At 41.8% G+C, this 1,141,271-nt stretch overlaps 4 protein-coding genes, 2 long non-coding RNA genes and 5 other non-coding genes across 16 annotated transcripts; 6 read left to right on the forward strand and 5 right to left on the reverse strand.

The window, feature by feature from the left end:
• Positions 1–23,380: 23,380 nt before the first annotated feature.
• On the forward strand, positions 23,381–65,055 carry LOC119941778 (keratinocyte proline-rich protein-like). Its single transcript, XM_038762270.1, has 6 exons — positions 23,381–23,413; positions 25,530–25,615; positions 25,697–25,812; positions 26,723–26,888; positions 46,143–46,892; positions 64,972–65,055. Exons 1-6 carry the CDS (start codon positions 23,381–23,383, stop codon positions 64,979–64,981), a joined length of 1,161 nt encoding a protein of 386 aa, XP_038618198.1. The 3' UTR covers positions 64,982–65,055.
• A 52-nt stretch (positions 65,056–65,107) lies between these two features.
• SYNE1 (spectrin repeat containing nuclear envelope protein 1) lies at positions 65,108–568,407 on the forward strand. 6 transcript variants are annotated; one of them, XM_038770126.1, is made up of 145 exons: positions 65,108–65,276; positions 133,734–133,795; positions 168,960–169,055; positions 177,927–178,010; positions 182,276–182,296; positions 182,764–182,856; positions 183,713–183,891; positions 188,623–188,819; positions 189,768–189,877; positions 199,099–199,206; positions 202,886–203,023; positions 208,019–208,183; positions 214,150–214,262; positions 214,797–214,965; positions 220,327–220,423; positions 222,251–222,453; positions 225,315–225,479; positions 232,898–233,050; positions 234,053–234,196; positions 234,788–234,961; positions 237,947–238,105; positions 238,484–238,648; positions 241,571–241,705; positions 246,258–246,416; positions 246,638–246,846; positions 248,125–248,233; positions 249,065–249,229; positions 252,914–253,081; positions 253,875–254,042; positions 256,188–256,328; positions 261,066–261,226; positions 264,461–264,611; positions 267,364–267,591; positions 267,996–268,094; positions 273,904–274,091; positions 278,206–278,329; positions 280,762–280,928; positions 282,337–282,490; positions 284,668–285,296; positions 286,563–286,742; positions 287,294–287,444; positions 287,936–288,094; positions 289,351–289,533; positions 291,580–291,681; positions 292,162–292,365; positions 293,399–293,606; positions 294,227–294,339; positions 294,845–295,050; positions 299,692–299,847; positions 304,226–304,517; positions 306,723–306,895; positions 310,568–310,877; positions 313,928–314,092; positions 317,014–317,370; positions 322,575–322,711; positions 324,323–324,500; positions 325,860–326,042; positions 327,753–327,896; positions 328,241–328,396; positions 329,437–329,601; positions 330,612–330,784; positions 334,282–334,435; positions 336,744–336,887; positions 338,028–338,192; positions 342,112–342,429; positions 344,551–344,706; positions 344,847–345,017; positions 345,771–346,097; positions 348,815–348,967; positions 349,529–349,696; positions 352,361–352,537; positions 356,508–356,654; positions 357,775–357,900; positions 360,029–360,205; positions 362,268–362,533; positions 364,256–366,416; positions 368,100–368,437; positions 368,635–368,779; positions 369,992–370,210; positions 371,837–372,099; positions 372,519–372,684; positions 373,260–373,415; positions 373,534–373,686; positions 375,023–375,205; positions 376,850–376,987; positions 380,110–380,295; positions 383,758–383,880; positions 387,242–387,424; positions 389,404–389,547; positions 394,924–395,079; positions 396,242–396,382; positions 402,854–403,021; positions 408,466–408,627; positions 414,364–414,558; positions 417,841–418,014; positions 425,162–425,353; positions 430,860–430,991; positions 432,933–433,042; positions 437,535–437,691; positions 441,352–441,483; positions 443,988–444,143; positions 444,719–444,928; positions 449,537–449,638; positions 450,404–450,523; positions 454,413–454,613; positions 458,228–458,401; positions 459,018–459,149; positions 459,976–460,172; positions 460,448–460,580; positions 460,929–461,111; positions 461,705–461,854; positions 462,979–463,155; positions 463,691–463,846; positions 469,240–469,395; positions 470,225–470,395; positions 471,885–472,018; positions 472,713–472,917; positions 473,581–473,763; positions 474,407–474,553; positions 477,533–477,687; positions 479,287–479,434; positions 481,982–482,076; positions 485,719–485,953; positions 487,154–487,348; positions 488,743–488,868; positions 493,823–493,978; positions 499,894–500,052; positions 501,810–501,976; positions 523,414–523,576; positions 531,156–531,343; positions 532,124–532,274; positions 538,972–539,154; positions 539,427–539,564; positions 540,774–540,965; positions 542,204–542,537; positions 544,442–544,510; positions 546,112–546,254; positions 547,316–547,442; positions 550,171–550,382; positions 555,074–555,274; positions 555,881–556,009; positions 556,808–557,020; positions 557,724–557,816; positions 559,333–559,391; positions 567,318–568,407. In XM_038770126.1, the coding sequence occupies exons 1-145, from the start codon at positions 65,210–65,212 to the stop codon at positions 567,556–567,558; spliced, it is 26,397 nt and encodes an 8,798-aa protein (XP_038626054.1). In that variant the 5' UTR covers positions 65,108–65,209; the 3' UTR covers positions 567,559–568,407. The 6 variants fall into 6 exon arrangements, with proteins under 6 accessions (XP_038626054.1, XP_038626040.1, XP_038626046.1 ...); XM_038770112.1 differs by lacking the exons at positions 65,108–65,276; positions 133,734–133,795; positions 168,960–169,055; ... (32 more) ...; positions 278,206–278,329; positions 396,242–396,382 and having other exon boundaries at positions 280,783–280,928; XM_038770118.1 differs by lacking the exons at positions 65,108–65,276; positions 133,734–133,795; positions 168,960–169,055; ... (32 more) ...; positions 278,206–278,329; positions 396,242–396,382 and having other exon boundaries at positions 280,783–280,928; positions 402,890–403,021.
• On the reverse strand, positions 310,721–316,870 carry LOC119948252. Its single transcript, XR_005456664.1, has 3 exons — positions 316,734–316,870; positions 313,976–314,063; positions 310,721–310,789 (listed from the first exon to the last, which is right to left on the reverse strand). It is a non-coding gene; the product is annotated as an uncharacterized LOC119948252 (long non-coding RNA).
• Positions 375,510–394,721, reverse strand: LOC119948263. The gene is made up of 3 exons (XR_005456675.1): positions 394,390–394,721; positions 387,342–387,542; positions 375,510–375,665 (listed from the first exon to the last, which is right to left on the reverse strand). It is a non-coding gene; the product is annotated as an uncharacterized LOC119948263 (long non-coding RNA).
• On the reverse strand, positions 502,262–502,399 carry LOC119925011. The gene has a single exon (XR_005449683.1). It is a non-coding gene; the product is annotated as a small nucleolar RNA SNORA7 (small nucleolar RNA).
• A 1,797-nt stretch (positions 568,408–570,204) lies between the features above and the next one.
• LOC119924784 lies at positions 570,205–570,340 on the forward strand. Its single transcript, XR_005449479.1, has one exon. It is a non-coding gene; the product is annotated as a small nucleolar RNA SNORA7 (small nucleolar RNA).
• Positions 570,341–579,402: 9,062 nt separating this feature from the next.
• ESR1 (estrogen receptor 1) lies at positions 579,403–848,082 on the reverse strand. Its single transcript, XM_038767701.1, has 9 exons — positions 847,876–848,082; positions 825,125–825,178; positions 809,846–810,036; positions 772,091–772,207; positions 737,773–738,108; positions 654,249–654,387; positions 625,366–625,499; positions 589,947–590,130; positions 579,403–583,802 (listed from the first exon to the last, which is right to left on the reverse strand). Exons 1-9 carry the CDS (start codon positions 847,944–847,946, stop codon positions 583,574–583,576), a joined length of 1,455 nt encoding a protein of 484 aa, XP_038623629.1. The 5' UTR covers positions 847,947–848,082; the 3' UTR covers positions 579,403–583,573.
• A 37,840-nt stretch (positions 848,083–885,922) lies between these two features.
• Positions 885,923–886,060, forward strand: LOC119924558. Its single transcript, XR_005449265.1, has one exon. It is a non-coding gene; the product is annotated as a small nucleolar RNA SNORA7 (small nucleolar RNA).
• A 33,100-nt stretch (positions 886,061–919,160) lies between these two features.
• On the forward strand, positions 919,161–919,296 carry LOC119925122. The gene has a single exon (XR_005449790.1). It is a non-coding gene; the product is annotated as a small nucleolar RNA SNORA7 (small nucleolar RNA).
• Positions 919,297–932,508: 13,212 nt separating this feature from the next.
• On the forward strand, positions 932,509–932,640 carry LOC119924531. Its single transcript, XR_005449241.1, has one exon. It is a non-coding gene; the product is annotated as a small nucleolar RNA SNORA7 (small nucleolar RNA).
• Positions 932,641–1,015,427: 82,787 nt separating this feature from the next.
• Positions 1,015,428–1,106,514, reverse strand: CCDC170 (coiled-coil domain containing 170). Its single transcript, XM_038762284.1, has 11 exons — positions 1,106,281–1,106,514; positions 1,085,557–1,085,685; positions 1,084,461–1,084,717; positions 1,080,555–1,080,699; positions 1,075,954–1,076,139; positions 1,060,458–1,060,775; positions 1,037,954–1,038,154; positions 1,030,893–1,031,066; positions 1,024,272–1,024,514; positions 1,020,244–1,020,480; positions 1,015,428–1,015,889 (listed from the first exon to the last, which is right to left on the reverse strand). Exons 1-11 carry the CDS (start codon positions 1,106,512–1,106,514, stop codon positions 1,015,713–1,015,715), a joined length of 2,301 nt encoding a protein of 766 aa, XP_038618212.1. The 3' UTR covers positions 1,015,428–1,015,712.
• Positions 1,106,515–1,141,271: the final 34,757 nt, after the last annotated feature.

Genomic DNA, 1,141,271 nt, shown 5'->3' on the forward strand with positions numbered 1-1,141,271 from the left:
GTGTGCAGAGCACTGTACTAAGCACTTGGGAAGTACAAGTTGGCAACATATAGAGACAGTCCCTACCCAACAATGGGCTCACAGTCTATAAGGTGGAGACAGACAACAAAACAAAACGTATTGACAAAATAAATAGAATAGTAGATATGTACAAGTAAAATAAATAGAGTAATAGATCTGTACAAACATATACACAGGTGCAGTGGGGAGGGGAAGGAGGTAGGGCGGGGGGGATTGGGAAGGGGAGAGGAAGGAGGGGACACAAAATAGAGTAGTAAATATATACAAGTAAAATAGAGTAATAAATCTGTACAAATATATGCAAGTGCTGTGGGGAAGGGAAGGAGGTAGGGCTGGTGGGGATGGGGAGGAGGAGAGGAAAAAGAGGGCTCAGTCTGGGAAGGCTTGCTGGAGGAGGTGAGCTCTCAGTAGGGCTACTGTCCTAAATCAGTGAATATAATCCAAAAACAAAGGTACATTTGGACATCATGATAGCATTTGGCATATAATCACATCCTGGCAGCTAAGCAGGTAAACCAGCTTGGCCTAGTGCCATGAGCAATCAATCAATCAATCAATCGTATTTATTGAGCGCTTACTGTGTGCAGAGCACACAGTGCCTGGGAGTCAGAGGACCTGGGTTCTAAACCCAGCGCCGCCAGTTGTCTGCTGTGTGTCCCTGGGCAAGTCACCTCACTTCTCTGTGCCTGTTACCTCACCTGCAAAATGGGGATTTAATATCTGTTTTCCCTCCTACTTAATAATAATGGCATTTATTAAGCGCTTGCTATGTGCAAAGCACTGTTCTAAGCACTGAGGAGATTACAAGGTGATCAGGTTGTCCCAGGGTGGGCTCACACTCTTCATCCCCATTTGACAGATGAGGGAACTGAGGCCCGGAGCAGTGAATTGACTTGCCCAAAGTCCCACAGCTGACAAGCGGCAGAGCCGGGATTCAAACCCATGACTTCTGACTCCAAAGCCCGGGCTCTTTAATAATAATGATGGTATTTGTTAAGCGCTTACTATGTGCAAAGCACTGTTCTAAGTGCTGGGGAGGTTATAAGGTGATCAGGTTGTCCCACAGGGGCCTCACGGTTATAATCCCCATTTTACAGATGAGGTAACTGAGGCACAGAGAAGTTAAGTGACTTGCCCAAAGTCACACAGCTGACAGTTGGCGTAGCGGGATTTGAACCCATGATCTCTGTCTCCCAAGTCCGTGCTCTTTCCACTGAGCTGCTTCTCTACTTAGACTGTGAACCCCTCTGGGACCTGGTTATCTTGTATCTACTCCAATGCTTACTTTACAGTCCTTGTCATATAGTGAACACTTAACAAATATTATTTTTTTAATAATAATGATAATAACAATAATTAGCCCTGCATCCCTTCTATCAATTTCTTATTGTTTTTCTCTTGTATCAGTGATTCAAGCACTAACCAGCAGAGGGCTCAGACAAGAGCAATAAAATAATAATAATAATTGTGGTATTTGTTAAGCGCTTACTATGTGCCAAACACTGTATTGAGCGCTGGGGTATATACAAAATAATTGGGCTGGACACAGTCCCTGTCCCACATAAGGGCTTACAATCTTAATCCCCATTTTACAGATGAGGTAATGGATAAAGTCTTTTCCCTTATGTGCTCACCCATGGTCAGCCACACTGCCAATAGAATTGTCTCTGAACGCTAAGACAGTGGCTGCAGTTCTTGATTTATTTTTATTTTGAAATGGTGCTCCGAAAACTATTCATGTGCAGATCCATGCTTGGCTTTGAAATTTGGCTCTGGAACATTTCCAGAATCGGGAGTGCCCTGCACACAGTAAGTGCTCAATAAATGCAATTGAATGAATGAATGAACTCGGGAAGTCACTTAACTTCTCTGGGCCTCAGTTCCCTCATCTGTAAAATCGGGATTAATACTGTGAGCCTCATGTGTCCAACCTGATTATCTTGTGTCTACCCCAGTGCTTGGCACAAAGTAAGGGCTTAACAAAAACCACAATTATTATTATTATGATGATGAATCCAGAGCTGAGAGCCCTGCTGCTGGCAAGGTCATGGGGTCACCCCGGATGGGGGCCGGAATCTGTGACTACCCCAGACAAGGGACTGGAAGCCGTGGTCCATGTCCTCCTCCATCTCTTTATCTGCTCTCTTACGAGACAGCAGACTCACCATGACTGTCTGACTCACCGGGAGAGGGGGAGGAGCCGGTCTACTTCTTGCCCAAATACCGCTTTCACACCATCCCACCCCATCCTTCACCTCCGCTTTCCTCTGAAGCCTCAGTCACCCTCTTCTACCACCCACTCCAATTCCTAGTTGTCATCATCTACTCCCCCCCCACGCCCCTACCTCCAATTTTCTGAGTGATATTGATGATCTTCATTGATCAATCAATGGTGTTTATTGAGCACTTAACTGCGTGCAAAGCACTTTACCTAGCCCTTGGAAGAGTGCATTATAACAGACTTGGTAGACATGTCCCCTGCCCGCAATGAGCTTACAGTCTAGAGCCTTCCTTCTCTCATTCTCCCTCCCTATATCGATCCTCATGGATTTCAACCTCCACGGGAATGTTCCTGTTGATATCCCGGACCCCATTTGCCCACTTCCTCTCACTCCTCAGCTCCTCTCCACCTTTCCTCTCCCACAAAACAACTTGGATACACGCTCGATTTCATCATCACTAAGCACTGTACAATCTCTAACCTTGCCAACTCCAAAATCCAACCTCTGATAATAATTTCTAGACTGTGACCCCACTGTTGGGTAGGGACCATCTCTATATGTTGTCAACTTGCACTTCCCAAGCGCTTAGAGAAGCAGCGTGGCTCAGTGGAAAGAGCACAGGCTTTGGAGTCAGACATCATGGGTTCGAATCCCGACTCCACCACATGTCTGCTGTGTGATCTTGGGCAAGTCACTTAACTTCTCTGGGCCTCAGTTACCTCATCTGTAAAATGGGGATTAAGACTGTTAGCCCCACATGGGACAACCTGATCACCCTGTATCCTCCCCAGCGCTTAGAACAGTGCTTTGCACATAGTAAGCACTTAATAAATGCCTATTATTATTATTATTATCATTATTATTATTATTATTATTATTATTAGGACAGTGCTCTGCACACAGTAAGCGCTCAATAAATACAATTGAATGAATGAATGAATTAATTAATAATAATAATGATAGTATTTGTTAAGCCTTTACTATGTGCCAAGCACAGTTTTAAGCGGTGAGGTAGTTACTAGGTTATCAGATTGTACCACGTGGGGATCACAGCCTTCATCCCCATTTTACAGATGAGGTAACTGAGGCACAGAAAAGTTAAGTGACTTGCCCAAAGTCACACAGCTGACAAGTGGCAGAGTCAGGATTTGAACCTGCAACCTCTGACTCCCAAGCCCATGCTCTTTCCACTAAGCCCCATTGCTTCTCAACCACGCTGCTTCTCAACCACCAGGATCACAACCACCTATCCTGCCTGCATTCTCACCCACCCACCCTCTCTCCATAAAACTGTCCTGTCCCCTTACACAGACCTCTGATCTCCTGACTCTTTCCACTCATACCAGGCCGTTATACCCCATTTGGATTCCTTACCCCATCTTCCCTCTCTTGAGGCACGATGTGACAGTGTTGGGAATTAATCTGGGATGGTTCTAAAGAGGTGGGATTATTAATAATTACTGGGTATCCACAGATGACAACTCAAATAAACTTCAATTAAAGTGGGAGGAGATGATGTGAAATAATGAATATTTCTATTCATGATTTAATTGGAGTTTATTTGAGTTGTCATCTGTGGATGCCCAGTGATTATTAATAATCCCATCTCTTTAGAGCCATCCCAGATTAATTCCCAACACTGTCACGTCAGCCCATTAAGCATCTCTAGCACTTATGTATTTATTACTGGGCATTCTCAGCACTTGTGCATATATGTTTATTCGTGTTCATTCAATCATTTGCATGGGTACTTCTATGTGTAAATATTTTCATGTCTGTTTCCCCCATTAGCACATAAACTCTTTGTAGTAGGGGATCAGTCTCTTCTTTCAGTTGTGCTTTCCTAAGTGCTTAGTACAGTGCATTGTACCCATTAAGTGTTCAACAATACCATCTCATATTTTACGAATTGTTTGATCAAACCCTTGCTTCAATAATGATGGAAAATGCCAGTGTAATTTTCTCTAATTTCCTCTTCTTAGGTTTTAATTGTGTTTCCTCAGCGTGAGTTCTCTTTTTCTCTTTCCCTCCTCACTTCCAATTCCTCTCTCTGCCTTAGTCCTTCTCAATCTCTCTCCTCAATGGATCTATGCAGCTCACGCAGTTTTCAAGTGAAATTTTCACCACAAATAATGAAGCCAACAACTCTCTCTACACTTTCACACTTGTCTTTCTTTAAGGCTCACCAATACAATTTCCAATAACCTCTCTTTCTGTGCAATTCAACTTCATACTGACATAACTGTTCAAAGACCACCTGTCCACATGTTTTGTTTTGTTGTCTGTCTCCCCCTTCTAGACTGTGAGCCCGTTGTTGGGTAGGGACCGTCTCTATATGTTGCCAACTTGTACTTCCCAAGCACTTAGTACAGTGCTCTGCACACAGTAAGTGCTCAATAAATACGATTGAATGAATGAATGAAGACCAGTACCCAGTTTGTAACTGGCATGTTCTATTTGGAGACCCTCTTATTAGATGCTTGACTCTGAGGGCAGTGGAAACACCAGCTATTGAGGTCAGCCTGGTAGATACCTACTTTTCCATTAGCAAACAGGATGGAGGATTCTGTCATATACATCAACGTGACGTGTGTCAATCTGTCAAAGTTTGTTTCCGGCTGCTGATGCGAGGCTCTGTTCTGTGAGCTTGAGGCCCGGGGGTGGGAGGGGAAGGGGCTTGGTTTTTTTTAGGGTTAAGCACTTACTTTATGTCAAAAACCACTCCAAGCTGTGGGGTAGGTACAAGTTACTTAGATTGGACACTATCCCTGTCCCGCATGGGGCTCACAGTCTAAGTAGGAGGGAGAACAGATATTTAATCCCCGTTTTCTAGTTGAGGAAACTGAGGCACAGAGAAGTGAAGTGATTCATCCAAGGTTATACAGTCAACAATTGGCAGAGCTGGGATTAGAACCCAGGTCCTCTGATTCCCAGGCACATGCTCTTTCCATTAGTCTACTCTGCTTCTCTGCCTTGTTGTGGTCAGAGAACGTGTCTTACCAGCTCCATTGTATTGTACTCTCCCAAGTGTTTAATGCAGTGTTCTGCACACCTTAAGCACTAAATAAATACCATTGATTGATTCTAAACCCCTCCTTTATATAGTGATATTTGTTAAGAGCTTACTATGTGTCAAGCACTGTTCTAAGCGCTGGAGTAGATACAATAATAATAGCAATAATAATAATAATAATGATGGTATTTGTGAAGCACTCACTATGTGCCAAGCACTGTTCTAAGCACTGGGGTGCATACAAGGTAATTGGGTTGTCCCACGTGGGGCTCATAGTCTTAATCCCCATTTTACAGATAGGTAGCTGAAGCACAGAGAAGTTAAGTGACTTGCCCAAAGTCACACAGCTGACAAGTGGTGGAGTCGGGATTAGAACCCACGACCTGTGACTCCCAAGCCCATGCTCTTTCCACTAAATCATGCTGCTTCTCTTTAATCAAGTCAGACACATTCCCTGTTCCACATGGGTTCACCGTCTAAGATTCAAAAATGTGCTTTTTCCACTAAGCCATGCTGCTTTTATTTTTGCAAATGTAGCATTCAAGTTATGTAAAAGCTAACCTGTTCAATCACCCACCATCACTCTACAGCTAGATAGATGGTTCTGAACATGAGCCGTGCAGGAAATGTAGTGGAACAGGGTTTTCTTTTGTTTGTTTTTCATGGTATGTTAAGCACTTACTATGTGCCAGGCACTGTACTAAGTGATGGGGTTAGTACAAGCAGCATAGCCTACTGTATAGAGCGTAGGCCTGGGTGTCAGAAAGACCTGGATTCTAATCCTAGCTCTACCACTTGTCTGCTGTGTGACCTGGGACAAGTCACTTCACTTCTCTGTGCCTCAGTTCTCTCATCTGTAAAATGGGGAATAAGACTGTGAGCCCCATGTGGGACAGGGACTGTGTCCAACCTGATTAGCTTGTATCTACCCCACTGCTTAGAACAGGGCTTGAAATAAAATAAGCACTTAACAAATACCATTATCATCATTATTAGTATTATTATTATTAATATTAACAATGTTGTATTGTGCTCTCCCGCAAGCTTAATACAGTGCTCTGCACACAGTAGGCATTCAATAACTACCACTGATGGATTGATTGATCATGAAGGAAGTGGCCTGGGTCTCTCATTTCCAGAGGGATCCCAGGACTAACACTCTAGGTCCTGAACTCCCGCGCCATGGTCAGACTAGTTGCTTTGGAATTCTGGGTGTTTGGGCTTAATCACCTCTGACATCTCTTGGCCCACATTTCTGTTCCAAGAGGTCACAACCCGAAAGGCCACAGGTGATGAGTTGGACATAGGAACACAGATGGTTTTCAAAAAGTGAACACAGGAGCCAACTAAAATAGGGCAGTCATTCTCAGATTTTTCCATGCTGTAACTTCGGCCACAACAACCCACATCATAATAATAATTTTGGTATTTGTTAAGTGCTTACTATGTGCAAAGCACTGTTCTAAGTGCTGGGGAGGATACAAGGTGATCAGGTTGTCCCATGTGGGGCTCACAATCTTAATCCCCATTTTACAGATGAGGTAACTGAGGCACAGAGAAGTTAAGTGACTTGTCCAAAGTCACACAGCTGATCTTTGGCGGAGCCTGGATTTGAACCTATGACCTCTGACTCCCAATCCCACGCTCTTTCCACTGAGCCACACTGCTTCTCTTCTTTCCCCCAGCTCAATACTTGGCTCTGAAGAGGAGATGTGCATGAAAGATGGTGGAATGGAGTTACTTTGGGCATTTTCAAAGCTCACTGTCCTAACACAAAAAGACACCACTAACTCTCAGTTTGCCTTCCAGAGGTTGTCAACACACCAAACGGCAGGGGTGGGGGGGAAAGAAGCACTCATGCCTCACTGGACATTCCAGCAGATCTTAAAATCCAGGAAGAAAGGAGCCAGGTGGGAGGACCCAGGGGCAGGGGAAGCTGGAGTGGGTGGGAAGGAGCTGAGGGTCAGGGGAGGCTAGAGCACAAGAGAGGCAGGAGAAGCCTGAGGACTCGAGGGGCAGGGGAAGCAGGGGGACCTGAGGGGCAGAGGAGGATGGAGAGAGGGTGGAAAACCCAGGGCACTCACAGTTGGCTCACCCTGTTCTTCATAAGAGGTTATAAAAGATCACACTACTGCCACTGCCGAAAGGCTGTAGGGAACTGAGCAGCTCAGATGCAGATGATTTTCAGATCTTCCTGTAAACGTCATAGAGTTCCAGCCCTTTAGGTGGAGCAGTACCCCCTGGAGTCACCACAGATCCTTCCAATCCAAATATCCAGCTCCATTTTCTCTTTGAGGATCAGCAGGGGCAGCAACTCAAACCGTGAACTCATGGAGAGAAACTCAGCTCCAATCCGGGCCTGCTGGCGAGAGGGGTGGGCCTGGTTAGGTCGCCACCCTCCTCCCCAACCCCCGGGAATTGTTGGACCCCCCAACTCACTGCCCCCTAACAATAACAATAATGATTGTGGAATTTAACTGATTACTATGTGCCAGGTACTGTTCCAAGTGCTGGGGTGGATACAAGATAATCATTCATTCATTCATTCAATTGTATTTATTGAGCACTTACTGTGTGCAATCGGGTTTTTAAGTGATTACTATGTGCCAGGCACTGTTTCAAGTGCTGTGGTGGATACAAGATAATCATTCATTCATTCATTCAATCGTATTTATTGAGCGCTTACTGTGTGCAATCAGATTGGACCCCGTTCATGTCCCACATGAGGCTCACAATCTTAACCCCCATTTTAAAGATGAAGTAACTGGGACCCAGAGAAGTGAAGTGATTCACCCAAAGTCACACAGCAGACAAGTGGAGGAGCCAAGATTAGAACCCAGATCCTTCTAACTCCCAGGCCCATGCTCTGTCCACTAGGTCACACTGAGTCCCAGGCACCTATAGTAATAATAATCGTAATTGTGGTTTATTCATTCAATCATATCTATTGAGCGCTTACTGTGTGCAGAGCACTCAACTACGAGCTTGGGAGAGTACAGTACAACAACAAATGAACACATTACCTGCCCACAATGAACTTACAGTCCAGAGGGGGAAAGACAGAAATTAATATGAATAAATAAATTACAAATATGTACATAAGTGCTGTAGGTCTGGGAGGGGGGTTGAATGAAGGCAGCAAGTCAGAGCAACACAGGAGGGAGTAGGAGAAGTGGAAAGAGGCTTTAGTCAGGGAAGGCCTCTTGGAGGAGATGAGCTTTCAATAAGGCAAGCAAAAACTCCTCACTCTCAGCTTCAAGGCTGTCCATCACCTCGCCCCCTCCTACCTCATCTCCCTTCTCTCCTTCTACAGCCCAGCCTGCACCCTCCGCTCCTCTGCTGCTAACCTCCTCACTGGGCCTTGTTCTCCCCTGTCCCACCGTCATCCCCTGGCCCTCGTCCTTCCCCTGTCCTGGAATGTCCTCCCTCCACACATCTGCCAAATTAGCTCTCTTCTTCCCTTCAAAGCCCTACTGAGAGCTCACCTCCTCCAGGAGACCTTCCCAGAGTGAGCCCCCTTTTTCCTCTCCTCCTCCCCACCCCCCCCCGCCCTACCCTCTTCCCCTCCCCACAGCACTTGTATATATTTGTACTTATTATTCTATTTATTTTACTTGTATATATTTATTACTCTATTTTGTTAATGATGTGCACATAGCTGTAATTCTATTTATTCTGATGGTTTTGACACCTGTCTACATGTTTTATTTTGTTGTCTGTCTCCCCCTTCTAGACTGTGAGCCCGTTGTTGGGTAGGGACCGTCTCTATATGTTGCCGACTCGTACTTCCCAAGCGCTTAGTACAGTGCTCTGCACACGGTAAGCGCTCAATAAATACGATTGAAAGAATGAATGCAGGGAGAGTAATTGTCTGTTGGATTTGAGAAGGGAGGGTGTTCCAGGCCAAAGGCAGGATGTGAGCGAGGGGTCAGTGGTGAAACAGACGAGATCAAGGCACAGTGAGAGGTTAAAGTGTGTGGGCTGGGTTGCAGCAGGAGAGTAGTGAGGTGAGGTAGGAGTAAGCGCTCAATAAATCTGATTGATTGAATGAATGAATGAAATTATGGGCTGAAGTGGAGAAAGACAGGCAGCAGGGAAGTCATCAAGGAGTCTGATATGGTAGCCAAGTTCTGTTACTCATCTATAATTGAATATGCAGTTCTGGGCAAGTTTCGTAGTAGTGCAGTATCCAATCTGGGTTCATGGGCCAATCCCTATGTCTAACACTGTTTCTATGAGCAAGTTAGTTCTAACTTAAACCATTTTGGTTTAGGATGTGGTTTTCAGGAATCAATTGTCCCAGTCCAAAGACCGTTCCTCACCCAGTTCAGTTTCTGCTTGTATTTTAAAAGTAGTTCCACATGCTCCTAAAGTGAATGCTGTTGGGTGGCCATCTTTGCCCTTATAAAAGAGGCAGAATTAATCTCAAATTGCAAGCTCCATAAATCCTTTCATAGATTTCTACCTGTACATATTTACTATTCCATTTATTTTATTTTGTTAATATGTGTTGTTTTGTTGTCTGTCTCCCCGTTCTAAACTGTGAGCCCGCTAGTGGGTAGGGACCGTCTCTATATGTTACCAACTTGTACTTCCCAAGTGCTTAATACAGTGCTCTGAACACAGTAAGCGCTCAATAAATACAACTGAATAAGGGGGCAAGGTGATGAAGTGCTTTAAAGCCAATGGTGAAGAGTTTTTGTTTGATGCTGAGGTGGATCGGCAATCACTGGAGTTTCTTGAGAAGTGGAAATGTCCTGAGCATATTTGTAGGAAAATAATCTGGGCAGCAGAGTGAAGTATGGAGTGGGGAGATACAGGAGGGTGGGAGGTCAGCAAAGAGGCTGATGAAGTAATCCAGGCAGGCTAGGATGAGTGATTGTATTAACATGGTAGTAATTTAGATGGAGAGGAAAGGGCAGATTTTAACAATGTTGTGAAGTTGGGACCAACAGGATTTAGTGAGAAATTGAATATGTGGGTTGAATATGTAATAATAATAATAATGGCATTTATTAAGTGTTTACTATGTGCAAAGCACTGTTCTAAGTGCTGAGGAGGTTACAAGGTGATCAGGTTGCCCCACGGGGGGCTCACAGTCTTAATCCCCATTTTACAGATAAGGTACCGAGGCACAGAGAAGTTAAGTGACTTGCCCAAAGTCACACAGCCGAAAATTGGCGGAGCCGGGATTTGAACCCATGAACTCTGACTCCAAAGCCCGTGCTCTTTCCACTGAGCCACGCTGCTTCTCTCACAGTAAATATGTGTTACTTGTTAAGCGCTCATGTTCCAGGGCCCATACTAAGTACTGGTGTAAGGAAAATTTAATTTCTAAAAGGTAATTTCTTTTCAAAATAGCTTCTGGGAATCAGGGTGCAGGGTGAATAGGGTCGTTTTTCCCTGTGGAAGGGGCATTCTTGTGTACTTTAAAGGAGCTCTGCATTAGTGTTTTGCCTTTTGCTGTAGAACCTGGAAGCCCGATGAGGTTTCAGAGAACACGCAAATCAGAGACTATTAAGTCACTCAACTTGTTTGGCTACTTTTTTTGATGGTATTTGTTAAGAATTTACTATGTAAATGCCAGGCTAAGCACTGGGGTAAATATAAGATGCTAAGGTTGGACACAGTACCTATCCCACACGGGGCTCATTTTACAGATGAGGGAACTGAGGCACAGAAAATTGACTTGCCCAAGTGGAGGAGGCGTGATTAGAACCCAGGTTCTCTGACTCTCAGGCCTGTACTCTTTCCACTAAGCCACACTGCCTGTCCTAATCCTACTGTTGAGGAGAATGACCTCCCCCAGGGTCTGACCCTCAGCTTCTCCACCAGCCCTGAAGCCTCAGCTTCCCATTGACTCCTTCATTTCACACAGGTGCTCTGTGTTTCCTCTTTCCCTTTTTTGCTCCCTGGCCATTTCTGAGATCCAGAGATCCACCCTGCAGGGCAGAATTCAGAACTTAACCTAGAACCAAAGATTTGAGTGACCCTGAAGGAGAAAATGGAGTAAGAGGCCGTTTGTTAAGAAAATCTATGTAGTTTGATTGGAAATGAGAGGAAATTTCGGTCTGAATTTTTTTTATAATGGTATTTGTTAAGCGCTTACTATGTACAAAGCACTGTTCTAAATTTCTAGTGTACACCTGGTGTACACCAAATAAAGTCCTTTGAAAGTGACAATATGTCTGCAGAAGAAAGAGTCCCAGGATCGTAGGCTGCCACCTGAAGAGAACTTGTATATTTTTATTTTATGGTATTTGTTAAGCACTTACTATATGCCAGGTACTCTACTAAGTGCTGGGGTAGATACAAGCTAATCAGTTTGGACACAGACCATGTCCTACACGGATTTACAATTTTTATCCCCATTTTACAGATAAGGTAACAGAGACCCAAAGAAGTAAAGTGACTTGACCAAGCTCACCCAGCAGACAAATGGCAGAGCCAGAAACAGAACCCAGGTCTTTCTAACACCCAAGCCCATTAGGTCACACTGCTTCTCAGATAATAATTGTGGTATTCATTCATTCATTCATTCATTCAATCATATTTATTGAGTGCTTACTGTGTGCAGAGCACTGTACTAAGCGCTTGGGAAGTACAAGTCGGTAACATATAGAGACAGTCCCTACCCAGCAACAGGCTCAGAGTCTAGAAGGGGGAGACAGACAACAAAACAAAACATGTAGACAGGTGTCAAAACCATCAGAATAAGTAGAATTATAGCTATATACACATCATTAATAAAATAGAGAAGTAAATATGTACAAGTAAAATAAATAGAGTAATAAATACGTACAAATATATACAAATGCTGTGGGGAGGGAAAGGAGGTAGGGTTGAGGGGGCGATGGGGAAGGGAGGGGAGGGGAGGAAAAAGGGGGCTCAGTCTGGGTAGGCCTCCTGGAGGAGGTGAGATCTCAGTAGGGCTTTGAAGGGAGGAATAGAGCTAGCTTGGCGGATGTGTGGAGGGAGGGCGTTCCAGGCCAGGGGAAGGACGTGGGCCGGGGGTCGATGGCGGGACAGGTGAGAACGAGGCACAGTGAGGAGGTTAGTGGAAGAGGAGTGGAGGGTGCAGGCTGGGCTGTAGAAGGAGAGAAGGGAGGTGAGATAGGAGGGGGCGAGGTGATGGAGAGCCTTGAAGCTGAGAGTGAGGAGTTTTTGCTTTATTCGTAGGTTGACTGACAACCACTGGAGATTTTTGAGAAGATTTTTGGTAGTTGTTAAGTGCTTACTATGTACCCAGCACAGTACTAAATGCTGGGGTAGATACAAGGTAATCCGGTCCCCTATGGGCTGTCAATTTTAGTAGAAGGGAGAACAGGTGCTGAATCCCCACTTTGCAGATGAGGGAAATGCAGCACAGAGAAGTTAAGTGACTTGCCCATGGTCACACAGCAGAAAAGTCAGAATTATCACCCAGGTCCTCTGACTCCCAGACTCCTGCTCTTTCCACTAAGCCATGCTGGTTCTCTTCCTTTGTGCCATGGCTGCAGGCAGAAACTTTAACCTGTGGCTGGCTGCTTCCTGCCCCTCATTATAGGGCGCAAGATTGGCTGTTATAAGACTTTCTGTTTGATGGAAGGATCTGCTTCAGGCAAAAGGTGACCGATCAATCAGTCTTCCAACATCAGCTGATCTACCCCTGTCCAGTACAGACATGTTCCCAGATACCTTTATGTCTGGTATTTTTACTTAACCTATTTGACATGGACTTGGGAGAAGAACTAAGGCAGTATGGATCAAGTGGGGGTTCAGAAGTTCCCCTGGAGTAACATTCTAGGTTAGGGGGGCTCTTCGTGTACTGACACGCAGCCATGTATTTATTTATTTATTTATTTATTTTACTTGTACATATCTATTCTATTTATTTTATTTTGTTAGTATGTTAGGTTTTGTTCTCTGTCTCCCTCTTTTAGACTGTGAGCCCACTGTTGGGTAGGGACTGTCTCTATGTGTTGCCAACTTGTACTTCCCAAGCGCTTAGTACAGTGCTCTGCACACAGTCAGCACTCAATAAATACGATTGATTGATTGATTGACATAAAATGATACCTATGATGTCATTATGTTATATTGCACGTCCGATATATCGCATGTGACATCACAGAAGTCTCCCTGGTCATTGGAAATCTTCTTGTGGGTCTTCAGTGGATGTTTTTTGTATATATATATATATGTATATATGTTTGTACATATTTATTACTCTATTTATTCATTTATTTATCTTGTACATATCTATTCTATTTATTTTATTTTGTTAGTATGTTTGGTTTTGTTCTCTGTCTCCCCCTTCTAGACTGCGAGCCCGCTGTTGGGTAGGGACTGTCTCTATGTGTTGCCAACTTGTACTTCCCAAGCGCTTAGTACAGTGCTCTGCACACAGTAAGTGCTCAATAAATACGATTGATTGATTGATTGATTGATTAATTTGTATGTTCCTGCCCATAAGAAGCTTAGAGTCTAGGAGAAGAAGCCAATACAGAAACAAGTAATGTGGCACCATAGCTTAGTGGGTAGAACATGGGCCTGGGAGCCGCAGGACCTGGGTTCTAATCCCAGCTCCGTAATATATCTGCTGTGTGACTTTGGTCTAGTCACTTCATTTCTCTGTGCCTCAGTTCCCTCATCTGTAAACTGGGGATTAAGAGTCTGAGCCCCGTGTGGGACAGGTACTGTGTCCAACCTGATTAATTTATATCTACCACAGTGTTTCAAACAGTGCTTGGCACATAGTAAGCACTTAACAAATACCATCATTATTATTATTATTAATTACAATTACCAAAATTATTCCCTCTAGACTGTAAGCTTGTTTTGGGCAGGGAATGTGTCCATTCATTGTTTCAGTATATTCTCCCTAGAGCTTAGTACAATGCTCTGCACACAGTGAGTGCTTAATAAATATAATTGAATGAATGAATGAATTAAATATTAAATGATAATAACAGCATTTGTTAAGTGCTTACTTTGTGCAAAGCTAGATGCACAACATTAACAAAATACATAGAATAGTAAATATGTACAAGTAAAATAAATAGAGTAATAAATCTATAAAAATATGTATACACAAGTGCTGTGGGGAGGGGAAGGAGGTAGGGCGGGGGAGATGGGGAGAAGGAGAGGAAAAAGGGGGCTGAGTCCGGGAAGGCCTCCTGGAGGAGGTGAGCTCTCAGTAGGGCTTTAAAGGGAGGAAGAGATCTATCAATAAGATTGACTAGTAGTGATAATAATAATGATAATAAGGATCAATCAATAAGATCTCCTGTCTCCAGTCCATTCTTCACTTTGATACGCAGATAATTTTTCTTAAAAAATCTCAATGCATGTCACCCCACTCCTCCAAAACCTCCAGTGGTTGCCCATCTACCTCCGCATTAGAAGCAGCGTGGCTCAGTGGAAAGAGCCCGGGCTTTGGAGTCAGAGGTCATGGGTTCGAATCCCAGCTCCGCCACATGTCTGCTGTGTGACCTTGGGCAAGTCAACTTCTCTGAGCCTCAGTTATCTCATCTGTAAAATGGGGATTAAGACTATGAGCCCCACGTGGGACAACCTGATCACCTTGTATCCCCCCCCCGTGCTTAGAACAGTGCTCTGCACATAGTAAGTGCTTAACAAATGCCATTATTATTATTATTATTATTTATTAAACGGAAACCCCTAGGCATCTTCTTTAAAGCATTCAATCAGCGTGCCCCCTCCTACCTTACCTCACTGCTTTCCTATTACAGTTCAGCCCACACACTTCACTCCTCTAACATCAGCTTGCTCACTGTGCCTCGATGTCATCTATCTCACCGCAAAACTCTTTCCTACATCCCCCCTCTGATCTGGACCTCCCTTGCCTCCTATATACTGCAGATCACCACTCTCACCTTCAGAGCCTTATTAAAATCACATCTCCTTCAAGATTCCTTCCCCGATTATCTCCAACCATTTCTCCCCTCTATGTCACCTCTGCACTTGCATCTGTACCCCACCCTCAGCTCCACAGCACTCTGTACATATCCATAGTTTACTTATTTATATTTATTTATATTAATATTTATTTATTAAGCGCTTAATATATATTTATTTATATTAATGTCTGTCTCCCCCTCTAGACTGTGATCTAGACCGTAAGCTTCAGGGTGGCCGAAAAAGAGAAGCCGTGTGGCTTAGTGGAAAGAGCACGGGCTTGGGAGCCAGAGGTGGTGGGTTCTAATCCTCACTCCCCCACTTATCAGCTGCGGGACTTTGGATCAATCAATCAATCAATCAATCGTATTTATTGAGCGCTTACTGTGTGCAGAGCACTGTACTAAGCGCTTGGGAAGTACAAGCTGGCAACATGTAGAGACGGTCCCTACCCAACAGTGGGCTCACAGTCTAGATGGGGGAGACGGAGAACAAAACCAAACATATTAACAAAATAAAAAATAGAATAGATAGGTACAAGTAAAATAAATAGAGTAATAAATATGTACAAACATATATACATATATACATATATACAGGTGCTGTGGGGAAGGGAAGGAGGTAAGATGTGGGGGATGGAGAGGGGGACGAGGGGGAGAGGAAGGAAGGGGCCTCAGTTGCCTCATCTGTAAAATGGGGATGAAGACTGTGAGCCCCACGTGGGACAACCTGATGACCTGGTAGCTACCCCAGCGCTTGGAACAGTGCTTAGCACATAGTAAGTGCTTAACAAATACTACCATTATTATTATTATATGGCTACCAACTCTGTTGTATTGTCACTGTCCCAAGCACTTAGTACAGTGTTCTGAAGACAGTAAGGGCTCAATAAATAATATTGATTGATTAAGAGAAGCAGTGTGGCTCAGTGGAAAGAGCACAGGTTTGGGAGTCAGAGGTCATGGGTTCTAATCCCACTGCTTGTCTGCTGTGTGACTTTGGGCGAGTCACTTAACTTCTCTGGGTCTCAGTTACCTCATCTATAAAATGGCGATTAAGACCGTGAGCCCCATGTGGGACAACCTGATTACCTTGTATCCACCCCAGCATTTAGAACAGTGCTTGGCACATAGTAAGCGCTTCACAGAAGCCATCATTATTAACTGATATTTTGGTCTCAGGATATTGATGAATTCTCTCCCTGAGGCTGGTCCCGAATTCACTATCTGTTGCCGAATTGTACTTTCCAAGCGTTCAGTCCAGTGCTCTGTACACAGTAAGCGCTCAATAAATACGACTGAATGAATGAATGAATCTCAAGTACCCATTTCCACGTGGAGGCTGACTGACTGAAGCCTAGTGGTTGGGCACCCCATACTGGTACAAGACTAGCAGGATTTTTTTATTATAAAAGAGTTACGTGCATTCCTTGATAAGAATTTAATCTCAAAAGGATTTGGATGAGTTTCTCACTAATATAAACACAAATTCTGAGCTTTATGTTCACTTAGAAGTTGGTAAGAGGGATTACAGATGTGTATGTGGGGTGGGCTAGGGATATGTATTGGTGGAAAGCCGCGGTTTGGAAGTCAGTAGTGCAACGATGTATGATTTTTGTTGTCTTATCCTTGGTCTATTAATCCAAGACACTCTATCTTGGAAAATTTCATTCTGGATTTGGGGCACACCAGGTTTCCTGGGAGCTGGCAGAGAAAAAAATTCTGAGCAAGGGGGGGACCAGAAGATCACCACTCCACTTTTCCCAAGGAACTGTCACACCTTTTGCTGGCTCAGGAGGTCCCACCCATCTACTTAATGTAAAACCCTCAGGCAGGGCTGTCACCTTCACTTTTCCTTGTTCAAGGAGGAGTTTCTTAGTCATCTTAGTCTTGTCTTGATTAACCTGTGCATGCACCATCTCTTGAAACAAACACAAAAATCCAATCCATGCACAGAGGAAGACCATCAGGTTTGAGATTGTATTTTAACCATTTTTATGGGTTAACAGTGTTCTGGGGAAGAAATGATTTTCTTGGACTATACACAAAGGGAAGGGGTGGGTCTAGGAGGGGTCAGACACAATCCCATGTCACAGAAGACATCCAGAGGCATTTGCCTGGGGTCAGCCCCACGTGAATAGGGACTGTGTCCAACCTGATTTATGCGTAAAAGATGCTTGGCACCAAAGTAAGTGCTTAACCAATACCACAATCACTATCATTATATTATTATTATTCTTTCTTTGAACCACATAAAGACCCAGTCCACACACAAAGGAAGACCATCAGGTCTGAGATTCGAATTGAACAATTTTTAGGAATTTACAGTATTTGGGAGAAAAAATGTTTTTCTTGGAATATACAGAAAGGAGAGGGGACAAAGGAACCCCATCAGGTTTGAGATTGGAAATTAACCATTTTTATGAATTGACAGTGTCTTGGGGAAGAAAAGCTTTTCTTGGACTATACAGAAAGGGGATGGGTGGGTCTAGGAGGGGTCAGAGACAACCCCAGGCCACAGAAGATGTTCAGGGTGGTTTACCATTGCCTTCTTGTATGCAGCAAACTTGAGTCCCCACTCACAACTCTCTCCCATGCCGTTGCTGCCCAGCCCAGGAGAGTTTTGATTTATAGCAGATTACCTTCCATTCACCAGCCACTGCCCAAGCTAGAAATGGAATGGATAGGCCTCTGCTTGATTCTCCCTCCCATAGTCATCATCATCATCATCATCATCAATCGTATTTATTGAGCGATTACTGTGTGCAGAGCACTGTACTAAGCGCTTGGGAAGTACAATTTGGCAACATATAGAGACAGTCCCTACCCAATAGTGGGCTCACAGTCTACTAGTCGAGACTAGTAGAGCACTGGAAACACTCCGGGGGTGACCCTGAGAGGGAACAGACAGCTTAGCATGGGGCAAACACTCGTCTTCCCATCCCCTACAAACAGATGTAGCTGACTGCTACAGTGTCCGACTGAGACTTATCCCTGCTCCCCCCGGCCCCCAGCTGATGATGACGGCATTTGATAAGCGCTTTCAATATAATAATAATAATAATGTTGGTATTTGTTAAGCTCTTACTATGTGCCAAGCACTGTTCTAAGCAACTGGGGGGATACAAGGTAATCAAGGTTGTCCCACGTGGGGCTCACAGTCTTAATCCCCATTTTACAGATGAGGGAACTGCGGCACGGAGAAGTTAAGCGACTTGCCTAAAGTCACACAGCTGACAGACTGTGAGCCCACTGTTGGGTAGGGACTGTCTCTATATGTTGCCAACTTGTACTTCCCAAGTGCTTAGTACAGTGCTCTGCACACAGTAAGCGCTCAATAAATAGGATTGATGATGATGAAGTGATGATGAAGTGTGAAGCAGCGTGGCTCAGTGGAAAGAGCATGGGCTTTGGAGTCAGAGGTCAAGGGTTCAAACCCCAGCTCTGCCAATTGTCAGCTGTGTGACTTAACTTTGCACGTAGTAAGCGCTTTACAAGTACCATCATCATTATTATTAACTTCTCTGTGCCTTAGTACCTCATCTGTAAAATGGGGATTAAGACTGTGAGCCCCCCCGTGGGACAACCTGATCAACTTGTAACCTCCCCAGTGCTTAGATCAGTGCTTTGCACATAGCAGGCGTTTAATAAATGTCATTATTATTATTATTAAGTGGCAGAGCGGGGATTAGATATTCCAAGCACTGTTCTAAGCAGTGGGGTAGGTTCAAGGTAATCAGGTTGTCCCACATGGGGCTCACAGTCTGAAACCCCATTCTAGAGGTGAGGTAACTGAGGCTTACCTCCTTCCCTTCCCCACAGCACCTGTATATATGTAATAATAATAATGATGGCATTTATTAAGCGCTTACTATGTGCAAAACACTGTTCTAAGCTCTGGGGAGGTTACAAGTTTGCCCCATAGGGGGCTCACAATCTTAATCCCCATTTTACAAATGAGGTAACTGAGGCCCAGAGAAGTGAAGTGACTTGCCCAAAGCCACACAGCTGACAAGTGGTGGAGCTGGGATTTGAACCCACAACCTTGGACTCCAAAGCCCAGGCTCTTTCCACTGAACCACGCTGCTTCTCCAATACATAAATATGAATATAATAAATATAATAATAAAGATATAATAAAAATATAAAAATAATAAATATAATATGTATATATGTTTGTACATATTAATTACTCTATTTATTTATTTACTTTACTTGCACATATCTATTCTATTTATTTTATTTTGTTAGTATGTTTGGTTTTGTTCTCTGTCTCCCCCTTCTAGACTGTGAGCCCACTGTTGGGTAGAGACTGTCTCTATATGTTGCCAGCTTGTACTTCCCAAGCGCTTAGTACAGTGCTCTGCACACAGTAAGCGCTCAATAAATACGATTGATGTATGATTGAGGCTCAGAGACGTGAAATGACTTGCCCAAGGTCACCCAGCAGACAAGTGGCCGCTTTTCTGACGCGCAGTCTCGGGATCTAGCCACCAGGCGGCGCTGCTTCTCTTCCAGATGGTGATTCTGGGCGGCCGCGCTTCTCTACCGCCACCTGGTGGCCATTTGCTCCTACTGCGCCGGCTTTACTCCCTGGGCCTTCATCTCCACTAAGTCAATCAATCAATCAATCAATCGTATTTATTAAGCGCTTACTGTGTGCAGAGCACTGTACTAAGCGCTTGGGAAGTACAAGTTGGAAACTTCTCTGGTCCTCAGTTACTTCATCTGGAAAATGAGTATAAAGACTGTGAGCCCCTCATGGGACCCGGACTGTGTCCAGCCTGATTGCGTTGTATCTACCCCAGAGCTTAGAACAGTGCTTGGCACATAGTAAGCACTTAACAAATACCATATTTATTGTCATTGTTATTAAATGGCAGCCATGGAGGAAGTGTCAGAGTCCAGAGAACACATTCTGGTCTTTACTCGATCTGTGGCTTAGGCTCTGTACCATGTAGACAGGGGCTGACGGACTTCTCAATCGTTCCCTTGATATGGCTTACTTTTTTTAAAGCATTTTGCTATGTGCCAGGCAATCAATCAATCAATCAATCAATCATATTTATTGAGCGCTTACTGTGTGCAGAGCACTGTACTAAGCGCTTGGGAAGTACAAGTTGGCAACATATAGAGACAGTCCCTACCCAACAGTGGGCTCACAGTCTAACCCAGGCACTGTACTAAGAGCTGGGTTAGATATGAGCTAATCAGGTTGGAAACATTCCATGTCCCTCATGAGGCTCACAGTCTTAATCCCCATTTCACAGTAAGGTAAATGAGGCACAGAGAAGCGACTTGCCCAAAACCATACAGCAGACAAGTGACATGCCAGACTGAGCCCCCTCCTCCAGACTGAGCCCCCTCCTTCCTCTCCCCCTCCCCATCCTCCCGCCCTACCTCGTTTCCCTCCCCACAGCACCTGTATATATATATTTGTACAGATTTATTACTCTATTCATTTTACTTGTACATATTTACTATTCTATTTATTTTACTCTCATATTATGTGTTGTTTAGTTGTCTGTCTCCCCCTTCTAGACTGTGAGCCCGTTGTTGGGTAGGGACCATCTCTATATGTTGCCAACTTGTACTTCCCAAGCGCTTAGTACAGTGCTCTGCACACAGTAAGCGCTCAATAAATACGATTGAATGAATGAACGAATGCCAGGGTTAGCACCCAGTTCATCTGACTCCCAGTCTGTGCTCTATCCAAGTGAAACAACTTGCCTGAGGTCACACAGCAGATAAATGGCAGTGCAGGGATTAGCACCTAGATCTCAGGTCCATGCTCTGTCCACTAGGCCACACCGCTTCTCCTAAATCCTGCCAGATGGTAATCTACTATTCTGTAAAAGAACTCCAAGACTGGAGACTCCATAACACCCATTGGGTATCCATTCCAAAATTTTCAATTCAGATAGACCTGAAGTAGGGGAGATAGTCTTTACATTCAACTACAATTTTCTCTTGTTCAGTCCCCTGGGGACATGAAACTTTGTTCACGGTCTTCCTATAAAAGTAATCATTGGCAAATTATTAAATCACTGCTTTTCTTTCTCAGGGCTAAATAGCTCCAGCCCCTTTAACCTTTGTTCATAGCGTCCACTTTCTTACCTTTAGTTGTTTGTATCATCACTTTTCTCTCGATTCGCCCCAGTGTCTCTACGTTCCTTGGTGACCAAAACCAGACACAATGTACACTATAGCGGAATGATTACTTCCCAGATCTTTCTGGTCAGATACCTGTTGAGACATCTCAAAAGCATGACTTTAAAAACCCTCTATGGCATCGACATTCCCTCAACTATGATCCTCCAGCACTTTTTTTGTCTCCCCTAGTTCCTAGCTCATCTTTTTTCACCCTATACTTTGCATCCCTTCTGGTCCTTCCTCAGTTTCAATCTATTTTGGAAAGAAACAGCTTGGCCTAGCAGAAAGTGCACAGAAATGAGAGTCAGAGAACCTGGGTTCTAACCACATTTCTACCTCTTCTCCTCCCCAAACCTGCAGAGGGAAAGGTCACTGGAAGATAAGCAAGCTGGAGTTGGTCTAACCCTTAGGGAATCTGCTAGACGGGAAGAAGCGGTGTAGTCTAATAGCTACAGCATGGGCCTGGGAATCAAGAGGCCCTGGGTTCTAAACTTGGCTCTGCTACTTGTCTGCTGTGTGACCTTGGCCAAATCACTTCAATTCTCTTTGTCTTAGTTATCTCAAGTGGAAAATGGGAATTAAGACTGTGAGCCCCACTGAGGACTGTGTTCAATCTGATTACTTTATATCTACCCCAATGCTTAGAACAGTGCCGGCCTCATAGTCAGCACTTAATAATAATAATAATAATGGCATTTGTTAAGCGCTTACTGTGTGCAAAGCATGGTGCTAAGTGCTGGGGAGGTTACAAGGTGAACAGGTTGTCCCACATGGGGCTCACACTCTTAATCCCCGTTTTACAGATGAGGTAACTGAGGCACAGAGAAGTTAAGTGACTTGCCCAAAGTCACACAGCTGACAAGTGGCGGAGCCGGGATTTGAACCCATGACCTCTGACTCCCAAGCCCATGCCCTTTCCACTGAGCCACACTGCTTAATAAATACCATTAAAAAAACCAAAAACCTCTTGTCTGCTGGGTGGCCTTGGGTAATTCTCTTAACTTCTCCATGTCTCAGTTAGTTACCTCACCTGCAAAATGGGGATTAAGACTGTGAGCCCCATGTGGGACATGCATTGAGTCCGACCTGATTGTCTTGTATCTATCCCAGCACTTAGTACCATGCCTAGCACGTATTAAGCACTTCATGAATACCATTTAAAAAAAAACACATTTTCCCGATGGTTTTCAGTCACTTGGAATTCCACTCATCTTCCATAGGATCGGCAATCTCACCCTATTTAGTACCATTTAAAAACTGGATGAGCATGCTCTTGAATCCTCTAAGTGAATAATAAATATTAAATAATAATAATAATTGGCATTTGTTAAACGCTTACTATGTGCAAAGCACTATTCTAAGCGCTGGAGAATAAAATTGGGTCCAGGATTGATTCCTGTGGAAAAGTCACTCACTATCTACCCCTATTTTGATACTGAAGATTAGTTTCTACCCAACAGTAATATGATCAAGGCAGTATTTTCTCAATGTGTCTAAGAGAATGTCACACAGTATGGAATTAAGAGGCTACTGAAGCCCCTAACGATTGCTTCTACCTTGTCTACATGGCCGATCACCATCATTGGATATTTCTGTCATGATCTGATTAACACGTCATATTCATGGCTCTTTAACAATAATAATAATAATGGCATTTATTAAGCGTTTACTATGTGCAAAGCACTGTTCTAAGCGCTGGGGTGGATATAAGGTAAGCAAGTTGTCCCACGTGGGGCTCACAGTCTTAATCCCTATTTTACAGATGAAGTAACTGAGGCACAGAGAAGTGAAGTGACTTGCCCAAAGTCACACAGCTGACAAGTGACGGAGCCGGGATTTGAACCCATGACCAAAGCCCGGGATCTTTCCACTGAGCCACGCTGCTTAAGACCTCGATGTTCTCCTGTGTGGTTGCAGATTAAAAGTTTGATAATTTGTTCTACTATCTTTCTAGGTAACGGTGAAAAAATAGTCTCCCTTTTTCCCTTTAATAAAGGTAGACACAATTGGTGACCTTTTCCAATTTTAAGGGACTTTGCCTGTCTCCCCTTTGTTCACAAAAATAGCAGCCGATGACTATGCAGAAACACCTGTTAATTCCAGATGTACAGTAGGATGTGGAATATCGGGCTCTGTTGAATTAAATACCTTAAGCCACATCTTCCTAGTTTGGCTTTCCCAGCTTCCACGCTGAGTAGAATTTGTCCTGGACAGCTATTCCCTAGGAGCCTTATATCGGACAGGGACGGTGTCCAACTTGATTGCCTTGTATCTACTCCAGTGCTTAGTTCAGTGTTTGGCACATAGTAAGTACTTAATAATAATAATAATGATGGCATTTATTAAGTGCTTACTATGTGCAAAGCACTGTTCTAGGCGCTGGGGTAGATACAAGGTAATCAAGTTGTCCCACATGGGGCTCACAGTCTTAATCCCCATTTTACAGGTTAGGCAACTGAGGCACAGAGAAGTTAAGTGACTTGCCCAGAGTCACACAGCTGAGAATTGGTGGAGTCAGGATTTGAACCCATGACCTCTGACTCCAAAGCCCATGCTGTTTCCACTGAGCCACGCTGCTTCTCTAACAAATACCATCATTACTATTATCTTTTTTTAGTAACAGAAGTCAAAAGAAAAAATCCTCTAATAATAATAACAATTATGGTATTTAAGTGCTTACTACTACTACTAATGATGGTATTTGTTAAGCGCTTCCTGTGTGCAAAGCCCTGTTGTAAGCGCTGGGGTAGATACGGGATAATCAAGTTGGACACAGTCCCTGTTCCAAATGGAACTCACAGTCTTAATTCCCATTTTACAGATGAGGATACTGAGGCCCAGAGCAGTTAAGTGACATACCCAAGGTCACACAACAGGCAAATGGTGGAGCTGGGATTAGAATCCAACAGCTTCTGATTCCCAAGCCCATAATAATAATAATGATGGCATTTGTTAATTACTTACTATGTGCAAAGCACTGTTCTAAGCCCTGGGGGGGATACAAAGTAATTAGGTTGTCCCACGTGGGGATCACAGTCTTAATCCCCATTTTCCAGATGAGGTAACTGAGGCCCAAAGAAGTTAAGTGACTTGCCCAACGTCACACAGCAGACACGTGGTGGAGTCGGGATTAGAACCCATGACCTCTGACTCCCAAGTCCATGCTCTGGCCACTAGGCCATGCTGCTTCCTTACTATGTGCTATGCTATATGCTATGTGCCATGAACTGTTCTAAGCACTGAGGTAGATACAACATAGTCAGGTTGGACACAGTCCTTGTCCCACATGGGGCTCACACTCTTAATACCTCTTCAGACATTTTTATTGGCTTTCTCTTCTTGTCTGCTGGGAGGAAGGTTGATATTTTCTCCGTTCCCTTATGCCTACTGTCGCTTTTTAAATTCCTTTTACTGACTGGTGCTATTTGATGATGATGATGATGATGATGGCATTTATTAAGCACGTACTATGTGCAAAGCACTCTTCTAAGCCCTGGGGAGGTTACAAGGTGATCAGGTTGTCCCATGGAGGACTCACAGTCTTAATCCCCATTTTACAGATAGGGAACTGAGGCACAGAGAAGTTAAGTGACTTGTCCAAAGTCACACAGCTGACAATTGGTGGAGCCGGGATTTGAACCCATGACCTCTGACTCCAAAGCCCATGCTCTTTCCACTGAGCCACTTTGCTTTCCTAGTCTCATTCCTATATAACCACACTGTTTTTTTTAGTCTTCTCAAGTGATTTAGTGAAGATTCCATGTTTTAAGAGTTTCCCATTTTTAGGACCCTTGAGAGTTATCAGCTTAGCTAACTTGGTATCTTGTTACCTCTCTTGTTCTCCTGTTGCCGTGCTTTAGTTTTTAATAATAATGATGGTATTTGTATGCATGTATTTGTATAGTGTGTGCCAGGCACTGTACTAAGCACTGGGGCCCACTGTTGGGTAGGGACTGTCTCTATATGTTGCCAACTTGTACTTCCCAAGCGCTTAGTACAGTGCTCTGCACACAGTAAGCGCTCAATAAATACGATTGATTGATTGATTGATAAGCAAATCGGGTTGGACATAGTCCCTGTCCCACTTGGGGCCTACAGCCGCTATCCCTGTTTTACAGATGGGGTAACTGAGGCACAGAGAAGTGAAGTGACTTGTCTAAGGTCATGCAGCAGACAAGTGGCAGAGCTGAGATTTTGATCTGGCAGAATTTTCTTTTTGAGGAAGTCATCTTTCTCGAACAAGAACCGAGGGCCCTAGAGGATGCTATGTGTCCTTATGACATGGCTAGTGACATCAATTCCTGCCAGTAAAGGTACTTTCTGCTTCCATTTACTTTGCACCTATCCATGTGAGGGAAATTTCCAATGGCACTTGTTATTCCTTACAGCTCCCTAAGCCACGGAAGAGGTGTGGAACAAATGGAATTTGGTTTCTCTTGTTTTATCAACGTTTCAAAAGGTTTAATGATCAGCATGTTTGTCTCCCTGATGAAAAGAAACAGCCGTACGGCATCTCTGACTCTCATTCATTCATTCAATCATATTTATTGAGCCCTTACTGTGTGCAAAGCACTGTATTAAGTCCTTGGGAGAAGACATCAAAACAGTATAACAGATACATTTCCTGCCCACAGTGAGTTTGCAGTCTAGAGAGGGAGACAGATATTAATATAAATAAATAAATTAGATATGCACATAAGTGCTGTGAGGCTGGGAGGGGGGATGAATAAATAATAATAATAATAATAGTGGCATTTATTAAGTGCTTACTATGTGCAAAGCACTGTTCTAAGTGCTGGAGAGGTTACAAGGTGATCAGGTGGTCCCATGGGGGGCTCACAGTCTTCATCCCCATTTTACAGATGAGGAAACTGAGGCCCAGAGAAGTTAAGTGACTTGCCCAAAGTCACACAGCTGACAAGTGGCGGAGCCGGGATTTGAACCCCTGACCTTTGACTCCAAAGCCCATGCTCTTTCCACTGAGCCACGCTGCTTCCCCGTGTTATTCCCTTTTTCGCTGCTGTTATTCGCTGATTCCCTTTTATTCCCCGAATAAAAGGAGCAAGTCAGGGCGATGTAGAGGGAGTGAGAGAAGAGGAAAGGGGGGCTTAGTCTGGTAAGGCCTCTTGGAGGAGATGTGCCTTCAATAAGGCTTTGAAGTGGAGGGAGAGTAATTTTCTGTCGAATATAAGAATGGAGGGTGTTGCAGGACATGGGCCAGAGATCTGCGGTGAGATCAACGAGATTGAGGTACAGTGAGAAAGCCAGAGGAGTGAAGTGTGCGGTCTGGGTTGTAGTAAGAGAGTAGTGAGGTGAAGTAGGTGGGGGCAAGGTGATCGAATGCTTTCCTAGACTATAGTGTAAATGTTGGGTCAAGAGAGGCTAACCCTCAGTCAGCCCTGCTTTCCCTGAAGGCACTGAACTCTTTGGAAGAAAAAAATTCTACGTAAATCCAAGGCATTATTTGTCTTATGCTGTCAAGTCATCTCCGACCCATAGCAGCGCCGTGGACCCATCTTTCCCAGAATGCCCCACCTCCATCTGCAATCGTGCAGGCAGTGTATCCTTAGGGTTTTCTTGGTAAATCAATCAATCAATCAATCGTATTTATTGAGCGCTTACTGTGTGCAGAGCACTGTACTAAGTGCTTGGGAAGTACAAGTTGGCAACATATAGAGACAGTCCCTACCCAACAGTGGGCTCACAGTCTTGAAGAGTGGGCTCACAGTCGAAAAATCCGAAAGTGGTTTACCATTTCTTCCTTTTGCATGGTAAACTTGGGTCTCTGCCCTCGACTCTCTCCCGGGCTGCTGCTGCCCAGAACAGGTGAGTTTTGACGTGTAGCAGATTGCCTTCCATTTGCTAGCCACTGCCCAAGCTAGGAATATAATTCATTCAATCGTATTTATTGAGCACTTACTGTGTGAAAAGCACTGAATGCATTATTACTTGGGATAAACTATTAAGAGCAAGATAATGGGCACAGGAAGCATGCCCCTTTTCCTCTGTAAGACGGTGGCAAAACAAGGAGCCGCAGAAATGATTACGACAATAAAAAGAAAAGGAGCTGAATCTTAAGAGGGAGAAAGGATCCCTGTTCTCACACTGCGAACAAGTTGTCCAGGAGTTTAAATGTTTATTTAACAGAAATGCCAAAGCACTCCACCCAGACCCTTTCAAACAAACAAAACAAACAAAAAATATGCTAGTTCTTTAGCAAAAGTGTCAAAGCAGAGGGTGACACATCATTCCTAAGCAATCCTACTGGGAGAATTGCACATACAAAAATAGCACTGGAGGCAGAAGAGGAGAGGGAAATAAAAAGCAGGACAAAATTAAAAGGTGGGTGGCCACAAAAGGCCACCCAAAGGGACTTCTGCCTGTTCACACTTTGCTCTTCACCCAGCACTTGGCTGTGCTTGGCTGTACTTGGCTGTCTCCCTTTGAACAGATTTCTGTTGGTATAGCAGGCTGATGCTAAAGTCATCAGCTTCTCCCAGGCACAGTTTGGGTAAGCGCAAACTGTTTTAGAGCATATGTAGGGCAGGGAAGCACAGGACATCCTCTTCCTGTTGCATCCAAGGGCGTGAGCTCTCGGCCAGATGGAAAGGAAGCCAGAGCTAAGCCTGGCTTCTCAACCTCAGCAGGCAGTCTGCTGGCAGAGAACAGCCACCGTGATAGCTGCTAGGGAAACCATTCCAGGACACAGCACGACTCAAACTCTTCCATGCTCACTTACTTCTCAGTCTGCTATGTGACCTTGGACAAATATCTACACTTCTCTGTGCCTCAGTTACCTCATCTCTAAAATGGGGATTAAAAATGTGAGCCATATTGGCTCCCAGACTGAGCCCCCTCCTTCCTCTCCCCTTCCCCATCCCCCCCCGGCCCTACCTCCTTCCCCTCCCCACAGCACCTGTATATATGTTTGTACAGATTTATTACTCTATTTATTTTACTTGTACATATTTACTATTCTATTTATTTTGTTTTGTTAATATGTTTTGTTTTGTAGACTGTGAGCCCGTTGTTGGGTAGGGACCATCTCTATATGTTGCCAACTTGTACTTCCCAAGCACTTAGTACAGTGCTCTGCACACAGTAAGGGCTCAATAAAAACGATTGAATGAATGAATTGGGGACAGGGACTCTGTCCAACCTGATTATTTTGTAGCTACCCCAGCACTTAGAACAGTGCCTGGCACGGAATTGCTTAACAAATCCCTGCTGTACCTGCTGTGTGGCCTTGAGCAATTCTCTTAACTTTTCTGTGTCTCCCTTCCTTCCCTCACCTATAAAATGGGGATTAAGACTGTGAGCTCACTTCCTTCTCAGTCTCAGCAATTCCTTCATTCCCGTGGTGGGAGCAATGCTCATGTTTCCTGCCAAAATGGTCCCAACCTCCCAGGCCCACCAGTACGGGATGTAGAAGAGAGACAGAGATGGGGGTAGGCAAATTTGCCCCTCAGACAAAGCTGCATTGACTCAGCTGACCAAATCCAAGGGCAGCACTACAAGCACCCCTGTTCCACGCAGAGACCTTGCCCCCATCTGACCTTAAACAAACCACTTGGGCTAACTGGGGAGATGTGAGGTGAGAGCTCCCTTGGCAACTCCCCCTCACCCATAGCTCTTTAAGGAGAACCAGTCAACTCCTAAAACATAGCTTCTGGGTTCCGCCTAACTTCGAGTATCTGGGTAATAATAATAATAATAATAATAATAATAATAATAATAATAATAATAATATTAAAGCATTATAGCCTGGGAGTCAAGAGGACCTGAGTTCTAAACCTAGCTCTGCTACTTGTCAGCTGTGTGACCTTGGCCAAATCATTTCACTTCTCTGTGTCTTAGTTATCTCAAATGGAAAATGGGAACTAAGACTGTGAGCCCCACTGAGGACTCTGTTCAACCTGATTACTTTATATCTACCCCAGTGCTTAGAACAGTGCCGGGCTCATAGTCAGCACTTAAGAATAATAATAATAATAATAATAATGGCATTTGTTAAGCGCTTACTGTGTGCAAAGCACTGTTCTACGTGCCGGGGAGGTTACACTGTGATCAGGTTGTCCCATGGGGGGCTCACAGTCTTAATCCCCATTTTACAGATGAGATAACTGAGGCCCAGAGAAGTTAAGTGAATTGCCCAAAGTCACACAGCTGGCAATTGGCAGAGCCGGGATTTGAACCCATGACCTCTGACTCCAAAGGCCGGGTTCTTTCCACTGAGCCACGCCCAAGGTCACATAGCAGACAAGTGACAGAACTGGGACTTGAGCCCAAAACTTTTGGCCTGCCAGGCCCATGCTCTCTCTACTATCTATCTATCTACAGAAGCAGCGTGGCTGTTCTCTGTTGACGGCATTACCATCCTTCCCGTCTCACAAGCCCGCAACCTTGGTGTCATCCTCGACTCCGCTCTTTCATTCACCCCTCACATCCAAGCCGTCACCAAAACCTGCTGGTCTCAGCTGCGCAACATTGCCAAGATCCGCCCTTTCCTCTCCATCCATACCGGTACCCTGCTCATTCAAACTCTCATCCTATCCCGTCTGGACTACTGCACCAGCCTTCTCTCTGATCTCCCATCCTCGTGTCTCTCTCCACTTCAATCCGTACTTCATGCTGCTGCCCTGATTATCTTTGTCCAGAAACGCTCTGGGCATATTACTCCCCTCCTCAAAAATCTCCAGTGGCTACCAATCAATCTGTGCATCAGGCAGAAACTCCTCACCCTGGGCTTCAAGGCTGTCCATCACCTCGCCCCCTCCTACCTCACCTCCCTTCTCTCCTTCTACTGCCCAGCCCGCACCCTCTGCTCCTCTGCCGCTAATCTCCTCACCGTACCTCGTTCTCGCCTTTCCCGCCATCGACCCCCGGCCCACGGCATCCCCCGGGCCTGGAATGCCCTCCCTCTGCCCATCCGCCAAGCTAGCTCTCTTCCTCCCTTCAAGGCCCTGCTGAGAGCTCAACTCCTCCAAGAGGCCTTCCCAGCCTGAGCCCCTTCCTTCCTCTCCCCCTCGTCCCCCCTCCATCCCCCCCATTTTACCTCTTTCCCTTCCCCACAGCACCTGTATATATGTATATATGTTTGTACATATTTATTAGTCTATTTATTTATTTATTTATTTTACTTGTACATATCTATTCTATTTCTATTTATTTTATTTTGTTAGTATGTTTGGTTTTGTTCTCTGTCTCCCCCTTTTAGACTGTGAACCCACTGTTGGGTAGGGACTGTCTCTATATGTTGCCAATTTGTACTTCCCAAGCGCTGTACGCACATAGTAAGCGCTGAATAAATACGATTGATTGATTGATTGATTGATTCAAATCCCAGCTCCGCCAACTGTGTCAGCTGTGTGACTTTGGGCAAGTCACTTCACTTCTTTGGGCCTCAGTTCCCTCATCTGAAAAATGGGGATTAAAAACTGTGAGCCCCCCGTGGGACAACCTGATCACCTTGTAACCTCCCCAGCGCTTAGAACAGTGCTTTGCACATAGTAAGTGCTTAAGAAATGCCATCATCATTATTATTATTATTACTTGGGGAGAACAGTGCCCAGTGCTTAGAACAGTGCTTTGCACATAGTAAGCGCTTAACAAATACCATTATCATTATTATTATTATTATTATGTGAGGTGAGAGCCCCCTTGGCAGCTCTCTCTCACCCATAGCTCTTTAAGGAGAACCAGTCAACTCCTAAAACATAGCTTCTGGGTTCTGGCTGCCTTCGCATTTCTGGGTACAATAATATGAACACCTGTGGTATTTGTTGAGCGCTTACTATGTACCAAGCTCTGTGTGAAGCACTGGGGTAGATATAAGCAAATAAGGTTAGACACAGCTCCTGTCCCATGTGGGGCTCACAGTCTCAATCTCCATTTTTCAGATGAAGTAACTGAGGCACAGAGAAGTGAAGTGACTTGCCCAAGGTCACCTAGCAGACGTGACAGAACTGGGACTCGAGCCCAAGACCTTCTGACTCAAAGGATCGTGCTCTATCTACTATGCCGTGCTGCTGTCAAGACTACTTGGGCCCTCTTTGGGGCTGGCAACCTGGACCCAAAACCAGGTGAACAGCGGGTTGGGGGAAGGTTTCTCCGGGGCCCGTGCAGTCGCTGGTTCATCTCCTTCCACTTGGCAAGCTTCACGTAGCCTGGGTCACACTTCTGGTGCCTCCTTGCTGGCCAGGGAAGGAGAGCTGCAGACTCTTTAGGTGGGACTTGGCTTCGTAAAACCCAAAGGAAAAGAAAATACTGACTAGACACATGGAGGCGGTGGGTGATGCCGCTGGTGTAATAATAACAATAATTATGGAACTTTTTAAGCAATTACTATGTGCCAAGGACTGTTCTAAGCACTGGAGTACATACAAGTTGATTAGATTGGACACAGTCCCTGTCCCACATTGGGCTCACGCTATTAATCCCCATTTTATGGATAAGGGAAGTGAGGTCCAGAGAAGTTAAGAGACATACCCAAGGCCACACAACAGATATGTGGCGGAGCCGAGATTAGAACCCAGGTCCTTCTGACTCCTAGGCCTGGGCTCTATCTACTAGGCCACACTGCTTCTCTGGTGTCAGGTCTGGAACAGAAGCAGTCATGTTGGCAGAGCCCAGGAAAGTGCCACCCATCGCCAGGGGACGGGTTCATCATCAATCGTATTTATTGAGTGCTTACTATGTGCAGAGCACTGTACTAAGCACTTGGGAAGTACAAATTGGCAACATATAGAGACAGTCCCTACCCAACAGTGGGCTCACAGTCTAAAAGGGTTCAGGAATCAGGGCCAGGAGAGTGAGACCCAGGTCAGAAAAGCCGAGTTTAAAAAAACACTGATTCTGCGTGGCAAAGTGAACTTCCCTTTTGAGAAGGTTATAATTATTCCATTATTTTGTACTTGACAAATTGAACTTCCCTTTCTGGAGGAATATGATAATTTAATTATATTGAATCTTCCCCATCGGAAAGAGTTGTTATGTATTACTTGCGTGTGGCGAAACAGCTAACTCCCACCCAGGAATGCTTCCCATCTGGGAGGAATCCATTTATGCCTGGCTCACACATGGCAAAGCACCTCGCTCCCAAAAACCTAGTAATGATAAGAATAATAATAATGGTATTAAGCGCTTACTATGTGCCAAGCACTGTTCTAAGTGCTGGGGTAGATACAGGGTAATTAGGTTGTCCCACAATCAATCAATCAATCAATCATATTTATTGAGCACTTGCTGTGTGCAGAGCACTGTACTAAGCGCTTGGGAAGTACAAGTTGGCAACATATAGAGACAGTCCCTACCCGACAGTGGGCTCACAGTCTAGAAGGGGGAGAAGGGGCTCACACTTTTAATCCCCATTTTACAGATGAGGTAACTGAGGCCCAGCGAAGTTAAGTGACTTGCCCAGGGTCGCACAGCAGACAAGTGGCGGAGGCAGGATTAGAATCCACAACCTTGGACTCCCAAGCCCGGGCTGTTTCCACTAAGCCACACTGCTTCTCATACTTCCTACTCGGGAGGAATCCTTTTATGCATTACACACACTTGGAAAAGCAACCTAGTTTTCAGCCCCATGAGTGTTCAGCGAGACACTCATCCATCCCGCGGATCCTCATTTGGTGCAGACTGAGTGGGAATCCCACATTCCGGGCAGAGGTGACACACAGCTGGCTGCTGCAAATCTTGATCCGCAACCCAGGAGGTCAGAGGCCACAGATCTATATTCCATGTGTCCCCAGGCCGTTCCAGCTTCCCACCTCCACCTGTCTGATCTCTGCCCTCCCCACTTCCTTCATAATTTATTCGATTTTAGACTGTGAGCCCACTGTTGGGTAGGGACTGTCTCTATATGTTGCCAACTTGTACTTCCCAAGCGCTTAGTACAGTGCTCTGCACACAGCAAGTGCTCAATAAATATGATTGATTGATTGATTGATTGATTGACATGGGAGTGAGGGGCACATTCTGTATTCTTTGCCTGGGCTGTCAATTTAGCGGTTCCGGTTGTAAGGGCAGTGTCCCACCCGCACTTCCGAGTTCCACTTTGCTATCTCGGACAGTCACGAGATAGCATTTGACCTTGAGATGGTGGGTACCCTGCTTGACCTTGGGACGCTTGGCCACCATCTCAAAGGAGACAAATGGAGGAGTTGGAATTAGAACCTAGGTCCTTCTGACTCTGAGGCCTGTGCTCTATCCATTATCCCACACTGCTTCTCTTTTTAATCACAGTGCAGTTTGAAAGTACTGAAAAGTTTTGGGTGAAGATCATGAAGACAAGATTTTGGTTTCCAACAGATTTCATCTTTGGGTGAGTTTTCTCTTTCCCATATTTTCATTGGTAACATTTGCTGGGTCTGTACATGATACAAAGTATTTTGCTAGGGGCATGAGGAATTTAGAGACGTATAGAGAGTGCTGGCTCTCAAGCAATGTACAACCTAGTGGGAAAATCAAGCCAACAAGAAAATGAACATGCAATTGAAGTGCACCTATCAATCAAGCAATGGTATCTGAGTGCTTAATGTGTGCAGAGCACTGTACTAAATACTTGGAAGAGTGCAACACAAAGTTGGTAAACACGTTCCCTGCCCATGAAGAGCTTACAATCTGCAAACACAAACAAATGCATGTGAATACATTCACACCTGAAGACCACAGTGGAATTAAGGATGGCTTGATTTGTTTAGAGTAGAGGTTTATCATGGAAGACTTTACAAAGAGGTGGAATTTAGATGAACCTCGTGACTGTGATGTGGGGAAAGGACAAATTTTAAGCAAGGGGAATGGAAGGAGGAGTCACTGAGATGGGAGAGCTGAGTCAGGGTATAACTAGCAATTCATTTTGGAGAAGAGAATACAAGCTGGCATCTAGTTGAAGAAGAGGCAACTAGGTATAAGAGAAGTTAACCGTGGCCTCAATAGAGTGTCAGGGTGAAAACTGGATTGTAGTAGATTGAGAAAGTAGTCCCGTTCCCAGCTACACCACCCACCCCCCCTCAATCTTACAGTGCTTAGAACAGTGCCTGACACATAGTAAGTGATTAGCAAATTACAATAATTATTAGTCTCCCTCATGTAGTCTGTCATTATCCATCCATGCTAAGGGAGGGGGACATGGAAATTTGACTTTGCCTGTCAATCAGTTAACACTGGTCAGAGGGTGTGGGAAGACTTTCTGCATTGAGTCCATAGAGTCCTACTCTTGATGTACTGCACACAGTAAGCGCTCAATAAATATGTAGAATGAATGAATGAATGTAGACTGTGAGCCCGTTGTTGGGTAGGGACCGTCTCTATATGTTGCCAACTTGTACTTTCCAAGGGCTTAGTACAGTGCTTTGCACACAGTAAGCGCTCAATAAATACGATTGAATGAATGAATGAACGACATCATTATATGGGCCATCCCAACAGACTTTCATTCATTCATTTAGTCAGTCATATATTGAGGGCTTACTGTGTGGAAAGCAATGTACCAAGCATTTGGGAAACTACAACAGGGGAATACTAGCCTTGGAAATAGGGTGGGAGTGAATGTTTATTAAGAGGTGAGAAAGGGGAGGGGTCTAGCCACAGGTAGAAGGGGCAGATTTTAAGAACAGGTAGGAGACCCTCCTCTTGAGAAATAGCTCTGCGTGGGTTATGGAGGGAGGAATCAGGAGGGGCATTGAAAGGATTTAACTTCTATAAATGGTTAGTGAGGGTAGTTAACCAAAACAATGAAATAGTTTTGCTGAATAGAGAGAACTGAATTTTATTAGACACTGATAAATTTCTGACATTAAAGAAATTATTAGTAACAGAGGAGAATCAGATAAGCTGAAGAAAGTGAAAGGTAAAAAGTTTTTCTGATTACTTTGAGAAGAAAAGGGAAACTGAAAAACTTCTTAGAAGATTATCGAAGCAGTTTCTCAAGTGTCACAGTGGCAGCCATTTTTTGGACTTTGCTTCATTCTTCCTAAAGAAGGTGTGTTGAATTTTGCTTGGAAATCACTTTTTATGGTATTTGTTAAGTACTTGTTAGGCATTGAAGTACTGAGAGCTCACCTCCTTCAGGAGGCCTTCCCAGACTGAGCCCCCTTTTTCCTCTCCTTCCCCATCCCCCCACCCTACCTCCTTCCCCTCCCCACAGCACCTGTATATATTTATTACTCTATTTATTTTACTTGTACATATTTACTATTCTATTTATTTTGTTAATGATGTGCTTCTAGCTTTACTTCTATTTATTCGGATGACGTGACACCTGTCCTCATGTTTTGTTTTGTTGTCTGTCTCCCCCTTCTAGACTGTGAGCCCGTTGTTGGGTAGGGACCATCTCTGTATATTGCCAGCTTGTACTTCCCAAGCGCTTAGTACAGTGCTCTGCACACAGTAAGTGCTCAATAAATACGATTGAATGAATGAAATTAATTAATCAGGTTGAAAACAGTCCTTGTCCCACGTGGGACTCACAGTATTTGTTCCCATTTTACTGACTCGATAACTGAGGCACAAAGGAGTTAAGCGATTTCCCCAAGTTCATGCAGCAAGTAAGTGAAGGAGCTGTGGTCTTTCTACTAGGCCATGCTGCTTATTGTGATTGGGAGTCCACTTTTGTCATCAAGTAAACAACAGGATCTCTTAGAGACTTTTTAAAGAAATTTCCAAGTATTACTCAAAGCACAAAAATAATGTACATGAAAAAGTCCTGGAAATATAAAATGATACCAAATAGGATATTACAGAAGAGCTCCTGGATATGTTCCAATTTAATTATCTTTAGCAGCGAACTTACACTCATTAGAGTAGAACATTTTATTAGGCCTTGGGTCTCTGGGGAAATTACCTCCAAGTTAGAAGCTCCTTCTCTGAAGGAGTTTACGTTCCGAGAAGTGAACAATACACACAGTAACTGTTGCCTTATTAACACAGAAAAGGTCTGAAGATCAGTACCTTAAAGACAATAAATCACTGAAGAGAGATCAGCTCTGCTGTAATAATAATAATAATAATAATAATAATAATGGCATTTATTAAGTGCTTACTATGTGCAAACTGCTGTTCTAAGCACTGTGGAGGTTACAAGGTGATCAGGTTGTCAATCAATCAATCAATCGTATTTATTGAGCACTTACTGTGTGCAGAACACTGTACTAAGCGCTTGGGAAGTACAAGTTGGCAACATATAGAGACAGTCCCTACCCAACAGTGGGCTCACAGTCTAAAAGGTTGTCCCATGAGGGGCTCAGTCTTAATCCCCATTTTACAGATGAGGTAACTGAGGCCCAGAGAAGTTAAGTGACTTGCCCAAAGTCACACAGCTGACAAGTGGCGGAGCTGGGATTTGAACCCCTGACCTCTGACTCCAAAGCCTGTGCTCTTCCCACTGAGCCACACTGCTTCTCTGCAGTGTCTAGTGGCCCCAGTGTATAGCGCAAAATACCCTTCTTTCCCTACCTCCTAATTATCTATTTTACACTATTTATTTTAATTTCCTTCTAATCAGTTACCCCATTCCACTGCCTTGAAAGCCCCAGTTGGTAATAACTTTGTGTTTGGTGTTGGATTTCTCACTAAAGTCAGATAGAAGTCAGTAGACCTAGTTCTTCCTGTCTTTCCTAACAACAAAGAAATGGAACTTTTGAATGATGAAATGTAGTTTGAAGAAAGATTAGGGGATAAGTGCTTAGTACAGTGCTCTGCACACGGTAAGCGCTCAATAAATAAGATTGTATATACCTGTGTATATATATATATATATATATACACACATATACACCTGTATATATGTATGTACATATTTATTACTCTATTTATTTATTTATTTATTTGTCTTGTACATATCTATTCTATTTATTTTATTTTGTTAGTATGTTTGGTTTTGTTCTCTGTCTCCCCCTTCTAGACTGTGAGCCCGCTGTTGGGTAGGGACTGTCTCTATGTGTTACTGACTTGTACTTCCCAAGCGCTTAGTACAGTGCTCTGCACAAAGCGCTCAATAAATACGATTGATTGATTGATTGAAGACTGAATGAATGAATGTGTCCTGGACTGGACAAAACGTGTTCTCTGACTCCCTACCTCCCCCATCTCTTGTCTCCAACAATCTTGCCACTTACTTCATCTATAAAATTGAAATAATCAGGTGTGATCTCCCTAAAATCTTCCTTGCTCTTCTCCAGTCTCACTCTCTTACTTTCCCCATCTTTGTCTCTCCCATCCTTCCCAGCAGTATCGCAGGAGATTTCCCAACTTCCCTTAAAACCTAACCCCTCCACCTACCCTTGAGACCCCATCTCTTCACACCTTATTAAAACACTCGCCCTCTCCTTTCTTACCTCAATGACAGCCATCTTCAAGTGCTCAGTCTGTAATGGCTCCTTCCTCTCTGATTTCAAACAAGCTCATGTGTCCCCATCCTAAAAAATCCCTTCTGCTCCTGTTATCACTCCATCTCCCTCCTACCATTCCTTTCCAGAGTCCTCTAGCAAGTTGTTGGCACTTGCCACCTTCACTTCCTCACCTCCAACTCTCTCTTTGACCTCTGCTATCTGGTTTCCACCCACTCATTCATTCATTCATTCATTCAGTCGTATTTATTGAGCGCTTACTGTGTGCAGAGCACTATACTAAGCGCTTGGGAAGTATAAGTTGGCAACATATAGAGATGGTCCCTACCCAACAGCGTGCTCACAGTCTAGAAGGGGGAGACAGACAACAAAACAAAACATATTAACAAAATAAAATAAATAGAATGGTAAATATGTACAAGTAAAATAAATAGAGTAATAAATATGTAAAAATATATATACAGGTGCTGTGGGGATGGGAAGAAGGTTGGGGGGATGGGGACGGGGAGAGGAAGGACGGGGCTCAGTCTGGGAAGGCCTCCTGGAGGAGGTGAGCTCTCAGTAGGGCTTTGAAGGGAGGAAGAGAGCTAGCTTGGCAGAGGTGGGGAGGGAGGGCATTCCAGGCCGGGGGAGGACATGGGCCGGGGGTCGACGGCGGGACAGGCGAGAAAGAGGTACAGTGAGGAGGTTAGCGGCAGAGGAGTGGAGGGTGCGGACTGGGCTGTAGAAGGAGAGAAGGAAGGTGAGGTACGAGGGGGGCGAGGTGATGGACAGACTTGAAGCCGAGAGTGAGGAGTTTCTGCCTGATGCGCAGATTGATTGGTAGCCACTGGAGATTTTTGAGGAGGGGAGTTAACATTCCCAGAGAGTTTCTGCACAAAGATGATCCGGGCAGCAGCGTGAAGTATAGATTGAAGGAGGGGGAGACAGGAGGATGGGAGATCAGAGAGGAGGCTGATGCAGCAATCCAGTCGGGATAGGATGAGAGACTGAACCAGCAGGGTAGCGGTTTGGATGGAGAGGAAAGGGCGGATCTTGGCGATGTTGTGGAGGTGAGATCGGCAGTTTTTGGTGATGGCTTGGATGTGATGGGTGAACGGGAGAGCAGAGTCGAGGATGACACCAAGGTTGCAGGCCAACTCCACTCCATTCTCTAATGTGGTGCTTGTTAAGCACTAATTATGTGCTAAGCACTGTTCTAAACCCTGGGGTAGATACAAGGTAATCAGGTTGGACCCAGTCCCTGTCCCACACGAGGCTCAGTCTTAATCCCTATTTTACAGATGAGGCAACTGAAGTACAGAGAAGTTAAGTGACTTGCCTGTGGTCACACAGCAGACAAGAGGTGGAGTTGGTATTAGAACCCATGTCCTTTTGACTCCCAAGTGCTGGGAGAAAATACACAGGAGGGAATTAGATAGGGTCCCTGTCTCTCCAGCAGAGCTCACAACCTGAGAGTGTTAGGTGGAGAGATGGGACTGGAGAAAGATATATCAGGAACATACAGGCACTGTACTAAGCGCTGGGGTGGATACAAGCAAATTGAGTTGGACACTCCTCCAAGAGGCCTTCCCAGACTATGCCGCACTTTTCCTCATCTCCCACTCCCTTCTAGACTGTAAACCCGTTGTGGGCATGGATTGTCTCTATTGCTGTATTGTACTTTCCAAGCGCTTAGTATAGTGCTCTGCACACAGTAAGTGCTCAATAAACACAATTGAATGAATGAATGAATGCTGTATCCAATATGCCATGCTTCATGAGCCTCCACAAAATCCTGGGAAGACTGATGGCTGGGGTGTGTTCTGAACTCAGCCCCTAGAAGCCTGCAATTCTCTTCCTCTAGTCCCAGCACCCTACTCATTCTGTTTTGATTTATGAATTTGTCTGTGTTGTGTTTTAATGTTTCAACATTCCTGATATATCTGTCTCCAGTCCCTTCTCCTCACTTACACTCTCAGGTTGTGAGCACCGCTGGAGGGACAGGGACCCTATCTAATTCCCTCCTGTGCATTTTCTCCCAGCACTTAGTACAGTGCTTTGCCCACAGTCAGTGCTTAATAAATATTATTATTACTCCTTCTCCTCAAAATCTTCCAATGGTTTTCCAACTATCTCTGCATCATATGGAAGTTCCCATCTATCTCTACATCAAGTGGAAATTCTTTACCACTTGCCACTCAATCCGTTCTTCCTCTCCTACCTTACTTCCCTGATCCACTATTTCAACCCAACCTGTATGCTTCACTCTTCTAGTAATAATTGCAGTATTTATTAAGCATTTACTATGTGCCAGGCACTGTACTAAGCGCTGGGGTGGGTACAAGGAAATCAGGTTGGACACAGTCCCTGCCCCACATAGGGCTCACATGCCAACCTACTTTCAATGCACCATAATCTCATCTATCTCAATTGGCTCATATATTTCCTCTGGCCTCAAACTCCCTCCCCATTCATATTGGATAGACCATTACTCTCCCCAACTTCAAAGCCCCCTGAAAATCTCATCTTCTCCAAGAAGCTTTCCCTGACGAATTCCTCATTTCCACTCTTCACCCTTCTTTCTTCATCACATATGCACTTGGGTCTGTACCCTTTAAGTACTTTGATGTGTACCCAAGCCCCACAGCACTTTTGTACATCATCATCATTATCAATCATATTTATTGAGCACTTACTAGGTGCAGAGCACTGTACTAAGCGCTTGGGAAGTACAAATTGGCAACATATAGAGACAGTCCCTACCCAACAGTGGGATATCCTTGTACTCTGCCATTCCCCCATCTACAATTTATTTTAATGTTGGTCTCCCTATTTAAACTCTGAAGTCTTTGAGGGTAGGAATTGTGCCTACCAACACTATTTTTTTCTGCCATTTATTATGCTCTTACTATGTGCAAAGCACTGTTCTAAGTGCTGGGGAGGTTACAAGGTGATCAGGTTGTCCCACAGGGGGCTCACAGGCTGCTTCTCTATTGTATTGTACTCTCACTAGTGCTCTTCACAGAGTGCTTGTTGCCCTTGCTCTTGGATTTGTACCTAATAATAATAATAATAATAATAATAATAATTTGTTAAGCACTTACTATGTGCCAGGCACTTTATCTAGCTGGGGTGGATACAAGCAAATTGGGTTGGACACAGTCCCTGCCCCACGTAGGGCTCACAGTCTCAGTCCCCATTTTGCAGATGAGGTAATTGAGGCCCAGAGAAGTAAGTGAGTTGCCCAAGGCCACACAGAAAACAAGTGTCAGGGCTGGGATTGCAACCTAGGTCCTTCTGAATCTCAGGCCTGGGCTTTATCCATTACACCATATTGCTTTACTCATCCCACCTTCACCCGCACAGCACCTATGTACATATTTATTTATTTGTATTAATGTCTGTCTCCCCCTAAGACTGAAAGCTCCTTGTGGGCAGAGAGCCTATCTCCCAACTCTTTTATAATGTATTCTCCCAAGCTCTTAGTACAGTGCTGTGCACACAGTAAGTGCTCAATAAATAGAATTGATTGATGAATTGAGTCAGCGAAGTGAAGAATTAAGCAGCGTATGACAGAATTTTATTGATCACTAAAACCTGTATTTTAAGGACAACATTGAAATAAACCCCACTTTTCAAGAGACTCTGAGAAACATTTTAATATATGTATTTTGCATATTCAGTATTCTATAGGGTCCCCAGAACAATGTTGATGATCAATACATGTAAAAATGTAGTTTACTCTTGCTTAACTTGGTTCTAAGCACATAGAAAGCCTGGTGTTTAATTTGATATAATAATAATAATGATGGTATTTGTTCAGCGCTTACTGTGTGCAAAGCACTGTTATAAGCGCTGGGGGGAATACAAAGTGATCAGGTTGTCCCACATGGGGCTCTCAGTCTTAATCCCCATTTTACAGATGAGGGAACTGAGGCTCAGAGAAGTGAAGTGACATGCCCAAGGTCACACAGCTGACAAGTGGGGGAGTCAGAATTAGAACCCATGACCCCTGACTCTCAAGCCTGGGCTCTTTCCACTGAGCCACGCTGATACTGTTTTGAAGTCACATGGTAGAATTAAAGCTCCATTAGGGGAGGGAATGCATGGTTTGTAATTCTCTATGGAAACTCCTCCACAGTGAATATTCAAAAAACATTTTTCGGCTGATGGAATTTCATTATTTATCAAAGTATTTATTGGAGCACCAATAATGCCTGGACTTCAATGTGTAATCTTCTGAGAGTTTACTGACATAATAGATGGTAGAGCAAAGACTTGGAGCCTGCCATCTCATTTCAAATTCTGTTATTTTCTTGTGAACTCTGAGTGCTGTTAGCTCTACCTTTATTTCTTCATTTACTAAATATAAGTAAACACAACTAAATGGGATATTGTAAACACTAGGCAGGAAAGAGCTACTGGTTGTCTCAGTCAAATACTTGGGGTAGTGTCGGGAAAGGTGAAGTAAATTATAAAGCTGCTCTTGAAGGGGCAAATATTTTGCTGATTTGAATTATTAAAATTAAGCAGGATATGCAAACCCTTTTCAAGAAGGAGGCAGTGAAGAAAGGAGTGGAGTGGAATTGTTTCCAATTGGCAGAACGACAAGTATCTTTATCTGCATAAAAGGGAAATTAAATTGATTCTGTTCCATGTTTAGTTAAAAAAAGATTGTGTAAGAAGCTTTTTATTAAAGAGAAAAAAATAAAATAGATTTGAGGGAAGGTGTAAGAACAGATTTATCTTCGTGCTGTGCGACAAAAGCATAATCCATAGTAAAACCAGGAGGAATGAGAGTCAGGAATGACTAAATAACGAGCTTAAATATTGGATTTTGTCCCGCTTAGTACAGTCGTCTGTCACATGCTCTGCACACAGTAGGGGCTCAATAAATACGATTGAATGAAAAAAATACGATTGATTGAACATAATAAGGGATTACCAGATACCATAAAAGTACCCTATAATAAATGCAGTTGTCCTAACTGCGAACATAGATATGCAAGGTTAAAACTGCTGGACATTGGAAGGAGTCCTTGGTGGAAGTTACTCACTGTTCTGCCTCAGCAGAGTTGGGGGTGAAATGCTGAGATGAAGGACCTTTCATTTCGAGATAAAGGTTTGGAAAAATAAAAAATGTAAAACAAATCCTGAAACATAGGATTCTCTGCTTCCCCCGCTCTGGATACAAATACACAAGTATCTCTTAAGAAGCATAGTAGCTTAGTGGCAAGAGCACAGCCAGGGGAATCAGAGGTCATGAGTTCTAATGCCACTTGTCAGCTGTGTGACTTTGGGCAAGTCATTTCACTTCTTTGGGCCTCAGTGACCTCATCTGTAAAATGGGGATGAAGACTGTGACCCCCATGCGGGACAACCTGATTACCTTGTATCTACCCTGGCGCTTAGAACAGTGCTTGTCACATAGCACAGCACTTGTGTATATTTGTACATAGTTATTTCTCCATTTTATTAATCATTTATATATAGCTGTAATTCTATTTATTCTGATGGTATTAATAACTGTCTAGTTGTTTTGTTTTGTTGTCTGTCTCCCCCTTCTAGACTGTGAGCCCGTTGTTGGGTAGGGACCGTCCCTATTTGTTGCTGATGTGTACTTCCCAAGTGCTTAGTACAGTGCTCTGCACACAGTAAGCGCTCAATAAATACAATTGAATGAATGAATATTGTCTGTCTCCCCCTTCTAGACTGTGAGCCCATTGTTGGGTAGGGACCGTCTCTATCTGTTGCCAATATGTACTTCCCAAGCGCCTAGCAGAGTGCTCTGAACACAGTAAGCACTCAATATATACGATTGAATGAATGAATAGCATAGCGCTTAACAAATGCCATCACCATCATCATCATCACCACCATGATCTGGGCTCGTCATCCCCCCTCCATCGCCACCATGCATGGTGAGCCGGCCGGAGGGGACCAGCCGGATTCCCCCCTCGGTTATGACAAGCAGCATGGCTCAGTGGAAAGAGCCCAGGCTTGGCAGTTGGAGGACGTGGGTTCGAATCCTGCCTCCGACTCTTGCCAGGTGTGTGACTTTGCGTCAGTCCCTTCACTTCTCTGGGCCTCAGTGACCTCATCTGTAAGCAGCGTGACATAGGGGTTAGAACACGGGCTTGGGAGTCAGAAGGTCATGGGTTCAAATCCCAGAAGGGATTGGGGGGGGTTGCCTGGAGGCGGTGGGTGGGGATTGGGGCGGGACCTGTAAGAGCAAGGCGGGGCATGGATTCATTCGTTCAATCGTATTGAGTGCTTACTGTGTGCAGAGCACTGTACTAAGCGCTTGGGAAGTACAAGTCGGGAGCATATAGCGATGGTCCCTACCCAACAACGGGCTCACAGTCTAGAAGGGGGAGACAGACAACAAATCAAAACATGTGGACAGGTGTCAAGTTATCAGAATAAATAGGAGTAAAGCTAGATGCACATCATTAAGCGCTTAGTACAGTGCTCTGCAGACAGTAAGCGCTCAATAAATATGATTGAATGAATGAATCATTAACAAAATAAACAGAATAGTAAATATGTACAAGTTAAATAGAGTAATAAATCTGTACAAACATATATACAGGTGCTGTGGGGAGAGGAAGGAGGTAGGGTGGGGGGGATGTGGAGGGGGAGAGGAAGGAGGGGGCTCAGTCTGGGAAGGCCTCGTGGAGGAGGTGAGCTCTCAGTAGGGCTTTGAAGAGAGGAAGAGAGCTAGTTTGGCGGATGTGCGGAGGGAGGGCATTCCAGGCCAGGGGAAGGACGTGGGCTGGGGGTCGACGGTGGGACAGGCGACAACAAGGTACAATGAGGAGCTTAGTGGCAGAGGAGCGGAGGGTGCGGGCTGGGCTGGAGAAGGAGAGAAGAGAGGTGAGGTAGGAGGGGGCGAGGTGATGGACAGCCTTGAAGCTGAGAGTGAGGAGTTTTTGCTTGATGCGTACGTTGACTGGTAGCCACTGGAGATTTTTGTGGAGGGAAGTAACATGCCCAGAGCGTTTCTGCACAGAGATGATCCAGGCCGCAGCGTGAAGTATAGACTGAAGTGGGGAGAGACAGGAGGATGGGAGATCAGAGAGGAGGCTGATGCAGTAATCCGGTTGGGATAGGATGCGTTGAGAAACGCATAGCTTAGGTTGGGGAACAGCATGGCTCAGTGGAAAGAGCACGAGCTTTAGAATCAGAGGTCATGGGTTCAAATCCCGACTCCGCTAATTGTCAGCTGTGTGACCTTGGACAAGTCGAGCCTCCTCCTCCCTTTCTCCCCTTCCTCCCTCTCCCCTTCCTCCCCATCCCCCCCCCCCCGCGTTACCTCCTTCCCCTGCCCATAGCACCTGTATATATGTTTGTATACTCTATTTTATTTGTACATATTTATTCTATTTATTTTATTTTGTTAATATGTTTTGTTTTGTTGTCTGTCTCCCCCTTCTAGACTGTGAGCCCGCTGTTGGGTAGGGACCGTCTCTATATGTTGCCAACTTGGACTTCCCAAGCGCTTAGTACAGTGCTCTGCAGGGACCGTCTCTATATTCAATCGTATTTATTGAGCGCTTACTGTGTGCAGAGCACTGTACTAAGCGCTTGGGAAGTCAATCAATCAATCGTATTTATTGAGCGCTTACTGTGCGCAGAGCACTGTACTAAGCGCTCTGGAAGTCCAAGTTGGCAACCTATAGAGACGGTCCCTACCCAACAGTGGGCTCTATAGGTTGCCAACTTGGACTTCCCAAGCGCTTAGTACAGTGCTCTGCACACAGTAAGCGCTCAATATATACGACTGAATGAATGAATGAATGAAGTCACAACTTCTCTGGGCCTCAGTTACCTCATCTATAAAATAGGGATTAAGACTGTGAGCCCCCCGTGGGACAACCTCATCACCTTGTAACCTCCCCAGCGCTTAGAACAGTGCTTTGCACATAGTAAGCGCTTAATAAATGCCATCATCATTATTTTTATTATTACATGCGGAGGGGAGTGACTAGAGGGGCGAGGACTGTAAGATGAGGGAGGGGCTTTGTGGGATGGGCAAGGATGCAGAGGGCGGGGATTGATGATGATGGCATTTATTAAGCGCTTACTATGTGCAAAGCACTGTTCTAAGCGCTGTTAGGGGCGGGGCCTAGAGGGGCGGGGCCTGGATACGGACGGTTGGGGCCTAGTCGAGGAGGGGCTCTTGATGGGAGCAGGCCCCGCCCCCGCTCATTCATTCCTATTTATTGAGCGCTTACTGTGTGCAGAGCACTGTACTAAGCGCTTGGGAAGTACAAGTTGGCAACATAGTGGCCCCTGGCCCCGCCCCCTCTTTACCCCCGGGCGGTAAAGAGGCGGGGCACGAAACGTCGGTGCTTTGGAGGCCTCCAGAGAGGGGAGGAGCAGGAGGAGGAGGGGAGTCCACGAGCTGTCAGGGAGGCAGAGGGGGCGTCTCCCATGCTGCTGGCCGCCGCGGCTGGTAGGTGCCCGTGGGGCCCGCAGCCTGGTTGTTGCATTCGGTTACCAGGGCTGCGAGCGATTCCTGGCAGCCCTGCCTGCCACCGCCAGCGGCTGCTGCACCAGCAGCAGCTCTACCTGCAGCAGCTACAGTAGCCCTGCCAGCAGCCTTGCAGCAGCCTCAGCGCCCCCGATCAGAGTGTCCTCGAAGGAGCCAGTGTGAGGGGCATCCCGGAGGATCGCCCAGCCTGCTGGCCCGGCCTCAGCGGGGCAAACACAGCCCTGCAGCCAGCCCTACAGCCAGCCCTGCAGCTGCCCTACAACCAGCCGTACAGCAGCCCTGCAGTCAACCCTACAACCAGCTCTGCAGCCAACCCTACAACCAGCCCTGCAGCCAACCCTACAACCAGCCCTGCAGCCAACCCTACAACCAGCCCTGCAGCCAACCCTACAACCAGCCCTGCAGCCAACCCTACAACCAGTCCTGCAGCCAACCCTACAACCAGCCCTGCAGCCAACCCTACAACCAGCCCTGCAGCCAACCCTACAACCAGCCCTGCAGCTGCCCTACAACCAGCCCTGCAGCCAACCCTACAACCAGCCCTACAGCAGCCCTGCAGCCAGTCCTACAACCAGCCCTGCAGCCAATCCTGCAACCATCCCTGCAGCCAATCCTGCAACCAGCCCTGCAGCCAACCCTACAACCATCCCTGCAGCCATCCCTGCAGCCAACCCTACAATCATCCCTGCAGCCGTCCCTGCAGCCAACCCTACAACCATCCCTGCAGCCAACCCTGCAGCCAGCCCTGCAGGGCAAGAGGTAAAAACAAACAAACAAACAAAAAAAGAGGCAAAATCAGGGTCGAATCTCCAGCAAGTTTGCGACCCTCAGTTTAGGTTCGGCGCGGGGACGGGCAGGGGGTTCAGGGCTGGGAAGGAGGAGCGAGGAGAAGGGACCAAGTGAAAACATCTCTAATTTTTTTTTTACATTTCTGAGTGATCATTTCCCTGTTTGCACATCTTCCGAGCCAGCGGTCAAATGGTGCCGCTGAGGTACGCAGGCGGTGCCCTCTTTTCGTGATAATGGTGGTGATCATTACTATCAGCTGGGAGATACACAGCCCTTGTGTGTGTTTGTACATATGTATTACTCTGTTTTATTAATGATATGTGTTCAGTCGTGTTTATTGAGCGCTGTGTGGAGATCACTGTACTAAGCGCTTGGGAAGTACAAATCGGCAACATATAGAGACGGTCCCTACCCAGTAAACGGTATATATCTATACTTCTATTTATTTTTGTTGGTATTGACGCCTGTCTACTTATTTTGTTGTCCGGCCCCCCCACCCCTTCTAGACCGTGAGCCCGTTGTGGGCAGGAATCAATCAATCGTATTTATTGAGCAATTACTGTGTGCAGAGCACTGTACTAAGCGCTTGGGAAGTACAAGTTGGCAACATACACAGTCCCTACCCAACAGTGGGCTCACAGGGATAATAATAATGATAATAATAATAATAATAATAAATAGTGATGGCATTTATTAAGCCATCACAGTCTCACAGTCTTAACCCCCATTTTTACAGATGAGGTAACTGAGGCACAGAGTAGTTAAATGACTTGCCCAAAGTCACACAGCAGACAATTGACAGAGTCGGGATTTGAACTCATAACCTCTGACTCCAAAGCCCGTGGTCTTTCCACTGAGCCTGTCTGTATCTGTTGCCAAATTGTACTTCCCAAGCGCTTAGTACAGTGCTCTGCACACAGTAAGCGCTCAATAAATACGATTGAATGAATGAATGAGATATGGGGGCTCTAGGCTCTTTCTCTCACCCCCTCCCACTTCCTATGAACATTTTAGGAGAGGCCGGGTAGCGGAGGCTGGCGGCACAGGTAGCAAAGATAAATGCTTGGATTTTTGTAGGAGTTGAATCCATCTAAAAGCAGTGTAACAAAATCAGTGTGTTACATTGAGCCTACACTAGAGAGCAAAATAACTTTCATGGAGGGATAGGCATGTTTTCAGACTAATTGTGCGTCGTGGCCCAGTGTCCCGTGCAGAATGTTGATTCATTGGGGGCAGGTGCACTGCAAATGACATCGAAATAATACCAAGAAAAAGGGCCCAGTAATAGTACCAGAGGTTGTCCGTAGCCTTTGGGTACAGGAGAGCTTTCCTATAACGGTCTTTAAATGTTGTTCTGAGCCCAAATTTGAGCCAGTTATACTTAATGAGTTGAGCTGTCCTCAGAACGTTTGAGATTTAGTTTCTGTGCCTGGCAGTGTGGGAGAAACGTGTGATTTCGTCAGCATTCCCCGTGAATGTGTATCCTAATGAGGACTGGAAGGAGATTAGAGGGCATCTCCTCTTTTATGATTTTATAGTAATCCCAATATATTTTACACAGAAGCATTTTCGGAAAGAGAAAATCAGAATTTGTGGCTGTCCAAAAGCATTTTAATAGTCCACCTTTAAAAGATGTTAGAAATTATTGTATCATGAAGACCCACTTTGCTGATATACTCAACTTGGTAAATTGAAACGTAGTTTTTTTTTTCACTTTCAGAATGTCTGGTATCTTTTCTGCTTAGAGGAATAAAATATTCCGTAGTTAATGTGAACATAAATGACTTCACATTATAGATGTATCATTTTCAATCAAACTGGTGCTTGTCTTCGCACTCTTAGGTCATTACCAACTTTTTAAATGAGTATGCAGTTTGTTTCTCATATAGCTTATGTTCTTCCTTATTTTTGTGTTTCCTAAAGATTCTTATCAACCTGACCTTCCTTTCCCCCATTTAGTAATTCTACTTCTCTTTGGTCCTGCTATGGTTTTCTGCAAGAAAGAAAAGGACATAAGTTTTTAAAATGAGCTAAATATGCAAGCTAGAGATATTTAGATTAATGTGCATTGGATCCTGCAGTATAATCGTCTGAGTTGCCAATAACTGAAACAGGATGTGTATAGGCCCAAGACTTGACAAAATTGTGCTATCCTTTTGTCACTCTAACTGTGGTAGGCCACACCCTAGGTGCCATACGTTTGACCATATTGGCTGTCCGTTCTGTAGGAGCTCACTTGACTTGATGTTTTATAAACATTCTTGTGGTTTGATCTTCTGTGACTTCCCCACTCCCAAAAAGGAATGTTAAAATCTTAGCTGTTAATAACAATTATAATGATGATGGTATTTGTTAAGCGCTTACCATGTGCTAAGCACTGTTCCAAGCACTGGTGTAGATACAAGGCAATCAGGTTGTCCCACGTGGGGCTCACAGTTTTAACCCCCATTTTACAGATGAGGGAACTGAGGCCAAGACAAGGTAAGTGACTTGCCCAAGGTCACACAACAGACAGTGAGTCTGTTGTTGGGTAGGGACCGTCTCTATATGTTGCCGACTTGTACTTCCCAGATGCTTAGTACAGTGCTCTGCACACAGTAAGCACTCAATAAATACGATTGAATGAAAGTGGCGGAGCGGGATTAGAACCCACGACCTCTGACTCCCAAACCTGGGCTCTTTACTCCTCCTACGGAATATGCCTTTTCTAAAAGCCAAAGACTTATGAATTATTTTGCTTCTGATGCATAATACTCATGTGGAAAGTGTAACACAATAACAGTTACGCCGTAATTGGGATGATATAAGGGCTAATGAGTTAGCTGGGCTTCAAAGGAAAAAAAATCAATATTGTGTACTCTCCTGAGAACAATTTAATTTTCACCTTCCTCAGGTGAGAGGTTTATTCCTGCTCCCGGGGTCTTGCCAAGTGCTTGATAATGTGCAAGTGATCACCTGAGCAATAATTTCCAAAGCCCGTGCTCTTTCCACTGAGCCACGCTGCTTCTCTGATGTGCATATAGCTACAATTCTATAACTCTATTTTATTCTGACGGTTTTGACACCTGTCTACACGTTTTGTTTTGTTGTCTGTCTCCCCCTTCTAGACTGTGAGCCCGTTGTTGGGTAGGGACCGTCTCCATTGGTTGCCGGCTTGTACTTCCCAAGCACTTAGTACAGTGCTCTGCACACAGTAAGCGCTCAATAAATACGATTGACTGACTGCTTTGGTGTTACACCTTCTCTTGATCCCTACCTCACTCCAAATTGGAGCTATCGGGAACAGGCAATCTGGATGCCACACTATTGTAGAGGTGGAAAGTAGATCCGGATGACGCAGCCTTTTATGAGCCCACGTGCATCCAACAAGCCAGAAAATTTAGCTTAGATTTATTGGTCTCTCTAAAGCCAGAAGTCATCCTTGTTGCGTTTCTGTGCTTGCAGACCAGGACGAATTAAATTCGGAGTGGAAGGAGTGAAGTAAGATTGGCTATTTTTTTTTTTTTTCATTTTTAGGCCTTGCATTTCTTAGCTTAGGTATGTAAATGGATGTTTGCTTGGCGACTAGACCGGTGTTTGTTGTTCATTGTTCCACTAACCAATTACGTAAATCTTGCTTTCCTCTCCCTCTACGTTGTAAACTCCTCGAGTCCAGGGACTGAAAGTAATTTCTTATCTCTGAGCTCTGACCTTAGATCGGAGTCATTAACCAATTGTAATTTATTGAGCACCTACTCTGTGCAGACCACAACACTTAAGTGTTTGGGAGAGTAAAGTAGAAGACACAGTTCCTGCCCCAAATGACTCTATAGTTTAGAAAGGGGCACAGACAAAATAACTCCATAAATAGGAGGAGGAAGTTTTCAAGTATAAAATAAGTTGTACAAAAGTGCATTGAGAAGTAGTGAGTCAAGTATTTGCTAGGTTGGGCAAAAGTGTTGAGAAAGTAGGGAAGATGTAACCTGGGGAGAAGAAAAAATTAGTCGAGAAAAGTCTCCTGATAGAGGTGGGATCTCATAAGGATTGTTAAGATAGGAAGAACTTTAGTTTGGGGGTGGTGGGACATCGAGACCGTGCATTTCTAGACTGTGAGCCCTCTGTTGGATAGGGATTCTCTATATGTTGCCAACTTGTACTTCCCACGCGCTTAGTACAGTGCTCTACACACAGTAAGCACTCAATAAATACGAATGAATGAATTTGGAGGGGGGGAAGAGAGGGAGCTGGGGTGTAGTGGAAAGAGGAAGGAAGATGGAGTGCTTTTAAGCCAGTGCTCAGGTGTTTCTGTTCTGTTAGAGGTTTTTTGAGGAGAGGAAAGATGTTTCAGAAGAGTGATCTGAACCTGGAGAGAGGTTGGAGGCAGGGAAAACAGTAAAGAGGCTGAAACAGTTGTCAGGCTAGTAGTATGTGATAAGGTTAGGGTGGTGGCCATTTCAGGCCCAAAATAACATAGTCAAGTTGGTCGAATTTCCCGTGTTTCTTGATCCTCCCTGCTGCTCAGTTCTTGTCGCATTCACTTATTAGTTACCACTTCCAAAAGAAGGAAATCCCTCCATTGTACTTGGATATTTTGATACTCACCCCTACACTTAAGTAAATAGCATTATCTCCGTCTTTCCCCCCGCCCCCCGCTGTAGTTTATTTTAATATCTTTCTCCTCTCCTAGACTAAGCTCTTTGAGGGCAGGAATTGTGTTTATGAAATCTACCGTATTGTACTCTCCCCAAGTGCTCAGTACAGTGCTCTGTGCATAGTAATTGCCCAATGAATACGATTGATTAATATGCCTGCTAAATTTTTACAGGACTTTGAATCATATGATGAGCTTTGGGAGACTGTATGACCTAGTTCAATCTCAAATCTGTCACTGGCCTGTTTTCTGACCCAGGAAGTCACTTAACCTCTTTTGGCCCCAATTTTCCCATCTGTAAAATGGGGATAAGCTAGGTGGTGATCCCTGTGTGGGACAGAGGCTGTGTCTGGTCTGATAACTTGTATTCAGCACATAGTGAACTCTTAATACACGCCATAATTATGATTGTATTTCATAATTTTGTCATGTGCTGCCAATGTTGGTATTTAGCTTCTCAGATAAATTCTGGTCAAGAGATTGAAATCATTGTTTCGGTTTTTATAATCTCTATAAAATATAATCTCTACACGAGCATGTAATACACAAATTTGGATAGTCTCTGGAGTTTCCTAATTCTTGATTTCTCAATTCTACCTTTAAGAAAGACATTAGCATTTCAGGCCGTATTATTGTAGGCTGTTTTCTTCACAATACTTTTTTTTTCCAGTGGAGAAAGGGATTGAGTGCTAAATTGATTCATCCGATTTCTAATTTCTGTCTGGCTTTGTCTGCTGTTGTTTCCTAGCTACCACTATCTAAATTACATTTAGAGTTAGCTGTTGCAGTGTCCATTAACTTCGTCCAGCAGGTTTCTTGTTCCTTTCAATTTACTAAGCAATATTTTGGTATCTTGTTATCATTTTTGTATGCCTCTGGATCCTGATCCAGAAAGGTGAATTAGCTAAGTTTTGAGGCCCGTGAATGAACTGAACTGTGGAGTCTCTGCATTTCCAGCTATGCTGAGATTATCTTGCAAGTCAAAGGGTGCAGGGTACTCTGGTACACACTTGTATACTTGTTAAAGAGTACACATGGCCTTTGTCCCCAGGGAATATATATATATATATATATATATATATATATATATATATTTGTGTGTGTGTGTGTGTGTGTGTGTAAAATCTGAGACACAAGGCATGCAAACATACCATCAAGGAAATAAATGCTGTTTAGATTAATAAAGGATTTTAAAAGTCATTGTTGTTATTGTGCTGTAAGAGTAATCTTTTAGTTTAGGAGGTGTGAAAGAGGGTCTTAACATTGATGAATGGTAGGTTTGCTCAGTGTTTTGCCGTTTACATTTGTCTCTGACTAGATTGTTACCTCCTAGTGGGCAAGAGCCTTGGCTATATAATCAAATTGTGACTCTTGAAGTCCATGTCTCCAGATTGAGCAAGTTGTCTGTAACATTGCTTTGTATGCTACCAACAAGTGTTGAGTATTCATGTAGCATCATTTACAAAAACAGAAAAGGAGTTATTTTACTGATGAAAACCTGCCATCCAGATGGTCTTTAATAATAACTTACTATGTGCCAAGGTCTATACTAAGTAATGAGGTAAATAAAAGATAATCAGATTGGACACAGTCCCTATCCTGCAGTTTATCCCCATGAGACTTCCCATGAGGTTGTGACATGCCTGAGGTCACAAAGCAGGCAAGTAGTGGAGCTGGCACATAAATCCTGGTTTTCCCAACTCTGTCCCCTGCTTTTTCCATTGGGCATACTGCCTCATAAAAGTAGACTGAAATTTTGCACTTGGATCTGTACCCTCTGGGCATTTGGGATTCACTCCATTCTCAGCCCTACAGCTCTTTTCTTACCCATTATTTATTTATTTATATTAATGTCTGTCTCCCCCTTTAGGCTGTAAGCTCATTGTGTGCAGAGAACTTGTCTACCAACTCCATTGCATTGCAGTCTCCCAAGCACTTAGTACAATGTTGTGCATACCGTGAGCACTCAATAAATACCATTGATTGGAAAGAAGTCAGATTCTCCTCTCTGCCAGATGCGTGAAAAATACCTCCTAAATTAATTTTTTTTTAGCACACAAGTCCTTATTCCGCTAATACATTCCCAAGAGTTTAGTGCAATGCTCTGATGAGTAAATGAATAAGTAGATGAAAGGGAAATGCATATTTGAAGCTTTCAAGCCCAAGGCTATCATTTGGATTCTCCTTAAGTGCCCTCTTCCTTCCAGGCAGGAACCTAAATAATGAGGGGAGTAGAGCACACAGTGTGTGCTGGTTTTCCTGTAGTCATTCATAGCTCAAGGCATTCGGTCCACCTGACTGACTGTGCATTTACCCTTTGTGTCTTTTTACTTGAGCAGATAATGTATATGTATGTACTACCCACTGAGACTGTGCTGAAAACACAATAGGCCTTTGAGATGCATGGATTTTGTTTGTCTTATTCAATCTATGATGTTACAAGTTCAACTATGAACCCAAATACAGGAATTAATCATTTATTTATACTCCATGAACAAAGTTCTATTGGCATCCATCCTTGAATCCCTGCATTCACTTAATATATTTCAATTTTAAATTTGTTTCCTGAAAGATATTAAGTATCTCTTTGATAATCTTTTTAAAGCACTGCTTGGCCCTTTAACATGACCTAATTTAACCTCAAAGGAAAAAAAAACTAGCTTAATCTTTTTTAAATTCAAAAATGTCCTTCATTGGACTTTTGCGAGAGATTTATGTATCCAACTGGGGAACTATTTCTGGCAAGGGATGAAATGGCCATGGCCATTTCGTTTATGGTTTTCAGGCAGCATCCGGCTCATGGTCTAGTTATTTCTGATATATGCATCAAAGTCAGTGGGAAGTAGCATTGAGCCTGGGGTAGCCACAGTCCAGCCTCTCATCCAACCTTGACAGCTGTCCTCAAACCTTGACGACTCCTCGGCTATGACTGATGAAGGGACCTTGTCCCATGTGGCTCCCGGACAGGGTTAGGACAGGAGGGAGTATCTAAAGTTTTCTACTTTCCTAGAATGGCAAGGGAGGTCTTGATTGGTTGTCAGAGAACTGTGCTTCCTTAAGTGTGTAGCAGCAGTAGTATTTACTAAGCACTTACTGTGTGCAGAGCACTGTACTATAAGCACTGGGAAAGAATACATAGGTGCGAATTAGACATGATCCCTGCCTCTCAAGTGGTTCACCATCTAATAGGTTTGAGTGTAAGAATAGTTCAGAGCTTTCTACGCCTGGAATTTGAGGTTAGGATATTCCCCCCACCCCCAACAATTGACCCCAGTGTGTCCCAGTTCCTGCCCATAGCTTATTGCCCTTACAGGGGAGTCCTCCAGCTTCACCAAACCAGTCCTTTCCCTCCAAAAATAATCAATCATATTTATTGAGTGCTTACTTTGGAGCATTGTATTAAGAGCTTTAGAGCACACAACAGAGTTGGAAGACACGTTCCCTGCCCACAGAGAGTTTACAGTCTAGAGTGAGGAGTCTACAATTCCTCCACAGCCCACCTAATGGCACTTACTTCAGAAAGTGTTTCCTGGTTAATTGTTATAAAGGTCCCCCTTTTTCCATGACCAGTCCTGTTTTTTATATTATGTTATATTATTAGGACCCCGGCCCACGTCATCCCCCGGGACTGGAATGCCCTCCCTCTGCCCATCCGCCAAGCTAGCTCTCTTCCTCCCTTCAAGGCCCTACTGAGAGCTCACCTCTTCCAGGAGGCCTTCCCAGACTGAGCCCCTTCCTTCCTCTCCCCCCTCGTCCCCCTCTCCATCCCCCAATCTTACCTCCTTCCCTTCCCCACAGCACCTGTATATATGTATATATGTTTGTACATATTTATTACTCTATTTATTTTACTTGTACAAATCTATTCTATTTTATTTTGTTAGTATGTTTGGTTTTGTCTCCCCCTTTTAGACTGTGAGCCCACTGTTGGGTAGGGACTGTCTCTATATGTTGCCAATTTGTACTTCCCAAGTGCTTAGTACAGTGCTCTGCACACAGTAAGCACTCAAATACGATTGATGATTGATGATGATGATGACCTGAAACCTGCCAATCTGGTCCTCAAGTTTGCATATGGAATTAGCAACCTTTTGGCGTTTTTCCATCCTTATGATTGAGTCATACCTTGAAGGTCATTTTCAAACCTGCTTTACCTGAAGTAGTGTTCTCTTCTCCATACGTTCCTTTTAAAATATCTGGCTATCCAATGGCATAACACAATCCCATCCTCCAATTAGGTCACATAGTTTTTTCCTCTTGTCTGCATTCCCTAACTCAACTGTGTACCTCTTGAGGCCTGAAGAACCTGCTGTCTGTTATAGCAAATTTTTTTTAATTGAATAATTCATTTGCTGCCAATAAAACCTTTTGCTTCGGGGTAAGCAGGGTATTTAATTGAATTAGATCCCAAAGGCTGTCACGAGCTCTGCTTTCAGTCTCTCCCTCTCTGGTTTAAAGAACAAGAGAAAGTGGCCTTGGTTGGCATTCAGGAGATGGGTATCCAAATTAGTCTCCTAGTGTGGTAAAAATGAACGGCCCTGTGAAGGAAATTAATTTAATTTATCGTCACATTCCTAAGTCTTTGTTGTGAGTGATGTCTACTTCTTTTCCCTAATGTGAAGAGAAATTCCTAACTGAATTTGGGTAGCTCCACAGGTTGAGTCAACGTGGCTCAGAGAAAAGAGCCCGAGTTTGGGAGTCTAATCCTGGCTCCACCACTTATCAGCTGTGTGACTTTGGGCAAGTCACTTAACTTCTCTGTGCCTCAGTTCCCTCATCTGGTAAATGGGGATTAAGACTGTACCGATCAATCTGCGCATCAGGCAGAAACTCCTCACCCTGGGCTTCAAGGCTCTCCATCACCTCGCCCCCTCCTACCTCACCTCCCTTCTCTCCTTCTACTGCCCAGCCCGCACCCTCCGCTCCTCCACCACTAATCTCCTCACTGTACCTCGCTCTCGCCTGTCCCGCCATCGACTCCCGGCCCACGTCATCCCCCGGGGCCTGGAATGCCCTCCCTCTGCCCATCCGCCAAGCTAGCTCTCTTCCTCCCTTCAAGGCCCTGCTGAGAGCTCACCTCCTCCAGGAGGCCTTCCCAGACTGAGCCCCTTCTTTCCTCTCCCCCTCGTCCCCCTCTCCATCCCCCCGTCTTACCTCCTTCCCCTCCCCACAGCACCTGTATATATGGATATATGTCTGTACATATTTATTACTCTATTTATGTATTTATTTATTTATTTTACTTGTACATTTCTATCCTACTTATTTTATTTTGTTGGTATGTTTGGTTCTGTTCTCTGTCTCCCCCTTTTAGACTGTGAGCCCACTGTTGGGTAGGGACTGTCTCTATGTGATGCCAATTTGTACTTCCCAAGCGCTTAGTACAGTGCTCTGCACATAGTAAGCGCTCAATAAATACGATTGATTGATTGATTGAGCCCCATGTGGGACAACATGATTACCTTGTATCCCCCCAGCGCTTAGAACAGTGCTTGGCACATAGTAAGCGCTTAACAAATGCCATTATTATTAGTAGTAGTAGTATTTTGTTGGTTTGGTGTTTTTACTCCTTTTCCCTTCTCTCAGCTGTTCTTGGAAGTCACCTGGTCAGTTGCAGAAAACTGCAACTGAGCCATGGGGGCAGGAAACCTAACCAACTTTCCTTCAGGACCTTATTGGGAATAAGAACACACTAGGGGGCTGGAGATCTGAAAACAATTTGTTTGAGAAAAGACACCTCCCTCAAACAAAGGGTTGCCTCCCTCAAGTAAATAGTTGCCTTCCTCAGTCAAATAGTTAAGCTTGAAACTGCAAAGGAGGTAATTGGGAAAGAATTTGCAGTTGCTTTCCCAGGCTAGAAATACCTGTGGGGTGGCAATTTAATTTCTGAAATTCTACTGCTAAATTGGTAAAAGAGGAATATAACATAGTCAAATACAAACTGTATTCATCCAGTCGTATTTATTGAGCGCTTACTGTGTTCAGAACACTGTACTAAGCGCTTGGGAAAGCACAATACAACAATAAACTGACATTCCCTGCCCACAACGATCTTAGAGTGTGGAGGGGGGAGACATTCATTCAGTCGTATTTATTGAGCGCTTACTATGTGCAGAGCGCTGTACTAAACGCTTGGGAAGTATTAGTTGGCAACATATAGAGATGGTCCCTACCCAAAAGCGGGCTCACAGTCTAGAAGACAGACATCAGTACAGATAAATAAAATTAAAGCTATGTATATAAGTGCTATGAGGCTGGGAGGAGGGAAGAGCAAAGGTAACAACCTAACCTGACCACCTTGTAACCTCCCCAGCGCTTAGAACAGTGCTTTGCACATAGTAAGCACTTAATAAAAATGCAATTATAGGGCAAGCCACTTGTCCTAGTGGAAGGAGTCTGGGAGTGAGAGGACCTGGGTTCTAATCCCTGCTCTGCCACTTGTCTGCTATGTGACTTTGAGCAAGTCACTTCACTTCCATGCCTCAGTTTCCTTAACTGTAAAATGGAGATTAGGAGCGTGAGCCCGATGTGGGATAGGGACTGTGTCCAACCTGATTTGCACGTATACACCTCAGCGTTTGTACAGTGCCTGACACACAGAAAGTGCTTGACAAATGCCAGACATTATTATTATTAATAACTCCAGCTTAGTTCCTTTGCCTTAAGTAGAGTCACTTATTTTCTTCATTAAGAAGTTTGGTAACACGGTTGTGGCCCAGTTTTCAGCTGGCCTTTCCCCTACCAGGAACCTATTTGAGAATGAAGGCTTTTATATCCATCTTAAAAATAATTTCATCTCCAAGCCTCTCCCATTGTGATTCCTGCTCCTGAGTTCTGCAGTCTGAATGTACCCCCAGGGATCATATTCATTCACTCATTCAATCGTATTGAGCGTTTACTATATGCAGAGCACTGTACTAAGCACTTGGGAAAGTGCAGTGCAACTATAAACAGTGACATTCTCTGCCCACAATGAACTAACAGTCTAGAGTGGGGGAGAGACATTAATACAAATAAATGAAATTACAGATATATACACAAGTGCTTTGGGGCTGGGAGGAGGGAAGAGAAAAGAGATAAAATTACAGATATGTACATTAAATGCTTTGGGGCTGGGATGGTGGAAGAGCAAACTGAGCAAGTCAGAGTGACCCAGAAGGGAGTGGGAGATGAGGAAAAGTGTCAGAGAAGGCCTCTTGGAGGAAATGTACCTTCAAAAAGGCTTTGAAGCACGGGAGAGTTGTCTGTCTGTTAGATTAGCGGAGAGTGATCATTTCAGGCCAGAGGCTGGAGGAGTACTAGGGGTGAGACAGGCGAGATCCAGGCACATTGAGAAGGCTAGTACTAGAGGAGAGATGTATGTGGCCTGGGTGGTAGAAGGGGGCAAGGTGATGAAGTGCTTTAAAGCCAATGATGAAGAGTTTTTGTTTGCGAAGGTGGCTGGGCAATCAGTGGAGTTTCTTGAGGAGTTTGGGTTCACTTTCACCCCTCACATCCAAGCCGTCACCAAAACCTGCTGGTCTCAGCTCCGCAACATTGCCAAGATCTGCCCTTTCCTCTCAATCCAAACCACTACCCTGCTCGTTCAAGCTCTTATCCTATCCCGTCTGGATTACTGTATCAGCCTCCTCTCTGATCTCCCATCCTCCTGTCTCTCCCCACTTCAATCCATACTTCACGCCGCTGCCCGGATTGTCTTTGTCCAGAAACGCTGTGGACATGTTACTCCCCTCCTCAAAAATCTCCAGTGGCTACCAGTCAACCTACGCATCAGGCAGAAACTCCTCACCCTCGGCTTCAAGGCTGTTCATCACCTCACCCCCTCCTACCTCACCTCCCTTCTCTCCTTCTACAGCCCAGCCCACACCCTCCATTCCTCTACCGCTAATCTCCTCACCGTGCCTCGTTCTCGCCTGTCCCACCGTCGACCCCCAGCCCACGTCATCCCCCTTTCCTGGAATGCCCTCCCTCCGCACATCCGCCAAGCTAGCTCTCTTCCTCCCTTCAAGGCCCTACTGAGAGCTCGCCTCCTCCAGGAGGCTTTCCCAGACTGAGCCCCCTCCTTCCTCTCTCCCTCCTCCCCCCTCCCTCCCCCCCGCCTTACCTCCTTCCCTTCCCCACAGCACATGTATATATGCTTGTACGTATTTATTACTCTATTTATTTATTTTACTTGTACATATTTATTCTATTTATTTTGTTAATATGTTTTGTTTTGTTCTCTGTCTCCCCCTTCTAGACTGTGAGCCCACTGTTGGGTAGGGACCGTCTCTATATGTTGCCAACTTGGACTTCCCAAGCGCTTGGTACAGTGCTCTGCACACAGTAAGCGCTCAATAAATACGATTGAATGAATGAATGAATGGAGATGTCCTGAGCATTTCTGTAGAAAAATAATGTGGGCAGCAGACTGAAGTATGTCCTGGAGTGGGGAGATACAGGAGGCTGGGAATCCCACAAGGAGGCTGATGCAGAAATCCAGGTGGGATAGGATGAGTGATTGTATTAATATGGTAGCAATTTGGATGGAGAGGAAAGGGTGGATTTTAGCGATGTTCTGAAGGTGGGACCAACAGGATTTGGTGATTGGATTGAATATGTGGGTTGAATTAGAGGAGTCAAGGATGAACCTGGGAGGGGAAATCAAAGGTTCTGGAATAAATTGGAGGGTTTGGGGGTCCCCTAGATAACTGTCCACCAGTTATAAGCACTCAATGAGTGCTTATTCTGTTCAGAGCACTGTACTTAAGTACATGTAATAATGGTGATATGTAAACACTTATTCTAAGGGATAGATTCAAGGCAATACGGTTGGACACAGTCCCTGTCCCACATGGGGCTCGCAGTATAAGAAGGAACAGCAACAGATATTTAACCACATTTTATAGATGAGAAGACTGAGGCACAGAGAAGTTGTGATGTGCCTAAGGTCACACAGAAAGCAAGTGACAGAGGTAAGATTAGGACACAGGGCCTCTGACTCCCAGGCTTGTGATGATGATGATAATAGTAATAATAATAATTGTGGTATTTGTAAGTGCTTACTCTGTGCCAGGCATTGCACTAAGTGCTGGGGTGGATACAAGCAAATCAGATTGGCCCCAGTCCCTGTTCCACAGGGGGTTCACGGTCTTAATCCCCATTTTACAGATGAGGTAATGAGGCCCAGAGAAGTGAAGTGATTTGCCCAGTGTCACACAGCAGACAAGTAGTGGAGTCAGGGGTTAGAACACAGGCTGTTCTAACTCCCAGGCTTGAGCGCTACCCACTTGGTCAACCTGCTTGTGAATTGTGTGAAATCAGCGTACTTCTACGAAGTGGCATGTGCAATGTCGTTCTGTTAAGCTGTGCGATTGATACAGTAGGAACTGTGTTGTCATGTACATCATTTTTGTCCGGGATTTGGGTGGCTCATCAGTGGCCACTCTATATCAAATTTATTTTTTGGCCTAAACTCCCAGCATGTGGATAAGCGCTCGATGAATATGACTGAATGAATGAATCTCAAGTGTTCATCTCCATTGAGATAAAACTGCATTTGGCAAGTGTTTAGTAATGTTTGGGTTAAATAGCACTTTAATGAGTAGATTTAGCTTGTCAACCTTCCAGGCTGGTGGTTGGAATCAAGACTAGATAACCTAAGCCAGAAAAAATCGTTTACAACACTTTTATTTTTGCACTCCGAAAGATATATTTGTGTGTGCAAGTAGTAGTAGGAATAGTCTTAAGTGCTTACTGTGTACAGAGACCAGTATTAAGTGCTGGGGAAAAAAGTACTAAGGTGAAACTTAGATATGGTCAATGGCCCACCTGGTGCTCACCATCTAAAAATAGGGCAGAGCAGAGTTTGATGACAGACACAAAAGGAATGATGAAATATAACTATTATAATTGTGGTACTAAGCGCTGGGGTAGATGAAAGATAATCAGGTTGGAAACAGCCTCATCCCACATGGGGTTCACAATTTAAGTAGGTTTAAGTAGGAGGGAGAGCAGGTGCTGAATCCCCACTTCAGAGGTGAGGAAATAGAGGTACAGAGAAATTAAGTGACTTGCCCAAGGTCTCACAGCAGGCAAGTGGCCGAGCTGGAATTAGAATCCAGGTCCCTAGACACCTGGACCCGTGCTCTTTTCACTAGGTCATGCTGGTTTCCTAAATGCAGAACAACATACAAAACCAAAAGTGCAGATTGCAAAACCTTCAGTGGCAAAGGGATATTAGAGACTCTAAAATTTAGGCAGTTGCATGCTTCTATCACTTAGATCTCTAGAGGCAGCATTCATTCAGTCGTATTTATTGAGCGCTTACTGTGTGCAGGACACTGTACTAAGCGCTAGGGAAGTCCAAGTTGGAGCATGACCTAGTGGAAAGAACATGGGCCTGGGAGTCAGAGGACTTGAACTCTAATTCTAGCTCTGCCAATTTCTTGCTCTGTGAGTTTGGGCTAGGCACTTATCTTCTCTGTGCCTCAGTTTCCTCAACTGTAAAATGGGGGGGGGGGTCAAAACCCGTTCTTGGTCCTAATTAGGTTAGGTGCCCCATGCGGGACAGGAACTCTATCTGGCCTGATTAATTGGATCTATCCCAGTGCTTAGAACAGTGCTTACATGTAGTAAAAGTGCTTAACAAGTACTTATCATACTCTCCCAAATCATCATTATCATCATCATCAATCGTATTTATTGAGCGCTTACTGTGTGCAGAGCACTGTACTAAGCGCTTGGGAAGTACAAGTTGGCAACATATAGAGACAGTCCCTACCCAACAGTGGGCTCACAGTCTAAAAGGGGGAGACAGAGAACAAAACCAAACATACTAACAAAATTAGTACAGTGCTCTGCACATTGGAAGCACTTTATAAATACCACTGATTAATTGATTTACAAACAAAATAAGTCTCCCACAGCTCAGCATGTACAAGGTGCCACTTGTCAGGCCAATTGGTCATATTTTTTGAGCATGTACTGAGTGCAGAACACTATACTAAGCACTTGGGAGGATACAGTATAACAGAGTTGATAGACATATTCTCTGCCCACAGTGAGGCCAATGGAGAACAGCCACTGGGGCAAACTGCTGCAGCTTAAATCCATGCACAGGACGTGTTGGGAATAGAGGACATTTTGGGTGTCACAATGGGACAGATTTCCATATGACAGATTCCCATATATATCCAAGGCCTCTGTATTTCTTAAAATGATATTTGTAAGCCCTATGTGCCAGTCACTGGCCTAAGCACTGGGGAAGATACAAGATAATCTGGTTGGACAGAGTTGATGTCCCACATGGGGCTCACGGTCTTAATCCCCATTTTACAGATGAGGTCACTGAGGTACAGAGAAGTGAAGTGACTTGCCCAAGGTCACAGCAGACAAGTGGCGGAGCTGGGATTAGAACCCAGGTCCTTCTCACTTCCAGGCCCATGCTCTGTCTACTAGGCTACACTGCTTCTCTGAAAGGTATTCAAAGATGCTAGGATATCATCCGCCTGAACTGTATCAAATCATGGATGTATTCTGGGTGCCGGACTCAAAAAACAAACCTATCAAAGTGGGACTTGAGAAAATGAAGAGAATTATAATTTTCTCATAGATTTGTTCATTTCTATGTGAATGCTATTTTCAAAAGTATTTTTATTAAAGGAATAATATGCTTTCACATGAAAGATAATTAGGTTTTTAAACTATTATGACCTTTTTTAAATTAAAAAACTTTACAGTTGCAAAGTTGAAGGAGAAATTTTTAATATGATTAAAGAACAAGTCAGGAGTCTCTAGTATATTTCTGTTGAAGAAAGCTGACTTCTGCAGTTATATATTTTTTTTCCTATGATTTGGCAGCAAAGGTAATTTTTAGACCAGAGGTGGTAAGTTAAATCATGTGTAGTAAAGTAGTATTTTGCTTTTTAAATAAGCTATAAACAGGTCTCAGCTTACAATCTGTGGCCAAAATTTGATTTTTACAGCCGTAGATTTCTCAGCCAAATTCTGAGGAAATCAAATATACAAGTCAGAATGTGCTATTTTTGAATACAGAATTGGTTAATGTATGATTTAGTAAGAAGAACTTATATTCAGTCAAAAGCTAACACTTCCCCTAGTGGTTTCTTGGGGTACCCAGATTGGGGGCTGCCATGCCTCCTATCCCTAGGTTGGAGAAAGAGCCTTCCTGCGTGGAGTTTTAAGCAATCAAGCAATAACCAACCATTATCCCCGCAATTTTGCTCAGAGCAGCATTGGCTGGTACGGATGGGGGATGGGAATGAGGGTTTGGATGTCTCAGAACTAACCAGGTGGGTTTTCTGAGCTGGTGGGAGAGCTAGTGCCACAACATCGTCTTGGCTGGTGGTTGTTTTGGTTGGAGAGGGGGTTGCTGTTACTGAGGTCTTCTGAAGGAAGGGCCTCCCGGCACTAGTTTTCTGTTTGAAAGGGAAGGTAACACAAGCTTCCTTCCTTCCTAGTTGGAAGCAGAGCAGTTTGGGAGGATACAAGTGGGGGAGAGGAAGAAACCCGTTGTTTTCCACGTCATTTTTTTTGCATGACCTGCAAGAATTGAGTGTGTTCAGAGAGAGTGCATGGATGGCTCAGTGCTATTCATCATCATGGGAAAAATGTGTACATTACACTGAATAACCTCAGCAAAGTAGCCCAGGAAATTGGTTGCTTGGTTACAGATCTCATGAACAACTAAGCTGGTGTTGAACTTGCAGTTCCCTCCGGCCCCGCTGCCCCACCACACATTCCTAACCACCTTTGTGGATAAAATCTCATTGTCATGGCCTAGTGGAAAGAGCATGGAGTCAGAGGAGCTAGGTTCTAATCCTGGCTGTGCCACCTGCCTGCTGTGTGACCTTGGACAAGTCCTTTCATTTCCTCTATGCCTCAGTCTTCTTTTAAAATGGGGTTCAGTACCTGTTATTTCTCCTACTTAAACTGGGAGCCCCATGTGGGAACTGATTATCTTTTATGTACTCCATTGCTTAGCACAGTGCTTGGGGCATAGTAAGCATTAACAAATTTATTATTATTGTTATTATTATCTTCAGCTATGAAGAACAATTTTATTAATCAGAGCAAGCTTTAGTGAAACACATTTTTGGGCAAATATTTTTGTCCCCATTTAATTCTCAGGCTATCCATCTCTTAAATAGCCCCTATTAAATAGCATTAATGCTGTAAGCCACAATCCTGAACCTGGCTGATTTTTAGTTAACTCTTATGTCATTTGTCTTATAAAAGTTCAGCAATCCATTGCTAAACCGGGTTGGTGAATTGTTCGTGTTTTGTCTTGATTAATGCTGTGTCATGCCCATTTGTTTATGTCTTTATGAATTAGAATAGCTAATGCGATTACGGGTTTTAGCTTTGCAAGGACTCCTGTGGGCTTCTTCTAAAGCCTGCTTGTCTTTTTCCTTCCAGACTGCTGTGATCGCTTTAGAGATGTCTGTCCTCTTCACAACAGAAGCAACGCTAGCTCTTTAGTAGTGTTGGCTTCACGTGGCGGACATCAATAAGTTATTGATTCATGGCCCTCTCTGTCTGAACAACAGCTGAAGGATGGTTCCTCGTTGGTCATAGTTTGGTGTCTTCATCCCACCAGAATCTACGGTTCCAAGGGAGGATTTTCTGGGTGAAAAGTCCAGACTACTGAGGGACCATGGCAACCTCCAGAATGACTGCAAGGTCCCCTCGAGACATTGCTAATGTAATGCAACGACTGCAAGGTAAGGGCTGAAACCTTGATTCCTAAGTCTGACGTCTAGATGATAAGCTTCAGTTTTTTCAGAAATGCAATAAAGCGATCCTTTGCGCCTTCTTCCTCCTCATTGTCCTAGCTAACTGGTGATAATGTATGACATACACAAGCTCTAATAATGAAAAACATTTTGTTCTTATTGCTGCTCTGCACACAGTAAGTGCTCAATAAATACGATTGAATGAATGCGTTAACGTGCCAGCATAAAGCTTCTTCTGGTAAGTGCAGAAGGTCTGGATTAACTTGGAACCAGTGATATGCCAGTGCTTTTGCATGTATTGAATCTTTCAAAAGCATTATTGAGTCCCTACCTGATGCAGTGCTCTGTATTAAATATATGGGAATGTGCACTAAGATCAATAGATGTGACCCCTGGCCTCAAAGAGGTCACAATAAAGCAGGGGAGGTACACTAAAATTACAGATGGGAGAAATAATAGAGTGTATAAAGTCTGTCTTCCCCTTCATTTCCCATCACTGTAGACAGCACCACCATCCTTCCTGTTCCGCAGGCCCTTAATCTTGGTGGTATCCTTGACTCATCTCTCTAATTCAACACACTCATTCAATCTGTCACTAAATTCTTTCTCTTTAACCTTCACAACTTCACTAAATCTGCCCTTTTCTCCTCATCCGAACTGCTACCACATTAATCCAAGCACTTATCCTATCCTGTCTTGATTATTTTGTCAGCCTTTTTAACTGGCTTCCCCGCCTCCTGTCTCTCCCCACTCCAGTCCATACTTCACTCTGCTACCTGGATCATTTTTCTACAAAACTGTTCATTCTGTTTCCCCACTCCTCAAGAAACTCCAGTGGTTGTCCATCCATGGCCGCATCACACTAACTCCTTACCACTGGCTTTAAAGCACTTAGTCACCTTGTCCCCTCCTACCTCACCTCTCTGCTCTCCTGCTACAACCCAACCTGCACACTTTGCTATTCTAATCCCAACCTATTTGCTGTAACTCGATCAATATCGTCTTTCATTCATTTATTCAATCGTATTTATTGAGCGCTTACTGTGTGCAGAGCACTGTACTAAGCGCTTGGGAAGTACAAGTCGGTGACATATAGAGACAGTACCTACCCAACAACGGGCTCACAGTCTAGAAGGGGGAGACAGACAACAAAACAAAACATGTGGACAGGTGTCAAGTCATCAGAACAAATAGAATTAAAGCTAGATGCACATCATTAACAAAATAGAATAGTAAATATGTACAAGTAAAATAGAGTAATAAATCTGTACAAACATATACATTTTCTGTGTGGAGGGGAAGGAGGTAGGGTGGGAGGGATGGGGAGGAGGTGAGGAAAAAGGGGGCTCAGTCTGGGAAGACCTCTTGGAAGAGGTGAGCTCTCAGTAGGGCTTTGAAGGGAGGAAGAGAGCTAGCTTGGTGGATGTGTGGAGGGAGGGCATTCCTGGCCAGGGGGAGGACATGGGCTGGGGGTCAATGGCCGGACAGGCGAGAACGAGGTACAGTGAGGTACATCTCGCTGCTGACCTCTCACTCATATCCTGCCTTTGGCCTGGAGCACCCTCCTCCTTCATAACCATCAGAGAATTACTCTCCCCACCTTCAAAGCCCTATTAAAGTCAAATCTCCAAGTGGTCTTCCCTGATAAAGCCCTCATTTCCTCTTCTCCCACTCACTTCTGCATTGCCCTGATTTACTCCCTTTATTCACCCCTCCCTCAGCCCCATAACACTTATGTACTTATTCATAATTCATTTATATAAATATCTGCCTCCCCCTCTAGATTGTAAGAATAGTTGTGGGCGGGAAACGTGTCTACCAGCTCTGTTTTATTATTATAATGTATTCTTCCAAGAATGTAATACAGTGCTCTACACCCAGTAAGCCATCAATAAATGCAATTGACAGATATATAATGCTATGGCATATTGTGAGTACTTAAGTGCTTTGGAGGCATGAAGGGGCTGACTGAGATTTGGGCCGGGGGGGAAATAAGGTGTGGAAATAAATTAATCTGGGAAAGCCTCCTTGAGATATGAGTTTTTAGAAGGGTTGTAAAGATGGAGAAAGAAGTGGTTGGTTGGATATGAAGGGGAAGTTCCAGTCACTATGTGACTGGATGTCCAGGATGTGAGCAGCGTGTTGATGGTGGGAGAGATGAGATTGAGGTGCAGTGAGCAGGTTTAGTTTGAGAATCATTGAAATAATAATTTTCTATCTTTGTGGGAGAGAATTTAATGCCATTTTAAAGGATTCCATTGGGAAATTCAAGCTCCTGATATTATAATGTGAGACTTTTGAGAAACATCTTTAGAGGGTGAGAAGCAATTCCAGTAATGGTGAGAATATGGCAAATGTTGTTTATTTTGTAGTACCTGATGTAAGATAAGTAGTTAGGATGCACATTATACATGAGATACCTTATTTTTTATTCATAATCTGACTGCTTTCTGCATTGGAAAAGTGACCTGATTGAGTGGAAAGAGTCATTTCTACTTTTGAGTATGTTGTCCTTCAAATTCAAAAAACGATGCCTCTAATAGTGTCTACTTTTATTTGCACCTGAAAGTATTGCCTTTCACCTGACATCCCAAGGGAATTACTGTAAGCTTTTATTTCTGCAACTGTAAGAGCACTAACCTCATGTCTACAGTCTGTTGGCAAAGCAGTGTAGCAAATAATATCATGGCTCTCCAAAATCGCTGACATCAGGCTCGTGGGTTTGGCTAAAAATATTAGACCAGCTTGTATTGAAAGCTTAATCTCAGCCATTTTGCACTTGAAATATGGTTATAAAATCTGTGGTTTTTGTGGGCGAAACCCATTCAGTGGTGATTGGTAAATACTGTTGATAATGTGATAATACACATCATAGTTAAAGATTTATTATTATCATTATCATTTACTTTGTGCAAAATACTCTTAATGGGCTGGGGAAATCACAAGAATAAGGTCATTCAGATGTGGTCCTGTTATATAAAGGGAAGGGAGGCAGGTACACAAGGAAGGAAATGCAACTAGAGTTTGTCAGTAATAATGATAATGATGGTATTTGTTAAACGCTTACTATATGCAAAGCACTGTTCTAAGCGCTGGGGAGGTTACAAGGTGATCAGGTTGTCTCCTTATGGGCAGGGAACATTTCTGCTAATTTTGTTGGATTTCACTCTCCCAAGCACTTAATATATTGCTCTGTACATAGTAAGCATTCAAGTACCATTGATTAATAACCATAATCTTCACCACCAATGATGTTTATTTTGGCACGTAATACATGTGGAACAATGTACTATGTGCTTCGATGAGTACAAAATAAACCAAATGCACTTTTCCTTCCTTCAAGGAGCTTATAATTTACTGAGCGACACAGGCAGACAAAAAATGTCTTCACTGAGATGTGCTGACCGCAGTGGAGGAGGAGAAGAAATGAGTGTGTTAATTCATTACCTATTGTGTGCTGCAATTGAGAGAGGGCAATAGAAGAGACTCAGTTTCTAGCGCCCTCCTACCTTTCTCTTAAAATTTTTCTTTTTTTCCTCATGCTCCACATATTGCTAGGCATTCTTATAAACTTGAGTAAAACTCCCCTCCCCACCATTTTTGAGTTACAAACTTTATGCAAAAAGGGGCAATTATGTAAGTAAATATTGTACTTAAAAATTGCCTGGCACATAGTAACTGCTTAACTGATGCCATTAAGCAGTTCCTATTCGCCAAACTCGGTTCTAAAAAATGTGGTAATTCAAGATATTCAGGAGTCCCAGTCTCACATGAGACTGACAGTCTCGGAGGGAAAGAGAACAGGTATCCTACCCGCAGGTAACAGATGAGAAAACCTTTGCCCCACAGAGATAAAGTGACTGGTTGAAGGTTATGCAGCTGACAGGTGGTTGAACTGTGATTAGAACCTGGTCCCCCAATTCCCACACCTGTGATCTTCCTGCTAGGATCGCACTGCTTCCTATTTAGTTGAAGAAATTAGTACAAACAGAGTCACATATGTAATAACCAATCTATTTATCTGGAGGGAAGAGATGCCTTATCCTCTGGCCCCTCCTGTCACACCAGAGGCCTAGGATGATGCCTGAAGGAAAGGTCGCCTTCTACACTTGGGTGCCTGAGGACTGTGCAAAGGGGAGGGTCATTCCACCGCCCCTCCCCCCCCCCCCACCTCCTTCCCCTGGTAACCAGTGCTTCTGACACCAATCTTTCATATCTTTTTAAAACACTTGTCCCCTCCCTTCTCTCCTCCTTGATTGCCATCTTCAGCTGTTCACTTTCCAACTGCTTCTTCCCTACTGACATGCTTACATATTCCCTGTCCTAAAAAAAAATCCACCTTCCCTTAATCTCATGGCTCCCTCCAGTTATCGCCCCCCTCCCTCCTATCATTCTTCTCCAAACTTCTTGAGAGAGTCGTTGATACCCCTGTCACCATTTTCTTGCTTCCAATTCTCTCCTTGATTTTTTCCCCACCCCTTCACTCCATGGAATCAGACCTCTCTAAGGTAACCAGTGACCTTCTTCTTGCCAAATCTGATGGCCTCTACTCTATCCGATTCCCCTTAAACCTCTCACTTGCTTTCAACACTGTAGACTACCCCCTTCTCCTTAAAATTTTACACAACTTTGTCTTCAGTGTGGCTCAGTGGGAAAGAGCATGGGCTTTGAAGTCAGAGGTCAGAGCCAATTGTCAGCTGGGTGACTTTGGGCAAGTCACTTAACTTCTCTGGGCCTCAGTTGACTCATCTGTAAAATGGGGATTAAGACTGTGAGCTTCCTGTGGGACAACCTGATCACCTTGTAACCTCCCCAGTGCTTAGAGTAGTGCTTTGCAAATAGTAAGCGCTTAATAAATGCTATCATTATTATTTACTGGCATTGTCCTCTCTTGGTTCTCCTTTTATCTCTCTGATCTCTCCTCAGTTTCTTTTTTCTGGCTCCTCCTCTGTCTCCCACCCTCTGACAGTGTGTGTGTGGTGGGTCCTTCAAGGTTCAGTTCTAGGTCCCCTTCTGTTCCTCATTTACACCCACTCTCTTGGAGAATTCATTTGCTACCATCACTTCAACTACCAGTTCTATATGAATGATTCCTAAATCCTCATCTCCAGCCTTGACCACTGTTCCTCTCTGCCATCTCACATTTCCTCCTCCCTTCAGGACATCCCTACCTAGATGTCCTGCTGGCAGCTCGAACTAAACATTACCAAAACTGAACTCCTTATCTTCCCAACCAAACCTTGACCTCCTGCTCTCTTTCCCATCACTACAGACAATACCACTATCCTCCCTATCTCACAAGCCCATAAACTTGGTGTTTTCCTTGCTTCATCTCTCATTACATCCACATAGTCAATCTGTCATCAAACTGTGTTGATTCTGTCTTCACAACATCCAAATGGGTACCATGCTGATCCAGCACCTATCCTATCCTGCCTTGATTACTGTGTCTGCCTCTTCGCTGACCTCCCTGCCTCCTGTCTCTTCCCACTTCCAGCCATACTTCACTCTATTGCAGTGATCATTTTTCTAATAAAATTCGGTCCATGTCTTCCTACTCCTCAAGAACCCCAGTGACTGCCCATCCATCTCTGTATCAAAGGGAAACTTCTTACCATTGGTTTTAAAAAGCACTGTCAGCTTGACCCATCCTACCTCACCTCTCCAATTTCTGACTACAGCCCATCCTGCACACTTCATTCTTTTAGCATCAGCTTGCTCATTCTGCTCTGATCTTGTCTATCTCACCACTGATCCCTTTCCCAAATAAGCTCTTAGTACAGTGCTCTGCACACAGTTAGCGCTCAATCAATACGATTGAATGCATGAATCCTCCTCCTAACCTGGAACGCCCTCTCTTCATAAACACCTGACCACCACCCTCCCCACCTTCAAAGCATTACAGCACTGCCTAATAAATAGAGCACAGGCTTGGGAGTCAGAATGACCTGGGTTCTAATACCAGATCTGCCACCTATCTGCTTTGAGACTTTAGGCAAGTCACTTCACTTATCTGGGCCCCAGTTACCTCATCTGTAAAATGGGGATTAAGATTGGGAGCCCCATGTGGGACAGGAACCGTGTCCAACCTGATTAGCTTGTATCTATTCCAGTGCTTAGTACAATCCTTGGCACATAGTAAGGGCTTAACAAATACCATAAAAAATTAAGATCCCATTTCCAAGAGGTCTTCCTGGATTAAACCCCCTTTTCTCCAGCTCCTGCTACCTTCTGCATCATCTGTGACCTAGGATCAGCATGGCATAGTGGATAGAGCACGGGCTGGAGTCAGAAAGTCATGGGTTCTAATTCTGACTCTGCCACTTGTCTGCTGAGTGGCCCTGGGCAAGTCACTTCTCTGTGCCTCAGTGACCTCATCTGTAAAATGGGGATTGAGATTGTGAGCACCATAATGATAATAATAATAATGGCATTTGTTAAGCGCTTACTGTGCAAAGCACTGTTCAAAGTGCTGGGGCAGATACAAAGTAATCAGGTTCATTCATTCAATCGTATTTATTGAGCGCTTACTGTGTGCAGAGTAACACAGCAACATATTTGGGAAGTACAAATTGGCAACGTATAGAGACAGTCCCTACCCAACAACGGGCTCAGAGTCTAGAAGGGGGAAAGCATTATTAAACAGTTACTGTGGCAGAGCACTGCTTTAGGCATAGGGAGAGAATACATAGGTAGGAATTGGATGTATTCTACCTAAAATTGATTGTTCTAAAAAGTTTAGTCAGTCCACGTATGATTTTTTTTTTAAATCTCATCAGCTACACCTTCAGCTATTTCACTTGGAATTCACTTAGATCTCCTTATTAGGATTTGTTTTCTACTCACTACTTTCATTCTAAATCTCCTATTTTAGACCACCATACTATGGTAATGATAATAATAAGTATGATGGTTTTTGTTAAGTGCTTACTATGTCTCAAACATTGGGGTAGTCGTCCCACATGGGGCTCACAGTCTTAATCCCCACTTTACAGACAAGGTAACTGAGGCACAGAGAAGTTAAGTGGCTTGTCCGAAGTCACACAGCAACAAGCGGCGGAGCTGGGATTAGAACCCACATCCTCTGACTCCCCAAGCCCGTGCTCTTTCCCCTTAGCCCTGCTGCTTCTGCTACTGCGGGACAGGGGACTGTGTCCAACCGGATTTGCTTATATCTATTCCAGAACTTAGTACAGTACTTGGCACATAGTAAGCGCTTAACAAATGCCATAATCATTATTATTTGATATTCTCCCCACCCTCAACCCCATAGCAATTATGTACATTTATTTAAATCATATGTTATAAATTGTTTATATTGTCTGTCTCCGCCTAGACTGTAACCTCACTGTTGGCAGGGAACATTTCTGCTCTTTATTGTACTCTCCCAAGTTTTTGGCACATTGCTCTATATTTAGTAAGCACTTAATGAATACTGCTGTTTCATATATTTTTGTACATGTGTTGTGGCTGGGTGTTAATACATACATGCCAAGGGGATTTTTGGTATTGATAGGACTTGAGAGGGTAAGAATTAACCAGGAAAAGCTTCCTGGAAGTGGTGACTTTCAGGAGGGTTTTAAAGATGGGGAGAGCTGTGGTCTGTTGGATTTGAAGGGGCTGGAGGATAGGAAAGTTGAAATCAAGATAGGAAGTGAGTTTGGGAGGTGCTTAAGGGTGATTGTGAGGACAAGGGGGTATAAAAGGGCTGGAAGGAATTCCTATTTATGCCTGAAGAAATAGCTCATAGTATAGTATTATACTCATATTTATTGTGAATGAAGGAAATTTAGAAAAGTGTGATCTTGTAAGTTAATGAAGCTTAACTTCCCTTTTGAAGTTGTATATTATTCAATATACATATATAATACCTAGTGAATATTATATAAAGATCTCTATTCAATACACGAGTGTAAATTTTGGGGCTGGAGTTTTTTTTGTTTTTAATTTCCACTACATTTTAAAAGTATACACAGCCTGTTGTTGTGATTTAGCGCCTCTGAAGCCATTGTTCAGCACTTCGCCTTTTCACAGATTTAAAGCAGTCTAAGCTGAGTCTCTTAGCTGTGGTCTTGCATTATGGATGAAGAGTCAACCTGCAATGCAGACTCTTCGGACCAAAGAATGAAAATGATCTTGTAGAGTCATTTTAATCAATGTAATCAGAGTCACAGGTCTGAGCAGGTAGAATTACATGAAACTCCTAGGGTTCTGATTGCAACTAATTTAGATTTTAGAATAGGTATGCCAATATATTCCTTTGATGGTAAATACCTTACTTGAAACATTATTAAATTTCAGTGTTCCATTGTGACACTGAATAGTGAAACAGGGTTGATTAATTTAAGGTCCACTAAGGTCCACTTTCAGTGAAACCCAAATGGAGAATTTTTGATTAATCAGAAAGTGATCAATTATAGTATGGATTTTATTTGATTTTAAAATATTATGCACCAATTCCCATAGTATAAATATATGAAAAACAGAAAAGGAAATTTTTTAAGTCTGAAGGTAGAATTTGCAAGTATATTCTGCTTATTTTTTATAAGGATTAATCATAACGCATTCTCACATACATGAAAGGAACTCAGTCACATTTATTGAGCACTTACTGTGTGTGCAGAACACTGTACTAAGCAATTGGGAGAGTACACTATAACAGAGTTGGTGGACATGTTCCTTGCCCACAATGAGCTTACAGTCTGGATGGGGAGAGAGACATTAATATAAATAAATTATCGATCTCTACTAAGTGCTGTGGGTCTGAGGGATGGATGAATAAAGGTTGTAAATTCAAGTGCATTTGTGATGCAGAAGGGAGAGGGAGAAGATGAAGTGAGGGCTTAGGGAAGGCCTCTTGGAGGAGATGTGCCTTCAGTAAAGCTTTGAATGGGGAGAGTGATCGTCTGTCAGATATGAAGGGGGAATTCCAGGTCGGAGGCAGCATGTGAGCGAGATTGAGATCAGGGAGATGATGATGATTGCCCCAAAAGTAAATTTCAAATGGATTTTTGAGTCAAGACCTTTCAGTAAAAGTGGAAAAAATATAATCCATTCTGATTCTCTTAGCTCTGTTGCTTTTGACACTGAGACACCACCTCCTCCTCGAAACACTGTCAGGAATAGGTTTTTCTGAGACAGACCTACCCTGGTTCTCCTCCTACCTCTGAATGCTCCTTCTCTGTTTTATTCACTGGCTCTTACTCTGTGTCTCATCCTTTTACCATGGGTAGACCTCTGGACTCTTCTCTTGGTGCTCTAGTCTTTTTGCTTTATACTCACTCTCTCACATGGTTTCAGATCTTACCTGTATACAGATGACTCCAGATAAAAAAAAACAAACTCATACCTCTCACCTGACCTACCATCCCACTTCTTTTCTTGCCTCTAGATCATCTCCATTTGGATTCTAGCCAGTCTCTCCAACTCAGTATTTCTAAAACAGAACTCATCTTTTCCCCCTAAACCCCCTCCTTCTCCTAAATTTCCCATCTCAGTCAACAACACCAAAAACTTCTACCATCCCCGAGATCTGCAACTTGGGTGACCTCCTTGACTATTCACTATCATTCAAGAGAAGCAACATGGCCCAATGGAAAGAGCATGGATCTGGAAGTTAGAGGACTGGGTTCTAATCCCGGCTCCACCACACTTCTGCTGTGCGACCTTGGGAAGTCATTTACCTTTTGTTCCTCAGTTATCTCACTTTAAAAATGGGGATTAATACTGTGAGCCCCATGTGGGACAGGGTCACTGTTCAATCTGATTACCTTGAATCTAGTGCATGGAACAGTGCTTGGCACATAGTAAATACTTAACAAGTATTATTGTTATTATTATTATTAGTAGTAGTATCATCATTATTATTTAGATTGGCTTGCAAGTAGGCATTTTGGTTTTGTGCTTGTGATTTATGAAGTCTAAATTCTTTTAACTTGTAGTTTAGTAACATGCTGCTTATTCAATTCATATGCTGTCCTAAAACACATCATTTGAAATGGGCTCTTTAATACATCGAAAAATATAAAATGCTTTTTTGAGTGAGGAGTTTGAGAACTAAGCAACAGCATCCTATCCACCTCCATATCGGACAAAAACTCTTCACTGTTGACTTTTAAAGCACTCAATCACCTTGTTCCCTCCTACCTTACATCACTTCTCTCCTTCTGCAACCCAGTCCACCCACTTCACTCCTCTAGTGCTAGCCTTCTCACTGTGCCTCGATCTTGCCGTCGACTCCTAGCCCATGTCCTGCCTCTGGCCTGGAACACCCTCTCTCCTCCAATCTGACAGACAATTATTCTCCTCCGCCTTCAAAGCCTTTTTGAAGGCACATCTCCTCCAAGAGGTCTTCCCAGACTAAGCCCCAGTTTCCATGTCTCCCACTTCCTTCTGTGTCACCCTGACCTGTTCCATTTGCTCTTCCCGCCCACCCCCTCCCAGCCCCACAGCATTTAGGTACATATCCATCATTTTATTTATTTGTATTGATATGTCTCCCCCCACCTCTAGACTGTAAACTCATTGTGGGCAGGGAATGTCACTGTTTATTGTTGTATTGTACTTTCCCAAGAACTTAGTACAGTGCCCTGCACAAAGAAACTGCTCAGTAAATACGATTGAATGAATTTATTCACATTAACATTTTCTTTCTGAGATGTGTACAAAGCTTAGGTTGGGGGGCATTTTAATACAAATTTCCACAGAAATGAGTTATTTTATTTTATTGGTCCTAGCAGCCCACTTAGTAATTTAATACATTTAAAAAATAACTCAATAAAATCTCCCCAACTGCTTTTCAGTGAGTTTTAAAATGTGTCTTCAATCATTTGCTTTTTATTTGAAAGTATCACTCTAGACTGTAAGATCGTTGTGGGCTGGGATTGTGTCTGTTAAAATCTTTGTACTCACTCAAGCACTTAGTACAGTGCCCTGCATACAGTAAGCACTCAATATGATTGATATCCCAGGGATTAAGATACAATGATTGTGTGTGTGTGTGTGTGTGTGTGTTTCAAAATCATTACTCATAATTTCAATTTCCCCTCTGAGGTGTCAGTTCTACAATGGGGAGGTGTCATCGCCCATTCAAAAATATATTTATCTTCAGTGCTCCAGCTGTTCATGAGTATCTTGCCTTTGGCTATGGTTGGGGCTATACAAAGGAAATTGGGTTTGCAATTTTCCACATAAATTAATCAGAAAACCCGATGAGAAGTGCAACTTGGACCCTGAATTATTCATATTGACTATCATCACCATCTTTTAAGAAGAAATTTGGAAATCTGTTAATGGAAACTGGTGATGTCTCTCTCACCTATCTTCTTTAGATGAGATTTTAGCCAAAATTCTTCTGCACGAACTCCTAAAGAATATTGTTATGTGCGTGCTTCCAAAATTGCAGCATGACTTTAATTGGAATGTAGCATAGTAGACCTAGACTTGGAAGCATGTCAAATACTAAAAAAGTATAGTCCTCATTATTTAACCATAGACCGTATAAAAGTTTTGGATATTAACAGAATGCCCAGGCTTTGGTAAGTGCTAAACCAATTTGATGACTCAGAGAGGTATATTAAGACCTTAAAGTTCCATAAGAGCAGAGGCTGATTTCCCCATCCAATTTTTCCATTACCGATGGTGTAAAATAAGGTTGGGTAATCAGGCTATCTTATTTTAACCTTCTCTGCACTGCCAGGCTTAAGGATACAATAATAAAGAACCAAAGAGTTGGTATTAAACTGTGATTGGAAGAGCAACTTTTCCAATTTGTCAAGCTACAAGAATAATGGAATGACCTGGAGAAATAATAACTGATCAACCACTTTCCGTCTCCGCTTTTCTGCTGTGATCTTGGTCAAGTCACTTAACTTCTCTGTGGTTCAATATCCTCATCTGTAAAATGGCCACTAAGTACCTGTTTTTGTTCCCCCTCAGAATGCGAGACCTGTGTGGGATAGAGACTCTTCTGGTTGGATTGTGTTGTATCTACCCCAGTGCTTGCCACATAGTAGATGCCCAACAAATAACGCATAATCTGTCTTCCCCTTCTATCAATCAATCAATTAATTCTATTTATTGAGCGCTTACTGTGTGCGGAGCACTGTACTAAGTGCTTGGGAAGTACAAGTCGGCAACATATAGAGACAGTCCCTACCCAACAGTGGGCTCACAGTCTAGAAGGGGGAGACAGAACAAAATGAAACATACTGACAAAATAAATAGAATAGATATGTACAAGTAAGATAAATAAATAAATAGAATAATAAATATGTACAAGCATACATACATATATACAGGTGCTGTGGGGAAGGGAAGGAGGTAAGATGGGGGATGGAGAGGGGGACAAGGGGGAGAGGAAGGAAGGGGCTCAGTCTGGGAAGGCCTCCTGGAGGAGGTGTGCTCTCAGTAGGGCCTTGAAGGGAGGAAGAGAGCTAGCTTGGTGGATGGGCAGAGGGAGGGCATTCCAGGCCTGGGGGATGACGTGGGCCGCGGGTCGATGGCGGGACAGGCGAGAACGAGGCACAGTGAGGAGATTAGCGGCAGAGGAGCGAAGGGTGCGGGCTGGGCTGTAGAAGGAGAGAAGGGAGGTGAGGTAGGAGGGGGCGAGGTGATGGACAGCCTTGAAGCCCAAGGTGAGGAGTTTCTGCCTGATGCGCAGATTGATTGGTAGCCACTGGAGATATTTGAGGAGGGGAGTAACATGCCCAGAGCGTTTCTGGACAAAGACAATCCGGGCAGCAGCATGAAGTATGGATTGAAGTGGGGAGAGACACGAGGATGGGAGATCAGAGAGAAGGCTGATGCAGTAGTCCAGACGGGATAGGATGAGAGCTTGAAAGAGCAGGGTAGCAGTTTAGATGGAGAGGAAAGGGCAGATCTTGGCAATGTTGCGGAGCTGAGACCGGCAGGTTTTGGTGACGGCTTGGATGTGAGGGGTGAATGAAAGAGCGGAGTCGAGGATGACATCAAGGTTGCGGGATTGTGAGACAGGAAGGATGGTAGTGCCGTCAACAGAGATGGGAAAGTCAGGGAGAGGGCAGGGTTTGGGAGGGACGACAAGGAGTTCAGTCTTGGACATGTTGAGTTTTAGGTGGCGGGCAGACATCCAGATGGAGATGTTCTGAAGGCAGGAGGAGATGCGAGCCTGGAGAGAGGGGGAGAGAGCAGGGGCAGAGATGTAGATCTGAGTGTCATCAACGTAGAGATGATAGTTGAAGCTGTGGGAGTGAATGAGGTCACCAAGGGAGTGAGTGTAGATCGAGAACAGAAGGGGACCAAGCACTGAACGTTGGGGAACCCCCACAGTAAGGGGATGGGAGGGGGAGGAGGAGCCTGCAAAAGAGACTGAGAATGAACAACCGGAGAGATAAGAGGAGAACCAGGAGAGGACAGAGTCTGTGTAGCCAAGGTCAGATAGCCTGTTGAGGAGAAGGGGGTGGTCCACAGTGTCGAAGGCAGCTGAGAGGTCAAGGAGGATTAGGACTCTAGACTTCTAGACTGTGAACCCGTTGTTGGGTAGGGACTGTCTCTATATGTTGCCAACTTGTACTTCCCAAGTGCTTAGTACAGTGCTCTGCACACAGTAAGCGCTCAATAAATACAACTGAATGAATGAATAATTGGGTTTGTGTAAATAGAATCTTATTAATGTGTATATATTGAGTGTTGTGTGCAGAGCACTGTACTAAGTGCTTGGGAGGATACAACACAGCAGAGTTGGTAGATATGTTCCGTGCCCAAGTTGCGTTTACAGTCTAGAGGAGTTGTTAGTCTACAGTCCAATACGCAAGGTGCCTTTGTGGAGCTATTCAGTGCATTTTTTCTGGATGACCAGGTGATGTTAAATACATTTTTCTTGGATTACCAAATGACAGTTAAGATATCTGTGCTGCATCATAAGCAAGTTGTATCCGAGAGCCCCATAAACCATCAAACCATATTAGTAAAAGGTCTTTCATTTGAGGAACTCTTGAAGCCCCATTGCCAAAGAGTTCTAGTTAAGAACTTCTCATTCTGTGGGGACATGGGAGTGTCACAGAAATTGGTTCTCATACTCCCTTCCTCCCCACAAGCATAATATGGGGTTTGTTTTATTGTATCATTCATTTGTTCACCACCTTTGTAGTCAGTAGCACTTCTTCAGATAGTGAAAGAGAAGGAAGTGGAGGTGAAATTAATATTAGGATTTTTTTACTTTTTAGTGGCTGGATTTTTTGGGGGGTTTTTTTGGTCAGTATCGATTTATTCTGTTCTTGCAGTACTTTTTTTGTTATGGCCATGGCAAGATTAATTCATTTATCCAATTGTATTTATTGAGTGCTTACTGTGTGCAGAGCATGTACTTTGCACATAGTAAGGGCTTAACAAATACCATCATTATTATTATTGGGAGAGTGATATGTCTAGTGACAGACTAGACTGTCTAGTGACAGTCTAGAGATATTTCAGGACTGTCTAAAAGCAAGGCAAAATTATTCAGATTAGATGACAAAAAAATTCCTTGTTACAGTAAGGAAAATTTAGTAAATTAGAAGCAGAGTAATGAGAACATGGTAGCACCTGATCTTCTGATACTTGAAGTCAGTTTTGCCATAACACCGAGGGATGAACACACTGCTTTCTGGCTTCTTTCTATTGTGGTAATTAAATGAAACAGCATGGAGATGGATATATAAACTGTTGCCCATCAGAGCCTAGAGAGGATTAAGGCCACAGAAGACTAAATCTTTTCATGCTTGTTCAGTGCAGTGATGTCGGAAGGTCCAGTTAAATGTTTTCTATAATATTTATTGATTGTAATGTACAAACTATTAAATACGAATGACTCCCTCTCACACTTTCCCACCCTTCATCTCCAACACCCCCATCTCCCCCCCCTGCCCCTATACACATACACACTCACTTCATTGCCCTACTGATATTAACCTTTTGGTTAAATATTGTTATGCTCATCATTTTTTTTTTCATGACGATTGCAGTTCTTGTTTCAATGCTTTCTCTATTCTCTGCCTGAATGTCCATCTGGGGAGTAGGTGGTGGTGGTTGCTTATTTTCATTCATCTGGAGCAACATTAGAGTTTGAGCGACCATACCCTTATCCTCTATGTTATAGCTCTGCCTTGTAGTGAAAGGAAAAGGGCAAAGACATGGAAACTGCTGAAAGTGTCCTCTATGTAACCACTCCTTGGGTGGCAGAACAGAGGGAGGAGTTGCAGGGAGATTGCTGAAGCGTGCTTGGTTAGTGTTGTAACTTCCTAAACTTCTCAGAGTTTAAAATAAAAATAATGATGGCATTTAAGTGCTTACTATGTGCCAGGCACCGTACTAAGTGCTGGGATGGATACAAGAAAATCGAGGTGGACACAGCCCCTGTCCTCTGTGGGGCCACAGTTTCAATCCCCATTTTACAGGTGAGGTAACTCAGAGAGAAGTGAAATTACTTGCCCAAAGTCACACAGCAGACAAGTGGTAGAGCTGGAATTAGAACCCGATGACTTTCTGATTCCCAGGCCCGTGCTCTGTCCACTACAACATGCTGCTTTTCCAGTATGCTGGCCCTTCTGTAGTGTGTGTCACTGTCTGTAGTGTGTAGTTTGGCACAGCCAACCCAGAATCAGTCCAAAGCATTGGGTGTGACATAGATCCGTGCACCAAAACCCTCTTTACTCTCCCCACCTCCTGCCGCTCATATGTTCATCACTGCAGCAGTGCCCAGAGGCCTGAACACGGAATAATCAGGGTCATATACTTGCTAGCCTTAACCTGGCCACAAATCCAAAGGGGGTTATGTGGTTTTAATTATTTATTTTTTATGGTATTTGATCAGTGCTTAATATATGTCGAGCACTGTTCTAAATGCCGGGGTAGATACTGGTTAATCAGGTCGGCCACGGTCTCCATCCCACATGGGCTCAAAGTCTAAGTAGGACGGAGAACAGGTATTGAACCCCCATTTTGCAGTTGAGGAAACTGAGGCACCGAAACGTTAAGTGACTTGCCCAAGGTCACACAGCAGGCAAGTGGTAGAGCTGGGATTAGGACGCAGGTCGTCTGGCTCCCAGGCCCATGCTTTATCCACTAGCAGCTCAGTGGAAAGAGCCCGGGCTTTGGAGTCCGAGGTCATGGGTTCAAATCCCGGCTCCGCCACTTGTCAGCTGTGTGACTTTGGGCAAGTCACTTCACTTCTCTGGGCCTCAGTTACCTCATCTGTAAAATGGGGATTAAGATTGCGAGCCCCACGTGGGCCATCCTGATCACCTTGTAACCTCCCCAGCACTTAGAACAGTGCATTGCACATAGTAAGCACTTAATAAATGCCGTTATTATTATTATTTATTACTAGCCTCCTTGTGCTGTAGATGAAAGTATTCTTCCCTGCTCCCACAAAGAGGCCACTCTGCAAGGGGTAGAACAGAGGACATTAAAACAAACACTTCAGCTGCACTATAGGATACTCCAGAAAGCGCCAAAGTCTTAAGTTATGTCACATTTTGTGAAAATTCATCACTTCAATTCTGTTAATGAACTGTAATTACTGTATAATGGATGTACTTGAAAACAGTCTAAAATATGTTTAGCCAAATAGCACTCCTCACACCTAACAATTGTTGACAGCTGTATTTGGTCATGTTACCATGCACTTATTTTCTGTGAACTTCATTTGTAAATCTGCTGAAACAGTATTTTATTCCAGCCTGCCTCTTTTGGGAATCAGGACATGAAGCACTAATTTTGGATTCTAACAAATTACATTTTAAATCACAGGCTTTGTCAATCCATTGAAATCTGCATGTTCTTGCCAGCATCTTAAAATATTTAAGTTCTAGGCCTCACAGAGACCATTTCATTTTAAATAGGCACATATCTTTGAGAAGGAGAAGATCATCCAGGAAATCACTTATTTGATCTTGAGGAAGTTATTAAGTTTCCCTGTGCCTCACATTTGTCTTGCATTTTGCATTCAGTGAGTCACTCAGTCAGTCATATATATTGAGCACTTACAATGTGCATAGCAGTGTACTAAGCTTTTGCGAGAGCACAGTACAACAGAATTAGCAGACATCAATCTTATTTATTGAGCATTTACTGTGTGCAGATAAGTATTTGGGAGAATACAATATAACAGGATTGGTAGGCAGGTTCCCTGCCCAAAATGAACTTTCAGTCTAGAGGGGCCTATATAATGTCAAAAATACTATAGGTAATTGAAAAATCCAGAAACTGTGGAGTGTGGTAGATTTTCAAGTAGTGTTAGTAGCCTATTTTGAAGCTGAGGGGCAGAGACCTCAACTTTCCTGCTCAGGTTGCAGTGATAGTACACAAGTTATCACTCATCTGCACATGCTCATTTAACGTAGCATGGTTTGAACTAATGTAGGGCTTTGACCAAAAAGGTAATAAAAAACCAAAACATGCTGAAATCCCTCTAGACTGTAAACTTGTGCTCAGGGAATGTGTCTTTCAACTCTGTTGTATTGTACTCTCCCAAGTGCTTAGTACAGTGGTTTGTACACAGTAAGTGCTCAACAAATATCACCATTTGATTGATCACATGAAATTGTGTAGCATTTTTGTGCTACGTTATCCCAAATAAATTCTTATTATATTTCAGAGCTGAGGGCAGCCTCTTGATTCTGCATTTGCAACATACTGTCCAATGATGCAAGATTAAAAAGGAAGGTGGAAAACCGAACTGAGTTTAAGTGTGTCTTAGGTCTACCACATTCTTCTACCAAAGCGATTTATCCCACTTACATGCAATAATTAATATCAAAAGATAAAACAGGATCACAAACAAGGAAGTCCTGAAGCACAGCCAGGACTACCACAATGGTGTAGAAATGTCACCAGTATCAATACAACGTAGATTTACCAAGACATGTGATAAGGCTGTGTGACTGCATTATAACCAGATAGTTGCTCCATGGTGACCTGAAATGGGGAAACTGCAAATAAGATGGACAAAAAAAATTTAAAAACATAAGGAAACTATGGTCAGTTGATTTGAGATAACAGTAAACTGTTGAGAAGTACCAGCACAGATTCTACTACTACAACTAATAATGATTGTGGTATTTGTTTAGTGCTTTCTATGTGCCAGGCACTGTACTAAGCACTGGGTAGATACAGGGACACAGTCCCTGTTCCTCCTGGGGCTCACAGTCTTAATCTCCATGTTACAGATGAAGAAACTAAGGCACAGAGAAGTTAAGTAACTTCCCAAGGTCACACAGCAGTCATATGGCAGAGCTGAGATTAGAATCCAGTTTCTTCTAATTAGTAGGCCCATGCTCTATCCATGCTAGGACATGCTGCCTCTTAGTTCTATCACAGTATTCTTAGCAGCTTAAAGCCACTGTTAAAGGCAACACTGGGCCTGATGGACTGTCGAATGTGACCTTAAATATCTTGACATTGCAAAAATACAGATTCAGAGGTGCTCTGTAAACTATCCCAATAATGCAAGTCGCCTATGGAATAACAAAATAGCCTTTGAACAGGACATTTCCACATTTAATGTTTCAGCAGTTTTTGCCCATTTTTGTAAAGAAAAGCACCATTTTCGTGTTAAACCAGCTTGTTATTTGGTCATTGATATTTTGCTGAGAAATATAGCCATGCTTTTCTCAAATACATCTTAAAGCTTCTGAAGCTGAAAAGGTACTATGCTGTTTCAAGCCTTAAAAATAAAAAGGGTTTTTCTTTACTCAATGTGTGTATGCCCTGTTTCAACCAGAAATTAGTTTTCACTGGCTCAGTAATTCTCAAAAGCAGTGTTCAAAATGGAAATGTTGACTCAGCCTTAAGTACAGACCAGCAGGTTCATTTTCATGGTGTATTTTATGTTGCGTATTAAAAAAAAGTTCCTCTGCTAGATTCTCATTAATGTGGACTTCTATATATTTGATAAAGCTAAAAATGTTCACTTTCCCAAATTAACTCTACATATCGGATTATGGATAAGGAATTTCAGTCACTAGTGCCCCATCTTCTAGACTGTGAGCCCGCTGTTGGGTAGGGACCGTCACTATATGTTGCCAACTTGTATTTCCCAAGCGCTTAGTACAGTGCTCTGCACACAGTAAGCGCTTAATAAATACGATTGAATGAAATCGATGGAGTACTGTCTCTGTGGTTTAATCAATGAATCATTTATTGAGTGCCTACTGTGTGCAGAGCACTATACTAAGCGTTTGGGAGACTACAGTATAACATATGCATTCCCTGCCCACAAAGGGCTTAAAGTCTTGGGGGGAATTGTCTACAGTTGTCTACAAGGAGACAAATCTAATTTTATTTCCATTATGCTTTCTATTTAATGATTACTATAACTAAAATTCTATACTCAGTCATAAAAACATCCAGATATAAAAATATATGTATCCTCATTTTACGGAGAAAGCATCTAAACCCAAAGAGAAACTTGATATCTTTTCTTCATTATTAAGTAATTAAAATGATAGTGTTCAATCAACCATTGGTATTTATTTAGCACTTAATAGAGCTGGTAAACTTGGTCCCTACCCTCAAGGATTTTACAATTTAGTAGGGGAGACAGATGCTTAAAAAAATGCAGATAGAGGAAATAACAGAGTATAAGACTATGTACATAAGTGCTGTGGGGGAGAGGTGAGTATCAAAGTGCTTAGTATTAGGAATGAGAGCTATTACCCATGTATTAAAGCTTTGAGTCCATTTTTGTTGCAAAACTTCAAGTGTCTAGTGACAAAGGCAGGTTGAGTGATCAGTGTAATATGGTATAATTTTTTTCTGTTTGGAGGTGACTGTCAAGGGTATTTGAGTGTCTTTGTGAAGAGAACTGTGCTGAGATCTAGAGAGTAAAATAGAAGCAAAAGATGTCATCTGTAGCATATCGTCAAGGAGTGTAAAATCTAATAGCGGCGAGAGGCAGACATAAATTATTTACAAATAAGGAAAGAAAGAGGGTGAACTGGTAGTAAGAGTATTAAAAGATGGGATAAATGAGAATGGATAAATGCTGAAGGCGAGTGTGAATACCTTAAATGGCAGTTGCTCAAATTTCCTTCCCATAAAGAGCGCTTTGAAATTCATCTGGAAACCTTGCAGTCACAAGCCTCACAGTGCCTTGTGAGGCTCCTAACTCCTGGATGCTGATAGAAGTTTCCTCTGATGTTTTAAATTATATATTATAAATTCTTTATATTACTGTCTTTATCCCTCTCTAGAATGTAAACTCATTGTGGACAGGGAGCATGTTTGTCAACTCTGTTGTACTATACTCTCCCGAGTGCTTACTACAGAGCTTTGCGCATAGTAAGTGCTCAGTAAATCAATCAATCATATTTATTGAGCGCTTACTGTGTGCAGAGCACTGTACTAAGCACTTGGGAAGTACAAGTTGGCAACATGTAGAGACGGTCCCTACCCAACAGTGGGCTCACAGTAAATAACATTGATGATGTTAGAATGGAAGAATAGAGCTTGATGGAAAATAAATACCCTGTAGAGCCATGCCATTTTTTGAAAAAAAAATTGTAAAAAAAAGCCTATGAGAAAGGAAAACTTAAAATATACTGAGCCAGTTCACTATTTTCATAATCATACAAGATTTCCAAGTAAAAGATCAAAGACCAGATGTTGGGAAACAGCATCTGTTGAGGTCTTGCCAAGTTTCCAGCCCAGATGCTGGCCAGAGTTACTTATTGTTTCTTATCAGCTAATCCTTAAATGAAGAGAGAAATACTCCCATTCCTGAAGGGAGATTGGGGAGTAAGCGTTAAGAAAAAACAGAGCATTCATTCCAAGGATTAGTGGTGTTTTAGTTCTTGTCCTTATTTTGGGGAGAATCACTAAACCTTTTGGTGTTCCGGTTGGGAGATGTTGCTCCTTCAAACAGTGCTTCACATGGAGGTCCTCTGCATCATGCAGAGGAAGGAGAAGTAGGGGGAGTTTGGGAAGAGTCCTGCAGACTGGAACATCAGATAAGTTGATCCCAAATGGAATTACACAAGAAACGTTCTTCCTCTGTGTTCTGGCCCATTGGAAATTACCTCTATTAAAATAAACTGAGCACTCTAGCACTCTCTAGAACATGAAGACTAGATCCCAGATCCTTCTGACTCCCAGCCCATGCTCAATTCGCCAGGTCACACTGCTACTTGCATAATTGCCCCCACTGGAAGTGTTTCCAGTACTCTACCAGTCTTGACTCCGGGAGGGAGAGTCAAGCAGAGGCATACCCATTCCATTCCTAGCTTGGCCAGTGGCTAGTGAGTGGAAGGCAATCTTCTACAAGTTAGAACTACCCTGGACTGGGCAGCAGTGGCTTGGGAGAGAGTAAAGGGTGGAGAGTCAAGTTTACTGCATGGAAGGAGGCAATGGTAAACCAATTCTGTGTTTTTACCAAGAAAACTCTATGGATACACTACCAGAACAATTGCGGATGGACGTGGGGTGTGTGGGAGGGATGTGTCCATGGTGTCGCCATGGGTAGGAGATGACTCGACTGCCTAAGACAAGATAGTGAAGATAGTCACTGACCTACAGGCTGTACTATGTCACCAGATGTGTGTTTAATGGTGTGGATTCCATTAATAATATTGGTATTTGTAATGACTGGACCCCTATTAGTGTAGTAGTTCCATAGAACACTTTGAGAGGGGCAGTGTTCTAGGAGGAGAAATCCTAAATATTGTCCAGAGATATTTCCTCTAGCAGTGTTTCATGCCAGGTCTCCAAAAACATCGAATACAAAGTTGGGGATATGACACTGTCTCAGGCTCAGTTCTCAAGGGAAGAAAACTGCAAACAATTTCTAGTGATTTCAGGGTTTTAGTGTTTTGTAAATATCCTGAGATTTGCCTTACTTTGACAAATTTTGTCTTGTTTTACTGTCGAGTCATCTCTGACCCATAGCGACGCTGTGGCACATCTCTCCCAGAATGTCCCACCTCCATCTGCAGTTGTTCTGGTAGTGTATCCATAGTTTTCTTGGTAGAAGTATGGAAGTGGTTTACCATTGCTCTTTCTGCGTGGTAAATGTGGCTTTGTGGAAAGAGCACGGGCTTGGGAGTTGAGGTCATGGGTTCTAATCCTGGCTCCGCCACTTGTCTACTGTGTGACCCTGGGCAAGGTTAGTGGCGAGAGCATGGGTTTGGGATTCAGAGGTTGCGGGTTCTAATCCCAGCTCTGCCACTTGTTAGCTCTGTGACTTTGGGCAAGTCACTCAACTTCTCTGGGCCTCATCTGTAAAATGGCGACTAAGACTGTGAGCCCCACGTGGGACAACCTCATTACCTTGTATCTATCCCAGCACTTAGAACAGTGCTTGGTACATAGTAAATCCTTAACAAATGCCATTATTATTATTATTCCCTGGGCCTCAGTTACCTCATCTGTAAAATGGGGATTAAGATTATGAGCCCCACGTGAGACAACCTGCTTACCTTGTATCTACCCCAGTGCTTAGAACAGTGCTTGACACATTGTAAGTGCTTAACAAATACTGTTATTATTATTATTACTACTACTACTACTACTACTACTACTAGTACTAATAAACCTGAATCTCCACCCTCAACTCTCTTTCATGCTACTGCTGCCCAGCGCAGGTGAGTTTACCCCTGGATATTTGCCTTTACTGAAAAATTTCTTAGATTAGGATAAATGGGGAATTTAATGAAGAAGAATTATAGAAAAATGCAGCTGATCTTATTTGAAGGCATAGGGAAGTTCCAGATATGCCAGATGTCCGTGTCTAGAATTTCCCTATGCCCTCTCAAATAAGATAAGCCTCCTTTTTCATAATTATTCCTCATAACTACTTCTGTCCCTTGTGCTCCCTCCACCCACCTCCATCCCCCTCCCCGAAGCTTAATAAGAAAGCAGCTCTAATGATTTTATAGCATTTTATTTTAACTATCAGCCTGGCACCCACATTTCTCAAGACACACAGAATCAATTAAAAATGCCTCCTTTCCTTGCACAGAAGGTGTAAATTGTTCAGCAATATTGCCATTTGCAGCTTACGTGTATAACACAGGGCATATTGCAAATTTAATGAAGACAGTTTTCTATTTTTAATTTAATTAGCAGGTTATGATATTAGTTAGCAAGGGTCCAACTTTCCCAAGTACCTAAATTTATTCCCTGGGTAGTATGGAGGGTGGCCAGTTGTCTGGTTTGTTGGTTTTATTATGCCATATGTTTTAGATTTTAGCTTACTCTTCCCCTGTCTTGTTTTGATATGGTTCTGCATTCTCTTATATCAGTTTAAAAACAATTTCAGCACCCAAGCTACTCAGCCATGGCTCTTGCCACAGAGTTCCGTGGCTCAAAAGTAGTAGCAGAGTTAGGGACCTTGCAAGAAAATGCAGTGATTCTGGAGCAGTGGCAGTTCAGGTGTTCCCCTGAAGAAACACTAGCTTTGTGCAAAATCATTAGAGTTCAGATCAGCAGAGTTCCAGGAAATGGCTGTAACATCATCACCTTATGCTATGTGACATCATGGGTGTCTCTGTCCATTATTTGGGAAGACCATCGGATACCGCCCTATTCAGTTATGTCATTTGTAGAATGGGGATTAAGACTGTGAAACCCCAGTGCTTAGTACAGTGCCTGGCACATAATAAGCCCTTAACAAATACTATTAAAAACAATACCCTATGTTTTCCTCAGACCCCACTTCAGAGATTATTCATTTTCAGTCAGAGATATTTAATGTCTACTGTATGCATAGCACTATACTAAGTGCTTAGGAGAATTTAACTGAGTAAAAGACTTGTTCTTCTTCCTCAAAGTTCACTAACTTTTTTCTCAACACAAGGACCACAAATTCCAGAGAGACTTATGCCTACTGAATCACATTAAAGGGCAACACTATCCAGCTATTGCCAAATTTGCAACTGTATGTCAAAACACACAAAGGCAAGCATTGTGAAGTATATATCCAGTTTCTCATAATGATCTATTATTCAGTTGTAATAGAAGGCACTGTACTAAGCACTAGGGTGGATGCAAGCTAGTCAGGTTGGTCACTTTCCATGTCCCACATGGGGCTCACAGTCTTAATTCCCATTTTGCAGTTGAGGTACCTGAGGCACAGAGAAGTTAAGTGAGTTGGTCAAGATCACACAGCATACAAGTGGCGGAACTGGCACTAGATCCCAGATCCTTATGACTGAGCCCGTGCTCAGTTCACTAGGCCACACTGCTGCTTGCATAATTGCCCCCACCACAAAGTTTCTCTTGAGTCTTCTTCCCCCACCCATAGTTTCTGAGGAGGAAATAAGTCATAGTGGTATGTGCTGGGACAGGAAGAAGGGAACGGTTAGAATGTGTTAATACTGCAGATGCCAGGTTATGTCAGGGAAGATGCTTTTACAGTGAAACAAGTGAACTCAGGTAGAAAGGAATAAAGTGGGGTTAGTTTGAGTGCCTGTTGTATGCAGCATTTGGTAAAGTGCAGCATGGCCTAGTGAATAAAACTCAAGATGCCAGTGTTCTAAACCTGGCTCCTCCACTTGCCTGCTATGATTTTGGGTGTATCAATCGATGGTATGTGAGTGCTTAATTTGTGCAGAGCATATGGTCCTGTGCACTTGAGACAGAACAACAGAGTTAGTGTGCACACTCTCTGCCCACAAGGAGCTTACGAAGAGGGGGAGTCAGACTTCAAATCTCTGTACCTTATCCTAATCCATAAAATGGGGATGAAATACCTGATTTCTCTCTTCCTCTCATGGATTGATGAGCCTTTTGAATGTTTTTGTAGAAAAATGATGCGGGCAGCAGAGTGAAGTATGGACTAGAGTGGGGAGAGACAGGAAGTAGGGAGATCAGCAAGGAAGCTGATATAGTAATAATAATAATAATAATGATGGTATTTGTTAAGCGCTTACTATGTGCAAAGCACTGTTCTAAGCGCTGGGGGGGGATACAAGGTGATCAAGTTGTCCCACGTGGGGCTCACAGTCTTCATCCCCATTTTACAGATGAGGGAACTGAGGCCTAGAGAAGCTAAGTGAATTGCCCAAGGTCACACAGCAGACAAGTGGCGGAGCTGGGATTTGAACCCATGACCTCTGACTCCAAAGCCCGGGCTCTTTCCACTGAGCCACGCTGCTTCTCTAAAAAAAAAATAATGGCATTTATTAAGCGCTTACTATGTGCGAAGCACTGTACTAAGCTCTGGGGAGATTACAAGGAGATCAGGTTGTCCCACGGGGGGCTCACAGTCTTAATCCTCATTTTACAGATGAGGGAACTGAGGCCCAGAGAAGTTAAGTGACTTGCCCAAAGTCACACAGCTGACAATTGGCAGAGCCAGGATTCGAACCCATGACCCCTGACTCCAAAGCCCGGGCTCTTTCCACTGAGCCATGCTGCTTCTCTGCTTCGCTGCTTAGTAATTAAGGTGGGATAGGATAAGTGGTTGCAGTTTGGGTGGATTTTAGTGATACTGTGGAAGTTGAACTGACAGGAATTAATGATTGAATATGTGGGTTTAAAGAAATAGGTGAGTTGAGGATAACACCAATATTATGGGCTTGTGAGACAGGAAGGATGTTGGTGCTGTCTACAGTGATGGGAAAGTCAAGGGGAGGACAGGATTTGGGTGGGAACATAAGGAGTTCTGTTTTGGACATGTTAAATTTGAGGTGATGGCAGGACATCCAAGGAGGTGTCTTGAAGGCAGGAGGAAATGCCAGACTGCTGAGAGGGGGCGAGATCAGGGCTGGAGATGTAGATTTGGGAAACTTCTGCATAGAGATGATAGTTGAAGCCATGGGAGTGAATCAGTTCTCCACGAGAGTGGGTGTAGATGGAAAATAAAAGAGGGCCCAGAACTGAGCCATGAGAATGGGAGGCAGAGGAGGAGCCCACAAAAGAGACTGAGGAGGATTGGCCAGAGAGATAGGTGGAGAACCTGGAGAGGATATTGTCCTATTTCTATCTCAGGCAGCTGAGAGGTTGAGGAGGATTAGGATCATCATCATCAATCGTATTTATTGAGTGCTTACTATGTGCAGAGCACTGTACTAAGCACTTGGGAAGTACAAATTGGCAACATATAGAGACAGTCCCTACCCAACAGTGGGCTCACAGTCTAAAAGGGGGAGACAGAGAACAAAACCAAACATACTAACAAAATAAAATAAATAGAATAGATATGTACAAATAAAATAGAGTAAAAAATGTGTACAAGCATATATACAGGATGGAGTAGAGGTTGTTGGATTTTCAAAAAGGAGATCATTTGTGACCTTAGAGGGGTGGTTTCTGTGTCTCTCTCCCCCTGTAGACTGTAAGCTAGTTGTGGGCAGGGAATATGTCTTCAACTTCGTCATATTGGACTCTCCCAAGTGCTTAGTAAAGAGCTCTGCACGTAGTAAGCCCTCAGTAAATAGTGATAATGCTGATTCAAGTGGCAGAGCTTGCTCTCTGGGTATTAGAGTAGCAGGAGGGGCTCAGACTGTCCCTTGTCTTCCCTTTGCTGGAGCAAATGCATTCACCTGACCTAATCTTCAAGGCCACAGTATTGTCATCAGTTTTGAGATAATTACCACAGTGAATGTAAACCTTGTAGCAGAGCTCCTCTCCCACACTGTCTGTGGCTTTTCTGAGTGAAGGAAATGGTGCTTGCAAGAGGCCTAGAGGGTGATCTAAACTGTGGGCATCCTAGTTCCAACTCCCTTCATTTGGATTTGTACCCTTTAGGCATTTGGTATTCACCCCACCCTCAGGCCCCCTGTACTTATGTACATATCCATAATCATTTATTAATATTCATATCTATCTCCCCCTCTAGGCTGTAAGCTCGTTGTGGGAAGGGAATGTGTCTACCAATTCTGTTGTATTGTACTGTCCCAAGTGCTTAGTACAGTGCTCTGAGCAGAGTAAGTGCTTAAATTATACTGATTAGAGGGCATTTAAAAAAGTGTAAGAATGGGTATTGGACTATTTGGAGAGACTGAATGGATAAAAACATTTTATTGAGATGTGGACAAATCTTATTAAATTTTTCAAAAAATATTCTTCCCACCAGTGGTAGCTGCAATGGTATTTGAGTGTCTGCTGAACGCAGTATACTGAAGTGCTTGAGAAGTACAGTTGAAGTATGGTGACCAAATTGAATCTAAGCTTGATTGCCAATACAGTGTCACCAGACTGTTTTTGTGTGTTTACCTTTTAAGAATTTAATTTAGAGGAAAAGTATCATCTGTGTTAGGCTCTGGCTGACATTTGAAAAGCATGTGCTTGGTGAACACCCAAGATTTCATCCTTGTGTCCTCCTGGGAGCTGAGAAGATATTACTTTTTGTGGCAGAATATACCCAGTTTGTTTCAACACGTAATAGCAAAGATTGAATATGAGACCAGTGATCCTGACAGCCTCCAAAAGGGCTCTTTCCAATAAATCACCTTTATCTGAAATGATATAATGCATTAGTATTTGAACTCCCAAGCCTGCTAAAGTGCCAGAGTATTTTGTAGCATGTTTTCTACACAGGTTATGTTTATTGGTTTTTCCCTTTGGGGATTCATGTCATGTCATCTTGCTCAAAGTGTTTTATCCACGGTGCTACCAGAGCCTTGCATACCATTTCATTCAAAGAATGATATTCTAATATAAGGTTTTATTCATTTTTGAGAAAAGTCTGAAGTGCATATATTCTTTTTGCACCATCTTCCAGCAAAATTGCCTAAGCCTATAATCAATCAATCAATTGTATTTGAGTGCTTACTGCGTGCAAAGCACTGGAATAAGTGCTTGTGAGTACACTATAACAGTGTAACAGAAACATTCCTTGCTCACAATGAGCTTACAGTCTATACGGGAAGGCAGAGTTCAATATAAATAAATTACAGGTATGTAAATAACTGCTTTGAGGCTGAGGGAGGGGGAGCAAAGCGGGGTGACACAGAATGGAGTCCGGGGGGGGGCAGGAGGAGAAATGAGGGATTAATCAGGGAAGGCCTCTTGGAGATGTGTCTTCTATAAGGCTTTGAAGTAGGAGAGAGTAATTGCCTGTCAGACATGAAAAGGGAGGGCGTTCCAGGCCAGAGGCAGGATGTGGGTGAGAGAAAGGTGGTGAGATAGATGAGATCAAGGTACAACGAGTAGGTTGGCATTAGAGGAGCAAAGTGTGTTGGGGAAGTGGCTCAGGGTGGTCTTTATTAAGCAGGTATTATGTGTCTAGCATTGTGTTAAAGCTTGTGGCAGATATACGTTAATAAGATTGGACAGAGTCCCAGGGCAGCATGGGACTCACTGTCTAAGAGGAAGGAAGTGCAGAGATCTTATCCCCATTTTACGTATGTGCAAGCTGAGGCAGGGAAAGGTTTAACTGACTCACCCAAGGTCACACAGCAGGCAAGTGACAGAGCTGCGGCTAGAGCCCAGATCTTCTGAATACTAGCCCAGAGCTCTTTCCTGTTACTTTAAATGTCACATGAGTAGTGTGGCACTTAGTTATGTAGTGACACTTGACACCACTCTGTTGTGTGGTGTGTGCCAGAAGCCCTGCTGCTCACAGCTCTGGAAATCGAGAGACATGGGTGCTAAGGAAGTGTCAAGTGGAGCTCTGCAGGGATCTTAAAGAACATTTGGCTAATGTTGGGGAAGAGAATTGTTGTTCATTCATTCAATCGTATTTATTAAGTGCTTACAGCATGCAGAGCACTGTACTAAGCACTTCAGAGAATACAATATAACAATAAGCAGACACATTTCCTGCACACAACGAGCTTACAGTCTAGAGAGTTTCTACCAAGGCAACCACTTCCTGGGTGGTGAAAATATGGCTCAGCCTTGACCCTAGTCTGAGGTCACTTTCACCATAAAAGGTTCATGTGTGGGTTTAAAAAACAAAAGCAAACTTTGTGCGTTTCACCTTGTATGTCTTGTCCACCTACTCATTTGTTTCCTGGTCAGGGATCATGTCTACCAAGTCTATGGTATTGGATTCCCCCAAGGGCTTAATACAGTTCTCTGTCCAAAAGAAGTGCCCGATAAATACTGTTGATGGTAATCCAGTGGTAACTCAACAACTGGCTGGGATGGCAGAGTGAGGGTGCCACTGCCCAAACCACTATCACTGATCAGTTCCTGGGACAGGAATGTTGGTGGTTGTACTAGTGGATTGGACCTAGAGATAGAGCAAGGACCCAGGAAGGGGGTGGCAGAGCCCAGGTGCTGGGAACGAGAGAGACTGGAGCCAGGCAGAGAGCACCAAAACAGCCACACTGAATGGCACTGGCTCCCTGCCCTTTCATGAAATGTGGTGGGGTGGGACCCTGGTATCCGACCCCCAAGGGGAGTCCACCGCAGCACTTTCCTTGCCCAGGTGCAGCTGGCTGTGATGTTGGCTCTGGGTAGACAGGGGCTACACTGCTCACCTCACTGGTTTACCAAAAATATTAGTTCAATCAACCAATGATATTTATTGAGCATTGGTATTTACTGTGTACAGAGCACTGTACTAAGCACTTGGGAGAGTATAGTATGACTGGGCAGCCAGATTGTGGGTGATGAGATTGCTATAATGGAGGGGAAGTGATAGACTAAGCCCCCCTTTTCCTCTGCTCTTCCTCCCCTCTTCATCACCCCAACTCCCTCCCTCTGCTCCACCTCCCTCTCTGACCCATAGCACTTGTGTATATATGTACGTATTTATTATTCCATATTTATTGTGTGTATATATCTATAATTCTATTAGTTTACACTGATGCTATTGATGCCTGTCTACTTGTTTTGTTTTGTTGTCTGTCTCCCCACTTCTGGACTGTGAGTCCGTTGTTGGGTAGGGATTGTCTCTATTTGTTACCAAATTGTACTTTCCAAGTGCTCAGTACAGTGCTGTGAACACAGTAAGCACTCAGTAAAAACGATTGAACAAATGAACAAGGTTGAGGGCAACAGGGAGGGACATACCGTATAATTTTGAATTACCTGTAAAGCCTGTTCATTTTGTGACTGATTCTGGATTGGGAAGCTGATAAATTACATTCAAACCTATTGGAAAAGTGGCCCATGCTATAATGGTTCACCTTGCAGACATATACTGGGAAATGCCAGTATAGTCGTCATGTTCAAAATACGAGTTGAACCGTTGCAATCTCATGGAGTCTGAGTTGTAAGCTTTTTCCTCATAGAGCTTATTCCTATCTCCCTACATAAGAATGTGGACATCAGATATGTCCCTGGATTTCTAGGGAGTATATTGTTATTGTTATTATTATAATTATAATTATAATAATCATCATTATTACTATCATCACCATCCTTTTAAGGTCAGAGCACAATAGTCAATTATACCTCAGCACATCCCAGAGAAGGAAGGACAAAGGTAAAGGCAGGCCTCCTCATAAGTGTCCTCTTTTAATGGCTTCTGTAGCCTCATTCCAATACAGAGGGCTGTCACTGTAATGGCAAGGGGGTGGAGGAGAGGTGGACTAGTGTTTTGAGATGGTATTTAACTAATTCGTTGCTCAAGTGTGAGAGGCAGGGGAAATAGAGATATGTGGTCATCTCTTTCTCAAAGTGATATTGCCCAAAGAGATCCAAGTAAGAGAGGATGTGGGAAGAAGAAAGGGGAAGAGGATACGAAATTAGAGGAACTTGCCTAAATTATTCTCTTCATGTTCTATTTTGCTTAAACAGATTGGTCCTGATAGCTATTTTGGTCACCATTCTACATCTTCGGCTTGCCACTAATGTCCATTGCTTATAGCCCCTTCTCTAGGCCACCTTCCAATTCTAGACCACCTATTCTCCTCAACCTCTCATTATTTCCCATCGACATTCAAATGTTATGGGGAATTAGCACTTAAGATATGTACAATGTTTACATAAATGGTACCCAAGGTTGTGAGTCGCAAGTATGTAAATGGCTCAGAAGGGCTGAAGTGGCAGTTGGGGTGAGATATAATATTGGGTGATTAGAAATTAATGGGGAAAGACCTTTTGAGAAGCTGTGATTCCAGAAAGTGAAGACCTGTTGAAGATCTTTTGAAGAGCTCTCCCCAAGCTCTGATTTGTCAGATTTGAAGGCAGTTTCATGTAAGGAGAAAGGGAGTGAGTTCGAGGTTAGAGATGGAGGAACTAGAATGAACACAGTGATTACGCTAGCTTGAGAGGAATGAAGATTGTGAGGGGGTGTGTATTGAGGGAAGAAAGTGGATAATTAGGTGGAGGAGAGCCAATGGATTACCATAAGGCCAGTGGTTAGGAATTTCTGCTTGATAAGGAGAGGAAGAAGCAGCATGGCCTAGTGGATAGAGCACAGGCTTGGTAGTCAGAAGGACCTGGATTCTAATCCTCGCTTGCCACTTTTTTCATTCATTCAGTCGTATTTATTGAGCGCAAATCACCTCACTTGTCCGTGACTGTTTCCTCATGTGTAAAATGGGGATTAAGATTGGGAACCTGATGTGGGACAGGGACTGTGTCCAGCCTGATTCATTTGCGTTTACCCCGGTGCTGAGTTCAGTACATGAAAGAGAGGAGGTAGTTGATGGTAACGTCAGGATTGTGGAGTTCAGACACAGGGAAACTTGCAGTGCCTTCACTGGAGTGATTTAAGAATGTGATTACCAGACAACAGCCCTTATTAGTTTACCTTGCTTGGTGCAGAGACATCATTCACTCTGTTCACGAATGAATGAGTGAATGAGTTGAACGAGTTGTTCAACGAGTTGTCTTGAACTTGAATGAGTTTCTACACGCGCTGCCTCGAATTCCTCAACAACAACTCTCTCCTCAACCCCCTCCAGTCTGGCTTCCGTCCCCTACATTCCACGGAAACTGCCCTCTCAAAGGTCACCAATGACCTCCTGCTTGCCAAATCCAACGGCTCATACTCTGTCCTAATCCTCCTCGACCTCTCAGCTGCCTTCGACACTGTGGACCACCCCCTTCACCTCAGCACGCTATCTGACCTTGGCTTCACAGACTCCATCCTCTCCTGGTTCTCCTCTTATCTCTCCGGTCGTTCATTCTCAGTCTCTTTTGCAGGCTCCTCCTCCCCCTCCCATCCTCTTACTGTGGGGGTTCCCCAAGGTTCAGTGCTTGGTCCCCTTCTGTTCTCGATCTACATGCACTCCCTTGGTAACTCATTCGCTCCCATGCCTTCAACTCATCTCTACGCTGATGACACCCAGATCTACATCTCTGCCCCTGCTCTCTCCCCCTCTCTCCAGGCTCGCATCTCCTCCTGCCTTCAGGACATGTCCATCTGGATGTCTGCCCACCACCTAAAGCTCAACATGTCGAAGACTGAACTCCTTGTCTTCCCTCCCAAACCTTGCCCTCTCCCTGACTTTCCCATCTCTGTTGACGGCAATACCATCCTTCCCGTCTCACAAGCCCGCAACCTTGGTGTCATCCTCGACTCCGCTCTCTCATTCACCCCTCACATCCAAGCTGTCACCAAAACCTGCCGGTCTCAGCTCCACAACATTACCAAGATCCGCCCTTTCCTCTCCATCCATACCGCTACCCTGCTCATTCAAGCTCTCATCCTATCCCGTCTGGACTACTGCATCAGCCTTCTCTCTGATCTCCCATCCTCGTGTCTCTCCCCACTTCAATCCATACTTCATGCTGCTGCCCGGATTATCTTTGTCCAGAAACGCTCTGGACATATTACTCCCCTCCTCAAAAATCTCCAGTGGCTACCAATCAATCTGCGCATCAGGCAGAAACTCCTCACCCTGGGCTTCAAGGCTGTCCATCACCTCGCCCCCTGCTACCTCACCTCCCTTCTCTCCTTCTACAGCCCACCCCGCACCCTCCGCTCCTCTGCTGCTAATCTCCTCACCGTACCTCGTTCTTGCTTGTCCCGCCTCGACCCCCAGCCCACGTCATCCCCCGGGCCTGGAATGCCCTCCCTCTGCCCATCCGCCAAGCTAGCTCTGTTCCTCCCTTCAGGGCCCTACTGAGAGCTCACCTCCTCCAGGAGGCCTTCCCAGACTGAGCCCCTTCCTTCCTGTCCCCCTCGTCCCCCTCTCCATCCCCCCACCTTACCTCCTTCCCTTCCCCACAGCACCTGTATATATGTATATATGTTTGTACATATTTATTACTGTATTTATTTTACTTGTACATATCTATTCTATTTTATTTTGTAGTATGTTTGGTTTTGTCTCCCCTTTTAGACTGTGAGCCCACTGTTGGGTAGGGACTGTCTCTATATGTTGCCAATTTGTATTTCCCAAACGCTTAGTACAGTGCTCTGCACACAGTAAGCACTCAATAAATACGATTGATGATGATGATGTTCACAATATCCTAGTAGAAAACGAGTTTGTACTGAAGATGATATTTTAAAAATTTAGAACATTTACAATATGAGAAGCCTGCATTTAGTCTGGAAAGTACTCAAATAGAAAATAAAAGGGTGAAGGCTTAGATTACATTGAGAGAAGGGTACTCAATGGACAAGATTCTTGATCAAGTTTGCAAAGGCAATCAAAAAGTATGACTATGGTCCCGTTAGAAAATTTGGCAGGTTATTAAAATCAGTTTTCAAAAGCATATATTTCAATTAAAATATAAAAATGTTCAGTTATTTTATCTCTATATTTGTGTCAGAGTTCAAAGGAAAATATGTAACATACAAAACGAACTTCTAAACTTTGACTATCCATCCTTATAATTTCAAATGAAGCTCTGCTACTTCACTCTGTTTACACCTTTGTAAGATTTTTCTTTATGACTCACACAGAAATCTCACCAAAATTAAATGTTGTTAAATCTATTTCTGAACAAAATGATGGTGCTGTTTGCGCAGGGAAAATTTAGCAGCAGTTTGAAAAAAGTAACGCGCTACATATCTATTCTAATGGTATCTTGTATGATATACTCAGACATTAGTATCCTTTGACTTAAGGCAAACAGTAAAATTCCAAAGGTGGTAGCAGCATGGGACATCTTTTTATGTGAGTGTATCTTCACAAAGTGGCTTCCTGCCTGGGCCGGGGCTCAGGACAATTGACAGTCAACAGTGTGTCCCAGTAGATGTAGCTCAATCAATCAATGGTATTTATTGAGGACTTACCATGTGCAGAGCCCTGTACTAAGCGCTTGGGAGACTACAGTACAACAGAATTAGCAGGTACGCTCCCTGTCCATAACGAGCTTACAGGATTGGAAGTCACAAGACCTGGGTTCTAGTTCCAGCTCTGCCATTTTCCTGCTGTGTGACCTGAGGCAAATCAGTTAACTTCTCTGTGCCCCCATTTTCTCTAAAATGGGGATTAAGTATTTGTTCTCCCTACCCTTTAGAATGTGAACCCCATACAGGATAAGGGTTGTGGTGGATCTGATCATCCTATATCCACCCTAGCACTTAACATAATCCTAGGCACATCATAAGTACTTAACTACCATAATTACCATTTCTTATTTCAGCAACTGCCTAGTGATGCTGGTAGTTGTGCACTATTTTCCTCTGCTGCCAATATGCTTGGGCTTTGGGAATGACTCAGAGGCTCTCCAGGAGTTATTGGAGTAGTAAAAACAACTGTGTTTATTGAGTTCTTCCTATGTGCAGAGCACCGTACTAAGTGCTTGGGAGAGTACAATGCAACAGAATTAAACATGTTCGCTGCCCATGATGAGCTTACAGACTAGAGGGAGTTTTAAAGTTTAGAGCAGAAAAGCCTGCATTGATTTTTGAAAGTTAAGGGAACTTGTAGCATCGACTCCAAAAGAAACTCCAAGGCAGACAAGTAGTATGTAGTTGGTCCATGAACCTCCATGAATATTAAGGACAGGCCTGACTTTATGTTTACATTAGACAAAGCCAGGAAAAAAATGTAAAAATAAAAATATGCAGTTATGCATTGCTCATATTTTAATAGTTTTGGTAGTGTACTTGGCATGGGGAAACTGTACAGGGAATAAAGTTTGGCTGTCATTGTTCTCAGGATTATTATCATTTTCCTATAAGTTTTGACTTTTATTTTTTGTTACACTAGAAACTGCAGACTTGTTCTGCAGTCATTGTCATAAGATAGTTAAGGTTTATCAGGCTCAAATTTATGGCCATTCTTTCATTAGCGTTTCCCTCTTCTGGGCAATTGTTACTGAAAAGGACTGGCTCACTTAGCCCAAAGTTAAGGTCCTTGAAATAGCTACATTTGCTAATCTGATCATGAATACAATTGGTTTGATTTCAGAGACATTTCAATTGTTTTCTCATCTGGGACATACTGGCTGTCCAAATTGCTGGAAAACAATAGGGTCAAAATAATGAATAGGAAGTGAAAATAGACCGTTATGGGCAGGGATTGTCTCTATTTGTTGCTGAATTGTACTTTCCAAGTGCTTAGTACAGTGCTCTGCACAAAGTAATTGCTCAATAAATACAAATGAATAAAATATATTTGCCTTAAATACTTTTCTGATATATTTATAAATGGACAGAACACATCTGTCAGTAAAATTTGTTTGTTTTTTTTTGTAATAGCCCTGAGTTTTAAAAAACAAAACAACTCACAACCCTAATACATTTTATGGTTTTTCAGTCAATCAGTGGTATTTACTGAGTACTTACTGTGGGCAGGGTACTGTACTAAGTAAGTGCTTGGGAGAAACGATACAACAGAGTTGGTAGACACATGGTCCCTGCCCACAACCAGCTTGCAATCGAGGCCAGAGAGTCTGACTAAATCAACCCAAGATCTCTGCCCCTTCTATCTCACCCCAATTCTGTACTACTTTGGTATGAAACAGAGAAGCTCTCAATTTGGGATTAGAAATTTTATAAATGAATTTATAAAAATGATTAAATTGCTTGATGAGAGAGAAAGTCAAAGATGTGCGGAGCCGTTCAGAAGGAATAGGTTTACCACAAGGGGATTTATGAAGACCATAAATTTGTAAGTATTTTCACTAAAGATGAAAGGTGAAAAACCTTTATCATAGGTAGCAGATCAAGCCTCTACATCCACAGCCTTATAACAAGACTAAGAATTGTTTCAAAACTCATTTAGTTAGCATTGTGATATGCTTTAATCTACTTTAATAGAGAATAAATCAAAATGATGTTTAATGTTACAGAATATTGCATATAAGGGAAATTAGTTTTAATTTTCCAGATGTTTTAGAATGAATCACAATTTATAACATACAAGTCTGTGGGAAAACGTCCGTAGATAGAGCTGTTTGTTTGCATCCATTTTCTCAAGGAATATTTTATGGCTATACTGTAAGGTGAGCCTGTATTACATCATCAGTGGTATTTATTGAATACTTACTGGATGCAGAGCACTGTACTAAGCGCTCAGGAGAGTACAATGCAACAGAGTTGGTAGGCACGTTCCCTAGTCTTAAATTATATGTTTAAACAACATGTTCAACAATGTCAAATAATGAATCTTTGTATTGGTTAAATACAATAGGATTTATGCAGTTAATTCCCAATGTCACCTGAGGACTTAAATGTTAGCTTGCTTGAATAATTATTAAAATTATTTTTAGTGTAGTAAATAGCAATTTCCCTTATAAATTATACACTTCAGCATTTGTTGGCAATACCAGGCTTGCTACAATTAGTCCTTAGGGTACCGATTATTAATACTGCAAAACAGAAGTATGAAGCCAAAAACATTTTTTCGAGTATGTATTTGGGAGTATACAGTATAGTCCTTGCAATTTGACTTCTAAATAATCATGCAAATGCTGTACCAAATTGTCTGCTTCACTGGGCTGCCCATAGGGAATGCAGTCTTCTCAAACTGAGTGGTAAATCATTGCCTAATTGTAATGATTTTAGCTTGGAATGATGTTTCACACTATATGATTTCTGAATCAGAGTGCCTGTTTACATTTCAGAAGCCTGTTTGAAGAAGGAGTGCCCTCGGACTAAACTAACAGGAGACTTGGTGCCCCTCTAACCTTCGGGATAATGAACTGCTGAACATTTTACATACTTGACATCTTACCACAAACTGTCCTGGCAAGCAGAAAATTTAAGCAAGTTTCAGTTTAATATGGAGAAGCCTACTGGAGTATTATTTCTTTCACAAGGGAGTGAGTGAACAGTAGAAAAAGGATTAATAGGATTATGTCTGCTGCTTTCATGAGAAGCAGTGTGACCTAGTGGAAAGAGCACGGGCCTTAGTCAGAAGGACCTGGGTTCTAATCCCAGCTCAGCTACTTGTCTGCTGTGTGACCCTGGGCAAGTCACTTAACTTCTTTGTGCGTCAGTTACCACATCCGTAAAATGGGAGTTAAGACTGAGAGCCCCATGTGAGATATGGGCTGTGTCCAAACTTGATTATCCTGTTTCTACCCCAGTGGTTAGTACAGTTCCTAGTACATTGTTAAGCACTTAAACAAGTACCCTAAAAGATTGGTAAATTACCTTAATCCATTCCATTTACAAATGCACAGTTCCTGCGGTTAGTCTTTGGGCAGAATTGATCGTAACTCCAAAAGATGGGCAATCCAGACTTATTAAAACAAGAGCTATCCTAATGTTCCTAACAAAAGTCTTAATTTTTTTTTCATCCTTTTATAGTCTTGATTGGCTGATTTTCATTCCGGTCTAGAATAATGATAGGGCCCTGCACATACAAAAGGGAATTTTGGCTTTGTCACCAAGTTCCACCTGAACAAATGTAAGTGGGTGACATTTTGCTTATGATACTTAAGCATTTATTACGTGCCAGGCATTGTACTAAGTGTTGGGGTAGATACAAGCTACTCAGGTTGGACAGAGTCTGTGTACCACATCAGGCTCACTGTCTGCATCCCCATTTTACAGATGAGGTAACTGAGGCACAGAGAAGTTAAGTGACTTGCCCAAGGTCACAGAGCAGACAAGTGGTGGATTTGGGATTAGAACCCAAGACCTCAGACTCATAGGCCCATGCTCTTTTCATTAAGGTCACATTGCTTTAAGCATAAATAGTTACTGAACTGCTTTGAAAATGAGAAATACTGTAAGCCCAAATACTCTTTTGTTTAAAAAAATTATTGTTCTTAGGGAATATAGTCTCAATTTTACCACCTTAAAACTTCATAATAGCTATCCAGGAATGAGGCAGTGTTTGCCCTCTATCAGAATGAAACACCGTGACAATAGTGACTATTTAAGGTGACTAAGGTCATATACAAATTGCAGCTTCTTTTAAGTTCTTATGCATCACTGAACTTGTTAGTATTCTTTTTCTTGGCAAAGAATCGAAACTCTTAGTCATCCCCAGTGACTACAGATGAGCTTCTTTTCTTAATCTAGAATTTTCCCATTTTGTCCCAGAATGAATAGTTCTGATTGAAAGATGACATTGACTGTGTGTCCTTCATATCAAAAGCTGTACTTTTTAATTTTAAATCTTATAGAGAAAAAAAGGTTAGTTGAGACTCCATGAAAAGTACATGAAATTTTCCACAAGTAAAACTGTTTTGCAATTAGTACTGGGTGGAGAAATTTTAAGGTCAGCTCAGTTGTTTTCACTGTCAAAACTCTTTGTTTCATTGAATTGAGGAGTTAGTCGCAAGTAACCTCAAAAATCTCCAATGGCTCCCAGTCAACCTACGCATCAAGCAAAAACTCCTCACTCTCGGCTTCAAGGCTGTCCATCACCTCGCCCCCTCTTACCTCACCTCACTTTTCTCCTTCTACAGCCCAGCCCGCACCCTCCGCTCCTCTGCCGCTAGCCTCCTCACTGTACCTCGTTCTCGCCTGTCCCACTGTTGACCCCCAGCCCATGTTCTCATCATCATCATTTAAATGATGTGCATCTAGCTTTATTTCTATTTATTCTGATGACTTGACACCTGTCCACATGTTTTGTTTTGCTGTCTGTCTCCCCCTTCTAGACTGTGAGCCCATTGTTGGGTAGGGACCATCTCTATATGTTGCCAACTTGTACTTCCCAAATGTTTAGTACAGTGCTCCGCACACAGTAAGCGCTCAATACGATTGAATGAATGAAGTAGATGCTGGGAATAAAGCATGAACTTGTCATTAATTAACAAATTTCAGCAGAGTGTATGAAGTAACATTCTCAATTTCATAGAGCTGTTTTTCCACAGAAAGGTCAAAGATTTGGCTATGTACTATCATTTTGCTGTTTCCTTCAGTAGTCTGCCAGGCATTTGACAACATTTGGATCACTCTGTAGCTGCCTCAGGTGGAAATATATGTGTTGGTGGGTGTGTTTGTGTATGTGTTGGGGGGGAAGGGGTGACGCAAGGCTTTTGTACCAATGATTCACTCTTTCTCTACACGATTTCCTGTCTGCTATAGCAGGGCTAAAATCCTGACTTATTTTGGCCATTGGATGACCAATTGTAGGAAACCAAGATCAGTGCATAGACCTAATGCTGAATGGCACAGTATGAGTATTGGGGGTTAGAGGTAGTAGAAACAAAAGCATGTTCATTAATAATGATGGTATTTGTTAAGTGCTTACTTTGTTTCAATCACTGTTCTAAGTACTGGGTTAGATGCAAGCTAATTTGGTTGGACACAGGTCCTGTCCTGCATGGGGCTCACAGTCTTAATCTGCATATTACAGATGAAGTAACAGACACAAAGAAGTCAAATGACTTGATCAAGGTCACACGGCAGGCAAGCGGTGGAGCCGGAATTAAAACCCATGTCCTTCTGAATCCCAGTCCTATGCTCTATCCCTGCCGACTACATTGTGTTTCTTAAGAGAAGCAGCGTGGCTCAGTGGAAAGAGCACGGGCTTGGGAGCCAGAGGTCATGGGTTCTAATCCCAACTCTGCCACCTGTCAGTTGAGTGACTTTGGGCAAGTCACTTAACTTCTCTGGGCCTGTTACCTCATCTGTAAAATGGGGATGAAGACTGTGAGCCCCATGTGGGACAACCTGATCACCTTGTAAACCCCCCAGCACTTAGAACAGTTCTTCGCACATAGTAAGCACTTAACAAATGCCATCATCATCATCATCATCATCAATCGTATTTATTGAGCGCTTACTATGTGCAGAGCACTGTACTAAGCGCTTGGGAAGTACAAATTGGCAACATATAGAGACAGTCCCTACCCAACAGTGGGCTCACAGTCTAAAAGGGGGAGACAGAGAACAAAACCAAACATACTAACAAAATAAAATAAATAGAATAGATATGTACAAATAAAATAAATAAATAAATAGAGTAATAAATATGTGCAAACATATATACATATATACAGGTGCTGTGGGGAAGGGAAGGAGGCAAGATGGGGGGATGGAGAGGGGGACGAGGGGGAGAGGAAGGAAGGGGCTCAGTCTGGGAAGGCCTCCTGAAGGAGGTGAGCTCTCAGCAGGGCCTTGAAGGGAGGAAGAGAGCTAACTTGGCGGATGGGCAGAGGGAGGGCATTCCAGGCCCGGGGGAGGACGTGGGCCGGGGGTCGATGGCGGGACAGGCGAGAGTGAGGTATGGTGAGGGGATCAGCGGTGGAGGAGCAGAGGGTGCGGACTGGGCTGTAGAAGGAGAGAAGGGAGGTGAGGTAGGAGGGGGCGAGGTGATGGAGAGCCTTGAAGCCCAGGGTGAGGAGTTTCTGCCTGATGCGCAGATTGATTGGTAGCCACTGGAGATTTTTGAGGAGGGGAGTGATATGCCCAGAGCGTTTCTGGACAAAGATAATCTGGGCAGCAGCATGAAGTGTGGATTGAAGTGGAGAGAGACACGAGAATGGGAGATCAGAGAGAAGGCTGATGCAGTAGTCCAGACGGGATAGGATGAGAGCTTGAATGAGCAGGGTAGCGGTTGGGATGGAGAGGAAAGGGCGGATCTTGTCAATGTTGTGGAGCTGAGACCGGCAGGTTTTGGTGACGGCTTGGATGTGAGGGGTGAATGAGAGAGCGGAGTCGAGGATGACACCAAGGTTGCGGGCTTGTGAGACGGGAAGGATGGTAGTGCCGTCAACAGAGATGGGAAAGTCAGGGAGAGGGCAAGGTTTGGGAGGGAAGACAAGGAGTTCAGTCTTCCACATGTTGAGCTTTAGGTGGCGGGCAGACATCCAAATGGAGATGTCCTGAAGGCAGGAGGAGATGCGAGCCTGGAGAGAGGGGGAGAGAGCAGGGGCAGAGATGTAGATCTGGGTGTCATCAGCGTAGAGATGATAGTTGAAGCCGTGGGAGCGAATGAGGTCACCAAGGGAGTGTATGTAGATCGAGAACAGACCGTTATCACTAGGCCAAGCTGCTTTAATATTAATCCAGGTGTGAATATAGGGAAATGGGCAACTTTGACAACCCACTCTCTGCCCCAAGTGGGTGAACAGGAAGCCGGGAAGCCTGTGAAAAGTGTTCTCTGCCAAAGTCCTTGTGGGGTTCAAAAACCTTGCCATGACCAATTTGCCTGTGAACTACTCTAGACCAAGACAAGCTGGCCAGTCTCTTGCAAATCTCACACTTGGTCCATGGCTCTGCACACTGTACTCAGTATCAAAGACTTATTACACAGGTAGCTGCCCTGAGGGTAATGAGTTAGAGGCGTGCAGTACCAAAGTTGGTATTCCTTCCCTCCCCTTCATCATCTTTGGGAAGCTCCTTTGCTATCAACCCAATTCCTCCTCTTCCATCCCTCTTCTGGCTTTACAGTTCATATGTTAAGCCATTTTCTGGGTCCAGTTGAGGTCACCTTTTGCGGATGAAACCAAGGGTGACCTCTGGTCCTAATTTTTCCACTGCATTTGTCCTTGGGTTCATAGCTGTTTCAACTTAATCTTGTGCCTACCCCTCCGCACATACTTCTACAGTCTCCCATCCTAGCCTAGTTTCCTTATCTGGTTTTGCTGTAGCTGTTCTCATAAACTGGTCACTCCCTGTTCTTCATGGTCTCTGCATCTCCTGCAGCCCAACCAAATGGGGGGTGGGGTGGAGGGAGAAAGATTGACCAGTGCCTCCTGCACTTTATTCAAGGGCAGAACATTGTATGGGGAAGGACTTGGGGTGGAAAATGATTCCCAGACTAATGTTGAGACCTGGCAGCATCACCTCTCTATTCCCCCTCATGTGTACCTGCTTTTGTGCATTATAGATTGTGGAGGTGTTGAGCGATGTGACAATTCGGGGTTCTGATATTATCCTGGTCTACCAGGGGACTTAGCTATTGATGCTGCCCCCAAGCTATAGATGCCTTTGGGGAAAATCAGAAAGATCCAGTTTAGTTGCTGGCCTTATTGCCCTGGGACTTGTCTGCAGGCTGGGGCAGCCACTTCCAAGTAGGGCAGCAAGGTGTCTAGTTTTAGAGCAGATAATCTGGTTTTAGCTGGCCGTGTGGTTCCAATTTGATACCCAGTGCTGTTATTTCTATGTCATTTATTTTCAGTGCTGAACTATCTCTGATGTGGCTTCTGCCTCCAAGTTGTGTGACTCAGACATCCGGGTTTTGTAGGGAAAGTGAAAGGGTCTTGAACAAGTGAGGGGCCCAGGGGTTCCCCAGAGGAATATTCAGAGGTTGCATGACATGTTGATTTTGACATACCCATGTTGCATCAGTGGTATTTATTGAGCCTTGTTGTGTGCAGAGCACTGTAATAAGCACCTGGGAGTGTACAATACAATAGACTTGCTAGACACATTCCCTGGCTACAGTGAGCTTACAGTCTAGAGGGGAAGGCAGTTAATAACTATTGATGAGAAGCAGCATGTCCTAGTGGATAGAGCATGAGCCTGAGAGTCAGAAGGACCTGGCTTCTAATCCTGACTCTGCCATGTGACTGCTGTGTGACCTTGGGCAAGTCACTTAACTTCTCTATGCCTGTTACCTCATCTATAAAATGGGGATTAAGACCGTCAGCTGCATGTGGGACAGGGACTGTTTCCAACCTGAATAGATTGTATCTACCCCAGCGCTTAGAATAGTGCTTGTCAAATACCATTATTATTAGTAGTATAACTTTTTAATATGCAGATAGGAACAGAAGTGCTATTGGATTGATGTTGGGGTTAATATCAAATGCCCATACACCACAGGTACAAGTGCAATAATGTGTGATGTCACATGAATCTCCTTATATTAGGGAGAGCCGTCACTGGCCACCAAATATGTCCAAAGTCTGGTGGTTGGGACTACTTGGCTGTTTGGGCATCCATTCTAGAGGCAACGGGAGAATAAAACCCTCCTCCCAGCTGGAGCAGTGCTCTATAGCATTAAAATTTGAGCAGTACACTGCAAAATCATTCAACAGCCACAGTTTCCTTAATTGGTATGTAGTTGGTAAAAACCACAATTGTGGTATTTTAATTGCTTGCAATATGCCAAGCACTGTACTAAGTGCTGAGGTAGATACAAGCTAATCAGGGCAGACACAATCCCTGTTCTACATGGGACACACAGCTTGGTGGTAAAGCATATGCTTTGCATGTTTGAGGCCCCTGGTTTGATTCCTGGTATCTTCGGTTTGTGTTTTCCTGCTGACTGTACACTCATTGTGGGCTTATAACTCTGTTCACTCATTCATTCATTCAGTCGTACTTTTAAACACTTACTAGTGTGCCGAGCAGTGTACTAAGTGCTTGGGAAAGTATAATACAACAGTAAACAGTGACATCCCCTGCCCACACTGAGCCCACAGTCGAGAGAGGGGGAAACAGACATCAATGCAAATAAATAAAATTGCTGATATATACATAAGTGCTAGCGGCTGATTGGGCAGGGGAAGAGCAAAGGGAGCAATGCAGAAGGGAGTGGGAGATGAAAAAAAGTGGATCCTAGTCTGGAAAGGCCTCTTAGGAGAGGAGATGTACCTTCAATAAGGCTTTGAAGTGGGGGAGAGTAATTGTCTTTTAAATTTGAGGAGGAAGGGTGTTTCAGGCCCGAGGCAGAATGTGTGCTTGGAGTCCACTATGAGACAGGTGAGATTGGAGCACAGTGAGAAGGTTAGCACTAGAGGAGCAAAGTATGTGGGCTGGGTTGTAGAAGGAGAGAAGTGAGGTGAGGTAGGAGGGTGCAAGATGATGGAGTGATTTAAAGCCAGTGGTGAGGAGTTTTTGTTATATTGTACTCTCTATTGTACTCTCCCAAGTACTTAGTATAGTACACTGCAAACAGTAAGTGCTCAGTAAATAATTACTGATTGAGGGACGGAGGACAAAAATCTTATCTTCATTTCACAGATGGGGAAACTGAGGCACAGAGAGGTTAAATGACTTAGGCTCACAGAGCAAGCAAATAGCAGAAGAGGATTAGAACCCAGGTCCTGTGATTTTCAGGTCTCTGATCTTTCCACTAGACCATGCTCTGTTTACAAGTACTTTGGTTCATTTACTGGGGCCACCAGTGACTCAGTGGAGCCTTGATCCTACAGAAATAGGGTCAACATCAATCGCATAGCACTTATGTTCATATCTGCATATTAACAACACTTATACTACTTCTAATAATGGTATTTGCCTAGCACTGTTCTAAGCACTGTTCTAAGCACAGGCTAATCAGGTTGGACACAGTCCCTGTCCCGCATGGAGCTGATAGTCTTAATCCCCATTTTATAGATGAGGTAACTGACGCATAGAGAAGTTTTAGGCATGAACTAATTTGCTAAGGTCACTTTAAATGTTGCGGGACCAAGTGGACAGACACACTTTCTGTCCTGCCTTTCATATCGAAATGAAAACGCTCCTGGTCCTAGGACCAATCTGTTACAGACGTTCTTATGTTTACCTGATGTTTATTCTGATATTTATCTGCGCTCTGCTTCTAAACCCTGGGACTGGGAGCTATAGAGAGATTTAGCTGGGACAGTCCCAAATATATTTGTATGATAGGCCATCTTGAGGAAAAAAATCCAAAGCAAAGGTGCCAACTTGTTATTGTGACTGTGGTACTAAAAAGCAGGTTCTAGTGGTGGTGGGAAATAGGACATCAAAGAGCCATCCAAGCCAGAGAGCTTCTATTTGAGGCATTTTCAAAGCTGATTGGAAACTCTCAGGTCTTGTTAGAGTCCTGAGATTAATGAGGCTTGGAGGTAGCTGAAAGAGCAGTGGAGGATGTTCCCGCCATGGAGCTGGAACTGCTGCCCGCAGTTCCAGAATGGCACTGTCCCAGCTACTTGGTACCCACCTCCTGCTGCCCCTGTTCACTATGAATTCTGGTGCTCCCAGATCCAGACTGGAGCATGATCCATACTTGGCAAACTAGGATTTGTTGTTTGGATATTCCAGAAGGCTGGGTGAACTTTAATTCCAAGCTTTCTCCTTTGTTTCTCATTCACTTGGTCACCGGAGAAATAGCATGGCCTAGTGGATGGAGCACGGGCCTGGGGGAGTCAGAAGGACATGGGATTAGGGCTCAATAAAAACGATTGATTTTAATCCTGGCTCCACCACTTATCTACTGTGCGACTTGGTACCCACCTCCTGCTGCCCCTGTTCACTATGAATTCTGGTGCTCCCAGATCCAGACTGGAGCATGATCCATACATGGCAAACTAGGATTTGTTGTTTGGGTATTCCAGAAGGCTGGGTGAACTTTAATTCCAAGCTTTCTCCTTTGTTTCTCATTCACTTGGTCACCAGAGAAATAGCGTGGCCTAGTGGATGGAGCACGGGCCTGGGGGAGTCAGAAGGACCTGGGATTAGTGCCCAATAATTGATTTTAATCCTGGCTCCACCATTTACCTACTGTATGACTTTAGGCAAGTAAGTTAACTTTTCTGTGCCTGTTACCTCAACTATAAAATGGGGATTAAGACTGCGAGCCCCATGTGGGACTTGGATTGAGTTCAAACGGATTAACTTGTATTTACCCAGCTGTTAGTACAGTGCCTGGCACATAGTAGGCATTTAACAAAAAACAAAACAAAAAAAGACCAAAACAATCAGTGATACTTATTGAGCACTTACTGCATGCAAACCACTGTGCTAAGCACTTGAGAGAGTAAAATACAATGAAGTTGGGAGACATGTTCCCTGCCCACAAGTGAAGAAAGTGTGCACAAGGTAAGGATGTCCAGATGTTCCAGGTTTTAGCTGAAATAGATCACTCATAGGTGATCTAAGGCTGTCAGTAAACTATTTGAGATGAGATTGCTGGGGTAGAATAATCCCCCATATTTGGAAAATTGAAAATGCGATAGGAATGAATTTCTATTCTACTACTTTTTTCTGACCAAGGGGGGACATAAGACTAATTTTTACCGTTTCTAATTTGGGCCATAGTTTAAGAATGAAATTTTTTGAAGTTTTAAAACTTCATCCACTCTGTATCCCTGCAGTGCTTCTAGAATATCATAGATCAGGGCATCAGTTAAAGATGCTATAGTATATAGAGTAGGATGCATAGATAGCCAAACTTTCAGCTGGCAGGAAAAGAGGATCCCCTAAGGACATCATGGATAGGTGAACTTGACAGAGCTCATGCTGGGAAAATATCTTATAAACCCACCCCACCACTGGGTGTATGTCTGACAGATTTTTTTTATTTTTTTACTCTCACTGAAGCAGTGGTATTTATTGAGCACAGACTGTGTGGAGAGAACTGTACTAAGCCTTGTGAGACATAATCTATGCCACCTAGGAGCTTACAGTGCAGTTCGGGGACAGTATTAAAATAAATAACATGTAGGAGAAGCAAATGAGTATAAGGACTTGTGCATAGGGAAGTAATGTGATCTTTCTTAGAACTTGAGAAACAATGTTGCTTAGTGGATAGAGCATGGGCCTGGGAGTGACATGTCAGCTATTTCTGTTGTATCGTGCTCACCCAAGCGTTTAGTAGAGTGTTCTGTACTTAGCTCTCAATAAATACTGTTGATTTATTGATTGATTGATTAACCTGGCTTCTAATCCCAGCTCTGCCACTTGTCTGCTGTGTGATCTTGGGCAAGTCACTTAACTTCTTTGTGCCTCGTTTGTAAAATGGGGATGAAGCCCCATGTGGGACATGGACTGTGTACAACCTGATTAGCTGGTATCTACCACAACATTTAGTACGTCTGGCAAATAGTATGTGCTTAAATACCATTAAAAAGAAGAGGCCACATTTGGCCAGTCACCTTTGCCTCTTTCTTCTTCTCTTATTCCTCTTCCTTCCCCCATCTCTCTTCAGCTTTCTCTTCCTGGTGTGTCTCCTCTTCATCCTGCTTCTTCAGCCTGTAGGTCTTGACTGCTGACTCTTGCTCAGCAACGGTAAACTCAGTTGTGGCTGCAGTCATCGCTGCTCCTCCTAAAGATAATCAGGACCCTACACTTAATTACTCAGTTGATAGCATTGATTTAGTGCTTACTCTCTGCACAGCACTGTACTGAGTGCTTGGGAGAGAACAATGGAGTGAGTAGACACCATCCTTGCTCTCAAGGAGCTTGGAATCTAGTGGGGGAGACACACATTAAAATAAATTACAGGGAGGAAGAGCCTTAGCGTATAGAGAGAAATAGAGTGTAACTTTTGAGTTAAAGAACAGGCTGTGTGAAGCCCACTTCAGAGCAACAGCTCTGGCCCTTCACATCCTGTTATCTTTCCTTGCCTCTACCCTCTTCTAGCTACCCCTTTTCTACCCAGGTTCCCCGCTGCCCTGTGTGTCCACTGCACCATGGTGCGCAGGGGAAGGGCAAGAGAAAACTGTCACAAAATGTATCCCAATCAAAATGTACTGCTGTGACCCTGTTGGCTCAAGCCTAAGTCTGCCAGGGGTAATTAATAAATACCTCGAAGTCTTTTAGTAACTGTAATTCCATAAGCCCAAGTGTTTTCCTAATTCATGACATTGGCAGCCCTTGAAATCACATTTATATCCTTTTGTTTTCAAACCTTCAGCAGCGGTTCCACTCCAGTTCCCGTACCCAGCCAATCATTACCTATTGTCATGACTTTCAGTGCCAGTACAATTAAGACCTGTAGGTTAGATGCAAGATAGGTGCGTTTCTAGGAGAGCTCTTGCTTGAAAAAAAAATACCTAAAAACCTGGAGGTTTTTTTAATTGATGAATCAAAAGTATTTTTGGTGACAATAAAATCATTCCAATTTTAGAGGGCTTTTTCTTACAAAAGGTAGAAGAATTTTCAATTTCTACAATCATATCTACTCTTAGGGTAGCATTGTCCTTATTTAAATAGAAACGGCTCCAAAGGCAGGTCAACCCAGGATAAACTTTTATAATACTGACAAATGTAGATTTGCATTAACTGGTCATGGATATCAAACTTCCTGGTCATGGAAGTCCATAGCCATTTCAACATTCACATATTCATCTGTTTTGCGATGTATTTTCTTGTGGCTTCAGTTTCTCTCATTCTTAGCTATACTGTTTTCATCAATTTGCCTATTCTTTCTTCCTGTAGATAGCAAGGACCTTAAGCACATGGATAACATCATTTAAGCCTCCTAAATACGATCGATTGATTGATTTTTGTACGTAGCCCAAGTGCTTAATTAGGTGTTCAGTAAGTACTCTGGATATGTTGGCGCATAAAATGTTATCCTCTAGATAGTAATCTCATTGTGGGTAGGGATCATTCCTACCAACTTTGTTACATTGTACTCTCCCAAGCGCTTAGGAGCACACAGTAAGTGCTCAATAAATACAATTGATTGATCCTGTTTCCTATTATTTTTTCATTTTCAAATGGAGGAATTATTTTTAGCATTAAGTGGGTGACTATTTCTTATGAGAATTCAGAGTATTTTCAGATCGCTTTTAATGCATTGATCTAAGCAAAGTTGTTGAAGACACTGTGCTTAGGACAGTGCCCTGCACACAGTGAGTGCTTAATAAATACCACTGATTCTGCAACCCAGCCAAAATTCACACATCATGATGGGGCAGCATTAGAAACTATCATCAGTGCTCACTCAATCTATCATTCTTATAGCTATCAAGACTTGAAAGCAATCCCAGGGCAAGCCCAAAGGAAGTTCGATTTCTTGGATCTTGCTTCCTTGTCAGCTGGTTAGAGAGATCTTGTCAGCTAATGGAGGAGCCTAAATCTAGACTGACAAGGACTCAAGGAACTAACTAGGGGTAGACCTATTTTCCTTTATTTTAAGCCTATTTTATGGACTGTAAATACAGGCAAATAAGTTTTAATATTAAAATTTAGGTTGAGTTAAACATTGCATAAGGTTCTAGGGCTGGTATCTAAATCAGAAAGTGAAACGTGCCAGCTGAACGAAATGTTTGACCACATTGTTATTCTACTTGCAGAAAGACATGTTTGGGCATGTTTGTTATTCATAAGGCTTCAACTTGTTCCTGTTGGCAAATGATGAAATATCCCTTTCCCAGATTTAAGGGTCACACTGACACAATTATGAATCGTCTTGTGGAATTGACTGTCATTAAATTTGTATTGATAAAGTTGTTAGATATTTTACAAACTAAGAGATGTAGTTCAATTATTAACCAATAAGAGGCACACACACAGAGAGAAAGCACAGAGGTTGACTTTTTGTATTTAAAAGTGGCACCATAGATAATTTCATCATATCCATGCTCATTGGTGTGGATGAAAAGAATACACCAGCAGATATTATTTTTCCTTCAAGTGTATTTGTTTTTCCTTTTTCCTCTCTTCAAGAAGCAGTGTGGTCTAGTGGATAGAGCATGGGCCTAAGAATCAGAAGGACCTGGTTTCTAATGCCAGCTCTGGCACTTGGCTGCTGTGTGATCTTGGGCAAGTCACTTAACTTCTCTTAAATTACCTCATCTACGGAATGGGGATTAAGACTGAGAGCCTCTTGTGGATCATAGATTGTGTTCAGACTGATAATCTTGTATCTACCCAGCGCTTAGTACAGTGTACTTAGTACATAGTAAGTGCTGAACAGATGCCATTTTTAAAAAAGTGTACTTGTTTATTTTACTTTCCAACAGAGCACATTGTGCTGCCTATTGGAAAGACCATGGAACTGATGGGCAGAAGACCAGGTTCTAATCCTGGCTCTGTCCCTTTTCTACTGTGTGATTATAGACAAGTCATTTTATTTCTCTGTGCCTCAGCTTCCTCACCTGTAAAAGTGTAATCAATACCTGCTGTCCTCATAGGCTGTGCGCCCCATGTGGATCAAGGATTATGTCCTATCTGATGAGCTTGTGCTAGGGCAAGCTCTCAGTCAGTCAGTAAATTTAATTTTTTGAGTGTCTGCTCTGTATAGAGCACTGCTTTAAGTGTTTGGGAGAATACAAGAGAAGCAAATGACATCATCCCTACCCTCAAGGAGCTTACAGTATAATGGGTAATTGGGTGTGCTTATTATGTGCTTATTATTTAATGAGCTTTAACCTCCTTATTCTTATTTTGGTTATTTCTGATCTCTTTTTTTGTGCATTGAGGGAAGACTGGGATATAGCAAATCTGGGAAGGGGAAGGGAGTGTAGTTCTATTCTCCATGGCCTGTCCATAGATGCTACACAGTATTTTTGAATCAGTTGTGTACAGATCATCGCAGGTGAGACAGGACGCTCACTTGTAACATACTGGTAGCAATAGTGCTGTCAGCACAGCAGCCACTGGAAATCAATCACTCAGTGTTATTTACTGAGTGCTTACTGTGTGCAGGGCATTGGACTAATCACTTGGGAGGGTACAATATAACAGACACATTCCTATCCCACAGCAAGTTTACAGTCTAGTTACATCCTTATTAACATAGTCCTTGTAGTGTGTTGGGGGCCACATCTCCTAGAGCACAGGCTTGGGAGTCAGAGGTTGTGGGTTCTAATTCCAGCTCCGCAACTTGTCTGCTATGTGACTTTGGGTAGGTCACTTAACTTCTCTGTGCCTCAGTTACCTCATCTGTAAAATGTCCCTCGTGGGACAACCTGATTGCCTTGTACCTACCCCAGAGTTTAGAACAGTGCTTGGCACATAGTAAGCGCTTAACAAATACCATCATCATCATCAACCCCAGACCCTATTGGGTGGAGGTGGGGAGGGTTGGAGTTCCCTAGGTCTGCCAGGAATTTAGGGCATCTGCTCAGCACTGGACCGGAGCAGGCCAGCAGAGGCTAAGCGCTGGGCTGAGCTCTCAGGAATCACAAGTGGAGACTATGTCTCTAAATTGCATATTCTTTTTTCCAATAATATGCGAACTCAAGATTAGCGACTCACCATCGGTTTTTTTTCGTTAGATTGTTCTTCATTTTAGTTGGAGGGAAAAAAGGATGTGCAGAATTAAACACATGGATTCAAATGAAATCAATCGATCATTAGTATTAGGCACTTACCTGTGTGCAGAGCCCCATTCTATATACGTCAATCAATCAATCGTATTTATTGAGCGCTTACTGTATGCAGAGCACTGTACTAAGTGCTTGGGAAGTACAAGTCGGCAACACATAGAGACAGTCCCTACCCAACAGCAGGCTCACAGTCTGTCAGTCAGTGATATTTATGGAGTGCTTTCTGTGTGTAGAGCAATGTACTAAGCACTTGGGAGAGTATAACAGAGTTGGTAGACACGTTCCCTGCCCACAAGGAGCTTACAGTCTAGAGGAGGAGAAAGACATTAATATAAGTAAATTACAGATATGTACATAAGTACTGTCGGGGTGAATATCAAGTGCTTAAAGGGCAGAGATCTAAGTGCAGAGGCGAGGTTGAAGATTTAAAATAGACCTCCAGTGGTACAATGAAACAGACTTCCAAGTATTCCCAGATAATTATTAGTTTGTTGTTAACCATCTGTCTGATGACCTATTAAACCACTGAGCTATTCAATGCTGAAGTCTTGCCACAGACGTTCACAGTAAGAAGCCTTGTCTCAAGGGAAGTAAGAGAGTTGTGGGCCCAGAGCACTAGCCTATTCATTTCATTCAATCATATTTATTAAGCACTTACTGTGTGCAGAACACTGTACTAAGCGCTTAGGAGAGTACAGTACAATAGTAAGCAGACACATTCCCTGCCCACAAAAGTGTGGGTGTGTAGCATATGGCAAGAAAGTGAGCTTTCTCCTAGGTGCCACCCCTGAGGAACCAGAATCTTCAGAGGATTTTGGTCATGGGCATTTCAGTAGTGGGAAAATTAAAACATCTTCATCAATCAATCAATCAATCATATTTATTAATCCAAGCACTGTGTTAAGCATTTGGGACATTACAACAGAGTTGGTAGACAGGTTTCCTGCCCACAGTGAGCTCAAGGGGGTCTCTATAGTAGAGGAGAAGCTACATCTTAAACATTCATTCAATAACCAACCACACACATGCATCTGTGAGCCATATGTGGGACGGAGACTGTGTCCAAAGTCATTAGCTTGTATCTACACCAGGACTTACTACAGTGTCTGGCACATAGTAAGCGTTTAACAAATACCATTAAAAAAACCCCTTTCCTCCTCCACCCAGCTCTCCATTTTTGCTCTTCCTTCCAGATGCTCTTTTTCGTAGGAGCCCTGTTCAAGAGTATGGATTTAATATGTTTCCCAGGAAATGGATGGGGTAATTGTGTCATTTTATCAACTGAGGCGATAATATCCCCTGCACTGACATTTTGAAGACTTTGTCATGCACTTATCTGCATTAAATGGGGGAGATACTTACTGTTGTTTTTTCTAAATAATGCAGAAGTCCCACAAGGGGCAATATATTCAGCTGGATGGTGGTGTAAAAAGAACTCTCCCTGTTAGGTCATTCTTTCATTAAAAGTTATCTAAGAACTAATAAGGAATTAGAAGTGCAATAGATATTTTCCTGACAAGTAATATGCTTTCATTGGTTAGGTCAAGCCAGGAATGTGTTTGGGGTGAGATCAGCAGGATCTGGCATTTACATGATTTACATGCTGTTTCAGCTCTCTCCTCTTTGCTTGTAGTAGCATGAATGAAATCAATCAATCATACTTATAAGTGCTTACTGTGTGCAGAGCACTGTACTAAGTGTTTGGGAGAGTACAGTATAAAGGAGTTGATAGGCACATTCTCTGCCCACTCTGAATGTAAGTCTAGAGAAATGAAATTATGCTAGTAGTTGTGAGTAAATAAAGGGTTTGTCCACCCTCATCAGTGTGTATTGCCTATCTTTTCTGCAGTTCTTTAATAATAAAAATATAGGCATATATCACATCCCTTCCTATTAGGGAATGCCCAGTTTAGTTTGTGGTCATATAGCGGGAACCTGAGTGGTACTTAATCTACTATAAAGTATTACTTTGGTGTAGGACAGCCCTGTGTATGTTTTTCTGATTCCTGAATGTTCTGTAATTTTGAATCCCTACCTAGAACCAAAAAGAAGACTCAATGTCAGTGCTTATTTAAATGGACTGTAAATCTTTCCTTATTTTGTTCCATGTTTTTCATATAATTAAGATGAAAAAGTGCAGTAAGGATTTTTCCGTACTAAAAAATTAGCCTTCCTATCAAAATGAGGTAAGCTGAAAGGCATTGTTTTCTAACACAGTGGGAGAGAGAGACTCCGACAGGATGAGCTGTTTGGATCTCAGCAGCTGGAGAAGGGCATTAGAACACCTTATTTTATCACCAGTTTCTTAAAGGTTTTTTTAAGGGTATTTAAGTGCTTACTATGTGCCAGGTACTGTACTAAATTCTGGGGCAGTTAGCTAATTGTATCTGCCCATATGTCCCACATGGGACTCACAGTCTTCATCTCCATTTTACAGATGAGGTAACTGAGGCCCAGAGAAGTAAAAGTGACTTGCCCAAAGTCACACAGCAGACAAGTGGCAGAGCCAGGATTAGAACCCAGGTTGTTCTGACTCCCAGGACTCTGTTCCATCCACTAGGTCAAACTGCTTCTTATTTCTGAGTACGCTACTCAGAGTGATTTTGAGTAAGGGCAGTCATCTGTTTCGTGAGACAGCCGGGGGAAAAACAGAAACAGCCATGAAATACATAAACTAGTGCTCCAGTCTCCCGGGCAGACTAGAGCCTGAAAATAACTGGAGATCAGAGCAGGGTGTATGCAGGGAAGGGTGGTTGTTTCAAGGGCAGCGTGGGGTTGCCAGACAGGCACTTTTACCTCTGTCTCCCACTCTTGACTGTAAGCTCACTGAGGGCAGGCAACGTGTCTGCCTTACTGTATTGTACTCGCCCAAGTGTTTGTAATACAGTGCTCTGCACACACAGTAAGCACTCAATAAATATGGTTGATTGCATAGTTACTATGTTCTAAGCAGTGCACTAAGCATGGGATAGATGCAAGCCATTCAGGTGGAACAGAGTTCCTGTCACACGTGGGGCTCATAGTCTGAACAGGAGGGATTAGCATTTTACTGATGAGGAAAATGAGGCTCAGAGAAACTAAGTGACTCGTCCACGGTCACACAGCAGACAAGTGGTGGAGCCCGGTTAGTGCCTAGGTCCCCTGACTCTCAGGCTTGTGCTCTCTCGGCTTCAAGGCTGTCCATCACCTTGCCCCCTCCTACCTCACCTCCCTTCTCTCCTTCTACTGCCCAGCCTGCACCGTCCGCTCCTCTGCTGCTAATCTCCTCACCGTGCCTCATTCTCACCTGTCCCGCCGTCGACCCCCGGCCCACGTCATCCCCCGGGCCTGGAATGCCCTCTCTCTGCCCATCTGCCAAGCTAGCTCTCTTCCTCCCTTCAAAGCCCTACTGAAAGCTCACCTCCTCCAGGAGGCCTTCCCAGACTGAGCCCCTTCCTTCCTCTCCCCCTCGTCCCCCTCTCTATCCCCCGTCTTACCTCCTTCCCTTCCCCACAGCAGCTGTATATATGTATATATGTTTGTTCATATTTATTACTCTATTTATTTTACTTTTACATATCTATTCTATTTATTTTATTTTTTTACTATGTTTGCTTTTGTTCTCTGTCTCCCCCTTCTAGACTGTGAGCCCACTGTTGGGTAGGGACTGTCTCTATATGTTGCCAACTTGTACTTCCCAAGCACTTAGTACAGTGCTCTGCACACAGTAATCACTCAATAAATACGATTGAGTCTACTGGGCCATGCTATTGGTTCTAGCTGTAATTGGTTAATATGACCAGCGCTTTGCACCCCTGCTCATCTGTTCAATCGCTGAACTCTTTGTCCAGCAGGAACATGATGGACAGAGATAAGAGAGTGTGAATAGTGTTGTGCAAAACACTAGTGCTGTAGTCAATTACTTTGGGCAGATTCTCAATCCTAAAGTCCCAGGGCTGAGGCACATCCATTGTTTCTGACAATAGCCACTGTCTGTTGGAGTCAAATGATTGAGACTGAGAACATTCTAATTTTAGATCAAAGGTAACTGAGATTGAACATTTCCTCAGGACAGCAATTTAATTTTTCTCCTGTTTGGAATTAATTGGTGGTCAGGGTAGCGACATACAGAGAATTATTGAGAAGTCTGTTTAGCTTGCATTTTACGTAAGGGACCTGAATAATTAAAGAGGACCATTGTTCACATGCTCTCATAGAGAAGGTAGAAAAAGTTTTGGAATTTTTTGTTTAGACTCTTTGGCAGTATTCCACATTTGTTAGTCAAAGGGTTTCTGAAACTGGGGAAGGCAATGGAGGCTGCTGTTATTCTCAGCATTTTTCTTGCAGTAGGGGAGCAGTGAAGAACAAATGAAATTGCATGTGGAGGTCCTCTAATCCTGGCTTTCCAGTAGATCACCTTTACCATGTGATTTAAAAAACAAACAAACAAAAACCAGAGCAATACCTCTGGAATTTCCAGTCAGAGCTATCTCCTTTCTTAAGTATTCTCACAGTTTCATTAACCTCTGGAATTTCTCCCTCAACATTGGTCTCCCCCTTTTAGACTGTGAACCCACTGTTGGGTAGGGACTGTCTCTATATGTTGCCAACTTGTACTTCCCAAGCGCTTAGTACAGTGCTCTGCACACAGTAAGCACTCAATAAATACGATTGATTGATTAGTCCTTAGAAGGAGGGCATGGGGCCAGATATATAAATGATCCCAAACTTTGTTGGTCTCATATTGGCTTATAGTGTGTATATAAAACATTCCCATTGAAAGGAAAATCTTATGTCCAAGAATTGGTTGCTAGGAACATTGGTTTAAGGCCTCAAATGTTCAGAAGTGGAGAGGGATGATGATGGGTGAATCCAGGGCCAGTGACCTTGGAGGCAGGTGGCACGGGTGGCAGCATGCTTCCTGACTTTCCCAAGATGGCCACCACTTAATAATAATAATAATAATAATAATAATTGGCATTTGTTAAGCGCTTACTATGTGCAAAGCACTGTTCTAAGCACTGGGGAGGATACAGGCTGATCAGGTTGGCCCACGTGGGGCTCACAGTCTTAATCCCCATTTTACAGATGAGGTAACTGAGGCCCAGACGTGCCCAAGATCACACAGCAGACATGTGGCGGAGTTGGGATGCGAACCCATGACCTCTGACTCCAAAGCCCGTGCTCTTTCCACTGAGCCACGCTGCTTCTCTACCACCACTTGGGCCATTCAAGATGACACCTTTACTAGACCTTAACAAGGTGGCCTTCATACATGTTCAAACTCACCGTGGCCCTCCACTTCTCCTCCTCCACCCTTTTCCCTCTTCTGGGGTTAAAGCTAGGGGGAGATTACTAAGTCTGGAAATGCTTATTTGGTAAGCAGCACAATTTGATGTCATTTGGCCCTCTGTGTGATGGTAGCCATGAGATTGCTTCCTAGGAGCGCTGTGATGTGTCCTATGTCATCTGAGGGTCGGTACTTTGAAATCCCACATCATTACGCCGGACCTCCTGTGAGAATATGATAAATGAAAATTATCCATGTCTCTCTCTTCTTCCATTGCTTCTTTATAGTCTTCCAGTTTGTTGGGCTAGGAAGAAATTGGACATGTTTAAACTTTAAATAATTCAAAGAGAATTGATTTTCACCTTGGTGAAGAGAAGAGGGTCCCTCCAAAAAGCTATATTTAGTTTTATGATACTCTGGCTATAAGCTGTACCTCCTTTTTAAGTACCTGATACATTTTCTATTACGGGTAAGAACTTTTGCTTCTTTAGAAACTTAACAAAAGTGGAATTGGGAAGATATAGATGGAGCCATTGTTTCATGCTATTATGTCACTGAAAAAAAATGCTACGTTGATGTGAAGTTCAGCAAATGTTATTAAAGGTCAAGGAAAGGCATTTCATAATAACAAACACATCAGCACAACAAAAGACTATTTTTATATGTACTCAGTGTAGAATGGATGGTCAGTTGCATATTGACCTTTTCAGCCACACCTTCACTTAAGAATAAAATCTCCATGTTAGCTGTGTTATCTTCGAATGAGGAGAGTCAAGATTTTCAGATTTTAGGATATGCTGTTGTGTGTTGCTAGAAAGCCCAAAGAAAATGAGTGAATAAGAAAATCCTCATATTGAAGTGGATGTTTTTTCCAAAGCCAGGAAGATAAGTACCACATGAGCAGAATTTTGAATCAGGTCAAATGCTTTGGCTGTATTAATTAATCATGTCCAGTCACCTTGAGGAAACACGAGCTTATGGTTTCTTTTCTGCCTCCTGCTCTTTTGTCCAGCACTCTCCCTTTCTTTGTACATACTCTCTGATGCTCAGTATCACCTTAGGATCATGGGATCCAAGAATCTTTGCCAAAAATATCTTACTTTGACTCTGAAGTAATTGTAAAGGCTGTTTCTTGAGCTTCAGAGCTCTCTGAAGTCCTCCCTTCGATTTGTAATGCTTTATGTTTTCATGTTCTCTAGACTGTGTACTCCTTGTGGGCAGGGAATGTGTCTACTAACTCTATGGTATTGTACTCTCTCAAGTGCTAAGTACAGTGCTCTGCATGCAGTCAGCTTTCAGTAAATGCCATCAATTGATCTCCTGGCAGGGTACACTGGATGCAGCATTTGCTAGTGGTTACGGCACAGGCCAGGGAATCAGAAGGACCTGGGTTCTAATCCAACCACAGCCACTGTCTGCTTGGTGATCTTGGGCACGTAGTTTTACTTTGTGTCTCAGTTACCTCATATTCATTCATTCATTCAATCGTATTTATTGAGCGCTTACTGTGTGCAGAGCACTGTACTAAGCTCTTGGGAAGTACAAGTCATATGTAAAATGGGGTTAAGACTTGAGCCCCATTTGGGACCTAGACTGTGTCCAACCTGATTAGGGCTTTTCTACCTTAGTGCTTAGTGCGGTGACTGGCACATAGTAAGTCATTAACAAATACCATAAAAAAAAAGCAGGTAGTCAGGCACAGAACGTCCAGAGGAAGTTCCAACTGCCTGAATTCTTCTAGCTTCTTCTGCCTCAGGAGAAATCAACACAACTCCAAAGGGGCATAGAGCTTTCCCACTATTGCTTCCTTCCCTTCAGCCTCCCTGCCCGATTTTGAACTGCTGGCTGAAGCGGCCTCTGGGTTCAAGTTCAGGCCAGTTGGGAGGGAGGAAGCCAGTGATGCTCCACTCTAGCGTCTGCATCATCTATCCATGGCTGAGGACACTGGAGAAAAAGGGAGTGCTCAAAGTTGCCACTAGACTGCAAGCTTGTTGTGGGCAGGGAATGTGTTGTTTATTAAAGTGTACTCTCCCAAGCGCTTAGCACAGTGCTCTGCACACATTAAGTTCTCAGTGCATACGATTGACTTACTGACTTGCCTCCTCCCAATACTCTGAGTACAAAAAGATAATGCAAGTGTATCCCTTTTGGTTTAGTGAATAGAACACGGGCCTGGGTGTCAGGAGGACCTAGGTCTAATCTAATTCCGGCTCCTGTACGTGTCTGGTGTGTGACCTTGGACAAGTCATTTCATTTCTCTGGGCCTCATCTGCAAAGAATGAGTCCCATGTGGAATAGGGTTTGTGTCTAACCTGATTACCTTGTACCTACCCCAGAAAAAATAGAAAAATAATGCCAAGGACCCTGCAAAGGCAAAAAATGAATGAGAGGAAACTGCATGTGTATTAATAAATTCTGTTTCCTGTTAAAGATAATCTAATTCTGGGTGGAGACACAGACCAAAATTTGTCATTTTTTGGCTCATACCACGTCAGGACATGTTTTAAGGCACAGTAATTTATTTCAAAATCCAAGCCTTGGTAAGGAAATGTGAAACATGACAGTTACCGTCATCACAAACTGTGATGGTAGTAGTATTAAATGCTTACTATATGCAGAGCACTGTACTAAGTGCATGGTGAGAGTACACATTTAGAAATTAGACATGGGCCCTCTCTCTTGCCGGGACTCCCAGTCCAAGCACAGGATTATGTAGTCATCATCCCAGCTGTTGGTTTAAATATCTAGTTAGCAGGAGTTAATTATTCCTCTGCCTTTCACAGTTTATAATAATTTCTGTGAACTATTTTCCCTCATTTCATTGTAAGCTCCTTGAGGCTAGGGAACATGTATCTTGCTACTACATGCCCCTCCAAGTGCCTAATATGCGTAGTTTGGTGCCTAATATTCAGCAAGTGCTGTATAAATTCCATTGATGAGTTGATCGATATAGCAGAATCTTGGCTTTAGAGGGAATGGGTTAAAGAGTGTGGATGGCTAATAATTATGGTATTTGGTAAACGTCTCCTATGTTTCAATCACTGTTTTGTTGTCTATCTCCCCCTTCTAGAGTGTGAGTCCGTTGTTGGGTAGGGACCGTCTCTATATGTTGCCGATTTGTACTTCCTAAGTGCTTAGTACGGTGCTGTGCATACAGTAAGCACTCATCATCACCTATATCAATCATATTTATTGAGGGCTTACTGTGTGCAGAGCACTGTACTAAGCGCTTGGGAAGTACAAGTTGGCAACATATAGAGACAGTCCCTACCCAACAGTGGGCTCACAGTCTGAAAGGGGGAGACAGAGAACAAAACCAAACATACTAACAAAATAAAATAGATATGTACAAGTAAAATAAATAGAGTAATAAATGTGTACAAACATATATACATATATACAGGTGCTGTGGGGAAGGGAAGGAGGTAAGATGGGGGGATGGAGAGGGGGACGAGGGGGAGATTAAGCGCTCAATAAATACGATTGAATGAATGAATGAATGTTCTGTGTGCTGGGGTATATACAGATTAATCAGATTGGACACAGTCCATGTTCCACATGGGCCTCACAATCTAAGAATGAGGGAGAACGGATTTAATCCTCATTTTATTGGTGAGGAAACTGAAGCCCAGAGACGTTAAGTGACGTGTACAAGGGCCCCCAGCAGGCAGTTGGCATAGCCAGGATCAGAATCCAAGGCATCTCACTCCCAGGCCCTTTATCTTTCCACTAGACTATACTGAGTCTCAGCATAGACCATAATTACAACCGAAAAACAAGTCTAATTTAAGTCCTGCTGTTAGTGGGGCATTTCATACTTGAGAAACAAAATTCATCGTGACTGTCAGAGAATACTACATTTTTTTGTCTGATGTTCCTCTTCTGTTTTTTTTTAAATGGCATTTGTTAAGCACTTACTGTATGCCAGGCGGTGTGCTATTTGCTGAGGTAGATATAAGATCATTCATTCATTCATTCAGTCGTATTCATTGAGTGCTTATTCTGTGCAGAGCACTGTACTAAGCACTTGGGAAGTACAAGTTGGCAACATATAGAGACTGTCCCTACCCAACAACGGGCTCACAGTCTACAAGGGGGGGGGGCTCTCAGGTTGGCCACAGTCCCTGTAGAAATAATAAAAGTAATAATGGTAATTGTTAAGCACTTACTATGTACTAAGCACTGTTCTAAGTGCTGGGGTAGTTACAAGTTAATCAGGTTGGACACAATCCCCGTTCCACATAGGCTCACATTCTTAATCCCCATTTTACAGGCGAGTTAACTGAGGCCTAGAGAAGTGAAGTGATTTATCCAAGGTCACACACCAGACATGTGGTGGAGGTGGGATTAGACCCAGGTCCTTCTGACTCCCGTGCTGCTTCATGGGATTCACAGTCTTAATCCTCTAAATTTAGTCCACTTATGTATGCACCATAAAATAAATGTAAAATACTCTTACATTACTCACTACAAAAAGCCCCAAAACTATTATCTCTCACAAGTCACCTGTGCCTCATATTTATATCATGGTAAATGTAAGAAAATATTTGTCTTGGCAAAATAATTTGGAAAGTCACCAAAATTTCTAATAAAGCAAGTATTCACTTGTGAAAAAAAAAATTATCAGAAATTTAACATGTTCCCAGAGTACTAACAAGGAATTATTTAGCTGATCCTTCCCTAATTCTGAAAGGAACGCTTTGTGTGTGAATTCTTTCAGATAACAGATAATAACAGTTCTTTGGATATTCTAATTTTAATAATCTTGCCATTTAAAGTTACAGATACTCTTCTGAGCGAATATTTTGGCACTTTCAAGGATCACGAAGCGTTGAATTCATCTTTAAAAAAGCCTGTGCTTTTTGTTCAAATGACAGGATCTTGTGTACCATTCTTTGCTGCAAATACATAAGTTATTTGTCATTTTTCAAAACAGCATGAAAATTATAGCTTTGCTAGCGACTGGTGTCTAGGAAGCTGTCCAGTTGGTCAGTAAGCAGGGGGTAAGGAAGAAGAATAGGAAAAACAAGTGCTTATGCCATCATGTTGCCATAGCAATGCTTAGAGGATGATGTTGGTGGATTGGTTAGAGGTTTCCTTGGTGAAAGCCTGTTTGGCTTAGATCGTTTTTGAATTAGGGCAGCTTTCAAAAGTCAGCATAACAGGTGGGACTTGTTAAAAACAAACCCCAGGACTTACAACAAGATATAAGGTATACTGGATTTTTTTCCCATTTGCTTAGGATTTCCTTCCAGCTCTGCTTCAGGGTGGATCTTTGCATAATAGTGTGAAAAACAATAGTTATGATAGGAAATGTATATCTAGCTATCTATATTCCCAAGAATGTATCCACCCTGACAATCAGTGTTTTTTATGCTCTGATACCTATGTTATGATATGGCTAAAATCCACCTTTTCCTCTCCATCCAAATTGCTACCACATTAATGCAGTCACTCATCCTATCCCATGTAGATTACAGCATCAGCCTCCTTTCTGACTTCCCAACCTCCCGCCTCTCCCCACTCCAGTCCATATTTCACTCCACTGCCCGGATTATCTTTCTATAGAAACGTTCAGGACTTGTCAACCTACCCCCCAGTCCTCAAAAACCTCCAGTGGTTGCCTATCCACCTCTGTATCAGACAAAAATTTCTCACCCTTGGCTTTAAAGCTCTCCATCACCTTGCCCCCTCCTACCTCACCTCGCTTCTTTCCTTCTACAACCCAGCCTGTACACTTGGCTCCTCTGGTGCTAATCATCTCACTGTGCCTCAATCTCGCCTGTTTCGCCGCTGACCCCTGGACCATGTCCTACCTATGGCATGGAATGCCCTCCCTCTTCAAATCTGCCAATTTCTCTCCCCCTTCAAGGCCTTACTGAAGGCACATCTCCTCCAAGAGGCCTTCCCAGACTAAGCCCCACTTTTCCTCATCTCCCACTCCCTTCTGCGTTGCCCTGACTTGCTCCCTTTGCTCCCCCCCTCCGCCCCACAGCTCTTGTGTATATGTCTGTAATTTTATTTATTTATATTAGTATCTGTTTATTTGTATTGATGTCTGTCTGTCTCCCTCCTCCCAAACTGTGAGCTCGTTGTGGGCAGGGATCATCTCTGTTGCTGTATTGTGCTTTCTCAAGTGCTTAGTACAGAGCCCTGCACACAGTAAGTGCTCAGTAAATATGATTGCATGATTGAATGCATGAATCTATCACTCTGGAGTGTAAGATTCTTGTGGGCAGGGAACATGTCTACCATCACTGTTATATTGTACTCTTCCAAATGTTTAGTACAGTGCTCTGCACATAGTAAGGGTTCGGTAAATATGATTGATCACTAAAGAAGAGAAACTTTGTTGATGGAAGATTAGCCAAATATTCATAAAGCTTAAGAGACTAAACTCACTATGGGCAGGGAATGTCTAACAATTCTGTATTTTATGCTCCCAAACACTTAGTACAGTGCTTTGTATGCAGTACTAACTCAATAAATACCATTGATTGGTTTGCCCTGGAAGAACATTCTGGGGATTGGAAAATTAATTTTTAGGAATTGACAGACGATCGTTTCTGGTTAATTTTGAGGTGAACTGGACGAAAGAAAAATGAGACACCCTTGCAGTCTAGATCCTTGTCTTTAGGGTCCCACCTTGGAGGTGAACATGTGCTCTACTAAGTGCTTACTACAGTGCTATGCACTTAGCGCTCAATAAATACCATTGATTTGATTGATGGATTTAGGCCTGGCTAGGCTGAGAGATTGGAGATTCTTGCCCAGCCCCAGGTCATTGTCATCCAGGTGGCTAATGGTTTGGAGATCAGGCTACTTAAACTCCACAGGACCAGCATTGATCTCCTGGACCCTCCCTCATTCATTCACTCATTTATTCATTCATTCAGTCATATTTATTGAGCACTTACTGTGGACAGAGCACTGTACTGAGTGCTTGGAAAGTACAATTCGGCAACAAATAGAGACAATCCCTACCCAGCAACGGGCTTACAGTCTAGAAGGGGGGAGACAGACAGCAAAACAAAATGAATAGACAGGCATCAGTATAAGTTAATAGAATTATATATACATACCATTAATAAAATAAACAGAATAATAAATATGTACATATATACACATGCTGTGGGGTAAGGGGGTAGAGCAGAGGGAGGGAGTTGGTGAGATGAGGAGGGGATGAGGAGCAGAGGAAAATGGGGGCTCAGTCTGGGAAGGCCTCCTGGAGGAGGTGAGTTTTCAGTAGGCTCCTGAGGATGTAGCCGGTATGATTAGCTCGCTTCACACTAAAGATATTGTATAAAGGTGTACTTATTCCAAGTATAGTATATTGAGTTTAGCTCAAAGAATACTTTTGAGTAGGCATGTTTCCTAGATGTTAATTCAAAATGAAGATCACGTTCACAGTTGAAAACTGGAAATCCGCAAGCTAGTGAAAGAATTATAATTGGAGGTATTAAATGTGCCTTTGGATAATTTTCCAATAGCTATGCTAATGCCAAATTGGTCAAATATCAAGAATTAAAATAAATGAAATTTGAATTAGATATAAGAAAGGTACAGGCAATGAAACTAGTGTATGAGTTGCTTATTAAAATATATTGCTTTGCTTAGTCTTTTTTTTTTTCTTTTTTTTGAAAGCCTGAACATCATACTCCATTTTTCAATACTTTGTCCCTTTCTGGGGTACTGGCATTTGTAAGTAATAACACAAGGATATTTCACAGTTATAGTAACATTCATGCAAAACTGCAATAACAGCAGCATTGGCTGAAGTGGAAGAGTAAGTGGACAAATGAGCCAGAGCAGGCTGTTAACTGTCTTCCACAGGACAGGTTCTGAAAGTATAGATCCCCGAAGTATACAGTGACAATTCTCCAGCCGTACTTTTGCATGGATGCATTTTATGTGGAGTTCATTGTTAACCAACTAGGTTTTTCTTACAGTCTTCAGAATTCATTGTAGATGGCCTTTCTTCCTACATTCATATTGCTATTAATATAGAAACTTTGGAATACCCAGCTGGGCATGGGCCAGCCATCACAGCTGTCTCTGTGCTCACATGATGATGATGATGATGGTGATGGCATTTATTAAGCACTTACTATGTGCAAAGCACTGTTCTAAGTGCTGGGGAGGTTACAAGATGATCAGGTTGTCCCGTGTGGGGCTCACCGTCTTCATCCCCATTTTACAGATGAGGTCACTGAGGCACAGAGAAGTTAAGTGACTTGCCCAAAGTCACACAGCTGACAAGTGGTGGAGCGGGGATTTGAACCCATGACCTCTGACTCCAAAGTCTGGGCTCTTTCCACTGAGCCACGCTGCTTCTCTAGGGGCCAGGGATAAAATTTGGAACAAGATGCTCATTTCCCAAGCTGATGGTGAGGAAGAGAGACGTATTCTTCTGGCATCAAGAGGGAGTTCAACACACGTTTTGGCGGAATAGCAACAGTAGGCAGTAATTGTTTAAGCTAGCTGGCTGGTTTTTGCTAACCATTTCTTTGATTTTTGCTAACCATTGCTCTAGTTTCTTTGAGGGCAGAGGCCTAGTCCTAGTGTAGCAGTGGATTATTATTCCTTTCAAAAATATTTATCTTTATCAGTATTAATTGAGGGCCTGCTGTTTTCAGGGCACTATACTAAGCTCTTGGGGGTATATAGTGATCTCTCAGAATTACTTATCCTATGAAAACTTGGCCAGTCCCGTCATTTTTCCTGCCTTGCATTTATTGTATTCTCTTAAAATCTTCGAGCATTTTTGTCTGTTTTTCTGACCGAATGCATTTCTACAATAAGGTAATAATAATAATAATGGCATTTATTAAGTGCTTACTATGTGCAAAGCACCGTTCTAAGCGCTGGGGAGGTCACAAGGTGATCAGGTTGTCCCACGGGGGGCTCACAGTCTTAATCCCCATTTTACAGATGAGGTAACTGAGGCATAGATAAGTTAAGTGACTTGCCCAAAGTCACACAGCTGACAATTGGCAGAGCCGGGATTTGAACCCCTGACCTCTGACTCCAAAGCCTGTGCTCTTTCCACTGAGCCACGCTGCTTCGGTTCCCTTGGTTTTAACTGTGCTTTGAAGCAAAGATGATCAGTTCCTGAACAAGAACTAAAACAACACATCTATTTAACTCACCATTGTAAAATTAAATAGTAATTAGATTTGAAGAGTGGAACAACTACAATAATCAGTATCTATTCTCCCGCTCCTCTCTCCCCACCATCTTTTCACAGATGTCTGTTGCTCCCATTTTCCTGGGTCAGCCTACGTCTTTCCCCAAACATAGCCAGATTAGGCCAGGTTTGGTTGGCTTTCATCCCCCTCCGTCCCCCCCCAGGCATCTGTAGAATTACTGTTTGTGCGAGAATGCACATTGCTGGCAGAGCAGTTGCTTCTGAAAGTGAGGCCCAATCTTCTTTCCAGTTTTGATTGGACTAACCCAGGGCCTAGCCACCAGGATCCCAGTTGGAACAGAACTGGAATCCAGTTTTGATTGGCCTCAGGATGGACTTAGCCACCAGGATCCTAGTTGGCCCAGGATTGGAATACAGTCCCTGTTGGACTCAGGCTGGACTTAGCTACCAGGATCCCATTTGGCCTAGGGCTAGAAAATATTTCCCATGAGTGGCTTTACTTCCCACTTTCCCAACACTTATCACCCCTCAAACAAACCTAACCTCTGGCTAGATTTCAATAACCTTCTCTTTCAGAAGTTGTATTGCATATTTCATTAGTTTTTTTTCCAGGAAAAACAGTGTAGTTTCCATTAATCCTTTTCATTTTATTATGATCAGGTAGCAGACTATTGGCCCTACTCATATGGGCACATTACAGAATGAAAGGCTCTGTGCCTAAGTAAACATATGGGCTGTACCAGGATCCCAGCATGACACATACACTGTTCTGGTGGTTTACTTAATCAGTCATGTGAAATAATAGTAATAAAGTCACTGGGATGGAATACTTTCACAGTAGCAAATCTTAAAAAAAAAATAGAGGCACACAAATGTGTGTATGTGAGGTTTGCCTCGAAGGTAAGGAATGTTAGGAACTTGCCTTATAAAAAAAAATAGTGTAGTTCATGCATTGAACACAAAATAATACAGTAAATATATATGTAGGTATTTATATTTGGAAAGTCATTAAAATCTGTTTTCGGAAGTCCCATTGTAAATGAAAAAAAGGTAATGGGATTAATGGCATTTAGAGGTATGCAGTGATACAAGAAAATATGACTGAATTTTCTAAAGAGGTCATTTGGTGAATGTATAAATATAAATGCAAAAGATCCATTACCTGGTGTATTAGCACTAGCATTAGTGGCTCCCTACAAAGGCAGTGACCATGAAAGGCAACATTTGGCATGATTTTTAATATTTGCAAATTTAGTGGCACAATTTGTGACTCTCAAATCTCAATGTAATATGCTAAATCATAAATCCGAAGGAATTTTAAAGTCAGAATCTTTACAAAATAGTAACATGATGTGAATTTTGTTCTGTGTTTTTCTTCCCACTAAAACATATTTTATATATTGTGACTCTAAATAATCTGGAAAATAAGCTGTTATATTTAGTACATTGCTTCTTATCACAAGTCCAGCCTGCTCCTAGTGAAAGGTCCAGTCTGTTACTCCAGACTTGAAGTCCCATGATATATCTTATTTATTTTGATAACTTGAGGGCAACCAGTAACTTCTCCCTAGTTCTTCTACCATTAACCCTGATAGGCTATATGGATTGGCTTGTAACTATAATTCCTTGGTAAGGACTCTGACACGTGAAAAGTTCAGTCTAACAGTTGCTAAACAATCTTGCATTTATCACAAGAGGAGTAAACAGTGAACTTGTGTAAGTGGATGATGGCCTTGCAGAGAAACTCTCAGAGAATGAACTAAATTGATGAGAAATTTGGGTATCTGAGATTCTTCCACCAAATTTGCCACTGCTCAGAGGCAGTTTATTGCAGTGTAAACTCATTGAGAGTAGGGATCATGTCTGCCAATGCTATTGTAGTCTCCCAAGATCTTAGTACAATGCTCTGCACATAGTAAGCCCTCAATACCACCACTTGATTACAGTTTAGGTTTGTTGGATAGGGATTTGTTAGGGATCCTCTTGGAGGAAACTGAGAGAACATATTTAATTTAGAACTGCAGTTTTTCATATAGTTGGACAAGTATATAGACTCTGATCCCTTCACTAGTTTTCTAAGACAGTTTCTTTTAGCACATTAATGTGACGTTTATGCCAAAAGTGCACTGAATTCCTTAAAGTCCTTGTTTATTTTGATTGAGCCAGGTCATAGACAGAAATTTGAAGTTGTTTTCATAGTTACTAGAATGTCAAAGGAACTTGGGTGACTGACTACCACATCTATAAAAAGAGGATAAGATTACAAACAGTTGATAAAATGTGAGAGTATCTGACTAAAAAAAAAAAGACAACCAAACCCCCAAAAACAACAACAAAAAAGCCCCACAGCCTCAATCTCTGATGGCTGATTTTAAAAAGTCCAGGACATTGTTCATTCATTTTTATATGTAATAATTTTGACTTTGATTTTCTTGATATTCATGATGATTGGTTTTGAAAATGTGTGAAAGCAAAAAATCTAACAATAGTTTTAAAAAGCCATTATCAAGCCTTTTTTCCCCTCCAGATCTGTTCAGTTTTATCAGGGAAAAAGAGGAATTTGTGTACCTCCAGACAAAAATAATTTGGGAACCACTACTCTTTGGTGTTAAATACTGATTAGGATTTTTTTTTTTTTTACATTTTTACATTTTAATTTTGACCCCAATGTCTTAAATTTGCTTTTGAATTTTTTAGAAATTTGGTAGTATGCAATGAAGTACTGATGGCTCAATATTATGGATTCGTTGATAAACAAAATCTTTTGGGGTTGCACTACATTTCTTTTCATAAGTATTTGGAAAGAAGAGAATCAAATTACTTGAAAAAGCAATAAAATCTTATATTGTTTCCTTAGTGAACTGTAATGTTGCAAATACCATTCTTCCATGATCAAATGTCTCAGTAATTGCTAACGATCTTTAATCAAATGTCTTGATTTATTTTCCAGATGAACAGGAGATAGTGCAAAAACGAACATTCACTAAATGGATCAACTCTCATCTGGCCAAGGTAACCAACACTGCTGAAATTTGTATTCAGTTCTAGTCAGCTTTTCTTTTGAAGTCTCAAGTCTCACTTGTTATTCATATTTAGTCCATGCCTTTCCAGCAGAAACCATCAAAGAGTTCAGATTTCTGGAGGAGGTGGAGTTAGATTTTGTCTTCTGTTCTTCAGGCCTTGTTGATTTTAAGGACTGATTCTCTTCCAGTAATATCAATGTTCCACACTCATTCTGTTGACTTGTATTCAAATGATGTAGCTCTTTGGGGCATGTGTTTCTTGGAGGTTATTTTCCAAAATAAATGATTTTTGATTTTTTGTTCTACATAGTTTGAGGATCTTATTGCTTTCTGTTGTGTACTTCCCCAAATCAGTCAGTCATATTCATTGAGCACTTACTGTGTGCAGAGCACTGAACAATGTCCCTGGAAGAGTACAGTATAACAGAGTTGGTAGACACATTCCCTGCCCACAAGGAGCTTACAGTTTAGAGTGGGAGATGTACATATGTGTAATTTTTTTAATGTATAAGTGCTGTGGGCAGAGGGTGGGATGAATTAAGGGTACAAATCTAAGTGTGCAAGGGCTTCTCAGAAAGAAGAGGGAGTAGAGGAATTGAGGGTTTAATTGGGGAAGGCATCTTGGAGGAGATTTGATTTTAATAAGGGTTTGAAGGTGGGATGAGTGATCTTCAAAAAGTATTGAAGTTTGGACCAGGCAGAGGAGCCACTTGCCCTGATTTTGCATTCAGTCCTTCTCAGAAGCGCTGACATTAGCACCTTCAGCAAATTGGCAGAGAGTATTTCAAGACTTGCCTGGCTCCTCAGCCTTGCTCTCTCCACTGTCACCCCTTAGTCATATGTTCCTCTCCCTCCTCAGTTCCCCAGCCAGTTGTCCACCTGTGTGATCTCAAGGTTGACCCTAGAATCCAGTCAAAGTGCTGGCCCTTTAGGGAGGAACCAGAAGGTAGTAGCTGCTGTCCATTGTGCATGACCATTTCTTTTATTCATTAATTCAGTCGTATTTATTGAGCACTTACTGTGTGCAAAGCACTGTACTACGCACTTACAAGAGTACAGTATTTCAATAAACATATTCGCTGGCCACAACGAGCTTACTAATCAGGAGCTATGGACAAGGAAGAAACATCATGCCAGTCCTCCTTGGTCTGCTTAAGACAGACCCATGGTGTTCCAGTACCATTTACCTGACCTGTGCCCCAAAAGGATTGGCCATAGTGCTCCCTTTCATTAGCTGGCTAATAAATCAGGGCTCATTGTGGGCAGGGAATGTGTCTTTAACTCTGTTGTACTGTACTCTCCCAAACAGTACAGTGCTCTGCACACAGTAAGCACTCAAATATGATTGATCTGTTGATGAGAGCACATTAAAGAGATGGGAAGAATGGGTTAACTATGTGCAATCTGGCATCATATTTATCTGTAGAAAAGAGCTGTGGATTCTTCTAATTTCTAATTCCATTTCCATAATACTTTTTAAAATGTTCATGCTTTCTTTGCCACTGTTATCTAGAAGGCATTATACTGAACTTCATATTTGCTAGGCACTTTCATATTTTCCTAAATTTGTAGTTCCTGTCTCTGATCATCATATTCTATTATTCTGCAGTATGCAGTATTTGTTACTCCTCATTCTCGTGATTGGCTTGATGGAGAGCCATCAGGTTTTTCTAGACTTTGCAAGTTTTTTAAGATACCAATATCCCATTCTTCTTAGGATGTTCTTGCTTCTGATCAGGGCTTTTTCCTTGGAATATCATCACTAGTGTAGAGTGTGAGGGCTAGAGGCAGGAGGTGGGGCATTCATTCAATCGTATTTATTGAGCGCTCACTGTATTAAGCACTTGGGAAGTACAAGTGGGCAACATATAGAGACGGTCCCTACCCAACAGTGGGCTCACAGTCTAGAAGGGGGAGACAGACAACAAAACCATATTAACAAAATAAAATAAATAGAATAGTAAATATGTACAAGTGAAATAAATAGAGTAATAAATATGTACAAACATATATACAGGGGCTGTGGGGAGGGGAAGGAGGTAGGGCAGGGGGATGGGAGGAGGGGGAGAGGAAGGAGGGGGCTCAGTCTGGGAAGGCCTCCTGGAGGAGGTGAGCCCTCAGTAGGGCCTTGAAGGGAGGAAGAGAGCTAGCTTGGCGGATGGGCAGAGGGAGGGCATTCCAGGCCCGGGAGATGACGTGGGCCGGGGGTCAATGGCAGGACAGGCGAGAACGAGGTACGGTGAGGAGATTAGCGGCAGAGGAGCGGAGGGTGTGGGGTGGGCTGTAGAAGGAGAGAAGGGAGGTGAGGTAGGAGGGGGCGAGGTGATGGAGAGCCTTGAAGCCAAGAGTGAGGAGTTTTTGCCTGATGCGTAGGTTGACTGATAGCCACTGGAGATTTTTGAGGAGGGGCGTAACATGCCCAGAGTGTTTCTGCACAAAGATGATCCGGGCAGCAGCGTGAAGTATAGATTGAAGTGGGCAGAGACAGGATGATGGGAGATCAGAGAGAAGGCTGATGCAGTAATCCAGTCGGGATAGGATGAGAGACTGAACCAGCAGGGTAGCGGTTTGGATGGAGAGGAAAGGGAGGATCTTGGCATTGTTGCGGAGGTGAGACATCAGGCGGGGCAGGAGGAAGGTTGTGAGAATTCTAGAACTGGGCTTGAGACACCTAGATCTGGTACCATTGTGCAGGCCATGGGCTGAGCTTCTAGAATTTTCTGTCTCAGAAACGTGCAGGGCAGAGGCCCCAGTGAGTAGGTAGCAGGGTAGATAGAGAAGCTTCAGCAACCACCTTGGTAGGAACATGTACAGCTGAGACCTCTGAATGGGGGATTCCTCATCAGATTCAGGGGTCTGGTTTTGTATGAACCAGATACACTGCCCTTAGGACACCCAGCCAGAAATTTATCTATTTCTAATCCACTAGTACTGATACACTATTGCAACAATGTACAAGGTGACGTGGGTAGAAAAGGAGAGGACAGGCTGTTTTCTGAGAGGAAAGGCACTTAGCCTGCCTTCCTCTTTTTCTTCCTTTCTTCCCCCCTTCTCTCTTCTTTCTACCCTCCCCTTCCCATCCTTCTTCCCTGCCTTTCACCCCTGTCCCTTTCTTCTCCCCTCTCCTCCTTTTCTCCTCCCTTCCCTCCTCTCCCCTTCCTTCTTCTTCTCCTCTCTTCCCCCATCTCTACTCCTTTCCCCTCTCTTCCCCTCTCTTTGCCCTCCCTCTCTCTTCCCTCTTACTCTCCCATCCCCTTCCCCTCCAATCCCCTCCCCCTTTCCTTTCCCATCCCCTTCTCCTCCCCATTCTATCACATCCACACCTTGAAGCTAGGATTTTGTGGACCATGGTGGAACCAGGGCTACGCCATACTTCTGGGGCTGTTGCACATGGAGTGGAATGGAGTGTCCTGCCTCAGCCTATTCCATATTCTTCTCACATCCTCTCCAACGATGGCCCAGAGCTAAGCAAGCTAACAGAGCACAGGGGGACAACTTGGACATTCACCTCATTGTTCTCATTGCTATGGTATCTTGAAAACAGAAACATTTGCCCACAGTTCAGCCGTGAACTAATGAGATCTCCCAATCAATGGGCCTCATCTGAATATCCATCGCTCTTTCACTAAGATCGCAGACTTAGTTGGACATTCTGTTCTCTGAAATCCGATTTTATTTAGTTCCTTTTTTCTTTGAAGATGTAGGAATATGAAGAGAAAGGAGGCTTTTCATGAGGCATTGTAGTTTTGTTCTTGGTCCTGTCTTCTAAATGATGTTGAGCATTAAAATCATACTTATGGTAAGACATCAATTTATTTATGACATTACATTGTAAATTATATGTACAAATGTTGTGACAACAGTACAGAGACAAGACTAGAAAATAATACAATATAATCCCTGTCTCACAAACTCAGTAACCTTGGCATTACCTTCGACTCATGTCTCTTATTCAACCCACATATTTGATCTGTCACCAAATCCTGTGTATTCAACCTTCACGATATTGTTAAAATCCATCCTTTCTTCTCAATCCAAACTGCTACCATGTTAATCCAAGCACTTTCCTAGTCCTCCTTGATTACTGCATCAGCCTTCTTGCTGCCCTTCCTGCCTCCTGTCTCTTCTCACTCCAGTCCATACTTCACTCTGCTCCTGGATGACTTTTCTGAAAAACTTTTTCATTTTGTAATAATACTAATAATGGTATTTAAGTGCTTTCTGTATGCCAAGCACTGTTCAGTCCGTGTTTCCCCACTCCTTAAGACATCCCAGTGGTTGCCCATCCGCCTCCAAATCAAACATAAAACCCTTCTCATCGTCTTTAAAACAATCAATTATCTTGTCTCCTCCTATCATACCTCCCTGATTTTCTACTATAACCCATCCCACCCACTTTTCTCCTTTAATGCCACCCTACTCACTGTACCTCGTCCTCATCAATCTTGCTGCTGATCTCTTGCCCACATCCTTTCTTTGGCTTGGAACCCCCTCCATCTTCATAGCTGACAAAAGATCACTCTCCCTATCTTCAAAGCCTTATTAAAAGTACATATCCAAGAACCCTTTCCCAACTAAACTGTCATTTCCTCTTCTCTCACTCCTGCATCAAATGGATTTGCCCCTTTTATCCATCCCTCCCTCAGCCCCACAGCACATATGTACATATCTATAATCTATAACAGAGTTGGTAGACATGTTCCCTGCCCACAGGGGGATGCAGATGTCACTATTGTACATATCTATAATATATTCATTTTTAGTGACATCTGCATCCCCCTGTGGGCAGGGATCGTGTCTACCAACTCTGTTATATTGTACTCTCCCAAGCACTTAATGCAGTGCACTGCACAGTAAGCACTAAATAAATTTGATTGAGTTCATTCATTCAGTCATATTTATTGAGTGCTGTGTGCAGAGCACTGTACTGAGCGCTTGGGAAGAACAAGTCGGCAACATATAGAGACAGTCCCTATCCAACAGTGGGTTCATAGTCTAGAGGGGGAGACAGACAACAAAACAAAACAGGTAGACAGGTGTCAGTACCATCAGATTGAATGAATTAATGAAATGAAGCACTCAGTAAGAGTTCAGCTAATGTGATCTATTGTTTAATTAAGCAGGGGATAGCTCACATCCCTACTTCTGCCAGATACTCCTTGCCTTTGGGTCCTCACTTGGAATTGGTCACAGATGCATCAAAGGGAAGCCTGCTGGACACCAATGAGGTCTGGTCTGTGGCTGAAGCAACAGCTTCCTTTGTGGAAGCATCAAGTTATGTTCATTAGACTACATAAACTCTAGACCATAAGCTTGTTGTGGGCAGGAAACATGTCTACTGACTCTCATTCTTACGAGAAGCAGCGTGGCTCAGTGGACAGAGCCCGGGCTTTGGAGTCAGAGGTCATAGGTTCAAATCCCGACTCTGCCAATTGTCAGCTGTGTGACTTTGGGTAAGTCACTTAACTTCTCTGTGCCTCAATGATCTCATCTGTAAAGTGGGGATTAAGACTGTGAGCCCCCCGTGGGACAACCTGATCTCCTTGATACCTCCCCAGTGCTTAGAACAGTGCTTTGCACATAGTAAGCACCTAATAAATGCCATCGTTATTATTATTATCCTGTACTATTCCAAGCACTTAGTACAGTGTTCTGTACACAGAAAATGTTCAATAAATACGATTGATTGATGTAGGTAATGGTACTTATCCAGGAATATGAGAGATCAGTAGGTCACATTTTCCATTCCTTATCAGGTGATAATTGGGTCTGAAACATTCAGGTACATAGATTAAGTTTCCCTGAGTGACCTCAGTTTCCTTAACTGTAAAATGGAGATACCTGTTCTTCCTCCCACTTATACTGTGAGCCCCGTGCAGGACAAGGACTGTGTCCGAAAAAATTAACCTGTACCTACCCCAGAGCTCAGAACAGTGTGTGACATGTAGTAAGTGCTTAACAAATACCATAAAAAAAAGAAAAAAAAAAAAGAGAGACCTCCCTCTTACCTGGCCCACACATGATCATCATACATTCTCTCAGGTCATGGTCCTCTTGTTTTTTTTATTCCTAATGTGTTGTGACCATCAACCCAGTTCTACCCTGAAATCCTGATAATTGAGGTTCCTGGATACAAGGTTAGCAATAACTTCATCCCGTCTCCCCAAGAACTCGTTTTAGCCAATTTTCCACTCCCCTCTTCCAAATAATTTGTAGCAAAGTTTGAGTTTCAGTTCTGTCACTCACTCTTAGCCAAAGTGTAAATGCTCTGGGCAAAATCTCTAAGATGGGCAAAAGATGGAAGGGGAGAAGAAGAGTGTGTACAGCCAAATGGATAATCAGCTTTTGAATAATCAGGTTGACAGTACTTAGACTGAAATTTTCTATCTCTAAAGAATTTAAAACACATTTGTCATCGTTGTTCGGCATATCACTTCCAAATATTACCTGGGAATGTTAATTTTAAAATGATCATGGTTTGTACTCTCAGAATATTGTAGATACTCTTTTTTTTTTTTCATGTACTATCTCACAGAGATGCACGTGGTGCTAGCTCTGGTCATATTGCAGCCAGACTATTTACCTCAGCTTCCTCCCTGTTCTCCCAAACGTCCATGTCTCCCCTCTCCTGTATATGCTATACTGTGCTGTACAGATCACCACCTTGCAGCTGTCTCAGCCAACGTTTTTTTTTTTTATAATAGTATTTGTTGAGCACTCATGTGTCAAACAGTGTTCCAAGTTCTGGGGTAGGTTGGACACAGTCCCTATCCCACATGGGGCTCAGTGTAAGTAGGAGGGAGAACAGGTAGCCCTATTTTACAGTTGAGAAAATTGAGGCAAAGAGAAGTTCATTCATTCATTCAATTGTATTTATTGAGCGCCTACCGTGTATGACCTTCCAAAGGTCACACAGCAAGCAATTGGCAGAGCTGGAGTTAGAACCCAGGTTCATGCTCTCTCCATTAGGCCACTCTGCTTCTCAAAACACCCCGTTAGCTTCCCATGACTCTTCACCTCAAACAAAAACACCTCACAATCAACTTCAAGGCTTTCCACCTCAATCATCTCTGTTTACCTGCTCTCCCCTTGTTCTTGGCTCTCAACTCTCCTGGCTCTATCCCAGTTTAGGATTTTGCCTCTAACTTGGAACCCCCTCCTCCAAATCTGCTTATATTCAGAGTCCTCTAAGATCCCACCTTCCCTATTGATTTTCCAAGCACTCTGGGCTGTATAAACTTGTCATCTAATGCTAGCACCCATGAACTCCATACTTCATGCTGTTGCCCGGATTGTCTTTGTCCAGAAACGCTCTGGGCATGTTACTCCCCTCCTCAAAAATCTCCAGTGGCTACCAATCAATCTGCGCATCAGGCAGAAACTCCTCACCATCAGCTACAAGGCTGTCCATCACCTCGCCCCCTCCTACCTCACCTCCCTTCTCTCCTTCTGCAGCCCACCCTGCACCCTCCGCTCCTCTACCGCTAATCTTCTCACTGTGCCTTGTTCTCGCCTTTCCCGCCATGGACCCCCGGTCCACGTCATCCCCAGGGCCTGGAATGCCCTCCCTCCCAACATCTGCCAAGCTAGCTCTCTTCCTCCCTTCAAGGGCCTACTGAGAGCTCACCTCCTCCAGGAGGCCTTCCCATACTGAGCCCCTTCCTTCCTCTCCCCCTCGTCCCCCTCTCCATCCCCCTCATCTTACCTCCTTCCCTTCCCCACAGCACCTGTATATATGTATATATGTTTGTACATATTTATTTATTTTACTTGTACATATCTATTCTATTTATTTTATTTTGTTAGTATGTTTGGTTTTGTTCTGTCTCCCCCTTTTAGATTGTGAGCCCACTGTTGGGTAGGCACTGTCTCTATATGTTGCCAACTTGTACTTCCCAAGCGCTTAGTACAGTGCTCTGCACACAGTAAGCGCTCAATAAATACGATTGATTGATTGATGAACTCATTTACACTATCATCTGCGCTCTTCTGTACATAGCTATTCATCTGTACATTTAAATTGGAGAGATTTTTATATTATTTTTATATTTCATATTACTCTTAGCATGGCGTAGGGCTGAGTGGGCCTGGGAGTCAGAGGACCTAGTTTCTAATCGCGGCTTTGCCACTTATCTGCTGTGTGACTTGGAGCAAGTCACTTAACTTATCTGTTGCCTCAGTTCCCTCATCCGCAAAATGGGGATTCAATTCCTGTTCTCCTTCCTTCTTAGAATGTAAGTCCCATGTTGGACCAGATTATCTTGTATCTAGCCCAGCACTGCAGCGTGGCTCAGTGGAAAGAGCACGGGCTTTGGAGTCAGAAGTCGTGGGTTCAAATCCCGGCTCCACCAGCTATCAGCTGTGTGACTTTGGGCAAGTCACTTCACTTCTCTGTGCCTCAGTTATCTCATCTGTAAAATGGGGATGAAAACTGTGAGCCCCCTTTTGGACAACCTGATCACCATGTAACCTCCCCAGTGCTTAGAACAGTGCTTTGCACATAGTAAGTGCTTAACATATACCATCATCCTTCTAGACTGTGAGCCACTGTTGGGTAGGGACTGTCTCTATATGTTGCCAACTTGTACTTCCCAAGCGTTTACAGTAAGCACTCAGTAAATACGATTGAATGAATGAATGAGTGCTTGGCACATAGTAAGCTCTTAGTAAATACCACAAGCATAATTATTGTTGTTATTATTAATCTGTCCCATCAAACTGTGAGTTTCTTGTGGGAAGAGATTGTGTCTCCTTATTCTTTGTTTTCCAAATGCCCAAATACAGTGTATTACTACAATTAGGCACTCAAACACTGCTATTATTATGACTAGTAACAATCAATCAGTGGAATTTGAATGCTTACTGTGTGTACTACTATCCACACCAGCTAATGTGACATCCTAGAGACACACATTCTTACATAGTAAAAGAAGGCCATAGTGTTGGGTGACCTTTGCCTATAGCAGTGGTAGGATGAAAGAAAATGTGGAAACAATGGTAGGCGCTTCTCAATCCATCAGTCAATGGTATTTATTGAACACTTACTCTATGCAGAGCACTATACTAAAAATGCTTGGGAGAGTACAGTATAATGAAGTTGGTAGACATGTTCCCGGCCCACAGCAATATACAGTCTACAGGACGCTTACAGTCTAGAGCTCCTAAGTTCTCTTAAGAGGCAGTAGAGAGTGAGTGCATTAGGGGCAATGTTAGTGTTCTGAGGAGATCAAGGTAAAGCTCACCCAATAAATCTTTCTGCAACAATTTAAGGATGTCTATCATTGTCGTTTATGGGTTATACTCAACTTCACATGGCTGGGTAGGATCACAGACAACAAAGTTCTGGAATGAAGTCAGTCTGCTAAGGTTGACTCTATGCTCACTCTAAACAGCTCTGCTGAGCAGTAAACACGAGAAGAGTACGTGACCTCAGATTACCCAAGGAACCACTGAATGGAAGGCTGAAATTGGGAAACTGAAAGCAAGGAAGGCAGAGAAAATATCTTAAGAACATGACAAAGCTTCAGACAATGCTTGCAGTCAGTTGCTGAGGATAGACCAGCAAAGCCCAATGCCATCAAAAAAGTATCCGCTCTTATTAAACAAAAGCTTCATAAAGAATTATAGACTAGACAAGAAGACCAAAAAGAAAACAACTCCAGATTTTGCCAACATTAAATGCAACAAAACAAGGGACAGTCTTTTTGTGTACACAGTGTGGTTGGGATAGAGGGTGCCACATTGGTTTTTTCAGTCACACAAGCACTCATGCTTGATTTAAACTATCGGTGGTGTTTTCTTCAAGAGTACATTTGTGTGTGTAACACCCATAATCTTTTTTAATAGGATCCAACCGGCACTTTTAATAATATCATTGAACAATTTAACTAATGACAGTAAAAACGTTAAAATCATTACCCTGGATCATTAGAACATTTTAAGACATGTACTTTTAAATAGCTGCCCCCCCCAAAATAAATTTTAGAGTGTTTCTTTCTGATTACTGACTTTTTTCCTTAATGTATAACATGAGTGCTAAAAAGCTTTACTGTCTTATTTTACAAATAATCCAAAGTTAACCTGAATAGCAGTTATTCCCACAGTTTTCTGTTAGGTGTTTTTCTCAATTAGTAAATTGGTGATAAGGGCTCCAGTAATTGAGGATGAGGAAATAATTACGCTAGCTGTCAGAGGAAAAACAAGCCGAAGCATCCCTTGCTAAGTGATGATGGAAAATGATCATCCTGCAAGTTTATCACGAGATAAAAGTCCTAACCATTCCCTCTCTTCCCCCCTCCTCCAAAAGATTGTATCGTTCTAAACATAAATGCATCCAAAGCTTTTAATTTTGAGGAAAAAAGTCAAAACATTTTTTAACTGTCCTCCCTAATTTTCATTTTATCCAGCAAACTTGCCAGGAAGCAGTGTGGTTTAGTGGACAGAGCAAGAGCCTGAGAGCCAGAAAGGCCTACGTTCTAATCCCAGCTCTGTCACTTGTCTGCTCTGTGACCTTGAGGAAGTCACTTCACTTCTCTGTGCCTCAGTTACCTCATCTGTAAAATGGGGATTAAGACTGTGAGTCCCATGTGGGACATGGCATGTGTCCAACCTGATTAGCTAGTCAAGTTGCACATCCCCTCTACTTCCAGGCTTGTGCCTGCTCATTTAGCTGAAAGTCAGCATGACAGATCTGGGCATTGGCTCCTCTGGAAATTGACAAACTGCTCCAAGATGCAATGCTTAATTCAGATTTTTGCTGGATGGGAAGGTTACAGGATCTTGACCTGGGGAACCTGTGGGCAGGAAATTCACTGAGAAGCAGTTCAGAGAAGCCTCTGTTGGTGAATGACTGAACTGAAGAAAGTAGAGGTGCAGCTGATAGGTGGACATCTCAATTCTTCAACCCATTTGTTCACTTACTGGGCTGTATGTATTCTTCAAGCCTCTAAAGCAACATAAATTGCAGCTTTCCGATGTCAGGAAGTTTTTACTATCAGTTTTTCCTCCACACCATTTCCCAAATCTCCTTCCTGTCCATTCTTTCCTGTCCACCCTAAAGGCCACCACACTGCCCTGGGCACTTGTCACATCCAGCTTGACTAATGCATCAGCCTCTTCTCTGGTCTGCCTCCCCTTAATCGAATCTGCTGCTAATTCTCCTCTCTGTGTCACCCGTTGTCCAGGGACGGGTTCGTTTGGTAATCAGCGTGGCCAGAGAGAGAGGCTGGGGACAGAAAGCCTGAGTTTTATATAAAGTTTATTCCGCAAGGTGAAATGAATTGTTTAATTGTTTAGGCACAATGGATTGAAATTCCATTTCGGGAGGAATGTAATCAATTAGTAATATTAGAGTTTTCCTAACAGGGGAACACAATCATACGTTACATGTGGGTGAGGTGGCTAGCTCTCACCCATGTACTTCCCACTTGGGAAGAATCCACTTTGTTTCCCACATGGGAAGAATCCACTTACTTTCCCACATGGGAGGAATCCATTAAGTTACCCGCGCACATGGTGGGTGGCTAGCTCTCACCATGTGCTCTCCCTACACGGGAGGAATCCACTTACCTTACCCATCTGCTGCAGGGCACCTACCTCTCACCCACGAACATTCGGCAAGACACTCACCCATCCTGCGGCCCTTTCCTCATTGTGTTGATTCTGGTTGCAGAGTGAGCATCTGGCCTTCTGGGCATAGAAAGACAATGGGCTGCTGCTGCTGTGCAGCTGCTCCTTTTGCTGCTGCGTGTCTTGGAGTTCTGCCCCGAAGGTCAAAGGCGACTTGTATTTATCACCTGCGCTCCTAGACCATTCCAACTTCTGGCCTCAGTTTATCCAATCTCTGCCCTCCCCGCTCCTTCACTCCTGATTTGATTGGCACAGGGGCGAGGGGCACCTTCCGTATTCCTGGCTTGGACTGTCAATCTAGCACTTTTGGTTGTGGGGGTGGTATCCCACCCTCACTTCCAAGTTCCGCCTGCTGGCTCGGGCGGCCACGAGATAGCATTTGACCTTGAGACGGTCGGTACCCCAGGGTCACCTTGGGACATAACCCATTTGTTCACTAACTGGGCTGTATGTATTCTGCAAGCCTCTAAAGCAACATAAATTGCAGCTTTCAGATGTCAGGAAGTTTTTACTGTCACTTTTTCCTTCACACCATTTCCCAAATCTTTTTCCTCTCCATTCTTTCCTGTCCATCCTAAAGGCCACCCCCCTGGTCTGGGCACTTGTCACATCTGGCTTGACTAATTCATTCATTCATTCAATCGTATTTATTGAGCGCTTACTATGTGCAGAGCACTGTACTAAGCGCTTGGGAAGTACAAGTTGGCAACATATAGAGACAGTCCCTACCCAACAGTGGGCTTACAGTCTAGAAGGGGGAGACAGAGAACAAAACAAAACATATTAACAAAATAAAATAAGTAGAATAAATATGTACAAGTAAAATAGAGTAATAAATACGTAAAAACATATATACATATATACAGATGCTGTGGGGAAGGGAACGAGGTAAGGGGGGAGGGATGGAAAGGGGGGGGAGGGATGGAAAGGGGGAGGAGGGGGAGAGGAAGGAAGGGGCTCAGTCTGGGAAGGCCTCCTGGAGAAGGTGAGCTCTCAGTAGGCCCTTGAAGGGAGGAAGAGAGCTAGCGTGGTGGATGTGGGGAGGGAGAGCATTCCAGGCCAGGGGGATGACGTGGGCCGGGGGTCGACGGCCGGACAGGCGAGAACGAGGCACGGTGAGGAGATTAGCGGCAGAGGAGCGGAGGGTGCAGGCTGGGCTGTAGAAGGAGAGAAGGGCGGTGAAGTAGGAGGGGGCGAGGTGATGGACAGCCTTGAAGCCGAGGGTGAGGCCCTTAATCAAATCTGCTGCTAATTCTCCTTTCTGCTGTCGGGATCATTTTTTCTAGAACATTATTCCTCACCACTCAAAAACCTCCAATAGTTACCAGTTCCTCTCCACATTAGGCAGCAACTTTGGCTTTCAAGCAAACAGTTCTACCCTTCCTACCTAATCACTGTTCTCCCATTACACCCCAGTCATTTGTCCTCTTCACTTCTACAGCTAATCTCACTTAATAATAAATAATAATAATGATGGCATTTGTTAAGCACTTACTATCATCATCATCATCAATCGTATTTATTGAGCGCTTACTGTGTGCAGAGCACTGTACTAAGCGCTTGGGAAGTACAAGTTGGCAACATATAGAGACAGTCCCTACCCAACAGTTGGCTCACTTACTATGTGCAAAGCACTGTTCTAAGCACTGGGGGGGGGATACAAGGTGATCAGGTTGTCCCACGTGGGGCTCACAGTCTTAATCCCCATTTTAAAGATGAGGTAACTGAGGCTGAGAAAAGTGATTTGCCCAAGGTCACACAGCAGACGTGTGGCGGAGCTGGGATTTGAACCCATGACCTCTAACTCCAAAGCCCGGGCTCTTTCCACTGAGCCACACTACTTTATCTATTCTCATCTCTCCTGCCTCTGAATGCTTCCTCACTACACCCCTGTTTGCCCTCTTCACTCTTCCAGCTAACCTTCTCACTCTCATCTCATCTCATCTCACCCACTCACCAACTTGGTCATACCCTCGACCTCATCATCTCCTACCGCTGCACTGTGTCCACCCTCACCAACTCTGTGATCCCTCTCTCTGATCATAATCTTCTCACCTGCCTCCTCACTCACACTCCTTTCCCCTGTAAATCCGTATTACTCCCTCACAGAGATCTCCGCTCTCTGGACCCCACCCATCTTTCGGAGCGCCTCACACCCCACCTCGCCGCCCTCTCCTCTCTACCCAGTCTTAATGATCAGATTACTGCTCTCAACTCTACCCTTTCTACTCAGCTAGACTCGCTCGCTCCCCTCTCCCTTCGCCGCTCTCGCACCGCTAACCCACAGCCCTGGATCACTGCCACTGTCCGCCTCCTTCGCTCTTATGCTCGAGCTGCCGAACGCTGCTGGCGAAAGTCTAAACACCATGCCAACCTCGTTCACTTCAAGTTTATCCTTTCCTGCCTTAACTCAGCCCTCTCTTCTGCCAGACAAAACTATTTCTCCTCCCTTATTGACACCCATGCCCATCACCCCCGCCAGCTCTTCCGTACATTCAACTCCCTTCTCAGGCCCCCGGTTCCTCCCCCTCCTCCTTCCCTCACCCCCAACGATCTGGCCTCCTACTTCATTAACAAAATTAAATCCATCAGGTCCGACCTCCCCAAAGTCTCTTCCCCCCTTTCTCCAACCCCCCGGCTCTCAACACTCTCTGCTACTCTCCCATCCTTCCCAGCGGTATCCTCAGAGGAACTCTCCTCCCTCCTCTCAAGTGCTACTCCGGCCACCTGTGCTTCTGACCCCATTCCCTCTCATCTTATGAAATCTCTCGCTCCATCCCTTCTCCCCTCCTTAACTTCCATCTTCAACCACTCACTCTCCACTGGTTCCTTCCCCTCTGCCTTCAAACATGCCCATGTCTCTCCCATCCTAAAAAAACCCTCTCTTGACCCCACCTCACCTTCTAGTTATCGTCCCATATCCCTCCTACCATTCCTTTCCAAACTCCTTGAACGAGTTGTCTACACGCGCAGCCTAGAATTCCTCAACAACAACTCTCTCCTCGACCCCCTCCAGTCTGGCTTCCGTCCCCTTCATTCCACGGAAACTGCCCTCTCAAAGGTCACCAATGACCTCCTGCTTGCCAAATCCAACGGCTCATACTCTGTCCTAATCCTCCTCGACCTCTCAGCTGCCTTTGACTCTGTGGACCACCCCCTTCTCCTCAACACGTTATCTGACCTTGGCTTCACAGACTCCGTCCTCTCCTGGTTCTCCTCTTATCTCTCCGGTCGTTCTTTCTCAGTCTCTTTTGCAGGCTCCTCCTCCCCCTCCCATCCTCTTACTGTGGGGGTTCCCCAAGGTTCAGTGCTTGGTCCCCTTCTGTTCTCAATCTACACTCACTCCCTTGGTGACCTCATTCGCTCCCACGGCTTCAACTATCATCTCTACGCTGATGACACCCAGATCTACATCTCTGCCCCTGCTCTCTCCCCCTCCCTCCAGGCTCGCATCTCCTCCTGCCTTCAGGACATCTCCATCTGGATGTCCGCCGGCCACCTAAAGCTCAACATGTCGAAGACTGAGCTCCTTGTCTTCCCTCCCAAACCTTGTCCTCTCCCTGACTTTCCCATCTCTGTTGACGGCACTACCATCCTTCCCGTCTCACAAGCCCGCAACCTTGGTGTCATCCTCGACTCCGCTCTCTCATTCACCCCTCACATCCAAGCCGTCACCAAAACCTGCCGGTCTCAGCTCCGCAACATTGCCAAGATCCGCCCTTTCCTCTCCATCCAAACCGCTACCCTGCTCATTCAAGCTCTCATCCTATCCCGTCTGGACTACTGCACTAGCCTTCTCTCTGATCTCCCATCCTCGTGTCTCTCTCCACTTCAATCCATACTTCATGCTGCTGCCCGGATTATCTTTGTCCAGAAACGCTCTGGACATATTACTCCCCTCCTCAAAAACCTCCAATGGCTACCGATCAATCTGCGCATCAGGCAGAAACTCCTCACCCTGGGCTTCAAGGCTGTCCATCACCTCGCCCCCCTCCTACCTCACCTCCCTTCTCTCCTTCTACTGCCCAGCCCGCACCCTCCGCTCCTCCACCACTAATCTCCTCACTGTACCTCGCTCTCGCCTGTCCCGCCATCGACTCCCGGCCCACGTCATCCCCCGGGGCCTGGAATGCCCTCCCTCTGCCCATCCGCCAAGCTAGCTCTCTTCCTCCCTTCAAGGCCCTGCTGAGAGCTCACCTCCTCCAGGAGGCCTTCCCAGACTGAGCCCCTTCTTTCCTCTCCCCCTCGTCCCCCTCTCCATCCCCCCGTCTTACCTCCTTCCCTTCCCCACAGCACCTGTATATATGTATATATGGTTGTACATATTTATTACTCTATTTATTTATTTATTTTACTTGTACATTTCTATCCTACTTATTTTATTTTGTTGGTATGTTTGGTTCTGTTCTCTGTCTCCCCCTTTTAGACTGTGAGCCCACTGTTGGGTAGGGACTGTCTCTATGTGATGCCAATTTGTACTTCCCAAGCGCTTAGTACAGTGCTCTGCACATAGTAAGCGCTCAATAAATACGATTGATTGATTGATTGATTGATCTTTCCTGCCCCTGACTGCTTCCCCACACCATTCCACCTGCCTGGACCTCTCCTTGCTCTTTAGACTGTGAGTCCCTTATGAGACAGGGACTTTGATATGAGCAAGGCGAAGTGGAAAGACCACAAGCCTGGGAGTCAGAAGGTCATAGATTCCAATCCCGGTTCTGCCACTTGTTTGCTGTGTGACCTAGGGCAAGTCACTTAACTTCTCTGGGCCTCAGTTACCTGATCTGTAAAATAAGGATTGAGACTGTGAGCCCAACGTAGGACAAGAGACTGTCCAACCTGATTTGACTGTATCCACCCCGGCTCTTACTACAGTTCCAGGCACAAAGTAAGCATTTAACAAATACCATAATAATAATAATTACCTCTGTGTTTAGAGCAATAATAATAATAATAATGGCATTTGTTAAGCGCTTACTATGTTCAAAGCACTGTTCTAAGCGCCGGGGAGATTACAAGGTGATCAGGTTGTCCCACGGGGGGCTCACAGTCTTAATCCCCATTTTACGGATGAGGGAACTGAGGCCCAGAGAAGTGAAGTGACTTGCCCAAAGTCACACAGCTGACAATTGGCGGAGCCGGGATTTGAACCCCTGACCTCTGACTCCAAAGCCTGGGCTCTTTCCACTGAGCCATGCTGCTTCTCATGTAAATCATTTGATGAGAGATGAGATTGAGTTTGAGTGCCAATGCTTGGCACATAGTGAGCACTTAACAAAACGAAACCCAGTTATTATTCCGGTCAGTCAATCAAGTGTATTTATTGAGCACTTAATGAAGAGCACTGTACTAAGCACTTGAGAAGCAGCGTGGCTCAGTGGAAAGAGCCCAGGCTTTGGAGTCAGAGGTCATGGGTTCAAATCCTGGCTCCGCCAATTTTCAGCTGTCACTTGGGCAAGTCACTTAACTTCTCTGTGCCTCAGTTCCCTCATCTGTAAAATGGGGATTAAGACTGTGAGCCCCCAGTGGGACAACCTGATCACTTTGTAACTTCCCCAGTGCTTAGAACAGTGATTTGCACATAGTAAGCACTTAATAACTGCCATCATCATCACTTGGGGGAGTACAGTATAACTATATCCCAATAGAACAAACACATACCCTGCCCACAAGAAGCTTACATTCCAGTTCTCTCATTCTCTAGTTCTCTAGAGAACTAGACTGTAAGCTCCTTGTGGGCAGGGATCATGTCTACCAACTGTATTTTGCTCTCCTAAGTGCTTAGTAAGTGCTCAATAAAGGTCATGGTTTCCTCCTCCCCTCCTCCCCCTCCCCATCCCCCCTGCCTTACCTCTTCCCCTCCCCACAGCACCTGTATATATGTATATATGTTTGCACGTATTTATTAACCTATTTATTTATTTTATTTGTACATATTTATTCTAATTATTTTATTTTGTTAATATGTTTTGTTTTGTTCTCTGTCTCCCCCTTCTAGACTGTGAGCCCACTGTTGGGTAGGGACCATCTCTATATGTTGCCAACTTGTACTTCCCAAGCACTTAGTACAGTGCTCTGCACACAGTAAGCGCTCAATAAATACAATTGAATGAATGAATGAATGAATGGACTGACCACAGTTATTACTTTCTCCCCCTTCAAATCAGCCACATAAAGGACTGTTTACCTCATCAAACCTCTCTTGAAATCACACATTACCAGCAGAAGGCTTTGCCAGATTAATTTTTATTCTCACCCAGGTTATATCCTTGCCATCTGCTCCTTCAGTCCTTCAGCTCCACCTGAACATTTGTGTACTTTCAACCTTTGGTAGCTCTGCCATACAAATCTTCCCTATTACCTAAACTCTTATTCATGTACAGATCCCCTTTTTTCCTTTCCTACTAGCTTCAAATCATTTCAATGACTACTTCCCCCTTTAGATTGTAAACTACTTGAAGGCAGGATACTCCATTCAGTCCGTCAATGATATTAGCATGATGTATTGATTAGAGCACATGCCTGGGAGTCAGAAGGCTGTGGGTTCCAGTCCTGGCTCCACCACTTTGTTGTGTGACATTGGGCAGGTCACTTCACTTCTCTGTGCCTCAGTTACCTCATCTGCAAAATGGGGATTGAGATTGTGAGCCCCATGTGGGACATGGACTGTGTCCAACCCAATTAGCTTGTATTCACCCCAGAGCTTAGTACAGTGCCTGGCACATAGTAAACACTTAACAAATGCCACAATTATTATTAGTAGTAGTAGTACTGAGTGTTAACTGTATGCACAGCACTATATTATGTGCTAGGGAGAATGAAATACAATGGAGCTGGTAGCTGTCCACTAGGAGCTTACAGTCTAGAGGGGGAGAAAGACATAGAAATAAATACAGATAGAGGAAATGGCATGGTGTAAGGCTATATGAGAAGCAGCGTGGCTCAGTGGAAAAGAGCACAGGCTTTGGAGTCAGAGGTCATGGGTTCAAATCCCGGCTCCAACACTTGTCAGCCCTGTAACTTTGGGCAAGTCACTTAACTTCTCTGTGCCTCAGTTACCTCATCTGTAAAATGGGGATGAAGACTGTGAACCCTCCGTGGGACAACCTGATCACCTTGTAACCTCCCCAGCGCTTAGAACAGTGCTTTGCACATAGTAAGTGCATAACAAATACCATTATTATTATTATATTCATTCATTCAGTCACATTTATTGAGCACTATGCACTTGGGAGGGAACAATACAACAATAAACAGACACATTTCCTGCCCATAATAAGCTTACAGCCTGAGGTGGGGGGGAGACAGATGTTAATATAAATAAATTACAGATATGTGCATAAATTCTATGGAGCTGGGAGAGGGAATGGACAAAGGGAGCAAGTCAGAAGGGACGGGGAGATGAGGAGACTGGGGCTTAGTCAGGGAAGGCCTTTTGGGGAAGATGTGCCCTTAATAAAGCTTTGAAGAGGGGGAGAGGAATTGTCTTTCAGATTTGAGGAGGGAGGAAGCTCCAGGACTGAGGCGGGAGGGTGAGTGGTCATCTTGAGGCATAGTGAGAAGGTTAGCATTAGAGGAGTGATGTGTGCAGTCTGGGTTGTAGTAGGAAAGTAGCCAGGTGAGGTAGGAGGGGGCAAAGTGATTGAGTGATGTAAAGGCAATGGTGAGGAGTTTCTATTTGATGCAGAAGTAGATGGGCAACCACTGGAGTTTCTTGAGGAGTGGGAAAACTTGGAAAAACAAAAAATGCTGTAGAGAGCAGAGTGAAGTTTAGACTGGCGTGGGGAGGCGGAGAGGAGGGAGGGGGCTCAGTCTGGGAGGGCCTCCTGGAGAAGGTGAGCTCTCAGTAGGGCTTTGAAGGGAGGAAGAGAGCTAGCTTGGCGGATGTGTGGAGGGAGGGCATTCCAGGCCAGGGGGAGGACGTGGGCCGGGGGTCGACGGTGGGACAGGCGAGAATGAAGCACGGTGAGGAGATTAGCGGCAGAGGAGCCTAGGGTGTGGGCTGGGCTGTAGAAGGAGAGAAGGGAGGTGCGGTAGGAGGGGACGAAGCGATGGACAGCCTTGAAGCCGAGGGTGAGGAGTTTTTGCCTGATGTGTAGGTTGATTGGTAGCCACTGGAGATTTTTGACGAGGGGAGTAACATACCCAGAGCGTTTCTGGACAAAGACAATCGGGGCAGCGATGTGAAGTATGTATTGAAGTGGGGAGAGACAGGAGGATGGGAGATCGGAGAGGAGGCTGATACAGTAATCCAGACGGGATACGATGAGAGCTTGAACGAGCAGGGTAGCGGTTTGGATGGAGAGGAAAGGGCGGATCTTGGCAATGTTGCGGAGCTGAGACCGGTAGGTTTTGGTGATGGCTTGGATGTGAGGGGTGAACGAGAGAGCGGAGTCGAGGATGACACCAAGTTTGCGGGCTTGTGAGACGGGAAGGATGGTAGTGCCGTCAATAGCGATGGGAAAGTCAGGGAGAGGGCAGGGTTTGGGAGAGAAGACAAGGAGTTCAGTCTTGGACATGTTGAATTTTAGGTGGCAGGCAGACATCCAGATGGAGATGTCCTGAAGGTAGGACATCTGCTGCTGGTTAGGTAGAGAGTAGCAGTGGCACTTCACTGATCTAGTTTCCTTGTTCTTGTGACTGAGGTTCCTGTAGGGATACACCAGAAAATTTCAGAATGAAAGTTCTTAGGACATTCTCACTGTTCTTGAAATGGCTACCACTGGAATGATACGATTGATATGAATATGACCCATCTATTGGGCCGTGTATAAAGAATAGTTTTGATAAATGTAAGATGGTTTTAACATTCTTAATTTTTTTTGTCTTAATAAGATGCTTAGGATGACTTGAACATTTCCCATTTAAGGGAAAAGTTAGATTTTGGGGGAGGTGTGTCAGAGGGTGAAGGCAGCAAAATTTCAGTTCAGGCAGTGTGATTACATCTTGAACCAAGGGCATGTTCTTTGAATATCCTAATTGGAACTCCCATTTTCAATTCCAGGATCTTTCCTCAATTAATCAACTGTGTGCAGAGCACCATACTAAGTGCTTGGGAGAATATAGTGTAGCAGATTTGGTAGAGCTGTTCCCTACCCACAAGGATCTTAAAGTTTAGAAGAAAAGGCAGGTATTAAAATAAATGTACTAGAGTGCTGTGAGACTGAGGGTAAGGTGAATAAAAGGTATAACTCCAGATGCAAGGGCAGCACAGCAACGTGGCTCAATGGAAAGATCATGGGCTTGGGAGTCAGAGGTCATGGGTTCTTATCCCAGCTCTGCCACTTTCAGCTGTGTGATGTTGGGCAAGTCACTTAATTTCTCTGTGCATGATGATGACAGGGTAGGGGCCTGGGAGTCACAAGGTTTGCTTCCATTTGTCTGCTGCATGGGGACTGGGTAGGGGCCTGGGAGTCACAAGGTTTGCTGCCATTTGGTTTTGTTACCTGTCTCCCCCTTTTAGACAGTGAGCCCACTGTTGGGTAGGGACTGTCTCTATATGTTGCCAATTTGTACTTTCCAAGCGCTTAGTACAGTGATCTGCACATACTAAGCGCTCAATAAATATGATTGATGATGAGAGGGTAGGGGCCTGGGAGTCACAAGGTTTGCTGCCATTTGGTTTTGCTCTCTGTCTCCCCCTTTTAGACTGTGAGCCCACTGTTGGGTAGGGACTGTCTCTATATGTTGCCAATTTGTACTTCCGAAGCGCTTAGTACAGTGCTCTGCACATAGTAAGCGCTCAATAAATACGATTGATGATGACAGGGTAGGGGCCTGGGAGTCACAAGGTTTGCTGCCATTTGGTTTTGTTCTCTGTCTCCCCCTTTTAGACTGTGAGCCCACTGTTGGGTAGGGACTGTCTCTATACGTTGCCAATTTGTACTTCCCAAGCGCTTAGTACAGTGCTCTGCACATAGTAAGCGCTCAATAAATACGATTGATGATAACAGGGTAGGGGCCTGGGAGTCACAATGTTTGCTTCCATTTGTCTGCTGCATGGGGACAGGGTAGGGGCCTGGGAGTCACAAGGTTTGCTGCCATTTGGTTTTGTTCTCTGTCTCCCCGTTTTAGACTGTGAGCCCACTGTTGGGTAGGGACTGTCTCTATATGTTGCCAATTTGTACTTCCCAAGCGCTTAGTACAGTGCTCTGCACATAGTAAGTGCTCAGTAAATACGATTGATGATGACAGGGTAGGGGCCTGGGAGTCACAAGGTTTGCTGCCGTTTGTCTGCTGCATGGGGACAGGGTAGAAGGACTGGGAGTCACAAGGTTTGCTGCCATTTGTCTGCTGCGTAGGGACAGGGTAGGGGCCTGGGAGTCACAAGGTTTGCTGCCATTTGGTTTTGCTCTCTGTCTCCCCCTTTTAGACTGTGAGCCCACTGTTGGGTAGGGACTGTCTCTATATGTTGCCAATTTGTACTTTCCAAGCGCTTAGTACAGTGCTCTGCACATAGTAAGCGCTCAATAAATACGATTGATGATGAGAGACAAGAAGCTGGGAGGTCAGCAAGAAGGCTGATGCAGTAATCAGGTGGGATAGGATGAGTGTGTATGAAGCCCTGTGGGATGAATTGTATTAAGCCCTGTATGTAAGCCCTGAGGGATGAATGTCAAAGGGAGTTTAAAGAGTACAGACTCCTATGCCTAGGGAAGGCAGAAGGGAGGGTTAATAGAGGGTGGAAGTGAGGGTTTAGTCAGAGAAAGGCTCTTGGAGGAGATGTGATTTTTAAGAGAGTTTTGACCATGGGGAGAGTGGTGGTGATGTGTTGGATGTGAAAGGGCAAGGAATTCTGGGCCAGAGGGAAAATGTTGGCAAGAGGTTGGATGCAAGACAGATGAGTTTGACATACAGTGAGTTAGTGTGGGAGGAGCAAATTGTGCGGAGCTAGATTGTGGTAGAGCAGTGAGGTAAGCTAGGAGTGAGAAAGCTGATTCAGTTCATTAATGCTCATGGTACGGAGTTTGTATCTGATCTGGAGGTGAATGCACAACCATGGGAGGTTTTTGAGGGGTGGTTGATTTTTTTTTATTTAAGGAAAATGATCCAAGTAGCAGAGTGAAGTATGGACTGGAGTGGGGAGAGGTAGGAGACAGAATGGTTAATGAGGAGGCTGATGCAGTAGTCAAGGCAGGATAAATACTTGGATCAGCATTGTAGAAGTTTAGATGGAGGGGAAAGGGCAGATACTAGAAATAGCAATAATAATGATGATGGTATTTGTTAAGCACTTAACTATGCGCAAAGCACTGTTCTAAGTGCTGGGGAGGTTACAAGGCGATCAGGTTGTCCCATGGGGGGCTCACAGTTTTAATCCCCATTTTACAGATTAGTTAACTGATGCACAGAGAAGTTAAGTGACTTGCCCAAAGTCACAAAGTTGGCGGAGCCGGGATTTGAACCCATGACCTCTGACTCCAAAGCCCATGCTCTTTTCATTGAGCCGTGCTGCTTCTCAGATAAATGGTGTGAAGGTAGACCTGACATGATTTGGTGGCAGTTTGACTATGTGGATTGAGTGAAAGAGATGAGTAGAGGATGAAGCCAAGGTTATGGGACTTGGAGACAGTTTGGAAGGTGGTGTTGCATACAGCAGTGGCAAAGTCATGGGGAGAAATGGGTTTGGGTAGGAAGAAGAGGAATTTTCCTTTGGTCGTGTTAAATTTGAAGTTTCAGTGGAACATATAAATAGAGATGTCCTGAAGGCAGGATGAAATAGGAGACTGCAGAGAAGGAGCTGTATCAAGGTGGTTGGAGATGGAGTTTTGTGAATCATCCATGTAGTGATGGTAGATGAAGTCATAGAAGCAAATGAACACTTAATACACTACTCTGCCTGAACTATTATTTACTGATTAGGACAGTTACTTTCTGTATTCCTACTGTGAAGCACCCTGATTTTTGAACTCTTCATTCTAGTTAGATAACTGGTTTGTTGATACAGGACAGCCTACAAAAGGCTCAATATGAATGTCTCATACATCGTTTAACATTCTTATCTCTAATGAATGCTTCCTACCAACTTAGATTTTCAGATGTGCTTCCAAGGACATTTTGAAGCAACAGTATCATAGTGTTTGTACCCCCCACCACTGCATTGTTCTGTAGCATAATTGCAATAAGAATTGTGTGCTTTGGCTGTTTGATCCTAGGTTACATTAGTTCTTTTGATGGTATTTTTGGTTTTTAAACTTTTGAATAGAATCTGCTCAATGCAGATTGAACATCTACCATCTTTTTTCTTTTAAAGTTTCTTGTAGCAATCTGACACCTGAACACCTCTTCACGTCTTTGAACTCCTCTCTCCATCAGTGCCTTGCCACATTTGTAAATTCATCCACTTTATTGAAAAGTCATACAGTACTTTCCAATCTTAAGATTTTACCTGATGATGAACCATACCTGGATTCTAGTTTTGGCTCTTATTTGTCTGCTGTGAGATCTTGAGCCAGTCATGTAACTTCTCTGTGTCTCAGTTTTGTCATCTGTAAAATGGGGATGAAGTACCTGTTCTCCTGTCCTCTTGGACTCAGTCCAATGTGGGTCAGGGACTGTGGGGTGATTTCAGGTAGTGGGAATTATCCAGATGACTCAGGAACAGTAGCACACTACTGTCTTGAACCCCCTATGGTCTGGCTGAGACTTAATAAAATAAAGTGTCAGTTTAATGAATCAGTATTCACGGACCCCTCATTTATCAATGCATTGCAGTGATTTCACACTGGCTATCATATTAAATCAATAAAAGTTCCTTCTTTTATGTCACAACTATGTAAACAATGTTTCCACGGTTGAGATTTTAAAACAATGCAGTTAGAGTTCTTTTTCATTTCATTTCAGTTCTATACATAGCTGTTCAGTCGTTTTAAAGTGAAATGTTATTTACTAGAGTACAGGAGAATATAGCTGTTTATTTGCAAATTATTCGTCATTTTTGAACAATCCCCTTTCCTCTGTTTGACCTCTTGAGGAGGCTACCACATACCACAGAAGCTGCAGGAGGGAAATAATAATGATAGACAAGCAGCGTGACCTAGTGGAAAGAGCATGGGCCTGGGTGCCAAGAGGACTTGTGTTCTAATCCCGGCTCTGCTATGTGTCTGCTATGTGACCTTGAGCAAGTGACTTAACTTCTCTGGCCCTCAGCTATCCATAAAATGGGTATTAAATCCTACTCCCTCTCACTATGAACCCCACAGTGGGACAGAGACTGCGTCCAACCTGGTTAACTTGTATGTATCCCAGAGCTTAGAACAGTGCTTGGCACATAGAAAGCACTTATCAAGTACCTTAATAAAATCAAATGAAAATAGTAATTCAGATAATGATAATGGTACCTTAAATTTTTGTAGTTTTAAGTTTTTTATTATCCCACTTTATTTTCACAACAAACCCTATGCTATAAGGAGAGTCAGGCATTAATATCAAATTTTGCGGGTGAGCTGAGGCCTAGAACAGTAAAGTGGTTTGTCTGGGGGCACAGTCAGTCAATCATATTTATTGAGCACTTTGTGCAGAGCACTGGAGAGTACAGTATAACAATATAGCACACACATTCCCGGCCCACAACACAGCTGTCCAGTGGCAGAGCAGAGACTAGAGCTCAGGAGTCCTGACTTCTGTATCCATCCATTAGACCACATTCCCTCCCTCTAGTTCAAGTTCTACTTCTCTGCAGGAAACAAGCTTATATTCCTCCACAAGTTCATGTTGGTTTCAAGCCGAAAGTTTCTCCTTTGATTTTAGATGAAGGATGTAAGAAAGATTATTTCTGGGTCAAAATGGGACCATACAACCCAGTAGTCTTTCTAGTACAGTGACAACAAGGATACTTGGAGGAGCTACATGAAGTTGGTCTTTATTACATCCATCATTATGATTAAACCAAGCATTTTAGATTAACTCTGCTATACTGTAAGTCCCTGAGGGCAGGCAGCATAGCTGGAATCAGTCAATCAGTGGTATTTATTGAGCACTTTCCCTGAGCAGAGCACTGTAGTAAGCGCTTGGGAGAGTACAGTGCAACGGAATTAGAGGACATGTTTGCCGTACTAAGTACTGGAAAGAGTATAATATTCATTCATTCAATCGTATTTATTGAGCACTTACTGTGTGCAGAGCACTGTACTAAGAGCTTGGGAAGTACAAGTTGGCAACATATAGAGACTGTCCCTACTCAACAATGGGCTCACAGTCTAGAGGGAGAGGATCAGGTTGTCCCACTGGGGGCTCACAGTCTTCATCCCCATTTTACAGATGAGAGAACTCAGGCTCAGAGAAGTGAAGTGACTTACCCAAAGTCACACAGCTGACAATTGGCGGAGCTGGGATTTGAACCCATGACCTCTGACTCCAAAGCCCAGGTTCTTTCCAATGAGCCACGGATGCAGCCACACAATAGTTTTGGTACCTGATTGATACTGCTTCATGAAATTAGATTTGGGGTCACTGCCTATATATTTTTATGGTATTTGTTGAGTACTTATATGAAAATATCTAAGCACTGGAGTAGATACAAGATAATCAGGTTGGATACAATCCCTGTCCCACATAGGGTTCAATCTAAATTGGAGGGAGGAGGATTCAATCTTAATTTACGGATGAGGTAATTGAGACCCAGAGAAGTTAACTGACTTGCCCAAGGTCATGTAGCAGACAAGTTGGGGAGCCATGAAGAGAACCCAGGTCTTTCTGATTCCCAGGCCCATGTTCTGCCCACTAGACCAGTCTTTGTATCGTGTGGTTGCAGCCAAGAGCTCATCTGAAAAACCCAGCCCAGGAAAACCAACTATCTGAGGGCTCCTAGCTTCTTGCCTAGGAGATTTGGCCCTCTTCTTGCAAAGTGGGGCTTTCCTACGATTGGCAGAGGAGGCAGCCTCCTCCGAGAATGCTTCAGTAGCTTCGAGGTGTCAGGGGGACATTGTGTCTCTGCTTCCTGCCCTGCAGTTCTCTTCCCAGGCCTGGGCCTTTCTGTTTTATGATGGAGCACAGAGGAGTGATGATTTCTCTGCCTTCTCTTTACTTTTTCTCCCTTCCCAGTGGGCAGAATTAGATTTTGATGTGTTTTATTTTGCTAGTGGAAACAAGTTATGTTTGATGATAATAATAATGGTATTTGGTAAATGCTTACTATGTGCCAGGCACTGTACTAAGCACTGAGGTAGAAACAAGCACTTAGTACAGTGCTCTGCACACAGTAAGCTCTGAATAAATCATCATCATCAATCGTATTTATTGAGCACTTGAATACGATTGAATGAATACATGAAAATTGAGGTGGACACAGTCCCTGTAGTCCCTGTACCCCATAGGGCTCACAGACTTAATCCCCATTTTACAGTTGAGGAAACTGAGGCCCAGAGAAATTAAGTGGCTTGCCCAAGGTCACACAAGTGGCAGAGCCAGGATCAGAACCTAGACACTGTGACTCTCAGGCCTGTGCTCTTTCCACTAGTCCAGGTAGTACATGTTTCTGAAGGAAAGTCATGGAGTCCTTGTTTAAAAGTTACATATTCCTGAATGAGTTGAAAATAAGGAGTCATGGCTTCTGGAAAAACATCATAGAATTCAATAATCCACCATCGTACTTCATAGAGCTGAAATTGAAATTGCATAAACAATGTGTTTTTCCATACCCAGGGGAGGGAATGCATTTCCTCTTTCTCTGCATGGTTCCTTTGAACTGGTCTCTGGCTGTAAGCCATATTCTTGCGAGCAGTGGACTCTCTAATTAGAAATGCTCGAAAAGTAGCCTGGTGAAAATTGCTTTAGCAGAGTCTGAGGAATGGTTGCTGAGTAATCTGGGTCTTGCCAAACGCAGGTGGCTTTTCAGTCTTTCGCTTCTGGGGTTGAGAGCCAGCCCTGGCTGGGCGGAGCAGCTTCCCATCAGAACTGCTTCACTTGGGATGCAGAGAAGAGAATGCTATTTTCAACCACCTAATCACAAATTAATGCTAACTGGGTTAGCCTGGATTTATGAATGTCTGTTGTCTCGTCCCCTCCCAGGCCCCCACTTTTCTCTTTACATTCCTTCACCTAAAGAAATGTTCTGTTTTCTCTCATTTCCTGATAACCAGTCATGTGTTTATGAATTCCCCCCGAGGTCTCAAACCTTCCCAAATCTCCCATTTTTCCACCATTCTTTTTAAATTGGGTTTTCGGACTTGACGTTCCTCGCAAGCAGTGTGCTGCAGGACTTTGTCTTGATGGCAGGAACAACATTTTAAGTGACAGTTCACCAAGTACAACCATGTGAAAGATTAGCAGCAGAAATCCAGGTCTCAAGATCCCACAAATGAATGTGTTGCTTGCGATGGGGTTTGGAGGACTCTTGCATCTGAACCTCTCCTACCCTGGATGGGGTGCCAGACCTTTTCAAGTATTTATTAGTTCCCATTATTGGCTGAGATAATGGAACTATGGTTTTATTTTACTCACTAGGTTTGTGCCCTTTTAGAGCAGAATCAATGGTATTTATTGAGTACTTACTAGGTGCAGAGCACTGAGCTATACGGTTGGGAGAATAAGATATAATAGAGTTGGCAGACACGTTCCCAACCCACAACAAGCGTACTGTCTAAAGAAGCAGGTGATATTTTTGCTACAGTATAACCTGCATGGTGTGCTTTATGTTTGTATTAGAGAATACAATACACTGTACAATATAATACACTGTTTGTATTAGAGAAGCAGCGTGGCTCAATGGAAAGAGCACGGGCTTGGGAGTCAGAGGTCATCGGTTCAAATCCCGGCTCCGCCACTTGTCAGATGTGTGACTTTGGGCAAGTCACTGGCCTCTCTGTGCCTCAGTTACCTCATCTGTAAAATGGGGATTAAGAGTGTGAGCCCCATGTGGGACAACCTGATCACCTGGTATCCTCCCCAGTGCTTAGAACAGTGCTTTGCACATAGTAAAGGCTTGACAAATACCAACATTATTATTATTATATGCAAATGCAAAAATATATTTTCAAGTGTACTCTGTTTTTGTAGTTTATCTGTTATAATAATCCCAGAGGGCTTGACTCTGAATCTTCAATGTCTCAAATTATAGTTTAACGCATCATAACACCTTGCTCTTTGATAGCTGCTAGATTTCAGTGTAATTTCATTCATTCATTCAATCAATCATATTTACTCAATGCTTACTGTGTGCAAGGCTCTGTACTAAGCACTTGGGAGAGTACAATATAGCAGTAAACCGACACATTCATTCATTTAATCGTATTTAGTGAGCGCTTACTGTGTGCAGAGGCCTGTACTAAGCACTTGGGAAGTACAAGTCAGCGACATACAGAGATGGTCCCTACCCAGCAACGGGCTCACAGTCTAGAAATTCCCTGCCCACAATGAGTTTACAGTCTTCACCATTTACTATTCAAGATAACAGCTATATTTTTCAAACCATTTTCATTTTTGATGAAGATACTGCAGATTAAAATCCATTCTAATAATAATGGTGATCCTTATTAAGTGCTTACTAAGTGTCAGGTAGTGAGGTTGATATGAAGTAACCAGATGGGACATAGTCCCGGTTTCACAGTCTAAGAGGGAGGAAGAACAGTTGTAGTTTTCCCATTTTAGAGATGAGAAACGTAAGCACAGAGAAGTTGCATCTTTGCTCAAGAACGCACAGCAGGCAAATGACAGTCAGAATTAGAACCCAGCTGCCCTGACTCTCGGTAGTAATAGTATTTATTAAACTCCTACTATGTGCAAATCACTGTACTGAGCACTGGAAAATAAATGCATAGGAGAACTAGGTAGGACCCTATGCCTGGCCCACAGACAGTTCCCAGTTGAAAAGTAAGGCAAGGCAGGGGGTTGGCAATGGATCCATAAGGAAAGATAAAGCAAAAGTATAAAGAATGAGGATGACAATAAATGTGACACGAACTGCAGGATTTCATGCTGTTCACATTTTTGCTCTTCTCATTAGAAGATAGTGCCTTTGACAGAATTATTTGCTGGTGAAGGAGAGGGCACTCTATAGGATGGATGTTTCAGTTAAGTAGTCTAGTTTTTGGATTGTTTCCGCAGTGCATTGTAGAACTTTTTTAATGGAAGCTTTACTCTGCGGAATGACCTGGATCCTAACCAAAGCTTTATTGCCATTTCAGACTGCTCCCTTTGCAGTAAGTTTTGGATATGAGTTATTTTTAGTGACTTGAATTAAATCGTTCACCCCTTTTTTTTATCCTGCCATTGTGTTCTAGTCTCCCTGAGGTTTATGGCTCTGAGCTAACCAAGGAGTTAGTGTGCAGTATATAGCCATTATTTAAATGCTATATTAAAGTGTAACAAAAAGACCCTCTAGGAAATTGCTTCATTAGAACATTCTGGGGTGTGAAACTTTACCTTTGGTATTAGCCACTAGCTTTGTAACAGTCTGTGCTCCTCTTTATTTCTTTGGGTCTGTTACTGAATTTATAAAGTTGTCAATAATCTAACAAAAAAATGTCTTTATTTTGTGGACACTGAAAAACTGTATGTCTTTTTGAACAAAGACTTTTAAGCTTTGACAGGGGTGGTGGTGCTAAAAATATTATATCATACCAGTAGTGAATAACATGCTTTCAATTTAGAAGAAAAGTCTCCAGAGCTGTGATTTTTCTTTTTCAGTTTTAAATCAATGAAACTTCTCACTGTAAAATATTTTTCTTGTAGATCAGCTATTTTATTTTTTTTCTAAAAAAATTCACAAATGCTCTGAATGCTAAATTGGTTTTGCAATTTTGAAAACTTCAGAGCAAAGATGAAAGCAAAGATGTTTATTATTGCACAAATGGCATTTATAGAACATGAAGCAAATTTACGATCAGTGGTTTACATTTTGGAGAAAAAGAATCAAAACTGGAGTTGAACTCTTGTTCAAGTGGACATAATTAGTAGGTCCTCATTCAGTGACATAGGTGTATATCCTGAAGGTCTAGTTTTATAGTCAACTTGAAACAATTTTGATTATTTAGATAGTTTGACTAATAATATTAAAGCAGCCACTTTTATTTTGGGATTTGGAAAAGAGAGGTAAAGCATGAATAGCAACTTTTATTTTGGGATTTGGAAAAGAGAGGTAAAGCATGAATAGCAACTGACAGACATCACAAGTTCCAGTCCGAAAAGCTGTGATCCCTGAGTCTAGCTAGAAAATAGAGGAAACATGCTAACCTGAAAAATCTGTCAGTGTTCTTGGAATAGAGCTGTCATTCTCAGGGGTTGTGTACCATCATACCCTTCTATGTTCTACCATGAAACGCAGACTCATGTCTCATTTCCCCTGGGTATATTTCAGGCTGCAGCTGTGTCTTTATGGAAGAAGCACGAACTGGGAGTCGGGAGACCTGGGTTCTTGTCTTGGCTCTGCCCTATCCTGCTGTAGGATCCAGCAAGGCCCTTTTACCTTTCTGGGCCTCTGTTTCCTCACCTGTAAAAGGGCAACAAAGTACCTGTTCTCCTGCCCAGTGAGTTTGGGGTAGGGCAGGGGCTGTATCTGATCTTTACATCTTGTAAATATCCCACCACATAGAGTTCTTGGCATGTATTAATTGCTGAATAAATACCTCATCATTATAATTCTCATTATAATTAGTGTGACACCCACAGCTCCACATGCACTCCTCTCTGGCCCTCCAAGGCATAATTTTAGTGGGAATTGGAAGAAGGGAAAGATAAGATTGGGAGAGGAAGGCATCCACCAGTTTCCCCCTTCCTGCCTATCCATGGTCTTCTTCCACTAAACCCTAGCTCACAGTTTTCACTCCTCTCAAGCTAATCTACTCCCTGTGCTTTGTTGTACACTCTCCTTCATTCAGTCGTATTTATTGAGTGCTTACTGTGTGCAGAGAGCACTTTACTAAGCACTTGGGAGGGTATGGTACAACAGTAAACAGACACATTACCTGCCCACTGTCTAGAGGCTCTCCAATGCCCTCCTCACACCAGCTTGGTTGGAATTCTATCCCACTTCAGACCACAGCTCTCCCCATCTCAGAGTCTTCCTGAAATTTCTCCTATTTGATGAGGCTTTTTCTGATTATTTTTTCTTTTCCCCTTGTCATAGCCTGCTGACTATAGTCTTGGCACTTCTGCACCATCTTACTAATAGTAAATTCTTGATTGAATGCCCACTGGGTGTGATGCATTATACGAAGTACTCAGGAAAGTATAGCCAGAGCATGGGATAATGCCCAACACTATATGTGCACTCACAACATTGTTGCACTCTTTTATGTGCTTTTTTACTACTCTACTATTTGAGTCCTTCTATTTTTAAAGTACGTATCTTCCTCTCCTATTAGATTGTAAGATATCTGTGGGCAGGTTTTATGTCTTCTGTTGTACTGTCCCAACATCTTAAGGCTCAGGAAGCTCTCGAAAAATACTGTTAATTCATTAGATGATTTTATTGTTACAGGAATGTTATCATTTCCTTAATTTTCTTATCCTGCCTCCCTCACTGGCAGTGACCCAGATTGTCAGTGTACAGTAGAGAGGGAATGCTTGAAAGACAGGAGGAATTGAATACTGTTATAAAGACCTACCAGTGATGATGACCCGCCAATAATGCTCATTCATTAATTAATTCATTCATTCAATCGTAGTTATTGAGCGCTTACTGTGTGCAGAGCACTGTACTAAGCGCTTGGGAAGTACAAGTTGGCAACCTATAGAGACGGTCCCTACCCAACAACGGGCTTATAGCCTTTTGTTAGGAACATTAGGATAGCTCTTGTTTTAATAAATCTGGATTGCCCGTTTTTCGGAGTTACGATCAATTCTGCCTAAAGACTAACTGCAGGAACTGTGCATTTGTAAATGGAGTGAATTAAAGTAATTTACTAATCTTCTGTCTAGAGTTTGGAGAGCACAAGTTTGCAATATAAGGGGGATGATTAGGGGCTGCAATTTGGATCTACTTTGGTGTTAGAACCCAGAAGTACACTCACCCGGTAGTGTTGACAGTTTCCACCAAGCTTGGCCAGGTGTTTTTGTTTTTCATTCTTCCTTCCCTTCTTTCTTAGTCTCTATTCAGTGAATCCTGAAAGGTCAAGGAATGGGTAGTAAGGAATCCAGTGATACCTGAATTATTATTTTTTAATTAAGCCCAGACATATTTCTAGGTGTCCTTAAGGGTGATGCTACTGAAAATGGAATTGTATTCATGTGGGCTGTTGTGGCTGAAAAGACCTATAGGTTACCAACACGTGGTCCACCTATTGATTGATTATTGACTGTAGCATTGGTGTGCTTGGCCTATAAAGGGCCAGCCTTTGTTGTTGAGATTATATCGTGACATTCTGATTGCAGTCAAATGTCTACTCCCTAGCTCTGCTTTTCTGCTATTGAGAAGGAAAAAAAGTCAGATTGGGCACCCTCAATTCCATCCCACCATCATGGAGTAGGCTAAGCTTCTCTGGACAGCCAAATCTGCTTAGCAGTTGACAGAGCCTGATGGACTGATGATGTTAAAAGCTCTTGTAATAGCTAGCAAAACACTATAAGTGTCTTAGCATTGCTGCATGCATTTTTATAACTCTTTTATGCTGTCCTTTGTAGAGGTTCTACTTTGAAGTTATTCTAAAGGTAGGATTTAGAGTGTCCTAGTTACTGGTCTGCTATGTGACCCTTGGCAAGTCACTTAACTTCTCTGGGCCTCAGTTACCTCATCCGTAAAATGGGGATTAAGACTGAGACCCTGTCCCACCCGATTTGCATGTATCCACCCCAGTGCTTAGTACAGTGCCTGGCACATAGTAAGCGCTTAACCAGTCATATTATTATTCATTCATTCATTCAATCAATCAATCAATCGTATTTATTGAGTGCTTACTGTGTGCAGAGCACTGTCCTAAGCGCTTGGGAAGTACAAGTTGGAAACATATAGAGACAGTCCCTACCCAACAGTGGGCTCACAGTCTAGAAGGGGGAGACAGAGAACAAAACCAAACATATTAACAAAATAAAATAAATAGAATAGGTATGTACAAGTAAAATAAATTAATAAATAGAGTAATAAATATGTACAAACATATATACAGGCGCTGTGGGGAAGGGAAGGAGGTAAGGCATTGGGGATGGAGAGGGGGGCGAGGGGGAGAGGAAGGAGGGGGCTCAGTCTGGGAAGGCCTCCTGGAGGAGGTGAGCTCTCAGTAGGGCCTCGAAGGGAGGAAGAGAGCTAGCGTAGTGGATGTGGGGAGGGAGGGCATTCCAGGCCAGGGGGATGATGTGGGCCGGGGGTTGATGGCGGGACAGGTGAGAACGAGGCACAGTGAGGGGATTAGCGGGAGAGGAGCTATTTATTGAGAGCTTACTGTGTGCAGAGCACTGTACTACACACTTGGGAAGTACAAGTCAGCAACATATAGAAACAGTTCCTACCCAACAACAGGCTCACATTATTATTACTCGTTTTGAATCAGAACATATAACCATCACTTAGTACAAAGAAATCATCGAGGAATTGGCACTATAGAATAGCAGTATTGTCAAGACATGAAGACCAGCTGTGTGACCTAGTGGGAAGAGCTTGGGCCTGGAAGTCAGAGGACCTGAGTTCTAATACTAGCGCAGTCACTTGTCTGCTGTGTGACTACAGGCAAGTAACTTAACTTCTCTGTGCCTCAGTTTTTTCACCTGTAAAATGGGGATTAAGGCTATGAGCCTCATATGGGACATAGACTGTGTCTAACCTGGTTACTGTGTATTTATTCCAGATCTTTATATTAATGGTGGTATTTAAGTGCTTACTATATGTTAAACACTGTTCTTAGTAGAGTGCCTGGTGCATAGTAAGCACTTAAATGCCATTAAAAAAAGACACTGGCAAGGACTTTGGAGAGAGAGAGCAGAGGAATTATCGAGCCTTGCAACAGAAATCAATGGAAGAATACAAGGCAGAAGCTCTTGAGAGGGAAGAGGGATATCCCATTATTACTGTGATGATGATTATTAGTATTGTGACATTTGCTAAATGCTTCCTATGGGTCAAACACTGTTCTAAGCGCTGGTGGTGTAGATACATGTCAGTATCAGTGGTGTTTCCTTGGTGTACAAAGGTTGGTGTACAATGGTTGCATTGTTCCCTTACAGGCAGAGAAGAGAAGGGCCCATGTGCCTTTCACGTTGGTTCTGTAATGGAGATTTCTTCATTCCTGTGGAGCTGCTGCAGAAGCAGCATTGCTTAGTTAAACTAAAACAAAATTGTCCATGGTAAATCTGAACCTTAGAGGAATTGATAAATACACTGTACACTCGAAAAGCATTTTGGCCCAGATAGTGAATGCTGATTGGGCTTTGTGGTTATAACAGAGTTCTTCAATGTGATGTACTTAGGTAGGTGACCCATTGAGTTCTTACTAACTGAGATGTGAGCTTGTCGTACTGTATTTACTAGCTAGAAGCCAGAAACACAAAATTGAACAATTTATTCATTTTTCCCCAATTAATTGATCAAATATATTGAGCAATTAGTAGGACTCAAAAGACAGGTATTTTGATGAATTCATTTCTTATTCCTTTTACAGCGGAATCCCCCAATGATGGTTGATGATTTGTTTGAAGATATGAAAGATGGGGTAAAGCTTCTTGCTCTACTGGAAGTTCTGTCTGGGCAAAAATTGGTGAGTATTTTTCCACTTTTAAAAGAACAAGGAGTGCCTGGGAAAAAGAATATAGTTTCTCTCATGGGCAGAAGGGATCTTTCTTTTGACCAGCTAGATGAGTTTCTCTCAGATCTTCATGTGTATGCAGAGTGGTCTTGAATCTTCCTGTACTCTGCCCTTTCTCCTCACCCAGTTCTCTCTTCTGGGCTGGGTAAAGAGGAGAATAATTAAGCAGCTGCTCTAAGGCCTCATGGCTGCTTAAATGTATGCATATGTGTTGTATATATGTATGATGGGTTGAAAAATTCACCTCAGCTATGCCCCTTGAGTCTCTGTCCAGGCCCTCAAATATCCAGTGGCTCAGGCCTTTTCAGAACTGTGTGCTTCAGCAGAGTGCAACATCACTGAATGCTGTTGTGTCTTGAGCTGAGGAAAGGTCTCTTCCCTGTTCCCTGGGGGGGAGTAGCACCAGAACTCTGAGAAGCAGTCTCATCCATGTTCCTTTTAAAGTGGCATGACCCAAAGAGCCAAGAATGAACTTCTCTGAAACGTGAGATCCAGTCAGTCTTCAGAGTACTGAAATTTCCAGGTTCAGGATTTGGAATATAAGGCACTAGAAACCTTGAATGCATATGCTGTATCTCTGGGATTGATGTGACTCTTGGCAGTACCTGGAGCTTTAGGCTCCCCCCTACCTCCCACCCTGAAACCAACCCAGAGCTGTGAACAGGAGAGTGAGCAGAATTAGGCTTAGATATGTAACTTGCCCACCTGACTTGTGATACCCAGTTATGCCATGCTCTCCCATCTCATGAATGTGTGTTTTTATGTCTTTTACACTTTCTCTTCCCTCTGTGTCCACAAGGAGAATTAGGAATTTTCTAAGAATAATACTAGGGTAAAGTAATTTTCTCATTAGGTGGTTTATTTGAAATGGCACAATAGGCTTTTTAATAGGTATTACACTTGATTCTCCCAATTACTCTTCCCGTATAGACTATAAGCTCTTTGTGGGCCAGAAATATGCATGTTATATTGTTGTGTTGTCCTCTCCCAAGAGCTTAGTTCAGTGTTTTGCATGCAGTAAGCACTCAATAAATACAATACTGAATAACTGATCGATTATTCAGAAGATGGGCACGGTCATGAGTAAGGGATTATGGAAAAATATTTGTGGAAATGTAATGTGGTGGGTGCTCAATAAATACCATTGATCGATTTGATTGATATAGCAGACCTGCAGCGCCCAACTTCATAAAGTGAAGTTGAATGTGAAGATCAAATCAGTGAATTAAAGTATTGAATCCTCTTCTTGGGTTGTGGAGCCCAGGGAAAGCAGATAGGAATTACTCTAGAATTTCATAAAACTCAGCAGCCTTCTTAAACTTGAAATCTTCTACTTCATGATATTGAGATTGGGGGTGCTTAGCTACATAATACTGAAGTAAGATTCATGCTATGCAGACCATCCTGAATTTAGAGCAGTCCAGTGAAGGTGCATGACTAGGAAATCTAACCAGGATCTAATTATCTTTGTGAAGGTCCCAGGCAGGATGAAGGCCAAAGTCAAGATTTAATCTCGTGGGCAGGGAATGTGTCTGTTACATTGTTATATTATACTCACCCAAGTGGTTAATACAGTGCTCTTTTCATAGAGGCCTTAGGAGGCCTTCCCAGACTGAGCCCCTTCCTTCCTCTCCCCCTCGTCCCCCTCTCCATCCCCCCATCTTACCTCCTTCCCTTCCCCACAGCACCTGTATATATGCATATATGGTTGTACATATTTATTACTCTATTTATTTATTTATTTAATTTACTTGTACATTTCTATCCTCTTTATTTTATTTTGTTGGTATGTTTGGTTTTGTTCTCTGTCTCCCCCTTTTAGACTGTGAGCCCACTGTTGGGTAGGGACTGTCTCTATGTGTTGCCAATTTGTACTTCCCAAGTGCTTAGTACAGTGCTGTGCACATAGTAAGCGCTCAATAAATACGATTGATTGATTGATAGAGCTCAATAAGTCTGATTAATTGATTGACTAATCGCTATTACAAATTGGAGGAAATACAGAAGCAACATGGCCTAGAAGATAGAACACGGATCTGGGATTCAGAAGGATCTGTGTTCTAATCCTGGCTCCACCACATGGGGCTCGGCTCACACTCCTAAACTCCATTTCTGCTTTGTGACCTAGGGCAAGTCGCTTACTTCTCTGGGCATCAGTTACCTCATCTGTAAAATAATAATAATAATAATCATTGTTATGGTATTTGTTAAGCACTTACTATGTGCCAGTCACTGGTCTAAGCGCTGTGGTAAATACAAGGTAATCAGGTTGGACACAGTCCCTGTCCCACATAGGGCTCATAGTCTTAATCCACAATTTACAGATGAAGGAACAAAGAAGTTAAGTGACTAGTTCAAGGTCACACAGCAGACATGGAGATTAGGAGTGTGAGCCCCATGTGGGACGGGGGCTGTGCTCAACCTGATTAACTTGTATCTACCCCTGTGCTTGGCACATAGTAAGCACTTAACAAGTAGCATTATTTTTAGATACAGTTTTAAAGATGTCAGTGCAAAGTTATCTTTCCTGATTAGTAGAAGCAAGCTATTTGCTCAGCTGCATGGCCTCCATAAGGCTTTCCTTGGAGGAAATGGCCATCAGAGGACGCAGGCTACCTACTCCTTTATATCAGACTCTCCCAAGTGCTTAGTACAGTGCCCTTCTAGCTCTTTTAGAACAGGACTGTACTATTATTAGAATTGCTCTCAGTAGTCCTGGCCCAACTAATTGGGCTGGGCACTGGAGGGAGCAGAGGACTGCAGTGCAGGAAGATAAGATGTTATCTTCCTTCTCTTTCCCCGCAAGAAAACCATTTTAGAAGGCCACAGAGAACACCATCTGAAATTTTAAATGGTCTCTTTCCTTTCCTTTGGGCTGAAAGAATAGAACTCAATAAAATTTCAAGAGCCAAAAAAAAAAAAAAAAAGGCTAAGCACAGAATTTATGTACTGTCTGAGAAACTTAGCAGGATCTATTTTTCTCAGAGCCTATTAGCACTTATGTTTTTTAAATCACTTGAATTATTTGTAACCTGTTGAACATCATCCAATGATGCTCTTTTTACATCTGCAAAGCCTTGCCAGTATAGAGCTAAGTGAATTTGTGTGTTTCTTGCAAATGATATTTGAAATGAATTTGGCATTTTTCATGCCCTTTTTTATGCACCATCATCATCAATCATCTGAAACATGATTACCTAATAGAACCCAGCCTATGCACTTTGTTTCTCTGATGTTTTTCTTTGTGCCCCTGATGTACAAATGCAGAACGGCCAGCAAAAAATAAAAATAATAATGACAGTACAACTATATAAATACAAAACAGCAGCTCTTGGAGTACTGTGCACTTCAGATAACATAAAACATCCAACTACCACTACTACTACTACTACTACTACTACTACTACTACTACTACTACTACTACTACTACTACTACTAACTATATGCCAAGGATTATGCTAAGCCCTGGGGAAAATGCAAAATAATAATATTGTTACAATTTCTGTCCCACAGAGGGCTTACAGCCTCAAGGTGAGAGAATGAAATTTAATGCTTATTTGAGATAAGGAAAATGAAGACCCAGTTCAGAGAGTTAGCTTCTTGCCTTTGTCCTCCCAGTGACTTGGAACTTCCACGCCTTATAAAACAAACGATCACTCTCCTTACTTTCAAATCCTTATTAAATCCACCCCTCCTCCAAGACGCCTTCCCCTACAAAGACCTCATTTCCCCTGCTCTTTCTCCCTGCCATCTCGTTGATGCATTTGGCGCTTTTCTCTTTGAGTCAAAAGGACATGGGTTCTAATTCCAGCTCATGTCACTTCTCTGCTTTGTGACTCTGGATGAGTCACGTAACTTCCCTGAGTCTCAGTTCCGTCATCTGGCAAATGGTGATTCAATATCTGTTCTTCCTCCTACATAGACTGTGAGCCTCATATGGGACCTGATAATCTTGTATCTTCCCCAGTGTTTAACACGTACTAAGTGCTTAACAAGTACCACTGTTATTATTATTATTTAAGCACTTGATATTCACTCTGAGCACCCAGAACTTATGAACATATCCATAATTTATTGTATGTCTCCTCCTCTAGTCTTTAAGCTCCTTGTAGGGAGGAAATGTGTCTTACCAACTCTATTGTATTCTCCTAAGCACATAGTACAGTGCTCTGCACAAAGTAAGCATGGGAAGCAGCATGGCCTAATGGAAAAAAAGCACAGGCTGGGGAGTCAGAGGAACTGGGTTCTAATCTGGGTCTGCCACTTGCCTGCTGTGTGATGTTGGGCAAGTCATTTAACTTCTCTTGGCCTCAGTTTCCTCAACTGTAAAATGGGGATTCAATACCTGTTCTCCCTCCTACTTAAACTATGATCCCCATAAGGGACATGGATTGGGTCCAACCTGATTAGCTTGTATCTACCCCAGCACTTAGAACATTGCTTGACACATAAGTGCTTAACAAATATAATAATAATAATGCCATTGATTATTTGATTGATAACAGTTGCAGGGTGCCCCGATGTACAAATGCAGAATGGCCAGCAAAAAATAAAAAGAATAATGACAATACAATTATATAAATACAAAACAACAGCTCTTGGAGTACTGTGCACTTCAGGTAACATAAAACATCCAACTACAACTAATAATAATGATAATGGTATTAGTTAAATGCTAACTATATGCCAAGGATTATGCTAAGCCCTGGGGAAAATACAAAATAATAATATTGTTACAATTTCTGTCCCACAGAGGGCTTACAGTCTGAAGGGGAGAGAATGAAATTTAATGCTTATTTGAGATAAGGAAAATGAAGACCCAGTTCAAAGAGTTTAAGTAACTTGCCCGGGGTCACACAGCAGGCATGGGACAGAAACCAGGACTAGAACCTGCATCTCCTGATGAACAGGAAACATGTTTACCTACTCTGTTGTAATGTACTCTCCCAAGTGCTTAGTACAGCACTCTGCACACATTAAGCACTCAATAAATGCAATTGATTGATTGAGTTCCACTTCCATCCTCTTTCCACTAGGCCACTCTACCTCCCTTTTCTGCTTAAGTTTATTGATTGAGAGTAGGAGATATTTTGTTTTATAAACTATCCATCAATGATACCTTTTTTTACTGGAAGAGAAATTTTAGATAATATTTGTGTTAGATTCCAAATTTAAATGAAACAGTTAATAGTTCTTTCTCTGCCTTTCTCTGCCTGGAGAAGCAGCGTGGCTCAGTGGAAAGAGCCCGGGCTTTGGAGTCAGAGGTCATGGGTTCAAACCCCGGCTCCACCAATTGTCAGCTGTGTGACTTTGGGCAAGTCACTTAACTTCTCTGGGCCTCAGTTACCTCATCTGTAAAATGGGGATGAAGACTGTGAGCCCCCTGTGGGACAACCTGATCTCCTTGTAACCTCCCCAGTGCTTAGAACAGTGCTTTGCACATAGTAAGTGCTTAATAAATGCCATTATTATTATTATTATTATTATTATTGCAACTCATTCTGTTACCCAAACTTCATGGTCTCAATGACCTAGGTAAGAATCACTAAACTACCTCTATTAATCCATCTTAAAAATGTAATAAGTAGTCCTTCATAAGTGTGCCTGTGTGTAACACATGCATATATTCTAAGAGCAGTACTCGCTACTCATCCCTAGAGTAGATGAACTGAAATGGGGGGTGGGCAAAAAAAAGAGGACAAAAAATTAGAATCCTACCCTCCTGTCTTTCCCAGGACCCTAAACGTGCTGAACATCATGTCTATCAGAGAGTTACTTTCAGTATTTTGAGATTCTAATGTGTATAAATGCTATTGCAAATTTTTAAAGGAACTAGAAATGTATATATTCTGGGGTATTCCCTTGGAGATGTTTTAAAATTCACTTGGAGAGCAGAGGGCAACAGATGAGGGTGCTGGCATAAGAGATCAGATGAAGAAAGCAGTGCATCCCTCCTTTCACTGGCTGGTCTCGGGATCAGCTTTTCAAAAGACGTGTAATAATGATAATAACAATGGTGGTATTTGTTAAGCACTTACTATGTGCAAAGCACTGTTCTAAGCGCTGGGGGGGTATACAAGGTGATCAGGTTGTCCCACGTGGGGCTCACAGTCCTAGTCCCCATTTTACAGATGAGGTAACTGAGGCACAGAGAAGTTAAGTGACTTGCCCAAAGTCACACAGCTGATAAGTGGCGGAGCCGGGATTAGGACCCATGACACCTGACTCCCAAGCCTGTGCACTTTCCGTGGAGCCATGCTGTATATCTGGAGGAGGGAATTTCACTCAAGAACAATAAAGTGTAAAGCTGGGCTAAAATGATATGTTTAAGGGATTAACAATAATAATAATAATTGTGATATTTGTTAAGCTTAATGTGTGCTAGGCACTGTTCTAAGTGCTGGGGTGGATACAAGCTAATTGGGTTGGCCACAGTCCCTGTCCCATGTGGGGCTAGTACTCTCAATTCCCCTTTTACAGGTAAGGTAACTGAGGCACAGAAAAGTGAAGTGATTTGCCTAAGGTCACACAGCATGGCTCAATGGAAAGAGGCTTTGGAGTCAGAGGTCATGGGTTCAAATCCTGGCTCCACCAGTTGACAGCTGTGTGTTTTTGGGCAAGTCACTTAACTTCTCTGTGCTTCAGTTACCTTATCTGTAAAATGGGGATTAAGACTGTGAGCCCCACATAGGACAACCTGATCAACTTGTAACCTCCCCAGCACTTAGAACAGTGCTTTGCACATAGTAAGCGCTTAATAAATGGAATCAATATTATTATTATTATTACAGCAGACAAGTGATGGAGGCAGAATTAGAACCCATGACCTTCTGACTTCCAGGCTCATGCTCTATCCACTGTGCCATCTTATCTGAAATTGTACCCTTGTTTCTTTGGGTATTCAGGTTTTTTGGCAGTTAATAAGGCAGCCTTTGCCTCAGTGTGTATGAAATTATGTATCTACAGTGGCACATGCTGCATGTAAATAACTTCAATTTAGGTAATATAGTGAGAGAAAGTCATTGCGGGGGTGCAGTACATTTTCAAGGAGGAAGTACAAATTGTAGACAATTTGAATACCAAATCATGTTCTTACCTACCCAAAAATGAAAAAATGAAGGATAATGACTCTATTTGCATGCTCCTTGAGAAAATAAGTTGTAATCCACTGTTTTAAAAAAAACAACACTTGGTACTATAAAAACAGGTAGCCCAGAATGTATATTCAGATATCAGTTGGGATGATAAATGCACATAAGTTAAGGCTAATATACTGTTGTTTTCTAGGAAGGTTGCTAAGCATCTCTTGTTGCTCTGCCTTTTGTATTGGCAGCATCATCTAGGGATTGTTTTTATGGTACAAACATGAAAGACTTTAGTTTGCATTTTACCTCCTTGTGGTCTGGGAATGTGACTACCAACTTCAGTCAATCCATTTATTTATTGAGCACTTACTCTGTGCAAGCACTTGGCAGAGTACAGTATAACAGCTTTGGTAGCAAGTTCCCTGCCCACAGTGAGCTTGTTATAGTGTACTCTCCCAAGCACTTAGAACAGTGCTTTGCACCCAGTAAGCACTAAATAAATTCGATTAATTTTACCTCATTTATAAATATGAAAACATAAATAATCACTCATCTTTACTGTGCACCTACTGTGTGCGAAGCACTGTTCTAAACCTTTGAGAATATCCTTAAGGGGTTACAGTGTAATGAAGGGGTTTACCATTAACTTACTAGAATGGAATTCAAGCTTTGGAGTATAAAACCATCATTTTGTTAGCCTTTAGCAGCAGAAATTATTGATCAAATCTCATTTATGTTGATTAGATAAGTAATTTTTAATTGTTTAATAAAAAAAACCCAAGGCCTGAAAAATCTGCTACACAAAGTGAAAATCAATCAATTGTATTTGAGTGCTCACCCTATGCTGAGCACTGTGCTAAGCAGCGTACAATATAATAGACTTGGGTAGAGATGTTTCCTGCCCACAATGAATGAATATCTGCCCTACCTCCTTCCCCTCCCCACAGCACTTGTATATATTTGTACAGATTTGTTACTCTGTTTTACTTTTATGTATTTACTACTCTATTTTATCAATAATAATAATAATGATGATGATGGTATTTGTTAAGTGCTTACTATGTGCAAAGCACTCTTCTAAGCTCTGGGGGGAATACAAGGTGATCAAGTTGTCCCACGGGGTGCTCACAGTCTTAATCCCCATTTTGCAGATGAGGGAACTGAGGCTCAGAGAAGTGGAGTGACTTGCCTAAGGCCACACAGCTGACAGGTGGTGGAGGCAGGATTCGAACCCGGCTCTGATGTGCATATAGCTATAATTCTATTTATTTATTTATTATCTATTTATTCTGGCAGTTTTGACACCTGTCTATATGTTCTGTTTCATTGTCTGTCTCCCTCTTCTAGACTGTGAGCCCATTGTTGGATAGGGACGGTCTCTATATGTTGCCTACTTGTACTTCCCAAGTGCTTAGTACAGTGCCCTGCACACAGTAAGCGCTCAATAAATATGATTGAATGAATGAATTACGAGAAGATATTTTTCTAGTCTTGGTTCCAATATTTGTTTGCAATCTGCCCTAATTAGCCAGTGTAGGTTCATACTGGCTGAAACATTTAGTTGAAATTCTATTGAAATACTGCCATTCAAAGCACTTAAGTCATTAATTGAGGAGTAATATCAATGAATTAATTGTATTTGAGCGCTTACTACGTGCAGAGTACTGTGCTAAGCAATTGGGAGAGCACTTATGTTCTGAAATTGAGGTCTTATTTTGCCATTCTTTTCTTTTTAAGCCTTATGAGCAAGGACGCCATATGAAGCGAATTCACTCAGTGGCCAACATTGGCACAGCCCTTAAATTCCTGGAAGGAAGGAGGGTAAGTGGATTTATGAGGAGGATTATACCTTGTTTATCCTGTACTTTGTGATTTGTGTGGGAAATTGTATCAGTTTTTATAAACTATGAGAAACTTTGTGGGCAGACTTCTGCACTAAATGTTGAGGCACATAGCACATACTGAAGCTGTATTAGTGGCACACCATTTCATAGAGTAGCTGCAATAATCACTTCAGTAACACTCCTTGGGTGTCTTCTGTGAGCAAAACACTGCAGTTGGTGCTTTGGAACATCAAAAGGCATATTTCAGCATTACTCCTGAGTTTTCCAAGGTTTCTTGGGAAAGAGATGAACAGTTTACAGAAACACCAGTTAGAGGAATCATTCATCCAGATAATGCCATCTTTCTAAATATCTAATGAGTGGTAGTGTAGACAGCTATTCCAGACATTTCTGCACCTGCTGTGAAATTGGCTTCTCTTGTGCTGGGGAATTAAGCAGAAGTGATGTAAGATTGTATTTATAAACACACATTATTCAAGGAAAATAATTTCCTCGTGAAATTTTGGATGGTGATTCCAAATATTGCTCTTTTCAGAGTTCCTGTCTATTTGTCATGGCCCTGTAGGCCATCTGGTTGAGTCAAGATGGAACAGCGCACATTCCAGTTTGGTACTGGAAGCAGAGAAGCAGCGTGGCTCAGTGGAAAGAGCACAGGCTTTGGAGTCAGCGTTCATGGGTTCAAATCCCTGCTCTGCCAATTGTCAGCTGTGTGACTTTGGGCAAGTCACTTAACTTCTCTGTGCCTCAGTTCCCTCATCTGTAAAATGGGGATTAAGACTGTGAGCCCCCCGTGGGACAACCTGATCACCTTGTAACTGCCCCAGCGCTTAGAACAGTGCTTTGCATATAGTAAGTGCTTAATAAATGCCATCATCATTACTGCCATCATCATTACAGCATATCTGATTTGATGGACAACAATCATCAGGGCTGGAAAATTTCCTCAAATTGATCATGTTAGAGGTGACTTTACAACCCTTCCTCAACTAAACTAAGGTGCAGCATGCCCTAGTGGGTAGAGCTCAGCCCTGGGAGTCAGAAGGACCTGGGTTCTAATTCCAGTTCCTCCATTTGTCTGCTGTGTGACCTTGGGCAAGTCACTTCACTTTTCGCTGCCTCAGTTACCTCATCTGTTAAATGGGATTAATACTGTGAGCCCCATGTGGGACATAGATGGTGTCCAATGTGATTAGCTTGCTCCAACACTTTTTAAAGTGCCTGGCACATAGTAAGTGCTTAAGAAGTACCATAAAAAGCAAAAAAAAATTAATAAACAAAAAAAGGAAAACTAAGGCTCAGTTTTGGCATCGCTGGCAAAGGTGGGGAAAGGAGGCCGGGTGGGATAGGGTCCTGCTGTCCCATGTGTCACTGTGGATCTGGAAGCCGGAATTCCAGGCTGCCTGGCTCTGCTCAGCCAGTCCTCAGCCAGGAAGAAAGCTCCAGCCAGCAGACTACCCAAAGTTTGCAGGGGGGGTCGAGGAAGTGGGAGAAAAAGCTGCCAGTTAATAGGGCCCACCCTCCATGGAGACTCTGTGCCATGGAGACTAAGCGCTGGGTTGGACACGAGCTAATCGAGTTGGCTACTGTCCCTATCCCATGTGGGGCTCACAGTCTCAGTCCCATTTAAAAATGAGGTAACTGAGACACAGAGAAGTCAAATCACTTGCCCAAGGTCACCCAGCAGACAAGTGGCAGAGCTGGGATTAGAACCCATGACCTTCTGATTCCCAGGCCTGTGCTCTATTCACTATGCCATACTGCTTCTCTTACTTACAGTGTGAGATTCATCTGGGACAGGGACTGTGTCTGATCTGATTAACTTGTATCTAAGCGTTTGGAACCATGTTTGGCACATAGTAAGCACTTAACAAATACCTTATTACCATATTATTAAAAGAAGGAGCTGCTAATTTAGGTTGCATCCCTGGCATGGGGGAAACAATCAGAAGAGGTGGTATGCTGGGCATGCAACTGGTGGATTTTTCATATAAGTTCATATAATATCATCAGTGTTTTGAGGTATGATTTACATGTTAAAATAGACTGTGAGCCCCATGTAGGACAAGGGACTGTGTCCAACCTATTTATCCTATCACTACCCAGTGCTTAGTATAATGCTTGGTACTTAACAAGCACCATAATTACTAAGGTAAATAGAAATTTTTTATTTATTGTGACAGAAGTATAATTTATAAGCCTATGTATAAAGAATATAGGAATTCCATCATTTCATGTGCTAGACAAAAATAGTATCTTATTATAGTGGAGTTTCTACCAACACTTTTTACATATTCTTATAAGCTCACAATATTTTTACATAGAGAATATATTCCTTAACAACAAAAAATCAATATCCAAAATGTACATTTTCCCCAGGGAATTCCTGTCCGATTTTTCTGAAGCTAGACAATGTTCCCAAACTCTGGAGAAATCAAGAACTTTCATTCATGAGAACTAATACCCCTCCCACTGCATTTAATAAAAAAAAGTCTCCTGCATGTATCTTACCACTCATTTTTTCTTCTTCACATATTGCTCTTGTACATTTCATGTTTTTGAAGTTTTTTAGGCTTTTAAGATGTAGCACAAAAATAATTTCCAGTTCTAATTTATTATTGACATTTATTCTAAATCATATTTTCATGTCTCCTATTTTAGGAGGTTTCTACTTTAATCTGTTGACTTAAATTTTTATTTTATTTTTATTTCATAAAATCTTATTATCACTGCACTTTTTGCCTTCCAGTTTCAGCAAGGATTATTAAGAAAACACTAGCACCTCCTTGTCAAATATTCAATTACTGTCCTTCATTCAGTTATAGTATAGTAGTATCACTAAACAGAAAAAAAGCACAAGTTGTCCTATTTATTCAGTTTTGAAGAAAGTGATGTGATTCAGAAGTTTTCTTTACAAAGGTTTCAATTTTGACTCATGGGATAAAATTCCCTTCATGATGCTGTTGGATGAATAGAACAAGGCTAATCCATCAACCTAGACATGTTGCATAAGTGTGACTTTAAGTGGTTAGCAAGAGAGTATCCAAATGAAAGATGCTTAAACTCATGCCTCGCATTAGAGAATGATTACAAATCAGTGTTAGGATTTATTCTATTTCCAATATCTAATAGTTTTGGAAAATGTAACTGCATTTTAAACATTTGTTATCCTCTCATAGGGCCACTCCTCAAAAGAACAATTTCCTTTTTCACCTAGGAGACATCACAAATTCATTGATCAAATAGAAAGAACTGCAGGGAGGGCCAGGCATGCATGTTGAGCCAAATTATTTTATTGGTAAGAGGAATAGGGAAAGGGTGAATACTTATCTCTTAAATCTGGGAGTCAGAGGGACCTGGGTTCTAATCCCACAATTAAGTCATGATTGAATGAACGAATGTGGAGTTGGATTTATAGCCACTGGAGGTTTGTGAGGAGAAGGGCATCTTGGACAAAACCTTTTATATATATATTTTTTTAGAAGAATGATCCAGGCAGTAGACTGATGTTTGGGCTGGAGTGGGGATAGGTGGCAGATACAGTAATAAATGCGGGGTAGGATAAGTGGTCTGTCGAGTACTTCTGTTGCTGCAGTATTGGCATAGTGATCTACTAGAGTAACCAAAGGATTTACTTTTCAGTTCAATTACCAGGTGAATTTTTTGTATTATTTTACTGTTTAGTAGGTAATAATCAGTTCCATTTTCCAAGGATTTGATCCAAGATTTCACAAAAGATGAAAATTAATTAGTGGAATTTGTTGAACATCTCCTGGGTTAGAGTAGATTGACTAATCAATCAAAAGTATTTATTGATCACCTATTCTAGACAGAACACAATCCCTGCCCTTAAAACTGGGGCACAATTTTCAATATTCTGTTTTATTTGAATCAATTTAAGGTGCTTTCTTGAGCTTACTAGCATCTTTTGTTGAAATATAGTAAGGAAGCCCAGGGAGTTTGTTGTAGAATTTTTCTTAGATATTTTGAGAATCTTCCAATGAAATGTATTTTGTTAAGGAAATAATCATTAGATTATGCTCTCTCCTGTTCTCTTTCTTATTCGCCAATATTGACATAAAACATCTCCTAGATGTGAAAAAATGATTATGAAACAGAAAATCTTCAATTATTTTATAATTTTGATTAGCTTGTTACCTACTACTAATTTAAATTTTCCTATGGTCTAAGAATACTGATTTCCATGTTGTATGTATCACTTTCTCCCTTTACTTTTCATGTCAGTCCATGTACAGAGGATCACCGGTTAGTACAAAGATATTGTTAGAATTTTAAACTCCTGAACTGATTTTTATAGGTAAAGGAAAACTTAAGTTACATGGTAGAATATTTCATAACAAACTCCAAAGTAAGTGTATTTTCTTACCTGCTTTTCACAGTAATGATTCGGTTCCATAGGAACATGAATGGAAAAAGTCAATCGTGTAATAATTTTATTGTCGGTCCTAGCATGGCACTCTTTTTTTTAATTTAATTTGAAATTAAGCAACCATTTAGATGGATTTAAAAGTATTACTTTGCACCTAAAAATGTTCTGGAAAGTTCTACTAAAATCATAGGTCTGCTAAATTTTTTTTAGGGGTGGGTATGCTTATGCATTCTTTGGGCATGCTTATATTTATTGGACTTCATGACATTCTAGATCTACATTCTAGATTACATCAAGTATTCAAATACCTGTGGTTCTAAAATACTGCTTCTTTTCTAAACAGATTAAGCTTGTTAACATCAACTCTACGGACATTGCTGATGGTAGACCGTCCATTGTGCTTGGCTTGATATGGACCATTATTTTATATTTTCAGGTGCTGTTCCTTTTCTATTTGAAAATATGATTTTGTACAAGACAAAATTAAACTTGTTTTAGTTACATGTACCCTCTAACTAGGAAGAGAATAGTTTCACTTTAGACTCTACCTTCTAAGAGGGAGTTTCTTTTCAGTTTAGCTTCCGCTATGGGGTGGCAGTTTGCAGTGTTGCTCACAGTGCACGTCTGAAATGCATCCTTGGGAGGTATGGTAAAAGAGTAGAGAAGTGACCTCTATGCTCTTTGTAGAATCACCAGGACCATATGTCTCTGTGTCCGCTGAAGTCCACCCCAGGCATGCCCTTCCAGAGGACACTCACTGCTGTTTTGCAAATGCTTATGAAACTAGAGATACTGTGAGCATCATTTTTTGTATGGCTGTTGCTTTTAATTGATCATATAATTCAAAAATCTAAAGTGAGAGTGTGTTAACTTAAATCTTCAATGATCAAGACATTCCGAAATTGATTGCTGCATGTGAAAATTGATCATGCGGATTCATATGAGACATTCCAGAATCTCAACTTCTCTAAGGTATCCCAAAGTTGAAATGCTTATTTTGATTTTATTACTGTAGAATTGTATACTATATTACTCTAGGTAAGATCTCATACATTAAAGGTATTAGGCTTGAAATTTGTTAATAGTTAAAAAAGGTGATTGTTTCTCTTGATAAACATTACAGTTATAGCTCTTTTATGGCTTCATTTGAGTGCTGCTCCATGAAAGCTGAGTGTGAAGGGGCATTCTAATTTTAGAATATTCACATTGTATAAGTAGATAAAATAAAAATACCCAGAAAAGGGTTGACTAATGCCAGCGTTGCCCAAATAATTTGTTTGATCTCTGAACAGATTGAGGAGCTGACAAGCAACCTGCCCCAGCTGCAGTCGTTATCCAGCAGTACATCTTCTGTGGACAGTCTTGTCAGCTCAGAGACCGGCAGTCCACCAAATAAAAGGAAAGTGGGAACCAAAATCCAAGGAAATGCTAAGAAGGCTTTACTGAAATGGGTTCAGCACACAGCAGCAAAGTAAGTGGTGAGTGAGTGAATGAGAGAGAGAGAGAGAGAGAGAGAGAGAGAGAGTGTGTGTGTGTGTGTGTGTGTGTGTAGTTTCCAAAGCAATTAAAATATCTTGAAAATGCCTAGAGAAGGCAAAGCCTTCAAGAGGTAGTTGAATGGCATTATATTAGCCTTTCCTATTTGGTGAAATAGAATGGTTATCCGTTGGCCTTAAATTTGAGTCTATTAAATTTAGATTAAAAATGAAATTCATTAATTAAATTAATTAATTAAAATAAATTAAATAAGTCTTTAAATTTGGTCTATTTTATTTTTTGTAGTTAATTATGCTGTAGTTGGCATCATTGTTCTCAGTTTTGTATTAAGCCATCCTTTTTTTTTTCCCATTGCAATTTTGCCTTTTGGAATTGTTCTAGTAATTTAAAGTTTCATTCTTCCCTTTTTGATACACTGATGTGTAGTTCATCACTCTTGTTAATGTTTGCTCTTTATCATAATGACTTTTTAAAATTTCATTCATTCATTCATATTTATTAAGTGCTTACTGTGCGTCCTGGACACCTGACCTTTGGGGATATGTGGGCTCCTTTTTCATGAGCCACCCAAACCAGTTTAGCTGAATAAATATGAAGGAATTTTAAAATGTTGTTTGTGGCAGCAGCTCCCCAGCACATATCTGCAACATATTGATTTATATTAATGTCTGTCTCCCAATTTAGACTATAAGGTCATTATGGGCAGGGAATGACAACTTGGTTATACTGTACTCTCCGAAGCACTTTGTACCATGCTGTGCAGATAGTAAGCACTCAGTAAATATGATAGATTGATATATTGATTGAGTAGGGGTAAATGAAATATACTTAAATCAAATACCTTCACTTGCTAGTTTACCCTTCTGAAAAGTTAATATTTGTCAAGTATTTTTTAAAGGAACAATACAGGATGTGATTAGTTTTTGACTCGTGCATAGTTGATTACTAATAAAGTAACATAGTTGATTAGTAATAAAGGTGTGTGAATTAATATATGAAACTATTTTTGTGATTTTCTTGTGAAACGTTTGACTTGGCAAAAGATTGGCGATAGCTTTGAAAAGCAAGCGTAATGATTACTTATAATTTTTGCCTTTTTAGTAATTAAAATTACTGGCAAATTGCCAGTACATTTTTAATGGTATTTGTTAAGTGCTTACTGGGTGTCAAGCACTGTTTTAAGTGCTCGGTGGATACAAGTTAATCAGGTCAGATACAGTTCATATCCCCCGTAGTGCTAACAGTCAAGTAAGAGGGAAAATAGTATTTCATCCTCATTTTGCAGTTGAGGAAACTGAGGCCCAGAGAAATAAAGTGACTTGTCCAAGGTCAGAAAGCAGATAAGTGGTGGAGCCGGGATTATTTCCCAGGTTTTCTGGTTCCCAGGCCCATGATTATCCACTAGGCCAGGCTGCTTCTATAGCCTCACATATCTACTCTGGAATAAAGAGGACCTGAGTTCTACTTGGCTCAGTGGAAAAGAGCCCGGGCTTGGGAGTCAGAGGTCATGGGTTCTAATCCTGGCTCCACCACTTGTCAGCTCTGTGACTTTGGGCAAGTCACTTAACTTCTCTGTGCCTCAGTTACCTCATCTGTAAAATGGGGATTAAGACTGTGAGCCCCATGTAGGACAACCTGATTACCTTGTATCCCCCCAGTGTTTAGAACAGTGCTTGGCACATAGTAAGTGCTTAACAAATGCCATCATTATTATTATCATTATTAATCCCAGCCACTCCACTTGTTTGCTGAGTGATCTTGGGCAAGTCATTTAATTTCTCTGTTACCTCATTTATAAAATGGGGATTAAATCCTTCTCCCTCCAATTTAGGCTGTACACCCTTGTGGTACAAGGGTTGTGTCCAACCTGATTATTCTCTTTTTCCCCAGTGCTGAGAACAGTGTTTGACACATAGTACGGGTTTAACAGAATACTATTAAAATAATAATCTGGACATTAATTAATGTAAAATGTTGAATGTGTGGAAGGAGACAGGCATGATGTAGTGAAAACTGGAATAACTTTGCAAGGGCCATGACTATTATTTAGGAGGTGGGTCCATCTAAATTCAGTATACTGAATACTAAGTTGTTAATCTATATTGACCCCTTTAAATTATATAAATACTGAATAAGTACTCAATTTGAATTGCTGTGGCTTGAGACAGCCTTCAATTTAATGCTGTTACCATTTTCTTTCATGGGCTTGCCCCATGCATCTTTGATTAGACTTCAGTGTTGTTCAGAGTTGTAATGAGTGTCCCAAGCCACTCCTTCAGGAAGTATTTTTGTAAAGTTGAATTGGGTTTTCTTTTTCCAGTCAGTTTGTCTATATTGTACTTCTCTCCCAAGCTTAGTAGAGTGCTCTGTACAGAGTGCTCAATAAATGGCACTGATTGATTTTATTTGGGGACTGAAAATTTTCTGTTACTGTCTTATTATAGATGTGACTTCCATTTTATGGGTGAATTTTTCAATGCACCCATTTTTTTCAATAAATGCTAAATTAATATAAAATTATTACCCCTATACACTGGTTGATATGCTTCTGAATCATGTGGGTAAAATGCTTCAACATCCACAACCATTTCAGTGATGGTTGACTACTTGGAACATTGTGAAGTATATAGATTTACTAAACTCCCAGAAGAGGAAAAAAGAGATAGGAGTGTCTCTGATGGGCCATATCAGTAGTGAACTTTTATTCACAGCTTTTGCAATTATGAAAAACAATTGAATTTCAGAGTTCAGATTGATCAAGTGAAAGAAAAAAGAGGTCCCCATTTGGAAAATATGCCCAAAGATTTGATCACTCTTTGATCACTCTTATGCCCACTGTTCACTCTTAGTTTCTTACACCCCTGTCTTATACCCCTACTTGATGACATTAAATAAGACAAAAGAAAGGTCTTGATAAAGTGATAATCTCTTTCACAACATGATTTAGAATGACTTAATCATATTTATTGAGCCCTTACATGCAGAGCATTGTACTAATCCCTTTGGAGAGTACAATGCAACAGAGTTAGCAGACACGTGGCCTGCCCATAATGAGCTTACATTCCAGAGTTGGAGACTGACATTAAGATGAATAAATAATTCACAATATATCACTTAAAAATATGTACGTAAGTGTTGTGGGGTTGAGGGTGGGACAGATATCGCATGACCCGAGGTCACAAGTCGAAGTGCATAGCCAACGCAGAAGGGAGAGCAAGCCAGGGAAGTGAGTGCTTAATTGGGGAAGGCCTCGTAGAGGAGATGTAACACGAATACATGCACATTAGTCTTTTTAACATGTTTCAAGGAAAAATCAGCTCTTCACTCATGGTGACATTTTCCCACACACACATAATACCTGGAATCTTTTAAGCACTGTTAGATCTACTCCTACTCATTAAAAAATAAGTTTAGAGTTATTTTCTTTACTCTTACTTTTGGTAGCTTCTTCTTTTGGTCCAAGTTTCTATCTTTTTCTTTACGTTGCCTTAAAAATGTTTCATAGTATCTGCCTTTTTTAATGTTTAAACTACTGTTAATGGGTCAATGATTAGAAAACCTAAATAAAAGTTTATTAATGTACATTGTGGTAGATCAATCAATCATATCTGAGTGCTTACTATGTGCAGAGCACTGTACTAAGCACTTAATTAGCAGACATTCCCTGCCCCCAATGATTCTGAGGGTTTTTTTATAAGAATGTAAACTGCAGTATTTTTCTCTTGATAAAACTGATTACCTTGTATCTACCCTAATGTTTATAATTGTGCTTGGCACATAGTAAGTGCTTAACAAATACTATTATTATTAGCTTCATTATTATTTCTCAAAAGTGACTGAGTCAACTATCTTGCGAACTGGTTTCATATCAACCAATCAGTTGTACTTATTGAGTGCTTAGTGTACAGAGCACTGTATTAAGAGCTAGGGATAGTACAATATAACAGAGTTGTTAGACATGTTCCCTGCCCACAACAAGTTTACAGTCTAGGGAGGAAACACACATTAATATAAATAATGTATATGTATATAAATGCTGTGAGACTGAGGATGGAGGAGAGAGTAGAAGGTTCTAATTCAAGTATGAGGGTGATGCAGAAGGGAGTGAGAGAAAAGGAAATGAGGACTTAGTTTCTCAAGGCCTTTGGGTGAAGATGGGGCTTTTAATAAGGCTTTGAAGGTGGGAAAAGTAATTGACTGCTGGATCTGTCAAGAAGCAGCGTGGCTCAGTGGAAAGAGCCCGGGCTTTGGAGTCAGAGGTCATGGGTTCAAATCCCTGCTCCACCAATTGTCAGCTCTGTGACTTTGGGCAAGTCACTTAAATTCTCTGTGCCTCCGTTCCCTCATCTGTAAAATGGGGACTAAGACTGTGAGCCCCACATGGGACAACCTGATCACCTTGTATCCCCCAGCACTTAGAACAGTGCTTTGCACATAGTAAGTGCTTAACAAATACCATCATTATTATTATTATTAATTATTATTATTATTATATGAAGAGGAAGGGCATTCCAGGCCAGAGGCAGAATGTGGGCTAGGGGTCAGCAGGTGGATACAGTGAGTTGGTTTGCATTATAGGAGCAAAGTGTGCGGGCTGATGTACTTTCCTTGAAGCATCTAGGATATTGTGTCTGTTGACAGTATACTTTACAGTTTTGTATCAGTGGACTGACAGATGCCTTTTGTCTTTTAACCATGTTTCAAGGCAGGCTGGAATCGAAGTAAAAGATTTTGGCCGGAGCTGGAGAAGTGGTGTTGCTTTTCATTCAGTTATCCATGCTATTCGACCAGAATTGGTGGACTTGGAGAAAGTCAAAAGAAGATCTAATAGAGAAAATCTAGAAGAAGCATTTACTATTGCTGAAGTGGAGTTAGGCATTCCGAGACTCCTTGATGCTGAAGGTATGCTACCACGTGCAGTTGTGACCACTAGCCTCGTCTTTGGTACTGTGTTCCAAATCGTGAAGTCCGTGGTAGGTCCGTCCCAAGATTTTCTACAAAACAGACTTTCTGAAATATCTGAAGTGTTTTAGGCATCATCTATCCCCACCTTCAAACCTTGTTAAAATCACACTTCTTGCAAGAGGTCTTCCCTGACTAAGCCTTCGTTTCCTCTTCTCCCTGTCTCTTTTCCATCACCTTTGCATTTGGATTTGCGCCCTTTATTCACCCCATTCTCAGCCCCACAGCACTTATGTACCTATCTATGATTTATTGATTTATTTATATTATTGTCTGTCTTCCCCTCTAGATGGTAATCTTGTTGGCAGGGAACTTGTCTAGCAACTCTGTTATATTGTACTCTCCCAAGTGCTTAGTACAGTGCTCTGCACACAGTAAAGGTTCAATAAATTGATTATTTGGTTATATGCTTATTTGAGTCTCAGGATTTCACGCTTTCAGCCCATTAGATTGTAAACTCCTCAAGGACAGGGATCCAGTCTACCTATTCTGTTGTACTCCCCTGAACTCTTAGTATAATATTTTGCCTAATAAATATCATTGAATTATTAATGGGTCATTATTTAAGTAGAGCAAAGACATTTATCACTTGTCCTTATTTGCAGATTTTTTCCAGTGAATTTTTGTAACTTTTAAAAATTAGTCTTCCTCTTACCAAGGAACCTTCATACATACTTTTTAACCCTAGAAATCATAGTCCTTTTTAGTTTTGACTTTGGACCTGATATTTGTGATAAATACCCAAATTTGACAATAAATTTTGACTGTGCAAAACAAGCATAATTGTTTTAATTTTTGTTTTTTCATTCGTAGTTCTCAAATTTCTTATAGTGTGACTCACATGTAGAAACTATTACTTTGGTTGTTTTTTTTATTTTCTTCTTCCAGATGTGGATGTGGACAAACCAGATGAAAAGTCTGTTATGACCTATGTCGCGCAGTTCTTGAAGCTTTATCCTGATCCTCATAATACAGCAATGGATGGACAAGAAAATGATGTAGGTCGTCTTATTACTATGTATCGTGACTAGGGGTTCTCAAAACTAAGTACTGTCTATGTTCATCAAGATCTTACTCTTAGCACTATTTTGACAGGTTATTAGTGCAAAGAAGAAATTGATGTAGTTGTTCTCTTAATGGCATTGTTTCCTGTTGATCCTTTGTGTTTTTTGTTATATAAAAGGAGAGTTCAGAAACAAATTTGTTACGCAGTTTAATTTTCACATTCACTGAGTGCTCTGCACAAAGTAAGTGCTCAATAAATACCACTGCTTGATCAATTTAGAGGCAATTGCTTGGGAAGTGTTATATTAGAATCACAGTTGGGCTACTCTAATTGAGTAACTTCTGGGTTGCTCAGCTGCGTAACGGAGTAAAATACATATCTTTATCTTAGCCCAATTAGTTTCAATAATATTTGCACGTATTTGCTTTATGGTTATGAAATTTAAAGGAAGCCAGGTTCATCCCCCATTATTGCTGGTGGAATTTTGTGTGCAGTTTGGAACACCTTACTTCAAAAATGTTTTAGATATTCTTTGAATGTGATGCAAAGAAATCAAAGAATAATGTGAAAACTAGAAATCACATCATTCTGCAAGAGTTTGAAAGGTTCAGACTAAGAAAGCATGTACTTGGGAAACTGTGATAAGTGGTAATGTTATGTGATGTGTTAATAATAATGATGGCATTTGTTAAGCATTTACTATATGCCGAGCACTGTTCTAAGCGCTGGGGTAGGTACAAGGTAATCAAGTTGTCCCATATGGGGCTCACAGTCTTAATCCCCATTTTACAGATGAGGTAACTGAGGCACAGAGATGTCAAGTGACTTACCCAAAGTCACGCAGCTGGTCAGTGGCAGAGCTGGAATTAGAACCCATGACCTTTGACTCTCAAGCCTGGGCTCTTTCCATTATGCCATGCTGCTTCTTGTGTTAATTGCCACATGTCTACAAAAAAAATTTTAATGGTTTCAAATCGGGGTTTGTTCATTTTATTAGGACAAGGAACAAGTGCTTCAAATCATATAGTTAAATAGACTGAGTGAATCAGTGGCTAAACATGTATCTCCTTTTGTCTTGGAACACTAAAATAACTTAGCAGTGAGATTGTTTGAGTGGGGTAATCAGACTTGATGATCTTTCAGCCTGTTTTCCTCTTATACCATGATTCTTTACAAGAGTATATGAGTCAACATTATTTATTTTGTAAACCTTAGTGAAATTTTTGTTAAATGATAGATTTACTGTAAAAGGAGCTATGGATTCTGTTTCTGTGCATCTGAAAAGAATGAAAATGTGTACTCCATTTCTTGTCATGCATTCATAGGGAAACTCAGCTTTTTTTAGGCCAATTTTTTTCTTACTGAAACTCAGGCAGACTAATTGATTCCTTGGTTCTGAAGTCACATGAAAATTCTAGTGGCCCTCATGCCATTATTAAAAATTATTAAGACTAGAAAAGAATTGGGCACATTTCTATTTCTTGAAACATGCTTTATCCCATATAAATTGTTGTTGCATAGTTAATGCTTATAATTAACTCTGACATTAAAACTGGAGCAGGAAGCACCCAACTTCTATTTCTTTTCTGCCTTCAGAGAAATGTTACCCAACTTCTATCCCAGAATTCTAACACTTCTCTTAAAAATGAGAGAAAGAGATAAGGAAGAAAACTGAATTTTATTGATTGGAGTCACAGAAAGCTTCTTCATTTCCAGATGTTGATGGTTGTTGGTATTTTATGTCATGTGACTGTATTGTCACAAATGTCAACTTCATTATATTTTGGCATTTAGTGGCTCTATACATTTGCTATATTGTTTATAAAAGTACTATGCATACTGAACTGCTGCACATACGAATACGCTACCACAAACACATATAAACATATAAAAGAATCAAGATTATTTGGCACAAAATTCCTTATGTTCTTTTAAATGGAATCTCTTTTTGTTCCTCCTTCTGAATTTCAGGGATTGTGATTTCCGTAAAATTAAAACCTTCCAAGATTATCTCAGTACTCTGGTGCAAATGAAAAGCACTTAAGGATGTGGATTAGTTAATTCTCTTGAGCAATAATTTACTAAATGACACTCTAGAGAATTGAAAGAGGGATTACACATCCCAAGGTATAACTTATTCCGCAATGCAGATGTTATCTTTCCTAGGAGATTCTGACTCTGGCTCTTTCATTGGAACCAGAAAAGAAACATGTTTTTATCTAGGGGAGGCCAGAGCTGCTACTGAAGAATATTCATTGAGATTCTTCAGTCAATTTGCTGGTGTTTGCATTACTTTTTAATCAATATTTTCTGCCTTATAGATTTTGTGCACAGTAAATCTATTACTTTTAATCAGTTAGTAGCATTTATTGAGCACGCAGAGCACTATACTGAGTGCTTGGGAGAATAAAATAGAATTATTAGACATTATTTCTGCCTTTAAAGAGCTTACAACATAGTGGGGGTGATATATGCTTGGAAAAAAGTCAGGTATGAGGAGTTAATTGAGTATATAGATATGTACATAAGGGAGAAATGTGAATACCTAGTGATAAAATGATGCAGAATTGCTATGTGGACAATAAGGGGAGTCCAGATTAAGGACAACCTCCTAGAGGAGATTTGAATGGAGGAGGCCTTTGAGGTTGGAATGAGGACTGGTCTATTGAATGTCCCTGTCAGTGGCAGGGAGAAAGGTGTGGACAAGAAGTTGGGGACAGGAGAAGTGACATAAGGACACAGTGAGTAAATTAGCTTGAGAGGAGAGGAGCTTGCAACTTAGGGTGTAGTGAGAAAAGAATGGTTAAGTAGTGGGAAAAGAGCAGGTTGAGTGCCATAAAGCCAATAGTCAGGAGTTTCTGCGTGATACAGAAGGAAATAGGCAACTATGGGAAATGTTTGAGATGGGAAATTAGGAGCAGAACAGTGGTTTAGAAGAATGATCTGGGAAGCAGGTGTAGTATGGACTAGAGAGGGGGAAGACTGGAGGGAGGGAGGTCAGTGAGGAGGCCAGGTGCATAATTGAGCACATGGTAAGTGCTTGGAATGTGTCTGTTTATCATAGTGGCCTCTTGGATGTAGAGAATAGGGCTGATTCTGAAAATGTAGAAGAAGAACTGGCAAGATTTGACAACATATGGAATATGGGAGTTGGAAGAGAGGAAGGACTTGAAGATAATGCCAAAGTCACATACTTGAAAAATAGGGAAAATGGTAGTATTTTCACATGGGATGAGAAAGTTAGGTGGAGGAGAGAATATTTACAAGGGAAGATGTCACTCAATTTTGTTATATTTTGGTTAAGTTGCTGATGAAACATCTGCTTAGAGATTGGAGAGGGGAAGGAAAAAAAGAAAACCTTTGAAAAATTGTAAGACCTAGTTGTGTAGCACACTGGATCTGTTAGAATCCACTTGCCACAGCCAGATTCAGTTCACAAGGAGAGTTCAGGATCTATTTTTCCAAGTGCAAAAAAATTCCTTGTCACCCATTCCTTCTCCCACTAGTGTTCTATTCATTTGTGGTGTAGTGGAAAGAGCACAGGCCTGAGTGTCAGAAGAACTGGACTCTAATCCTTGCTCCTCCATTTATCTGCCAGTTGACCTCAGTCAACAAGCAAATTGGGTTGGACACAATCCGTATTCCATGTGGGGCTCACAGTCTAAATCCCCGTTTCGCAGATGAGGTTACTGAGGCACAGAGAAGTGAAGTGAGTTGCCCAAGATCACAGAGCAGACAAGTGGCAGAGCTGGGATTAGAACCTAGGTCCTTCTGAATCCCAGACCCATGCTCTATCCATTAGGCCACGTTGCTTCTCAATTGACTCATTGATTCATCTCTCACTCTCTCTTTCAACCCACTTATTCAGTCTGTCACCAGATTCTATTGGTTCTACCTTCACAACATTGCTAAAATTCACCTTTCTCCATCCAAACTGCTACCACACTAATCAAAGCACTTACGTCCTGCCTTTACTCAGCTTCCTTGATGACTTCCCTGCCTCCTGTCTCTCCCGAGTCCAGTCATACTTCACTCTGCTGCCTGGATCATTAAAAAAAAAAAAAAAAACCATTTAGTTCAAGTTTTCACACTCCTCAAAATCCTCCAGTGGTTGCCCATTCACTTCCACATCAAACAAAATCTGTACCATTGGCTCGAAGGTACTCAGTGAGCTCTCCCCAACTATTTTTCCTTACTGATTTCCCACTGCAACCCAGCCTGCTCACTTTGCTCCTCTAACCCCAACCTATACCTCGATCTCATCAACTCCGCCTCTGACCCCTTGCCCATGTCCTCCCTCTGGCCTGAAACTCCCTCCCTATGTCTGAAAAACCACAACTCTTTCCACCTCCAAAGCATTATTATAATCACATCTCCCATAAGAGGCCTTAACCAACTAAGCCCTCAGTTCCCCTACTCCTTCTTCATCGGCATTGCCTTTGCACTTGGATTTGTATGTTTTAAGCTCTTGATAATCACTCCACCATCACCCCCTCTAGGATGATTGGGAATGATAATACCCTATCATTTCCCTTAACTGAAATTTATTTTAATGTCTATCTCCCTCTCTAGACCCTAAGCTCCTTGGAGATAGGGAACGTGGCTACCGACTGTATTGTATTGCACTTCCCCCAAAACTTGGTTCATTGCTATGCACACACTAAGCACTCAGTATATACTATTGATTGATCAGTTGATTAAATGTATCAGTTTATTATTTCACAAACGTGATTTTTGTATTCCTGTTAATGTTGGCATCTCCACACTTGAAGGTGCTTCAGAGTTGTATTTCTCCAGTCAGGAAAGCTGTCTGATAAACTTCTTCTTCCAGAGGTTTATGTCTCTTCTAGAGAAATCTTGTTATGTTTTGCAGTTAGACAAGGGATTGAGCTTCCACCATACGCATAATGTGAAAAATGAAAATTTCACCTTCTCAAATGCAAGTAACTTCTATAGTTATCTACCTACAGGGTTCCTAAGTTGGAAGTCTAAAATAAGAGAGGTGTTTTAAACCTTCTTCTTTGCAAGATAGGCTTATAAATTGTGCAGCTATGCATGATTATTCAAGATAAATTGTGTTTTTTATCAGAAAACCAGCCTACATTATTGGAAATGAACTTTTAAATATTTAACAAATTTTCTGAATAGAACATAGATGATTTCCTTTCAGAAGGTTGCTTATCTTTTTGTAGATGACTAGGTCACATGGTATTTTTTTCTTATCTCAGTTATGTTACTATTTCTGGTTGGCTTGATTTTGTTTGCTTTTTTCCTATCCATTCTTTTTTCATTGCTAGGACCCATTTCCAGCAATCCCAACTTTTGCCATTTCTGTTCCTAAACTAAGGGTTAAGTCTCTGGAATAGTTGTCCTCCTACCACATCTCCCGAATTCAACAGCTTGGTAGTAATTTTGTACTGCTTGTGATTGCTTTTGAAAGGAATATACCATTTGCACTAAATTTACTTTATGCTGTCCCTTTCTTTTTCTGTGCTCCTTTGCAATATAAAATATATTAGCTCTATAGATAATAGCATTCAGTTGAAACAGCTTAATGTTCTTTTTCCGTTATTCCATAGCAAATTTATAAGAATTCTGCTAGGATTTGTTTTAATATTTTAATTGTTTAGTATGAATGTAATTACTTGGAAATGAAATAGAACAATAAAAATATAGAGTGTTTGTATTAGGTGGAATCTAAGATGCTTTTTTAGGAAATCGACGATCTAAACTCTGAAGTGTACTCACTTTGTGATGTGTTTGCTTGTGCTGTGTTTTAAGAATTGTACTTGTATGTCTTTATTTTCCTTAGCTTTTCCTTTTTATGAATCTATAATCCTTATGGATCCGATTCTAAGATCATTTAAGAATTTGACTTCCAAAATATCTTCTCTGCAATGAAATCTATTGAATTTTCTTTGTATTTTGGGTTGAATGAAATTTCATTTTATGCCCTACAAATGAGAATATATGTGCTGTACTTGTAGGTGTGCAAAATATTCAATGTACTGTGTGTATGAGGTGTTCTGAATATATCGGAATTGTTTGCAATTAGAGAGTCATTGGTTTCTAGTAGTCTCTAGCACTTGGATTTCCACCCTTCATTCACCCCTCCCTCAGCCCCATAGCACTTAAATACAGATCCATAATTTATTTATATTATTGTCTGTGTCCCCCATTAGACCATAAGCAAGGAATGTGTCTACAAACTCTGATAATGTACTCTCCCAAGCGCTTACTATAGTGTTCTGCACCCAATAAACACTCAATAAATATGATAAAATTTTGTTCAGGTATTTGGGTCCCAGCTATTTGCAGTTTACTTTAGTGTCTTTCTCCCAAGATGAAATGTAAGATCTTTGAAGGCAAGGCACTAATCTACTAATCTTATTGTAATAATAATAATAATAATAGCATTTATTAAGTGCTTACTATGTTCAAAGCACTGTTCCAAGAACTGGGGAGGTTACAAGGTGATCAGGTTGTCCCATGGAGGGGCTCACAGTCTTAATCCCCATTTGACAGATGAGGTAACTGAGACACAGAGAAGTTAAGTGGCTTGCCCAAGGTCACACAGCTGACAATTGGCGGAGCCAGGATTTGAACCCATGACCTCTGACTCCAAAGCCCTTGCTCTTTTCCAATGAGCCACAATTGCACTCTTGTACTTATTGCATTTGGTACAGTGCCTTACACAGTGTAGGTGCTCAATACATGTTATTGATTGATTTGGATGCCATTTGGCACACTTAATTTATCACTTAGTTTCCCCTTGTGCAAAAGTATGTGCACCAAGTAGCATATGATCTCCAACCTCCTTGCCTCAGAAAAAATGTTACCAGGATGAATGAGATCATTCTGGTAAAATGTTCTGAGATCCATGAATTAATCGATCAATTAATAGTACTTATGCAGAGTTTGGTAAAGACAACAGAAACAAAAGGCACAGTCTCTGCCTCCAAAGACCGTATGATCTATTGGAGGATACATGCGTAAACTGTGTATATACTTATTTAAATAGAGGGAACAGGAAGAAGAGCAAGGACATAATTGGTGGTAAGCATGTAAAGGAGAAAAAGTATGAATTTAAAGCTATTATGAAAGCATTATTCTTGGTGATAAAAGAAACTGAACTAGCTATATGCTCTTCTAGATAAGGAGAGGAGATTAGCTGCAGTGAGCCTCCACCTCTCTGATCGATTTTCACACCTCGTTTTCTAGGAGAATGCCAGTTTGAGCAGAAGAAATCAGGCCGGTCATGCAGACTCAGTCTGAGAAATGCTTTGCTAAGCTAATGTTCTATTCATTCATTCAATCGTATTTATTGAGCACTTACTGTGTGCAGAGCACTGTACTAAGTGCTTGGGAAGTACAAGTTGGCAACATATAGAGATGGTCCCTACCCAACAGCGGGCTCACAGTCTAGAAGGGGGAGACTGACAGCAAAACAAGACATATTAACAAAATAAAATAAATAGAATAAATATGTACAAATAAATAGAGTAATAAATACGTACAAACATATATACATATATACAGGTACTGGGGGGATGGGGAAGGGGGGCTTTCGTTTGAGGCTTTCTCTCTTGGCCAGGACCTCTGGCACATCAGCTTCCAGCTGAGGGCAGTCATCACAGCCACCCTCCCCTGCTCTGCTGGAAAATTTCTCTGTGAAGGGGAGGGAACCGAAGCCATCACAGTAGGGCACTGCTGAAGTGACACTTATGGAGAAGAGTGTGATATTTGTTTCCCCCTATCAGTGACAGCGAACATGTAAAGCTGCTTAGTGTGTCCCTGTGTCTAATCGCGCAACGTGATCTCATATTTGTGGGAGAAATGGACCACTTTTGTCCCATTTCAAAAGCACATTTTAAGAATTTCTTGTAACTCTACATAAGATTATTTTTCTGTAATAGATTTTTTTCTTTACCACCTTGGAATACCCCTTCGCTCTTCCAAATAATGAGAGTGCATGCTTCTGAGCCTCAAGGAAGGGGCTTTTAATGGTAGAATTCTCTTCAACTGTGGGGTTAATGTTGTAGGAGTATTTATTAAACACTGGAAATCAGTTATGATAATACTCAGATTAACAAGATAGCTATTTGAAACAACAATCTTTCTGTATTAGTATTCTGGGAAGCATCATAGCCTAGTGGAAAGAGCAGAGGGCTGGGAATCAGAGGACCTGGTTTCTAATCCTGCCTTAAATTTTCTGTGCTTCAAAATGGAGATTGATAACTGTTATTCCTCCTTCATAGACAATGAGCCCTATATGGGACGTGATTATCTTGTATCTACCCTAGCGATTAGTACAGTAATCACACACAGTAAATGCTTAACAAATACTATTATAATTATTATTTTCCATAAATGAGGATGACCCAGAACAGTATCAAGAGGAGAATTAGACCAAGGTTTGAAAGTTACTTTTTTTCCCAAGCTAATGCTTTTAGTGAAATGCCTTTAGCCAAGACTCTTGAGTCTAATTTTGTACCTAGGACTGGGGTTATTGGCTGATTTACTTCATAAACATTGACTCAACAACATATCAGAATTTGAAGACAGACATTTTTGAGTGTTGAAAATATATATGGTAATATTATACAATAGAGGCTTATCAGTTAGTCATATTTATTGGGCACTTACTGTGTGCAGAGCACTGTAATAAGTGTTTGGGAGTGTACAATATATCATAGTTGGCAGACACTTTCCTTGCCCACATTGAGCTTACAGACATCTCTTTGATTAAATAAAGTAGTAGTAGAAATGCAATTTATTAAGTGCTACAATATGTGAGGTACAATATTTAAGGACTGGGGAGAAGTACGGAGATTATTCAACCTAGAAAACCACTCACCCTCAATATGATATACCCAACACTCATGACCTCTCCAAGGAACAGAATTATTCCACTGAGGGATCTTCCACTGGTCCACAAACCCATTCTTCTTAAAACAAAACAAAACAAATTCCTCTTTCCAGTATGGAATAATTTCCCTACCAACATTTTATTCTTTTCCAGCAATTCACTATATGCAGCACAGGACTGAACCTGGAAACTTACAAGCCATTAAGAAACAGGTGGAACAGAGCTACTATCAGTAATGCATTTTGTTGGGTTACACATCACTTAAAAAAAAAACCCAAAAGAAATGAGAACATGGATTCCATTTGATTTTGTTGATAATTATCAGATGTTTTTCTGTTTTCCAGAGGGAAGACCGACTGATGCTGAGGGATCTGAAGGTCTGGGTGGAACAGTTTGAAAGAGACTTGACAAGGGCACAGATGGTTGAAGCAAGTTTCCGGGACAGATACCAGGTAATTACTGCAAGCAGCCAGTCGTATTTATTGAACGCTTACTGTGTCCAGCGCACTGTACTAAGTGCTTGGGAGAGTACAGTTGTCAGAGTTGGTAGACAGTTCCCTGCCCACAAGGAGTTTACAGTTTAGAGGATGTTTATGATTCCAAAAATGGGCTTCCAGACTTGTGGACAACAAGTGTCCAGAGCACAGAGGAGGCCGAGAACTAGATTCTGTAAGCATTTATTAAGTGGTTATTATAAACTGGTGTTTAGTCCTGCTGAAAGCAAATCCCCTTCTAAATCCCCTTCATTTTCCAACCATATTCACCTTCTCTTCTGCATCATCTTTGCACTTGGGTCTGTATCTCTGAAGCACTTTGATATTCATCCCACCTCCAGCAGTGTGGTGTAGTGGGTCTCTATACTGCCTGGGCCTGGGATTCAGAAGGACTTGGGTTCCATTCTGGCTCTGCCACTTATCTGCTGTGTGATCTTGGGCAGGTCATTTTACTTCTCTGTGCCTCAGTTCTCTCATCTGTAAAATGGGAATTAAGACTGTGAGCCCCATGTGGGACATGGACTCTGTCCAACATGACTATCTTGTATCTACACCAGTGCTTAGTACAGTGCCTGGTACATAGTAAGTACTTAACAAATGACATAATAATAATTATTATTATGTAGCTATCCCTCCACTCTGTCATTTTCCCTATCTGTAATTTATTTTAATGTCTGTCTCCCCTGTAAAGTGTTCGCTCTTTGTATAAAAACTACTGTACTGAACTCCCCCAAGCTCTTAGTGCAGGGCTCTGAATATAGTAAATATTCAATAAATGACTATTATTCTGGTGTTTAAGTGCTCACTAAGTGTCAAGCACTGTCGTAAGTGCTGGAATAGATACAAGTTAATACCATTGATTGATTATTTTTACTGTTGTTGTTTTTGTTTTGCTTGCTCTGTTATCCTCCCTCTGTATGTCTGTCATTCTCCCACTATTGATTGTGACCCCTGTGGCCAAGAAACATATCTGAATCTAGCTTTCTAATATCAAAGATCCCTAAATGTGGGATCTAATTAAACTATTTTGGAATACTAATTTTGGACTATGGTTTATCCGAGCAGTATGTAAATTTACTGACATTATGTGTTATCAAAACAAATTCTTATTTTTATTGACAACTTTATGAAACTGGGTGTTTCATTCGTTTGGTACCTATTACCTTTATGCTTCATTGAGGGTCCTTAATCGTGGTATCGCAGGATTGATGAACAACAATTTCAAATTCATCATGTCCTCATCATTCATGATTTAGAAAATTTCAATCCCAGCCCCATTTTGCCTTTCTAATGAAGCCCAGTATTTTGTTGCTGTCACACAGTGTTATCATTGATGTAGTAATAATAATGGTACTTGTTAAGTGCTTACTATATGCCAAGCACTGTTCTAAGCACTGGCATAGATACAAGTTAATCAGGTTGGACACAGTCCCTTTCCCAGTTGGGGCTCACAGTCTTAATCCTCATTTTACAGATGAGGGAACTGAGACCAGAGAAATAATGTGACTTGCCCAAGGTCACACAGCAGACATGTGGTGGAGCCAGAATTAGAACCCACATCCTTCTGAGTTCCAGGACCATGCTCTATCCACTAAGACACTCTGCTTTTGTTTGAATTATATGAGTATTAGATTGCAGTGTTGAATTTAGGAGTAAGATGCATGTTTGACGTGATGGATGAATGCATCAACAAATTGAGCAGAAGCAAAATGGAGGTAAAGGAATAAATCACTATTGGAGTAGTATAAGTGTGCTTCTAGCAGACTTGATTACACAAATGCTATTGGAAGCCACTTGTTCAATCAATTGTAGTTATTGAGGACTTGTACAGAGCATTAAATATACTTAGTGGATAAGAGCATGGGAGTCAGAAGGACCTGGGTTCTAATCCTGGCTCTGCCACATGTTTGCTGTGTGATCTTGGACAAGTCACTTAACTTCTCTGGGCCTCAGTTACCTCATGTGTAGAATGGGGACAATAGTGGGAGCCCCATGTGGGACAGGGACTGTGTCTGACCTAATTAACTTGTCTCAATTCCAGTACTTAGAACAGTGCTTGGCACATAGTAAATGCTTAACAAGTACCGTAATTAATTATTATTATTATTACTACTACTAAGCACTTGGGAGAGTATAATATAACATAATTGGTAGATGCGTTCCCAGCCCACAAGGAGTTTAACTGATACATCTAACTTGGAAAACATTTTTCTTTTAAGTAGTTAAGGAAATAACATGCTATAAAGAGAAGCATTTTGAAATTTACTGTTGTGTAAAACATATGATGGGCTGTTGGAGAATAACAATTTTTATTATTATTATTATTATTATTATCATTAATACCACCAAAAACATTTATTAGCATTAATCATTTCTCACTAATGGGAACTATAAAGAAATAAATTAAGGCATCCTCTTGGCCTACATTTGGCTCACAATCAATGTGAGAATGATAGGTACATAGAGTAAAGTAAATGCATGCACAATGAAAGGTAAAAAAAATTTCAAAAAGAGCATCCACAGTACTTGAAGTTATTGCCCAGCCTCCTCCTTGCTGTGGATTCAGCTTTACCATGTTTTAAATGTTGGAAAGCCAGGCACTCTTGTGGGGCTTCTCATTCCTGCAGTGTTGCTGGGAGGAGAAAGAGATCAGTCCAGGTTTGGGCCAGAACATGGGCATGGGTGTGTCCAGTCTGCATCCTGCAAGATTCTTCCCACCCACCACTCCTGCACATTCCTCATTTTTCCTACACTTTCCTAAATTTCTCACAATTTTCCCTATTTCACTTCATCATCATCATCATCAATCGTATTGAGCGCTTACTGTGTGCAGAGCACTGTACTAAACGCTTCTTGCACCCACACGTTTTTAAAGATTCATTTTTATGCAGTTTTTGAGGTTGAGTATGCTTGGAAAGAAAAGAAGGGTAGATTTTATGCAGCATCACCATCCAGTATTCAGGAGAATTTTTTTCCTTGCCAAATGCTTAGTCCTCAGTTGATATAAAAACAAATGTCAGAGTTATTAAAGATACTTTTCCTCAGTGTGGTTTAGGCCAAAAGAGAACATTTTGGTAGCTTCAGACTTAGAGTAATGTTGGTAGTGTATTGTATTATAGGACACTCCCAGTACAGTGTGAAATGATCACACACATAAACACTAACGGCTATTGCAGCTTCAGCATTAAAATGGCTTATACAAACTTAATTTACTGCATCTGTTCTGCATCTGGAGAAAGCTTGAACATCGACGAAAAAAAAAGCCTTTCCAAGACTCTACTAAATCTCACATAAACAAAGGATATACTGCCACATGGTGGTGTATTAAATACTGTTATTAGAAATGATGCCAATACATTTTTTCACCGTGATTGTAAAATCAGTCAGCATTTTAAGTATTGCTATCTGCTATGCACCTCCTCATCCTTACATTTGCTGCTTTAGCTATAAAGTATTGGGTCCAAAATCTCAAACCACTTAAACAGCAAATAAGATTATAATAACGAAGCTCTAGAACTGCTTTCATTAACAAAACACTGATTCTCCTTCTCAGTGCAAATTTATGAATCGATCAGTTTCCCTTGCTATCCATGCTTTTGACTCATTGCTCTGTGGTTGCTGTTTTTCCTTTTCTTAGGCATTTAAACACTTTAGAGTCCAGTACGAAATGAAGAGGAAACAGACTGAACTTGCAATACAGCTGTTACGTAAAGATGGTAAATTGTCTCTTGATCAAGCTATGGTGAAGCAAGCGTGGGATAGAGTTTCCTCAAGAGTAAGTTCCTCAAATGTGCATGTTGTTAATGACAGTTCTGACAGCATCTCTTATTTCTGGGTTTCATGTCTATAACTTTTCTAGCCATTTCATTAGCAGATCCCACTGCAACCATCAAAAAGAATAGATCAGGATGTGCTTAAAAGTTGAATTACTTAAACTAGGAAGATCAAAAGCTGAGAGCAACTATTTATTCCTTTAGGCAGGACCTCCCAGAAATACAAATCCACTGAGGGGTTGAAATATGAAACTTCTTTTGGAAGGTGCCTTGGGAAGGGACTCAAAACATTTTTTGCCTTGAATTGTGGGGAAAGTGATTTGGGGGAGATGATGAGGAGACATTGAGGATCCCACCTGACAGTTAATACTAGGTACTGGTACTCTTGGACTAGAGTGGAATGCTCCTCCAACAGTCACTCTCAAGTTCAGGGAGTATCTTTGCCTGCATCTCTGGACTCGGGGCTCCTAGGGGCTCTATCCAAGATTGTAGTCTAGACCAGTGTTGATCCAGGTACTCTACTTGAGTCCAGAGCCATGAGCATCTGATCAGCCCTCAGATTCTGGAGGAGCCCCAAGACAAATGGTTGTTTTGGGCTTCTAGGAGCACTTCCCAGTAGTTTAGAGCCCCATGGAATCAAGGATTCTCTGGAGTAAGTATTAGATGGCAAAATGCCTAATTATAGCACTAAACCTTCCCCACTTCTTACTTGACTCATAGGACAGGTGTGGATTAGACTCCAGACCCAACATCCCTTTAATCCCTACTTGGCATAAGAAGTAGGCATAAGATTTGGGCATAAATCAGATTTACATGGATGATCCCCAAGTTTACCCCTATAGCCCTGACCTCTCTCCTTCTCTGCAATCTCTCATTTCCTTGTGCCCTCAGGACACAAGTATGTCTCTCCAAAACCTCAAACTAAACATGTTTGAAACAGAACTCCTTATACCCAAACCCTGTCTTTCCCTGTCTGTTCCATCACTATAAACAATACCACAATCCTACCTATCTTACAAGCCTATAACCTTAGTATTATACTGGTCTCATCTTTCTCATTCAACCAACATGTTCAATCTGTCATGAAATCCTGTTGATTCTACTTTTACATCATCGCTAAAATATGCTCTTTCCATCTAAACTGCTATTACCTTGATCCAAGTGCTTATCATATCCATCTCTAACTATTGCGTCTGCCTCATTGGTGACCTTCCTACCACTGTCTCTTCCTCCGTAATTCACTTTGCTTCCTGGAATTATTTTTCTATGAAACCATTCAGTCTGCATCTCCCCACTCTTCAAGAGCCTCCAGTTGCCTATCTACCTCTGCATCAAACAGAAACTCCTTACAATTGGCTTTCAAGCACTCAATCAGTTCACCACCTCCTAATTTACCTCTCTGATTTTCTACCACATTCCATCATGGACCACCCCCTTCTCCTCAACACGCTTTCCAACCTTGGCGTCACAGACTCCGTCCTCTCCTGGTTCTCCTCTTATCTCTCCGGTCGCTCATTCTCAGTCTCTTTTGCAGGCTCCTCCTCCCCCTCCCATCCCCTTACTGTGGGGGTTCCCCAAGGTTCAGTGCTTGGTCCCCTTCTGTTCTCGATCTACACTCACTCCCTTGGTGACCTCATTCGCTCCCACGGCTTCAGCTATCATCTCTACGCTGATGACACCCAGATCTACATCTCTGCCCCTGCTTTCTCCCCCTCCCTCCAGGCTCACATCTCCTCCTGCCTGCAGGACATCTCCATCTGGATGTCTGCCCACCACCTAAAACTCAACATGTCCAAGACTGAACTCCTTGTCTTCCCTCCGAAACCCTGCCCTCTCCCTGACTTTCCAATCTTTGTTGATGGCACTACCATCCTTCCCGTCTCACAAGCCTGTAACCTTGGTGTCATCCTCGACTCCGCTCTCTCATTCACCCCTCACATCCAAGCCGTCACCAAAACCTACCAGTCTCAGCTCCACAACATTGCCAAGATCCGCCCTTTCCTCTCCATCCAAACAGCTACCCTGCTCGTTTGAGCTCTCATCCTATCCCGTCTGGACTACTGCATCAGCCTTCTCTCTGATCTCCCATCCTCGTGTCTCTCCCAACTTCAGTCCATATTTCATGTTGTTGCCCGGATTGTCTTTGTCCAGAAATGCTCTGGGCATGTTACTCCCCTCCTCAAAAATCTCCAGTGGCTACCAATCAATCTGCGCATCAGGCAGAAACTCCTCACCCTGGGCTTCAAGGCTGTCCATCACCTCGCCCCCTCCTAGCTCACCTCCCTTCTCTCCTTCTACAGCCCACCCCTCACCCTCTGCTCCTCTGCCACTAATCTCCTCACTGTGCCTCGTTCTTGCCTGTCCCGCCATCGACCCCCGGCCCACATCATCCCCCGGGCAGGAATGCCCTCCCTCTGCCCATCCGCCAAGCTAGCTCTCTTCCTCCCTTCAAGGCCCTACTGAGAGCTCACCTCCTCCAGGAGGCCTTCCCAGACTGAGCCCCTTCCTTCCTCTCCCCCTCGCCCCCGTCTCCATCCCCCCCATCTTACCTTCTTCCCTTCCCCACAGCACCTGTATATATGTATATATGTTTGTACATATTTATTACTCTATTTATTTATTTATTTATTTATTTTACTTGTACATATCTATTCTATTTATTTTATTTTGTTAGCATGTTTGGTTTTGTTCTCTGTCTCCCCCTTTTAAACTGTGAGCCCACTGTTGGGTAGGGACTGTCTCTATATGTTGCCAACTTGTACTTCCCAAGCGCTTACTACAGTGCTCTGCACACAGTAAGCACTCAATAAATACGATTGATTGATTGATCATGCTCACTTCACTCCTATAGCACTAACTTTATCACTGTTCCACGATCTCATCTCTGTCACTGCTAACCTCTGTCTCACATCCTCCCTATGGCCTTTGTTACCTATGCACTTCGATGTGAACTCTTAAGTGCTTGATAATCATCATGCTCTCAGCCCTGCATCACTTAAGTACATATCCTTAATTTATTCTCTCCTCTCCACAGAAACTACCCTCTCAAAGGTCACCAATGATCTCCTTCTTGCCAAATCCAATGGCCTCTACCTCATCATAATCCTTCTTGACTTCTCAACTGCTTTTGACTTGGTTGACCGTGCCTTTTTCTTGGAAACGTTATGCAATCTTGACTTCACTGACACTATCCTCTCCTGGTTGTCGTCCTATCTCTCTGGCCACTCATTCTCAGTCTCCTTCATGGGCTGCATCCCACGTCCTAAGTGTGGGAGTACCTCAAGGTTCAGTTCTGAGTCCCCATCTATTCTCCATCTACACCCACTTGGAGAGCTCATTCATTCAATCAATCAATCATATTGAGTGCTAGCTGTATGCAGAGCACTGTAGTAAGCACTTGCGAGAGTACATGTAACAGACATATTTGCTCCCATGACTTCAACTACCAACTCTATGCAGATGATTCTCAATCTACATCTCCAGCCCAGATCTCTCTCCTTCTCTTTAGTCTTATTTCCTCCCTTCTTCAGGATACTTGTGCTTGGATGTGCTGGTGAAACCTCAAACTTAACATGTCCAAAACAGAACTTCTAATCTTCACACTGAAATTCTGTCCTCCCCGTGAATTTCCCATCATTGTAGACAGTACCACCATTCTACCTGTTTCACGAGCCCATGACTTTGGCATTATCCTTGACTTATCTCTCTTATTCAACCCAAATATTTAACTTGTTACCAGATCCTGTAGGTTGACAACAAGTAAATCCACCCGTTCCTCTCCATCCAAACTGCTACCATAGTAATCCAAGCACTTATCCTTTTCCTGTGTTGATTTTCACATCAACCTCCTTGCTGAGCTTCTTGCTTCCTGTCTCTCCACTTCAGTCCATACGTCACTCTGCTGCTCAGATCACTTAGCTACAAAACTGTTCAGTCTATGTTTACCCACTTCTTCAAGGACCCTCAGTAGTTGCCCATCCACTTTTGCATCAGAGAGAAATGCCTTCTTACCACAGGTGTTAAAGCACTCAACCACCTATTCCCTTCCAACTTTACCTCCCTGATTTCTTACTAGAATTCAGCCCACAAACTTTTCTCTTCTAATGCCAACCTACTCCCCATACCTTGATCTTGTCAATTTTACGGCCAACCTCTCACACACTTGCTGCATCTAGCCAGATTTGTTCTCTCTCTTTGAACTCTACAGACGATCGCTCTCCCCACCTTCAAAGCTATATTAAGAGCACATCTCCTCCAAGAGGCCTTCCCAGACTATGTTCTCATTTCCTCTTCTCCTACTCTCTTATGTGTCACTCTTGAACTTGGATTTGCACCCTTATGCACCCTTTCCTCAGCCCCACAGCATTTATGTATATATCCATAATTTATATATTTGTATTAATCCATTTATCCTCCTCTAGACTATAAGCTCATTATGGACATGGAACGTGCTTACCGACTCTGTTCTATTGTGCTCTCCCAAGCACTTAATACAGTGCTATGCCCACAGTAAGCACTTAGTAAATAGAATTGATGAAATGATTGATCAGTTATTTTAATGTCTATATTCCCCTTTAGTCTGTAGGCTCCTTGTAGGCAGGGAATATGTCTACCAATTCTATTGTACTGTACTCTCCCATTCCTTTAATACAGTGCTCTATATACAGTATATACTCATTAAGTACGTGTATGTAAGTATGTATGTACTTCTAGACTGTGAGCCCATTGTTGGGTAGGGACCGTCTCTATATGTTGCCAACTTGTACTTCCCAAGTGCTTAGTACAGTGCTGTGCACACAGTAAGCGCTCAATAAATACGATTGAATGAGTGAATTAAGTTCTGTTGATCAAAAACTTCTGCTAAATTGCTTTCTTTGCTCTCAATATTTATACATGCTTTTAAAATAAAATCAATTGACCTTAGTGTTTATTTTCATATTCGTGTAAAATGCATCTTAGATGTCGCTCCACTCACACTTTTCAATTTTTCACTTCAGCTCTTTGACTGGCACGTACAGCTTGATAAATCTCTTCCTGTGCCATTGGGGACTATTGGAACCTGGCTTTATCGGACAGAAATTGCCCTTCGAGAAGATATAGTCATTCAGCAGGTCCATGAGGAAACTGCAAACGCAATACATCGGAAGCTCGAACAGCATAAGGTACAGTCATAAACCCAGCAAGTTGAAGAATGAGCTCACCAGCAGCGTCAGAACAAACTTAGTTCAAATTTTGGCCCTGCTACTTGTCTGCTGTGTGACCTTGGGCAACTCGCTTGAATTCTCTGTGCTTCAGTTATCTCATCTGTAAAATGGGGATTAATAATAATAATAATGGTATTTATTCAGTGCTTACTATGTGCAAAGCACTGTTCTAAGCGCTGGGGAGGTTACAAGGTGATCAGGTTGTCCCGGGGGGGCTCACAGTTTTAATCCCCATTTTACAGATGAGGTAACTGAGGCACAGAGAAGTTAAGTGACTTGCCCAAAGTCACACAGCTGACAGTTGCCGGAGCTGGGATTTGAACCCCTGACCTCTGACTCCAAAGCCCGTACTCCTTCCACTGAGCCACGCTGATGCGGGATGTGGCCTGTGTCCAACCCGATTACCTTGTTTCTACCCCAGCACTTAGTACAGTGCCTAGCACATAGTAAGCACTTAGCAAGTACCATAAAACGTATCATGACACAAAACTATGTCCATATATGGGTCATGGATGGGGGATACTCCTTTTTCAAAATTATGCTGCTCCTTGCTCTCTTTTACAATCAGCCTAGTTTTTAGATTATTTATTTTCTACCACTTTCTGAAGCAGACTGACTTTATTTTCAAAGGAGCGTCTTCCCTCTGTTAGTCCTATTGTGATTTTCATTCATTCATTCAATCGTATTTATTGAGCGCTTACTGTGTGCAGAGCACTGTACTAAGCGCTTGGGAAGTACAAGTCGGTAACATATAGAGACAGTCCCTAGACTATCCTCACAGGATTGAAGAACAGCAGAAAATTAACTGCAAAGCAGGAAACCTTTACCTTTGTGTTGAGTATGCCAACATTCATGGCATGAGCTCATGTTCAGTTGCCATGTAGAAATTGACTTATCCTAACACTAGATTTAGTTCCAAGGAAAAATGCTACTTTGATGTGGTGGCTCCTGACAGAAGCACTGAATTCTTTCAAACAGGGTAAGAGCTAGGTGATGTGTGGTGTTCTGAAATTGTAAAGAATGAACAGGTAGGCTAAAACTTCGGTTTTCTTCAAAACTCAAATTCATCTGAGAAACTTTCATTTTAATGGTGGTACTCTGGGGCCCAAGGAAGGACTTTCAGAATCTTCAAAGAAAGCCTAAATAATAATAATAATAGATTTAGTCAAATCAATCAATGAAATGTGATGAACACATTCTCTTGCAGTCTGGCTATACAAAGATCACAGATCTTGATATGAGTAATTGAGAAAAAATATATTGCTTTCTGGCTTTTATAGATCAAATACCTCAAAAGTGCAGGGTCTGATGTTGTATCTCAGGAAGGTGGTATGAATCTATATGCTCTCTGGGTGCTCAGTAAACTCTTGCGAACTTGGTGGGTACAAGTTCTTTCCAGAAAATCCATACCCTGTTAGTATCACACTGACAGCATCAAGTCCAGGCACTTAGAAGTTTGTAGAGTTCAGCAACTGTAGATAAAAGCTAAATTGATCGAGTAAAACTATTTCTCTTAGAAAGTCACAACTCTTCAGGAAATGGACGAGACTGTGATTGCTTCCTCCTTGTCCAGAACTGTTGGATTGTTCATGAAGGAATCCTAAGATATTTTTTGTCTCTTATATCCTTCAGATAGTTCCCCTTGTGGACATCTCTGAAAATTATTGCAAATCACAGGCATGAGGGACAGTTTGAGTAACATAAACATGTAGTGTGTTGTCTTTTTCAGTATGTTTAGTGCCTGGTATCTAATAACCACTTAAATACTTCCATAAAAAGGTAGTGCTTTATAGATATTTTGTTGGTGGAAAACTGCTAAGATACATGAAAGTGACCAATTCGAACTTCATATGGGTAAATATTATAAGAAGATAACGGAAAATTTTGTGTTCTAGTCCTAGTTTCCTAATATTTTCATAATCCCAATGTTTAGGTGGCAGGAACTATTTTACAGATACAGAAATAGACTGTCAGATCTTCTCAGAGCAACTGCAACCCTGTCAGGGATTCATCTTTCAATAATAAGGATAATAATTGTGGTATTTGTTAAGCACTTACTATGTGCCATGCCCTGTACTAAGTGCTGACGTAGATAACAAGCGAACATTGCCTCATCAACATTGCAGCTTCTCTGAGAGAGCAAACCCCAAACTTCCATTGCTTTGACTCTGTCCTTGAAAAGTGAAGAAGTACATACTGTGACTGTAGAGAGTTTCCTGTGATTTTTCCTCTGTTGTAGGGCTGGTTCCTTGTGAACTCTGCAGATGCTCCCTGAGAAGCAGGGTAGCCTATTGGAAAGAGCACAGGTGTGGGAATCAGAGCACCTGGGTTCTAATCTCGTCTCTAACATTTGCTAGCTGTGTGATCTTGGGAAAGTGACCTAACTTCTCCGCTTCTCAACTATAAAATAGGGATTAAATCCTATCCCCTCCTAATGAGACTGTGGGTCCCATATGTGACAAGCGACTGTGTTCAAGCTTATAAACATTTATCTGCTTCAGCACTTAAAACAGTGCAAAAAATAAGCACTTCCAGATACCGTACTCTTGTGTCTTGTCCAGGTCCGGCAATCCACTAAGTCAGTTGACAGATGGCAGATGTATGTCCCTTGGAGTAAATAGAGAGTCTTACCCAAGATCCATTAGGTTGATAATGACACCTGGCTGGAATTGTGTTCTTAACAAAATATTCAGATGGGACTATCTTTTAAGATGAACTTCATTACATGGGATAAATAAGCATGGTTCTTGTAGTCAAATGGAATATAAACATTTTAATGGTGTGTGGGAACTTACAGGCTTTTAGTATAAAAAATTTGCTTTGCTTGAGCTCTGCTCATTCAAAATCTTTGTGGGCAGGAAATATGTCTACTGTCAACTCTATTGTAGTGTAATCTCCCAAGTGCTTAGTAGTGCTCTGCATCTAGTAAGTGCTCAGTAAATAGCATTGATTGATTTGATTCCATTTTTTGAGGTATTGTTCCTCAAAACACTCTTACTCCTCTACTACTAGGTTAGTGGCCAAGACCCTAATTACATCCATTTTTTATGAATGTAAGCACCTCACTTTACCATGGTATAGAAAATAGGTGCACTCCTGGTTTCTCTCTGCCAACAAACACCCCTCATACATACACACCCAAATACATAATTTCTTTTGAATTCAAAAAAGAAGACTGGACTGTGAAATTCATCTATGCATGTGACTGAAATGGCCAAAGTGAACACGTAGTCCCAAACACACTATGGCTCTTTATTGTCCCAATATGGGGCCCACAGACTTCTTCATTCGTTCATTCATTTAATCGTATTGAGTGCTTACTGTTTGCAGAGCACTGTACTAAGCACTTGGAAAGTACAGTTTAGCAAGAAAGAGATACAGTCTCTGCCCACAAAGAGGTTACAGTTTAGAAAGGGGGAGAAAGACATCAAAACAAGTAAATGGGCATCAGTAGCATCAATATAAATAAATTGAATTATAGACAAATACACATTGAAACAAGTAAACAGGAATTAGTATAAGTATAATTATAGATGTGTACCTATATACACAAGTGCTGTGGGATAGGGGCCGTTGAGCAAAGGGAGCGAGTAGGGGTGATGGGGAGGGAAGGGGGAGCTGAGGAAAAAGGGGACTGAGTCTAGGGAAGGCCTCTTGGAGGAGGTGAGCCTTCAGTAGGGCTTTGAAGGGGGAAGTGTGATTGTTTGGCGGATTTGAGGAGGGAGAGCATTCCAGGCCAGAGGTAGGACATGGGCTGGGGTCAATCAATCAATCAATCATATTTATTGAGCACTTACTGTGTGCAGAGCACTGTACTAAGCACTGGGCCGATGGCAGGTCAGTGAGAACGAGGCCCAGTGAGAAGGTTAGCACCAGGGGAGCAGAGTACAGGCTGGGATGTAGAGGGAGAGAAAGGAGATGAGGTAGGAGGGGCAAGGTGATGGAGAGCTTTGAAGCCAATAGTAAGGAGTTTTTGCATGATATGGACGTTGATAGGCAACCACTGGAGATTTTTGAGGAGGGGGGTGACATGCCCAGAACATTTCTGTAGAAAGATAATCCGGGCAGCAGAATGAAGTGTAGACTGCAGTGAGGAGAGACAGGAGGTTGGGAGGTCAGAAGGGATGCTGATGCAGTAAGGATGCTAATTACAAAAATGAATGTAGAATACTGTCTAATTCCTCTCCCTGGGTCCTTATTCCATGGGCAAGGTAGATGTGAATGATGAAACAAGTGAAACCAATCACTGTAATAAGCATTAAAGCCTTGATGACTGAAGTATGTATAATACAGCAGTAATGACCCTGTCATTCATTCATTCAGTCATATTTATTGAGCGCTTACTGTGTGCAGAGTACTGTACTAAGCACTTGGGAAGTACAAGTTGGCAACATATAGAGACGGTCCCTACCCAACAACAGGCTCACAGTCTAGAAGGGGGGAGACAGACAACAAAACAAAGCATGTGGACAGGTGTCAAGTCATCAGAATAAATAGAAATAAAGCTAGATGCGCATTATTAACAAAATAAATAGAATAGTAAATATGTACAAGTAAAATAAATAGAGTAATAAATCTGTACAAACATATATGCAGGTGCTGTGGGGAGGGGAAGGAGGTAGGGTGGGGGGGATGGGGAGGAGGAGAGGAAAAAGGGGGCTTAGTCTGGGAAAAGGTGGCTTAGTCTGTCAGGGTTCGTTCATTCAGTCAGTCATATTTTTTGAGCACTTACTGTGTGCAGAGCACTGTATTGAGCACTTGGTAGGGTAAAATATAAGACTGTTGTCAAATAGAGTTAAATAGGAATCAGATTCTGTATTGTGTTTTTGTTTTCATCATTCATTCATTCAGTTGTATTTATTGAGTGCTTACTGTGTGCAGGGCACTGTACTAAGCGCTTGGAAAGTACATTTCAACAACAGATGGAGACAATCCCTACCCAACAATGGGCTCACAGTCTAGAAGGGGGGAGACAGCCAACAAAACAAGTAGACAGCACTTGTTAAGTGCTTACTGTATGAGAAGCAGTGTGGTTCAGTGGAAAGAGCATGGGCTTGGGAGTCAGAGGTCATGGGTTTGAATCCCGGCTCTGCCAGTTGTCAGCTGTGTGACCTTGGGCAAGCCACTTAACTTCTCTGTGCCTCAGTTACCTCATCTGTAAAATGGGGATTAAGACTGTGAGCCCCACTTGGGACAACCTGATCACGTTGTATCTCCCAGAGCTTAGAACAGTGCTTTGCACATAGTAAGTGCTTAACACATACCATCATTATTATTATTATTATATGCCAAGCACTGTACTAAATGCTGGAGTAGACCAAAGGTAATCAGTTCCCACATGAGGCTCACAGTCTAAGTAGGAGGGAGAACATTTATTGAAATCCCCATATTGCAGATGAGGAAACAGCATGATCATATATACTCTAATACTCTATATTCTATTAGATTCCCCAAGAATCCGCATTTACATATCGCTTAAAAGCACTAATGGGAGGAATTATGAAAACATTACAGTAAGGAGTTAACTTATTTGCTTGGCTATAAATGTTACAGATACTGAATAAGCCAGAGTGGGGGAAAAACAAATGAAAGATTAGAATTCTTTTTGGCTATCATTGTATTTTCCTCTTGTTTAGTCACACGATCGTAAACTCGATCATGTTTCTTTAAAATTTCTGAAAGGTATTGCTGTGCAAGTGTCATGTGTATTAAAGGGTGCCATAATTATTAGACTCAGCTGTAGCACAATGTCTTGAATGTAGGTGTTCAAGCTTCAGTACAAGGTTTTTTAAGAGAGGAATTAGACTGCAGGCATATGTGGCAACATGATCAAATTTTCGCATGCATTGACTCATCAATGCAGGCTTAACAAACAGTCTTCTTAGCCTACTGTGAGCATTTTTTTTCCCTTTGCATTGTATCAGGATCTGCTTAAACACGTAGATGGCCACAAAAAGGTATTCCAGGAGATCTACCGGACTCGCTCTGTTAATGGAGTCCCCATTCCACCTGAGCAGCTAGAGGATATGGCTGAGAGGTAAGGAATATTTGGCTTTAAATGAACTCTTGTCTCCTACAGCACAAGGAAATGCTTGTTGCTTGCTGGTTTTTTTTAGCACATTTCTTTAAGAATCAGAATGAAAATGGGGAAACAGCAGCAGATACCAATGAAAGAAATAGAGAATATGTGAATAACTTGAGGGAATATAAAAAGTCCTAATGAAAAATATGGATATGATTTTTCATGTGCTGCATCATTCCTCTGTACTGCAAAGAACATTATGTAACATTGCAAAAGCTGCTTATGAAAGAAACAGATGAAGGATGAGTTGGCAGGGAGACAAACCAAATTAAGAGATCTGGATTGATTATTTGTGCCTTTAAATAGGCAGACTTGGATTAAGAATACCACTAATTCTTGATCCTCAAAACTGATTAACTGTAATAAAATATTTCTTAGATCATTGCACCAGATTAACGATTGGTCCTGTTTAAGATGTAACAGGTAGTGCAGCATTATTCTGTCTGCATGAGGGTACAGTCTTTAAATTGTAATATGTTTCAATTTTAGGTTCAATATTGTTTCATCTACATCTGAATTACATCTAAAGAAAATGGAGTTTCTCGAATTAAAGTACCGTCTGCTATCCCTGTTAGTACTTGCAGAGTCAAAATTAAAATCCTGGATCATAAAGTATGGAAGAAGAGAGTCTGTGGAGCTACTTCTACAAAATTATATTGTAAGTTGTGTTAAAATAGTATTCATTCCACACGCAGATTAAGTTGGTAAGCACAGTATCATCTTTAACTTTCAACTTTTCTGAATGCCTGTTGGAAAAAAGAATGCCAGATGAATTAAAAGATAACAAGACCATTTGAGAATGCTTTAAAGTAAAATTGACTTTTAATCCCTTTGACATGTTCAAAAATGAAAATGATGACCTCAAGTGCCTTCCATATGTGTGCATGTACTATATACAGTTTAATATTGCACCACCCAAATTGCAAAAGAGATGTCTATTATATATCCTAAAATATAGGAGGAAAAAATTATGAAGCACTATTTGCCATTATATAGATTGAGTAAATGTAATTAAAGTCACATCCATATCTTTCTCTAACCAAAATGGTGCTACATTCCTAAATACCTAATATTATTATTTATGAGCTACTCAATATCCATTTCCTCAAATTGAAGTAGTTTCTGTAGTGTTAATTTTCACTTTCCCATTTTATCAAAAGAACATGTCCATTTCAAATTTAGTTCATAAAAACATTTTCAGGTTATCTGAAGAAGTTGGTTTAGAAATATGAATTTTACCAAAACATGCAGCTTTTAAAATTGTTAGTCAAGTAAATTTCCAAGAAAACCTGGGAAGAGGCCATTTAGCACAATGAAAAGGATGTTATATGGGGCTTCAAAGTGGTTTTAATTTGCAACAGAATAATAATATACCTAACTACCTAGAGACATTGCTTGAATTGTTGGCATTCATTTTCTCTAGCATCACCAGCTAGACTGAACAATTCCTAGTTAATTTCATGAATGTCCTGTTAGTCAATTTGGATCATTTAGAAGGGAAAAATACTGTCAGGATAATTCTCTTTGGTTATGGTTAAATATCAGAAGATTTCTATCATTGTCCAGTAGTCTGTCACTTAGATTGGCCCCAAATCTTGCTTTTCCAATACTCAACTGGTGACCCTAAGGTGGCTTTCCAAACCAATTAACAGGGTACATGAATTTTGGAGAAAGTGTTTAGAAAATTGCACAGAAGGAAGGATTTAACCACTTTTTACAGGCCTATCCTAATACACATCTACAATAACACATCCCTGTTTGAAAGTAGAGCTGTGAGCAAGAATGATAGTTGGATGCACGTGGATTGAATAGCTGAAGCTGAAGTTTGTCTTTTTCTAAGGCACATAGGGGAGTTGTTTTGGCTGGCAACTGAGGCTGCTGATTCTGGGGGATAATTTGGAAAGGGGACAAGGGAAAAGAGGCTTTTCCTGTTCCATAGCTCATAGAGGAGGAGGAATTTATTCTAAATTCACTGGAGAGTTTTACAGCCTTTTGTTTCACTTTAGTTGCACAATAAATGGTTAAGCAAATAATAAGAATATAACACCAAGATAAGAAAATATGATAATCTGATCTCCCCCTCCCCATCCCCCCCTCCCTACCTCCTCCCCCTCCCCACCGCACCTGTATGTATGTTTGTACAGATTTATTACTCTATTTTACTTACACATATTTACTATTCTATGTATTTTATTTTGTTAATATGTTTTGTTGTCTGTCTCCCCCTTGTAGACTGTGAGCCTGTTGTTGGGTAGGGACTGTCTCTGTATGTTGCCAGCTTGTACTTCCCAAGCACTTAGTACAGTGCTGTGCACACAGTAAGCGCTCAATAAATACGATTGAATGAATGATAGAAAAGCAGCATGGTCTAGTGGATAGAGCATGTGCCTGGGAGTCAGAAAGACCTGGGTTCTAATCCTGGCTCTGCCACTTGTTAGCTGTGTGACCTGGGCAAGTCAATTAACTTCTCTGTGCCTCAATTACTTCATCTGTAAAATGAGGATTAAGACTGTGAGCCCCATGTGGGGCATGGACTGCATCCAGCCTAATTAGCTTGCATCTTCCCTAGTGCTTAGTCCAGTGCCTGACATAATAATAAATGCTCACCAAATACCATAAAGAAAAAAAAACCTTATCAAAACTACAAAGATACCTTTATAAATTCATTATTATTGTAAAGAAATACTGTTGTTCACCAATTATAATATGGTATACTACAATGATTGACTCCTTTGCCCTAATGGGATGTGAAATTTTAAATTACTTTGTAATCCTCAAAATTGTTAACTAAATTCAAGCTTTATATGATATGCTTTAGGCATATCATAATAATTCAGAAAGCCACAGTATTTTTCCTGGGTTTTGTCCATCTCTAATTCACATAGCATTTAATAATTCTTGTTCTTAAGGAATATAAAGAAAGCTTTACTGAAGTCAGTTCCTCATTCCTTAAACGCAACAAATTGTTTCAGGAGTTTTTATCTATTTTAGGGCTTGGCACAGAACCATTTTTTCTAATGAGAAAATTCAAGCTACTGTAACCATAGAGGCCAATGAATAGATTTTCCCTTAGTGGCATATTCATTCAGTGCTTGCTTACTGAATCAAATCTGAATGGTACATACAGCCTTATTTAACTGCCTTAACAATACAAAGCAATTCCTGTTGAAGATCACAGGTCATGTTCTGTGAATTTTCTTGGCCCTCTAACATATTTTCCAGAGAGATCCTGAGAATGACTACCCATAAATGTAATCAGTATATTTTTCCAGTTTCAAAAACTTTGTCTGCTACTAGGCCCTATAGTGAAGCTACTGTAAAAGCACCAACAGTGAAATTCAGAAAATATGGGTGTAACATTGGCACAAAACCATTTTCCTATTGAGAAAATTAATTGAATATTAATCACTTGTTCAGGTCATTTCACATATGGACAAAAAAAACCTTACTGTGTGCCAAGCCCTCTGCTAAGCTTAGGGGAAGATTCAAATATAAACAGTTGAGACATAGTCCCTGTCCTACATAGGGCTCACAGTTTCCCAAGACATAGAAGTTAAATGGTCTAGGATAAATAGGGTAAGATTTATTGAGAGTATCTCAAAGCTTGGAAATATATACAAGCCTCATTATCACATTTACAATTTATGTATAAATATGCATTTCACATAATTAATGGTTTCTTTAGCTCTGGGTAAAAGAAACTGAATCTGAAGGTTAGCAACTAAGAATTTCAAAGACAAAGGGTATCTAGAGCTCTGTAAGACATCTCCCAAACTCCCTAGTTTTAGTAGATATCTGGGGCCGGTAATTAAGAGGAATAGAGATATCCAAAGCCTACTATTTCCTTTGCAGTGTCCTATAAAAAGAGTTTTTTGTTTTTTAAATGAAGCCAGTATATCTGCCAACAATTCTTTGATTAATGAATTACTATAGCTCCTAAAAGGAGAACTCCAGATTCTCAGTGTATCCTTTCAAAGATGATGACATTCTGAGAAGCACATCTCTGAGAATTATCTGAACCAAGGTTAATCTAGAAAGCATGTAACTTCCTCCTGTTTGATTATCTTTACCCTGAAGATCCTGCATGTCATAAATTCCTTCTATTTCTGGGGGGAACAAAATTTATGGAAATACATTCCCAGATTTCTAACTGTTCAGTAACTGTCCCAGGCTTGACTACTGCATCATTCTTTTTGCTACTATCCTTGGTCCGAGTCATTTCCCCTTCCAGTCCATACCCAACTCTTCTCCTGAGTTCCTTTTGAAAAATAACATCTGCATGTGATTGATGTCTCCCTTCTTCATAACCCCCCATTCAAATTATGCAATTATCTCCCTTAAAGCAGAAACTCCTGACAATTGGTTTTAAGGTAATCAGTGCTCTCTCTCTCTCTCTCTCTCTCTCTCTCTCTCTCTCTCTCTCTCTCTCTCTCTCTCTCTTTTTCTCTCTCTCTCTCTCTTCCCCCTGCCCCAATTTGTCCACTCTCTTCTCCCACTAAAACCCAGATCACTGTCTTTGTTCTCTCAAACTAACCTACTCACTAGTCTTCTTTCTTGTCTCTCCCACCCTGATCCTGTCCACTGCCTGTCCTCTAGACTGTGAGCCTGTTGTTGGGTAGGGACCATCTATATATGTTGCCAGCTTGTACTTCCCAAGCGCTTAGTACAGTGCTCTGCACACAGTAAGCGCTCAATAAATATGATTGAATGAATGGAACAACCTCCTTTTTCATATCTACTATTCTCACTGCTTGCCCCATCCTCAGAGCTCTTCTGAAATCATGGTTTCTCCAAGAGGCCTTCCCCAGTTGATTTCTAATCTCCCCCTTTATATATCCCTAACTGAGATGTTAGCAATTTCACACAGCGTCCTCAAGTACTCATCACCCCTGTCACACATGTATACTGATCTTCTATACTATTCCTTCCTCCTATCTGTAATTTAGAGTCTGTCTCCCATTCTAGGCTGCAAACTCCTTGAGGACAGGGATCATGTCTACTAATTCTGTTGCACTCCCCTAAGCACTTAGTACGGTGCTCAGTAAATGCTGTTGATTGATTAGTCAGTGTGCTGCCACACTCCAGTTCTGACTTGAGTGAATGCCCAAACTGAAATGGTGTTTGACTTGTTAAGTTTTAATTTCTCTCCCCCTCTAGACATCAAGCTCCTTGTGGGTAGGGAATATGGCTACCAATTTTATTGTATTGTACTCTCCCAAGCTCTTGTACAGTGCTCTGAACAAAGTAAGCATTCAATAAGTGCCATGATTGATTGATACTATCAAGTAGGTTCAATATCCTCCTCATTTAGTTCTTTCCATAAGACAGTGATTATCTGGGGCACATAATGCAATTGGATCTGATTGGTTTTGATCAAGTATATGAAATGTGGTTACTGAAAACTACTGTAATTGCTTCTTAAAGTGATATTATGGCCTGTAATGCTCCACTGATTTTCAGAAATACATCTGGGTTTAGTGACTATGATATTTAGAATACTAGAAATATCATACTAATAGTATAATAGAGAAATGTAGTCCACACATTTTTTTACATATTTTCCATATATAAAGCTGTATTTTGTGGTAAGGAAAATGCTTACACACTGCAGCATTTTGTTTACGATATCAGTAGCCCCCAGAGGAGTAGTTTAGAATGAATAAATTTCAGAGCACACAGACCTTTGGGAATCACTATGAATACTGCTGCTAAAACTCAGTGGAAGAAGTTGGAAATGTACCCTCATTTTGGTGGTGTTTAAATGGAAGGCCTAGGAAATTTCAACCTCTTCCAGACATTGAAGCAAACAGAGTTATCTAGCCAAATTGAGTTCAACCAGTGGTTAGAAAACACAAAAGCAAGAATTGAGCACCTGAAAATCCAAATAGTAACCTCTTTTCAATCCCATCCTCAAAACAAGAGACACCTTAAAATCCCAAATCTTCAGGAAAATAACCTTTTTTTTATCTCCCACAATAACGTTCTTGTACCATTTCCTGACTAATTTCCCTTTTTCCAGTCTTTTATAGAAAATAGCAAATTCTTTGAGCAGTATGAAGTAACGTATCAGATCTTGAAACGGGCAGCTGACATGTATGTCAAAGCAGATGGCTCAGGTAAATATAAAGAGAATATCTATCTTCTTGGATGGACAGGATGGTAATCAGTTGTGACTTTAATCTACCTTTGTATTGCTTTGCAGAGAACGGATTTGGAACCTAGTTCCACTGGTGTCTTAAAATTGGATTTGCTGTGCCAGTCCCACAGCACCTAAATACATATATATATGTATATATTATATATATATATATATATATATATATATATATATATGTGTGTGTGTGTGTGTGTATATATTATATTCTACTTTTTCTCTATTTTTCATACATTTTGATGTCTATCTCCTCCACTAGCAGGAATTGTGTCTACCACCACTAATACTTATGGTATTTGATGAAATGCTTACCATTTTCAAGCACTTACTAAGAGTGGGGGTAGATAGAAGATAATAAGGTCCCACATGAGGCTCACATTTCAAGTTGGAGGGAGCACAGCTATTGAATAACCACTTTGTAGCTGAAGCAGCTGAGCCACATAGAAGTTAAGCCACTTGCCTGTGGTCACACAGTAGATAAGTGGCGGAGCTGGGATTAGAACCCAGGTTCTATGACTCCCATACTCCCGTATCCGTGCTCTTTCCCAGGCTATGTAGCTTCTAGGCCACTTCTATACTTACTGTACTTAGTACAGTGATTTGGACACAGTAAATGTTTAATAAATACGATTAAATGCTACTGTGAATATTACAGTGCTCTGCACACATTAAGCACTTAATAAATACTACTGATTGATCGTTAGCTCTTCTGGGATCTGACTAAATTAGACACCTGTGAGCTCCTGTATCACCGTCTAGGGTTGCATCTGGAGAGTTTCCAGTACTCTACCAGTCTCGACTACAGGAGGGAGAGTCAAGTAGAAGCATGCCCTTTCTGTCCAGCGCTTAGAACAGTGCTTTGCACATAGTAAGCGCTTAATAAATGCCATCATCATTATTATTATTATTCCTAGTTTGGGCAGTGGCTAGGTAGGGAAGGCAACATGCTACAAGTCAAAACTCCTCTATCTTGGGCAGTAGCGACATGGAAGAGAGTTGAGGGCGGAGACTGGAGTTTACTGCAAGGAAGGAGGCAGTGGTAAACCAATTCCATATTTTTACCAATAAAACTTTATGGATACAATACTGGAGCAATTGCTTATGGAGGTGGGGCATTCTGGAGAGATGTGACCATGGAATTGCTATGGGCCCGAGACAACTCAACAGCATAAGACAAGACAAGAGCTCCTGTATATTTTGTGGTTGGAACACCTGGGATGAATCAATGTACCAATTTCAGGGAAATCTTGCCCCAGATTATGAAAAAGAAAAACATGAATCACAAAAGTGTCCTTTTTTAGCATGCTTTTTTATTCATTTTCTAATATGGGCAGGAAAGGCTATGATTTTCATGAAAACTGAATTGAAAATTAGTGAGAGGTGACATGTTTGGGGCAAAGATTAAGTAGATAGGGTTTTCCTTGAGGCCGGATATATGTGTTGTACTTCTTCTGTAATCTCCCAGGGACTATACTATAGTATTCTGATACATCACTAGAAATTGTGCCTCAATAATCCTAATTTGCCTTTAATGATAAATCTGATTTATCTCAATTCCTTTCCAGATAAATCAGTATCAGTTTCAAATTTGACTGGAGAAGTGATAAAATACTATTTTTTATGTGTAACAATATTATAAACCTGAAGAAGATGGACTTTATGAGTGAAAAATTCTTATTTAAGAGTTTCTGACATAACGTTCATTTTGACTATTTTCGTTTGATCCCTGCAGGTACCAAAAAATATCAATCCTGTTTAGACACTCAGTCTTGCTACTTTTTTATTTCAGTGGAAGAAGCAGAGAATGTGATGAAGTTTATGAATGAAACTACTGCACAGTGGCGGAACCTGTCAGTAGAAGTAAGAAGTGTAAGGAGCATGTTGGAAGAAGTAATTTCTAACTGGGACAGGTATAGCAGTATTGTAGCCAGTCTGCAGGCATGGCTAGAGGATGCTGAAAAAATGTTAAATCAGTCAGAATTTGCCAGAAAGGTAAGATCAATTCATATAATCAAATAAACTTTGTGAGGATTTATAAAAAGAATCAAGTCACATTGCACAGTTTCAGATTATATTGCATGTGGAGTCTTAATATGCTTTGAAAGTGGCATTCAAGAATGATAGATTTTCAGATTGGTTTCATTTCTATATAATCAAGAATGAAAAGTTTTTATGGAAGGACTGATCCCCCTCTTTTTGTTTCATGGAACTTAAGTGCTTACTATGTGCCAGGCACTGTACTAAATACTGGGGTAAGTACAGTCTAATCAGGTTGAACACAGTTCCTGTCCTGTAGTCTTGATCTCCATTTCTCAGATGAGGCCACTGAAGCAGAGAATATAATAATAATTGTGGTATTTGTTAAGCACTATGTGCCAAGAACTGTTCTAAGAACTGGGGTAGGTACAAGGTAATCAGGTCTGACAAAGTCCCCGTCCCACTGGGATTCACAGTCTTAATCATTATTTTACAGTTGAGGTAACTGAGGAACAGAGAAGTGAACTGACTTGCCCAAGTCTCACAACAGACAAGTGTCAGAGTCGGGATTAGAACCCAGGTCCTTCTGACTCTCAGGCCTGTGCTCTATCCACTAGGCCATGCTGCTTCCCTCATTATCTATAGTAAGCATGATTAAATGTGATTCTTTTTGCAAATAGGGGAACCTTAAATATATGGCCTTCTGGCTGGAAAGAGGTTGCTGAAGTAGCTACATCTCTTGAACAATTCTCCCCACCAGTTGTAGAATGGTTTGCTAAGCAGCAGATTTCCTGATGGCTTTGTGGCTGCTGAGAATGGAGAACTCTGCTGATAAAGAAATGGTTACCCTTGTACTGAACCCCTCCCTTCACTAAGGATCAGGCCTTATGGAAAAATCAAGGGATCGGTAACAGCCTCTATGCTCTCAAAGGGGTTGGGGCTGATCAGAACAGAGGTATTTGCTGCTCTTTTAACCATATATATGTATGAGATTGGGCCAAATTGATCCCCAAATCCAAATTCACTTCCAGTATACTGGGCAAATTCCCGTATGCCATGTGGGGTAACTTCTTCTGGTTGGGAGCTAACTCCCCATTCATATCTGACAGATCATCACTCTCCCCACTTTCAAAGCCCTCCTAAAAATTACACCTCCTTCTGGAGACCTTCACCATCTAGGCCCTCATTTTTTCCCATTCACCTTCCCTTCTATTTTATCTGTACAAATAATAATAATAAATGATAATAATTTCAGTGTTTTCTATGTGTCAAGCACTCTACTAAGTACTGAGGTAGATACAAGATAATCAAATCCCACATGGGGATCATAGTTTAAGAGGTAGAACAGATATTGACTCCATCATTTTGAGGATGAAGGAAATGAGGCAGAGAGAAGTTTAAGTGGCTTGCTCAAGGTTGTCACAGCAGATCTGTACTCCTTACGAACTGGCTGTTCACTTTATCCTCAGCCTCATAGCACTTAAGTACTCTCCCATTCCCTAATCAGCAATTCATTTTAATGGGCTCACTCTCCCCTCCGCTCATTGTGGGAAGGGGGTGTATTTACCAATTCTATTATATAGTTCTCTCCAAGAGCCTAGTTCAGTTCTCTGCATACAGTAAACACTCAATAAGTACTATTCATCGATAGATACAACCCTAAAAGGTGCCACAGTTCTCACACCCAGCAGGGCCGGAGAGTTAATTTTCAGCCTTAAGATTTTGTCTCATTCTTAACTATTTCAGTTTTTCCCCGACCAGGTTGGACGCAGGTGAAATAATCCACTGATGACCCATGATATAAGCAATTTTTCTTATCCTTTTAATTTGCCTCAACCTTCACTACATGTAAGCTCATTGTTAGCAGGGACCGTGTCTACCAAATCTGTTGTATTGCTCTCTCCCAAGCGCTAATTATATTGAGTGCTCTGCACACAGTAAGCGCTCAGTAGGTACCATTGAGAATACCTGTTGCACATATTTGGACTATCTGAAAATGGGAGAATTTTCATACCCATTCAGTTTTTTTTTGGTTTTCTGATTTTCTGATGAAATTTTCAGCAGCCCAATTAGTGTGGTGATGGTTTTTTTGAAGTGAAAATAGCTTCACCAGAAACATAAATGTTCTTTTCTATTTTCATAAGAGTACCTCCTACACAGAGTTTATTATTAAAATACATTTAATTTGCCTAAAATATCTATGAAACTGCCCTGATGTATTTTTCAGGATAAAGAGAGTTATTCTTTGTTTGGAAAGAGTTTTACAGTTCATGTAGCCCAAGTTTGGTATGCTTGATTCCGCTCTCCCCCCTGCCACCCTCCCCCCACAATAATACTGAAAGTTGTACACAAGAAACAGAATAGTCCTAAACTCATCTCTTTATCGGAAAGATGTAATCTAATTTAATTGGGATGACTATTCAGAAACCAGTTTTGAAAATAGAAGCTAGGTATAGAATTTATTCAAATAATTGCTCAGAATGGTCAGAAAAATGGTCAGTAGAGAAGAAGAATCTTCTCTTTAAACTTTGAACAGTGCTTTGATTGAACATTGATGAACCTTGGTAATAAAAGTGAGAGGATTAACATTTAATATAGCTATTAAATGTCTTTTAGGGATCTGATGATGTACTATATTAAACCTTATCGTTGAATAATTTAATCTTGTATCTGTTTTTGATCCTACACAAGAGCAATATTTTAGGCCCTATTTGAAGAGGATTCAGTTATTTAATATTTCATTTTTACTAATGGAAAGAAGATACTTTAAACATTACTGAAAGTGTTGCACTTGGGAAATTACATTGATTTTTTATTTTTTATTCCGTCAATCATATTTATTGAGTGAGTATTCCTTTTGTTTTTCCCCCTTAAAGGATTTTTTCCGAAATTTGCCTCATTGGATTCAGCAGCACACAGCTATGAATGATGCCGGTAATTTTCTTATTGAAACCTGTGATGAGACTGTGTCCCGTGACCTGAAACAGCAGTTACTTTTGCTAAATGGGAGATGGAGAGAGCTGTTTATGGAGGTTAAGCAAGTATGTATTTTGAATGTTTAATGTTAAGTGTATTGTAAATTAAAATACTTTTTAGCTCATGCATTTAAAGAGCAGAGGTCACCGCATAAGTTACTCCTTAAAGGCTTTATGATAGATGAGAGTTGGCACACAGACTGCGTGATGCATCCCTATGCCCTCTGGACTGTATATTCATTGTGGGCTGGGAATGTATCTGTTATATTGGAGTCTCCCAAGCCCTTAGTATAGTGCTCTGCCTACAGTAAGTTCTCAGTAAATACGATTGACTTACTGACTATGCCCTCTGCAAAAGGCTTGGATATGTAGATTTGATCAGGTTTGGCTAACTTGGAAGATGGTATGACTTTTGGGCTTCTTCAAGGTCCTCTCTCAGGTAAGGGAATCTCAGGGGCCCAGTGGACTGAGAGTTTGTGGACTTCTGGGAATGTCTAGAAACGCTTAGAGTATGTCCCCTTATTGGGTCATGGACAGTTTTCAGGCGGCCACCACCCATATCCCAAAACTCATCAGTGAATCTTACTGCCACCAGAAGCTAGGGGATCTTTGGGGTCCTGTCCAGTATTTCCCCATTTTGGGGTGGCTGCTTCTGGATCAGAAAGGATTTGGCCACTGTCCCTCCCCTTTTAGGCTCTTCCATCAGCCTGGATCTTTATTCTGCTTTTTTTAAAAAACTGGTTAAAATATAGCCGGCTTCACTGTTTATGTGCACAGAATAATTAATATGTATTTCTTGTGATAGCATCATAGCAGGAGTCCCGATTAATTCTGCCTCTCCTTAGCTAAGGCAGATAATACAATCTCGAATTGCTACAATGGAACTCTGGATTTATCCCTTCTGTCCAGCCTTTCTTACTAGGGAGTCCTGAATTTTGTTGTCTTGGGGTTCATCCTTGTGGGCAGGGATCGTGTCTACCAATTGTATCGTATTGTACTTCCCCAAGCACTTCGTACAGTTCTCTGCACACAGTAAGTGCCCAATAAATACCATTGTTTGATCAATTGATCTGCAGCATCTATGATCATGGCAAGGGAGAGAGTACAGTATAACAGAGTTGATACATATCTGCCAAATCTGTTACATAGTTCTCCCCCAAATGCATAGTACAGTGCTCTGCACAGAGTGAGTGTTCAGTAAGTATGATTGATTGGTAGACAACATTCCCTACCCGCAAGGATTGTATAATTTAGAAGGGAGATAGACATTAAAATAAATTTATGGATAAGTGCTGAGGGTGGGTTGAATAAAGTGTACAAATCCATGAGCAAAGGAGATGCAGAAGGGAGGAAGTAGGGTAAATGAGAATTTAGAACGGGAAGGCCTCTTGGAGGAGATGTGATTTAAATACGTTTTTGAAGGTGAGGAGAGTGATTGTGTGTAAAATGGGGGGTTGGGGAGAGGGAGAGAGTTCCAGGCCAGAAATTGGGTATGGATGAAGGGTTGGCAGTGAGATAGATGAGATCCAGGGATAGTGAGTAAGTTGATATTGAAGGAGCAAAGTGAACATGCTGGGTTGTAGTAAGAAATCAGTGAGGTAAGATAGAGGGGACAAGGAAAGAGTGCTTTAAAGTCATTGGTCGAGGAGTTTCTGTTTTATGTGGATGTGGATAGGCAACCACTGGAAGTTCTTGAGGAGTGGGGAAACGTGCTGAATGTTTTTTAGAAAAATGATCCAGGCAGCAGAGCAAAATATGGAGCATAGTGGGGAAAGACGGGAGGCCTAGAGGTCAGCAGGGAGACTGATTCACTAGTCAAAGTGGGCTAGGATAAGTGTTTCAAATTAATGTGGTAGCAGTTTGAATGGAGAGGAAAGGGTGGATTTTGGTGATGTGAAGGTAGCACCTACAGAATTTGGAAACAGATTGACTATGTGGGATGAATGAGAGAGATGAGTCAAAGGTCATGCCAAGGTTACAGACTTGTGTCAGGGAGGATAGTGGTGCTGTCTACAATGATGGGGAAGTCGTGGGGAGAATAGGGTTGGATGGGAAGAGGAGGAGTTCTGTTTTGGACATGTTAAGTTTGAGGTGTTGACAGTACATGCTTGTTGAGGGCAGGGAATGTGTTTATTGTTATAATGATGGCATTTTTTAAGCGCTTACTATGTGCCAAGCACTGTTCTAAGCTTGGTCACTGTAGTATTGCACTCCCCCAAGTGCTTAGTACAGTGCTTTGCACAGAGTAAGCACTCAATAAATATGATTGAATGAATGAATGACATTCAAGCAGAGATGTCTTGAAGGCAGGAGGAAATAGTAGACTTGCTTAATCATTTAATCATTTGCATAATCAATCAAATTTATTGAGTGTTTACTCTGGGCAGAACACTGAGCTAAGCATTAGGAGAGTACAGTATAACAGAGTCGGTAGACATGTTCCCTGACCACGGTAGTTAAAGCCATGAAAGTGAGTGAGTTCTCCAGGGGACTGGATGTAGATGTAGAATAGAAGGGAACCCAGAGCTGCGCTTTAAGGGACTCCTACAGTTAAGAGGTGGGAGGCAGAGGAGGCGCCTGCAGAAGAGACTGAAAATGAGTGACCAGAGAGATAGAAGGAGACCCAGGAGAGGACAGTGTCAGTGAAGCCAAGCTTAGGTAATTTTCCTGGAAGGAATGTTTGATACTTACTAAAAAGTGTGGTTTTTGTTAAGCAATTACTACGTGCCTAGCACTTTGCTAAACCCGGTGGTAGATGCAAGATTATCAGGTCAGACCCAGTCCCTGTCCCACAAGGGGTTCACAGTCCAAGTAAGAGGGAGTACAGGCATTACATTCCCATTTTACAGATGAGGAAGCTGAGGCACAGAGAAGTTAAGTGACTTTTCCAAGGTCACACATCAGAAGGATTAGAACCCAGCTCCTCTGACTCCCAAGCCTTTGCTTTTTCCAATATGCAAATAGTCTTTTGTGAATTCATGGTTCTATATCTGCCTGATGTTCTATTGTTTCATCCTATATCTCACTCCACATATTCTCCTTTAACTGGACTGCGACTTTACACTTTCCTTCTTAATCATTTTAAATCAATGTCTTTCTTAAAAGCTACTTTCTCCTGTTCCCAAGGACTTCCTAAAGCAATCTGCTGAGCACTTCAATCCAAGAACCCTGTGGCTTTTCCACAGCTGCTTCTTCCCACACTCAGTGAGATAACTCAAATATTTGGGTAAAATAAAATTTGGTGTGAGCCGCCATAGGGGTGAACATAGCCTGCTCCTTTCCATGTTGGATCCACCTGCATAGGGGTCAGATCACTTCTAGACTGTGAGACCATTGTTGGGTAGGGACTGCCTCTATATGTTGCCAACTTGTACTTCCCAAGCGCTTAGTACAGTGCTGTGCACACAGTAAGCGCTCAATAAATACGATTGAATGAATGAATCTCCGGTGATTTTCCAGAAAGAATCTCTGTTGTTGGGTAGGAATTGTTTCTATCTGTTGCTGAATCGTACTTTCCAAGCGCTTAGTACAGTGCTCTGCACTCAGTAAGCACTCAATAAATACGATGGAATGAAGGAATGAAATTAATGTTTCCCCCTTATCTTCTCAATTTACCGTCATTTCCTCAAGGAGTTCATCTGCTTCTACTACCACCTTTTTAAAAATGATATTTCTTAGACACTTTCTACATAATCATCATAATAATAATTATGGTGTTTGTTAACCACTTACTATGTGTGAGGCACTGTACTAAGCTCTGGGGTGGATACAAGCAAATTGGATTGGACACAGTCCCTGTCCCACGTGGGTCTCGCAGTTCCAGTCCCCATTTTACAGATGAGGTAACTGAGGCTCAGAGAAATGAAGTGACTTGCCCAAGGTCACAAAGCATATAAGTGGTGGAACTGGGATTAGAACTCATGACCTTCTGATTCCCAGGCTCATGCTCTATCCTCTAGGCCATGCTGCTTCTCCCAAGCCTGGAACTGTACTTAGCACTGGGGTAGACACAAGCTAAACAGATAGGACACAGACAGCCCATGTCCCACATTGGGCTCGCAGTCTTAATCCCCATTTAACAGAAGTATCTGAGGCACAGGGAAGCTAAATGACTTGCCCTTTTGAGTACCTTTAACCCTGATCTCTTTCCCTCTCTAAAAACTCATATTTTATCCTTGTTTGAGGACCTCTCTATAATAATAATAATAATAATAATAATGGTATTTGTTAAGCACTTACTATCTGCAAAGCACTGTTCTAAGCTCTGGGGAGGTTACAAGGTGATCAGGTTGACCCACAGGGGGCTCACAGTTTTAAACCCCATTTTACAGATGAGGTAACTGAGGCACAGAGAAGTGAAGTGACTTGCCCAAAGTCACAAAGCTGACAGCTGGCGGAGCAGGGTTTTGTTCTCTGTCTCCCCCTTCTAGACTGTGAGCCCGCTGTTGGGTAGGGACCGTCTCTATATGTTGCCAACTTGTACTTCCCAAGTGCTTAGTACAGTGCTCTGCACACAGTAAGTGCTCAATAAATATGATTGATTGATTGATTGAGAGAGACCACGAAACAAAACATGAGGACAGGTGTCAAGTCGTCAGCCATCCCCAGCCCACCATGGTTGCTGACAGAAAGGAAGCAGGCCGCAGTCCCTGACTGTATATATGTATATATGTTTGTACATATTTATTACTCTATTTTACTTGTACATATCTATTCTATTTATTTTATTTTGTTAGTATGTTTGGTTTTGTTCTCTGTCTCCCCCTTCTAGACTGTGAGCCCACTGTTGGGTAGGGACTGTCTCTATATGTTGCCAACTTGTCCTTCCCAAGCGCTTAGTCCAGTGCTCTGCACACAGTAAGCGCTCAATAAATACGCTGTCTATGTGGATGTCCTACCAGCACCTCAAGTTCACTGTGTCCTAAACTGAACTTCTCAGCTCCCTCCTAAATCTTCTTCTCCACATACCTTTCCCATCAAAGTTGCCACCACCCCCATCCTCCGTGTTTCTGAAGCCTGTGTTTCAGAAGCATAATCTTCAACTCCTCCAGTTCAACAATAATAATAATTGTAATATTTGTTAAGCATTTGCTATGTGGCAAGCACCAGAGAAGCAGAGCGGCTCAGTGGAAAGAGCCCGGGCTTTGGAGTCAGAGGTCATGGGTTCGAATCCCGCTCCGCCAATTGTCAGCTGTGACTTTGGGCTAGTCACTTAACTTCTCTGGGCCTCAGTTACTTCATCTGTAAAATGGGGATTAATATTGTCAGCCCCTTGTGGGACAACCTGATGACCTTGTAACCTCCCCAGCCCTTAGAACAGTGCTTTGCACATAGTAAGCGCTTAATAAATGCCATAGTAACTATTATTATTATTAACAGCTGGGGTACATAAAGTATAAGCAGCACAGAAAGAGTCCCTGTCCCACAATGGGGCTCACAGTCTAAGGAGGAGAGGTAGCAGACATTCAATCCCCATTTTACAGATGAGGAAACTGAGGCACAAAGAAGTGACTTGCCCAAGATTACCCAGTAGTTAAGTGGCAGAGCTGGGTTTAGAGCCCAAGTCGTCTGACTCCCAGGGCCATGATCTTTCCATGATCTTCCCCCAACCCTCATATCTGGTCTGTGACCAAATCCTGCTCTTTCTTCCTCCACCATATTTCCAGGATTAACTGATTTCTCACCGTCCAACTGATCACTGTGCTGGTCTTGGCAGTTTTAATATCTTGGCTGACTACTGCATCAATCCCTTTTCTCATCTCCCTGCCTTGTCTTTCCCCTCTCCACTTCACTTGGCCATGTGGATTATTTTTTAAATCGTTCTACACACATTTTTCCACACCTCCAAAAAATGGTTGCCCATTCCTCAAGCAAAATCTTTGAAATTCTAAAGAACTTGATCAGCTTTGCCTTAACTACTTATTTATAATAATAATAATAATAATAATAATAATAATAATAATAATGGCATTGTTAAGCGCTTACTATGTGCAAAGTACCATTCTAAGCGCTGGGGGGGGGAAACAAGGTGATCAGGTTGTCCCATGTGGGGCTCACAGTCTTAATCCCTATTTTACAGATGAGGTAACTGAGGCTCAGAGAAGTTAAGCGACTTGCCCAAGGTCACACAGCAGACATGTGGTGGAGGCAGAATTCGAACCCATGACCTCTGACTCCAAAGCCCATGCTCTTTCCACTGATCCACACTGCTTCTCCTTATCCATTACCTTCTCTCACCACACCCCAGCTTGCTCTCTTTCTTCCTTTCTAGCAACCTAATTACTGTGCTTTGTCCTCCTTTTTGCTCATGTTCTCTCAATTCTTGAAGTTCCCCTCCTCCACATCTCCCTCCATACGCCCTATCCCTAATCTTTAATGAAAATTAATGACTAAAATAAACCTGGGAATTACCACTTCTCTCCCCATTTTCAAAGCACTTTTGAAATCACATACACTCTGAGGCCTTAGCTGATTTATTTCTAATTGGTCTATCACCACATCACTTTTGTGCCGCAACACTCTGTAACACTTAAATACATATCTTAAATACTCTGTTATTTCCTGTGATCTGCAGTTTACTTTTCAGTGTCTGTATCTTCTACCTGACTGGAGAGATCATGTCTTCTAATTCTGCCCTCTCCCAAGTGACTAGTGATTAGTAAGAGGTGAGTATCAATCTCCCAAGTGATTGATGCACACATATGACCATAAAGTGAGACACCTTATATAACAGAGGAGTATAAGGCCAGATGCAAAATGCTAGAAGAAAATAGGAGTCATGGACAGAAAACACAAAAAAAGGAAAGAATGCAAAGTACGTTATTCAACTGGGCAAAGATGGGTATTTTTCACAGTAAGGCATCACCTGCACAGGCTACATCTTTGATGGTTTTCTTAGAATTTTAAGATTTGCATGAGATTTCCCTCCCTGTTTATATGAAGTCAGTTCCAAAACATTGATTTTGCATGTTTTGATGATAGGTACTAGAGATCTCTAGGTGTTAAAAGAGATCTTTGTCTAAGCAGTATGGCACAGTGTATAGAGCACAGGACTGGGAGTCAGAAGGTCATGGGTTCTAATCCTGGCTCTGCCACTTACCTGCTGTGTGCCCTTGGGTGAGTCACTTTACCTCTCTGTGCCTGTTACCTCAACTGTAAAATGGGGATTAAGACTGAGCCCCACATGGGACAGGGACTATGTCCAACCTAATTTGCTTGTATCTACCCCAGGCCTTAGTTCAGTGCCTCGCACATAGTAATTGCTTCACAAATACAACAATAATAATAATCCTGAAAATGATTTATTTCTTCTATGGCTAAATTTTTGTACCACAGAATTTTTTTTCTTAAAATTATAGTGTTTCCTTAAAAATAAAGTGTTTGTTTGTCATTGCTATCTTCTAGTATTTTCAGTAAAGAATGAAGGGGTTCTGGGATCTCAATATAATTAATTCTTCATAACAGTTCGTATTTTTATTTCACAGTATGCTCGTGCAGATGAGGTGGAGCGAATGAAGAAAGAGTATCTAGATCATGTTACCACCTTGTCCATTTACACTGCCGGTGCCATTGGGAAACTTTCTGAATTTTTAGAAATATCTTTTCTAAACGTCAGAATTTTTATCCAAGATTTGGAGGTGAGCTGGTGATTTCCTGAGATTATGTTGGGTTGAGGGGGCACTTGTAAAAATTTCAGTGTTTTTATGGGGCGATAAAAGACAGTCAATTCAGAAGACAGTCTCTTGTCTTTCTGTTCCAGTTTCTATGCTTTTGGAACCAGTACCTTCGAAAAAGTGGTATCATTAATATGGTCAGTGGAGTGTGCTTCAAATAAAAGGACATCTATGCATAGTTGTCCTTTGATTTGAAGCAGACTCCACTAGTTGTAAAGTTCACCTAAAATTGTGTGGGTATAGCTGAAAAGCCAAAAAGGTACACAGTCCCGGGCACATTATGCATGCAAAATGTCTTGCCTTAATATTAGCAGTGCTTGGCATTGTTACTGTGTGTCACTAAACTGCATTAACAAAGCCTCCATCACAAACCCATGATATAAGAACAACAGCAAACCCATCATATAAGTGCCCCATGTGGGACAAGGACTGTGTCTGACCCGATGATCTTGTATCTCCCCCAGTACTTAATACAGTGCTTGACACATAGAAAGCACTTAAAAATACCACAATTAGTAATAATTTATTTCTTACTGATGCTGTTTGGAAACCTGATTGGAGGTTCTAAAGCAAGACTGTGTAAATTTGAAGGGAAAAGGTAATAAAATGATTTATCTATTGCCTTTATGTGGGGTAAATGACAGTCCTCCAGTATTTGGAAGTTTGTCAACCATTTCTGATTCTAAGAGATGATCCATTTACAAAGGAAAATCTTTCCATGTAAATAGTTTGGAAATTTAAATATGATTCACGATAAACTGAATATTTATATTTTGGGGTAATTTTTTTCAGCCACAAGTAACAATTTTTATTCCATTCTGTGTGAATAAGTCTCCTTAGGAATTGAAGGGAAATGATGACCCTAAAAGTTCATTATTATGTTCTCTTAGTACATTCTACCATCTTTACACTGAAAATAAGCTGGTGTTACCTGTATTAATGCATCTATTGAAACAATCCATACAGGATATCCATCAGAGAGTGCCTGTGATGGAAGCACAATATAAAAAGATCACAAGGACTGCACAGATCATCACAAAGGAAAGCCCTCAAGAAGAAGCCAATGAAATGTTTGCAACCCTGTCAGGAATCAAAGATCAGCTAAATAAGGTTCCAAAATAAGTTTTTTTCTGTGCACATTAAAAACATTCAGCAGAATATGATTAATATGCATCTGCTTAAAATGACCACTTTCACACCCCAAGTAACAAAGAGTTCTAGTTACCTTAGTCTTGTTTAAAACTACACTCTCAATTTTATCTATGTATAACTGCTGATTTATGTGTAACACCACCCCAGTGGCCTAAAAGGGTCAAAATATTTTTGACTCAGTATTTTAACATAAATAATGTAAACGTCTATTTAAGAAAGACTATGTAAGTGATCTTGCATTGGAACAGAAAGTAAGAGGAAACCAGAGGGATATTCAAAATTTATTTTTTATGTGACTTGAATATCATGTGAACTAAAAACATAAAGCTGATTTCTGCTTCACTGTGTCTTTGTAGACCTTATTTCATAGAATTTGGGGGTTTTAATTTTATAATTGAGAACTTTAACCATGAAATCAGTATAATGGTGAAGATTCATATTTGCAAATGCAAGTGCTCATAGTGAGAAATGTAAAGGTAACAAAAGATTGCATAGTGCCTGAACTTCAGTTTCAGATATGTAATTAGATTTTGTCTTCATACTTTAAAGGTCAAAGAATATTATCCTCCTCTACTCTATGAATCTCAACAATTGCTGATTCCACTAGAAGACTTAGAAAAGCAGATTACATTGTTCTATGAGTCTTTTGAAAAGATCAATGAGATCATTTCACTCTTAGATCATGAAGCCCAGTCTACAGTCATTTTTAAGCAAAAATATCAGGTAAGAAAAACTGGAAGTGTGTATACTTAGTATGTGTGTAAAGGATGAGCCCAAGGAATTTATGTGGTGAGAATTTCAAGGTAGGAGAGACACAATTGTTCCTTGCAAAAAAGGGTCCTCCAGAATGTACATGAGCAGGTTGTAACTAGGAAGAACAGGTCATTCTCAAGAAATTTAAATGAGATGTGGAGCATTATTAGACCACCATTAATCCAGTTTCCAGGTGATATGTCTTCTGTCCAGTACTCTTATGACACTGGATGCCTTTATGAACTTTATTATTAATTTAAATGTTCAGTCTCCCTCTGCTGTGGCTCCTGCTACTGGGCTTTGTGGCTAAGAAATGGTGCCAAGCACCTGGAAGGAAAATGGAATGGATCTGGATCTTGGGAAGTTGTGGGCATGGGGTATATCTGCTTGTATTGTACTCTTCCAAGCACATAAACAGTGCTCTGCACACAGTAAGTGCTCAGTAAATACGATTGAATGAATCACTGGTCTACCCAACAACATGCTGTAGTAGTGGTATTAGTAGCAGTAGTAGAGGTAGTATTAGTATTAGTACTACTATTTAAGCTCCTACTGTGTGCAAAGTAGTATACTCAACATGGGGAAAAAACATGGATTGGTCTCTGGCCCTCGAGGGGCTCACAGCATTCATTCAATTGCTTTGTTAAGTACTTACTATGTACCAAGCACTGATGTCTATCACTCAGTTGTATTTATTGAATGCTTACTGTGTGCAGAGCACTTTACTAAGTGCTTGGGAGAGAACAGTGCAACAATAAACAGACACATTCCTTGCCCACAACGACTATAATGGGTCAATATCTGTTCTCTCTTCTATTTAGACTGTGATCCCCATATGGGACCTGATGGTCTTATATCTACCCTAGTTCTCAATAGACCATAAGCTTGTTGTGGGCAGGGAATGTGTCAGTTTATTGTTATATTATACTCTTCCCAAGCACTTATTACAGTGCTCTGCACATAGTAAGCCCTCAATAAATGTGATTGAGACTGGCTGACTAAGGTGCTTGGCACATAGTAAGTTCTTAACAGATGCCACAATTATGAATTATTATTATTATTATAAGATTTCAGAATTTAACTAATACTTAATGTCATTATCAGTCATTTTATACTATCATATTCCTCAACAGAAAACAATTAGAACCAATTTATTATAAAAGTCCTTTAAAAGCAAGTCATTCTTAGTTTTATTTATCACCATTCTTGATCAAACAATTAAATCCTACTTAGACTATGAGACCCATGTGGGACAGGGATTATGTCTGACTTTTTTATTTGAATGTAGCCCATCACTTAGTACAGTGATTGGCATAAAGGAAGGGATTAAGAAATACCATAATTATTATCATTACCATTATTAATAATTGTTTCTAAATTATTTTCATTTTAGATTTACTAAACCTAGAATATTAGCAACCTTTTATTAGGTTAACAAAATATTTGTTACTGAAATAGTTAAGCTGATTTCTGGAAAAATATTTTTTTAAAAAATCAAAGTAAAATTAGCAGCTATAATCAGTAAAGAGAAAGTGAACATTTTTGCAAAACAAGGAATTGTTCAAGCCATGTATATTATTGGTTGCTATGAAATGGTTTTCTTGCCAGTTAGAAGAAGCTCATTATGATTGTGACTAATGATGAAGGTAAGTGAAGGTAAATATTTTTAAAGAACATAACACTTAAAATTTTTCAGTATTGACATTTTAGTATGTATTGGCACCTTTCAAGCTTTCATTTCTCTCCTTATTTTACATTTGAACCTAAGCATGGCCTAATGGGTAGAGTATGGGCCTAGAAGTTGGAATGACCTCTGCTATGTGACCTTGGGCAAGTTACTTCATTTCTCTCTGCCTCAGTTACCTTATCTGTAAATTGGGGATTAAGACTGTGAGCCCCATGTGGGACAGGGACTTTGTCCAACCTGATTTGCCTTAGTACAGTCCCTGGCATGCAGTAAGGCTTAACAAATGTCACAGATATTATTGTTATTATCATCATTATTTGGTTATTGCTTGCCATTATTTTTGGTGACTTGGGGAATTATTTATTTGGGGTTGCTAAAACAGAACCCAACTAAGCAGGTTAATATCCTCAGTAGTCTTTGAGCTGTTTCACTCACAATCGCTTTCATCACAGACTATTTGAATGGATGAATCTAGTAAGTTCTTTTCTTTCCATTAAAGTCTTTACCAAAATAATTGTTTCCTTTTTTCCTCTTTTCCTACACTATTATTCCTTTGATTTTACTTGGATAGTGCCTTTTCAGGAGAATCAACTGGTTTTGTTTAAACTCTGGAGAATATGAGAATCTGTTTTGTGTTTTTTTTAACAAATAGATTTATATTGTCTAAGTGTTTTAGCTTCCTTCTGAAGGTTATTATATTTAATTGACATGCACCAAAATAAATTCACCTGGCAAATGAGAAATAAAAAGATGTGTAGTGATCTGAAACTCTAACCACATCTAATTCTAATGCTGTGAATCTTTCTCAGTTTGAGACATACTGACGGTTACTGGATCCCCTGAGAAGAGCAGTGTTGTTGTTATGGAATCCTTTTATTGCACCACAGCTGAAAAATCACCTTAATAATTCACCACTCTCCTGCTATTCATATTATGATCCCTCTTTGATGGGGGAATGAAGTCATATCCCTTGACATACTAGGCTCAACATCACAGGAACAAACACACATAAATGATTACTTTATAAAGTAATGTGCTGTAATATGGGCTGTGGTCAAAATAGCTATTCATAGTCTTCTGGAATTTTAAAGTGCAAAATGTTACCCTTAATGAGAGGTAGCTCATAGGCCTTACCGTACATGGGTTATTAAATTCTTAAAAGGAAAAGGAAGTGTTTCAGTGCCTCTGATAGATAGAATAATACTAGTTCATAAGTTGTTCTTGATTTTGGATAATATGCTTGGTTATGTGATTATTTTTCCTTCCAGGAACTGTCAGCTTGTCAAGAGAAGTGTAAGGTAACCTTGTCACGAATTGAAGAAGGTAGTCAGACCATCCAAAGGTTTGTGGCTTTGAGCAAAGTGATAAAGCATTTTGATCAGACAGCACTCCAAAGGAAGGTTGCAGAAGTCCATGTTGCTTTTCAGGTAAATTCACTGTACTGTTAAATAACTCTTATATTTTATTTTCTTTATGCTAATCATTTACTGTGGTAGAAAAAAAGAAATTTTAGTTTTGAACATTCATAAATATTGGTAACTCTAAATTTTTGGTGAGTGTCAATAAGATGAAAATTTTAAAGCATTTAAATTTCCCCAGAGAAAAGTTCTGTGCGTATTTTGAAAGCTAAAGTATGCATTGAGTGTTTAGTTAGGCCTATCTTGAACACTTATTTTTGAACACATTGCAGAAAGTATTTTATTAGATATTTAAATAGCTCATTAGTAGAGTTCAGCCAGAGACACTGTTCCATTCACTCATGAGAAAATAAAAATAATGGTCTTTCTTTAAACTCTGTTGTCAAGAATATGACCAAGAAAACCACTGATTGGAGAAAGAATGTAGAAACAAACAGTCGCTTGATGAACAAATTTGAGGAGTCCAGGTCAGAATTGGAGAAGGTACTCCAGAATGCTCAGTCTTGCATAAATGAGAAAGGAAATCCTGAAGCACTTCTAAAGAAACATACTGTAAGTACTTCCCTTCCCCACCGCACCTGTATATATGTATATATGTTTGTACATATTTATTACTCTATTTATTTTACTTGTACATATCTATTCTATTTATTTTATTTTGTTAATATGCTTGGTTTTGTTCTCTGTCTCCTCCTTCTAGACTGTGAGCCCACTGTTGGGTAGGGACTGTCTCTATATGTTGCCAACTTGGACTTCCCAAGCGCTTAGTACAGTGCTGTGCACACAGTAAGCGCTCAATAAATACAATTGACTGATTGCCTTGATGTGGAAATGTATAGCATAAATATATAAAATTTAAAATGAAAAATTGAATGAGAGAGTTTAATCCTAATGCCTAGAGTAAGTCATCCTGGTGTATTTGGAATTTTGGAATAAAGTTAAATAATAAACAACCTGATGGCAAATAGGATTGGAATAAGGTTGGTTTAGATGTCTGTGCCCCCGGCTGGGTGGCTGAAGAGACGGAGCCCAGGTCTGGGAGCCATAAGGACCTGGGTTTTCATCCCGGCCCCAACACCTGTCTGCTGTGTTACCTTGGGCAAGTCACTTAACTCTGTGCCTCAGTTACCTCATCTGAAAATGGGGTTAAGACTGTGAGCCCTGTCGGGTCAGGGACTGTGTCCAGCCTGATTCACTTGGCTCTAAGCAGCATGGTTTTAGTGGGTAACATAGAGGCCTTGGAGTCAGAAAGACCTGGATTCTAATCCTGAATCCGCCACTTGATGGTTGTTTGACCTTGGGCAAGTCACTTCACTTCTCTGTGCCTCAGTTCCCTCATCTGTAAAATGGGGATTGAGACGGACCCTCAAGTGGGATAGGAACTATGTCCAACCTGATTTACTTGTATCCACCCCAGCACTCAGTACAGTGCCTGGCACATAGTAAGTGCTTAAAAAAATACCATCATCATTATTATTATTATGTGGGTTTGATCAGGTAAATAGTAGCAGTAGTGGTAGCAATAGCATTTATTGAGTGCCTGTTAGATTCAGTAAAGGCTTGGAAAATGTAAAGAAGTGACTTATTCCTTTGCCACAAGGACTTATTCTATGATGGGAGAGATAGAGATACAAATATTTATTGGTAATCAATTGAATAAATACACAGTTGAATTTTTTTATGTTGCTCTAATAGATGCTGTTTTAGTACACTGTAAACACATACACCAGGACAAAGGTGGTAATTATGCAGTGAATTTACAGAATATTTACTACCAATATGGATAGTCAGGTTATAGCACTCACTATATTGTTTTTTATTTTGTTTTTAGCCCAGCTGTCTTTTAAGCTGTTCCTACATCAACAAATGAAGGAAAGGAAGTTATGTTGGTGTTTTTGTTGCTAATAATGGGCAGCTATATAAATGACATCATAAAATATTAAGCTATTATTGATGAGGCACTTTACCAATGTTAAAATCACCTCTGTGGTTTATCTTCAGCTGTATTGTTTGTAGAGCTTTAGAGCATTTGTATGTGTTCACATTGCAGAACTTTATAATTTTTGGACATTCACAGTTTAAAAGTACACTTGACTAAATTCCCAAGTATGGGAATAATAGCTAATTGTATGGCCTGAATTGGGAGAACACAACTTCAGAAATCAAGCTGGAAAGGTACCCAATTTAGAAAATCTGATGTGTAACTAGACAGAGTCTAAATTCATTCATTCATTCAATCGTATTTATTGAGCGCTTACTGTGTGCAGAGCACTGTACTAAGCGCTTGGAAAGTACAAGTTGGCAACATATAGATATGGTCCCTACCCAACAGTGGGCTCACAGTCTAGAACAGTTAATCAGTGGTATTCATTGGGCACTTATTGTCTGCAGATCATGATACTAAGTGCTTGGGAAAGTACAATACAATAGATGTTAGATATTTTTCCTGCCCACAAGGAGCCCACATTGTAGAGAACTCACTGTAGACAGTGAGCCCCATGTGGGACAGGGACTGTGTCCAAACTGATAAACCCTTTATCTCTCTCAGAGCTTAGAACAGTGCTTAGCAAATATAGTATTCATGATAATAATAATAACAGTAATATTGGCTGAGTCCTCTGGGGAAAGTGTCTTTTAAAGCACTTTCACAGGGGAGTAGGGAGAACACCTCTCTCCAGCTCCTCTAGACTGTAAGCTCTTTATGGGCAGGGAATGTGTCTTTTTATTGTTATATTGTACTCTCCCAAGTGCTAATTGTTTGTGTGGCCTGAATTGGGAGAACACAACTTCAGAAATCATGCTGGAAAAGTACCCAGTTTAGAAAATCTGATGTACAACTAGGCAGAGTCTCAATATTCAACAGTTAATCAGTGGTATTCATTGGGCACTTATTGTCTGCAGATCATGATACTAAATGCTTGGGAGAGTACAATACAATAGATGTTAATGTCACCCAAGGTGTCACCAGTCCACAGAACATAGCTTTTCCCACAGGCATGGTTTACTATGAGTTTACCCAGGCTGATTGATGAGCAGTGATATGCCAATTGACCTAACCCTGTTTTATGAGTAGTGAAGAGTTGAGCGATCTAATTCTAGCCCTTCCCAACTGCTCAGCTGGGAAATTTTGCAAAGACCTAAATTCAGTAGATCTTACAACTGTGTCATCTGGGAGACAAAGATTATCTAATACACATCTACTGAATATTTTGCATACAGGTAGTTGTGAAGTGGCATGAAAGATAAAGTACTACATAATATCTAGGAATGCTGCAGTTTCTGGTTCATACGTTGACTTAGTCCAAATTCAATCCTTAAATGACCCTGCAAGTGCAAGGAAGACTTCATTTATTTCAAACAAAGAGACTAATTTACTTCATTATAGATTTTGTGATGCTGCGTTCTATTCAATCTAGTTTCCATATTAAGTGTTGAACAAGTGGAGGTACTAACCTTTTTTTCCCCTGCCTTCAGGACTTTTTCAGTCAGCTGGATCAGAGGGTCCTTAATGCCTTCCTGAAAGCGTGTGATGAACTCACTGACATCCTCCCTGAGCAAGAACAACAAAGTCTGCAGGAAGCTGTTAGAAAGCTCCATAAACAATGGAAGGTGAGTAGCTAAACTCCAATAACTTCATGTTCCATGACTGAAGGAAGCACGCATGGGAAGCGCACATGCTTGTGGTATTGAAAATTCAGAGAATTAAGTTCAGAAGCAAATGTTTGGAAAACTTCTTTACCGAAGTGTAATGAAAGCAATAAAAATGGCATGCCATCTATTTTAGAGGTAGTGAGTCATCTATTTACATTCTCCATATGAGGTTTAGATTTTTTTAATTGAAAGTTTAATATAAAGTAACTGTACATCACTTCTTTTCTGCAGCTGCCACCCATTTTCTCTTCATTTTATCTCATTTCCAGTTTTCCCTCATTTTTTGCTTTAATATTTCACTCCCTTTCTCCAGTCTCATTGTACTCCATCTCTCTACCTTACTAGATGATGTGGTCAGTGTTTTTGAAATTTTATTATTTTTTTAATGGCATTTGTTAAATGCTTATTATGGGCCAGGCACTGTACTAAATGCTGGGGGGGCTAAGAGCTAATCAAGTTGGACACAGTCCAAGTACTATTTGGGGCTCGCAGTTACTAACCCCTATTGTACAGATGATGTAACTGAGGCATAGAGAAGTTAAGCGACTTTCCTGAGGTCACCCAGCAGGCAAATTTTCAGGGCCGAGATTAGAACCCAGGTCCTACTGACTCCCGGGCCCATGCTCTATCCACTAGGCATCTGCTTCTCCTGTTTACTATCAATTATTCACTTCAAAAGCAGCAAATCCTGCACATAATTAGAAAATCATATTGATATCAAACATTCTTTTTCACCATTAACAGGAGCAGGTATTTCTATGGAGAGAAATGGAGGGCTTTATTTGAACTCATCTGTGCCTGCTTTTCTTTTTTAGTTCCTCAGTAGTGTCACACTAAATCTACATTATAAAATCATAAATCCTATTTAAAAGGCTACATTTTGGTCATCTATTAGGAATTCAATTTTGCAGTCATACTTCGTAATAATATCAAGTCGTGAAATAGAAATAAAATTGCGCTCTGGCAGTTATTCATGCAGATGCCTTTTAAATTAAATATTTTTCATATAAGAATAGCAAATTAAACATTAGATTTTTTTATGTATTTGTTAACCATTTACTGTTTTGCCATATGCTGTACTAAGTACTGGGGTAGATTACAAGTTTGGACTGTCCCAAGTGGAGTTCACCAGCTCCAGTTATGGATGAGGTAACTGAGGCACAGAGAAATTGTGACTTTCCCAAGGTCATGCAGAAGACAAGTGGTGGAACCAGGGTTAAAACACAGGTCCTTCTACTCAGAGGCCCATGGTCATTCCACTAGGCTTTGCCGCTTCCCTATTATAGTTTCAACACTAGTCTATAAATGCTTTAACTACAACCATAACTATTACCAATAGCCTTTAGATTATAAACTCTGAGGCCAGGAAACCTGCGTAGTGGTAATTGCCCCCTCCTATCTGTATATATGTTTGTACAGATTTATTACTCTATATATTTTACTTGTACATATTTACTATTCTATTTATTTTATTAATGATGTGCATCTAGCTTTACTTCTATTTATTCTGATGACTTGACACCTGTCCACATGTTTTGTTTTGTTGTCTGTCTCCCCCTTCTAGACTGTGAGCCCATTGTTTGATAGGGACCATCTCTATATGTTGCCGACTTGTACCTCCCAAGCGCTCAGTACAGTGCTCTGCACTCAGTAAGCTCTCAATAAATATGATTGAATGAATGAATTGAAAGCACATCATCTCCAAGAGGCCTCAATTCCCTCAATTCCTCTTCTCCCACTCCCTTCTGTGTCACCTTTACACTTGGATTTGCATGGAATTTAGAGCATAGAGGGGGAGATCAACGTGAGTATGAATTATGGATAGTCACCCCTCCCTCAGCCCCATAGCACTTATGTGCATATCCATAATTTATACTTATGTCTGTCTCCCCTCTCCCCCTCTAAACTGTAAGCTCCTTGTAGCCAGGGAATGCATCTACCAACTTTTGTTATATTGTAATCTCCCACATGCTTAGTACAGCGAACTGCATACAGTAAGCTCTCAATAACTGTATGACTGATTGCTAATATATTTGATCTCCAGAGCTACTAGTACAGTGTCTGGAATATTAGGTGTTCAAGTATAACTATTAATGGTTTGATTAGAGCACCAAATGCACTAAATTTGGTAAATAACCTAGTGGTATGTCTGTATTAAATGGAGATGAGTATGTTAACCAACTCCAGAGTAGACCCCGGATTTTTACAATGGATATTATCTCCCGCAACAGTGGCGTATAAATCAGATGATGGTGCAGTGGGTTCTGCTCCTCAGGCATTCTGATGCATTGCCACAGACTACACCTTTGCCAGATCCTGATCCAGCCATCAATATGCCGTATGAACAGGGTTGTCCCAAACAGACCGTGGGAGTGAGGTTGGGATAGCACAGCCCCATTCATCATCGCTATGGAAATGATTCAAGCAGGTGACAAGGAGGTATTCCTACCTTAAAAAAAAAGTAGCAAGGAACATGATTGTGTGGCAAGATGGCCCCTAATTGGAGTGCTTAGTAGGGGGCTCAGTACACAGTAAGGGCTGAATAAATACCATTGACTGATTAGCTTCAGCCATACCATCAGGGTTTTTTCAGTGCTTTATAGGCAGTGTGTACATATCTGTAATTATGTACGTGTCTGTAATTTATTTACATTAATATTTGTCTCCCCATCTAGACCACAAGCGTGTTGTGGTCAGGGAATATGTCTGCTTTTTGTTATTGTGTACTCTCCAAAGTGCTTAGTACAGTATTCTGCACATAGTAAGTGCTCAATAAATGAGATTGAATGAGTGAATGAACATAATACATACGCACCCACACACACACATCTATAGAGAATATGTTCAAGATTGTATTATTTATCACCCTGAGGAGATTGTACGTAAACTTCTCTTTTAAAGGGAAATTATTTAATCAATGTTATTTCTTGAGCACTTACTGTGTGACAAGCACTGTACTAAGCAATTGGGAGGGTATAATACAACAGAGTTAGTAGAGCTGTTCCATACCCACGAGATACCATCTAGAGGGGGAGACAATATTAATATAAATAATTTATAATATATAATTTAAAGATATTAATTCATATATATTGGGTGCTTACTGTGTGCAGATCATTGTACTAAGTGCTTGGAAAGTACAATTCAGCAATAGAGACAATCCTTGCCCACAGCGGGCTTACAGTCGAGAAGGAGGGAGACAGACATCAAAAACAAGTAAACGGGCATCAATAGCATCAAAATAAATACATAGAATTATAGATATATCAAAACAAGTAAATAGGCATTAGTATGAATAGAATTATACACATGTACACAAGTGCTGTGGGATGGGGAGGGGAGTAGCATAAAGGGAGCAAGTCAGGGTGATGGGAAGAGGGAGCTGAGGAAAAGGGGGACTTAGTCTGGGAAGGCCTCTTGGAGGAGGTGAGCCTTCAGTAGGACTTTGAAGGGGGAAGTGAGATTGGTGGATGTGAGGAGGGAGAGCATACCAGGCCAGAGGTAGGATGTGGGCCGGGGTCGACAGCGGGACAGGTGAAAATGAGGCACAGTGAGAAGGTTAGCACAAGAGGATCAGGGTGTGCAGGCTGGGATGTAGTGGGAGAGAAGGGAGGTAAGGTAGGAGGGGGCAAGGTGATGGAGAGCTTTGAAGCCAGCAGTGAGGAGTTTTTGCTTGATATGGATGTTTGATAGGCAACCACTGGAGATTTTTGAGCATGGGGTGGCAACATGCCCAGAACGTTTCTGTAGAAAGATAATCCAGGCAGCCGAATGAAGTATAGACTGAAGTGGGGAGAGACAGAAGGTTGGTAGAGCAGAAAGGATGCTGATGCAGTAATCCAGTCAGGATAAGATGAGTGATTGTATGTGTATAAGTGCTGTGGGGTTGAGGGTGGGACAAATATCAAATGTCCAAAGGTCACAGATCCAAGTGCATAGGTGATGCAGAAGGCAGGGGGAGCTGGGATAAAGAGGGCTTAATTGGGGAAGGCCTCTTGGAGGAGATGTGACCTTAATAACGCTTTGAAAGTGGGGAGACTCGTGGTCGGGCGTACATGAAACGAGATGGAGTTCCAGGCTATTGGGGAGGATGTGTACAGATTTATTACTCTATCTATTTTACTTGTACATATTTACTATTCTATTATTTTGTTAATAATGTGCATCTAGCTTTATTTTTATTTATTCTGACGATCTGACACCTGTCCACGTGTTTTGTTGTCTGTCTCCCCCTTCTAGACTGTGAGCCCGCTGTTGGGTAGGGACCATCTCTATATGTTGCCAACTTGTGCTTCCCAAGCGCTTAGTACAGTGCTTTGCACACAGTAAGCGCTCAATAAATGCGATTGAATGAATGAATGAATGAAAGGGTTTGGGGGCGAGATAGATGAGATCAAGGCACGGTGAATAAACCGGTGCCACAGGAGTGAAGTGTGTGGGCAAATGTTTTGTGGATAAACAATATTTTTCATTTCCTGTGGAATTCCTCTTTTTCTTGTGTTCAACAAAGGATCTCCAAGCAGAAGCCCCATATCATGTACTTCACTTGAAGGTAGAAGTGGAGACAAGCAGATTCCTGGCTACGGTGGAAGAATGCAGAGCAGAACTGGCAAGAGAGACCAAACTCCTGCTCCAGGAGAGCAGTGAAAGGATTATCAAGGAGCACAGGGTATGTCTTCCATGCCACCAAGTGGGTAGTAGTGAAAATAGATGTAATTGCAAAAAGATTTAAAACTAAGATGTGGAGTAAAATTCTGTAATTACTAGCTTAGGGATTTGGGCTAGGTGCAAAAACAAGAATTTAATCACTCAGGTATTGGAGGTTTTTTCTCTGTGAAATGCATTGGTTTTATCATTTTAGTTGTTATAGATTCACTTGTTGTTCATTAGGTTTTCTTCAGTGAAAATGGACCCCAGCATCTCTGTGAGAAAAGATTACAGTTAATTGAAGAACTGTGTCTCAAACTTCCAGAACGGGACCCAGGGAGGACAGCAGCAGAAAGTTGTCGAAAAACTCTCCGAAATCTTAAAGCCCAGATTGACAAAACTTCGGTGAAATTAATGGAGCACCCAGATAAATGGATAGACTACAAAACTAGGTATTACTAGGACTCCTAATTGAGTTTGATCAAGGGTCCTGATTGAAACAAAATAGTGAAGCTGTTGATGATTTTATGCCAGAGTTGTTAAAGGTCAACTTCAGCTGTAATCTCTAATTCATTCATTCATTCAATCGTATTTATTGAGCACTTACTGTGTGCAGAGCACTGTATATTAGGGTTTCTAAAATTCTACAGTCACATTTTCATGAGGGTTTTTTCACATAGGTAATTTCAGACCACACATTTCTAAAATGTCTTATTTTCTTTGTAGTAGTATGTATTAAGCAACTACTATCCAAATCACTGGGAAAAGACTACAGATGAAATATAGGCCTAGTGCCTGGTCCCCAATGGTCTCACAATCTAAGAGTAATGTTGGGGAGGTGGTTGGCAAAATACACATAAGGAAGAATGAAAAAAAAATTATATGTCAGGTGCATACTATGTGTCAAGCACTGTTCTAAGTGTAGGGTTGGATACAAGTCAGTTGGATTGGCATAGCTCCTATCCCATAGGGTGTTCACAGTCTAGGTAGAAAGGAAATCAGGTGTTGAATCCCCATTTTGCAAATGAGGAAAGAGAGGTGCAGAGCAGTTACATGACTTGCCCAAGGTCACACTGCAGGCAGATAGCAGAGCTGGAATCAGAACCCAGGTGCAATGAGTCCTAGGCCTGTTCTCTTTCTACTAAGCTCTGTTGCTTTTTTATGAGACAAGGATGCTGATGTATATGACAAGAGAAGTAGGGCAATTGCGTTTAGAGGAGCAGAGTTTCAGATTCCTTGTGGCTCTGTCATTCAGTCATTCAGTCGTATTGAGTGCTTACTGTGTGCAAAGCACTGTATTAAGCGCTTGGGAAGTATAAGTTGGCAATATATAGAGAAGGTCCCTACCCAACAGCGGGCTGTCCAACAGAAACCAAAGTCCCAGCCTTCACCACGGCCTTCCAACCTTATAGAATTTGAGGGGACCTCATGATGTGAGGTTTGGATCCTTTCTAGCCTGGAGCTGAAACCTTTGGGCGTCCCAGTGGTACACCTCTCTCCTGTACAGTAGCTACTATATGGTCCTCTTATAGGCATACTTGTTAAATTGGGGTTTCTCCTATGTTTGCTTTAATTTTATGAAGATTATAAAAAGAATGATCACAAGGTCATTGAAATAAAAAATGAACTAATTCTTCTGATTTAATAATTCTCATTAATGGTTAAAGTTGTTAAAGCCTCTGCATATTGTGATTTTTTCTTATCCTAAGAAGGTAAATGTGCTATTTCAGATTTTTGGATTTATCTTCTTGGATATCATCAAAAGCGCAGCAGTTAAAACAGATTAAACGTGAAGCCAAGGATGCTACCAAATATGGAGATATTAAACCTGCTGCAGAGGTTAGTCTTTTACCTAATTTGCATAGATTTCTTTTTTAAAAAACTTTAGATAATATAGCTATTGTCTCTCTTCCTAGAAATATAATAGTAGTATAAAACTATGTATAAACTATTGCACTTAGTATCTAATTATGGGATTCTCTTCTGGCACTTTTCGTGAGAGAGAGAGAAAAGGGTGGCCTTAGTGTGTATTTTAGCGTTCTCTGCCTCAAAAATGTGTTTTTGTTCTCCTTCTCTATAGAGAGCAAGGACTTACTTTTAAGAGTAAGCAGTTTATGAAAATCCAAATAAAGGTCAAAGTAGTATTTAAAGCAATCATACTTTAAAAATAGCCGGGGCACACTCTGCCTCTTCTCACTAAAATTGAGTGACCTTGTAAATAAGCCCTACGTAGCAGCAAAATATTTATTTACATTCAATAATTTCTAATTTTTAACTTTTATATATGCATAATAGTGGCATTTACACCTGTAATTCAGATGCTACGTTTCAGTAAACTAAGAACAAAGACTGAGGAACCAGACTACCCTCAAGGAGGGGCATAACTATTTCTGTTTTTGAACTAATTTCCACATGGAGATGATAAGCAGAAGAGATAAAATAAGTATTAGTTATTTATTTTGGTAGAATCCACAATCAATAATCTTGTGTGGGTAGACAGTGGAAGTATTCAAATATGTAGACATTTTTATACCTCTGTCATAGCTCCTATCCCAGACTCTGAGTCAATTAGAGCTTGCTAATTTCAGGATTTATAAATTTTGTTGCAGAATGATTATGGACTGTGATTCAAGGATGTATTTTTTTTATTCAAATCTTGTGTTTGTCTAGGGAATAAGAGAAGAGGTCAGCAAGCAGGGAGAGTGCCTCAGCTGGCTAAAATCTAGACTTAAATTTCTGACGGAGGTTTCAATGGCAATGGAAGCAGAAAAGCAAGCTGATGAGCTTTCTAAACTGTCCAGTGACTTCAAGAAATTTGTAACTTCACTGGCAGAGGTATGTTGTGAAACTAAGTCGACTGTATTCTATGAATAGACCATGGTGTATTTCTATGAATGTACAGAGGATTTAAAAAGAAATGCTGTAATGAAAGTTATAGCTGAACCTGAGTTGAACATTTATACTTAGCAACCACTTGGATTTGAAGAGGACACTGCTGACTGAGATTTTTATTTACATGTGAGACTAAAGCAGCCCTTCAATTCACGTGCACATAAAAATTGACCTTTGGTGCTTTCTTGTCTTTTTAATCCATTGTGTTTGGCTTTGTTTTTATTTCTTCCTCTTAATGGTTTGATTTTCCTGAAATCTTTCCCCACCCTGCATTTTCCAATTCTGACATGATCAGCCATAATATTGTGGAATAATCACAATTAAAGTATTTATTAAGTGCTCACTGTGTGTCAAGCACTGTGTCTACAACTAGGGGAGATGCAAGATAATCACATTGTACAAAGTCCCTGTCCTACACGGGGTTCATAGATTAGGAAATGGAAACACAGAAAAGTTTCATGATTTGCCCAGGGGAACCAGGTGGTTAGTGGAGCCATGGCTAAAACAATGGTATCCTGTCTCCCAGTTCCGGCTTTTTCAACTAGACCTTGCTGTCTCCCCATAATCTTGGGGTCTTGATGCTGCTCTGGACAGTCCAGCTTTCTTAATAGTCCCCAAAGCTCAGTTGCAAAAGTGGTGAAATACTTTTGTAAGATCAATAAACACCATTTATGAGTATTTATGTTCCGGAAACTTCTCTTATATCTGATATAGTGCAAAGAACATGTCCATTCTGAGTCTGGGAGCATGGGGTTAACAATGCCCTTCAGTATTCAGAGCAGAAGGAGGTTGACTAGGCTCTGGCCAGCAGTGGACAGAAGCTAGATCTCAGTAGTTTTCAGCCATCTCTGGAGAGATGATAGTGGTACGTTTTTGAAATGCTTTGGTTTTCCGTGTGCTGAGAAAGAAGCCGCATGACTAGTGGATAAAGCACAGGCCTGTGAGTCAAAAGGACTTGGATTCTAATCCCAGCTCCACCATTTGTCTGGTGGGTGGACAAGTCACCTCATTTGCTGGTACCTCAGATGCCTCATTTGTAAAATGAGGATTAAGACTCTGAGCCACACATGAGACATGGACTGTGACTAATCTGATTAGCTTGTATTAACCTTAGAGCTTAGAATAGTGCCTGGCCCATAGTAAGTGCTTAACAAATATCATAAAAAATAAAAAGGCAGAAATTAGATGTGTGGTGTCTGATCTTTGGGGGCTCAAAATCTAAGAGTAGACTTTTCACTTGAAAGGTATATACATTTTACCTTACTGTAAAGGTATATACACTTTTTTGGCATTTAGAAATGTGTATTACATAGCTGAGGGAATTTCCTGTACTTCTACTGATACAATATTGTTCTCTTCAGAGAAGAATCCCTTCTTTGTATTCCAGATTTAAAAAACTAAATTTAAATATAGTGTGGGATGGGGAGAAAAATCTAGAGAAATCAGAGAGAAAGAACTTACTTGTAATGCAGTGATAGGTGAGGAGAAAATGCAGGGGGAAAAGGGAAATGTAATGAGAGAAGACTGAAACTACAAAAGAGAAATTCATAAAGGAAAGTAATAAGAAATGGTAGACTAAAGAACAGGAGAAAACTAAATTCAAAGACTTTCAGTAGATATTTGAGACACAATAGGGATTTTCCTTTTTTTCCATTAGAAAAGCTGGGCAAGCGAATCAATCAATTAGTGGTTTATAGAGTGTTTACTGTGTGCAGAGCACTGTATTAAGTGCTTGGAAGAGTACAACACAGAGGGAGTAGAGAGAAGGAGCTTCCAGACTAGATGTGGAGACATAAATTTAAAATTTCCAAGTTAGATGGGACCTCTGTGGGGAGGGGTGGACAGCAGGTTCCAGGTCAGTTAGGGTGCCGAGGGTGACCGTTTGGCCCTGGCGTAGTGGATGGAACACAGGTGTGGGAGTCAGGAGGTCCTGGGTTCTAATTCCGGCTCCTCCTCTTGTCCACTCTGTGACCTTGGGCAAGTCACTTCACTTCTCTCTGTCTCAGGTACCTCATCTGTTAAATGGGGATTGAGATTGGGAGCTCCATGTGGGACAGGGACTGTGTCCAACCTGATTTGCTTGTATTCCTCCCGTTGTTGGGTAGGGACCATCTCTATATGTTGCCAACTTGTACTTTCCAAGCGCTTAGTACAGTGCTCTGCACACAGTAAGCGCTCAATAAATACGATTGAATGAATGAATATGTGCTCTGGGGGTGAAGTGAAAATCAAAGTGCTAAGGGTTACAGACACAAGTGCATAGGTGATGCAGAAGGGATTTAGATAGGGGAAGTGAGAACGTATGTCAGGAAAGGTGTCTTGGAAGAGAGGATTTAGTTACATATGAAGGGGGAGGGAGTGCCAGACCACAGGGAGGTTGTGGGAAAATGGTCAGCAGTGAGAAATACGAAATCAAAGTTCAGTGAATAAGTTGATGTTAGAGAAGCAGCATGGCGCAGTGGATAGAGCAAAGTGAGTCAGAAGGTCATGGGTTCCAATTCCGCTTGGCCACTTGTCTGCTGCATGACCTTGGACAAGTTACTTCACTTCTCTGGGCTTCAGTTACCTCATCTATAAAATGAGGGTTGAGACTGAGCCCCACATGGGACAGGGACTGTGTCCAACCTCCTTCCTCTCCCTACAGCACTTGTATATATGTTTGTACAGATTTATTACTCTATTTATGCATTTATTTTACTTGTACATATTTATTCTATTTTATTTTGTTAATATGTTTTGTTTTGTTGTCTGTCTCCCCCTTCTAGACTGTGAGCCCGCTGTTGGGTAGGGACCATCTATTCTACTCAGTATGAGCTTGGATGATGATTGGTAGCAGAGTAGTAGTTTGTTCCTATTGTTGATGTGAATTTGTATGAAAAAATACCCAAGCATTTGTTTCAAATGTATGAAAAGTAAGAATTACTTTCAAGGTAGTGTGTCATCCCACGTGCTCCATCCATTTCTCCCAAGTGTCTCCCTCATGGCTCTCCCTTAACCACAGCACCCTCCCTCTGGGACTCCTTTTCCTCCTCTCACTCCTCCCCTTAGGCAGTTTTCTGGAGCCTTGATTGCAGGAAGCTTATTAATAATAGTAATGATACTTGTAAGCACTTATTGTGTTCCAGCCACCATATTAAGCACTGGAATAGTTGCAAGGTAATCAAGTTGTATACAATCCATGTCCCACATGGGGCTCACAGTCTAAGGAGGAAGGGGAACAATGATTGAACCCCCATTTTACTGATGAGGAAACTGAGGCTCAGAGAAGTCACACAGCAAGCAAGTGGCAGAGCCTGGATTAGAACCCAGGGCCTCTCTCACCCAGGCCTGTTCTCTCATACTAGGCCACATGAGAAAGTGGTAGGTGGGCTTATGGAAGAGGGAGCTGCTTTCCTTCACTTCTCCCTATACTGAAAATCAGTCATCCCCGAGGAGTTGAAGTAGTGCATTCTGAGCCACCACTTATTCCACAGCCAGGAAAAGAGGCCAGCAGTCTTCCCAGGACAGTTGCCCAACTTTTTATCCAAGGCTAGCAATTCTGTCAGGAATAGATTTATAGTTTTAGGAAGTGAAAAATGTCCAACTTTAAATAAATTGGGTGCATTTTATTTTTGTGTGAAAATGTAGGTTGAAAAGATGTTAAGCAGCCTTGGAGATTGTGTCCAGTACAAGGAAATAGTAAAATACTCCCTTGAGGAGTTAATTTCCAGCTCTAAAAAAGTCCAGAAGCAAGCTGAAGCAATCTTGGATTCTGAAAACTTATTTGAAGCCCAGCAATTGTTTCTGCATCATCAGGTAGGATGGTCCTCTACTAAACTTACATTGGCATTGACCAATTTTGAGTTGGCATACACTGAGACGTGAAGCCCAAGTTGAATGGGGCTTGTGTGCTGGTTGAGAAGGTGAAGGTGGATGGACAGACAGATTTGTGATTTGGGAAATTGCTCTCAATCTCAGGATAGATCCCTCTGGGGAGATTATATGCCGCTGAACATTGTGATTTTGAGTTTCTTCTTGTTAAAGATAGTAGTTTCATGTACCTTGAAAATTCTGTCTTGTATTCCAAGCATATTGAGGGGAAACTATAGTTAGAAAATAAATGACGCATGGTTTGTAGGAAATATCACAATATTAAAGGAAAATAGTTTTCCTCCAGCTCGGTAACAGATGGGAGATGAAGGTGAATTTTTTTTTGTCTGCTATCCTAAGATCTAAGTGCCTATCTTGAGATTCTTTGCCTCACAGAAGTCTTATCATGCCTCATCATTTGTACTTGGAGAAAAAAAGCTATAGCTAAAATAGGCCTGACCTCTAGCTTATAAAATAAAAGCAACTTTGTCTGTGATTGAAGTGGCTTAATGGAATTTTGTGCCTAGATCACGAAGCTTTCTGTGGAAGGCAATTTGAAGAAAATAGAGCAAGACAAAGCAACCAAAGAAAATAGACAATATTTAAACATACAGTCACTTCCTGATCATTTTAAGACGGTCCTTTAAATATATATGATTCCTTTTACACTTTTGAACTCAGTGAATCTTTGGAGGGTGGATACAACATTTATTCCGATCTGTTTGTTGAATGTTTCCAGCAAAAGACGAAGATGATCCAGGCAAAGAAGAAAGATGTACAACGACAACTTGCCAGAGGTCAGGGTGAGGGTGAACTTCCTAGGACAGTTCAAGAGGAATTAAAGAAGCTCGAGGGTACAATGGAGCATATGGAGCAGACCACAGAAAAACAGGAACGCCGGCTCCAAGTGAGAACATGGAAATACAGCCAGGAGCTCCTTATAATTTTATGCTTTTAAAGGATTACTATCTTAATTTCAACCAAGAACAGGCCTCTGTTTAAATTTTACTGTGCATCCAGATGACCGATAAGTTTTTTTTCCACTTTATGACACTATACAAGACTCATTTTCTTGGATTTAAAAATATAACTGGTTTCAGCTCTGTTTGTGATATTGCAACCTTTGAGTATTGGTGAGGGAATAAGGAAAGTGAAACATTTATTTTATTTGCAGTACTCTTGGGTTTTGAAAATTACGAGTGGAATGAGTCAGAACAGTTCTCCCCATTGTGAAAAGACCACACCATAGCAAACTTCCAAAAGGATGCCTTCGTGTAGACATGGTGTGGAAAATACCCCATCTCATCTTCTATCTGTGTTCTTTGTCTAAATTTAATCCTGCCTTTTCTGGGTCTTTTTTAAATGGTGTGAGGTTTCCTTTAGGGTAGAGGTTCCATAGGGAAAATTCCTGAGAAGACAAAAAAGAAAAAAAAAAACAGCTGAAATGCTATAGCCTTTCCCAGCTTCAGTTTCTGTTCTCTAGAAATAAGACATTGCAGTCCATCTCTCCCTTCCTACCTTTCCCATTGTAGGACAACTTCTGTATGGGTAGGAATGCATCAGTTTGTTATTCTGTACTTCCCAAGCACCTTGTAGATAGCTCTGCACCACTGACATATCAGTAAGTACTACTACTGCTGCTGCTACTGCTACTACAGTATTTATTGAATGCTTACTGTGTGTAGAGCACAATACTGAGCTCTTGAGAAAGTTCAGTATTACCATTACTACTTCCATTCCCCATCCTGCCATTCCTCTTTCTTGGAGAAGTTCAGCTAAAATAAGTCATGCCTGGATTTGGTTTTGGTGTGGGTCCATTCATTCTGTTACATTTATTGAGCGCTTACTGTGTTCAGAGCACTGGACTAAGTGCTTGGAAAGTACAATTTGGCAACAAATAGAGACAATCCCTACCCAGCAATGGGCTCTCAGTCTAGAAGGGTCCAGAAATTCTATCAAAAAGACTATTCTGCTTTTAATGTAGCTGCATGCTGTGCTGCTTATAATAATAACAGTAATATTTGTTAAGCACTTAACATGGGATAAGCACTGTACTAAGTGCTGGGGTAGATACAAGATTATCAGGTCCCACATGGACCGCACAGTCTAAGAAGGAGGGAGAACAGGTATTGAATCCCCATTTTGCTATGGGATTCATAGCAAATCCCATAGTCCCTCCTAAGAAGGAGGGAACAGATGCTCAGAGAAATGAAGTCATTCATCCAAGTTCAGACGGCGGAGAAGCAGGGAAGGTCATACTTCTGGGATTAGAACCCAGGTCCTCTGACTCCCGGTCCCGTGTTCTTTCCTTAAGGCCATGACTTCAAAAGCTTTAAAGACCTGTTGCAGATGGGAAGCTGGTCTGCAAATGAGAGAATGCAGGAAATGGGTAGAAGAAAGGTTTTCTTCCCTCCAAATATAATTGAACATGGTACTAGGGGCCTAACAGATGTTGTGAATACGGACCTTCCTGAGTATGAAAGAAAATGGAATTTCCAAAAATAATTGAAGTAGTAGTAATAATAATAATGACATTTATTAAGTGCTTACTATGTGCAAAGCACTGCTCTAAGTGTTGGAGAGATTACAAGGTGATCAGGTTGTCCCTCGTGGGGCTCACGGTCTTCATCCCCATTTTACAGATGAGGTAACTGAGACACAGAGAAGTGAAGTGACTTGCCCAAAGTCACAAGTCAGCACTTAGAAGTGCCCAGCACTTAGAACATTGCTTTGCACATAGTAAGCGCTTAATAAATGCCATCATCATCATCGTCACCCAGCTGACAAGTGGCAGAGCCAGGATTTGAACCGATGACCTCTGACTCCAAAGCCTGTGCTTTTTTCACTGAGCCACGCTACTTCTCTAGTAATGAATGTTATTGAGCAGTGGCCCCTCTAGGGAGCTTTTGGTTAGGTTTTTAAGGCATGTTAAATTTGCAGTTGCACAAGTAACTGATTTTAGCACCTTATCTAATAGTCACATTAAAGTAAATGAGTATGTTTATTTGATATTTACTCTAGCATTATGCATTATTGGTTCTTTTTCATCTAGGTCACAATAAGAAAATGGGAACGCTTTGAAGCGAACAAAGAAACAGTGGTCAGATATCTTTTTCAAACAGGCTCCAATCATGAACGCTTCCTGAGTTTTAGCAGCTTGGAGAGCCTGTCCTCTGAACTGGATCAGACTAAGGTTTGTTGAAGGTGCAATTATTATGACTCTCATCCAGTGTATTAATGTCTTAAGCTGTACTATCTGCTTTTATTCCTCAGTATGGGGGAATACTTTGAGCACATCAAGAGCAAGAAGGTAAATACTTGCACCTACAGAGATTTCACCAGGACGGTGCCAAGGATCTGCGTAGTATGTCTTTAAAATATTTGTCCAGGAATACTGATTCTCCATTTCTGGTCTGTGCATTTCATTTTGCTGTATGTACCCACAACACTTCATACCTAAACATTATATGTGGAGCAGGGACTTTAGAATCAACACTTTAGATTTTGTCAGCGCATCTGCTAATTCAGATCAGATCGTGTGTGCCTTGATTTGTTCTCCAGTAGAATGCATGTAACAAACTTGCCTCCACTGCTGTTGTTCTTGGTGAGTAAATGAATATGTTGTTCTCAAATCACAAAAAATTTATGCTAAAACCTATATAAAGGATATCACATTATCATTCCCCTGTGTCATGTCATCTTATATGCCTTTTCTATGTTGGATTAAGTTTTGCCCACCTTCCCAAATCATAAATGTCTATTTTGCTGTTTAAACCCAAAGACAAAGAAATGAAAGAAAAAACATTTAACTACCTATTTTATTAAATGATTATTTCAAAATTTACCTTTTTTTCTCCAGTCCTATTACTACACTATTTGCCTTGTATCCCTGCTAAATCTATCTGAATGTCCTGGATTATTACTCTTTGTCTCATTCACTTATATCATTATAGATTATAGTAGCTCTACAGATGTATTTAAAAGATGTATATACTTAACGTTAGAAGCCTTCAAAATTTTCCCTAGTCATCCCAAATCTTACCAATATCACTTGGGTTTTGCATCATTTGTCACGTGGGACTGTATTATGAGTTGGGTTTAAGTTTTGTTATTCAGTATTACAGATCTAATAGTGTTCTTTGCTGTGTGTTTATGTGGGTAATGCTGAAAAGAGCTGTGTGAGAATGAGGGTCATTTCTTTGCTGCACCGTGACTGCTGTTTGGTGTGTGGGTACAACTGCTTCTTCTAGGACATATCATTATAGCCCCATTTCAAAAGCTGCATGAGGCCCTTGCTCAAAAGCAGCCGTTCGATCTCTGATGCATGGAAATTTGGTGGCCTTCAGATTTTTGTTTTTTTGAAGCCTAAGTCCTGAAAGTTGTGATTGATTCTCTCTAGTATTTACTTTGCTCACTCACTTGAAGTCCACTTTAACTCACAATTTAGTAGGTGCTTTTCCATCCTGTTATCTCATTATTCTTCCTTTCCACATGTACTGGCTGGTGTACTTGTGTAGGAAACAAGAAGTGTTGGTCCAGTCCCCTAGTCAGTGTTTGTTTTGAGTTTTGTTTTTTTCGTATCCCAGTAATGTGTTTCTCAGTGCTGGGTTTGTGAATTAGACATACATACTCTTTCATCACATTCACATCATTGATGAGTAATTGAATGAATTACTGTAGTTGAGTTGCCGTATGACTAGCTTTTAAGCTGATGGACTGGATATTTTCGAAGCCCTCATTGCTGTGAAAAACTCATAGAAAATGCTAATGAAATAGTAGAAGAGATAAGCTTCACAATCATAGCAAGGTTGAACAATTAGGAATTTTGCTGGACTTCAGATACAGGTTAAGCTCAGAATCTTCAAAATGTCCAGATATATTTTGGTGCCAAATTCAGATTTCAAGTTTCATAAAAGACATTCCCATTTTCTTCCTATGATTTGCTATTTCCTTTATTGTTATGCATCTCTGGACAGTTTACTGGGTAGAAAACAACTTAGTAGCAGCCCATGTGCACACAATCTGTTCCCTTAGGCTTATTTGAAGTCTACAGTTTTCTAGTGACTATGCGATCCCTGGTGTTATTTGTGTTTCCAGGCATAGTTAAAAATTCAGCAGCAACTTTTGATTTTGGTTTGGGAGAATTTGTTATTGGATTTCCAGCTTCCATTTTATATCTGCAAGAATCACTGCATAAAAGAGGCTGAATAAAATTTGAACCTGTTACAAATCTTTCCTCATTCCATCGATTTGTAGTGGGTTGAACAGAGCCTGGTCAAGTCTTGGCATGTTAGACATGCTCTTGTCAAATAACTTCATGATCTCTCATGAACTATCGGAAGTCAAGCTGCCAGGCTTGGTTGCTCCTGATTGTATGAAATGCTTTTTTAAGGTCCTTGGTTTCTCGTGGTGACATTTGGATCACATCACTTCATTGGTGAATAGATTAATGAATGAATGAATGACTAGCTTCTAATAATGACTGCTGTCATTTTCTTGTATGTGTTCAGCTGTGAAAATCATGTCGGCCCTCCTACACCCTAGGTTAACCCTGCATAGACTACTTCCCATTTTAGTTAACTGTGTGGTCCCTGAATAAACAGGGTACAGAGAAGCAGCGTGGCTCAATGGCAAGAGCCCAGGCTTCGGAGTCAGAGGTCGTGGGTTCTAATCCCAGCTCCGCCTCTCATCAGCCGTGTGACCTTGGGCAAGTTGCTTCACTTCTCTGGGCCCCAGTTCCCTCATCTTTCAAATGGGGATGAAGACTCTGAGCCCCCGGACAACCTGATCACCTTGTATCTACCCCAGTGCTTAGAACGGTGCTTGGCACATAGTAAGCATTTAACAATTACCATCATCATGATTATTATTTAGCATTCTGCAGTAAAAATTAATAAAAGGTACTCTACTTTTATTTATACTGATGTGTCCTTCAGAATTACTTAGTGGGGATTCTACCTCCCAGATTCTGGTGTAAGCCCATTGCGTATGAGTTGATTTTCATTTTTTAAAATTTCTTTAAATGAAGAATATTAAACTTCACCTTTTTGAAGCGTAAGGCATAAATGGCTAGTAGAAGTGACAGTTTGCCCCATACCTGATTCATATCCAGCCTCTGATTAGGATGAATTATTATTTTTTCTCAATATTTGGAGAAGTTCAAGGTACTGGAATGCTACATACTTTGCTCAGGGCCACACACTTGTATCATGGCTGGGAGAAAACAAGATGTAGATTTCCTGACTCCCAATTAGGGGCTTTATTTGGGAAATAGAGCAAAGGCTCATTCTTAGGTAGTGATATTTAAGTAGTCCTTATAAAATCATTTGTTGGCTAATCTATTTTATGCTAAAAGGTATTGTTTTACCTGTTCCTAAACATCAGGTGGATGATGCTTTTTCCGTAGCATTAAAAAGCATGCCATAAACTCTTTTTTCTTGACAGTTTTATCTGTCAATTTAGTAGAGAGACTATTTATGCTATTTCTATAGGATATGTATCATCATGAAAGAAAAATTAATTTGGTTCCTACTAGCTTTTGTCTTTAGTGTGGTAGATAACCATTATTGTATAAGAAAAAAATGTCCATTTAGTCCCATTGTGATCACTCTGTATCAATTATTTATTGGCAAAGATATTACTTTACTAAGTAAGACATTTTTAAGTCAGAATAAGAAAACAATTGATCTTATTAAATTCAGCTATGTGATTATTTAAAAATGATATCACTTGGTCATTTTTTTGGCCAACTGGTTGTAAAATGACAGCATATTTCTTTTGTACTATTAGTGTGAAGTAAAGTGTGTAAAGTACAGTCATATATGCTACAATATGTGTTTTTATTGCACAATTTAGGTAGGACATGATGGAAGAATTAGGACATTTTCCCAGAATGCTAGTCTCTTCTGATGTTAAAAGAGTCACAGATTGGTAAAGATTGATTCAGTATTAGAGAAAACAGTTGTGCAAATGGTCATCTTGTCATTGAGAACCAACATGACCCAGTGGATAGGGAATGTGCTTGGGAGTCAGAAGGACCTGGGTTCTGGGGGAAAAAAAAAAAGGAAGCAAACTGCTTTCCAGCCTCTGCCTTAACTTCAGCCTTATTTAGTTTTCTATACTATACTGTAATGTGCCGACTACTGTACTTAGCTCTGGGATAGATAAAGGTTGGACACATTCCATGTCAGTCAGTCAATTGCATTTATTGAATGCTAACTTTGTGTGGAGCCCTGCACTAACTACTTGGGAGAGTATAATATAGCAATAAACAAGCACAATCCCTGTCCATAATAACCTTGGAGCTGGCAGTCTCAATCCCCATTTTACAGATGAGGTAACTGAGGTCCAGAGAAGTTAAGCAACATGCCCAAGGTAACACAGCAGACAAGTGGTGGAGCTGAGATTACAACCCAGGACTCCCAGGCTTGTGCTCGTTTCACTAGGCTACACTGCTTCTCTTTGTGTTTCTTGATATTTTTGTAACCTTTCAGCAAGTGGCAAGATTATAAAGTGTTCTGCTAGTGGAGGATATGGAAATTTGCACTGAAAAATGACCATCACGATGAGACGTATGAATCACCTAATTCCCATTGATGCAACGTGATTTTTGAAAACACAATTTTCAAGAATAGTGCTAACTTTCATTAAAGTAGAAACAATATACCTGCAAAATCATACTTTAATAAGTGAATAGTCTGTGCATGCTCTGTTAGTCATCTTGGGATGTATATATTAAAATTCCAAATGCCAAAAAATTCAGGATTTTGACGGAGAAAATTATATTATATCTGGGTATTATGAGGGGGGATGTTTTAAGTGCTATCTGTGAAAATTAAAATGAGAACGAAGTTGGTTCTAGAACATGTATGCTCCAGATGAGAAATACATAATAAGCTGCTTGTCTAATAATGATAGCACTTTTTTCCAGGAATTTTCTAAACGGACAGAAGCTATTGCAGTTCAAGCTCAGAATCTTGTGAAGGAAGCCTCGGAGATTCAACTTGGCTGTAAGAATAAGGAAGTCCTCCAACAGCAGGCCACATCAATCCAGGAACAAGTTAAAAAGTTGGAAGATACACTTGAAGAAGAGTATGTGCTTGACAAGTCCTAGAATTTATCTGAGATAAAAACCTTACTATATTCTTTGTTTTCCGAATATTCCTTTTAAATCTCACAAGTTTCTGTGCATGTCTTCAAACCATGAGATTTAGGTTGCTTCTAAAGAACTTTTTCCTTAGAGAAATTAAATTTTGATCCAAATTTATATAATAGAAAATGCACAGAGTAATCTACATGTACCTTGCAGATAGGGAAAAAAAACAAACCACTCCTCTCCCCTTCGTCTGCCTCTCTTCTTCCACAATGTCCGCACGTAAGCTGGACTGACAAACTACATTTCAGGATTTAATGTTTTCCAGCCATTTCACAGTCCCCCTGAGTGAGTTCAGAGCAGTCCCTGGAATCTAGGCTGGCCACTGGCCGGTTGAAGGAGCGAAGAATCTCCAGTAGCCCTGGCCACAAATATAGATCAGTCAGTCTTCCTGAACCATTTATCAATCAATCGTATTTTTTTTTACTTTAAAGTAAGAACACCCTGTGAGAGGAAAACAATGTTTTTCAGCCCTATAATTCTGTATTGACAGAAAGTACAAATGGAAATCCCCCTGCCAGCTACTGAAACAGGCATTTGTTGTGCTGTGTTGGCAGACGGTCCATAAAGTGGTTTAGCCTGTTATGAAGTTTGCCTTGTTTTCACATGACTGGTTCTGCATTCAGAAGAACTGTCATCATATATTGAAACTAATATTTTCAGAATTTTAAAAACATCTAATCGACATTTATAATTTGAAAATTATTTCATATTTAAAAAGCCATATATAGCCTAGAGCCTTTTAAACTTGCACACTGTAGTCTGGTTCTTGAGAAACGAGCCTGTATTTCAAATATTTTCACTTTGATTAATATGTAGTCACCACATTTGAATGGTGTAAAAAATTTGGTGTGTTGACTTCACATTTTAAAAATTTTGATATTGTTAAACAGTTAAATACAACTGAAAGCAGTTTATTTTCATAGTAAATGACACTTGATATAAATGTGTCAGTTTGAATACATGCTAAATTAAATAGAAGTATTAAATTTTTGCTGGGATAAATATGTTTTTGACACTTCCCTCATCATTTGATAAGTAATTTAATTTCCCAAGAAACATTTAGCAAACTGGTATTGATGCTTTTTGATTTAATTTTACTAATTTTTGGGTTTCTTTTAAATCAGATAATCTATTGGCTACTACTACATTATGGTAGTTTCCATTTTAAATGGTCTAGCCAAGATGTGCTGCTCTTATAGTGTAATAGTTATTTTTTCTTTAAGAACTTGATAGCCATAGTGTCCTTCACATTTAGAGATCTGTTCCTTTATCTTTTCACTTCCATAATTTCCTATTCTCTGTGGGACTGATCCACACATATAGAGTTCATAATTAAGACTGTATCACCATTTCACCCGCCAGCATCTGATGCCACTTCATTTTTCTTGACATTTTCTAGAGCCTTCTGGTAAACTGGGAAGACCTTTAATCTTAATTTTTCTTCATGAAATATAATTTGTCTCTATTATTTTTGCATTATTATGGTATTTAGTAAGTGCTTACTATGTGTTGAACACTGTTCTAAGCGCTGGGATGGTACAAGTCAAATTGGACAAGGTCTCTATCCCACTTGAGGCTCACAGTAATCTTTTAAAAAAAGAAAGATACAATTTTTAGCACATTTCACTTGCTTACATTTTCTTGCTTTTTGGGTGAAAATTCAGTGTGTTTTTTTAGAAATATCCCAATGCAATTCAAACAAGCAGTTGGAGTTTCTCTAAGGAGAGAGGTGGGAAAACAGCCATGTGGATAGTTTTCATGAATTAATCCATCAATTACATTTATTGAGCACTTTCTACATGCAGAGCTCAGTACAATAAATTTGGTAGACAAGAAACATGCCCTCAAAGAGCTTGTAGTGGGGGAGACAGTCATTAAAATAAATTACAGAATATGTGCATAGATGCTGTGGGGCTGGAGTGAGGTCAGTATCAAAGTACTTGATAGTTATGGGGAGCTGGAGGCAGGAGGGAATCAAAGTGCCTAACCCCAAATGTATAGGTGATGAAGAAGAGAGCATAAATAGGTAGGGAAATGAGGGGTAAATAAGGAAAGACCTCTTGGAAGAGGTTGGATTTTTAATAAGGCTTTTAAGATGGAGGAGAGTGGAGGTCTATCAGATATGAAGGGAGGGTGGAGTTCAAAGCTAGAAGGAGGACATATGCAAAGGGTGGTTGGTGAGACAGATGAGAGCACAGTACAGTGAGCAGGTTTGGGTTGGGAGAGTGAAGTGTATAGGTTGGGATGTAGTGAGAGCTTAGTGAAGTTAAGCAGGAAAGAGGGAGGGATCAAGTGCCTTAAAGCAATGATAAGGAATTTAATGTCAAAATGATTGGGCAACTATTGAAAGATTTTGAGAAGTGGGGAGATGTGGACTGAGTGATTTTTTTGTTAGAAAAATGATCCAGTTAGCCAAATGGAGTATGGACTGGAGTAGGGAGAGACTGGAGGCAGAGAGGTCAGCGAGGAGGCTGATGCAGTATAACTGCTTGGACCAGCATGCTTGCAGTTTGGATAGAGAAGGAGGGGTGGATTTTAGAGGTGCGTTGAAGGAAGAACTGTCCAAATTTGGTGACAGACTGAATATGTGGGTTGAATGAAAGAGATGTCAAGGATAATGCATAGGATAAATTACAAAGAGTTGATTTTACCACAGATTTTGACATAATAGGGAAAAATGTATCCATGGCAGGCTATCAGTTCATATAAACTACAAGCTTTTTCTTAAAATTCAGTCTATTTTAGACAGAGCCTTCCATTTCTATTTTTCTCAACATTGACTGAGCCAACATATGGCCTATAAAAAGCGAATTGTTTTATTTGTGAAGTGTGGAGAATTCCTGAATTTGTAATGTATAAAATGTATATATCCCACTTGCAACTGGTCATGTGTGGAATTTAATTCCATTGATTGGTGTTTTCTTATTTGACATAGATCCAAATCTGTTGGATTTAGCAACATTGTTGTTCCAGCAGAAAACCTACGCAGATAATGAAGTCTTGTAATGCTTCTGTTTGCTATGCATGTTTTAGCAGTTAGCCTGGGGAAAGGTGAGGGTCAGGTGCACTCTGAAAAGTCAAAAGTGCATCATATCAATTGAAAATATATTTTTTAAAAATGTGTTACTGTATTAAATTTCATTTTGTTCAATTAATTTGGTTAATTTTAGTATTAAAACCATGGAAATGGTGAAAAAGAAATGGGAAAATTTTGGCAATAATTTTGAGTCCCTGTCCGTCTGGATAACTGAAAAAGAAAAAGAGTTGGATGCCTTGGAAACTTCATCATCTCCCCTGGATAAGCAAATCAGTCAAATTAAGGTGACCAGTTCCCATATTCATTTATAATTTATATTAATCTTAAAAAATTCCCTTTTCTGAATTTTTTATGTGCTTCTCAGGCCCAAAGCAGATATTTCTGGCCTATGGGACTAAACGAATGTTGCTTATTGCATTCATATAAAGACACTAAATCAGCAGGCTTTGTTGGATATGAAAGAACCTTATAGATATGAAACTGTGTTATTAGTGTTTGGTTTATATATTAAATTTTTAATATTGTAAGCCATATTATTAAAATGTTTTCATTGTTGCTTAATTCTTTTTCTTGATTTTTTTTTAAATGAAGCAACTCTGCTCATTCCATTATGCAGCATATAGAAAGAATTCATCCCTTAAGAATAAAGTAATTCATCCCTTTCATCACTAGAAAAGTATCTGTCATGTGCATTCCCCCCCACAAGAAGGTGCTGGCCTTTACGGTATAGATTTAAGCAACCTTTTAAAATAATTTTATTGTCATAAATGAACCTTGGACAGCATTTTTTTACCTATTTTTAAAGTTTAGTTCTTCCCTTTTATTTCCAGCTTTTCCTAGTTTCTTAAGCAATCGGTCACTGGCATTTGAGGTCTCACTGTGTGCTGAGCACTGTACTGAGCACTTGAGAGAGTACAATATAGTAAGTAGTCAAGGTCCTTGTACTCAAGAAGCTTACAGTCTAGCAGAGGAGTCAGATATCAGATATTGAAATTAGAAGAAGTAGAAGCAACAGAATATAAGGATATGTACATAAATTCTATGGGAGCTTCTCAGTGAGAAACTTCTTACTGTCAATTGAAGTTTTATGTGGGCAAAGACTAGTCTTGGGTGAAGGAACATTTCACATTGTCACAGTCCAAGAGGAGTTGTTGGACATGTACATAATGGGGGAGGGAATGGGAAGCATTGCAAAGTTTACTAAAGCTTGTTCCCCACCCTAACATTCTTTAATGACAGAGGTATCAATCAAACAATCAGTGCTATTTACTGAGCACTTACTAAGTGCCGGGGACTGTTCTAAGTGCTTGGGAGATACAGTGTGAAGCGTGCAGACCAAATGTACCTGCCAGTTTCCTGGGACAAAAATTGTCTCCAAGTCCAAGACGAAGACTCTTGAAGGAATTTTAATCTTTATTGCTGTGAAAAATATAACACAAGCTGACTGGTTTGAATTACATGGTTGAAGCAAAGCAAACATAGTAAATAGTTAACTTTCTCTTTCAAAGTGCACATATTCCATTTTTTCAATTTTATTTGTTTCTCGTAAAGAATAAAATTAATCTGAACTTTGAACAAAACATACATTTCCATATGTGATTTGGCCATCAGACTAGGCTTTTCATCAGTGCTTCCAAATTGGCCAGTCTACTGTTAGTTTTATAAAAAAAATTAAAGCACTTCTGCTCCTTGACTCATGTCTCTGAAGTTATACAAATCCCTTATTGTATACAGCTGGATGATTCCCTAAGAATCACCCTAGGATAATCTTTTTGAAACTCTGAACAATACCTGAAAACTGAGTTAGAAATAACTTATCCAAAACTCTCAAAGGAAAGGTGATTAAGCTATTCCACAAATAAGTAGACAGAATAAAACAGTAAATATAAAACCCACTGCATGTCCAGCACGATATAAATGCATTCTATTTCAGTGAATGCTTCCATGTGCCTGTTTCCACGTTTGCATACAAGTGCCCAGATTTATCCTCCTCCAGGGGTGTCTTGCTCTGGTTATTTTTTCATGAATTGATGCAATTCATAAAATAGCAATGTATATACTATTATACTACATATTTGATTATTTCCACAGTCAAAACTATCACCTCAAAAATACCTGGCTTCTACCAACAAGAATGCTTTTTTAAAATGTCAAAATTTAATACACCAGCACCCATTTTTGAATATTAAGCACTTCGTGGAGACCCACATCTATCTTTTTTAATTGTTGAACGTTAGTTCAACATTAGTTCTGTGAGATACAGAATTCAGGTGATTATCTGAATAATTGAGACCATAAAATTTCTTTAATTCTATATTAACTGAAAGTAGGGTTTGTTCCTGACTGACTGTTGTGTTTCATGTCTGTCTATTTGCAAAGGAGGTCTGCTTTATTCCCTTGAGCATAACTACCTTTCTAGGATTATGAGTTAGTGTCTACACATATATGGTTTGGCCATGAAGTATCACAGGTTCATTAAAAACAAAATTTCTGGTTGCAGGGTGTACACAGTAGTGTCCCTTGCAAAAGGGAGAGTCAGTGACTATCAAAGCTTCTAAAGTGATTACACTTTAATGATAAATATATCCCTTAAAGATGCAGCCAACTGATCATATCACATAGTGATGGGATAGTGTCAACCTGGCTTTTCTCAGAATACATTAACCCACAGATTCTGAAGAATTATATCTGTAGCTGAGAATCAAATCATCCACATGCTCTGGGATGGCTTTGGAATTTCAAGTGCCAATAGTTTTTTCTTCTGAACCACGCAGAAGCAGATGTTGTAAATCATCAACAGCCGGTCTACCTACTTGCCATGTGTTCCCTTTCATGCACTGCATAGTTCGCGTGTCTTTATTCTAAAAAAGAAGCTTGGAAAAGAATGGTGTTTAATAATGATGATTCCTAGAATATTCCCTGTGCATTGCATTGATTATTAAATCAACTTTTAACCACTTCTCCACATCTTTAAACCAAATAGAATGTTGAGGATTTCATTTGTAACACTAAACCTATTGTCATTTTAAATTTTAGGGTATAATTAAAGACATAAATGATAGAATCAGTGAGATTCCAGATCTAGAAGAGGCAACTCAATCTTTTGCCCAGTTTATCACCACTGGAGAATCTGCTCGCATTAAAGCCAAGTTGACACAAATAAGAAGATATTGGGAAGAGCTCAGAGAGCATGGACAATGTCTAGAAGGAATGATATTGGGAAATGCTTCACAACAGCAAAAGTTTGACGAAAGCTTGACAAAGGTACAAAGCACCGTTGCTCCAAAGTTGAAGTTTATTATCCCATACATTCTTAACAGAAAACACAAATTCACAATATTGATGACCATTAAAGACTGAATTGATTGAAGTTTGACAAAAAAGCTGACCAGTTATTTAGTTGTTTAAAATAATTTGAAAGGTAGCTTCGCTAACATAAAAACAATATCATTTAATGCTATAGCGTTTTAGCCAGATTGCATTAGCGTGGCATATCTCTTTTAATGAAGTTGTAATATCTCTTTAAATGTAGTTGTAATACTAAAATAACCCATCTTATTGTATTGTAGATTTTTTCCATTTCCCATTTTTTATAATCAATTTATAAACTAGTCCTGTAGATTCCATGTCATAAGAAGTTCAATTTTGCCACTGAACCCATATTTCAGGTCCAGCAATGTGTGTCTGAATTTGAAGCTAAACTTGAAGAGCCAGTTATCTTATGTTCTTCAGCCACAGAAACCTACAAGGTCTTCCAAGAGCACATGGTAAGAGTATTACTATAACCCCACTTACATATATGGAGCATATATTAGCATAATGTGCTTTTTACGTGACATTCATTCAATTCATTCAATTGTATTTATTGAGCGCTTACTGTGTGCAGAGCACTGTACTAAGCACTTGGGAAGTCCAAGTTGGCAACATATAGAGACGGTCCCTACCCAGCAACGGGCTCACATGTTCTGATCAACATTTTATAGAGGAAAATGCAACAAAAAACCTTAAATTGAGCTCACATTAGAACTGAGAAATGACATGAGAAGCAATATGGCCTAGTGAAAAGAGCACGGGCCTGGTAATCAGAGGACCTGTGTTCTAATCCCGGCTCTGTCACCTGTCTTCTGTGTGAATTCATTCATTCAATCATATTTATTGAGCGCTTACTGTGTGCAGAGTGGGCAAGTCACTTAACTTCTCTGTGCCTAACTACCTCTTCTGTAAAATGGACATTGAATCCTCCTCCCTGAGATTTAGGCTGTGAGCCCCCATGTGGGACAGGGACCATTTCCCACCTAATTATCTTGTATCTTTGGTTTAGTGGACAGAACATGAGCCTTGGAGTCACAAGGTCATGGAGTCTAATCCCAGCTCCCCCACTTGTCTGCTGTGTGACCCTGAGCAAGTCACTTCACTTCTCTGTGCCTCAGTTACATCATCTGTAAAGTGGGATTCGAGACTGTGAGCCCCACCTGGGACAGGGACTGAGTCCAACATGATGATCTTGTGTCTACCCTGGCCTGTAGTAAGTGCTTAACAAATACCATAACTGTTATTATTATTATTACCACCCCAGTGCTTAGAACAGTCCTTGACACATAGTAAGCAATTAACAGATAACATAAAATAATTTGAAAGGTCCTAAGCATGCTTTTGCTAAGAAATATGCATATAAGGATCCTTTGTTTTCAAAGGTGACAAGAGATTCCATACTGGCAGGCAAGTCCAATGTAGGACTGACATTTTCTTCCACATTGTTTATGTACAAGAATAGATTCTTGCTGAACAAGTGGATTTATCCCATGTGAGGACAAATACCTAACCTCGCTGATCTACTACAACTGCTAAACTAGCACCAACCAACTGGATCTCGCCTATTCCTCTGCTGACTCTTTGCTCACATCCTCTCTCTTTGTTCTGGAACTCTCTCCCCTTTCATATTTGACAGCTCACTACTCTCTGCACCTTCAAAACCCTTCTAAAATCACATCTGCTCCAAATAGTCTAACCAGACTGAGCCCTGGGTTTCCCCATCCACCCTCTCCCTGCATTGACTAAGCATGTAGCTGTGTACCCATGTTGTAATGGATAGTGCAGGAGCCTGGGGAGTCAGAAGGTCATGGGTTCTAATCCTGACTCTGCCACTTGCCTGCTGTGAAACCTTGGGCAAATCACTTTACTTCTCTGGGCCTCAGTTACCTCATCCGCAAAATGGGGAATGACACTGTGAGCCCCATATAGGACAGGGGCTATGTCCAACCTGATTTGCTTGTATCCTCTCCAGGGCTTAGTACGTGCATGGCACAATGTGTGGCACATAGTAAGCGCTTAATAAAATACCACAGTTTCTATTACTATTATTACTATGATGCTCACCACAGCCCCACAGCTCTTATGTACATATACTTATACTTTTTTAATGGTATTTGTTAAATGCTTACGATGTTCAATGCCAGGCATAGTACAAGCTTCATCATCATCATCAATCGTATTTATTGAGCACTTACTATGTGCAGAGCACTGTACTAAGCGCTTGGGAAGTACAAATTGGCAACATATAGAGACAGTCCCTACCCAACAGTGGGCTCACAGTCTAAAAGGGGGAGACAGAGAACAAAACCAAACATACTAACAAAAGAAAATAAATAGAATAGATATGTACAAGTAAAATAAATAAATAAATAAATAAATAGAGTAATAAATATGTACAAACATATATACATATATACAGGTGCTGTGCGGAAGGGAAGGAGGTAAGATGGGGGGGATGGAGAGGGGGATGAGGGGGAGAGGAAGGAAGGGACTCAGTCTGGGAAGGCCTCCTGGAGGAGGTGAGCTCTCAGCAGGGCCTTGAAGGGAGGAAGAGAGCTAGCTTGGCGGATGGGCAGAGGGAGGGCATTCCAGGCCCGGGGGATGACGTGGGCCGGGGGTCGATGGCGGGATAGGCAAGAACGAGGTACGGTGAGGAGATTAGCGGCGGAGGAGCGGAGGGTGCGGGCTGGGCTGGAGAAGGAGAGAAGGGAGGTGAGGTAGGAGGGGGCAAGGTGATGGACAGCCTTGAAGCCCAGGGTGAGGACAAGCTTGTCACACAAGCAAAAATAGTGGAACTGGATTAAAACCCAAGTCCTTCTGACTCCCAGTCCCATTCTTTATCCACAAGGCCATGCTGCTTCCCCTAGGTCTAATAATAATGATAATTATGGCATTTGTTAAGCACTTACTATGTGCAAAGCACTGTTCTAAGCACTGGGGTAGATACAGAATAATCAGGTTGTCCCACGTGGGGCTCACAGTCATAATTCCCATTTTTCGGATGAGGTAACTGAGGCTCAGAGAAGTGAAGTGACTTGCCTAAGGTCTCATAGCAGGCAAGTGGCAGAGCTGGCCTGCCACTCTGACTCCTCCAACTCCCAAGCCACTAAGCCATGCTATTTTAATGTCTGTCTCCCCCTGTAGACTCAAAGCTCAGGGTGGATTAGGTTCATGTCCACCGACTCTTCTGTATTGTATTTTCCCAAGCATTTAGTTCAGTGCTCTGCCCACAGTAAGCACTTAATAAATACCATTGATTGATTGATTGAGGCCTGTCTCTGCCTGTCTCTTCATATCTGATCTTTTTGAAGCCTTTGCTTTATGGGAGCAAACCTGCTCCTGTTTGCTTTCCTCATTCATTCATTCATTCATTCAATCGTATTTATTGAGCACTTACTGTGTGCAGAGCACTGTACTAAACACTTGGAAAGTACATTTCGGCAACAGATAGAGACAATCCCTACCCAACAATGGGCTCACAGTCTAGGTGGGGGAGACAGACAACAAAACAAAATAAGTAGACAGGCATCAATAGCATCAAAATAGGTAAATAGAATTATAGATATATACACATCATTAATAAAATAAATAGAATAAATATGTACAAATATGCACCAATGCTGTGGGGCGGGGAAGGGGGTAGACCAGAAAGAGAGAGTAGGAGTGATGGGGAGGGAAGGAAGGAGCAGTTCTCGAGGCTGGTCTGCTGCTTTAGTGGCCTTTCAACATTTCTCAGCTTTGTTTCATTGTTTAGGAATGGATTTCCCCATATCTTTAAATTCTTCATTATGCTCCTTGGCTTTATACATGGCCCTTCCCAGCTTTTTAGATATACTATTCAGTCCATCAATATGTCATAGTGAGCAGTTGCTGTATGCAGAACACTTTACTAAGATCTTGGGAGAGTACAGTATAACAGAGTTGGAACTGTTGTAATCAATCAGTTTTATTTATTGAACACTTACAACTTACAGAGCACTGTAGTATGTTTTGGGGAGAGATGCAGTATGGCATAGTGAAAATAGCATGGGACTGCGAGTCAGAGGACCTGGGTTCTAATCCTCTCTAGACTATAAGCTTTTTGCATACAGGGAATGTGATTTTTTCATTCTATCATATTTATTGAGCACTTACTGTGTGCAGAGCACTGTACTAAGTGCTTACACACTTATAATTTTACATACTTTTATACTGTACTCTCCCAAGTGCCCTTAGTACAGTGCTTCTCACACAGTAATTTCTCAGTGAATATGATTGACTGGTTCTGCCACGTGTCTGCTATGTGAACTTCGACAAATAATTTTAGCTTTCTATGCCTCAGTTATCTGTAAAATGGAAATTCAGTCCTGCTCCCTCCTACTTAACCTGCAAGCCTCATGTAGGGCAGGGACTATGTCCAACCTGATTAACTTGTATGCACCCCAGCATGTAGTGTTTGGCCTATAAATAAGCACTTAACAAATACCATTATTATTATCATCATCATCATCATTACATATGACAGATATGATAGACGTGTTCCCTTCCCACAAGGAGTTTACAGTCCAGAGAGTTGTATTCCATTCTCCTCATAAAACCACCCAGTGGAGATGTTTTGCTGCTATAAGCATTCCTTCATTGCTGGCTTGGAATGAGTCTTGTGATTGATTCCTAAATTGGAATGAATAGGTATTATGATATGGTTCATTAATTATTCTTGTGCAATGACTCCAGAACCCAAATTTGTCTCCTGGAGCAGAAACAGTTCTCTGTCATATCAATCACTCAGTCAATGATTATGGAGCACCTGGGTGCAGAGCACTGCAGAAAACACTTAGAAGTGTCTGACTGAAAGAAACACAAGTTCTCTGCCCCCAAAGAGCTTGACATCTAATGGGGAAGGCAAGCAAAAAAATTTGCAAATAGCGAGAGCAGGAAGAAGAACTAGACTAAAAATAGGTAATAGTGTTATGTAGATAGTTGGACAGAACCATAACTTCATACGGAGCTTGATGTCCTATTGTCATCTATTTCTCTCTTGCCAGTTGTCAAAAGCCATGCTGGACTTCTTGAACCTGCCATGATCATTTTGGGTTGTATACAGGGGTTTCCTGGGTATAGATAACTTTGATTTTTTTGTTCAGATTTATTGTCAGTGGAAAGCTCAGCGCTGAATCTGCGTAGCCAGTCGTAGTTATTTGCAAATCTACTTATGTGCCTCAAGAACCCAGTCATCTGCATTTAGTAATGACGGTGTTTAAACACATTGTATTTTGTAATGCAAAGCACTATTCTAGCCACAAGATAGATCAGACACAGTCCTTGACTCACATGGGGCTTATAGTGTGTCTCATTAACTTTTCATGGTGCACACAGCCTGTTGTACTGTTAGAATATTATGGTTCCTTAGAAGCACATTCCGGTTCCAGTTTTCACATCCATCATGGTATCCTCAAGGATGGCAGCAAAAGATTGTACCTGTATATATGTGCCTGTATATGGCACCTGTATGTATGTATATATGTTTGTATGTATTTATTACTCTATTTTATTTGTACATATTTATTCTATTAATTTTATTTTGTTAATATGTTTTGTTTTGTTCTCTGTCTCCCCCTTCTAGACTGTGAGCCCACTGTTGGATAGGGACCGTCTCTGTATGTTGCCAACTTGTACTTCCCAAGTGCTTAGTACAGTGCTTTGCACACAGTAAGCGCTCAATAAATACGATTGAATGAATGAATAAATGAATGAAGATTGGTTAAACAAGACTGGACCTTTCACACAGACCTTCTTGACTCCCATGTTGACGGGGAAGTGATCAGGCAGGCCACCTTCAATTCTCACTTGACCAACCATTCCATCACAGAGTTACATAGTAATCTAGTGCATAGCAAGCAACTTTCAAAGCCCTGATCTATTAATGGTGCCAAAGAATTTGATGTTGCCCTCCAAACCCGTTGTGGGCAGGGAACGTGTCTACCAACTTGGTTATATTGTACTGACCCAAGTGCTTAGTACAGTGCTCTACACCTAGTAAATATTCTAATATGATTGATTGCTTGATTGCTCTATACACTTACCCTAGACCTGTCACATTGTAAAGATCATATTTGATGTGATATCTTTTGGTCAAAAAGCCACTTTGGCTAGATTCTAGCCAGTAATGGAAATCAGATTCTGAAGAAGTTTCTATAGTGAGCAGCCTCTCCTTGTTCTTGAAAATCGTAATTAGGTCATCTGTTGTTTGACGTTTTCCCCTTTTGTCTCTCCCTTGATTGGCAGGATCTCTGTCAGGCTCTGGCATCAATGAGCAACACAGTTACCTCTTTCTCAGCTAGTGCCCGTAAAGTCATCAGCAAAGACACAGCTTTTCAGGAGGCCACAAATCTCCAGCAGAGATATGAGAGAACAATTGGTAAAGCTAAGGAGAGACAAACTATGCTAGAAAATCTACTACTGCACTGGCAGAGGTAAGCAGATTATTCTTAATTGTTAATTGTTTCTTTCACCTGGGTTCTAATCCCAACTCCACCATTTGCCTGCTGTATGACCTCGGATGAGCCATTTAGTTTCTATGTGCCTCAGTATCGTCATCTGTAAAATGGGGATAAAATACCTGTTCTCCCACCCCTTAGACTGGGAGTCCTAAGTGAGACAGGAACTTTGTCCAGTTTGCTTATATATTGTATGTGTCATGTTGCCTGATTCAGTGCACTTGAATCTGTGACCTTTGGGAATTTAGTACGCATCCCACCCCCGAAGCCACAGCACATATCTTTAAATTATGTCCATAAATGTAATCTCTAAATTATGTACATAGCTGTACATATCTGTAAATTATATATTTTAAATTGCTTATTCAGTCAGTCTGGGAGTCCCTCTAGATTGTAAGCTCATTATGGGCCGGGAACTCTCCCAAGCACTTAGTTCAGTGCTCTGCACATAGTAAGTGCTCAGTAAATATCCCTGATTGATTGAGTGCCTGGCACATAGTAAGCACTTAACAAACACCATTATTATTATTATCATTGTTGTTTGCCATTTAATGACAACACAAAGCCTGGCTAGGTGCATGACAGATATATGACTGGAAGTATGGAGGTTGAGCTAGCATGCATATTAAGCATTTTTGCTATGAGTTACTAGGCTGATGGTCTCCTTCAGGCAGATCCCATGTGTGCTATTTGGCATTTTGACCTGAATGACTGAGTCTGCAGTGAGAGCCACTGCCTTCATCTCTTTGCCTTCATCTCCCTCTTTCCTTTCCTAGTCCCTACCCTCTTCCTTCCCTTCTTCCCCACTTCTCTCCCCTCAGCTATTCTCTCCTCTAATGGGTCATTAGAATTTAAGAGGTGGTGAAGAAAAGTCTCTTCTCTCCTCATTAATTCAGAGCCAAAGGGTAAGTGCTGTAGACTGTAATCTCATTATGGGCAGGGAACATGTTTGCTAATTCAGTTGAATTCCCAAGTGCTTAGTACTGAGCTCTGCCCAGTAAATATGATTGATTGATTGAAGGGCTATAATCCTGAGATTTGCTATAGGGGAATAGGAAATGATACCTTTAGCATTGCTCAATTATCTCAGTGAGCAAACTAAAATGATCTGAATAAATTAAAATTAAATTTAAATTCAGTTCATGTGAGTTTTTTACTAGATTGAAAACTTGAAAAATAATTTTGAAAATTCAGAAAGGTATTAAACTCAGCAATTAAATATAGAACGATTAGTCCAACTATTTAAAGACCCCAAAAGACCCCAAATCAATGTTATGAATTTTGTGAATATGGATTTATATTTGAAATGAAAAGTAAATAAAGTCATTTAGGTCACATTTTTAATTCTGAAAATACTTGACTGTAAAAAAAAATCAGACCAATTTTCATACATTCATATACTACTCAAAGTCTGTACACCTTGTCTAGAACAATTCTTTTATATTTTCCTGGATAGCTGTAATTTCCAGGGAAAAATTCATGGTGGGAAGTAGATTCGTAGGCCAGTTTTCATTCTTGGCCTCTAAGGATTGTCCTGCTTTGTCCTGCTCCCCTCCAACTCCCCTCCCACATTTATCTCATTATCTTCCTGAAGTCAAAAAGGGGAAAATGGAAAATTTATCCTTCCCAAAATAAATCCCCATTTGGTGATTGTGAAGACTATATGTTCAGTTCTTACTGGTGTTCCCTAATCCATTGTTTAGGAAATTGGACCTAAATGAATGCTTGGGTGTACACTTCCCCAACTCCCACAAGCCCAGAGGCTCTTATTGCTTGGCCCTTGCCCCGGGGCAGTTTCAGAATGAATGCCAGAGGTTTTGAAACATTTGCCAAGCTAAGGGGCCCCTCCAGATTGGGCCTTAGGACTTTGGAAGACATCCTAAGTCTGCTCAAGATCCATCATGTCTCCCTTGTCCTGGATCATTCAATCATATTTATTGAGCACTTACTGTGTGCAGAGCACTGTACTAAGCACTTGGGAAGTACAGGTTGGCAACATATAGAGACGGTCCCTACCCAACAACGGGCTCACAGCCTAGAAGGGAGAGACAGACAACAAAACAAAAAATGTGGACAGGTGTCTGTCAGGTCACCAGAATAAATAAAAATAAAGCTAGATGCACATTATTAACAAAGTAAATAGAATAGTGAATAAGCACAAGTAAAATAAATAGAGTAATAAATCTGTACAAACATATATACAGGTGCTGTGGGGAGGGGAAGGAGGTAGGTCGGGGGGATGGGGAGGAGGAGAGAAAAAAGGGGGCTAAGTCTGGGAAGGCCTCCTGGAGGAGGTGAGCTCTCAGTAGGGCTTTGAAAGGAGGAAGAGAGCTAGCTTGGGGGATGTGCGGAGGGAGGGCATTCCAGGCTAGGGGGAGGACGTGGGCCAGGGCTCGATGGCGGGACAGGCGAGAATGAGGTACAGTGAGGAGGTTAGCAGCAGAGGAGCATTGGCCGTGGGATTTTGCCCAGACTTTGTAGGATGACTTCTGCTTGGATTGGCCCACCTTTGGCTACCACCCAACCAACCTCTGCAGAATGTATCTACCCCAGCACCTAGAACAAAGTTTGACATATAGTAAGTGCGTAACAAATACCATTTTAAAAAATGAGGCTTAAAGGGAAATGTATCTAGGTATTTACTGGATTTGTGTTGGACTCAAAAGGTTACAAGAAGTTTAGAGTATAGTCCAATGTACAGAGTGAGGGAAGAGACTATTTGCTAGACAGCAAAAGGCCTTAGTGGTTTTTTTAATGGTATTAAGTGCTTACTATATGCCAGGCACTGTTCCAAGCACTGGGGTAGATACCACCTAAGCAGGTTGAACACAGTCCATGTCCCACTTCGAACTCTCATTCTTAAGCCCCATCTTACAGATGAGGGAATTGAGGCACAGAGAAGTTAAGTGACTTGCCCAAGTGCTTACAATGTGCCAAGCATTATACTAAGTGGTGGAACAATAATAATAATAATTAGGGTACTCCTTAAGCACTGTTCTAAGCACTGGAGTGGATACAAGTTAATTAGTGTTGACATAAGTCTGTGTCCCATATAACTGTCATAATCCCAGTTTTACAGATGTGGTAGCGTTTTTATTGTATCCTTACCCCTTTGTCTGTAGCCAATCCCCTGTCTTCCCTTTATTCGTAGATCATGAGCCCCTTGGGGAGCAGGGGCCACCCCTATATTCCTTGCAAGCATTAGAACGGTGCTTTGCACACAGTAAGTGCCTAATATTATCACTACTACTGTTGCTGCTGCTACTATTACTACTACTAGATGTATTCTCACCTGCCGTGGATGAGCTTTGCCCCAGGCTTCCTCAGTAGATGAGCCTCCAGCTCCTTTTAATTTATTTTAACATCTGCCTCCCCAGCTAGACTGAGGTCAGGCATCATGCCTCTTTACTCTGTCATACTCTCCCAAGCACTTTATGCAGTCTCTGAACACAATGCCATTGATTGATTCTTCTGACCGCATTACTGAGTAATTAGGAAATTGATTCTCTGTAAATTGAAAAGTAGTCTGGACTGGGAAAAGTAATAAAGGTCCAGAGGAGGAAAATTGGTGGCAGTGACATATGAAGGAAAATCAGATTTTGGTAAGCAAAGAGGAAGGTCGCAAAAGGTTGTGGTGTTCATAAAGAAACGTAGTGTGCATTCAAACTGATTAGATTGATTAGGTGGCATGCATCCTCATGTTAACTGATTCTGATGGAAGACAGTGATGACCAGCTCTCTCTTCAGTCTTGAAGTTTAACTCCAGATATAATTCTGTCTCAAAATGAAAAGGCTTTCAGATCCATAGTGAAGTTCAAATCTTCAATTTAAGGATCACTGTTTTTACAACTAGGAGAATTTAGCATAGAATCTTTTTGTCTCCTCACTTTAAAAATGGATTATCCTCTTTTACATGATCACACACTCCTTTCTCCTTTTTCTCCTTCTCCATCCTCCTCCACCCTCCTCCACCATCCTCCTTTCCCACCCTCTTTCCCTTATGTTAAAATATGGGCCACAGTCTTCATGAATGATAATTTTTCTTGTGTGATTATTTAAAATTGATGTCTTTTTTCATTTGCTTCTTTAGGCTGGAGAAGGAGTTGTCTACTTTTCTGACCTGGTTAGAGAGGTGTGAAGCTTCAGCCAGTTCACCAGAAAAGGATATTTCTGCTGACAGAGTGAAACTGGAAGGGGAACTTCAGTTAGTTCAGGCAAGTTTCAGGACCTAGAAAAAACTACAATATCAAGAATAGGAAGCCTAAACTTCCTCTGAACACTCAAGCACTATTCAGAAAAAACCTCCCTAAATTGGGTCTAACACTTTTTAAACGACCAAAAATTTTGCTTGTGAGCACTGTCTCTTTTGACTATTTGGGGATTTTAAGGTTCCTGGAGAAGAAGGCAAAGAAAGTATTTGAAGAAGAATGTAGCAGTGAATTTCATAGTGTTAAACTACTAAAGAAAGCAATGGGGACAGTGTAAAGGATAGATAGGAGGAACAAAATGCAAGTTAGCCATTTATAGCGCTATAAAACTGATTTATTGAGCTAAATATGGTAGGCTGACATTTTCTCTTCCTCCTTCTGTAGTATTGGGAGGCCTTCATTAAAAACAACTCTGCCAAGTGGCAAGAGGTCTCACTCAGCTGACTCTCCCTCACTTCTTCCTAATGCAGAGATCTCACTGACAGAAAATTGGCTCAATCTCTGCCCATTCTAAGCTCTCAAAGGCCTTCCTGCCCCCTGCCTTGGGGCCACGGAAGACTCTACTCTCTGTTGTAGCACGTTATAGCTGCAAATCCACTAGTGGAAAGGGTTCACCTACTTGAAAGATACTCATCTGGAAGAGGTTTAGGACCAAAAAAAAAGCCCCAAAAAGGATATTCCCCTTAAAAGCCACTGTGCCTCTGTCTTCTGCCTCCTGTTTTTGGCATTATAGTGTTTTGATATGCCAGGTCAGTTGCAAGACATGAGTAGTGACTTGCAAGCTGTCCCATGAAATGTCACTGATATGACATCATTCTCCCTCTTCTCTCTATCTCTTGCACTCTGCCTTCTCCCTGAAGGCCCAAAACGTAAAATGGGGTACAACAATCCCCATGAATCACCCTGTGGTTAGAGGAAGGAACATTTACACCTCCCCACATCTACTCTCACTCTTTTTGTGGGCTCTGGATCATTGGGCACTTTGAAAAGAATAAGCTCCATCCCATTGCTTATATACATGGCATGTCCCAGGTTCTCATTACCACCCAGCTCTGTTTGGATCAAGATTATTGTTCTTTTGTTTAAGAATGGTATAAACTGGAGGTAATATCAATACCTTTTGAAAGTTTAAGTATGTGAAATCCAGAAGATCCTACTTAATCTTAAAGAAGATTCTTTTTAATCTGATACCTCAAAATAGGGAAATGTCAAGCTGTTGAAAAACCACGGGATTTTGGTCCCTCTCTTCAAGCATTGCTGGAGTGTAGGAAATTCCAATGTCACTTTGGGTCTTCTGCACAAGCAACAAGGAAATAGCTAGAAGAAATTTGGAGTTGTATCTGAGGCAGTTATGAACTAGAGATGAATATAAATCCATTTCTAAGAGATCATTTGGTAGAGAAGAATAATTTTCTCTTTTTGGTGGAAGTCTCACCAACACAACTTCTAAAAGTATTACATTATATGCAATCATATAAATTCAGATTTTCTACAAAACAGGTTATTTCCTGGTTGTAGGTTTTGTATTTTTAGATCAATCAATCAGTGATATTTATTGAGTGTTTACTATGTGCAGAGTACTGTACTAAATTCTTGGGAGAGCACAACACAAAACAGTAGGTATAGGTAATCTCCACCCATAAGGAGTTTACAGATTAAAAGGAGAGAAAGACACTAAAATGTATTAGAAGAACCATCAATCAGTGGGGTTTGAGCACTTACTATGTGCAGAGCACTGTACTAAGCGCTTGGGTGAGTACAGTACAACAGACTTAGCAAGCATGTTCCATGCCCATAACAAGCTTACAGTTTAGAGGATGGATTACAGGTGGATATGTACAGAAGTGGTTTGAGGCTGGGGAAGGGTGAATATCAAACTGCTCAAGGGAAACAGACCCAAGTGCACAGGTGATGCTGAAGGGAGGGGTAAGACAGGGAAGTGAGGGCTCGGTCAGGAAGGCGTTTTGGAGGCGATGTGAGTTTAGTAGGGTTTTGAAGATGGGAAGAGAGATCGTCTGTCAGATAGGAAAGAGGAGGGAGTTCCCAGGCAGAGGGACAGTGTGGGCAGTGGGGCAGTGGTGAGAAAAATGAGATTGAGGTACAGTGAGAAGGATGGTGTTATAGTCACACAATTCTTTTAGGCCACTGAACCATTAATTTATTCAGTGGTATTTGCCAACTGAAAAGAGCATCTATGATTTCAGAAAACACCAACAGGTGCTCAATATAAAGCCCGTTCACCCTATGAAAATATGGTGTCTTAGTTAACTTGCCTAAGATCGCTGTAGAGAAAATTATGTGTTGCTAGAATCCTACTCTTTTAGGGGACTTCACCGCTTAGGACTGCCAGGGTCCTACATCCCATTCCCTTCACTTCAGTTTTCTATTGTTGTGCTTTTCCTGTGGAGTTGACAATTGAAAGTGTATTCTTATTTTAGACACTGCAAGATGAAGTTGTAGCCCATGCTTCACTGTACAGTAGCCTACTGCAAATGAAAGAATCTCTATTCTCAGTGGCTTCCAAAGATGATGTGAAAGTGATTAAACTCCAGATGGAGCAACTGGAGGAGAGATGGAGAGTTTTGCCCCAAATAATTAGCAAGAGGTTTGTTTTTCCGTATATCTTTCATAAAATTTGCGTGATAGTTGAGAAGGAGCATGGCTTAGTAGAAAGAGAACCAACCTGGGTTCTAATCCTCCCTCTACCACTTGACTACTCTGTGACTTTGGGCAAGTCATTAAATTCTCTGTGCCTCAGTTTCTTCATCTGTAAAATAGGAATATATCTGTTCTCCCTCTCACCTAGTCTGTGACCCCCATGTGGAATTTGTTCATTCAGTCCTATTAATGGAGTGCTTACTGTGTGTAGAACACAATACTAAGTGCTTGGGGGAGTACAATATAACAATCAACAGACACATTCCCTGTCCACAATGAGCTTAGAGTCTAGAGGGACAAGGACTGCGTTGTCCCTCATCCCATATCTACAGTGTTTGGCACATAGTAAGCACTTAACAAATGCTATTTACCATGTTTAAAAGGTAAATCAAAAGTCACATTCCAGTCAACTCCTTGTTATTAAGTTTGTAAGGTATTCAGACTTCTTGCTAAAGTTACTTCTTTGTTTCTTTTGGCCATTTTAGTCAGAGATCCTGTCTCCTATATCTATTCTACTCGCTCAGCTGCTTTATATATTACTCTTTACATAGTAGTTCTCAATAAATACTCTTGATTAATTTCTCTCATCAGCACCTGGGCCAGCAAAAGTGAGATATTGTGACACTCCAGCAAATTATCTGTAACTCATTTTAAACTCTTGCAAAGCCTTGGTGTTTAAAATAATGTATTCGATTTGAGAGTTGACTGTGGTTTTGTTTCTCTCACTCCTCAAATGTATTTTTGAGAGCTTTTAAGAAAAAATAAGTATAACTCAAGGAAGCTAAAGTGATTTTTGACATTCTGTTAAATATAATTGTTTATGAAAATTAGTTTTCAGAGTGATTGAATTTTGAGAAGACAGGGATGAAGAAACATTTTGTAGACATTTTACCTTCAATATTTTGCTCTCAGTAGTTTTTTCTCATCTGCAAAAGAAAAAGAGGGTGCCAGTTTTGGTGATTAAAAAGAACTCATTCTGATCCTTCGTGAAGCAGGAAGTGAAAAATTTATTTTTGGAAATATATTCATGATATAATGTACCAGGATCAGCCCATTGTACACAGCATCATGCTAAAGTGTGTTCATGATACTGTACTAAAGAGCTGGTGTAAGAAGTTGAGAACGTTCATTAAAATGATATATGTAGTTTGGCTATAAATTTATTTCAGTATTCTCAATTTTGACTTGTATTGGTGAACTGAAATTTGCATTTTTTTAAAGCAAAGTTATTTCTGTTTAGGAGTTCTTTATTTTAAGCAAAGCATATGTTGCAAAACGTATTTTTGCTCTTATATGATCATTGAGAGCTTTCTCATCAAATTAACTTTTCATCTGTAAAATCTCTTTCTGAATAGGATTAGTTTTCTTCAGTCTGTGGTTGCTGAGCACCAGCAATTTGATGAACTGCTACTCCATTTTTCTGTTTGGATTAAGCAGTTCCTTGCTGAATTACACAACTCTTCTGAGATAAATATTGTGGATCATCAAGCTGCTCTAGTTCGCTGCAAGGTACAGTCCAGATTATTTTTAAATTTAAAAAGTTCAGCCATAAATGAAAGCATTTCATTTTATGAATCAAAGCTTAAAGGTACAGTTCATATTGCAGTAAGGACTCCAGAAGAATAATTTTCAGTAAAATTATATTAAGCCCCCTTGTGTGCTGGATGGAGCTGTTCAAAATAAGTGAAACAGATACGACTCCAGCCCGCTTGGAGTTCATAGAAGGTTGGAGTTCAGAGAAGCAGCATGGCTCGGTGGAAAGAGCATGGGCTTGGGAGTCAGAGGTCATGGGTTCTAATCCCGACTCCTCTACTTGTCAGCTGTGTGACTTTGGGCAAGTCACTTAACTTCTCTGTTCCTCAGTTACTTCATCTGTAAAATGGGAATTAAGGCAGTGGGACAACCTAATCACCTTACCTTGTATCCCCCCAGCACTTAGAACAGTGCTTCACACATTGTAAGTGCTTAACAAATACCATTATTATTATTATGCTAGGTGTTCAACTTTCCTATGCAACAGGGTGAGGAGTATTCTCTTAGAAATAGTAATAGAATTTACTGAGCACTCACTGGGTGCAGTGGCCTGAACTAATTTCTTAGGCTACGCAAAACAAAGAAGTGGCCTATAGAAGATTTAAGGAGGAGACAAGCATAAAATAATGTACATGCAGAATAATCTAATTAACTGAATGTACAATTCAGTAAATGTGTATGTGTATAAGTACTGCTGATAGGTATAAATAAATATGTTAATCTTAGATATAGTTGATGGATTTATATGAGTTGGGAATTCTGGGAATTAATCAGGGAAGGCAATATAACTGAGATACTGAAGTACTCAGGATCTGTTGGTAAAGGTGTTGAGAGAGTCAGAAGGTCATGGGTTCTAATCCTGGCTCTGCCACATGCCTGCTGTTTGACCTTGGGCAGGTCACTTCACTTTTCTTTGCCTCAGTTACCTCATCTGTAAAATGGAGATTAACACTGTTAGCCACACATGGGACAACCACATATCTTCCCAAGCGCTTAGATCAGTGCTTGGAACATAGTAAGTGCTTAACAAATACCATCATCATCAACATTATTATTCATTCATTCAGTCAGTCATATTTATCAAGCACTTACTGTGTGCAGAGCACTGTCCTAAGCACTTGGGAAGTACAAGTTGGCAACATATAGAGATGGTCCCTACCCAACAGTGGTCAAAGGCTGACATGATAACAGGGGTAGTGCTCACATAGGCATATCTAACCAGTAACAATTTCACTGAGGGAAGACGAGCACTACGACCCCAGGCCACTTGGCCACAGACATGAAAAGCCCTTAGCCTCTTAGCATTGGTGGATGTTCGTGTTGGTAGCAGGTGCATGTATCTTTCTCTTGGAGTGGGTATTGCAAGATAGAAGTGAAAATAGGATGAGAATGAATTGGTGCTCATTGTGGGAAGGGAATGTATGTACCAACTATGTTATATTGTACTCTCTCAAGTCCTTTGTACAGTACTCTGCACATAGCAAGGGCTTAATAAATACAATTGATTGATGGGTCCTGTAAAGACGTAGGCAGGGTGGCTGTTACCAAGATTCAAGTTTTGACACCAGTGGAAGTTTTTATATCTGATTCCATGCTACCTTAGAGAGAGGTAATGTAGATCACGAGGCATTTGCTGCTCATTAATTAGCTCTTATAATGGAAAGAATTCCATTTTGCACTTTAACAACCTTAGAAAAGTTTGGTAGGGTCAGGGTATGAGTATGATCTGACTATAATCTTATACAGCCACGTGAAGCTCATATCAATATGTGGAAAAAATTTTGTGATCCACTTCATCAGTCAATCAATGATATTTAATAAACACCAAGTGCAGAGCACTTGGGGAAGTACATTACAGTACAGTTGGAGTCACTTTCCCTTCCAAAGAATAACTGCACTTCAGAAGGATATTGCCTTGATATGGACTGTAAGCTCCGTGAAGGCAGGGATTGTATTTGGCAACTCTTTTTTCTAAGCCTCTCCCAAATGGTTAGTATAGTTCTCTGCTTCCAGTAAGTGCTCAATAATTACCATTGATTGATTGATCATTGTTGTGGTCTGCAAATGACCTTGACCTCTTCAGAGATAGGAGGCCAAAGTAAACTTTGAAAATAAGTAAAAATCACCAACCTCGATTTTCATTTTTCTGTTAGGATCATTCAGTGGAAGTGGAAGGCAAGAAGGAAGAGATGCTTAGTTTGAAGGGGCATTTGGGAAAGTTATGTTCCTTTAGCAGAGGAGAAGACCACCACATTCTTCAAAGCAAAACAGAAGACTGCTTTCAACTCTTTCAAGAGGCTTGTCAGATCATCGAGAGGAGGCAGCTTGCATTGACCCAGATTGGGAATTTCCTGCAGCTCCATGCTTCATTATCAGGTGTTCTCCAAAGGCTGAGACAGACAGTAGAAGCAACTAGCAGTATGGATAAGGCACAGTCAGATTTATTGAAGAAGGACTTAAATGATGCTATTCAAGATACTAAAAAATTAGAGGCTACTGCGATTGGCTTAGATGGAGTTCTTTCTAAAGCCCAGTACCATCTTAAAAGCAGTACCTCTGAGCAAAGGACATCCTGCAGAGCAACAGCTGACCAGCTCAGTTTACAATTAGAAGCAATCCAAAATCTCCTAGGAACCAAGCAGGGTGAGGCAGAAGCCCTTGGACTACTAAAGAAGGCTTTTATGGACCACAAAGAAGAACTACTGAAGTGCATTGAGGATATTGAAGAAAGGACCGATAAAGAAAGGTTAAAAGAACCAACACGCCAAGCTCTTCAGCAAAGGTAAAAAAAGACTTGTGCAGATCCCCTCTTCACTTTCTTTTCAGGGGTTAGCTGTTCCTTTTTATTACATGCTTATATATTACTGTGCATATTTGTCCATGAAATCCTAAATGATGAAGAAATTTAACTGGGAAGTTAATTGATTTAACTCTGTAGGGTCAGGGTCTCCTTGACATTTTTTCCAGGAGTACTAATGGTGTTTATTAAGCGCTTACTTTGTTCAGAGTACTGTTCTTAGCCCTGGCTTAGTGGTTAGAGCATGGGTTTGGGAGTCAGAAGGTCATGAGTTCTAATCCCGGCTCTGCCACTTGTCTGCTGTGTGACCTTGGGAAAGTCACTTCATTTCTCTGTGCATCAGTTATCTATAAAATGGAGATTGACTGCGTCCAACCCACTTTTCTTGTATCCACCACAGCGCTTAGTTCAGTCCCTGGCACATAGTAAGTCCTTAACAAATACCATGATTATGGCTCAGTGGAAAAGAGCCCGGGCTTTGGAGTCAGAGGTCATGGGTTCGAATCCCGGCTCTGCCACATGTCTGCTGTGTGACCTTGGGCAAGTCACTTAACTTCTCTGAGCCTCAGTTACCTCATCTGTAAATGGGGATTGACTGTGAGCGCCACGTGGGACAACCGGATCATGTTATATCCCCCCAGTGCTTAGAACAGTGCTTTGCACATACTAAGCGCTTAACAAATGCCATGGTTATTATTATTATTATTAAACAAATATAACAAAAGGTGGGAATTAGACAAAGCCCCTGTTCGTCAGGGGGAATTATAAAAGTCATAACCATATATTTGCATAACAATGTAGTTGTTGTCACTGCTGACTGTTTTCAATTCAAAACATTATTTTTGGCCCCTTAGGGTTTTCCTATATTTATCTTTTCCCACTAGAGGAAGGAGAAAAGTGTAGCTAGAATTTAAAAGGGTGATGAACTCTACATCATAGAGAAGACTGCACTTATGTGCATTCTACATCCACTCATTTGTGACTATCTTCAAATTTTCCCCAATTTGTGCACCTAATGGAGTGCTGTGCATCCTGCCTGCTCTCTGTGAATATATAGTGTTTGTGATACAGATGCTGAGGGTGAGTTGCTTATTTTGGATTGGGTACGTGGCTCAGAACAGATTACCGGGGGCTGGAGTGGAGAACTCTGATGGTGTCCCCATGCCCTATATCAGCTGGTATTATAGCATCAGCCCTTATTGTGCTACTTTTTCTAGTGTCCTTTTCACAATTTAACATCTTAACATGTAGGTTAAGAGCCTTTAATCAGTTGGAAGATGAGTTGAATTCTCATGAGCATGAGCTGTGGTGGTTGAAGGACAAAGCTAAACAAATAGCCCAGAAAGATATATCTTTGGCCCCAGAAATTGACAAAGAGATAAATCGTTTGGAAGTCACCTGGGATGATACCAAGACACTAATTCATGAAAAGTAAGTGAATAATTTGGAGCAGCATCTTTCCATCCATTCTCTTGAAAGCAAAGTAAAATTCGAGGCCTCAAAAATTCAAAGTGATTTTCCTAATTGGATTGAGGCTTTTAGGTTTGAGATCACCTTCTTCCTTTTTTCCATCTTTTCTTTATTGACTATATTTAATAGAAAGATGCACAATCCTCCATCATGAAAAATGTTGTAGATCCAACAATTGCTTAAAAATCTAGTGACAAAACAGTAACTGTAGAACTTGAACAAAAATAGAGGCAAAATCATGTTCCCCACTCTCTATCCCCTTCATAACTAAAAAAAAAAGGTGCATGGCTTTCCCACACCTATCCATAAAGCATTCATTCATTCATTCATTCAATTGTATTTATTGAGTGCTTACTGTGTGCAGAGCACTGTACTAAGCGCTTGGGAAGTACAAATGGGCAGCATATAGAGACGGTCCCTACCCAACAACGGGCTCACTATCTCTTCACACTTGCTTTCCTTGGAAATGTGACCCTGAGTGGTGCTTGTCTAATTTAGTCTATTGGTTGTAGTCAAGGACAGTGTTGTGGACTCATTGATCTAATGAGAGAATATCAGAGCTTGAAGTCAGCAGTATCTAAGGTCCTGGAGAATGCCAGCAATGTGACTGTGATCAGACCCACTGTAAAGGATCAGGAGGACATTAGATGGACAATATCAAAGGTATTGCTTTCATTGATACTTAAAATAATATAGATTATTGATCTGTCTTCTTACCATTGACACAAGAATGCCCCTGCCTTTTTTACTGGGGCTCCCTTTTGTTATCAGTTTTTTTCTTCAGTGCAGAAATGCTTTGGTTTATCACACTAGTTAAAGAGCTGGTTATGATTGTCAATCTTTTTCTTTTTTCTCCTTTTCTAATGAAATGGAGATCCTCGTAGCATTGTGTAAGAAGCCGGGTGATCTTCTATCAGCTGTTTCAAAACACTTGAAGCCTCATGTCCAGTGTGCCCACCCTGCTCCCCCATAAGAAGATAATTTTTGTTTCAGCAATTTTATTATGAGGCTAGAGAATTTTTTCAGGATGAATCAGTGCATCAAAATCAATCACTTCTAGAGAGAATTAAACTTGATCAGTGTGTATTTAGACACCGAGGGCTTTTTTTAAACCACAAACATTCCATTGAACAAGAAAATGTTTATGTCCACAGCATGAAATGGCCAAGAATGAGATGAATGAGAAGCAGAAGGATCTCAATGACTTCACAAGTAAAGGAAAACGCTTGATATCTGAGCTGAAAAGAATTCGCAGCAGTGATGTCCTCCTGGTGAAAACAGATATGGACAGTACTGTGGACAAATGGCTTGATGTGAGGGCATGAGATTCTTAACACCTTACCCTACATTGGAAATTTAATTTTCAACATTTATCAGCTTATGTAAAAGCTTTTAATATCTGTCAATGTGTGTGCAGACCCTGATATATCCATTAACAGATTTTTTTTAAGAAAACAGATTTACAAGAGTTTTAACAAGTCTGGATTAGCTTTCTTTTTCTGGTTTTGTTGAAATTATCTGAAAAGGAATAAAAATAACTTAAAACTATTACAATATATTTTCCTTTTTGCATCCATTGTAAGTATTTTCCTCCTAGGGTAATTCTGAGATAAAAATGGTATAAATTTATTTGGAAACACTTTGTAGTCCATAATGAAATGATGTAGTTGTATCTATGCAGCAATTGAACGTATATAGAGTGACTCACTTCAAGTTGATCTATACCAGTCCTTGTATGTTGAGTGTCACCTTTGACAAGGACTGTTCTGCAGTTATCAGCAAATTACCATTAGACCTAATTCTCCGCTCAGATAAAAAGGTGCCTGGGTTGTTGCAAACCAGTACAGAGAAGTAGGGTTCTTCTAAGTGTTTGATTGGAAATGGGAGAAAGGAAAGCATTCCCCAGTTGTTTAGAAAAAAGTCTAGGCAAGTTTGTGCCACATCTAATGATTGCATACTCCTGGATAGCTGCCATTTGGCAGACAGAGAAAAGTCATCAGTCAATCACGTCCTGGTTAGAAGAGAAGGACAGGAATTCTCTTTGGCAAATTTTCAGTTAATTCTTCTTTTAGCAGCTCCCTAAACCTCTTATAAGAGCCCACCAGATTTTGCATATCTCAGTGGTAATCAGACATTAGCCTGGGTGGCCTTGGGAATATTGGGAGCAAGAGGAAGTTAGGGATCCTATTCTCTCCTCTGCAATTCTTTGGAAGACGTTGCATTCTCTGGAAGTACAGGGAGCTTATGATGGATTCATTTTAATCAATGTGATTCATTTTGAGCAATCTTTCTGAATTAAATCAGGGTCAACATCCCTCCTTTCAAATTAGGAATCAAATCCTACAACTCTCAAGCAATTTGCCTGGTGGTACAAACGTTTGAGAGCCATGGTAATGATCCTTGACTCCCAAACCCAGGCACTTATTAATTATAATTAACAAATATTTTAAATATGTGGTTTTCTGATTTAAAATATAAGTATTTGGCTTTTATATTTGTTGTTTACTAAGTTTTTTTGAGTTATTACTGAACAAATGCAGTGCCTCTACTAATATTCCCTCTTCTTCAGGTGTCAGAAAAGATTGAAGAAAATGTGGATAGACTAAATGTAAGCCTGTCCATATGGGAAGATGTGCTTACAGCTAGAGATGAAATAGATGGATGGACCAATAACTCTGTTCCACAGTTAAATGAGAGTATTAGTAACCTCAATAGCAGCATCAAAACAGAAGCATTCCTTAAAGAATTTGAGGTAAATAGAGCTAACACACTTAATTTGACCTGTGGCTTATAGGAATGTGGGTGTTTTATATCTTTTTCTGAAGTACTTCTGCTTCCAGAAACTCTTGTTAACTAAGATTCCTTTAAGTCTCTATGTGGATTTAGGCTGGGGAAGCCAGGCATTGGATAGCAGCCTTCACCTCCTTTTTTCCCCTGTCCTCCCCATCACTCCTGAAGGTTGCCTGTTGTAAAGGGAGACTATGCAGACACCACCCTTTTACTTTTTAAAGTGAATCATTAAGTATCCCCAATTTGAGAAAATACATTTTTTTCTCTCCACTTTCTGTTTCTCAATCACCAAAGTATATTGTCCATTTCGTCATTCTTGTTCCACTCTCCCTTTCCATTTTGAGGTAGAGGCAGAGAACCCTAGAATGGAGAATTGTGTCACCTTTCCTTATTCTCTTTAAAGACTGCAAATGAAGCGGGAATTTGGTATTGTGACTGAAAAGCACGGATGATGTCACACCTTGTTGCCATGAGAGGTTCAGCCAGAGCATCATGTACTAAAATAAGGTTTTACATTCTCAAGTTTCTAATTTTTAAGGCCAACTTGGCTAAAATATATCCACATAAAAGTGAGATGGAGATACTGTGCACTCTTTTAATAAATATTTCTACTTACTCAAAATGAACCACAAATGTCCAGTGAACCAATGAAGTGTTTTAAGATTCAATTTCTAAATAGGATTTTATCAATATTAGATTTGAAATTTTGGTGGATATGTTTTAATTAATAATTCAGACTCTTCCTGTGCCTAGGTCTTTTCTAAGTATAACAATCCTGGCATCCTTGAATTTTACATTAGTAGTTGTACTGCTGTATTTCAAAAAATATTTCAATATGAGAAGCATTGTTTCCTAGCGGGTAGAGCACAAACCTGGGAGACAGAAGGACCTGGGTTCTAATCCTGGCTATACCACTTGCCTGCTCTGTGACCTTGAGCAAGCCATGCCACTTCTCTATGCCTCAGTTACCCCTTCTGTAAAATGGGGATTAAAAGTGTGAGCCCGGTGTGGGACATGGACTATGTCCAACTTGATTAACTTGTGTCTACCCTAGAGCTTAATACAGGGCCTGGCACAGAGTAGGCACTTAACAGGTGCCATAAAAATGTAATAAATGTGCCAACTATGTGTTTCTTGTATGCTGAATGGAGTAATAGAGTAATTAAACATTTATAATAATATCATTCTTATAAAGGTATGGTTGAAACTATGGAAGTAGATAAATTCTCCGAGAGAGTTAATGTAAAGTGAGAAAAGTGGACCCAATTTGAAAACCTTGAGAAACATCCACAATGAGAAGAAGGTCAGTGCCAGAGGAAGACCCAGGGAAAAAGATTGAGATGAATCAGGCAGAGAATAAGAGAATTAGGTGCAAACCTTTTTAGTTTGTCAATAAACTAGGATTAGATTGTGTTTCCAGGAAAAGTGAGGATCCACAGCCAAAGGCATCCAAGGATGATTAAGAAAGGATAAGGTATATTAGATTTAGATAGTATGGCTCATTGGAATGAAAGGAGTGAAAACCAGATTGAGAGGGCAAAAAGGGAGTTGGAGAAGATAAAGTGGTTGCAGTGGTTTATACATCCCTTTCGAGGTGCTTAGATTTTTTTCTTTACATAACTAGTATAATGAAATCAAAGGCAATGAAGAAGAAAGAACAGCCCTATTTAAGATGTCCCTTAATAAAGATTTGTGGTCGGTATCATTCTTGCAAGATCTTTTATCTCTTGAAATAAATGAAAAAAAACCAGAGAAGTTGATACACTGCCTTACAGGATGTTAGGTAAAAACTAATAGCAGAAGAGGATTCCCCAAGCTTGTATACACAGAACTCATTTTTTAAAATTTATAAATTGAGACAACAAAGAATTATCTTGAAATGCTATGTGAATTAATTTATAACAAGTATCCTTTTAATTCAAAAGAGAGAAACCGATATGTGTGAGAAATTAAAGCAAATTATCACCACACAGTATGTTGATTAGTTTTTTGATGAATTTGTTGACAGTCTGAAGTTAAAAACAAAGGACTGAAATTAGAAGAACTTCATTTGAAAGTTGCAGACCTTAAAGAATTAACCAAGAATCCGGAAACACCAGCAGATCTTCAGGTGAGTTATATCTCCTTCATCAGAACTCCATGGCAAAGGAAGAAAAAAGACATATTTTTAAAGCATATTCTTGCCTTTCAAAAGGTATTTGTTGAAAATCTATATGGTGAATATAGATTTAAACGTGGTCCAGACTTTAAAGGAAGTGATAATTTTCCAGCCAAAGATAAAAGTATATCTGAGCTATAAACTCTAGATTGTACTGGTTTTCATTTTAAGATTAATCTTTGTGTTTACTGTCAATCATGGTCCCAACCATCAGTTGGGGTTTCTAGTGTATTTTTTTAAAAAAATGCAATGCTAATAAAATTTCAGATTTTTTTTCTTTTCTAAATTAGGATAATAGCACACATATAAGAGTTTGCCATTCAACTGCTTTTTAAATATATTTTTCATTGTGTTTGAACTATTTTAAAAAGAAGAAATAATATCAAAGTAAATGCAGATTGCTCTAATACTGTCCTGTCCCTTTTCCTTTAGTTTATAGAAGCAGATTTAAGGCAGAAACTGGAGCATGCCAAAGAAATGTCTGAAATAGCCAAAGGAACCCTGAAAGATTTCAGGGCTCAGACAACACAATTGGAAAAGTGTATTCATGACACAACAGCCTGGCTGACAAAAATAGAAGACACATTGTTGTGTTGTGTGCAAACTCCAAATTGTGAAGGCTTGAAAAAAATGAGAGTGAGTGATGAACTATAACAAAAGTCTTTCTAAATGGTATCTGAAATTTGTTCAATTGATAAAACATGCAATAATGAGAGTGATCCTTTCCTCTGAGACTCCCAAGATCAGGGAGGAACCTTGCTGGAGCAGGGGTGGGTACGAGACAGGGGATGATGAGTGGTCTTGGGCCGCACACATTCCCAAATCACCGTGTCATGAAGACTGTAGGTTGCTTGGCTGTAAGCTTCAGCTCTTTTTTGGGGGAGGGAAGGGGGCTTCACTTCCAGTGGCAGGCTCAGTGATAAAGTCTGTTAACTCAATTGCATTCACCCAAGTTCTTAGCACAATGAACACAGAGTAAGCACTCAGTCAATATTACTGATTGAATGACCATCTCAAAACCTGGGGTCCTGGTGACATGGGTATTGTGAGGCACAATCAGCAAAGTCATCCTATGAGTCCCCTTTACTACCTCATTATTATTATTATTATTTTTAATGGCACCTGTTAAGGCCGGGGTTCACAGCCTAAGTACAGGGGAGAACAGGTATTGAATCCCCATTTTGCAGATGAGAGATCCAATGAGGCACAGAGATATTAAGTGGCTTTCCCAAGGTCACATGGCATACAAATGGTGGAGCTGGACTTAAAACCCAGATCCTCTGAGTCCCAAGGCCCATGCTCTTTCAACTAGGCCTTGCTACTCTCCATAGGATGTTAATAATGATGATGATGGTTTTTGTCATGCGCTTACTATGTATCAAGCATTGTTTTTGTCATGCGCTTACTATGTATCAAGCATTGTTCTAAGCTCTGGGGTAGATAAAACCTAATCAGATTGGACACAGTCCCTGTCCCACTTAGGGTTTACAGTCTTAATCCCCTTTTTTCAGATGAGGTAACTAGAGGCACAGGGAAGTGACTTGCCCAAGACTGCAATTAGAGGAAATAGGATTAGAACTCAAGTTTTTCTGACTCCCAGGCTTGTGTTCTACCCCCTAGGCTATGCTGCTTCCTATGTTAGCCTTGATGTTATAATTTTATTGTTTAGGAAATACAGAAAGAGCTCCAAATTCAGCAGAACAGCATTGATTCAGTGCAGGAAACCCTCAACGGCCTGTGCCGCAAGTACCACTCAGTGGAGCTGGAGAGCCTGGGAGCCACAATGACGGAGCTGGTAAAGAAGTTTGAAACTGTAAGCCAACTGGGTTCCAAAACCCAGGCCAGCCTGCAGGACACTCTGGATAGGCAATTCAATGGTGAGCCATCATTTGAGCAGGAGCAATTAGTTTGCTGTAAAGAACCCAACTACATTTTAAGACACTGCTATTTGGAAGCTGGGAAGGGTTCAGGGGACATCATTTGCTATTTATTTTTGAGTTGAAAGTCTAATGAGAAAGTAATGATGAAGTCGTTTTGCTGTTTACCTTTGAACTGAGAGTCTTTTCTAAGAAATGGTGCCGGCATTGCATCCCAATATATATATATTTTTAAATAACTTGTACACAAAAGAATATTTTTAGCTTTAAAACTTCCCAGTCTATCATCTCTAATCCCAGGCTTTTTTTTCCTATCTCCATAACAATAATAATAATGAATAATTACCGTATTTGTTAGCCCTTACTATATGTCAAACACTGTTCTAAGCACTGGGGTAAATACAAGCTAATCAGGTTGGACACAGTCCCTGTCTCATATGTCACTATGATTCTAGAAAATATCACTTTAATGTTGTTCTTGTAGCCAGAACAGTATTGTGTTGAAAGGTGATTCTACAATCAGCTTGATCAGAATCCTTTTATTTTGTACATCTTAAGTTTCTCTTACCTCAGCAGTGTATTCTGAAATTCATTCTTGATTTTTTTTTTCCACTCCAAAGTGTCTATGCAAGAATTCCAGGAGTGGTTTTCTGGAATTAAAGCAGCAGTTAGAGAGTCATCGGATAGATCTGGGGACAGCAAAGCCATAGAAGCCAAGCTTCATGACCTTCAGGTATGATAAGATTATCCCAAATAAACAGTTCTTCAAATATTTCTATCACGTGAATCTCATTGGTTGCTTTAAGCTAAGAACTCAGCCACATTTTCCCTTCTCCATCAGGGTAACCTAGATTTTGCTCCCTAGCCTATGAAGCAAGGGCTTGTTTGTCTGTTCCTCCATCCCCTAATTTCCCTGTTTCACTCTTTGCCCAATCACAATGGGGGTTTTCTCCACAGCCACCTAACCCTAATATGATCATTCTGCTTCCTTAATTCCAGCAATGACCTCTGTAACTTCTTTACATTGGGAAGTCAGACTCCCAGTTAAATATTATCTTGCATGACCTCTCTTTACTCTGTAATTTCCCCTTCCCTCATGTGGTTGTCCATATACTGTTCCAAGAATGTCACATTCGTCATTTTAATAGCGTCCCGTATAATGAAGGGACACTTTTACCAAGTTTGTTTTAGCTGTTCTTCAGTTCAGAATTGAAAACGGTTTCCTTTCCTTTAAACAGAGGATTCTCGATTCGATCAATGATGGGCAGAATAAGCTTGATACAGTCACCCAAGAAGGGCAAAATTTGTATGTGTATTTACCCAAACAAATTGTGAGTACTATTCAGGAACAGATAACCACAGCCAACGAAGAGTTTCAAGCGTTTCTGAAACAATGCCTCAGAGACAAACAGGCTCTTCAGGATTGTGCCTCGGAGCTTGGAAGGTAGGTTAATTTCGTAGAGTGTATTGTATGCAATGCACAGTTCCTTGTAAAATGATTTGAAGAAATAGGGCATTGTGAATGGAGAAGAAAGATCTAAATAGTGGTAATTTGAATGATCGTACAGATGTGTAAGATCCTGGCAGGTCCTACTTAGCCCCCAAGGGTGACCAAGCCAGGCTGGATCTTCCTGGCTTTGTGTGATGACAGAGACGTCTGATTTAAATGAGACATGAGTTAAATGAGAGATGAGTCGTCGTGAGTCTAATCACAAATATATCGGGATGGAGAGCCTGCATGGAGGAATCAATTATAGTGTCAGGGGCCTATGCAGTGCCACTCACACGCTCTTATCCCTGCCAGTCATATTCAGACTGGAGCGATTGGTGCAACAAGTGAGTAAGTGGGCAGGGTTTTGGCACATTGACAAAGCTGTCCAAGAGTTTTTACATATGAAACCAAGGTGACAGCAGTGTAGAGCTAATATTGTCCGTAAGCATCAGAAGCCTGCAGGAGGTTACCAGAGTACTGCCATGGGCCTGCTGCAGTCTTAGCTGCCCTGTAGTATCTCTGAGAATGTCCTAAGTCCCTGGCAGGGGCCTCTTTGTCTTGTGTGCCTCCTTCAAGAGTGCACAGCATTGAAAGGGGCCTTGTCAAATGAGCTACAGGACATAGAAGCAGCGTGGCTCAGTGGAAAGAGCACGGGCTTTGGAGTCAGAGGTCATGGGTTCAATTCCCGGCTCCAGCAATTGTCAGCTGTGTGACTTTGAGCAAGTCACTTAATCAATCAATCGTATTTATTGAGCGCTTACTGTGTGCAGAGCACTGTACTAAGTGCTTGGGAAATACAAAGAAATAAGCGCTTACTATGTGCAAAGCACTGTTCTAAGTGCTGGGGAGGTTACAAAGTGATCAGTTTGTCCCCTGGGGGGCTCAGAGTCTTCATCCCCATTTTACAGATGAGGGAACTGAGGCCCAGAGAAGTGAAGTGACTTGCCCAAAGTCACACAGCTGACAAGTGGTGGAGCCGGGATTTGAACCCGCGACCTCTGACTCCAAAGCCCGGGCTCTTTCCACTGAGCCACGCTGCTTCCCACTTAACTTCTCTGTGCCTCAGTTACCTCATCTGTAAAATGGGGATTAAAACTGTGAACCCCCGTTGGGAAAACCTGATCACCTTGTAACCTCCCCAGTGCTTAGAACAGTGCTTTGCACATAGTAAGTGCTTAACAAATATCATTGTTATTATTATGTCCCAGTCAGTGCCTGTTTCTGGCCTCAGGATTGCTGCTGGCATCTTCAGCCACCTCACCAACATGTGGCATGGCATACTCTAGACTATAAACTCATTGTGGGCAGGGAGTGGGTTGGTCCATTGTTATATATTGTATTCTCCCAAGAGCATAGTACAGTGCCCTGCACACAGTAAGTGCTCAATAAATGCAATTGACTGACTTACTGTTGGAAGCACTTGGAGATAGACCCTGTTCAGGATGGGGAACTGACTTTTGTCCCATGGGGCTCCCCAATAAATTGTAAGATCCTTGAGGGTGGAGATCCAGTCTACTAATTCCATTGTATTTTTCTTAGATTTTAGTAAAGTACTCTGCACACAGTAAGTACTCATGAAATAAGGATGATTGACAAAGCACTTGCTCCATGCCCATTGTGCTTGGAGAAAATAGGGGTCTTTATTCGTATGTTAAGGCTTCAAAGGAAAAGGGTGGGGTTTAGTTGGGAATAATAATAATAATGATAACTGTGGTATTTGTTAAGTGCTTACTGTGTGCCAGGCACTGTACTAAGCACTAGGGGTATACAAGCAATTCCGGTTAGTCATAGTCCATATCCCTTATGGGGTTCACAGTCTTAATACCCATTTTACAGATGAGGGAACTGAGGCATAGAGAAGTGAAGTGACTTGCCCAAGGTCATGCAGCAGACAACTGACAGAGCTAGGATTAGAACTCAGGTCCTTCTGACTCCCAGCCTCATGGTTTATCAGCTAGGTCATGCTGCTTTTCCAGAAATAAGGAACAGAAAAAAGCCTGGAGATACTTAGTTTTGAGTTTAGTTCATCCCTCTTTACTGTTTAAAATTATTTGAGCCATGCTTTGCTGCTGTAGAGGGAGAGGATGGGTTCTTGGAAGCCTACATCTGGTTCATTTCATGAATAGTGGGGAAATGCTTTCCACCCTGACTCTGGGAGAATGCTACATCTCCTCTGTGCTAGGCACTGTACTAAGCGCTGGGGAGAATACAGTCCTTCTAGACTGTGAGCCCACTGTTGGGTAGGGACTGTCTCTATATGTTGCCAACTTGCACTTCCCAAGCACTTAATACAGTGCTCTGCACACAGTAAGTGCTCAATAAATATGATTGAATGAATGAATCTCCTGGCTTATGCCCCTGAGGTAGTGATGGGGTGAGGACTTTCTGCCAATTGTCAGCTGTGTGACTTTGGGCAAGTCACTTAACTTCTCTGTGCCTCAGTTCCCTTATCTGTAAAATGGGGATTAAGACTGTGAGCCCCCCGTGGGACAACCTGATCACCTTGTATCCTCCCCAGCGCTTAGAACAGTGTTTTGCACATAGTAAGCGCTTAACAAATGCCATTATTATTATTATTATTATTATTATTATTTAGAGATGGGTCTGGTTTTGGCCCACAGAGAGGATAGCAGACATTGCCACCACTGCTTCACTGACCTTAGGAGAACTCGCCACTGTGCTAAAAATTGGTGCATTGGGGAGCTGTCAGATGGGCAGAGAAGCTTAGTGGGTAGAGCTCAGCCTGGGAGTCAGAGGACCTGGGGGTTCTTAATCAGTCAATCAATCATATTTATTGAGCACTTACTGTGTGCAGAGCACTGTACTAAGCGCTTGGGAAGTCCAAGTTGGCAACATATAGAGATGGTCCCTACCCAACCGTGGGCTCACAGTCTAGAAGACTGTGAATCTAGAATCATGTCTCCACCACTTGATTGCTGTATGAACTTGGGAAAGTCACTTCCCTTCTCTGAGCCTCAGTTTCCTCATCTATAAAATAGGTATTCGATACCTGTTTTCCTTCCCCCTTACACTGTAAGGCATGCCTGGGTCAGGGACTGTGTCCCACCTGATTATCCTGTATCTACCCCAGTGCTTAGTATAGTGAGAAGCACTATACTAGCTTAGCTTAGTGAGAAGCAGCATGGCTCAGTGGAAAGAGCCCGGGCTTTGGAGTCAGAGGTCATGGGTTCAAATCCCAGCTCCACCAATTGTCAGCTGTGTGACTTTGGGCAAGTCACTTAACTCTAATGTGCCTCAGTTACCTCATCTGTAAAATGGGGATTAAGACTGTGAGCTCCTCCCCCCCTCCCCCCGTGGGACAACCTGATCACCTTGTAACCTCCTCAGTGCTTAGAACAGTGCTTTGCACATAGTAGGTGCTTAATAAATGCCATTATTATCATTATTATAGAGTGCTTGGCACAAAGTAAATACATAACTATTATTATTAGTCCTCTAGACTGTAAGCTTGTTATGGGCAGGGCATGTGTCTGTTAATCCTGTTGCACTGTACTCTCCCAAGCACTTAGTACAATGCTCTGCACAAAGTAAGCACTCAATAAATACACAGCTAGAGCCACTGCATCAATTTCTGTTGGAAGAGAGTGTCAATCTCATTCCACCAACAAAAAGGCAAAGAGAGGCTCTTCTCTCCTTCGCAGTTTTAATAGTGTCATATCTTCTTTAACTGTAAAGTGGACTAAATGACCAGTAAGGGCACCTTGCAACGTATAAGGGTGATCTGTGTTTTCAAAATCTTACAATAGCAACAATAATAACAATAACAATAATAATAATCGTACTTGTTAATCAGTTACTATGTGGCAAGTACTGTTCTAAATGCTGGGATAGATACAAGTTGATCAGATTGGGCACAATTTCTGTCCCACATGGTGCTCACAGTCGCAATCCCCATTTTACAGATGAGGCACCTGAGGCCTCCAGAGAAGTGAAGTGATTTGCCCAGAGTCACACAGCAGACATGTGGCAGAGCTGGGATTAGAACCCATGACCTTCTGACTTCTAGGCCTGTGCTTTATTCACTATGCCATGCTGCTTCTTATGAGTAGTAAATAGCATTTATTGCGTGCCTACTGTGTGCAGAGAACTGGTAAGGGCCGGGAATAATAATAGTGGTGGCATTTGTTAAGCGCTTAGTATGTGTGAGAATGAATACACATGTAGGAATTAGACCTGGTCCCTATCTGTACTCTCCCAAGGAGGTTTGTACAGTGCTTTGCACACAGTGAATGCTCAATAAATATGATTGAATAAATGAATGAAGCATACAATATGAAAATGTAATTATTCAGTAAAATCCTTCCCATGCATTTAGGGAACTATCATAATGACGATTGACAAGACATTTGCTCCATGCTCATTGTACATAGAGAAAATAGGAGTCATTATTCAGATGTTAGTTAAGGCTTCAAAGGCCCCCTTCTTGATTATCACTGGAAATTTCCTCTCATGAAAACAAATTTAACTTGGAAACCCTGTTTCTTCGTTTTGTGGAATTATACCTTAAAACTTTGGGACTATAACTGCAAATATTTACCATGTATTTCAAGGAGATTCTCTTTCACCCCATAGCTTTGAAGATCAGCATAAGAAACTGAGTTTGTGGATTCATGAAATGGAAGAAAGATTAAGCACAGAATCTTTGGGAGAGTTCAAACAGCACATCCCTGAGAAGAAAAATGAATTCCATAAAGTTGAAATGTTTCTGGGAGAACTTCTAGCGGCAAGGTGCACTATTTGCTATGTATTGTGGGGTTTTTGTGTGTGTATGTATGATCTTTTTTTTCTTGCACAGCTATAATGCAGTTAAATAGCATTATGAAATAGCCGTTAGTTCTGTGTTTGCTAGGCTTATTAGTGTTTTGGGCTCTGTAATATTTCATGGCCTCTTTCAGGAGACCATCCCTAATTAATTTTTAATATCCCCAACATTTACCTTCCAACTGCCACTTCATTATTTCCACTCCACTGAAACATTCAAGTAATGATACCCTCCCATCGCTCTTGTTATATATATCTCTCTCTCTCTCTATATATATATATATGTGTGTGTGTGTGTGTGTGTGTGAGAGTATGAAGACATATACATAAATATGTATGTATGTATACTTACACACACCCATGCACATATATGTATACCTATATGCATTCTGTGTAAACATATATGCATTTTCTGTATATATACATATTTAATGTACATATTATACACGTTATATATGCATACACAATAAATACCATATGTGTGTGTGTGTGTGTGTGTGTGTATACTATGGTGTCTATAACTTTTGGCTCTAGAGCTTAATCTGGGTTCTTGGGCTAGTCACTTAGCTTCTTTGTACATCATTTTCCTTGTCTGTTAAATGGGGATTTAAAACCTGTTCTTCCCCCTACTTAGGCTGTGAATAGCCAAAAACTTAACTTCTCTTGCTTCCGTTTCCCCCAGCCATAAAATGGGTATTCAGGACCTGATCTCCTTCATACTTAGATTGTGAGTAGCCATGTGGAACAGAGACTGGTCTGACCTGATTAACTTGTATTTACCCCATCACTTATTCCAGTGCTGGGCACATAGTAAGTGCTTAATAATACTACAGTGATTAATTTTTTGGTCAGTATTATTGTTCTTGAACAGGGTCTTGCTCTTCCCATTAATAATAATAATGATGGTATTTGTTAAGCACTTACTATGTGCAAAGCACTGTTCTAGGTATTAAACATGAACTTTGTGTCAACCACTGTTCTCAGCTCTGGGGTAGATAGAAGTTAATCAGTTCAAGCATTCCCTGTCCACATGGCTACTCACAGTCTGAGTATGAAGGACAGCAGGTATTGAATCCCCATTTTATAGTCGGGGGAGCCTGAAGCAAGAGAAGTTACTTGCCTAAGGTCATACAACCAGCAAGTGGCCGAGCCAGGATTAGAATCCTGGTCTTCTGATTTCCACGCCCATACCTTTTCCAGTAGGTCACGGTGGCAGCGTGGTTCAGTGGAAGGAGCGCGGGCTTGGGAGTCAGAGGTCATGGGTTCGAATCCCAGCTCAGCCACTTGTCAGCTGTGTGACCTTGGGCAAGCCACTTAACTTCTCTGTGCTTCAGTTACCTCATCTGTAAAATGGGGGCGAAGACGGTGAGCCCCACATGGGACAACCTGATCACCGTGTATCCCCCCACAGTGCTTAGAACAGTACTTTGCACATAGTATGCACTTAACAGATACCATCATTATTATTATTACTAGCCTGCCCAGCACCAAACCACAACCTACCTAAAACCTGAGGCAGATGGAAAAGGACAGGGACCCCTTGGGCTCTATCTGTCCCACGACCTGCAGGAGTTGGGTGGGATAGAGGATGTGTGTGGAAACTCAACTAGGTCCCTCTGTTGAGCAGCGTGAGTGAGTGACTGTCAGTGCTGGCCCATTGTACTACTGATCTTCTACTCTTCTCTCCCTTCCATTCCACTTCCCTGTTTTCTGATTCCTCCTTCGTTTCCCTTCCCCTGTGCTTTCCCACTCCTCATGGCAGCAACAGTTGTTGTGAAGAAACTTCCACATATTGCAGTGACATTATTGACTGTTTCATTATCACAGTGTGCTGTGTTCAGTTTCACATATTGGTGTCTCATGTCCATGGTGGTGGGGTGGGCAGAAATGTTATGGTTTTTTGCAACAACTGCTCAAAATGTACATTTTGTGGACTCTTACAAAAAACATTGTCAGCTCTTGTTCAGCACTTTATAGCATAATAATAATAATAATGATAGCATTTATTAAGCGCTTACTATGTGCAAAGCACTGTTCTAAGCGCTGGGGCTGTTATGAGGTGATCAGGTTGTCCCATGGGGGGCGCACAGTCTTCATCCACATTTTACAGATGAGGTCACTGAGGCCCAGAGAAGTGAAGTGACTTACCCAAGGTCACACAGCAGACATGTGGCGGAGCCGGGATTCGAACCCATGACCTCTGACTCCAAAGCCCATGCTCTTTCCACTTGAGCCACGCTGCTTAACATCCTCCTATTGCTAACTAATTTTAATGTCTGTTTCCCCAGGTAGCTTCTAAGCTTCTTGAGAGCTGGGATCACACCTGCAAATTTTATTGAACTTTCCCAAGAATTTTGTTCAGTTTTCTGCACACAGGTGTCCAATAAATATTAGTGATTGGCTGACCACTGTCAGTAGTATTTATTGGGAGCCTACTCTGTATAATAATAATAATAATAATAATGATGGCATTTATTAAGTACTTACTATGTGCAAAGCACTGTTGTAAGCACTGAGGGGGTTACAAGGTGATCAGGTTGTCCCACGGGGGACTCACAGTCTTAATCCCCATTTTACAGATGAGGTAACTGAGGTGCAGAGAAGTTAAGTGACTTGCCTAAAGTCACACAGCTGACAAGTGGCGGAGCTGGGATTTGAACCCATGACCTCTGACTCCAAAGCCTGGGCTCTTTCCACTGAGCCATGCTGCGAGCTCATTGTGGGCAGGGAATGTATCTCTTATAGAGTTATATTGAACTGTCCCAAGTGCTTAGTACAGTTCTCCACACACAGTAAGCGCTTAATACATTTGCCTGACTGACTGAGAGTGTAGTAAATGTAAACAACTCAGTCCCTGCATAAAAAACCTCTAATTTCGAGGAAAAGACAGGTAGACACAGATTATTTACAAATGGAGGGAGCAGGAGAATGAACAGAGCTGCAAGTGATATAAGAACAAAGGAGGGACAGGGAGGCAAGCGAATGGAGTTTGGTGATGAGCACAGGAATCTTTACATCTGGGAAGGGTGGGTAGGGGTTCCACGAGGGGTGTGATAGAGAGATTCTCTATCTATTGGTGAAGAAGAGAGTTTCTTGGGGTGTGCAGGTAAGAGAACTTGTAAGGGAGGATGAAGTCAGAGAGTGGCAGTTTGGACTTGTGGCTAGAGGTGGAGCAGTGCCTTAGAATGATGGCATCCAGTGTTTGTCCAAGTTGGGGTGTGGCTAATGAGGGGAGGAGCCGAAGGTTAGCAGGGTTGAGTAGGATATGAAAACCAGTGGCTGGGGCTTATCATGATGATATTCATTCATTCAATCGTATTTATTGAGCACTTACTGTGTGCACAGCACTGTACTAAGCACTTGGGAAGTACAAGTTGGCAACATATAGAGACAGTGCCTACCCAACAGCGGGCTCACAGTCTAGAAGGGGGAGACAGACAACAGAACAAAACATATTAACAAAATAAAATAAATATGTACAAATAAAACAAATAGAGTAATAAATACGTGCAAACATATATACATATATACAGGTGCTGTAAGGAGGGGAAGGAGGTAAGGCGGGGGGACGGGGGGAAGAGGAAGGAGGGGGCTCAGTCTGGGAAGGCCTCCTGGAGGAGGTGAGCTCTCCGTAGGGCTTTGAAGGGAGGAAGAGAGCTAGTTTGGTGGAGGGAGGGCATTCCAGGCCAGGGGGATGACGTGGGCCGGGGGTTGTGGCTCAGTGGAAAGAGCACAGGTTTTGGAGTCAGAGGTCATGGGTTCAAATGCCAGCTCCACCAGTTGCCAGCTGTGTGACTTTGGGCAAGTCACTTAACTTCTCTGTGCCTCAGTTACCTCATCTGTAAAATGGGGATTAAAACTGTGAGCCCCCCGTGGGACAACCTGATCACCTTGTAACCTCTCCAGCACTTAGAACAGTACTTTGCACATAGTATGCACTTAATAAATGCTATTATTATTATTATTATTATTATTATTATATGATATGGGCATATTGAAGTCCCCAGAAGTCGTGATGTCAATTTAAGTGTGGACATCGGAGAGTTTTCGAGGGGAGTCAGTGATGGTGCTAGGTAGATTGGGGGTGCAAGACCGGAGGTGAGCTGCCTAGATCCACTCCTGGACTCTGCTGCCAAGTTCTCTTTAGTCATTAGCAGTCCGTGCAGTGCCTCTTCACTTTTCTCCTCCTCAAATCTAAACTGTAGACTGTAGCTGTAGACTATAGACCTCTAGACTGTAAGCTCGTTGTGGACAGGGAATGTCTGTTTATTGTTATTTTGTACTCTCGGAAGCACGTTGTACAGTGCTCTGCACACATAAATCTTCCACTTTTTATTTTCTTTAGGGAATCCCTTGATAAGCTTTCTCAGCGAGGGCAGATTTTAAATGAAGAAGGCCACGGTGCAGGGAAAGAAGTACGCCTAGCGGCCCAACTCCTTACTGGATATCAAAACTTAGTCAAAATCACGAAGGAGAAACTCCGAACGTGCCAGGTTGCTCTCCAGGAGCATCAGGCTTTGGAAGCTGCCCTGCAGAACATGTGGTCCTGGATAAAAGACATTCAAGAGAAGCTGGCCTCTGCTGAGAGCATGGTAGGCAGCAAAGCTACCCTAGAGAAGAGACTATTTCAAATTCAGGTAAGTGCTGAGCTGGTACAGTGTCAGATTTAAAGGAGAAGCAGCTTGGCTCAGTGGAAAGAGCCCCGGCTTCGGAGTCAGAGGTCATGGGTTCAAATCCCGGCTCTGCCAACTGTCAGCTGTGTGGCTTTGGACAAGTCACTTCACTTCTCTGGGCCTTGGTTACCTCATCTGTAAAATGGGGGATTAAAACTGTGAGCCCCACAAGGGACAACCTGATCACCTTGTAACCTCCCCAGCGCTTAGAACAGTGCTTTACACATAGTAAGCACTTAACAAATACCATCATCGTTATTATTATTAAAGGAACAATTAGGTTGACATTATATTCATTCATTCATTCAATCATATTTATTGAGCGCTTACTTTGTGCAGAGCACTGTACTAAGCACTTGGGAAGTACAAGTTTGCAACATATAGAGATGGTCCCTACCCAACAGCGGGCTCACAGTCTAGAAGGGGGAGACAGACAACAAAACAAAACATATAAACCAAATAAAATAAATAGAATAAATTTGTACAAGTAAAATAAATAAATAGAGTAATAAATATGTACAAACATACATACATATATACAGGTGCTGTGGGGAGGGGAAGGAGGTGAGCCTGGGGGGATGGAGAGGGGGAGGAGGGGGAGAGGAAGGAGGGGGATCACTTAATTCTTAAGTTCTTCTGTATTGACCTTTGAATAAGAGGAGGGATCAACTGGAAGAACTGATCCTGAAGAAATTTTTCTTTGTAAAATGAGAGCTTGCTTTGGGCTCTCGGCTACATTAAAAAATATTATCTTTATTTTCATCATACCACCTTTACAAAAGAGGTTTATGAGATAAGATGCTGCATAAAAGCTACTCAGTGTCTGGACCATCATTTATTTTCAGAGTAACAGTAGAAGCAATAATTGACAGCCTCAAAATATTCGGGAGTTTGTAAAGGGTAAAATAGATACACTATTAGTGGAAAGAGCCCAGGCTTGGGAGTCAGAGGTTATGCGTTCTAATCCCGCCTCTATCACTTGTCAGCTGTGTAACTTTGGGCCAGACACTTGACTTCTCTGCTTCAGTTACCTCATCTGTAAAATGGGGATTAAGACTGTGAACCCCACGTGGGACAACCTGATTACCTTGTATCTATCTCAGTGCTTAGAACAGTGCGTGGCACATAGTAACAACTTAACAAATGCCATCATTATTATTATTATCATTATTATTAGCATATATGGAGCACTTTTAGAGCATTGTACTAAATAGTTTCCCCTCTGGGGATGGCAGCTGGAGAGTTTCCAGTACTCTACCAGTCTTGGCTATGGGAGGGAGAGACAAGCAGAGGCAAACCCATTCCATTCCCACCTTGGTCAGTGGCTAGCCGAGTGTATGGCAATTTGCTACAAGTCAAAATTCACCAGTGGTAGTGGAGCGAGTTAAGGGTGGAGTCTCAAGTTTACTGTACAGAAGGAGGCAATGGTAAACCATGCCTGTATTTTTACCAAGAAAACTCTACGGATACACTACCAGAACGATTGCAGATGTGGGTGAAGCAGCTCTGGGAGAGATGTGTCAATGACGTCGCTATGGGTCAGCGACAACTCAAAGGCGTAAGATAAGACAAGGCTAAATAGTTTTCCTTTCTCTGGGAACGTGAAGTAGAAGAAAGAAATCTGTCATGGATCCTTTGACTTAATGGATAGAGCTTGAGCCCAGGCGTCAGAGGACCTGGGTTCTAATCCAGACTCTGCCACTTGTCTGCTGTGTGACCTTGGACAAGTCCCTTCACTTCTCTGTGTCTCACTTACCTCATCTGTAAAATGGGGCTTAAGACTGTGAGACCCATGTGGGACAGGGTCTGTGTCCAACCGATTGGCTCGTATTCATCCCAGTGCTTAGTAGAGTGCCTGGCATATAGTAGGCGTTTAACAAATACCACAATAATTAATTATTATTAAATGAGAATAAGAGGCCTGTGGTGGGTTAACGTACAGAATTTCTGGATGTTAGGCAGCACTGCCAAACCTTGAGATTAGGTACCAGGCAGGCCAGTATCTCTTTGCTTTTTCAAGCAGCGTTCATTACCACCTGTCGGAGACAAAATGCAAGCTGGTTGAATCAAAGATTTTTTGTTGTTGTTGTTCTGAGGAATCAAAGCAGACGATTGAGCATTGTTGAAGAAAAAATGTCTCCTCATCTAAAGATTCTTTTTACCTCCCAGGAAATCATTTTAATGAAAGGCGAAGGGGATGTTAAGTTAAATATGGCTGTTGGCAAAGGGGAGCAGGCTCTGAGAAGCAGCAACAGAGAAGGTCAGAAGGTGATTCAAACCCAGCTCCAGACACTACGAGATGTATGGGCTAATATCATGAGCTCGTCTACCCGTGCTCAGAGGTACTCACTCTATTTCTCTTGTTATTTTAAAAAACTTGGCCAAAGAGTTTGTGGTGGTGAGCAAATCAATGGTTTTATTTTAGATAATAAGGCAGATATTTTAGAGCATAACATTTCCATAGATAAAAATCAATTTCTCTGCCCAGGAACTGACCTGCAGTGAATTACCAGGACTGATAAAGTTGAGAATTAGCAATTCCCATGCAAACATTTGTTTTTTTGCTTGTGTACATTTATGTAATTGCATTTATTAACCATCTTTTGTTTGCAAAGAACTGTACCATGTGCTGGGGCAAAACAAATAAAACCTGATTTCTAATACCAGCTTCACCACTTGTCTGCTACGTAACCTTGGCAAGTCACTTAACTTCTCTGTGCCGCTGTAACCTCTTCTGGAATTAAAGCTGTGAGTCCCATGTGGGTCATGGACTGTGTCCAGTGATTATCTTATATCTACCCCAGCACTTAGTACAGTGCCTGGCACATAGGGCTTAACAAATACCATAACGACAACAACAAAAAAGCTCTCTCCCTCCTGCCTAACCCTGGTGATCTATTACTACAACTCAGTCCACACACTTTCCTCCTCTAACACAAACCTACTCATTCGTACCTTCATCTCATCTGTCTCACCACTGACTCCTTGTCCATATCCTCCCCCGCCCCTTCATATCAAATAGACCACTACTCTCCCCATCCTGTAGCCGGTGAACTCCTTGTGGGCAGGGAAACTTGTCTGCCAACTCTGTTGTTTTATACTCTGCCAGGCACTTAACACAGTGCCCTGCACATAGTAAGTGCTCGGTAAATACCACTCATAGATCTCCAAAGCTCTATTAAAATCATATCTCTTTCAAGAGGCCTTCCCTGACTAACCTCTCATTTCCCCACCCTTTTCGTCATCCCCTCTGTGTCATCTGTGCACTTAGGTATGTACCCCTTAAGCATTTTGATATTCACCTCTCCCCCAGTCCCACAGCACTTACGTGCATATCCTTATATTCCTCCATTTCAATTCTCTCTAACTTTTTCAGTATCTGTCTCCCCCTTTTGACTATGAGTTCCTTGTGGGCAGGGATCGTGTCTGCCAACGCTATTGTATACTCATGGCACTTACTACAGTACTGTGCAAACAGTAAACACAGTAAATACCGTTGATTAATAATTTTTCCATCTCTACTCCTCTTTTCTCCTCTTATTTAAAAATTTACAGGATAAGAAAGAGAAAGAAATGAAAAATTGCCCATATTTCTCTGTCCTGGTTCTTCAGAATGTATGGTGCAAGGGAGTGGTCAACTTTTATGATTGCAGTACAGCACTAGACCATTCTGAGAAAGCAGTAGAGAAGCAGTGTGGCTTAGTGGAAAGAGCGTGGGCCTGGGGAATTAGAGAACCTGGGTTCTAATCCCATCTCTGCCACTTACCTGCTATATGACATTGGACAAATGCATAATGCATTTTTCCATCTTCCAAAGGCATTAGGTTATGATGTTGCCAACTTGTACTTCTCAAGTGCTTAGTACAGTGCTCTGGACACAGTAAGCACTCAATAAATACGATTGAATGAATGAATGAATGTTTATTAAATATATGTTTATTAAATAAAAATAATGAATTATCGGTAATGTTTCCTCTAGTCAAAATTAGAACTAAAGTATATTGTTGGCATCAAATTCTGAATGTCATACAGAGATCCATAAACGTTTCTGCTTGCACCTCTTTATAAAATACTACCAAATCGCTGTTGCAGCACTAATGCAAAGAAGGAGTAATTTCTGGGCAGGGAACATGTCTACAACTCTGTTGAATTGTGCTCTTCAAAATGCTTAGTGCAGAGCTCTGCATGTAGTAAATGCTCAGTGAATACCATTGATTGATTGGAGGCCTGCAGTATCCAGAAGTAAGGTAATCAGTTCTGAAGCAGAGGTGTAATATGACCTCAGTAGACCATGACATTCTGCACAAGGTAAATCTTTTGTGTATAGCAAGCTATAATGCATAGTGCTATTACAATACATTGTTAGTGGTGTACAAATGAAATTAAATGTAGCCATATGAAAACTCATCAATGCACAGCATGATATACTTCCCTTTCTCAATCCAACTTGCCTCTCTACTCCTTTTATTTAAAAATTTACGGGATAAGAAAGAAAAAGAAATGAAAAATTGCCCATATTTCTTTGTCCTGGTTCTTCTGAATGTATGGTGCAAGGGAGTGGTCAACTTTTTTGATTTCCGTACAGCACTAGACCATTCTGAGAAAGCAGTAGAGAAGCAGTGTGGCTTAGTGGAAAGAGTGTGGGCCTGGGGAATTAGAGAACCTGGGTTCTAATCCCAGCTCTGCCACTTGCCTGCTGTGTGACATTGGACAAATCATGTAACTTCTTTGTGCCTCAGTTCCATCATCTGCAAAATGGGTGTTCAATACCTGTTCTCCCTCTTACTTAGACTGTGTACCCCATGTGCGACCCAATGATCTCGTATCTACCCCAGCACTTAGTACAAGATCTTGGCACATAGCATTTAAATAATAGTAATAATAATAACAATAATGGTATTTGTTAAGCACTTACTTTGTGCCAAGCACAGTTCTAAGCACTAGGGGAGATAAAGGGTAATCAGGTTGTCCCACATGAGGCTCACAGTCTTAATCCCCATTTTACAGATGAGGAAACTGAGGCACAGAGAAAAGTAAATGACTTGCCCACAGTCACACAGCTGACAAGTGGTAGAGCTGGGATTAGAACCCATGACCTCTGACTCCCAAGCCTGTGCTCTTTCCACCAAGCCATGTTGCTTCTTGAAACCACAATTATTATCCAGTGCTTAGAACAGTGCTTGGCACATAGTAAGCGCTTAACAAATACCATTATTATTATTATTATTATTATTATTATTATTATTATTAACAATTACTATTATTCTGAGCTCAATAAATAGCGAATCAGTAAAGATTATGGATTAATAACCAGGAAGATTACTTGGAATTACTTCCCCACAACAGCCACTATTTAGAGGAATATAAGGCCAAGCTAGGACAACAGTGTTTGTTTTTTTTTAAACAACTCCTGCAGGAGTGAAGGAGATTAGTATCCAGTGGAATTTTTCCAAACCTACTATTTGTGAAGAGCTTGCTTGTTTCACATTGCTTTGAGTCACTTAAAGATCATAAAAAATTGTAGTAGTGAGATGGAGTCCGTTAATTAAATTATACCTATTGTATCTGTTTTAGAATGATATTTAATGGAGAAAGATATATGGATAGAAATGTAATATTCTTTATCGCTACAAAATTTAGCAAATGTTTTGTTTCTGTAAAATATTTGGCCCATATGTAGAAAGATCAAATGAAATAAAATCTTAAGTTTAATGTTTGACTGCATCTTGAAACAGGTGAATAGTGACACTAGTAAACTTCTTTGCTTTAAATCAAAACTGTAGTGGCCATAGTTTAGCCTTTGTTTTTTACTCTGCCTTGAATCAGCAAATCAGTCATTGCATTTATTGAGGCCTATTCCTTGCAGAGCACTGTATTAAACCAGCAGAAACAATATTTTAATATAATTTTCATGTCATCCTTTTAATGAAAACCCACTGAATCTTAATTGGATTTCATTTTAAGCTGGCAGAATAATTTACCTGTACTATATATTTGTATGCCTTTAATTTCAGCTGTTTGGAGTCTGTGATTAGCCAATGGAATGACCACCTGGAAAGGAAAAGCCAGCTGGAGCAGTGGATGGAATCAATCGATCGCAGAGTGGCAGAGCCCATACAGAGGAAAGCAAGTCTAAAAGAGAAGTTTTCCCAGTTAGACTACTGCCAGGCCATTGTATCCGAGGCTGAGGAACACACGGGGGCTCTTCATCATCTCACGGAAACGTCCAAGGAGCTCTTCGAGAAAACGGAGGATGATTCATTCAAGGAAGCAATTCAGGAGGAACTCAAAACTCAATTTAATGACATCACAACCATTGCCAAGGTAAGTGTCTCAAACTAAAGGAGGAAACAGCAGGCAAGACAAAGGGTAGGTCTGTGACAGTAGTGTATTGCTCAAATCCTGATTTGGGGAATTCCCTCAGTGTTGCTCTTTCCTGTGCCCCTGAAGTTTTTAATAGGGAAATACTTATTCAGTGTCACAATTCAGTTTGATTTTGAACTCTATACAAGCTTTGTAGGTGAAAATCATAGAAGAGAGTTGTAGAACAGAGTATTTATTCGACAACACCAGATAGCCATCTGTCTGTGCCGTGGCTTTATACAGCACCTTAGCAACTAGTATGTTTTACTTTTGTTTATGTGAGCCATTAACTTCTCTGTACCTCAGCTCAACTGTAAAATGTGAAGTGAGACCCATGTGGGACGTGGACTGTGTCCAATCTTGCTAGCTGGTATGTACCCCAGCGCTTAGTACAGTGCCTGGCACATAGTAAGCGCTTAACAAATGCCATAAAAAAAATTCTTGACTTGTCATCTCTAAATTTATTTTCATTTATTTCTCTGTTCTATTCTTTTAAAACTGTTTTAGAAAGTTATGTTGTAAGTGGTGGTGATCACATTTACTGAGGTTAGGCTGGTACTTTAGGCACTGAATAGACTGTAAGCTGCTTGTCGGCAGGAAGCAACCTACCAACTTGAACCCTCCCAAGTCCTTAGTAGAGTGCTCTGTACATAGTAAGTGCTCAATAAGAACCATTGATTCACAGATGGAATACATAACGTAAGTGGAGTTTTGGCACTACCTGAAGGTTCAAGCTTTAATTGTGTCGAATGTCAATAAAAGGAAGCAGTGTTGCCCCCAGTGACCTGGCCACCTACTTTATTAAGAAGATGCGTGAGCTCTCTAAAGTGACCCCTGCCCCTCCCCAGTTCCTCTTCCTTCTGGCTCCCTCTTCTGCTCTCCCATCCTTCATAGCCTTAATCCCCTTAATGGGGTTTAAGACTGTGAGCCCCAGGTGGGACAACGTGATCACCTTGTATCCTCTCCTGCACTTAGAACAGTGTTTTGCACATAGTAAACACTTAACAAATGCCATTATTATTATTATTCCCTCCCTAACAGCCATCTTCAACTGTTCACACTCCAATGGCTTCTTCCCTGCAGCTCTCAAACATGCCCATGTCTCCCCTGTTGTCTCCCCTATTTGTACATATCTATTCTATTTTATTTTGTTAGTATGTTTAGTTTTGTCTCCCCCTTTTAGACTGTGAGCCCACTGTTGGGTAGGGACTGTCTCTATATGTTGCCAATTTGTACTTCCCAAGCGCTTAGTACAGTGCTCTGCACACAGTAAGCGCTCAATAAATACGATTGATGATGATGATGATGATTGTTAAAAAAACCCTTCCTTGATCCCACTACTCCCTCCAGTTATTGCCCCATTTCTCTCCTACCATTCTTTTCCAAATTCCTTGAGCAAGTTGTCTACACCCACACCCTCAAATTGCTCGCTTCCATTTATCTCCTTGAATCCCTTCAATCTGGCTTCCATCCCCTTCACTCCACAGAAACTGCCTTCTCAAAGGTCACCAATGATCTCCTCCTTGCCAAATGCAGTGGCCTCTACTCCATCCTAATCGCCCGCGACCACTCAGCTGCCTTTGACCCTGTGGACCACCCCCTTCTTCCGGAAACATTCCTTGGCATCACTGACTCTGTCCTCTCCAGTTTTCCTCATTTCTTTGTTCATTCTTCCATCTCCTTCGCGGGCTCCTCCTCTGCCTCCCACCCCCTAACTGGGGTGGGGTGGGGTCCCGAAAAGTTCAGTTCTGGGTTCCCTTCTACTTTCCATCTACACCTACTCCCTTGGAGAATTCATTCGCTCCCATGACTTCAACTACCACCTCTATGCAGATGATACTCAAATCTACATCTCCAGCCCTGATCTCTCTTGTTCTCTGCAGTCTTCCCTCTTGCCTTCAAGACATCTCTATTTGGATTTCCTCCTGTCTCCTTGTGGTTAACATGTTCAAAACTGAACTCTTTATCTTCCCACCCAAACCCTGTCTTCCCCCTGATTTTCCCCATCACTGACTGTAGACAGTACCACCATCCTTCCTGTCTCACAAGCCCTTAACCTTGGCATTATCACTGACTCCTCTCTGTCATTCAACTAACATATTCAATCCATCATTAAATCCTGTTGGTCCCACCTTCACAACATCACTAAAATCTGCCCTTTTTTCTCCATCCAAACTGCTACCACGTTAATACAATCACTCATCCTTTCCCTCCTGGATTACTGCATCGGCCTCCTTGCTGACCTCCCAGCCTCCTGTCTTTCCCCACTCCAGTCCATACTTGACTCTGTTGCCCGGATCATTTTTTCTACAAAAACGTTCAGGTCATGTCACCCTGCTCCTCAAAAATTCCATAGTTTGCCCATCCACCTCCACATCAAACAGAAACTCCTCACCATTGGCTGTAAAGCAGTCCACCATATTTCCCCCTCCTAGGTCACCTCACTATTCTCCTACAACCCGGACCGCACACTTTGCTCCTTTATTGCTAACCTTCTCACTTTGCCTCGGTCTTGCCTGTCTCGCCGCCGACCCATGGCACGTGTCCTGTCTTGGTCCTGGAATGCCCTCCCTCCTCACATCTGCCAAACTAGCACACTTCTCCCCCTTCAAAGCCCTGCTGAAAGCCCTCCTCCTCCAGGAGGCCTTCCCAGACTAAACACCCCCTTTTCCTCTGCTCCTCCTCCCCTCCCCATCGCCCCAACTCATTCCCTCTGCTCTACTCCCCTCCCCACCCCACAGCACTTGTGTATATAGGTGCATATTATTCTATTTATTTTATTAATGATGTGTGTGTAGCTGTAATTCTGTTTATATTGATGCTATTGATGCCTGTTTACTTTGCTTTTTTGTCTGTCTCCCCCCTTCTAGACCGTGAGCCCATTGTTGGGTAGGGATTGTCTCTATTTGTTGCTGAATTGTACTTTCCAAGCGCTCAGTACAGTGCTTTGCACACATTAAGTGCTCAATAAATACGATTGAATGAAGGAATAATTTCCCTTTTTTAAATAGGAGAAAATGAGAAAGGTAGAAGAGATCGTGAAGGACCACCTGATGTACCTGGATGCGGTTCATGAATATACGGATTGGCTCCACTCAGCAAAGGAAGAACTTCAACGCTGGTCAGATGTGTCTGGAGATTCGTGTGCTACCCAGAGAAAATTATCCAAAATTAAGGTTAGAGGATGCATGGATATTCTAGTTACAGTACCTGCAGCATAAAGCATGCAGTTCCTACAGTATACAAGATGGAAAAGGCTTCCGTTTTTAAATCTTGAATGCTTAAAAGCAGCTCATCCTGTGATTTTATTGCCCTTTGCTAAAAATACAAGAGGAAAAAAGAAATCAAGAACACATTAGTCTTTTGACCAAACACTATAAGGTTTCTTTGTTTTCTGCAAAGTGTAGTGACAGTGGCATTTGCATAACTCTACAGGAAAGGCAATTGGCTGAGAAATTCAGACACTCTTGGAGGCAAAGCTGTTTCTAGTGAGGGAATCTGAATATGAAAAAGGAAAGCCACTTGTTGAGCTTTGTTGTACAGAAATGCACCTATAAAATAGAGGACAGCAGCTAGTTTGAACATGGGGTAAAAGAAGGTCTCACACATTTTACAAGATTGGAAGAACTTACTGAAGCCTTTTGTGAGTAAAATAGTGCCCAAAAGAAAGATAAACTGAAAATAAAAGCAAGGACATATATCTGAACTAGAATAATGAGGGCAACAGAATTGATTCGTTCATGGAAGAGAGAATGGGGTTTCCTAGGAATCTTGCCAGGGAAATCTGTAGTGCTAAGGACCCTTCCAAAAGAGCATCTGAGCTCAGAATGGTGGGGTAGACAAGGAATAAAGAAGGTTTTCTAGTTGGCTTCTTGATTTCTCTTCACCACACTAGAACTGGATGTTCAAATGACCCAGGAGAGCAGCTCCAGGGAAACTGTAAGGCCTGGTGTCTCTTTGAATTGTTACCAGGAAACCAGGGCTATATTTACAGTTGATTCCTGAAAGCAGTGTTTTGAGTTGAAATGTAAAGACAGTTACTCTGGTACACCATTTTGAGTTAAAACAAATGATGTTACAATGTTTTTGCATTTAAACTTTAGTTTAAAGTATATTGGTTTTGACTTTGTATCACTCACATCTTTTAAAGCTATAGTTCCACTTACCACCTACAGTAGGGCATTTCTGGTTTAGTGGGAAGAACACAGGCCTGAGGGTCAGAGGTCCTGGGTTCTAATTCTGGCTCTCCCATTGACTGCTGGGTGACTTTGGACAAGTTACTTAACTTCTCTGTGCCCTTTTCCTCATCTGTAAAATGGGAAGTCAATTAGCCTAGTCTCCCTCCTACTTAGACTGAGATTCTTTTAACTTGTAAGCTCCTAGTGGACAGAAATTGTGCCTATCAACTCTGTTATTTTGTACTCTTTCAAGCACGGTAAGCGTTCAATAAATATAATTGATTGTGAGCCCCACGTGGGACAGGGACTGTGTCCGATCTGATTAACATATCTACCCCAATGCTTAGAAAAGTGCTTGACACGTAGTAAGCACTTAACAAATACCATAGTTACCTACCATAATGATAACAATAATAATAAAAGGAAACAAACACAGGAAAATGGTGAAACCTCTGAGTCTTCTAGACTGTGAGCCGACTGTTGGGTAGGGACCATCTCTATATGTTGCCGACTTGTACTTCCCAAGCGCTTAGTACAGTGCTCTGCACACAGTAAGCGATCAATAAATACGATGGAATGAATGAAACACTGTAAAAGCTGTGATGAGTTTGAGAGCAGGGTGGGAGAAGAACTTGTTGTGGGAAGGAAATGTGTCTGTTTATTGTTATATTGTACTCTCCCAAGCTCTTAGTACAGTGCCTTGCACACAGTAAGTGCTCAATAAATACGATTGAATGAATTAATAAAGAGGGTCCCCATCATGATTTTAAGATTGTTTCTCCATTTCCCTATGACTTCTCTGTGCACCCCACCCCCACTGCCTGTGCCCCTGGAACTATTGCTGTAAAGGACACTAGTGTTGTAAAGTCAAAACCTATGTGTGGTAAATGGAAATAGGGTGTAATATTAAGTGCCATTTGTTATAATTCAAAACATCTGAAATGGAGAACTGCCTCTATTCATCCTATGTTGCTTTTGAGTTCATTTAGCAAAAAATTATGTAACAAAGGGGAAAAAATTTTGCCTTTCAGGGCTTGTGGAGATAATTGCCGAACTCTGAAGGTATTTGCTTATTAACCTGTGAGGTATATAAGCCCCCTTTCCTTTAATGTAGTGAAATTTTAGTTGTCTGTGTCTCCTGAAGCAAGATGGAAAAGCAAGATGGAAAAGCAACACAAACCGAGTGTACACTTTTAGACTGTGAGCCCACTGTTGGGTAGGGCCTGTCTCTATATGTTGCCAACTTGTACTTCCCAAGCGCTTAGTACAGTGCTGTGCACACAGTAAGCGCTCAATAAATACGATTGATGATGATACAGTTGAGCACTGCCCCTTCCCATCCATTCTCTGTGAGCAAATTACTCAGCTACTCTGTTTTTTGCTGGTACAAAATATCACAAAGGAAACTTCTTAATCCTCATCAGAAGCATTTAGATAGTCTAGTTTCAGGGGCCTTGCTATGTCTATTTAAAGGTAATCAATCAGTCAATCAGTGTATTTATTGAGCGCTTACTGTGTGCAGAGCACTGTACTAAGCGCTTGGGAAGTACAAGTTGGCAATATATAGAGACAGTCCCTACCCAACAGTGGGCTCACATTCTAAAAGGGGGAGATGGAGAACAAAACCAAACATACTAACAAAGGTACTGAAGCTTCTTCAGGTTATTCTTCCTAAAGCCTTCCCACGCTTGTTATCCGACTGCTCGTGTTTGGGTTCGAGGCAGCACCGTTTGGGGAAAACAAAGAGGGAAGATGATATGTAGTTGTATTTTTTTCCCCCCAAAACTGCTACTGGCTTGCTACGCTACACTCGTCGGAACTCCGTAGTCGAACAGGGTCCCTCGGCGCACACATTTAGAAGCATTCAGCCCAAGTGAATCACAGCCCGCTTTGGTTACTATGGCAACGTTCCATTACAGGAGTTGATAGATTCCAGACAGATTGGTGCGAGCCGCCTAAACAGAGTCGAGTCTCTGGCTCCGACCGTGAAACAGAACACAACTGCCAGCGGGTGTGAACTCCTAGACACAGAGATGCAGGCCCTGCAGTCCGACTGGAAGCACTGGGAAGACAGCGTTTTCCAGACGCAGAGCTGCCTCGAGGAGCTCGTCAGCCAGATGGCCCTTTCAGAGCAGGAGTTCTCAACCCAAGTGGCCCGGCTGGAAAAGGCCCTGCAGGATTTTAATGCCCTTCTGGAAACCTGGTCCCAGCAACTAACCCTTCTGGAAGGCAAAAACACCGACAATGAAATAGTGGACTGCTGGCGCCAAGAAAAAGTAAGCCCGCTTTCTGGTTCTCATTGCTCTTTCTATTTTGAACTCGGATACTGCTTGGGGAAAAATAACATGTTAACAGAAAAACTGCAATAGCAAAACTTTGGGAACGTAGTTTTTTGTTTTGTTTTACTTCCCTCTCCTGACAAGATTTCATTTTTAAGGAATCATTGGGTAAAGAGATTATTTACTTGAACTTGAAGTCGTTTGTGATGGGGGCGTTTTATGCTTTTCACTTTTGTAGTGCAATAGGCTGTAATATCGGATTCAGCCCCTCAGACTGAAAAAATGGCCTCGGAGGCAGAAATAAACAAACCACCAACAGCTCTTTTCCCATTTGCTTTGTATTTTAAATGGCTATATTACTGCAAAGCAGCATTAACTGTTCCAGTTAATAGTCATTGCTGTGGTGCCTTTTCCTATTTGGGCTTATGCCCAGTTTGTCCTTGACATTTTTCTTTGTGTATTGGTTTATTACAACTTCTTATTAGGAGGAACCACTGCTCTTACCCTCCCGCCCCTTACCAATGTTTTTCTCCTCCCACCTTTCACTTTATTAAAGGCAGTCTTTTTGATTGAGGGACAGAGAAGATCTGGTTAGAAGTCCTACGTTTTCCTTTTTTTTGGATAAAGAAATAATCAATTTATATAGCTGAATCATTGATTCCCTTATAAGGTTGCAGAGTAAACTGGTTTCTATTTCTGTTGCATTACTTCAAAGTAGTTTCTTGCAAAGAGAGCCATGCAGTATTTGAAGCATTGTTTGTTGATCAGTGAATCAAATGTCCAACAAATCAACAGGACATCTCTTTCTTCTTAACCACCAAATAAAACTATTTGTCTCCTACTAATCCCCTTTCATATTATCCCCTTCTCATCACATTTAACTATCAAAATGGGTTGCATCAATCCATACTTTGAAGTAGGAATAAGGAAATCATAGCAGCACCATATGGTCAGTATTAGGGTACCATAATCTGGAAAAAAGTACCTTGTGCTCAGAACGATTTTCTTTCCTTTGTTTAAATGTCAACAGTGTAGCATTGGGAATACCAAAGAGGAAAACTTTTAAAAATCTAAAAACAAATTTCCAAATATTTGCATTATAATCACAAAATATAAATGATATGACTTTTGGGTTTTTTTATAATACTGGATTATGGGAGATTATAATTTAGTAATTGATTGATATCCAGTAATGCAATGACTATTCATAGATTTTACTTAAAATATTTAAATTTAAAGTTACTGAAATTAGTCTTTCTCAAGAAGTGTGTACCAGAAGGACCAGGTGAAAGGAAATTTCCAAGTAATAGTTTTACTTCCAAATCACTTCAGTTTAAAAATAGAAATGGATGTCACATTTTTTAAATACTTAGGAAAATGACTAATTCAGTCCGAAATACGCATTGTTTTCATTCATATTGCTATTTTCAGCTTCCTTTGATTTGACGTGATTTATACCTTGGATTTTTTTTCTTTGAGCCAAATTATTGGCTTTAGGAAGAAATACAATTTATGGCATGTAGAAAGAAAAGTCAGGTACAAAGCATTCTTATAATGCATATTTCCTGATTATACTACTATTTATGCATCTTCATGGACCATCTGTCTGCCATTAAGTGAATCAGAAACGTTTACCGTTTTCCTGCTCAGTTCCACTCTAAGAGAAGCATTTTCAGTGGTGTGGAAAGAAGTACATTCAACCAGAATAAGATTCATTTTTATCCCATTTGAGTTTTGATGTCTGCATCCAACTAATGTGACTAAAAATTTTAAATGGTATCCCTAAATTATGTACAGTACAAAAACCTTTAAATATAATGTTCAGGTTTTATTTAATAAAATCCCCAAAATATTTTAGAAAAAAAGTATCAGGTTACGTCTTTTCATTTGAAAAGGAAACCTAAGTTCTTCATAAATCCTTATAATATAAAGACAGCACATATTACTTTAAGACCTCCTCATCATGCTCTGGGTTGTAATGTGTTAACCTAGTGTTAATGCTATTTTAGAGTTAATGCTATTTTAGAAGGCAGTACATTTTTGAGATAAATTCTGACAGAACTGGCTTTATTTATTTACCTAGAGATTTCTGAGTCACATAGGATTGTTAGACAATGTCCCCAGGTTTATTACAATCAAAATATTAATGTTAATTATCTGAATATAATGATAAAATCATTATGATTTAAGGAATTACAAACTTAAGTGTGTTTGCTTTATAAATTATTTATATCACTGTCTGTCTCCACCTCTAGACTGTAAGCTTTCTTGGGACAGGGAACATGTCTGTCAATTTGGGTGTATTGTACTCTTCCAAGTGCTTAGTATAGTGCTCTGCACATAGTAAGGGCTCACTAAATACCATTGATGATTATGATGATTTGTCCTTTTTATTTGTAGAAGACATTATTGTTGGTGTTGCTATTCAGTAGTGCTGGTTTAACTGAAAAGACTGATGTAATAATAATAATTGTGGTATTTGCTAAGCACTTACTGTGTGCCAGGCACTGTAATAAGCACTGTTTGCACCAAGTACTCTCTCCCTTCTAGACTGTGAGCCCGCTGTTGGGTAGGGACCGTCTCTATATGTTGCCAACTTGTACTTCCCAAGTGCTTAGTACAGTGCTCTGCACACAGTAAGCACTCAATAAAAATGATTGAATGAATGAATGGTTGGATATAAGCAAATGGGGTTGGGCACAGTCCCTGTCCCATGTGGGGTTCACAGTCTCAATCCCCATTTTACAGATGAGGTAACTAAGGCACAGAGAAGAGAAGTGACTTGCCCCCGGTCACACAGCAGACATGTGGTGGAGTGAGGATTAGAACCCATGACCTTATGACTCGCAGGCCTGTTCTCTCTCCATTATGCCATGTTGCTTCTCTTTATAAAAAGCTTTCCTTCCAGGGAAGTGCCCAAATGTTTTTCAGCTTTAAATATCAGTAGGGCCTGTCCTTTATTGGCCTCTGCCTCAATCTATCATTTTTGTTTTAAATTAGAACCCCATGTTTTAACGCCACATTTTGATTACCACATCCCAGTTTAGCCTCCCTACCAATACCGTCATTGAAAATATCATTTGAAGTTGTTTCTCCTGAAGGCATTTCTATTTTTCTTTTGTCTCTATATTTGGGAGTAGAAGGGGCTCACTACAGCTCTCCATTTAGCAGGTGTTTACATATTCTACGGTCATCCTTTGTCCAAACATGATTGAGAATTGTGTTGCAACAAGCAGCATCATTTATCTGGTGGACTTGGTGACTAGCCACAAAATCCCTTGGGGAGCTCAACCATGTCCAACAGCTTCAACTACTGTACCTTCCCAGGTGGCTTCCAAATCTACCTTGATAGTCCTGCTATCTTCTGATCTCTCTCCTTCTCCGAAATCTTATGTTTACTTTTCCCTCCAGAAGCTCTCTTTATGTATAACCCACTGGCATACCACAGTCAAAATGTCCGTAATCCAACTCCTCATCTTATTTGTTGAATGTGCCCAACATTGTACTGTACTTCACTATGTACCCATTACTGTACTAAGCACTAGGGAGAGGAGATAATCAGGTTGGACCCAATCCATGTCCCACATGGGGCTCACAATCATAATATCCGTTTTACACATGCGGTAACTGAGGCACAGAGATGTGAAGTGACTTGTTCAAGGTCACACAACAGACAAGTGGCAGAGCTCGGGTTAGAAACCAGGTCCTTTGGCTCCCAGTCCCATGCTGTACTCTTCCCACTTCTTTTAATTAATCAATCAGTATTATTTATTGAGTGCTTACTGTGTGCAGAACACTGTCCTAAGCACTTGGGAGAGTATAATACATTAGTAGACATGATCATTGCCCACAAGGAGCTTATAGTCTTCTCCACTACTTTCATAGCATCAACATTATCATCGTCATCATCAACAATAGTATTTATTGAGCACTTACTGCAGAGCACTGTATTTAGCACTTGGAAGAGTACAGTACAGTACAACAGAATGACATTCCCCTGCCTGCAGTGGAAAGTAGCATGGCCTAGTAGATAAAGCATGGGCCTGGGATTCAGAGGACGTGGGGTCTAATCCCGCTCCGCCACTTTACTGCTGTGTGACCTTTTGGCAAGTCACTTAACTTCTCTGTGCCTCAGTCAGCTCATCTATAAAATGGAGATTAAGACTGTGAGCCCCATGTGGGAAAGGGACTATGTACAAACTGATTAGTATCTACCCCAGTGCTTAGTACAGTGCCTGGCATATAGAAAGCACTTAAGAAATACCATTAAAAATGAGTTTACAGTCTAGAAGGGGAGACAGGCATTACTATAAATAAATAATTTCTGATATTCGGAAATATTCTGATTTCCGAATTGTACTTTCCAAGCATAGTACGATGCTCTGCACCTAGTAAGTGCTCAATAAATATGAATGAATGAATCCCTTGGGAGAGTTTGTAGACATGTTCCCTGCCCTCAATGAGCTTACAGTTTTGGGGGGGTGGAGCTTCATGAGGCATTCTCCATTCTTCACATGGGTGTACATTGTGAGTGCCCTTTTGGGACCCTAGTGGAGCCATGTTTATCATATTAAGACCTAAGACTTCAGTTGATTCTTGATTTAGTGGCAGTGTTCTTCCAGTTAGGAACCTCTCTGCCATCCTCCTGGTATTTTTCTGTTTTGCTATTTTCTTCCAACTATCACCACTTATAGCTGATTGGCACCTAATGCAAGAGTGCATTTGGAAGATGTCATCAGTCCTTGCAAAGATGGCATTAGGGAAGAGGTTTTTGTAGTATCAGTGGATTTAATTGACCTATGATCTCCATCGGTAGGTGTATTTGAGAATGCTCTATATAAATGAAATTGATCCAAATGGGCATTAATAATAATAATAATAATAGTAATAATAATAAATAATTATTATGGTATTGTTAAGCGCTTACTATGTGCCAAGCACCGTTCTAGGTACTGGGGTAGATACAGGGTAATCAGGTTGTCCTATGTGGGGCTCACACTTTTAATTCCCATTTTACAGATGAGGTAACAGAAGCACAGAGCAGTTAAGTGATTTGCCCAAGGTCACACAGCAGACAAGTGGTGGAGGTGGGATTGGAACCCATGTCTTCTGACTCCCTAGCCCGTGCTCTTTCCATTTAAGCCACACTGCTTCTCATTAACCAATTTAATTTATTTTTCTCTTCTGGTACTTTCTAACAGGATATACTGGAGGCTCTGAGGAAAGCAGAACCTGTTACTGATGAGCTCAAGGCTCATTTAAATGACCTTTGTAGATTTTCCAGAGACCTGAGTCCATACAGTACAAAGGTGTCTGGATTAATTAAAGAATATAACAGGTAAGTGGGTATTTTATTGATTGTTAAAACAATTTCTCTCATTTATTTCCTCAAGATCAATCAATTGATTAATCTTATTGAGCACTGACTGTGTGCAGAGCACTGTACTGAGTGCTTGGGAGAGTACAATATAACAAACAGACACAGTCCTGCCCACAGTGAGCTTCTACTCTAGAAGGGGAGACAGACATTAATATAAATAATTTAATAGATAAATAAATTACAGCTACATACAGCATATATGTGCTGTGGGGATGGGAAGGAGGATGAATGAAGGAGCAAGTAAGAGCGGTGCAGAAGGGAGAGGGAGAAGGAGAGGACGGCTTAGTCAGGGAAGCCTTCTTGGAGAAGATGTGCCTTCAATAAGGTTTTGAAGTGGGCAAGGGCAATTATCTGTCAGATATGAAGAGAGAGGTCATTCCAGGCCAAAGGTAGGATGTGGGCGAGAAGTTGGTGGTGAGATAGACAAGATTGAGGTACAGTGAGAAGGTTAGCATTAGAGGAATGAAGTGTGCGGGCTGGGTTGTAGTAGGAGAATAGTGAGGTGACGTAAGAGAAGACAAAGTGATTAAGTGCTTTAAAGACAATGGTGAGGAGTTTTTGTTTGATGTGGAGGTGGATGGGCAACCACTGGAGTTTCTTGAGGAGTGGGGAAACATATTCTGAACGTTTCTTAAGGAAACTGATTCGGGCTGCAGAATGGAGTATGGACTAGAGTGGGGAGAGACAGGAGGCAGGGAGGTCGGCAAGGAGGCTGATACAATAATCAAGGTGGGATAGTAGAAGAGCTTGCATTACTTTAGTAGCAGTTTGGGCAGAGGGGAAGGGGCGTATTTTGGTGATGGTGTGAAGGTAGACCTGACAGGATTTAGTGATGGCTTGAAAGTGTGGGTGGAATGAAAAAGAGGAGTCGAGGATAATGCCAACATTATAGGCTTGTTAGGAAGGATGGTGATGCTGTCAATGGTGATAGGAACGTGAGCAGAAGGACAGGGTTTGGGTGAGAAGATAAGTTTAATTTTAGCCCTATTAGATTTGAGGTGATGGGTGGACATCCAAGTAGAGATGTCTTGAAGGCAGGAGGAAATACGAGACTGCAGAGAGGGCGAGAGATCAGGGCTGGAGATGTAGATTTGGGTGTCATCAGCATAGAAGTGATAGTCGAAGCCTTGTGATCATGTACAGTATAGCAGTGCTGGTGGACACGTTTCCTGCTAACAGGGAGCTTACAGTCTAGTGGGGGAGACATACTTTGATAGAAATAATAAATTACAGATATGTACATAGGTACCGTGGGGCAAGATGATTCAAATGAATTCTTTCTTAATAGTAATTCTACAAATTTATAGCTTTCCTGCCCCATGTTTCTCTCTCTATCTCTAATGCTAACCCCGATTGTCTTAATTTTTTTAGTAACTCATCAGTTGGAAATATTTAAATATACTTTTTGATAGCTATAAAGTTAGGACCTAATGCCCATAAGCTTCCATTTGAGAAAATAGTGTAGTATATTTTAGCTTGAGTTTAAATAGAAAAAAATGTTATTTTTAACAATATTTGATTTGCCTTCATTTTTCTCTTAATTTTTTCTCCCTAACACAATGGGTTTAGTCTTTGTTTACAAGCCTCAAAGAGATGTCAGAGTAAGGAGCAGACCCTGCAGCAAAGATTTCGCAAAGCCCTCAGGGACTTCCAACAGTGGGTGATCAATGCCAAAATCACCACAGCCAAATGTTTTGATTTACCTCAAAGTATAAGTGAAGCATCAGCAAGTCTGCAGAAAATACAGGTAACAGTGTCATGCATCGATTGAAACAACTCAGTGGTATTTATTGAACACTTACTATGCACAGAGCACAAAGGACAGAAACCCCACAACCCAACCTAACATTTGCCCCTGCCGGCCACCCCCTCTAAGCTTTGCACTAAGCAAGTTGGATATTTAAGCACTTGACTCAAAGAAACCTGACTCCTCTCAAAAGCTTGACAGAAAAAAGTCCCTGAAAGAAGAGTCACTTCTACTTCCAGAATTAGCTGTGGAAGTTTGGAGTAGCTGTTGTGCTTGTTGCTTGACAGCTCTCCCTTCTGTATGCTGCACTTTCTGTTTTACTGCTTTGCATTTACTTAGTCTAGGGTTGCTGTCATAATAGTAATAATAATAATAATGGCATTTGTTAAGCGCTTACTATGTGCAAAGCACTGTTCTAAGTGCTGGGGGGGATACAAGGTGATCAGGTTGTCCTGCGTGGGGCTCACAGTCATCATCCCCATTTTAAAGATGAGGTAACAGAGGCTCTGAGAAGTTAAGTGACTTGCCCAAGGTCACACAGCAGACATGTGGCGGAGCCAGAATTCAAACCCATGACCTCTGACTCCAAAGCCTGGGCTCTTTACACTGAGCCACTCTGCTTCTCAATTGCTTTGTGATCAAGGATACACAGCACAGGTTTGGCAGCCCTCTGAGGCCTCCAGCAGTTGTGTGCACATCTCCATTCATGCAGGTGCACATATTTTGCATGTGTCTTTTTTTCTGGGGCAGTCATTTAGAGTTTCTACACACTGATATAAGGCAACACTCCCCAGTCCATTTGGAAAAACTTGTGCCATGTATACTTTTTTCACAATGAACACCAAGTACTCCCCATCTCCCTTGCTCAATCTTCATCCTTCCAACATTAACATTGAAGGAAAACTGTGGGGGTCTGCAAGAGTCCATGAGATGAAACTTATGTTTACAATTTCTACATTGGCCATTGTGGTCATGAGTGCTAAAAGCACCTGCAAACAATCATGGACATGACTATTAGGTCCTTTTCTTGTACTAGGTTCCCAATTCCCTGGATCATGGAAGCAGGGAGACCACAATCTTTGTGGTGTAATAAGAACGGGACAAAACCACCCAGGAACATCCCAGGTTATGTGAAAATGTCATAGCTTCAAGGCAAATAAGGGTGATGCTGTAGCACTCATTAATTCTATCAGGGAGCATTGTCTAAGGCCAGAAACAGAGAGGTGCTACAGAACCTTTGTTTTCATTTCTCTGATTTTGTGGTGATGAGGTAAGATATGCTGAAGAGCATCAGTGGTATTGAAACATTTGTGATTTCGAAGGCTGCATGCATACCTGTTATGGTTGTTTTCTTTCTAGGAATTTTTATCTGAAAGTGAAAATGGTCAACACAAATTAAACACAGTGGTGTCGAAAGGAGAGCTGCTCAATGGTCTTCTTTCAGAAGAGAAGGCTAAAGATGTCCAGATCAAAGTTGACAGGGCTAAAGAAGACTGGAAAAATTTCCACTCTCATCTCCACCAAAAAGAATCTACTCTGGAGGTAATGAACCTGACAAATGGAACATCTTTCCCACAGATTCCCGAGAAACTTCATGTTCAGTGTTCCCAGGTCCCCTCCTTGGTTATTACTGGTAATTTCCTCTCACAGAGGATCTTTTCAGAGTAGAGATAGCAGCGTGGCTCAGTGGAAAGAGCCCGGGCATGGGAGTCAGAGGTCGTGAGTTCTAATCCCAACTCTACCACATGTCTACTGTGTGACCTTGGGCAAGTCACTTAACTTCTTTGAGCCTCAGTTACCTCATCTGTAAAATAGGGATGAAGACTGTGAGCCTCATGTGGCACAACCTGATCACCTTGTACCCCCCCAGCGGTTAGAACAGTGCTTTCCACATAGTAAGCGCTTAACAAATGCCATCAATCAATCAATCAAGCAATTGTATTTATTGAATGCTTACTGTGTGCAGAGCACTGTACTAAGCGCTTGGGAAGTACAAGTTGGCAACATATAGAGACAGTCCCTACCCAACAGTGGGCTCACAGTCTAAAAGGGGAATCATTATTATTATTAGATAAGAAGCCACAAAGGAGGAGGTTAACATACTGTAATGTAGCTATGGAGTTGGTTATTTGGAGGTTTAAACCATTGTGTTTAAACTTCCTCTCAGGGTTACACCTGGAGAGTTTCCAGTACTCTGCCAGTCTCAACTATGAGAGGGAGAGTCAAGACGAGCCCTACCTATTCCATTCCTAGCTTGGACAGTGGCAGGCGAGTAGAAGGCAATTTGATACAAGTCAAAACACACCTGTGTGTGCTGTGCAACAGAGGCTTGGGAGAGAGGCAAAGATAGATACTCGTGTTTATTGCATGGAAGGAGGCAAACCACTTAACGTACTCCTTATTCCGCTGTGGGTTGAAGATGACAAGACAAGTTGTAATACAAGGAGGAAAATCATCCTTTAGGATTTGATAAAGTCAAGCTAACCCTCTAATATAAGCTAACCCTCCACCAGAAGCAGCGTGGCTCAGTGGAAAGAGCACGGGCTTTGGAGTCAGAGGTCATGGGTTCGAATCCCGGATCCACCACAAGTCTGCTGTGTGACCTTGGGCAAGTCACTTAACTTCTCTGAGCCTCAGTTACCTCATCTGTAAAAATGGGGATTAAGACTGTGAGCCCCACGTGGGACAACTTGATCACATTGTGTCCCCCTCAGCGCTTAGAACAGTGCTTTGCACATAGTAAGCGCTTAGCAAATGCCATTATTATTATTATTATTATTATTATTATTATATTAAATTTTATTTTACTTTGTGGATCCACAGGTAAAGAAAACTAGAATTCACTTCTCTCTTCAAACTGCCTCAATCTGAGGGATCCCTGGAGGATAGGAGATTAGGAGCGTTTATAGTATGCCTAGTGCCCTTTGGGAGTCAACAGGGAGGAGTCTGCTGTGTTCTGATCTGTAGGACTTTCCAGAATTTCCAAATACTGGGAGGCCTCTGAAAGTAGAAAAAGAAGCACCCCATCCAGTGGTTTTCTGGGCAAGAAGGGACCAGCCTATCCCAGAACCAACCATTCAAGAAGTTATAGCTGCTCACTGAACTTGCTATGGTGGCTGTCTCAGTGGTCCCTGAGCCTAGCAGACCAACGTGTGGCTATAAGCTTTGTGTGGTGTCGAGGAAAAGTTGCAGAACCATCCTTCAGCACTGGCTTTTTTTTATATGTTATCTCACTGCATATCTTTTCTATAGAATTTAAAGATCCAAATGAAAGATTTTGAAGTAACAGCCGAGCCTCTGCAGGATTGGCTGAACAAAACTGAGAAGATGGTGCAGGACAGTAGCAGTAGGCTTCATGACCTACCCGGAAAGAGGAGAGAACAGCAGAAACTTCAGGTGATTAAAGACATTGTCCTCTGTCCTGATCCCATGTTCAGTCAACACGAGATAAAAATAATGCATGCTGATCGCAGTGGAGTTCCGCTTCCTTAGTACATGTGCCTGGAACTTGGGTATATTTTATCAGATTCAGGCAGGTTTATGTTCACTGATTTTGCTTCAAACTATAACCTGTCCAATCCCTTGGTGCTGTATTATATGTACTATAGGTTTGTAAACAAAAGGATCTCTCACTGTATTTGTTGCTCGCTAAGATGTTAAGTTATACGTTATTAGGGCTGCTGCTTTTGTATGGCATGCCGCTCTGTACCCTTTAATAGTAACTTGCTTGTGCTTTACAGTCTGTTCTTGAAGAAATAAACTGCCACGAGCCTCAGCTCCACAGGCTAAAAGAGAAAGCTCAGCAGCTGTGGGAGGGACAAGCTGCCAGCAAAAGCTTTATGCACAGAGTGTCTCAGCTGTCTTCTCAGTATCTAGCGCTAAGCAATTTAACTAAGGTAATGCACCCCGTGTGCCTAAAAGCTGTGAATCTGATCATAATATAACCTAATTGGGAAAATGTATTTTTAAAAATCTGGAACAGTGCAATTGATTCCTGCTGTTGTGTCATACAGTGTGTCTGGTCTACCTAGCCTACAGTATGCTACTGCCAATGGAAGAGAAAAGTGTTCTGTTTATGCTATGTTTGCAGAAGAGATAAGTGTCATGCTTATGCAGTGTATGCCAAAGAGACAGGTGGTGTGTCCGTGCCATGTACGCTGAGCTAATGGCTTGTTTCATCTCCTTACTACAGTTGTCTGAAAAGAACAAAGCAGAGATTCTGTTGCATAAAATTGGGATCTAATTGCTCATAATAGTCTTAAGAATATGTTGTACAGGTACTCGACAAAGGTTTTGGCTCCGAAGGCATTACTCCTGATTATACGATTGCATTTAGAAGTTATTTTCCATTCCAAATTACAAATCCGTTGCTTTAGAAGAGCATGAATATTGAAGCAGTTTATCTCTATGTGGAGTAAAATTATTTGGATTATATAAATGATCAAAAGTTTAAAAGTAACAAGCAATTTACATTGAGGAATTTTAAGTAAGATATTAGTTTAAAAGTCAGTACATAAAGTAGGCGTTTTAAGTATAATTTTATTAGCAGCCCATAAAGTGTAATAATTAAATGTGTCCATCTCTAAGTCCCGTTCAATTTTTGTGGCAAGTACTGAAATGAAAACTGGCACTGATAGTTGTTAGGCTTAGCTCAGAAATCAGTGAATATTTTGGCCTCACAGACCAAAAGTGGTTTTGAACTCTTCCTGAAATGTAATTCTGCATGTCATATAAATCTAATAGAAAATGTAATGAGAATGTCTGAAAAGTAAACTGCTTATTTGCCAGGTGGTCTTTACATTTGTGAGCCAAATAAAGCAGTTTCTCTTTCTGCAGTATATTTATTTGCAAATAAGATGATATTTTTTTGTTCTCCTCAATAATAATGGCAAAACTCTATAGGAATGTGTAGATGAGCATATATTTTGACTTTCAGGAGAAAGTTTCAAGGCTTGATAGAGTTGTTGCAGAACACACTCAGTTTTCTCTTGGTGTTAAAGAATTACAAGACTGGATGACTGATGCAATCCATATGCTGGAATCATACTGTCATCCCACTTCTGACAAAAGTGTTCTAGACAGCCGAATGTTAAAGCTGGAGGTAGGTACAGGATTCTGGAATTCTCTTTCTTGAACTCTCCCAGGGGTATTTCTTATAGGGGAGGTGGATTCATCAACCTTGAAGATCATTGATACCGTTTTGATTTGGATTAGAGACCTAAAAGTTAGTGAAAGTTGTAAGTTTATATCCTGTATTCTTCGATAAGGAACACCCACTACGAGCACATAGTATCATCAGGCTTAATTCTGTTGCTGCTAAAGGTACAGAAATACTAATTCAACCAACAAATTGTTTCCATATAGATGAGCATCCCTGAATGTATGCATGTAGTTATTACATCCTGTATTCATGTATGTGTATGTCAGATACCATACATGCTCAAAGAGGATCCATCTGGAAAGCTTTGATTTCTTTGAAATCGATTGTTTGATTGGACATGTATTTGCATCCTGATCTACAATTTGAAACTGAAATTCATTATATTTACCTATTTGTCCAAACCTCTCATAACTTGCATCATTTTCATTGCCCTATTGAAGTACTTATTGTTTGGAAAACATGTTCAGGATCGTGACTTGTGTACAATGGAAATTTGACCTGACATTCTGGCTCCCCACAGATTCTATTTTATGGAAGACTCAGATTATACAAAGCTCCGTCTATCCTCAAAGACATCCCATTCTTAAAAAAAAAAAACCACCCACAAATGCCCTCATACACTCCCTCCCCTCCAATACTTTCAACAATGTATTAACCAAACAATAAGGCACATATGATACATTGTAAAGGAAGTTGTGTCTTGTTCCCCTCTCCGTAGTGACTCTGGGAGATTCTCAGGCCAGGAAACAGAAAGTGACAGTGCCAGGCAGAATGACAGTGGGGACCAGACAACCATTGTTCATCTTTGCTTTTTCGTATAGCTTGCTCCCATAGGAATCCACATGATCCAAACTTGCTTTTCCCAACTATAGCAGTAGGTATAGGCCAGAAACTTTAGTTGGGGCAATTTCTTCAAAAGAAGAGGGGAGTAAAGTTCCTTTGCTTTACAGGCTCTCCTCTCAGTGAAGCAGGAAAAAGAGATCCAGATGAGAATGGTGCTGACAAGAGGAGAATTGGTCCTGCAAAACACCTCTCCAGAAGGGGTCCCCACCATTCAGGGGCAGCTACAGGCTGTTAAAGATATGTGGGCTGCTCTTTTGACCACGGGCATTCGATGTAAAAGGTAAGTGATGTTGAGGATAGAAGGAAAAGTAGTCATTGGAATCTGGCATTTAAAGACCTTGTTAACTTACTGCATTCATTAACTCAGATATATTTTAAAGTAAAATAGCAGATGCTGTTTTGCCTGAAAATGGAACTACTGCCTTCTGATGCTGAATCTGGCCTCCCTATGTTTTCCCCATACTGAAAGGCTTTAGAAAAGTTATTTTCAGGAGAATGTCCTCTTACCCTTTAAAGCCGAGGAACAGAAGCATATACGCTCCTCCTAATACTGTGAGATCTGTCAGGGCAAGGCATCATTCATACCAACTCTGTTGGATTGTACAACCCCATTGCTTAATTCAGTGCTCAGCACCCAGGAAACACACAGTAAATGCCATTGACTTATGTCAAAATAAAATTGAGATCCATGAAATTCAAAAAATCCCCTGTTAAGAAATATTTATTCAGCTCTCTAAAGTAGATGTCATAATCAGTGATTTGTATTTATTGAGCACTTACTGTGTATAGAGCATTGAACTAACTTTTTGGAAAAGTACAATATAATAATTGCTAGACACAATCCCTACCTTCAAGGAGTTTAGATTTTACAGTGAGAGGCAGACATTAAAATAAATTATGGATAGCAGAAATGGAAGCATATTAGTATATGAACATAACGAGTGCTTTGAGGGTCAGTAGGGGTGGGGTGAATGTTGAGGGCAACAGATCCAAATGCATAGATGATATAAAAGGGAGAGCAAATAGAGGAAACTAGGGTTTAGTCTGGGAAGGCCTCTTGCCAGAAATCTGATTTTTAGTATGGCTTTGAACGTAGGGGGAATGGTGGTCTGGCACATATGAAGAGGGAGGGAGTTCCAGGCCAGGTGCAGGGCATGGGCACAGGATTGGTGGTAAGCTAGAAGATATTGCTTAGAACAGTGCTTTGCACATAGTAAGCACTTAATAAATGCCATCATTATTATCGAGTTACAATGAGTGGTTGGTGATAGAGGAGAGCAGTGTGAAGGATGGATTGTTGAAGGATTTCAGTAAGGTAAGGGAGAACTGATGAGTGCTTTACCCATGATGATGAGTTTCTGTTCATTGTTCATATGGATGGGCAACCAGTAGAAGTTTCTTTGAGGACTAAACATTTTTTTAGAATATTTAGAAAAAAAGAATAAAATATGTATGAAAGATGAGATAGGAGGCAGGGAGGTCAGTGAAGAGGCTGATGCAGTAGTTGAGGAGGACTGTAATAAAGGGTTGGATCAGTTTGGATGGAGAGGAAAAAGCACGGATTCTAGAGATGTTGTGAAGGTAGACCAGACAGAATTTGGTGGCAGATGATTGAGAGAAATGAGACAAGGATAATGGCAAAGTTGAGGGCTTGTGAAACAGGGAGGATGGTGGTGTTGTCCACAGTGATGGGAAAGGCTGAGGTAAGACAGTGTTTGAGTGGAAAGATGAGATGGTCTGTTTTTGGACATGTGAAGTTTGAGGTGGTTTAGACTGTGAGCCCACTATCGGGTAGGGACTGTCTCTATGTGATGCCAATTTGTACTTCCCAAGCGCTTAGTACAGTGCTCTGCACATAGTAAGCGCTCAATAAATACGATTGATTGATTGATTGATTGATTGACATCCAAGTAAAGTTGTCGTGGAGGCAGGAGGAATTATGAGATTGCAGAGGAGAGAGATCAAGACTGGAGATGTAAATTTGGGAAGCATCCACATAGAAAACGTAGTTAAAGCTGTGAGAACAAATGAGTTCTCCAAGGGAATGAATGTAGATGTAGAATAGGCCTCCGACAGTAAGAGCGTGGGAAGCAGATAAGGAAAGATCCTGAGAAGAAATGGCCAATGAGATTGGAACCAGGAGAGGATATTGTCAGTGAAACCAAAGTCAGGGGAAATGAATGGTCCTCCATGTCAAAGGCAGCCGAGAGTTTGAGGAGGATTAGGATGCAGTACAGTCCTTTTGATTTAGCAAGAAGCAGATCATTGGTTATCTTAGAGAGGGTCATTTCCCTGGAGTAAAGAGAGTAGTGCTTAATACAGTGCTTGGCACATACAAACAATAATAATCATAACAATACTAATGATGGTATTAAGCACTAACTCTGTGTCAAGCACCGTTCTAAGTGCTGGGTAGACACAAGATAATCAGGTTGGACACAGTCCCTGTCCTACATGGGGCTCACAGTCTTCATCCCCATTTTACAGATGAGGGAACTGAGGCACAGAGAAGTTGTGACTTGTCCAAGGTCACACAGCAGACAAGTGGCGGAGCTGGGCTTGGGACCTAGGTCCTTCCGACGCCCAGGTCTATGCTCTATCCACTAGGCCATGTTGATCATTATCATTATTATTATTATTGGGTCTGAAAGGATGGGGTTGGCGAAGGTGGAGGGGGGAGATTTTGATAGGAGGTGTGAGATCTCTCAATATACTTGTAGGAAGGATGGGAGAGTTGTAGAGGAGGCAAGAGGAGCATGGGACTTGAGAGATGTAGGAGAGATTTTAGGGAGACCATGCCTGGTGGTTTCCAGTTTTTCAATGAAGTCTATAGCAAGAACATTTGAGGAGGGAGTTAAAAGTTTGAAAATGGAACAAGCAGTGGATATGAGAGTCAGTATTGTTGCCAGGGACATGAGATGGCAGAATTAAAGTGGTTGATTTGGTGTTGTTGAAAACAGACTTTAAAAATCACATTTCCTGCTTATAAATTGTTACAAGTATATTGGATCTTGAATAAAACTTAAAATCCAGATAATGTGCTTCGCATATCTCCCTGTAGCATTTTAATATATGAATTTTTCAACATAACTAAAATTTGAGAGATAATAATAATAAATAATAATTGTGATATTTCTTAAGTGCTTAGTCTGTGCCAGGCACCTTACTAAGTACTGGGTGGATATGAGAAAATTGGGTTGGACACAGTCCCTGTCCCAAGTGGGGCACACAGTCTTAATCCCCATTTTACAGATGAGGCACTGAGAAGTTAAGTGACTTGCCCAAAGTCTCTTAGCAGACAAGTAGTGGAGCTAGGATTAGAACCCAGGACCTTCTGACTCCCAGTTTCATGCTCTATCCACTAGGTCATGCTGCTGCTTATTATCTAATAGTCTTTATAGTAAATTCACATGTAGGAAAGTGTGTATCTGAAATAATTTTCTTTCTAAATATAAGAATTTCTCCAAGCTAAATGTATTCTTTGATTTCCAGAATTTCTCTTCTTGAACCATCATGTAGGAGTCTTGTTTTTATATCAGTGAATACCTGCAGTTGTTTTTATTAACTGATCAGGTTCCTCAGCTTTCAGGCTGATCAATTAAAGATACCTAATTTTCATTTCAGTGCTCTAGTTGATAAATTGATATCCATTTAACTTCCCATTGTCCCTTACCATATTCGGCATCTGTTCTTTATCCATCTGTGTCTGCCTCTGAAAATTATGATAGATATCAGGCACAACTACCATTTTTAACTTGGCACTTTAAAAAATTTCAGTCAGCTGGAAGGAGCTCTTTCCAAGTGGACGAGTTACCAGGATGATGTCCGACAATTTTCCAGTTGGATGGACAGTGTTGAAGCCAGTATCAGTGCTTGTGAGCGGCAGTGTGCAGAACTCCGGGATAAAACTACAGCCCTTGGAAAAGTGAAGGTGTGTTTTAAAATTTATACTTTAACCTTAAAAAATACAGGATAAAAGTTCTATGCAACTACTCTGATCATTGAATATCTCTTTGTTACCTTATGGTTTGCTTGCTGAGGATGATATACTAGTTTCATTTTAATTTAAGGTTTTCTTTTAATAGTGACTGAAAAAAATGAGTGGAAAAAATGATCCTTTCTGACACATCTTTAGATCTTTCATTGAAGATTTTTGGGAGTCCATGGAATTGGTTTATATGAGGAACTAACAAAGTTACCATTAGATTAAACTCAAACTGAACTCTGGTTATTTATGTATGATCTCAGAATTTAGCCTTCGTGTAGTCACATGACTCTTTATCAATTAATCTGATGACTGATTGCATTTGAGTTGTTATCCCAGTGCTAGAGGTTACTTTCTCCACTGTAGTGTAAGGCACTCCAAAGGAGCATCAGTTCTTTCAGAGGCTTTTTAAAAGATTGCCACCAATATTATGAAGATACCACTGCAATATCTTAAGTAAATCAATCAGTGGTATTTATTGAGCACCGACTGTGGGCAGTCCATTGCGCTAATAATAATAATAATAATAATGGCATTTATTAAGCACTTACTATGTGCAAAGCACTGTTCTAAGTGCTGGGGAAGTTACAAGGTGATCAGGTTGTCCCATGGGGGGCTCACAGTCTTAATCCCTTATTTACAGATGAGGTAATGGAGGCACAGAGAAGTGAAGTGACTTGCCCAAAGTCACACAGCTGACAATTTGCAGAGCCGGGATTTGAACTCCAAAGCCCATGCTCTTTCCACTGAGCCACGCTGCTTCTCACTAAACCCTCAGCAGAGTACAATACAACAGAGTTGGTAGACGCCCACAGTGGGCTTACAGCCTAGAGGGGGAGATAGCCATTAAGATAAATTACAGATATAGACATAAAAACTGAGGGACTGAATGTCAACTGCTTAAAGGTTTGAAATCCAAGTACTAGGGCTACTCAGAGTGGGGAGGGAGAAGAGGAAATTTGGGCTTAGAGAGGGTCTCTTGCAAATGATGTGATTTTAACAGGGCATTGAAGATGGGGAGAGTGGTGGTCTGTCCTAAATGAAGGGGGTTGGATTTCCAGGCCAGATGGAAGATGTGGGGAAGGGGGTCGATAGTGATCAGATTGAGATTCAGTGAGTAGGTTGGCATTAGAGGAGTGAAGTCAGTGGGCTGGGTCGTAGTAGGAAATAAGCCAGGTAAGATTGGAGGGAACTAGCTGATTGAGGGCTCTAAAGCCGATGGTAAGGAGTCTCTGTTTCATGTGCAAGTGGATAGGCAACCACTGGATGTTCTTGAGGAGTAGGGAAACATGGACTAAATGTTTATTATAAAATGATACAGGTAGTGAAGTAAAGTAAGGAAAAAAGTGAGGAGAGGCAGGTAGGTGAATGAGGAGGTTGATTCAGTAAAGAGAGGATATGATAAATGCTTGGATCAGTGTCGTAGCAATTTGGGTGAAGAGGAAAGGGTGATTTTAGTGATGTTTGAAGGTAGAACAGACAGGATTTGGTGACAGATTGAATGCATGAATTGAATGAGAAAGCAGTCAATGATAATTCATTCAATCATATTTATTGAGCATTTTCTGTGTGCAAAGCAATGTACTAAGCGCTTGGGAGAGTACAATATAACAGATACATTCCAGCTCCCAATGAGCTCACAGTCTAGAGGGGGAGACATCTATTAATATAAATAAATAGATGAATAAATAAATTATAGATTTATATACATATGTGCTGTGGGGATGGGAGGGAGGATGAATGAAGAACCAAGAGTGGCGCAGAAGAGAGGGGAAGAAGAGGAGTGCATAGTCACGGAAAGCTTCTTGAGGGCAATTTGCCTTCAATAAGATTTCCCATCAATAAGAATAGTGTCAAGGTGATGTGCTTGTGAGACAGGGAGAATGGTGGTGTTGTCAACACCATTGTGAACTCCAAACTGTTATTGATGTAGAATGGCATAAATTTTACTAAACACGAGTTCATCAAAAAATGTCCTATCACCAAGCACTGTGCTTAGCATGAAGGTCAGTTCGATACAATAATAACCATTCTTATTCCACTTGGAGCTTACAATCTACTGCTTCACCATTATTCTTAGTCATTGATTATTTTTAATTCTTATATCTTGATTTGATAGGACCAGCTATGCAGTATTTAAGTATCTTCTTTTGTTGAGTCTTCTAGAGTATTTTGCTTAATACCTTTTAAATGTTACACATGAACAAACTTGTAACATTAATGAGATTTTTTTGTGGTTATTTGTATTATACAGTTATTGAGTGAGGAAGTTTTAAGTCACGCCAATCTGCTAGAGACCATTGAAATGAAAGGTGTTGGCATGACTGAACATTATGTAACGCAGTTAGAACTTCAAGATCTCCAAGAGCGGTACAGTACTATTAAAGACAGGACGAAGGTAATGTAGATCTTGATCTTATTGGGACGAGAAAGGTACTTGGGCTTTATGATTTGTGTTTCCTTTTAATACTCCATTCTTTGTAAACTGGTTTAAAATGCTTGGAAAATCATTTTGGTAAACATTGTTTCACTTAGCTTTGAAAATGGGTAATCCGGAGAGCATTAGTATTAAGACTGTGCACAAATCAGTATCTGATTTTTAGCTCATAGTTTCAAACTTCCTTCCATGAAGTATTCATCTGAACTGTCAAGTAGTAAAATTGATTTTTTTTCATTTTCCTCATACCTTTTCCACCCTTTGGGGCAACACTAATTAACAGTGGAATCTGTAAAGGGTATAGAAGGAAAAGGAGAAGTCACCAAGAACTTGTAAAATCCACAAATTAGATTTATTATCCTCTGAAACCTCAAGCAGTATTATTATTTTTGTAACAGTTGAAGGAGCCACTAAGGCTAAATGACAAGCACAGGTTTCTCTCTCTGCCATGATTCATGATAAAACTTCTAAAATTCAGTCTGTCTTTAATATCTGCAATGTTATTAGATCACTCCAAGGGCTTGCCCTGGTGTTTTCTCTCACTTTCCTGGTCATGCTTACCCAGAAACAAAGGTTTCATGAAGCATGGATCTTGAACAGGTTAACTCAGTTAAAAAAGGGCAACACATGGCAGCAGGTGCATGCTGTTTAAAATCTGAGATTGACTTATGCAAGGAATCCAATGCCAGGGACAGGCCTCCTTGACTCACTTAGCCACAAGGATAATCAGCTTTCCTTGACTAAAAGGCAACTAACAACTGCTTTGGAAATTTTATTGCTTTATTTGGAGAACACATTTCTTACACATTCCGTACAACACACATCATAGCCAACAAGTTGCTTTTGAATAATAAGGTAGATGTTGCATTATAATGTGATAGTTTATTTCCTCTAAGACTTCAGTGGAAGTGTGGTCTATTTTAATTTTCAGGACCATTCACTAAAACATCTTTGGAATACAGATGATTTTTTGATTACACTCTTTTTTTCTGAATAATTCTGGAAACAAGTGTTGGCTAAATAGAATACATTTTTAACTTCATGTTTCAAAATTCATGTTGCATTACGAAGCCGGGACTGACCATCTTTGTTTATAAATAGGAAGCAGTAACCAAATCTGAGCGAATCGTTCGTCTTCATCAAGAGTACCAAAACGATCTAAAGGCCTTTGAAGTATGGCTGCAGCAAGAGCAGGAAAAACTTGACCGTTTTTCTCTTCTCGAAGGTGACGCTCAGACTCATGAGACAGCACTTCGGGAGCTACAGGTATGGACTTCTTGATTTGGAAACCAAGGCTCATTCTGAATTGAAAATATAATTGTTACAAGATGCATAACTGTTCAAGTTAATCAGTAGTATTTATGGAGGGCTCACTGTGTGCAGAGTATATATTAAGTGCTTGAGAGAGCCCAGTATGGTAGAGTTGATTGCATGGTCCCTGCCCACAGGGAGTTTACAGTCCTTTTCTAAAAATATCATATGTTGGGGCAGTTAATTTGTCAGCTTTGTAGTCATGGATAATAGAAATGGGAATTTAGAAACTAAAGAAGCTAGACGTGCGAATCTTAGTTCACTGATCGCCTAATGATCCATTCTTGACTTCAGGGATCTTCTGCCCATCCCTGCCCTGTGTCCCTGCAGAGTTTAGATGATAACAGCATTAACTTGGTATTCTGTAAGCAGCCCTTCCTCTTTCTCCATTCTCCACCCTATCTAGTTTGCATGCCCTCTCTTTAGTTAGTGCTACTCTAGCCATTCTTGGCAAACAGAGGAGAAGCATTGAAATATTCTAGACTTGGAGGTTCTGCCAATAACTTGTGACTAGCAGATGTTTCTCCTGTTTGGGCCAGTTGGTGCTATGTCCCTTCAACATCAAATGTCAGTATGGACTGAATCCAGTTCTCCTACCATTTCATTAAAACGATGATTGTAATGGATTATTTTGGCCACTGCAAGGATTTAAAAGTATGATTAAGGTCCCTGCTACCAGTGGTAAATTTCTGGTGAAGTGAGGAGTGTACATTTAACTAATTTCTTATTTAAGCCTTGAGAAATGTTCTCTTGCAAAATGATAATCACAGTGAGCCTAATTCTATAGTCTAAGGTACCACCTGGTGCTGGTAAGGTAGATTTTTTTGTGAAAAGTATTTTTTTTTTAATGGTACTTGTTAAGTGCTTACTAGGTGCCAGGCACTATACTAAATGCTGGAGTATAACATATAATCTAATCAGGTTGGGCATAGTCCGTATCCCACATGAGGCTCACAGTCAAAATTCCAATTTTACAGATGAGGTAACTGAGGCACAGAGAAGTGAAGTGACTTGCTCAAGGTCAGACAAGACCTTGCACAGCAGACAAGTGGTGGAACCAGAATTAGAACCCAAGTACTCCTGACTCCTAAACCCATGTTCTATCTACTGGGTCATTTCAGAATACTTGAGAATCAGAAAATGAGGCACCTAAGTGATGTAAGGGAATTTAGGAGTTTGAGTGAAGTTGGACAGGGAGAAACTTGGTCCTGGGGAACTTCCTCCAACTAGATAATGCTGCCCAAGTTACATAGCTAAATAACCAAATCAGGTGTCGTTAATGAAATTGATATATCATTAGGAAAATAGCATTTTAATGAGAGAAATATATATATATTTATATAATGTATAATTTTTTCTTCAAAGTTACTTCTCTGTAGGAGAATGTGATCCAGCTCATTTGGCACAAAATTTAGTCTTGTGGTTCTTTTTGCAGGTATAGCTAATATAATATATGGCATAATGTAAAATAATATAGACCTATAGGCCTTCCTCAAAGAGATTTTGCAATAAATCCCTTGGAAATTGAATTGATTCTTTATTTTTATTTTTACAAGAAATTTATCACATAACATATTTTGAATATTACAAGAGTTCCGGGGTTTATTAGTGGACTACAATTAGGATATTCCTAAACTTTTATGATCATAGAGACATAATGTTTATAGATAGAAAAAAATGATTTGTGTTAATGATTTGTGTTGACCCTAGTTAATCATTTTTTCCTAGTTTCTTTTTTTTCTGTGAGGTTATTTTACGTATGGAGAGGCAGCGTGGACTGGTGGAAACAGCACAGGACTGGGAGTTGGGAGACCTGAGTTCTTATCCCAGTTTCTCCACTGGGCTACTGTGTGTCTTTGAGCAAATCACTTTAACCTTGCTAAGCTAATCAATCAATGGTATTTATTGAGCTTTGACTGTGGGCAGAACATTGTACTAAAAGCTTGGGAGAATACGATATAACAGAGATAGCAGACATGGTCCCTGCCCAGAAGGAGCTTAAAGTGAAGAGAGGGAGACAGGCATTGAAGTAAATTATGAGCATAGTTTCAGTTTATGGATAGGAACCTCAGTTTCCTCATCTGGAAGATAGGGGTAGCATTGATTAAGAACGCTCCTGTGGCACAGGGAATATCATCATCATCATCATCATCAATCGTATTTATTGAGCACTTACTATGTGCAGAGCACTGTACTAAGTGCTTGGGAAGTACAAATTGGCAACATATAGAGACAGTCCCTACCCAACAGTGGGCTCACAGTCTAAAAGGTACAGTGCTCTGCACATAGTAAGTGCTCAATAAATACGATTGATTGATAAAAGGGGGAGACAGAGAACAAAACCAAACATACTAACAAAATAAAATAAATAGAATAGATATGTACAAGTAAAATAAATAAATAAATAGAGTAATAAATATGTACAAACATATATACATATATACAGGTGCTGTGGGGAAGGGAAGGAGGTAAGATGGGGGGATGGAGAGGGGGACGAGGGGGAGAGGAAGGAAGGGGCTCAGTCTGGGAAGGCCTCCTGGAGGAGGTGAGCTCTCAGCAGGGCCTTGAAGGGAGGAAGAGAGCTAGCTTGGCGGGTGGGCAGAGGGAGGGCATTCCAGGCCCGGGGGATGACGTGGGCCGGGGGTCGATGGTGGGACAGGCGAGAACGAGGTACGGTGAGGAGATTAGCGGCGGAGGAGCGGAGGGTGCGGGCTGGGCTGGAGAAGGAGAGAAGGGAGGTGAGGTAGGAGGGGGTGAGGGAATGGAGAGCCTTGAAGCCCAGGGTGAGGAGTTTCTGCCTGATGCACAGATTGATTGGTAGCCACTGGAGATTTTTGAGGAGGGGAGTAATATGCCCAGAGCGTTTCTGGACAAAGATAATCCAGGCAGCAGCATGAAGTATGGATTGAAGTGGAGAGAGACACGAGGATGGGAGATCAGAGAGAACTGATCAACTCATCACTTAGTGTCTACCTCAGTGCTTCACACATTAGTACCATGCCTGGTACGTAGTGTTTAATAAATACCACAATTATTATTTAGTAAATGATGTTAATGTTATTTTGGGTATTACAGAAACAGTAAATGTTCTAAACTAATCTAAATGTTTTTTTGAAAAACGAATTTGAGAAAATGGATTAAGAATGAGGTGAGGAACCATTGGCAAAATGATAGCATTAATGAAAAGATGCCGTTTTTCAAAAGTAGTTCCCTAGCAACTTGATAGTTTACTGATCTCGCTGATGGGCAAACATCTGACTTTCAGTTCCGCTGCATGTTCAGAAAAGGAACATCTATTCTGTCCTTTTCACTGTCTGTCTCGACTCACTGGACAACAGAGTCGGCTAATTTGCAAATGACATGTTTAGTCTACCAGAAAAAAATTGTGCAATTCATAATTAATATGAAATATGATTAATATGATTACAATCTGACAATAAAACATGAATAAATTAATGTTATTTATTGAGCAATAAGAAAAGCAGTGTGGTCTAGTGGATAGAGCACAGGCTTGGGAGTCAGAAGGACCTGGGTTCTAGTCTGGCTCCGCCCCTTGTCTGCTATGGGACCTTGGGCCAGTCACTTAACTTCTCTGGGCCTCAGTTACCTCCTCTGTAAAATGGGGATTAACACTGTGAGCCCCATGTGGGACAAATTGATTACCTTGTAACTACCCCAGCACTTAGAACAGTGCTAGGCACATAGTAAGCACTTAACAAATACCATAAAAGAAGTACTGTGAGCAGATAACTGTATGAAGCACATAGGAGAGTATAATACAGCCAAGTTGGCAGACACATTCTCTGCCCACAAGGAGCTTACGATCTAGAGTCTACAGTGAATGAAAGTCTGTCTTATTGTTGTGTCCTCATAGGAGTTGCAGGTACGCTGTGCAGAGGGACAGGCATTACTGAACACAGTCCTGCATACAAGAGAAGAAGTGCTACCCTGGGGCATCCCTCAAGTTGAGGATCGGGTCTTAGAGTCTGTTCGACAGGACTGGCACATTTACCAACAGAGGCTCTCTGAGATCCGCACTCAATTCAACAGCACAGTGAACAAACTGAGGGTGATGGAGCAAAAGTTTCAGCAAGTTGATGAATGGCTGAAGACGCTGGAGGAGAAAGGCAGTATCAGGGCTGGGCGGCAGTCAAATAGAGCAACCAAGGAGATGCAGCTACAGCAAATGAAGGTAATCAGTAATTATTTTGGAAATGGCCATTTAGGCAAGATGAATTTTGTAGCCTTACCAATCAATGGTATTTATCAAATTTTTTTTGTTCCTCTACAGAAACCTCCGTTCTTTTAACCCCATCCAATATTCATTCAATCTTATTTATTGAGCGCTTACTGTATTCTACAGCTATCCTATCCCATTTGGTCTCCATACCCAAATTACTTTCTCTTGATGCACAAATAGATGCCCTCAACACCATACTCTCCACTGAACTCAACTCCCTTGCTCCCCTGTCTCTCTGCTGATCTTGTACCACTAACCCATAACCCTGGATCGCTTCCAAAGTAAGTTTCCTCTACTCCTGTGCACGAGCTGAGGAGCACTGTTGGAGGAAATCTAGACATCTTTCTGACCTTGTCTACCTTAAATTTAGTCTTACCTTCTTCAATTTGGCCCTCCCCTCTGCCCAACAAAAATACTTCTTCATAAGTCACTCCCATGCCCATTGCCCCCACCAGCTGCTCTAGGCATTTAAATCCCTCCTCAAACCCTGCCCTCAAACCTCCTGTTTCCCTGCCCCCACCATCTCTTTCCCCAGTGAACTGGACTTAAACTCCCCGCCCCCCACCGCGGGAAAAAGGCCCTTGTTATCACCAAGTTACATTAACGGCAGCCTCATTCGCACCTACTCAGCCCTTCTGTCGACCCCGGCCCACGTCCTCCCCCGGGACTGGAATGCCCTCCCTCTGCCTATCAGCCAAGCTAACTCTCTTCCTCCCTTCAAGGCCCTACTGAGAGCTCATCTCCTCCAGGAGGCCTTCCCAGACTGAGCCCCTTCCTTCCTCTCCCCCTCGAACCCCTCTCCAACCCCCACATCTTACCTCCTTCCCTTACCCACAGTACCTGTATATAAGTATATGTGTTTGTACATATTTATTACTCTATTTATTTATTTATTTTACTTGTACCTATCTATTCTATTTATTTTACTTTCTTAGTATGTTTGGTTTTGTTCTCTGTCTCCCCCTTGTAGACTGTGAGCCCACTGTTGGGTAGGGACTGTCTCTATATGTTGCCAACTTGTACATACCAAGCGCTTAGTACAGTGCTCTGCACACAGTAAGCGCTCAATAAATATGATTGATTGATTGATTGATTGATTGATCAAGTGTGATAGCCATAAAATCTCCCCTACTCCTCTAGAATCCTCACTCCTCCTTCACCCTCTTTGACTCTCACCATATTCCGTGCATTAATTCAAGAAGAGATATTTTGCCTCCTCTTCAAATTTCCCCGTGGACTTCTGACTTCATACCTTTGTACCTTTTCAAAATGCTCACTGCCTCCTTTCTTCCCTTCTTGACTGCCATTTTCAACCATTCACTTTCCAGCAGCTTCTTCACCACTGCTTTCAAACATGCTTATGAGAAGCAGCATGGTGTAGTGGAAAGAGCATGGGCTTGGGAGCCAGAGGTCATGGATTCTAATCCCGGCTCTGTCACTCTGGTGGTAAGGTAGATGAGATCGGGGTACAGTGAGCAAGCTGGTGCCTAAACTTAGCAGAATAAAGTTTCAATGAAATATTCTCTCTCAATTAAAATATCCACACATATATACAAAAATACATTTTGCACAAGAAAATCTGATCTCATCACATTACACTTTTAGTAGGACATTAAACTACCATCATTATCTTCATTATGAGTACATGTTATTTGCCATTTACCTGTTCCTTACCTGTGGTGCTAACTGCTTTTTAAAATCATTCGTGTACTATTGTTTCATTAGCAAAGCAGTGATCTTGCTTGATTGGAAATGGTGAACAGTATGCAAAATTGCCAATCTTTTCAATATTGAAGATTTATAAATGGTATTCATTTTAATCAAAATATGAACTTTTAAAATATCTGAAAAATAACTTCAGAAGCGTTTACATATTGTGAACATTTTAATCTGACAGTGCTGCAAACAGACTTTTGTTCAATGATTTCAAAATGTAAGCATTAATTTTCCTAATTCTCTGGGATGTTGATCTAATTTTGTATATAGAGGTCTCTGTTTATATAGCAGTCTCTGTTGTTAAAGATATCAATTCAGAGTTTAAATAAACTATTTTTGTCTCTCTTTTTGTGAAAGAAATGGCATGAAGAAATCACATCCTACAAAGATGAGGTTGAGGAAGTTGGAACGCGAGCTCAGGAGTTATTAGAGGAAAGTCACGTTAGCAGCAGAATGGGGTGTCAAGCTACCCAGTTAACTTCTCGCTACCAAGCCCTAATACTTCATGTCTTGGTAAGGAGTGTTTGTATTTGTTTTGAAGCTGTCTAGCAACAGCGCTGCTGATTAGACAGAGTATATGTATACCTCACATATTTGAATCATCAGTCTCTCAGAGCTGAGTGTAATAAAATGTCCACTTATATTTTCAAAAGGAGCAAATCAAGTTCCTGGAAGAAGAAATCCAGAGTTTGGAGGAATCGGAACAGGCCTTCAATTCTTATGTTGATTGGTATGGATCCACTCACAAGAATTTCAAAAATGTGTCTTCTGAGATTGATAAAGTGGATAAAATCATGATGGGAAAAAAAATGAAAACATTAGAGGTAAGCAAGTACAGGAATTATGTAAAAACACTGGTGTAACCGTAGTGTTGTATTTGTTTCTTTCAAACATACTGAAATGTATTTTAGTAAGGATGGATAGACAATCACTCTCCTCACATTCAAAGCCTTATTAAATTCACATCTCCTCCGAGACCTTTCCCTTCTAAGCTCTCATTTCCCCTAATCTTCTCTTCTGCAACACCCTTACATTTGAATTTGTGCATTTTATTCATCCACCCTCAGCCCCACAACACTTCTGTACATGTCCATAATCTATATTAATTTCTGTCTCCCTTTCTAGACTGTAAGCTCCTTGTGGGCAGGGAATGTGTCTACCAACACGTATTTTCCCATGCACCTAGCACAGTAAGTTCACTGTGAGCAGTGTTTATTGTTATTTTGTGCTCTTCCAAGCACTTAGTACGTGCTCTGTATAAAGTAAACATTCAGTAAATGCAATTGAATGAATAAGTGCTCAATAAATATAATTGTTGTCATTTTCCTGTTGTGTGAACAATATGAAACAAGGTATTGTTATATTGAATTTGGCCCTACTACAGGTCTAACTCTTCTCAGGGAACACAGATAAAGTTTAAATGAAATTGCAATCTTCAGACCTGTTTATGTTTTGAACTTTGTAGTAAAAAAGTCTCTTTTGAGAAACATCAGTAGAAATGAAAATAGTGCAGGAAAAAAATGTAGCACACTGTTTACATTGCTTAATTTTTTCTTTCAAAATGGGTTCTTTTTCAGTTGCTTTTGAGTGACATGGAGAAAGGTCACAGCTTACTTAAGTCTGCTCGGGAGAAGGGTGAGAGAGCTGTTAAGTATCTGGAGGATGGTGAAAGAGAAAAACTGAAGAGCGAGCTCCATGTTCACATGGAGCAACTGGAAGAGCTGGCCAGCACTGTCCGGCAGGAGCACACAATTTTGGAGAAATGTCTTCATCTAGCAAAGGAATTCTCAGATAAATATAAAGTTCAAACTCAGTGGCTAGCAGAATACCAAGCAATACTGCAGACTCCAGAGGAGCCCAAAACTGAGTTGTATGAGAAAAAAGCCCAGTTATCCAAATATAAGGTATGAAATTATTTTTCTCTCTTGTAAATATGAGAAATGAACTGCTGGGCTCCAGTTCTTGGGGGAAAGTCATGATACCCTTGATTATTCAGTGGTATGTATTATTATTATTTATATATAATAATAATTTTATTATTATTTATATATAATAATGACATTTATTAAGCGCTTACTGTGTGCAAAGCAGTGTTCTAAGTGCTGGGGAGGTTACAAGGTAATCAGGTTGTCCCACGGGGAGCTCAGTCTTAATCCCCATTTTACAGATGAGGTAACTGAGGTACAGAGAAGTTAAGTGACTTGCCCAGAGTCACACAGCTGACAATTGGTGGAGTGGGATTTGAACCCCTGACCTCTGTGAGCACACTGTTGGGTAGGGACTGTCTCTATATGTTGCCATCTTGTACTTCCCAAGCATTTAGTACAGTGCTCTGCACACAGTAAGCGCTCAATAAATGCGATTGATTGATTGATTGATTGGACTCCAAAGCCTGTGCTCTTTCCACTGAGCCACACTGCTTCTCCAATAATAAATATTATTTTAATACTATATTATTATTTATAATAAAGATATAAATAAACTTAATAATAATAGGCCATCATTCGTTATAGAATGCTTCCTGTTTGCTGAGCATTGTACTAAGACCTTTGAAGAGTACAGTAGAGTTAGTAGACGTGATCCCTGTCCTCTAAGAGCTTACGGCCTAGTTCCTTATTGCTCTGATTGTTGTTTTTATCTCTTTTTTAGTAAGGGGGGAAAGTTTTCTTATTTATGGCATTGTTCTTATTTTGAGAGGCAGGGTGGTCTAGTGGATAGATCATAGGCCTGGGAATCAGAAGGACAGAATCAATCAATCAATCATATTTATTGAGCGCTTACTGTGTGCAGAGCACTGTACTAAGCACTTGGGAAGTACAAGTTGGCATCACATAGATACGGTCCCTACCCAACAGCGGGCTCACAGTCTAGAAGGGGGAGACAGACAACAAAATAAAACATATTGACAAAATAAAATAAATAGAATAAATATGTACAAATAAAATAAAAATATAGAGTAATAAATATATTACTCAACATAATACCCAACAGTGGGCTCACAGTCTAGAAGGGGGAGAATCAGAATCAGAAGTCAGAATCGGGTTCTAAACCCGATTTCGCTACTTGTCTGCTGTGTGATCTTGGGGAAGTCACTTAACTTCTCTGTGCCTGGTACCTCATCTGTAAAACAGGAATTAAGACTTGTGGGCCTCATGTGGGACAGGGACTGGGTACAACCTGATTAGCTTGTATCCACCCCAGCACTTAGTACAGTGCCTGGCACACTGTAAGGGATGAACAAATACCATAAAAAAAAGGCAGAGTGAATCATACCAGAATAACCTGGATTCCCTTCTGTGAAGAGGGTATTAGGTATTAAAGCTAAACAAAAGCAATAGTTGTGACAAACAAATTGCACAATAATGACTGTAATGATAATGATAACGGAGTAGTTAAGTGACTTTCCCAAGGTTATACAGCAGACAAGCAGCAGAGCAGGGATTAGAAACCAGGTCCTCTGGCTCCCAGACTTGTGTTATTCACTACGCCATGCTGCTTTTCGTGCCCTTTGGTTCAATTTGCACAGGACAATTTTAAAAAATCTGAGATGGCCTTATTCGAGAGTGGACGTAACCAAAGACCAGACAAAAAAAAAAAATAAAAGTTGAAAATTCTCCTTTATTGAGTTGAAAGAAAGACTTTAAATGTTGGAGAGTTTCCCATACCATCCTTCGAAATGTGGATTTTCAGTTTTTTTCCAACACTCATAATATGAGTATTGGTTTTGCCCCATGCAGAAATGGCCAATTATTGTTTATTAGCATTATAATAATAATAATGACAATAATGATGGTGTTTGTTAAGCGCTTACTATGTGCCAAGCACCGTTCTAAGAGCTGGGGGAGACACAAGGTAATCAGGTTGTCCCACGAGAGGCTCACAGTCTTAATCCCCATTTTACAGATGAGGTAACTGAGGCACAGAGAAGTTAAGTGACTTGCCCAAAGTCGAGCTGGGATTAGAACCCATGACCTCTGACTCCCAAGCCTGGGCTCTTTCCACTAGGCCATGCTGGATCATTCTGACCATCTGTCCTCTAAGACTCCAAAGGACAGAAAATATAACCTGAAGTGAGCTTAAATTGTGGAAAGGTATTTTTGTTGCTACGGAACAAAATTCTGGCAGTAAAAATGATTAAACATTAGCAGAGTTCATTTGTAACTAGCTGGTTTGTCCTACAAGTGCTTCTGGGATTCAGCTGGCTGGACTTTAATGACTGGGGTCTATTATAACTTCATGATGCTTCTAATATAAGAGATATTAGGGATGAAAAGGGGTTTGGGATAGGGAAGTGTGTATGTTCGGGGAAGATGGGTGGTAGGAGTGAAGGGAGGAACACTAGCTGTGTCATAGCTTTGTAGATAGGGATTGTAGTCTCCATTGCTAGGGGCAACAGAGAAGATGGTGTATTGTTTCCAGTAAAATATAAGCAGGCTACAGTTATTAATTCCCACAACCCCCAGTGAGAACTGTACTATGAATCTTTAAAATATCCTGCAATCTCCAAACTGTGCATTCATACTGATGGTCCGTAGTTCAAAGGTGTTCAAATACATTTAGGTCTTTACTTCATTAATTTTTATCTGTGTGATTTTTTTTTTTTTTCTTTTTGGCTGTTTAGTCGATACAGCAGATGGTGTTATCATATGAACCGTCGGTAAAATCAGTAAATGAGAAAGGAGAAGCCCTTCTGGAGATGGTGCATGATGCTACCCTACGGGACGAAATTCAGAAGCTTCAGACTGATTATCAGGAACTGTGCAGTGCTGGAAAGGTATGGGGAAACCAAGCACACTGTAAAATGTTGCTAATGTTGTAGTTTATTGTAACACAAATTTCCCTTTCTTCTCATATGGATTCTAAATGGAGAAATTTGGGGAAGCCTGTACTCCCTCCATCTTCTCCCACCATTTCTTGCCTTGTGTTTTGTTTCAAGCTTTATGGCTTATGCACTAGGCCATGGGAAGCAGTGTGGCCTAATGTGTAGAGCACAGTCCTAGGAGTCAGAAGGACCTGGGTTCCGGCTAGAGTTCCAGCTCTGTACCTTGTCTGCTGGGTGACCTTGGGCAAGTCACTTCACCTTTCTGTGCCTCAGTTACCTCATCTGTGTAATGGGGATTAAGACTGTGAGCCCCATGGGGGACAAAGACTCTGTCCAACTTGATTACTTTGTATCTACCCCAGTGTTTAGAACAGTGCCAGGCACATAGTAAGCCCTTAACAAATCCCATAAAAAGAACTTTGTACGTGTACCCGTGGTTGAAGAGCTGAGTCGTTTCAAGATTTAATGCATCTTTTAATGCGTCCTTTAAATTTCGGTATTGTGATTCCACAGGAACATGTTTCTAGCCTGGAGCTAAAAGTCAGAGAACATGAGGATTACAACAGTGAACTGCAGGAAGTGGAAAAATGGCTTTTGCAGATGTCGGGCCGGTTGGTCACCCCAGACCTCATGGAGATCAGCAGCTTAGAGACCATTACCCAGCAATTGGCCAATCACAAGGTATGTTTGGGATCTGAACCAGCATGCTCAGTGGAAAGAGCACGGGCTTGGGAGTCAAAGGTCATGGGTTCAAATCCCAGCTCCACCACTTGCCAGCTGTGTGACTTTGGGCAAGTCGCTTAACTTCTCTGTGCCTCAGTTACCTCATCTGTAAAATGGGGATTAAGATTGTGAGCCCCACATGGGACAACCTGATCACCTTGTATCTTCCCCAGCACTTAGAACAGTGCTTTGCACATGTTAAGCGCTTAACAAATACAAAATTATTATTATTATTATTATGTAAGTATGCTTTCTGGGAAACAACATGGCTTAGTGGAAAGAGGCCTATGAGTCAGAGGACCTGGGTTCTAATCCTGGCTTGGCAAGTTAACTACCATGTGACCTTGCATGATGCACTTAACTTCTGTCTCAATTTATGCATCTATAATATCTGATCTCCCTTCGACTTCTACTGTGAGCCCCATGTTGGACAGGAACTCTGTTTGACCAGATTATCTTGCTACCCCAGTGCTTAATACAGTGTTTGCCTTAAAGTGTAACAGATGCCATCATTATTAATACTATTATCTTCATCAGTTGCAGGGTTGTAGTCTTGGACCGTAGCTGTTTAAAAGGAAACATAAGTAGTTTCCTAGATATTTGGGAAGCCTTGGGAAAATTTCCTTACTGAAAATTGATACTGTGACAACAAATATAAGAACTATGGGTGTGAAGCCATTGTGTTGGATATTTGCTGACAGCTTTTCATGTTATCAATTGCTTAATAAAATGTAGATGATCAGAAATGGTCATTTCTGCTCCAAGTTGAATCTGTGAAGGTGTCCAATGGCTATTCAGTTTCCATAATGCCTGTCTTTTTAAAGATGAATTATAAGTGTTGGAATTTGAATATGAACTTTTTTGTTATTGAGCATTCTCCTTCATAATGTTCTGAGAAATATCAAGAAAATCAATGTAAGGGTAATAATATCATAATAATAATGGTATTTGGTAAGCACTTACTATGTGCCAAGCACTGTTCTAAGCACTGAGGGAAATAGAAGGTTATCAAGTTGTCCCAGGTAGGTCTCACAGTCTTAATCCCCATTTTACAGATGAGGTAACTGAGGCACAGAGAAGTGAAATGACTTACCCAAAGTCACATAGCTGACAAGTGGCGGAGCTGGGATTAGAACCCATGACCTCTGACTCCCAAGCCCGTGCTCTTTCTGCTAAACCATGCTGCTTATATCAAATAATAATGATACAAATTAAGATATTTAAATGTTACTGTGTGCCCAGCACTATACCAAACCCTTGGGTATATACAGAATAATCAGATTGGACATAATCCCTGCCCCACCCAGTTGGTTCACAGTCTGAGGGAGAGACAACAGGCATAGAATCCAGAATATTGCTGTTGAAGTAACTGAAGCACAGAGAAGTTAAGTGACTTGTCATATGGCACACAGTAGGCCATTGGCAGAGCTGAAATTAGAACCCAGGTCCTAATTAGAAATTAGAACTCCATCCCCTGTCCTCTTCCTACTAAGCCACACTGCTTCCCGTGAAATATCCCCTGAAAACTCATACCAAGTATAGACAGGTGGACACCATTTATCATGACCAAGGAGCAAGTGTGTCAAGTAAACCTCCTGACTTATTCTTAATCAGTTCCTGAGAGCAAGTTTAAAACTTACAGAAAGCTGCAGTTTTACAGGCTTCCCTCAGTTCTATTAAGACTTGGGAGTTAAAAGTTCACAGAGTCCACATTAGGAAAAACTCATGTTTCTGGTACATACTCCTTGGTCAAACCCACATATGCATATAGCAGTTCTTCCAGTTACAAAATTAAAACAGTTGGATTTTCTTTACCAACAGGGCAAGTAGAGGGAAATGCAATTCCATATTCTACACATAGTTAGGCGGTCAGTAAACATTGTTGGTAATTAGATTAAAGATAATTAAACATTGTTTAATTATAATTAATTAACTATATTAAATATAAATATAACTATATTAAATATAATTAACTATAATTTAATTATAGTTGGAATTAGAGAACTCTCATAGTGCATAAGGGAAGCAGCCTGGCCTAGTGGAAAGAGCATGGGCCTAGGAGCCAGAAAACCTGGGTTCTAATCTCATCTCTGCCACTTGCCTGCTGTGTGATCTTGGGCAAGTTACTTAATTTCTCTGTGCTTCAGTTTCCTTACCTGAAAAAAGACGATTAAATGCCTGTTCTTCCTCCTTCTTAAAACTGTGAGCCCTGTGGAAGAAAGAGGATGTGTCCAATCTGATTATCTGGTGTACCCCAGTGCTTAATAAATGTAAAAATTATTATTGTTATTCTAGCATCACATTGTTTTCTAACCAGATAATTTTGTGTTGTTGGAAGAACATTCTCCAACCGTGCTCTATCTGTCCAAAAGAGAGTAAAAGCATTGATTGTGGAAGAACTGCATGTACTAGCTAGCTAATACTGCAGCTGAAATTACTTCTGGCTAAAAAGAATTGTCTCCGCCTAAATGATCTAGGCACATCGAAAGAATCTGGCTCTTGTGGTTTTACAAGAGCCCAGGTTTTTCTGCCCAAAGATAAAAGTGTTTGTTATCATTTCAATACATTTTAGTGCATTGGAATTTTCATCTTGAAGACTAATTTTTTTTTTCCTCCCTCTAGGCAATGATGGAAGATATTGCTGGGTTTGAAGATCGTTTGGATAGCCTTAAAAATAAAGGAGACTGTTTGATCAACCAGTGCGCTGATCATCTTCAAGCTAAACTTAAGCAAAATGTTCAAGCACACCTCCAGGGGATTAAGGATAGTTATTCAGCGATCTGCAGCACAGCTCAGAGGGTAAGTTTACTTCAGTGACATTGTGTAAAATTCATGGGTTATTGAGGGAGAGTGTGGCATTTCCGTTTTGTAGGTCGTGGTGAAGACCTTCATCCATCTGAAGTGTTTTTTATTGTAGTTCTGGCGAAATCTGACACAGAAATGTTGGAATGGGGATATAGGATGTAGGCTTCACCTCCCAATCTCTCCATCTACCTTCTCTCACCCCCTACTGCCCTGTAGATAACCCTTTTTAAGCCCCCAGTTCCCTACACCTGAGAATCAATAAATCAGTGTACAGGGCACCACACTAAGCACTTGGGAGAGTACAATAAAACAGAATTAATAGGCACATTCCCTGACCACACGGTGCTTATATTCTAGAGGGGGAGACAGACATTAACATAAATACATACACATGCATGCTGTGGGGCTGAGGGTGTGGTGAATGTAAAATGGGAATGAAGACAGAGTCCCATCTGGGACGTGGACTGGGTCCAATCTGGTTACCTTGTATCTATCCTAGCGCTTAGAACAGCGCCTGGCATAAAGTAAGTGCTTAATGAATACCTTCAAAAAAAGCTGATTAAGGGGTACAGATTCAAATGCAAGGGTGATGCAGAATGGAGAAGGGAGTAGGGGAAATGAGGCCTTATTGGGAAAGGCCTGTGTGAGTAGGTGTGATTAATAAGATTTAATTAAAAAAAAGATTTAATTAATAAGATTTTAGACTGTGAGCCCAATGTTGGGTAGGGACTGTCTCTATATGTTGCCAATTTGTACTTCCCAAGCGCTTAGTACAGTGCTCTGCACATAGTAAGCACTCAATAAATACGATTGATGATGATGATGAATAAATGCGATTGATGATGATGATCAGCTGACACCAGCACAAATTGGTGTGGATTACAGTTGTTCAGTCACATCACGCTCAGTTCACCAATTCATTCATTCATTCATTCATATTTATTGAGCACTTACTGTGTGCAGAGCACTGTACTAAGCGCTTGGGAAATAATAGAGACAGTCCCTACCCAACAACGGGCTCACAGTCTAGAAGGGGAAGACAGAGAACAAAACAAAATATATTCTAGACTGTGAGCCCACTGTTGGGTAGGGACTGTCTCTATACGTTGCCAACTTGTACTTCCCAAGCGTTTAGTACAGTGCTCTGCACACAGTAAGCACTCAATAAATATGATTGATTATTAACAAAATAAAATAAATAGAATAGTAAATATGTACAAGTAAAATAGAGTAATAAATCTGTACAAACATATATACAGGTACTGTGGGGAGGGGAAGGAGGTAGGGCGGGGGGGATGGAGAGGGGGAGGGAGAGGAAGGAGGAGGCTCAGTCTGGGAAGACCTTCTGGATGAGGTGAGCTCTCAGTAGGGCTTTGAAGGGAGGAAGAGAGCTAGCTTGGTGGATGTGCGGAGGGAGGGCATTCCAGGCCAGAGAGAGGATGTGGGCTGGGGGTCGATGACGGGACAGGCAAGAATGAGGCACAGTGAGGAGGTTAGCAGCAGAGGAGTGGAGGGTGCGGGCTGGGCTGTAGAAGGAAAGAAGGGAGTTGAGGTAAGAGGGGTTGAGGTGATGGAGAGCCTTGAAGCCGAGAGTGAGGAGTTTTTGCCTGATGTGTAGGTTGATCGGTAGCCACTGGAGATTTTTGAGGAGGGGAGTAACATCCCCAGATCGATTCTGCACAAAGATGATCCGGGCAGCAGCGTGAAGTATAGATTGAAGTGGGGAGAGACAAGAGGATGGGAGATCAGAGAGGAGGCTGATGCAGTAATCCAGTCGGGATAGGATGAGAGATTGAACCAGTGGGGTAGCAGTTTGGATGGAGAGGAAAGGGCGGATCTTGGCGATGTTGCGGAGGTGAGACTGGCAGGTTTTGGTGATGGATTGAATGTGAGGGGTGAACGAGAGAGCGGAGTCGAGGATGACACCAAGGTTGCAGGCTTGTGAGATGGGAAGGATGGTAGTGCCGTCAACAGCGATGGGAAAGTCAGGGAGAGGAAAGGGTTTGGGAGGGAAGATAAGGAGTTCAGTCTTGGACATATTGAGTTTTAGATGACGGGCAGACATCCAGATAGAGATGTCTTGAAGGCAGGAGGAGACACGATAGACCAATAGAACCCACCTGCAAGCACAGATAAGCCCCATTCCCAGGACAGCTCAATGGCACGCGTGAAGGTTTTCTGAATGTTACCAACTTGTACTTCCCAAGCTCTTAGTACAGTGCTCTGCACACAGTAAACACTCAATAAATACGATTGAATGAATGAATGAATGTTTATGCTGCTTTTATTTCTCACAATTGGAGAATAAAGAGTGGAAATAGAAATTCCAAATGTTTCTGGCTTTTTTGGTGAGTGACTAGTGAGCCCAGAGAGACTATAATTCTGCTATAGTTGCGGGAGAAGCAGTATGGTATAATAGTGGATAGAGCATGGGCGTGGGAATCAGGAGGTCAGAGATTTTAATTCTGGCTCTGCTGCTAATTTGCTGTCAAGTCACTTCATTTATTCAATTGTATTTATTGAAAGCTTACTGTGTGCAGAACACTGTACTAACACTTTACTTCTCTTGGCCTAAATTGCCTCATCTGTGAAATGGGGATTGAGACTATGAACCCCCCGTGGGACAGGGACTATGTCCAACCCAGTTTGCTTGTGTCCACCCCCGTGCTTAGTACAATGCCTGGCACGTAGTAAGCACTTAATAAATATGAAAATTGTTGCCTGAAAAGCAGGCGTATGTATTGGAGCTGTGCTTCCTGACTTGCAGTGCTGGGTCTGCCTACTGCTGCCATTCTATGTTCAGAAAGCAATCCATGGGAAAGCAAGTAATCTGCATACATAAGGGTTAAGCATGCAAAGGTGCTGTTTATTCGTGAATTACTGGTGCACCAGTGCATGGAACATGCTCAAGCAGTTTGGGAAGTCCAAATGGAGGAAACTAAAATAGAGCAGTGCCCAAAATTTCCCAGGGTATACTGGAGAAGTCACCAGAGAACTCCCAGTTGGAAAACTTCAAGCTAAATAATTTTCAAAGTCCATCTCCTATGTGCGTCTTTGTCTATAAAAGGTCATGAAATGATGGAATATTGTTTCTGCTACACTGAGATTATTTCTATAATTTTATAGTGTTAATACTACTATTTTATGCAGTTCAATGTATTCAACAACTTTATGTTAGTAATAATAATGATAATAATGGTGGTATTTGTTAAGTGCTATGTGGGAAGTGGGAAGCAGCGTGGCTCAGTGGAAGGAGCCCGGGCTTTGGAGTCAGAGGCCGTAGGTTCAAATCCCGGCTCCGCCACTTGTCAGCTGTGTGACTTTGGGCGAGTCACTTCACTTCTCTGGGCCTCAATTCGTCATCTGTAAAATGGGGATGAAGACTGTGAGTCCCTCGTGGGACAACCTGATTACCTTGTATCTACCCCAGCGCTTAGAACAGTGCTTTGCACATAGTAAGCGCTTAACAAATACCAACATTATTATTATTATTATTATTATTATTATTTGCCAAGCACTGGTCTAAGCACTGGGGAAAATACAGGGTAATCAGGTTGTCCCATTTGGGGCTCACAGTCTTCATCCCCATTTTACAGATGAGGTAACTGAGGCACAGAGAAGTGAAGTGACTTGCCCAAAGTCACACAGCTGACAAGTGGTGGAGCCAGTATTAGAACCCATGACCTCTGACTCCCAATCCCATGCTCTTTCCACTAAGCCACGCTGCTTCTCTAGTATATACACATGGACACTTATTTAGACATGTGGATTCATGTGCCCCTCGTTTATAATATCTGACACCATTTATTTCTGATGGGATGAGGAAGGTCCATTTCCAGGCACAACATGGAGCGTATTTATAAAAATATTTCAAATAAGAAATACTAATAATAAATAAGTCCAGCCATTTTTGAGAAAATGAATATTATTCTTGCAATATCAGTATTCGATCCTTTTGTTTCAGGTATATCAGAGTTTGGAACATGAACTCCAGAAGCATGTCAGCAGGCAAGACACGCTACAACAGTGCCAGGCGTGGCTTTCTACAGTTCAGCCAGATATAGAACCAAATCCTCAGCCACCTTTTTGCAGAGCAGATGCAGCTAAGCAGGTAATAGCAGCACTGTAACATGAACTCTGTTGCATTTACATTACAATAATATACGGTTTTCTGACTTTCCTATCACTGTAGGCAGCACCATTGTCTCGCAAGTCCATAACCTTGGCATCCTCCCTTACTTATCTCTCTCATTCAATTGACATATTCAGTCTGTCACAAAATCCCATCAGTTCAACCTTCACAACATGGCTAAAATCCACCCTTTCAATCAGTTTATCAATGACATTTATTAAGCGATTTCTATGTGCAGAGCACCATATTAAGCACTTGGGAGAGTACAATACAACAGAATTAGCAAAATTCTTCCATTTTACAGATGAGGAAACTAAGGCACAAAGAAGTTAGTAACTTTTTATGGTATTTGTTAGGCATTTACTATGTTCCAGGCACTGTACCAAGTGTTGGGGTGGATACAAGACAATCAGATCTGTCCCAGTCCTCCTCCCACACAGGATTCACAGTCTGAGTGCGGAATAGGTACTATATGCCATTTTATAGATGAGGAAACTGAAGCACAGAGAAGTTGGGAATTATTTTAGAGTATTTGTGGAAACCCTTACTATGTGCCAGGTACAGTACTAAATGCTGGGGTAGATAAAATAATCAGATTGGGCACATTTCATGTTCCACATGGGGCTCAAAGTCCTAATCCCTATTTAACAGAAGGGTTATCTGAGGCACAGAGAATTGAAGTGACTTGCCCAAGGTCACTCAGCAGAAGTCAGAGCTGGGATTAGAACCCATGTCCTCTGACTCCCAGGACTGTGCTCTTTTCAGTAGGTCCTGCTGCTTCTCAAGGTCACGCAGCAAGCACATGGCAGATCAGGATTAAAGCTCACCAAGACCTTTAGTGAAGATAAATTACAAAAGGGATGCAAAAATGCTCTGAGTTTTTGAAAGGAAGGCATGTGTACATCATATTGCTGTTTTTCATACATTTCATTTTCATTTCTTACATTTTAATTTACTAGGATAGAAAAAAATTCATAGTATTGCTGTTTTTTCCCTTCACTTCAGTCAAGTAGTTGTATGCATAAAATTGTAAAAAAAAAATTTGGAAAACTAAAGTATGTTGTTCATTTACCATTTAATAATGTTCTTTTTTTTTCAGGTCAAACAATTCCGAGCTCTACAGGAACAGGCTAGAACCTATTTAGATCTTTTATGCTCAATGTGTGATTTATCCAATCCTGAAGTGAAGACTACAGCAAAAAACATTCAACAAACAAAGCAAATGGTGAGGAATAACTGCAGAAGCCATCCTATTCCATGTCTAAGAACAAGCATGCACAGAAGATTATATGACAGTCATTATTTAGATCTAAATGGCTTGCTTATCAGCTGTTTTTGTCATTTTAAGTGACTTAAATTCTTGACATTTTGCCACATTTGCAAAGGGTAAACCTTCACTTGACTTTTTGCTTTACAAATATAATAGAGTTCAAGCAACCCTGAGCATTTTTGCATCACACCTAGTTCTATAACTTGAGTATGGCATTCTTGTAAAACCTGGGGTTAAGGAAAGATGAACTGTAGTACATTAACGTGTTCTGATGCCACCTGCAGTCACACAAGAATTTCTTTGGTAATGTGGCATGCCCATCCTGAACCAATACACCGTTAGAAGAACATCCAATCAATCAATTAATCAGTGGTATTTATTGAGAGTGTCCTTGGGAGAGTACAATACAGCAGAGTTGGCAGACATTCCCTGACTACAGCGAGCTAAGGCTATATAGGGAGATAGACATTAAATATACATAATTCATAATCTAAAGGAATATTCAAATATATAATTTATAATAATTTTAAAATATTCCCTCAGTATTAACATCTCCTCACTGTGTTATAGCCAAAATGTGTATACAAAATATGCATCATGGCAAAACTGAGTGTGGGATTGCATAGTGCCAGCTTTTGAAAATCTGTTTATAGTCTTAGTTATGTGCACATCCACTATATTCAGATAATTTGCAGAAAAAAGTGCTTAAATTATTGTAAAGCTTAGGAGTCCTGGGTTGCCCTTTTCCTACTGCAGAGAATATTTCAACAATGTTATCCTAGGATGATTGTATTTATTCCAAGGTTTTGCAAAATCTATAAATCTATTCCTTTTCTTTTAAGTATGTGAAATAATTTGGAAAAATGCATTAGAATGAAATATAACCTGAAAGTAATATCTGTGAATGAATCACTTAGTTTATCCATTATCAACTTCCATGGCACATCGCACTGCCCTACAATTATAATATGATATTCAGATTGAGAAGTAGCACACCCTAGTGCTAGTAAAGCACGGGCCTGGGTGTTAGAGGACCTGGGTTCTAATCCTGCCTCCGCCACTTGTCTGCTGTTTAACCTTAGGCAAGTCACTTAACTTCTCTGTGCCTTAGTTACCTCATCGGTAAAATGGGGATTAATACTGTGAAACCTGCATGGGACATGGACTGTGTCCACCCAAATTAACTTGTATCTACTCCAGGTTAATGGTATAGTGCCAAGGTTATGGGCTTGTGAGACTGGAGGGATGGTGCTGCTATCTACAGCAATGGGAAAGTCAGAGGGAGGGCAGGGTTTGGGTGGGAAGGTAAGGAATTCTGTTTTGGAAATGTTAAGCTTGAGGGGACAGGAGGACATCCAAGTAGAGATGTCTTGATGGCAAGAAGAAATGTGAGACTGCAGAGAAGGAGAGAGATCAGGGTTGGAGAAGTAGATTTGGGTATCATCCGCATAAAGGTGGTAAATGAAGTCATGGGAGTGAATGAGTTCTCCAAGGGAGTGGCTGTAGATGGAGAATAGATGGGGACCCAGAACTGAACCTTGAGGAACCCCTACATTTGGGGGGAGAGGCAGAGGAGGAGCCCATGAAGAAAATTGAGAATGACAGAGAGAGCCTGCGAAGGAGACAGAGAGAAAAGAGGAGAACCGGGAGAAGATAGAGTCAGTGAATCCAAGGTTGGATAACATTTCCAGAAGGGGGTGGTCCACAGTGTCGAAGGCAGCTGAGAGGTCGAGGAAGATTAGGATGGAGTAGAGGCTGTTGGATTTGGTGAGAAGTAGATCACTGGTAGCAGAATTAATGCAAATGTTCTTAAATCACAAAATGTAGTCTTATTGTGTTATATTCATTGGGCAGTTTTCTTTTACCAAGATAAAACTGAAATAAAATTATTTTCCAACTTGCTCACTGATGCAAACTTAATGATCTACGATGTCATTTTAATGTTACTATGCTGGTATTTAACTATATTCTCTCCTTTTCCACCCAAATAAAAATCTCTTAACGAAGCTGCCTGGTTTGTATCTTAGAGTAAGTTGCATACTGTGCATTAAGGTTTACCTTGCCCATTTTTCCCCCTAAATAGATTGAACAACAGATAAATCGCTCACAGACTTTGAATCAAGGCTGGGAGGAGATTAAACAAATGAAGACAGAACTCTGGATATATTTCCAGGATGCAGATCAGCAGCTACAGAATATGAAACGAAGGCAGGCAGAACTGGAGCTAAACATCGCACAGAACATAGTTTCCCAAGTAAAAGTAAGTAATAACAACAGTGGTATTTATTGAGTGCTCACAATATGCAGAGCACTGTACTAATCACTTGGGAGAGTACTTAGCACTCATATTCCCTGTCCATAACCAGCTTGCAATCTTTTGGGAGAGGCAGGCGATAATATAAAGAATTTATATAATTTAAAGATACGTACATAAGATAGTGATTTTGCATTAGCTGTAACAACAGTGCTGAAATGATATTAAGAAGGCCAGGCTTTTAATTTGTTCACATGAACCAGTGCTTACACTGTCCCAGGTGTTAGCTGTTATTTCTAAATGGCCAGAGCAGCTGTGCATAAGAAAAGTTGGATGGGAGAAAGCAGCTTTTCTTGATGCTGGAGTGAAATGCTGTAATAGTGTGAGAAGTGACTGTGAGCTCATTGTGGGCAGGGAATGTGTCTGTTCTTATATAGTACTCTCCCAAGCACTTAGTACAATCCTTTGCACACAGTAAGCACTCAATAAATATGACTGAATGAACTGAATGGTGTAATAGTATGGTAGCCAAAAACCTACTAGGGAAAACCCATCCTCAAATGAATCCCTCCCCTAGCCTCCTAGAAGCCAACCTGCTTGTGGCTAATGACTTTTAATATCGATAGTGTCCAGAATCATTTGGTGGCATCAATAATTAGATAAGCTCTATTTAGTTTTCTTTGGAATTTTCCAGAGAACTGCAAAGAAAGTTGTCAAAGCTTTTTTTTTTTTTTAAAAGATCAGAAGAGTCTTTTACAGTCAGAGCCAATCAAGTTTGCAGAATGTTACCCCGGACATTTACCTTATTAATATGCTAAGTGGTTTTGTTGACCTCAAAGTGACTCCTTCCCCTTCTTGCTGTTGGTTCTTTCCAATCCCTCCCCACATGATCCTATTGCCTGCCACTGTGATGTCTGCTCTCCAGTTAGATTCTTCGCATCTGCAGCCGTTACTACAAAACTTCAGTGTCTGCACAAGACCCACAAAACATTCATTACAGTAAGCCTGTGTTGACTTAGGGGCAGAGCTCCAGATCCACCAAACATTCATTACAGTAAGCCTGTGTTGACTTAGGGGCAGAGCTCCGGAATCAGTCCAGTTCATATGTTAAAAGGTGCTGTTCTCCATTAGATTATAAACAGGTAGAAGGTACCATTTTGTTTTACTCCTGAATTTGATAAAATGCCTTGCACTGTTTTCCGCTCATATTGGGAGCTAAGTAAATAAGCTGGCAGCCACAGAAATCAACTGAAGTACTGCATGATGTTTTAGGGAAATGTATGATTACATGTGATCTCTTCACTCCCAGGGAGCTTGAGGTTTCCGAGGGAATTTATTTCATTGCTGTCATTCAGGAAATTCTAGCATCCAAGCCATCCTTTATGTACTGGGCAACTCCAACTCGAATGCTAAGTTTCTGTATTTTGTAGGGGCTCAGTGGTCGGAAGGCAAAGGAAGAATTAGGGATTTCAGAAGAGCATGAAAACCTAAAAAAAACACCATGTTGGGAAGGAGATGAAGGGGTAGTCTTGATCTGAGCCCTCTTATCTCCTTGTGCCTAACATGCCCACCCTGTAGTTCTATACATGCCTGCTTGTCCTCGCTCTTTATAATTCTCCATCTTATCTAGAAAGTTCTTTGATCTGACTCACTGTTCACTGGTATACTAATATCTATGCTCCTGCACCTTTTCATAAGGAAGGAGCATCTGTTGTTTTCTCTTTTGCAGTTTCATTTTTAGGCCATGTTGATTAATTGTAATGTAGTGGAAATATCCCAGGACATCTTTAGAGGCAGGCTCAGAAACCCTAAGCTGTGCTATTCATTTGACGTAGATCATGAATGAACTTTGCTATTAGAAAAATCATTTCATTCTTTTTCCTGAACCTCTAGGTGGATGGCTTAACTTGGAGACCCTTTCCGAAAGCCCCCGCCAACTCACCAAGTCTCTAGTTTTCTGTGATTTCACCCACAAAAATAATCATAAAGCACCAGAATCAATCCTGCTACATATTTGTGTGTTTTGTATTCTTTACAGGGTGCTCATGTTTCTCTGTTTTTTCTCCAGGAATTTGTTCAAAAGCTGCAATCCAAGCAAGCATCTGTCACAGCTGTCACTGAAAAGGTGAACAAGCTGACTCAAGGACAGGAGTCCCCTGAACACAATGAAATAGGTCATTTAAGAAACCAGTGGATGGATCTATGCCTACAGACTAATAATTTGCTCTTACAAAGGGAGGAGGATCTTCAGAGAACCAGGGATTACCATGATCGCTTGAATGTTGTGGAAGTCTTCTTAGAAAAATTTACTAAGGAATGGGACAACTTGGCCAGGTAAAGCTGACCTCATTTTCAAAAAACTGAAATGTACTACTAGGCAGATTCATTCAACAGCTAATAATTTTGTGTGTAGAATCTAAATATTCATTGTACTTGTTTGTAAGTGCCAAACTGAGGACCGGGCTGATTATACATGCTCAGTAAATGCAAGAGAGCATTCAAAGGAAGTTCACCTACCAGCCCTTTTCTGAGGATGCTGTAGGACTTGTCATGCAGCAGGGCAATGCATCTCCATATACACTCATATGCAGAATTGCTATTCATTCCTCTCTGGGAAATGTGTTGGATGGAAGTGATGATTGGGCCATCTCTTTCATTGTCCAAACTGAAATCTTCAAGCATGAACTACCTAAAGTCTCCTCTCCCCTCTCAACCCCATTCTCCTTCCCCTTGATCAGTTTCTCATCCTTCATAGGAGTACCTCAAGAGGAGATCTCCCACCTTCTTTTGAAATCTACTTCCTTCATCTGCGCCACTGATCACACCCTTTCATGCCATTATTAAAAACATTTTCCCCTTCCCTGACTACCATCTTCAACTGATCACTCTCAGTGGCTCCTTCCCCTCTGCTTTCAAACTTCTTCATTAATCCCTTATCCTCAAAATACTTGTCTTGACTCCTACCCTCCATTTACTGCCTCATCTCCTTCCTACCATACTTTTCTTAACTCCTCAAGCAAGTTGTTTACACCAGCTGCCTCCACCTCCTCTCTTCCAACTCTCTCCTCACCTCTTGGTTTCTGTTCGGTCAGACTCAGCTTCTTATAGTCTTACATTTTAATTTTTTAACTGTGGGTAAGGAAGTTGCCTCATTTGCATATTAGTTTAAGCTAGTCCTGGAGCTTTGTTTAGGTGTGATGACAAAACAGTTACAGCAGGAAAAGTGAATTTGCCATGGAGTCCCACAGTAAGAGATGTGTAGGGTTTCTGGATACCTGCTACTTATTCAGTTATCTGGTGGCAGTTTCCTTCTATCCTGCCCCTCTCTACTCTTCTCTAACTCCTCTCACTTTGCTTCTAGTTCTGCCACGAAGTGACATTTCAGCACTAATCCCACAGGAACAATTTGTCAACGGGCTATCCCTGGAATCAGAATAGCATTTGGTATGACGTGGCCCCGCCACATGTCTGCTGTGTGACCTTGGGCAAGTCACTTAACTTCTCTGAGCCTCAGTTACCTCATCTGTAAAATGGGGATTAAGACTGTGAGCCCCACATGGGACAACCTGATTACCTTGTATCACCCTCAGTGCTTATAACAGTGCTTGACACATAGTAAGCACTTAACAAATGCCATCATTATCATTATTAAATATGTGGCCACAAGGAGTGTACCTGACGAGCAAAATTAATGGCCTAAAAAGAAAACTGAGAAAGGGTGTAATATTTTTATGAAGTGTCACTTTTTATTTCTGAATTTCCCAAGTCCCTACTACAGATCACTGCATTAAGTGGATGGACACTCAGTAAATACTACTAGCACTATGATTGTCACAATGTTTATGGAAATGCAGTCAAATGTGGGGAAATTTCTCAATCCAATGAGGTGTTCTCTACCTATTTACATTCTGACTAGTCAACTGAAGGATAAAAGCCCTTAGAGAATTCAATAAGGATGATTCCGTATACTGAAAGTATTTGAACATTTTTCTTGTAATTAAAACCATGATATATAAACATGGAAACTTCATTTTCCATCCTGGATTTCATTTACAGATCAGATGCTGACAGTACAACTGTGCATCTTGAGGCTTTGAAAAAATTGGCAGAGGCCCTGGAAGAAAAAAGGTACGCAATTGGAGACTTGAAAGACCAGAAGCAGAAAATGATGGATCACTTGAATCTGGATGATAAAGAACTAGTCAAAGAACAGACTAGGCATTTTGAGCAGCGTTGGTTTCAGCTGGAAGACCTCATCAGAAAGAAAATCCAAGTGTGCATCACCACGTTGGAAGAGTTAAACCTTGTCCAGTCCAAATTTCAAGATTTAATGGAGTGGGCAGAAGAACAACAGCCTAGTATTTCTGAGACCCTCCAACATAGCCCTCCTCCAGATCTAGCCCAAAATCTTCTCATGGATCATCTTGCCATTTGCAGCGAACTGGAGACAAAACAGATGCATCTAAAGTCTCTCATCAAGGATGCTGATAGGGTCATGGCTGACCTGGGCCTTAATGAAAGGCAGTTGATCCAGAAGGTACTCTCTGATGCTCAAAGTCATATGCATTGCCTCACCAATTTAGTGGACCAGAAGAGAAAATTCTTGAATAAAGCTGTATCTGAGAAGACTCAGTTCCTCATAGCAGTGTTTCAGGCCACCAGTCAAATTCAGCAGCACGAGAGAAAGATAACGTTCCACGAACACATCTGCCTGCTACCAGATGATGTGGGCAAACAGGTTAAAACTTGTAAAAGTACTCAAGCCAGTTTAAAGACCTATCAGAATGAAATTACAGGACTTTGGGCTCAAGGACGAGAGTTAATGAAAGAAGCAACAGAGCAAGAGAAGTATGAAGTGCTAAGCAAGCTGCAGGAACTCCAGAGTGTCTATGATGTGGTTTTGCAAAAATGCAGCCAACGGCTGCAAGAACTGGAGAAAAATATGGTTTCCAGGAAGTATTTTAAAGAAGATTTTGATAAAATGTGCCACTGGTTGAAGCAAGCAGATATTGTTACTTTTCCTGAAATTAACTTAATGAATGGCAGTACTGGGCTTTACTCCCAGCTGGCAAAGTACCAGCAGATTCTTGAACAGTCTCCTGAGTACGAAAACCTTCTCCTGACACTGCAGAGAAGTGGTCAGGAGATCCTACCAACACTCAATGAAGTGGACCATCCCTACCTCGATGAAAAGCTGAGTTCCCTTCCTCAGCAATTCAGTGTTGTTGTTGCGTTGGCTAAAGACAAGTTCTACAAGGTTCAGGAAGCAATTCTTGCTCGGAAAGAATATGCTTCTCTGATTGTTCTGACGATCCAGTCTCTGAGTGAGCTAGAGGATCAGTTTCTGACCATGGATAAAGTCCCCAAAAGCTTGTTAGCCGAAGAGGCCTTTACACTTCAGGAGGGGTGCAAAGCTCTCCTCATAGAGGTCCTGAGCCTGGGGGCAGCGGTCGATGAACTCAACCAAAAGAAAGAAGGTTTCCGCAGCACGGGCCAACCATGGAAGCCAGAAGAGATGCTTCAACTGGTTACTCTGTATCACAAGCTGAAAAGACAAGTGGAACAGCAGGGGAACTTGTTAGAAGACACCACCAGTGCGTGCCAGAAGTACGAGGATTTGTGTCAACAACTGAAGAAACAACTGGAGTCTGTGAGGAAAGAGCAGACTCAAGTGAATGAAGAGACATTACCTGTGGAGGAGAAACTGAAGGTGTATCATTCCCTGGCGGGTAGCCTGCAAGATTCAGGAATTCTCCTAAAGCAAGTGAATGAACATCTTGAAGACCTTTCTCCACATCTTGACCCTGGAGCCTATGAAGCGGCAAGCCACCAAGTCCAGTCGTGGCAAGAGGAGCTGAAGTTGTTGACTGCTACCATTGGGGAGACGGTAATGGAGTGTGAAAACCGGCTGGTTCAAAGCATAGACTTCCAGACAGAAATCTGCCGCTCACTTGATTGGTTGAGGCGGGTGAAAGCTGAACTCAGTGAAACGCTGAACTTGGATCTGAAACTTCAGAATATTCAAGAAGAGATCCGAAAAGTTCAAATACATCAAGAAGAAGTGCAATCCAGCCTTCGAATAATGAACGCCTTGAGCAGCAAAGAAAAGGAAAAGTTCATGAAAGCAAAGGAACTGATTTCTGCTGATTTGGAAAATACACTTGCTGAGCTCTCAGAACTGGATGGTGAAGTTCAGGAGGCCATTCGCATTAGACAGGTTAGTGAAATTTGCCCCTCAGCTCATTTGTACAATGTCTATTAGAAGCAAGCATAACTCCTTGTGGGCAGGGAATCTAACAACTCTATTAGATGGTACTCTCCCAAATGCATAGTACAATGCTGTGCACACAGTAAGTGCTCAATAAATAATGATTGAGTGACTATATTGATGCTTACTGTGTGCAGATCACTGTACTAACAACTTGGGAGAGTAGGATTAGGGTTTACATTTGTACTATGATTAAAGTATGCTTTCAAAATTATTTTCTGGTGTTCTTTACATATCTCCAAGAAAACTTTTTCCTGATTTTTTTTGTTTTTTAATTTTTATTTAATGTGATGAAGACTAGGTTTTTCCCCTATAGAAAATAATAGTTAATCTTCAGTGAGTAATAATGACTGGAGAATGTCTTTTATTATATAGTAATAGTTTGGGAAATATATAGGACATCACTCCTTCTTTCAACAGCTACAGGAGTGCAGATGTGCCAAGGAAACTATACAGGAAGCATATTTTGCAGCAGCAATTGGGTATGAATTTCTAGAGCAATCAACTGTTTGGGCAAAGGTTGCTTAGCCACCTCCTATAGCAACCCTGTTAGCTGTTCTGTTCAGAATCAGTAGTATTTGTTGAGTGCTTAGTCTGTGCAGAGCACTGTTCTAGGCTCTTGGGAATGGTGTCAGTAGACATGATGCCTACTCTCAAGGAGCTTACACTCAAGCTGGAGGATTGGGTATTAAAATGGATTACAAGTAGATAGAAACAACTGTGAAGGTATGTATGTAAGCATAGCATTAGTGAGGGGTGTGAGTAGTCAAGGATTTAGTGAAGGGGGATATAGGGTGGGGAGATCAGTTGGTTAATCAGTGCTATTTACTGAGTGCTTACCATATGCAGATGGTTGTGCTATGCACTTGGGACAATGTAATACAACTGAGTTGGTGATTCTCCGATATTCATGCTACCTGACAGCACTATGTACAGATCCTTATACTTTACTACTTCCCCTATCTGTTATTTATTTTAATGTCTCTATACTGCACACAATTGTAAAATCCTACAGGGAAGACATCATATTTACCAACTGAATTGTATTCTCCCAAGCACTTAGTAAAGTGCTGAGCACACAGTGCTAGATAAATACTATTGATTGATAGATGGAGATTGTTAGCATAAAAGCATAAGGAATATATTGTGTCAGAAGAATGATTCATTTAACAGAGCAGTCTGATATTAACTATGGCAACTAGGGAAGCTTGGAGAAATAATGTGATAGTTATTATCTTTAACATCCAAGCACTGCCAACCTTCTTACATTCTTACCTGGCATCCCTCAAATGTCTCATTGTGGACTGATGGTTCCACTAGTTTATCCAAATCTTGGATTTCCTGCCTGCACAGCATTCTCGGGAACAGGTTTCATACATTTTACATGCAGCCATGGAGGGATACTTAGATAATCTCTTTGCAGTTTAACTAAGGCCCACACAACTCCTCCAAAGCGAGAGGATTATGTTTAAGAATCCAGTTGTGAACCTGCTGTAACCATTATTTCTTTGAAATATTCAGGAACAGATTTTATTATCAATTTCATCCAAGATCATTTTTCCATTATACATTAATTAGTCACTCGCTTTGAAAATGGTGTACCTCATTTTGTGTGTAACTGTTGTTTTCCAGGCCACATTGACTGAAACCTATAGTCTGTGCCAGAAATACTACCAGGTTATCCAGGCTGCTAGCGACTGGCTTGAGGATGCCCAGGAGTTGTTACGGCTAGCTGGCAACGGCCTAGATGTTGAGAGCTCCGAAGAGAATCTTAAAAATCATGTGGAATTTTTCAGCACAGAACCACAGTTCCATGGTCTCCTGGAAGAGTTACAGGATCTGATGTCCAAACTGGAACCTCTCATCAAATCTTCTGGAAAAGAAGAGTTGAGGAAGAATGTGGCATGTTTGGAACAGAAGGGCAAGGGAATAAAATGTGAATCACAAGCCCAATTGGGACTGCTCCAGAGGTATCATTTGTATTTTTACCTTTCAAATTTGATCAACAGAGGTAAATTTTCATAGTGGAAATAGGAAAACACTAAATTCGATATTGGCATTTTTAATTCTTTATGTCACCATTTTACTATGACTAATTAAAAATTAGAACACTCTCTAGAAATGTGTGGATTAACATTTTTCTTTATCAAACCTTTCATTTTTCAAGCTGCGCAACTCAGTGGCAGGATTACCAGAAAGCAAGGGAAGAAGTTATAGAACTGATGAATGAAGCAGAACAAAAATTATCTGAATTCTCTGTGTCCAGAGCTTCTTCAAGCCATGAGGCAGAAGAAAAATTATTAGAACACAAGGTAAGGTTGCTATGCTTTTTTTATCTTTTGGGTTTAAGTGTGCAGGTTTCATACTGAGGGTCCTTCAAATGTAATCGTGCTTCCTCCTGGGAAGTAGAGAAGGTGGGTTTAGTCGTAATTTATTACCAGTGTTCCTGAACTATAATTTATCAAAAGAATTTCTGAAACACAGTTTCAGAAGTTAAAAATTCGAAGCAATGGGTTTTCCTTTACCAATGAGGGAAAGTAGAGGGAAATGCAGTTCCCTGCTCTACACACAGTAGGTGGACCGCAAATATTTGTTCATGATTAGCTTGATGATGGTTAAACATTGTTTAAGGAACTAATTAAAGTTCAAAGAGAGTTGTCTTCCTACAGCAACCTAAGAAAACTTATAGGGGGACTAATCTTGCCTAGTAGAAAGAGCATGGGCCTAGGAATCAGGAGACCTGGGTTCTTTCACATCTCTGCCACACTTGCCAGATGTGTCATCTTGGACAAGTTACCTTCTCTGTGCTTCAGTTTCCTCATCCATACAATAAGGAATAAATTCCTATTCTCCCTCCTACTTACACTGTGAGCCCTGTCGGAAAAGGAACTGTGTCCAATCTGATTAACGTGTACCTACTCCAGTGCTTAGTACAGTGTGCTTGATATATAGTAAGTGCTTAACAAATAGCACTATTATTATGATTATTATATAATATCAAACCCACAAATTGGAGTATTAGCTTTGTCAAGACATGGTCTCTTATTTGTCTCACTATTTCAGAATGTTTAAAAATCATGCATATATTAATGTTTAGTCCCTCCTAGTTCTTGAAAAAATGATACTGAAATGATTTATTATTAATGGTATTAACATTTGTCCCAGGATAATAATAATAATAATAATGGTATTTGCTAAGTGCTTACTATGTGCAAAGCACTGTTCTAAGCGCTGAGAGGGGATACAATGTGATCAGGTTGTCTCACGTGGGGCGCACAGTCTTAATCCCCATTTGACAGATGAGGTAACTGAGGCAAAGAGAAGTTAAGTGACTTGCCCAAAGTCACACAGCTGACAAGTAGCGGAGCTGGGATTAGAACCCATGACCTCTGATTCTCAAGCCCAGGCTCTTTCCACTGAGCCATGCTGGTTCTCAAAACATTTATAAATAAGGTTGAGATGTTTTGGAATGAGATCTAACTCCATCGATACTTTTCTAAGCACATGTTTCCCTTATTTACCAGTCACTGGTGTCTGTAGTGAACTCCTTCCAGGAGAGGATTACTGCCCTGGAGGAAAGAGCTTCGCAATTAGAACAAATTGGAAATGATGCTAGCAAAGCCACCATAAGTAGATCAATGACAACTGTCTGGCAGCGGTGGAATCGTTTATGCAGTGTCACACGAGACCAGGAAAACATTTTGAAAGATGCAGTAGATGAATGGCAAGCCTTCAATAGCAAGGTAAATTTTATTATTTATATGATTTCCACTCCATCAGCCTTAAATAGCAATCAGGGAAAAGTGTTTTATAATTAAAAGTGATATTGTAATAATAATAATAATAAGTACTGTAATTTATTTTGGGAGACACTGTATTGTATCATTTGTGTTTATCTTTTTTCTTTGACTGTTTTTAATTCAAAGATTGCATAGTAGCAAGTTGATAAAACTGAATGTATCTCACCCTCTTCATTGAGTGCTACTTCTGCTCAGCCCACGTGGAACTGAATGGGGATGTTAACTTAAGACAATTGGATATAAGATCCCGCTCATCTTGTAGTTTCCACTTTCTCAACTAGTCATTCATTCATTCAGGCGTATTTATTGACCACTTACTGTGTGCAGAGCACTGTACTAAATGCTTGTAAACAGGGACATTCCCTGCCCACAATGAGCTTACAGTCTAAGGAGATAACCATTATGACAAGGAGTGTTTCTCCATCCTCTTCAACACATGGAGGATGAGGAGGGACCAACTGTAGAACTCAAGATGACTTGTCATTGAAAGCTTATTTCCACCCCCTCCTTTCTCACCTAGCTGATCTCCTAATATAACACTTTGCTTCTCTAACACCAACTTATAATCTCTCCATATCGTCTCTCTTACTGGTGACCCCTTGCTCACATCAGTCAATCGTCAGTGGTATTTGAGTGCTTACTTTGTGCACAGAACTGTATTAAGTGCCGGGGAGAGTACTATACAACAGAACTAGCAGGCACGTCCCTGCCATAATGACATTACAGTCTCCTTCCTCTGGCCTGGATTTCCCTCCCCCTCCATATATGTAGACCACCAATTCCGCTACTTTCCAAGCCCTTCTAAAATCACATCTTCTCCAAAAACCCTTCCCCGACTAAGCCCTCACTCTCCCTTCCTTCTATGACACCTATGAACCTGATTCTGTGCCCTTTAATAAAAATAATAATGATAATAATAATTGTGGTATTAAAAACACTGTACTGGGGTGGATACAAGCAAATGGGGTTGGAAACAGTCCCTGTCCCACGTCGGGCTCACAGTCTTAATCCCCATTTTACAGATGAGGGAACTGAGGCCCAGAGAAATGAAGTGACTTGCCCCAGGTCACACAGCAGACAAGTGGTGGAGCTGGAATTAGAACCCACGATCTTCTGACTCCTTTAAGCACTTTGATTTTCACCCCACCCTCACAGTGCTTATATATGCATCCATCCATAATCTTCTCTAGTCTGTACAGTCCTTGTGGGTAGGGATTGTACCAACCTAATCTGTTGTATTGCACTGTTCCAATTACCTTATACAGTGCTCTTCGAAGAGTAAGCTCATAAATACCATCAATTGATTGGTTGACCAAGAAACAGACTCCAGGTTATAAATATCAAGTTTTGCCTTTGCTGGAATTGCCTCCATTTGATTATTGCTATACTGTAGTTTCCAGTGGTATATCAATCGTATTTATTGAGCGCTTACTATGTGCAGAGCACTGTACTAAGCGCTTGGGAAGTACAAATTGGCAACATATAGAGACAGTCCCTACCCAACAGTGGGCTCACAGTCTAAAAGGGGGAATATATGGTATATATGATGTCTACATTTGTGCCATTTAGGTCCAAAAAGCTACGGAGAAGATAGACCAACTGCAAGATAAATTGCCCGGAAGCTCAGCCGAGAAAGCCTCCAAAGCAGAGCTCTCAATGCTTCTGGACCACCATGACACATTTGTTCTGGAGGTGGAACAACAGCAATCAGCTCTTGGTCTGCTAAAACAGCAGGCGATGAACATGCTGAGGGATGTGGAAGTGGAGCCAGCTGCTGGAAAAAAGCCACCTGTCATGCAAGAAATCACAGCAATGCAAGATCGATGCCACAAGTATGTGAATGTTGTCAATCAAATAGGCCCTAAGCGTGTCCCATTCCCTTTTCTTCTCTCCCCTCCTTCCTGTCCTTTACCAAATTTGAGTATCCCTAGCACCTCCAATTTTAGTTCCTTTTAACAGTTCTTATAAAAGGCAAATGAGATGAGATTTGCCCTTGTATTATTCAGGTTCCATCATTTTCCCATAAGATTTGGAATTGTTGAGTTGACTTGAAATAAGGGTGTCTATCAGTGGTATTGAATGCTTGCTGTGTGGAGAGCACTGTAGTGAGTGCTTAGGAGTGTACTATACAACAGAATTGTGTGTCTGAGTTTTCAGTTCAAAAGCAAAAGTATTGATTGTGGATTTCAAATATTAAAGATTTCTTTTCATTTAGATTCACTTAAAATGTCTCCTTCTAATGTTTCTGAAGCATTCAGGAGAAGGTAAAGAAGAGTGGGAAATTGGTAAAGCAAGAGCTAAAGGAGCGGGAAATAGTAGAAACTGAGATCAATTCAGTGAAGTCATGGATTCAGGAAGCAAAGGAGTATTTGATGAGTCCTACATTGGAAATAGATACTCAACTTGATGAGCTGCAGGTATGAAAGCTTTCTATTGTTTATATGTCATTTGAACATATTCTGTGTGCATTTTCACTATATATGTTTTTGAAAAATTAGAACTGTGTCCAATTGTCTTCCATTTGTCCTGTGGAGAAAATGTGGAATTCATTTGAGCATTTTCAGGTAGAGGGTTAAACAGAAGGGCATAGCTCAATGGAAAGAGCACAGGCTTGGGAGTCAGAGGTCATGGGTTCAAATCCCGGCTCCGCCAATTGTCAGCTGTGTGACTTTGGGTAAGTCACTTAACTTCTCTGAGTCTGTTACCTCATCTGTAAAATGGGGATGAAGACTGTGAGCCCCATGTGGGACAACCTGATCACCTTGTATCCTCCCCAGCGCTTAGAGCAGTGCTTTGCACGTAGTAAGCGCTTAACAAATGCCATCATTATTATGATTATTATCATTAAGGGACTTGTAGTCTCTAGTAGTCATAAACTAAAAACAAAGGTGAAAAATGTTTCCACACTGAACTGCCTTGCAACAGACCCCATTTCTGATACACAGAGATGTATCATTTCCTGTCTTAAATCCTGAATTCTTGTTGTCTCTAGGCTTTACTCACAGAAGCAGGAATGCACCGCCAAGCCATTGAGAAAATTGCTGAAGAACAGCAGAATAAGTATCTGGGTCTCTTTGCAATATTGCCCTCTGAGCTCTCTTTGCAATTAGCAGAAGTAGCTTTGGACTTAGGAGCCACGAATGATCAGGTACGCCTCCTGGAAAAAAAGACATTTATCCCTCATATTGGGGGCAGGGTTTTCTGTGCTGGAATGAGAGTATACAGGTATGAGTTAATGGTTATTTATGCTGTTTTTGACCACTCAGATCCAAGCCAAGGTAAAGGAAGGTCAGCAGAGCAAAGCAATGAACCAAGAATTCAGCCAGAAAATTCAAGGAGTCACTAAAGAACTCACCACTATTTTGACTAAGCTGAAAACCAAGACAAATAATTTAGCTCAGGCTAAAACTGACCAAAAGGTAAGAATAAAATTCCTTCCACAAGGCAGGTTTTTAATAAGCTCAATAATAGTAAAATTGAATGGAATTGTTTTGGGAACATTTTGTTTCCCCTTATGACACAGATTCCCATCATTCGTATCAACCAGGTTAAAAAGATTTGCCCGACAGCATGGGAGCAGTTGGTTTGCTTCCTGGTGGAATGGACCTCCACCTCTGCCCCTTCTCCACTCCTACTCCATCATCCCGACTCCTTGAAAGTTCCCATTCCCTATGTCTTCCCTGCTCCTATCTTTCTTCCCTTAGATCTCCCCAGCCCCTTGCCAATCCCCTCCCAGCATGCCAAACGTGCCCTCTCTAGCCCTTCCGCCTCCTCATCCAGAACTAATGGCACTACCCTCCACTATTCTTTTTCCTTTTTTCACACTGAGCCCTGCTGCTGATGTTATCCCCTTCCCAGTTACAGGCCAGGGTTACAAGCCAGGGAAAGGAAAAGTGGCAGCACAAAGTTAAAAGAAAAAGTAAAGGGAAAGAAAAAAAAGGGGGGGAAATTCTGTGGGAGTTGAGGGAGGTGGCAGTGGAAGGAAAATTCAGGGTGTGGAGTGGAGCTTGAGTTTGTCATATGGGGATGGAAAGACCAGGCAGAAAACATGTCCGCCAACTCTGTTGTACATATAGAACTGATCCTATTTTCCCATGCATCCTAATATGGCTGCTGTCACTGAAAAGACATCCACACAGTTGGCTGTATAATGTGTGCATTATGTAACAAAACTTCTGAAATGGTACATACCTTGTGCATCAGACAGCCTAACCTAACAATTTTGTGATGTTTTTAATGATATCCTTTAAGCATTGGACTTAACACTGGGGTAGATTAAAGTCACGTTGGATGCAGTCCCTGTGTCCCACGTAGGGGTCACAGTCTTAATTCTCATTTTACAGGTGAGGTCAATGAGGTCCAGAGAAGTGTCTTTCCCAGGATCACACAGCGCATAGGTGGCTGAGTCAGGATTAGAACCCACATCCTTCTGACTCCCAGGCTTGTGTTCTTTCCATTAGGCTCTGATGCTGTTATGATCATTCAAAAGTAGGACCTTAGCCAGGACTGTTTGGGTGAACCCCTGCGAAGTGACTGACTAATGTTCATCTTGGCTGCGGCAGAAGGAAAGAAAGGAAAATGTTATCCATTTTACTCAGGGTTGATGGGAAACAGGAATGATCACATTTCCTGCTTCAGTTTCCCAGTTAGTGAAAGTGCAGAAATATTCCTGAACATATGTGAAATGTTTAAATGCAGTTCAATAATCTGATTCATGAAAGTGAAGTGTTCTCTCATTCTTTCTCCCCATTCCAGATCCTGGGAGAGGAATTGGACGCCTGCAATGTAAAGCTGATAGAGTTAGATGTGGCAGTACGGGACTTTACAGAGCAGAACAGCCAACTGGCTAAGAAGCTGTCTAAGAAAATAGGGAAACTGACTGAGCTGCACCAACAGACAATCCGGCAGGCTGAGTACAGGCGCTCCAAACTCAATCAGGTGCCCAATTAGTATTATTAGGGCATTTTACTACATGTCAAGTATTATAACAATATTATCAATAATAACGATAGTAATAATTAATATCGTTGTTATTTTAGCATTTGTTAAACACTGTATGCCAAACACTGTACTAAACGCTGAAGTAGATACAAGATAATCAGGTCAGACACAGGTCCTGTCCCACATGGGGTTTACAGTCTACAGTAGAGGAAGAACAGGTATTTAATCCCTATTGTACAGATGAGGAAACTGAGGCACAGACAGGTTACTTCCCAAGGTCACACAGCAGGCAAGTGGCAGGGATAGGATAAGAACCCAGGTTTTCTGACGCACCACTTCTCTGAGCACTGGGGTAAATAGAAGATTTTCAGTTGAGTTCAGCTCAGTTGAGTTCCAGTTCAGTTCAGCTCAGTTCCATGTGCCATAAAGAGGCTCATAATTAGGTAGTATTAGTGTACTAGAAAACAAAAATAAATTGCATGCAAAAAAGTCATAGATATAAGAGCAATGCAAAAGACACCAATCCGAAAGTAAGAGCATCAAAGAAGCAATAGTAGTTAACTGTTTACTTGGTGCAGGGAACATGTTTACCAACTCCTTTATATTGTACTCTCTCAAGCCCTAGGTATAGTGCTCTGCAAACTTAAGCAATCAGTGAATACCATTGATTTATTGATTGGGTGTCCTTACTTTTTATTTTATGTTTCCTTTTCAAAATGTGTGCCTTTTAGGAACCAGTCAGTCTGTGTGTTTTTTTGAAAACTAAAGATAATGTCCATTATCTGATTTACTCCCATTGTACCAGCTAGTTGTGACTCTAAAGTGTGTTCATTCCTATATGTGTGAAGATTAGTTTTTTTTTCCTTAGGTATCTTTGTTGTGAGACAGAAACAAAAATGCACACACAAGACCAAGCAGTGAAAAATCAAATATGAACTATAATCTTTGCTGACACACATTGTGGTCAGGTCCTTGGGCCTTTTCACCTACACTCTGTGACATCACTGATTACCAAGGATAACTTTATAAAATCACCCCGAAATATTGACTTAGTCAAATAAAAAGTACTTGGTAATCAAGTTGCCATTAAAATTACACAATTTCTGTTTCAAAAATATGAAACCAACAGATCTGAAAATGTGTAATACAAGGCATAAACAAACATATCTTCATGAATTGGAATTTTACAGGAAAGTAAAGAACAAGACTGTAAAAATAGTGATAAAATTAGAAAATGATATGGACTGATGAAATATATATACCTAAAGCACAAATTATAAAAGGCACTCTGGAAGGAATTTTATTACCAATTTTTTTTAAAAATAACCCTAAATCATAATGGAATTAAAAGAAGTAGATATTTAAAATGTCCCAATATTTACCTAAACATTTTTCAATTAAAATTAATTGTGCCATGTAAATAACACTGGACTAATCATTCAGCTTAACAAATGCCACAATTACTGTTATTATTATTATTATTATTACTTCCCCTGAAATTATCTTAAAACTGAGATTTCCTTTGTACTTAAATGGTAACAGAGTTACAATTCCTTGTTTTTTAAGTTCATTTTAAAAACATAAAGCCACCCTTTATGGGCTTTGGGCTCGGGTCAACTATTGCTTTTGTTCAATTTTTAGGCAGCTGCACATCTAGAAGAATACAATGAGATGCTGGAATTCATATTAAAATGGATTGAGAAAGCAAAGATCCTGATGCATGGTAACATCACGTGGAATTCTGCCAGTCAACTTCGAGATCAATTCATTTCCCATCAGGTAACTGTAATTTTCAGAAAGGAATTGAATTTCAGTTAGATTTAATGACGGCCATTCACGTCCAAAATTCCTTTTGAATTGTAGTTTCCCATAAACAATATCCTGAGTATTTCATATTTCATTGCTTGGTTTCAGAAGGTGAATATCTGGGACACTAAGCAAGAATGAAGAAGGGTATCCCAGTAGAAGTAGGGATGAAGTGCTGTGGGAGGTCCCAGATCTCCCTCTCCTGTTCTATCAGGAAGTGCCAGGGAGGGAGGGAAAGAAGCATATGGAACTAGGGCCGCCACATGAGTGTGATAGTAAATTTGTTCATGGGGCCCCTTTTCTTGTTGATCCCTTTAATTTCCTCAAGTGCTTGTTTGCCCCACACATGTTGTGCACAGAAATAAGCTCATTGTGGACAGGGAATATGTTTATTTACTGTTATACTACTCCAAGTGCTTAGTACAGTGCTTTTCACACAGTAAGCACTCAATAAATATGATTGAATGAACTGACTGAATGAATGAACAGTGATCAATCAATCAATCAATCGTATTTATTGAGCGTTTACTATGTGCAGAGCACTGTACTAAGCGCTTGGGAAGTACAAATTGGCATCACATAGAGACAGTCCCTACCCAACAGTGGGCTCACAGTCTAAAAGGGGGAGACAGAGAACAGAACCAAACATACCAACAAAATAAAATAAGTAGGATAGAAATGTACAAGTAAAATAAATAAATAAATAAATAAATAGAGTAATAAATATGTACAACCATATATACATATATACAGGTGCTGTGGGGAAGGGAAGGAGGTAAGACGGGGGGATGGAGAGGGGGACGAGTGGGAGAGGAAGGAAGGGGCTCAGTCTGGGAAGGCCTCCTGGAGGAGGTGAGCTCTCAGCAGGGCCTTGAAGGGAGGAAGAGAGCTAGCTTGGCGGATGGGCAGAGGGAGGGCATTCCAGGCCCGGGGGATGACGTGGGCCGGGGGTCGATGGCGGGACAGGCGAGAGCGAGGGACAGTGAGGAGATTAGTGGTGGAGGAGCGGAGGGTGCGGGCTGGGCAGTAGAAGGAGAGAAGGGAGGTGAGGTAGGAGGGGGCGAGGTGATGGAGAGCCTTGAAGCCCAGGGTGAGGAGTTTCTGCCTGATGCGCAGATTGATCGGTAGCCATTGGACCCCAGTGATGCTGGGGTCTCCTGTTGAGAACAACGGGCAAACCTTGGCTCTAAGATTTTAGGAGTGAGAGAGGTAACTGAGGTAACTGTGAGGTCACACAGCAGACAAATGGTGGAGCCAGGATTAGAACCCAGGTTCTTCTGACTCCCAATTTCGTGCTCTATATGTTGCTGTTGTTGTTATTATTATTGTTATCTTTACATTCACCCAGAGAAGAGTGGGAAGACAATTTAGTTACACTCCAGTAGATCTTAAAGTACAAGCATCTAGCCCTTAAGATAGTTTTAAATGGCTACTTTTAGTTATGACAATGATGATGGAAAATATTTTCCATCACCATATTCCTCCCTTAACCTCTGCGGAAAAAAGCCACTGAATAAAGGCATGTCTGACTCATTTCAGTGGCCAACTGGTTATGTACTTCCTAATTCCACAGTCACCAACAACCCTTTCAACTCCCTGAGCAGCCTCTATTGCCACCAAACAGGAGGGGAGTATATGTAGCTGTCCAATTACAGTGACAGTGGCTTGGAGGCCTCAGGCCCACATACTATTCCAGCTTGTATAGTAACTACACTTTCGTGTGGAAAGAGTAACAGTGGCTACTGATTTCTAGCCAGAATTCATTTACTTCTTTAGCTTTGGGCACCAGGTCCAGTCTCCACAGTCAGACAGTACAGTGCATTGCTACTACAAAAGCAGCATGGCCTAGTGACAAGACCACCGGGCTTGTGAGTCAGAGAACGTGGATTCTAATCCCGGCTCCACCATTTGTCTGCTCTGTGACCTTGGGCAAGTCACTTCACTTTTCTGGGCCTCAGCTACCTCATTTGTAAAATGGGGGTGAAGACTGTGAGCCCCACGTGGGATGAACTAATTACCTTGTTTCTACCCCAGTGCTTAAAAGAGTGGTTGGCACATAGTGCTTAACAAATACTATTATTATTATTATTATTATTTATTACCACTACCAATTAATCAGACACATTTATTGAGTTCTTAGTGTGTGCAGAGCACTATACTAAGTCCTTTGGAGAGTACTACTGTAACCACCACTAAGCCTCAGGAATAGATGTTCAGCCCCAACTCAAAGTTTTCATGGCTCTAGGAAATACATTGTTGGTCTTTCCAATTTATGACAGAAGTGAGAGAGTGTTAGACCTGGAGTGTGTGATGAGATGGAAGAGCTACGGCCAATAGACTGCTCCTCTGTTTCTTTGAGTATTGAAAGGATGTTGGGGTGAGGGAGAGGATGGTAGTTAATAATATAATAATAATAATAATTATTATGGTATTTGTTAAGTGCTTACTGTATGCCAGGCATTGTACTAAACAATGTAGTAGATTTAAGCAGGTCAGGTTGGACACAGTCCCTACCCCACATGGGCTCACAGTCTTGATCCCCATTTTACAAATGAGGTAACTGAGGCCCAGAGAAGTGACGTGACTTGCCCAAGGTCACACAACAGACAAGTGGTGGAGCCGGAATTAGAACCCATAGCTTCTGATTCCCCAGTCTGTGCTCTATCCATTATGCCATGCTGCTTCTCTGGTAGTTTTTCTAAGTCATAAAAGGATGAGGAAGGAATTCAGGCCTCAGGGCCTAGGACCACCCAATGCACAAAGAATGTGTACAGTTCTTTTGTTTTCTTGGAAAGCACAAGGAATTCAAACTCCTCACATTAGTTATAGATATTGTATCTTCATATCACTGAGCAATGCACATTTAAAAATTTTGAAGAATTGAATTCAGTCAATAGTATTTATTGAGCACTTGAGCACAACACTGTATTAAGCACTTGGGAGAGTACAGTACAACAGATTTAGCAGACATGTTCCCTGCCCATAATGAATTTACAGTCTTGAGGGGAGATAGACACTAATATAAACAAATAATTTATAATATATGAAATAAGTGGTAAATTTAATTGGAAGATTTTTCTTTTTATCCACCTCAGTCCATGTTGGAAGAGTCTGGAGAAATCCATAGCGATCTGGAGGCCATGAATGAGAAGCTTGGATACGTGGCTAGTGTGTACTGTACAGATGGAATGTCCCAGCAAGTGTCAGAACTGGGCCGGGAGACTGAGGAGTTACGGCAAGTGATCAGATTGCGGATGCAGAATCTACAGGATGCTGCCAAGGTAAATTAAAAGCCCTTTGAGTAGTCAGCCATGTGAGAATTATGTGAATTTCCTGATCTAATATTAAGTGCCCTTGATCAGGATTTTCATTTCTCGCAAAATAGATAATGTGTTGTTCATGAATAATTGCATATCTGTGATTAAGGTTTTGGGGAGTCACCTAGCAAAACCTCAAGTTATCCCACCTTTCACCCATCCTGGTGATGGCCTATGATAAGGAGTATGTGTAGTTGATCCTCTCATCTCTCATCCTATCCGGTCTGGACTACTGCATCAGCCTTCTCTCTGATCTCCCAACCTCGTGTCTCTCCCCACTTCAATCCATACTTCATGCTGCTGCCCGGATTGTCTTTGTCCAGAAACGCTCTGGGCATGTTACTCCCCTCCTCAAAAATCTCCAGTGGCTACCAATCAATCTGCGCATCAGGCAGAAACTCCTCACCCTGGGCTTCAAGGCTGTCCATCACCTTGCCCCCTCCTACCTCACCTCCCTTCTCTCCTTCTACAGCCCAGCCTGCACCCACTGCTCCTCTGCCGCTAATCTCCTCACCGTGCCTCGTTCTCGCCTGTCCCGCCATCGACCCCCAGCCCACGTCATCCCCCGGGCCTGGAATGCCCTCCCTCTGCCCATCCACCAAGCTAGCTCTCTTCCTCCCTTCAAGGCCCTACTGAGAGCTCACTTCCTCCAGGAGGCCTTCCCAGACTGAGCCCCTTTCTTCCTCTCCCCCTCGTCCCCATCTCCATCCCCCCCATCTTAGCTCCTTCCCTTCCCCACAGCACCTGTATATGTGTATATATGTTTGTACATATTTATTACTCTATTTTACTTGTACATATCTATTCTATTTTATTTTGTTAGTATGTTTGGTTTTGTTCTCTGTCTCCCCCTTTTAGACTGTGAGCCCACTGTTGGGTAGGGACTGTTTCTATATGTTGCCAACTTGTACTTCCCAAGCGCTTAGTACAGTGCTCTGTACACAGTAAGCGCTCAATAAATAAGATTGATTGATTGATTGATTGATAGAACTCGGGCCTGGGAGTTCAGAAGGTGATGGGTTATAATCCTGGCTCCGCCATTTGTTTGCTGGGTGACCTTGGGCAAGTCATTCCACTTCCTCTGTGCCTCAATTACCTACTTCATTTGTAAAATTATTTTTATTATCATGAGCTACCATCTAACTTTGTAGCCTGTTGCTTCAATGTATTCTCCAATTTTGGATGCCCCAGGCTGGCTCCCTTAAAGCTCAGAGGAAAAATGCTCAGCTCTGTTGCCTGTACTCGAGCGAGTGGATCTGTGGTGTAAGATAACATAGAATTCTGTGTCCTGGACCTTGGCAGTTTTCATTCCAAGCTCAAGTATTTTTAAACGCTTGTAGCAAAAAGGATAAAATACAGACAAATCAGTTATGGCCAGGGAATGTAACTGCTAATTGTGTTGTATTGTACTCTGGAGAAGCAGCATAGCTTAGTGGAAAGAGCACAGGTTTGGGAGTCAGAGGTTATGAGTTCTAATCCTGGCTCCACCACTTGTCAGCTGTGTGACTTTGGGCCCTGTACTAAGCGCTGGGGTAGATACAACGTAATCAGATTGGACACAGTCCCTGTCCTACATGGGACTCACAGTCTTAATCCGCATTTGACAGATGAGGTAACTGAGGCACAGATAAGTTAAGTGACTTTGGGCACTGTACTAAGCACTGGGGTAGATACAAGGTAATCAGATTGGACACAGTCCCTGTCCTACATGGGACTCACAGTCTTAATCCGCATTTGACAGATGAGGTAACTGAGACACAGATAAGTTAAGTGACTTCCCCAAAGTCACACAGCAGACAAGTGACAGAGCCAGGAACAGAACCCAGGTCCTTCAGACTCTTAGGCCCATGCTCTAAGCACTAGACAATGCTACTTCTCTATACAGTGTTAGTACAACTAATACTGTACACTTAGTACAGTGTTCTGCATATAGTAAACACTCAATAAATCCCAATGATAGATTTAACAGATACCACAGTCGTTATCATCATCAGGATAAAGGACAACAATCCAGGCATGGGGCTATAGAAACATTTAAATGAACATTGGCCTATGTGCCTGTGGCATAATGAAAAATTAGGTTGGACCTGATGAAAATCATATTTTTGGACTAAATACATAGTGTTCCAAATGTCTGGATCCTATTTTCGTAATGTTTGAGTTTTGAATTTGTAGAATAGTTTACTTGCTGGTGATGAAAGCTGTTAACTGTCATCTCTTAATGCGACAGATGGAGATAGATACGATCAAGAGTAGTCTTTTGTGGATAAAACTAATGCAAATTTAACAAACCTCATAGAATTTTGAGTGGCTTGATTTCCCATTTTCCTCCTCAGTATCGCAAATCTACCCTTCTCCACACTTGTTAGGAGAGTTGTTCCTAGGGGCTGTCATTCAGAGTGACTGCATAGAGCCAATTCCGTTCCAGTAGTCTGTGGCTCCGGGCAGTTCACCAGTTTCTCTTTGCCCATTTTACAGCTCCTAAAAATCAATTCACAGGCAAAAGAAAAGTGGGCTATCGTTCATTTACCTGCATTTGATTCTGTAGAAGTTCATGTTTGTTCTGTAATATTATATAAAATTACCATGGATTGTGTTAGGCTCATTGATTATCTGATAGGGCGTAGAGCCCTCCGTAAGAGTGATTGAAAATGGGGGAGCCTAGTGAAAAATGTGGCCTGAACTGTTTTGCTCAGGTGCTTTAAAAAAAATTTGTTCAGAATTAAGGCTGAAATTAGTTTTGGGGTTTCATTATTCTTTAAGTTCCTTGGTGGCATTCATTTCAAATACAACTGATTTGTATTTTTAGAGGTAGCACAGACAGAATAGAATCCATGGCACGGCTAGTATTTCTAAACCTGACTTCAGTCTGGTGTAAAAAAAAAAAAAAATAATGGATGTTTAAGGCAGCAAAGATAATTCCTGTAAGGGAAGAGATGTTTGTGATGTGAAGGAATAAATTTTCCTTTTACCTTCTAATTATGGAAACGTTTCAATCAGTCAGGTATTTACATTCAAAGTCCTGTTCTAGAGGAGCAGTGTGTCCTAGAGGAAATTGCATAGGTCTGGGAGTTAGTGAACCTGGATTCTAATCCTGGTTCTGCCACCTGCATGCTATAGGATGTGGGGAAATTACTTAAATTCATTGTGCCTCAGTTTCCCATCTGTAAAATGGGGAAGCAGTTTCTGTTCTTCCTTCTTAGAATGTGATCCCCATGTGGGCCAGGGACTGTGTCCAACCTGGTTACTTGGGATCTACCCCAGCTCTTAATGCAGTGCTTGGCACATAGTAAGTGCTTTAATAAATACCACAATTATTATATTCCCAAATACCAAGAATTAGACTTAAAACTATTAAAAAGGAATGATTATATGAACTCTCAGTCACTCTGTTTAACATTGGTGTCCCTTTTGCATTTTTTCCAGGATATGAAAAAGTTTGAAATGGAGTTGAAAACCCTTCAGAATGCTTTAGAACAAGCCCAGATGACACTGACATCTCCTGAGTTTGGACGGCTAAGTCTAAAAGAACAGCTTTCTCATCGACAGGTTAAAAAAAATAGTGGATCAAAACTCATGCCAATAAGCTCATGTGAAAGGGGATGGGGGCACTTTTGAAGAATAGCTTTAGGCTTCAATTTATGGATCAGTGTTGCTTTAAAAAATATATTTTTGATAAGGGGTGAGCCTCCGACCACATTCAGAAGACTTAAGATTTGAAATTGGTTAATGCAACATTTGTCAGGAATTTGACATTTATTACATTTGTTTTATATGAATTATCATGCACCTGTGTCATCCTGTGCCTATATCATTATGAATGCACTCTGAGATGTAGAAGTATGCTGATCAACAAAATAATTACATAAATACATTTCTGGATGGGTTGTGAGTTTTGCTCATATTCTAGTGTGAAAAACAGTGCTTTGCACATAGTAAGTGCTTAATAAATGCCATTATTATTATTATTATTAAATAGTTTGGGCTACTCTGTTTTCCTCTCCCCCTCTAGACTGCAAGCTCCTTGTGGGCAGGGATAGTATCTACCTACTCTGTAGAAGCAGCATTGTTTAGGGGGAAGAGCACGGGTTTAGAAGTCAGAGGTCATGTGTTCCAATCCCTACTCTTCCACTTTTCTGCTGTGTGACTTTGGGCAAGTACTCAACTTATCTGTGCCTCAGTTACCTTATCTGGAAAATGGGGGTTAAGACTATGAGCCCCACGTGGGACAAACTGATTACCTTGTATCTACCCCAGCACTTAGAACAGTGCTTGGCACATACTAAGTGCTTAAGAAATGCCAGTTTTATTATTATTACATGGTACTCTCTCAAGTACTTAGTACAGTGCCCTGTACACTGTGAGCACTCAATAAATATGACTGAATAATAGCTTTTACACATCTATCTACAGTCATAGTCTAGAATTTGAAATGCAGTGTTGAAAACCTTTTTCTTTTTTAGTAATGTGTTAAGCACTTACTATAATTACAATAATTATAAATATGCATTTGTTAAGTGCTTACTGTGTGCCAAGCACTGTTCTAAGCACTGGGGTAGATGCAAAGTAATTAGGTTGTCCCATGCGGAGCTCATAGTCTTAATCCCTATTTTACAGATGAGGTAATTGAGGCACAGAGAAATTCAGTGGTTTATGGCTTACCCAAGGTCACAGAACAGAAAATGGGCAGAGTTGGGATTAGAACCCGTGATGCCTGACTTCCAAACCCGTGCTCTTTCCACTACTGTACTAAGTGCTGGGGTAGATATAAACTGGTCAAATTGGACACAGTCCAGGCCCCATATGGAGCTTCCAGTCTTAATCCCCTTTTTACAGATGAGGTAACTGGGGCCCAGAGAAGTTAAGTGATTTGCCCAAGGACCAAACAGCAGACAAGTGGTTGGACCTGAGATTAGAACCCAGGTCCTTCTGACATGCAGGTCTGTGCTCTATCCCCTGGGACACACTGGTTGTGAGGCCATTAGCTCTTGGGAGAGTACAGTATAACAGAACTGGTAGCCATGTGTTCTGCCCATATTGAGTTTACAGCCCAGAAGGAAGGTCCTGGATGCAGAATACAGTGTGAGATAGCAGCGAAGGAGAGAGTCAGTGCTCACAAGATAAATTTGGGAATCAGCTGCAGAGAGGTAGTTGGGAGGATGTGAACTCACCAAGGGAATGAGTGTAAAGTGAGAAGAGGAGACCCAGAACAAGTCTTGAGGAATTCTTGTGGTGAAAGAGATTGAGAAGCAGCAAACAGAGAACAGACTGAGGAGGGAGCCATGCCAATAAAGTCAACAATAGATGGTGTTTCCAGGAGAAGGGAATGATCTATACTGTCAAAGGCAGGTCTAGAAGGATTAGGATGGAGCAGATAGTGTCCAGTAGATTGAGCAAGGAGGAGATCATTGGTGATCTTGGAGAAAGGGTAGTCTCGGAAGAGTATAAGAGGGTGGGCACCAGATTATAGAGCCCCAAATATGCCGGGGGATTTTAGATTAAAGGTCAAAAATCTGGGGTGTCTCTGAAATTAGGTAAACAAATGACTCGAATTTGTAAATGGTGTTGATGAAATTAATGAATGGTGCTTAATGAAATTACTTGAAAGTAACTGCACCAAATGTTTTACTCTTAAAACATAAGTTTCATGGAAGATAAAATTGCAAATCAATCAATCAGTGGTGTTTATTGACTGCTTAATATGTGCAGAGCACTGTACTAAGCACTTGGAGAAGTACTATATAACATAGAAAACACATTCCTGGGAAACATGTATTATGAATGCAAAACTTTCAGATTTTGTCGATCAATCAATGGTATTTATTAAGCGCTTACTGTGTGCAGATCACTGTAATAAGCTCTTGGGAGAGTTCAGTACAACAGAGTTGGTTATACACGTTTCCTGCCCACAATCGTACAGACTAGAGGGGAGAAAGAGTTCTGTTTTGGACATGTTAAGTTTGAGGTGTCTAAGCATCTTCCAAGTAGAGATGTACTAAAGACAGCATGAAACATGAGATTGTAGAGAAGGAGAGAGGTCAGGGCTGAAGCGATAGATTTGTGAATCATTCACCAGAATGGATAGTTGAAGCCATGGAAGTGATTGAGTTTTCCAAGGAAGTGAGTGTAGATGGAAAATCGAGGGGACCCAGAACTGAGCCTTTAAGTGTTCTCATAATTAGGGGGTAGGAGCCAGAAAAAGACTGTCAGAGAGGTAGGAGGAGAACCAGGAGAAATCAGTGTCAGTGAAACTAAAGTTAGATACTGTTTCCAGGCGAAGATGTTAGTTCACAGTGTCAGAGGTAGTTGAGAGGACAAAGAGGATTAGGATATAGGAGAAGCCATTGGATATGACCATCAGGAGGTCATTAGTGATTTTAGAGGGCAGTTTGCATGGAGTGAAATGGGCAGAAGCCAGACTGCAGGGAATATAGAAAAAAAAGTGGAGGCAGTATTATATTTAACAGTAGTAACTGAGTACCTACTTGGAGTAATAAAGTAGTAGGAGAGATGCTATTAAACACAAACAGTATAAAAGCATTAAATATATAAGATTACAAATAATTATGGACTGAGGTACCTCAATGGGTGAGCTGACCAGTATAGATAATAATAATAATAATGATGGCATTTGTTAAGTGCTTACTATGTGCAAAGCACTGTTCTAAGCGGTGGGGGGGAATACAAGGTGATCAGGTTGTCCCATGTGGGGCTCACAGTCTGGATGGGAGGACTTTCAGGGAAGACTTTTTGCAAGCTTTGGGTTTCTAATAGGGTTCTAAGGGAGGAAGCCCAGTTTTTCTTTAACTTTGAGAGCCCAACTGATCTATAACTGTAAAATGGAATTTTTTTGTTCACAAAAATAAATGATGTAAAAACACCCCAAACAATCCCTTAATCTTTATTCTAGCATCTGTTGTCAGAAATGGAATCATTGAAGCCTAAGGTTCAGGCTGTGCAAATCTGTCAAGTTGCACTCCGCATCCCAGAAGAGGTGGTTACCAGCTTACCCATATGCCACACAGCTCTCAGACTCCAGGAGGAAGCCAGTCGTCTGCAGCACACAGCTATCCAACAGTGTAACATAATGCAGGCAAGTGCAAACTGAGGCGTTGAGTTAAATCCGTAATGAAGTTTGAATGCATGCCATAGCAGAATGTAATAAGTTTCACATTTCTTTCCCTTGATTGCTCTGTCCTTGTTTCAGCAGTCTAGTGTAGGTAAAATACCAAATATTAGATCTCTGATATCTGTTGCAATGAGAATAGACTGGGAAAGAATTTAAGTGCATTCTGTAGAAAATAATCTTTCACTGACAAACTATGATGCCCAGATAAAGATGAGTACTGAAAATTAGTATATCATTCATCTTTAAGTAGTTGCAATTTTAATCAAACTTTATTTTCCCTTCTAGAATATTAACTATTCAGATTAACAGATGTACTTAGGATAATAAGGTGTCCAAGGATACACTTAAAATTGATGAATGTTGAAAATTAGAAATAGGATGTATGCTGAGCCATCCAGAGGCAGTTCACAAAACTCTGAAAATTGTTTGTATGAAACATTTTTTTATTTAATATATTTGTCTTTTTCAGTCAGAAATTGAGCAGGACAGAGAGAGGAAATAATAGTCAAACTAGACAATCATGTAGTATTTTTAGATAATAATAATGGCATTTATTAAGCGCTTACTATGTGCAAAGCACTGTTCTAAGCGCTGGGAAGGTTACAAGGTGATCAGGTTGTCCCACGGAGGGGCGCACAGTCTTAATCCCCATTTTACAGATGAGGTAACTGAGGCTCAGAGAAGTTAAGTGACTTGCCCAAAGTCACACAACTGACAATTGGCGGAGCTGGGATTTGAACCCATGACCTCTGACTCCAAAGTCTGTGCTCTTTCCACTGAGCCATGCTCCTTCTCATGTAAATCATTTGATGAGAGATGAGATTGAGGTTACAAATGAAATCTCATTATAACAAATTCCATACAACAAAGATCTCTGTTCTAAGGAATATATTTCCAGTTCCCAGGTGATGGTCTGTGGTATTATGGGTGATACAAAAAAATAGTACTTCAATGATTTATTTTCAGTGAAATAAATAAGACTGTGATTAACGGTTGTGCTGCCTGTCACCCAGGTTTTCCTTCAACTTCCAAGTAATCCTGTGCCTTGCAAATCCAAATCAGGGGACATTCAGGACTCTAGGGCTATCTTGGCGTGTACACTGTGCATGCAAAAAGGCATCACACCACACTCCGTCACTCCTCATCCTTTTTCGGTCCCCCAGTCTCTAAAGCATGCCCATTGGAACACTTCACTCTTTTCCTCACACAGAATAAATTATTTCCTTTTCTGCTGCCAACCTCCACCCTCTTTCCCCTTCCCTTAGCACTGTAGAATTTAGGTGTATGCTCTCTCACTCTCCCCCACATCCCTTTCTCCATCTCTCTCTCTCTCCCCCCATCTCTCCCTCTCTCTCCCTCTTTCTCTTTTCCTCTATCTCTCCCCCTCTTCCTTTATCTCTCCCCCATTCCTTTCTCCTTCTCTCTCTCCCCCCCATCACTCTTCCCTTTGTTTTTTACTTTCTCTTTTTTATGGCATTTGGTAAGCACTTAGTCCCTGTCCAGGTATCCCCTTTCCCCATCCCAACTGCTTTAACAGCAAGAGACTTCTGCCAGATTAACTGGGGACTGGGTGGGAAGAAAAGGTGGAAGAGCGGTGATGGTTGTTTTGGATCCTGCATCTAACCTTTCCTCTCTTCCTGGAGAGCAGCTGTTTGGGTCACCAGACCTTCCTGAGCTCAGAGAGCATATGAGTGATCTAAACAGGCTGTGTTTGACCATTGTATCTGAGTGGTGGCCAAAATGTGACTTGCTTAACAAATGGCCATCTCTGTGTCTCGTTTCTGTACAAAAACAATTGCTCAGTGCTTCCCATAGAAATGCTGTGAAAGTTAAAAACAGTTTGCAAAGATATAATCCCATTTCTTTTACTGCTTGTAATTGGTTTGAAAAGAGATTTATTGAGGGACTAGTTTTTTTTTTTTCTGGGCATCCTCTCTTTAAAGGAAGCCGTGGTCCAGTATGAGCAGTATGAACAAGAAATGAAGCACCTACAGCAACTGATAGAGGAGGCCCACCGTGAAATCCAGGATAAACCGGTGGCGACTAGTAATATCCAGGAACTGCAGGCCCAGATTTCCCGCCATGAGGTAAGCCTTTGGTTAAAATGTTTAGGATAGTGACTTAGGTTATCTGTAAGAAATGTTCTTTGACATCTCTCACAAGTCATTGCTCAACATGCATGGAAATCAGCATCAGCCAAAGATATATAGAGTGTGTGAAAGAAGTTGAAAAAATGAACTTGTAGGTAAAATTGTAATAACTGGAGAATTTATTTTCTAATTATAGCTCTATAGTAATTGTGACATTTAAATGCTTATTATGTGCCAAGCACTGTACTAAGTGCTGGGTAGATATGAGGTTCCGTGTGGGGCTTACAGTCTAAGTAGGAGGGAGTACAAGTATTGAGACTGTAGTCTTGCTGTGGTCAGGGTACATGTCTACCAACTCTGTGATATTGTACTGTCCCAGGTGCTTAGTACAGTGCTCTGCACAGTGAGTGCTCAATAAATACAATTGATTGAGTCCCCATTTTGTAGATGAGGGAACTGAGGAAAAGGCAAGTTAAGTGACTTGCCCAGGGTCACGCAGCAGACAAGTGGCAGAGCCAAGATTAGAATCCATGCCTCTGCCTCTCAAACCCATGCTCCTTCCACTAGACCATGCTGCTTCTCTATATTGGGAGAGTAGCATGATCTAGTGGAAAGAGAATGGGCCTACAAGTCAGAGGACCTGGGTTCTAATCTTCATTCTGCCACATGTATGCTGTGTGACCTTGGGCAAGTCACTTAACCTTTCTGCGCTGGTTTGCTCATCTGAAAATGCCATTAAATAAGGACCTGCCCCCTTCTCCCCTTAGACTGTACGCCCCATGTCGGACAGGTACTGCTGTGACTTATCTAGTATTTTCCCCAGCACGTCGTACATTCATTCATTCAGTCAGTCATATTTAGCACTTACTGTGTGCAGAGCACTGTACTAAGAGCTTAGGAGAGTACAATACAGCAATAAATAGTCACATTCACTGCTCACAGTGAGTTTCCAGTTCAGAGTTGGGGAGACAGACATCAGTGCAAATAAATAAAATTACAGATATATACATAAGTGATGTGGGGCTGGGACGGGGAAGAGCAAAGGGAGCAAGTCAGGGTGATGCAGAAGGGAGTGGGAGATGAGGAAAAATGGGTCAGTCTGGGAAGACCTGTTGGAGGAGATGTGCCATCTTCCATAAGGCTTTGAAACAGGGGATAGTAATTGTCAAATTATGATAAATGCTTAACAAATGCCACATAGTTATATTTAGCTCCCAAAGGCTCAACACCATATTTTATGAAACTATTGAGAGTGAATATGAATTACCACTTTACCATCTTCCCATATTTTATCATCATTAGGTACTAGTGGTCTCTAATATGGCATCTCCAGTTGCTGTGGTTGTGTTTGTGGGTATGGGTGAACTTGCAGTCAGGAGAATGGCTAAATCACCAGGAATAAAGAGTCACTCCTGCCTGCAAGTTCAATCCCCTCTGCCCCGCCAAATAAACCAAATACTGGGAGTCACGACCATGTATAAAGAGGGGAAGAATGTCTTCCCCCTTCATTTGAAACCATAGAAAAAAATCGGATGTGTCCATCTACACGTTAATAATAGCCTGTCCTCATGTTCAGGGGGCTAGGTTGGACTCGTTGACACTAAAATATAGAGAATTAAAGTTGGCCTAGTGGATAAAGCATAGGCCTGAGAGTTTGAAGGACCTGTAGTCTTATCCTGACTCCACCACTTATCTGCTCGGTGACTTGGGGCAAGTCAGTTACCTTCTCTGTGCCTCAGTTACCTCATCTGTAAAATGGTGATTAAATTTGTTAGCCCCATGTGGGATAGGGACTGTGTCCAAACTGATTAGCTTGTGCTTAGAATATTGCCTGGAACAAAGTGCTTAACAAATACCAGTATGTTGTGGTTCATGGGATCTGTATGTCAGAATCTGCTATAAGTCATCTTGTGATGTAGCAGGATCATGCCCCTCCCATCTGGATGATATTGGGGGTGGGGAATCCCCTCCCCCACCTTCATATCATTCCAAGGATTCGTTATCATCATTATCATCATAATCCATACTTACTGAGCTTTACCTGTGTGCAGAGCACTCTACATAGTGCGTGGGCGAGTACAATACAGTAGAGCTCATAAGCATATTCCCTGCCCAAAACGAGCATTCCCTTTCTTCCAAGAGAATATGTTATTTTCAGAGCTCTTTTCCCCATTAAGTTAGTATGTGTTTTTTTCCTAAGATTATTGAGACATATTGTGATATTGAGTTTCACGTTGAGGAATAGCTACAAATGTCAGAAAGCTTTAGAATCAACTCATTTCTATAAAAATCTGAAAAACAGCCACTTTGTGCAGAATAGGCTACATCACAATATCAGTGTGATTTTTAAATGATGAGTTTGTTACCAAAGAGAAGTGAAGGGTAAATTTGAAATTAGCATTAATCTCCTTTCCATTGATGTTTCCCTAATGTTTTCATAATGGTAGTCATTTCAATCTATCAATCAATCGTATTTATTGAGCGCTTACTGTGTGCAGAGCACTGTACTAAGCTCTTGGGAAGTACAAGTTGGCAACATATAGAGACAGTCCCTACCCAACAGTGGGCTCACAGTCTAAAAGGGGGAGACAGAGATCAAGACCAAACATACTAACAAAATAAAATAAATAGAATAGATATGTACAAGTAAAATAAATAAATAGAGTAATAAATATGTACAAACATATATACATATATACAGGTGCTGTGGGGAAGGGAAGGAGGCAAGATGGGGGGATGGAGAGGGGGACGAGGGGGAAAGGAAGGAAGGGGCTCAGTCTGGGAAGGCCTCCTGGACCTCACTATTACTTATTAAATGCCACCCTATGACACTGGCATGGCTATTTTTCTAATGAACTTTTAACTGCCTCAACAACATGGAGTGATCCAGCAATGTGCTACCTTGCCAACATTTTTAAGTTTCTTCATTAGCTATTGCCATCGACTAGGGCAGCAGTCTTTGAAATATCAATTCCAACTATAACTGCTTAAAAGAAAAAAAGTGCCTCTGAGTGGATGTGGAAATGTACTCAAGTAGTTCACATTTCTGAGGAATGCAGATGGGTGTTAATAGACGGAGATGATGTCTTGGAGAACAGAAGCAGCTTTCTGGAATTTTTATGATGCGTATGTTTTAGAAGGATGAGAAAATAGTGAAATAAGAGCAGCAATAATCTAAGAGCTGTCCCTATGAGGTCTAGAGAACCCAGGACAAAGCATCAATTGGAATAATCCAACAAGGAAGCGTGGTCTAGTGGAATAAAGCACAGGCAAGGAAGTCTGAGGGCCCTGTGCCTCAGTTTTCTTCAACTGCAAAATGAAGATTCAGTATCTGTTCTCCCTGCTACTTAGACTGTGAAACCCATGTGGGACAGGAACTGTATGCGGCCTGATTAACTTGCATCTAACTTGATTCTTAGACCGTTGCTTGACACAAAGTAAGCACTTAACAAATACCATTCAAAAAATGAAGGAGCAAGAAATTTTGATTAAAAAATTGGGGGCTCAAGACTTCTGGTGTTGGTAGCCTAGTTTTTCACTGGCCAATTTAACATCATGTGGATTTAATAGCCACAGTGGCAGTAGTGAGAAGCAGCATGGCTTAGTGGATAGAGCACAGGCCTGAGAGTCAGAAGGTCATGAGTTCTAATCCCGGCTCTGATACTTGTCTGCTTTGTGACCTCGGGCAAGTCACTTCACTTCTCTGTGCCTCAGTTACCTCATCTATAAAATGGTGATTGAGACTGTGAGCCCCACATGGGACAGGGACTGTGTCCAACCTGACTTGTTTATATCCACCCCAGCGCTTAGTAGAGTACCTGGCATGTAGTAAGCACTTAACAAATGCCATAATTATGAATTATGATTATTAGTGATTACCCCTTAAATTATAAACACCTTTGTCCAAGTTGTCTTGAAATTAGCTTGGAAGTGAAAAAGATTATGGTTAAAATGCATCTTTTTATAAATTAAAAATAGAGAATCTGTCTGCAAGCAACTGTAAGGAAGTGACTCATGTTTAGAATTTTTCCATTGAAAAATTCAAATTTGAAATGCAGGACTTGCATGATTAAATTTAACTGTTTCATTGTGCCGTCAGCATTTAAATTCAGGGTCTGGTATCTAAAAGCAGAGAGAGACCTGGGGAGAAGCACACATGGTTTCTAGAGTATAAGTGAAATTTGGGTACTGGGAAATAATCATCATCAGTGGTATTTATTGAGCACTTACTGTGTGCAGAACACTGTACCAAGCACTTGGGAGAGTACAGTTCAACAGAGTTGGTAGACACATTCCCTGCCCACAGTGAGCTTACAAACTAGAGATGAGTTCACAGTCTAAATAATAACAATAGCAGTAATAATAACAATTTTGCTATTTAAGTGCTTCCTTTGTGTCAAGCACTGTACTAAGCGTTGGGGTAGATGCAAATTATCATTCGGTCACAGTCCCTGTCCCACGGGGAGTTCATAATCTAAGTAGAAGGGAGAATAAGTATTGAATCCCTATTTTACAGTGGAGGAAACTAAGGCACAGAGAGCTTAAGTGACTTGCCGAGGGACACACAGCAGACAAGTGTCCGAGCTGGTATTAGAACCAAGTGTTCTGACTCCCAAGCCTGTCCTCTATCTCAGAAACATCTCCAAATGGAAGAACCGACGGTGGTTGGGGCATGAGATCTTAGAACTGCTGTATGAAAACTGAGGCTCTCTGCTGCTGAGAATTGCTCATGGCCTCACTGAAACGCCACTTCTACAAACCGACAGAGTTCAATTTGCATGTAAAATAACAACAAAAAAAACCTTATGTCCAACAGGAATCACTTTGCCAAATACTCACTGTGCACTTTATTTCGGTTTCCTCTGTTCATTGTATTCCTAGCGGTGAGAGCCGAGTCACATTTTTTATAGTTTTAGTCATCACATGATCTCATTTCCATGACGCGAACCATCTGGGAAATTTCCGCTCATTAGTATCTGTAAAAATATTTTCCTTCTCTCTGTTATCAAAAGGTAAGGATTCCTCGTAGTGCAAATAATACAAAACTCAACATTTAGAAATCGTTAATGATCATTCCTTTTTTGTCAGTGCAACCTAGAGTCTGGCTTCATAAGACTTTTCCGGTTTCTCTGCGTAGCTCTTGTGGTTTAGCAGTGCTGTGAGATGCAGCCTGGCTTGTTCTCTTGTACAGTCCCACATCCTGCCTTTCGGCTACTGGCTGACGATGTCTGGTTTCTGAGACTCAGATCAGTGATTTCATTGGCTCGCCCTAGAGAATGATAGGCTGCATGCTCTAAGGAAGATGAATGCTACTAGTTCTGTTTCCTCTTGACTGGGCTCTGATATGTGGCCAAAAAACAAATGTTTTCTTAGGAGCTGGCTCAGAAAATCAAGGGTTACCAGGAGCAGATAGCCTCTCTGAATTCCAAGTGCAAGATGTTAACTGAAGTAGAAGGGCTTTCAGAAGGAATGGAGGATTTCGATACAGAGCTCCTTTCAACACACTCGGCTCATCCTTCCGTGGTTATGGTATGGACCAAACTGGTATCATCTCCCTTTCCTCCTCAGTGCCGTTCTCTTCCATTCTGCTGCTTTGCTAAAATATAGCCAACTGCCACAGTTCACTTTGTATGCCTGGCTTCACTAATACAACTGGGGTGTTGCAGATTAGAACATAGGGTTTTTCTTCATTAACTTTCGAAAGCAGCATTTGTGTGTCACAACAGCTTTGTATGTAATCAAAGGGCTTTAAAGTGACGTGCCTTATTTACAGAAAGCATGGTTCTTGATTGAAATAAGCTCTAAAGCATTATTTAGCATGATGAAAACTGTCGTGTTCTTGAGCATGCATCCAGATTTTTCAGATTGGAGAAAATTCACGGTGATGTAATGTCATTTTCAAAGAGTAACCTGAGATTAATCTCCTGTATGTTTGGCTATGCATTGACAAATTAATTTGAGAAGAAAATTTTAAGACGTGCAATTCTGATTTTAGGGCTAGGGAAAAGTTTTTCTTTTTAACCATATGCCGATTGTGTGCCTGGGTTTCCATAACTATGGCATAAACACGTGAATATTGAAACTTTGAAGAAAAAATTTGTTTTTATAAGTACATTTTTATTCTGTTCTATTAAACTGTCCAATTCTGTTCTGCAACACTCATTCCCTCACAATCATGCCCTACATCCAAAAAATAGAGAGAGCATCCAAGTTTAATTTGCTGAACTTCACAATGGTCGTTGGATGCACCATACACCAAATGACATTTGGCCTGCCTCCTGACATATCCGTTCTATTGCGCTTTCAGGTGCTTTGTTTTCCTAGATTATTGTTGGAATCGCAAGATCCCCAGCAAAAATCTAATTCTATTGAATAGAATCATTTTCAGTTTTGTAGAACCGGGTGTTTCCATGAGTCGGGGAAGAGAAAAATGGACAGCTAAGATCAGAAAATATTTAACTAGCAGGCCATGAAAAATCAAGCGTTGACTCCAAGCACTGGGCCTTACGTCACATTCAGCACAGACTGAAAAGCTTGTATCTCCTTAATCAGGAATGAATACATTCCCCAAATTGGCTCTCAGCAATGCCATTTTGAGAATAGATATGTTTTGGTCTGCAACTGATGGACCCTCTCGTTGACATTGTTGACTGATCTTCTTCCTGTCCTTTGGGGCTGGTTACTGTGGTAGATGACTGCGGGTCGCTGCCACACACTGCTTTCACCTGTCACTGAGGAGTCTGGGGAGGAGGGAACCAACAGTGAGATTTCCTCTCCACCTGCCTGTCGCTCTCCTTCACCTGTGGCTAATACAGATGCTTCTGTTAACCAGGTACCCTGCCACTTGGCCTTCCCTCATCTGTAATCTCTGGAAAGATGCAGGACCCCATTCTGTACACTGTTTTAGCTTCCCAGGGGGCCGCGTCCTGATTTATTAGTGCAAATTATGGCTACTGTTTTGAGACCCGGTGGTGGACTCAGTACCCCCGTTTATATCTTCAGCACATTTGTTGCAGATGAGATGGGAGAATTTGCACTTATTAGGCTTGAGAAGTTCCTAAATAAACCTGTGTGTTCTTAATTCTTGGCGGAATGGTGTGCTGCATCCTGCAGAACTCAAAATGTGCCACGTGATATAACATTCTATGTGTTTGAACCACAGTAGTGTGGTGTTTGTGGCTTAATGCTTGACATTGTTCTTGTGCCTCAAGCATTAATTGTCACATTTCTGTTTTGTATGGAACTGAAGGTGTTCTAAAATACGACTAAAATGCTTTGAAATAGGCTAACCCATTTTGAGTCATGGCTTCCCCAACTGAAAGAATGGCAAATTGGTGTATTATGAATGACCCTTCATAGGTTTTTTCTTTTTAATCATCATCATCATCAATCATATTTATTGAGCACTTACTGTGTGCAGAGCACTGTACTAAGCCCTTGGGAAGTACAAGTTGGCAACATATAGAGACAGTCACTACCCAACAGTGGGCTCACAGTCTAGAAGGGGGAGACAGACAACAAAACAAAACATGTAGACAAGTGACAAAACATGTAGACATTTCTTCCACACTGTTAATGTGTGAAGGTTATTTTTCTATTTCAACCTGACAAAGTCATAGTACTGCTTTACTTGCCTGTGTGTGGAGGGGTTGTGTTGCCCTTGAGCTGTATATGAGATGTTACACTCCTCTCTTGTTGTGAAACCTCCAATTTAGCACATCCATTAGTCACTCAGGTTCATTATCTATGAAGTGGAGGGAAGCCCAGGGACTTGATTGATTAATGATCAGTTTTTGGGTTTAATAGAAATATTACTAAGTGCAAACATTCCTAGAGCTGTCCATTTCTATTTGAAGTCTTATTTTTTTTTACTTTAGGAACAGTCTTATCTATAAATCTTTGGAATTTTCTTCATTTATTTTTTATTTAGTAAAATTTTCTCTGACTTCTACATATAGGATAATTTTCTAGAGCTGCCCCGAGGATACGGTGCATATAGGGACATTCACACTGGAATTTGCACTTTATCTGGGATACACATATTGATGGTGATGATCAAGGTGTTTTTTTTTCCTTAATTATAGGAACTTTGTTGTCGTTATATGTAGCTAGAAACCATCGATCTGTGACCTGCCAGCTGCAGCCACCCTTGTGGTTTGCTGTACCCAAATTTCACCTGTAAAGTGAATTAAGGGGTCTTGACCCAGGCTGATTTATTCTAGACCCCCATCTCTCCTGGGGCTTGGTAATGATTGAATGTCAAAAACTGCAGTAGCAAAAGCAAGAAATAAAATGTATCCTAAGCTTAAGGAGGAAAAGATACTCCCTTCAAAAACTCTATAGCCATTTGTCAATAATAACTTATTCACAGCTCTGTGATAAGTAGGGAAACAGTTTGGAAAGAATAAAGGAAAAGGAAATTGAAATCATATTTCCTTCCTTCAAGAATTAACCTATTTTTATTGTAGCTAAAAATAAAATATTTGAGGAGCTCATCCACATTTAGTGAATCACTGACTAAGAAGGCTTAACCTAAGAATAGACAAAATTTTCTAACTGGAATTAGAAATCAATTCTGGGTCTGATGCAAAGTCTAGAATTTTTCAGAAAATTCCTTTATATATAAAGAATTTCCAAGCACATATAAGAAGTTTTAAATCAAATCCTTGCATTGCAATTCCTGGCTCATTATGATGTTCAGTTAATGGCCATGGGTGGATTTTCCTTGAATTGAAATGTTATTTCCTTCCAATCCTCATTTCCTTCCGTGGAATTGAATCCACTATTTCTCGATTGTTACAGTGAAGTAAATTAAGATTTTTTTTATACCATTACTTTGAAAAATTTAGGGATCTTCCATCTGGGCCAATCTGAGAAGCAACATAAATAATTTGAATGTGGAATCCCGTTGTTGGGTAGGGACCATCTCTATATGTTGCCAACTTGTACTTCCCAAGTGCTTAGTACAGTGTTCTGCAAACAGTAAGCGCTCAATAAACACGATTGAATGAATGAATGAATGAATCCCTATATATCATATCCCGTAACAACAAGATGAGGAGGTCACCAGTTAATTTTTAAAAATCACAGGAATGGTATCCAAGCCCGACCTGATTATCTTTTATCTAGCTCAATTAGTACAGTGTTTGGCATGTAGTAAGCCCTTAACAAATATTTACTATTATTATTATTATTATTAAAAAGTTGTGGTTTAAAAGGTGTGGTATTGAAGCACTTTATGCTGAGCATTGTGCTAAGCACTGGAGTAGATAAACAGATCAGACACAGCCTTATCCCATGTGGGGTTCACAGTCAAAGGGGAGAAGTAAACAAGGTATTTGATCCTCATCTCACAAATAAGAAAACTGAGTTAGAGAGAGTGAAGTGATTTGCCCAGATTTACTCAGCAGATCAATGACAGAACTGGGACTAAAGCCCAGATCTCCTGATACCCAATGCTGTGTTTCTTTCACTTGGCCATACTATCTCAGTGGTAGATTCAAACCAAGAGAAAGTTTCCCCTATACAGAAAATGATCAGCATATGAAATTCCTTATTACAGAATGTTGTGGAGACCAAATTATACCATGAGATTCTTGGATGAGCGGGCCCAAATGGGCATTCTGTTGTCCATGCTGGAATTAAAGTACTAAACTGGACTACTGATCTGACCCAGTTGTGGCATTACTCACCTGGCTTCAAATAGATAAAATTGGCCCATCCAAAAGTCTGGATTTCAAGGATTAGATAGTCCATGATAGAGTTAGGTTTCTTTTTTATATTCAGAACATGGCCACATCACCATTATTCAATGATTAGTGGCATAAAAATGATTTTATTCAGTTTTACTCAGGTAATTTAGGGATGTGTATAGCGGTGACTTGTATTGAGTGTATTGGTCTAATTTCCATTGGATGTGATAAGAAGGTCTGCTCAGACCACACATCAGAATGTCACTGTGACTCAAAAATCTCCAGTGGCTACCAATCAATCTGCGCATCAGGCAGAAACTCCTCACCCTGGGCTTCAAGGCTGTCCATCACCTCGCCCCCTCCTACCTCACCTCCCTTCTCTCCTTCTACTGCCCAGCCCGCACCCTCCGCTCCTCCGCCACTAATCTCCTCACCGTACCTCACTCTCGCCTGTCCCGCCATCGACCCCCGGCCCACGTCATCCCCCGGGCCTGGAATGCCCTCCCTCTGCCCATCCGCCAAGCTAGCTCTCTTGCTCCCTTCAAGGCCCTACTGAGAGCTCACCTCCTCCAGGAGGCCTTCCCAGACTGAGCCCCTTCCTTCCTCTCCCCCTCGTCCCCTTCTCCATCCCCCCATCTTACCTCCTTCCCTTCCCCACAGCACCTGTATATATGTATATATGTTTGTACATATTTATTACTCTATTTATTTATTTATTTTACTTGTACATATCTATTCTATTTATTTTATTTTGTTAGTATGTTTGGTTTTGTTCTCTATCTCCCCCTTTTAGACTGTGAGCCCACTGCTGGGTAGGGACTGTCTCTATATGTTGCCAACTTGTACTTCCCAAGCACTTAGTACAGTGCTCTGCACACAGTAAGTGCTCAATAAATACGATTGAGGATGATGATGATGATGACGGCAAGAGAAAAGGGTTGTGAGTCTAGAGATTTGAATATGGAAGTGCCATCCTGGCCCTGAAGTTGTCTTGGAGTGCTCATTGCCTGAAGAGGGGTAGATAATAATAGTAATAATGGCATTTGTTAAGTGCTTACTATGTGCAATGCACTGTTCTAAACGCTGGGTAGATGAATGAGACCAGGGACTCTAGGGGAGCAAACATGTAAAAGTGGCCTAAAAGGCCAACGCAATACTGGTTCTCATCCAAAATGCACAGAAGAAAGAACTAAAAATAATGGTGGTATTCATTAAGTGCTTACTGTGTATCAAGCACTCTTCTAAGCGCTCGGGGAGATACAAGCTAATCAAGTTGGACACAGTCCCTGTCTCACATAGGATTTACAGTCTTAATCCCCAGTCTGCAATTCTGCTCTTTCGTAAATCAGTCATATTTATTGAGCACTTACTGTGTGCAGAGCACTGAACTAATTGCTTGGGTAGTATGAAAAAACAAATTTGGTAGTTATTCTGTTCTTGTCTTCTATGATATTCTGTGTTCTTACTGTTTAATGCTTTTATGTGTCTGTCACCCATCCCCTTATCCCCTTTATTCATGAATTTTTGAGCTCCCTAAGGGCTAGGAACCCTCACCCATGAATCCTTTCCAAGTACTTTGCCCATAGTAAGTGCTTAATAATATTACTACTGCTACTACTACTGTGGTTAAACAGAACTTAGAGCACTCGCCAAATTCTGCTACCTCAGGGATCACTAGCCAAAGATGCTTGGATAGGCAGGAAACAAAATCAAAAAGGCTATCTTGGCTTTTGGGAGACTGCAAGACAGGATGCTGCAAGGAAATGGTGTCAAACTCAATACCGTGAGGCTATATCTCCTGAGTCTGACATGCTCTATGCCTGTGAGATCTATAGCAGAGGATATCCAGCTATAGGACCATAATTTCCACCATCACTTACAAACCATCTTCACTGTCTGGCAGGTCAAGAAGCATCATAGCCTAGTACAAGGAGCACAGGCCTGGGAGTGAGTGGACCTTGGTTCTGATCCTGGCTCCACCACTTGTCTGCTCTATTACCTTGGGCAACTCACTGAAGTTTTCTGTGCTTCATTTTTCTTATATGTAAAAGGGAGATTCAATATCTTTTCTCCCCCCTTGCCAATAGACTGTGAGCCCTGTGTAGGACAGAAACTGTGACCAACCTGATTATCTTATATCTACTTCAGTGCTTAGTATATTGCCAGACATATAGTAAGTGCTTAATAAATACCATTAAAAATAGCGTTATCAATGATCTCATCCTAGAAGTAGTTGGCTCACTATCGCTGAAGTAGTGTCCATGGCAAAACAGCTCCGCTGGGTGGGATGTATGAGGAAAATGGATGACAGTGACTCAAGCAGCTACTGTTTAAGGAACTAGGCAGAGTGACATCTTGTGTCTGTTATATCGTACTCTCTCAAGTGCTTAGTACAATGATCTGCACACAGTAAGCGCTCAGTAAAAATAATTGACTGACTGACACACTGAACGATAGACCTGTGAACTGTTTGGACAGTTCACTGACCCAGCAGACCAGCCTGCCGGTGACCAATTTGGCCTCCGCGAGAAAAGTTTTGTGAAGATTGGGTTATTGTAAAGGCCGGTTCAAATTAGGTACAAGTCCTAAATGGGACAAATCCATTGGCACAGCAAAGATCTGCCCTACTTATAAAACATCGGAGGGAGTATCAGTCCCAAATCAATTTTTTCAGTTACATCCAAATGCATGGATAGGCTCTTGCTGTCTGTCAGTAGCAACATCTTCAAAAGCAAATGTCAGCCAGATAAAGGGATGCTAATTTTAATTTTGCGCATGGCATTAATTTAGACCTGAATATTATGGAGCTTGGCCTTTTGGATGCAGTACTATGAGTGGGCTTTGAGGGGTAGAACGAAGAGAGAGAGAAAATAGGGGGCTTTGCCCTCACAGTACTAAAGCCATTGAGATGATGATCCTCTTGTCCCAATTGGGTCCGTGCCTTTGGCAGCATGTATATTCAGTAACAGGAAAAAATTGTACAGAAGCATTTTCCACTATCAGTATGATTCTAAGATCAGAATTTATGGGATTTTATATAGTGTTTGTTAGCTCACAAACTCAAAGCTAACAGCTAAAGATAGCTAACTGCTAGCTAAAGTTTCTTAATAGGTAAAATGTTTTGCCCAGGTATTTCCCCAGTGGATTTTTTGTAATATAGTAGTTTACACTGAAAAATCCCTTTTTTTTCCTGCTCCTCAGAGACTCACTCCTTTCCCTGGATGGCAGATTTTTCAGGATCAGTGTACTCTATAAAAGCAATAAGTTTAAAGAGGAAATTTTAAATGTGCTTTCTCCTACAAGACTAAGAAGTAATCTAGTTTAGTTGTCCAGCACTTTTGGCTCTGTAGCTATCGGAAGAATAATTCTGATTTTCAGATAGCATTTCTTAAATACTTGACAATCCTTCAAAACAGAGGGCAAAGTAACTCTGTTTAGCGCTAAAATATTCAACCACCAGAAGGTAGTAAGTACCTTGATTACTTTTCAGAAATCAACACAAAGGTGAAAGTCCAGGATCATTTATCCCCTATCACTAGTATTTAAGGGGTTATTATACATGTGCTCTTTTTATTTTCTTTTGAATACAATATTGTGCTTCATGCTTGTAGGACATTGCTTATTACCAAGCCTTATCTGCCGAACAGTTGCAGACAGATGCTGCCAAGATTCAACCCAGCACATCCTCAACCCAGGAGTCCTATGAACCAGGGCTAGAATCAACTGCCAGTGCTAAAATGGATGATCTGCAGCGATCTTGGGAAACACTGAAGAATGTGGTAAGTCTTTTAATGCTTGTAAGTAAAACCCACACCCCATAAACCACCAAATACTGTCATTTCTGAATATTTTTTTCTTGCCAAGCATCCAGTTTTAAAAAGTCCTGGTGGGCTGCCAGGGTGAAAGAGAGCTTGACTACTTACAGTACTCAAAAATACCAGGAATCACTCTGCCAACTCTGCATAAGCAACAGGAACGATGCCCTATGTTTGTAACACAAAAGTATCACAAGGACACACAGAAAGACTCTTGGCTGAAATCTGCAGACCAACATGGTGATGGTGGGAAACCTCTAACTTCCCCTCAGCCCCATGCCTTGCTCTAGTCTTGTCGGGTTCCTCTCCTGGGCCCCTCTAAACCTCTGTGCCAAGTTGTGGATCTCGGTTGGCAGGAGCTGGGAAGGCTGGGCAGTGGTGACTTCAGAAAAGGGTTGAAAAGGGGGAGAGCTGTGGTTTGTCCAATTTGAAAGGAGAGGGGAAGTGTAAGTCGTCAGCATTGGAAGAAGTTAGAACAAGGCACAGTGATTGGGTTGGGTTGAGAGGCATGAAGAGCATGAGTGGGGCCAGATCGGTGCATCGACTTGAAGGGCTTAGGTGGCGAGAAGCAACATGGCCTAATGGGTAGAGCACTGGCCTGGATGTCAAAAGGACATGGGTTCTAATTCCAGGTCTGCCACTTGTCTGCTGCGTGACCTTGGGCAAGTAACTCAACTTCTCTGGTCATAGTTACCTTATCTGTACAATGGGGGTGAAGGTTGTGAGCCCCGTGAAGGACATGAATTGTGTCCAACCTGATTAGCCTGTATTTGCCCAAGCACCTAGTAGTAATAAGAATAATAATGATGGCATTTATTAAGTGCTTACTATGTGCAAAGCACTGTTCTAAGCGCTGGGGAGGTTACAAGGTGATCAGGTTGTCCCACCAGGGGCTCACAGTTTTAAGGGGTGAATAAGTGCTTAAGTGCTTGGTGGAAGTGATAGTTCTAGACTGTGAGCCCACTGTTGGGTAGGGACCGTCTCTATATGTTGCCAACTTGTACTTCCCAAGCGCTTAGTACAGTGATCTGCACACAGTAAGCGCTCAATAAATACGATTGATTGATTGATTGATTAATCCCCATTTTACAGATGAGGTAACTGAGGCCCAGAGAAGTTAAGTGACTTGCCCAAGGTCACGCAGCTGACAGTTGGTGGAGTCGGGATTTGAACCCATGACCTCTGACTCCAAAGCCCATGCTCTTTTCACTGAGCCACGTACTTGGCACGTAGTAAGTGCTTAACAAAGCACAGTGTCCCTAGGTTTACAGGGGCCTTAGCCTATCCCCAGAATTGGGTCCTCTCTCATCCTTACCCTAATGTAACTGCTGCCTGGGGCATTGGGAAGATGGAGTTCTTCTCAAAACTGCCAGGTTTAGTGGCCTAGTAGAAGCAGCGTCTCTTAGTGGATGAAGCACGGGCCTGGGAGTAAAAAGGATGTGGGTTCTAATCCAGCCTCTGCCACATATCTGCTGTGTGTCCTTGGGCAAGTCTCTTCTCTTCTCTGGGATTCCATTACCTCATCCTTAAAATGGGATTCAAGAGTGTGAGCGCCATGTGGTGCGGCGACTATGTCCAACCTGATTAACTTGTATCTACCCCAGCGCTTAGAACGGTGCTTGGCACAGAGTACCCACATAGCAAATACCCAAATAATTATTATTATTTTTTATATGCACGGGCATATCTGAGTCTTGAAGAGGACTCTGCCCTTTAAGTCACAGGGAACAGGGCAGCAGGAGAGGGTGCAAGCCTGTCTTCAGGAACTCTTTTCAAATCCAAGCCTCTTCCCTCTTCTCAGTTAGCCCACCTGAGGGAGTAATGATTACACAAATAGGTCCCTCCTTCTTCATCTCCAGGAGGAGTCCTATTGATTCCTTGATTGGGAGAGGTCATTGGGCTGATAGTGAAATAGAAAGCAGGAAAGTGTGCTTAAGGGATGTAGAGGTGACACTTGCATTTAGGGAGGGAGGAAGAGAGAAAGAAAAGAGAAGAAGAAGGAGGAGGAGAGAGATTACTTTCTCATGGGGTGCTGCCCCCTTTGCTGTTGGGTGTCAGTATGTTTGGAGGGAGGAAAATAATTCCCTCCTCCTCAGCTGCCTCCTCTTTCAGAAGTAGAAGCCTCAAGGCTAAATGGGAGAGGAGAGGTGCCTCAGGCAGAAACTCTTCACCCTGGGCTTCAAGGCTGTCCATCACCTCGCCCCCTCCTACCTCACCTCCCTTCTCTCCTTCTACAGCCCACCCCGCACCCTCCGCTCCTCCACTGCTAATCTCCTCACCGTACCTCGTTCTCGCCTGTCCCGCCATCGACCCCCGGCCCACGTCATCCCCCGGGCCTGGAATGCCCTCCCTCTGCCCATCCGCCAAGCTAGCTCTCTTCCTCCCTTCAAGGACCTACTGAGAGCTCACCTCCTCCAGGAGGCCTTCCCAGACTGAGCCCCTTCCTTCCTCTCCCCCTTGTCCCCCCTCCATCCCCCCCATCTTACCTCCTTCCCTTCCCCACAGCACCTGTATATATGTATATATGTTTGTACATATTTATTACTCTATTTTACTTGTACATATCTATTCTATTTATTTTATTTTGTTAGTATGTTTGGTTTTGTTCTCTGTCTCCCCCTTTTAGACTGTGAGCCCACTGTTGGGTAGGGACTGTCTCTATATGTTGCCAATTTGTACTTCCTAAGCGTTTAGTACAGTGCTCTGCACACAGTAAGCGCTCAATAAATACGATTGATGATGATGATGATGATGAAATGTCTTTTGGGTCACAGGCAGGTGTGGGAGGGCTTTCTGATTCCAGCTCCCTCTGACCTCCCCCTGCCCCACCCTTGCTCCCCAAACTGAAGGCTTCCAAGCCCATGTTACTGAGACTCCCTGCAGCCCACTACATCTCTCCCGCCATTCTAGTTGATGGCTCTGTAATGACCTCATTGAGGGTCACATGAAGGGGGCTCCCACTAGCCATTCCAACCCAGGCCCCAACTTCAATTAGGGTGGTTCTGAGAGTATTCTTGGGTGCAGTGAGAGAAGAGAGTGGTTAGGTCCCGCACAGAGAGAAGGAACGTGGCTTTGTGGTGGCAAGAGCCTGGGCTTGGGAGTCAGAGGTCATGGGTTCTAATCCCACCTCTGCCACTTGTCAGCTGTCTGACCTTAGGCAAGCCGCTTAACTTCTCTGTGCCTCAGTTACCTCACCTGTAAAATGGGGATTAGGACTGTGAGTTCCACGTGGGACAGTCTGGCAACCTTGTATCTATCCCAGTGCTTAGAACAGTGCTTGGCACATAGGGCTTAACAAATACCATAATAACAATAATAATAATAATAATTATTATTATTATTATTATTAAGAAGGAAGCTGCATCTCCTCCCCCAAAACCACCATTCCACCCAAGGTCCCAGTCAGGTCCTTTTTTCATTTTCCAACAATATAGCATCCCCAGAGCACCCATAGAAAGTGTTCCCTAATCTTGGCTTGAACCACATCTGGGCTCTAACCCTTATAGTAATAATAATAATTATGGTATCTGTTAAGCACTTACTATGTGCCAAGCACTGTTCTAAGCACTGGGGTAAATAGAAGGTAATCAGGTTGCCACTCTATATGTTGCCAACTTGTGCTTCCCAAGCGCTTAATACAGTGCTCTGCACACAGTAAGTGCTCAATAAATACGATTGAATGAATGAATGAAAGAATACGTGGGGCTCACAGTCTTCATCCCCATTTTACAGATGAGGTAACCAAGGCACAGATAACTTAAGTGACTTGCCCAAAGTCACACAGCTAACAAGTGGCAGAGCGGGGATTAGAATCAATCAATCAATCGTATTTATTGAGCGCTTACTGTGTGCAGAGCACTGTACTAAGCGCTTGGGAAGTACAAGTTGGCAACATATAGAGACAGTCCCTACCACAACAGTGGGCTCACAGTCTAGAAGGGGGAGACAGACAACAAAACCAAACATATTAAGAAAATAAAATAAGTAGAATAGATATGTACAAGTAAAATAAACAGAGTAATAAATATGTACAAACATATATACATATATGCAGGTGCTGTGGGGAAGGGAAGGAGGTAAGATGGGGGGATGGAGAGGGGGAGAGGAAGGAGGGGGCTCAGTCTGGGAAGGCCTCCTGGAGGAGGTGAGCTCTCAGTAGGGCCTTGAAGGGAGGAAGAGAGCTAGCTTGGCAGATGTGGGGGGGGAGGGCATTCCAGGCCAGGGGGAGGATGTGGGCTGGGGGTCGACAACGGGACAGGCGAGAACGAGGCACGGTGAGGAGATTAGCGGCAGAGGAGCGGAGGGTGCGGGCTGGGCTGGAGAAGGAGAGAAGGGAGGTGAGGTAGGAGGGGGCGAGGTGATGGACAGCCTTGAAGCCCAGGGTGAGGAGTTTCTGTCTGATGCATAGGTTGATTGGTAGCCACTGGAGAGTTTTGAGGAGGGGAGTAACATGCCCAGAGCGTTTCTGGACAAAGACAATCCGGGCAGCAGCGTGAAGTATGGATTGAAATGGGGATGAGCTCTTATTTTGAAGCCTGTGCTCTTTCCGCTAAGCCACACTACTTCTCTGCCTCCACGCTGCTTCTCTGCCTGAAGTATCGCTGACTTCGAAAATAATGGAATTGCATCTCATTTTGCATTTAATTTGCTTTGGTATTCTTTTAAGCTTGACTCTAGACTCTAAGCTAATTGTGGGTAGGGAATGTGTCTACTGTTTTTTGTACTTTCCCAAGCACTTAGTATGGTGCTTTGTACACTGTAAGCACTCAGTAAATACAATTGAATGAATTTATGTTAAAGTTCTCCATCCTTATGTATTCCCCCACCCCCTGATGCTTCCTCCCTATTGATTCTGATCACTGCTTGGGCAGGTTAGTTCCCCTTCACAGACCACTGCTTTTCCTATCTTCAGAGCCCTACTAAAATCACTTCTGCAGGAAACCTTCCCTTACTAACCTCTCATCTCTCCACCTAATTTTCTTCCCTACTATCACTTATGCATTGATTCCTTACCCACCAAGCACTTAAGCACTTATTCACCCCTTATTCACTTCAAATAAGTACCTGATGGCACTTATTTGCACATTTTTAAAACCCAGTAACTTTCCCTACTTGTAATTTGTTTTAGTGCATCTCCTCCCTCCCCACCCTACCTCCCTAGATGTAAACTCCTTGAAGTCAGGAGTCATGTCTACTATCTCTGTTGTCCTGTCAGAGGCACTTAGTTCTCTGTAGAGAGTAAGCCCTCAAATATTGATTGAGAGGCATATCAATACCAGAGTGGGGACAGATGCACTGAAGACCAACTGTCCAATATAAAAGTGGGTGAATGGCTGACCTAAGTGAGAAGACATGTTGTAATACTGAAGATAAGGGTCATTTGGTAACATCCCTTTTTTTTCCCTCAGATCAGTGAAAAGCAACGAACTCTTTATGAAGCTCTTGAACGCCAACAGAAATACCAGGATTCCCTTCAGTCCATCTCCTCAAAAATGGAGGCTGTTGAAGTGAAACTGAATGAAAGTCTAGAACCTGGCAAGAGCCCAGAAAGTCAGATGGCTGAGCATCAGGTAAAAAATAAAGCTTTTGCTTCTGGTGTAATTAAATGGATTCTTTGTCTGTCACCCAAGTTTAAGCTCCGGGAACCAAGTTGGATTTTCTTTTCATGTCCGTTTCTCATGGTAAGAACATTCAGAAGTTGTTCATTCTCTCCTTGTCATGGGTAATGGAGCTTAAAAAATTTGGAAAGGAAAACAAATACCTTCCCTGTGGTATTTTCTGTTTTCTTGTATTTCAGACAGAAAAAAGAAAATAGCAATTGCTTGGGTTCCTCATGTGTTGTTTCTGTGCTCATTATTTTCTGCCATAAATATGAATATAATTAGGTGCGGGGGTTAGGTTACTATAACATGGAACTGCTGCTGTCAGTACTTTTGTATGTGATGTGCTCTTTCACATTAATATTCATCTGCATATTGTTCTGCTACTGACTTTAATGATGTCAGATCTGACATGGTCTTCTTATCCGGATCTACAATAAAAATAGCATTATTCTTCCACCCGGGTTCATTGTGAGACATGCACAATAAATGTTATTGCAAGTATCTTGTAAAATATTAGAAACTTTTTAATGCCTGATGTATGTTTTTAAGATGTGTTCACTGGTATTCTCTTTTATAATAATTATTAAGCTACTTAGTAAGTGCTTACTATGTGCCAAGCACTGTTGTAAGCACTGGGGTAGATACAAGTTAAGGCTGGACATGATTATAACCCAGGCCCTCTGACTCCCGGGCCCCGGCTCTATCCATTAGGCTATTATGCTTCTCTACTATAAACATGGATTCTGTTTTATAAACCAAAGAATATTTTGAAGGAGTTAAGGACAAGAATAAAATAAAGTAATTGTAATGGTCAATTCAGTTCAGTAAGCACTTTTTATGGGCCAAAGCACTGTGCTACACACTGGGGCAGATATAAAATAATCAGATTGGACACAGTCCCTGTCTACAGTCTAAGAGGTAAGGAAAAAAGATATTTCATTTCCATTTTACATATGAGGAGGCCAAGGCCCTGAGAAGTTCTGATTTGACCCAAGGTTTCCCAGCAGGGTGGAGGTAGAACTGAGCCTGTAAATCAGTATCTTCTGATATCATCCTCTGCTTTTTCCATTAGGCCATGTGTACATGAGATTTCACGTCATTCCAGCTACTCTTTTCTCTTTATTTTCATTTCCAGAATTTATTAATCTCTGTGTGTTATATTTGCTGGTAATATACAATCCTGGCATTAGTCTATCTTTTTTCTCCTAAACACCTCTGTATCATTTTTATCTATTATATGTAATAGATTAATATTCACTTATTTCTGTTAATCTCTAACTCCAGGTCTTGTTTTTTCTTTGTCATTCCTTGAGTTCAACACTGTTGGGGCTGTAATAAGTGCCTTGAATGTACAAATAGGAACAATAGTTATAGCAAGAATGGTCTTTTAATCAGGAATAATTTTATCTTTAACTCAAGCCTTTATTTTTAACTGGGAAGCAGCATAAGCTACTGGAAGAGCATGGACCTGTGCATTTTCTGACTCTAATCTGGGCTCTGCCATTTTCCTGCTGTGTGACCTTGGGCAAGTCCCTTCTCCCTACCTCAGTTTCCTCAACTGAAAATGGGGATTGAATAGCTGTTCTCCCTACCACATAGACTGTGAGCCCCATTGGGGATAGGGGCTGTCTCCAGCCTAATTGGCTTGTACTTACCCCAGCACTTAGAAAAGTGCTTGACATAAGCAGCATGGTTTAGTGGATAGAACACGGGCCTGGGAGACAAAAGGACCTCGGTTCTAATCCCAGCTCCACCACTTGTCTGCTGTGTGACCTTGAGCAAATCGCTTCACTTCTCTGTACCTCAGTTAACTCATCTGTAAAATGGGAATTAAGACTATGAGTCCCATGTGGGTCATGGACCATGTCCACCCTAATTAGCTTGTATCTATCCCAGTGCTTATTACAGTGCCTGGAACATAGCACTTAACAAATACCATTAAAAAATGCTTATCAGAAACTATAAAAATGTAAATTTCTAATTCTGATCCTTAGCATATTAATGTTCTCCATATTGTGGAGGAGCAAAGGCCCAGTACAGTCAAATGCAATACATGTTCACCTCAAAATGTAAAAACAGGAACATGTAATTTGCAACAATAACAAACATTTTGAAATTGTAGTTCTAATTCCATCTTTGGAGTCCCTCTTTAAGGTAAGTAACTAAAACCTTCTTATTACTAGTTTTTTTTTGGTTGTTGGTATTTAAGTTCTAACTGTGTGCTAAGCACTGGGGTAGATACAAAATAATCAGGTTGGACACAGTCTGTGTCCCACATGGGGCTCACAGTCTTAATCCCCATTTTACAAGTGAGGTAACTGAAGCCCACAGAAGTGAAGTGACTTGCCCAAGATCACTCAGCAGACAAGTGGTAGGGCCAGAATTAGAACCAGGTTCTTTTGACTCCCAGGCTGTTGTTCTATCCACTGAATAACACTGCATCTCTCCTTAGTAGCTATTTAGAATAAATGCGTACATTTGCACTTATATATTGTCACTTTCCCAATATGCTCCATGGGCAAAAGTTAATAAATTAGTAATGAGTGTATTTTATATTGTTGTTAGTTGAAGCAGCATAACCTAGTGAAAAGAGCATGGCCTGGAAGTAAGGAAACCCGGTTCCAATTTCAGCTTTGCCACTCATCTTCATCATTGAGAAGCAGCGTGTCTCAGTGGAAAGAGCACAGGCTTCGGAGTCAGAGGTCATGGTTCGAATCCCGGCTCCGCCACGTGTCTACTGTGTGACATTGGGCCAGTCACTTAACTTCTCTGAGCTTCAGTTACCTCATCTGTAAAATGGGGATTAAGACTGTGAGCCCCACGTGGGACAACCTGATCACCTTGTATCCCCCCCGGCGCTTAGAACAGTGCTTTGCACATAGTAAGCACTTAACAAATACCATCATCATCATCATCATCATCTGCTGTGTGAATTTGGCCAAGGCATTTAATTTCTCACTACCTTATTTCCCTCATCTGCCAAATGGGGATTAAATGCCTGTCCTCCCTCCCACTTAGGCTGGGAGTACCATTTTGGACTGGGACTTGTATGATCTGATTGTGCTGCATGTACCTTAGTGTTGAGTACAGTGCTTGGCACATAGTACTTAACAAACACCACCATTATGTGTAGCTGCCATTTGAGTTTGAAGATGTTTCAACTGATGGTAAGATTTCTATTGCTACGTACAAGTGTGGCCAGATAATGATATATGATAATAATTGTATTTGTTAGGTGTTTACTGTGTGCCAGACATTGTACTAAGCACTGGGGTGGGTACAAGCAAATTGTGTTGGGCACAGACTCACATGGGGCTCACAGTCTCAATCCCCATTTTACATATAAGGTAACTGAGGCATAGAGAAGTGAAGTGACTTGCCCAAGGTCACACAGCAGACAAGTGGTGGAGGTGGGATTAGAACCCATGACTTTCTGACCCACAGGCCCATCCTCTAACCACTACACTTTGCATATAAGACCAAAATGTGTCGTATCCTTTTTTCCCTGTTGTGTATGTTACTCATATTGCATGACTTGGTCAAAATTCCTTTCCTTGATGACCCGATCATCCTGAAGCCTATTCTCCCAATCCATTATCCCATTTGTGATTTCTGTCAGCCTCACGGACCTGCATACTGCTGTGGTCTCACAGTTTCAATGCTATTTTATTAGAAGCTTTATTTCATTGTACCTTTAAACAGTTCCTTTTACCCACTTTGTTTAGAGTTACCTGATTTCAGCAAACCATAGAGCACCTTTTGTGCTCTTAGATTGTAGAGGGTTGTAGATTGTGGAGGGTCAAGAAGAGAGTTGGTGGAGACAGACTTTGTGGGTCTTCTCCAGGACAGACTGGCATCCTTGATTTGGCTTTCCAGCTCTTTGCTTACTTTGTATTATTGGGCAATGTATTACCAGCAGAGATCATTAACTGTGGATAGGGTTTGCCAAATGCAGACTGATACTTAATCTGGCCTGTTCAAACATGGAAATCCAGGGCATTTCACCAATCTGATGAAGTGGTTCACAGTCATCACGGGTCTTCCTGAATGTGATAGTCATCCATGGGTAGGAAGGACCTCCTGCATAAGAGATTCAAGCACTTTCTGTGATACCCCTCCTCCTGTTGCAGCCTGAGCATGGCTGTGTAGAATTGCCCTTCTTTACTCTTTGACAATGAGGAAAGTATCAGATAAGGCCCATCCAATTCTGACCTGGCTTACTTTACCTATTGTGGGATAGTCTTAAGATCAGTGAGTAAATCAGTGGTATTTATTCATTAATTCATTCAGTCAATCTTATTTATTGAGTGCTTACTGTGTGCAGACCACTGTCCTCAGTATTTGGGAAAGTACAATAAAGTAAGTTAACACAATCCTTGCCTTCAAGGAGTGTAGAGTCTAGAGAATCTTGATAAGCCTTTCAGTGTAACCAACTTTTTGTAGTAGTTGTCAGTCTGAGCCTACTGATGATGCTTAAATGAGCTGTTGATGAAGAGCACTGTCACTGACCAGGTGAAGGCAATTGCTGTTTAACTTACTGATCCCAGCTCATTCAATGACTCTTTTCTCTAAATTTCAGCGTCACTGCCCACATGTGCAAAATCTCCCATAGTAATAGTTAATAATAATTGTGGTATTTGTTAAGTGTTTACTTTGTGCCAGACACTGTACTAAGTGCTGGGTTAGATACAAGCAAAGCAGAGTAGACACAGTCCCTGTCCTACATGGGGCTCATAGTCTCCACCCCCATTTTCCAGGTGGGGTAACTGAGGCACAGAGAAGTAAAGTGATTTGCCCAAGGCCACACAACAGGCAAGTAGCAGAGCCAGAATTCAGAACCCATGAACGTTTGAGTCTCAGGCCCATGCTTTGTCCACTATGCCACGCCGCTTCTAATGAAAATCCACTTATATGATATTGATAGTGTTGTAATAATTTTGACTAGATTTGTAAAAAACAGAACTTAATTTCTCATCACTGGTGACAGTCATTGTAGAGGGCAGTGTACAGTGGTGATTATGACTTCCACTCCGATTTTAGGGTCACCAGACATTCAGTAATGCCTTGGACAGATGTTTGATTGTGAAGAGTATGCCTCTGAGCCTTCAACTGTTGTATCATACTCTCCCAAACACTTAAAGTGCTGTGCCCACAGTAAAAGCTCAGTATATTTGTTGATTGATTGATTGATTTATCATTGCTTGACCTGTCAGAGAATAAAAGAGACCTAAACTAGCAATCTCTAAAGCCCAAAAATGCAGTCTGTGAACCCCAAGTGTAACAGGGACTTGTATCCTGCCTGATTTTCTTGCATCTATCCCAGGGTTTACTACACTGATTGGCTTATAGCAAGTGCTTAACTATCTTCTTCTTCTTATCATTACTGAGTTCAGGTCTGGTAATTAAAACTCATTGGCATGTAGTGATGAAAATGTATTCTGAGCATGACACCCAGTGCTAATCTTCACCTTGCATCAGACTGTAGCTTCAGAATAGAGGTATCAGCTGTATGCAGTTGCTACCTCCAAGGACCATTAGCTTTGTGCAAAGGGCAAAGTAAGTAATGTTCTTCTTAACTGCCAGGGCAACAGGATAAGGGCCAGGGGTGAGCTGGTTATCTGCCCTAACACATTTAGTGGCATAAGGTTTCATTTACTGGTGGAAAATGAATCAGTGGTGGCTATTCTTGCATCCTTAAATCAGGCTTTGATGGATGAGATCCTCATGTTACAAGATGAAATCAATGAGCTTCAGACATCGTTAGCAGAAGAGTTGGTGTTGAAATCCCTGGAGATGGATGCCGCTGATCAGTTGGCCTTGCAGTCGACACTCACCGTCTTAGCCGAGAGAATGTCTACTATCAAAATGAAAGCTTCAGGCAAACGGCAGCTACTGGAGGTAACAGATAATGATGAACTTGTCCTGGACCTCTAGGGTGCACAATGAATTGATTATACAGGATTTCTTTTCACCTCACCCCAGTCCTCTCCACCTAGTAATTGTGAAATACCTAGACTGTGAGCCCCACATGGGACAGGGACTGTGTCTGATCTAATTATCTTATCTGCCTCAGGACTTCCTACAGTGCTTGCTTGGAACAAAATAAGCGCTTAACAAATATCATTCAATCACATTGACTGAGCAGTTACTGTGTACAGAGCACAGTACTAAGGGCTTGGGAGAGTACAGTATAACAGAGTTAGTAGATGCAGTCCCTGGTCACAGTGAGTTTACAGTTTGGAGGACGAGCTTAGTATTAAAATGTTTTCAGGTCGTTCTTAGTTCATTTTCGGTATGATACGTGCTACTGATACGATATAGTACAAACTTAGGGAGGTGGGTTGGGCACTAGTTAGGCAAGGATTTAAAATGGGCTTGGGCTAAAGAGTGGTGGAGTGTGGTGGATCCAAATTGGTGGTGGAGTCTGGAGAAAGCTACAGCTGTGCACTTACAGGTACTACACCCTGGAAGAAGGTGAAAAGAATGATAGGCTATCAGCTAGTAAGAGTTTTAAAAATCTACTGTGGATATTTCACTTTTGATTCATCTAGAATTGGTTGTGAAGAGCCTTATATCAATAAATATCATTAGTTATTTTGGCATGGTGTTGCTTTGAAAACAATCACTCAACCTCTTTTGGAAGTGGAGCTAAGGGACTGAAGGAAAGATGAATCTGGACTAGGGCAGCCTCACTAAGTAGCCGATATCCCAGAAAGCAAAGGACATTTGGGCACCTAAACACGAACCAGAATGATCAAAGCTGCCTTCAGAGAGACTACACTTCCTAGAAGACACTTGGGAACTTTAAAATTGGGCCTTTTTCTTTTCTTCTTCTGGTGCCTGGGAGGGGTGGGATGTGTCTGCTTGAAGTCAGTACCCTATCTGTCTCTGGAGGGAACCTTTCTACATGGGTGAGTAATCTTTTTCTTTAAATGGTATTTGTTAAGTGCTTACTATGTGTCAAACACTTCTAAATCCTGAGGTGGGTACAAGTTAACTGAGTCGGACAGATGGGGCTCAAAGACTAAGCCGGGTGAGTAGAATTTAACCCTCATTTTGCAGTTGAGGAACCTGAGACCCAGAGTAATTAAGTATCTTGCCCAAGGTCACACAACAAGCAATTGGCAGAGCTGGGATTAGAACTCAGGTCCTCTGACTTGCAGGTCCCTGCTCTTTCCACTCTGCATCATGCTCCACCACCTCATTAGAGATGTAACTTTTGTGGGAAAAATTTACATGAGGCATTAGGGGAATTAGAACTTTCTTTTAGCCTCCTCTTTTCTATCAGTTTCTGGATTTTTCTAAATAGACTCCTGCTTGTGAATATTGGTTCATCTTCAAGATGTGTACCTAGACTTAGAGACTTAGACTGCCGCCTCCTCAAAGCCCCGGTAATTCTTCAGTTTCTTTGGATTTGGCTTGGAGGAGAGAGATTAGGGGTTTATCATTGTGACTACAGAGCCCAAGTCTACCAGTTCCCATCTCCTCTCCTCAACAGCCTTCAACCTTTCAGCATCAAACAAAAACACAGCTGGCTTTGAGAATTAACCATCTGGCCATTTATTACCTCTCCCATCTCTTCACCCTCCATACTCCAACTCCGTTCTGTTCAAGCTAACTGTCTAGCTCTAATCTCTCTCCTCTGCTCCTTCCAAAATTTTTTAAGGTGGAGTAACTGCTTGCCCTGGGAGAATTGGAATCGGTTTTATTTATTAATTATTCATTCATTCAATCATATTTATTGAGCGCTTACTGTGTGCAGAGCACGGTACTAAGTGCTTGGGAAGTACAAGTTGGCAACATATAGAGACGGTCCCTACCCAACACTGGGCTCACAGTCTAGAAGGGGGAGACAGACAACAAAACAAAACATGTGGACAGGTGTCAAATCATCAGAATAAATAGAAATAAAGCTAGATGCACATCATTAACAAAATAAATAGAATAGTAAATATGTACAAGTAAAATAAATAGAGTAATAAGTCTGTACAGACATATATACAGGTGCTCTGGGGAGGGGAAGGAGGTAGGGCGGGGGGGATGGGGAGGAGGAGAGGAAAAAGGGGGCTCAGTCTGGGAAGGCCTCCTGGAGGAGGTGAGCTCTCAGTAGGGCTTTGAAGGGAGGAAGAGAGCTAGCTTGGTGGGTGTGTGGAGGGAGGGCATTCCAGGCCAGGGGGAGGACGTGGGCCGGGGGTCAGCGGCGGGACAGATGAGAATGAGGTACAGTGAGGAGGTTAGCGGCAGAGGAGCGGAGGGTGCGGCCTGGGCTGTAGAAGGGGAGAAAGGAGGTGAGGTAGGAGGGGGCAAGGTGATGGAGAGCCTTGAAGCCGAGAATGGGGAGTTTTTGCTTGAATTATGGTATTATGGTATTTAAGTGCTTCCTATGTGTTTTAAGCACTGGGACAGATACAAGGTAATCCGGTTGGACACAGTCCCTGTCCCACATGGGGCTTACAGTTTAAACAGGAGGGAGTAGGATTTGATCTTCATTTTACAGATGGGGTAACTGAGGCCCAGAGAAGTTAAGTGACTTATCCAAGGTCACACAGCAGACATGGTTGAGCCAGGATTATTCATTCATTCAGTTGTATTTATTGAGCGCTTACTGTGTGCAGAGCACTGTAATAAACACTTGAAAAGTACAATTCAGCAAAAAAGAGAGGCAATTCCTGCCCATACCAGGCTTACATTCTAGAAAGGGGAAGACAGACATTAAAACAAGTAAAGAGGCAGCAAGATTAAAAAAATATAATTAATACTACTATATTAGGTCAAATCCCAATTTATGACATTTTGTCCTTTCCCAAAATTTGCCTGGCTGTATCCAACCTGATTAGCCCCACATTGGACATCCCGATTACCTTGTATCTACCCCAGCGCTTAGAACAGTGCTTGGCACATAGTAAGCAGTTAACAAATACCATCATTATTATTACTATCACTTTTTATCTGCTCCAGCACTTAGAACAGTGCTTGGCACATAGTAAACACTTAAAAAACGCCCTCATCATCATTATGATTTCCCTTAATCCCCCTAGTAAATTCTTCACTGAATTGCCATAGCCATAAGTGGTGTGACTAACATAGGTTGATTCTCAACGGTGCTGCCTCCTTAAGGGTAAGTATCGTATCTGGATCATTAAAGAGAACACCTGTTAATATTTTCCTTTTATCCATTAGGAGAAATTGAACGAGCAACTGGAAGAGCAGAGACAAGAACAGGCTCTGCAGAGATATCGCTGTGAGGCTGATGAACTGGACCATTGGTTATTGAATACTAAGGCTACTTTGCATACCAGTTTGGTTACATCCGAGGAGCCGATGGACATGGAAGATCAGCTCATTGACTGCCAGGTAGAAAAATAATAGCTATTTGAATGAACAGTCTCATGGATGAATATTATGACATAATTAAATGTGTCCTTTAAAAGCAAAGGAATAATCTAAAATGGTCAAAAACTATCCTATTCAAATTCTGACAATGGAAAAAAAATGATGTGACCTCAAAACTAGAGCATAGCATTTCAGACCAAGAATGGGAATGTGCACTGTTAATTAGAGGTATAAAAGCCATCTTAGTTTTCATTTTATGTAAAGTTTCTCCTAGCCAAAGTCAGCAAGAGAAAAAGGTGTTTGGTCACATCTCTGTCTTCATTCATTCATTCATTCGTATTTATTGAGCACTTACTGTGTGCAGAGCACTGTACTAAGCTCTTGGGAAGTCCAAGTTGGCAACATATAGAGACGGTCCCTACCCAACAGTGGGCTCACAGTCTAGAAGGGGGATACAGACAACAAAACAAAACATATTAACAAAATAAATAGGATATGTACAAGTAAAATAAATACAGTAATAAATACGTACAAACATACAAAACAAACATACAAAAAATACCTACAAACTTCAAGAACGGAACAGAACAAATAGGGTTGTAGACTTCCCATAGTCCCCTTAGGTGACACCCGACAGTGAAGAGAGGAAAAAATGAAAGTACTGTAATGTATCGTTTTACTCAGCTTAAAGTGACAGGGTGTGGAAAAAAGCATGTCACTTCTGCATGGGACAACTAATGGCTGTTTAAAAAATTTCAAAAACCTTGAGATATGAGAAGGAGCATGGCCTATCAATCAGTCAATCTCTGAATGCTTACTCTGTGTAGAGCACTGTACTAAGTGCTTGTGAGAATACAACAGAGTTGATAGACATGTGTCCTGAACATAACAAGCTGGAAAGAACATGGGCTGGGGAATCAGAGGACTTAGGTTCTAATTTTGACTCTGCCGACTTCCGACATGGCAAATCCCTTAACTTTGCTGGGCATCAGTTTCCTCAGCTGTAAAATGGGGGTTAAACAGCTCTTCTTCTCCGTACTTAGACTGTGAGCCTCAAATGGTTCAGGGACCTGGGGTCTAATTCTGAATCGGCACTTGTCTGCTGTGTGAAGTTGGGCACGTCATTTGAGTTCTCTGGGCCTCATCTGTAAAATGGGGATTAAGAGTTTGAGCCCCATGTGGGACATGGACTTTATCCAACCTGGATAGTTTGTATTTACCCCAGCACTTAGAACAGTGCTTGATACGTAGTAAGCACTTAACAAATACCATCATTTTTATTAAAACAGTTCTTGACACCTAAGTGCATAACAAATGTTATCATAATTATAAGAATTTCCATGAGTATCAGTGACTCTAATATTTCATGCATTTTAAGGAGGCTTTTATATATTTACTTTTCAGGCAGTTTAACAGGTTATTTTCTCCCTGGTGATTGTACTGTCCAGTGAACTTCCTGATTGACCCTGGAATCTGCCCAATTGAGGTCTTTCCCTGGGGCATGGAATTACTCTATGTTCTGCTTTGCTTTCCTCCTCCTGCTGCCAGACTTTGGAGACTGACCATGTTCAAGGCAGCAGAGAGGGAAGGAAGGCACGGATAGGAGGGGCAAAAACCACACAGGAAGCAGCATGGCCTAGTGGGTAGAGCACAGGCCTGCGAGTCAGAAGGACCTGGATTCTAAATCTGGCTCCTCCATTTATCTGCTGTGTGACCTTGGGCAGGTCATTTCACTTCTCTGGCCCTCAGTTACCTCATCTGTAAAATGGGGATTAAGACTGAGCCCCAGATGGGACAGGGATTCTGTCCAATCTGATTAGCTTTTATCTACCCCAGCTCTTAGAATAGTGCTGACAGACAGTAAGAGCCACCATTATTATCATTCTTATTCTTATAAAGAAGACCTCTCAGCTGGCATAAGGTGATGAAACCAGGCTTCCCAGGATGGGCTCAGTGGTTTGCAATACAAAAACCATTGGTCCTGTCTACACTATGCTGTTCTCAATAATATTCAGTTGGCACTGATTGCCCTGTGCTCATTTAGGGCAAAAAACATAATTTTCTCTAAGAAAAGTTCTTTATGAATAATGTCTGCCTACTATAAACACAGCCAGTCTCTTGGAGCCCTGAGTAATTATCACCTTCTCTGACAAGTATATTTTGTGAATTTGGAAAAATTATTAAACAAAAGTTTGTGACTGATTTTTGAAATCTGATAACCTCCAGGGTTTACCGCCTCCATTTTTTATATGGAATTAAGCTTAATTTGGGGACAAACACATAGAATATTTCCATTCCTGATTTTTCTCAACACTATAGGGTTTCAATTACCCATCCTCTGGTCTGAAAATGGCAGCATGTGAATAATCCAAAATAGCAGAAAAATCAGGATAATTTTCCTTTGACTTCAGAATGCATTTTGAGATGACACTTGAATATAATTGACAGAAACTCAAACAAAATGATGATGGGTGAGATCACCTTTGTAGTTTCATTTTGCTGGGACCAAATGCATGGATAATAATAATAATATTTGTTAAGCTTTTACTGTGTGCCAAGCACTGTTCTAAGTGCTGGGGTAGATACAAAATAATAGAGTTGGACACACTCCGGAGTAGGATTTAATCCCCATTTTACAGGTGAGGAAACTGAGGCATAGAGAAGTGAAGTGACTTGTCCAAGATCACACAGCAGACAAGTAGAGGAGCCAGGATTAGAACTCAGGTCTCTGGATCACGGGACCATGTTCTTTCCACTAGGCCACACTGCTTCTATTAGAACCCCTGTATTGTTACTCTGTGATCATTAGCAGTGCCTTGCTGGATTTTAGAAAGTCCTGGGGAAAAGGAGGATCATTTGGCAGTGAACTTTAGGGCACAGCCTAGCTGATGCCATTTCTTCTGTGGTTCTGGAGCTGCTCTGTCAGGAGCTCTTATGGTGGTTTTAAGTTTCCCGAATAATGGTGACCCTTGCTAATTTATGCTTGAATATTTTTCCCTTTGTGTCTTCTTGTCTCTTCTTTTTCATATTTTCTATTTTGCCTTTCTTGTGTGATTTTTCTGGGCTCAGATGTATTTGTTCAGCTCGTGGGATTCATTGCTGCTCTCTGGGAGCACTTAGTGAGTGCAGAGCACTGTACTAAAGCACTTGGGAGAATACAGTATAACAGAATTGATAGAAACATTCCCTCCCCACAATGAGTTTACACAGTCTCTTTCTCCCCTGTCTCTCCCCAGTTATCGTGCAGGGCACATGGGAGGGTTACCTTTTTTGAGCAGGAAGGTTGCAGGAGAAGATGTTTTCCCTGAAAATGTGGTAGGTGGAGGAATAGGGTGGAAGAGAAAAATGATGATTTACAGGTGGCAGAGGTAGGAGTTTTGGTGGAAGACAGCAGAGAGACCCTTGTCCAATTCTCTTGCATGGGGGGCAGGGCAAACCTGTCAACACAATTAGGTCATTTTTCCTAGTTTGGACCAATGATGGAGGTTGGAGTGAGTCATGAATTTGCTACCAAGGGGTTCAATCCCTTGGACTGGGGCCCAGATCTTCTTCCTGAGAGTGTGGTATCTGAAGGAATGGGTTAGAAGAGAAGAATTCAGATTTGGATGGGATGCAGTGGCAACCAGCCTGATTCAGCATTTAGAACAATGCTCGTCACATAGTAAGTGCTTAACAAATGCCATTATTATTATTACTGTAAGTGAGGAAGGGTGGGTTTTTTCTGTGATAGGGAAATTCAGGACACCAAGGCAGCCCAGGGATTTTAGTGAGCGGTGGCAGGAAAACAGTCTGAGACGACTTTAATCTTAATCCACAGTGCACTTAATCTGCATTAGACTGATTAGGATTGCATTAGTGAGAAGGGAAGGGGAAGACTGAACAGTGTTGGATGCTCAGGTATCATATAATGCCTGTGGAATGTCAAAGTGAGGTGAAAGACACTGCTGTAAATGGCACAGTGCATAGGAAGAGGAATGGAAGACAGGAAAAGGGACTGAGTAGAAACACCATTCATCCATTCCATCATATTTATTGAGCACTTACTGTGTGGAAAGCACTTTACTAAGTGCTTGGGAGAGTACAATGTAACAATAAAAAGAAACATTCCCTGCCCACAATGAGCTAACAGTCTAGAAGCTTCCAGCTCCTTACCTCCTTCTCCTCTTTCTTTTACTCTTTTCACCGCCACTATGTCCTCAACTGCTTAGGAACCACTCCTGGCCAAATGATGTGGTTCCTACCAAGCTAGAAACACCCAGAAGTTGGGAATGGGTTCATCTAAGGCAGGGAGGTGACACTGGTAGCAGAAGTGGCTACTGATGCTTCCTCTTAAGAGGAGGAGTAGGTGGATGGGTGAGTTTCATAGAAAGTTGTGTGGTCTAGCGGATAGAGCACAGGTCTGGGGGCCAGAGGATCTGGGTTCTAATCTCTGCCACTTGCCTGCTGTGTGACCTTGGGCACGTCACTTCTCTGTGCCCCAGTTTCCTCAGCTGCAAAATGGGAATTTAGTACCTGTTCTCCCTCCTACTTAGCCTAGGAGCCCCATGTGGGACAGAGAACTGTCTGACCTGATTAACGTGTATGTACCCCAGTGCTTTGAACAGTGCTTGACACGGAGTAAGCACGTATCAAAAACCATAAAAGAGATGGGGGAGTTTTACCTCTGCTCTGTCCTTCCTGTTGCTGTGCCACCACTCCTGCTGCTGTTGGGTCTGCCCTCCTACCAACCTGGCCAAAAGCAGCAGCCAAGTCCCTCGGGGTGGGAGCCCAGAAACCCCCAAATCATGGCCTGCTATCCTGTCTAAAGTAAGTTGGACAGTGCAGCGCTGTTGGCAACTCTTCCTGACCTAAGAATCCATGGTGTCATGGCCAATGAAAAGATCAGGGTTTCTTACACCAGTGCATATTTATCCCAGATCCCCGGGGAAGACCTGGGCTCAGAATCCGGCTGCTCTGACTGGGGAATCCTCCTCCTGCCCTGCCCTGCCCTGCCCTTTGTGTCAGTGGGCAGGAAGGGAAGCCCTACCCACTGTGGGTGCTCCTGTGTGCTCAGCAGCGCAACATAGCCTAATGGTTAAAGTGTGGGCCTGGGAGCCAGAGGACCCGAGTTCTAATCTCAGCTCCGCCACTTGTCTGCTGTGTGACCTTGGGCAAGTCACTACTTCTCTGTGCCCTGGTTACCACATCTCTACCACACTTACCACAGAGAAGCAGAGTGGCTCAGTGGAAAGAGCACGGGCTTGGGAGTCAGAGGTCATGGCTTCTAATTCTGGCTCTGCCACTTGTCAGCTGTGTGACTTTGGGCAAGTCACTTAACTTCTCTGTGCCTCAGTTACCTCATATGTAAAATGGGGATTAAGACTGTGAACCCCATGTGGGACAACCTGATTACCTTGTATCCCCCTAGTGCTTAGAACAGTGCTTGGCACGTAGTAAGCGCTTAACAAATACCATAATCATTATTATTATTTCATTCATTCACTCAATCGTATTTATTGAGCACTTACTGTGTGCAGAGCACTGTATTAAGTGCTTGGGAGAGTACAATAGAACAACTGACGCAGTGAGCTTACAATCTAGAGTAAGTGCTTAACAAATATCATAAAAAAAATAGCTTCTCTCATACCAACCTCTAAAAACACTTCCCTTCCCTCTGCTGAATGAAGTTGCTGAGCCAGAGGGAAGGAGCCAGCCTGGAGGCTGAGTTTCTGTCCCTCTTCCCTGTTCTGGCACACACAGGTTCCTGGGATAAGTGTTTGCAGCCCCCAAACAGTTGCTGAACTTGCCCCCTGCCCCAGCACTTTCCTCCCCAGTGCTTAGTCCATCTGTGGTCACTGTCAGCACACATGGAGCTGGGCATGGGGGCAGCCCCCATCCCATAAGGGGCTCGCAGTCTAAGTAGGAGGGAGGGCAGGTATTGAATCCTCATTTTTCAAATGAGGAAATTGAGGCACAGAGAAGCTAAGTGACTTGCCCGAGGTCACACAGTAAGCAAATGGCAGAGCATGGACTCCCAGACACATGGTCCAGCACTTAGAGCAGTGCTTTGCATATAGTAAGCACTTAACAAATACCATTATTATTATTATTATTTTTATGGTCTTCCCAATCAGTCAATCATAGTTATTGAGTGCTTACTGTGTACAGACCTTGGGAGAGTATAGTATAACAGACACATTCCCTGCCCACAATGAACTTTGGCCATACGGCTTCCTATTATTTGAAATTAAAACCTATTCAGAACATGGTTCCAGAGAATTTAGTACTGGGTATCCCAAAAGCAGAATAACCACATATTTCTTTACAGGATTATACTCTTAATGCTTTGCTCTTTTGTGTTTAGCACGCATTCCTTTCCAGGCAAGGTGTCTCTGCAGCCTTAGAATTGTGAGCCCGTTGTTGGGTAGGGACCGTCTCTATATGTTGCCAACTTGTACTTCCTAAGCACTTAGTACAGTTCTCTGCACACAGTAAGCGCTCAATAAGTACAATTGAATGGATGAATTGCTAAGGGAAATGGTACTCTTATTCATTCAAATTCATGTCTTTGAAAAATGTATATTCAAATGGTTTTTGTTTTTTTGTGAAGGGAAGTCCACAATGCATGTTTGTGAACCCTGGAGCAATAGTTTGCCTATCTGCAAATGACTTGGGGAAAAAGAGCATCTGATTTGTTTCTGTAACTTGGGTCTGGGCTAAAGAGGATTATTCATTGGATTTCAGGGCTATTTAGGCACCAATCTGAAGGAACAAGCAAACAGAAGAAAGGCTATCAATTCTGCTGTAACATTTTGGGTGGTAGAAGGGGCTGCTTTGAATGACAAGACAGGGCAATCCTGTTCTGTCTGGATGCCATCTCTTCATTGTCTGGGTCCGGGAGTGTCATAGTCTAGCCCTGAAAGAATGGAATAGCAGCTGAGCAGTCAGGCTGTTAGCTATGCAAATGATACATTAGGACTTCTGGGGAATTTTGAGAAGCTCCCAGCTGGCAATTGGGAAAAAACAAATATCCACAAGTTTCTAAAGGATCCCAATCTCACAATAACGAGAGAGAATAACAGTGAAAAACAGCTCGGCTGACAGATTGGCAAAGGACGAGGTAGGCCTTGAGTCTCTGCACTGGATGCTAGGAGGTGTATGAATTCGCTGTTTGTTTTTGCTGCCTCAGAATATGCTGGTGGAAATTGAACAGAAGGTAGTGGCCTTGTCAGAACTGTCCATTCACAATGAAAACCTGCTCATGGAAGGAAAGGCTCACACCAAGGACGAGGCCGAGCATCTGGCGGTTAAGCTAAGGACGCTAAAGGGGAGTCTTCTGGAACTGCAAAGAGCCCTGTATGATAAGCAGATCAACATTCAAGTAAGCATTTTGGGGGTCACTAACTTTAAAAGGAAGCAGCTCTTGGCTGAATATTTTAATGCCTTTTCTGGCTGAGTGTTTCAAGGGCATTCAGAAGGAGGGAAACAAAAAGCAGTGCACTTTAACTGTTATGCATGTGCAAATGCAAACACAAGAGCACATATCTCTCTAACTCCTCTTTTCTCTTTCATTGTAAAAGGGCAGGCCCTGGGAGATACACTGGCAAATGAATGCTCAGTATTTGGGAGATACACTGGCAAATGAATGCTCAGTATTTATGAGATACACTGGCAAATGAATGCTCAGTATTTGGGAGATACACTGGCAAATGAATGCTCAGTATTTATGAGATACACTGGCAAATGAATGCTCAGTATTTACCATGGCGTACTATAGAGTAATAGCTAGGTTTTATAAAGATATAGGTCATACCTAAGCAAAAACAGTGTAGTATCAACTAGTGCTACTTCTTGAGTGCTTAATGTGTGAATAGCACCTTCCAAGTGCTAATTACTCTTTGCACTTATATCATTAATCCCTTTCTATCACAAAATTGTTTCTTGTAATTTCTTTTGCTATTTTTAAACACCTACTTAAAAGATCGCTTTCCCAGTTTTGAAGAGCAAATCCAGTGCTTAGTTGATTTTTATTTATTCTTCATTTGCCCAGTGACATTCTTATTAATATTAAGCTATTAAGAATTTTATGGAGAAATTGAGAAATATTAAACATTTTTGGACTAAGAGTTTTGATTCTTTTTTTTAAATTTAAAACAAAGTTCTGATACATTTTAGCAATCCCTGAAAAGTGAATTTAAAAAGGCAGCAGGTTTTTTTTCAATTGAGCAATTTTTAAACAATTGGTTCCTTCAGTGATGAGAAGTGCATAAAATGTGAAAAGATTCTAATAGTTTGGATAGATGGTAGTAGATAGTAGGCAATAAGGGGGAGTAATCAATCAGTGAGTGGTATTTATGGAATGCTTACTATACAGAGCATTGTACTAGGCACTTGGGGGAGTGTAGCACATCAAAATTAACAGACAAGTTCCCTGCCCACAAGGAGCTTGCAATTTAAGGGAGTAGTGAAGAATATTTGCAAGATGAAAGTTAGGGATGTTCAGCGGAACTTCCCTAACCATAAGGATGATGTTCCACAGAAGAAAGAGCCTTTATCTCACCCTGTTTCTCCTCAGCTACTATTATGGCAGTTTTGGAAACTCAGTTCCAGGGGTTGGGTGCAGAATTTCATCTGTTGTTGTCATCTCCTCACCCTCTAGACTGTGAGCTCATCGTGGGCAGGGAATGTATCTGTTGATTGTTATATACTGCTCTCCCAAGTACTTAGTGCTTTGCGTGTAGTAAGTGCTCAATAAATACAATTGAATGAATGAATCTTCATTAGCCTTACTGTGTGCAGGACACTGTACTAAGCTCTTGGGAGAATACACCACATGCTCTCTAGAAGTTCATTCTAGCAAGCAATCAAGAGTATTTATTGAGTTCTTACTTAGGGTGGAGCACTGTTCTAGCCAATTGGGAGAGTACAATAGAGTTACTAGAGAAGTACTCAATGCTTAGGTGATGTAGAAGGGCTGAGGGGTCAGTAGAGGAGCTAAGATAGAGAGATGAAGGAAACAATCAATGGTATATAGTAAGCACTTACTGTGTGCAGAGTGCTGCACTTAGTGTAGAGCAATACACATGTCTACATAACAGAGTTAGTAGGCATGATCCCTGTGCAGAAGGAACTTGCAGTGTAGAAGGGGAGATTAATCTGGGAAGGGAGATGTTATTTCAGAAGGATTTTGAAGGTGGGAACAACAGTCATTTTTCTGGTGAAGGGGGAGGGATTTCCAGGAAGAAATGAGGGTGTGAGCAAGTAGTTGGTGCTACTGCTACCACAGTAATCAATCACTTATCCTGTCCCTTCTTGATTATTATATCAGCCTCCTTGTTGACACCCCCCAGCCTCCTGTCTCTCCCCACTCCAGTCCATGCTTCACTCTGCTGCCCAGATCATTTTTCTACAAAAAAACATCCTGGCCATGTTTCACCTCTCCTCAAGAACCTCCAGTGGTTGCCCATCCACCTCTGCAACAGACAGAAACTCCTCACCATTGGCTTTAAGTCACTCACTCACCTTGCCCCCTCCTACCTCACTTGGCTAGTCTCCAACTGCAAACCAGCCCAAACCAGCCCGCACACTTCTCTCTTCTAATGCTAACCTTCTCATTGTACCTTGGTCTCATCTATCTCTCTGCCGACCTCTCACCCATGTCCTGCCTCTGGCCTGGAATGCCCTCCCTCTTCATATATGACAGACAATTGCACTCCCTGCCCTTCAAAGCCATGTTTAAGGCACATCTCCTCCAAGAGGCCTTCCCTGACTAAGCCCTCCTTTCCTTTTCCCACTCCCTTCCGCATCACCCTGACTTGCTCCGTTTATTCATCTCCCCTCCCAGCCCCACAGCACTTACGTACATATCTCTAATTTATGTATTTAATGCAGGTATCACCCTCTAGACTGTAAGCTCATTGTGGGCAGGAAATGTATCCATTATATTGTTATATTATACTCCCCCCAAGCTCTAAGTACAATGCTCTGCGCATAGTAAGTGTTCAATAAATATGATTGACTGACTGACTGGTGGTGAGAGAGACCAGAGCTAGGCAAAATGAATGGGTTGGTTGTCTTGAGAGGCATGAAAGTTAGAGTGTAATGTGCGAAGAGCAAGGGTAAGGAGGGGGAGAGAGCTGGTTGAGAACCTTGAAGTCAATGGTTAGGAATTTCTGCTTGTTAGAGAATTTTAGGCAGCATTGGAGGGTTTTAAGGAATGGGTAGGCACGCACAAAACAATGTTTTGAAAAATTATTCAGGCAACAAAATTAAGCATGGAGTGGAGAGAGGGGAGACAAGAGGCAGGGAGGTCAGCAAGGAGTTTGGTGCAGGAGCGGAGTCAGGATATGACTGGACCAGTGTTGTGGCAGTTTTGATAGAGAAGAAGGAGCAGATTCTGGAGGTGTTGTGAAGAAAGAATCATCAGGATTTGGTAACCGCCTAAATATGTGAGTCAAGGATAAAGCAAAGGTTGTGGATTTGTGAGTCAGGGACGATTGTGGTGTTGTCAGCAGTGATGAGAAAGTTAGGTGGAGAGAGGACTTTGAAAGGAAGATGAGTTCAGTTTTAGATGTGAAGTTCTAATCATGTTGACAAAGTCCTGGAGACAGGAGAAGAGTCAAGTTTGCAGAAAAGGAGAGAAGTCACGGCTAGTGAGGTACATTTGAGGGTCATCCACTTAGAGGTGGTAGTTAAAGCTTTGTGAGGGCATCAGCTCCCCAAGGGTGTGGAAGTAGACTGAGAATAGAAAGAGATCCAGAACTGAGTCTTGAGATACACCTATAATTAGGGAGCTGGAGGTAGAGTAAGAAGAGCCATACAAAAAGACTGAGAAAGAATAGTCAGAGAATGGGGAGACTGACAGTTCAAATACTGGGAGTAGTACAAAGAACAAGGAAAGAACAGAAATTAACAGAAACATGTCAGGGTGAATGAATAATTGAATATACATAAGTGTGGAGGGTAGGTATAATAGATAAGTGCTAAGGGTGACTACTGGATTGACATGAGTTGTTTGGAGTTAATTGGAGAGGGTTACTTGGAAGGAGATCCTTCATGTTTGTGAAGAATCAATCAAACATATTTATTGAGCACTTAGTGTGTGTAGAGTACTGTCCTAAGCACTAACAATTGGAAGACACAGTTTCTGGGAGCCCTATCTGTATTACTATGGCTTTTAAAATAAACTATTGCTGAAATAACTTGGGCTTGAAGTAAAACAAAATGGGCCTGAAGGAAACCATGGTGTGTTGGCCATGGAGAAATAGTTAACAGATCACACATGGGAGAACAGAGACCTGCACCCTTCTCTCTCTGAGGATGACTGGTGGACAGGGAGGGGAAAAAGGGTCTTTCTAACTGTATAGTGGTTTTCCTTGGTTTCTGTGCTCAGTTTGAAGTTTCTCCTTAGTGATTCCGTGAGGAGAGTTCCAGCTGACATGCAGTTTTAAAAGTAAGCAGAAATGTAAATGTTGTATAAGGGGAAAGCTTACCACTCCTATTGATTATGGAGATGCAGACATACCTACTATTGAAGTTACTCTATAATCATGGTGGGAATTTATTTGGTTGAATTAAATCCATAGAAGCAAAATTAATGTGAACCAACTACCACACTGACTTGTAATTGGCGTTGTTTGGCATAAAGTTGAGTATGACAAATAATGGAATTAATAGGAAGGGTCTCAGTTTCCTAAATGGTTTTAGTCTCTGGTTTCCCTTAAATAGTAACTCTTTAGATAACTCCTCAAGCCTCAGATGAGCATAATGTAGCTTCTTGTGTCAAAAGACTATAGGAACTTTAAAGACTCTGATGATTAGAGTTTATTGGACATGTAAGCCTGGATCCAAGAGACGTATATGGAGAGGCAGCGTGGCTTAGTGGAAAGAGCATGGGCTTGGGAGAGGTTGTGTGTTCTAATCTCGGCTCTGCCACTTGTCAGCTGTGTGACTTTGGGCAAGTCACTTAACTTCTCTGTGCTTCAGTTATCTCATCTGTAAAATGTAGATTAAGACTGTGAGCACCACTTGGGACAACCTGATTACCTTGTATCTACCCCAGTGCTTAGAACAGTGCTTGGCACATAGTAAGGGCTTAACAAATACCATCATCATCATCATCAGGGAGAAGGAATAAAAGAGAGCCTGGGGAGAGGAAGGGGCTCTTTGATCTTTTGAGTGCTTTGTAATTAAACCATCCAGAGGCTGAAGGACAATCTAATTGGGCCTTTTTGCTTTTAGAATTGGGTTTAAATTCAGAAGTGTGGGATCCAAGCCCTCTACATAGGTCCAGTTGTGTTCTGGTTTACTTGGTGTTAGGCAGAGTGTTTGCAGACAGTACCTTCAAAAATAGTAAGTTTTCATAGCTGTATAATATAGAGAGAGAGAGAGAAAAAGAGAGAGTTTCTGCCTTCTACATAAACCTATATCTTTCCTTTTTGATTTTGAAGATACTGCTCTTAGTGAGATTCCTGTTCCTTTCCATGTTATTTTTTTAAATGGTATTTATTAAGCCAAGCACTATACCATGGGCTTTGATAGTGCTCTGCACACAGTAAGAGCTCAGTAAATATGATTGAATAAATAGACATAGGTTAATCAGGTTGGACACATTCCCTCTCCTTCATGGGGCTCACAGTCTATCCCATTTTACATATGAGATAACTGAGGCACAGAGAAATTGTGACTTGCCCAAGGTCACACAGCAGGCAAGTGACCGAGACGGGATTAAAACCTACACCCTTCTGATTCCCTGGCCTGTGTTTTATCCACTAGGCCATGCTGCTTCTCACATGGAAAGACTATCAGACCAATCATTCCAGTTCAGTTTCTCAAGACTCCCATTTCCTCCTGGTGTCATGTGCTTATTTCTGCTTTATTCTCAACAGGGGACATCACAGGAGAAGGAGGAATGCGAAGCAGAGTTAGCAGCCGCACAAAATCCAAGCGTCCAGGAATGGTTGGCACAAGCTCGAACAACACGAAGCCAGCAGCAACAGAGCAGTCTCCAGCGACAAAAAGTAAAGTATTTTCTGCCCCCCTCTAATCTGCAGAATAATGTCTTTTTGGGAGTATCATTGTTCACTCCAGATTAGGTATGCAGTGGCTACAGAAGGGGCCTGTGGAAAGAACATTTTTCCCCTTGTATTGTTTTTTCCCTTTTTGCATTTCACCCTATAATTAATTTCTAAACTAGTAGCAGTGATAGTATTTATTAAGCTCTTACTGTGTGCATAGTGCTGTACCAGTAGTTTCAATACCTTATTGATGAATGATTCTTCATCTCTTCTTTACCAAGTATTAAATTGGTGGAGTCGGTACTCTAATGGGTGTTTTCACTTAGGTTTTTTGATAATAATAATAATAATAATAATAATAGTATTTGTTAAGCGCTTACTACGTGCCAAGCACTGTTCTAAGCGCTGGGGAGGTTACAAGGTGATCAGGTTGTCCCACGGGGGGGCGCTCACAGTTTTAATCCCCATTTTACAGATGAGGTAACTGAGGTCCAGAGAATAATAATAATAATAATAATGTTGGTATTTGTTAAGCGCTTACTATGTGCAAAGCACTGTTCTAAGCGCTGGGGAAGATTCAAGGTAATCAGGTTGTCCCACGAGGGGCTCACAGTCTTCATCCCCATTTTACAGATGAGGGAACTGAGGCCCATAGAAGTGAAGTGACTTGCCCAAAGTCACACAGCTGACAAGTGGCGGAGCCGGGATTTGAACTCACGGACTCTGACTCCAAAGCCCGGGCTCTTTCTACTGAGCCACGCTGCTTCCCTACTGTTCCCTAATGTTGATAGAACATTACCTTGCAATTAGGAAATATTCTTCCATCTGAGGGTATCTACCTTTAGAATATAATGTAGTAGGAATGGTAGGGCAGACAAGCACAGCGTGTGTGTGTGTTTATTTAAAATACTGTTTTGAGCACTGAGCTGGATGCAAAGCAGTCGGGTCAGACACAGTTCCTGTCTCCCATGGGACTAACAGTCTAAGTAGAAGGGAGAACAGATTTAAAATCCCCATTTTACAGTTGAGGAAACTGAAGCAGAGAGAAGTTAAGTGACTTGCCCAAGGTCACACAGCAGGTAAGTGGCAGAGCCAGGATTAGAACCCTTGTCTTTTGATTCCCCGGCCCATGCTCTTTCCACTAGGCTATGCTAGTTAAGATATGATCAGTCAATGCTATGTATTGAACACTTACCGTGTACAGAGCACTGAGTTAAGCACTTGGGAGAGTACATTATTACGGAGTTGGTAGACGCACTTTCTGACCACAAGGATTTTACAGTCTAGAGGAGTCCCATAATGTGAGGTTTTTTTTACCATGAGGTTCTTCAAATACATATGTGTCTGTTTATTGTTATGTTGTACTCTCCTAAGTGCTTAGGATTAGTACAATTGAATGAATTATACATTCAATTGTACTATAATTAGTACAATTGAGTGAATGAGAGAATGAATGAATCCCCCTTTATAAGCACTGTAAGGTCGCCTGGTGGGCTGGGTAGGTGTCTATCAACTCTGTTGTGTTGTGCTCTCCCAAGTGTTTCGTACTGTGCTGTACATGCAATAAACTGTTGATTAGAGGAGAATGGACTCTACATGTACTTCATTGGAAGAGCAGACTTAAGTCATGCTCAGCACTTTGATTTCTATCAAAAAATCTTTTACAGTTACACCTGAGCCACTTGGGGGCACCACAGCCCAGCAGTAATGCTTAGTCCCTGGAACAGGCATAGTTTTATTGTTTTCAGAAGTGCCTGTCTTTCATTACAACTAAAGATCTAACTTAGGACAGACTGAAGCAAAACATTTGCATTTTCTTTTGTAAACAAATTGATACTTTGACAACACATTTGTTTTGAGGCTCTCTAAGGATCAGTATGCGCAGAAATATAAATAGTATGCCCATTAAAAAGATGCTTACAGTGTTTCTTTATTTTTGACTAGGAACTAGAACAAGAGCTTGCAGAACAGAAGAACCTCCTTCGATCAGTTGCAAGCCGTGGAGAAGAAATCATAACCCAACATAATACAGCAATAGATGGCTCTTCCCTTAGGTGTGTTTGGAGATTTTATCATTTCCTGTTTCCCCTCCTTTCATTTTTCAACCACCCATTTTTTTTAATAGTGTTTGTTAAGCATTTACTTTGTGGCAGGCACTGTACTAAGCTCCCGTGGCTTCACCTACCATTGCTATGCAGATGATTTCCAATTCTACATCTCCTGCCCTGATCTCCCTCCTCCTTTACAGTCTCACGTTTCCTCCTGCCTTCAAAACATCTATACTTGGATGTCCCATCTACATCTCAAGCCTAACATGTCCAAAACAGAACTCCTTATCTTGCCTCTGACTTGGAACACCCTTCCTCTTCATATCATCAGACAGACAATCACTTTCCCCACCAAACACGTCTCCTCCAAGAGGCCTTCCCTGACTAAGCCCTCATTTCCTCTTCTCCCACTCCCTTCTGTCGCCTTTACACTTGAATTTGCACCCTTTATTCACCCCTCCCTCATCCCCGCAGCCCTTATGTCCTTATCTGTAGTGTATTTATATTAATATCTGTATTGCTCTCAGACTGCAAGCTCATTTTGCTCAGGGACTGTGTCTACAAACTCTGTTATATTGTATTCTTCCAAATGTTTAGTACAGTGCTCTGCACACAGTAAGCACTCAATAAATACAATTGATAGATTGATAAGTGCTGGGGTAGACACCAGCTAATCAGATTGGACACAGTCCAAGTACTAAATGGAGAGTACAATATTAGTCTTAATTCCCATTTTAAAGATGAAGTAACTGAAGCACTGAGAACTTAAGTTTTTAACTTAAGTCTTTTAGACTGTGAGCCCACTGTTGGGTAGGGACTGTCTCTATATGTTGCCAACTTGTACTTCCCAAGCGCTTAGTAAAGTGCTCTGCACACAGTAAGTGCTCAATAAATATGATTGATTGATTGATTAAGTGACTTGCTCAAGGTCACACACAAAAAGTGGCAGAGCCAAGATTAGAGCTCAGGACCTCTGATTCCCAGGTCCGCACTCTTTACACTTGACCGTGCTGCTTCCCATCCCTGTAAACATATGTGAACTTCTGATAATGATTTATTCATTCACTGATGCACATAGTGTATAAAACTGGAAACTTTGAGTGAATTGATAATCCCTCACATCTCGGTCCAAGCCAGCTTGACAAATAGAAAGAATCCAGAGGCACCATCTGTAACATCCTTCAAGATAGTTGCAGATTAAGAGAAGTATTTGTCCCTTAATAGTCCTATCCTTTGTTTATTGGAGAACTTTAGGTGGACATGTCCTCATTTATTCGAATAGAGGTTTGGGCAGGAGAGAACAAGGAGAGAAAGCAGTAATAAATACAGTTGAATGAATAAAGGGAAATGAAACAAAGACAAAGTTTTCACCTTCCTTAGATTGTGAGCCCCTTGTGGAACAGGGCCCCTGTCTGAACTGTTTACCATGTATTCACCCCAGTGCTGAGCACGGTACTCCAGCCTAGTAGTTTAGTAAGGGCTTGAAAAATATCGTAACTAAGAAAAAAGAGGTGGAGAGAAGTTAGAGAGAAGTGTACTGAGGGGATAAAAGGAGATAAGCCTGAATTTGCAGAGCCTCAAGTTATATATTTTTGTCCTTCATGTTTAAAAATCATGGTGACCATGTTTGAGGAAGTGACTGAAAAACTAAGGTATTAGTAACTGTGACTTAGACATCAAGACCCTCTGACTATCGACTCACTGTGGGCAGGGAATATGTCTGTTATATTGCACTTTCCCCAAGCACTTAGTACAGTGCTCTGCACACAGTAAGTGCTCAATAAATATGATTTACTGGCTGAAGACCTTCAAAATCTTTGTAGTCACAGCTGAGTTTTACAAGGTCTGCCTGTTCCTTTCAGGATTGTGCCTCTTCCCAATGAAGCACTGAAAGTTATAAGCCAGAACCACACAGGTCTATTCACAAAATACTTAAATAAGCTTCTCTTGCTGCCTCTTTCCTCTGACTTTCTTGCAAAGACTTTATTTTCTCTCTCTCATATCTGCCATTATGGGAAATTGTCCAGGGGAAGGATGTGAGTGATTATAAATTACATTCTCAGATATAAAAATATTTGTTCCTTTCAAATAACTGTGTGGTCAGAAACTGGCGTTCTGCAAAGTACTTTAGAGATCAGACAAGTAGAGTGGTTGATTTATTATACTGCTTTTTTAGAAAAAAAGATTTTTTTATTTGTAGAGAAAAGTATTATCCATCCACTACCCACAAAACTCCAGGCATACATCCAAAAAAAAATGAAGTAATTAAATCCAGTGGCCAAGAAATAAAATTCCCCATAAAAGAAAAGAAAAGAAATAAAGAGGTTTTCTGGCAATCCATCACTGTTGGCCTTTCAGTTTGAGAGCACAGTTAAAATTTAAATCCATTTTGTAAGAACATCTTCTTTCCGTTGGTGGAGTCTATTCCTCCAGCTGCAATCCAGTGAAATGAGAGGCGTGTATTTGGGTGATCTGGGGAGGAAAATTACTGGAGGTTTTCCTCCCAGAATTATTATTAACACTAATTGGAGGCCGGGTTGGGGGGAAGTATATACAAACATTCCTGAACAAACAAGTAATTTCCATGGACCATCTGGAAAATGAAAGCTGGAGATACACCCAAGCTCCATTCCATTTTAGGTCAGCTTTCCTACCCTGTTAATCCAGGATATGGTGAAGTGATTGATTGGCAGGCGAGGGGAGTTCAATATGTTTATTTTTTATTTTAGAAATATTGGCATCAGCTTGGTTTAGTGGAAAGAGCATGGGCCCAGGAGTCAGAGGCTTGGGATCCTGATTCCATTCTGCCTCTGGCCTGTTATATGGCCTTGGGCAAGTCACCTCACATTTCTTTGCCCCAGTTGCCTTCTCTGAAAAATAAATGTATTAGTAATTCCTTTTATCCACCTCACAGCTATGTTGTGAAGGTAAAATGAGACAATGATTGTTGTAGAAATGCTTTGGAAAAATAAAGTACTATCTGGCATGGTTCAGAAATAAAATGAAATATGCTGCAAGTACTGCAGTACAAAAGTGCAAATAAAAATAGAATAGTGTCTACAATGACAGCCCCATCAAAAAAATTAAAGAATCTTGTTAGAGACAAAAGCTAACTGTAGATTATATGCCCTGTGAAATCAGAAGTAACACTGTCTTGCTTAGACTGTAAATTGAGGCCTTCCTTGACTAAGCCCTCATTTTGTCTTCTCCCACTTTCTTCTGAATTACCCTTGCACTTGAATTTACTCCCTTTATTTGTCCCTCCCTCAGCCCCACAGTACTTATATACATATCTGGAATTTATTTTTATTAATGTCTGTCTCTCCCCTCTAGACTGTAAGCTGGTTGTGGGCAGGGAACATATCTACCAACTCTGTTATACTGTACTCTCCCAAGTGCTTAGTACAGTGCTCTGCACACAGTAAGCTCTCAAATACGATTGATCAGTAAACTCCTTGAGGGCAGAGCTTGCGCCTTCTACTTTGTAATAGGTTCTTCAAGTGTCTAGATGCAATGGTCAGCACAGACAATACTCAAGAAATATTGCTAATATTGATACTGGAATCAAGTGATTTTCTGTTAAAAATTTATGATGTTTGGACTGTGGCATTGGTATACACGCACCCAGTACTAGCTAGTTGTATATATATAATGGAAATGTGTAACTGGAGGGCTGAGTTGGTGAACTTTTATCCTGATAAAAAGGTTTTGGTAGTCCTGGTGCCATGAGATCAGAATTCTTTAGAAAAACCTGTTCAGGTCAAGATTTATCTTTTCAAACTATCCAGTTCCCACCTCAATGCCCACCCTTTCTTTCCTGACTGCGAGGCTTGCTTTTACCTCGTAATAGTGGTTGAAGTTGAGTGGGTGGCAGGGCCAGCAGGGAGAACATTGGAAGGTTAAGAGAGGGGGCCCTAGGAATTATTGCTCAGTTGTTAAAATAGCCTTGTGATCAAGTCCCATCTGCCTGTGCTAAGGGAACTACTTGAACCTGCACGATACATTCTCTGGGAAGCCTTGGAAAGGCTTGGATAATGAATTCTGGTCCAAAAGACCTTGGAAGATTTCCACTGAGTTATGTAGAAGCATTGTTTCCAGGCTACTGTTCACAACATATATCAGGAAAAGCAAATATTTACCTTGGGCCTTGAGACCAAGCCAGTAGAGAAATGAAATATTTTTCAATTAAATGCACTAAGGAACTAAATTTTACGTTTGACCCTGATTCAGCTTAATTAAGTTCTGGTCCTTCACCAGTACTTTATTTTTAAGTTGTTTAACCCTGTTTATTACTCTGTGCCATTATGAAATAAATGTTAATGGTTTGTGTTAGTCTCTTTTTAAATGATTGTAGTTTTAGAGTATAGATTAAAGACTAAAAATATTCAGGACCAAATTTTGATGTCAATTCTGGTTCGCCAACATTGAACATCGATTTCTCATACTCATCACTTTTGCTCTGCACACTGTAACCTTAGGTGATTTATTCTACTTCTAGTGAAAAGCCTGATGTGCTGTCTCAGGAGTTGGGTTTTGAAAGTGAGAAAACCTCCACTGAAGACCAAATGAGAATGAAGTGGGAAAGTTTGCATCAGGAATTCAGTACCAAGGAAAAACTCCTAAAGGATGCTTTAGAACAAGAACAAGAGCAACTGGTATCTATTTTTATTTTTTCAGTTCTTTGCATGTTATCTTGGTATTGAAGGTAGACAGATTGAATGAACCCCAAATCCTCTGGTTGGAAGAAACACAAGAGGTCATTTGGTCCAGTCCTCTGCATCCAACCTGTAAGTTAGTGATTAAGCCACTCTGATCAGGTGATTGTCTACGGGAACAACGTGACTTAGGAGAAGAGCACGTTTAAGAGCTGAAAACTGAATTTTAGTCCTCACTGCCACTGGTCTGATGTGGGACTGGGTAAATCACTTAAGCTCTTTGAGCCTCAGTTTCTTCATCTGCAAAATGGTGATAGTGCCTACCTCTGTTTTGCAAGGATATCGTGAAAACATCATGATATAGGTAATGTGAAAACATTTGGGTTATTAATATTTTAATCAGTAATAGTTATTAAAGCTTTCCAGAGATAGAAACTTTCCAGTCTCCATTTATATCTTCGTTTCAGTATTTTATCACCCGGATAATCAAATGTTATATCTTATATCTAACCCCAACCTCTTATTTTATGTCAGTTCTTCTTGTTTAGTCTACAGTGTAGTCCCCATAAGTAAACCTTCATATACTTGATGACAGTTAAGTTTCCATATCCTTTTATTTTAGGTCTTAAATTTTTATAATATTCCAATAAAGATATAAAATACATAATGCTTAAAGGAAGATTTTGAGGACGTTGCATAAATAAATACCTTCTTGAAAACTCTCAAAAGTGAAATAAAAAAACTAAATAATGACCTTGGGACCTATATCAAGACCAGCCCCTGTCCCACACAGGGATCAGAATCTAAGTGGTAGGAAATGCAGGTTCTTATCTCCATTTTATAAATGATGAAATAGGGGCACAGAGAGGGAAAGAAAATTAACCAAGGTCACATAGGCCAGTATCTGTGTTGTTATTAGAACCCAGGTCCCTTGACACCTAATCCCATGCTCTTTCCATAGGCCTCATTTTCTCAGATATGATGTACAGAATGGTGAAGTCAACTTGCAAATAAACGGAAGCTGTGTCGTGAAGATAAAATTTGATAAATGATGATATAAAACCCATTTTGATATAAGAAAAGAGCAAGTCAATTTCAAGGCTTTGCCACTATTAAACATATTCTATTTTACTTACACACCAGCAAAACTGTCCAAGGATCATCATCAAAACCATTCAGTATTTATATTAGTACAAAACACTGTACTTTGGGCATGTACAGCAAACTTGAATTAGGCTCCGTCTTTGTTTCTCTAGGAATTCGCAGTCTAAGGAGGAAGACGTAAAGTGGAATAAATAGTAGTTCAACAATGCGGAAGTTGAATTTCAGTCATTTTACAAAACTGGACTATGCACAGTTTGAGGTCCCTGCAGTGCAGAAAATTTGCCCCATTATTCTGAGGTTTATGAATACCAACACAGGTCCTATAATGTATATCTTGCATTCTTGAACAACTCTGTGTTGAGGAAAATGCACATCCTGTGTCTGATGCCATGAACACGTGCACTCGCATTTTTTCCAGCACCTTTGCACTGTATCCAAACAAATGCATGGTCTCAGAATGTCCCCAATTCTGCCATCACATTCTTTGCAAAACACATCATCAAAAACCGCAAGCTTGAAAAATCGACAGTATAGCCCTTCAGCAGGGATAGATTTATACAAACTGTGAGTCTTTAGTCTGATGTGGGCACACTGAGTAGTAAGGCAAGATTGTTTAAGGGCAATCATGAAACCTGAAATTATAGAACAGTGCTGGGAAGATGTTTTACAGAGTTCTACAAAATAAAGTGTTTCCCATTGGATGTGCCACATTATCCCTGCAAGGTTTTAATCCCGGCTTTGTGTGACCAATAGTGGTCAATCTATGGTATTTATTGAGTGCTTACTGTGTGCAGAGCACTGCCCTAAGCACAAACTTGGGATAGCACAATACAATAGAGTTGGTAGAATGATCACTTCCCACAAGGAGGTTACAGATTGGAGGGGAGACAGACATTAAAATAAATTATAGATGGGGAAATGGCAGAGTATAAGAATGTCAGTAAATTCTCTGGGGCTGGAGATAGGGTGACCTGCATCAGGGGTAAAGACCCAAGTGTGTGGGCAATACAGAACGGAGAGCAAATGGGTGAAGTGGGGATTTAATTAGGGAAGGCTTCTTGGAGGACATGTAATTTCTGTAGGGTTTACAAGATGGGGAGAATAGTGATCTGTCAGATATTGAACGGAGAGGGAATTCCAGGGCAGAAAGAGGATGTGGGCAAGGGATGAAATTGAGATGCAGTGAGTAGGTTGACGTGAGAGGAGCAAAGTGTGGAGGCTGATTGTAGTAGAAGATCCGTGAGGTAAGGCAGGAAGGGAAGAGCTGATTGAGTGCTGTAAAGCTTATAGTAAGGAATTTCTGTTTGATGTGGAGATGGATGGGCAACCACTGGAGGTTTTTAAGAATGAGGAGATGTGGACTGATTTATTTATTTAGATAAATGATCTGAGCAGCAGTGGGAGTGGGAGAATCAGGAGAGAGGGAGGATACTGATGCAGTAGTCAAGGCTTGAGATATAAATGCTTGGATCAGCGAAGTAGTAGTAATACTATTAAGCTCTTACTCTATGCAAAGCACTGCACTAAATTCTGCATTCTTAGAACTGGGCTAGTCCTTGGGTTTGAGCTGCACCTGGGGGTGGGAGGTGGGAGAGGGAGGGAGGGAGAGAGAGAGAGAGAGAGAGAGAGAGAGAGAGAGAGAGAGAGAGAGAGAGAGAGAGAGAGAGAGTTTTCTCAGAGGATTTGTCAGTTGAAGGCAAATACATGGCCTCTATCTTTGTCCAAATAATTGTCAGTTGCTAGTACTTTGCTTAGGATCATCATAATAAATGGTGTTTATTGATCACTTACTATATGCAGAGCACTGTATTAAGCACCTGGGGGAGTTGACAGGCACGTTCTCTGCCCACAACAAACTTACCGTCTAAAGGGAGAAAGACAGGATCATTTAAATGCCCTCTTGTGACTGGGGTTTGGGTTTCCTGAGCACAGTTACCAGGATAGTAGTGCCTATATGTGCAATTCAGAGACTTTCCATGCATCCCTGGGCCATAGGTGGATGAAAAATAGTTCCAACAATGTGGACAAAGGAATTGTTCAGGCAGAGTTAGTAGCTGTATTGTACATGAAGGTAGGGTCAAGTGATCTATAAGGGTGTTAACTTGCCTGGAGGAATTCAAATGTCTCCACTGAGCTGGGTTCACCTGATCATTAATCTTCCATCTGTCATTTGTAAATTCTAGACTGTGAGCCCACTGTTGGGTAGGGACTGTCTCTATATGTTGCCAACTTGTACTTCCCAAGTGCTTAGTACAGTGCTCTGCACACAGTAAGCGCTCAATAAATACAATTGATTGATTAAATTCACAATTTCAGCATCATATTCACTGGAACAAAAGACCTTCATATATTTGAAGCATAGCAAATTTTGACTTTTGTGATGGTTATCCTTGGTTACAATATTTCATTTGCTAAGCATACACCTATGTCACAATTTGTTCACCTTTTCAAGAAGTATGGAAATGATTACTTGAAGTTACTAGGAAGGATTTCCAAATGTGGTATTTCTAGTGCAGTAATAATACTGGCATGTAACCAGTCCTTGTTCTACAACAGCTGTACAGCAGACCCAATAGACTGCTCGTGGGCGTGCCACTCTACAAAGGAGAAGGACAGACCCAAGATAAGTCTTCGGTAGCATCTTTGCTGGATGGTTTGAACCAGGTGTTTGAAGAGGTCTCATCTCAGGTATTGTGGCATTGTTGGTGTGCTTCAAAATCTCATTTCAGTCTTGTCCTTTCTCTCCAGTATGCGCTCCTTGATTTTCCAGGCAGTCTCCTGCAAACACCCCTGAAGTGAACATTGAGTCTCTGGGCATCGTGATTTCATTTTGGATTTCTCTTCTTGCCTTCATCAACTATTACTGCATGGCACAGTGTATTGTTGTAATAATAACGATGATGATGATATTTAAATGCTTACTATGTGTCAAGCCCTGTTCTAAGCACTGGGGTAGATGCAAGCTAATCAGGTTGGACACAGTCCACGTTGTATATGGGGCTCACAGTCTTAATCCCCATTTTACCGATGAGGGAACTGAGGTAGAGAGAAGTTAAGTGACTTGCCCAAGGTCACACAGCAGACAAGTGCCGGAGTGAGGATTAGATCTCAGATCCTTCTGATTGCCAGGCCTGTACTCTATCCACTGTATTTGGCGTGTGGGACTGAACTGGACGTGGAACCTGTTCACAAATCGCTTATTAGCTAGTAGGGAGCTGGCCAGGAGATGGAAAGAGATACACAAAAAATCAGGCCTTTAAGATGTAAAAATTCACATCTAGTGAACACATGCAGACACCAATGAGAAAAGAAAGCAACCAGTGTATTACCTGATAGCTCATTACATGAATTGCTGAGAGGAAGCAGCGTGGCTTAGTGGAAAGAGCATGAGCCTAGGAGTCAGAAGATGTGGGTTCAAATCCCGGCTCTGCCACTTGTCTGCTGTGGGACCTTGGGCGAGCCACTTCTCTTTGCCTCAGTTACCTCATCTGTAAAATGAGGATTAAGGCATTGAGCCCCACATGGAACAACCTGATTACCTTGTCTCTACCCCAGAGCTTAGAACAGTGCTTGGCACCTAGTACACTCAGTGTGCAGTGCTTGGTACCCGCTGGCCTGGAATGCCCTCCCTCCACACATCCGCCAAACTAGCTCTCTTCCCCCCTTCAAAGCCCTACTGAGAGCTCACCTCCTCCAGGAGGCCTTCCCTGACTGAGCCCCCTCCTTCTTCTCCCCCTCCTCCCCCTCCCCATCCCCCTGCCTTACCTCCTTCCCCTCCCCACAGCACCTGTATATATGTTTATATGTTTGTATGTATTTATTACTCTATTTGTACATATTTAGACTATTTATTTTATTTTGTTAATATGTTTTGTTTTGTTGTCTGTCTCCCCCTTCTAGACTGTGAGCCCGCTGTTGGGTAGGGACCGTCTCTATATGTTTCCAACTTGTACATTCCAAGCGCTTAGTACAGTGCTCTGCACACAGTAAGCGCTCAATAAATATGATTGAATGAGTGAATGAATGAATGAATAGTAAGCGCTTAACAAACACCATAATTACTATAGAGAAGCAACGTAGCTCAATACAAAGAGCACGAGCTTGGGATCCAGAGGATGTGGGTTCTAATTTTGACTCTGCCACTTGTCTGCTGTGAGACCTTGGGCAAGCCATTTACTTCTCTGTGCCTCTGTTACCTCAGCTGTAAAATGGGCTTTAAGACTGTGAGCCCCACGTGGGACAACCTGATAACATTGTATCTACCCCAGTGCTTGGAACAGTGCTCAGTACATAGCAAGTGCTTAACAAATACCATAATAATTATTATTATTGCTATTATTAATTTCAAAATGTATAGGATGTTTTGTGCGACTTTACCCAGGTTTCTAAGAATTTCCGAGACATGTCAATCAATCAGTCAATCCTATATATTGAGCGCTTACTGTGTGACGAGCACTATACTAAGTCCTTGGGAGAGTCCAGTATAACAGGGTTAGTATTAGATATGTCTCCTGCCCACAACAAGCTTACAGTCTAGAAGGGGGACAGACAATAAATTCTGGATAAGTACATATCATACATGTGCTGGAAATGAAGCCTAGAATTATGTGAGATTTCCACTTCTTCTTGGGTCAATCATTCAGTAAATCAGTGGTATTTATTGAGTGCTTACTATGTGCAGAGAACTGTACTAAGCACTTGGGAGAATACAAATCACAGAGTTGGCAGACCTGCTCCTTGCCCACAACAAACTTACAGTCTAGAGGGCTTTTCCAGAGATGAGGCTTGTTGGGCCAGGAACAAGGCCCCCAGATTTCTCCAGGTGATGGGCTTGGTGGTAGTATCCCAGGAATAAATGGTGTTTATTGAGTTACGAGAGTAAATAGACATGATCCAACCATCAAGGGGCTTACAATTTAGCGTGATTTAATCTGCACAGCCAGCTTCCTCCTATCCTTGACTCCTTATGGTAGGGTTTGTTCATGATCTCAGAGGGGTGATGTAGGCCAAGGCAGATTCATAACGCAGTGTCAAGTGGAAAATGATCCTTTAAGTCCTCAAGTTGTTGTGCCTATTGGTAAAGATGCTCAGAGTGGTTTGGGTATGAATATCTGGCTTCTGCCTGAATATGCTGATTCCTGAATAACTGTCATTTGACAAACTTGTTTCTCCCTTTTGGCTTCAACACCCAGAATGGAGGGGCGGAGGGGCAAAATGTTCACTTGGAACAAAAACTATATGATGGTGTCTCAGCTACGTCTACTTGGTTAGATGATGTTGAAGAGCACCTGTTCGTTGCTACAGCCCTCTTACCAGAAGAAACGGAAACTTGCCTCAATAACCAGGAAGTAAGTTTGGTAACTCACATTGCTACTTTACTCTGTAATACTAATTTGTTTTAGTAAATTAATTTTATTTATGAGCAGACTTTATTACAGAAGAAAATGCAAAATAGTTATAAGCAGAAATTAAGAATTTACACACCTTTCAAAACCATTAATCTTTGCATCCCCATATCTGTTTTACGTAGAAGGTAGAAAAGAAAATGCGACTGTTCTTTACAAAAATATTGGAGAACAGTGTAGCTCTCCCATGTAATTAACATACAGATGAAGGTTAGGCATGATTGAAATTATAAGTTGTATTTTAGAACAATTGCAGAAAACCACGTGCTTAGTGTCTAAGCATAAGCATTTACTAAAGGAAGCTATCCTTGAGTGCAGTACACTATGATTCTATTAAAGTAGTAAAAAAATCAGAAAACTTGTAGAAATTATAACTGAGCATTATGAAGTAACTGATTTTTGAAGAATGTCCAGGCAATCCTCTGTAGTATTCTCTCACTGAGACAATGACCCTTATTTCCAGTTTACTGATTAACATATCTACATTTATAAGTGTGCTCTTTCTTTTCCCCTTTCAGACCCTCGCTAAAGATATTAAGGAGATGTCTGAAGAAATGGATAAGAACAAAAATTTGTTTTCCCAAGCATTTCCTGAGCAAGGTGAAAACCGAGATGTTATAGAAGATACTTTGGGTTGTCTTTTGGGGAGATTATCCTTGCTGGATTCTGTGGTAAACCAACGATGTCATCAGATGAAGGAAAGACTCCAGCAGATACTGAAGTTCCAGGTAGGAAAGTTGTCCTCATTGAATTATTGAAAAGTTTCTCTAGCCCTGGTTTGTAGTTGTAATAGAGTGGTTTTTATTAAGGTGTAGAGTTTTTGTTCAATAAGGAGGTTGACAGGAAAGCACTGGAGATTTTTGAGAAGGGGGGTGACATGCCCTGAAAGTTTATGTAGAAAGATAATCTCAGCAGCAGAGTGAAGTTTGGACTGAAGTGGGGAGAGGCAGGAGGTTGGGAGGTCAGAAAGGCTGATGCAGTAATCCAGTCGGGATAGGATGAGTGATTGTACTAACGTGGTAGCGGTTTGGATGGAGTGGGAAGGGTGGATCTTGGTGATGTTGTGAAGGTGAGACCAGCAGGATTTGGTGACGGATTGAATGTGTGGGGTAAATGAGAGAGTGGAGTCAAGGATGACACCAAGGTTGTGGGCTCATGAGACAGGAAAGATCGTTGTGCAGTCCACAGTGATGGGAAAGTTCGGGAGAGGATAGGGTTTCGGAGGGAAGATAAAGAGCTCAGTCTTGGACATGCTGAGTTTTAGCTGGCAGGAGGACATCCAAGTAGAGATGCCCTGAAAGCAGGAGGAGATGCGAGCCTGGAGGGAGGGAGAGAGAACAGGGGAGTAGGTACAGATTTGGGTGTTATCTGCATAGAGATGGTAGTTGAAGCCTTGGGAGCGAATGAGTTCTCCAAGGGATTGAGTGTAGATGGAGAATAGGAGGGGACCAAGAACTGAACCCTGAGGGACCCCTACAGTTAGGGGATGGGAGGGGGAGCCCACGAAGGAAATGGAGAATGAATGGCCAGAGACATAAGAGGAGAACCAGGAGAGGACAGAGTCAGTGAAGCCAAGGTTGGATAATTTATTGAGGAGAAGGGGATGGTCTACAGTGTCAAAGGCAGCTGAGAGGTCGAGGAGGATTAGAATGGAATAAGAGCCATTGGATTTGGCAAGAAGGAGGTCATTGGTGACCTTTGAGAGGGCAGTTTCAGTGGCGTTAAGGGGGCGGAAACTAGACTGGAGGGGGTCTAGGAGACAGTTGGAGGAGAGGAATTTAAGGCAGCGACTAGATGACTCTCTCAAGGAGCTTGGAGGGGAAGGGGAAGGGTGATGGGGTGATAACTGGAAGTGGCTGTGTGGTCAAGGGAGGGGTTTTTTTAGGAGGGGGTAGACGTAGGCATGTTTGAAGGCTGGGAGGAAGAAGCTATTGGAGAGTGAGCGGTTGAAGATGGCCCATGACTGGGCCACTCTTCTGTGTTCAGGTTGGATAGTGGAAAGAGCAAGGGCTTTGGAGTCAGAGGTCAGGGGTTCAAATCCTGGCTCCACCAGTTGTCAGCTGTGTGACTTTGGGCAACTTCTCTGGGCCTGTTACCTCATCTGTAAAATGGGGATTAAGACTGTGAGCCCCCCGTGGGACAACTTGATCACCTTGTAACCTCCCCAGCGCTTAGAACAGTGTTTTGCGCATAGTAAGCACTTAATAAATGCCATCCAAAAAAAAATTGGACCAGGACTGCAACCCCAGTCTCTCTTGCACCCCATCCCAAAAACCTAAGCAGTCTCAAATGGGATCATATACCTAAATGGTAGGCAGAAAATAACACTTTGATTTAAAATGCTTCCCCTGCAGGTCAGAAGCATTTTTGATTTGGCTTCCAGTCATGCTGAGACTGTGGTAGGGAGGAAGCATTTGAAATTGACACTTTAGTCTGTTTCTCCTCTGATGTCTGTTATTACTGATTGCAGTGGGGCCAGCTCCTTCACACACTGCATCCTGCTGCAGCGTAGTCGATGTGGTAGTCTACACGGTTAACAGCCCTGGGCTTGTAGGTGCTTTCTATATGTCATTCATTCATTCAATCATATTTATTGAGTGCTTACAGTGTGCAAAGCATACACCGCCCACCCCTACAAGATTAAGGGGCCCCCATTATACGTAGTTTGATCCACCATGCCCAAGTCCCTTGAATGTATAAGAAATGGAGGATAAGGCTTTCCTCTTATGGAATAGGAAATAAACCTGAAGTTCATACTGAAAAATATGCAGAACCATGTTAATTGTATTTTGTCAGTCGGTCCCGAATACTGAAACTATGCTCATTACATCCTATTTCCTCTTGTCCTCAGGACATCTTCACATTAATATCCATTTGGCCTTATATACAGTGCTCTGCACACAGTCAGCGCTCAATAAATCCGATTGAATGAATACACATAAATATCACTATTCTACCATCTGAAACCTGCAACTATGGATTTATCCTTAACTCCTCCCACTTTCATCCCACATATTCCATACGTAGCCAGATTCTGTCAGTATTTCCTCCACAACATTTCCTAGATCTGCCCCTTTCTCTCCATCCAAATAGTTACCACATTGATCAGGCTGTTATATTCCAACTATACAACCGATATCAAACTCCTTATTGGACTCCTTGCCTTGTTTCAATCCATACTTCGATTCATACTTCACCTTGCTACCAAATAATCTTTTAAAACATCATCCTGCACACATCTCATCATTCCCCCAAAACTTCCAGTGCTTACCTCTCCACATTAAACCGAAACTCCAAACCATCGGCTCTAAGGCACTCGATCTCTCCCTCCACTTATCGATTCTTTTCTTCCACTAAATCCCAGCTTGCACTTTTCATTTCTCTCAAACAAGACCTATTTATCAGTCAGTCAGTCAATTGTATTTATTAAGAGCTTGCTGTGTGCACAGCGCTGTACTAAGTGCTTGGGAGAGCACAGTACAACAGAGTTGGTAGACACATTCCCTGCCTACAAGCATCTTACAGTCTATTTATGTTCTTCATTTTTGTCTCTACTGCCTCCAGTCCTGGCTGAAACCTACAGCTCTCTCCCACTTCAAATCTGCCAAACCACATGTCCATCCATCTTTGAAGCCCTTCTGAAACTCCCATCTCCTCTTCCTAGTATTTCTGAGTTGTCTAGCCCAGGAACCCTGATCCTGAGAAGATTCATTCATTCAGTCATATTTATTGAGTGCTTACTGTGTGCAGAGCACTGTACTAAGCGCTTGGGAAGTACAAGTTGATAATGGCATTTATTAAGCGCTTACTATGTGCAAAGCACTGTTCTAAGCGCTGGGGGAGATACAAGGCGATCAGGTTGTCCCACGGAAGGCTTACGGGGGGCTCACAGTCTTAATCTCCATTTTACAGATGAGGTAACTGAGGCACAGAGAAGTTAAGTGACTTGCCCGAAGTCACACAGTTGACTATTGGCGGAGCCGAAATTTGAACCCCTGACCTCTGACTCCAAAGCCCGTGCTCTTTCCACTGAGTCACGCTGCTACTCCCCAGTTGTAAGCTCCTTGAGGGCAAGGATAATGTCTACCTACTCTATTATACTCTTCCAAGCGCTTAGGTCAGAGGATCTGGGCCTTCTACTGGAAGAGATAATTTCTGCTCCATCTGTCGGCAAGACTCCTTTCCTCTTAATGTCTTTCCGTTTACCTTATAGCCTGGCCCTGAACTGGAACAGTAAGTGTCTCTTCAGATAACAGATTTCCAGCCGGTGCAAGGCCCATCTTCCTATAATCTACTCTGTCCTGAGATCTTTGTAGCTGCCATTCATGGTTGCTACAACCCTCTGGAAATATTCAAAATGCACATTCATTGCTGGTGGTCTGAAAAAGACATGCTTCATTTCTTGTTTGCACATTCTTAACACATTTGCCTTGAAGTTAAAATGTCTTGCATATCTAACTCTGTACAGGCACTTTTATATATCCAAAAACTGTAAGTACCAGACCTTATTCTAGAAATTGAACCCTATTTGACTATTAACTAGTCTTTTAGACTGTGAGCCCACTCTTTTAGACTGTGAGCCCACTCTTTTAGACTGTGAGCCCACTGTTGGGTAGGGACTGTCTCTATATGTTGCCAACTTGTACTTCCCAAGCGCTTAGTAAAGTGCTCTGCACACAGTAAGCGCTCAATAAATACGATTGATGATTAACTATTTACTATTTACTAGGGAAGCAGTGTTGCTCAATGGAAAGAGCACAGGTTTGGGAGTTCGAGGTCATGGGTTCAAATCCTGGCTCCTCCAGTTGTCAGCTGTGTGACTTTGGGCAAGTCACTTAGCTTCTCTGTGCCTCAGTTACCTCATCTGTAAAATGGGGCTGAAGACTGTGAGCTCTACATGGGACAATCTGATCACCTTGTATATTCCTCAGTGCTTAGAACAGTGCTTTGCATATATTAAGTACTTAACAAATGTCATCATTATTAGAGAAGCAGCATGGCTCAGTGGAAAGAGCCCGGGCTTGGAAGTCAGAGGTCACGGGTTCTAATCCCAGCTCCGTCACATGTCTGCTGTGTGACCTTGGGCAAGTCACATAACTTCTCTAAGCCTCAGTTACCTCATCTGTAAAATGGGGATTAAGACTGTGAGCCCCACGTGGGACAACCTGATCACCTTGTATCCCCCCCAGCGCTTAGAACGGTGCTTGGCACATATTAAGGTCTTAACAAATGCCATCATTATTTTTATTATTATTATTAAGAATGAGCAGTTTAGTTACCCAGGCATTATGTTTCTCTAGTTAATTTTCGTTTCACTGTTTTGTCTTCTCTTTCAGAATGATCTGAAGGTACTCTTTACCTCCCTGGCAGATAATAAATACATCATTCTACAAAAACTGGCAGATGTGATTGAACAACCTGCAGCAGAACAAATAGAGGTACTTAGAGAAATCTATTCCTGAAAAAGAAGACAAAACAAATGCAACAGAGTAGATCTGATTGACCACTTACCCATCAAGTGGTCCCTGAAGATAAGTGAGTGGTCTGTAGGAGGATATGTACTTGGCTTACTGGATAATAGGTAGATACAGCATGTGCATTTCCAAGAACACACTTTTGTGAACCAGCAAACTATGTGGCAAGAACAAGAAGTTTGTTTCTATCTCATCCTGAATGATTAGGCTTTCTTGGAACCAGTAGAACTAAATATATTTGAGCTGTCATGAGCAATGCATTCCTCCTTTTTTTTTCCTCAGAACCCAAAATAATTGTATTTTTTTCAGGTACTGACATGTTCTTTGCAAGATATTCAATCTTTCCTTATTTTTAGCTATGTTGCTCTTTGCCTCATGTTTTTTGAATAGAATACTAACAATTAGGTAATTCAATTGATGTGACCATATGAGATTCGAAGAGAAAACAAGCAAATGAGAAAATTCTGTCAAATTCAGAACATTTATGCGTAATTATCTAACATTCAAACATTTTTGTTTTAATGTTGAAAATATAATTGCAATAGTGTTTATTCTAGAATAATTTGGATGTGGTTTTATATTTTATTTTTTATTGAAATGACTCCTTTAATCATAGGCATAAGAAACAGATTCTTATGTTTTGGTAAGGGAGAGGAAAAGAGGGAAGAAAAATCACTTTATTGAACAACTTTCCATTGATTTTAACTAAATATCACAAATCTCATATAGGCAATACAACAGGCTGAAGATGGTCTGAAGGAGTTAGATGCAGTGATTGTTGAATTAAAGAGACGTGGTGATAAGCTTCAGGTTGATCAACCATCCACGCAAGAACTCTCCAAACTCCAGGTATATGTCAACCAAAGAACTGGCTATTAAATTCTATTTATCTCATTCCCAAGTAACTCGTGGTTGTATATTAGATGTTAAGGGAAGCATTTCAACTTGGGTGGGCCTCTAGATATTAATCTTGCAATGGTCTGAAAAATTCTGTACCCTATTCATCAACAGTTAGGTAGTCAATGAGTTTTGCTCCCTTCCCAAAGCAGTAGCGAAGCATTACACATTTGCAAAACAGATAGATATTTGATATATGATGCTCATTTAAATAGCCCTTGAAAATGTAGCTTATTTAGTACCTGTCATCACTTCGAGCTCAATGTCATCACATTTTCTCAAACTTTTCTTCAACTGGCTCATCATTAGGATTTATTTTTCTATTTTTACTGGACTGTGTGTTAGGCACTGTCATGTTCTAAAATAAATTGTACATTGGTTCTCTGAAGTGTGCAATCAGCACTATTTTCCTTTCGCTTTCCCCCACCTTCCACACAAAACAACCAGATAAAAGCACACTAGTTTTATAGGGTATTTTTTTACATTACTATCAGAAATGTAAGCCCCATCTTGACCCTTGTTGAAAAGATGTTAGTAGTGAAATAGGTCCAATTAATGGTGATGAGTCATAGGAAATCAGAGAGGAGTTTATTTCTGTCCACCGTCCACTATTGTTTTCCAATGTCCCCTCAAATGCTTTTGAGATTATTCCCAAGGTGCTCGGCCTTCAAGGATTAGGGGTTAGTGATACAGTCTTGACATGAAATTTGACTGAACATCAAACACTGCTCTTACCCAAAAACCATGGCAAATCTCAAGGAGCACACGAGGATAAGATTAGATTAAAATTGGATTTTTATTCCAACCCAGCCCTAAAAAGAGAAGTGGGGGGAAGAAAATGATGCAGAAAGCACAGGACATTAAGCTGGAACCCCGCTGGAGAGAGGTAGATTTTTCAGTAATACTGGGTGGGACTACCTCATTTAAGAGAGATACCATAATTTGAATTAAGGAGCTCTGAAGAAGGGCAGTGAAGCAAGGACATTCCAGGGCATGCATTTGAGGGGAGAAAAGCAAACTTCCATTTGAAGAGAAACAAAGTTTTTTGTCTCAGTCTCAAAGAACCTTTGTAGAACAAGAAAGGGAAAAGATGAGTACAGTAAAAGTGAAGAATTCTATAAACCTATCTGTCCTGTTCATTTTATTACACAATGTATGAAAAATTCATGGGAACCAATAGAACAAGGCTTTTTGCTTTAAATATCTAGATGATTTTATAATTCACTACTACAAATTGAATGCAGTGATTCATTTTGGAAGTCCCCATCTAAACTGTTAAACTCATTGCAGGCAGGGAATGTGACTACCAACTCTGTGCTCTGCATATGATAAGCTCTCCACAAATACCACTGATTGACTGTGACTGTGAGCCCGCTGTTGGGTAGGGACTGTATCTATGTGTTGCTGACTTGTACTTCCCAAGCGCTTAGTACAGTGCTCTGCACACAGTAAGCGCTCAATAAATATGATTGATGGATTTGAATTTTATTTCATCTTGTGAGCAGAATAGAATGTTTCCCTCTGAATCCCATAGGTAACTATAACTATTCATAATGATAATAATTATTATAATGGTGTTAAGCATTTACAGCTAAACACTGTACTAAACACTGGCATCTCTACAAGATAATCAGATCACATACTGCGCCTGTCTCACACGCATGGGGCTCGTCTCTAAATAGGGGAAAGAACAGGTATCGAATTCCCATTTCATAGATAGGGAAACTGAGGCACAGAGAAGTTGAGTGGTTTGCCCAAGGTCGCATAGCAGAAAGGTGCCAGAGTGAAATTAAAATCCAGGTAATCTGACTCCCAAACCTATTCTCTGTCCACTAGGCCTCACCACTTCTCTACTGCAAGTAACGTCAATCAATCAATTGTATTTATTGAGCACTTACTGTATGTAGAGTACTCTGCTAAGCACTTGGGAGAGTACAATATAATAGAGTTGGTAGACATGTCATATGATCAAGAAGCAGTAATGCCTAGTGGATAGAGCACAGGCCTGAGAGAAGGACCTGGGTTCTAATCCCTGCTCCACCATTTGTATGCTGTGTGACCCTGGCAAGTCATTTAACTTTGTGTCCCATTTACCTTGTCTGAAATATGGGGACTAAGACAGAGCCCCTGTGGGATATGGACTGTTTCCAACCTGCCTAGTTTGTATCTGCCCCAGCTCTTCGTAAAGTGCTTGGCACATAGTAACTGCATAACAAATACCATAAGAAAAAATAAGGCTCTAAATAATTTAGATAGATCAGAAAAACACAAAATCTGCTATTACCTTTTAGTTTGAGAAGCAGCATGGACCTGGGATTCAGAAGATCATGGGTTCTAATTATGACTAAGCTATTTGTCTGCTGTGTGACCTTGGGCAAGTCGCTTCACTTCTCTGTGCCTCAGTTCCCCCATCTATAAAATAGGGATTGAGACTCTGAACCCCAAGTGGGACAAGGACTTTGTCCAACCTGATTTGCTTGTGCATATCTCAGTGCTTAGTACAGTGCCTGGCACATAGTGCACTTTTAGACTGTGAGCCCACTGTTGGGTAGGGACTGTCTCTATGTGATGCCAATTTGTACTTCCCAAGCGCTTAGTACAGTGCTCTGCACATAGTAAGCGCTCAATAAATACGATTGATTGATTGATTGATTGATAGTAAGTGCTTAACAAATACCAACAAATATTCTTATTACTGAGTTTTCATAGAAAGTTTTCCTGGGGATAGGAATCTACTTAGCTGAACATACAGAGAGGCAGAAGGGGGATGTGAGTGTCTATCAAGATTTGTCATGAACTGGCATTAATGCTGGCACTGATATGTTGGTTTCAGACTGATCAGCTTTTTTATATTCACATGGAGTCTGATGACGAGCTCCTTAGAGCCAAAAATATGTATTTACATTTTAATTATGAGAAGCATCCCATAAAACTTAATTTAGGTAATTAAAATTGTATTTTAACATACAAAGAAAAGCAGAATTTAACTTGCTCTTTTCTAAGCATAGTCAGTGAGAAGACAGTAACATACCGTTTAATCTACCCTTCCAAAATTTCACCTCCCACTCTCGAGTGATATCATTCAGTTCTTTAAACTTAGGACCCTTGAAATAAATATTATAGCTATAACTAACCATTAAAGTTATACTTTTCCATATTGGGCTCTGTTTTCTCCACCAACCTGAGAATAAATTATTAATACGTTTGTTTTCAGATAAATCCTATTAATGTTATTTATCTCACAGACCGTCATCTGAGTTAATGTTCTCTCCTCAAGATTTAGTTGACTCCCTTTTCCATTGTCTTAAAATATCTTTCTGCTGCTGTAAACTCTTTTTTAGTCATCGTTGCCTCCTTTTAGATACTATCCAGAAATGTCTCAAAGGGCCAGGCAAACCATATTCAACTGAATTGCTTTTCTAATATGACTCCCTAAAACATATATGTATTAGCATTTCATCAGTTTAACTCTGCCAGTTTCCCAAAGAGTTGGATTTTTAAATATTGTCAAGGGTTGAATTGTTAAATTCCCGGTCTTGGCAGTTTTATAGCTCTGCTTCTGTATAGTATGGTCTGTTAGGTTTGGGATGTATGCAGTCAACATATATAAACACCTTTACTGTTTGGAAGATTGCAATCAATAGGTTTTCATGAAGATGTACCTTGTGCTCCTCTAAATGGTAAGGTCATTATGCACAGGGAATGTGTGTACCAACCCTGTTACATTGTACTCTCCCAAGTGCTTAGTACAGTGCTCTGCACATGGTAAGTGCTCAAAAAAAATGATTGATGGACTGTATACCATATGGAACATTCACTATTTATGCTTCTGTCCCTTCAGGACACGTACGATGAATTGATAATGACCATTGGCTCAAGACGTAGTGGACTGAACCAAAATCTGGCACGTAAAAAGCAGTACGAACGGCTGCTCCAGGATCTTGCTGACTTATCGGAAACTGGTCAAGAAAAGATGTCAGGAAGTCAAAAAATGATCGTTTCTTCCAAAGAAGAAGTTCAACAAGCACTTGACAAGCACAAGGTTAAAAAAAAAATTGTGTACACATTGGAGAAAAAAATGTCTGATTTGAATATTATTTGTTCTGTAAAAGACAGTATCCTAAGTATATCAAGGACAGCTACTTATAATAATAATAATAATAATGCTGGTATTTGTTAAGTGCTTACTATGTGCCAAGCACTGTTCTGAGCACTGGGGAGGTTACAAGGTGATCAGATTGTCCCATGTGGAGCTCACAGTCTTCATCCCCATTTTACATGTGAGGTAACTGAGGCACAGAGAAGTTAAGCGACTTGCCCAAAGTCACACAGTTGACAAGTGGTGGAGCCAGGATTTGAACCCATGACCTCTGACTCCAAAGCCTGTGCTCTTTCCACTGAGCCACGCTGCTTCTCTGCTACTTGCTTTGCTACTTCCAGCTCTTAATTAGAAATACCAATTACAGAGAAGCAGTAAGATCTAGTGGATAGAGTGCGGGCCTGGGATTCAGAAGGATGTGGGTTCTAGCCCCTGGCTCTGCCACTTGTCTGTGTGACCTTGGGCAAGTCATTGTACTTCTTTGTTCCTCAGTTACTTCATTTGCAAAATGGAAATTAAGACTATGAGCCCCATGTAAGACATGGACTGTGTCCAACCTGATTAGCTTGTGTCTACCCCAGTGCTTAGTACAGTGCCCCAGTGCTTAGTACAGTGCCTGGCACACATTAAGCACTTAACAAATACCATAAAAAAAGATTCTGCATCCCTGACTCTACTTATTCACTTGTCGCATCTCTTGCCCCATCTAGGGCATGTTTGGCAGAGTCAAGAGAGTTTGAGTAGCTTTGTGGTAACAGAACTAGCCCTATCATCAATTCCTCTGTGCAGGTTTTCAGCCTTGAAGTCTCCAGACCAGTGTTCTTCAGTGAGATTCCATCATCTTGATCACTGGTGAAGTCTTAATTAACCTATTTAATTTAGTGGACTTTTATAATAATAATGGTAGTCATTAAGCACTTACTATGTGCCAAGCACTGTTCTAAATGCTGGGGTAGTTACAAAATAATCAGGTTGGACATAGTCCCTGACTTACTTGGGCCTCACAGTCCCACCCAGATTCATGGATATCGTTTAGTCTCTCCAGTAGTCTTTGTCTTGCCCAAAACCAATAAGATAATTCTGGTTGAGCAGCAGTGTGGCTTAGTGGAAAGAGCCCAAGCTTGGGAGTCAGAGGAAGTGGGTTCTAATCCCAGCTCTGCCACTTTTCTGCTGTGTGACCTTGGGCAAGCCACTTAACCTCTTTGTGCCTCAGTTACCTCATCTGTAAATTGGGGATTAAGACTGGGAGCCGCAAATGGGACATGATTACGTTGTATCTACCACAGTGCTTAGAACAGTGCTTGGCACATAATAAGTGTTTAACAAATACCATAATTATTATTAGTTTTGCATAGCAATATTTTATGGCATTTGTTAAGTTCTCACCATGTACCAGGCACTGTACTAAGCACTGGGGTAGATACAAGCTAGTCAAATTGGAAACAGTCCGTGTCCCACATGGGGCTCATAGTCTTAATCCCCCTTTTACAGATGAGTAACTGAGGCACAGACAAGTTAAATGACTTGCCCAAGGTCACACAGATAAGGTGCAGATCTGGGGTTAGAACCTAGGTCTTTCTGACTCCCAAGCCTGTGCTCTATCGACTAGGTCATGGTGCTTCTCAGTGAAGCACCTTGGCTTCACTAACACTGTCCTCTCCTGGTTGTCCTCCTATCTCTGGCCGCTCTTTTACAGGCTCTTCCCCTAATTCCCACCACCTGATTGCGGGATTCCCTCAAGGTTCAGTTCTGGATCCCCTTCCATTCTCCATCTGTACCCACTCCCTTGGAAAACTCATTCTCTCCCATGGCTTCAACTACCATCTCTATGCAGACAGTTCCCAAATTTACATCTCCAGCCCTGCTCTCTCTCCTGCTCTGCCAACTCATATTTCTTCCTGCCTTCAGGACATCTCACCTGTGGGGTCCCACCAACACCTGAGGCATAACATATCCCAAAGAGAACATCCCATCTTCCCACGCAAACCCTGTCCTCCCTATGACTCTTTCATCACTGTTGGAAGCACTGCCATCCTCCCTGTCTCACAAGTCCAAAATCTTGGCATTAATCTTGACTCTAATTCTACCCACATACTTAGTCTTTCACCAGGTCCTGTTGGTTCCACCTTCACAACATTGATAAAATCTGCCTTTTCCTCTGAAACTGCTACTATGTTGATCTAAGCCCTTATCCTATTTTGCTTTGATTATCGCACCAGCCTCCTTTTTGGCCTAACTGCCTTCGATCTTTCCCCACTCCAGTCCATACTTCACTCTGCTGACTGGATCATTTTTTCTAAAAAAAATTCAGCCCATATTTCCCTACTCCTTAAGTAGCTCAGTTCTTGCCCATCCACATCCCCATCAAACAAAAACTCCTTACCATTGGCTTTAAAACACTCAATTTCCTTACCCCCTCCTATCTTACCTCCCTGTTTTCCTACTATAACCCAGTATGCTCACTTCATTCATCTAATATCAACCTACTCACTGTACCTCAAGCTCATTTTTCGTATACCTGTACCTGAATATTAGCCTGATGATGATGGTATTTAAACACTTACTATGTGTCAAGCACTGTTCTGAGTGCTGGGGTAGATACAAATTCATCAGTTTGGACATAGTCCCTGTCCCACATGGGTCTCACAGTCTTAATCCCCATTTTACAGTTGAGGTAACTGAATCCCAGAGAAGTTATGTGACTTACCCAAGATCATACAGCAGACAAGTTGTAGTGCTGGGATTAGAATCCAGGTCCTTCTGACTCCCAGCTCCATGCTCTGTACACTAGGCAATGCTGATTCAGGTTGATGAAGACAGAGGTTATGAATCAGCCTGGACCCAGCAAACAAAAGTGATGCAGAGGTGAATGTTTTCAGTGAATTCTGCACTGAGGCAGCACATTATTAAGAGAATAGGATAAACAGAGAAGCAGACAAGAAAGACCAACAACTGTTTTGGGAGGATGAATACAGCTGTGGTCTCAAAATGACATTAAATCAAATATATCAAGCTACAGAGCAGTCGCAGTGGGTGAACCTTGTTTTTGGCCGTGAAGTTTGGACTACCTCTGATACCACCATACCTGATTTCTAGAGCAACTCCAGCATAGGTTCAGGTCAGATAATAAGACAGGGTCACGGTTAGCTTCAGGACTACATCAGCTTCAAAGTAATGCTTGTTACACGAGACTTTCACTAGACAGAACATGTATGGAAAATATGATCAAAGGCTGCTCACAGATACTGAATGGAGAGATTAAATGGGAAGACCATAGAGAAGAAAAACTAAAGAATTCTTTAAAGACAACTTTCCCATCATTATTGAGAGATATTTGTAGGGGGAGATCTACATTTAGTAAGTATTTTACCTGTGGTTGCCACAGAAACCACCCCAAAACTCACATTTCTTTAGACAAACAACTTTCCATGGAAAATGTTATTACTCTGCTAAAATTCAACATTATAAAATATTAACCAACCTTTCTTTCAATACACCCTCTGAAGGAGAGAATGAAGGAAGAAAAGTGATTTTTCTCTTTTATGAAAATATTTCAGGAGTATTTTCAGGGCCTTGAATCTCACATGATCTTGACTGAGACACTATACAGAAAGATCATCAGTTTTGCACTACCAAAGGAAACCCGGTTTCATTCAGAACTGATGGATCAGGCATCTGTGGTGTTGAAACGAGCTCACAAGAGGGGAGTGGAACTAGAGTATATTCTCGAGGTGAGAATCTTGAACTACTTAATTTTCATTATTGAATTAAGCCTGTCCATCAGGACACTGTAGGGGGTATCCTAGATTCAGTGTTCGCCTGGGTTTGGGGTACCTTCATTTTTCTCTTGAAAAGGTATATAATGTCTGCAAATTATCTCCGGTTAGACTTGCCCTATGGAGAAATCACGTTTTCAATTTAGACCAGCATCGAATTGGACTTTTTAGAAGTTTGGGATTATGGGCTTCTTTGTTAATAGGAGGTTTACACTCTGGATTCTGTCATAAAATTTGATAGCTGATTTGCGTAAGAAATTGAAGGTTGTTTCTTTTACCTTGCAGTATTCACAAGTGTGTGTCTGATACTCCTACTATAAACTTAGCTGACTCATTGTTTTCTGTCACCATGTAAAGCCTTCTGCCAGTCACTGGTATCTTCAGTAAACAGAAGATAACCAATAGTTATATTTTTGTAAATATGCCTCAAATTGTATTTCCAAAGTATTTAAAACACATATCCCAAAATACTCAGATAGATGGTCATTGGAGTATTTAAGGAAAAATGAAGTTCCTTTTATAATGAGTTATTTATATTCCACAAATTGATGGGGTTTTTGTTTGTTTACAGACCTGGTCCCATCTTGATGATGATTATCAGGAACTCATACGACAACTGGAAGCTGTTGAAAATAGCATCCCAAGTGTTGGTTTGGTGGAGGAGACTGAGGAAAGGCTAACGGATAGGATTGCTCTCTACATGGTAAGTGAATGCCGATCAATCAATTAATCAATACGTCATATTTCATGAGCACCTTCAGTGTGCAGAGCACTGTACTAAGTGTTTGGGAGAGTACAACACAACAGAGTTGATAGACATGTTCCCTGCCTACAATGGGCTTATAGTCTAGAGGGGGAGACAGATATTAATATAAATAAATAACTGATGACCTCAAGGCGAATTTATAGATGGCCACATTTTCACTTAGGATTTTCAAATGTGTGTTTATTATTTTTATAGTTTAGAATTAAAGTTTGCATTCTATTCTTTCTCTTTTAACCTAAATGATTTTATCATTTAAAGTTTCAATTATAAATATAAAATTACCCAGTTTGTAAACCTCTAGATTGTGATTCAACAAAAGTGGTGAGCCAAGGGTGACTGTTTTTTACTTTAAGAGAAAACACCAGTATATGTTAGGAGTCAGGAAGTTTTAGAATATATCTTTATTAGTTTGCTAGAATTATTTATACTTTTTATCATTCATTTTCATTTAATGTTAGCTTTAACAAAGGTGTTTTCCATCATTCTGACACTAGTATCTCACTACCTAACAGAGGGGTGAATTTCTTTAACACATAGGAGCATTTTTACAAATAATTTTTGTGTAATTGAATCTACTACAATAATGTGTTTGATTAATTTTGAAAAAAAAGATGGGTATTCCTTAGCTTAGAAAAAAACCCTAGATTTAGGTTTATAACATAATTGCAGTGACAGTGTTTGGGGGGCAGTTATTCTAATTTTGAGGAGTGAGAGAAGTTCAATTTCTAAAGGATGTTACCAAACTTTCCTTCTATTATTTTAGCGGCTTAAATCAAGTTTAACTGAATACCAGCCCAAATTGTACCAAGTATTGGATGATGGGAAAAGACTGTTAATTTCCATTAGCTGTTCAGATCTTGAAAGCCAGCTGAACCAACTAGGAGAACGTTGGTTAAATAATACCAACAAGGTTAACAAGGAATTGCACAGATTGGAGACAATACTGAAACACTGGACAAGGTAATGAATGCATTATGAGTTATTAAATTTTCGAGTGAATTTAGTGTTGTTTGAGCATATATGCCCAGTGCATTAGAAAAAAAAAAGGTTCAGATCTTGGAAAAGCCATGGCCCCTATTTGGAAATGCAGATAAAAAAAGTTTTTGTGTTCCAGTCTGAGACTCTGTTTAGTAGATCAGGCTGAGTACTGAACTTGAGTTATTTGTTCTGTAACAATGATGGCTAAAAGCAGAGGAATAAATTATTTTTTTTTCTGCCCATTAATATCCATATAGATACCAAAGTGAATCTGCTGAACTTACTCGTTGGTTGCAAAGTGCAATGGACAGGCTAGAATTCTGGTCCCAACAATCTGTGACATTCCCACAAGAACTTGAAACAGTCCGAGACCACCTAAATGCTTTCTTAGTAAGTATATAAAGGAAGTGAGGAATTTGTCTTATCTAAAATAAGTATCCAGTATCTGTTCCACATCCCTAATTTCCACAAGGAATTAAATTGTAAATCTGCCAATTCTGCAAAGATAAAATTCATCTTTTCCTTCAAATAGGCATTTCCTAGGCATTGTATTTCTGCCAACTCTTCATAAGAGTGTGGCTGTCGTGTGTTGTTTGTACAGATAGTCTACCAAGTACTATTGACCTGTGGATATATAAACTGTTGTTAATGAAAAGTGTGTCTCTCTTTTTTAGAATCTATTATTTTAATTTGTTTTCAGTTGTTTAGAAGTGTTGTTTGAATTGCTGATCCTTATAGGAATTTTCTAAAGAAGTTGATGCCAAGTCATCTCAGAAATCATCTGTTCTGAGTACCGGAAACCAGCTCCTTCGACTGAAGAAAGTGGATACTGCTGCATTGCGATCTGGGCTGTCCCAGATTGACAGCCAGTGGACGGAACTGCTTACCCATATTCCAGTAGTTCAGGAAAAACTGCACCAGGTAAAGAAGATGACTAACCTATCTAGGACAAAGAAATAGTTGCTTTGGGGTGGGTTTGGGGCCTGGGGAGTTGGGAAAAGGAATGATTCTAATTGTAATTGTAGCTCTGTAGTCTTTGCCAAAATCACCTTTAATAAGATAAAACTGTTCCTGAGATTCAGTGGTGGAGATGAGTATAATAATGTTTGGCCAAAACTGCCCGTCTCTAGCAAGTGGCATTTGTTTTTTTTACTTTACTGAGGCTTAATAGCTCACTGATTTTATTTAAATGAAAATGAACTACTCTTTTGAGCTTTCTAAAAACAGTTTTAAACACCCTAAATGGGGGTTAATAGCTACTTCATTGCTTCAGATGGGGATATTATCTACCTCATGCTCAAAAGAATTAAAGAACTTAAAGTTCTGGGTGTGAGCCTGGGATGGTTTTATTGTTGCATTATCCTGATGATTCTCAAGCTTCTCAGGGGACTGAAATTCACAATTCCCCAAGGAAAAGTTAGTACATAAATCAATATTAGTAGTGTACTCTGAAGTTAGAGAAGTGAGTTTAACCTTAAAAAATTGGTAACTTTCTCCTATTCCTACTTTAATAGCTCCAAATGGATAAACTGCCTTCTCGCCATGCTATTGCTGAAGTCATGAGTTGGATTTCTCTTATGGAAAGTGTCATTCAGCAGGATGAAGAAAACATTGCAAATATAGTAGGCTTCAAGTCAGTTCATGAGTACCTGCAGAAGTATAAGGTAATCATCCTTGCTGGTTTTTAAATTATTCATTCTTGTAATTTGATCCATATATTTGGAAATAATGTACAAACATTTGAGTCACAATATCCATCAATGGTATTTTTGAGCACTTAGTGTGCACAGCACTATACTAAGCACCTGGGAAAGTATAATATAGCAGAGTTGGTAGACGCAGTCCCTGCCCACAAGAAGCTTACAGTCTACAGGGAGAGAAAATAGATCAGTGATTGGGGGAATAGTAGAGTATATGAGTATTTACACTGGTATTGTGAGGCTGGGTTGAGTTTCAAAGTGCTTCAGGGGCACACAGCCAAGTGCATAGTTGACACTGATGGGAGGGTAGATAGGGGAAATGAGAAGCTTAGTCTGAAAATGGGGAGAGTGGTGGACTACAATTATTACCACAATTATTAGATATGATCCCTGCATTCAAGGAGCTTACAGTCTAATGCAGTCACATCTGAAGCTTCCCACGGTTCTGAAATTTGTAGAGTCTGTGTGCTGTCACTGCCTAAGTTCCTGCCTAGTGGCAAGTCAGGACACAGAGGAGTCAGAGGACATAGGTTCTTGTCCTGAATCTGCCACTTGTGTGCTATGTGACCTTGGGCAAGGCACTAAACGTCTCTATGCCTCAGTTACCTCATCTGGAAAATGGGGATTAAGACTGTGAGCCCCAACTGGGGCAGGGACTGTGTCCAACCTAATTACCTTGCATGTGTCCCAGCACTTAGAACATTTCCTGGCACCTAGTAAGGACTTAAATTCCGTAATTATTATTATAATCCTGTATATGAGGTGCACTTGGGGTGGAGGCCTTGGGTGTCACAGTGGGAAATGGCAGGGTTTCCCAGTGATTTTACTCAGCTATCCAGTGGAATGAAAGGTTGAGGGACATACAAACACAGCTCTGGTGCCTCACAACCCAATACTGATGATGAGTACTAGTAAGTACATAAGTGCTAGACAAACCTGATGGGTTTATGTGACTTGGGATTGCTGGAATCAGGGAGGAAGAACTGTGATAAGAAGCTGGGTCTCCTGAATCCCAGGCCCCACCACCTCCCTGGGAGATAAATTTATCAATATTTTCCTCATGCTCTTTCTGTTCTCTTTTTTTTTAGGGTTTCAAGATTGACATCAATTGTAAGCAGTTGACCGTTGACTTTGTGAACCAATCAGTGCTTCAGATCAGCAGTCAGGATGTGGAGAGTAAACGCAGTGATAAGACTGATTTTGCTGAGCGGCTTGGAACGATGAATAGACGCTGGCAGATTTTGCAGGGTTTGGTAACTGAAAAGGTAATCCAAATGGCCAGCAGCTGTTGATGTTCTTGTAAAAAGCATCAAGAACAGGTGCAAGTCAGTCAGGAATCACCATTCCATGATCATTGCAGCTGTTACCAGCCACACACAGTATGTAACGTATTTCACAACACAATCTCTTAAAGCAGATTTATATCTTTTCTTGCAATGTATTCTTACACCGCTGTTAGTTCTGACTCTGTTTTCATCTAGAATATGCAGATTGCAACCCAAACTGTTAGCAAGCAATAATTTGCTTTCATACTTTTGCATTTAATTGACTTTGAATTTCACGAATTTTATGAAAGATAAAATTGTGAGTACATATAATTTTTTATGGTATTGAGTGCTTACTATATGTCAAGCACTGTTCTAAGTGGTGGGGTGGATATGAGTAAGTCAGGTCAGTCACAGTCCCTGTCCTACAGGGGCTCACAGTCCCAAGAATTCTGAGAAAATATTGACCAAAGTACATAACCACTGGAATAAATAATAGCTTCTTGTAGTGAACTTGTTCATGTATTTTCTGCAGATCCAGTTGCTGGAGGGTTTATTGGAATCTTGGACAGAATACGATAGTAATGTGAAGTGTCTGAAAATCTGGTTTGAAACTCAAGAGATGAGACTTAAGGAACACCACAGAATTGGAGATCAGGCTTCAGTCCAGAATACATTGAAAGACTGTCAGGTAACATGATTGGAATACTCAAATAGTTTCTTCTGTGAATCTAAATCAGATCAAAGTGAGATGCGTAATCCTTGCCAAAATTGATTGATTTTCACAACTTCAGCCATATTTTCATTAACTCCAGTTGATTTATGTGTTTAGCTGTAGTGGAATCGGAAGTTTCAAGTTCTGTTTGGAGAGGCCATAATTTAGTTACAGCTCAGTTGAGATGCATTTCTTTGAAAATAAGCAATGCAAAGAAAATAGACCACATCGTTTAATTTGGCGTAACATGGCAGAACCGACACTCTCCTCTTGGCACAATCTTAGTCCCTGATAAGATTTATTTCCCTCCTTTCGAAAATACTTTCAGGCGGCCAGAACACTGGTAGTGCTTTGATGTTAATTAAAATAAGTAATCATTTTTCCAGACCATCATAAATTACCTTCATCTAAACTCATCCTGAAGCTAGTACTGATGAATTAATAGAAGCTATTCATTATCATCATCATCATCAATCGTATTTATTGAGCGCTTACTGTGTGCAGAGCACTGTACTAAGCGCTTGGGAAGTACAAGTTGGCAACATATAGAGACAGTTCCTACCCAACAATGGGCTCACAGTCTAAAGGGGGAGACAGACAACAAAACAAAACATATTAACAAAATAAAATAAATAGAATAGTAAATATGTACAAGTAAAATAAATAGAGTAATAAATCTGTAAAAACATATGTACAGGTGCTGTGGGGAGGGGAAGGAGGTAGGGCGGGGGGATGGGGAGGGGGAGAGGAAAAAGGGGGCTCAGTCTGGGAAGGCCTCCTGGAGGAGGTGTGCTCTCAGTAGGGCTTTGAAGGGAGGAAGAGAGCTAGCTTGGCGGATGTGCAGAGGGAGTGCATTCCAGGCCAGAGGGAGGATGTGGGCCGGGGGTCGATGGCAGGTCAAGTGAGAACGAGGCACAGTGAGGAGGTTAGCGGCAGAGGAGCGGAGGGCGCGGGCTGGGCTGGAGAAGGAGAGAAGGGAGGTGAGGTAGGAGGGGACGAGGTGATGGAGAGCCTTGGAGCCGAGAGTGAGGAGTTTTTGCCTGATGTGTAGGTTGATTGGCAGCCACTGGAGATTTTTGAGGAGGGGAGTAACATGCCCAGAGCATTTCTGCACAAAGATGATCCGGGCAGCAGCGTGAAGTATAGATTGAAGTGGGGAGAGACAGGAGGATGGGAGATCAGAGAGGAGGCTGATGCAGTAATCCAGTCGGGATAGGATGAGAGATTGAACTAGGAGGGTAGCAGTTTGGATGGAGAGGAAAGGGCGGATCTTAGCAATGTTGCGGAGGTGAGACTGGCAGGTTTTGGTGATGGATTGGATGTGAGGGGTGAACGAGAGAGCAGAGTCGAGGATGACACCAAGGTTGCGGGCTTGTGATATGGGAAGGACGGTCGTGCCATCAACAGTGATGGGAAAGTCAGGGAGAGGGCAGGGTTTGGGAGGGAAGATAAGAAGTTCAGTCTTGGACATATTAAGTTTTAGGTGGCAGGCAGACATCCAGATGGAGATGTCTTGAAGGCAGGAGGAGACACGAGACTGAAGGGAGGGAGAGAGAGCAGGGGCAGAGATGTAGATTTGGGTGTTATCAGTGTAGAGATGATAGTTGAAGCCGTGGGAGTGAATGAGGTCACCAAGGGAGTGAGTGTAGATCAAGAACAGAAGGGGACCAAGAACTGACCCTTGAGGAACCCCGACAGTAAGGGGATGGCAGGGGGAGGAGGAGCCTGCAAAAGAGACTGAGAGAACGGCCGGAGAGATAAGAGGAGAACCGGGAGATGATGGAGTCTGTGAAACCAAGGTTGGGTAGCGTGTTGAGGAGAAGGAGGTGGTCCACAGTGTCAAAGGCAGCTGAGAGGTCGAGGAGGATTAGAATAGAGTATGAGCCATTGGATTTGGCAAGCAGGAGATCATTGGTGACCTTTGAGAGGGCAGTTTCGGTGGAATTTAGGGGACGGAAGCCAGATTGGAGGGGGTCGAGGAGAGAGTTGGTGTTGAAGAATTCGAGGCAGCAGGTGTAGATGACTCATTCAAGGAGTTTGGAAAGGTATGGTAGGAGGAAGATAGGGCGATAACTAGAAGGGGAGGTGGGGTCAAGAGAGGGTTTTTTAGGATGGGGGAGACGTGGGCATGTTTGAAGGCAGAGGGGAAGGAACCAGCGGCGAGTGAGCAGTTGAAGATGGAAGTTAAGCAGGGGAGGAGGGACGGAGAGAGAGATTTCATAAGATGAGAGGGAATGGGGTCAGAATGGGGTAGGTACCCCATTTTAGAGATGAGGTAACTGAGGCACAGAGAAGTGAAGTGACTTGCCCAAGGACACACTGCAGACCAGTGGCAGAGGTGGGAATAGAACCCAGGTCCTCAGCCTCCCAGGCCCATGACCTTTCCACGCATTACTAATATATAAGAATATATTGAAAAAAATCCATTTCCCTTTCATTGCTGAAACCCAGAAATTACTTTGTAGTGAATTACATGGTTTAAATAATAATAATAATAATAATAATAGTAATGATATTTAAGCACTTACTATGTTCTACTAAGTGCTGGACTGATTACAAGCAAATGAGGTTGGACATAGTCCCTGTCCTAAATGGGGCTTTCAGACTCAATCTCCATTTTACAGATGAGGTACTGAGGCACAGAGAAGTGATGTGACTTGCCCAAGGTCACACAGCAGACACATAGCAGACCTGTGATTAGAACCCATGGCCTTAGATACCCAGGCCCATGCCCTATCCACTACACCATGCTGTAATATTTGTCTGGAATTTTGGGGTTAGGCATTAAGCAAATATATCTAGATATAAGTAGTATAACTGTTATGAATAATATTACATGACAAACTAGGAAAACTCTGAAAATTTTCAGCTTTTATAAGTTTTACCTACAACAACATAATTAAAAATGTATTTCAGGTTATGCAGTTTTCTGTGAAAATGGGGGTAATGGTCAAGCTAAGCCTTTAATGCTCACTTTCTTTCAGTTATGGTCTCCACTCGAGGTCATTTGGTTTGTTGTGCTTCAAACATGAAAATATTAACTTAATGGCCCTGTAAATGCGGAGGAACAATGCTAATGTTTTCGCATTTGAGTATCCCTTTGAAATATGAGTAGTCTTGCTATCCACATTGTGGCTTTGGAACTTTAATTCATTCATTCAATCGTATTTATTGAGCGCTTACTGTGTGCAGAGCACTGTACTAAGCGCTTGGGAAGTACAAGTTGGCAACATATAGAGACGGGCCCTACCCAACAGCGGGCTCACACTCTAGAAGGGGGAGACAGACAACAAAACAAAACATATTAACAAAATAAAATAAATAGAATAAATATGTACAAGTAAAATAAATAGAGTAATAAATATGTACAAACTTATATACATATATACATATTGCAATGCTACTTAATTCCTTGACAATTACATGGGTCTGTTTCATAGTAATGAATAATTTTGTCATTTAGTTTTGCTAACTTGTCACATAATAAATTCCTGATTATGGAATTTTTTAAGCACTTACAGTGCATCAAGCACTTTTCTAAATGCTGGAGTAGATAAAAGATATTCAGGTCGGACACATTTCCTGGCACATGTGGGGCTCACAGTCTAAGTAAGAGAACAGACATTGAATCCCCATTTTACAGTGAGGAAACCTAGCCATAGAGACATTAAGTGACTTGCCCAAGGTCATAAAGTAGGCAAGTAGCAGAGCCAGAATAAGAACTCAGATCCTCTGACTCCCAGGCCCAAGTTCTTTTCCACTAAGTCACAATGCTCCTATGCACTCACTTCCTCTGTTGAATATTTTTGTAAAAGTGTTGTTTTAAAACAGGAAAAGTACAGCTATTGGGATTCATTTTCCCCTTAACAGTAATTATGGTATTTGTTAAGCACTTACTATGTGCCAAGCACTATTCCAAACCCTGGGGTAAATACAAGGTGATCAGGTTGTCCCACTTGGGGCTCACAGTTGCAATCCCCATTTTACACATTAGGTAACTGAGGCACAGAGAAGTTGTGACTTGGCCAGGATAACACAGCAGACAAGTATCAGAACCAGGATTAGAACCCATGACCTCTGACTCCCAAGCCTGTGCTCTTGCCACTAAGCCATGCTGTGCCACTTGGCCACAATGCTCCTATGCACTCACTTTCCCCTGTTGAATGTTTTTGTAAAAGTGTTTTAAAGCAGGAAAAATATAGCTATAGGGATTCTGCTAAAAAGCAGCATGCCTTAGTGGAAATAACTCAGGCTTGGGAGTCAGAGGTTGTGGGTTCTAATCCTTTGATTAGATCCTTTGAAGCTTGGCTTCAAAACTCTCCATCACCTCGCCTCCTCCTACCTCACCTCCCTTCTCTCCTTCTACAGCCCAGCCCGCACCCTCCGCTCCTCTGCCGCTAACCTCCTCACTGTTCCTCGTTCTCGCCTGTCCCACTGTGGTCCCCCAGCCCACATCCTTCCCCTGGCCTGGAATGCCCTCCCTCCACACATCCGCCAAACTAGCTCTCTTCCTCCCTTCAAAGCCCTACTGAGAGCTCACCTCCTCTGGGAGGCCTTCCCAGACTGAGCCCCCCTTTTCCTCAGCACCTCCTCCCTTCCCCATCATCCCTATTCCCACCCTCTGCTATATCCACTTCCCCGCCCCAAATATACACAGCACAGCACTTGTGTATATTTGTACATATTTATTATTCTATTTATTTTATTCATGATGTGTATATATAATTCTATTTATCTATTTTGAATTTTGATGCTATTGATGCCCATCTACTTGTTTTGTTTTGTTGTCCGTCTCCCCCTTCTAGATTGTGAGTCCATTGTTGGGTAGGGATTGTCTCTATCTGTTTCCAACTTGTACTTTCCAAGCGCTTAGTACAGTGCTCCGCACACAGTAAATCCTCAATAAATACGATTGAATGAATGAATAGTCCCAGTTCTGCTGCTTGTCAACTATGTGACTTTGGGCAAGTCACTTAACTTTTCTGTGCCTCAGTTATCTCATCTGTAAATTGGGATTAAGATTGTTAGCCCCTTGTGGGACAACCTGATTAGCTTGTGTCTGCCCCAGCGCTTAGAACAGTGCTTGGCACATAGTAAGCACTTAACTATACCATAATTATTATTTTTTCATTCATTTTCCACTAGGCCACAATGCTCCTAGGCAAACACTTCCCCTACTGAATATTTTTGTACAAGTGTTGTTTTAAAGCAGGAAAATATATAGTCTACTGGGATTCATTTTGAAAAATAAACATTCATCACTGCTAGACATTTGTGTTAAAACATTTTGAATTTAATAGTGAAATGTGTTTTAAGGTTAGTCGTTTTTCCCTGAGATATTTCACTAACCTTACATGTTGATCTTTCAGGAACTAGAAGAGTTAATTAAAGCAAAGGAAAAGGAAATAGAGAAAGTAGAACAGAATGGACTTTCCCTGGTCCAGAACAAGAAAGAAGGAGCCTCTGCCGTTGTTATAAATACTTTAGGAGAACTCAACCACTGCTGGGCGAATTTGGATCATCAGGTAAAACTATTTGTATTAAAGTACCTGCATCCTCTTGTCTTTAAGGAACTTAACCAGCTCTCCAATCTCTTCTCTCAGTATATTACATAGAAATAGCATGGCCTAGAGGAAAGAGCCTGAGCCCGGGAGTCAGAGGACCTGGCTGCTAATCCTGACTCTGCCACTTTTCTGCTGGCTGACTTTGGACATGTCACATAAACTTCTCTGGGCCTCAGTTACCCTAACTGTCAAATTATATAACCTATTGATGTAATATGTAAATACTGGGTTGTAAGGACAACATTGAAGTGATGCAGGCAAAGATTCAAATGGTAATATGGAGTATGAATATAGCACATGGGGATTTCAAATCTTGCCCTAAAATGTATGTAAAATTTTAAATCTTCATGTTACTTCTACAAATAATAATAATATTAAACATTTTGCTCTTTCTACACCTTTTATAACTGCAAAGCAAATGCACCCTTTATGAGAAAGGAGATGTGTTACATAAGTGAAATCCGACTCACATTGTTCTTTTGACAAGGGCTTCGTAGAGTCAAACATTTGACCTGACCTATATGAATACAGGGCTGAAAAATCTGAACACTCCGTTGATCAAAGTCAATTTTAAAATTTATAATGTACTAACTTCAAAGTGGTTGAAACTTATTTAAAACTTTATATTAATGGCCCATGATGATATTCAATTCTGTGTTATGGAGAGTATATGCAACACTGGTCTTCAGTAACAATAAATAATCTTCTTTCAGTCCTACAGCAATTAAACTTGTCCTTTATTTTTTTAAATTCTGAACAATTAAAAAGGCTTTCTGCTTTTTTTTTAAAGGTTGGGCAGTTAAAGATATTTTTACAGTCCATTCTTGATCAGTGGGGCATTTACAAAGTAGCTTCTGATGAGTTGAATAGTTACCTAATGGAAGTCAGATATTCTCTGTCCCGTTTCCGTCTTCTCACTGGTTCCATGGAAGCTGTCAAAGTGCAAGTAGAAAACCTCCAGGTAAGTAATGGGTATTGGTCATAATAGTGAAGTTACTTGAATAGCCCAGTAATCAGGGTCAAGATTTTTAAAATGTACGCTATTTTTTATATATTTTCTTTGCTGCTGAACAAAACATTTATGTCGCTTCAGGCCTTGGCTTGGATTTTGAATTGATACTTTTATATACCGTCATAAAAGTTTTACTCTACAGCCCAATTTAATATATGATCTGTGTTTTGGATATCTATATGGGCTAAACTTGCTATTCTTTCTTCATTGGGATCTTTTCATAACCCCCGTTTGCTAAACTTGCTATTCTTTCTTCTTTGGGATCTTTTCATAACCCCCCTTTCTCTTTCTATCCTAGTCCCCTTTGTAATTATATGATATTAAAAAGCCAAAATGAAATAGAATAAAATGGGGAGAAATGTATTTTCAAAGGATATATGTCAATGTCTTTGTCATTAAACAAAAACGCCCTGCACTATGTCCCATGTCTTTTTTGTCAAAACTGATTTTCTTGCTTGTTGCATATGAGTTAATTATCAGCCCCCTGCCTATTTAGAATGTCAGCCCATTTTTAGCTCCAGATTGGTCAGTAGTGCTGGGCATACATCCTCTAGACTATAATCTCCTTGTGGGGAGGGAATATGTGTGGCAAATTGTTGTGTTGTACCCTCCCAAGCATTTAGTACTGTGCTTTGTGTGCAGTAAGCACAATACCACAGGTGATACGTTTTGGGTTGCCTGTCTGACATGCAAAATGGCATACTAAGCCTATGTGGCTTGTAGGACATCATCTTACCAATAGATCCATGGGGGAACAGGAGTCTGAGCATGTGTTTGTGGGCAGGGAATGTATCAGTTATATTGTTATACTGTACACTCCCAAACACTTAGTACATGCTCTGCACACAGTAAGAATTCAATAGATATGACTGACTGACCTCTCATAAGAGCTCTGCCCTCGTAATTTTGAGCAAGGTGAGGTGCACAGCTTGTGTGATGGTCTAGGCACAGCAGGGTGGCAGGCCAGAAGTTTCCAGAGTTGGGGGGATCAATCAGTGTGTACTTACTGTGGGTAGAGCACTATACTGAGCACTTGAGAAAGTACAATACAGTAGGGTAGTTGACCTCTGCCCACAAGCAGCTTACTGCCTAGAGAGGAAAGAAATACTCAGATGGAAGAGAGCCCATCATCACACTGGTGGCTTAATAAAGTTGTTGGTAACTTTCTTAGTATTTTTCAGCCATTTCTATATTATAAGCTCCTCGAAGGCAGGAATTGCCTTTACTAACTCTATTGCACTTTCCCAAGTGCTCCACGCAGGGTAAGTACATGAACACTATTGATTAATTAGCCACTGACTACTTTTCCCATTTAGAACAGTTTCTTTATCTTGAATAGAAGATAGTTAATGGGTTCAGCATACATTTTTATTGGCTCTACAAAGTGAATACATTGGACCCCCTCATGCCTTTGCTTCTGCTTTCTTACTTTATTTAGGGCCTTCAGGATGAACTAGAAAATCAGGAGAACAGGTTACAGAAATTTGGCTCTGTGACCAATCAGCTATTAAAGGATTGTCACCCCCCAGTTACTGAAACTTTAACCAATATCCTGAAAGAAGTCAACATGAGGTATGCTGAAAGCTCATTTTAATGTTGACCTTTAGATCAGGTCATTTTACTGAAAGAAAAGACAATCTCCAGGATTTATAATTTGAATTTACTAGGTATTATTGGGAAGTACTAATTTGCACTGTTTCAAAATGAGAAACAGCATAGCCTAGAGGAAGGAGCATGGGCCTGGGAATCTAATCTTGGATCCACTGATTGCTGTGTGATCTTGGGCAAGTTACTTTAACTTCTCTGTGCCTCAGTTACCTCACCTGTAAAATGAGGATTAAGACAGTGAGTCCCATGTGGGACAAGGACTGTGTCCAACTTGATTAGCTTGTATCTACCCATTCAGTTCCTGGCATATAGTAAACACTTAACAAATGCCATTACCATTAAAAAAAAGTTCAAAAATAATGGACATTTAGGAAGAATATTCATTAGGGTCTTAATGAAAATGTGTTAAAGGAGCCTTGACTATTATTCTTTTAGGTATTTCCAATGATTTGTAAATCCCTACTAAAATTATTTTTTTTAAAACAAACACCCCCCCAAAATTTTGTCAGGCCTGCCTATTGTGAGGTAATGTAGTGTTAATCGAAAAGTTAAATCACTTTAGTGGTGCCACTTTAGCATGGCATTCTCTGAAGTCTTCCAAAAAGTTCCCTACTGTGTTAACCTACCTACTTGACACAGTCTTTGCTGCTTTTCTCAGGTGGAATAACTTGCTAGAAGAGATTACAGAGCAGCTTCATTCCAGTAAGGCCTTATTTCAGCTGTGGCAGAGGTACAAAGACTACTATAAGCAGTGTGCTTCTACGATACAGCAGCATGAAGATCGAAGCAGTGAGCTGTTGAAGGCAGCTACTAACAAGGATATTGCTGATGATGAAGTAGCTATTTGGATTCAAAATTGTAATGTACGTTCAATTAGTGATTTCCCCCCAACACTACTCATAACAATCAGACCAAATGCTGCGTTCGCTACCTTTGGTTGCTGTTAGAGGAATTGTATCAAACTCTATGGAGAATAGCAAGAAATGAGTGGGAGAAATTGCTCACAAGACATCTTTTGTAGCAAATGAAGGGGCCCCTTAACCTTGTTTTTTTCAAAGACTTTTTTTCTCCAACTTTGTAAAATTATGCATCAAAGGGCTGGTCTCTTAGGGCTGTTTTCTTGGTTGCTAAATTGCTTCCACCTGAATACTGTTACAAACCTCTTTAATTATCACAAGAAATATCACATTTAGTTGATTAAACTATTATTAAGTGGAAACAATATTGCAGGAGGGGAATGGGGAGGAAGAGGATGGGACAGGTCCCAGGTTTCCTTGTTTTGTAAAGTGAAGTTTGGTTTTTCGGAGATTCTTTTTCCTGAGGAAGTGGGGTTCCAGGGAAAATTCTCAAGGGAATTCTCCCTACAAAATAAATTTTAATTTACAAAACAAGAAAATTACTATGGTTCCTTTCTAGAGTTTATGGAAAGAATCCAGTTCCTTGTTTTGTGGGAGATGAATTAAGGGTCCTTTTGCATGTTTCACAGTGAGTGTTTCTTAAGAGCCCAATGTTTTCATTCACTTTAGGAACTCCTAAAAAGCCAGAAGACAGTCCAAGATTCTCTGTTTGTTCTCCATGAACTAGGAGATCAACTCAAGCAACAAGTGGATTCTTCTGCAGCCTCAGCCATCCAATCTGACCGACTGTCTTTGAGTCAACGCTTGTCAGCCTTAGAACAGGCTCTTAGCAGGCAGCAAACTATGTTACAGGTGCAAAGATTTCAGTTGTATTCAGTGTTGTGGGTAATAGCTTTTTACAAATGATCCATCATCCAAATGATTTGTAAATGAATAGCAGACTGATTCATCATCTAGGCAGTGCTGTAGCTTCAAAGCCCGTGGTCAAGCCAAAATTGTGTATACATTATTTGCCAAATCCCTAAATACCAAACAGAAATTACATCTTTAAAGACTTTAATCCTAGAATTCTCAACTGTAGTTTTATTTCTTATTTAGTCCCTTCTGCGTGGCATTTTTGGGGAGTCATTAAAAATTATTTCTCTAAACTATATATTGTCTGGTATTTTCAGAGTAAGAAAGATTAAGGTGTACTTGGGAACTGGATTGATTTCCTTTTCCAGATGTGTCCTTCAATTAACAAACGAATTGCACAGAGAGTGCTATAAATAATGTGTAGAAAGTATTTTAATGTTAGTATGGTATCGTAACATTACTTCAGAACATTGATACTAGGAAAAGAAGGAAATCATGAATTAAAGCAAGAATTTCATGTCAGAGTTACAAGGAAGTGTACATTAAAGGAGCAGTAATAGCTGAATCAAATAAGGAGAGTTGAATGAAGAAATAAGTATTCTGTACATCTAAACTCTGAGTGTTTCATTTTATGCAAAAGACTGGCGTTCTTGACTATGAGACATTTTCGAAGAGTTTGGATGGCCTGGAGGCTTGGATTGTGGAAGCTGAAGAAGTACTAACAGGGCAGGACCCCAGCCACTCATCTGATCTCTCGACAATTCAGGATAGGATGGAAGAACTTAAAGTAAGTGGCTGCTGCAAGTATTACTCCAGTTCTTCTGTGGAATGTGTATAAAATCATCATCATCATCATCAGTAGCATTTAGTGAACATTTACTCAGAGAAGAGCAGTCTTCCGTCAAGTTATTTCTAATTCGTAGCGACTCCATGGATAGACTTTCTCCAGAATGCCCTGTCTTCTGCCGTAATTCGCAACCTTTCTAATCGTTCTTCCATGATTGTAGTTATGGTCTCTATCCATCTAGCTGCTAGTGTGCCTCTTCCACGTTTTCCCTGGATTTTTCCTAACACTAGCGTCTTCTCCAGAGAATTAGTCCTCCTGATTATGTCCAAAATATGCTAATCCAAGTCAAGTCACTTGGCCTTCCAAAGACCACTTTGGTTTAATGTGCTCTAAAATCCATATGTTTGTCTTTCGGGCAGTCCATGGTATTCTCAAAAAGCTTTCTGCAACACCACATTTCAAAAGAATCGTTCTTTCTATTCTGTTTTTTCACTGTCCAACTTTCAGGTCCATACATTGTCACTGGAAATACCATAGAGTTGATACAATTTGTATTTTTGTGGCAATCAGCATATTCATGACTTCTTCCCGGCTCTTCATAGCTAGTCTTCCTAACATTAATCTTCGGCATATTTCTTGGCTACTATTTATTATTGATTATCGAGCAGTTAGTCATATTTATTGAGCGCTTACTGTTTGAAGAGCACTGTACTAAGAGTTGGTAGACACTTTTCTCTTAAAGTTTAAAGATATGTCATCTCACCTGCAAACTTCCCTATGTAAAGGACTTTGCTTCTTCCCCATTCATTCATTCAATCATATTTGTTGAGCACTTACTGTGTGCAGAGCACTGTGCTAAGCACTTGGGAAGTACCAGTCGGCAACCTATAGATACGGTCCCTACCCAACACCAAACAGCCACCATTCTGGTCCTGGCACTTGTCTTATACTGACTTGACTGTTGCATCAGCCTCTTACTGTTGCCTCTGCCTACAGTCCCCTCTTCATTCTGTACTTTGCTCTGCTACCCAGATGGGTTTTCTCACTGAGCTGTGACCAATAGATCATAGCTTTCCCCATTCTCAAAGCCCTCCTGAAATCTCCTCTCATCTAGGAGGCCTTCCCTAATTATTTTTAATCTCCTTGCTTTTATCCCCCGTAATTGCCTTATAGCCCTTCCATACCAGCTACATACTTTAGTACTCACAAATAAACTCAGTAATGTTTGTGTATGTATTGCATACCCTGTTACTAATGTATATTTTTATATATCCCCCTTATCTTCTTCCTCCTTATCTATATTTTATGCTTCACTCCCCCAGTAGACTGTAAATTCCTTGAGCAGGGATAATATTCACAAAATCTGTTGTACTCTCCCAAGCATGTAGTACAGTGCTCTGCACATAGTAGGTAATCAAAAAATAATGGTAGTAAAAGTATCTATTTAGCACACTGGCACAGTGCACTATACTAATGGAAAGTCCAAAAGGAGGCACATTCCCTTCCCTAAATTATCTTACATTATAATTGGAGACAGACAGAAACATATTTACAAGTGGTATCATCAAAATGGATAAATTGACTTTTCAATATATATTTATATAACCATGTACTGAAAGGCATAATTAAATATGTAAGCGCTAGGGGTGGCCAATGAGTTAATGGGTTGTTGGGAGTTAATCAGGGAAGGATCATTGGAGGAGGTGGCATTTTAGGAGGGCTTTGAAGTTGGGAAGAGTTGTGGTTGCTCAGATTAGAAGAAGGAGAGAGTTCCGGGTTGGTAAAATAGCATAAGTGAGGGAACAGAGGTGGGAGGGTCAAGAGTGAAGATTAGCATGGGAACCAAAAAATTAATACTACTTTTTGATCGATTATCAGTTACTATTATCCCTTCTTGAGTTGTACCAAAGACATTTACATTTTCAAATCATGGGAGGAGTTCATTATCCCACTTTTGCTTTCTACCATTATGTGAAGCCCAGACAGATGTTTGATTTAAAGAAGTCCAGGGTTAAACAGCATTTCCACAATCCAGTAGTGCTACTCCTGCCAGCTCTACCAAGGAAAGAGAAGAAGCATGGCCTAGTGGATACTGCACAGGCCTAGGACTCAGAAGGCTATGGGTTCTAATCTCAGCTCCACCACGAGTCTTCTGTGTGACCTTGGGCTAGTCACTTAACTTCTCTGTGTCTCAGTTCCCTCATCTGTAAAATGGGTATTAAGACTGTGAGTCTTATGGGGGACAGGAACTTTGTCCAACCCAATTATCTTGTATCTACACCAGTGCTTAGAACAGTGCCTGGCACAGAGTAAATGTTTAACAAATATTATTAGTATTACTTATTATTATTATTATTATTATTGTTGTTGTTGTTATTAAATAGCTCCTCACTCCACCTTAGAGGGTCGTATAGCATTTCTTCCATGGGGCATCTAGCTTCCCACAGCCTTAATACAGGAGGTCTGAATTTCATATATGACTCTCCCATGAGCGTTTGTCCCATAGGTTTCTCAGATTTCGAGAATTCAGCCAACTCTTCATTATTCATCATACTGGGGGACAAGAATGAAAGGAGAAATAATAACCACAGGTTTTTCTATACTTTATGGTGTCCCGTAGCTTCAGTTTCATCTGCCATGTGCTAATAAATTAGTAAAATCTACTTATTTGGGGGTTTCATCTTCTTCCCCATTTCACCCTCTGCTGGAGCTCATTATGGGCAGGGAATATGTCTGCCAACTCTCTTGCACTGTACTTTCCCAAGTGCTTAGTACTGTGTTCTGCACACAGTGAGAGTTCAATAAATACCATTGATTGATTAATGACTAGTGAAATGAGGACATTAAGAAAGAAAAGGAGAAGCAAGGAACCTGAAAAATCTAGACAATTGACCCTCTGATTGTTGAGGGATAGTGCTGCATTTGAATAAGGCCTCACATTATTGTCTATGATCCTAATCCTATGCTTGTTTGTTTCAGGGACAGATGTTAAAATTCAGTAGCATGGTTCCAGATTTGGATCGTCTAAATGAGCTGGGATACCGGCTACCCCTGAGTGATAAGGAAATCAAAAGGATGCAGAATTTGAACAGACGCTGGTCCCTCATCTCTTCTAACACCACAGAAAGATTCAGGTATAGTAGCCAAGAGTTTTTCCTTAGGTTTTGCATTGAGTGCCAGGAATTAGCAGGGTTATTTATTTATTTATTTTACTTGTACATATCTATTCTATTTATTTTATTTTGTTAATATGTTTGGTTTTGTTCTCTGTCTCCCCCTTCTAGACTGTGAACCCACTGTTGGGTAGGGACTGTCTCTATATGTTGCCAACTTGTACTTCCCAAGCACTTAGTACAGTGCTCTGCACACAGTAAGTGCTCAATAAATACGATTGATTGATTGATTGATTGATTTGAGGACAGGCAAAGCCCATGATACAGCCATAACATGTTCTTCAAGAACACACATTTACTGTGAATGGCTTTATTATGGAGTATTATTATGGAGTATGTTCTCCCAAGGACTTACCTGCCACTTGTAGGATTCCATTATAACATCAGCCTTACCATGATGTCAAACACTTAGTACAGTGCTCTGCACACAGTAAGTGCTCAATAAATACAATTGAATGAATGAATGACCGGGTCTGAGAGAAAAATTAAAATCATATTGTAAATCCCTCCATGATGCCTCACCTTCCATCGCTTATTCCCATCCCGTGTTCCTACAGCTTTCCTCCTCCCACTGTTTTCAGTCAATCAATCAGTGGTATTTATTGAGCACTTACTGTGTGTAGGGCTCTGTACTAAGCACTGCTGCGGAGTTGGTAGACACGTTCCCTGCCCAAAATGAGCTTACAGCCTCCCAAAGCCGTATCTCTTCTCCCCTGTTTGACCACTCTCATGCTCCAGTATAGATGCACCTCACAACAAGGCAGTGCTGTGTTCCTTGAAATCAGTCAGTCGTATTCACTGAGCACTGACTTTGTACTAGACACTTAAAGTAACCATACTGTGGGCTGCATTTTTCCATAGACTTATGTTATAAATTGTTGTCACTTTCAAAACCACTGGGAATTGTATTCCATGCTATTAACTGTGATATTAAGCATCAATAAACTACTGTTTAATCTGTAAGTATATCAAAGCATAACATCACAGCATTAACTGAGGGGAGTCTTTGCAAGAGATTGCAGAAGCTTTTTATGGTGACTGGGATAGTGGTTTTCCAAATGTAGTTGGAAATGGAGAGACGATAATTTCTTCACCTGCTTTGGGACATCCTACAGTGATGCACTGGATTGTCAGAGTGTCCAAAATAATAGCTGTGTCCATGAGTTGAATGTGTCAAGGGGTGGCTATATCGTGGAAAAAGGTATTAAACCATATTGCCTGACTTTTCAGGTTGTATGTATCATGGAGTTGGCTATAACCAGGGGGTTTATCTGTATGTAGCTTTATGGGCTGCTCATTTTTTTACCTGGAACGTAATGTGAATCAGAATTTTATGTTACTTTTTTTCTATTGGATAAAGAAGCAATGATTTAAATAATTCATAAATCCTTCCTTTATGGCCAAACGTATTCCCTTTTAATGTGTTTTCTTAAAGCTGCAGAAATTCATAAATGCCACTAAATCCTAAAAGACATCTTGAGGTGGTAATGGAAACAGTCACTTTGGTGTCCCAAAATGCAGTTATCTTTAAAGCCATCTTTATTACTTATGCTCCTTCAGCAAGTTGCAGTCATTCCTACTGCAGCACCAGACGTTCCTGGAGAAATGTGAAACATGGATGGAGTTCTTGCTTCAGACAGAACAGAAGTTGGCGGTGGAAATTTCTGGCAATTTCCAGCATCTTTTAGAACAGCAGAGGGCACATGAGGCAAGTAATATCAATAAGACGGTTTATATTGAGAGTTCTGAGCTCCTTGGAAGAATGAAAGGGAAGCAGAGTGGGAATGAAAGGAAAGTAGAGTAGCCTAGTACAGAGAGCATGGGCCTTATCAGAGGACCTGGATTCCAAACCCACCTGTGTTGCTTGCCTGCTGTGTGACCTTGGGCAAGTCATTTAACTTCTCTAGGCCTCAGATTCCTCAACTGTAAAATTGGTATTCAATTCCTGTTCTTCTTCCTACTTAGACCGTTAGTCCCATTTGTGACAGGACCTATATCTGATTGATATCTCCCCCAGAATTAATTTAGAACAATGCTTGATACATAATAAGGTCTTAACAAATACCATTTTCAAAAAAAAAGGGCATGGACCATCTTGTCTATCCAATATATATTTATATCTGTGGTCTAGTCAAATTTATGTTTCAGGCCAATAATCCATGCAATGGTCTAGTTCAATCCCACATCCCTTATTCCTGGGATTTGCATTATTGAGGAATAGAGGAATCACCCATGGCCCTAAAATATATTTGGGATAAGGAGAATAACACAAAATGCTATTTGTGTCTAAGTTAACATTCTAAATTTCTTTACTAAAATTTAGTGTTTGAAGTTCTCCATACCAATCCTTTATTCCTCAAATGGCTATCAAGCAATAAATGATATTTATTGAACACTTACTATGTGCAAATCACTGTACTAAGCACTTGGGAGAGTACAAAGCAACAGAATTGGTAGACAGGTTCCCTGCCCACAATGAGATTACAATCTAGAGTTATGTAGATATGTGGCTGTATCTAGGACTTTATGTTCATTAGCACACACAGACTTATTTTTCCCATCATGGATAAGTAGTGTGTCCTAGTAGAGAGAGTGTGGGCTAATCCTGGTTCTGCCAGTTACCTACTGTGTGACCTTGGGCCAGTCACTTAGCTGCTCTGTGCCTCAGTTTCCTCATCTGCGAAATGAGGATTCAATATCTGTTCTCCTTCCTACTTAAACTGTGAGCCCTGTGCGGGACAGGGAGAGTGTTTGACCTGATTACCTTGTATCTACTCCAGTGTTTAGTACAGTGCTTGGCACAAGTAATGCTACCTCCTTTCAAACAGGGCCTAGGTCTGCCAGATGTACCTTTTAAGCCCCAGATCAGGTCAGGACAATTATTTTAGCAGGAATGTCATACTTTTAATGTATTTGGAGTGCTTTACACAGACATCACCCGGAAAAGGATTTTGAAAGGTGGAATTGGCTCCATTTCTTCCTGTGGCAGTACCTACCCGGCTCCAAGCCAGCAAAACAATGCTGATGGCATCCATGGCAGGCTCGGTGCCATGTAGAAGCCACCAGGGCAGGAGGGCAGTGTCATCCACAAATAAACTGGTTGCCAGGGTCTGCTCCCCCACCCCCATGCCAGATTAAGTCAACTGAGCAGTGTTTGCCTGCTCCTGTCCCAGCTGAAGGAATGTCTCTCCACTATTCCTGGTGGTTGCTTGGGGAAAACAAAACAAAACAACAAAAAAATCATTGCCAAGTGTTTCAAAAGTGGCACAGTGAAACTAATCGCCTGACAGGGCTTGGAGCCACAAACTCTTCCCCAGCCCCTTACTCAACCCAGCATCCTTTAGGTCAGTAATAATAGTAATAATAATTGTGGTGTTTTTTAAGCACTTACTATGTGCCAAGTACTGTACTGAGCACTGGGGTTTAAAATTGTCCAGACCTTATCTGAGGCTTTAAAGAGGCCCTTCATGACAGGAGGTAGCATTACTTGGCCACTGTACTCAACACTGGAGTTAGATACAAGGTAATCAGGTCAGATACAGTCACTGTCCCATGTGGGGCTCACAGTGTAAGGGAGAGAGAACAGTTTTTGAATCCCCTTTTTCACACATGAGGAAACTGTAGCCCAGGTTAACAGCAGGCAATGGTGGAACCAGGATTAGAACCCAGGTCCTCCAACCCTTAGGCCCGTACTTTTTCTACTCAGCCATGCTGCTCCTCTAGTCTGTGAGCCACATAACCCCTACAGTATTCATGCTCAAATGAGAAGCAAACTATATAAGTTCATTTCAAAGTTTGGGTATTTAATTTAGCTTGTTGGAAGAATGTACAATATTATCAGCCTTGATTTAAGGTTACATCATAATTAGCCTCCAATTAAACCCAAATCCTGTCTTTTCTCTGTTAAGTGTATCCTCTGGTGATAAAAACAGCCTTACTGTTCCCTCACCAAATTATTCCAAATTATGTTTCAACACGGGGTCCTGGCCCATGGGCTACTGCTGATTTCATTGGTGCTAAATTCATAAAGTTTGTCTGTACTAAACAGGCCAGTCCAGTGTGTCAGAATATCTGGCTAGATGCTTTATAATGGAAAAGTTTGTGAAGGCTCTTCGTGTCCTTGGATGAACATAGTAATTGAAAAGAATTGAGTATCTGGGAAAATAAGAGCCCAGGAAATTTTCAGATGTACTTCAACCAAGTAGGAGTTGCTGAATAATTCTTGGTCCTGTTTTTGCGCATCTTTTTCTAATAGTTGTTTCAAGCAGAGATGTTCAGTCGCCAGCAGATTTTGCATTCAATCATCATTGATGGCCAGCGCCTACTAGAACAAGGACAAGTGGATGACAGGTGATTTTCTCAGTTCATTATTCTGAAAATGTTGCTAGTGAATGAAATATTTTCATTTCATTGAGCAGATAAGTAAAATCCCGAAGCACATAAATGTTCTGTTAAAATTTGTCAATACTTATTATCACTGGGACCCCCACTTCACTGACCTGTACATTAGTATGAAGTGTGACCTGCGGCAACTCACTTAACTTTTCTGTGCCTGTTACCTCATCTGTTAAATGGAGATTAAATTGTGCTTCCTCCTACATAGGCTATGAGCCCCATATAAGACAGGGACTGTGTCCAACCTGATTAAATCTACCCCAGTGCTTGGTACAGTCCTGGCACAGAGAAAGCACTTAACAATTGCCATAATTATGACTATTATGTATTTTTCCTCTTTTAGAATTATAGTGGCTATGAGTAACTAAGCACTGTCCCCACCAAAATCCGAAAACATGAACTCTCACTGGACTTCTTCATTTGGCCAGTAATTCCACTTCTCACCAGAACTGTCTTGGAAAAAATAGTTTAAGGGTTCTGAGGTTAGGTTATTTTGTTCTGTTTCAACAAAATATGATAGCATATTAATTCTATTCTAACGTAGCCCAAATACTACTTTGGTAATGTGGTTGTGGTAAGTGGTAACGGTCATAGGCCTCCAAAATGAAAAAAATATTTCAGAAGCAATCCGATTTTCTCCCTTATTTTGTTTCCCCTTCTTTCATCAGATGCCAAAACGTTAACTTAACTGATGATATTTATTGAGTGTTTACAATGTGCAGACCACTATATTGTACTAGGGAGAGTACAATGTAACAGAATTCATAGACACGTTCCTTACTCACAACGAGCTTACAGTCTAGAAGACTTAAAGGGGAAGAGCCGTTTATGTCACTAAATGAAATAAATCATTGAATTCATGTATAAGCCAAAGATGTTTGATTTCAAGCCATGACCAAAGAAAAATACAGGATGAAGAAAGGGAGAGCCCAAATCAGTAAAGACTAAGCTTAAAATTGGGCAGTTTGAGTGCTTTCCATCATCTTCAGATATTTATTGTCAATAGGGGTATTTTTTGAACCTCTTCTGTTACAAGCCTAGCGAGTATTTATCAATGGCCATAGTCAACCTGGGGAATCATCAGAAGTGGTGTTCTGCCAGGGTCAATCCTGAATGTGGATGATGGGATGGAGTGTGTATCAAATAGAGAGAGACAGGCAGAGGAGAAGACAAAACTGCATCTGAGAGGATAGGATGAAAAGTCAAGTTGACTATAAAAAATTGGAATTAAGATGTAGATTGAAAACCATCTCACAATGGATTGCACAGTTATGAGTATAGAATGAAGGGATTTTGAGATCCTTCTCAGCCCTTTTTGAGCCCAGTGTCCATTGCAGTGCTCCACAAATTAATGGGATAATGGAGGGTTTGGAAAAGGTTCAAAGAAAATTCAGTTAGGACAATTAATCAATCAGTGTGTCCATGGAGAGCTTTGGGAAAAGAAATGACTGCTTAATTGGGGAAGGCCTCTTGGAGGAGTCATGATTTTAATAAGGCTTTGAAGGTGGGGCGAGTGATATCTTTTGGATGTGCAGAGGGAGTGCATTCCAGACCAGAGGCAGGGTGTGGGCAAGAGACCAGCGGCGGGATAGACAAGCTCAAGGTACATTAAATAGGCTGGCATTAGAGGAGTGAAATCAATGGGTTCTAGTAGGAAATTGGAGAGGTGAGTTTGAGGGGGACAAAGTAATTCATTCAATTGTATTTATTGAGCTCTTAATGTGTGCAAAGCATTATACTAATGTGTACTTTAAAGTCTTTAGTAAGGTGTTTCTGCTTGTTGCGGAGGTGGATGAGCAAACAATGGAGGGTCCTAAGGATTGGGGAAAGATGGACTGAAACGTTTTGCAGAAAAATGATCTGGGCAGCAGAGTGAAGTATGGACTGAAGTAGGGAGAGAGGATGAACAGCAAGGAGGCTGATGCAGTAGTCAAGGTGGGATAGTATAGTGCTTAGATTAATGTGGTAACAGTTTGGATGGAGAGGTAAGAATGGATTTTAGGATTGTGAAGGTTGAATCAACAGATTTGGTGAGAGATTGAATGTGTGGCTGAATGAGAGATGTCAAGAATAATGCCTATGTTACGGGCTATGAGACCGAGAGGATAGTGATGCTTTCTATAGTCGTGGGAGGATAGGTTTGGGTAGGAAGATGAGGAGGTCTGTTAATTTTGAGGTGTCAGAAGAGCATCCAAGTAATGATATATTGAAGGCAGAAGGAAATATGAGACTGTAGAAAAGGGGAAAGATCGGGGCTGGAGATGTAAATTTGGGAATCATCCAGATAGAAATGGTAGTTGAATTTGTCGAAGTAAATGAGTTCTCCAAGGAAGTGGGTGTAGCTGGAGAATAGAAGGGGACACAGAACTGAACTTTAAGGGACTTCCACTGTTACAGGGTGGGAGGCAGAGGAGGACTCTGCAAAAGAGATTGAGCTACCAGAGAAATAGGAGGAGAACCAAGAGAGGACAATGTCACTGAAGCCAAGGTTAGGGTGGCTTAGTGGAAAGAGCCTGGGCTTGGGAGTCAGAGGTCATGGGTTCTAATCCCAGCTCTGCCAGTTGTTAGCTGTGTGATTTTGGGCAAGTCACTTACCTTCTCTGGACCTCAGTTACCTCATCTATAAAATGGGGATTAAGACTGTGAGTCCCATGTGGGACAACTTGATAGCCTTGTATCTACCCCAATGCTTAGAACAGTGCTTGGCACATAGTAAGTGCTTAACAGATACCATTATTATTATTATTATTTTAATGTTTCCAAGAGAAGGGAGTGGTCAACAGCATCGAAGGCAGCTGAGAGTTGAGGAGGATTTGGATGGAATAGAGGTTGTTGGAATTGGCAATAAGGAGGCCACTGATCACTCTCGAGAGGGCAGTTACTGTGTAGTGAAGGGGGTGAAAGCCAGATTGGAGAGAGTCCAGGAGAGAATTAGAGGAGAGGAGGTGGAGACCGCAGGTGTAGACAGTTCGCTCGAGGAGTTTGGAGAGAAACGATAGGAAGATGTCGTGGGATCAAGGCAAGGTTCTCCTGGACCCTATTTCCAGGAGAATAGTTGCTCATATCTAGTATTTTTACACCTATGTGGTTGTTGTATTAATAATAGGACATTTTACTGATGAGTCAGTTGAGACACTGAGAAGTGAAGTGACTTGCCCAAGGTCACCCAGCAAGTAAGCTGGGACTTGAAGTTTTGGTAGCCCATGTTTTCATTATGAATGCAAAATGTGACCGACCCCTGTGCAGTCCTGTCCCTGGGACTCCAGGCATTATGCCGAGGCTGTCCCCAGTGTGAGATCCCCAGAACAGGGATTAGGGACTTCAGATATAAAAGGAGAGTTCAGTCCTGACTGGTTTAGCTCTTGGCCAACCTGACCAAACCCTTTTAGCATAGTAAAAGTAGTTTCCATTGATAAAATTCCACCATTACTTGGGTCAATCAGTCAGTGGTACTTACTCAGCGCATACTATGTACTGGTACTGTTTTAAGGGTCATCTTTGGACATAGAAGGACCCTTGTGTATGTATATGTGTAAAAATATACACGCACATATATTTAAGAAGACCCATAATTAAAATATAACTTCATTTTAATAGGGACGAGTTCAACCTGAAGTTGACACTACTCAGCAATCAGTGGCAGGGAGTCATTCGCCGGGCCCAACAGAGGAGGGGAATCATTGACAGCCAGATCCGCCAGTGGCAGCGCTATAGGGAAATGGCAGAGAAACTTCGTAAATGGTTGGTGGAAGTCTCTTACCAACCAGTGACCGGACTGGGAAGTGTTCCTATCCCACTGCAGCAAGCCAGAACCCTGCTCGATGAAATACAGGTATGTGTAAAACATTTATTTTATCCTGCCCCTCTTTCCTCTCCCCGTTCACCCTTCGCCCATTTCTCCTACCATATTTCTGTAATTCTGCTGAAGGAAAAGGAAGCAGCATGGTGTAGTAGAAAGATCGCAAGCCTGGGAGTCAGAGGACCTAAGTTCTCTGCCCTACCCCGCCACTTCTCTATTCTGTTACCATGGGCGAAGTCACTTAACTTTCCTGTGCCTCAGTTTCCTCATCTGTAAAATAGGAATGAGATACCTGTTCTCCCTCCCGCTAAGACTTTGAGCCCCATGTGGAAGAGTCTTTGACTGACCTTGTTATCTTAGATATGCTCCAACATTTAGAATGATTCTTAGCTCATAGGGCTTAACAAATACCACAAATACCAATGGGATGTGTCTTCAAAATGAACCCACAGGTGACAGTGTTAAAAATGAAGAAAAGTGTTTCTTTGACAGTGTAAGGCTCAGTTTCAGTGGCAATAACTGAATTAAAACACAGCCTGTTGCCCAGATCACCTTCCATATCAAGGTTCAGAACTGTTCATTCTGTCAATCAGTGGTATTTATTGATTACTTACTGTGTTCAATCCCTGTACTAGATGCTTGGGAGAGTATAATAGAGTTGGAAGATATGATCCCTGCCCACGAGGAGCTTACAGTTTACAGGAAAACTGATCATTACATAACTTGAAATTGCAGAATGTGGAAATGCAAAGAGCATAAGGCCAAAATGAAAAGTGTGGGCAGAGCTTACTTTTTACCCCTTCAAATGCAACTAAAAGGGCTGTAGTCTATATTAATCTTGGGAAGATAGTATGTTGACTTGATCTTTCAGTTATTTAATTTATTTATTTTATGTTATCTGTTAAGCACTTACTATGTGCCAGGCATTGTACTAAGCACTGAGGTATATACAAGCTACACAGGTTGGACACAGCCCCTGTCCTGCATAGGGCTCACAGTCTCAATACCCATTTTACTGATGAGTCAGTTGAGACACTGGGAAGTGAAGTGACTTGCCCAAGTTCACCCAGCAAGTAAGCGGCAGAGTCGGCAGAGTGGCATTGTTGAACTCAGGTCTTTCTGAATCCCCTGCCCGTGATCTATCCACTAGACCACACGGCTTCTTTACAGTTGAAGTCCTTTTCACCGAATAAAGGAAAGGCTAAGGGCTTGAAGAACTGTTTGTCTTTTCAGCTCAAAGAAAAAGTTCTTTTACGGCAACAAGGGAGCTACATTCTAACTGTGGAAGCTGGAAAGCAGCTGCTGCTGTCTGCCGACAGTGGGGCGGAGGCAGCCCTCCAGGCGGAGCTGACTGAAATCCAGGATAGGTGGAAGTCAGCCAGTACTCGCCTGGACCAACAGAAGAAAAAGCTTTCCTTTCTCCTCAAAGTGAGTGCCTCCATTCTGTGGCATGAAGCCACTAGGGAGGTGTCTGTGGATCATAATTATTTTGGGGACTTTGGGAACTGATGAATTGCTTCATCACGTTTTTATATTGAATTTATGAATGTATTCAGTGCAGCTCTCAGCGGGATGCTTATGGTGGCTTTGCCCTATAATCAATCAGTGGTATTTATTGAGTGCTTACTATGTGCAGAGCACTCTACTAAGCATTTGAGAGAATACAGTACAACAGATTTAGCAGACACATTTCCTACCTACAGTGCCCTATGATATGCAAGTCATTTGCCTACCGTACTGGAACATTATTTCCCTTTAAGAGGGCCATTTCACCCCTGGACATTCACATTTGAGTTTCTATAGCCAAGAATAATGAATGCTTCACGTGTATTCAAATAATATTTAATTAGGAAAGTTAATTTTGGCTTATGGGAGAAATGTCGTAGACTGTGCAGCCAGTCAAAGAGACTAAGAGAACCAGTAAAGTGATTGTGTTTGTGGTTTGCCAAGAGGAGAAATTAGAGCTGCAGAAGCACTAGTTTAGAAAGGTGATGGGTTAATCATCTCCCAACAGTGGGAAAGAGGTTTGGATTGCATTTTCAAATGGCCATTTACAAAATTATACACAATAGAAGTACACTTTTGGAAGTGGGAAGCATAGCATGGCAGTAAGCTCAGAAATTTCCAACAGGAATGATGGCTTGGAGGTTTCCCACATTCCCTCTTCATAGTATTCTAAGGTCACACAACCAAGTACCACGACAGATCGGCATTCTGACTGAAAATTACCGTGATGAAGCGTCATTTTACTTCCTCCTGACTTGTGATGAAAATATTAGGCCCATTTGACTGCTTCTCAAAGAGAAACTAAAATTTGGAAATCTGACAGTTATTTACCATAAATATCAGGCAATCAATGTATTGAATGATTATGATATAAAGTGCTTGTGAGAGTACAGTAAAATAGAACTGGTAGACATGTTCCCTGCACATAAGAAGCTTACATTCTAGAGGGGGGAAAGGACAATAATATAAATAGATTATGGAGATGTGCACAAGAGCTGTGGTGGTGGGATAAATATCAAGTGCTGAAAGGATTCAGATTAAGTGCATAGGTGATGCAGAATGGAATGGTTGAAGGGGAAAATGTTGCAAAAATCACAGAGGGTGATTTTGGGTACCACCTTCACCAAATAACATCCATAATTTGAATATTCTATATTTTGTTTAAGGATCATAGGGGAACATTGTCATGCAGGTTTCTTTTCCCCTGTTGCATTACATTGTTTGAACGTTACTTGTTTTTGGCGGGAGGTGGTGGAGGGGGTTGCTTCATTCCTCAAACATTCCAAGTAGAGACTCATGCTGCTTCTTCCATATAGGACTGGGAAAAATGTGAAAAAGGAATAGCCGATTCCCTGGAAAAACTAAGAGCTTTCAAGAAAAGGCTTTCCCAGCCATTACCAGATCATCATGATGAGCTGCATATCGAGCAAATGCGCTGCAAGGTAAAATGATTGTGGTGAACTTTTCATCTTCAGAGTTTAGAGGGGAAAAATGAGGGATTTTAGAAAGTGCATCCCTGATCTTGAAAATGGATGCCGAGGAGAAGAATTGACTGTCACACTGTTCACCCAAGCACTTTTTCCTGCCACTACTAGAGACAGTAATGGGTTGAAAAAAACAACACTGGCATCATATTTCTCAGATTCTCATATGATGTATGGCATGTTTAATAGTGAAGCATTAAAAGTATAATCGAACCAGACTTATCAATAATCTATTTTTAATGGAATTTTTGTTTTTTTTTCTTTTAATGGTATGTAAGTGTGTGTTATATGCCAGGCACCCTACTAAGTGTTGGGGTAGATACAAGCTAATCAGGTTGGACACAGCTCCATAGGGTTTACAGTCTTAATCCCCATTTTACAAATGAGATAACTGATACACAGAGAGAAGCTAAGTGACTTTCAAGGTCCAAAAGGCAGACAAGTGATAGGGCCGGGGTTAGAACCCGTGTCTTCTGATTCCCAGGCCCGTGCTGTATCCACTAGACAATGCAGCTTCTAATATTTTTCTCATATCAATTAGGGACCCAGCCTTAACCAAAGTGAGTCTGCTGCCTCTTTTATTCTTTGTTTGAGCCTTGCTTTAGAGCCTTTTTGGAGACTTGCCAGTATGACTTTAGAAAAGTCATATTTATTTCTATTTAGAAAACACATTCTCTCCCCTTCCACCTAACCACCTTCAATTAAGGCCATAGGAATAGTGAGGAAAGCGAGTCGAAGCAGTTCTTTCCTCCACTTTTAGCTTCAGAGAGTAGCTGTCCATAACAAAACTCCTCCTCTAAACTGTAAACTCACTGTGAACAGAGAACGTGTCTAGCCACTGTTGTATTGTACTCTCTCAGTGCTTAGCAGAGTGCTCAGCACACAGTGAGCACTCAGTAAATACCATAGATTAATATGCTTTTCTGAGATTCCTAAAAGAACAGTCTTAAGAGGAGCAGAGTAATAATAATAATAATGATGGCGTTTATTAAGCGCTTACTATGTGCAAAGCACTGTACTAAGCACTGGGGAGGAGAAGCAGCGTGGCTAGGAGAAGCAGCATGGCTCAGTGGAAAGAGCACGGGCTTTGGAGTCAGAGGTCATGGGTTCGAATCCCGGCTCCGCCACACATCTGCTGTGTGACCTTGGGCAAGCCACTTAACTTCTCTGAGCCTCAGTTACCTCATCTGTAAAATGGGGATTAAGACTGTGAGCCCCACATGGGACAACCTGATCACCTTGTATCCCCCAGCGCTTAGAACAGTGCTTTGCACATAGTAAGCGCTTAACAAATGCCATCATTACTATTATTATTATTACAAGGTGATCAGGTTGTCCCATGGTGGGGGCTCACAGTCTTAATCCCCATTTTACAGATGCGGTAACTGAGGCCCAGAGAAGTGAAGTGACTTGCCCAAAGTCACGCAGCTGACAATTAGTCGAGCCAGGAGTTGCAGTGTCTGCCCCTCCAACAGAACTGCCATGGATGTACGGCTGCCAGAAGCAGCATGGCCTAGTTCATAGAGCATGGGCTTGGAAGTCAGAAGGACATGGGTTCTAATCCCAGCTCCACCACTTATCTGCTGTATGGCCTTGGGCAAATCACTTCACTTCTTTGTGCCTCAGTTACTTCATCTGTAAAATGGGGATTAAGACTGTGAGCCCCATGTGGGACTGGGATTGTGTGCATCCTGATTTGCTTGTATCCACCCTGCACTTAGAACAATGCCAGGCACATCATAAGCCCTTAACAAATGCCACTGTTGTTGTTGTTATTAATACTATTATTATTTTTATTATTATTATTGTCATCAGAGAAGCAGTGTAGCTCAGTGGAAAGAGCCTGGGCTTTGGAGTCAGAGGTCATGGGTTCAAATCCCAGCTCCACCAATTGTCAGCTGTGTGACTTTGGGCAAGTCACTTAACTTCTCTGGGCCTCAGTTACCTCATCTGTAAAATGGGGATTAAGACTGTGAGCCCTCTGGAGGACAACCTTATCACCTTGTAACCTCCCAGCACTTAGAACAGTGCTTTGCACATAGTAAGCGCTTAATAAATGACATCTTTATTATTATTAAGCATCTTTTGTGCAGTTTCGGAGCATCCCTGGATAGTGTGTAACTTTGAGGAGCTTTTTTATGCTGAGCATTGCAACCCAGCATTACCCATGGCAGGAGAGAGGAAATCAACTGTTATTTTCTCTCTCTGTCTCTCTCTCATTGTTAATTATGGTAGTTGTTAAGTGCTTACTAGGTGCCAAGTACTGTACTAAGCACTGGGGTGGGTACAAGGTAATCAGGTTGGACAAAGTCTCTGTCCCACACGGACCATACAGTCTTAAGAGGAAGGAGAACACTTATTCGATCCCAATTTTACAGATGAGGAAACTGAGTCACAGAGAATTTAAGTGACTGTATGAGGTCACACAGCAGGCAAGTGGCAGATTCTGGGATTATAACCCGAATCTCTGGATTCCTAGGCCCACACTTTTTCCACTAGGTCACATGGCTTCCCTATTGTCCATATACGCAGTGGTGAAGACTATGCATTCTTTGTTTTCTCTGTTGCCACTCTTTATGCCATTATCTACCCTATTCACAGCGAGATGGCTGCCACAAGTGTTCTAATCTCTTCAACTCTGTAGTCTCATTAGCTACTGATCCAATCGAATAGCTTCAGAACCTGAGAACACTAGGTAATGATATGATTGACATTACTGGTCCCCATATGATTGGATTATCTGGTCCTTAGGTGCCTGTTGGAGCTGTTAATCCCCGCTCTTCCATTTGGCTTCTTTGTGACTTTGGGCAAGTCACTTTTCGGAACCTCAGTTTCCTCATCTGAAAAATAGAGATTCAGTACATGTTCTCTCTCCTACTTAGACTGTGAGCCCCATGTGGGACAGGGACTGTCCTGTGCTTAGTGCAATACCAGATCCATAGGGAGCACTTAACAAATACCACAGGTATTATAGAATCATAAATCTTGATTGAAAGAGCATTTGTCCCAGCCCTCTGTCTCCAGGTAGATGAAAGAGTAAATATTCAAGAGAGATGGTGCCCTTCATTACCTTAAAAACCAAAGGTGGTTAAATCCCCTAAAACTTTCCATGATATGCATCCAATATTCACTGTCCACACCCTTCATGATAGTGTAAATCTCTAAATTTGTTTCCTTTCAGCCTTCATCTTTCTCTACCATGAACGCTTAGTCTTCTCTACTCAGGAAGCAGCCCTAGCCTGCTATCTCCAGCCCCATTATGTCCAGTGTTTTTGGGGTTGGCAGACCATGGTTTTATACATTGGCAAAATAATGCCTTTTTTCAGTTATCTTCCTGATCATCCCCAGCATTTGGTTGACATTTTGACTACCTCCGCATATTGGACCATTGATTTGTGAGAAAAGTTAATAGTAACACCAGGAAATTAGTTTTTCTCTGTACACATAGAGATTTCACTCTGCACTCCCTCTTCCAGGTAATTTATAAATGTTAAATAAAACTAGCCCTAATACCAGTCCCTTGGGAATTCTACTGTTTATACTTCTCTTCCTAGAAAAGTAGTCATTTATCCCTCCTTTTGATACATTTCTTTTGGCTAGTTTTCTGTCCTTGACAGAAAGTTCCATCAGGACTGCTCTTGCAGTGTCCCTGAAGCTGGACTACTATCTCCATTTTCTAGTTGTTTGGTGAGTTTTTCTATTTCTTTAAGGTTAAATTATTGGTTTCAAGTTTAGGCTTACAATGTTCAATTTTCCAAACAGCTAGCAAGTTTACATGAGGACCTTGCTTTTTCCCCCCCCACTCAGCTCTCTGCTTGAGCCACTTCTGCTTCAGGAACACTGGCAGCTGTTCTTAATTTAATAATGGCTAGCATCCATTCACAGGTGCAAAGCCCTGCCCTTAAGGAGGTGAGAATTACTCCCACCTCCTACTCTCTAGAGATGTAGTTTAGGCTCTCTTTTCCTTTGTTTCTCCCCCTCCTCCTCTTTTTTCTCCTTGCTCTCCATCTTCTCCCTTCCTTTTTCTGCTGCAGACACTGACCAGATAACTGACTCCTTCTTGTTTGGACTCTGCAGAAAGAACAGCACTGCTGCCTTGGATGAGGGAATCTCAGGAATAAGAGAAAACTGAGAGTAGGTAGTGGAGGAATAGGCAGATAATGGAAATCTGTTAATAATAACTGATTTTTGTTCAGCTCTTAGTATGTGCCAAGCACTGTCCTAAGCACTGGGTTAGATCAATCAGTCAGTGGTATTTAGTGAGTGGTTAATATGTGCAGAGCACTGTGCTAAGTGCTTGGGAGAGTAGATTACAAAGTATTAGCAGATAGGTTCCCTGTCCATAAGGAGTTTAGGAGGGAGAACAGGTATTGAATCCCCATTTTGCAAATGAGAGAACTGAGGCACAGAGAAGCAGTGTGGCTTATTGGATAGAGTATGGGCCTTTGAGTCAGAAGGACCTGGGATATAATCCAGCCACCACCAGTTGTCTGCTGTGTGACCTTCACTTCTCGGTGCCTCAGTTACCTCATCTGTAAAATGGGGATTAAGACTGTGGGACAGGGACTGTGTCCAACCCGATTACCTTGTATCTACTCCAATGCTTAGTACAGTTCCTGGCACATAGTAGACATTTATCCAGTGCCATAATTATTATTAGGTGACTTGCCCAAGGTCACACAGCAGAGGGGCAGAGCCAGGATTAGAACCCAGGTCGTCTGACTTCCAGGGATGTGCTTTTTCCACTAGGCCACAGTGCTTAACTGAGATGAGTCTTGGATGAGGGCTGAGGGCTCAGACGGAGTGGGCAGAGGCAGGAAAACCCACAGCTAGTTAAAGGAAAACCTATTTATCCTTGAGAAAGAAAGCATGGGTGTTCATGGAATAATGGTGCTGGTTTGTGCAAATGCAGGAGTTGGAAAATGCCGTTGGAGGTTGGACTGATGACTTGACACATCTAGCCCTTCTGAAAGACACTTTATCCACATACATCAGTCCTGATGATATTTCCATCCTCAATGAACGCATCGAACTGTTGCACAGGCAGTGGGAAGAGCTGTGTCATCAGGTAAGGTTGATCCTGATCTTACTTTTTCTCATGAAAATTAATTGCTTCAATTGAGTGCTTACTGTGGGCAGAGCACTGTACTAAGCACTTGGGAGAATACAATACAAAAATAAACAGTCACATTTCCTGCCCACAATGAATGTACAATCTAGAGCTGGGGAGACAGACCTCAACACAAATGAATAAAATTACAGATATATACATAAGTGCTGTCGGGGAGAGGGGGGAAGAGCAAAGGGAGTAAGTCAGGACAACGCAGAAAGGAGCGGGGTATGAGGAAAAGTGGGGCTTAGTCTGGAAAGGCCTCTTGTGAAAGAGATGTGCTTCAATAAGGCTTTGAGGGGGGGAGAATAATTGTCTATGAAAATGTAAGGTGAGAAATGATGGCAGAAAATAATGTCCCGCCTTCGACCACCGGCCCACGTCCTTCCCCTGGCCTGGAATGCCCTCCCTCCACACATCTGCCAAACTAGCTCTTTTCCTCCCTTCAAAGCCCTACTGAGAGCTCACCTCCTCCAGGAGGCCTTCCCAGACTGAGCCCCCTTTTTCCTCTCCTCCTCTCCATCCCCCCATCCTACCTCTTTCCCCTCCCCATAGCACTTGTATATATTTGTACAGATTTATTACTCTATTTTACTTGTACATATTTGCTATTCTATTCATTTTGTTAATGATGTGCATATAGCTTTAACTCTATTTGTTGTGATGATTTTGACACCTGTCTACATGTTTTGTTTTGTTGTCTGTCTCCCCCTTCTAGACTGTGAGCCCGCTGTTGGGTAGGGACCGTCTCTATATGTTGCAGACTTGCTTTTCCCACGTGCTTAGTACAGTGCTCTGCACACAGTAAGTGCTCAGCGTGGCTCAGTGGAAAGAGCACGGGCTTGGGAGTCAGAGGTCATGGGTTCAAATCCTTGCTCCGCCAATTGTCAGCTGTGTAACTTTGGGCAAGTCACTTCACTTCTCTGGGCCTCAGTTACCTCATCTGTAAAATGGGGAATAAGACTGTGAGCCCCACGTGGGACAACCTGATTACCTTGTATCTCCCCTCAGTGCTTAGAACAGTGCTTTGCACATAGTAAGCACTTAACAAATACCATTATTATTACTATTATTAAATACGATTGAATGAAGGAATGAATGAATATATCCTATGTTCACTGGACACTGAACTCATAGTACTCACTCTACCCCAATCTTGATGATCATGCTGTCGACCTCTTTCCCATGCCCTCCCTCTGTCCTGGACCTCCCTCTCCCTCCATATACACCAGACCACCACTCTTCCCACTTTCAAAGCATTATTGAGGTCATATCTCCTCCAAGACGCGTTCTCAAAATTAAGCCCTCATTTCCCTGGCTTCCTCTCACTTCTGCATCATCTATGCACTTGGCTATTTGGGTACTTGATAGTTGCACTCCCAACCTCTCAGCACTTATCTTTGAATTATATATCGTCAATTTATGTTTGTCTGTCTCCCAAGCTTGCTGTGGGCAGGGAACATATCAACTCTGTTGTATTGTACTCTCCGAAGTGCTCTGCAAATAGTGCGTACTCAATGCCATTGATCGATTGTCATATTAATGGCTTCAGATTAATGAGGTGGTTCCAGGGCAGGATAAATTCTCTGAAATCTTTCAACCAAACACATAATAATAATGATGGCATTTGTTAAGCGCTTACTATGTGCAAAGCACTGTTCTAAGCGCTGGGGTGGATATAAGGTGATCACATTGTCCCACGTGGGGCTCACAGTCTTAATTCTCATTTTACAGATGAGGTAACTGAGGCAAAGAGAAGTTAAGTGACTTGTCCAAGGTCACACAGCAGACCTGTGGGGGAGCCAGGATTAGAACCCATGGCCTCTGACTCCCAAGCCCATGCTCTTTCCAAGAGTGGATATAAACCTAGATTATTCATTCATTCAATCATATTTATTGAGTGCTTACTGTATGCAGAGCACTGTACTAAATGCTTGGGAGAGAACAATACAACAATAAAGAGACACATTTCCTGCCCACAGTGATCTTACAGTCTAGAGATGGGGAGATATATATTAAATAAATTATAGGTATGTACATAAGTGCTGTAGTGCTAGGGCAGGGGAAGAACAAAAAGAGTAAGTTGGGGTGATGCAGAAGGAAGTGGGGAAGTCAGGCAAGGCCTCTTGGAGGAAATGTGCCTTCAATAAGGCTTTGAAGAGGGGGTAAGTGATTAATTGCCTGTCGGATTTGAAGAGGGAGGGCATTCCAGGCCAGAGGCAGGAAGTGGGCTAGAGGTCGGTGGCAAGATAGGCGAGATTGAGGTACAGTGAGAACGTTAGCAATAGAGTAGCAAAATGTGAGAGCTGGGTTGTAGTACAAGAGTAGTGAGATGAAGTAGGAGGGGGCAAGGTGATTGAGTGCTTTCAAGCCAATGGTGAGGAGTTTTTGTTTGCGGAAGGGGATGGGCAACCACTGGAATTTTTTGAGTAGTGGGGTGACATGTCCTGAACATTTATGTAGAAAATTTATCTGGGAAGCAGATTGAATTATGGGCTGGAGTGGGGAGAGATGAGGCTGGGAGGTCAGCAAGGAGGCTGATGCAATAATCCAGATGGGATACGATGAGTGATTATATTAACATGGTAGCAGTTTGGATGGAGATGAAAGGGCAGATTTAATTATGTTGTGAAGGTGGGACCGAAAGGATTTAGTGATGGATTGAATATGTGGGTTGAATAACAGAGAGGAGTCAAGGGTACCGTCAAGGTATGGGCTTGTGATACAGGAAGGATGGTGGTGCCATCTACAGTAATGGGAAAGTCAAGGGGAGGGCAGGGTTTGAGTGGGAAGATAAGGAGTTCAGTTTTGGACATGTTAAACCTGAGGTGACCGGAGGACATCCAAATAGAGGTGGCCTGAAGGAAGGCAAGAGGAATGTAAGACTGTGGAGAGGGAGAGATCAGGGTTGGAGATTCGTTCATTCATTCATTCATTCAATCGTATTTATTGAGCGCTTACTCTGTGCAGAGCACTGTACTAAGCGCTTGGGAAGTACAAGTTGGCAACATAAAGAGACGGTCCCTACCCAACAGCAGGCTCTCATTCTCGGGGGAGAGGGGGAAGATGGAGATGGAGATTTGGGTGTCATCTGCATAGAGGTGGTAGTTGAAGCCATGGAATGAGTTCTCCAAGGGATTGGGTGTAGAAGGGGACCCAGAACTGAACCTTGAAGGAACCTCACCTTTAGGAGGTGGGAGGCAGAGGAGGAGCCTGTAAAGGAGACTGAGAATGAATGGTAAGAGAGATGAGAGGAATCTGTGAAGCCGAGGTTGGGTAGCGTGTTGAGGAGAAGGGAGTGGTCCACAGTGTCGAAAGCAGCTGAGAGGTCGAGGAGGATTAGGATAGAGTAGGAGCCGTTGGACTTGGCAAGCAGGAGGTCATTGGTGAACATTGGTGAGGGCAGTTTCGGTGGAATGTAGGGGATGGAAGCCAGATTGGAGGGGGTTGAGGACAGAGTTGGCGTTAAGGAATTCGAGGCCTTCTCTTCTCCCCCTTTTCTTCTCCCCCTCCTCTCTCCCCTGCTCCCCTCTATATCTTGTTTCTTTTCTTACCTTCTGCCCTTCCCATTTTCCCCTGCTTCTGTTTTTCTCCATTTTCCCCTCCCTTTTTCTTCTCCCCCTCCTCTATTCTGTCCTTCCCCCCACTTTCCTCCTCCTGCCTTGAGGGTTGGTTTGTCCTGTGACTGCTCTTTGCAAGCTTTGGGGCAGGAGGAAACAGGGAGGAAGGGACCAGGGAACTCTGGTTTCTGGACAATTTCTACTTGCTCCCAAAGTCCCTCTCTCACTCTGAACCTGAGTTTGCACGCTTTGAGAAGCCCTGTGCCTGCTGGGCACTCAACATCGCCTAACTATGGCCTTATTTAGTGCCCATATTTGGTGCCACAACCCATGCTGTATTACCATCTTATAGAAAACGTTAGAAGAAAAGTTGAGAAAATCAATATTTTTCCCTGCTGTTTATAAAAAATAATTCTCAGCAGCTGTTTACCTTGCTGTCATTTTTAGTGTTAATTAATTTTAGTTTTTAGGATGAGAAGAGGTATTGTAAATAGTCTATTGGGAGGAGATAGCTTAAAGGAGAATATGCTCTGTGTCAGGCATTTTGAAATCAAGGTACCAATTTTTTGGAAACAGTTTAAGACGGCTGCTTCTGAGGCAGTTATGTAATGTACAATAGAGAAGGTGCTGGGTCTTAACCACAGTAGCTGTTACTTTCTGGATATAGGCTGTGATCGATCAAAGGTAGAGAAAAATCTAGGGTGTTGAGTATCTAGAATCTATGTTTGTAGACCAAAGCTAGAGTCATAGTTTTTTATTTTTTACATCTCTATGTTACACAACCCTTCAGCTAAATGAAATGGTTGTTTTAAGAACTGCCATTTTAGGTGGTGATTTGCATAACTAATATTTCAGCATGTAACTGAGTAGGAAGAATTGCAAGTTTTTTTTTCAGTAGTTCGTCTGTTTGGTGTTTCCGGTGAGCTGCTATCAATTTTAAAACCACAAAAGGAAATGCGTTTGTGTTCGTGCCTCGGTTTTTTAAAAAAGAAAGGTTTAGTCAGAAAAGAAGTGCCCATATGTTGAAGAGCAGGAGCTGTGTTTATGCTCCTATTTGAAATGGTTGGTGGAAAGTAAGGAGTGAATGAAACTGCAGATGATAACAAGGAGGATAAGATGTTGTAAGTGACATGTTGTTGCATTGTGGTGTTAATATATGTTAAATTCTCATTTTTCCAACCAGTCTGGTAAAATGCTTTGTTGTATTTCAACCATGTCTTGGTTTTTTTTTACCTGTTTGAAACCTGAAGATGTGTGTAATTCACAGCTTGGGATGTAAATGTTACTATAGTTGCTTGACCATATATATTGTATTTCATTTTTGAAACTCTTGATGTGTGACAGATGTTGGAAATTGAGGAGTACATTTCCTTTCGCAGAGCTACACTGTCAGCTTAAGCCTGCAATAGTCCAGTTTTACCGAGCAGTATTTCTTACCCTTAGAGAAATAGAAATGATTTTCTAGGATTTTACATCATTTTAATGTTCATCTGAGGGGCAGCTTGGAAAGTTTAAAGACCACATGATGTAATCAATCATATTAAAACCCACCTAGAAATTACTGATTTCTGTTGTAGCCTGGTGGGGTGAGGATCATGTCCTTCTCACAGTAATGTCCTGCTACTTCTACTGCTGAACTTTTTGCTGAGTTTACCATGATCCTTTCCTTGGGTGGCCATCTTCTCTCTCTGGAACTCTAAATCCTGACACCCCTGTGGGGCAGAGACAATTCCTGAAGCAACAGATTCATATTTTCCTTGCATTGCGTGCAGTGCTCTGCTCATTATTTGTACTTAATAAATGACATTACCACTAGATGAACAGCCTTGTTGTCACTTTGGGAATAAGCCGGTATCTTTGACTTTCATCTCCCTCTCGAGCTATAAAATTTGATGCGCTGGGAAGAGCCACCCATAATGAGAAAAGATGTTGATCCTGCCATCTTCAGATTAGCAGTTTACTGTTGTTATTCATCTATCTTATTTCAAATTATCCTAGGGGGAGCATTCAGGTCTATCAGGTTCACCATCTTATTTCTGGCGACATCCCTACTTCAAATGAATATTTCTGAGATTCAGAAGAGAATCAACCCTTTCTTTTCTCCTTCCCACCCTGTTCCCTGATCGAATCGCCCATTAACTAGCAAAGCCTCAACGTGGAAAGAAGACTGTTGAGCTGTATCAAGTCATCTTTCCAGGACTTAGGCAGAAAAGAAGCTCCAGTCAAATTTATTGAAACTGAAGAGGGAATATCAGTATTTTCTCAAGTAGAACATCTTTCTTTCTTGTAACTATGCTCTTCAAATGCTACCAGGTCTCCTTACGGCAGCAGCAAGTGAATGAGAGATTGAATGAGTGGGCAGTCTTCAGTGAGAGGAACAAGGAACTCTGTGAGTGGCTGACTCAAATGGAAAGTAAAGTTTCACAAAATGGAGACATCCTTATTGAAGAAATGATAGAGAAGCTCAAGAAGGTATGAGAACTAAATTTGCTTGAAATTCCTGGTTTGTTTAATGTAAGAGTAGCTTTGCATGTGCAATAAATACACTTAGGCCCACAACTACATTTTTATCAAAGGCGTGTGGTTGTTTTCAGTGCCTGGCTGCTTCTTTGCTTAATAATACACACTCTATCTGACAATCTCCAGAAAGTTTATGCTGGCCTTCGTAGTTAACTAGTATGAGAAGCAGTGTTGCCTAGTGAAAAGAGCTCGGGCTTGCAATTCAGAGAACCTGGGTTTTAGACCCAACTCTGTCTCAGTTAGCTCATCTGTAAAGTGGGGATTGGAACTGTGAGCCTCATGTGAGACAGGGACTGTGTCCAACCTGATTAGTTTGAATCTACCCCAGTGCTTAATACAGTGTCTGGCACATAGTAAATGCTTAACAAATGCCATAAAATAGCAGTATTAAGTTCTGTATTGCCAGTGCGGACCTTGGGTGGTCTGCAGGTATTCCCTGATGCCAACATGGCACACATCACATTGGTTTTCTTCCTGATATATCATCAGCCCATAGAGATAAGCTTATTCTTCAAAACAATTCACAATCTTTTGCATATCTTCTTGTCTATAGGCATTTTAGGAGCAATCCTGATGCTTGCCTCTAGGACTTTGGATGATGCATGTAACCTTTTGATCAGAAGTGTGTTCTTCTAAAGCATGTGACATGAATTCTAACACTAGTGTCTAGGTCTCTCACTGCATCCTCCAACGTGGTTGTATGGAATAAACTGAATAAGGTGTACATGTCCTAAACAAAACTCATCTTCTCCCCTGAAGCCCTGTCCTCCCTATGACTTTCTTGTCACTGTGGACAGCATTACCACCCTCCCTGTCTCACAAGTCTGTAAACTTGATGTTATCCTCGACTCATGTCTTTCATTCAACACAAATATTCAATCTATCACTAAATCCTGTCTGTTCAACCTTCAAAACATCACTAAAACCCACCCTTTCCTTGCCATTCAAACTGCTAACACATTAACATAAGCACTTATCCTGTCCTGCTGTGAATACTGCGTTAAACTCCTTGCTGACCTCCCTGCTTCCAGTCTTTCTACACTCCAGCCTATAAGTCACTCTACTGCATGGATCATTTTTGCACAAAAATGGTCTGTCCATGTTTTCCCACTCCTCAAGTACCTCCAGTGATGGCCCATCGACCTCTGCATCAAATGTGGAGTTAAAGCACTCAATCACCTTGTCCTCTCCTACCTTACCTCTGGCCTGGAATGCCTTCCCTCTTCATATCCAACAGATGCTCTTTCTTGCACTTGGATTTGCACCCTCTATTCCCCTCCCTCAGTCCCACAGCACATATGTACTTATCCATAATTTGTTTATTAATGTCTGTCTCTCCCTCTAGACTCTCAGATCATTGTGGGCAGAGAACATGTCTACCAGTCTGGTTATATTTTACTCTCCCAACCCCTTAGTACAGTCTCTACACATAGTAAACAATAAATATAATTGATTACAATGCATCCTTCTTCATGGGAGCAGCAGGTCCTTGTCTATTGGTTATAAAGTGCAGTAGTGGATTTCTGCTAACCAATTTCTTTCCTACCTTGTAGTAGTTGAAAGTTTAGATTGACATTCATCTGTATGTGATCAGGCATGAAGTTATTCCCGAGTGAAAATGATGTTACCCTGATTAGTTTTGTAATAGGGCTGAGCAGAATGCAGTCAGAATCTGTTTTGACCTGCATGATTTGTAATTTATCTCTCAGGATTACCAAGAGGAAATTGCAGTTGCCCAAGAGAATAAAATCCAACTCCAGCAAATGGGAGAACGACTTGCAAGAGCTAGCCATGAGAGCAAAGCATCAGAAATTGAATACAAACTTGGAAAGGTGAATGACAGATGGCAACATCTACTAGATCTGATTGCAGCCAGGTAAAAAATAATTATTTGTCAGATCACCCCCCCTCCCCCATAATAATAATACTAAAAATATAAATAATTGGGGTATTTGTTAAGTCCTTGTCTTGTCATAGAAATGCCATGGACATATCTCTCCCAGAACACCGCACCTCCATCTGCAGTCGGTCTGGTAGTTTATCCATAGACTTTTCTTGGTAAAAATATGGAAATGGTTTATCTTTGCCTCCTTCCCATAAACTTGAGTCTCTTTCCTCGACTCTCTCCTATGCTGCTGCTGCCCAGCACAGGTGAGTTTTGACTTTTAGCAGAATGTCTTCCACTTGCTAGCCATGGCCCAAGCTAGGAATGGAATGGCTATGCCTCTACTTGACTCTTCCTCCTGTAGTCGAGACTGGTAGAGTACTGAAAACTCTCCAGGTGTGACCCTGAGAGGGGTGTTAAGTCCTTACCATGTGCCAAGTACAAAGTGCTGTGGTAGATATAAGATGAGAAGCAGCATGGCTCAGTGGAAAGAGCACGGGCTTTGGAGTCAGAGGTCGTGGGTTCGAATCCCTGCTCTGCCAATTGTCAGCTGTGTGACTTTGGGCAAGTCACTTAACTTCTCTGTGCCTCAGTTCCTTCATCTGTACAATGGGGGTGAAAACTGTGAGCCCCCGTGGGACAACCTAATTGCCTTGTAACTTCCCCAGCACTTAGAACAGTGCTTTGCTTAATAAATGCCATTATTATTGTTATTATTGTTATGATCAAGTCCTTTATGGGACTCACAGTCTAAGTAGAAAGGAGAACAGGTATTGAATTCCCATTTTGTAGATTAGGGACCTGAGACACAGTGATTTTAAGTGACTTGCCCAAGGTCACATAGGCAAGTAAATGGTGGCAATGGGTCTATGCTGCTCCTCTCTCAGTATAGAGTTAACCTAAGCAGGAGATTTAAGCTTCTTGCTGCAAGTAAATGCAAAAAAACTATATCTTCATTTTTCATCCCCAAATCCTAATCCAGATTGTTTTCTTCTACAATCTAAATTTCATGAGATAAACTTTCTCCCCCCATTCTTAAATGTATGCAAGATTGCTGTGCAAGTCAGATGTATCAGGTGAGAGAACTTTGAATCAAATCCGGTGCCCCTGTTGGAGCTTCATTTACTTCTGAGCTGGGAAAGAAAGTATTGAAGAACTCACTAGTACTAAAGAGCCTTTTTCCTATGCTCTGAAGTGGAAATGAGAGGGGATTATATTTGGCAAATGCCACTCATTAGAAATGTGAAGAAACAAAGTGTATTACTGACAGTCACTCAGTACATTTTGAAAAACTAGCTGTGACTGCTGCAGTGTTTTTCATTTTAATAATAATAATAGCATTTATTAAGCGCTTACTGTGTGCAAAGCACTGTTCTAAGTGCTGGGGAGGTTACAAGGTGATCAGGTTGTCCCACGGGGGAATCACAGTCTTCTTCCCCATTTTACAGATGAGGGAACTGAGGCCCAGAGAAGTGAAGTGACTTGCCCAAAGTCACACAGCTGGCAATTGGCAGAGCCGGGATTTGAACCCATGACCTCTGACTCCAAAGCCCGTGCTCTTTCCACTGAGCCACGCTGCTTCTCTATTCTATTTTCTTCTCTATTTTCTCTGCTTCTCTATCTTCTCTATTTTATTTTTTAACTCCCCCCCTTTCTGTTAGCTATGAACTTTTGATTAATGCTTTGGGATAAGATGATGGGTAATTGTTCTTCCCAAAGGACAGTGTCAATAGGAGAGATGAAAGGCTGTAGGAATAGATTATAAGAGGACTGAGACAAAGCTTTGGTGTCTTTTGTAGTTTAAAGATGTGGCTAAGCAATTTGCATATGTATAGTATATAGCATAATGCATATATGCATACTTATGCATATGCTAAAGGATATTATTGGAATTTAGGCATGTATTGTTTCCAGTTAGATACTTTTCACAGTAACAGGAGAGTGGTAGTAGTGTTAATGCTTTTCTGATTCTCTTTGTTCTGTTAATGATCTGAGCTCCTCCACTCAGCCTTTAGAGAGATGAAATAGGACCAGAGAACATAGATAGTATTTCCAGGAAGTTCCAATAATGCCCAGTACCCCTGTGTGTTCAAAGATACTCAAAATGTCTTATTGTTATAAACTTTTCTTTTATTGTAAAACACTAATTGTGGGGGGGGGGGGGTGAATTTTTTTAATGGTATTTACAAAGCGTTTACTATGTGCCAGGCACTGCTCAAAATGCTGGCAGAGATACAAGATAATCAGGTTGAATACAGTCCATGTCCCACAAGGAGTTTACAGCTTTAATCCCTATTTTACAGTTGAGGGAACTGAAGCACAGGGAAATTAAGTGACTTGCCCAAAGTGTCACAGCAGAAAAGTAACATATCCAGATTAGAACCCAGTGAAGAGCAAAGTTATTTCGGGATTTCTTAGTCTAGTAATATATATAGGATAGAGAAGTCAGTCAGTCATATTTATTGAGTTCTTACTGTATGCAGAGCACTGTACTAAGTGCTTTGGAGAGTACACTATCATAACCAAACATTCCCTGCCCACAACAAGGTTCATAGAAACTCCCTCCTAACATAGGAAAATCAGCTGGAGTTAATGGTTTGTGGAGGAGACTTTATTGTAGTGGATGCTATTTGGAACCATTTTCTGTCACTTCATTAATTTATGGTGTAGTCAAATCCTGCTAAATATTGTAAGAGAATTGGAGACTGCAGCTGTGTGTATTTGCATTTCACTGCCATGTCAATTGGAACAAAAACTGACTCCTAAAAATTGGACTCTCTCCACTCATCCTTGGAGAAATAGAGGAATATGCATAGTTAATAAGCACCATTCCTAAGCAGAAACAAACTAGAATTCTGGATTAGAGAAATAGAACTAAAATACCCAGAGAATAGTATTTAAAGCCAGGCACTCTTTGGTTTTGAGGATAGGCATACTGTATGTCATGGAAGCTGAAAGAGTTAGATACTTCATTTTTAAAAACCTTTAGCAATTTCTCATTATTCATAAATGAAATTTCTTGCTACTCCCTTGAAAGCATTTTTTTTTGTAAGCATCCTATTTCCTCTAAATGCATATCACCATTTTCAAAAGCTTTCTCAATTTTTTTTAAAGAAAAGTTAGGCAACTTAATAATACCCTGAGGAAAAAAAAACATTTTTTTTCTGGTATGGCAAATAGGATATGTGTCCTCAGATGTACTAGTGCAAAGAGCCTAGGTGTGGAACACAGGAGACCCGGCTTCTAGTCCCAGCTCTTCCACTAGCTGACTGTGAGATAATAATGATAATAATGGCATTAAGTGCTTACAGTGTGCCAAACTGGAGTAGATACAAGATAATCAGGTTCCACATGATTATGGATTCTCTAAGTGGGAAGGAGAACAGAAATCCCATTTTGCAGATGAGGGAACTGAGGCACAAAGAAGTAAAGTGAGTTGCCCAAGGTCAAACATCAGGCAAGTGACAGCACTGGGATTAGAATCCAGGGAACTGAGGCACAAAGAAGTGAAGTGAGTTGCCCAAGGTCAAACATCAGGCAAGTGGCAGCACTGGGATTAGAATCCAGGTCCTCTGAATCTTAGGTTCGTGTTCTTTCCACACGGTCATGCTGTTCTTGGGAAAGTCACTTAACTTCTCTATCTCATTTCCATTTTTCTTAAGTGAGGATGTCTGTTCCATCTACCTAGTTAGATTGTAAACCTGTGTGGAACAGCAACTGTCTCTTTTCTGTATCCCAGTTTTTAGCAACCATTCATTGGCACAGAGTAAGCGTGTACTGAACACTGTTACTTATTAGGACTCCAAAGTTTTCATTAATAACACAACACTATATACACTGATATGCTCAAGGACGTAATTACACAACCAAAAGGTCAAGTCTGCATAGATGCATCGGGCTTCCAATTGATAAGAAAGGAATTTCACTAAAAAGAACTGCTGGAAAATCCTCCTTTCATTGGAATGAAAAGACACTTCAGTGTGGGCCATTAAAACGTGGGTTTTGGAACTTTTGTTTTTCCAAATTAGCCTTGTTTTTATATAGTAAGCACTCAATAAATATGATTGCTGGATGTCTCCTGATACGTTCCACAGTACTTTGAGCTTAATATATCTAAAACTGAACTCCTCATCCTCCCAAATCCACTCCATTTCTTATGGTACTCGTTAAGTGCTTTTTATGTATCAGGCACCGTACTAAGTGTTAGGGTAGATACAAGATAATCAAGTTGTGAGCCTGTTGTTGGGTAGGATGTCTGTTCCATCTACCTAGTTAGATTGTAAGCGACTGTCTCTTTTCTGTATCCCAGTTTTTAGCAACCATTCATTGGCACAGAGTAAGTGTGTACTAAACACTATTACTTATTAGGACTTCAAAGTTTTCATTAATAACACACTTTATACACTGATATGCTCAAGTGTTAGGGTAGATACTAAATAATCAAGTTGTGAGCCTGTTGTTGGGTAGGGACCGTCTCTTTATGTTGTCAACTTGTACTTTCGAAGTGCGAAGTACGGTGCTCTGCACTCAGTACGCTCAGTAAATACGATTGAATGAATGAAAGTTGGACACAGAAGATAAGTGACTTGCTCAAGGTCACATAGACCAGTGACTAAGTCAGGATTAGAACTCAGGCCCTCTGACTCCCAGGCCCATACTCTTTCCACTAGGTCATACGCCTTCTCCTCCCTAATTTTCCCATAGCATCTCACCACCATTCACTCTCTCACCAAATCCTGCAGACTTGGCATTGTCTGCTTGAACTCTCACATTCAGTCTGTTGCTAAACCCTGCTAGTATTTTCTCCCTGATATATCCCTTTCTGTCTATTAAAGTGACTGTACCGTCTCCTAAGCTCTCATCATATCCTGGCTTAACTGCCATTATCAGCCTTCTCACTGGTCTCCGTGACTCCAGCATCTCCCCTCTCCATTCCTTAGTTCACTGTGCTTCCAGGATCACTGATCTAAAATATCATTCCGCACATAGAACTCTACTCTTCAAAAACCTTCCATGGCCCCCCCATCCTCTGTTCATCAAGGTGAAACTTCTGAGCACTGGCTTTAAGGAACTCCATGAACTCTCTCTCCTTATTATCTTCTCTCAAGCTAACCTTCTCACTGAATCTCATCTTCAATTCTCCAACCTATAGTTCACATCCTTCACCCTGCCTGAAATTATTTGTTCACTTTCACACCTGCCAGGCCTCAGCTTTCCCCATCAAAGCCCTGTAGTCTAATGGAAAAAGCCTAGGATTCAGAGGGCCTGAGTTTAATCCCAGTTCTGCCTCTTGTCTGTTGTGTGACCTTGGGTAAGTCACTCAACTCCATTGTTCCTCAGTTGCCTCATCTGTAAACTGGGGATTAAGACTGTGAACCCCAAGTGTGATATGGAACCAGATTAATTTGTACCTACCCCAGAGCTTAGTATAGTACCTGGCACATAGGAAGTGTTTAACAACCCCTCAGCCCTCCCTTTAAAAAAGCCCTCCTGAAATCCCACTCCTGTCTCAATTATCTCCTCCCTAGGTAAGTTCCTTCCAGTTACTATCTCAGCACTTTGCTCACATCTTTCTGTGTACTCTACCATTTAAGTGTTTACTTTTTCACTTATCCATCTTCACCTTGTTTTTTGCCTCCTATCTGTAAATTATTTTATAGTCTGTCATCTGTGTTCCATAGTAGGTTCCCTGAGGGACCAGACTGTACTGTTTTACCTGTGTCCTGCTCTCCCAATCATATTTATTAATGGTTACTCTGTGCAAGGCACTATACTGAGCGCTTGGGAGAATACAACACAACTGACACATTCTCTGCCCAAATACTCAACACAGTGCTTACCACACAATGGGAGCTTAATCAGTGATATTGACTGAAAAAATGTAAACCTAAATATGAAAGAAAAAGATGAAAAATTAGACTTGAGAAGATGAGACAAAAGCTAAGACAGAAGTACAGAATATGTTAAAATATGGTAAGGTTATTTGAAGACAATTGGAAAAAATCAAGAGGACAAAATAACTGAAATAAATTGGTCAAAAAAGGCCAAAATTGAATCAGAAAACCCTAAAAAAAATTAAAACTATTCCTATGTAATGGATTTCAGTACAACATCCCTTTAGTAAGAAAACTGTAATTCTCACCAACTGTCACTTTAATCTCTTCTCTTTCCTATATTTTACATATAGTCTGCACTACTGCTTGTCTACATTTGCGCATTCAAATAGTCTAAAGTTTCTTGCTGTCTGAAACTCTTTCCAGAGGCAGAGATCTCATTTTTACACAGACCCTGAAAGTCTGCCAGCCACTGCCATTTTCTCTCTCTCTCACTTTTTCACACTCTGTCTCAGCTGGTGCAGCAAGTAGTAGAACACTCATAGGATAGCAGCTGCTCCTTTCTGCTGTAATTTTCCATTCCTAGCTTCTGGATATTAGAGTGAATCTTTCTCTCCAACTCTTCTTCCTGAATATAAGACCAACTGCAGGAAAAATGAAGCATCCATGCAGCCAAAAACCAATATGCGGCTACTTGGCTTATTTTGGGGATTTCCTCTCCTTCATGAGGGAGTGCCTGACGGCTTGTGGTTTCATTTGAATATTTTTTTCCCCTTCCCCTTCTTTGGACACTCATGGCCTACATTCCAGGAGCTCAGTCCTGGCACATGTTGATGAATGTTAGTTTTATTTAGAAACATGACCACTTGTCACTGTTCAGTCTCATGTTATCAGTCAGGGTCTACCAACATTTGCTTAGTGTGAATATGCCCATACTTCTCTACACCAACAAAAGCAAACTTGCATCCTGACTCAGTCTCTGCTGGCTTTTGGTCTGCCTGTTTTTGCTTGGAATATTGGAAATTTTCATGGTGCTGGTGAAAGATTTGTGTGTCACAAGGATGGCTGAGGACAGCGGTGTGGATTCAGACCTCCCCGAATGTAACTGCGATGTCACAAGGCAGGCATCTACTTGAGTTTCTTCCATTGTGCATAGCTTTCACTGTAGCATTTGCAGTAGATAGACTATACTAGCTTCAGAAGCGTTAATCTGTGTTTATTTTGCAGCAAGGTTTAGAAATTGTTGCACAGGTGGAACACATTTCCCCTATTAGAAGTGAGAGGATGAATACAAATGTTGCCTAATTTGATGATATCTTGATGTTGCAATTGCCTTTATACTGCATGGATCATGCAATTGATATGGGCTACAGTGAAGGGACAGGGACATTTGAAAGCGTTCAAATATTTAGGGTTGCTAAAGTAGCCCCTTCTCTGCTTTGAAAGGGATGGAGTCAGTAAAAACTTATGAAACAGTTTTGTACAACTCTTACAATTGGGATCTGAAATTTTTTCCTTGTAAAATATTTAAAATCTAACTCTTTCTTCTGATATTTAGCACACATTTATGTCTAAAGTTAGATGTGTTTATATCAATTTTAATAAAATTATGAGGAAATGGGAATTTTACTTAATTACTTTGAATTTTGTGTTCAGTTTTAAAAATTGCTCTTCTCAAATAGAGGTGGTAATGTCTGTTTATACATTAATGGAATTTATAAAAGGTAATTTTTACTTTAGTGACAGAATATAATTATCCTTTCATTCGTGTGGTTGGAATTTGTTATTTTTCTGCTTGTGGATCATTATTATTATGGTATTTGTAAGTGTTTACTATGTGTCAAGCATTGTTATAAGCACTGACAAGTTAATCAGGTCAGACACAATCCCTGTCTCACGTGGGGCTCACAGTCTAATGCAAAACATGTCAATGTTTTGTTTTGTTTTCCTTTTAGAGCCAACTAAGTATAAGAGTTTCACAATTTTATAACATTTTATGAAAGGAATTAATGTGAAGACTTGTCCAATATTTTCAAATATGACTACATGAAAAAAATAGATTTACATTAATGAACTAGATAATTGTATAACATACTATATTTTCCCCAGATCATTCTTTTGCCATGTTCACTAGACTGTGTTTCATAAGGGAGGTGCAAGGACTGACGGATTTATCAGACTTGCTAAATTTACCCAGCCTTGTGACATTACATGTATCTATTTTGAATTGTCATTCTGGATCTTGGGCAACTAAAAGAAATGCATCGCTTACCTTTTACAGTCATTTGTCTAAGTACACTGAACATTTTCCCAAAATAATTTCATTCCAAAAAGTTGACTTGAAATGCATTATGAAAGGGCTCATTTTAACCTATCAATCAGTAGTGTTTATAAGCTCCTCCTGGGCTATAAGCTCCTTGTAGGCAGGAATTGCACCTACCAACTCTGCACATAGTGAGGACTCAATAAATGTCGCTCATTGATTTAACAGTTACTGTGTTAAGTAGTTGGCACGTAGAGTTGATAGACATAATCCATGCCCTCAGGGACCTCACAGACTAACAGGGGAGGCAGACATTAAAATTAATTACATATAGGAGAAGCAATGGTAGTATAAAGATGTGTACATAAGTGCTATGGGGGAAGGAATTAGGTAACAAAGTGAATTAGTTCCCGTTGTGGGCTGGGAATGTGTGTGGTGATGGGGGATTATGGCAATGAAAGGAACACCTGGTTGAGAGAACCCAAAGGGTATTTTAAGTGTTGATTTTCTGTTTCAGGTTTTTATTAACAACAAATTATTCTGTTTGGTACAAATTAAAAATTATGTAATGAAGCAGGTCAGCTTTCCAGTCATTATTGTGGGATTTATAGAGGCTATGCCTGGTTCCCTTAGGGAAGGAGAAAGAGAATAGGAAAGGGTCGTCAGAAAGTGAGGGGGAATGAGAAAAGGAGTGAAGAGAACAAAGGAGAGATAAGGGCAGGTGATTTACTTCTTCCTACTCTGCTGCCCATGGTGCCACTTGTACACCTCTGCTGTGCAGCCCTGGCAGTTTTGTTGAGACTGGATGGCACTTCCTTCTGGCTCCAGCTGCTCTTCCCAAGGCTTACACACAAGGCTACCTCAATCAGTCCAATCAATCGTATTCATTGAGCACTTACTGTGTGCAGAGCAGTGTACTAAGTGCTTGGAAAGTACAATTTGGGCACTGCACAATATTCCTGAATCATGGAATTGATTTGGCCAATGTGGGTGGCACTTTTTTTTATTTGACTAGTGAATAAGACATGCTTCTATTCCGCGCTTTCTCTAAGCTGAAAATGAACTTTGAACTCTTGGCCAACCGAGCCCCCAAAAAGAGAGAGTTTGAGTGATATTGCCTAAACCAGAAACACTGTAATTAACTCCTGTGGGTGGGGTCTCAGGACCACGACTTGTCTGTCATTCTCCTCCAGGAGGCCTTCCCAGACTGAGCCCCTTCCTTCCTCTCCCCCTCTTCCCCCCTCCATCCCCCTCATCTTACCTCCTTCCCTTCCCCACAGCACCTGTATATATGTACTCTATTTATTTATTTTACTTGTACATATCTATTCTATTTTATTTTGTTAGTATGTTTGGTTTTGTTCTCTGTCTCCCCCTTTTAGACTGTGAGCCCACTGTTGGGTAGGGACTGTCTCCATATGTTGTCAACCTGTACTTCCCAAGTGCTTAGTACAGTGCTCTGCACATAGTAAGTGCTCAATAAATACGATTGATTGATTCTCTGCAGGAGACTTCATCATTGTCCTTTATTAAGGAGGATAAAGGTTACTCTTTGATAGTCCCAAAGATAACCCTTTTGTATAAGAAATATTTTACTTGTACATTTCTATCCTATTTATTTTATTTTGTTGGTATGTTTGGTTCTGTTCTCTTTCTCCCCCTTTTAGACTGTGAGCCCAATGTTGGGTAGGGACTGTCTCTATGTGTTGCCAATTTGTACTTCCCAAGCGCTTAGTACAGTGCTCTGCACATAGTAAGCGCTCAATAAATACGATTGATTGATTGATTGATAAGAATGGTGCTCCTCTACTTGGGTGTAGAGTGCTCCTGATCAATTAATCAGTCAGTCACATTTACTGAGTGCTTACTGTGTGCAGGACACAGTACTAAGCACATGGGAGGGTTCAGTATGACAGATTTGGTAGACTTCTTTCTGCCCACAATGAGCTGATGTAGAATTTTAAGTTTCTGACAGCTGAGGGTTTGGGTTTAGGCCTTCATTTTTCTGCTTTCGTGTTGCCAGGTCTCATGAGAGCTCATTGCCACAGATGCAGATGAAAAAAATGTTCAGAATTGTATATCGAATGCCTAGTCCTCATGAATGTACACACAATTCTATGTACATGTCTCCATCAGGTTTGCTATACTGTGTTTTCATGGCATAGCATGGGTAGGACACTATTCAAGCAATGTTATACCCACAGTGTACCTCTGACAGATTAGAATTTGATTTATAAACTGTCAGAGGTAGATTTGGTGTAGGAAGAAAGTGTAATGTCAAGGTTAATGTAACATCTGCTCCAAGAGGCCTTCTCCAATTAAGACCTTTTCTCCCCGACTCACTCTCCCTTCTGCATTGTCTTTGCACTTGGAGCTATGACCTTTGGATATTTGGTATTTGCCTCACCCTCAGCCCTACTGCACCTATCTATAAATTATGTGTTATTAATTGCTTATATTAATGTGTGGCACCTCAAGTAGACTGTAGACTTGTTGTGGGCAGGGACTATTATACTATAATCTCCCAAGTGCTTATTACAGTGCTCTGCACATAGTAAGCACTCAGTAGATATTATCGATTGATTAATAACGTGCATGTGGATGGCATTGGCCAAGATGTGCTTATTAGAACAGTTTTTCATAATGAGAGATTCTCATGAATGTGTTTACTCTTGCAAAATAGATGAGTTGTAACTAATTCATGGTCTTTACTCTTCTAAGATAACCTCCTAAACTAGATCTATTATGACTGTCTCCATCTCTAATCCATTTTTCATGCTTCCTCCCTGCATGAAAAACCCTACCCCTTTAAAACACAACCCATAATCTATCCCTCTACCCCTTTAAAGTCCTTCTAAAAAAGTCATTCTTTGACTGTTCCATTGTCCTAGATATGCCTTCCCATCCCCCAGGTCAGTGTTCCAGCATACATCTGTTTATTAAATCACTTCTGTTATTGATCTGTAGCTTCTATTCCTGCTCATCTATATATTTGGAAATCTGGGCCCACTCATTTCTCCCTGACCATGAATTTTATTTTTTCTTTGAAATGCATGTTTCCCAAACACCTGATACAGTACTTTACACCCAGTAGGTATTTACTAAATGCTGCTGTTGATGACGATGAGTTGTTTACATAGATTCTGTCCTTACCAAAGCTTAAAATGTATATTTGAATACCAAATTCATTTGTTGTTATGGGCAGAATACTGCACACCTAAATGGAAAAGCAAAACTGAATGACATGTAATTGGGCTGGGATGCATAAATGAATTTTCAAGGCAATCAAGAACAGGGTACAATTTGTACTTCTAAAGCTAGTTGGTTTCAGAAGTCTTATATTAATGGAATTATGAATCATGAGGAAGCACGTTGTAGTGTTGTTTTCAACATCCTACTAATACAGTAGGGACTAGATCGTGAAGATATTTTTGAAAACAAATTGCATGTACCTCAAAGTTAATCAACATCAACAAATATCAGTGGAAAAAATTGAATAAATTAGGATGATAATGGAAATTGAATCAAAAAGAATGGAAAACATATGGGATACGGTTTCTCCCACAGTGTGGGTAGAGAATGGTTATTAAATAAATTTTTAATGGATCACTTTTTCCATTTATTTTACATTCATTGCAAATTAGGGTACGGTAGATATGCAAGTTATCTGTAGATTTCAGCAGCAACACAGATTTTGTTTTTCATTACTTATTAAGTGGATGCATATTTAATTTACCAATAAAAGCTTTGGGATTATCTGTCCTCACTTTACTTCAATTGCTAATGTTGGTGCAGCCAATGAGATTATGAACTCCTGAGGACAGGCACCATGTCACAACGGCCTTACTGCAGTGCTCAACACGAAGGCATGAAATAAATACTATTATGAAAATGAACACAGTGTAGGGTTTAAACCAGGTAAATCTTATCTGTCATTTTCATCAAGAATGTCAAACATATTCCTGTGAGTGGTTTTCTTAAGCAGTTATAAATTTGCTTGCAGGCTTGCGGGCTTTTTTTAAAAGCCACAGATTATTAATTCCTTGTAAAATGATTAGGAACCTAATAGATTATTGTCAGTTGTAACAAAAGAAAATTAAATTGATGAGCAGAGTAAGCATTATTCATTTTTTTTCCATATGCACTGCTAAAGGGCAGGGTTTCTGTGAGCCAAGGACACTAGTCTAAGATCAGAGGAGAAAAAAAGACAGGGAAGTGGAGGAACAAAGAAGACAGGCAGGTGGGCAGGCTTATGTCCGGTCCCTCTCATCCCCTCGCCTAATTGACCTTCCTTTCAGACCACTGGTCAGTTATAGCCGTCAGCTAACATCCATCCTCTCCCCAGCACTACTCTTGGCATCTATCCTAAGCTGCAGGATCACCGCAGCTGGTGCCACTAGCCATGGCCTTGAGCAGCTGTGTGAAGATCCCCCCCAACCCTCACCACCCCGTGCCCATCCCCACTGGGGGAGAACAGCCCCTGCCCTGAGAGCATCACCTGGCAACAGTAGCTGTGGTACTCTGGGTTACTTTGAGCAGGGAACCTGCTTCCGGGAAAATGTGAGGAAAGAGCCTTATATATCACTCAATTAATCGTATTTATTAAGCACTTATTGTGTGTGGAGCATTGTACTAAGCGCGTAGCAGAGTACAATATAAAAGAGTTGGTATACACGTTCCCTGCCCACAACGAGCTTACATTCTAGAGGACTGCCAAGCTAGCTGTCTTCCTCCCTTCAAGGCCCTACTGAGAGCTCACCTCCTCCAGGAGGCCTTCCCAGACTGAGCCCCTTCCTTCCTCTCCCCCTCGTCCCACTCTCCATCCCCCCATCTTACCTCCTTCCCTTCCCCACAGCACCTGTATATATGTATATATGCTTGTACATATTTATTACTCTATTTATTTTACTTGTACATATCTATTCTATTTATTTTATTTTGGTAGTATGTTTGGTTTTGTTCTCTGTCTCCCCCTTTTAGACTGTGAGCCCACTGTTGGGTAGGGACTGTCTCTATATGTTGCCAACTTGTACTTCCCAAGCGCTTAGTACAGTGCTCTGCACACAGTAAGCGCTCAATAAATACAATTGATGATGAGGACTGTAGCTCATTTGGCACCCTGCTGTTATCTGGCTGTCTTCTACTTTGCTTGTATATGACAGCTGTATCTCATTTAGTTCATAACCTCCTCAAGGGCAGGGATTCCTAAGTTTTAACTTGTACTATGCAACTTATAGTTGGGCCAAGCATCTATGGGTGCTTAGTAAATATTAAATTAGCTGAAAATTGACTGTGTGAGCTCTAAATGAATGAATAAATATTGCATAAAACTTGTTTTTCAATTACAAGTATGCCTTTAGTACAACTGGTGGGTGAGGGGTTTGTGGCTGTAATTGGTAAGGAACTTTGCTTTATGAAAGGCCTGCTATTTTCTCGACCTAAATAAATGTTGTGAATTTCACAAGGGAACCGATATTTAAGGAATGGATTTGGAGGGTAAGTGTAGGGAATATTATCATTAAGCGATCTTTCACGTGCACTACATTATCACATGGGTTAAACAAAGAGTACATGACAGGAATTGGTTTGCTAATCTATTCTGTCTATGTATGGGACTTAAGCACTTATTATGTGGCAAACACTGTACTAAGTGCTGTGGTAGATATAAGATAATCACATTGGACACAGTCCCTATCCCATATGGGGCTCACAGTCTGAGTAGGATTTACTCCCCATTTTATAGATGAGGAAGCTGAGGCATGGAGAAGGTGCCACAGCAGACAAGTGGCAGAGAGAATCAGAGAACTTGAGTTCTAATCCCCAAAGTGCTGTACCCTTTCCACTAGGCCATGCTTCTTCTCATATGTTGAGTACTTCATGCAGAGCACTGTACTAAGCACTTGGGAAAATGCAGTCCAGTTGTAGAGACAGTCCCTGCCCTCAAAGACCTTACAACACAGCAGTGATTGAATATTTGAAAGGCTTCTGAGAAAGGCTTTGTTGTCTACGACCTACCCTTCGGTGTCCTCCCTCTCATTAGTTGGTGCTTATTCTGTGCAGGGCTTGGGAGAGTACAATATAACCTAGTTGGGAGATACATCCCCTGCCCACAAGGAGTTTTACAGTCTAGAGGGGAACACAGAAATTAATATAAAGTAAAGAATTACTAATATATACTTAAGTGCTGTGAGTCTAAGGAAGGGGTAAATAAAGGGTACAAATTCAAGTGCAAAGGTGACCCAGAAGAGCACGGGAGAAATGAAATGAAGACCTACTCGGGGAAAGCCTGGAAACCCCCTGCTTGGGGGTTGTGTAACATTGTAAGGCCTCTGCTTGGGGGGCTTTGTGAAGCCTCTGCTGGGGTTTCTAGACTGTGAGCCCACTGTTGGGTAGGGACTGTCTCTATATGTTGCCAACTTGTACTTCCCAAGCGCTTAGTACAGTGCTCTGCACACAGTAAGCGCTCAATAAATACGATTGATTGATTACATAACACTGTGAGGCCCCCGCTTGGGGTCGCGTAACTCTGTGAGGCCTCTGCGCAGGGGTCACTTAATTCTGTAAGGCCTCTGCTCGGAGGTCGTGTAACTCTGAACCCTCTGCTTGGGGATCGCATAACTCAGTAACTATAAAAATATGCCTTTTGGGTGCCCACCACATCCGAGGCAACCTCTCTGCAGGGTGTGGTGGGTGAAGTGGTGGTGGCAGTAACAGCAGCACTTGGTGTCAGGCAGCATGTCAGCCACAGCATCTGTGCTCGGTACCAGGCAGCATCTGTGGTGGAGTGGGCGGGGGAAATTACTGCTGAGAGGAAACATCTGGAGGACTCCTGGGTTCTTTTTGAGGACTTAGCATTAATATCCTTGGTGCCCTTGGGGAAAACTAGTGCCGGATCAATCAATCAGTCATATTGAGCGCTCACTGTGTGTATCGCTCTGTACTAAGTGCTTGGGAGAGTTCAGTGTAACACTTAGTAGACACATTTCCTGCCCACAGTGAGCTTACAGTCTAGTGGGGGAGACAGGCATTGATATAAATGAATAAATTATGAATATGGGGGTGGATGCAGATGGAGAAGAGAAGGGGACCCAGAACAGAGCCTTGAGGAACACTCACAATTCGGGGTGGGAGGCAGAGGAGGATCCCGCAAAGAGACTGAGAAAGAGTGGCTGGAGAGATAGAAGGAGAGCCAAGAGAGAACACTGTCAGTGAAGCTGAGGTTGGATAATGTTTCCAGGCAAAGGGGGTTGTCAACAGGGTTGAAGGCAGGTGAGAGACTGAAGAGGATTAGGATGGAGTAGAGGCCATTGATTTGGCAAGAAGGAGATCATGTATGATCTTTGAGAGGGTGGTTTCTGCGGAGTGAAGGGTATCAAAGCCAGATTGGAGGGGTTCAAGGAGAGAATTGGAGGAGAGGAACTTGGAACAATGGTTATAGACAACTCACTAAAGGAGCTTGAAGACTGGTAGGAGGGAGTTGGGGGGTGATAACTGGAGGTAGCTGTCTGGACAAGGGAGGGGTTTTTTTAGAGGGGAGACATAAGCATGTTTGAAAGCAGTGGGGAAGAAGCCATTGGAGAGTGAATGGTTGAAGATAGTGGTTAGGGATGGAAAAAGGCAAGTGCTTTGATAAGGTGCGAAAGGATGGAGGATGACCAGGTGGAGGTGGTGAATTTTGAGAGAACACAGGAGATCTCTTGAGGTACTTAGGGAAAAGATGGGAGAGTTGAAGAAGGGGCAGGAGGAGGGAGGGACCAGAAAGGAGCCGGGAAGGTTTTAGGGAGATCTCACCTAATAGTTTCACCTTTCTCAATGAAGTAAGTGCCCAGGTCATTAGGGGCTAGAGATGGAGGAGGCAGCGGGGGACAGAGGGTTTGAGGAAGAAGGATTTTGAAGTGAATAACTCACCTACATTTGAAAGACTCATCTGAATAACATAAGCAAATGGTGTTAAACCAGTGTGAATTGTCAGTGTGGGAATTCTCTTTATCAACGTCATTTGGCTAAGAAAGAATCTTGGAGATACTTTTCAGTCCAGTTGAGATTGAAAAGTCTATAACAGTGATTGATCTGTTTGTGTTGAACATACTTGTTTTGTTTTGTTGTCTGTCTCCCCCTTCTACAATGTGAGCCCATTGTTGGGTAGGGATCCTCTCTATATGTTGTCGATTTGTACTTCACAAGCACGTAGGATAGTGCTTTGCACACAGTGAGTGCTCAATAAGTAAGATTGAATGAATGTATGAATGAATGAGATCTCTGTGCAGTTTTAAAATATTGGTTCATGGAATTGCCAAGTGGAAAAGAAGACTCAGTAACATTAGCATGCAACACTGAAATTATCATTTCATTTCTTCCTAAAAATTAGTTATATTCTGCTCATTTAACCTCTTAATTGTCTTTTCTGAAATATCTGCCTTTAAGAGAACAAAATAAATAGATTTGCGTCAACAAATTTTATTTGGTGCAAAAAGGATTTTGATTAATTTGAAATGTAATAAAGCTAATGTGACCATATTGACTGGTTGGTTGATTTTTAGTTAGAATTGTCATTAATTATTGGAGTCTGTCTTTTTGGTTCTGCTTCTGTTTGCCTCTATTCTCTATCTTTCTGCACTTTTATGGTATTTGTTAAGCATTTACTATGCGCCAGGTACTGTACTAAGCATTACAGTAGATACAAGTTAATCAGGTTGGACAAAGGTCATGACCCACATGGGGCTCAAAATATTAATCCACATTTTACAGATGAGGAAATGGAGGCACAGAGAAGTTAAGAGACTTGCCCAAGGTCAACCCAGCAAGCAAGTGGCAGAGCTGGGTTTAGAGCCCAGATCCTTCTGGCTCCTAGGTCCATACTATAGCTACTAAGCCATGCTGCTTCTCTAGTTTTCTTCCTTGTTCATAACTACCCTTTCTTGGCCATTCATATCCATCTTTGAACTCATTAAAATCTAATCACTTCAAGTTAATAATAATAATAATGATATTTGTTAAGCACCTACTAGGTGCCAGGCACTGTACTAACTGCTGGGGTGGATACAAGCAACTCCGGTTGGACTAAAGTCCCTGGCCCACACAGGGCTCACATTCTTCATCGCCGTTTTACAGATCTGAAGTACAGAGAAGTGAAATGGCTTGCCCAAAGCCACACAACAGACAAGTGGCAGAGCCAAAATTAGAACCCATGACCTTCGTGTTTTAGATAAAATTATTCAGAATGGAGATTTTCATCCTAAGATTAGCATATACTGAGCTGCCATGAAATTTGAAAGGAATTGTAGAATATGCAAGTGTGCTTAATTTGTAGACTTGGCTTTTCAACATGGTAGTGTTATAAGGCTGTGCATGATTAAAATGGTGTTGTTTTTAACCTCCCTTCAAGCAAATGCTTCTTATCAGTTAATATCATTTATTGAGTGTTTACTATGTGCAGAGCACTGTACCTAGCACTTGGAAGAGTGCAGTATAACAGAGTTGTTAGACACATTGCCTGCCCACAAGGAATTTATAGTCTAGAGGGAGAGACAGACATTAATGTAAATAAATAAATTTTGGAATCATCATCATCATCAATCGTATTTATTGAGCGCTTACTGAGTGCAGAGCACTGTACTAAGCACTTGGGAAGTACAAATTGGCAACAATTGGAATATTGGAATATATGTAAGTGTTGAGGATGGGGTGAATACCAAGTGCCCAGAGCGTACAGATCCGAGGGCACAGATGACACACAAGGGAGAGGGAGCTGGGGAACAGGGCTTAATTGGGGAAGGCCTCTTGGAGGAGATGTGACTTTAATAAGGCTTTGAAGGGGGGAAGAGTGGTGGTCTGGCTTATGTGGAGGGGGGAGAGTGTTACAGTCCAGAGGGAGGACTTGGGAAGGGATTAGTGATGAGATAGACAAGATCAGGGCACAGTGAACAAGCAGATGCTAGAAGAGCTGGTCCGTAGGAGATCAATGAGGCAAGGTGGGAGGGACAAAGCTGATTGAGTGCTTTAAAGCTAATGGTAAAGAGTTTCTGTTTGAGGAGGTGGAAGGGCAACAACTGAAGGTTCTTGAAAATGATCTGGGTAGCAGAGTGAAATATGGACTGGAGTAGGAAGAGTCAGTGAGGAGGCAAGGCAGGATAAGATAAGTACTTGGATCAGCATAGAGGCAGTTCAGATGGAGAGGAAAGGGCAGATTTTAAGGATGTTGGGAAGATAAAACAGACAGTATTTGGGTACAGATTGAATATGTGGGTTCTGTGAGAGAGATGAGATGAGGATAATGCCAAGGTTACAGACTTGTGAAATAGGGAGGATCGTGGTACTGTCAACAGTGATGAGAAAGGCAGAGAGAGGACGGGGTTTGGGTGGGAAGATAAGGAGTTTTGTTTTGGATGGGTTTAGTTTCAGTCAGCAGGACATCCAGGTAGAAATATCCCACAGGCAGGAGGAAATGTGAGACTGCCAAGGAGAAGGTCAGGGCCAGAGAGATAAATTTGGAAGGGTAAGGAAACAAATAATGGATTTTCAAGATAGAGCAATAAAATAGTAGTAGGACTCAAGAAACCAGTTAACAAAGTGGAGGAGCTTTTATTTCCATCATGGATTATTTTCAGGCATATCCTGATGAAAAGTTTTGATTTTAAATCGCCATGTCAGAATCAAATAATTTTCACTTGTGGAAACTGTGCAGGTGTCAGTATTGTTTCCTAGCCCAAATCATTCATTCCCTAAAGAAATATAGGCTGTGGTACACAATGCAATTATGATGCATGTGGGCAAAATGCATCTTGCAGATCAGATGCAGCCTGCCAATTGGTTTGTTCATCGGTGCCCTAAAGTGGACCTTCTTCTGCACTGATGAGCTGATTCTGCACCTGAGCTTAGCATGACATGACTGACCTATCCCAGTTGCATTTACGTGCCCTGGCACCAAGTTGGTGACTTACTTGAACTACATTTGATTACCTTTCCAGGTTTAGTTCATGTCCTGGCCACATTAGTGCCTGGTGTAATTGGCAGAACACTGTACTAAGCGCTTGGGGAAAGTACAATGCAATAGAGCTGGTAGATGCTATCCCTTCCCACAGTATACAGGGAGAAATTCCAGATACAGGGAATATTAGAGAATAAGAATGTTTAAGTAATAAATGTGGGGCTGGAGTGAGTATAAAAGTGCTTAAGTGCTTATCCCCTAGAACATGGCTTCACATCATCATCGTCATCAAAGGTATTTATTGAGTGTGTACTGTGTGCAGAGCACTGTACTAAGCACTTGGGAGAATATAACAGAGCTGATAAACATATTCCCTGCCAACAGTGGGCTTACAGTCTATCAATCAATCATATTTATTGAGCACTTACTCTGTACAGAGCACTGTACTAAGTACTTGGGATAGTAAAATATAACCAAGTTGGTAGACATGTACCCTGCTCACAACAGGCTTACAGTTTAAAGGGGGGAGACAGACATTAATATGAAGCTAACCTAAACATGGGTAAACCTCAGACAGCTGAGTACAAGATCATCACCTTGTCATCTTCCAGTTAATGGATGGTGACAATAGTGATTTTCCATAGCACTGAAAACATTCACACTTTGCAGGGTGTGGGAAAACACGAAAGCCCTATATATAAGTATTTTAAGAAGCAGTGAAGGTTGTCTCTCTGGCCTTGCTCCTGGGTCTCTGCTAAAAAAAAAACATTCAATGACCTGCTTCATGTTGTGTTGGTTTTATAGGTAGGGGGGTGCCTCCATTGCCCATGATGAAGAATCCAGGTTCAAAACTCGGGTAATGCAGAACCAAGCTGCTGCTTCTCTTTCCTCTCCCCCCAGTTCATCTGTAAATTCAAGTGGAAATATCCCAATGTTTTATCCCATTGCACTAAGCTGTCTGGAGGTTTAACTAGAGTTTAATGTTTCTGTTAAAGCATTTAGGAATAAATCATAATTTAAAATCAGAGATTTTCTTGCTCACAATATGCTTCTCAGTCACAATGTGCTTTCTGGAGATGCCCTTATGGAAGTTGCAATCTGGTGATGAGTCAATATGGCAAGAACAGGTCTAATGAAAGAAATAGATTAGAAAGTTAAGTTGATTTAGCTGAGATGAGAAGGCATTTTTAACATTAATATTTATTAGCATTTATACACACAGAATGAGAGATTATCCAACTTGTACTTCCCAAGCGCTTAGTACAGTGCTCTGCACACCATAAGCGCTCAATAAATACAATTGATGATGATGATGATGATGAACTTGGGTTGGTGTGATGCCATGGAACAGTGAGGGTATTGGTGAATTTCTGAAACGGAACCCATTGAGTCTTAGTGAATTGTTTCAATTCCAGTAAAGGTTTTCTTTTAAAAAAATACACAAACCTGTTGCCTTTTAAATGAATTTTATTGTCTATCAGTCAGTCATTTATTGAGCACTTTACTATGTTCAGAGCGCTGTACTAAGTGCTTGGATAGCAGCATGATGTAGTGGATAGAGCATGAACCTGTGAGTCAGAAGGTTATGGGTTCTAATCCTGGCTTCATCACTTGTCTTCTCTATGGCCTTGGGCAAGTCACTTCACTTCTCTGAGCCCCAGTTTCCTCATCTGTGCCCCATGTGGGACAGAGACTGTGTCCAACCTGATTTGCTTGTATTCATGCCAGTGCTTAGTAATAATAATAATAATAGTATTTGTTGAGCGCTTACTATGTGCAAAGCACTGTTCTAAGCGCTGGGGAGGTTACAAGGTGATCAGGTTGTCCCATGGGGGGCTCACAGTTTAAATTCCCATTTTACAGATGAGATAACTGAGGCCCAGAGAAGTGAAGTAACTTGCCCAAAGTCACACAGCTGACAGTTGGCAGAGCCGGGATTTTAACCCATGACCTCTGACTCCAAAGCCCGCGCTCTTTCCACTGAGCCACACTGCTTCTCAGTGCCTGGCACAAAGCACTTAATAAATACCATTATTATTATTATTACTGGGAGAGTACAATACAACAGAATTACCAGACATATTACCTGCCCATAAGAACTTAAAGTCTAGGCTTAACTTTGGTAGATTATGCTACTTAAATTTACTGTTGGGTTTTTTTAAAAAGTGTCTTATATTACACGATATGCTCTATGACTCTGGAACCCTGTTTATCCCAAAGTCAAATGAAAATATCGCAGCTTCTTTTACTCTGACAGGCACCTAAATTTTCCAAAGCTTTAGATGCAACTTTTTTTCATTAGGGGTTTGTCCAGGCCTAACATTTCAGTTTTCCCAATCTCTAAGTGTTATGTGAAAGTGAAATCCCTTTACGAAGCCATTTGCTTATGTTTCTTCTCTAAAAGGGTGAAGAAACTGAAGGAGACGTTGGTCGCCGTGCAGCAGCTGGATAAGAACATGAGCATCTTGAGATCCTGGCTCTCCCACATTGAGTCAGAGCTGTCCAAGCCCATTGTCTACGAAACCTGCGATTTTGAGGAAATACAAAGGAAGCTGAATGAGCAGCAGGTAAAAATAAAAATGAGTAGAAGAAGAATTGAAAATGGCCAACAAAATGATCAAAGTCCTTGCAGAGATGCATTGGTGTGGTGAAACCACAGCAAGGTATGTGTTTGGGCAGAAAAAGCAGCCTGGTGCTGAGAGTGTGCCCTAGGGCAGAGAAGAAGGGCTTTAAACAGATGGTGCTTTTGGCATCATTCTCAGAGTGTCTGCTTCCCGGCCCTTATCCATGGATCGTCAGGGAATTTCTTGCTGGGCCAAATGAGAGGTAAGTCTCTGTCTGTGGTGAAGTGTCCCGGAACAATAGTTACCTTTGTGCATTTTTTTCATGGGCCATGGATTTAATGCCAGTTGCCACAGGCTTCAATCTGCTTTTGCTATCCTGCAAGACTTGGGGACAGCTTTAAAAATAGCAATTTTCTGATTTGTCCTTTTGAAATATGGCTGATTTCTGTTGCATGGAGAAGTTGCATGAGTTAGGCCAGGCTCACATTTGATTTTCCATGGGTGTGTGAATGGAAAAACCAGAACTCATCTCTGGACTGCAAGGCTCGTCCTTATAAATGTCAAAAATAGCCACAGTTAATTATCTGCAGTAGTATGAAGGTACATAGGTGAGTTGAATTCTGGTGCCCTTCTTGGGCCTAGGAGTCAGAAGGACCTGGGTTCTAACCCTGGCTCCACCTCTTGTCTTCTGTGTGACCTTGCGTAAGTCACTTAACTTCTCTGTGCCTCAGTTACCTCATCTGAAAAATGGGGAATAAGACTGTGAGCCCCATTTGGGAAATGGACTGTGTCCCACTTGATTAGCTTGTATCCGTTGCAACACTTTGTACAGTGCCTGGCACACAGTACTTAACAAATACCATTTTAAAAAAGAACAAAAAACCCTATTCCCACCTTTTGTTAAAACGTAAGTGTTGCAGACTTGATTTCTTGCCAAGTTTTCACAAGTACTTTGATCTCCATTTTCATCAAAGTAGATCTTTTGGATTCTCTGTGAAAGCTCTGTTTAAACATTCCCATAAATTGATAAAGCATTTTTCTCAGTGAGTTTGCATTACAAAGAGAGTAGATTTTTCACCCTTCAATCAAGAGAATTTTTAATTTTATTTTTGGCTCTGTATACTGTTGCAAAAATGAGCTCTAGACTTTAGGCTCATTGTGGGCAGGGATCATGTCTAGTAATTCTGTTGTATTCTCCCAAGAGTTTAGTACAGTGCTGTATGGAACTACATGTACAGAAAAGAGGCACTTCTCTGTGCCTCTGTAATGGACTGTGTCTATTTTACCTCCCTGTTGAATCTAGTAAATAAAATCGTGTAGTATTCCAATTGTGTTGCATTCTCCCTAGCACTTAGTGTAATGCTGTTCACACAGTAAGTTCACCATAATACTATTGACTGACTAATTGAAGATGACCTGGAAGCAGGAGGAAATGAAAATATTTATAAATTTGCAAAAACAGAGATGGCTGAAGGAATGTTTAATAGTATGAATGATGAACATTGAAAATGAGCTAGCAGCTAGGAATTTAAGGGAATAACAAAGTGCTTTTTGCTTTCAGGAGAGCGGTATTGTATTTGGGAGCATCGAGTGTTTTAATCCAAAGTACAGAAAGCCGAAGTTCAAGATCATTTTTTTCACACTTTACAACTAATTCATTAATTTAATTGTTCTGTGTCCCTGTTTCTCTAAATAATTGGAATACTTTCCTCTAGGACTGCAGTAATGTTAATGAAAAACTGTTAGAACTTAGAACACTGCAGAATAATGGCCTTTTAAATGTAAAACCACTTTTTTAATTGTGTGATAGCTGGGCAAGAATATAACTTGTTCATTAAAGGGCTGAAAAGTAAATAGCAGCTCAGTTTGATGAAATAATGTCCCAAATATATGGTAGGAGCCCAAGTTAATAGTCAATTGGATGTTACCCTATAGCAGTGGTTCTCACACTTTTTTTATACTGTTATCCTCCTCAAGACTCTTGTCAGTCTTCTCAGCATTCCTTATTATGCTCTCCCCTGACACCCTAAAAATGTTCACAAAAGTGCACAGCACTGCAGTTGTCAAAAGTTTGGTAGGGAGAGCATTCAAGAGAAGGAGCCTGGGAGGAAGAGAAGGCCCAATACCCCATTCAGGTAGCCCCAAAAAGCAGATCAGGGCTCCATGACCCCACCTGAACACAAAGCTGCATCCCTTCACCCCAGCGGAAAAACACTTCACTGCAGCGATTATTTGCTTGGTGCATTCACTGATCTCGTTGACCCAGCTGTAATAAAAATGACCCAGCTGAGAAAATATCCATCAACATATTAAGTGTATTTTGTAGAATTAAGCTTAGAGGCCTGCACTTAGGTTTCTTTACGGCTTCCAGGCTTGAGAGGATGTAATCTCAAGTGTCCAGGACTACAGTTCCAAGCTCACAAGAGTGTGGTTTTCAGGCCCATCTCTGCCACTTTTGCTTTAGCAGTCCTGCTGGTTGTGTCCTGTGCTCTTTCTAATGCCATGTTGTGTGGGGTTTTTTGTTTTTGTTCTTTTTTTTTTTTAGGTGAGGTAAACTGGCATGGTGCTAAAGCAGAAAGGTTGGAATGCCAGGGCTCACCTTCCTTATAGGGAAAAATAGTAGTGAGATCAAGAACAGGTTGGTACCGTGTAGTACACCTACACAGTGGAGTAATATAATGCTTTTTGTTAGTGATAGCATTCATTTAACCCTTACTAAATGCCAAGCATTATAAGTGATACAAGATGATCAGATCAGATATATTCCCTGTCCCACACTAGGGTCCCAATCTGAGTGGTAGAGAGAACAGGTATCTTATCCCCATTTGAAAGATGAGGACACTGAGGCATAGTCAGTTCAAAAGACTTGCCCACCATGTCAAACAATGGGACATTGGCAGAGCTGGGGGGAAAACCCAGTCTTCCAACTGCTAGTCCCAAACTCCTTCTACAATACAACGTATGTACCGTACTGTATTAGAACAGTAGCAAAGAAGCGTCCACCAAATTGTGCGTCTATACACTCCAATATGTTGGCACAGCCTGGTGTGACAGTGTTTAGGCTTGTATGGGCAGCAGAGTGAAGTCCAGTCTGAAGGAGAAGCAGAAAACTTGCCTGAAAAGTACATTTCCCAGAAATTCAAACCTAAAATTCCCAGGGTCACCTAGGAAAGAGAGCCAATGAAGCCTGCCAGAGTCTTTTAAATTTAGAGGACTCTCTTTCTCCCTCTCCCATTCTCCCTCTCTCCCTCTCATCCTCTCTTCATCTTTCCTTCTCTCTCTTCCCCCACCACTCTCCCCCCAGCAGTGGTATTGAGAAACAGCGTGGCTTAGTGGATAGAGATCAGGCCTGGGAATTAGAAGAACCTGGGTTCTAATCCTGGCTCTGCCACATGTCTGCTGTGTGACCTTGGGCAAGTCACTTCACTTCTCTGTGCCTCAGTTACCTCATCTGTAAAATGGGGATAAGAGTGTGAGCCCCATGTGGGACAGGAACTGTCGAACCTGATTAACTTGTATCTTCCGTAGTGCTTAAAACAGTGCTTGGCACACAGTAAGCACTTACCAAGTACCATTATTATCATTATTATTATCATTATTTGTTAAGCACTTACTATGTACCAGGCACTGAACTAAGCCCTGGGATATATACAGGCTAATCACGTTGGACACAATCCATGTCCTACATAGGCTTCACAGTCTCAATTTTCCCATTTTACAGATGAGGTAACAGAGGCACAGAAAAGTGAAGTGACTTGCCCAAAGCCATACAGAAAATAAGTGGCAGAGCGTGGCTGCTGCTTCTCATCCACTAGGCCATGCTGCTTCTTCATGTCTCTTTCTCTGTCTTGCTGTTGAGCAATTCTAATAGTTTTGTTAAAGATCCTTCCATTTGCTTTGAGAAACTTGTCAGTGTAATCAATCAATCTGTGTCATTGAGTGCTTGCTGTGTGCTGAGCACTGTACTAAGCATTTTGGAAAGTATAGTACAATAGAGTTGACATGTTCCCTGCCTTCAAGGAACTCAGGCCAGAGAGATCTTACAGTCTACCTAAGGAATTTTGCTTGCAAAGTTTGGGTCTCCGTAGAAAGTCTATATACCTAGAGCTGTGTATTCGTGTGGATCTGCTTTAAGCTTTCCCCATTTCCTCTTCCTGAAAATGTCATCAAACTTCATTGTTTCAGTTCTGAGTGTCAAAGAAATATCTGGAGGAATCCTCACAGGCCCCTCTCCCAATAACCCTGATTGATCATTACTTATTGGCACCTGTCTACTTGTTTTGTTGTCTGTTTCCCCTTTCTAGACTGTGAGCCTGTTGTTGGGTAGGGACCGTCTCTATATATTGCTGATTTGTACTTCCCAAGTGCTCAGTACAGTGCTCTGCATACAGTAAGCGCTCAATAAATATGATTGAATGAATGAACATGGACAGTAAGTGCAGTAGTATGACTTGAAATCTTAATATGAGACACCACATGGAGGCCAGTTGTTTGGAAGATATTTTCATAAATGTCTAGGAGGCACCTTGTACTTCCCCTTTGCAATTCATCTTTATTAAAAGCAGGGAACGTGTCTGCTAATTCTGTTTTATTATACTTTCCCTAGCACTTAGTACATTGCTCTGTTTTATTGATCAGAATTTAGATCATCATAAAATGGCATTTTAAGGAAATAAATTTGAAGACAGGAAGCGGTAGATAAATTATGCTGACTCTTTGATATTAGCAAAGCATAACTTTCCAGTAGGTTAGTTGGAAACAGCATGGCACTGGGAGTTAGGATACGCATCTTCTTGTTTCAGCTCTGCAGCATGCCTGCTGTTTTACCTTGTGTAAATCACATAACTTCTCTGTGCCTCATTTTTCTCATCTGTAAGATGGGAATAAACTCCCTGTTCTTCCTCCTTCTTAGACTGAGACACCCAAGCAGGGATGGAGATTGGGTCCGATTGGATTATTTTTACTGTAAGGCCTTTCTCTAGACTGTCAGCTCATTGTGAGCTGGGAATGTGTCAGTTCATTGTTATACTGCTCTCTCCCCCAGTGCTCAGTACAGTGCTCTGCACATAGTAAGTGCTCAATAAATACAACTGAATGAATAAATTATATTTACCTCAGCACATAGCACAGGAGTTGGACAACAAGCCTGAAAAAATACCAATATTTTATTAGTACTGAGGGGTGCACTTGTTTAAGCAATTTTATTGATGTGACACAATAGATATTATCTTCTAATGTGGCTGAAGGCCATACTTGTAAAGGAGACAGTGGGTTTTTTTTTAAAAAAAAAAAACTCATATCTAGTTAATCAAATTCCTTTGGGCTGCGATTTAAACCCCTTCCATTTTTATTCTCAAGAAGAAATGGAGACAATGTAGTCACTTATAATTGTCCAGTAACCCTTCATCAACACCATTAACAGGTCACCCCTTAAATAATCTTCCCTCCAATATGTCAGCGGGTTGTATTTTTTGAGGGTTTTTTATGGTATTTGTTAAGTGCTTACTATGTGCCAGACACTGAACTAAGCACTGGGGTAGATACAGGCTAATCAGGTTGGACACAGTCTCTGTCCCATATAGGGCTCACAGTATCAATCCCCAATTTACGTATGTACATAGTGAAGGGACAAAGTGAAGGGACTTGCCTGAGGTCACACAGCACGTATGTGGCAGAGTCGGGATTGGAACCCAGGTTCTTATGACTTCCAGGCTTGTGCTCTATCCACTAGACCACACTGTTTTGGTGATGTGGAGAAACATGGTTTTGGGCATTGGTGGGGGAAGTTAAAAAGCAGGTGAAAGATACGGTTCCTGTTTTAAAGAATCCATGGGATTTTCCTTTTAGGGCTATTTCCCCTCTCTGTCAATGATCTTCAGGGTTCTTTCCTAAATCATTCCTAAACTTCTCCATGTTTTCCAAGTGTCTCTTAAATGGTGAAGCCCAAATATTTGAATAGTAAATGTCCGTGAAATGCTGAATTCCAAATGAGCGGGTGCTTTTTTGTGCATTCCTTTATCATATGTGTATTTTTAATGATAGGGTTCAATGAACACTAAATCCATTTTTTGTCATAAATATTAAAACCAGGCATTCCGTCGCTATTATTTCTGTTTCTGTGCACAGTTCATTGTTTAAAATATGGACCCTTTTCCTGAAGTGGAAAGTGGTTAAAAAGGACCATGGCTTTGGTATCTCTTTTTTTGTTCTCTTTCCCATTTCACAGAAGGTGTATTATGATTCTTTATTCCTGATGCTCTCTAAATTCTGGGAGAAAACTTAAATAAAATCCTTTATTGGAAAAGGATTGTGAGCTGTGTTCCTATAATTTAGTTTAGAACATGTTGTGATGTTGCTCTTTTGCATACTATAGGAATTAAGCCAAGTGCGTATCATTTTTTACAAATTTCTTGTCATTTAGAATAGAATAATGGAGTAAAGTTCTTAATGCTGATAAATGGAACTTGTTTCAGCATTTGGAGAAAATTGTATTACAAAATGAGTATAATTAATTCTGAGATTATTTTGGTATTGCACAGGCTGATGATTTTTTTAATTTTATCATTCATTTGATCTTTCACTCAGCTCAGCTCCCTCCTTCCTACATAACCTCCCCCCTAGCCTGCTACAGAGAAGCAGTGAAGCTCAGTGAAAAGAGCCCAGGCTTGGGAGCCAGAGGTTATGGGTTCTAATCCAGCCTCCGCCACTTGTCTGCTGTGTGACCTTGGGCAAGTCACTTAACTTTCCTGAGCCTCAGTTACCTCATCTGTATAATGGAGATTAAAATTGTGAGCCCCACGTGGGACAACCTGATCACCTTGTATCCCCCCCGCAGTGCTTAGAAAGTGCTTCGCACATAGTAAACACCTAAGAAATGCCATCATTTATTTTTATTTTTTATTTTGCAATCCAGCCTGTGTGCTTTGCTCCTCTAACAGCAAACTATTTACTGTGCTTCAGTCTTGTGTCCCTCGCTGTTGACTCCTTGTTCTCACCCTCTCTTCTGCTTGGCATTCCCTTCGGATTCACATTCAACAGACCACACTCTCCCCATCTTCAAAGCCCTACAAAAATCATATCTCCTCCAAGAAGCTTTTGCTGACTAACCTCTCATCTCCCTATCCGATTCTCCATCTCTTCTGTGTCACCTCCACATTTGTCTCCATACCACCTAAGTACTTTGATACTCACCTACTCCCATCACCCCACAGCACTGATGTGCATATCCTTATACTCTGTCGCTTCCCCTACCTGTAATTTATTGTAATGTCTATCTATCTACCCCATTTGATTGTAAGCTCTTGAAGACAGGGGTCGTGTCTGCCATGTCTATCATATTGTACTCTCTCAAGTGCTTAGTACAGTGCCCTGCACCTGATAACATTCAATAATCGAATTCCTGATGGACTCTTCTTGATTTCAAGGGACTGCATGCCTTTAAAAAAGACCCCATGTAAGCACTTAGTACGGTTCTGCACACAATAAGCACTCCTTAAATAGCATCGATTGATGTTTTTAAGTAGCCAACTGAAAAGTGCATTTGTTCTTCTTATTGTGTAAAACACAGTGTGTTTCTCTCTAGGAACTTCAGAGAGACATAGAGAAACACAGCACTGGTGTTGCTTCAGTTCTTAACCTGTGCGAAGTGCTGCTCCATGACTGCGATGCCTGTGCTACAGAAACTGAGTGTGACTCCATTCAGCAGGCCACCCGCAACCTGGACAGGCGATGGAGAAACATCTGTGCAATGTCTATGGAAAGGAGACTCAAGTAAGCCAGAGATCAGCCGGGTCAAAAAGAGGAGAGTGTAAATAAAGCTGGACTCCTTACCAAAACCAAAAAGCATTAACTGTTTCCTCCCTGGTTCTATTAGAGAAAACAGTCTTGATGCTTTTCTCTTCCTGAACTAGAGGCTTAATTTGCTAATATATGCTGAACAAATCAAGCCCTGCTGTCCTCGCCTAGATTTTTTTTTAAAGCACATTGCTCAAAAGGAAGCTTCCCTCATTAATATAATGACTTGAAAATGTATTCAACTTTATCTTCAAACTTAAAAATTTCGACTATTGAGAACTGTGAGGCATCACAGAAGGGTCCTAATTTATAACTCTGCCCTTGCTCTAGGTGTAAGGAGGGCCTTGGAAATGTATTGCAATTGCATGGTCTCTGCAAGGGAGGGCTTGAATGTTTTCATAAAACCTCCTTTTTATTCCTTTGGAACACTGGCCTAAGTGGACACGGTCAACATGGTGTAACATTTCTAACCTTTTTGCACATAACCAGCAGAGTTCATATTACAGGCTCATAATATTCTGTTATGCCACTTCCAAATCAAGGACTGCAAGACGTGTAAAAAAGCCCAGCTGCTCTATTTTATCTTAAACAGTTGTCCATTTATCAACATGGTCAAAATTGGGCTAAGACAGTTATTGTTTGGCACAACTGTTGCTTGTTTAGGCACTCTTAATCTGTCTGCCCTCACTAAACCATTTTTTGGAAAGCGAACAGTCTCAAGTAAAAATGCCCTGTCTTTTGATTTTTCCATCCTAGAATTGAAGAGACGTGGCGATTATGGCAGAAGTTCCTGGACGACTATTCTCGCTTCGAAGATTGGTTAAAGATTGCGGAGAGCACGGCTGCCTTCCCCAGCTCTTCAGGGGTGCTGTACACAGTTGCTAAGGAAGAGCTAAAGAAATTTGAGGTGACTTGCAAGACTTGAAATTTAATATCTCCCGATCCTATTTCAGCTGCCAACTGGTAGTCTCTGTTCCAGGACACAAACAGCTCAGCACATGCACTTTCTGTTAATACAGCAAGTTAGACAATCCTGCAAACATTCCTATCACTACTTGGAAATTTATTAAAAGTTGGAAATCACATTTTTCCATTAATCTTTCCTAAAATTAGCAAAGCCCCTTTAAAGTTCAGTCAGGGGAGGTTAATATTAAATAGGTCAATAGGAGAAAGTATTGTAGTAAAAAACAAAATGAAACATAAATCAACTATTCTTTGTTTCTAACACCTTTGAGTCCCTGATTCAGATCAATTCTTGAATAAGGTCCTTTTACCTTCCTTTTCTACAATAAAATTGGAAGGTTTTCAATTTCATGAGTACAAAAATTCCAAAGAAAAACATGATTCATCTGATTTCAGCATAACTAGTTTCTAAATTGAATATGCAACAGTATTAATATGGCAATGAGAAGTATAAATTATTTCCATTGATAGCATTTTTTTAATTGCAATGCATGTACCTTAAAGAACAGGGTCATCACAAAATACTGTCAACTTTTCAGCTTGGTTAAGCCAAAATCAACATTTTATATAAAATGAGTTGAGGAACAACTAACTCAGCAGACTGTCCCAGCTTCTTATGATTCATTAGTTGTCTTTTAGTGAGGCAATATTTTATCTTTCAGCTGTCTGATCTTCACAGATGATGACCTTACTTAACCCAAAGAAACAGTTTCTGACATTCCCCTTTGTTCATTTTGTTCTTAAGTGGATAGATCATGTAGACAAGAATAATATTAGGGAAGCTCTAGATGGAAAACACTTGTAAAACCTATTCAGAGTTCTTATTATGACTTAAGCTTTCATGGGATGTTGAAGACCATGACCAAAAATTCAACCCCAGGGGCCTTAATGTTTACCTGAAGCTAACCCCTAAATTAGGGGAAGCAGTGTTGCTTAGTGGATAGAGCCCAGGCTTGGAAGCCAAAAGAACCTGGGTTCTAATCCCGGCTCCACCACTTGTCTGCTGTGTGACCTTGGGCAAGTCACTTAACTTCTCTGTGCCTCATTTACCTTATCTGTAAAATAGGGATTAAGACTGTGAGCTTCATGTAGGATATGGACTGTGTCCAACCTGATTGCTCTGTATCTACCCCAGCACATAGAACATAGTAAGTGCTTAACAAACACCTTAAAAAAAAAACACTTTTTCATAAAAACATGAACCACCTACAAGAACAAAATACTTGAAAAAGACACTAATCTAACTGTCATTTTCTGGGTACTGTTCAATTGTCTATATAAAATCACATTGCAGTTCAGCTTTTACACAGGCTAAAACCTTATGTAATTGGCTCATCCAGATGAAGTGATTATACGAGGCATATGTAATGCTTTTATGGTGCCCTGCTCCTGGTATTTGTTGCAGCATATTATATTCTGCGGTTAGCTTGTTTAAATATTTTTTATTAATGACTTTATTATGCTTGAGCCCTAGGGCTTTTTTAAATAATAAGCACAAATTAGGAATCCAGTAAACTGAAGACAGAGAAAACAAGGAATGAATGATGGTTTATAAAAGATTCAAAATAAAATATCAGTAACCATTCCCCATAATTCCCTGTGGTATGGGGGGAAAAGAGTCATTGCTCTGTTGATTTTAAAAAATAATAATAAACAATAATGGCCTTTATCAGATGCTGTGGTAGATATAAAGTTATCAGATTAGATACAATCCTTGTCCCCCACAGGGCTCACATTGTATGATATTCCCATTTTACAGATGATGTAACTGAGGCTCTAAGAGGTTAAGTATCTTGCCCAAGTTCTCAGAGCTGGCTAGTGACTGAAATGGGACTAGAACCTGGGTCTCCTGACTCCAAGTGCTGGGTTTTTTCCACTAGGAAGCCCTACCTCCCTAGATTCTTTTAATATGCAAGTGTACGTAAACATTTATTTTTTTCTCCCACTTCTGTGTAGGGGAACTAATTAAATCTAGAGGGAGTAGAGCTTCGGGTGCAATGCAGAGATTGAATATGAATACCAATATAAATAAAAGAAGGATGTTTTCTGTAAAGGCAGACAGTTGTGGCAGTACACTGCATTAGGAAATGTGCAAATGGAGCATCTGAAAACTAACTGTTTTCTTATATACTACATTGTGTATTTTGTGAAACTGTTTTTTTTTTTTTTATGCTGGGACCACAAGGACAAAAGTGACCTGAAACAGAAATCAAGGTTCAGTGAGGAGTAGCGAAACTGAAGTCATTTACCTTACCACCTCTTTTTAGTTTGCTTTTGGAGAGGGACTCTTTCTGTGAGAGGGTGGAAATCATAGAATATATGTACATGTATTTCAAAATAAGTATTCAGTTCAGCCTTCTTAAATGTGTCCACTGAAAATGGAATCATAAGGAGCCATCTGGAACCAGTGAATTACAATTTCACTTGTACACTGCAAATCACAATGTACAGTATACCATCCTGTATAAACCTATACAGATTGAAATTTCACCAAAGTGGTTTTAACTTATTTTGGAGTCCCCATTCAATAACTACTGAGAAAAGAGCTCAGATTTAAAGTTAAGCAACTAATTCATCTCCTCATTGTTGACAATTGTTCTTGCCTGGAAACAGTGCAGCTGAATTGAAAAGGATAGTACAAAAACTACAAATTCAGTTGCCCAAAACTGGGCCCAAAAAGAAAGACAACTAAACAAATACATAACAAAGATTGTCCACATGGATTTTTCTATGTAAATGATGAAAAAATTAAATTGTGAAGCTACAGCTAACTTAACAAGGAAATAAACAAGACAAACCTGTTTATCAGTGTGGCTCAGTGGAAAGAGTATGAGCTTTGGAGTCAGAGGTCATGGGTTCAAATCCTGTCTCCGCCAATTGTCAGCTGTGTGACTTTGGGCAAGTCACTTAACTTCTCCATGCCTCAGTACCTCATCTGTAAAATGAGGATTAAGACTGTGAGCCCCCCGTGGGACAACCTTATCACCTTGTAACCTCCCCAGCACTTAGAACAGTACTTGGCACATAGTAAGTGTTTAATAAATGCCATCGTTATTATTTTATTATTATTATTATTATTATCATCAGTGAATGCCGGTAAAGGAAGAAAGTTAATGAAATTAAGACAACTCTTGGATATTGAGCTTCCCGTGAATAAAAAAAATATTTTTTCAACTTTGAGATAAATAGATTAGACTTCAGCTCAACCACTCATGCTAAGGAAGAGTTGATGACTGTAACTCAAAAGAGCACGGAGCAATAGATGCATGAAATTAAGCCTCTAGAACATATTCCAAATGGGAATTAGAAGCAGTGTGGCCTAGTTGAAAGGCCTGAGAGTCAGAGGATCTGGGTTCTAATCCCAGCTTTGCCACTTGTCTGCTCTGTGACATTGGGCAAGTCACTTCCCTTCTCTGGACCTCAATTACCTTATCTGTAACATAGGGATTAAGACACTGAGCTCCTTGTGGGACAGCCTGATAATCTTGTATCTACCCCAGCACTTAGTACAGTGCCTGCCTGGCACAAAGATATTTGCACTTTTGCAAATATCATTAAAAAAAATTAGGAATCACGACTGAGCAAAGATATAGATGGAACATGTAAGTAAACAATAGATGGGCCTTTTGGATTAGAAGCACCCTTTGATGGCATCATTGTTGGCAACAGAATACTGAACTGGATGATTGTTCTTCCCAGTATGATGCTACTTATTAAACCATCTAGGTGGAAAACTAAGAATAAAAGGGGGCAGTTCTGATGGCAGTTTTTTTTTAAAATGAGTTGATTCAGTGTGCTTTTAGAGGATAATCTGTGGCATCATTTCCATTTAGGAACAAGTGAGGATTAGTATGATAATCAATTATATAATGAAAAATGTCAAAATTAACAAAAATATTGCTGGGTGCAGCCATCTGAAAATGTACTCACCTGTGAGTTCAAGTCCACTATAACATTTTTAGCAAGTGAAATATTTACTCTACTCTGGATGCAATTAATGCTGCTTCTGTCATCTTTACTACATTCATGCTTTCAAAAAAGAATGTTTTTAAAGCCTGCTTTGAAGGGGTATATAGAGTAAGTTAAGGAGCATGTAAAGTTAGTAGTGGAACATCAAGGATGAAGAGATCCAAGATTGTCGAGACCAAAACTAAACCAAGGACTCTATGCAAACCCTAAAAGTATGTAATAATCCTAGTCTATCACTGCCCATTTGAAGAGCAGCAGTGGCTCCACCCTCCACCCAAACAAGGAAAGAGTCTTAAAGAAAAGGGACTGATATTTCAGGGTTATCCTCAGCATACTTTCTGCTATCAAAGAGGATGAGAACCCATGAAGAATAGTTGACTTGACAAAATGTGAAACAAGGCTTTGCTCACAAGGTCATTGTGCAACAACAATCCTTTGGAATGGTGCAATTCTTCAATATGATGATACTGCTCTCTTCAGAGATGAAAGGGAACAGGCACTTTGTCCACCTAGACATAGTCATTCTTTATATTCAAGATGTCAGGGCATAGTTATACTTTATATTCAAGATGTCAGTGTTATTAAAACTTCCCTTTAAGTGCTTGTGTGGCTAAAAAAGCAAAATGGGACCAATTATCTAATCTGTACTACACACTCATAGAGGTTATCATCTACTCAGATTGTGAGCCCCCTGATTAACTTGTATCTACCCCAGATCTTAGGACAATGCTTGGTTCATAATAAGCACTTGAAAGATACCATTATAATTATTGCTGTCCTTACTAGCCTCTTGTCCTGTTGTACTTATTCACTGCACTGCTGTTTGTGCTTTAGCCTCTCTGTCCTGCAACCCTCCTAAGGCTCTCGCCAAGCATAAAAATAATAATACTGATAATAATAACAGTGGCATTTATTAAGGCCTAACTGTGTGTAAGCGCTGGGATGGATACAAGCAAATTGGGTTGGACAGAGTCCCTGTGCCACATGGGGCTCACAGTGTTAATCCCCACTTTACAGATGAGGTAACTGAGCCACAGAGAAGTGAAGTGACTTGCCCAAGGTCATACAGCAGACAAGTGGCAGAGCCAGAATTAGAAACCAGGTCCTTCTGACTCTCAGGACCGAGCTGTTTCCACTAGGCCATGCTGCTTCTCGATGGGGTGGTCCTTTATTGCAGTGTGCTCTGCTGGGCTGTGGGCAACAGTTTCTCCTATTTTAAAGCTGTGAAGCTCCATTATTTGAAGTTGTGGTTGACCACATCCTTCAGTGTTTCCTCTGCCCCCCCTTGCTTTTGGGCATGTCCTCCCTTTTATCATATTACCCCACAGCAGATCTTTGGGCATTGTACCATCATCATCCATTCCCTTCCTGTGCCTTACCCAATGTACTTTTCCATCTCTGGAAGAATCCTAGCCAAACACCTTCCAAATTATGAAACTAAGACATCAAACAAAACAGTTTTAAAGATCCTATAAAGCCAAGTCTCAAACAAGGTAGTATAGCTGTGGATAGTTGGAAGAAAGCAGCAGACAGAAACTGACTTAATGTGGGGTATTTAGTAAAGGGACAGTCTTACAGCAGAGGTTTGTGCAAACATCATGACACCGAGACAGAATGGACACTAGCACCTGACACTTCAAGTAACAAATGTAGTAGCACAGCAAGGGAAAGTATGTCCATGCACCTAGTGTGCAAGTGATTGTCAGTCATGCATGGGTCTTTTTAGCACTCTTGTGGATACGGAAACAATCTTTAAACCTCTGAAGACAGCTGTATTTATAAAGACTCACTGTTCTTCTGAATATCAAAGAAGAAAGGCCTGAGGGGTCAAGCATGGATTCTGGGAGTCAGTAAATCCATATTCTAGTTCTAGCTCCCACTCTGCCGTTGGTCTGCTGTAACCATGGGCAAGAACCTCACTGGCTTTCAGGTTCCTGCTCTCCCTACCTTTTAAATAATGATCTCCATTTGGGATAGGAACTATTCTTGATCTGATTATCTTGTACTTACCCCAGGTGTAAAACAGTACCGCAATACTTAGTCTGTAGTAAGCCCTTAGTAAGTATTATTGTTATTATTATTACTGCATTTTCATTTCTTGTATTTCTCCCTAGTTGCTACCATATTCCTTTTTGGTTGGTATGTAGCTGAATCCTCTTGAACTGTATGCCTCCAGGTCTTCTCAAGGACCTTGGAGTCTACAAAATCGCCATGGTTGCTCATCTTTGCAGAAAGCAGAGGATCCCAAATGGTAGATCTGGGACTGGGGACAGGGGATTATAGATGGGATCGCTCACACCACCTGAGTACCCTGGGCACTCTGGCACTCCTGGCCAGGCACTGTGCATGCCCAATTCTGCAGAATGTGTGCTTTCATTGTCTTGGCGCAGACATTGTTGGAAATTAGGGTATGTTGGCTCAACAACTCAAGCTCGTTTGGATACGGGACCCTATGGTGTTAGAAGAAACAACTTGTGTGGATGTGTGTGTTTGTGTATCTGTGGAACCAGATTTTGGGAGTGCTAGAGCAAAATTAATGAGGGGATTGTGAGAAAGCTACTCCTGCATTTTAGGAGAACTGGGTGTATATGTGGTTTATCTTCATTTTTCAAAGATGATGTTTTTGACACTGAAATTCCCCCAATTCTGTTTCTTGTTCCCTGGAATTTCAGGGCTTCCAGCGACAAGTACATGAAAGCCTAACCCAGTTGGAACTGATCAACAAACAGTATCGTCGTTTAGCCCGAGAGAACCGCACAGATTCTTCCTGCAGACTAAAACAGATGGTTCATGAAGGCAACCAGAGATGGGACAACCTCCAGAGACGTGTCACATCCATCCTGCGCAGGCTCAAGGTGGTTTTTCATATTTTGGATGGCATTGGCAGCCTGGCTAAGTAACTCACTACCCAAAAAGAGAAGTCCTGCTACCTGCCCTTTGACATTAGCTGCCTCAGAGGGCTTGTGATGGAACTGGGATGGGATATGGAACACTGGAGGGATAGCATCTGCAGGGTTCTCAGTATCGATTAATGGTGGGTGGGGATTTGGTTCTAGGCCACAAGAAAAGAAATGATGAGCACTAACGTAACCTGTTTCCCTCCATCCTTTCCTCCTGCCCCTCCCAGCATTTTATTGGCCAGCGTGAGGAGTTTGAAACAGCACGTGACAGCATTTTGGTCTGGCTAACAGAGATGGACTTGCAGTTGACCAATATTGAACACTTTTCAGAATGCGACGTTCAAGCTAAAATAAAACAACTTAGGGTAAGTAAGGATGGTACTAACAATCCAGGGATCGATCATGGGGTGGAGGGCTGGAAAATGGAAGAGAAAGAAGAGTGATTGTCAACACTGTTAGGTGGCAGAGAAGAATCTGGTGAGTTGGTTTGTGGGAGAGAGGACAGGAGGAGGTGAGAAAATGTGCTCCCTCTTTTTTTTTTTTTTTTTACCATTAAGTAATTGCTAAAATTCTAGCCCAGAAATCAGTTATCAGTTAATGAATTGCTTTATTATAACCCCAGTGGCACTTAAGTACCTATTTTCTATACTCTTACTAATTCCCATGTGTATTGTAAATTACCTATCTCCTTTTCTAGATTATAAACTCCTTGAAGGAATGGATAATGTACACTAAATTTATTGTTATTTTCCAAAGTGCTTAGTACAGGGTTCTGAACAAAGTAGGTGCTCAATAAATGCGATTGGTGCTAATCTTCCAAATTATTTTCTGCAACTGTTATATGCCTCTTCTTACTTCTTACCCACTTTTAAAAAAGTCATATGTAATATTTAAAATGTTAGTCATTTTGTTAGATCAGTCTGATAAAGGTGGGACTCAGCCACTCTCTATCAGCACTAAGGACACTACAAGAGAAAATAAAAATAAGTAGTAAAATTATTATGTGCCACCAAGAGTTACGGAGGGGGATTTTGAAGTCTTATCCCCTGGAAATTTTAAAAAATAAAACAGGTATTCAGAAAGATGGTCTGGACTGTATAAAAATTACCTGGAGACAAAGTAGTTAGCCCAATGACCTCGGAGTCATTTTCCAAACCCACATGCCTCCAAGATTGAATTGTTCTCTACTCAGAAGAATGTCTTTTTTGTATACAAAATTGTAGGGGCCCCTAATATTGCCAGATTATAGAGTTGATGAGTAGAGTAACTGATGCGGTTTTCAGTTTTTAATAGATTTTCAGTTTTTTAATAGATTTTAATTAACATTTGTAGCACTGTCTTCCAACTGATTTCTATTTTAGTGTAGCTTCATTTAGGATGTGTAAATTTTTCAAAACTAAGCAAGAAAATTAAAAAAAAATATCTGACATTCTAAATGCATTAGTTTCAGGTGATTAAACTCAATGAGTTATATGCCATCTAAATGGTCAAAATTCAGAATTAAACAGCAAATAAATAATTTGATATTCATATTTGAAAGGGAGCCAACAAAAATATGGATTTTTTTTATCCAGGCCTTCCAGCAAGAAATTTCACTGAACCAAAGTAAAATTGACCAGATCATTGTCCAAGGTGGGCAGCTGATTGAAAAGAGCGAACCAATGGATGCGGCCATCATTGAAGAGGAACTGGATGAACTCTGGAGGTACTGTCAGGAGGTGTTTGGTCGTGTGGAGCGGTATCACAAGAAACTGATCCGCCTTCCGGTAAGTAGCACTATTTTATAGCTCAGTCCGTTGTTACGTCAGTTATGTGGGTTATAGATTTTGCTGGGGGAGTATATTTAAGTCAACAGGTAGGCAGAAAAAGATGGTGAAGGCTGTGATTCAGGGAATGAAAAGTAATGGATGAGATAAAGGTTTGTTTCCTTTCCGTTGCTCTTTTGTTGTTGTCTTGCCCAAATACTACCATAATTGTGAGTATTAGTGGAAATGGTAGGAAGCATGGAAGTTGCTGAAGCTTTATGTGCAAGCGTTGATATTGTTAAAATCTTTTTATGCATAATAGACCTTTACTCTATGTGGATTTTTTTTTAAGTGATCATGCTACCAAGTCTCATTTTCACTTTAGTTTTGATCTCCCTCCCCTGTCAAATCTGCCAGACCACAACTCTCAGGATCTTCAGAGTCTTCCTGAAATCCCACATCCTCCAAGATTTCCTAACACCCCAAATTCTGTCAGTCCAACAGCCTCCTTTAGCATTTTGTTTTTCCATCCACCCTTAGCCCATTTGTATATATTTATGTTCAGCTATAAAATCCTTCTTATTAACTGTTCAATTCTGGCATGTGATTGCTGCTACCCTTGGAATCCTTAATTATAAATAATGTATATTTCCTAGTCTTCTCCATTAGACTGTAAATCCTCAAAGAGCACAAACCATGCATTTTGCCTCTGATGTAATAATAATAATGAAAAAATAACAATGACAACGATGCTTGTCAGGCACTTTCTGTGGGCCATGCATTACACTAAGCACTGGGAGTAGACACAAAATAATCAGGTTAGACACCATTCCTTTCCCACAAAGGGCTCACTTTTTTTAAATAGTATTCATTATGCATTTACTATGTGTCAGGCATTGTTCTAAGCACTGGGGTAGGTACAGGTTAATCCCCCAGTCCCTGTCCCACACAGGGCTCACAGTCTAAGTGGGAGGGAGAAGAGGTATTGAGAAATCTGAGGCTCAGAAAAGTGAAGTGACTTGTCTGGGGTCACAGAGCAGGCAAATTTTGAGTCTGGGATTAGAATCCAGGTTCTCTGACTTCCAGGCCTGTCTTTTTCCACTAAGCCATGCTGGTTCACCTTCTAAGAAGGGGCATGTATTATTCCAAGTGCTTAGTACATTGCTCTGAAAACTTTGCATCCAATAAATGCCACACAGTGATTGAGTAGGGAGGTCTGAGAGCTGATTTAAAACATTTGAGTTCATGTTTGCATCTAGTTAACAGATGATGAGCCCGACCTGTCTGACAGAGAAATGGATATGGATGAATCAGCAGATCTTTCCGACCTCCACTGGCCTGACAAATCCACAGACAACGTTCTCTCCCCTCATCCGTCTTCCAACCTATCCCTTTCCCTTGCCCAGCCTCTCCGGAGTGAGAGGTCGGGACGAGATACCCCTGCGAGCGTGGACTCCATCCCCCTGGAATGGGATCATGACTATGATCTTAGTCGTGACCTGGAATCAGCTGTTTCCCAAAACCTGCACTCAGAGGATGAAGAAGGTCAAGACAACAAAGAGTTCTATATTAGGGGAGCTGCTGGATTAGCAGGTGGGTGAGAGTGTCAATTATATTCTTGTTGGAAGAGTTAAGTAGTCCACCTATTCATTAGAGATGTGTGAATATACTCATATGTAGAAGAAACCAAGGACCATATTCTGTTCTCTAAGTACCTGGGAATTGTGCAGGGGTAAGAAGACAATATTGTGTGTCTATTTTAGCAGATTCTAAGTAGGATGACCATTTGTGGCTTATATGAATAACTCATTCATTCAGAGAGACCATTTTAAGTATCTGGTTTGACCACTACTGCTAGTTTCAGGGCACTGTCCTCAAGCTGAGGTTGGTAATCGTTTTGTGCAGAGGAGCTAGGCAAAATGAAACCCTTGAGCAGTTGATGTACAAAGAGCCAATAGTACAATTTAAACACATATTCATTGAGGAATGAAATTGTGAAAGGACAAAAGGATAAGTGAAAGTCAATATAATTTGCCATTTTCTAATGGGACTTAGGGATAAGAGAGAGAGAAAATGGGGAGAAGGAAAAGGAGGAGGAGGAAAAAGAGAAGGAAGAAAAAAGCAGTAGCAGAGTGCAAACTTATTCTTTGTTGTTTTCATGTGGAAAGAGGAGCAGCTGAAAGCCAATCTTGCAAAGCTCTGTGCCACTACATTTCCACTGTGTCCCTGTCATTTGCCAGTGTCTTCTCCTCCTCCTTCTCTTCCTTTTTTATGGTATTTAAGTGCTTACTCTGTGCCAGGCACTATACTAAGTGCTGGGGTAGATACAAGTTAATCAGGGTGGACACAGTCCCATATAGGGGTTACATTCTTAATTCTCATGTTACAGATGAGATAACAGACACAGAGAAGTTAAGTGACTTGTCCAAAGTGACACAATGGACACTGCAACTGCCACTTAACTCAGGTGGTCTGAACCCAGTGCACGTGAGGTTGAATCTTCCTCTTCCCCAGTACCCGTGGGAATTGCGATCAGTGTGCATGATACATGCACTCTTTCCTTCCCCTTCCTGCCCAATTTCAGGCCACCTGCTGCTGCTCTCAGTGCACCCAGTGACTGGCATGAGGCTGCTTTTGCCTTCTGCACTGTACCTGTGTGGGAGGGTGAACTATCCCCCTCCCAGCCCAGCTTGTCTGGCCTACCTTGATGTTGATGCTGCTTGCCAATGGTGGCAGCCGGTAGGTAGTTAGCACTCAGGGGTGAGGGAGTGCTCAAAAGGCAGCTCACCTTTAGAGAAGGGGACAGATACTGCCAGGTGGGGAACAGGAGAGCCGGAGCAACTCCAGTTCACCCTGCCTTCCAGTGAGGCGACGGGAACCCCACCAATCACTGGGTCAGGTGGAACTGCATTCTGCTGACAGAAGGCAAGGAGTCAAGCCACCTTCTTGGTTCCCCCTTGGCTCCAGTCCCATTCAAAAGCCTGTGGGTGTGAAGCCAGTGGACTAGCTCCCCTTGATGCTGAGGCTATGAAGGCCATCTACCCCACGGAGTGGGCCTCCTATGTTCAAGAGCATACTTCAAAGCCTTATTGAAGGCCTCCAAGAGGCCTTCCGTGACTAAGCCCCTACTTTTCTCTTCTTCCATTCCTTCTGTGTCACCCTGACTTGCTCCCTTTATTCACATCCCCGTAAGTGCGCAACAAATACAATTGAATGAATGAATGAATTTGGTTCCAAGGAAAGCTAGATAAAAAGCTTGCAAGCAGTAGTTGTGCCAACAACTTGCCATTCCCTGTTCTCCTGTAACCTTTTTCTTTCCAGCATGCAGCCCGTGATTTCCCTTAATTTTTCTCTCTCCATTTAGAAGGATACCGCCTGCAACTGTTTTTGGTTCCTTGCTTTTTTTTCCCCCTTCCTGAGGAGACCATTTTCCTGCCACAAAAGGCCAACACTTTCAATGCTCAGATCTCAACATAGACTGTGTTTTATTTTTGCAGATATAGTGATACCTGAAAGCCCCGAGGCCTATGTAAAACTCACTGAAAATGCAATCAGACATATCTCTGGTAGGCACTAAAAAGCCTAAGGGTAGCCAGAATCCAGTACTCAACCCATACCTATAACAATCCTCCTCTCTTAGCACATCTGCTGTTACCTGTCTCAGCTTATGGCGAAAGCATGTTAATGCAAAACTTTCCTCCTTTATTCCTGGCTGGAAGAGAATAATTGATTGTTGAAAACACTTTCACTTGCTGGAGTTATTTAACAATCATACAAAGGTACAATAGCCTCTCTGCTTGTTAAATACTAATCACCCATATTGGATACATATCAGCTTTTGGGCTAATTCAGTAGGGCTGTATTCACCTAGCCAAGAATTCAGGGTAAGGGCTACTTTTCAGATCATTGACATCCTCAAGAGCTGCTGGAGGAAAATGAAAGATTTCTCCTCAATGCATGAGACACTGACTCTTTCAAAGTCAACAATTTCCTGGGAGGGCAGGGAAGATTTGAAATACAATAGTTGTACGATGGGTTAGTAATTGCTGACATTTCAATCAATCAGTCGTATTTATAGAGCACTTACTTTGTGCAGAGGACTGTACTAAGCTCTTGGGAGATTGCAGTATAACAGAATTGGTAGACATGGTCCCTGCCCACAGTGAGGTTCCAGCCTAGAGGGGGAATATTTTGAGAACAGACCCGGGAGTGCAAAGGCCCCAGTAGTAATATGAAGAGATGGGCTGCTTGACTCAGTAGTAGAAGACCATTTGTCCAGAGAGCACTCCATACTTAAAAAAACAAAAACAAAAAAACTTTAAAATGATCAATGTCTTATCACAGACATTTGCCATGCCATCCTCTTATGGAGATGGGCAACACTACCATTATCTCTGCCAAGAGCTGCCCCTTTATCTTTGCAAATAAAGGCTGTCACTCTGAGAGTATTTGAAGCCAAAAGGTCAGAAAAGCATGTGAGAGATTACGTAGGAAAATCATCCAAGCTTCACACCCTGCTATCATCCCTCCAGATTTTCAACCAGTAACTGACCCCCTAGTTATTGATTCCTTTTCAAATGAATAAATTTCAAAAACCCTTCTTTGGTTGCCCCTGGCTCGCTCTTTTAAACAATTGAATACAGTTTCCTAAGATTTTCATGGGTACCTGCGGGGTGAATAGAAAGAATCAATTTCAGGACTCTTCTACTCCGAAAATTGTTGGAGAGAAGTCATTCTAAAAAATGACAACGTGTCCTTAAGGTGGGAGGGGAGAGGTAGAGAAATCCATCCTGACAGGGTATTCCATGTTTAGAAAAGCCACCTACAAAACTCATTCTGAATGCATCTCTCAGAGGACCAGACAAAGGGGACGAGAGGAGAGGACCTCCAAGCCTCTGCTGAACAGAGTGCAAGCCTATTTGCAAATTTCCAAGCTTTGCCGGTGTGCTCATGGCAAGCCGAAACACCAGTTTAACCATTTGTTATTTGAAAAACATCTAACCCACTGGCACATTAGTACTAAATTTGCTTTATAATATCCTCACACATGCTTTTTCCACACCACCTTCCCCGACATAATTCCATACACTTCACCTTGAATGCACAGCTTGGATGGGAAAAGCAAGCATTGGAAGTCACTTTTTTTTCTTTAACAATTCTTATCCAGGGGAGCCGAGCTCCTTAGAAACACACATCCGACAACTTGACAAAGCCTTAGATGCCAGCCGTCTCCAGATGCAGCAGACAGAAAATATCATCCGCAGCAAAACACCCACCGGTCTTGAGCTAGACTCCAGTTACAAAGGATACGTAAGTACCATAACTTTCCCTGCTTAAGCTGTTCCTTCAAATCACAGATCCGTAACCAAGTACAGCATGTTTGGAATTCAAGCACTCAAACCAGGATGCTGAATGCCACGTTGCCCTTGAAAACCAGGACACCAAGTACAAAACACTGTTATTGGGTGATCTTTTGAGTAGACCTATTTTGCTTTCAGTCCCACTAACACGTATTCGCTCCTCGTTCCCTCCTCACACACTTATAGTGTGAAGCTGGCTTTAGTGAAAGTTAATGATTCAGGGAGTCTTAGCATTAAAATGCTATTGGGTTCATTTCCCAATTTAACTTATGATTTCTTGAATTAGGTACATCCTTTAAGGGCAGTGTAGCTTCTCGAGTTTGGCACTGGACTGAAGACTTGTAACTTCTCAGCTGGAACTCTGACCTCTCACCTTAAGTTTTAGTAAGAAGCAGCTTGGCTTAGTGGATAAAACATTGGCCTGGAGTCAGAAGGACCTGGGTTCTAATCCCAGCTTAGACACATGTCTGCTGTATGACCTTGAGCAAGCCACTTAACTTCTCTGGGCCTCAGTTACCTCTTCTGTAAAATGGGGATTATGAGAATGTGAGCCCCATGTGGGACAGAGACTGCATGCAACCTGATTAACTTTTATCTACCCCAGTGCTTAGAACAGTGCTTGGTACATAGTAAGCACTTAACAAGTATCATAATAATTATTATTATTATTATCATTATTAGGTAGCCATGTGTTACTAGGCCCCTACAAACATAGACATACGTGCTCCTTAACCTCTGGATCCTTGAAATGATCAACCCCAAATTTTCAAACCAATTTGTAAATGTTTTTAATAGGCCTCTAGACTAAGCTCCTCCTCTAGGCTGTAAGCTTCTTGTGGATCAGGGAAGAGTGAGCACTCAACAAATGCCATTAATTGATTGATAAAGGTGTTTTACAGAGTAAAGAATACTTTACAACAGTGTTTTTTCTCCTTTCATTTTTCTGGAAAAGCATAAATTAATGAGTCCTGTGGGTTTTGTGTTTGTCTCTTTCCACGTTTGCTTTAACAGTTGAAACTTCTAGGTGAGTGCAGTGGCAGTATAGATGCAGTAAAGAGACTGGGGTTCAAACTGAAAGAGGAAGAAGAGAAGTTCTCTGGTTTTATTAACCTGAACAGTATGGAAACACAAACAGCAGGTAAGTTGTGTGTCATTCATGGAGGGCCGTGGGGTGGGGGGGCGGGGGGAATTGAAATAATATGTAGTGAGACACTTGCAGCTTATAGAAGGAAAAGTGGCTTGTAAGTTCAAGTGTTTATTTTACCACCTGGACTCTTTTGCAGTATTCAGCCAGCAGTCAGAGAGTATCGTTAATCAGATTTCCATATGCTTCTGGTGCAGAGGACAGGGGCACAAGGGTGTGTAAAGGGCTAGCTATTGTTCCTTTTCACATAATAACTTTTATGCAATTCCTCTATCCTTGTACTAGAACAGTGTGTTCATGCATCCACGGAAAGACCTATTGAAACAAGAGAATGAGATTTTTTATGTTTTCTGTAACTGGAAACCTATTATACTGGCATTACCAGTAAAATTACTACTACTGACTACTATAGTCTTAAGTCATCACCACTATAGCTGTTAATAGCAACATTTGTAATAATAACTGATGTTTACTAGTAAATTCACAGCTACCATAATCACCAGCATCCATCTTTGGCAGTATCATGGGGGAGGAAACAGACATTTAACATTAACCTGTTGATTATTTCAACAGTTGCTGCCCTATGATAAGCTCCTTCTTACTCTCCTTCTCCTATGGCCCAGTTAAGTGTGGGTGAAGGGGGAGAAGGAATGGAAAGGGAGGGAGAGAGGAAGGGGTCATTCATTCAGTCGGATTTATTGAGCACTTAGTGTGTGCAGAGCACTGTATTAAGCACTTGGAAGAGTACAATACAGCAATAGACACATTCCCTGCCCACAATGAGCTTATAGTCTAGGGATGGGTATAATATAGAGAAAACTCTCCTTAATTTTTGAACCTGATGCTGCTGACAGTGGGGATCATATCCATGGGCAAGTGAAGCTAAAGAGGCCAATTTGTGACCAGTCCTCCCTTCCACATTGTGCACATATAAGAAGAGACCCTTGATGTAAGTTCGTTATATGCAGGGAATGTGTCTGTTATACTCTCCCAAGCTCTTAGTACAGTGCTCTGCACACAGCAGGTGCTCAGTAAATGCAATTGACTGACTGCTACCAAATGCATTTGCCCTATTTGTGGCCTGTCTCTGTTTTGCACTTGGCTCCTAGTTTGCAAAGCCTTTCCTCAAGGAGAAAAACTCTCCCAATTCCTACACACCAGGATGGTGAGTGTGTTGTAGTGGTCTCCCAGCAGCCCTCGCTCATGTCTCATTGTTTGAGGCTTTAAATGGTTAATTCTGTCCACCTGGTCTGCAGGTGGCCCTTTCAGTTTGCTTTCCATGTCCCCTTTTAGCTGCTTGGTTTTCCTGCTGTCATCCATTCTCTTACACTACCTGCCCAGCCAAGCTGTGTTGCCATGAGCATTGTTTCAAAGTTGGGGCAATGACTGTCCCAGGACCTTGTTGTTTGTGAACAGGTCCCATCATTTGCTGTTGAATACAGATTGAACACTACAACAGCCTCTTATTGATCTTCTACTTCGTAAGACCCTTGAGGCCCCATGTCAGCCATTCTATCTTGCAGAAAACCCTGTTGGCTTTTTTTATTTTGAAGTCTGCCACATTGTCTGTTGGGACATCGTTGTGTAGTGTACTAGCTAAGTTGTAAAATTTGGTGATGGTACTACATTCAGTTTTACTGATGAACAATCTCTGGCTGTGTATCAGGTTTGTCAGTGCGGGCTTTTATATAATTTAGGTTTTCTTAAGAGTTATCAGTTCAAAGAATTGAGACTGATCTGAAGTAATTATTTTCTTGACTTCTGTATGTGCCACTTTGATAATCTTTACAGCTTGTAAGGTGAAAGTTTTCCTGGGAGTGCAGGGCTGAAAATATATTCTTGTGGCATCTTCAAACATAGTGGCATGGAAAAATTTTGAATAGATTGGACCTATAACCCAGCACTGATCCACTCTGGTGGTGAGAATGGCAGGACAGTGCAGGAATAATCACTATCAGCAGCGTTATTTTCCAGATTGAAGCACACACATACACACTCACATACACACTCTCATACACCCCCTTTCTTTCCTCTGTCTCTTCCACTGAGCCCTTGTCAAGAAGGATTCTGCCTTGAATCTTGCTGGTAATGCAGTGAAACATCCCCATGTTATCCAGCATCAACAATCTCCCCTTGGTGATGATAATGATTATGATTAAGTTTTATGCCAATTTCTCAGAGGTATCTAAGTTGAGGAAGAACTCAGTGCCGAAGTCTGAAAGCCAGGTCCCCTTCCTGCAACTCTTGATGTACTAACATAGTTCACGCCTTTTACTGTGAAAGTTACTTCCTTAAAAGTCATAACTAAGGTCAGCCATTAACATTTTGACTAGTTTTTAGGATTCTAAGGACCTCCTCCTTGATAGTGGAAGGCATGTTCAAGAAATTGATTATAGGATTCTTACCACCACAAAAAAAATATATATTCCTTGAATCTTTGATGACGGTGGTTTGCCATGTTGCAGAGCATCACCCATTTTTACATGGTCTAAAGGTCTGGCCTGATTCATCTGACGCTGCCTGTAGTGGAGATGGGAAGTGGGGCTGGGGGGGCAGAGAAGGAGCAGGGCTTCCGCATCACAGGGCCAAGCCCAGACACCAGACACCCCATTCAACTTGGCACCGATGGTGGAAAGCCGGAACCACCAAAGAGGTGAAACCTCAGAGCGTCCTGATTTGTGTTAGTAAGCTGTGGAAAACATGGCCAAAACTGTCTTCCTAGGTGTGATTGATCGATGGGAGCTGATCCAGGCTCAGGCTCTTAACAAGGAACGGAGGATGAAGAAGAACCTCCAGCAGTGGCAGCAATTCAATTCCGATCTGGCCAGCATTTGGACCTGGCTGGGAGAAACTGGAGACGAGCTGGAGCAGCTGCAGCGCTTGGATCTCAGCACAGACATTCAAACCATCGAGCTCCGAATTAAGAAGCTCAAGGTAACTTTCTTCAACGTGTCCCATAGAGAGCTAGAAAGCCACAGTTTTGAGATGTGGTTCCAATACTCCTTTAGCACTGTTTGGGCAAAGAGCCCAATCAATCGATCATGCAAAGAGCGCAGGCCTGGGAGTTAGAAGGTCATGGGTTCAAATCCCAGCTTTGCCACTTCTCTGCTGTGACCTCAGGCAAATCACTTTATTTCTCTGTGCCTCAGTTACCTCTTCTGTAAAATGGGTATTGAAATTATGATCCCAATGGGGCACAGGGACTGTGTCCAACCCAATTTGCTTGTATCCATCCTGGGGTTCAGTAAAGTGCCTGGCACATAGTAATCCCTTAAAACGTACCATTATTTATATTTATTGAGCTCTCACTATGTGCAGATCACTGTACTAAGCTCTTGGGAGAGTCTAAGAGTGTTGATAGGCACGTTCCCTGCCCACAAAGAGCTTATAGTCTAAGGGGATACAGACATTAATATACATGAATAAATTCCAGATATGTACATAAGTACTGTGGGGTGGATAAAGGGTGCAAAACCAAGTGCAAAGGTGACAGAGAAGGGAGTGGGCGAAGAGGAAATGAGGGTGTAGTTGGGAAAGGCCTCTTTGCAGGAGATGTGCAGGTAAGTTGATTGTCCAGATTTGGCAAAAAGGACAATTTGTCCTCCTTAAAAAAGTCAAGCTTTCTGATTACTGATTTGTTTGCAAATAAAGAAAATGTTACGGGAAAATAAAGTTGTTGAAAAAGACAGGAAATGTGAATCATGTCCTGAAGTCATTTCCCAAAGTACAATACTAATTAATTTAATGATCTGAAGATTAGGGAATAAAGCCAAGTACAACCATCCCTTATTATACAGAATAGGTTTGTTCGTTAAAAGTTGTTCTTGAGTCAAAATTCCATTTATCAAGCTTTGTCTTTCTGTTGACTTGTACAGAAGGTTAGATCTTCCCGATCCTTTCCCACTCCCCCTGATCCCCCAAGGAAAGGATCAGGAATGAAGGTGATTGGGTTGTAATAAAGACATGAAGTTTTCAAACTAATGCTTGTGGTTACATAACAGTTTGAAAAGTTTGGTTTGTGAGTTTTCATTCTGTCCATATTTTCAGTCTCTTTTCAGTGGAAGTTTTGTGACCAAAAATGTAAGGCAGGGAGTTTTATTCCCACCACCTGTTTCTAGAGTATCACCTGTCCCCTGAAAAATCAGTCATTGCTCCAGTGCCCAATCAGAGGAGGGGAATCTAAATGAAGCAGGAAAGCTGGGTACTCCTTTCCCTGTGGCATCCGATCAAATTATGAAAATGGAAATTTGAAGTAAATTTTTAGTTTGGCCTATTTCCAGCAATATTCCATTTTTATGTTATCAAATAATGAAAGGCAAACTAAATGAATGTGCCATGAATATTCTAGGAACTCCTCATGGATATTTATTTAGACACTGAAACTCATTTTTCACCTGATAGACCTGGGGATATGTACTCGCCTGGCTGTGCAGTTGGGTGGGGCAGGATGGGCTAGAGGAGAGATGGGAGGAGGGATAAGAATCTTTCACCCTCACCTTCCCTTCCTTCCTGCTTTCTTATCCCCACTTCTCTGACTTTTTCCATTTCCTTCTTTCTGCCCATTCCCTATCCCCTCCTTCTCCTTCACATTCACTCTTCCCTCCCCTTCTCAACTTTCCCCCTCCCTTCTTCCCATTTTCTCCCCCTTTTCTTCTTTTCTTCCTCCTTCCCTCCCCATCCTCTTTGCCATCTTTCTCCCGCCACCACCCCTCCCCAAACCCTGCTCTCTGCCTCGCTCTCCCCCTTAATATGTTATTTTTCCTGTGACCCTGGGTCCATTTGCCTAGCAGAGAGGGCCCAGGGGCTGCCATTTGAGTTCTGTGGCAGGAGGAGGTGGATCTACAGGCAGGGGGAGGAACGGAACAGGGAGCTGTTGATTCTAGACCATTTCTACTTGCCTGCTGCATCCTTCCCCTCTACCTGCACTGGGGTTTGCCTGTCCTGACAAGTTCTATGCCTATTTGCCAGGCACTGGGCACCATCTCTCCATGAGCCAAATAAATGCCACGCAATGCACAATCTTCTATTATGTAAAATTATGGAAATGTAAAAATTGGAAAGTCAGTAATTTTATTCATATTGTTTGTAAGCACTGTTGCCAGCAGCGGGCAACCCTGCTGGGCAGTGGAGAGTTCTCCAGAACACGAGGCTTGATTCCTCAAGCATTTCATTTGTCTAGGCACACATGGTCTGAACTCTAAAGGACCCTCCAACTAACTCCACTGAAGATCTCTTTGCTTAAATAGAGGCCCTTTCAAACAAACTACCTCACCTTCAAGCAAACCCTACCCAGGAGAAAAACTACCCAATTGTGCTTCTGGTGAAATGGCAGTGTATTTGGAAACTTGAAAGAAATTCTGTTTTCTTTTATGTATTCTAAGTCTACCTTATCTTGTTTTCAATCACTTACTATGTGCAAAGCACCAGAATACATGGAAGATAATCAGATTAGACACAATCCCTGCCCCATGTCAGGCTCACAATCTAAGACAGAACAGGTATTTTATACTCATTTTACAGACGAGGAAACTGAGGTTTTGCAGATGAGATTCAGAGAGGTTGTGACTTCCCCAAGGCCAGTGACAGACCTGGGACTAGAACCCTGGTCTTCCAACTCCAAGCCCTGGGCCTGTTTCCTCTAGACCACACTGCCCCTCAAGACACAAGATAATTTGGTCTTTAAAATACAGCTTCCAGTGCAGACCAGCAGGGCTTTAATGTTTTAATGCTGCTGCTGTTTTGTTTCTATGGCTACAAATTCCATCAGGTACTTGCTTAGTCCTGCCTGGGATCCTTCCTTCTCAAGGAGATGTAGCTACGGGTCCTGGTACTCAGAGTCTAAAACAAGCTGAATAGTGAGCTTTTTGCCAGATTAATACACATGGCCCCCAGTCTTACAATGCATAAAATCCAGAGTTAGATCATGCACTATTGCTGATATAGTCGATTCACTCCCTTCCCTCCTTCTCCTACCCCTTCCCTAATAGAAACTGAAAGCTTGCTTCTCTGTTCTATCCAGATTCTGTCATGGCAAGTAGAAAAGACTACTAAATCTGACTAAAACTTCTGCCTTTCAGTCTCTACCCCAATTCCTTGCTGCTTATTCTCTGAAATTTCTCCTAAATTTATTTCAAATTCTGTCCTCTACTCTAGACTGTGAGTTCCATGTACCTGTGGACTCTGTTGAATTGTCCCGTCTCAAGTGTTTAGTACAGTGCTCTGAACACAGTAAATGCTTAGTAAACAGCATTGATTGGTTGAAATGGGGGACGCCTCTGTTCAGCTGCTGCCCTGTTCAGCTCTCCCCGACCTCCCCAACCTGTCCCCAAACTTAAACTGTAAGTTGACTTCTCTACCCTATCCAAAAGTATGGCTGGTTGTGATTCAGCATGATTCAGTAGAGTCAGCATGGCGTAGTAGATAGAACATGGGCCTAGGAATCAGGAGGTCATGGGTTTTAATCCTGGCTCCACTACGTGTCTGCTGTGTGACCTTGAGCAAGCCACTTCAGTTCTCTGGGCCTCAGTTACCTCATCTGTAAAATGGGGATTGAGACTGTGAGCTTCACGTGGGATAGGGACTGTGTCCAACCCGATTTGCTTGTATCCACCCCAGTGCTTAGTACAGTGCCTATCACATAGCAAGCACTTGACAAATGCCACAAGTATTATTATTATTATTACCCTTCATTCATTTGTTCAAGAAAACATTACAGATTGTTATGGGTGGGGAACGTGTCTACCAACTCTGTTTTATTGCACTCTTCCAAGCGCTTAGTACAGTGTTCTGCACACAGTGCTCAATAAATACCATTGATGATGCTGATGAAAATGAGATGTACCTTGAGATACGTCTGTATTCTGCCTCTCCCTTCCCTGCCCTCTTGCTTTGTTTTTTATGGGGTTCTGGTTGTATTGGAATGTCTAGGTGCATTTTCTGTGGGAAAATTGTGTTCTCAGCCTAGAAGCAAAGGAACAATGGTATTATAAATGTAGATGAGGCCAAAATGGGTTTCACATGCTCAGTTTGATTTTTGTAGGTCTAATCTCTGAAATTACTTTCAAGACTACTCTAGTGACCATTTTCATTCCAACAGTATCAGTTTATATCCTCCTCTGCATCTCTCTAAACCGTAAGCTCATCGTGGGCAGGAAATGTGTCTACCAACTGTTATGTTTTACTCTCCCCAAGCACTTGGTACAGTGCTGTGCATACAGTGAATGCTCAGTAAATGTGATTGATTGATTGATTGATTGAAACAGAAACTCCTTACCATTGAATATAAATCACTCCATCAAGTCTGCATCACCCTTAGACTTGGATTTGCACCCTTTAAGGTCCAGCACTTAGTGCTTTGCACATGGTAAGCACTTAATAAATGCCATTGTTATTATTATTATCATTAATACTCACCCCACCCTCAGCCCTACAGCACCTACTTATCCTTAAGTTATTTCTATTAATGTCCGTCTCCCCCTCTGATCTGTAAACTCCTCGTGGGCAGAGATCATGACTACCAACTGCCCTTGTATTGTGCTTTTCCAACCGCTTAGTACAATATTCTACACACAATATGCAGTCAGTAATTACCATTGATTGATTGGTTTGGTTCTCAAACTTTACAGGAACTTCAGAAAGCAGTCGATCACCGGAAAGCCATTATCCTTTCCATTAACTTGTGCAGCTCAGAGTTCATCCAGTCTGACAGTGAAGAAAGCAAGGACCTGCAGGAACGCCTGACCCAGATGAATGGATCCTGGGACAGAGTATGCAGCATGCTGGAAGAATGGCGGGGCTCTCTGCAAGATGCATTAATGCAGTGTCAGGTAGTAACCTCAAGGACCCTCTTCCAGCTGCCCAAACAGCCCCCTCCCTGCAGTCAGATGTGCTGTTGATGTAATGAAACATTTTTAATTTCTGTCCAAGTCATTTAAAATTACATTTCCGACTCAAAATCCTACTTAACTCGTGTTATTAGATGTAACTCAAGTGTTATTTAGATACGTTAGGAAACTAGATCTAATCAGAAATCAGAGCATATACAGTTCAGGAGAGAGCAACACCTTGAGGAAGGGGCATGATATTGAAAGTCCAGTTCTACCACTGGCCTTCTGTGTGACACTTAATGTCTCTGGGCTTCAGTTTTCTCATCTCTGAAATGGGAATGATAGTACCTTCTTCTTCCTACTTTTGGTTCATAAAAGCACTATAGAGACATAAAGTGGTGTTATTATTAGGTCATTTACACAGCAAAGGTGCCCTCCTAAAGTTCCAGTTAACATCTCCCAATCCCTCAATACAATTTAGGCATTGGTTGGACCTGACTTTGAATTCAGAGCCACTAGAGAAGCTATTGTTGAAAATAGAAGTATGACATCCAGTTGAGATGGGAAAAAAACAGCATTTCTCATGTCTTCTCATGCTATTCATAGGATTTCCATGAGATGAGCCATGGGTTGCTGCTCTGGTTGGAGAACATTGACAGGCGAAAAAATGAAATTGTGCCCATCAATCCAAGCCTGGACTCAGATACCTTGCAGGACCATCACAAAATGCTTACGGTAGGAGGCCTAACAGCAGCTTAAATGATGTTGAAAAAGATGATTCTAGGCTTGAGAATAAGAGGGTGGTAATGATCTTTTCACCATTTGTACATTGAAACTGAAGTTGACATTCTAGATCGCAGTTCCCTTGATCAGACATTTCCTTTTGAGAAGGCATTTCCCAGGACCAGTATTAAGGTGGCGATTGGAGATGTGTTTAGCACTACAGCATTTGCAGAAGAAGTGGGATGGATACAACAGCTCATCTTTATTTGCCATTAGAATGGGGGCAGAGAACTGTATTTTAGCAGCTCTCGGAATTTTTTGCATACTTTCTGGAGAGAATATATCCACTGAGTTGCTATGAATCAGAAATGACTCGATGGCACTTAGTAATAATAATAATGTATTTTTTAAATATACAATTCCATCATGATTTGTTAAATATCCTAGAGAACTAGGACGTGTCAGTGCTATTCCACAGCTCCTAAGAGCTGGGAAATTTAGAGTGTGTCTTTACCATCCTTCGGTCCTGCTTTATGAATCTCTTTCCCTCTGTTTTGCATTATTTATGTGAATGGTGGATCTCACACTGTTTTAAAAAAGTTTTCCCATGTGCATTAGACCAATATACACATATGATGGGGCATTTTAATGGAAAGTGTATGTACAAATCAAAATCTGCTCTTCAGAATCATGACAATTTATTGGTCATGTAATAACCAAGTAGAAGTAACATTTTTTAAGCTTTAGGGATTAGCTTCTTAGTGTCTCTGAAAAATCATAGGAAAATGTGACATTTTGCTTTGTAAATAGCAAATCAGGCGTGAATTGCTGGAGTCCCAATTGAAGGTGGCGTTACTTCAGGACATGTCCTGCCAATTGCTTGTCAATGCCGAAGGCCAGGACTGCTTAGAAGCCAAAGAGAAAGTGCACGTCATTGGAAATCGGCTTAAGCTTCTCTTGAAGGAAGTTAGCCACCATATCAAGGACCTGGAGAAGATTTTAGACCTGTCAAGCAGCCAACTGGTAAGTTACCACTGATTTCCATACAACTCAGTTCCCTGGCAGCTTCCCTTTCAATTTTGCATTTTATTCCAGAATCAGGAAAGAACAGTCAGGCCTTTCGATTGTAGAGTAATTTGCTTTATAATGTACATTAATGAAGCATGATGTCCATCCAATCTGAGGCATAATCTCCATCCAGTTTAAGTACCATTCATTTCATATTTGTCAAAATAAAGAGCTCTGCGAGTCTTTGCTCAGCAACTGCAGATGTGGCAGAAGTGTGATTAGAACCCAGGTCCTCTGACTCTCAGGCCTGTGCTCTTTCCACTAGGCTACACTTACTTCCTTTCAGCTTTAGATCTCCATCAGTGATATCTCATCAGGGTCTTAACTCTGTTCTTCTTGTAAGTTAGGTACTTTTCTGAGTTGCCCTAATACTTTCTTTGACCTTTGGGTACATCTCCAGGGTACTTAACAGAAGTCTAGATGCCTGAAAGAGTATAACTCCAAACCAGGAAGCTGCTTAGAAACTAGGGAATCTGTTGACAGTTCTGGCTGGTAATTATTTGATCTTGTAGCACTGTGATTTATCTTTTCCACACACCGTCGCTTAATTGTTCAAGAATACTGACAGATGCACTTGAAACAGAGGAAGTTGGCTTTCTCTTTCAAAGCACAATGCTCTTTTTAAAATTCCTGAGGTTAATTATCTCCTATCATGTAGGATTTGTCATCTTGGTCTTCAGCTGATGAATTGGACACCTCAGGATCTGTGAGCCCCGGGTCTGGAAGGAGCACCCCCAACAAGCACAAAACGGTAATTTTGTGATGGTTCTTTTCAGTCTGCTGATGGGGCAAAATATTTAGTGAGGTGTACTGTGTCCAGCCAACTATGAGGTCCACAGAATTTCCCTGGAGAAAAGCAAGAGCTCATGCCCAAAAAAGTTTGCATTATACAATATAATGCCATACGCTCAGCTGTGCCGCCTTCCCCTCCTGCATGTAAACAGTATTGATAAAAAATCCCTGGAGCTCAAAGTGTGGCTGGTATGCAGAGGGATAGACAGCCTGCTGTTCTTACACTTTAGGCCAGCGCTTAGTCCAGTGCTGTGCATATAGTAAGTGCTCAGTAAATGCCATTGATTGATTGACAGAGTGATCTAAAGTTGTCTTGATCGCTGCCTTCTGGCAGTCCTATCTACACCTCTCCCCCCTGCTCTTCCCATTTCCCTATTAAAGCAGCTGGGAGCAGCTCCACCCATAAATTTAACTAGTCTTTCTAGCCGTAACAAGACTGTGGAGTCCGTGGAGTAGATGGTGGTTCTGTTGGGACAGCAGCCCGAGGCTTTTGCAGCCCCTGAGGCTTTTGCAGCCCCTGAGGCTTTTGCCCTAGAGGGTTTGTAGGATTGAGCTAAGACCCTTCATGTGAAGAGGGGAAAGGCTTGTGATTTCCCATTTGCAAAAATGAAACAATTATAGAAAGAAAAAATTCCATCTCTGCTGCCTTCCACACTTTGATCCCTGTGTGTAACTGAAGTTTTTTTTTTGGCCTCTACAGTTCTGTTGGTTCCTATTATTATCCCATTTTCCTTAGTTCTTGAAACTATTGATTTCGTTTGCACTTTTTATAACTGTCCAAGTTCTGTCTCGGTGAACTTCATGATCTTTTAAAAATTGATTTTTTGGCTACATTCACTAGTTTCCTGTAGATCCTAGTTTCAGAATGTGAAGGAACACTGGCTTTTCAAGGGATCAAATTTAAGACTCCCATCATAGTATGTGGTCATGGGATTGACTAATCTGTCTCTGTAAGAAGCAATCTAGTTGTTTTTAAAATTCTAAGAAAAACAGAACTCTTTAGGAGACTAGAAGGGCCATTACAGAGAATGATAAAGTAACATATAAACATGTTAATGGACATTCCTTACCAGAAGTTAATCTGAAGTAATCATCTCCAGCATTGATGGTTGGTGTCCGTATTATACAGGTGTAAAATTCCTGAGAGGAGCCCTGAAATTCTGAATAAAGAAAATACCAAACCACTTGAGTAAAGTGAAGTAATTTATGTGCTCTACAAAGACGACACTCAAAGAAAAAGAGCCTTGTTATAGCAAGGGGCCGTTTAAGATTAGTAATATAGTTGGAAATTCATTTCATTGTTCTGTGGAAGAAAAGCCAGTTTCCTTAGTTCATGGGTATCAATCCCTCCATTTGTTTTTTGTTTTGTTTTGTTTTTCTTTGCTGCACTTTTAATTTAATTTTCATCAGTAGCTTGTCTTTATTTGCCTGGACTGAACATTCTTCTTTCTTTACCCCCTGTTCATTGCAAACAGCCACGGGGCACATGTAGTGTCTCACAGCCTGGACCCTCTGTCAGCAGTCCACATAGCAGGTACCTTATTCTCCTGGTTTCCACACTGTTCTAGAACTCTAAGAGGATGATGAAAATCTCCCATGAATGGATCCATTGATATGTAATTTGCCTTCTGGCAAAGAGAAGAATTAAGTATTTCGGTCACACCCTTACCTGGGAAAGGTTGGCAAAATTTTGGATGACTTTTCCAAAGCCAAAGTGCTGCATTTATTTGTAAATCAAAATTCCAAAAATGGTGTTTTTACCTCCTAGGAAAAATTTCTTACCCCTAGACACGAGCCATTTTAATACATTTCTTCACATGGTGCTCATATATGTGCATGATTCATTCATTCATTCAATTGTATTTATTGAGTGCTTACTGTGTGCACAGCACTGTACTAAGTGCTTGGGAAGTACAAATCGGCAACATATAGAGACGGTCCCTACCCAACAACGGGCCCACGGTCTAGAAACGAGACTGGGGAGCTGATTAGCACATACTCCATTTGATTCATGGCAAAGACTTTTATCATCCTCTTTATTTCTAGATTTTTTCATTAAGACAGGTGATAGATTATTGCAATATTTTACCGTACACAGGACCCACAAATGTGAATGAAACACACTAACATCTTGGCTTCTCTTTTTAATTTTAATTTTTCATTCAGTTTGTGGGTTTTGGATTCCAGCAATTCTCTAAGTGAAGTTAGAATTTGAGTATTTCCTCTAAAAGTCAGTAGCACCTTTTCTCTTCTGCCTGTCCAAAACTTCTCTGTGGATAACACACAAAGCCACTAGCCTGCTTTGACACTTGACCAAAGCTTGTATCTATGTCGCTTTGGGAATAAAGCTAGTGCCCACTATCATGTGACCACTAGAAAGCAGACTTGCAATTGCCGCTTATTGCTTTCCACTTTGTCTCCAGCGACCCATCATTTCTGCAGCTAACAGTGCTTTTTCATTCCTTGTTGTTGGTGTGATTTGTCTATGTTCTGTCACGCTTCCCCCTGATCAGCTCACATTTCCCTAGACCACAGAAAATACTGTTTTAAGAGCTCATCTCCAAGTCCAGGCTGGAAAGCTTCACCTTTAGAGCTGGCTTTTCTCATCATTAGCTTCTCAGCCCAGCAGCAGCAGGAGTCTAAACTCCTAAGGGGAGAGGAATGAGGAAGTATACAGCTGGAAGCAACTCCTATTTGCAATTTGTGGTTTGCCAGTGGTCCAGTCGGTATGAAATACTTATTGTAAAAGGCATTTTTCATTCAGGTGACAAAAGGTTTAGAAATCGGACCGAATGTTGAATTTGCCTTTACTTTGTCTGCCATTTCTGTTTCTTCAAACATGGGATTTTTTTTTCTGATCTAATGAGAGCCAAGTATGACCTGTCCAAATAAATCCTTCCACCTTTTAGAATAGATATTAAAGTAATGCCTAATTAAAAATTATTCCTAGTTAGTACTGCATTTGCATCATCCACAGTATGTTCTGCAAATTACAGATTGCAGTGATATGCTGGGTAAGGTCATTAGCCTATCTTGTTTTGTTACCTGAGTTCTTCTTCCTTCCCATTCCTCTCTATGGGTCAGAGTGGTAATGTGCTATTGATGGAGCATGCACAAGTTGTACTAACTTCTCCTAGGATCCAAGAGGGCAATATTCAGGGATCAAATAGAAGAAGAGGAATCACAATCTAAGACCAGAAGCAGCTCTAACCTGTTGTCCTTTTCTCAACTTGTTGGAAGAATAAAGGCTGCCAATTTCAGGCCAATTAACACATTTTTACTAGCAGTGCTTATCAGTCTGCCCCACTTGCTAGACCACTCACAGTCTCTCGCAGAAATCCCTTTCTGCAGGACTGAGCAGGTTGTCCACTCCTCATTTTAGGCATGCTTTGCAGCTTTGGGACCAACCCACTTTCTAACAGCGGCTTCGATGCGCACCTTTCAGATTGCCTCCTCGTCCCCTGGCCCAGCACTGTGTATTAATACATCTCTTAGCAGTCCAGTACAATGTTCAATTTGCGACTCAGACAAGCGTGGAATACAAATGAGGTTCTTCTGAATGGTAAACTTCATCAAACCCACCAGGCAGACAGGTTATGGTTGATATATAATGTGTTTTTTAACTCTTTGGCACCGGGGTTTTGTGCTGCACTTTCTGCCTGCAATGAATGCTGCAGGGTGAAAAATCTGATTTCTACTGGGAAAGGAGTAACTCATTAAATTGTTCAGGCTGTCATGGTGATCCTTTAGCGGTCAACATCAGAGTACTTTGTGTTTGATCTTACATTGGATCAGCCAACCGATGAGGTTAGAGGATAATGAGGCAGCCCCATGAATTAGAAATGTTGAACCCCACAAGTCTAGAATAGAAAGTTTAAAACCCACTATCAGGGGAAGGTGGTTAAAGGGGGGGGGAAAGTATTTTAGATGTGTTTTATACTGTTGTATATTGCAATTTGGTGTTCCAGTAACTCCTTTTTGTTAGTTTATGTAACATGGTATTAAACAGATCCGAGTTATATAGAGGAAGATGTAAAGCTGTGATTGAGTATGTGCGAGACATGACTCCCTCCCTTTATTACTTGTGAGAAGGTAGGCCCCCAAGCTGCTGATCTTTTGAGTCCTCAGAAAATGTACACACACTTAATTTTTAAAAGATGATTAAAAAAAAATCAGGCCTTTTGTGAACATTGTGGCATTGTGGCTAATGTCCTGATCAACTTCTGTTGTCTTCCTTGGATCACTCTTATCAAGTCCTGCTGCCACAAACTGTATTAGCATTTCTTTGCCTCCCCCTTTCAAATAGTGAATTTCTGCTCTCCACTATATTTGCATAAATTGACAGTTAAAATCTGGCCCAAAGCATTTCCATTTTTCAGAGGAAATGAGCATTAGACACAACAGTAAATAATTCATTAGCCTTTTTCCATAGGTAACTGACTTTTGGTACGTAGCAACTCTGCTTTCTCTAGCATGTTGTTCCATGATCAATCAATCAATCATATTTATTGACTGCTTACTGTGTGCAGAGTGAGGAGTGTTAGAGTAAAGCAGTGACTGAGTGAGGGAAAAGGTTTCCCTCATCCTTGGTCCTAGTGGGCAAGGTAGGAGCTTAACATCCAATTCCCAATTGGAATCTTTGACATTAAGAAAAAAAGATAAAAAGGACAGAGCAGTGATGCAACTAAGATGGCAAAACATTTGGTGTGGTTTAAAATGCAGGTGAACATAGGCAGCTGTTCATGCTAAGCAGAAAACAATCTAGTGTATCTCTGTTTTTTTAGTGTATCTCTGTTTTGGTCTTTAATATCCATTCCAGTTGGTTAGAAGCTGACAGATAAATAAGTTTACCCAACATCTAAGGCCTTTTAGAGGCACAATAACTCCCTCATGAGACTAGGGTCCAAGTGGTGGTGGTGGTAGTAGTAGTAGTATTTATAGTGATGGTAATAATAGTGTCTATTAAACTGGTGAATTTGAGGGAGTGACCTGGACAGAGACTTTGGAAAGATAATGGGAACAAGTGGCAGTTGTACAGCAAAATCCAGTCTTTCCATGCATGTGATGTGAAAAGGACTGTCAACTGTGCATTGGTTTTATTAGCCACACTGGCACACACCAATAAAAATCTCCATCACTAGCATCCTGAAGGACAGCAAGTGTTACATAATACCTAGAGCTAACCTTTGAAGCTGAAGTTGTTGACAGTAAGACTTTTATTAGTGTATGTAAGTTTGGAGATGATCAATAGTTCACCCTCTGGCTCTAAGCTTGTTATATTCTGGGAGTGTGCCTGTTATGTTATAGTGTACTCTCCCAAGTGCTTACTACAGTGCTCTGAACCCAGTGAACACTCAATAAATACGATTGATCAGTGTCACCAACATACCCTGGCACATGGGATACATGTAAAGTTTTCTTTTGTCACTGTTGCATTTAGTAATAATTGTTGTATTTATTAAAGACTTACTGTGTGCAGAGCACTGTCCTAAGCACTGACATAGGTACGTGATAATTGGGTCCGACATAATTTTTAGGCCAATGGAGCTCAAAGTCTAAGTAGAAAGGAGGACAGGAATTGAATCCCCATTTTGCACATGAGGAAACTGACTCACAGGGAAGTCATGACTCACCCAGGGTCACCCAGCAGACAAGTGCCAGAAGGCATTAGATCCCAGGTCCTCTGATTCTCAGACCCATGTACTCTCTATTAGGTCACACTGCTTCTAGTAACACAATGCCTGAGGTTATTTTTGTTTTTCCCTCCTGGTTTCCCGACCTTGCCTCCGATCTGTCTGTGCTGCTGTCTCCAGCTGCACATAACTCCAGACCTGCCTCAAGAAGGTAGTTTTGATGGTCTTCCTAGAGGCCACTTCAGTTGTAGAACCATAGGTCCAAACTTGTCTCCCTTCCTGGAAGAGGGGCAATTCAGTTCTGAACTATGTGACACATAATAAGAATGCTGGTATTTGTAAGCACTTACTATGTGCCAAGCACTAAGTGGCCTAAAATGCATAAATATACCTACTTCAAACAACCCGCCTGAGCTTTATGCCAATCTGTTGGTTAGACCCTTAAACGAGTCTGCCTTTGGAGTCCTTCAGGATGGTCATGACTCTCCTCATACATTCCCTCCAGTCTTGTTTTTCTTTGTTAAGTGCTTACTATGTGCCAGGCACTGTTCTAAGTACCGAAGTAGATCCAGGCTAATCAGGTTGGACATAGTCCTAATCCCCATTTAACAGATGAGGGAACTGAGGCACAGAGAAGTGAAGTGACCTGCCTAAGGTCACACAGCAGACGAGTGGCAGAGTTAGGATTAGAACCCAGGTCTTCCTGACTCCCAGGCATGCTGCTTCAGTGCCTGGCTACAGCCATCCTGGACTACAGTCCTAGAGCTAGCCTAGAAGCAGGTTAACTTCGATGAAGGGGCAAATCCTTATTAACATACATTTGAGTGGGGTCTTGCTTTCAGATTAAATTCTCAAGATAATGCTGTTCCAAAAACAGCTAAATGCATCTTTTTTTCTTGATCCCATCTCAGCTGTGGGCTCATGATAGCCATTCATTTTTTTTAGGCTCTAACTTTTCTGCAGAATTCTTAATCTGATTTCCACTGATTCCACTACAGTTTCCAAATTGTAAAAGCACTTCTCTCTGACCGTATGCCACTTCCCTCTATTTCCTTTGTGTAGTCATTTTAGCATTGTATACACTGGACAAGTGATGTGGAGGGTTGGAGCAATTATCCAGAGAGTTTAGGCCAGAAAACTTACAATTGAGAAAATAGAAAGATCTAGATAATCAAGACTGTCCATCCACATCTGTTCAATTTGCTGGTTAACTTCGTAGCTCTGTGCTTCACTTTACCTGTGTTGGCATGGGCTAACTGAGACAATAACAAGCATGCCAAGGAACAGGCAGGACAAGACAAATGGCTAGTTGCCCGTGTTCTGGCACTTGGAAATTCCCTCAGATCTTTGTTTCAACCCAGGTCCTTTTTCAAACCACCAGACAAAATATCAAAATCCTACTTTTCCCACCAGTGAACAAGTTCGATTCACCATTTGCAAGAGATGACTTTGGTCATCAGTGCTTACTTCGGTGTGAAATATACTATGCATTTTCAAGAGCAGCCAACTGCTTTGAAGGCAATTAAGCACTACTTGTTCCTTTTGTTCCTTCTTCTTCAGCCCATTAATTTCCTGGGTTGGCATTCTTAGACATTGGAAGGCCTGGTAAAATTGAACTGAAAAAAAGGAATGCTCTGATGCCGTTAAATGTCCCATGTCCTTTCATGGACTCTTGATAATTTAATGACTTTAACATAATGGCAAGAATGAGTAGCTTTCCCCGCTGGCTCAAGTGCCACGTGTTTAATGTGTAACCTTTGTTTTGATCTTGAACTTTGACCTACTTCTTCCTGGAAGTTAAACATTTAAAGAAACCAAGCAGCATTTTGCTCTCTACTCATCAATTATTTACATAAATTTGTTTGTCCTAGAGACTTTAAGGAGGTTCATCAATAAGGGAGCCTAAAAGGAGATTAATAACTAGGTAATTTGCTGCTCCAGGAAGGAAAGAGAGCCGAGTATGTAGCAAGGTATGTTGAACCCCTTCAAGTGACAATCCCTTGGTCTCCACTTGAGCAGGGAGCTTTCCTCAGAACCCTCCATTGTGCTCATTTGGGCTCCAACAAGTAATATGGTAGGGCAGTGTAAGGTGCAGTTAGGATAGGGAAAATGTGTGTGTGTGTGTTGCCAAGTGGTTGTACTGACAGCCTCATTTGCACTGGCTGCAAATTCCAGCCAGTGAGTTAAGCTCCAGGCGTTAGCAGTGGGCTTTGCTCTCTCTTTGCTTGGGTCTACATCCCAGCTGAGGAAGAGTTCAATTAGAAGCTGCAGAATCTGATTTCAAGTCTGAAGACTGTACCTGAAGGAAAGAAGGCTAAGTGTGAGAGGTTAGGATGCCAGGATCCAATGGCCCCTTCACACATCAGTTGAGACTGTATGCCCTTTCTAAATTATAAACTCATTGTGGTCAGGGAATGTCCATTACGTTGTACTCTCCCAAGTGCTTAGTACAGTGCTGTACATGCTGTAAGCGCTCAATAAATATGATTGTCAATTCACCATGGTTATGGTCTCAAGCTATCCTTGTGAAATAAAGGAAGGCTTTTTTCGTGCCCTTTTGAGTATTGCTTAATAGATATTCTTTAGTTCACTTCTTCCGTAACTCCTTTCCCTGTGAAATGACCATGAGTCAAAAACACACCACAAACTAATGTTTTTCCTTTTATTTGGGCCTAAAGAAAACTGAGTAAGACACAGTCTTGATCATTTTTCTTCTCTCTCTTAATGGAGTGGCACCTTGCACATCCTCATCACACTTCCTTAAACTTCCAACCAATAGCCCAATGCAAAACCAAATTGGGAGAATACCAACTAAAAATGTATACTGTGGAGTAAGGTGGCATTTTTGGAAGGTATAGATAGTGATGCTTTTGCATTGTTTAATTTTCTGGCAAGACTTTAGCAGATTGCTTAACTTCCCTCTTCTTTTCAGGGATCTTCAAAAATATCATTGGAAGCAGCAGCACCTAGGACAGTCTCATTCTTGTTGTTGAAGAAACAGACAGATATTGGAGTAGTCACTAAATTGTTCTTACAAGTTTTATGCCACATAGAAGTGTTTCCCTATTGGTTGTTCAAGGGTGTGAACATATTCTTTACTCCCCAGTCAGACTTCAGATCACACTGTAGCCACTGATCTTAGGGTGCTTAATTATCATCACCTCACTGGTGGAAAATATTTTTTACAGGATAAAGAAAGGTTATTCCTTGGGTCAGAGGTTTTAGGAAGACATTTAACCGCCCAAGGTTCACGGCTGATTCAGTGCAAAATGAAGCCGTGGTCTGCTCGGAAAGACTGAAAAGGCTCTGTGAAGGGTCTTTTCAAACAAATGGGGATATTTTATTATACTTGTTGCACGGGTTTCCAATGCATTTGGGATGAATTGGAGGTTTCTTAACAGATGTAACTGTGAACAGCCCTTTCCTAATGGTGAATACCTTGGGTGTGGGGACCAAATGTGGGAAATGCATCAAACATTCACCTTTTAAATATGCTACATCTCATTCATTCCTTTGGATGAATTTGTGAAAAAGCAATTACCTCTGTTAATGAAAATGTTATGTGAAATGATGACAAAAGCAATCATTTTAGTCTCTAATTAGTTGACTGACTAAATGTGTATTTTCCATGAGTGCAGTTTGCAAACAACTCTTGTTCACATTGGGGAAAAAGCAAAGACCCTACAAAATGGACTCGGTTGACAGTTAATTATGAGTTGAATTCTACTTTGCATGTCTCTTTGGATTCCAGAAAGAGATACCAAATGAAAGAGCTTCCTAGAGGACAAGTGCCTGAGTTCACTGTGTGTGTTGATGTCTTTTCTCAGGTCCACAAGAGATGGCTCAGATTCCTTCCATTCTGAGTCCCAGCCGGCTCAACCACATCAGTCCTTCTTCCTCCGGGTCCTACAGGCCGCTCTGCCGCTCCAGCTTTTCCTGCTGCTCTTGGTCGGTCTTGCCTGCCTCGTGCCAATGACCGAGGAAGACTACAGCTGTGCCCTCTCCAACAATTTTGCCCGGTCCTTCCACCCTATGCTCAGATATACGAACGGCCCCCCTCCTCTGTGAATTAGCAGAAAGACTCCCCCACATCCCCTCTGTTTTTCTAGCAGTACTATGGTACTGGTACGAGGAATGTCTGGCAAAAGCCATATCAGAAATGGACCTTTATCGAGTTTGAATGCACATAACAGTGGCAGCTTTTTCACTATCTGTAACCTCTGTGGGCTTAGGATCACACCGACAGCAGGTGAATATTCATGAGGTATCAGACCCAAAGTGCTTAAACCATTTTGGGAAACAGTTCACTTCAAAGCACAGAGTCCAGGCTCAGGCACGGAGTAAGAACCTCTGGTTTCTGGATCCTGAGCCACTTGAGTTCTGGGCTTCTGAAAGGCCAACCGACTTTAGTTGTCAGGTCTGTCTGAGTACCTTTCCTATGTGCTGCTCTACTGATCTGTTAGCCAATCCTTCATAAAATCCCCTATCAGTATTGAACAGTGTACAAGCCAACCAACCAGCGTGAAGAAGATTTTAGAACCTTGTAACATACACTTTTAAAGAGCTTATATGGCAGCTTACTTTTTCCTTGGTTTTGTTTCAGCATGACTCTCTAACCTCTGCTCGAGATGCCCAGGCTGTAAATCTTAAAGGCACATTTCTATGGTTTAAAAAAAAAAAACAAACCTGGATGTAATAAGGTCACGGAAGGTTTCATGAAGAAAACTATTGAGTGTTAAGTATAAAAAAAACACATTTATGTATGTACAGTTTGCTAAAGCCAAATTTTATTTGTATTGATTTCTTTGCATTTATTAGAGATACCGTAAAATATTTTGTCCGTGTTTTTTAATGAAAATATAGAAGGATCTAATTTTAATTTTTAAGCCATGAATGGTAAAATATAACCACATATAGCAATATGTATGCCTCATTTAGTTCCTTTGAAAAATTCACAAAATGATCAATCCAGTGACAGCATTCATGAGAAAACGAATGTGGCCTCTGTTTTTTAAGTTTTTTAAAGGGACAGTTAAAAGTAACAGACAGGCTGCCTGAATCTGTAGCATTGCAAGAGCCGTTAGTCCCAGATCCTAGTCAGTCGTTCTGTTCACAATGTGTGTATGTATATTTTTTAAATGCCAGTCACATTCATTTTCTGTGATTATTATAGGCTCCAGAGCAGTGATTCCAAAATGTTCATGGCTGCATGCAGCAGAGGATTTCACAGAGCCACAGAGAGAAGCTCGGGCCACTAAGAGATACAGGGACCCAGACACACGGTGAATGCATTTCAAAATACCATGAATAATAGGTCATGAATTTCTCTTAGTTTTCAGTTTTCAATAAGCCCCTAAAATGTTAGAGACCAGGTATGCAGTCCTCGCTAAATTTCCTTTGCTATTTGCGACCCATGTGCAGGAGGGCAATTATCTGAGACTTGCAGAAGGATTTAGATATATAGTGAGCACATCTGCGAGTCCTGTGTGGGACAGGGACTGTGTCCGACCTGATGAGCTTGTTTCTTCCCCAGTGCTTAGTACAATTCATAAAACATGGGAAGCACTCAACAAATACCATTATTATTATTAGTATTATTATTATTGCTATTAGTAATAGGAACCAAGATACAGAAATCAGAAAGTCCCCAGACCTTTTAGGCTCTTTTCAAGCACCAAGAAGAAGAGTCCTTTCATCAAGAGGAGAAGCATTTATAAATCCAGGGCCAGATTCTCTCAGAATCCAAACTATAATCTGGAACATATGCAACACCGCTGGAAACATAATATTTTCATATGGTTTCATGACAAATCATTATAAATAATTCATCTCAAAAAATGAAATTGCCTATCCCATTTTCGTGCAAAAAGGTGAGTAAAATTTGCCATTTTAAAATCATGTCTTCAAGACTTTTAGACAGGAAAGATTAAGAGCAGTGAAAGGAATTTGGCAATTTGGTGACTGATTGTTTAGTTGGCCTAATTTTGATTTCTGTAGTTTAAAAGGATTTCAGTGTTTAGAAGATTTAGTTTGAGCAGTTTAAATTCTGAGTATGTATTGCCCAATCCTTTTGAACCTCTAGTGAGATATACTGATTTACAGAATGATTCTCCAAGTTTTCTACCACTGAGTAATTAAGGCACGGAGAGAATCAGGATCAAGAATTGTTGACTAATGACAGATAGTCTGTATGTTGAGCATCTCAGCCGAAAATCCACAAGGGGTCGCACACCACACAAAGCAACCCTCATTTTCTGGATGGGGTTAAAAAAAAAATCACCCCTTCCCATGCCTCAGTGTTTCGTTTCTCTAATTTAAGTAGTTTCTCTTTCCCTTCTACCAAGTTTTCATTACTTTTATTATTGTTATATCATAGATTATAATTATTATTATAGTATTTAAGTGCTTACTATGCGTTCTAAGTGCTGGGGTACATTCAAGTTAGACACAGCCCCTGTCCCACATGGAACTCACAGTCTAGCCCAAGGTCACACACAAAGCAGTTGGCAGAGCCAGGATTAGAAGCCAAGTCCTCTGATTCCTAGATCTGTACTCTTTCCACTAGGTCACTCTGTTTCTCAATTGTCCAGGCAAGCTGCCAGGATTACCCTCTATTCCTACTCCTGGTAACCTGAAGAAATAGCATCAGCCTGACACGCCTCCGTTCTGTATGAAGGGAGAAATGCCTTTTTCCAATCTGGTAAGAACCTTCTTACCCTCTCAGGATTGCACCTGGAGAGTTTCCAGTACTCTACCAGTCTCAGTTATGTGAGGGAGAGTCTCGCAGAGGCATACCCATTCCATTCCTAGTGGCCAGTGGCTAGCGATTGGAAGGCAATCTGCTACAAATCAGGATTCCCCTGTGCTGGGCAGCAGCGGCACAGTAGAGAGTTGAGGGCAGAGACTCAGGTTTACTGCACAGAAGGAGGCAATTGTAAACCATTTCCATATTTTTACCAAGAAAACTCTATTGGATACACTACCAGAACAATGGGAGATGGAGGTGGGGCATTCTAGGAGAGATGTGTCCATGGTGTCGCTATGGGTCGGAGGTGACTTTGACGGCATTAGACAAGAACCTTCTTCAAGAGAGGTAGAGAAGCCTGCGGCTTATCAAAATCTGGTTTTATTGGGTAGGTGGCTGTGGTTGGATTTTGGAATGTTTCCCCTCTGTCCCTAGGGAATACCACACCCTTGAGTTTGGAAACAGTCAATCCGGCAACACGTTAGCTCTGGCTGTTGAGAGACATTGAGACTTAGCAAACACAGAAGCAAGACAGTGGAAAATGCCCTCAAATTAGGCACAAAGGATAGAAAAAGTTGCAGTGGCAGGCATTTCACATTGCTGATGAGTCAGAAGATAAACATTTTTAGAAGAATTTTGTTTTTGGTTAAGAGAAATTGCAGGGTATGGCTCCAGCAATATCACTGGACAACCCACTCAAAATGAATAACATCCTCACAAAAAGGCTGATGTTGTTTCCCATTAACTAGTAACACATAATTTTTTTTTTTATTTAAAGGGGCAGAACACTGAAACAAGCAATAACTGAAAAGCCACATCTAAAATCTGGAGTTAAAAACAATTGACTTGTCAGTGAGCCACACTTTGTTATGGTATTTTTAATAATGCAGAAGACATCTTACATTATCACCCTGAGAGCACATCTGTAATCAAGAACAAAGACATTTCCTTTGAAGCCCCAAATTCTTGAGTATACACAGGGTTGAGGTAAATTAGAAATATACAGGGGCCACCAAAGTGTTTTGTGAAACAGATGATTTTTTTTAAGTGGTTGGAGGTATTTTGAATGAGATCACGCTAGACGTTACGTACATTAATTAGGATGTAATTAACTACATCTACAAAAATGTAGCTAGGGAGAAGAGCTGATGTTGTAGGTTGCAGTGGCATGAAGTTCCAGGAGAGGGGATTGTTCTCTTGTGAGGGCTGCATTGATTAGGCTTGGCTGATTATCAGGTGATGGTGTATGGTAGGATTGGATTTTTTTTAAGGAGAAAAAGACAGTGCAAGTATTTCCTGGAAGTTAGTATCCAAAGTAAAGTGGATTTGATAGAAGTGTTTGGAAAATTTTGAGGGGATATAGAAAGAAAATAATATCAAAAAAGAAGATTATTATGGTATATCTTAAGCACCTACTATATATCAAGCACTATAGTCAGCGACGGTGTAAATATAAGTTAATCACCTTGGACAAAGTTCCTCCCTCAGATGGGGCTTGCAGTCTTAGTAGGAGAGAGAACAGGCATTGGATCCCCATTTTACAGATGAGGAAACTGAAGCACAGAGAAGTCAAGTGAGTTGCCCAAGTTTACACAGCAGACAACTGGCGGAGTCCTCCGATTCCCAGGTCCGTGCTCTTTCCACTAGGCCACACTGCTGGAAAGCTAGACTAATGTTTCGTGGAGGAAAAAGTGATGCACTGGGGCAAAATGCAAGAAGTGGACCTGAAATGTGCATGCACTGTGATAGAGAATGAGTTGGGGGGACACCAAGAGAAGGCCCAGTGAAGCTGCAGGACTGTGGAGGAGAGCTTGATGAAGGGGGAAAGATGGAGAGTAGAGACACCGAGTTGGAACAGCTACCTAGGAAACCAGGTGAAAGGAGCAGTTACCGAGAAAATACAACGTTTGGGTTAGAGGAGTCAATTTGTTTGACTCCAAGAATATTTTCCAGGAACTCGCAGTAGGGTTCTGTCCTTCCATAGGGTCTGAGATCAGAGGTCTGGAAAGTCTGCCACAGGACTTGAGCTGTTTCTGTTTCTTTGTTGCCATTGAAACTCCAAATTTTGGAGCCATTGGTACAGACTACATGATCAAAGAATGAGAATATCAGGGAAACTTTTTTTAAAAAACACACATACACTCACACACAGGCAATTCAATTAATTACCATTGTTTTAATAATGATAATGATGGTATTTGTTAAGTGCTTACTGTCTGTCAAGCGCTGTTCTAAGTGCTGGGGTAGATACAAGCTAATCAGGTTGGACATAGTCCTTGTCCCACCTGGGGCTCACAGTCTTAATCCCCGTTTTCCAGATGAGGAAACTGAGGCACAGAGAACTTAATCGACTTACCCAAGGTCACAGAACAGACAGGTGGCAGAAGGGGGATCAATCAATCAATCAATCATATTTATTGAGCGCTTACTGTGTGCAGAGCACTGTACTAAGCACTTGGGAAGTACAAGTTGGCAACATATAGAGACAGTCCCTACCCAACAGTGGGCTCACCAGGCCCATGCTGTATTCACTAGTCCATGCTTCTTCCTGGGTCTTTCTGCTGTTTTTCCCTCAACTTCCATAATGTGCACTGGGATAAGAGTTTTGAAAAGCATTTTCTTGATGCCCTAAATTACTACTATATTTAAGAGGTTACAAGAGTAAATTTTAGCTTAATGATATATAATGATTTCCTTCAGGAGATGCTAAGAGAGGCCACCAAAATGTTCTATTTAATAATATACCATGATCACTGAAGGTAAGTGTCATATTTAATGTAGCCCAGAAATTTAAGGAATGATGTATGACCTTTTTACCTCCCATCAAACTTTTGTTTTCTTGTTAACATTTTCTACCAAAGTTTCACAAAATCACCAGGTGGTTATTAGGAAGGTGAGTAGACAGTTGAAGACAAAGTCATCCAAAATGTGATCCAGGAGAGTGATGTTGATTAAACACAAAACAAAATCATATTGTCCAATCTTCATTATTGGACAATTCTGTAGACAAACCTTTTCTGCTAAGATGTAAGTGGGCGCAATTAATCACATGTATTTAGTGCTTATTATGTGCAGAGCACTGGGCTAATGCTTGGGAGAGCATAGTATAACAGAGTTGGTAGATGTGTTCCCTGCCAACAGTGAGCTTGCAGTAATATCAGTAGATAGATTAGAGTTATGTACCTATGTGCTGTGGGGCTGAAGGAAAGGTGAATGAAGATAGGATAAGTCCTTGGATTAACGTGGTACTTTGGATGGAGAAGAAAGGGCAGATTTTAGTAATGTTCTGAAGGTTGAACTGACAGGATTTGGTGGCCTGAAGGCAGGAAGAATTATGAGATGGCAGAGGAGAGAGATAAGAGCTGGAGATGTATATTTGGGAATCATCCACATAGAGATGGTAATTGAAGCCATGGGAACAAATGAATTTTCCAAGGGCATTGGTGTAGATAGAGAATAGAAAGGGACCCAGAACTTAACCATGAGGGACTCCTACAAGGTGGTGGGAGGCAGAGAGGAGCCCACAAGAGGAATATGAATGAGCAGCCAGATAGGAAGAGAACCGGGAGACGACAGTTTCAGTAAGCCAGGGTTGGATAATGTTTCCAGGAGAAGGTGTTGGTCAACAGTGTTGAAGGCAGTTGAAAGGTCTAGGAGGATTACTATGGAGTAGAAGCTGTTGGATTTGGAGGTAAGAGATCATTGGTGTCCTTTAAGAAGGCAGTTTTGGTGGAGAGAAGTGGGCAGAACCCGATTAGATGGGGTCAAGGTGAGAATGGCAATAGAGGAAGTGGAGACAGCGAGTGGAGACAACTTGCTCAAGGAGTTTGGAGAGAAATGGGAGGAGGGAGATGGGGCAACAATTGGAAGATGCCATGGGATCAAGGGAGATTCTTTTAGGATGGGGAGACATGAACATGTTTGAAAGCAGGGAGGAAGAAGCCATTGTAGAGTGAACAGTTGAAATTGGCAGTCAGGGAGGGAAAAAGGGAGGGGGCAAGTGCTTTCATAAAGTGTGAAGGAATGGGGTTGGAGGTGCAGATGGAGGGTGTGAATTGTGAGAGGAGGTGGCAAATCTCGAGATACTGCTGGGAAAATTGGGAGAGTTGAAAAAGGAGGAGGAGGGAATTACTGGGGAGGAGCAGGGATGATTTTAGCAAGATCAAGTGGTATGGTTTCAATTTTCTCAATAAAGTATGTGTTCAAGCCAGAAGATGGAGGAGGTGGGGGTGATAGGGGATTTGAAGAGTGAGTTAAATGTCTGAAACCACTGATGAGGGCAGAGGACATGGGAGTCAATAAGTAGGGAGAAACATTGTTGCCAGGCCAAAGTGAGAACAGAGTTAAAGCAGACCAGGACAGTGTCACCTGAGAAGAGCCAGGTTTCAGTGATGGCAGAGGAATAGTGACTGGGTCAGGAACAAGTCAAGGATGAAGAAGGGAAGGATTCAGGCCTCCTTGTATGCAGCAGCCATCAGTTAGAGAGCTATAAAGTCATACCAGATGAAGAAATATCTTAGCAGGCCAGAAATTTTCAACATTTACTGCCACAGGTGTTCATAAAGAGGTCAAATAAAGGCTGATATATGTATTAATATCAACTTTTACAGATGTGTGTGATCAACGTACATCCTGTATTTCACTCTGTGAGCTGGTTGGGCTCTTTGGTATTTGTTAAGCGCTTACTATGTGCAAAGCACTGTTCTAAGCACTTTTGATCACCACAGAGCTATGAAAGCACTCACTTTCAAATTCCTAACTGCCTACCATGGGTTCAGATCTTTCTAGAAATCACTGATTTTTTTTTCCACCAGAAAAGACTGAGCAGGTTCAATTATTTTAGTTATTGTGGGACCTATTCCCCATTCCTGAAGAAGATTGATCATAATCTTGATTTTAATTCTCTAAAGTTCCTTCATTTTCACCTTCCCCCTTCTCCCAACGCTTTCGATGTAAATATTTCCTCTTCCTGACTACCTTCTTAGATTCTCCACCTGATAGCATCATTATGATTATTTTAAACACCTGTAGGGGGGAAATTTTGGAAAAAAACTTTCAAGCACTGAAGTCTCCCAATAAAATAATAATGATCTTTCCTTCTTAATAGTTTTAGTGGTAATTGTGAGCTTTGAGTCAATTGTAAAATGCTGGAAAGAGTCATCATCATCAATGGTATTTGTTAAACACTAGGATGTGTGCAGAGCACTGTACTAAGAACATGGGAGATTACGGTGCAGCAGAGTTGGTAGACATGTTGCCTACCCATAATAAGCTTACAGTCTAGTGGGGGAACAGGGACCTCAGAAACATCACACCACGCTTAACAATGAGTGTCATTTCCTGGTCTGAGATTGGTAGCGGGAACGGGATTTTCAGATTCAGATGTCTGAGCTCTCCCTCCTGCTCTGTGCTTGGCTTTCTTTTCTGGTGAGAGAAGTGAATGGAAATGTTTACTCTAGGAGTATGGAAATGGTAAGGATGAGGACAGAGATTATGGAGGGACACTAGGAGATGGAACATTCTACTTGGGCCCAAATTCTCTTTCCATTGGATTGTTCACATTGATGGTTCACTGTAGAATTTTCTGCCTTTGGTGGCTAAGGCCAAGGGCCAGGAGGTATGGAGGTTGAGCATTTGAAAAGCTAAGAGGAAGAGGCCCGTGGAGAGAACATTGAGTCCCAAATTCCTGTCAGAGTGAGTAAATCAGAATGTAATAGAAAAATCAGCTTTACCAGATGGAGGTCTGGAGCCACCTCTGATTTTACCTCACCCATCCCAAACCCAGTCATATCACAAAAAAGTTTTAAGAGTAGGTTTTTCAAATGCCTTTTTGTTTCAGCCCCAGTCCATAGTTAATGGTTTTTTCACTGTGCAACAATACCCTGATTTGATTCATCCTTATTGCACCTTGTTTCCTTCTCAAGAGGGATCAGATTCTTGGTTCAAGAGACTCTGTCTTTTAATCTCATTGTATTTTCCCAAGTACTTTACACATTGCTCTGCACCCCAGTGCTCAATAAATGTAAGCAATAGTATGAGTAATTATTGTAACAATGTGCTAAATTGTAAAGCTCACTGAAGGCAGAGATCATGCCTAATACAGTGCTCTGCACACAGCACTCAGTAAGTGCCATTGATTAATTAGTACTGGTGTTTATCGAGCATTCCCTGGGTGCAATGCACTGAATTGAGCACTGGGGAAAGTACAAAGAATGATGAGACATATTCCCTGACCATAAGGAGCTTATTCTATAAATTGGCCAACCAATCAATGTGTAGTATTTATTGACCATTCTTGACTTTGTGCAGAGCACTATACTAAGTGCTTGGGTGAATACAGTAAAAGACACATTCCTGCCCTCAAGCTTATGGTCAAGGAGAGGCAGACATAAAATAATGTACAAAGAGGAGGAAAGTGTGCTCAGGTAGTAGAATATATAATATTGGTAAGTTCAAAAGTGTAGTGAGTGTAAGAGTTCTGAATGGGACAGGACTGTGGTGATTATCAACCCAAGTGCTTTGCATAAGCTGGGTGCAAAGTGTGTAGTTAAAAGTATTTATTATTATTATTTTTATTACATGAGTGAATCTGGAGAAACACCACCTGGAGTAGCTATGATTTCACCAGGGAGAGTTGTGGTCTGGGAGTTTCGAATGGGAAAGAAATTCTAGAAGAATGAAGGGCATGAGCCAGGCATTGGCAGCAGCGGAGTCAGGAATGAGGCCCAGTGAGAGCTGGGCATAACTGATCCTGGGAGATGGGATGGGGCAGAAAAAGAGAGCAGATATGTAAGGGAGAAGGCTGAAAGAGTAACTTAAAGCTGTTGGCCAGGAGTTTCTCTTTGTTGCAAAGACTAATTTGAAGTTTCTGAAGAGCGGAGAGGCTGATACAGTGCTAAACCTGGAATAGGCTGAGCCCCTGGAAAAGGATGGTGGCCATATGTATGGAGAGCAAAGGACAAATCAGGTGAATATTGTGGAGGAAAATCCCAGTGGAATTTACAAAGAGTGAGGAATCAAGGATAATGTTAAGGTTCCCAGCTTCAGAAACTGCAAAAGGTAAGATAGGTGAAGGAAAGAAGGTGAGTTCAAATTGACATTTTGAGGTGGAGATGCCCAGTGGGATATTCATGTGGAAATTCTTTGGAGGCACAAGGAATTGCATGCTTGCAATTGGAGATAGAGGGCTGGTGGAACTGTTTGGGACTAGCAAGATACATTTGGGACCCATCTGCATAGTGGTGGTGTATTTACACCTCGGGGAGTCAGAGTAAATAAGTGAATATGTAGTGAGGTTACATAAGCTGACGTGCAAAGGGGGCTGATGACAGACAGGCCTACTGGTGGCACAGTTTCTAAAAAAAAAAAAATGGTTCATTTACATTTTATGCAAAGCTTAAAATAATGCATAACAACAGAACAACTGGCTTTTCTAGTCAAATGAAATTATATATTGGTTTTTGATAAGATATTGGTACCCTTGCCCTCAGGGACTCGAGCACCGGTTTTCTGGTTGATGATGATGATGATGATGGTGTCATTTATTAAGTGCTTACTATGTGCAAAGCACTGTACTAAGCGCTGGGAAGGTTACAATAATATAATAATGATGGTATTTGTTAAGCGCTTACTATGTGCAAACCACTGTTCTAAGTGCTGGGGAGGTTACAAGGTGATCAGGTTGTCCCACGGGGGAGCTCACAGTTTTAATCCCCATTTTACAGATAAGGGAACTGAGGCCCAGAGACGTTAAGTGACTTGCCCAAAGTCACACAGCTAAGTGGCCGGGTGGCAATTTGAACCCATGACCTCTGACTCCAAAGCCCGTGCTCTTTCCACTGAGCCACGGTTGTCCCACAGGGCGGGGGGGTGGGGGTGGGGGGGTTCCATAGTCTTAATCCCCATTTTACAGATGAGGTAACTGAGGCCCAGAGAAGCTAAGTGACTTGCCCAAAGTCACACAGCTGACAAGTGGCCGGGTGGGAATTTGAACCCATGACCTCGGACTCGAAAGCCCAGGCTCTTTCCACTGAGCCATGCTGCTTCTCAAGCAGCTGGTTCAGGTTAAAACTTTCTTTTGGGAAAAAGTTACTGAGTGAACACCACAAAAATAATCTCCTGAGTGTTTCTTGGGAGGTCCAGTGTTATATGAGATGTTGGTTTTATGCTTCTTAACTCTGTATTGTGCACTCCCTCTACCTGTCATCATTAAATCTTTCCTTCTGTGCTCCCCCTGGGCTCTAACACCCCTTCCCTCAGCAGGTTCTCTGTTAACCCATGAGGTAAACTGATGGGGTGGGGTTCAGAAGCAGCGTGACTCAATGGAAAGAGCATGGGCTTGGTAGTCAGAGGTCGTGGGTTCAAATCCTGACTCCACCACTTGTCAGCTGTGTGACTTTGGGCAAGTCACTGGACTTCTCTGTGCCTCTTACCTCATCTGTAAAATGGGGATTAAGACTGTGAGCCCCATGTGGAACAATATGATCACTTTGTATCCTCCCCAGTGCTTAGAACAGTGCTTTGCCCATAGTAAGCGCTTAAAAGATACCATTATTATTATTATATTCAGCCCTAAATTTGTTGACTGGACTAAAGGCAGGAGATAGACTGGGAAGTATTTTCAAATCCTTAGTTTTAAAATCATGTGTTCTTCCCTTAGTCTTTGTTTGTGATAGAGATTGCATCACCCGAAGCAGCGTGGCTCAGTGGAAAGAGCCCGGGCTTGGGAGTCAGAGGTCATGGGTTCGAATCCCAGCTCCGCCACTTGTCTGCTGTGTGACTCTGAGCAAGTCACTTCACTTCTCTGGGCCTCAGTTACCTCATCTGGAAAATGGGGATGAAGATTGGGAGCCCCCCCATGAGACAACCTGATTACCTTGTGTCTACCCCAGTGCTTAGAACAGTGCTTGGCACATAGTAAGTGCTTAACAAATGCCACCATTATTATTATTATTATTATTATTAAATACTCTTTCATTCCCTTTTTCCTAGGTGCTATATGTAATTCAGATTTAAGAAACCAGCAGGGTTTGGCACATAACTCATTGGCACCAAAAGGCTGCCCTCCTTCCTTTGAATTTGAATTGGTCAAAGCCACCTGTGGTAAGAAATAAAGGACAGAGGATGGGAGACAGAGATCCGAGCCAAGTACACACCAAGCATACTATATTCTGCTCAATTGTTTATTTGAACACCAAATAAGCTGAGAGAATCTTATACAAGTTCTCAGGTATCCCACCAGATTTTTTTTTTCTTCTGAAAGGTGCAAAAGAGGTTTACATATGTGTTTCATTTAACAAAGCAAAGCTTCAACGAAACAAAATCACAGACCAATAAGCAGCATCAGCAAAAAAGCAGGCAATCGAGCAAACAAATCATGGCATTTTTGAGCCTCATACCATAAAACAAAGGCTCTACACTGAAAGGCTATGTAGTGCACAAAAAGCATCATTGTAAGCAGTGGTCATACAAGAACTGGCATAAAGTCACTTGTGAGTTCAAGTCTCTATGACCAGTGCCCTCTTTTCATTCTTAGAGGGGCACGGGAAGAGGCACCTATTTCACAGAATGGACTACGGATTTCCACGCTACCTGCTGGGCAGCACAGACATATACACTATGGATTTGGAGACATGGCTGCATTTGTATATTTTAAAAGTTCAGGCACATTTGGATGCAAAAAAGATAGTATAATTTTTTTTTAATCTCTGAAGGACAGTGCAAAGTTGTAGTGCCATAATAAGAGGCAGCAGTCACATAGAAAATAATCCTTATGACTTTAAAAGAGCCCACACTTTTAATTAAAACATAAGGGTGACTAGAAAGAGAAGAAAGTTGCAGTTATGGAAAGAAGGATTTTTGGTACCCACAGTTTGATTCATTGGACTGTGGGCAAAGGTGGGATATATTTTTTGTGGAATTTTAGCAAAGAAATCTATGCAGTGAGATCTGGTTCCAATCCCAAGGTATTACTGAAGAATTTAAGTTTTAATGTGACCAAATACTCCTTTCAAAATTATTCTTTGCATAATGCAAATTTTCTCTTGCCCAGCACATTTTCCCTGCTGATAGGTCTCACTCCCCATAGGGAGTCTAGCAGATGATTCAATTAGAAAAATCATTTTTAAAGGCAGCCAAACTAGGAATTAGAACTGTATGTTAATTTTATAAATAGTCCTAATATCAACAAATTCATCAAATGAATAACAGTCCCAACTGCAGCACATCCTTTCTCCATAAACTGAAGTAGTTATATTTTTGAATTTCAAATTGAATTAAAAATGCGTGCTTTCTTCTCGCAGCTCCTCCAGCACAAGAAATTGTGCATTGTTACAAGTGTTCAAAAGTGGTCTACGAAATCAAATTAAAGACTTTTCACCCTGCAGGAGCTGGCTCGAGCATTTGGTTTTTGGTGTCCTGTAATCACATTATATCTCACTGTAGCTACCCCACTAGTCTGATCATTAGCTCTTTGCCGTGGCAGAAGCCAGCCCTGCTCTTCCTTAGTTAGTAAGCCCCCTCAATAAAACCCAATTTTCCTAAATCAATTTTTATGTTAATTGAACAAGTGATAACGTATGTGGTATTCTGTGCTAATAACTCCAATCAAGAACCCTAGGGCAAATTCCATACACTTTTTCAATTAAAATGCATCGAGCTCTTGGAGAGTGCTCAATTATTGCTCTGTTCAGAAGCAAATTAAGTAATCAGCACTTCAAATTTCTTTTCAGTGAATTCAAAGAAATGAATTTTTTAAAAAAATATCATAAACCTTATCTTTCACTTACTAAATCTCCCTTCCTTATCCCACCCTAAAAAAAGTAATCAAGGAGTTAACCAGAGTATATCTCACAATTCGTAAGGACTTTCAGCTGGCAAACACCCTCCTGAGTTGCTCCCTCAAACAAGAATACATTTCTGAAATTGAGAGATGCTAAACAGCTCAACCTATCTTCTCTTCCCATTGCTTCAAGCATACTGGGATCTTTAAATGAATAACAACTCTTTGGATAAAGCAAATTCCTCTGTTCTACTTGTTTGGATTCTGCTGGTATTACACTGACTGTAGCCCTCGAGGAGTTTTGATTTTCGAAAAGAAAATCCAGTACAAGCATTAAAAACAATCTACTCTCCCCATTAGTTACTGCCCACAAATATCTGTACTAATGTTTTGGTTAAAGCATAATTAGCTGCCCTGAATATTCTTCCTGCTCAGGTATATTCTCTGCTACAGGATATCGTCTTGCTTCCAGTATCCAATAGACAGTTAGAGAAGCGCTGTTTTGTCTACTGCGGCTAGAAAAGTTGATACGAAATGTGATCATGTAACATAACAATCACAAAGCCCTAGGCATCAATGACTGCATATGTGATAAGGTAGTTTCAAAGCATATAAACATTTAGTATTTTGTTGGTTGGCTTTGCAGGTTAATCCAGGCAACCACAATCTACAACAGAATTGCTACATTCAATTGTCCAATAAGCGAGCAATGCATTTTAAAAAGAACTTACCACTATATAAGGTGCTTTTTAAACAACAAAAATCATCTAGACAAATTAGTAATGCAAACATATAAAATGGAGCTAAAAGCTAAATGCAATTATATCATAAAACATCCTTTTTTCTCTCAAATATTCCACTTTTTTTATGACCATGTGCAATGGCTTTCTCTAAAGAATTAACTCTTCTCAGCCCAGCCTTGGTGCCACAACAGTGAAAAACTCCCTGGGCTTCTGTCCTTACTCTAGCAGCCAAATCACCTGTGTCCTTTAGAATTCTAGACAAACAGAAGAACTGTAAAGGCATTTATCTATCCCAGATTTCAGGGAAGGTGAACTCTAGCTTTTTTTTTCTGTGCAACCTATTGGCACAAAAATAGAATCTCTCTGGATGCCCTATAGTGGGATGAGTGTGTCTTGCTTTGTTTTTGTGAGAGGTTTTCCTGAGGCCGGCGTCAAGGGGCCTGAAGCTTACTGAACGAAAGGTGCTATGTACAAGACTTTTACAACCCGGGCAGGACAGACCCTGGGAGAATAAACCCCAATTTTGGGGGGGGAGGAGGGGAGCACTCTGTGAGCAGAGGCAGGAACAATAGGATGCCCCACTGGGCCTACCCCAGGATGGACCTGAAGCGGATGGATGAACTTGCTCACAGGGCAGCCTTTTTTGGAACTCTGGGGAACACCACCCACGGAGTAGACGCATTCCGTACTTGATTTTGCTACTTGGCTAAAATTTCCTTCATTTATCTCTCTCCTGCATAATGCTTAGGACAAATTTGCTTCTATCATAGTCAGCTAAAGATTCCCGGACCAAAAGCCAATGTGCTCTTAGAAGTTCCTACCTTACTTCTGGGGCCCTTTATTCTCTGCGGATATCTTGCTGATCATGAAAAGGCAACTCTGCCGCAGGGAACCCTCTTCCTGTGGCAGGGGTTGGCTTCCCGAGTTCCACGTCCAGTGTCACCAAAAGTCATTAGGAGAATTGGGTCTGGTTAGAAACAAGACAGTCCATTGTAAACTGAGATCAGAACATATTTGATCCACCAGAGTCAGAACTGTCATACTGATGAAGGGCAGTCGCACATGCATAGGTAGACAGGAGATTATGTCCATGTGCCCTGTAGATTCCCTTTAAAACAATGATTGCAATGATGTAGTTCTCAGTAAACCTAGGATGCAATACATTAGGTCTACATGGCTTTGTCAAGTAGGATAAATGTATATGACTGAATGTATCTTGTATGCTTAAAGCGGAAATCTAGAGGAACTGACAGTGACTATTTTACTAAGATCATTCACTAGAGCAAGAGCTTTCTAATATGACATAAATTACTATAGGAATATAAGTAGTTAAAATTTACACAACAGCCTCCTTTCCCAAGTCAATAATTAAAGGCAGCTGTTTTACATTCCCTTGTGGCTTGTAGATTCCACTCAGAGCCAGTTCAATAAAACAACTCTGCACCTGATCCCAGAATACGGCTTGAACAAATTGTGAAAGCAAAGGGTCAGGTAAGGCCAAAATATTTGAGTTTCACATGGAAGGGCTACCTGTTGACTCATCCTAATTAAAGCATATTATAAAGGGGGGAAAAAGCCATTGCAAAATTCAAATTAATTTAGCCCCGAAATCCCTTTTGGCTATCTGCAACAATGGCACCTCTGCCATTAAAAATTTTAGCGAGAAAATTAATGAATACTCAGAGAAGAAATCACTTGTGATTGATGCATATTGGAGTGTGTTCATGTGTTGTAATTCAGCTAAAGTGATGCATTAACTAGATAGTAAGCAGCTGGGAGTCTCAGGATCTTGCAGGCCTGGTAAAAAGTGAACTTTCATATTGTGGTGGGGAAATTCTCAATTTCCCTGGTTATGTAATAAGATTGCAAGGAATGGGACGAAGTGGATGCGGTGGCCAACTGATTCTGGGGCTCCTCTTCCATTGGAGCGCTGCTCCTTCCTGGGGCGTGTAACCGGTGGGCGTCCAGCATCTCCAGGAGCAAGTCATACAAAGGGACCACGTTCTTGCACTTCATGCTGTACAGATGCTCCATGCCCTTATTACTATGGGATCAAAGGAAAAAAAATCAGCACCTTCAGATGCAATCCCATCCCAGTCAATCATATTGACTGAGTGCTTGCTGTGTGCAGAGCTCTGTACTAAGCAGTTGGGAGACTACAATAGACACATTCCCTGCCCACAGCAAGCTTGTAGTCTAGCCAGGGAGACCAACATTAATGTAAATAAATTACAGATACAGACATAAGTGCTGTGGGGCTGGGAGCAGGGATGAATAAAAGGGGCAGGTCAGGAGAAGAGAAGAGAGTGGGCGAGGAGGAAAGGAGGGATTAGGGAAGGGCTCTTGGAGGAGACGTGCCTTCAGTATTGCTTTGAAGGAGGGGAGAGTAATTGTGGGATAGGAGGAGGGAGAGTGTTCCAGGCCAGAGACAGGACTTGGGCAGCGAGGGAAATGAGACTGAGGTACAGTGATAAGGTTAGTATTAAAGGAGCATAGTGTGCAGGCTGGGTTGTAGTAGGAGAGTAGCAAGGTGAGGTAGGAGCGGGCAAGGTGATTGAGTGCTTTAAAGCCAAGGGTAAGGAGTTTCTGTTTGATGTGGAGGTGGATGGGCAACCACCGGAGGTTCTTGAGTGGTGGGAATGTTTTTGTAGAAAAATGATCCGGGTAGAAGAGAGAACTATGGACTGGAGTGGGGAGAGAGAGGATGCTGGGAGGTGAGCAAGGAGGCTGATACTGTAAGGCAGGATAAGATATGTGATTGGATTAACATGGTAGCAGTTTGAATGGAAAGGAATGGGTAGGTATTAGCAACATTGTGAGGGCTTTAGTGGGCTTGTGAGACAGAAAGGAAGCTGGTGCCATCTACAGTGATGGGAAAGTCATGGGGAGGACAGGGTTTGGATGGGAAGATAAGTAGCTCTGTTTTAGACATGTTAAGTTTGAGGTGATGGGAGGATATCCAGATAGAGATGTCTTGAAGGCAGGAGGAAATGTGAGACTGCAGAAAGGGAGAGATATCAGGGATGGAGATGTAGTTTTGGCTGTCCTCTATGCGGATGCATAGAGGTGGTAGTTGAAGCCATGGGAGTGAATGAGTTCTCCAAGGGAGGGGGTATAGATGGAGAATAGAACTGAAGCTTGGTGGACAGCCACAGTTAGGGTGGGAGGTAGAAGAGAAGCCCATGAAAAGAAATGAAAATGAGTGGCCAGAGAGATAGGACACCGGGAGAAGACAGAGTCAGTGAAGCCTAGGAGGGGATGGTGGACAGTGTCACAGGCAGCTGAGAGATCGAGGAGGATTAGGATGGAATAGACCCCAGCCTCAGTGTTGGAATTACTCTCCAGGCTGGCCACTATACTGCAGCCATAAAATGAGGAAACTCCAGTGAACACCCAACCAGTAGCTTATGGTACAGATAATAATAATAATAATAACAGTAATGCTATTTGTTAAACACTTACAATGTGCCAAGCCCTTCATTAAGCACTGGGGTAGATACAAGATAATCAGGTCCATGTTGGGCCCACAGTCTAAGTTGGAGGGAGAACTGGAATCCCTATTTTGCAGATGAGATAACTTGGGGCCCCGAGAAATTAAGTGACTTGCCCAAGGTCATACAGCAGGTAAGTGGCAGAGGTAGGATTAGAACCCAGGTCCTCTGACTCCCCAGCCCATGCACTTTCCATTAGGCCATGCAGCTATACTGGTTTTGTTTTGTTTTCTCGCTCCTCACCCCCCAGAAGCCACCAGATAAGGCAGTTGTTCTTCCTAAGTCTGAAAGCAACTAGCTAGTTCTGACAAATAACTTTCTTCCACTGCATGAATGCTACCACTACTACAAGAAGTGAGTCCCACTGATTTCTGGAATTGGGAGTTGAGATTACCAGCCTCAAATTAAACCACATAAACATTCAGAGGTGAATGAATGTCAGAAGGGAATTCTGCAGAAAAAATTTGCATTTGCAGAAGAAGAAAAATCAGCCCGTGTATGTAAAACAATAATTTTCCACTGTTGAGCGGGAAGTCACAACACACAAATTGCTCATGGTTCATCCACTATCCTAAAAAATGAATTTTATGTGGACTAAAATTGCTGGGTCTGCATGAAGGGTTGGAGACTAGGGGCCATGAAACGGCCCTCACCTATCGCCATCTGTGCAGCCTCTTTGGGCACCAGTCCCTGCATCCTCAGAGGCACACTGTTTGCTGTAGGAGCATCTGAGCTGAAGGATGACAATTACTGGGAGAAAGTGGCAACTAGAGTGGGGAACATTGGCTAGGTGCATGGGACCCAGATCTACCAAGCATTTTGGCAGCTTGAGGTGCCTGCACTACCTACCCTGGTCACTGCCTCAGGGGACTCCAGCCTGCCTGCTCTTTATTTCACAGATGCTGGGATGGGGGGATGTGGAGAGCCTGTGGGGGATAATAATAATAATAATGGTACTTGTTAAGCACTTATTATGTGCCAAGCACTATTCTAATCACTGGGGTAGATACAAGTTAATCAGGTTGGAAACAGTGCTTGTCCCACATGGGGCTCACACTCTCAATCCCCATTTTACAGATGAGGTAACTGAGGCCCAGAGAAGTAAAGTGACTTGCCCAAGGTCACAAAGCAGATATGTGGCAGTGCCCAGACCCATGCTATCGGGCACTCTCTCAACCTGGCACAAGACCCAAGTGTTCTGACTACCACCAGGTAACCTGAGACTATAGAAGGTGCTGAGCATGGTGCAGCTGAAGGAAGTAGGCGCCCACATCTCAAGCACTGCTTCCATCAGAGGAGTTGGTATAAGGGTGGCATTCCCCATTTACCAGGTCTGAGGGCATCAGTTGCTCCACTCCCTAGATCTGCAGTGGGATAAATGGGCTCATGGCCAATGAACCGCAGTCAAGGTAAGGCACAGGAGCAGCACAATCTTGCAGTTATTCCTGAGATTCGATGTATGGCTTGTCTGGTAGTTAGAGGTCTTACACAGCCATTGTGGCTTCCAAAATGCAGTTTATCTGTGTTTTGCACTGCCTTTATAGCTCCTCCTCCCCAGCTCCCACCACAATGATCATTTCTTCTAGCCTGAAAACTCTCTGTGGGTGGGGAACATATCTTCCAACTCTATTATAATGTACCCTCCCAAGTGCTTAGTTCAGTACTCTATCCATAGTAAGTGCTCAGCAAATATAATTGGTTTGTAGTTTTTGCAATGAAAAACATATAAGGTTTTGATTGGCCTTGGTTTTAAGTAACGCAGAGGTTGAACTTAAAAGACTATGCACCCTCCTGGCCTAACTTCTTAGATCAGTTCTAAGGTAGTAGGAATACTCATATGCCATATTTGCTTGCAATAATTGCCCCACTTTTTTGCATAATATTTACAACCCAAAAGACAACAGAGGGATTACTTGCACAGAATTAAGCACTTAAGGGGAGCAAAAGGAAAAAAAGGGGGTGAGAGAGAAAGGTAAGAAGATTGAGACTACCTCTCTTCTATCTCACTCTCCCAGTTGTTGCACACAAGCAGCTCTCAATGAATTGCAGTAATTCATTCAATCGTATTTATTGAGCACTTACTGTGTGCAGAGCACTGTACTAAGCACTTGGGAAGTACAAGTTGGCAACATATAGAGATGGTCCCTACCCAACAGCGGGCTCACAGTCTAGAAGCGGGAGACAGACAACAAAACAAAACATATTAACAAAATAAATAGAATAGTAAGTATGTACAAGTAATCCCCCCCTTCCTTCTCTTCTTACAATAACATTAATTAATCATATTGACGGCTTATTGTGTGCAGAGCACTGTGCTAAGCAATTGGGAGAATACAATATGACAAAGCTGCACACAAGAAGCTTAGTCTAGTGGGAGAGACAGACATTAAACTAGACTAGGGATAAAGCAAATAATAGAGCTAAAAATGCTTACAAACACCTCTCAAAAAATAAACATGTGTTCTCTATTTTCCTCCATCTTTCTACCCTGGCTCACATTTCAAGAAAGAAAACTTTATAGCCCAAACCTTTATCCTGGTGTTCTGACTCAATTCCTTATCGACACACACCACTCTCACTGCTTACAAAATAAGCTTTTTTTCCCTCCTCAAAAATTGAGGGTGAGATTGTACCATCGAATCAATTATGCAATTAAATGCGGTATACGCATTTAGAGTAACAAAATGCAGCATTCCCAACGTAAGCAGAATCGATTTGCAAGTTTGCTTATAAATATTGGGTGTGATCAGGTGAAGGAGAAATCAGTCCATTCTCTGCAGGGGTTATCTGCCCATACAGCAGATGAATTTGGTTGAGAAGATTAAGCTTGAGGTTGGAATAGTATGTTTCGAACCTTAGCCATAATGTAAAAGAGAGGCTGCCTTTCTCTACATTCATTCATTCAATCGTATTTATTGAGCACTTACTGTATGAAAAGCACTGTACTTGGGAGAGTACAATATAACCACAAACAGACACACTCCCTGCCCAATCACTGCTTCATCCCAAATGGAGTCAATTCAATAGAAAGTCCTTGATCTTTCTTATGCCTCAGAGGGTTTTGGTAGATGACTCAAATGCCAAAAGATCTAAAGCAGATGATATTCTCCATGATCCCTTAACTTCCACTTATTCATCTGGGCTCTACCGTACCATCCATATCACCCTACATCACTCCTCCTATTGCTGTCAAAAATCTTCGAACAATTTATAAACACCTTTCAGCATCACTTCCTCTCTTCTGGCTTACTTTTTGACATGCTACTATCTGGTTTCCACCTCCTTCTTTCCCCAAGGTCACCCAAGGCTGACTTATGCCAAATCCAATGGAATCTATCTAATCAGCCTCAACCTCCCAGCTCCCTTCAACATTACGGGCCAGTCCCTTACTATCCTTGGTATTGCTGACACAATTCTCTCATGGTTCTGCTCCTTCCTTACTGAGGGACATTTAACTGGGGGTTCTTCTCACCTCCTAACTGTGGATATCCTTCAAGGCTCAGCTGTGGATCACCTTCCATTCTCAATTTACATTCATTCCCTTGGGAAGTGGGGAAGTGAGGATTTTAGGATTTCAATTTTGTCAACAAAGAAGTATGAGGTGGGGTTGATGTATTTGGGAATAGTTGACTGGGGCAAGGGGCATATACAAGTCTGAGGGAGGAAAACTAGCATTGCTAAGTGGAAAAGGGGACAGGGTTTTCGCAGGTGAGGATGATGTTCAAGTGGCAAAGTCAGCCTGCTGCCTTGGATCACTGCCAGCAATGATCCCAAAAGAAGAATGATTTTTATTTTACAAAGGGTACCCACCCATAACATTTCCTAAAGAAAGTTCCTCAAGAGGACTTTTCCAAGAAAAGAAGTCTTTTTTTCTATCCTTTCCTCCACAAAACACACTTGGGCCTTGTCTCCACCACAAAATTTACTAGGACCATTGTGCCACTCCACATTGGCTGGACCATTTTGATGGCACTCCTGGCCATATGACAATCTCCAGTACTGGGCCAAAGAGAGTTCCAGTCCAGTGCAGTGCCCCAACAGGATCACTCCAACCATGGAAGGAGATATGGCCCTAGACTTCCTCAGATCCCCCTAAGGTACAAAAAGTGTAAGATTTCTGAATTAAGAGTTGGTAGTCTGCTGGCATGGCACTTTGTGCTTTACCTCTAGAAGTCTATCAACTCCTAGAAGGGTTGCCGACCAACAGAGAAGCATCATGGCCAAATGGAACAACAGGCCTAGAAGTCAGAGAATCTGGGTTCTAATCCTGGCTCTGCTACATGCCTGCTGTGTGACCTTGGATAAGTCACTTAACTTTTCTGTACCTCAGTTTTCTCATCTGTAAGATGGGGATTAAATTTTACTCTCTCCTCCTTAGACTGTGAGCCCCAAATGGGAAAGGGACAGTGTCTGGCCTGATTATCTTGCATTTACCATAGTGTTTAATATGGTGCTTGGCACATTGTAAGCACTTAAATGCATAATTGCTATTGTTATTATTATTATTATTATTAATATGGACCTCAGCCAGACACACAGTTACATAGGCAGCAAATAAAATGGGGGCATACGTGGTTCTCCCATGTTGCAATGGAGCACTGTTATTACTAGCAACTCTGCTAGAATTGACTCTATTTTCATGCCCAGTGTGAATACCATAGGAAATAACTCAAACAGATGGTAGTCTAGTCTCTCACCTCATGTGCCTGAAGTGGGAGAGGATGAGCAGGAGCTGAGCCAGGCGTCTATGTTGTTGCTGTAGAGAGAGACCAGCTTTGGCCATCAGGTGAATCAGAGTGTCTGTGATTTTGTCCAGAACACGGTGAATATGGTCCTTCTCTTCCAGAGACTTCAAGGTGCTGGAAAGAAATGTGTACACACCTGGATGTTGAGGGTAAAAAAACACACAAAGAGTGAAACTGTGGAAACTTAAGGCAATGAAAAATAAAGGGGTCAATAAATGTCTTTCCCTAAGGAATACAGGGGCTCTACAGACTTTCTGAAACCAAACACCTCTGTTGATGGCTCCTACCAAGCGTTTAGTCCAAAAGCTGGGCCTACCCTAACAAGCTACTTACAACTATCAGTGAGGCCCAGTTCACATCCAACATTCCAATCAAGAAACTGCTTTACTCACCCAAACATCCTCTTCCCAATTGCCCCCAAGGAGCAATGGGTAACCACTGAAACTTTCTGACGAGAGCAGAGGTCTGTGCAGAATACCATTTTAGAAAAATGACCTGGGCTGTAGAGCTAGGCATGAACCGGAGAGGGAGACCCTGGAAACTGGAAGCTGTTGCAGTGTTAAGCCAGGATATGACTAGTGCCTGAACCAATATAGTGGCCGTTTGGCTAGAGGAGAAATGTGAAGTAAATACTGACAGGATTTAGCAAGATGGATATGGGGGATAAAAGAGAGGGAGGAGTTGAGAATCAATCAATCATATTTACTAAACACTTACTGTGTGCAGGGCACTCTATTAAGTACTTGGAAGAGTACACTATAACAGGGTTGGTTGACACATTCCCTGCTCACAATGAACTTAGAGTCTAGGGGGGAGAAAGAATAATAAAAATAGCTACAGATCTGTACGTAAGTACTATAGGACTTAGGAAAAGGGTGCAAATCCAACTGCAAGGGTGACATAGAAGGGAGTGGAAAGGAGGGTTTAGTTAGGGAAGTCCTCTTGGAGGGGGTGTGCCTCCAATAAGGCTTTGAAGGTGGGGAGAATAATCATCTGCTGGTTATAAAGAGGGAAGGCATTCTTTGTCAAGGGTAGGATGTGGGCAAGATGTCAGCAGCAAGATAGATGAGATCGAGGTCAGAGGGGCAAATTGTGTGTGTTGGGTTGTAGTAGGAAAGCTGGGAGATACCGTAGGAGGGGGCAAGGTTATTGAGTGTTTAAAAGCCTATTGTAAGGAGATTCTGTTTGTTGCAGAGGTGAATGGGCAACCACTGGAGGTTCTTGAGGAGTGGGGAAACATGGACTGAAAGTTTTATAGAAAAGTGATCCAGGCAGCAGAGTGAAATATGGACTGGGGAGAGACAGGAGTCAGGGAGGTCATCAAGGAGGTTGATGCAATAATCAAGGTAGAATAGGAAAGTGTTCAGACTAACTTAATAGCAATTTGGATGGAAAGGAAAGGAGGGATTTTAGCAAGGTTGTGAATGTTGAACTGATGGGATTTGGTAACACTGAATACATGAGTTGAATGAGAAAGAGGAGTAGAGGATAACACAAAGGTTATGGGCTTGTGAGACAGTGGGATGATGGTGCTATCTGTAGTGAGAAATTAATGGGGAGGAAAGGGTTTCTGTGTGTAGAAAAGGAGTTCTGTTTTGGATATACTCAGTTTGAGGAGTCAGTGGGACATCCAAGTCGAGAAGTCCTGAAGAAATGAGGAAATGCAAGACTGCAGAGAAGGAGTGAGATCAGGGCTGGAGATGTAGATTTGGAAATCACCCGCATAGAGACGGTAGTTGAAGCCATGGAAGGGAATAAGTTCTCCAAGGGAGTGAGTGTAGATGCAGACTAGAAGGGGTCCAAAACTGAGCCATGAGGGATTCCCAAAGTTAGGGAGTGGGAAGCAGAGGAGCTGCCTGTGAAAAAGACTGAGACTGAATGGCCAGAGAGATAGGAGAAGAAACGAGAGGACAGTGTCAGTGAAACTGGAGCTTGAATGGATGGGGATGGTGGGATGCTCTGAAGGAATGACAGGGATGACCTGATTGCAGGGAGAGGACTGAGGGGACATGGTGGGTTCAGAGAAGTTTGAGGGTTATAGGTGAAGTTGTCAACACTCATAAGTGCTAATCCAGTGGTTCCTGATTAAATTGTTGAATTTATTGTGGGTCATTAGGTCTTCAAGAGTGAAGAGGTGAATGTTTATAATGTCAAAAAATAATATCAAAGTTTCAAACCTGTAACTCATGCTGTTCCACTGGCTGGAAACCCCCAACATATCACAGTTCTACTCACAATCAGACCCATCCTAAAATGCCCCTCCTTTCCCTGATGAATTCCCAGCCCAGTAAAGTGTATAAACATTCAGCCATCTCTAATACTTACATACCTATTTATACCCATCCTTGGCATTTCTGCATATACCTATTCAATTGTACAGTTATTCATTTTGACTACTCTATTTGTAGCTATTCAATCGTATTTATTGAACACTTACTGTTCATTCATTCATTCAATCGTATTTACTGAGCACTTACTGTGTACAAAGCACTGGACTAAGCGCTTGAGAAGTACAAGTTGGCAACATAGAGATGGTCCCTACCCAACAGCAGGCTCATGGTCTAGAAGGGGGAAATGCAGACTAAAACTGTACTGTATGCAGGGCACTGTACTAAGCACTTAATATGTCTTTATTTGTAACTATGTCTTCATGTAAGTCCCTTAGGGACGGGGAACATGTCACTTCTTTGATTTATACTTCTCAAGTGACTTAGCATAGTGCACCCTACTGTAGGATAGTTCTATTACTACAACTATCACTGCCACAGGAAGACGGTTGTGGAAACTGTGATGTTGGGTGGAGAAGAGAATTTGGGAGGGATGACAAGGATTTCAGTTTTAGGGCTAGGTCTAATCCAATTCTATTGTATCTACTCTAATGTTTAGTATATTACTGGCACAATTATTATATTAATATACATTTTGGTGGACCATCCCTGAAAGCACATAGAGATGTCCTGGAGGCAAATGGGGATATTACAAAGGTTAGGGTTTTTCACGTAGATTTGTCACTAAAATCAAGGTTAGATAGTGTTTCCAGGAGAAACAGCAGCATGGCCTACTAGAAATGGAAAGAGTATGGGCCTAGGAGCCAGAGGACCTGAGTTCTAATCCCAGCCTGTAGTGTGACCATAACTTTACTTCGCTGTGCCTCAGTTACCTCTTCTGGAAAATGGAGATTAAATTCTCCTCCCTCAGACTGTAAAATCTATTTGGGACAGGGACTAGGTTCCACCTGATTATCTTAGCACTTAGGACAGTCCTTGACATATGGGTAGGGACTGTCTCTATATGTTGCCAATTTGTACTTCCCAAGCGCTTAGTACAGTGCTCTGCACACAGTAAGCGCTCAATAAATACGATTGATTGATAATAATTATAATTATGGTATTTGTTAAGCACTTACAGTGTGCCAGGCACTGTACTAAGCACTGGGGTGGATACAAACAAATCAAGTTGGACACAGTCCCTATCCCACGTGGGGCTCACAGTTTCAGTCCCCATTTTACAGATGAGGTAACTGAGGCACAGAGAATTTAAGTGACTTGCCCAGGGCCACATAGCAGACAAGGGACAGAGATGTGATTAGAACTCATGACCTTCCGACTCCCAGCCCTGTGCTCTATCCACTATGCCATGCTGCTTCTCATAGCAAGTGCTTCACAAAGACCATTAAAAAAAAAAAACAAACAGCAAGAAAATGGTCAAGATAAATCATAGACAATGAGATCACTGATGATCTTGGAGAATGTAGTGAGAGGAAACCAGATTGTAGAGGGAGAAAAAAGGAGTTGGAGGAGAGGGAGTGGATGTATTCCACCTATTCAATAAATTTGGACAGAAATGGGAGCATGGAGATGGGCAGTAGGTGGACAGTTGGATGGCATCCAGAGAAGATGTATTTAGTATAGAGAAGACATGTTTGATATGAGGAGAGAAGAAGCCAGCAGAGAACTAGTGGCTGAGGAGGGCAGCCAGGGCAGGTGAGAGGAGGTGGGGGTCAGAGGCCTTCAGTCAATCAGTATACAGGGGGCACTGTACAAAGCACATGGGAGAATACAATCAGGTAAATACATATGATCCCTGCCCTCGAAGAAATTATAATTTAACAGATAACACAGACATTAAAGCTTACAGTTAGAAGGAAGAAGGACAAGGGGATTGGTACTGTGTCTCACATGATTATCATATCTCATATTTACCCTAGCACTTAGTACAGTGCTTGGCACAGAGTAAGCACTTAAACACCATGATTATTATTATTACTGGGTTTGTGCTGTGTACATAACCATTACAGACAGTTGTGAGTACACCAGTGTTTAGGTAGAGAGAAGAGGTAGATTTGAAAATCTATTCTATTTATTTTATTTCGTTAATATGTTTTGTTTTGTTGTCTGTCTCCCCCTTCTAGACTGTGAGCCCGCTGTTGGGTATGGACGGTCTTTATATGTTGCCAACTTGTACTTCCCAAGAGCTTAGTGCAGTGCTCTGCACATAGTAAGCGCTCAATAAATATGATTGAATGAATGAATGAATGAAAAACCAGTGGGCAAAATCCCCTTGAGATACGATTGAAAAGGATGAAAGAGAGGATTTACTCTCCCACAGGCCCCAGGAAGATTTCCCCAATTCATAAAAACTGGTAACCAAAACAGAAATCAATGTTCTAGCTTCGACCTGGCCCTCAGTGACAATTGGGATCAAAGTGAGGGTCAGAGCTAATGGTTTTATAAGAGACGTGATTCTGTCACTTGCAAGACAGACTACTCCCCAGAGGAGTTTCCAGAAGCAGAACAAAGATACTTTGCATAAAATCACCTCTACTGCCAGTGGCTACATCAAATCAGTCAAAAGAGAATATAGCACTTAAAGCCATAGGGGTTTAATGTTAGCATCTGATGAGTTCAAAGGGGAAACTTACAGAAATAGCATGTGCTAATAGAAAAAGCTTGGGCCTAGGTCCTAATTCTGGGTCTGCCAATTGCTTATTGTGTGTTCTTGGGCAAGTCAAAAAACTTCTCTGTGCCTCAGTTACCTCATCTGTAAAATGGGGATTAAATCCTCCTGAATTTATCTGTGCCTCAGTTGTGTCATCTGTAAAATGGAGATTAAATCCTCTCCACTCCAGTTTAGACTGTGAGTCCCATGGGGGTCAGGGAATGTGTCCCATTTGATAAACTTGTGTCTACCCCAAAGCTTAGAACAATGCTTGACATATAGTAAGTACATAAACACCATAAAAAATACAGAGTCCAACAAAGCCTGATCAGGAGAAAAAGGAGCTGTCACAAGTATTTTTCCTTTAGCCCATTTTGTTTCTTCAAGAATGACACTTCCATCACCTGGTCCACCAGATCTCCACATACCCATGAATCACCTCTTTAAAAATAATAGTTGTAGCCTTTGTAAAATGCTTACTCTGTGCCACACACCATACTGACTACTGTGATAGATATGAGATAATCAGATCAGCCCTAGACCCTACCCCCAATAGGGCTCACAGTCTAAGTAGGAAAGAGAACAGATATTAAACCCTCATTTTACAAATGAGGAAACTGAGGCAGAGAGAAGTGATTTTCCCAAGGTCACAACAGACAAGTGGCAGAGATGAGATTAGAAACCAATCAGGCAATTGTCTTTAATGAACACTCACTGTGTGCAGGGCACTGTACTAAGCACTGGAAGAGTACAACACAACAATATAACAGGCACATTCCTTGCCCACAATAATTTTTACAGTCGAGAGAGGAAGACACCTGGATGCCCAGGCTCATGTTCCTTTCCCTTGGCCAACTACTTCTCCTTTTAAAGCTAGTGGACTTGTTTCCCAGCATCCACAGAACTGCAGAATCTTGGACATGAGAGGTGGCAGGGGCTAATGGCCACATAAAAACATTCCTGCAAAACTCTGACCAGGAAATAAGTGAACCTTCAGAGGGGAATTCATTCATTCATTCATTCAATAGTATTTATTGAGCACTTACTGTGTGCAGAGCACTATACTAAGCGCTTGGGAAGTATGTAAACAAGCACAGTGTAATTACCCAGAATGGAAAATGGCTGTAGAAAAATACCTCTTTGGCACTTTCATAACCACAAGTGGCCAGAATCTTAGCCTACATGGACTCAGAACAATTTGCTTTTAGGTATATGAAGTTCCTTTAAACCAGGCTCAGATATGGAAGCAGCATGGCCCAGTGGATGGAGCTTGGGCCTGGGAATCAGAAGGACCTGGGTTCTAATTCTGACTCCACCACTTCTTTGCTGTGTGACTTTGGGCAAGTCACTTCAGTTCTCTGTGCCTCAATTACCTTATCTGTAAAATGGGGATCAAGACAGGGAGTCCCATGCGGGACATGGACTGTGTCTAACCTGATTAGCTTGTGTCTACCCCAGTGCTTAGTACACTACCTGGCACGTAGTAAGTGCTTAACAAGTGCCATGAAGAAAAAAAAACAAAACAAGAAGCTGTTCTTAACCCTGACTTCTAGGTAGGGAAATTTCAGCAAAGGATGGTGATTTTCTGAATTTTTCTTTGGGAGCTTGTTAAAGAGCCAAGGTATTGGCTCCCCCTTCTCCTCAACACTCTATCCAACTTTGGCTTCACAGACTCCATCCTCTCCTGGTTCTCATCTTATCTCTCCGGCCGTTCCTTCTCAGTTTCCTTTGCGGGCTCCTCCTCCCCCTCCCATGCCCTTACTGTAGGGATTCCTCAAAGGTCAGTTCTTGGTCCCCTTCTGTTCTCTATCTACACTCACTCCCTTGGTGACCTCATTCAGTCCCACGGCTTCAACTAGCACCTCTACGCTGATGACACCCTGATCTACATCTCTGCCCCTGCTCTCTCTCCCTTCCCCGCAGGCTCGTATCTCCTCCTGCCTTCAGGACATCTCCATCTGGATGTCTGCCCGCCATCTAAAACTCAATATGTCCAAGACTGAACTCCTTGTCTTCCCTCCCAAATCCCATCCTCTCCCTGACTTTCCCATCACTGTACATGGCACTACCATCCTTCCCGTCTCTCAAGCCCGCAACCATGGTGTCATCCTTGACTCCGCTCTCTCATTCACCCCACACATTCAATCCGTCACCAAAACCTGCCGGTCTCACCTCCACAACATCGCCAAGAATCGCCCTTTCCTCTCCATCCAAACCGCTACGTTGCTGGTTCAATCTCTCATCCTATCCCAACTGGACTACTGCATCAGCCTCCTCTCTGATCTCCCATCCTCCTGTCTCTCCCCATTTCAGTCTATACTTCACTCTGCTGCCCAGATTATCTTTGTACAGAAATACTCTGGGCATGTCACTCCCTTCCTCAAAAATCTCCAGTGGTTGCCTGTCAACCTACGAATCAAGCAAAAACTCCTCACTCTCGGCTTCAAGGCTCTCCATCACCTCGCCCCCTCCTACCTCACCTCCCTTCTCTCCTTCTACAGCCCAGCCCGTACCCTCCGCTCCTCTGACACTAACCTCCTCACTGTGCCTCATTCTCGCCTATCCCGCCATTGACACCTGGCCCACATCCTTCCCCTGGCATGAAATGCCCTTCCTCCACACATCCGCCAAGCTAGCTCTCTTCCTCCCTTCAAAGCCCTACTGAGAGGCTCACCTCCTCCAGGAGGTCTTCCCAGACTGAGTCCCCTTTTTCCTCTCCTCCTCCCCATCTCCCCTCTGCCCTACCTCCTTTCCCTCCCCACAGCACTTGGATATATTTGTACAGATTTATTACTCTAGTTTACTTGTGAATATTTACTGTTCCATTTATTTTGTTAATGATGCACATATAGCCTTAATTCTATTTGTTCTGACGATTTTGACACCTGTCTACATGTTTTCTTGTCTGTCTCCCCCTTCTAGACTGTGAGCCTGTTGTTGGGTAGGAACCGTCTCTATATGTTGCTGACTTGTACTTCCCAAGCACTTAGTACAGTGCTCTGCACACAGTAAGTGCTCAATAAATACGATTGAATGAATGACTGAATGGTCAAGCAATCAGACTAGTCAGTACTTGGTGAGCTGCAGGCTAGCCAAGCCCTTTCTAGAGGTAATGGAAAGGGGGAGAACCAAGGTGCTAGCCATTGAGTTTCATGTCCACTCCTTCCTCTTTCCACTGTGATATAACTTAGAAAGTCACAAGCCTCAGCTCACCTTCCCCAGCCAATTCCATCCATCAGAAACTGCTCCAGAATTGGTTTGTCCTCCTGGGCAGAAGTAGCCTGTCCCTAATTCACCCATGTGACCAACTTTGTCTTTCTACCTAACTAAAACACACTATGTATTTGCCTCATGGCGGATATTGAATTGTGAAGCCCAGTCTTCACAATCCACAGAAGATGGCAGCCAAGCTGCCGGCAGTTGCTGCCTCTTTGTGTTTGCCCGGCTCTGAAGCACTTTGAAGTGTGTGGAACTTTACTTGCTACACATTACTGAGGGCCATGCTTTCAAAATGCATCCTTTCAGTAGTTGTGCAAGACTTGGGACTGGTGTATAGACAGTAGCAGGAGTGTTCTCTTGGGAAAATGAAGCTCCACCTTCTATGGCAGAGCTCTGCTGATGTAAAAAGTGTTATTGTGTGAAGATGGATTCTTTAGAGGTAGGTGAATTTCTCAACTCAGACTTAGGAAAAGCCCTGTTCAGAGTCCCAGCACTTGACTTATAAATGTGTTCTTGTCAGCAGATGCTTCCAGGCACAACAAATGCTCCAGAAATGAAATACATCATGCTCATGCACTTTGAAATGTGGATCGAAGACAGCAGCCTTCATCTTTTCATGTGTTCCCACATTATATGATTACTGCTTGTGGATTGATGTATTTCCCACGGCTGTTCAAAAAAATAAAAACCACTAAACTCATGAGTTCTGCAGGTACTCTGGCAACTGCTACACCAGAGAGAGAAAAACAAGGTTGCCAATAATTTCCATGCTTCATTTGTTTTCTGCCACTCTGGATCATCAACCAGTATTTCCGCAGCATGAATGTCAGTTTTCACACCATGAAAGATCTTGAGAAATAGTCGTGCAACAAGGTAGGCAGCAAAAGCTTCTACAGCTTTGGCTACCGTTCTGATTTCAGAACGAAAAACCAAAGTCTGTAGTAACCAGGCTTTTTTGCTTATCCTGAACAGCATGCCCTAGTGATAAGATCATAGAATGGGAAGTCACAAGACCTGGATTCAAGTATGAGCTCCTCCATTGGCCAGAGGTTTGACCTTGGACATGTCATTTAACCTAAACTTCAGTTACCTCATCTGTAAACTGGGGAGGATAAGATAGATTGTAAGCCCTGGGTGGGTCTGGGGCTATCTCCAGTTTCATGACCTTGTACCTACTCCAGCACTTAACATAATAGCCCTTAATAAATGAATTCCATAATTATTATGATTAGAAGGAATGTTCACAGGGAATGGAATTAGTGTAATATATTACCTGGAGATAAATGGAGAGGAAGGAAAACACCCAGGAATACAGTTTTAAACATTTCTGCAGCACCACTGCATATACCATTCTAAAGAAAGATGACAGCATTCAGTCTAAATGCCTAAGAGAAGCCACTGATGAAAGCGAAGGAATGTAAACAGAGAGTCAGCCTCTTGGAACAAGTCGATTTGTTCCCTTCTCCAGACCGTCCAACTAATTCAGGGAATTGTTGGGAATAAGACAGGATGCTTGCTCAGTCCTTGAGAAAATGATCTGGGGTCAAATGTATTTTCATTAAGAAGAAAGGGTGGAGCTGTTCCCTTGGAATGGACTAGACGAGCTCATGACCATGCAAGATTCCTCATTATCAAGGATACCATCATTGAACAAAAGGAGTAAAAGAGGAAAGGGCAGAGCTATTTTGCCAAAAGCACTCTGCCAGGAAGCTCTCACTCAGGTAAAAAGAACCTCCTACTCCCTTTGGCTGGGAGGTTGTGGCGGCAATCAAACATATTTGCTCTCCTGAACCTTTAAACTGGAATCGCCTACTGGCCCAACCCATTTGGTATTTACCCAAGCTGGCTCAGCAAAGTCAACAGTTCCAGGAGAGTCACTGTGAGTTGTCTCTGCCCCAGGCATCACCCATGCCAGGAAACCTCTTGAGGTCTTCTGAACTAATAAGCGCCTCAAGATGGGCAAGGCCAGATTCTTTCTGTCAGGGCTAGAAACTGAACAAAAAGGATCTTCCAGCTCTTTTCGGAGCTTCTGCTATAAGCTCGTTGTGGGCAGGGAATGTGCCTGTTTATTGTTACATTGTACTCTCCCAAGCGCTTAATACAGCGCTCTGCATTCAGTAAGTGCTCAACGAATAAAATTGACTGACTGCTATATTTCTTAAATTGTGTTTTCATTTCGAGGCCAATGTTGTTTCTCTCAGACTTTTCAACTAGTGTAAAGGAGGAGGAAAACTGTGCACTGTTTCACTCTGAGCCATTTGGCAGCCTCGGCTCTGAGAAACACAGCACTGCAGGCTACCCGACCTTGATGGTGCTTGGGGCCAGATTGTTATGAGAATCATATCCAGGAGACCCTTTGCCTGATTCTTCCACCTCTGATGCCATTTCTTATTACTCTCTACTTTTAAAGCTCCCTTCCTTGGATCTTCCGTTTAGGTCTTTCTCTACCATGAAGCCGGTCCTAGGTGTTTTCAAACAGCCTTCCAAAATCCAGTAACTAATTCCCTCCCCTCCAGACCATCAGATTAATACTGGAAACACCCCCAAGCCTCAACACTCTAGGATCTGGGTTGCCCTGCAGTAGAGGCAGTGTGAGAAAGTACCAGAAGGGCAGAGACTGGGTCTTCTCTGGATTCTGAAAACCAAAGTGCCAGTTCAGTGGTAACAGAGGCTATCCTCTTCCACTCACCCAATTAATCAAATTTATTGCATGCTTACTGTGTGCAGAAGACTGTGCTAACCACTTGGGAGAGTAAAATATAAGAGAGTTGGTAGACACACCTCCAAGACCTCTCTCCTGCTGAGGTTATCATAAGGCTGCCACCCATTACCCTACCACAAGGAGACTCTTTTTCAGTTAAAACATTTTTTCCAGAGTTGTTCTTTTGAATTAGGAGGAAAGGTCTAAGACTCCATTTACCTCATGGAGCCTGTTTCCTTCTGGGGTCTTATTCTTTCTTCGTAAAGCTTCAGGTCATATGTGTGATTTATCTTTGAGAGGTTTCACTTCCACAATGCCGACAGCACTGGGTTTTCTCAGAAAATCCCCGATCTAAGGCCTACTTGGCCGTCTCCTGCCAATATTAACCTTTAATTCACAACACATACTTAATGAGAAGTGGCTAATGGGATTTAAAGGCCAGAAAGACAAGACCAGAGAAAGACCATCAGAATTTTGAAGCTGTCCTTGTTCCGAGTCAGAGTTATCTTTCTGAATAATAATGACAGCGTGCTGCAGTTCTTTGCAGGAACTGACTTAACTGTCTCGATGGGGTGAGTGACAAGGCAAAAAAAGAAGGCTTCTGGGAAGAAAATTCTTCTCCAAAGGCTGATGTTTCCTCTGCTCAGTGACACAACCTGAAAAATGGATTATACACCTCTAAGCAGGTCCTGAATCATGAAAACGTATGCCATTGTCACACAGGTTTTTCCAGCCTGCTGGCATGACTCAGTTTGCAAGATGATTTGTGCATGCAGGTCCTCTGTCAAATAGCCTCAAAGCTCATTCAAAGCTTCAAATCAGAGATCAATTCTGTTGCCAAAATGCACTGTGGCGATATGATCATCCTGTTTAGTTTGGCATGACTACACAACTGCTTGAGTGCTCCTTGCTCCAGACTGCTAGCAAATCCATATGTTTCTGATTCATTGACATTTACAGGTTTGGAGTAATCTTTCCTGAGAGGCTCTTTTTTTTATCTCAGAAGCCTAAAAATCTGTAGCAATTGACTCAGAAGGGAAACTCATTCAGGGTCACGCAAATCAATTCCTCTGAGGACAAAAAGCCCTGGATAGTGAAGTTAGGCAAGGAAACTGTCTTGTGCTCATATTACCTGCTTATCCCACTGCTTCCACCTCTGCGACAGGAGGGAAATAAATGAAGGTGGGAAAGGTACACTGGCAAATAGCACAAGCAGCAAGAGGGAGAGGTCCAAATCTAGCCCTGGAGGCTGTAGACAATTTGGCCACCGGAGGTTCTTAAGCCTGCATGCCAGCAAAATTCATTCCACATTTGGCATCCTGCCATGACCATGTTGAGATAACCTGCATGAGAAGCTGACCCTTTCTACTGTAGTCTCAGAAAACTACAGGTTGCCTGCTTGTTGGAAGTATGCAAACCCGGAATGCAAGCCACGACCAACCACAGATATTAAAGAGTGGCAATAGCACCATCCAGAATTTGTTTCATTGAAATGTTCATTCATTACACTTACTTAGTCTTTGGACCAAGTTGGCACAAGAATGCACCTTCATCTCAGATAATGCTGAACCAAACTCTGCATGCCTTTTCAATGCTCCCAACACTATTTGACAATCAATAAAACTGTTACAAATACAGCTCAAGTTATGCTATATTAAGCAGATTAGTACACATGCAGAAAGTGTGCGCAGGTCAAAGTAAAGTCTTTCAGGTGCTTGGGGATGGGTTACATCTGATGTCCTGACATGTCTCCACCTTAGACTGGGAACCTCATGTTGGCCTGAGATTGTGTCCAATCAGATTGTACTGTATCTATCCCAGTGTTTAGCACTTTATATTACTATTATGCTGTGGAACACCTTTAGGAGGGGAACAAGGGTGGGGATAATGGGGAAACTAAGATCCAGAACAGGGAAGAGGCAGAGGACAAGACCTTCTAGACTGTAAGGTTGTGTGGATAGGGAAACTTGCCTGCCAACTCTGTTGTAGTCTCCTGTGTTTAGTAGTAATAATAATAATAATGATGGCATTTATTAAGTGCTTACTATGTGCAAAGCACTGTTCTAAGTGCTGGGGAGGTTACACAGTGATCAGGTTGTCCCACAGGGTACTCACAGTCTTAATCCCCATTTTACAGATGAGGTAACTGAGGCCCAGAGAAGTTAATGAAGTTAATACTTCATGCTGCTGCCCGGATTGTCTTTGTCCAGAAATGCTCTGGGCATGTTGCTCCCCTCCTCAAAAAATCTCCAGTGGCTACCAATCAATCTGCGCATCAGGCAGAAACTCCTCACCCTCAGCTTCAAGGCTGTCCATCAGCTCGCCCCCTCCTACCTCACCTCCCTTCTCTCCTTCTACAGCCCACCCCACACCCTCTGCTCCTCTGCTGCTCATCTCCTCACCGTGTCTCGTTCTCACCTGTCCCGCCGTCGACCCCGGCCCACGTCATCCCCCTGGCCCGGAATGCCCTCCCTCCCAACATCCACCAAGCTAGCTCTCTTCCTCCCTTCAAGGCCCTGAGAGCTCACCTCCTCCAGGAGGCCTTCCCAGACTGAGCCCCCTCCTTCCTCTTCCCCTCGTCCCCCTCTCCATCCCCTGCATCTTACCTCCTTCCCTTCCCCACAGCACCTGTATATATGTATATATGTTTGTACATATTTATTACTCTATTTATTTTACTTGTACATATCTATTCTATTTATTTTATTTTGTTAATATGTTTGGTTTTGTTCTCTGTCTCCCCCTTCTAGACTGTGAGCCCACTGTTGGGTAGGGACTGTCTCTATATGTTGCCAGTTTGAACTTCCCAAGCGCTTAGTACAGTGCTCTGCACACAGTAAGTGCTCAATAAATACCATTGGTTGATTGATTGATTAAGTGACTTGCCCAAAGTCACACAGCTGACAATTGGCGGAGCCGGGATTTGAACCCATGACCTCTGACTCCACAGCTTGTGCTCTTTCCACTGAGCCATGCTGCCCTACACAGTCAGCACTCAATAAATATGATTTATTCTTTCAATCATTTATTGAGTGCTTACTGTGTGCAGAGCACTGTATTAAGCACTAAGTACAATATAACAATAATCAGACACATTCCCTGCCCATACTGAGCTTGATGGCATTAAGGTGACTATTTCTGGTCACTTAGGGCAGACAGGATTTTGTGAGAGTTACTCAAGCTAGCCACATTTTTAAGTTGGAAAGGAAAACCCTCCGAAGTTTCTAGCTAGAACAGGTACAAACTCCCTCCTGAAAATTCCCTTCCTCAAGGGAAAGCTAATCTGTTTAAATACCAGGTACTTGTGCTGGTGATTCGGCCTGGAATACAATCAATCACAGCGGGTGGATTGGGAAGAGGAGAGTTAGGAAATGGGGAGAAGCTGCTGGATGAATGCATTTGCTCAGGATGCTGAGGTTCACAGTGGGAGAAGAAACTCCTCCACTCTTCCTGCAACCAACCCTGACTGTGACTTAATCTTCTAGACTGTGAGCCCACTGTTGGGTAGGGACTGTCTCTATATGTTGCCAACTTGTACTTCCCAAGCGCTTAGTACAGTGCTCTGCACACAGTAAGCGCTCAATAAATACGATTGAATGAATGAACTCTGGGAGGGAGGGCAGCTGGGTAGACCCCCAAATGATCCCCATATGCATCTGAGAGCCAAAGCGTGGTGGAATTGGGGTCTACTTGATGGGTCTGAGAAGTGTGGCCTCGGGGATAGAGGAGAGGCCTGAGAGTCAGACGGACCTGGGTTCTAATCCTGGCTCTGCCACTTATCTGTTTTGTGACCCTGGGCAAGTCCACTTCTCTGTGCCTCAATTACCTTATCTGTAAAATGGGGATTAAGATTACGATCCCCAGGTTGGACAGGGACTGCGTCCAACCTGATCAGCTTCTATCTACCCCAGCACTTAGTACAGCACCTGCCACATAGTTAGTGCTTAACAAATACCATTAAAAAAAATTATCTCCCATTACCGGAAGGAGAAATTGGGAGGGCTTTAGAACCCTGTGAACACTCAGAAGGGCAACCTTGCCTATAGTAACACATCTGGGCATATCTCAGCTTGGGGAAGGGTCAAGGAGGTCTTTGTCTGTTCAGCATCCCATCTGTGGGTGCCATGGGGCAATGGCCTCTGTGTACTCAGCACTGGGGGAGAGGGTGGTGATGCCATTAGCTTGGCCCCTACAAATTTTACGGCAGAAGGGTGGCTGGAGTTGGACCTGAGGAGGGCCAGAGGTGGCACTTCTCGCTGTCTGCTGGCAGGACATGGACCTAATAATCCCAAGCACCCAGCGAGCCATTCTCCTCTGCAGTCCCATGGAATTGAGCTTCTATCTTCCCCTCCTGACTGCTGAGAGCATCAGGGATTAGGATTTGTTTGGCAAGGTCCTTTATTCTTACCCAATCCTAAAATAATAATAACAATAATAATAATAATGGTATTTATTAAGCGCTTACTATGTGCAAAGCACCGATCTAAGCACTGGGGAGGTTACAAGGTGATCAGGTTGTCCCGGGGGGGGCTCACAGTTTTAATCCCCATTTGACAGATGAGGGAACTGAGTCCCAGAGAAGTGAAGTGACTTGCCCAAAGTCACACAGCTGACAGTTGGCGGAGCTGGGATTTGAACCCATGACCTCTGACTCCAAAGCCCATGCTCTTTCCACTGGGCCACGCTGCTTCACAATTGGGCACCTGAGCCCTCCCTAAACTGACTTCAGGGTTCTTTTTGCAAGGCCACAGGCCTCCAATACACAGGGTTTAAAAATGGTCAGGGATAGGAAGAGGGGTGGTGGGGAGGGGAGAGTGGGAATAGGAGAAGAAATGGGGATTGATCAGCATGGACATATGTGATATACTTGATCTAATCATCTCCAAACAATATTTCATCTCTAACCTCACCACCTCTGACAACTACTTTCTGACCACAATTTCTTAACCTGCCACTTAACTGACAAATTCAGTCCTCATTTGGTACGGCTGTAGCAGCGTCGCGCCGTGGAAAAGAACCGGGGCTTTGCAGTCAGAGGTCATAAATTCAAATACTGCCTTCGCCAATTGTCAGCTGTGTGACTTTGGGCAAGAAACTTAGCTTCTCTGTGCCTCAGTTACCTCATCAGTAAAATGGGGATTAAGACTGTGAGCCCCCCGTGGGACAACCTGATCACCTTGTAACCTCCCCAGTGCTTAGAACAGTGCTTTGCACATAGTAAGCACTTAATAAATGCCATTATTATTATTATTACTCGAGACCTACTTTTTCTATCACAATCCATCTCACCTTATCTGGACTGCCTTCCACACCTCCCATATATAGGTCCTTAGAAATACACCTCAAGTCCACCCTGTCCACCAACCTGACATAACATCTACCCACCTCCGCATCTCCCTTGCATCTTCCTGCCAAGACCTGGGTCATTTTCACAGCCCACTCCCTCCATTTCTGTGCTCATTCAGCTGAGAGAAGCGGGCAGAAATACAGGCTCTAAGCTGACTTCTCCCACCACACATCCACACTTCCATGCTACAATTCAGCTATGAATTTTGCTCAACAACTCTACTATTTCTTCTTTGATTTGCATCACCACAACCTCCACCCACCCTTCCAAATCTTCTGAAACCCCCCAACCCCTTACCATCTCTCCCCTCAAATCTTGGTGATCTCACCAACAACTCTGTTGGCCAAATTAAAGCCATCAGGCATGAACTTCAAAGTCCATCTAAACCTTCTTCCTGTTTCTTCAACTTTTTCTGGCTTCTCAGCTATCTCCCAAGAGATCTCCCACCTGCTCTATAAATCCATTACCTCAGAACATAATTCCTCTCACCTCCAAAAATCATTTTCTCCCGCCCCCCTCCCTTTCCTCACTGCCATCTTCAGCCTTTCTCTCCAATACCTCATTCCTTCTGCATTCCACTGACGTTACTCTTTACAAAGTCATCAATGACCTCTTCCTTGCCAAGTTCAATTGAGTCCATTCAATCCTATTTCTCCTTGACCTCTCAGCTGTCTTTGACACTGTAGACTATCTCCTTCTTTTGATAACACATCAGATGTTGTTTTCACTAATACCATTATCTCCTGGTTCTCCTCCTACTTCTCTGACTGCTCCTTCTCAGTCTCCTTCACCAGCTCCTTCTCTGCCATGCCCCCTCCCCTACAACCAACTGTGGAAGCCCCTCATGCCTCAGTTTTGGGTTCCCTTATAGTCTCCACCTATATCTACTCCTTTGGAGAATTCATTCACTCACATGGCCTCAACTACTATCTGTATGAGCATGGCTTCCAAATCTACCTCTTCAGCCCTGTCCTCTCCCCACCTCTTCAATCTCACATTTCCTCCTGTCTTCAGGACATCTCAACTATCTGGATGTCTCATGAACAGCTCAAACTCAACATGTCCAAAATTGAACTCATCTTCACTCCCAAACTCCTCCCCCAAGACTTTCCCATCAATGTTGAGGACACCACCACTCCATCACACAATGCCACCTCCTTGACATCTCTCCCCTACAAGTTATGCAATCTGTCAGTCACTATATCCTGTCGATTCTATCTTCACAACACTTGGTCCTTCCTCTTCATCAAAACTGCTACTACACTGGTCACTGGCTCAAGCACTTGTCATAACCCACCTCCACTAACGCACCACCTCCTTGTCTTTTATTTTTATAGGATTTCTTAAGGTCCTCATTTACCTTTTTGCCTCCAGTCTCTTTCATCCTCAGTCCATAATTCACTCTGCTGCCCATCTAATTTTTCTTTAAAAAAACAAACAAAAACATTTTGCACACACCTCCCCACTCCTCAAATACCTCCAGTGGATGTCCACCCATCTCTGCATCAAGCAGAAACTCCTCGCTATCAAATTCAAGAATCTCTTCCCCCTCCTTATTCTTACTCTTCTCCCATTACAACTTAGCTTACACATTTCAGTCCTCTAACACCAACCACTGTGCCTCACTCATCTCTCTCTCACTGTCCATCTCTTGTTCATGCCCTCCTCTCCAGCCTGGTACTCCCTTCTCCTTCATATCCACCAGAGCAGCACCCTTCTCATCTTCAAAATCTACGTCTACAAAAATCAGATCTCCTCCAGGATGCCTTCCCTAACTAAGCTCCCATACCCCTGCTCTATTTTCCCTTCCTGGTGCCTCTCCTATGCACTCAGTCCCACTGTCTAAGCACTTAGATACTCCCACACCCTTACCTCCAGCATTATATGGGTATCCTTACACTTTCTTGCTTCCCCTTCTCATAATTTACTTTAATGTCTGCCTCCCCAGCTAGACCATGACAACAAGGATTGTGTCTACTTACTTTACTTCACTCTCCCATGTGCTTAGTGTAGTGCTCTGTACAGGGAAGCTGCGTGGCATAGCAGATAGAGCATGGGCCTGGGAGTAAGAAGGACCTGGGTTCTAATTTCGGCTCTGCCATTTGTCTGCTTTGTGATCTCGGACAAGTCACTTCCCTTCTCTGTGCCTCAGTTACCCCATGTGTAAAGTGGAGATTAAGATTGTGGGCCCCATGTGGGGCATGGACTGTGTCCAACCTGATTAGCTTGCATCCATCCCAGTGCTTAGAACAGTCCCTGGTACACAGTAGATGTTTAACAAACACCATAAATAAGTGCTCAGTAAATATCACTAATAGACTGATTGATCTTCTCTTCCTTCAAACACGCATGTGTCTCCCCTATTTTTAAAAAGTCCTCTTGACTTCATAGTTCCCTCCAGAGTTAGCCCTTCTCCCTGGTCCCATTCCTATCTAATCTCCTTGAATGGCTCATACACACCTGCTGCCTTAATTTTTTCACCTCCAACTCAGTTCTTGATCCTCTGTCCTCTGGCTTTACTCCACCAAGACTGCTCACTTACAGGTCAGCAAAATGGCTTCCTTACATCCAAGTCCAAAGTGCAATACTTCATTCTGATTCTCCTCAAACTCTTGGCTGCTTTTGACACCACGAACCACTCCCTTCTGCTTGCAGCACTACTGGGACTTGATTTTGCTGGCACAGTGCTAACCTGGTTCTTCTTCTATCTCTCTGAGCACTCCTCAGCTTTTCATCCACTTACTGTGGACATATCTCCAAGTCTGCATTCTGGGTCCTCTTCTATTCTTGCTTTACAATCACTCTCACATGGAAGTTGCTCTGCTCACATGGCTTCAGCTACCACCTTTATACAGATAACTCCCAAATCTATCAATCTATCCCTGACCTCTCAGCTGATTTGCCATTCCACATCTTCTCTTGTCTCCAGAACATCTCCACTTGGATGCCCTGCTGGCACCTCAAACTCAACATGTCTAAGGAATAGCTTGTTATTTTTGCCCCTAAACCCACTCCCTGCCATTAGCTTTTTCACCTCAGTAGACAACTGCACCATCCTCCCCATCCCACACCAGCACAATCTGGATTTCATCCTTGATATCTTTTCAACCATCGAACTCACATTCATTCCACTGCCAAGTTCCACTCATTTTTCCTACACATCTCCTGGATCTACTCCTTTCTCTCCACCCAATCTGCAACCACCTTGGCACAGAATCTTCTCCTGGCATGGCGAGACCATTGCATTACCTCCTTTGCTGGACCTAATTTCCAGACTTTCACCACTCCCATCTCTACTACACACTTCTGCATGGATTATGTTCCTGAAGCATTGTTCAGCTCACACATCTCCTCAAAAGCCTCCAATGGAGTCCTATTTCTCTCCACATCAAACAGAAACTCCTCACAGTCAGCTTCAACGTTTTCTACTATTTGGTTCTACCTTATCTGCTCTCTTCACTTATTGTTTCCCCTCTTCCAGTCTTCCTTTCTCCCAAGAAGCCAACCTACCAGCTATACTTTGCTTTCAACTCTCCCACTTCCAACCCCTTGCTTACACTGGAACTTCCACCCTCCCTTCCCACATCAGGCAGGCTACAGCTCTCCACCCATTCAAAGTCCTCCTAAAATCCCATCTGCTCCAAAAAGCTTTCCCCAATTAATTTTCCACCACGGGGCCACATTAATCCTTTAGCCAACTCTAGCACTTATGAATTTATTTATACCCTCCTCAGAAGTCACATATGTATTCATTTTGACATTTTTCAAACTGTATATATTCTTTTGTTTGTCTCTCCCATTCTGTTGTCTGTCTCCCCCTTCTAGATTGTGAGCCCATTATTGGGTAGGGACTGTCTCTATATGTTGCTGATTTGTACTTCCCAAGCACTTACTACAGTGCTCGGCACACAGTAAGTACTCAGTAAATGTGATTGAGTGAATGAATGAGTGTAAGCCTCTGTGGAAAAACAAAATATCGCCTCCTTATTCTCCATTTCCTACCACACCCAGTAGATCTCAATAAATGCTACTATTACTAGCACTGTACATTTTTTGTGAGTTAGAAATTGTCACTTGGGTATCAGTTTCAACTTAGGGCCAGGATCATCACTGGATGAGAAGGAAGGCCAGATGAACGGCAATGAGAGAGGGAGTGAGACTACCTCTTCTCATCTCACCCCCAGAAAGGATCCTCTACCATGGCAGAGGCTCATCTCAGCCCTGCTCCTGCTAGGCAGGGGAACTGCCACTCCTACTCCTGCTATTGCTGCAAGCTTTATCCTACTGCTGCATCCTAACCACATATCAGTTGGTAACACGGCATCATGACAGTGCTCTGACAGTGCTCTGCACACAGTAAGCGCTCAATAAATACGATTCATTGATTGATCATGACAAGAGGGCGCTCTGCACACAATAAGCATCCAATAAATAACACTGATGGGAAAAATGAGTTTCAGGCAATGAACACGATGTTCCTCAGGAGGGCCATGAGAAATACAAGATGGAAGCAGCATGGCTCAGTGGAAGGAGCATGGGTTTGGGAGTCAGAGGTCATGGGTTCTAATCCCAGCTCCGCCACTTGTCAGCTATGTAACTTTGGGCAAGTCACTTAACTTCTCGGTGCCTCAGTTCCCTCATCTGTAAAATGAGTCCCATGTGGGAAAACCTGATTACCTCATATTCCCCCCAGTCCTTAGAACAGTGCTTGGCACATAGTACGGGCTTAACAAATGCCATTATTATTATTATTATTATTATGCATTTAATTGCTGTCGGGGGTGACACATAAGGCAAGGTCAAGCTTTATGCTTCCAAAATGAATAGAGATAGACTAAGCAGATGGATCTTTATAAATAAAATTGAAGGAAAGAGGTCCAAAAGTAGACCCTCTACCCTAACCTAATGAAAATTATGAAATGCTTGCAAAATAATAAAGATGAATAAATCTAATGAGGGTGGAGACTGAAGGTCCTGGCTGTGTGGTTGCAGGCTGAGAACCATGGAATCCTCCAGTGGCTTGAAGCAGTGTGGCTCAGTGGGAAGAGGACAGGCCTGGTGGTCAGAGGACCTGGGCTCTAATCCCAGTTCTGCCAAAAACTTGCTGTGTGACCTCAGGCAAGTCACTTAACTTATCTGGGCCTCAGCTCCCCTCATGTACAAAATGGAGATGCAATACTTGTTCTTCCTCCTACTTGGACGGTGAACCCCATGTAGAATGTGTTTATCTTCTATCTACCCCAGCACTTAGTAGAGCTGTTTACCTTCTATCTACCCCAGCACTTAGTACAGTCCTTGGCACTTAGCAAATATCTCAATTGAAGGACCTTGAAATGGGGGGTCCCAATCCCATTTATGGATGAGGATCCACTGCAGATCATGCAGTGGGGCTCCCAGAGACCCCCCTCCCCAGCAACCCTGGGTAGTATAGAGCCCCTGTGGTGAAATCCTTGAGGGTTTATGGGAACGCACAACCTCCCTACCCTCTTTCAAATCAACAAATCTTCCAGGATGTCAGTACATCTCAGGGCTTCACACCTTGCCTCACCCAGCAGCTTTGGGCTCTGAGATCAGGATCTACTGGACAGGGCCGCGTGCCTCTCCTAGAAGTTCCAAACAAAATGGGTTTTGGGATTGGTATTCTGATGCTCTCCAGTCACCAGTTCAAGACTCAACATGCCCAGAGGAGGCATTCTCAAGACCCAGAATTGGAAAAATGTCAGCAAAACACCAAGCAGAAAAAAAAATGAGAAAAGTTTTAGGACTCTCCCTGTATGTGGAAACCTTATTATTGCCAAGCAGTCTTGGGTCGTTACCTAAATTGCCCCCTATTTTTGGTGTATCTGAAAGCTGTAATCTCTATCTGGCCCCTATCTAAAAATCCCAATTTTCAATCATTGAAAAAAACCACCATGTCATTTTCTTCTGTTCTCCCACAAAATTGAAAACTTTGTCAGTTGCATTAGTGTCTTGACAGATACCTTTCCTTATGGCCACAAAGAAGTTCACCAAGTGAAAATTCTGTTCCCATTGCTTGTCTTGACCAGTGAAAAACTTGCTCTCCAGCACCTTCCTACTTCAGCATTTGCCTTACTGGATGAATTATTTGTTGTTTTATGCCATTTCCACTCTATTCCATCCTTAAGGCTCTTGGACCTTTCATTTGCTTTTGGTACCATGGCCTACCCACTTCTCATGTCAGTTTCTCTGACACTTTCCTATCCTGTTACTCTTCCTACCTCTCTGACTGCTCCTTCTGAGTCCCTTTCAGCAGCTCTTGCTCTTTCTCCCACTCCCTAACTAGGAGTGCCCCTCAAGGCTCAGTTCTGGTTCTCTTCTATACTCACTCCCTTGGAGAGCTCATCTGCTCCCATGGCTTCAAACTAATCCCTCTCAGAGTTTGTTTCCCAAAGCTACATCCCTAACCACAATCTCTCTGTCCTGATCACTAATCTAGTATCTTCTTCTTCTAGAACATCTCTTTATGGATGGCCCACTGGTGCCTCAGATTCTACTAGAGAAGCAGCGTGGCTTAGTGGAAAGAGTCCAGGCTTGGGAGTCAGAGGGCATGGGTTCTAATCTCTGCTTTGCCACTATCAGCTGTGTGACTTTGGGCAAGTCACTTAACTTCTCTGTGCCTCAGTTACGTCATCTGAAAAATGGGGATGAAGACTGTGAGCCCCACGTGGGACAACATGATTACCTTGTATCTACCCCAGCACTTAGAACAGTGCTTAACACATAATAAGCACTTAACAAATACCATTATTATTATTATTATTATTATTATTGCATCTCAAACTGAATACCTCATCTTCCCTCCCAAATCTTCTCTTTCTACCTAGCTAACAACACTCCCATCACAAACCTGTAAACCTGGGTAGGGACCGTCTCTATATGTTGCCGACTTGTACTTCCCAAGTGCTTAGTACAGTGCTCTGCACACAGTAAGCGTTCAATAAATACGACTGAGTGAATGGAGGTAACACGGCCTTAGTGGAAAAATGGGGTTGGGTTCAAAAGGAAGGGGGGCAAGGGAGGGAGGTGGGAAGTAGTGGGAAGCTATAGGCATCAAGTCCTACACAGCCCCAGTAGGGCTACAGAATGTAAGGTGGACTGCCAGGTTTAATTAAGGATGTAAAGTGGAATACTAGGTTTCCTTAACAAATGTAAGGTGAAAAGCCAAGCTTGCAAAATAGGTGAAAGGTCAGTCACTGTGAAAAGACAAACCACCGGAAGAAAGGGAGTTGCTAAGTCAGGAGGCACAGAGGTAAGTTTCCACCATGAGCTTCTAGATGAACCTGGAGGAGACTAGGTAATGCATGGTTGGGGGAGTCCCACAGATAAGACAATGACCAGTGACCACCCGTTGGACCTACCTGCCTCTTCACACCCTGTTTCTTTGAGAAGAATGAGAAACTTCTTGGAAAAATCCATGACAAGCCACTGTCATGGAAGGATTGGACCAAGGGCTAGGAATGCATATTTAATGAAATCATTCAACTTTCATCATGTCTACTCACCGGTAGGTAAACTTGTGGAGCGGCTCCCTCCTGAAGTTGAGGGTTGGGGAGGGAACATACTAATAAGGTTATTCTTGTGACAACAATGGGGGATCAGTTTCTTTGTGACAGAGGGGAATGATACGAGAGCTTTTGACCACTGGGAATAGGTATACCTGTAACATCTTGGTGATAAGAGGAATAGGGCTGGGAAGGAAAAGGTTAGGATGTGATAGGGCTTGGATCGGATAGAGCTAGGAGCTACTGGGATTCAGAAGTATTAGGGCTCGGTGTGGTTAGGACTCAGAGTGATTAAGGCCTGGAACATCTTGGCATCGGGAGCAAGGTTGGACCTGGCACAGTTCTGGAAATAAGTTCATCCACGAGAATTGGGTAGGCCCAGAAACTTCTGGCATCTTGAGCACAGTAGGACTTGCAATCTGGAAACAAGGTCAGTCATGTGAACGGGGTAGGCCCAGAATATCTGGGCATCACAAGCAGGGTTGGTTGGTCTTGTTAGAGTTCTGGAAATGGCCTCATCCACAAGAACAGGTAGGTCTGGAACATCTTGGCATCACAAGTGGGACTGTGATGGCCTCAGCCGTAAGAACTGGGTAGGTCTAGGGCATCTTTACATCACAAGCAGGATTGGGCTCAGTGTAGTCCAGGAAATGGGCCCAGCCACACGAACCAGGTATGCCCGGAACATCCTGGCATCATGAACATGGTAGGACTTAGTTTAGTCCTGGAAAAAGCTCAGCCATGAGAACTGAGGAGGCTCAGAACATTCTGACATCCTGAGCGGGGTAGGAGTTGGCATAGTCTTTGAAAAAGGCTCAGCCAAGAGAACAAGGTAGGCCCAGAACATCATGATATCATGAGTCGGTATGGTCTTGGCCTAGTCCTGGAAAAAACCTCAGCCACGAGAACTGGGTAGGCCTGGAACATCTTGGAATCATCAGCGGTAGTGGAGTTGGCGCTGTCACAAATCTTGGGATCATGATCAGAGTAGGATTTGGTATACTCCTTGAAACAAGATCAGCTACATGAACAGGGTAACCCCGGAACATCTTAACTTCACGAGCCGGGTTGGTTGGTCTTGATGTAGTCCTGGAAATAAGCTCAGCCACGAATACCACGAAGGCCTGGAACATCCTGGCATCACGAACATGGTTGGACTCCATGTAGTGTAGTCCTGGAAATAAGCTCAGACAAGCACTGAATAGGCCTGAAACAGCCAGGTATCACAAACACAATTGGATCTCGCATAGTCCAGGACATGGGTTCAGCCATGAGAACCAAGGAGTGCCTGAACATCCTGGCACCACGAGCAGGTTTGGACTTGGCCTAGTCCTGGAAAAAGCTCAGCCAAGACAACTGGATAGGCCCGGAACATCCTGGCATCACACGAGCAAGGCCGGGTTCACCATCATCTTGGTAAAAGCTTAGCCATGAAAACCGGATAGGTCTGGAATGCTCTGGCATCATGAGCTGGATTGGGCTTGGCATAGTTCTGGAATAAACTCAGCCATGAGAAATGGGTAGGCCCAGAACATCCTGGCATCAGAAGAGGAATTGGCCTCAGCTTAATACTGGAAAAATCTCAGCCACAAAATCCACGTAGGGCTGGAACATCCTGACATCACAAGCAGAGTAGGACTCGTTGTAGTCCTGTAAATAAGCTCAGCCACAAAAACTGGTTAGTTCCATAGCAAGCTGGCATTGCGAGTAGAGTAGGACTTGTCATAGTCCTGGAAATAAGCTCAGCCACAAAACTGGTTAGTTCCAGAGCACGCTGGCATCACAGGTAGAGTAGGACTCATCATAGTCCTGAAAACAAGCTCACCCACAAAAACTGGTTAGTTCCAGAACATGCTGACATCACAAGCAGAGTAGGACTCGCTGTAGTCCTGGAAATAAGCTCAGCCACAAGAACCGGTTAGTCCCAGAACATGCTGGTGTCACAAGCAGAGTAAGACTCGATGTGGTTCTCGAAATAAGCTCAGCCACAAAAACCAGGTCAGCCCGGATTACTTGACATCACAAGCAGGGATGGACTCAGCATAGTCCTGAAAAAAGCTCAGCTGTGAGAACGGGGTAGGCCCAGAACATCTTGGCATTACGAGTAGGGTTGGACTCACCATAGTCCTGAAAAAAGCTCAGCCACGAGAACCAGATAGGCCCGGAACAATCTGGCATCACAAGTGGAGTCGGATTCGGTGTAGTCCTGCAAATTAGCTCAGCCGTGAGGAGTGGGTAGGCCCAGAACACCTTGACATCACAAGAAGGGTTGGACTCAACGTAGTCCTGGAAAGGGCCCGGAACATCCTGGCACCACAGCAGGGTTGGACTGGGCAGAGTTCTGGAACTAAGCTTAACCACAAGAACCGGGAAGGGCTGGAACATCTTGCTATTCTGGGTGGGTTGGACTCAGCATAGTCCTTGAAAAAGCTCAGGCATTAGAATCAGGGAGGCCCGGAACATGGTGGCATCGTAAGCAGGGTTGGACTCATAGTAATCCTGGAGTAAGCTCAGCCATGAGAACTGGGAAGGCCCAGAACATCTTGGCATCATGAGCAGTACGGGACTCGGCTTAGTCCAGTAAATAGGCTCAGCCACGAGAACCGAGAAGGCCCAGGGTATACTGGCATCACAAGGAGGGGTGAACATAGAGTAGTCCTGCAAATAAGCTCAACCACGGAAGTGGAGCCCACAGGATTTGGTGATGGATTCGATATGTGGGTTGAATGAGAGAGAGGAGTCAAGGATAACCCCAAGGTTATGGGCTTGTGAGACAGGAAGAATGATGATGCCATCTACAGTCATGGGAAAGTCAGGGGGAGGTTAGGGTTTGGGTTGGAAGATAAGTTCTGTTTTAGACATGTTAGGTTTGAGGTGACGGGTGGACATCCAAGTAGTGTAACTCCGGCATTTTAGGAGAACTAAATGGACTACACTTGCATCTGATGGGCTGCTTGGGTTTCTCAGATGTATCATTTCCTCATGGCTTTTGAGTGATGTTTGATGGACTCAGTCAATCAATCAATAGTATTTATTGAACGATTACTGTGTGCACTGTGCTAACTACTTGGTAGAGTACAATACAACAGAATTAGCAGACACTTTCCCTGCAATAACAAGTTTACAGTTTGAAGGGGAAGGCAGAAGGCAGTACTCTTGTTTCTTTTCCACTCTTATTTTTAACATTTGATTATTATCCATGTACGGAATCTCTTTTAAATTATCCCTGTTCATTTATTTTATAGTATTTGTTAAGTGTTTACTACATGCCAAGCACTATACTAAGGGCTTGGGGTAGAGAGAAGATAATCAGGTCGGATACAGTCCCTTCCACTGTAGGGTTCACAGTCATCCCTGTTTTACGGATGAGATAACTGAGGCATAGAGAATTTAAGTGACTTGCCCAAGGTCACACAGCAGATAAGAGGGGGAGTTGGATTATAATTCAGGTCTTCTGGCTCCCAGGCCTGGGCTCTTTCCATTAGGCTATGCTGCCTCTCCCTACCCAGTGGGTAGTGTGTTTCATTGGGCATGTCACTTAACCTCTCTGGACCTCAGTTATGTAATCTGTAAAATGGGGACGTGCACTGTGAGCACCATGTGGGACATGGACTGTGTCCAACTTGATTAGCTTGCATCTTTCCCAGAGCCAGTTCAGTGCCTGGCACAAAGTGTTTATATATATTAATAATAATAACAATAATAATGATGGCATTTATTAAGTGCCTACTATGTGCAAAGCAGTGTTCTAAGTGCTGGGGAGGTTACAAGGTGATCAGGTTGTCCCACGGGGGGCTCACAGTCTTAATATCCATTTTACAGATGAGGTAACTGAGGCACAGAGAAGTTAAGTGACTTGCCCAAAGTCACATAGTTGACATTTGATGGAGTCGGGATTTGAACTCATGACCTCTGACTCCAAAGCCCGTGCTCTTTCCACTGAGCCACACTGCTTCTCAAATTTCTCAAAATGGCATTTAACAAATGCCATTAAAAAACAAAACAAAACAGCTGTCCTGGTCTTAATAAGCACAAAGGAACCACCTTACTTTCTGCTGCTCTACCTCATAAGTTCCCAATCTCAAAACCTGTTCCTTGCTTCTTTGAATCAGAAAGGGCTACTTGAAAGTATTATTTTTTGCCTAATAAAAAATGACTTTTTCATCATATGCAATACTTCGGTACTGAGATATTTCAAAAAATAACTGGGCAATGATTTTTGCACAGTAAGGAAGAAATGTTTGGGCTCATTATTGCAGGAGTAAAGGGCAAGCCAGGAACTGGAAGTAAAATAAACATCAGTCAATGAAAGTCCATTTGAGGAGCCAAGCTGACATCATTTTACTCTTCCCTTTAAAAAGTATCATTATTGTATTTGTTAAGCGCTTACTATGTGTCAAGCATTGTTCTACGTGCTGAGGCAGATGCAAGTTAGTCAGGTTGGGTACAGTCCCTACCCCTCATGAGGATCACAATCTAAGTAGGAGGGAAGCATGGAATAGCCATTTTACAGATGAAGAAACTGAAGCACAGAGCAGTTAAGTGACTTGTCCAAGGTCACACAGCAGGCAACTGGCAGAGCCTGAATTAGAATCCAGGTATTCTCATCCAAGCCTGTGTTCTTTCCATTTGGCACACTGCTCCTCAATAAACTCCCCAAATTAACCGTCTTTTGCAAGTATCCTTTACAGAGCCTCAGCAGAGGAAAAAACTACACCTGAATAGTAAAACACATCTCAGTGAGTATTGCTGGCTGCTAAAATGCAGACACTATACTGTCATTTTCTCCTGGGATTCATAACTCATAAAATATTTTGAGCTCTTTGGCAGGGGAAGAAGTCCAAAACATGAGCCCTTTTTTAAGAAGTAATTTAACATGCTGCATTTTAGCAACAGAATAGCACGGCAAGGTTGGAAGAATACAAATGTCGGCTATCAAACTCCACAGGGCCAGTTCTGTCAATGGGAAGTGAATCAGAGAAAGAACCCCATCATGTATGGAGCTAGTGTTGAGGGACATTTTCGTCTTAGGCAGTCAGTCTACTGATCATCTAAAGAGTTTCCTCCCACAATACAGTTATCCCTTACCAGGGTTAGGGGCAGGACTGATCTAAGCTGAAGTGAGATGGGAGTTCAATGGAGCCAGAGTGCAAGGGGAGTAAGAAAAGGCATTAGAAGGACTCCCACAGTCGTGATGTTCCCCTTTCCACTGCCCAACTCGTGAGGAAAATAAAGGCAGGATGAGTCATGGGGAAGAGGGAAGTGTCCAGGACAAAGTGCTAGTGCAGGAATAGGGCTCTTAGGGAAATGGAAGAGAAGATAAATCATCTCCAGGGAGTCCCTGGGAAAGTTTTCTCACTGTCACCTAAAGAATATCTATAGGTGAGTGGGTATTTCTGTGCCTGAGCTAAGGAACAGGACCCTGGGCTGAGGAGAGCTAGAAATGGAGTGCTGCCAACTTGACTAGAAATTGGCATGGATGCATACAAATGAGATTGTAACAGCCTTCCATAGTAGCAGGGAACTCCAAGGACAAAGGGTGGGCCTGGGGTTCTCCCCAATCCCAATCTTCTGATGTTGATGATGATGGTATTTGTTAAGTGCTTACTATGTGCCAGGCACTGTACTAAGCACTAGGGTGGACAGGCAAATTGGGTTGGACACAGTCGCTGTCCCACGTGGGGCTCACAGTCTCAATCCCCATTTTACAGGTGAGGTAACTGAGGCCCGGAGAAGTTCATTCATTCATTCATTCAATCGTATTTATTGAGCGCTGTGTGCAGAGCACTGTACTAAGCACTTAAGTGAAGAAACTTGTCCAAAGTTACACAGCAGATAAGTGGCGGAGTCAGGATTAGAACCCACAACCTTCTGACTCCCAAGCCTGTACTCTATCCACTATGCCATGCTGTTTCTTCTAAAATTGAGTGGTGCAGTGAGGTCCACCCATCAGCTGTGAGTGTGGCAAAGAGTAGTGGCCTATGGGCAGCTTCATTGGAAAAAGAAGCCGAACTCCAAAATAAGGTTTGTGGAACATTTTGGCCACTTATTCCCTTTACAGATGAGAAAATTAAGCAGAGAACTAAGACTAAGTATCTCATCCAAGACCCATGACAGTCAAAGCAGAGTAGGTACAGAGTTTTCCATTCCCTAAATTTCCAGGTTGTGTCCCAGATACAAGTGATCTTAAAGAATTTATACACACGAACGTTGTGATCAGAGAACTTGTCTACCCACTCTGTTATATTGTAATAATAATAACTGTGATATTTGTTACGTGCTTACATTGTGCTAGGCACTGTACTAAGCTCTGGGGTAGACACAAATTAATCAGGTTGGACACAGTCTCTGTCCCTCATGGGGCTCACAGTCCTAAACCCCACTTTAGAGATAAGGTAACAGGCACAGAGAAGTGAAGTGACTTGCCCAAGGTCACACAGTAGAGATGCTCCTAAGCACTTGGTACAGTTCACTGTATACAGTGAGAGCTCAACAAATACAATTAATTGATTAAATGCTGGTTCAGTGGTGAATACTGATAATAAGTTCCCTATAAAGGGACAGTGCTTAATACATAGTAATAAATTCCATGATTAAAAGAAAAACCTAATTATGACTAATTAGAGCCAATAGGTAGGTGGATGTCAATATACTCCTTTCTCAATGTACTTCAGTCATGATCAGAAACACCTCTTTGGAATAAAGGAGGCCATATAAAGAATATTGGTTTTGGTGCCTGAAGAAATTATTTAGCACATTTTCCCTAGATACTGGTCTATCAAGGAGCATGCATCTTGTAAATATCAACTTCCCACGGCAACTTGCTCTCTTCCTTGATTCCAGGGCAGAGTCAATAAAGTGCTCAGGATAGTAGGCCCTAGAGTGAAATGAAAAATTTACCACATCCATTCCATTGTCCATTCAGTGGCTTATTATGATTATACTGTTTGCAAATTATCTTAGGTCTGTCTTCCCGATTAGTATATAAACTCCTTGTAGGCAGGGAATGAGTCATTTACTTATTTTCTGCTTCCCCAAAGTGATTAGCACAGTGCATTGCACTCAGTGGGCCCAGAATACTTTGATTATTACTCGGAAAAATCAATGGTAGGTGCCACGGGTCCAGAGGGAAAGAATTTCTCTGGCTGCCTTCTGCCTGAAAGTTAGGGGTAAAAATGCACACATAGCAGAGCCTCTCAGAGAGATGTTTCCTGGGTTAAATTTAGGATCTGGCTTCTACAAGTGGGAAATCTGTGGTCTGACACCTCAGCCCTCATGACAGTTGCTTTTCAACAAAAAGTGGTTCCACACTATGTGGCTGCCTGTGTGTTTCACTTGTTCCCCTTGACCCTGATTTTCAGGAACAGCATGAGGCACTTGGAGCAGTGTTCTGTAGCTGATCTGTTTTTCAAAAACACAGCTCTGTTTTGTAGTGGAAAGGTTCATTTCATTTTCTACAGGACTGGAGGGGCAGAATCTGTTTTGTTACTGAGCCGGTGGAAACACCAGCGTCGTCCTTGATACGAGAGACAAGCTGTCGCCTTGATATCTCAGGAAAAAAATTTGTAAAGGGTGTCAATGTACAGTATCTTCCATCTCCTATACAAACTTCCACCCCCTCTGAACCAAGGAAAGAAAAGCTCGCAATAGCTCTTGCTTTCCCTTCGAGTAGGAGACAGTGGATGAAGGAGGAACAAAAGCAGGAGAAAAGCACAGTAAAATAAGGAAATGGCACTGACCAGTATTAAAAGAATATGGGACTGAATATAATTGAGCAGATGACAGTGAAAATTTCACTGTAATGAATGGATTTCTGACCAATATTAAAAGAATGTGGGACTGAATCTAAATGAGCACTCTAATGAATGGATTTCTTAGAAGGAAAACTGAGGGTTAGTCTCAAGGCTTGTGGTCAATACAAAACCAATAAAATCTTATCCTGATTTTTGAGTATCTTTCCTTATTTTGATGAACCTAAAGAAGCTCTGGGTCAACTATTCAAAAATTCAGACAGGGATCTCTGTGCCCTGATCAATTTTTTTTCAGTGCCCCATACAAGAACGTAAGATAGCTTTGGTTTTCTGGTTCTGAGCACATTTATGCTTCCTGTTTGAAGATCATTTCCTGGTTAGAGGGGGAAAAAAAGAGAAGAACACTTCAAAAGCACGTTTAAACAAAAGTTAGCCAGATTGCCCAACATTGCCTGCCAGCCCCTCCATCTAAGGAGGTGCGGGTTCAGGCCCTGGCACTGGCTAGCCGAATGGCACTGCTCCCAGAACTCTCGTTCCACTAAAGAGCAATTGTGGAAGCTGGACCCTTCAAAATGCAGGACAAACGATCAAAATGACAGGCACAATAAACGTGAGTGGGACCAGAAACTTGATTGAAGTGGCAATCACTTCCTTAGCGCAGATCAGATCTGTTCATGTAACTTCAGTCCTCCATTGAGGTAATAGTGCAGATTTCTATTTAACAGGTAATAAACAGGCATGATTACCCCTAAGCAAGGTATGCTGTCTACATTAGCTGGGAGTAGAAATAGAAAATTGTTTTCCTGCATTCTGAAAGGGTTCAAGACATGCGAGAAGGCATTGGTGTGGATTGGAGAGATATAAGGCAATAGAAAAAGGCGGCAACATGGAGGCATCTGCTGTATATTTTAAACAATTTCACCTTCTGAACTTCATATAAATGGAAATAAAGACCAGCTTTTAGTATGGTATAAATGCCACCTAGTGACTGGAGTGTGACCAGAAACTGATTGATTTGGAATTTCTGAGTTTCCTTTTTTCACAGAAATCCACAGTAGGATAACACAGACCTAGAGAGTAAGAAATCGGACCATTTGAATTGGATTGCAGAGTTCTAAAAGCTGGAGATTTAGGGCTTGGATTGAAATAGCAGATGTTACAAGGACATGGAAGCTAATTTAGACTGAGCCGTCTATTTTTTGTGTGTGGGGGGGGAGGTTGGAGGGGGTTGACATGAAGTGACTTTTTAGACAACAACCCAACATCCCTGCTGCCTCTGAGCTAAGCCTGCTAAAATGAATAAACGTAGAGGATGGGAATTAGTGTTTCCATAGACAAAATGAAAAACACTCCTCCTTAAGCTGGACTAATTCACTGAATTCCAGCCTTCTACGTCCAAGTTCCTGAAACTTGTTTTGCTCTGGGCCAACTATGCTTTTCATTGGTTTTGATAAAGAATGAAGTCTCTCAAATTCATTACCAAAAACTTGCAAAGAGAAACTGTTTATCAGGAGCACAAATCATCCTTTGACTTGTTTATCTAACCAAGTGGTTTGCTCTTGGGTTTTTCAATCCTACATATCCATAAATGTAAGTTCCTTTGATTTCCTCACAGTTGGCTCTTTCAACATAAATGCAATACTAGAAGAGAAAAATGCCCCAGCCAGTTCCATATCTAATCCCTGACAGAGGTGTCAGAAGCTCCTTGAAAGAAGCAGCATGGCATAGTGGATACAGAAAGGGCCTGGGTGTCAGAAAGTCATGGGTTCTAATCTCAGCTCTGCCACTTCTCTGCTATGTGACCTTAAGCAATTCACTTCACTTCTCTGGGCCTCAGTTACCTCATCTGTAAAATGGGGATTAAGACTGTGAGTCCCACCTGATTACCTTGTATCTACTCCAGTGCTTAGAACAGTGCCTGGAACATAGTAAGTGCTTAACAAATACCATCATTATTATTATTCACAGCATGTTGGCCACTCTTCTTCAATAACCAATCACATGCCAGGGATGTACCTTCCATAACCAGTCTCCCCCTGTAGACTGTAAATTCCTTGTGGGCAGGGACCATGAATCCCAACTCTGTTGTACTGTAGTACAAGTGTAGTACAATCTACATCTCGTCCTCTGTTCTTTCTCCCTCCCTCCAGGCTCGGATCTCTTTCTTCCTTCAGGACATCTCCACCTGGATGTCCGCCCACCACCTAAAACTCAACATGGCCAAGACTGAGCTCCTTATCTTCCCTCCCAAACCCTGTCCTCTCCCTGACTATCCCATCACTGTTGACAGCACTACCATCCTTTTCGTCTCACAAGCCCGTAACCTTGGTGTCATCCTTGACTCCACTCTCTCATTCACCCCACACATCCAAACTGTCACCAAAACCTGCCGGTCTCACTTCCACAACATCGCCAAGATCCACCCTTTCCTCTACATCCAAACTGCTACCTTGCTGTTTCAATCTCTCATCCTATCCCGACTGGATTACTGTATCAGCCTCCTTTCTGATCTCCCATCCTCCTGTCTCTCCCCGCTTCACTCTGCTGCCCGGATTATCTCTGTACAGAAACGCTCTGGGCATGTCACTCCCCTTCTCAAAAATCTCCAGTGGTTGCCTATCAATCTTTGCATGAAGCAAAAACACCTCACTATTGGCTTCAAAACTCTCCATCACCTCGCCCCCTCCTACCTCACCTCCCTTCTCTCCTTCTACAGCCCAGCCCGTACCCTCTGCTCCTCTGCCGCTAACCTCCTCACTGTACCTCATTCTTGACTGTCCCTCCATCGACTCCTGGCCCACGTTCTACCTCTGCCCTGGAATGCCCTCCCTCCACACATCCACCAAACCAGCTCTTTTCCTCCCTTCAAAGCCCTTCTGAGAGTTCACCTCCTCCAGGAGGCCTTCCCAGACTGAGCCCTCCCTTATCCTCTCTCCTTCCCTCCCCATCACCCCCACTCCCTTCCTCTTCCCTACTCCCTTCCCCTCCCCACAGCACTTGTGTATATTTGTACATATTTATTACTCTATTTAATAAATGATGTCTATAATTCCATTTATTTTGATGGTATTGACACCTGTCTACTTGTTTTGTTCTGTTGTCTGTCTCCCCCTTCTAGACTGTGAGCCTGTTGTTGGGTAGGGACTGTCTCTGTTGCTGAATTGTACTTTCCAAGCGCTTAGTACAGTGCTCTGCACACAGTAAGTGCTCAATAAATACGATTAAATGCGTGAACAGAAGTGCTTACTACAGTACTCTACATAGTAAGCACTCAATAAATACCACTGATTGATTGATCCAAAGCTGATATATATCACCATCAAAGCTATTAAAATCTGTCTTGAGTCATTGAAGATCCCTATCCTTTTCAGCTACTACCCTGTTCCGGACCTTGTGTTCATGAATATAACCAAGCCTTTCTTGAACCTTTTTGTACTTTCTACTTCCAAATTTCTGTGGCACCAAATCCCAAACGTTTAACTCACTGTTTTTTTAAAGTATATTTTGTTTAACTTGAACCAATCATCTTCAAGCTTCAATGGGCACCCCATGACTAGAATTTCGTAAAAGCAATTCTGTGTTTATCTTCCCCATGTTTAGAAGATTTCCAGATATTGCTCCTGGCAAGTTTTATTTTTCCAAACTGAATAGTTCTAATCTTTTCAGCCTAATCTCATTCAGAAGATTTTCTATCCCCTTGATCATTTAGACCAAACTTATCTGTTCCTTTTCCAGCTCTAGTGTGCCCTCCTTTAGATATTGCAGCCAGAGTTCCTGGTGAGAACCTACCATGGATTTTGTAATTTCCCTTCTCACTTAAATGGAAGACTATCTGATTAAAAGATAAAACGACCACAGGTGTCCCAGTGTTAAAGTTGTCCATGTTACCTACCAGAATTGAGCAAGATGATGGATTTGAGGCACACAAATTCTTCCCCCTGGAGATTCATCATGCGGAATCGGGAGGATGTAGCCAGGAGCATGTCAAAGATCTCCACCATGCCTTCCACGCATTTTCCCTGGTTCCTACAATACAGTCACAGGTATATAAGAGAAGCACTTCCATTCACAGAGTGCAGCACAAGATTCCATAGCACTCTACTGGAGTTGAATTCAATCACAGAAATTTTACCCAGGAGGAGGAAAGGTTTATTTGAACTGCAGATGCAAAATACTACACAAAGATTTCCATATGATTAAAAATGTAATATCAAACCTTTATGTTGATAATTTATCAGTTTCCAGCCGATCAGAAGTGTGGAATTCCAGCAGGAGAAAAAAAGTCTTACAGTGAAGGGCTAAAGGAAGCTTTCCCTCTAATGTTAATTTACTCAACAGCTTGTTGATGATGAGCCAAGTAAATATTTTACAGCATATTTTATAGCGTGATGAAAAACAGGATGCCCAAATGGATAGAGCACGGGCCTGGGAGTAGAAACAACTTGGGTTCTAATCAGGGCTCTGCCATTTGTCTGCTGTGTGAACTTGGGCAAGTCACTTCATTTTTCTTTGCCTCAGTTACCTCATCTGTAAAATGGGGATTAAGACTGGGCACTCCAGGTGGGACAATGACTGTGTGCAACCCAATTATCTTGTATCTACCCCAACACTTAATATAGCATCTGGCACATTGTAAGAGCTTAACAAATACCATTAACAATACCACCACCAGTTAATCAAACAGCAGCCTACTGTGTATAATGCACTTAGGAGTGTATTGTGACAACTTCTGTCCTCAAGAGGTTCACAGTCTAACAGGGTACAATGGAAAGGTGGATAGTCAAATAAGTGTTTAAATAGTAGAATACATACATTAATTCATACAAATGTTTTATGTAGGGCTGTGTATGCATTAAATGCTGAGGTGATATTTGGGAGGATATGACCAGGGAATAATAAAAAGAATATTACTTGTTCAGCATTTACTAAGTGCAGGGGTTGATATATGCAGATCAGGCACAGTCCCCTTCCCACATAGGGCTCATAGACTAAGAAGGAGAGAACACAAAGAGAAAATGAATCTTTATTTTCAGTTGAAGTGAGGCAGAGAGAAATGACTCACCCAAGATCACACAGCAGTAAGTGGCAAAGCCGGAATTAGAATCCAATTCCTCTGACTCCAAGGCCTATGTTCTTTCCACTAGGCAATACTGCTTCTCATACTACTAACCAGGGAATACCACTCCCGGCCTGCAGATGGGCAATATGGTTTTGTTTCCTGTTCTCTAAAGAACAGACTCTATGGCTAGGTCTAAATAATATGTTCAGGAGATAAGGTAATTATCTAGAAAGTTCAGGCCAAAAAAAAAGTGAACAAATTAAGAAAACTAATAAATTAGTTTGACTATTCCAAGAAAAACATTTTTTGCTTCCATATTCACCCAGATCATTGCCTGAGCTCTCAGCTTGTTTCGACTGTGGAGACTTGGCCACAGCATGGGTTCTGAAGACAAGCAAGAACAAGTGCACGTCCAGGAAAGATCACATTTCTCTCTCCTGAAAACCCCTACTTTATTGGCTAATTTTTGGAGGCTTACAGAAATGAACTGGGGAATTCAGAAAAGTCTAAATAATTTTCTCCTACTATTTAAGGCCAAAGTGGAATTTTTATATTGAATTATCCCAGACATTATCTCAATCCTCTTCACTTACACTGCAAAATCCCTTGTCTGTGTGCCTATGCACTATCTACCAAATAGGAGGAAGGATGAGGTGAATGCATGGTCCAAGCATTAGGGTAAGGTAGACTGCTTTGAATGAAATAAATCTTTCACTTTTCCCAGCAACCCAGGCTTCAGCATGGACAGTGAACATTGGCTTCTCCCAGAATATAAGATTATTTTTTTTTAAAGAAGGACATTTCCTTTTTAGTGAAAAACATAAAAAAAATATGGAGGGAAAATGTTTGGAGAATGAAGCTTTAAAAATAACATCTCACAGCCAAAATAGAGAAATGTTCCTTTCTCAGTATTGCATCTCCGTTTACTTAACAGACTGTACACCGGCAGGGGAGAAAGTGTAAGTGTGGGAAGAAATCAACATTCACCTGCTGTGACCAAAAGTTCACTTAGAAACTGAGAAAGATCTTTCTTAATAATCTTTTTTTCCTATCCCTTTTGAATAGCCCCCTGCTTTCCCTTTAAGGAAAATTGTTTTTCATTATTTCCCCCATCAAGAGTTTCCTTTTTTCAGTTCTTTTGTATTTGGTGACCAGTGGCTTTACGGTCATGACTTGTTGATCCCTATTAAGGGCCCAACCGTGTACTACTATTACTATTGATGATGATAATAATAATAATAATAATGACACAAAGCACCTGGAGTAGATACCATATAATCAGATTGGACACTGTCCCTGTCTTACATGGCACTCACAGTCTAAAATGGAGAGAGAACTTGCATTGAATCTCATTTTACAGATGAATGTAATGAATTGCCCTTTAAAACTAATAAAACCCCCAGATAATGATAATTTTGGGTTTTGTTAAATGCTTACCATGTGCTAAGTGCTCTAAGCACTCTGGTAGATACAAGATACTCAGCCCCTGTCCCTAATGGAGCTCAGAGTCTAAGAGGGAGGGAGAACAGATATTTCATTTCTGTTTTATAGATGAGGAAATCATAAAGCCCAAGGTCAAACATCAGGCAATGGCAGAACCAGGACTAGAACCCAGGTCCTCTGCCTCCCAGCTCCATGCTCTTTCCATTAGGCCATGCTACTTCATCATCATCATCATCATCATCAATCGTATTTATTGAGCGCTTACTATGTGCAGAGCACTGTACTAAGCGCTTGGGAAGTACAAATTGGCAACATATAGAGACAGTCCCTACCCAACAGTGGGCTCACAGTCTAAAAGGGGGAGACAGAGAACAAAACCAAACATACTAACAAAATAAAATAGAATAGATATGTACTAATAAATTAAATAAATAAATAAATAGAGTAAAAAAATATGTACAAACATATATACATATATACAGGTGCTGTGGGGAAGGGAGGGAGGTAAGATGGGGGGATGGAGAGGGGGACGAAGGGGAGAGGAAGGAAGGGGCTCTTCATCTGCTCTGAAGGAATGCATTTGCTGAAAACTGTTCCCATCCTATTTTATGAACATACAATGGGATTTGCCATTACATCCTCATTAACATGACCTACATTACTCCAGACAGAAGGAAGAAAACTGCACAAACACTGGAGATGTGTGAAGTCTGAGGAATTTCCAGCCAGTTCACTAAATGAAACCATAACTTGTCTACATGTTTTGCTTTGTTGTCTGTCACCCCCTTCTAGACTTTGAGCCCACTGCTCGGTAGGGACTGTCTCTATATGTTGCTGACTTGTACTTCCCAAGCGCTTAGTACAGTGCTCTACACACAGTAAGTGCTCAATAAATACAATTGAATGAATGAATGAATAAATAATGTCCTGAAAGGCTTTGTGCATCTCTGCCAAGTGCACTGACACACTATTCAGCATCAGGCTACAGCAAGGCAAAGTTCAAAATTGGTCCAAGTGCAATACTGACAATATTTCTCTTGGCACCCAAAGTGGCAGTGGAAATTATTTATTCTGAGACTCCAGGATGAATTACTGGTCAACCAGGGACCAGGCAGATCTAAGGCTGAGTTCCTGTGGGCTCTTACTCCTATCTCCAGGTCTCGCAGACACACCAAATGATGGAATTGGCATGCAAGGTAGCAAGTGTTATTTACTAACACATAGAAGGAATCTGGTGTTGCTAGGGCTTCACTTAAAAGTCCAACAACTTAACATCCAATCTCAACTCAAAAATCCAAGGTGAAATGAAATGATTAAATAAGTCTGGGGTGGAATTGTTCAGAAAGGAGGTAATTACCAAAGAACCCTAATTGTTTAGTAGAAGTGATGATAATAAATTTACAGGATTCTCCCTCATATTATGAAGTCCTAACAAAGCTGAGAACACATGGGATTTATTTTTAAAGGAAACACAGCTTCATCCGAGGATTGGAAGAACAGAGATTTGCCAGGCAGGACAGCCTTAACTCCTACTGTGAGACGTGACAGCCAGGAATGATTAAACCCTTCATGTATTCTAACAGTCTGGTTTTCAGAGAATCTAAAAATCCCCTTTTGGGAGAAATTTGTTCTAGTACTCATCATCTCAAATGTGGTCGATTTGCTCTTAAGTGATGGCAGAAGCCCACAGGAACAGGATTTGAAGGTGCATTTGTTCTTGGCACGTACAGAAAGTCTCTTCTCTGCAGACACTAAGCCAATTTGTCTGTTCTTCAGAAGCACTCAGTCAACTGTTGGTCCATATGGGGCAAAAGGACCCTTACATAAACACATATACAAGTACATATATATATGCATGCCACCACTGGGCAAGAAGAACTGAAAGGGTGCCCAATATTCATCAGCACTGAATAATGAGATTGAAAATTTGGGAACAAAGTAATTTAGAGGGTATAGGCATAACAGAGTTAATTCTATACTGAATGCAAGTATAGACTAGTGGAAAACATTTACAGTTCATATGCTTTATAACAGTCAGTTAGGATAGGATTAATTGTATTGTTTGGGGAACCATCAATTCCCCTAGAGTAAAAACATACCTACGTAACCAAAGGCATGTTACAGATTCACAAATGGTTAATAATCGGGACAGCGTCTAATGTAACTTTTGGAAAGATGTTTAAGAAAGGAAAAAAGTAAAAAAAATGCCAGAAATGAGCATAATGATATATTATTTATATTATGTTATGCTATATTGTATTATTATATTTGTACTGGGATAGATACAAGGCAATCTGGAAGGGCAGAGTCCCTGTCCAACATGAGGCTCATAGTTTAAATTGGAGGAAGAAGGATTTAATTCCCATTTTATGGTTGCAGAAACTGAGGCAGAGATAATTTAAGTGATTTGCCCAGGGTCACACAGCAAACAGTTGCCAGAGCCGGGAATAGGACCCAGGTCCTCTGATCCCAGATCGATGCTTTTTCCACCACACCTATTCCTGGCACTGCTGTGTGACCTGGGGCAGGTCACCTAACTTCTCTATGTCTCAGTTTCCTCATTTGTAAAATAGGGATTCAATACCTGCTCACTCTCTGATTTAGACTGTGAACCCCATGTAGGACAGGGGCTGTGTCCGACCTGAATAACCTGTATCTACCCCAATGCTTAGAATGGTGCATGACTCATAGTAAGTGCTGAACAAATACCATAATTACATATAGGTAGATATACACATAGATTAAAATTTAATGGGTCATAGGATGGAAGCCTTAAGCCAACTCTACAGTAGTGACTACTCTGTAGAGATGAGACAAGCTGGTAATTGGATGAGAATGGGATTGCAGTTCTGCCAAGACCCCTGGACAGGGGTGATTAATTGGACAAATTCCCAGTCCAATTAGGAGTTCATTCATTGTCATATTTATTGAGTGCTTACTGTGTGCAGAGCACTGTACTAAGCACTTGGGAAGTGCAATTCTGCCACAGATAGAGACAATCCCTGTCCACAACAGGCTCATGGTCTAGAAGGGGGGAGACAGACAACAAAACAAGTAGACAGGCATCAGTAGCATCATTATAAAAAGAATTATGGATAGGCACATCATTGATAAAAATAAATAGAATTATAAATATGTACATATATACACAAGTGCTGTGGGTCGGGGGGAGGGCGGTGGTAGAGCAAAGGGAGTGAGTCGGGGTGATAAGCTCAAGCAGCCAGGTTTATGATAAAGTCTGTCTCCATGATCTCAGTCTAATGCTGTCTAGCCTCACCAAGCTAAACTTGGACAAGACACTCTACTTCCAAAACCTTATTTCATTAAGTTGAAAATGAGGCTAATGACATTAGCACTATTAAGAAGCCTCCCTTCTCTCCTTCTCCAGCCCAGCCCGCACCCTCCACTCCTCTGCTGCTAACCTCCTCACTGTACCTTGTTCTTGCCCGTCCCAACATCGACCCCCAGCCCACATCCTCCCCCTGGCCTGGAATCCCTCCCTCCACACATCCGCCAAGCTAGCTCTCTTCCTCCCTTCAAAGCCCTACTGAGAGCTCACCTCCTCCAAGAGGCCTTCCCAGACTGAGCCCCCTTTTTCCTCTCCTCCTCCCCATCCCCCTCACCCTACCTCCTTCCCCTCCCCACAGCACCTGTATGTATGTTTGTAAAGATTTATTACTCTATTTTACTTGTACATATTTACTATTCTATTTATTTTGTTAATGATGTGCATCCAGCTTTATTTGTTCTGACGACTTGACACCTGTACACGTTTCGTTTTGTTGTCTGTCTTCCCCTTCTAGACTGTGAGCCGGTTGTTGGGTAGGGACTGTCTCTATATGTTGCCAAGTTGTACTTCCCAAGCGCTTAGTACAGTGCTCTGCACACAGTAAGCGCTCAATAAATATGATTGAATGAAAGAAAAGCCTACAGTATCCTACAAATTCCTTTTACATTCTTCAAGCTGTCAAACAATTTTCCTTCTGTTGATGTGCCTCCTAGTCATTGCTACATGTGGCTTCGGCTCAGTGAGAACTTGTAGAAACAGAAGGAAATTGCCATTTCTATAAGTTCTCTCTCATTAACTGGAAGAGACTAAGACTTGAAAATCTGACTGGTCATATTTGTCCAATGTAATTCATTCAATCGTATTTATTGAGCTTACTGTGTAGAGAACCCTGTACTAAGTGCTTGGGAAAGTACAATACAACAATAAACAGTGACATTCCCTGCCTATATACAGTCCTCACTGTAGCAAAATGGTTAAGTTTACTGTCTGTCTTCCACTGTGCTCAAAACATTTTCTTCCCTTTCTTTAAGAGTATCAAGAAAACTAAAGTTTATCAGCATTTCTGTGAAGCTGCATTTTATATACCATGATCTACATGCTTTATGGCAAAACTCCTTGTATTAAAAATGTTTAAAAAATTCTTACCAAGTGGTAATGACTACTTGTATTTTCTACATTAATTTCCCTATAGTAGTTTCATCCTTTAAAATCCTGCCTCCAGGAAGACTCTTCAACAGTTTGAGATTCTCAAAGATAACAAGAACGAATTGTTGTTACTGAATTGGGCTAAGGAATAGTGGCCAGTTTCTTCACCCTCTTTTAAGTCCAGGCTTCATGAGTAATAATGTTTACCTATTTGTCAACCTGTAATCCCTCCACTTAGGGAGTTTTTCTAGTTCTAAACTCTCTATGTTTAAGGGATTTTAGTATGTCATTAATAAGTAACTGGAAGGAACAACCAGCCCAGTTTGATAAGTCGGCTAGCAGAGTAAATGTTCACACTTTTCTGGAAAATAGATATAATAAAGAAGAATTGCTAATGTGTGACAAGAGTATCATCTTAATTTTTTTTGCTTATTTTGAGGACAAGAATAAAAAAGTGGTATGTTTCAATAAGGAAAATAATACACCTTTAAATGGAAACGATTTTTGGTCTTATTGCCCTGAAGGGATTCACAGTGACAATAAAACCAGGCTATCTTTTCTGGAAGTTTGAGGAATAAAAGCTTTAAGCAATTTAGACAGCATTTTAGAAATGGAAAGTTCTCAGGAGGCATATTCCAAGTCAAGGAGACCTTGTTGAAAAACTGCAGGAAGAAACTTTTTTTTCAGGTTTTTTTTTTTCTTCTCTTGGCTTTGATCAACAATTGGACTTTCTTCATTTCCCTTTATTGGCAGAATTAGGGAATGTATGAGGGAAAAATGGGTGCTATGCCCTTCAAAATGACTTTCCTGAACAATGAGAAAGCAAGCAACATCAATCAATAAATGTATAACTACTATCTAAAAGGTTTCAGATCCCACTTATTCCTGCTGTGGCTCAAATGGTTGTGGCTAAAATTACCTGAGGAACATTACTTTGACCCTACCTTAGTGGCTTTCAAAGTGACAGGTCCAAACATGGATTCATTTGATGTTAAATTACACTTGTTAAGTTATAGATCACATACATTGAAGCTGGGGAATTAGAAACAACAGTAGAGGGAAATCCCAGCTGTTTACTTTTCTCATATTAGTGGGAGATGATAGTCAAAGGGATTTTCAAGCCAAAGGTTGTTTTGAAAATGAGGAAATCATTTTTAATGTGGTTTCCACTGCAAAAGTGGCAGGAAAGGAGGATTGTGGTTGACTATTACTCCTGTAAAAATGGATGAAACACAAGTTCCTCCATTGCTTGACTGATCTACACAATTATTTAGAATTATCTATTCCCAGAAATGCTGTTCATTCATTCATTTCATTTCTGTCTTTCCTTGTAGTTAGAACCTATACTCCACAACCTATCACTTGATAATGCTGGTAGAGGAAAACTAGATTTTCAGTCAGAGACCAGGGCCACTTCCCAGTTGGAAAGAGATCTAATAAGTGTAGAGGTAAGAATATAAAATGTATTCTCTGGATCTACAGAACAGGTAAGAAAGCAACATTTTTAGGCAAGCTGTTAACTTTACAATGCAAATTTGGACTCACGTTCAAAAGCACAAAAATGAACAATAAAAAAGAACAGCAGCTGTGATTAGTTCAATGTTCGCATACATTTTAAGACATCCCTCTCTAATTTGTATCAAAGCTTTACTCTAAGTATCATCCACTAGTACAACCAATGAACCAACTGCAGGATAGGCATTAATAGAACTGAATTCTTATCTTTTCTTTTACCCAGAAAAATGAAAAATTCACACTCTTTTCCAGGTATGCCAGATCTTAGTTATTTAGAAAGAAAATAATCTAATAAGAAAAGTGTGTAATAATGTTAAGACCTGTGAATTCTTTGTTATTTGTTTGATTTAAAAAATTGGCAGCACAAAGCTAAAAACTTTGACAGAATTCTGCTACCTGATCAGCACGATAACCAATGATGCAATCACAGTCAAGAAACAGGAAGCAGAATCAAGTAGAACAGTACATTCTTGCAGAACAGTACATCCTTTAGGAGACAGGAGACAGTCTAGTTCCAGACCAAACTAAAGGTCTGCAGATTAGTAATGTTGTTCAACCTTCTCTATGGCCATAAAACCTGGGTCACTCATAGGCTCCAAATCTGGCTCCTTAATCAGTTCCACCAATGTCACTTACAGGTCATATGCTCTCAACAAATGAACAAATGGCAAGATGAGGCAATCTCCTAGGTTTGAAATTATGTTCACCCCCACACAGCTATTCTGGGTGGGTATCTAAGGAGAATGAATGACAGCAGGATACCCAGAGAGTTGCTGTATGGAAAGTTGAAATTAGGAAGTTAAAAGCAAGGAGGGAGGAAATAGTGGTTTAGGGACAGAGTAAAACAAACCTTCAGCCAATGCTGCTTTCCAACAGAAAACTGGGAGCCAATTGCTAGGTTAGACCTGCATGATGCATTGTCATCAAGAAGGGAGTGGCTTTCTGAGCAAAAATTTCAAATGAAAAGAGAGACAAGGAGGAAAAAAAAAAGAAAACAGCACCAGACACTTCAAACGCTAAGCACAAAAACACATCATTTTCTGTGCCCACGTGGCTGGACTGTGGATACTACATTGGACTTATCCACTCATGCAATCATGAGTAAGCTTCACTGTCAGTGTTGTCTTCTTCAAATATGAAGGACAGCTACAGACTTTCACCACTAATGGTGATGTGCACCTGCGAGAGCATGTGTCTGTTATTGTTAAATGTAATAGGTAGGAAATAGATTAGAGGGACTTTTTAATTGGGAGGTAGTGATCAGATTTTATCATTCATTCTAAAATTTGGAGTAACAAGAAGTTTAAATTTCAAATATTAAGTTTTTTTTATCATTCTTGTTATCTACAGAAGTGTTTTCAAAAATATTACCTTTCCAATATGTACAAGTGACACCAACAATTCATGCTTGACATCACAAGCACTTACCTCGTGCCATACCTAATCAAATCAAGGAAAACATCCAAATTAAGGAGATGAGACATCAGCATCAGGCTAAAACGTAACAGTAACCCGGCCTTAGTTTAGAAGAGAGGCTTCTATAATGGATCAAAAAGCATCCTGAGAGTCAACAAGTGGTAAGTAAAAACAAGTGGTAGTATTAGAGACTAGGTAAATTCAGACTTTACAGATTGAGTACAGAATAAGGGAAGCTGTAAGCTCAATGTGGGCAGGGAATGTGTCTGCTTATTTTTATATTGTACTCTCCCAAGTGCTTAGTACAGTGATCTGCACACAGTTAAGTGCTCAGTAAATACAATTGAATGAATTAATGAAGTCCCTTATAAAATAAATGGTCTCTTGCATTTAAAGATGACCAAACCTTCCAGATACCGTACTCCAGAGAGCAGAGAGTTATTAATATATCTTATGCAATGTCATAAATCAATGTCAACCATGCAGACAGTATAAATTAGTAAACTGACAAGCTCATTTTAGCAAAAAAAATTAAGACAAATTAATTAATGCTAATTTTCAAACTTTTGAACATTAAACACTAACACTAACATTGACACTAAATTTTCAAAAGTGATTTAGGGGCTACGAATAGGGTTAAATATAGTAAAAGCCTAAATCTCCAAACCTTATTAGCAGGAAAGGTCAAGTGATATAAATACACAGCTATCCAAGAACTTGAAATGGTAAAGTGTAACTGGAAATAACATAACTCTCTTCCTCCTGAGACTTCCAATATTTTCCAATTCTTCTTGTGTTGGACAACAGCCCATGAGAGCAACATTTTCCATAGTATTTCAAATTCTGGAACTGCTCCAGAAAAAGAGATCCACTTTGAATGGACTCTGGAATTATTTAGTTTCAATATGAAGCAATCTAAAATACATGCTTCACTATTCTTTTATTTTTCAGTCTTTTCAATCTTTCCCAAGAGAAGCAGTGTGACACAGAGCATAATAGGCCTGGGAGTCAGAAGGACCTGGGTTCTAATCCTGACTCTGCCATTTGTCTGCTGTGTGACCTTGGACAAGTCAATTAACTTCTTTGATCCTCAGTTACTCCTATAAAATGAGGATTTAAAACTGTGAACCCCATGTGGGTCATGGATTGTATATAACCTGATTAGCTTGTATCTTTCCCAGCACTTATTATAGTGCCTGGCATTGTTTAACAAGTACCAAAAAAAATTTCATTGTTTTCTCCACAGTACTTTCTTTTTCCTTTATATTTTTCAATCTTCTTTCTCATTCATTATTTGCCATTCAGGTCCCTTATTTGTTATTTCTAATTTTTTGGTGAATGGGAAAACATAACAATTAAAAGGACCTTCATGAAGGGGAAGTAACCTTTTGGACTGTTCATGTTTCAGGTTAGAAATGGGCTTGAAATTAGGAACTTTGTGACTAGCAAAAATATGATGCTTAGAACTTAAAAATATCTTGCTGATAGTTGATGAACCATTTTACTCAGCCTCCTGACAAGGCACAACTTCACGAGGGTAAATATGGGGATGTGTGAAGAGTTGATTGTTTTTCCTTCACCATTTTTGATGCTTAATTGGTTTTGTGGTCTTCAGACTGACGAGCATTGTTTATAATGGAAAAATAAAAAAGTCCAGTTAATAAATTATTCACCTGCTTCCCCAAGACAGACTCTGGTGATACTATAGAGTATACATTACCCAAAATGCCTGATAGGTTAGTTCTGGAGCCATGTAATTCAGACAAGGTTGATTTGTTTTCTTAAATTTACCAGATTTTCATGCTAAACATGGTGGAAAAATAAAAGCCATTTATGATAGTTTTGGAAAAATGTATCATGACCTTAGGGGACAGTTTATTCAACTGCCTTTCTCCTCTCTCTTGATAAATGTTCCCAAAGCCTCGGGACCGGGCTCTTCTAACAAGTCTGTCACTAGATTAGAGGAACAACATGGCAGAACCCTGACCCAGACCAGAGTAAATGTCATGGTTCTCACTTACCAGTAGCTAAACTGGGAAAATTAAGGGAGTACAGAGATGGAATCCTACCATTTCTTCAGTGATTGGCATTTCATATTTATTCCCTAGGAAACAAACCCATAAACACAAACTGAATTGAATGCTGTGCTTTTAGAAAAGCAATTTTTCTTCCCCAAATAACTCCCCGACCAGCTACATATAAGAGTTCCATATCACCCTCAGGAAAGCCCAAAACTTAGTTGACCATTAAAAAGTGAGTCTAAAACAAGGTAAACAAGTCTCTTACTTAAGGGTATGGAGTGCACGAGTCTACGGAAAGCTAATGAAGCTCTTGAAAAGACTAGCATCTCCTCCGCTGTCACTTTACTGAAATGCTTGTGAGACTTATTATTGTATTGCAATTATATGCTATAGAAGAGCTAGACAAACATCTGTTTCAAGGATTGGGCCCATGACTCTTGCTAAAAGATTTCAATCCTGTTTACTTGAACACACAGTCTCTAAATGCAGCAGTGAGTACTCTTCAGAAGTATTTCAGTTTCGCAATTCAGGTAACTTGAAGTAACTCTGGCTGATGGTTTGGTTGATGTGGGCATAGTGGCAGTGTCATTAAAATGCTGCTTGTTTATAAAGAGTATATGTAGCTCTACTTCAGAATGACAATAACACAATTCCTGCTTTTTGGAGTATTGTTTAGTTGCTTTTCAATTGATTTTTATTGTAATCTGCTCTGAATAGAGGACTTTTGTGCAGTATTTTTGGTCAAAAAGTTTATCTGTACTGTGAAATATAATGAAATTTTAACTGCAATTTCACATTTTCTTCCCTATATCGGACAAAAAATTTCTTTTTCTGGTAAGAGGAAAGGCAGTTGCTGATTTCCCCACAAATGGCCCCAGACACTGAGCTGGTAAATCTTGACCCGAAACCATATGATCACTGATTAATTCTTTGATACTGCTGTATCGTGGAATTGTTTATTCCCTGACCTTGTCCTATTTTCTATCTGAACTATCAGTGGGTGCTTTGCTGTTTTGATCACTACTATCTGCTTGTAACTGCAATCAAATGACTCACTCTATTCTCCTGCCTTATGAAAGGTTCACAGCCAGAGAGACAGTTTGCTTTTTTTGGTTTGTTTGTTTTTGTTTTCACCTTTTGTCATTTATTGCCAGTAAGCGAGATATCAATCTGTACAAACTTAAGATAAACAAATGGAGCAATTTGATATACTGTTTCTTCCAGTGAAAGGTGGAACACAGTCCAGACAGACACACACACACCAACATATCAGCTGCGAATTTTCCCTTATCTCATGATCGCGAGTTCCCAAAAACCCTGAGATGAATTTTTTTCATTTTTAGTGTTTTCGTCTTTTCCTCTTTAGAGCATTAGTGTGTCCTAGTAGAGTATGGGGCTGAGTCTCAAAAGGAGCTGGGTTCTAATTCTGGCTCCATCACTTGTCTGCTGTGTGACCTTGGGCAAGTCACTTCACTTTTCTGTGCCTCAGTTACCTCATCTATAAAATGGGAATTGAGACTGGGAGCCCTATGTGGGACAGGGACTGTGTCCAACCCAATTTGCTTGTATCTACCCCAGCACTTAGTACAGTGCCTGGCACATAGTAAGAGCTGAATACCACAATTATTATCATTACTATTATCATTATTAGTAGTAGTAGTAATAATAATCAATACAATCAGCAGGCCTATGAAATTGATCAGACATCCAGATCACCAGTAGGCCTACTGGCACACCAACCCCTGTGCTGGGTGGGTGACAAATGCCCCTTCCAGATGCTGCACTATTCTTTGGTGACATCTTGTCTTTCTGCTGCTTCACTGTACATCAGTGCTCCCAAAGAATGAGCAGCCACCACACTACCTACTCAGCAGCCTCAGAAATAGGTTCCATGAGAGGGGACTAGGATTGGGCAGGTACGTCTTGGGAGCAGCAAACCAAATCTGCATCGGAGAATCCAGCACACACTCAACTCCTTTCACTTGGAAGCCTCCTGTGATAGTACTGCAAACAATTTTGGTTGCTGAAACATAAGGCTGATGTTTTCCTCATTTTCTCCATCTTCAGGAAGTGTCAATTTGTATCACAGCAGAATTTATTCAGTCTGTCACCAAATCCTGTTAGTTCTACCTTTCAGACATCTTTAGAACCCAGTCTCTCTCCATCCAAACTTCTACCACGCGGATCCAAGTGCTTTCATATCCCACCTTGACTACCACCCTGCTGACTTTCCTTGCCTTCTGTCTCTTCCCTCTTCAGCTGATACTTCACCCTGCTGCCTGGATGAATTATCATTCAGTTATCTCCCCACTCCTCAGAGAACTGCAATACTTGCCCATCTACCTCTTAATTAAATGGAAACTCCTTACTATTGGCTTTAAAGCACTAAATCAGCTCCCTCCCTCATACCTTTTTAAGTCCTACTACAACCCAATCCACATATTCTTCTACGCTGACACCAATGCACCCTTTTTACCTTGATCTCATCTTTCCTGCTGCCAATACTTTCCCTACTGCCTTATTTGACTAAGCCCTCACTTTCCTGTCTACTCCCTTCTGCATTGCCTAAACACTTGATAATTTGATATTCACGGCCCCCCAACAGCACTTATGTGCATATCCACCTGTAATCTATTTTATTTTACACCCACTAACTTGGAGAACTCATTTAAAAATAATAATAAAAATAGTGCTATGTGCCAAGCACTGTTCTAAGCACTGGGGCAGATACAAGATAATCAGGTTGTCCCCCATGGGGCTCACTGTCTTTAATCCCCATTTTACAGATGAGGGAACTGAGGCACAGAGACGTTAAGTGACTTGCCCAAGGTCACACAGCAGACAGATGGTGGAGTTGGAATTAGAATCCACATCCTCTGATTCCCAAGCCCGGGTTCTTGCCACTGAGCCATGCTGCTTCTCATTTGCTCCCATAGCTTCAAGTATCATCTCTTTGCAGAAGATTCCAAAATCTATAATGCCAATCCTTATCTTTCTCCTTCTCTACAGTCTCATATTTCTTCCAGTTTTCAGGATGTCTCAACTTAGATGTCTCACTGACACCTCAAAATTAACATGTTCAAAACACAATTTCTCATCTTTCCATCCAAGCCCTGTCCTCCCCTGACTTTTCACTGTGGACAGCACCACCATCCTGCTTGCCTCACAAGCTTGTAATTTTGGTATTATCCTTGACATCTCTTTTCCAAGTGCTTAGTACAGTGCTGTGCACACAGTAAGCGCTCAATAAATATGATTGAATGAATAAATACAACCCACATATTCAATGTCACCAAATCCTGTTAGTCCTGCTACCTTAATAATTTTGCTAAAATCTGCTCTTTGCTTTCATTGTCCTGTGTAGTACTGCACTGTTCTATGTAGTACTACATTGTTCTACATTGTTCACGCTGCTTCTAAGGGGAAACATGGGCTTGGGAGTCAGAGGTCATGGGTTCTAATCCCGGCTCCCCCACATGTCTGCTGTGTGACCTTGGGCAAGTTACTTAACTTCTCTGAGACTCACTTACCTCATCTGTAAAATGGGGATTAAGACTGTGAGCCCCACGTGGGACAACTTGATCACCATGTATCGCCCCCAGGGCTTAGAACAGTGCTTTGCACATAGTAAGCGCTTAACAAATGCCATTATTATTTCAGTATATACCATTAATTGACTAATTCCAGATCACAGCAGCATTTAAGATGGCTTTAAATTTTCACTAAGGAAGAAAACATCCTCACTGTATTTAAATCAAACCTCTGATCATTCATAAAAGTGAAGACCTGTGGTCATAGAAAAATCATTCTAAACTTAGCAACCATAGTCAGCAATAGTTTAAAGAAATTTTGAGCCTTGTTTTTGTTCATCTACCCGACTAAACGTTCTCATTTTTCTAGAAACCACAGGCACAGTTTGTTGTTAATGGCTTGGCTTTAAACATTATAAAATGTTTGAACCACTTTCTCTCTCAAAAACTATATGTAGATGCTTCTGGGTTTTAGGGTCAGTCTTGATATCTAAATCACCTGTTAGGATCAAATGTATTCACACAACATCCCTCTTCTGTTGGAAATGGAGTGAGAAAATTAACACTCTAGAAGTGTGGCAGTTCAAACTAAGTATCCACAAGAAATAGATGCTCATTGTAACCATAATGACCAGGACACTGAATTAGAAAAATTCAGAAATTGGGATATGGAGAACTGACAGATTCTGTTAATTTGTAAAACTGAACAATGATCTTATTATCAGAACAAATGAAGTTGCTACCAGTTCCACACAATGAGACGAGCCGAATTATTTAGAAATGCAATAATGGGGAAAATATTTAGTTGTCCTGCAGTAGTTTGTGTAACTATCCACAACAAGTTGCTTATGAATTAAATTTTCTTATAAACATTTGTTATATTTTAGAGCACTGAATTAATGTTACAATTACTCAAAAATGACAAAGGCGGAAATAAGGTGATGCATTAAATGTAAGAAAAATTAACCTTCTACACAAGATTCATTCTAAGGTTTGAATTTATGCCTTGTACTCTAGAGATAATCTAGTACACAGTGGTTCCTTCTTGTGCACAGGCTTAACTTTCTTGAGGGATTGTAGATTTGTGGCTTAGTAAGCATGCTAATATTGGGCTCATCTGCTTTTGTTTCTAAGAGAAATCTGGCTTTTTTTTTTTTTCAAACATACCTCTTTCACACAACATTTGGCATTGCGTAGCTGGCTCACAAGAACTTGCATGGAAATCAGACAGTTATAATCATAATGATCTGCTCCTTCTCACCATCACTGAAACTGGGCTTTACCCAGATGATACTGTCTCTCCTGATGCTCTTAGTCTACAGAAGGAGCACAGTGGGTGGGGGGAAAAGGGGTGTGCTCATCTTCTCCTACTCATCATCATCATCAATCGTATTTATTGAGCACTTACTATGTGCAGAGCACTGTACTAAGCACTTGGGAAGTACAAATTGGCAACATATAGAGACAGTCCCTACCCAACAGTGGGCTCACAGTCTAAAAGCTCCCTCTGGCTTACTGGGAAAGGGGGAGGATTAGGCTTGCTTCTTGCTCCCCAGTGCTTCTTTTGCACCTTTCCACTTCCCCCATTCCTCTCTTTCCCTTCCTTTGAAGCCCATATCATCTGTCTTGACTCTAATTACTAGTCATGTTCATCAACTCGTACTTTCCAAGCACTTAGTACAGTGCTCTGCACATAGTAAGCACTCAATAAATACAACTGAATGAATGAATTTACCACCCACCAGGCTCCACCTCCAACTTTCTGAACCATTATGATCCTTTTCTCAATTTCCCTCTCTTTCTCTATCCCTACATCGATCCTTGGGGACTTCACTATCCATGTGGATGTTTCTGATGATGCTTCCACTGCCCGCTTTCTGTTACTCTCAACTCCACTGACTTCCTGCTCCACCCCACCTCACCCACTCACCAACTTGGATACACACTCAGTCTCATCATCTCTAGGTACTGAACAATCTCTACCCTCACCAACTCTGAAATCCCTCTAATCAATCACAAACTCCTCACCTACCTTTTCTCCTACCCATGCCCTCCCTGAAAATCTGTCCTGTTCCCCACAGAGATGTCTGATCTTTTGACCTGATTCGATTTTCTTAAGTCATCATGCTCCCTTTAGTCTCCCTCCAGTTATGGCTCCACCTCCCTCCTACCATTCCTCTCCAAACTTCTCTACAACAGCTGCGTCCACTTCTTCTCCTCCAATTCTCTCCTTGACCCCGCTCCAATCTGGCTTCCACCCCCTTCACTCCACACAAAGTGCCCTCTCTGTGACCACATAGGAATCCATTTTGCCAATCCAAGTACCTCTACTCCATCCTAATCCTTCTAGACCTCTCAGCTGCCTTCAACACTGTGGACCAATCCATTCTTCTGGAAATATTACCTAACCTTGGCTTTACTGATACCATCTTCTCCTGGTTCTCCTTCTATCTCTCTAGCCACTTCTTCCTTAAATCTCTTTTTTGGGATTCTCCTCGGTCTCCTATCCCCTAACAGTGGGAGTCCTTCAAAGCTCAGTTCTGGGTCCCCTTCTATACTCCATCTACACTAACTCCCTTGGAGAACTCATTCAATTCCATGGTTTCAAATTCCATCTCCATGCAGATGACTCCCAAATCTACATCTCCAGTTCTGATCGCTCTCCTCCTCTGCAGTCTATCATTTCCTCCTGCCTTCTGGACATCTCAACTTGGACGACCCACTGACACCTCAAACCTATCATGTCTAAAACAGAACTACTTATCTTTCCACTGAAACTCTGCCCTCCCTGAGTTTCCCCTCCCTGTAGACAGCACCACACCTTCATGTCTCACAAGCCTATAACCTTGACATTATCTTCAACTCACCTCTCTCATTCCTGTTAGTTCAACCCTCACAACATTGCTAAAATCCACACTTTTTTAAATATTTGTTAAGCATTCACTATGTCCCAGGCACTGCAATAAGTGCTGGGGTAGATACATGCAAATCAAAGTGGACACAATCCTTGTCCCACATGGGGCTCACAATTTTAATCCCCATTTGCAGATGAGTTAACTTAGGCACAGATAAATTAATTGACTTGCCAAGGTTACCCAGCAGACAAGTAGCAGAGTCAGAATTAGAACCCAGGTCCTTCTGACCCCCAGGCCCATGTCCTATCCACTAGACCATGCTTCTTCAAGATGACACTGGTGGTACTTGAACTCACAATCCCACCACACAGAAGTCCAATGCACTATCTATTGTATCACAGAGCCACCAAACTGCTACCACATTAATCCAAGCACTTATCTTATTCTACCTTGATTACTGCATCAGCCTTGTTGCTGACCTCCCTGCCTCCTGTCTCTCCCCACTCCAGCTCATACTTCACTCTGCTGCCTGGATCATTTTTCTTCAAACCAATCAGTCCATGTTTCTCCACTTCTCAAGAATCTTCAGTGATTGTCCATCCACCTCTGCACTGTACAGAAACTCCTTACCATTGGCTTTAAAGCACTCAATCACCTTTCCTCCTACCTCACCTCGCTACTTTCCTACTACAACTCAATCTGCACATTTCACTCCTCTAATGCCAACCTACTCACTGTACCTTGATTTCATCTATCTTGCCGCTGACCTGTCACCCATATCCTGATTCTTGCCTGGAACGCCCTCCCTGTTCATATACCACAGACAACCACTCTCCCCACCTTCAAAGCTTTATTAAAGCATATCTTCTCCAAGAGGTCTTCCCCAACTGAGCCCTCATTTTCTCTTCTCCCATTTCCTTCTGTGTCACCTTTGCACTTGGATTCACACTATCCTCCCCTCCCTCAAACTCACAGCATACATACCCACAATTTATTCACATTAATGTTTGTATCCCCTTCTAGACCAAGCTCGTTTTGGGCAGGGAATGCATCTACCAACTTGGTTATATTGTACTCTCCCAAGAACTAAGTGCTCTTTAAAATGTAAGTGCTCAATAAATAAAATTGATTGATGATCTTTAATATGCTGAGCTTTACTGAATCTAATTGGTACTTCTCATTCATCTCAAATGGAGTCATTATCCAATTTCCTGAGGGATCAAGTCTAGCTCAGATAATCTAAAGTTCAAATAAGTAAATTAAATTATACTTGGAATTCAGATAAGAGCTCAGTTTTGCTCAGGTAAGCAGAGCTTTTATTTTCTAATTTAGGTTCAGCTAGCCCATTGATTCCAAAAAAACTTTATCTAACCATGGTTTTTCTGACACATTTCTTTCTTGGTTCTCTTTTAACTTCTTTGGCCAATTATTTTCCATCTCTGTCCCCATCACCATCTGCGGGTGTGTCTCAAGGCTCTATTCTGGGTATCCTTTTCTCAATTCACACTCTTTCCCATGGGGAGCTCATCCACTTCCATGGCCTCAACTCCATAGATGAGTCCTAGCTCTGACCTCTCACCTCTGCAATCTCACATTTCCTCCTGCTTCAAAAATATCTCTGCAAGGATGTTCTCCTGGTGCCTCAAGATCAAAATGTCTAAATCGGAGCTCTTCATCTTCTCCTGCAAATCTTCAGAAGCTTCCTCCTCACTTTCTGATCACAGTCAAAACACTCCCACCATCCTCCTTGCCTCTTAAGCCTGTAACCTGTTGACCACTTCACATTATTAACTACTCCCACACTTTTAAACCATACATCCAATCTATCACTACATCTTGTCAGTTCTTCCTCTACAACATTTCCAGAATGCAACCCTCCCTTTTCACCCAAATGGCCACCAAACTTTTCCAGGTGATGATATCCCAATCTGAATACTAGATAAGTCTCCTGGATCATTTCCCTACCCCTAATCTCTTCTGTCTCCAAATCATATTTCACTTTATTTCCACGTCACTCTTCTAAAACATTACCGTGCACACTTCTCCCCACTCCTCAAAAACCTCCAATGATTAATCATTTCTCTCTACATCTGAGAGAACTGACAACTGAATTTGAAGCACTCAATCACCTCTCACTCCTACTTAGCTGTGCTCTCTTCCCACTGCGTCCCAGCTAATATTCCCTTTTTTTCAAGATAGCCTACTAACTACGCATCATTATTGCATCTCCCATTGACAACCTCTTGTTCATGCCTCCACTCTTTCTAGAATCCCCTCCCCTTATCTGAGTACAGCTGCTGTCACATCTCCTACAGCACTGATCTCTAATCTTACCAGCACGTATCTCCCCCAAATTGCCACCTCAATGCTCCTCTAAGCACAGCTTATGGAGTACTTCTATGAATACTTAATATATTCTATTAGTTCTTATCTGTAATTTATTTAAATATCTGTTTCCCCCAACTAAACTTTAAGTTCCCTGAGGGCACAGATATTGTCATCCAACATTTTACTTTCCCAAGCACTTAGTACAGTACTCTGCAAACAGTAATCACTCAAAAATTCATTCATTCAATCATTTTTATTTAGCTCCTTCTGTGTGCACAGCAGTGTACTAAGCACTTGGAAAGTATAATTCAGCAACAATTAGAAACAATCCCTACCCAACAATGCGTAATCACATAATAATAATGAAAATCAATCAACCAATGATATTTATGGAACATTTACTATGTGTGGAACAATATCCTAAGTACTTGGGAAAGTATAATACAACAGAAGTGGTCGACTTGATCTCTGCCCTCAAAGGCAACCTACTGCAGTGCAATTATGACAGCCTGCGTACATCTCAGCTTTCTTTGGGTCACCATTTGGCCCAAAGATGTTCTGTCTCCAAATTTGTTGGTTAAATTGAGTCAAAAAGCAGGCAGTGAGGGGAGAGTTGAACAATTTCCTTGGAATAACAAAGAGGTCAGCTGATCTGAAAAATTCAGGCCCCAACAAAGAGATTTCAAAAGTTTCTGTGATACTTGCTCTTCCCAGATCTTTGGCAGGACCTGAGAGTTCCTAATAAGGATTAAAGAAAATCCAAGTATGTGGATTTCTGATTTGTTTATTCTTTGAATCCTATTCTCTCCTAGTTCTCTACACCCTCTTTCCTCTTTTTGTTCCCTCCCCTCTCAATACTAAGTTGGCACCTCCAAGTGTAGAAGTCATCTTTTTCCTCAGCAGCAGACCTATTGACCAGAACTATCTGGATAATTGCCTCTCTCCTTTCTTTCATTTTGTGTAGGTAGACATACCTTGAGGAGAACCTACAGGTAAATCCTGTCACATGGGCAAACATTACTAGGAATGGACAGATTCAATCAAGTAATAAAACACAAATATTGCTGTAGGCAATGCAACATATGCATGTTTATCTCTACTACATTGGAAAATTTATTTGACAAGCAGAACAAAGAGTGGAAATACACATGCTCAGGCAAATTATTTCTTTTTCCTTTTAAAATTAATTTGTCACCTTGAAAACAGATTGTTATTCCGGCGAACAGATGAGCTGCCCTCACTACCACAACAACCTGTTTTTCTCTTAAGTAAGCTTTTTACTATTCCATCCCTTCAAGTGAAAGAACTGTCTGTTGTCCAGGAGTATTTCCTGCAGGCAGGTGAGAGACTGGCCTCGCGAAGAGGAGAACTGTGGAAAAAGCTGCATCAACAAGACCTCCGCCAGAGATGCGGGGGAGAGAATCCTCTGCCTGTCTAGTCAGCCCCGCTTTTCAGTTGGATAAATAGTTTTTCCTTGGAGTTAAGGGAAGTTTCAAGGCTACTTTGGCTACCCTTAGCTATCTGCAAATATTTCTTGGGGATTTTTTTTAGCATTTGAGGCTCCTGAAGCACCCAGTGAAAAAAAGCAGCTTGGAAGCTGCTCTTCTGATTGGACAAGAAATATATGTTTCCCACAAAATGACACTAGCTGGCTACAGTCAGTTGTGTTCCTGCTGAAATGAGGAGTTTCTCTTAAGGAAAGAGACATGCATGTTTTGCTTTTGTTTTTTTCTATGATTTTCCCAATATGAGTACTAATACAGATATAAATGAGAAGATACAGTCCAAGTTTTGGGCAGAGAAAATACTTTAAGGGCTTCCCCATGCACTAATTCACTCATTCAATCATACTTATTAAGCACTTACTGTGTGCAGAGCACTGTACTAAGTGCTTGGGAAAGTACAATACAATCATAAACAGTGACGTTCCCTGCCCACAATGAGCATACAGTCTAGAAGAGGGAGACAGGCATCAATAACAAATAAATAAAACTATATAGTCAGAAGAGCTGTGGGGCTGGGAGTGGGAGGAAGAGCAAGGGGAGCAAGTCAGGAAATGCAGAAGGGAGTGTCGAAGCACACCAAAGGAATAGATGCTACAAGTAGCGTAACAACGACTAGGGATTTTTCCAAGCTGGGATAGAAATACTCCTCAATTATTTAACCTACTTATTTTGCCTATCTATTTTTTCAATTGTTTATTCAACTGGAAAACCTGGGTTCTAATTTCATCTCTGCCATTTGCTTGCTGTGAGACCCTGGATAAGTCACTTAACTTCTCTATGCCTTATTTTCCTCAACTGACAGGAATTCTATACCTGTTCTCCCTCCTACTTAAACTATGTGGCAAGGACATCCAGGAGAGGGACTGTGTCTGGCCTGATTAAATTATATCTACCCCAGCACTTATAACAGTGCTTTTCACATTAGCAAGAGCTTAAATACCATCAACCTGGTCTGGTGGAACAAGCACAGGCCTGGGAGAGAGGATATGGGTTCTAATCCCACTAGCTCCACCACTTGTCTGAAATAAATATAATATAAATATAATATAATATAATAAAATATAAAATATAAATATAATATAAATAAATATAAATATTTATTTATTTTGCTTGTACATATCTATTCTATTTATTTTATTTTGTTAGTATGTTTGGTTTTGTTCTCTGTCTCCCCCTTTTAGACTGTGAGCCCACTGTTGGGTAGGGACTGTCTCTAATGTTGCCAACTTGTACTTCCCAAGCGCTTAGTACAGTGCTCTGCACACAGTAAGCACTCAATAAATACGATTGATTGATTGATTGTCTGCTCTGTGACCTTGGGCAAATCACTAACCTTCTCTGTGCCTCAGTTATCTCATCCGTAAAATGGGGATTAAAACTGTGAGCCCTCTGTGGGACAGGGACTGTGTCCAACCTGATTAGCTTGTATGTACCCCTGTGCTTAGAACACTGCCTGGCACACAGTAAGTGCTTAACAAATATCAAAACATTTTTTAAAGAGCATTTTGTAAATAATTTTGTGTTTGTGTTTCCCCTAAAAGTGTAAGTTCCTTATGGGCAATGTGTGTGTCACCTCTTGGTTTAGTTTAGTATACAGCATTGCACCCAGTGGACACAACCAATTTTTTCTGTTTTCCCACGAACTCCTATTTAACTGATTTTATCAAAAAAGGAGAGGAAAAAATAATTTAAGGGACTACTTCTGCCCCTTGAATTTTGCTTTTCTTCTCTCTTCAGTCTTCATTTTTCACTTTGAACTCATTGATGTAGGAGGCAATAAAAGCTGGGGATGTGGAGAGGTTAGGTTTAGCATGACAGCTAGATCAACAGGATAAAATTAGGCTGCAAGCAGATGACTACCAGGAAACTTGTAAACTATTAGGATAAAGAGCACCATGACTTGTCAACAGGGAGTAAATCTTGGCCTTGCAGAGCACAATTAAAAAGGAACATAATGGGGCTTTGGTTTTAGGTGACAAACCCAGGGTACCACACCACCTGGCAGAATTCCACATGAGATTCTTATCTGTCTCTCCTTTGACAACCATTTCGTTCTATAGCTTTTCCCATAAAGCTATTGCAATTCCCATAAAGGACAGATGCACATAAATATATTCTATTTGCCTCTTTCTTTCACTAGCTTTAGTCAATGGAGTAATGTGTTTTAACTTTATCTCCATGCCCTCAGGACACATGCTGGAATTTGCCTTGTCGGTGCAAGTAGTTTCCTGACTCAAAAGTATTAGAGCAATGGTTTGAGGGGGACTTGTACAGAAACGCTCTGGGCATGTCACTCCCCTCGTCAAACATCTCCAGTGGTTGACTGTCAACCTACAAATCAAGCAAAAACTCCTCACTCTCGGCTTCAAGGCTCTCCATCACCTCGCCCCCTCCTACCTCACCTCCCTTCTCTCCTTCTACAGCCCAGCCAGCACCCTCCGTTCCTCTGCCGCTAGCCCCCTTTTTCCTCTCCTCCTCCCCATCGCCCCCACCCCCTTCCTGTCCCCACAGCACTTGTATACATTTGTACATATTTATTACTCTATTTTACTTATACATATTTGCTACTATATTTTATTGATGCTGTGCATATAGCTATAATTCTATTTATTCTGACAGTTTTGACACCTGTCTACTTGTTTTGTTGTCTGTCTCCCCCTTCTAGACTGTGAGCCCGTTGTTGGGTAGGGACCGTCTCTATATGTTGCCAACTTGTACTTCCCAAGCGCTTAGTAGAGTGCTCTGCACACAGTAAGCACTCAATAAATATGATTGAATGAATGAATGAATGAGATTGTTCAAGCACGAAGGGATGAGTCTGCTTAAATGACAGTGTGGGCTTCCCTCCAATATTTACAGTCCCTAAGTACAGCCACAATAATTCAAAGATATTTCAATGCATAGAGCAGTGTTTGGCAGATAGTGAGCACTTAATAGATATCATGTTAAAAAAGGATATCAGCAGGAATTGGCTTTTCATTGCTCTTCTGTATGAGCAACAATATTACCCATAAGTATCTGGACTTCCAGTATATCTTGACAGACTATTGCTTTCCCTTTTGATTAGGAAGACAGTTGAATTATTATTCCAGTGACTATTTCAGTCACACTATTTTTTATAATTTCTTCATCACGGTCTTCTCAGCACAAGGGATGGTACAAGAAAAGCAATAAAAACTAAATTCCTGGTCTAAAATAAGGTTACAGTCTACATGGACTAAAGTGACAGAGAAGATAAAATGGATTTAAAAATGAAAAATTCTTCAAAACACAAGCAAGTTAATTAATTTAGCAATGAAAATTTGCTCTGACTGGGGCAGGCACTATAAGGAAAACCCCAGTTCTTCCACTCCTGGCTAAATTCTACCAGCTCCCCACGAAGGTTCCAAAAAATGGATGAAGAAGGGCTTCATTCTTGCCCTCTACTTTGAGGAAGGAAAGAATTACCTCCTTGGTGAGCGGAAAGAGGTCACCAGCATTCAACTGTAGTTCAGCATTTTTTTCACTTTCCCTCTTTTTTTTTAAGTGGAAATGGTATTTGTTAAGCACTTACTATGTTCCAGGCACTGTACTAAGTAACTGCTGGTGTAGAAACATGATTATTGGGTTGGACACAGTCCCTGCTCCACACAGGAATCACAGTCTTAGTTCCCATTTTACAGATGAGGTAACTGAGGCCCAATAATTGAAGTGACTTGCCCAAGGTCACAGAGCAGACAAGTGATGAAACCAGGATTAGAATCTAGGTCCTCTTACTCCCAGGCCCATGCTCTTTTCCATTACCCCATGCTATTTCTACTCAAATGAGGAAAAAATGGACTGAAACATGGTATTTTCCAGGTTGCATAAGAGCAAACAATCTAAGACCTTGCTTGTATTATTGCCTTATAAGAGGGAAGTATGAAATGTATGCCTTTCACAGTTCATAAAACGGAATGGACTATTTTGTTCTACTGGGAAAATGCCTGCTTCTGCTTTTAATTGCTTCACTAAAGGGTAGGAGATAAGATGTGGGAAACTCAGTCAATTTTCCTACTTATTGGAAATGCTGGTAATAGGCTAATGTGGGAGATGCACTTTGTACTAGAGAAGCAGCGTGGCTCAGTAGAAGGAGCCCGGGCTTTGGAGTCAGAGGTCATGGGTTCAAATCTCCACTCCGCCACTTGTCAGCTGTGTGACTTTGGGCAAGTCACTTCACTTCTCTGTGCCTCAGTGACCTCATCTGTAAAATGGGGATTAAGACTGTGAGCCCCACGTGGGACAACCTGATCACCGTGTAACCTCCCCAGTGCTTAGAACAGTGCTTTGCACATAGTAAGCACTTAATAAATGCCATTATTATTTATTATTATTACTAAAGGAGAAAATATCCTTTTAAATTACTTGAAAATTTGGGAACATGGGTCTGGGTGTCAGAGACATCCTAGCTCTGGCACTTTTTTTAAAAAAAATGGCATTTGTTAAGTGCTTACTAAGCACTTACCAACTTTACTAAGCACTGGGGCAGATACAAGTTAATCAGGTTGGACACAATCCCTGTCCCACAGAGGGCTCACAGCCTTAAATACCCATTTTACAGATGATCAGGTGGGGGTCCAGAGAAGTTAAATGGCTTGTCCAAGGTCACACAGCAGACTATAGTAATGATAATTGTGGTATTTGTTAAGCATTTACTATGTGCCAGGCACGGTACTAAACACTGAGGTGGATACAAGCAAATTGTATTGCACACAGTCCCTGTCTCAAGTGGGGCTCACAGTCTCAATCCCCATTTTTCAAATGAGGTAACAGAGGCACAGTGAAGGTAAGTGACTTGCCCAAGGTCACACAGCAGCCAAGAGGTGGAATCAGGATTAGAACCCATGACCTTCTGACTCTCAGGCCAGTCCTATATCCACTAAGCCATAATGCTTCTCACTTGTTTTATATATATATCCTCTATATATCTATATATAGATATATAGAGGATATATATATAAAACAAGGTCATGAGTTCAAATTCCGACTAAACCATATATATATACACATACATACATATGCATATACATATATATACACATATATATACACACATATATACACATATATACACGTATACATGTGCATATATATATATATACACACACATATATCTCACACAAGATTTTCAGGCAACATGTGCTCAGCGCCTTGATCCAGGGACACAGGCTGGGATCTCCCAGAAGGGAATGGGAATAAATAGGCTTGAATTAGATAGAATGAGCTGCTGTTTGGATGTTTTCTTCACTACCCACCTCCTGGGAATAGTTGCATACCTGTTCTCTCTCCTGCTTACATTGTGTGCCCCAGGTGGGACAGGGACTGCGTCTAACCTGATTAGCTACTGTCTACCCCAGTGCTTGCAGACTGTTAGCCATATAATCCATGGAGTCAGAAGGTCATGGGTTCAAATTCTGACTCCACCATTCGTCTGCTGTGTGACCTTGGGCAAGTTACTTCACTTTGTGCCTCAGTTTACCTCTTCTGTAAAAATGGGGATTGAGACTGTGAGCCTCATGCGGGACCAGGATTGTGTCCAACTCGATCTGTCTGCATCCACCCCAGTGCTTAGTACAGTGCCTGGCACATAGCGCTCAACAAATACAATGATCATGATCATATAATAATCACTTAATAAGCAACATCAGTAGAGAAAACTGCCTTAGTTTAAATCCTATTCAAAAGGACAGTGTATAAGATATCCATGCATGATTTTTATATTTGATATTATTACACTGTCATATTCATCACCATCTTTATCTTGTATTTTGGTGTTGTCTTTGTCAACCTCTTCCCAACCCTCATTCTTAGAGTGCAAGCCCACTGAAGGCCAGGGACTGCACCTATATCATATCTGTCTACTTCTTTCCAGGGCTGAGTACAGTGCTTTGTTCAGTAACCATTACTACTGCTACAAGACTCTTGAAGCCATTGTTTAAACTAGGCAGTGACGCATTGCTCCTTCCTGCTAAAAAATGAGAGCAGTTGATAGATTAGTTTGGCATGGAGTAATCAATCAGAGATGGGGAGTTCACTTTGATCATTCATTCATCATTGAATATTTATTGAGCACTTATTTTGTGCACAGCACTGTACTAAGCACTTGGAAGTACAATTCCACAATAGAGACAATCCCTGCCCACGATGGGCTTATGGTCTAGAGGGGGGAGACAGACACCAGAAGAGGTGACAGACAATCTTTAAGACAAGAATGCAGAGACCTAAATAGTTTTGTACTTCCCAAGCGCTTAGTACAGTGCTCTGCACACAGTAAACGCTCAATACGATTGAATGAATGAATGGTTTTGCTTCAACGTGTTTTTAAATTGGCATATTGTTCATTTAAAGTAAGTGAAGAACATTTTTATCACTCATGCATGCAGCTCCCTCTGTAAACTTGTTGTGGGCAGGAAATGTGTCAACTCCATGGTATTGTACTATCCCAAGCGCTTAGCACAGTATTCTTCACACAGCAAGCACTCAAATACCATTGATGATGAATGGAGAAAGGACAGCTGATGACATTATAGTAATTTCAACTACCAGCTGAAGCAACTTTGAACCTATAGTATGAGTATACACACATACACATTTATATATCTGTACAGGTATATATATATCAGACGTGGTTCCCAAAGAGGCTCACTCACCTGTCCAATAGTAGATTGGGAGCAAAAAAAAGTTTTCCTGGATGCTCCACTGAACGCCAGACCAAGCCGATCATCAGGATCTCTAACCAGGCACATTCTAGAAGGTGGACCTGGTCATGGAGTGTCAAATCCACAAAGCCTGGAACAATAGAAAGGAAAACAATTGCTTAAATTGAAATTCTCCTTTCTCCTGTCAGAAGGAAAGAGGATTAGGATGTAATGAGCAGCGAAGCAGCGTGGCTCCGTGGAAAGTGCCCGGGCTTTGGAGTCAGAGGTCATGGGTTCAAATCGCAGCACCACCAATTGTCAGCTGTGTGACTTTGGGCAAGTGACTTGACTTTGTGCTTCAGTTACCTCATCTGTAAAATGAGGATTAAGATTGTGAGCCCCATGTGGGACAACCTGATCACCTTGTACTCCCCCAGTGCTTAGAACAGTGCTTGGCACATAGTAAGTGCTTAACAAATACTATTATTATCATTATTATTATTATTATTATTATTAATGAGTGAGTGTGCAGCAAATAACTGGCAGAGTGTGGTTTACCAGAGTGGATGCTTGAGGGAGTTGTTAAGTGGTTCAAGTTTTATTTCCAGAACCCTCACTGATTTCTGGCATAACAATGATTTGCACTTAGATTTCCTATCTGAACAGCGAGAAATGACAATATTTGCCATCCCTTTCATCTTTTTTAAAGTTTCACAGCCCTGTGACATCACAGATGTGCAAAGGTTTTAGAATCTTGTTGGTTAAATCATTCCTCACAAGCCTGGAAAATTGATATCTATAGTTGCCATTGGCAGGCTTCTTTCAAGCTTACAATGGTTTTCAACCATCATTCTTCTTCCAAACTTCCCTTTGACAGTTTAGAAGTTTAATGGATCCTTCATCTAAACCATTAATGCCATTTCTTATGGCATTATGACAACTGGGGAGATTGGCCAAAGATCACTGAAAAGACAGGAGAATCATAATCCAAATTCAGGGCCCCAGAGTGATCGTGGGCTGGGGGGCCTTTTGTTGGCCACCACCCAAAGCTGGAGCCCTGGTTCAGAGACTGTGACTTCTACCCTTACTGTAAGCGCTTAAATTTAGGGCTCTGCATGAGTAGTCACTCAATTGATACTAATAAATAAAACGAATGCAAGTGTTGCTGGATCTATGCATTTCTCAAGCCTTGGAATCCTGAAAGAGGTCTTTGTCCAGGTCAGAGATAGAGTTGAAAGAGACCCAGAACTAATTCAGAGAGAAATTGAGAGCTTTTGCTCCATGACTCTCTCTAGCTGTTGCATAGCTCTATGGGACAATATAGAAGGGGTCCAAGAGGATACCCACTGTGGTATTTATTAGACATTCATTATGTACTAAGCTCTGGGGGTAGAGATGAGATTATTAGGTCAGATACATATGTAAGTGCTAGGACTACTCGTTTGATATTGTGGTACAGATAAAGAAGGTGGGACTGGATCCTTTTCAGCAACAGGCTGGCAAAAATGGAATTGCATAACTGCTACAATATTTACTTTATTGTAATTAAATTTATTAAATTAAATTAATATTTCTCATTTAATGAGCCCAGAATTAAATACTAATCTGCTTGCATTATAATCTCCCAAGGGTTCAGTACAATGTTCTACATATGGTAAGCACTCAATAAATACCATTAATGATGATAACGATGATGACATGGGGCTCGCAGTATAAGAGGGAAGGATAACTGGAATTTTACCACCATTTTAACAATAACAATTATTATTGGGGTATTTGTTAAGCACTTCCTATCTAATAAGCACTGTTCTATGTCCTAATTACAAGTTCATCAGGTACCTCATAGGGCTCATAGTCAAACTAATAAGGAGAACAGGTAGTGAATCCCCATTTTATAGATGAGGAAAATGAGGCACAGAGAAGGTAAGTGATTTGCCCAAGGTCACACAGCAGTTAAGTGGCAGAACAGGATTAGAACCCATGTGCTTGGCTCATGCTCTTTCCATTAGGCCAGGTTTCTTCTTTCTGGGCTTGCAAAGATGAACTGAGCAGAAACAGTATACACTGAATTGAAAGCTCATTAATGAATGTCAAACCCAGAAGATTTGTCCCAAACCTCCTTGAAGATAGTAGAACAACACTGCAAAGTTCCAATGAATTTCTTATCTGCTGTTTCAACTTTCTGAAATAGCCAACATTTGAAATGCAGCAAACTTCCCCTTTTGCCTTTGATATTTTTTCTGATGTGTAAAAACCACATGCACATGGCATTAAGCTACCTAGTACAAATAATAATAATAGTGTTTGTTAAGCCTTTGCTATGTGCCAAGCACTGTTCTAAGCACTGGGATACACGCAAGTTGGACACAGTCCCTGTCTCATATGGGGTTCACAGTCTCAATTTCCATTTTACACATACAGTAACTGAGGCACAGAGAAGGTAAGTGGTTTGCCCCAGGTCCCACAGCAGACAAGCGGCAGAGCCAGGATTAGAATCCATGACCTCCGACTCCCAAGCCCGTGCTCTTGCCACTAGGTCATGCCACTTCTCATTCTAGTCTGTGCCCTGTTCCAGTTACCATGCTATGTAAACCTGTGGAAATTATATAAGATGAGGAAACTCAGGCTGGACCACCTAGAGTTACTGTGGTTTGGATAGCAGAGATTTATAGCTGAAACTGCAGCCTTCTAATAAAACAAAACCAAAGTTGTAATTTTGGATGGTAATTCTATATACAACAGAATCCTCAATTTTTACTTTGTAAATTCAGTGCTACCAAGTCTGACAGTGGCTCCTGAACTATCAAACATATAAACCATTTCAATAATATATCTGAAATAAGCACAATGATTATGGAATCCACCTGTAAAGTAAGTCTGTTTCTGAGCTAAATTCAGTGTGCGACTTGTGCTCAAATGTAACCTCCCCAGAAGAAAGTAGCTACTTAATTACCTGCTCCAACTGTGTTTATGGCTTGCATGCAGGGATTTTCTTTATCTGTGTGTCCTGAACAGCTTCTTTAGGAAGTATAGCAGGGGCAGGAAGCACTATGCACTAATCAACCCAGTGTGAGGTCTTAATGACAAAATTTGATAAAGTGTTGACTTGCTAGACATAAGCTTCAATATCTATCCATGATTGGGTCAGACATTTCTACCAATGACACCAGCCCTGGTCTAGCCCTAATGCTCCCTGAAAGTGCTCAATAAATATTAGCTGAATTAAACTGAATCTTGAAAACTACAATCAAGCAGGGAGGACAACCACAAATATAAGCTTTGCCTATTCTTTTCCAAACAGCAGGGTTGGTGGGACAAACTTTAAAATAATTTAGGAAGTAGAGTGTAGCTATCCTTCAAATATGGTTATTTCATTTGGTATGAGGAGTTTAATCCCTCAAAGAGGAAGAACAACATGAAGTGCAGATACAAGAACAACTGGAAAAATCTGTACCTCTGTACTTGAGGGAAGTAGATTTGTACCTTGTAAATTTATGGAGAAACATCTTTCTCGGGAAATTGGGAAACTGCCCAGAGTTCTGTGCTTGGTAGATGTAGTGGACACCTCAGAGTGACACGGTGGATCACTTGGGGACTGACCCAAGCTATTCTAGCATTTCCCACCATATTCACACCTAGCTAGGTTCTCTCAATCATGCGGGGACCCAACTGGGCAGTAAATAAAAAGTGGAGGTCCATGGGACCGCTCAAACTCTGATTGATATATAGACCTTCACAAGCACAATTAGGATCTAGACTAAAGGTGCCCCAATACTCTGGCTTGTTCCCAGACAGAAGGTTTTGTCTTTGCACACTGACTGTGTCTGATGTGCAAAAATTAGATTTAGGTTTGCTGTCTGTCAATAGGATCTTACTGAAGCAGATGAAAATGTGATTAAAAAAAATACTGACCGTAAACCAGAAACATACTGGGCCAATTGCCCTCTATGAGGCTGGGATTCTGGCACTATTCCTGAATCACATTTATTATGATTAGTAGTAGTAATAGTAATAATGATAATGATAGCATTTGTTAAGCATTTACTATGTACCAAACATTGTAATGAGCACTGAGGTAGATACAATTAAATTATATTTAAATTAAATATAATCCCTCATGGGGCTCTTGGTCTAAGTAACTTAATTGACCCCAGGAAAAGCAAGGATATACTTGATGTGTCACCTGTGCAAAGATGAAATTTAATACAATTACATTTGAAAATTAAACTGAGATTTTTGGATTAAAACTGGCAGTCTCTCACAAACTCTATAAATTCCATGGTGAAAATCTTGAAAGAACATTCATAGTCCTTCAGCAAAGATAACTGGGAAGACAAAATGCTGCAGTAATTGTATTTCTGATGTTTCACCAAATAAAAATCCCCATACTCTCTCAAGCTCTTGGGAAAGAAGCCCTTGAAAAGTAAAACGCAACTGTTCTTCATTGAGCTCTCTATATAAAACCAGAAACCAGGTGGTTGGTTCCCTCAGTAAATCAACTGAAAATATTGGTCCCCTGACCTTCAAAAAAATAAATCCTGTCCTTGTTGATGTGATGACCCTGATGTTCTCTACCAAATGTCAGTTATGAAATTGCTAGGTGCATTTTTTCTGGCCTGTCATTACTCAGTGGTAGGAAATTGGAATAACATCTTTCCCCTCGCCTGTTCCTATGACCCTCTGCAAAAACAGAGTAGGATGCAACACTGGGGATCCCTGAGGTAGGAAAAAGTTACAAAATCAGTATTAGATGCAGGTGGGGTCCGGCTTGTACAAGGTGGAGCTCAGAAAAAAGGTTAGAGGTCTGGCCACAAACTCTGACTCGATTTTCTCACTTCAATCTGTTCATCCATTTTGTTTTATTTTTCCTAATTGAGAAATAAATTCCAATCTTATAGATATGGATTATTTCCCCTTAATAGATCAGATAGCCTAACATAAAGGACTTTTTCTTTATTCTCATCAAGTCTTGACTAACCACCATCTAAAGCTGCTGCCTTGCCCTTGGTGAAGATCAAGAAAACCCTGAAATGATGTCCTCTTGGTTTACGAATCAAATACCTACTTTTGGTTATAAAGTTTTGCAGTTAATAGTATTTCTCAAGCACCTTCTGTGTGCAAAGCACTGCGTACAGAGCACCGTGCTAAACCTTTGAGAGAGTACAATAGCATTTTCAATCTAGGAGGCACATTTGTGACATTTTGTTGTACATATGAGCATCTCAACTCCTCACTATCACTTCCTCTCAATACTCACACTAGAAAAGTACAAATATTATCCCAAATATCAATTAAGTCTGGCAATGCATATTATAACTATAACAATCATAGTTGTATAAAATTGGTTCTTTTCATCTACATGTATACATTTGCTCTATAGATGACTAAGGCTAATATGTTCATCTAACTCTGTGTGATTAATTATGTAAGAATACTATTCTAATTCCTCTTAGCAATTCTTACCCAAACTAATAAAAATAACTAGCTAGTGAAAATAAATAGTGGGGGCTTGGATTTCCTGTTTTACAAAAATTCATATATGATTACCCCAGAGAATCACAATGTGTAGAAAATTATCACCCAATTCCCTTACTTTCCCCCCTCCAACCCCTGCCCCCCCAAAAGTTCTGCTTGAGTAAAACCACTTCAGAGTAAGGATAACCACAAATACCCCACCTTGATAAGAAATGTTGGTTTAACCAGAAATCCAAGAGGTAATCTAATTTACAACTCTTGTCTGGTGAAGGAAACATTTTCAGCCAGAAGAATAATTTTATAACCTAGAAGCATTCCTGAGCAACCCTTCATTTTTAAGGACTACTTGAAAATTTTCAATCTTCCTCACTGGACAAGAGAAGGAGGGAATCATGATGAAAAGATCCCGAGTCATACAGTTCATTTAGTTCAACACGCCTTGCCTTCTCCTGGCTGGGCAACTCCCAAGGGTTATAGTAGTTATAGTACCTGTTAAGTGCTTACTGTGTGTAGAGGATTGAACTAAGCTCTGGGAGAGAATACATACGTGGGAACTAGATATGGCCGCTGTCCCTCGGGGGCTTACCATCTAAGAGTTTAAGTAGGGAAAAGTATTGGGGCAAACACATCAGGAATGACGAATGAGTGGAAACTCCCAGTGTCACAGAGAATTGAATGTAGGAGAGAAACGTTTTTGCCAAAATGAGAAGCCACTAAATTGTATTCAGTTCAAAGCTTTAAACCAAATTTGAACCATTTGTGTTTGATGTGCTTAGTTTCGGTAAAATACGACTTCCTGGTGCTCTTTCTGGGTCTTTCCTTTTTCAAAAAGATATAATAGGAAAGGATTAAACTTCAAACAGTACTGAACAGCAAAACATTCATGATTTAATAGAGAGGGAATCAGAACATGTGGAGTATATTTCTCCTAAATACATTTGCATGAAACTAATTATCGAGAAAAAAGGTCAAGAAAGCATGATTCAGGCTATGTTGTACCCAAGCATTCAAGATGTGTGATGGACCCAAAATGCAGCTGTTGTTCACCCATCCCTAATGCAAATGGTCAATGGACTGGTTTTGCTTTTAGCAGTACTTCACTTGAGAGTTGCTAACTCAAAGTATCACTGCGTAAATAATTAAATCTATTACCAAATAGCAACTATTTGACTTGTGCAATGAAGTGGGTGATTTGGGCATAATGATTAAGTTTAACAATGCAATAAGGAAGATTCCCAACACACTAATATTATGCCCTCTAGGTGTAAAATGAAGAAAAACCTCTTTTTGTCCTTTACACCTGCAGAAGTCCCTCTCTGGTAACCACTGGTTTTCCATTAGTGACTGGAAAGAACATAGTTCTGTGATTCTAGAAGGGCCCTAACTTCATTCCAAACTGCAGTAGCTGCTTCAACTATTTCTGCTCTTGCATGAACACAAGCCTCTTTACACACACACTTGTGTGGACATACACTCTCTCTTTCTCTCTCTCTCTCTCTCTCTCTCTCTCTCTCTCTCATTGGGAGGTAATACAGCCCTGCAGACACATTCTTGAGGGGGAAGTCATCCTCACCTGAAGATTCAAACTGAATGCTAGCTTAATTGTAGTGTATGACTGTGCAATTTATTGTAACAACTTCAAAAACAATCTGCAAAGTTGTTAACCACTCTAACAGGACCGAGAATTGGAGCATTCAGACCAAGAAAAATACAACCACAAAAAAACCTAGGTCTTCCTTTAGCTCAGTGTACTCTCTTTTTCTCTCTATAGTACCAATCTCAGTTTTAGAGTCTGGTCTCTAACCTACAGGCCAGAGAATCTTGGAATAAGAATAACCGAAGTGTAGTGCCAAATTCTATTTTTTATTTAAATAAATGACTCACTGTACTTTTGCCAAAGGGGAAGAACATAGGTCTTAGAGTCAGGAGATTTAAGTTTGAATTCCAGCTCGGCCCCTATGTGACTTGGGCATTTACCTAACCTCTCTTTACCTCATCTTTAAAGTGGGAAGAAGATACCTGCTGCTCCTATCTCGTAGATGTACATTTACCTGGAACAGGAACAGTGTGTGATCTTATTAACTGTTACCTATCCCAGCACTTAGCAAAGTGTTTGCTATATAGCAAGCATTTAATAAGGCTATTACTACTTAGCTACTGCTAATAATGATGGTGTTATTAAGTCAAATATATCCAAGGGTACTATATTCTTGGCTTCAATATATAGTTCTACAGATGTGGTTTTGATCCAGGTTCTAAATACAGGAATGCCTATACCTACAATCTTTTTGTGAAGATTGTTTACAAACTTTGACCCTCAAAACAAAACCAGAGAAGCTCACATCTGTTCCTCTGGAACATAATCCTGCAAAACCCAATCAGTATTTCCTTGACAGCCCAGGGACCGAGGTTTGTCCACATTCCTCATCAATCAATCTGCAAGTGCTTTAATGGACATTTACATTTCATGAAGCACACCAAAGCGACAAAGATCCAGACCAATAGGCCATTTCAATCTCAGGAAATAATAATTACTCATTTAGAATGAGAAATCTCCCTCATTACAAGGTGCAGATTGGTTCAAAGCAAACAGGTCCTACTGAACGAGGAAGAAAAAAACAATATAACACTCCGTACCTTCTTCTTCTTCTTCAATCAGATGTCATTTAAATAGGGTAAACACTCCCAAAGTGTTCTTATTTGCCACAAATGACATTAAGGGTAGGAAGTGGAGGAGGCAGTCCTGTGGCCAGGTTTTATGACTCAAGAAGCTACATGACAGGTCTAAATCTCAGCTGTGCACACAAACAATAATCCTGCATACAACTCCAGGTTTGGAGATTGGCTTACTGTATTGTTGTTGACTGTGACATGCTTGATATCCCACCCTGTCATTTTTGCAGATCTAAATTTTTGCAGACACAGTTCACTGTCAAAATAGTTTTTAATGTTTTAGCTTTAATTTGCACATTACTGAATATGAGATTAGGATTTTACTACTGCCGTTGATTCTTATTCCACAATATTTTCCAAAACTAGCCTTCACATTCCAATTCCTCAGACCCTTCCCCTTTGAAATATTCAGGGCTCAAAGTAAAAAAAAAATTCTAAATGGAACTCTACTCCTGCTAGACTGGTTTTGGAGCTGAAGTAGTGAGAAAGCCTTGTGCTGGGGATAGAAGAGGGCAGGGGAGCACGAAAGGTGGGCACAGGGTTAGCGCAAGGGGAAGGGCTGGGACCATACCCACCGCAGGGGTATATATTGACAAAGGTGAGGGGGTATAGATTTATGCATTAAAAGGCAGGGAATACCAAAGGATGGAATGCCAGGAATTCAGATAAGGATGTAAGGTGGAAGGCCAGGTATAAGGAGAAACCCTAGGCTTGCAAAATATCAACTGACACAAGTCGAGAAGACTCCACGAGAGGACATGGAATCAAGAAGCTACTGCAAACCCTAGCTGAAACTGGGTAAGACCAGGAGATGGGGGCCCACATAGAGGTGCAGACACCGGCCCACCCAACCATCCAATCATAGTAGACGGAGAAGAGGACCAATAGTAGAAGAAAGGACCTGAAGATGGGTGTACATAAGACTGGTGAGACACCATTCATTCATTCAATTTTATTTATTGAGCACTTACTGTGTGCAGAGCACTGTACAAAGCGCTTGGGAAGTACTAGTTGGCAACATATAAAGACGGTCCCTACCCAACAGCAGGCTCACAGTCTAGAAGGGGGAGACAGGCAACAAAACAACACATATTAACAAAGTAAAATAAACAGAATAGTAAATATGTACAAGTAAAATAGAGTAATAAACCTGTATAGACATATACACAGGTGCTGTGAGGAGGGGAAGGAGGTAGGGTGGGGGGATGGGGAGGGGGAGGAAGGGGAGAGGAAGGAGAGGGCTCAGTCTGGGAAGGCCTCCTGAAGGAGGTGAGCTCTCAGTAGGGCTTTGAAGGGAGGAAGAGAGCTAGCTTGGTGGATGTGCGGAGGGAGGGCATTCCAGGCCAGGGGGAGGACGTGGGCTGGGGGTCCACAGTGGGACAGGCGAGAACGAGGCACAGTGAGGAGGTTAGCGGCAGAGGAACGAAGGGTGCAGGCTGGGCTTTAGAAGGAAAGAAGGGAGGTGAGGTAGGAGGGGGCGAGGTGATGGACAGCCTTGAAGCCGAGAGTGAGGAGTTTTTGCCTGATGCGTAAGCTGATTGGTAGCCACTGGGGATTTTTGAGGAGGGGAGTAACACGTCCAGAGCGTTTCTGCACAAAGATGATCCGGGCAGCAGCGTGAAGTATGAAGTGGGGAGTGACAGGAGGATGGGAGATCAGAGAGGAGGCTGATGCAGTAATCCAGTCGGGATAGGATGAGAGATTGAACCAGCAGGGTAGCAGTTTGGATGGAAAGGAAAAGGCGGATCTTGGCAATGTTGCGGAGGTGAGACCGGCAGGTTTTGGTGACGGATTGGATGTGAGGGGTGAACGAGAGAGCAGAATCAAGGATGACACCAAGGTTGCAGGCTTGTGAAAAGGGAAGGATGGTTGTGCCGTCGACAGTGATGGGGAAGTCAGGGGGAGGACGGGGTTTGTGAGGGAAGATAAGGAGTTCAGTCTTGGACATACTGAGTTTTAGATGGCAGGCAGACATCCAGATGCAGATGTCTTGAAGGCAGGAGGAGACACGAGCCTGAGGGGAGGCAGAGAGAGCAGGGGCAGAGATGTAAATTTGGGTGTCATCAGGGTACAGATGATAGGTGAATCTGTGGGAGCAAATGAGTTCACCAAGGGAGTGAGTGTAGATAGAGAACAGAAGGGGACCAAGAACTGACCCTTGAGGAACCCCTACAGTAAGGGGATGGGAGGGGGAGGAGGAGCCCCAAAAGAGACTTAGAATGAATGGCCAGAGATATAAGAGGAGAACCAGGAGAGGACAGAGTCTATGAAGCCAAGGTTGGATAGCATGTTGAGGAAAAGAGGGTGGTCCATAGTGTTGAAGGCAGCTGAAAGGTCGAGGAGGATTATGATGGAGTAGGAGCCATTGGATTTGGCAAGAAGGAGGTCATTGGTGACCTTTCAGAGGGCAGTTTTGGTGGAGTGTAGGGGACGGAAGCCAGATTGTAGGGGGTCGAGGAGAGAGCTGGTGTTGAGGAAGTCGAGGCAGCGGGTGTAGATGACTCGTTCAAGGAGTTTGGAAAGGAATGGTAGGAGGGAGATAGGGCGATAACTAGAAGGGGAGGTGGGGTCAAGAGAGGGTTTTTTTTAGGATGGGGAGACGTGGGCATGTTTGAAGGCAGAGGGGAAGGAATCAGTGGAGAGTGAGCAGTTGAAGATGGAAGTTAAGGAGGGGAGAAGGGACAGAGTGAGAGATTTCATAAGATAAGAGGGAATGGGGTCGGAAGCACAGGTGGCCGGAGTAGGACTTGAGGGAGGAGATCTCATCTGAGGCTACTGCTGGGAAGGATGGGAGAGTAACAGAGAGGGTTGAGAGCCGGGGGGGTGGAGAAGGGGGAGGAGTGACTTTGGGGAGCTCAGATCTGATAGAGTTAATTTTACTAATGAAGTAAGAGACCAGATCATTGGGGGTGAGGGACGGAGAAGGGGGAGGAACAGGAGGCCTGAGAAGGGAGTTAAATGTACAGAAGAGCTGATGGGAATGATGGGCATGGGTGTCAATAAGGGAGGAGAAATAGTTTGACTTCACTTGACCCTGTCCCAGATAGAGATCACCCATCAGATCACGATTGATGTGGCAATCTTCCTTGAAACACTGGCCAGAGAGCTACAATTACTGCTTCTTAGCATCTCCTCATTATAGCTTTGCAGTGTCCCATCACCAGAGAATGTAGATGCTTCTTGCGCTTCTGAGCACCGTCTCAGTATGGCTTTATGGCATTGGCCCTCTGAGGATAACATTTTCCAGGGCTATAAATAATTATAATTATGGTATTAAGTTCTTATTATGTGACAGGTACTGTACTGAGTACTGGGGAGGGAATACAAGCAAATCCGGTCAGACACAGTCCCTGTCCCACATCAGGCTCACGGTCTTAATCCCCATTTCAAAGATGAGGTAAGTGAAGCACAGAGAAGTGAAGTGAGTTGCTCAAGGACACGAAACAGACAGGAGGAGGAGCCAGGATTAGAACCCATGACCTTCTGACTCCTAGGCCATGCTCTATCCACTAGGCAGCTAATATCCACCAGTTCCCAGTCTGGGCCATGGGACACATCCTTCCAGAAGAGGTGAAGATGTGGAACTGAATCCTTGACTTCTCATCCAAGCTCTGCTCCATCCAACTCAATCAACTGGTGACCAAGAGACTGTATGGGCTGGGGGACAATGTTGGGGACCCTATTGGTGAGAATCAATCATTTATATCCAATGCTGTTTCCCACTGGCTGAGATGGCTGGGCCATTTTCTTTAAAGGGAGTCAAGTTCCAGATCACTCTGGTTTACTTACAGCCCATGCACATTATAGCAAGACATTTTTCTAAATAGCAACTTGATCATGTCACTCCCCTCTTCAGAAAGGAACCTGATAACCAACGTTTCATTGTTACATTCATCAAATTAAAAGCCAATTAAAGTACCATCGTATCACTGTTTCTCTGCTACACCTACTAGAACATTTTCAAACTAATCAATAAGCCCAAAGCAATCTCACTTGCTACAACTGGCACTAGTCACTTCACTGCAAAACAGAGTCTCTACTCCCTTTGCCCCTGGTGCCACAGTGGGAGACTTCATAGCCAGACATCCATTTTCCATGAAGTGAGTTAGTCCAGAAGTACAAACAAACAAAAGAACCAGTAACTGTCTGAAATGAACTTGCAGAAAAATACTGGGTGGCATTCTTCAGTTGCTTTTGACAAGAAAGACCACATGTGCTGCCTGTGTGCTCACTGTGTAGCGATAGAAATTGGAAGAACATGCCTAGGCCAGTTCTCAGAGAGCCACCATTGGCTGCTGCCTTTATATCAGCTAGCCACATTCCGGGTAGCCAGTTAACAATGGTTAGACTGTAAGCTCTAGACTGTAGATTTTAGACTGCAATTTCAATGTGGGCAGGGAATGTGTCCATTTATTGTTATACTGTACTCTCCCAAGAGCATAGTACAGTGTTCTGCACAAAGTAAGCACTTAATAAATAAGATTGACTGACTGGCTGGCTATTCAAGAGTCCAAAATTAAGCTGCTGGTGACCCTATGTGAGCTCCCAAACTCCAGAGGAGTTCCCCAGGGAGGCTTTTTAGGTCTGAAAAATCCCTAGAGGGTACAGCTGGAATTAGACTATTTCTCCCCACCCACCCCCGCCATGCTTTAAATCCATGGAGTTTATCAGAAGCCATTAGAAACTCATTAGGAGCCAGGATTCCCACAGGTTCCATAATAATAATAATAATTGTCATATTTGTTAAGTGCTTACTTTGTGCCAAGTACTGTACTAAGCTCTGGGGTAGATACAGCATAATTGGGTTAGACAGAGTCCCTGTCCCACACTGGGCTCTCAGTCTTAGTCCCCAGTTTACAGATGAGGTAACAGACAAAAAAAAGTTAAATGATTTTCCCAAGGTCACACAGCAGTGGCAGAGATGGGATTAGAACCCAGGTCCTTCTGACTCCCAGGCCGTGATGTGGAGGCTTGCACTGTGTGATGTTGGAGAAATCCAAAGATCCAGGAACCAATCCACTGGTGTCCAAAGAGTTCCTGTAGCTTAATGTCTTATTTCCAAGATGAAAAATTCATTCATTCATTCAATCATTATTTATTAAGTGCTCACTGTGTGCAGAACAATGTACTATGGGCTTGGTAAAGTACAATACAACAATTAACAGTGACGTTCCTTGCCCACAATGAGCTCACAGTGTAGAGGCGGGGAGACAGGCATCAATACAAATAAATAAAATTACATATAATACTAATATATATTATATAAAATTACATATGATGCTATTATAATACATTATATTAGCATCATATGTAATTATATATATAATTAGCGTTGAGGGGCTGGGAGTGGGGTAAGAGCAAGGGGAGAAAGTCACGGTGATGCAGAAGGGAGTGGGAGATGAGGAAAAGTGGGGCTTGGTCTGGGAAGGCCTCTTGGAAGAGATCTGCCTTCAGTAAGGCTTTGAAGGTGGGGAGCGTAATTTTCTGTCAGATTTGAGAAGGGAGGGAATTCCAGGACAGAGACAGGATGTGGGCCAGGGGTCGGTGGTGAGACAGATGAGATTGAGGCACAATGAGAAGGTTAGCACTGGAGGGGGTGAACTATGTGGGCTGGGTTGTAGAAAGAAGCGAGGTGAGGTAGGAGGGAGCAAGGTGATGGCCAATGGTGAGGAGTTTTTATCTGATATGAAGGTGGGTAGGCAACCACTGGAGATTTTTGAGGACTGGGGCGGTGACATGTCCTGAACGTTTTTGTAGAAAGATGATCTGGGCAGCAGAGTGAAGTGGGGACTGAAGTGGGGAGAGACAGGAGGTATCTGTCTAGCAGGGTTAAATTGCAGCTGTCACTGCAGTAGAAAGGTGACAAAACCGGGTACTCAATAATTAGATAGTCTTTTTTATTCTTTTCTTCACTTGGTACTTGTTAGGCACTTAGTGTCAAGCACTACTCTGAGTGCTGGGGTAGATATAAGTTAATCAGGGCAAATATGGTCCCAGTCCCACATGGAGCTCAAAGTCTAAGTAGGAGGGAGAACAGTTATTGAATTCCCATTTTGCATTTGAAGGATCTGAGGCACAAAGAAGTTAAGTGACTTGCCCAAGGTCATACAGCAGGCAAGTAGCAGAAACAGGAATAGAACCCAGGTCCTCGGGCTCCCAGACCCATGCTTTATCCACTAGGCCATGCTGCTGTTTGTGCTCTAAATTGGCTCTATGAAAACAGTAGTTTAAGCCAAAAGGCGCTGAATGAACTAAGCTTTCCCCAAGGAAATAGTATAAAGTGAACTAATGCATTACTAAGATCCAAAAAGCTGATCAAGATCAGCTCTTGAAAACACAATAAATATACTCCAGTGATCAAACAGCAGTACAAATATGCACCAGAAATGAAAGGTCCTAAACTAATTTCTGTGTGTGCTCTTAGAGTACTCAATATTCAAAGTATTTTCACAGTCTCTTCAGCCAAAAGCCGTCTTACGTTGACAAACTAGTAATATCATAAGCACTAGATGTCATTTTTATTTAGTAGATATTGAAATGGACTATGATCACCCTAAGTCCATAAAAATACTTCAAAGCAAGGGGAAGTACTAGTCATGGTATTATTGAGACTTACCCCCCGTCTAACCTCCTTCCCTTCCCCACAACACCTGTATATATGTATATATGTTTGTACACATTTATTACTCTATTTATTTATTTATTTTACTTGTACATATCTATTCTATTTATTTTATTTTGTTAATATGTCTTGTTCTCTGTCTCCCCCTTCTAGACTGTGAGCCCACTGTTGGGTAGGGACCGTCTCTATATGTTGCCAACTTGTACTTCCCAAGCGCTTAGTACAGTGCTCTGCACACAGTAAGCACTCAATAAATACGATTGAATGAATGAATGAATTGAGACTACTGGGTGCAGTACTTAGGAATATACAACAGCAGCTATAGACTGCTGTTTCCTGCCCACAGGGAGTTTGCAGTTCAATGAAGAAGACAGACCTAAAAATATTTACAAATGTTGGGAGCAGTAGGATGAATGAGGATTATCTTGGGAGTGAAATATAGATCAATCAATGGCACTGAGCTCTTTCTATGTGCTGAGCACTGTACTAAGTGCTTGGGAGAGTACAATACAGCAGAATTAGCAGACATGTTCCCTGCTCATAATAAGCTTACATTCTAGAGGGGGAGACAGACATTAACATGTTGCCTCGAGAAAACAGAATTCATCAGAATAACTGGAGAATTATAATAATAATATTAGTAATAATAATAACGATGATAACAGTATTTGTTAAGTGCTTACTGTGTGCCAAGCACTGTACTAAGTTCTGGGGCAGATACAAGGTAATCAGGTCCCATGTGGGGCAGTGCTAAGCGCTTAGTACAGTGCTCTGCACACAGTAAGCGCTCAATAAATATGATTGATTGATTGATTAGGAGGGAGAACAGGCATTGAATCCCCATTTTGCAGATGAGGGAAACTGAGGTACAGAGAAGTGAAGTGACTTGCCCAAGGTCACACAGCAGGTAAATGGTGGAGAAGGGGTTAGAACCCAGGTCTTCTGACTCCCAAGCTTGTGCTCTTTCCATTGTGCCCCATTGCTCCCCAATGTATCTATACATAAATGCTGAGGGTCTAAATATATAAGTATACACTATATATGCTATATGTTATACATAGAATATGTAAAGCCTTTTCCAGCACAGGAAGGGTGAGAAAACAGCAGCAGGATGAGGCCCCTGCTGATCCCTTCTACCATCAGTGCTCCAAGGTCTGCTGGCTGGGAGAAAGCTACCCAAACTCCATGGCCATTAAGAACTAAATATATATCCTTGCACCAAGCTTTAATAGGGTAATATGTTATCAGGTTAGCAGCTCTAAAAAAATTGTAATTTGAGGAACTTCCATATTTCAAACTTCAACACTTGTCCTCCCTTTTCAAACCTAGCACTTAACATATAGTTATTTTTGTAATTCATTGTAATTGCATTGTACTGTAACTTGCCTGTTCAGTGACTTTGGGCAAGTCTTAACTGCTCTGTGCCTTAGTTGTATCATCTGTAAAATAGGGATTAAATTCACGCGGGTCGGGAGCTGAATCTGAATCTGACCTGATTATCTTGTGGGTATCTTCCCTAGTACTCAGTACTTAATAAGTGCTTAACAAATTCTATTATTATTGTTATTTTACCTCTACTACTGTTAAAGTAGGCCTTCCCAAGAGAAGGAATATGAGGAGCTTGGGCAACTTTTTTTGTTTTTAGAAATGCCCCAGAACTTGGTTCTGGTACTACTTTTAATGAAGTAGGTGAAAAATAGACTAAGTACTCAATAAATGTCAATAGTCAAAGTCAGTCTTTCAAAAATATATGCACAGGGGAGCAAACATCAAGGCTTGAAGAAAATGAAGGAAAGGAAAGCTTTTGGAGTTTGCTTTTTTTTTTTGAAAAAAAAGAGACTATCTTCCTCCTACTATCACCACAGGGCTCTTCTGTACTTCCTTTTCCCTAGGACCACTAATACCAAGGAATCTTATACAGCAACATCTCCCCTTCTCTCTGTCTGCATCACCGCATAACCAGTCCCCCATTCCTGGACTCACACTAAGGCTCAGGCCCAGAAGCCAAAATTTTCAGGGCCTTTTGTGCAAAAGGAACAGCAAACCCCTCAGCCAGTATGGGGATCACAATAAAAAACAAAAAACAAAAAAACAAGACAAAGACCTTCAGACCCAGGACCAGATTTGGGGATCAAAAAACATGTCATCTAAACTAAAACAAAGCAGATGGTCAACCCTACCTCATTTCATCAACCCCATCTGGACGCTACTCTGAAGCGATGGTTGCTATGACAATAAGCATTTGAGAAGCTTAGGGGAGAGCTGGGGAGCTGGATGGATTCAAGAGTGACTCCTCCCTGAAGCATCCCAAAAATCAAACACAAAAATCCTACTATTCCCTCCCCCAACTCACCCCTCCAGAATTAGCATTTTAATGTTATGAGACAGTGGAGCGGCAGAAAATAAATTGGCTGGGATACAGAACTGCATGGGGAAAATCTAGTATTTTATCAGCAGTCAATTGCATTAACCACAAATTATTTTTCTTAAAATGCTCAAGGGATGTAAAAATGAAGTCAATGTTGGCTAAATGAAAAAAGGCTAAACAAAAAGCTCTCAGCTAGAGATGCGGGGTGGGGATGTGGGGAAATCATTAAATTATAAAAAGCACTTAAGACTATCCTTTTAAGCATCTGTCAAATGGACACCAACCAAGACTGGTGACTACTGGCCAATTCCTAGTCCCCTGACAAAGAGCAGTGTCTCACTGTTTTTTTAAGTCAACAACCACTTGTACATTGGAACATATATTTCCTTCCCCACTCCTAAAAACAAGCATAGAGGCTCAAATTCTGTTGCTATCAGAGCTTTTCCAGTACTGCACAAGCTCCTGCAAACACAGCCAATGTTACAAACACCAAGGCTGCAGAGTGATGCGAAGGAAACAGTATCTTTCTCATAACGAATCCCTAAGACATTGGATAATAAATGGATTCATTCATTCATTCAATCGTATTTATTGAGTGCTTACTATGTGCAGAGCATTGTACTTAGCGCTTGGGAAGTACAGGTTGGCACATATGGAGCCGGTCATCATCATCATCATCAATCGTATTTATTGAGCGCTTACTATATGCAGAGCACTGTACTAAGCGCTTGGGAAGTACAAATTGGCAACATATAGAGACACAGGCTCACAGTCTAGAAGGGGGAGACAGACAACAAAACATGTAGACAGGTGTCAAAATCGTCAGAACAAACAGAATTAAAGATATATGCACATCATTAACAAAATAAATAGAATAGTATGTACAAGTAAAATAAATAGAGTAATAAATCTATACAAATATATATATATATAAGTGCTGTGGTGAGGGGAAGGAGGTAGGGTGGGGGGAATGGGGAGAAGGAGAGGTATGGGGACAATGGAGTTTTTTTTTTTGGCCTTGCAGTGAGCAGAACATTTGCTAGTTGACTCCCAGCCTTGGGTCTGCTTTTCAGTATCCACACTGAGAACCTCATTTTTCTTTCAGTACAACATCTGTTTCTAGAGCCATGGATGAAGCCAATGCTGAAGGCGAAGGTTGGGAGGGGAAAAGAATCCTAAATCTCCAATAAAATGTTGCAATGCAAGTTTTATAAAGCAAAAGCCACTGGCCAAGAGATGTCACCAAGGCAACAAAAACATTCAAAACAAAATCAGATAACAAAACTCAAGGGAAGAGCTGAAAGGACAACCTGCACTGCTTTAGTCATGGAGCCTGCCAGCCAGGCTGGGGAAGTCTGGGAAAAGGCAAAGAAGCTGCTGCTCCTCTCTCCCTACTTTCTCTACATTTCCCACTACCTCTCTACATTTATGCTGAAAAATAGGAAGTCCATCCTAGAGAATATGTGGCTCAATGAACTGAAGAATTAAATTAACTTTCTCCACATTGAAAATTATCCATCTCTAAATTTTTTCATAAAGTCACAGTAAAGGCCCTGATGCTCATAGGAAATAAGACCCTTTGCACATAGTAAGTGCTTAACAAATGCCATAATTTCTATTATTATTATTATCATTATTATTATAAGACCACACTACCATTCCCTAGCCCTAGTCAACGTCTTTCAGAGGTATGGTTTCTCTGTCAGGATGCTGGGGACCCCATTATTATCATTATGATTATTCATAAATGATTATTCCTGGGTTTGACATGTCCTGAACAAGAAACTAAAGGAGTAAATCACTTCATGCCTGAAAGAGCCTAACTCAGGGTCATAACCAAATAGCTCCCTTAAATAAAAGACATTTCAGGTGGCATAATATATTTCTTAAAAGAAGAGCTTGCAAACATGACACTTGATATTAATTTATGCCAAATAGCATGTTATGTTTGTATTGGTCAGTTTTAGAAATAACGCCTGCAAAAACCACCATGCCTGGGACAATCAAACTGATGTGAAGGGGGGAGAAAAAAATCTTATGCTTCAAGGACCTCAAAAGATAAGCTGCTACTCAGAGTCCTCATCTATTTTGACAGAACTACCTGTGTGCTCACATACTCTTTCAATTCTTTAAAAAAAATACATCTACCAGATTATTATCATTATCATGTCCAGTTCTGCAGTAGTTGAAATTTAGCCAAGACTCAAGCTCTTAAAATTTTTTGTCATTTCATAATCTCCTTACTGTTTTATAAAGCAATCAATCAACTGTATTAAGTGCTTACTGTGGGTGGAGCACTCCACTAAATACTTGGGAAAGTACAATATAATAGCATTATTAGATACAATCCCTCCCCTCAAAGACCTTACAGCCTAGAGAAGGAAACAGACCTTAAAATAAATTACAGATAGGGGAAATGGTAGAGTATAAAGGAATGTCCACAAGTACTGTGGGGCTCAAGGTAGGTGACTAACATGCTTAAGGGGTACAGCTCTGAGTACAGAGGTGATGGAGAGAAGAGAGCAGATGGGAGAAATGAAGCCTTAATCAGGTCTTAATCTTAATCTTGGTGGGGGGTGATTTTAGGAGGGCTTTGAAGTTGGGGAGAGTGGTGGTCTGTTGGATGTAAAGGGGCAGGGAATTTCAGGCTATAGGGCAGATGTGGATGAGGGGTGAATAGCAGGATAGATGAGATTAAGGTACAGAGAATAGGTTGGCATTAGGGGAGCAAAGTGTGTGGATTGGGTTGTAGTAAGAAGATCAGTGAAGTAAGGTAAACATTTGTTTGGTTTACTGAAAATCAAAACCATTTTTTAAGAAAAAAATCATCTGGGCAGCAAAGTGAATTATGGACTAGACAGAGGAGAGACAGGAGGCAGGGAGGTCAGTGAGAAGACTGATGAAGTAGACAAGGCAGGATATAAGTGCTTAGATGTTGGCAGTTTGGATGGAGAGGAAAAGGCAGATTCTAGCGATGTTGTGAAGGTAGGGCTGCCAAAAATCGGTGACAGATTGAAAATGTGGGTTGAATAAGATAGAGGAGTTGAGCATAACGCCAAGGTTATGGGCTTATAAGATGGTGGGGATGTCTTCAGTGATAGCAAAGCCACAGGAAGGACAGGGATTGGGTGGGAAGGTAAGGAAATGGTGGTGGTCTGTTTCAGACACGTTTAATTTGAGGTGCCAATGGGACAGCCAAATAGAGATGTTCTACAGGCAGAAGGAAATGTGAAACTGGAAACTGGAGAAGGACAGGAGTCAGGGCTGGAGATCCACATTTGGGTATCATAGCAGAGAGATGGTAGTTGAAGCTGTGGGAGCAAATGAGTTCTTTAAGAAAGTGGGTGTAGATGGAGAATAGAAGGGGGACTCAGAACTGAGCATTGAGGCAACCCCAAAGTTAGAGAGTGGGAGAAGAGAAGGAGCCTGTAAAGGAGAATGAGGAGCAGCCAGAGAGATAGGAAGACAAACTGGAGAGAACATTGACAGTGAATAATAATAATAATTGTGGTATTTGTTAAGTGCTTACTATGGCTCAGGCACTGTACTAAGCACTGGGTTAGATACAAAGTAATCAGGTTGGACACAGTCCCTGTCCCACATAGGGCTCACAGTCTTAATTCCTATTTTACAAATGAGGGAATTAAGGCACAGAGAAGTGAAGTGACTTGCCCGAGGGCACAAAGCAGACAAGTGGTGGAGCTGGGTTTAGAACAGATGTTCTTCTGAGTTCCAGGCCCGTGCCCTATTCACTAGGCCATGCTGCTTCCCAGGATCCTCCCCAAGGATCTCACCACACCTCCCTCCACCGCAGGGCCCCTGGAAGAAGGGGTTGGCCAGTGTGGGACAAACAGTGGAGATTGTTCGCAGGCCCAGCCCGGAGAGAAGTGGCACCTCTCTGGAAGTCAATTAGACAATGTTTCCAGGAAAAGGGGGTGGTCTACATGGTGGAAGGCAGCGGAGAGGTCGAGGAGAATTAGGAAGGAGGAGAGGCTATTGGATTTGGAAAGAAGGAGGTCATTGGCAAATATTAGAGTGGGCCATTTCTGCGGAGTTAAGGGGACAGAAGTCAGTCAGTCGGGGTCAAGGAGAGAATTGGAGGAGAGAAGGTAGATAAAGAGTTAAAGAGGGATATTTGAATTGAGAAGAAGCCTGACCTAGTGGATGGAGGACAGGTCTGGGAGTCAGGAGGACTTGGGTTCTAATCCTGCTCCGCCACTTTTCTGGTGTGTGACCTGAGCAAATCACTTAATTTCTCTGTGTCTCCATTACCTCATCCGTAAAATGCTTACTAAGGCTGAGAGTCCCATGTGAGATGTGGACTATGTCCAACTTAATTACCTTGTATCTACCCCACCTAGTGCTTAGTACAGTGTCTGGCACATAATAAGCACCTATCAAATGCCATATAAAAGGGAGCAAATATAAACCCTGACCAGTGAGAAATGTCAAGTAATAACTGATTTCCAGCCTCCAAACTTCAAAAATAGACCTCCTACTTAAATTTCATAAACATATTAATGTATTTGACTTCTGTGTACCTTTGGGCTCTCTTTTATTGGAAGAAGAGAGGATAAATAAGATAATATTTTATTCCAAGAGTTTGCCAGCCAGGAAAGATCAAGAATTAGAAAATTCAGGACAAAGTCCACACTTCTTAGATTTTCAGCCCAGGCAAGTGCTCATAATTCAAGTCTTTACAAGGTCTAGAGGAGCTTGGACACATTTCCAAATGCATGAATGCTTATCTAGGCACAATTAAACTTCACCACAGCTAGTTATCCTTCCAAATATATTACAGCAAAGTACTCCATCAACTTTCAGGAAATATATCTTTCATGGACTTGTAATTTTAGGCTTGAGAGGATGCTTTCCCTGTGGCCTCTGGTGAGTCAGGGAAATTCACAGCTGCAGTCAGCCTACCACTATGGTGACTGGGAATCAATTTTAGAGAGTGTTATTTTTCATTTTTATGATATCTATTGAGGGCCTCTGAAAATAAAAAAGAATAGGAATGAAGGGGAGGCACTTTTGTCTTCCCTCCAGTCCCTTGGAGTTGCTCAAGCAAAGAGATAAGAAGATGAAGGCCACCAGCCCTGAGACACTTCAAACTGCCTGTATAAGGATTCCTGGAAGTCTTAAGGGAAGAGACAGAAAGCATTTGTATTTCTGAACTCATAAAGATCAGCAATGAGTAAGTTCTTCCAAGAAAGGGAGTTCTCTGGCCCAAATCCTCCACTAAGAAAAATTTTTAATTAGTCCTCCCAGTCCAATCCCTGGGATTAAGCTGCCAACTATTATCTCTGGACTCTGATTCTACATCAAATACTTGAGTTTTTATCTATCATGTTATACAGGTCACCATTAGAAGTATGTTTCAAATTTTGAGGATGCTACTTTTCTGCCAATCTTACCCATCAGGTGATCATGCACTTTCTGAGCATTTTAATGAATTTCTGAGGAACATCTACATGCAGCCTGTTCCCAAAGTTAATTAACAACTAAGCCAACATATCCTGTCATCCAATCCCATGACACTCTGTAATTTGCATAGGTTTATGTCATTTATACATTATTTAATTTTAATCTACTGTCATATATTATTATTTTATCTGGCTTAATTCCAAACAGACCAAAACTCTAAATTGTCTGATATTTAATGAAATCATTTTACTCCTTGTATTAAACAAGAGTTCTATATTAAAGATGAATAGGAAGAGGGGGACGAAGAAGAGGAATGTGTTACACCTACTGAACTTTGAGGGAAAATAAGTTATCCAGAATTGCAAGTTCCCTTTGGCCACCAAATATAGCTGAAACAGTAGCACCACTCTTCTGCTGCCTTTGTAGCTTCTGCTTCAAAACTCCCATCTCATCAAATATGGCTAATGTCATGCTTTAGTTGATTTTTAAACCAAGTACCATCAGTTCATGATCCAGGTTTTATGAGGAATTAGTGGATGCTGCTTTTTTAAATAAAGAAATCAATAACTAGGAATCTCACGGCCCCAGTGATTAAAAGCGTTAACATTAAGATCTTGAGGAACCTGACAGTTTCCCCCTTTCCCTTTTTTTTTTAAGTGATATTGGTTAAACATTTACTATATGCCAAGAACCGTACTAAGCACAGGTGTAGATACAAATTAATTAAGTCAGACAGTCCCTGTCCCACATGGGGCTCATCTTAATCTCCATTTTACTGATGAGGCAACTGAGGTATACAGAAGTGAAGTGATTTGCCCAAGGTCACACAACAGACAAGTGGCAGAGCTGGGATTAAAACCCAGGTCTTCTGATTCTCGAGCCCATGCTCTTTCTACTAAGCCATACAGCTCCTTATACGCAGTGGCATGAACTGATTCTTGGGGTCCACTTCGAATGGTTTGGGTAGGATAGGAATAGGGAAAGAGAACTGAGACTCTGAATCTTTGGTCATCAGGAAAGCTCAGGCAAGCCTTGGGGTACTAATAGGGGAACAGAAAAATGTCAGGGTGCCAAAAAGAGGCAGGGAGGAAGCAGAAAGCCACCACCATAGTCTGAGGCCATAAGGTAATGGAGGCTGGTTTCAGCCATGGGGATGAAGCTGTTGTCTCCACCGCCGAGTTTTTGGGGCCAAATTCCGGCTTTGCTCATCCCAGGTCTTGGGCAAGACCTGAGAGCTTTCAAGCAGAGTTAAAAAGATGAGTTTTCTGAGTAGGGATGAAAAGCCCCAGAAATGTTATCTATTACCACTTAAACATTTTCCTACTACTTGCTTATCCACAGAAAAGTCTCATCCCCCTTTCCTCCCTGATAGAATGCCAGAGAGGAGGGAGTTTCAAGGTACAGTGGGATGGAGGAGGACAAACCTGGGGTTCAAGGCTGCTTGCAGTGCATGAAGAATGACTACAGGGGATGGATCAATCAGTCAATTGTATTTATTGAGTGCTAACTATGCAGAGCACTATACTAAGCTCTTGGGAGAGTACAATGTAACAAAGTTGGTAGTCATGTTCCATGCCCACAGCAAGGATTTTAGAGGGAAGAAAGCCGGAGCATCAGAGTGAGGGGCTGAGGTAATAATGATAATGATGGCATTTGTTAAGCACTTACTATGTGCAAAGCACTGTTCTAAGCGCCGGTGGGCCTCTAAGTGAGGTAGGCGGCAGGCTTGCCTGCAGAAAGTGGAGGGCGGTGAAAGGCCAAGGAACTAAGGGAGGGGAAAAAAGTCTAAACTGTGGAGATTAGGATTGGATTACAGTAACTTGACTCTGTTCCTGCCATCTGGACACATGGTCTAAAACGGCTTTTAAAGTCCGAAGTGGGACACCGAAGAGCCCGGGCGTTTTATTAGGATTGTTTTTTTATGACTGCATATAAAACAAATCAGATTAGCACATAGCGGAAATTCTTGGTTTAATACGATGCCAAGGATAGAAATCTTGAGAAAGCTGATGCCAGTTTAAAGAGCTGTGAACAATAAATCAATCACTAAGCAAACCCTAGAAGACATCAACCCACATTAGTAACAAAGTGCCATTGGGGTTAAGGTCAATGAACCTTTATATCTGCCATAAGCTTTCACAACTAATAATTGTGACCTTATAAGTTTAGGTGACTGGGCTCGGTAAGATGGACAAATATGTCTACTTAGTGCTATTGGCCGCAGGGCAATGTATGATGCCTCAGTGAGAAATTCCGCATATCAGAGGTATTCAATTATTGGCCTTATTCAAAAAGTGCCATATGTATGAGAGTGTAAGTCTACATATATGTTAAGATTGACAGTGATTAGGGCACTATAATTCAGAGGAGTCCAAAACTAAGCAGCGTAGCCTAGTGATAAGAGCAAAGGACTGGGAGTCAGAAAACCTGGGTTCTAATCCTGGCTCCACCACTTGGGGACAAATCACAATCTTCCTGTGCCTCCAGTTACTCATCCGCAAAATGGAGATTAAATACCCACTAGACTGCTAACTGTAAACTCTATTTGGGATAGGGAATGTTTCTAATATGACTGCATTATATCTACTACAGTGTTTAGCATGCGATACTTAACCAATGCCTCAATTAGTATTATTAATTCTCTGCATGCCTTAGCAAAGCCTTGCCTCATAAATACAGTGTTCAGATCATGCTTAGAGCAGTTTAGTTTTGTGGATGTGTGGAGCTGATGTGGAGGTGGGCAACCCAAAAGTTTAGTAGGGAGCAAAGCCAGTACAACAACAATGGCTATCATCTTTAGATCTGCAATGAAGATAATGGCTACTGCTGATGATGATCTCATTTTGCTTCCAGAATCTAGGCCTACCAAAGCTATGCATCAGTCTGAACCTTACAAACACTTGTATCCCGTCAAATATCTCCAAAGAGCAGAATGCTGGCCCAGTATTCTGCTTCTGAGGCAGTCCAAGGACTGGAGGAGGCATAAAAAGAGGAATCAAGAAGATTTATATGTTCTTTGTGAGGCAGATTGAGCATGGCACCCATGTGGTGTCAAGATGAAGACCAAACTGAAGCTCTACAGAACAAGTATAATGTCCAGCCCCACTCTGATCGAGATCTCGATGTCCCCCAGATGTCAAATGTGACTTCTAGAGCATTCCATCATTGGCACCTACTCACAATAATAACAAATAGATGTAGCCATGGAATTCAGTCAGTCCACCAGCATTGAATCAGTCCATCACATCACCTCTTCACTGGACTGAAATTGTGAGAAAATGGATATAGAACCTTGTTGGGTATCAGCTTGCTTGATGTCAAGTATGAAATTTATTGAATTAGGGTAGATTTACTTAAGAAATAAGTAACAGCTTGGGTGTCTTAACAGCTGAGACACCCAAATCTGTAAGTCATATATACAGCCCTCTTTAGACCATAACCTTGTTTCAAGCAGGAAATGAGTCTATCAACTCTTGTAGTGTGCTCTCCCAAACATTTAGTACAGTGATCTGCATAGTAAGTGCTCAATAAATGCTGCTGATTGACTCATATAGAAGGTGGATAGACCATTAGTTTGGTCTGAGATTGATATGACTGTCACATTCTTTGACCAAAAGACATACTGATCTATGCCCAACAAAATGATTCACAATTACTCATACATATTCTTGCATATATGCTAAAGGCAAAACATACTACATATAGCAACTCCTAAAAGACTGTCTGTAGTACTTTCTATGATAGTCTCTTAGATCAGAGTGTTCCAGAAAATTGTGACGTCAAGAATCAGAAATGAAAATGGCATCAAGAGCTGCAGGGATCAGCTCAGAAAAAGACAAACACATGATGTCCCCATGGATAGCAAACTTAACATCAATATTGCTCCCTCTTTCTGAGGACAATGTTTATGGCTAGCTTTTCTCTAACCACCATTATGCCTGAACACTAGCCCCCCTTCAAATAAAGGCATCTGAAGAAACTTTAGATTTCTCTCAGATTGTGAGCCTCCTGAAGGACAGGAGCCATGTCTTACCATCTTTGTATTCTCTCCCAGTGCTTAGTACAGGGCTATACACACAGTTAAGTACTTATTAAATGCTACTGCTGCTATCTGTGGGGTATTTCTTATGCAATTCAACTGACTCTGGGCAGTCTTACCCTTCTTTTTGTACCTCTTTCCTTTTGTGCCACAACAATATCTCATTATACACAAGCACACAAGAGGCAGCCTTCTGGTAAACCACCACATGGTCTGTGCCCTCAAGGAACTCAATATCTAATGGAGGCCGTACAAACAAAAATTCATGAAAATACAACTATATGAAGGACACAAGAGCCAGTAAGGAAAAAACTTAAAAATATGAATAGGGGACACAGATTGCATGCACACAAAGCATGGGTAGCTGGAATATGGCAATCAGAGTTGGGAGAAGGTAATTTAATCTGGGCAGGTTTAATGCAGGAAGCAAGTTATGAATGATGTGTGGGAGAGTTCAATTAAACATGCTTTATCTTTGACAATATTCTTCACTCATAAGGGTGCATTTTTATTTAAAAAAACTTCAATTATATTAAGGATTTACCAAAATGCTGTTTTTCTTTGGCAGAATGTGATCAAGAACAATGAGAGCTATGTTGGGATAGCCACACAGTAGATCTATAGTCAGTAGATGGGGACACCATCTCCTTATTAGCCTCATAATGTCAGTGGAAGGGAATTCAAATTGACAGACCAGGACAACTGACCTCTCATCCCCATCTAAGTCTGCCCCTTATTCCCAGCTAAAATAGAAGTTTGGAGACCAGATCGGTGATGAAGGTGGGCAAACAGGACAGAGGAGAGAAGTTCTTCACCTTTTTTTGCCTGGCTGCCAACAGCTGGTTGCAGCTGTCTGCACAGAAGTTGTGACACCCATCCAAAATTTCATCTAGGGAGTGCATCACAGGCAGAGGTTATTCACCAAAGTTGTCCTAGCAATGGGACCACCACCAGTTATAGGACAGGAACACACTAATTGTACTCCCTTACAGAGTTGGAGCCCTGGGACAAATAATGCTGAGAACCATCTCTACTAACATAGGCTGAAGGGAGTTTTTCTCCTTACTGTGTCAGGAGAGTAAGGGAGAAGGTGGAGGAGATGAAAGTTGATCTGAAAATGTCCTTCTCATTAAGCTGATAAGCAAGGGGACAGCCAAAAACTGCCTATAGTTTTCAACCACACAAGCAAACACACACACACACACACACACACAAATCACTGCCTGTTTTTTAATTTGAGTTTAAAAAAACCCTGAATTTTTTTATTTTAGCAGTCCAACAAGTATTTGCACTTACATAATTCAAAATTAACTTCAATCCTTTGAACAAAATTGGAGGTCAACTAATTCTTAATACGTGCCAATGACAGGCTTTTTTTATTATATCTTCAAAAATTATAAAACCTCTTGCTCCTTCCAGTTGTTGCAATTGCTCTTCTCGGATAGCCAGTTAATATTAGCTACAAGCCGCTAATGAAAAAACTTCATTTTCAAAGAAGTGGAAGAGGAATTTAAGTCAGAGTTGGAAATAGCCTTATGAGCACTTAGCAAACTAGCTAACAATGCCTGGATCACATTAATTCACGTTTGCTGGTGTGCAAATGAAATGCCATTGTCTCCTATCAGAATGATTAAGAATTATGATGATGCAGATGAGTGGCACCCTTGAAAAATCAGTCCTCAGACCATAGGGCAAAAAGGATGGCACCTAGCTGTCAAGTAGCGGACAAGAAGACATCACAACTCTTACATAGAAGCAGCAGGGTCTAATGGATAGAGCATGGGCCTGCAAGTCAGAAGGACCTGGGTTCTAATCCCAGCTTTGCCACTTACCTGCTGTGTGACCTTGGGCAAGTCATTTATCTGTAAAATGGGGATTAAGACTGTGAGCCCCATGTGGAATATGGACTGTGTCCAACATGATTTGCTTGTACCCACCCCAGTGCCTGGCACATAGCTAAGCGCTTAGTAAATGCCACAATCATTATTATTATTATACCTCATACCAGGCATGCAGTATCACAAAATAACATGCATTGGGCTTTTTTGCCAAAGTATGCTCGAGATCTCCCAAAGTAGGGTGCTCTTCCAGCAGGGCACCTGATCTCCAACTACTTGCTCCCCAGTTTTTGCTCTCCCCTTTCAGGTTCCTCTGAAAGTGGGTGCCACTTCCAAGCTGGGGAACTCAGTAACAGGAGCTGAGGTGGAGAGAGTTGGGGGACTTACAAGAGACTGGTGCCGTAGTTATACCATAGAGGGAACAAGCCTGCTGAAAACCAAATTATTGTATTAATTTAAGCACTTAATCTGCACAGAGAACTGTACCAAGCACTTGAGAGAGTAGACCAGAGTAGCCCTCAAGGCACCTGCAATCTAGTGGGGCAGACAGACACAGTCACAGCTGGGGGAAATAATGGTTTTTAAAGATATGCATACAAGTGATGTGGAGGGTAGAGGAAGTTGTGATGCAGAGATAATGATAATAATAATAATGGCAGTTATTAAGTGCTTACTATGTGCAAAGCACTGTTCTAAGCACTAGGGAGGTTACAGGTGATCAGGTTGTCCCAAGCAGGGCTCACAGTTTTAATCCCCATTTTACAGATGAGGTAACTGAGGCATAGAGAAGTTAAGTGATTTGCCCAAAGTTACACAGCTGACAGCAGAGCTGGGATTTGAACCCATGACCTGTGACTCCAAAGCCCATGCTCTTTCCACTGAGCCACACTGCTTCTCAATGACAGTCTGGGGGTGGTGGAATAGAGAAGGGAGATGACAAATTAAACAGGATGGGCCCTATTTTTTTCGTAGTATTTGTTAAACACTTACTGTGTGCCAGGCACTGTACTAAGCAATGGGGTAGTTACAAGCTAATCAAATTAGACACAGTCCCTGTCCTACACAGGGTTTAGTCACAATCCCCATTTTACAGATGAGGTAAACTGAGGCATAGAGAAGTTAAGTGACTTGCCCAAGGTCACGCAGCAGAAAAGTGGCAGACCTGGGATTAGAACCCAGGTCCCTCTGAATTCCAGGCCCAGGCTCTATCCACTAGACCATACTGCTTCTGGAGGAAGTAACTCTACTTGGAGGAGATATGATTTCAGAAGGGCACTGAAGATGGAGAAAGGAGGGTTCTGGCACATGAAACAGGGGAAGGGGTTTGAGGTAGCGGGAAGAGTACCAGCAGGAGGGTGGTGGTGAGAGGGACAGGAATGAGGCCCAGTGAGTAGGTTGGTCTGAGAGAAGTAAAACATGTGATCTTAGGTGGAAGAAGAACAAGAATGTGTAGGGAGGGAGAGAGATGACTGAGTGCCTTAAAACCAATGATCTGGAATTTCTATTTCATATGCAGAGGAATGGGCAGAAATTGGAGGTTTTTGAGGAGTGGGAAAAAGTGCAAAAAAATGTTTTAGAGAAATGTTCCATGTAACAGAGTAAAGTACAGACTGAAGGGGCAGTAAGGTCAGTGAGGAGGATGAGGTAAACCCTGACCTTCCCCAAGCAATTAACCACTGCTTGGCTGATTGTCAAAGAAGGACTGCAAGTGCTCGAACTAGTGTGCCCTCTGCCTGGCAACATTATTTCTCCATCTTCACTGACTTTCATGTCCATTACCCTCTCCAGTTGTTTCAGATGTTTAACTCCCTCCTCAAATACACTGTCTCCCAACCTCCTCCATCCCTTGCCCTTAATGACCTGTCCACATCCTTTATTGAGAAAATTAAAACCCATAGGAATCATCTGCCTAAAATCTCCCTTGCTCCTCTCTAGTCCCTCCCTCTTCCTGCCCCTTCTTCAATTCTCCCATCTTTTCCAGCAGTACCTCAAGAGGGTATTTCCTGCCTCCTCTCAAATCCACCTCCTCCACCTGCATCTCTGATTCCATCCCATTACACCTTATCAAAGCGCTTGCCCCCTCCCTAGCTACACTCCAATGACTTTTTTCCCCACTGCTTTCAAACAAGCTCATGTCTCCCTAACTAAAAAAACCCTCCCTTGACCCCACAGATCCCTCCAGGTATCGCCCCATCTCCCTCCTATCATTCCTCTCCAAACTCCTTGAGCGAGTTGTCTATACCTGCTGTCTCCAGGTCTTCTCCTCTAATTCTCTTCTCAACCCCTTCCAATCTGGCTTCTGCTTCCTTGACTTCACAGAAACTGCCCTCTGAAAAGTAGCCAATGATTTCCTATTTTCCAAATTCAACAGCCGCTTCTCCATCTTAATCCTCTTTGACCTCTCAGCTGCCTTTGACATTGCTGACCACTTTCTCCTGGGTACATTATCCAACTTTGGCTTCACTGACACTGTCCTCTCATTCTCAGTCTCTTTCATGGGCCTTTCTTCTGCCTCCCACCCTTTAATTGTAGAAGTCTTCAACGCTAAGTTCTGAGTCCCCTTATATTCTCCAGCTATACCCTCTCTCTTGGAGAACTCAATCACTCCCATGGCTACAACTACCACCTACATGTGGATGAGTTCCAAATCTACATTTCCAGCCTGATAATGATGATAATAATAATAATAATAATTATGGTATTTGTTAAGCGCTTACTATGTGTCAAGCACCATTCTTAGTGCTGGAGTAGATTCAAAGTAATCAGGTTGGACAGAGTCCCTGCCCCACATGGGACTCACAGTCTCAATCTCCATTTTACAGATGAGGTAACTGGGGCCCAGAGAAGTGAAACAATTTGCCCAAAGTTACACAGCAGACAAGTGGTGGAGACGGGATTAGAACCCACAACCTCTGACTCAGAAACCCATGCTGCTTTTCTGATCTTTCTCCTCTGCAGACTCCCATTTCTTCCTGCCTTCTAGAACATCTCTACTTGGATGCCTCGCCAACATCTCAAACTTAATATGTCCAAAATGGAATCCCTCATCTTCCCACCCAAACTCTGTCCTCCCGCTTCACTTTCCGGTCACTATAGAGAGCACCACCAACCTCTCTGTCTTATTCATTCATTCAGTCGTATTTATTGAGCGCTTACTGTGTGCAGAGCACTGTACTAAGCGCTTGGGAAGTACAAGTAGGCAACATATAGAGACAGTCCCTACCCAACAACGGGCTCACAGTCTAGAAGGGGGAGACAGACCACAAAACAAAACATGTAGACAGGTGTCAAATCGCCAGAACAAATAGAATTAAAGCTATATGCACATCATTAACAAAACAAATAGAATAGTAAATATGCACAAGTAAAACAGAGTAATACATCTGTACAAATATATATACAAGTGCTGCAGGGATGGGGAGGAGGAGAGAAAAAAGGGGGCTCAGACTGGGAAGGCCTCCTGGAGGAGGTGAGCTCTCAGTAGGGCTTTGAAGGGAGGATGAGAGCTAGCTTGGTGGATGTGTGGAGGGAGGGCATTCCAGGCTAGGGGAAGGATGTGGGCTGGGGGTCGATGGCAGGACAGGCAAGAACGAGGTACACTGAGGAGGTTAGTGGCAGAGGAGCGAAGGGTGTGGGCTGGGCTGTAGAAGGAGAGAAGGGAGGTGAGGTAGGAGGGGGCAAGGTGAGGGAGAGCCTTGAAGCTGAGAGTGAAGAGGTTTTGCTTGATTCGTCTTATAAGCCTTTAACCTTAATGTTATCCTCAACTCATTTCTTTCATTCAACCCACATATTCAGTCTCCGGCAAGATCCTGTCAGTTTAACCTTCACAGCATCACTAAAATCCACACTTTCCTCTCTATCCAGACTGCAATTAGGTTAACCCAAGCACTTATCCTATCTCACCTTGATTACTGGATCGGACTTCTTACCAACCTCCCCACTCTAGACCATACTTCACTCAGCTACCTAGATCATTTTTCCGCAAAAATGTTCAGTCCATTTTTCCGCGCTCCTCATGAACCTGCAGTCACTGTCCATCTGACATGGAATAGAAACACCTAGCTTTACTTCTATTTATTCTGATGACTTGACACCTGTCCACATTTTGTTTTGTTGTCTGTCTCCCCCTTCTAGAATGTGAGTCCATTGTTGGGTAAGGACCGTCTCTATATGTTGCCAACTTGCGCTTCCCAAGTGCTTACTACAGTGTTCTGCAGTAAGTGCTCAATAAATACGATCGAATGAATGAAAGCACTCAATCACCTCCCCTTCCTACCTGAGCTCACTGCTTTCCCACTACAACCCATTCTGCATACATCGCTCCTCTAATGCCAACCTACTCATGTACCTTGATCTCAGTTATCTCACTGCTAACCTCTCATCCACATCCTGACTCTGGCCCAAAATGGTCCTCTCTTTTCATATTCAAGAGACCCTCACCTTCAAGACCTTTTTGAAGTCACATCTCCTCCAAGAGGCCTGCCCGATTAAGCCATTTCCTCTTCTCCCACTCCCTTCTGCATCACCCTTACACTTGGATTTGAACCTTTTGTTCACCCCTCCTTCAGCCCCACAGCACTTTGTACATATCCGTAATTTATTGATATTAATGTCTGTCTCCCCTAACTAGACTGTAAGTTCTCTGTGGACAGCTAATGTGTCTGCCAATTCTGTTACCTTGTCCTCTCCCAAGTACTTAGTGGTCTATGTGCAGTAAGTGCTCAATAAATAATAATAATAATAAAATAACGATGGCATTTGTTAAGTGTTTACTATGTGCAAAGCACTGTTCTAAATGCTGGGGAGGATACAAGGTGATCAGGTTGTCCCATGTGGGGCTCAGAATATTAATCCCCATTTTACAGATGAGGTAACTGAGGCACAGAGAAGTTAAGTGACTTGCCCAAAGTCACACAGCTGACAAGTGGCGGAGCCAGGAGTTGAACCCATGACCTCTGACTCCAAAGCCTGGGCTCTTTCCACTGAGCCATGCTGCTTCTATGATTATAGAAGCATAGAAGCATTATAGAAGCATTTATTATAGAATAAATGATGATGATGGCATTTGTTAAGCACTTACTATGTGCAAAGCACTGTTCTAAGCGCTGGGGAGGATACAAGATGATCAGGTTGTCCCATGCAGGGCTCACAATCTTAATACCCATTTTACAGATGAGGTAACTGAGGCCCAGAGAAGTTAAGTGACTTGCCCAAGGTCACACAGCTGACAATTGGCAGAGCTGGAATTTGAACCCATGACCTCTGACTCCCAAGCCCGGGCTCTTTCCATTGAGCCATGCCGCTTCTCATTATAATACACTGTCCAGAAAATTCAACAGTAAACTTGCAAGTGAAAAAGAAGCAAACATGTCCCTTCAAACACTTTCTCTGTAAGCATTTTCATGAACTATTTTTACTAAACAGAAAAATCCTTCATGTATGATATTCCAGACTCTTGTGAGGAATTCAAGTCTCATATTTAAAATGTGGAAATGCTGGTTCCTTTTTTCCATACCATTATTTGCCATCAAATCTTCTGAAAAGTCCAGTAATCATTAGCTTAGGTCCCAGAAGATACATTCAACATTATCTTGTCAAGGAGCTGTCTTGGTCTCTTAAGGAAAACAATTAAACCACTTGCACATATACATAGTGCAACAGGGTGCCAATTATTCAGTGGAGAATATAAAGTACTTCAACTGAATTTATAAAAAGATAAATTTTTCCCATTTGAGTTTCTATTCCTGGGTACAAGTTCCTTAGCTTATTTAGCCACTATAAGATGTTTGACGACAGTGCACTCTGTTGTATTTAAGGTGAGCCAAAAAGGATCTATTAGGATGCTTTTATGGGGAAACTTTAGTCCTAAATGAATGACCGATAACCAAAATTTGAATGTCAGGTTTTATTAAAAAGGTCATAATATGATTGATTGACTGATAATGTGGTGGGCTGATAGATGGAGAGGAGGGGGTGGATCCTGGAGATGTTGTGGAGAAAGAACAACAGGATTTACTTACTGACAGAGCTGGGAGTGACTAAAGAGAGAGCTGAGTCAAGACAGGGAGAATAGCCATCCCAGGGGCACCATAGGATGCTGAGGAAAGGCCAAACTCTGCTCATCATGAAAAAAAAAATATAGGAACAATCTATCAATACGGAGGGTTTTTTCCCCTAAATACAAATGTATTTTCCTACTCCCCTCAAAAAGCAAAAAATTGGTATATTCCTCCAGTACATGGAAAGATTTTTTTATTACTATTATTTAGCATCTTTTAGAAGATAATGGGAGACACAGATGAGTTGGGCAGGAAAACAGATTGGGCCATTCCTTCAATGTATGGTGCGGCTGCTCCTGCTTTGCTCTTGGCAGGAATAAAATAATCAAGAGTTCAATAATAAGTAAGATCTGTGGGAAAAAGAAATGAAGCGGTTCACAGTGGCTGTTCTAAATACTGTACCGTAGGGAAGTATGATGCTGTAGGTTTTGTTTCTAGGAAATTACTCAGGCTCAAAACTAGATAGGTTAGGATGCCTAAGGAGAAATGTTGGGAGTAAATCTCTTCCCAAAATAATGATATAATTTTGGGAAGATGTCTGACAAAGACAAGATGTTCTTTTATAGAAAGATGTGAGGAACATTCCACTCAATAATCTGATTGGCTGAATAAATCCCGCGTTTATATATTAAACTTAAAACAACTGACTCATGTGTGACAAATGATTTCAACAGGAAAAGAAAGAGTTGCCACAAATGCAGTGGTCTTCTGGAATGCTCTATCAAACTGTATAGAGTTAGAACAAGTGCTATTAATTACAATAGCCATTTGGTTCATCAGAAGCAAAAAAATCTGGACAATTAAGAAGAAGTGAAATTTTGGAAAAGTAACTATTGATGAAGAGCTTGCCCAGAACTTGAGAAATATTTACTGATATAGTGGAGCCAGTTTGTTCAACCTGTTTTTTTAAGCAATTAGGGAAATGTTAAGCAAATGCCACAAACCATTAATGATTATTTTGCAGGGGAGGGGAGAGTAGAACTTTCTTGGGAGCCATAAAGTTATGGAATATTGGAAACAAAAAATGATGAATGAAGTAAGCTTACTTCATGATAAAATTAACTTCACTGGATACAAGAACTAAGGATTCCTGCCATTTGATGTACTCTGTTCAATGGGCAATGGATGGCATGAAGTTTAAGTTTAAAAGTTGACATACTGCCTTGAAACCCACATCCCTTCATCATTTCAAAAAATCATTTTTTTTGTGCAGCTGAAGTAGCCTTGGAAAAGTATGACGCTCCCTGCAAACGTCAGTATTACCCCTAAGGAGAAACAGCCAGAAAAAGGTAATTGGATAAATTTCCATACAAAAGGTTGACAGGTAACAAACCAAACATTTAATAAATATGAACAAAATTGCTCAATAAATATTGCTGATACTGTGTTGTTATGGGCAAGAAATAGAGGGTGAAAGGGATAGAACTCTCAGGACCGATCTCTTTCACAAACATCAAATTGAGTCTAAGAAGAGAAGGAATGGGACTGCAAGAGAGATGGGAAAAGTAGCCAATATGTGTCTGAAAAGGTAAAGCAATATAGGAAATAAACATTTCTTGTCAATTACTCTATGAAAATGGGTCATAGCCCACAAAAACATCTTTAATAGGTAATGCCACTACTAACATCATTTAAGTTACAATAGCTGCAGTCAATTATTAAGTCCAAGTATGTATTTATTTTTACAGGGTTTGGGAGGGAACAGGGTTTGGGAGGGAAGATAAGGAGCTCAGTCTTGGACATATTGAGTTTTAGATGGCTGGCAGACATCCAGATGGAGATGTCCTGAAGGCAGGAGGAGATATGAGCCTGGACGGAGGGAGAGAGAACAGAGGTGGAGATGTAGATTTGGGTGTCATCAGCGCAGAGATGATAGTTGAAGCCGTGGGAGTGAGTAAGTTCACCAAGGGAGCGAGTATAGATGGAGAACAGAAGGGACCGAGAACTGAAACCCCTACAGTAAGGGGATGGGAGGGGGAGGAGGAGCCCACAAAGGAGACTGAGAATCAATGGCCAGAGAAATGAGTAGAACCAGGAGAGGATGGAGTCTGTGAAGCCAATGTTGGATAACATGTTAAGGAGAAGGGGATGGTCCAGAGCTACATCTGCACTGAAATATATCTGGCCAACTCTCCTTGTGAGATGCACTGAGGACACGCTTGAAAAAATGCCCTGCCTATTTTTATGGGATCTCTAAAAACGTTTACCTCAGGCAACCACTTATTAGCACAACATGCAAATGTCCCCAGGCGCACAGAATGCCAGGCCCAAAAATTATCAGGCTGAAGAATACCCTGAGAATACTTGGAGTCCACATTTTATCTCATGTTATTTGCAAAAAATGTGTTTTTTACCCCCACCTAAACTATGGTACAATCATTGGAGATGGCAAAGCCACAGAAGCTTTGAGAAGTTATCAACAATTTCAAATTTCCAATTCAAGGAATGTTGTCTGACAGTCTACCTATCAAGTCCACATTGAGAAATAGCATGGTCTAATGGATAGAGCCCGGACCTGGAAGTGAGAAAGACCTGGGTTCTAATCCCGGCTTCGCCCCTTGTTTGCTGTGTGACCTTGGGCAAGTCACTTCATTTCTCAGTGCCTCAGTTACTTAATCAGTAAATAGGTGATTAAGGCTATGAGCCCCATGTGGGACATAGACTGTGACCAACCTGAACCGTGTCCCACCTGATTTGCTTGTATCTACTCTAGCACTAAGTACAGTACCTGGTACATAGTCAATGCTTAACAAGTACCATTTAAAGAAAAAAAAGTCCAACTCTGTAGAAAGAACATCTAATCCTGACATGACGCACTAGTGTGCTATGATTAGAAAGCACGTCATGCAGCAATAATAGGATTTACTCACATTCTCTCTCTCTACATACACACACACAAACATACAGCATTTCTGCTAAAACGCAGTAGCTGTACTCTTGAAAAACCTAATGCTATGGTTTAGTGGGATTTTGTAAGTTTGGGGTCAGGTGGTTTGAAGATCCCACCAGGCGGACATTTTTCTACGTAAATGCCTGCGTTAGTACTATATTCACCACTAGTAGAATGCTTTACACATTTCCCACTCATTTTTTTACGGCATGAAATATTATCAAGTTGAAAAAGAATGCCAAGAAACACTAAGTACTGAATGATACAGTACAGTAAAACTGAGGCAGAGAATGGGAGTGTAGCAGCATCACACTCTGGCCAACATCACATGCATGTGCAAAATTATTTCCTGTACAATTCTTCCTTTCTGTACCAAATACACTTTTGCCAGCTTATGACCAAATTAGACTTAGGCAAGCAGAACTTTCCCTAATGCTTCTATAATTTCATATCCAAATGGTGTAATGAAAACATGTTAAAATAGAAATGGCTGTATGTTTATACATTTATCTGTTATAGGCAGCATACACAAGGGGTCATTCTGGAGTCTTCCAGAACACTGATTAGTAGAGAATAAAAAGTGGACACCAGTGGCAACAACCATTATGTTTATCCAGATCTAAAGCCTCTTGTGTCTTACTTTTGTTCTCTCTCATCCTCCCTGTTGCCCCCATCAACCCTCCCAACAGCACAATCAGTCAATGATATTTCAGTGCTTGCTGTGTGTGCACAGCACTGTACTAAGCACTTGGGACAGTACGATACAATAAAGTATATAAATGCAACCTCTCCTCAGCAGCAGCAATAAGGCTATTCCCTCTTGTTTCGGGAAGTCATTCATTCAATCATATTTATTGAGCACTTACTGTGTGCAGAGCACTGCATTGAGCACTTGTGAGAGTACAATGCAACAATAAACAGACACATTCCCTGCCCAAAATGAGCTTACTGTCTCCACTCCCTGTCCCGGGACCCCAGCCAGCTGAATGCAATTTCTGTACATGTATTACTCTATTTTAATTCAGCATGATGTGAGTTGTATTTCTAAGGTGTTGCTTTGATGTTGCTTGAAAACAAGACGCTTGTTAGGAGCAATGGAATGGCAATCTGTATAACTTCCAGACTCTGACAGCCGACATATCCTATAATGAGATAGTTGTGCTATCGTGTTCCTTTCAAGCTTTATCGAGTGGCTTGGCAGCATTACAATTTTCTGGGACCTCTGAGAAATGGCTTCAAATTAATGCTACCTTCTTGCACGGCTTCAAGTGCATTGGCCTCTTCTCCCCATTACTTGCTTTAGTAGTATTTCTACTCCCCACTGTTTTGGTTTCTAGATTCAGTATCATTTCCACTTCCATTCCTTTCCATTAGTCTCTTTATGTTCCACTCCTCCCTGCTATGGACTATGAAAGATAAAGATGATTTAAGTCTCCAACTCTAAAATAAATTTTAATTCACATTTTCCTCACTGAGAGCGCAGTTAATACCAGAAGAGAAGGAAAAATTGGGAAGGAGAATTATTGAGAGAGAATACCAATCTACAGGCCTTCTGAGCTTTCAGCAATCATAACCAATCTACACAATGCTTCCCAAAATGTCTTTTTCCCCACTTATCAGTGTTAACAGCTGCATCAATTTGAAATGAACTCTACTTGAAGCTACTCTGACTGCAACATTCAATCTCCTGAAAATATAATGAATTTAATGTTTTTTTTCCTACATTTTGCACAGAGTGGACAAAACCAATTATAAGATGGAAGGGTAAAAATATATGGTAATTTATTAACCCTTTGGGAACAGAGACTGTTAAGCTTAGTCCAAAAGATTCATGTAGTTGCCTGGGTATAAATGTGACTACAGATGGATTTTATACAATGGGTAATTCCATTCTTTATTTACAATGAACAGATTTTGAATTTCCATAAAATTTCACACTGAAGAATATCAAAACTTTGAATTCCTGGAGTTAAAAAGAAAACTTCCCAACTTTTGTTCTGTTTTGACTGTGATATTTTCACCATCTACTTCCAAGGGAGTCCTAATATAGTTATCCGATGGATAAAATCCTTTCAGGAAAGGAAATGTGCCAATGCAAAATATTTGCAATATTTGCAATATCTGGTTCCAAGGAGTTCAGGACTTCAAAAATAGATCCTACCACGTTTTCTAAAAATCATTCAAGATAGACTACCACTGAAATCATTTCCTATGTAAACTATGCAAAAATAGAAAATATGCCTGACTTCCACTGACTCAACTGAAAGGGCTAAACTTATCCTTACCTTAAAGGGAAAAATTCCAAAGTCTTACTTCTCTCAGGTGCTCCACTGGAAACCGGAAATACTGGCCACTCACACAGATTCAACTGAATTGGTGGTGATGGCATTTGGAACTGTGATTCGATTTTCTCCCCTAGTTATTTCAATCTTTCTCTAAGGAAAGGGTAGAATTACTTCCTACTTTATTTCCTTTCCCTCAGAAAGACTGGTTGGGGGAAATGCAGAACTGCCCCCAGAAAGACTGGTTGGGGGAAATGCAGAACTGCCCCAGACCTGAGTGGAATAAGTTCTGCTTCCCCATACCAGCAAAGGATGAATTAAGCCAAAATCCTATCTTCAAAGGTGAAAGCAGAAAGCAGTTTAAACCCATCTTTTTTCCACTGCTTTGTTCCAATCCTTCCTTGGAATTAGCTGGGCTCCTTCTGATGTCACCAGGTGAGCCCACTGCTACAGTAATGAATAACAGGCCAGGCAGATGGCTTTCCTCTTATAACCAAATCCGTCTCCTCTCCTGCTTCTTACTGACAAAAACTGCTATTTCTCCTCCTGTGTTATGTGAGGTCACAGCAGACAGACCATCATAAGGGCCAGGGAATCCCTTCCTTCTTCTTGTAAAATCACCAAAAGAAAAACCAAACAAGGAATAACAACAACCAAAAAATTATACAGTTGTCCTCCACTCAACTAGACAAACCAGAGCTTGAAAACCACAGGAGCACAGGCAGAAAAGAGTCATGTTTTCAGAGGGGAGAGAAGCTTCCCAGCTATTTCTACTTCCTCCCCTAGACGGCAAAGCTCCTTAAGGACAGGCATTGTGTCTACCATTTCTACTGCTGTATTGTTGCCAAGAGAAGCAGCATAGCCTTGTAGAACGAGCACAGGCTTGGGAGTCAAAGAACCTGGGTCCTAATCCTGGCTCCATCTGCTGCAAAACCTTGTGCAAGTCATTTAACTTCTCTGTGCCTCAGTTCACTCATCTAGAAAAGCGGGGATTCAATACTTGTTCTCCTTCCTATACTGACTGTGAGCCTCAAATGGAACCTGATCATCTAGCATGTACCTCAGTACTTAGTAAAGGAGTTTGGCACCCAGTAAGTACTTAAATATTACCATTATTATTACTCTCCCAAGTGCTTAGTTCAGTGCTCTGCACACACCAAGAGCTAAATAAATACAACTGATTGAAGGATCAATTTGCTTCTGGGTAGATGTATAAGAAACATGAAACTACCCCCTTCCCCCTCTCCCTGCTCTGACAGCAAATGGTCGCATGAGGAAAGATCTGCCCCTCAACCAAAGGCTTCCAGCACAATCCTCCAACATTGCCCAGTGTTGTGAAATTGCCCCCATATCTGGGCCTTCCACCCATGTCAAGTGAGAACTTCCTTTCTGTGTAATGACTTCTCTTTGCATCACTCGGCACCCCTACCAGAAGGATCCAATCCAGGAGCACATGAAAGGGCATGGAAAAAGTTAGACAGGGATAGAAAAAGTTAAAGAGAGACCCTAAAAATGGTTAAAAGTTCAGACTCTTCAGCACACCAGCCAGGAGCAAAGGAAGTTGGAAGATTCCTTTTGGGGTCAGGTCTCTGCACACAACAAAATGTGAGAAATGACACTCTGCTTTACTGTTCTCCTATTTTCTGAGCTGGCCAATGCTTCTGTTTCAGTTTGTTCACTACTGAGTGGCCCTCACCCAAGTGTGGAGCAGCAAATGTTTGAGGTTCTCTGTGGGGTCAAGAATGTGTTCCCCCACACTTTTGACTTTTTTCTTGGCTTTGAAGGCTGTATTTTTTACTTACACCCAGTAGGGAAGCAATTGCTTTTAAACTGGATTGGCGAGGCCCCATCCTTCCACACAACACCAGAAGCATCTTTGCCAGATATCTAAGTCAGATCCCAAGAACATAACATGATACAAGGAAGTCACCTACTGTTTAATTTCTTGTTGGTTAGAAATTTCCAGAGGATATGCCAGCCGGACTTTCATGGAAAACTCAATACAGACTGAGCATCCACTTGCCACAGTTTTCGTAGTGAAGGTCTCCAGACTTAATATGGTAAAAGGGCTACTACACTTGTGCTTAAATGCTTCTCTGAAGGCTCACTGGACCAGATGATCCCAATTAACAAATTAGGGATGGAGTGGGGGGGAAGAGAAGGGGGTGGTTTACATGAATTAACTCTTTCAAGTCACAGGAAACTATTGGTACACCAACATAAGTTTTAATGATGTATCAGCCTGATTTAATATTAAAGCTCACGGAGTCACAATCTTTAATTTTGAAAATTGTTCTTCATTAATAAGCAATGCCAGGAAGCTCAACTCAGGCTACTACTTAGCTTTGTGTCATTTAGTGAATGATAAATTTACAGAACTGGGAAAACAGGGCATTTAAAACGGGAATCTGACATAAAGTAAGCATTCAACAGAAATTGTTGATAACCTGCCTGAAGGGTGGTATCACTGGCAATGGGCATACTGTTTTAGGAGCCACTAAACATTTGGAAATAAGTACAGTTGTATAAATTGATGCCATATTTTATTTTTAGACTTTAATAATAATAATAATTGTGGTATTTGTTAAGCACTTACTATGTGCCAGGAACTGTTCTAAGGTCTGGGGTGGGAACAAGCAAATTGGGTTGGGCACAGTCCTTGTCCTACATGGGGCTTCCACAGCAGACAAGTGGCAGAGCCAGGATTAAAACCCATGATCGTTTGACTCCCCATGCTCTATCCACAAGCTCACACTGCTTCTCAGGCCACACTGTTACTCACCAGCAAAGTCTTGTTGAGTAATAAAAGACAAATCTTTCTTAGGTTTGGGAGTTTAAGCTATTTATCCACCCTCTGCCCTATTCCCCAACTCTGTCCTCTTAAGCCAACCCTCTTACTCACTCTCTTCTGACTTGAAACTTTCTCACTCCCCTCAGACCACAGCTTTCCCCACATTCAAATCCTTCCTAAAACCTCACTTTAATAGGCTTCCCCGGTTAACTTTCCAGTGCCTTAAGACAACTCTCATAATTAGAATCTTATTTGCAGCCTTTTATATGTTCTCTTTATTTTTGACCTAAGCAGTTGGAAATCTTTCTATGTAACTCTTCCCTGTTAAGAGTGTAAATTCCTTGTGGGCAGGGAACATGTCACATTGCTAGTCCATATTTCCCAGGAGCTTAGGACTACTACTATAGCACAAATGTAGAAAAAACTCTCACTTACACAGACACATCTGTCTTCTTTGTGCAAACCTTGAACTACATGTACAAACTAGAATTAGAGGCCCCTTGAGAGATTAGAACCAACATGGGTCCATTGTTCTGTTTTCAGATAACTTACAGGGTGCTGTGACTTCTAAATTCCCCAAACAGGAAAAATGCCCAAATCAGGCCACATCCTCAATCATATTTATTGAGCACTTAGTGTGCCCAGCACTGAACTAAGCATTTGGGAGAGTAGAATACAGAGTTGGTAGACACATTCCCTGCCCATAATCAGCTTACAGTCTAGAGGAAGCCAATAAGCTCTCGTTCCTTAAAATGATAATAATAATAATAATGATACTTGCTAAATGCTTATTATGTGCCAAGCATTCTTCGAAGTGCTCGAGTAGATACAAGTTAATCAGGTTGGGCACAGCCCCTGTCCCACATTGAGCTCACTCAACCTCCAGTTTTTGACAAATGAGGTAACTGAGGCATAGAGAAGTTAAGTGACTTGCCCTCATGACCAAACTGACCTTTAATTTGTGTCAGTCAGACTCAACTCAGGTAATTTACAATCCCAGTGAGGCAAGCTGCAGTGTCCAACACTGCCAACTTGTTGCCAATTTGTACTTCCCAAGCGCTTAGTACAGTGCTCTGCACACAGTAAGCGCTCAATAAATACGATTGATTGATTGATTGATTGCTCTCTTCAGGAGTACAGATGATTTAGGCCTGTATTGCTCCAGAGCACTGTTCTCTCCCAGGGCCAGTGGTTGAATAGCCAGTGCTGGTCTAAGTCATTCAGTTGGGCTGGAAGATAGCAAGGCTTTCTTCCTCTTCACCTTTCCCGGGACTCATATATCAATGACACATATTTTTGAGTGATGACAATTTTGCACCTAATAATAATAATGATGATGACATTTATTAACTGATGGCTAGGTGCCAAGCACTGTACTAAGCGCTGGTATAGACACTAGATAAGCAGGTTGGACACAGTCCCTGTCCCACATGTGGCCCATTAGTATAAGTGGGAAAACAATCAATCATACTTATTGAACACTTCCGTGCACAGAGCACTGTACTAAGCACTTGCAAGAGTACATTATAACAGAGTTTGTAAACATATTCCCTGTCCACAATGAGATTACTGTCTAGAGGTATTGAATTCCCATTTTACAGATGAGGAAACCGAGGCAAAGAGAAATTAAATGACTTCCCAAGGTCACATAGCAGGCAAGTGAGAGAGCTGGGATTTTCTGACTCTCAGCCCTGTGCTCTTTCCACTAGGTCTTGCTGCTTCTCACTTGTAATATATAATCCACATTATAAAATGCCCACCAGGAAAATCTGAGGACATGTGGGTAAAAGGCAGTTACCCAGTGACTTATCAAAGGCAGGAGGTAAGTTTGTGATCCCGTTGTTGGTTAGGGACTGTCTCTGTATGTTGCCGACTTATACTTCCCAAGCGCTTAGTACAGCGCTCTGCACACGATAAATGCTCAATAAATACAAATGAATGAATGACTGAATGAAACTCTAAGTATGCACATTATTTGGGGTCATGGAAGGATTTGCTGCCAGTTTAGTGTTTTGTGAAATACCTTTATACACAAGATAATAATAGTTCAGTTGTCTAATCCTTATGTGTTACTACTGGATCCAGGATAATGGGCTTATATTAAATAAATTAAAGCAGATGAAGTAGTAAAAGGAATTTGACTTTAAAACAGTCCCTCTCTTGACTGTTAAAATATTGCTGGCAGGGAACGTGACTGCTAACTCTGCTGTATTGTACTCTCCCAAGTACTTATTGTAGTGCTCTGCACATAGCAAGTACTCAATAAATACCATTGATTGATTGATTTGAGATCTATAGGTAATTTAAACACTAAGACATACAAACTAGGATTGTCAGGGCAGCAGCATGGTCTTAGAAAAACAATTTCCATCAAGAGCACTACAGTCTAATTTTCAGTTTGTTCTGTTGCCTTTGACAAGTTACATTAGCCTCCCTGAATCTCTATTTCCTCCTTTTTATAAATAGGCTAAATATAATTCATCTTTCATTCAACTGTATTTATTGAGCGCTGACTGTGTGCAGAGCACTGTACTAAGTGCTTGGGAAGTACAAATCGGGAACACATAGAGACGGTCCAATGGGCTAATGATTTTAGAGATTTTAGAGAAGCAGCGTGGTTCAGTGGAAAGAGCACGGGCTTGGGAGTCAGAGAGTATGGGTTTGAATCCCGGTTATGCCACTTGTCAGCTGTGTGACCTTGGGCAAGCCACTTAACTTCTCTGTGCCTCAGTTACCTCATCTGTAAAATGGGGATGAAGACTGTGAGCCCCATGTGAGACAACCTGATCACCTTGTATCCCCCCAGTGCTTAGAACAGTGCTTCACACATAGTAAGTGCTTAACAAATACCATGATTATTATTATTATTATTCAATTTTTTGTTGAAATTAATGGAAACCTCTCAGGTGCACAGGTCACCTGCAAAGGACAAAGGATAAGCCTCACTATTGTATTTTTTTCCAATTAAAGCAAAAGAGATGTACTTAATTACCACAGACTAAGCAGCACTTAGCAAAGTGTCAAGCATATAGTAAGCATTTATTACTTACCATAAAAAAAGTACTCACAATATACTGGTGTGTGATGACAAGATGGCTTTGGAGACTTTAAGTTATGCAATTTTCTAGCCCAAAAGATTCAGTAAGGTGTATGCATAAGAATAATCTTATTTTGCATGAACACTTGAATACTCTTAATCAACCTTAAGCTTCAAGCTCCTCCACCAACTGATACCTCCTGTATCGCAACACCATTATCCTCCAAAACATCTCTATTTTGCCTCTCCCCTTCAGTGTGGCAAACCTGATTACTGTTCCTTGCACATGACTCCCCCAATTCTGCATCAATCCCTGGAATACCATCCCCTTTCTCCTTACCAAACCATGCCCTTCTCTCCTTCAAATCCCTTCTAAAAACCTACCTCCTCCATGGAGCCCTCTCAGATTAGCCCAACTGACTAGCCATTCTAATCAGTGCAGTTCCTTCCACATAGAGCTCTAAATTATAGAAACTTGCTTCTGTACTTTATACTTTTATTTCATTCATTTATTCAATCATATTTATTGAGCGCTTACTGTTTGCAGAGCACTGTACTAAGCACTTGGAAAGTACAATTCAGCAACAGAGAGACAAACCCTGCACACAATGGGCTCACAGTCAAGAAGGGGGGAGACAGATATTAAAAAAAATAAATAGGAATCAATAACATCAATATAAATAAGTTCTATCACTTTGCATGTGTTCTTTTTGTGTTTTTTGCCTTTTCTGTCTCAACCATTGAATTTTTAGTTACAGCAGGGACTGTCCCTTATTGTTCCTTTGTGATTTCTGACAGAATCTAATACAATATTCTGCATATGATCATGCTGAAAGTGATATGGATCTTGGGCTGACCTAATCATTTTTCCATGTTTATTTCCCAGTGTATGCTTGTATTTAGGACCAGGATGAAAATGCTTAGTTTGTTGCATTTTTTATTGTTTTGTATGAAACTGCATTCTGATAGCTAAGATAAAAAGGTGATGAAGGCTTATCCATGTTAACAATGGGAAATGTTACAATCAATCCACGATCAACATGAGAGACAGGAATCAAGGATTAAAAAGTGACCCTCTTATTCCCACTAACTTTTGAACTCAGGATCTCTGCCCAGAAAGTGGGCACTTTATCCACATGGAAAACAAAATTCTGCGACAGCACCAGAAAAATCAATGTTAAATTAGTTAAGAATATGTTTCCCCTGAACACTAAACTAATATTGATCCAATGAAGGAAGCTTCACTACTTGACATTGAGCAAAATTTTAGGCTCTACCTTTACAAATGATATTGGTTGATCTTCTTGTAAACTCCACTAGGTAAAGAATCAAAATGGGTAAATAGAATATGACCTAAGTTTCAAATACTAGCTCTGGCATTTTACCTTTTAAAGACTTTTGCTAAGGGGACTAGAAATATTAGAGGGCTGGAAACTGGACCTGAAGCTTTCAACTTTTACTGCAGGTATTTGGCTCCATTTCATCCTAGAACAAGCCAAATCCTCACATCTGACAGCTGCTGAGGGGTATACTGAAATATGGTTGGCCCTTGGCAGGTGTAGTCAAACTGTATTTATTCAGTGCCTAGGCTGCATAAAGCTCTTTATTAAGGCCGTGAGATGGTTACCAAAAAGTACTGCATGAAGACATTAATGAGTTTGGATGACCAGAAGGGTTCATAAAGAATACATAGCTACTGCTAAACAGGCAATTAAATATCATGCATTAAAGCTGATCGTATCATTCCAGAAATGCTCCCATTCTCAAGGAAGTGAAGCCAAGCAGTGGAATAGGTTCAGTGTTTGCCTACCAATCTTAGCCAGATCTGAATTTGAAAGCTAGTATTAGAGTTGGCTTATATGTCCTTTTTCATTTGCTGTCCATATTTCTTCACTCAATACTCTAAAACATGAGGGCTGTCTTCCTGAAAAACTTCACATTAAGAAAGTCATGGCTGTAGAATTCAATTGTTCCAAAGCCCATGCCAATGAGTACAAGCATTTGCTGCCTACAGTGCAGTTTCCGGAGCCCAAACATGTTTGTGTTGTTGGAAGAACACTGCTTAAGTAGTATTCTAGCTAAAACATGAATTATGGCAGTTGATGTATCTAACTGTTGTGTTCACTGTGAGTTGTGCCTTAATGCTAATCTGAAGTGGATGGGCAGTTTATGCCTCCCAACAGTTATTACAGTGCCTCACATGAAGTATGCACTTAATAACATTGTTAAAAATGATCTTAAATAGCAGAATAAAGGATTCACTTTAGATGCTGGGAAGGACCCTGTGTGGACTGTAAGAGGAAAGTTATGGAATCTCTTTCCCTAGAGGATTGTAAGACTGGACAGCTGTCTTTTTGGGGATGGTTTGAATGTAGTCCTTGCCAAGGCAAAGAATGGGCTAGAGGCCCTCTAGAGATTCCTTCCAGTCTATAATCTTTTTTCAACATTCTTTGTGTAATGTTCTGGGAAAAAACACAAATGGTCCACTGGTTCAATCAGATAAAAATCTAGATGCTTGGAAGTTTACCTGATTCTTTCTGAAAGCTCAAAACCACTAAGTGGTTGGTCTAAACAAAGGTTATGTGAGAGAGTAGGGTTTCAGAATCTAAATCACTCACAGCTTATCCATAAATATCCAGAGGTCTCAGAAAATGGGACAAAGTGACCAAATGGAAGACAGGACAGAAATTCCATCCTTCAGAACAGTTATTAAGAAGAGAAAGATGGACTTAGAATTTGGCTCAACAAGAAGCTAAAATACTGATGCTAATATAAGCAGGATTTATGATGCCAAAGAGTAAACAAATATGCAGGCACTTGAGCTGGTGAAGAGAAGCGCCTGCTGCTGAAGAAATCATGATTTTTTTAACTGACACAGGACAAAAAGTCATAAAGAAATCATTCCATGTTAGTCTGTAAAATGTCAAAAACAAGGTCACCTGGGAGCAACAGATGGGGCAAATATCCCAAATTTCCAAAAATACACAAGAAGGTAAAATATATTAGGACGAGTCTGTTAAACAAGCCTGAAAAACGAAGAATGAGATCAGGAAGGTACTTAGTGTAATTTTAAATTTTAAAGTTATTCTGGGTTTCCTATTTCATGAAATATCTAGATTCCTCCCCCCTCTCCTTCCCTCCACCTTCCTCCCCACATCTACCAAATCCCCCCATCAAATACTTGAGGAAAGTTCGGCTTTGCTGAAAATTTAAAGCACAGAGGATCTGATTTGCATTGAGACACTGCAGAACACTTTAGGTAATGTCTTTTGTACATTCTGTCCCGTGCCCAGCACTCTAAAAATGCCCATTAAATAGTAAATGAGAGAATCCAATTTCCAGAGCCAAAAAAACTCTCTTTCTCCCACTGTGTCATTATCCTTAGGCCCATGGACTCTGGGTCATCTTCAAAGATGTTTTACCCAAAGCTGTCTAAATCCAGTATGATAGGTGTTTTTCCCCCATTGAGAATAATACATTTCCTTTCCAAAATAAGGAAATGTAGAATTCCTCAGCTTTGCTCTTTCTCTGGGCAGTAGGAGTTGGACTTCACAATTTTTTTCTCATTTGTCTAATCTTTGGAAAGACCAGAGTGAATTAGGAAACCCCTGATTTCCTGGTTACTTCCTTCCTATACTGCCTATTGAAAAAAATGTCATTACTTCAGGAATGACAATGTAGAGGACAGGAAACCCCCTTTCTTTGAAAGCAACATAATTTAAACTTTAAAAGATTTAAACATAGAAAGAATATGAAGGGTAAAGCCACTTCATGGCTCCAAATAGAACATAGTGTGCTATACATGAAAAATGGAGCTAAACCTTAGAGTTCATGGTCTGATTACTCTTTCTGATCATCAGAAAATAAAATTTGTCTCCGAAGACACCTGCATCCATTTTAAATCTTCAGATGGCTTCAGTTTGGAAACAGAATCCTATCTAAATTTTATTTTGGGCAATACAATCCAGACACACAGTAAGCGCTCCATAAATACGATTGATTGATTATATATTGCTTTATCTGATTCTAACTTCACTGCCTTTCATCCCATCACCAAAAGCAGAAAATACTGCAGTACTGAAATAATAGGGAGTCTTGAGTCAATTAGATGGTGGTCAGTCTTGTCACCAGTTTATAAAAACTATACTGCATATTTCTTTTATTACTTTGTCCCTTTCCCCACACTCAATTACTGATCCTGAAAAAATGCCAGGCTGAAAAATTATTCAAGGCATTGAGGTGACATATCAAAGTGGGGGCAAGACTGTAAAACTAACTGCAACAATTTCCTGAGTAGTATGATAATACAAGTGTTTTTTTTATTGCTGTGTAGGAGTTTCAGAATCCAGAGAAGCAAAGGAGGACTTTACAGGGAGAATTCTAAGTTGGAATGTTAGCTGACCATTTGTATTCATTTTCCTGTCTGATGAAATATAATAAATTAACCAGCAGCACCTTCTCAGAAAACACAACCCTCATCTAAGAAGCCAGAATTCTTTTTGCAAACACTAACTCTCTCCAAAAGAGTAAAACCACCTAAAAGTACATTACTTTTCCATTTATCTTCTAGCTTCAGACCACAATCAAATATATAATGACATTTCACTACACATTTGCTTATATCTACGCTATGATATTGCATCAGTGGAGAAAACTTGCTTTATTCATTCAACCGTATTTATTGAGTGCTTTACTGTGTGCAGAGCACTGTACTAAGCACTTGGGAAGTACTAGTCGGCAACATATAGAGACGGTTCCTATCCAACAACGGGCTCACAGTCTATAAGATTTATGATCACCTTATCAAATATTTATACTGTGAATCAAACGTATTTATTGAGCACTTAGTGTATAGTGCTCTGCACACAGTAAGTGTTCAGGAGAGTACAATTTAACAAAGTTGGTAGACACATTCCCTGCTCACAGCAAATTTACAGTCTGTGTGATAAAGACAGTAATAATAATATTTGTTAAGTGCTTACTATGTGCCAAGCACTGTTCTAAGTGTTGAGGTAGATACAAGTTAATCAGGTTGGACACAGTCCCTGTCCCACATGGGGTCATGCCCTTAATCCCCAAGGTCACAGCAGATATGTGGTGGAGCCAGTAGTAGAACCCAGGTCCTTCTGACTCTCAGGCCCAAGGGCTATCCACTAAGCCACTCTCTTCTCTAAAGTAACTTCTTATCTAAATACAAATCAGTGGGAAACTGAGGCCAGATTGCTCCTTAATGATATTAGTGTCAGGGAAGGGTAAATCAAACGTGAAAAATCTGAACCACTGAAAACTTTATTGCCGAGTTAGCATCACTAACAACTCTAGAGTCTTCAGTCAGCAATTTAGCACTTTCCTCCCCCTAAAACATACAGATAAAAAAATTTTAGCTGGATTTTTATAGGACATAATTCATGTCTTTTTACAAAAAAAAGGCAGAAGCTGTGTATTTCTTAATTGTGTGAATGCAGACAAAAAAGGGGCAAATGCAATCTAATGTGTTCTTTGGGTTTTTTAATCAAAAGCAATGACTGACATCTGATTTTGTGGAGTAGATTTTTTTTGGTTGTTTCCTTGAAGTTGTTTCATGGCTGGGCTCGGAGACTGTCTAGTTGACAAATTTTTTTCAAGGAAACTGGATGTAACCAGATCACCTCAAATATGGCAGGAAAATGTAATGTTAAATTTCAGAATAAGAAAGAGACCTATGAATCAGAAATGTGTGTTAATGTCTTTGGTTCCTATCTGCTAAAGATTTGAAAGATTTGCAACACAGATATCAGAGGAACAGGGTAAGTCTTAGTAAACAGGATGGTTCATTCTATTTTTTTAATTTTTCCCCTGGAAAAGAAACAGGGATAATACTAGGCGAAAAAGCTTGAAAGCTAATGCCAGCTCGAGCTCCTGCGGGTGGACAGTTGTAGAACTAATGGTTCCTGACTGCAAAAACTGCATGTTACTATGAACCTGGTAATGAACATTAAGATTGTTCTGGGTAGATATGAGTCAATAACAGATTTCCCTCTCCAAACATATGTCTTCCTTAAAGGGAATCAGTTCTTGAAAAACCTTCCAAGAAATCTGGCTTCTCAAAGGCTTCCAATCTTGTCACAACTCTCTTGCCTTTTTAATGAGGACTTTCATTGAAACCTACTGTGATTACTATGTACTTTGGCATTCCTTTTAGCTCTTTCACTTCTCCTGAGACTGTGTTGATAGAATGCTCAAACTGATGATGGAAAATGGAGAGACGGAAAAGACAAAGGAGAACGAGTATTGCCTAAATTGATTAAATCTTTGCACTATTCTATAAAGTGGATTAATGAAATATTTTCTTGAAGTGATATTAATGGTGTTTATGATGGGGTTTTTTCCCCTCAAATCTGGGTTGGTCTTGAACAGGAAATGGAAAAATAAAATTCAAGGGAAAGGGTTATTGCTGCAAGGCTTCCCAACTGAACCAAAAACCAAGGAATTCTGGAAAACTTACAAGAAATGCTACTCTCAAGAGACTTTTTCAGTCCATTTTCCAAGCCATCAGGGATTGGATTTACAGCATTTGGACTACATAAAAACACACACAAGATGAGAAGAATCTTTAACTCCCATAAGTCCACCTGAAGCAGTGTCCACACTGGGCCAAATTAAAGAGATAAATTTTAAGAACCAACAACAATAACAAAAATATTCTAATCAATCAATCGCATTTATTGAGCACTTACTGTGTGCAGGGCACTGTACTAAGCGCTAATGGCACAAATAAAATAAATATTAATAAAAGGCAGATTTGTAACTAGTTCTTTTTGCAATAACTTGTGTGCAAAGAGTGGACCTGGAAAAACGCTCTGGGCATGTTACTCCCCTCCTCAAAAATCTCCAGTGGCTGCCTGTCAACCTATGAATCAAGCAAAAACTCCTCACTCTCGGCTCCAAGGCTCTCCATTACCTCACCCCCTCCTACCTCACCTCCCTTCTCTCCTTCTACAGCCCAGCCTGCACCCTCCACTCCTCTGCCACTAACCTCCTCACTGTGCCTTGTTCTCGCCTGTCCCGCCGTCGACCCCGGGCCCACGTCCTTCCCCTGGCCTGGAATTCCCTCCCTCCACACATCTACCAACCTAGCTCTCTTCCTCCCTTTAAAGCCCTACTGAGAGCTCACCTCCTCCAGGAGGCCTTCCCAGACTGAGCCCCCTTTTTTCTCTCCTCCTCCCCATCTCCTATCTGCCCTACCTCCTTCCACTCCCCACAGCACTTGTATATATTTGTACAGATTTATTACTCTATTTTTCTTGTACATATTTACTATTCTACTTATTTTCTTAATGATGTGCATATAGCTTTGACATCTGTCTACATGTTTTGTTGCCTGTCTCCCCCTTCTAGACTGTGAGCCCATTCTTGGGTAGAGTCCATCTCTTTATGTTGCCAACTTATACTTCCCAAGTGCTTAGTACAGTGCTCTGCACAAAGTAAGCACTCAACAAATATGATTGAGTGAATGAAAAGCCATTTGAGTTTGACTCAGACATATTTTTGGTTTCCCTGTGAAACTATGTTCTTGAATCTAGCTCTTGACTGGCCCAAGAGCGTGCCTGATTGACACTGGAGAATGCTTTCATTTCATGACAACTGGGGTGGACTCACAGACAAACGTGCATGCGTGCTCTCGCACGCACACATACACACATACACAGCCCCATATTTGCAAATTGAAGAGGCAGAAAGCCTGAAGCAGAACTGCCTCCATTTCCTTTACAGAAAAATTGGGCAGTATGGGGAGGTAACAGGTTTGCTGGTGATGAAGAAGGGCAAACTCCTGGCCACTTCCAATCTCTCCCGGGCTCTGAGGTGAGACTCCTTTGGGGATGGGAGGGAGTGAAATGCTAGAGAAGGGAGCCTTCCCCAGACACCTTCCAACTACATTAAATTGTCCCCCAAGTGAAGCCAGTATTCAATCTCTATACCAAACCCTGAATCAAAGGTCTAGATCTGCTCCTGTAATTTGCTAATTGCTTTCCTCTGATCTTATTTGGTATTTCTTTTGGCTAACAGGTCAGAACAACCTTGTTTTCCTTGCAGTAGATGCCATTTTCCATTGAGGATGTTTCTCATCCTCATGATCCTCACTGATAAACACCCTCCCTGTGTAGCCCTGCTTTTTCTCTACATGTGTTATTCTGAACTTGATTTGGAATTTGCTGATTAGTAGGCTATCAAGCCAAGAGATGAGGGACCTAACAAATTGGTTCCTCACCCAGAAGGTTAAATGACTGAGGGAGCCCCCCCACTCCCCTGGGCACAGTTATGATGTTTATTATAATTATGTGTCTATTAAACATTATGAAGTACTAAAGGCTAGGGCCCCTCTCAGGATCTGACCTGGGGAGTTTTCAGTACCAATCTCAGCTGTGGAAGGGAGAGTCAAGCAGAGGAGGGCTGGGCAGGGGCTAGTGGCAAGTGAAAACTGACTTTTGCTGGGCAGCAGTGGCATGGGAGAAATTCAAGGGTGGAGACCTGGTTTTACTGCACAGAAGAAAGCAATGATAAACCACTTCCATATTTTTTACCAAGAAAACTCTATGGATACACTACCAGAATGATTGCAGAAGGAGGTGGGGTGTTCTGGGAGAGATGTGTCCATGGAGTCACTATGGGTTAGAGATGACTTGACAGCATAAGACAAGACAAAGGCTGAGATAGATAGAAGCTAATCAGGGAAGATTGAGTTCCTGACTCAAATAGAGCTTACAAGTTAAGTAGGTAGAACATGTATCTTATCTCCACTTTACAATTGAGGAAACTGAGGCATATTGAGGTTGTGATGGCCCACGTCACACAGTAGACAAGTGGCCTAGTGGAAAGAGCACAATCCTGGGAGTCAGAGGACCTGGGTTCTAATCCTGGCTCCTCCACTGGTCTGCTGTGTGACTTGGGTAATTCACTTAACTTCTCTGTCCCTCAGTTCCCCCATCTTTAAAGAGGGGATTAAGACAGTGGGCCCTATGTGGGACTGGAATTGTGTCCAAAACAATTATCTTGTATCTACCCCAGTGCTTAGTTCAGTGTCTGGCACATAGTAAGTGATTAACAAATACCACAATTATTATTATATTATTATTATTGTTGTTATTAAGTGGTAGAGGTGGTAATAGATCTCTAATCTCCTGATTCAATTCACAAGTTCTATCATGCTAGGCCCCGCTGCCTTCATATGTGGAGGACGGATGTATGTGGCCAGGTTTGTCCCAAAATGGCTCATGATCCAAAATTACTAGGTTTGTCTGCAAAAGGTATACATCCAACTGGAAATGTGTTTGACAAAGAGATTTGGTTTTCTCTATGAAAATTCAGATCAAGACCTTATATTTCCACTGGAAACATCATCTCAAAAAAGACACTCTTAGCTAAAAATTAGAGTAATCCTAATGTCATACTGAAATATTTTTTAAACAACCCTTTTGAAATTTAGCCAGATAATTTGCTTTAACACCTTAATACTGGAAGTTTAGCATAAAGGACCAAAAACATAGACCAAAGGCACCTGAATAGGGCCTTTTCATGTAAGGCTACATATTCTCACATTAGAGAAGCAGCATGGCTCAGTGGAAAGAGCTTGGGCTTGGGAGTCAGAGTTCATGGGTTCAAATCCCGGCTCCGCCAATTGTCAGCTGCGTGACTTTGGGCAAGTCACTTAACTTCTCTGTGCCTCCGTTACCTCATCTGTAAAATGGGGATTAAGACTGAGAGCCTCACGTGAGACAACCTGATCACATTGTATCCTCCCCAGCGCTAAGAACGGTGCTTTGCACATAGTAAGCACTTAACAAATGCGATCATTATTATTCTCACTCATGACTCCCCACTGTCCCGACAGCCTGCCTGACTGGCACTTCACACTGGTTGTAACTTTGTGCTGGTAACCTGTCTCGGGACTGGGGAACTCTGAGAACTGCCCTGGTACTTGTTAAGCACTTACTATGTGCCAGGCACTGTACTAAGTTATGGGGTGGATGCAAGCAAATCACTTTGGACACAGTCCCCACCCCATTTGGGGCTCACAGTCTCAATCCCTGTTTTACAGATGAGGCAACTGAGGCCCAGAGAAATGAAGTGACTTGCCAAAAGTCACAGAGCAGACAAGTGGTGGGGCCGGGATTAGAACCCATTACCTTTGGACTCCCAGTCCTGAGCTCGCTCCACTTTGCCAAGCTTCAATCACACCTCTGTGCAGATGTCAGCCTTCCCCATGTGAACCGCAAGTTGGGGCAAGTGTTGTTTTGAAGCAATGGAATAAGTTTCTTTTTTTCCCCCCTCTTTCAGAAGAGTGGAAAGTTTAGGCAACATGAAAATGAAGGTAATTCTTATTTTTGGATCATATGTAGTTATAGTTTATGACATGAAATATTACCACACCAATTTAAAATTTGCTGTCTTTGTGCAATTTAAAAAGATAAATGTCTTAAATTTATCCAAGAGATCAATTAGAAATAAATGTGACCATTCAATGGCTATCATAAATGATTATAAGTGCAGTTACAAGCCACTGCCTGCATCTGAATAATAATAATAATAATAATAATAATGTCATTTATTAAGCACTTACTATGTGCAAAGCACTGTTCTAAGTGCTGGGGTTGTTACAAGGTGATCAAGTTGTCCCACATGGGGCTCACAGTCTCAATCCCCATTTTACAGATGAGGTAACTGAGGCACAGAGAAGTTAAGTGACTTGCCCACCAATTATTGTTATTATCATTACTCTGTGTCAAGTACTAATATTAAGCACTGAGGCAGATACAAGATAACCAAGTTGGACACAGTCACTATCCAACAATCTAAGAATGAAGGGGAATAGTACTGAATGCCCATTTTACAGGTGAGGAAACTGAGACCCTGAGAACTTAAGTATTTGCCCAAGGTCACACAGCAGACAAGTGGCTGTACCGGAATTAGAACCGAGGAACTCTCACTCCCAGGCTCATGCTCTTTCTATCGGGTCATGCTGCTTCTCATTACCAATTCAGTTTTTCCCAATTTATGAGAGAAAATGTTGAAAATAAAAGCTATTAATGAAAGAGGCTCCCAAGGCACATAGTTGAGTCTCCATTCTTGGAAAGAACAGACAATCTGTTCTAGATAATTTTGGGATTCACCTACCTGGAGGGAGAAGTCAGACAAGATGAACCCTCATGTTTTTACCAATTTGATTTTATAATTTTTGTGGATTCTGAAAATCTCCAGCTAGTCGGTAGCCTGCCAGTAGGAACCAACCTCACAGAACAAAGGAGGTAAGCACATTCATTGGCTTTCTGGCAACCCTTCCCTCTGCCCCCCTGCCCCACACACTGGGACCCTGAAAGGGGCTGGAGAGTAAGCTGTTAGTGGGACTAATTTCTCGGCATGGTTCTAGGGGTTATAATAATAATGATGATGATGGTATCTGTTAAACACTTACTATGTGTCAAGCACTGTTCTGCTGGGGCAAGCTAATCAGGTTGGACAGGGTTGCCACCCCACATGGGGCTCACAGTCAATCTTCATTTTACAGATGAGGTAACTGAGGCAGAGTGAAGTGACTTGCCCAGGGTCACACAGCAGACAAGTAGCAGAGCCAGGATTAGAAACCAGGTCCTTCTGACTCCCAGCTCTGTGCTCTATCCACTAGGCCATGCTGCTTCTCTTGTTGGATTCTGGTCTCTCTCACAGGACTGGCTAGAGACTACTCACCTCCATGTGCATTTCCAAGAGGACCAACCACCTGGAGCAGGTGTGCCCTTCCCTTCTGGTCACTGCCATCTTCAGTAAGCAACAGTAGATCGGAGCCACCTTATCCTACTGCTGCTGAAGCATGAGTGGTATCTGTCTTCAGCTCCAACACTGCTCACTGATGATGGTAACAGGAAGACAGCAGTGGCTTCATATTGCTCATCACCATAGTTACCAGGACCAGTGGCAAAAATACCTGCTAGCCCAACCACAGCCCGAGGAGGACAAGCTAAGAGGAGGAGGACTAGGAGGATGGTGAAATAACAGCAGTGAAGGTAAGGTTTTGTTTTGGTTTTTGGTCTTTGTTAAGTGCTTGCTATGTGCCAGGCCCTGTACTAAATGCTGGGGTAGATACAAGCTAACCACATTGGACACAGTCCATGTCTCACATGGAGCTCACAGTCTTAATCCCCATTTTACAGATGAGGTAACAGACACAGAAAAGTTAAGTGACTTGCCCAAGATCACACAGCAGATAAGTGATGGATTAGACCCCTGCCTTCTCACATTATTTCTACTAAGTTTACACTAAGAAAACTATAGAAGCAGTGTGTCCTCATGGAAAGACTATGGGCATGGGAGTCAGAGGATTATTTAACTGAGTACCTAATAATTGAACACAATTGAGAGTTCAATGGTTGAGGCAGTCTCTAATGCCTGCTTACCTTCTCCCTTTCCCACTCTCCTTTTTCTCTGTTCTTTTCTTTTTCTTCCTTCAAATTCAATTCTTCCTCCTCACCCAGTTCCTCTTCTTTTCCTCCCTTGCCCCTCAATGGTCTGCCCCAACATCATTTCTATCTTCTAATCCCAGCTCCACCACTTGTCAGCTTTGTGACATAGGGCAAGTCACTTAACTTCTCTGGGCCTCAGTTACCTCATCTGTGAAATGGGGATTAAGACTGTGAGTCCCACGCGGGACAACCTGATCACCTTGTATCCCCCTGGTGCTTAGAACAGTGCTTTGCACATAGTAAGTGCTTAACAAATACCATTATTCATTATTATTATTATTATTATTACTATTATTATTACAAAGAAGTTGGTGTTCCCTTTGTCCTGAACCTACCAGAACAGCAGAATGGTTCATTTAAATTACATCCACAAATTACGCCAAAAATCACATGAGAATTATTTGATGATTCCTATCATAATCCTCTGCTTCCACACGTGTTGCTACTGACTCAAACACTAGTTATTACACATTAGAATCTCATTTTTAAAGGCTTCTGAGAACATCTTGGATTTATTTATAGACAACAATATAAAAATGGAACAAACAAATGTTTTAAAAACTGTGCAGGGCTGTGCCAAGATGGGTAATGATGAGAAGGATAAAAGGAAGATTTTACTGGAAAAACTGACAATGTGCCTTGACAATTCAAGGCATTTTATTGACACAACTATAATATAGGAAAGGAGACATTTGGTCTGAAAGTGAATGAACTAGTCATGAAAAATGTAAATTAGCAGATTGAACCATATACCACAATGAAACCTAAGGTTGATGAATGACTTTGAAGAAAGAACACATGTATACAGACAAAAAAGAAGACTTGGGAGATTTCTCTATTTATCTATCATTTACTTATTATGGTATTTGTTAAGCACTTTTTTAGGTACCAAGGACTGTTTTCTAAGCTCTGGCATAGATACAAATTAATCAAGTTGGACACAGTCCTGATCCCACATACACTTCATAGTCTATGCCAACAGGGTGCAAGGAAAATGGAATAATATGAAAAATAGGGAAACAGTGTAGTCTACCTGAAAGATCGCAGGACTGGGAGTCATGAGGCTCAGGTTCTAATCCTGGGTCCACCATTTTCCTTCTGTATGACCTGCAGTAAGTCACTTAATGCCTTTCTGCCTTCATTTCCTCATCCATAAAGTGGGGATAAAATACCTGTTCCCTTTTCCTCAAAGTGTGAGCCACTTGTAGGAAATGGGTTTTTACCAATCTGAATATTTTGTATCTTCCCACTACTATTACTAAATATTTATAGTGAATTCAATCAATCAATGAAATTTATTAAGTGTTTACTATGAGCCAAGCACTGTTCTAAATACTGGGGAAGATATAAGTTGGACAAGTCCCTGTCCCATATGGGGCTCACAGTCTTAATCTCCATTTTACAGATGAAGAAACAAGTACAGAGAAGTGTAGTGGCTTGCTCAAGGTCACACAGCAGGCAAGTGGCAGAGCTGGAATTAGAACCCATGTCCTCTAGACGCCCAGGCTTGTGCTCTTTCCACTGGGCCACTCTGCTTCAAATTGGAGTCATTCAGAACTTAGGATAAATCTGTAATTATGCTTTAATTCCAGGAATATCTTTTAAAATGGAAGGGACAATGAAATGACTTCCTTAATGAATCTAAAACCCTCACCAATCCTCATGGCAAGGCCTGATTAAGGCTCCGGGGGCCCCCACGCAAGGCAAAATTTGTGGCCCCTGTAGATCTGTGGGTTTAACTGTACAAGGCAGTTGTTTACCTCCTGACAAGCCTATCCTTCCAGCAAGGTTACTGCATCAGGATGATTCTGCTCAATGACTTTGACACCAGGAAACCCTCAGGAATGGGACATGAAAAAGATGAAATCGGAGAAAGGCAGATTCAGATTTAGAGAACAGGAAGGCAGAGGAGGCAGGAAGGCTGGAAATGAATTTGCAGCTGGCATTCTTGATAATGATGCACAACTTCCTGAAAAAAAAACTTTTAAGCCCTTTCTGATTTACCATTACTTTAGGACATGAAGAGTGAGAAGCATCTCTCATCCTTCAGCTATCTTAAGGACAGCATGCAAAAGGAAAAGTGTATGTTGGGAGAAAAAGGTGAGTTTGGAGTACCCAAACAAGAGGGCCACATCAGAAGCTTAGAATCCCTGCTAAAGATGACATGGTAAGAACAGATGTGTTTCCAGGATACGTGATGATGTGACATTCAAGATCACCATTTAAAGTCCATCTTTTTTTCCCAAACGGACTTGCCTGAAATCATCAGCCCCACTTTAAAAGTACTAGTGTTCCACCTTTTGATCACTCTAGTTTCCTTAACTATACTTTAGGATTCTCTGCCTATAGTACTAGCTTCTTATTTATTACAAAAATACTTACACAAGAACGCTATGAATACAAAAAGAGAAAAAAAGATTCTTCCATTTTCTTTTGTCAAATGGCCTAGTGGACAGAGCATGGGATTGGGAGTCATAGAACCTGGGTTCTAATCCTGGCTCTGTCAATTAGCTGTGTGACTTTGGGCAGGTCACTTAACTTCTCTGTGCCTCAGTTACCTCATTTTTAAAATGGGAATCAAGACTGTGAACCTCAAGTGGGATAGGACGAACTGTGTCAAACTCAATTTCCTTGTATCCACCTCAATGCTTAGTACAGTGTCTGGCACACAATAAACACTTAACGAGCACCACAGTTATTATTATTATTACCTGGTACTATAAATCTAATAAATGGAAATGCTGTAGTTTCCATTCCTTTCACCAAATAACTTAAAATCTGCCCAAATTTATACATTTAGATTTGTAATCCATAAAGCAGTGAAATCTGAAGTACGTCTCTAACTCAGCAGCTCGTGACTCTCAGCAAATGACAAAGTCATTTAATATGGGTTCAAGTTGGTCCCCAGAATGAGTTTTCCAGGGGTTTGTTATGGAGAGAGCAATTTTAAGGACAAACTTTAGCACTGACAAGTAATTCTGCTCTCCAAACACCCTCAACTCCTTGTCCCATCTCCAACTATCAATAGCACTTATATGTTTACGTGGCCTCCTATTAGCAAACATCTGTTTGTTCTGTCTCTTGGAGGAAAAAAGTTTGGATGTCCCCTTCCACCAAGGCATTCCAACCACTTATTTTCTGGGATAAAACTGCACATATGAGTTTGGATAGTACAGTTTGCAATATGATGAGAACCTCAAATCTCTCCACTGTTTTTCTTCTGCTATTAGGTAAAAGAAAAGTCACAGAAAGGATATATCCACCCCTGTGCTTCTCCTCTTACAACAATTCACCATGCTGCTTCATCTACATTAGTCAATCCGTCATTTCTTCTGCCTCATAATGGGTCCTTGTGGTGTGAAAGTCTGATTTGCTGATTTGATTTCAGATGACAATAATTTGATATTAATTGCAGCCAGTGTTCATGTAAGCAGTAGGATCTTTAATTTCAAGAAACCTCAAGGGCTTCTCTCTGCGAAATGGAGGACTCTCGGTCACCCCAAAATAAGGACTTCAGGGTTCCTTCTCAAACATAAGAATTTTTATAAAAATTTAAAGTAAAAAAAAAAATCCAATAGCTGAAATCACAATTCTGGGGGGTCAGGAATGCTCCCACCTGGGGAGCAGGTGGCCAGTCCAGAGCTCCCAGATCCCACTGGCCCTGCAGGACTTGCTCCCAGGCTAATGGAGAAGAGGGATTTGAGAGCTTGGCTGTGATTTTGCCCCAAGTGACCACATCAGGGGGAGAGAGCCATGTTCATTCGTTAAATTGGATTTATTGAGCCCTTACTCTGTGCCGAGCACTGTACTTAGCGCTTGGGAGAGTACAATATAAAAATAAACAGACATGTTCGCTGTCCACAATGACCTTACAGTCTAGAGGAATAATGGTATTTGTTAAGTGCTTAGCATGTGCCAGGCACTGGTCTAAGCGCTGGGGTAGATAAAAGATAATCAGATTGGAAACAATCACTGTCCCGCAGAGGGCTTACTATTTTATCCCCATTTTACAGATGAAGGCACTGAGAAGTTAAGTGACTTGGCCAAGGTCACACAGCAGATATGTGGTGAATCCGGGATTAGAATCCAGGTCTTGCTGACTCCCAGGCATGTCCTCTAGTCACTAGGCCATGCTGTGCATTTGGGGTGGGGGAAGTCATGCTTTGTGAACCAGCTGGTTCTCAGAACCAGCATGAAGTCCACCCTGGGTGCCCAGCCTCAAAATGATAGTGGCTCCTCCACAAGATGGAATTGGGGCAGGGAAATGCTTATTTCCTGCAGGAGCAGGAGTCCACATACCCGTTGGGAAGTGGCTCTAGGGGCTTGGTGAAGTGGGGCGAAATGGGCTCCTTCTGTCCCACTATTCCAAGTTCATCCTGAGACTGAGGACAAGAAAAGCACCATCAAATCTGGGCTGTGGTTGTAAGGGTGCTGGAGCCACGCTGCTCCCGGGAAAGAAGCCGCTCCTCCTTTTCAGGACAGTGCCTCCTTTTCAAGTCAGAGTAGGATATTTCCTCTTCCCTGGCCCTCACCAGCCCCCCATCCTGTGTTACTCCCCTGTGATACATCCCACTGTATCACAGGGATACAGTAGGATCAGGGAAGGTGGTGATCTACCTTCTGAGACCTGGAGCAATGCTGTAGTTTGCCCAGGGCTCCAAATACTCAAGGCGTGGTACCACCCCAATTCCCACTTGGAGTGCCACATTCCCTCCCTAGCCCAGCTGTGGAAGACAGGGACTGACTACGGCAGGGTGGGAGCAGTGGATAGCCATCGCATTGGCCCATCTCACTGCCCCTGCTGCCCCATTTTTAGTAATAATTTTGGTATTTGTTAAGTGCTTATTATGTGCCAGGCACTGTGCTAAGCTTTGGGGTAGATACAAGATAATCAGGGTGGACACAGTCATCTTTCTGGCAAGGCATTGGGCTGGTGGGTGGGGCAGGGTGACGTGAAAGAGTGAATCATGCTGGCAGCAGCAGCTCTTAATAATAATAACAATAATAATGGCATTTGTTAAGTGCTTACTATGTGCAAAGCATTGTTCTAAGCACTGGGGAGGATACAAGGTGATCAGATTGTCCCACATGGAGCTCACAGTCTTAATCCCCATTTTACAGATGAGGTAACTGAGGCATAGAGAAGTTCAGTGACTTGCCCAAAGTAACACAGCTAAGTGGTGGAGCCAGGATTTGAACCCATGGCCTCTGACTCCCAAGCCCGTGCTCTTTCCATTGAGCTATGCTGCTTCCATAGCTGTTGCTATGAAGCAGTCAGTGTGATGTAATGATGCTGTCTCACCACACCTTAGATAATCCTGCATGATGTAATTGTATTTGGCTCTGCTGCACAAAAAGGTTACTAGGCACTGATGTAGGCAATGATTAAGAATAGCATACTTGGTCTACAAAGAAACACAATATAACCAAATACTTTAGGCACCAATGCTTTCCAATTTGACTGGGGCAAAGGGTGAGATTTGACATTTTGCAATGAAGTCTCTATTTCTACATACTTTCTACTACTTGCGTGAAACTGTAGAATAAATGCAAAAATGAACATATCTTTCCTTGTACAGCTGGCATTCCAGTTAAGACTATTTCAAAGGCACTCAGTTATGAATCCTAGCATATTTTCTTTGATCAAAATTTGATCTTATGCCACACGCGTAGTTCTAATTCTCCTATGGATTGCTTTCAAAACGTTCAAAGAAAATCCCCAAGAGAAAAAGTTGGATCTAGCAGGAATTCGACAGTGAGGACTATAACTAAAAATTCAGTATCTGAGCAGAGAGTAATCCAGACTGACAGTTGAGTTCAAAGATAGCTAGTACATTCAGTTCTCCTAGCATGCAAGAGTTGTGGGCTTGCAAAACCTTACTAAGTTAAGGAGATGTCAGACTGAAGGACTCAGCTGCTCTGATGCCATGTACATCCACATGTGCAGAAGTAGTCCCTCCAATATCAGAGGATGATAAAACCCAACTGGCTCACATTGTCAGAAGTACGTTTAATTCTCCAATTGTGTCCTAGCCAAAATGTGCATTTAAATGTCAACTGATGACAGAACTGATTGTACCTGCAGCATATTGGAAGAATTTTTTGACTGAAATATACTCACTTCATATATAATGGTCATCTTGCCTCACCCACCATTATACATAAAATAGAGAAGCAATTAAGATAGTAAAAGTAATATGTAAGAATATTTCAATAAGGAAGCATATAATTTACAAATATAGGCTGAAGAAAGGTATGAGTGGAGTGAATCTGGGTGAGATCAGAACAAAGTGGGAGTGAAAGAGAAGGGTTACAAGAGTAAGGCTACGTCTGCATGGTTAATTTTTTTTTTTTTGAAGGTGACTATGTTACAAATTATGGACCTATATCTTCATAGGACAGATCTGATCTGAAACCAGTCTGAGTCCATCACGCACTGAAAAATTCAGTTCAACCTTTCTTAACCCTGAAATATTTCAAAGTTAGCCAATGGCAGCCCAAAGCTGTTAAAGCAGGCTGGCTCAAACTCCACTCTTAGTCAAGGTGATGGGAAGTGAATGGAAACTTCCTAGGTCAGAAAGGAAGTTGTGTAGATATTTTCAAGAAAATTACCAGGAAACAAACAAATTTCCCAAGCATTCAGATCTGAGCAGCCCCAAACTATCCATCCACCAGAAGGGAACCCGCATGTGCTGCCTGAGTTCACCTGAACTTTATTTGGGAGCCATCATCCATCCACATGTCAGACAATTGGAAATCCTTGGGGTGATACAAGCTTATGGAGGACTTTAGCAGACAACATTATAATATGCATATAGATATTGGGGCTTCCCATGCTGCTTCACTTTTGCCTTGAGGCGGAGGTTCAAGTCTCTAAAACAGAGATCTTCTTTGCTGATCCCTCTACAGAGTTATGTCTAGGGAGATCTTTCATCCAATTTTACACTGGGCTATCGAGTTTTCATCTGGTCTGTAAGCCATCTGGTACTAAACCAGACTGGATACCTTTATATTTAGCAATTTAATTTGAAACTCCCATCCTTCTTTGGTTTGGAAGCAGTGACCCCATTACTGAGGATTTCCACAAAGAACCTTTTTACTTGTCCTTATGACACAATTAAGTGTGTCATGCAACCTTCGCATGTCTGTTTCTTCTAGGTTGGCCAAGGGGTGTTAGGTATTCTTGGGAGCAGGACCAATGACCATCCTAGGCTGAGGGAAACTGTGCTATGAGTAACAAGATTTGATACTACATAAGGGATAGCACACTTCATCATCATCATCAATCATATTTATTGAGCGCTTACTGTGTGCAGAGCACTGTACTAAGTGCTTGGGAAGTACAAATTGGGATTCTAGTCCTGAGTCTAGGATTAGTTTTATTAATTTATCTTGCCTTTAATTTCTTCAGGTCTAAATAAAAGGTGTTAATTATAACTGCAACTATCAACCTCATGAAGATGTTATAAGAATAAAAATTATTGGTAAAGTGTTTTGAGTTTTTAGGAGTAAGACTATATAAGCACAAGGCACAAGATTATCTGCTTATAATGATATCAATTTATGTAATCATTCTGTCCTCCCATTAGACTGAAAACACCTTAAGGGCAGAGTTTGTATATTTTCCTTCTACCATATTCTCTCCAGAGCTTAGCTTAATGTTCTGTACACTCAAAACACTCTTGATTGACTATTTTAACTTTGATTCTAACACTCCTTTTCAACTAAAAAAATTAAGCCTGTAATTTGGCACAGAAAGTGATACCAAAACATCTCAGTGCTTTCATAATTTTAAATTTTCCCATAATAATGGCTATTATTCACAAAATATTTGCTCCATGTTCTTGAAATTAATTTTAGAGTCACATACTTTTGAATGGTTTAGGCTTAGTGGGTTAGGTTTAGGATTTAAGATTTGTCTCCCCCTCTAGACCATGAGCTTATTGTGGGCAGGGAATGTGTCTGTTGTTCTACTGCACTTTCCAAGTGCTTAGTATAGAGCTTTGCACACAATAAGAGCTCAATATATGAATGAATGAATTTAAGATGCTAATATGCATACGGGTATAAGAAGATCATTTCCTTGTATGAAAATTTTCAGCATGAGCAGTTGGGGAAAGGAACAGCTAAATCTTTGCAAGCTCACTAAAGAATTGATGCAAGAAGGAATAACTTCTTAGGGCTGGAGGCTACATAAATATCAATTTCCTTGCATTCCAATTTGATTGGGAAAAATACATTTTTAAAATCCAAAAGAAGCTATTCAAGATCATCTCAGGGAGTACATCTGGACCATGGGCAACCAATTGGTCACTCCTGATTTAAAGTCTCCTAACAATAAATACTTTCATCCTCTGAACCTAAAAGTCTATTTTTCCAGTTCCAATGAGATTTTTCATTACTACAACTTCATGGCTGAAAGCAGTGCTATCAATTTTTCCTGGGTCATGTTTTGTTCAAAAAGGAATAATCTATATTTCAGTTCGTGTCTCTCAAAGTAAGAAATTGGTGTGGATCCGAGAAGAACAGAATTTGGTTGCTTCCACATCTGCCTCTACTATTTAGTCAAAAGGCAATTATTAATACTGATGAGGAATATACGTTCCTAAGAGTCTCCTATCTATAATTCAAGGTCTTCAGGTACATGAAGTAGAAACATCTTTTCCTGGTAGACTATAAACCACCTTTCTGAGGACGAACAATAGTCTGAGAGAAACATTGCGATCAGAGAGATAAAAACTGAGGTAGAAATTCGTGTTGCACATATCCAATGATAGTTTCAATCAATGGTATTTACTGAGTGATTACTGTGTGCAGAGCACTGTATAGAACAACAGAGTTGTTAGACATTATCTGCCCACAAGGAGCTTAAAGTCTAGAGGGGTATTGGTTTGTATTGTTGGAATAAAAGCTTTTAATTGCCTCCAGAGAAGGGTCTTGCTACCATTTTATTTCCCACTGGTCTCATGCCCACTTAAGTAATAATCATAAATTTCTGTTCTTTTTTACCCTCTCGAAAACTGCATTTCACTCTGATGATTTGGAGGTAATGCTATTTCACCTCAGAAACTTGGGGGATCCAAAGTCTTAAAGACCCAAAGGATAGATTTCAAATTGCTCATTATCTTCTCTACCTACCCATATCCCAAAGCATGACAGGAAGGTGGGGTGGGGGTGCTGGAGGAAAGAGGGGATGGATAGGGAAGAAGAGCTGTAGCAGAGATGAGAGTCATGATGGGAGCAGTCAGAGAAATGACTCAAGTGAGCAAGACAAGACAAAGAGCTCAAAGGCAGAGAAGCAAGAAGGCTAAGAAGAGATTTATCCATGGGAATCCCAACTCTCTGACTTGCTGGGATCTCTACCTCACAACCCACCCACTCCTCTCCCAAGTCTCCCTTAGCCTGTTTTCTCTACCCTGAGTTTTCCTGCTCCTCTCCAGGAAGTCAGAAGCATGAGTTTCTGATTAACACCCAACATCTCTGCAACATGGCTGTTATAAATAACACCACTATTAGCATGTATTAATCATCTACTCTGTGCAGAACACTGAATTAGATATGTGGGGGCCTTTCAGAAGACTTAAAGATGCAATTACTGCCCTTGAGGAGTTGACAGTGTAATGGAGATATAAATGGATAAATAAAATTGATAACAAATAATATTGATTAGAAAAGAGCGTTCCCCAAACCTTGCAAATATCATCAATTCAGAATCTTGTTGGAAATAAAATATGATTTTACTGCCAAAGGATAAGGTTAACATGTACTTAGCCTTACAACCACTGGGCCAAATTCACCAGCTTTTATTAATTTCTAGAGATCTCTCCAAGTTCCCTTTTTCCAGCATATAAAAAATTGATCTTAGTGATTATTTCTGAGAATATTAGACTTAACAGAAGACTTTTCTAAACATTACCATTTGGCATTTAAATGTTATGTCAGTAATGGGGAAAATTATATTACAGCTAAGTGGTAAATTCTAGCCTAAAAGAGCAAGGCTTTTTTTCTTTTTGAGATTAAATCACAATGGATCTCATTTATTTTTGATTAAATCAGGCATCATCATTTGCCTCAAGTATTTTTAAACTCTTGCCCCGAATCTCAGCACATTAAGCAGGTGGCTCTAAAGGAAGAATAGTTCTAAAGAGGAGTCCCCATTAAAAGTTCACTAAACTGCAGGGAACAGTTTAGTTCCCTAGGCAACAGGATTGAAACATTCAGACTCCCAGGAACCACAGGTTCTAACCAGGTACAGTTAATTCAGTCACTCATCTTTCTGAAGTAGATGAACTGAACACTGAGGAGGGTCATGTGACTCAGGTGAGACTGGGCAGTAGGAAAAAAAAATAGTCTGTCTCTACTTTGCAAGAACATCTTGGCAATAGCAGAGCTTTAATTTAGAACTGTATTTAAATTTGCTCCTCCATCTGCCATGTACTATGTTATGCACTATTACTTACGATGTCCAAATAAAGTGCTCAGTGTACATTAGAAAAGAGAACAATATTGTGACTGTAATACGTAGTAGGATGTGACATTATTCACCACCCATAGCCATTTAAATTATTAAAAATCAAAGCACAATACAGCAAATTTGGGGTACCTTTCGGTCTATCCAGATGATTTGTCCCTAGTCATGTCCCCAGTTCTTCCCTTAGTTCAACTTAAGTTGTTCAGATTGTGGACACTAGGTTCCAATTAACTGGAGTCACCAATTTACTTGATTTTAAACCTCTTTGAAAGTACAATTATTTCTTTGCTATTTCTTGCCAGTGCAGGCTCTGCCCCATAGAGTATACGAAAACAAAATGGTAGCATATACAAATATGAATAACTGAAGTCCTGGAGATCAGGCATAACTTACTATTAGTCCAATTTTATGGAATGTGGCTACTTTCTCTGGAAAGTTACCGATTAGACCTATGAAGTTATATTTTATTTTCCTTTCTCTTCATTTTATCCAGTTAGCGGTTCAATGCTTCTCACTTTCAAAGACACAAAATTCTCGCTAGGTTATGGGCTCTCACTGTTCCCAAATGCTCAGCGCATTCTGAACACATTAACTGCACCAGTGGTCCTTTCCCCTCTTAGCATCTCCCTGGACTTGGATCCTACAAGAGGATGAAAACTTGTCCAATTGCCCTAACAGTAACTTCATAGGCCTTGGCAGGGGATAACAGGAGTATCCAGAAAGTGACATCTCAGATGTAAGTCAGGTAGCACTGGGCTGTAGTTGTAACAGCCAACCATACTTATTAAGTGTTTACTCTGTGTAGTACACTGCACTAAGCACTGCCCTCAAGGAGTTGACAGTGTAATACAGTAAACCTAAACAAGGCCACACAACAGCCCAAGAGACTAAATACACAGCTCACTCCCATAAGGTAAGTAAAATCATCCATGGATCCATGTACTCTCCCAAGTCCTTTGTATAGTACTTTGCACACAGTAAGCACTCAATAAATACAATTGAATGAATGAATTCAAGGAAACATTAAATAGGGTTCGGGACAAATGTGTTCATTCATCATTTATTATTTATAAAGTGTTATTTATTTATTTGTAAAGCGTTTGAGTGACTATTATGTGCAGTAATATTAGATGCTTGAGAACATACATGAGATATGAAAGACTATTCCAGTTCCAGGTAGCCCCCAGAGGTCTAATCTAGGTTCATTCTATTTCAGGCTGTAGTAGGAAATCAGAGAGTTAAGATAGGAGGGGGAGAGCTGATTGAGTGCCCTACCTCCAATGTTAAGTACCTTCTGTTTAATACAGATGTGGATAGATTGCCAATGGAGGTTTTTGAGGAGAGAGAAGATATGGACAAAACAGATTTTTTAGAAAAAAATGGTCCAGGAAGGCAAGTAAAATATGTATCGGGGGGGGGGGGGGGGGGGGGGGGGGGGGGGAAGAGAGAGAGAGAGAGAGAGAGAGAGAGAGAGAGAGAGAGAGAGAGAGAGATGTCACCGAGGAGGCTGATGCAACAGTTAAGGTGGGATATGATAAAAGCTTGGATTGGAGAAGAAGAGGCAGATTCTAGAGATGCTGTGAAGGTAGAATGGACTAGATTTAGTAACAGACTGAATATGGGGAAGCAGCATGGTTTAGTGGATAGAGCACAGGCCTCAAAGTCAGAACGATCTGGGTTCTAATCCTGGATCCGCCACTTGTCTGCTGCATGAACTTGGTCAAGTCACTTAACTTCTCTGGGACTCAGATACCTCAATTGTAAAATGGGGATTAAGAGTGTGAGCCCCATGTGGGACAGGGACTGTGTCCAACCTGCTTAACGTGTATTTACCCCAGCACTTAGAACAGTGCTTCGCATATAGTAAGTACTTAACAACTACCATAATTATTATTATTGAATGAGCGAGATGAGTTGAGGATACTGTGCCTCGTTCTCGCCTGTCCCGCCATCGACCCCCGGCCCACGTCATCCCCCGGGCCTGGAATGCCCTCCCTCTGCCCATCCGCCAAGCTAGCTCTCTTCCTCCCTTCGAGGCCCTACTGAGAGCTCACCTCCTCCAGGAGGCCTTCCCAGACTGAGCCCCTTCCTTCCTCTCCCCCTCGTCCCCCTCTCCATCCCCCTCATCTTACCTCCTTCCCTTCCCCACAGCACCTGTATATATGAATATGTTTGTACACATTTATTACTCTATTTATTTTACTTTTACATATCTGTTCTATTTATTTTATTTTGTTAGTATGCTTGGTTTTGTTCTCTGTCTCCCCCTTATAGACTGTAAGCCCACTGTTGGGTAGGGACTGTCTCTATATGTTGCCAACTTGTACTTCCCAAGTGCTTAGTACAGTGCTCTGCACACAGTAAGCACTCAATAAATATGATTGATTGATTGATTGATACTGCTAAGTTTATGGGCTTGTGATACAGGAACACAAACTTGATGTTGTCTACCATGATGGGAAAATCTGGAAGAAGGAGGGAAAATGAGGAGTTCTATTTTGGATATGTTAAGTTTGAGTTGTCTGCATGGCACCTAGATGAGATGTCCTGAAGGTAGAGGGAATGTGAAACTCCAGAGATGGAGAGAGATCAGGGCTGGAGAGGTAAATTTGGGAATCATCCACGGAAAGGTGGTATTGAAGCTGAGGGAGTGAGTGAATTCTTCAAGGGAATGTCTGTTGATGGGAAACAAAAGGGGACCCAAAACTGAGCCTTGAGAAACTCCCACAGTTAGAGGGTGGGAGGCAGAGGAGAAGTCTGTGAAACAGATGGAGAAAGAGAAGCAGATGGGTAGAGAACCAGGATAGTGTCAGTGAAGTCAAGTCATTTAAAAAAAAAAAACTCCAAGTCTCCCTGCTCTTCAAAATCCTCCAATGACTGCCCATCTATCTCCACATCAAAGAGAAATGCCTTACCATTGATTTTAAGATAGTCAGCTCTCTCTTTCCTACCTTACTACAACCTAACCCACACACACTGCTCCTCTAACACCAATCTGTTCACTGTACCATGATCAATAAATAAGTGGTATTTACTGTGTACTAAGCACTGTACTAAGCACTTCGGAGAGTACAAAACAACAGAGTTGGGGGGACATGTTTCCTGCCCACAATGAGTTTACAACCTAAAGCACAGTGATTGTATGATCTTGTCTTTCTCACCACCGAATCTTGTCCATGTTCTCCCTCTTTCCTGGAAGGCCCTCTCCATTTATATCCAACAGACCATCACTCCTCCACTCTTCAAAATCCTCCTAAAATCACATCTCCTGCAAGAGGCCTTCCCTGACTAAGCCTTCAATTCCCTTTTTGCCCTCCTTTCTGTGCTGTCTATGCTGTTAGGTCTGTAACCCTTAATAATGATGTTGTTTGTTAAGCGCATTCTGTGTGTCAAGCACTGTTCTAAGCACTGGGGTAGAACTTAACCACATTGCACATAGTCCCTGTCCCACGTGGGGCTCCCAGTCTAAGTAGGAGGGAGGACCACTTGATCCCCACAGCCCTTCTGTACACATCCATCAGCACATCACCATTGTACACATCAATAGCACACACCCCTGTTCTCTCTCCCTCCCTCCAGGCTCGTATCTCTACCTGCCTTCAGGACATCTCCATCTGGATGTCTGCCTGCCATCTAAAACTCAACATGTCCAAGACAGAGCTCCTTATCTTCCCTCCCAAACCCTGTCCTCTCCCTGACTTTCCGGTCACTGTAGATGACACTACCATCCTTCCCATCTCACAAGCCAGCAATCTTGGAGTCATCCAAGGCTCTGCTCTCTCAGTCACCCCACACATCCAATCCATCCCCAAAACCTGCCGGTCTCATCTCCACAACATCGCCAAGATCTGTCCTTTCCTCTCCATCTAAACTGCTACCTTACTGGTTCAATCTCTCATTTTACCCCGACTGGATTACTGCATCAGCCTCATCAGACTGCATCATCAGGGTGGGGGGCTGGATACATATGCCCAAGAAAAGGTGAACAAAAATACAAAAGACAGAAATAATAGTATCTAACTAGGTATTTGGAATGCCTAAAGGGAATGAAGTCATAAAACATCAATTAACATCACATTAATCATCACAGACAATCCCAGATGCTCGCCACTTCCCTTTAATCCCGGAAAGAGAAAGAAGATCGTAGAGAGCAGAGCTGGGACTCCGTCCCCTGCCTTCATACTTACTATTATCTCTATCTTTTGTATTTTTGTTCACCTTTTCTTGGGCATATGTAGCCAGCCTTCCACCCTACCACCCCATCCTCCTCATTCTTAGCTTGGGAACCACTTAGGGGTTAGGTACCTATGCATACCTCACCCCTGTATGTCTTTCCCAGGATTTAGGTCAGTGCTTTGCACACAATAAGTGATTTCTCAGAACTATTACTACTATTACAAAGCAGTAGAACTGTAAATCTCTCCGGCTTTGGGAGGAAGGGGGGTTGAGTGAAAGTTGCTAAACAATTCTATTCCCCACCCCGGCACTATGGTAGAGATAAGATGTTGGAGTAATGCATTCAGTAATGCAGAGCTGGGATGGTGGGAGAAGCAAAGGAGAAGCCCTAAAACTTTTCTCAGGTCCTTCAAATTTGCTCATAAAGGTGTTAAAGACATTTAGGAATTTAGAACCCAGGTAAAAGAAAGCACAGCATGCTTTCTACTAGGCAGTATGTAGGAATTACTTCAGTCACCCTTAAACCTACAGCTGAGAGGAATGCTGACAAACATCACACATTTGCTTTGGTCAGGAAATGATGAAGCCATACTTGAAATTATTCAAGGGCTGGAAATCCCATCACTTCTCCTGAAAGACTAAATCACATTGGAGTGGCTCACATTTTGACGTTCATCTTTCCTTGAGTCAAATAGTTCTTTGAAAATCCATCCATCTAGGAGTTTACACCTTTCCACTGCCTCTTGTACATTTGTTTTCTTTGTAACCTCAAGCAAGTCACCTAACTTCTCTGTGACAGTTTCTGTAAATTAGGAATTCATTACCTGTTCTCCCTCCTAGACTGTGAGCCTCATGAGGGACAGGGACTGTATCTAATCTGTATCTATCCCAGTGCTTAGTACAATGCTTGGTGCCTAATGAGCACTTAACAACTATCACTATTATCGTTAGCATGCATGTGTGCCATGCTATGGAATATACAAAAGAAGAAAAAGACGTGGTCCTTTCTCTTGAGGTGCTTACAACTTAAAGGAGGAGACAAGCAGGCCCAAACTGCAAGCATACAACAGTAAACTAGAGGAAGAGCATTGTCCATTCATCCAGTTTCATTCTGTGTAGTCCTAATATCAACCTGAACTATCCCTGTCTGGAACTGATCTGGCAACAGATGCCTTTTCATCCTCTGCCTTGAGGAGAGTCCACTGTAACGGAAGCAGAACCTGTGACTACAGGGACCTGGGAGAGGAATATAATGACTGTAGATCATGGGCTGGGGTCTGGGACCTCAAGGGTGACATGTTCTAGGTAATGTTAATTTTCGAAAAGAACTTTTCTAAGTACGCTTGCTGACATTATTGCAATTCATAATCAAGTTATAAACGGAATGACTATCAATTGATTGTGGGTCTGTAAAGGGGCCTCTGGAATTCTTGAGTATTGTCAGTTGCTATCTTAGCTTGAATTCATTCTTTCATTCAATCGTATTTATTGAGAGCTTATTGTGTGCAGAGCACTGTACTAAGCACTTGGAAAGTGCAATTCGGCAGCAGATACAGTCCCTACCCAACAACGGGTTCACAGTCTAGAAGGGGGAGATGATGCAGAAAAGTACACTTAGTGTCCATATTACCTTTTCAGAATACTTGTAACATCTAACTTCGTATGGAGCTGCAAGACCTGAACTCCACAGCTGCCTCAGCCGATTTTCAGCAGTTTATTCCAGTGTCACCTATATACCTTATTCAATAACCCACAAACCAAGATAATGAACAGTGAGTTCCTGGGACTCAACCCACCAGCTCTGCAACAACACTTGCCTCATCACTGCTTCATTGGGCTGGGCATGTGAGGAGAATGGATGTCAGTTCAGCTTACCCAACAGCTGCTGTACGCTGAGGTGATGAAGGGGGACAGTACCAAGAAAGGCAGACAAAACATCTTACAGACAAAAGGGGGCTCAGCTTCAATTGACGCAGCATTGCTCTGGCAGCTGGGAGACAGTGGCAGGAAGGAGACCTCTGTCAAAAGAGGGTGGACTCTCATCATGGATAGAGCATGGAGCTGGTAATCCAAAGGACCTGGGTTCTAATTCTGGCTCCGTAATCTCGGGCAAATCACATAACTTCTCTGTGCCTCAATTGCCTCATCTGTAAAATGGCAATTCAGACTGTGAGTCCCATGTGGGGCAGGGACTGTGTCCAATCTGATTAACTTGTACCCACCCCAGTGTTTTGAACAGTGCTAGGCACGTAGTACCATAATTATTATTATTAATTATTATTATCCTGGGCAGCTTGAGAAGCCAAGAAGCAAATCTGAAAAATGAAGAAGGCGCTACTTCAGGAGGCAAATGCTCCATCCTAGCCGAAGACAATCTCTGCAGTCTCATATTGTGAAAAGCAGCTTGGTGATGAACAGTGTTCACTTCAACCATACACACAGATGAGTACAATCTCACCATTAAAACTGTCCTTTATGAAGAGCCCTTGCATTATATCATTATTTCCATAGAACGAAATGGTAAGTAACAGCAAAACTGGGAATCTGGGTCCTGGTTTTAGTTCCCAATCTTCAACAGGAAACAAAAGCCTATTACTAGGCACTTACCCAATTTTTAATTAAGAACATGAAGCAAGATCATACATTTCAAGCATGAAATTGCTCTTGGCCCCTGCAGAAATACAGTTCAAGGGAAAATGAATTGGTTGTAACAAATGAGAATAATAGTCCAGAGACAGAATTCAAGCTTTTGGGAGATAAATAATCACATATATATATCATAATCATTTCAGAATTCAAGATTTGACTACATACTAAAATTTGAGGCAGACATAAGAGAATAAAAATCTTTTGGGTAAAGATTTAATGATATGCTTTGTTATCCAATTGAAAATTTTTGCTGCGAGAAACAAAATTCAATTTAAAGATTTAAGCAACACTGAATAGCACTGGAGCTCATATCCACCTTCAATACAAAATGCAATACTAATGCCACGTCAAATCTTCGAATACTTTTTGAACAATCTTTCCCTTTTTGAAGCTCAAAATCTGAAGGAACGATGGTTATAATACAAGATTTTGAATTATGTATTTCTAAGTCACTGGTTTCTGTAGAGACACAATATGGGTTAAAGAAGAGAGTCCCATGGTAGTTTTGGGAAAGATGCAGTTTTCCTATTTGGCCATCTTGGATATTAGTAAGCAGCCTCGTTTTCTGATTAGAATTTGACCACAGTATATTTACTCAATTACGAAATGCAATGCCAGAATGCTATAGGCACAGATTTCTGTTCTCATTTCCCTCCACGCCCAGACTTTTTTTATGGGTTTCCACTGACTTTCTGTGGATATTGTTGATGAGTCAATGGAAACCCAGACCCAATATGAAAAGAGAATTAATTTGACTCAAAGGTTGTTTCCAAAGGTCTCCTTGACAGAAATATGTTTTCAACAGTGCTGTAGTCTGAATACTGCTGATTTTTATTCTGAGTCACGTTATTTAAAATATTGCCACTTTCTATATGAGCTGACCCCTTAAATGGGAACATTGTGTTTAGAATAAAGGTATTTTCAGTACTTTGCCTAAAAAAGGTGACAACTATTGTAGAATTTTTAGCTTCAGAAAAAAAAATTGATAAAATATTTTATTTTCAGCTTGGTCAGGCAAGCTCATTTGATTTTTAATTCATTCATTCAATTTTTCAATTGTATTTCTTGTGCACTTACTGTGTGCAAAGCACTGTACTAAGCACTTTGATAAAACCTGAGGCAGATCAACTGCGGGAAGAAAGTGTTTAAAACAACCAGAGGCTGACAAAATTCTTTTAATAGCTGAATGTGATTTATTATTATTTTTCATTTGGGCCTTTATAATTAATTAAAAGTTATTAAAAAATGTAAGTCATGGAGTAAGTGCTATGCATTCCAGAATCATCGTGTCTTTTAAACTGTGAAATCACCAACTATTTTCCTATTAGAATTAATGCGGTTAGTAGTGGGGAACACCATGAAAAAGCTAAGCCCTTTTGTTTCAAATTCTTCTCCATTATCTCCTACATAAAATGGACTGTATCCTTTTTGGAGGTCTCTCTTACCTACTGTCACCATAAACTAAAGAAGAGATGACTGAGCTCAATGCCAACTGTTTCTTGTGTACTTCTAACTCGCTCAATGGAAAAAAATTAAAGATGAATATCTTCTGACAAGCAGGGAGGGAAACAATATACTGTGTCCATGAGGGCTCTTTGACCGATATCATTAAGGGCCCAAGAGGGGGAATAAGTAGGCGTGCCAAAGGGCAGCAGGCTTTACTACTGGATCCAACAGTTACTCATGTCAGTAGTTGGATGGGATGAGCTGTCAACTTTATCCTCCCCTCCCAAATAGAGATACATGGAAAGAAATGCAAGGGGAAGTAAAGCAGCCAGAATGCCTACTGCAGTCTGTCCTCTATGTTCTGCTCCATTCCAGGACACTTGGAGATTTAAAATCTCAATATGAAACTCTAAATTTTAATTCCTGCCAGGACCGGCCTACATGGATAGACTGGCCCTAGAAGGCCAGTCTTAGCCTACAGATTTCTTCTTCGAAGAGCCTGGATTTTTACCTCAAAGTACCATGAAGGTAATCTGACTTTATGCACAATGATCTTCATGTTTGGTGAACTCCCCAAGATGGATCATTTTATAGGGGCCTTTACAAAGCAAACAGTCTCTTTCTCAAGTCTACTAAAGTTCGCGTCCAGCATGGTTAGCAAAGAGTGGTTGGGGGAAGAAGCTGGATGTATCAGAATCCTCCCTGGGTTTTTTGTGGAAATATATGGGCCAGCAAGAGAACCACTACCAGCACAAAGCATCCTTGGGCTGGATGCCTGGGTCCTAAGTGCTTATTTCCTTCTGCCTTGCTCCCAGCAAGGAAGACAGACAGGGATTTACAGAGAAGCAGAAGAAACATTGCCAGCATAATTCACAAAGCCCTCCTAGATGTTCCTAATGAGAGTCCCCTCTCCCACCCCTTCTTCCTACCTTCCTGGAGACTACCCATTTATTCCTAATTTTCCCAGAGCTGGCTGGGTCCTGAGTGACTGTGGCTAAGCTCAGATACCAGAAAACAGCTTGGCCTAGTGAAATATCACAGTCCTGGGAGCTAGAGGACCTGGGTCCTAATCCCAGTTCTGCCTCTTGCTTGCTATTTGACCTGGGCATATCACTTAATTCTCTGCGCCTCAGCTTCCTCATTTATAAAATGAGGATTCAATACCTGTTTTCCCTCCAACTCACACTGGTAGCCCCTTGTGTGACAGGGACTGTGTCCAATTTGGTTATCTTCTTTGTACCCAAGTGCTTGGCACATAGTAAGTGCTGAAAGATGCTACATCATTATTACTATAATACCCTCACAGTCCCCCATTTAAACTTTCCTCTACCCACCTCACCAATACTCCCAGTATCCCACAATCGCCAATATCTCTTTTCTCAGAATTTTTCTTTTGGTGTGGAAAGGACCTGGGCCTTCAGTCGGGAGACTTTGCCATGAGAAGCAAAATATAATGGGTGCTGAGGGACCACTATAAGCATGCTTTTAAACTGAGAACCAGTGCGGACTTTATCACTGTCGCAGGAGACTCAACAGGCAGATTTACTCACCAATCAGATAATAATAATAATGGCATTTATTAAGCGCTTACTATGTGCCTAGGGGAAGCCATCAGAGAAGGGGCCAGGAGGGGGTTGATCTTAAACCAATGTTAAAAGTGGAAGATTCCAAACAAAAAAAGTTTATGTGGTTAGACTTTTAAACTACTTAGTTTGTGAGTCCCATGGAGGACAGGGACTATGCCTGACCAGATTAACTTATATCTACCCGAGCACTTGGAAACAGTGCTTGACATATAGTAAATGCTTAACAAATACCATTAGAGTAATAATAACAAAAAGGTTTTTGAAGCCCATCAATCAATGGTATCTGAGTGCTTATTGTGTCCAGAGCACTGTACTATGTGGATGTATTTGTCATGAGTGTCGTAGAGTAGCAAGCCACAAACCTACTGTGTTCTTAATAAAAAATAATGATAAATTGTGATATTTGTTAAGTGCTTACTATGTGCCAGGCACTGAACTAAGCACTGGGCTGGATACAAGTAAATTGGGTTGGACACAGTCCCTGTCCCACAGTGGGCCCACAGTCTCAATCCCCATTTTACAGATGAGGTAACTGAGGCCCAGAGAAGAGAAGTGGATGGCCCAAGGTCACACAGCAGACAAGTGGCAATCAGGATTAGAACCCATGATCTTCTGACTGTCAGGCCCATGCTTTATTCACTACACCATGCTGTTTCTCATTCCAAACCTCCAATAACAGATCTTTACTTGACTTAAATCTCTTAGACATTGAGCCCCATGTAGAACAGACATTACGATATGATTATTTTATAATCTAACATTAGTGGTTACCTCAGAACTTTGGCACATGGTAAGTGCTTAATATAATTAAAATATTGAAAACACACTCAAATGGTTGAAGACTTGAAGACTTTCACCAAGTATTTCAACATTATCTCTCATATTTCTGAAACGTTCTTTTAAAGAGTACAAATTAACTGAAATATCAAAGTTTCAAAATGAATGAAAGGCATTGAATAATGCAGAAAAAAGCTGAAAATCAACAGTGAGTGGGTTCCATCCTGCCGTATAGTCTCAGCTGGATAAGCCAATTGAACACACACTTATCTGGACACAGGGACTTTGAGAAGATTATTCAACTATAGCTTCAGAAATGTGTAAATGCTTTTTCCTACAGATGGAGATTAGGTTGGGTGACCATCAAAGTCTCTTTGCATCTTACGACCATTTATTTATGCAGTTTTATGGATAGCACTCTGAAAACTAAAGTCCTTTAACTTTAGTACGTAGCCTTTGCTATATAAAACCTTATGCAGTTACTGGGGTTTTTAGTTTGTTGGTTAATTCATATAATGAATGATCTATACATTATATATATGCATACATATATATATATATATAACTGCCAATAAATGTATATGTATAACATATGAATATATATCAATGGATTGACAGATATTGTTCAAAATGAGGTACTCAGTTGCTCATTAGAACAAATAGTCAACTATCAATTTGTAAACACCTGAAAAGCAGTGGAACACCAGAATCCAATCTATCTGGGCTTATGAGGAGATCATCCTGGACCAACTCACAATCCTTCTATGTTAGTGTTACAGCCTTCGTGGATTTCCTCCATCGCTTCCCCTCTCCCTACCTCATTAAGGTTTTGGGTCATATCCCACATGACATATCCACTGACAAACTGGGAGACTATGGTCTTAAATGTACTAATGTTATGTAGGTGCACATAACATTATGCACCTACATAATGGGTCACATTATGTCACAACACAGTTTATTAAAGATTCAGTGTCAACTTGGACAGAAGAATCAAGTGGTGTTCCTGTTAACTGGGTCATAAGTTAGTTCAGACCAGAACCCCAGCCCTCCACTCCTCTAGGGGTTTTTGGGAAAATTCTGGAAAGGGGATTGGCCTTTGGCCAATGGAGTGGAGCTGAGCTCTGGAGGGGCTGAATAGGGGAAGCTTGTTCTTTCTGGTGCAGTGCAGACTGGGCCTGCCAGCCTGCCTCCTGCCTCTGAGGCCCAGCCATAACTAACTACACATGGTAAGGTATTTTTCTTGCTCTGAGTTATATCTGGGATAAAATGTCAGATGGGTGGGGATTAATTTGACCTCGAGAATGATTTGGGGATGAATTAAGCCTGGCCCATCCACATGGTCTGAAATTGTAAATAGTTACCTTGCCAACCTCTCCCTCCTATTCTGTGTGAGGATCTATTTGTGTTGTTAATTAAACCCTGATTGTGAACTTGCTGAGTTTGGAGGTGTAGTTCAATCATGGTTTCTAGGGACTGTTTAGCCCCCCCCAGCCATTCATTGCTGATGGAAAGTCTTAGTTTCATGCCTTCCTCTTGATACTTTGAAAGACTGGGTGGCTCATCTTGGTCCTGGTTTGTAAGCATAATAATAATGATGACGATGGTATTAAGTGTTTCCTTTGTGGCAAGGACTGTTCTGAGCACTGGGATAGATACAAGTTAATCTGTGTGCCACGTGGGGTTAACAGTCTAATTAGGAACAAGTATTGTACTGAATCCCCCCATTACTGATGAGGAAGTTGATTCCCAGAGAAGTTAAATGACTTGCCCAAGGTTACACAACAGGCAAGTGGTGGAATAAGGATTAGAATCCAGGTCCTCGGACTCCTAGGCCCATATTCTTAAGGTGGCCCCAGACTGAACATAGGACGGTGAAAATTTCCCAAGATTCTAATAGTCCACAGGATTTTCCCTGGAATTGGTTCTTTTCAATGTCTGTATTGATGACATGGTTAAATAAATTTTCAATTACTGTTTATCAAGCATGTGGAGGGTGCAAAATTGAGTGTGGTTGGGCACACTTTGAAAAGCAGGGATACACTTCAAAGAGATTTAGATAAGAAAAATGTTCCAGCAAAACCAAGATAAATTTCAACAAGGAGAAGTACTTTTAAATGACGGCGATAGACGAGGAAAGAAGACAGACGTGGAAGAGGCTTCTCTCCTCAAGCAAAGATTTTTGGGTACTTTAGAAGCCAAAAGGCAAAACTGAAAATCATCACAAAAGCAGTCCGTGTCTACACTAAGCACAAGTTCAGTAAGAAAAGGTTGAAGGATCATAGTAATCCATAAGCTAAATCAGGTCCCTTGGTAAAATGGTAGCAAACCAGAATGGACCAGACTTGATTCTAGTAGAAGAAAACGTCACAGGACAACCATTCCACTAGGAATGTTATTTCACTGCTACTACAGTGGCAATGGTCCAATCAGGCAGTGGCCAAGCAACTTACCCACATGGTCCCAGGCCAGGGAGAGGCTGAAGGATCTGAACCCACCTTCGGCTTGGCCCCTGCTGTGGGGGCAATCCAGACAGATTGAGTGACCTTGCTCCCCACTTTACCCCATGCCTTTACCTCTCCCCTTCTTTTCTCCCTGCCCACCCACCATCACACAATGCCCTCTTGCTGTCACTGAAGTTATTCTAGTAAAAAAATAATTTTACTTTTATTTCTTCTTTCAAACGTCAGCATCCTAAGACCAGTTTGGTTCTGGGGTATTTTATTATGAGCAGTGGACTTTGGGAGACCACTGCTGACAAACAGACTGTCCCAGGCGACGGCAATCAAAAGAGGATTGCTCTCCTCTGGATACCAAGAGGCAGGATCAAACACAGAGGCAGGTCCTGGAGGGGATAAATCTAATAGCACAGCTGGGATCTTGCCTTGTGTGAAAACAATGCGGGAATGTGGCTCGATCTGACATCACTCTTTTCAGCTCCATATTCACAAGCGTGGATAGGATTTCACTGTGAGCAGTGCCATCTTGGGAAGTAATAGAAGACACACACTCTCTCTCAAAAATATGGAACAGATATGAGTGAGAAAGAGATGGATAGATAGAAGTTTTTAAATGCAAGGGATGGTAAGTAATCTTTCTGTTATCACCTTACTGGAACATTGTTCTAGCTTCAGTCATTACACTTTGAATAAGAAGTGGAGAAACTACAGAGGTTCCAAAATGGGAATAGCAAAAATGTCTAATGTGAGAAAAACTGAAATGAGGGAAGGTTAAAGGAACGAATCTAGAGAAGAGCATGCTAGAGGTGAAAATATTCTTCAAGAACCCAAGAGCTTCTATAAAAAGGACCTGGAAGAATACAGAATACCTGGTGAAAAAGAAGAAGTTTGCTTAAATTCTAAGAGGAGACTTTATTAATCTTTTTAAAGGACGGCTTCTTAAAGAATAACAGATGATAAAACTCTGAGTTGGGCTTCCAAGGGTGGTTGGGAGTTCCCATCTCTAGAGACTAGCTTTAAAACAAACCTCCCCAACCAGCTGTCCCAGATTCAGGGCTGAATAGAGGGGCTTCTAGAGCTGGACTGAAGCCCCAAGACCTCCAAAATGTAAACTTTCTTTAAAAAGGCAACAAAGCAATCAGTAGAACTTCTCAAGATTATTAAAAGGAGCTTAACTCTACACTACTCAGTCTACTCCCACTTGGAGAGAACGATGCATAGTCTGAGACACAGCTGTTGGGCCTTGAGGAGGAGAAAGCTCTCAACCCCTCTCACCATCTCCTGAGCTTTACAGTTCACTGTTGGGTGGAGGTTGGGAGGGATGTGGATATCTTGTGCCCTGGTACCTCTCCCTTTACAAATTAAGCACAATTTATGTTGGTGCAATGCCTTAACTGAATATCAACGTGCCTCTGGACCCACCTTAATATTATTCTATGATCAAACTGTAGGCAATTTCCAAGAAACAAACAAAAAAAAAAGAAATTAAAAGAACTTTAGACCACAACAAATCTAGTCTCATACATGAGTTCAACAGCATAGAAGCTGGTGATGCCTAAGGATATTATACATTCTGCACATCACTGAAAATAATTTGTGTGTGAATCCAGTCCTGCTAAAAAGTAAATCTATCAAAATGGGAAACCTTTTGAGCTGATCAGATCCTATTTACTAGCAGAAAGTGGGTGACCTAGGCATGAGGGAGAATTTGCCTGAATATAAGCATATACTGAAGAAAGATTTTAATGTGAGTGGATAACATTTGTAGTCAGAGGGCTTTAATTTTCCCAACTGTCAGTTGTTTCTCATTTTTCCTTGTTTCCAGGAGAATTATAAGCTTTGCAAAAAGAAGTGACTGCCTAAAGGGACTACAGCTAAATTTAATATGGAAACTCAAATGGATGAGAAGGTGCTATTTCCCTCACTAGTGGTTTACGAATTGTTGAGGCTGTTACACCAGATGTTTGAGGTTTATTCTCTTACCTGGCACCCTCTTTGCCCAGTTGATCATGTGCACCAGTTCCCGGTCTGCCAGGTTGGTGAGTAAGGTCATCATTGAAGCTTCACTGAAAGGTCGGTTAGGGTGATATTCGGAATAGAGTATTGGTGGCTCAGCGTCCAGCAAGGCACTGACCATCTGATCAGCCGTCAGGGACAAGGCAGGGCTGTTCTTCTTGGTGTGCTTAATCACCAGCGGGCTTGGCCAAAGGGTGGAGGCTCTCATGTCAGTAGAGGATCCCGCTTCATTTCTGCCATCCTGATCCTCCCTCTGACGCTTGTGTTTCAGCATTCGCCCCCCTCGTCGATCCTTTCTGATCCCTAGGGACAGAGAAATGAGCTGGTTAGTTTGGGTTTTGTTGTTTTGTTTTTTAGAATAGATCTCCCACCCTCCCAAACCAGGCTTTCCCGGCTGGCAAAAACACACTTGAAAAGAGAAACAAGAGAAAGCTATTTCTATAGCGGACACAAGACAAACAAGGGATGATTAACTGATTATTCTTGGTAGAGGAAGGGCTGGTCTTAGTAATTCCTGTACCAAAATGAATACTTTAACTCCATTGGAGCTGACATTTTGTTTAGGCAATGGCACTCAGTAACCTCCCCACTATTATACACTTCATAGAGAAAAAACAAAGCAGAAACAATTATCACCAGTAATTGAACGGATCAGAAGCGAAACTGCTCTCTGTTTTCTGTTGCACTTTATGTATTTCCAGATCCTGATACATATTTCCCTGACAGCTAAAACTGCCAGCTCACCATTTATTTTGCTTTTCCCTTAGCTCAAAGAATAGTTAAATTACTCAGGGTCCTTGAAGAAATATATCTGGCCTGGATTTTTCACATATGCACTTCTATTTTTCCTATCCCAAAGTTTCCAAATAGTTGACAAAATATTTTGCCAAGCTGTACCCAGCTGTGGTTCTCACTAACTGAATTACTGGTAAAAATGCAATCTCTCATATTGCCCCTTTTGGTTGCATCTCTGAATCCTAGTTCTCTGAACAAGAAATAGGATCCTAAGTAAGCAAGAACTACTCAAAGAGGACTTTTAACTTCCCCAGATCCTGGTAGATGGCAACTGCTATTAGGGTTTGATTTAGCTTTAAGGAATCGGCTGACAGTGATGTTCAGGTTAATAAAGAGTCAATTCATCACTCTACTCTTAATTGACAATTCTGCCACTGAAGTTGAGGATAACACATTCCTCAACATTCCTCTCCTCCTGTATATATTATATATAGAAATAAGATCAGGGGCTCATTGTTTCTGTTTACGTGGCCTGGCAAACTTTTTTTTGGAAAATGTCTTCATCCACTCATTTCTTCTCCATGGACACCTAGTTGAGTTGATTTAAGAAGATAACAAGGTTGGTGACACTCAGGATGGAAGGAGGCCTAGGGAGTAGAAGAATGATGGACCTAATCCTTGATCTTGCTAGGGCATTTGAAGGAAAACTACTACTCTCTAGCTGTTCAAGAAAAAAATCTGCAAAGAGTACAACAGTGGTCTCAAAATGAAAGATCAGACGAAGTAGATAAAATGCAGAGACCACATCTGGTCTTATATTCTAATTAGAAACTAATGGCCAGGTGCCTGGATCCTTTGGCCAACCAGGGATCAACTTCCACTACAATTACATTTTAGAATGTTCCCTCATGTGCATGTGTGTGTGTTTTCATATACACATTTACATACTTGTTCTAAACACAGGTCAGGCCCTTAACTAAAATACAGTGTTCAGGTTTGGAGACTCAAGCACTGAATAGTAGTTCTACAAGGAAATAATAAAAACAATAATAATAATAAAATAATAGTGGCATTCATTAAGGTCTTATTGTGTGCCAAGTACTGTACTAAGTGCTGGAACAGGTACAAGATAACCATGGCGGACAAAGTCTCCATCCCATGTGGGGCTCACAGGAAAAGGCTGAAGAAGGATAGTCTTTAAATGTGATGTGATATCAGTGAAAATATGCACTGTTTTAAAAATCAAAGAGGAGGGATCCAGGATAGGTACAGGAAATAGTTCTTGGCAGTGGAAGATGTCTTGTGCTGAAGAAATTTATCTAGGGAAGTTGTTCAAACTTCCCTTGTTGCAGGTATTTTAAAGCAGTATAAATAGTCATCTGATTTTGAATTCAGTGGCCAGGTTTAAATATCTTTACAGTCTCCTCAGCTTTACCTTCACTACATATGCATGGGTTGCATGCTGTAGATTCAAAGTCACAAAGGTAGGGAATCTGATGGATTTTGTGAGGAAACATAACTCATTCAAAGCTCCACATCCTCTGTTTTAGAATTTATGACAACTTGAACCAGCACTTAAAGCCTATTTCTTCCCTTTGTGTTTTCTACTACTGACAAATAAAGGCAGTCTTTGATCTAAAGTAGTCAATATTTGACCTTCAAGGTAATTAACAAAACTGCAAATGGCAACAGGGAGTAAGGGCACTTGAACTTCCAAATGCTGGACAAATTTACAGAAGAAGAGAATTACCTCATCTTGTCTACCTTTTGGTAAACATTCTAGCAAGCAACAACGTTATCATGTTATCAGCAGGACGGACAAAAAGTAGAAGCAGCATGGCCTATTAGAAAGGATACTTACGATGTGCCGGGCACTGTACTAAATGCTGGGGTAGATACAAGCTAATCAGGTTTGACACAGTCCCTGTTCGAGTTGGGGCTCACGGTCTTAATCTCCATGCTGCAGATGAGGTAACTGAGGCACAGAGAAGTGATGTGACTTGCCCAAAGCCACACAGCACGTGGCGGAGTGAGTTTAGAACCCAGGTTCTTTTGACTGCCATTTTTTGGCTCTTTCTACTACGCCACACTTCTCATCCTGAATCAAGGGACTCTACAGACAGAGCCCCCTTCAGATTTTTTTGAGATGTAGGAAACTACTAGAAAGATCATATAAAAATTTGCATACCGCTTTAGAAACCTAACCAGACTCTGCCACTTATTCAGTTTTCAAGCATAATTTTACTATTGCAACTCTAAGTATTGTGAATTAATTTTTGTCTTTTCCATCTCATCAAATTATTAATCATGAACTCAAATCCCGTATGACCAAAAAAGAACAGTAGAGAGCAGAGCTTCAACAAAGCGAGGAGAAGATGAAATATAGGTGATGAAGGCCACAAGAGTCTTCTGCCATGCCACAGTTAGCCAGTGACCCACATTTGGAGACTACCCTTCATTCTATGGTGCAAACAGATCTTGCCCTCATCCTATAGATTCGGCATAGGTTGGATGGGCAAAAACGCTGGTATTTATGCTCTTCATGATCGGGGGCCCAGGGCAAACTTAAGAGAAAGTAATTGAGACTTTTCAAGATCCATCTGCCTATTAATGGTTCCAACTCTTTGACCCTTTAAGCAATAGCACAATGGATAGAGCACGGACCTGGGAATCAGAAGGTCATGGGTTCTAACCCTGGCTCTACCACTTGTCTGCTGTTTGGCCTTGGGAAAATCACTTCAATCAATCAATCGTATTTATTGAGCGCTTACTGTGTGCAGAGCACTGCACTAAGCGCTTGGGAAGTACAAGTTGGCAACACATAGAGACAGTCCCTACCCAACAGTGGGCTCACAGTCTAGATTACCTCATCTATAAAATGGGGATTAAGACTGTGAGCCCCATGTGGGACAGGGACTGTATCCTACCCCATTTGCTTATATCTACTCCAGTGTTTAATACCCTGCTTGGAACATTGTAAGCGCATAACAAATACCATAGTTACTGTTATTATTATTAAAATTATATTGAGCTGATGATGATTTTTTTCTTCCCCTGTGGCTGCTTCTCAGCATGTGCCACTGATTGGTCCAGATGACTGCTAATTAAAAGCTGCAGCATGTGGGGATGGAGGGGTGAAGTTGTTGGCCTGTCGTAACTAATAGCCAGTGACTATAAAATTCTTATTATTTAGCATGCCTATTATAGCTATCCCTTAGGTTATTTTTCTTAGTCCTGTTTTTTGAATGACTGAAGCGTAGGAAGATCAACTGGTGCTTCCAAGAAAATGAGCCCTGTAACTGTATGAAGATCCCTGTGTAACCTCTTCAGGCAAAACTCCTATTTGTTCTCAAAACCCTTAAGTGGATGGGTGGCAAACACTTACTGGTCAAAACTGTATTCAGGGCTATGTTTAAATCATATAATAATTGCCTCTTACAAGGCAGGTAAGAGTCTTCAGAATAAGTGACTCATTTTCCCACCATACTATTGCTTGGTAAAGCAAAGTATATTCATTCATTCATTCAATCGTATTTATTGAGCGCTTACTGGGTGCAGAGCACTGTACTAAGCACTTGGGAAGTACAAGTTGGCAACATATAGAGACGGTCCCTACCCAACAGTGGGCTCACAGTCGAGAAGGGGGAGACAGAGAACAAAACAAAACCTATTAACAAAATAAAATAAATAGAATAAATATGTACAAACAAAATAAATAAGTAAATAGAGTAATAAATACATACAAACATATATACATATATACAGGTGCTGTGGGGAGGGGAAGGAGGTAAGGCAGCGGGGATGGAGAGGGGAGGCCAGTGCTCTGTTCAGAGCAGATGCCCAGGACAGTGCTCAGTAGGCCCACAGCACAGTGCTCTATTCCCAGCAGGGGCCCAGGAGAGTGTTTTGCTCCCGTGAGGGGTCCAGGGCAGTGCTTAGCTGGTACTCAATAAGTACCAATGATAATAATAATAATGATGACAAACTAGGCTATTTACCTTGTCCTTAGACTGATTCAAATAGGACATTAATGTCCTTGCCAAATTTGCGGTAACATAGCAAAACCAATGGGGTTCTGTACTACAAGTACCCCAGGTTCAGGTTTGGGGGTGACTCTACCAACTTCCAGGCAATGCTCTAAGTATGAGCAGAGTGCTTGTAATTTGCAATGTAAATTTGCTAAAGAGGAATGATTTGTTTCCCTGAAACAAAACAAAAATAAGTTAATGATTCTGTCCTGGCCAAATTCTTTTGAAAAAATACAATCAACATAATATCCACCTTTGATCTCAAATTCAAATTCTTTGCTTTCTTTCTTCAATTACCTGAAGATTGTCCCTTTCCAACAAGAAGGGGTGCCTTATCCATGACAGAGAAAGTAATCATTAAATAATAAATTTCTGCTTAAAAGCCTTCAAGGAACTCTAATGAATGTGCAAAATCATCTATGCCGAAGAACTCAATTATCATCCACCAAGCCTTTTACCCACACATCAGATCATTCTTATTCCAATGATAAAATTCAGAAGGGACTAAATCCAAACTGAAGAAAATGGAAAGCAGTGACTGACTTCTGTACATCTTCACAGTGCCCCTTCATTTTTACATGACATTCAGAAAGTAGGAATAAACCACACAAAACCACTCAGAAGACATCACATTTGTTCATCCAAACTCCTTTGCATTTTAGTGAAAAATAAAATCTTGCATTGAGGCAGCTGAAGCACATTGTGCTATAAAAATTTGATTTATTAATAACAACATTTATGAGATGGAGAGGGAAAAGGCAATATATTATTTTTTTGCCTGGCTTTGCTTCCCCATAATATCTTACTGATGAGTCTCCCGCTATTCCATGGCCAAGAGGAATAAATAAGATATTAAAAGTCCAGACTTTGAAGTTTCCTCTTTTGTCCCAATCCTCAGCACTTCAACAGTCCGGACATTCTCTCTAGACTCTTACAAAGCAACAGACTGTGTCTCTCCCATCTCTAGATGGAACCCTCCCTTTGGCTTAGTTCCAGATTAGTGACTAATAAAGACATTGTCATCTATGATCTAGTCATGGAAGAAGGCCCCCAATCTTGATGAAATCACCAGAGCCTAGCCTTCTAGCTGGACCTTGCAAATTTAGCTCCTAACAATAATAGTAATAATAATAATAATGGTATTTATTAAGCACTGACTATGTGCAAGGCACTGAATTAATTACTGGGGAGGATATAAGCAAATTGGGTTGGACACGGTCCTTGTCCCATGTGGGACTCACAATTTCAATCCCCATTTTATAGATGAGGTAACTGAGGCACAGAGAAGTGAAGTAATTTGCCCAAGGTCACACACGACAAGTTAAATAGCAAAGTGGGGATTAGAACCCATGACCTAACTCCCAGGCCCACACTATTTCCACTAAGCCACGCTACTTCTCAGTAGCAGTTCCTACTAAGCTCCTCTAACACCAACCTACTCACTGTCCCTTGATTTTCTTTATCCCACCATTGAGCCTTTCTCCAAGTTCTCCCTTTTTCCTGGGATGCCCTCTCCTTTCATACATGACAGACAACCACTTTCTGCGTGGCTCAGTGGAAAGAGCCCGGGCTTTGGAGTCAGAGGTCATGGGTTCAAATCCCGGCTCCGCCGATTGTCAGCTGTGTGATTTTGGGCAAGTCACTTAACTTCTCTGTGCCTCAGTTCCCTCATCTGTAAAATGGGGATTAAGATTGTGAGCCCCCCATGGGACAACCTAATCATCTTGTAACCACCCCAGTGCTTAGAACAGGGCTTTGCACATAGTAAGTGCTTAATAAATGCCATTATTATTATTATGGGTTCTAATCCCAGCTCCGCCGCTTGTCAGCAGTGTGACTTTGGGCATGTCACTTAACTTCTCTGGGCCTCAGTTACCTCATCTGTAAAATGGAGATTAAGACTGTAAACCTCATGTGGAACAACCTGATGACCTTGTATTCCCCCCTCAGTGCTTAGAACAGTGCTTTGCACATAGTAAGCACTTAAATGCCATCATTATTATTATTATTATTATTAAACAAGTGTGGTCTAGGGAAAAGAGCATAGGCCTCGGGAAACAGAGAAACTGGTCTCTAATCCTGGCTCTGCCACTTGTCTGCTGTGTGACTTTGGGCAAATCACTTAACTTCTCTATGCCTCAGTTCTCTCATGTAAAAAAAATGGGAGTTCAATTCCTGTTCTCCCTCCTACTTAAACTGTGAAACCCATGTCAGTTAGTCAATTGTATTTGAGAATTTACGGTGTGCAGAGCACTATTCTAAGTGGTTGAGACAATACAATATGACAGACAAGTACTGTATAACAGACACATTCGCTGCCCAAAATGAGCTTACAGTCTAAAGGGAAAAAATAATTGCGTTATTTGTTAATCACTTAATATGTACCAGGTGCTGTACTATGCACTGGGGTGGATACAAGCAAATTGGGTTGGACAAACACCCTGACCCACATGGTGCTCAGTTTTAATCCCCATTTTATAAGTAATAATAATAATAAAGGCATTTGTTAAGTGCTTACTTTGTGTGAAGCACTGTTCTAAAAGCTTGGGGGGATACAAGGTGATCAGGTTGCCTCATGTGGGGCTCACAGTCAATCCCCATTTTACAGATGAGGTAACCAAAAAGTTAAGTGAGTTGCCCAAGGTCACACAGCAGACATGTGGCAGAGCAGGAATTAGAACCCATGACCTCTGACTCCTAAGCCCAGGCTCTTTCCACTGAGCCATGCTGTTTCTCCGTGGTAACTAGGGCACAGAGAAGCTAAGTATCTTGCCCAAGGTCACATGAGGAGAATTGGGATTAGAACCCAGGTCCTTCTTACTCCTATGGTAATGTCCTATGAACTAAGCCATGCTGCTTCCCATATGGGACTTGATTATCGTTTATCAATCCCAGTGCTAAGTACAGTGCTTGACACACAGTAAGTGCTTAATACCACCATGATCATTATTTTTATTATCCAAAGCCATCCTAAAATCATATTTCCTCCAAGAGGCCTTCCTTATACACTCAGTTCTGTGAACTCATCATAGGCAGGGACTGTGTCTGTTGTTGTACGCTACTCTCCCAAGTGCTTAGTACTGCTCTTTGCACACAAACGCTCAATATGATTGAATGTGTGAATGACTCTGTACCTCAAGCATTTGATAGCCACCCCACCCTCAATCCTACAGAAATTACCTACATATCCCTATATGCTGCCATTTCCCCTATTTGTAATTTATTTTCTTGTTTGCCTTTCTTTCTAACTGTAAGATCCTTGTGGGCAGGGATCGTGCCTACCGACTTCATGATGTCATACTCTCCCAAGTGCTAAATACAGTGCTCTGCACACAGTAAATGCTTAATAAATACCATTGATTGACTTTCCTCTCCCACCTCCATCCCCTCACTCAGGCTGCTCCTCCTGGCTTAAAACTCCCTCCCTACCCTGCCAGATGACAGCCTCTTGAAACCCACCTCTTCCACTATGCTTTCACCAATTCCCAGCATCCCATGTCACATAAATTAATCAGCCATCTCTAGCACTCAGATGCTTGTGTTTACCCATCCTCAGCACTTATGCACTTTCATTCATTCAATTATTCACTTGGACTACTTGGAAAATATGTTTATAAAATACAGTGTAAGTGCCTTGACAATTGCTTGTTTAGTACTTCCAAAGTACAGAGCATTGTCCCCAGGAATCACTCAATAAATGCAATTTCTACTTCTGAGACTCATTTAAAAATGGCTGTAAAGAGGTTAATGATCATAGGATCTTTCTATAATGAAAAACCCACCAAACCCCAGCTGGGTCTTTCAAGTATTGTGATATAAAGTTGTGGGGCAGAATGTCGTTATAACTGAGACAAATCACCCAGGGGGCACCATTAGGGGACAGCAGCCAGGAGGTACCAGCCCGAGTTAGAAGCACCACTAATAACAGTAATAATAATCAAGGTATTTGTTAAGTGCTTGCTTTGCGCCAGGCACTGTATCAAGAACTGGGGTGGATACAAGTAAATCAGGTTAGACACAGTCCCTGTCCCGCATGGGGCTCACAGTCTTAATCTCCATTTTACAGATGAGGTAACTGAAGCACAGAGAAGTGAAGAAACTTGCCCAAGGACATACAGCAGACAATTGGCGGAGCCAGAATTAGAACTCATGACCTTCAGACTCTCAGGCCTTTGCTCTATCCACTAAGCCATGTGTGAACTGGGACTTGGGAGGGGGAAAAGCAATGACTCTGGAGTGAGGCAGGGCAGGGCAGGGGGCCGTCCATCTCCCATGCCAACCCCTGCCCCAGAAGAACTCTCTGGATTCGGGGCTTTGAATGAATTTCCATGTGATGTCTTACAGAAGTCTGAAAGCAACCCAATAGCTGAAGCTGCCCCTGCTCTTTGGCATCTCTTTCTCCTTCCACTGGGTTTGTATCTCAGGCCTTTTTGGCTCCCAGCCTTTTGGATGGGCAGTCTCCTTATCTGTTCTGTTTTATCTTTCCCAATTAGCCGTGTCTTCCAGTTCTGTCTCCATCCTCCCCAGGTCTTCTGGCTGTCCTGTCAGGATTGTTCAATCCCCACTGCTTTTCCAGTCTCAACTTCATTTCTCTGGCCTCAGTTACCTCATCAGCAAAATGGGGATTAAGACTGTGAGCACTACGTGACACAGGGACTGTGTTCAACCTGATTAACTTGTATCTAACCTAGTGCTTAGTACTGTGCCTGGCACATAGTAAAAGCTTAATACAATAAAAAAAACCCAGCATTAAAACTCAAGTCCCCTGATTCCTATTCACTTAGGGGTTCTCTCTGCTCCTCCAGCTCAAATAATCCTCCTTTGCTCAATACTTGGAAAGGTCTCTTCCCTTTAATTTCCCATCCTAAGGAGACACTGTCCTGCTTCTCAATCTACCTGAATTTTGGGGGTGCTTCCCTTATCTTGTTTCCAAGCCCTTTCAGCTCTCTCTCATTCTCCCTACTCCTGTATTTTTTCTTTATGTTCCTCTCTTTCTCAGCTCTCTTCTTACCTTCCTGGAGTCCCAGCATAAAGCAAAAACTGTACATGAATTTATACCCCAAGAACCCAAAAGAAATTATTCATATAGATGTGTACATGGCTCGCCTACTTCCCTAAAACCTAAGGTAAACAGACAAAAAATTGTCCCATCACTGTAGACAGCACCACCATCCTTCCTGTCTCAACAGCCTGTAACCTTCTCATTGTCCTTGACTCCTCTCTCTCGTTCAACCCACATATTCAATCCGTCACTAAACTCTGTCCATCCCACCTTCACCACATCACTAAAATCTGCCCTTGCCTCTCCATCCAAACTGCTACCACATTAATACAATCACTCATCCTAACCTGGCTGGATTACTGCATCAGCCTTCTTGCTGACATCCCAGACTTCTGTCTCTCCCCACTCCTATCCATACTTCACTCTACTGCCTGGATCATTTTCTACAAAAATGTTCAGGACATGTCACCCCACTCCTCAAAAAATTCCAGTGGAGAGGAGAGGGAGAGGAAGGAGGGGGCTCAGTCTGGGAAGGCCTCCTGGAGGAGGTGAGCTCTCAGTAGGGCCTTGAAGGGAGGAAGAGAGCTAGCTTGGCGGATGGGCAGAGGGAGGGCATTCCAGGCCCAGGGGATGACGTGGGCCGGGGGTCAATGGCAGGACAGGCGAGAACAAGGCACGGTGAAGAGATTAGCGGCAGAGGAGCAGAGGGTGCGGGCTGGGCTGGAGAAGGACAGAAGGGAGGTGAGGTAGGAGGGGGCGAGGTGATGGAGCGCCTTGAAGCTAAGGGTGAGGAGTTTCTGCCTACTCTCCCAAGGGCTTAGTACAGTGCTCTGCACACAGTAAGCACTCAAATATGGTTGAAGGAAGGAATGAATTTGGGCAGAATCCTCATTTTTGAACTTGTAAGCTCCTTGAGGACAGGTATCATGTTGACCAAAACCTTTCAAACCTTCCCCAAAATCACACAATCTCCAAGCGGCCTCCTCTAAGCCCTTATTTCCCCTATCCAAATTCCCTTCTATATAGACATATATGTCTATGTATATATCTTCACTATATATATATAGACATGTATACATATCTGTCTTTATAGGGGTCAACATCGGATCTGTACCCTTAAAGCACTTTGATGCTCACCCCAGTCTGTTGGGTACATAACTTGTACTCTTACTATTCTCCTTAGCAGTATTTTAATGCATGTGTCTCTCTGTAGACTGTATGCTCCTTGTGGGCACGGGTTACCAGCTTACCAGCTCTGTTGTACTGTAATCTCCCAAGTGCTTAGGACAATGTTCTACACATAGTAAGTGCTCAATAAATATCATGGATAGATTGATTTCATCCAAATCCTACAGTTTCACATTGCCAATATGCTTCTTGTCCCATGGGGAACTTAATAAAAGTAGTCTATTTACCTATTTATCAAGTGTGTCCTAGGCAAATGGATAGGCTTTTACATATACTCAATATTAGGGAGGAAGAGCAGTTCCCCACATCTATATGGGCTACAGCTCTAGTGAGTCAGTTGTATTTATTGGGTGCTTACTGGGTGCAGGGCACTGTACTAAGCACTTGGGAGAGTAAAATATAACAATAAAACAGATACATTCCCTTTGCAAACTGACTTTACAGTCTAGCATAATGGTGGAGCCCTGAGAGCAGAACCAACACCATGGATTAATCAGTCTCGGTGAATTTGCACCTCATATATCAGTCATGAGGTTGTTCTTGAGGTAATCTTATTGTACCCTCTGTGAAGGGTCACCAAACACTTTTCTGTTGGCAGATGTTGTAACTCTCGTCTGCTGGATGCTTCCTTCCAATTCGATCAGCTCTCTGACCCCACAAGAGGGCAAGGCTTAAAAGGAGACCCTTCAGGACCTGCTTTCCTCTAATACCTGAACCTCCCATATGAACTTGGGTAAATCAAAGAGGATGGAGGGAAAAAGCAAAAAAGCTTCACTTCTCTTACTTTCCATGGATAGCAGAACCACCTCCGAATGCCTAAAGTCAACAGTATTCTAGAATGTTTTAAATATTGTCAATCACTTGTATTGAGCACTTTCTGTGTAGAGCACTGTACTAAGAGCTTGGGAGAGAACAATGTAACAGAGTTCATAAAAAAACATTCCCTGCCCACAGGAAGCTTACAGTCTACAGGGAGAGACAGACATTAAAATAAATTACAGCTATGAACATAAGTGCTGTGGGGCTGAGGGTGGAGTAAATATCAAGAGCTTAAAGGATACAAATCCAAGTGCAAGTTGATCTAATCATCCATTGCCAGCCATGCTAAGGGCATTCGGCCAGAAAGTAATAGCGTTAGCTTCCAGAAGATGCTAGCACCCCTGGAAATGTAAGAGAAATGTACACTGCCAGCACTGTTGATGTAGAGAGGACAGAAAGGGAAGTGAGAAGAGGGAGGATCAGGAAGCATATTGGATCTGCCTCCTCAGAACTGTGCATCCATAATGGCACCAGGAGAAGGAAAGGCAACAGAACCTGGGGAGGTTTCCATCCTTCTACTCACCACCTACAGTGTCGTGCAAATAGCAATACCTCGATGATGAAACCAGTATCATCAAGGAGCCATACTCTCTTCTAAAGAATCCCCAGTCTTCAGTGTACCCAACACATTTCATCCTTCGCAATCTTACATTCATCGCAGCAAAAATGCATGTTCATTATCCCAAATTTCTCTTCTGAATATCATATTCATGTCTCCCACCGACTTGAATTACATTAGGCATTCTTTCAGGTTCTTACCCACTCTCCAGCAAAATTAAGAAATCTTCATGCAAGCGGTGGGTCCACATCTGTTTACTTCACCCATTACCAACTCAATTGTCTTCGTTTGCAATTGCCAGAGCTGAAACTTCATTGAGAGTGTCTTAAGCTTGTTTATCAAATGTCATACACTAAATACATACTGCTCCAGAATACTCGTTCTTTAACGAACAGATATTTAACCATTAGTTTCTTATAAAGTGCCCGTTTTACTGCTCGAGGGAAAATGGAGACAGAAATTGTCAGAAGAAAAAAAGTATATTCACGTAAACAGAAACACTCAAATCCAAACCAGTTCTATTAATCCTACATTTAAAAAAACAAATTTCCAAAGAAAAACGGTAGCAGGCATGCATTAGGAAAAGTCTGTGATTTTCTTTAGGGACACTAATGGACCACCTCAAAAACTAGATGACTAGGTCACAGCCAAAGCAGTGTGCTCTAAACAGGTTTGATTGAAAGCAGGGAAGGAAATTGCAGGAAGAAAAGGACAAGAACTACATGGCCCAAAGAAGATAGGATTTGGTGCCTACATTTCCCATAAGTCATTAATTCATTACGGGAGGGGTTTGCCTTCACTTCCTTTGCCACAAATGGAGCACTACCAGTCAATCAAGAGCTTTTATTGCACATTTACTATGTACAGAGCACTAGGAATACAAAGCATTTGGAAGAGTACAATAAAACAGAGTCGGTAGACATATTCCCTGCCCAAAAGGAGATTACAGTCTAGAGGTGGAGACAGACATTAAAATAAATTACAGTCATGTACTTAAGTGCAGTGGGGTTAAGGGTGGGGTCAATCAATCAGTCATTTTTATTCTGTATTTACTGTGTGCAGAGCACTGTACTTAGGTGGTACATTCCCTGCCAACAGTGAGCTTGCACTCTAGAGGTGAATAAAGCCTCTCCCTGACTTTTTGGGGATGAAGACTGTGAGCCCCACGTGGGACAACCTCATCACCTTGTATCCCCCCAGCACTTCGAATAGTGCTTTGCACATAGTAAGCGCTTAATAAATGCCATTAAAAAAAATAAAAATAAAGGATGCAAATCCAAGTGCAAAGGTGATGTAGATGGGTGCTAGAGTAAGGGAAATGAGGGTTTAGTCGTGGAGATGCGATTTTAAAAAGGCTTTGTAGGTGGGGAGAGTGGTAGTCAATAGAATATGAAGGGGAAGGGACTTCAAAGCCAGAGGCGGGACATGGGGAAGGGGTTAGTGGTGAAACAGATGAGAATGTAGTACTGGGGATGGGTTGGTGTTAGACAAACAAAGTGAGTGTGCTGGGGTTTAGTAGGAATTCAGTGTTGTAAGATAGGAGGGAGGTAATAGAGTGCTTTAAAGCTAGAGTTAAAGAATTTCAGAGATTAGAAAAAACACAGGCCTGGAGTCAGAGAACCTGGATTTTAATCCTGGCTCTAGTACTTATTTGTTGTGGGACCTTGGGCAAGTCACTTAACTTCTCGAGTTTTGGGGAGGGGGGGAGTTCTAAATGCCCCTTTAGACTGTGAGCCCACTGTTGGGTAGGGACTGTCTCTATATGATGCCAATTTGTACTTCCCAAGCACTTAGTACAGTGCTCTGCACACAGTAAGCGCTCAATAAAAAATACGATTGATGATTTGTTAAGTGCTTATCATGTGCCAGGCATTGCACTAAACACTGGGATAGATTCAAGCAAATCAACATAGACACCGTTCATGTCTCGCATGGGACTCGCAGTTTCAATCGCCTTTCTACTGATGAGGCAGTAGACACAGAGAAGTTAAGTGATTTGCCCAAGGTCACACAGCAGACAATTAAGAGGCAGAGCAGAGACAGATACCATTCATTCATTCAATCATATTTACTGAGCACTGACTATGTGCAGAGCACTGTACTAAGCATTTAGAAAGTAGAGATCAGCAACATACGGAGATGGTCCCTACCCAACAACAGGCTCACAGTCTAGAAGGGGGAGACAGACAAAAAAACAAAACAAGTAGACAGGTGTAATATCATCAGAATAGATAAATAGAATTAAAGCTATATACACATTATTAATAGAGTAATAAATACGTACAAATATACACAAGTGCTGTGGGGAGGAGGCAGGGCAGAGGAAGGGAGTGGGGGTGATGGGGAGGAGAGGAGGAGCAGAGATAAAGGGGGATTCAGCCTGGGAAGGCCTCCTGGAGGAGGCGAGCTCTCAGTAGGGCTTTGAAAGGAGGAAGAGAGCTAGTTTGGCAGGTGTGTGGAGGGAGGACATTCCAGGCCAGAGGTAGGACGTGGGCTGGGGGTCGATGGCTGGACAGGCAAGAACAAGGCATGGGGAGGAGGTGAGTGGCAGAGGAGCAGACAGTGTGGGCTGGCCTGGAGAAGGAGAAAAGGGAGGTGAGGTAAAGTGATCAAGTGCTTTGAAGCTGACAGTGAGAAGTTTTTGCTTTATGCGAAAGTTGATAGGCAACCACTGGAGATTTTTGAGTAGGGGAGTGACATGCCCAGAGTGTTTCTGTACAAAGATAATCCAGGTAGCAGAATGAAGAATAGACTGAAGCAAGGAGAGACAGGAGGATGGGAGATCAGAGAGGAAGCTGATGCAGTAATCCAATCAGGATAGGATGAGAGATTGAACCAACAAGGTAGTGGCTTGGATGGAGAGAAAACGGTGGATCTTGGCGATGTTGTGGAGGTGAGACTGGCAGGTTTTGGTGGTGGATTGGATGTGTGGGGTGAGAGAGTGGAGTCAAGGATGATACCAAGGTTGCAGGCTTGTGAGACGGCAAAGATGGTAGTGCTGTCCACAGTGATGGGAAAGTCAGGGAGAGGACAGCGTTTGGGAGGGAAGACAAGGAGCTCAGTCTTGGACATGTTGAGCTTTAGGTGGTGAGCTGACATCCAGGTGGATATGTTCTGAAGGTAGGAGGAGATACAAGTATGGAGGGAAGGAGAGAGAACAGGGGAGGAGATGTAGATTTGAGTGTCGTCTGTGAAGAGATGATAGTTGAAGCTGTGGGAGTGAATGAGTTCACCAAGGGAGTGAGTATAGATAGAGAACAGAAGGGGACCAAGAACTGACCCTTGAAGAACCCCTACAGTTAGGGGATTGGAATGGGGGGCAGGAGCCCTCGAAGGAGAATGAGAATGTACGGCCAGAGAGATAGGAGGAGAACCAGGAGAGGACAGAGTCCGTGAAGCCAAGGTTGGATAATGTGTTGAGGAGAAGGGGATGGTCCACAGTGTACAAGGCAGCTGAGAGGTAGAGGAGGATTAGGACAGAGTAGGATTCCAGATCCTCCTGACTCTCAGGCCTGGGTTCTATCCATTAGGACATGCTGCTTCTCAGTTCCCTCATCTGCAAAAAGGTTTAATTCTTGTTCTCCCTCCTACTTAGACTGTGAGTCCCTTCTGGGACCTGATTATCTTATATCTACTCCAGTGCTTAGGACAGTGTTTGGCACATTTTAGTAATCGCTTATCACAATTATTATTATTTCTGTTTGATGGTGCAATGAATGGGAAACACCTGAAGGTTCTTGAGGAGTGTGGAAATGTGGACTAAATGTTTGTTTGTTTTTTGGAAAAGTGTTCCAGGTAGCAGAATGAAGTGGACTGGAGAGGGAAGAGATGACTCGAGAGGGAAGAGACAGGAGGTAGGGAGGTCAGCAAGAAGTCTGATGAAATAATCAAGATGGAATAGGATAAGTGCTTGGATCGCATAGTAGCAGTTTGGATGGAGAGGAAAGTGTGGATTTTAACGATGTTGTGAAGGTTGAACCAACTGAACAGGAGAGGCTCAGAGAGAGGAGATGAGAAAAAGATAATCTTTCCAGAATATTTCAAATACCAGAAGCCCTATGTCAAGGAGAAGTTCTGATACCGAACCCCTGCAACCACTTGCGAAGAAGAAACTGTGCTCCTTGCAACTGCAGCATTGAAGGGATGCCAGTCACGTGACCTCTAAATCCTTTAAATGCACACTGTAAATATCAGTGATGAGGAGGAGGAGAAATTAGATGAAGAGGACAAGAAAAAAAAAAAGGAGGAAGTAAAGAAGGTACAAAATGAGGAAGACCAGAACAAGAAGGAGTAAAAATTAGTAATAATGATTGTGCTATTTGTTAAGCACTTATTATATACCAAGCACTGTACTAAGTGCTGGATGAGGGACTAGGCCAGGAGTAAAATGGAATGAGGTTGAGGGGCCTGTCCAATCCAGGTTGCAAAGGAACTTCCCCATTACCTGGCAATGGTCTTGATCACCTATGTTCTTGGTCCTAGTGAGTAGTGAGAGCTCTTGAACTGAAAAGGTTGGATCATGGTTAAATGGTTAAGTGATTAGCATGGCTCACATTAGAAGGAATGACAAAGTGTGAGCAATGCCTCATAAACTGCTAGCACTCTAATCGATTAATAATTATGGTACTTGTTAAATGCTTATTAAGTGCTGGGGTGAACAACGCGTTGCACATAGTAAGCACTTAAATACCATAGTTCTTATTATAATTATTATTATTCAAGCAATTCAAGTTGGACACAGTTGCTATCCTGCTTGGGGCTCAATTTTAATCCCCATTTTACAGATGAGATAACTGAGGCACAGAGAAGTGAAGTGACTTGCCCAAGATCACACAGCTGGCAAGTGAGAAGCAGTGTGGCTCAGTGGAAAAGAGCACAGGCTTTGGAGTCAGAGGTCATGGGTTCAAATCCCAGCTCTGCCAATTGTCAGCTGTGTGACTTTGGGCAAGTCACTTAACTTCCCTTGGCCTCAGTTCCCTCATATGTAAAATGTGGATTAAGACTGTGAGCCCCCCGTGGGACAACCTGATGACCTTGTAACCTCCGCAGTACTTAGAACAGTGCTTTGCACATAGTAAGTGCTTAATAAATGCCATTATTATTATTATTATTATTAAGTGGTGGAGCCAGGATTAGAACCCAAGTCCTTCTGACTCCCAAGCCTGTGCTATATCCACAAGGCCATGCTACTTCTCATATGTTCCTGGTACCACTGGGCTGAGGTTTATTTGCCATTTACAATGGAAGGCACCACCATCATCATGCTAGGGGAAAAGACTTTCAGTCTCTATTCATAAACTGAGTTTTATGAAGCAAATTCTGTGCTTATGGCAAGCCCTTGATGAATCCTGTGGTCCAGAGAAGAGGCCTGGCTTCTAGTGATTCCCAAAGTTATGCTAGCTAATGGCTAACAAGTCCAGATTTCTGAAAATTGCTCAAGCAATCTGTTGATACCAGGTGACAGATCTGCTGAACAATATGTTACCAACTATAAACAGGACAAGCACATGGTACAATGCTACAAGCAGTCAATAAATACCATGGATATGGATTGATTGATAAATTGATCGGAGAAAAAAAACATTAAGAGCCATTAATGCTCTGCATGGACTGAAAGGCCTATGAAGTAGACTAAAGAGTCAGTGGATAAGTATAAATAAAAGAGCTTCAGTAGCCTCTCCTTCCTAATTCCATCCACCTCCTCCACATCTATCAAGAAAAGGTTCTGAATAACCAGGGGATAGGGAAGCCATCCGAGTTCCACTGGGAAAGCATAAATATAAGTCCAAGTCTTCACATCCATTCCAGGGTCCTTGCTCTTGTAATTATTTATAATCAAGGTGAAATCAATCATTCAATGGTATTTATTATTAATAATAATAATAATAAATGTATTTGAACACTTACTATGTGCAGAATACTGTACTAAGTGCTTTGGAGAGAGTACTGTAGAGTTAGTAGACATGTTCCTTGCCCACAAAAAGTTCATAGTTTAGAGTGTGAAGAAATAAAAGCCATGTGATAAAAATTCCCAAGGGATGTGAAACATTCCAATTTCAATAGCTTTTCCAAGGGACCTGTACTTCACGGGCAAGAGTGCCTACTGGATTTCTATTTCCTTAGACTCATAACACCCTCTCCTCCTCCACCACCCAGTGTGCTCTTTAGACACTCTTACTTTCCCCTAATTTGGGAATAAACGGCCCATGATTGAAAAATCAATAATAAATATTCTCAAGTAAGCTGATAATTACCTTCTAATCATCTTTACCAAAATGCACTCAATTTTTTCTAAAATCAGTTCTTTTGAAATTTTCAATCGAGTTAGTGATTTTACTGGGTTTATGATTGAATTTCACTGCGTTAATATTTACATTGCTCATGAATAGAATAACATGCATTGTTAATTATGCTTACATAATTTACATAATATATTTGCATATCAGTGGCTCTTGCTACAGTAACCTGAAGCTTTTGGAAAATTATTTCACTATGCATGCAATTCTACAGTTTTACACTTGGGAGGCACCGGCGTGATTAAGCCAGGCTATAAGCACGGGGTTAAGTGTAATACACTGAAAATGGAATAGAAGGAAGAATGGGACAGGTTTTTTTAAATGAAAAAAGTATAAGTAAAAGGATAATATGAAATGCTCAAAGCAATTGTGAGCCTTGAATTGCAGAGAACACTATAGAGTATAAAGTTCTTCACTGAAGACAGAAGAGAAAGGAGGAAATTGGTCCAATGAAAATGATGAGGGAATTGGATACAGGGATAAGGAAATGACAGTTATTTTGCCCAAGTCTTTAAAGTGGAGAAATAGGACGTGGAACTACTGAAACTAAAGATTTTATTCCTCAGTCTGACAGCAGAGAAAGATCATGTACAGTCAAGGCAAGACAAATTTAAGTTTCGATGAAATACTTTAAATGGAAACAAGAAAAATGAAAAAGTTTCTAGAGATGCTACTTCTGAAATTACCAGATTATCAAAACTCTTAAAATGCAATCATCTCTGAGCCAAGAACTGATTCTTACAGGAATGATTTCCCAGGTCCTTTATAACGCTTATCATTTTATGAACAGTGAAGGGAGTGGGACTGAGAGCCTGTTATTCCTCTTAATAACATTACAATGAACAAAATCCTAAATATGCTGGGCAGGATTCAGTCTTGTCTAAGGATGAAATTAAAATAGAAGGGATTTGGGCTGAATGAAAAGACCACTTCAGTAAGCAGGTGCTCTCAGAATAAACCCATTAAACATATTGATGCATTCTTTTCCCACATGCTCCAATGATATAATAAACCTCTTTGAGTTAATATCTGTGCATTATGAGTTGATAATTACAATGATCAAATACAATAACCAGCATACCTGACAGTTAAACTGTCATTTTAATAATTTGTGTTTTTGCATGTCACTATTCCAAATAGGGTGAAACTTTACAAAATGAACTTGTTAAAAATAAACTACATGCATCTACAAGACCTTAATTATAATTACACATTAATTTGAGATTATTTTCAGTAGTCCCTGGCAGAGACAAATGGACATGGCTTCCTTTACACCAGTGGGTTTTGTTTGAAAGTGTAGAAGGAACTTCAATAAAACAACAAATATCTAGAGAGCATATATAGCATGGGGCAGGACTAGTAATAAACACAATTCAGGGTATATAGGGATAAGATGTAGAATTTGCATATTATATGACTGTGTTTATTGCCAAAAGCCAACTGATGTTCACTAATGAAAAAGCAAATGAAAATACTACAGCCAAGAGTCCTCATCGCCTAGCTTTTCTGATAGAAGATATTTGTAATGTTAATATATTATGTAGGATAATAGTATATCAATCCAACCTCCACTTTAGCACACCAGGCTTTACAAAATTCATAGTACATGATAATGGCTAAACCCCTGACATGCTTCCCATTAGTAGATTTAGAAACATAAAAATTATTTTCACCAGTGGTTCACTTCCTCACCAAAACAACAGATTTCCAAAGAAATTCACCCATATGATTAAGGAAAATTGGATGGACTATTTCTGGAAAGGAACTGAAACTTCAATTTTTAATTCTAAATGTAAGTAGAAAAAACCTGCAAAGTTTTAGCCATTTAAAGAAAGCATTTATGATGCAAAACAATGAAGCAGAAAGTCATAAAATAATGGCTAATAATAAACTATTGATCATAATGGATAATTAATACTTAAATACACTAATAATATATTGAAATAATTTACCTAGATGGTGCCTTTCTTCAGATAGCCATAGCATCACAAAGGAAAAAGAGTTCTAAAAGGACCACCTGATCTTCATAATACCAAATTAGAGGAGAAATGCTGGGGGCAGGTGCCTCCATGTTATAGGGGACCCTTGCACAGAAGCCAGGAGGGCCTTCACAGCTGTTTGATCAGAGTAGACAACTTAGCTAGCTCACCCTGTCCCTTGGAGACAGGAGACAGGCATGGCTCCCTAGTTTGGCTGCAGAACCTGTAGGGTTTCTCTCAAACTTTCCCCTCTTATCCTCCATGACAGAATCCCAGGACCCAAAGAAGATAAGGAAGGAATCTACCTCACCTCCAATTCAAACAGACAACCTGACAATTGTCCGAAATAAACAGTATCCACATCTCCCACAGGGCCGGTCTGCTAAGCATCATGCTACTCTCAATTCTGAGTCACCATCTTCATCATCATCATCATCAATCGTATTTATTGAGCACTTACTGTGTGCAGAGCACTGGACTAAGCGCCTGGGAAGTACAAGTTGGCAACATATAGAGACAATCCCTACCCAACAGTGGGCTCACAGTCTAAAAGGGGGAGACAGAGAACAAAACCAAACATACTAACAAAATAAAATAAATAGAATAGATATGTACAAGTAAAATAAATAAATAGAGTAACCATCTTCTGCTGCTTTCACCTGAAAAGCAATCAACCTGGCTCAGCTGGTTCTTCCTATACTGGCTGCTACAGCCGGGGCTGTTTGGCTGGTATTGGGAGCAGGAAATGGCAGCATGGGCACATCTCTAAAGCCATCCCTGATTAAGCTCTCCTCTCCTCTTCTCCCTCTTCCTTCTGCACCGCTCTTACTTTCTCCTTCATTCATCCTCCCTCCCACCCCCACAGCACATATGTATATATCCAAAATTTATCAATTTATTTATATTAATATCTGTCTCCCCCTTTATAATGTGAGCTCAGTGTGGGCAGGAATGAGTGATTTTGTTGTATTCATTCATTCAATCATATTTAAGTCCTTACTATTTGCAGAGCACTGTACTAAGCACTTTTTTAAATGGCATTTATTAAGCGCTTACTATGTGCATCGCACATAAGCACTTAATATTGTAGTCATTCATTCATTCAATCGTATTTATTGAACACTTACTGTGTGCAGAGCACTGTACTAAGCACTTGGGAAGTACAAGTTGGCAACATATAGAGACGGTCCCTACCCAACAGTGGGCTCACAGTCTAGAAGAGGGAGACAGAGAACAAAACAAAACATATTAACAAAATAAAATAAGTAGAATAAATATGTACAAGTAAAATAGAGTAATAAATACATACAAACATATATACATATATACAACTGCTGTGGGGAAGGGAAGGAGGTAAGGCAGGGGGGATGGAGAGAGGGAGAAGGGGGAGAGGAAGGATGGGGCTCAGTCTGGGAAGGCCTCTCCCAAGCACTTGGTACAATGCCTTGCACACAGTAAGCGCTCAGTAAATATGACTGAATGAAAGTATGGGCAGTGGGTATCACCCTCACCCTCCTCAATTACAAAAACAACATCATTTGCTTTGAAATTTTCAAAGCCATATTGGATTGCTCCCAATGCTTATTCTTCTACCTAGTACACATGGTTTGAAAATTAATTTATTTTAATTTTTTTCTAAGAATAAAAAATTATTCAAAAACCAAGCTGGTCAAAGTCAAATAAGCTAAAAACTGAAAATTTTTAATGCTCCAAAAATCAAAATCAGGTAAACAAAAAATCATGAAGAAGAAGATGATTTCTTTCAGTACTAAGGCTCTATAGTTGGGGCAAATATATTCTAAGTGTTTTTTTAAAAAAGGAAAATGTTCCCTGAAGAGAATTCCTTGTTCGTGTTAGTGGGAGCTCACTCTCCCTTAGACACAATTTGTGCCAAGGTAACATCATACTCTACATAACATTTTCCCATTTTTCATACTCTCTGCTGATGTTTAATATCAAATATCCCTTCTCCTGAAGCTTAAACTCCTGAGATTTAAAGGCTGAACACCATTCTAACACCACTAATCAGTCTTTTCTGACATTTCAAGAGCATCATTAGGAGATTTGACTTATTTTATCCTTTTTTTCCCCAGAAAACGTTAATGAGTAGACAATTTTAATGGCTTTGTTTTAAACGGCTTTTCATCCAGCCTTTCAATCTTCAGAGTTTTCAAAATGTTTGGTAAACACTGAACCCTTCCACTCAACCCCAACCACATAGTCAACCCTGTAACTAATAGGAATCAAAAATAGAGTTAGGAAAAATTAGTATACACTTAACCATTAAACTCAGTCACCCTCCCAATACCATAGTAAGACAATTGAAATATATTTCATTTCTGCTCTATTCCCTGTTTTCTACATGTGATTTAGATACAAGGAGGAAGAGAGATACACAGCTCCTATGAAATGTAAATTGTTATATCTAATGAGCTTTAGCCAGGAATTTCAGGAAAATGCATAGAAACCCTGTTTTCAGTTCTTCATAAGCATACCAAAAAGAACCAATTGCAACCATTGAAAAGTCACCATTTACTAGAAACTAACTTTAAACAGTGCCAATTATTTCCCTTGGTGTCAATGTGATGCCAGAGAAACAATTACAATAGTTTCAAGTTTCATAAGGCTAAACTTATAAATGAAATAAGCTTTTAAAAGGCTTTTTCATCTTCCATAGCCTTCTTGAATTTCAACTAAGATGACAGAAATTGTGAATGCTCTTAATTCCTTAACGTCTCACTGGAACAATTGTTGACATATCTAGATTTTGGATAACGTGTTATGTTTGCAGAAACACAACTACTGTGTTGAAGGGAAATGGCTATACATTTTATCACCATTTCACAGAAGGTTAAACTTAGGCACAGGTCAGGTTAATGAAGAAACTTAGGAAACTCAGAATTCCTAGTTCCACACACTTTTTCATTCATATTTAATTTCCTTGAGCTACCTTCTGACTTCCCACGCTACAAGTCATCAATAAATTTTACCTGGTTTAAAAATAATACATGAAATTCTGCAATCAATTGTATTTTCATAATTAATTTATATTACTGCAAAGATGTGATTCTTGAAGGCCATTCATTAAAGATCTCTTCAGTCTAAAACATACTTCAGCATTCATTTCAGCAGTTCTCAAAAGGTTTAAAAATCAAAGCTCTCAGATAGCTCTCTTTTTCCATTTCACTCTGGATATAAGAAGCTAGAAGTCGATCCAATAAACACATTTCAGTTTTGAAATTTATGGAACAGTGTGTGCTACTACTGGATATGAAACAAGGCAATCAGAATGCTGTGCTGGATAGCTAGTACTCAGTTACAGAAGCTCTCAGTGGAAACTTGAATAAAGAGTAAGGCCCTGGTGGGAAAGCAATTACTTTAAAGTGTGAAATGAAAAAAAAAAAGTCTTTGAAAAATGCAAACTGAATTTTGTAGCCTTTTCTCATTTCCCTTTAAAGAAAAGAACAAATAAAAATAGATTAAAAAGCATTGCTTCAGCAATGATTTTCCTAATTGTATTTTAGAAAATCTTAGTTTCAGAAAAGTTTTCTGCTCATTATTAACTGTGGTTTTTCCTTTCTTCAGGATGAAGTTATCAGCACTTTGATAAAGTGACAAAGTTTTAAATTCTCTCTCTGGCTTCAATAAAACATGTATGTTCTTCATAAATTATGTCAAGTAACATCATCCTTTTTAAAATAAATACGAGGGTGAAGAATAATACTTTTTCTCTCTTTCTCCAAGGTTGGAGTAATTCCAGCATCACCAAAAGCCCTGAAACCATACTACTGGTTTCATGATAGCAGAAACATCAATACCAGTTAATCTCTCTTCAGAGTTTAAGTACAAAATGGTTGTTCAGTTTGAGGACAATTATTTCTGGGGGAAAATGATTACAATTTTAAGGCTTATGAGTTAGTCATAATAGACACACTGCTGATGGAGAGTGAATATGTTAATCTTAATAGTAAATCATCAGGTTAAAAAAAAAGAAATGAAAATGAAACAGTGATTCTAATAGAGCCAATTTTACACCAGGCAGAAAAGATGATAAACCTTTAGAATGCTTAGGTCAGTATATGATCCCTTTTCTTACTGACTTATTTCCAACTAAACTATCCAAGTTCAGTCTTCCAATTGCATTTATTTACCTACTGGATGTCAATGAATCAAAATAAACGGGAAGAAAAAGGAAAAATTAAAAATGGGAGTCAAGTTCAGTCATTCATTCAATCGTATTTATTGAGTGCTTACTGTGTGCAGAGCACTGTACTAACCGCTTAGGAAGTACAAGTTGGCAACATATAGAGACAGTCCCTACCCAACAACAGGCTCACAGTCTAGAAGGGGAAGATCTTCCATTACTATCTTTCATATTTATTTAGCCATTCTTTTTAGCCATTCAGGCTGTATTTGTAAAATGGAGATTATAGTATTTACCAAGAGGTTTGGTCAAAATATTAACTTTTAAACATTTACTGTTTGTCAGAGGAACAGGGTAATATAATAATTATGGTATTTGTTAAGCGCTTACTGTGTGCCAGGCACTGTACTAAGCACTGGATACAAGCAAAACGGGTTGGACACAGTCCCTGTCCCACATGGGGCTCAGTCTCAATCCCCATTATACAGATGAGGTCACCGAGGCCTAGAGAAGTGAAGTGACTTTCCCAAGGTCACTCAGCAGACAAATGGCAGAGCCGGGATTAATATGTAATATATTATAAATGGATGATGTCTTCTAGGATCTTCTGATGTCCACTGTAGACTAACACTAGTCTAAGCAGTGTGAAGGGTCAGATAGGAGGGAATTGGGTCTGCAAATTTGTATGAAATATCTTAAATAATATGGGACCCAGGAAATTCAAATTTCGAGTAATTAAGGTCTCGATTTGACTAAATAATCTTTAAAAGTCACTTATAGATTAAATAACTGACCCTTTTCTGACAACTGAATTTCTAGTTCATGCGATGAAGTTTCTGTGTAGTTTGACTATTGCATCAGCATTATTGCTCTAGGGCCTAACTTTTTTATGGACCAGAAGATTGATCTGTTTTCTGGGTGTACATGGGTAGCCCAGAAATAAAATTGTATTTCTCCCAAACTTCATTATCAATGTGCTTAATCTCTAAAATGCATGTCCCGAGTCTCTATTAGTCAGTGATTTCTGTCAGCATTATTGCCCTGTGGTTGAGGTAAATATATTCTACATGTTTGAGCTTTTTAAAGAAGGGAAATATGTTCCCCAAAGAGAAGTCCTTGTAGTAGTAGTAAGTAGTAGTTAGTAGTAACTCTCTCTTCCCTGAACACAATTTTTACCAAGGTAACATCAAATTCCACTTTAGCATTTTGCCATTTTTTCATGCTCTCTATGCTGTTTAATGCCAAAAAGATATTTTTCTTAAATTTAAATTCCTGAGGTTTAAAGCCTGAGTACCATTCTAACACCACTAATCAGTCTTTTCTGTCATTTCAAGGGGATCATTAAGAAATTTGATCATTCTAGGATGGAGGAAAGACTTCTCTCCCCTTCCCCTACAATTTCCCATCAATTGCTAAAAGGGCAGTTAGTTCCCATACCCCTGTTCAGTAGTTTTGGTGGGGGGAGGGGCAGGAGGAGGGAGCAAGGTTTGTACTTCATTCACTACCAGTACCAAAAACTATTCAGAAGATAAGTATATGGAATCTAGCATGCTTAGAATAATACCACATTTTGCATTAAATAATGAATCCTCTCTTTCTGAGAAAGCTTTTAATAGTTCCCTGCTTTTTCAGCCTCTGTTTTGTCCATCCATTTAACTCTTTCTAGTATGTACAATAAATACTTTACCTTCCCATCTAGATCTTGAAAAATTGCGTAGCTGATTCCCATTAAAAAGAAAATCAGATATGTGGGTTGAGCTCATTTCTGCAATAAACATGCCACAAAACTAGTGGCCACCTACCCACCTGGAATCTCGGCAGAAAGTACATTTTGAGATATGAAAAATAAGCCATATAATCTTCAACCAAATATGGCTAAACAGCTTTCTTGCCCACCTCTGAACGTCCAATGTTGATCACCTTTATCCCCTTAAGACTCACCCAGCCCTCCAGTGTAGGACCTATGTCTGAAGTCCCAATAGGGACTGAAGTGGGGTGTTCCAAACAAGCTGGGTCCCAGCTGTGCTAAATTAATAACAGTCATAGTAGGGGTTTATATTTCCCCACTTGGCCCAGGGGAACGAGACTCATTTGGGGAGTTTCCTTTCAGTTTCCCAACTGCATCTGCACCCTTTGCTGCCAGATGCAGCAATATTTATAATGATTAGAATTGACATTAAAGACACTACAACCTGTCTACTTGTTTTGTTGTCTGTCTCCCCCTTCTAGACTGTGAGCCCGTTGTTGGCTAGGAATTGTCTCTGTTTGTTGTCCAATTATGCTTCCCAAGTGCTCTGCACACCATAAGCGCTCAATAAATACGATTGAATGAATGAACAACAACCCCCTGCATCGGATAGCTCCTATAGGAGACAGAACACTGAGCTGGATGGACCATAGGTCTGGCCAAGCAATGGCAGTGCTTATATCCATAGGCAATAAGCTACTCAACATCTTTTCTCCTGCCTTAACCAAAAGAATGCCAGAGAGTGATTGACATATTTTAAAATGGACTTTTTTATACTTTTTAATCATCAGTAGTGGCTTTTATTGAGTGCTTATGGTGTGCAGAGCAGTGTACTGAGCACTTGGAAGAATACAACAGAGTCAGTAGATGTTCCCTGCCCTCAACTAGCTTAAAGTCTAGAGGGAAAGACTGGCATTGCTATAATTTTTTTCTTAATTCAGGCTTTCCCGGAGATTTTGTGTTTCAATAAGCTATCCTGCATTCTACATTCTAAACTAAACTCAGACTTTCACAAGATGGTCTGTTTGAAGCCAACCTAATAAACAGAAAAACAGGATTAAAATTCTATGTAAATTGGACGCCAAGCAGCATAAGAACATAAAATATGCAATAATCCATCCAGTTAAGTATTTTTTCTCCAACAGTGACACCACAGGATGCTTAGAATGGTGTGATTGTTGCTCTGGTTGATATCTCTCTAAATGTGTATTCACATGCCAGCTAACACCCCCAAATTTCCCTCCAGGAACCCATTATAAACCTCTTGTCTATCATTTTATTAAACCCTTCTTAAAGATTGGTCCTGACAATTTCTTGCTCAACACATATGTGTGAGAAAGTGTTTGTTTATTTTATTGCCTTGAATTTCCCACCTTCAAACTTCAACTGATGCATTCTAATTCTAGTCTTATGGAACTTGGGAAACAACCATTTTATGATTGTTCCTTGTGATTTTGTAAACTTCAATAATGTTTCCTTTTGAGCTTTCACCTCCTAAAATGAAAAATCCAAAATCGTTTTCATTTAAACTTCAAAACATGGTATTTAGCTGTCGCCTCCACCATCATAAAACAGACATTTATCAAAATCACAGAAAAAATATTACTTATCTTATTTCTTTTATGTCTGACCCCAAAATATTGCCTCTATGCTCTCTTCCTGAAGGAGCCACTATTTCCATTTTCAAGTGATTCTACATCAGCTAAAAATTTACTTCAGAGCTTCAACTTCAACTCCACAGCGTCTTCCACCTCTGACTCCCCTTTCACACCTCGCACAATAATAATAATAATTATTATTATTATGGTGGCATTTATTAAATGCTTACTATGTGCAAAGTACTGTTCTAAGCGCTGGAAAGTAAGAAAGTAAGCAAGAAAGTAGCTTTGCCTAGTGGAAAAAATCACAGGCCTGGGGTGGTCAGTACACCTGGGTTCTAATCCCAGCTCTGTCACCTGCTATGGGACTTGCTTTGGGCAAGTCACAGCTTTTCTGTGCCTCAATTTCCTCATCTGTAAAAATGGAGATTAAATCCTACTCCTTCTTACTTAAGACTGTGAGTCCCATGTGGGACAAGGACCATAACCAACCTGATTATCTTTTATCTACTCCAGTATGTAGTATAGTGCTTGGCACATAGCAAATACTTTTTACTAATGATAATATTAATAACCATAACTCAGTGTTCTGTTTTAAGTCCCCTTCTTCCCTCATTTTATACTCAGCCCTTAGGGTTCCCATCTGCTCCTATGGCTTCAATTACCACCTCTATGCAGATAACTCTTACATATACTTCACTAGCCCCAACTTATCACCATCTCTGCACTCAAGTACTTCCTCTTGCTTCCAAGACTGCTCTATGTGGAAGTCCTATGGGCATTTCAAGCCAACATGTCCACAACAGAACTTGTCATCTTGCCTCCCAAATCTCCTCCTCCTAACTTTCCCATTGGCGTTGACATCATCATCATCATCCTCACAGCTTAGGCCCCAAATAATAATAAAAATAATAGTATTTGTTAAGCGCTGACTGTGTGGCAAGCACTGTTCTAAACGCTGGGGTCGATACAAGATAATCAGGTTGCCCCACGTGGGACTCAGAGTCTTCATCTCCATTTTACAAATGAGGTAACTGAAGCCCAGAAGTGAAATGATTTGCCCAAAGTCACACAAGTAGCAAGTGGCAGGGATGGAATTAGAACTCATGACCTCTGACTCCCAAGCCTGGGGCTCTTTCCACTAAGCCACGCTGCTTCTCCAAGCCACCCATTACCCTCATTGATATGCACTGTCAACCCCCAGTCAATCTGTCACTAACTTCCTTTCTTTCTCCACACCATTTCCAGAATCTGCCCCTTCCTTTCCATTCAAGCTGCCACCACATTGATCCAGGCACTTGTCCTGTCCCAGATTAACTACTGAATCAACTTCTAGTGGACTTTCCAGCCTCTCTTCTCTCCCTTCTCCAAACGATATTTCCCGACTTTCCCTTTACTGTAGACACCACCACCATCCTCCCTGTAACAAGCCTGTAACCTTGGGCTTGACTGATTGATATATTTGAGTTCTTAATCACCTGCACATCCTTCTTTCATTCCCTTTTCTTTCCTATCTGTAATTTATATAATGTCTGTCTTTCCCACTAGGGGTTAACCTCTGTGAACACTATTCCTGCATTGTACTTTCCCAAGCACTTAGTATAGTGCTCACAATACTAAGCACTGTATTTAGCACACAGTAAGCACTCAGTAAAGATGATCAAATTGAATGAATGACAGGGATCTTGTCTTCTAGGTCTATTTTAGTCTCCCAGGCTCTTAGTAGAGTGCTCTAATAATAATAATAATGTTGCTATTTGTTAAGCACTTACTATGTGCCAGGCACTGTTCTAAGTGCTGGGGTAGATACAAGGTCATCATATTGTCCCATGTGGGGCTCACAGGCTTCATCCCCATTTTACAGATGAGGAAACTGAGGCCCAGAGAAGTAAAGTGGCTTTCCCCAGGACACACAGCTGCTCTACTGAGTAGGCACTCAGAAAGTGCTATTAATTGACATCTTTTGTTCTCCTGTACTCAGTATTTGAGGACTTGTCAGATAAATTCCCAAATATAAAAAGGGAAGTAAATTAACCAAGTTTATTACAATCTCTGGACTAATCTCTGTGGGCAAGGAATGTGCCTGCCAACTCTGTTGTATTGTACTCTTCCAAGCACTTACTACAGTGCTCTGCATTGTATTATCAATTGATAGGGAAACATGTAGATTTTCAGAAATGTTTAATTATCCTTGGGTTAAACTAGAACTATTATTGTAGGGACCCTTTCATTATCGTCCAATTCACTTAGCCTGGCAGAGTTTTGAGGGCAGGGAAGGGGCTCTGCACTTTTCTTAATGCTGGACTATTCATTGATTTAGCTGGATAATACTAATAATAATTATGGTATTTGTTAATTGCTTACTATGTGCAAAGGACTGCTCTAAGTAATGGGGTAGATACAAGGTAATCAGGTTAGCACAGTCCTTGATGGAGCTCGCAGTCTTACTCCCCATTTTTCAGATGAGGTAACTGAGGCACAGAGAAGTTAGGTGTTTGCCCAAGGTCACAGCAGACAAGTGGCGGAGGCAGGATTAGAACCCAAATCCTCTAACTCCCAAGCCTGAGTTTTTGCCACTAAGCCAAATTGCTTCTCACAACCGATGCTGGATATACTTTTCTATATCATTTTTTTCCAGATCTGCTTCTCCCAGCAAAGGAAGAAGCAGTTTAGAAGGGCAACTGCCCTGTGACAGGGAAAAATAGGTGGGGGGTGTTATGTTTAATTCTCATTATGGGATTCATTTACAAATACATTAATAAAATAAATCAAGTATCCATGGTGTGTTGAGTCCCTGTGATTTGTTGACAAATTACTAACAAGATTTGCAGGTTCACTGATGGATTGCTTTTGATGTTACTGCTGCTAGGCTTCCTTCTAACTCCTCAAGGTGTTTTATTGTTTTAATTATCACATTATTGTACTTTTGCTTTGGTGTTCTTTTACCAAAGGACATGTTTTGGCAATTCAATAAATGATGGACTCAAGCCACAGTATTTATTCAGCACTTACTGTGTCCAGAACACTGTACTAAGTACTTGGGAGAGTAAAGTACAACAGAGTTATCGACACATTCCCAGCTCTCAAGGATTCATCCTATGCTTTGAAGCATACCCTAAAGGACCACAGGAATCACTACTGAGCTCAGACAAGATGCTGAGATCTTCTTACATCAATTTCTGAGAGTAGTAGATTATTTGGAGCACATAATATGATAATTTTCCTTCTTTGCCTGAATCCACAGAGGATTACTGAGTACAATCATATAAGAGTCTTCGAAGCCCAATTCCATCTGACCTCCATCTTCACTGGGTTAAAAATTACACAACGGTCTTATCTCTTTCTTTTAATTTACTGCATAGTAGTAATCTTATCTCTATTTCATTCATCTCATCTCAAAGTGAGAGGAGTAACTGGTCATTATAAGATCAGCTTTTTCACAGACCAACATAATTAATCATATTTTGTGTGCAGAGCACTGTATTAAGGTCTTGGGAAAGTACAATATAACAGACTTGACAGACATTCCCTGTTCACAATGAGCTTAGATGGCATTTGCTAAACACTCAGCATGTGCCAGGCACTGTACTGTGCACTGGGATAGATACAAGCTCTTCAGGTTGGACATAGTCCATGTCCCACATGGGGCTCACAGTCTTAATCCTCATTTTATAGATGAGGGAACTGAGGCACAGAGGAGTGACCTGACTTGCCCGAGGTCACACAATAGACAAGTGGCAGAGCTGGGATTAGAACTGGTGATGAGAATTTTATAATGAAAGGGGTCAGCAAATGAGGGCAACTGAAGACTTTTGACCAGTGTTTCAGTGCAATATCTTGGGTTACTGAATATAAGATAGACTGGGCATGGGAGAAACTGAAAGTACTTTTTGGACACAGGTGAAATTGCCTCTCTTCAATTTTAAGCAGAATATACATAGGACTTCATTAGGCATGGAATTTGGTCCTGATGTAGCAATTATTGGGAAAGAAAATAAACTGAACATTCTTTTAAAACATTCTGCATACACATATATACATATGTGCATACATGAAATCTTATTATAGTTTAAGCCATAGAGTATGCTTCCCTACAGAGCAAATGCAAACTCTTAGAGGCACAAAAATTCTTGCTTAGGCAAGACTGGTCATTGTTGAATATAAACTTTTTGATTGCATAAAACTATTTGCACAAAAGAACATATATCTAATAGGAGTACTGCATTTGTATTTTCTAATTAAAGTTGTATTAAAAAAATTGAGGTGCTTTTTTAAATATGTATGAGTATAAAGAGTTCAATCAATCCATCATATTTATTGAGCCCTTACTATGTGCTGAATACTGTACTAAGCACTTGGGAAAGTATATTTTTAACAATCAATCAACTGTATTTATTGAGTGCTTACTGTGTGCAGAGCACTGTACTAAGCACTGGTAGACATATTCCCTTCCCACAAGGAGCTTACAGTCAAGAGGTTATGATCTATTCAGAAAATAATTGTTATTAACAGTTATTAAATAACAATAATAACAATAACAACAATAAAAGAATGCAAAAGTACTTTGAGTCAGGTACTTGTGCATCATTCCCCTTTGACTGTCCAAGAAGGAAAAGATTAGCTTAAAATCCAGTCAATGAACTAATTGGGGTGTCTGTGTGGGAATTTGGGAGATTTAAATAATGGGTAGAAAAAATACATTAGGCTTCAACTATTTCAAATTACAAGTGCTTAAGTCTGGGCTGTAAATTCTTTAGTTAAGTAGTTTTTTATGAGTTTGACTAAGGCTTGCTAATTTTCCATCAATTCATGGAGCTATAGATTAAATATTTAAGCCATCCATGACTCAGTGCATTATTTTATGAATATAGCAATAAATGCCTTGATTTAATTACCCTTTGAATTAAAACTGCCTTTACATGTACTCAAAATATGTAGTCATAGTTTGCATAATCTGTGACAAACAGTTCAGCTACGCATTTCAGAGGATTTATATCAAATTTAGCATTAAAAAATGCCGAGTGCCTTCATTTTAATAGCTAATCAACGTCCTACATATCTGCTCTCCTTTTCCCTCTATCCTTCTAAGAAAGCTTGCTTCCTTGTTGCTCTTCTTCCTTGGCTTCCTCTCTACTTCCCAGTCTTTCCCCATGCTGTTTTTCATTTGCTTTAACAGACTTACTCTCCATCTGCCAAACTATTCTTCCCTTCTTTTAAAGGGCGAGTCAAGGCTCACTTCCCACAAGCATTCCCCAGTAGCTTATCAATCTACCACCATCCCCAATTCACCTTTCCCATGGACATGCTATTATTGTATTTTGAGTGATTATACTTACTTGCCTGTCTATTTTAAATTTACTGAGTGCAGACCGTTTCATATTGACTCTGAGCCATCTAATGTCTAATACATGGCTCTGCACCTTGTTGTGACTCAAAAAGTGCCTGCTGATTGTGATTTATGAACAAAGCTATTTCTAGTCCTCTTCAGAGTATGAGATCATCAAGAAGTGACTTGGGTATTTTAATTTCACCAGCTACTTCATCAAATCACATAAATGTCATTCAGAGGATTCATTGCTAAAAAATACAGATGTTATTTCTAGGAGAGATAGTCCAACATGAGGCAGTTCTTCCTTCTTCGGCAATGTGAAGTGCAACATTTTTTCCCCTTCCAACTACGCTATTAATAATTGTGATTTAAGAGTGTGGTTTTAGCTCTTTGCACTTTACTTTGGGAGAAGGAAAGGAACAATTAAATTGTCCTTTCCCTACACTAAACTTTAAATCTCCATTCCATTTTGGAGCGGGCAGGAATCAGAGTTCCAAGGGCATAAGAGGCTGGTTTTGACTCCTTGTCCTGTTTGTATTTCATGCTGAAAGTCCCTAAAGTCTCACTGGATGATTACTGTGGTATTAGTGAGCCAAACGTTAACAGTTGAATAAACACAACTGAACAAAGAACTATTTTTTCCCCTAAATCACTGGCCCCCAGTTTTTGTTTTCTTGATTTTCAGTTCTTCATTCAAATGTAAATGCAGTGATTGAACACTTTGAAACCTAGGACTAGGGAATTGTTTGTTCATTTGATTCACTAAAATTCAAAGAAAGAACATCATTGGAAAATACAGTAAAGAGAAAGAGAAGCAGCTATTTCAGCTGAAAATGTATGTTCCCTGCTGAATGTACATACCACCTTTCATCATTCCCACTTCGTAGCATTTGCGCAGTCTGCAGGCCTGGCAACTTTTTCTTCTGTTCTTGTCAATGGTGCATTGGTTGGTCGCAGGACACATGTAGTCATTATGCCCTATTAAAAGACAAACAGGGAGAGTGAGTCAATAAAATCAAACAATTGATTTGACCTCAATACTACTGTTTAAAAGCTATTTATGTTCATAACTTTTCATGATAAAATGTGTTGATTTTATGCTCAAGGCATTTTCCTACCTCTTTACAATGTTGGCCTTTCAACCAGAAGATATGTTTAGAGAGGATGAGTTGCCCTGTCCAATTAAACTTGCCAAATAACCCTTGATTTTCTCATCCACTGAGGGCAAGACGCAACAAGAGATGAAAATGTTTAACTGCAGAACTTTTTGTTCTTTTATTCAGTTCAAAGGTCAGACTGAAGTAGAGGAGAGTAAGGATTTAACCCAAGTCTTGGTCTCATAAAGAATGATTCCCTACCCTTTATGTACATATTAAAAAAAATACAGTGCCTGAACTAGCTTTAGACCAAATTAGCATCAGCTGTCTTATATTGTCTAATAGAGATAAAATTCTGCAAAGTATACAAAATTGTATGCTTGTGGCTTCAGTGACAGGCCACACACACTGCCTTGAAAATACAGGCATATTTTTTGTTTTTATCCTTGCCCTTATTAATAAAGTAAAATGAGAAACTATTGGCTAGACTTATACAAGGTGTTTTGTACTTCTGCTACCCATACCTAATATGTCATTTTGGTGTCAGATTATCAACAAGCTCAAGCTTACCTAGTGTATTGATTATCATATACACTTTAAAAAAAAACTCACAGTTTAGGCAAGGAAGTGAATAATGGTTAAGTGAAATATTATTAAAACCACATCTCCCCCAAGAGACCTTCCCTGACTAAGCCCTCTCTTCCCCTGCTCCCTTCCCTTCTGCGTCACCTGTGCACTTGGATCTGCAACCTTGAAATGTGTGATATTCAACCCACAGCACTTATGGACACACACGTAATGTATTTTAATATCCGTCTCCCCCTCTAGGCTGTATGCTCTTTGTGGGCAGGAAATTTGTTTACCAACTCTGTTGTACTGCACTATCCCAAGTGTTTAATACAGTGTTCAGCACTCAGTAAGTGCTCTGATACCACTGACTGATAGACTGATTATAAATAGTATGGTTCTACCAGGCACATTACCCCTACATACTATAGTAATATTAACCACTAAATGATTCAAGTAAATTGCAATTTTTATTACTTTGCCTTCCCTCTTAAACCTCTCTTTGTTTGACAAGGGAATGACGCAAGTACTGAAGTAGATGAAAGGCATATTGGCTGAGTGCTTGTTTAAGTTGGCTATTCTTGTAGCTTTTCTGGATAGACATCTTTATAGTTTGTTGAAATAAAATTCTAGAACTTAACGTAAAATATTATGGATCAGCATAATTATAGAGATTTTCAAAAGTTGCTGAAAGTACAAGCAGAGCTGAGTAGAAGCACTTTTGCAATATAAGGTAGTTACAGCATTTTTATGTTTAAATCTCTAAAACTACATATAAAATCCAAACACATTATTTTCCTTAAATTAGGAAAACACCAAACGACACAGTCCATTTCATTCATTGTGAATGTTCGTCAATTAAAAGGCAAAAAAAAAGAACCAGTAATTACTTAATTTGCACTCTGAAATCTTCCACACAGAGCAACTATTAAAATAACTTAGTAGGTGTGTGTTACAGTAATTATATCCCTTAATGAAAAAAAAAAATAAGGCTTTAATGGTTTATCGTATGAGAACAATGCCTTACATTTCCCATCAAACAGTCTAGTTGGGACCAATCCCAAATTCCTTGAACAAGGAGAACTCCCATTGAGGTAATGTTCTTTTTTAAAGGCTCCCGTAGATTCATGTAACATACAGCTTTGGAGGCTTAGCTAGTCTTTTTGCTTAATGCATAAATATCAGCACTTATTAATGATTCCCCTCTGAACAGGCTTAGGATTAGTTAGGAATCTAGAAAACCTGAAGTCTAAGCCTGATTTATATGATACTGTGTGTTTCATAATGAAAGCAGACACTCTAATGTTAAAGTCAGAAGGACAGGAAAGGATAACTTTGTCTCCAGCTCCATGCCTCAGTTACCTCATCTGTAAAATGTGGATAAAGCCCCTTATGGGACACGGACTGTGTCCAACCTGGTTAGCTTGTTTCCACCTCAATGCTTAGTATAGTGTCAGGCACATAGTAAACACTTAATTACCATTAAACACACACACACACACACACACACACAAGAACAGAGCATACAGACACTAACTTATGGTTCTATATGAAGGTGCGTCCATTGCCATTTTGACTAATGGTATGGATGCAAAGAACGCCAGTCATATTCTCTTACCTCTATTGATCACTGGCTCTATTTCTAAGTCAGTGTTTAGACGTGAGTCCCCACTAGATTGCATGGTCCTAGAGGGATAGTGTCTTTATTAGTATTCTCCCAGGCACTTGGCACAATACTCTGCACACAGAGTTAGCTTGATTGGACAAGCTAACAGTAGAAACAGATGGTGCCCTGTTTTTTCTTAATGTAAAATATAACAGCCATAATGCTACTACTAATAACAGTAATTATCTACCTTTAAAGTGCTTACTATGTGCCAAGTTCTGTATTAGGTGCTAAGATGATTACAATATAATTAGGCCAAACACAGACCCTGTCCTACAGTCTGAGTAGGAGGGAGAACAGGTATTGGATCCCCATTTTACGGATGAGGAAACAGACCCAAAGAAGTTAGATGATTTCCCCAAGGTGACACATAGAAGGCAAGTGGCAAAGTCAGGACTAGAACTCAGGTCCTCAGACTCCAAGGCTCATGTTCTTTCTACTGGCTACACCACACTTGTAGGCCCAGCACATTAAAGAAATCAAGGTGGATCTAATGAAATGGGTGAGAAGGGAAGGTAAGAAGCTTAGCAGGTTTTGCTTCTTTTCTAAACCCTAGCTTGGCTTGTTTGGGCAAATAGTACGCCAAATACTTTCCTGCAGGCAGTTGTTCTATTTAATAGCCTTTAATGTGAAAAGTGCAAGAGCAGGTGAAGATGGCTCACACGGGGAAGGGAGCTGCAAATAGTAGTAGCCTGGTATGAAATTTGGTCATGCATACCAGGGCCAGTCAACCCAACACCCTCTGCCTGGCCCCACCACGAAAGGCAGAGTGTGTTTTACCTACCTCCTCTGAGACAGCTTGACTCAACAGGTTCATTTCCAGCTTTGAGCCCAACTCCCAGTCTCTCCTCTCCTCCCCACCCTACCACCCACCCACACCCCCACATTACCCCTGCTCTACAGTGGCTGCTAGATGTGGAGGAGACTGTAACCCAGCACAAAAAAGGATTTTGATTAAAATATCTGGAAGATCCTTTAGGAAGTGAGTGGCAAGTTGCAAGACGTGAAAGAAGGAAACTAAAAGGAAAGCACCCATGCGGTGCAACAAGTTCCAGCTCCGGAGTCCTGAGTCCTGCAGCATGAAGCAACTAACTGCCAAACCTGGTCAAGCTAATAAAAGCCTTTGTTTAACCACAAGGAGCCCACAGATGTCTGTTTAACTGACTGGGATTCTATCACTTGCAGAATTAACTGCAGCTTGCCAATTTGCATCGCAAATCCTGCACACTGATTCACAGCAGCCACCTCCTCAATGATTTTGCTTGTTGGCAAATACAGCAACAATTCCAGTACCACTGAAGGCTTTAAAAAAAAAAAACCCTTGTAATTTTAATAATTTATGTGTGAAATTTATAAATCTATGTTTTGATGGGATAGTATTAGTAAAGCCAGGAAAATTGTCTCTGGTAGAGATGGCTGTGGCCATTTTTTTCAATTTTGAAAACTATTTGCAATTCTGATTTTAAATGTAGCTCTGCATATATGACAGCTAAAAACTCAAGGAAAGTACTATGCTAATGTTAAATACAGCATGAGAAAAAATATCAAATTACAAAACCTGCTTATTTTTAAGATGAGAGAGTAACAAAAAGAACCTCTCTCTACATAAATATTAACTATTATAAATCAATCTCTTTCCAGGCATAGTTACTTATTCTCTTACAAATTGATTATTCTTGCCATACTTGTGAGTGCAGTGAACCTCTCATTCCTACTTGATAGAAGTGAGTAGAACGTCAAGTACTGCAATGGGAAAACAATTCTGAAATGAATGGCAAAACAATACTACACAGAATCTACAAAATTTATCCTAATATTCTACTCCTGCCACTCTCTGTGGGAGGTAGCCAATCATCCGATTTGTACTCCCAAGAGCTTAATGCAGTGCTCTGCACACAGTCAGCGTTCAATACATATGATTGAATAAATGAATCCCTTTATCTTTATAGAAAATATTCTTTATTTCCAGTAATAAAGTTTGGCTCAAATTTCAAAGCTGTTTATTTCTATTTCTCTTTCTCTCCCCTATTTTTACCCTCCTCTCAGACTTTTCTCCTTCTTTCCTTTTCTTCTGCACCTTCCAATTTCCCTCTTCCTTCCCCCTCCTTCCAAAAAGTGTTGAATTCATTTTAAAGTGTTACTAAAAGGGACAGAAAGAGAGAAATAATGAAGCAGCTTGACAAGGGCAAATGATGAGACTTGCTTAAAAGAACAGCTTAAAAGGGAATCAGGAATAATGAGTAATTTCTTTGGGGAGGACAATAACCCCTATTTTGTAAAGTAAAAGTGTTCACATTATGCCTGAAGGCAGTTTCAAGCTGTTTGACATTCCTTCAGTATGTTTCTAGGATCCCCTATTTCCTTTCCCCATAGCTTTTTGAAATACGACTTTTTAAATATTCTTCTAAGAGGAAAGAGAGAAGAGTAAAAGTTGTGAGAATTGAGAGGGTAAAGCAGAGTGGTAGAGGATGGAGAAAGGGGTGGGGACAGAGAGGGATAATGAAGAGAACAGGAGGAAAGGCCAATAAAGAGGGGGCAAAGAAGGGAAAGAATAGATGACAAAGGGATAGGAGTAAAGAAGGTAATAAAAGGTAAAAAGAGCAGGTGAGGGGTAGAAAGAAAGGTGAATACCTTTGTTAAAAGTGGGAATTAAGAGTGTTTTATAAATAGCTTTCTGCAAGTCTTAAGCACATACACCAGCAGAGCATTACAGGGAGTAGAGGATATATTTCTCAGACCCTGTATAGTGGAGTTTCAGTTACAAATCCCAAAACAACATTGTTTTTTACTTCAGTTTAGCAAAAAAAATACTCTTCTAGTCCAGAACAAACATTGATTTGTCATTCAAGTGAGCTTGAAGTACTAAATGATCACATATTTACACTCAACTTAGAATTCCAGTCACTGGCTTGACTGAAGATTGGACTACTGACAACCTTAACCTTACTGGAGTGGATGCACCAACAATTAATCATTTTAGACTATTTCTTATATGGCCTGATTTACTAGAGGGTCAAGGATCCCAATTCTAGCTTATTCCCAGGTAGTAGGTTATGTATCTTAGAAGGAGCATTAATTCTTCTGGATCATTTAGAAATGAGGTAGTGTCTTGCTCTTGTGCATTATCCAATGAAGGCAGAAAAGCACTTAACTAACCATTTGGTCTAAAATAGTTAAAACTATTCCCAAAGTACTTAATTTATTATTAGGGAGTAAACTTAAGCACTGAGAGAACTAGGATAAAAAGTTTTAATCTGAGAACTCTTTATCCCCTACACTCAAAAAAAAGAAAGAAAGAAAACAGGTGTTAGCAATTTCATAAATGCACCTCAGCAAAAAAAGTATAGGTTTAAAGTTTGGGAGTGGTATGTCTCATTGTTTGACAGAAGATAACAAGTTCCAAAAAGTATTGTCAACAAGGACATAGTACTTAGGAGAAGAAATAGAACATCCTGATCAAGGTAGTTTCACATACAGTAAAAGATCTTCAAGTATTCGATAATCTCTCACATTTTTATAAGGGAAGCCAAGGGACAAATTGATCTAAGAGTGCCCTTTATTAGTTGAAGAATAAAGGAAAAAAAAAGAGTGAGTAGGATGTAAGTGGTGAATTTGTACAATATTATATTAATTTAACTCCAAAATTCAACTCCATAAACATGAAGTACAAGCTTATCTTGCTTAATATCCCTGGAGAACTGAGCTCAATTTGATGTCAGCCTCTCTCCATTTGCTAACAGACAGATTTCAAAGACAGCCATTAACTCTAGAGTTAAATCCACTGAGATTTGAATGGTGAGAAAGCAAGAATTCAATAAAGATGATGTCTGCTCTTGTGTCATTATTTTATTGCAAATGAGCTCATTTAAGATACCCTAACTACTCTAAAAAATAAATTTACTAACCATTTAAAGTTTCACAGGGTTAGGCAAAAAGTCAAGGATCAGGCCAGAAAAATGTTTTGGACCATTAAAAAGGAGAGATATAAAAGTTTCCCATCAACAGAAATACCAGCATGTTTGTGTTAATACATCATATACTTGACAGCAGATGGACAAAACCATATTTCTAAAATTCAAGATAGTGTCATTTTTAAGTCTTTAAATCCGTCATACAAAAATTAAATATCCAATTTTAACCAGACCAATTTTGAAAGCCTTAAAGTTTCTAATCAATGGCATTTATTTAGCAGTTAGTACAAACAGAGCACTGAACTAAGCACTTGGGAAAGTACAATCTCAGAGAACTAGTAGACATGATCCCTGCCCACAAGCAGTTTGCATTCTATGAGGGGAGAAAGACATTAAAATAAATTTCTGTTAGGGAAGTCATAGTAGCAACATTTACTGTGTGCAGACCACTGTACTTAGTGCTGGGAGAGAATACCCAGTTGGTAATTAAATGCAGCCTCTGTCCTTCAGGAGGCTCACAATCTAATAGTAGAGCATATAGATATTTACTTAAGTGTTATGGGGCTGCGGTGAGTAGCAAAGTGCTTAAGACGTACACAGCCAAGTACAAGTTGACACAGAGGGGAGGCTGGGTAGGAAAAATGAGAGTTTAGAAAAAGACTCTTGAAGGAGATGTGATTTTAGGAGGGTTTTGCAAGTGAAGAGAGCGGTGGACTGTCTGACGTGAAGGAGGAGGAGGTTCCAGGCCCAAGGAAGGATGTGGGCAATGGGTCAACAGTGGAATAGATGAAATTGAGCTACGGAGAATATGTTAGTGTTTGAGGAGCAGAGTATGAGCGTTGGATTGTAAAAGGAGATCAGCAAGGTTAGGTAGGAAGGAAAGAGATGAGTGCCCTAAAGCCGACAGTAAGGAACTTCTGTTTGATGTGGAGGTGGATGGGCAACCTCTGGAGGTTCTTGAGAAGTGGGAAGATATGGACACTGGCCTTTGACACTGTCAACCATCCCCTTCTCCTCAACATATTATCCAACCTTGGCTTCACAGACTCCATCCTCTCCTGGTTCTCCTCATCCCTCTGGCCGTTCATTCTCAGTCTCCTTCATAGACGACTCCTCCCCCTCCCATCCCCTTACTTTAGGGGTTCCTCAAGCGTCAGTTCTTGGTCCCTTTCTGTTCTCCATCTATACTCACTCCCTTGGTGAACTCATTCACTACCACGGCTTCAACTATCTCTACTCAGATGACACCCAGATCTACATCTCCACCCCTGTTCTCTCTCCCTCCAGGCTTATATCTCCTCCCGCCTTCAGGACATCTCCACCTGGATGTCCGCCTGACACCTAAAGCTCAACATGGCCAAGACTAAGCTCCTTATCGTCCCTCCCAAACCGTTCTCTCCCTGACCTTCCCATCACTGTGGATAGTACTACCATCCTTCCCGTCTCACAAACCTGCACCTTCCCATCTTCATCCTTGACTCTGCTCTCTCATTCACCCCACACATCCAATCCGTCACTAAAAACCGCCTGTCTCACCTTCACAACATCGCCAAGATCCGCCCTTTCCTCCCCATCCAAACCGCTACCTTCCTGGTTCAATCTCTCATCCTATCCTAGCCGGATTACTGCATCAGCCTTCTTTCTGATCTCCCATCCTCCTGTCTCTCCCTGCTTCAATCTATTCTTCACTTTGCTGCCTGGATTATCTTTCTACAGAAACAATCTGGGCAGGTCACTCCTCTCCACAGAAATCTCCACTGGTTGCCTATCAACCTTTGCATGAAGCAAAAACTCCTATCAGCTTCAAAGCTCTCCATCACCTCATCCCCTCTTACCTCACCTCCCTTCTCTCCTTCTACAGCCCAGCCCACATACTCTGCTCTTCTGCCACTAATCTCCCCACTGTGCCTTATTCTTGCCTGTCCCGACATAGACCCCTGGCCCACGTCCTACCTCTGGCCTGGAATGCCCTCCCCCAACCCATCTGCCAAACTAGCTCTCTTCCTCCTTTCAAAGCCCTACTGAGAGCTCACCTCCTCCAGGAGGCCTTCCCAGACTTAGTCCCCCTTTTTCTCTGCTCCTCCTCTCCATCTCCCCCACTCCTTTCCTCTGCTCTGCCCCCTTCCCCTCCCCACAGTACTTGTGTGTATTTGTAAATATTTATTACTCTAGTTTATTAATGATATGTATATATCTATAATTCCATTTATTTTGATGGTATTGACAGCTACTTGTTTTGCTGTCTGTCTCCCCCTTCTAGACTGTGAGCCCGTTGTTGGGTAGGGACTGTCTCTATACGTTACCTAATTGTACTTTCCAAGTGCTTAGTACAGTGCTCTACATACAGTAAGTGCTCAATAAATGCGATTGAATGAATGAATATGGACAATGTTTTTTTTAGAAAAATGATCTGGGCAGAAGAGTTTAGTATTGACTGGAAAGGGGAGAGACAGGAGGCAGGGAGGTCAGTGAAGAGACTGACGCAGTAGTCAAGACGGGAAATGATCAGTAATTAGGTCAGTGTGGTAGCAGTTTGGAAGGTAAAGAAGGGGCTAATTCCACTTTGTGTTTTTTCATTAGTTATTCTTCCATATCTCACAGGCAAAATTTTGGTCTACCTTTCTGACTCCTATTTTGAATTCCCACACTTGCCATCATCTGCCATGTGCACAAGATCAACTAAATCTCAGACCTGAAGTCTTTTACAGCTATCCTCCATTGTTTCGATTTGGATTTCCAAATGGAATACAAAAGCTGGATTATCTTCCGTTTCTAAATGGACCCTCAGAAGAGTGCAGCTTTTCATTTTCTTCATGGCACCACAGGCCCCCACAGCCAAGTTCCTGTCCAATAAAACTTTTCTATTTTATCAGCAAGTTGTTCAATTCAAGTTTCTTTACAGGATAACCCAACTCCAAATTCTAAGCCCTCAGAATTCAGTGGCCAGTAAAGACCTGGCCAGAGACTTTATAAAGCAAGAGCAATTTCTTTAAACCTGCAGCTGACTTTGTCTATAAGAGAGCTTCCTCACTGCCTTGTTGATCCCTCCCTTGAACAGAGATTCAATTTGACCAGGCAAGCTTGCAAAATTGTCCATTCATTTCTTCTGGCAGAAAGAAAAAGACTTTCAGAAAGGCCCTGTAAGAGGACAATAGCAATGGGAAAAGTAGTAATGGTAGAATCCCCTGCAGCTGGATTGCTCTGAGCTGCTCCACTGCATACAGAAATGCTTCGACCTTCTTGCCATTTAAAAAAAAAATTAGGAAGGGGCTAATGAATGAGTCACAAATTTATGAATAGTCAATAATACTGGCTTCTGTTGGGGTAGACAGTATTCTCACAGAAAAGAATGAAGATTAAATCAAAGTCAAAATGGCATAAGCCATGATGGTTACAGAGGCTATTATGCTCTATCATGGTGGCCCAGCTACGAGGCAGTGTAAACACCTGTTAGAATAACTTCTGCATCTTTATCTAAGCTAAGGTGGAGGTGTGGGGCTGGGGAGAAATATATTACTTCTTCTTTACCTTTTCTCCTCTCCTCTGATCCATGCAGTACTGCTTTATAGCAGCCAGCCTTAAGCCCACCTGTAGCTCTGTTGTCCAGCTAAAAGGTGGTCTTGATCAGTGGAATTTGGGGGCTGGAGTCTGAGAACATACCAACACTGCAAACCTATGGATCACTTTTTCTCACTCTATGCTCCTCCAGCAAGGGCTGACCCTTTGAAGTAAGCCAACTTTTCACAACCACCTCATCAAAACCTAAGGACTATCTACAAAAATCATGCTGATTTCAAGCTCTTATTCTTTCACATTCTATACTTTGAGGGTCATCAGAAGAATTTCTCATGAAATAGTGCTTCTTAAGCACCCACGAAACATGGTACTATGTTAGGCATTGTACAGTTGTACAACAGAAGAAAATGCCACACTTAAAACTTTACTTAACCTTAAGCACTTTGATATTCACCCCATTCATCCAACATTTTTATAATTATCCTTATATTCTATTATTTCCCCAGTCTATAATTCACTTTAATATCTGCCTCCCCATAAAGCCTGCAAACTCCCTGTGGGCAGGAATCAGATCTACAAACCCTATTATAAGGTACTTTCTCAAGTGCTTATAGTACAGTGCTCTGCACGCAGTAGACTCTAGACTGTAAGTTCACTGTGGGAAGGGAATGTGTCTGTTTATTGTTATAGTACTCTCCCAAGCGTTTAGTACAGTGCTTTGCATACAGTAAGAGCTCGATAGATATGGTGACTGAGAGTAAGCGCTCAATAAATACCACTGACTGATCGACATAACAGTAAGGTATTAAGGGAATATGAGCCCAGTGTTTCTGCTACTGAGAAGAGTGCACAGAGAATCAGCCTTAAATAGTACCCCAAAACCTCACCTGTCATCTAACAATGCACCCCATTAGCCCTAAGGACTGATAAAACTGAATTAGAGATATGTTCCACTGATAGATGGGTCAACCAACAGTCCGGTACAAGTAGCCAGCCTGGGATATTGGTTATTCAATTGCTGAAAGGGCTGTAGTACTGTTCAGCAGCCCCTGGATATCTACATAGTTCTTTATAGGAGCAAATTCCTCATCTCAAACAAGAAAAGGGATAAAAGGTGCTCTAAAAATAGCTTGCCTCATAAAAGGACCAGAACTGAGTTTGTTCAGCCTACTACTACTAGGAGATTGTGCCCACTAAGAAAATAACAATTGTATCACTGGACCATCAGGACTCTTAAGTCACGAAGTCATCTTGGGGGAATCCCTGTTCCACCTTCCTAATCAATCAATTAGTGGTATTTATTGAGCATTCATTGTGTGTAGAGCACTGTATTAGGCACTTGGGAAAGTACAATGCAATGGAGTTGTATTAAGCTCATGTGGGCAAGGAATGTGTCTGTGTTATTGTACTGTACTTTCCCATGCTCTTAGTACAGTGCTCTGAACACAGTAAGCACTCAATAAATGTGATTGACTGAATAGAGTTAGTGAGTACAGTCTCTGCCAACAAGGAGGGTACAATCAAGAGAAGTGCACTTCCAGTATTTTCAGAGTCCTTCTGCAGAGCTACAGACCTCAGTGTTTGGCTCTCCTTGGAGGACCCAGTGAGAGGAAATGTTAACTGTCTATACTATGAGATAGTCCTTTTTCCTCATAGATGCTGAAATCTTGCTCCTTTGTGTGTAAACTAGTACAGGAAATGAGGAATAGTTAGGGCAACAAAAAGCTCATATAAATTTAAGGCCTCATATTTAAACATATTTACTGAGCACTTACTGTGCATATTTACATATTTACTGAGCACTGTACTAAGCTCTCAAGAGAGTACAATATAAACAGACACATTCCCTGCCTACAATGAGCTTACAGTTTAATGTCCATGCAATATGCTTGACCTTGAGAAGCAGCATGGCCTAGTGGAAAGAGCACAGACTAGGGAGCCAGAGATCCTGGGCTCCACTCCTGGCTCTGGCAATTGCTTGCTGTGTGACCTTGGGCAAGTCACAACTTCTGTGTACCTCAGTTCTCCCTTCTATTTAGACTTTGAGCCCCACGCGGGATAGGTATTGTGTTCAACCCAATTGACTTGTATCTATCCCAATGCTTGGAACAGTGTTTGATACATAGTAAGCCCTTAAACACTAAAAAAAAAATACTGAAACATGAGTGTTTTGTTTTATAGAACTTTAAAATAATAACAATAATAATGGCATTTATTAAGCACTTACTATGTGCAAAGCACTGTTCTAAGCGCTGGTGAGGTTATAAGGCGATCAGTTTGTCCCACGGGGGGCTCACAGTCTTAATCTCCATTTTACAGACGAGGGAACTGAGGCCCAGAGAAGTGAAGTGACTTGTCCAAAGTCACACAGCTGACAATTGGCGGAGCCGGGATTTGAACCCATGACCCCTGACTCCAAAGCCCGTGCTCTTTCCACTGAGCCACGCTGCTTCTCTACAAGTACAATCAAGTACAAAAAAATACAATCAAGTACTGTAGCCCTTAAGCTATGTACAATAATCCTGAAGTCATTTACTAGTATCTTCAGGAGGTTCTTAAGAGCTCATTATTAGCTGAATTGGAGTTCCCCAACTTGAGTAGCCGAGAAATAATGGGTATGGGAAGACAAGGAGCTGAGAGGAAGTGTTGGAAGAGGTGTGAATCTGTGAGTAAACCAACCAGCTGAACGGAAGGATGGACAGCCAAAAGCTCGTAGGGTGTGAGAGGACCAAAAAAAGGGAAGCAGAAGAAGCACAACCAGCTGAGCCAAGTCATAATCAAGTCCAGTATAGTATCTAGCAGAACTATGCGAGAAACATCCTACAAACATTCACACATCAGTCAGCCTGCCTCAGTATTTGTGGGGAGTTTGTGGCTTATAAATGTAAATTCACATGCAAAAATCAGTGCAACCATTTCTTGTAACGGTGATTGTGAGGTAAGATTTTAAAAATTTCCCTTGGCCCTTATCCTTTCAAATGTTACTTTAGGCCTCAACATTTTAGGGATATTCATTAGGTTATTCATTCATTCAGTTGTATTTATTGAGCACTTACTGTGTGCAGAGCACTGTACTGAGCGCTTGGGAAGTACAAATGGGCAACATATAGAGACGGTGTCTACCCAACAACGTGCTCACAGTCTAGAAATAGGCTCACAGTCTAGTTATTCCATTTGCATATGGACCTTGGAATCTAACTTAGTTCTGCACACAGTAAGCACTCAATAAATATGAATGATTGAATCTAGAATTTGGTCCCACTAAAGAGATTTATTCCTGGATTTTTGTATTCCCAACCAGGAAAAATTATGTTAAACATGAATATAAGGAAGCAAAATAAGCACAAGAAGCTTGTTGTGAACAGAAAGCATGTCTACCAACTCTGACATATTTGACTCTCCCAAGCACTTGGGATTGATAGATTGAGGATAAAGACGTTAAGTTTACACCTCAATAAAAGAATTAATACAAATGAAGCATTTTGCTTGGAAATAAAGTTTGGCTCTGTATTATTAAAGAGTATCTTTGATTTCTACGCATCACAAATGACCTCGTGGACTAAAATGGAAAAAGAGTTCACTGTCAAAGTGACCACATTCGTCAAAACCTTATGAGGATTCTGGTTATCCCAACTATTTCATCATCACTAGCCACATACACATATGAATGAAATGGAATGCAGAGAATAAAGAATAATAATTGTCTGAAAACCCATAACAAATTATAATTCTTTTACAGCTGATCACTTCAGAAATATTCTACAAGAGACACCGTCAAACCTCAACTGGCATTCACTTACAATTCTAAAAACATGTGAAACAAGGACAAAGATAACTTTTCCAGAAAATGTATTTTTAGCTCCAGTCTCGATTGTAAAATAGCATGGGTTTGTTTAACAAATGAAAAAAAAATGTTTAAAAAAAGGCTGTTATCAATCCATTGGCTATGGCAAACCTTCTCTAAAAAGACTGACTGGTGGCGTGGGAGGAGGGACTGGCATTACCTCCCCACTACCCCTCCCCTGTGAAATCTCAATTGTTTTAAGTACTTGGCATGTGATCAGACCAACAGCTTCATTAAAGGAATACATAATGAAATCAGTGATCACCATCTCATGACAATCACTCCAAAGACAATGCCCATTTTCAATAATGTTTCTTATAGATCAACAATGCTTATAGCTGTTCCTCACTACAGAATAGGACTTTCTGAAATCACAGTTCCATGAACATAAGGATTCAAACAAAGGAAACAGAGGTGTATGATCATTAATGATTAGATCTGAATTCAATCCAACAGTTGGCCCAACCCCTGGACTAGCTTCCTCTCTATTATGTAACAGTAACCAGAGATTTCTAACACCTATCTTCTCAGCTGGTATCACTTTAAATTCTAATAATGGTAGACAAAAGCACAAGAGAACTACTTTCCAACCGTGTGTGTGTCCTAGCCTTAAAGAGAGAGACAATCTAGTGGGCAGAAAAGGAAGGTGGCAGTGGAGAATAAGATCAGAGCACTCAAACCTCAGGATCCCAGAATCGGCAACATGTCCCAGCACTTCTCAATCCACTCCTTAAATTCCCATACTTCTGGGTGTTTACGCCATTACCAGGGAGAATGGGAGAGGGTCCCTTCTCCTATTCCTGCCTAAACTTCAAAATGCTATACACACCCATTGTTTCCATTTTCTTTCTTCCAGGTCCTCTCCGATCAGAATTTCTCCTTCATTCCATTAAGACAGTCTTCTCTCAGGTCCCCTTCGGCATGTTTCCAGATAGACAGACTCATCTCTTCTCTGGCCTAATCCTTCTTGTCTTCTCAGCTATTGGCCATGCTCTTGACCACCTTCTCCCATCAAAAACTTCCCCCTGACCTTGGTTTCTTAGTTTTCTGGTGATTATTTTTTAGTCTCTTGCCAGTTTCTTCTCCCTCCACTCCCTCCAGCTGTGAATGTCCATCAAGGTTGAAGTCTGGATTCTCACTTTAAACTCCCTCCCTCAGGCAAATCATCAGCTCACAAGACTTCAAGTATTGTGTTTCAGCCATTGAATCCTGGGCCCCTTATCTGCTTTCCAAACTCAATTTTTTCCTGACTCTAGATAGTTCTACTTGGAATGCCTTACTGCCATCTCAAACAATGAATTCCTCTTTCTCCCCTCCTAAACACTCTTCCTAATTTTCCCACTATTAAATCAACATTTTCTTATTTTTTAAGATTTCCTTCAATGCCTAGAAGACTGTCCTTTAAAAAACTGTACTTAGTACATCCTAGCAATGATGATGATGGCAGCAGTGTTAACTAAATGGCCTCCAGAAAGTTTCAGAGCAGGTAAGAATACCACGTGGCCCCATAGGAAACATCCCTTAATCATTTTCATTGGGCCCTGTGTCTAGCACCACTGATCCTCACTCAGATTGCTGTAAACAGGGACTGAGGGGAATAAATACACAAAAATCACAAAAGAGGAAAAATAAACATCAGAAAAGAGTTCCTCTAGATGAAATGATCACATAGACAAAAAGAGAGACAGACTGAGACAGAGAAAGGCAAGGAAACATAGCCACACTTTCAAACTACACAAGTACTACTATTTGCCTGAGAATGTATATAGGTTCTTATTTCTCCTTGGCCCTCTCCTCAGTACTTCTACTATTTTGTTAAAATACATCGTACACCATTTTTTCAGAGTCAGCATCACAGGAAAGGAGGGAAGACGACTCATAAGTAATTGTCAGTTGCTGCCACTTTCCATTTCACTTTGCTCATTAGATAAGCCTAACTTAGAATTCAGCACTTGCCTACTCACCCAGTTTGAATCACTGTTTATGCAGAAAGGAAGAAAGGAATATTGATTTTGATTTTATTTCCTTTTTCTCTAGGGGAAGACCTGTGATGGTGTTGATGTAGAAATTTATTTATAAATTAAAGTACCCCCAAATGACCAACACGCAGGACTTTATCCCAGAAAATTATCAAGTTATTTCAGGCTCAGAAGCATTACCCTAGGGTTAAAATGTGCTCAGCTAACAATATGCTAATATATCATTTTGAGAAGTAGTGGAGTTTAGTTGAAAGAGCATGGGCTTGAGAATCAGAGGTCATGGGTTCTAATCCCAGCTCTGCCACTTGTCAGCTGTGTGACTTTGGGCAAGTCACTTAACTTGTCTGTGCTTCAGTTACCTCATCTGTAAAATGGGGATTAAGACTGAGCCCACGTAGGACAACTTGATTACCTCACATTTACCCCAGTGCTTAGAAAGGTGCTTGGCACATAGTAAGCACTTAAATACCATTATTATTATTATTATTATTATTATTATTATTATCATTATTATTATCAGGAAGTCAATCATCCTTTCTTAAAATGTGTTGTGGAATATTCTGAGTAAGATTTACACCAAGATGAAACCATTTCCATAAACTGCGAATCAAGGTTCCACCTCTTTTCTCCCTTAATTCTCCCACTGACAATAGATAAAAGGAAAAGTATATCTAGGGCATGAAAATGCAGTAGGAAGTGTAAGAAAAATCACAGTGGCATTCAGTTTATTGGAATTCTTTTGCAGACTAGGCCCAACCTCAGCGAGTAGTACCAGATATCCATCTGAATAGCAAGAGATCATCCAAGAACATGGAAGACCACCACACCTTTGTAAATGGACCTACGTTAAGCCAATAATTGACTTTGGGACACTGAAGTCACTTCAATTGTTACTGTGAGAAATACCTCAAGATTTTATGGGCCTATAGTGATGATATAAGGTTAAATTACCTCTTTGAGAGTAATACCTGATATAATAATAATAATAATCATAGCATTTGCTAAGTGCTTACTATGTGCAAAGCACTGTTCTAAGTGCTAGGGGGGATACAAGGTGATCAGGTTGTCCCACGTGGGGCTCACAGTCTTAATCCCCATTTTACAGATGAGGTAACTGAGGCCCAGAGAAGTTAAGTGACTTGCCCAAAGTCACACAGCTGACAAGTGGCAGAGCCAGGGTTTGAACCCATGACCTCTGACACCAAAGCCCATGCTCTTTCCACTGAGCCACACTGCTTGACATATTAATAAATGTTAGACTAACCTGGGAAGAACATGAAATGGAGGGACAATTCATTCACAATCTACTTGGGCATTATTTTGCTTCTCTGGGCTCAGCTGAGGGTAAAGAAAGATGGTGAGGAACACTTAAATCCAACTCTAAATAGATGAAAGTTAGGAAGGAGCAAAATGACTAATTTGCTAACCTTAGCTTCAGGTGGCATGAAGACATCTCCCCTTGTCCCACTCCCCTCCACAAAATCAGAAAGCTAGCTAGGGGTCAAGGTGGGACAGAGAGACGAGGCTGAGGTTGGGGAAAAAAAAGGTCAGGAAAAAGGCCAGGGATGAAGAAATCTATTTGAGAAGCATCTGCGTCATAGAAACTCAGACAAAAAATGGAGTAGAAAGTGGGCTTAACTGTACTGAAGGACCTCTGCGCACTTTTTACATATCCATTGTTTTCTTTCTTTTCTCATTTACCGCTATATCAGTGGGTGGCATGCTCACAGTTGTGTTAGAGCCACCCTATGTAGCACTTTTTTCACAAGGAAGAACGTTAGGGTAATCTGACTCATTACCCCTTTACTGACTGTTCACCTCGTTTACTTGTTAATCAAAACAAAACCTTTGGGGCTGAAATGCCCAAAGAATACCACCTCTACAGGAATAAAGCCACCTGACCTAGTGTTTCTTTTTCATAATTCATCTTTTATTTCTGTGCTTTTATTCCATCTGCTTCTTTGCCTTCAAATGACTTCACACAACAATCAAGCACATTAACCTCTAATTCCGTTATAGTTTTAGGCCAGAGGGTGGTCTTTGGCAGCAACCAGACCCGGTTTTAAGAAGAGGGATTTAACTCCATAGGAAAACAAACCAGACAAAAAACACAAGTATGACCACAGATATATATTGCAGTCTACAGGACCACAAAGAAACAGGTTAGAAAGGAAAAGCTCCAAAAGGCAGGGCCAGGTGTTATTTCAACATCCTTTCCGGTCTAACAAGATGGCCAATTTTTAAAGTATCTAAACTGCCTGATTTTGAAAATGTAAACAGGTGCTATACTGACCTACATGCTTTTCCAGCCCCAACAGAACACTAATCCACAGTGCACCACCAACATTAACCAAAGTAAAGGAACTCTGAAAATAGCTGTGTGAACTGGACTTTTAAAGGGTGTGCATATTATCTATAAAATCATCAGGGTTAAGTTTAAGTGAAGGTGATATGGTGAAGGAACTTGTTTCACCCTCTAGACTGTAAGTTCACTGTGTGTCTTATTATTGTAGTCTCCCCTGAACTTGGTACAGTGCACTGCACACAGCGCTCAATAAATACAACTGACTGACTGATACGGATGGGTGAAATTAAGGAAAATGTCTACTATGTACACCCATGGTGATGGGAATGCAGGGTTGCCTTTGGTGGGGCTCTCTAGCCTGGCCCATTTCAGCCACTGCCTGACTCTCCAGCCGGAGACCCGGTCCACTGCTGTCCATTTCACTGCCCTGGATCTGCTGTCCCCAGCCTGCACTGATGCAGGGCTCCCTTCAGGAGCAAGAAGCCCAGCAACACCCCTGCTCTGCCCACAGCTGCTCCCCCAACCATGCCTGTGTTCTGCATTCCTCTCCCAGGTCCGGGAAGTCTCGTGCAGCCACTGTGAAGCTGGAATTGACGACCCGGCTCTCATTTCCTTGCCAGACCTGCTCTGGTGCCTTCTGGGCTATTTCCACCATTGAAAATAAGTGCATGGAACCAGCGCAGTGTTTTAGGGTTTTTTTCATTGTTGTTTTACCCAAAGAAGTCCTGAAACGGTCATCTTTGAGGTCCAATCTGCCTAGGAAAAGAAGGGGAAGAACCTTCAAATACAATGCCCTTGAAGACAAACAGAGGGAATGTGGAACTGCAATTTGGTCGTGGCCGGTGGAGAGAAGCTGTTCAACAATCCTCTTCTCTCCACTTATCTTTTGTTAGCCTAGGTCTTTGCTGACCTGAATCCTCCTTTGTTACTCAGTGCTTAATGAGCACTACTGTTTGCTTGTCACCTCCCTGCTAATCAAATCAATATTACCTATTGAGCATGTACTGTATGCTGAGCACTGTACTAACAATTGGGAGACTACGATGCAATAGAGGTGGTAGGCGTGATCCCTACCCACCAACAGCTTACAATCTAGAGGAACTACTGGGGGTACTAGAGGTCCTGTTCCTGGACATTCCAACAGGCAGATGCTTCAAAGTTTCAGCAGGCTTTCTAGAGCATTTTCTGTCATCCCTTAACATACTCAACTCTCCTCAGAGTGAGTTGTCCCCTAAGAAAAGCAGCTTGGCCTAGTGAATAGAGCACAGGCCTGGGAGTCAGAAGGACCTGAATTCTAATCTTGGCTCTGCCACTTGTCTGCTGTGTGACCTTGGACAAGTCACTTCACTTCTCTGGGTCTCAACTACCTCATCTGTAAAATGGGGACTGAGACTGTGAGCCCCATGTGGAACAGGGTCTGTGTCTAACCCGATTTGCTTGTATTCACCCCAGAGCTCAGTACAGTGCCTGGCACGTAGATCTTAACAAATTATTAATTTCCACAGTTGTTATTATTAGTCACACACAAGGTCATCCTCACTTCCACTAATGCTGAGTGGAGGACAGAGAAATTCCCCTCCTCTTCACCAGAGCCTAGGCATAGCCCATCAGACTATGGACTGCTGAGCAATGCAACCCTTAAAGGCCTGAGAAGTAACCATCCAAAGAACTATGGCAATTTTCTAAAAGCTACAGCCAGCCCCACTGTTGGAAAACAGTCAGCCAAAACTTCTTCTTGGAGCAATCTTGAGGTGAAAGACAGAGCTACAATCCCATTCTACGTCTATCAAGAAGGAAAGATATTCATTCATTCATTCAATCCTATTTATTGAGCACTTATGAATAATGGAGGGTTGAAGAGGTGTTCAAGTCACCTTTTTCACCCAAAAGTATTTCAGGGAAAGTAACATTTACTAATTGCATCAGGATTCATCAGTAAACAGCTGGCTATATAACCAATATATATATATATTTCAGAAAAGCCCCTAAAGAATAAGCAGTGCCAGAAAAATTAGGTTTCCCAGGATGCAGCTGTAACTGAAACTTACAGGTGGATGTTGTTCGATTACACCCTGACCAAAATCTTCTTTTTACAACTTGTCATGCTTTTGACAAATGTATGCTAAAGGACCTCGTAGAGCAGGAATCAATAATCAGTAATAAAGGAAGAAATATGCCAAAGATTAATGTTAGATAGACTTATTATGAAGAGCCTGGAAAACGTTGTGAAATGTCCTGATGTTACAACTGCCACAAAAATACAAACCGTCAATTCTATGGGGTTTCCAATGACAATATGTGGATCTGAAAGCTGGACAATGAAAAAACAGGATAGAAAGAGCATTTATTCTTTTGAAATGCGATGTTGGAGAAGGCTTTTGCAAATACCATGGACTGCCCTAAAAAAAAAAAAAAAGAAAAAAACAAATAGATTTTGGAGCAAATTAAGCCAAAGTGGTCTTTGAAGGCCAAATGACTCAACTTAGATTAGCGTATTTTGGGCACATAATTAGGAGGACTAATTTTCTGGCGAAGACACTAATGCTAGGAAAAGTCCAAGGAAAACATGGAAGAGGCAGACCAGCAGCTAGATGGACAGATACCAAGACAACGATAATGGAAGAACCCTTAGCCAAGTTACGGATTATGGCAGTAGACAGGACATTCTGGAGAAAATAAATCCACAGAGTCGCTATGAATCTGAAACATGATGGCATCTGACAATAATAATAATAATAAAGAAGGAAAGCATTTGGATCATCACTGACAAACTAGGGACCCAGTCCTTACAACCATTGCTAATAATCTTGGAGAATGTAAATTCACAATATAAATGGCTTCAACTTTCAATGTGCACCTTGCTCCATCTGGTTCTACAGCTACTAATCAGCAAATAACTGTCTCCTCTTTGGGCCTCATTCTACTGCTAATAATCTTGGAGGATGGAAATCCACAATAGAAATGGCTTCTACTTTCAATGTGCACCTTGCTCCATCTGGTTCTACAGCTACTAATCAGCAAATAATCGTCTCCTCTTTGGGCCTCATTCTACTTCCTGTACTCAGCATGCATCCAGTGCAGAACTTCTTAAGTAGGCCCCAAGCTGCCAGACCATAGGCCTCCCCATTATTCAGCATCATCCTGAGAGCTCTCCCCTTTCAACATGCCTTCCACAATTAATTCCCATCACCCCTACTCATATAAGCCCATCAACCAACCTTTGCACTTATTTTCTTTTACCCATCCTCACATTTGTACATATACATTTAGTCAAATGTACATTCAGTTATTCATTTCAAATACTTGGCTTGTAAATACTTTTATATCTTGTATGCCCCTCTAGAGATTATGCACCCTGTAGGCAGGGAATCTGTCATTTGCTTCCGTACTTTCCCAGTTCTCAGGACAGTGCTCACAATGCTCAATAAATACCACTTCCACTTGGCTATTAGCTTGCTGAGACCAAGAGAGCCTCAAATTTAGACTCCTCTCCTTCCCTCCAGCCTGAACACAGATTGCTCCCTGCAGCAAGCTAACTAGGGCAGGTCAATGGGGGAAGGAATGTGGCCACCATTTATAATCAGCCAAACCTAGAAAGTGGCTGAGAGAGTGTGGGGGGTAGAAGAGGTAGAAAGTTAAAGGAAGCCAGATAAACTGCACTCCTCACATTTGTGTAGTGCTAAGCTGGAAAGAGTGAAGGAGGAGTACAGAGTCACGACCATTCCTTTTTGCCTTTCCGTATACCCTTTCCTCCCAGCCCCAAACTTTTCCTCTCCTCCTGTACATGTTCTGGGAGCTGGGCTTGTCTCCTGAACAAGGAGGGTATCCCACTTAGAACTAAATTGAGAAGCAACATTGCCTAGTGGGGAGAGCATGGATTTGGGAGTCAGAAGGACCTGGTTCTAATCCCAGCTCTGCCAAATGCTAGCTGTGTGACCTTGGGTAAATCACTTCACTTCTCGGGCCTCAGTTTCCTCAACTGTAAAATGGAGATACCTGTTCTCTCTGCTACTTAGACTGTGAGCCCCATGCAGGATAGAGACCATGCCAACCTAATTTCTATCTACCCCAGTTCTTAGAATAGTGTTTGACACATAGTAAGCACTTAAATACCATAAAAAAATTTGGTTACTAAAGTAGAACTCAGTTTTCACCCAAATCAATCAATCGTATTTATTGAGCACTTACTGTGTGCAGAACACTGAACTAAGTTTTTTGGAGAGTTCAGTGTAACAATTTAAGAGACACAGTCCCTGCTCACAGTGAGTCTACAGTCTAGAAGGGGATGCAGCTATTATTATAAATTACAAATATGTACGTAAGTGCTGTAGGGTTGATTGGGGCAGTGAATAAAGGGAGCAAATGAGGCTGACAGAAGGGAGTGGGAGAAACGGAAATGAGGGTTTAGTCAAGGAATGCTTCAGAGATGTGCCTTCAATAAGGCACACCCCCTGGTTTTCACCTGAAGGTTGCAGTAAAAAGTTGTAGAAAAGATATCCACTAAAGTATAACTTTTCTAAAATCCAAGGCTCAGACCAGACCCCTCAAGCACCCTCCACTAAACATGCCACTTGTTGGTGTGCATGGCTTAAGGGAGCAGCCACCTGGAGTGCCCCGGTAGGATTATGCATCAATGCCAGCCCAATGGAAATGGTGCTATAGGCATTTCAGAAAATGTTGCTTCTCCCAATACCCCTGCCACACTCAGGCAAGAGAGAATACTAGGGGATTCCTGGGCCAGCAGTAAAACTTCCTGACACTCCAGCCACATTGCTTACGGTTTATTTCTGTGTGGAAGCGCCCTATGGCTAGGCCATGGCCTGTAGCAGGTAAAGCCCAGACCCTCAGACTTCATGCCACTGGCCCAACTGACCTCCAGCATTCTGCCCATCACTTTTCCATTCATTCATTCAATCATATTTATTGAGCACTTACTGCATGCAGAGCACTGCCCCACACCACCCAAGGTGGTCTAGGTAGCAGGATGGCCTACTGGAAAGAGCTCAGGCTTGGAAGTCAGAGGGCCTGGGTTTTAATTATGACTCCACTATAGACATACTGTGTGACCTGCCTGACAGTTAGTGCTTAACAAAATACCATTAAAATAAAACAAAACAAACACACCTTCTCTGTACTTCATTCCCCTCATTTACCTGTTCATCCTCCTACTTAGACACTGAGCCCCATAAGAGGCCTGATTGTCCTGATTCTATCCCCATGCTTAGTGCCGAATACGGTACAATACAGTTGTACTGCATGTGAGAAACAAAGAGTACAAATTGGGATACAGTGGGAGAAGAAAATGGGTAAGTAGAAGGGAGAGGGAAAGAAGGGTTTAGTCCTTAAAGACAGTTATCAGGACTTTCTGCCTAATGTGGAAAGGAATGGGTAAATAACCATTTTCGAACTTTTGAGGAGTAGGCAGAGGTGTGTAGAATGATATCTTGAAAAAATCATCCAGACAGTAGAGTGATGTATAAACTGGAGAGGGTGGAGACTGGAGGCAGAAATTCCATCTAATGAAACAGTCAAGCTTGTGCATGACTAAAACAAGAAGCAGCATGGCTTAGTGGAAAGACCACAGACCTGGAAGTCAGCGGGACCTGGGTTCTAATCCCGACTCTGTCATTTGTCAGCACTGTGACATTGGTCAAGTCACTTAACTTCTCTTTACCTCAGATACCTCACCTGTAAGAGTGGGATTGACCATGAGCCCCAGGTGGGACATACACTATGTCCAACCTGATTATTTTTTTATCTACCCCAGCACTTAATACAATGCCTGGCACATAGTAAGGGCCTAATAAATATCATAAAAAATAGAACCTGGGACAGCCTGGTGGCAAGTTGGATGAAGGGCAAGGCCAGATCCTGGAAATATTTTGGAAGAAAAACCAACAGGATTAAACAGACCCAAGTCCAGATTATGATGGGGAGGCAGGAGGGTTTAAAGAGGAAAAAAGAGTCAAGGATGATCACCAACGTTTCAGGGAAGATGATGGTGTTATCAACTGTGATGGGAAGTTAGGTGGAGGAGAGGGTTTGGAAGCTCAGATGAGAAGTTCAGTTTGGGACATATTGAGCTTGAGGTACTGTTGGGACATCCAGAAAGAGAGATGCCCTGGGCAGGCATAAATAATAATAATAATAATAATAATAATAATAATGTTATTTGTTGAACACTTACTATGTGCCAAGTACTGTTCTAAGTCCTGGGGTAGATACAAGGTAATCAGGTTGTCCCATATGGAGCTCACAGTCTCAATCCCCATTTTACTGATGAGGTAACAAGCACAGAGAAATTAAATGACTTACCCAAGGTCACACAGCAGACAAGTGATGGAGCCAGGATTAGAACCCACATCCTCTGACTCCCAGGCCGATTCTCTAGCCACTAGGTCATGCTGCTCCAATAATATGGATGGTATTTGTTAGGGTTGTGGAGAAGAGATACTGAATCCCTATTTAATAGTTGAGGGAACTGGGACACAGAAAAATTAAGTGACACACCCAAGGTCCCAGCAGGCAAATAGCAGAGCCAGGATTAGAATCCAGATCCTGTGACTCCTAGTCCTGTGCTCTTTCTTAGAACACACTGCCTTCTCAAGAAATAACTTACATTTTTAGCTACTGATATTGTTGAACTGTTGAATTGTTCTAGCTGACAATTATGTTATCATAGTTCTTTATGCCTGGCCTTCCCCATTTTCAGTGAGCTGCTTGTGATCCAGGGAACATGTATTTATTGATTTAACGTTCTTTGCACATGGTAGGTGCTCAAAAGAGGTTAGTAGTAATAAAAAAAAACTTTTAAAAAGAAAACTATCTACCCTTTTACTTAATTCATTTTCTTTTAAATTGCTCAAAGAACTTTCCGTACACTATTTCATTTAACCTCCCAACTCCCCTGTTTTGCAGGAAGGTGAGAAGTATGCCAATCAGCTAATGGGGAAACAGAAGCACAGCGACTTTCCGGGCACCATGCTGAGTCAGAGCCAGAGCCAGGAACTTCGGCTATTAAACCATGTATTAACTATTTCTTACACCGAGATAAAGTAGCCCACTCCACTTGGAGGCTCCAGAAACAGAAGCAGTTATTCGGGAAGATTTGAATTTAAGAAAAGTGAGGCTGCTAAATTTGCTTTATAGGAGTGATTAAATTTTTGCTAGGCAGCAGCATCCTTTGCAAACAAGGAGTTGTGTGTCTAATGCCTAGGACTTCAGAACTACAGTCGAGGGGAAAATTCACTACCCCTAGAAATCCAGATAAATGTTCACTCCATTACAAATGCAGGTGAAAAAAAAACACACAACCATTCAGGGTAGGGCTGGGCAGCTATGTCAGCTCAAAAACCAGTCACCAGATTGCCTAGGCTGTTACGGGGTGAAGAGACGTGGGGGCAAAGAGGAAGGAAGGAAGAGGGAGGATATTTTAGAGCATGGAAGTGCAGCCACTTCCACCTTCCTGGTGTCTTTCAGGCTCTGAGCCAGCCAAAGACACAGTTAGAAACCCCCACACACTGCTCTTCTCAAGGTCATGACACAAACTCTTGTGTGGAGAGTTGCGGGGGAGGGCAGGGGGGTGGGCTTGCTAACTCATCTGCAACCGTCTTGGTGCAAAGAAGAAGCTGTTGCAGGCGGAAGTTAGTGACTCAGATATAGATCAAGCCAGATCTAAATTTTTGGAGGTCCAGGATGGGCTCCAGGGGACCAGATTATCCCCACTTAGATCTAGAGTGCTCACTCTTTCATTTGTTAATTCAATCATATTTATTGAGCACTTACTGTGTGCAAAGCACTGTACTAAGAGCTTGGGAGAATAAAATAAAACAATCAACAGACATATTCCCTGCCTACAATGAGTTTACACTCTTTTCCTTCTCCACCTCCAAGATACAAGGCTGGCGACACAATCTCTGTTTTCCTACATGGCTAAAAACCTTTCATTCTTGTGGCCCTGCCAACAGCTTAACTGATACAAGTACGAGCAGGGTATGGAAGGATGGCTTTTTAAATCCCTTGTTACTGTCCAACCAGTTATGGTGTTGAGGGAAATAACAGCCATGGGCCTTAGCTCCCTAATCTTCTTATCGAAATGAGTTCACAAGAAAACCTGTTTCATTGGCCTAAAGAGAAAATCTGTACTGCCTCAGAAAACTATTATACTTAGAGAAAGAAAAAGAAAAATATCAGGGCTGGGAGGTCTGAACTAGACTTGGATAATACTGATATTAAAACAATCTTTCAGTCCTGCTGTGCAAGACAGCAAATGCCAGGTTAAGGCTTAAGAAGTGGCAATTACACTGAAATATTAAAGAGCTTCGGCACCCTTCAGACAGAGAATCCTGCCTACCATCACATTCAAAGAAGTGTCGCTGAGGGGAATCAAACAGGAAAGGAACTCCAAGGCCTTCCTAAAGTCTGTACTTTGCTTGTTTGTGAATTTGTGGTATCAAGTGAGGGATATGGGTAAAATGAGAAGAGGAAAAGGATTCCTCCCTTACTCTTATAAAGACGTCAACAAAAGCAGGACAAACCATTTCCTTCCTTCTCCAGTTTTCTCTGGGAGAGCAACACCTTAGGAAGCAAGCTAGTATCTCACTGTATAACACTGCTGAATCCTTTGGGCTGCAGCTACCACTAATGGGTTCTGGTTATGAGAGAGTTTATATTAAATCTTTAGGAGCAGAAAACACTAACCATATCTAGCAAAGTACCTCCATGAGGAGCTTAGAGGAGAAGGCACAGAAAAACAAAATCAAGAAACAGCTGAGATTCCAATTTATTTTTTTTTTAGCTAACTCATTATCTATCTTCTATCAGCTTAACAAATCTATCAGGCTGGGACCCAACTTACTTTTACACAACAGTCATGGAATGAAAAGCAAATTCAGATATCTTAATTTTATCTGTAGTTATCAAACAGTAAAGAATCAAAGTATTAATGAAATTTCAAGTTATGTTTACAAAATGCCCACAGTTCATATAATAATAATGATGGTATTTGTTTAGCACTTACTATGTGCTGAGCACTGTTCTAAGCACTGAATTTCATATGCTAAAATGTGCAAAATTACCTCACTATATCATCCTGTATAATGCAAATTATCCATGTTATCTTGTTTCCTTTTTCAAGAAACATATAAGCAGATTTCAGGACACCATATCATTCTAAAATGATATCTTACATGGGAATAAAATTGTCCAAAATTATACAATTTTGCAATGCAGTGTAAACCCACCTCACTCATAACTGAAAAGTAAAACACACTGAAGTGAGCCTAAACATGAAATATCACTCTGACTTTCAAAATTTGTTTACCAGGTATATAAAAAGAAAATCTTCATACATATTAATAATAATAATAATGGTATTTGTTAAGTGCTTACTATATAATGATACTAATGTTGGTATTTGTTAAGCACTTACTATGTGCCAAGCCCTGTTCTAAGCACTGGGATAGATACAAGGTAATCAGTTGTCCCACATAGGGTTCACAGTCTTAATCCCCATTTTACAGATGAGGTAACAGACACAGAGAAGTAAAGTGGCTTGCCCAAGGTCACACAGCAGACAAGCAGCGGATCCAGGATTAGAAACATGTCCTCTGACTCCCAAGCCCATGCTCTTTCTACTAAGCCATGCTGCTGCTGCTGCTGATGGTATTTGTTAAGCGCTTACTATGTGCCAAGCACTGTGCTAAACACTGGGGGGGGGTACTCAGGTTGTCCCACGTGGTGCTCACAGTCTTAATCCCCATTTTACAGATGAGGTAACTGAGGCACAGAGAAGTGAATTGACTTCCCCAAAGTCACACAGCTGACAACTGGCAGAGCTGGGATTAGAACACATGACCTCTGACTCCCAAGCCCATGCTCGTTCCACTGAGCCACACTGCTTCTCTAAGCCATGCTGCTTCTCTAAAATTATTATTATTTGACAATATAATCCACTGGACAAAATATGCCCCTAAATACTGTTTTTTTAAAAAAACCATTGCAAGTATATATTGAGCACGCAAACTTTACTGCACTAAATTAGTCACTAAGGGTTCACTTTACAACACTGGCTTCACTGACCACTGTCTTCTCCTGGTCCTCCTCCTATCTTTAATGGACTTCTCCTAGGCCTCCAACCCTCTGACTGTGAGAATCCCTTAATTCTCAGTTATGGAGCTCCAGCTACACCCACGTCCTTTGACAATTCATTAGCTCCTGTGGCTTCAACTACCATTCTATGCAGATGATTCCCATATCTACATTTCCAGCTCTGATCCCTCCCCTAATTTGCAGTCTCATATTTCCTCTTGCCTTGAGAACATCGATTTGGATATCTCACTGACACCTCAAATTTAAAATGTCTACAACAGTACTCCTCATATTCCCACTCAAACCCTATTCTCCCCTGACTTTTCCATCACAGTAGACAGCACCACAACCCTCCCTGTCTCACAAGCCCATAACCTTGGCATTATCCTCGACTCATCTCTCTTATTCGACCCACTCATTCAATCTGTCACCAAAGCCTGTCGGTTCTACCTTCACAACACCACTAAAATCCACCCTTTCCCCTCAATCCAAACTGCTACCACGTTAATCCAAGCATTTATCCCATCCCACCTTGATTACTATAGCAGCCTCCTTGTTGACTTCCTTTTCTCCTGTCTCTTCCCACTCCAGTCCATACTTTGCTGCCTAAACCACTTTTCTAAAAAAAATTGTTCATCTTTCCCCACTCCTCAAGAACCTCTAGTGGTTCCCCCATCCACTTCTGCATTAAATGGAAACCCCTCATCATTGGCTTTAAAGCACTCAATCACTTGCCCACTCCTACCTTACCTCCATGATTTCCTAGTACAACACAGGCCACACGTTTCGCTCCTCTAATGACACCCCACTTATTGTACCTCAATCCCATCTACCTTGCCAGTGACTGCTTGTCTCTGACCTGGAGTTCCCTTCCCTCTCACATCCAACAGATGTTCACTCGCCCCACCTTCAAAGCCTTAATAAGAGCACATCTCTTTCAAGAGGCCTTTCTCAACTAAGCCCTCATTTTCTCTTCTCCAACTCCCTTCTGCACTGTCTTTGCATTTGGATTTGCACCCTTTATTCACCCCTTCCTCAGCACCACAGCACTTCTATACATGTCCATAGTTTATGTATTTATAGTAATGTCTGTCTTCCCTTCCAGACTAAGCTCATAGTAGGCAGGGAAAGTGCCTCCCATCTTTTTTATATTGTACTTGCCCAACCATTTAGTACAGTGATCTACATACAGTAAGCACTCAATAAATATGATGTATTGAATGTTTATAATTTATCATATTTGAATCACATTGGAGATTTCATAAATGATTGTCAGTACTGAGGAAAGCATTTTGCCTCTAACAGATATGTTTGTAACTATGTGAGATTATGTCACTGGCAGCAGGTGATTAGGTACCTAAGCAAGTGTTCCTGAAGAAACTTATGAGTAGGCAGCACTACAGTATTATCCTTAGGTTTGTTGCCACAGCTGACTTATGAAATACAAAAATCTAGATACATATCATTAAACCTTTTCAGACCTACTAGTGTGCATTGGGCAAATATAGGTTATTTTATCAGATACAATCATTTTGGTTCTCCACATTTTAAATGTACTTGATCCCCACTGGAATATGCCCTGTAATTTCATATTTTTAAATAGTTCATATTTAGAAATATTTAAAATATAGCTACCTAATTCTATTGATAAGTTCTTCTAAGAAGTCAACTCGTTCCCCCACAAATTACTTCTAATTTATTTTGCTAGTCCAGACCTGTTGAATTGTATTAAATTAAAAATTCATCTACTTTTGCTCCAACACAAGGAGACTAAGCACCTACCCTTGAGAGGATTTCTATAATCATCTTTTCTGGGGATACTTTAAAGTCAAATCCATTTTGATCCATCGAAAGATGGTACTTAAACATCTAAGCACAAACCCTGTAGGACTTACATTCATGTGCTCTATTTCTCCCCTAACTCTAGTTTAATTGTCTTTTCCCACTAAATTGTAAGCTCCCTGAAGGTAGGCGTCCTGTCTTCTAATTCTATTGTACTCTCTCAAGTGCTCAGTACAGTGCTCTGCACATAGCAGGTGCTCAATAACTGCTACTGAGTAATTGATAAAGATGGAGAAGATATCAGGAGTCTTTTCCACTGTGTTCTTTTTTAAGTCAAAGTTTTACCATGTCATAAAATTAAAAGTTATAAAACATTTAAATGACAATAATAAATACAAGAGTAAGTTTTCACAATCAGGGTTTCCAAGTGCAACTTTGCAAACACATTTGGCTGTTACGAACAAGCCAAATCTTTATTATACATCATATGCAGTTTTGTAACAGACTGGCTAACTCCCCAAGCACAACACTTTTTTTCCTATGGAGTTCCTTTTTAATGATGTGACACTTTGCAGATGAAAAGAAATTCCCCCGCTCTTTTTAATCAAACTATCAATCCACCATCTCCAGAAAGGTTCGTGAGATTAGCCCCATCTGTTTGAAAACCCACCAGTACAATCCAATGCATGTATCTCTCCAACTCATTTTTCAAATACAGGACCTATATGCACATTTTTATGTTGTTAGCCCCAGTTCCTAGTACAGTCCTGAATCCATAAGTGTGCTCATTAAATGTCTGACTTGTTGAGTTAATGTATGGAACAAGAGAGGAATTCAAGAAAAATTGGGCTAGGAGTCTTTAGTGGAATCCTTGAAACCAGTGACTGAATATAATTCTCAGGACTAGTGGATTACCCTTGAGAGTCTGTCTGTAAAGCTTGTCTACAATTATGCGACTAAAATTATCATCACTCTTAAATGAGGCTTTTTAATGGAATTGTTGATCAGCTTAACCTACTATATTGCTGCACAAACTCTACCACCTCATGAAAACAGCTAATGCCACAGCCAGGAGAGACTCACTTAGTGGGGAAATTGAAAATTTAATTTCTCTCAGATGAAAAAAAAAATTGAAGAATGCTTGAAGTAGTGGCACAAAAACACCAAGGATTAAAAATGTTTGGAACCTCCGGTTTCCCTTCAAAGACATTTGTTGCCATGGTTTTTAAAGAGCTCTGAAAGCTTTAGCTGTGACCAGAAGAGTTGCCAAGAAATAAGGGGTCCTATATTTATTTGTCAGATGTATTTTTGTGTTAATTACCTCTTAGATATGACTGACTTATTCCACTTTGCCAAAGGAAAAAAGGAGACAAAGACAGGCCCTGCCATTTCACGGGTAGAAGTACTATGATTTCCTGCGCCAATGCTCAGCACCCACAAACACAATTGCTTCCTCAGTTGTGTTTAAGAGAAATGAGCATTTGAAAGTGCTAAGGGGGATGGCATCCTTACATGGGTTGAGGTTTTTAGGTCTTGACTACAATAGTTGAGCAGTCACTCCTTTGACATTTTCTCAGGAATTAATGAACACCTAAATATCTTGTGGACACACTTTCAAATGCACTGGCATGTTTCTATATAAAGCTTTCCTTCAAGCGTTTTATTTTAATGTCTTTTCATTTAAGGATTACTTGATGACCTGGAAGCCTGCCCACTGAAAGCCTTCTGGCCTTACATTACTGTTCTTTTTACGATGTGTGGGAGTTTGGGATCAACACACTCCACATTTAGCATGCGGAACCTTTCAAAATGGGTAGTGAAGGACAGAGAGCAGAATATTTAGTAAAGAAAGGATTAAAGCAAAAACAACATCTATCAGTCCTTCAATTAGTGCCAAACAAATGGAGCTGACAAGTCTAGTGAATTCTTTACGTAATTAGGTATTTGGTTAAGTTGACTGTACACCTCCTTCTTCCCATACTTCAGTTGTCGATCTTTAACTATAAGCTTCTAGGGATCTGTTTGATTTATTGCATATGATAATCACTAGAGCCTAGCTTCAAGATATAAAGAGGAGGTAAATGTGTTTGGGGCACTAGAGAAACAACATCACTACCTTTATAACAACTGCGACTATAAGCTTCTAGACTGTGTGCCCGTTGTTGGGTAGGGACCGTCTCTATACGTTGCCGATTTGTACTTCCCAAGCGCTTAGTACAGTGCTCTGCACACAGTAAGTGCTCATTAAATATGACTGAATGAATGAATAAGCTCCTTGTGGACAAGGATAGTGTCTAGTGGAAAGATAGGGATAAGTAGAGCAGCATAGCCTTGTGGAAAGAGAACTGGCCTGGGAGTTAGAGGACCTGAGTCCTAATCCTGCTCCGCCACATCATCATCAATCGTATTTATTGAGCACTTACTGTGTGCAGAGCACTGCCTGGTGAGTGACCCTGGACAAGTCATTTAATTTCTCTGTGCCTCCAGTTACTACATCTGTAAAATGGGGATTCAATACCTGTTCTCCCCCTTACTTAGATTGTGAACTCTGTGTGGAGCAAGGACTGTGCTCGATCTGATTATCTTCATCCCAGTGTTTAAAACAGTTCGTTACATAATATGTGCTTAACAAACACCACAATTATTATAGAATCTACCATCTCTGTTTTATGGTATTTTCCCCAAGTACTTAGTACAGTGCTCTGCACACAGTAAGCACTCAATCAATACCGTTGACTGATAACTGTGCCACAAATAACTTCTAGACTGTGAGCCCACTGTTGGGTAGGGACCATCTCTATATGTTGCCAACTTGTACTTCCCAAGCGCTTAGTACAGTGCTCTGCACACAGTAAGTGCTCAATAAATATGATTGAATTGAATGAATGAAAGAACTCTCTGTATAAAATATGCCTTTGTTTTGCCTGCAAACTGCATTAGGTGGAAAAAGCTATAAAAATATTTGCAGCCATAAATGAACAACAGAGTCAAAACACGCTGGGAAACAGTGTGGTCTAGTAGGAAGAGCGTGGGCTTGAGAATTAGAGGACCTGGGTTCTAATCCTGGCTCTGCCAATGGCTTGCTGTGTGACCTTGGGCAAATGCTAAACTTCTCTGTGCTTTAGTTTCCCGAACTGTAAAATGGGGATTAAATCCTATTCAGAATCTGAGCCCCATGAGGGATAGGGACTGTGTCCAACTTGATTAACTTGTATCTACCCCAGTGCTTAGAACAGTGCATGACACATAGTAAGTGCTTAACAAACAACATAAAAACCTATATGTGTGTGTGTGTGTACATATAATTTACATATATATCATGAAGTGTCCTCATTTTCCTTATTGAAGTGAATATGTCTGTCAACTTTGTCTAACAGTGTGACACTCCAATCAATTAATTGCATTGATTGAGCACTTACCTTTTGCAGAGCACTGTACTAAGCACGCTCTAAGAGGACTGTATTAAGCATGCTCTAAGACAACATTATATTTGATGGAAGTTCCTGTAGTCTGTGATTTTTAACATTATAGGGTGATAACTGAATTAAGGAAAGGAAAACTTAAGTAAGAAATTTTCACTCCCTCTCTCACGGCTCCTAGGACAGAGGACCAAGGATTGCACATAAACCTTATAAATATTTCTACAATCCTTTTAAAATGAGTATCCAAATTATATACAGGAAATTCTGCAGAAGTGGCAATTAAGAGGTGTTTAAGTGAGATAAAACGAAAACCCCGCAAGCTGCAGTAGGACATGTATTTACTTGTAGATTTTCTAGCCAATGATCTTAAATTCAGCCAGGCTTCAGAAATATGACTCCCCCTTTAATGCCTTACAACTTTATCATGACAGAGTCACACAGTGTGAAATGAGAGTCCTTGAGTCCCCAAAACTAGAGCACATTTCTGGGAGGTAATAGCCACCCAACCCACATTGCACAAAACCTTTGTATTAACCTCCATTCCCTGGTCACACAGGCACTTTCTGACAAGTGGGGACTTCGACATTTTCATTCACTATTGCCTCCCTGTTACCCCCAAAATGGGGTGTCCAGAGACAATTGCCTCATCTGCTTAACCATCTGAAGATAGACTTTCTACTAATGACTTTTTTTATAGGGAGTACATTGGTGAGAAAGAGCAGGCACTGTGCTGTTTTTGAAGTGTTTTTCTCCCTAGTAACTTCTCGATCATTTAGGTAAAATAATGTTTTCTGCCATTTTCTTAAAAAATAAAAAAAATCCAACTCCTGGCTTTACTGTCAGTTTTACATAAGTTACACTAGAAAATGGCCAATTAAAGGTCAAATAGCTACAGCAGTTAATTTTCATAAAACATGATAAAACCATAAAGTGCATTAAAAATGCTTTTTTAAAATTGGGATTGGTTGCCCTTTCATGAAGCTCTATGGAGATTATAAATGAGCAGTTGTAGAAAATCGCTGCCAACACAAAGAAAATGGACTTCTTGTTCAACTTCCCCACTTCTAACCCATCTCAAGACAGTAGGGAACTGACTCCTCTAGGAATTGGTTCCATAATCAGGAACTACTAAGGCTGTATCTCTTAGCAAGTCCTTATTAAATCAAGGCTCCCAGAAGAATAAAAAAAACCCAACACAATGGTATCATAGGGACTTACTGACAGTCCCACACACTGAGTACCTAGGGTAGGATAGCCGAGGAAAATAGGAAAAGTGGCACTTTCTGAACAATGTTGAATTTGACAAAGCTTAGGAACCACTTAGAATCTTCCAGATCTTTCTCTTCTTTTTTTTTTTTTTGTAAAAATGAACTTGATTAGCCCATGGCATTTAATAAGGTAAGGCACCCTAAAGGAGACTAGGTAGGAGATCATAAGATGAAGGTTATGTTTCAGAGGGAGGAAAGGGGCAGAAATCATGTCTACCAACTCTATTGTTTTGTAGTCTCCCAAGCCCTAAGGTACAGTGCTCTGTGCACGGTAAACACTCAGTACCATTGACTGAATGATGGATGGACAGGAGCAATAGAGAGGAAAGGAGAAAGGAGAGGGAGAATCACAAGGAGATACTGAATAAATACTAATTGAAGATAGCGTGTGTGTGTGTGTGTGTGTGTGTGTGTGCGTGTGATTAGGGCTGGGGGATAGGATTTCTCAACTATAAGCTCTCCTCTAGATTTGTACGCTCCTTGTGGGCAGGAAATTTGTCTATTAACTCTGTTATAATGTACTCTCCCAAGAGTACAGTGTTCTGCATACAGGAAGCACTCAATAAATGATTGATTAATGAATTTATGTTGGCCCCAAACAGGCCCAGATTGAACATTTGAAAGGGCCAGGGTAGAGGAAGCCTGGATGTAATAGATCAGGTAATTCTTATTTTAGTACATAAACACCTCTCACTCAATAAACATAAAATAAATAATAATGACATTTACTAAGCACTTACTATGTGCAAAGCGCTGTTCTAAGCACTGGAGAGGTTACAAGGTGATCAGGTTGTCCCACAGGGGGCTCACAGTCAATCCCCATTTTACAGATGAGGTAACTGAGGTGCAGAGAAGTTAAGTGATTTGCCCAAAGTCACACAGCTGACAATTAGCGGAGCTGGGATTTGAACAAATGACCACTGGCTCTAAAGCCCATGCTCTTTCCACTGAGCCACGCTGCTTCTCTGGAATTTATTAAGCACTTACTATGTGCTGCTTCTGTGGGAAGCAGCAGGGCTCAGTGGAAAGAGCACGGGCTTGAGAGTCATCAGTTCTAATCCCGGCTCCACCGCTTGTCAGCTGTGTGACTTTGGGCAAGTTACTTAATTTCTTTAGGCCTCAGTTACCTCATCTGTAAAATGAGGATAAAGACTGTGAGCCCCATGTGGGACAATCTGATCACCTTGTATCCACCCCAGTGCTTAGAACGGTGCTTTGCACATAGTCAGTGCTTAACAAATGCCATCATCATCATCATACTCAAACACTTGGGAGACTACAATACAGCAGAATTAGCAGGCATGTTTCCTGCCCATAACAAGCTTACAGTTTACTTCTCCAAGAAGCTGAGGGACTTCTCTTTAAGCCAGAAGAGCAACCATGTTGAAGATGACAGGTGTTGTTGGGATGGCCACAAAGACCTTCCTTTAAGTAGAGGGTCTTCCTAATGACCATTATGGGCTGCCCCATACAACTGACCAGAGCAACTAACCACTGTCATATGGGCAAAGCAGACCCAGGCCCAGACCCCTGAATTGGAGTGCTTTGTGCCACTACTTGGAATTTACAGGGTGATGACAACTAAAAACCCAAACTAAAACAAACAAACAAAAAAAAACAACAACAAAAAAAGTACTGTCTTCTACTTACCTTTTCCTATGCTGGGTGGATTTTTTTCCCCCTCATCTGCTGGGTCTATGAAGTCCTACTGAGTAATTCCGAGGTACTCCAATAGAAATACCAGAATTTTGACTTCATAATAATAACGATGGTGGTATGTTAAGCACTTAACTATGTGCCAGGCACTGTACTAAGCATTGAGGTGGATACAAGCAGATCGTGTTGGACACAGTCCCTGTTCCAGGTGGGGCTCAGTCTCAATCCCCATTTTACAGAGGAGGGAATTGAGGCACAGAGAAGTGAAGTGACTTGTCCAAGATCACACAGCAGACAAGTGGCAGAGCCAGGGTTAGAACCCATGACCTTCTGACTTCCAGGCCCATTCATTCATTCATTCAATTGTACTTATTGAGCGCCTACTGTGTGCAGAGCACTGTACTAAGCATGGTCTATCCACTACGCCATGCTGCTTCTCTAATCCCATAGGCAAAAAAGTTGTGACGATAATGAAAAAAAGGCAACAGAAGATTACATTTCCCCTAAAGTCGTCGGCATGCATCCAGTAGTTTTATTTCTGACACTGCTAGGTAGAGCTTTTTGGATTTTGCCTAGAAAGAGAGCACTGAGTGGCCTAGTGGCAAGAGCATGAAATTGGGAGTCAGAGGGCATGGGTTCTAATCCCGACTCCACCAATTGTCTTCTGTGTTACCTTGGGCAAGTCACTTAACTTCTCTGGGCCTCAGTTACCTCATCTGTAAAATGGGGACTAAAATGTAAGCTTCATGTGGTACAGGGACTATGTCCAACCTGATTACCTTGTATCTACCCTGGTGCTTACAACAGTGTTTGGTACATAGTAAGTGCTTAACAAATACTATTATTATTATTATAACCCTTTTCTGCTGGGCAGACTTTGTGAATGGGTTAGAGGAGAGCAAAAAATAGTCCCCATCCTCCACCTATTATATATAGCTGCTCTTGCTGCCAATGACTTTTTTTTATGATATTTGTTAAATGCTTACTATGTGCCAGGCACTGTACTAAGCACTGGGGTAGATTCGAGATAATCAGATTGGACACAGTTCATGTCAAGTGGGGCTCACAGTCTTAATCCCCATTTTACAGATGAGGGAACTGAAGCACAGAGAAGTTAAGTGACTTTTAAAGTGACTTAAGGCTGTAAACTCCTTCTAAGCTGTAAGGTCATTGTGGGCAGGGAACATTGCTGTTATATTGTACTCTCCTAGGTGTTTGGTATGGTGCTGTGCAGACGGTAAGCACTCAATAAATACAATTGATTGGTTGATCAACTGACTTGCCCAAGGTCATATGGCAGATAAACGGCAGAGCTGCGATTAGAACCCAGGCCCTCAGACTCCCAGACTCTTGCTCTTTCAATTTAGGCGACCTCTGCTCCCAATACCCAGCCTAGTACCCAGGGGAACCTCATGAATTCAAGCACCCAGCTGATTACGACCTTCCCACACCACTTTTGAACTAGAACTGAAGGAAAAAGAAAAATCTGCTAGTTGTTTTCAACACACTATTACCTTGAATGCTTCTTTTGAAGAAGGCTTTGCAGCCCTCACAGGACCAGACCCCATAATGGTAGCCCGAGGCATAATCGTTGCATACTGCACAGTAGCGGGTCTCCTTGATGGCTTCCATTGCCAGACTCCCCTTGTCGCCGGTGCTGGCCAGCCTCTCCCTGCCACCTTGGCGCCGGGTATCTGAACTGGGCCTAAAAACAGAAGCACGCAACGAATCAATTGACATTAGAAAAGGCAAGTCTTTCCTCCCCTGAAGAAGCAGGCCTTAAGACTGAGGCTGATACGCTTTCTTTTGACATTTTAAATAATGAATCATCGTATAAAATAATCTTTAATTGCAGAAGCCAGAGAGAAGCAATGGAAGGTGTTTGTTATATTAACCTTGGCGGAAAATGGCTTACTGGGTACTTACTAAGAAAACTGACTCTGGGCCTGGAACTCTATTAATGGCTTCACAATTAATTCCACAGTAACTGAAGGCCACTGCGTGTTCTAATCCCAGGTCACATAAGGGAGTTCTAGGAAGCAGGCCGAAAAAAAAACAAACCAAACATTTGGCACAACACTTCATTTGAACTGGTGGACCATCTACAATCAGTTTAATTTAAACATAAAATCCATGCCTTTGATGAACAATATTCGAAAGCCTTTTTGACAATAGTTAGCTATCTCAGTGAATGTTGTGAATTAAAGGGTTATCACAACAGTAAATAATAATAATTGTGGTATTTGTTAAACATTTACTATGTTCCAGGCATGCTACTAAGTGCCAGGGTGGATTAAAAAAACTGGGTTGGAAGCAGTCCCTGTCCCTCTTGGGGCTCATTGTCTTAATCATTGTCTAGAGAAGCAGCGTGGCTCAGTGGAAGGAGCCCAGGCTTTGGAGTCAGAGGTCATCGGTTCAAATCCCGACTCCTCAAATTGTCAGGTGTGTGACTTTGGGCAAGTCACTTAACTTCTCTGTGCCTCAGTTACCTCATCTGTAAAATGGGGACGAAGACTGTGAGCCCCCTGTGGGACAACCTGATCACCTTGTAACTTCCCCAGTGCTTAAAACAGTGCTTTGCACATAGTATGTGCTTAAAAAATGCCATTATTATTATTAATCCTCATTTTACAGATGGGGTCACTGAGGCACAGAGGAGTCAAGTGACTTGCCGAAGGTCACCCAGCAGACAGCGCTTAGAACAGTGCTTGGCACATAGTAAGCGCTTAACAAATGCCATCATTATTATTATTATAACAAATACTATCATCATCATCAGGGTGGAGCTGGGATTAAAACCCAGGTCCTTCTGGCTCCCAGGTACATGATCTATTCCCTAGGCCACGCTGCTTCTTAAAACAAAGCATTAGAAAACAATAACAATGCAAATTTACAGTACTTGCCTTTTTTAATTGCAGCTTAAAGAAGAACTGGACTTATTAATGCTCAATCTTTTTAAAACACATCAACTTTAGGGAAAGCTCATATTTCTAAGGTTACATGCTTTTTCAAGATAACATTTGTCTATTAGCCAGTGCAAAGATATTCCAACAGAAGGAGAGACTGTGTGTGATCACTGCGGAAGGGAATGCAGATCACACCATTTCTTTCAGCCAAACTTGTACCCATGGCAATTTTGCAGTACCTCATCCTTAAATGCAAAGGGAAAAAACTTCAGGTCAATTAATGGTGACATTTCAGCACCTTGGGGATAACAGAATGCAAAGAAGCAGACCCAAATTGGCAGTCTGAGATATCAGGTATGCTGGAATTAATTTATGAAAACAAATAAAGTTGAATTTATCTAGAACTGGACTGCTAATTACACTTTTTACAAAATTGTCTAATTTGACTGAATTCTGAATTTAATAAAGGACAAAGAGAGAACCCCTATGGCATTAATATTACTTACGGATTTACTGCATTGCAAAATTATCCAAGTGGATTCCTTCAAGATGATAATTCAGACTACATACTGTTGTCAACCATTTAAATTTTGGTTGAAATTGGATTTTATTACTGGTGATGCCTTCTTTACATGGTCAAAAACATATGGACACAAAACGTTTTTGCTGAATCATAAGATTATGAAATTAATTTTATTACATTCTAAATCTGTAGCACTTACTACATAAAGTACATACATTCAAATTTCCAGAGTGATTTCATATCACATCATGCATGCACCTGGTGAATGTGTTATCATTAATAGCTTCATTTCAAAGACCAGGATATTAAAACATGGAAGGAATCTCTTCAAGAACCTACTGACAGGTACGATTATGAGAATCTCCATGGAGCAAAGCAATTGTCTAAACGAAAAAAATTGTGCAAAGAATACATCTAAACAGCACAAATATTTTCAACTTCATTCTCAGCTGAACAAGTGGGAAATTTGCAAGCAATGCTTTTTTGTCACTTTAACAAGGACTGTTTGAAATCTATTTGATTGAGGAGAAATACATCAGTCCCTTGATACATTCAATGGGAACTTGACAACAAGCTCATATTACTGAAATATTGTAACCTGAAAGATAGTAAAGGGATGGGAAAGGGGTGATTTTTTTTCACTTTAATTTCATCCAGGCCCAGTAGGTGAGTCTCTTGGGTAGTCTAGTCCCTGTTGGATTAGAGAAGCAGCGTGGCTCACTGGAAAGAGCAAGGGCTTGGGAGTCAGAGGTCATGGGTTCTAATCCCGGCTCCACTGTCAGCTGTGTGATTTTGGGCAAGTCACTTAACTTCTCTGGGCCTCATCTGTAAAGTGGGGATTATGACTGTGAGCCCCACATGGGACAACCTGATTACCTTGTATCCCCATCCCCCAGCACTTAGAACAGTGCTTGGCACATAGTAAGCACTTAACAAATACCAACATTATTATTATTATTATTACTATTATTCCCAGAACTGTAAAGTATTCCAACAGGAATTTGGGGTATTTTCTTTCCTGAGGGATTGACTCCTCATCCACAGTTCCCAATTGCTCCAGTGGCAGGACTAATTGAAAACTACTGTTACTTACCCTCTCCCCTCTTCCACCAAAACCAAACCCACACACTTCATTCCTACACATCGTGTGTTGCTGTCAAACTCTCGTTCACGACCCCTCTCATTCATTCATTCAATCGTATTTATTGAGCACTTACTGTGTGCTAAGCACTGTACTAAGCACTTGGGAAGTACAGGTTGGCAACATATAGAGACAGTTCCCATCCAACAACTGGCTCACAGTTGTTGGTGGGGAAGGGGAAGACAGATAACAAAACAACCTGAAACCCCCTCTCCCTCCACATCCATCCAACCACTACTCTCCCTATCGGGAAAATTTCCCAAAGGGCAGGGGTCATGTCTAACTCTATTGTACTCTCCCAAATGCTTAGTTTAGTGCTCTGCATAAATGCTCAATAAATTATGAGTTCTGATTCATTCTTAATTTCCCCAAACTGTAATTTATTTTAAAGTCCTTCTTGTCTTCTAGATGATTTTAAAGCAATTTTATTACTCATCACTGATCAAGTACATAATTCTATGTATTCTTAGTAAAAAATAGGGTTAAATCTTTGATTCAGAAGCCCCCCATTAATAATTCTAAGCCATTTTGAGGACCTACTCAGATGGCTTACAAAATGGATGACAGAGTTTTCGATCAGTCCTATCCCTGGAGCAACTGGGAGCTACAGTGGAGGAATCAATCTCTCAGGAAAGAAAATACCCCAAATTCCTGTTTGTACAATTTATAGCTCTGTGAAACCCCCAGGGGCTCACTAAACTACCCAAGAGACTCACCTACTCAGCCTGAGTCTATTGGTCCATTTTACTCTCTAGCTCCTTGTGGGCAGGAACCTATCAGCTGTACTTCCCAAGAGCCTAGTACAATCAATCAATCAATCGTATTTATTGAGCACTTACTATGTGCAGAGCACTGTACTAAGCGCTTGGGAAGTACAAATTGGCATCACATAGAGACAGTCCCTACCCAACAGTGGGCTCACAGTCTAAAAGAGTGTAGTACAGTGCTTGGCACAAAGATAGCACTCAATAAAATACCACTGACGGACTGGCTGATAAGTCCATTTAAAATTTAGATTTGTATCTCTCCAAGGAAGAAACACTTCTTTGGTAAATCAATCAATCAATCAATCATATTTATTGAGCGCTTACTGTGTGCAGAGCACTGTACTAAGCGCTTGGGAAATACAAGTTGGTCACATATAGAGACAGTCCCTAACCAACAGTGGGCTCACAGTCTAAAAGGGGGAGACAGAGAACAAAACCAAACATACTAACAAAATAAAATAAATAGAATAGATATGTACAAGTAAAATAAATAAATAGAGTAATAAATATGTACAAACATATATATATATACAGGTGCTGTGGGGAAGGGAAGGAGGTAAGATGGGGGGATGGAGAGGGGGACGAGGGATAAATAGAGTAATAAATATGTACAAAGGGGCTAAGCAAGTCCTCTATTCCTGTTTTGTTGAAAGGGAAAGAGAAGTTACAGCAATTAATCCATCAGTGCTATTTATAGAACACCTACTAAATGCAAAGCAATGTAGAAAATTCTAGAAAGAGTGTACAATCAAAGCAAGATACACTCCCTGCCCGCAGGGAGAGTACAATCTCATGGGGAGGCAGACAAAAAATTTTTTACAAATAATGGGAGTAGGAGGAAAGACAGTACAAATAAATATTCGGGATGAAATCACTGAATAGGTAATTGAATACATTGCGGTCTCCTTAAGACATTTCAAATTATGACAAACAGCACTTAGAACACTTCTAAATTTTGCCCATACTTCAATTTTACAACACATCAGTTTCAAATTTACACTAGCCTCCTCATGACACTAGACCTGGGGCACTGGCAATGCAGGGAAAGTGTCTTCATGGAAGATGAGGGGGAAGTCATTTTGAAAGCCCTGATGGGTGGCTGTCTAAGGAAAAGAAAATTAAAAGAGGGCAGGTGTTACAAAACAGGAGAGGCCCCGGGGGCAGAAAGAGTGGGATCACCTGGTTGCCTGGTGAGTCACTGGGAATGGGTGATATCCATTTTACTCCCATTTAAGTAAAAGTTGGCTCTTTTAACATGAAACTTGTCAACATAAATATTTTAATGTAATTATTACTCTACACAATTCTAGGTAATCTAAGTAAAAATAGGGCTACAACTTTGATTCAGGAACCCCCATTTACAACTCCAAGCCATTTTGAGGACTTACTTTACAAAATAGAGTGGTGTGAGGGCAGTGTGGTGTGTAAATTCATTATAGGCAGGGAACGTGTCTACTAATTGTACAAGTTGTATTGTACCCTTCCAAACTCTTAGTACAGTGCATTACACATAGTAAACACTCAAATGCCACTGATCAACTGGTGTTTGAAGCTGTAGAGGTTTCATGACCACGCAGAATGTTGCTGTTCTCCCTCTAAGCTACCTTGCAATATATGCACCTGATAATAGTGGGAGCAGGAAAGAGTCAGTCAGTTGTATTTACTGAGCACTTGTGTGCAGAGCACTATACTAAGCACTTGGGAGAGTACAATATAACAATATAACAATCACATTCCCTGCCCACAATGAGTTTACAATCTAGGGGGGTAGACAGACATAAATATAAATAAAATTACATATATGTACATAAGTGCTATGGGGCTGGGTGGGTGGGGGATGAATAAAGGGAGTAAGTCAAGGCAACACAGAAGGGAGTGGGAGAAGAGGAAAGGAGGACTTAGGGAAGGGCTCTTGGAGATGTACCTTCAATAAGGCTTCGAAGCTGTGGAGAGTAACTGTCTGCGGATACCTCAATGTAAACCATCATCACTACCACATAAGCTGACCAATGGCATTTATTGAGCTCTTATGTGCCAAGCACTGTACTAAGCACTTGGGAGAATACAAAAGAATCAGTGGACATGTCTCTGCCCATAATGAGCTTTCAGTCTACAGGATGAACAACTCAAGCACATGTCCTGCTTGCAGTAGGATAAACTAAATTTCCCTCCTGGTGTCTGAGCAAAGCTCAACTGAATTGTTGTGGGCAGGGAATGTGTCTATTGTTAGATTGTACTCTCCCGAGGGTTTAGTACAGTGCTTTGCACACAGTAAGTGCTCAAAAAATATGACTGAATGAAAGAATGGCAAAGGACTAGAAAAAGAACAGGACTGTTTTCATGGGAGCAGTGCAGCACATGGGCAAGATATTTTTAGGGTGATACCCACATCCATGGATACAATGTGACAGACAGCATAGCTGTCATCGAAGGAAGGAGAACTCTACTTAGCACCAAGGTAGAGTTCTGCCCTCTTGCAGAATTGGGTCAAACACAGATTTTTTTTTTCCTTCTCCCAACTGGTTAAGCCCTTTTTTTAAAAAAAATACACCTTTCTCAAGATAATTCCACATCTTTAAAACCTAAATGTGTTACTTAACTCATTGGACTCTCCTGGGGGCTTATCTTTTCTTGGAGTTCTTTCCTATACACCTCTCCAACAGTTGATAAAAAATAAAAAAATAATGTGACAAGTGCTCAACCCTTTTTTTATTTTACAATGAGAACACTTGGGTTCCCTCTTTTCCAAGTCTTTTGTTCATTTGAGGTGGATATGGACATTCTGTCACCTGCCTCAATGTAATATTGACTCTTTCAAGCTACTTTTCTCTCCTGCAACACTATCTTGCAAAGAGCTGCTTTCTCCATCTGCTGTTTCCCATTGACACCTCACTGTTTCACCTTCTTCACTGCAGCAGGCTCTTATTTCCTGCTGAGATGCCTACCCAAATTTCCAGGAAGTTACGCTGCTACCCCCACTCCAAAATTCTATCTTTTCATCCTCCAGCCCAGAAGTCTACCATCCCATTTCCCAGTCATAACCAGACAAATTTAATTTTTGACTGAACTATTACATTCCCTTTGTGGATGAAATTTATAAGAGTCTAGCTTCTTGTGATAGGCAAAGTTTGGTTTTGCCAATACAGTCCACCCTAAATAACTGTGATGCCATGTTGGCATCATCAGATAGGACTTTTTTGTTTTGAAATATGTCCCAGTGCGGGTCCTGGCTTCCAATTCCACACACATTCTGCTTCTCCTACCTCCTAAACTGGCTTAATGCTTGTTTGCCTATGTTCTATAACTAACTCATGCCAATAGGAAGCAGCTGTATAACACTACATGTAGATGGCCACACTTTCTGGATCTTTAGAGTCCTATTTGTTTCAGAAAGTATGGAATAAACATATTTCTAATATTGTATGCGTGGTCAAAAGATCCAAAATGTGAATTTCATCCATGCCCATCCTCGTTATACATTCTAAGAGAAAAATTTAAGCTTCCCTTGCTGTCAACATTTTCCTATAACTTTTCCTATTTGAGAAAAAAGTACTTTTTGCAACATTATCACCTCAAAGAATCTTGTGGACAGTGAGTATTGAATATCTCATTCAAGAAGTTAAAGTAGGATTGAGTGAGGAGAGTTATTCACTGTATTTTTAATGGTATTTGTTAAGCACTCACTATGTACCAGGCTGGGATTTCACAAAAGTCCAAATTTCTCACAAGCATTCTTTCTTCATCCACCTTTGTTTCAGAACTTTAAAGATCTTCTCAGTCAATCATTGGTATTTACTGAGTGCTTATTGTGTGCAGAGCACTGTGCTAAATGCTTGAGAGAATACAACAAAGTTGGTAGAAAGGTTTCTACCAGTGAGCTTACAGTTTTGTCAACCCTCTTTGGACTGCTTTTCACTGCCTCAGATTTTTGTCTGCTGTTCCCCACTCAGTGTAGTTCAAGAAACCCTATATGAATTTTAACCATAGTCCTTGCTGGGAAGCTTATCAATTGATCAATGGTATTTGAATGCTTATTATAATTATCCTTGAGACAATAAAGTTGAAAAGTACTATTTCTTCAAATAGAGGAAATATGTAATAAAACTAGACTGTAACCATTGCTTTCAACATAATCTATCAATGACTAAAATTAATGTAATTACATAGGAAAATTTAGAAACTAGGCAGTAAAAAAGGGGCTGTGTACATGTGAATGAATGGCTTCCGAAACTATTGATATAGTCATCATTTCTGCTAAAACTCTGTAATTGTTATAAAAAATAGGCAAAATTAAAAAAGAACGTTAGTTGGTATTCAAGGACTGCTATGTCATCACAGGGGCAGAGATCATCCGTAAGGCAAAAGCTAAGGTAAGATATTTAGAGTTTTTTGCTCACTTAGGAAAATACTGTCTTCACTGAAAAGATACTACTAAATCTTGATTTCCTAAGCCAGTGAAGAGATAAAGATGGTCTGAAATCCAGAGTTAACCCGATATCAGAGTCTTAACAGAGCTACTTAAAAATTGTAAAATGTATTATTTCAGTTTCTCCTTTGCTCTCTTCTGTTCTCAACTTGTGAAAGTGTTTCTGAGCAGTTAAGTCAAATAGCCTAAAGACAGGCAGGTGGGAGAAGGAGAAATCAAGAGAATAAATAATCCATGCATGAGATAGTCACCTTACAGAAATGACAGCCATTTGGGGTCACAAGTACATGAAAAAGATATTTGAATACAACCCTGAGAAAAAAGTCAAGCTTCCACATGGAATACAGTATCACAACTGAAGAATCTAGACCAATTTACATGCAAAAATTTTAGGTGAAAACCACATAAATTCATTATGGCAAGTGTTCTTTGGGGAATATAAGCCTTTGATAAATTAGTCAGGCACAAGAACAGTAGACACTTAGCTACACTGAAGGCTACCCAAAATAAGACATATGCTTTTGAATTTCAAAAGAAGCATTTTTCTGAACTTCATTCTGTTTTGATGGGGGAATCCAAGGAGGGTTCCTCTGGCTAGAAACATGAGGCAATCACTTAATAAATCCAGTTGGGGTTGGCCAAAACAACAAAGTGGGGAAAAAGTCTCTTTTTGCTATATATGGAATAGACTGCATTTGGAAACATAGAACTGTGATTTTTAAAAAGTTGCAGGATTAAATGTGTTTACGAAGTGAGATTGATTGCTGCAAGGATAACCAGCTTCAACTTCTGGAGGCAGCTGGAATGTAAGTGTCAAGAGTGTGAACCCCTTTCTTCTGAGCTCTCCCCCCCACCACTCCCACACACATATAAAATAGTTTTGGCAGACAAATTCAGAGCTCTTCAGGTTTATCTTGTCAATAGTGACTGGCACTCAATGTGAGACAGTGGTCCCACATTGCCCTATGGCCTTCTACCAAATAGTATGGCTTTCCCACAGATAAAGTGTTTTTCCTACTGGAGAAAAAATTGAGCAAGTAATAGGGAAAGAGAGAACAGAAAGGAGAAAAAAACTTGCAATAATAAAAATAATAACAGTGGCATTTAAGTGCTTACTATGTGCCAGGCACTGTACTATCTCTCTCAATATCTCTCTTTTCCCTCTCATCTTATCCCGACTGGATTACTGCATCGGCCTCCTCTCTGATCTCCCATCCTCCTGTCTCTCCTCACTTCAGTCTATACTTCACTCTGCGGCCCGGATCATCTCTGTGCAGAAACGCTCTGGGCATGTTACTCCCCTCCTCAAAAATCTCCAGTGGCTGCCCGTCAACCTATGCATCAAGCAAAAACTCCTCACTCTCGGCTTCAAGGCTGTCCATCACCTCGCCCCCTCCTACCTCACCTCCCTTCTCTCCTTCTCCAGCCCAGCCCACACCCTCTGCTCCTCTGCTGCTAATCTCCTCAATGTACCTCATTCTCACCTGTCCCACTGTCGACCCCTGGTCCACGTCCTCCCCCTGGCCTGGAATGCCCTCCCTCCACTCATCTGCCAAGCTAGCTCTCTTCCTCCCTTCAAAGCCCTACTGAGAGCTCACCTCCTCCAGGAGGCCTTCCCAGACTGAGCCCCCTTTTTCCTCTCCTCCTCCCCATCCTACCTCCTTCCCCTCCCCACAGCACCTGTATATATGTTTGTACAGATTTATTACTCTATCTTACTTGCACATATTTACTATTCTATTTATTTTATTAATGATGTACATTTAGCTTTAATTCTATTTGTTCTGACAACTTGACACCTGTCCACGTGTTTTGTTTTGTTGTCTGTCTCCCCCTCTAGACTGTGAGCCCGTTGTCGGGTAGGGACCGTCTCTATATGTTGCCAACTTGTACCTCCCAAGCGCTTAGTACAGTGCTCTGCACACAGTATGCGCTCAATAAATACAATTGAATGAATGAATACTAAACCCTGGGGTAGATACAAGATAACTGGGTTTGACACAGTCTCTGTCCCACATAGGGCTCACAGTTTAAATCCCCATTTTCCAGATGGGCAGCTGAGGTCCAGAGAAGTGAAGGGACTTGCCCAAAGTCACAAAGCTGACAAGTGGCAGTCAGAATTAGAACCCAGGACCTTTTGACTCCCAAGCGCATGCTCCATCCATTACACCATCCTACCCAAGGTCACACAGTAGTAAATCGTACCTAATCCATAGTAGACTACCCAAAACCATCAAACCAAGGCTAGCTTAGATTCTTAAAATACTTTCAAACTATCAGTTGATTATTTATTAAATACCTATTGTGTGCGGAGCGCTGTTTGGGAAAATAAAACAGAAGCAGAAAGATATGGCTACCATGTCAATCAATAACTCCTCCCATCCCACCTCCTGATTACTGCATCAGCCACCTTGTTGATCTCCCAGCCGACCTCCCAGCCCTCCTGTCTTTCCCGACTTCAGTCCCTACTTCATTTGGTTGCCCAGATCATTTTTCTACAAAAAAAGTTCTGGACATGTCTCCCCACTCCTCAAAAAACTCCAGTGGTTGCTCATCCACCTCCTTATCAAAAACAAACAAAAAAACCCTCCTCTCCATTGGCCTTAAGGCATTCCAACACCTTGCCCCCCCCTTACCTTTATCCCCCTTACGATTGATTGATTACCTCACCTCACTTCCCTCATTCTACAACCCAGCCCACACAACTCGATCTTCTGCTACTAACCTCCTCACTGTGCCTTGATCTCACCTGTCTCACCACCGACTGCTAGCCCACATCCCACTTCTGGCCTGGAATGCCCTTCCTCCTCTAATCCGACAACCCACCACTCTCCGCGGCTTCAAAGCCTTACATCTGCTCCAAGAGGCCTCCTTAAACTGAGTCCCACTTTTCCTCATCTCCCACTCCCTTCTTCATCACCTTGACTTGGTCCCTTTGCTCTTCCCCGCTACCAGCCCCAAAGCACTTATATATATATATATGCAATTTTATTTATCCCTTTGCTCTTCCCCCATCCCAGCCCGAAAGTACTTATCTACGTATCTGTAATTCGTTTATTTGTATTAATGTCTGCCTCTCCCACTCTAGTTTGTGAGCAGGGAATGTCACTGTTTATTGTACTTTCCTAAGCACTTAGTACAGGGCTCTGCACATGGTAAGTGCTCAATAAATACAACTGAATGAATGACTATGGTCTCTGCCCTGAGGGTGTATACCATTTAATGGAAAAAATGGACAGACACATTATTTAAAAACAGCGTAAGCTGAAAGAAAAAAATACTACAGGTGGTAGTAGCAAGAGTATTCAAGATGATACTATATATGTGTGTGTGTGTATAATAATAATAATAATAATAATAATAGTATTTGTTAAGTGTTCACTATGTGCCAAGCGCTATATATAAATATATATGTTAGGATGGGCATATACACATAAATCCTAAGGCAGGGAAGGGCCATGTGTTTTGATAAAGTGCAAGGTTTAGTTGGAGGGAGTAGATTTACCATAAATATCATAATTAAATTAAATTAGGTACACTCAATGTTACTAGTTTATGGAATTCATCAGTTTCCCTAAATTCTTCACCTGGCCTTTGTCCAAGATTTGAACTGATTTTTCACAATTCACTCCTAATATTTGCATGGGAGAACCATAAAGCAGTTATGTACTGGCTACTAGATTTGATATAGTGAATCAACACAATCACCCAAGGGTGCTCTTGAACTGATTCGTAGTTGTAACGTATTATTCAATCCGTATCCAAGCAGCTCTTTTTACACTTCTCCATACTTTTAAAAACATTATAGGGGTATTTCCTCTAATACTAGTAAACATGATAGAAGAAGCTTTGAGGAGACACAATCAACTTGAGGAAATTATTTTATGAAATGAATTCACTGTTTACCCCAAGTGCAACTAGACAGCAATGGATAATCAAGTTTAAATCCAAATTCAACCCAGGTCCTTTTTTTTTTATTTCGTCCTCCTTGTGGTCCCCATAATTAGTGGATTCCTCTATTCTTCCACCTGGATTTCCCATTTCTGAGCAGCATGGCATAGTGGATACAACATGGGCTTGGGAGTCGGAGGGTCATGGGTTCTAATCCCACCTCTGCCACTTGTCTGCTGTGTGACCTTGGGCAAGTCACTTCACTTCTCTGTGCCTCAGTTTCCTCATCTGTAAAATGGGGATCACAATTGTGAGGCCCATGTGGGACATGGACTGTGTCCAACTTGATTACCTTGTATCCACCCTCATGCTTAGAACAGTGCCTAAACGCTTTACCAATACCATCGTGGCTCATTGGAAAGAGCCCGGGCTTTGGAGTCAGAGGTCATGGGTTCAAATTCTGGCTCCGCCGATTGTCAGCTGTGTGACTTTGGGCAAGTCACTTAACTTCTCTGGGCCTCAGTTACCTCATCTGTAAAATGGGAATTAAGACTGTGAGCCCCAAGTGGGACAACCTGATCACCTTGTAGCCTCCCCAGCACTTAGAACAGTGCTTTGCACATAGTAAGCGCTTAACAAATGCCATTATTATTATTATTATTATTATTATTATTCAATAAAAATGGCTCTCCTCCCACAGATTGTGAGCCCCACTCACAATCTACTTCAGTGCTCGGCACATAAGTACTTCAATACCATTATTATTACTATTATTATTATTACATTCCCCATTATTACTATTATAAGGGTTATGCCCCAGGTGACCCAGTAATGTATGTGGGTTGCAGGGTTCCCATAAGAGGAATAATGGATGTTTAGGCATAGATTAGAATTGGGATTATAAAATAATGCAAAAGACCAAATTTGGTTTCATGATTCCATTGTAAACCTTCCCTGTCAATAACAACCTGGACATGTAATAATAGTGGTAATGGTATTTGTACTTGTACTTCCCAAGCGCTCAGTACAGTGCTCTGCACACAGTAAGCACTCAATAAATATGATTGATGATGATGATGATGATGATGATGATTGATGAATGGTATGATTCACATCCAAGCCGTCACCAAAACCTGCCGGTCTCAGCTCCGCAACATTGCCAAGATCCGCCCTTTCCTCTCCATCCAAACTGCTACCCTGCTCATTCAAGCTCTCATCCTATCCCGTCTGGACTACTGCACCAGCCTTCTCTCTGATCTCCCATCCTCGGGTCTCTCTCCACTTCAATCCATACTTCATGCTGCTGCCCGGATTATCTTTGTCCAGAAACGCTCTGGGCATATTACTCCCCTCCTCAAAAATCTCCAGTGGCTACCAATCAATCTGCGCATCAGGCAGAAACTCCTCACCCTGGGCTTCAAGGCTGTCCATCACCTCGCCCCCTCCTACCTCACCTCCCTTCTCTCCTTCTACTGCCCAGCCCGCAACCTCCGCTCCTCCACCGCTAATCTCCTCACTGTACCTCGTTCTCGCCTGTCCCGCCGTCGACCCCCGGCCCACGTCATCCCCCGGGCCTGGAATGCCCTCCCTCTGCCCCTCCACCAAGCTAGCTCTCTTCCTCCCTTCAAGGCCCTGCTGAGAGCTCACCTCCTCCAGGAGGCCTTCCCAGACTGAGCCCCTTCCTTCCTCTCCCCCTCGTCCCCCTCTCCATCCCCCCATCTTACCTCCTCCCCTTCCCCATAGCACCTGTATATATGTATATATGGTTGTACATATTTATTACTCTATTTATTTATTTATTTATTTTACTTGTACATTTCTATCCTATTTTATTTTGTTGGTATGTTTGGTTCTGTTCTCTGTCTCCCCCTTTTAGACTGTGAGCCCACTGTTGGGTAGGGACTGTCTCTATGTGTTGCCAATTTGTACTTCCCAAGCGCTTAGTACAGTGCTCTGCACATAGTAAGCGCTCAATAAATATGATTGATTGATTGATTGATTCCATAACTTGGAGACAATTTCCTTCTGCCTTCCTAATGGCTCCAGCCATACAACTCTGCTCGCTCCACAGGGCCCTTTAAACTGTAAAATAGTCCAACAACCCTAATATCTGATGGAGAGGAGAGGCTGTCCTTTGTCTAAGAAGAAGAGAAGAAAGGGAACCTTGATATCCTGGCCTGTTTAGACCCCAAACTGCACACAAATATCAGAGGGGCATTCATAGTAATAATAATTTTGGCTCTTGGGATAGAGACAAAATGAACAACTCCTTTCTCTTATTAAGAGGTACCTGTTTAAGGGAACACTTTATTCAAGCGCTTAGTACAGTGCTCTGCACACAGTAAGTGCTCAATAAATATGATTGATTGATTGATTGGTAAGCCTACATTTCCTTAACCAATCAATCCATTTATTGAGTACTATCTGTATGCAAAGGACTGTCTCAATCAGTCACTGATACTTATTGAGCCCTTACTGTGTGCAGACTATATTAAGCCTTTGGATGAGTTTCCTCAGATGTAAAATGAGATTTAAAAAACACACTCTCTCCTACTTTGATTTGATTACTCTATGCCTAGCACTGTATTTAGTGCTGGTGTAGACATAAAATAATGAAGTCACTCAGTCTGAGAAGCGAAAGCAAGCATTTAATTCCCATTTTACAGATGAGAAAACTGAGGCACAGAGAAGCAAAGTGACTGACCCACAGTCACACAGCAGGCAAGTGGCAGAGCTGGAATTAGAACCCAGGTCCTCCAACTCCTAGGCCCATGTTCTTTCCACTAGGTCACACTGTTTCTCACTGGTTCAGGGAACCACAAGGAAAGGAAGTCATTTAGAACCTCAGAATTCAATCACCTCTGAAAGACATTCCTGAAAGAGCCTCCCCTTGAGACTTGAACCAAGAAGGCACATGACAATCTACGTCTTTCACTTGGTGTGAGCGGGGGATGATTTTGTTCTTTAACAACTTAACAGGAAAGAAAAAGGGGTAAATACCAGGGGCTCTCCCCTCTCACGACCGCAACTACCAGTCTTGGCTATGGGAGGGAGAGTCAAGCAGAGGCATACCCATTCCATTCCTAGCTTCGGCAGTGGTTAGCAAGTGGAATGCAATCTAATACAAGTCAAAACTCACCAGTGCTGGGCAGTAGCGGCATGGGAAACAGTCAAGGGCTGAGATTCAAGTTTCCTGCATGGAAGGAGGCGATAGTTAACTACCTCATATTTTTACCAAGAAAACTCTATGGATACACTACTAGAACGACTGCAGATGGAGGTGGGGTGTTCTGGGAGCGATGTGTCCATGGAGTTGCTATGGGACGGAAATGACGCGACAGCATAAAACAAGACAAGACCAGAGGCTCATCAAAACCCAGTTTCAGGAAAAAGTTGGGCAAATATACAAAGTGCTGATACTGGTGTGGGGTTTTTTATGGTATTTGTTAAGCACTTGCTATTTGTCAGGCACTCTACTAAGCACTGGGGTACATATAAGAAACGGGTTGGTGACATTCTCTGTCCTACATAGGGCTCACAGTCAATCTCCATGTTACAGATGAAGTAACTGAGGCACAGGGAAGTGAAGTGACTTGCCCAAGGTCACACAGCAGACAAGTGGCAGATCCAGGATTAGAATCCAGGTCCACAGACTCCCAAGCCCATGCTCCATCCACTAGGCCACGCTGTTTGAATGACAAAGGGCAGAATGGAAAAATACAGGGGTCGCATGCTTGTGGTAGACTTTGAAACCTATTGGTCTACCTGCCAGTTTGAGAGGGGGCTGACAGAACCAAGGAGGAGTGCTTATTGCTAATTATGATATTAAATACTTGCTATGTGTTAAGTATGTTAAGAGAAGAGAATTTAAGAGAAGCAGCGTGGCTCAGTGGAAAGAGCACGGGCTTTGGAGTCAGAGGTCATGGGTTCAAATCCCGGCTCCGCCAACTGTCAGCTGGGTGACTTTGGGCAAGTCACTTCACTTCTCTGTGCCTCTGTTACCTCCTCTGTCAAATGGGGATGAAGACTGTGAGCCCCCAGTGGGACAACCTGATCACCTTGTAACCTCCCCAGCGCTTAGAACAGTGCTTTGCACATAGCACCTAATAAATGCCATCATTATTATGTGCTAAACCCTTGGGGTACTGATAAGAAACATCTCAGTTCTCTTACTCAGAGGCACCTGTTTGAAGGAACACTGTTGGTAAGCCTACAGTTCCTTAACCAATCAATCCACATATTGAGCACTTACTGTATGCTAAGGACTGTCTCTGTCAATCACTGATATTTATGGAGCAATTACAGTATGCAGGCTGTAGTAAGCTTTTGAATGAGTTTCCTCAGATATAAAATGAGGGTTAAAAATATACTCTCCCTCCTTCTTAGACTTGAGTCCCATGTAGGACAAGGGATTGTGTCCCACCTGATTAACTCGTATCTACACCAATGTTTGGTACAGTGCTTAACTACCACAATTTTTGAGTTAAACATGGTCTTGGGCTTAAGGAACTTACAATCTAGCAGGGAAGACATATAAAAAACTACAGGTTGAGGGCAAGCCACAGAGTATAAGGGTATGTACTCTAGTGCTGAGTGGAATGAATATCAAAGTGCTTAGGAGGGTATAGAGAGAATAAACTTAAGTGTGTAGGTGATGCAGAAAGGAGGGACAATGGGGCAGGGAGATGAGAGATCAGTCAGAGAAGGCTTTCAGAAGGAGCTTTGAAGAGGAGGAGAATGGTGGTCTATCATGAATGGGGAGGGTGTTTTAGACAGGAAGGAGAGAGTGCTGGCAGTTCAAGGCATTGAATGTGAAGCAGCATTGCTAGTGGAAAGACCACAGGCCTGGGAATCAGAGGACCTGGGTTCTAATCGCAGCTCCTCCACTTGTCTACTGTATGACCTTGGGTGAGTTATTTAGTTTCTCTGTGCCCCAGCTACCTCACCTGAAAATGGGGATTCATACATGTTCTCCCTCCTACTTAGAATGTGAGCCCCATGCACGGCAGGCACTGTGTCCGACCTAATTGACCTGAGCCTACCTAAACGCTTAGAATAGTTTGACACATAGTAAATGCTTATCATATACCACGAAAATTAAAAAAAGAGAATAGGACTGTGAGTCCTATGTGCGACATGCATTTTGTCCAACCTAACATGTATCTACATCAGGGCGTAGTACAATGCCTGGCATACTGTAAGTGCTTAATAAATGCCGTTATAAAAAAAAATGTGTGAGGGCTGAGTAGTAGTTAACCATGAAGTGTAGTAGGTGGAGGAGTAGAAATAAGGCAAAATGGTCCAGAATGGGTCCTGTCGGAGACAAAAATACATGTTTTATTTGCCTCTTCCCCCACCCCCCCGAAGGGGAAAAAAAAACCAAAACACAAAAAACAGTTTTGGCCCTGCCAAGGCTACTGAGGTCTCTACCTGAGGCCACAATGTGGATACAAACTACAGTATACTGGGGAGCCATCAGCCACCAACTGCTGAAGCCACAAACCAGTATGGCTCCAGTGGGGCAGAGGCCTGGGACAAGTCAAAGATTTTTTTTTCTAACCCTGACCAGGTGGCAAATCATCCTCACTGCACCACAACCTGTAAACACCTGGTACAGATCCCTGATGATCCTTAAGTCCCTCAATGCCCAAATCTGAACTACTCATCTTCCCTGCTCTACCCTTTCATCCTAATTTTTTTGCATCGTAATTGCCAACGCCATCATCCTTTCACAGGCTAACAATCTTGGTGTCTTTTTTATTCTTCTCTCTAATTCCCTTTGCAAGTTTCTCTTTAAATCCTGCCAGTTCTTCCTCTAATCTTTCACAGACCAATTTGTCCTTTTCACCTTACAACTACCAACCTATTACAGGGGCTTTTTTCATTTCTAAGTGGATTCTTGTAGAAACCTTTTTACAGGCTTCCCTGTTTCCAGAGGGCTCTCCTCTACTTTTTTGTATCTCACACGCAGCTATGCCTATCATCTTTCCAAAGCACCAGAGTACATTACTTCTTCACAGGCTCCCCATCACTTTCTGCACAAAACAAAAAAACACCTCTAGACTACCAGCTTAAAGGCTTTCTACTTATTTTTCTCCTGTGTTATACCCCAGCTTATGCTCATCCCTCCATCCAAACCACCTACTTACCCCTCACCCATAAGTCTCCCACCAATCGTTACTAAACAATATACCTCCCCGCCTTCAAAGATTTTCTAAAAAGTCACTTCCTCCAGGAAGCATTCCCTAATCATTACCCTCACCTCCTCAGTCACGGCAACTGGCTGCCCATCAGCCACTTCACCATTCATGTTTTTAATCTACATATTCGCTTATTTCTATCATTATATCTTCTCTCAGTCTCAATTTTGGCATATTTGTAAATTTATGACAAAATGGATAAGATCTTTGAGGACAGGAATTATACCTATTACATTTTATATGCATTCACAAATGAAGAGTTCCCAAGTATCTAGTACAGTGCTCTGTGCACAGTCCATAAATATTTTTGTTCTGAAAGAAAACTACAGGAAGAGATATAAACATCCAAACATATCAGTTAGTACACCAAAGGGCATTCGTAGGAACTAACTGAACGTACAACATATGGCTCCATCAATTACTGTTCTTATTAAACTTACATTTCATTTTCTGGCACCATTTAAACAAGTTTAATAGTAATTAGAATGTGCTCAACATTCATTGAGTTATGTAATCAGTCCCTTAAGGCAGGTGTTCCCTTAGAACTACTAAACTTTAATTGGGTTTCATGTCCATAAAACAAGAGGTGCCAGACTAGATCAAGTCCTGCCCTAAGTGATATAATTACAATTAAACAAGCCGTTAATGAAAACACAGGTCAATAGTACAGGGATCTTGGAAGTACTGATTGCATCTCCAGAGGGCATTAGTAAGGTAAGTCTTTGCAAAAGAAAAATGATATAAAAGACAAGATTTAATGCCAGGAAGAGACCCTCAGGGATTGGGACAGTTTCAGCAGTTCTGAAACTACTGGCTCCAGTCATGGAAGCTTAGGTTAGTCTCTAGACTATAAGATCACTGGGGGCAGGGAATGTGTCTACTGTTTTATTGTACTCTCCCAAATGCTTAGTACAGTGCTTTGCACACAGTAAGCACTCAATAAATATGAATAGAACAGGTTGGGGTGGTAGTGTGGTTGGGGTTCTTGGAGGTAGACACAGTTTCAGAATTTGCCACCTTAGACCAATGAGCCTTGAATAGCCACTGACAGCACTGCTTTACCAATTCCTTGGAAGCCCACCTCCCCACACCCAGTACCAAATAGGGGACACACCAGCTGGAAACCAGACAGTCTCATTTAAATGGCATTTTTTGAGCACTTACTGTGTGAAGAACACCATACTAAGCCCTTGGGAGAGAACAGCAGAGTTGGTAGACATGCTCCCTGCCCACCAGAAGCTTAAAATCTAAAGGAAGCATTTACAATAGACACGTTATCTTGACTTAATGGAAAAAATCTGCCATTGCCTCTTCTCACTTGAACAACAAATTCTTCTTGGCCTAGAAAAGTCCCTTTCCATGGCTCTACGATAAGCAGAAACTCTATGATAGCTTATGCAGATGGTCCAGTACATAGCATGACAGGGCTAATTGCCAGGGCAGGCCAGATAGACGACCAACACGATTACTGAGTCTGCCATTTAAACAGAAGCATATACTCCCAAAGATTCAGATTAAGTAGTTAGTTATTTACTAACTAAGGCCTCCAGGAGGCCTTCCCAGACTGAGCCCCTTCCTTCCTCTCCCCCTCGTCCCCCTCTCCATCCCCCCATCTTACCTCCTTCCCTTCCCCACAGCACCTGTATATATGTATATGTTTGTACATATTTATTACTCTATTTATTTATCTTACTTGTACATATCTGTTCTATTTATTTTATTTTGTTAGTATGTTAGGTTTTATTCTCTGTCTCCCCCTTCTAGACTGTGAGCCCGCTGTTGGGTAGGTACTGTCTCTATGTGTTGCCAACTTGTACTTCCCAAGTGCTTAGTACAGTGCTCTGCACACAGTAAGCACTCAATAAATATGATTGATTGATTACTTATTGTGTGCCCAGCACTGTACTAAGCACTGGGAAAGAATATCCATGTGGGAATTAGACACAGTCCCAGTTTCACGGGGTGGGGTGCCTCACAATCTAAAAAATGCTCAGAATCTAAAATTAAAGGGCTGTATTGAAGTACTGGAGGGCACAAGGCAGAGGGAGATCAGTGAGGGTCACTGTTTCCTCACATCAAACTTCACTCTTTCTTGCCCTCTCAAGAGGAATGTATTCCCCTTTTAGTGGCCCAACAGCAACAACAGAAGTTAGGGGGAACTGTTGTCAGGAAGGACTCAGGAAAACTGTCTCGAGGGCAGTGAGCCACTGTATGGCCCAGGGAAGCTCCTCAGCTGACCAGGCAGCTGCTCCATCTCTTGAACCAAAGAAGTCCTTCCTACATGAGACAACTGCCTCTCCTTTCCCTCAGCTGTTTGAAGGAATATGAATACAGTACACTAGTTGTGGTAAACCAGGTTTCAAGAAAGAACAAATGCATCATTCAGGGACTGACAGGCTCTGCAGGGAATAGTGCCCAGTGAGCATTAGTGATGGTTTAGGTGTTATACAAAACAGAGCTAAATATAAGTCTTGCCCATAGTTATAATCCTTCACTGATCATTCAGTTGAATAATACAGCCTACTAGCAGTTTTGTCATCTGAGGGTTAAGCAAGAGAAGGAAACAAAGTGGGCTAGTGAATAGACCCCAGGCTTGGGAGTCTGAAAGCCTGGGTTCTAATCCCAGCTCTGCCACTTGTCTGTTGTATGACCTTGGGTGAGTCACTTCATTTCTCTGGACCTCAGTTACCTCTTCTGCAAATGGGGATTAAGACTATGAGCCCCACATGGAGCACGGGTTGTGTCTAACCCGATTTGCTTGTATCCTTCCTTGGCACTTAGTACAGTGCCTGGCACATAATAAGCACTTAAATACCACAACTATTATTACTGAAAGGAAGGAAAGAAGAGAAATCCCAGTTGTTAAATAGCCCTAAAGTTAGAAGGAAGAAACAAGAAATCAGAAAGACTCTGGTGGCTCCAGAATCTCTGTTATATCATATCGCTGTTTTATCTGTTATATCATGTCTGTTATACTCTACAAATATGATACAATATGGTATACTCTACTATATATCTCTGTTATACTCTACCAAGTGCTTAGATCAGTGCTCTGAACCCAGTAAGCACTCAAATACCATTAATTAATATGAAAGAAAGAGAGTTCATGCCACTAGGAAGCCTTTAGGAATTGGGGATAACATTCCAGCCATGGGATTGTGGCGGGGGGGGGGGGGGGGGGGGGGCGGGAAGAGCTAGAATAATTTATTCATCTGCCAAATTTCTCTGAATCTTCTTAACCTTATTTCCTACATTTAATTTCTCTCTCACTCCCATGCCTTTCCTCTTCCTTCACTGAGGTAATGAGATCAGACAAGAATCTAAATCTAATTCACTAAAGCCATGTCTAAATAGGCAAAGGGGTGTAGGAAGTTGTAATAATCTGGATAATTCAGCCAAAGACCAAAGTTCAGATAATATGGAAAAGAGGCATATTTACCTACAACTAAATAGTCCAGCCAAAATTCATGTTACAGTTGTTCTCCTCTCTTTTCCTTTGATTCAATGAAGAGAATAATCAACCCAAGTGACATCTGCATACTTTGTCCTAATCACCAAGATGGTCCCCGGCCACCCTGAACCTCATACGAGGTTCAGTCTTCCTCTCAGAAAAGGTCACCAGCCTATATTTCTTTCTCCACCCACCTCAATCAAAATCCTGCTTGCCAGAACTGTCTTCCACCATTCTTACTGAATCTCCTTGCGTCTGGAAATCTTCTAAATTCAATCATATTTGAGTGCTTACTGTGCGCAAAGCACTGTACTAAGGGCTTGGGAGAATACAATAACAGACACATTCCATGCCCACAGCAAGCTTATGATCTAGAGGGGGATTGTGTTTGTAGCCTTCTCTACACCTACAGAGAGAGCTCTGCCAAGCAGTGCTTGCCAATAAATTTCTGAATTATGCTGTAAGGCTGCAACCCAAAAGTATATTAAACAGAAAGCAGGGAATGCACAGAACTAATTATAAAAACAAATATTGGAGTGCTATTCTTAAATGCACTATAATCGGAAATAGATTTCAAAATATGCAGTCATAACAATTTCAGAGGACAGGTTAGGAGTGAAATGATGAGCACTTGAGCATTCTATAATTTATACAAATATAAATGTACATTTTGCCTTTGAAAGCTTATGCAAACATACATTTTACAGATTAAGATTTGACACATTTGTTCAAAAATAAGCCTATTAACAATTCAGGTATAATCTGTCAAACTTCATATCAATCCCCCAAGTATAAACCCACCCAGTTCTGTCTTGTGAGAAATAAGAGCTGAATAGTAAAATAGAGAAAGTTATATCTAATATGATATAGTTTATAAGCCAGATGCAAAATTTGCACAATCCTTAGGATCAGTTGTGTAATACAGTTCCAAAAGATCATTTTTTCCTGACTTATCCTGATATACGAGAACTAGTAGTTCTTATAATTTTCATCCTAGCTCATGCAACTGTAGATATTGGGCCAAATTATTACAATATGTTCATCTTCTCATGCTTTCCCAGTCTTCATCATACAGTGCCCTGAAAATAAGCATATGGAGTAAAGCAGTGAGGGAGAAGATGCAGGAGGAGAGCCAGGGACCAATATACAAAAAAAAAAAGAAAGAAAGAAAAAATCTGGAGGGAAAAAAACCAAAACAGGAAAGAAAGAGGTGAAAACAAGGAAACAGAACCAAGAAAAAGAGCTAGGGCTGCCTCTACAAGGCCCAGAACTCTCCCTCTAAAGGGGTTCAGGGGCTTCATAGGGTGGCACCACTTTCCCAAGCTTCCTCTATCATCAGCATTCACAGCTGCATGGGCTAGTTTAAAGAGCACATGCCTGGGAGCCTGGAAACCTGGTTTCTATCCCAGCTCCACCACTTTCCTGCTCTGAAATCTCTGGTGAGTCACATAACTTTTCTCTGTCTCAATTTCTTCATCTGTAAAATGGATGAACAGTCCCACAGACTGTAATCCCCATCGTGAGAGCCGTGTCCAGTCAGCTCAGTGTCCCTACTCCAGTACTTAGTACAGTGCTAAGCATACTAGGCACTTAAATACAAAAATTATTATCATCATAAACTTGCCTGTAATAGAATATATTGCATTAAGTACCCAGTATGTCACGTATAGTAATAAAAAATGAGATAGAACAAAAGGAAAAAATACAAAGGATAAGAAAGAGTATGTAGTGTCCAAACCAGGTCAATATTCAACAGATATTAAGTATATGACATTAATTGCCCCCAGAACGCAGGCCAGAAACATCAGTAGAATCACGATGAGACTTCCATAATGGTTTCTGGTGCGCAAGGTTATTATGTTAGAGGGGAAATTTAGAGAAGTTAGAGGACTTAAAAAAAGTTTACATTAATAATGGGCCAATTGTCCATCAGAAGGAACACTACTAAGCATAAGATCAAAAATGAAAAGAGCAACTTTACCATTCTTCCACACATCCTCTGGTGTCACTGTTGGGGAAGATTACCCATATATAAATGTGCTTATATAGTATACATTTAATATTTATTCTGATATCAAAACTAGCATCTTTTCACTCATATTTTTCTTCCTCTTACTCCAACTAATTGCAAATCATTTTATAAGTCTGCCTCCTCTTTAAGTTTGTAAGCATCATGGGAACATGTGTTTTACCTTTACTGACTTACCCGTGAGGGTTTTTCAGTCAATGTTCAATAAATACCATTAATTGATTAAGCATGAGACTTGCAAGCCAGAGAACAGGGCTCCAGACTATAATTCAGCTACTGGTCTTGCTGACTTTGGGCAAGTCACTTCACCTCTCTGGGACTCAGTTTCCTCACAACCTGGATCCACCACTTTTCTGCTATGTGGTAAGTCACTTCACTTCTCTGGGCCTCAGTTACCTCATCTGTAAAATGAGACTTTGAGCCCCACATGGGACAGGGGCTATGTCCAAATTGATTTATGCCTACCCACCCCAGCACTTAGTACAGTGTCTGGCACATAATACATGCTTAAATATCATTATTATGCCTGTTCTCCTAGTTCTTAGGCTATGGGTGCTGTGAGGGAAAAGGGCTGTGTCTAATATCTAGAAACTACAGTAGCACTTTGCAAAATTTTTGCTACAAAGTGCTCAATATATACCATAGTTACTAAATAGACCCAATCCAGCATTTTTTTCTTAAGCAACCAGTGTCATTTATTGAGTACTTCCTGTGTACAGATCACTATATTAAGCACTTATGCAGATCTGAGGCATCATTCACATAAAGTATGATGAAAGATAAATGGATTTGCTCCCTCACAGAAAGTGTTGCAACCCTTAAGTGCTTTGCACATAGTAAGTGCTTAACAAATGCCATCACTATTATTATTATTATCCAAGATTCAGGAAACTTTAGATATTAAAAGACGTAAAATTAAGCTGATAGGGAGAAATTCATCACAACGTTTTAAACAGCCAACATGAAAACTTCTTAAACTCTGTTCATATAAGCTTCATGCAGATTATACTACCTCTAAATCAATCAATTGTATTTATTGAGCACTCACTGTGTGCAGAGCACTGTACTAAACGTGCTTCATACATGTTTCTTATAATAGCAATGAGCATGAAAGACAATGACGGTAACATCATTGGTGATCCTCTAAACTATAAGCTCATCCTCCGGACTGTAAGATCATTGTGGGCAGGGAATGTATCTGCTTATTGTTACACTGTACTCTTCGAAGCGCTTAGTACAGTGCTCAGCACAGTAAGCACTCAATAAATATGACTGAATGAATGAATGATATGAAACTCCTTAAGACCATAATATAAAGAGAGAAAGACAGGAGTTGAAGATACAAAAGCAGCATTGTCTATATACATCTTTCCATCTGCCTCACTTGAGTGAGCAAGTTTTAAAGGAGAAAAATTAAACTTTGAAAATGTCCCCAAATACGACTATGGGCGGAGTTCCACTCTCAATTCCCAATAATGTACCCTCCCTGGCTTGAACTCTCTGGTTACCAAAGTCATGTCTTGAAATGACAGTGGTGATTTGTTTCCCCCAAGTGAGGGTTTAAATGTCAAGATACCACGTAAGTGCCTTCCAGTGGGTTACCGCCACCTCCAACCCACATGCTGCCCTGAGGTCATGGGGACCAAGGGATGGAGTGGGTAGCACAGCAGTAAGAAAATGGCAAGGCAGGCAGGGATACAGCCACACACTAAAACGGACTGAAATACCACTACTACATAGTAATGCATGAGTAGAGTTTGGAGGGGAAAACGAAACTGTTTGCTGAGCCCGATGGCCGCCTACGCACCAGCCCCCACAGCTTAACCTCTGGTTTTCTGCTGGCTTCCAAACAACTGGATGTCGTATTTCCAGATAGCTTCCATTGTGAAGCTCTTCAAACTTTCAGGCACGACCTAATAAATTCCACAATATAGTTATAATAATCTTAACTTGAGAAGATCACTTTTGATTTAGGAGGAATGGCTAAGTGAGTTGTTCCAGTCCGCCCAGAGTGTTAGCTCTGGCTCCACGGTGGGAGCTCACAACCTCTGGCTTTGATGCTCTCTCCGACCAAAAAATGAACATCTTTATAAGGTACAATTCATCCTTGAGCCAAGGTAGGTGGTGGTGAGCTGGCTCCTACTATATAGTTTCTCTCTCTTCTAAAACATTATTAAACTAAGAGGCACGGAGATGCACTTCCACGGATATGAGGGGCTCACAGAGCCACAAGATGCTTTAGGGGCCTTGTTAGATATTTTCCCATGCCAAATATCCTTCCATTTCCCTAGTAACTCTTCAACTACCGCCTTTGTTGGATACACGTGAGTACCCAGCATACTCAGAGCTGGATCTCTCTTCAGGTAACTGCTCAGGCACCAGAATACACATTAGTAAACCATCAGACTGACTCCCCTTGCTCTGTTACTTTACTGTTTCTCTTGGCATCAACGGCGTCATCCTTTCAACACCATTATCATTTTTTCCTACTCAGCTCTTGTACTCTTCAAAACAAAATAAAAAAACCAAACCCTGAAGGTCCAGGATTTTGAATTTTCCTAAGTTATGAAATTTCTATCAGCTATATTTATGGACAAAACATTCACAGAGGCAGAATATAATGTAATTTAAAGACAGGATATAAACTAACCAACTGGGGGGGGCGGTGGTCAAGACCATTTATTTTCAAGAAAAACCCAGTTTATCCCTCAGGTGCCAGCCACATAAGTGAAAATGAAAGCATACATGTGGTTAGTTTCATTCCCAAGAATATCTTCCTCAAGTAAGATTGTTGCACTTAATTTGCTCTGAAACCAGCCAGAAGTCTGAGATAACCAGCAATACCTTAAATTATGTGAAAAGGTTAAAGGGTGATAAGAGGAATGATGGGTAACTCATTCCAAATGCAAGGAAGGGAATAGCTGATATATGCCTAAATTTACAGAAAAACATATATGGTTGGGGAATGAGGGCACTGGAGTGGGAGCAAAAAAAAATGCAGTAAATAGGGAAATAAGAGGGAACTTTATTGCATTTGCCCTCATTTTATTTTTTCCCAATAAACTACAGTAAGTGCAAAAATACACAGTCAAGATGAAAGAAAAAGGGGAAACATTTGACTTTTCCGAGTCTGAAGCTAAACAAAAACAAACATTTTCCACAAGCATCAAATTGGGGAAAAAAAATCCTAAATTGAGTTTCAAAAGGTTTACTCAGATGTGGAGAAAAAAAATTAACCAGATTTGATAAAAAAAAATTTGTGTGTCCATTTATGGTTAAGTATGCTGCATTTCATAGAAGATGAATGCGACTAGCTATATCCTTAATTTCATAATCTAACTTGCTAAACTCCAACCTATTCTTAGTTTCATTTTAGAAAAAAAAAACTAGTGAGTTTGTTTCCCAGTCACATCCTTAACATTAAAAACTAATGGGCTTCAATAAAAACAGGCTTACCACCATCAAGCTTCTCATTACCAACTTCACCCCCTAATATTTTTTAAAAAATTTTTTAAATAATTTTAGTTTGTATCCTTTATTGTGCCACACTTTTTGTTCATGTGTGCTATTCAAGGAACAGTGAGCATTGAGTTTGGATAAGTTCTTTAGTTTTGTGGTATGAGACAAAGAACTGTTCAGAGCATCTTAAAATGAAGTGCTTTTCACCCTACCTGTATCTTCTCAATATCCCAAATAATTACAGGGCATTTGGGGAGGGGCGGATGCAGAGGAAGTGAGTAACGTGGCCCAGAATCACTCAAAGTTAGGGGTAAAGTGGATCAGGAACTCAGAATATTGTTGCAGTGGCCATTTATTCACATTTACTATATTGTTAGTTTTTCATCACTGTCTCTGAAAGGTTACATGGTTGGAAATAATCTTACCAATTCACTTACATTCCCTGGAACAGAAAAACAAACATTAGTAGTAGTAATGGTATTTATTAAGCACTTATGTGCTGAACACTGTACTACACGCTGCGGGAGACTACATATATTGGAATCAGCCTTGGTCCCTGTCCCCCTTGGGGCTCACAATCTAAGACTTTAAGTGAGGAGATAGGAGACAGAGACATTAGGAGAAATTAAACATTAACACAAATAGTAAAATTCAGAATAGAAAATGTGGCTCAAACCACATATGTCCTTTAGTTCATATCAATTCATATACATAGTGCTCTCTGTAGGTAATAAAATGGTAACTCTTAATAAAGGACATTTGTTTAGAATAAAAAAAAGAAAAAAAAAAGAGGGAAATACTGTAAGACCTTAATTCTCTAGTTTCTTACAGCCCTTAATTATGATTTTCTTTAAAGTCCCTCAGAATTGAATATCCTATGATAAGGTTTGGTTCTTAATCAAAAATGTTAAATGATCACCAACTGCCGTAGCAGTTTTTACATGAGAAGATATGGCTAAGAAGATGGTGTGATTCCTCGCAGAAAAGATAAGAGCTTCAGAAATGTAAAGTAAAATTCGTTTTGACCAAGTTCACGTGGTAATTATCACTCGGCAGATGAATATCTGCAAAGGGCACTCTCATTAGTGTTCATTGAAATTAGGTGGGTTTATTTTGCAAGAGAAGTACGGGAAACTGTTAGCAGAAGAAAACAGACATAGAAGCCCCCGATCGTATTCGCATCTACGTTTTCTCCCCCACCCCGAGCAAGAACTCCAAGGAAAGGCGCCCGCTGTAAATTACACTTAGATCAAGACCATATTTTCCCTCCCCGTGGGAAAATCGGGGCAGATATATAGCTAAAGCTTCCTAAAGTTTCTCTACCTGGAGTACCTCGGAGGCTTTGGGGCAACTGTGATTTGAGGCCTGAAACTTTCAGAGTCTTGCCTCGACTGTCTACATTCCTTCATCCCCTCTGGAAGTTCGATCCTCTTTACTTTTCCCATTTTAAGGTAAGGGGAGATGACTTGGTCCATCCGTTCTATTCCTTCCTTTCCCTCCTTCTCTATTAAAACAGCCTCCAAGGCTGACCAGAGCCCGCCACTTATCCCGGAGGAGAAGAAAAAGACAAATACCCAGAATGGGGCTCCAGGCGCTGACCTCTCCATGGCTCTCTTCGGGTGCCTTCCCCCCCAGTTTGGGGGATCAATCAATCAATCGTATTTATTGAGCGCTTACTGTGTGCAGAGCACTGTACTAAGCGCTTGGGAAGTACAAGCTGGCAACATATAGAGACAGTCCCTACCCAACAGTGGGCTGGGAATCTCATGAACCCCAAGAGGCCCAGCCAGGACTGGACTAGGCACCAAAGCCGGGCACTGCCCTGCCCAGCTCCTCTTGGGGTGACTCTTTGGGTGGGGAAGAGGGAACCCCCATTCCCCACCCCTGGAAAAGCACAGGCCTCTGGGACACACCGCTTTGTGCAGGATTCAAGTGGAAGATGGGGTGGGGCAGAGTTATTTCCCCAGGTGTGGCATTTTATGCCACTTAGCATTAAGCACTACCCTGGCAACACCTGGGCACCTCCTCCAGGGCCGTCCGGAGGAGGAAGAGGGGGCATGAAATCTTGGGAGAAGGAGAAAGGAAGGAAGGAGAAGCTTTCTCTACCCCAGAGAAGGAAGAAGAAAAGAGATTTATCCCCAGGCTCCCTTAAGAGAGAAGCAGCCTGGCTTAGTTGAAAGAGCGCTTAGGACAGTGCTCTGCCCACAGTAAGCACTCAATAAATACGACTGAATGAAAGAGCCCGGGCTCGGGAGTCAGAGAACGTGGGTTCTTATCCCGGCTCCGCCACTTGTCTGCTGTATTCAATTCAATTTATTGAGCACTTACTGTGTGCAGAGCCCTGTACTAAGCACTTGGGAAGTAATTTACCTCTCTGTGCCTCAGTTACCTCCTCTGTAAAAGGGGGATTAAGACTGTGAGCCCCACGTGGGGCAACCTGATTACCCTGTATCTACCCCAGCGCTTAGAACAGTGCTTGGCACATAGTAAACGCTTAACAAATACTATTATTATTAATTCTACTTCTCCCAGCCCCCCCCCGAGGTGTGGCCGAGGGAAGCCAGAATGGTGCAGGTTCCCAAGATGTGGCCCATCCCACGTGGGACAACCTGATTACCTTGTATCTACCGCTGCGTTTAGAACAGTGCTTGGCACACAGAAAGCGCTTAATAGATACTATTATTATTATAAGAGGAGCGACAGCCGAAGGGGTATGCTTTTAAAGCCACACGGCCCCCATAAATTCCCTCCGTTTTCATGCCTGTCACATGCCACACTCACAGCGCTTGGCACATAGTAAGCGCTTAACAAATACCATCATCATCAGTCATTCAGTCGTATTTTCTGAGCGCTTACTGTGTGCAGAGCACGTTCATTCAGTCGTATTTATTGAGCGCTTACTGTGTGCGGTGCACATTCATTCAGTCGTATTTGTTGAGCGCTTACTGTGTGCAGAGCACTGTACTAAGCGCTTATTCCTCCGACTCTCCAACGAGGGCTTAAAATGGCCTTGTAGCAAGTATCACGGGGAAGCCTGTGGACATACTGTCCTAACTGCGGCCGGGGTTTTCGGGGGGAAGAGGTTAAAAATTGGGGAGGGGGAAGGAGGACGCGAAGGGGAGTGCAGAAGTGCGGGGAAAGCCCCCAAATAATAAAATATAGGTCTAACCCGCCTATAGTGCCCTGCACACAGTAATCAATCAATCAATCAATCATATTTATTGAGCGCTTACTATGTGCAGAGCACTGTACTAAGCGCTTGGGAAGTACAAAGTGGCAACATAAGCGCTCAATAAATACGATTGAATTGAATGAATTAAAAGTGGGAGAAGTAAAATTCCCTGGGCAGCGTGGCTTAGTGGAAAGAGCCCAGGTTTGGGAGTCAGAAGTTGTGGGTTCTAATCCCGACTCCGCCACTTAGCTGTGGGAATTTAGGCAAGTCACGTTAACTTCTCTGGGCCTCAGTGACCCCAACTGTAAAATGGGGATGGAGACTGTGAGCCCCACGTGGGACAACCTGATAGGGACAACGAGAAGCCGCGTGGCTTAGTGGAAAGAGCACGGGCTTGGGAGTCAGAGGTTGTGGGTTCTAATCCCGACTCCGCCGTTTGTCAACTGTGTGACCTTGGGCAAGTCACTTAACTTCTCTATGCCTCCGTTACCTCATCTGTAAAATGGGGATGAAGACTCCACGTGGGACCTACTCCAGCGCTCAGAACAGTGCCTGGCACATAGTAAGCGCTTAACAAATACCGACATTATTATTACCCCAGCGCTTAGAACAGTGCTCGGCACATAGTAAGCGCTTAGCAAATACCATCATTATTATCTCTAATCTGTAAACCCGTTGTTGGGTAGGGGCCGTCTCTATATGTTGCCGACTTGTACTTGCACTTAGTACAGTGCTCTGCACGCAGTAAGCGCTCAATAAATATGATTGATTGAATGATTGCATGAATACATTGAAAGCTCCTTAGGCTTGCGCTTATGTTTGGTTTTGTTCTCTGTCTCCCCCTTTTAGACTGTGAGCCCACTGTTGGGTAGGGGCTGTCTCTATATGTTGCCAATTTGTACTTCCCAAGCGCTTAGTACACTGCTCTGCACATAGTAAGCGCTCAATAAATACGATTGATGATGATGATGATGATCCCCCCCAAGTAACTGCGGCTTGTAGCTTTGTGAGTGAACCAGAAGGGTCTATTACTACTCTCTGAGTGTCTCACCGACAGTGACACGTTGAAGTTGTTGTCTGTCTCCCCCTTTTAGACTGTGAGCCCTTTGTTGGGTCGGAACCGTCTCTATATGTTGCCGACTTGTACTTCCCAAGCGCTTAGTACAGTGCTCTGCACACAGTCAGCACTCAATAAATACAATGGAATGAATGAATCAAGTTTTACAGGCCCCGGGGAGTGGAGGGCAGGAGGGGCAGAAATCCCACTCATTCCATTATTTTATTGAGCGCTGACTGTGTGCAGAGCAATCAATCAATCGTATTTATTGAGCGCTTACTGTGTGCAAAGCACTGTACTAAACGCTTGGGAAGTCCAAGTTGGCAACATATAGAGACGGTCCCTACCCAACAGTGGGCTCACAGTCTAGAAGAGCACTGTACTGAGCGCTTGGAAAGTACAAACCGGCAACAGATAGAGACAATCCCCACCCAACGGACGGGCTCCCAGTCTAGAAGGGGGAGACAGACAACAGCACAAAGCAAGTCTTTATTATTTATTTATTTTACTTGTACATATCTATTCTATTTATTTTATTTTGTTAGTACGTTTGGTTTTGTTCTCTGTCTCCCCCTTTTAGACTGTGAGCCCACTGTTGGGTAGGGACTGTCTCTATATGTTGCCAATTTGTACTTCCCAAGCGCTTAGTACAGTGCTCTGCACATAGTAAGCGCTCAATAAATACGATTGATGACGATGATGATGAAGTCGAAAAATAGAATTATAGATCTATTCATTCATTCCGTCGTGTTTATTGGGCGCTGACTGTGTGCGGAGCACTGGACTAAGCGCTTGGAAAGTACAATCCGGCAACAGATAGGGACAGTTCCTACCCAACAACGGGCTCTCGGTGTAGAAGGGGGGGGGGGGGGAGAGAGACAACAAAGCAAAAAAAGTAGACGGGTGTCAATATTATGAAAATAGATAAATAGAGTTCTAGATCTCCGTCTGATGATCACCATCATCATCATCAATCGCATTTACTGAGCGCTTACTATGTGCAGAGCACTGTACTAAGCGCTTGGGAAGTACGAATTGGCAACATCTAGAGACAGTCCCTACCCAACAGTGGGCTCACAGTTTAAAAGGGGGAGACAGAGAACAAAACCAAACATACTAACAAAATAAAATAAATAGGATAGATATGTACAAGTAAAATAAATAAATAAACAGAGTAATAAATATGTACAAACATATATACATATATATGTATATATATATACATATGTATATATGTATATACATATATATGTGTATATATATATATATATATATATATACATATATGTATGATGTGGTCCACTCTCTGCCCGGCTGGCTGTCCCTCCCGGGGAGCGTCCAAGACCATCCCTGCGTCCTCCCTGGGGGGCTGGGGACTCTCCACGGCTGCCCAGGTGCCCACGGGCACACATGCATACGTATGTTACACGCACATACACAAACACACCCACAGACACACAAACACACCCACGTCTGCTCTCCCAAACGCCCCGTTTACCAATCAATCAATCGTATTTATTGAGCGCTTACTGTGTGCAGAGCACTGTACTAAGCGCTTGGGATGTACAAGTCGGCAACACATAGAGACAGTCCCTATCCAACAGCGGGCTCACAGTCTAGAAGGGGGAGACGGAGAACTAAACCAAACATACTAACAAAATAAAATAAAGAGAATAGATATGTACAAGATAAATAGAGTAATAAATATGCCTGTAAACCAAACAGACAAAACTGTAAAACAGACAAACCAGTCTGTAAGCGCTGCCCCTCCCCTGATCAATCAGTCGTATTTATTGAGTGCTTACTGTGTGCAGAGCACTGTACTAAGCGCTTGGGAAGTACAAGTTGGCAACATATAGAGACAGTCCCTACCCAACAGTGGGCTCACAGTCTAAAAGATGCCCCTGATGCCCACGCGGGCGCACATCCACACTCCTGGGTAATAATAATGATGGCATTTGTTAAGCGCTTACTATGTGCAAGGCGCTGTTCTAAGCGCTGGGATAATTTTGGGGTTTGTTAAGCGCTTACTATGGGCATTCATTCATTCATTCAATCGTATTTATTGAGCGCTTACTGTGTGCAGAGCACTGTACTAAGCGCTTGGGAAGTCCAAGTCGGCAACATACAGAGACGGTCCCTACCCAAAAGCGGGCTTACATCAAAAAGGGGGAGACAGATAACAAAACATATTAACAAAATAAAATAAGTAGAATAAATATGTACAAGTGAAATAAATAAAAAGGGTAATAAATACGTACAAACATATATACAGGTGCTGTGGGGAAGGGAAGGAGGTAAGGCGGGGGGGGATGGTGGGGGGAGGAAGGGGGGGGCTCAGTCTGGGAAGGCCGCCTGGAGGAGGTGAGCTCTCAGTAGGGCCTTGAAGGGAGGAAGAGAGCAAAGCACTGTTCTAAGCGCTGGGGAGGATAATAATGATAATAATAATAATAATAATGACATTTGTTAAGCGCTTACTATGTGCAAAGCACTGTTCTAAGCGCTGGGGGGGGATACCAGGTGATCAGGTTGTCCCACGTGGGGCTCATAGTCTTAATCCCCATTTTACAGATGAGGGAACTGAGGCTCCGAGAAGTTGAGTGACTTGCCCAAGGTCACACAGCAGACATGTGGCAGAGCTGGGATTCGAACCCATGACCTCTGGCTCCGCCGTGGGACAACCTGATCACCTTGAAACCTCCCCAGCGCTTAGAACAGTGCTTTGCACATAGCAAGAGCTTAATAAATGCCATCATTATTATTATTATTGGAGAAGCAGCGTGGCTCCGTGGAAAGAGCCCGGGCTTTAGAGTCAGAGTTCATGGGCTCAAATCCCAGCTCTGCCAACTGTCAGCTGTGTGACTTTGACTTCTCTGTGCCTCAGTTTCCTCATCTGTAAAATGGGGATTAAGATTGTGAGCCCCCCCCGCCCAGTTCCCTCATCTGTAAAATGGGGATTCATTCATTCAATCGTATTTATTGAGCGATTACTGTGTGCAGAGCACTGTACTAAGCGCTTGGGAAGTACAAGTCGGCAACATATAGAGACGGTCCCTACTCAACAGCGGGCTCACAGTCTAGAAGCTCACACTTCTCCGGGCCTCAATTCCCTCATCTGTAAAATGGGGATGAAGGCTGTGAGCCCCCCGTCGGAAAACCTGCTCACCTTGTAATCTCCCCAGCGCTTAGAACAGTGTTTGGCACAGTAAGTGCTTAGTAAATGCCATCATCATTATTATTATTTCACTCATTCATTCATTCAATCGTATTTATTGGGCGCTTACTGTGCGCAGAGCACCGTACTAAGCGCTTGGGAAGTACAAGTTGGCAACATATAGAAGATTGTGAGCCCCCTCCCGTGGGACAACCTGATCACCTACAGTGCTTTGCACATAGTAAGCGCTTAACAAAATACCATCGTGATGACTGTAACCTCCCCAGCTCTTGGAACAGTGCTTTGCACATAGTGAGCGCTTAATAAATGCCATCATGATGACTGTAACCTCCTCTGCGCTTGGAACACTGCTTTGCACATAGTAAGTGCTTAACAAATACCATCGTGATTACTGTAACTTCCCCAGCGCTTGGAACAGTGCTTGGCACATAGAAAGCGCTTAACAAATATCATCATGATTACTGCAACCTCCCCAGCGTTTGGAACAGTGCTTTGCGCATAGTAAGCGCTTAACAAATGCCATCATGATTACTGTAACCTCCCCAGCGCTTGGGACAGTGCTTTGCACATCGTAAGCGCTTAACAAATACCATCATTATTACCGTAACCTCCCCAGCGCTTGGAACACTGCTTTGCACATAGTGAGCGCTTGACAAATACCATCATTAATACCGTAACCTCCACAGCGCTTGGAAAACTGCTTTGCACATAGTGAGCGCTTAATAAATGCCATCATGATGACTGTAACCTCCCCAGCTCTTCGAACACTGCTTGGCACATAGTAGGCGCTTAATAAATGCCATCATGATGACTGTAACCTCCCCAGCGCTTGGGACAGTGCTTGGCACATAGTGAGCGCTTAATAAATGCCATCATGATGACTGTAACCTCCCCAGCAATTGGAATAGTGCTTTGCACATAGTGAGCGCTTAACAAATACCATCATTATTACCGTAACCTCCACAGCGCTTGGAACACGGCTTTGCACATAGTGAGCGCTTAATAAATGCCATCATGATGACTGTAACCTCCCCAGCGCTTGGGACAGTGCTTGACACATAGTGAGCGCTTAATAAATGCCATCATGATGACTGTAACCTCCCCAGCTCTTGGAACAGTGCTTGGCACATAGTAAGCGCTTAATAAATCCCATCATGATTACTATAACCTCCCCAGCAATTGGAACAGTGCTTGACAGATAGTGAGCGCTTAATAAATGCCATCATGATGACTGTAACCTCCCCAGCAACTAGAATAGTGCTTTGCACATCGTAAGCGCTTAACAAATACCATCATTATTGCTGTAACCTCCCCAGCGTTTGGAACAGTGCTTTGCACATAGTGAGCGCTTAATAAAAGCCATCATGATGACTGTAACCTCCCCAGCGCTTGGGACAGTGCTTGGCACATAGTAAGCGCTTAATAAATCCCATCATGATTACTATAACCTCCCCAGCAATTGGAACAGTGCTTGACACATAGTAAGCGCTTAATAAATGCCATCATGATTACTGTAACCTCCCCAGCTCTTGGAACACTGGTTGGCACATAGCGAGCACTTAATAAATGCCATCATGATGACTGTAACCTCCCCAGCTCTTGGAACAGTGCTTGGCACATAGTGAGCGCTTAATAAATGCCATCATGATGACTATAACCTCCCCAGCGCTTTGGACAGTGCTTGACACATAGTGAGCGCTTAATAAATGCCATCATGATGACTCCCCAGCGCTTGGGACACTGGTTGGCACATAGTGAGCGCTTGATAAATGCCATCATGATGACTGTAACCTCCCCAGCGCTTTGGACAGTGCTTTGCAGATAGTAAGCGCTTAACAAATAACATCATTATTGCTGTAACCTCCCCAGCGCTTGGAACAGTGTTTGGCACCTAGTGAGCGCTTAATAAATGCCATCATGATGACTGTAACCTCCCCAGCTCTTGGGACACTGCTTGGCACCTAGTGAGCGCTTAATAAATGCCATCATGATGACTGTAACCTCCCCAGCTCTTGGGACACTGCTTGGCACATAATGAGCGCTTGATAAATGCCATCGCGATGTCTGTAACCTCCCCAGCGCTTGGGACAGCGCTTGGCACATAGTGAGCGCTTGATAAATGCCATCATGATGACTGTAACCTCCCCAGCGCTTGGGACAGCGCTTGGCACATAGTGAGCGCTTAATAAATGCCATCATGATGACTGTAATCTCCCCAGCGCTTGGAACACCGCTTTGCAGATAGTAAGCGCTTAATAAATGCTATCATGATTACTGTAACCTCCCCAGCGTTTGGAACACTGCTTTGCACATAGTAAGCGCTTAACAAATACCATCATTATTGCTGTAACCTCCCCAGCGTTTGGAACAGTGCTTGGCACCTAGTGAGCGCTTAATAAATCCCATCGTGATGACTGTAACCTCCCCAGCTCTTGGAACACTGGTTGGCACCTAGTGAGCGCTTAATAAATGCCATCATGATGACTGTAACCTCCCCAGCAATTGGAATAGTGCTTTGCACATCGTAAGCGCTTAACAAACACCATCATGATGACTGTAACCTAACCAGCGCTTTGGACAGTGCTTGGCACCTAGTGAGCGCTTAATAAATGCCATCATGATGACTGTAACCTCCCCAGCGCTTTGGACAGTGCTTGGCACCTAGTGAGCGCTTAATAAATGCCATCATGATGACTGTAACCTCCCCAGCTCTTGGAACACTGGTTGGCACATAGTGGGCGCTTAATAAATGCCATCATGATGACTGTAACCTCCCCAGCGCTTGAAACAGTGCTTGGCACATAGTGAGCGCTTAATAAAAGCCATCATGATGACTGTAACCTCCCCAGCGCTTGGGACAGTGCTTGGCACATAGTGAGCGCTTGATAAATGCCATCATGATGACTGTAACCTCCCCAGCGCTTTGGACAGCGCTTGGCACCTAGTGAGCGCTTAATAAACGCCATCATGATGACTGTAACCTCCCCAGATATTGGAATAGTGCTTTGCACATCGTAAGCGCTTAACAAATACCATCATTATTGCTGTAACCTCCCCAGCGCTTGGAACAGTGTTTGGCACATAGCGAGCGCTTAATAAATGCCATCGTGATGACTGTAACCTCCCCAGCGCTTTGGACAGTGCTTGACACATAGTGAGCGCTTAATAAATGCCATCATGATGACTGTAACCTCCCCAGCGCTTGGGACAGTGCTTGGCACCTAGTGAGCGCTTGATAAATGCCATCATGATGACTGTAACCTCCCCAGCGCTTTGGACAGCGCTTGGCACCTAGTGAGCGCTTAATGAATGCCGTCACATCGGTAGTAGAGCTGATGATCGGTTACCTGTAGAAAGGCGGGGGCCCGCTGTCCCGGACGGCGTAGGCGCCCTGCTCGCCGTCCAGGTAGTAGGGCATCTGCTGTCCGTGGGGGTGGAGGAAGGGCGACAGCTGCGGCGCGGGGTGCAGGAGGACCAGCGGGCCGGGCGACACGGGGTTCAGGGAGTGGAAGCCCCCGAAGGGCTCGGGCCCGGGCCCGTAGCCCAGGCCGGCGGGGCCGTAGCCGGGCCCGGGGGGGGCGGGGGCGGGGGCGAAGTCGTAGGCGGCTCCCGCGGCCGCGGCCGCCGCTCCCCCGTCGTCGGAGAACAGGTCCCCCAGCGCGGGGCCGGCCAGCGGGGGGGCGGCCAGGGGGTGGGCGGCCAGCGGGGGGGGCGGCCAGGGGCCCCTTCGGCGGCGGCCGGCTCAGGGGCTCCAGCTCGTCGGGCGGGATGGGCTGCAGCAGGGCCATCCCGGACGCCTGGCTCCGCGGGGCCGGGGGCAGGGCCGGCCACCGGGGGCCCAGCCGGGGACGGGCGCGCACCTGGGGAGACACCGGACCGGCGGGGCGGGACCGTCAGGAGGGGGCGGGGCCGGACTCCCCCTCCCGCACCGCCCCGACCGCGGGGAGCGCGCCCGGGGGGCGTCCAGTCCAGCGCCCCCTCCCCCCGACGGCGGGGAGCGTCCCCGGGGGCCGTCCAGTCCAGCTCCCGCTCCCCCCGAGGGCAGGGAGAGGGACCGGGGGGCGTCCAGTCCAGCGCTCCCTCCCTCCGACGGCAGGGAGCGTGCCCGAGGGCCGTCCAGTCCAGCTCCCGCTCCCCCCGAGGGCAGGGAGCGTGCCCGGGGGGCGTCCAGTCCAGCGCTCCCTCCCCCCGACGGCAGGGAGAGGGCCCGGGGGGCGTCCCGTCCAGCGCCCCCACCCCCCGACGGCAGGGAGCGTGCCCCGGGGACGTCCAGTCCACCGCGCCCCCCCCCCCCCCGAGGGCAAGGAGCATACCCGGGGGGCGTCCAGTCCAGCGCCCCCTCCCCCCGAGGGCAGGGAGCGTGCCCGGGGGACGTCCAGTCCAGCGCTCCCTCCCTCCGACGGCAGGGAGCGTGCCCGGAGGGCGTCCAGTCTAGCGCCTGCTCCCCACGAGGGCAGGAAGTGTGCCCGGGGGATGTCCAGTCCAGGGCCCCCTCCCCCCGACTGTAGGGCGTGTACCCCGGGGGCGTCCAGTCCAGCGCCCGCTCCTTCCGAGGGCAGGGAGTGTGCCCGGGGTACGTCCAGTTCAGCGCCCCCTCCCCCCGGCGGTAGGGAGCGTCCCCGGGGGGCGTCCAGTCCAGCGCTCCCTCCCCCCGACGGCAGGGACCGTGCCCGGGGGACGTCCAGTCCAGCGCCCGCTCCCCCCGAGGGCAGGGAACGTGCCCGGGGGGCGTCCAGTCCAGCGCCTCCTCCCCCCGAGGGCAGGGAACGTGCCCGGGAGAGGAGACGTCCACTCCAGCGCCCCGTCCCCCCGAGGGCAAGGAGCGTACCCGGGGGGCGTCCAGTACACCGCCCCCTCCCCCCGAGGGCAGGGAGCGTGCCCGGGGGGCGTCCAGTCCAGCTCCCGCTTGGTCCTCACCGACTGCCCGGCTGCGCCCGGCTAACTTCAAGTCCTCCCCGTCCGAGCTAATAAGCATGACAAGGGGCCTGGCGTCGGGCCAGGGGCTGTTGGCCTCACTTCACTTCTCTGGGCCTCAGTTCCCTCATCTGTAAAATGGGGATTAAGACTGGGAGCCCCCCCGTGGGACAACCTGATCACCTTGTATCCTCCCCAGCGCTTAGAAAAGTGCTTTGCACATAGTAAGCGCTTTCCAGACTGTGAGCCCACTGTTGGGTAGGGACCGTCTCTCTATGTTGCCAACTTGTACTTCCCAAGCGCTTAGTACAGTGCTCTGCACACAGTAAGCGCTCAATAAATACGATTGAATGAATGAATGAACAAATGTCATTATTATTATTATTATTATTATTGTTATTAAACAGCGCCCCGGGCACTGCCCTCGGTCGGGGAATGCTTGCCAACTTCGCTTTTGACGCCTAGTCATTCATTCGATCGTATTGATTGAGCGCCGACTGTGTGCAGAGCGCTGGACTAAGCGCTTGGGAAGTACACTGTTAATAATAATAATAATAATAATAATAATAATAATGGCGTTTACTAAGCGCTTACTATGTGCCAAGCACTGTTCTAAGCGCTGGGGGGATACAAGGTGATCGGGTTGTCCCACGTGGGGCTCACAGTCTTAATCCCCATAATAATAATCATCATAATAACGATGGCATTTATTGAGAGCTTACTATGTGCCAAGCACTGTTCTAAGCGCTGGGGGGGATACAAGGTGATCAGGTTGTCCCACGTGGGGCTCACAGTCTTAATCCCCATAATAATAATGATGGTATTTGTTAAGCGCTTACTATGTGCCAAGCACTGTTCTAAGCGCTGGGGAGATACAAGGTGATCAGGTTGTCCCACGGGGGGCTCACAGTCTTAATCCCCATAATAATCATCATCATAATAACGATGGCATTTATTAAGAGCTTACTATGTGCCAAGCACTGTTCTAAGCGCTGGGGAGTTACAAGGTGATCGGGTTGTCCCACGGGGGGCTCACAGTCTTAACCCCCATTTTACAGATGAGGGAACTGAGGCCCAGAGAAGTTAAGTGACTCGCCCACAGTCACACAGCTGACAAGTGGCAGAGGCGGGATTTGAACCCACGACCTCTGACTCCGAAGCCCGGGCTCTTTCCACGGAGCCACGTTGCTTCTCTAGCCACACTAGACTGTGAGCCCGCTGTAGGGTAGGGACCGTCTCTATAGGTTGCCGACTTGTACTTCCCGAGCGCTTAGTCCAGTGCTCTGCACACAGTAAGCGCTCAATAAATACGATGGAACGAACGGATCAAGTTTTACAGGCCCTGGGAAGTGGGGGCAGGAGGGGCACAAGTCCCACTCTCCGATCCCAGGGGTGGGGAAGACATTCATTCGTTCATTCCATCGTATTTATTGAGCGCTTACTGTGTGCAGAGCACTGGACTAAGCGCTTGGGAAGTACAAGTCGGTAACCTAGAGAGACGGTCCCTACCCAACAACGGCTCTGCAGTCCCTTCTTAATAATAATAATAATAATAATGACGGCCTTTGTTATGCACTTACTATGATGTGCAAAGCCCTGTTCTAGTCCTTCTTCAGTCCCCGGGGTGGGGAAGACTTTCATTCGTTCATTCAATTGTATTTATTGAGCGCTTACTGTGTGCAGAGCACCGTACTAAGCGCTCGGGAAGTACAAGTCGGCAACCTATAGAGACGGTCCCTACCCAACAGCGGGTTTGCTCTGCAAGCCCTTCTTAAAAATAATCACAATAATAATGACGGCCTTTGCTAAGCACTTACTATGTTGTGCAAAGCCCCCTCCTCCCCCTCTCCATCCCCCCAGCCTTCCCTCCTTCCATTCCCCACAGCACCTGTATATATGTATATATGTTTGTACGTATTTATTACTCTATTTAGTTATTTATCTTACTTGTACATATCTATTCATTTTATTTTGTTAAAATGTTTGGTTTTGTTGTCTGTCTCCCCCTTCTAGACTGTGAGCCCACTGTTGGGTAGGGACCGTCTCTATATGTTGCCAACTTGTACTTCCCAAGCGCTTAGTACAGTGCTCTGCACATAGTAAGAGCTCAATAAATACGATTGATTGATTGATTGATATAGCTTTAATTCTATTTGTTCTGACGACTTTGACACCTGTCTACACGTTCTGTTTTGTTGTCTGTCTCCCCCTTCTAGACTGTGAGCCCGCTGTTGGGTAGGGACCGTCTCTATAGGTTGCCGACTTGTACTTCCCAAGCGCTTAGTACAGTGCTCTGCACACAGTAAGCGCTCAATAAATACGATTGAATGAATGAATGAATGAATGAATGGACTAAGCGCTTGGAAAGTACAAGTCGGCAACCTATAGAGACGGTCCCTACCCAACAACGGGTTCGCTCTGCAGGCCCTTCTTAATAATAATATTAATAATAATGACAGCCTTTGTTAAGCACTTACTATGATGTGCAAAGCCCTGTTCTAGCCCTCCTTCACTCCCCTGGGTGGGGAAGACATTCATTCATTCATTCAATCGCATTTATTGAGCGCTTACTGTGTGCAGAGCACCGGACTAAGCACTTGGGAAGTACAAGTCGGCGACATATAGAGACGGTCCCTACCCAACAACGGGCATCGGACGGGAGATCTGGGGATCACCCCGAGGTGGGGATTGTCTCCATCTGTTGCCGAATTGTGCCTTCCAAGCATTTAGTACAGTGCTCTGCACGCAGTAGGCGCTCAATACATATGATTGAATGAAGGAAAGAAGGACTGAAAGGTGGGTCAGGGGAGTAATAATAATAATATTCATCCATTCGATTCCGTTATTGAGCGCTTACTGAGTTCCGGGCACTGTACTGTGCGCTTGGGAAGTATAAGACGGCAATAAAGAGAGACAATCCTGGCCCACAGCGGGCTTTCGGGCTATAGGGAATAATCGTTTGGGTTTTTGTTAAGCGCTTACTACGCGCCAAGCACCGTTCGAGGCGCTGGGGTAGATGCAAGGTAATCAGGTTGCCCCACGCGGGGCTCACGATCTTAATCACTTCTAGACTGTGAGCCCGCTGTTGGGTAGGGACCGTCTCTATATGTTGCCAACTTGTACTTCCCAAGCGCTTAGTACAGTGCTCTGCACACAGTAAGCGCTCAATAAATGCGATTGAATGAATGAATGAATGAACCCCCATTTTTCAGGTGAGCTGAGGCACAGAGAAGTTAAGTGGCTTGCCCAAGGTTACCCAGCAGACAAGTGGCGGAGCCGGTAGTAGGCCCATCTGGGAAGGCTAATTCAGTGGCCGGTAGCCCCTCTCCAAAGTGCTGCCTATTAAGCCCCTGCCAGGCTCCAATTTATCTCTGTTTCTCTCTCTCTGTTTGATTCACTCTTCATGTCGGCTAGAATCTGTAGTGTGTACAGAGAATGACCCTGGAGAGGGCTATTCTGTAACCGAGCTCAGCCAGGCACAGACAGAGGTTAGACTCTGGCAGCGGCGTGGATCGGTGGACGAATCTTGGCAGGGAAGGGAAAAAAAAAAAAGTATACAGAATTGAATGCTGGTGGATTGATTTTTTTTCCCACGTGAACGATCATTCGCAAAAATCTTTGATCGGCTGCATGTGTGAGTTTGTTCACGCAACTTTTTCAGCCTGCGCAACCTGAAGTTCGAGAAGCCCGAGGTGAAACGTGATTTTTTTTCCCCCCTAAAATGAAATAGCCCATTGGCCAAGATCGTGGAAAATAGATGAAGCTGAAATTGTGGTCTAAGCGTAAACAACATACTGTAACGACAAATCCAACAGCATTTTATCCTCTTTGTCCTCGAATCAACACCCATTTTACTTGGGCTGGGACCTAAGGCTGATTATTATTATTCCTTGAATCAGATGTGCCAATTTGTACTTCCCAAGTGCTTAGTACAGTGCTCTGCACATAGTAAGCGCTCAATAAATACGATTGATGATGATGATGATGATGTTCCAATAAAAATCGAAGTAGATCAAAATGGAGAAATGGAGAAAAAGTTCTGAATTGCTGTGGACGATTAGTTCATTTAGAGGAAACTCAGTATAACAGAAGAGACGTGGAGGTGTGTGGCAGCAGGGGGTGGGGAGGGGAAGGAGAGGGTATAATACAGCGTATAGCCACAATCCGGTGTCATTTCTGCTCTGCAGTTTGTTCTCTACCCCTACCTAAGTACGCCAATGGAATTCATATTTTACTCTCCCTCATCCCTAAAATTCATATTCTTTAGGTGCGAAGGCATACATGTATAAATCAAGTCATTCTAACAAGAAAATCAGTGCCTCGAGCTCTCCATTCTAGAAAAATACTAGTACTAATCATTTCAAATTGACCCCACACTGTAGTTAGGATAAAGAGCTTAAGACAGTCAGCAAGAGGTTTTTAAAATTCTCTTGAAAGTTAGTCCTATAAGTTTTTCCTCTAACTCTAAATACTTTTCAAGGCAACTTTCTAGAAATTGTTTCCTTTCAATCAATCAATCAATCAATGGTATTTATTGAGCGCTTACTGTGTGCAGAGCACTGTACTAAGCGCTTGGGAAGTACAAGTTGGCAACATGTAGAGACAGTCCCTACCCAACAGTGGGCTTTCAGAAAGTCACGCTTCACATTTCTGACCAGGCATTTATTTTGACTCTATAAAAACATACACGTCTCTTTAAAATCTAGGATATAAAACTGAAAAGCGTACAAGCTTGGCGGCAATACCTATATACTCACCACTTACACACACCAACCGTACAGTGGGGTTTTCCCCTTCTTGTCACGCTCCGGTTATTGACGGAAAAAGGTAAGGCTTATTCGAAGCAGGTTGAGATAAAAACGGAGAAAAAAAAAATCCCAAAACAATCCTACCAGACCAGATAGAGAGCGTCTTTCCAGAAATGTTCCATGTGGATGTGCAGAACAGGAGGGCTCAGAGCGAGATGAGGAAAGGCGTATATGTACGCGTGTCTCTGCGCGGTGTGTGTGTGTGTGTGTGTGTGTGTGTTTGTGTGCGTGTGGGTCTGTATGAAGTAGCTGGGGTTTGTAAGAAAGCCAGCAGGCAGGGTGCCTGGCAGCTTCCTGAACACTAGGCACAGCAGTTCTGCTGCTCTACAGAGCCGAGTGAATGGCAGCTGTGAGTTTAAGGTTGCGTGCTGCCCACGGAGAGCAACACGGGGCAGCTCTCGTAAACTGCGCACAATGCGAACAGAAACTGGGGGTCCCTTTATTTCCGCTTCTGCTCCACACCGCACCCCTGGCACCTGGCAGTGCCCTCTGCTTTCAGCCACTACTGAAGGCATGAGCAGAAACAGTCCCATTGACAATAATGGACTCTGCTCGGAAAAGCAAGCTAGTTAAAAGGACAAATAAATCAAGTTTGCCATATGTGACAGGGGTGCTTTTTAGAGTTTTTTTTTTTGAAGTATGATTTAACATCAAAAGCTCTCCAGAATGCCGTCTGAACGAGTGTTCCCCTAGAATCAGTATAGAAAAACTATCCCTCGGGTGCCAAAATGCCTCTAATTGTGCCAAGTAGTTAGGGTTTCAAATAAATGTATCAGAATTCTTGTGATGGGCTTATAGATGAATTTCATCTTCCCTCCTTTTCCTCTCACCTCTCTCCGAGCCCACAGAGCGTGCCACGAAAACACTCAGTGGGCTGTTCTGTAGATGGCCGAAACAAAATTTAGAAGAGTAATGACTGGAATTTAGGACAGCATGGGCGTAATTGTTTTAAATCATATCCCCCCGCCGCCCCTCCCCGCCCCCGCCAAGTTGAGTTGATGTTGAGCTTGCCAGAGATGTCCCTTTCCCTCCTGCAAATGTCGATTTAGGAAGCCCGTCCCAAAGTCACAGTAACGATAGGCAGTAAAAAAGGGGTTCCTCGGGGTAATAGGTACAGGGCCCCTCTGGACATGTGGTCACCATATGGAGATTTTAGGAAAAAAAGAAAAAAAACAAGAACCATCAAGATTCCCGTTTCTACTCGGGAGCATGGGAAGGCTGGATATCTTGTCATAGGCACAGTGCATTCCGAACAAAGTAGTCCAAGTCAGTAAGGGATGTCCAATAAAGGCAATTTTTCCAATCCATCTGTGGTCCCTTAGGCCTCCATTTCAATGCTTTGTGATTCTTCGAGGATCATTTCCTCGGCCTCTTGCATGAGGAAAGAGAGAAAAATGCCTTCCTTCAATGAATACCACACTTCACTTAGTTTTAAGGAAAGAATAAAGGGAATGCCCTTTCTATACACTTCAAATTGTTTCCCTTTAGCTGACTTGTCCCCTCTAAAAATTAAGTTCTCAGGTAAGAGATATATTTCCCACTTTTCTAGGTCTTTTCTATTACAGAATTTTTTTAAAAAATGAATTCTTGTGGTGACTTTGGCCCCAGCCTCTGATAGAATGCATAGACGGAGACGAGGCTCAGGGCTGAAGCTTTTGAAACCAAGTTTCCACTTCACTCCTAGAGAGATCTGAGCCAAACGGGTCCGAATTTCTTCTCTATTAGAATCTTATTGGTGATATTAAAAATGTTATTGCCTTTCACAGCAAAACTGGACTACATGGAGTCGGTACTATTTTCAAAACAGATCATAATGCTATCACAATCGGTTCTTTCCCGCTCACACAGTTGGCTTGGCATTGTTCAAGTTAATTATGGTGCTGAATCTAAATGCTGGTTCTTGAATGTTTATTTGACATCAACAATTTTATTCTAAAATGGAAGAACAATAAAGAACTCTTCAAAAAAGTCTGTGGTTTGGGTGACTAGGTGACCATTTACAAAACGTATTATGGGCCCTATTTATAGCGCTTTCATCGCAGCAGACAGACTTTCAATATTTTCCCAGAATGCCCACCACCCTCCTCGATTTAGACTCCATCCTGTCACACTATACATGTTCAAGAAGTTGAATATTTCTGTGACATTCTCCCTTTCGTTTCTGAAAAACCAGACCAATCAGTAAAGTCAAATTGAGACCGGGAGGAACTGGTAGTTCCAAATAGTCTACCTGTACAAAGAAAAACACCTAAATTTGAGCAGTAGCTGCCAGTTATCAGAAGTTTCTCTTTGCTATCTCTTTTTTAGGCCTCAAAGAGTATTACCAAGGTTTACAAAAAAAATAAAATCAATAGCCAAAGGTAGGTCCAGCTTAAGGTAAGGGCTTAGGGGCCTGAAAGCCTACAGTGTCTGAACATACCACAGTTTGCCCCACCCCTTCCCGACCACTCAGGCTGCTGCCTCCACTACAATCTCCACAAAAGCTTTCCTCAATTGCAGAAAGAACTGGATTGTACTTCCAGCTCCTCCACTGTCTGCTGTGTGACCTCAGGCAAGTCACTTAACTTCTCTGGGCCTCAGTTACTTCATCTGTAACATGGAGATTAACGTTATGAGCCCCATGTGGGAGTAAGCACTTAACAAATACCATAAAAAGGCAGTCAAGTGGGGGGCATTTTTCTCCACAATCACTTCCCAACCCATGCAGGAACTCCCTCCCCTTCAATAACCGCTAGTCAGTTTCTGGGAACAGATCCAACATGTGATGGGCAGATGACTGGCTCCCCCTTGGATGGGAAGATATGAGGCCAGGGAGGTGCAGGGTGGGGCAGTGGGGAGATGAAGATACAAGAAGCAGACAGGTAAGGGAGGTGACATTTTTATGGGAAAGGAGACTCAGAGCCCACAGGTCGGCTGATGCCATCCAATCGGAGGGCCCGGGGTGGGAGGCCTAAGCGGCATAGTGAAGTGGATAGAGCATGGGCCTGGGACTGATAAGGTCATGGGTTTTAATCCTGGCTGCACCACTTGTCTGCTGTGTGGCCTTGGGCAAGTCACTTCACTTCTCTGTTCCTCAGTTCCGTCATCTGTAAAATGGGGATCAAAACTGTGAGCCCCATGCAGGACAGGGACTGTGCCCAACCTGATTTCCTTGAATCCACCCCACTGCTTTGTACAGTGCCTGGCACACAGTAAGCACTTAACGACCACCACAGTTATTATTATTATGCATTATTATGTATTATTATTCTGCCTGGGATTGCTCCCATCCCGAGACTTCCTTGCCTGGGAACACTTGCTCTCCCATCATGGTAGTCTCCAGCAGCTGCTGTCCCAGGGAGTGTCTCCAAATCCGTGACCAGTGGGGAATAAAAAGAACAAAAGCAAGCTGGGAAAGACATTGCTCTACGTTTTCCTCAAGTCAGGAATTCGGTGATGCAGGCTGGAAGCCCATGGCTGGGTTATTGGTCCCAGAGGGACACGGTCTGTCCTATTCAGTGGTCCCACACTTGAGCTGCCTGCAAGCAGATCTGCCCTTCATGAAGACCAACAGCTGGGCCTGGGGAGGTGAAGAAGAATGCTGCTGAGTCTAAGGGGGCTGCTAGAGGAACCTGGATGTCCAAGAGAATTATTTATGCTCCACCATCCAGGGCCACAGTGAAATCTGTTTAAGGGTTTGAGGAAGAGAGAAAGAAATTCCAGAGAGAGCTCCATCTCCTTCTCTGTCTCTCTCTCTCTCTCTTTCGCTCTCTCTCTCTCTCCCCCTCCCTCTCACTCCTACCAATGCCCACCTACATTATCTGCTGTGTGATATGAAGCTGCCATGCACCATATGGTGGGGCTCATAAAATTGACTTGCCCTAAGCACCAGCAAAGAGTGATATAGAGAAACAGAATGGCCTAGCGGATAGAGCATAGGCCTCTGAGTCAGAAGGAACTGGGTTCTAATCCTGGCCCCGCCACTTATCTGCTGTGTGACCTTGGGCAGGTAACTTAACTTCTCCGGACCGCAGTTCCTTCATCTGTAAAATGGGAATTAAGACTGCGAGCCCTCTGTGGAACAGGGACTATGTCCAACCTGATTATCTTGTATCTACCCCAGTGCTTAGAACAATGCCTGGCACATAGTAAATGCTTCACAAATACCATCATTATTATGTAGTACTTCCTTATGAGGCAGAGACGTTTTTAAAGTGAGAAAGGTGATGATTTAATAAATCTGAATGAGGGACATAAGCGCTGAATAAATAATATCTCAAGTGAAAGTAGACTATTAACCCACGCTCCAGTAGAATCAATAGGGTAAAACACAGAAAACACTTGCTAAGAGAGATAGGACAGAGTCTTGTGAAATAGGCGGCTCAAATTAGCTAAAATGGCCAAGGGGTGGCAGATGTAATAGAGGTCATGACTGCATGACTGACTGTATCACTGCTAGGAACTGAATTTGTGGGCAGAATGGTGGGCTCCAACTTTTTCACCACTTGTGATTAAACCATATGGTGAAAACAATTGGAAATGGCTCTTCTGACCCTAAATTACGGGTCTAGGTGGCTAGGCATTGTTCATACAGACCTTCCCAGAAAGTAAGAAAGAGAGTCGCACAATGGAAGAGACCCCACTCCCTAGGGTCATGTAAACCATGAATGCATTATTAGTATTTATTGAGTGTCTTCTGAGTGCAGAGAAGTAAAACACATGTTCCCTGCCCTAAAGGAGCTTCCAATCTAGCAGTTTAAAATGCTGTGGAAATGGAAATCATCACAATAAAGTGATGATTGAAGACTAAATAATGCATTCAAGAAAACTATTCCTCAGGCATCAGTTAAAGGAAAAAGATTGCAAATATGTGTAGTCCCATGGTAGCCAAAGGCTAAGAAAAGTATACATAAAGGAAAAGAAGTTCCTTGAGCACCTGTATGAATTAGCGCCTGGTACATTGCCAAGACACGGGGCTTTATACCTCTATGCTCCAATTTAGAAGAGGGAACTATGGGAATTTAAACATTAATTTATTCACCAATCCACATTTCTTCTTACACGTAAATTACTTTGTGTCTGTCTCCAGATTGTAAATTTGTGCAGGGCAGGGATTGTGTCTCATTGGTATTGTAATATCCCAAGTGGTTGGTAGCATGGTTAGCAGGGAAAGTGCTCAATAAATACTAGTGATTGCTCATGGGGAAGGATTCTTGGCTCTGACCTTACACCTTCCTCCTCCTTCTACCCGCAAAACACAGGGGAGCTCTCAGATTCCTAAACCTTGGGGGGGAAACCCTGGCCCCCATCCAGAATGGAGATGCCCCATTCCCTTCTCAGTCTAATTGTTGATCTACGGGGTTCCACACAACAGGGACAGAAAAATCTTCCCTTCCATCATCCCCACAGCACTTATGTACATATCCATAATTTATTTATTTTTATTAACGTCTGTCTTCCCCTCTAGAGAGTAAGCTCACTGTGGGTAGGGAACGTGTTTACCGATTCTGTTGAATGTACTCTCCCAAGTGCTCATTGTGGGTAGGGAATGTGTCTACCACCTCTGTTATACTGTACTCTCCCAAGTGCTTAGTATAGTGCTCTCCATCCTGTAATGCCCAATAAATATGATTGTTTGGTTGACTGAGAAGAGAGGAGTTTCTATTGTGGCTCAAGACTATAGGAGCTCCTACATCAGAGGCCCTGCACCTACAGGATTTGGGGATGTGAATGCCAGGTCCAGACTATCCCCCAGAGTTGCTTCCCTAAAATCAGGGATTTGAGTCTGCGTGACCCAAATCTGGCTCAAAGTGACTGCAGTAGCCATCTCCCCTCATCTCTAGGTCCCCTAGAAAGGTACCGCTTCCCCAATATGTTCAATTAGAGATTATGAAGCTTTCTGTGGTTTCTGCACAGAAATAATGCCCCCAAATTGTCATGAGACTGCCAAGAGAGACAAGAGACGAAAAAAAAAAATAGATACATGAGAAAATGTTTATTCTGGGCCTTATCAGACCACTGGAACTTTGGGATTTTGAAATCCAGTAATTGCAATTCTTGACCTTACCTATTATCTTTCAGAGATTAGCCTGAAAATATTTCATAAACTGTGCTCAGGTACACATGTATAATGAACATAAAAGACTCTAAATTATTAAGAAAGCATTGTTTGTATTTCTTTATTCTCGCTTTTTCTGAGAATGTAAAATATAATATGAGTTCCCAGTGAACTCTGCCCTTCAAGTTGGAATGCTAATTCCTCATAGACTCATAAACAAGAGTGGCCAATGGGAACGTTCAGTCTGCCAACCAAAAATTTTAGTTTATTCCACTAACTCCTAGCCAAGGAATAAATTATTGTTCCGGCGCAAATAGTTGTCACAGAATGATAAAAAGGTGCATTAATGGCACTTAGCATCATTAGAGCGATTCTTTATTGACATGAATTCCCTTTCTGAGTGAATAATATGACGGCTTGGAAATATGTTTAAAGAATATGGAATCCATTCTGCTTAATGCTAACCAGAATCCTTGTGAGCTGAGGAAATATCTCACTATATTAAAATTCTGCAGTACATTTGAGAATGAATTTTTCTTCCAGAAACATTTCTGGGCCTACAGCCTGAAATCTATGTCCTGCCTTTACAGAAAGAAAGCCCTGCATTGCACTGTATTTTTGAATGAAGTCAGAAAAAGTCAATTATGACTCTGTTGTCCAAAACACCCTAAAAGTAAGACTAGGTTGGGAATTGGTTACTGACTACTCTTCTGAGTGGAGCAAGCTTTGTTTAGCTTGGGACTGATTAACAGCTAAAATTAACAGCATCTCTATGATGGCTGTGTGATGGTGAGCAGACAGCAGCAAAAGTCAATCCTAAGAAGATATGCACAGGACATTTAGATGTTACGTTTGCCCCAAAAGTCAGATAAAGACAAATCAGGGTGATGTCCAAAACTATTTTGAAATATTTTAATAGAGATCCTTTATCTGTGAAATCATGGAAATGAATTCAAGGAAGTGAAGATTCACTGGAAGCTGAATCGTTGAGAAAAATAGATTTACTCACAAAGGTCACATCCTAAACATAAGATACATGAAAGGCACTTAAATATCTGGTATTAAATGTTGAGGGATTGTTGGACAGTTTATACTCAGATATGAGTGTCTCATCAAGTTCTCTTGCTAATCACAGATTATTCTTGGGAGAGAGGTAAACTGAGCCTCACTCTGTATACCTTTAATACTAGTTAAAGAACTGTGATACCCAACGAAGCCCCTAATCATTACTGTAACTATTAAATGACATGAATGTGCCAATATGAAATCTAGACCTAGAGTGATCTGGATATTTAAATTTTTTCAGATATTTCAGGCCAAAGTAGTTTGGGAGAAGTGGGGGTCCTGACTAAAATACAGTATTGCAAATAAAGTAAATGTATAATTTTTCATGAATAGTTTAGCGTCCCATTTCCCATAGAGAAATTTTTGAGTGCTTTTAATTTACATGTTTAGGGTTTGAACTTCCAAGGGCCAAATCTCCACAATTCATACCTGCCTAAAACCTATGCGCTCCAATAACAACTGTATTGCCAACACAGAAAAAGGCTCCCGCACTAAGGCTAGGCCTAAGGTAAACATCCTGAAAACTCAAATGTCCCAAATCGAACACTGGCTTCAATTATCCAGCAATTCTGGACAAAGAGTTGGAATGTTGTCATGTTAATATTAAAAATCCCATCTGAAAATAAGTTTTAGGTTGGGTCTATTCTAAATGACTCCTTCCCAGAATGCTCTCTCATGAAATGGAATAACTTAGAGTTCTTGTTGGATCAGTCTGTTAGCCTTCGTTCCTGAAACACAGGATCGGCAGAGGAGAATATAAAAACCCACAACACAGGACACAGATTTCAAAACGTGTTTTTCGCCCCGAACAAAACTTCACCATTCACCTTTGGCTCAGAAGCTCCACAGGGATTAGGAATTCTTGCAAGTCTTATTTTCTGAACACTACCAAATCTTGACTGTCTCTGGGTCACGTTGGGACAAATTTTGAAGTTTAGATATATGATTGTGGATTGTCAATTCATCCCTGAGAGGGCTGATTCACATTGAATGTAACGAGAGGAATTCATTCATTCATTCAATCGTATTTATTGAGCACTTACTGTGTGCAGAGCACTGGACTAAGCACTTGGGAAGTACAAATCGGCAACATATAGAGATGGTCCCTACCCAACAATGGGCTCACAGTCTCGAAGGGGGAGAAAGACAACAAAGCAAGTAGACAGGTGCTGACACCATCAGAATAAATAGAATTATAGCTATATACACATCATTATTAAAATAAAGAGTAATAAATATGTACAAATATACACAAGTGCTGTAGGGAGGGGAAGGGGGTTGGGCAGAGGGAGGGAATGGGGGAGATGGGCAGGGGAGGAAGAGCAGAGGAAAAGGGGGGCTCGGTCTGGGAAGGTTTCCTGGAGGAGGTGAGCTTTCAGAAGGGCTTTGAAGGGAGGAAGAGAGCTAGCTTGGCGGACGTGTGGAGGGAGGGCATTCCAGGCCAGGGGTAGAACATGGGCCGGGGTCGATGGCGGGACAGGTGGGAACGAGGCACAGCTTGGAGGTTAGCGGCAGAGGAGCAGAGTGTGTGCACTGGGCTGTAGAAGGAGAGAGGGGAGGTGAGGTAAGAAGTGGGGAGGTGATGAAGATCTTTGAAGCCAATAGTGAGGAGTTTTTGCTTCATGCAAAGGTTGGTAGGCAATCACTGGAGATTTTTGAGGCGGGGAGTGACATGCCCACAGCATTTCTGAACAATGATAATCTGGGCAGCGGAGTGAAGAATAGACTGAAGCGGGGAGAGACAGGAGAATGGGAGATCAGAAAGGAAACCAATGCAGAAATCCAGTCGGGATAGGATGAGAGATTGAACCAACATGGTAGCAGTTTGGATGGAGAGGAAAGGGTGGATCTTGGCAATGCTGTGAAGGTAAGACCGGCAGGTTTTGGTAACGGATTGGATGTGTTGGGTGAACGAGACAGCAGAGTAAAGGATGACACCAAGGTTGCGGGCATGTGAGACGGGAAGGATGGTAGTGCTGTCCACAGTGACGGGAAAGTCAGGGAGAGGACAAGGTTTGGGAGGAATGATAAGGAGCTCAGTCTTGGACATGTTGAGCTTTAGGTGGCAGGAAGACATCCAGGTGGAAATTTTCTGAAGGCAGGAGGAGATATGAGCCTGGGGGGAGGGAGAGAGAACAGGGGAGGAAATGTAGATTTGGGTGTCATCTGCGTAGAGATGGTAGTTGAAGCCGTGGGAGCAAATGAGTTCACCAAGGGAGTGAGTATGGATGGAGAACAGAAGGAGACCAAGAACTGACCCTTGAGGAACCCCTAAAGTTAGGGATGGGAGGGGGAGGAGGAGCCCGCGAAGGAGACTGAGAATATACGGCCAGAGAGATAAGAGGAGAACCAGGAGAGGACAGAGTCCGTGAAGCCAAGGCTGGATAATGTGTTGAGGAGAAGGGGATGGTCCACAGTGTCGAAGGCAGCTGGGAGATCAGGGAGGATTAGGATAGAGTAGGAGTCATTGGATTTGGCAATAAGAAGGTCATTGGTGACCTTTGAGAGAGCAGTTTTAGTGGAGTGGTGGGGACGGAAGACAGATTGGAGGTGGTCTAGGAGAGAGTTGAAGTTGTGGAATTCAAGGCAGCGAGTGTAGATGACTCTTTCTAGTAGTTTGGAAAGGAAGGGTAGGAGGGAGATAGGGCAATAACTGGAAGGGGCAGTGGGCGTACGTGAATTTTGGCCATCTACTCATCTATCAGCATGAAGGACAACAAAGAGGTGAAACTGGCATTGCTAATTTTCAGTATAATTAAAAACACCAGTGGAAGATCAGATTTGGCACTGTTACCCCTATATGCTGCTGAGGACCCCAGAAAGCTGTCTTTAAGTGATCACCCCTAGGTGTTTGCTTACAAAAATTCACTGAAATTCAGGACAAATTAGTGTTTTTAATCCAGCCATAAAATATGACCCAAGTAACCACTGTGGCAGAGGAACAGAATTCAGCATTCCTGGGCATCATTAGATAGTTAAAGCTGATAAATAGAGGTCACTGGCTAGTCCAGTGTGCTTTTTGAGTTAAAGCTTTGAAATGCCTGTTTACCAAGTGCATAATGTTGTTCCTTTCCTTTGCTTTAACAGTGTTGTTAAACTCCTTTCCACCTCTCCCACTGAGCCATTATACAGGGCAAGTAAATATCCATCACCAGATTTTAAACCTCAGTAAATAAGAGGGTGATTGTTGACACAGGCTTTTCTTTCAATGCATGAAAAAGGCCTAGGCTTTTGTAAAGAGGAAAAATACTTTGTAACAAATTGTCAAATGACTAGTAACATGTTGCTTTGATGTGCAGCTGAAATACACAGGCAGTTTTTGTAAAATGTGTTACTGATACAATAGCGACCTCTCACAAAGAGTCCAGCTGCGAAGCTGGAAATTTCTAAACAAGGAAATTTTCCTTTGACCATATCTCTAATTCTTACTGCCAAAAGTTTCAGCAATAGTCACAAAAATGGATGGAGGTCCTTTATTCATTCGTTCATTCAATCGCATTTATTGAACACTTACTATGTGCAGAGCACTGTACTAAGCGCTTCTTAGAGTACCATATAACTATAAACAGACACATTCCCTGCGCACAACAAGCTTACAGACTAGAGTCCTTTATAGTTCAGACTTTGGTAAATTCTACTGGCTTAACCTACAGGCTTCTTTCCACTTGTCACAGCTCATCTCTCCTAAAAATCATCAGCATTATTTATGGTCCTCATAATTACAATCCGTATACGCGTAGAGTTGTTCTTGCATCTGAAAACATCTTACTGTTGCTGAAATTCACCTAGGAATGAATATGTGACTGAAAAGACTTTCCCAAAGTCACACAGTAGACAAGTGGCGGAGCTGGGATTTGAACCCATGACCTCTGACTCCAAAGCCTGGGCTCTTTCCACTGAGCCACGCTGCTTCCCCATTTATCCTATTCTACCTTGATTTCTGCATTGGCCACTTTGCTGACCCCCCAGCCTCCTGTCTCTCCCCACTCCAGTCCATATTTCACTCTGCTGCCTAGATCATTTTCCTATAAAAATGTTCAATCCATATTTCCCCACTCCTCAAGAACCTCTTATGGTTGTCCAACCACCACCACATCAAAGAGAAACTCTTTAACATCGACCTTAAGGCCCTCAATCACCTTACCCCTTCCTGTCTTATCTTGATTATTTCCTACTATAACTGAGAATGCTCACTGTGCTCTGCCAATGCCAACCTACTCATTGTTCTTCCATCTCTTCTATCTTGCCACCAACCCTTTGCCCATGTCCTGCCCCTGGCCTGGAGCTCCCTCCCCCACATTAAAGACAATTCATCACTATCCCCACTTTCAAAGCCTTATTAAAATCACATCTCTTTCAGGAGGCCTGTCCTAACTAAGCCCTCATTTCCGCTACTCCGTCTCTCTTCTGCATCACTCTTGCACTTGGATTATACCCTTAATTCAACCCACCCTGAGCCCCACAGCACTTATGTCCCCCTCTAGACTGTTAGCTAGTAGGGAACTTGTCATCCAATTCTGTTATACTGTACTTTCCTAAATGCTTACAATAGAGGTCTGCACATAAAAGTGCTCAATAAATATGATTGATTCACTGATTGCACTCTGTGGCCAAAACAGTGTATTTGCATTGGCCTTCAGCACCATGGTGTAGTGGATAGAGCAGAGGCCTGGGGTTAGAAGGTCATGGGTTCTAATCCGGCTCCTCCACTTGTCTGTTGGGTGACCTTAGGCAAGTCAGTTCACTTCTCTGCGACTCAGTTACCTCGTTTGTAAAATGGGGATTGAGACTGTGAGCCCCACATGGGACAGGGACTGTGTTCAACTCAATTTGCTTGAATCCACCCCAGCTCTTAGTACAATGCCTGTCACATAGTAAGTCCTTAACAAATACTACTACTATTATTATTATTACTATTATTTTTATTATTTTTCCTCATTCACACAAAGACTCACAGATGAATTTCATCGTGAGTGGTGTCTTCTTTGAATATGAAAGACAACAATATCCATTCGCCACCACCCAGCACAAACACCACACAGAACCACCAGCATCCCAGCAGCCATAGTTGTTTCTACCTTTACCTTCCAGGCACAACCATAAATGGCAAGACATCTGAAGAGTCTCGGGGATTGTAGACCTAGACCTAAGAAAGGTTGGGCAAACTCAATCGAGTGTCAAGTTGCTCTCATTTGAGTTGACCCTGAAACTGGATTGGTCTTGGTCTGGAGTTTCTCCAGGCAGGTACGTGAGTCCTTGGGCATCACCAGGGAAGTAGCAGGGATCCCAGTTCATCCTGGGTTCTCTGGAGACCTTTCTGGGAAGTTCTTCCAATTTTCATGCACTTCCTCCTGAAGATAACAGCACTCAGAAAAGATATCAACCACGCACCTGGGTGTCTTCCAGACCTCAAGAAGTAGCCCAGACTGACAGCAGACTCCCCAGAGAGATTCAACACTAGAACAGATATCAGGGCCCTCCCGGGTTTAACCTTCATATACAAGGTCTCCCAGGGACCTTTGAAGCTGTCCTATGATTTGGGGCACTGACACTGACTGGTGGCAATCTTATTTGCTGCTCCTCTGGCACACAGTTGGCATTATGTTACGATGGTCTGCAACATTATTTAACCCTCCATTAGGACTCTGTTTATACTTGAAATGGAAATGGTCCTATAATCAGTATATTTGTACAACCTTGAGAGAGCAATTGCTGCCCAAACCAATCAGATCATCTCCTTTACTTTGTCAAGGCTGTATCACCGTGAATAAATGTCACGGTGATCTCTGACATCATGCCAAAGTAAAGGATTTTCTTTTAAAAGGTCATAAACTAAGAATCCCTAAATTTCACCTCCAACGTGATTCAACTTCACCTCATCCTTCATACCTGATAACAGCACTTCTTTATACCTAGGTTGAAGCAAAAGGGGACTTTTCCCTTTTAGATGTTAATTAGTATTTTTGTCACAGCTGATCTAAGACAATATAATATATACTAATGAAGCTGATGTAAAATTTGGTGTTTCCTGTGAAATTTCCTAAGACAAAATGTCCCAAGTCCTGAGTTTTTTTCCTAAATTTTTCCCCTGGGAGGAAGTTCAGAGTTTGGGTAATGCAGATAATACCACTATGTAGTATTGGAGTTCTTCATTCAGAGCAAGTCTATGAAGTATCTCAGAAGCTATACTGATGGAAGAAGAGAGATGTGAATTAAGGCCAATAATTATGTTCTTTAAAAAAATCAGAATGTGCAATAAAAGAAACTTTATATCTATAATGACAAACTCAGAAGGCTAAAAAACTGTGGCCCAAAATGATCCTTACTGCTGCAAATCACTAAAGAGTAATAAGCAGTCACCTGGGGGCTTGAGTTGTTGTGGACATAAAAGTGCCCAAATTGCCACTTGGTGCCACTTGGGCAGTGTGAAAATCTGCCACAATAGTCACTCCTGATTCATACTCTGAAAGATTAAAATTGGAAACAAAAAAATCCAACTGTTTCATTTAAAAAGGATATTCACACACCAAATGATGACTTCAATTATTGGCATGAGCTAGTGAGGTTGCTACCCTGGAATTTTAAGTTGGAGAATAATAATAATGATAATAATGGCATTTATTAAGCACTTACTATGTGCAAAGCACTGTTGTAAGCGCTGAGGGGGTTACAAGGCGATCAGGTTGTCCCACGGGGGGGGTCACAGTCTTAATCCCCATTTTACAGATGAGGTAACTGAGGCACAGATAAGTTAAGTGACTTACCCAAAGTCACACAGCTGACAAGTGGCGGAGCCGGGATTCAAACTCATGACCTCTGACTCTAAAGCCCGTGCTCTTTCCACTGAGCCACACTGCTTTTCCCATCCCAGAATACAGCCTTTGCGCAGCATAATATACAGCATATTTGGCAGGATTTGATTGTAAAATGTATTTTCTGACATTATGCCCTTGCTTTTTAACAAATAATAAATTGGAGTCATTCTGACCCATTTGGTACACATTTGGGGAGACTCTGGTATGAAGAAGCAAGGGAATATTTGGTTTCAAAATAGATGAAACAGAAAAAGAAAGAAGCACTGGAGATTTTCTGATAGGACCTGGGAGTGGCAGCTAAGTATTCTGGTAAACTAAATAAAAACAAGGATCTTTGTTTGATCACTCTGAAAAGGAAAATATGAATACTTGATATTTCAAGGGGATTCATTTGGGATAACTTTATTTCACATTTTAAATGTGAAACAAATGGTTTGAACACAAGAGAGAAAATCACTATTTACGTATGAGTTTGGCAGAAAGGGATCTAGGTATCTAAGGAGATTACCAGCTGAGCACAAGTCAGCAGGGTACAGCCAAGGTAAAATAAATTCAAGCAAAAATCTAAGACAAAAAGGGAGGCTAGCACAAAATCCTCCCACTATTCAGATCACTTTCCTAAGTGTTGCACTGGTCACCCTTACTAGAGAATCATAGCCCAGTTCAACAGTCCAAAGCTAAGGAGTATAGATAATATGGAGAAAATGGAGATGTTCCAGAAAAGGCTCATAAACTTGACCAAAGGATTGGAATGAGGATTTAAGGAAAGGCTAAAGAAACTAGGATCATGCAATCTGGAAAAGATAAGAGACAACTAAATATTGGCCTCCCAACATATGAATTATACAGGAGATATGACTTAGTACCTATTGAAGACAGAACATGAAAATACATTTAGTCTTATTTCTAAGATGAGTTTACGATGAGGAATTAAAATTACAAAGAAAAATTTATTTGAGTGCTTCACTGAGAGAATTTCAAATCTCCTCTGTGAAGAGCTTTTAAAATATATGTTATTCTATCTCAAAGAGACCATTTAGATATTATCCAACCCAATTCTAAAATTATGTATGTCACTAGGTTTCCAATGGCTACCACAAACCTCAAGATGGCAACCTGGATCCTGAAGAAGCTGGTTAATTAAGGTGGACTCAATGCAAATCCAAAGAAAGTATCAGAGTTTGAGACATGCGCAAGAATATATCCCCACAGGTCCTTTCTTTCCAAGAGATTGGGACTGTACGCCACCTACCAAACCAATAATCTGAAAATGTTCATTCCAGAGACTCTCAGCATTAAGTCCGTTGGCTTTTTCCCATGTTTCATCAGACAGGTGCTCATGGGAGAGCCAGATATTGCCCTGTATATCTAGCAATCAGGTGGGGTCCCTGGTACCTGTAGCCTCGAATCCCTTTGGTAAGGCAAACACCCAGCTACTGGAGCTTTGGAGCTCCAAACTTTCTACATAGAGGCTCCCTGAAAACTGAAAGTCTGGTGTGATAAGCTGAGATTGTCTGCACCGTGTTTGCCTCAAACTCCCAGGACACCCCCTGCCCTCTCTCTCTCTCATTTTATGGTCTTTGGTAAATGTTTCGTATGAGCCAGGCACTATACTAAGCCCTGGGTAGATAGAAGCTAATCAGGTTGGACCCAATGTCCCATGTAGGGCTCAGAGTCTTAACCCCCATTTTCAGATGAGGTAACTGAGCCACAGAGAAGTGAAGTGATTTGCCCAAGGTCACACAGCAGACACGTTGCACAGCCAAGATTAAAACTCAGTTCCTTCTGACTCTCAGACCTGTGCTCTTTCCAGTAGGCCACTCTGCTCCCTGGTCTTTTTCAGGTTCCACTTCTATAGCATGTGGAGGCTCACTCTTTCATTTTGGTATTTGTTAATTGCCTACTATGTGCCAGGCACTGTACTAAGCGCTGGGGTAGATACAAGCTAAATTAGGTTGGAGACATTTCATGTCCCACCCACATGAGGCTCACAGTCTCAATCCCCATTTTACAGATGAGGTAACTGAGGCATAGAGAAGTGAAGTGACTTGCTCAAGGTCACACAGAAAACCAGTGATGGAGCCAGGATTAGAACCCAGGTCCTTCTGACTCCCATGCCCAAGCTCTATCCACTAGGCAATAGTCAGAAACCTGCTGAACTGAGTGGCCCTACCATTCTCACTTTTTATAGTGCATCACAGCTCATTTATGTGGGGATGTGTTACCAAGAAGGTGAAACTGAGGTGTTTGCTCTCATTAGTTAATTATAGTATGGAATCGGGGCTTACCTGTGCTGGGCTTTGCCAGGCTCAGCCTTGCACTTAAGAGCAGATCCTGGGCCTTGCTTAGAAACCCTGGCAACATTGGGAAGAGCTCCAAGACCTCTATGATTCACAGAGCTTCAGGGAAACACCATTTGGGGCCAAGTGCGAAGTCCCAAGTCCTTAGTCCTAAGTAGAAGAGGTTTTCTTTGAAAATCCACCAGGTGCCAAGGTTCAGCACTCACACCTTTCCCAGAACAAAGTAGGTATGGCATGGGATTCTAAGAAAGATGGAAGGAGGATCAGTCTGCTTGCACATATCTAGGCATGTTTCTTCCTTTCTCATTTCTCTCTCTTTTTCACGTAATTTCCCTCTTTTTTTCACACACACATGCACACACACCTGACATCTCCTTTCTGACACTTTTCCTAACCCCTCAGCTGTAATTTGGATGACTCTAAAAGCCTGATCTCACCTGAAGATACACAGACTAAATAAATGGCTTTTCAAGGTCCTTTCCAGCCCCGAGATTCTATGACTAAAGGAGTTTGTAAGCTGTTTAGTGCTTGGTGGCTCTTTCAGCAGGTTCTACACTGATTGGCAATGCATCTTGTTGTGAAGGCACAGATAAGAAGATTCATGGTGAAGTATGTTGGTTTCCCCTTTCTCTAAAAACATCCACAAATTCTCAACATTGATGATAAAGACCGTCCTTCCTGGATGACATCTTTTCACTGAAGCACTCCGGGTAATATTTTACAAAGCAATCTCCAACCGCATGTCAATCGACACCAAAGAATGCCCAGATGGCAGCTTCTGCGGACAAGAAGTGGGGAAACGCAACCATCCATGCTAACATCACACCGAGTAAGTAGGCTGAACCATAGCCAGTACCTCTCCCTGGCTGCTGAAAGTTTTAGATGTAAGAGGAAGACCACAATGCACTGTTATCTCTCAACCATGACAAATGGGTCCCCAGTAATGCAGTAACTTTTGCTCTTACTTGGCAGATGTTGCCCTGTGCAGGGACAGAGAAGTTCAAAGGACACAACTTGACATCAAACAAAATGTCAAAGTTATTCATTATTTCAGAACACTCATTTATTTTCCCTTCCCACCCACATTGTTTTCTGCAAGATGGCACCCTTCCCAAAGAGGTAATACTTAATACAACCCTACAATGGATCTGCTGCTAAGATTGATCTGCAGGCTGGTTAGCGTGGGAAGTAGAATGGCTTAGTAGACAGAGCACAGGCTTGGGAGTCAGAAGGAACTGGATTCTAATCCCGGCTCTGCTACTTGTCTACTGTGTGACCTTGGGCAAGTCACTTAACTTCTTTGTGCATCAGTTCAGTGCTTGAAACATAGGAAACCTTTAACAAATACCATCATTACTATTATCAATCAATCAATCAATCAATCGTATTTATTGAGCGCTTACTATGTGCAGAGCACTGTACTAAGCAGTGTACTGCACTGTACTATTATGATTATTATTATTACAGTGAAACATCCTCCAGTATCTGGCAGTGGCTACAGTATGTTATCCAGAAGCAGAATTCTCAGTTTCTCCCCTCTCTTCAGACCCTGAGCTTCTTTTACAGTTACAAAATAGAAAAAGGACTGAAAATGGTCATCCCTTAAAAAAAAAGAAAACTCCACTATCAGATGTACACCATAGTTTAGACTTTTTTGTCTTTCTTCTGAAGCATGAAGTCTACACACGTTTGGTTTTCTAACTAATCATCTCAAATTAAAGTATCAAATGATTGCGTTGACATATCACTAATGTTAAACTGCCAACTGTCCAGCTTTCATTCAAATCAGTCATCAGCACAGAAGCAGATGCCAGATTGAACCCGGTCCTATAATCTGAACAGGCGTCCCTTGCCCCTGCCCTAGAAAGTGGTGATCTGCCACACAATGCTTTCAGGGAAAGGGAGGGGAGAGCTTCATATGATTGGGTTCTGTCAATGTCCATTAACGTGAGAGATGGGCCTCCTCCAGTATGTGGGAGTCCCTTTCTAATTTTCAGGCTCTCTATGCTCCCAAATGGATACTGGAAAGTGGCCCTGGCCATCCAGGGACCCTTTCCAATAGGTGGGAGCCCTTCTGAATGAAAGGTGAACTCTTAGGGATGTTGAGAAAAACAAAAGGCTGGCATCACAGCCTAGTCAGTAAGCTCCTTGTGGGCAGGGATAGTGTCTACCTACTCTATTGTACTCTCCCAAGAGCTTACTACATTGCTATGTACTCAGCAAGCAATCAATAAATTCTATTGATTGATTGATCAATAGGAAATGAGGCTGAGCAGCAGGTCTTTTCCCCTCGCTAACCCCAAGGATTCGCCAATGAGTGCTGATCTCACCCATCAGATTCAACAGCCAGTTGTTATAGATGGAGTTTTTTATGATTTTCCATCCAGTAGGGTCCTAGGCTTTAGAGGGATTCATACTTCACCAGAAGCAGCTTGGCTCAGTGGAAAGAGCATGGGCTTTGGAGTCAGAGGTCATGGGTTCAAATCCCTGCTCCACCAACTATCAGCTGTGTGACTTTGGGCAAGTCAATCAATCAATCAATCAATCAATCGTATTTATTGAGAGCTTACTGTGTGCAGAGCACTGTACTAAGCGCTTGGGAAGTACAAGTTGGCAACATACAGAGACAGTCCCTACCCAACAGTGGGCTCACAGTCTAGAATTAACTTCTCTGTGCCTCAGTTACCTCATCTGTAAAATGGGGATTAAGACTGTGAGCCCCCCGTGAGACAACCTGATCACCTTGTAACCTACCCAGTGCTTAGAACAATGCTTTGCACATAGTAAGCGCTTAATAAATGCCATTATTATTATTACCTCACCAGATGACCTACACCCAAATGACGGACGGTTCCCTATGACCACAAGGTCTTTTTTATTCGCAAGCTGCTTTTTGTGATGCTCAGACTCCTAATGAGCATGCACACTCACACATAATAATAGCTATTGCGGTATTTGTGAGGTGCTTACTATGCACCAAGCACTGTACTAAGGGCTGGGTTAGCTACAAGGTAATCAGGCTGGACACAGTCCCTGTGACACATACATTCACCCCTTACATCTTGTAGATGATCCTGGTCTCTCTCCAGGGTAATGATTGGGTCTTGATGAGCAGAAGCCCTCTGTATCTTCACCCAGGGCAGGTAGCCCTGGGTCTTTCTCTAAGACTTGGTCTCCTTGCTTCATCTCCCAGAGATGACTGCATCGTCAGTTCCCTGCTCTTTCTGAATTCTTTCCTCTCAGGACCCCTCCCCAGCCTCTGGGCTGGCCTTCTCTGAGTTTTCCCAGGTATTTGTGATCTTGCCTTGCTATCTGATGCTGAGTCTAGCCCGTAAGTGAGTCTTTAGGTTAAACTGAAGCAGTGCTGTAGAAATAGTGATCACATGGGCCGTCCTCCATTCCTCTTTCACCTGACCTTTAGGACCCAGCCATATGGGAGAGATGCTGCCGCACCCCTGTGACAGCAGAACTACCATCAGTCTCTGCTCCTGCTCTGGAAGGATCCGACCATTGACAGTGTGTGGCCTTCTTGACTTTCAGAACATTAAAAAGGTCATGGCTGTAAACCACAGCTGTGACTTTGGAGCTGCTGGTCTCAACAGGGCTGTGGATAGTCTGAAATCCTGCTGCTCCTGTCGTGTTATCATCATCTATGTCTTTTTATATTTGCCTACCTTTCTTTACTTGTCTGCCACCAACAACTCTATCCTTTATTCTTAAATCGTGAGTCCCTTGGGTGCCCGGAACTTTTTCAGTCAATCGTACTGAGTGCTTACTGTGTGCAGAGCACTGTACTAAGCACTTGGGAGAGTATACTACAACAATATAACAGACACATTCCCTGCCCACAACCAGCTTACAGTCTAATTGATATAAATCAGTCAGTATCTTATCTGTGAATTTCTTTCCCTGCTCTTCGTACGGTGCTCTGCATATCATTAGTCACTTAATAAATACGATTGCTACTCCAAACTGGAAGAAAGAGTAAATGCTCAGCTTTGTTCACTTGAGAGAGTGGGTGGTGAAAGGAATGAAACTGGTCTTTCCTTTCTCTCATCTTTGGCAGCAACAATTATTGAGTGCCGTCTGTGTTCAAGAGCACCCGCTGGCAATTAGGAACATACAAAAGTAAAAAATAATAAATAAAATAAAATAAAATAAAATAATAATGGCACTTGTTAAGCACTTACTATGTGCAAAGCACTGTTCTAAGCGCTGGGGGGATACAAGGTGATCAGGTTGTCCCACGTGGGGCTCACAGTCATCATCCCCATTTTACAGATGAAGTAACTGAGGCTCCGAGAAGTTAAGTGACTTGCCCAAGGTCACACAGCAGACATGTGGCAGAGCTGGGATTCAAACCGATGACCTCTGACTCCAAAGCCCGTGCTCTTTCCACTGAGCCACGCTGCTAGAAGACATTGTTCATGCCACTGAGGTGATTACAATCTTGAAAAAAACCCAAGATAGACAATCAAATGAATAAACGGAAATACACGAGTGATAAGCCATTGGCTGAGAGAGAATCGCGCCTGGTTAGTATGTTTGGTTTTGTTTTCTGTCTCCCCCTTTTAGACTGTGAGCCCACTGTTGGGTAGGGACTGTCTCTATATGTTGCCAATTTGTACTTCCCAAGCGCTTAGTGCAGTGCTCTGCACATAGTAAGCGCTCAATAAATATGATTGATGATGATGATGTGGTGGTTTTCTTCGATTCCCTTACCATTGAACACCCAGGGAAGAACTGGTCCCTCTCATTCATTCAGTCATATTTATTGAGTGCTTACTGTGTGCAGAGCACTGTATTAGGTGCTTGGGAAAGTGCAGTGCAACAATAAACAGTGACATTCCCTGACCACAACGAGCCTATCACCCTTATTCATGTCACTTGGATTTTTAAATAATTGAGGCTGAACTTGGGTTAATTTCAGTTTCGAGAAACTCTGGTAATTGGAGGTGTCTACAATCGACTTTATTATGTTTAATTTGACAAAAATGGTGAGTTTCCTCCCGTTCTTTTTCAAAATGGCTATTGTTTGTATATCTTTGGCAGTTGATATTAAAAAAAACAGAAGGAGGAATGAAATTAAAGAACCACGTGCTGGGCTGGCAGTGGTTGGTGTGCCTTAGGACGGCACACAGCTAACTGGGGGCTGTGCTACTAAGGATGTATAGCACCAGAAATCCCTAAGAACTGCAGCACCTAGAAGAGCCCAGAACCCGGGCCCACCAGAAACTTGCAAAGGCCTTGAGAGACCCGCTCTTGACTGCAGGTTCCCCACAGGGGAACCAGGCCATCCAGTCTCTGGGCTGGGATGGTTTTGGAAAATCAGTCCACCCTCTCTCAGACATAGGTCTTTGAATCAGGATCCATCTCAATCTGGATTTTCATCATCATCATCAATCGTATTTATTGAGCGCTTACTATGTGCAGAGCACTGTACTAAGCACTTGGGAAGTACAAATTGGCAACATATAGAGACAGTCCCTACCCAACAGTGGGCTCACAGTCTAAAAGTCTATTTTCCCTGCCTTGAGCTGTCTGCCTCCATGAAAAGACCCTCAAGATGGTCTTGAGGTGTCCTGCTTCATTCTTCTAGACTATGAGCCCACTGTTGGGTAGGGACCATCTCTATATGTTGCCAACTTGTACTTCCCAAGCGCTTAGTACAGTGCTCTGCACACAGTAAGCACTCAATAAATACAATTGAATGAATGAATGAATGAACTCAAAGACTTGGCCTGCCCTCACTACCTTGACTTTTCCAGGGCATTGCTGCATCCCCTGGAACTACTACTGAGAATAATAAGACTCCAAGTTATATCAGCAGAAAGTTATAGCCACGTTATTAGAGCTGCAAGATCAGAGGCATTCTCCATCACTGCTGTTAGGTGCTCTTTTCATGAAAGCTTGAAATTTCCACAGAATCCCCAGTGACTTTGACATTTGGGAGGAGAAAGGAGTCCTAATTCTCTTTAATTACACTCTCAGCTTTATAAGCAAATGCTGCATAATTAGAGCAAAAGGTCTATGGAGTGCAAACGTCTGTGGGAAGATTTACAATGTCAGTTCAGACTCCCAGGGGACCAGCATTCTCTCTGGCCAAGGATTCTTGTTTCCTTGCAAAAAAGTACCTCGCTGTAGAATGGTGAAAGTCATGAAAGAGAAGAAGGAACTATTACAGTTGGGAGCTAAGCCTTCATCTATGGCCAGCTATCAAGAGTGAACATTTAGAGAAATAGAATCTTCATACAAAATGAATAGTACTAAAATGCATACGTCAGTATTCAGCATTCTGAAGGCAGAAATAAACACAATTTTGGGGGCAGGATTCTGAACAAATACTTGAAACCAAAGGAGCGGAGACTTCTACTCAGCCCCAAATGCGTGAAGTTTTTTTTTAAAAGAGATATACTTGAGATAACTCCAGAACCCAGACAAGGATGATATTACAGTGAGCAGGAGCAATGACAGTAAGAAACAATTTTTGACTCTGTAATACATTATCTCTTTCAATGAACCTCCTAAGATTTGTAGTTTGTTCTGTTATAGGAATGCTTCTTATTATGCTAAGTTTGAAGTGTGGTGATTTTACTGAGCTTACTAACACCTCAGCACAATATCAATTAATGATAACAGTCTGAAACAATGATACACCCATTAATACTTGGGTGAGTACCCTTCAGGGATCAATTCATCCACCTGATGGCTGTAGTCCAAAAAGAAGAAAAGACATTTTTCAGTATCTAGCTTTTTTTAGACTCTTGGACTCTCTCAGGAAGCAATAGCACAGGCCTCGGAGTCAGAAGGAACTGGGTTCTAATCACTACTTGTCTGGTGCGAGAACTTGGGCAAGTCACATCACTTGTCTGTGCTTCAGGTACCTCATCCATAAAATGGGGATTAAAACTGTGAGCCCCATGAGGGACATGGATTGTGTCCAAGCTGATTAGCTTGTATCTATACTCCAGGTCTGAGTACAGAGCCTGCACATAGTAAGAGTTTAATAAATACCATTACTTTTTCTTTTTTTTTTAGGCCTGAGGAGATGATGCCAAGACTCCTCCTTAGGCCAAAGATTAGTGAAGAGAGGGTGATATCACGTCCTTGAGTTTGTCACCCAATGCTCGGGAGAAGGAGATTTACTCCTTTCACTGAGCATGTTAGACCCAATCATTGCCTTCTTGATTGACACTCTCTCCTCCTTCACTGGGAAGGCATTGAGCTCCTGTTTGCTCTCTAGAGTCTATCTAACAACATGGAACAAGATAGGCAATTAAATCCATGGAGTTTCTTCTTCTAATCCACTCCCCTGGCTGGATTAGCAAGAATTGTGCTACCAGAAACAGTACTATCCCAGGAGGAGTCAGGCGGGGAGTTATTTAGTATTTACCAAGTGTCCACAGGTTGCAGGTCCTTGACTAAAGTCTTTGCTGCTGCAGGAAGGAAGAAAGGAGTATTGACAGCAAGAGCAGGCCAAAGGGATGGCAAAGGATAGTGACATTTGAGGCTAAAAGCGTCAGGAAAACAGAAAGGCTGTCATTTCTTGGCAGCAACATCAAGCAAGATTAGACTTAGCAAGTCTTGCAAGCCCTGTTCCAAATTCAAAGCATGGCCACGGAGCTCCTAAAGGAATCTTGCATCATGAAAAGCAGGCTGGCCTGCAGAAGTAGCATGGAAATGAAAAGAGCTCGGGCCTGGAAGTCCTCTGACTCTGACACTTGCCTGCTGTGTGAGTGACCTTGGACAAATCACTTAACTTCTCTGTGCGTCAGTTTACTCATCTGTAAAATGGAGATTCAATACCTGCTCTGCCTCCCCATAAGACTGTGAGTCCCTTGTGACATGGGGACTGTCCAACATGATTATTTTGTATCTGACCCAATGCTTAGTACAGTTCTGGGCACATAGTAAATGCTTAATAAATACCACAACAATTAATATTATCATGGCAATTGCCTGATAGTGTGTTTGACTATAGCACTGCATATTTCCAAAGTGTTTTACAGACATCTATCATTTTAACTTTATAATATTCATGTTTAGATGTATATTATTGCTGTTTTGCCTCCCATTTGAAAATGATGCTTTTGATTATTTATTTCTTGTTCTGGGCTTTCCAAAGTCAGTAGGACTGTTTCATGATTTATTTATATTCGTTATGATTTAGGTGGAAGCATCCATCTTTTTTCATGAATATCCCCCAAAAAGAATCTGTTGACGGAAGTAGATAGTGGTCTATATGGGTTAGGTATGCTGTTGAAGAAGCAATCAATCGATCAGTGATATTGGTTGAGTGCTTAACATTTGCAAAAGAGTTTGGTGAGTATAGTGCAATAGAGGAGGGCCACCCAATCCCTGCCCACAAGGAACTTACTGAGACACAAGCCTTCATAAACAACTGATACCTAGAAAGGACAAGCCCTGATCCCTGCCCTTCCTTCAAAACATATAATGATAATAATAATAATAATAATGGTATTTGTTAAGTGCTTACTGTGTGCCAAGCACTGTTTTAAGTGCTGGCAGGGTTTGGGGGGATACAAGGTAATCAGGTTGTCCCACGTGGGGCTCACAGTCTTAATCCCCATTTTACAGATGAGGTAACTGAGGCACAGAGAAGTTAAGTGACTTGCCCAAAGTCACACGGCTGACAAGTGGCACAGCCAGGATTAGAATAATAATAATAATAATAATTGGCATTTAGTAAGTGCTTACTATGTGCAAAGCACTGTTCTAAGTGCTGGCGAGGTTACAAGGTTACCAGGTTGTCCCACGGGGGGCTCACAATCTTAATCCCCATTTTACAGATGAGGTAACTGAGGCACAGAGAAGTTAAGTTACTTGCCTAAAGTCACACAGCTGACAGTTGGCGGAGCAGGAATTTGAACCCATGACCTCTGACTCCCAAGCCGGGGTGCTTTCCACTGAGCCATGCTGCTTTTCCATGAAGCTGGCCAACACATACCTGACATGGCTCCAGTCACTCCACTCCTTCCAAACCCTTTGCATTCAGCTATAGATCAGTAAATGATATGAAAAGTGTTTCCATATATTACGTGAGGTCTTCTATGCTTTACTTGTCTTTTCTATTTTTTGCATTTCTGCATACTTGTGTTTATCCCGTCTCGTTTTGGGTAGGGAACATGTTTGCAAACTCTGTTGCATTGAACTCTCCCAAACACTTAGTACAATGCCCTGCACATAGTGAGCGCTCAATAAATACCGCGATGAGGATGAGGATGATGAAATTCCAAGAATGAAGGGATCATGGACTATGCCTTTTCCTTCTTCTATAACCGCTCTTCAGTGGCTAGAAGGGGGCTTTGTAGTAGGCATTTTAATTATGTTGACCCAATAAAACCAGGGTCAGACAGAAAAGCAGCACCATATGCCAATTTGGGACTCAGTCCTGACTAATGGGTCTAATATTTAGTCTATCAAAACACCCTATATTCATAACACAAGATATATAACCCTGTAACGCAGACTTTGGTTATCCATCTCTTTCCCCTTTTTCACTGTTGTAGGGGAAAAAAAGTTGGGAGAAACCTTTATGTGTACCAAAACTTAAACCCTTCAATTACACTTTGGGGTGACCGTGTCACTGTGCCCAGTATGTCTGAGACTCTACAAGCACCTCACTTTGTGGTTTCATACCTCCCTTCCTACTCTACTTTACTGATTTAATTGTTAAAACCCATGTTTTGCATTCATCATGATGGGGTGCACCATCCTTTCGAACACCCACATTGTCTGATGGGCCTCATAGATCTACAGGTAGCCTTTTATTACTTAACAAAAACCAAAATGAGGAATTTAGGCAGGAGGTGGGAAGATTGAGCTGTTCTCTTCACTGGAAATATTTGCTCTACGTTTTCAAGACAGTTCCCCATGAAAGGCAGGGAAGTGTTATTTTAGCAAAGGGGGAAAAGAATCGAGTAACCTGCTGGTGAATCAGATATTTAAAATGGATTCCATTTCAAGTTATTCCTTTTCCCAGTTTGTTTTTTGAAATATAAAATTTTTCCAAGGAAGTAGTGAGATGTAAACAAGGATGGAACTACATGGTCTCAGTTGAACATCCCCCTAAGATATTCCCACTTCATTTCTGGTGATGACTGAAAAATCAACAGCTAAGGCAGAGATTTCAGAACAGTTAAGGCAGAGGTTTCAGCGTTGTCTGTGCTATGGACAAAGGTGGATGTTTCAGTGCTTCCAAGTGCCCAATTTTTTCTACTATGAAAATATAAACTCTTATGATTACTTGAATTCCCATCAGCCTGATAACAACAGAAATGGGTACAGCTCTGTAGCTTTTGGGCAGAGTAGGAGAGAGAGAAAGACCACCCTGACACTCTAATAACATGGAAGGCAAAATCTCCATCTGCAAAGAACTGCCAAAATGTGCTCTGAACGTGTTAAGCAAATCACAACTAAACGTTTTATACTATTATATATGTATATTAAATGTGTAGTTTTATTAATGTACGTCACTTCATTTTATCAGTGGTATATATTGAGCACTTACTGTGTGCTAAATGCTTTGGAGAGTACAATACAGAAATAATAATTACGGTATGTAATTATGGTATCTCAAATTATGGTACAGTAGAACTGAAAGGCACATTCCTATCCTCAAGGAGTTTACAGTCTAGAGAGGGAGATTGCAGGTAGATAGGGGAAATGGCAGAGTGTAAGGATGTATGTACGTAAGTGCTGTAGGCTGAGGATGAGATGAATATCAAGTGCTTAAAGGGTGCAGCGTGCATAGGCCATGTGGGAGGGCTTATTTGAAAAAAGCCCCTTGAAGATATGGTTTTAGGAGTATTTTGAAAGTGAGTAAAGTGGCAGTCTGTGGAACGTGAAGGAGCAGAGAGTTTCAGGTGAGGAAGAATGTGGGCAAGGGGTAGGCAGTGGGATATATATGTATACATTTCTTTGTGTGCATATATAGAGAATGTGCTTAGAGAAGCAGCGTGGCTCAGTGGAAAGAGCCCGGGCTTTGGAGTCAGAGGTCGTGGGTTCAAATCCTGGCTCTGCCACTTGTCAGCTGTGTGACTTTGGGCAAGTCATTTCACTTCTCTGGGCCTCAGTTATCTCATCTGTAAAATGGGGATGAAGACTGTGAGCCCCCCGTGGGACAACCTGATCACCTTGTAACCTTCCCAGCGCTTAGAACAGTGCTTAGCACACAGTAAGCACTTATATATATATCAGTAAGCTGATATATATATATCAGCTGCATTTCTTGGTCAAAGATTACTCTGAGATTTTTAAACATGCCTGTGTTCTATAGAGAGAAAAATTCTTACTGCTCACTTGTCCACTATACTTATGATGATGGCATTTATTAGGTGCTTACTCTATGTCAGGCACTCCACTAAACACTGGAGTAGATACAGGTTAATCAGGTTGGACACAGTGCCTGTCCTACATTGGGCTCACAGTCTTAATCTCCTCACCGTACCTCGTTCTCGCCTGTCCCGCCATCGACCCCCAGCCCACGTCAGCCCCCGGGCCTGGAATGCCCTCCCTCTGCCTATCCGCCAAGCTAGCTCTCTTCCTCCCTTCAAGGCCCTACTGAGAGCTCACCTCCTCCAGGAAGCCTTCCCAGACTGAGCCCCTTCCTTCCTCTCCCCCTCGTCCCCCTCTCCATCCCCCATCTTACCTCCTTCCCTTCCCCACAGCACCTGTATATATGTATATATGTTTGTACATATTTATTACTCTATTTATTTATTTTATTTGTACATATCTATTCTATTTATTTTATTTTGTTAGTATGTTTGGTTTTGTTCTCTGTCTCCCCCTTTTAGCCTGTGAGCCCACTGTTGGGTAGGGACTGTCTCTATATGTTGCCAACTTGTACTTCCCAAGCGCTTAGTACAGTGCTCTGCACACAGTAAGCGCTCAATAAATACGATTGATTGATTGATTGATTGATTAACCCCCATTTTACCGATGAGGTAACTGAGCACAGAGAAGTGAAGTGACTTGCCCAAGGTCACACAGCAGACAAGTGGAAGAGCCGGGATTGGAGCCCACATCCTTCTGAGTTTCAGACCTGTGCTCTATCCACTAAACTATGCTCTTTCTCTATGCTATGAAGCATGGCCTAGTGGAAAGATCATAGGCCTGTGAGTAAGGAGACCTGTGTTCCAATCGCAGCTCTGCCATTTCCCATTTATATAATCTTGGCCACGTCCCTTAATTTCTATATGCCTCAATCTCCACGTCAGTAAGATACCTGCTCTTTCCTATTAAGACTGTGAGTTCCATGAGGGACAGGGATTGGATCCAGTCTGTTTATAATTTATCTATCCCAGTGCGTAGTACAGTGCTGAGTACAGAGAAGCAGTATAGATTAGTGCAGAGAGTACAGGCCAGGAATTCAGGGAATCTGGACTGTAATCCCGACTCCACCACCTGTCTTCTGTGTGACCTTGGGAAAGTCACTTCACTTCTCTGTGCCTCAGTTTCCTTATTTGTGAATGGGGATTCAATACCTGTTCATTCATTCAATCATATTTACTGAGCGCTTACTGTGTGCAAAGCACTGTACTAAGCGATAGGGAAGTACAAGTCGGCAACACATAGAGATGGTCCCTACCCAACAGCGGGCTCACAGTCTAGAAGACTGTTCTCCCTCCTACTTGGGCTGTGAGCCCTACATAAGACATTAACTGCTTCTGACCTTAGTAACTTGTATCTCTACCCCAGATTTAGAACAGTGCTTGACACACAGTAAGTACTTAACAAATACCATAACTATCATTATTATTGACACATAGTATGCCTTTAACCAATAGTATTATTATTATTATCAATAAGTATTATTATTATGACATTTCTGGCCCCAATCTTTCAGGGCCTGCTATATTAACATTAATTAGGCAGCTCAGACACCATGGGTGCTTTTGAAAGGTCTCTCTTCAGCTACGAAAGATAAATGGGGCAGCCTTTTCACGGGAGTGGAGAAGACTATCCTTCCACCATCAGGAGATGTCCTTGATTTGCTTTTCCCAGCAGGAAAACAAGTGGCAGGAGTGAATGAGTGCTAGTGAAGCTGCACATAAGCAATTCCGTTTAATCAATTCCTTCACACAGATTCTGGGTCCCAAGGGCTTTTGTTCTCTACCTGAGACTCCTCTGCCATCATCATGGATGGGATTGGGTGCTTAGAAAATGACTCTTGCCAGCAGTTGAACCAGAACCAACCTCCAGCCATTCCAAGTGGGGGAGTCTGGACCTCTTTTTGCAAGAATTCAGTCTTTCTCTACATTCTTGGGGTTTCGACAATATATACTGTATCAGAACCCAATTACTTTTTTTTCTCCGCGTTATCAAGATTTGAAAATTTCCAAATGATGTCAGTTCTCAAGTGGTTTGAATAATAAAGTTCCCAGACAGGCACACACACACACACACACACACATACAATTCCTCACTCACAAGTTGTAGTAAATTACTGTAATTTTAGTTGGTGGCACCCCTTAAGCCAAGGGTTAATGGCAAGACCTCTGACCGAGGCCTGGAATCTCTGGCGAGTGTTCTCCGATCTTTTGAGCCCCAGGAGGAGTGCTTCCCAGATCTGCAGTGAGTCAGGACTGATATGAGCCAGAAGTCCCAGGCCAGTGAGAGGCTCTGAAGCTGCATGGGACTCAGGCAGTAACAAGTAGTGGACATCCTTCAAAATCCCTCTACCTTCCTACCCAACTCTGAAACCTCCCAAGCCAAGGGAAGAAATATTCTGAATCGTAATATCCTGACTTGATTTCTGCATCAGCTTCCTTCCAGGCCTTCCAGCCTCCAGCCTCCTCCATAGCCTCTCCATACTTCAGTCTGCTGTCTCGATATTTTTCCTAAAACGTTGTTCTATGCATACTTCCCCATTCCCTTTGTACATATCAGTAATCTATTTATGCATTGATTCAATCACTCATTTAATTGCATTTATTAAGCGCTTACTGTGTGCCTCGCCCTGTACTAAGCGCTTGGGAGAGTACAATAAAACAATAAACAGCACATTCCCTGCCCACAATGAGCTTATAGCCTAGAGCAGGGGAGACATTAATATAAATAAATGAACTACAGATATGAACATAGTGCTATGGGCCTGGGAGGGGGGACAGACAAAGGGAGCAAGTCAGGTTGATGCAGAAGGGAGTGGAAGAGGAAAGGGGGGCTTTATATTGTCTGTCTCTCCCTCCAAACTGCAAGCACCTAGTGGGTGGGGAAGGTGTCTACCAACTCTGTTGTATTGTACTCTCCCAGTGCTCTGCACACACAGTAAATGCTCCATAAATGCCATTGATAAATTCCTCAAAAACCTGGTAAGCCCACAACAAGCTGCCTTTTTTAGTGACTGTTTGTGATCCCTCAAACAACAATAAGGGAGAGACTTTACGAAGGCACTGATGGGCTTCAAGGGCAGGTGATTGTGGGCCTCTGGGGGTGGAGCATGAAGGGAGGCGTGATTTTCTCTCAAAGTTCAACCCGGTCAAGCAGAGGACTATCTATTCCATTCCTAGGTTGGCCTGGACCGATCATTGATTGCCATTTAAAGCCCCAGCTTCGATGCCTAGGCAAATAAAAGGCAGTCGCTTTGAATCGCCCAGGGGTAGTTGGGGCATCAGGCACAGAAGCACGCAGACAGAGGCACGCTGAGACACAGAGAGAAACAAGCATTGGAGCAGCAGAAGCAGCAGAAAGCAGCAGCACTTGGAAGAAGAAAGAAGAAGCATTAGCAGGTTGGGCTCCTTTGACCACAGACTGGTATTGGACCCTTCGTGGAGTGGAATGAGTGAGTACGTGTATGTATCACTCCCTCGCACGTTGGTAAAACTAAATAAAAAAAACTTTACACATTACCCTTAGTGATCAGAGGTGTGGTTTGACTTCTACTATGTGTCACTGAGGCTCCCCCTATCCAGGAAGGTCCTGGTTGGTACAAACCAGGGGTTCGCGACACAGTGTTTGCCCATCCCTTTCTGCATTTAAGCAGAAACTCCCGACCACTGGCTTTATGGCATTCAATCAACTCTCTTCCTTCCACTTATTCTCACTCTTCTCCCAGTACATCGTTGTTCCTTTCAAGACAATTTCCTGTGTTCTGTTTCCATCTCCCTTGCTGACAGCCTCTTGCTCTCAGCTACCTTAATGCTTGACACCACCTTTCTAGTGAATAAAGCACAGGCCTGGGAGCCAGAACACCTGAGTTCTAATTCCAGCTCTGTCACTTGTTTGCTTTATGACTTCGGGCAAGTCACTTCTCTGTGCCTCAGTTTCCTCAGCTGCAAATGGGGTTTCAATACTTGTTTGTCCCTACTTAGATTGTGAGTCCCATGTAGGACCTTGATTAACTTTTATTTACTTCAGGGCTTAGCACAGTGCTTGTTACATAGTAAGGGCTTAACAAATACTACAATTATTAATAGGAGGAGGAGGAGGAGGACCACTCATGGTTGCATTTGGAGAGTTTCTGGTACTCTACCAGTCTCGGCTATGGGAGGGAGAGTCAAGCAGAGGACTATCCATTCCATTCCTAGCTTGGGCAGTGGCTAGCGAGTGGAAGGCAATATGCTATGAGTCAAAACTCACTCATTCTAGGCAGCAGAGGTATGGGAGAGAATTGAGGGTGGAGACTTGAGTTGGCTGTATGGAAGGTGGCAATTCATTCAATCGTATTCATTGAGCGCTTACCGTGTGCAGAGCACTGTTCTAAGGCAGTGATAAACTGCTTCCATATTTTTACCAAGAAAACTCTTCGGATACACTACCAGAACAATTGCAGATGGAGAGCGGGGCATCGCTATGTGTCGGAAACAACTCGACAGCATAAGACAAGGCAAGCAGCAGTAGTATTGTGATTATTATTACTATTATTATTGTTATCTGGCAGACCACTGTATCCACATTTTCCAGGCCCTTCTGAAGTCACATCACGTCCAAGAGGCCTTCCCTGATTAATCTCTCATCTCCCCATGCTATTTCCACTTAACTGCCACTTCAGCTCACTGTAGGCAGGGAACATATCTGCCAACTCTTGTTGTATTTTGCTCTCCCAAAGCAGTTAGTTCATAGTAAATGCTCAATAAATACCATTCATGATGATGATGATGACTGCACTTATGCACATAACTTTTCACTCTATTGCTTCCTCCTATTTGTAATTCGTTTTTGTGTCTGTCTCCCAGGCTGGATTGTAAAATCTTTGAAGGCAGGGATCCTGTCTACTGACTCTAATATACTGTGTCTAGGACTTCTTACAGTGTTCTTCAGTCACCACTCAATAAATACTATTTTGACTGATGGATTCAAGGAGTCCCAGCTTGTCAATTTTCAGCACTTCAGCCTCAACCGCAGCACAAATTAGGTGCCATTTAGTGGTTTTCAGATTTTTATTTCAGGTTGGGAGAAATCCTCACACCCAAAGTCTCTCTTTCCCTGCATACAATAATAATAATAATGACATTTATTAAGCGCTTACTATGTGCAAAGCACTATTCTAAGTGCTGGGGAGGTTACAAGGTGATCAGTTTGTCCCATGTGGGGCTCACAGTCTTAATCCCCATTTTACAGATGAGGTAACTGAGGCACAGGGAAGTTAAGTGACTTGCCCAAAGTCACACAACTGACAAGCGGTGGAGCCGGAATTTGAACCCATGATCTCTGACTCCAAAGCCCGTGCTCGTTCCACTGAGCCACTCTGTTTCTCAATCCTAATAGAGTGGGCCAGAGACTAGGTTTTGTTCCTTCCTTAAAATTTAAGCACTCCCCAGTATTGAGTATTAAGTATTAAGTATTCCCCCTTTTAGACTGTGAGCCCACTGTTGGGTAGGGATTGTCTCTATGTGTTGCCAATTTGTACTTCCCAAGCGCTTAGTACAGTGCTCTGCACATAGTAAGCGCTCAATAAATACGATTGATTGATTGATTGATTATTGAGTGTAATGTCAAATCTGACCACAGGACACATCTTTACTAGCAAAAGCTTCCTGCATAACAGACAAATTTTAGGCCCTAACCCCATATCACTTTTTACTTGAGTCTGTTACGATAATAATAATCATTATTATGATATTTGTTACGCGCTTACTACATACCAAACACTGTTCTAAGCACTGGGGTAGATACAAGGTAATCAGGTTGTCCTACGTGAGGCTCACAGTCTTAATCTCCATTTTACAGGTGAGGTAACTGAAACACAGAGAAGTTAAGTGACTTGACCAAGATCACACAGCAGCAAGTGGCAGAGCTGGGATTAGAACCCATGTCCTTTGACCCCCAAACCCATGTTCTTGCCCTAGGACATGTTATAAATAACTAGCTGGAATATCCTCTAGACTGTACGTTCATTGTGGGCAGGTAATTTGTCTACCAACTCTGTTATATTGTACTCACCCAAGTGCAGAATAATAATAATAATGGTAATAATAATAGTGTTTGTTAAGCATTTACTATGTGCCAGGCACTGTTCTAAGTGCCAGGGTAGACACAAGCTAATTAGGTTAGACCCAGTCCCTGTCCTGTATGGGGCTCACAGTCTTAATCCCCATTTTACAGATGAGGTAACTGAAGCACAGAGAAGTTAAGTGACTTGCTCAAGGTCACACAGCAGACAAGTGGTGGAGCTTGAATTAGAACCCGGGGCTTTCTGACTCCCAGTCCTGTGCTTTATCTACTTGACCATGCTGCTTAGTAAAAAAAAATAATAATAATGGCATTTGTTAAGCGCTTACTATGTGCGAAGCACTGTTCTAAGCGCTGGGGGGATACAAGGTGATCAGGCTGTCCTGCGTGGGGCTCACAGTCATCATCCCCATTTTACAGTTGAGGTAACTGAGGGTCTGAGAAGTTAAGTGACTTGCCCAAGGTCACACAGCAGACAGGTAGCAGAGCCGGGATTCGAACCCACGACCTCTGACTCCAAAGCCCGTGCTCTTTCCCTTGAGCCACGCTGCTTCTCTGACATGTGGTGGAGTCGGGATTCAAACCCATGACCTCTGACTCCAAAGCCCGTGCTCTTTCCACTGAACCATGCTGCTTGGTATACTAGTACAGTGTTTTGCACACAGTAAGCACTCAATAAATATGATAGATTTATTAATTGATTCAAATCTAAAACTTTGCTTTGGCTTTGATTTGCCAGGGGTTTGGGTTCCAAAATATATTTGGAAAATTATCACAATTAATCACTTCAGTCTGCTAGTTTAGATCTGGCAGGAGAGTTGCAATTTTATGATTCCCCGCAGCATTAATTTTTGTTGTCTTTTTCCTTATTTTATTGTATTGTTTTATAACTTAAAATTATGCCTTGACACTTATGTGTAATCATAAAAATATGTAACGAGCACTTTGGGAGAGCCTCATCTGAATCGATCAAATATTTGTGATGATCTTTTTACCAGATAGAGTCTTTCTAGATTGAATTAATCGATCCTCCTATTACTCTTCTGAGGCAGTAGGTGCCAAATCTTCTATTTTCATTCTACCTCACGAATAAGGAACAAAGGGTATGGAGAACTGAAGTGCATTACCTAAGACCAAGCAGAAGATGTGACAGCACAGGACGAGCCATTTTTGTTTTTAATAAGAATTTTTCCTTTTAAAGAAAATATCCATTTTGGGGCCTAATCTGGGCCAATTGAGTAAATGAGTCATACTTTACTGACAAGATAGTTATCTCTGGAGTTAATCACTCTGTGCCCTCCCTGGGAACCTTGACATGACCCCATTCACTTGACTGGCAGATGCATTTTGCAATTTTTCCCGCAACCTTCACCCTTGCCTTTCCATCCGTCTCTCACCATTTGGGGTGGTCTTCTGGCAGTCCCAGGATCCTGGGCAGGACCTGTTGATCGAAGCAGACTCCCAGACGACAGAGAAAGCATGCAAGGAGACACAGTCCAATGCAAACACTGCATTTATCTGTGTCTGTCCAACCCAATGCTTTTCACCTAACAGCTCCTGATTTACAGCCACAGATTCTAGGTGTGACTCCTCCTGCTCTTACCCGGCTAATGAATCTGATACTCCCAGTATCGTAAGACATTGTCAGAACCCACGATTTTTTTCCTCAACTGGCCAGTCAGTTTAATGGAAAAGCACAGCAGTCTTGGTTTTGCCAATCTTTTGAGCTGGTTCAATCACCTCGTTTGGAATTCCAGAGTATAGTTTGGCTCTCTCACTTGTCTCTCCTCCTTTCCGGCCTGGCTGCTTTGCTCCTTCCAGACACACACCCTGCTCCTTCCAGTCACCTCACTCTCATCTCTGAGAATACTTTCATCACCTTTCTCAAAGCTGGCGTCTCATACCCTCCCACGGAGCCACTTTCCTTCTATCGTTCAGAGAATTCCTGAAATCTCTGTCCCAACACCTTTGCCAACTGGAAATCAGTGGATTTATGCCCCCGGTCTGATCATTCAACTTTCACAGCCCTCTCTTCACACTCCCAAGCCCATGTTTTCTTCATGACCTTAATCTTTCTTAACGACGGAACTAAAGAAAAGGGGATTTGCAATTAGTTTGCTTGTTGGAATTGTTTTGGATCAGGCAACAGTCAATCAATCAATCAATCAATCGGATTTATTGAGCACTTACTATGTGCAGAGCACTGTACTAAGCGCTTGGGAAGTACAAATTGGATTGGACCCTGCGAATGCAGGGATTTCTGGATCAGTGAGGGCATGTTCAGACATGCCTTCAGACCTCCCCGCAAGTCTACCTAGGTGACTGCTGCTACACAAGAGCATTGGTGCTGACCCTTACCCCATCCTGTCAGTTCCCAACCTCCTGGACTACAGAAGCAGTCAGAAAGCTCTGCAGGGACTTCACCAGTCACATGGGTGTTCCTGACTACCTTTCTGCTGCTTGCTTCCTTTCATTCCTCAAATCCACTGACCTCCTGCTCCACCTCACCTCAGACTCCATTTCCTAAGCAGCGTGGCTCAGTGGAAAGAGCACGGGCTTTGGAGTCAGAGGTCATGGTCATGGCCATGGCTTCATGGGTTCAAATCCTGGCTCCCGGCTCTGCCAGTTGTCAGGCTCTGTGACTTTGGGCAAGTCACTTAATTTCTCTGTGTCTCAGTTACCTCATCTGTAAAATGGGGGTGAAGACTGTGAGCCCCCCGTGGGACAACCTGATAACCTTGTAACCTCCCCAGCTCTTAGAACAGTGCTTTGCACATAGTAAACACTAAATAAATGCCATCAAAAAAAAAAAAAAACCTCTTTCCTTGATCTTGTGCAATCTGACTTCCACCCTTTCCACTCCATGGAAATTGCCCCCTCTTGCCAAATACAAAGGCCTCTCTACTCCATCATGATTATCCTTGACTTCTTATCATCATGGACCGCCTCTGTTTACTGGAAACACTGTCTAACTGACTTCACTGTCTTCGACCAGTTCTTCTAGCTCTCTGGACACTTATCGGTCACTTTTGCTGGCTCCTCCCTTGACTTTTACCACCTAACTGTGGGCATCCTTCAAGGCTCAGTTTTAAGTCCCCTTCTGTTCTCCATCTATACACGCTTCCTTGGAGAACTCACTCACTCCCATGGCTTGAACTACCATCTCCATGTGGATGATTCCCAAATTTACCTCTCCAAACCTGACCTCTCTCTTCTGCAATCTTGCATTTCCTCCTGCCTTCAGGACATCCCTACTTCAGTGCCTCACCAACACCTCAAATTTAACATGACCAGAACAAACTCCTCCTTTACCACCCAAACCCTATCCTCACCCAGACTTCTCCATGTGGCCACCACTACCATCTTCCTTGTCTCACAAGCCTATAATTTTGGCATTATCCTCAACTCATTGCTCTCATTCAACCCAGATATTCAATCTGCCAATCCTGTTGGTTCTACCTTCAAAACATCTCTAGATGTTCCTCTCCACCCAACCAGCTACTAGGCTGATCCAAGCATTATTCTATCTCACCTTGACTACTACATAGGCCTCCTTGCTGACCTCCCTGCCTCCTGTCTCTCCCTTCTCCAGTCCATACTTTCCTCTGCTGCATGGATCATTTTTCTATAAAAACATTCAGTCCACATCGTTCCACTCCTCAAGAACCTCCAAACATTGCCCATCCATCTCTTCAAAGCCTTACTAAAAACACATATCCTCCCAGAGGCCTTCCCCAACTAAGACCTCTTCTCCCACCCCTTTCTGTGTCACCCCTGCTCTAGGATTTGCCCCCTTTATTCCCCCTTCCTCAGTCCCATAGCACTTATGTACATAGCCATAATTTAATTTACTTATATTTATGTCGGTCTCCTCCTATAGACTGTAAACTCGTCATGAGCAGGGAACGTGCCTACCAACACTGCTCTAGTGAACTCTCCCAAGTGTCCTGCCCATAGTAAATGCCCAAGCAAAAACTCCTCACCCTGGGCTTCAAGGCTGTCCATCACCTCGCCCCCTCCTACCTCACCTCCCTTCTCTCCTTCTACAGCCCAGCCCGCACCCTCCGCTCCTCTGCCGCTAACCTCCTCAATGTACCCCGTTCTCGCCTGTCCCGCCATTGACCCCCGGCCCACATCCTCCCCCTGGCCTGGAAATCCCTCCCTCCACACATCCACCAAGCTAGCTCTTTTCCTCCCTTCAAAACCCTACTGAGAGCTCACCTCCTCCAGGAGGCCTTCCCAGACTGAGCCCCCTTTTTCCTCTCCTCCTCCCCATCCCCCCACCCTACCTCCTTCCCCTCCCCACAGCACCTGTATATATGTTTGTACAGAGTTATTACTCTATTTATTTTACTTGTACATATTTACTATTCTATTTATTTTGTTAATGATGTGCATTTAGCTTTAATTCCATTTGTTCTGAGGACTTGACACCTGTCCACATGCTTTGTTTTGTTGTCTGTCTCCCCCTTCTAGACTGTGAGTCCATTGTTGGGTGGGGACTGTCTCTATATGTTGCCAACTTGTACTTTCCAAGCGCTTAGTACAGTGCTCTGCACACAGTAAGTGCTCAATAAATACGATTGAATGAATGAATACATACGATTAATTGATTGATTGACCGATCAAACAGAAACTCCTGACCATGATGTGACAGGCTTGACAGGACCAACTCCATTTGGTCAGCCAGACCCGCCATTAGCTCCAAGCTAGCACATCACATCCCCAGGTGTGGTTAGAAGGTCAGTGGAGTGACCCTCAGCCGATATTGCTGACAGCGAATGGAAAGCCCCAGAAAATGGGAATTGATGTGCCATCAGAAGTGTTGTCAGAAGATCAATGGAGCAATCCTCAGCCAATATTATTAACAGCAAATGGAAAAGACCTCAGAAAGGTGGCATTTGACCACACCTGCCATGACTGACTGAGAGCGCACCATCGGCACCCCACCCTGAGTGGGAAGCATGAATGGGCCAGATATGCTATAAAACTGGCACCCAGGAGACAACTCTTCATAGCGGGCCGAGACTCATTCATTCATTTAATCATATTTATTGAGCACTTACCGTGTGCAGAGCACTGTACTAAGCACTTGGGAAGTACAAGTCGGCAACATATAGAGACAGTCCCTACCAACAACGGGCTCACGGTCTAGAAGGGGGAGACAGACAACAAAACAGAACTTGTAGACAGGTGTCAAAGTTGTCAGAACAAATAGAATTAAAGCTATATGCACATCATTAACAAAATGAAGAGTAAATATGTACAAGTAAAATAGAGTAATGAATCTGTACAAATATATATACAAGTGCTGTGGGGAGGGGAAGGAGGTATGGCGGGGGGGATGGGGAGGAGGAGAGGAAAAAGGGGGTTCAGTCTGGGAAGGCCTCTTGGAGGAGGTAAGCTCTCACTACCCAGAGCATGGGACGCCCACTCTGCGATGGCCAGTACCCGTAAATCCATGAGGAGACCATTAGGAATGTGAGTCTTCCCTGCTGTTGACCTAGGATAGAGCTAGATGTTCCCCTTGGGCTGAACACACACGACTAACCTGTAGATGTGAGCCTTAAGGGCCTGATACTTGGTGTTTACCTGTATTACCCTCAGGAATGGGTTATATCGCATTTACCCTTGTTTCTGTCTCTTCACCTTTGTTTCTCTCTCTTTGGGAAAGCCATGTTCTTTGTATTAATGTTGGAGTTCACAGCTGCAGAAACCGGTGTTTCCCCAGTGAACAGGACGACTGTGAGTGGCTTCGGTGAGCCACTGTGTTGAGTGTTGGCAACCTAATTCTTTCTGCATGTGTTTCTGCTCCTCTGATACTGTGAACATGGGCAGCTGAATAAAGACTCTTGCATTCTTATCATCTAGGCGTGACTGGTCTGTTTAACCCTGGCTCATACTGAAGGTGAAAGTCAGATCCCCAAACCCAGGTCCTAGTGACCGGTGACAGATGGGCTTTAAGGAAGTCATTCAGATCTTCCCTTCCTACTGAATTCACTGATCTCCTACTACAACAAACTCGCACACTTTGCTCCTCTAACACTAACCTACTCATTGTATCTCAACCCTGTCTGTTTCTCCCCTAACCCTTTGGCCACATCATCCCTCTGGCCTGGAACTCCCATAGAGAAGCAGCGTGGCTTAGTGGAAAGAGTGTGGGCTTGGGAGCCAGAGGTCATGGGTTCTAATTCTGGCTCCACTACTGATCAGCTGTGTGACTTTGGGCAAGTCACTTAACTGCTCTGGGCCTCAGTCACCTCATCTGGAAAATGGGGATTAAGACTATGAGCCCCACATGGGACAACCTGATTACCTTGTATCTGCCCTGGCACTTAGAACAGTGTTTGGTACATAATAAGCGCTTAACAAATACCAAAATTATTAATTATTACATTATTATATCTGACAGACCACCACTCTCCTCATCTTTAGAGTCCTACTAAAATTATATCTCCTCCAAGAGGCCTTTCCTGCCTAAATTCTCATTATTTTACTTGTACACATTTACTATTCTATTTTGTTAATGATATTTGTTCTGACGACTTTGTTCTTCGCTCCCCTTTCCCTTCGCCGCTCTCGTACCACTAACACGCAGCCCTGGATCACTGCCACTGTCCGCCTCCTTCACTCTAACGCTCGAGCTGCTGAACGCTGCTGGTGAAAGTCTAAACACCATGCCAACCTCGTTCACTTCAAGTTTATCCTTTCCTGCCTTAACTCAGCCCTCTCCTCTGCCCGACAAAACTATTTCTCCTCCCTTATTGACACCCATGCCTATCATTCCCGTCAGCTCTTCCATACATTCAACTCCCTTCTCAAGCCCCCGGTTCCTGGCCCTCCTCCTTCCCTCACCCCCAATGCTCTGGCCTCCTACTTCATTAATAAAATTAAATCCATCAGGTCCGACCTCCCCCAAGTCACTCCCCCCCATTCTCCAACCCCCGGGCTCTCAACACTCTCTGCTACTCTCCCATCCTTCCCAGCAGTGTCCTCAGAGGAGCTCTCCTCCCTCCTCTCAAGTGCCACTCTGGCCACCTGTGCTTCTGACCCCATTCCCTCTCATCTCATGAAATCTCTCGCTCCGTCCCTTCTCCCCTCCTTAACTTCCATCTTCAACCACTCACTCTCCACTGGTTCCTTCCCCTCTGCCTTCAAACATGCCCATGTCTCTCCCATCCTAAAAAAACCCTCTCTTGACCCCACCTCACCTTCTAGTTATCGCCCCATCTCCCTCCTACCATTCCTTTCCAAACTCCTTGAACGAGTCGTCTACACGTGCTGCCTCGAATTCCTCAACACCAACTCTCTCCTCGACCCCCTCCAGTCTGGCTTCCGTCCCCTACATTCCATGGAAACTGCCCTCTCAAAGGTCACCAATGACCTCCTGCTTGCCAAATCTAATGGCTCAAACTCTATCCTAATCCTCCTCGACCTCTCAGCTGCCTTCGACACTGTGGACCACCCCCTTCTCAACATGCTATAAAACCTTGGCTTCATTGACTCCGTCCTCTCCTGGTTCTCCTCTTATCTCTCTGGTCGTTCATTCTCAGTCTCTTTTGCAGGCTCCTCCTCCCCCTCCCATCCCCTTACTGTGGGGGTTCCTCAAGGTTCAGTTCTTGGTCCCCTTCTGTTCTCAATCTACTCTCACTCCCTTGGTGACCTCATTTGCTCCCATGGCTTCAGCTCTCTTCTCTACACTGATGACACACAAATCTACATCTCTGCCCCTGCTCTCTCCCCTTCCCTCCAAGCTCGCATCTCCTCCTGCCTTCTGGACATCTCCATCTGGATGTCTGCCCACCACCTAAAACTCAACATGTCCAAGACTGAACTCGTCTTCCCTCCCAAACCCTGCCCTCTCCCTGACTTTCCCATCACTGTTGACGGCACACAAGCCCGCAACCTTGGTGTCATCCTCGACTCCGCTCCCTCATTCACCCCTCACATCCAAGCTGTCACCAAAACCTGCTGGTCTCAGCTCTGCAACATTGCCAAGATCTGCCCTTTCCTCTCCATCCAAACTGCTACACTGCTTGTTTAAGCTCTCATCCTATCCCGTCTGGATTACTGCATCAGCCTCCTCTCCGATCTCCCATCCTCCTGTCTCTCCCCACTTCAATCCATACTTCACGCCACTGCCCGGATCGTCTTTGTCCAGAAACGCTCTGGGCATGTTACTCCCCTTCTCAAAACTCTCCAGTGGCTACCAATCAACCTATGCATCAGGCAGAAACTCCTCACCCTGGGCTTCAAGGCTGTCCATCACCTCGCCCCCTCCTACCTCTCCTCCCTTCTCTCCTTCTCCAGCCCAGCCTGCACCCTCCGCTCCTCTGCCGCTAATCTCCTCACCGTGCCTCGTTCTCGCCTGTCCCGCCATCGACCCCCGGCCCACGTCATCCCCCGGGCCTGGAATGCCCTCCCTCCCCACATCCGCCAAGCTAGCTCTCTTCCTCCCATCAAGGCCCTCCTGAGACCTCACCTCCTCCAGGAGGCCTTCCAAGACTGAGCCCCCTCTGTCCTCTCCCCCTCCTCCCCCTCTGCATCCCTCCTGCCTTACCTGCTTCCCTTCCCCACAGCACCTGTATATATGTATATATGTTTGTACGTATTTATTACTCTATTTATTTATTTATTTACTTTACTTGTACATATCTATTCTATTTATTTTATTTTGTTAATATGTTTGGTTGTGTTCTCTGTCTCCCCCTTCTAGACTGTGAGCCCACTGTTGGGTAGCGACCGTCTCTATGTGTTGCCAATTTGTACTTCCCAAGTGCTTAGTACAGTGCTCTGCACACAGTAAGCACTCAATAAATATGATTGATTGATTGATTGACTTTGACACCTGTCTACATGTTTTATTTTGTGGTCTGTCTCTCCCTTCTAGACTGTGAGCCTGTTGTTGGGTACGGACCGCCTCTATATGTTGCCAACTTGTACTTCCCAAGCACTTATTACAGTGCTCTGCACATAGTAAGTGCTCAATTAATATGATTGAATGAATGACTGACTGACTGAATGAATGAATTTCCCCTATTCACCCTCCCTTCTGTGTCACCTATACACTTGGATCTGCACCCAGATTTAGATTTAGACTCTAAACTTTCTGTGGGCAGGAATGTGTCTGCCCATTGTATTGCACTCTCCCAAGTGCTTAGTTTAGTGCTCTGCACACAGTAAGCACTCAATAAATACGATTGAATGAATGACCTGGGCAGCAGGTGGTAACTTGAGTCCGTGCATAAAGTAGTGCTCGTCCTGTTCTCTTTGGGCTACTGTCACCAAGTGTTAGGTTTGACTGGGACAGATCTGGGTCAGAAATGAAAATGTCAAGTGGAAAAATCCTCTTCAATATCTGCCTTGTGGAGCCTTAGCCACTTCGTTTATGCATTGCTTCACTGTTTATAGAGTTGTCTGCCTATCCTCTTATGTGCTTATCTGTTTCACAGATGCCCATTTCCAACAGAAAGCAACGGGAAATCAGAGATCACTGCTGTTTGAATTGGATGGGTACAGCAGCCAGCAGAGCACCATGGAGGAGGAGTCTTATCCGTGAGGTAGCAAGAGAAGGAAAGGCAACAACCTGACCTCAGGGGCATTGTGTAGATCCAGGGAGGGAATCAGTGGAAGGCTTTCTCCATGATCCCATTGCCCCATGCCTCCACCAAGTCTAACTCTGAAGTCACCCCATTCAAAGGCTGTGAATGAGTGGGTTGCCATCCTGTCTTCTCTCTCTGCCCTAAAAAGCAGGATTGTTGCCCACAGATGGTTCTGTTAATATTCTTCAATGTAGAGTATTAGGTAACACTTAATTCTTTTCAATGACACTGATGCTATTCCCTTCACAATGACATCTTCCATATCTGGAAGTAGGTGATTTGAATTCTGCCTTTTATAATGGAGTTCAAAATGATAAATTACCTGTTTGCATTAGAGTTATGAAGGTATATAAAGGCGTAAAATTACAATAAGGCATGGCTGATGATTTGTTTATTGTATCATTTGGATAGGATGGAAACTCATTCTGCTAAACAAATAATCAAATACGGGACAGGGGATGCCATAGTGACTCCATTCATTATTATCAAATATCTTAATTACCAATTCTTCTAAATTTGGGCTGAATTTGGAAGCCGTTAGTGTGTGATATACTAGGAATTAAAAAATGGAACAAGCTTGATAGCTTTTTATCTGGAGTGGAAAGGTGAATATCAGAGCAAGAAAACTAGCAGTTTTCTCAGTTTGTAGAGGAAAAAGTTATCAACCTCACAGAAGTAGTTTCTTCCTCCAGTCCCCAAAGAATGAAAAGGAAATGGTCCTTCTTGTGGCCCATTTCAGCACCATTATCAATATCATCCAATATTTATTGAGCACCCACTGTGCTCTACTACATTTTCACATTCAATTTTGTGCTGGCCAAAAATCCAAGCTCCTTTTCCAACTTTGACACCAAACAACTTAAAAGAATGTACTGTGCTTCTCTTACAGAAGCTCTGTGTATCTTTGTAAAGATATATTTCCTTTTAAATTTCAAAAGAAGAATCATTGCTGCAGAGATTTAGAACAAGCTGGGGAACAAGTGGTTTATACTCCTTAGGATTCATTCGTTCATTTAATTGTATTTATTGATTGTTTACTGTGTGCAGACCACTGTATTAAGCACTTGGGAGAGAACAATATGACATTCATTCATTCATTCAATCATATTTATTGAGCACTTACTGTGTGCAGAGCACTGTACTAAGCGCTTGGGAAGTACAAGTCAGCAACATATAGAGACGGTCCCTACCCAAAAATGGGCTCACAGTCTAGAAGGGGGAGACAGACAACAAAACAAAACATGTAGACAGGAGTCAAAACCATCAGAATAAATAGAATTAGAATTAGAGCTATATGCACATCGTTAATAAAATAGAATAGTAAATATGTACAAGTAAAATAAATAGAGTAATAAATCTGTACAAATATTTACAAGTGCTGTGGGGAGGGGAAGGAGGTAGGACAGGGGGATGGGGGGGGAGAGGAAAAAGGGGGCTCAGTCTGGGAAGGCCTCCTGGAGGAGGTGAGCTCTCAGTAGGGCTTTGAAGGGAGGAAGAGAACTAGCTTGGCAGATGCGTGGAGGGAGGGCATTACGGGCCAGGGGAAGGATGTGGTCGATGGTGGGACAGATGGGAACGAGGCACAGTGAGGAGGTTAGAAGCAGAGGAGTGGGCTCGGGGGGGTCACGTAAACAGAAACATTCCTTGCCCACAGTGAGATTAGTCTTGAGGGGGAGACAGACATTAATATAAATAAATTACAGATATGTACACAAATATTGTGGGGCTGAGATAAAATGACAAGAAAAATTCACCATACTGAATGTTATCCACCTTAGCCCCTGTCTTCCCCATCCCTCCGAAAGCCGGTTCAGTTGTGATTAGATTCTTAAGAGCAGGATCAGTCTGGGGTAATCTCAGCTGTGGGGAATGGGTGCTGTCACTCTCCTAGGGCAACAGCCTCCATGGGACACTTACCAGCCTTGGGACCTCCCTAGTCTGAAAACCCCATGAGAGACAGTCAGCTGTACAAACAGTGAGGAAATGCACAGGCAAAACAGCAGCGTCTGCAAGGGGTGAGAGTCCACGTTAATCAAAGGGTCCAAGTCCATTCTCAGCCGAGCAAAGGATTCCGGGGTACCTGGGCTATTCCCGGGTCCACAGCCCTACAAAGCAGGGAAGACTTGAGACCAGGCCAGGAATGCTGAGGCCAGAGCGGACAATGGGGTCCATTCGGCAGTTTAGCCAGACCCAATCTCTGCTGATAGGAGCTGAGATAATAAAAATGATAATAATAACAATAATGGCATTTATTAAGCGCTTACTATGTGCAAAGCACTGTTCTAAGCACTGGGAAGCGCTGAGACGGCAGGTGAACTAGTCATTTGGCTCACTAAATTGTTCTCAGACCATAAATCCTAAAATACGCATAAGGAAATCAGCTGTTTCAACTAGGGGGAGCTTGGTGTTTACATTATGGTAGTGTTTGCAACAGAAGCAACATGGCATAGTAGAATAATAATAATAATGATGGCATTTATTAAGCGCTTACTATGTGCAAAGCACTGTTCTAAGCGCTGGGGAGGTTACAAGGTGATCGGGTTGTCCCATAGGGGGGCTCGCAGTCTTAATCCCCATTTTACAGATGAGGGAACAGAGGCCCAGAGAAGTGAAGTGACACTCCAAAGTCACACAGCTGACAATTGGCAGAGCAGGGACTTGAACCCATGACCTCTAACTCCAAAGCCCGGGCTCTTTCCACCGAGCCATGCCGCTTCCCTAGAAACTTCTGTAGTAGAAGCAGCACAGTATAGTGGAGTCCGAAGGTCATGGGTTCTAATCCCAGCTCTGCCACTTGTCTGCTGTGTGACCTTGGGCAAATCACTTCACTTTTCTTTGACCTTGGGCAAGCCACTTCACCTCTCTTTGCTTCAGTTCCCTCATCTGTAAAATGGGGATTGTGACTGTGAGCCCGATGTGGGACAGGGACTGTGTCCAACCCTATTTGTTTTGTATAATAATAATAATGGCATTTATTAAGTGCTTACTATGTGCAAAGCACTGTTCTAAGCGCTGGGGAGGTTACAAGGTGATCAGGTTGTCCCAGGGTGGCTCACAGTCTTAATCCCCATTTTACAGATGAGGTAACTGAGGCCCAGAGAAGTTAAGTGACTTGCCCAAAGTCACACAGCTGACAAGTTATCTGCCCCAGTGCTTTGTACAGTGCTGGGCACACAGTAAGTGCTTAACAAATACCATAATTATTACGTGCATGAAATAGTTCTATCACCAAGAAAAATTGCGGAAATTGAAAATTGTTCAGATTAGAGGGAATCTGAAAAGATACATTTTTGAAGTTCCATAACAACTTAACGTTGCACTTTGTGGCTGTGAAACCAAGACAAGCAAAAAGACTACTCCAAAATATTATATTTGAGATTCTATTTGAGGAAAGAAGATTATGTAAGAAATGGAATCTATGATTAAAAACTGCCAATTGGGAAAAAAATCCAAGCAACAGAACTTCATTTTGACTCTATTAAGGTTCAGAGGGCTCTCACTGCTGCAACAGTTATGTCTCATGCACCCTCTCACCAAAAATTCTGATACCCTTCCTTTGCTCTCTTCTTGATAAACCTTTTCTCACTTCACCAATCCTTCCCAACCAAACACAATGAATGCAAGGGGAGGGGAAAAAAATCTTTAAAAATCTATAAAACTGTTGTTTTTTTAAAAAAACATGCCTGTTTATAATATTTGAAAACACCATCTTTTTTTGTCTGTTCTGCTCCTCAACTATGATATCTAGTTGTCAGTTTGTGACTGGGTAGTCTAGTTTCATCTGGTCCACCTACCACCCAGGATTTATGGGGTTCTGGTTGCCTTTAGGTCTGCGTACTGAGCACTTGGTACAGAGCTCTGCACACAGTAAGTGCTAAAAAAATACAATTGATTGATTGAATGTTCCTTATATTTTCAGGGCTGAGCCTCCCTCCACCATCGTTCTTGTCCCATGGTTCCACAGCTAAGATGTGACCCCAAAGTTCACAAGGACCAGGGAGGGGAATGCAAAGGCTCTGAAGCAAGAAGGGAAGTCAGAGGTTCCCCAAGAAAAATGCTCCAGAATCATGTGAAATTGGCATACTTCGGCAAAATGATACATGGGATCCCAACAAGTTCCACTGCATGCCCGAAATTATGCAGGTGATATCACAGGCAGAGCCTTGGCTGGTATTCATTAATCAATCAATCAATCAATTGTATTTATTGAGCGCTTATTGTGTGCAGAGCACTGTACTAAGTACAAGTTGGCAACACATAGAGACAGTCACTACCCAACAGTGGGCTCACAGTCTAGAAGGGGGAGACAGAGAACAAAACCAAACATATTAATAAAATAAAATAAATAGAATAGATATGTACAAGTAAAATAAATACAGTAATAAATATGAACCCCGAGTGGCTACATTGTTCTCATCCCCTGCTGCTGTTCTGCTTTGAATGAGTCCCTAGTCCGAGAAGGTGGAGGACATGTCTTTTTTGATTAATCTTGGCATCAAAACACCTAGAATGGTGACAGAATGCACGACCGATGAGGATGACAATGATGGCCAAAAGAAGCTAATTCAATCCACTACTAAAAACACATGAAAAGAAAAAGTTCTCACCCCCACGGAAATGGCATTTAAAATATCTGTGATTTAATGTCTTAACTCTGAATAGAAACAGAGAAAAAATGAGGCGAACATTGAACCCCAGACACCCACAATTTTAAAATATATCTTCTTCCTACGCAAAGAACCACAGTGTAAAAGCCACTATGCCACAAGGAATCTCAAAATGCATCCTCAGGTACATAATGAGCAGTACCTTACCAGATGAACCCAATGCATTATAAATCAATCAACTGTATTTATTGAGCACTTACTGTGTGCAGAACACTGTACTAAACACCTGGAAGAGTACGATAAAACAATAAACAGAAACATTTCCTGTCCACATGAGCTTACAGAGGAATTACTAAATATCTAGTTTTATCACTTTCCAAAGAAGACAGAGGAATTATTCTTATAATCTAGAGGAATGATATTATTTTATTCTAATATTCTAGAGGAATAATTCTTATTATTCTAGAGGAATTATTAAATATCTAGTTTTATCACTTTCCAAAGAAGACAGAAACTTATTTTTTCAGCTTGAAAATACATATTTCTGATTAATAACATACACAAAAGTAGTCAAAATATTGATACATACACTACAAAGTTATGAACACTAACAGAAGTGTTCCATAGCTATGGACACAACACTTAATTCATTATTTCTGAGACTGGCTCCTCTTCATTTTGAACTTTTTAGTGTAAAATGAAACATCCCTCCTTTCTTATTAAGAAGGTTTCCCTTTGGAGAGAACACTGTTTTCCACTGATCAATAATTCTAGAAAGGAGGAAGTCAAAAAGCCTCAGGGGTGAGAATTCAGGTTGAGGCAGATAACGTGTCTCACTGTCTCAGACATTAAATAGAAATCCCGAAGAAAATGCTGGGAGAGGTTAATGCTAGCTGAGGGGGCGGAGGGAGTTGGGGATGTAGTTCTCTCCTGGCTTCAATTCCCTTCAAAGGGCGCAATTTAAAGCCTAACTGGCCATTCCAGTCATCCTTTGTGTCAAAATGAGAGTTGGGTGAAATGAAAGATGATGTAACGTAGTCATTTAAAAAAGTATTTCACTTTAAATTTGACATATTTGGGATCGGCCCAACACTCTCTTGCCTGGCTTTTCTCCCTTACCCAGATTGAAGAAATCATTTAAGCCATCTGCAATGAAGAGGTTGCGTCTTCAGACGTATTTTAGCTGTCTGAAGAGGCCTGCAGTAGAGCAGGTGTCTGATATTCCCTGTCCTCTCTTCCTACGAATTCATCAGGAATCTGTTAGTGTTGAAAAACAGCCCCCTATTACACTCTTCTCCTCTAAGCAGATAAGTGGCAGAGATGTGAGTCTGTAAGCACAATGTAAATCTCTTTGTCACTGCCAGCTGCTTCCAGGAAGGCTATTCATTTGTTTTTAATTTACCTGTCCCCACTCCCTTTACCTGTCCCTCATCCCTCTTCATCCCACCCTTCTTTAAGCTGGGTGCCCTAGAGGTTCCTCCTGCCTTCCCTCAGAAACAGTGTGGTGTAGTGGACAAAGCATGGTCCTAGAAATCAGAAGGTCATGGGTTTTCATCGTGGCTCCACCACTTGTCCGCTGTGTGACCTTTGGCAAGTCACTTCACTTCTCTGTGCCTCAATCACCTCATCTGTAAAATGGGGATGGAGATTGTGAGCCCCACGGGAGACAGGGACTGCATCCAACCCGATTTGCTTTTATCCTCCCCAGTGCTTAGTATAGTGCCTGGCACACAGTAAGTGCTTAACAAATACCACATTATTATTATTACTTTCTCCACAGTGTTCTGGGGCCTGGAGACCATGAACCCTCATGGTATGTCACATTCTTTTTTTTTTTTTTAATGGCATTTGTTTAAGCTCTTACTACGTTCCAGGCACTATACTAAGCACTGGGGTAGATACAAGCTGATCAGGTTGGACACTATCCCTGTCCCACCTGGGGTTTCACAGTCTTGATCCCCATTTTACAGATGAGAGAACTGAGGCCCAGAGAAGTGAACTAACTTGCCCAAGGTTAAGAGCAGACATGTGGCAGAGTCGGGATTAGATCCCGGGTCTTCTTGACTCCCAGACACATGCTCTATCCACTAAGCCAACATGATTATCACATACTTACCCCAGCTCTCAGTACAGTGCTTTGAACATAGCCCTTAAAACCATATTTATTCTTATTAGGAGAGGATTTTACCCATTGGATCCACCTCTCCCACACCAACAGCCACTGCTCCAATTATCAGGGTCCTGTCCACTGCAGCAGATGAACGGGCTCTAAGTAGTCCCTCTGTTCAAACATTTTAAATTGGTGTTGTGGGGGATTTGTGATAACGAGCATCAGCCTAAATATTGGGCTCTCTACCTCCCCTTCTGTGTTAGTTAGTGAAAAATCTGGCACAACAATCTGGAACTGGAAGGAGAACTCAACAGGTCTGTGGTACTCCTCTGATTCATTCATTTATTCAATCATATTTACTGAACACTTACCACGTGCAGAGCACTGTCCTAAGCACTTGCGAGGGTACAATATAACAATTGGCAGACACATTCCCTGCCCACAGTGAGTTTACAGTCTAGAGGGGGAGACAGCATTAATATAAATATATCAATTACAGATATGTGCATAGGTGCTGTGGGGATGAATAATAATAATAATAATAATAATGGCATTTATTAAGCACTTACTATGTGCAAAGCACTGTTCTAAGCGCTGGGGAGGTTACAAGGTGATCAGGTTGTCCCAAGGAGCTCACAGTCTTAATCCCCATTTTACAGATGAGGTAACTGAGGCCCATAGAAGTTAAGTGACTTGCCCAAAGTCACACAGCTGACAAGTGGCGGAGCCGGGATTTGAATCCCTGACCTCTGACTCCAAAGCCCGGGCTCTTTCCATTGAGCCACGCTGAATAAAGGGAGCAAGTCAGGGCAACGCAGAAGGGAATGGGAGAAGAGGAAAGGAGGACTTAGTCAGGGAAGGCCTTTTTCAGGAGATGTGCCTCTGATCTGCTGCCCATCCTACTCCTATATTTCAGTAGGGAAGAGAGGGTGGAAGGGAACTTTCCTTGTGGGCAGGAATCATGTCTAACTACTCTGTTTCACTGTATTCTCCCAAAGACTTAGTACAACTTTCTGCACATAGAAAGTGCACACTAAATATCACTGATTGATTGACAGGAGAGGAAGGGGACTTTAGTAGTAATAATAATGATAGTATCTATTAAGTGCTTACTGTGTATAAACCGCTGTATTAAGCACTGGGAAAGAGTACACAGATAGGAATTAGACATGGACACGGCTTCTTGAGGGGCTCACAATGTCTTGACTCACAAATTCATTATTTTTAGCACAGAAAGGAGATTTTTAGCAAAAGGGCAGGTGCTGAGAACATTATTTGGAGAACTCTCTGCACCAATCTGGCCAGATCTCTCCCTCACTACACGAGCTGCCCCCTCATTTGGCCCAAGTCTTCTCCTTGTTCCAATTTTCCTCAGTGCCCATGTCCTCTTTGCTCACCCCTAATGGCCAAGCTCCTTTGAAATCCATCACCACTTCTCCAACCCTACTCTGTGACTTCAGCTTCCAGCTTCACTCCCATATACAGTCTAAGATTTCATTTGCCTTCTACAGTCCGGTCTTCTCTCCCTTCCCTACCCTCCCAACCCCCTAGAAGCTGATATTTTGATTAGCATGAATGTGGGAACCCTAATGCTAAACCTGGGAATGTAGCCAGATGCAGCTCAAGTGAGTCATGCCCCTGTCCTGGTGCATGTTTGCCTAATTCTGGTTGTCCATCCATGTCATTCTGAGGTTCTTGCAGTCTGCCCACAGACACAAAGGAACCACCTCAATCAACCAGTCATTGGTATTTATTGGGCACTTACTGAGTGCGGAGCACTATGCTAAGTGCTTGGGAGCATACATTATAATAGGCTTGGTAGACACATTCACTGCCCATAGGGAGCTTATATTCTAGAGGGGAATATAGACATTAATATAAATAAATTATAGATATATACAGCAGTTCTGTGGGGCTGAGGGAGGGGTGAATAACTGGTGCAAATCCAAGTGCAAGGGTCACGCGGAAGGGAGTGGGAGAAAGGGGACTGAGGGCTTAGTTGGAGAAGGCCTCTTGGAGGAGATGTGCTTATATAAGGCTTTGAAGGTGGGGAGAGTAATTGTCAGTTGGATGTGAAGAGAGAGTTCCAGATAGATGAGATTGAGATAATAATAATAATAATTATTATTATTATTATTTTGGTATTTGTTAAGAGCTTACTATGCGCCAAGCACGGGGGAAATACAAGGCAATCAGGTTGTCCCACGGGGGCCTCACAGTCTTAATCCCCATTTTCCAGATGAGGTAACTGAGGCACAGAGAAGTTAAGTGACTTGCCCAAAGTCACACAGCTGGTAAGTGGTGGAGCCAGGATACAGTGAGTAGGTTGGCATTAGGGGCCTTAGAGGAGTGAAGTGTGCAGGCTGGACTGTAGTAAGATACCAGAAAGGTAAGGTAGGAAGGGGTGAGGTGATTGAGTGTTTTAAAGCCAATGGTAAGGCGTTTCGGCTTGATGCGAAGGTAGGTGGGCAACCAATGGAGGTTCTTAAGGAGTGGGGAAACATGAGAAAAATGATCTTGGCAGCAGAGTGAAGTGTGGACTGGAGTGGGGAGAGATAGGAATCAGGGAGGTCAGCAAGGAGGCTGAGTAATCAAGGTGGGATAGTATTAATGCTTGGCATAACATGGATTAACATGGAGTTTACAGTGGAGAGACATTCAGAGATGACAGGTAGGAGGGAGATGGGGTGGGGCAATGACTGGGGTGAAGCAGCATGGCTCGGTGGAAAGAGCCTGGGCTTTGGAGTCAGAGGTCATGGGTTCAAATCCTGACTCTGCCACTTGTCAGCTGTGTGACCTTGGGCAAGTCACTTAACTTCTCTGTGCCTCAGTTCCCTCATCTGTAAAACGGGGATTAAGACTGTGAGCCTCACGTGGGACAACCTGATCACCTTGTAACCTCCCCAGCGCTTAGAACAGCGCTTTGCACATAGTAAGTGCTTAATAAATGCCATTATTATTATTAATGGCTGGAGGGAGCCATCTTTTCTCTTTCTCCCTCACCTCCCCTTCTCTTCCCTGTGTTTGTTGTGTGTGAAAACTTTCAGAAGTCTTAATATCACGACATTCATTGTTCTTAGAACAGCAGCACTAGTGAATACTGCAAACGATTTTGTGCTGCTTCTTGTCACTCTTAAAATATTTATCCCTCATATTCTAGTAACTTTCATAGAAGGAAAAACAAAACTTCACTTTTGCATCATTAAATAATGGATGACACCTTCCTTAAAATTAAAGTATCTTAGGCTGATTAAATACATGACTTACAAGTTCCCTTTTTTGGACTTGTCTGAAACCTTTTACATTTAATTCCAACACATAGTCATATTTATTGAAAGCTTACTGTGTGCAGAGCCCTGTGCTTTATGTTGTTTTGGATGGCCCTTATTCCAATAGGTATTTGTGCCAGGATATCATAGATTTTTGCAAAATTGTTTGCATGTTCCATCTTAAGTGCATCTGTATTTTTGTCAGTGAAGCAAACCTTTCGAGGAGGCTGCCATTGTCTCGGTTTCAACCACCAGGTGGTGTTCTAACGGTGAAGGATAAAGGAAGGAATTAATTTATTCATTTAATCGTATTTATTGAGCGCTTACTGTGTGCAGAGCACTGTAGTAAGCGCTTAGGAAGTACAAGTCAGCAACATACAGAGACGGTCCCTTCCCAACAACGGGCTTACAGTCTAGAAGGGGGAGAATGTCTACAGTCTAGAAGGAATGTCATGGCACCACATTCAGGGTGTTCTGATCTCATCTCCAATGCGAAATGATGATTTCTTGGTTTTTTACTTCCAAATAGTGTTGAAAAATTAAATTGACAAGCACATTTTTTCAATGTTTTACCAAGATAACGGCTTTGCTGAAATAGAACACTATTTCAGGAAAGCAGAATGGCCGAATGGATAAAGTACAGACCCGGGAACCAGAGGACCTGGGTTCTAATTCTGGGTCCACCTCTTGCCTGCTGTGTGACCTTGGGCAAGTCATTTAGCTTACCTGTGCCTCAGTTTCCTCGGCTGAAAAATGGGGATTCATTACCTGTTCTCCTTCCTACCTAGACTCTAAGCTCCATGTGGAGCAGGGACTGTATCTGGCCCGATTTACTTGTATTTACCCCAACGCTTAGAACAGGGCTTGATACATAGTAAGCACTTAACAAGTGCCATAAAAACAAACAAAAAAAAACCCTGAAATCACTACAGAGATTCTCTTTGGCTGTTCTTTTCATTCATGATTCTGGTCAAATCACACAAGTTATGTCATGGAGTTTTTTATTCCAACTTTTAGAGCATTTTTTAACGTACACTTATAACCAGAATACATAGAAGACAGAGTTTCAGAAATATCTTCAGGAAAATTATCATTCTTTTTAGGTTCTCACTGCAAAATTACGGCATATCCTATGACAGGTCAATCAAATCGAAGGGCACATGAAAGTCCCACATACAAGGATCTGAAGAAACCAATACAAGTTCCACTGTCAAGAAAGCACACTGTACTTATCTTCTTTAAAATATTCCCCTCGTGGCCTCAGTAGTAACAAAAGCATCTTGCCACTCAGTGATATTCTCACTGAATCATTCTAAAAAACACACAGCTACCAAAATCAATCAATTAATAGCTTATGGTACCAACCATTTGTACAACATTCATTCATTCAATCATATTTATTGAGCGCTTACTGTGTGCACAGCACTGTACTAAGCGCTTGGGAAGTACAAGTTGGCAACATATAGAGACGGTCCCTACCCAACAACGGGCTCACAGTCTAGAGGGGTACTAGCTGGTACTAGCTGCTTGGGAGACTTCAATAAAATTAGAAGACATGAGCCCTGAGATCTAGTTGGGAAGATAGACACTTAAGTGGATTGTACGTGGGAGGAAGGAATAGACTATGTATGATACATACATCATTTTATGGGGAGCTGTGCTTCAGTGATGCAAAAAACCTGACCTAGGACTTTGCATTCACATATACAATGTAGATATTAGAAATTAGAAACATTTTCAGAAGGGCTTTGAATATGGTGAGATCTGTGTTCTGATGGACATGAAGGAAGAGGGAATTTCAGACAGTGGAAGGAATGACAAGAGCAAACCATGATGAGTAGGTTAGCTTGAGAAAAATGAAAAGTGTGAACTGGGGTTCAGTGGAAGAAGACAGTGAGTAGGAGGAAGAGAACTGGTTGACTGCTTTAAAATCAATTGTCAAAGATTCTTCTTGATGCAGCAAGAAATGGGAAACCATTGGAGGTTTTGGAGGAATGGGGAAACATTCAGAATATTGTTTTAGGAAAATGATCCATACAGAAGACAGGAAGGTCAGCAAGGAGGCTGATTTAGTAGTTGAGCCAGGATATGATGAACACATTCACTCCAAAATTGGGCAGATGCTCCTAGAGATTACTAATGACTCTAGACACACCACTAAAAAGAAACTACATAAAAATACTGGATTCCAAACATCCATACTCCATCAGAAATTTTGCAAACCTTTGGGCTTCTATAATCACAGGAGAAACAGCATGACTTAGTGCACAGAGCATGGGCCTGGGAATCAGAAGGATGTGGGTTCTAATCCTGACTCTGCCACTTGTCTGCTGTATGACCTTGGGCAAGTCACTTAACTTCTCTGGGCCTTAGTTTCCTCACCTGTAAAATGGGGATTAAGATGATGAACCCTGTGTGGGATAGGAACTGTGGCTAACCTGATTAACTAGAATATACCCCAGTGCTTAGTACAGTGCCTGACACATAGTAGTGCTTAACAAATATCATTACAAAAAAAAAGCACATCCCTGTTTCCTATTACCAGAGAGAGAGGGATACACTCTTAAACAGCCCACACTTAGAGATAACATACATGAATGTAAGTGTGCCTGATAATCTAATTTGTCAGGCACAGGGAACTGCTTGGTGACAGAAAAGTGGAGGGAGCAGTACTGGGTTCTGACATTCATTAGGAGCTGGTTGTGTTTTTAGCTCAAAAAAAAAAAACCCCAAAACAGAGAGCTGTATTTACTGGATTCAACTACATCTTTTTCTGCTTCCTTGGACTGCTTCTTCAGTAGAGGAGATGTCATTCAGTGCTTATGAAATTCAATACGAGTAAGTGCAAAGTAGTACACTTAGGGCCAAAAAAACAACATAAATGCTCACTGGGGTAAGTCCGATTTAGCCACAAGTACATCAGAAAATATTCAATTCCTGCTTAGTTAAAACTGACTATGAATCAGCAATGTACTATAAAGTCATTATTTTTTAAAAATCAACATGATTCCAGAATGCATTAATAGTTATATGAACAACTAAGATTGTCTTTGCATAGTTTAGTGGAAAGAGTTAGACTCCTGGGAGTTAGAGAACCTGGACTCTAGTCCCTGTCTCCACCACAGGCAAATTCTGTGACCTTTAGGAAATCCTTTAACTTCTCTGTGACTGTTTCCTCATCTAGATACCTATTAAATACCTATACTGTGAGCTCCATGTGGAACAGTGACAGTGTCTAACTTGATTATCTTATAATATACCAGTGATTGGCATAGTGTTGGCACATAGTAGGCCCTTAAATACTATAATTATTTTAAAGGGGGGGGGAGGGGAAAAGGGAAATGAGCCAGATCAAACAGCACTGCCCATCAAACATGCAGGATCATGATACATTACCCTCCCCCCAAATTGCTGATTGACATTTTTTACAATAAATTATTTCAATTGGCCATTATGCCAGCAATCTCAAATGCCCCAGCCTCAAAAACGTCCCAGTTTGGTAATATTAATTATAATGGATTTTGATATTTAGATCTATTACAAAATTTCCTCTTCCATTCAGATAGTAAATGGTAAAAACTTCAACGCTCAAAACATAGTGATTTTGTTTATGACTTCACATTTTATAAATTGTAATTATACATTTTCAGAATTCCAATTCAAAATGTTCTGGGACAGAAACCTGGCATGACCTTGCAGAAAATTACATCTGACAATGATAAACAAGACTCAAGAAGAAGAAGAAATCCTTCCATTATTGCATTGGTCAGACCCTTATTAGTACTGTGCACAGTTTTGATCATCATACTGTCAAAATGTCAAGAAATTGCGGAAGGTCCAGGAAAGAGAAACTGAAATTGTCAAGTGGATGGGCAATATAAGGAAAAGCTAGGAGAATTAGGGTGGTTTAGCATGAAGAGAAGGTAAAGAAATGACTTTAAATCAATCAATTAATCAATGCATACAGAGTACTGTACTAAGCCTTGGAAGAATAGGTGTTTAAAAGAAGATGATGATGAAAAAATGACCTTGAAGAAATTGAAGAGTTCTCATGGAGAGGAGGATGTCGATCAGTTGCTCTTCACATCACAGAAGATATAAAGTAGAAAAAACCGACATAAGGTAAAGCAAGAGATGATTATCATAAAAATGGGGGGAAATAAACCTACTGAGGGCTGTAAATTCCTAATGGGCAGGGAATTTGCCCTCTAATTCTCTTGCAGTCACGTGTCCAGTACAGTGCTCTATACATAGTAAGTGTTCAATACCACTGATTGATTGATTGATTGATTGACTATGAAGTCTCCTCTCCCTGTGGGATTTTCCAGAAGAGCAGATAACCACCTGTACTGAACTGTTTAGTCCCTAATTCTCACTGTTTCAGTCCTCACAGTGGTAAGGTGTGAGTTGGATTAGGAGGGGGTTGAAGGATGGGTGGGGCATGAGCTATCTATGATCCTAGAGGGATACAACAGACATAATTGCTGCTGCTGCTGCTCTTGATAGCCTCCTCCGAATTCCTGCTTGTGCCTCGCTAGATTGTAAACTCCTTGAGGGCAGAGATCATCACTACCAACTCTACTGTACTCTCCGAAACACCAAGTACAGTTGTCTGTACTAATTTTTTTGGCAGTTTCTCAACCACATCAATGTCAGTGGCGAAGCAGTTAGTCCAACTTCCCACCCAGGTATCCAACCTTTATGAGGGTACCATCTGCTCCTCACTGCCTAATAGTCATAAATTATACAGGGGTCAGGAATGATGACCACATGACTTCTCAAACTCCTATGCATTTCTAGGATCCTGCATGTTTAACTTCCAAAAACTTCCACTGAGTATCTCCAAGGAAGAATGAAGGAAGTGATCAAGGGAAAATGATCACTTCTGCATCAGTGCCCCCAAAAGCCAAAAATTGAAATATGTGGAAGGACACCACTTCTTTGCCCTTAATGTTTCAGAAAGTGGTTTGCTTAGCTGACTACATGTAAGGGGAACAGGGTTTTCTAGCCTGAGTTGTTACTATGAGCAGTTTCCTTAGAATTACTCTCCATGCCTTGTCCTCTCCATCTCTGGAGCACAGGAGGACAAGGTAGGAAAAATAGTGTAGAGAGATGGAAACATTTTAATATGTTCTTTAAAGTCTCTTTATAGAAATGAGTAATACAAGATTGTGGCTGGCAAGCATTTTCAACCCTTCCTTTAAATGATTATAAAATGGGGAGTTTTTCAAGGTCACAAATAAAGGAATACTGCCTGACTTTGCATTTTAAATGAAAAAGCTAAATTAAAACAACTTCAGCGGTAGTGAAAGCCAATCTAAGGCCTGATCTCAATTTAGTTTACGGTAAATAGAGTTGAGCTTGGCTCAGGGAATTGCTAATGGAAAACAATCAGGTCTTTTAATGGCATCTGATTAATCTCTCCAATCCCAAACCTAATGCCAGATGAGGATATGTTTTGCCCATCTTTTCTGAGCCCATTAAAAATGGTGATGTATTGTGAGATGCTGTTTGCCTTATGCCCTGACCATAAAAATCACCAGTTGCAATCTAAAAGCAGGTAAAGGAAGAAAGTTAGTATAGTCTGACTGGGGCTAGAGTTAACATTGCCAAAGATATCAGATCATTTCATGGTGATTGGATACCCAACATCATAAAAACATCATTAATTAACCTTTGGTTAGCAAGGTTCAGTTTGCAAGCCGAAGGGTGAACACTTTCTTCTACAACAATCATCCTACTGGAAAAAAAACTGACAGAAAAAGATGGATTTTGGGACTGCTTGCAAATTCTGCTAGAGGGCATTCAATAATAATAACAATAATAATTAATAATTATCGTATTTGTTAAGCACTTACAACATGCCAAGCATTGTTCTAAGCCCTGGTGTAGATACAAGGTAAGCAGGTTGTCCCACATGGGGCTCACAGCCTTAATCCCCATTTTACAGATAAAGTACCTGAGGCACAAAGAAGTTAAGTGGCTTATCCACAGTCACATAGCAAAGTGGCGGAGCTGGGATTAGAACCCATGTACTCTGATGCTCAAGCCCGAGCTCTTGCCACTAAGCCACACCACATTTTTTATCTAACTTGTTGAGGAAAAAAATAAGCCCAGCAAGTTAGTCGAAACCAGACTGACCCATTTTTCAAAGAAATTGTTTTTGTATTCATTCATTCATTCATTCAATCATATTTATTGAGCACTTACTGTGTGCAGAGCACTGTACTAAGCACTTGGGAAGTACAAGTTCTAGAAACCTGCAGTTTTATCTTCCAAGTTCCACTGAGCCTCTCCAAGGAAGAATGAAGGAAGTGATCAAGGGAAAATGATCACTTCTGCAACAATGCCACCAAAAACCAGAAATTGAAATATGTGGAAGCAGCATGGCTCAGTGGAAAGAGCATGGGCTTTGGAGTCAGAGATCATGGGTTCTGCCAATTGCCAGCTGTGTGACTTTGGGCAAGTCACTTAACTTCTCTGTGCCTCCGTTACCTCATCTGTAAAATGGGGATGAAGACTGTGAGCCCCCAGTGGGACAACCTAATCATCTTGTAACCTCCCCAGTGCTTAGAACAGTGCTTTGCACATAGTAAGTGCTTAATTAATGCTATCATTTGTTGAAGATGAAGATGGACATTAAGGAGGGGAGGAGGGAAGGGGCAAGAGATTTCAACAGGTGAGATGGAATGGGGTCTGAAGCACAGGTGGATGGAGTAGCACTTGAGAGGAGGGAGGAGATCTCATCTGAAGATACTGCTGGGAAGGATGGGAGAGTAGTGGAGAGGGTTGAGAGTGGGGGGAGGGGAGAGGATGGAGAAGGGGGAGGGGTGACTTTGGGAAGCTCAGACCTGGTGGAGTTAATTTTACTAATGAAGTAGGAGGCCAGATCGTTGGGGATGAGGGATGGAGGAGGGGGAGGAACAGGGGGCCTGAGAAGGGAGTTAAATGTACGGTACAGCTGATGGGGATGATGGGCATGGGTGTCAATAAGGGAGGAGAAATAGTTTTGCCTGGCAGAGGAGAGGGCAGAGCTAAGGCAGGAAAGGATAAACTTAAAGTGAGCACGTTTTCTCATGCAGATCTAGGAAGGTAGCATTTTCTGTTTTTCTGGATTGAAAATGCATTTCTTTCTATTTCTGAATATGACTAGGGAAACGTAGAAGTGCAAATCTGTTTTCCTTCCAGAATTTTGTCTTAGTTCTTTAAGTTTTATTTCCTGATGGATAATTCTACGATTTTCATTCAATCGTATTTAGTGAGTGCTTACGGGTGCTCAGGTGTGTGAATCACAGATTCCTTGCCTTTCATCGCAGTCCCTGTGTTCCCCTTACCACCATCCGTTCCTCTCTCCTTTCTCACATTGAGATAGCATAATCTGTTTTGATCTCAGCCATTGTAAAACTCTAGCCATTCCCACAGCAACAGACTGATGTCGCAGACAGAAAATAATGGATTCTAAGAACAGGCAGGCAGGAGAAAAAAGTACCAACTCTGAGAGTTAAGCTCTGGATGGAGATGATGTACTTTCTTTACCTTCCGAAGGTGCACCTTAAACCTGGACGTGGTCAAAGTGGTAATGCCATATTTTTAGAGTCTTACCAAAATTTGACCTAGGAAGTTTTGCATATTTTGATTCCCACTATCCTTCCATACATGGATGCATAAATCTGGGTCATAATATCGTGAAAGATTTATGTGGGCTCACTACTCAATTATTCACTCTTGGGGTCACTACCAAATCATCATATAAAGCATTTCAAAGCATTCAAAGACCATGAAACCCTTATTATATGGTTTCTTATCTGCCTTTTAATCTTTCTGATCCTCAATAAATAATCCTGCAAATAGTATAGAATTTTACATACTTAGCTTTATTAATCATTAATTAATGAGCTGTGCCCTGTAAGAAAAATGACAATTACAAATAAGAGGAAGCCCCTTCAATTTCATTTTATTTTTGGTATTTGTTAAGTCCTTACTATGTGTCAAACACTGTTCTAAATCTTGGGGTAGATTCAAGTTAATCAGGTTAGGCACAATCCATGTCTCTCACTGGGATTCACATTCTAAGTAGAAAGGAATAGGATGGCATAATAATAATTATGGTATTTGTTAAGCTGTCATTATGTGCCAAATACTATTCTATGCTCTGGGGTAGATACAAGGTAATCAGGTTGGACACAGTCCCTGTACCACATGGGGCTCACAATCTTAATCTCCATTTTACAGATGAGGTAACTGAGGCACAGGGAAGTTAAATGGCTTGCCCAAAGTCACTCAGCAGACAAGTGGCAGAGCCAGAATTAGAACACATGTCCTTTGACTCCCAAACCCTTGCTCTTTCCACTTGGCCATGCTGCTTCTCACTAGTTCAAGTAATGGAGGAACTGAGCAGTTAAGTGACCTGCCCATGGTCACACAGCAGACAAGTGGTGGAGGTGAAATTAGAACCCAGGTCCTCTGGCTCCTAGGTCCATGGTTTTTCCACTAGGCCTCACTATTCCAATTTAAATAAATCTGTTCACTATCTTCAGCAGGGCTCCACTTCTACACAACTCAGCAAATGGTTGACAACAGATTGCTCACACCTACAATTTCCTTCAGAAGAAGAGTAGTAAAGTGTAAGAAATAAACGCTACCCTGCCCAGAATTCTCCTTCATATAAAAAAGCAATGTCTTGAGAAACAGAATGCCAAAATGTTTGAGGAAAATATTGCAGAAAAAAACACTTTAAAATATGTACTGTGTTTTTAAAAAACTAATGTTTTTGAGGGCAGGTCAGTTTCATTTTGATAAAAGACACAAGCTGGAAAGATGAATAGATGAGTTCAAGACATATTTTCCCAGTCAATTCCTACCCTCTGCCTGCCTGCATGAACCACAGTTAGTTCAGAATGACTAGGAATATGTAAATTGAAGAAGTCAACACATTCTGTAAAGAAACAAAGATTTATTTCTAGCTTTCTAAAACTAACACCTCTGGGAGTGCAATTCAAAACCTTGCTGTAAACATTGTAAAAGTACCTGAAGGATTACAGAAGCTGAAAACTATTCAGGAATGCTTGGCAATTTTTACAGATGCTTTAGATCTCGAGTAATGAAGGGTCTAAGAAAGTTTCCTCTGTGCCAATTCTAATTGCTCCTTGTTCCTTCTCAGTAAATCCTGAGTAAGATTTTCTTTTAAAATGAATGTTGAGACTAAAGTGCAGGAAGTGTTGAGTTCTTGATAGCTGCAGGTGCATGGTACTCACTGTTAATTGGACAGAGTTGCTTTTAGCAAATTTGGTACCTGCTAAAAGCTGGCTTTTGCAGGAAAGTTTCCTCAGCAGTAAAGCAAGGGTCACATTGTCTTTTGTCAAAGTAACCTTTTAGCACTACATGCCTAACAAGAATACAGGGCTAATTCCCCCCCGCCCTTCAATAAATATATGTATATATGTGCATGTGTGTATATATATATATATATCAATCCATCAGTCAGTCAATGAATAACAATCAGTGAATGGTATTTATCGAACACTTACTATGTGCAAAGTGTTGCTCTAAATGCTTAGAGAGAGAATTAGCAAACACGTTCCCTGCCCATAATAAGCTTATAGTATAGAGGGGGAGACAGACATTCAGTGCTCTGGGGCTGAGGGAGGGGTGATATATGTAAATAAACACTCCTTAAATAGCTACTTTTATGTAATAACATGGAATCTAGACCTTAATAAATGTTAAATATTTTTCATAGATAATATCATTTAGATGAAAGCCCAATCTGTAGCATGTGGCAATCTTTGATTTCTAGATATTAACCCACTGAAATTATATTACATTACGTGTACATTATTTACTTTGTTTTCCTACACAATCACATTCATTAACTGATTGATAGAAGGGCTCTATTATTTTCATATGGAATTCATCAATCAATAAATCATATTTATTGAGTGCTTTCTACAGAGCACTATACTAAGATCTTGGTAGAATATAACAGAATTAGCAGACACATTCCCTGCCCATAATGAGCTTACAGTCTAGAGGGGGAGACAGACAATAATATGAATTAATAAGTAATTTTTAGTATATACTATGAGATATGTACCTAAGTGCTGTGGGGTTGGGGTGGAGCGAATATCAAATGGTCAAAGATAATAGATTGAAGTACATAGATGAAGGGAGCACTATACACTATACACTGCATAACACTATACTTACAACAATTTCATTTTATACCTTTCGCAGAACAATTCAAAATAGTACATATAGTCAAATAGAGTTTTACATTTGCCAATAGTACAGATAATAATAATGATAATAACAATATTTGCTAAGCATTTACTCTGTGCCAAGCACTGTCCTGGTGTAGATATAAGGTATTAGGACCTTCATGGTCTAACTAGGAGGGTTAACAGGCATTGACTCCCAATTTTGCAGTTGAGGGCACTGAGGCACAGAGAATATACATGGAATTCACAAATCTTTCTATTCCTAGTCCCGTTTGGCACAGAATCTGCTTCAAAATATCCTAATTGCTTCATTACCAGGATTGCAAAATGGTAGATTTTCGAGAGACAATCATCAATATTGTGGATGCACAAACTGATCTGAGTTGGTGTAAGGCATCTAAAGTGTGCACTCTTGGGAAACATTTCTGTTGTAAAAGAAATAAGAACCTTGGTGGGGGGATTTACCTCCCACAACCCATCTGTTTAATCAATGATTCATTCATTTAGAGACTCTCTGACATGCAAACAAGAACATATTTAGAATGTATTCATTGAATTTCCTGGTGTTCCCTTTGTATTCGGGCTATTACCTGTTTATGAGACCCTGATTAGATCCAAACACTCTAATCTCAATTAATACAGAACTGAGTGATCAAAATGTGAGGGAATCCAGTATCAAACTTTCAGTTCAAATTATTATTTTAATCATTTAATGAATACAATGGTATCTTTTGCCATTTTTCAATATGGACTCCCAATAAATATTCTGAAAGTATACATGGGTTCTCAGTTTCCAGCCTTTATGACTGAAAAATAGTTTAAGGATGTTTGTAAGTTAACTCAGTCTAAGTTTCATGAAAATCTCATTTTTTGCCAGAAGAACAGCGCCAGAATGTGTTTGTGTACTGATGCCTAAGCCAAACATAAAACCTGAAATTAAACCATTCAATCTAGTTAACAGTGCGGAAGATGCTTAGTCTTTTTTATCATTATTAACTGATGTGAGCCAAATTTCTGATATATATAGAGATTGATAAAGATATATATGCATATATATATGTATGTATGTGTACATATATGTATGTGTATATATATATATATATATATATATGAAATAAATTTGGCTCACCTAAGCTCATACATATGCATGCATACATAACTTCAGGCTCCAACCTCACTTCATTTAATTGCAATTTTATTATCTGCATAGTTGGATAATTTTAACGGTGTCTTACTCTATCAGTGTGAGCAAAACTAAGGTATTTGAAAAAATAAAAACACCTCATATGAATGAAAACTGGTGAGTTTGTCATACTGATGAGTTTGTCATCAAACATAAAATGGAGTATGGAAGGAGAGACCAAAAGCAAAAGCAAAAATAAAAGCATAAATATTTGGAATATTCCCCAACATTAATGCAGCTGCAATGATAGAACTGCATTCATTCATAGTCTGAGACTTAGTATTCATTGGTCCCTCTCAGGGTCGTACCTGGAGAGTTTCCAGTACTCTATCAGTTTTGACTACAGGAGGGAGAGTCAAGCATAGGCCTCCATTCCATTCCCAGCTTGGGCAGTGGCTAGCAAGTGGAAGGCAGTATGTTACAAGTCAAAACCCACCTGTGTTGGGCAGCAACAACATGGAAGAGAATCAAGGGTGGAGACTCAAGTTTACTGTGCAGAGGAGGCAAGGTAAACCACTTCCATATTTTCACCAAGAAAACTCTACGGATACACTAGCAGAGCAATTGCTGATGGAGGCGGGGTGTTCTGGGAGAGATGTGTCCATGGCGTCAGAGATGACTCGACAGCATAAGACAGGACAAGTATTCATTGGACTAATATCTGACTCAGATTTCTTGGTGTCAACCCTGTCATTAGTAAAAAACAGAAGTAGGATAGAAATATCTTGCAACGGCGGCCAAGCACTAGATCTGAAGTTATAACATTCCTTGCATTCTCAAGTGGCCAAAACTCAGCAGAGCTCATTTCTGTGTCTTTTCATCCAAAGTTAAGTAGGGGATGCTCATTTAACCACCAAATTCAAGATTACCTGAAGAGCCATTCATAAAGGATGAAATTTCATTCATTTATTCAATCACATTTATTGAGCTCTTACTGGATGCAGAGCACTGTACTCAACACTTGGGAGAGTACAACATATTAGAGTTAGTTGATACGTTTGCTGCCCATGAAGAACTTACAGTCTAGAGATCGGACACAATAGAATCCCAAAACGGGCAGTGGGTCTAAACAAGAAAAGAATAAGCACTGACTCATTCATCCAGTTATGTCCTTTAAATTTATAATCCCAAAATGATGGCTACAAGGATGAAATTATGTTGACAGGGTACTGAAGTCGAGGAGTTGGGGCCCATCCAAGAAAGATCACTTTCACTAATCCTTCAATTAAATATTAGCAACATCTAAACAGGGAGAGGGTCATATCAATCAATCAATCGTATTTATTGAGCGCTTACTGTGTGCAGAGCACTGTACTAAGCGCTAGGGAAGTATAAGTTGGCAACATATAGAGACAGTCCCTACCCAACAGTGGGCTCACAGTCTAGAAGACTGCCCTTGGAGTGTCCCAAAATCTGCCATCATCAGTGTCTGCAGAAAAACAGTTGATTTCTCTCCTAAGAAACTTCAAGGCTGATATGATGAAATTGGGAACACAGATTTTATGTCCACGGCTTAGCAATTGCCCATGACATCAATTCCAAAGGAAAAACTGCCAGCCAACTTAATGGTCAAGGGTGCATCCGTGAAATGAATAATAGCCAGACAAAAGAAATATATTTTTGTTAGATTAACAAAATGGCATGCTTAATGTCAACAAAGCTGCCTGTGGTCTGAAGGAATTAAGGGTGAATAAGACCTGTTCATTGAGAGACAACTTTTCAACACATGCTGCAAGGAGCATTTCTAAAGGTTTTGTGGTCGGTGAAAACAGTTTCAGCTCTATCCCATAATTCACCACCACGGTTATGCTTGGAATTCTGACAACTCTTGGTGAGGTGAGGCAAGCCATCAAAAGGAGGGTAAACAAATTCAGAGTTGATGAAGTCAGTGATGAAATCTTTATTGAGAACGGAGAAATCCACAAAAAGCATGAACCCTGACTTTCATGCTGCCAAAGAGCTCCTTTTGGAATTTTAGTTTTGGTTTAGGCCATTACGTAGTATGTTAATATGAGTCACACTTCTTGCTAATTACAAAACAAAAAGTCATCAGTATGAACTTAACAATAGTGCCTTTTTTGAACCCCTAAGCCTCCGATTCTGTTAACTGTGAAGTGTTGAAGGAGATATTTCCAAGTACAACTATCCATTTAAAGCCATTATTATAATTTGCTTGCTCCAAGATCCAACAATCAATGGTATTTATTGAGTACTGACAGTGTGTCGAGTACTATACTAAGTACTTGAGAGAGTAAAATACAAACAGAGTCGTTAAAGACATTTCCTGCTCACAATGAGTTTACAGTCTCAAGTAGAGTAGAGAAGTGGAGTAGAGGACCTAGGATCTCTACTAAGACCTCGTAGAGGATCTCAGCTCTGCCAATTGCTCACAGTGTGACCTTGGACAAGTCAATTAACTTTTCTGTGCCTTAGTTACCTCATCTGTAAAATGGAGATGTGAGCCTCATGTGGGACAGGGACTGTGTCCAACATAATTATCTTGCATCTCTCCCAGTGCTTATTACAGTAGTAAGCACTTAATTAAGCTCATTCTGGGCAAGGAATGTGTCTGCTAACTCTCATGGAGTGTACTCTCCCAAGCGCTTAGTACAATGCTCTGTATATAATAATAATAATAATGGCATTTATTAAGTGCTTACTATATATAAAGCACTGTTATAAGCGCTGGGGAGTTTACTATCATCATCATCATCATCAATCGTATTTATTGAGCGCTTACTATGTGCAGAGCACTGTACTAAGCGCTTGGGAAGTACAAATTGGCAACATATAGAGACAGTCCCTACCCAACAGTGGGCTCACAGTCTAAAAGGGGGAGACAGAGAACAAAACCAAACGTACTAACAAAATAAAATAAATAGAATAGATATGTACAAGTAAAATAAATAAATAAATAAATAGAGTAATAAATATGTACAAACATATATACATATATACAGGTGCTGTGGGGAAGGGAAGGAGGTAAGATGGGGGGGATGGAGAGGGGGATGAGGGGGAGAGGAAGGAAGGGGCCCAGTTTGGGATTACTAGGTAATCAGGTTGTCCCACGGGGAGCTCACAGTCTTAATCCCCATTTTACAGATGAGGTAACTGAGGCCCAGAGAAGTGAAGTGACTTGCCCAAAGTCACATAGCTGACAATTGGCAGAACCAGGATTTGAACCCATGACCTCTGACTCCAAAGCCCGTGCTCTTTCCACTGAGCCACATTACAGTAAATGCTCACATGAGAATGTGAGTAGCAGGTCAAAGGTAAGACATCATTCTTGCCCAATGAAGGATTGTCAAATAAGACTACTTTCACATCTACAATATGCTTGACAGCATGTAATTTTGATTTGTGATTAATTACCCAAAGTCTCTGCTCATTTTTCCTGCATCTCCTTTGTTCTATCTGTCTTATTTGACACTGAGGAGCAGCAAAGACTAGTGGAAAAAGCATGGTCCTGGGAGTCAGAGGACCTGGGTTCCAATCCTGGTTCTGACAGTTGTCTGCTGTGTGACCTCGGGCAAGTCACTTAAGTTCTCTGTGTCTCAGTTACCTCATCTGGAAAATGGGGATTCAATGACATTTTTTCCTCTTAGATTATGAGCCCATGTAGGACTTGGACTGTTCAACCTGATTAATGTATATCTCCTCCAGTGCTTAGAACAGTACTTTCATTCATTCATTCAATCACATTCATTGAGCACTTACTGTGTGCAGAGCACTGTACTAAGCAGTTGGGAGAGCACGCTACAACAATAAACAGACATATTCCCTGTCCACAATGAGCTTACAGTCTAGAGGTAGGGAGACAGACATCGATACAAGTAAATAGAACTACAGATATGTACATAAGTGCTTTGGTTCTGGAAGGGGAGAAGAGCAAAGGGAACAAGTCAAGGCGGTGCAGAAGGGAGTGGGAGAAGAGGAAAGGAGGAACTAAGTCAGGGAAGGCCTCCTGTAGGAGATGTGCATTCAATAAGCCCTTGAAGTGGTGAGAGTAGTTGTCTCCTGGATTTGAGAAGGGAGGGCATTCCAAGCCAGTGGCGGGAAGTGGGAGAGGGGTCAGCAGCGAGATGGGCGAGATTGAGGCACATCGAGGGTTAGCAGTTGAGGATCCAACTGTGCAGGCTGGGTTGTAGTAAGAGAGTAGTTAGGTGAGGTAGGAGGGGACAAGATGATTGAGTGCTTTAAAGCCAATGGTGAGGAGTTTTTGTTTGATGCAGAGGACGATGGACAGCCACTGGAGGTCTTAAGGAGTGGGGTAGAGAAAAATGAACCGGGCAGCAGAGTGAAGTGTGGACTGGAGTGGGGAGAGACAGGAGACTGGAAGGTCAGCAAGGAGGCTGATACAGTAATCCAAGCGGGATAGGATAAGTGATTGTATTAATGTGGTAGCAGTTTGGATGGAGAGGAAAGGGCAGGTTTCAGGGATGTTGTGAAGGTGGGGCTAACAGGTTTTAGCGATGGATTGAATATGTGGGTTGAGTGAGAGAGAGGAGTCAAGGATAACACCAAGGTTATGGGCTTGTGAGACAGGAAGGATGGTGGTACCATCTACAGTGGTGGGAAAGTCGGGGTGGGGAGACAGGGTTTGGGTGGGAAGATCAGGAGTTCTGTTCTGGACATGTTGAGCTTGATGTGATGGGAGGAGACCCAAGCAGAGATGTCTTGAAGGCAAGAGGAAATGCGAGACCGCAGCGATGGAGAGAGCTCAGAGCTAGAGTTGTAGATTTGGGAATCATCCTCACAGAGGTGGTAGTTGAAGCCATGGGAGAAAATAAGTTTTCCAAGGGAGTGGGTGTAGATGGAGAATAGAAGGAGACCCACTGGAAAGACCACTGCCCTGGGGATCAGAAGGATCTGGATTCTAAATCCAGCTCCACCACTTGTCTGCTGTGTGTGACCTTGGGCAAGTCATAATTTCTCTGTGCCTAAGTTGCCTCATCTGTAAAATGGGAATTAAGACTGTGAGCCTCTTGAGGGACGTGAACTATGTCCAACCTGATTAACTTATATCTACCCAGGTACTTAGTACAGTGCCTGGCATACAGTAAGTTCATAACAAATACCATTTTTTAAAAAGAGAGAGCAGCAGCACTCCAACATCGTTGACTGGCCTCTCTCAGCATGCCTCCTCCTTCTTCCCACTTCCTACTTTGAAAGCCAGGATTGTGTTTACCTACCTAATGCATTCTCCCAAGGGCTCATTACAGTGTTCTACATTCAGTAAGGGCTCAATTAATACCATCGGTTAATTGACTATCTCTACTATCTTCTCCCACCATTGCCTGAAGCCCTCCTCCTCTCTCAATTTCCTCCCACACCTCACCTCTGACCCTTGTCTGCCCAACCTCACGTCACACTTCAACAAATCAGAACCACTGTGTTCTGTGGAACCCCGACACTATCTTGGGCAAACCCCCCTTCATCATCTTCCTGCTCCTGACCCATTCACTGCTCCTCCTTGCCATCATGGAGACTTGGCTCTCCTCTGATAATACAGTCTTCCCAGCTGCCCTCTCTTGAGAAGGGTTCGTCTTCTCCCATATGCCCCAGATCCCAGAGGGTGGAGTTGGCCTGGTCCTCATACACTAATACAGCTTTTTCTCTGTCTCACCCCTTCTGTCTCTCCCCTCCTCTTTCTTTGAATCAATCAATGATATTTATTGAGCAGTTTACTATGTAAAGAGAACAGTACTAAGCATTTGGGAGGGTAGAATACAGAAGGGTTAGTGGGCACATTCCCCACATTGTCATTTTCTATCACCCTCTACAGTTACTACAACTGCTATCTACAAGCCTTCTGGGTAATGAATCAATCAATCAATCCTATTTATTGAGCACTTCCTATGTGCAGAGCACTGTATTACGTGCTTGGTTGTGTACAATATAACAATAAACAGACACATTCCCTGCTCATAACGAGCTTACAGTCTGTCTTCATGTCTCTCCACCTTAATCATGGAATCCTTGACTGTGCGCTAGTAATTATAAGCAATGGAAAATCAATTGAATAGTAATTTGCTTAGGCATTTAAGATTTGCTGTTACCGATATGCCAGGTTTTGTCAGGGCAAGATCCACTGCTGGATTTATCTGGACACCTGGGAAAATAGTAACGGTTTCCCTTTTCTAATTCAACAGTTTAAATAAGGCTAATATGCTAGTTCAATTACTTACTGGAAATAAAGGAGGAAAAAAATCCCCATTCTCCTTCTTGGTCAAAGTGAATGCATGTGATGAAACAACATACGGTATACTGCTTACATTTGTACCATTTTATTTTATTGACTCATCCTATTTTTACAGTTTAAATGAACGATCAACCTAGATTAATATCCAGTGAAGTTAGTTTGGCTATTTATAGTGGCCGTTTTATAGTTGAGATACAAGAGTTGTTCCAGAAGAAAAAGAACATTTGTTTTTCAATTCCCTCGTAAAAAAAAAGAAGAATTCAACAGAAACTTGAATCTGCTTAAGATTTCACATGTTATCTCTTTAAAGAGGCCCTGAGGCATTAGGTTAAGAAGTCCTAAAAGCCACAACACTGGAAATGTTCTGATGGCCAATTTCACGGGGCACATCCCTAACTTCAAATGCACAGAGTTTTGCAAGTTCCCAAATATTCATGGTCCCTGACAATCACTTTGCCCTTCATTTCACCTTTGACCTATTTCATGGTGACTGGTAATAGACCTTTAAGATTAGCTGAAGAGTTTGTAGAATGCTCCTGTGCTCTATTTAGAGGTAGTCAATAATTTAAACTCTACCTCATTCCTTTTCTGAAAATGGAGATGATAATGGGATGAAATCCATTTATAGACATCCCACCCAAGATTTCTGTTGAGAAAAAAGGGCCATTAGAAACAAGGTATTTATGTAGAAATCATTTCCAGTGCAGCTATAGCAGACTTTGAATTTAAAATACTTGTTGAAGACATTTGTTGAGACAGGTAATATAAAACGTAAATTATTTTTAAAAGTTTTGGCATCCCTATAGGCAGGTCATTTTAAAAATGTAGATATAATCAGGATCAATATTTCCCCAACGAGTGGAAGACTCTCCTTCACCTCCACTGCTATCTCTCTTAGGTAAGCTGGGTAATAACTATAATCAATCAATCAATCACATTTATTGAGCACTTACTATGTGTAGAGCGCTGCACTAAGTGTTTTGGAGAGTACAGTATAATAGAGATGATAGACATGTTCCCTGCCCACGAGTTTAGAGTCGAGAGACTATAACTATAACTATTTATATTCCTGAAAGTTTGCCCAAGTCTTATGACATTCAGTTAAGTTCTTCATAAGTGACTTACTGATTGATGACGTTCTGTCATGTCTATGAAAATTGAGAATAAAGTATCACTTCATAACCCTAACAAGATATCTGAATGAACCCCAAAATGGAAGTAGTTAATATTGATAACTAAAATGTAAGCTTGTTATGGGCAGGGAATGTGTCTATTATATTGTTATATTGTACTCTCCCAAGTGCTTAGTACAGTGCTCTGCACACAGTAAGCGCTCAATAAATACAATTGACTTACCGATAAACTGTTTTTATTATTCATTTAGTAGAGCCAATTCTAGCTGAGGATACTCCAGGATAAGGAAGAAGAAACAGGAAATATTAAATTAAAGGAACTCTGATAGAGAAGAAAAGAAAAGCAATTATTTTGTATCTGTATTTTTCCTCCAGTTTATATAGATTGTATGGATACGGTACTCTCCCATGCACGAAGAATAGTGCTTTCAGAGTAGATTGCTCAAAAAATACTACCAGTAAATGAAAAAGAAAATAGGATAAAGAAAAGCCAATGACAGAAGGAAGAGAAAGAGTGGGGTTGGGGAAGAGAGAAAAAAATCGGCTGGAGAGAGAAAAAAAGAGAGCAATCTAGAGAGAGGAGATTGAAGAGAGAGACATGAGTCTAAAACAAATCTATCAACAATCTCTGGCCCAATATTCCCAAGGGTGGACAGCCAGAACTTTGACAAACCTGTCTACAGTCTCTTCTCATAGCTAAGCTTCAGTTTCCTGCGCTATCTCTCTGGGTCATCTATGCACTTGGATTTGTGACTTTTGGACATTCACAATTCACCCTACCTTCAGTTCCACAGTACTTATGTACTTATCTATGCATCATATATTATAAATTGTTTATTCGTATTAATGCCTGTCTCCCCCTCTAGACTGTAAGCTCCTTGTGAGTAGGAAACACGCCTACCAAATCTGTTGTACTGTGCTCTCCCAAGTACTTAGTACAGTACTCTACCCAGAATAAGAGCTCAATAGGTACCACTGATTGATTGACTGATTGGTTGGAATTATCCAGGTTCTGTTGCCACAATTTCTGGGACACACAACACTTGTATTATTATTATATCCATCCCCATCCATGTCCATCCATGCTCTCCCCCTCTCCCCATCCCCCACCTTACCTCCTTCCCCTCCCCACAACACCTGTATATATGTATGTACGTATTTATTACTCTATTTTACTTGTACATATTTATTCTATTTATTTTATTTTGCTAATATGTTTTGTTTTGTTGTCTGTCTCCCGCTTAGACTGTGAGCCTGCTGTTGGGTAGGGACTGTCCCTATATGTTGCCAACTTGTACTTCCCAAGCGCTTAGTACAGTGCTCTGCACACAGTAAGCACTCCATAAATACGAATGAATGAATGTTTCAAGGTTCGAAGCCATTCTGTCATTTGAAGTCCTGGATCCCACAGCCCCACTGCCTGTGTTCTTGGAAGCCACACCACTCTGAGTTTTCTTTGCTGTTTTCCTACATCTGTCCTGCTTGCTCTAGGGTATCAGGGGATCTGGGGGTCCTTGATCCAAAGCAGCATGGTCTATTGAATACAGCACCCTCCTGGGAGTCAGAAGGACCAGGGTTCTAATCCTGGCTCTGCCACTTGTCTGCTGTGTGACCTTGGACAAGTCACTTCACTTCTCTGTGCCTCAGTTCCCTCATCTGCAAAATGAGAATTAAGACTAGGAGATCTATGTGGGACATGGACTGTGTCCAACCTGATCAGCTTGTATCTACCCCAGAACTTAGAACAGTGCCTGGCACATAGTAAGCACTTAACAGATACCATTTAAAAACAAAAATTCCAAAAAAAAACAAACAGTGTGGAGCTTGGAAGCAGCTGCCCATGAAGGAGGGTCTGAACCCAGAAATCTGGCAACCTCCCTTTGGATTAGTTGGACTACCAAAAGCAAAGTCTGCACCTGGGCTAAACTGCAAAGAAAAGGAAAGATGCAAAAATGAAGGGTAAAGACAAAATAGAAATTGGGAGGACATTTGGAATTGTTTCCAAAGAAAACAATGGAGTGAAGAACATATTTAAAGTACCAGGTCTAGGGTGGCCAAATGTGGGTTTTGTAGCTGCTACTGATATGACCCTGTATATTTTTATGCCCCATATTTTTATTTTAAAAGCTCAGCCTCCTGTGACTCATAAGTGATGCCTGAATTTAAAGGGAACTGCAAGGGGAATGCAAGGATCTCTGGAACAATGGTGTGGATGAGAGCAATAACTGAGTGACTATGTGGGTTCTGAGCATTCCTTAAAGAAACTATTTGATATTATTAAGTTACTTCAGTTGTCCAGAATTCTTTAATGCCACCAGTGGTCATCCTATCCTAATAGAACTCCTCATTTTCCCACCCAAACCCTGTCGTTCCCATGTCTTTTCCATCACTGTGGACAACATTACTATCCTTGCTGCCTCACAAGCTCATAACCTTAGCATTATCTTCTACTCATCTCTTATTAAAATCACATCTCTTCCGAGAGGCCTTCCCCTATTTGTCCCTCATTTCCCCTACTTCCTTGCCCTTCTGCATCACATATGAACTTGGATCCAAATGTATGCTTTAGGCACTTGATATTCACTCACCCTCAGCCCCACAACATTTATATATATAATAAATTATCCATATTAAATTATATATAATATATATCCATAATTTATTTTAATGTCTGATTCCCTTCTAGACTGTAAGCTCCATGTGGGCAAGTAACTTGTCTGCCAACTCTGTTTGTTGTCCCGTGCTCTCCCAAGTTCCAAATAAGTACTCTGCACACAGTAGGCACTCAATAAATACAATAAATACAACTGATTCATTCATTCATTCATTCATTCAACTGTATTTATTGAGGGCTTACTGTATGCAGAGCTCAGTACTAAGCGCTTGGGAAGTACAAATCGCCAACATATAGAGACAGTCCCTACCCCACAACAATCTTTTTCAGATATATTTCATAAAGTTACTCACACTGTAAGAATACATTCTTGACCTTTCTATGCTTTGAATAATAATTTTCAAGAAATAGTGTTCAGTCTTCTTTAAAAATTCATATGCCTAAAGGAAGTATTTTTTCTCTTTTGGACATCTTGAAAATAATAATCCATAATGAGAAATGAGTATTGTAAGAAATGTAAGCTTTGAAGGCAATCTGATAAAATAATTAAAATAAATGCATGACATCTGACATATAATTTGTATGGAGTCAGAAAGTACTAAAGAGCACATAAATCTATATAATTTCCAGTGAGCACAGATTTATTTACAACAGAAAGTGTTAGTTTTTAAATAGCTTCCCTCTCTGCCAGTAATAGAAATATAATATCAAAGTGAAACGAAAGTGGGACTAGAAGAGACAGGTATAGCAGACACGCAGTAATTACTGAGCGAGAATCATCATCATCATCATCAATCGTATTTATTGAACGCTTACTATGTGCAGAGCACTGTACTAAGCGCTTGGGAAGTACAAATTGGCAACACATAGAGACAGTCCCTACCCAACAGTGGGCTCACAGTCTAAAAGGGGGAGACAGAGAACAAAACCAAACATACCAACAAAATAAAATAAATAGGATAGATATGTACAAGTAAAATAAATAAATAAATAAATAGAGTAATAAGTGTAGTTCTTCAGATGAAGTAAATAAAAACAACCATGGAACCACTTTCAGAACTAGGGTCAGAGAACATTTTGGCAAGTTCTACAATAGTAGTAGTAGTAATGGTATTTATTAAGTGCTTACTATGTGCAGAGCACTGTACTTAGTGCTGGAGCAGAGTACACATGTGAGAATTTAACATGGTCCCTGTCCCACAGGGGACTCATAGCAATGACTTCTTTGGTTTAAATTTCTGGATAACTTACTTGTGTAGACTTGACTCTGGTGTGGAGGAAGCAGAGAAGATTGGGGAGATTACTTTAATAGAATGGATCTTCTCACTGAGAACAGCTAGTACCTATCAAGGTAGAGAGGAAGAAAAGTGGTTAAGGTGCTTGAAAGGGATTCAAAACTCTCCATTGGCTTACATCATCTTAATAAGTTTGAAATCAGCAAGGGAAGTTTTGTATTATTGGGTTAGGGTTACCAACATTGGATACTAAGTGTAATTAGAGCCCTGGTCATCGCCTTTGGTCTATCATTTGACATGAATATTAGACTTGCTGAAAAGTACTGCCATGCAAATTTTCATCATCATCAGGAGCAAGATGATGAGTTTTTCAGTTCTTAGAAAAATATTGGTAGCATTTTTAATTTGTATGCTCGGATGGAAGAGTTTATGCACAAAGTGACGTATGAATATCAGGAGCAATATTTATTTAACCCCCTACTGCATGAATAGCACTATACTAGCTGCTTGGAGGACACCCATAAGGGGTTTGGAGAAACTCCTTGAATTAAGGGAGTTTAAAATGTAATAGAAAAAATACATTTAAATTGACAAATACACCTTAGGTAAGAATGAGAATATATACAAATTTACATATATTTGCTACGAGAATATATACAAATGAATAGCTAACAGACTATTTATGCCTATTTTGACCTTCATTAAGCTCCTTGAGGGCAGGGATCATATTGGAGAAGCAGCATGGCTCAGTGGAAAGAGCACAGCCTTGGGAGTCAGAGGTCATGGGCTCTAATCCCAGCTCTGCCATTTGTCAGCTGTGTGACTATGGGCATGTCACTCAACTTCCCTGTGCCTCAGTTACTTCATCTGTAACATGGGGATTAAGACTGTGAGCCCCACGTGGGACATCTTGATTATCTTGTATCCCCCCAGCGCTTAGAACAGTGCTTCGCACATAGTAAGTGCTTAACAAATGCCATTATTATTATTATATGCTGAGGTGTGGTCAGATAAGTGGTGATGTGTTTGATGGGATGGTGTAACTGGAAAGGGGGGTGATTAATAAGGGATAAATGCAATATTCTTTCATTCATTCAATCATATTTATTGAGCACTTACTGTGTGCAGAGCATGTACGAAGCACTTAGAAAGTACAATTCAGCAAAAAATAGAGATAATCCCTGCCCGCAACGGGCTCACAGTAGCAGGACTCAAAGATTTACAATGGGGGAAAAGTGAGTTTCTCCACCAGTTAAACCACAGTGGTCTTGAGGAATAGATCTTGCCAAATATGGGGAATTTATTCAAAGTTTGCAGCATCTCACTAAACTGCCTTTAGATTTCTTTGGGAACTCAGAGTTCATCCAAATTACTTATTCCAGAGTTCTATATTCCAAAATTAATGAATATTCCCTTCCTTAATAATCACAGTACTGAACTGCGAAAATTGAACTCAGTTATTTGAAACTCAGTAAATCAATCAATCATATTTACTGAGCACATACTGTGTGCAAAGCATGGTACTAAGTGCTTAGGAGAGTGCAATATAACTGAGTTGATAGACGTGTTCCCTCTCTGTAATGAGCTTACAGTTTAGAGGGGGAGACAGACATTAATATAAATAACTGAATTACAGATACATACATAAGTGCTGTGGGACTGAGAGAGGGGTAAAAAAAGGGTACAAATCCAAATGCAATGGAAGTCCAGAAATGAGTGGGAGAAGAGGAAATGAGGGCTTAATGAGGGAAAGCCTCTTGAAGGAGATGCCTTCAATAATGAGAAGCAATAATGAGAAGCATGGGTTAGTGGAAAGAGCACAGGCTTGGGAGTCAGAGGTCATGGGTTCTAAACCCTGCTCTGCCACTTGTCAGCTGTGTGACTTTGAGCAAGTCACTTAACTTCTCTGTGCCTCAGTTACTTCATCTGTAAAATGGGGATGAGGCCTGTGAGCCCCACGTGGGACAACCCGATTACCTTGTATCTACCCCAGTGCTTAGAAGAGTGCTTGGCACATAGTAAGCACTTAGCAAATGCCATTATTATTATTATTATTAAGGGTCGGAAGGTGGGACAAGTGATAGTCTGTTGGATCTGAAGAGGGAGGGTGTTCCAGGCCAGAGGCAGAATGTGAGTGAGGCGAGAGGTCGGCAGAAAGATAGACAAGATTGTGGTACAGCGAGTAGGTTGGAAATAGAGGAGCAAAGTTTGCAGGAGTGAAGTTTGCAGGTTGAATTGTAGTAGGAATGCAGTGAGGTAAGGTAGGAGGAGGAAAGCAGATTGTGCTTTAAAGCCAATGGTAAGGAGTTTCTGCTTGATGCGAAGGTGGATGGGCAACCACGGGAGGTTCTTGGGGAGGGGAGAAACCTGGACTGAATGGTTTTGTAAAAAGAAAAATGATCTGGGCAGCAGAGTGAAGTATAGACTGGAATGGGGAGAGATAGGAGACAAGGTGCCCTCTCAGGATCACACCTGGAGAGTTTCCAGTACTCCACCAGTCTCGACTACAGGAGGGAGAGTCAAGCATGCCCATTCCATTCCTAGCTTGGGCAGTGGCTAATGAGTGGAAGGCAATCTGCTACAAGTCTAAACTCAGCTGCGCTGGGCAGCAGCGGCACAGGAGAGAGTCGAGGGTGGACACTCAAGTTTACTTCGTGGAAAGTGGCAGTGGTAAATCACTTCTGTATTTTTACCAAGAAAACTCTATGGCTACACTACCAGAATGATTGCAGATGGAGTTGGGGTATTCTGGGAGAGATGATTCTATAACATTGCTATGGGTCGGAGATGACTCAACAGCATAATAAAAGACAAGGAGGCAGGGAGGTGAGCAAGGAGGCTGATACAGTAATCTAGGTGGGATTAGATAAATGCTTGGATTAGCATGGTAATAGTTTCGATGGAGAGGAAAAGGCAGATTTTGAAGATGTTTTGAAGGTTCACTGACAGGATTTAGTGACAGATTGAATAGGTGGGTTGAATGAGAGAGATGAGTCAAGGATAACACCAAGGTTTTGGCCTTGTGAGGCAGGAAGGTTGGTGGTGCTGTCTACAGTGATGGGAAAGTCATGGGGAGGAGAGGATTTGAGTGGGAAGTCAAGGAGTTCTGTTTTGGACATCTTAAATTTGACATGTTGGCAGGACATCCAAGCAGAGATGTACTGAAGTCATGAGGCAATGAGAGACTGCCGAGAAGGAAAGAGATCAGGACTGGAGATGAAGATTTCAGAATCATGAAGATACAAAAGGGAAATACAATATGGAAGATGCAGAGTAGCTTTGAAAAGAAAGATGTGGAGTTTGATAGTTTCAAGGAACTCCATACTTGTTGCCGATGCATAGATAAATTGGCACTGGCCCACACAATGTATAAAAAGATATTAATGGGTCACCTCCCAACTCAAACACTGAAAACAAAGGGAGCAAATAGAGTATAGGAGCAGCATGACCACCGGATAGAGCAGGGGCCTGGGAATCAGAAGGACCTAGTTTCTAATCCTGCCTCTGCTGCTTGTCCGCTGTGTGACCTTGGACAAGTCGCTTCACTTCTCTGTGCCTAAATTATCTCAACTATAAAATGGAAATTAAAATGGGACAGTGTCCAATCTGATTAGCTTGTATCTACCTAGCACTTAGTACAGTGCCTAGTACATAGTAAGCATTTAACAGATGTAATAATAATAATAATAATAAAGGCAAATGCCAAAAGTCCAAGTTTTTAAGCTGTAGGATTCTTAAAGCGAAGAAAGGAACAAATCCACATGGATGCACCATCAGTACTCTGAAAATAACATCTTTTAAAAGGCTCTTAATAGTATTGATTCTGAAAGGGCTAGGGTTAGAGAGAGTATTATGGATAAGCTACAAATTCCATGATAAAGTCACTATGACTTGACTACTAAACAGAAATCCAAAGAGGATCCTAGGGAGCCTTCTGGAGGACAATGTGGGAATTCTCTGACAGGAAAATCCAGGGTTGATGTGAACTTCTATGAGAAGCTTTAATAAGTTTTATATATTTAATAAGTCTGTGAGTGTTTTTGGTTTTTAAGATGCAATGTCTACGGAAGGACCAGGTCTTTTCATTTCCAGGCCAGTGAAGAAAGGATATTTTTTCCTCAAACACAAGGCCAGGCATTTAAGCAAAAATTTGGAAGGTATTTCCCTGAAACACCTGTTTATCTATTGGAATACTAACTTTATTTTAATCAGCAACACAAGCATCTAACAGGTCATAAATACCCTTTTTGGAAGGACTTTAATGTCCAAAAAAAAGGAATTAAATCCATCTTCTCCCATGCTGGACTCAGGGATATTTTTGAAATCCTTCCACCTGCATTTATCTCATCAAGAACCGGGCTTAAAAGGGTCCCAATCCGAACCTCTGAGCTCCTAACAGAACTAAACCCCACATACTTGAGATGGCATCGCTGGTAGCAAAAGCAACACATAAGTGAGTCTGATGTTGAGTGGTAATATAGTAATAACTGAAATAGTCCCCCTGGCCTGGAGCCTACCTCCCCCTCCATATATACCAAACCACCACTCTTCCCACCTTTGTAGTATTATTAAGGTCACATCTCTTCCAAGAGGCCTTCCCCGATTAAGTTCTTTTTTTCCCCGGGTCTCTTTCCCTTCTATGTCACTGATACACTTGGATTTGTGACCTTAGGGCATTTGATATTCACCTTACCATTGACCCCAGAGCACTTATGTTCCTGTTTTTAAATTTTATATATTATAAATTATTTATTTATTTATTGCCTGTCTCCCCCTCTAGACTGTAAGCTCGCTTTGGAAAGAGACTATGCCTGTCAACTCTGTTGCAGTAGGGGCCTGGGAGACAGAAGGACCAAGTGGCAGAGATGGGATTAGAACTCAGGTCTCTGCTCTATCCACTAGGCCACGTTCACAGTCACTGCCACACTATCACATTCAGAAGATTGTCACTTGCAGGATGATTGACTGGTTTTGCTCTGGGTATCCAATTCTTCCTGAAGCCTCTACTTGTGAAGAGCCACCTTGTTCATCCCCGATTGTCCTGCCTATTGCTGGGGATCCTACGACAATACAACAGTACGCTCCGCCGCATCGTTTGAAAACAGAGGGACTACTGACTGCATTTGCAGATACCAAACTTCTCTTTCCCAACTTAAAAGAAACGATAAATGTTACTTAGGGCTTTGATTTGTTTGTTTGTTTTTATGGTATTTGTTAAGCACTTACTATGTGCCAGGCACTATACTAAGTGCTGGAGTAAATCCAACAGGATGGACGCAGTCCAAATAGGACTTAAAATCTTAATTCCTGTTTTACAAGTGAGATAATTGAGGTCCAGAAAAGCTAAATAACTTGCCCAAGGCAGTCAAGTGATAGAGCCAGAATTAGAACCCTGGTCCTTCTGTCTCCCAGAACCACGCTCTGTCCATTAGGCCACATTGCTTTTCTTTGACTTGGGCAGGTTATGCCAAGAAATCACTTTGTATGGAACCTTTTATGGAACCTTTTTTTTTTTGGAAATCTGCAGAAACTTTAGTGCATCCCTGGTAGGGCGGAGAAGGGGGAAAGACACCTGTGACAGCCTCATACTTGCTCTAGAGCCAGATATCCCTCTTTTAGGCCTCTGTAAACACAGGTGCCCCTTCTTAGCCACGGAATTTGGTAGCAGGAGCAGAGTGGTGGAAGGTTCAGCATTCAACATAAAAATACAGGATAAAAAGGCATCATGTGTCGTATCAATACTGGACAGGGAACAAACCAGCTGAAAACTAGACCATCTGGTTTAAAACAAGATGACTGGCTACTCAATATGAGAATATTAGTATGAATATTTCAAAAACTATCCTATGGATGTGTCAGGAAAAATCACACAGTATTTCTCTGGAAAACATTCTAGCTCCACAGAAAAACACTAAAACAAATTTATGCATCAATACCATAATCAGAAATCTTAGCATTCATTTAAAAAAACTTAATATTATTGACTACTTTGCAACTAGTACCTCCTTCAATTAGTTGAGAACACTGCTTTTTGTAAAGAAAAATGCTTCATAACATTCTTGTTTATCCAAACAATGCTAAATCTTCACCATTTTATAGTTTGTTCCTCCAAAATCTTTACTAGTTATATATATTCCAAATGAGTTATGAGGTCAGTCCTGATTTTACTATCCCAAGATCCCTATATTTAGCTCTAAAATGCTGACACACACGATTAACGATAGTTGACTCTGAATTAGACTGGCCCAAGTTGTTAAAAGAGAAGCAAAGAAAAACATTTCAGTAAATACATTCTCTTTCTGAAGGGGAAGCGCACTTTCATGATCAATAACTATGTATTAACTTTTTACGTTTGTGTATTATAGTTTATATAATTAGATTTTTCTGTATAAATCCCAAACATACCAATGTGGTTAGATTTCCAAACAGAATCCAATTGGCTGAGTGAAATCATGTGATTCCCAAATTCTTTGTAACGTTCCCTTCCTTTCACTAGGTTTGAAGCCGAAAATTATTGTGAAATTCACTGGTTGGCAGAGTCACATGACCCTCCAAGCCCGAAATAGAAAACCCCTTGGTAATGTAGTCCTGCTCGTAAATAGTGACAGTGAGCCTTTTAATCTTAGAATTTTGTAACTCTTTTAATTTCATTCTCTCTTCATATAACTTGGAAGAGGATTGCTTCGGCATTCACTAAGGCTCCCCTAGGTGTCTTTGCCTCATTACTGAATACAGAGATGCTTAAATGAGTGAACTAAAAGTGAAGTTTTTTAGCTCTCAAGTAACATTGGGAGTTCTGAGCAAAAGGTTCCTGGTTCCAACACAGGTTTTATAATTAGAATGAGACATCTAAAAATGGAAAAAAATTAACATTTATGTCTGTTTGTTTCTTTATATTCTTCCATTTGTTGAGGCTCACAACTTCAAACTCAACCACTTAGAGAACAATCAATCAGTGGCATTTATTGAGCACTTACTGAGTGCAGAGCACTGTACTAAGAGCTTGGGAGAATACAATAGAATAAACACACATAATCCCTTTCCTCAAGGCACTTCAATCTAATGGGGTATACTAAAACTAAATTACAGGTGGGGAATTAACCAACTATTCAATTCAATCATATTTATTGAGCATTTATTGTGTGCAATGCACAGTACTAAGCACTTGGGAGAGTACAATACAACAATAAACAGACACATTCCCTGCCCACAAGTTCAGGATATGTACATAATTGTTGTGGACGGGGATGGGGTGAGCACCTAAGTGCTGAGGAGTTAGTACTATGTGCATAAGTGATGCAGTAGGGAGGGAAAATAGGGTACAGAGATAAAGGATTAGTGAGGAAATGTTGTCTGAGCGAAATGAGATGTTAGTTGAGCTTTGAGGATGGGGAGTGTGATGGACGTCAGATATGAAGTAGCGGGAGGGAGCTCCAGCCTCCCTCTGCTCCCTTTTAGACTGTGAGCCCACTGTTGGGTAGGGATTGTCTCTATATGTTACCAACTAGTACTTCCCAAGCACTTAGTACAGTGCTCTGCACACAGTAAGCGCTCAATAAACACGATTGATTGATTGATTGATTGATTGCACAACCGCCAAGCTAGCTCTCTTCCTCCCTTCAAAGCCCTACTGAGAGCTCACCTCCTCCAGGAGGCCTTCCCAGACTGAGCCTCCTCCTTCCTCTCCCCCTCCTCCCCCTCCCCGTGTCCCCGCCTTACCTCCTTCCCCTCCCCACAGCACCTATGTATATGTATATATGTATATATGTTTGTACATATTTATTACTCTATTTTACTTGTACATATTTATTCTATTTATTTTATTTTGTTAATATGTTTTGTTTTGTTGTCTGTCTCCCCCTTCTAGACTGTGAACCCACTGTTGGGTAGGGACCGTCTCTATATGTTGCCAACTTGTACTTCCCAAACGCTTCGTACAGTGCTCTGCACACAGTAAGCGCTCAATAAATACGATTGAATGAATGAATGAATGAATGAATGAATGAATGAGGTCAGCAGTGAGTTAGATGAGAGTGAGGGAGGGACAAAAAGTAGGAGTAAGAGGAATGAAATGTTAGGACTGAACTTTAGTGAGAGAAGAACAAGAATATTTTTCGTAGCTTCATATGTGACAGACGATCACTCTCCCCATTTTCATTCATTCATTCAATCATATTTACTGAGCACTTACTATGTGCAGAGCACTGTACTATGTGCTTGGGAAGTACAAATCGGCAACATATAGAGATGGTCCCTATCCAACAACGGGCTCAAAGGCCCATCTCCTCCAAGAGGCCTTCCCTGACTAAGCCTTCACTTTCTTTTCTCCCACTCCCTTCTGCTTTGCCCTGGCACTTGGATTTGCACCTTTCATTCACCTCTCCCTCAGCCCCACAGCACTTACATATATATATATAAATCTGTAATTTATTTATTTATATTAAAAATCTGCCTTCCCCTTTAGACTGTGAACTCTCTTCTTATGCTATTTGTTAAGCACCTACTATGTGTCAAACACTGTTCTAAGCACTAGGGTAGGTACAAGTTAATTGGTTTGGACACAGTCCCTGTCCCGCATGGGGCTCACAGCCTAAGTGAACAAGGAACATCCTGGGCAGGGAACCTATCAACCCTGTTGTACGGTACTCTCCCAAGCTCTGCACAGAGTAAGCACTCAATAAATATGATTGATTAATTGATTGAGAGGTAAGGAGGAAGAGAATCAATCGTTAGGCAGAGGGGGGTGGCATTGTGGGCACAATGAATGAATGAATGAATGAATGAATCCCTGCCCAACAATATGCTCACAGTTTAGAAATCCCTGCCCACAACGGGCTCACAGTCTAGACGGAATCAGGGCACACCTTCCCCCGCTGCTCGTCCGGTTCCTTTCTTTCGAATCCTGTCTCCCCCAACTGCCAGCTGGGTGACTTTGGGCAAGTCACTTAACTTCTCTGTGCCTCAGTTACCTCATCTGTAAAATGGGGATTAAGACTGAGCCCCACGTGGGACAACCTGATCACCTTGTAACCTCCCCAGCGCTTAGAACAGTGCTTAGCACATAGTAAGCGCTTAATAAATGCCATCATTATTGTTATTATTATTTCAAAAGCTGTCCCTCGCTTCTCCCAGGGCTATTCCATTTTTTCCAGTAATATTCCTCAGTTTCTAGACTGTGAGCCCACTGTCGGGTAGCGACCGTCTCTATATGTTGCCAACTTGGACTTCCCAAGTGCTTAGTACAGTGCTCTGCACACAGTAAGCGCTCAATAAATACGATTGAATTAATGAGGACTGTCGCTCTATGTTGCCAGCTTGTACTTCCTGAGTGCTTAGTCCAGTGCTCTGCACACAGTAAGCGCTCAATAAATATGATTGAATTAATGAGGACCATCTCTATGTGTCGCCAAGGGCTCTGCACACAGTAAGCGCTCAATAAATACGATTGAATTAATGAGGACCGTCTCTGTGTGTCACCAACTTGTACTTCCCAAGCACTTAGTACAGTGCTCTGCACACAGTAAGCGCTCAATAAATACGATTGAATGAATGAATGAATGAATATCAGAGAGGGCCCGTTTACGGCAGCAGTGGAAAATGTAAAAGCATTAGAAGTCATAAGAGCAGAGGCAATGTTTGGGCAAGTCTGGAGTTTACCTGGAGAAAGGTTCTAGCGTCAGGGATTTGACTAGGCTTCCATATGATATCATTCTGTTTGGCTTACACAGAGCAATGTGTGTGCAAAGCAGTGCAACATGTTGATGTCTACTGAACAGTTACGTGCTCAGGACAACATCATGATGTGGTATGGAACACAAGAAGGAGGCCAGAAGTCTGAAGCCAGCTCTGAAAACTAAAACAGGATATGCTAATAAAACACTAGGGCAAACAAACTGATTTAAGGCTAAATCCCTTTCGAAAGGTACAAGGGCTTTAGCTCCTTAGCCAAGAGCTCTATTAATTCAGAAAGATTTAACTGAATGGCAGTGAAAAGCTAATCCACGGTCAGTGTTCAGGCTGTCAGTCTGACAAGAATGGTGCAGTAGTTATCCATTCTACGTACCCTTGTGGGATTTTTATTCCCACAGATTTATTATTAAAATGGAAATTTCACGCATTATATAAATGGATAGCCCTTCTGAGAATTCTCAGTAAATTTTCTCATAAAAAAAATCCAGTGATTTTCAAAGCAAAAAATACTCTTCTACTGGAAATGCTTACTAGCTAGCTAGGCTGGATAAAAGTTTAAAATCCTGCAATGTAAAAGAATATAGTACCTAAATGTCCCCAGAGTGGAACTGTTGTGGTTAAACTTCTGAGCTTACCTTGCACTCTGATATCTCAGGTGCTCTGTTCACTTTGTCTGATATCTCAGATGCTCTGTTCACTTTAAATCAATCGTATTTATTGAGTGCTTACTCTGTGCAGAGCACTTTACTAAGCACTTGGGAAGTACAAGTTGGCAACATATAGAGACAGTCCCTACCCAACAGTGGGCTCACAGTCTAGAAATATTAAATCTAGAAATATTAAATATTAAATAATGAATGAGCACAGTTTAGGTCCCACAGAATTCTGGGATTCGTAGTACAGATATACCAGAATGCTGGGGAATTTTTACTGAGCTCTCCCTCCCCAGCTATCACTACTACTGAGAGGAAAGGGGAAGACGTGAAAACTTTGGGATAGTGTCCTGGTTTTCAACAAAAACAATACGGTCAGCCTATTATTAGCACATCTAGTTCTCCAAGATGTTATTATCTCTACTGTATTGTTTAAATCTAAAAGGGAAGCTGCAAGAAGGATGGACAAATCTATTTCAAACCCTGACAAGTCCGGGGGCAGAAGAACAGTTTTGTCCTCAAACTTTTTCAGTGTTAGAAAACAGTGACAGGACTATGTGTTACAAGGGCTTCATTGGCCATCTATTTGCAGGATTAAAAATAGAGGCATGGTTTAAAGCCGTGCCACGAGAAGTAGCATGGCTCAGTGGAAAGAGCACGGGCTTTGGAGTCAGAGGTCATGGGTTCAAATCCCAGATCCGACAATTGTCAGCTGTGTGACTTTGGGCAAGTCACTTCAATCAATCAATCAATCAATCATATTTATTGAGCACTTACTGTGTGCAGAGCACTGTACTAAGTGCTTGGGAAGTACAAGTTGGCAACATATAGAGACAGTCCCTACCCAACAGTGGGCTCACGGTATAGTGAAGTGGGCTGACTTCACTTATCTGGGCCTCAGTTACCTCATCTGTAAAATGGGGATGAAGACTGTGAGCCCCCCGTGGGACAACCTGATCACCTTGTAACTTCCCTAGAGCTTAGAACAGTGCTTTGCACATAGTAAGCACTTAATAAATGCCATTATTATTATTATTATTATTATTATTATTATTATTATTATTATTGAAGCCTGGCAGATTAACAAGCCATTCAGCCAGTTCCATTCAAGGCAAGTAGTATGTTCAATGGGGAAACAGGTTGGTCTAGTGGAAATAGCCCAGACTGGGGAATCAGAGGACCTGGGTTCTAATCTGAGCTCTGCCACTTGCCTATTGCATAACCTCAGATGAGTCACTTAACTTTTCTATGCCTCAGTTTCCATACCTGTAAAATGGGAATTCAATATCTGTTCTCCCTCCTATTTAGACTGTGAACCCCATGAGGGACAGGGACTGTGTCTGACCTGATTAACTTGCGTCTACCCCAGAGTTTAGAACAGAATTGTCTAATGGGTAGAGCACAGGCCTGGGAGTTGGAAGGACCTGAGTTCTAATCCCTACTCTATTTATTTATTTATTTATTTTACTTGTACATATCTATTCTATTTATTTTATTTTGTTAGTATGTTTGGTTTTGTTCTCTGTCTCCCCCTTTTAGACTGTGAGCCCACTGTTGAGTAGGGACTGTCTCTATATATTGCCAACTTATACTTCCCAAGCGCTTAGTACAGTGCTCTGCACACAGTAAGCGCTCAATAAATACGATTGATGATGATGATGATGATGATGCTCTACCACATAGCTGCCGAGTGACCTTGGGAAAGTCACCTAACTGCTCTGTGCCTCAGTTACCTCATCTGTAAAGTGGGGATTAAGACTCTGAGCCTCAAATGGGACAAGGGCTGCATCTCACCTGATTAGCTTGTATCCACCCCAGTGCTTTATGGTAAGCACTTAACACATATCACAGTTATTATTATTATAGTGTTTGACACACTGTAAACACTAAAAAATATCATTTTAAAAAACTGCCCAATTCCAAGGCTGGAGTTTCATCATTCAGGAAAGCGACTCTCATAGACAACGCGCCCAGAAGATCCCCGAAAATGAAAACGAGTGCTGTTGCATAAATTATCCCCTCTGGATAACTTTTTAAAAATCTGTTAAATCAGATTTCTGGCCACAGTAGATTTCTGGAGCTAGATCGAATAACTGGAAACCAGGAAGCTTCATTTATGACTGATTGACAAGGGGTACAGAGGATATCCCAAAAAGGACACACATGTGGAGAAAGTAAACAAGTCAGCATCCAAGGGATCTGACTGATGGGATCCAAAGGCAGAACAAGGACACCCAGTAGTCTCAGCTCTTCTTTCAGAAAATCTTCACTAAAAATGACCCTATTTTTTATGAGGTGAATCCCAAAGGAGTACAACCACACCACCCACTTCAGACGAAGCAGCATAGTGTAGTGGATAAAGTACAGGCCTGAGAGTAGGTCATGGATTCTAATCCCGGCTCTGCCACTTGTCTGCTGTGTGACCTTAGGCATGCCACTTCACTTCTCTGTGCCTCAGTTACCTCATCTGTAAAATGGGGATGAAGACTGTGAGCCCCACTTGTGTCCAACCCGATTTGCCTGTATCCACCCCAATGCTTAGTACAGTACTTGGCACATAGTAAGGGTTTGACAAATACCACAATTATCATTATTATTGTTATCAGTACTTAGAAGGACTTTTGTGCCCAGCTGAATACTAGGATTCCAGACTGCTCATTTCTCCCAGGCTACCATTTTGTCGAGGGAGGGAAAAAAAGCAGTGAACACACAGGTGAAGTTTTACAAACTAGGCTAATTTCCGTTGCCAAGGTAATTTGAAGAAATTCGGACTGCGCACTTGATCTGTGTGGAAGGCAGAGAAATTTACTGAAAATTTGTGTGTCTTTTCCCAGAAAGTGATAATATACCTCTTACACCAGTTTCAGAAACAAATACCCATTTAGTCTTAACATTTAACTTTTATTGAGAAACAATAGGGTTAATTCTGAAATAAAATGCAGAGGGTAATTCTACCCAAGATTTGCTATAGTATAAATTAGCGTGTGAGAAAATGAACAACAAAATCTATCTTGAAACTGTTAAATACTTGATAATGGTGCTGTTGATCTTTTATATGGTTTCTGACATTTTGAGAGATTTTATACTTGAATTTTTTTTATTCCCAATTCTAGGACTTCAAAATAGGGCAGTTAAGACTATCTCAGAGTTAAAGAAATCATCACACTATTGTGATAAACAATGCCAGAAGATAACTCCCTGAGTGTAATTGACATGGAAACATGATTAAAGCAACATTTTAGAGTCAACACCTGGAGGAAGAACAGTAAACAGATTTCAAGAAGAATGGAAAAAAACAACAAAGACAAAATAAAGAGAGTGGTATGAAAAGGTGGGCACATGGGGTATGGCTGCCATATTTTCTTCCCAGTAGATCCAAACAGGCATTTTTATATTTGCTAGTTTGGTCAAATTTGCATTTTTCAAAAACCCATAATTCAAAGGAAGCACATAACATGTAAATAAAATAGTGCAATCTACAGCAGGAATGTTTACTTGGACTAAAGAAGTGGAGCCATTAGTGGCCTGTGGAATTTTCACATGCCACTTGAGACCACAAAGGACACCCTTTCGTGGGGAGGAGGGGTGGTAACAGGGAAATTAAATAGCAACAGACCTGGGATACCAAACCAATACTCTCCATTGCGGCACAAGCCAGAAACAAGTGCAAGAGATTCTTCGGTTTCACTGGATCAGTCCTACAGGTTCCCCAGACAAATAAGCATTTAGACCTTAAAACGAAAGCACGATTTTCAGGAAAAAAGAACCCAAAGGAAGCAAATATTTTTTTTTATTTTGCCCAAAGTGTTCTTTTCTTCCTCTGTGTTGCTTGTCCTCCCAGAGCTGGTGAGGCAGAGTGGAGAGGATGGGGGGGAGGAAAGGAGAAAATGGGAATGGGGAAGAAGGGAAGCAGCAAGGAAAGAAAGGAGAAAGTGTTAAAGAATACCACCTATCTTCTTGGCCATATTAGTCCCCCCAACCTTTGGCTTCAGGAATTCTCAACTCAACAGAAATGATTTTTTTCAAACAAGATGAGATAAAGAAAGGAGCTAGTCCTTATGATCAAACTCTGCTACAATTGCATATTGAAACAGTGTGCCTCAGTGGAAAGAGCACGGGTGTGGGAGTCAGTGGTCATGGATTCAAATCCTGGCTCCTCCGCTTGTCAGCTGTGTGACTTTGGGCAAGTCACTTAACTTCTCTGTGCCTCAGTTACCTCATCTGTAAAATGGGGATTAAGATTGTGAGTCCCACATGGGACAACCCGATCACCTTGTATCCTCCCCAGCGCTTAGAACAGTCTTTGCACATAGTAAGTGTGTAACAAATACCAAAATTATTATTATGTGTCCTATTTTACCAAAACATTTATACATTGTCAAGTAAACATAGCCTGAAAGTTTACATCTTTGACAGTTCTATACAAAGAAGAATCTGAATGCTATTTAGCCCAAACACTTGTTCTTTTGATCTCTATCACTATCACGTGTTTCACAGTGAAATAGTAAGTTTATTATTTGCCCGTATAAATTATCTTATTGCCCAAACAGGTTCCCCAGTGCAGACCAGTCGGTGAATCAGTCAATCGTACTTACTGAGTACTTACTGTGTGCAGAGCTCTGTACTAAGCACTTGGGAAAGTACAATATAATAATAAACAGCCACTGGTCCCACTCCTGCTTCCACCTCAGAATCTGGACCACAGAGATCTCAAAGCCCTTCCCAACAGCCCAACAGTATTCCCTCCAGAAAATACCTTGGGGGAGGAGTTAGTTGTGTCCTCCTCCAAAATGGTTCCAGACAGCTTCATCCTTGAAGCAGAGTGGCCTAGTGGAAAGAGTACAAGACTGGGATTTGGGGGGGCCTGGGTTCTTATCCTTGCTCCACCACTCGTCTGCTGTGTGACCTTGAGCAAGTCACTTCACTTCTCCGTGCCTCACTTACCTCATCTGCAAAATGGGGATTAAGACTAGGAGCCCTATGTGGGACATGGACTGTATCCAGCCAGATTATCCTGTATCTACCCCAGTGTTTAGTATAGTGCCTGGCACATAGTAAGTGCTTAACAAATGCCATCAAAGAAAAAAGAAAAGAAAAAGAAAAATTGCAGTGAGGTAGCTGTCCCAGGGAGCACTGTCAGAGTTGGTGTTGGTGGAGTCGCAACAGTAAATGGGGCAAGGAGGCAGTGTGGAGGGGATTGCCTCATTGTGGGCAGGGAACGTGTCTACTAACTCTGTGGAACTGAGTTCTCCAAGACACTTACTACAGTGCTCTGTACACTGTGAGTGCTCAGTTTTTCTCTGCTTCAGGGATTTGAGAAGTAGCAGGGCCGAATGGATAATAATAACAATAATAATAATGGCATTTATTAAGTGCTTACTATGTGCAAAGCACTGTTCTAAGTGCTGGAGAGGTTACAAAGTGATCCGGTTGTCCCACGGGGGGCTCACAGTCTTAATCCCCATTTTACAGATGAGGGAACTGAGGTCCAGAGAAGTGAAGTGACTTGCCCAAAGTCACATGGCTGCAAATTGGCAGAGTGGGGATTTGAGCCCATGACCTCTGACTCTAAAACCCGCGCTCTTTCCACTGAGCCATGCTGCTTCTCAATAGATAGAGCCTGGGCCTGGAAGTAAAAAGGAGTTCTAATCCCAGTTCTGCCACTTATCTGCTCTGTGACCTTGGGGAAGTCACTTAAACTTCTCCGAGTCTCAGTTACCTCATGTATAAAATGGTGATTAAGATAGTCAGCCCCATGTGGGGCAGGAACTGTGCCCAACCCAACTTGCTTATATCCATCCAAGTTCTTAAAACAGTGCCTGTCACTTAGTAAGCACTTAACAAATAATAAAAATAATGGCATTTATTAAGCGCTTACTATGTGCAATGCACTGTTCTAAGCGCTGGGGAGGTTACAAGGTGATCAGGTTGTCCCACGTGGGGCTCACAATCTTAATCCCCATTTTACAGATGAGGGAACTGAGGCCCAGAGAAGTTAAGTGACTTGCCCAAAGTCACACAGCTGACAATTGGCAGAGCCGGAATTCGAACCCACGACCTCTGACTCCAAAGCCCGGCCACGCTGCTTCTCTGTGCCACAGCCAGGTCCTCTGACTCCCAGGTTCATGCTCAATCCACTATGCTAGGCTGCTTTTCAATTGATAGCTGATAGGAAAAATTTACCCTAGCAATACACAAATCACAAAGCATCAGTTTGGGCCATTTTCATTAGTCACTAATTAATTATTTGGTCTGAAAACTACCTTTCACTTTGTTACAACAGTCCAGCCCCAACTAATTATTTGACTGCAATGTTTCATGAGGATAGATCAGTTTTAATCTTAAGAAACTACCAATTAAATCCAGAAAGACCAGTTTGCAGCTTCCAAAACGTCCATAAAGCCCATGTCCACATCAAGCACACACTTGCAGCACAAAGCAAGTTAAATGAAAAGAAATTTGCATCTGTTACAGTCAACTAAAAATAGATCTATTTGTAACTTTGAAAATTTGAATTGTATTTACAAACCAGAAGGACTTTTGAGAGGCAGTATCATGATGCATCTATTACAGTATGTGCAAAATGTTAAATGAAGGATAGTTTACCAGGACAGCTCAAGACAGGTGCTAGCCCTTTTACTTTAATCCACACTGCTTTTCTGAAGGCTTGTAACCTTTCCTTAAAAATGTCCTTTGAGGGGGAAAAAATACAGCAAATAAACAAGGCCTTTGCCTGGAAGCAAATTTTTTCTTTTACAAAGTTTGAACAAGGAAAAAGAAACTGAGTGTGGCTATTTTGCAACCACTACATAAATATTAGTGAAATGGCTGCTTGCCCATCTAGATGACTTTTTTATACAAGTGCAGCTCTAAAGCTTTTCGGTTTGAAAATTAAATTCAACCCCTTTCTTGTGGAGCAGAATATGAGGCATTTCTCTCTTTAAAGGGAAACAGGGTGAAATTTGAGTGACAAACCTGAAACTAGACCCAAGGCTCTCCCTTTTCTTAGGGTGATGGTAAATATTCCACAGCCCTGGTTTCTAGTGCTAGTTATCCATCAAAGGAAGCAATAGGTTATGAAACTCAAATCAGGAAATACTGCTAATTGTTACCAACTGGAGTTGGTAACAATTGGGGGAGGAGATGAAAACTAATGACTGAAATGAAATTTTGAAATTATCTTGTCAGTTTCAGCTACCCATCCTCTCTTTTCTCTGATAGCACAGACAAATGAGAGTTGGCTTTAAACAGATTTTGGTCCATATTTAAAGTCATCCTTACAATATAGTCATCTAAATCACATGTTCTCTGGGCTTGCCTCTGCCCGATTCCCAGATTCTCCTCTTCATCTTGATTTTCACCTCAGCGGAAAGAGGAGTGGCATGAAGCTAATCTGAATTTATGGACATAGTTCCTCCTGTTTGGTGACTTCCCTAAAATTGAACACTTTCTAGACGGCTTTACAAAGTGACTATAGCCTTTCTCGATTTTACTGAGGCTTGGTTTCAGCAATTCTAGTGAACTGGGGTTGGGGCAGGGGAAGGAGACAAAGTAAAAGTTGCTCCATAGCCAGGTAGGGATGGGTGTTTGGAAGTTCAAAGAGACCCCCTCCCCACAAATTTTCCCAAGGGATTCAGTTCCCCTCTCTGGAGGAAACTTCTTAGGGGTTCTCACATGGAGGGAAACCCCTTTAGATCCTAGACTTGCTCCTCTTCCCCTGTCCATGGTTACAGGTTTGGGGACCACACTGGAGAGGCCTATGCAAGCTGGGAGGATTCAAGGGAAGCAGCGTGGCTCAGTGGAAAGAGTACAGGCTTGGGAGTCAGAGGTCGTGGGTTCTAATCCTGACTCCTCCACTTATCGGCTGTGTGACTTTGAGTAAATCACTTCAATCGTTCATTCATTCAATCGTATTTATTGAGCACTTACTGTGTGCAGAGCACTGTACCAAGCGCTTGGGAAGTACAAGTTGGCAACACAGAGAGACGGTCCCTACCCAACAGTGGGCTCACAGTCTAGGGGGGGGAGACAGAGAACAAAACAAAACATATTAAAAAAATAAAATAAATAGAATAAACATGTACAAATAAAATAGAGTAATAAATACGTACAAACATATATACAGGTGCTGTGGGGAGGGGAAGGAGGTAAGGCGGCGGGGATGGGGAGGGGGAGGAGGAGTCTGGGAAGGCCTCCTGGAGGAGGTGAGCTCTCAGTAGGGCCTTGAAGGGAGGAAAATGGGGATTAAGATTGTGAGCCCCACATGAGACAACCTGATCACCTTGTATCCCTCAGCGCTTAGAACAGTGCTTTGCACATAGTAAGCGCTTAACATATATTATCATTATTATTATTATTATTAAGGGGGCCCGTGAGATACAGAAGGGGAGTGCAGGGAGCTCCACACTGTCCTAAGCCTTTCGTAGTCTCCCTAAAAGCCGTGTTGGGCTCTCGTCACTGCAGCACATTGTGGAAAAGTAGCAGTGAGTGTGACTCAGACACCCTCCTGTTCAGATCCAAACTGTTCCCCTCGCTCCTCAGTTTCTACTGTTGCGATGGAAAGAGGACAGAGTGGTAATCAGAAGACCTGAAAAGCAGTGTCTGCTGCCATGAGAAGCCAAGATAAAGTGGATGTTGAGTGCCCACTGTGCCCACCCTTCCACGTTCAAAACGAGAGAGCATTGCATCACCGACACGGGCCACTCAATAAGCAGATTTTTCCAGCAATCCGACTGTGGCTAGAACTCAACAGACAGATTTGCCCACCAATAAGATGTCGCTCAGGAGGAAGCAATCTGAAATGGGAGTAGGAGGAGCAGATCATAAACAAATGTTTTAATCGGAAGACTCTGAATGACATTCATTTATAATAATTGTGATATTTGTTTAAGCGCTTACTATGTGCCAGGCACTGTACTAAGTTCTGGAGTGGATGCAAGCAAATTGGGTTGGACACAGTCCCCGTCCCACTTGGGGCTCACAGTCTCAATCCCCATTTTACAGATGAGGGAACTGAGGTACAGAGAAGTAAAGTGACTTGTCCAAAGTCACACAGCAGACAAGTGCTGGAACCAGGATTAGAACCCATGACCTTCTGAGTCCCAGGCCCATGCTCTTTCGGGGTGCACTAGCAAGTCTCAAGCCTATTGTGTACTCAGCAAAATAATCAAGCCCCATCTGGGAGCCCCACTCCTGACTGATGACGGCAACCCAATTCAGGGGCTCAACTCTGGTACCTGTAGGCAAATCAATCAATCAATCAATCAATCTTATTTATTGAGCACTTACTGTGTGCAGAGCACTGTACTAAGAGCTTGGGAAGTACAAGTTGGCAACATATAGAGACAATCCCTACCCAACAGTGGGCTCACAGTCTAAAAGGGGGAGACAGAGAACAAAACCAAAAATACTAACAAAATTAAATAAATAGAATAGATATGTACAAGTAAAATAAATAAATAAATAAATAGAGTAATGAATATGTACAAACATATATACATATATACAGGTGCTGTGGGGAAGGGAAGGAGGCAAAGCCCAGTGATATGTGCTGGAATATAGGCTCATGCTCCGAAATAATAACTGTGATATTTTTTAAGCACTTACTATGTACCAAGCACTGTAATAAACGCTGGGGTGGGTACAGACAAATCGGGTTAGACACAGTCCCTGTTCCACATGGAGCTCTCAGTCGCAATCCCCATTTTACGGATGAGGTAACTGAGGCACAGAGAAGTGAAGCGACTTGCCCAAGGTCACACAGCCAACCTGTGGCAAAGCTGGGATTAGAACCCATGACTGCGGCACATTGTGGAAAAGTGGCAGTGACTGTGACAGCTCAGACACGCTCCTGGTCAGATTCAAACTGTTTCCCTCCCTCTTCATTGCCTCCTGCAGTTTCTGCTTTTATGATGATAATAATAATAATAATAATAATAATAATAATGGCATTTATTAAGCACTTACTGTGTGCAAAGCACTGTTCTAAGCACTGGAGAGGTTACAAGGTGATCAGGTTGTCCCATGGGGGGCTCACAGTCTTCATCCCCATTTTACAGATGAGGTAACTGAGGCCCAGAGAAGTGAAGTGACTTGCCCAAAGTCACACAGCCGACAATCGGCGGAGCTGGAGTTTTAACCCATGACCTCTGACTCCAAAGCCCGGGATCCTTCCACTGAGCCATGCTGCTTCTCTTCTCTTCCATGATGGAGAGGACGGGAGTGGTATTCAGAAGACCTGGAGAGCAGTGCTCTATTTATTTATTTATTTTACTTATTACTCTATTCATTTATTTATTTATTTTACTTGTACATGTCTGTTCTATTTTATTTTGTTAGTATGTTTGGTTTTGTTCTCTGTCTCCCCCTTTTAGACTGTGAGCCCACTGTTGGGTAGGGACCGTCTCTGTATGTTGCCAACTTGGACTTCCCAAGCACTTAGTACAGTGCTCTGCACACAGTAAGTGCTCAATAAATGCGACTGATTGATTGATTGATGCTGCTTCTCTCAAGAAGCTTGGCTTCTGGGCTCGAAAGCTGGGACAGATGCTACCTGCGGCACTAGATCCCAGAAGCAGAAGAGCTTCCACACCAGAGGACTGATTCGGCGACAGACACCGTGGAGCCTGGGCAGGGCGGCACAGGGAGAGGTGTCGGTGTTCTGTGCCCCGGCACGTAGTCCAGTTCAAATTAAGCACTATTGTGCTCACACAGTGTGAAATCACAGAGCTTGGGTAAGTCCGGGCAGACGGGGAGCGGAGAAGATTCTCTGTGGCTTTAACCCTCCTGTGTCCCACACCATTCGGGGCTATCTACGCTAGAACTACATAGAACTGCAAAACAATTCTCTGTTAGAGGTGCTACCCCACCCCCTGCCTTGTATTCTTGGGCTACCCCATTCCAGCATAAGTTTAACAATCAATCAATCATATTTATTGAGCGCTTACTGTGTGCAGAGCACTGTACTAAGCTCTTGGGAAGTACAAGTTGGCAACATGTAGAGACGGCCCCTACCCAACAGTGGGCTCACAGTCTAAAAGTTTATGTGAGATCATGTCTCTCTCCGGAGGTGGGGAAATAGAATAGAATTGTAGCATATTTTCAGACGCTGTTTTCCAGACTTTGTAATGTTTTGTTGGATAATTAAGGTGCCTTGATGAAAAGGAATCAATTCTAATCTTAGTGATGAACTTGGCGGTGAACTCTATAATGAACAGAGAAAGATAGTTTGGAAGACAGAATCAAGAAAGGATGAGAGAGGCTCCTGGACCCACACTATACCTCTGAGGGTTCTTTGGCAATTAAATATTCCTTATAACTCTAATATTTCAGGGCTTTAGAGTAAAGGTGACCAACTGCCCTGTAATAGGCAGGATGATTATAAATTTGAGGGCTCTGTCTGAGCCAAAGAGCTGCATAAAATCCTAACATTTGTTGAGGTAATGTGTTAGCCACCATGGGGGTGTAAACAGGAACATGGAGAAGCAATGTCGCCTAATGGAAAGAGCGTAGGCCGGGAACTTGGAAGACTGGTTCTAATCCCAGCTCTTCCACTTGTCTGCTGTGTGACCTTGGTCAAGTCACTTCACTTCTCTGTGCCTCAGTTACCTCAGTTGTAAAATAGAGATTAAGACTATGAGCCCCACATAGGGCATGGACTGTGTCCAATTTGATCAGCTTGTATCACTTGGTACAGTGCATAGCACATTGTAAGCACTTCACAAATGCCATAAAAATAAACATCGTTCTTCTCCTCTACTGCCATCATCATCATCATCAATAGTATTTATTGAGCGCTTACTATGTGCAGAGCACTGTACTAAGCGCTTGGGAAGTACAAATTGGCAACATCACTGCCCTACCTTGCCCACTCTGTGCAACACAACTAGAAGCACATCAAGGTGGTTGTGCCTGAAAAGTTAGTGGTGGATGGTACAGTTGCAACACAAGTGACCATGGTAGGGTGTGGCAGTCCTGACCTCTTAATAATAATCACAATAATAATTTTGGTATTTGTTAAACACTTACTATACACCAAGCCCTGAGTTAAGCATTAAGGAAGAAAGAGTATTTTCAGATTGGACTCAATCCCTGTCCCACACAGGGCTCATGGTCTAAGGAGAGGAGAGAACAGGTATTTAATCCTCATTTTGCAGATGAGGAAACTGAGGCCCAGAGAAGTAAATGACTTGCCCAAAGTCACTCAGCAGCTGAGCTAGGATTAGAACCCAGGACTCGTGCCTCCCAGTCCTGTTCTCTAAGCCACTAGGCCATACTGCTTTCCCTGTTATCTCGTTATAGTGTACTTAGTACAGTGCTCTGCACACAGTAAACACTCAATAAATACGACTGACTGACTATTTGTACTCTTTTTCTGTGTCTCTATCTTTCTGTCCTCCCCACCACACTTGGCCTTTAATTCTTTGCCTGAATTTTTATTTATCTTTCAATTTCTTTCTGCCTTTTTATCCACAAGCCAGGGTCCTGCCCCCAGTTCCACTTTGCGCACCCCAAAACACAGGACTTGCATTCTTTAGCTTTGGATTTAGTTCTTTTTTGAAAAGAGACCAAGGTCATTAACACAGGATGATCAAAATTATTGTTGATCAAAAAAGGGATTAGTATTCTTAATTCTTGATTTGATTTCCAGTTGAGAGGGGAAATGAATCAGTGGTGTTCCAAACAACTCAGACAATGATTTGTCACCATCTTCTCAGCAGACATCGAAATCAATCAAACAACGGTATTTATTGAGTGCTTACTTTGCACAGAGCACTGTGCTAAGCGCATGGGAGAGTACAATACAACAGAATTGGCAGATATGTTCCCTGCCTACAGTGAACAAAAAATCAATTTTCACTGGGCTGCTCAGATCAAATTTCATTAATATTTTCTCCAGATAGTTTCTAAAAGAGGTATTTATGACTACTTCAGTCAGTACACGGTCATTGAAGCAACGTGGCTTAGTGGAAAGAGCAGGGGCTTGGGAGTCAGAGGTTGTGGGTTCTAACCCACTAACCCAGACTAATCCAGGTTGTGGGTTCTAATTCAGCTGAGCCTCCTCCTCCCAAACTGAGCCCCCTCCTTCCTCTACCCCTCATCCCCCCGCCTTGCCTCCTTCCCCTCCCCAAAGCACCTGTATATGTGTTTGTACATATTTACTACTCTATTTATTTTACTTGTACATATTTCCTATTCTATTTATTTTATTTTGTTAATATGTTTTGTTTTGTTATCTGTCTCCCCCTTCTAGACTGTGAGCCCACTGTTGGGTAGGGACCGTCTCTATATGTTGCCAACTTGCACTTCAAAAGCGCTTAGTACAGTGCTCTGCACACAGTAAGCACTCAATAAATACGATTGAATGAATGAAGAAATACAATTGAATGAATGAATGAATGAATCCCAACACTGCCACTTCAATCAATCAATCAATCAATCATATTTATTGAGTGTTTACTGTGTGCAGAGCACTGTCCACCCACCCTGAACAAGGGGCAAAAAGAGGGATTTATCCCACAGGCCTCCGGTTCATTCATTCATTCATTCAATCATATTTATTGAGCGCTTACTGTGTGCAGAACACTTGGGAAGTACATCCACTCAATCAATCAATCATATTTATTGAGCGCTTACTGTGTGCAGAGCACTGTACTAAGCGCTTGGGAAGTACAAGTTGGCAACATATAGAGACGGTCCCTACCCAACAGTGAGCTCACAGTCTAAAAGGGGGAGACAGAGAACAAAGCCAAACATACTAACAAAATAAAGCAGTGCGATTTGGGGCAAGTCGTTTAACTTCTCCCTGCCTCAGTTACCTCATCTGGAAAATGGGGATTAAGACTGAGCTCCACCTGGGACAACCTGATAACCTCGTATCTCCCCCAGCACTTAGAACAGTGCTTGGCACATAGTAAGCACATAACAAATACCATTATTCTTCTTATTATCATTAAATTTCAAGAGATAGCAGAGCAGACAGGTATGTTTGCTTCCATGTACATGGATTTCCTCATTTAAAGGAACAGTTCTGCCAGTCACGAAGGGCTTCAGAAATGTACTTTCTGCAGCAGTTGGCAACACATCTCATTTCTGTGTGGGTTTTGCAGGCTCGGTGGCAAGGAGCACGACTAAGGAAGTGATGCTCATTGGAAGGTGCAGGCACCAGAGGGGAAAGCATGCAGAGAACGCAGCTGAATGCAGTATGGGACGGTGATATATACATTAACAGGAGCCGCCTGGCTTAATGGAAAGAACACAGGCCTGAGAATCAGAGGTTCTAATTCCTGCTCTCTCACTTGCCTGCTCTGGGACCTTGAGCAAGTCATTTAATTGCTCCGTGACTCAGTTTCCTCATCGGTAAATGGGGATGCAATGCCTCGTCTCCCTCCTACTTAGACTGTGAGTCCTGGTCCCAGCTGTCCCCCAAATGGACAGGGCATGAGGGAGTGAAAGGAAAAGGGCTGTTTAGTCTCTTAACTTTTGTTTTTCCATCTGAAGCATTAGAATGTCTGTGATCTAGGCAGCGGTGATCTAATTTATGTCTTCCCAATAAAAGAACAAATGGAAAGTTTAATATTGAATTTAGGAGCCTTCAAAATTAGCAGGTACACACTGACAGATTTACAGGAAGCGATGGGCTGATATCTTCATTTGTGAGGCTGGGAAACATCTGCTCCAAGGAGGCAGTTTAGTCAGGTCAGGAAATTCCACGTTAGTCCATTACCCAAGATCATTTTGGTTTCAAGGAATACATATTTCCCCGAGTTGAACCACTTTCTCTATCTTCCTCTAAAATCTAAGGGAGAGGGAAAACTTCCATGTGAGCAATTAAACAGCCTCTTAGAAAGGGACACCATAAATTTGTGCAGGAAAAACAGAGTGAGAGAAGAAGATGGGAAAAGCAATAGCCCACATTTTAACTTCAGCAGAGTTCTCCAAAAGGGACAGGGGGAGGTTAATTAAGTCACATATTTATTACCTAAAGAAGACTCTAAGATTCAAATATACTATATTAGTTTGTGAAATCATCCCTTTCCCCATCATCCCCATCCCTACCATTTCTGTGGTTAAAAATTATCCCTTAGACTAGTTAAAGCTAGGTGTGCAAAAGACATTTTTAAAATATCACAATAGAATAATCCACACTAACACTACACCAATTAGACATACAGATCACTTTTCTCCTAGGCTTTACACCATTCATTCATTCATTCAATCGTATTTATTGAATACTTACTGTGTGCAGAGCACTGTACTAAGCACTTGGGAAGGGCAAGTTGGCAACATAAAGAGATGGTCCCTACCCAACAACGGGATCACAGTCTAGAAGGAGAGGAATAGGTAGCTAATCCCCATTTTACAGATGAGTAAACTGAGGCACAGAGAAGTTAAGGGACTGCCCAAGTTCCACCAGACCAGATTTAAATGGCAAGAAGTGAAGTGATTTCTTAGTGAATATTGGCTATGTAGACAGCCATACTGGATCATTTAAGAGGGAAAGCAAGATCTTTGCCCAGTTTTTTTTTCCATCATCAGCTCTGAAAAATCACTTTTTAGATTCAGAAATATCCAATTTGGTTGCTTATACCGCCGAAATTAATCAGGTAATTGTTCAATATTTGTTCTGGATATATCTGACCTAATAACAAATGAAGAATTGAAGGATTACAATTTAGTCATAAGGCCATGACAGAAAAACATATAAAATTAAGATGATCCTGAATTCAAAGATTGACACCAGCTTTTCTGGTGTCAGAACATCACATTCCTCTTGGATTGAGAACCAGCGTGGGCTAGTGGAAATAATATTGGCCCGGGAGTGAGAGGACTGGGGTTCTAGTCCTGAACCTTCCAGTTGCTTGCTGTGTGACCTTGGGCAAGTCACTTCACTTCTCTGTGCCTCAGTTTCCTCAACTGTAAAATGGGAATTCAAAACCTGTTCTCCCTCCTACTAAGACTGTGATCCCCATGTGGGACAGGGACTGTGTCCAACCTTATTAACTCGTATTTACCCTAGTACTTAATATAGTACTTGACACATAGTAAGTGCTTAACAAATATAATCATGATTATGATAAGTAATCGTAATACTAATAATTATTATGGTATTCATTAAATGTTTTCAATGCACCAAGCACCGTACTAAGCACTGAAGTAGTTGCAGTATATGCCGGTCAGGAACAATCCCTGTACCACATGAGGCACACAGTCTAGGAGAGGAATAGGTAGTTAAACCGCATTTTACAGATGAGTAAACTGAAGCACAGAGAAGTTAAGGGAATACCCAAGGTCCATCAGCGGGCAAGTAGCTACTTGCTGACTTTCTAGACTGTGAGCCCGCTGTTGGGTAGGGACCGTCTCTATATGTTGCCTACTTGTACTTCCCAAGCGCTTAGTACAGTGCTCTGCACACAGTAAGCGCTCAATAAATACGACTGAATGAGTGGAAAGTAGCAGAGCCAGGATGGCCAGCCAGGTTCTCCGATTTCCAGGCCCATGTTACTTCCAATGGGCCACATGGCTTAAAAATTTGAATTTGACTCTCGGGCCTACAGTCTATCCACTAGGACACTCTGCTTTCTTGGTAAACCTTACAACTCTTTTGGGTAAGGAGGCTGCCTTCCTGAGACTACGTATCCCAGAAACGTTGGGTCCGAGGGATTGGTAGTGGCAATCAGTGGTCCCTAGGGATATGGATTGTTGCTTCTTCACCACCACAAATGCCCTCAGTGCTATGTGGCAGAAGAGTCTGCCATGACCATTATGAGTTTTCCCCTGGCTGTGGTAGGGAAATTTGTGGTGGAAACAAAGCCTCCTGCAAGTGCCAAATTCAATTCAAATGAACCGGCTAAACTGCCCTTTGATGGGTTGAAGAGCAAACCTACACCCAAGAAATATTGTCCAGGGCTTTTCTTCTTTTAACCCCTCATGGGTTGTGTCCTCACAGCAGCTTTCATGAAATCCATCAAGGACTAAAATCCAGAAGTAGCTTGGCCTATTGGATAGATCACAGGCCTGTGAGTCAAAAGAACCTGGGCTCTAATCCTGACTCTCCCACTTGTCTGCTGTGTGACCTTGGGGAAGTCATTTAACTTCTCTGTATTTCAGTTCCCTCATCTTTAAAATGGGGATAAATACTGTGAGCTCCATGTGGGACATGGATTGGGTCCAACCTATTTAGCTTGTATCTACCCCAGCACTTAGTACAGTGCCTGGCATGCAGTAAATGCTTAACAAATGCCAAAAAAAATCCAACAAGTTGGAAGGATATGATCTTGGTTCTTGTTATCACTTTACAATCATTTAGAACTTAAATATTAACTGAAGCTGATGCAAACAGGGTGTTTCTCCATGAACTGACTTGCTTGTGGTATTTATTGAGCACATATTGTATGCAGAGCACTGTACTGAGTGCTTGGGAGAGTATTTACCCAGTGGTAGAAGCTATGCCTGGGGTGTTGGCAGGGCTGTTATGTTTTGGTTTTGTTTTATTGCTGTTCTGGTATTGGTAAGCACCTATTATGTGTCAAACTCTGTTCTAAGCACTGGGACAGATGCAAGATAATCAGGTCAGACAGGGTCCCTGTCCCACAGGGGACTCAGAATCTAAGTAGAAGGAAGAACAGCTATTGGATTCCCATTTTGCAGATGAGGAAGCTGCACTCCATTCCACCCTACCTACAGACTAACTGTTCTCTGGAATTTACCTGAGAGCCTTCAGGGTAGCAGATGTGGGAGCAAATTGGATGGGAGGGATGGAAAAGCCCAAAATGCTCTCAGTCACCTATGTTAATGCCATGAGTCCCAGAGCGAGCTTTGAGCCAGGCGTAATGGAATGGGACTAAAGTTTTGTGTGCACAGCTGAGTTCCCCAAAACAATCTGGCATATCATACTATGTCTCTGCCCTACAGATTTGCCTCCAAATCAGAATTTTCTGCAAAAAATGGCTTGCAGAGAATATTCTGGGCCCATGGAGACATGACCAAGAAGCCTTACTCTTTGAACTGCTTATGAATAAAAGGATGCATCCAAAGCACAGTCCTCTAGTATGTGTCATTTGGATAGAGTGGAGGGATCCCCCTTCTAGACTGTGAGCACGTTGTTGGGTAGGGACCATCTGTATATTTTGCCAACTTGTACTTACCAAATGCTTAGTACAGTGCTCTATATACAGTAAGCACTCAATAATTATGATTGAATGAATGAATGAATCACACACCTGGGAATCCACTGTGAGAACAATCCCTGTGCACCCCTTAAACCAGTTTCCATGCCTATCTAGTGAGTTGTTTACATGAGCTATATTGTGTTTAGCTGCAGAGGCTACCAGACAAATCAATTAATCATCATATATTGAGTGCTTACTGCATGCAAAGCACTGTACTAAGCTCCTGGGAAAATACAATATAACAAGAGTTGGTAGACACGTTCTCTGCCCACACTGAACTTACAGTCTAGAAGGGGAGAATCTCTGTTCAGATAAAGTGAGTCTGGTTAGAGAGAATATGGGATGTGTTTAAGTGGAGAAAACATGGGAGGTGTGAAGGGAAGATGTTCAAATCTCCACAGATTTGGGAAGCACAGTGCCGCAGCTTCTGGAGCAGAAAGCAAAGAAATTAGCTCACTATGAATCCACTCACTTCAATTTTCCTCTCAGTGAGCCTCTATTTCTCCCTATTAGCTGTTTTCATTTCCACTTCTTAAAGGTGGTGACGTTAAAGGTCAGAACTCCCGTAGAGGTGCATGTGATGGTGAACAATTTTTTGTTGTTTGTTTTTTCTTGAGTTTCTGACTAGAAAATTATTTCTCCAATATTTGTCTTCATGATCCAGGCTCCTGAACCCCATGTGGGAGCCTCAGTAATGTACAAAGATAAATGTTGCTGGTCAGAATTATTTAGGGAAAGTCAGCCTTCATCTAGAGTTCTCTGATAAAACGTGAAACCCTTCCATTATCTATCTTGGCAAAGAGCTTCTTCAGTCTGTCAGTCAGCCTGCCCATCTACAGAGTGCAAAGGACTCTGCCAAGTGCTTGAAACGGTACAAAAGAAGCAAGACATAATTTCTGCTCCCAAGGAACTGACAATCTAATGAACTGCTTTGGCAGAACTTTTCTATACAAGTATTTATTGGTTCTGTCCTACATCAATAAATCAATCATATTCATTGACTGCTTACTTTGTGCAGAGCACTAAACTAAGCACTTCACCACTTGCAGAGCACTAAATTAAGTGGTTGGGAGAATTTAATATAAAAGATGCACCTGACAATAGATGTTTAATAAGTGTTAAAAAATGATAAAAGGCTTAACTTGGCCCAATGTAAAAATCACTTATTTTGACCATAATACTGAACATAGTTTGGGTAAAATAATATTTCTCCCAGTGATTCCTAGCTAAAATATTGTTCAACATAGGATTCTGCTATTAATCTTAAAAAGCACCAAAGCAATAAATTCTGAAAAGAGGCTAATAAAATGTTTTCAAAAAATTTAAAGAGTGAGTAAATGCATAGGTGTGTTTAGAATTAGGTGAGGCAAGACAGGTTTCTGAAGTGTTTCCTTTAGGCATTGTGTGAGTATATAAAACATTCATTCCACAAAATGCACTACAGATAGTAGCATTTTTGTCTCTCATTCTGTGGTGACACCTTTTCCCGCTGACTCTGAGGCTTTATTTAAGCTTTCTGACTTGCCTGTAGCAATCAGCCTCCTTCCCATCTATCAAATTTTGCAACCTTCTAAACTTGCCAATCCTTTTAGCATTCAGGTGAAAACCCGTGTCCTCCAAGAAACCTTCTCTGTTTAACCCTGACCCATTACCCTCAACCCCATCCTCGCTTAGGTGTACGTTTGCTATAGGAATTGATTTAATTTGTACAATCTGAGTTTTGTATATATGAATTCCAGTCAAAATATTTACTGTATTCATTCATTTAATTTGTACATGCTATCTCTACAGTAAAATATAAATTCCTAGAGGGATACAAATTCCATTTAACCAAAATTTCATTAGTCCCATGGTGTCTAGTTGCACACTACTTCAGAGTATTCAGTAGATGCTTGATGATGCTGAGGAAGAGGAGGATGATGATCTGTTCCATTTCTCTAGATTAGGGCCCTAAAATAAATGAGGCGAACCTTCCATTTATCAATAAATTGATGACTTTTTGTTGAACAACTGAGTGTTAAGCACTGTATTAAGCAGCTGGGAGAGTACAGCAGAAGTAAAACACATTTTCTGCCTTCAAGGATCTTATGCTACAAAGAAGGAGAAAAGGAACGCTGGAAGAACAATAATTTAGGCGGAATAAATACAAACCAATCAGGATAAAAATGTTGAACAAAGGAACATATAAAACACTATAGTTTCAGAGAATACTGAATTAGTCACAAACCAGAGTCAGCTAAAATCTCTGAAACAGAAATGTGAAGAACCTGAGAGGATTTTACTGTAAGTCAGATAAGGAGTCTATTCTACCATCACTCTCAGCCTGACCATTCCTTTTATTCCGTCTGTACCTTCCTAAGCAACAGGTCCTAAAATCAAATTTTATTAATTAGAGTTCAAATGAGTAGAGGCAGTTATGAAACTGGGCACTCTTTGCTAGTAAGGTGCATATGCTCTACCTTTTTCCCAGATTATGTCTAAAGTATTAAAACAAAACAAATATCTTCTGCTCTCTAGAGAACACTACCCTACTTTCCAAAGCTGGAGGTCCTATGTTTTAAGTAAAAACCCCCCAATTTTCTCTTTCTCTACTCCATGTTATAGTAGTAATTTATTTGTCATTATGATTCATCACTCTTTAAACATTTCTGGGAGATAGGTCAATGCATTTCATTTTTCCTTGAAATTCAATATCCATATTTTAACCCATTTGAGCACCCCAAAGCCCCTAAACCTAAGTTCCAGGTATGAAAACCAGAATCAAGAACATTGCTCTTATTTCACAAGTAGACTGCTAGCTCAAAAAAAAACAACCCCAAAAAGCTAATGAGTGTTTTTAAAATTCCCATATGTCCAAGTCTAATGTTATGTTACCTTAATCTCACAGCCTTTCCCCTCTCTGACAGTTTCTGTGCACTTACAAACATTTAACAGTAGGGCATGGTAATCTATTTAGCCCACCTTTCTTTTCTACCATTTCTCTGACACAAACTCACTACTTCAGGAAGAAATCACAGCCAGAATAAGAATAACCTTCTTCTCAAAGTTGCCCTGCAAGTCCATTAACTCCTATCCATAAAGCATTTTGAAATTTGGCACTTCAAACCCGAGCCAGTGCCATGATTTCAACTCCTGATAAAGCCCAACCCTTGGGAGGTGTTTGCCAATTTAGATGGGTATATCTGATGGAACTGAAGCCTGTTATTGTCCTGTTACAGTTATAAATTTACAATTTTAATAAATAAATTTGTATTTCCTGAAACTATTTGGATTCCTCTCAACCCAAAGGTGACTGCTTACTTGGTGCTTACCATGCAATTTCTTGATCACCTGAGGTACAATATTGTATCTGATTGTATCCAATTCACTAATGAGTTCACTTGAACGATTCTGGTGTGGTAAATTGCACCCATATTATTCATACTAGCGAAAAGTGAGGTCAAGAAAAAATAAATAGTCAGTCTAAAGCCAAGTAGCAAACCAGGGACATACTTCTGTCCTGTTTTCATTTTACTAAATTATGCTGCTCCTTTGTAGTGTTTACTGACTTGAATAAACTAATATGGGCTTGGTACCCTAATTAGTGTAAACTCACACAAGTTATACTGTTTATAAGTTGTATAGAAAAAAAGAGTACGCTAATGTGAGCTTAAATTAATACTGCCCAATCAGCCCCATGCGAAACACTTATGTGGTAGGAGTATATAATTCTGGAATACAGGGGTTCCAACTCAGAGCTGTGTCTAATAAATATATTTTGTCTGGGGCAGGGGAAAAGCATGGAAAAGGTACCCTTGTTACCCTCTGACTCAGCTGATTGTGTTGCAAAAGTGAATTTCCACTGTTCTTAGTTTAGTCTTAACCGCTTAAAGAAATAATCCTCTTGGCAATAACTCTGAAAATTTCATCTCCAGTGAATTCAGCGATATGAAATGAACCCCTACTGACATTCGAGGTGAGCTCTAAAGTTACTACCCGCTTGTAAACAACCACGCACGACAAAGAGAAGAAATAAGCGTACCTACTTGACCAGGAGGATTTGACTCACAGCCTGTCTTCTTATGTAAAAGCACATGCAGGAAAATGGACTATTAACCTTTCTAGCCCAATGAACAGCGTCTGTGCATGTGGGCTTGCATTTTCAGTTTTGATGAAATCCGCACTGTGGCAGGACCCCAGAGGCTGGTATGACCATGAAATGAGGAAGCGTGGTAATTCAAAAATAAAGAACTAGCACCACCATTTGACTAGGACTGGAAAATCTCTAAAAACAATTGAAGGCCTACGAGAAGCCAACTCTATGCACGCAGGGCCTGATTTTTAACGTTTTTAGGACTTCAGTTAGCAAAGACATCATACAAGTGGGTAGGTTACTACTGCTATTAATCTGTTAGGAAGTTGTCAAACCAGCCCCACTAATTTGTTTTCTACTTCTAATAAATCCTGGAGATTAAACAGAGGTGCTTCTAAAAGAAAATGCTTTCATTCGGCTCACAAATTTTGTAAAATAAAGTTGAATGCTGTTAAAAAGTTGCCAGAAATACCCTGGATGAGGGCATTTTAAATCTCTCAGGTGTCCACTCACTCACCAATCCATTCTCAGTCCTCTTGTCAGTGATTAATTGGATGCTTAACAGCAGTAAACCTGAAAGACGTTAGCTTCTCCCTTACTCTTAAGCCCTTCCCTCTGTCATATGATCTTTCCATAACTGTCTGGCATTTCCTGCAACATTTTAAGTTTCCCTCTGACACGGAGACTAACATTCTGAGGTAGAAAGTGGTGTAATAAACCGGTATCCCTATTTAAACCACTTCTAAAATCAGTTTGTGGTTTATGTTTGATTGGCTGTGTATATTTTAAAGGCTGTAGAAAAACTTTTATGAACTTTATTCTTCTATAAAAGTTGGAAGGGAGTTGGATGTTTTTTGTGTTTTGTGTTTTTTGTGGGCTTTTAAAAAAATATTTTAAACGGGAGTCATGGGAGGAGTATAGAAGTGATGGGAGGAGTATAGATTAGAGGAAAAAAGTTTCTGCCTCTATTCGACTTTTCTGCTTCCCAGAATCTCCAAATGCACTCGCCAAATTCAAGTTGCCACTGTTAAATAGAGATGCTAATCAAAATGGAAGGGTGCCTGGGCCTGGGGAAATAATGAAGAAACCATCCTCTTGAGGTTAAATGAAGGATATGTGGAATTTTTTACCGGGGTTTATTATTTATGATGTGCTATAATATTTACTTTGATATGCATTGTATCATCACTAAACTGTATTGCAATCAGTGTTTGTATTATAAAATCAGAGCTGGCTTTCTCAAATTGCATGAGATATAATAGGTAACAAAACATTTTAAATGCAAAATAGATTGCACTGGATTTTATATCATTTAAATGCACATCTTCAAAAAGTTAATTCCTGGAAGATGTGCTTGATTGTGTGCGGTACAGTGCAGAAAACCTGGGTGTGACAATTCTCAGAAATGCCTGACTTCTTCTTGCCCAACTGGATGTGTACTTTTTCCTGTCTTATGTCCTCTGCAAGAGCTCCTTGAGAAAGGTCAGGTAATAATGCTTGAGAGGAAATTTTTGCAGAGCAACATTGAAAACATGTTCCTCACCGATTCCTTAATTATTTCACTTACAAGAACTTCTGAGCAAGAACTGGTGAGCTAAGCAAATGGATTTTCATTTTTTTAATTTCACAATCTGTGAACATAGCCATGTGGGTCCGACAGCATGATTTAAGACATGGGAGTGATCTGTTATACGGGGACATCACTTGGCCTTCTAATCCCAGTTAGCATTTTGACGTAGTCTATAGTTTGAATCTCTGTCCAAACTGACCCTGAGCTGGCATGCTTTGGGGAAAGGATTTTTCCAGTTGAATAGTCTGATACAGGATATCTGCATGGGGTGAGCTTAATCTTCCTGGTCTCCCTCTCTAGACAATACGCTCTTGTGGGCAGAGAAAGTGTCTACCAAATCCGTTGTACTCTCCAAAGCTCTTAGTACAGTGCTTTGCATAGAGCAATTACTCAATAAATATGATTGATTAATTATATATTCAGGGATCATGTTGTGAAGCAGGGCAACATTTTGGAAACATTTACATGTAGTTCCACCTCAGAGATCATTTGGGGAGTGCTGAATCAGCACATCTGCCTGCCCGACAGATAGTAATAGTAATTGTGGTACTTGTTAGGTGCTTACAAAGCGCCAGGCACTGTACTAAGTGCTGGAGTTGTTACAAGTCAATCAGGTTGGACTCAGTTATCTTAGCTGTAAAATGGGGATTGAGACTATGAGCCCTATGTGGGATAGGGACTAAGGCACAGAGAAGTTGTGACTTGCCCGAGATGACAAAGCAGAGAAGAGGTAGAGCCTGGATTAAAACCCAGGTCCTTCTGACTCTCTGGCCTGTGCTGTATCCACTAAGTCACACTGCTTCTCTGTGATAACATCCCGTGACAACATTTGGCTCTACACTGCCAGTAGAAATTTGAGGTTTTGTATATGGTTTCCCTGGTACAGGGTGATCCATCACCTTGGATTTCTGTGGATTTACGGTCAACCCCTAACACCTGGCTGATCTGATTAAGTGGTTGACAATCATTTGCAGGTCTTCTTCAGTGCGGGCCTCCAGGGGACAGCCATCTACAGGTCACAGAATTGGCTCTTCTGCCTCCTCTTAAAAATCTATCCCTTTCACATGTTCCTCTGACCACAACCCTGAAACCCCTTATTAAAACATTTGCCCCTTCCCTTCTTCCCTCTCTGACTACCATCTTCATTCACTCCCCATTGGTCTTTTCCACTGCTTTCAAAAACGCCCATGCATCCCCTAGCTAAAAAAATGAAAACTTTACCTGACTTCACAGCACTCTCCAGTTATCACCCCATCTCCTTCCTTCCTCCTTGAAGTAGTTGAGTACACCCACAGCCTCTACTTTCATCCATTCATTCAATCGTATTTATTGAGCGCTTACTGTGTGCAGAGCACTGTACTAAGCACTTGGGAAGTACAAGTCGGCAACATATAGAGATGATCTTTACCCAACAACGGGCTCACAGTTTAGAAGGGGGAGAGAGAAAACAAAAAAAAAAAACAAGTAGACAGGTGTCAAAGTCTTCGGAACAAATAGAATTAAAGCTATATGTACATCATTAAATAAATTGAATAGTAAATATGTACAAGTAAAATAAATAGAGTAATAAATCTGTACAAATCTATGTACAGATTTACATATCTGAAGCCGAGACTGGTAGAGTAATGGAAACTCTCCAGGTGTGATCTTGAGAGCGGACATCAAAAGCTACTGAGATTGATTTCCTTCATCCTGACACCCCGCAGTCCTGATGAACAAAATGTCAGATCTATTTTTTTCACAGGTCCCCACCACTCCCCAAGAGACAAATTCGGGAGACCAGACAATGGCAGATGAACTACAGAAAGCCAAGACTCAGTTATAAATAGTTGTATTCAAGGATACAGCCATGACCTTCACCCCCAAAAGAGTTGTGGCTACTGAACTCTGCTGAACACATCTTGTATATGTGTATATAATATGCAAGAAAATGACAAGAACCTCTCCTCACTGGCATCTGTGGTAACTACCGCATTCCTTCCCACCATCTAAGAACTTTGCTTAGGTTAGAAAAACACCCACAGAATGAGGCCTCCATACAACTCCAGGATGATTAGTGAGTGCTGTAGTGGTTACTGTGGCTACAGGTGTGCCTTAGTCTTTCAGCCATGAGAAGCCTGCAATTCGGCTCTTCTAGCCACAGCAACCTTCTGATTTGGGAGTTTATTTTATGTATTGGTCTGTGTTTTATTTTATTGTTTCATTATTTCTGATGTCTCCTGATGTCCCTCCTCCCCATTTTTTCCCTCAGATTATGAGTTCACCTGAGAGACAGGGACCACGTGTAATTCCCAACTGTATATTCTCTCCCAGCTATTAGTAATCAATCAATTGTATTTTATTGAGCACTTACTATGAGCAGAACACTGTATTAAGTGCTTAGGAAAGTACAATACCACAGAATCAGGGAGTACAGCATGGCTCAGTGGAAAGAGCCCGGGCTTGGGAGTCAGAGGTCATGGGTTCTAATCCTGGCTCCCCCACATGTCTGCTGTGTGACCTTGGGCAAGTCACTTATCTTCTCTGAGCCTCAGTTACTCCATCTGTAAAATGGGGATTAAGACTGTGAGCCCCACGTGGGACAACGTGATCACCTTGTATCCCCCAGCACTTAGAACAGTGCTTTGCACATAGTAAGCACTTAACAAATGCCATTATTATTATTATCATTATTATTATTAATTAGCAGGCACATCCCCTGCCCATAACAAAGTTACAGTCTGTGGGGGGAGATAGATATTAATATGAAAATGAACAATAGGAATTATTATAGTCCTTTTCACACAGCAAATAACTATTGAAAATTAATAAATACTATTGTTACTACTACTGAAGGGAAGAAAGAGCAGAGTTATGGAAATGAAGGTGGTAGGTTCAAAATAAACTCGAGAAGATTTCTTCATAAACATCTTGTATCTTGTATCCACCCCAGCACTTAGTACCGTGCCTGTCACATAGCAATTGTTCAGCAAATACCATTAAAAAAATCAAGATGTGCACCCATTAAATTGGATGTTGTACAGCCAAAAGATATTTGATGTTTCAAGAAGGTTTTGTATATTGGATTTGGATTGTGGAATTCCATAATGAGTCACTAGAGGGAAAATTAGGACTGTGGATGGTGCATCTCTAACTTACAAGAGACAGAACATTACGTTGGATGGGCCATTGATTTGATTTAGTAATGGCATTTATGATATTCTTGCAGAACAAAAGCAATCATATAAACACAATTCCAAGGCAAATACTTTGCTCAGAATGCATTCCTAATACACATTTATTAGCCACATAAAAAATTGAGTGCTTTAAAGCTGATGGTAGGAAGTTTCTGGTTGATGCAGAGGTGGATGGATAATCACTGGAGGTTCTTGAGGAGTGCGGAGACATGGAGTGGGCAGCAGAGAAAGAGCCTGCAAAAGAGATTGAGAATGAGTGGCCAGAGAGAAAAGAGGAGACTGGGAGAGGACAATGTCAGTGAAGCCAAGGTTGAATAACGTTTCTAGAAGGGGGTGGTCAATAGACTCGAAGGCAGCTGAGAGGTGAAGGAGGGTTAGGGTGGAGTAGAGGCCATTGGATTTGGCAAGAATAAGATTCATTCATTCATTCAATTGTATTTATTGAGTGCTTACTGTGTGCAGAGCACTATAGTTTGAGAGGCTATATAAAGATACAGCTTCAGCTCCAAACTTTTTCTCTCTTTATGAAATTAATAATGCCAGCCATGAAAACACCCCTGAAAAGAGATTAGTAAATTCAAAGTGCTAGGAAAGTACAATTTGGCAACAGATAGAGACAGTCCCTAACCAACAATGGGTTCACAGTCTAGAGATCATTTGAGAGGGCAGTTTCTTTGGAGTGAAGAAGGCTGAAGCCTGATTGGAGGGGGTCAAGGAGATAATTAGAGCAGAGGAAGTGGAGACATCAGGTGTAGACAACTTGCTCAAGGAGTTTGGAGAGTAATAGTAGAAGGGAAATGGGGTGACAACTGGAGGGAGCCATGGGGTCAAGCAAGAGGCTTTTTTTAGAATAGGGGACACATGAGCATGTTTGAAAGCAGTGGGGAAGAAGTCACTGAAGAGCGAACAGTTGACGATGGTGGTCAAGAAGGGAAGAAGGGAAGTGGCAAGCTCTTTGATAAAGTATGAAGGGATGGGGTCAGAGGTGCAGGTGGAAGGTGTGGATTTTGAGAGGAGGAGCAGATCTTCTCTTGAGGTACTGTTGGCAAAGATAGGAGAGTTGAAGAAGGGGTAGGATGACAGAGGGACTGGAGAGGGACAGGGCAGATTTTAGGGAGAGCACACCTGGTGGTTTCAATTTTCTCAATAAAGTACATGGCTACGTGACTGGGGGCAAGAGATGGGGACACGGGGGGACAGGGGTTGAGGAGGGAGTTAAACATCTGAAACAACTGGTGGAGGCAATGGTCATGGGAGTCAACTTGCATCTACCCCTGTGCTTAGTACAATTCTTGACACGTAGTAAACACTTGAAAATATTATTATTACATAATTATTATTGCATCTTTTTGTTCCCATCCTCACATCGAGTCCATTGATGATCCTCCCCAAAGACCAAGCCTCCACTAGCCAAGCAGAATACAGAACTGAGGCATGTTTCCAGGTCACCCATCCAAATCCTACTTTTCTCAGGATTTTTATTCAGGCTATCTTGGGGCTTTGGTCTAAGTGACCCAGATAATGGTGGGGTCTGAGTCCACCACTTGGAGTCATAATCTGCACTGTAACTGTCCCAACCCTCTGCATGGTTTTGATGATCCAGTCCTGGCCAAACAGCCAGGCTGAAAACAATTGCTCAGTGCTATTTTTACTACCAAAGTTGCTCTGGGATTGCTTTCCATCCAGTCTATCTAATAGTATTTTTGGTACAATCGCTCTGCATAGATGAGACATAACTGTTTAGTGAGTGTTGTTTTTTGATCGTAACCTACAAGTTATAGCCATTTTGCACATCTCCCCGTTCTTATACATTGTACATCATGCATCTCATGTACTTTCCAAGCACTTAGTACAGTGCTCTGCACACCGTAAGCACTCAATTTCAACTGAATGAACATTTATTAGTTTAGCGCCTTGGAACTAGCTGTAATTCTATTTGTTCTATTTTTGACACCTGTCTACATGTTTTGTTTTGTTGTCTGTCTCCCCCTTCTAAACTGTGAGCCCGTTGTTGGGTAGGGACCGTCTCTATATGTTGCTGACTTGACCTTCCCAAACGCTTAGTACAGTGCTCTGCATACAGTAAGTGCTCAGTAAATATGATTGAATGAATAAATGAATGAACTTGAGACAATTTTAGATGTTGTCACCAACCATATTACCCCTGGGAATTAGGTTAAAATGACAGTATTTGAAAACAGAAACAACCCATACAATGGCCAATACATAAGGACTGTCACAGTTTGAGAGACTATATAAAGATACAGCTTCAACTCAAAACTTTTTCTCTTTTTATGAAATTAATAATGCCAGCCATGAAAACACCCCTGGAAAGCAATTAGTAAATGCAATCTCCCAAAGAAATACTCAATATCTAGCAAGATTTTTGTCTAGCAACTCAGAAGAGGGCATAAATCAGACAAGAAGTCAAATGGAGAAAACAAAGTACGTTGTTTCTGTTTGCACCCTTTATTCACCCCTCCCTCAGCTCTGCAGCACTTATGTAAGAATAATAATAATAATGGTATTTGTTAAGCGCTTACTATATGCCTGGGGTAAATATAAGCAAATTGGGTTGGACACAGTCCCTGTCCTACCAGGGGCTCATAGACTTGCTCCCCATTTTACAGATGAGGTAACTGAGGCCCAGAGAAGTTAAGTGACTTGCCCAAGGTCACACAGCAGACAAGTAGAAGAACCGGGATTAGAACCCATGACCTTCTGACTTCCAGGACCATGCTCTCTCCACTATGCCATGCTGCATCTCTGTACATATGTACATATCCATAATTTATTTACATCTGTATCCCCCTCTAGACTATAAGCTTGATTTGGGCAGGAAATGTGTCTGTTACATTATTATATCATACTCATACTCATACTATACATGTATATACTATACATGATATACATACTATACATGATATTATATCATACTCCTGCATGTACAAGCGCTTAGTACAGTGCTCTGCACATAGTAAGCACTCAATAAATACGATTGATGATGATACTCTCCCAAGCTCTAGTACAGTGTTCTGCACAAAGTAAGCACTCAATAAATACGATTGATTCATTTCTTAACTATCTGACAAACAGGTCCCTTCTTCAGAAACACTGGATTTCAGATAAGATGGAGCTGTTGTCTATTTAAGGTAAATGACACTTGGGAAAATTCTTGTTAGAAAAACAAAAAGGACTAGGAATTGTCTTGAGAAGGCTGCACTCTTTCCACAATAATAATAATAATAACTGTGATATTTGTTTAGCGCTTATTATGTGCCAGGCACTGTATTAAACGCTGGGATGGTTACAAGCAAATTGGGTTGGGCACAGTCCCTGTCCCACATGGGGCTCCCAGTCTCAATCTCATTTTACAGATGAGGGAACTGAAGCACAGAGAAGTGAAGTGACTTGCCCAAGGTCACACAGCAGACAAGTGGCAGAGGCAGGATTAGAACTCATGACGTTCCAACTCCCATGCCTGTGCTCTAGCCACTAGGCCATGCTGCCTCAAGTTGACTACCACCGCAACCATCTCACCTCCCAGATGACTGGAGCAATAGCCAGGCAATCAATCAGTGGTATTTACAGATCACTGTGTATTAAGTGCTTGGGAGAGTATACAATACAACAGAGTTGGGAGAGGTGACTCCTGCCCATAAAGAGCTCTTTGTCTGGAGTCTCTTAGGCAGTCAGTCCCATTTTCCATCCCTCACAATAAAAACCTGGAACCTGATTTTGGCCTAGCAGTGAGACCAGAGTGGAAAACAGGGGAAGAATGTTGGTATGGAGGGCTCTGAACAACTCTCTGGAAATGACAGGGTCAGGCAGAATCTTTGAAAACATCCTCTTTCCCCATTAATCTTTCTTTTTCCTAAGTATTTGTTCTCCTGATATTCAGAATTTTGTATGGTATTTAAGTGCTTACTGTGTGCCAGATACTGTACTAAGTGCCGGAGTAGATGCTCTACACACAGTGAGTGCTCAATAAATACGATTGAATGAACATAGGCTAATCAGGTTGGACCCAATCCCCGTCCCACATGGGGCACCCAGTCTTAATCCCCATTCTACAGATGAGGTAACTGACGCTCAGAGAAGTGAAGTGACTTGCCCCAAGTCACACAACGGACAAGTGGCAGAGCCAGGATTAGAACCCAGGTCCTTCTGATTCCCAGGCCGGTGTTCTATCCAGTAGGCCGTGAGCAACTATTGTTGGTTTTCACCAGCATCTTTAAGGGAGATTCAGGAAAAAAACAGCCCTGGCCAAAAGGTTTACCAGACCACTGACTGAGGGCAGAGCTCTATCTAAATTCTGGACCATTGTTCTCCTCCTCCTGGGCTGCCGCCACCAATTTATGGAGCTGCGGCTCTGGACTGGCATGTGTGAGGGGGAAAGGAGTGGGGGTGGACCTTCCTCTTCCACACCGCTGTGGAGACTGCAGTCATACCTGTAGTAGCCGGTACAGAGATTTCCCCCACCTCCATGGTGCCTGCTGCCCACCTGATACTGCTATCAGTGTGCGTTGCTTGGAGGGTGAATGGGCCAATCCCCATTAAGCCTCCTCAGCTATAAAATGGGTAGAATACCTGTTCTTCCCTCTTAGTTTGTGAGACCCATGTGGGGCAGGGTTTGTTGTGTCTACCCTGCTTACATCTACCCTACCGTGCATATAGCTCTGCTCACAGTAAGTACTCTGCCCACAGTATGTGCTCAATAAATACCAATGATTGAGGGCATAACAGAAGGAAAAGACTTGGTGCCAGCCCTTGAAGAACTTACAATCTAATGGGAGAGAGGCAGATACAAATCAACTACATATAGTGGAAGAACACAGGTACAGCTGGTAATAGCAAAAGTAGGGAAAATGAGTAAATGAATAGATGTATGATTAAATAAATGGAATATGTAAACTGCACACACAGTCCTCTAGACTGTAAGCTCACTGAGAGCAGGGAACATGTCTACCAACCTAGTTATACTGTTCTCTCCCAAATGCTTTGTACAGTGCTCTGCACACAGTAAAAGTTCAATAATTATGACTGAATGAATGAATAAATACCATTGATTGAAAGTGCTAAGGTTGGCTGCTGGGATGCCACGACCTGGGGAAAATGTATGACACCATGGCTGTGTGCTTCCAGGACAGGACAGAAAGGATGGGGATATGATTGACTGTGATGGGGAGATTAAGAGGAGTGTGGTTACGAGGGAATGTGAGAATTTTGGTTCTGGGAATGTTAAACTTCGTGTGCTGTGACTGTGCAGGGTCAGGCAGAATCTTTGAAAACATCCTCTTTCCCCATTAATCCAATCCAATCAATCAATCAATCATATGTGCACAGCACTATACTAAGCACTTAGGAGAGTACAACAGAATTATCCATGGGGAAGTGTCCTGGAGGCAAGGGGAAATGTAAGACTGTAGAATAGATATTTCTAGGAGACGAGCACGGTCAATGGGATTGGGAGAAAGTGATCAGAAAAGTAATGGAGAAATGACTACTGAGATAGGAGTTCAGGAAACAAGAAGACAGTTAATAAACCAGGTAGTAAAAACTGATCTGTGCAAAAAAAAAATAATTCTGGATTTGTTCCCGAAGGTTGAGTGAATACTTGCCCTTGAAAGAGGGAGCTATACCTCAATAGGCCTAAATGAACTGAAACAAGAAAGCAATGTAGGGCATCAATGAGAATGGGCTGGAACTGAATACACTGGATGGATATCACAGTTTGCTATTCTTCATTGGTAGGTGCCATAGATAAGGAATAGCTTGACACATAGTAAGAGCTTAACAGATTTATTATTATTATTATTGCATTGCCTAGCTGTAGAACATGATCAAGCAAAAGTTCTTCCTTTCCCAACACTCTAGAGCTTCACTCTGACCACCTGTTCCCATTTATCCCTCAACCACATCAAGTAGGGTTTTGAATGAAACTGAAATTTGGTTTTAATTTTGGCAGGCACCGCAAGCCCACAAAAGGTTCTTGCGAAAACAGTGAATGGAAAAAATACCGTTGATGGAGCCTCAGTGCTAGACCAACATAGAAAGCTGAACCCGCGGACCCAACTAAATAATAATAATGGCATGTATTAAGCGCTTACTATGTGCAAAGCACTGTTCTAAGCACTGGGGAGGTTACAAGGTGATCAGGTTGCCCCAGAGGGGGCTCACAGTCTTAATCCCCATTTTACAGATGAGGTAACTGAGGTACAGAGAAGTGACTTGCCCAAAGTCACACAGCTGACAATTGGCAGAGCTGGGATTTGAACCCATGACTTCTAACTCCAGAGCCCGTGCTCTTTCCACTGAGCCACGCTCCTTCTCTAAAGGAAGGGAGGCAGAGCCCCCAGTGTGGTTTTCCTCATGATTTACTTATCCATGAGAGGACATCACCAGAAGAAGGTTTAGTTATACTTCAGAGGGTGAAGAGAAAGGGATTTTTTTCCTGAAATGAACTATTGTGAAAGAGTTCAAACACAGCCCCCAGCCACTGTAATCACTCCCTTCCCCCACACCCTTCTTTATCAGGAGATCAAAAAAAAAAAAAAGGCAGAATTCACCAAGATAACAGTTTATGCAGACTCTCTACCACAGACATGTAGGGTCCTTGGAAATCAAACATTATCCTCCAGTGCCCTACATGGGAAAATATCCCAAAAGCCGGATTCTTTCCTTCCAGATCCAGCATATCCAAAGCTTTAGCTCTACAGGTTGCTTCAATCAATCAATCATATTTATTAAGTGCTCACCATGTGCAAAGCCCTGTACTAAGCACTTAGGAGAGTACGACACAGCAGAGTTTGCAGACACGTTCTCTACCCTCAGAACTTGATATATTGATATGCCAGAACTGGTGTATGCTTCTGATGTCTTTCCCAGGTAATGCTGTGGAGAAAGTAGTCTGTATTCATTCAATCATTCATTCATTCAATTGTATCAATCAATCAATCGTATTTATTGAGCGCTTACTGTGTGCGGAGCACTGTACTAAGCGCTTGGGAAGTACAAGTTGGCAACATATAGAGACAGTCCCTACCCAACAGTGGGCTCACAGTCTAAAAGAATTGTATGGTTTATGCCTTGAATCTGTGACGTTTGAGCATTTGATAGTCACTCCACCCTCAGCCCCACATCACATATGTACATATCTATACATTATATAGTATAAATCATTTATTTATCTTAATTTTCATTAATTCATTTAATCGTATTTATTGAGCACTTACTGTGTGCAAAGCACTGTACTAAGTGCTTGGAAAGTACAATACAGCAATAAAGAGAGACAATCCCTGCCCAAAATGGGTCTGTCTCCCAAACTAGACAGGACAGGGAATATCTACCAACTCTGCTGTGTTGTACTCTCCTAAGCACTTAGTACAGTGTTCCACACATAGTAAGTGTGCAATAAATACCATTGATGATGAAGGGTCGATAAGGCTTTAAGAGGTGAAGATGACTTAGGCAAATGTGGGTGACCGGGCTTTTTAGAGGCAGTTAAGAGAGTTGGTCTTAAATAATGCCAAGTAAATGCTTGAAGACCTTCCACTCATCTCTGCTTTTAAGGAACAGTTTTTCTTGTAGTTCAGTCTGCTTCTTACCTGCCTTCACCTTCACCTCCCATTTTCCTCTAAAGCTTATCTCTAACAGAGCTCAGGCCACAGACTGAATAAAAAATGGGCATCTCTTTTCCCTTTGAAGGGACATGTGGGGAGGTGGAATAAAGAGATCTGGAAAGCAAATGAGAGACTTCTAAAGACTACCTTATCCACAGTACATATTCAAAGCTAACGAAAAGATCCTCACCATTGGCTTTAAAGCACTCCATCACTTTGCCCCCTCTTACCTCGCCTCACTATTCTCCTACTACAACACAGCCCACACACTCTGCTCCTCTAATGGTAACCTTTTTCACCGTGTCTCCATCTTGCCACCAACCCTATGACCACATCCTTCCTCTGGGCTGGAACATCCTCCCTCCTCAAATCTGACAGTTATTCTCCCCCCAATTCAAAGCCTTATTGAAGGCACATCTCCTCCAGGAGGCCTTCCCTGACTAAACCCTCACTTTCCTCTTCTCCCATTCTACATCACCTTGACTTACTCCCTTTGTTCTTCCCCTCTCCCCGCTCCACAGCACTTATGTACACGTCTATAATTTATTTATTTATATTACTGTCTGTCTCCCCCACTCTAGGCTCTAAGCTTCTTGTGGGCAGGGAATGTGTTTGCTTACTATTGTATTGTACTCTCCCAAGCACTTAGTACAGTGCTCTGCAAGCAGTAAGCACTCAATAAATACAATGGAATTGAATTGAATTGAATTGAATTGAATTGAATTGAATTGAATAAGACAAAGCTCATGCCATTTCTTAGGATCTCAGATTTCCTGATTTCTCAAACTGTGTGGGTGTACTAATTTTCAAGTCTGGTTTAAATTACTGAGATAAAAGAATTCTAAATGTTTAAACCTTTCTTCATCTAGCCTAATTGGTTTTTTTGGTGTGGGGGGTTTGGCCACACTTGGCGAAAGAGTGACAAACTCTCATTCAAAGGCCTTGTTTCTCTTGTTTATTAAACAAAGCTTTAAGAGTGAATCATCATTCGGTTTCCTTGTGTGATCGGCGTTGTTATTTTGGGGTTTCCTACATTGCCACGTTTAAGTGAGTGGAAGAAAAGAGCAAACTCCATAAGAGTAAAATACTTCATAAGGCTGAACACTGACAATTTTTTTCCAAAAGTGTTAAAAGCTAGTGCCTTAGGAGAATTTACGTATCTTACACAGGGTTTAAGGTTAAGTACTTAGAGAAGCAGCATGGCTCAGTGGAAAGAGCCCAGGCTTTGGAGTCAGAGGTCATGGGTTCAAATTCCGGCTCTACCAATTGTCAGCTGTGTGACTTTGGGCAAGTCACTTACCTTCTCTGGGCCTCAGTTACCTCATCTGTAAAATGGGGATTAAGACTGTGAGCCCCCCGTGGGACAACCTGACCACCTTGTAACCTCCCCAGTGCTTAGAACAGTGCTTTGCACATAGTAAGCGCTTAATAAATGCCATTATTATTATTATTATTATTAGTCATTGAAGGATCAGGCACTGATATTTCATTAGAGTTATAGTTCCTAACAACATTTCCACCCTAATAATATTCCATTCTTTGTTTCCACAAAGCCTATAGTTATAGATCCTCAATAAGTGTAAAGATGGCTATATAGCTAGCTACAGTCTCACTGGGCAAAAAACACAAAAGTATAAGGAGTTTCAGGAAAATTAATTTTGGCAAATGGCAGCAGCTGTGCCAGAAAACTTACTGAAAGGAGTTTCTTTCAAGGCCAACTTCCTCACTATTCCCATCTATCCATTCTCAACACTTTAGTAGAGTGCTCTGCACACTGTAAGTGCTTAATAAATACTACTGATTGATTGATTTTTCCTTTCTACCTCACAAACCAGGCCCTCTCTTCATAAATACTCATCCCCCCTAAAGATAGTATGCTTCTAGCTTTATTAGACTTTGAATACATTGTTGTTAAAGTCCATTTGATTGATAAAATCATAATTAACTTATTTAAATGTGCTCTTAGAAGAGAATAAATGTAAATTTCTAACAGTGAAAATGCAAAACACTAGAGAAATGATTTCAGGACCAGAGGAAATGGGTGTTTGACAAAAACAGTATTTCAGATTTGTAACAAGCCTTACACCCACTGATGATGATGAAGCATAAATTATATTGCAAATCTCACCCTAAAGCAGTTTTGTTATTGACAATGTGGGTAAAGAGGTGAGCACAAACAACCAAGTACATTTCAGGCTACTAAGGAGCCCAGGCCAAAAAAAGAAAAAGAAATCAATCAACCTTTGCCAAGTGGAAAAGAACAATAGCAGCAGAGAAAGAAGGGCTATATTCTGATTTCTAAAGCCAGGTATTTCAAACAATAGAGAATAAATACCATATAATCATTCAAAAGATTTACAAATAGCCGACCAGAACAATACAGATTGAGACAATTTTCCTGGTTATGTATTTTACTCACTCAAGAAAGACTGGACAAACTGAACTCTATTAACAAAAATGTTTTAGCTTGTTTGCAGACTCATTTGCATGACCCTCTGGCTTATAGGACTGCCAGAACTAGTCACGCATGAAGCATTTCAATTGCATAGATACAAGAATGATAAGTGAAATCTATGATCCCCATTTTAGTAATGGTACACTGAATGAATGAGGTCTGTCACCACCAACAATCCTGTGGCAATTAGACAGATACAAGCCTTTAGGCCTAGTCAAAACTAGAAAGCAAGATTCCTGACACTCTGTTGCTGCCATGGCTAATAATTGTTAAATATTTAAATACATTCTTATGAAGGTTTTTTGTAAAAATTATCCAATATGTTGTTTCCTCATCATTTTAACAATGTTTAGTGAGTACCTACCTTTGCAGAGGACTGCTCTTAAGGGCAGATAATGGCAAAAGCTCCATTATTAAGAAATTTTTCTTGCTTCCCACAACCTCAATTCTCATTTCCCTTTTCTGCTCCACCTTTCTTCATTCATTCATTCATTCAATCGTATTTATCGAGAGTTTACTGTGTGCAGAGCACTGTACTAAGCGCTTGGGAAGTACAAAATATATTGGCAACATACAGAGGTGGTCCCTACCCTACAACGGGCTCACCATCATCATCTTATTTGTTAGGATAACTTAATTGTCAAGCATTTGGCAAGTATTTGCCAAGCACTGTTCTAAGTGCTGGGGTAAATACAAGTTAATCAGGTCAGACATACCCCCTTGTCCTACATGGGGCTCACAGCCTAAGGGAGAACTTGCACTGAACCCCAATTTTACAGATTTTACAAGATACAGATTTTATATTCAACCTCCCTTAGGAAGACTGTCTCATTCATTTACTTAATATAGAAATTAGCATCAATACTTTCCACAGGGGAGCGGAAGATCTATCAAGATACCAATCCTAAGGGGTTCCTTGTTCAGCAAGAGGTGTGTACACCATAGTGGCAGAAATTCTCTCTTTCCTGAATCAAAGCAGGTGAAATATCTGCTTCATTAAATTGGATTGGGATGTAGGTCCCTCCCCATCCTTCCTAGCCCAGCCAACTGCTTTCTTGCAGGTTCAGGTTCAGGGAAAGAGGGGCTTTCACCTTGCTCCCATTTTCTCTGCCCCTGCTTTCTCTTCCCTGCCCTAGCCCCCTAAACTTTGTAGCCATGAAACATTGAGGTTACAGCAATGCCCAATTAGGGAGCAACTCTCAGATCCTGATCAATTTCAATGGTACTGTGAAAAATCGGGGGAAGATCGGGGGGGATGGGGAAGTAAGTTTTAGGGGTAGAAAGCCTACAGCGTCTGGGGGGCTCAGAGGAAGAAGAGAGAAGGACTCAAACCCTCTTTGTTTTCTCATTCCAGCTTTCTTCCTTTCTGGGTGTGGTTCCCTCACTTTGCTATCATGGTTGAGGGGACAAGTTGATAGGGGGAATCCATGGGGACAAAATCTGCAGCAGCAATAGAGTCCTTCCTCACAGGGAAGCAGTACCTTATGATAGAGGATAAAAGATAGGGGCGTGAGAAGTAGCATGACCTGGTGGAAAGAGCACAGTTTGGGGAATCAGAGGACCTGTGTTCTAATCCTGGCTCTGCCACTTGCCTGCTGTGTGACCTTGGACAAGTCACTCAACTTCTCTGTGTCTGTTTCTTCATCTGTAAAATGGGCTTAAATACCTGTTCTCCCTTCCGTTTAGACTATGAGCACTATGTTGGATGGTGACTGTGTCCAATCTGCTTATATTGTATATAGCCCAGTGCTCAATCCAATTCTTGGTAAATAGTAAGTGCTAAAGAAATGCTCTGATGGTTATGTCTACTAATTCCCCCTCTCCATCCCCCTGTCTTACCTCCTTCCCTTCCCTCGGCACCTGTATATATGTATATATGTTTGTACATATTTATTACTCTATTTATTTATTTATTTTACTTGTACACATCTATCCTATTTATTTTATTTTGTTAGTATGTTTGGTTTTATTCTCTGTCCCCCCCTTTTAGACTGTGAGCCCACGGTTGGGTAGGGACTGTCTCTATATGTTGCCAACTTGTACTTCCCAAGTGCTTAGTACAGTGCTCTGCACACAGTAAGTGCTCAATAAATACGATTGATTGATTGATTAATTCCATTGTACTCAGTACAATGCTCTGCTTGCAATAAGTGCTCAATAAGTACTTTTGACTGACTGGGTGAGTTTGAGGAGGAGGTTGAGAAGGGGGGGTCAAGGAGAACAGTAGGGGTGAGTTTGGATGGCAGAAATCCAGGGACCCCCACTGAGGTGGGAAAAGGGGTAGGACATGTAGCTTCATCAAGTTTAACCGAAAAAGGTTCAAGGAGGTTCCTAAGGCAGTGAAAGTCAATCCTCTTCCAAGTAGCTGTGCCAACTCAGAAACTGAAGAGTACCCTTTCACCTCTCTGTTTGGCTGCACACTAATGAGTACAGCTTGATGACAATGATAATGAAAACAAACACACATTTCTTCAACTGCAGATCACCAGAGAGGAGGGATGGCTTTAAAGGAGCACATTGGCCCCTGAAGAAATAGCTTCAAGGAAGGGGAAGAAGAAAGCTGCAAATTTGATTCTTTGACTCTAACCAACAGTCAATGCCTACATATTGATTCTAAAGATTAATGTTCTCCTGAGCATTTGGCGGTACAGAAACAATTCTTGTATTTATAATAGGGCCACAGGACAGCAGACAGTAATGAGTCATACCTCTTTTATAATGTAGTCTTTCTATTAATGTCTGTCTCCCCCCCTACACTGTGAGCTTGCTGTGGGCAGGGAACTTGTCTGCTAACTCTGATGCACTGTATGTACCACGTGCTCTTTGCATAGTAAGCACTCAAGAAATGCCACTGATTTATTATTTTCAAAACTGAAATTGCAAAATATCCCTGGTGTTTTCTTAATTGATTGGATATGCTGAACAAAGAAGGCACTTTTAGAAGCTTCAAAGGACAGGAAATTAGGCCCTGTTACACCAGGATTGACCAACCACAGAAAATATTCAACTCCTACTTTTCCCGGGTTCTTTATAGAATTTAGGAAACATCCCATAGCAGTTAGCACTTAAAAAGGCTGATTGCCTTCCCATCTGATCCTCCATGGGTGCATGCAATGATTATGAAAGGCATGTCAACTCAAGTCTTTTACCCACTTGCAAAAGTCATACACATACAAATTCATTTGTGCTAATGCCCCAAGATACTGATCCTAATGTCCCAAGAGAAGAAGTGTTGCCTAGTGGAAAGAACATGGATTGGAAGTCAGAGGACCTACGTGACCATGGGCAAGTCATTTAGTTTCTCTGTGTCTCAGCATTATCATCTGTAAAATGGGAACTCATTCATTCATTGAATTGCATTAATTGAGCACTTACTGTGTACAAAGCACTGTACTAAGCACTTGGAACAGTACAATGTAACAACAGACACATTCCCTGTCCATAATGAGCTCACAGTCCAGAGGGACAGACAGACATTAATATACAGAAATAAGTTACTGATGCATACATGAGTCTATAAAAGAAGAGCAGTAAATAGAACTGTGTAAAAAGAATAGATCCTTTGAGTTGGGGACAATTTTAGCATGAGCAAAATCCATTTGCCAATTTCCCACAGTAAGGCAAGCAAGGCAATACAAGTAAGGTAATTTCCCTCAGTAAGGCATCCTTAGAAATTTTTGTGGTATTTTTGTGTGTTTTTTTAATTTGATTGTTTCAAACCTAGAGTCAGTCAGTTAGTCAATTGTATTTATGGAGCACTTACTGTGTGAAGAACACTGCACTTAGTGCTTTGGAGAGCACAATATACCATTGTAATAGACACATTCCCTGCCCACAGTGAGTTTACAATCTAGAGACTAACATACAACGTCCTGGTTTACCTCCTTCACTGTGAAGACTTCTCCCTCCTACTTAGACTGTAAGCCCAAGGTAGGACAGAAACTGCACCTAACCTGATTATCTTGTATCTAGTTCAGTGCGTGGCATATAGTAGGCCCTTTTTTGTTGTAATTATTATTATCATTATTATTTAGTAGTAGTATTGTCCTTATTATTATTTGCCTTAATGCTATGCCTGCCTGGATAGGCAGATGAGTGGCTGGGCAGTAGTGAGATACTTAATGGCTTCAGCTCTGCAGAAAGTTGCTGGTTCTCATTTTACCAGGGAGCATCTTCTCAATCTCCCTTATTATCACTTCCTCCACTTCTGTCCCTCTAACTACGGGCATCCCTCAAGACTCTATTCTGAATCCCTTCTCTTCTCACTTTACACTCACTTCAGAACAACCCTATTTCATCATCATCATCATCAATCATCAATCGTATTTATTGAGCACTTACTATGTGCAGAGCACTGTTTGAAGCTCACAGTGTCTAATACTGAAGTCCTAATCACTATACTAACCACCAGGGTAGATACAAGCTAATCAAGTTGGACACAGTCCATATCTCACATGGGGCTCACGGTATTAATCCCCATTTTACAGCAGAGGTAACTGAAGTCCAGAGAAGTTTACTGACTTGCTGGATCCAGGATTAGAAAGCAAGTGTTTGGGAAAGTACACTAGAGTTAGCAGACCTGATCCCTATCCTCAAGGAGTTTATTATCTAGCAGGGGAGAGACAGGCACTAAAATAATTAATAGATAGATGGAAGAAGGCAAGTGAATAAAAGATGACTGGCCATACTTCTCTAGTTGAAGACACCACAATCCCTCTCATCTCTGAAGCCCCACAAACTGGACACTATCCTTGTCTCCAATTAATTAATAGTATGTACTGAGCACCTACTCTGTGCAGAGCACTGTACTAGGCACTTAAAAGAGTACAATAGAGATAGTAGATACAATCCCTATCCCCCAAGAAGCTTACAGCCTACTGAGGGATACAGATCCTAAAAGAATTACAAGTGGGAGGAAGTAACCAAACAAAGTGCTTTGGTTGTAGCTGAGGGTTAGTACACAAGTTTTTAAATGATGTGGAAATGCTGGAGTGTTCATATGGGGTGGAAATTCATTCATTCATTTATTCATTCATTCAATCATATGTACTGAGTGCAGAACACTGTATTAAGCACATGGGAAAGTTCAATACAACAACAAACAGTGACATTCCCTGCAAATGAGCACACTGTCTGAGGAGGGCTGGGGGAGACAGACATCAATACAAATAAGAGAAGCAGCGTGGCTCAGTGGAAAGAGCCCGGGCTTTGGAGTCAGAGGTCATGGGTTCAAATTCCAGCTCCGCCATTTGTCAGCTGTGTGACTTTGGGCAAGTCACTTAACTTTTCTGGGCCTCAGTTCCCTCATCTGTAAAATGGGGATGAAGACTATGAGCCCCCCGTGGGACAACCTCATCACCTTGTAACCTCCCCAGTGCTTAGAATAATGCTTTGCACATGGTGGCAAAACAGATGAGATTGAGGCACAGTGAGAAGTTTAGCAACAGAGGAGCGAAGTGTGAGGGTTGTATTGTAGTAGGAGAGAAGCAAGGTGAGCTAGAAGGGGTCAAGGTGATGGAGTATTTTAAAGCCAATGGTGAGGAGTTTTTGTTTGGTACGAAGGTGAATGGGCAACCCCTGGAATGTTTTGAGGAGTTGGGTGACATGTTCTGAGTATTTTTCTAGAAAAAAGATCAAGGCAGCAGAATGAAGAATTGACTGAAGTGGAGAGAGACAAGAGGCTGAGAGGTCAGCAAGGAGACTGATGCGGTAATCCAGGCAGGATAGGATGGGTGATTTTATTAACGTGGTAGCAGATTGAATGCGGAGGAAAGGGTGGATTTTAGCAATGTTGTGAAGGTGGGGATGACAGGATTTGGTGACAGATTGAATATGTGGGAAATAGGATGGGGAGATGATAAATTAATCAAGGAAGGCCTCTCAGAGGAGATGTGATTTTAGAAGGACTTTGAAATTGGAGAAACAGTGATCTGCAGGATTGAATGGAAAGGGAGTTACAGGTGTGAGCTCTACAGTGAGAGACAAGAATGAGGCACAGTGAGTGGGTCGGTTTGGATACTTTAGCTTGCATAGGTTAACTCCACCAACTCTTTCCACTCCCATATTCAATCTGTCATTAAATCCCATCGGTTTTTCCTCACAACCTTTAAAAGACCTGCCCCTTCTTTTCCAAACAATGTGCTGGTCTGGGCACTTGTTTCCTAATGTAACTACTGCACATTAGCCTCCATACAGGTTTCCCTGCCTCCAGTCTCTCCCCTCTCAAGTCCAGAATTCACTCTGCTGCTCAAAAAGTTTTCTAAAACATCATTCTGCACACATCTCCCCACTCAGAAATCTCTAGTGGTTAGTTGCCCATTTTCCTCCTCATCAAGAAGAAGTTCCTGACCACTGGCTTTAAGCTTTCTTCATACTACTCATCAGCTCTCTTCTACTAAAGTCTACCTTGTTTTCATCATATCTCTAAAGCTAACCTATTCGCTGGGCCTTGTTCTCATCTTTACCTCCCTTCCTCCTACCTGGAGCTCTCTCTCCGTTCATATCTGCCAGACCACAACACACCCCATCTTCCACAACCTTCTAAAATCATATCTCCTCCAAGTAGCTTTCCCTGATTTCTCCTCTCCAATTCTCCCTCAACACTTCCCCTGCTAAGTAGATAAGTACTGGCAACTGCCTGTAGAGCTTTTGTATGTACTCTATTACTAAATAATAGCACTGCATTGTGTGTTTGTGAGAGTACACTATAGTTAGCAGCTTGATTCCTATCCTTCAGGAGGTTATAATCTAGTAGGGGAGAGATAGGCACTAAAATAATTAACAGATAGGTGGAAGAAAGCAAGTGGATTAAAAGGTGGATGAGTATTTAATAATTAATAATAATAATTATAGTTCTTGTTAAGCACTTACTAGGCACCAGGAAGAAAGCAAGTGGATTAAAAGGTGAATGAGTATTTAATAATTAATAATAGTAATTATGGTTCTTGTTAAGCACTTACCTTGCGCCAGGCACTGTACTAGGCACTGGGATGGATACAAGAAAATCTGGTTGGACACAGTCCCTGTCCCACATGGGGCTCATAGTCTTAATCTTCATGTTACAGATGAGGTAACATTCATTTATTCATTCAATCACATTTATTGAGCGCTTACTGTGTGCAGAGCACTGTACTAAGCGCTTGGGCACAGAGAAGTTATGTGACTTGCCCAAGGTAACACAGCAGACAAGTGGTGGAGCTGGGATTAGAACCCTGGTCCTTCTGACTCCCGGGCTTTTGCTCTATCCACTAGGCAACACTGCTTCTCTAAGACATGCTTCTTGGCTTCAAGGAATTTCCACTTGACTAGCGGAGCCAGACGAATACAGATACATTTACAAATAGACATAAAGAACAAGAGACAGAATAGAATTCAGAACTTTTTTCTCCAATAAAACCTTTAAAACAATGTCTCTAGGTCTCAGCCCCAACTGTGAAACAAAGGAAACAGAGAAGGGTGTACAAAATTAGTCAGATTCCTCATCAGAACTTGTTTTAAGGACCAGCGAGTAGGAGGAGCAATGAGCACTTATTTGTTTGGTGGTGGTAGGGGTAGAATAATGCATCCTAAACTTCCTCCCTTACTGATTGTTTCTCGACTTAGAACCAAAAGAGTTACTTATTACATGCTTCTAGGATATCAAGGTTGTTATATATTTTTCCTTAACAGTGGATAGTTGTTCCCTTATAGTAATAATAATAATGGTATTTGTTAGGTGCTTACTACGTGCAAAGCACTGGTCTAAGCACTGGGGAGGTTACAAGGTGATCAGATTGTCCCATGAGGGGCTCACAGTTTTAATCCCCATTTTACAGATGAGGTGTCTGAGGCCCAGAGAAGTGAAGTGACTTGCCCAAAGTCACACAGCTGACACTTGGTGGAGCCGGAATTTGAACCCATGACCTCTGACTCCAAAGCCCGTTCTCTTTCCACGGAGCCATGCTGCCTTATATTCTTATAGAAAAAAAAAAGCCCAGTGAAAATACACCGAATTCATTAATGTATACTTAAATATTAGCTCAGGGTGATATTATGGCATATTTAATCACCTCCAGCAGATTAAGGGTTAAAGGAAAGACTATTGGGCCACTCTTCCTCTGACCCATCAAGGTCATTTTTCTCCTCATCCTTCCTTCCCTCACTCCCAGATAAAAAAGGAACTGGATCTGAAGTCGTGTGATTTCCTGCCTGATTTCAGATCCGGAACATTTTACTATCTCTGGGGCTTGGGGAGTTAACCCTAATTTTCTTCAGTTTAGTTTTTCTTTTCCACTTGCCTGTTACATGAATTTCATATAATGTCAGTTAATTGCAACAGAGACCCATCCCAGTGATTTCTTAAACGAGCAAAAAGACACTAAAATTCATCTATTTCTTCTTATCGCTGGAGTTGGTCTCCATGAATTTAATCTTAGGCAATAAATGTGATGCACTGGTCCTTTACAAAGGAAATGTGAATCTTGGGTGGTGATAGATGGAAAATATAGATTAAGATAACTTTCCAAGGAAGTGGAAACAAAATGACAGAAAACAAAATTCAATAAAACAACTCTAAATCATGTGAGAATAAAGTGCTGTGACAATTCAGTACTCGTCTTTGTTGCTAGGGGCAATAATTTTTCAGAAACACTATGATTTTTCAATAATGTCTCCTGCAACCCTGCAAGAGAATATAACATGAAAACAGGCTAGCCTCTTAGCATGCCTTCTACTCTGGGAAATGCAATAATTCACTTAAAATTGATAAATCTCCCTGAAGTTATTTGGAATCTTTGCTATAGAGTATTTGGAACTGTGTAAATAAATGAGTCAATCAATCAATTGTATTTATTGAGCACTTACTCTTTGCAGTACTGTTCTAAGTGTTTGGGAGACTATGATATAGCAGAGTTGATAGACACATTCCCTGCCCACTGTGAGCTTACAGTCTAGAGTTATAACTACTAAGATGGCTTAAAGGAGGGCTTAAAATTCAGGTGCTTTTGTTTTCACTACAATTCTTTCCTAGAATAAAATAAACCTGGGGCCCATTTAATATTAACTTAAAAAACTAAATGTGATGTAAATGTTAGGGCTACACACCCCACCAAAATAGATATAATACAGGACTAGGAGTTAAAGGATTTCCCAACTTCACCACTTGTTCTCTAGGTTGTCCTGTCCATGAGAGATAATCCAGCCACACAAATTAGTTCAGGACCAAGGCCTGAAAAGAATTAGGCTAGAATTATATAAAATCAAATTGGGAGTGGGTAATTTGTTTTTCAAAACTGAAAATATGACCCGCAACCCTGTTATGCATTTCTTCAGGTACCCAGTGATCACTACGATTAGAGCAATTTTTACAGTAATAATGCTTGAAGCACTAGAGAAAATTTGGCAGGATAGAATACTTCTTTTGCAAAATGATAGGCTATTTTTTCAATTTATCAGATAGGCAGAGTTAATCACAACTGCTGAACTATATCGTATGAATTGTTACTGGGTTTAATGTGATCATACCTTCAAATCACCTCGGTCTGTTTAAAACAGTTACTTCCAAAGCACAGAGTGTTGGTAGCATTCCCGTGCGTGGAGATGTATCTTGTTTATTAAATAAAAAGTCATTTTAAAAATGACTCACAGGCTTTCTTCATAGTTTACTCCTTCAATTAATGAACTGTATAGTCCTGGGGCTTGAACTTGATGGTTAAAATCAGAGGGAAGAGAAATGAAAGATTTATTTTAAGAATTTCGATGTTCTAAGTACTATGTTAGTGGGGAGTGTGTTTATAGGAAGATTTGCCTTGTTGGTAAAAAAGAGAAAATGCCACATTAAGCTGGTGGAAGTGAAATTTAGTTTGCAATACATCTTTTAAGCCTTTTGAAAGAAAGCATACGGTTCAACTGAAGGAAAACAATATAATTGTTTTAGAAAAGCAGGTGCTGCGTGTACCAACCGGTTTGGGTGTTCAGTAGTTGACCTTTATTAGATTGGCTGAGTATTGTAATTTGGCCGGTCACTCTGTCAAAGATAAATCTGTGCCCAGTATGTTTCTGTATAAAGAAAACATATCTTCATGTGCTATCTCTGGCTTCATCCTTATCTTGTCTTAATACATTTTTAAATGGTCACTTCTTCATTGACCCTGAGAATTTTAAAGTAGACTGTAATTCAAAGATCTGCTAATACCATTAATTCATTTGATAATATTCAGAAAAAATATCCGTTGATTGTTTGCTCTTTCAGAAGGGTGACCTTCTTCTAAGTCATAAAGTCAATCAAAATGAATTGGAATCCAGCTGGTAATAATAATAACTGTGGTATTTGTTAAGCGCTTACTATGTGCCAGGCACTAGACTAAGCACTGGGGTGAACACAAGCAAATCAGGTTGGATACAGTCCCTGTTCCACATGGACCTCATAGTCTTAATCACCATTTTACAGATGAGGTAACTGAAGCCCAGAGAAGATAATGTGATTTGCCCAAGGTCACCCAGCAAAGTGGCAGAGCCAGGACTAGAACTCAGTAGTTATCTGTTAGTAAACTGAATACTAAAGTTTCCAGAATTTCTTGGTGTCTGAGCATGTTTTCTACTGAACTGTACATTTCATCACTTTTACATTCCCATTTAAATCTTTTTTACCTCACCTTAAACTTGTTTGGGCATGCTATGTTTACCTTGGTTCATTAAATAAGGACACCCTTTGTTGGACAGAGTGTCAGAAAATGTGACCTAAAGGGCTAAAGGAAAAGAGTACTAAAGGCTAAATATAAATTAGGAAGCTATTGCCTAAAATCTATGAAATATGGTATTTTAGCATTTCTCCTCCTGTCTCTTCCCCTTCCATATTCTCTTTGTTCTGTATTCTTCTGTCCCTCTCTGTTCCAGGCCTTCTACCCTTCTCTCTCTCCTAACCTTACCCACTTCTCTTCTAAATTGCTCTATTACTCTCTTCTCTGTATATACCTGCTTTACTTTTCTCCCCTTCAGATTGTTTCCTGTCTCTTTTGTTCCTCTCACAGACTACCTTCTCTCTGTTATCCCTCTTCCCATATCCCTCTACTTAACCTCTTCCATGCTGACTTTTATTTTGCCTTCTTTCACCTTTCTTCCTTTCTTATTTTTTCCACTTCCCCCTACCCCCATTCTCTCGGGGCTACATGCACCTTTCGCTCTGTCACCCTAACCACCTCCTCCCAGGCCCCCATCCTGCCTTTTCCCTCACCCTCAATCTCCCAAGCCAACTAATCTTCCATCCTCTGTGATTCCTCACTCTCAAGCCTCTCTTAGTCTCTGTCACGTTCTCTTCTGAGTCTCTTCTTCACAGGGCTGAGGTGAGGGAACGAGGAACTGTAGATCCAGGACAACTAACATTCTGTGGGGCCCTCACTGAATCAGGAGGTTCAAAGAACAGAAATTCTGTCATTTACCCTCCCCTACTCTAGACTGAAACGTTGCCACTTCCTCCCCACCCGTTCCAGCAGGACTCTGAAGTGCCCCAGGTCTCGTGCCTGGGTTCTAATCCTGGCCCTGCCATTTGCCAGCTGGGTGACCTTAGATAAGTCAAGCTGGGTGACCTTAGACAAGTCACTCAACTTCTCTGAGCCTATCTCATTTGTAAAATAAGGACTAAGACTGTGAGCCCCAGGTAGCACGTGAACTTTGTCCAACCTGATAAACTTTTTTTAATGGTATTTCTTAAGGGCTTACTATGTGCAAAGCACTGTTCTAAGCTCTGGGGAGGTTACACGGTGATCAGGTTGTCCCACGGGGGGCTCACAATCTTAATCCCCATTTTACAGATGAGGTAACAGGCTCAAGTCACACAGCTGACAATTGGCGGAGCTGGGATTTGAACTCATGACCTCTGATTCCAAAGCCCGTGCTTTTTCCACAGAGCCACACTGCTTCTTAATTGTATCTACCCCAGTGCTTAGAACACACTGTGACACACAGTAAGCACTTAACAAATACCTTAAAAAAAGAAAACTCCAGGGAGAGAGGATGAATGGTTGATATGCTAGTGCCTTGGGCCCATGACCATTCCCACCCTCCTCCTACACCAGCATAAGGCAGCAACTCTCTGAGGCCCTTCTCCCAGGGAGAGGCAAGGACCCCTTGGGCTTTGGGGTCTGGAACAATGCTTCGGATTGGCCTATCCATTCCATCAAGACCATTCTGGTGGAATGGTCCAGAAATGAGCACCAATAAAAGAATAAGTACCAGATCACCTGTTACAGGGGAGGTATTTTAAAGCAGACTTTTTCCAGTAGGGGGAGAGGGGAATCTCAGTGCCTGGCTAGCTGGACTGGGGATTTGGCCCCAAGGTGGCAGAGGCTCCCACCCAAGGGCACAGAATGGGGCAAAGCAGCATGGCTCAGTGGAAAGAGCCTGGGATTTGGAGTCAGAGGTCATTGGTTCAAATCCCAGCTCCGCCAATTGTCAGCTGTGTGACTTTGGGCAAGTCACTTCACTTCTGTGTGCCTCAGTTACCTCATCTGTAAAATGGGGATTACGATTGTGAGCCCCACGTGGGACAACCTGATTGCCTTGTATACCCCCAGCGCTTGGAACAGTGCTTTGCACATATTAAGCACTTAACAAATACCATCATCATTATTATTATTATTATTATCTGGATCACATCCCCACTGTTCCTGTTGCTCCTGTTCTTTTGGGCTGAGGGACGTGGACTCCCGTCTGGTCCAGAGTCCAGGCAGGAGGCTTTCACCATCTCTAGGATTTGAAATACCTTGCTTTGCTGCTTCTCTGCCTCCATCACAGCACACCCGATCCAATTAGAATAGCTGGACATTGTTCTGGCCCATACCCTGTTCCAGTATGTCAGTCAACCCTACCCCTGACTTTTCCTCTGAACCCTCTTCCTCTAACTTTCCTCATTCCTTCCCAGCCTTTTATCTCTATCCAAGTCACTCTCCCTCCCAATCTCTCTCATTTCTTCAATCACCATGCCCCATCCTACGTAACCTCATTACTCTCCTACTACAATCCAGCCCTCAAATTTTGCCCTTCTAATACTAACCTTCTCACTGTTCCTCGATCTCACCTATCTCACCCCCAACCCCTTGCTCATGTCCTGCCTCTGGCCTGGAATGCCCTCCCTCCTCATATCTGACTGACAATTACTCTGCCCCACTTCAAAACCTTTTTGAAGGCACATCTCCTCCAAGAGGCTGTCCCTAACTAAGCTCCCCTTTCCTCTTCTCTTGCTCCCTTCTGAATTGCCCTGATTTGCTCCTTTTGTTCTCCCCCCTCCCAGCCCCACAGCATTTATGTATATATCTGTTATGTATTAATTTATATTAATGTCTGTCTCCCCCCTTTAGACTGTAAACTCATTTTGGGCAGGGACTATATCTGTTTATTGTTCTACTGTACTTTCCACAGCACTTAGTAGAGTGCTGTGCACACAGTAAGTGCTTATTAAATACAACTGAAGGAATTTCTTCTCTCTTCTGACATTCATTCAATCATATTTATTGAGCACTTACTGTGTGCAGAGCACTGTACTAAGCGTCTGACATCTCTCTCCTCCCAATTGTCCTAAGCCTCCTTCCATCTTCTTCTTGATCCAACCCCTTGACCTATTTCTCTCATTCCTCCTACTCCTCCTCCAGATTCCTCTATCCTTCTTTGTCTCTCACCCCTGCCATGCTAACCAGCCCCATTGCCTTGCTTGTTGTCACTTCTGGAAGGCTGCTTTAGAACAGTGCTTGGCACATAGTAAGTGCTTAACAAATACCATCATTATTATTATTATCATCATTTTGGGAAAATCAAAATGATGACAAATAAAAGGGTGGTTGTGCTCCATTTCCAACTCTCAAGAATCATACTGTAGTTTTGAAAATGATAGCCAGGTATTCTCTGCAGCCTTGCTCAATACACCTCTAACTAGAAACTGGGGCTGAGGGAAACCAGACCATATCTGGATCTTGTCTCTGGCCCTGAAGAGAGTGCTAAAGGGGAACCCTCAAGACCTCACCCTAGAAATAAAGATAAGGACCAGGCTTATCCAAGGTCTTCTCCAGCCTCAATCTAGGGGTGCAGGAAGGGGTCTAATTTTTGGCCTCCTGGAGACAGAGCTGCTGAAGGCCCAAATTATGTCTGAATATTATTTTTGACCCTGGGGGAGGCTCAAAGGGCTCCATGATTGATTCACACCGCTCTGGTTGTGTCAACATGACCCCACCCTTATGTTTATTTGATTTCCCATGCGTATCTTTTTGTGCATTTATTTGCATATTCTACCATTTAATCCCAAAAGATTTGTACTATTCTCTCCTATATCTTTTTCTCCTCCTACTACTACTTGCAAATACTTTTTCCTATCTGTCCACCCCATTTAAAGAAAATAAATAAAAGAAAAAAATTACAGAGGGAATGGCATATCTTGCTTCTCATCTACTCTTCAAAGCACTTAGTTCAGTAAACTCTCAGTAAACACTTTGATGAGAAGTAGCAGTGGATAGAGCATGGGGCTTGGTGTCAGAAGGACCTGGATTCTAATCCCAGCTCTGCCACTTGTCTGCTGTATGACCTTGGGCAACACAGCTTCTCAATGCCTCAGTTACCTCATCTGTAAAATGGGGATTTTACGTATGTGTGAGCCCCATGTGGTACAGGGACTGTGCCCAGCCTGATTTGATTGTATCCACCCCAGTGCTTAGTACAGTGCCTAACACATAGTAAGCGCTTAACAAATAGTAAGCACTTAACAAATACCACAGTTACGATTACGATGATGATGGTTCCTTCACATCCGCAAAGGTCAAAAATGGGACCTGGGAATTCCTGCTCTCTGTAATCCAATGAGAGAAAGGAGCTAGAGCCTACTTACCTCCGTCTAGGAGTCTAGAGCTGCAGGGGACTCAGAGAATATTTGTGTCTTTTTCCTGATCCTAAGATCTCCACTGGAAATTGGAAATGGGACTCAGAGGTCTCTTTCTCTTCTCCTCTCTTTCTACCTTGTTTCTCTTTTTCTTCCTCCTCCTCCTTCCCCTCTTCCTCTTGGCAAGTTAGTCTCAGCCTAGCTACATACACTGAATCCCTGCCAGATAACTGCATTTTGGGTGTGAAGTTCCTCCTTCACACATCATAACACAACAAATATTGGCAGGGATGATTCCTCAAAGATGATACAGTGAACTGAATATAAATGACAAATACTGAAATGTGCTCACAGTGTTCAAACTGATAAATTCCCTCCTTAAATTCTTCTGCAAATTTAAAATATTTCAACACAAAGCATTATTGCTATTGACTTCCTTTTCTAATTCGGTCATTTTTTCAGTTCCTGACAATTGAAATAATGCAGTCGTTGTTTTTAGCAAAAATAATCATGAAATTTGTCCTTTATGAATTCAGTTAAAGATTACTGTATACTAATTCTTCATTGTTGAATTTGTATTTTGCAGAAAAGTTTTAGAGACCATTGTAATGAGCTAACAAAATAAAAAGCCATAACACTTCTTTGTTTACTATCATTGACAGAAACTTAAACCGCAATGATAAAACCAGGAATATCTTTGTTAAATATTAAAGAGGAAAAGCTCAAAGTGAATTGAACTTTTCTGATACTTAGAACATGTACTGATTGGAAAGTTCCATCAGGCTTTACTCCTCACAATACCCCTTTGAAGAAAGGCAGAAGCAAAAGCCCTGAGAATTAATTCACTTTAGTTCAAAGCTGAAGAGGATGTAGCTGGAGAGGAGACATTTTCAGTGGAATCCACTCAAAGGAAAGTCTGTCCCCACAACAGACCCTCCTCTAGACTGTAAACTCCTTGTTGGTAGAGAACATGCTACCAACTCGAATTGTACTCTCCCAAGTACTTAGCACAGTGCTCTGCACAGAGTAAGGACTTAATAAATACCATTTATTGATTTATAACTTTCTAGATCCTGTCCCATCCTCCCTCTATCTTCCCTGTCTTTCCCATCACAGTAGACAGCACCACTGTCTTCCCTGTCTCACAAACCCATAACCTTGGCATTTTTACTAACTCATCAGTCTTATTCAACTTGTCACCAAATCCTGTTCATTCTGCCTTCATGATATTGCTGAAATCCACCTTTTCCTCTCCATCCAAACTGCTACTATGCTGATCCAAGCCCTTGTCATATCCCACCTTGACTACTGCATTGGTCTCCCTGCTGACCTCCCTGCCTCCTATCTATCCCCTCTCCCCTCAGTCCATACTTCACTCTGCTGCCTGGATCATTTAAAAAAAAAATGTTCAGTCCATCTCCCCTTACTCCTCAAAGACCTCTAGTGATTTCCCACTCACCTCTGCATCAAGCAGAAATTCCTTGCCCTTGGCTTTAATCAACTCAATCAGCTTGCCCCTTGCCCCTCACTGATTTTCCTAATACTACCAGTCCACACACTTTGCTCCTCCAGTGCCAACTTACTTTAATCTCATCTGTCTTGCCAGCAAACCCTCGGACACATCCTCCCTCTGACCTGGAACTTGTTCCCCTTCCACACATGACAAACTACCATTCTCCTTATCTTCAAAGCCTTATTAAAATCATATTTCATCCAAGAGGCCTTCCCCATCTAAACACTCTTTTCCCCTATTCCCTCTTGTGCATCATCTAAGAATATGGATCTGTACCCTTTTAGCACTTGATATTCACCTTCACCCCACCGTCAGCCCTACAGTGCTTAGATACACATCCATAATTTATTCATTTATATTAATGTGTCTCCCCTCTAGACTGTAAGCTCCTTGTTGGCAGGGAACTGGTTTATCAGTTCTGTGTTCTGTTGTACTCTACTCTCCCAAGAGCTTAGTAGAGTGCTCTGCACACAGTAAAGTACTCAACAAATACCATTGATTGATTGATAGAGAGCCCTTGTAAACTCCATCACCTGCAAAACAAGACAGCTGGAAGTGTTAGGGGACAATAGGGAGAAGAAAAGGAATAGAGGGAATGACAACTGAGGGAGAAGAAAAGATGTACTGGAGGCAGGGAAGCACTAAAAAGACATGTTTCTTGCTGAAGGCATGAATCAGTCTTGATCTAGTGATGAAGCTGATTTTCCTGAACCCAGGCTTGTGCTCAATCTGTCAGATCAACTTTGCTTTGACTAGAGCTAGTCCTCCAACTAAAGCCAGATTGATTTTCGTTACTTGTTTTCAAGAGTATTGCTGTTCAGAAAATATTTTGCTATTTAGGTCCACTGAGAACTTAATGAGTAGAAGTTAATATTGCCTTCATCAATTCCCACTTCACATAGATTGGATTCTTTTAAAATTCTGCAGAAAAGTATCATCATGCAATTGTTACTTTTAAAACATCTTATAAGAACATGTCCAGAAACTACCTCCCAGGCATTGAGTACATAACTTTCAATACACAACATCTTAAGTTTTTTTTTATTAAAAAAGTATTTTCTCTATTCATGACTAATCATAAACCAATTCTTAGAGAAATACTAACCAGAAAAGTCACAAACAAATTGAACCCCTTTGAGAAAGATGGGGGCAGGTATGGCTAGCATAGAATGAAAGGAAAGGGAGCGCCACCAGACTCAAGAGCATCACCATCATCATCATCATCAATAGTCATATTTATTGAGCACTTTTGTATAAAGAGCACTATACTATTTGGGAGAGTGCAATACAACAGAGTTGGTAGACATGTTCCCTGCCACAGTGAGCTTATAGTCTAGAGGGGAGACAGACATTCATGTTAAATAAATTATTTATAAAATATAACATTTCCCGTGCATCAGCATTCTCTGGAACAAGGCCAGAGTCAACAGTCCAGTTCGGCCAGACCCTCAAATTTACTAGAGGGGAAGAGAGTGGGCATGAGTGGCTATACCTGTGAAAGGGCATGTATGCAAAGACATTAGGACCTTCCTGGGAGTGAATGTGAATGTGTAGGAGCATGCTTTTGTGTAGGTGTGCAAAATGTGGGAGCCAATATTGAAATTAAGATCTCAAAAGCCAGCTGAAATATTTTGCTCATACTGCTCAGTGAGACATAATTTCCACCAAAGGCATATATGACTGAGGAGAGGCAAAGGGCTAATGTCACTCTAAAGAGTTACAAATGTCAAAAATGAGAAACAAAATGCAGCACTCATTCTAAGTGTTCAGTAAGCTATTATGTTTTACAGCACTGCAAGCCTTACACTGGGGCTTAGGCAAAGACATTCCTAGTTTACAACCTGATTTTGACTTTGACTCTGTTGCCATGAAAGCAGCTTTTACTTTAGGAACAATCCAAAGTTGATTCCCTCTAGACTGTAAACTCAGTGTGGGCAGGGAATGTGTCTGTTATATTGTGTTGTACTCTCCCAAGTGTTTAGTACAGTGCCCTGAACATAGTAGGTGCTCAATAAATATGATTGATTGACTGACTGAGATATGATTGAATGAATGAAATTCAGGGACCACCCAACTGCCCCACCAAAGTCTTCAAGGACTTAATGGCAGAAAGTGGGTTTCGGTCCTTCCCAGTGCTGAAGGCAGAGCAGGAACAGCTGAGCCTTGGGTTGCCCGAGGCTGGTTTCAAAGGTCCAGGGAGTTCCTATTGGCCTCAATTGGCTGGATTCTGGGTGAAATTGAAGGACCTGCAGCCTCCTTATGGGGAAAGGAGAGGAGGGATGGAGGTGGAAGTGGAAAGGAGGGAAAAGTGAAACCTGGGGGATTCCCAACCTAGGGAATCCCTGGAGAGGTGAAACAGCTCTGGGCTTGTGAAAGTTCCAATCATCTTGGCAAACTCTGGAAAGGCTGGGGCTGAACAGACTTCCTGGGACTTCAGAGGCCCCTGGCCATCACACATCACCTAACTCATCTCTGGTGGTTTCCAAGACCCTGAGGGAGTGACCCGGCCTATAGTAACCTCCAGGAAGGAGAATCCTCCTCCTGGAGATTGCAGCTTTCCCGGAGTTTCCCTGAAGCTGTGTGAAGGCTCAGGATGCACCACAGTAGTAGCTAACAGTTTGAACAGCTGAGGTGGCTGATGAGGCTTTATTTGAGACTGTAAGCGCTAGACTGCAAGCTTGTTGTCGGCAGGGAATGTGTCTGTTATATTGTTATATTGTACTCTCCCAAGTGCTTAATACAGTGCTCTGCACACAGTAAACTCTCAATAAATATGATTAACTGACTGACTGAGGCTCGGGGCTTGATGGGAGTGGGGCTTCCAGGGGATAGAATGTAAAAGCAGGATGGAGTGAAGGAGGAAGGGGGGTGGTGGTCAGAGAGAAAGAGATGGAGAGAGAACATCTTGGTTAGCTACTGAAAGTATTCAGATACCTTGGGCATCCCTTTGCCAACCCAGAAGTAAGAGACATACATTACCACTTCGTGGGGTTTGCAGATCATTCAACATAAATGTAATAATAGGTGGCAGTAGCAGAGAATGCCAGAGAAAAGGATGAGTCAATGAGAGGCTCTTCCTCTTCCTTATTTTCTTTTCTGTCCAACAGGCAACAACCACTCCTACCACCATTGCCTTAACTAAACCACTTGCTGGCTGCGTGACCTGGGACAAGTGACTTGACTTCTCTGTGCCCCAGTTTCCTCCTCCCTAAAATGGGATTAAATACCTTTTCTCCCTCCTCCTCAGACTTTGAGCCCCATGTAGGTCAAAGGTTACGTCTGGTGTGATTGCACTGTATTTATCCAAGCACTTAGCATTCCAGTCATCCAGGGGTCATTCATGAGATCTTCTTCCCGCATGGTGGAAAAACATCATTCCAGCTGCACCAGAAATTCCCATGACAGGCTCCAAGACGAACCATTAAAGACACAGCAATAATGGCAGTGGTAAAGGGGGCAACTCCTGCTACTACCAAGGAGAATAGAAAAGAGAAGCTGGGCAGCCTCTCCACTACTCTCTCTCCTTTTGGCTCTGCCACCACTACTTCACTATTGCTCTGAACTGGGAGTCTGAGTTCTAATCCCAGCTCTGCCACATGTCTGCTGTGTGATCTTGGGCAAATCAGTCCACATCTCTGTGCCTCAGTTACCTCATCTGTAAAATGGGGATTAAGACTAGGAGCCCTATGTGGGACAGGGACTGGGTCCAACCTGATTTGTTTGTATCCACTCCAGCACTTAGAACTGTGCCTGGCATATAACAAGTGCTCAACAGAAACTAAAATTATTATTATTATTATCAGGGTTGCTTCCTACTACCGTGGGCAATGTGGGACCCAAACGAGCTCTGCCTTTGGCATTTTGAGTTGGGCATCTTACCTCCTATCTAATGATGGGCATCTTGATACCATCTTGATGTTCGGTATAAAATGTCAATATCATGGAAACACCGGTCCCTGAACCAATTCTTTCAGAAAGCTAAGCATTTTTGCAGGTTTTTTGTAAAAACAATATGGTTTTCTAAAGTCGCAGTTAAGATCATTTTGCAACACAGTCTTTACCAAGTTTTATTATTCTTAAATTCATTTGGATCTCGAAAAGGGCAGAGGTGTCTAAAGCCCAATTTTGTTGATAAGGCGTTCCAGTTGTCTTTATATTTTAGCTGATTTAGAATTCACGTCAGTCCTTTGACAAGGGTTCAATAATATCAGGGTATTTCATTGAGATCATTTTTACTGCTTTATAACTTTATTTTGCTTTAAGATTTAGATTTTCACTGGGATAGCTGTGCTTGAGGCATCCTGGTTTGATCCATTTTACCCATCCTTTAGAAAAATGGTTCTTCTTGTGATTTTGGATGCAGCTGTAGTCTGTTCACTCCTAAATAAAAAGTGCCGATGCAGGTATTTTTGAAATTATGAAATGTCAACAATTACATAAAGTCTGATTTCAATTGTCAGACACCCAGATGGACAGGTTAATCATATTTCCATTTGCAAAGAATCATAGCAGGATTGCCTACTTCCTTGTACGCAATCCAACGTATTAGTGGTATTACAGTTTGGGACAGGAATAGCTCTCTGCTGGCATGATAGAATGAAAATGCCCCAGTATGCTTTTACTTATCTTATTTCTAGCCCCACGAAGCTTATTTTCCATCTGTTTCTAGTTTATACACTCTCACTAATATTCACCCTAAAGGTATGGCTTTAATTGGGAAGAGGCACAGAATAAGGAATGTCCAGGTTCTGAGTAAGATATTTTACAAATTCTCAACATTTCGGTTTTAGCATAATTTTTAAATGAAACTAATTATTCTCTGTTGTAGCATTTAGTATAATGGGTCTAATTTGATTTTGCAAATATTGTCAGAGCAACTAGAATTTACTATTAAATTGAATAAAAAACACAATATAAATCATTGGTTACCTCTTTGGTAGAGAATACAATCTCTCATCAGATGTGGAAAAGAGCAGATTCAAGGGTAACCAAAGTTTCAAGTTTCAAACCTACCAAAATAAAAATCTATTAAGCAAATATTTTTTTTGGACAAAACTAAGAAAGTTGCTCAGCTACTGATGACATTCCTTAAAAGTCATTTTTGCACTCTGATAAATACTGTTTACTGAGTGAAAGCATGAAATGCTTTCAAAAGCAAATGAATAAGTATTTTCCAAAGGTCAGTAGATGGACCATGTAAAAAAAATGTAAAATTGCTAAAAGTGGTCAGTTCACATGCTGACCTTCAAAGCAAGTGACTCTACGACGATTAAGTTTTATTTGAAAAAACTACTGAAAGAATTGATTTTATATTTTTAAAGAAAAAATAATGCTTGAACACTAAATCTTCCAAAATCTGCAATGCAGATTTTTGTTTTTGTTTTCAATATTAGTACTTTCATCACACATAGAAATGTTTCTAGTAGCAACTCAGAGATTAGATAGTGTTAGTTGACTCCAGCAGTTCTTTTCAAAAGAGGTCCATTCCCAGGGAGAAAAATTCCCAACTTTTATCTTAAAAAAAGCAACATTTTCCACTTGGACAAAGAAAACTTACAATTAGTAAGAGGTCCATAGCCAAATGCTAAAGAATATTTCTTGAACACAATTGATCAATCAATCAATGGTATTTATTATTTGGGGAGAGTACAGTAGAATAAATATACATGATTTCTTCACTCAAGGAGCACACAATCAAGGAGGAAGATGGATATTAAAATAAATTACATATGTATTGGGAGAAATATGGATACACATACCAAAATGACTTTATGATAGAAGATGGGACGCTCCAAAGAGGGCATGTCCATTTGAAGAAGAGGAATGGGAGAAGAGAGAAACGAGCAATATTATTGGGGGTTTTGAGGAGTGGGAAGATGTTTGTAAATCAGTCACGTTCACACTTATGAAGTTTGAATACAGGCTGATGAGTAAAAAATTTCTAAGAACTTTCTCCATATCATCCACATTACAATAACATATCCTTCAAGTGGTCTTCCACGATTAATCCCTCTTTTCTCGTACCCCTTCTCCATTACCTAGGCACACGGATCTGTGCCCCATAAGCACTTGGTAGTCACCTCACCCTCAGCCCCACAGCACTTGTGTACATATCTTTAATTTATTCATAATAATATCTAGCTCTGTCTCAACCTCTAGACTGCAAGCTCCTTGTGGGTAGGGAATGAGTCTACCATCTCTGTTATATTGTACTCTCCCAGCACTTATTACAGTACTCAGCACACAGTAAATGCTCAATAAGTAAGTCCTCAATAAGTAAGCACTTTATAAAATTGATTGATTGATCCATATATGATCTGTGACCATTTATCCCAGAAATAGTTCCCTAAGATGTGCCAAACATTGCATCACAGGTGTGTGAAACTTAATAATCTATCTTCAGCTGAGAGCGTAACTAACTGAGTGGTACACGTGCATCATGACATAGAAAGAGACTATAGGTATCCACTCATTTCATAGCATAGTCATGAATATAATAAATACAAGGTGTATTCAAGTTATTTAAAAGGAAGGTGCTTTGCCAACATAGAGTAAGTGTTACATAGAGGCAGCCAAATATTAGCTGACGTGCCGTTCTGGGTAATGTCACCTTTTGCAGCTTTCATAACAGCTGTCATTTATTAATGTGATTGCATCAAGCCAGGTCACACTTTGTTTCTTGGACGTGTCCCAGTGTTTATCCAAAAAGGGTATGGTGATATTTTCTATATGGAATTTTCTTAGTTTCTCACAGCATCAGTGTTTTCAGTAATGGGATAATATTTTTGGTAATAAGAGAGGAGGAATGTGTGAGGCTGAGTTAATTTCCCCAGTAATTTTACCATTAAGATCTAATAAAACATTTGAAAGATGGTCCAAACTTGATATTCAAGGGTCATGGTAGCTATCTTATCATCGCTATTTTATTTACACAATTCACATCTCAAAGAGTATTCATATTTTTCAAAGACGTAGGTTGCAAAGTGTAAATATTCATAGATTTTTTTCTCTCCAAAAATGTCCAATTTAGGCAAAAAAAAAACATGTTAAAGGGAAAACTTTTCTTTATCAAAATTGAGAAATCCATATACTCTAAGAAAGTCTCTTAATTGCCAAAATGACCACATTAATATTTGAATTTAGGTGAAAAGATATGGACAATATCATGAGAGCTCTGTAGTGCTGGTGAATGTAAAACTTTTGTTTGTACTCTGGCTATTTTCTTAACCTTTCATCTAAATTCAAATATTAGTGTTTTATTTTGGCAATTAGATTTTTCTAAAGTTTAAGAAAAAATGTCATAATGTAAACAAGAAAATTTTACATTTACCAGTGCTACACAGTTGTCTCCAATTCATTCATTCATTCAATCATATTTATTGAGCGCTCACTGTCTGCAGAGCACTGTACTAAGCACTTGGGAAGTACACGTCGGCAACATATAGAGACGGTCCCTACCCGAAAACGGACTCACAATCTAGAAGGGACAGACAACAAAACAAAACAATTGAGTTCCTTTGTCACTGCAGTCACTGTGATCCAGGCAGGATGAAAGAGAAGGCAGATCTCCACCATCTAGACTGTGAGCCTGTTGTGGGCAGGGATTGCCGCTCTTCATTGCATTTTTGTTCTTTCCAATTGCTTAGTACAGTGCTCTGCACAGAGTAAGCGCTTAATTAATACTATTGAATCAATGAATGAAGAGTGGGGTGCTGTTTAAGAGAACAGAAAGCAATCCTTTATGTATGACTGCAGTCATCATGGAGCCATCTTTGAATACAGAGTATTTCATTCATTCAGTCTTATTTATTGAGCACTTACTTGGTGTAGAGTACACAGACACATTCCCTTCCCGCAATCAGCTTACAGCCTACTCCATCCAAAATTAATCACTTGGTGAAACGCTGGCTATAAAATCAAAACAAGTCCAAATAACCTGCTCTCAAGACTGTGAGCCCTGTGTGTGACAGGGACTGTGCCTAACCTGATTACCTTATCCCAGTACTTAGTTCAGCGCCTGGCACCTAGTAAGCACTTAACAAATACCACAATTATTATTGTGATTTCCTGAGAATTATAGCTGAGAATCTTTGGCCCTAACTTTGCAAATTAGATGATTTTGTCCTTACATATATTTCCCTAACCTTCTGGGAAATTTGTCTACCACTTTTCTGTCCACTGTTTTATGGGTTCTTCCTGCTGTTTACCCTCATCAACATATTTCATTGACCTGCACTAACTAGTTTGTGCAAACATAGACATTTCACTATACACGCTCTCTTTTAGATTGCTTATGAAAATGTTAACTAGAATGACTCTTAGAACAGTGCTCCAGCGCTTAGAACAGTGCTTTGCACATAGTAAACGCTTAACAAATACCATCATTATTATTATTATTATCCTTGGGAAGCCTCCCTATTTGAGAAAAGGGGTCACCTTTTGTTTCCTACTGTTTGGCTAATTTTCTTTCCAAGATGAAATCCTCCCTCTTTAAAAAAGAAAATTCTGTATTTTTAAAGTCTATGATAAGCAGCCCTGTTAAAGACATTTTGAAAATATGAATATCAATTGCCTGCTACTTCTTGCAGTAGCAGTAATAATAGTGATAGTATTTGTGAATAATAACTGTGGCATTTGTTAAGCACTTACTGTGTGCCAAGCCCTGTACTAAACTCTGGGGTGGATACAAGGAAATTGGGTTGGATACAGTCCATGTCCCACATGGGGAATCACAGTCTCAATCCCTATTTTACAGATGAGGGGGCTGAGGCACAGAGTAGTTAAGTGACTTGCCCAAGGTCACACAGCAGACAGGTGGAAGAGCTGGGATTAGAACCCAGGTCCTTCTGACTCCAAGGCGAGTGTTCTGTCCATTACACCAGGCTGCTTCTCACTTTCTGTGTACAGAGCACTGTACTAAGCACTGGAAAACAGTAAACAGGTAGGAATTTAGACATGGTCCCTGTGCTTCACAATACAAGAATATAATTAGAGGTGAAGGGGTTGGAGCCAGACACATCAGGAGTGACGCATCAGTAAGTTAAATTAACACACACACACACAAAAAAAAATCAGCAGTGTTGTGGTTAGAGGAGCAGAAATCCAGGCTCCTTGTGTCTCCGAATCCAAAGCACACCCAGCACCACAGTGACTGCTATAGCAGCCCCCATCTTTCCAAGGTTTTCTGGAAGCCTCATGATAGGGTGGTGGGAGGTGGGCTGGGATGGAATCATCATCATCATCATCAATCGTATTTATTGAGCGCTTACTGTGTGCAGAGCACTGTACTAAGCGCTTGGGAAGTACAAATTGGCAACATATAGAGACAGTCCCTACCCAACAGTGGGCTCACAGTCTAAAAGGGGGAGACAAAACCAAACTAACAAAATAAAATAAATAGAACAGATATGTATCTATTCTAGGAATCTCCTCGACGGCATGGAGGAGAGCCAGTGCAGTTTCCCTGGCAGTCAGCATGGTTATCACACAGCATGTCAGAAGCAAATAGGCCCTCATGGTGGGAGGTAAGGTGGTGGTTACCACGGTTGCTGTGCTCGGCTTTGTTGGAGAGAGTCCAAGAGGAAGTAGAAACAGCTTTTTTTACTTCTCTTCCATCCACATGATAATTGATTTCTTCAAAGGATATACTATTGGTCACAAGGGGATTGAGTTTGAGCGGGTGGGAGATTCAGCATAACAGGAACAGGATCTGTTGACAGTTGATAGCCAAACTAGACAATTCCCTGGGGTGCTATTCATCATGGAGCACTCCTCTCCTCTTTCTAAATTTCACTTTTCACTTTGCTGTTCAACTACCTTCCTCTTTCTTTCCTTTGCCAAGGCTGTCAAAATAACTTGAGCCGACCCCACTGTTGGGTAGGGACTGTCTCTATATGTTGCCAACTTGCACTTCCCAAGCGCTTAGTACAGTGCTCTGCACACAGTAAGCACTCAATAAATACGATTGATGATGATAGAATGGTCTTTTCTCCCTACCAAGTGTCTCAATCCAGCCTTAAAGTCCCCTGTAACTGGAAAGCCTATTATTCGTTGCTTGATTACTGAAGGGATAGCAGTTCTTCTTGAAAACACCTCTTGGTATCTGAGCATCAGCATCCCTTCCTGCCTCACGAGCCCATAACCTTGGCATTACCCTTGACTCCTCTCTCTCATTCAACCCACATATTCAATCCATTACTAAATCCTATCAGTCCTACCTTCACATCACTAAAATCACTCTTTCCTCTCCATACAAACTGCTACCATGTTAAAGCAATCACCTACCCGATCACATCTGCATTACTGCTTCAACCTCCTTGCTGACCTCCCAGCCTCCTATCTCTCCCTACTCCAGTCCTTACTTCACTCTGCTGCCCAGATCATTTTTTTACAAAAGCGTTCAGGACACATCACCCTGCTTTTCAAAAACTCCAGTGGTTGCCCATCCATCTCCACGTCAAACAAAAGCACCTCACTATTCGCTTTAGATCACTCCATCACCTTGACCCCTCCTACCTCACCTCACTACTCTCCTAATATGTATACAAACCAAGTTTTATGAAAACTTTATTCCTTGATTGGACCCTGCCTTTCATACGTCCCTGTATGAATCACCTCTACGATTTGAGAATAAATTAATATGGATGGCATTCTTAAATATTATGTCACAACTTGACTGATGTTTTTCAAGTTTATTGCCTGCCTGTTTATGGAAAACAAAAATACATGTTGTGTACCAATATAACGCTAAAACTTGTGGTATAACATATAAACCTTGCGGACAATTTCAATTAAAAAAAAATGGAAAAATTGACTGCAAATGCTTTTACCCAATTCTTGGGATAACTATTTACCTTTTGATTTGTGATTTGCAATCAAACTACTGCCTGTATTTCACTCCACATTATCACCGGGATTAAAAATCCTTTCAGGAAAGAAAGATAGAAGAGGACATGCACTACTGCTAGACCACTTTCTAAACATGGGACATACAGTGTCAAAGCATCTACCCCCCCGCCTCCGCCCCGGCCCAAAAAATGCAGCTTTCAAGTTACCAAGAGTTTATTATGTGTCGATTGTAATCATTTAGCCATCAAAAGAGAAAAAATAAATCTCAACATTTTATTTGCATAACATTTATCACACTGAACCAAATTCTGCCAGGTTTAACAATTGTAAGGTCCTTGTCTAACATACATGCATAGTGAATAAACAAATCACATTACATTTGCCCTTATGAGCACTTTTCAAATAAAACATGTTTCAGTAAACATATATTTCATTTTGCTGCATTATAATAGTCCAAACACTTGTTCCAATTGCAAACGCTAACTTTGCTGGCAAATGTTTCCAAGTCAAAGATGTTTGCTCCACTTGTTGATGTGAAACACAAGTTTGGTTTGGAGAAGTTAGCCTAGCCCAGGTTTTTCAAACATTCACTAAGCTCCATTGTTAGCTTTCCAAGTGGCCAGTTCACCTGGCAGTTCTTTGGTCAGAGGGCAGCGACAAATAGCCTTAAACCAAACACCCAAGTCTAACTGTGATGTTTCCAAAACTCAAAACCAACCTGTTGTTCACCTCAATCATCCAAAACTGTAAATAGAGTCAGGGTGAGGGCTAGGTAAGGATTAGTGGGAGGGTTAGGGCTTTTGAAAGGGTTGAGGATAGGTGTCAAAGATTGGCTTTGTTGAGGATCAGACTGTCAAGGACTGAGCGTGAGATGATGGATTTGGTGACAGATGATTAATTTGGTGACAGCTGACTTACCAGCATTTGGTTTTCATTGATTCAGCAAATGGTTCTTCAGCTGCTTTCCATTTACAATGTTTTAAAGGATTACCTTTTCTTCTCCCTCTCTTCCTCCTCCTTCCCAATCTGTAACTTAATTTCTTTATAAACAGGAGACTCAATATTAATCTCTTGCTTGGAATCAAGCATTACTAATAATATTTGTTCCAACCCACACATTTCATGCTAGCATAGATACAGCAATAATTCATCCAAGTATTATGGTTACACCGGATGCGATAAAGCCAAATCTCCCTCCACAGAAACTGGCACAAGAAAAACTAATCTCGGTGGGAAAGGAGGTGAGTAGAACTTACCTGCCACCTAGTACTTCTTTATACTGGTTCATAAAAGGATTCAACTCTATATATAAATACAACACTTCTTAGAAATTGCATACATCATTGACCAGCATGCCGCCAACAGACCCTATGCCAGTGAAGAATGCCTTGTAAAGAAGAGTTTTGTTGAAACATAACTGTAAAATGCACTTCAGAAGAGACTGTTTTACTCTATTTTAAAACCATGAATATAGGTTTACGCAAAACGGCGACAAAAAGGATTTAAAATTAACCAATTGCTTTAGCCAAAAAAAAAAAAATCAACCAAAGCTTCTCAAAATTTCAGGAACCAAAGCCCTAAAGCTCATACGTTATAGGCACTGTCAGTTTATGTGTCAGCTTAACCTTTGTTCTAAAAGCAATAAAATTAAACGCATGGGTGAAAAAATCACCCTGAACTTTGCTCATTTTAAACTACTGCTTCCTTTATTTTTTTATTGGTTTTGGCTAAAGGAGATGCTGAAAGAAAAACAAGTATGGTATTGTGAGCCATCAAGTTTTACGAAAGGCATAGGCATTATAAAATCCTTTTGAATCTTTCTCATATGCAGATACACACATCTGTGTTGCCACACACATGAATCCCTCTTTTAGACTGTGAGCCCACTGTTGAGTAGGGACTGTCTCTATATGTTGCCAACTTGTACTTCCCAAGTGCTTAGTACAGTGCTCTGCACACAGTAAGCGCTCAATAAATACGACTGATGATGATGATGATGAATTCAAATTAAGTGCTGCTCCTATGATAGTACAATGTACTATGTTTATAAAATGGGTACACATAAAAGGGACAATGAATTTGGCTCACAACCTAACCTCTAACCATGTGTCCATGTAAATGGAACTACTTAACCACATCCCAACTTGCAAATACATTTGAAAATTGGATTTTCTATTCCCAGCAGAATTACCCTGTATCAAAGTAAAACTTTCATCAGTATAGTGGGAATTTTCAAACAGACAGTCTTGAAAAAGTACCGAAACCAGAGGTGAAGCTAAATCATAATCCCTCTGGAATGGCACACCATCTGTAAAATGGGGATGAAGACTGTGAGCCCCCCGTGGGACAACCTGATCACCTTGTAATCTCCCCAGCGCTTAGAACAGTGCTTTGCACATAGTAAGCGCTTAATAAATGCTATCATTAATAAAAGAAGTGTCAGTATGTACTTTCTCATCTGAATTATTTCAAAACAGATCCCTTTTGATTCTAGCGCTCAGACTCCCTCCACGCACAGCTGATCGGGGGCTCCGGCCCAGGGAACTCCATGGCAGTTTGGGGTTGGATCAGCCCTGACCGGTTTACTTTCACCGCTGCTGGTGTGGGGGCCCTCGTTGGAAAAGAACCGACTTGTACGTGCAAAGGAATGGACTTGGATCCCAACATGACGCCGGCTCCTGTCTGACGCTGGTGGAACGGGGCCAGCCGGGCAGCCCAGTTACCATCAGCAGTGCCATCTGCTCCCGCAGTGAGCACAGCATGGCTCTGAGCGGGGAGATAAGGGCATAAGGGGACTGCTCTGTTTAGGGAAAGGGAAAAATTCAATCAGTTGATCATTAGTATTTATGGAGCGCTTACTCTGGATAGAGCATTGTACTAAGAGCTTTGGAGAGTACAATACAACAGAATTAGTGGGCACGTTCCCTGCCCATAACGAGCTCTGGCCTGGAATACCCTCCCTCCTCTAATCCGACAGACAACCACTCTCACCGGCTTCAAAGGTTTATTGAAGGCACACCTCCTCCAAGAAGTCTTCCCAGACTAAGCCCCACTATTCCTCATCTCCCAGTCCCTTCTGCGTTGCCCTGACTTGTTCCCTTTGCTCTTCCCACCTCCCAGCCCCCAAGCACTTATATACATATCTGCCATTTTATTTATCCCTGTGCTCTTCCTTCCACCCAGCCCCAAACCACTTAGGTACATATCTATAATTTTATTTATTTGTATTGATGTCTGTCTCCCCCAATCTATGCTGTGAGTTCATTGTGGGCAGGGAATGTCACCATTTATTGTTGCATTGTACTTTCCCAAGTGCTTAATACGTGGCTCTGCACACAGTAAGCGCTCAATAAATACGACTAAATGAATGAATGAATGGAGGGACAAATTAACAACCATCCCACTGCCCCCACCAGTAACAGACTGACCACATACCCCACCCAAAAAGGGACCAGTGGAAAGATGGCAGCACTGGCATAGGCCCCTTTGGGGCAGACAAGGGAAGTGGCAAGAAGTCCTATGTGGCCAGGTCACCCAGGGAGTTGGGGGTAGGAAGGAACAAAGGGTTGTCCTTGCTCTGGAGAAGAGGGGTGTCCATCTGAGATACCAACGTTGATATCAAAGTGCCCCTGAACTTCTCCCTTTCTCTTTCCCTGTCAGAACCCCGGGGTTGGTGATGGGGGAGGTGGGGTAACGAGGGTTGCAGCAGGGGAAAAGAGCTTTTGGTTCTGTGAGCTTCTGTTTTTCAGTTTGGGTTCCTGATTGGCCCCGGAATGTGCCAAACTCACTCTTCCTCTGATTTCCTGTAGCAACTCAGTTTTTAGCACATTGCCATAACATAAAACATAACATAAAAGAGAAGCAGCATGGCTCAGTGGAAAAGAGCCCGGGCTTTGGAGGTAGAGGTCATGGGTTCAAATCCCTGCCCCGCCCATTGTCAGCTGTGTGACTTTGAGCAAGTCAATTCACTTCTCTGTGCCTCAGTTACCTCATCTGTAAAATGGGGATGAAGACTGTGAGCCCCATGGGGGACAACCTGATCACCTTGTATCCTCCCCAGCACTTAGAACAGTGCTTTGCACATAGTAAGCGCTTAACAAATACCAAAATTATTATTATTATTATTATAAAAAGATCAATGTGTAAATGTGCCTATCTTCTGGAAACAACCAGGCCCCTTCTGCCATTTTATTAAATAACTCCTCCTGCTAATAATATTAATAGGCAGGAATTCAGCCAGAGCTGTTTACCTGTCAACTAAATTGAAAACCCTCAGGCAGCCTTTGGATTTGACTACTTTTGGCCGTGAGGCAAGAAGGACACTCCAGTAACAAATGGTACCTCTCTAAACTTCAGTTGGGAGAGGGGACGATGCGTCCTGTCTAATATACAAATTGAATGCTCACTATGTACAGAGCACTGTACTGAGCACTTGGAAGTGTACCAAAGAGTCGGTAGACACAATCCCCATACTCAAGAAGCTTACAATCTAACTCCCTGTAGCTGGATTAATTCCAGGCAGGGGAAGCAATAGAGTTGTTAAGTGTTCCGGGGGTAGGAAGGTGAGGACTCAAATGTATGGGAGAATGGAGGGAAAACAGGGTGAGGAGATTAGAGATTAGTCAGGAGTGAGAAGAATCAGGCTTGGGCCTGGCTTGAGCCCACCCCGTGGTCTGGCCAATTCTAGGCAGGGAGGCTGCTCTGGAGTGGCCACAGAGCATTATTTGAGAGACTGTAAGGGCACGTTCACGGTCAGACCAGAATCCGCACGGTAGTGGCACCAATGCAGCAACAGGGTCACTAACTTGAAATGTTCTTCCACAAAATTCTGCACATGATGTCACCATGTCACGCTCTGCAAGCATCCTGCATCACAGGATAAGCAGCATTACCTAGTGTAAAGAGCCTGGACCTGAGTTCTAATCCCAGCTCTGTTACTTGCCTGGTGTGTGACCTTGGGCAAGTCACCTAACTTCTCTAGGTCTCAGTTTCCTCATCTGTAAAAGGGATTTGATGCCTATTCACCCTCCTACTTAGACTCTAAACCCAATGAGGGACAGGGGCTGTTTCCAACATGATTAACTGGCATCTTCTTCAGTATTTAGAGAAAGAGTATGGCCTAGTGGCAAGACCATGGGCTTGACAGAGGATCTGGGTTCTAAGCCCGGCTTTGCCACTTGACTGTTATGTGACCTTGGGCAAGTCACTTAACTTCTCTGTGCCTCAGTTCCCTCATCTGGAAAATGGGGATTAAGACCTTGAGCTCCATATGAAACAGGGACTGTGTCCAACCTGATTTGCTTGTATCCACCCCGGACCTTGGTACAGTGTCTGGCAGAAAGTAAGTGCTTAACAAATATCAATCATTATTATTATTATTTAGTATAGTGCTTGCCACATAATAAGCACTTAACAAATACCATAATCATTATTTTTTAATTATGATTATCATTCGTCACGAGGAGGCTGGCACTTTGGATTCTTGCCAAAAATCTGTAGTCGTCATTTTGGCAAGAAACATTTTTTACTCTCTTCTGACTGGGACCATACAATTATATTGACGCAATAGGACAATATTTAGAATGTAATCCAGCCTGGGCATCTTATAATCTTTTAAAAGGTTTGAAATCCTTGTTTTCACTTAATTTCTTTTCCACTGATTATGAGTTTTACTATGCTAAGTGGAAGGATTACTAAAGGCAATCTTCCTGCTTCCTAAAGTGGTTCTTAAGAGAAAAGAACTATCCCCTACATTTGATGAATACACACCATTAAAAAAAGTCAATTGGATTGTAAATAAAAATAAAGGATTTATTGAAATGAGTTCAGAAACTACTTTTTATGGTATTTGTTAAGCACTTACTATGTGCCAGGCACTGAACTAACCTCTGGGGTAGAGACAATCAGGTTGGACACATAGCCCATGTCTCACAAGGGGCTCACAGTCTTAATCCCCATTTTCTGGATGAGGGAACTGAAGTACAGAGAAGTGAAGTGCCTTCTAACTTTCTCTTGATTTAAAAAAAATTCTAATCGTACTAGATAAACATGGATGTGTTGACTTGATTGCACCTTGCAGATGAAGGAATAATAATAATAATAACGGTATTTCATCATCATCATCATCAATTGTATTTATTGAGCGCTTACTGTGTGCACAGCACTGTACTAAGCGCTTGGGAAGTACAATTTGGCAACATATAGAGACAGTCCCTACCCAATAGTACGCACTGTTATAAGCACCGGGGTAGAAACAGCTAGGGCTCACAGTCTTAATCTCCATTTTCCAGATCAGGAAACAGAGAAGTTTAGTGATTTGCCCAAGGTCACACAGCAGACAAATGGTGGAGCCAGGATTAGAACCCATGACCTCCTCACTCCCAGAAATATTCCAATAGCGGTACACTCTGTCATGCAAGCACACTGGCCCATGAAATCTTCCCATTTAATCTTTCTTATGAACCCACTTGCCCATGAAATCTTCCCATTTAATCTTTCTTAAGAACCCAACTACTTCACACATATATAGGTGGCTCCCGTATATTGCTTTCCCAATGAGCAATCTAGACAGCAGAGTGAAAAAAAGAATAAACCAATCTGATTCTTCCTGCCTGCTTAATGGCCCGACTTTCAGTGCTCCCTTTTTCCTTTCTAACTCAAGGCCACTGCTTGTATTCACTACACTATAACACTGTTCTCAGTCAAGACATTCACCTGGGCATATGGGAAAAAGGAATACTCTGATTTGGCTGGAGAACGGCAGTCTCCTGTCATGAATGATGGATTAGCCTCAGTCCTCTCACAAATATTTCATGACTAAGAACGTGTGTTAAGTGTTTACTATGTGCCAGCCACTGTACTAAGCGCTGGGGTGGTTACAAGCAAATCCGGTTAGACACAATCCCTGTCCCACATGGGTCTCACTGTCTCAATTCCCATCTTACAAATGAGCGAAAGGAGGATCAGAGAAGTGAAGTGACTCACCCAAGGTCACCCAGCAGACAAGTGGCAGAGCTGGGATTAGAACCCATGGCCTTCTGATTCCCATGCCCGTGCTCTACCCACTACACCACGCTGCCTCTCAAAGGAATTGATTACTGTGATAATGGTCTGTGTGGTGTCACTGGTACATTTTGGTCCCTACCAGTCATGTTCCTACTGGGTACAGAGTGAAACAAGCAAATAAGCAGGCAAAAGTACACCACATTGGGAAGTGCACCTTAAGTATTTGACATAAAACACTCATTACAGCTATTTATGGCTAAAGTGAAGGCACCACAGTGCCAATGCAGTGCACACCACAGACCAGCAAGCAATTGTCAGGTAGCCTTAGAGTACAATTCTGCCTTTCTCTCACCAACAGCCATCTCCTAATCCAGGGATTGCGTCCAACCTGATTAATCTGTAATCTACCCCAGTGGAAAATTATAAAAATCAGTTATCCGGAAGACCTCCACACTGTAGCAAGTGATAGCTTTTTTATTTCTTTTCTTCCTTTTGATAACTATTTCAGTTTTCCTTTCTAATTTTAATGTTTTCATGTAATGGGTTTAATTTTCTCTGGTTCTTAAATGTAACTTTCCCAATCACCATGACAGCCAGAATACAGAAGGCAGATAAAGAAAAATACAGAAAGCTTATGACATCTTTTTCGATGAAGATAAGATTCCTTAACAATTTCGCATGTTGCTGGGAAAGAAACAAAAGCTGAGTTACAAGAAAAAAAAAGAAATAACTCGGTTTCCATGTGCCAAATATATAAATTGTTGCCCTTCATTTTCAAAGAAGACACCGCTGATTGTGAACATCACCTATAAATGTGTGTTGCTGCCAAGACTAATGAGGAATCCACAGTCCCGGTCACATTAGGCACACAAAAAGGTTGTCCCTTGTTGTTCCTGTTTCCTCTTTGTCTCCTTGTCTCTCTTTCCACGGGAAGCAGCCTGAACTAGAGGAAAAAGAACAGCTCTAGGAACCAGAGACCCTGGGTTCTGATCCCAGCTCTGCCACTTGCCTGTTGTGTGACCTGGGGAAATTCACTTAACTTCTCTGTGCCTCAGTTTCCTCAACTGCAAAATGGGGATTCAATGTCTGTTCTCCTTCCTATTTAGACAGCGAGCCCCATGTGGGACAGGGACTGTAACCAGCCTGGTTAACTTGTATCTATCCCAATCAATCAATCAATCGTATTTTTTGAGCACTTAATGTGTGCAGAGCACTGTACTAAGCGCTTGGGAAGTACAAGTTGGCAACATATAGAAGATATATAGCTTAGAAGAGTGTTGGACACATAGTAAATGCTTAACAAGTACAATAATAAAAATAATAATTAAGCTTTTAATCAAAGAGAGCCACTCCCTTCTTGCTGGCAATGCACGGCGCTGTCTCACCTTAGCAAATGACTCCCAGTTTTCAGGTGAGATGAAGCACGTCAGGGGCTTGGTTTTACACTATCCTTAAAATGCTTCCTCTGCCCTACTTGTTTTCAGTTTCTCCATTTAAGCTCTCCAAACACCAGCTGTTTGGGTTTGCTGCTCAGTCAATCAATCAATCCCTTATTGTGTCCAGGGCATTGTATTAAGAGCTTGGGAGAGCACATTACAGTTGGCAGACACAATCGCTGCTTCAAAGAACTTACAGTCTAGAATGGGAGGTAGAGATTAAAATAAATTACATGAAAGGGAAGCAACCAAGTAGAAGGATATGGACCCAAGTGCTGTGGGGAGTGGAGGTAGAGTGAGTACCTAAGTGCTTAGGGGGTGGAACTAAGGGCTTGCGGGAGACAGTAGGGAGGGAAAACAGGGTAGGGGAATGAGAAATGAGCCAGGGAAGGCATCCTGGAGGAGGTACGATTTTAGCAGAGCTTTGAAGACCACGAGAGAGCTGCTCTGTCATATTTGGGGATGGTTTATAGAAAAGAGGGAGGAACTGAATAAGGGGTTGAAGAAAGCTGAGGATATTGCGGCGGACAGTGGGTAAGTTGATAATAGAGGAGCGAAGTGAGCAGGCTGGGGGAGGAGTGAAGATAAGTAGGGGGGAAAATACTGAATTAGTATCTTAATTCTGATAGTGAGGAGTTTCTGCTTCTTCTAAAGTCCCACCCAGCATAGCTATGTTAAGCATTCATTCTAGAATTTCACTGCCTGTGACCTCGTCTTTTCATTCATTCATTCCATCATATTTATTGAGCACTTACTGTGTGCAGAGCACTGTACTAAGCGCTTAGCACTGCACTAAATGCTTCATTTGATCCTGAGTATGGCTCGTATATGACACTAATGGAATTGCTAAAGTGTCAATTAATATTAATCTTTGTGGTGATAAAAGCCGATTGGTTTTGAAACCTCCATCTTTTACCCACAAACGTTTGGTGAGCTATATTCACTTTATAAAGATTATGCTTTCCAAAGCTCGTAGTGCAGTGGAGATTTAGCAAGATTGATCAACAAAGACAGTCAACACAGATAACTCGGGCCCAAAAAATCCATTTGGGGGGGGGCTAATCAATCAATAAATCAATCCTATTTATTTAGTGCTTACTGTGTGCAGAGCACTGCAGTAGTGCTTGGGAGAGTACAATATAATAGAGTTAGTAGATATGTTACTTGCCCACAACAAGCCTATCGTCTAGTGGGGCGAATTTACAGTCTAGAGGGCCTAGATTGCTGAATCCGAATTACCCACATTACAAGCTATATTGTTCAATGTAATTTTATAATTGCTAAACCTGCTTTGCATTTTGAGCTGCAGAAGCTCTCTGAGTTAAAAAATACATTAACACTTTAAAAAGAATCTTCATTTTAGGGCTTTTTTACCGTCTAATCAAGCACCGAGCACTAAGCAGAGCTTCAGTAGGAATGGGAGCAATGTTTTCCCAGCCCTTTTTTCCTGTGTCCACTAAAAAGATGAAGATCTGGACTCTTTCTCTATTTAAACCCCAGAAAACAAGCAGCACGGCATAGTGGAGAGACCATAGGCCTGGGAGTCTGAAGGTCATGGTTTGAATCTCGGCTCCGCCACTCCTCTGCTGTGTGACCTTGGGCAAGTCACTTTACTTCTCTGTGCCTCAGCTACTTCATCTGGAAAATGGGGATTGAGAATGTGAGCCCCACGAGGGATAGAGATTGTGTCCAACCTGATCTCCTTGTCCACGCCGGAGCTTAGTACAGTGCCTGGCACATAGTAAGTGCTTAACAAATACCATTATTATTATTATTATTATTATTATTATTAATAATAATAATAATAATAATAATAAGCACTAATGGAGAGGGAAAGGAGAAATATCTTCATTAACAGTATCACAAAATCATGGCACACAGGTAATAGTGCAGTTTTAAGAGGCAGAAAAGTATTAGAGCTTAAGCTCTAGTTTGGTCCAATGTTTCGGCATACGCTGAACCACATGTCCCTGAAAATAATAATAATAATAATAATAATGGCATTTATTAAGCACTTACTATGTGCAAAGCACTGTTCTAAGTGCTGGGGAGGTTACAAGGTGATCAGGTTGTCCCATGGGGCGCTCACAGTCTTCATCCCCATTTTACAGATGAGGGAACTGAGGCCCAGAGAAGTGAAGTGACTTGTCCAAAGTCACACAGCTGACAATTGGTGGAGCCGGGATTTGAACCCCTGACCTCCGACTCCAAAGCCCGGGCTCTTTCCTCTGAGCCACGCTGCTTAGAAATTTGTCAATTGATTGACTATTTTAATTCATCTATATGATCAAGCTAATTCTGGATCCAAGGAGGATTCTTTTCGTTGTTTGAAATTTATCTGACTGATTTGTCTATATGGTTTCTCATTTACAGGATAATGATCAAATCTCCACATGACTTTGTCTATTTATAAGGACATGTTTTGAAGTTCGGGGGACTATATCAGGGACGTTTTAGAGCCTATAAGATCTGATGTCAGTACACAATATGTAATACATCTTGTACAAAGAGGGAACAAGACATGGACAGAAAAAAAAAATCACCAGTGTTGGGACATCTATTCTTCACCTTCGCAACAAAGGAGTTGGTCAGTGAAGACGTTGTAAGGGGTTCTATGAGGATCCATCTTGCCACAGAGTAATGTCCTCAATGCAGCCACAGGTAAGATGGTGATGCTGATGACAATGAATCAGCTTCTCAAGAGATCTGATGATTTCGTAGTCGGGGAGAGCGAGACTGGCAATATTCAGGCCCAACATCTGGGAAACCACCTCCCTGAAATCCACAAGCTGCAATTCCAAATAACCAAATGATCAACCAGAGAGGAAAAATCCTACTCCAAAGTCACACTCAACAGTAAGTTCTGGAAAACCCAGACATTTGCAGGGGACCTAGATTAACAGAATATGAGGGATAGGCAGGCTACCCTGTGGAAATCACAGTCAATGACACCTAGAGTTTCTGAAGGAGACAAAGGGTATTGTCATAGCCAAATTAGGAATAAAATAACTTTGGACTTAAATGTGCCAGCTAAGAAAGACTTCTGACTGTATCCTTATCTTTCAATCTCCTTTTCACTGCCAGACCCTCAAATTTGGGAAACATAGAACTCTTCCCGACATGACTCACTCAAATGGAAGAAAGGGAAGAAATTCCCCAGAGCCTCTTCTCTCCCCCACCCCCTCCCATCGGTCCTATCTCTTAGGGTCAAGATCATCCTTTCCTCCAAGATTTTCTTTCCGAAGCACCTCGGGTCTGGAAACTCAGCACTCACTACTCTGCCTGACATGCGAGTACAAGCAGAGCCAACAACCAAAAAGAAAAAAGACCAGTTCTTAGATCGGCAGTCCACTCTGTGGCCCTTTGAGCTTCAGCAAAGCAGAGAGATGAAAGCCAAAAACAATGGGGGTCAGGCTGCCCAGTACATGTTTCTTTTTGTGACTGACCTGATGTACGGGCCAGATAAACTCTCTTCCTTGCAACTAGCAAATGAGTGAGTGCTTTTTTATGAGCTGCATATGCACTTGCTCTTCCATTGTTTATGCATCACTGTTGAGACTACATCTCTTCCCTGCCTGGTTAACTGTAGAAAACCTGGCCACATAAGAAACCAAATCAAAGGCAACATAAGATCCCATAAGGAACCATTCAAATGCAACGTGTAGAACACACCAAACTGGATGGTCCTCAGGGTTTCTAGCTCATTAAAAGGGCTTCCACTTCCCTTTCTTTTTCCCACCATTTGTACAGAGTGTCTGGGGTGGGAATTGTTCATTTTACTGTGGGCATCCCAAATAGACAGAGAATCCAGGTTCTGTTGCCTGTCTGCTGTGTGACCTTGGGCAAGTCCCTCAATTTCTCTGTGCCTTAGTTACCTTATTGGTAAAATGGGTTATTAAGACTGTGAGCTCCATGTGGGACATGGACTGTGTCCAACCTGATTAGTTTACATCTATTTATTTATTTATTTTACTTGTACATATCTATTCTATTTATTTTCTTTTGTTAGTATGTTTGGTTTTGTTCTCTGTCTCCCCCTTTTAGACTGTAAGCCCACTGTTGGGTAGGGACTGTCTCTATATGTTGCCATCTTGTACTTCCCAAGAGCTTGGTACAGTGCTCTGCACACAGTAAGTGCTCAATAAATACGATTGATTGATTGATTGATCTATCCCAGTGCTTAATATAGTGCAAGTGCAATGCAGTACAGTACAGTGTACATATACACCAGAAAAAAATTGGAAATATCACTCTGTGCTCTACAGTAATGCATGGTAGCAGTCTCATAGAAGCAAGATGACAGCATTCATAGTTTCCATCCTCATTCATTCATTCACTCAATCATATTTATTGAGTGCTTACTGTGTGCAGAGCACTGTACTAAGCACTTGGGAAGTCCAGGAAAACAAGATGTCGGTTATGACAAAAGCTTCTTCATAAGTGATTCATTTTGTTGCAAATAGGCTCAGGGGAATTTACTGGATCAATTATTTAACAGTGAGGGGAAAGTCAGCTGTGAGCTAGTCTTTTCCTTCCCTGAAACTTTAGATCAAGTGTGGTTCCAACCAAACACTTGGTTTTAGGTTGGAATAGAACCAATTTGGGGCCCTCTTGGCAGGGGTGGTGGGGGAGATCTGTGAATATCTCTGTATATATGTTTGCACATATTTATTACTCTATTTATTTATTTATTTATTTTACTTGTACATATCTATTCTATTTATTTTATTTTGTTAGTATGCTTGGTTTTGTTCTCTGTCTCCCCCTTTTAGACTGTGAGCCCACTGTTGGGTAGGGACTGTCTCTATATGTTGCCAACCTGTACTTCCCAAGCGCTTAGTCCAGTGCTCTGCACACAGTAAGCGCTCAATAAATACGATTGATTGATTGATTGATTGATTGAAGAGCGGTCTCTGGCGATCAACACTGGTTGGAGGGATTCCCCCCAGACCAGCCAGTTCCGGACCAGAATCCCTCCGGTTTGGGATTGGACTGATCAGGGATGTTCTGTCCCAATCTGACCCAAATTCACAGGCTCACACTGAAATCAGACCCTTTCCCTCCTTTGGAAGAGAAGTGACCATTGAACATCATCTCACAGACCTATAAAATAATAATAATAATAATGGTATTTGTTAAGTGCTTACTATATGCCAAGCACTGTTACAAGCACTGAGCGCTGGGGTAGATACAAGATAATCAGGTTGTCCCACATGGGGCTCACAGTCTTAATCCCATTTTACAGATAAGGTAACTGAGGCACAGAGAAGTTAAGCAACTTGCCCAAAGTCACACAGCTGACAAGTGGCAGAGGTGGGATTAGAACCCACAGCCTCTGTCTCCCAAGCCCGGGCTCTTTCCACTAAGCTAGGGTGGTTTTCAGCATTTCTAGGTAGTGCTTTTATTACCTAAGCGCCTTACATTATTTAGTTATTTACTCCTCGCAACAACCCTGCAAGATAGGGTTTCAGCTATTATTACCCCCAGTTTGCAGCTGGGGAAACTGAGGCATGGGGAAGTTAAGTGACTTGCCCAGAGTCACACAGGAAATGGGTATCAGAGTCAGGACTCAAACCCAGGGCCTTCGGCTTTCAGGCCCGCAGCTCTTCCATCACACCTCGCTGCCTAGTCCCATTTCTGGTCATGCAATGCACTTATCCTGGCTATCTAAAAGGACTGGAAATCATTTTATATGTGTCATGGTAGAACACATCAAAGTAATAGCAGTTGGAGAGAAAAAATGCTTTTCAGCTAAAAAAAACCAACGGGATGAAAAATCAGATTTAAAAAAAAAAAAGTCATTTCAAGCTCTGATATTGACACTGAAACTTCAAAATCACCGAAGTTACCCTAGCTTAAATTTCTCTTGGGCTGGCAAAAAAGTGCCAAAAGGAAAAATGATGAATAAAAAGAAGAAAGATACTTATCCTGAAGGCTAAAGGAAAAAGAATCATTCAGCTAGGCTTTGGTTGTCACGGGGAAAACCATCACAGTGTTCCTCCAAGCATCCTCTTGCTACTGTTGGAGACAGAATATTTGGCTGGTTGGACTACTGTTCTGACCCACAATAGTTTTGCTTAATTTATTATGTTCATTAAAACTTGAAGCAGACCAGAGGAAGGACAGCAAAATATACATAATAATAATAATAATAATAATAATAATAATAATAATGATGGCATTTATTAAGCACTTACTATGTGCCAAGCACTGTTCTAAGCACTGGGAGGTTACAAGGTGATCAGGTTGTCCCATGTGGGGCTCACAGTCTTAATCCCGGCTCCGCCAACTGTCAGCTGTGTGACTTTGGGCAAGTCACTTCACTTCTCTGTGCCTCAGTTACCTCATCTGTAAAATGGGGATGAAGACTGTGAGCCCCCTGTGGGACCACCTGATCACCTTGTAGCCTCTCCAGCGCTTAGAACAGTGCTTTGCACATAGTAAGCGCTTAATAAATGCCATTAAAAAAAATCCCCATTTTACAGATGAGGGAACTGAGGCACAGAGAAGTTAAGTGACTTGCCTAAAGTCACACTGCTGACAATTGGCGGAGCCGGGGTTCGAACCCATGACCTCTGACTCCAAAGCCCGTGCTCTTTCCACTGAGCCACGCTGCTTCTCTTATATATACATGTATATTCGGACTTGCCCTTCTAAAACAGGAGACGCCATCATCTTCATCAACAACTTTCTCAGGTCTGCATGTAGAGTTAACCTGTTACTCTGTTCCTGTGCATGTGTCCCTGTGCCTAATCACACTTTCCTACTTATTTCTAGTTTCATTTTGCCCTTTCCTTTCCCCTTCTTCCAACTTTTTTCTCCTCTCCAATGCCATGGAGACAAAATCAAGAGCTCCCAACCAAACCAGCTGGGCTCGGTTCAAATGAGGTCCAAGGCAAAGCAAGGAACTAGTTCCTGGCAAGTGTAATCACGTCAGCCATATGCGACGACTAACACCCAGTCTTATTAGAGACCTGGGGTGAACAAGGCTAGGACTCCAGATTAGACGGTTGTAGGGCCCATGGTTCCTCTCTCCTTCACGGGCTCGGTACCTATACTTTGTAGCGATTCCAAATTTAGTATCATGAGCCATAAAAAACATCTGCTAGCCACACCACTTTCTCCAAAAAAAAGTATACATACCTGACTTTCTCTCTTCGTCATTTCTTCCACTGTTCTTTTCAGGGTCTTCATTTCACTGGTTACCACCTCTAACGTGTTCTTGGCCCTTTCTTTATCTTCCTTAGCTTCATGCGTAATGAAATCCAGTTCTGATTTCACGGAGGTTAACTTCTTCTCAGCTTTCTCCTTCATCTTTTCCAGCCTGTCCCTGGACTTGTTTAGAACTTCTATGGCTTTGGTCTGTTCGAGAGTTTTAATCTAAAAATGAACCAGGATAATCAGACAAATAGGAAAATGAGGATGTCTTTGCTTATTTCCTTGTGGAAGTTGTAAGAATAAGTCAGATCAGGAGTAACTGGGATTCACCTACTGAATAATGCAGACCCAGAAATAAGACAGAGAACTCCCAAATTTAATCACATTCTATGTTAAGATTTCCATCTGCAAGGTCCTACGTTTAAACATCTCACAATGAGCGTGTCATTATGCCCATCATTAATGAGACAAACTGTAAGGGCTCAGCCAATGAGAGGATTATGAAAAGGAAGTTCTTGGCCTGAGTTTTAAAGTTGTCTATGTAGGATTCTAGGTAAATCACTAAAATTCCCAGAATCTCAGTTTCCTCACCTGTAAATCTTAAAAAGCCCAAGATGACAAAAGAACTATAAATACCTTTTTAATGAATAAAACCCAGAGGTTCTCTGTAGAAGCAGCGAGGCCTAGTGGATAGAGCACGGGCCTGGGAGATAGAAGGACCTGGGTTCTAATTCTGGCTCTGCCACTTATCTAATAATAATAATAATAATGATGATGATGATGGCATTTATTAAGTGCTTACTATGTGCAAAGCACTGTTCTATACTCTGGACTTCCACATTTGGTCTCTGGAGCATTCAAGAGTGCTTGTTGGATCATGCTCAGTAGTTCATATTATGATTGAGTTAAAAAATTTAAATTGGGGTCCACAAGTGGGCCAGAAACCATGTCAAATTTATTTTTATCTACCCCAGGGCTTAGCACATAGTTCAGCAAGTCGCTTAATTTCTCGTACCTCAGTTACCTCATCTGTAAAATGTGTATTACGACTGTAAACCCCATGTGGGACTTGGATTACATCCAACCTGATTACTTTGTATCTTCCCAGTGCTTGGAATAGTGCCTGGCATGTAGTATGCACTTAACAAATACCATTAAAAAATCAAAAATTAAAATTTGGAAAAATAGAGACAGAAGACTTGCTTGTGAACCAGTTACAGAGTTCAGTTGGCAAAGACTCTGCATTCTAGCTCTTCAGCAAGCCTGAGAGTGGGGAGAAAGAGGGCAGGGTGAGAAATAGAGAAAGGTCCTCAGTAAGAATAATAAAAGCAGTGATATTAAGACTGTGAGCTTGTTGTGAGCAAGGAATATGTCTGTTCATTGTTATACTGTACTCACCCAAGTTTTTAGTACAATGCTCTGCACACAGTAAGTGCTCATTAAATACGACTGAATGAATACATTATAATTAATAATTTAGTAAGGGCATAGTATGTGCTAAGCCCTGGGGTAGATACAAGATAAATTTGACATAGTTTCTGGCCCACATGTGGACCCCAATTTAAATTTTTTTCCCAATCACAATATGAACTACTGAGCATGATCCAACAAACACTCCTGAATGCTCCAGAGACCAAATGTGGAAGTCCAGAGATTTAAAAACTCTCCAGAGGTAATTCAGAGATTACCCCCATTTCCAAAAAGAAGAACTAAAGATAAAGGCTAAAACACCATAAGTGGGTTTTAAAAGTTAGGGACCCTAGCATAGCTACACTCTAGTAGAACTGAACTGACAGAGTTGTGGCCTCCACAGTAAAGTGTTGTGGGTTTTTTTTTTTTATTCTCCCTTTAGCTTAAACAGTGAACTGAAATTGCAGTGCAGGATATTCTAACTAAAAGGAAGATGAAAGGAGTACTCTTCAAGTTTTGATAAAACTGATACACAATGGAAAATCTAACAATCTACCCATCAGTGACTTTCTCAGCCCTCTCTTCATAGCTACTAAAACAGTTGCCAGATCTGAGAACCCACTTTTTAGAATTATTCAGTAGTATTTATTGATGTGTATTATGTGCAGAGCACTGTACTAAGCGGCTGGGAGAATACAACAAAATTAGAAGACATGTTCCCTGCCCAAAATGAGTCTAGAGGGGGAAACAGTAATACTACAAGAGAAGTAATGTAGCCTAGCAGATAGCGCACTGGCCTGGGCATTAGAAAGACCTAGTTTCTAATCCTGGCTCAGCAACACATCTGCTGTGTGACCTTGGGTAAATCACTTAACTTCTGTATGCCTCAATTTCCTCATCTTTAAAGTAGGGACATGGATTGTATCCAACCTGATTATTTCGTATCTACCTCACTGCTTAATACAGTGCTGGGCACATAGTACGCACTTTACAAATTCCATAAAAGAGGACAGAAAAATAAACTTGCCGTTATGTTAAGTTCAAAGTGTGAGAAGGCCTTACATTGTGAAGGACGGCTCAAGGATCCCGGATCTTTTTCTAATGGAAATGGGAAAAGAGACTAGAATGTAAACTCCTTGCACACTCCCAAAATGTAGTGCTCAGGATACAGTAACTGCTCAATAACTACTATTGATGAACTGACTGATTGCAGTGTTCCTTCTGTTGGCACAACGATATCAGAATCCAGACTGAAATCCTTTTGAAAGTGAGCAAACATGAGCACTCAACCCCACTTGAGGGTCACTTGCAAAATTTAAGGAGAGAAAGCCACAGAAGGCTTTGAAAGCCGTCCAACATGGATTAGATGTTTTATGGTTTTTCCACTCAACAGACAGGCTTATACTTTCCATTACTGCCTTTTTTTCCATCTAAAAAGGCTGGGGAAAAATTAAAATGGAGAGGCTCTTTTCAGAACTAAATTGAACAGTTATTTCTAGCTTCATCCAGAGTAATGTTTGGGGTGAAAGAATATGGACACTTAATATCCTAGCAATTGAATAGGATTATAGGTGGATTGTGGATCATAGTTTAACTAGACCAGGCATTTAATTAGATGTTCTGCATTATCCTATTTAAAAGAAACCCAAGAACATCTGATGTTCATAATCATGTGTTTGGCTAAATCTTCTTAAAACCAAACAAATGTTCTGGAAAAGAGTTCATTAGTGAGGGTAGGAAATAAGTGTTTTTTGATATGGGTATTACTTCTACCCTACAAAGAGTTTCATCAAAATGTTACTTTTAAACCAGTACACTCTGCTGAATTAAGTAAAGATCCTAAATGAAAACTTGAGGATTGGACCACATCTGCCTGTAACTCCCCCTATTGCTCCCTGTTGGCACCCAATACCAAGAGAAGCAGCGTGGCTCAGTGGAAAGAGCCTGGGCTTTGGAGTCAGAGGTCATGGGTTCAAATCCCGGCTCCTCCACATGACTGCTGTGTGACCTTGGGCAAGTCACTTAACTCCTCTGAGCCTCTGTTCCCTCATTTGTAAAATGGGGGTGAAGACTGTGAGCCTCACGTGGGACAACCTGATCACCTTGTATCCCCCCAGTGCTTAGAACAGTGCTTTGCACATAGTAAGCACTTAATAAATGCCATTATTATTATTATTAAGAGAGATGAGTAAGTGTCAGTGTAAGTAAGTGTAGGGAGAGAGGAGGGAAAGGCAGACTTTTTGCAAGTAATAGAGCAGTGTGATTTGGAACTGTATCTAGCTTGTGTAGACAGAACCATAATTGCGTATTTTGAACATCATCATCATCATCATCAATCGCATTTATTGAACGCTTACTATGTGCAGAGCACTGTACTAAGCGCTTGGGAAGTACAAATTGGCAACATAGAGTCGTGAAGGAAACATAAAAGAGTTGAAGTAGTGTCTTGCTTTTCCTTTCACCTGAAACTACTCTAAAGATGCTTCAACCTCCTCCAAATGGTGTTCTGTCCTAAAGTGAGCACTGGCAGGCTATTGCAGCTGGAAAACAACTTTTGCCATGACCATTAAAGAGCAGTAACAAAATATACGTTTGGTACGTGCCTTGAATTCGTTAGCATCAGAGAGTTTGGCCTTGAGCTCTGTCATTGATTCTCTGGCCACGCTGAGCTCCGTCTGTAGCCTCTCCACCTTCTTCTGCAACTTCCTGGCTGCTAGAAGGGCTTCGTCCTTCTCCACCGCTAAGGCGGTTCGCCCTTGCTTCTCCTCCTCCATTTGGGCTAGTTTCTGCCGCAGAAGGCTCATGTGTAGTTCTCTGCTCTCAAGTTTTTCTTTCTGTGTCTTTAGCTGATTGGAAAAGCAGATTTCAAAGACTCAACATTCAGCAAATCTAAGCGGACTATTACTGTAAAGCTGATCTTTATCTACATTTCAATAAGACTGATTTATGTGATTTTTTCTAGGCATTATTCTAGGCATCTGAGAAGAACTGGACAAAAGAGCTACAGAAAATGTGCAGAGCAGGCAGGCTTTCGAAATTTGATTAGCTGAATCATAATGAAAATGTGAAATTGCATTTAAAACTACTAAAATGGATATTCACAGCCAACATGTAGTAACACATAGCCTAACACACAGCAAACCCACACCCAACTAAGGAACTGAAAGTACTCAACTGAATTCAGCTGTGTACCAACTATTTGAGCAATTCAGTGATTTATTAAAAGGTGCCCAAAATGATGGTTGCTTTAGAAAAATTAAAAGTGCCAAGGAAATTCTTTGAATTTTAAGAGGCTTAGGGCACATTTGGAGAAAAATTACTTATCGAAGAGACCTCATGGGATAATCTTATCCTGAATCAGGTCCCTGATCAAGTCTTCACCCAAACCAGTCAGGAATGTTCCTCGTGAATCAATTAATTAGACAATAGTGTTTATTGAGTGCTTACTCTGTGCGGAATGATAAAGTAGGATTTTGTTGTTGTTGTTTCAAGTGTTGTAATTTAAAACTTCAGTTGTGTTGAAAAAGCAGTCATAAAAATATATTGTATTTTTTGCTGTAATTGACTGCATAATGTAAACCTAATAATTTTGACAGGGTTTTTCCATTTTGCAAATTTGCTTTACTTTTATGCTGCTGATCCTTTTTTATTGACTTTGTAAGATTTATTTTATCAAAGCAATTTTGTGGTAACTTGCTCCTGTCATGAATTATTTAAGATTTTTATAAGTTTTCTGAATACTTTACAAAGCACTTGCAAGAGTACAAGGATCTTACTGTTAGCAAGTACTTAGAGACGTCCAGACCCTTCCCATCGTCTGCCATAAGTACTTTCCACTAGATTGTAAACTCCTTAAGAAGAGAAATTGTGTTTACTAACTCTATTGTGCTCTCCCAAGCACTTAATACAGTTCTTAGTACAGTTCCCTGCACAGTGTAAACACTCGATAAATATTACTGATCGACTGACTGATTATTTTCTCCAATCTAAGTACTGTCATTGTGCAGAATCTTCATTCTCCAGAGAAGGGGAACACTAATGTATCTGTTATCTAAAGCTTCCAAATCAAGTCCCTCTTGCTGTTTCTATAAATCAAATGGCAAGAATATCTAAATATGTATATGTTTGGGGGAAGCAAAGCACAGAACCCAGTGAGGTCAAAAAGCAAATGCTTTAGGAGAGTGTAATCTGGTCAGGTGTAGATTTAACAGCTAAAGCTAGTCAGAAATCGGACCACAAGATTTCTGTTCACCACTCAGCGTGCAGCACAGCGAAATAATAATAATGAAGGTATTCGTTGAGCGCTTACTATTCATTCAATCGTATTTATTAAGCGCTTACTATGTGTCAAGCCCTCTGGTGGATACAAACAAGTAGGGTTGGACACGGTCCCTGTCCCATGTGGGGCTCAGTCTCAATCCCCACTTTCCAGATGAGGTAACTGAGGCCCAGAGAAGTGAAGTGACTTACCCAAGGTCACACAGCACACAAGCGGTGGAGCTAGGATTAGAACGCATGACCTTCTGATTCCCAGGCCTGCGCTCTATCCACTAGAAGCAGCTTGGCTTAGTGGAAAGAGCCCGGGCTTGGGAGTCAGAGGTCGTGGGTTCTAATCCCACCTCTGCCACTTATCAGCCGTGTGACTTTGGGCAAGTCACTTCACTTCTCTGTGCCTCAGTTACCTCATCTGTAAAATGAGGATTAAGACTGTGAGCCCCGTGTGGGACAACCTGATTACCTTGTATCTACCGCAGCGCTTCGAACAGTGCTTGGCACATAGTAAGCACTTAACAAATACAATCATCATCATCACTACACCATGATGCTTCTCAAACTGAATGAGCAGGGATGAGCATGGAATATGTTGCCAATTTGTACTTCCCAAGTGCTTAGTACAGTGTTCTGCACACAGTAAGCGCTCAATAAATACGATTGATGATGATGATGATGAAGAGAATGGGGCAGGGAGAGCATAGGGATGGAAGGAAGAAGCACTAGGACTACAGGGGAAAGGGCAAGGTCTGTTACCAGACTAACTTCTGGGGCTGGAAGACTTGTAGAAAAATGGATTGATGGTTGGTTGTCTGTCTAGCTTTCATGATTTTCCATGAATGAGGAAGCAGCCTAAGACCATGCCTTCTCCTTTCAACTTACTGCCTCCTTACACTATTTCTCTACAGAGAAAAATGTTTAACAATGCAGGTTTTGGTCACTTAGGTCCTAAATAGCCAGTCATGTTTGAAGAAAAAAACCTTTACTTTATAATTAATAGGTGCTAAACCATAGACTTTCCACAACAGCAGCTATGCCTAAGCAGCTTGGTTCTCCCTTCCTGTTTTCTTACGTCAGGGTTTATGGTTCCAAAACAATGATTTCTGCTGGACCTCTGAGTCTGGAAAATAGGACTGTTTTCAACCATAAAAGGATTTCATTGAGACGTAATTTATGGAACTAAAATATTTGATTTTCAGACCTCGCTAATTTTCTTATAAGAAAAAGAGGTGAGAACAATTCTCACAAATGTAAATAAAGAGATCATGATATTCAAGGGGAAAAAGAAATCAAACGTTCTTGCATCTTACTTCAAAAATAAGAACCTGTATATTATGTATGGCAGTCTCCTCAGACCTCTTGATTAACTGGCATCCAGCACTGAAGGCAATCAGACTTCCTATACTCAGTACTAGGAATTTGAGAATGAATGCTTTGGGAAATGTGAAAAAAATACATTGAAATGTACAGTTAAACATATATTTCTTTACTTCCTCAGACAAATTAAGAGAAGCAGCATGGCTCAGTGGAAAGAGCAGGGGCTTGGGAATCAGAGGGCATGGGTTCTAATCACAACTCCACCACTTGTCAGCTGTGTGACTTTGGGCAGTCACTTAACTTCTCTGTGCCTCAGTTCCCTCGTCTGTAAAATGGGGATTAAGACTGTGAGCCCCATGTGGGACAACCTGATATCCTGTATCCCCCACCCCCACCCCAGTGCTTAGAACAGTGCTTGGCACATAGTATGTGCTTAACAAATACCATCTTTTTTAAAAAAAATTCTGATTCTTAAGTAATTCTAAGGAATGTGCCTCATCTGAATCAGTAGCCTGAGGTTAAAAAAAAAAGTGGATATGTATTAAGAAGGTGGATAAACTATCTGGGTGTTACCCTGCAAAGGACTGTAATTCATTCTAGTTTTCATTCTAGTTATAAAGATGACATGATGTTTTCTAGTCTTCACTGCCAAGATTCTTATATAAAATTCCCTTAAGGAGGGAGTGCTAAAAAATTAATCATTTCTAAAATAAGTTAAAAACGTATTTCCTATTCTTTTAAAAGGGCACTCTCCATTACATTTTTCTTATTCAGACTAAAAAATCAATCATATTCACTGGGCGATTACTTTGTGCAGAGCACTGTGCTAAGCGCTTAAGCGTGTACAATATAAGCATAGTCGGTAGACACGTTCCCTGCCCAAAAGGAGGTTACCATCTACAAGGGGAGACACACATGAACATATATATAAATAAATTATGGATATGTACATAATTGTTGAGGGACTGAGTTCAGGGAAATAAATGCAAATCCAAAGGGAACAGAGAGAAGCAAAATTGAGTGGGAGTAGAGGAAATGAGCACTTAATCCCTTCTTCCTCTCTTCAAGGTCCTGCTGAGAGCTCATCTCCTCCAGGAGGCCTTCCCAGACTGAGCCCCTTCCTTCCTCTCCCCCTTGCCTCCCTCTCCATCCCCCCACATCTTACCTCCTTCCCTTCCCCACAGCACCTGTATATATGTATATATGTTTGTACATATTTATTACTCTATTTATTCATTTATTTATTTTACTTGTACCTATCTGTTCTATTTATTTTATTTTGTTAGTATGTTTGGTTTTGTTCTCTGTCTCCCCCTTCTAGACTGTGAGCCCACTGTTGGGTTGGGACTGTCTCTATATGTTGCCAGCTTGTACTTCCCAAGGGCTTAGTACACTGCTCTGCACACAGTAAGCGCTCAATAAATACGATTGATTGATTGAATGATTGATTGATTAAGACTGTGAGCCCCACGTGGGACAACCTGATTACCTTGTATCTGTCCCAGTGCTTAAAACAGTGCTTTGCACATAGTAAGCGCTTAGTAAATGCCATCATTTCATTATTATTATTATTACTGATTAATTGATTGATTGAATCACTAGGTTAATTCCTGAAACCAGGCTCAGCCTTAGACAGCTTCAGGAGGCAACTGAGAGCCCTTGATGACTTGCCCACAGAACTGTGCATAGGAAAGAGCTCTAAATAGAGGGAGCAAGGAGGTTGGTGAGCAAATCCCAGAGAACGCTGGGGGTGCGGCTCTTCCATTTCTGGCTCTGGACACATTCTCATATGGCATCTTTTAAAAAACAATTACTATGTCACTGGCACTATACTAAGTGCAGATGTAGACACAGTAAGTGCTCAATAAATACGATTGATTGATTGACCCAGTCCCCACCCCACAAGGGGTTCCCAGTCTAAGAGGAAGAGCAGATATTAAATCCCTATTTGGGGGAGCAAGCAGCCCCAGCTGCACTTCCAAGAAGAGGGACAGCATCATAGTTTTGTGTGAAGGAGTTGAACATGGGAGCACTCCTCACCCCCAACATAAAGGAGCACAAGAACACTCCGACAACTCTAAGCAGTTGTACAACGACCCAATCTCCCTCTTCAAGAGACGGAGAATTGAGCCCCATGGGAATGAAACAAAATGCAACAGAAACCCATATTATCCCATAAATATGAAAAACAGTTTTCCTTGTATCCACCCCAGTACTTAGTACAGTGCTAGGTACATAGGCAGTGCTTAACAAATACCACTATTATTATTTCTTTTGGACTAGGTGCTTACTCCACAAGAATGATGGGGGTGCTCATCTCCACAGTTTTCTAAGCTAGACTCCCACGCTTGCTCATCCCAGGTCTCTGACAAGACTTGAGAGTTTCCAATCAGGGCTGAAAAGACCGAAAATAGTGGCTTTATGACTTATTAACTCTTTGAAATCACCCCCTTCTCAAAAGAATAATTTGGCACTTCTGTGATATGATAGTGGTTTTAATCTCACATGCCATTTTAAGCGAGTACAGTGCTCTGCACGGAGTAGGGACCAGTAAATTGACAGAATAATAGAGCTGCAGGAACTGGCTTACATCCTTTTGCTCCTTTCCTTTTCTTCCACTTCCTTTTGCATTGCCCTCATTTGTTCCCATTATTCATCCCACCTCTCAGCCACACAGCACTTATCAATCAATCAATCAATCGTATTTATTGAGCGCTTACTGTGTGCAGAGCACTGTACTAAGCTCTTGGGAAGTACAAGTTGGCAACATATAGAGACAGTCCCTACCAAACAGTGGGCTCACAGTCTAAAAGGGGGAGACAGAGAACAAAAACAAACATACTAACAAAATAAATTCAATAGAATAGATATGTACGGGTAAAATAAATGAATAAATAAATAGAGTAATAAATATGTACAAACACATATACATATATACAGGTGCTGTGGGGAAGGGAAGGAGGTAAGATGGGGGGATGTACATATCCATAGTTTTATTTATTTATATTAATGCCTGGCTCCCCCTCTAGACTGTAAGATCGTTGTGGGCAGGGAATGTGTCAGTTATATTATTATATTGGACTCTCCCCAGTGCTTAGTACAGTGTTCTGCACACAGTAAGCACTCAATAAATACAGTTGACTGACTGACTATACAGCAATACAATCACTCTATGTTTCCTAATATCTGATTTTTAACTGCTCCACATCTGTAAAGTAGTAAAAAAAAATTAAAGATGTCAAGAAGAAAAAGTGTAATATTATGGAATGACAATGGCAGAATGATAATCAGTCAATCAATGGTATTTCTTGAGCGCTTACTATATGTAGTGTACTATACTAAGGACTTGGGAGAATACAATACTACAGAGCTGCCAGACACGTTTCCTGTCCACAATGAGCTTATAGTCTACAGGGGGAGACGGACATTAATATAAATGTTTTATACCATATCACTGAAAAATGTGATAAAAAATCATTGCAAAATTTCAAAGACGAAGAGCACTTTTCAAGTCACTTTTTCCAGGAAACCTCAAAAATAGGGTAGAGAGAATTTCTGTTTGTTTCTTCCTATGTTTTTATAAGTTTCCTAGAAGGGCATTTTTGACCCTGACAAGATACCGTTGCTTGTGCTACCTTCCTCTGCAGGCTGAAGGCCATGGTCTTGCTTTCAATAACTGCATTGCTTTCTAATTGGACCAGCTGTTCTGCACGAGCAAGAAATGCATCCAGTCGCATGTCAAAGCCAAGTTCAGCAACCACCTGGTCCAGTTTCATCTTCTCAGAGAGCTGATCCATAAAACGGAGATACTAAACCCAAAACAAAAGTGCAGACAGGAAATGGGAGTCAATGGATGGATGGCCTTACCAGAACCACATCCTTCCTGTTCTCAAATTGATAGATCGCTAAGCATTTTTCATTTTACAACGGTTAAAATATATGCAACGTACCCAAAATAAAAACCTGCAGAGTAACATCAAAATAAAATGAGCCAACAAAATGGGAAGAGGTTCAGTGAAAGGAACGCATATTTTTTTTTAGCCTAAAGACAAAACTGTGTAAGAAACAAACTTCTATCATGGATCCATGGATTATTTTGTTTTGAATGACATCCCCCCGAGCTGCTCTGAGATTTTCCTGCAGCTGTTAGTCAATAACCATAATCTTCACTGAATTAAAACACCCAGAAGTGCTGCCTTGCAGAATGCCTGCCTGTATTTTGTGGATGCCCAGGTCCCTTAGAGAAGTGAGTGTTCCTTCATCAGTACGTGCTTCATTTCAGTTTTGGGAAGCCTTCCGAATTGTTGTCTCTCTTCTATATGTTTTGGAGGTCCTGTGGGGTATTCATTCATTCAATCGTATTTATTGAGCGCTTACTGTGTGCAGAGTACTGTACTGAGTGCTTGAAAAGGACAATTGGGCAACAGAGACAATCCCCACCCAACAACAGGCTCACAGTCTAGAAGGGGGGAGACAGACAACAAAACAAAACAAGTAGACTGGCATCAGTAGCATTAATATAAATAGAATTATAGATATATACACATCATTAGTAAAATAAATAGAATAATGAATATGTACATAGATACACAAGTGCTGTGGGGTGGGGAGGGGGTAGAGCAGAGGGAAGAAGTCAGGGCAATGGGGTGGGGAGGAGGAGAAGAGGAGAAGGGGTTCAGGCTGGGAAGGCCTCCTGGAGGAGGTGAGCTTTCAGTAGGGCTTTGAAGGTAGGGGGGGGGATGTTTGCTAGTTTGGCAGATGTGAGGAGGGAGGGTTCCAGACCAGAGATAGGATGTGGCCCAGGGGTCGACGGCGGGACAGGTGAGAATGAGGCACAGTGAGGAGGTTAGCGGCAGAGGAGCGGAGGGTGTGGGCTGGGCTGTAGAAGGAAAGAAGGGAGGGGAGGTAGGAGGGGGCAAGGTGATGGAGAGCTTTGAAGCCAATAGTGAGGAGTATTTGCTTAATACGAAGGTTGGCAGGCAGCCACTGGAGATTTTTGAGGAGGGGGGTGACATGCCTGGAGCGTTTCTGTAAAAAGATAATCTAGGCAGCAGAGTGAAGTATAGACTGAAGCGGGCACTATTTCAGGTGAAATCCTCCAATTTAAATGAGGTGACCAGAACTGCACCCCAATATTCCGTTTGAGCCATCGTTTGAGAAGCACCATGGCGTATTGGACAGACTATGGTCCTGGGAGTAAGAAGGTCATGAATTCTAATCCCAGCTCTACCACTTGTCTGTGGTGTGACCTATATCTGTAATTTTATTTGTTTGTATTGATGCCTGTCTCCCCTTCTCTAAGCTCATTGTGAGCAGGGAGTGTCACTGTTTACTGTTGTATTGTACTTTCCCAACCACTTAGCTCAGTCCTCTGCACACAGTAAGCACTCAATAAATATCACTGAATCAATGAATCAATGAATGAACTGTGCCTATGAGTGAGAATTACAGATCAGTCGTATTTCTTCGTTGTTCCTTTGGGCATACTTAGACAATTAACTGGTGTTTCATTGGTGATATTTTTAGCCACTTGAACACTACTTTGTGCGCTGGGAGATTTAGTATCAATAATAGTTAATATCAAGTAGGAAATTTTCCCTTCCCCTTCCAGATCACTGGCAGGCCATAAAATATCAGGACCACATATGCACTCTAGCTTACATTAAATCCAGCCAAGTTGGGGATCCATGCCGCAAATAGAAACAGAGAGGGGTACAGCAGGCTTTATTAATGACGACCTAGATTTTTCAATACTACAGGAGCAACATGACCAAGTGGAAAAAGCATGGACCTGGGAATCAGAGGCCCTGAGTTCTCATCACAACTTTGCCAAATGCCTGCTGTGTGACCTTGGGCATGCAGCTTAACTTTTCTTGCTTCAGTTTCCTCATCTCTAAAATGGGAATTCAAATCTCTTGACCCTCCTATTCAGACTGTGAGCCCCCTTTGCAGGACAGGAACTATTTCTGACCTGATTATCTTATATCTACCACAGCACTTAGTACAGCTTGACCTATAATAAGCACTTAACCAATACCATAATTATAATTACTGAGGTTATACAAAAGAGCTAATTCGGAAGCTTTGATGACTGGAATTTGCCAGTAACTAGCTTTAAGTATTTCTTCATCAATCAATTGTATTTATTGAGCACTAAATCAATCAATCAATCAATCGTATTTATTGAGCGCTTACTGTGTGCAGAGCACTGTATTAGGCGCTTGGGAAGTCCAAGTTGGCAACATATAGAGACAGTCCCTACCCAACAGTGGGCTCACAGTCTAAAAGGAGGAGACAGAGAACAAAACCAAACATACTAACAAAATAAAATAAATAGATCAGATATGTACAAGTAAAATAAATAAATAGAGTAATAAATACGTACAAACATATATACATATATACAGGTACTGTTAAGACTGTTGTACTCTCCCAAACCCACTGTACAGCGTGCTACATCTAGTAAGTCCTCGATAATACTTTTGAAGGTGATAGTAAGATAGTAAGAATCATTAAAGAGTAGAGCTGAAGGTCTCTGGCTTGGATTTCAGTAAAAGGGGAGGATAACTCAAATTTGCAGGCCGGCGGACTTGGTATGAAAACCTGTGGGCCAGTTTTTGTGTCTGATCGATCGATCGATTGATTTGGGGCAGATGGGCCAGGCAGAGGGGTGGAAGGGCAGGGCAGAGTGCCCTGCTGAATTTGCAGGGCAGGTTGAATCAAACCCCAGGGTCCGAGGCACTTGGGAGAGTATGACAATACAGGTTGGAAAAGACCCCAGTGCTTAGTGTCTGTTGTACTGTAATACTGTACTCTCCCAAGCACTTAGTACAGTGCTCTGCACACAGTAAGTGCTCAATAAATACAGCTGACTGACTGATGGACTAATAAATGTGTGCAGAGCACTGTAATAAATGTTTGGGTGAGTACAATATAACAAACATGGTAAACACAGTCCTGGCCCACAACCCCAAACAACCTTGGCTCCTCCTCCACCTGCTGCCACTATGGCTTTTCTTCTGTCGTATTTACATTTCTCTAGACTGTAAGCTCACTGTGAGCAGGGAATGTGTCTACCAACTCTATTGTACTGTATTCTCTCTGCACACAGTGAGCGCTTAATAAATATCATTGATTGCCTGATTTTTCCTCTTCCCCCTGCTGCATTTCCTTGCAATACTGAGGTGGTTTCTACCCTTGACGTTTTGCTGGAGTCTTTATACAGCACAAAGCCAGCCTACTTCTCTGACCACTTAAGTGCTGCACAAAGCAAACTGACACAAGAACAGAAGTCATCACAATATTAGAAGTGGTAATAGTAACAGGACAGCAGAAGAAGAGGAAAAAAGCGGAGGATAGGGAAACAGAAGCCTTTGGGAGGAACAAGAACTGCAACAGCAGAAACAGCAAAAGAGGAAGTAGATGAAAAGGAAGAACACAAAAGTGGAGAAACCATGGCAGTAGCAAGGGCAGAAAGGAAGGAACTATGGCAGCTTTGGAAAGGAGGGTAGGAGAGGCATCAGCAGCAGTAGCATACTGGCAAATTTACCTATTTACCTTCCAACAGTAAGTCAGTCCATCAGTCAATAACATTTATTGAGCATTTACTGCATGCAGAGCACTATACTAAGCACTTGGAAGAGTACAATGTGACAATATAACAGATACATCCCCTGACAACAACAAGCTTACAGTCGGAGGCGGGAGGGTGGGGGGGACTGGGATTAATAATGTCAACTTTTCCATTTTTGGACCTGCTGACAATAGTGATTTGTCACCAACGTGAGTTTAGTTACTTCCTTTTTAGGCCATTTCTTTATCAGATCCTATTAGCAAATCCTAAATCAACAGCTATCTAGTGGAGCTGAAATCGTTAAGGCTGTTAAGAAGATGCAATTTTTTAAAAGTGACACCAGTTTTTCCCCTCGTAGACTCGACATTCAGGTGCCTCTATCAATAATTATTCTGCCTCAATTATTTTTGAATCCTATAGTTTTTCATAACACCTCTGTGCCACAGTTACCTCATCTGTAAAATCAAGATTCAATACCTGTTCTCCCTCCTGCTTAGACTGTGAGTCCCCTATGTCTGACGTGATAATAATAATAATAATTATGGTAACTTGTTAAGTGCCACTCACTGTTCTAAGATCTGGGATAGATACAAGATAATCAGGTTGGACACAGTCCCTGTCCCACTTGGGGCTCACTCTCTTAATCCCCATTTTACAGATGAGGTACCTGAGGCACAGAGAAGTTAAGTGACTTGGCCGAGGTCACACAGCAGATATGTGCAGCGCTGGGATTAGAACCCTGGTCCTTCTGACTCCCAGCCCTGTGCTCTATCCGCTTGTATCTCCCTCAGTGCAAAGAACAGTGCTTAGCACATAGTAAGTGCTTAAAAATACCATCTTCATCATCACTAAGCCATGCTGCTTCTTGATCTGATCATCCCGTATCTTCCCCAGCGCTAAGAACAGTGCTGGACACGGAGTCAGTGCTGAGAAGCAGCATGGCTTAGTGGATAGAGCATATATGCCTGAGAGTCAGAAGGACTTGGGTTCTAATCCTGCCTCCACCACTTGTCTGCTGTGTGACCTTGGGCAGGTCACTTCACTTCTCTGGATCTCAATTCCCTCTTCTGTAAAATGGGGATTAAGACTGTGAGCCCCATGTGGGACAGGGCCTGTGTCCAACACCCCAGCATTTAGAACAAGTAGAAGCAGCATGGCTCAGTGGAAAGAGCCCGGGCTTTGGAGTCAGAGGTCATGGATTCGAATCCCGGCTCTGCCACATGTCTGCTGTGTGACCTTGGGCAAGTCACTTAACTTCTCTGAGCCTCAGTTACCTCATCTGTAAAATGGGGATTGACAAAGAGCCCCCCGTGGGACAAACTGATCACCTTATAACCTCCCCAGCGCTTAGAACAGTGCTTTGCACATAGTAAGTGCTTAACAAATGCCATCATTATTATTATTATTAAGTACCACAAATATTATTATTTATAAGAAGAGTGATAATAACAAATACCACAGTTATTATTATAACTCTGCTGAATCTACATTAAAGGACTAAAAGTCCATTACATTTTTTACCTTTCATTTTGTCGAACCCTCCTCACTTCTCAGGACAAAGCACCATGCTCCCAGCTGGGTGACTTTGGGCAAGTCACTTAACTTCTCTGTGCCTCAGTTCCCTCATCTGTAAAATGGGGATTAAGACTGAGCCCCACGTGGGACAGCCTGATCACCTTGTAGCCTCCCCAGCGCTTGGAACAGTGCTTTGCACATGGTAAGCGCTTAATAAATGCCATCATTATTATTATCATTATTATTATTTCGAAAGCTGTCCCTCGCTTCTCCCAGGGCTATTCCATTTTTTCCAGTAATATTCCTCAGTTTCTAGATTGTGAGCCCACTGTTGGGTAGGGACCGTCTCTATATGTTGCCAACTTGGACTTCCCAAGTGCTTAGTACAGTGCTCTGCACACAGTAAGTGCTCAATATATACGATTGAATGAATGAGGACTGTCTCTATATGTTGCCAGCTTGTACTTCCTGAGCGCTTAGTCCAGTGCTCTGCACACAGTAAGCGCTCAATAAATACGATTGAATTAATGAGGACCGTCTCTATGTGTCGCCAACTTGTACTTCCCAAGCGCTTAGTACAGTGCTCTGCACACAGTAAGCGCTCAATAAATACGATTGAATGAATGAATGAATGAAGCAGAGGAGACTACAAGCTTGCTCTATCCTTTTGCCAATCCTGCCACTCCTATTTCAAGTGTTTCCAGTGTGAAACAGTGGAAAAGTCTTGCTGGCCTGATGCTCCTGATTCACCCTCACCCTGAGTGTATGCATCTCAAGCCAGAGCTTTGGTTTCTGAGTCTCTGTCAAGCCCCAAGGAGAGCAAGGGAGGAGAAGGAGGATGAAAAGGGAGGATACTTCTATTCCCCAAGTATTACCAGGGCATATAATTTTAGCAGCACCATACCCTGGGCGCAACGGAGGGTTGGGAACTCTAGAAACTTCACGTTCCAGCTCTGCAGCCCAAATTGGAGTCCTGCCAGAATGCATAAAGGAGCGCTCGAGCCAGAGCTACACAATGGCAGAATCATCCCCACCTTCTCCGCCCTCAGGTAATGACCACCATCATGTGGACAAGTAGTTGAACACACAGTTCCTGGCCATGATGTATGCCTTAAACCTGCTTAGGACTCAGAGGGTAACCCCGTGTTTTAAAATGTCCTGTTTTCTGCTTGTGGAAGGGGGAGAGCAAGGCTCAATGAAAATCCAGAATCTAAAAGCTAGGATCCAACTTATTCAATCGATCAGTTGCTTACTGTGTGCAGAGCACTGTATTAAGCACTGGAAGACTACACTTATAACAGAGTTGGTGGACATGTTCCCTGCTCCCGACAAGCTTAAAGTCTAGAGGAGGAGATTCTTTGTCCTCAGACTTACTTAGACTGTGAATCCCACATGGGACAGGGACTGCGTCCAATGTGATTAACTTGTATCAAACCTCACTGCTTAGAACAGTGCTTGACACAGAGTAACCACTCAGAATAATAATAATAATAATACAGTAAGCTAAAATGAAGACCCGTTTTCTGAGAACATGCTACATTACCTTTAGGCAAAGTCCTGTCTGGCAAAAGACATTTCTACCAATTGAAATATACACTAAGCCATTACTTTTTGTTTTTCAAGGCTCAAGCTGTCTCTCATCACATCTCCAGACAGCAGCTCCCCTTCCAGGTGGGTCAGCTGACCCCGAAGAGTCTCAAACTGGATTTCGGCATTCTGAGCCCGCTGCAGAGTCTGCTGGTGCAACCCCGTCTGATTCTCCAACTGTTCAATCAATTTGGCTATCTGGGCTTCAAGCTGCGACACCATCTGGAAACAAACAAACACGATGAGACGGAACTTAGTCCGGGTCGCAAGAAATTGTTCAAATCTGCTGCTCGTCAGCAACAAGACTATTTATATCATTCTCATCAAAGATTTAAATCGCTTGGTGCCTTAAAAAAAAACCTCATAAAAACCAAATCAAAATAAACCATTAACCGCCAGATTTACCTCTTTGAAAAAGATGGGCTTTCTTCTCACCACACGGCAGTTCTCTGTAGGGCTTCTTATTTCCCAATTAATGCTCTCGGGCGGTTTTTAGCTCAACAATCGCCTAAACACTAAGACATTTCTAGAGCCACCGCCAGCAGAATGAGGGGGTCTGGTGGAAAAAGTGAGAGTGAAGCCCCAGGATAAAGGATACATCTATGACTTTGGCTTAGGTGGGCTCTGCTTTTAGTACTACAAACCTTAGGAACCCTCAGGATGGACTCTACTGTCATCACCAGAAACTTTTCTGCTGTGTTTATGGACACTAATGCTCCTGGACCAGGGAAGCTCAGGGGAGTGGGACCTGCATCACTATAACAAGGTTTTTTTTTTGTAAGAGTGCCAGCAGCCAGGCCGTTCCAAGGAAATCTGCTGCAGCAATAGCCCAGAGCCTCAAAGAAACCAGCTGGACAACCTTTGCAATGGCCCTGTTTACTGCCTGACAAAAATGCATTTACTTTACAAGCTATGGGAAGAATGGTTTTAGAGAAACAAGTTTATATAATCTGACCAATAATGACCGAAAGGCACTTAAGAAGAAAAAAGCAATATGTCACATCCCAGTGAATTTATTTTTGTGCACTAATTTCTTAAAGTGGAAACCTGAAGCTGAGTTTGACAGCTTGAAGCTTCAAAGTTCTTTTTATTAGGCAATAGTGAGCCAGACGAACTAAAGTGCTTCTATCGGACATTTCACATTTAAAAGCCCTCCAAATCGAGGAATTTCTATTTTAATTTTCAAATAGAATGAGAACAATAATTCACTCTGATATTCCTGCTCTATATCTGTCTTTCAAGGTTTTAGGACAGCCATCCAATTGCAAGCAACTAACATAACCAAAGAGGAATTCATGAATAGTAATATTACTTAGTCAAGCCTCTCTTGATCACCCAATTTCTCCAGGCAAACTTTTTTTATGGTATTTGGTAATTGCTTACCACGTGCCAGGCACTGCACTTAGCACTAGGGCATATACAAGCTAATCAGGCTGGACATAGTCCATGTCCCACATGGGGCTTACAGTCTTAATCCTCATTTTACAGATGAGATAACTGAGGTACAGAGAAGTTAAATGACTTGCCCAAGGTCACTTCCTCCACAGTCTTTTGCATTCCCCTTCCAGATTGCTTTGAACCCTGGTACCTCTTCCAAGATCAGGAACTTGATGGCAGTCTGAGAGCGGAAAATAAACATACTGGTCATAAAGGGATCTGGCACTATATCCATACCATAAGGGGACAGACTAGTAAAACCCAAACTGTCTGGGATAGTGACTCACCTCTGCATCAAACAGAAACTCCTTACCATCAGTTTTAAAGCATTAAATCACCTTGTCCCATCCTACTTTGACTTGCTACTGTCCTGTTACAACCCAGCCTGCACACTTTGCTCCTCTGGGGCCAACCTACTCACTGTACCTTGATCTTGTCTATTTCACCACCAACATCTTGCCTATGTCCTGCCTCTGGCCTGGAACACCCTCCCTCCTCATATCCAACAGGCAACTACTCTCCTCACCTTCAAAGCCTAACTGAAGGCATATGACCTTCCCTAAGCCCTCCTTTCATCTTCTCCGACTCCCTTCTGCACTGCCTTGACTTGCTCCCTTTGTTCATTCCCCCTCCCAGCCCCACAGCAATTACATACATATCTGTAATTTTATTTATTTATGTTAATGTCTGTCTCCCCCTCAAGACTGCAAGCTCATTGTGGGCAGGGCCTGTTGCATTGTTCTTAGTACAGTGATCTCCACACACTAAGTGCTCAATAAATATGACTGACTGACTGACTCCACCTCTGCAGCATCCCAGTGTTCCTCAGATTGTTCCACTCTGAGGGCAAGCTTTCTGTCAGGCAAGAGCACTAGAAGGAATCAAACAACCAATGGTATTGACTGAGTGCTTACTGTGTATGGAGCACTTGTACTAAACACTTGAGAGAGTACAAATTGGTAAACACATTCTCGGTCCACAAGGAGTTTGCGGTCTAGAGGGGGAGATAGATGTCAAAATAAATTATGGATATGTACACATAAGGGGTGAGGTGACTATCAAGTACAGATCCAAATGCATAGGCAACATGGTATGGAAAGGGAGTAGGAGAAACGAAGGCTTAGTCAGGGAAGTCCTGTTGGAGAAGATGTGATTTTAATAAGGCACTAGAATTGTAATTAGGCATTAGTTAGGAAAGTCCTCTTGAAGGAGATGTGACTTTAATAAAGATTAGGATGGAGTAAAGGCCATGAGATTAGGAAAGAAGGAAGTCACTGATCTTAAAGAGGGCAGTTTCCAAGGCGTGAAGGGGACGGATGTTAGGTTGGAGAGGGTCAAGGAGAAAACCGGAGGACAGGAAGTGGAGGAAGCAGGTGTAGACAATTCACTCAGAGTTTGAACAGGGATGCTAAGAGGGAAATGGGGTGGTAACTGGAGGGAGTCAGAGCCCTGCTCCAGAATCGGAGAAACCAATTTACTAAGGCCAAAGGCTTTCCCTAGCCCCAATCAATCAATCAATCAATCGTATTTATTGAGCGCTTACTGTGCGCAGAGCACTGTACTAAGCCCCAAGTGAGTATGGTCTTCACCCCACCAAATGCTTCAGTGAAGCCAGTGTTCCTGCCGAAAAGCAATGCTGTTCAGGAGCTAGTGAAGGCTGTGAGCCGCTTTAGTTTCCCTGAAGGACAATTCTGTGGTCCAGACCTCCTCCCCGAGCCTGCCTCCTCCAAATCTGAGATCTCCAACTCCAATTGAGAAGCAGAGTGTCTTAATGGATAGAGCACAGGCCTGGGAGACAGAGGACCTGGACTCTAATTCCGGTTCTGCCACTTGTCTGCTGTGTGACCTTCCACAAGTCACTTCACTTCTACGTCCCTCTGTTAGCTCATCCGTAAAATGGGAATTAAGACTGTGAGCCCCACGTGGGACAGGGACTGTGTCCAAACTGATTTGCTTGTATCTACTACTGCACCCAGTAAAGTGACTGGTACATGGCAAGCGCTTAAAAAAATACCATTAAAAAAATTTAAAACTCCTGGTTTCCTAGAAACAAAACTCACTGAGGAGTGAGGATAAATATTCCTTTTCTGTTGAACTATATTCTCTTGTAGTACAAATCTTCTCCCACCTGTCTTTTCATGAGCCCTTCAATTTCTCTAATGTTCCTCAAAATAATCAGTGGTGTTTACTGAGCTCTTACTGAGGGCAAAGAACTGTACTAAGAGCTTGGGAGAGTACAATATAGTTGGTAGAGTTTACATGCTTAAGGGGACAAAGACATTAAAATAAATTGCAGAGAGGGGAAGCCGCAGAGTATAAGAATATCTATATAAGTATTGTGGGGTTAGGGGACGTAGCTCAGTGGAAAGAGCATGGGTTTTGGAGTCAGCGGTCGTGGATTCAAATCCAGGCTCCGCCACTTGTCAGCTGTGTGACTTTGAGCAAGTCACTTAACTTCTCTGGGCCTCAGTTACCTCATCTGTAAAATGGAGATTAAAACTGTGAGCCCACGTGGGACACCTGTTCACCTTGTAACCTCCCCAGCACTTAGAACAGTGCTTTGCACGTAGTAAGCACTTAATAAATGCCATCATTATTATTATTGATGTGCTTAGGGGGTGACATAGAAGAAAGGGAGAATTTGGTGGGAAGATGAAGGATTTGCCCAGGAGGACTTCCTAGGGCCGATATTATTTTAGTAGTGCTTCGAAGATGGGGGTAGTGGTGGTCTGTCATATACGAACGGCACGAGAGTTCCAGGCTGGTGGGAGAATTTAAGCAAGGAGTCAACAGTGAGAGAAATGAGATCAAGGCACAGTAAATAGGTTGCTGGTAGGGGAGTGAAGTGTGCAAGTTGGTTGTAGTGGGAGACAAGGGGGTGAGGCATGAGGAGAGAGTTAATTGAGTGACTCAAAGTCAAGTGACTCAAAGGAGTTTCTGATGTGGAGATGTAAGGACAACCACTGGAGGATTTTGATGAGTAGGGAGATGTGCGGAGAATGATTTTTTGGAAAAAAATGATATGGGCAGCAGATTGAAATATGGACTGGAGAGGGGAAAGGCTGGAAGCAGGGAGGCTGATGCAGTAGTCAAGACTGGACATGAAAAGGACTTGGAACAGCATAGTTACACTTTGGATCAATCAGTGTGGCCTATAGGATAGAGCACAGGTTTAGGAATCAGAAAGATGTGGGTTCTAATCTCAGCTCCGCCACTTGTCTGCTGTGTGCAAGTCACTTCACTTTTCTGTGCCTCGGTTACCTCATCTGTGAAACTGTGATTAAGATTGTGAGTCCCACATGGGACAGGGACTAAGTCCAATCTGATAACCTGTATCTACCCCACTGTTTAGAGCACTGCTTAACACATAGTAAGTGCTTAACAAATGCCATCATTATCAATCAATCATATTTACTGAGCACTTACTGTGTGCAGAGCACTCTACTAAGTGCTTGGGATAATAATAACTTTTATGGTTATGGTACTTGTTAAGCACTTACTATGTGCCAAGCATTGTTCAAAGCACTGGGGTAGATACAAGTTAATCAGGTTGGACACAGTCCCTGTCACGCATGGGGCTCACATTCTTAACCCCCATTTTACAGATGAGGTAACTGAGGCCCAGAGAAGTTAAATGACTTGCCCAAGGTCACACAGCAAACATGTGACAGAGCTGGGATTAGAACCCATGACCTTCTGACTCCCAAGCCCGTGCTCTATCCACTATGCCATGCTGCATCTCAATACAGTGCAATATACGACAGAATTGGTAGACGTTCCCTGCCCACAACGAGCTTACAGTCTAGAGGGGGAGACAGACATTGATATAAATAAATTATGGATATGTACAAAAGTGCCATGGGGCTGAGGGAGGGGTGAATATAGGGTGCAAACCCAAGTGCAAGGGGGGCTCTGAAGGGAGTGGGAGAAGAGGAAATGAGGGCATAGTAGGGGAAAGGCTACTGGAGGAGATCTGCCTTTAATAAGGCTTCGAAGGTGGAGAGAGTGATCATCTATCAAATATGAAGAGGGAGGGCAATCCATGCCAGAGGCAGAATGCGAGCGAGAAGTCAGTGGTGAGATAGACAAGACGGAAGTACAGTGAGTAGGCTGACATTCGAGGGGCAAAGTGTGCGGGCTAAATTGTAGTAGGAAAGCAGGGAGATAAGGTAGGAAGGGGGCAAGGTGATTGAGTGTTTTAAATCTAATGGTACGGGTGAAGAAGAAGGAATGGTTTCTAGAGGTGTTATTAAGAGAAATAAAATACCTCAGAAATGAACACATTACACAGAAAATTTTACTGATTGATTTATGGTAAGGAGATGAACAAGTTAACCTATTAAAGTCAGTTTCACTCAATCGGCTCTCCTTCTCCTACATATTCACCGTCTTCAGTCTTATTTGCATCTGACAGACCACCACTTTCTCCATCTTCAAAGCCCCTCCGAAATCACATCTTCTCCAGGAGGCCTTCCCCAAATCATTTTTGATCTCCCCACATTTTAGCCTGGCAACTGTCAATTGAATGCCTCCTAAATACTCTGGTAGTCTTCCTTCCTTTCCCCTGTAGCATTTAAATTTATGGTTCTACAGTCTATTACTCACTCATCAGTAATATATTTCAGTGACTGTCTCCTTCACTAAGGTCTTTTAAGGCAATCAATCAATCGATTGATGGCACTTACCGTGGGCAGAGCACTACACTAAGTACTTAGGAGAGTACCATACAACGGAGTTGACAGACATTCCCTGCCCACCAGGGATCATGTCTACTAATTGTTCTGTACTCTCCCAAGTGTTAAGTACATGGCTCTGCATACAGTAGGTATTCAGTTAATACTTCTAATTGAAGTAGTACTTCCCAGTCTTCAGTTCTATGATTTCCAACATGTGACTCTGGATTCACTCTTCCATTTATTCAATCATATTTATTGAGCACTTACTGTGTACAGAGCATTGTAATGAGTGCCTGGAAACAATAATAATAGTAATGATGGCATTTGTTAAGTGCTTACTATGTGCAAAACACTGTTCTAAGCGCTGGGGAGTACACAAGGTGATTAACTTGTCCCACGTGGGGCTCACAGTCTTAATCCCCATTTTACAGATGAGGGAACTGAGGCACAGAGAAGTTAAGTGGCTTGCCCAAAGTCACACAGGAAAGTACAATACAGCAATAAAGAGAGAGAATCCCTGCCCAGAACGAGCTTACAGTCTGGAGTGGGGGGGAACAGACATCAAAACAAGTAAACAGGCATCAATATAAATAAATCGAATTATAGATTTGTACATAAGTGCTGTGGGGCGGGGAAGGGGTGGGGAGAATATGTTTTTGTTTTGTTCTCTGTCTCCCTCTTCTAGACTGTGAGCCCACTGTTGCGTAGGGACCGTCTCTATATGTTCCCAACTTGTACTTTCCAAGCGCTTAGTACAGTGCTCTGCACACAGTAAGCGCTTAATAAATACGATTGAATGAATGAATGAGAAAGAGCAAAGGGAGGGAGTTGAAGTGACGCAGAAGGGAGGGGGAGCTGAGGAAAAAGGTGCTTAATCTGGAAAGGCCTCTTGGAGGAGGTGTGCCTTCAGTAGGGCTTTGGAGGAAGGAAGAGTGATTGTTTGGTGGATTTGAGGAAGGAGGGCATTCCAAGCCAGAGGTAGGATGTGACCAGGGGTCACAGCAGCGAGACAGGCGAGATGGAGGCACGGTGAGAAAGTTAGCACTAGAGGAGTGGATTGTGCAGACTGGGATGTAGAAGGAGAGAAGGGAGGTGAGGTAATAGGGGCAAGGTGATGGAGAGCTTTAAAGCCAATAGTGAGGAGTTTGGGGATCAACTGACATGTCAAAATATAAGCTTTTGGAGGGCAAATTTTCATAATATCCCTAGGAGTAGCCATGTTGGCATTTACCAACCATCCACTGAGTACAATGCACTACAATGCCTGTGGTAAGTGCTTGGGAAAGTATGAAAGAAGAAGACATTCCCGGATCACTGGAAGCTAACAGATTAAACTACATCACCACGTCTTAGCCTACTGGAATGCCGTTTGCATGTTAACAGTAATAATAACACTCCTGAACTTAAATCGAGAATACTATACTTTGAAAGCAAACTATTCACCCTTTGGTTGGTAAGGTCATAATTTCAGTGGCCCATGCACTTAAGGAAGATTTTTTCCTGCACACTGTTTTGCTCTGAAAGGATTAATCTGCATCTAAAAAGCAAATTAATTTTTACTTTCTGATAATGTACTTGCCTAATAGCAAATAATAGCAAAGGACCTATCAGCTGAATAGAGAGTAGTCAAGGGTCATCTGGGTTTGATTAGACAGAGTGAGAGATACGGGGACAAGAAAAGGTCTTTCCCGGCATTTAAATTTTGATTTTCAGTTGGGAAATTCATTCAATCATATTTATTGAGCACTTACTGTGTGCCGAGCACTGTACTAAGCGCTTGGAAGAGTACAATATGACAATAAACTGACACTGTCCCTTCCCACAATGAGAAATCTGAGAATCAAAGAATTGTTCTTCTTTGTTAGCAAGCCTAACGAAGATGTAAGATGTAAATAGCACAAGTGGGCAGGGAATGTGTCTGACATATTGTTGTGTTGTACTCTCCCAAGTGCTAAGTACAACGCCTTGCACATAGTAGTGCTCAATAAATACGCTTGATTGATTGACTGACTAATCTGTTTTCTCTTTCCCTTCTCACTGAACTGATGGAATAGCTAATGTAAACTGCTGTCTAGGCCAATATTTTTAAACCTGTACATGTAATGCCATTTAATACATCTAATGAATATGCAATGCCAGAACAGCTTCCTAAATTAAAACAGGGATTGACTGAAAGAAGGTACTTTATGGGATGCAAAATTCCCTTCACTTATCAAAGGGCAATAATTTAATCTCAGGATTGAATGGAGTGATTTTAAGCCTACAGGTGGCCACCTTTTTTTATTTTACAGATTTCAGAGAAACGTGCTTTATTCTCCTTACTGTTTTTACCTGTTGAGTTGAAAGATGAAGAACAACATGGGATTCAGTTCTCCTGATCTGTAGAATGGTATTTAACCTAGATACTATACCAAGTGCTTGGTACGGTGCTTTGCACATAGTAAGTGCTCCAAAAATATGATTGAATGAATGAATGGATCATGCTCAAAATAATCCTACTGACATCTTGGCTGCCTATAATAATTATAATTGTACTGCTTCCTAAATCTTACTATGTGTCAACCCCTGTAATAAGTGCTGGGTTGATACAGGCCCTCTAGACTGTGAGCTGGTTATGGGTGGGGAATGTCTCTGTTTATTGTTATAGTGTACTCTCCCAAGTGCTTAGTACAGTGCTTTGCACACAGTAAGTGCTCAATAAATGAATGAATACAAGATGATCAGTTTGGACACAATTCCTTTCCAACATGGGACTCAGACTTTAAGGGGGAGGGAGAACAGGTATTTCATCCCCATTTTGCAGATGAGGAAATTGAGGCATGGAGCAGTTAAATGACTTGCCCAAATGGTGTAGTTAGGATTGGAACCTAACATGGAAGGGAGCGAGTATAGGAGCAATGAGGGGTTAGTCAGGAAAGTTCTCTTGGAAGAGATGTGATTTTAATAAGGCATTAGTCAAGCATTAGAACCCAGGCCAAACTGCTCCTCAACACTATTGATAATTTCTTCTGGCCTAGTGGATAGAGCACGGGCCAGAGAGTCAGAAGTACCTGGGTTCTAATCCTGCCTTCACCACTTGTCTGCTGTATGACCTTGGGCAAGTCATTTAACTTCTCTAAGCCTCAGTTACCTCGCCTATAATAATAATAATGGCATTTGTTAAGCACTTACTATGTGCAAAGCACTGTTCTAAGCGCTGGGGAGGTTACAAGTTGATTAGGCTGTCCCACGGGGGCTCACAGTTTTAATCCCCATTTTACAGATGAGGTAACTGAGGCACAGAGAAGTTAAATGACTTGCCCAAAGTCACACAGCTGACAAATGGCAGAGCCGGGATTTGAACCCATGACCTCTGACTCCAAAGCCCGGGCTCTTTCGGAGGGTTAAGAATGTGAGCCCCAGGTGAGACAGGGACTGTGTCCAACCTGATTAGCTTGTATTTACCCCAGCGCTTAGAATAGTGCTTGACACAGAGTAAGCACTTAACAAATGCTATTATTATTATTTCTCCTGGAAACACCATCCAACATCTGTTTTAATGCTAAGCACTCAGTACAGTGCTCTGCACACAGTACGCGCTCAATAAATACGATTGAATGAATGAATGAATACAATTCTCTTCCGGGTTTCCTGCTTCTCCACCTATCAATCAATCAATCAATCGTATTTATTGAGCGCTCACTGTGTGCAGAGCACTGTACACAGGAAGTACAAGTTGGCAACCTATAGAGACAGTCCCTACCCAACAGTGGGCTCACACTCTAAAAGGGGGAGACAGAGAACAAAACCAAACATACTAACAAAATAAAATAAATAGAATAGATATGTACAAGTAAAATACTTGTACATACTACTCCCAAGTCCCTTTTACCAGATCTCCCTTTGCCTCCGACTCCCTAACTGTGGGTGTCACTCAAAAGCTCAGCTCTTGGTTTTCTACTCTTCTCACTTTACATTCAGATCTTTAATATAGGAGCGTGGGAATAAATAACGAAAAAAAAACATACTCCTCTAGTTACAGATCACCTCAATCCTAATTATTTTGCATCCAAAAGACTACTTATGATCCCCAAACCCATCAGACATATTATCATGACCCACAACCCAAAGTCTAGGAGAATGGGCAAGTAATCACTTTAATAAAAACTGAAATATGACCCTGCTCCCAAACTGATGCAGGATTTTCAAGGCGGTGTTCGTTGTTACTGAAGTTTCATCATTAATAGTGATGAGGGTAGATACTCGTGTCACAAGAAAAGTATGCAGCTGCTAAAAAGCAAGAAGTATGGGAAGCAGCATGGCTCAGTGGAAAGAGTCCGGGCTTTGGAGTCAGAGGTCAGGGGTTCAAATCCCGGCTCCGCCAATTGTCAGCTGTGTGACTTTAGGCAAGTCACTTCACTTCTCTGGGCCTCAGTTACCTCATCTGTAAAATGGGGATTAAGACTGTGAGCCCCCCGTGGGACAACCTGATCACCTTGTAACCTCCCCAGCGCTTAGAACAGTGCTTTGCACAAAGTAAGTGCTTAATAAATGCCATTATTATTATTATTACTAGCTGAGAAACTGAGGGTGTAGAATTGGGATGCAGCCTCATGGAGAACCTCATTTTTCCAGCGCTTAGAACAGCGCTTTGCACATAGTAAGCGCTTAACAAATACCATCATTATTATTTAGAGATATTTTACAACTAGCATAAAGTCTCTCTAAAGCTACCACAGACCGGAGAGGAATCAATTCAGTCTTATTTTTATGGAAAACAGCACAGTCTGAAAGGAGTTGATGTGGCACATAGAATGAATTGGAATCCTGGGTGAGTTCAAAGAAAAGAGATCCCAGCAAGCCCAAGTGGAAAATATGATTCCTGGAGGCAGGGGACCTGGGTTCTAATCCCGGCTCGGCCACTTAGACTATGTGACCTTGGACAAGTCACTTAACTTCTAGTGCCCGTTACCTCATCTGTAAAATGGGGGTTCAGACTGCCCTATGTAGGACATCTAGACTGTAAGCTTGTTGCGGGCAGGAAATATGTCTGTTTATTGTTATATTTGCACTTTCCCAAGCGCTTACTACAGTGCTCTGCACACAGTAAGCACTCAATAAATACGATTGAATGAATGATTGAAAAACTATGTCCAATCTGATTAGCTTGTATCTACCCCAGTGCTTAGTACAGTGCCTGGTACATAGTAAACGCTCAACAGATACATAATAAACGCTCGGCAAATACCATTAAAAGAAAGAGGGAGATTGGCAAATCACCTACCGCTAACTCTCAAATCCAATCTTCAACAAATTCCAGTCATCGAGGTTTCCAGAAGTCAAAATGAACCAATTAACTAGCTCAAACATTAGAAAAAATCACCAGTTAGTGAAGAGTTAGGGCCAGCATTCTGGTTAGAGCTAGCTTTAGGGCTCAGGTCCAGGAGTAGCTTCAGGAATTGGGCCAGAGTTATTACTGGCAGTAGGAATAGAAAAAACTGTAGCTAAGATTAGGCTTTAAAAAAAAAAGCCTAGAGTTCTACAGGGGTTAATGATTGTTTTTGTCAGTTATTTTGTTGTTGACTGAACATCTGATCATTATTTTGTCAATAATGGGCCACGGAGGTCTCAAAGAACGATCTTAAACTAAATAGTTATAGATGCTCTTTTTCAGTATTTAAAAAATGACAGTGATAACAGAGAGGATAATATACTTAGTTATTTAAGTTACCTAAAAATTAACTTTAGGCCATTAGATTGTCAATCAATAAAAGCTGTAGACTCTAGACTGTAAATTCCTTGGGGGCAAGGAGCATGTCTACCACCTTGGCTTTACTGCACTCCCCCAAGCACTGAATGCACTGCACAGAGGAAGCACTTGATGGATTGGATGGAGAAGGAACAAAATGTTTCGCCTAAAAAATCTGAGCTGGAATCTGCACTAGGGCAGTTTTCTAATTTATACCTTGCTGAGCCACGAGTCATATCTTCATAATACTGCAGCGTGGCTCGGTGGAAAGAACCCGGGCTTTGGAGTCAGAGGTCATGGGTTCAAATACCGGCTCTGCCAATTGTCAGCTGTGTGACTTTGGGCAAGTCACTTCACTTCTCTGTGCCTCAGTTCCCTCATCTGTAAAATGGGCATTAAGACTGTGAGTCCCCGTGGGACAACTGATCACCTTGTAACCTCCGCAGTACTTAGAACGGTGCTTTGCACATAGTAAGCGCTTAACAAATACCATCATCATTATTATTATTAATAATACCGACTTTGTAAGGCTAAATTCCACTTTTTTAAATTAAGCCTCAACTGCGCACTTGAAATTCACATGAGTTCAGCTGTAGCCTTTCCTTTAAAAAGTCAGAAACCTGAAACACGTTAGTCTCAAGCACTCGAAATTCAAGAGCATTCAGCAGATTCCTACAACTCGAAAAGAAAAGAAACGGTTTTTAAAAAATAGTTTCCAGAAAGGCCCTGATGACACGGAAATGATTGAGCTAATAAAATACAGGTCACCTTTACATTAATGTGAACCCCAGGTATAGGTAAGCATAATGGCACATGGCACATTGCAAGGGTCAAGAACACAACATTCAACAAACAACAAATACGAATGAGTGGAAGTTGCAGTTTCCCGGATAAAGCCTGAACGTGCTGCTTGGCCTTTACATTAGAATTACTCAACACTTTATTGGATATTGGCCAAGGCAGCCAGAAGTGAACATGCTACCTCTTCGTCGAACAGATACACAAATTTGTGATGCGTTAGCCCTGGAGAAACACTTTAGCCACGATACATAAAGCTTATTTTCTACTGATATTACTTGGAAATGAGTCACCCAAGACAGACAGTAGCTATATGCTTTTTTTAGGCTTTTAAATAGGGAGAGGAGCTATTGAAAAAGATTACTGGGTAGGAAAACTAGAGAAAGCCAATAACATGGCACTGAATCATTCTAATTTTTTACTGAAGGGGATGGGCAGAGGGCAGGAGGAGACGAGAGGAGGACAGGAGAAACCAGCCAAACCAATTTAAATCATTTTGCTTTGGAAAATATACACATCAAGCTGATGAGTTTTTGTTTTGTTTTGGATTTTTTTTTTGCCAATTTCACTTACTGGAACAAAAATAATTTCAAAGATAAACACTTGGGGAAAAAATGGGAGTGGAGTGAAATGACAGAAACACCATTAAATCAGTACACGTTGAAGGACATCTACTGCCTCAAAGGAACAGGAAAGCATTTCATTAGTTTCCCTCAATTAAGAGAAGATGTTTATAACCCAGTTTTTTCTCTATAAAGTAATCCCAAAATGAACTTTGATAACCAAGTTAAGCTTTCAAAGGAAAAATGAAATTGTTGAACTTGGGCAGGCAGAACAAATCTATAAGCAAACTACAGAAATATACATAACCTTCTTGTCATTTGGATTAGAAAACAACAGGAGGGGTATATTTTGGAGAACGAAGTCTAGATTTAAATCACATTGCATTAAAAACATCCTGCACTCCATTTCTTGTAACAACTCAGTGAAATAAAATTTATAGACATGTTAAAGACATGCTTGCTAACCTACTTCTGGGCTTTTAACACATTTTGCTCAGGTTAAGTAAGGAAAATGACTAGGTTCAGGTTGGGTTTTTTTCCTGCTGTTCACAGACTAGTACTATATAATGAAGCAATCCACTACATAGGGGAGAATATTAATGTTTCCTAGGAAAGCTATTTCCATTGACATTTGTTGGAAATAATTTGATGAAAATGTTTCTCTTCCTATTGGGTCATAAAAAATATATATTTATTGAAGCACTTAAATTTAGAACATAAAAAGCTATTCAAATAAGCAATGTCCTGTTGGTCTGAGGCTTAAAAATATTTAGCTCATCCCTGAAAGAAATCTTGCTGTGTACAGATAAAAATGTTAATAAAAATTGAAAATGTAACCCATGGCAATAGCGGTTCAATCACTGGAGTAAACAATGAGAATGAGTTCTCCTAGAAACAGTAGTTGAAAGAATTTGTGTTTCTTTTAAATAGTTTTATAGTGAGTGATCATCCTTCTAATTTTAAACCATTACTAAATTGAGTACCTACTGAAGGCAGAGTACCATACTAACTGCTTGAGAGAATATAAATCAATCAATCAATCTATCTATCTATCAGTGATATTTCCTGAGAGCAAAGCATTATATCAAGTGCTTGGGAAAGTATAATCCCTGCTCTCCAGGAATTTACAATCTAGGGGAGGAAGACAGACATTAAACTAATATTAATAATAATAATAACAGTATTTGTTTAGCATTTACTCTGGGTCAAGCACTGTTCTAAGCCCTGGTGTAGATATAAGCTAATCAGGTTGAGCACTGCCCCTGTCAATCAATCAATCAATCAATCGTATTTATTGAGCGCTTACTGTGTGCAGAGCACTGTACTAAGCACTTGGGAAGTACAAGTTGGCAACATAGAGAGACAGTCCCTACCCAACAGTGGGCTCACAGTCTAAAAGGGGGAGACAGAGAACAAAACCAAACATACTAACAAAACAAAATAAATAGAATAGATATATACAGGTAAAATAAATAAATAAATAAATAGAGTAATAAATAAGTACAAACATATATACATATATACAGGTGCTGTGGGGAAGGGAAGGAGGTAAGATGGGGGGGATGGAGAGGGGGACGAGGGGGAGAGGAAGGAAGGGGCTCAGTCTGGGAAGGCCTCCTGGAGGAGGTGAGCTCTCAGTAGGGCCTTGAAGGAAGTCTAGAAGGGGAGACGGATAATCAATCAATCAATCGTATTTATTAAGCACTTACTGCGTGCAGAGCACTGTACTAAGCGCTTGGGAGAAGCAAACAAAGCGTATTGACGAAATCAAATGAAGAGAAGGAACGCGTCCTTAGGTCAGGGCCGCGGTACTGTCCCAGATGGGGCTCACAGTCTCAATCCCCATTTTACAGGTGAGAAATCAAGTGACTTGCCCAAGATCACGTAGTAGACAATTGATGGATCCTGGACTAGAACCCATGGCCTTCTCACTCCTAGGCCTATACTCTCTCCACTAGGTAGGTAGGGGAGGCAATAGAGTATACCAATATGTACATAATTGCTGTGGGGTTGATGGGATGAGTATAGACGTGCTCAGAGGTACAGACTTAAGTGTGTAGTCTGTCCTTTGCCTAATCCTGAACCAGTCCTGGGTGCTTTTGCGTCCTGCATTTTTATTTTTAAACACCAAGCTTCCAACCACCTCAGTTCCTGACACTGAGTCCCCTGGCTCCGAAGCTTTTAGATAACAGCCCTGGAGCAATAGAGAGAGCCCTGGCCTACTCAATCAATCAATCAATCAATCGTATTTATTGAGCGCTTACTGTGTGCAGAGCACTGTACTAAGCGCTTGGGAAGTACAAGCTGGCAACATATAGAGACAGTCCCTACCCAACAGCGGGCTCACAGTCTAAAAGGGGGAGACAGAGAACAAAACCAAACATACTAACAAAATAAAATAAATAGAATAGATATGTACAAGTAAAATAAATAAATAAATAAATAAATAAATAGAGTAATAAATATGTACAAACATATATACATATATACAGGTGCTGTGGGGAAGGGAAGGAGGTAAGGCGGGAGGGATGGAGGGGGGAGAAGGGGAAGAGGAAGGAGGGGGCTCAGTCTGGGGAAGGAGGGGGCTCAGACTCAGTATTGAGTGCTTACTATGGGCAGAGCATTATACTAAGCTCTTGGGAGACTACAATTCAATAGAGCTGGCAGAGAGGTTCCCTGCCCACAAGGAACTTACTGTCTACAGAGGGAAACAGACTTTAGTATAAACAAATTAAGGATATGTATGTAAGTGCTGTGGGACTGATGGAGGAGCAAATATCAAGTATTTCAAGGGTACAGATCCAGGTGCATAGGTGATGCAGAAAGAGAGAGGGAGTTGGAGAAAAGAAGGCTTAATCGGGGAGGGCCTCTCGGAAGAGTAAGAGGTACAGTTTCTGCTCACGAACTGCTTAAAATCGACCAGGAGAGACCGGCAGATGCAAGCCACTCACAAATAGCTAGAGGAAGGAAACTTCCTGGGGAAACAGTGCTACAACTGCTGATGGAAGGAATTTGGCATACATTTTATACATGTATATATAGATATATAAGTCAATGTCATTTTAAGCCAAGAATATGCATAAGTGCTTAGGCAGGGAGAATAGAGAAAAGGGTAAAAAAAAACGCTGCACTTCCTCTCTAATTTTCTCCTTGACCCTCTCTGGCTTCCGCTCCCTGAGCTCCAAGGAAACTATCCTCTCTAATGTCACCAATGACCTCCTTCTTGCCTAATAAAAACGATGGCATTTGTTAAGTGCTTTCTAGGTGCAGAGCACTGTTCTAAGCGCTGGGAAGGATACAAGGTGATCAGGTTGTCCCACGTGGGGCTTACAGTATTAATCCCCATTTTACAGATGAGGGAACTGAGGCCCAGAGAAGTTAAGTGACTTGCCCAAAGTCACATGGCTGACAAGTGGCGGGGCCGGGATTAGAACCCATGACCTCTGACTCCCAAGCCCATGCTCTTTCCACTGAGCCACGCTCTCCGTCCTAATCTTCTCTGACCTCTCTGTGGCCTTCAACAGTATAAACCACCCAGTCCTTCTGGAAACATTATTTAATCTCGAATTAACCAATACGGTCATTCATTCATTCCTTCAGTTGCATTTATTGAGCGCTTCCTGTGTGCAGAGCACTGTACTAAGCGCTTGGGAAGTACAAGTTGGCAACATATAGAGACGGTCCCTACCCAACAGCGGGTTCACAGTCTAGAAGGGGGAGACAGACAGCAAAACAAAACATATGAACTAAATAGAATAAATATGTACAAGTAAAATAGAGTAACAAATACATACAAACATATATGACCTTCTGACCCCCGGCCCTGTGCTATATCCCTACCCCAAGCCCAACGTTTAAGCGCTTGGTAGTCCCCCCACCCTCAGCCCCCCAGCCCTTCGTGTACAAAACCATAATTCACTGTCCTTAATGTCTCCCCAGTGAGACTGGAACCTCATAGCGGGCAGGGAACTACCCTCCCAAGTGCTTAGTTCAGTGCCCCGCACATAGTAAGCACTCACTAAAGACCACTGATTGACTGTTGAAGACTGTACGCCCACGGGGAGCTAGGAACATATCCACCAACTCTGTTGTACTGGAGTCAGTCAAGTGTATTTATTGGGCGCTTACTGTGTGGACGGCACTATACTGGGCATCTCCTGGCTCTCCTCTGATCTCTCTGGCCACTCATCCTCAGTCTCTTTTGCAGGCTCCACCTCTCTGCCTCCCTTCCCCTAACTGTGAGAGACCCTCAGGCTCAATTCTGGGTACCCTTCTATTTTCCACATACACTGATGCCCCTGGATAACTCATTCTCTCCCCCAGGTTCAATTACCACCTCTCAGTGGATGATTCCCAAATCTAATTCTTCAGCCCTGACCTCTTTCATTGTCTGCAGCCTCACATTTCTTCCTGCCTTCAGGGAAGCTCTAGTTGAATGATCCGCTGACATCTCAAACTTAACATGTCCCAAACGAACCTCATCTTTCTACCCAACCCCTGTCCTCTGCCTGTCTCTCCCCATCTTTGTCATCACAGTAAACACCATTATTCTCCCTGTCTCATAAACCCGTAATCTTGGCATTATCCTCGACTCATTTCTCCCTCATTCATCCCTTAAATCAATCTGTCACCAGGTCCTGTTGGTTCTACCTTCACAACATCCCTAAAATCCATCCTTTCCTCTCCATCCAAACTGCTACCAAGCGGATCCAAGCACTCATCATATCCCACCTTGACTACTGTATCTGCCTCCTTGCTGACCTCCCTGCAACCTGCCTCTTCCCACTCCATTCCGTAATTCACTGCTGCCTGGATAGTTTTTCTAAAAAAACACAATATGATCCACATTTCCCCACTCGCCCAGAACCTCTAGTGGTTGCCCATCCTCCTCCGCATCAAACAGAATCTCCTTACCACTGGCTTTAAAGCAAATAGCTCGCCCTCTGACCTTACTTCACTGATTTATATGATATGTATATATCACCACTTCACTGAGTTATATGTTGCCAACTCGTACTTCCCAAGCGCTTAGTACACTGCTCTGCACACAGTAAGCACTCAATAAATACGATTGATTGATTGATTTCCTTATTACAACCCAGACGGTTCACTTCACTCCTCTAATGCCAACCTCATCCCTGTATCTCAGTATCATCTATCTCAATTATGTCCCTTTGCCTACATCCTCCCTTTAACCTGGAACTAGTGGAAAGAACCCAGGCTTGGGAGTCAGAGGATGTGGGTTCTAATCCCTCCTCTGCCACTTGTCTGCTGTTTGACCTTGGGCAAGTCACTTCGCTTCTCTGAGCCTCGGTTACCTCATCTGTAAAATGGGGAATAAGACTGTGAGCCCCGAGTGGAACAACCTGAATACCTTGTATCTACCCCAGCACTTAGAACAGTGCTTGGCACAGAGTAAACGCTTAACAAATACCATCATTATTATTATTATTACTTTCTACGGAGCACCACTCTCACCATCTTCAAAACCTTATTAAAATCAAATCTGCAAGAGGTCGTCCCCAACTAAGCCCTCATTTCCCCTACTCCCTCCCCCTTCTGCATCACCTATGCACTTGAATCTGCACCCTTTAAGTGCAGAGCAGCAGAAAGACTTAATGGAAAGAGCCCGGGCTTGGGAGTCAGAGGTTGTGGGTTCTAATCCCACCTCTGCCACTTGTCAGCTGTGTGACTTTGGGCAAGTCACTTAACTTATCTGTGCCTCAGTTACCTCATCTGTAAAATGGGGATGAAGCCTGTGAGCTCCACGTGGGACAACCTGATTACCTTGTATCTTCCCCAGGGCTTAGACCAGCACTTGGCACATAGTAAGTGCTTAACAAATGCCATCATTATTATTATTACTTAAGTACATAATAGCCAACTCATCCTCAGCTTCACAGTACTAATAAAAATATAAGTAATTTATTTTATTGTCTCTCCCCGACTAGACTGTAAGCTCCTTGTGGGCAGGGAATGGGTCTATCAACTCTGTTATACTGTACTCTCTCCAAGCCCTTAGTACAGTGCTCTGTACACAATAAGTGCTCAGTAAATATCAGTGATTGACTGATTGTTAAGGGCAGCTGTTGGATGGCCTTAACCTCCCTATAAAAATGGTCAACACTAACCATGGTAGCCCTAGGCACACGAAGAGTCGTTCTCATATCACTAAGTTCTGTGGGGTGGAATTGGTGGGTTTTTTGTTTTCAATTTTCTAGTTTTCTGCCTTTGGTTGTTTTTTTTTTTTTTTCTATTTTTCTGGGGACTAGAGAAAGAAGGTAATAAATGGCACAGAAAAAAAGAGAGAGAAAAATGAAATAGATTAAAGAAAGAGGAAAATGAACAAAGGCCAAATAGAATCAAGCCACCTCTTGACTACATTTGAAGGCAGCATGATCAAGAGGAAAAAAACACGGGTCTCGGGATCAGAAGATTTGAGATCCAATCCGAGTCCTGCCAATGAGTGTCCGGGTGGGTGACCTCAGGCTAATCACTTAACCTTTCCGTGCCTGTTCCTCCTTTTGTAAAATGGGGACAATACCTGTTTTTCTATAGCTCACAGGGATATTCTGAAGATAAAATGAGATAAGAGATGCAAAAGTGGTTTGAAAAAATAAAATCACTATTCCACTTTTCATATCTAATAGGGCTAGGCAACTGGCTCTTGGAGGCATCTTCAAGGGAGGAAAGAGAATTGAACAAACATCATAATATTCTTGTTTCACACTCCTGAGGTGTTGGATGAGCTCTTTCAATTTAGATGGCATTCTGCACACGGAAAGGAGTAATTCCGAGAAAAAGATTATGCCTTTAGTTAGTAATGAGGGTTTTTTTTTTTTTGCAACATGAAAAGATAGGAAAAAACCACATTATTTCCTTCTAGGCAGTGTCTTTAGAAGGGTATTTTAAATGTGCCAGCCTCAGGGTGGAGGGGTGGAGAGGAATGTTTTTGCACCACTAACCCACAGCCCTGGATCACCCCGACTGTCGGCCTCACTTTTATGCCTGAGCTGCTGGACGCTGCTGGCAGAAATCTAAACACCAGGCCAACTTTGTCCACGTTAAGTTTGTACTTTCTTGCCTTAACTCTGCCCTCTCCTCTGCCAGGCAAAACTGTTTCTCTTCCCTTATTGACACCGATGCCCATCATCCTCGTCAGTTGTTCTGGACATTTAACTCCCTCCTCAGGCCCCCTGTCCCTCCCCCACCCCCATCCCTCACTCCCAACAATCTGGCCACCTATTTCTTTAGGAAAATTAACACCATTAGCTCCCCAAGATCAGCCCTCCCCCTCCCCCACCCCTCCTCCTCTCGACCCTCTCTTCTACTTTCCCATCCTTTCCAGCAGTATCTTCAGAGATCAGCTCTCTCCTTTCAAGTGCCACCCTCTCGACATACGCATCAGACCCCATTCCCTCCCACTTTATAAAAACTCTCGCCCCTTCCATCCTCCCCTCCTTAACTTCCATCTTCAACCGCTTACTCTCCAACGGCTTCTTCCCCTCCACCTTCAAACACGCCCATATCTCCCCCATCTGAAAAAAACCCTTCCTTGACCACACAACCCCCTCCAGTTATCGCCCCATCTCCCTCCTACCCTTCCTTTCCAAACTCCTGGAGTGAGTCATTTACACTCGCTGCCTCGAATTCCTCTCTTCCAACTCTCTCTTGGACCCCCTCCAATCTGGCTTCCATCCCCCCCACGCCATTGAAACCGCCCTCTCAAAGGTCACCAATGACCTCCTTCTTGCCAAATTCAACGGCTCCTACTCCATTCGAATCCTCCTTGATCACTCAGCTGCCTTTGACACTGTTTATCATCCTCTTCTCCTCAACACATTATCCAACCTTGGCTTCACTGACTCTATCCTCTCCTGGTTCTCCTCTTTTCTCTCTGGTCACTCATTCTCAGTCTCCTTCATTGGCTCCTCCCTCCCCTCCCTTCCCCTAACTGTAGGAGTTCCTCAATGGTCAGTTCTTGGTCCCCTTCTATTCTCCATCTACACTCACTCCTTTGGTGAATTCATTTGCTCCCATGGCTTCAACTATCATCTGTATGCAGATGATACCCAAATCTATATCTCCTCCCCTGTTCTCTCTCCTTCCCTCCAGGCTTGCATCTCCTCCTGCCTTTAGGACATCTCTACTTGGATGTCCTCCCGCCACCTAAAACTCAACATGTCCAAGACAGAGCTCCTTATCTTCCCTCCCAAACCCTGTCCTCTCCCTTTCTTTCCTGTCATTGTGCATGCCACTATCACCCTTCCCATCTCACAAGCCTGCAACCTTGGTGTCATTCTTGACTCCGCTCTCTCATTCACCCCACATATCCAATCTGTCCCCAAAGCCTGCTGGTCTCACCTTCACGACATCACCAAGATCCACCCTTTCCTCTCCATCCAAACTGCTACCATGTTACTACAATCACTCATCCTATCCCAATTGTATTATTGCATCAGCATCCTTTCTGACCCCCCAACCTCCTGTCTCTCTCCACTTCAGTCTATACTTTACTCTGCTGCTGGATTATCTTTCTACAGAGAGGTTCTGGGCATGTCATCCCCCTCCTCAAAAATCTCCAGTGGTTGCTATCAACCTTTGTATCAAGCAAAAACTCCTCACTATTGGCTTCAAAGCTCTCCTTCACCTTGCCCCCTCCTACCTCACTCCCTTTTCTCCTTCTACATCCCAGCCCACACAGTCTGCTCCCCTGGCACTAACCTTCTCAATGTGCCTAGTTCTCACCCGTCCCACCGTTGACTCCTGGCCCATGTCCTACCTCTGGAATGGCCTCCTTCCTCAAATCTGCCAATCACACTTTCCCCCTTCAAAGGCCTACTGAAGGCTCACCTCCTCCAAGAAGCCTTCCCAGACTAAGCCCCCCTTTTCCTCAGCTCCTCTTCCCCTCCCCATCACCCCGACTTGCTCCCTTTCTCTACCCCCCTCCCCGCCCCGCAGCACTTGCATATATATGTGCATATCTATAATTTTATTTATTTATATTAATGCCTGTTTGCTTGTTTTTATGTATATATATCTATAATTCTATTTATTTATATTGATGCTATTGATACCTGTTTTCTTGCTTTGATGTCTGTCTCCCCACTTCAAGACTTTTAAGCCCATTGTGGGCAGGGATTGTCTCTCTTTATTGCTGAACTGTACTCTCCAAGAGCTTAGTAGAGTGCTCTGCATACGGTAAGCGCTTAATAAATGAGATTGAGTGAATGAATGAATGAATGATACTTTCCCATGGATTATAAATAAGGATTATGGAAATCAGAGTGCCAGGAGAGTTGAGAAAACATCTGTCTGCTTACGTTTTTCCTGCTTTCTTCCATGTTGCCCACTTCTCGGATCCTCTCCACAATGGCCTCCTCTGAGGGCTTGATTGTGACCAAGCTGCTGCTGAGGAGGTCTGCAATTTGCTCTTTAAATACACTGAACAGGCTGTGAGCAGCCTTAGCATCCTCCATGCTGCTCTTCAGACTCCCCTCCAGTCCACAGGAACTCTTCTTTAGGAGGCTCAGCTCCCTCATGGAGGCATCCCAGACCCGCTGCCCAGCCACCAGCCTTTCTTCGACGATTCTCACTTCTCTCTCAAGCTGCTGCCGGGCTGCTACAGCACTGTCCAAATCCTACAACATGAGAAGCAAAAACAGAGAGGACCTCTGTAGCTGGTATTCTCTTTGTTTTACTTGTACATACTTACTACTCTATTTTGTTAATGATGTGCATATAGCTGTAATTCTATTTATTCTGGCGGTTTTGACACCTGTCTACATGTTTTGTTTTGTTGTCTGTCTCCCCCTTCTAGACTGTGAACCCCTTGTTGGGTAGGGACCGTCTCCATATGTTGCCAACTTGGACTTCCCAAGCGCTTAGTACAGTGCTCTGCACACAGTAAGCACTCAATAAACACGATTGAATGAATGAATGAATGAATGAATGGTGGCATGAAGTGTCAGGGAGTTATGAGCAAGTGACTTATAGGTGAATTTGATTTTGGTAATACCATATTGAGTTTGCTTATTAATAATTCAGCAAACGATTTCCTTGTTCTTCTTTGCATCCCCAAATCTATTTTCCTCCCTTGAAGAGGCTATTAAATTCACAAAGAAATGTGTCTAGTTCAGAAACTCAACTAAAGAAGAATGATAGCAAAATCTGCTTTCAAAGAAACCAAATTAGGTCAGTACATAAATTCAGGATGCTGTACTTAATTCTGATGAAAATATATAGACTGCTGGGTGTTCTCAAAGCCTATCACAGTGTTCTTCACACTGTGCTGCTAACTACAAGCAAATCAGGCAATGGCAAATAATCGTCAGTTTAAAAATGGTACTTTCGAAGATGAGTTTGGAATTACAACGTGATGGACACTAGGGAGTTCAGTTAATTTAACCAAATGTCCTGACATCTCTCTTTTTCAACCCATATATTCAATTGGTCACCAAATCCTACCTGTTCAACGTTCACAGCATTAATAAAATCTGCCCTTTCCTCTCCATCCAAACTGCCAATATGCTAATCCAAGCACTTATTAAATCCCATCTTGACTTCTATATCAGCCTCCTTACTGACCTCCCTGCCTCCTGTCCCTTCCCATTCCAAGCCATGCTTCATTCTGCTGCCTGAATCATTTTTCTAGGTGTCCATATCTCTCGACTCCTCAAGAACCTCCAATGATTGTCCACACGCCTCCAAATCAAATAAAAACTCCTTACCATCAACTTTAAAGCACTCCATCAGCCTGCACCCTGCTAGTTTACCTCACATATTAATAATAATAATAATGGCATTTATTAAGTGCTTACTATGTGCAAAGCACTGTTCTAAGTGCTGGGGAGTATACAAGGCGATCAGGTTGTCCCACGTGGGGCTCACAGTCTTCATCCCCATTTTACAGATGAGGGAACTGAGACCCAGAGAAGTTAAGTGACTTGCCCAAGGTCACACAGCTGACAGTTGGCAGAGCCGGGATTTGAACCCATGACCTCTGACTCCCAAGCCCGGGCTCTTTCCATTGAGCCACACTGTTCCTACTACAACCCAGCCCACTCTGCTCCTCTAATGCTGATCTACTCACTGAACTTCAATCTCGTCTATCTCACTGCTGACCCTTTCAAAGATCATTAGAGAAGCAGCGTGGCTCAGTGGGAAGAGCACGGGATTTGGAGCCAGAGGTCATGGGTTCAAATCCCGGCTCTGCCAACTGTCAGCTGTGTGACCTTGGGCAAGTCACTTAACTTCTCTGGGCCTCAGTTCCCTCATCTGTAAAATGAAGATTAAGACTGTGAGCCCCACGTGGGACAACCTGTTCACCTTGTAACCTCCCCAGTGCTTAGAACAGTGCTTTGCACATAGTAAGTGCTTAATAAATGCCACTGTTATTATTATTATTATTGTTATTATTATTATTAAGAAGCAGCATGGCTCAGTGGAAAGAGCCCGGGCTTGGTAGTTAGAGCCAGTGGGTTCTAATCCCAGCTCTGCCACTTGTCAGCTGTGTGACTTTGGGCAAGTCACTTCACTTCTCTGGGCCTCAGTTCCCTCATCTGTAAAATGGGGATGAAGACTGTGAGCCCCACGTGGGACAACCTGATCACCTTGTATCCCCCGCCAGCGCTTAGAACTTTTTTTTTTGAGAAGCAGCGCAGCTTAATGGAAAGAGCATGGGCTTGGAAGTTAGAGGTCATGGGTTCTAATCCTGTCTCCGCCACTTGTCAGCTGTTTGACTTTGGGCAAGTCACTTAACTTCCCTGGGCCTCAGTTACCTCATCTGTAAAATGGGGATTAAGACTGCGAACCCCAAATGGGACAACCTGATGATGTTTTATCTATCCCAACACTTAGCACATAGTAAGCGCTTAACAAATACCAACATTATTATTATCTCTTCCAAAAGGCTTTTCCCAACTTAGCCCTCATTTTCCCTACTCCCTCCTCCTTCTGCTTCCTCCTTGCACTTGTATTTGCACCCTTTATTCACCCCGCAATCAGCCCCCCAGCACTTAATCAATCAATCAATCGTATTTATTGAGTGCTTACTGTGTGCAGAGCACTGTACTAAGCGCTTGGGAAGTACAAGTTGGCAACATCTAGAGACAGTCCCTACCCAACAGTGGGCTCACAGTCTAAAAGGGGGAGACAGAGAACAAAACCAAACATACTAACAAAATAAAATAAATAGAATAGATATGTACAAGTAAAATAAATAAATAAATAGAGTAATAAATAGGTACAAACATATATACGTATATACAGGTGCTGTGGGGAAGCGTTTAACAGATACCACAATTATTAATCCGATTATTAGTACATCCACACAGACCACCACTCTTCCTACTTCCAAAGCCTTTTTAAAATCACATCCTCAACCAAGAGGTGCTTAAGAATATAGCTCATTCATTTTAATGTCTGTCTCCTGCTCTAGAAAGTGACCCCTTTGTAGGCAGGGAAAATGTCTTCCAACTCTGTTGTTTGTCCTCTCCCAAGTGCCCAGCGCTTAGAACAGTGCTTGGCACATAGTAAGCGCTTAATAAACGCCATCATCATTATTATTATCATTAGGACAGTGTTCCGCACAGAGTAAGTGCTCAATAAATATGACTGACTGATTAATCCTGCTTTTGGCAGGACCATCATGGATTGTAAATACGATAAATAGGATTGATGATGATGATGATGATGTTGTAGGGACTTGTTCCACTCCCTGAAAGGCTCAGGTGGGACCCATCCCATTTTCAGCTGGGATGGTGGGAAAGCACCCATCAGTCACAGAAGTGATTGTGGTTGCATGGCAGAAGGAAGGAGGAGTGGAGAAGACGCTCCGGGCTTCCTCCTCCTCTTTAGCAATGGCGCCAATACTATACTATACTAGCACATTCCAGGATACTTGGAGTTTCCAGTACAACTCAGTTGATATGGAACCGCTCCAGAAACTCCAAGGCCTTGCTTGGGAAGACTGACAGCATCCGTGAGATGTGGTGATATCTGAGAGGCCAGGGGAAAGGTGAGGTTGCAACTGGTGAGTCGGTCACAAAGAAGTGGTAACTGAAGCCATGCAAGAGGGTGAGCTCTCCGAGAGAGTGTACGGTGAGAAACGTTAGGGCCACAGAACAGTTGTCCATGCCACACCTACATTTTGGGGATGAGAAGTGGAAGAAGAGCTAGCCGTTGAAACTGAGAAGGAACAGAGTAGAAGGAGAACTAGTGAATGCTATGTCATGAGACAAAGGAGAAAGGAGTAATCAAAAGGGTTGAAGCAGCATGAGAAGCAGCATGGCCCAAAAATAAAGTGTAGGTCTGGGAGCCAGAGGACCTGGGTTCTAATCCCAGCTCCGCCACTGCCTCCTGCGTCACCTTGGGTAAGTGATTTGACTTCTCTTTGCCTCAGTTTCCTCAACTGCAAAATGGAGATTCAATATCTGGTCTCCATCCTACTTGGACTGTGAGCCCCATGTGGGGACAGGGACTGTGTCCAACCTTGTACCCATCGCAGAGCTTAGAATAGAAGCAGCGTGATTTAGTGGAAAGAGCCTGGGCTTGGGAGTCAGAGGTCGTGGGTTCTAATCCCGGCTCTACCACTTGTCAGCAGTGTGACTGTGGGCAAGTCACTTAACTTCTCTGGGCCTCAGTTACCTCTTCTGTAAAATGGGGATGAAGACTGTGAGTCCCACGTGGGACAACCTGATTACCTTGAATCTACCCCAATGCTTAGAACAGTGCTTGGCACATAGCAAGTGCTTAGGAAATACCATCAATATTATTATTTATTATTAATAGAGCCTGACACATAGTCAGCACTTAAATACCTTTTAAAGAAAAAAAAGAAAGAAAAGAAAGAAAGAAAAAAAAAGAAAAAAAAATAAAGAAAAGAAACAGAGAAAAAGAAAAAGAAAAAAGAAAAGAAAAGAAAAAAAAGGTGGCCAATAGGTCAAGGAGGATTAGGACAGAGTACAACCCACCGGACTTGGCCATGAGAAAGGCTCTGATGAGCTGAATGTGATCTTGGTAGAGTGAAGCAGAAGGATTAAAAACTTGATTTTAGTGGGTCAAGAAGAGAGTTGATTGAGGGTCTCCTCTATCCATCAATGATATTCTTTTCAGCCCTGCCTTTTTCCCTACTTGAGTGATGGGAAATCTGATCACCTTTATCTCAATGAAGAAAATGCTTTAATGTGCCGCGGGGATCAGCCAAGTAAATATGATGCCAGGATGATGATAAAGGGGAGAAGAGCATACTAAAAAAAATTATATCATTATTTGAAATAGCACTAGACATAATTTCCAATATTCACTCCATCTTCAGTCACTCATACCACAAGTTATAGCTAATATAAAATGAGTCTAAAGAAAGGCAACACAATAACTAGAAATGGTGAGTGTCAGGATAAAAAGCACAAAGGAGAAAAGGACAGGGATGAGAGATAAAGGGCCATTCTGTGAAGAGTAATTTCAAAGAATATAATGAGTATAATACTGTTCACAAAAATTCTGAATGGTGCAGTGAAGTCCACTTATGTGCTTCTATTTTACCCCTTTGCATGAGACTGGGCAGTTCTGAGAAATTGAAAGGTTAAAAAAAAATTAATAGATGAAAAAATGCTTGAATTCCAATGATATATATGAACACAAACTATAATCATTAGAGTTGATTAATCAGCCTCTAGAAATACCCTGTTATTCTAAAGGGATATTAAGGTCTGGTAACAATCTCCATAAGCAAGACCTCACCATGAATCAATCAATCAATCAATCATATTTATTGAGCACCTACTGTGTGCAGAGCACTGTACTAAGCGCTTGGAAAGTACAAGTTGGCAACATATAGAGACAGTCCCTACCCAACAGTGGGCTCACAGTCTAAAATGACATTATAAGACAGCTGTTAAAAATAGATGTGTTATACCTGGGTTATTATCAGTGCCAGTACCAATACCAATGACTTTACCACCATTAACAGGTTACAAACAGAAAAGACGTGCTTACTCATCATATCCTGGACATTATAGGCAATAAAATACTAGATTTGGATCAGATAAATGTTCTTCAAATATGGTGATTTTTATATTATATGTTTCTCGTGGCCAAAATAAAATGTAAAAATAAATATAATAATATAAAATCTCACTCAAAATGTAGTCAAGGAGCCATAGCTCTGTGCTCAAGCTAGCAAGGTAACAAACATGCTAATTGAAGAAACCATTTCTAAAAATATCTTCATGGCAACAGATATATTTCCTCTTTTCCACTCTCAAGCAGACCTACTAGCAGCCCCATTCCTGTATTAATTAGATTATGACTATTACAGTAAAGAATCAAGGATATTTGAGCACAATTTGAATATTTTCTTTCAGAGGGGAATGCAGTAGCTGCTCAGCTATAAACAGTTCAATAACAACATATAAATTATCCTCAGTTTTTGCTTAATTGTTGACACACCCTTGAAAAAGTGAATAAACTTTTATTATTATTTATTAAATTTGTTAAACCCTGTCTTTGTGCAAAATATAGAACTCAATGCTGAAGAACTGGGACAAAGATACTCAGATATGTGTAACGCTAATAATTGTATTTGTTAAACCTTTACTATCTATCAATCAATCAATCAATGGTATTTATTGAGCATTTTTTGTATGCAGAGTACTGTACAGCACTTCGGTGAGTAAAGTACAAAAGAGTAGGTATCAAGGCTCCCTGCGCCCAGACTAGAGGGATGTGCCAAGCACTGCATTATGGTTGTACATATTTATTACTCTATTTATTTATTTATTTATTTTACTTGTACATATCTATCCTATTTATTTTATCTTATTAGTATGTTTGGTTTTGTTCTCTGTCTCCCCCTTTTAGACTGTGAGCCCACTGTTGGGTAGGGACTGTCTCTATATGTTGCCAATTTGTACTTCCCAAGCGCTTAGTACAGTGCTCTGCACATAGTAAGCGCTCAATAAATATGATTGATGATGATGATGATGATGCATTAAGTGCTAGGTAAATACAAGATAATCAGGACAGACACAGTCCCTGTCACTCATTGGGCTCCATAAACTAAAACAGAGGGAGAATAGGTGCTTCGTCCTCATTTTACAGATGAGGAAACTGAGGTAATGGGAAGTTAAATGTCTTCCCCAAAGTCACACAACAGATCGGTAAGATTAGAACCCAGGTCCTCTGATGGTTCAATGAAGGAAATGCACCTTATTGGACAGCAGTCCTGGGATTAGGTAAATCCCTTAAAGATTGGTGGCCATGGGGCCAGCATAGTGGGACAGCTCAATGCTTTGCCAAGTCCTTTAGACATCTGTTTGCTTAACTGAGAGTTTCACATACTATAGTACTTTCCTTCCAAACCGTTCACGGAGTGTTGTGGTTTTACATATCAGACAATTATCCTCACAGTGCCCTAGCAGAATGCACTAAAGATATGACTGATTGATTAGTACAGTGCTCTGCCACAGTAAGCCCTCAATAAATACGATTGAATTAATTAATTAATTAATTCCCCCCCGCCTCACCTCGTTCCCCTCCCCACAGCCCCTGTATATATGTTTGTACAGATTCATTACTCTTACTTATTTAATTGTACATATTTACTATTCTATTTACTTTATTTTGTTCATATGTTTTGTTTTGTCGTCTGTCTCCCCCTTCTCGACTGTGAGCCCACTTTTGGGTAGGTACCGTCTCTATATGTTGCCAACTTGGACTTCCCAAGCGCTTAGTACAGTGCTCTGCACACGGTAAGTGCTCAATAAATACGATTGAATGAATGAATGAGTGAATGAATGAACTGTACTTCAGAAAAGGGGCCAGGGCAGTGGAAGACAAGCAGGGCCAACCCCCCACCTTCTTCTCTCTTTTACACCCAGCCTCCGCTCATCTTCTGCTCATCACTGCAACCTGGTGCAGTGTCACCCCCCGGGAGTAAGGTTTGAACCCAAACCACGCTAGCAGAGTCCCCGTTCCCCGCTCAGATCCAGTGATACTGCAGTTTTCACTAAGTATATTTTGCAACAAAAACCTTATGGGGGACGGTGATGGATACTGTCCCCAAAATGGTGTGGTGATGGTGCCCCTGCCACCGTGTTCTCCCCTCTCCCCCAACCCTGACAAAGATACCTCCTCCAGGAGGCCTTCCCAGACTGAGCCCCTTCCTTCCTCTCCCCCTCGTCCCCCTCTCCATCCCCCCATCTTACCTCCTTCCCTTCCCCACAGCACCTGTATATATGTATATATGTTTGTACATATTTATTACTCTATTTATTTATTTTATTTGTACATATCTATTCTATTTATTTTGTTAGTATGTTTGGTTTTGTTCTCTGTCTCCCCCTTTTAGACTGTGAGCCCACTGTTGGGTAGGGACTGTCTCTATATGTTGCCAATTTGTACTTCCCAAGCGCTTAGTACAGTGCTCTGCACATAGTAAGCGCTCAATAAATACGACTGATGATGATGATGATGATACCGTCTGGGGAAAGCAATCAGAGGAAGTCTCGAGGGGTGGATTTGCAGATGTGTCCACAAAATCAGGTCCTGACTGGGGGAACCGATCCGAGGTGCCCCCTAATGCAATGTTTTTAACTGATGGATCATGATCGAAGAAGGTCGTCCGGAAGCTATCATTTCTTGTGGTGGGTCGAACTTTAGCAAGGCCCGGGCCCCAACTTCATGAGGATCAAAGTCGAAGAAGGGTGAGCAACTGTTTAATCCCCATTCTACCAAGGAGGGAACTGAGGCACAAGAAGCTAAGAGACTTGCTCAATGGCACGCAGCAGCCAAGTGGTGGAGCCGGAACTAGAACCCAAGTCTCCTGACTGCAAGTCCTGTTCTCTTTCCATTAGGCCATGCTGCCTCAACATGATCGTGTCATTGCGCCACCGGGTTGTTTCGCAGCAACGGCTATTGTGCCAGCAGGAATGGGAAAAGGGAGGGAAAGGAAAGGGGAAAGGGAGGAGAATGACGATAATAATAATCACGGGATGAGATACGGGGGAAGGGAAGAGAAGATGGGGAAGAAGACTAAAAAGAAGGGTGGGGAGGAGGGAGAGCTAGGGGAGAGAATCAATCAATCAATCAATCGTATTTATTGAGCGCTTACTATGTGCAGAGCACTGTACTAAGCGCTTGGGAAGTACAAATTGGCAACATATAGAGACAGTCCCTACCCAACAGTGGGCTCACAGTCTAAAAGGGGGAGAATCAGCAATCAGTAAAATCTTGGACTGCCTGTTAGCAAAAGGCAACCCACCTGGGGACCCCTGAAAGATGGGAGGGTGAACGCCAATTCCCAAGAAGCCACAGCCACAGATTCTTATTTTGAGGGACCCCCGGGGGGTGGAGAGGCTGGTTCACACTGCTCTGCCTGGGGAACCCTCCCCCAGATCCACCCAGAAAGATAGCCATATAGAACCTATCCTCAGATACTCCAGTGAAGAGATATGGAATAGTACAGTGCTAAGCGCTTAGTACAGGGCTAAGTGCTTAGTACAGGGCTAAGCGCTTAGTACAGTGCTCTGCACACAGTAAGCGCTCAATAAATACGATTGATTGATTGATTGATTGGAATGGCTCTCTGAGAGACCGAGCTGTGGGGATCCCCTGCTTAATAATTATAATAATTACGGTATTTGTTAAGCACTTTCTACGTGCCAAGCACTGCTCTAAGCACTAGGGTAGATACAAGGTAATCAGGTTAGACCCAGTCCCTGTCCCACGTGGGGCTCACAGTCTTAATTGCCATTTTACAGATGAGGTAACTGAGGGACAGAGAAGTTAAGTCACTTGCCCAGTGTCACACAGCAGACAAGTGACACCTGTCTACTTGTTTTGTTGTCTGTCTTCCCCTTCTAGACTGTGAACCCGTTGTTGGGTAGGGACCGTCTCTATATGTTGCTGACTTGTACTTCCCAAGCGCTTAGTACAGTGCTCTGCACACAGTAAGCGCTCAATAAATACGATTGAATGAATGAATGAGTGGTGGAACTAGGATTAGAACACACATCCTCTGACTCTCAAGCCCGTGCTCTTGCCACTGGGCCATGCTGTTTCTCTAGCCAGGTCTGTCCCAAGCCTGTCCTGCTGCTTTTCCCCAAATCTCCCCAGTGCTGGCTTTCTCCCCACTTCAGCAGCTCCTTGGAGGAGTAATAGGGTGAGCATCAGTTAGTCAGAAATTCCTGACACACACAAAGGAATTTCGAGCTCACTGCGGGCGGGGAAAATGTCTACCAACTGTAATATCGTACTCTCCCAAGCACAAAGTACAATGCTCTACATGCAATAAGCACTCAATAAACATGCCTGATTGATTAAACAGTGCAAATTCAGTAGATGTCCAGTAAAGGTTGATGAAAATCAATCAATCGTATTTATTGATCGCTTACTGTGCGCAGAGCACTGTACTAAGCGCTTGGGAAGTACAAGTTGGCAACATATAGAGACAGTCCCTACCCAACAGTGGGCTCACAGTCTAAAGGAATGCTTCATATCACTAACAGATAATTGAGTAGAGTTGTGGCCTCCTTGCTGACCTCCCTGTTTCCTGCCTCTCGACATTCTAGTCCATACTGCACTCTGCTAACCGGATCATTTTTCTACAAAACCATTTTGTCCACATCTCCCTGCTTCTCAAGAACCTCTAGTGTTTGCACATCCACCTCTGCAGCAAACAGAAACTCCTTACCATTGGCTTTAATCACCTTGTCCCCTCCTATCTTAACTCTCCAATTTCCTATTACAACCCAACCCACACCCATATCGCCACAAATGCCAATATATTCACTGGACTACAGTCTCGTCTATCTCACCGCCCACCTCTTATCCACATCCTACCTCTGGTCTGGAACTCTATCAACTGATGATCCTTCTACCCACCTTCAAAGTCTTATTGAAAGTACATCTCCTCCATATTTATTACTCTGTTTATTTATTTTACTTGTACTTATCTATTCTATTTATTTTATTTTGTTAGTATGTTTGGTTTTGTCCTCTGTCTCCCCCTTTTAGACTGTGAGCCCACTGTTGGGTAGGGACTGTCTCTGTATGTTGCCAACTTGTACTTCCCAAGCGCTTAGTACAGTGCTCTGCACACAGTAAGCACTCAATAAATATGATTGATTGACTGATTGATTCCCAAACTAAGCTCTCATTTCCTCTACTCCTCCCTTCTCCTCGCACTTAGATTTTTACCCTTTATTCACCCCTCCCTCAGCCCCACAGCACTTTTGCACATATCCATAATTTATTCATTTACATTTATGCCTGTCTCCCCCTCTAGACTGTAAGCTTCTTGTGGTCAGGAAATGTCAGTCAGTCAGTCAGTCAATCGTATTTATTGAGCGCTTACTGTGTGCAGAGCACTGTACTCAGCGCTTGGGAAGCACAAGTTGGCAGCATATAGAGACATTCCCTACCCAACAGTGGGCTCACAGTCTAAAAGGGGGAGACAGAGAAAAAAAACCAAACATACTAACAAAATAAAATAAATAGAATAGATATGCACAAATAAAATAAATAAATAAATAAATAGAGTAATAAATAAATAGAGTAATAAATATGTACAAACATATATACATATATACAGGTGCTGTGGGGAAGGGAAGGAGGTAAGATGGGGAGGATGGAGAGGGGGACGAGGAGCAGAGGAAGGAAGGGGCTCAGTCTGGGAAGGCCTCCTGGAGGAGGTGAGCTCTCAGTAGGGCCTTGAAGGGAGGAAGAGAGCTAATGTGTCTACCAACTCTGTCAGACTGTACTTTCCCCAGTACTTACTACTGTACACAGTACAGTAAGTGCTCAATAAATTCCAGTGATTGAGTGACAGAATTATAAGTACTAGAAAGGTTAGACCAGATACCATGTGGAGCCCCAAATTTGGAGTCCGGCTTCCATCCTGGCTACTGGTGGTACCCAGAGATGGAGCAGCCCAGTAGAACCATCTATTTATTCTGATGGTTTTGACACCTGTCCACATGTTTTATTTTGTTGTCTGTCTCCCCCTTCTAGACTGTGAGCCCGTTGTTGGGTAGGGACCGTCTCTAACTGTTGCCAACTTGTACTTCCCAAGCGCTTAGTAAAGAGCTCTGAACAAAGTGAGAGCTCAATAAATACGATTGAATGAATGAATCTTCAAGTAAGTTCCCTATTAGTGCTATTTTTATTATGCTCCTGCATTATGTTCCCCCTCCATTCATTCAATCGTATTTATCCTGTGCAGAGCACTGTACTAAGTGCTTGGGAAGTACAAATTGGCAACATATAGAGATGGTCCTTACCCAACAACAGGCTTACAGTCTAGAAGGGGGAGACAGACAACAAAAGAAAACAGGTAGACAGGTGTCAATATCATCAGAATAAACAGAATTATAGCTGTAATACTGTACTGTACTATACTGTAAGCTTCCCCCTCTACACTGTAAGCTCTTTGAGGGAAGGGAATGTGTCTGTTTATTGTTATATTGTACTCTCTCGACTGCGTAGTACAGTGCTCTGCACATAGTAAGTGCTCAATAAATACGATTGCTTGAATGAATGAATGCTTCTTCAACCTGTGAACCATCTCCACACTCCTGCCTTCAAGAATTGGTTGAGCATGTCATTCCCTGGAGCTGGAGGTGTCCAGGGAAATAAAGCCTGGTTAGAAGGTAGGAGCTAGCTGCCCGGGAATGAAACCAGGGGTTGCTTAGATTGTACTTCCCAAGCACTTAGTACAGTGCTCTGCACACAGTAAGCGCTCAATAAATATGATTGAATGAATTAGGTAAGCATCATTAACAGAGGTTGGACAGGAAAGAAGGAAAGTCCGTCCCTCGGAGACTTGCCACCTGGTCTAGGATTACTGTAAGATCTGTCTGGTCTTGAAGAAGCAATACCACTCATTTTAAGCTAGACATTGTGTATATTTTGTGTAAACTCAGTTATGCCATTACATATTTTCATTATGCATCCATTAGATTGTTGTTGCAGAATTAGGGAACATTCATCTGATAACACGTGAGCTTGTCTCTACACTGTGAACTCGTTGTGGGCAGGAATGCGTCTGTTGTTATATGTGTACTCTCCCAAGCGCTTAGTACAGTGCTTTGCCCACAGTAAGCACTCAATAAATATGACAATGAATGAATGAATGAGCCTGTGTTTGGATTCAGCACTAACAGCGTTGGAAAGAATGGCCTTGTGCATATACAAGCAGCATTGGACGGAATGAAAGCTACAGACAGGGTTTTCTTAAAGAAGCGTTTTGTAAGAACACAGTCACCCTGTTATTGGAGATATTGGTGTGCCTTATTTCGGCGTAAGTCAAAGAAAGAATGTCCTTCATCTATACACACTGCAATAATCTTCAAAAGAACAGACAAAAAATAATTACCAATATTTTCCATCAGTACGTTATTTTCAAATTATTTTAATTATAATTGTAAATGGCATAAAAACTAAAAGTTTTCTTACTTTATACTTTACAACCACTGTCAAACATTTAAATAAAGTGTCCTGGGGCCTAGGCACTAGGACAAAGAAGAAGTGGCAGGTTTCGTGGTAATAGCATAAACTTAGCTCAGATTTTAAGATCTTATGATTACCTCTGCCTCTCAGTTGTTCTGTTCTTAGCTATTAAACTATTCAGAACAGAACATTTAGAAAGCCTTCTGGGCACCCTCATTGAGATCATTAGCATGTCAGCAGAGCCACTTGACTATTTTTCTATTGTAAATCATTACAGGCCTAATCCCATGAATGAGCACTTTCCTCTAGACCTCAGGTCTCTGGTCGCTGATGATTTTTTCACAAAATTTCTGTTTTGGCAGAAATTTCACATGGTTAGTCTCACACCAGATCTGAATGCATTTGCAGAGTGTGAACAATGCTGCATCAGTAATTTTGAACAAAATGTGGTTGGGAGAGGAAGGATAAAGTTTGAATTTTCTTAACATGAATATAGCACCTTTTAATATTTGACTCATTCGATCTTAACACAAAAGTTGGATTTTTTTATAATTAAATGTTCAAGCCTTCCTGATCTGAAGGGAAAAAAAGAGTTGAATAATTACAGAATTGAGGTCAAGGTCCTTCCTTATTAACTACAGAATATTGTCGCAGATACTTGCTCTGCATGTTCTATTGCCAGGGTATTATTCAGCATTGGTTAGTATCTACAGTGTATATTTTAAATACTGGGGTAAAATGATATATTTAGAGATGGTTGCCACTACTACTCTTCTATCAAATCTTAATGTAGTTTTGGGGGAGGGCAGATTTTTTTTTTTAAAGACAGATGGAATATAGTAGGCTGGACTGTACCATCAGCCCAGCTGATGTCATCAAGACTCCAATTTCACGGACATGTGGGGCAAAAGGCAGAAAAATGATTCTCCTTCAATAACAATTTTCCTATTATTTGGCTTCCTCATCTCCGGCCAGTGAACGAGGGAGAAGAGATGCTGCTAATCAAACTAAAGGGCAGAGAACAAGTAAAGGTCATTGGAAAAAGGAGTTGATTATTGCGGGGGAATGCTAAAAAGTAATTCCAGTGAATCATCATCATCAATCATATTTATTGAGCGCTTACTGTGTGCAGAGCACTGTACTAACCGCTTGGGAAGTACAAACTGGCAACATATAGAGACAGTCCCTACCCAACAGTGGGCTCACAGTCTAAAAGGTGGAGCCAAAACCAAACATACTACAAAATAAAATAGAATAGATATGTACAAGTAAAATAAATAAATAAATAAATAAATAGAGCAATAAATATGCACAAACATATATACATATATACATATGATGAGTACTTTGGATTCGTCCTTGGGCACTATCTATCATTTCCTACCAAATCTACAGGGATATCAGTGTGTCAGGTGGGGACAGTCATAAAGTTATGTTTTCAGTGGTTACTTCACCCTAGCTAGGGCAAATTCCTCAAACTTACAAATTGCAGACTCCCCCCTGACCAGGGGCCGCTCCTGTTTCTTCTTATATCTATGTCGTCTTCAGCTAAATGGGCTCCTCTCTGGCCATTTATCCTTTTATCTTATTTTCTTTTTTGTTTTGGTACTAAAGACACCGTCTTAAAGATGGGTACTTCTGAAAGCTGATTATTATTATTAAAAACAAACAGGTCTTGCACCCTGATGGAGAAAAACTCTATCAGAAAATTATTTAAAAAATCAAATCTGTGCCTAAAGACATTAAACGTGACTTTTAAATCATTCATGCGTATCAGAACTTTATGAAGGCAAAAATTCAATATGATGTAATTGTTTCTTTCTGCTTCTTTAATGAAAATTTAGAAATAGTCCTCATTACCTTACAGTCTTACCAAAAATGAAGTTATAAATGATTCATTTTCTTTCAAAAGAATGTATTAGGTGATTTATATTTCTGATTGAACTGAATCGATTGTTGCCAACTTGTACTTCCCAAGCGCGTAGTACAGTGCTCTGCACACAGTAAGCGCTCAATAAATACAATTGAATGAATGAATGGATTCTAATTCTAGCCCTGCCAGTTACCTTCTGTGTGACCCTAAGCAAGATACTTACCTTCTTGGTTCCTCCCTCTTTCTTACACTTGTAAGAAAGAAACTTGTAATGTCGCCCAGCATTTAATATGGTGCTTGGCACATAGTAAACACTTAACAGAGATAATAATAATAATCCGCTTCAGTTTTCCCGTTAGGCCCAACCTTCCCAGTAAGTTTTCTCTATAAAACAGGGGTTGCCCTTACTTCACAGGCTACAGTACTCTGCTTATACTCTGGTTTTCCCATCTCTGTTTCATAAACACAGATACATGTTCACTTTGCACATACTATACCTTGTTCAGTGTTTCCTTCTCCTTGATACATGAGGCAGCCTTTTCCTGCTCTCTGTTTACTTCTGAAACCAGTCTCATGATGGTCTCTCTGCTAGCTTTTGACTCCATCTCATGGACATTTATAGTCTCTTCAAGAGTAACAACCTGTCCTTTCACCAATGCATTTTCCTTGCACAGCTCACTAACCTAGACAGAAAGCAATGAAAGCCAGCCAATAAAAATTAACAACTCCTTACAGTGCTTCCTGTAAACAACTTTTATGCACTCATTTCAATGCATGACCTAATCAATGCAATAAAAACGCAGGCTCTACCCAAATCCCAAAGGCCATATTTTGAAAGTCAGCCTCTCAGTCCTCCTGGTGTGTGTGCATACTCAAAGGCCAAATTAAAATCACTCCAAAGGTAGCTCTTGGGAAATGAAGTTTGGAAAAAACAAACTTACCAAGGTTCAGATAAACATTACAGCAAATACCACCTCGGTTAAATCTCATGGATGTCAGGAATTTCCCAATACAACTTTGCAGTGGCTTTCAAACCACCAAACGCACACTCCTTCTATTGGAGATTCTTGGCGAGGATTTAATTGAAAGGCAGTGACAACCCCTGGACTCTGTGCAAGTCAGCGGCTACGGGAATTGAGGAAGTGGTGGCAGCAGAGATTATTGTTAGGGTACCTGGAAGGAGAATATACATTGCAAGTAATCCCATTCCGAGGTCATCACGGGAAAGGAGAATGGGCAAGTTGACCAGCCCAGACTCTTGCCAATATTAAGGACTCTTTCCCCACCAGCCTGCCACTAATAAGTAAAAAAAATATGTGGGTATGTGTGGTTACGAGGGAGAAGAGGAGGAGGGGAATGTATGGGGGGAATAGCGGAGGCTGTAAACCAGAGACAGGCCACTGTGTTTTGAAAATTTCCTTAAAAAGCAGTCATCACCTGAGCTAATCAGGGAATTGAAGACACACTCTCCCTCAAGCTGCTCTGGAACGTGGGTCAAGTGCATGGGAGAGATGTCTTATCATCATCATCATCATCATCATCATCAATCGTATTTATTGAGCGCTTACTATGTGCAGAGCACTGTACTAAGCGCTTGGGAAGTACAAATTGGCAACATATAGAGACAGTCCCTACCCAACAGTGGGCTCACAGTCTAAAAGGGGGAGACAGAGAACAAAACCAAACATACTAACAAAATAAAATAAATAGAATAGATATGTACAAGTAAAATAAATAAATAAATAGAGTAATAAATAAATAAATAGAGTAATAGTAATATCAAGCTTCACTCCTCCATACGGGGATCACCAGGCCAAGAAGGAAGCCGGCAATGAGACTTTTCAGGCCCCGCTACTGTTTATGCATGGCTGTTTGCTTCTTTGACTTAAAACCTACCTGGGGATGGAGCCTGAAATTGTTTTGTTTCTCTGAACAGCATGCAGAATCCTATAAGATCCAAATGTCGGCATCAGACAAGGATGAAGTGCTTAGAACAGTGCTTGGCACCTAGTGAGCGCTTAACAAACGCCATCATTATTATGATGACGTGAGCCCCTCTTAACTCTGCAGGATGGAGTTTCATCCAGAGGCCAGGGAGGAAGAAGCTTCTGTGAGAAGGTTCGGGAGGAAGATGGTAAGGTGAAAGAGAAAAAGGGGGGAATCCTCTTGGGAAAAAGTAGAATGAAGAAAGTTGAGTCGGGGACCAAGGTCAAGGACAGCCTGCACAGAGATGGCAAGTCTAGGGGCTGCTCCCCCAAGGTCTGAGTGAAAGTTGGGGCTTGATGGACAATGAGAACATTTCAGATTCCTGAAAGAATCTTAAAGGAAGCAGTGTGGCTCAATGGACAGCGCACGGGCTTGGGAGTCAGAGGGCATGGGTTCAAATCCCCGCTCCGCCACTTGTCAGCTGTGTGACTTTGGGCTAGTCCCTTAACTTCTCTGTGCCTCAGTTACCTCATTTGTAAATTGGGGATGAAGACTGAGAGCCCCACATGGGACAACCTGATCACCTTGTATCCTCCCCAGCGCTTAGAACAGTGCTTTGTGCATAGTAAGTGCTTAACAAATACCAAAATTATTAATTATTATTATCAAAGAACAATTATGTTGCAACGGAAAATGTTGGCCAATGTTTTAGCCGTCCTGCCTTCGGTGGCTATGTCACCTGACATCGACACTTTTTAAAAGTGTTTAAAATTTGGCCTGAATTCCGGAAGGTCCAGAGTCATGTTTTATCTCTGTATTAAGTATTATCTCTGTATTATCACTTCTAGACTGTGAGCCCACTTTTGGGTAGGGACCGTCTCTATATGTTGCCAACTTGTACTTCCCAAGCACTTAGTACAGTGCTTTGCTCATAGTAAGTGCTTAACAAATACCACAATTATTAATTATTATTATCAAAGAACAATTATGTTGCAACAGAAAATGTTGGCCAATGTTTTAGCCGACCTGCCTTTGCTGGCTATGTCACCTGACACCAAGACACTTTTTAAAAGTGTTTAAAATTTGGCCTGAATTCCGGAAGGTCCAGAGTCATGTTTTATCTCTGTATTAAGTATTATCTCTGTATTATCATCATCATCATCATCATCAATCGTATTTATTGAGCGCTTACTATGTGCAGAGCACTGTACTAAGTGCTTGGGAAGTACAAATTGGCAACATATAGAGACAGTCCCTACCCAACAGTGGGCTCACAGTCTAAAAGGGGGAGACAGAGAATAAAACCAAACATACTAACAAAATAAAATAAATAGAATAGCTATGTACAAGTAAAATAAATAAATAAATAAATAAATAGAGTAATAAATATGTACAAACATATATACATATATACAGGTGCTGTGGGGAAGGGAAGGAGGTAAGATGGGGGGGGATGGAGAGGGGGACGAGGGATCACTTCTAGACTGTGAGCCCACTGTTGGGTAGGGACCGTCTCTATATGTTGCCAACTTGGACTTCCCAAGTGCTTAGTACTGTGCTCTGCACACAGTAAGCGCTCAATAAATATGATTGAATATTAAGTGGACAAAGTTTTGTCTCCAACTAGAAGGAAAAAACTACTAATGAGAAAGGCCATACTACTATTTTTAAACCATCCTATAAATAGTTTAGAAAATATCTGATCACTCTCAGGGTATTCCCTATCAAAAGAACAGTGCTGAGTGAATGGAGGGTCTTAGGGCTGCCAGTACACTACTCTGGGCCATCGGCCTTGCTGGACGAGAACATTATAAGCTATGTGCCCAGGAATGTAGGGCAGCAGGTAGAGACTGGCATGGAGGATGAGACAAAAATGCTAGCGACGGCAGGATCACCTGCTTTGAAACCTGTTTTTCAAGGTCCCTTTCCTCCTTCATATCTCTCTGTCTTTCATATTATTCATTCATTCACTCAATCAATCAATCAATCGTATTTATTGAGCGCTTACTGTGTGCAGAGCACTGTACTAAGTGCTTGGGAAGTACAAGTTGGCAACAAGTTGGCAATCATTTACTGAGAGCTTACTGTGTGCAGAGAAGCAGTGTGGCTTAGTGGAAAGAACACGGGCTTAGGAGTCGGAGGACGTGGGTTCTAATCCCGTCTCCACCACTTGTCTGCTGTGTGACCTTGGGCAAGTCACTTAACTTCTCTGGGCCTCATCTGGGAAATGGGGATTAAGGGTGTGAGCCCCACCTGGGACAACCTGATTACCCCGTATCTACCCCAGCACTTAGAACAGTGCTTGGCACATAGTAAGCGCTTAACAAATGCTATTATTATTATTATTATTACTAAGTGCTTGGGAAAGTGCAACAATAGACAGTGACATTCCTTCCCACTGTTGGGTAGGGACTGTCTTTATATGTTGCCAGCTTGTACTTCCCAAGTGCTTAGTACAGTGTTCTGCACACAGTAAGCACTCATCATCATCATCATCAATCGTATTTATTGAGCACTTACTGTGTGCAGAGCACTGTACTAAGCGCTTGGGAAGTACATGTTGGCAACATAATCAATAAATACGATTGATTGATTGATTCCTTGCCCACAGAAAGCTCACAGTCTAGAGTGGGGTAGACAGACGTCGATACAAGTAAATAAAATTAGAGATATGTACATAAGAGCCTTGGGGCTGGGAGGTAGGGGAGACCAAAGGGAGCAAATCACAGCGACACAGAAGAGAGTGGGAGATGAGGAAAAGTGAGGCTTAGTCTGGGAAGGCCTCTTAGAGGAGGTGTGCCTTCATTAAGGCTTTGAAGCGGAGGAGAGTGGTTGTCAGAATAGAGGAGGGAGCGCGCAAGCCAGAGGCAGGACATGGGCTGGGGTCAGTGGCGAGACAGGAGAGATTGAGGCACGGTGAGAAGGTTAGCACTGGAGGACTGAAGTGTGTGAGCAGGGTTGTAGACGGAGAGAATTGCGGTGAGGTAGGAGAGGGCAAGCTGAAGGAGTGCTTTAAAGTCAATGGAGATGAGTTTCTGTTTGTTACAGAGGTGGATGGCCAACCATTTGAGTTTTCTGCCAGCAGCTTGGGCAGAGATTATGTTCCTGGAAAGGAGTACGAGATAAACTATTTTTCAGGTCTCCGTTATGGGTTATTTCTAAAGATAAGCACCTTGGAAATCAAATCCTGCTGTGGCTCCTCTTTGTCTGTGATATCCATGTCCAGGCACCAAGAGAGTTCAAGTAGAAATTCCATGTGTTTCCTGCTGTCCTTAGAAGCTTGATTCTTGCTCTCTTCATTTTCCCCGAAGCACTTTCTAGACAGCAAAAATAGCAAACACACCTGAGTGGAACACACATTTAGAAACAGTATTTCTTCGGAAAAATAGGCCCCTGAAACACTAACTTCATGATGGGGGAGGATGTCTCTTTCTCTTTGTGTCTTTCTTTCACACTCCTTCACCCTTAGAATGGTCTCTGGGGGCCTCGGCATCCCCTATATAATAATAATAATAGTTTTGGTATTTGTTAAGTGCTTACTATGTGCAAAGCACTGTGCTAAGCCCTGGGGAGGATACAAGGTGATCAGGTTGCCCCATGTGGGGTTCACAATCTTAATCCCCATTTTACAGATGAGGTAACTGAGGCACAGAGAAGTTAAGTGACTTGCCCAAAGTCACACAGCTGACAAGCGGCGGAGCTGGGATTTGAACACACAACCTCTGACTCCCAAGCCCATGCTCTTTCCACTGAGCCACACTTCAAGCCAGAGTTACCACCCTCAATTCATTCATTCATTCACCCCTCACATCCAATCCATCACCAAAACCTGCCGGTCTCAGCTCCGCAACATTGCCAAGATCCGCCCTTTCCTCTCCATCCAAACGGCTACCCTGCTCGTTCAAGCTCTCATCCTATCCCGTCTGGACTATTGCACCAGCCTTCTCTCTGATCTCCCATCCTCGTGTCTCTCCCCACTTCAATCCATACTTCATGCTGCTGCCCGGATTGTCTTTGTCCAGAAACGCTCTGGGCATGTTACTCCCCTCCTCAAAAATCTCCAGTGGCTACCAATCAATCTGCGCATCAGGCAGAAACTCCTCACCCTGGGCTTCAAGGCTGTCCATCACCTCACCCCCTCCTACCTCACCTCCCTTCTCTCCTTCTACAGCCCAGCCCACACCCTCCATTCATCTGCCGCTAATCTCCTCACCATGCCTCGTTCTCGCCTGTCCCACCGTCGACCCCCGGCCCACGTCATCCCCGGGGCCTGGAATGCCCTCCCTCTGCCCATCCGCCAAGCTAACTCTCTTCCTCCCTTCAAGGCCCTACTGAGAGCTCACCTCCTCCAGGAGGCCTTCCCAGACTGAACCCTCCTTCCTCTCCCCCTCCTCCCCATCCCCCCCGCCTTACACCCTTCCCCTCCCCACAGCACCTGTATATACGTATATATGTTTGTAAGTATTTATTACTCCAGTTATTTATTTATTTATTTTATTTGTACATATTTATTCTATTTATTTCATTTTGTTAATGTTTTGTTTTGTTCTCTGTCTCCCCCTTCTAGACTGCGAGCCCACTGTTGGGTAGGGACCATCTCTATATGTTGCCAACTTGTACTTCCCAAGCGCTTAGTACAGCGTTCTGCACACAGTAAGCGCTCAATAAATACGATTGAATGAATGAATGGATGAAATTCATTCGATCACATTTATTGAGCGCTTACTGTGTGCAGAGCACTGGACTAAGCACTTGGGAAAATACAACACAACAATAAACTGTACTTCCCAAGTGCTCCCTTCTAGACTGTGAGCCCGTTGTTGGGTAGGGACCGTTCTCTATATGTTGCCAACTTGGACTTCCCAAGTGCTTAGTACAGTGCTCTGCACACAGTAAGCGCTCAATAAATACGATTGAATGAATGAATGAATAAACAGGGACATTCCCTACCCAAAATGAGCCTACAGTCTGGAGACAATATGCCGTCCCTTTCATTAATCACCCAGTAAAACTGCTCATTTGTCCCAGTCTCAACAGATACTGCCCTGGAGAAAACACTGCTTCCTCCATTGGCAGCACTAAAGGGGTCATCAGCACCATTACATTTTAAATTCCTCCTCCAGGTTGTGAGCTCTTTGAAGTCAGGGATCATGACTACTAACCCTCTTGTATTCATTCATTCATTCCATCGTATTTATTGAGCGCTTACTGTGTGCAGAGCACCGTACTAAGTGCTTGGGAAGTCCAAGTTGGCAACATATAGAGACGGTCCCTACTTAACAACAGGCTCACAGTCTAGAAGGGGGAGACAGACAACAAAACAAACCATGTGGACAGGTGTCAAGTCATCAGAATAAGTAGAAATAAAGCTAGATGCACATCATTAAGAAAATAAATAGTAAATATGTACAAGTAAAATAGAGTAATAAATTTGTACAAATATATACACAGGTGCTGTGGGGAGGGGAAGGAGGTAGGGCGGGGGGGATGGGGAGGTGGAGAGGAAAAAGGGGGCTCAGTCTGGGAAGGCCTCCTGGAGGAGGTGACCTCTCAGTAGGGCTTTGAAGGGCTTAGTACAATGACGAATAAATACTGACAAATGAAGCAGTGTGGCTCAGTGGAAAGACCACGGGCTTTGGAGTCAGAGGTCATGGGTTCAGATCCCGGCTCCGCCAATTGTCAGCTGTGTGACTTTGGGCAATTCACTTCACTTCTCTGGGCCTCAGTTCCCTCATCTGGAACTTAATGGGGAATAAGACTGTGAGCCACCTGTGGGACAACCTGATCACCTTGTAACCTCTCCAGCGCTTAGAACAGTGCTTTGTACATAGTAAGCACTTAGTAAATGACATCATTATTATTATTACTTTTATTATTACTACTGATTGATCAGCAGTATTGGGAAGTGACAGCAAGAGGCAGGTGGATGAATGTAGCTTCCCGTCTAGTCTATGAGCCCGTTGCTGGGTAGGGAGCGTCTCTATATGTTGCCGACTTGTACTTTCCAAGCCCTTAATACAGTGCTCTGCACAGAGTAAGTGCTCAATAAATACGATTGAATGAATGAATGAATGAATATAGCTGGTGGCGGAACCGAGAATAACCTCTGTTCCTCCCACCCGCTCCTTGGCCCAAAATTCTGGGATATGGTCCTATGGGGAAGAGGCGGTCCCATAGTCAATCAATCAATCAATCCTATTTATTGAGCGCTTACTGTGTGCAGAGCACTGTACTAAGCGCTTAGTCAGACCTCTAGTCCTCCTTACAGCTAGAGCATGTCCCCTAAAAAAATGGGAAACATGACCTGCATTAGGATCTTAGCCCAGTCCAGATGTTGTTTTGTTTTCTTATTTACCCAGAAGAAGTCACATTAAAAAATCAGTAATAATAATTCTGGTATTTGTGAGGTGCTTACTATGTGCTGGGCACTGTATTAAGCGTTGGGATGGATACAAGCAAATCTGGTTAGACACAGTCCTTGTCCGTGTGGGGCTCACAGTCTCGATCCCCATTTTACAGATGCGGTAACTGAGGCACAGAGAAGTGAAGTGACTTGCCCAAGGTCACACAGCAGACAAGCGGTGAAGCAGGGATTAGAACCCATGACCTTGTGAATCCCAGGCCCATGCTCTATTCACTAAACTAGCGTATAAGTCTCTCCTTGGGAAGCACCCTCCTCAGATGTAAACATTCATGGATATGACCTGCATGTAGTTATATGCAAGATTTCCTCCGTGATCCTTAAACCAAAGTACAAATTCTAATTAAATTCCCTCCTGTGTTTTCTCTCACAGCACTTAGTACATGGTAAGCTCTTAATAACTTCCATTACTACTGCTACGACTATTCCCAAATTCAAAAATCTGGCAGGCAACTCTAATCCTATATTTAAGAGTGCCAATGTTGTGAAAATTTTGCATAGTGATGAAAAATGAATAATGTTTTACTCTGCTTGCAATAATGTCTGAGAACAGTGGTTTCAATTGTCTTTGCTCTTATTAACATGCTAGCAAATATCTGGAAGCACTTATCAGGAACTTAACAACTGACATGACTACTTCCTCAAAAGATCTCTTACGATAATTTCGCTTCTAATTCCAGGATTTTTTTCTTTAATTCCTGGTTCTCCTGGAGTGCCGCATGAGCTATTTTCTCTGACCGCATTTTGGAAGTAGCAAGCACCGCTGACTCTTCCTCCATCTCTTGGACCCGCTCTCTGAGAGAGACGAGGAGAGAGGACTGTCTGGCATTGTTTTCTTTATAGCTCTCCATTTTGGTCTTCAGTTCTTGGCAAAAGACTTCTTTAGAGACCATCTTGGATCGGAGATCTGCAATCTACAGGAGGAACAAAGGGCAGCAGAATTGAACCGACTGAATTTATGGGGGCATCTGTCGGTACCCCATCACTAGAATTTCACCTATTTTAAAAATAACAGTATGCTCATTTGGCAGTAATTACCCCTACTCCTAACCTTTGGTAGCTGAATCTGCATTAAGGAAAAAAAATTGAAAACCTAAACTTTGGCCTTCCGCATTCAAGTGAAATGAATAGGTAAGTCTACTTGGACCGATTCGCAAAGTGATCAGTGATGGCCAACCCAATTTGTAAATCTAAGTTGTGCTATTAATCAAAACGGCTGCTAAAAAAAATAAAATGAAAAAGAAATGTCATATTGTTTTTTGCTAGTGTTCGGTCATCTCACCAGCAAGAAATAAGCATAGGCTAATTGACCCACAAAAGCTAACTCCTTATTTTCCTCCAGTGCACAGAAAGAAACACAATAAAATATTTTTGTGGGAAAAAAAAAATTGTTGGATCAAATTCTGCACAAAATCTTCAGCTATACTGATTCAGCTCTGTGAGCAGAACTTTGAAACTAAGGCATGTGCCTCAGTGGGACCAGTATCCAGCAACTGAGATAAAGGGAACCTTGGAATGGATTTACAGCTAAAAGCCCACAGCTTCCCTGAAGTTCTCCTGGCTTCACTTCCCAGATGGGCACTAATGTCCCAGAGGAACATCACTTTTATCAGGACTGGCCACAAAGTCTGAGACCTGTTCCTCTAATTCCAATCATATTTACCAACTACTCCACAGGAACGAGGGGGGATCATTTCCTAGTCAAAAGATTAGAATCAGGCCCAAACCAATGAAGTACTTCTGTCAAACCTACCTCAGACTGAGCACATTCAAACTTGACCAGAGACGCGGCAAGCTCACTGCGAGCATTTTCAGCGGCAGCCCGATAGTGGCTCGTCTGATCGCGAGTACCAGATGCATCCAGTAGACGATCATAACTTTCCTGATTAGGACAAAAAAACATAAATAAGGGCACCAGCTATCAAATTGACAATGTCCTTTCACTTCTGGTTTGTTGTGTGGTTGGAATTAGCCTGAAGTTGGTTGAAAATAGTCTTTGGGCTCTAATCAGGTTAAAATTCTTGAGTGGTAACCTATGAGAGAATGGCTAATGTGAAGATATTGGATGGCGAATAATATAAATCGTGCAAGATTTGAAGGGATGGGTAGGGCAAAGGGAGAGGAAAGACAGAAAAAGCAGGGGAGCAAATGGACCTATGGACCCAGGGTTAAAAGTGAAGAAGAAATTAGTACCTGGAACACCGGTGGTAGGGATAGCCATGGTGAGGGGGTGAGATATGAGGAGTTTGCGCTCTGCTAAATCTTCTTGGTCCCCTGCCACATACCCGCCTCTCCAACCATTGGAGACTGTGAGCCCGCTGTTGGGTAGGGACTGTCTCTATATGTTGCCAACTTGTACTTCCCAAGCGCTTAGTACAGTGCTCTGCACACAGTAAGCACTCAATAAATATGATTGATTGATTGATTGATTGGAAAAGACCCCAGGAATGGCAGAGTCGGGGTTGTGTCCCAGCCCCAAGTGAGCGGGGGCACTCCCTCACTCCGCCATCCCGACACTGCTGCTGTTTCCTGCCACTCCTCCCCTTTCGCCTAAGGATGACCATTCTGGACTTTTTCTTACGCTGGAAGGCTGTCCCTAGCTCAGAGGTTACTTTGATCCATGATTTTTCTATGGTTATAAATCTCAAAAATATGAATGAATTTTTTTCATTCATTCTGACTTTTTTTCTTCCCTCCATTCAATCATACTTATTGAGCACTTACTGTGGGCCGGGCACTGTACTAAGCATTTGGGAGGGTACAATATAAAAACAAACAGGCACACTCCCTGTTCACAACAAGCATACAGCCTAGAGCTTAGAACACTGCTTTGCACATAGTAAGCGCTTAACAAATGCCAACATTATTATTATTATTATTAGAGGTGGAGACAGACATTTATATATATAAATAAATAACAGATGTGGACATAAGTGCTTTGGGTCTGGGAAGGGGGAAGAATAAAGGGAACAAGTCAGGATGACGCATAAAGGGAGTGGGTGAAGAGGGAAAGAGGGCTTAGTTGGGAAAGGCCTCTTAGAGGAGATGTGCCTTCAATAAGGTTTTGAAGGGTGATAGAGAAATTCTCTGTCGGACTGAAGAGGGAGGTTGTTACAGGCCAGAGGCAGGACGTGGGTGAGGGCGAGGAGTTGGTGTTATTTTACTTGTACATATTTACTATTCTATTTATTTTGTTAATGATGTGTGTCTAGCTTTATTTCTATTTATTCCGATGACTTGACACCTGTCCACATGTTTTTTTTTGTTCCCTGTCTCCCCCTTCTAGACTGTGAGCCCGTTGTTGGGTAGGGATTGTCTCTATATGTTGCCGACTTGTACTTCCCAAGTGCTTAGTGCAGTGCTCTGCACATAGTAAGTGCTCAATAAATATGATTGAATGAATGAATGAAAGATGGACGAGATCGAGGTACAGTGAGAAGGTTAGCACCAGAAAAACGAAGTGTGCGGGCTGGGTTGTAGTAGGAGAGTAGTGAGGTGAGGAAAGAAGGAGCAAGCTCCTGGTGGGCAGGGAATCTGTCTACCAACTCTGTTGTTTTGTGCTCTCCCAAGAGCTCAGTAAATTCCGCTGACTGTCTGATTGACTAGAAGGGTCCTTTGTACAGATCTGGTGTATTTCCAATATTACGCGGATTCCCTTTCTGTCTTTGAAGTGAAGCCCAGGGAGAGCCTCTCCAAGACTACCCTGCCGGCTAGTTCCTCCCTCCTTCATGGAGCTTGGCGCTAGAGGGAAACCAGGGATTGCTTGATTCCCGTTTCTAATCTGTGGGGGTTATTCCCAGAATCAAAAATGGGACCCTGGGCCACCCTTCAATCTTGGAGGACCTTCTTTGGAGTCTACAGGAGAGACAGAGGCTACACAGGCCCATTTCCAACCCTGAAATGAATGCCAGGGAGGCCTCTTCATGTTCTTAGCGCTTACTACAGTGCTCTGCAGACAGTAAGCACTCAGTAAATATGATTGAATGAATGTTAATTCCAATGTCAGAAATGAGGCCCTGGGTATCCTGAAGGGTTCAACTTCAGGAGGGAAATGAAGACCAGGACCTAAAAGATACTTGAATTCTACAGTGGTCTTGGGATCCTGTCAAACTCACCCAAAGATGTAATTGAGATTCAGATGTCCTCTGGTTATCAAAACCAGAAGCAGTGCGTCCTTAGTGGATAAAGCATGAGCCTGGGAATCAGAGGACCTGGGTTCTAAACCCAGCTCCACTTCTTCTCCGCTGTGTGACCCTGGGCAAGTCACTCACTTCTCTGTGCCTCAGTTACCTCATTTGTAAAATGGGGATTAAGACTGTGACCCCTAGTAATTATAATAATAATAAGTATGGCATTCGTTAAGCCTTACTACGGCCCAGGCGCTGTACTAAGTGCTGGGGTGGATTCAAGCAAATCAGGTTGGACACAGTCCCTGTCCCACATGGGCTCAGAGTCTCAAACCCCATTTTAAAGATGAGGGAACTGAGGTCTAGAGAAGTGAAGCGACTTGCCCAAGGTCACACAGCAGACCAGTGGTGGAACCGGGATTAGAACTCATGACCTTCTGACTCCCAAGCCTTTGTTCTATCCACTGTTCTATTCTGCTTCCTATGTGGGATAGGGACTGTGTCTAATCAGATTAATTTATATCTACCCCAGCACTTAGTACAATGTAAGTACACTTAGCCCATAGTAAGCACTCAAAAAATACCATATAAAAAATGGTGACATTAAATGGTGAATTTGAAATGCCCACCATTTCATTTTAATTAAAGGTAACTATTGAAGGTGGGAATTGCAGTAAGTAAATAAGAGTTGTATAAGGGGGAGAGAGTGAAGAAGAAGGGAAGGAGGACCAGAGGAGAGGGAATGACAGAAATACCTCAAGACGCGTTGGAATAAAAACAGCTGGGAGAGGAGGATAGTAGAGGAAGAGTCAGAGGGGAAAACGAGGACAGGATAGAAGGAGAACTGGTGGATCTTGGGTGGAAAGAGAACATTATATTTGTTTTTCAGGAAGAGAGGAGGTAATAAGTTATGGAGGGAATTTTGAGAATCTGGGAGAGAGCAGGAAAAGGGAGAATGGAAAATGAGGTAGAAGATGAAAGGAACTATGAACGAGGAGGAGGTGAGGGACATGAAGCAACTAAGAAAAGAAAACCTTTCAGTGGAAGATGAGAAAGAAATTCTTCAGAATGGACAAGAAAAACAGAGTGAGAAGTCAGAAAGAGGCATAAAATACTAGTGATGTTTCATGTTTATCAGTTGATACCCTAACTTACAACCAGTTAGAAACACATTATGTTCAGTTTTACAGGTTGTTACGATTTTTCTAAGCCTGTGCCTTTTTATAAATCAATCTGATGTACAGTTTATGATTCATTATTGTTTTGTTTTATTTCTGAACAGATTTAATGCTCGTGTTATGGTTCTTGAGTGCTCCATCGGTGAAGCAGACTCCATTCTTGGCTGAGGTTCTTGAGGGAACCAATTAATGTGCTATGAAGTGGTATACGATAAATATCCCATAGCACACCAGATTGAGGCTATAAACTCATCTTTCTGGTTGCTAAACAACGCCTTCTGCCATTTCGAATGGGAGCTGCTGCTTTAGAAATGAATGAACCATTCTCTTGACAACTTTCCCTTACTGAACCATAACCCCAGCCCACGGACATCAAAACATTTACCATCTCCAAGGGTCAATTCTCAACTTAGGCAACCACTTAAACCCTACTGCCATGAGGTTTCCAGAATTTTCTCATATTTCATGAGGGATACTATTTCAAACTGGCAAACAATTTTACCTTAAAGTGGTCGCATAAGGTAGATATACCTCTCCCTCTCTCCCCCTTGTCCCCCTCTCCATCCCCCCATCTTACCTCCTTCCCTTCCCCACAGCACCTGTATATATGTATATATGTTTGTACATATTTATTACTCTATTTATTTTACTTGTACATATCTATTCTATTTATTTTATTTTGTTAATACGTTTGGTTTTGTTCTCTGTCTCCCCCTTCTAGACTGCGAGCCCACTGTTGGGTAGGGACTGTCTCTATATGTTGCCAACTTGTACTTCCCAAGCACTTAGTACAGTGCTCTGCACACAGTAAGCGCTCAATAAATACGATTGATTGATTGAAACATCTAAGTGGCACTCTAACAAGTTCCAGCAAGATTTGTTTCTGACAGCGCAGTCATTCAACTGCCCGAAACTATTGTTTGAAGAATAATGACTGCAAATGTCCGCTGAAACCACTCAAGCTTTCCAAGGAGACTTTTAGGCTGCTATGTTGCAACCGAAAAGTAGCAAAACAAAACGCCCAATTTACCTAGTAACTGCTGGTGTTTACCCATCACAGTACACACAAAGTATATGCTTTTGTGTATTCTGTACTTCTCTACATAACCACCCTGTACCAAGCATTCCATCAACCCTGCTCAGAGATCAAATGAATATTCCACTCCAATCAATCAATCAATTGTATTTATTGAGCGCTTACTGTGTGCAGAGCACTGTACTAAGCGCTTGGGAAGTACAAGTCGGCAACACATAGAGACGGTCCCTACCCAGCAGTGGGCTCACAGTCACACTCTAATCACTATGACTATATTTTCTAAACAGTTCTAAGCTCTGGGGTAGGTACACGTATTTCATCATCATCATCATCAATCGTATTTATTGAGCGCTTACTATGTGCAGAGCACTGTACTAAGCGCTTGGGAAGTACAAGCTGGCAACATCTAGAGACAGTCCCTACCCAACAGTGGGACGCAAAGGAGCTTAAGACTCCAGTGCAAAGCGCCTAGCCATACCAGAGCTGAACGCTCCAGTGTGCAGATCCCGCACACGGTGTAGTGTTAGGGAGCCAGAGGTCGTGGGTTCTAATCCCGCTTCCGCTAACTGTCAGCTGTGTGACTTTGGGCAAGTCACTTAACTTCTCTGGGCCTCAGTTACCTCATCTGTAAAATGGGGATTAAAACTGTGAGCCCCCCGTGGGACAACCTGATCACCTTGTAATCTCCCCAGCGCTTAGAACAGTGCTTTGCACATAGTAAGTGCTTAACAAATACCATTATTATTATTATTATTATTATAGAGCACAGGCCCAGGAGTCAGAAGGTCACGGGTTCTAATCCCTGCTCCGCCACTTGTCTGCTGTGTGACCCTGGGCAAGTCACTTCATTTCTCTGTGCCTCATCTGTAAAATGAGGATTGAGACTGTGAGTCCTATGTGGAACAGGGACTGTGTCCAACCCGATTTGCTTGTAGCCACTTCAGTGCTTAATACAGTGCCCAGCACTTAGAAAGCACTTAACAAATACAAATACTTAAATACTTAACAAATAGGGAAGCAGCGTGGCTCAGTGGAAAGAGCAGGGGCTTTGGAGTCCGAGGTCATGGGTTCAAATTCCAGCTCCGCCAACTGTCAGCTGTGTGACTTTGGGCAAGTCACTTAGCTCCTCTGTGCCTCAGTTACCTCATCTGGAAAATGGGGATAAAGGCTGTGAGCCCCCCGTGGGACAACCTGATCATCTTGTAACCTCCCCAGCGCTTAGAACAGTGCTTTGCACATAGTAAGCGCTTAATAAATGCCATGATTAAATACCACAATTATTATTATAATTGATAGTATTAGGAGTAAAAACCACTAGTCGTACCAGATCTGAATACTTCAGCGTACAGGACCCATGAAGGAACCGAAGCCCCCAGCCACACCAGAGCTGAAATCGGCAGGCAATATGGAAGCAGGGGAAGCAGTGTAGCCTAGTGGATAGAGCACGGGCCCGGGAATCAGAAGGACTTTGTGCGGTGCCTGGCACATAGTAAGCGCTTAACTAAACCATTAAAAAATAAAAGACCTGGGTTCCAATCCCAGCTCTGTCCCATGTCTGCTGTTTGACCTTGGGTAAGTCACTTAACTTCTCTGTGCCTGTTACCTCCTCCGTAAAATGGGGATTAAGACTGTGGGATTCAGACTGCGTCCAACCTGTTTATCTTGAATCTACGCCAGTGCTTAGTCCAGTGCCTGGCATATGGCATGCACTTAACAAGTACCATTTAAAAAAAAGAAAAAGAGATTCCAACGTGCAGGACCCACACAAGAGCCTCAGCTCCCCAGCATGGAGGAACTGCAGCAAGAAGCAGCGTGGCTCAATGGAAAGAGCACGAGCTGCGGAGTCAGAGGTCATGGGTTCAAATCCCGGCTCCGCCAACTGTCAGTTGTGTGACCTTGGGCAAGTCACTTAACTTCTCTGGACCTCAGTTCCCTCGTCTGTAAAATGGGGATTAAGACTGTGAGCCCCCCGGGGGACAAACTGATCACCTTGTAACCTCCCCAGCGCTTAGAACAGTGCTGTGCACATAGTAAGCGCTTAATAAATGCCATCATCATTATTATTATTATTATTATCTGCATGGCCTAGTGGATAGAGCACAGGTCTGGGAATCAGAAGAACATGAGTTCTAATCCCAGCTCTGCCACTTGTCTACTGTGTGACCTTGGGCAAGTCATTTTGCTTTTCTGGGCCTCAGTTACCTCATCTGTAAAATGGGGATTAAGACTGTGAGTCCAACGTAGGACAGCAACCGTGTCCACCCCAGTTATCTTGTATCTAACCCAGTGCTTAGTGCGGTGCCTGGCATATAGCAAGTGTTTTAACAAACACCAGCATTATTATTATTATTTGGGGGATTAAGACTGTGAGTCCAATTACCTTGTGTTTACCCCCCAGTGCTTAGTACAGTGCCTGGCACATAGTAAGCCCTTAACAAATACCACAGCAATAATAATGATGATAACCATGTGGGAGCCACAGCTTCTGTCTATCAGGATTGTCTTCAGTAAGTTGGTATTTGGCTAGAGCCCTCAGACCCGCAGGGAGAGAACTTGGGTGGAAGATCACCCCTTCACCTGTTCTCTCCTTCCCATCCCCTACCCTAGGCTGCAAGAGAGCTGACCTGGACAGAGCTGCTCCAACTATGGCCCCTGATCCTTGCTGTTAGTGAACATTAATTAGTGCTAATAGCCAGGTGAAGGCAGAGGCACAAACATGGCTCTCAGAGCCCATCCGTCCCGGCTGGACTGGGAGAGTGGCAAGGGGGAGCCAGCGTGGGGATGGGGTGGGGCAGAGCGGGGAAAGGGACCTATTTGCTAGGCACCCATCTCCAATCACATATCTATGCTCACAAATGGTCCCTGTGTGCACTTAGATTCGTCCCCTATCTCCATCCTCTTCCCCATCCACACCTGGGTAAAAGGCCACCTTCTGAAGGCAGACTGCCCTGGGCCTTCAGTTGTGTGGGGGGAAGAAGGGGAAAGAGATTGAGGAAGAGCTCACTGGCAGCACAGAGGTAAAACTTCAAAGGGAGGGAGGGATCAGAGGGAAGCTGGGGACCCATTTCCAATGTCATCGTATGCCGTGTGATGTAAAGAGATCCCACATCATTGGGGACTCTATACACTCAGTTAGCCCCAGGACCCACGGTGCGGTTAATATGGCCTTTGTGGGACAGAATGGGCTTCAAACTACCAATGTTAAAAAAGCTACAATTTGGGGATTTTTCAGTCCCAATCTTGTCAAAAGATCTAGGATGAATGTTCAGTCAGCTCTCCTTCTCCTACGTTACCTCCTTGATTTCCTACTACAAGCCAGCCCACAAACTTCACTCTAATAATGCCAACCTACTCGCTGTGCCTCAATCTTGTCTATCTTGCCACTGATCACTTGCCCACATCTTGTCTCTGGCCTGGAATTCCCTCCCTTCTCATACACAAAAGACCACCACTCCCTCCACCATCAAAGGCGTTTTATTCTGACGACTTGACACCTGTCCACATGTTTTGTTTTGTTGCCTGTCTCCCCCTTCCAGACTGTGAGCCCGTTGTTGGGTAGGGACCGTCACTATATGTTGCCAACTTGTACTTCCCAAGCACTTAGTAAGTGCTTTGCACACAGTAAGCGCTCAATAAATATGATTGAATGAATGAATGAAAGGCTTTATTAAAATCAACTCTCCTCCGAGAGGCCTTCCCCGATTAAAGTATCTTTTCCCCTACTCCCTCTCCCCTCTGATTCACCTATGCCCTTGGATCTTTACCCTTTAAGCACTTGATATTCAGCAGCAGCAGCAATTATATTTATTGAATGTTTGCTACGTGCACAGCACTGTACTAAGTGCTTGGGAGAGTACAATATAGAATTGGTAAACACATCCCTGCCCACAATGAGATTACGGTCTATTCACTTCACCCTCAGCCCCATAGCACTTACGTACAACCCCATAATTTAATGTCCTTATCTCCCTCTAGACTGTAAGCTCCTTGAGGGCAGGGGACATGTCTACCAACTCTGTTATAGTCTACCTTGCCACATGTGTAGTACAGTGCCCTGAACAGAGTAAGTGCTTCTAGATATCACTGATCGATTGACGAGCAAGACTGGGCATCGAACTCAAAGAGCTCAAGGGGTGATCGCTCCTAGACAGTTGGCTCAATGACTGGAGCCAATCTAGAACTGAACATGGACTAACCTGGAGCCGGTCCAGGCTGGAAAACCTTCCAAGACTCAAGCAAGGGCTTTTTTGAACCTCCAGGACTTCCCTAGGATCGGGAGCGGGCCGTGAAGTATCTGAGGTCTGACATTTAGATCGACCCTCCTCACTCCTCAGTAAACTTCTTCACCTCTAGATGACCCCTCCAGCTTCTTTTCCTCTATTCATTCATTCAATCATATTTATTGAGCACTTACTGTGTGCAGAGCACTGTACTAAGTGCTTGATTTCCAGCTCAACCTTTCCTCGTTTTCCTCAGAGTCCGTATAACACTGCTGCGTGTTTGGGGAGCTTTAATCCCCGTTTCTGGATGCCACTGCATCAGGGCAGTTTTCATACTAAGATCCAAATGTAAATAAGCAAGCACATTCGTCCTTAAATTAACACGTAAGCAAGTAAAGCCCTCTGGTGAATAAATGCTAGCCAAGGGCTGCTCTGCCTGGATCCCATTTCAGTGTAGGAGGTCCTCAAAGGATTCTAGCCTTCCCATCTGGAGACTCCCAGGGATGCAAAATAGCAGAATTGGATAATACTCTTCTGACAAAACACATCTATCGCTATTCAACAGAAGGTGGTGTCAGAAGAAATTGTTATGTGCTATGTATATATGGAAATACAGTATTCAATTTTCATGGTGTTAGGTTTCTACATTCTAACTGGCAAAAAAAAATCTTGTTTTAGCAGATCTGCTATTACTACAAAAACATGCCCAAAACAGAGCTCCCCATCTTTCCAAACTCCGCCCTCCCTATCTTTCCCATCTGTAGATACCACCATTACTCTCCTTACCTCCCAATCCCCTAACCTTGGCATTATCTTCAACCCATCTCTCTCATTCAACCCACACGCTTAATCTTTCGCCAAATTCTGCAGGTTCTCCCTTCATAACATGGCTAAAATTCACCTTTTCCTTTCCAACCAAACTGCCGCTATGCTGATACAAGTATTTATCATATCCCGCTTTGGCTACTGCATCCGCCTCCTCGTTGACCTCCCTGCCTCCTGTCTCTTCTCATTTCAGTCCACATTTCACTCAGCTGCCTGGAACATTTTCCTTAAAAAAATGTTCAGTCCATGTCTGAACTCTTCGAGAACCTCCAGTGGTTGCCCATCCACCTCCACATCGAACAGAAACTCCTGGCCATTGGCTTTAAAGTATTCAATTAGTTCACCCCCTCTTAATTTACCTCCCTATGACAACCCAGTCCTCACACTCTGTTACTCAAAAAAAAATTATAATAATGCCGTCTGCTCTCACATTCGAGCTTGATTAGATCACTGGATAATGAGACTGAAAGTGTTGCTAGCAGAAGTGACAAGAAAGTATCGATGAACACCTATAATTTAACTCTAAAATAAATAAACTCCAAATACCAAAAAAGTAATTCAGAAGGTTAAGTGCATGGTCCTGGGACTCAGGAAACTGATGTTCTAATTCTGTCTTTGCCACTGTGAGACCCATAAGGGATAAGGAATTGGTCCAATCTGATTATCCTGTATCTACCCCAGGGCTCGGCACAAAGTGCTTAGGAAATGCCACAATTATTACCGCAATACTTAAAAATAACTCAATTAGAAAATGTCTAAAACATGTACAGAAGCATGTAGAGACACGTAGAGAAGCAGCATGGCTCAGTGGAACCAGCTCGGGTTTGGGAGTCAGAGGTCATGGGTTCTAATCCCGGCTCCGCCACTTGTCAGCTGTGTGACTTTGGGCAAGTCACTTAACTTCTCTGGGCCTCAGTTACCTCATCTGTAAAATGGGGATGAAGACTGTAGCCCTACGTGGGACAACCTGATCACCTTGTATCCCCCCCCAGCACTTAAAACAGTGCTTGGCGCATAGTAAGCGCTTAACAAAAGCCATCATTAGGCACACGGTAGCTATGTTTTTCCTTAATTTGGTGGTGTTGATGAGAGAATGAAAAGAGAATGACTAAGCAATATCTTTGGAACTCTTTCGCTTTAGATCAAAGCCACCAAACTACCATTTCAAAGAAAGAATTTGGAAGGAAAACAAAGAAATGAAAGGAAAGAAACCTTGGATAACAACATACTGTAAATAATTCTTGGTCCAGTAATTTACTCCCTTCTCTAATTCAACGGAACAAAAAAGAGTTGTCCTTGAAAAGATTGGAACTTGAAAAAAAATTAGCTTTTAAGCTCAAACCAGATTCAAATATAAATTTCAGCCATCGCTATAGCTTATGCTACCCAATACCTGATGGCTGTTAGAGCCGATTAAATTCATCAGCCAAAAAATAAAAACAAAATATTAGATTAGTTTTCATTTGGAAGCATCAGGAAATGCTGTGCTATTACCTGTACCTCACATGTTCAACTTTAAGCACACATTACAAACTAATAACAAGTACATGGATGTCAAGGGGGATTAAATGCAGGCCCGTAGTTAAAATTACCAAATGAAATGAATAAGACAATCAATAAAGATGACCAGCTTTCATCCCAAAGAATTGTAAAGTATTTAATTTTAGCATCACAAGAATCATTCTTCATTAAAAACAAATTCAGAAAGGTTATCTAACACTTCTCCAGGTGGCACAGTAAGTGCACTTTCAAGGGTTCTCTCCAATTAATATTTCACATCAAAAATAACGTAATGTTCTGGGTATGTGCAAGAATTTCCTATCTTAGATTATTTTTTATGGTATTTGTTAAGCACTGTACCAGGTATTGTATTAAGCGTTGGGGTAGCTACAAATTAATCAAGTTGGACACAGTCCCTGTCCCACATAGGGCTCACAGTCTTAATTCTCATTCTTACGGATGAGAGAACGGAGGCCCAGAGAAGTTGAGTGACTTGACCAAGTTCACACAGCAGATAAGTGTCTGAGACAGGATTAGAACCCAGGTCCCTCTGACTCTCCTTCCACTAGACCACGCTCTTTCTCTATTGTTGCATAAATATGATTAAATAATAAATTTAGCTTTCCTTCAGGCTCAGTTCTCCAGGCAGGATCCAGTCCCACATCCTTGGGCCTTTATTAAGGAAATAGCCACTTTTCTTTGAAATGCTTCAGGTTCTGGCGATCTCAGTAAAGCAGCGAGGTAGGCCCGAAGAAGCTAGGAGACCACTTAAAGACAAGCCCAGATTTCAGCCAAGGAGAAGCAGTGTGGCTCAGTGGAAAGAGCACGGGCTTGGGAGTCCGAGGTCATGGGTTCTAATCCCAGCTCCGCCACTTGTCAGCTGTGTGACCTTGAGCAAGTCACTTAACTTCTCTGGGCCTCAGTTCCCTCACCTGGAAAATGGGGATTAAGACTGTGAGGCCCACGTGGGACAACCAAATGACCTTGTATCCCCTCCAGTGCTTAGAACAGTGCTTTGCACATAGTAAGCACTTAACAAATGCTATTATTACTATTATTATCACTTAAGGCCCCATCTTGTATACTGCCCATCAGTGAATTACCAGAGGTCACACCTGGTCACATCTACCAATCTGTGTCACCCGAATGGGGATTTAGGACCACAAAAAATTCCAGAAACTATTTCTAGCCTCCGTATAGTTCCCTCTTCCTTCCTTCTCTCTGCCTAGGCTTTCCTCCTTTGCTCCCTTATTCTTGTTGCAATGTGAATTACCCCAGATACAATGCAGGACCACCCTTTAGCTCCTCTCTTCTGGTTACCTTATGAAATATCACTGAACTACCACCTGACTGACATACTACCCTAAGAGTATGTCATCAACCTCCATTTGTGCCGGGCTAAATAGTAATAAAGAAAAATAGTTAAAATTTAAAGAAAGTTGAGCCCCGTTAAAATCACTGAACGCCTGTGAGTCAAATGTGTTATCGTTTAATCTGGTGCCTTTTAAGAGTGAGAAAAGTTAAATATTGTTAAATGTGACTTGATAGCTCTCTTTATACGGGCAAAACTAACCTTAGTTTGGAAAAGAACTCCCTACCTCCCAGTTTTTGGCGGGGGTGAAAATGTTTCTGGCCCTGTTTTCCATCAAACATTCATTTGATTGAGGATTTGCAGACATGTATTTTAGGGCACGGGATTGGCATGCTTTGCTCTTGGCTTCCTGCCTGGCCCGGGAATCTACTCCATCTCTTGGGACCTCTAAAGGTGACTAATTTTTCTTTATGAGAGTGGGAAAGAATTTGGAGTGGAGCACTGAGATGAATAGCTTTGTGAGGCAGGGGAACAGAGTGGAGAGAGAGAAAAAGGGAGGAAAAGACGGGCACAGGGAGCTAGAGGGAAAGGAGTTTAGAGAGGGTAGAAAGGGAAAAAAGGAAAGGGAGATGAAGGTCAACATATTAGACATCTTTTAGACTGTGAGCCCACTGTTGGGTAGGGACTGTCTCTATGTGTTGCCAATTTGTACTTCCCAAGCACTTAGTACAGTGCTCTGCACATAGTAAGAGCTCAATAAATACGATTGATTGATTGACATCGCCACATACCGTAACCGGTTCTAGGGCCCTGCACAGACAAACCATCCACTAGCCTCATCCTCTCGCCTGCCCAGACTACCTGAGGCTAAGGTGGCCACTAATGACACTAGAAATGCCAGACATTGAGATAATAATAATAATCATGGCATTTATAAAGCGCTTACTATATGCAATGCACTGTTCTACGCGCTGGGGAGGTTACAAGGTGATCAGGTTGTCCCACGGGGGGCTCACAGTCTTAATCCTCATTTTCCAGATGAGGGAACTGAGGCCCAGAGAAGTGAAGTGACTTGTCCAAAGTCACACAGCTGACAATTGGCGGAGCCGGGATTTGAACTCCTGACTTCTGACTCCAAAGCCCGGGCTCTTTCCACTGAGCCACGCTGCTTCTCGTATAAATACATACAAAGGTGCAGGCGCGATGCCAGGTTTGCAGCAAAGCTTGATGAAATCATACGCTCCAGTACAGGAAGGTATGCTGAACTCACCCCCACCAAGAGCGTTTCTCCAAGAGGACTCTGACCCTTCCCCATCCCGCCTGATCTGTCCCGGAGTCATGGCATTCCCTTCCCAGGTCCACGCAAACATGTAGACTGTGAGCCCACTCTTTTAGACTGTGAGCCCACTGTTGGGTAGGGACCGTCTCTATATGTTGCCAACTTGGACTTCCCAAGCACTTAGTACAGTGCTCTGCACACAGTAAGCGCTCAATAAATATGATTGATTAACTGATTGATCTGCGCTGAGAAACTTGGCAGCAGGAGCTGAGGCAGAGGGAGGCAGGGGGCTGAAAATAACAATACTGGGCATAAAGTCATCAGGTGATGTCACATTTGTGACTGGACAGGGGAAAGCCCAGCTGAAAACTGGACTATGCCCCAGAAAACCGGATGAGTGGCTACCACAGTTGGCTCTTGGAGACTCGAAGGGGACTGGGGGTAGAACCAAAATGTCTGCTCCACCTCTGACCCCTTGCTGGAAGGAGGAGGAGGAAGAGGATAACACTGAAGGATAAAGAATGTAGCATTGTTCTTTTCCTCCTCCTCCTTCCGACAAGGGGACAGAGGCTGAGCAGGCCTCTAGCCCCTTTCCAGCTCCAAGGGGCAGGGCAAGCTAGCCCCCCAGCCCAAAAACCTCTGGGAGGGAAGCTCCCAATCCTCAAGGGGACACGGTCCTCTCACAATATCTCTAAAATCCACCCCTTCCTCTCCACCCGAACTCCTACCAACTGGTCAAGCACATGTTATATACCACCTCAACTACTACAACAACCTCTCTGCGCACCAGTCCATATTTCACTCTGCCGCCTGAATCATTTTTCAAGAAAATCATTCCGCACACATTCTCCCACTCCTCAAAAACCTCCCATGGTTGTCCATCCATTTCAGCTGCAGTAGAAACTACAGGCTTTAAGGCTCAGTCAGCTCATTCCCTCCTACCTAACTTCACTCATCTCTCACTATAACCGGCAATTTTCACTTCTCTAATACTATTTACTGTACCCAGATCTCATCTCTTTTGCCATCGACCCATTTCTCATATCCCTCCTCCTGCTTGGAACCCCCGCCCCTGCTCCACATCAAGCAGACCACCACTCTCCCCATCTTCAAAGCCCTACTAAAATCTTATTTTCTCCAGAAGACTTCTTTGACTAACCACTCTATTCCCCAAGCTAGTCACCCTCCCTTCTGCATGGCCCGCGTACACGGGTCTGTACCCCTGAAGCACTATGATACTCACCCCACCGCCAGCCACACAGCACTTATGAACTTCTCTGTACCTCAGTTTCCTCATCTGCAAAATGGGGATTCAATACCTCTTCTACCTCCTACTTAGATTGCAAGCCCCGTGTAAGACCTCATTATCTTGTAGCTACCTCAGCGCTTAGCACTAACAAATGCCACAGTTATGTCATCATCAATCGTATTTATTGAGCACTTACTGTGTGCAGAGCACACAATACTTATACTTATACTACTTATACTCTGTCACTTTCCCTATCTATAATTCATTTTAACGTCCTCCACACTAGATTGTAAATTCTTTGAGGGCAGAGGTCATACCTACCAAATCTAGTGCATTGAGCCCACTGTTGGGTAGGGACCGTCTCTATATGTTGCCAACTTGTACTTCCCAAGCGCTTAGTACAGTGCTCTGCACACAGTAAGCGCTCAATAAATACGATTGCATGAATGAATGAATTGTACTCTCCCATGGGCTTAGTACAGTGCTAGCCACCCAGCAAGTACTCAGTAAACACCACTGATAGATTCTGCTGGGTGTCCAGGCAGTAGCCCTTCAGTCGCCCCAACCCACCCAACCACCGCGCATCCCGCTAAATCCACAAAATGGCCTCGGCCCTCCCCGCTCATGGTCTTCTAGACTGTGAGCCCACTGTTGGGTAGGGACTGTCTCTATATGTTGCCAATTTGTACTTCCCAAGCGCTTAGTACAGTGCTCTGCACATAGTAAGCGCTCAATAAATACGATTGATGATGATGATGATGGTCCCATTCGAGTCTGCCTTTTCTATCGCCGCCCGTAAACCGCCGACATCCCTCCCCTAGGCCCGATCTGGACGCCGTCTTTTCCCTTAGGGCACCTATTTCAATCAATCAATCGTATTTATTGAGCGCTTACTGTATGCAGAGCACTGTACTAAGCGCTTGGGAAGTATTTCCCCACTAAACGGAGCAGCCGGGATTACGTGTGGGCAGGCGACTATTGTTTTGGGCCCATCCTTACTGGGGTGGTGGTGTTTAGCGATGCCACGAATTCATGACTTCGAAGCCCTTTCGGAACCTCGTGGAGCGCTTCGAATGGTGCTTGGCACATAGTAAGCGCTTAACAAATGCCAGCATCATGATTACTTATTATTTCATTGTTTGGTGAATGTAGTTTTAGCGCGATAGCCCTACGGTCTAGAGTTTTGACATTACAACCGATCTAAAAAGAGTGGGGAACTTCCCAGACTGCTATTTATTTTATTTTATTTTATTTTGTTAATATGTTTTGTTTTGTTCTCCGTCTCCCCCTTCTAGACTGTGAGACCACTGTTGGGTAGGGACTTAGTACAGCGCTTAGTACAGTGCTCTGCACACAGTAAGCGCTCAATAAATACGATTGATTGATAGGGACCGTCTCTATATGTTGCCAACTTGTACTTCCCAAGCGCTTAGTACGGTGCTCTGCACACAATAAGCGCTCAATAAATACGATTGAATGAATGAATGAATGAATACTTCATCCTAAAATGAACATAATGTGTCTGCCTCCTCCCTGTCTCACAGAGAAAAGTACAAATAAATTGAGATCCAGGATATGAAAGTGCTTTTGGAATGAAAGGGCCACAAAAAAAATTGTTATAATTTATTATTGGCATAAAAGTGAGCGGTATCATTTTCAATACAATGGGGTGGAATTTGCGGCTAGTTATTGGTGTCATGATTTTTAATGGATCAGCTGGACCCCATTTGTGTGACATGTTAAAAGCCAATTTTTCTGTAAAATGCATCCAGGAACAGGGCTCCTGATTGACCTGGGAATCTAACAGCTTGTTATTGCTGATAAAGAGGAATAACCTTATTTGGTCCTTTTGTAATATTATTTCTGCTACCTGTTTAGCTGGTTAATGCACTAACTATACCCTACCTGGTTGGAATAAATACTAAGAAAAGAAGTGTTTGCTTCTTTTCCTTGCCAGCCATTCTGCTCATTCTTCTTTAATAACTAGGCAACATGTACTTGTACTCTTGATAAAAGCAAAGTTTTATACAAGCAGATCCAGCGCTTAGAACCGTGCTTTGCACATAGTAAGTGCTTTACAAATGCCATTATTATTATTATTATTATTAGATCACCCTCTTTTCCACTAGAATTAATAATCTGATGGGGCTTAAAGGGGCCAGGGCTTGAAATAGGCATGAAAATCTAACATTCAGGTTTGTCTCATGAAATTCTGGTCCAAATGAGATGTAGAGACAATTATACAACTTTTTTTTTCCCAGAAATGGCCTGGCTGATTTTGCATCCTTTTTTTTTTTTTTTTTTTTTTTTTTGGTGAGGTATGGAAAGTGTGTCCGGAAGGACAATGAAAAATGATTAAAGGATTGACTGAGTGTAGCAGGAATTCTTCTGTCGGAGCATTTTTCAGGCACAACCAAGCTGATGCCTTTAAGTTTTATTCATTAGTATTATTTTCAATCCTTTAACCATTCTTTAAACTTGCTACAATGTTAATTTCCAATTGAATTTCCAATTGAGTACATTGAAATTAGTAGTAGACGAAGGAAAGGAAAAATATAATATCATTTTGTTCTCAAAAAAGCAACTTTCATGAAAGGATAGCCTGAAAAGATTTGAAATCTTTCAACTCTAAATAATTTAATTCTGTGCATCTCCAGAGCTGATTTTCCCAATTTATTTTCAATATGTTAGATTGAATTCTTGTATTCCAAAGTATTAGCAAAGCTACGACAATAAAAATCGATCCCTCCCAATTTAATACGAATCTCATAAAAACAGGTTGTCTCATTTTCCACAAAGCAATTCCTAAACACCATTTTAGATGAGAATCAGGAGCATCTTTAACATTCCTTTACAATTCCTCTAGGCTGTAAAGTCCCTATGGGCAGGGAACCATGTCTACCAACTCTGTCATACTGTAGTCTCCCAAGCGCTTAGTACAGTGCTCTGCACATAGTAAATGCTCAATAAATGTGATTGATTGCTTGATTGACAACCAGGACCTCCTCCACAGCCCAGGCACGGTTTCTTGAAATTAATCTACCACTCCCTAATTCTGTCCTCTCCCACCAGTTGTTCAGGAATGCACATATTAGTAACAGAAATATATATATATTTCATATATATATGAAACATATATATGTATATTTTATATTTCATATATATATGAAACAATTAAGAAGCAGCTAGCATAAACACCCTTATAACCAGAAAATTACAAATTGTTTCACTGTTGGGTAAACCCAGAAACCAGGGTCTTCAATCCGGTTTTTATGAGGGACCCGAATCTTTGCTCTGCACACAGTAAGCGCTCAATAAATACAATTAATTGATTGATTGTCCTTTTGAACACTTGCTATCAATCAATCAGTGATATTTACTGAGCGCTTACTGTGTGCAGAGCATTGTACTAAGTGCTTGGGATAGGACAATAAAATAGAGTTAGCAGACACGTTCCCTGTGCACCACGAGCTCACAGCCAATCGATCCGTGGTATTTACTGAGTGCCTACTGGTTGCAGAGGACTGTACTAAGTGCCTGGGAAAGTCCAAAGCAGCAGAGTTAGCAGAGTCCGTTCACTGCCCACCACGAATTTATAATCCATCCATCAGTGGGATTTATTGAGTGCTTACTATGTGCAAAGCACTGTACTAAGAGCTTGGGAGAGTCCAACACAACAGAGTTAGTGGGGCTTGTAAAGCGCTTACTATGTGCCAGGCACTGTACTAAACACTGAGGTGGATACAGGCAAATCGGGTTGGACACGGTCCCTGTCCCACATGGGGCTCACGGCCTCAATCCCTATTTTACAGATGAGGGAACTCGGAGACTGGCCCCATTTTCCACAGAGCAACTCCTCAACACCATTTTTGATGAGAATCAGGGTGGAGCTAATTTTCCCAATTTATTTTCAAGATGTTAGATTGAATCCTCGCATTCCAAAGTATTAGCAAAACTACCACAATAAACATCAATCCCTCCCAATTTAATATGAATCTCATAAAAATAGGTTGTCTCATTTTCCACAAAGCAATTCCTAAACACCGTTTTAGATGAGAAGCAGGAGCATCTTTAACATTCCTTTAAAATTCCTCTAGGCTGGAAAGTCCTTTTCGGGTAAGTCACTTAACTTCTCTGTGCCTCAGTAACCTCATCTGTAAAATGGGGATTAAGATTGTGAGCCCCCCTTGGGACAACCTGGTCACCTTGTAACCTCCCCAGCGTTTAGCACATAGTAAGCGCTTAATAAATGTCATCATCATTATTATTATTATCTGCAGAGAAGCAGCATGGCTCAGTGGAAAGAGCACAGGCTTTGGAGTCAGAGGTCATGGGTTCAAATCCCGGCTCTGCCAATTTTCAGCTGTGTGACTTTGGGCAAGTCACTTCACTTCTCTGGGCCCTCATCTGTCAAATGGGGATGAAGACTGTGAGCCCCAGGTGGGACAACCTGATCACCTTGTATCCCCCCAGTGCTTAGAACAGTGCTTTGCACATAGTAAGCGCATAACAAATACTATTATTATTATTATTGTTATTATTATTATTATTATTATCTGTCAAATGGGGATGAAGGCTGTGAGCCCCAGGTGGGACAACCTGATCACCTTGTATCCCCCCAGTGCTTAGAACAGTGTTTTGTACCTAGTAAGCGCATAACAAATACCATCATTATTATTATTATCTGTAAAATGGGGATGAAGACTGTGAGCCCCACGTGGGACAACCTGATCACCTTGTATCCCCCCAGTGCTTGGAACAGTGATTTGCACATAGTAAGTGCATAACAAATGCCATCATTATTATTATTATCTATAAAATGGGGATGAACACGATCATTACTATTATTATTATCTGTAAAATGGGGATGAAGACTGTGAGCCTCAGGTGGGACAACCTGATCACCTTTAGAGAAGCAGCATGGCTCAGTGGAAAGAGCCTGGGCTTTGGAGTCAGGGGTCATGGGTTCGAATCCCACTCCGCCATCTGTCAGCTGTGTGACTTTGGGCAAGTCACTTCACCTCTCTGGGCCTCAGTTCCCTCATCTGGAAAATGGGGATGAAGACTGTGAGCCCCCCGTGGGACAACCTGATTTCCTTGTCACCTCCCCAGCACTTAGAACAGTGCTTTGCACATAGTAAGTGCTTAATAAATACCATTATTATTATTATTGTATCCCCCCCGGGCTAAGAACAGTGCTTCGCACATAGTAAGCACATAACAAATACCATCATTAGTAAAATGGGGATGAAGACTGTGAGTCCCACGTGGAACAACCTGATCACCTTGTATCCCCCCAGGGCTTAGAACAGTGCTTTGCACATAGTAAGCGCTTAACAAATGCCATCATCACTATTATTATCATGTGTAAAATGGGGGGGAAGACTGTGAGCCCCACGTGGGACCGCCTGATGACCTTGTATTCCCCCCTTCCAGCACTTAGACCAGTGCTTGGCACATAGTAAGCGCTTAATAAATACCATCATTATTATTATTGTATCCCCCCAGTGCTTAGAACAGTGCTTTGCACATAGTAAGCGCATAACAAATACCATCCTTATTATTCTTATCATCTGTAAAATGGGGATGATCAGGGGACCGCCTGATGACCTTGTCTCCCCCTTCCAGCGCTCAGACCAGTGCTTGGCACATAGTAAGCGCCTAACAAATACCGTCATCATTATTATTATTATGTTTTGGGTTTTTTTTCCTCTCAAGTGTCCGAGCCTGGCCGGCTCCCGGCTCCTCTACCTCGGAGGCTGAAGCGTTGCTGGTGATGTCAAGGAGCCTGGAGGCGATTTGGGGGCCGCTCATGTCGGGGGGCGGCGGCGGCGGCTGGTCCTCTCCTCTCCGGGACGCCCGACGCCGTCTCCATGGCAACCGCCCGCCCGGGGTTTGATTGGACCAGAGGCGGGGATGGAGGGGCGGGGCTCGAAGGGGCGGGGCCGGATTGGACGAGAGGCGGGGACCAATCCATCCATCCATCCATCCATCCATCCATCCATCAATCCATCAATCGTATTTACTGAGCGCTCACTGTGTGCAGAGCACTGGACTAAGCGCTTGGGAAGTCCAACTTCAGAGCCCAGAACAACACAACCAAACCGAACGAAGGCAGTAATGATGCTTAAATCTTTTCATCTCGTGACGTGAGAGAATCGATATACCTCATCCCGTATAATAATAATAAAATAATAATAATAATGTTTCCATTTGTTAAGCGCTTACTATGTGCAAAGCACTGTTCTAAGCGCTGGGGGGGTACAAAGTGATCAGGTTGTCATCATCATCATCATCAATCGTATTTATTGAGCGCTTACTGTGTGCAGAGCACTGTACTAAGCGCTTGGGAAGTACAAATTGGCAACATATAGAGACAGTCCCTACCCAACAGTGGGCTCACAGTCTAAAAGGGGGAGACAGAGAACAAAACCAAACATACTAACAAAATAAAATAAATAGAGTAGATATGTACAAGTAAAATAAATAAATAGAGTAATAAATCTGTACAAACATATATACAGGTGCTGTGGGGAAGGGAAGGAGGTAAGATGGGGGGATGGAGGGGGATGGAGTCCCACCTGGGGCTCACAGTCTTAATCCCCATTTTAGGGGGGGTACAAAGTGATCAGGTTGTCCCACCTGGGGCTCACAGTCTTCATCCCCATTTTACAGATGAGGGGCACTGAGGCTCAGAGCAGTGAAGCGACTTGCCCAAGGTCACACAGCAGACATGTGGCGGAGCCGGAACTCGAACCCATGACCTCTGACTCCAAAGCCCGGGCTCTTTCCACTGAGCCACGCTGCTTCATATAAACCCCACGTCACCCCCAACCAGGAAATAAGTATGCTGCGATTCATCATCATCATCAATCGTATTTATTGAGCGCTTACTGTGTGCAGAGCACTGTACTAAGCGCTTGGGAAGTACAAATTGGCAACATATAGAGACAGTCCCTACCCAACAGTGGGATTCCCATGCTGTTGAGATAGAAGAACAGAAGTGTTGCTTCATTTTTTCAACTTCAGTGTACATGAGAAGCAGAGTGGCTCAGTGGAAAGAGCCCGGGCTTTGGAGTCCGAGGTCATGGGTTCAAATCTCGCCTCTGCCAACTGTCAGCTGTGTCACTTTAGGCAAGTCACTTCACTTCTCTGGGCCTCGGTTACCTCATCTGGAAAATGGGGATTAAAACTGTAGTAATATTATCATATTAATAACAATGATACCATAATTATTATTACTACATAATATAATAATATCGTAATCATCATTATTACACAATAATTATTCAATCGTATTTCCTCACAGCACCTGTTTACATGTTTGTACAGATTTATTACTCTACTTGTACATATTTACTATTCTATTTATTTTATTTTGTTACTATATTTTGTTTTGTTGTCGGTTTCCCCCTTCTAGACTGTGAGCCCCTTGTTGGGTAGGGACCGTCTCTAGATATTGCCAATGTGTACTTCCCAAGCGCTTAGTACAGTGCTCTGCACACAGTAAGCGCTCAATAAATACGATTGAATGAATGGGACAACCTGATTACCTTGTAACCTCTCCTGCGCTTAGAACAGTGCTTTGCACATAGTAAGCGCTTAACAAATACCATCATCATCATCATCATCATCATCAATTACCTCATAAAGTGGGGGTTGCATTATTAAAAACATTCCATTCATTCATTCATTCAATCGTGTTTATTGAGCGCTGACTGTGTGCAGAGCACTGTACTAAGCGCTTGGGAAGTACAAGTTGGCAACATCTAGAGTGGTGGGAGGGCCGAAAACAAGATACAAGATATGGCAACATAGAGAGACAGTCCCTACCCAACAGCGGGCTCACAGTCTAGAAGGGGGAGATAATAATAATGACATTTATTAAGCGCTTCCTATGTGCAAAGCACTGTTCTAAGCGCTGGGAAGGTTACAAGGTGATCGGATTGTCCCACGGGGGGCTCACCGTCTTCATCCCCATTTTCCAGACGAGGCAACTGAGGCCCAGAGAAGTGAAGTGACTTGCCCAAAGTCACCCAGCTGACAAGTGGCAGAGCCGGGATATGGACCCATGACCTCTGACTCCAAAGTCTGGGCTCTTTCCATTGAGCCACACTGCTTGGAGGGCGGGACTGGATTGCCTGGACGAGGCTCTGTACACTGTCAGCGCTCAATCAGTACGATTGAATGAATGAATACCATCAGAATAAATAAATTGTAGCTATATACACATCAATAAAATAAATATATACAGATAAAATACATACAGTAATAAATCTGTACCAATATATACAAGTACTGTGGGGAGGGGAAAGGCATAGGGGGGGAATAGGGAGGAGGAGAGGAAAAGGGGGGTTCAGTCTGGGAAGGCCTCCTGGAGGAGGTGAGCTCTCAGTAGGGCTTTGAAGAGAGGAAGAGAGCTAATAAGCCTTCCCAGATTAAGTCCCCTCCTTTTCCTCTGCTCCTCCTCACCTCTTTATCTCTCCAACTCGCTCCCTTTGCTCTACCCCCTCTCCACCCCACAGTACTTGTATATTCATGTACATATTTATAATTATAATTCTATTTATTCATGATGTGTATATATCTATAAGTCTTTTCATTTATAATGACGCTACTGATGCCTGTTTGTTTTGATCTCTGACTGTGAGCCCGTGGTGGGCAGGCATTGTCTCTCTGTTGCTGACTTGTACTTGTAACTGAGGCCCAGAGAAGTTAAGTGACTTGCCCAAGGTCACACAGCAGACATGTGGCAGAGCTGGGGTTAGAACCCAGGTCCTTCTGATTCCCAGGCCCATGCTCCATCCACAAGGTCCCACTGCACTACACTCCTGTTGGATAGGGACCGTCTCTATATGTTGCCAGTTTGTACTTCCCAAGCGCTTAGTACAGTGCTCTGCACACAGTAGGTGCTCAATAAATACGATTGAATGAATGAATATATTACAAATTGCGTATTTATATTCACGGCTGTTCACCCCACTGAAGGCTGTAAGCTCATAGTGGGCGGGGAACATGTCTCCTAACTTTGTCCCAAGCGCTTAGTCCAGTGCTCTGCACACAGTCAGTGCTCGATACAATTAAATGAATGAATTAATGAGGTCATCTTGTTTTCGTGATCAGACCCGTAGACAAACAGATGCCTGCTAATACACTGGATTTCACTTATTTCACCACACCTGATTATTGCCCCGTAACAAAACCATATTGTTCAAGATCCATTGGAATGTAAGGACAGAATTTTTCTAAGTTTCTGGGTGTCTTCAGGAGCACTTTCAGGAATAGTCCAATTTGCTTACTCCCTTCCAAAAAAAATCAGAGATATTTTAGCAATTGTAGCGACCACTGTATATTTAATAATAGATTTAAAGTAACATGAAATCACCATTCAAATAAACCCAGAGGTTAGTAAGAGCCCCTGGTAGCTGAATGGGCACTACCTAGTCAAGACCCCTTTGCTTTCGCAATGCTATTAATGTGAGAGATTAGTGCCTTACTCTAATTTGCATTATGCAAATTTTCAAGGGTATTGAGGTTGGGTAGGAGGAATTCATTTTGGCAAATTGGAAGGGCAACAAGATAATAATAATAATAATTTTATTATTTATTTTTATTATATTTATTACTCTATTTATTTATTTATTTTATTTGTACATATCTATCCTATTTATTTTATTTTGTTAGTATGTTTGGTTTTGTTCTCTGTCTCCCCCTTTTAGACTGTGAGCCCACTGTTGGGTAGGGACTGTCTCTGTATGTTGCCAATTTGTACTTCCCAAGCGCTTAGTACAGTGCTCTACACATAGTAAGCTCTCAATAAATACGATTGATGATGATGATTATTATTATTTTCTGCTTTCCTGGACATCCAGCTTCTCTAACAGTCAATTTCCACAATCGCCAACACAGTAGTGACCCCCATGGCTTTGACGATCAAATCTAAGACTTCCAAAAAGACTTTCCGCAGAGTTAGTTCAGAAGAACGACTTTAAGGAGCAAACAATTCAAAAAACAAACGCCCCCAAGCCTACCCACGCTTCTTCCGACTGCGAAGATCCAGCGCTTTGCACATAGTAAGCGCTTAACAAATACCAAAATTATTATTATTATTATCTTGTTGCCCTTCCAATTTGCCAAAATGAATTCCTCCTGCCCAGCCTCAATACCCTTGATTCAGGTTTCAGATAGGAAAAGCCCAGGGATTTCCACAGGAGAGAGGAGTACGAGGCGGTATAGCTTCTTTTCCCTCCAGGCTTACTAAAATTCACAAGTTCTTTCTTTCCCCATCATCATCATCATCAATCGTATTTATTGAGCGCTTACTATGTGCAGAGCACTGTACTAAGCGCTTGGGAAGTACAAATTGGCAACATATAGAGACAGTCCCTACCCAACAGTGGGCTCACAGTCTAAAAGCTGCTGTGGCTCAGTGGAAAGAGCCTGGGCTTTGGAGTCAGAGGTCATGGGTTCAAATCCCAGTTCTGCCAACTGTCAGCTGTGTGACTTTGGGCAAGTCACTTCACTTCTCTGGGCCTCAGTTACCTCATCTGTAAAATGGGGATTAAAATTGTGAGCCCCTCGTGGGACAACCTGATCACCTTGTAACCTCCCCAGCGCTTAGAACAGTGCTTTGCACATAGTAAGCGCTTAACAAATACCAACATTATTATTATTATTATTAAAAGGGGGAGACAGAGAACAAAACCAAACATACTAACAAAATAAAATAAATAGAATAGATATGTACAAGTAAAATAAATAAATAAATAGATTTATTAGAGTAATAAATATGTACAAACATATATACGTATATACATACATACATATATACATATATACAGGTGCTGTGGGGAAGGGAAGGAGGTAAGATCCTGTTGAGCTCAATGGCCCAAAGGCAGCAAGCAGGGTTCACAGTGGCAGGATACATATATTTTCTTTGATGCATTTACTAAGCGCTTACTATGTGCAAAGCACTGTTCTAAGCGTTGGTATTGACATGATGGAGTCTGGGCCACCCAGAGGCAGTAGAGTCTGATGTGGCCCAAGGGGGAAAAGTTTTCCTTTTTGGTTTGGGTTTTGTTTTTTAAATAGTATTTAAGTGCTTTCTATGTGCCAGGCACTGAGGTAGACACAAGCTAATCGCGTTGGACACAGTCCATATCCCACACGGGCTCTCAGAGTCTTAATCTCCATTTTACAAAGAAACTGAGGCACAGAGAAGTAAAGTGATTTGCCCAAGGTCACACAGCAGACAAGTAGTGGAAATGATAGATTATAAACTCCTTAAAGGTGGGGATCGTGTTCACTTAATTGACTTTATGCTCTCAATAAAAACCATTAAATTAATGATTGCTCTGAAAGGCTATCACTCAGAGAGCCTGGCTTGTATTTCTACTTTGTGAAACGTCCACATGACCCTTTCGGCTCAATTAATCTATGGTATTTATTAAGCCCAACTAAATTCAAAGCACTATGCTAGTAATCATCATCATCATCATCGATCGTATTTCTTGAGCGCTTACTGTGTGCAGAGCACTGTACTAAGCGCTTGGGAAGTCCAAGTTGGCAACATATAGAGACAGTCCCTACCCAACAGTGGGCTCACAGTCTAAAAGGGGGAGACAGAGAACAAAACCAAACATATTAACAAAATTAAATAGAATAGATATGTACAAGTAAAATAAATAAATAAATAGATAATAATAATAAATAACAATGATAATGTTATTTATTAAGCACTTACAATGTGCCAAACACTGTACTAAGCGTACAAGATGCTCAGGTTGGACTCAGTCCCTTCCCAGACATGGCTTACAGTCTAAATAGGAGGGAGTAGGAATTAATCCCCATTTTACCTATGAGGAAATTGAGGCACAGAGAAGTTAAGTGACTTACCCAAGGTCACACAGCTAACAAGTGGCAGACCTGGGATTAGAATGCAGGTCCTCTTACTCCCAAGCCCAAGCACTTACCATTCAGCCCCGCTGCTTCCCACGGGTTCTTCCTCCAGACTGCAAGCTTGTTATGGGCAGGGAAAGTGTCCGCTAATTCCGTTGTATTTTACTCTCCTAATCAATCAATCAATCAATCGTATTTATTGAGCACTTACTGTGTGCACAGCACTGTACTAAGTGCTTGGGAAGTACAAGTTGGCAACATATAGAGACCCTTAATACAGTGCTCTGCACATAATAAGCGTTGTCAGATCAAAAAAATAAGAATTACGGATAGTGGGACCAGGAGAAAGAATAAGGATTAAAAAGTAATGTAGTGATAAGGTGAGGATGAAATTAATAAATCAGAATAAATACGTATATATACCTTCATGGTGTGCCTACAATGCAAGAGGAAGTCTAGACTCTTGGGAAATACAGCCTCTACGTAGTCCAAGGGGAAGTCCTTCTTAAACCTACAACTCAGCCGGCATGGAGGAGCCTGAAAATTCTCCATTATTTTTTAATGGTATTTATTAAGCCCTTCTGTGTGCCAGGAACTGTACTAAGAGTGCTTGGCACATAGTAAGCGCTTAACAAATCCCATCGTTATTATGAAGCACTAGAGACAAGATAATCAGGTTGGACGCCGTCCCTGTCCCGAATAGGGCTCACACTCAATCCCCATTTTGCAGGTGTGGTAACTGAGGCACAGGGGAGTTAAGTGGCTTGCCCAAGGTAACACAGCTCTATCCACCAGGCCATGCTGCTTCCTCTGCTTTAAGAAGAGGTTAAATCCATCCTGACCCATCTCTTTGCCCCTCCATCTCAACTTCAGACCTCTCCAGGCCCCTCTGCCATTAATATATGCTGAGAAGCAGCATGGCCTAATGGTTAGAGCAGGGGTTTAGGTGTCAGAAGGACCTGGGTTCTAATCCCAGCTCCACCATTTCTCTGCGGTGCGACCCCAGACAAGTCACTTAGCTTCTCGGTGCCTCAGTTGCCTCATCTGTCAAATGGGGATTAAAACTGTGAGCCCCATCTGGGACTCTGTCCACATCTGTAAAATGGGGATTAAATAGGGATTAAAACTGTGAGCCCCATCTGGGACTCTGTCCATCCTGTCGTATCTATCCCAACGATGATGATGATGATGGCGTTTGTTAAACGCTTACTACATGCAAAAAGCACTGTTCTAAGTGCTGGGGAGGTTACAAGGTGATCGGGTTGTCCCTCGTGGGGCTCACAGTCTTCATCCTCATTTTACAGATGAGGGAACTGAGGCCCAGAGAAGTGAAGTGACTTGCCCGAAGTCACACAGCGGACAAGTGGCAGAGCCGGGATTTGAACCCATGACCTCTGACTCCAAAGCCCAGGCTCTTTCCACTGAGCCATGCTGCTTCTCCATGCTTAACCCAATGCTTAGTACAGTGCCTGGTACATAGTAAGCACTTAAATGCCACTTTCTCTCACTTTGTTGTTTCTGTCTCTTTTACCTTTCTCCAACCCAGTATCCATGTTCAAGACTTTTCCAGAAGACACTGGAAATGCCCCAAAACCCCCTCGTCCCCCTCTCCATCCCCCCATCTTACCTCCTTTCCCTCCCCACAACACCTGTATATATGTATATATGTTTGTACATATTTATTACTCTATTTATTTATTTTACTTGTACATATCTATTCTACTTATTTTATTTTGTTAATATGTTTGGTTTTGTTCTCTGTCACCCCCTTCTAGACTGTGAGCCCACTGTTGGGTAGGGACTGTCTCTAGATGTTGCCAACTTGCACTTCCCAAGCGCTTAGTACAGTGCTCTGCACACAGTAAGCGCTCAATAAATACGATTGATTGAGTCAGAGGTCACGGGTTCAAATCCCGGCTCCACCAACTGCCAGCTGTGTGACTTTGGGCAAGTCACTTCACTTCTCTGGGCCTCAGTGACCTCATCTGTAAAATGGGGATGAAGACTGTGAGCCCCCCGTGGGACAACCTGATCACCTTGTAACCTCCCCAGTGCTTAGAACAGTGCTTTGCACGTAGTAAGCGCTTAACAAATACTATCATTATTTTTATTATTATTGATTGATTGGATGTACTTCCCAAGTGCTTAGTACAGTGTTCTGCACACAGTAAGCGTCAATAAATATGACTGAATGAATGAATGAATGAACTGGAGGCCTGTGGGATAAACCCCTCTTTTTTTTCCCCTTGTTCAGGGCGGGTGGACCTGCAACAACCCTGAAGTAACTCTAATCCCGTTCTGCGTTCGCTCGGATTGTCGGCAGCACCCGAAAGCCTTGCTTCTGGAAGCTCCATTCTCAGGTCCGTCCTCTGGCCTGGTCTGTACTTCTGTATGGTGGGCACATGAAAACCTTAAACTTCCCCTTAGAACAGCGCTTTGCACATAGTAAGCGCTTAATAAATGCTATTATTATTATTATTATTATTATTATTATTATTATTATTATTATTATTATTCTCCTAATGCTTTGAAAAGAGAAAAACCACCTTAGGGCCAAGTCACGGAAAGCAGTTCCTTCTGCCGAGCTGTAATAACATAAGCGTTCCAGACGGAGAGGCTCCTGGATTTTCCTACAGAAGAACGGGAACCAGACAAGGAATTTTCAAAAGGAAGGGGATCAAGCTGAGGGCCTATGGAAGTCAGGGAGCCCATGAAAGTATATATATATATATATACTTTCCCTTTTAGACTGTGAGCCCACTGTTGGGTAGGGACTGTCTCTATATGTTGCCAATTTGTACTTCCCAAGTGCTTAGTACAGTGTTCTGCACATAGTAAGCACTCAATACGATTGATGATATATACATATACATATATATGTATATATATATATATGTACGTATATATGTTTGGACATATTTATTACTCTATTTATTTTACTTGTACATATCTATTCTATTTATTCTATTTTGTTAATACGTTTGGCTTTGTTCTCTGTCTCCCCCTTCTAGACTGTGAGCCCACTGCTGGGTAGGGACTGTCTCTATATGTTGCCAACTTGGACTTCCCAAGCGCTTAGTACAGTGCTCTGCACACAGTAAGCGCTCAATAAATACGATTGATTGGTGGATTGATCTATCCCAATGCTTAGTACAGTGCCTGGTACATAGTAAGCACTTAAATGCCACTCTCTTTCTCTCGCTTTCTCTGTTGTTTCTGTCTCTTTTACCTTTCTACAGGAACTACTGATCAGTCCATCAATCATTCGTATTTATTGAGCGCTTGCTGTGCGCAGAGCGCTGTACTAAGCGCTTGGGAAGTCCAAGTTGGCGACATATAGAGACGGTCCCTACCCAACAGTGGGCTTACAGTCTAAAATGTTGCTGCCAGTCTCTCTGCAGCCTCTGTGCACATGCAGGAGGGTCAGGGTCTCCCGTGTAAAGCGGTAAGGAAGATGTAGAGCTTGCCTGCCCTCTGAAACAGTCCTGGATCCACTTGAAGAAAACCAGGCTATTTTCAGCATCCAAAACTGTGGGATAGAAGATCAAGGGAACAGGCTTGATGGTTAGATTTTTCAAAAAGATGACTATCCTGCCTCCCCACCGCAGGATCGGAGCTTTAATCCGGGTGCTATTTTTATGCAAGCAGATCAATCTCAGTTAACGGGGGAACTCTAATGGGGGAATCATGGAAAAATTCACGTTTGCTCTCGCCGTTCTCCAATCACCTATCACAGTGTTGGAGAGAAAAAAAAGTGAGGCTAAATGTGCATTCTCACACTTCAAAAATTACATAAAATGCAATAGTTTGGGTTTTTTTGATGGCATTTATTAAGTGCTTACTATGTGCAAAGCACTGTTCTAAGCGCCGGGGAGGTTACAAGGTGATCAGGTTGTCCCACGTGGGGCTCACAATCTTCATCCCCAATTTACAGATGAGGGAACAGAGGCCCAGAGAAGTGAAGTGACTTACCCAAAGTCACACAGCTGACAAGTGGCAGAGCCGGGATTTGAACCCATGACCTCTGACTCCAAAGCCCGGGCTCTTGCCACTGAGCCTCTTCCTCCCCCTCATCCCCCTCTTCATCCCCCCGTCTTACCTCCTTCCCTTCCCCACAGCACCTGTATATATGTTTGTACATATTTACTATTCTATTTATTTATTTATTTATTTTACTTGTACATCTCTATTCTATTTATTTTATTTTGTTAGTACATTTGGTTTTGTTCTCTGTCTCCCCCTTTTAGACTGTGAGCCCGCTGTTGGGTAGGGACCGTCTCTAGATGTTGCCAACTTGGACTTCCCAAGCGCTTGGTACAGTGCTCTGCACACAGTAAGCGCTCAATAAATACGATTGAATCAATAGTCCAGTGCTCTGCACACAGTCAGCGCTCAATAAATACAATTGAATGAATGAATGAATCCCCCCGCCTCACCTCCTTCCCCTCCCACAGCCCCGTATACATGTTTGCACAGATTTATTACTCTAATTGTACATATTTACTATTCTATTTATTTCATTTTGTTAATATGTTTTGTTTTGTCATCTGTCTCCCCCTTCTAGACTGTGAGCCCGCTGTTGGGTAGGGACTGTCTCTAGATGTTGCCAACTTGTACTTCCCAAGCGCTTACACAGTGCTCTGCACACAGTAAGCGCTCAGTAAATACGATTGACTAAATGAATGAATGCCCACTAGGCCATGCTGCTTTTCAGTCCTGACTGTAGTCAAACTCTGGTCTGCTGCTGTTCGTGGAATGTGTGGCTTCCAGAAAGCCAGATTTCACACCACCAGAACCTGTGGGGCTATAGGCCTTTGGGAAACATGGTGTATAGGTAATGGTGTAATTGTGAAAATGACTATATCCCCAGGATTTCATCAAGTCTCCCCCATTGGATTTGGTCCTGGGCAGTGAACGGGCTAGAAAACTCAACGGGCCCAGACTGAGCCCCTTCTTTCCTCTCCCCCTTGTCCCCCTCTCCATCCCCCCGTCTTACCTCCTTCCCTTCCCCACAGCACCTGTATATATGTATATATGGTTGTACATATTTATTACTCTGTTTATTTATTTATTTATTTTACTTGTACATTTCTATCCTACTTATCTTATTTTGTTGGTATGTTTGGTTCTGTTCTCTGTCTCCCCCTTTTAGACTGTGAGCCCACTATCGGGTAGGGACTGTCTCTATGTGATGCCAATTTGTACTTCCCAAGCGCTTAGTACAGTGCTCTGCACATAGTAAGCGCTCAATAAATACGATTGATTGATTGATTGAACAGATGCAAAATCCAGATGCAGTGTTTTAGGCCTAGAATGTAGAACTAAGTGTGAGTGCGACATGCAACAACATGTCTTTGACTCTGTTTGCAAGTGACTTTTGCACTTGCATATGTGTGTGTATATATATATATATATATATATATATATACATATATATGTATATATACATGTATAAGTATATATATACATGTATATGTATATATAATATACATGTATATGTGTGTGTATATATATATATATATATACACAACGGAGGCTATTAATAGAGCCTGTATATATGTTTGTACATATTTATTACTCTATTTATTTATTTTACTTGTACATATCTATTCTATTTATTTTCTTTTGTTAGTATGTTTGGTTCTGTTCTCTGTCTCCCCCTATTAGACTGTGAGCCCACTGTTGGGTAGGGACTGTCTCTATATGTTGCCAACTTGGACTTCCCAAGCGCTTAGTACAATGCTCTGCACACAGTAAGCGCTCAATAAATACGATTGATTGATTGATTGATTTTGGGTGAGGAGGCCAGTGAGATAGATGAGCCCCTAAGCAACTTCTGGAGGCAAACTAGATTTTTTTTTTTAATTGTAAAACTGTAGAAGTTTTGGCCTTACAGTATAGCAGAACTTGTTTCATCCTTAAAATATGAATTTTCAACATGACCATGTAAAAAACTACCACGAAGTTTTCTTAGTTTTTTGGCTGGATAGTCTTTCACTGACTAGAATGGGTAATCACTAACATAGTGCATTCTCCCTTATGTTGCATAATAAATTCAATAATGTAGGATTGCATGGGCCAAGTGCGTTGTAAACACACAAATTACAACAATGCTCTAGTTTATTACATTTTCGCCCTACACAACTCCATGAATCTGAAATTATGTGCATTACAAAATTAGGGAAAATTGAGCTCAGAGAGAATTGGTGGCAGCACACAAAAAACAAACATTTCTGAAAGGACTCCAGTTCTCAGACAGCTGTTGTTTACGCCAGGTTGAACAGCACTGAAGCCTTTGTTTGAGTTTTGTTTATTTTGTCTGTATTGTTCTTGACTTGAAAATTCACTAAACCACTTCAAAAATGAATGCCAGTCGCCAAGTTAAAGAATTTTTCATAGACCCTCTATTAATAGCCTCCATTGACTTGCCATCAACCAGTCTTCAGCCCCTTCTGAACAAAACTGAATAAAGCTGTAGCAATAGGTCTGCCACACATTGGCTCTTTGCACCTAAAATGCAATAATTGCAATTGTTAACCACCTATCTCGATACCGCAGCAGATTGTTCCTTCCGGGTCCAGACTAATCAGTAGTAATAATAATAATAATGATGATGGCATTTATTAAGCGCTTACTATGTGCAAAAGCACCGTTCTAAGCGCTGGGGAGGTTACAAGGTGATCAGGTTGTCCCACGGGGGGCTCACAGTCTTCATCCCCATTTTACAGATGAGGGAACTGAGGCACAGAGAAGTGAAGTGACTTGCTCAAAGTCACACAGCTGACCATTGGCGGAGCTGGGATTTGAACCCATGACTTCTGACTCCCAAGCCCGTGCTCTTTCCACTGAGCCACGCTGCTATTCTTATTCACAATGTGCAGAGCCCACTGTTGGGTAGGGACTGTCTCTGTATGTTGCCAACTTGTACTTTCCGAGAGCTTAGTACAGTGCTCTGCACACAGTAAGCGCTCAATAAATACGATTGATTGATTATGTCTAAAATTCTTTTTCTTTATAATGATGCTGCTGATGCCTGTTTACTTGTTTTGATGCCTGTCTCCCCCCTTCTAGATTGTGAGCCCGTTGTGGGCAGGGATTGTCTCTATTTGTTGCTGAATTGTATTTCCCAAGCACTTAGTACAGTGCTCTGCACAGTATGTGCTCAATAAATACGACTGAATGAATAAATTAATGAATAAATGCAACAATTTTAATCATCATAATGTTAATGGTATACAAAGACAAAGGAAACAAATAACTTTTACTCTAATTTGGAACTTGTGCAGGAATTAGTGTGTTGAATCCTTATTAGAAGCCCTTGTTTCCCCATCTCTAGAAATGAAATAAGACTTGCTACAAATCTCCCTTAAGGTGAGAAAGCCAGAGAGAGAACGAACAGATAGGACAATACTCACGACTGCACTACGAGTTCTTTGGAAGAAACGCCCAGAACCTCAGCTATTTTTTCCCCTCCAAATTATTCTCCGTTTAAAAACAGTCTTAGAGGTCACAACCCAGTTTTACACAACGAAACTTACGGTCGCATATCAAAATATGAGCCGCATTTTACAATAGCAATGAGTTTATACAGGAAATCAAACATATCAAAATTAGTGAGAAAAGGTTACAGCACACCACGTAACTGTCAGGGAGCAATACCGTTTTCTATTTCCAACGGGGATTAACCTTTCACTCCCAACAATGGATGATGGGTCAAGGTGTGGGTTTTAGTCGGCCCACGGCAAAGCCACTTTCAAGTTGTGTCACTGACAGAAGCAGGTTGATTCTTTCGGCCCTGGGTTATCACTCCCTGACCCAGTATACACTGGAGTCAAAATAATTAACCCAATTTTTTATTACCCTTCCAACCCTCCCCAAAAGGCTTGTGTCCGTGTGGGAGGGAAGCGGGTTAGGAGAGATAGAAGAACCAAGTAGGAATGTAGGGGGGAGACCGACCGAGATTAAGGTTACTGAGGGGGAAACAGAAGGAATGAATTGGGAGTACACAAGAACAAAATCCAAGAAAAACAACCATGTTTTCTTTAGTGGTAATTGTTAAGCGCTTACTATGTGCCCGCACTGTCCAAGTGGGATCACAGTTGTAAATCCCCACTTGACAAATGAGGTAACGCAGAGCAGTTAAGTGACTTGCCCAATGCCATCATCATTATTATTAAAGTCGATCAGTCAACCAATCAATTGTATTTACTGAGTGCTTTGTGTGCAGACCGCTGTACTAAGCGTTTGGGAGAGTCCAATACAACAGTTGGTAGACGTGTTATTTATATATATGTTCTATATATAATTCTAGAGAGCAGACAATTGGTAAAGCCAGGATTGGATATTAGGTATTTCGCAGGTTGCAACTAATACTAATGAATTGGATTTAAGTAGCACCTTCCTAAGAACCTTAATCACTTTCACAGATATTTATTACATCATCACACCATCCTTGAGCGCATAGATATCTCTATTCCACAGATAACGACACTGACTACCCAAGGTCACACAGTTCAGGGCCTGTGCCAAACTCCCTAATTTGAATCACGGCTTCTGCCGCTATTGAGCTATTCGCTAGTCGTAGCGGTAATAGCAGCCGCAGCATTTATTAAGTATTTGTGTGCAGGGCTCTTTACTAAGCACTGGGAGAGAATAACAAAGTGGGAATAAGATATGGACCCTGTCTCTTGTGGGGGTCTCACTATCTGTAACTAGGTTAGGAATGGAGTGAGGAGGAAAGGGGGTGGACAATAGTGGTGGGAAGGTGTCGGTGGAATTAGGGGAAGCATAAGTGCGACTTTTAGGGTTTTGAACCACTCTGGTGGCAGAGTTCTTCTCTCTCTCTCTATATATATATATGTATATTAATTATAATATATATTAATGGTATTTGTTAAGCACTTACTATGTGCCCAGCACTGTACCAAGTGCTGGGGTAGATATAAGCTAATAAGATTGGATACAGTCCACGTCCCAAATGGGGCTCATAGTCAATGCCCATTTTGCAGATTAGGTAACCTAGGGACAGAGAAATGAAGTGACTTGTCCATGACCACACAGCAAACAAGTGATGGAGCCAGGATTAGGGCCCAGGCCCATGCTCTATTTATCCTCTAGGCCATGCAGCTTCTACGTCAGGATATGACCACTCCTAACTCTTTCTTTCCATCATGTGTAGAATTGCTCTCCAGTTCGACGACCGCACTGCTAATTAGCTCAGTGTTTCTCACAAGCAGTCACTGCAATTTAGGAAGGCTTTATAGGATTTCTATATGGCCATGATACCAGCCTTCACAATCGCTCCCATACCACTTCTGTCAACTGTCACTTGATGTTAGCAGATCAGTTTTCTGGCCAGTGTCTCCGCAATCATGAACAACTGCTGTAAAGTGAAACGGTCTCCTCACTTAAAGTCATTATTGAAGTCACTTAGAAGACTAATGAGGGAGAGAAAGATGAGAAGATTAGGAGAAAAAGAATAGTATTTATTGAGGTTTTCTCTGGGTAGAGCACTGCACTAGGCACAACCGCCCAAAGACATCATCTGCATGGGAAACTTCGAAGATGGTGACCGCCAGTCCTTCTTAAAGACGGCTGTCATATAACTTCTCTCAAAGTTATATTATAATATTATAAACTGGCAGGGCATTGCCCTTTTTAAAGATGACAGAGAGTCAAGAGTTATCCAGGTTCAAATCCCGGCTCTGCCAATTGTCAGCTGTGTGACTTTGGGAAAGTCGATCAATCAATCAATCGTATTTATTGAGCGCTTACTGTGTGCAGAGCACTCTATTAAGCGCTTGGGAAGTACAAGTTGGCAACATATAGAGACAGTCCCTACCCAACAGTGGGCTCACAGTCTAAAAGGGGGAGACGGAGAACAAAACCAAATATACTAACAAAATAAAATAGAATAGATATGTACAAGTAAAATAAATAGAGTAATAAATCTGTACAAACATATATACATATATACAGGTGCTGTGGGGAAGGGAAGGAGGTAAGATGGGGGGATGGAGAGGGGGATGAGGGGGAGAGGAAGGAAGGGGCTCAGTATGGGAAGGCCTCCCGGAGGAAGTGAGCTCTCAGTAGGGCTCCGTTACCTCATCTGTAAAATGGGGATTCCTGATCATCCTGTAATCTCCCCAGTGCTTAGAACAGTGCTTTGCACATAGTAAGCACTTAATAAATGCCATCATTATTATTATTAAAGTCGATCAGTCAACCAATCAGTTGTATTTATTGAGTGCTTTGTGTGCTGACCACCGTACTAAGCGTTTGGGAGAGTCCAATACAACAGAGTTGGTAGACGTGTTATTATATATAATTCTATTTATCTATTACTTGTTTTGTTTTGTTGTCTGCCTCCCCCTTCTAGACTGCGAGCCCGTTGTTGGGTAGGGATCGTCTCTGTTGCCGAATTGTACTTTCCAAGCGCTTAGTACAGTGCTCTGCGTGTAGTAAGTGCTCAATAAATACGATTGAATGAATGAATGAACAGGTTCCCTGGGGTCCTGGAGCTGAGCTGCCCCAGGAGCACGCGGGAGAAGAGCAGCGATAGAGAAATGGTAACCCACAAAATGTTGCCTATGAAGTCATTAGGTTACATAGTCCGCATGCACATCTTGGGGCGATGGGATCAGCACGCTGTGGTACGCAACATGATGCCATAGCACCACGTCCAACGTGGGGAGAGATTCTTTTTGCCCCATGTCAGAGTGGCCAAATGTGTAAAGCTTGGCTTTGCCCTTGTGCTAATTGGGCATCTGCTCAGACTTGGGCAGAAGTGGCAGGCAGGCGGGTACCAGGCAAGGAGCCAGCAGTGACTGGGTGGGTACAGCCATTACAATATTTAGTAGTCCCCTAAACGGCCGCAGTAAAATAATTCTTTGGCTGCAGATGGTCACCCTGCATCCTCCCTGGTGGAACTAATTAGCTCCCATAAGGGCCTAATTTGCTTCTAGTGATGCACCAGAAAAGAGCTGGCTCTACGAACAAGAAGAAATGGAAAAAAAAATACATTTGACTCGGGAATCTAAAACAAATAACAATGTGGTTTATTTGTCCATCTTTTTGTGCAGGTGGCAGATTTGGCTTTCCGTCTTAAGGAGGAAAATAGATTTGGCGTAGTACTTTATTTCTACTTGAACGTCCCCGTGGTTTTTGTTTCGTCATCTTATTACTGCTAACTCTCATTTAGATCGTAAGATCAGAGAAGCAGCGTGGCTCAGGGGAAAGAGCCCGGGCTTTGGAGTCAGAGGTCATGGGTTCGAATCCCGGCTCCCCCACATGTCTGCTGTGTGACCTTGGGCAAGTCACTTAACTTCTCGGAGCCTCAGTTACCTCATCTGTAAAATGGGGATGAAGACTGTGAGCCCCACGTGGGACAAACTGATCACCTTGTATCCCCCCCAGCGCTTAGAACAGTGCTTTGCACATAGTAAGCGCTTAACAAATGCCATTATTAATTAATTAATTAAGTAAAGAACTCATCTTTTAGACTGTGAGCCCACTGTTGGGTAGGGACTGTATATGTTGCCAATTTGTACTTCCCAAGCGCTTAGTACAGTGCTCTGCACACAGTAAGCGCTCAATACTATTGATGATGATGATGATCTTTTCTTATTTCACAAAGTACCAAGTAATTCTGGAAGGTCCATAGATATTTGAAACCGAGAGTGAGATATTTAATTGTATTCATCGATAATTCATATTAACATTGGCCAATAAAAGTGCAACAGGGGAAAATGACAATAATTCCTCACCCTCACAATTTCTATCTAGAGCAGGAGGACAATATCACCCACCAATTTTACAAGCCTGAAAAGGCCCATCACCCCAACAGCCTGATTGACCAAGGAATGGGGCATTTGAGCCTTGGGTGGTCATTCACCCAATTTTATAGCAGACAGCCCGGATTTTGGCTGGTCTGGAATCCTGCCTGGAAACTGATACGAAACTGGATGCTAAAAAAATGTTCCGCCTCAAATTTCCCTCCGCCACAGGTCCTGCAGCCGGGTTCTACGGCTCGGGCAGGACACCAGAATTAAAATGGGCCTGGGAGGGGAATGTGGAAGCTCTGGATAAAGGGGGTGGTTCATGGGTCCCCCTAAAAAACACTATAAATCTGTGCAAAATTGGGGTATTTCACCCAAGTGGCACTTGGAACACTGTCAGGTTACGCTGCGGGCCTGGCATCAAGCACGACAGCACACGCTTCTGGTTAGAAAACGTGTCTTTTTACTGCTGTATTGTACTCTCCCAAGAGCTTAGCTCAATAAATATGATTGACTGATTGAATGAATGAATGAATGAATGAATGAATGAATGGCAGCCAACACAACAGCCATCAGTGACCACCCTTCACAGTCCAACAAACAACCGCACCAGGAGATCAGTTCCTGAAAATGACTTTCAAAGTCAATGCTATCATCCCTATTATCTTGTATCTACCCCAGCATTCAGTACAGTGCCTGTTACATATTAAGTGCTTAATACCCTGCTTAAGGCCCTGCTGAGAGCTCACCTCCTCCAAGAGGCCTTCCCAGACTGAGCCCCTTCCCTCCTCTCCCCCTCGTCCCCCTCTCCATCCCCCCATCTTACCTCCTTCCCTTCCCCACAGCACCTGTATATATGTATATGTGGTTGTACATATTTATTACTCTATTTATTTATTTTACTTGTACATTTCTATCCTATTTATTTTATTTTGTTGGTATGTTTGGTTCTGTTCTCTGTCTCCCCCTTTTAGACTGTGAGCCCACTGTTGGGTAGGGACTGTCTCTATGTGTTGCCAATTTGTACTTCCCAAGCGCTTAGTACAGTGCTCTGCACATAGTAAGCGCTCAATAAATACGATTGATTGATTGATTGATAATACCCTAAAAAAAAAAAATGATGCAACTGCTACTCCTGAGACTATTCAAAATTACACCGTATTGTACATATTTCAATATAAGATGCGAAGTACCAAACATCATCCCCACGAGGATGGGAACTGGAAAATGTCCAAATTAAATGTTCATTTCCTGGCTGCCATTTTTGCCTCCCAATTATTTTGATTTTGAGACTACTAGTAGATAGCATTAGAATACTCTTAGAGATCTGCACTAATGAAAGATGCAGTCATTTCTAAAAATCTAACCCTTGGAGCAGTTAGCGGGTCAAAACCAGGTCTTCAAAAGGGAGTATCTAGGAGTGGAAATATAAGATTGAATAGACTGTTTAACTCATCTCTCAGCTACCCTAGCTCATCAGCTTTAAAACCAGCTGCAGGAAATTAATGAGCCTTTTAGGTCATTTCTTCAGTAACCGTGTTCCAGTTCTCAAAGATTAGTGATAAAGCTTCCCAGCAGTTTGTGAGAGGCTTCGGTAAAACATATAATCTATTGCCGTGTTCAAGAAGTAATTGCTGTTTCTAAATTGGGGAGTACTTCAGCAACTTCTGGATGACCAGATACATTTTTTTTTTTAATCCCATGTTTGTGGGGGAGTGTGGGATTTTTCTGAGCCCCTGCTCGATACGCTCTGGGGCTTCTTTTAAAAGGAAGCCAAGTTCCTTTCAGAAAAGAATAATTCACGATAATAAAAAATTTAAATGGGGTGGAGGGCAGAGCTTTTCTTCCTCTTATGCACTTCCCTGGCTTATTAATGTTGATTGTAACATCCTGCCGAGGTCTTGGCAAAAACATTAGAAAAGTTTTTGATGATTTTTCAAAATTCAGGCCAGCCAGCCTAGATTTTATTTCAAATTGAGGTTCAGCCAACCGTATCTATGAAGAGATACTCATCTATTTCTTCCAACATCATAAAAACAAATTAATCTCATTAAATATTTTGGACAGAGCTTTTCATCTCTGGGTGATTTGCAAATTTGGCCTCAGTAAAAACACTATTTATAAGCCTTTATCATTAGTCCTATATCTGGTGGGGTCAAATTGCTTCCTGAGGAAAAAAGAGAAAAGAGCGGACCAAGGAAATCAGATAATTAGTACAATGATTATATTAAAAATTGGCTCCCATGTTCTTACAGTGACCTAAATGTGTCAATATTTCTTCCAGAAAGTATATTCTAGTGCTTTGTGAAGTTAACATTTTAAACTGTGGTAACGAGTCCATTGAGAATTGGTGGAGAAAGAAAAACGCCAACATAGTCTCGAGATACTTCTAAAGAAGTTACCAAATAAAAAAACTTTTCCTTCATCTAGAATAAAAAATTCCAACTGGAACAACAAATATGAAATAATATAATTCTGCATCAACTGCATCATTTGATAGCCAGCAGGACAAGTCAACACTGATGCTGTAAACAAGCAGACAGGGAACTTCAATCAAATCGTTTGGGGGATTTATAAGACTTTGGGGTAAAAAGTGGACACTGCTCTTCATGTCTCGGCTCTTTTTACACTGAGAGAGATCATCAAACCATTTCACCCCCTCCTTCGAAAATCTCCCAAAAGTCCATCTGCTATTTAAAAAAAATTCCCTGGCAATAGCCCCTAATTGGTAAATATCTTGTACATCCGCTTTGTCTTTAATAATCAGTCTTATTTACTGAGCACTTACTGTATGCAGAGCACTCTACTAAAAACTTGGGAAAGAACATTAAAATAGAGTTGGTAGACACTATCCCTGCCTACAAGGAGCTAGCCAGTAGGCTAAATTTTTTTAGAGAAGCATTTTTTCCATCAGTACCACTTAGGCTAGTACAAAAAAAGATGAACAGTTTGATGCTAAAATGAAACGTGACAGCACTTTGATTAAATAAATATGTGTCAATGATCAGATTTTCCCTTCCAAAAAATACAAATGGCTCTCGGATGGGCTTTTCCTGGTGCAGGAGATTTATGTGGAAGAGTCACTCCTCAACAGTCACCACAACTCCATAAAATTTAACACTTAGACCCGCCAAACAATGAGGATTTTTAATTTCGGGAAAATGAATTCCATTAATCTCGAGTGTTAGGAGCCAAGTTCATCAGAGGCAGTATCTTAGGTGCAAAATGGGAAATATGGTGGGCCAAAAAAGAAGGTTGACAAGTATTTGCACTGAGGACCAAAGCTCATGAAGTATTTTTCAAAAACACCAAAAGTCAGAAGTAGGCTACGGAATCAGAGGAGCCATTTGACGAGCAGGAGATCGTCAACAGGCTCAGTGATTTCTGCGGTTCAGTCTTTCTAACAATCTCGTCATTATGATCAAACTAATATTCTCCTCAGTGGGATTTCCCACATCTAAGCTTTTCTAAATAGCAGATGAATCGAAGGAACTCAGTCAAATCACGGTGACCGTACAGGAGTTTCAGACCAAACTGATAAACTACGACTGAATGGCACTCACCCAAGGGCTCTTGAGGAATTTGGAGAGGAATTTGAGGAACTCTGGGTGAACGTTACATCAAAGGTCATTTTTCAAAATAGAGTAATTATGGAATTGGAAGGTTTGTTCAGTCAGAAAACTGGATGAAATATAAGAAACAAAGGGAGGCCACTTTTGAAGATGGACAAGCATAAAAATTGTGGTACTGCTAAGATGGGAGCTATTAGCAATTTTAACATCTTTCAGAGGTGATTGGAAAGAGTTGTTCAGATGGGAGTGACTAACTTCTTTAGATATCTAGTCCTAGAAACACTGCCTGGTAAGTGAACTGCATTTCTGGACCACATAGCCCAGAAATATTCAGAGCAGAGGGCCAGGCAATGGACAAAAGTTAGTGGGGGCCCTGAAGCATAATTTTGGATCTATGCCTCATCCCATTTATTCATTCAATCTTATTTATTGAGTACTTACTGTGTGCAAAGCACCATACTAAGAGCTTGGGCGAGTGCAATATAACAGTAAACAGACACATTCCCTGCCCACAAGGAGCTTCCAGACTAGAGGGGGAGACAGACATAAATATAGATGGTAGTCAATCATTTATTGAGCACTTACCATGGGCAGAGCACTGTACTAAGCACTTGGGAGAGTACAATATAACGACATAACAGACACATTCCTTGCCCACAACAAGATTACAGTCTAGAGGACTAAGTGCAACGTTCTGAGCTCTTATTGAATATATTGTTGGACGTGCTTTCTTATCTTGTTTTGATGTTTTTATCATTTCAATTGGCAATCCCTCCTACCCTTTATTCATAGTTGGAGAGGGGAGGGTCCCTGTGGGTCACGAATGGTGTCCGAGTTATCCAACTCGTACCTTTTCCACTACTCAGTACAGGTGCTGTGCAAACAATAGTTGTTCAGTAAATCTCACACTCATACCCTATGATACAACATAGTCACGGTCCTTGAAAATTCGATTTTATTGTGAACGGTTATATCATGGGTATGCTTTCCCACAGACCGCTGTGTAATAAATAATTGGAATCCATTCCAGATCCTATCGATCAATAATATTTAATGTGCACTTACCGTGGGCTGAGTACTGAGCCAAACGCTTAGGAGAGCACAGTAGAGTTGGACAAGCTTATAACCTAGTGGAGGATACAGACCCCAGTAATTTAGAGATAGGAGGAAGAAGGTAATATTATCTTACATACTATAATGATAAGAGCCACAAACCTGTTGCTTAATGTTTACTAATAGTAATTCAAAACCGATCCCAATATTATAGTAGGTATAATCAATCAATCAATCATATTTATTGAGCACTTACTGTGTGCAGAGCACTGTACTAAGCGCTTGGGAAGTACAAGTTGGCAACATATAGACACAGTCCCTACCCAACAGTGGGCTCACAATCTAAAAGGGGGAGACAGAAAACAAAACCAAACATACTAACAAAATTAAATAAATAGAATAGATATGTACAAGTAAAATAAATAGAGTAATAAATATGTACAGACATATATACATGCGAGGCTCAATGGAAAGAGCCCGGGCTCGGGAGTCAGAGGTCATGGGTTCGAATCCTGTCTGCGGGAGGCTGCAGAAACTTGATTCCACTGCCTGATAGTGGTCCCTGTAACCTGTAAACGCGTGCAGAAATCTGTCTACTAACTCTGTTATACTGTACTTTCCCAAGAGCTTGGTAAAGTGCTCTGTATGCAGTAAGCACTCCATAAATACCACTGATTGATTGATTTTTCTATTTTAGTGAAAAATACGTCCAATTTAGGTTGAACAGGAAAGGTAACGGTTTATTTTTTTTCCCCAAATCAGATGGCAGCAGGTGAGCTCCTTCAGAATACCTCTATGCACCTTTGAACTCTTCTGTTAGGGTCCTCATGAATTATTTATAAGCTCAGCCTCTTTACTGAAAATAATGGCAGAGAAACCATGACTGTTCCTTCATCAGCATCTTACAAGTGTGATGCATTGGATTTTCAAAGATGATTTTGGGCATGATTCCTCTTACAAAAATACAATAAACCCATTGAGAGCTGTATCATCCATTTCTAAATTGTTACCTTTCCAGGTCAAGGACCTCTTTATAGTTATCCACTCAGCAGTCTCTTCAAAAATAATCATAATTGTGGTATTTGTTAAGTGTACTAAGCGCTGGGGTGGATACAAGCAAATCGAGTTGGACACAGTCCCACCTGACGCTCACGGTCTCAATCTCCATTTTATGGATGAGGTAACTGAGGCACAGAGGAGGTCACACCAAGGTCACACAGCAGACAAGTGGCACAGCCGGGATTAAGATCCATGACCTTCTAACATCCTGGCGCTTGCTCTATCCACTATGACTTGAAGATTTGACAAAAATTCTGAACAAATCTTCCTCTGAGATCCATTCAATCAATCAATCAATCAATCGTATTTATTGAGCGCTTACTATGTGCAGAGCACTGTACTAAGCGCTTGGGAAGTACAAATTGGCAACACGTAGAGACAGTCCCTACCCAACAGTGGGCTCACAGTCTAAAAGGGGGAGACAGAGAACAGAACCAAACATACCAACAAAATAAAATAAATAGGATAGAAATGTACAAGTAAAATAAATAAATAAATAAATAGAGTAATAAATATGTACAACCATATATACATATATACAGGTGCTGTGGGGAAGGGAAGGAGGTAAGATGGGGGGATGGAGAGGGGGACGAGGGGGAGAGGAAGGAAGGGGCTCAGTCTGGGAAGGCCTCCATTATTGATTGTCTAGATGAGGAAGCAACAAGGAGGGATTTTCTTACTTGTAGCCCTCAGAGGGATGTCAGGGCCTATTAATTGCGTTGGTTAGGCATCACACACTGACTGCATCTACGGAGTGACTGTAAGCCAGGGGATGCCTATATTGAACAAACGAAGGAATAAATGGCATCTGCAGCGACCCATAAACCACAAGCATGAAATGGGGTACGAGGGAATCACTGAATTTCAAGACTGCCATGATGCCTTAATAAGAGGGTTGGGTGACCACTTATGGTGGTTGAGAATACTGGATAACACCTGCCAACTCAGAAGCAGCGGATGCACATTACGATTCATCGTGACATGGCATCCTAAGGACGCACAAAAAGTTTCTTGATGCAAACCACAGAACCTAAAACGGGTCACTGAGAGGACCTTGGTCCCCATCCTTGCTCCAGATTCCTCTCCCAGTTCCTAGAAAAGCAGGAACTACTTCTAAATCACGGAACTCAGCGGTAGGAACCAAGGTAGAGGGAAGCGGAGTGTTTGCAATAAAAATACTGGACATAAAGGTGCCCAGTGCCATATCGGTGCCAGACGGGGGACAGACAGACCAATCAATCAATCAATCAATCGTATTTATTGAGCGCTTGGGAAGTACAAGTTGGCAACATATAGAGACAGTCCCTACCCAACAGTGGGCTCACAGTCTAGAAGATAGTAATAATGATGGTATTTTTTAAGCACTTACTATGTGCAAAGCACTATTCTAAGTACAAGGTGATCGGGTTGTCCCACAGGGGGCTCACAGTCTTAATTCCCATTTTACAGATAAGGGAATTGAGGCCCAGAGAGGCGAAGTGACTTGCCCAAAGTCACCCAGCTGACAATCGGCGGAGCCGGGATTTGAACCCACGACCTCTGACTCCAAAGCCCGTGGCCTTTCCACTGAGCCACGCTGCTTCTCTCTAGTTGACCAGTTGAGGAGCAGCACGATCTAGTGGAAAAAACCCAGGCCTGGAAATCAGATGACCTGGGTTCAAATCCCGGCTCAAGCCATGTGCCTGCTGTGTGACCTTGGCAAGTCACTAAGCTGCTCTGTACCTCGTCTATAAAATGGGGATTAAATCTTACTCCCCCCAAGACTCGGAGCCCCATGTGGGACAGAATGTGTACAACCTGATTAATGTGTGTCTACCCCAGCTCTTAGTACAGTGCCTGGTACATAGTAAGTGCTTAGCAAATACCCTTAAAAAATGGACCGTCCGGTATAAAATCGGCTAAACAGCCATTCTAATAATTAAGCACTTAGTACAGTGCTCTGCACACAGTAAGTGCTCAATAAATACGATTGATGAATCTAATAGAAAATGATTGGCCTATAGTGTAACTAGCTAAAGTTTTACTTACTTTTTTTCGGTCACGGTTGAAATGCAAACACCCAGGAAGGGTTATCGAGAAGCAGCGTGGCTCAGTGGAAAAAGCACGGGTTTTGGAGTCAGAGGTCATGGGTTCAAATCCCGGCTCTGCCAATTGTCAGCTGTGTGACTTTAGGCAAGTCACTTAACTTCTCTGTCCCTCAGTAACCTCATCTGTAAGAATGTGAGCCCCCCGTGGGACAACCTGATCACCTTGTAACCTCTCCAGTGCTTAGAACAGTGCTTTGCACATAGTAAGCGCTTAATAAATGCCATTATTATTATTATTATTATTATTATTATTATTATGCAACTGCGAATAGTATTTCATTCCCCATTGTACCAATGCACCTGAGTTTCTTCCACAGTATTTTTCTTTACGAGGTCACAGAAACGCTCTTTCCTGTTTTTATGCTATTTCGGTTGGATTTATCGTCTCTCAAACTCACCTTTAACGTTTATGACTCATTTTTGTATTCTTGGATTCTACTCTTGCCACAACAAAGAATCGGAATCTTGCCTTTGGCAGATGATTCGCTCGGAAAACCGGAGGAGAAAGATGAGTTCATATGAAGAATAAAAAGGAAAAAACCCAACGCTAAATGTCTTGCAGTGAAGATGTCTAGCCCAGAATGATCTTGACGGTTGAAACCACAAGCATGCCTGCTGCCAACAGTTTAAATCATAGCCGGCCAGCCTTTCCTTCCTGAAACCCAAAATACCACAATAAATGAATATATAAGAACAACTTTCCCACAGTGAGGGAACCCAATTTGAATCACTACTGATCGTGGCTCAGTGGAAAGAACACGGGCTTTGGAGTCAGAGGTCATGGGTTCAAATCCCGGCTCTGCCACTTGTCAGCTGTGTGACAAGTGTGACACTTATCTTCTCTGGGCCTCAGTTACCTCATCTGCAAAATGGGGATGAAGACTGAGCCCCCCCGTGGGACAACCTGATCACCTTGTAACCTCCCCAGTGCTTAGAACAGTGCTTTGCATATAGTAAGCGCTTAATAAATGCCATAATTATTATTATTATCTTTGAAACATCTAAACATGGTGCTTTTTAACACTGGTACCGGTACCCACCCTGCCAAGAGGGAGAGAAGGCCCTTAAAAGAACAGAAATTGGCTGTTTTGCTCATTGTGGGAATGGAATATGTCTGCTACGCTGCTCCCAATATTCTCCCCTTTCCAATATTAAATCATAGTTGCACCTCCACCATGAAGTCAGTCATGTTACAGTTAATTTAATATGTGTTTAATTTGAATAATTGGTGTTTGGTCTTTTAGACTGTGAGCCCACTGTTGGGTAGGGACTGTCTCTATATGTTGCCAACTTGTACTTCCCAAGCGCTTAGTACAGTGCTCTGCACACAGTAAGCGCTCAATAAATACGACTGATTGATTGATTGATTTGGTGCATCAACAGCTCCAAGACTTCATTTTTTTGACTCATCAGCATAAAAATGTTGCAGAGCCCTGCAATAAAAACATTTAAAGATAGGGAGAAGACGACAAGTGGTGAGTGCTTAAGAAATAGAGTAGGTACTAAAGAGATAGAGATGGTTTGAAAGGTCTGGCCCAGTAATAGGAATTCCTTATATTCTTATAGAGCTCTAGATTAGCAAATAGTAACACTCTAGGGTAGCGCGTGGTCTTTTATTTTACTTTTTCATTTACTCCAGAGCAGCACATAGCCATCACCACCACCCCCAAATCTCATCCATCGCTATTCACGGACTTTTTTTTTTTAATGATTTTCTTCCTGCTGTTGAATTGTATTGACATGGATAAGGCATCCTCACGCAATTCATATACTCTATAGAAAGGATCCCCCGCTGTTTGGATCCCCATCCCTTAACCCTCTGACTTCGGAACAGTTCAGCTGGTGAGAGTAGATGGGAAGGCAAGGGCATGGTATTCACTCATTCATTCATTCAATCGTATTTATTGAGCGCTTACTGTGTGCAGAGCACTGTACTAAGCGCTTGGGAAGTAGAAGTTGGCAACATATAGAGACGGTCCCTACTCAACAGCGGGCTCACAGTCTAGAAGGGGACAGGTCGCACACAATCCTCTCACCAGGGTGCAGCAGCAGAATGGGCCTTTCATTCATTCAATCAATCGTATTTATTGAGCGCTTACAGTGCGCAGAGCACTGGACTAAGCGCTTGGGAAGTCCAAGTTGGCAACATATCAATCAATCAATCGTATTTATTGAGCGCTTACTATGTGCAGAGCACTGTACTAAGCGCTTGGGAAGTACAAATTGGCAACACATACAGACAGTCCCTACCCAACAGTGGGCTCACAGTCTAAAAGGGGGAGACAGAGAACAGAACCAAACATACCAACGAAATAAAATAAATAGGATAGAAATGTACAAGTAAAATAAATAGAGTAATAAATATGTACAACCATATATACATATATACATATAGTGACGGTCCCTACCCAACAATGGGCTCAGCAGAGGGAGGGCTGACCATTGGCCCTACTCTCGAGCTCCAAAGTGGCTGAAGTCTATCGTCCCCTCCCAAGCTAGGCTCGGGAAAGGGGGAACTTTCCCCATTCTTCCCGACGATAACGACGAACAGGGAGTCGGCAGAGGTGGGAGATCTCGGTGGTAGAAACTGCACTTACCTGCTGTTTCTCTTACCTCCTGCTCCTGCCACTCGGTGCCGAAGCCATCTCAGAGAGAGCTCGTCGGGCTGGGTCGGTGTAAGTACCCTCTCCACGTCTCGAAGGAGAAAGGCAGATTCCTCCCTCGCTAGGTGATCTAGGTTTAACAGATTTTACTCATACGGACAACCGTACTTATCTCCTGTTTCACAAACATCTATCCCCGCACATACCATTATCTACTAGCATCAATCACATCAATTTTGGCATAATTTCTGTGGTACAAAAACAGCGGTGGGACTATTACATGAGGTCACAGGATGATTAAGTCTAGCTATAAGGGCAGAAAGAAAAACTAAGAGGTGAAGAAATGAGAGAAGATTGAGGGGAGAAAGAAATGTGAGGACATGAGACTGATTTTCTTCTATTACATTCTCCCAAGTGTTGCATTCCACACGTAGAACAGTGCTTTGCACATAGTAAGCGCTTAATAAATGCCATCATTATTATTATTTCGAAAGCCATCCCTCGCTTCTCCCAGGGCTAGTCCCTTTTTTCCAGTAATATTCCTCAATTTCTAGACTTTGAGCCCACTGGTGGGTAGGGACCGTCTCTATATGTTGCCAACTTGGACTTCCCAAGCTGTTAGTACAGTGCTCTGCACACAGTAAGCGCTCAATAAATACGACTGAATGAATGAATGAAAATACACTCAATGAATTATGGTACCCAATCCCTTCTCTCTTCTTCTTCTTCACCCAGAGTATATTCTCTCCTGGAGCACACCTGTTTCAAATAGAAATGCCATCCCCTGCCTCAAGTTGGTTCCACTGTAATCCATCAATGGTATTTATTGAGCACTTACTATGTGCAGGACACTGCACTAAGTGCTTGGGAGAGTATGATACGTAACCGAAACCACCTTCTGATCCTTTTCTTCTTTCCCCAATGCACACTATCACTGCGTACAATGTGTGTCTAAAAATAATCTAGTCTTTCATCCTCAAAAATCAGGATGGGAAAATTATGCAGTGGAGGCAATCATGCAAATAAATATGGTGCACGATTACATTTTATAAATTAGTTATTTATAGTAATGTCTGTCTCCCCTTCTGGATCGTAAGCTCAATCTGGGCAGTGAACGTGTCTACCAACTCGTTGCATGTACTCTCCCAAGCGTCTATTAGCATGCTCTGAGCATAGTAAACGCTCAATGACTATCATTAATGATGATGATGTAATGATGTAATGTAATAATGTAATGATGATGTAATGATGATGATGATGATCCAACTTGTACTTCCCAAGCGCTTAGTACAGTGCTCTGCACACAGTAAGCGCTCAATAAATACGATTGATGATGATGATGTACAATACCCAAAGCACTAGTCATACATCTACTTAGCCAGATAACCAAATCTTTTCCCACACATTTACATACACATATAAAGTCACATAGGAAACACATGCAGAGACATACAGAATCATGCTTAGAACCTCAAGCGAGGACGACTACAGAGAGGGGGATAGACATAGAGACCGAGAACATACACAGGGCGTCACAATTACAAATGTAAATAAGATATCCAAGGCAGAGACAGAAAAGAGATAAATGGGAGAGAGTGACAGGGGGGAAACAGAGAAAAAGAGAAAGACAGGAAAAAAGGCCAGAGGAAAAGGTCAACAACAAAGAGAACAATGTCTGCTGTGTGACCTTGGGTAAATCGCTTCACTTCTCTGAGCCTCAGTTACCTCATCTGTAAAATGGGGATGAATTTGACTGTGAGCCCCATGTGATCACCTTGTATGCTCCCAACGCTTAGATGAGTGCTTTGCAAACAGTAAGCGCTTAACAAATGCCACCATTATTATAACAATGGTAGAAAACTAGACAAGGAAATAAAATGCCAAAAAGGAGAGTGAGGAACATACTGTTAATCTGATGTAAAAGTTGGCATTTTAGCGAAGGTCAATATAGTACAGTGCTCTGCACACAGTAAGTGCTCAATAAATACGATTGATTGATTGATTGATTATAGGAAAACATAGCTTGCTGTGGTCAGGGGATATGTCCATTTATTGATATACTGTACCTCCCAAGCACTTAGTACAGTGCTCTGCATACCGTAAGCGTTCAAAAAACACGAATGAATGAATGAATAGAATTTAGGAACTAACTTTTCTTTCCATAATTACGACCTTTCGAATAATTGCCATTTCTTTCTTGGATTATGCAAAGCATCTAATACTACCATATTAAAAATCTATGTAAATCATCTTTAGCATCTGTGAATACCGTACAAAAAATGTCTATTTGACTTTATCTACTCAAAGAAGTGTCAGAAGCCAACACAACGTGTGTTGAAGACTGTGCTATAATACGTGCTGCGTGTTGACGGAACTTGCAAAGGAAACAAGAAATAGCGACGGAAAAAGGGCATCACAAAAGTTTTAAAACGACGGAATAAGGAAAATTCCAACTTTAGAAAAGTAGAACACCTTACAGTCACTAATGGAACGCAACATTTCACATTTGGGGAAAGGCAAAATCCATCAATCAGTAGGGTTTACTGAGCACTTACTGTGTGCTGAGCACTGTACTACGCACAAAAATCACACAACTGACCTCACTAATGAGGTGCAGCATGAGGCTGAGCGATGTAACATACTATTTCCCTAACGATAACCAGTTGCTTCTCCCAAGCACTTAGCAGAGTGCTCTGCACATGGTAAGGGCTCAATAAATTGAGCTGAGCTGATTGATTGAGGACTGACTGATTGCTTCACAAAGTAATGGAAATTGATGGCTGCATAACTGTTAACTTGCCATTTCCCTGCCTGCAAATAAGTTCTCCAAATTACGTTAGTTTGGCCCGGGGATTCCTTTGGGAACCTGTCGGCCACAAGCCCCAGGGGTCCAGACCAATGTCAAAAAAGACAATCCAGTGGAATGTCTTCTATCTTGGGTTCAGGTGATTATTTACCAAGCCCAGGAATGTAAATTCAGTTTGGGAACCACTTGCAACTCTGGATTAGTATCCTGGAAATTCCTGGAACCAACTCCGCCTCCCCACGTGATGAGGGGAGGGAAGGGGAAGTGAGACTTTTCAGACCCTCAAAGGGCACAACTTCCAAATAGCTGAATTTTCATTTTCTAGTCACTCAATGGTATTTACTAATCTCTTATTATATGCACAGCACTTATGTAAATATCTGAATTTTTTTTGTATTAATGTCTGTCTCCCCCTCTCGACTATAGGGTCGTAGAAAGGGAATGTGTCTGCTTATTGTTGTACTATACTCTCCCAAGCACTTAGTACAGTGTTCTGCATACGGTAAGCACTCAATAAATATGATTGAATGAATTAATGAGCACAATACAGACACATTCCCTGCCCATGACGAGCTTAATCAAGAAACAATTGTCCTCTTCCTCCAGCCTATATCCAATCTCTTTCCCTTCTGCGTCACGAAAATTCATCAGGGCATTTCTGTAATACTTACTGATTAAAGATCATCATCATCATCAATCGTATTTATTGAGCGCTTACTATGTGCAGAGCACTGTACTAAGCGCTTGGGAAGTACAAATTGGCAACATATAGAGACAGTCCCTACCCAACTGTGGGCTCACAGTCTAAAAGGGGGAGACAGAGAACAAAACAAAACATACTAACAAAATAAAATAAATAGAATAGATAGGTACAAGTAAAATAAATAGAGTAATAAATATGTACAAACATATATACAGGTGCAGTGGGGAAGGGAAGGAGGTAAGATGGGGGGGATGGAGAGGGGGACGAGGGGGAGAGGAAGGAAGGGGCTCAGTCTGGGAAGGCCTCCTGGAGGAGGTGAGCTCTCAGCAGGGCCTTGAAGGGAGGAAGAGAGCTAGCTTGGCGGAGGGGCAGAGGGAGGGCATTCCAGGCCCGGGGGATGACGTGGGCCGGGGGTCGATGGCGGGACAGGCGAGAGCGAGGTACAGTGAGGAGATTAGCGGCGGAGGAGCGGAGGGTGCGGGCTGGGCAGTAGAAGGAGAGAAGGGAGGTGAGGTAGGAGGGGGCGAGGGGATGGACAGCCTTGAAGCCGAGATTGAGGAGTTTTTATCTGATGCATAGGTTGACTGGTAGCCACTGGAGATTTTTGAGGAGGGGAGTAACATGCCCAGAGCGTTTCTGGACAAAGATAATCCGGGCAGCAGCATGAAGTATGGATTGAAGTGGGGAGAGACACGAGGATGGGAGATCAGAGAGAGGGCTGATGCAGTAGTCCAGACGGGATAGGATGAGAGCTTGAAGGAGCAGGGTAGCCGTTGGGATGGAGAGGAAAGGGCGGATCTTGGCAATGTTGCGGAGCTGAGACCGGAGGTTTTGGTGACGGCTTGGATGTGATGGGTGAATGAGAGAGCGGAGTCGAGGACGACACCAAGGTTGCGGGCTTGTGAGACGGGAAGGATGGTAGTGCCGTCAACAGAAATGGGAAAGTCAGGGAGAGGGCAAGGTTTGGGAGGGAAGACAAGGAGTTCAGTTTTCGACATGTTGAGCTGCGTAGTGAAGATTAGGAACTCTTTGAGGGAGTGCAAAAATAAAGGTTTCTTGTTAGAGAAGCAAAAAATGAAACCAGATTGATTTTCAGATGCAAAAATCACATTTAATTAAAGCCGTATAAGGCTTCAACAATTTAGCGTCTTTTATGTGGCAGGCTTTAAAAAACCTCAATAAAAAAGTATGCAAGATTAACATGAAAAATACCTCCTATTTTTCAAATTCAGGTTACGAGTCAAAAGTTTTCTAATAGATCTGTCCATTCCTTCTATATTCTGTTTTTTCTAGCAAAACAGAGTCAACAGCATCCCAAATCCTGTACTGTGCTCAGAATAACCTGAACCATTTAACTTCATCCCAACTTTGTAGGACCATAATTTACCTTTGACAGCCAAACATGTTAATCAAAACATGCATAAGTAAACACTTGAAATAAATTAGGTGTGTCACCTTATATAAAAACATTGAAGGAAAATTTTGGCAAAGGAAACAAACATAAACCTCAATTGTACAACATGTTAAGTAACATTTGGCAATACCCATCATCACACTTTTTAGTCTCCTGTTCTAGTGTCCATTTTACTTTCCGCACTTTCTCCATTTGGTTTTATTCTGTTTGGCTTTGTTTCCATTTCACTGCAATTCATTTTATTAATCTAAGCCACACAGAGACACGTTCAGACGTGTTTTCTATTTCCGTTTATATTTTCAAAGCAAAAATAGATTTTTAAATCACAACATTAAATAGCACACAACAAAATTCATCACTGAAAGAAACAATTTGCTAACCTCAAGTAAGATGTACTTAAAACATGAGAAGAAAGTTTTCCAGTTAGAGCCAACATTTGAAAATTCCAGGGTAAACCAAACATGTTTAGGCAAGCAAAGTGATTCCAAAATATCAGATGTATATCAGCAACTTATGTACATATCCATGACTTATTTATTTATATTAATGTCTGTCTCCCCCCCCAGACTGTAAGCTTGTTGTGGGCAAGGAATGTGTCTGTTATACTGTACTCTCCCAAGCGCTTAGTACAGTGCTCTGCACACCGTAAGTGCTCAATAAATTCGACTGTTCGTTTATTAAGGCTGCTCGGAGAGTACGGGCATAACTAATACGAATATAAAAGGCAGAACAAATCCTTCTATTTTCATTTTTTTCTTCCCATTTTATATAACCGGGTATTGTTCATTTAATAAATTATTGTGATGATTTACAGTGAACTAAAACGGGATGGCAATTCCAAGAATTACACTGAGTCTAACTCTCTTCATGTCTAAAATTAACTCCCCAGTAATAACTAAGGCAATTTGGAAGGAGCAAAGAACAACTGTGGGCCCGCTGTTGGGTAGGGACTGTCTGCATATGTTGCCAACTTGTACTTCCCAAGCGCTTAGTACAGTGCTCTGCACACAGTAAGCGCTCAATAAATACGGCTGAATGAATTCTAACCTGATTAAATTTTATCTACCTCAGCACAGAACAGTGCCAGGCACATAGTAAGCGCTTAACAAATGCCATTAAAAAAAAAAAAGCATTAACTCTGGGCTACAATTTAATACACTTAATACACTTAATATTAAAACTTAATACACTTTTCCCCACTCAAGTCCCCACTTTCCAGGCCTTCCAAAAAACAGCTTGAAGGTGACGCTGTCGACAGATGTGTCCGTGAGTGCCAATGAAAGACAAAAATCTCTTGCAGGGGCATTTCAGATCATCCTCCTGAAACATCATTCTGCAGGTCTCCCCGCCGCCCCAAAATTTCCAATAGTTGCCCATTCCCCTGCATGCTTTGTTCTTCTCAGCTTTTTTTTTTAAAAGTTTTTGTTAAGTGCTTATTATCTGCCAAGCACTGTACTAAGCCCTAGGGTAGACACAAGATAGGTTGAGCACATTTCCCGTCCCATGCAGGGTTTACCGTCTTCATCTCCGTTTTACAGATGAGTAACTGAGGCACACAGAAGTGAAGTGACCCGCTCAAGGTCACAAGCTTACAAGTGGTGGACCCGGAATTAGAACCCAGGTCCTCTAACTCATGCTCTTTCACGCTCAATTTCCCCACTGTGCCTCATTTTGCCTCATTCCTGTCTCTCCCACTGCAGAATTCTTGCTCACGGCTCACTCTCATACCTAAAGTTTTCTAGAGAAACTCTTCACAGACGGCATCTCTCA

This window comes from Tachyglossus aculeatus, chromosome 2, assembly GCF_015852505.1.
Source record: "Tachyglossus aculeatus isolate mTacAcu1 chromosome 2, mTacAcu1.pri, whole genome shotgun sequence".
NCBI lineage: Eukaryota > Metazoa > Chordata > Mammalia > Monotremata > Tachyglossidae > Tachyglossus > Tachyglossus aculeatus.

Bases quoted from the DNA above. Each gene is read 5' to 3' on its own strand.
- LOC119941778 (XM_038762270.1), top strand. From the start codon at position 23,381: ATGACTATGCAGAAACACCTGTTAATTCCAGAT. The intron at 23,414-25,529 runs GTACAGTAGGAT...TTTCTTTTTGAG, and splicing joins AACACCTGTTAATTCCAGAT to GAAGTCATCTTTCTCGAACA. The intron at 25,813-26,722 runs GTACGGCATCTC...CTTTCCCTGAAG, and splicing joins CCTGATGAAAAGAAACAGCC to GCACTGAACTCTTTGGAAGA.
- SYNE1 (XM_038770126.1), top strand. From the start codon at position 65,210: ATGGCAACCTCCAGAATGACTGCAAGGTCCCCTCGAGACATTGCTAAT. The intron at 460,173-460,447 runs GTAATGAATGCA...ATATCCATATAG, and splicing joins ATACTGAAACACTGGACAAG to ATACCAAAGTGAATCTGCTG. The intron at 461,112-461,704 runs GTAAAGAAGATG...CTACTTTAATAG, and splicing joins TTCAGGAAAAACTGCACCAG to CTCCAAATGGATAAACTGCC.
- ESR1 (XM_038767701.1), bottom strand. From the start codon at position 847,946: ATGCCCTACTACCTGGACGGCGAGCAGGGCGCCTACGCCGTCCGGGAC. The intron at 654,388-737,772 runs GTAAGAGAATAA...CTATTGTTCCAG, and splicing joins CTGGGCAAAGAGGGTGCCAG to GCTTTGTGGATTTGACACTC. The intron at 625,500-654,248 runs GTGAGTGAGCCT...ACTGTATTGTAG, and splicing joins CCCAATCTACTATTGGACAG to GAACCAGGGAAAATGCGTGG.
- CCDC170 (XM_038762284.1), bottom strand. From the start codon at position 1,106,514: ATGGATGGATGGATTGGTCCCCGCCTCTCGTCCAATCCGGCCCCGCCC. The intron at 1,085,686-1,106,280 runs GTAGAGGAGCCG...TGTCCTAATCAG, and splicing joins GCAACGCTTCAGCCTCCGAG to GAAAGTTATGATCGTCTACT. The intron at 1,038,155-1,060,457 runs GTAAGCAGACAG...GTTTGTTTCCAG, and splicing joins TGGAAGAAAGCAGGAAAAAC to ATGGTGTCGCAGCTTGAAGC.